Genomic DNA, 1153433 nt, shown 5'->3' with positions numbered 1-1153433 from the left:
AAAGAATATCAAAACTATTCAAAAAATAATTCAAGAAATAAAATTGGCACAATAACACACACACATATATTTATCAATTGCCCTTGTCAGTCATTCCTCATTCACACCACCTCTAAACTCTCTGTAGTGTTATCCATTTATAACATGTATAGATATCGACATAATACATTGTCAAAATATATACAAAGTGCTTGTAATGAAACAATGACACACTTGCAATAGAGCTGGACTTCCAGGAAGATACTTTGGGGTAGATTTTCAAACCCTGGCAGCGCATAAATCCTGGGCCTTACGCACGCCGGACCAATTTTCAAATGGCCTGGCCACGCGTGTAAACTCCGCAACTCGTGTAAGTCCCGGGGCTTGAAAACGGGGTGGTCTGGGGGTGGGGCGGGGCTAGAGGTGCCCGACACAGCAGCCATTTGCTACTGTGCCAGGGGATTGCGCGCCGGCAGGGTGCCAAGCGTGCAACTTACTCCTGTTCCTTGGCAGGAGCAAAAGGTAAAGCAGAAAAATTCAGGCTAGTTAGGATAGGGATAGGGGAAGGGGAAGGAAGATTAGGCTATGGGGTTGGGAAATTCCCTCCCAGTCCGCTATGTGGTATACATGACATAGTACTTTATATATATATATATATATAGAGAGAGAGAGAGAGAGAATGAATGAATGAATGAATAAATAAATAAATAAATATATATATATATATATATATATATATATATATATATATATATATATGGATGAGTTGGTTCAGTTTACTCTGAATCTTTTCCTAACCTGGAGGGTTTGGGTCAAATTATCCCCTAGATTTATCAAAATGTTATAAATATAGCGGAAATAGCACCCGCGATAAAAAGGGGTGTGGTTAGGCTAATTACCCTGCTACCACATCGTATAGGCAATTTTTGCTTTGCACACTGATTAATACATCATGGGAGAGAGAGGGAGTGAGAGAGAAAGTTATGTTATTTATTGTGTGCATTATAGCATTAATGCGTGCGTTAAGGCATAAAAGAACATAAGAAAATGCCATACTGGGTCAGACCAAGGGTCCATCAAGCCCAGCATCCTGTTTCCAACAGTGACCAATCCAGGCCATAAGAACCTGGCAAGTACCCAAAAACGAAGTCTATTCCATGTTACCACAGCTAATGGCAATGGCTATTCTCTAAGTGAACTTAATAGCAGGTAATGGACTTCTCCTCCAAGAACTCATCCAATCCCTTTTTAAACCCAGCTACACTAACTGCACTAACCACATCCTCTGGCAACAAATTCCAGAGTTTAATTGTGAGTTGAGTAAAAAAGAACTTTCTCCAATGTACCACATGCTAACTTCATGGAGTGCTCCCTAGTAGAGATGTGAATCGTGTCCTCAATCGTCTTAACGATCGATTTCGGCTGGGAGGGGGAGGGAATCGTATCGTCGCCGTTTGGGTGTTTAGAGTATCATGAAAATCGTTAAAATCGTGAACCGGCACACTAAAACCCCCTAAAACCCACCCCGACCCTTTAAATTAAATCCCCCACCCTCCCGAACCCCCCCCCCCAAATGCCTTAAATTACCTGGGGGTCCAGCGGCGGTCTGTAGCTAAATCGGGGGAAGGGGGAGGGCAGGAAAACCGGCACACTAAAACACCCTAAAACCCACCCCCGACCCTTTAAATTAAATCCCTCACCCTCCCGAACCCCCCCCCCCAAATGCCTTAAATTACCTGGGGGTCCAGCGGCGGTCCGGAACGGTCTCCTGCAATTGAATCGTGTTGTCTTCAGCCGGCGCCATTCTGCGCCGCCATTTTGCAAAATGGCGGCGGCCATAGACCAACACGATTCGACTGCAGGAGGTCGTTCCGGACCCCCGCTGGACTTTTGGCAAGTCTTGTGGGGGTCAGGAGGCCCCCCAAGCTGGCCAAAAGTCCCTGGGGGTCCAGCGGGGGTCCGGGAGCGATTTCCTGCCGCGAATCGTTTTCCGTACGAAAAATGGCGCCGGCAGGAGATCGACTGCAGGAGGTCGTTCAGCGGGGGTTCCGGACCCCATTCAACCCTTGCATCATCACCTTCTCTTCCCTTTTCTCTCCCCTTTACCCCTGCATCATCACCCTCTCTTTCCTCTTCTCTTCCCTCATCCCCTGGTATTATCACCTTCCCCTCCTTTCTCTCTTCCTCCACCCCTCTGGAATCATCACCATCATTATCCCCTCCTTGCTTTCTCCCTCCACCCTCCTGGCATCATCACCATCACCATAACCATCAATTTCCCCTTCCTACCCTACCCCTCCATCCCCCTGACATCATCTCCATCACCTTCCTTTTCCTATCCTCTCCTACCACCCCTCCCTCTATATAATCACCATCAACCTCTCTCCTGCCCTCTCACTCTACCCCTCCCTTCCCCCTGCCAATCATCTTCCCTTTCCTACCCTCTTTCCTCCTTGACATCAGTACTCTCTCTTTCCTTTCCTTCCCCCTTTCCCCCCAACATCTCCAGATTCTTTGCAAATCCAGCTGTCTCTTGCAGCAGCACTTACTTAGTGCTGTTCCTTTCTTCTATGCAGGTTTCCATCTGTAATTGGAACTGCATGGGGATACCAGGACTTGTGAGCCTACAAAATCTCCCTTTGCCATTTCAGTTGTAGCGAAGAGCCAGCAGCAGGGAAAACAGAAGCAGCAGCAGATAAGTGCTGCTCTCTGACTCCCCCTGCTGGTGGGAGGATATCCTGCAGGCCAGCTAGTGGGGAAAGAGAAACTGAAGACTGTTGCGGCACACCAGAGGTACAGCTATGGCACACTGGTTAGGAAACACTGCCTTAAGTAATGGGTAATGTGGGGACACATTTTTGTGAATAGGGCTAAATATATCTGTAGAGTGTCTTAAAAGTTAGTTCATTATTTTTAACAATCTGAGCTGTTCATAATTGAAATGACTTTTATGATTGCATTGGCTGGTTGGGAAGTAAAGGAAAGCATTGCATTGCTGTGGACGGTGGCAGTGAAACACAGTGACATACTGTAATCTTAGGAAAAACCCACTCTGAGCCAATTCCAATTAAATCTGAAAGGTGACAGCTTATTCCAAAGGTCACCAACTGTAATTCAGATTCAAGTATTTCAAGGGCTGTAAAATCGAGCCACAACATGATCAGAAATAAATTCTGGCTATGAGGATATAGGGAGGCCAATTTGGAAACCCTGCATGCAACTTTGTACCTGTGGACTTGCAAGTGCATTTTCACAGGGAAGTTCTCCTTAGAATTTCCCTTTAAATATCAATCCAGCATACACACGTCATGCACTTTTGTACTTATGTACTTCACATCAGCATGAAACAGCACGTAGACTTAATTTCAGAATGCATTTTTAGCGGAAAAAACACTTGTTTACCCAAGTAAAATCTTTTGAATATTGCCCCCTCTATTTAGACCAGAACAAAAGTTGTAAATGTAGTTTTCTTACTGTTACATTAGAGATATTGCTAGGAGTTTGTTTCATTGTAGTGGCTGCAACATATTCAGTCTTTTATTATTCTTTTTTTTCTTTGACTGTTTGTTGTTTCCATGTCCATAAACTATATTTGTGGTTTAAGTGTTATGATGTCAGGCTCGATGAGGCCTCAACTCTTCTTCTAAACTATGCATATAACAATTCAGGGCTGGCACAAATGGTGGTGCAGCCTGTCCATTTACTCAGGGCAGGAACTTCTGGGGGGGTGGCACCAAGGGGGAGAAAAGAAGAAAAGGAAAGGGGTTCAGAAAGAAAGAATGAATTTAGGAAGAGGGAAAAGGACAGAGCAGAAGAGGGAAAGTAAAGTATCAGAGAAGAGGATGGGGTAAGAGGAAAGAGAGACCAGTAGGGAAGAGAGGATGGAGATAACCAGAGAGGAGGTATTACTAATCAGGAAAAAAGAAACAGGAGAGAAATGGAAGAAATAGAAGTAGAAGGGAAGTGGCGATGGATTGACCATTTTGGTCTTTATCTGCCGACATTTATTATTTTACCATGTTACTATAAGAACAGCAGAAAATAGGAATTTAGGTAAAAAGGGAGAAGAGGGGATGTGGAGCAGAAAGGAAGAGAGAGGATAGCATCCTGGAGCGGAAGAACCTCTGCAGCATATAAGGAGCTGGTTTCTGGAATGGAGACTATCTGTCTTTGTATCAGCTGTTGGGAAATGGGCAGAAGGGAGGAAGAGAATGAACCTGATGGGGTAATGGACTGGAGGAGAATTTAGCAGAAGGGGATCCTTGGCAGGCCCAGTGCAATTGCATGGGGCAGCACACCTGTGGGAGTAGTGGCAGTGGACTGCAGAATCAACAGTGGCCATTTTATGGCCTTCAGTCTGACCACAGTGATGAGCAATGGGAGGATCAAGAGAGGGTTGGGCTATGGCCCACCAAGGTGGAGCTGATGCCATCCTTTGAAGTGGAGTGCCAAGCACGAGGCTACTAGCAGTATAGTCGATAAATTTAAGCCACTCCCACATTCAGAACAAACACGGATCCCAGCAGCAGTTTTTTTTTCTGGTTCTATGCTACTGCTGCCACCGCTGATCCATGGCCCTTGCACAGCCAATAGCGAGGCTGAGAGTAGCAGGGGTGGTCCCTGTGCATTGTCAGCAAGACACTTAGGTTCTCTAACAGCAAAATAACAGAAGGTGGTGGTGGTGGTTATGGTGGTGGGGAGGTGTTTCTGCAGCAAAGTCTGGCTGCTCAATGTTGCTGATGTTCCTGGGGTTTTTTTTTTTTGTAGTGTATGGATCCTGTTTCCCAGTGGGACTGACTTCCAGGACTGCAGAAGCTACATATTAAGTGAGTCATATGAATGAGAGAGTGTGTATGTGAGGGAGAGAGAATGTGTATGTGAGGAAGAGGGAAATAGCAGGTGGGAGTGAGAGTGTGTATGCGATGGATAGGCAGAGAGCATGTTTGTGAGTGAGTGTGTATGTGAGGGAGAGAAAGAGATCATGTGTGAGATTAGTTGAGAAGGGAAATGTATCAAATTTTATTAAAATTATCACATTTTATTACAATTAGGGAGAGAGCATGTGTGATGGTAAGTGCATATGAGCATGAGGGAAAGAGCCTGTGTGTAAGAGTATATATGAGTGTTAGAGCAAGTGTGTATGAGTGAGAGGGAGGGAGATGTGTTTGTGAGCCTGAGTGTGTATGTGAGAGAGAGGGAATGTGTGAGTGAATGAATAAACATGTATGTGTTAGATAATGTGTTTATGAGAGAAGAGAAAGTTTATGGCTTGGCCCCTTCCTGGCTCCCCTGTTATCCCCATACCAATCCAAGACAATTTCAGGATGGGCTTTATTTTTATGTACTGATTGGGGTAGATTTTCAGAGGGTTACGCGCGTAACCCCCGAAAACCTACCCCAAACCCCCCCTGCGTGCGCCGAGCCTGTCTTGCATAGGCTTCCGGCACGGGCAAAGCCCCGGGACGCACGTAATCCCGGAGCTTTCCTGGGGGGCGTGTCGGTGGGTGTGCCGCGACCGGCGCGTCATTGGGGGCATGTCGGGGGGGTGTGACGCGGCCGGCACGTCATCCGGGGGCGTTCCAGGGGCATGGCCACGGCCTCCGGACCAGCCCCCGGACCGGAACATGGCGTGCGGCAGCTGCCCCGGCGAGCGCAAAGTTACGCCTGCCTCGAGCATGTGTATCTATTGAAATCCCGCATACTCTGTTCGTGCCTGGTGTGCGTACAAAAGAGGCGTATGCACAAATTTATAAAATCTACCCCATTGTGTACTAAAGCATAATGTACTCACTGTGATTGTTGTTTCCTGCAATCAAGTCTAGAATAAAAGATTTTATTTCTGAAAAACAGTTACATATAGAAAACAGAGAGATCGTCACCAAATGCAGAATAAAGTGACCATAAACTATAAACAGAAACCTGTAGACAAAACTACAAGCCAAACTTTGTAAGCAGTGCATCAATGGAAAAAACAAGCAGTGCCATTCCTCATAATGCATCAAACAATAAAATCAAGCAATATAAAACATCAATCATTCTTTTGATTAGTATAGTAAAACTAGTAAAACTATACTAATCAAAGGAATAAATATTTCAAAACAGATGCTAAAAGGAATAGTATCCAATAGTTAAAAACTCATAACAATTTTTTAAATTAACAAAATACCAATAAAATATTTGAAACCAGCAGACATAAAATAACTGGTCATAATTTAAGCTACTAAGAATAAAAAGTCCCCCACTCTCTATACCTGGTGAACCTTTGATTTCCACTCACCCTGCAATTGTTGTAGATTAGTGGGGAGGAGGGAGGAAGTGGGGAGAAGAGCACACAAGCTTTGTTTTCTGACGTAATAGGTGAATTTTAAGACTTGTGTGTGAGGAGCACATATTTAGGCATTTGCTGGCTTGTGCACATGGACACGGCAATTTTATAATATATGTGCATATATGTGCACCTATTATAAAATCAGCTATACAGGTGTACATGCATGCACAAGTTTACATTGACACGCGCATGTGCGAGCAAATGCCATCTCTATTGTGTAAGTGTGTGTGTGTGTGGGGGTTTAGTAGATACTCGCACCGACATGGATAGGGACCCCGGTGCGTGCTGGTGTGTGTAAATACTTATGTGCTAGTTTCATTCATATTTCCTGGAATGCCAATGCCCCACCCATGCTTTGCCCCTTTTATGAAAAAAATTTTTTTACTCGGGCCCCTCTTAAAATCTGTGCGGTGTGTGCTGGGCAGATTCACATGCATATCTCCAGTCTTTGGCGCATGTAGGGCTTTTAAAATTCACCCTATACTGTATACACACACTCATACTCATGCCCATGCTCTCATACACAAATGCACACACCCATATTCACCCACCCATGCTCTCCAACACACACACACACACACACACCCATGTTGTCTCTCTCACATACATCCTCTGGATGCAGCTCTCCCTCTGTTCCAGTAGACAAGAGCATTTTCCGTGTTTATTGGCATCCACTTGTATAGCTGCCATGCAATCAGAGATAGAAAATGAAGGGGTTAGACATTGCTCTACCCACCTTCAGTCCCACTCCCGGACCACTAACGTCTTCACTGTTTTATGAAAGGAAAGGCTTTCACCCCATGAATCATACACGGGTCACCACATTAATGCAGGTTTCTGCATGGTTTATTACATAGGGCCTAGACTATACTTATTTACTCACGTGTTTTACTTTTGCATGGATTTTCTGCACGCATTTCATTTGCACGCCTGTCCTTTAAAACATGCCATGGAGGTGCCTGCTTTTGCCGTGTGTGCTTACAAAAATATGCACAGACAACTAGTGCCGATTTCACCGTGGGTCTTATTACATTGGCCCCTTTGTTATTATGAGAAGAGTCAGAACACACGTCTTGCTGTGGATCTGCATTCCCAATCCCTCTTTTGTCACCAGATTCTGAAAGAGCTTTTTCTCCATTCCTACCATCCACCACAATGGCAAAGGACAGCGCTGACCTGCTTCTCCCTCTGGCAGTCTACAGCCTTTTGGCTGTGGATCTTCCTCCAAAACTGGCAAAACTGATCAGGGTACTCCTTTTGAATGGCAGTTTTTTAAATTCCTGTGTTGCCTGCAGGTTTGCAGATCCTTGTATACACCAACCTGCCAACACGTTTTCAAAGGGAAACCCCGTCACGCAAATCCTGGCACCAATCATGCCTCCAATGAACCAAAACATGGACAGATGGACAGACAGGCTTTAAAGAAAATAGGATATGCTTTTTTTGATCCAGCAGTAGTCCTTCTGTTCATTTGGGCTTTCAGCTCAGTCAGAACCAGGGCTGGGATCTGGCACCAAGAACCTTCATTCACAACTACCCAGGGATTCTTTCCCCCCCTATTATATCCCCAGTCATTGTAGTGAAAGCCCTCAGCTGGGAGCACCACACTATGGCTCTTGTCAGAAGCCTACAATCATGGCTCCTAAATCTGGCTAGGTGTCACCACTGCATGATGACTTTCACTTGCCGAGCCACTGGGGGACTGTGAATGCTGCCTTGTCAGAATCCCCAGCCCCAGCTGACCTGATGAGGGAAAGACCTTGACCCAGGAATCAAATCCAGGCCCCTCCGTCTGGCAGCGTGAAGCCCTGCTTTCTGAGCTAGCCCAAAACAAGATGGAATGGATCTTTCCATACAGGAGAATTGTTGTGGCAAGAAAATAACCCCTTTTAAAAACATTTGGTCACTTGGTAGGACTGCAAGGTGCTCCTCATTTTATTTTAGGAGCATATGGTGTTCCCTGGCAGTGATGCACCCTCAAGGGCAAAATTATAGTAATTACTACTTCTCTTGGGAAGTGAAGCACAGAGGAAATTCCATCTTGTCCTGCCTGGATGGGGCAGTGAACAGCAGGTGGCAGTTGTAGTTGTACCTGAAGAACAGGATCTAATGGTGACTGGTGTATCATGAATCATTGTTCACTAAAAGCTCTAGGGACCTTCAGCAGTACAAAGATCAGTAACTCTGGTCTTGCAGCTAATGACTTTTACAGAATAATCTTTAATTAAGGCATCTGTGATTATCTCATGGCCGATTGCAGCATTTCCTGAATTCATTACTTGGCTGTTAGTAGCCTGAACATTTTAAAGGCATTATACAATGATCTGTACTAGAGATAATGAACAAGAGCCATGACTCAGTTAATGGAGATCAGATACAAGCTGTCATTGAAAATAACCCATCACAGATCTGACCAACCCACCATCAAATATAAATTTAGCAGTTACTTATTATTGATTCAGTTAGCAAATGCATTTTCTTTTAAATTTGTGAACAAATATTCCTTTATAGACGGACTCGAGTGTTCCACCATAAGCTGCTTCACTATGCACTAACATATATGAACATGGAATTCATTTGTCTGGAACATGTCAGCAACATTTTTTTTTTTTTTACATTCTTTACTATTGTAGTTAGGCAGTTCAAGCAAGTCATTCTTTTGCACTTTAACTAACATACCTAGAGGGCAGTTGTCCATAGTTTGAGCAGTTTGCAATGTATGTGGGCATCTTTTATAACATAAGCTGTTCCTCTTTGAAAATTTGCAGCCGCAAAATGTGCATGCGAAAATCACCTGCGTATTTTGCACCTGCAATTTGTCAGGGTAGCTGAGGAGATTTGGGGGGGGGGGGGGGGGGATGAAATAGAGTGCATGTTCTGAAAAATGTCAAGTATGGGTGCCATTTTCCTTCCTCAACTGGAAGATGCCCAAGGCAATCTTCTTTTTAACCCAGCTGAAAGTGTGACTGTCCTGAAGCTGCATATATTTAGACTGGAAGCAAATTACCCAGGCAAATTGTGGCTTACCTGGATAAATGGCTTAGAAAAGGTTCCCCCTAAAGAAAACCTCCACATTTTTGAGAAATTGATAAAGGTAATGCATGTTTAAAGATTCGCGGACAAAAATGAATTCCTTTCATTTGGCAATGTTCTAGAAACTATATTGGTCCTGATGAAAACTGGATACTTTGCAGATTGCAATGCCTTTTATTTGACCAGTATAAAAATGAACTAAAAATATGGTTGTACATGAACTTTCAGACCTGTGTGGTCTCAAAATCTCATGCACAATTGTTATGCTGGGCCAATAAAGGATATGATAAGCTTGAAAAAAAATCCAGTTCATTGACTAATATGATTTGCCTGAAGGGTTGTTAGTAATCTTGAAAGACTGCATCTGTAACTTTCATTAGTCTTATCAGGGTTTCCTGTCTGTTTGGCTAATTGGTTATTTTCATTTTAATTAATTTTATTTTTGACAGACTAACTTGGTATTCTTTTAGTGCTAGCTTAAACTGCTCCAGTGGTTTACAATATTTTTAATACAATAATGACCTTTGACTTGTGTTAGTGAAATCTTAAGTACAGGCCATTTTATCTGTGGGTTTTTTGTTTCTATTTCCTTAAGTTTGAACAATGTATGTGATGTCTGTGTATCATGACTGTTGATAAAGGATGGCCAACATTGATATTCTGTCATATTCCTCTCCTCCAAAACGAATCCCTATTGGCTTCTGAAAAAAAGCAAAAATGTTCAGGTTTTTCATTTCAGCAAATAGTATGCACTGTCAGTAAATAACACATACTATTTGTCAAGAAATTAAAATAAATAAATAAATAAAAGATATGCTCCTTCAAGGCCCTCACTACTCCTTCCCACCTCTATTTCACCCACCACTCTTTCCATACCACTGGTCAAGGGTTAAACGGGCAGGAACAATCCCCAGTCACTGCCCCAACAGTTGTGCTTTAAAAATGGGGCCACCTGGCACAATGTTGTTTTGCAGCCATAAAGTAATACGGCCATAAAGCAATAAGCCCATAAATCAAGCTTTATTGCCATACTGATTCATGGCCTTATTACTTTATGGCTGTAAAACAACATGGCGCCAGCTGGCCCTGAGGCCAACACTATTTTTAAAGCAGAACTGGTGGAACAGGAGCGACTGGAGATTTCTTCTTTCTCTTTTACCCTTGGACCAATGCTACAGAAGGGGTAAGGGGGCATGGCAGCAAAGAAGGGTCCTTGATGTAGCAGGGTGGTTTTCTTTTTTCTCTTTTTAATTTAATATTTATTTTATTTTGGAACCCAAACCCAAACCAAAATAAACATTAAATCCCATCCCCGCCTTCCCCAAACCAAATGAAAATCTTTCCCCTGCACATCCTTCTTCTGATGAAAGAAGGCATCTACATAATGCTTTCTAGCCTTCAGGACCCTTAAACATACTTGTTCCTTTGGGCATTTCGAAACATAAACTGGAGTGGGTCTAAAGTTTATTTAAGAGAAGGTAATTAATTAGTCCATTATTTTAGGTTTATTTGGTACTGACAGTGTAAGGTGCACTGTATGAGGTAAATATAGATAAATCAATAAAGTGATATGAAACTGATTAAAGCAAGTCATACAGGAACAGCAGGTAAGGGAGGGTTTCTTTTTTTTAATCCCAAACTGCTTAAAATCTGCTTTAAAGTGTTATAGGACCCCTTAGAAATTATGGAAGTCATGGTAAACACATTAGCATCTTACCACACACTACACCTCAGTAAACCGACCCCTTAATAGATCTGTCTTAATAAACCCCTTAAACAGACCTTCCATATGGCCAATTTTCGCCCCATCTCATTTCTACCAATTTTATCTAAGGTCATTGAGAGACCGTCATCATAAAACAACTGAATGATTTTTTTTTTAGAAGAACATTCAATTCTAGACCAATACTAGTTTGGGTTTTACAAGCTGTTCAGCACAGAAACTCTGCTCTTGACAATAGGACTAGCTACGTTATGGTTGTTTTTGAAAATTTCCACTGCATTTGATAGCCTGAATCACCAGATTTTACTATCTTGACTGGGTGCGTTGGGGTATCTGGGACTTTTTGACACGGTTTTTGTCATATCTTTCTGGTCAGGTTTTTTTTTTCATTTCCTCGTGGCAAGTGATCATCTTAGGAGTTCTCCAGGGCTCAGCCTTATTGGCTGCATTGTATTTGACTCCTTTATACAAGTTGCTTTCGGCCTGGGCATAAAAACTGTATGCTGCTGATGTCATCTTGAGCTGCAGCCTCTGATTTTGTTTTCATATGCAGCTGTTCAGCACTGTCTGCATTTTAGCAAACTCACTTGATATCAAACAAAACTGATATTGTCTACTGATGAAGGATTAATTTATTATTTTGTTTGCTGCACTGACGCTGCAAACAGGGGCAGCGGAAAGCCCTTGTGGATGGTGGGGGCCAACCAAGCTCTGACCCCAACTCCACCCCAAGGTTCACCCACATTTCCACTGCTAATTTTTTTTACATAACATTTACAGTTTGTTATTCTATCTTACATACATTCTTTGCATAAATCCTAGAGTATTATCACTCATTCCCAGACCAAATAAATGCTTGATACTAAAAAATCCAGACATAGTGGTAAAGAAAAAAAAAAAAGACCAAAACAGCTTTACTATTGGAAATGTCAGTACTAAGTGACTATTCTGTACTGCATGGAGAGAAGATCATCAAGTACCAAGAGTGAGAGCTGGAATGTTAAATAACACCCCCTACGAGAAAAACAACAAAAGCTTGGTAGTGCCCACATAATAGGAGCCGCTGAGTGGGGGCAGAAGGTAGAGAGAGCAAGAGGAGGAGGAATGGGAGCGGGGAGAAGAGAGCAAGAGGAGGAGGAGGTGTGGGAACAGGGAGAAGAGAGGAAGGAGGACAAAGGGATAGAAGGGAGGGATGTGACAAAGGGCGAGAGCAAGAGGGAGTGGAGATGGAGGAGGGTTGATGGGTGTGAAGAAAATGGGGATGGGAAGAGATGTATGGTGCTGAAGAGGGGAGGCGAGGGAGATGGGAAGAGAGCAAGGAATGGGGATAGGAAGAGAGGTGAGGGATGGGGAGATAGGTGGGGTGCTAAAGAGAAAGAGGAAGGGGTTGAAGGGGAGGTAGGAGAGAAAGCTGAGAGGTATGGGGGTCAGGAAGAGAGTCATGACTCCCGGAAAAACAACCAAGGTTATGCAGCCCTAACATAATATGGTTCTGTGTTGGTCCTGCTGTGCATTTGCTGGGGATTTTTTTGTAGGGGTAAGGGTAGGGAGGAGGAGGGGACTGGAGGGAAAAGAAAGAGCAAGAGGAGGTGTATGGGAGCAGGAGTAAGGAGAAGAGAAGGGCTGAAACAGAAAAGGAGGTGGAGAAAGGAAGCTGAAGGAAGAGGAGGGGTAATAAGGGATGCCGAAAGGGGCAAGGGTGGGATTGAAGGGGGGAGGCTGAAGGGAGAAGAGGTGGAAGGGGGAGTGAGGTGCGATGCTGTTAGGATAGTGCAGAGGCCTATTTCCCCACTCACCCTGGTACTTTCCCTCAAGAAACCCTAGTTCCTTTCCTCCCTCCAACTCCTCACTTTCCCCAGATCACCCCCCCCCCTGCAATTCCTTCCTTCACCCTGGTTCATTCCCCCCAACCCCATAGTGACCCCCAGCTCACTCCCTCCCTGCCCCCTCACTCACTGGCTCATCTCATTTTGAAACAGAGGAGAGCTCTTCAGTGGTGTCCTCCCTTGCTGGAGGCAGGGTCGAGTATTGTGCTTTGCACCACATGGTTCAAAGTGCAGAATTCAGGCCCCGGCAGCGGAGGAGAGAGAAGGGAAGAGAGAGGACACCACTGAGGAGCTCTTCTCTGTTTCAAAATGGGGTGAGCCGGTGAGTGAGGATTGCACTGTCCACTGCCATCAATGTCTTCTTTTTCTGGGGAGGGCGGGAAGGAGAGGGGGAAACACAAATGATTGCCAGCTGACATTTTTGGGGGGGAGTGCCATGGCCCCTGCGGCCCCCCTGCTCCAATGCCTATGACCGTAAATATTCAAAATGACTGTTTAATAACAAAAAGGCCTGCAGACTTTGACCTGAAGTCTCTGCATGTGTTCAAATACAATAGTGTGGACCACTGGTGATATGCTGAAGACTGGTAAGAACTGATGAGAATCTGAACAGCAGGCAAAATGCTAACTCAGCAAAAGAAAATGTAGACAGGTGGCTGTAGCAAAAATATTACAGCTGGACATCTGTCGCTAAGTACTACAAATTAACCATGACTATATATGGTCAGCATCATTTAGTCTGGCTATTCATATAGGATGTTGCATATGGAGTCCTTTTATGAGAGAGAATTTGAACATGCATTCAATCAAACAGAAGAAAGTGCTCTCAACTGCATTCTCAAGGCATCTAAAAGTATATAAAAAACCACTGTTCAACCTGTATCATTGGAGACATAGAGAAGATCGAAGGAAGAAGACATCTCTGCATATTCAGTCTGTCTCCTCTCTTACATTCCTGAAGCTCCTGATTTGGCCCATCAGAATGGTTCAGAGTAAGTGTCAATGCACAGATGAAAGACAGGAGTTTAAAATTACTTCACATTACCTATATTTTTACCCTTAAAGATCCCTAGAAAATATTATGAGTAAAGCTACTTATACAGTACACATTGTGTAAACTATAATTAAGGATAACTATATTGTTAAGGCTTAATTCTTGTCATCTATTATCAAGTTTGCTTAACAATATATTATCTGATGTCCAAAATAATGACAATATTTCTAAATTTTCATAATCAAAATAAATCTACATTTTTATATACTCAGAAGAAGCAGCTTCCATTATTGTTATACTCATCACTACATATATGATCATTTTGAATTGATTTCCTCTTTAGGATTCTCTCCAGCTTTTGTTTCTAAAGGGTACAGAATACCTATCTTAACACAAATACTGAATCTGGCGGGTCATCTTAGATTCTAATCTATCCATGCGTGCCCACATAAAAGTCTGTGGTTAGGGTTTCTTTCTGTAAGCTTTGTATATTTTATTGGTCCGCCAGCAAATGCCCTTCAAGCACTGAAGATCATGCAGATTTCTGCAGCATGCATTCTGTCTCCGGTATTAGACAGCACATCACTCTTATTCTGGGTTCCCTCCATGGGTTATCAGTGCAATGGAGGGTTAAATATAAAATGTCTGTGCTGGTCCATAAATTCTTAAGAAATAATTCATCCCTCTGGATCAGTGCTATGTTACACGTCTATAACCTATCAAGAGCATTAAGAACTGCTCAATGCAGCCTGTCGGAGGTACTCACTTCATGGTCTGCACATCTTGCAGAGACGTATGACAGAGCTTTTTCTGTTGCAAGACCATTATTCTGGAATACGCTTCCTGAACAGTTGCAGCCGTGAACCCTCCACAGGTAAAAAAAAGGCTGCCACAACCATGGAGGTAGAACGCCTCTGAAGCAGGGGAGAGGGCAGAGGCTAGCGAGCGGGTCGCTGAGCACAATTTAAAGGCTGGTCGGCCCACCCACCAACCTCTTCTTTTGGCGGTTTTTGGTAAAATCTTGATATTGCGGCTTCCCTTTCCTTCCCCTTTTCCGTGGCCTACCTGGGCTCTTGGCTTGGCCTGCTCTGCCGACGGAACTCACGTGGCTGGGTGGTTCACTGTCCCTAGAGGTGAGGTTCTCCTCCCTTTTGCTTTACTGCAGCCCAGGCATGTGCGTCGCCTGTTGGCCCGACATGTCCCATGCCAGCGAGTCCTATGCAGCCGCAGATGTTCAGACTGTTCTGCCGTGGTGACCTCACTCTTGAGCAGGAGGTTGTGCAGGTAGCTGCCCCCTCCCCACCCCAGGTGCAGGCCACTGAGCTGCTAACTTGGTGGGGGTTTGAATTTGGAGGCAGCAGCAGATAGAGCACCTGGCGGGGGCACATGGCAGGAGTGAGGCTTGCAGGTGGCGTAGTGGCACCTGACTGCAGGCTTTCTTATGGATAAAAGGAAGAAGAAAATGCCCCCTTTTCATTGTGCTCCTGAGGCCCATGGTGCCACGCCCAAGCACTGTCGCTCATCAGCCCAGGCCACCAGTGGAGTCGTGCGTCCTCGGCTTCCCTTTTTTCTTTCAGATTACCTTTTGGCTTTCGATCATAAAGGTGTCCAGACGATGGAAGGCCTCCTGCTCCTGCCGCTGCATGATTTATAGACCTGCCCTGTGGATTCAGGCAGCCACGCTGGCACCTGATCTTTTAGTAAATAAATAAATAAAGCAGTGTGTGATTGCATCAGGGGGACGGTGCAGGCAATGGCGCAAGCACCACAACAGACAGTCCGACCCGACCCTTTGTCAAAAAGCATTCTGGAGGGTTGGCTCCAAAGTGGAGAGGTGCATGTTGCCATGCTTGCATGGACTAAGTGCTTTCCCATCAATGGAAAAGGTGGGCATGCAGCCCAGAGATTTTACAGTCACATGGGCCGGGAACTCTGTGAGAGTGTGAGTCCCTCTCCCCCCCTGGAATAAGGTTAGCACATATTCTTAAAGAGGCCGCTGAGCAAATGTCTGGAAGGCTAAAAATGGGGTCTCTAGGTCGGCCGCCTTGCGACTGATTTCTGGGCATACCTGGGAACTTTTGACTTCCAGTCACCCTGAGATTACTATGGATTACTGGGGGGGGGGAGGGTACCTGCACAGTGGGACCAGATGCTCACAAATCTGCTCTCATAAACACTCTTACATGTTCACACTTACTTTCACTGCTCATTCTCTCATGTCCATTTACACCTTTACTTCTGCCAATCTCCCACCAACACACACACACACACTCACTTACGTCTCTCCCTCTTCCATACACACATGCCCACTCACTTTCACACCCATGCTTACTTGCACTCAGCTCTCTCCTACTCACCTACATACACTCTCAGATCTCTTCCTTCTACACAAATACACCCACTCACTCTCACAGACCTGCTCATTCATTCTCTCTCCCCCCCATTTCAAAACACACTAGCAACTAGCCTCTTCCTTCTCCTCCTGTGCTGCAGAAGTGGACGCTGCTTGTTTCTTACTCCTCGTTTGATGCACGGGCAGGAAATCGCAATGTTGATTGGCCAAGGCAAACAGGATGGGGCGAGCAAGTGGCTGGATACAGGAAACAGGCTGTGCAGGAGCAGGTGGTGTCACGAGGAAGTGAAGTTAAGAGTTAAAAACGTCTGGAGATGGTAGAAATCACTGTCGATTGCCTCCTTTTTCAGCCGCGCAAGACCAATGACGTTCCTTTCTACTTTCCGGGTCCAAGCAGATTGGTTTTGCTGCAGCGCCCGGAGATTTCCGGTATTGGCCCAGAGACCCAGTAATTCTTTTAGAATTCCGGAGTCTCCGGGCCAAATCCGGAGAGTTCCCAGGTATGACTCTGGGTGAAAGACCCAGCATTCTGGCGACATACTGAGATGCTACTGACCCATCCCCTTGTGATTCCCAATTGTCTTCAGTAGGCAGAAAGGCAGGGGCCTGTGGTCAGAGAGATAGTGGGTGACTACCCCCTCACGCAGAAGCGTGGATGCGACAATGAATAGGAGTTAATTGCACAGAACGGTGAGGTATACATAAAAAAAATTCCTCATGGGTGTTTCGAGTTGTGCCATTCTCAGCTTTTGGAAGAGGCTTGCATTTGCAACAGTTCCGGGATGGAGGGCGACAATCAGCCGGCAGGATGATATGTAGGGTGCAGTTGTTTTTTAAAAACAATAAGGTGACCCTGCTTCTATGGAGAAACCCTTGCCTCCCCCGTTTTTTTGGAAATCATCTTTGAGGCACCAGCATGCCATGTGGTGCGATCTAGGTGACCATCTTGGGCAGCAGCTGGCCATGGGGCTTTGAATGTGCAGAGATACATCTCTCAGCAGGGATATTGGGGGCACTGCCATATGATGTATTGATTCCACAACAGAAGAACCCACAATTTTGTGTCAGCTGAGTGTCAGAGTGTAGCGGCAGGCTGTCAGAGCATTTTTTTTTTGCTGGGCACCGATAACAGACTGCCATTATCAGTCCCAATAAATCTCTGACCCACTCAATGAATGGAGGACAGTGACAGATTAAAACATTTCCTGAAACAGAGAGTGATGCTCTCAAAATGTTGCAGTGTTGTATGCTCAGCTGCTCTTTTCTCCATTCTTCTGACATATTGAGTAGTTGACTTGTGATCACTGACAAGCTGTTTCAGATAAGTGTGGATATTATTTATAAGTGATTTTTTACCTGTATATTATAAAAAACAAAAAAATAATTTTTCCTGGCACCAGTTTGACCAATGATTATAGTGTTGACACTTCTTTGAACATTAGTCATCTAATCAAACTGATGCGGTTCTAAGGTGTGACTATGAAGGTCAATGAAACACTGCTATGACTTGACTTTTAAATCATTCAGTATGCTTCCGTAGATTTTCAAGTGAAATTTTTGTTGTATTGTTGACTGCCATATGGTGTAGCAGTCTTGCGCAGGGCTATGCTGGTGACCTATGGTAATCATCTGGTTATCAAAATAAGGCCTAGGGCCCATCGCCAACCTATTTGTTGGAGTTGTGCAGGGTTGTGCATTTAGGCCAGTGTTTTCCAACCAGTGGGCAGTGATACATTAGCGTACCTGTAAATCTGATCAGCTGCCATGATGAAGTCACTGTGGCCAGTACTTGGGCTCTTCTCTCAACATCATGCAACAATAAAAGACACCAGTGGTGGTTATTAAACATGTAGGAGCTTCTTTTCTTAGGATATGTTTAATTATGTCTGCCTCTTCTTCCTAGCTATAGCTCGAGTTCTAGATTATGATAACTAATGAGCAGCATCATAGGGCATGGATAGCTAAGCTTCTACTAGAAAAGTGAGTATAATGCCCTAGCAGTATGGTCCTGGTGAGACCTCATTTGGAATACTGTGTGCAATATTTGCAGATTGCATCTTCAAAGCTTATAAACGGGTTGCATTTGGTCCAGAAGGTGGCTACTAACATGGCTATTGGTTTTATTTAAAAGCATGAAAGAAGTAAGTGTATACACATATACCCTAGAGAGGGAAGGTGAGATAGGGGAGACATGAAAGAGACTTTAATGCCTACTAGTTTATCTGATGAAAAACCACACGAAAAATATTATGGAGGGATCTACAATATATGATATCCAAAATACATAATCATTATCACCTCCTTTAAATTATTTTCTTTGATTTATACTTGTTCAATTCAATTTAACTATAATCCATGTGATCTTTATATGCTTCTAAATAATTGCCGAATGAATAATAAACAAAATGTTTTTGAAAAAGACAAGAACATTTTTTTTGAATGGAGTGGAAAGTTTCATATATGATTCTATAGCCACTACCAATAGGTAACGTGCTTGAGATTTTAAAATCTGAAACTATCCACCACCGACCTTATGTTTTTTGTTTTTTTTTAAAGCATGTTCAAGTGAGTTAAAAAACTTTCAATATTATTTCAAAAAAATCTTAGAACTAATGTTCTTTTCTGAGACAGTGTAATCATGATAGAACTACAAGTAATTTATATGAAATGTGCGCTGTCCAAAAATCTTATAAACCGACGTTCATGTGATACAAAAGTGTTACCGTCCGTCCAACGGGGCCACGATTCAGACCACCCGGTCTTTCCTCAGGGGATGTCAGCCTTCTTTTTCTTCGTCGGAAACTTCACCATTAATTTGGAGCGCTGATTTTCACCGTCTCAAAGTTCTACTCCCATCCAGGCTTTAAATATAATATAAAAATGTAAATGAAAATCAGCGCTCCAAATTAATGGTGACGTTTCCGACGAAGAAAAAGAAGACTGACATCCCCTGAGGAAAGACCAGGTGGTCTGAATCATGGCCCCGTTGGGCGGACGTAACCCAGGACTCGAGACTTTCGTCCGGCTCCTCCCTTTTCCCCACCTCCTTTCCACAAATAATACAACAACACATCTGTATGGTGATAAACAAAAAGGCCGCAGTTTATTAAACTTAACCCGAGCCAGAATTTTAACAACAATCCAAATCCCCCCCCTTTGACTTCCTCCGCTCTTCGCTTACACCGCGGCCCGGTGATAAGCTAGGTCTTGCCCCCCTTTTCCCCACTTACCCCGCCGCGTCACCAGCGAGGGTAAGCTTGCGGCCTGAGCATCGGCCCCCCCCCTGCTCTTTGGCCTTCCCGTGTAGCAGCCCCAAGCTACACGGGCATTCCTCCCCCCCCTCCGAACAGTCAATAACAATTGCACCATAAACAATACAACATATGGCTCGGGTTTACCGCCACAAACAAAGACCTAACTTTATCGGTCTTTGTACCCCCACTGCGGCCCTCTAACTATAACCTGCTGCCTAATCCCATCCTCCAAGGCATTATTGAACAGATCGATGCCCACATCTGACAGGTGTACCCCATCCCCTAGAAAATACCCACTCAGAAGCTCCCAGGACCACTGATGCCGAATCCAGAAACCTCCCTCCCGCACGAGCCATTTGCCCACTTGACGGTTCAATTTCTTAACCCCATTGCGCCATAAGGGCTCGCCCTGGTGCTTGAGGCGAATAATCACATCGGACCATCCCAACTTCGTGTGAGGCAAGCGGTTCATGATGGAAGCCATATCCTTCCTCATCATTTTGATGAGCTCCCGACATGTCACCCTGCCCACATCGTTTCCGCCTAAATGGATGATAAGCCATTCCGGGGCACCCCACCTGTCAATATTGCCTTGCAACATAGCACATAGCTCCCCCCATCGCATCCCCCCTTTTCCAATCCATTGCACTCTAACGCCTTCAGGAGTCAAATTCAAATTCTCGCCATCAGGCCTCTTCTTGGCCCGACGGTAGGCACGATGAATAAAGGAATGACCCACGATCCAGGCACAGTTCCTACGCAGCTCCTCCCCAGCCCGATCTGCAAGACAAACAAGCACATTACCATGAGGCAACCATGCGCATTCCCTCCCCGGGCCAGACGCTACTCTCGTACGTAGGCCCTAAACACCTCCGATTTCCACCGCCCCAACGCCTTAATCCTGGCCGCTGACCAACCCATTTCGGCTGCTGAGGTAGCCGCCCCAATACGAAAGGAATGTGACGAGAATCGGTTTGCCTCCCACCCTAGTCCCTCCACCACCCTACGCAACACCGCTCCAAACTGAAACCGGGTGAGTGGGGAGCCGTCAGCATGCGCTAAAAAAGGACCCCCCACCGGCGGGCGCACCAATACGTAAGCCAGCGCTAAGCGCACCGGACAAACCATGTCGCACTCCGCCCGGATCAGGGAAATCCACGCACCCCTTCCCTTCTGGTCTGTTTTCGATTTGCGAATCCGCAGAGTCACCCGTTCAGTGAACACACGCACATCCCCGACCTGCAACCCTTCATGCCACCCCTTGCCCCCCCTGGACCGAGCTACCAGCTCACCAATCCGAAGCGCACCAAAGAACGCCCAAGAAAATGCTAAACGAAACAAAGCTACCTCAAACTCAGAACAGCACACCCCCCCCAGTCCCGTGGCCAACTCAATCAAATTCTCGTACCGAATCGGCAGCCGCCTATCCTCCCGGATGCCCTCCCCCCTACTCCAGCCCTCCAACACTTTCTTAACTAAGAAACTGCGCAGGGGGTTCTCTCGACCCACCAACTTGCCGAAGAACGCAAAGCCAGCCAGTTGGCTCCTCACCGACGCCAAAGAAAGGCCCGCCCCTTTTGCCCACAGTATGAACTGAACCACCTCAGACTCAGACACCCGGCCCCCCTCCCACCCCGACGCCCCCAGGAAACGCGTCACTGCTGCATTCCCTGCCACGTAAGCTCTCCAAGTCGCCGGGGCCACAGATCGTCGAATCAGGTCCCACGCTGCCTCAAGCCCAAGGTCCACAGATGGTCGGGGACTCTCGTTCCCTGCTGATCCGCCTGGGGAGCCGCCACTCGGAAGGTGTCCCACTTAAAACGAGAAAGAGCATCGGCTATGAGATTCGAAGACCCAGGGACATGCCGCGCCCTCAAATTAACATTCAACTGCAGACATAACAGAACCATGACCCGCAAGAGAACTGATACCAGGCTGCACTTCGCTGACTGTCGGTTAACCACCTGGACCACCCCGAGGTTATCGCACCACCAGACCACACGTTTGTTCGCAAGGTCACGCCCCCAAATGGTCAGGGCCACCACGATCGGGAACAGTTCAAGGAAGGTAATATTCTTCACCAGCCCCTCAGCTACCCAAGCAGCCGGCCATGGCTCCACGCACCATTTGCCCCGAAAGTACAGCCCCAAACCCGACGCTCCCGCAGCGTCCGAATACAACTCCAACTCCGCGGTGGACACTTCCGGCTCCATCATCAGACATATCCCGTTGAACGATTGCAAAAATTCCTCCCATACCACGAGTTCCTCCCTTATCGGACGTGACACCCTAATGAAGTGATGTCCAGCCCTAATACCGGCTGTCCGCGCTGATAAGCGCCGAATGAACGCCCGCCCCATCGGGATTACTCGACACGCAAAAGTCAAGGACCCGATAAGCGATTGAAGCTGCCGGAGGGTCACCTTAACCGCTGTTTTCATCTCACCCACCAACAACCGCAATTTCTCCACCTTGTCTGCTGGCAGACGGCAAACCATTGCAACGGAGTCGAGCTCAATGCCCAGGAAGGTCAACTTAGTAACCGGACCCTCCGTTTTGTCAGCTGCAATGGGCACGCCAAAACGCTCCGCCGTGTACAGAAAACCCCGCAACTGCCGCTGACACGTATCCGAGCCACCCGGCCCGACAAATAAAAAATCATCCAGGTAATGCAGGGACTCCTCACACTCGGTATGAACCTTCGTAGCCCAATGGATAAACGTGCTGAATGTTTCAAAAAAGGCGCACAAAATCGCACAACCCATGGGAAGGCAACGATCTATGTAGTAACTGCCCTCAAAGGAGAAACCAAACAAAGGGTGTATCGGAAGCAACCGATCTATGTAGTAACTGCCCTCAAAGGAGAAACCAAACAAAGGGTGTATCGGAAGCAACCGAAACGCCGACTCGATGTCCGCTTTCGCTAACAAGGCTCCCTGCCCCGCGTTGCGCACCAACTCCACGGCCTGGTCAAAGGATGCGTACTTCACTACGCACGCTTCCCGCGGGATGAAATCATTCACCGACCCCCCTTTCGGACAAGACAAATTCAATATCAGCCTATACTTGCCTGCTGCCTTCTTCGGTATGACCGCCAGGGGCGATACGTGCATCTGCCCAAAAGGCTTCCCCGGAAACGGCCCAACCACCCTACCCCGCTCCATTTCCTCCCGTAGTTTTTTCCTGACCACCTGCCCCAGCTGAGAAACTGACCGCGAATTCCCCACCCGTCCCCCTTGCCCCGGACCCTGATATGGGATACGAAACCCCTCGGAAAACCCTGCCCGTAATAGCGCAGCAGCTACCCTATCCGGATACTCGCGCAGACCCGCAACCAACTCGGCCACCAGAATAGGGGAGTCTGCCTTGCACACTAATACGGACCTATTTGGCTCCCTTGCTAACCCCTCCCCCTGCCCCTTGCGGACACTTAACGGCAGAGTGCGCCCCTCCGCAGGTGGCACAAGCATGCCGAAACTTGCATTCTGGGAACAAACACGTGAGTTTGTTGTAGCGCCAGCAGATGTCGGCCGCCCCCGCCACCCCCTTTGAGCCTGGCTCACCGCTGCGCGCCCCCCCTGCACGAAAGGACTGTCCCTTACCACCCACCCCCGACGAAGCGCCCCCTGCCGCGATCGCCCCTCCCCCCATGTGGCTCTTCTTAACCAACCCCGCACTCTTATTTGTCATCTGAGTCAGCCACAGATGAATGTCCTGCGAGCCCCAAGACATAAACTTGTTCCCCGCCATCTTATCCCGGAATTTTTCATCATAGTTGAGCCATGCCCAACCTTCATAATCCCGGAACGCCCCCAAAATGCTGTCCGCGTAGGCAGCAACGCCCCATACAGGGACGGGTCAAAATGGCTAACTACGCTCGCTAGCCTTAGGAACCCCCTCATCCAGTTGACTATGTTCTTGGCAACGCGCGGAACCGACCCGCTCCTCCTGAGGCGCTTCTTCGCCTTTTTGGATAACTTTTTTCCCCCCCGGCGGCCCTCCAGTAACTTAAATATATTGACAAACTTTCTCTTACGAATCCGTTTTACCAATCGGGTCGGCACCTCCTCCCACAACTCCGACAGAGCAGCCGCCGCTGGGTGACCTACGTCAAATTTTGGACCCTCACCCAAGACTGCCCTCCTACTCAGCCGTGACCCACTAGAACTCGATCCCGCAGACGAACTCGTACTGGACTCCCCCCGAGACCTCCGTCTCCTGCTCTCTCGGTCCCTGCCCCCTCGCAGCGAACCATCCTTACCAGCATCCACAGGCTCGCACCAAGCACCGGCTGCGTCGGATCCCGGGACCGCCATCACTGGTTCCTGCCGCCTGTCACCACCGGTCATCCTGCACTCGCCCTTCGCCGCTCCCGAAGCTAGTCCCTCGTGGGCCCTCCATGCCTCACGGCTCGACGGGCCCGGCATGTCGTCCTCTGCCATCGCTGTGGAAAAAATCCCCACACCCTCGGACCTTCCCCCGGCCACTGAACCCTGTGCACCGAGGGCACTAGTCAACGGGAACACACCGCTGTGCATCCCGCTCAAAGTACCCTCCACCATAGAGCCAATTCCCCCAGTGATAGCGCTCGTACCCCACTGCACCCCTGGCAATGAGCCATGACCCGTTTGCGCACTGGAACCACTGGGCACCTGACTGAGGCTATAACCCGCTCTGGCCAAGTGACCAATGACATCGGCAACGACCGCCGCCATATCATGCTGGGAAATGCTGCCCAACGAGGCCGGAGGTAGGGGCGTCTGCGGCGGAGGTAAAAGGAAAGGAGGGGAGGCACCCGAACTCCCAACAGCTCGGCGACCCAAGGAGGTAGTAGCTACACCCCTCGCCGGGGGTAACCTCGGTGCCTCAGCCGGACCCCCTCGCGCTGCACTACGCCGCCGGCAAGCCGGGCCTGCACGTGCCCTGGACTGGGCGGAACTGCGCCGGGCGCCTGCAGGGAAGGCTACAGGAAGGGGCTCCACCAGCTGGCCAGCACAAACCCAGGAACGAGGACTCACCCCCGCCCCAATGGTTGGACGGGGATCCGTACTAGCCGGCGCAGGCATCACTAACCCAGCTTCCCCATGAGAAGAGGGGAGGCCATGTGCAGCCAACTCCCCCCGCCAGCCTGCGGCCCTAATGAGGGCGGCGAAACTTCCCCCATCGCGGCGCCGTCACGCATCTCCAGCCCAAATACCCCGCGGGGGGAGGGGAGGCCGTGAGCAGCCATCACCACCCCGCCTGGCCGCAGCCCCAAGGAGGGTGCCAAAACCTCCCGCAGCGCGTCACTCGCCGGGGCCGGCTGGGACACGCGTGCCAAGGAAATACCGAAATGAGAGCCAGGGCTGCCGGGAGGGTGGGGGCCCTCCGGCTCGGGGCCGCTCTCGCCCGAATCCGCCGCAGCAGGGGCCGAGGGACACACGAGAGAAGCAGTACCCGCCGGAGGCCGGGGCAGCGAAGGCGGCAACACAGGCGAGACACCAAGACTCACCCCCGGAACAAGGCCCTGTCCCTCCATCACGCTCGCCGGCTCCCGACTGACTCCTTTCGCCGCCCGCACCGGCCTGGTGCGTGATTTCGCCGGCTGCTGGCTCCGGGAGCGCCGCATGGCGCTGCAGTAACCCGCCGAAAGGGGTACAGTTATATAAAAACAAAAATTTATTTATTTTTTTTTTTTTTAAATCCACCCACCGGGCCGGCTGCCAGAGAAAGGCAGGGAGAGAATTAATCGCCGCGTACCCCAGACGAAATGCGCCGCGCAGTTAGGAACAAGGCGAGCTGCAAGCAAGAACCCCTGCTAGCTTCGCTGCCTTGTTCCCAACTGCCACCTCCGCTACTCTACCCTCGTATTCTCCCTATTGCCTAGCCAATGGGAAGGCAGCATTTGAATTTGCTGCCTCCCCATTGGAGCCCTCTCTAAATTCGCCTCCCCCTTTCTACCTACCCCACCCCCTGCTCCGCCTCCCGAGCTCGATCCTGGGTTACCGGCGGCGACCCAGGACCAGCCCGTGTCGCCTTCCTGTAACACTGTTGTATCACATGAACGTCGGTTTTAAGATTTTTGGACAGCGCACATTTCATATAAATTACTTGTAGTTCTATCATGATTACACTGTCTCAGAAAAGAACATTAGTTCTAAGATTTTTTTGAAATAATATTGAAAGTTTTTTAACTCACTTGAACATGCTTTAAAAAAAACAAACAAAAAAACATAAGGTCGGTGGTGGATAGTTTCTGATTATAAAATCTCAAGCACGTTACTGTTACATCCTGGCAAGCTCATGCACATTTGTGCCTGTGCTGTAAAGCCTGAAGCTCGCTGGTGTCAGTGATGCCTATGTCTCTATGCCTATGCAGCCAGTTTATGCATCAGGATTTTTTTTGCATGGAGATCATTTGTTCTGTTCAGCTAGCCTTTAATGCACATTTTCTGTCTTTCCTTCAGCAGATTATTTTAGAACATCCAGTCATCTGTCACTGGACTCAGTTTCCCTCTGACAGTCGAGCATGTGTTACTTGGTTTGTAGAAAGCAAGTGTACGTCTGGGTCCCTGTGCATATGCTTGGCCACCTTATGAAACTGATTCTCATCCTTCTGGTCTGTAAGTTATTTATTGCGTTTGTACCCGTAAACTACTTTAGCTATCCCATCTCTGAAGAGATTGCTACTTCCCTCTATGTCTCCATCCTGCTTCATGCTGCGTTCTGCTGCCATTCTTGCGAATGAGGGCAGCAAAGCCTTGGCTTTTCAAGTGTATTTCAGCCTGCAGGTCATCTGTCCAGATCAGGTGCAGACAGCGCATCTTTTGTTAATGCTCATTTTATCTTCCATGAGCTATGGCTTCGGCTAATGATCGATCAGCAATTGCTGCAGGGATGGCAGGACTAGGGCTGCAGTGGTACTATTTTGACCTACCTTGTTCTTTCCATTATTCATTCCTGTGGTTGAATTTGGTTTAGCCCCTAATGCAGGTAGGCTAACTTTAGAGGATCCTGGTAAAGAGTTGTACAATAATGTTGGATTTATCAACACTTCTCCTGGTATCTCGCATCTTTCATGAGTTTTGGTTCTGGCTAATGAATGGTTGTCAATACAAGAACTTAAGAACCTAAGAAATGCCATACTGGGTCAGACCAAGGGTCCATCAAGCCTAGTATCCTGTTTCCAACAGTGGCTAATCCAAGTCACATGGACCTGGGAAGTACCCAAACATTAGATAGATCACAAGCTACTATTGCGTATTAATTACTAGAGATGTGAATCGTGTGCCAGATCGTCTTAACGATCAGATTTGGCTGGGGGGGGGGGGGGGGGGAATCTGATCGTTAAGATATGTGAATTGGAATAGTTTCTGATTCCAATTCACATTGCTAATTGTTTTTTTAGGGAGCCCCGCACCGCTAAAAAAAAAACCCCACCCGACCCTTTAAATCGACCCCACCCTCCCGATCCCCCCAAAACCTTTTAAAATTACCTGGTGGTCCGGGGGGCCTCGGGGAGAGATCCATGGGGGCCTCAGGGAGAGGAGAGATCCAGGGGGGCCTCGGGGAGAGATTTCCCGTTCCCAGGCATCAGCTGTTCTAAAAAAAAAATGGCGCCGATGCCCCTTTGCCCTTACCATGTGACAGGGTATCCGTGCCATTGGCCGGCCCCTGTCACATGGTAGGAGCACTGGATGGCCGGTGCCATCTTTAAAGATGGCGCCGGCCATCTTTACTCATCAGCCCTGTTTTGGTGTGCCGGTTTTCCCACCCTCCCCCAAATAATTCCCGTGCCCTATTTAACGATACAATACAAATGCCCCTGACGATAAATCGGGGGCATTTGTATTGTATCGTGCACTCTAACGATTTAGGACGATTTAGGACGATTTTAAAATTATCTGACGATAATTTTAATCGTTCAAAAACGATTCACATCCCTATTAATTTCCGTAATAGCAGTTTAAAGATGTAACCTCTAGGAACTAATCCAAACCTTTTTTAAACCCAGTAACACTAACTGCTGTAACCACGTCCCCTGGCAATGAATTCCAGAGTTTTCTTTGATTTGCTTTAAATGAGCTACTTGCTAACTTCATGGAGTGTCCCCTGGTCTTTCTATTATCTGAGAGAGTAAATAACTGATTTACATTAACTTGTTAAGTCCTTTCATGATTTTGTAGACTTCTATCATATCCACCCTCATTTGTTTCTTATCCAAACTGAACAGCCCTAACTTTTTTAGCCTTTCCTTATAGGGCAGCCGTTCCATGCCCCATATCATTTTGGTCATCCTTCTCTGCATGTTCTCCAGTGCAGCTACTTTGTGAGATGCGGTGACCAGAATTGCACACAGTATTCAAGGTGCGGTCTCACCATGGAGCGATACAGAGGCATTATGACATCCTCTGTTTTATTTTCCATTCCCTTCCTAATAATTCCTAAGATTCGGGCCGATACAGTAAAAAACGCGGGAGAGCGGGCGAGCGCCCACTCTCCCGGCACGTGCACAGGACACTCTCCTGTGCGCGCGATACAGTAAGTTAATTTATTTAAATTAGGCCCGGCGGTAAAAAGAGGCGCTAGGGACCCTAGCGCGTCCCTAGCGCCTCTTTTTGGACAGGAGCGGCGGCTGTCAGTGGGTTTGACAGCCGATGCTCAATTTTGCCGGCGTCGGTTCTCGAGCCCGCTGACAGCCACGGGCTCGGAAACCGGACGCTGGCAAAATTGAGCGTCCGGTTTTCGGCCCAACAGCCACGGGCCGAATTCAAAATGGGGGGTGGGGGACAATTAAAGTACATGAAAGGAGGTGGTTGCACCTAAGGTGATTGTGATTTGTATCCAATCCTTCAAACAGATTCTGATGGCTTTCTTATTTGAGCAGGTCTTCAGTTTAAATAATCAATAAGGCAATTAAACTGCTTCCTGAAACTGTGAGCAGTATACTTATTATCTCTGAGGTTATAGTGTAAGCATTTATTAGGGATGTGAATCGTTTTTCAACGATTAAAATTATCGTCCGATAATGTTTATATCGTCTTAAATCGTTATAGAACACGATACAATAGAAATTCTAACGATTTATCGTTAAAAATCGTTAAATCGTGTTAGTGCGCACTAACTCGAGTTAGTGCGCACTAACTCCCCGTTAGTGCGCACTAACTCGATTTAGTGCGCACTAACTGAAAATGATACAAATAAACACTTTCCAGGTCACTGAAGGTCAGTTAGGAATGAATATGTGTTCCTATTGGCTGGCTGCCCTCTTATCTATTGATGTTACCAAGGTTACCACTGAGGTGATGGTTGGGGGGATGGGAAATGGAACTGGAAACTAACGAACACCAACAGAAAATGAAACAAAGTGTTCACACTTCCCAGGTCAGTAAAGGTCACTTAGGAATGAATATGTATGTATGTATTCCTATTGGCTGGCTGTGCTCTTATCTATTGATGTTACCAAGGCTAATACTGAGGTAATGGTTGGGGGGATGTGAAATGGAAACAGTTGGAAGCTTGACAAAAAAAGTAATGTAATGATCAGCACTCACGTGACTAGAACTTGTTTGTTTATTATTTTTGTTAGCAGGCACCTGAAATGCTAGTGCATGTTGAATTTGCCAATCACTGTGCATTTTAGAAAGGTGGTCCTGGCTGGAACTGTACACAGTTCAAATATATGTAATTGATTGTTGGTAAGTGTATTTTTTAAGTAGCCACACTGGCACAAGTATGTTTACTTTTCCTCCTACTTAACTCACTAGCTCAGCTTTGTAAGAAGGGCTTCTCTGCTTGTGTGTTGTTTTTGTTTGGTGTGAGGAGAGCAGAAACATCAGATCTTTATTCAATCTACTACAGTCATCTCTTACAGTGCCCTATCCCTATTAATACCAGGAGTGTTGTGATCTTCCTGCACACAGTGCCCTAACCCTGATACCAGTCTGAGACAGCTCCCTCCCTGCATTACTAGTGAGAGGCTGGCTTCACAGACAGGGGGGAGCTGCCTGACCCTCACTCCTGACTTCCCCCATGTCCCAGCTAGTGAATGGTGTGTGGGTGAGGGGGGGGGGGAGGATGGTGAAGTCTGAGACAGCTCCCTCCCTGCATTACTAGTGAGAGGCTGGCTTCACAGACAGGGGGGAGCTGCCTGACCCTCACTCCTCCGGGGTATTGTGATCTTTCTGCACACAGTGCCCTATCCCTGATACCAGGGGTGTTGTGATCTTCCTGCATGCAGTGCCCTATCCCTATTAATACCAGGAGTGTTGTGATCTTCCTGTATGCAGTGCCCTATCCCTATTAATACCAGGAGTGTTGTGATCTTCCTGCATGCAGTGCCCTATCCCTGATACCGGGATGTGTGCAAGAAGATCACAACACCCCCGGTATCAGGAATAGGGCACTGTGTGCAGGAAGATCACAACACCCCCAGTATCAGGAATAGGGCACTGTGTGCAGGAAGATCACAACACCCCTGGTATTAGGGATAGGGCACTGTGTGCAGGAAGATCACAACACTCCTGGTATTAATAGGGATAGGGCACTGTGTGCAGGAAGATCACAATACCCCTGGTATCAGGGTTAGGGCACAAGTTCTAGTCACATTGACTGATCACATTACTTGTTTTGTCAAGCTACCAACTGTTTCCATTTCCCATCCCCCATATACTGTCAGTAGGAAACTTGGTAACATGAATAAATAAGAGGGCAGCCAATAGGAATACATATTCATTCCTAAACTGACCTTAACTGACCTGAAAAGTGTCAAATTGTATCATTTTCAGTTAGTGCGCACTAACTCGAGTTAGTGCGCACTAATCGGAAAAAACGATTTTTAACGATTTTTTAACTAAAAAATCGTGCCTAAGACGATTTTCTTGCCCTGCCACACGATTTCTATCGTTAAGACGATATGGAAAACGATTCACATCCCTAGCATTTATACACTTTTCTGCTAGATTATTGCATTCACTTTTTGATGTCTAGATTGAGTTTGGTAGTGGCTGTAGCACTGTGCTACCAACATTTTTTGGTTATATTTTCAACATAGTAACCACTATTACATTTTTGGAATTTTTGTGATACACCCGGGATGGCAGATGTTCTTTGCATCAAACTTTGCATGGTAGATATTTTGTCTATTTCTGTATTTATGTTACTTATATGGTTTTACGTGAGGTACGCTATAATTCATTGCAAACTTTGGATGTGAACGGGCTATAAAAATGTTGAATAAAATAAGTAAATGTAGAATGGAGATATAACCTCAGCTAAGGGAACAAAAAATAAGAAGTCTGATGCTAGGTTTTTGTGGTCCTGGCACCAGCTCTGTGGATTCAAACACACAGTAGTTGGGTAGGTGGGGGATTGCCCTAGCTCAGAGGTTTAAGGGTATAATTGTTTACTGCTGAACAGAAAATTTACCAAAATAAACCTTGTTCCTTCTGTGAACATTAATTAGACTGTCTCCATGCAAAAAATCTTCTCTCTTTTCAGATTCATTAGAAGATCCAAAACCTCTCATTCACAATCCTGGGATTTCTTAATCAGAGTCCACACAATGACTTGCATTTCAAATTTATCAAACTTTTATTCTTTTGGGGCACCAGCAGTCAATCAACAATAAAAATCACAAAAGAATAAGTCATGGGATTCTACAACAGAAGTAATAGCAGCAACAAAATACACATACTTTATTCTTCTCCTTGCTTTAGCAGTGTTTGAAGATCCATATCTCTTCCCCTAAAACCCCATGTGAATTAGTCATTATTCAAACATAGTCTCATCAGTACTCACATAGATTCACTGAATTCTTCATAGGAAGACACTTCCATAGAAAGATATGGGATCTCTTCCATAATGTAGTTAATGTCCATTCCTCCTGTCAAATGTCACGTGGTAAATGCCCAGGGAGCATTCTTTTGGCACAACCCCATCCATGGTAACAGCCCTGCTGGACTGGAATAACCAGCAAGCACACCAAAATTCCCAGACTCATTCTGCAGAATCACTCCAAGAAATCCCTTCATGAATTCCCCATACCCAACCTGAGCTCAGCCTTATATTTACACAGGGCACAATCCCCTGCTTAGAGGTCACGTCTCCATATATTTACTTAAAGGAATAAGCAAAACAGGGCCATCTTACTCTGCAGCACATAATTCCAATGCAACAAAAAGTATAGATTCAATTAATAAATAAGAATTTGAGGGAAAAGTTAAAAACACATTTCTTGTAGCATAAGGCCAGACTTTATGGCCCGTACAAACAACAGAGCTATAAAGATAATATAGGACAGGATCTATTTGGTGATAGATCAGAAAGATGAAGACTAAAGCAATATATTTCTAGGAAGTGGATAATTAGGTTAGAATTAAAGGTAGAGAAAGAGAGAGGTGACCCAGCATATTGTAAAAGAGAGAAAGTTTCAGGGGCAAAATAAAGTTTGGGAAGGAGAATGAACTATGGTTCTCAGTCACCGTAATGACCGTGGGACACTCCTTGGGGCAACCCTTGCCACAGAACTATTGATAATCAATGTAAATCTATTATGATGTTAATTTTAAAATGAGTGTACATGCACCATTACACGCACGTTTCGGCTGAAATTTTAAATCGTGTGCGCGCTTGTGCACATATATTTTAAAATGCACCAACTGCATGTAAGTATGCTCCTAATTTTAAAGGTTACTCGAGGACAGCTAGTGCGCCTCTCTTCCATAGGACTTTGTCGGCTTTTACACACTTATGTAAGCGAATTTTAAAACATGCTTGCCCGTGGCACATTCCCAGTTTTCCAAGTAGTTCATCAGTTTGTCCAGTTAATAGCGAGGTCTTTCAGACCCTACTCATTTGCAGGCAGCCCAGTTGACCCAGACCCCTCACCCTGTCCTGTGAGCCCTCAATCAGGAGCAGCAGTAAAGTTATGTGGATATCCAGCTTAGTTTTGGTTTTTAAAATACGGAGTTATGCGAATGTGTTGGCCCCACCCCAGAATGTCCATGCCCCACCCCTTTTCCATTCCCTTATTTCTCACGCACTCGTGGGTACAGATGTGCATAATTTGTGGCTTTTTAAAATCCACGTTGCTCGCACGCAGCCTGCATACACACATGTGTGGGCATTTTTGCGCAAGCAACGCTTTTAAAATTGACCGCATTATATGGTGAACGTCAGAGTATAAATTGGATGAACAGAATAACATTCACTGTTTGAATCAGACCTAAGATCAATGATACTATGTCATGGTGCACCAGAGAGGACTGGTTATAGTTTGCAGAAAAATATAGTTGATTTCTACTGTATAAACAAACTTATTTTCAGTCTATCTTTTTTGTTGTAATCAGAGACCAGAAGGAAAATATATAATACAGGTAGACCGCTTCTTTTTTAGAAATTAATAAAAAGGCTTTCTCCAGTGTATAAGAGCAGTATTGCATTTTTCTCCTGTCAGCATTCTTTCATGCCCTTAGTCATCCTTGTCTTCTATGCATCTACTCTAGAGTAAATTATGAGATACTGAGATCATTACATTTTGCCTTTAAGTGGATCACTACTATGAAAGAAACTGAAAAGAAACTGATGAGAGAGGGTTTTTTTTGGTCATTTTGCTAAGAACTATTGAGTTTTAGGAGAAATTAAAGTTTGTGGAAAATGAAAGTGAGAAACAAATGAAAGATATAATTATAAACTACTTTTTTGATGATGGATGCTGATCTTTCATGCACTCTAAAGGAAAATCCTTTGTTCTGTAATCAATACAGATTTCAGTTAGTTTTCTTTTATTAGTTTCATCTTCAAGAAAATTGTGTTCTCATGGCATGTGTCATTTTCTGTTTGCCCAGTTCTTACAAATTACTCTTTTCTCTTCCTGCCTAATCACAGACAGGGAGGATAACCTTCAAAGAACTGCGCCCAGCTCTATAAACACATATATAAACATGGGGCCACATAGAAGTATGCTCGTATTGTATAAGCTGCGCTACTCATTTGCACAGATTATAAAATATGTATATATATTATAGAAAACACATATGCCAGAGATTGTGTAGGTCAAAAAAATTTGTCTCATATCATTTGGGCCAAATTTCTGTGTCATTTTGGGGCAGATTTTCAAAGGGTTACACGCGTAAGCTACGTGCGTAACCCCCGAAAAGCTGCCCCTGCCTGCCCCTGCGTGCGTCGAGCATAGGCTTGGCGGCGTGCACAAGCCCCGGGATACGCGTATGTCCTGGGGCTTGCAAAAAGGGGTGGGGCGTGGGCGGTCTGGGGGGCGGGGAGTGGCCTGAGCCTCCAGGCACAGCGGTCTTTTGCCGCTGTGCCCGGGATCGTGGGCCGGCCGTTGGCCGGTGCGCGTAAGCTACGCCTGCTGGGAGGCAGGCGTAACTTCTTCAACAAAGGTAAGGGGGGGTACTAGGTAGGGCTGGGGGGCGGGTTAGGTAGGGGAAGGAAGAGGAAGGTGCGGGGGGGAGGCGGAAGGAAAGTTGGCGGAAGAAAGGTTGGAGGGAAAGGAGGCAGGCTGCATGGCTTGGCACCCTCTTGCGCATGTTATAAAACTGGGCGTAGATTTGTTCGCGCCAGGTTGCGCGAACAAATCTGCGCCCGCGCGCAGGTTTTAAAATCTGCCCCTTTGTTTTTTTTCAAAATTATTTTCATTCTTTAAGTTTTTTGCAAATAGTGTGCACTAAAAACAATAGAGGGAAAAATACAAAATGTTATGTTTTTCCTATCATTTTGACTTGAAAATGATATAAATGATGGCATTTCAAATGAATGCACATCCCTAATACATGTTTGCTATTCATGCAAATGTTTGCACATAAATGAACTCATATGTACATAGGGGCGGATTTTAAAAGGCCCACGCACCAGCGCACCTATTTTGCATAGGCCGCCAACAAGCGTAAAGCCCCGGGACGCGCGTAAGTCCCAGGGCTTTCGAAAAGGGGCGGGAGGGGACATGTCCGGGGGCGTTCCCGAAACGATGCGGCGTTTCGGGGGCGTGCCATGGCATTTTGGGGGCGGGCCCGGGGGCGTGGCGCTGGCCCGGGGGCGTGGTCGAGGCCTCCGGACCAGCCCCCGGGACCGGAGGACGGAGCGGGGCTGCCAGCTGGCACGCGCAAAGGTAGGGGGGGTTTAGATAGGGCCGGGGGGGGGGGTGGGTTAGGTAGGGGAAGGGAGGGGAAGGTGGGGGGAAGGCGAAGGAAAGTTCCCTCCGAGGCCGCTCCGAAATCGGAGCGGCCTCAGAGGGAACAGGCAGCGCGCGCAAGTTGCACAAATGTGCACACCCTTGCGCGCGCTGACACCGGACTTTATAAGATACGCGCAGCTACGCGCGTATCTTATAAAATCCAGCGTACTTTTGTTCGCGCATGGTGCACGAACCAAAGTATGCGATCGCGTATTTTTTAAAGATCTACCCCAGTTGTTTTAAATCATTTACAACCTGAGTCATGGCTCTAGTTTGCTCTTCTTCTTTAAATTTGATATTGTTCTCTAACACAAGAAATTTCTGTGAGATTTCTTCCGTTACTTGGGTATGCTCATTAAATACCTTTGTCATCCTCATGATCAAGTCCCAGAGCGATTCCTTAGTTATCACTGCCGGTCTGACTATCTCCAGGGGGCTCTTCGAAACTCCTGTTACCTCACTCTCTCCGGCTCCTGTTGTAATTCTCTGCGGTAAGCTCTGGGGACTCTCCCCAATCCATACCGATCCCTCCGGAGATCTGGAGGAGGTCGAGAATCTCTCCCGGTCCAGCACAGCGTCGTTCTGGCCACCTGACAAAGGCGTCTGCGTGAGCTCACTCACCAGCGACTCTGCCGTCCCGGCGCTGCCTGGAGGAGGTGCTTTAGGCTGTTCTCGCGGCTCTGGCGGGGTCAACGATATCTCCCCAGGCGACGCCTTGCCTCCTCCTGCCGACTCGCCAGCGGGGCTCGAGACCCCAATATTTGATATGGATGTCGCATACTGAGATATAACCCGCTGCCCTGGGGGAAGAAAGGGCTCAGGTGGGTACACCCTTACTTTCCCTTTTCTCTTATGAGGCATATCGGTAACAAAAGTAACTTTTTCTGAAGAAATCTTGAGAATCCTCGGGAGCGTCCGCATATGCGACTGTTTAGGGAGCCATCTTGAATCTCCCCCGGAGAGGAGTGGCTATTTCCTAAGTCAACTCGATTAATAGCAGTTTATGAACTTCTCCTCCAGGGACTTATCCAAACCTTTTTTAAATCCAGCTTTCCCTAACCACAGCCTCTGATAATGAATTCCAGAACTTAATTGTGCATTGAGTGAAAAAAATTTTTCTCTGATTTAAATGTGCTACTTGATAACTTCATGTAGTGCCCCCTAGTCCTTCTATTATCTGAAAGAATAAATAACTGATTCATATTTAACCATTACAGTCCTCTCATGATTTTATAGACCTCTATCATATTCCCTGTCAGCCATCTCTTCTCCAAGCTGAACAGCCCTAACCTCTTTAGCCTTTCTTCATAGGGGAGCCATGTCACCCCTTTATCATTTTTGTCACCCTTCTCTTTACCTTCTCCAATGCAGCTATATCTTTTTTTGAGATGCAGCAACCAGAATTTCACACAGTACTCACCATGGAGCAATATAGGGGCATTATGATATTCTCTGTTTTATTCACCATTCCCTTCTTAATAATTCTTAACATTCTGTTTGCTTTTTTGACTGCCACAGTATACTGAACCAATGCTTTTAGGGGCGGATTTTCAGAGCCCTGCTCGCCTAAATCCGCCCGGATTTAGGCGAGCAGGGCCCTGCGCGCTGGTGCGCCTATGTTCAATAGGCCTACTAGCGCGCGCAGACCCCGGGACTTGCGTAAGTCCCGGGGTTTTCCGAGGGGGGCGTGTCGGGGGCGTGTCGAGGGGGCGGGCCCGATCCGCGCGGCGTTTTCAGGGCGGGACATAGCGTTTTGGGGGCGGGCCTGGGGGGCGTGGTTACGGCCCGGGGCGGTCCGGGGGCGTGGCCGTGCCCTCCGGACCCGCCCCCAGGTTGCGTCCCGGCGCGCTAGCGGCCCGCTGTTGCGTGGGGATTTACGTCTCTCTCTGGGAGGCGTAAATCCCCGACAAAGGTAAGGGGGGGGGTTTAGACAGGGCCGGGCGGGTGGGTTAGGTTGGGGAAGGGAGGGGAAGGTGAGGGGAGGGCAAAAGAAAGTTCCCTCCGAGGCCGCTCCGATTTCGGAGGTAGGCTGCGCGGCTCGGCATGCGCCGGCTATACGGAATCGATAGCCTTGCGCACGCCGATCCCGGATTTTAGCGGATACGCATGGCTACGCGCGTATCTACTAAAATCCAGCGTACTTTTGTTTGTGCCTGATGCGCCAACAAAAGTACGCCAAATCGCGCTATTTGAAAATCTACCCCTTAATGTATTATCCACTATGACACCTAGATCTTTCTCCTGGGTGGAATGTATATGTATATTCTACACTTTCTACATACAAGGGATTCTTACATCACTACAGGACCACCATTCTACAGAAAAAAAAGGAATACTATGCAAACAAAATACATCATTTCCAATATGATGCCCAGGCCCTATTCGCCTACGTGACACAAATCACCAAATCTACCCCCCCACCTATTCCAGATGAACATGCTCTTTACAAGGCTAATGAACTCGCTTCATTCTTTCAACAGAAGATTTTAAATACTCTCGCCCTCCTGCCTTCAAATACTACATCTCCCAAGTCACGTGAGAATCCCCAGTCTCTCACTAGACCTAAATTCGACAGTTTTGAGTCAATCTCCACTAAAGAGATTGAATCCCTTTTAAAAAGGCAGAAACCATCAAGCCATCTGGCCGATAACATTCCATCGAGACTCCTGCTTCTCATCCCAAATGCAATCTCAGTATCATAAACAGTCTTCTAACGCAAGGAAGCTACCCAGTCTAAAAACCGCCTCACTCAAGCCCCTCCTCAAGAAACACAACTTAGATCCGAATGTTTTAGCTAATTTCAGACCCATCTCGAACCTCCCATTCGTTGCCAAACTAACGGAGAAACTGGTAAACATCCAACTTTCTGAATATCTCGAAGACCACAAGATCCTATACCCATCACAATATGGTTTTCGTAAATCACGCAACACGGAGACCCTTCTCATTTCACTTACTGACCATATTATCATGGGGTTAGACAAAGGACACTCCTTTCTGTTAATCCTGTTAGACATCTCAGCGGCATTTGACACCGTCAACCATACCATCCTGCTGGATCGCCTAACAGACATCAGCATCTCCGGATCTGCCCACAACTGGTTCAAGTCCTTCCTCAGCAATAGGACTTTCAAAGTCAAAATCAACAATAAAGAGTCACCCATAACTAAATCAACTCTTGGCATACCTCAGGGTTCCTCCCTATCTCCTACCCTCTTTAATATTTACCTCCTCCCCCTCTGCCAACTGTTAACAGACCTCAACCTAATTCATTATCTGTACGCAGATGACGTACAGATTCTAATCCCAATAACAGAATCAATCTCAAAAGCGCTCACCCATTGGAACAACTGCCTTCTATCCATCACTAACCTACTTAACAGCTTAAACCTGGTTCTCAACGCCTCTAAGACAGAGCTGCTCCACATCTCCTCAAACGAAATCAATATCTCCCCACCATCACCACACAGCCCTCACATTACCTGCAAGCAGGTTAGAGACCTTGGGGTAATACTAGACAATCGACTAAACCTTAAGAAAATGGTCAACACAACATCCAAAGACTGTTTCTTCAGATTATAGATTCTGAAACGTCTTAAACCACTCTTATTCTTCCACGACTTCAGGACAGTCCTCCAAGCGCTACTGTTCGCCAAAATAGACTACTGCAGTGCCCTTTTCCTAGGCCTCCACAAATCCACTACCAAACCACTGCAGATGTTACAAAATGCGGCTGCAAGATTGCTGACCAGTACCAGACGCAGCGAACACATCTCTCCCATCCTCAGGAACCTACACTGGTTACCAGTTAATTTCAGAATTCTATACAAATCAATCACAGTAATTCATAAGGCTATCCATCATCATCTTCAACTCGACCTGGAAATCCCATTCAAACTCTACTCCTCTAACAGACCAACCAGAGATACTCTCAAAGGCACTCTGAAATTCCCTCCTACTAAAGCCTCACGCCTCTCGATGACAAAGGACAGAGCTTTTTCAATAGCTGGCCCATCTATTTGGAATAGCATCCCATCAAGCCTCAGAGTAGAGCCTTGCCTGTTAACTTTTAGAAAACGACTTAAAACCTGGCTCTTTCACCAAGCCTTCGCCGACCCACCAGACAATCACTAGTTGTCCTTCACGCTTACCCGTCACGGTGTTTATTCTCACGAATGGACTCTGACTCTTCCAGATTAAAGCACCATTAAGCTTTAACCCGTACGCACTATGGTATCACTTTGTATTTATTTATTTCCTGCCTTGTCTTCCTTCCAGCTTCCTGCAAGCTTCCAAGTTCTCTTACCCTGTTGATTGTAACTTTGACTCATTCCTACCTATTGTTTACCTTTCGTTTACTTGAATTGCTAACCCAGTTATATTCTTGTTTATTGTAAACCGATCCGATATGGTTATTTACTATGAAGGTCGGTATATAAAACTGTTAAATAAATAAATAAATAAATAAATAAAATATATTTGTTTCTGCACATGTGTGAAATTCCAGTTCTTCCAGGGCAAGATCATTCCAAAATGGCCACCCTGGCAAGGCAGCCTAATTTCACCACTAAGGATGTATCATGGCTCACATCCCTGGTGGTAAGGAATGAATGGGGTCTATAGAAATAGCCAAGTGCTGAGGCAGACCTGGAAGGGCCTGCAGAACTTCTTAACCCCATGAAGTAAATACATTGTGGGAAATGGGAAGGTGGGGGTAGAGGGTGGGTTAGGGCGGCATTGTGGGGGTGGGGGTGTTAGGAGTTGCTTGGATAGGGATTTGGGGGTTATTGGGGGTGGAGGTGGATGTGGGGGATCTTAGGAGTGGTTGGGGTATGTGGATGCATGGCCTTTTGGGATGCAGGGCCTTTTGGGTTGGGGAAGGATTGTGGAAGGTAGGGTCCATTGTGGGCTTATGGTAAGGTGAGAGATTTATATCAAAGATGTAACTGATTATTTTGACTATAATGGCATGACCAATGTAAATGGATTGCTAAAGTATTGCACAGAAAGAGATAATTGTAAGGGCAGGACAAAAAGGGACGACTTTAGACAAACATCATAAATATAGTAAAGGTTAATGTAAGGGAAAGAACATCTGGAGGGACAAGTTTCTGTTTTGTTGCTGGCTCCTTCTATGGAGAAGACCAGTGTCCCTGTTCCACAAGTGAGAAAACTGGGCCTGCATTACTTATCTACTTATACCCCAAAAATGTGTGGTTTCTGTAGACCTTGATTTAGAACATTAGAACATAAGAACATGACATACTGGGTCAGACCAAGGGTCCATCAAGCCCAGCATCCTGTTTCCAACAACGGCCAATCCTGGCCATTAGAACCTGGCAAGTACCCAAAAACTAAGTCTATTCCATGTTATAGTTGCTAATAATAGCAGTGGTTATTATCTAAATCAACTTAATTAATAGCAGGTAATGGACTTCTTCTCCAAGAACTTATCCAATCCTTTTTTAAACACAGCTATACTACTGCACTAACCACATCTTCTGGCAACAAATTCCAGAGTTTAATTGTGCGTTGAGTGAAAAAGAACTTTCTCTGATTAGTTTTAAATGTGCCACATGCTAACTTCATGGAGTACCCCCTAGTCTTTCTATTATCCGAAAGAGTAAAAAAACTATTCACATCTACCTGTTCTAGACCTCTCATGATTTTAAACACCTCTATCATATCCCCCCTCAGCCGTTTCTTCTCCAAGCTGAAAAGTCCTAACCTCTTTAGTCTTTCCTCATAGGGGAGCTGTTCCATTCCCCTTATCATTTTGGTAGCCCTTCTCTGTACCTTCTCCATTGCAATTATATCTTTTTTGAGATGCGGCGACCAGAATTGTACACAGTATTCAAGGTGCGGTCTCACCATGGAGCGATACAGAGGCATTATGACATTTTCCGTTTTATTCACCATTCCCTTTCTAATAATTTCCAACATTCTGTTTGCTTTTTTGACTGCCGCAGCACACTGAACCGATGATTTCAATGTGTTATCCACTATGACACCTAGATCTCTTTCTTGGGGAGTAGCACCTAATATGGAACCTAAAATTGTGTAACTATAGCATTGGGTTATTTTTCCCTATACGCATCACCTTGCACTTGTCCACATTAAATTTCACCTGCCATTTTGATGCTCAATTTTCCAGCCTCACAAGGTCTTCCTGCAATTTATCACAATCTGCTTGTGATTTAACTACTCTGAACAATTTTGTTTCATCTGCAAATTTGATTGCCTCACTCGTCGTATTTCTTTCCAGATCATTTATAAATATATTGAAAAGTAAGGGTCCCAATACAGATCCCTGAGGCACTGCACTGCCCACACCCATCCACTGAGAAAATTGTCCATTTAATCCTACTCTCTGTTTCCTGTCTTTTAGCCAGTTTGTAATCCACGAAAGGACATCGCCACCTATCCCATGACTTTTTATTTTTCCTAGAAGCCTCTCGAGGAACTTTGTCAAATGCCTTCTGAAAATCCAAGTACACTACATCTACAGGTTCACCTTTATCCACATGTTTATTAACTCCTTCATAAAAGTGAAGCAGATTTGTGAGGCAAGACTTGCCTTGGGTAAAGCCATGATGACTTTGTTCCATTAAACCATGTCTTTCTATATGTTCTGTGATTTTGATGTTTAGAATACTTTCCACTATTTTTCCTGGCACTGAAGTCAGGCTAACCGGTCTGTAGTTTCCCGGATTGCCCCTGGAGCCTTTTTTAAATATGGGGGTTATATTAGGTATCCTCCAGTCTTCCGGTACAATGGATGATTTTAATGACAGGTTACACATTTTTACTAATAGGTCTGACATTTTATTTTTTAGTTCCTTCAGAACTCTGGGGTGTATACCATCCGGTCCAGGGGATTTACTACTCTTCAGTTTGTCAATCAGGTCTACCACATCTAGGTTCACCGTGATTTGGTTCAGTCCATCTGAATCATTACCCATGAAAACCTTCTCCAGTAAGGGTACCTCCCCAACATCCTCTTCAGTAAACACCGAAGAAATGAAATCATTTAATCTTTCTGCAATGGCCTTATCTTCTCTAAGTGCCCCTTTAACCCCTCGATCATCTAACGGTCCTACTGACTCCCTCACAGGCTTTCTGCTTCAGATATATTTAAAAAAGTTTTTACTGTGAGTTTTTGCCTCTACGGCCAACTTCTTTTCAAATTCTCTCTTAGCCTGTCTTATCAATGTCATATATTTAATTTGCCAACTCTTATGCATTATCCCATTTTCTTCTGTTTGATCCTTCTTCCAATTTTTGAATGAAGATCTTTTGGCTAAAATAGCTTCTCTCACCTCCCCTTTTAACCATGCTGGTAATCATTTCCCCTTCCTTCCATCTTTCTTAATGTGTGGAATTAATCTGGACTGTGCTTCCAGGATGGTATTTTTTAACAATGACATGCCTCTTGCACATTTTTTTTACCATTGTAGCTGCTCCTTTCAGTTTTTTTCAATTTTTCTCATTTTATCAAAGTTTCCCTTTTGAAAGTTTAGCACAAGAGCCGTGTATTTTGCTTACTGTCCCCCTTCCAGTCATTAAATCAAATTTGATCATATTATGATTACTATTGCCAAGCGGCACCACCACTGTAACCTCTCTCACCAAATCCTGTTCTCCACTGAGAATTAGATCTAAAATTGCTCCCTCTCTCATCGGTTCCTGAACCAATTGCTCCATAAAGCTATCATGTATTCCATCCAGGAACTTTATCTGTCTAGCGAGTCCCGATGATACATTTACCCAGTCAATATTGGGGTAATTGAAGCCTCCCATTATTACCACACTACCAATTTGGTTAGCTTCCCTAATTTCTCTTAGCATTTCACCGTTAGTCTCACCATCTTGACCAGGTGGACGGTAGTATACTCCTATCACTATAGTTTTCCCCAACACACAAGGGATTTCTACCCATAAAGATTCAATTGTGCATTTAGTCTCGTGCAGGATGTTTATCCTGTTGGACTCTATGCCATCCCAGTCATAAAGCACCACATTGCCTCCCGGGTGCTCCTCTCTGTCATTGCGATATAATTTGTACCCCGGTATAGCACTGTCCCATTGGTTGTCCTCCTTCTACCATGTCTCTGAGATGCCAATTAAGTCTATGTCATCATTCACTGCTATAAATTATAATTCTCACATCTTACTTCTTAGACTTCTGGCATTAGCATACAAGCATTTCAAAGTTTGTTTTTTGTTTGTATTTTCATTCTGCTTTTTAATTGATAGGGATAAGTTATAATTTTTTAGCTCAAGCGAGTTTTTAGTTACAGGCACTTGGACTACTTTTCTTATTATTGGAACCTCACTGTCGGGATGCCCTAATTCTAATGCATCATTAGTATCCTTTGAAGGTACCTCTCTCCGAACCATGCACTTCTGTGACTGTCGGCTTTCCCATTTGTTCTAGTTTAAAAGCTGCTCTATCTCCTTTTTAAAGGCTAGCGCCAGCAGTCTGGTTCCACCCAGGTTAAGGTGGAGCCCATCCCTTCGGAAGAGACTCCCCCTTCCCCAAAAGGTTCCCCAGTTCCTTACAAAACTGAATCCCTCTTCCTTGCGCCATCGTCTCATCCACGCATTGAGACTCCGGAGCTCTGCCTGCCTCTGGTGACCTGCATGTGGAACAGGGAGCATTTCAGAGAATGCTACCCTGGAGGTTCTGGATTTAAGTTGTCTACCTAAGAGCCTAAATTTGGCTTCCAGAACCTCCCTCCCACATTTTCCTACATCGTTGGTGCCCACATGTACCACAACAGCCGGCTCCTCCCCAGCACTGTCTAAAATCCTATCTAGGTGACGCGTGAGGTCCGCCACCTTCGCACCAGGTAGGCATGTTACCAGGTGATCCTCACGCCCACCAGCCACCCAGTTGTCTACATTCCTAATAATCGAATCACCAACTATGACAGCCGACCTAACCCTTCCCTCCTGGGCAGTAGGCCTTGGGGAGATATCCTCGGTACGAAAGGACAGTGCATCACCTGGCGAGCAGGTCCTTGCTACAGGTTCCTTTCCTGCTACACCAGGTTGATGCTCTTCAATCATGAGACCTTCTTCCTCCAAGGCAGCACCAGGGCTGCCAGTCTGAAGTTGGGACTTGGCTACTATGTCCCTGAAGGTCTCATCTATAAACCTCTCTGTCTGCCTCAGCTCCTCCAGGTCTGCCACTCTAGCCTCCAGAGATTGGTCTCGTTCTCTGAGAGCCAGGAGCTCTTTGCATCGCATGCACATGTACAACTTCTAACCGGTTGGTAAAAAATCATACATGTGACACTCGATGCAAAAGACTGGGAAGCCCCCCTATTGCTGCTGGACTTCTGCCTTCTTCTCAATTTTGATCAGTTCCTAGTTAAGTTTTAGGTTGCTATGGGAGTAGGAATGTGTCTAATTAATGTCCTTTAAATGTATTAGTGAATTCGCTAAATGTCTGGTAGTGGCCTACAGGGTTTTGATTAAACTCTCAATAAAGTTTTGTTGTTGGGTTTTTTGTTTTTTTTTGTGAAAGCGGCACCTGGTTATAAATTAAAGGATGAGCTAAGGATGGGTGGGTTGGGAAATACAAACAGTCTAACTTCAGTTAGTCAGCCAGAGTGACTCACTGCTCTCTTGATTAACAAATGTTGGTACCTATTCAAACCAAATCACACTACCTCAACACCTTTCCAAGGTGAGTAACTGAACTGAACTTTTCAACCTTTTTACTTAGTATACACTGCTCCTAGCTTATTTCTAGCTTATGGCTACTTTTTTTTTTTTTTGGGGGGGGGGGGGGGTTTGTGTGGTTTTTTTTTTTTTAAATACAAACACTCAGTTCTGCTTACTAGCTGCCTTACAGACTTTTAAAAAATAAACACACTACCTACTGCTTACTAGCTGCCTTATTGACTGACTATTTAAAAATGCAATCTGTGTTGCTGGGCCCATAATACATCAGAATGGGGTTGACTGAATTCCTGAACTGGCTTGCTATATCCCTCCTGAAACTGGGTACCTTAGCTGGTCTGGGATTGTACCAGCTCAAGACTAATATTTGACGATGAGGCAGAACATCATATATATGTAACACAGAACATTTCTTGGGTTACTAATAGGTCCTGAAACAGCCTAATGCAGATAGATAATTAGGAGAGTATCCATTCATGGACAGCCCTCCCATTAGCAGAGCTTTGACATAGGCTCGGGGGCAGTATTATTTGGAAGTCAGAGAGAGAGGTTATATATTCCTAAATTGGATGTGGGCCTACCTGGAACCTCAGAAACCCTCCGAGACCCCTCCAGGACAGATCAAAGGGCTCCACTACTGTACTCTCCTCACGAGGTGCAGAGTGGCTGGTCTGAGACTATTTTGGGATTTTGAACATTTATTTAGAGGAGCCCTGCTGGAGGCCTGGGCCTTTATGAAGCCAGGGATTGGGGAACCCTGAGTTGAAGACACTCAGTGTTTAGGGAAGATCTGCCCTCTGTTTGAGCCTCAGTGAGGAAGGGAGTGTAGTAAACAGCTCAGAGGATTTCCTGATTATCTAAGTTGGGGAAAGAAGATTTGATTTCAACATCTGGGAGGAAGTGTTTTTCTGCCCCTCTTCCTGTCCATCAAGGGGACTGGCAAATCCTGCAGTCCACAAGGATTCCTACCACCTGGGATCCTACCAGAAGATTAATCTACTAACAGTGAGTAAAAGATACACATTAAAGGGAGGACACCCATCTGGTGTCTACCAGAGCCCTGAGGGTTAGAGACATTAAATTCTGTGCCAAGATAGATTTTCGTGCCATCGGGAGGGGTTTCCATCCAGCCAGGGGTGCCATGCCCAGAAGGAACACTGCACAGTCTAATCCAGAAGTGTGGATGGATTCCTGGCTTACTAAAGACTAATGCACAGATAGAAGAGAAAGGAGCTGTAATTGGAAAAAGCACAGTAGAGACTGTGGTGTGTGATTTGTCATATTTAACTGTGCCATTCAACGAAACTGTAAAAGTAAAGATTTATTTTGGACACTGCCTCCGTGGTCCGAGTATGGTTTGTTTGGCACACAATGCGCAGCTCACAATACAATGAGGGAAAATCAGCCAGACACTCCAGCTTCCCTGTACTGAGAGCAGAGTACCCCTAGTCCAAAAGACCTACATCTTGGGATGGGAAGAGAAGAAAAAGCTAGCCAGGGTCCCTGCCCCAAAGAGCTTATAAATAACTTTTCCCCCCTCTGTAATCGACTCATACACCAAGGAAGGGTTACATATAGCTGCACGAAGGGAGAACAAGAGCCATGAAACACTCAAGGCTTTAACTGAAGGTTTTTTTTTAATATGTTTGTACTAGATATTAGAGATGTGAATCGTTTTTCAACGATTAAAATTATCGTCCGATAATTTTAAAATCGTCATAAATCGTTAAAGAACACGATACAATAGGAATTCCCCCGATTTATCGTTACAAAATCGTTAATCGGGTTAGTGCGCACTAACCGGGAGTTAGTGCGCACTAACCATTGTTAGTGTGCACTAACAGAAAATGATACAAATTGATACTTTTCAGGTCAGTTAAGGTCAGTTTAGGAATGAATATGTATTCCTATTGGCTGGCTGCCCTCTTATTTATTGATGTTACCAAGGTTCCCACTGAGGTGATGGTTGGGGGGATGGGAAATGGAAACGGTTGGTAGCTTGACAAAAAAAGTAATGTGATCAGTCAATGTGACTAGAACTTGTGCCCTATCCCTGATACTGGGAGTGTTGTGATCTTCCTGCATGCAGTGCCGTATCCCTGATACCGGGAGTGTTGTGATCTTCATGCACGCAGTGCCCTATCCCTGATACCGGGGGTGTTGTGATCTTCCTGCACGCAGTGCCCTATCCCTGATACCATGGGTGTTGTGATCTTCCTGCACTCAGTGCCATATCCATGATACTGGGAGTGTTGTGATCTTCCTGCACACAGTGCCCTAACCCTGATACCAGGAGTGTTGTGATCTTCCTGCAAGCAGTGCCCTATCCCTGATATCGGGGGTGTTGTGATCTTCCTTTACTCAGTGCCCTATCCCTGATACCGGGATGTGTGCAGGAAGATCACAACACCCCCGGTAACCGGGATAGGGCACTGCGTGCAGGAAGATCACAACACTCCCAGTATAAGGGATACGGCACTGCGTGCAGGAAGATCACAACACTCCCGGTATCAGGGATAGGGCACTGAGTGCAGGAAGATCACAACACCCCCGGTATCAGGGATAGGGCACTGTGTGCAGGAAGATCACAACACTCCCGGTATCAGGGATAGGGCACTGAGTGCAGGAAGATCACAACACCCCCGGTATCAGGGATAGGGCACTGCATGCAGGAAGATCACAATACTCACAGTATCAGGGTTAGGGCACTGTGTGCAAGAAGATCACAACACTCCCAGTATCAGGGATATGGCACTGAGTGCAGGAAGATCACAACACCCCTGGTATCAGGGATAGGGCACTGCGTGCAGGAAGATCACAACACTCCCGGTATCAGGGATACGGCACTGCGAGCAGGAAGATCACAACACTCCCTGTATCAGGGATAGGGCACAAGTTCTAGTCACATTGACTGATCACATTACTTTTTTTGTCAAGCTACCAACCGTTTCCATTTCCCATCCCCCATATATTGTCAGTGGGAACCTTGGTAACATGAATAAATAAGAGGGCAGCCAATAGGAATACATATTCATTCCTAAACTGACCTTAACTCACCTGAAAAGTGTCAAATTGTATCATTTTCTGTTTGTGCGCACTAAGGGGTAGATTTTAAAAGAAGCGCGATCAGCCTACTTTTGCTTGCGCATCAGACTCAAGCAAAAGTACGCTGGATTTTAGTAGATACGCGCGGAGCCGCGAGTATCCACTAAAATCCTGGATCGGCGCGCGCAAGGCTATCGATTTTGTATAGCCTGCGCGCGCCGAGCCGCACTGCCTCCCCCCGTTCCCTCCAAGGCCGCTCCGAAATCGGAGCGGCCTCGGAGGGAACTTTCCTTTGCCCTCCCCTCACCTTACCCTCCCTTCCCCTACCTAACCCACCCACCCGGCCCTGTCTACACCCCCCCCTTACCTTTGTCGGGGGATTTACGCCTCCCGGAGGGAGACGTAAATCCCCGCGCGCCAGCGGGCCTGCTGCGCGCCGGGCTGCGACCTGGGGGCGGGTACGGAGGGCGCGGCCACGCCCCCGGGCCGTAGCCACGCCCCCGTACCCGCCCCCAAAACGCTGCCGACACGCCCCCGGAACGCCGCGACGACCGGGCCCGCCCCCCGACATGCCCCCGACACGCCCCCCTCCGAGAACCCCGGGACTTACGCGAGTCCCGGGGCTCTGCGCGCGCCGGGAGGCCTATGTAAAATAGGCTTCCCGGCGCGCAGGGCCCTGCTCGCGTAAATCCGCCCGGTTTTGGGCGGATTTACGCGAGCAGGGCTCTGAAAATCCGCCCCTAACAATGGTTAGTGCGCGCTAACTTCCTGTTAGCGCGCACTAACTCCCATTGGTGCGCACTAATCGGAAAAAACGATTTTTTTACTAAAAAATCGTGCCAAACACGATTTTCTTCTCCTGCCAGACGATTTTGATCGTTAAGACGATCGGGCACACGATTCACATCCCTACTAGATATACATAACCGGCTAACTAGCATGATATATGCAGTTGTGCTGCTGAATATACCTGGCTATCTTAAAGTTAGAAGGTTATGTATAACTGGCTAACTTTAGGACATTCTATAGGCCAACTGGAGTTAGTCGCAGAAGGTAACTGGTTAGCTCCACACCTCATAGGTAAAGCAATTTTTTAATGGGTGTAATTAACTCTACACCTCCCTAGTATACCTTCTCTCCTCCCCTGGGACACCCCCATGTTATCCGACTAAATTCTAAAATTTAGCTAGATAAGGGCTGAATATAGCTAAGTAAGCCATTTAGATGGATAACTATTTCATTATCTGTCTAAATGGCTTTTGAATATGGACTTCATAGTTTCTGTTTGGAAATGTTCCTAATGCATGCAAATATGCAGGCTACTTGAAAATTGTTCCATACTATATATATGTATCTACATAAAGTACATAAATGAAGTTTATCCTTAGCATCCAGCAAGGGGGTGCAGTTCTACTCCTCCAGCATATTTTTTGTTCTTGGTTATAAAATTGTGCCCTTTTAGAACATTGTCACATACCACCTGCTGTACAGTATAACCTAACATAACACAATTTCCAAAGGACAGGTCATTACAATAAACAGTTTGGTCTCTCTAGATGAAACACTGAGCGGATTCAGATTTTCTATTGGCAGTATGCCCTCTGCCATTTCAGGATCTAATAATTTGATTTTCCAGAATCTGGTTTAGAAGGTTTTATTTGTGAGGATCATGGCCCAGAGTACATAAAAAGTTCACCATAACTGTCAGTACAGCAATAGCTATACTGATATAATGCCAAGGCATTATTTTCTTCAGAGTGGTCAGATGCACTATCAGCACATATTTGCAGCCACTGAGAAAGAAAAACAGTTGTACAGATAGGCTATGAATGTGTTCTGTCCAGACTCTTCTCATTCTTGTCAATGCCCTGAGGCAAAAGTATAGAGAGCAGGAAGATTTCAGACTTTTGAATAGCACTAGCAGTTATTTGGATCCTCCCTGGAAGAACAAAAAAAAAAGAGATGTTTAAATATCAGCTATTCATTTATCCTTGGCCCTAGCAGCAATCATTATCATCTGTAAAGGAAAGACATTATGAAGTCACTTGCCTTGAGGAACTATTCTGAGTCTTCAAGAATTCTACTTGCACTCTTGCCCTTTAAAAAAAAGTGTTCTTCCTCCCAACCTATAAATGTCAGTGACTAAGATTTTATCATATGGAAAGGGTGAAGAACCAGAAAGAGAGAGAGACCGAGAGTGCAAACAAACAGGAGATCAGAATGCAACATCAGAAGCATCATGGATACCGCTTCAATAATAAGTACTTCTGATTGCAAGTCTTTATTCCATTTCAAAGCTGTGCAAGCCTGGCAGATCTGTTCCACATGTGTGGAAAGCTTCTCTTTATGTGGGGAACCTTGCATACCTTGGCAAGCCTTTGCAAAGCTGTGGCAAGCCTGACAGACCCTCTAGGGATGTTCATTGAACATGTACTTGTGATTAGGTGCATTTATTTATTTATCTCTCATTTCTTATATGTTGCTGATCAGATACCAGATCTGGCCAGAGCGGCTTACAGTAAAATCCAATGAAATACAATCAATGTATACATATTCAAAAACAAATAAAAATACTAATAAAATGCATATTACTCAAGTAGAATAAACGATATACTTAAAACCCCAACTATCTATACTGATCTCAATTTAAAATCTGCCCAGGCTAAGACAGAAAGAGCCAGGCCTTTACTTTCTTTATAAAATTGAGAAAACTTTGCTCCACCCTCACCTCCAACTCCACAACTCCGGACCACTAACTGAGAACATCCTTTTCCTGTTTGAAATTTTGCATACATCTTGTCTTTGTGGAACCAACACCAACGCCACCGATTTCGAGTGAAGATTATGGGTAGGAACTTAACCTTTGCATTTCATTGTGCAATTGTGCTAATCTTTTTCTTTTCTTTAGTTCATAATGGCAGGGAAGAGAACTTTCACCATGGACAAAGTCATTGCACAATGACAGTGAGAACTCATGTGTTATACTCACGTCCCAGGCCCGGGCCGGGCCCCGCTTCTGCATTGCTTCCCGAGGCCAGAAGGCCTCCGCTCCTGCTAGCATTGGTGTGTTCCTACCGGTGCGCAGGACGCTGCCGGCACAGCTCCCGACAGCCTCGGCTCTAGGCACGCGTGCCTTCTGACAAGATTTAAAGGGCCCCTGGCAGGAAGATGCCGCTGGCCCTTCCCCTTGACATCAGGGCTCGGCCCATTTGAAACCTCTCTTCTGACGATCAGTGACGACTTGGTAACAGGTCTTCGTGGTTGTGCTTTGGTGCTGTGCTTCTTTGTGCATTCCTGCCTTCTGGTTCCAGTCCCGGTCTCCTGGTTCCTGTTCCCGCCTTCCAAGTCCTGCTCCTGCTCCCTTCCTTGGTTTCCTGTGGACGGAGCTTCTGGCTTCTGACCTCGGACTGGCTTCGGTGACTCCTCTGGCTTCTGACCTCAGACTGGCTTCGGTGACTCCTCTGGCTTCTGACCTCTGACTGGCTTTGGTGATTCTTCTGGCTTCTGACCTCGGACTGGCTTCGGTGACTCCTCTGGCTTCTGACCTCAGACTGGCTATCTGCGGTCCTCTGGCTTCTGATCTTGGACTATCTTTGGACGACTCTGCCGGCTGTCCCACAACCATCTTCACAGGGGCCCACCTAAGAACAGCCGGACCCCGCACCCAAAGGCTCAACCCATGGGGAATGGGGTTGGTATTGGCGAAGCTCCAGCCGGCCCCTGCACCAGCCCGGCCTCACCTCCCGATGGTGGGGACCTGTGGGGGTTTGCCCTCTGAGGTTGCGTCAACTCTACCTCGGGCGAGGGGTCCACATTCTCATCTGTCTGCATAACAGATTGCCAAGTCCATGGACCCAGCAGAGGCCTCCACTCGACAGGCCATAACAGGCCTTGCCCAGAAAATCCTGGAACAGCAGACAGTCCTTGAGTCCCTTGCCTCTGCGGTGGACCATCTCAACCATCACCTTGAGTCCTTCATTCAACAGGGGGCATCCACCCCGTCCGTCGAGCATCTCTCGCCTCCCGTGCCCTCTGCACGACCGGTCCTACCGCTTCCAGCTCCTCCACGCTTCGCCAGATACCCTCAGCTGTGTCGTGGCTTCATTAATCAGTGCCACATGCATTTTTGCCTGCACTCCACTCTTTTTCCTATGGACCTCACCAAGATCACCTACATGCTCTCCCTTTTGGACGGTAAGGCCCTGGCCTGGGCCTCCCCGCTTTGGGAGCAAGCCAATCCAGTTCTGGAGAATCTTCAAGCATTTCTTTAATTGTTCTGAACTGTCGTTGATGACCCCAGATGGCAGACGGTCTCCAGCAGCACTTTGCTACACCTGCGTCAAGGGTCTCGTCCCCTTACACACGTTGTGATCCAGTTCCGCACCTTGGTGTCCGAACTTCATTGGGGTGAGGACTGTTTGTGCTCAATTTTCTTGGACAGTTTAAACCCATGGATCAAGGATGAGTTGGTGGCCTGTGAGTTACCTTCTTCATTGGAAGCCTTGATTGACCTGGCCGGCCGTATCGATCGTCGGTTCCAGGAAAGGTCCCAGGAATTATCAACCACTAGGAGACCGATACCTACAGCTCAGCCCCCTCGCCATTCACCTTCTCCCAAGCCAATACTGCCTGCCCCCAGGGAAATGCCTGAAGAACCCATGCAGTTGGGCCGCAGTCACTTGACCCCTGAAGTACGCCTCCCATGGCGTCGTGCAGGACTCTGCTTGTACTGCAGAGGAGCAGGCTATCTCCTCGCCCATTGTCCGGTGCGTCCGGAAAACTTCTGAGCCTAGGGCAAATTGGGGGACTTTCCCTATGTCTAACTTCTCCTGCTCCCCCGCTTACATTTCCAGTTACCATCATTGGTGAGAAGGAAGATTTTCACACCTTGGCTCTAGTTGATTCCGGTTCAGGCAGCAATTTCATTCTTAAATGACTGGTTCAGCATTTATGAATCCCCACTTGTCTCACTCCAACGCCGCTGTTAATTTCTTCCATCTCAGGTGAGCCCTTGCCAGGGAGGATCACTCATACCATGATACCTGTCATGATACGCACCGGCGTTCTTCACGAGGAAAGCATCAACTTTCACATCCTGGACCGTGCTATTCACCCCATAGTTCTGGGGTCGCCCTGGCTCTGAAAACACTCCCTTCAATTTGAGTGGACCTCCATACAGTTGTATCAGTGGAAGACAAGAGTAGTGGAGCTTCTAAAGTAACGAGGGGAATCCTCAAATGTTCCACTAGGCGTCGAAGTATAAAGTTGCCTCCTGCCCCTGAATCCACAAGGGCAAGAGTTTGAATTGTAGATGGTCCGCGAGTCAGGGATACTGGTAGAGAGAGTAGAGGAGAAGGCATAGTAAGGCCTAAGAACAGTCCTCCTGCAGGACTTAGGCCCATCCATTTTCCGGACGAATGGGGGCATGTTGGGACGTCGTGACCAGCTTGTCCACAGTACATACATAGGCCATGCCTCTTCCGTAGTCTTCTCTCTTTTGAAATCAAATGACTGCGACCGAGTTGCATTGGTTCTTCTCCACTGTCAACAGGAGCTGCTGGAACTACCCGAAGTGCAAGTTTAGCACGAGTCTCCTTCTGAACTGGTCCTTTAGTAGGCTTGAGTTCCTTCACCTTATCACAAAGCCGGTGGTCGATTCAAGTGGCCAAAGCCACTAACTCATCCAGCGAGTCAGATGTCTCTCGAGCGGCAAGCTCATCCTTCAAGCGGGTATTCAGACCTCTGAGAAGAGAGTTTTCAGGCATCTGGTTCCCAGCATAATTCTGTAGCAAGAGTCTTGAACTCTATTGCAAAATCAGCCAATGGTCGGTTACCTTGCTTCAGGTCCACTAGTTCAGAACGAGCAACAGTCACTCGAGCAGGATCATTAAAAACGGATTAAAATAATTCTATAAATCTCTCAATATCCTGCAGGATTGGATCCTTGCGCTCCCACAGCGTTGAGGCCCAAGACAAAGCCCTTCCATCAAGATAAGATAGAGTATAAGTAGTTTTGGTGTAGGCTGTGGGGAAGTGTGCAGGCTGTAATGCAAAATGCATGAGCATTGGTTTAGGAAACCTCTAGTCCTTTGATTCTCTCCCGAGAAACGAACTGGAGCAGCCAGAGGTACCATAGTGTTTATAGTTACTTCAGGTAACTGACCTTCATTACTGGAAGTGGTGCCTTGCGTCTTCTGTGCTTATAGCTGATAAAACGCTGAAGTGAGTTTCTCCAATGCGTCTTGCTGTTCAGCAATACGCCGGGTCAGGCCAGGGACGGCCTGTAAGGCATTGAGCTGTGCCGGATCCATGGAGTTAACAATCTGTTGTAAACTTTGAGGTTTGGGTGGACCCTTGGACACTGTGGTTGCTGACCACATCCACGGGGGGAAGTCCCATGAGGGGCCACAGGTCAGGCTTAGCTCAGGACACACAAACACAGAGTTTGATCTTTTATTAGACTGTGTAAAGAAGCCACCAGAGGTGGAAGTAGTGAGCAACTGGAATAGCCTGGCAGAGCTGGTATCCCTGAGGCGCTGGAACAGCAACTCCTCCGGTAGCAGTGCTGTAGTGGAAAGAACTGAGAGAATGAGTATAGTGGAGAATATACAAGACCCCAGTATGGAGATTCCCAGGGTAGGGAGAGCAGACCCTCAAGGAGCGAGTATCTGAACCCTGAGAACTGGGAGGCTTGCAGATGATGTACTCACACAGCGGTTCCATGAAGATGGCACTGAGGCTGGAAAGGAGGCAGGCCCTCGAGGAGCAAGTGCCTGGTTCCAGAGAATAGCTCTGAGGTGAAGATGGTAGTACTCACTGATGTTGAAGATTAGCGAATCCTTCCCGGCAGAAGAGAAGGTAGGAGTAGGCAGCGAGTCAGGGAACATGGGCCCTCGAGGAGCGAGTACCAGTTTCCTGATAGCGACCTGGAAAGCAAGTGAGGCCCCCGAGGAGCGGGTACTCCGTTAGTGTTAAAGAGTCCAATAGAGATTGGAGAGGCAGAGTAGCTGGGTATGGAGACTGAATCCCATTCGTAGGATTCCCCTTAGGATTACCCTTGCTAACTCAAAGGCTAGCAAACATTGTAGGCTTTAAATATCTGGGCATCATGACATCATCACGGGGGGCATGTTGCGTTCGTGCCTATTCTCGCCCTTCCTCCTCCCTCTCTACTTTTGTGGCGACTCCCTTCGGCTCAGACGGACAGATGCAGCCATGGCTTCTCTCCGCCTCTTGGTCCCGGAATCCCTGGGCTCGCTTGACGCTACGGATCCGCCATGATCCTGATGACGTAAGGGCGCGCATGTGCGCACGCTCCAGACTTTGTACCAGGAAGGGTGCGAACCTCGGGGGCATCTTCCCGTAGTGACGTCATCCGTTTTCAGTTTAAAAGGTCTTTGTTTGCTAACTTCAAGCGAGTTAGCAAGGAACTCCATCGGGACTAGCTTCAGCAGTCCATGCTACTTGCAACAACGATCTGAGTCAGCAAGGGGAAATCTTTCTCCACTGCTCAGCCTTTTCAAACTTACCAGGAGTACCCGCTCCTCGGGGGCTTCGCTCTCTTTATTCTTGATTTCAGATTGTTGGACGGGATCCGGTACTCGCTCCTTGAGGACCTACATTCCCGAAGACTCAGAAGACTCCTATTGCCTGGAGGCAATCGCAGACGTGAACACAGTGAGTCCTTTTACAGATAGGAACTGGTACTTGCTCCACGAGGGCCCTTGTTCCTAATCGCTAAGGCTCCCTTCAGTCTAAGACGTTATCGCAGGTACGGAGATCGTGAGTTACCAATGCAGATTGCAGATAGGAACCGGTACTCGCTCCACGAGGGCCTATGTTCCTAAAACCTTTTTCATACTCTCTTCTTCCTCAGAAGATATCGCATATCTATATTGTATGGATTATTATTACAGCTTAACAGATAGGAACCGGTACTCGCTCCACGAGGGCCTACGTTCTTAAATCTCTTCTAGCCTCTCTTCATTTCCAGAAGCCATCCCATACACAGTTTGTGAGTTCTATTTCAGACTGCCTTTAGGAACCAGTATTCGCCTGCAGCTCCTGTTCCTGAATACTGAAGACTCTTGGTTGCATAAAGAAGACATTACGGATAACTACAATTGTGAGTGTATCATCTACCACTGGTTATGCCCAGCATACCCTGTCTACTCACTACCTATAGTCTCTCCTTACAGCTCAGCAGCTCAGAGATCGTAGTTCCAGTATCAGAGGGACTTCAGCCCTGCCGGGTATATCAACTCACTACTGCCACCTCTGGTGGTTCTACTTCTAGTCTAATAAAGAACTATCTGTGTTTTGTCTCAATACTCCGGCCTAGCCGGTGGTCCCTCTCAAGATCTCCACTTGAGGGCTCTGTCATCTGCCATCGGCCCAGGGATTCACTATTCTACTAAGTGTTACTCCTTACACTAATAGAGTGGTATTATCATCTGCCACTCTGTGGGATCCAACCCACATCAGACCAGTACTCCTCTCTCTGCAGAAGCTGATCCATATCAGATAGCTATTTACCATGGGGATCATACAGGTTGCTGGCTCATCTGTCTACAGGAATTAAGCACTAACAGATTGCTACTCCTTAGCAAGATCCGTAATAGAGTGCTAATTCGCCCCCTGGCGGGGTGATCGCTAACAGATTGCTAACTCCTCCTTCAACGGGAATATCCAGCAGCCAGATTCATAACAGATTGCTAGCTCCTCCCCTCTGGGGGAGCAGGTCTTTAACAGATTGCTAACTCCTTCCTTCTGGGGGAGCAGGTCTTTAACAGACATCCCGGAGGTTCATGCCAAGTAGGAAATAAGAAGGGCTGCGCGGCGCGCGCGCCCTATGGTACAAGTGCAGCATGGCGGGAGGCAGCACCCAAGCCGGTACGGGGACGCCGGAGAGGACAGCAGGCAGATGCCGCGACAGCCATTCGTACATCCGCAGCATGAGGAGGAGCAAAGAAAGAGAGGTAGGCGGAGTGAAGCCGTCGGAAAGGGACGGTTGCAATACATTACCCAAAAGGACCGCTATCCATTGCCGCTCATCTCGGAGTTATTCGACTGCCTACAAGGAGCCAGAATTTTCTCGAAACTTGATCTTCGCGGGGCCTACAACCTAATTCGCATACGAGAAGGTGACGAGTGGAAGATGGTGTTCAATACTCGAGATGGGCACTACGAGTACCTTGTGATGCCATTTGGCTTGTGCAACACTCCCACCACCTTTCAAAACATGATGAATGAAATCTTCCGCGATCTTTTATACAGCTGCATAGTTATCTACTTAGATGATATTCTGGTCTTCTCCAAAGACTTACACAAACATCACCAAGATGTTGTCTGGGTACTTCAGCGTCTTCGAAACAACCATCTGTTTACTAAACTGGAGAAATGCTCCTTTGAGGTGGAAAATTTACTGTTTCTTGGTTATATCGCCTCTCGACATGGATTCCAAATGGACCCTGAAAAACTCGAAAGCATTCTGAACTGGCCACAGCCAGTCGGCCTGCGGGCCCTACAGCGCTTCCTAGGATTCGCTAACTATTATCGGACTTTTATCCATAACTATGAAAAACTAGTGGCGCCTCTCACCGCTTTGACCCGCAAGACAGCGAACCCGAAACAGTGGCCTGCCACAGCCGTATCCACTTTTCAACATCTAAAAAATGCCTTCCTCCAGAAACCTTGTCTCCAGCATCCCAATCCATCTTGCCCATTTGTGATTGAGGTAGATGCCTCCTCCTTAGGGGTGGGAGCAGTTTTGAGCCAGCATTCTACTATGGGCACTCTTCATCCATGCTCCTTCTATTCTAAACAGTTTTCCCCTGCAGAAAGCAACTACGGGATTGGTGACAATGAGCTACTGGCGGTGAAACTCGATTTCGAGGAATGGCGGCCTTGGCTCGAAGGGGCACAATAAGCCATTACCTTATACATGGACCATAAAAATTTAGAACACCTTCATCAAGCCCAGAAACTGAATCCCCATCAGGCCTGCTGGGCCCTCTTCTTCACTTGTTTAAATTTCTGTCTACGCTACTGCCCTGCTACAAAATATCTCAAAGCTGACACCCTCGTTCATTTATCCGAGGACGTCGAAGAACCCCTGTTCCATATCATCGATCCGGCTCAGGTCATCTGCTCTACCACCACAAACGTGCCTTTGGGGAAGACGGTCGTCCCGTGTCGACTTTGGAACACCGTTCTGCAATGGGCCCATCACCCCCACACTGCGGGTCATCCTGGGAGAGCTCGTACTTTGGCCACTCTACAATGCTTCTACTAGTGGCCCACGATCAGACACGATGTAAATAACTATGTGGATTCCTGTCTGGTTTGTGCTCAACAAAAACCCCTCGCTGGATGACCCTGGGGCCTACTGCAACCCCTTCCTGTACCCACGGAGCAGTGGACGCACATCACCATGGATTTTGTGGTAGACCTTCCATCCCCTGAGGGAAACACCGTGATATGGTCGACAGTAGACCGGTTCTCCAAAATGGCACACTTCCTCGCCCTGCCTGCTCTTTCCTCCGCCTTGCAGTTGGCACAACTCTTCATTCAACATGTCTTCCGCCTCCATGGCCTTCCTCAGCATATTGTTTTGGATCGTGGAACGCAATTTAAGGCTAAGTTTTGGAAAGCTCTTTGCAAAAGGTTTCATATTTTGCTAGACTTCACCACAGCATATCATCTGCAAGCGAATGGACAAGCGGAGAGGACCGATCACCCCCTAAAACAATTTCTTCACAGTTACGTTAATGCACATCAAAACGACTGAGCATCCCTCCTGCCCTGGGCAGAATTCGCAGTGAATTCTCATATCTCTTCAGCCACCAAGATGTCTCCTTTCCTCCTGGTCTATGGCTGACAGCCTCTTCCTCCTCTACCAGTACAGAGAAGGGCTACCAAAATGATAAGGGGAATGGAACAACTCCCCTATGAGGAAAGACTAAAGAGGTTAGGACTTTTCAGCTTGGAGAAGAGACGACTGAGGGGGGATATGATAGAGGTGTTTAAAATCATGAGAGGTCTAGAACGGGTAGATGTGAATCGGTTATTTACTCTTTCGGATAGTAGAAAGACTAGGGGACACTCCACGAAGTTAGCATGGGGCACATTTAAAACTAATCGGAGAAAGTTCTTTTTTACTCAACGCACAATTAAACTCTGGAATTTGTTGCCAGAGAATGTGGTTCGTGCAGTTAGTATAGCTGTGTTTAAAAAAGGATTGGATAAGTTCTTGGAGGAGAAGTCCATTACCTGCTATTAAGTTCACTTAGAGAATAGACACTGCCATTAGCAATGGCTACATGGAATAGAATTAGTTTTTGGGTACTTGCCAGGTTCTTATGGCCTGGATTGGCCACTGTTGGAAACAGGATGCTGGGCTTGATGGACCCTTGGTCTGACCCAGTATGGCATTTTCTTATGTTCTTATGTTCTTACCATTAGCAGTACCATCTTAAGCAGCTCAGCTAAAAGCTCAAGAGTTACACACTGTCTGGAAGGATACCCAATGACTCCTTCAAGGGGCCAGTCTCAAGGCCAAGAAAATAGCGGATTTCCACCGAAGACCAGCGCCTCAGTTCAGGCCAGGTGAAAAAGTCTGGCTCAGCACCTGAAATATACACCTTAAACTCCCATCCATGCGCCTGGCTCCACAATATATTGGACCGTTCCCCATCCTCCGACACTTGGGTCCTGTCACCTACCAGCTTCGCTTACCCCCATCTCTACGAATCCACAATTTCCTTCACGTCTCGCTCCTGAAACCTTTGGTCCTCTCATGGCCCACCAGGAAACAACCGGAACCACAACCTATAGCCTCTGAGGATGACGCCACCTATCAAGTCTGAGACATTTTGGATGTAAGGAAGCGGGGCCATAGATGAGAGTACCTCCTCACCTTGGAGGGTTTTGGCCCAGAGGAGAACCACTGGGAACCCGCTATCAACATCCTGAATAAAAATCTGCTACTTCAGTTCCATGCTTCTCACCCCAAGAAGCTAAAACCCCCTGGGAGGGGGCTTAGGAGGGTGGGTACTGTTATACTCACGTCCTGGTCCCGGGCAAGGCTCCCCTTCCGCATCGCTTCCTGAGGCCAGAAGGCCTCCGCTCCTGCTAGCGTCGTTGCGGCCCTGATGGCACGCTGCCGGCGCAGTTCCCAACAGCCTCCAGCTCTAGGTGCGCGCGCCTTCTGACAAGATTTAAAGGGCCCATGGCAGGAAGATGCCGCTGGCCCTTCCCCTTGACATCAGGGCTCAGCCCTTTAAAACCTCACTTCCGACGATCCTTGGACGACTTGGCAACAGGTCTTCATGGCTGTGCTTCAGTGCTGTGTTTCTTCATGCGTTTCTGCCTTCTGGTTCCTGTCCCTGCCTCCTGGTTCCTGTTCCCACCTTCCGAGTCCTGCTCCCTTCCTTGGTTTCCTGCAGATGGATCTTCTGGCTTCTGACCTCGGACTGGCTTTGGTGATTCTTCTGGCCTCAGGCTGGCTTTGGTGACTCCTCTGGCTTATGACCCTGGACTGGCTATTGACAATCCTCTGGCTTCTGATCTTGGACTATCTTTGGAATACTCTTCCGGCTGTCCCACAACCATCTTCACAGGGGCCCACCTAAGACCAGCCGCCTCGCCTCCCAATGGTGGGGACCTGCAGACGTTCGCCCTCTCATGTTGCATCAACTCCACCTCGGGTGAGGGGGTCCACATTCTCATCATGGAGCTCTGAAAATGAGAGGAATTCAGATTGTTTATGAGAATGAACAGTGGTCTAAACCAGATGACTACCTCTCCTTTTAAAGTGCTTCCAGTACTGATGAGAAGGAATTGCCAGTGTCTTAGGATGGCCCAATCCTGGCAGCAGGACAAGCAAGAAAAGCATCACTGTGGCAGAAACAGAGGGAGAAGGAGAGGCAAAGCACCAGAAAGGCTGACATTCTAGACACTGCCACTATTAGAGAAAGAAATGGTAAGTTGTTGCAGAAAGATCCATCAGAAGGGAAGCACAGACATAGCACTCAGGAGATTGCTTCATGCATGACAGCCAGTGGTAGACAATTTCTTCTATTTCTTACAACTGAACTTCTATCATTTATCATGAGAAAGAGATGAACAGAGAAGCCCAGCATCACATCAGAATGTGGAATGAAGAACATCTTGATGCAACACGAGAATGGAAGAAGGTGGACAATACTATGAGGGTGGTTTATATTGGCCTCTTAGTGTGAAGGACGTACTTCATAACAGCCATGAAGTGCTTGAGCAGTCATGATCTGAACACTCAAGATGTTTCTACTTTAGAACCCCATAGTAAGCCTTCAATGATTTGGGGAAATCACAAAATTCCTATGCTTTGACACAAATCTACATGAGCTCAGACTGAGAAGAGCTCTGGATAAATTTGCAGATTTCTTTGATGTGCAGACTCTCTTTGAGCAGCAACTGAAAATGTAAGAACATAAGAACATGCCATACAGGGTCAGACCAAGGGTCCATCAAGCCCAGCATCCTGTCTCCAACAGTGGCCAATCCATGCCATAAGAATCTGGCAAGTTCCCAAAAACTAAGTCTATCCCATGTTACTGTTGCTAGTAATAGCAGTTTCTATTTTCTAAGTCAACTTAATTAATAGCAGGTAATGGTCTTCTCCTCCAAGAACTTATCCAATACTTTTTTAAACCCAGCTACACTAACTATACTAACCACATCCCCTGCCAACACATTCCAGAGTTTAATTGTGTGTTGAGTGAAAAAGAATTTTCTCTGATTAGTTTTAAATGCTAACTTCATGGAGTGCCCCCTAGTCCTTCCATTATCCGAAAGAGTAAATAACCGATTCACATTTACCCGTTCTAGACCTCTCATGATTTTAAACACCTCTATCACATCCCCCCTCAGCCGTCTCTTCTCCAAGCTGAACAGTCCTAACCTCTTTAGTCTTTCCTCATAGGGGAGTTGTTCCATCCCCTTTAACATTTTGGTTGCCCTTCTCTGTACCTTCTCCATCACAACTATCTTTTTTGAGATGCGGCGACCAGAATTGTACACAGTTTTCAAGGTGCAGTCTCACCATGGAGCCATTTAGATGCCCAATATTCCAGTCTCACAAGGTCTTCCTGCAATTTATCACAATCTGCTTGTGATTTAACTACTCTGAATAATTTTGTATCATCTGCAAATTTGATTACCTAACTCATTGTATTTCTTTCCAGATCATTTATAAATATATTGAAAAGTATGGGTCCAATACAGATCCCTGAGGCACTCCACTGCCCACTCCCCTCCACTGAGAAAATTGTCCATTTAATCCTACTCTCTGTTTCCTGTCTTTTAGCCAGTTTGTAATCCACGAACGGACATCTCCACCTATCCCATGACTTTTTACTTTTCCTAGAAGCCTCTCATGAGGAACTTTGTCAAACGCCTTCTGAAAATCCAAATACACTAAATCACCTTTATCTACATCTTTATTAACTCCTTCAAAAAAGTGAAGCAGATTTGTGAGGCAAGACTTGCCTTGGGTAAAGCCATGCTGACTTTGTTCCATTAAACCATGACTTTCTATATCTTCTGTGATTTAGATATTTAGAACAATTTCCACTATTTTTCCTGGCACTGAAGTCAGGCTAACCAGTCTGTAGTTTCCCGGATCGCCCCTGGAGCCCTTTTTAAATATTGGGGTTACATTAGCCACCCTCCAGTCTTCAGGTACAATAGATGATTTTAATGATAGGTTACAAATTTTTACTAATAGGTCTGAAATTTCATTTTTTAGTTTTGCAGAACCCTGGGGTGTATACCATCCAGTCCAGGTGATTTATGACTCTTCAGTTTGTCAATCAGGCCTACCACATCTTCTAGGTTAATCGTGATATGGTTCAGTCCATCTGAATCATTGCCCATGAAAACCTTCTCCGGAACGGGTATCTCCCCAACATCCTGTTCAGTAAATACTGACGCAAAGAAATCAGTTAATGTTTCCGCAATGGCCTTATCTTCTCTAAGTGCCCCTTTAACCCCTCGATAATCTAACGGTCCAACTGACTTTTTCACAGGCTTTCTGCTTCGGATATATTTTAAAACGTTTTTACTGTGAGTTTTTGCCTCTACGGCCAACTTCTTTTCAAATTCTCTTTTAGCCTGTCTTATCAATGTCTTACATTTAACTTGCCAGTGCTTATGCATTATCCTATTTTCTTCTATTGGATCCTTCTTCCAATTTTTGATTGAAGATGTTTTGGCTAAAATAGTTCTTTCACCTCACCTTTTAACCATGCCAGTAATCGTTTTGCTTTCCTTCCACCTTTCTTAATGTGTGGAATACATCTGGACTGTGCTTCTAGGATGGTATTTTTTAACAATGACCAAGCCTCTTCAGGATCTGGGAAAGCGAGTATGGCTTGCAAGCAGTAAAGTGCCATGGGTTACATGCTTCTAGAAGGGCCACCTGGGATGCTGCACCTTCCGTCCCAGGACATCTGATCGCATGTCTCGCATGAAATGTGAAGAGTGCCATCAATTTGCCTATGATGAATGTCTGAAATAAACAAACGGCTGAGCTGTGCTATTATAACTGTTTTAAATATTTTACTAGGGTTTCCTGTAAGCTTGTATTACAATTAATATGTTAGTCCCTTAATACAATGTCACATGTTAACTCTGCATAATGAGGGTAAATGTAGGACCATAGTAAAGCTATCAGTAACAATAGAGTCGTATATTAATATTGAACCATCAAAGTGGCCAGTCATAATAGGCACTTCCAGTATAATCAGATCTTCATTTGAATTATCAAAAATCATCGGCCCGATAAGTGCCCTATAAGACATTATGATAAAATATAGTATGGAATTGCTGTATGAAAACCAGGCTCACACAGCATAAAAGCTCTATCAATATGGGCAAACTGCAAGCTCCTATTATATCTTATTGCGTGGCGCACAATCACTCTTTCAAGGACCTCAGGTGGGGTATCCTTGTGCAGATTGTTACGGCCCCGAGAAGTGCCCCGAGATTTCCACTTACTTCAAGGCCGGCCCGGGCCGCTGGAACGCCGACAAGCCCCGTCCTGGCCTCGGCCACAGTGCTCCCTCCTCGAGGGAGATGCCGGCAATCCACCGCGTCTGGCCTCGCCCCCTAGGCGCGCGCACACGCAGGGGCTCAGAATTTAAAGGGGCCAGCGTGGGAAACCACAAGACTACCTCCAGATGACATCAGACGCTGCAGGGATACTTAAACCCTGCAGCTAGGCTCTTACCTTGCTTTGCAACGAGGTTCACTCTGTTTAGAGTTGCTAGTTGCTGCTTCGGATCCCTGATCTGGTCTTTGGCTTCAGACTTCTGGTTTTTGACTCTGGCGTCTGTCCCTGGACTTCTGATTCTGCTTCTGTCCTTGGCTTTGTCTTCAGCATCTGACTCCTGGCTTCTGACCTTGGCTCGTCCACTGACTTCTGGCTTCAGCTTCTGTGCCTGGCTTTGTCTTCGGCTTCTGACTCCTAGCTTCTGACCTTGGCTTGTCCACTGACTTCTGGCTTCACCTTCCATTCCTGGCAGGACTCTGGCTTCTGACTTCTCTTCACCCACAGGTATTTGGTTCTTCGCCCATCAGGGGGCCTCGCCTAAGTCCCAGTGGCTCGGGTCCTCACGGGCTCCTCCCGGGGGGACCGTGGGCTTCCAAGGGTGAAGTCTTCATCGACCTCCTGGTGCCGGCTGCTTCCCTGGCCTATCTCTTCTGGTCCTCAGGCACAGAGGATCTCGCCTAAGTCCCAGCAGTTCGGGTCCTCACGGGCTCCTCCCAGGGGGACCACAGGGTTCCAAGGGTGAAGCCTTCCAGGGCCATCTCTTCAGCGCCGCCTCCCAGCTGTGACATCCACTGTGGGTTCCCACAGAGCATCACCATCCATCTCAGCCGACTCAAGGGTCCATGTTCGTAACATTTTGCAAGGACATGGATCCGGCGGATGCCAAGGGCTTGAAAGCCATTCCCGGTATTGCACAGCGGTTGCAACAACAGCAAATCTGCATTGACTTCCTGATGACCGTGCAGAGATTAGCCGATTGGATAGATGGAGCCACCGCATTCAGCCCCCCAGTACCCGTAGCCGTGGCCGATATCAGACCGGCCACGCCCACACAACTGCCAGCACCCTCACGGTACTCTGGGGACGCGAAGCTATGCCGAGGATTTCTTAATCAGTGTTTCATCCGGTTCAACCTACTGCCAGCCAAGTTTCCCACGGATCGGATTAAAACCAGCTACATTATTTCATTGTTGGACCGGAAACCTCTGGCATGGCCCTCTCCGTTATGGGAGCGTCAGGACTCCCGCCTGGCTAACCTGGGGCAATTTGTTGCAGCCTTCCGACAGATCTTCGATGAGCCCTCCCGCAGGCCTACTGCTGCCTCAGAATTACTTCAGCTACACCAGGGCAACCGGCCTCTGTCCGAGTATGCAGTGGAATTCCAGACACTAGCAACCGAGCTGAACTGGGGGGAGGTCAGCAAGAAATGCAAAGTCATGCATATGGGGAGTGGAAATCCGAATGAACTGTATTCAATTGGGGGGGGGGGGGGGGGGGGGGAAGGCTGATGTGCACGGAGCAGGAGAGAGACCTAGGGGTTATAGTGTCTAATGATATGAAGTCTGCGAAACAATGCGACAAGGCGATAGCAAAAGCCAGAAGAATGCTGGGCTGCATAGAGAGAGGAATATCGAGTAAGAAAAGGGAAGTGATTATCCCCTCGTACAGGTCCTTGGTGAGGCCTCACCTGGAGTACTATGTTCAGTTCTGGAGACTGTATCTACAAAGAGACAGAGACAAGATGGAAGCGGTACAGAGAAGGGTGACTAGAACGGTGGAGGGTCTTCATCGGATGTCATACGAGGAGAGATTGAAGAATCTGAATATGTACACCCTGGAGGAAAGGAGGAGCTGGGGTGATATGATTCAGACCTTCAGATACTTGAAAAACTTTAACAATCCAAAGACAATGACAAACCTTTTCCGTCAGAAAAAAATCAGCAGAACCAGGGGTCACGAGCTGAGGCTCCAGGGAGGAAGACTAAAAACCAATGTCAGGAAGTATTTCTTCACGAGAGAGAGTAGTGGATGCCTGGAATGCCCTTCCGGAGGAAGTGGTGAAGTCCAAAACTGTGAAGGACTTCAAAGGGGCGTGGGATAAACATTGTGGATCCATCAGGTCTAGAGGACGTGTATAAAGAGGAGGCAGCAAAACACTGCACGGAGCGGCAGTAGCCACAGAGGCATTCACGGAGCGGGATGCCAGTGGCCAGTGGTTGGTGTTCCACCTTCACGGAGCGGAAGGATGGAGGGCTGCCAACTCCAAATAAAAAAAAAATCAAAAACAAAAACAAAAAAAAATGGGTGGGTAAGAGTATGTAAAATTAACGGAGAGTTCATAGGCTATAGGTATTACCAATTATTAGGCTTATTCAATATTGTTGATAGTTAATTTGGCTTTCAACGCATACTTCACTTTCAATGCATATCCAGCATAGCTCTCTGCTTCAACGGCAGGGGAGAAGAAAAACAACCAATAAGGGCTGTATAACATAGTCTGGGTAAACAAATAAGTATGGGTGTAGCTTGCTTGTTGCGGCGGTTACTACCCCTAACTAATCAAGCTTGATATTTCACTTGGATGCAGCTCCATCACTGCTCTCTGCATTAATGGTGGGGTGAAAAGGAAATAGAACCAAAGGTTACTAGGAGCCAAGAGAAACAGATAAGTATGAAAGGAAAGAAGTGTGAAGCTTGCTGGGCAGACTGGATGGGCCGATTGGTCTTCTTCTGTCGTCATTTCTATGTTTCTATGAAAGGGAATGAGTGAGGTGATCAAATTTGCAGATCAAAAAAATTGTTCAAAATTGTATGTTCACTAGCCAGCTGTGAGGAATTGCAAAAGAATCTTGCAAGACTGGGGGATTGGACGTCTAAATGGCAGATGAAATTTAATGTGGACAGTTGAAAGTGATGCATATGGGGAAGAATAATCCAAACTATAGGTACACAATGCTGGGTTCCATATTAGGTGCCACCACTCAGGAAAAAGATCTTGGAATCACTGAGGACAATTCTTTGAAATCCTTGGCCCAGTGCATGGTGGTGGTCTAAAAAGCAAACAAAATATTAAGTATTATTAGGAAAAGAATGGAAAATAAAATAAAGACTCAAATGCCTCTGTAACAATCCATAGCTGAACCTCAAGTATTGTGTGCAGTTCTGGTCCCTCTTCTCAAAAAGATATAGTGGAACTAGAAAAGGTAAAGAAAAGGGTGACCAAAATGATAAAAGGGATGAAATGGTTCCCTTATGAGGTGAGGATAAACAGGTTAGGACTCTTCAGCCAGGAGAAGAGACAGCTGAGAGGAGATATGATAGAAGTCTACAGAATCTTGAGTGAGTTGGAGGGTAAACAGGAAATGGTTATTTACCCTTTCAAATAGTACTAGCACTATGGAACATGCCATGAAGCTAAAATATAGCACATTTAAAACAAATCATGGAACATATTTTTTCACTTAGCGCACAATTAAACTCTGGAATTTGTTGCCAAAGGATATGGTGAAAGCAATTAGTGTAGTTGGATTCAAAAAGGATTTGGACAAGTTTCAGGAGGAAAAGACCATAAACCACTATTAGTCATGTAGACTTGGGAAAGCTGCTGTCTATCCCTGGTTATAAGCAGGAAGGATTGGATCTATTCCTTGGGATCCTACTGGGTACTTATGACCTAGCTTGGCCACTGTCAGAGACAGGATTCTGGGCTTGATGGACCTTTGAATTTGACCCACTATAGCCTTTCTTATGTTCTTATTCAAAGTGTAAGGGTCCAGAAAGCTTGTCAGCAGAACCCTGGGAGACCCATGGTGTGATTAATGGCCCACTCAGCTCACAGATGTGCTCCCTCAAAGTATTGAAGGTGGGAAAGGGGGTTATACTAATATTTAGTACTCTCACATACTTTAAAGTTGTCACATTTGTCTTTTTTATGTTTCTCACTGGCTTTTTCTCATTTTGCATTCTTCCTTTGGCACTGTAAGGCTTAGCGATACCAGTAATATGAGCGTTCTGGGCAACTTGAGATGCAAAAAAAGAAAGGTTGTTAACTTTAAAAAATGTATCTTCTGCTCTCACTATTTGGATGCCTTTCAGCTGAGAATCTCAGGTAATCATTCATGCTGTTTCTTGCTTGATTCAGTTTGGGCAAGGACAATCTGTAATTTTAAATCATGCGTTACCACCTTTGTAAGATTTCCACCGCATACCCAGGGCAATTACTTGTTATGACATTTGTAAATAAAATGTGTGTTTCTCCATAAGCAAAAAAGGCCCCCCTCGTGTCTCTATGGATGGAGCTCTCCGCAAAAGAATATTTTGTCTGCTATACAAATCTAGCAGGAACCAAATTTGCAGTGAGTGAGTAGCTGGCTGATGTTTTAATCCTCTTTAAATCCACATGTACCACTGATTAAGCGAGGGACTACTTGCTGTGCAGCCAGGCAATACATTTTCCTCAATCTTACCCAAGGCTTGTCTTTACAACTCAATGTCGTGAGTCTGTGCTGGAAAGCCACAAGTAGCCGAGCCTTTGCTGCTGCTGCTTGGGGGCTAGCAGATCACTTAGCTCAGATAAATTTCTACCTCCACAGGGATTTTCTCTTCAATTTGTTTTTTTTGTTTTTCTGGAATGCTGAGCAGTTCATTCTCCGGCTCAGACACTCACACACATTCTGTCCCAAGGGATCAGGAGGAAGAAGGCTGGGGTGCAGCCGCTGAATTTTCCACCGGTTAAATTGGCAGTTTCCTACTGTGTGGAGTTGCTAGGAGAAGGTGAATAGTCATGATGATTGCAGCATCAGCTGATACCCATATGCCTTCAGCAAACAACCTGTAGAGCTCTAAAATCTCTCTCTTTCACGGGGATTTATATATTCTTTCAAGGGCTGCCTCGGGGTTTCTATTGCCTTTTGTTTTGTCCAGTGAATCATTGCATTTGTTTTTGTTAACGGCTGCATGTTAGACCAGTTGCAGACGAGACGAGCCGTGCCATTGCTACACCGCTAGTTCTACCCTTTGGTTTCCTAGTCAGTCCCATGTCTCCAATTTGCATAGCACAAATCAGTCTGTTTTTTTTATGGCGTGCCCAAAGTGCTTCACGTTTCTTCGCCATGGCTGTGAATTCCGGTAGATTGCGAGAGTGCTTCTGCGCTGCAGCCAGTGCACAGGACTAGAGAGAAATGAACTGCAAGTGGGAAGAGCTTGAGCCCTCAGATGGGCAATAGTACAGTACGCCGGCTCACATGTGTGGATCATACTTGTTACTGTAGGTCAGAATAGCTCTTCATGCTGCTAACTGCCTAGAAAAAAAAAAAAAACAACCCATCAAAGTGAATAAGAATTCTAGCAAAAGCTTTTCTCCTCTTTGTAGAGCTGAGGTGTTTTGATAGACACGAGTCCTCTACTGTTTAATGTGTCGATCACCTAAGATTTATAGCGGACTGGGGAATGCTTTGCATGCTGCTGATCCTGACTGTAACTGTATTGCCATAGGACAATTACCATGGGGTCTACAGCTTCTGAAACGGAGGAATGTGAAAACACCTCTTTAAAGTATCTAAAAGGAGAGCAGACGGAAAAAATGTGGCAGCGGTTCAAAGGAATGTAAGTAGCCTCTCCTTCTTCCCCTCTACTCTTTCATGCAAAAGATCTGTTGAATAGTAGCCCAATCTGTGGATGCAGAGTAAAATGGTTTGTTAAACAGGTGTTCTTGCTTTCTGAATCTGTTTCTTTAAAAAAAAAAATCTGAAGTGCATGTGACATAACTTATTGAAATTGCCCCTTTGCATTAGGCAGAAGAGGACCTTAAATACTTGTTTGTTAGGTCTATGTACAATAGCTTATTTGTGTCCTCTTAACTCTTTCTACTCTGGGCTGTAATATTGTTCCTCGGAGCATGTTACTAAACTGCATCTGGAAAGTGATTATATCTGGAGACGATCTTAGATCAAGTGCATTTGCATTGTGAGCCCCATGCTGATCTGTTCAGGATATCATTTTAGCAAGACATAAGAGAAGGCAGATAACATTGCCCCTGTGGTGTGTGTGAATACTGTAGATATGTGGGTCGCACCCCACTCTTCTGGCACATGGTTTGGAAAAGTGCTTAGGTGAAAGACATATCTTTGAAGAAAAATCCACAGCATCTATACCTTCCATACATTCTGATTTTGCCATTTGTTTAGGTGACAACAGATCCTTAGTAATTATTTATTTATTTATTTATTTATTTTGCCAAAGCAAACAAGCCATTGGTAAAAGAATTGTGTTGCTAACTAAAACTTGAAATGATAATTAAATCTGCTGGTTGGCATTTGAAGCCACAAACTTGCATGATAAATGCCTGTATGCACATCTGCCTCAAAAGCTCATGGAAGGATAATTCATGTTTTCCCGTTTATTCCAAAGTGTCCTGGTATTTCAAGTGTATGAACAGTTTAAATGAAGAAATTTGATACAATGTGAGCTAGAAGCTATAGGAGAAAAGTGATTTCTCGGTGCCAGAAAAAAATGTGTTCTCTAGCAGATATAAGTATTGAAGCAAAACATATTCTGTAGTAAGATTTGCAGAAAAGGATGGGCACTAATTATTTTAGTTCATATTTTGAAACTCCATTTCTGTAGATGTTTCATTTATCAAATATGTTTCAACTTTATGAACAGAAATGTGTTCCTTTTAAATGTGTCTATGATCTGATTCTCTCCACAACATATTCTACAACAGTTTAGCTATGCACGCTATCATTTATCCTCCCATTAAACTAAAGGAAACTCTTTTTCTGGTGCTTTATGATCTCTGTGGTCCACTCCTGCAGGTGTTTTTCTTCTCTCTGCATGCTGTCTATATATATTCAGAGTATTAAAAACCACACATTCATCTTCAGGCTACTTGCCTTATTATTTATTAGCATTTTTAAACAAATGAAGCTCCAGGAATCAGTAAACAAAGTAAATTGTAGTGTTTTATGGCTCCCGTTATGTTAACAAAATGGCTCAGTTTTGCTGAAGAGCTGCAGGTTGCTGGGGTAACCTGCTTTCTTAAAGCAGCAGTGCCATCTACTTTGTGCCTGAAAATATCAATCTGCTTGTTTCTGAGCTTTTTTTTCCCCCTGTTCATCGTCTTAGATTACTTTTGTTAGATACTTCTTTAACCTTTTTCCTCTCGATAACGTGGTGCATCTTTTATCATAACACCCCCTCTCAGTCCCGCTTCTAATGCTTCATTCTTGATGGAATTCAGAATCTAAAGGCCTGATTCAACCAAATCCTTTTTGGCCTCTAGAAGAGGAACAAATTGTAACTTTTGTAAAAGCAGAAATGTCATAGATACTCTGTAATGGACTGATGGAAACAAGAGATGCAACTGGCATTTCTCATTTCTTTGTGTCTTGATATATCTATCTATTCCTTTGTGGATGGCAGGTTTTCCAACATTAGTATATTGAAACAACATGAAAACATCGGTGACATTTGCTATTTTAGTTTCATGTCAGTTTCAAAGCAAAACAGAAAAAAAAGAACAAATTATTTTTTATTTCATGTTTTCATATTATTGCATGTTAAAACCAGTCAGTGGGCACTAAAAGGGGGTGGGGGATGAACATTTTGTAATAGCACACTTAAATTTCCTGGCCAATATGCATATACGTTACACCAGTTTTCAAAGCAGAGTTATGTGTATGAGTCTACTTTGAAAATCATCCCACCATGTTTTCCTACACATTTACATCTGCTATTTGGTGCATGTAAATTTTTGGGAAAACTTATGTGCATACATTTGAATTTTTTGAAGTATGCACAAAAGTATGAACCCCTCCCTACCTCCACCCCCCAGGAATGCCTCCGCTCAGTCCAGGTAAACTTATGCATGTACATGACATATGCGTATAAGTTTACTTGCATAATGGGTAAGCAATTTGGTAAAAGGCCATTTCTGCACATAAAACATTGTTTGAAGTGCAGAAGTCTCATTGAATAATACCTTCCCTATAAGTTCAACAAACACTAAGTAGGTTTAGCATGCAGTAAACATTTTAGCATGTACTAAAATCATGGGGAGGGGGATTTTCAGTGGTTTGTGGTTCAGTGCCTTTCCCGTGGCTCAGTGGCTAAAGTCTACATGTACAAAGAATCTGCAGACTTTAGCCTGAATTTTCAATGTGGACTTACATGCATAGTTCCATGTTGAAAATTAGTTGGTATGCGTGAACACCAGCTCTGCCTACACGCATGCATTTACATCTACTTTGCAGCAGGTATAAAGATGTTCATGAAGATTTACAGGCATACTTTTAAATTTATAAAAACTGAAAATTGAAAGTTTTTGCCTATAAACCCCAATGTAAAGCGAGTAATGTTTGTAATATAAATACAAGTTAAAAGTTATCGCTCTGTTCTCAGTGAATTGACAGTCAGATGATGACTACTGTAGCTTCAACAGATGAAGTGGATAAAGGAATAAGCTGAGAACCAGAGAAACCAAGGGTCAAATCCTGTTTCCCCCACTGGCACTTGTGATCTTGGGCAATTTATCCTCAGCTACCTACTTATATTTAAGTAGGTGCCCACTGCCTAGTGGGCAAAGACTTATTGTACAAGAATGCCAAAACAACAAATTAAGCATAATGGGATCAAGATTCAAATAGTTTGTCTGGCTAAGTTTGGGACATAATCAGACAATCCACAGGCTTTCAAAATTTCCGTGCTTTGACTGCCCCGAGTTATCAGGCTAAGTAGTTAGCTGAATAAAACGTATCTGGATAATTTGGAGGCATTCCGGGAGCATTCCAGGTCAGAATTAAGTTGGCTGGATAAGATTTATTGCTATCCCAATTTAAGAACATAAAAAGTACCATGTTGGGTCAGACAAGGTCCATCAAGCCCAGCTCTGTCTCTGACAGTGGCCAGTCTGGGTCGTCTCTGACAGTGGCCAGTCTGGATCTCCTTATCCATCAGATCCCCAATAATTGATCCGTTTCTTGTATCTTACTCCCAGAGATAAGTGCTGGCTTTCCCAAATCTGTCTGGCTAATAACTGTTTATGGACTTTTCCTTCAGGAACTTGTCTAGTCCTCTTTTGAACTCCACTATGTTAGTTTCTTCAACCACATCCTCCGGTAACAAATTCCATAGCTGTATTTGTGCTTAGTGAAAAAATATTTCTTATGATTTGTTTTAAATCTGCCGGTTGTTAATTTCATGGAGTGTCCCTTAGTCCTAGTGTTCTTTGAAAGGGTAAATAATTGTTCCTTATTTACCCATTCCATTCCACTTAAGACTATAAATCTCAGTCATATCCACTTTCAGTCATTTCCTTTCCAGGCTAAAGAGCCCTAATCTGTTTAGCCTTTCTACATAAGGGTCCTTTTCCATCCTCTTTATCATTTTTGTCACCTTTCTCTCTACCTTTTCTATGTCCACTGTGTCTAATTTGAGATGGAGTAACCAGAAGTACATCATAAATCTATTCAAAAGCATTATGATATTCTCAGTTTTGTTTTCTAATCCTTTTGAAATAATTACTGATGTTCTATTTGCCTTTTTGATTACTGCCACACACAGAGCCGGTTTTTCAGGTATTGTCCACAAGGATTCAGAGGTTCTTTTCCTGGGTGGTGACTCCAAACACGGAACCTAGCATCGTGTATCTATAGTTGGAATTATTTTTTCTTACATGCATTACTTTGCATTAGTCCACATTACATTGCATCTGCCATTTAGAAGCCCAGTCTCCTAGTCTCACAGAGTCCTTTTGCATTTCTTCGCAATCCACTGCTGTTTTAATGAATCAAAAGGTTTTGTGTCATCTGCCAATCTGGTCATCTCAGTCGTTCTCCAGATCATGTATTATATGCTAAACAGCACATGTCCCAATAGAGACTCCTGGGGCACTTCACTAATAATCTTTCTCTATTTGGTAAACTAACCATTTACTCCTATCTTCTTCCTGTTTTTTTTTTTAATTATCTCTTTATTAATTTTTCAAAACATTACAAATAAGGATTCCTTTCCTTACCATAAGGTATAGCATCATCACTACAAACCCATAAAGTAATCATATAAACACAAACCATATTACTTATGCTATATCCTTATTTTACCATGGAATCTGAGAGATCAAATTTAGGTAATTTATGGGGCAACCTACATTAAAACTAAAATATTAATACATAAATAGAAAGTGGTCGAGTTTAATCATTTTCCTGATACACAACGGAATTCAAGCTGTTCCTTCTTTAGAGCTCAGGAATTTTTCTAGATGCTCCAGTTCAAAAAAAACCATAATGTACAATCTCTATTGTCATAACACATTTACATGGAAATTTTATCAGGATTTGTGCTCCAAGAGCACGTGCTCTAGAACATAAGTTCAGAAATGTCTTTCTACGGATTTGTGTCGATCTTACTACGTCTGGGTATACCCAAATTCTTTCTCCCAAGTACAATTTATCTCTGTTCCTAAGAAAATTCCTCAATACATTATCTCTTTCAGCAGGAGTTGTAAATAAAACAAGTAATATACCTCTTCTCTCTATCTGTTCTTCCTGTGAGGTTTCTAAAAAACCTGAAAGATCTTCTAAGGGTGACAGTGTCGCTACCTCACCCCTAGGAACATCTGTATCTCTTAGGGGGATACCTTCTCCTTTTTTTCTTGAAAGTTTCAGATATAAAATAAACTTTTGTTGTATTTGGAATATTCGTAGAAGGAAATGACAACACTTCTCTCATATACCTACTAAATTGTTCCTTGGGAGAAATAAGTTTACATTTAGGAAAATTTACCATTCTCAGATTGTTATATCTGAGGTTATTTTCCAGATTTTCTATTTTCTTATCTAATCTAGAGTCTCCCTGAATTAAATTTACCTGAATTTCTTTAATTTTAACTATTTGAGAATCTAATTCTTGTACTTTAATGGAATTAGATAACACTACTGGATTAACTATTGTAACCTGTTCCTGAAAACTTTGAAAAGCTTGTGTTAAAGAAATAATTGTTTTCTCAAATACAGAAACTGCATTCCATAATACATCTAAAGTAACAACTTCTGGTTTCTCCAATAATGTAATCTCAGGTATTTTGAATGGAGATCTTTGGAAAAACTCTTCCTGAACTCCCCTTTTCCATTGTTATTCCCCTTACAATGGTGCTTGGTAAACTTATACCAGAACCAGTTATTGTCCCGTTGTTAATTTCTTTCAAGGCGCTCAAAACTTCCTCGCCTTGAAGTTGACCATATTTAGGACCAATTGTATCTCCCTCGATCGCATCCCCCACCTGTGGCAGCTGTGGTCCCAGGGGGGTCTGCAGTATCAGTTGATCTATGGACTGGTGGAGAGGGGGTCTCAGGAGCCCCAGGGCTCAACGATGTTTCATTGAGGGGTTCTGGAATTTGCTCCTGTTCCTGCAACCCAGCCGATGCTCCTGGGACATCCACGACCGTGGGGTAGAACTCCTTAATCTTAGTTTGTACTGGGGAGGACTGACGTAGGGTCAAGGTACCCTCCCTCACCTTCCCCTTCCTCTTTGTATGTGGCATTGTCAATAGGAAATCTTTTCCACAGTATAACTAAGAAAAGAGTTCTTCTTACCGACTTCTTTCTGAAATACAATTCAATCTCTCAGTGAGGGCTGATCATTGAGAGTGGCTGAAATATCTTGAAAAAGGAAAATTTTCTAACACTTTGGAGGGATTTCTCAGCCAAAGCTGCGCGCCCCTTTAGCGTGCGCGGCTTAGGCAGCAAGCCGGCGTTGGCTGTGCGCTGCTGCACGCCAGATTTTAAGCCAGGTTCCCGGCTCACAAGGAAGTGACATCACACCATGCCCCCTTCCTTACCAGGACTCAAGTCTGATCTTGGTAGACTCTAAATACGGCAAGAGTAGCCTCCTCGGCTGACACAGTCCTTGCCTCCTCTCACAGTGGCTCAGCCCCTCTTCTTCCTGTTTTTTTATGCAGTTACTAGTCCACCTCCGATTCTATGGCTTCTCAATTTCCTGAGGACTCTTTCATGAAGGACTTAGTGCATTTGGATTTTCAGATGGCATTTGACAATCAGCTAGCTCACCTTTATCTGCATGTTTATTTACATCCTCAAAAAAATCTAGTAAAAATGATAAGACAAAACTTTGCTTTGCAGAAATCCATGTTGACTCTCCCATATTAAACCATGTTTATTTATGTAGTCAGTAATTTTGTTTTTAAGAATAGCTTCACCCATTTTGCCCAGCACCAACTTCAGGATCACCGAATAACTTATCTGGCTACCTTTAGGACCGCTGGAAAGCAGTCCTAGCCAGATAAATATCTGGCTAACTCAGACTTTAGACTTTATCTGGGTATATTCAGCAGAGCACCTAATTGACAGTGCTCTGCTGAATATCCTCATAAGTTATCTGGCTAACTTTAGCCAAATAACTTTCTGCTCACTGACTTACTGAATATAGACCACAAAGTATTTCACTTATCAAGAGGAGGAACAAGATTAAGAAAGAAACAAATCATTAATAAATAACATAATAAATGAAATATATTTATAAAATGTATATACCGCATAATCAGTGCAATATAGTATCTAAATCAGACAGTACCATCCATGAAAGAGTTAAACATGGCTCTTCTGTACTTATGGACTTGACCAATTGAATCCAAGGATCTAATTGTTGGAATTTATGACAAGAAATCAGACATTTTCTGCAGATCCCAAAATATATAAAGGTAAATTTTCAAAACTTATCTGAATAGGAAAGTTTGCTGGATAAACATATTTGACTAAACTTAGTCGGGATCTTCAGTGGCACAGATAAACGTATCTGTTTAACTCAAACTTATCTGGTTAACTTTAGATCTACTCAATAGCAAGTCTGAATATCTGGCTAACTTTAGAGATATTTAGGCTTAACCAGTTAATTTAGCCAGATAAGTAGCTATACTCCAGAATTCTCCCATCCTGTCCACCACTTAGATGGATAACTATCCAGTCAGAGAAATAGTTATTTGGCTATGTAGATGACACTAAACGCGGCTAAATATTCAAACACTGTCAATTAGCTGGATAAATCCAAACTTATTCCTGTAAGTGGTGCTGAATATTGGCTTAAAACAGTTTCAATTACAACTTTATATTTTACTGGGTATTTGAGGGGAAAACAGCACTGTAAGGACTGTGGACCCTTGTTGCTGTGGGGAGGTTGACTCAACCAACAGGGTAGGCCTTGTAGGTCCTACCTGACAGCTGGCAGAGCTAGGCTGGTGCAAGATTGGTCTAGGGCTCCACCTTTACCAAGCCCTTTCCCCTTAGGTTGAGATCTCGGTTCTGGGGGTCAGCAGGATTTAGGTGTGAATCTCGTAAAGTGCAGCATGATGGGAAGCCCCAGTTGTGGCTAGGGTCAGTCATGGCTAAGGTCAGAGACAGGTGGTAGACAGGAATGGTTGTGATTCTGGCTAAGATCAGAGGCAGGCTGCAGGTAAGAGTGGTCTAGATCTAGGCTGTGGTCAGAGGCAAGGGCAGGCAAGAATGGTCAAGTCCAGGTGGTGGTCAATCTGAGAGTCAGTCCGAGGACAGGCAGGGCTAGGAGAGATGAGGAATACAGGCAGAGCTTGGAGAGACAAGGCAGGCAGGCAGGGCTTGGAGAGTCGAAGCAGGATCAGGGGGGAACAGAAGAGACCAGGCAGGAGTGCAGCAATTCACATTACTGGCTGTAGTCGACTCATTACTGAAGCAAGGAGTGAGTGTCAGGAGGCCCTTTTATATAGGTCTTGGCATCTGACATCATCATCAGGTGTTGCGGGCCTTTTCCCACCGTGGGCACTTTAATTGGAGCTGAGTCCCACAGACGTAACAAGCACCAGTTTTAGCCACTTCTGATCGAAGTGCCAAAACCCGCTTCCTTTTAACCTACGTTTATCGTACAACATCTGGATAAATCTTAATTTTACAGCTCATAAATGTTGTAGGAGCCAATGTATTAAAGTATGATAATGCTACAATGTTATTGTAAGCAGTTAGCCTTCTTTAACATTGATGTTAACATGCACATACTATGATAGAATTAACACAAAATGTATGCTAATGAGCTAATGAAATGCAAAAGCATGCACAATAGTTCTTACTTATGTGGCATCCTTCTTGGTTAACCACTATATGTCTCTAGCATCCCATTAGTCAGCTAGAAAGTATACCGTAGTTCAGCATCTCCTCCAGAGGCTGCCTTAGTAGTGAATCTTTCTTACAAATAGGGACTAAGACAGAAAGAGGTATGGCAACTGAGTTCAGCTTTTGAGGAGAAAGGAACTCCTTTAGTTTCATTTGAGTAAGACTTACCCCCTCACTGAGTACATATGTTTGGAGGTTATTTCCTTTCTGGGCCCTTCCTGACAGTTTGGATTTGCCTCTTCTTAGAGTAAGAGACTTTCTTTATGATTTTTGCTATTTTTTTAAGAGAAGACCACTGAAGTGGAATTCTGGTCATTTTGGTGATGGCAGTTCCCCTGATCCGGATGCCAGGACACTGAAGGCCTGACGGAATCCTGTCTAGGAGAGAAACAGATCTGCAGGGCAGCGATTCCCCCTTCAGTGAATATTTTTGGCTGTAAGAGATTTATACTATTTTTGGTTTGGCAGGAGGTTTTTTTCTTGTCCACCCCTCCTTGCCTGGAGCTGGGCTGGAAGGCGCAGTTCTGAACGTCACCATCTGACCCCTCCTTCTGAGAGGTCCATTAACTATAAGGAAGAAGGTGAACAAATCTGAAGACCCTCAACAGAATCTTCACCCCCAGGGACACAGGCACAAGCTGGGTAAAAGGACTAAACATCTGTGGATTCAAGTAGGATTGTCCTATGTTTTACGGGGAACCCTGTGCAGAATACGATTTTCCTGAATTACTGGACTCTTATACATTCAGAGAAGGTAAGATTTTCATAAGGAATCGGAGCCAGAGACACTTATACATCAAGAAGACAGTGAGTTGTAATTTAATTTATTCAGAATTGGACATTGAATTAACTTTTGGAAGAATCAGTAAACTATTATTTGAACACCCAGTTCTGTGACCAGTGCATTTGTCCCGGCAGCAGTACAGGTTCTTAGAAAAGCACATCACTGCCTAGGACATAAGCAAGAGCTTCTCCCCCCCCCCCCCCCCCCAGAAATGACCCACACCTTGGGGATAAATGAGGGGAATGAAGAAAATCAGTGTAGACGGCCCCAGAACTATAAATTCCTTTGTGAGCTCTTGAAAAAATATTCCACTTTAAAGAAATGGCATAAAAAACTTAAGCATACCTCAAGGGTGCATAACTACATTTTTGTGATACCATCTACATTAACATGTGTACTTTACATATGTACTTTGCAATTTCTGGTAATGCGTGTCTTATTTGCATTGGCCATTTTTACACACCCTGTATTTACATAATCTAATGAGCAGTGTTAATGCACTTTAGTATATCAGCCCCTTAATTCCCGAGAAAACCCAGTCAGGTTCCAAAATAAAAGTAACCAATCACAGTGCTGGTATTAATAATAGTGTCTATCAAGGTTTCTAGCTTCTGTGTCAGCAATAGTGGGTTAATTATTTAAGCAATGCTTGACAATGGCAAATATGCACATGCTCTAGGTAAAATAGTTTCCCTAGAAATCTGAAGACAGTGAAGACAACTAAATAGTTCTTTAAAAGTTGAATTATTTATTTATTTATTTATTTTTATTTAAACAGTTTTATATACCGACAACCGTTTGCACATCGTGTCGGTTTACATGTAACTTAATAACCAAGGTAAAAGTAGGCATTGCCTTTACATGGAACAAAGAACAATAAAAATGCAGTAACAAAGCAAAAACTAGAGATGTTAGGGGGGGGGGGGGGATATATAACTGGGATGAATAACTGGGAGTGACGTAAATGGGAGTGGGGAAGGAGTAAAACAGTAGCAAACAGGATAAGGTTATGTACAAAATTCAAAGATACATTAGTATATAAAGCTGGCTCATGTTTGGGGGGAAGAAAATGGGAGAAGGGGGGTTAGAGGGGGCGGCTGTTAGAAGAGAAATATTAGAGGTGGGTCAAGGAGGGGGAGGGTTGGTAGGTGAGGATGGGGGGGGGGTAGGCTTGGAGGAAGAGCCAGGTTTTGAGTTTCTTTTTGAATTTGGGTGTGGAGGTTTCAGTGCGAAGGTCAAGAGGCATGGAGTTCCATAGGGAGGGGCCGGCGAGGGAAAGGGCTCTGTTGGTTGTGGATATGTCTAATAGTTTTTATAGAGGGAGAAACTAGGGTTCCACGGAGGGAGGAACAAGTTGGTCTTGTGGAGGTGCGAGGGAGGAATGGAGGGTTTAACCAGTTGTAATGTTCGTTGGTGATGCTTTTGTGGATGAGGGTGAGGGTTTTGTAAATGATGCGTGATTGAATGGGAAGCCAGTGCAGATCAATGAGGGTGGGGGTGATGTGGTCTTTCTTGTTGACATTTGTGAGGATGCGTGCAGTAGCATTCTGAAGGAGTTGTAAAGGTTTGATGTAAGTCGCAGGGAGGCCAAGGAGGAGAGCGTTGCAGTAATCAATTTTTGAGAAAATAATAGATTGGAGTACAGTGCGGAAATCAGAGAAATAGAGAAGGGGTTTGAGTTTTTTAAGGGTTTGTAGTTTGAAATAGCAGCTGCTGAGGATAGATTTGATGTAAGGTTTGAATTACAGAACTAAATTGTCCCCTAGAGAAATTAATAACCCTTAGACTACTTATTTGAAGTTCATTTGAATATTTTCCAGTTTCCTGGATTTTGGATTGTTATTGTTCAAATATATTATTTGCTTTGATGCTGAATACAATAGAAAAGCAACAAAAATATAAAATATCACACAGAATATATCAACAACACTGTCAAACATGCAAATCAATCCACTTATGTAAGTACAGTAAAATCAATTGATTTTTTACCTTTACAAGTTGACAAAGTTTAGTTAAAATAAACAAAAGCATTAATTGGCTTCACTATTTTATAAAAATGATAAAATCTCTCATGTCTTTTTGCAATAATGCTTTTACAAACATTATTCCATCAGATATTAATTTCTGTTTGCAAGCTATCTATTCAGTTATTGAGAATCACTTTTGAGGCCAAGGACATCAAAATATACATTAATTTACTTTCACATTAAGAGGCCAATGTAATAAGACCAGTGGTGAAATTGGCTCTAGTTGTCTGTGTGTATTTTTATAGCGCGTGCCTGCAACAAAAGCAGGTGCCTCCATGGGATATAATAAAGGATGTGAATGCAAATGAAATGTGTGTAGAAAATCCACACAAAAGTGAAACTCATGCGAAAATGCATGCAAAAATATGCACTTATGGTCCTATGTAATAAACTGCGCAAAAACCCACGCTGAAACCCGCATTAATGTGACCCGCGAGTGATTCTTCCCTTTTATAAAACAGTGAAGAAGTTAGTGGTCTGGGAGTAGAACTGAAGGTGGGGAGAGCAGTGTCTAACCTCTTCATGTTATGTCTCCAACTGTGTGGCAGTTGTACTGGCGGATGCTGGCAGGTGCTGGAATGCAGCAGAGATTTCTACAGCTGACCCACAAAAATGTTCCAAACCCAGAGAAAGTGAAGGTAATCCACGATTACCTCAGAGTAAACTGGTCTCCAGGCATGCCCTGAACCAAGCGCTTAAAAAAACTGTGTTCAAAAACCCGCTGTTGTGTTTGTGGCATTGTGTGGACCCTTAGTCGCAGTGGAGATGACTCCTCCCATGGGGAGAGGCCCTGTGGGGGACCACAGCAATAGGCTAAACGCAGAGAGTGGAAGGTGTAGGTGGAAAGCTTTATTGTACTGCTGTAGATAGATGGTATGAGGCAGGAAGAAAAGGCACTAGAGTCTGGCAAGGTGCCAATATGTTCTGACAGTCTCAGATGTAGAAGTCTCACCGAGATGTTCAAGGTAGATAGGAACCCGCAGTGCGGGATAAGCCAAGCCTGGTGGGTGGAGTAGAGAATCGGGTCATAGAGGTACTCACTGGAGCATAGTGCAAGCGTCTTCCTGGCAATGAAGATGGTGGGACCAAAGGTCCATGGTGCAGGATACACTGGACTGGTTGGCCCTCGAAGAGCGAGTACCTGATAGTACAGAAGATCCTGAAATAAAGAGAGAGACCCCCAAGGAGCGGTTGTCGAGTTAGTAGAAACCCCAAAGGGTAGTTGCAAGTGAGAGGCCCCTGAGGAGCGGGTGCCTAGAGCTTCATCAGGAGCGAGATTCCCCGGAGGGTAGCAAGGCGTCTAAGCGAACAACTTAGAGCGGTCAGAGTGGCTAAACCGAAGTCCTAGGTAGTGTAGCGGAGACTTAAATACCCGGAGGTATTGACGTCATGCGGTGGGGACGCCCCCGAGGTTCCCGCCATGACGTGTACATAGGCGTAGGCAACATGTGTGCGCGCCCTAGGAGGCCACGGGAAGGAGCATGGTGGACTGGGACACCCATGCTGAGTTGGAGACGCCGAGGGTTTCGGCACTCGGCACCGGAGGCAGCCATCTTGCCCAAGGAGGAGGAAAAGGGTAGAAAAGAGGTAAGGCAGAGCCGTCGCAGCCGTCTGCGACCGACAGACGCAAGACCCGCACTAACCGATGTGTGACTCCCTGCATAGCCCATGAATACGTAATTGCCTCATTTGCTTGCACTCAAGCTAAATGAGCTGTGTGTTTTTAAAGCGGGTTTATGCGCACATTTTCCTGTTCTGAACACTTTATTACATACCCATGTAAGGCAAACGTGGGGAAAAAAAAACGTATAAAAACGCGCACAAGTACACACAAAAGTGTGCAGTAGCTTTATCACGGCAATACATAGACTTCTTAGGCAGCTGATATTCCTAAGCAATGGACTTGTATGAATTTGTATGATACATTACATTTCTATACCTTCAAAATATTATCTGCTCCCATATTATAGTATCAGATTCAAAAAGTAATACAGCATATGTTAAAACATTCCTATATTAAGCAAGCAAAAGCAGCATTTGTTCTTTGCTAGTGCTGTGAATTTACTATGGCTGTATATCCTATGAATAATAAAGTTTGTTAGAGATGCTGATCATGAAATCCTTAGGGACCTCCTTTCTCCCATACTTTGTCAAAACCGGTGCAGTGCCCTTCCTCACTATTTTTGATCCATTTATAAAAATTATATGCTATTTTAGGAATATATTATTTTAGCCAAGATCTGTAAAAATTATGCCTATTTAATTAATGAAGGTATTTCAATGTTAATTGCTAAAATGTAGTATTGAAGTTGAATCCATTGATAATTCTGCGAATGACAACTACTACTACTTAACACTTCTATAGTGCTATTTGATGTATGCAGCACTGTACAAATAAACTATATAAAAGACAGTCTCTTCTTTGTAGAGCTTACAATCTAATCAAAACAAACATACAGGGCAAAAGAGGCTTTGGGAATTTATATATTAAAAACTTAATGAGGCTGTAAGCAGATCAATCGGGGGTTAAGATGTAAAAGCAGCCTTAAAAAGGTGGGTTTTTAGATGGGATTTCAATAAGGCAAAAGAGGGAGTATGATACACCAGCTCAAGCATATGGTGCAACCAATTGGAAAGCTGTGTTGTGTTTTTGATCGTTGTACGATTTTTATGCTATTTATCAATTTTTATTTGTTAATTAAGTCATTTTATAAATCACTTAGAGCTTGTGCATAAAGCTATTAAGACATTTTAATAAACAAAGTAAACAAAGCATGGAGTTGGGAATTGGCATAGATGAGGACATAGATAGGAGTGAATTTGCTGATGAGTGGCGTGCCCAAGGAGGGATGTAGAGAGAGATAAGAGAGGAGAGGTAGGAAGGAGCTACAGAGTGAAGACTCTAATAGGTGAGTAAGAGGAGCTTGTACTGTATGTGGAAACAGATAGGTAGCCAATGTAGTGACTTTGGGGTAGATTTTCAGACCGCGCGAATAGGCGTACTTTTGCTGGCGCATCAGGCGCAAGCAAAAGTACGCGGGATTTTAGTAGATACGCGCGTAGCCGCTAAAATCCTGGATCGGCGTGCGCAAGGCTATCGATTCTGTATAGCCGGCGCGCGCCGAGCCGCGCAGCCTACCCCCGTTCCCTCCGAGGCCGCTCCGAAATCGGAGTGGCCTCGGAGGGAATCCTCTAACGCCCTCCCCTCACCTTCCCCTCCCTTCCTCTACCTAACCCACCCGCCCGGCCCTGTCTAAACCCCCTCCTTACCTTTGTCGGGGGATTTACGCCTCCCAGAGGGAGGCGTAAATCCCCGCGCGCCAGCGGGCCGCTAGCGCGCCGGGACGCGACATGGGGGCGGGTCCGGAGGGCGCGGCCATGCCCCCGGACCGCCCCGGGCCGTAACCATGCCCCCGGGCCCGCCCCCAAAACGCTGCCGACACGCCCCCAAAACGCCGCGCGGCTCGGGCCCGCCCCGACACGCCCCCCTCGGAAAACCCCGGGACTTACGCGAGTCCCGGGGTCTGCGCGTGCCGGTAGGCCTATTGAACATAGGCGCACCGGCGCGCAGGGCCCTGCTCGCCTAAATCCGCCCGGATTTAGGCAGATTTAGGCGAGCAGGGCTCTGAAAATCCGCCCCTTTGAGTAGATGGGTTTTATGGATGTACTGACTTTGGCAAAAGATAAGTAGTGCAGCTAAATTTTGAATTGATTGTAGTGGAGAGAGATGGCTCACTGGGACACCTGTGAGGAGCGGGATGCAATAGTGTAAGTAGGAGGTGATGAGAGAATGGAACAGGGTTCTGGTAGTGTGTTCAGAAAGGAAATGATGGATTTTGGTAATGTTATAGAGAAAGAAATGGCACGTTTTAGCAGAGCTTTGGATTATATGTAGAGAAGGAGAGAGTGGAGTCGAAGATGACTCCAAGGTTACTGACTGAGGGAACTGGGAGTATGGTAGTGTTAGTCACAGAAAAAGAAAAAGAAGGAAGAGATGAAGTAGGCTTGGGGGGGAAGGGGAAAGATAAAGAGCTCAATCTTATCCATGTCGAGTTTAAGTTGGCAGTTGGACATCCAGTGTCAGACAAACAGGCTGAGTTCTGGAACTGGATTCATGAAGAAATTTTGGGGCTAGAGATGTAAATCTGGGAGTCATAAGCATTAGGGATGTACATTTGTTTTAAATTAGTTTGTAAAATGCAATGAATAAGGGGCAATTTGTTTCATTTGGGGGGTTCTGAAATGAATTGAGGGCCCCCTCAAATTAAACAAATCTTATTTGTTTAATTCATTTAAAACCTCCAGTTGGACCTAGGCCTAGGTCTGAGGCCAGGGCATCACCTAGGGCATAAGCCGAGTTCCAAAGCAGAGGCAGTAGCCTATGCCCAAGTGCGACACTGGTGCCTCGGCCTAGGCTTGGGTTGATGCTGGGGCCTCAGCCGAAACCTGAGCAAAGACCCAGAACACCATGAAAAATAACTTACCTGATCTGTTGGGTGTCCGAAGTTGTGGCCAGGCTGAGTCCCAAGGCCTTGCCTGACACAGGGCCCAGTCTGGAGGTTGAGACCTGATGCTTGGGCCTTGGCCTAAGCCAGAGCCTGGGCCCAGCCTGATGCGAGGGCCTGGTATGGAGGTCAGATCCCAACACCTGGGCCTCAGCTCAGGCCCAGGACTGACGCCGCAGTCTGGCAGGAAGTCCAGGTTCTGTCACCAGGGTCTTGGTCTAGGCCTGATGCTATGGCCTGGCTCAGTGGCTGAGTCCCAACACCAGGGCCTTGGCCTGGACCCAGGCCTTATGCTGGGACAAGGCCTGGAGGCCAGGTCCTGGTTCCTGAACCTTGGCCTAGAATCAGGCCCAGGCCTGGAGCCCAGGCCTCGGACACCCTCTTTGAAGGTCTTCTTTCTTCTTGGTGGTAATGACACTCTCTGCTGGGGTCACGTCACTGTTAATTAACTCAGATACCTCCTCCCTAGTGGAGGGTGCCGTTTTTCTGTACGACTTTCCTAACTCCAACCCCATCTAATCTCCCTTCACACAACAAGCTCCGCTAGTATTAGCGTTAATAGCCACCTTTCAAAATGTTATTTATACTTATATTTTACTATCTAATCTTCATTTCCCTTCTCATTCCAAGTTATTGTTTTCCCTTGTTTTATGTAACTGCTTTTCTGCACTTTTGTTAAATGGTAAAGTTTCACCCCTGTTTCTTGTGAACCAGCATGATGGGACCACCGTCTTGAATGTTGGTATATAAAAAACTTAAATAAATAAAATAAATAAATAAAATGAGCATTTTTACAAGCCTTGAAAAAGATTCATTCTCAGAGTGGAAGCTTTTATATATTTCTTGGAGGAGAAGGCAAAGAAATGACAAGTGAGGAATTGCCCTGAAGCAGTGTTCCCACGTAACAAATGGCCACCATCGGCTTTGGTTGTCAGTATTGTGATTGTACAAAAGAATTGAGCAATCCACCACAGTATTAGAAGATATACTACAATGACAGAAGAAATTTAAAGAAAGTCCTTCTAAGGTTTATAAATCAAAGACTGTTGCTCTAATATAGAATGCATTTTGAAAAACACTTTCCATTTTTAGTGCAATATTTGTGAAAGCATTTTCCATATTCATATAACACCTCATCAATTAAAAAAAAAAATTGTTGAAAATTCAAAATTTGGAAGAAAAAAACCTTTTACATTTAAAATGGAGGTTGGAGAGGTTTTTTGACCTTTGAAGTAATGATGTTGAGGTATTATAGACATGGCATAGATATTCTGAGGTAGAGTTGCTAACTGGCTTCAGATTTTCAGGACAGGTTGATCCAGTTCTGGTTTTCTCCCATTGCATGTTGGGACTTATTCTGATTTCTCCATTGTATTCCCTACAAAAGCAAGACTATAAATACCTGCATGCAGGGAAATAAAACCAAGACTGGATCAACCTGTCCTGAAAATCTGGTGCCGGTTGGCAACCTTATTCTGAGGTCTTTTTCCTCTATTTAATAATGTTTAAAATATTAACAATTTTGAATTAATTGTGTGAAAACATAAGAAATGGTCATACTGGGTCAGACCAAGGGACCATCAAGCCCAGCATCCTGTTTCCAACAGTGGCCAATCCAGGCTGCAAGTACCTGACAAGTACCCAAAAACTACATATATACCACGCTACTGATGCTAGTAATAGCAGTGGCTATTTTCTAAATCAATTTGTTTAATAGCAGGTTTGGATAAGTTCTCCAAGAACTTATCCAAACTTTTTTTAAACCCAGCTACACTAACTATGAAGGCTAATTTGATTGTGGTTCGGTAGAGAAGGATCCACCAGAGGAAACACTGAATTTATTTATTTATTTATTTATTTATTAACTTTTATTTACCGACATTCGTGCAGCACATCATGCCGGTTTACAATGAACTCAGGTGGAAAATACAGTGTAACGATAAAACAATATTTATAATAATGATAGTAAATAAATAACTGGCAATAACAATTAACAATGTGGGGATGGGGAAGAGAGGAGAACAAAGGCAGATAGAGAGATGAGAAGTAAAGGAATGAAAACTATAGGAATAGAGGGAAACTATGTACAGATGACGGAGTGCACAGGTCTCATTAACTTGAGTATAGGTATCAGTAACTTAAGTACAGGTTTCATTTACTTAAGGAGGGACTCATGAAGACTTGAAAGCCACCAGTATTACTTGGGCTAAGGTGTTCATTCGGAGAAAGGTTATTTGAGGGAGATTGAAAGGTGTACGGGGGGTAGGGGGTAGAAGGGGGAAGGGGGCGGTTGGGAGACAGAGGATTGGAAGGTGACTAGGAGTGAAGAGGGGTAGGGGTGGGTCTGACGGAGGGGGGGGAGCAGCCGGAGGATGGTCGAGACAGGGAGGGGCTGGAGGGAAGAATTTATGTTTGGTTTGTGTCAGGGTAGGCCTGTCGGAAGAGCCATGTCTTGACTCCTTTCTTGAAATTGTGGAGTGATGTCTCTTGGCGTAGGAGGGTGGGGAGGGAGTTCCAGAGGGTGGGGCCAGCGATGGAGAACGCTCTCCCTCTGGTATGAGATGAATGTGCTGATTTGAGGGATGGTGTGTGGAGAGTGCCTGTATGGGCTGTTCTTGTAGGTCGGTCAGAGGAGCGGTAGTGAGGCATCTCATCAAGCCAGGTGTGGTTGTGTTTATGAAGGGAGCTGTGAAGGATGGTTAGGGTTTTGTATTGTGAGCGGAAGGAGATGGGCAGCCAATGTAGGTCCTTTAGGATGGGGGTGATGTGGTCCCTTTTACGAGTACTTGTTATGATTCTGGCCATGGAATTTTGTAGAATCTGCAGGGGTTTGATGGTGGTGGCAGGGAGTCCTATTAGCAGGGAGTTACAATAGTCCAGTTTTGTGAGCATGGTGGTCTGTACGACAGTGCGGAAATCGTGTGTGTGGAGGAGGGGTTTGAGTTTTTTCAGGATGTTTAATTTATAGAAACCTCCCTTTAGGAGAGCTTTGATGTGGGGTTTAAAGTTTAGGTGTTGATCTATGAGGATGCCTAGGTCTCTTACAAACTGGGGCTGGGAGAGGGCTGTGGTTGTGTTCTGAGGATTGTTCTGTCGCATGGGGAGGGTAAAACGTTCAGGCTGATTAGAGATGACGAGTAATTCTGTTTTGGATGTATTTAGAGCTAGATGGAGCTCAGATAACAGCGTGTTTATGGTAGTGAGGCAAGATTCCCAGTGTTGCAAAGGTTTGCTTATGGACCCTTGAAACGGTATGAGAATCTGTACGTCGTCTGCATATAGGAAAAATTTCAGGCCTAGGTTGGAGAGGAGGTGGCATAGCGGTAAGAGATAAATATTGAAGAGGGTGGAGGATAGGGAGGATCCTTGGGGGACACCTTGTGTGATAGGTATGTGTGAAGATTCGTATTTGTCGATTTTTACGAGGTATTCTCTGTTTGTGAGGTAGGAGGAGAGCCATGTGAGGGCGGTGCCGGTGATACCTATTTCTGCTAAGCGGGTCATTAGAATTTGATGGTTGACTGTATCATATGCAGCTGAGATGTCTAGTAGGGCGAGTAAGTACGAGTTTCCATGGTCCATACCTTTAAGTATGGTATCTGTCATGGCCAGTAGTAAGGTTTCAGTGCTTCGGGCTTTACGGAAACCGAACTGTAGAGGGTGGAGGATATTATGATCTTCTAAAAAATCAGTCAGTTGTTTGTTGATTACCCTCTCTAGGACTTTGGATAAAAAAGGGAGATTGGAAATCGGACGGTAATTGGCAGGGTCTGTTGGGTTAAGGGTGGGTTTTTTTTAGAAGGGGCTTGACTATGGCCAATTTGAGTGGGTCTGGGAGGCTGCCAGCGGTGATGGAGCAGTTGATTAGGTCTGTAATGGGTTTGGTGATGGCGGGGGTGATAGAGAGGAGGGTTTTTGAGGGAATGGTATCTGAGGAGTGGGTGGCGGGTTTCATCTTTTTTAGAATAGCCTCTATTTCCATGTTAGTGGTAAGGTCGAAAAATTCAAGGGTGATCTTTTTGTCATTGGGGAGTGGGGTGAGGGGGGTGGGGTTGGCAGGGAAGCGAAGTAGAATGTTGTCGATTTTGTGCTTGAAATAGCGAGCTAGTTCTTCGCATCTTTTGTTGGAGTTTGTTTCGTTGAGTGTAGGTGTATTGGAGCTGGTGAGTTCTGAGACATATGTGAATAAGGCGTTCGCATTAAATTGGTAGTCGTGGATTTTTGCGGCGTGGAAATCCCGCTTGGCTTGTGTGATCGCATGACGGTATACGTGTAAGGTATTGTTGTAAGTAGCTTTAAGTGTTGCTGATGGTTGTTTGCGCCAGGCGCGTTCTTTAGCTCTTAGGTTTTGTTTGATTGTTTTTAAATTGTTGTTTTTAAATTGTTGGAAAACCATGGTTTTCTTTTTTCAAGTTGTGCTAGTGGTATTTCTTTGTGGATGATGGGGCATAGTTCGTTGGCAATGAGAGAGGTAAGAAGAGAACCAAGACAGAACACATTTCTGAAATGCAAGTGAAGTCACAGTATCAAGGAAGAGGTGTGATCAACCATCTCAAAAGCGGAAAGAAAAGTCAAGGAGGATAAGGACTGAGTAAAGGCCTTTCATTTTAGCCATTAACAGGTCATTGGAGACTTTGGCAATTGCTGTTTCTGTGCAATGTATATGGTGAAAAACAAACTGGAGTGGATAAAAATGGTTTGAGATGAAAGAAAGTCAAGACAGCAGCAGTGAACTGCACATTCAAGTAGTTTGGAAGGAAAAGAGAGGTGGGACCTGGGATGATAGTAGGCAGGGAAGTTGGGGACCAGTGAGGGTGTTTTGAGGAGTGGCATGATCACAGCATGTTTCAATGTAGCAGGAACAGTAGCAGTGGAAAGCGATACATTTAGGATATGACAGATGGAAGGGATGATTGCAGTGGAAATAGAGCTGAGAAAGTGGATGGGAATGGGGTCAGAGGAACAAGTGAGTTTGGAGGAGGAGAGAAGATGGGCAGTTTCCACCACTGTGACTTCAGAAAAGGAGGAGAGAATGGTAGAATTTGGGGAATGGTAGAGGAAATAAGTGGGTAGAGGGAGATAGATGTGATGTGGTTGAGAACTCTAGAATAATTTTATGAATCTTGTCAGCCATGGTCATGGCAGAGAATGAATGGGGGAGTGGAAGCAAAGTTTGTTTAGGAGATAGTTTAGGTGGCAAAGAAACCATGAGTGTTGGAAGTAAGATGGACATAGTGATCTTGCTTGGCAAGTGCAATAGCTGACTAGAAGGAGATCAGCAAGAATTTGAAATGAAGTCTCCATGGAGATGGAATTTTAGCCAGAGACATAGAAACATAGAAATGAAGATAGATAAGCACCAAATGGTCCATCCAGTCTGCCCAGCAAGCTTATATTAACGCTACTGGCCATACAAGCCACCTTTATAATTATGTTTCCCAGACTGTCAGTCAGGGCCCTTGTTGCTTGCTGTTTGATTCCAACTCCCCATTACCTCTTGCTATTGAAGTAGAGAACAATATTGGAGTTGCATCAACACACAGAGGCTTATTGATTAAGGGTAGTAACCACCATATCAGAAGTTCCTCCCATGCTTATTTGTTTTCCCAAACTGTGCAATTCAATGTCCTTGTTGGTTGCTGTCTGAATCTAATTCCCCTTTTCCTCTTTTCCCTCTGCCATTGAAGCAGAGAGCAATGATGTAAATGTAACATCAGGACTTGCTACAGACAAAATGTTCCTGGATGTAATAAATGACTGCTTCAGGGAGCAATTGGTTCAGGAACCAACAAGAGATGGAGCTATTTTAGATTTAATTCTTAGTGGAACGCAGGATTTGGTGAGAGACATAACGGTGGTGGGGCCACTTGGCAATAGTGATCATGACATGATCATATTTAAACTAATAAATGGAAGGGGACAATAAGTAAATCTACAGCTCTAACACGATCTTTTCAAAAGGGAAACTTTGATAAAATGAGGAAAATAGAAAAAAACTGAAAGGTGCAGTTGCAAAGGTTAAAAGTGCTGAACAGGCATGGACATCATTTAAAAATACAATCCTAGAGGCGCAGTCCAGATGTATTCCACGCATTAAAAAAAGTGGAAGGAAGGCATAACGATTACCGTCATGGTTAAAAGGTGAGGTGAAAGACGCTATTTTATCCAAAAAAGCATTCTTCAAAAATTGGAAGAAAGATCCATCTGAAGAAAATAGGATAAAACATAAGCAGTGTTGAGTTTAGTGTAAAACATTGATAAGACAGGCAAAGAGAGAATTTGAAATGAAGTTAGCTTTAGAGGCAAAAACTCATAATAAAAACTTTTAAAAATATATCCGAAGTAAGAAACCTGTGAGGGAGTCAGTTGGACCGCTAGTTGACTGAGGGGTTAAAGGGGCTCTAAGGGAAGATAAGACCATTGCAGAAAGACTAAATGAATTCTTTGCTTCCGTGTTTACTAATGAGGATGTTGGGGAGATACCAGTTCCGGAGATGGTTTTGAAGGGTAATGTGTCAGACTAACTGAACCAAATCATTGTGAACCTGGAAGATGTAATATGCCAGATTGACAAACTAAAGAGTAGCAAATCACCTGGACCGGATGGTATGCATCCTTGGGTACTGAAGGAACTAAAAAATGAAATTTCTGATCTATTAGTTAAAATTTGTAACCTATCATTAAAATCATCCATTGTACCTGGAGGGTGGCCAATGTAACCCCAATATTTAAAAAGGGCTCCAGGGGCAATCCGGGAAACTATAGACCAGTGAGTCTAACTTCAGTACCGGGAAAAATAGTAGAAACTATTCTAAAGATCAAAATCGTAGTGCATATAGAAAGATATGGTTTAATGGAACACAGTCAACATGGATTTACCCAAGGGAAGTCTTGCCTAACAAATCTGTGTTCGGTACATGCTCATTCAATACCGACCCAAAAATATCTGTGAAACAAATATTTTATTATAGCAAGAAAGGCAAGTAATACAGAGTTTCTTGCGGAGTAGCAGACTTCACTAGCAAAAAGGGGAAGTCCCAAATCTACTCAGTTCTACCTCCATGTAGCCTTTGCTTATATGTAACTTATCTCTACAGTTTCTTTGTTTTGCACTCGTCACGCCTTGGCTGGTTTGACATCTCTCCAATCACAGGCTGCCAGTTTTCAACTCAGGGTTCTGTATACGTGCAACTTTCCTCACTTCAGCTCAGGTTAATGTGTATAGGGCAGCCTTCCTGGTTCCAGCTTGTGTCATTCTTTATCACGATCAGCGTACAAAGTCCAACAGTTCAGTGTCTTTCCACAGTTATATACAGGTGGATAAAGGTGAACTGGTGGATGTAGTGTATTTGGATTTTCAGAAGGTGTTTGACAAAGTCCCTCATGAGAGGCTTCTAAGAGAACTAAAAAGTCATGGGATAGGAGGCGATGTCCTTTTGTGGATTACAAACTGATTAAAAGACAGGAAACAGAGAGTAGGATTAAATGGTCAATTTTCTCAGTGGAAAAGGGTAGACAGTGGAGTGCCTCAGGGATCTGTACTTGGTCCAGTGCTTTTCAATATATATATATAAATGATCTGGAAAGGAATATGATGAGTGAGGTTATCAAATTTGTGGACGATACAAGATAATTTAATTCATTATCTGTATGCAGACGATGTACAGATTCTTATTCTTATTACAGAATCTATTTCAAAAGCACTTTCCCACTGGAATAACTGCCTTATTTCTATCACTAACCTCCTCAATAGATTAAATCTGGTCTTTAACTCTTCAAAGACGGAGCTCCTCCTCATTTCAGCAAATGAAGAAAATATTCCCATACCATTCCCTCACAACACATTCATCATTCATAAGCAGGTGAGAGATCTAGGAGTAATTCTCGATAACAGACTAAACCTTAAGAAAATGGTTAATACTACATCCAAAGACTGTTTTTACAGACTCCAGGTTCTGAAACGACTCAAGCCACTTCTTCTTTTCAAAGATTTCAGAACAGTACTCCAGGCGTTGTTATTTTCCAAGATTGACTATTGCAGTGCCCTCCTCATTGGCCTACCCAAATCGACCATTAAACCGCTTCAGATGATTCAAAATGCTGCAGCGAGATTACTGACCAACACCAGCCGCGGAGATCACATTTCACCCATCCTCAGAAACCTACATTGGCTACCTGTAAATTTTAGAATCCTTTACAAAGCAATTACCCTAATACACAAATCCATCCATCACCATCTCCATCTCAGCCTTAAAATACCCTTCAAACTTCATTCCTCCAATAGGCCAATTAGAGATAATCATAAAGGTACTTTGAATTACCCCCCTACTAAAGCCTCACGCCTTTCCTCGACCAAAGACCAAGCTTTTTCAATAGCAGGTCCATCTATTTGGAACAACATTCCTTCAAGCCTCCGACTAGAACCCTGTCTCATTACATTCAGAAAAAAACTTAAGACGTGGCTGTTCCACCAAGCCTTCGATGATCCTCCAGACAACCCTTAGTCTTCTTTATCCACACTTGGACGTAGAAGATTAAAGTCTTACAACCATTCAAACGAAGAACTCTGGCACTTACTGATTAAAGCATCTTTTGCTTTAATCCAAATTCCTTTTGGACTATGCTTCTTTAATTATTTTTTGGCCTTTAACTTCCTTCCAGCTCTTAAGCTTCCCAAGTTTTTTACTCCTTGTTAAATGTAACTTTATCTTATTCTCTTCTCTTGTTAATTACTTTTATTTATTGCTTCTGTTATACCCTTGTTTTATGTAAACCGATCCGATATGGTTTATTTACTATGAAGGTCGGTATAAAAAGTGTTAAATAAATAAATAAATAAATAATTCAGAGTAGTTAAATCACAAGCGGATTGTGATACATTACAGGACGACTTTTCAAGACTGGAAGATTGGGCATCCAAATGGCAGTAGAGAAGTGGACAAGTGCAAGGTGTTGCATATAGGAAAAAATAACCCTTGCTGTAGTTACACAATATTAGGAGCTACCACCCAGAAAAAGATCTAGGCATCATAGTGAATAATACTTTAAAATCGTCGGCTCAGTTTGCTGCAGCAGTCAAAAAAGCAAACAGAATGTTAGGAATTATTAGGAAGGGAATGTTTAATAAAACATAAAATGTCATAATGCATCTGTATCGCTCCATGGTGAGACCACACCTTGAATACTGTGTACAATTCTGGTCGCCGCATCTCAAAAAAGATATAGTTGCGATGGAGAATGTACAAAGAAGGGCAACCAAAATGATAAAGGGGATGGAACAGCTTCCCTATGAGGAAAGGCTGAAGAGGTTAGGGCTGTTCAGCTTGGAGAAGAGACGGCTGAGGGGGGATATGATAGAGGTCTTTAAGATCCTGAGAGGTCTTGAATGAGTAGATGTGACTTGGTTATTTACACTTTTGGATAATAGAAGGACTTGGGGGCATTCCATGAAGTTAGCGACAGAGGCATTTAAGACTAATCGGAGAAAATTCTTTTTCACTTAACACACAATTAAGCTCTGAAATTTGTTGCCAGAGGATGTAATTATTGTAGCTGGGTTCAAAAGAGTTTTGGATAAGTTCTTGGAGGAGAAGTCCATTAACTTCTATTAATCAAGTTTACTTAGGGAATAGCCACTGCTATTAATTGCATCAGTAGCATGGGATCTTCTTGGTGTTTGGGTAATTGCCAGGTTCTTGTGGCTTGGTTTGCCTCTGTTGGAAACAGGATGCTGGGCTTGACGGACCCATGGTCTGACCCAGCATAGCAATTTCTTATGTTCTTATGATGGAGTTGCATCAACAGCATAAAGGCTTATTGTTTAAGGGTAGTAACTGCCACACCAGCAAATTACTCCCATGCACTTTTTACTTCATTCCCATCCTCTACCCTTAAGGGATCCATAGTGTTTATCCCATGCCCCTTTGAAATCATTTCCTGTTTTTGTCTTCACTACCTCCTACGGAAGGGCATTCCAGACATCCACCACCCTTTCTGTGATGAAATATTTCCTGACACTGGTTCTGAGTCATCCTCCTTAGAGTTTCATTTTGTGACCCCTAGTTCTACTGATTTCTTTCCTGTGGAAAAGGTTTGTCATTGATTGTACATCATTAAAATCTTTCAGGTATCCAAAGGTCTGTATCATATCTCCCCTTCACCTCCTCTCCTTCAGGGTATACATATTTAGTTCCTTCAACCTCTCCTCATGTCATTTGATGGAGATCCACTACCATTTTGATCACCCTTCTCTGGACCACTTTCATCCTGTCTCTTTTTCCTTTTGAGATACGGTCTCCAGAACTAAACACAATACTCCAGATGAGGCCTTACCAAGGACCTGTACAAGGGGATTATCACCTTTTTCTTACTAGTTATTCTTCTCTCAGTGCAGCCCAGCAAATTGGGCACAGGGACATAGAAAACTAATTCTAGACGTGTGCCAAGGCTGGGGTTTGGTGCACCTTATAGGATGGGTAAAGGGAAGGGCATGAGTGTCAAAAGCAGAGGAGATTATAGTGTTATAAGAAGTAACTGCTTTGTCAGCTGATTAAAACAATGTAGTGGTGGAAGGAAGAGAGGAAACAAGGGTCAATAGCCTGGAGTTTCCTGAAGGTGTTGGTGGTGACTGAATGACGCTATGGGGGAGGGTAATTTAGTTTGAAAGTTATCAGAAGATGATCTGAGAGAGATAGAACCAAGGTGGAGAATTATGAGAGACAACATTTGGAGGAAAGGACTAGGTCTATGGTGTGCTTTGAGTAGGAGGTAGTACATCAGAGTTGGAGATCAAATGAAGAAGTTAAGGAAAGGAGTTTTGAGGCATAAGAGTCAGAGGGGTAATCAACATGGAGATTAAAGTCACCAAGAATAAGGGAAGAGAAAGTTGAGTCAAAGAAGAAGGAAAGCTAGGAATCAAAGTATGTGAGAGAGGAGGAAGGGGATTTATCAGCTACCCAGAGAGGTAGTGGGGTGAATGGGTGGATGGAGTGAGCCTCAAAGGAAGAAAAAGATATCGATTGAGGTGAGGAAGAGATTAAAACCTACAGAAGGGGGAGAGCAACAGTCCATGCCACCACCACAGTGGTCTACTTTGCAAGGTGTATGGGAGACAAAGAAACCTCCATGACAGAAAGCAGCAACTGAAGCAAACTCCTCAGGGAAAAGCTAATCCCAATTCTTGCCCTATAGAGTAGGAATTCCACAGGGAGCACAAGAAAGGAAGAGAAAATGGGAGGGAGAAGGGAATAGTGATAAGGCTGGAGGGGTAATGGTTTGATATGCACTAATGGGATGAAAGTGGCTTTGGAAGGTAGCTGAGAGTAGGAGGAGGAGCAGGAGAATACATAGAAGAGAGATAGAGGTGTGATAATAGCAGCAAGGATGAGATGCTGTCAGCAAGAATGGAGACAGCAGAATAGCAGATGAGATAAAGAATGGGGAAGGTGGACTTGTGGAGTTAGTAGTGGTTTGTAGCAGGGAATAAAATTGGGGAGGATTAGCGTCAGGATGAGAAAATGTAGTGGAGCCATAGGAAATAAAGAGAAGCTTGCAACCTTCTCAGTACATGGTCAACTGATCGAGAAACACAGGGTGGGAGTAGTTTGAACCTGAAGTGGGTTTTGGTGACTACTGGTATCACCCACCGAGGCAGCTGGGAGAAGTATGCAGATGGGCTGCAACCTCCCTAGTACCTTGTTGACTGCTCAGAGAATGCAAGTTGGGAGCACCTCAGGCTCGAGTTAGGTTGTGGTGATTTCCAGATTCGATCAGTGAGGCAGCTGCAACCTCCCTTGATAAATCAAACTTCTTTCACAACTCCTGAAAGCTCATAAGTGTATGTCATTTTAGAATATTCTCTTTTGAAACTCTTTTAATTCTCCCACTTGTTCATTTAAAGTATTTATTTTGTGAGAATGTCTCAGCACCTTGTTGGTACATGAAAACTACACCTTTTAATGACCTAATTTTCTTGCTCAATATACCAGTGTCTGGGGTTAGTGTTCCATAAGGCCTCCATGGTGATAAGAATTGAAGTACCACTAATCTCTGAAGATGAAATATTTACAGTTAAGTTGCTTAAGAGCATAGAGACCCCAGAATATCAAGTTAACGTTACTTCATACATAAGTTCAGAAAAATGCACTGCAGTGTTCAAAGTTTCTACAGAAGCTCCATCTGGGATGTTGAAGTTGCTGCAGATTGGATTCCTTCTTTTATCCCTGAAGATGTTCCTGGGACCAGTCACACTATTTCTAGTGACCAGTCCTTTGAAGAAGGTGCCTTCATTGGAGGGGAAGTGGCAAAACAAAGCAAGTCCAATGGCAAGAGGGGAAAAGCAGATTTCCATCTCATCTTATTGCACACAAAATGTACTGACTGCTCAGAACAGACAAAGCTGTACATTAGCTGAATGGCAGTTGCTCCCATTGTTAAATAATGTGGTTTATCCTTTCATTCCAGCATATCTATATGAAAAGTCTTTTATGAGATAAAATGACTGGGAAAAAGATAAATTTTCCAAGAGCATCTCACCTAACACTACACAGCAGCAGCAGCAGCCATTTTGTTCCTCCTTGTAGGTTCATTTGTACTGGACTTGTCATAATTTACTAGGCTTTAAAGGACACAACTGGTCTTCCTCATTGTCTGACTAACTATAGAAGAGACTTCAATAATTGCACCATACTTCACCCAACTCATCTTGACAGAGAATGTTGGCTACTCCTATCTATTCCGGCAAGTAGCATCTTTCTATTATTTTTATGTGTCCATAACATTTTAAATAATGGTAATAATGTGCAGAAAGTGAATCTACTTTGAAAGGGGATAATGAATGCATAGGTAACAAGTTGTTAGGTTATTAAGTAATACTGTGGTGATATGCTAAATTTCTTTTGTTTTTTTTTACTTTCCATGCTTTTTCAAACAGACATTCTTGAAGTCAACACCATGTTGTAGGTATCAGTGGACGTTTCACCTTTCCCAATATGGAGAAGATCAACTGTAGGGTGGAAGGGTGCCTCCATGGCTATTGAAATGCATGGAGAGTATAGTTTTCACAGGTGTACATATGTGATATGTTCTTTTCTCTCTCTGTGTGAGTATTTTTCCTTATACCTTTTTTCAACTGCTTGTATGGATGTATGTGTGTAAATGCTATTTTTTTTTTATATTGTAGATATTTTCTTACTTGTTCTTGTGAAGAAAGAGCACTGTGATCAATGTATGTGTTTGAGTCTGTTTTTGTGGAAATAAAACTATGATTTTTGTTTATTATGTTGACTATGCTGCAGGTCTTTGTTGTACTTGATTATTATTTAAATAGTTGCAGTATTTCATGTTTTGGATCTCTTCCAGTACCATCTCTAATGGACATGCACTAGCATTTTGTAGAAAGCTAGTTCTCCATTTTTCCTTTACTTAATGCTCTGATGTTTGAAATTATAGTGGAAACAGTTTGTTGCTATGTTTTCAACTTCTTGTGGTATTACAATGTTATAACATGACCTTCTCTTCCACTTGATCTGCTATCATCTAATTGCATTAATAGGACTTAAGGTAGTCAGTAGCCATATTGTAAACACTGTAGACTAATGGTTTATGAATATTTAGCATTATGGATTAACTGTATTATTCTTTTCTCAGCTGCAACATGGAAGGACTCAGGTAGAGAACACAGAATTCATTTACATCAACAGGAACCACAAGCAGATGGACAATCGCCATATCAAAACACTTTTACTCTCTCCTATCAAATTACAACAAGAAAATAATTCTATTATATATTCTGATATCAGATATTTTCTGAATTTTATAAAGTTTACAGTAATAATAAATCTGTGAATGTTATAGTTCCATAGTTGATAATGTTTATAAAAGTTGATAGAGAAGTATGACTGTAGGTAGAACTATTGCTGAGTTTAGTATTATTTATATATTACCATAACTAAGCCAAGCTTACGGGAGGCTTTAAGATTTATTATATTGAATGTTGTATTGTATATTTTGTTGTATATTAGGATTATTCTATTGCATCACAGTACTGTAAGTGTAGATAATAGGGTCTGGATTAGCCAATCTATTGAGAATATATATGTTGCTTAGAATCTCTGTATTTATTAACATGTGAGATGTTGCTCTGAAATTATGGGTTGGTATTCATCTAGAATGTGTGTACTGTAAGCATGAGTGTTTGAATTGTGATTGAATGAGTGTCAGAAAAAGAGAGAGGCAAATAAAGTGAATGCAAGAAAAAGAAGCTTAGCATAAGATAAGAGATATGTTGAATGGGCTAATGTGGGAATTAGAATAGGTTAAGTTATTTCTAGATGGTAAGCACTGTGATCCTTGAGAGAAAATGACACTGGTCTTTAAAAGTGACTTTTACCTGTAAAAGTTAAGGCAGTACTTAAAAATAGAGAAAGGCTAGTACAAAATGTATGTGTATGTGTGTAACCATGAAGAGCAGTGTGAGAGTGAGCCATTATAGCTATGGCATAATCGACACAGCCTTGTAGGTGAACCTATGCTGACAGCTGGCAAATGTACCCTGAAGTGAGACAGACTGGAGCTCTGCCAATACCAGCTGCCTCTCCCACAGGTTGGGCCCTTGGGTTCTGGTGGCTGGCAGGACTTAGGTGAGTCCTAAGGGCGGTAGAAAGAGCAAGAGTCCAAGGGGTCCCTGAGGTCAGGACAGGCAGCAGGATGGAGATACTGGAAATAGGCTGAGGGTCAGGTAAGGTGATAGACAAGCACAGACACGGTACAATGCAAGAGATCAGGTCCAGTTGGCAGACAAGCATGGTCAGGTACAAAGCAAGAGGTCAGGTCCAGGCACCAGGTAAATGTGGCCAGGTCCAAAGCAAGAGATTAATGATGATACAGAACAGGCACTGGATGAGACAGTTGGGCAGGGCAAGGCTGGGCAAGGCAGGACTGGAGCATTGCTGAGGTATCCAATTCTCCTTTGAAGGAGCTTTAAGTAGGAGAACACTGATGATGTCATCATAGGGCACCATGGCTACCTTCCTGCCATAGGCCCTATATGATTTCGGATGTAAGGCATGCGTGTGCCTAGAGGAACATAAGAACATACGAAATTGCCATGCTGGGTTAGAACAAGGGTCCAACAAGCCCAGAATCCTGTTACCAACAGAGGCCAAACCAGGCTACAAGAACCTGGCAAATACCCCAACACTAAGAAGATCCCATGCCACTGATGCCAGTAATCGCAGAGGCTATTCCCTAAGTCAACTTGATTAATAACAGTTAATGGCCTTCTCCTCCAAGAACTTATCCAAACTTTTTTTTTAAACCCAGCTACACTAACTGCACTAACCACATCCCCTGGCAACAAATTCCAGTGTTTAATTGTGTGTTGAGTGAAAAAGAATTTTCTTCAATTAGTCTTAAATGTGCTACTTACTAACTTCATGGAGTGCTAAAGGGGGCGGTGGCAGCATGGCAAGGTTGCTGTGTAGAGCTGCTTAAATAGCTTAAAGTGGTGTCCCAGCCACAAGAAGCCTCAAGCAGTGTCGGGGGTGAGTGAGGTGGCTCGTGGGGCAGTCCTGCAAGCCGCCAATCATAACAGTAACTCTATCTGGTGGAATAGCAACCTCCATTGATCAATGATGTCTCTCTTTTTTGGTGCCATCGTTTAAGTTTTCTGTCTGAACAACTAAACTATCAATAGGTGAAGTGTCCTCACAGACCTAAAAAGCCAAGGCCTCATTCATCTCAGAAATGAACAACTCCAGTAGGGAGCTTATGGTTGAGGGGTGACCCAATGATCCCTCCTAATTCATAAGTGTTATAGGTGCCAGTAAAATACAATGGAAGAATGATCTTTGGTGGTTAACCATTATTCTAAGGCACAGTAATCTTACTTTCTGATAATGAACACTGTCTAGACCATCAAAATTCCATTTGCTTCAATCTGATCTTGGCCTCACATTTCTCAGTCATTCTGGGGCTCAGCTGGCTTGGATGTCATAATTCAAAGATAGAATGAACATAATACAAGATAATTTTTGAATCCACCTTTTATCAGCGAGATTAACTTCCCATACTCAAAGGAGAATATATTTTAAATAGAAGAGAATAAAATTGCAGCAGGTCCACAAGTGCCTAAAAAATATATGGGATTCAAGGATAACTTTGTCAAGGTCATGGCAAATGTCCTATTCTATATAGACAATATGATCATCCAATACAGCTGCAGCCAGGGGCAGAAACTCCATTTGAAAAGACGTATTCCCAGATAGAGCACAAATTAAACACATTACACTTTCTGAAGGAAGTAATAAGTTTATATGGTCTGCCTTCCCATGTACTTAGTTTCAGAACATGGAGTACAATTCACAGCTTGATTTGGGTAAGAGCTGATGAAACACCTGATAATACAGCCACATCTATCATTGATCTAATAACCAAAACTGAATGCTCAGATAAAAAGGGAAAATCAGATTCTAGAACAATAATTCTGGTATTTTATTTAAATTTTCAGCTAGATGATTGGAATTTATTATTCCTAACTTCAGAATTTACTTATAATGGCAGACATTCATAGACCCAGGAATACCCATTGTTTGCCAATTCTGGGTTCCATCCACGCTTTCATTGGGTACAACATACATGCCTAGGGCAAATTCTGTCAGCTTTGGAGTGGGTAATGAACCTGAAAAGTAAGCATGGGACAATTGTGAAAAAAATCTGGAAAAAGGTGAGCACAACTAAAAATCAAGTAGAACACTTGCAATAAAGGAGCCGGGGCACAAAGTCTGAATCTCTGTATGCCATATAAGGACTATAAAACCAATAACCAAGTTAGACCAGAGATTTACGGAACCATTTATAATTGAAAAACAGACTAAGCCATTAGTGGTCAAGGTTCAGTTTCCAGCTGCCGTATGTATTCATCCAGTATTTCATGTGGCACTAATGAGAGCATTCATGAAAACCCATTTCAAGGGTAGCAGGCCTTGCTGCCTCCAACAGTGATAGAAGATGAATAATAGGAGTTTGCGGCCAAACAGTTTTGAATTAAAACATTATCTGGGGTTAATTATAATATTTGATTGATTGGTAGGGATATATACCAGAAAACCATTCGTGAGAACTGTCGCAGGACCTACAAGTGACAGATATCATGAGATGCTTCCACAGTCTCCAAAGACCTGGCACAGAGGCCCCAATAGTAGCCACTAGGAGCAAGGGGTCTTGAGCTGACAACCCTGGAAAAGAGTCAGAGCATTCTAGGAGAAGTCATGAAAGGCAGAAGACCTCACAAACACAATCTAATACTTACCTTATGGTTGCCAGGGTTATACCTGCCCAGGAAGTATTCCCACTTGTACAGAAGGAGACACACCCTGATGAGTCATAGTATATCAGGACTAACTCAGGAATTAATTGTTTGTTGGCACAATGGCATTCTGTAATCTATATTTCTGAAGTCTTTTCTAGTGTTTCCTGCTTTTGTGGACTATTGCCATGTTCCTGGTAGTTCCTGTCCTCAAGGACTGATTTCCTGCCTGTCATACAGCAGATCATTCAGAATCCCTCCCCAATACACACACATTTCATTCTTTCCATATACTGTTCTTTAAATAAAAGTATCTTTCTAAAAATAATTTGTTTTTCTGTGTGAATAATGTCAGTATTCATATAATTTCTGTAGCTTTGTAATACAATTTCAGATTTTATTCTTGTCTGAATAGGTACTAGCTGGGAGATAATGCTTGTGAGAGGATATGACTTGGGCTGTTACTCTATCAGAGCATTATGAGACTTAAACTAGGGATATGTATTCATTTTAAATAAATGTAAAATGCAATGGATGAGGCCATTTTTGGTTCATTATGAATGAAATGAACTGAAAATAGCCTCCGATGAAAATATAAAAAAATGTTTGGGTATTTTCATATTTGTGTAATTTAAAAAAGAACAGGCCTCTGGTGGGACCAGGACATGGCAGGTTTCATTGCTGAGGTCCAGGCCTAGGTCCAGGCTCAACAGTGGGGCCTGAGTCCATAACCAGACTGGGTGCACAACTAGGTCCTGAGCCTGACATTGGAGCTTGGCCCATTGTCCAGTCCTGTCACTGAGGACCGGGCCTAGGCATAGATCTGAAGATGGGACCAGGGTCTAGGCCAGGTCCCATCACCAAGGTTCAGGCCTAGGCCCAGACCTAATACTGGGTCACATAGAAAACATCTGGGTCTAGATCTAGGGGTCTGGCCTAAGGCTAGGACCAATTGCCAAGGACAGGTTTGAGATCCAGGCCCAGGTCAAATGCCAGGGTTTAGGCCTAAGGCTAGGTCCCATCCCTTTGGCCCAGGAATGAGACCAGGGCCCAGGCCCAATTGGTCTAATTGGCGCAATCAGCCTGTTTTTTCTATTACATTGAAATCAATGGGGCCTATGGATTGCTTTCCCCATTGATTTTAATGTAAAACAAAAAAGTGAATGAAACATAATTTCTTTTGATTAAAATGAACCTGATGATTGACTGTGACCTATTTAATGAATGAACAAATCGAAACAAATTTTTTGACTCTGCACACTAAAATGCTGAAAGCTCTTCTTTTAATTAGTTTAAGTGAGGCAGTTGCATAATTTCTCACTTCGAAAGTAACTAAGTTACAGGGTGCCTTTTCACATGGCAAAGTCTTTGCATCTGGTGTAATTGTACCAGATGAGACTCAATCGGATTATTTTATTTCAGATGAAGAATCTGAAATATTAGAGTTCATAAAGAAAATGAATCCTGCTCCATGTGCCCTAAATCCCTGTCCTACAATATTATTAAAAGTAATCACAGATGACATTCTGGAAATAACTATGAAGATTGTTAACATATCCTTAGCTGCAGGTGAAATGCCACTATTATTAAAGCAAGTCTCAGTATGGCCTATTTTAAAAAATCCCTGTGCTAATTCCAAAGAATTCTCATGTTACTCCTCCTTTCCTGGAAGTGGTGATTGAAAATGCAGTGCTGAATCAATTCTCTGAGTTTATTGATATAATAACTCAGTATTGGAGCAACACCAGTTTGGATTTCGTAAGCACCATAGTAAAAAGACCCTCCTCCTCTCCAACCTTGTCATGATTTGCTGAGATTTTGATTCTGGGTCAAGGTATAAGTTATTTCTACTTGTCATATCACCTGCTTTCGATAAAGTGAATCATAAGATTTTGGTCTTACGTCTTGCTGAGGCTGGAATCAGAGGAGTGATTTTGGATTGGTTCAGATCCTTCCTTCTTGATAGAATCCCATGGGTTTCAAATTACTCTGATGTCTCTTATTGGCTGCCTTGTTTAATATGTTTATAGCACCCTTATGCAGATTGTTAGCTATGCTGAGTGTATCATATAAAGTCTATGTAGGAGAACATCACCCTGGTGTAGCAGTAAGTGATCCTGTAGAAAGGACCTGCTCTCCAGGTGATATATTGTCCTCTCGCACAGAGGAGAAGTCTCCCAGGGCTACTGCCCAGGAGGGAAGGGTTAGGCCGGCCATCATAGTTGGTGATTCGATTATTAGAAATGTAGATAGCAGGGTGGCTGGTGAACGTGAGGGCCGCCTGGTAACTTGCCTGCCTGGTGCGAAGGTGGCAGATCTCTCGCGTCACCTAGATAAGATTATAGACTGTGCTGGGGAGGAGCCGGCTGTCATGGTACATGTGGGCACCAACAACATAGGAAAATGTGGGAGAGAGGTTCTGGAAGCCAAATTTATGATTTTAGGTAGGAAGCTAAAATCCAGAACATCCAGGGTGGCATTCTCTGAAATGCTTCCTGTTCCACGTGCAGGTCCCCAGAGGCAGGCAGAGCTCCAGAGTTTCAATGCGTGGATGAGACGATGGTGCAAGGAAGAGGGATTCATCTTTGTAAGCAACTGGGGAAACTTTTGGGGAAGGGGGAGACTTTTCCAAAAGGATGTGCTCCACCTTAACCAGAGTGGAACCAAGCTGCCGACACTAACTTTCAAAAAGGAGATAGAGCAGCTTTTAAACTAGAACAAGGGGGAAAGCCGACAGTCACTCAGCAGGGCATGGTTCGGAGAAATGTATCCTTGAAGGATACTAATGAAACAGAAGAGTTAGGGCATCCCAACAGAGAGGTTCCATTAAAAGCAAACATGGTCCATAGGCCTATATGTAAAAAATCACCAAAACTAATGATTTCTGAATTATCCCAAACAACTGAAAAGCAGGTTGTTAAAACAAACAAAAAACAGACTTTGAAATGTCTGTATGCCAATGCCAGAAGTCTAAGAAGTAAGATGGGAGAATTAGAGTGTATAGGAGCAAATGATGAGATTGACATAATTGGCATCACAGAAACTTGGTGGAAGGAGGATAACGAATGGGACAGTGCTATATCAGGGTACAAATTATATCGCAATGATAGGATCAACTTGGCGGGGTGTGGCATTTTATGTCCGGGAGGGTATAGAATCCAACAGGATAAAGATCATACAAGAGACTAAACGCTCAGTAGAATCTATATGGGTAGAAATCCCATGTGTGTTGGGTATGAGTATAGTGATAGGAGTATACTACCGTCCACCTGGACAAAATGGTCAGACAGATGATGAAATGCTAAGAGAAATCAGGAAAGCAAACCAATTTGGTAGTACAATAATAATGGAAGATTTCAATTACCCCAATATTGACTGGGTAAATGTAACATCAGGACTTGCTAGAGATATAGGGGCGGATTTTAAATGCCCTGCCCGCGTAAATCCGGGCGTATATACGTGCGCAGGGCCCTCCCGTGCCGGCACGCCTATTTTGCATAGGCCGCCAGCGCGCGCAGAGCCCTGGGACGCGCGTAAGCCCCGGGGCTTTTTAAAGGGGGCATGTCGGGGGCGGGGCTGAATGACGCGGCGTTTCGAGGGCGGGAAGTGGCGTTTCGGGGGCGGGACCAGGGGCATGGTGCCGGCCCGGGGGCATGGTCGAGGCCTCTGGACCAGCCCCCGGGTCGGATGACGGCGCGCCAGCAGTCCGCTGGTGAGCGTAGATTTACGTCTGCTTCTAGCAGGCGTAAATCGAAGAACAAAGGTAAGGGGGGATGTAGATAGGGCCGGGGGGGGGGGGGGGGGGGGGGGGTGGGTTAGGTAGGGGAAGGGAGAAGAAGGTGAGGGGAGGGTGAAAGAAAGTTCCCTCCGAGGCTGCTCTGATTTCGGAGCGGCCTCGGAGGGAATGGAGGCAAGCTGCGCCGCTCGGCGCTCGCAGGCTGCACAAAATCGGCAGCCTTGCTCGCGCTGATCCAGGATTTTATAAGATACGTGTGGCTACGCGCGTATCTTATAAAATCCAGTGTACTTTTGTTTGCGCCTGGTGCGCGAACAAAAGTACGCAATCGCGTATTCTTTTAAGATCTACCTCATAAAGTTCCTGGATGCAATAAATGATTGCTTCATGGAGCAATTGGTTCAGGAACCAACAAGAGAGGGAGCTATTTTAGATTTAATTCTTAGTGGAACGCAGGATTTGGTGAGAGAGGTAACGGTGGTGGGGCCACTTGGCAACAGTGATCATAACATGATCAAATTTAAACTAATAACTGGAAGGGGGACAATAAGTAAATCTGCAGTTCTAACACTAAACTTTCAAAAGGAAAACTTTGATAAAATGAGGAAAATATAAAAAAACTGAAAGGTGCAGCTGCAAAGGTTAAAAGTGTTCAGCAGGCTTGGACATTGTTTAAAAATACAATCCTAGAGGCACAGTCCATATGTATTCCAAGCATTCAGAAAGGTGGAAAGAAGGCAAATCGATTACCGTCATGGTTAAAAGGTGAGGTGAAAGAGGCTATTTTAGCCAAAAAATCATCCTTCAAAAATTGGAAGAAGGATCCATCTGAAGAAAATAGGATAAAACATAAGCATTGTCAAGTTAAGTGTAAAACATTGATAAGACAGGCGAAGAGAGAATTTGAAATGAAGTTGGCCATAGAGGCAAAAACTCATAATAAAAACTTTAAAAAATATATCCAAAGCAAGAAACCTGTGAGGGAGTTGGTTGGACCATTAGATGACCGAGGGGTTAAAGGGGCTCTTAGGGAAGATAAGGCCATTGCAGAAAGACTAAATGAATTCTTTGCTTCCGTGTTTACAAATGAGGATGTTAGGGAGATACCAGTTCCGGAGATGGTTTTCAGGGGGTGATGAGTCAGATGAACTGAATGAAATCACTGTGAACCTGGAAGATATAGTAGGCCAGATTGACAAACTAAAGAGTAGCAAATCACCTGGACGGGATGGTATGCATCCTAGGGTACTAAAGGAACTAAAAAATGAAATTTCTGATCTATTAGTTAAAATTTGTAACCTATCATTAAAATCATCCATTGTATCTGAAGACTGGATGATGGCCAATGTAACCCCAATATTTAAAAAAGGCTCCAGGGGTGATCCGGGTAACTATAGACCAGTGAGCCTAACTTCAGTGCCGGGAAAAATAGTGGAAACTATTCTCAAGATCAAAATCGTAGAGCATATAGAAAGACATGATTTAATGGAACACAGTCAACACGTATTTACCCAAGGGAAGTCTTGCCTAACAAATCTGCTTCATTTTTTTGAAGGGGTTAATAAACATGTGGTTAAAGGTGAACTGGTAGATGTAGTGTATTTGGATTTTCAGAAGGCGTTTGACAAAGTCCCTCATGAGAGGCTTCTACGAACACTAAAAAGTCATGGGATAGGAGGCAATGTCCTTTCGTGGATTACTAACTGGTTAAAAGACAGAAAACAGAGAGTAGGACTAAATGGTCAATTTTCTCAGTGGAAAAGGGTAAACAGTGGAGTGCCTCAGGGATCTGTACTTGGACCGGTGCTATTCAATATATATATAAATGATCTGGAAAGGAATACGATGAGTGACGTTATCAAATTTGCGGATGATACAAAATTATTCAGAGTAGTTAAATCACAAGCAGACTGTGATACATTACAGGAGGACCTTGCAAGACTGGAAGACTGAGCATCCAAATGGTAGATGAAATTTAATGTGGACAAGTGCAAGGTGTTGCATATAGGGAAAAATAAATCTTGCTGTAGTTACACAATGTTAGGTTCCATATTAGGAGCTACCACTCAGGAAAAAGATCTAGGCATCATAGTGGATAATACTTTAAAATCGTCGGTTCAGTGTGCTGCAGCAGTCAAAAAAGCAAACAGAATATTAGGAATTATTAGGAAGGATATGGTTAATAAAACGGAAAATGTCAGAATGCCTCTATATCGCTCCATGGTGAGACCACACCTTGAATACTGTGTACAATTCTGGACGCCGCATCTCAAAAAAGATATAGTTGCGATGGAGAAGGTACAGAGAAGGGCAACCAAAATGATAAAGGGGATGGAACAGCTCCCCAATGAGGAAAGGCTGAAGAGGTTAGGGCTGTTCAGCTTGGCGAAGAGACGGCTGAGGGGGATATGATAGAGGTCTTTAAGATCATGAGAGGTCTTGAATGAGTAGATGTGACTCGGTTATTTACACTTTCGAATAATAGAAGGACTAGAGGGCATTCCATGAAGTTAGCAAGTAGCACATTTAAGACTAATCGGAGAAAATTCTTTTTCACTCAACGCACAATAAAACTCTGGAATTTGTTGCCAGAGGATGTGGTTAGTGCAGTTAGTGTAGCTGGGTTCAAAAAAGGTTTGGATAAGTTCTTAGACGAGAAGTCCATTAGGGAATAGCCACTTCTATTAATTGCATCAGTAGCATGGGATCTTCTTAGTGTTTGGATAATTGCCAGCTTCTTGTGGCCTGGTTTGGCCTCTGTTGGAAACAGGATACTGGGCTTGATGGACCCTTGGTCTGACCCAGCATGGCAATTTCTTCTTATGTTCTTAGATAATATACAGTTTCTTTTCCCACGCAAAACATCTTGGCCAGTTATATTTTACTTTGCCACCTGCTTATCTACAATAATATATTTATTTGACTATTTTATAGTCCTATGATCCACAAATCTTAACAGATTACAGAAAACATACACAATACAATAAATAAATCAATAAAATAAACAATTAGAATCTGGGTGCAGCATAATCAATTATTGCTCAATGTTGGTAAAACAGGGATTATGATTCTGAGTAGATTTTTACTCATGGACATAGGCCCAGTTTTTTCTTTCTTATTTTTTAAACATTTCATTTAACAGATTTTTAGGCAAACAGAATATAAATACACAAATTCTCAAATCAAGCAGGTATTTGTAACAATCATACAGAATCAATCAGGAATCATAGATCCTTAACTCAGGTAAGGAAACATTTCACAGGTTGTATACATTGCAATACTCTGTTAAACAGGTATAGGGATAGGTTGACTATAATACTGATGATATAAATCCCAAACTGCATTGTACTTAAAAAACTGTCCTTTCAGACCGTATCAGAGCCTTTCAAGATCAGCCATATTATGCACCTGAGCTCTCCAAAACTCCATATTTGGGTTAAACTTCCTAAAGGTGGTAATGGCATAGTATACTAGTGTGCAGTATACTCTGCGCAATAATTTAACCATAAGTTCTGTTCTCTTTGTACAGATCAATATGTGGTGTGCTAAAAACCATATATTTTTCCATGCTTTAGCCTTTAGTTGTATTCCTAAATCTTCATTCCATTTCTTGACCAGAAAGGGTGCAGTGGTTACCCCAAATTTCCCTGCAAAAATGCTCCTATATACTATTGCAATCCCCTTCCTTGTAGCCCCTGGATCCCTCAAGTATTTCTCTACCCCGGTTAACTGACGGCTTTTCTATATTAACATGCTTAGCAAGAGCACTCCGCAATTGAAAAAAGGAAGCTTGTGAAACATTAGCAAGCTCAAATTCACTTTCAAGCTTGGAAAATCCCATGAAAACATCGTCATCCCACAGTTGAGAAATAAAAACAAATCTCTTGTCCCGTCAATCCTTAAAAATAGATTAAAAAGTACAACTGGCCAAAATAGGATTTTCATATAGCGGTGCAATGGGTGAAAGGGTTTCTGTATCCAATCCCAGAAACTTCTACACTTGACTCCAAGCCAGCAAGGCATGGGTGAGTTTTGGGCTAGAGATCTATACATTTTATGACTCAAAGGAGAGGCAAAAGCAAGAAGAGGAAGCATGGCTAAATTAACTATTCCAGCCTGCTCCTTGTCAAGGCTCAACCAAGATATATCCCTCCCATTCAACCAGTCATGCTTACCGACTAATCTAGCTGCCCAATAATATATGCATAAATTAGAAAGATCCATATCCCCCTGAAGTTTGTGAATCCACAACTTACCCAATGTCATTCTCCCTCTCCGTTATCTCCAGATAAACATAGCCATCAATCTATGCAACTCTACAAATACTTGACCAGTACAGTACATGGAAAGTGCTGAAACAAATACAATAACTTAGGTAGAACATTCATTTTAAGCAAATTGATTCTTCCCGTCCATGAACCTGACAAATATTCCATGCAGTCAAGTCATGCCTAATTTTGTTCAGGGTAGGGCCATAAGTTTTAGAGTTTAGATCCTTGAAATTATTAGTAACATAAATTATGAGGTACTTAAAACCATTTTCCACCTTTCAGAAGATAGAAATATTTTATGGTAATGGCATTTTAAGCCCAAAAGATAAAGTTCTGACTATTCAGTTATCCCTAGATTCATTAAAATGCTATAATAATGTCCATGGTAAGAAGCTTGAGGTGAGGTGTTGGTGGTGGTTTAGGGTTCAGAGGCCAGTTTTACATGCAGACTGAGACATACAAACAGCATAGTATACCTCGGTGAAGATTTGACGTCATTTGGATTTAGGAAAGTCTCACAAAGTTGAGATTTCTATAATATTCTCTAGCCCTATCTTGATGGACTCTATAACAGGGTACTATCAAGCTAGGGCGAGAGAATATTATAAAAATCTCACCTTGTACAGTTGATTCTGAAAACTTATTTGAAAAATTATCCATTAGAAACTTCTGCATGTAAGTTTTCTAACAAACTTTTTTCATGAGTCCAGATAGAAATCTTATGAGTAGAAAATTGCTACTTCTGCACAGAACTCAACACAATATAGTTATTTGGTCCCCTGGTTCTTTCTGGAATCAAGATATGCAGAACAGTAGTTTTATTTGCCCAGAAGAAAACTGAATTCATATTCAGTTGTGAAATCTTATTGAAGGTCCAACAACCATCAGTGATTGATAATGCAAAGTGCACTTTCTTGTTTCTTAATGGGTGGTAACAAATGTATCTATTAGCACTGCACTGCTTGCAAAGTACTGCAAGAAGTATGATAAAGTAATAGGTGCATGGAAGTTAAGTATTATCAGTCATAGGTGCCAATTCTGTGGGTGCTTGAGCACCCCCAATATTGTCTCCTGTGCTCCTGTGGATCAAGAACTGAGAATTCTATGCTACAGGGATGTAGAGGAAGACAGTAAGGAAGTGATTCTGTTTCCTAGCTATTGTTCTTGCCTCCCACTGATGACATAGACATAATTGGCATCTCAGAGACATGGTAGAAAGAGGATAACCAATGGGATAGTGCTATAACAGGGTACAAATTATATCTCAATGACAGAGAGGAGCATCTTGGTGGCAGGATAGCGCTTTATGTCCGGGATGGCATAGAATCCAACAGGATAAAGATCCTGCATGAGACTAAGGGGTAGATTTTCAAACCGCGCAATTTGGCGTACTTTTGCTGGCGCATCAGGCGCAAGCAAAAGTACGCGGGATTTTAGTAGATATGCGCGTAGCCGCGCGTATCCGCTAAAATCCTGGATCGGCGCGCGCAAGGCTATCAATTCTGTATAGCCGGCGCGCGCCGAGCCGCGCAGCCTACCCCCATTCCCTCCGAGGCCGCTCCGAAATCGGAGCGGCCTCGGAGGGAACTTTCTTTTGCCCTCCCCTCACCTTCCCCTCCCTTCCCCTACCTAACCCACCCGCCCGGCCCTGTCTAAACCCCCCCTTACATTTGTCGGGGGATTTACGCCTCCCGGAGGGAGACGTAAATCCCCGCGTGCCAGCGGGCCGCTAGCGCGCCGGGACGCGACCTGGGGCGGGTCCGGAGGGCGCGGCCATGCCCCCGGACCCACCCCCGACACGCCCCCAACACGCCCCCCTCAGAAAACCCCGGGACTTACGCGAGTCCCGGGGCTCTGCGCGCGCCAGTAGGCCTATGTAAAATAGGCTCACCGGCGCGCAGGGCCCTGCTCGCCTAAATCCGCCCGGATTTGGGCGGATTTAGGCGAGCAGGGCTCTTAAAATCCGCCCCTAAATGCACAATCAAATCTTTGCATGTTGGGGAAGAGTATAGTGATAGGAGTATACTACCGTCCACCTGGGCAAAATGGTGAGATGGACAGTGAAATGCTAAGGGAAACTAGGGAAGCTAACCAAATTAGTAGTGCAGTAATAAGGGAGTTTTCAATTACCACAATAAGAACATAAGAACATAAGAAATTGCCATGCTGCTGTCAGATCACTGGTCCATCAAGCCCAGCATCCTGTTTCCAACAGAGGACAAACCAGGCTACAAGAACCTGGCAATTACGCAAAAACTCTAAGAAGATCCCATGCTACTGATGCAATTAATAGCAGTGGCTATTCCCTAAGTAAACTTGATTAATAGCCGTTAATGGACTTCTCCTCCAAGAACTTATCCAAACCTTTTTTGAACTCAGCTATACTAACTGCACTGACTGGTTAAGCGAAATATTAGGACATGCTTGCCTGCTGGACAAGTGCTAGTTGGAATGAGCAAGGTCACTCTAGCATGCAAGATCATGTGGAGGTCAAATCTTGCACCTAGAGAACCCTTAAGACAAAAACCACACAATGAAAAGACCCAACCAGAAAGTGTATTTTTCAAACCTGTGACCAGTTTATTAGTGAAAAAAATCTAGAAAACATTTTCAAAGCAAGTTAACATCTTTGGTAATTACATTCTGCAAGGACAAGATAGCAAATAGCACATGACATTGTAAATGAACTGAACAGCACTTTGTGTATAGTTCTGTACATACATTATTAGAAATGGCATCATTATATATACAGACTTATCATCTAATCCTTTTTGCAGAATCATGATTACAGCAAAGAACATAGCAGAAGTGGCACCCCCAATAGCTACACTATGGCTCTAATGTTAGAGCTGATTGCAGCATTACTATGTGATGGCAAGTAGAAGGCCCCAGACAGTCCAAGTAGAAAGAGTGCACTCAAAGGGGACAACCTAAGGGCCAAGGCAGCAGGACCAGAGAGCGCAGCATTGAGGCCGAGGATCAGGAGATCATGGAGGGTGAGGCCCGATAGAAGAGCTCAGCATGCAGGCCAAGGACAGGGAGAAGACACAGCAGCATGGAGGTATCAGCAGGGTGAGATTAGATGAGACACCAGAAGGAGGCAGCAGCAGGCTGAGATGAGTTGAGACACCAGCATCAGGAGCAAGGGATGAGACATGATGAGAAGAGACAGCAGCTGACGGCCTCAAAGAGGCTGGAGTATGGGTAGTACATCGAGGATGGCATTAGAAGTTTCCTGGAGGACAACAGTGGCACACAGTAGACTAGGGATGTGAATCGTTTTAGGACGATTAAAATTATCGTCCGATAATTTTAATATCGTCTTAAACCGTTATGGAACACAATACAATACAGATTCTAACGATTTATCGTTATAAATCGTTAGAATCGTGAGCCGGCACACTAAAACCCCCTAAAACCCACCCCCGACCCTTTAAATTAAATCCCCCACCCTCCCGAACCCCCCCCCCCAAATAACTTAAATAACCTGCGGGTCCAGCGGCGGTCCGGAACGGCAGCGGTCCGGAACGGGCTCCTGCTCTGAATCTTGTCGTCTTCAGCCGGCGCCATTTTCCAAAATGGCGCCGAAAAATGGCGGCGGCCATAGACGAAAAAGATTGGACGGCAGGAGGTCCTTCCGGACCCCCGCTGGACTTTTGGCAAGTCTCGTGGGGGTCAGGAGGCCCCCCACAAGCTGGCCAAAAGTTCCTGGAGGTCCAGCGGGGGTCAGGGAGCGATTTCCCGCCGCGAATCGTTTTCGTACGGAAAATGGCGCCGGCCATATGCGTATGGCCGGCGCCATTTTCCGTACGGAAAATGGCGCCGGCAGGAGATCGACTGCAGGAAGTCGTTCAGCGAGGGTTCCGGCGCCTCGCTGAACGACCTCCTGCAGTCGATCTCCTGCCGGCGCCATTTTCTGTACGAAAACGATTCGCGGCGGGAAATCGCTCCCTGACCCCCGCTGGACCTCCAGGAACTTTTGGCCAGCTTGTGGGGGGCCTCCTGACCCCCACGAGACTTGCCAAAAGTCCAGCGGGGGTCCGGAAGGACCTCCTGCCGTCCAATCTTTTTCGTCTATGGCCGCCGCCATTTTTCGGCGCCATTTTGGAAAATGGCGCCGGCTGAAGACGACAAGATTCAGAGCAGGAGCCCGTTCCGGACCGCTGCCGTTCCGGACCGCCGCTGGACCCGCAGGTTATTTAAGTTATTTGGGGGGGGTTCGGGAGGGTGGGGGATTTAATTTAAAGGGTCGGGGTGGGTTTTAGGGGGTTTTAATGTGCCGGTTTTTCGATTTTTCGATTTTTAACGATTTTTAACGATTTTTCACGATATTTTACCCCCCCAAACGGCAACAATACGATTCCCTCCCCCTCCCAGCCGAAATCGATCGTTAAGACGATCGAGGACACGATTCACATCCCTACAGTAGACTATACCCAACATCAAGTGAGCATAGGAGCTCTGTAGTCAGAATGGGCCCAGCAGGCTTCTTCCATCAAGCCGGCACAGGAACTATGTAGTCTTGATGGGCCCAGCAGGTATCTCCCATCTAGTCGTCACAGGAACTCTGTAGTCAGGATGGGCACAACAGCCTTCTTCCATCTAGCTGGCACAGGAACTCTGTACAGAGGTCTGGCCAGGCTTTTCCATCAAGTCTGGTTCGTTGTCATTGGAAGCCAGCTGTTTGGGGTTTTCATGGCCCTTTGCCACGCCATAGTTTGCAACTTGGGGGTGGCATGTCCTTGAGGGGCCTACTCCTGGGTTGTCCCTCGGGCTGGGGACTGCTGCATGGTGTTGAGACCTGTGATACTGGGGAAGGCACAGGGGCAGGCTCAGGCATTCATTGTAAAATCTCCATCATAACAGTGGTGAGGTTATTTATTGATGTTGCCACTGCTGTGAGATCCTGTGCCTATGCTGCCATCTGGGCACACAGGGCCTGGGTTTGCTCATTGACAGCCCTCCTCTGGTGCACTAGCTCTGCCTGTATGTGGTGTAGCTTGTCACGATGGCTCCTTTCTAGTTGGTCCAGCTGCTTGTGCATAGAGATCTATGGTGGTGATGGTGCGGGTGATGGTGCTGGTGCTGTGGCCGGTGCTGGTGCAGTGCTTGTCATGTGGCAAGATGCAAGTTCAGCCTCCAGAAGGGGCATGAGGAGGCTGGTGGACTGGTCCAGCTCAGTACCTGCTGCCTCATGCTGCCAATGTGGTGTGCTGTAGCGAGGCCATTACAGGCTGGGTTTCTCTATTATGGCCAAAATATTCAAACTGACATCAAGTGGGCTGGCTGGACCCAGGACTTCCAGGAGTGGGCTGTGCTGCTGCTGCTGCTGATGATCTTCCTCCTCCTCCTCAGTAAATTGGCTGTAGGGGTCTATAAGCAAGCTGTGCTGCTGATCCCTGGGGCTTCATTGCTGGTTCCCGGGGCTTGACGGCTGGGACCAGCAGAGTCCTAGCTGAGAACTGTGGAAACAAAGAACACATAAGTAGTAGGGATGTGAATCGTTTTTGAATGATTAAAATTATCGTCAGATAATTTTAAAATTGTCCAAAATCGTTAGAGTGCACGATACAATACAAATGCCCCCGATTTATCGTCAAGGGCATTTGTATTGTATCGTTAAATAGGGCGCGGGAAAACCAGCACACCAAAAAAACCCTAAAACCCACCCCGAACCTTTAAAACAAATCCCCCACCCTCCCGAACCCCCCCAAAATTTGTTAAATTACCTGAGGTCCAGTGGGGGGGGGGGGGGGGGGCGGCCCGACGCGATCTCCAGCTCTCTGGCCATGGCTACGTTGAGAAATGGTGCCGGTGGCCCTTTGCCCTTATCATGTGACAGGGTAAAGGTAGTGCCGGCGCCATTTTGGTTCCTGGCTCCCGATGTCACGCGTGCAGGAGATCGCCCCGGACCCCCGCTGGACCCCCAGGGACTTTTGGCCAGCTTGGGGGGCCTCCTGACCCCCACAAGACTTGCCAAAAGTCCAGCGGGGGTCCGGGAGCGACCTCCTGCACGCGGGCCGTATTGCCAATCTTCAAAATGGCACCGGCGCTACCTTTGCCCTCACTATGTCATACGGGGGTCTGTTTTTGCAATATTTTCCTGTTCTAATGATAAAACAGACAAAAACTGTTTTTACTACTGTTTTTTAAAATCATATCTAAAATAAGATACATTAAAACTATTAACTCACCTTTCAGTTTTCTTTGTTGCCTCCTTTTAGTAAGTACAAATCACAATAGAGAGATCACACATAAATCAATGTGTAAACATTTATTCATTTCGTAGCACAATTTCCTCACCTAAACATAGTTAAAACTGAACTAACACATTCACCCACACACATCCATGTAAAAACATCTATATTGCACAATCAATTCAATAGAATCCTTTCATATAATAATTATAAACAGTTAATATAATTATGAAACCTTAATAACAGGTGTGTGAATTTCCACTGCCTTTCAATAATAAGTGTTTCTTTTATCCCCAAATGTTGCAACCATATCCTTCTTCTTCTTCCATATCCCGTGGACGGAGAAGAAGGATATGGATTACAATATCTTGATCAGCTTGTAGCTGTTGGATAGCCATTTTTTCTTCCTTAGAAATGTTATAATTAACCCATTCCTTCTTGGCTTCTGATTCTTCAACCTCATTAATCACTACAGCTTCGAATGCCAGGATGAGTGGGTTGGGTGACTCAGGGGACATCCAGCCTGTGGATCTAGAAAGCATGTTATTAAGTGGAGCTCCTTCTTGAGGACCAAAAAAATCTTTAAGCCTCAAGCTCCTAAAATTTTTTTTAACTCAATACGAGTTTGAAAACTGTTGTGTCTTGATGAAGGAATAAAGGACAATCCTTTACTTAGGATGTCTATAGTAACACTAGAAAAATGCTTGGATGATAAATTTACCACATTATGATCTTCGAAAATTGTATGGTTCCCTAAACACCTGGGATTTTTTGGACCTTTGATTAAACTCCCCTTTAGATCCATGCCCTCGACTCAAAAACTTACTGCTACGAGCTTCTTTCTCACCAAAATATTCATTCTGTTTATGTCCAATATCTGGAGCATTAAAATAAACCTGTCTCGCACCTCTTTACCCATCTTGGCATTCTTATCCTAATCCGACGAATCGTCAGATGAGGATGAAAAATCCCCCTTTCCCCTATGACGATAATTTCTATTAGACTGCATCCATGGGTGTACATACCCCGAAGTGTAGTCTTTTTCGTCACGGTGAGTTTACATTTTTTAGTTTCACTGCGATAGTTATCCAGCTGTTTCTGGCACTCAATCAATTGAGCATCAAACACCTCCTTGGGAAAACTTTGCTGTATTTTGAGGGATTCATTTTACACTTCTCGATTAATTTCCTCTATCTGATTTTTTATAGTTGAAACAATTAACACCATTAGATCATAACTGCATTTATTTAAAATGGCGTTCCAACAGCTTACAAAATTTTCATTACCTTCAAAATTCTCAAACCTCTGGACATTCTTTTTTTTTTTTTTTTTTATTAAACTTATATAATCATTACAGAAGATAAAACACAGATAGATCTCCAAATACTTGAAACAAAACACAAATTTCAACTTTACAGAAAACATCTTTGGACATTCTTTTAACCAAACAATATTCTGCAAGGGTTGATGCATGCAGTTCCATCCGAATAAGCTTCCTTTTCACTTTCAAAAACATATTCCAATCACCTTCTCCCTCTTTATTGGCAGTATCAAATAACCTAAACCCAGCCAGGATTTCTGCTGCTGCCTGATCAGTAAAGCTAGACATGCTCTCCATATTATTATTTGATCACCAACTGTCAAATCACTATCACTAAACTCTCCCACTTATTTATATGACACTATTCAAGTAAGTTTGACAATATTATGCACCAATAATCATCCACTATTATGCACAAAATGGTAACCTACTTAGGTAAATATAACATACACAAAGTGATATCATACAAATCAGAGGTCATAAAAAACAAATTCTCCTAGTTATACTTTATTTTATAACATATTTTCACATCTTCAATTTCTATTGCTAATGGACCGTATACAAATCACACTTTTACAATTGTCATTTCTAGCCACTCAGCCATGTTCTCATACAAGTACGGTCCCAGCCACTGGATGAGGTGCTCCTCTGCTGGTCTGCTGGAAGTACTTCTTGTGGCTGCACACCTTCACCTTTAATTGGGCCTTGATGTCCTGGTACCTGTGGGCTACCTGCGCTGCACTGCGCTGGACACTGCTCGCTGTGAAATTGCCTGAGCAATGGTGAACCAGATCTGGCCCTTGGATGCCTTGGAGGTCCTGCTGACACGGATTCCAAAAGGCATTGGATAATGCTCCAGGACCCCAGCAATAATCAGTTCATTGTCTTGGATGCTGAACTTGAAAGCCCTCAGGTGAAGGCATCCTGCTGCCTGGCTGCCAGAAGGGGGTGTCACTTCCACTTCTGGAGAGGTATCCACTCTTTCCTCATGCTCACTCCCACTCCCATGTCCCCTCCCATGTCCCCTCCCTTCCTCCCCCCACTCCTGTTCCTCCCCTACAAAATCCCTTCCCCTCTGCCTTCTCTCTCTCTCTATCCCTAGCCTGTTGTCCTCCTCCCCCATCCTCACCTGCCTATCCCCTTCTCCCTCTCACCTCCTCCTATTCCTTTCCTCCTGCCTATCTCTACTCTTGTCCCTACTCTTACTTCTCCTTCCCCTAGCACTTCTTCCCTCATCCTCTCTCTTCCTCTCCACCCTCCTCCCCTCCTCTCCTCACACCTCTTCTCTCCTCTCTCCCCACGCCTCTCACGCTCCATTTTCCTCACCACAACCACCACTTCTCCTGCCTCCTCACCACTCCCCCTCTTCTTCTCATTCTTCCTCATGCCTCCTCACCATTACCACCACTCCTTCTCACTTCTCCTCATGCCTCCTCACCACTACCACCACTCCTTCTCACTCCTCCTCATCTCCTCACCACAGCCTCCTCACCACAGCCTCCACTCCTCCACAATCCTCCACTTCTCCTCACTCCTCCACTGAAAAAGACACACAGACAAATATGGCATTCTATTAAAAAAACTTTCACACACACCAAAAGACAAAAGAGACCAAGGAAAAGGGAAACAGAAGAGAAAACACAAAACAAGACAACTCATTCAGTAATTGCTACAATAAATCAACTATCCACCAACATCATCGACCCACCTCCTCTCTCTCCAACCTCCCGACACATCCTCAAAGAGGCAGCTGCAGGTACGGTATTGCGTGTTGAGGTAAAGTAACACACATTGCAGAAATTACCTATATGATGCAGAAGTTAGGGAATTAGACTAACCACACCCATTTATTTTATCGCAGATGCTATTCCTGCTATATTTATAGCATTTTGAAAAATCTAGGGGTTTGTGAGTTGATCTGTGCATGAGTTTTCAAAGCAAACATATGTGCATAAATTTGCTTTGAAAATTCAGGGTAAAATCTGGGTGTAAAACAACATATGTGCAGCTTTTAACCACCATACACAGTTAGAAAATTAACCTCCCTAAGAGTATGGGTGGAAAGGTCGGTCTGTCATTACCGAGGGCAGAATGGCAGATGCATTCCCATCGCTGGTAATATCCATGTGGTACCAGCCACAGTGATTCCAGCAGTATTCATTATTCTGTAGTATTCACTTTGACAACTTAGCAAATAACATATTAGGTAGCATGCACTGAAACTATCTATTAGCATACATTTTAAATTCAATTTAGTAAATATGCCTCTTAGATTGATGACTTGTAAGGCTGTAAATATGCCATAGAAACATAAAACATAGAAACATGATGGCAGACAATGGCTATATAGCCATCTAGTCTGCCAATCCATCCAATGTATTTAGCCCTTACAATTCTCTTCATTCCCTCAAAGATCCAACAATTGTAATTATCCTTTGCCTGTTAATTGTATGAACAAAGTAAAGAAGATTGGAAGTTAATCCCCCCACACTGTACATTTTGTTTTGTTTTTGAAGGCAATAAAATACCCCATATTTATTGCATACTTTAGAAACAATTGAAGTAAAACCTGTGCTTTTTGGACTACATTTAGAAAGTGTATGTATTAAAGCAATACTCGTTGTATTTAGAAAATAGCTACTCCCCATACCAATTTCCTACTTCATCTCTGAGTGCTTGGATAAGTGGTTGTTTTTTCACTGGGTTTCAGTTCATCTAACAGGAAGTAATTGTAATAGGAGTTTCTTGTCCCCTCTCCTCTTCAGAAGTTATTGCATAGTATCTGTAACCTTAAAACAGACAATTTCCAAATAGACAGCCTAGATGCAAATTCTGGGGCTGCTCGTAGGGCCAGATTTTAAGAGGCATGGTTGCGCACAAATGTATGCCTGATTTTATAACATGCGCGCTCAGCCGCACACATGTTATAAAATCCGGGGACGGCGCGCGCAAGGGGTTGCACACTAATGCACCTTGTGCACGCCGAGCCCTAGGGGAGCCCCGATGGCTTTCCCTGTTCCCTCCACCCCTCCACCTTCCCCTCCCTTCCCCTCCCTTCCCCTACCTAACCCACCCCCCCAGCCCTACCTAACCCCCCCAACCTTTATTTTGCAAGTTGTGGCACGTAGGTTGCGCATTCTGGCCAAGTGGCCCTATGGAGGCCTCTAGTCATGCCCCCACCTGCCCCCACCCCGGACCGCCCCCACCCTGCCCCTTTTTTCAAGTCCCGGGACATACGCGCATCCCGGGGCTTTGCGCGTGTCGCCGGGCCAATGCAAAATAGGCTCGGCACGCGTAGGGCTTTTAAAATCTGCCCCATAGTGGATATGCTTTATGCAGGATTTTCAATTGCAAAGTATGCTTTTCTAAAAGCATCTGCATACTAGTTTGTACCTGTGATTTGTACGGGCAGAGGATGGCGGGGCAGGAGAGAAGAGGGATGGCGAGCAAAATAGTACCCATACATTTGAAAACTAAATGCATGTGTGCTGTTTTCCTCCCCACACTAAATACACTCACAGGAACACCTATTTTTTTTTCTTCATGATAAAGTCACAAATGCTAAGGAAGCCATATGCAACTTTTAGCTGCATTTGAGGAGAGGAATTTTAAGTTGGGCCATTTTATCCAGGTACATACCTGTTTACCCAGCTAAATGCCTTTGGAAATTGCCCTCATAAAGCTGATAAGACATCTACCCAAGTGGCAGCTGAATCCATGCTTTTAAATATTATAAACTTTGTAAAGGATAGGTATTTTTTAGATGAAAGGTACTATATGAATCCTAATTATCGATGCTGTTATTGCAGTTAGAGTCATAAAAGTCAAGCTGCTGCCAGTAACATATTTTTTCTTTAGTTACTTTTCATAAAACATATAAAACCCATTATCTTTGACTCTAGTGTCATAAATACTGTCATTTTAAAATATCATTCTTGTACTTATAAATTTGAAGTACACTCATGAGAATAAGCTTGTGGAATAGATTCTTCGCACAATCTTATGACCCTCTTTAGTTTTTCCTGTGAAAATATTAATGTAAATAAGACACAATTTTGTTTTATTTTTCAAAATAAAGGTGGGAAAGTAGTATAACCTAGACACACCACTATAATCAGAAAAGACCCTTATACCCAGTGGGAGGAATCAGGAGGATCCTAGTTTTGGAGAGAATCCTGAGATTTGCTGACTGAAGGTGGCTGATAGAACAGTTTGATATGGATATAGATCTCCTATCTGAACCCATACTTCTTAGTGGGGCCAATCCAGTGGGAGCACTGAGCGGAGAGGAACACCTTGGTGGTGGCTGAAAGGAAACAGTAAGTTTTTGCTTGGGACATTGATTTTTTTTTAAAAAGTATTGGGGCAAAGTTAACTATTTGGGAATATTATTTAGTGTGTTTGTGCTATTAATAGTCAGTAAGGCAGTGAATAAACAGAAGTTAGTTTGTATTTTTAAAGTCAGTCAGTAAGGCAGCTAATAAGCAGTAGTTAGTGTGTTTATTTTTAAAAGTCTGTAAGGCAGCTAGTAAGCAGAAGTTAGAGTGTTTGTATATTAAAAACAAAAAACAAAAAAAAAAAGAGAAAAGAGAAAAGTAGCCAGAAGCTAGAAATAAGCTAGGAGCAGTGTATACCTAAGTAAAAAGGTTGAAAAGTTCAGTTCAGTTACTCACCTTGGAAAGGTGTTGAGGTAGTGTGATTTGGTTTGATTACGCACCAACATTTGTTAATCAAGAGAGCAGTGAGTCACTCTGGCTGACTAACTGAAGATAGACTGTTTGTTTTTCCCTACCCTCCCACCCCACACACACCCACCCCTAGCTCATCCTTTAATTTATAGGCAGGTGCCACTTACAAAGAAAACAAACAAAAACAAAACTTATTGAGAGTTTGATCATTCACTGCAGGCCACTACTAGACATATAGTAGTGGCCTGCAGTGAATTAAGGACATTAATTAAGGACATATTTTCTCTTTAGTTGCTTTTCATAAAACATATAAAACCCATTATCTTTGACTCCCATAGCAACCTAAAACTTAAGTAGGAACTGAACAAATTTGAGATGAAGGCAGCAGTCCAGCAGAAAGAGGGGGGCTTCCCAGTCTTCTGCATTGAGTGTAATATGTATGATTTTTTACCCGCCGGTGAGAAATTGTACATGTGCATGCAATGCAAAGATCTCCTGGCTCTCAGAAAATGAGTCTGATCTCTGGAGGCTAGAGTGGCAGACCTGGAGGAGCTGAGGCAGAAAGAGGTATATAGAATAGACCTTCAGGGACATAGTAGCCAAGTCCCAACTTCAGACTGGCAGCCCTGGTGCTGCATTGGAGGAAGAAGGTCTCATGATTGGAGAGCATCAAACTGGTGCAGCAAGAAAGGATCCTGTAGCAAGGACCTGCTCTCCAGGTGATGCATTGTCCTTTCACACAAAAGATATCTCCCCAAGGCCTACTGCCCAGGAAGGAAGGGTTAGGTCGGCCGTCATAGTTGGTGATTCGATTATTAGGAATGTAGACAGCTGGGTGGCTGGTGGGCATGAGGATCGCCTGGTAACATGCCTACCTGGTGCGAAGGTGGCGGACCTCATGCATCACCTAGATAGGATTTTAGACAGTGCTGGGGAGGAGCCAGCTGTTGTGGTACATATAGGCACCAACAACATAGGAAAATGTGGGAGGGAGGTTCTGGAAGACAAATTTAGGCTCTTAGGTAGAAAGCTTAAATCCAGAACCTCCAGGGTAGCATTCTCTAAAATGCTCCCTGTTCTACGCTCAAGTCTCCAGAGACAGGCAGAGCTCCGGAGTCTCAATGCGTATATGAGATGATGGTGCAAGGAAGAGGGATTCAGTTTTGTAAGGAACGGGGGAACCTTTTGGGGAAGGGGGAGTCTCTTCTGAAGGGATGGGCTCCACCTTAACCTGGGTGGAACCAGACTGCTGGCGCTAACCTTTAAAAAGGAGATAGAGCAGCTTTTAAACTAGAACAAAGGGGAAAGCCGACAGCCGCTTCACAGCACATGATTCAGAGAGAGGTATCTTCAAAAGATACTAATGATGCATTAGAATTAGGGTATCCCAACAGTGAGGTTCCAATAATAAGAAAAGTAGTCCAAGTGCCTGTAACTAAAAACTCACCGGAGTTTAAAAATTCTAACTTATCCCTATCAATTAAAAAGCAGAATGAAAATGCAAACAAAAAACAAACTTTGAAATGTTTGTATGCTAATGCCAGAAGTCTAAGAAGTAAGATGGGAGAATTAGAATGTATAGCAGTAAATGATGACATAGACTTAATTGACATTTCAGAGACATGGTGGAAGGAGGACAACCAATGGGACAGTGCTATACCGGGGTACAAATTATATTGAAATGACAGAGAAGAGCATCTTGGTGGCAGGATGGTGCTTTATGTCCGGGATGGCATAGAGTCCAACAGGATAAACATCTTGCATAAGACTAAATGCACAATTGAATCTATATGGGTAGAAATCCCTTGTGTGTCGGGGAAGACTATAGTAATAGGAGTATACTACCGTCCACCTGGTCAAGATGGTTAGACTGACAGTGAAATGCTAAGAGAAATCAGGGAAGCTAACCAAATTGGTAGTGTAGTAATAATGGGAGACTTCAATTACCCCAATATTGACTGGGTAAATGTATCATCGGTACATGCTAGAGATATAAAGTTCCTGGGTGGAATAAATGACATTTTCATGGAGCAATTGGTTCAGGAACCGACAAGAGATGGAGCAATTTTACATCTAATTCTCAGTGGAGCACAGGGTTTGGTAAGAGAGGTAAAAGTGGTGGGGCCGCTTGGCAATAGTGATCATAATATGATCAAATTTGATTTAATGACTGGAGGGGGACAGTAAGCAAATCCACGGCAATCGTTTCAAAAGGGAAACTTTGATAAAATGAGAAAAATTGTTAGAAAAAAACTGAAAGGAGCAGCTACAAAGGTAAATATTGTGCAAGAGGCTTGGTCATTGTTAAAAAATATCATCCTAGAAGCACAGTCCAGATGTATTCCACACATTAAAAAAGGTGGAAAGAAGGCAAAACGATTACTGGCATGGTTAAAAGTTAAGGTGAAAGAAGCTATTTTAGCTAAAAGATCTTCATTCAAAAATTGGAAGAAGGATCCAACAGAAGAAAATAGGATAATGCATAAGTGTTGGCAAGTTAAATGTAAGACATTGATAAAACAGGCTAAGAGAGAATTTGAAAAGAAGTTGGCCATAGAGGCAAAAACTCACAGTAAAAACTTTTTAAAATATATCCGTAGCAGAAAGCCTGTGAGGGAGTCAGTTGGACTATTAGAAGATTGAGGGGTTAAAGGGGCACTTATTTATTTATTTATTTAAAGGTTTTTTTATATACTGCGGAACGTTTCAAACATCTCCTCAGTTTACAATGAACAATAATTTAGCAACAGGCTTTACAATCAATTCAGAAAGAACAAGCATATATCAATAAACAAGGCAATGAGTCAACATATGGTACAATTGAATCCCATCTAATCTCATGGGAGAAACTATGTATAATTACCAACAATATAAAATTAGGTGTATTATGTACAAATAATAATATACAATCTATGTATATTTAAGTACATTCAGGCATACTTAGAGAAGATAAGGCCATCGCAGAGAGATTAAATGATTTCGTTGCTTCGGTGTTTACTGAAGAGGATGTTGGGGAGGTACCCGTACTGGAGAAGGTTTTCATGGGTAATGATTCAGATGGACTGAACCAAATCACGGTGAACCTAGAAGATGTGGTAGGCCTGATTGACAAACTGAAGAGTAGTAAATCACCTGGACCGGATGGTATACACTCCAGGGTTCTAAGGAACTAAAAAATGAAATTTCAGACCTATTAGTAAAAATTTGTAACCTATCATTAAAATTATCCATTGTACCTGAAGACTGGAGGATAGCTGAAGTCAGACTGGTTAGCCTGACTTCAGTGCCAGGAAAAATAGTTGAAAGTGTTCTAAACATCAAAATCAGAACATATCGAAAGACATGGTTTAATGGAACAAAGTCAGCATGGCTTTTCCCAAGGCAAGCCTTGCCTCACAAATCTGCTTCACTTTTTGAAGGAGTTAATAAACATGTGGATAAAGGTTAACCAGTAGATGTAGTGTACTTGGATATTCAGAAGGCATTTGACAAAGTCCCTCATGAGAGGCTTCTAGGAAAAGTAAAAAGTCATGGTATAGGTGGCGATGTCCTTTCATGGATTACAAAATGGCTAAAAGACAGGAAACAGAGAGTAGGATTAAATGGACAATTTTCTCAGTGGAAGGGAGTGGGCAGTGGAGTGCCTCAGGGATCTGTATTGGGACCCTTACTTTTCAATATATTTATAAATGATCTGGAAAGAAATACGACGAGTGAGATAATCAAATTTGCAGATGACACAAAATTGTTCAGAGTAGTTAAATCACAAGCAGATTGGATTAATTGCAGGAAGACCTTGTGAGACTGGAAAATTGATCATTGAAATGGCAGATGAAATTTAATGTGGATAAGTGCATATAGGGAAAAATAACCCATGCTATAGTTACACAATGTTAGGTTCCATATTAGGTGCTACCACCTAAGAAAGAGATCTAGGCGTCATAGTGGATAACACATTGAAATCAACGGTTCAGTGTGCTGCGGCAGTCAAAAAACAAACAGAATGTTGGGAATTATTAGAAAGGGAATGATGAATAAAACAGAAAATGTTGTAATGCCTCTGTATTGCTCCATGGTGAGACCACACCTTGAATAGTGTGTACAATTCTGGTTGCCGCATCTCAATAAATATATAGTTATGATGGAGAAGGTACAGAGAAGGGTGACCAAAATGATAAAGGGAATAGAACAACTCCCCTATGAGGAAAGACTAAAGAGGTCTTTTCAGCTTGGAGAAGAGACAGCTGAGGGGGGATATGATAGAGGTATTTTAAATCATGAGAGGTCTAGAACGGGTAGATGTGAATCGGTTATTTACTCTTTCAGATAATAGAAAGACTAGGGGATACTCCATGAAATTAGCATGTGGCACATTTAAAACTAATCGGAGAAAGTTCTTTTTCACTCAACACACAATTAAACTCTGGAATTTGTTGCAGTTAATATAGCTGTGTTTAAAAACGGATTGGATAAGTTCTTGGAGGAGAAGTCCATTACCTGCTATTAATTAAGTTCACTTAGAAAATAGCCACTGCTATTACTAGCAACAGTAGCATGGAATAGACTTAGTTTTTGGGTACTTGCCAGGTTCTTATGGCCTGGATTGGCCACTGTTGGAAACAGGATGCTGGGCTTGATGTACCCTTGGTCTGACCCAGTATGGCATGTTATTATGTTCTTATTGGTAATGGAACCAGTTAGCTGACCAGGAAAGACTATATGCTATTGGCAAGGTTGAAAAATTGTAAGAATTTTCTAAAACATTTGTGTCTTAGGACTCTGGTGGTTGTGATAAGAACGTTTTGCTACTAACTTTTACAGTGACCACTAACAGGCTCACTGAGTAGAATTCATTTATGGGAAGTGACTGAACCATCTACAGTTCTTTTAATCTGGGTTGAAGGTCCTAGTCCTAGAAAGTTTGGGCGGTAGGTCCAGCTATGATCAGTTAAAAGAGGTAAAAGAGTGATTGGACTGGAAACTGATGTAGACTCTGTCCATTGAAACACCTGAGACATAAGACTTTTTTTTTTTTTTACTTTATCTGAACCCTAGCTGTCTACCATTATTATTGGCTACTGTTTTGAATCTGCAGTTGCAAGCTTTTTTTAATCTACATTTTGTATTTTATACCAAGCATCTTGACAAAAAAAGTCATCTAAAAATATGTCTAACAACCCTGACAAAAATTTATACATAAATAAAAGACCTCATGCTATCACCTCATCTATAGTTCACAAACAGAGAGACCCAAGAAACAAAAGTCAAGAAGAAGATAACAAAAAGGAAACCATAAGAAATTTACCAAAATGATATTTTCAGCTTGATGAATATCTCACCATGGGAACAACCATTTCATAAACTCATTGCTGTGAAATGTGAAATCGTAAAACGTACTTAATCTTCTTAGATTCTAGGAAAGATCTTAAGTGGCTAAAGTAAGAAAATATATCAAACTATTTCCAACTTAATTATGCACTTGCAGGGAAGTCATAAAAATATATCTGCTGCAAGAGATCTCGTCTCCTTATGCATTGAAAGCAAAAGCTTTCTCCACTCTTGCGTATCTTTACATAGATCTGGGAACCAGACTCTGACTCAGAAATGAATGATGATTGTTCTTAAAGAATAAATGCATAAGAGTATTCAAATTCAAACTCAGAAGTCACAAGTAAAGTGCTTTTATTGACCTCCTCCTGCGAGAATTGATCTAAATAATCTTGTAAATCTAAACTATCTTCAGACAGTTGTTTCCATTGTGGAGGATCCTCCTGCCCTCCATCTCTTTTCTTCATTGGTAAATAGTAAAGCTTAGCAACACTGGTGACAAGGCAGGAACCAACTTTAGAAATATTTTAAGAAGTGAAAATTCAAATTGCTAGAAAAATTCTCCATTTTCTGCAGCTTGCATTGCATAGCCATTTTATCCCTAACCACAGCCATATTAAAGTCCTTAGTTTCAGCTACAGAAGACTCTAGGAGGTCCCTATTCAGAAGCAGTCTGGAAAGCAAAGTTAGGGCCAAATCCAATAAGGTTTTTATCCCATTTTGTGTCTGTGGCAAAAATCTTTAAAGGTGTTTTTTTTAAGTCCTATGCGTGCCAAAGCCGAGAGATAGGTGGGTATTTTGGGCTGGCGTGCGCCACAAGGATTTTAAGAAGTACCCGAGTTGGTATATATCTCCAGGTACACACACAAATGGGAAAGGCAAAAAAAGGGGCAGGGCATGAGTGAGGTCTGGGCGGGGCATGGGTAATCCGGGTATGTAACATGACATGTGAGCAAAAGTATTTACACGCACAAGTGCATGCCGGGGTTCCCTACTGCGTAACTTTACTTCTGCTATGGATGGCATGTAAGTAATGAAACAAAAAATATTAGGCTAGTTAGCAGGGTTTTAAGGGTTGGATCTAGAAGGATAAAATGGAGACTTATTAACTAGGGAAGTTAGGAAGCACTATCCATTACCTGGGCAAACTGGGAATTGGCTGGGGAAACTGATAATTGCATTTGTGTGCGTACAGTAGAGCCGGCATTTGTACACAATGCGTGCATCCATATAAAATGGAGTATACAGATATATGCACATACAGCCAATTTTATATCATACAAGCATATAGACGTGTATGTTATAAAATGGCTGCGTTTGTTGGTGCGTGCTGGCATATAAGTGTACATATATGCCCACATGGCTGTTATAAAGTTACCATCTTAGAGGTAGATTTTAAAGGGGTTGCGCACTGCAAAACCCGGGAGATATGCGCGTGACTTGCACGCGCGTGTTCCGCACAGATTTTTAAAGGCCCGCGGCCACGCACGTATCTCCTGGTATGCAGATAAAAAAGGTTTGTCGAAAAAGGGGCAGGATGAGGGCGTGGCATAGGCATGGCATGGGCAGGCTGGGACTGCAGCATGCTGTCAGTTACACACTCTAGCACGCGCCGGGATCCCACAACAGTGTAACTTGCTTTTGCTATGGGCTATGTGTAAGTAGATACATAAAAAAGGGTACTTAGCAGGTTTAGTAGGGTAAAAGGGAGGCTAGTTAGTTAGGGGGTTTAGGAAGTCCTCTTTTTTACTGGGGTGAACTGAGAGGGAACTGGTAAATAGGTGTAATGTGTCGCCTAAAATCCCTCCCACTTAAACGTATGAGACAGCTTTTGTGCGCATTTGCGCAGGTTGGCAGACGCGCGTACATGTGCGGACATGCATCATTTTGAAAGTTGCCACATAAGTGAATCAGCTACTTAGATAAACTTATACAGCTTTCTGGGGGTATATTCAACAGTGCAGCTGCATTTAGTCGGCTATTTTAAAGTTAACTAGCTAATTATTACTGGGTAACTTTAGGACAGCTCTTTGACCCGATCAGACTTAGGGCAGGATTCATCATTCCTCGCGGAATGATGAATCCCGTGAAAAAGGGGGTGGTGGACAAGGGGGGGGGGGGGGGGTCAGGCCTGGGAAAGGCCACAGCCGTTCGCACCACGGCGGTGTGATTTTGACAGCCACGGTGGGGCCCGCTGCAGCGAATAGTGACACCGTAAAAGGTGTAGCTATTCGCCACACTACTGCTGACGATAATGTTCCTCACATCCGCCCTGACTCCTTCCCGCCTCCTAATTTACATTATATTGCATGCGAAAAGGTGGTAAAGCTTTAGTAAAGAACCCCCTTGGACAGCAGTCATCCAGCTTACTCTGAATATCTGAATTTGGGCTGGATTTACTAATACCACCGGGCTCTTTGAATCCCGCGGTAACGGGGGGCAGGGGGGATGAAACGGGGAAGCGGTCCTGCGTGGTGCAATTGCTGCCAGCATTGCGCCAAATAACTACTCCATAAAAGGTGTAGTTATTCAGCTCGAAACTGGCAGCGAAAAAGAAACGTACCTTTTGCTGTCGGTGAAGTCTTCACGGCATCAGCCTCGGTGCCACCCCGACTCCTCCTCTTCTGGGGCTGATGCCGCCCCAACTCCGCCCCGATCTTGGTATCACACCAATCCAGTAATCCCATGTCGAGGCGTTGGTTATAAGGAGTTCGTTTTGTGCACTGGTTCAGTTGACATCCAGAGCGGGAGAGACTCAAGATCTGGACACTTTCAGAAACAGCGAACCTTTGTGGTGTTTAAGGAAAGCGGAGAAGATTTTCAAGCTAAGTTACAGCATAACTGGTGTGGTAATGACCATCTGTTTGTAACTTTGTTGCATAGTATACTCCCCTGAGGAAAGACGATTGCGTCTGAAACATGTACGTGTTGGGACGTTTAATAACAGATTGATTTATGGCAGATTGGTTTAAGGTACTTACCATACTACCAAAGTAACCGTGACACAACGTCATGGGAAAGAACACTTGAAAGTTTGAAGTCCATAAGAACAACTTTATTGGATGTCACATAACACATTAAAAAAAAAAAAAAAATATATCGTTTACAAAAAATAGTTCACATAAGGAGGAGGTTGGAGGTTAATGATTATAATATGCATTCGTGGTGCAGGGACGCCTACACGATTATATGAAACCTTCAACCAATTCCAATTCAAACTATTCCAATTAAAAAATAGTTCTAATGAATACACATTTATCACAATAATTTTTCACCACAGTCGTGTAGGTTCTACAAATCAGTATCAAAAAATCTTTATACTGACAGTAAAATAGTTTAAAGTGGAAATTGAAAAAAAATTTTTGGCACAGTGATTGAACAGTTGTGTTCCTTTTGTGATTGAAGTATAATTATATATCACTGTTAGGTGGTTTTGTAATTTTTGAGTTAGTCAGCTAAATGCTTTAGAATATGGATGTCTAAATTATCAATCTTTATGTTCCTGAAAAAATGTAGCCTGCTGCTGTGACAAAGACTGAGCTCTGACAAGTTTCCATTTTATTGTAACCATATTGATATAAAGATTTAGAGTCTGATATTCAGAAGTCAAACTTTCTAATATCTATGTAATATCCATTGTGCCAGTTATTTGCTAATTTGGGGGTTGATTATAAGCTTTTGCTAACAATATTCAATTTTATGTTCCATCTGATTCATCAGCTACTGATGCACTAACAAGTAGAGATGTGAATCGGAACTGGAATCGGTTCTGATTCCAGTTCCGATTCATATCGTGATTTTTTTTTCGTCCGGCCAGATCGGGTTTTTTTTATCGGCTGCGCCCTTTGCCCTTACCATGTGACAGGGTATCCGTGCCATTGGCAGGCCCCTGTCACATGGTAGGAGCACTGGATGGCCTGCAAGTACATGTAATGGATTGAAACCATGTATTTCAATGTATTAATGCACATACTTTTCCTATCGGGGCGGACGACAGGAAAATATCAGCCTAGAGGATTTTTTCAAAACATGCCCATAGGGTATCTGACTACCTCATGTATTCTTTGTGTAGTACGTGCTTCAACAGCTTACAAAGGCAAGCCAAGCTGACTCCTGAAGGTACATCATGTGACTGTTTATTTATTTAGTAATTTTTATATACCGGAGTTCGATTTACATATCACGTCGGTTTACATTTAAACAAAATATGCAGGAAAACATGCTTTTCCTATCTAGAACCTGATAGAATTGAGCCCAAATATCCAACATACATTTCCCCTTTTTTCCTAAATAATTATGTAGTAGAGCACCCCCTAGATCAGGGATGAATAATCTGAGTTGCATTCCCCCTTCCATCCATGCAATTGGCTTGGAAGGGGCTGGAGAATTGACTGAAGGTACCTCCCTTCCTTCCTTACCACTCTAGCAAAAATATCTATTGTGTTTATGCCTTGAACCACAACTGAACCGGTGAATTATGAGCCATGTATTATGAAGAATATATAAACTGATATTTTCAACCTATAGCAGAAAACATAGCAAGAAGACCAGAACTGTGAAGGACTTCAAAGGGGCGTGGGATAAACACTGTGGATCCATAAAGTCTAGAGGACGTGAATGAAGAATGGGTGGCTTGTGGGAAGGACAGCTTCTACCTGGAGATAATAACCCTATTCAATAAACATACACACGGTTAATGCAACTCCAACATTGTTCTAAGCTTCAACGGCAAGAGGAAATGTGGAAAAAAGGATTTGCATTCACAAAAAAGCGGGGAGTAGCTTGCTCATTACGGTGGTTACTACTCCAAACCAAATAAGCCTGATACTTCACCTTCAATGCATATCCAGCGTAGCTCTCTGCTTCAATGGCAGGGGAGAAAGACTGATACTTCACTTTCAATGCATATTCAGCATAGCTCTCTGCTTCAACGATAAGGGAGAAAGACTGATACTTCACTTTCAATGCATATCCAGCATAGCTCTCTGCTTCAATGGCAGGGGGGATGAAGAAAAGTGGATCTATATACAGACAACAACCAACAAGGACTGAATTACATAGTCTGGGTAAACAAATAAGCATGGGTGTAGCTTGCTTATTGCGGCGGTTACTACCCCTAACTAATTAAGCTAGATATTTTACTTAAATGCAGTTCCAACACTGCTCTCTACATTAATGGGGGGGGGGGGGGGGGGTGGAAGGGAAATAGAACCAAAAGGTCACTAAGAGCCAAGAGTAACAGATAAGTATGAGGAAAAAAATAAGTGGAAAACTTGCTGGGCAGACTGGATGGGCCATTTGGTCTTCTTCTGCCATCATTTCTATGTTTCTATAGTATCTGATGTGGGATTATATCACACATAGCCACATAGTTTTCTTCTTCAAGACTCAATGGAATCTATTGTCACAGAGTGTGAGCCCTTAGCTATGGTGTAGTTGACGCAGCCTGGCAGGCGAATCTACTAAGCCTATGCTGACAGCAGGTGGACAGGCTCTAACTGTAACATTGTCTAGGCTTAACTATTACCAGTCCTGTTCCCCACAGGTTGTGCCTTTGGGTTTCAGGGACTGGCAAGGCTTAGGCGAAGGTCCCATAGAGATCCTCTTGGGTTAAAGAAAGCAAAGGAAAGGAATTCTTGAGATGGTGTTTTAGGTAGGCCTTATGGATCACCAACTCAAAAGTTTTGGGAGATTTTGTGATTTTTGCCTTTTGATCAGTTCCCAACAGGAGGGTCATTTCACCCTTGCTGGCAAGACTAGAGTTCCAGTTATTTTGCCGCTATGACTAGTTAACAGTTGGGATAACTAAAGACTGGACCAGAAGAAATCTTTTCACCCAGTTTTGCTAGAAGGATATATTTTCCCCATTTTTACTCCTTTGCTAGGATTGTGGAAGAAGAGAATTTTCCCATCCTTCATGGGGAGGATATACTGGATATTGGTTCAGAGCAGAGGCAAAAAGTTGAGGAGGTACCCTGTCCCTATATTCAGTCTACCCAATATAACCTCTGAGTTGGTTTATCCCAGACAATGGATCCGGAGGTATATCTCAAATCACAGTATTACTACATATCATCCCCACTATAAGATCTGAGTGATCAGGATTTCCTGATGGGGGGGGGGGGGGGGGGAAGAAAACTTTCAAGGCCCTGGGCATTGCAAATATTTAAGTCTCAGTTCAAAGTGATGGTAGACAGCAGTGATGATACAACACTAATGAATTAATCATTCTCTTTGCAATAAGAAGCACACCGGAAGCTGACTTTTGGTTTCTAACATTACTTTTACTAGGATGTTGTGAAATGATGAAAATAATGTATGGAGCTGTTTGGTTCATTTATTACTGTTACAAATATCTCTCAATACATTTGTGATTTCTCAAAGTCTTATTTAAAGTTTAAGATGATAAAGCCAATTAATTCAGTCTTTAATTCAGTCTCCTATCCTATTAGAAAAAGGCAAGTTTGTTGCTTCCCTCCCAATGAAGGTAAACTGTTACAGTTTAGATCCATTTTTACACAGTCATTTATCTCCTACCTCTCCATGCTGTTTTCTTACACTCATTAATCTCCTCACAGTACCTGAAAGGCACCAGTTATTATTCTCTTCTCCCCTCTAGTATCAGAGAGTTAATGCTGTTACTCCTCTTCTCCCAAAATCTCCAGTAGATATTCATGGGCCCTATAGAGGTTTGTCCCAACTACTTTCTTCCCGTTCTCCTTCTTCTCCTCCTCTGGGATGACTTGCAGCCATCCTTTCTCTAGATAGATACAGACGATCCTCAGGCCCCTTCTCAGTGAAGCAACCTCTCCCATTGATGTGAACACGTCTCTGTTTTAATAAACAATTGAAAAAGATCAAGGCATCTATTTTTGTGTTTATCCTGACGGCTATCATAGATCGCCTACCTCTTTGTTTTCTTGGACCTAGCTCATTAGGAAAAATCAGCTAACTCACTGAAGCCCCTTTGGATCACCAAGTCTCCTGTTTAACATTGAGATACTGGATATAGTCATGGATGTAGGCGATAATGGGCCCCAGCAAAGTAGAGATAGAGGACTGAGTGAAGTCAGTCATGTCTCCTATAATCCTCTGGAAGACGTAAGACAATGCAGATCCATCATCATTATTACCTCAACAGGTAAGTTTTGAAGATGGTCTCTATGGGAGGCCAGACATCAGTGCAACTTATCACATAGCTGGGAAACGAGTGCTCTGGTTAACCTGAATCTATTCAGTTGCTATTTCTCAGTCAGCTCCTCTAAATTTGTCCTGGGATAAAAGTGTCAGCAGTGAAGTGCTCAGTGGCTCCTTCAATGTGCATAAGAGCAGCTGCAGTATTAGAGCCACTAAATTACAAAGTAAGTAAATATATTTATCTTAGCTAGGCCAAAAAGAAAATAAAGCACAACTGTCTTCCTGCCTTTATTTGTAAAGCCTGCTGTCAATTGGGAGAAATTAGCACAGGATGTCTTTCAATTGTGCCAAATGAGCAGAGAAACAATTCCTTTAAATAGCTCTATGGTGTAGCTGCACACTATAAAACTGCAGAGAACACATGCTGCTACTCATTGCCTGCTTGAATAAAGGCCAGGGTGATATCTCTCTAATCAGTGTCTCTGCTACCACTGCCACCAAACCACTCTATTTCTTACTTCAAATAAGGAGGACAGTTTTTAAAGGGATCTAGTCAAATAACTAAAAGGTTATTTGGTTAGCTCCCCTGGTGTGAACATTGCACCCCATGTAAAATGCTTACTTTTAGCCAGATTGAAAAGAAGTGTTCCTAGAGGCATGCTTAGGTCACAGGAATAAAATAAGTAGGTACAATTCATTGTTTTTTCAGATGTGCACGTGTGGTTGTGTCTCATTCCCCCACCCACAGAACTAGGAAATGCAAAGAGAAACTACCCACTGTAAAATACTTGTGGATCTTCTACCTTGCACCTAGCTGGTTTACTGAAAAATTGTCCCATGAAGCTTAGAAGCAGTTATTTTATTAACTTTTGTCTTTTTTATTCTCTGTGCCATACTCTTTGGGCCTGGTTTTCAAAGCCATTTATGCACATAAATGGCTGTCATAAAATAGCCCAAGGCTGAGTACATGTAAAAGTGTGTGCGTAATGTAATTTTATGCATACTTTTACACAAATCAGTAATATATATTCTTAGGGCCAGAATTGAGATTTACTTGCATGCTTTCTTTTTTTTAAATCAAATACGCATGTAAGCTAATCTACATAATTTATGCCCAGACGTAACTTTGTGTGGGTAGATTTGTGCTCGTAGCTGACTAATTACAAGGGAATTTTCAAAACAAACTTAGACGCATAAGTTTGCTTTGAAAATTCGGGGGTAAAGTCTGCGCTTAGAAGGTATGTGCAGACTTTGCCCCAAAGCACACAGTTGTAAAATTACCCTTTATATAAGAACATAAGAACATAAGAAATTGCCATGCTGGGGCAGACCAAAGGTCCATCAAGCCCAGCATCCTGTTTCCAACAGAGGCCAAACCAGGTCACAAGAACTTGGCAATTACCCAAACACTAAGAAGACCCCATGCTACTGATGCAATTAATAGCAGTGGCTATTCCCTAAGTAAACTTGATTAATAGCAGTTAATGGACTTCTCCTCCAAGAACTTAACCAAACCTTTTTTGAACCCAGCTACACTAACTGCACTAACCACATCCTCTGGCAACAAATTCCGGAGCTTTATTGTGCGTTGAGTGAAAAAGAATTTTCTCCGATTAGTCTTAAATGTGCTACTTGCTAACTTCATGGAATGCCCCCTAGTCCTTCTATTATTCGAAAGTGTAAATAACCGAGTCACATCTACTCGTTCAAGACCTCTCATGATCTTAAAGACCTCTATCATATCCCCCCTCAGCCATCTCTTCTCCAAGCTGAACAGCCCTAACCTCTTCAGGCTTTCCTCATAGGGGAGCTGTTCCATCCCCTTTATCATTTTAGTTGCCCTTCTCCATCGCAACGATATCTTTTTTGAGATGCGGCGACCAGAATTGTACACAGTATTCAAGGTGCGGTCTCACCATGGAGTGATATAGAGGCATTATGACATTTTCCGTTCTATTAACCATTCCCTTCCTAATAATTCCTAACATTCTGTTTGCTTTTTTGACTGCTGCAGCACACTGAGCCGACGATTTTAAAGTATTATCTACTATGATGCTTAGATCGTTTTCCTGGGTGGTAGCTCCTTATATGAAACCTAACATCATGTAACTACAGCAAGGGTTATTTTTCCCTATATGCAACACCTTGCATTTGTCCACATTAAATTTCATCTGCCATTTGGATGCCCAATCTTCCAGTCTTGCAAGGTCCTCCTGTAAAATATCACAGTTTGCTTGTGATTTAACTACTCTGAATAATTTTGTATCATCTGCAAATTTGATAACCTCACTCGTTGTATTCCTTTCCAGATCATTTATATATATATTGAAAAGTACAGATCCCTGAGGCACTCCACTGTTTACCTTTTTCCAATGAGAAAATTGACCATTTAATCCTACTCTCTGTTTCTTGTCTTTTAACCAGTTTGTAATCCACGAAAGGACATCTCCTCCTATCCCATGACTTTTTAGTTTTCGTAGAAGCCTCTCATGAGGGACTTTGTCAAAACTCTTCTGAAAATCCAAATACACTACATCTACCGGTTCACCTTTATCCACATGTTTATTAACCCCTTCAAAAAAATGAAGCAGATTTGTTAGGCAAGACTTCCCTTGGGTAAATCCATGTTGACTGTGTTCCATTAAATCATGTCTTTCTATATGCTCTACGATTTTGATCTTGAGAATAGTTTCCACTATTTTTCCCGGCACTGAAGTCAGGCTCACTGGTCTATAGTTACCCGGATCGCCCCTGGAGCCTTTTTTAAATATTGGGGTTACATTGGTCACTCTCCAGTCTTCAAGTACAATGGATGATTTTAATGATAGGTTACCAATTTTAACTAATAGATCAGAAATTTCATTTTTGAGTTCCTTTAGTACCCTAGGATGCATACCATCCGGTCCAGGTGATTTGCTACTCTTTAGTTTGTCAATCTGGCCTACTACATCTTCCAGGTTCACAGTGATTTCGTTCAGTTTGTCTGACTCATCACCCCTGAAAACCATCTCCGGAACTGGTATCTCCCCCACATCCTCATTAGTAAACATGGAAGGGAAGAATTAATTTAGTTTTTCTGCAATGGCCTTAACTTCCCTAAGAGCCCCTTTAACCCCTCAGTCATCTAATGGTCCAACCTACTCCCTCACAGGATTCTTGCTTTGGATATATTTTTTAAAGTTTTTATTATGAGTTTTTGCCTCTATGGCCAACTTCATTTCAAATTCTCTCTTCGCCTGTCTTATCAATGTTTTACACTTAACTTGACAATGCTTATGTTTTATCCTATTTTCTTCAGATGAATCCTTCTTCCAATTTTTGAAGGATGTTTTTTTTGGCTAAAATAGCTTCTTTCACCTCACCTTTTAACCATGACAGTAATCGTTTTGCCTTCCCTCCACCTTTCTTAATGCGTGGAATACATATGGACTGCGCCTCTAGGATTGTATTTTTAAACAATGTCCAAGCCTGTTGAACATTTGACCTAACTCCACACTGGGAACACCACCACAAAAATGTTTTGTGGAAATATGCACATTGTGGCACAATGCTCTTACTTTTACCTGCATATAGGGTGGATAATTTTCAGAATGCCAATTTACTCAATTAAATAGCCATTTACAAAGGTAAATGACATTTGAAAATTGTCTTCTATCTGTTTTTCTCATACAAAAAAAAATTAGTATGGGAATTCTGGTCTCCTCTGCTTGAAATGATTTCATTTCAGGGTTTGTTTTGAGCATACCATGACAGGTACAAATTCATGCTCTCAAATTTAACTATGCCTCTTTGGATTGTGTTAGGCTGAGAGAGAGAGAGAGAGCACCTGGCCATAATATCATGGCCCATAGGCAGGTATTTGTATCCCTAGGAGGTGGGGATTAGGTAAGTGTGTAGGGGGTTAGGGGCCACTTTGACATGCTACGTGACACCTACGAACAGAACAGTGGTCTCTTGTGAAGATTTGCTGGCCTTCGGAGTGAGGAAACTCACTCCAAGATGAGATTTGGCCAATGTTCTCTTAACCTAGCTTGATGGTAACATCAAGCTAGGTTGAGGTTGAGAGATGTTACCATCAACCTAGCTTGATGGTAACATCAAGCTAGGTTGAGGTTGAGAGATGTTACCATCAACCTAGCTTGATGGTAACATATATATATATATATCTGGGATCCTTAAAACATGGTCCTTCAGTGGTTGAATGCAGGAAATACAACAGGTCTGGCACTTATCGCAGAATCTGAAATTGTATCGCAATTTGCACTAACTTAGCTCTTTGCACAAATTGCAATAAATACTATATTAGCATAAAACACACCCCTTTTGCTATCACATGCGGTACTTCCCGCATTTTGATAAATCCAGGCCATTAGCACTTAGGTAGAGTGGCAGTAGATATACAATTTGTAAAGCTTAACATATTCAGGTGGCTAACTGAGAATGCACTCATCGGAGGATATGCTTTCTGTTGAAGAACTAGGAGGTAATAAAGGAAAAATTGCTGCCAACTCTTACTGTATAACTTGTGAAAGGTGAAAACAATATATGTATGCAATTATATTAAAAATGTTTTTTTATTTTCAAGATATTTAAGTAACATTTCAATATGTGATCTAGCTGACAGAGAAAAACAAGTGTGTTTAGTAGCATTGCCATCAATGATATACTCTATGTTTCACTTCAGTGTAAGCTCACTGGAATATAAATGTATTTTTAATTTTTCTTCTCTTGAACTGTAATTATATCACAGCCATGCACTATGGTACAAAAAAATAATTAAAACACTCCTATTTCAATAGCTTCTTGTTGAACTAAGGCATAATATTTCACTGGAGAAGTTGATAGCCTTTTAATAAAGTGCTATTGAAATTAATGTCTGTTAATAAACATTTAAAATAAATTTCCCTATGCTAGTAGATTGTGTGTTAAATAGCTATCATGAGCAATGGAAATATTTTTACTTTGATTGGATCATTATGTACCTGCTACTTTCTCAATGCTCTGATTACAACCTGAGTAGATGTCATGCCAGTTCTCCTTTCAGTCACAGAATTGTTTTTAGAAAGGCAATATAAAAAGGGAGTAACTGTTCTCCTTATTTTGACGATCTTGAAGTTAGGTCAGAGGATTGCTGTTTCACGATAATAGGTGGTTGTATGGAAGTTTGCTAAGAAAGGTACTCTTGTACTACTTGGTTAAGTCTTGTATTGATACTTTTAGGAAGCCACATGTTAACTTTCTTTGAGGAGCATGTACTTCTTATAAAGGGGTATTTTGAAAGGGAGTTGTCCAGGAAGAAAAAAAGAGAGCCAGGTAAATCCAGAGAGTGCAAGTTATGATCCCTTCAGTGGGTAAAATGACATGTTCTTTGGAGCAGCTTGAACACTTTTAGGCATGAGCGAAGGAGTGGACCTGTGGCTGAGAGTTAGAGGAAGGGAGGGAAGGCATATGTATGCAGGATCCATTGTGTAATCCCAGGGCAGAGTCTCCCATGCATACTTTCCACCTCCCCTGTTGTAAATCAGGTGCAGCGTCCGCAGGTGCTTTTTTTCCTGGCGTGTTTGTTGGCCCCATATTTTCAGAGAGGATCCACAGGCACAATGTAGCTGTGAACCTGTGAGCTACCCATAGGGTGTAAAGATGGCCCCATAATGTTGTAATTCCTGCTGTACAGTATGTTCTTATAATTGTTCTTATGTTCTTATAATCATGAGAGGTCTAGAACGGGTAGATGTGAATCATTTTTTTACTCTTTCGGATAATAGAAAGACTAGGGGGCACTCCATGAAGTTAGCATGTGGCACATTTAAAACCAATCGGAGAAAGTTCTTTTTCACTCAACGCACAATTAAACTCTGGAATTTGTTGCCAGAGGATGTGGTTAGTGCAGTTAGTGTAGCTGTGTTTAAAAAAGGATTGGATAAGTTCTTGGACGAGAAGTCCATTACCTGCTATTAATTAAGTTGACTTAGATAATTACCACCGCTATTACTAGCAACGGTAACATGGAATAGACTTAGTTTTTGGGTACTTGCCAGATTCATATGGCCTGGATTGGCCACTGTTGGAAACAGGATGCTGGGCTTGATGGACCCTTGGTCTGACCCAGTATGGCATGTTCTTATGTTGCTGCTGTATATAACTGATTTATAATAAGGCATAAGAAGTTCTCACACTGTTAAAGCACTGAACCCCATTTAAGCAGCTTGATCCATTGACCTCTTTATATGGTGATTTGATAATGCTATAATATGACAGTGGAGAAGGCATTTTAAAATATAAGAATATTTTGTTTATAGGGTTGTGTTTAATGGTCCAATGAATCTAGTTGTCTTCTTAAAACAACAATGGCAGTGAGCATTTCTTCTTTAAACTAGTCAGCTGCAAATGCGTCATTTATTGAAGCATTATTGTTATATCCTGCTGTTTTCCCTCCAGCTAGGCAGGAAACCAACTGAGCATGATATAATTGTTCTCCTGCATGGAATTTTTAACTAGCAAATTTCTGATGGAGAATATCTGGCAGTTTAAGAGCTTGACCCTGTGTAATACTGCATTTGAAAACGGATCTAAGCTTGTTCAACTTATTTAAAGATCTTTGGGGGATCCTTGAAAACAAGTACTGTGTAATATACTGCATAATATTGGCATAAAAGTTAGTATTAATATCTTTTACCTTATAGTATGGCAAATGTAATGCTCTAGAATATCAAAGCTGACTGTCTTACAGATGGTATAATTAACACAGATAACAGAAAAAGACATAAAATGAACCCAATTTTTCACGACTAATGCAAACTTTTCTGAAGTGCCTTTTTATCATAACAAAAATAGAATGTGGATTAATTTTCATTGTCTTCTTTAGCTGATAGCTGCACATTGAGAAATCAGACCTGTAAGGCTTTAGTAGTAGTTGTGAAGTCTAATCCACCTGTGAGAGGACATAGACTAGGGTTTGTGATGTGATCCATTCTCTAATTTAGATGGTCACAACCACTTTGTTATGTTTTAGTAAGAATGTGAACCCTGGGCTGAGATGAAGGTGTCTCCACCCACAGGGAGGAGCCCTGTGAGCCTCACCATCAGCAGGCGAAGTCTCAGTGGCGTGGGACACAGCTAGAAGTAGAGACTTTATTATGAAGGAAGGAAAAAGTAATATCCACAGAGCTGGAGATGTAATAGCACAGTCCTGAGCAATGGGGAATATCCAGAGCGAGGCCACAGGCGAGAAGATCCGGTTTTGACCCACGGAGCGGGGTATGCCGGGGATCCCCTTTGACAAGTGTAGGCACCTCAGGATTACAGATCTGGTAGTGGCCCGCGGAGTGGTGTATGCCGAGGATGTCTGTACAGTAGATGTTGAAGAACTAGTAGAGAAGCCAGAACTCAGAAGTGGCTCCCGTAGTCGGTGTGTCAATACTCTGTTGCGCAGGAAATGCTGAATAGCTTCTACTGAAGGAAAGGCAGTAGTGGCAGGAGGCTCGGAGTGTTGCGTCCGTCGGTCTCAGATGGCTTCGACCTCTGTGCCTCACCTTTCTTTCTGCTCTCCCTGCTAGCCTTGGGAAGATGGCTACCGCGACACCTGCTTGCCGCTCTCTCCGGCGTCCCCAGAACGGCTATGGCAAGGCTATCCACCATGTTTCTCCTGAGGGCCTTCTAGGGTGCGCACGCCACCCATGTCTTTATCCATGTCATGGCAGGAACCTCGGGGCGTCCCCCTCGAGTGACATCACGCCATCCAGGTATTTAGCCTGCCCTTCGTTTGCTAACAAATTGAGTTAGCAAGGATTGGATATGCCTCTGGTCTGAGCTACTCTGCCGCTTCCGTGCTGCAACTGAAAGCTCTCTCTGCCCTTCGAGGTATTTCATCTAACCTGGGTACCCGCTCCTTGGTGGCCCTTTGCTTTCTTTCAGGTGCCTATCTGGGATACCAGGTACTTGTTCTCCCTGCCTTGGTGCCTGTAATCCAACTACTTCTGCCTGCCTGCTGGGATCTACATCTATACAGCTACCAACTTAGTGAGTAATCTAACCTTTATCAGCCTGTTTCATCTACAGCTCTGCACTGGGAACCTGCAACCAGAACGCCCTATACCACTGTGTGCTGCTAACATCTACCATTGTGAGAGGGTCTCGTCTGCCGAGGGTCCCTGGACTGCTACTACTGGATCACCTCACTACTGACACCTCTGGTGGTATCATCCAGCTGTATAATAAAAGACAAATCTCTGTGCTTGCATGTCTCGAGTCTAGTCTAGTACTGTGGTTCATCACGGGGCTTCTCCCCATGGGAGTGGCCATCACCACAGTACCCAAGAATCCACTCCAACACCTCAAAACCATAACACGGGGTACGCCGCGGGAATCCTCAATACAGTTCATATAGTAGAAGTCAGTAGAGGTACTCACAAGAGACGATTCCAGGAGAGAGAGAGACCTGAGAAGCAGGTCTGGTAACAGTTAGGCAGGTAGACCCTCCGAAGAGCGGATAGCCGGAAATGCAGGTGAGCCCCCGAGGAGCGGGTAACTCAGAGCATTGGATGCCAAGACCAAAGTCAGGAACAGGAAGTCCTCGAATGAGGTGGATTCAGCAAGACAGAACTCCTTGCTAACTCATAGAAGGCAAAGGCTGGTCAGGTTAAATACAATAGCGGATTGATGTCATCGGGAGGGGTCGCCTCCGAGGTTCCCGCAATGACGTGTACAAAGGAGGCCCTTGCGCACGCGCCTAAGTAATTCCAGATCCAAGATGGCGGTCAGCAGCGCCCATGCTGTCCTGGGGACGCCGGAGAGGTTGGCGGAGATTAGCAGAGACCGCCATTCTTCCCAGACTTGACGGTGCAGGAAGAAAAGAGGTGAGCATGAGAGGTCGCAGCCATTGCGACCGACAGGCATAACACACTTTTTGGTGAAAATCTTCAGATGGATAGCCATGTAAGTCTGGTATAACAGCATTGATAAGAGGCAGTGGCATCTTATAAACTAACCAATTTATTGAGGCATAAGCTTTTGAGGACTCTGCCCTTTGGATTGTCTTTGAATTTCTACATAGGAAGGATGAGATGTGCACAACATAGTTACACAATGTTAGGTTCCATATTAGGTGCTACTACCCAAGAAAGAGATCTAGGTGTCATAGAAACATAGAAACATAGAAATGACGGCAGAAGAAGACCAAACGGCCCATCCAGTCTGCCCAGCAAGCTTTCACACTTTTTTTTTCTCTCACATACTTATCTGTTTCTCTTGGCTCTTAGTAACCTTTTTTTATTCTATTTCCCTTCCACCCCCGCCATTAATGTAGAGAGCAGTATTGGAACTGCATGTAAGTGAAATAGCTTAATTTAGTTAGAGGTATTAACCACCGCAAAAAGCAAGCTACACCCATGCTTATCTGTTTATTCAGACTATGTAACTCAGTCCTTGTAAATTGTTGCCTGAATATAGATTCACCTTTCTTCATTCCCCCTGCATTTGAAGCAGAGAGCCATGCTGGCTATGCATTGAAAGTGAAGTATCAGTCTTGCTCCCCTGCCATTGAAGCAGAGGGCTATGCTGGATATGCGTGAATTGTCAAAATTTCCTCCCCTGCCGTTGAAGCAGAGAGCTATGCTGGATATGTGTGAAGTGTCAAACTTCCTCCCCTGCCGTTGAAGCAGAGAGCTATGCTGGATATGTGTGAAGTGTCAAACTTCCTCCCCTGCCGTTGAAGCAGAGAGTTATGCTGGATTTGCGTTGAAAGTGAAGTATCAGGTATTTTTGGTTTGGGGTAGTAATCACCGTAACAAGCAAGCTACTCCCCTGCTTTTATGTGGTTGCAAATCCTTTTTTCCACATTTCCTCTTGCCGTTGAAGCATAGAGCAATGTTGGAGTCGCATTATTGAATAAGGATATTCATCTCCAGGTAGTAGCCATCATTCCCTCAAGCCACCCCCATGCCTCTTCTCTTCATTCACATCCTCTAGACTTTATGGATCCACAGCATTTATCCCACGCCCCTTTGAAATCCTTCACAGTTTTGGTCTTCACCACTTCCTCTGGAAGGGCGTTCCAGGTATCCACCACCCTCTCCGAGAAGAAATACTTCCTGACATTGGTTCTGAGTCTTCCTCCCTGGAGTTTTAAATCATGACCCCTGGTTCTGCTGATATTTTCACAACGGAAAAGGTTTGTCGTTGTCTTTGGATCATTAAAACCTTTCAAGTATCTGAAAGTCTGTATCATATCACCCCTACTCCTCCTTTCCTCCAGGGTGTACATATTTAGATTCTTCAATCTCTCCTCATAAGTCATTTGATGAAGACCCTCCACCTTTTTGGTCGCCCTTCTCTGAACCAACTCCATCCTGTCTCTGTCCCTTTGGAGATACGGTCTCCAGAACTGAACACAGTACTCTAGGTGAGTCCTCACCAAGGACCTGTACAAGGGGATAATCACTTCCCTTTTCTTACTCGATATTCCTCTCTCTATGTAGCCCAGCATTCTTCTGGCTTTAGCTATCGCCTTGTCACATTGTTTCACCGACTTCAGATCATTAGACACTATCACCCCAAGGTCTCTTTCCTGCCCCGTGCACATCAGCCCTTCTCTCCCCATCAAATACAATTCTTCTGGATTTACTCACCCCAAATGCATGACTCTGCACTTCTTGGCATTGAATCTTAGTTGCCATATCTTCGACCACTCTCCCAGTTTCCTTAAATCCCGTCTCATTCTCTCCACTCCTTCCAGCATGTTCACTCTGTTGCAGATCTTAGTGTCGTCCGCAAAAAGACAAACCCTACCTTCTATCCCGTCCGCAATGTCGCTCACAAAGATATTGAACAGGACCGGTCCCAACACCGACCCTTGCAGCACTCCGCTCAACACCGCTCTCTCTTCAGAGTAAGTTCCATTTACCATCACACATTGTCTTCTGTCCATCAACCAGTTTGCAATCCAGGTTACCACCTTGGCACTCACTCCTAAGCTTCTTATTTTATTCACCAGTCTCCTGTGCGGAACCGTATCAAAAGCTTTGCTGAAGTCCAAGTAGATGACATCGAGTGCTCTTACTTGATCCAATTCCTTGGTTACCCAGTCAAAAAATTCTATCAGATTTGTCTGACAGGATCTTCCCCTGGTGAATCCATGCTGCCTCTGGTCCAGCAATTCTTCCGACTGTAGATAGCTCACTATTGCTTCTTTTAACAGCGACTCCATTACTTTTCCCACCACCGAGGTGAGGCTAACCGGTCTATAATTACCAGCCTCTTCTTTGTTTCCACTCTTGTGAAGCGGGATCACCACCGCTCTTCTCCAGTCACTCGGCACCACTCCCGTTTCTAGGGATCTATTGAACAGGTCACACAGCGGACCCGCTAGCACATCTCTGAGCTCCCTCAGTATCCTGGGATGAACCTCATCAGGCCCCATAGCTTTGTCCACTTTCAGTTTCCTCAGCTCTTCCCATACATTCTCTACTGTAAATGGAGTTACATCTACTCCATTCCCCTCTAGTTTGTTAACTAGCAACGGTCCTTCTCCAGGGTCTTCTTTAGTGAACAAAGAACAGAAGTATTTGTTTAATATTTCTGCCATTTCTTCGTCTCTCTCCATACATTGATCCTTTTCACCTTTCAATTTCACTATACCACTATGAACTTTTCTCCTTTCACTGACGTATCTGAAAAATGTTTTGTCACCTCTCTTAATCTCTTTGGCAATCCTTTCTTCCGCTTGACTTTTTGCCATCTTGATTACTTTCTTTGTCTCCCTCAGTGCTATCAGATATTGTTCTTTGTGCTCCTCCTTTTGGGATCCTTTATATTTCTTGAACGCTGTTCTTTTAGCCTTTATTTTTTCAGCCACCTCCTTGGAGAACCAGATAGGTTTCATTTTTCTTTTTACTTTTCTTTACTTTTCTAACATATAGATTAGTTGCCTTGGTAATTGCTTCTTTTAATTTCGTCCACTGTTGTTCCATATCTCTCTCGTTCTCTCAGTCTACTAGTTCTTCCTCCAGGTACTTCCCCATTTCATCAAAGTCCGTGTTTTTGAACTGCAAAACTCGGGTTCGTGTGCTTCTTTTCCATATCCTTTTTGTGATATTAAACCATACCGTTTGATGATCACTGGTGCTGAGATGGGTGCCCACCTGCACATCAGAGACATTATCTGCATTAGTGATCACTAAATCGAGTATAGCTCCCTCTCTTGTGGGTTTCATTACCATTTCTTTGAACAATGCTCCTTGCAGAGCATCCACTATTTCTCTACTATTGTTAGATTCTGCAGATGGGATTCTCCAGTCTACATCTGGCAAATTAAAGTCTCCAACAATCACCACTTCTCCCTTCTTTCCCATCTTTTGGATGTCTTCAACCAGATCTCTGTCCAGCTCTTCCTTTTGGTTAGGAGGCCTGTAAACCACTCCAATAAAAATGGATGTCCCATCTTTTTTTAGGTTGGCCCATAGTGCTTCTTCATTGCCACAATTTCCTTGCAGCTCAGATGCTTGGATATTTTTTCTGATATAAAGAGCCACGCCTTCCCCTTTCCTATCTGCTCTGTCCTTCCTTAACAAGTTATAGCCTGGTATTGCTGTATCCCAATCGTGAGATTCCGTGAACCACGTCTCCGTGACAGCAACAATGTCCAAGTCTGCCTCCACTATTAGGGCTTGCAGATCTGGGATTTTATTGTCCAAACTATGAGCATGTGTGCTCATAGCTTTCCAGCTTTCCACGTTCAGGTTACTGCTGTTCCTGGACTCCTTTTATGACTTTACTTGAGTTTTGTTATCAACTTTTTCCTTTCCCTTTGCATTTGTGTAAGGGGAAAAATTCATCCAGCACAATTAGCTTTTTCGTTTGGTTACTGATCTGGAATTCCTGTATGCATTGGGTTTCATCTCCCTTTTCAGATAACACTTCAATCTTTTTCTCAAGAGCTTCTTCATTATTTAATACAGAGAAGGCTTTTTATACTTGTTGCACTTGCTGCATTTGATGTAGTGTGTGTCTCTGCATCAGAGGTTCAATTCTACCAGAGCCCTCTGTAATCTTGTTGTTTATTGAGTTCCTTAATGTCATAGTGGATAACACATTGAAATCGTCGGTTCAGTGTGCTGCGGCAGTCAAAAAAGCAAACAGAATGTTGGGAATTATTAGAAAGGGAATGGTGAATAAAATGGAAAATGTCATAATGCCTCTGTATCGCTCCATGGTGAGACCGCACCTTGAATACTGTGTACAATTCTGGTCGCCGCATCTCAAAAAAGATATAATTGCGATGGAGAAGGTACAGAGAAGGGCTACCAAAATGATAAAGGGAATGGAACAACTCCCCTATGAGGAAAGACTAAAGAGGTTAGGACTTTTCAGCTTGGAGAAGAGACAGCTGAGGGGGGATATGATAGAGGTATTTAAAATCATGAGAGGTCTAGAATGGTTTTTTACTCTTTCGGATAATAGAAAGACTAGGGGGCACTCCATGAAGTTAGCATGTGGCACATTTAAAACTAATCGGAGAAAGTTCTTTTTCACTCAACGCACAATTAAACTCTGGAATTTGTTGCCAGAAGATGTGGTTAGTGCAGTTAGTATTGCTGTGTTTAAAAAAGGATTGGATAAGTTCTTGGAGGAGAAGTCAATTACCTGCTATTAATTAAGTTGACTTAGAAAATAACCACCGCTATTACTAGCAACAATAACATGGAATAGACAGTTTTTGGGTACTTGCCAGGTTCTTATGGCCTGGATTGGCTACTGTTGGAAACAGGATTCTGGGCTTGGTCTGACCCAGTATGGCATGTTCTTATGTTCTTAACATTCAGCAAAAGTTCCAAAGTGATTAATAGTACATCAAATCTTTCTTGGTAGGTCAAAATCATATTTGACTCTTGTAAGATCTGTTAGGAACATAAGCAGAGGTCCACGGTGCATGCCAACATTCAACAATGGGACTGCTTCTTTCTAATTGTTTCACATGCTATCGAATTGGACTATAAGACCTGAAATAATGTTGAGAAGGATTGAGCACATCTTGATGTAATGGAAGCTCTGGTTGTTTTGGGATTATCTTGAGCTGTTTTAATGTTATATTGCCTAGAGGAGATTGTCAGGAATGATGTAAGGACAAATAGCCTTTCTTTTCTAATGGAGGTACATTTCATTGTGTGTTATTGCTCAAGCAGTACAATAAACCTAGGCATCTAGTTTCTTAACATGGTTGTTTTTTAATGATAGCTCTTCTCTGCCCTCCCATTGAATCTATCAAGGAGTGGACTGGGCTGGAGAACTGTTGAAAAGAACTCTTGGGCTCGATATTGAAAGCATGTTTAGCGCTGGATAGCTGGATAAGTAGGACTTATTTGGATATCTAGTGGTCCGCTGAAAATCAGTGGCCACTAGATAGCTGGATAAGTCACTTATCTGGCTACCTTTTAGCAAGCCAATTTGTGGGTGGGTATTGAATGGATCTGGGTAACATCAAGCTAGGTTGAGAGAACATTGCATAAATCTCATCTTTGGCTGAGTTTTCTCACTCCGAAGATCCTCAAATCTTCACAAGAGAGCACTGTGCTGTTGTTCGTATGTCTCACTTTGAATGTCAAAGTGGCCCCTAACCCCTACACTAATACCTAAACCTCACCTCGAGTTACTAGGTGGGCTTCCCATAGAGATATAAATACCTATCTAGTGTGAGGACATTATGGCTAGGTGTTCTCTCTCTCTCCTCTCCTTCCCCCCTTTCAAAACTAACTAAAAATGGTCCACCCAGTGGTTGTGATAAACTGCCTATTACCATAAAACACACCCCTTTTCCTATCACATGCAATATTTTTCACCTTTTTATAAATCCAGGCCTAAGCCTGATACCTTTGATGCAGCTTCATCATTTCTCTCTGCTTCCATGGCAAGGGTTAATGGAAATTGGATTCCAACAGCATCTGAGAGCCCTGACATTTATGTACGAGGGTAATCTGCACAGTGCAGCAGATACTGGCATATGCTTGCTGGGCAGACTGGGTGAATCATTTGGTCCTTTTTTGCCATCATTTCTATGTTTCTATAAACTGTTTGGTGGCAGTTGCACAATCTCCACCCCAGAAGTAAAGGTGTATGTGTCAGATCTTTTTTATTGTAGGGATCTACAAACTTTGTGCACCTATTTTATAAAAATACACATATGTATTTTACATGGGAAGTAATTATAACTTCTGCATGTAATAATCCTCATTTTATGTGTGGAGGCAGATATTTTATAATGTATGTGCATACTTCACTTAAGAAAATATTTTCTTGTGCATATACTTTTTTATTAAATTTTCAATTCTATATCAACTCAAACTTTTAAATACAGAAAAGCTTTAGCAAAGATAGTCAAGAAACAAACACAATTGTACAATTAAAGCAATACCACAATTTACCACAATATGGGGAGAGATTACAATGAAAAATGTTAAAGAAAAAAACTCAGCACATAATTTTCAATACTTGTTTCACACACACACACACACACACACACACCGAGTAAATAAAGACTACAATGAAATCCTGTCTGAAGAAAATAATTATTCTGGATTAAAAAAAAAATTATTTCCATTAAAATTATTTGATCATTTAGATGGAAATTTTTAAAGAAATGAAGTTCCCAAGATCAAGTACTCTTTGTCTATAAATAAGAAATAACTTCCTCTTGTGTTGTGTCTCTCTGACAATATCAAGAAATACAGCCACTTTACCACCCATAAAGAAAGAAAGAATTTTAGCCAGAAAAAATAACCTTAGGATAATCCGTTTATCTGACTTCAGCAAGAAAGGTAGCCAACATCTCTGGCTGGGATTGCTAAAAAAAAATCAGTCAAATTAAATCTCCCACCTGTCCATCATTTATAGAAATAATCAATCTGTTTTTTTTATTTATTTACATATGTATTATCTGCCTATAACATTCATTTATTTAAATATGTATTATCTGCCTATAACATTGCAGTACTAAGCAGTATACAAAAACAAACAATCCAACATATTAAAACAGCCACCTATTAACAATGATAAAAGAAACACAAGCATTAACAAAATAAAACATATTAAAAAAATACAAACATAAAAAGATTAATTAAAAGCTTCTTGAAAAAGAATAGCCTTGAGCTCCTTTGTAAATTTTGCAAGATCACCAGTCTTTCTCATGGAGGTGGGTAAGGTATTCCAGCATACATGCCCAAAACAAAGAAGGCCCATTGATGGGTACTAGCCACGAGGCAATTTAAGGAGAGGGAATTATTAATATATTTTTCCTATCAGAAAAGTAAATAATAAACCTTACTAATTTTAAGAATAGCCTCTTCAGACAATTTCAAATGTTCCAAAAATATTTCTGAAGCATTTCAAATAGGGACATTATAGCACATTTGGGAAAGTTTAGAAATCTAAGATTCAACTTCTTGTAAAATTCCCAAAATTCTCTGTTCTATAATGTATAGATTTATTGTAGTTTCATAAGAGCTCATTTTCAAGTAGAGATTGATAACTTTTTTAAGTTCATGAGCTTCCTTTTCTTGATCGTTGATCAATACACTATGGGCCTCATTTTCCAATATTGGTATCGCATGTGATACCAAAAAGGGGTGTACCTTATCCTAATAAGCATGTGTATCACAAATTGTGATATCAGCTATGTGAAAGGCTGTTATCACAAGTTGCACTATTAGCCCAGTTTGGGCTATATTGTGGTTCATGATGCAGAGAGAGAGAGAGAGAGAGAGAGAGAGAGACTTGCTATAGTGCCTCCTCCCTAGACAGGTATTTGTATCCCTATGGGAGGCCCACCTAGTAACTCGAGGTGAGGTTTAGGTATTAGTGTAGGGGGTTAGGGGCCACTTTCACATTCAACGTGAGACGTACGAACAGAACAGTGGTCTCTTGTGAAGATTTGATGACCTACAGAGTGAGGAAACTCACTCCAAGATGAGATTTGTGCAATGTTCTCTCCACCTAGCTTGATGGACTCTCTATCTGGGTAACAACTAGGGATGTGAATCGTTTTAGGACGATTAAAATTATCATCCGATAATTTTAATATCGTCTTAAACCGTTATGGAACACAATACAATAGAGATTCTAACGATTTATCGTTATAAATCGTTAGAATCGTGAGCCGGCACACTAAAACCCCCTAAAACCCACCCCCGACCCTTTAAATTAAATCCCCCACCCTCCCAAACCCCCCCCAAATGACTTAAATAACCTGCGGGTCCAGCGGCGGTCCGGAACGGCAGCGGTCCGGAACGGGCTCCTGCTCCTGAATCTTGTTGTCTTCAGCCGGCGCCATTTTCCAAAATGGCGCCGAAAAATGGCGGTGGCCATAGACGAACACGATTGGACGGCAGGAGGTCCTTCCGGACCCCCGCTGGACTTTTGGCAAGTCTCGTGGGGGTCAGGAGGCCCCCCACAAGCTGGCCAAAAGTTCCTGGAGGTCCAGCGGGGGTCAGGGAGCGATTTCCCGCCGCGAATCGTTTTCGTACGGAAAATGGCGCCGGCAGGAGATCGACTGCAGGAGGTTGTTCAGCGAGGCACCGGAACCCTCGCTGAACGACCTCCTGCAGTCGATCTCCTGCCGGCGCCATTTTCCGTACGAAAACGATTCGCGGCGGGAAATCGCTCCCTGACCCCCGCTGGACCTCCAGGAACTTTTGGCCAGCTTGTGGGGGGCCTCCTGACCCCCACGAGACTTGCCAAAAGTCCAGCGGGGGTCCGGAAGGACCTCCTGCCGTCCAATCGTGTTCGTCTATGGCCGCCGCCATTTTTCGGCGCCATTTTGGAAAATGGCGCCGGCTGAAGACAACAAGATTCAGGAGCAGGAGCCCGTTCCGGACCGCTGCCGTTCCGGACCGCCGCTGGACCCGCAGGTTATTTAAGTCATTTGGGGGGGGTTCGGGAGGGTGGGGGATTTAATTTAAAGGGTCGGGGGTGGGTTTTAGGGGGTTTTAATGTGCCGGTTTTGCGATTTTTCGATTTTTCGATTTTTCACAATTTTTCACGATTTTTCACGATATTTTACCCCCCCAAATGGCAACAATACGATTCCCTCCCCCTCCCAGCCGAAATCGATCGTTAAGACGATCGAGGACACGATTCACATCCCTAGTAACAACAAGCTAGGTGGAGAGAACATTGCACAAATCTCATCTTGGAGTGAGTTTCCTCACTCTGTAGGTCATCAAATCTTCACAAGAGACCACTGTTCTGTTCGTACGTCTCACGTTGAATGTGAAAGTGGCCCCTAACCCTCTACACTAATACCTAAACCTCACCTCGTGTTACTAGGTGGGCCTCCCATAGGGATACAAATACCTGTCTAGGGAGGAGGCACTATAGCAAGTCTCTCTCTCTCTCTCTCTCTCTCTCTCTCATGCTGCTGGACAATAGTTTTTAAATAGAGGGCTTGCCCAGATGATGTCATCACTCAGTGGTGGGGAACTGCAAGTGCCAAAATTGCCAGTGGTAGGACCTGTATCTCTCCCACCTACCACTGGATATCAGTATTTAAATAGAGGGCTCACCCAGATCATGTCATCACTCAGCAGCAGGGACCTGTGAGTGCTAAAGTTGCTGGTGGTAGGGCATGTGTCTCTCATTCCTCTCCTCATGCATGTAATTTTAATCACCAGTTCACTGATACCCTTAGCAGTTCACCTAGACACTTCTTCAGTTCACCATGATCCCACCCTACATAACCCAGACCTCCCATCTAAAACTGCAGAGAACAGCAGGTGTAAAAGCCTGAATGTAAGTTGCATGTACACTGCTTACAAACGCTTATTTGTGTGCATGCTTCTGATTCCCTGCCCCAGAATGTGCTTGAGATATCCTGCTTTTAATTTACATATAAATATATGCAAAATGGTATGTGTGTATGTCCAATCTTCTGAAAATTTGCTTATCATGCCCAGGAGCTACAAACTCACATTTAACCCAATTTTACATGCAAAACCCCTATTTAACTCTTTCAACATTGAGCCCAGGAAGTCTACATCCCCTTCCAAAATGTTCACTTTTTGTTGCCTTATAGACTGGAAGTATAGGGGTAGGTTTTAAAAGGAGCGCATGCGCATCCATGTGCACTCGGTTCCCGGCACGTGCACATGGACATGGCAATTTTATAACATGTGCGCATCGGCGCTAATGGCTACTATCCTGGTTGGACTCCATCCCACCCTGCTCCCCCTGCCCAGACCACACCCCTAGCCCACCCCTTTTTCGAGGCCCGGCACCTGTGCACGTATTGGGACTTACGTGCATTGCCAGACCCTTTTGAAAATGCGCGCAACACTCTCAGAACCCTGCCACATGCGTAAGTCACGATTTTTACACGCACGGCCCTTTGACTATTTGCCTGTTAATGCATTAAAACAGAGTTTGTATCATGTTTCCACACATCCTAACCCACAACTACCAAATGAAACTATATTCCAGAATTCCATACAAAATGAAGTAGAAATTAAAATATGGAATAACTTGGTTGGATAAGTGTCCACCCCTCTCATACTTCTTTAGGCATCCTAAGTGCTTAAAACTCTGGTGTAACCAATCACTTCAAAAACACACACCAAGTGAATTGGCCCCACCTGTGTTAAATTATACTGCTTCACACCATGACAGGATAAATTCAGCAGTCTCTGTTGGCACTTTCTGTTGGGTAGTGCATTTGAAAGCAAAGACCCAGTCATGAGCAGCAAGGAACTGTTAAACGAACTTCAGGACAAAACTGTGGAAAGGCATGGATCTGGGGATATAGGTAAAATAATTGCAAAGTTCTTGAATATCCCTGAGAGTATAGTCAAGATGATTAATAAGAAATGGAAAGTGCATGGCACCACCAAGACCCTGCTTAGATCAGGCCATTCCTTCAGACTGGATGATTGAGCAAGGAGGACACCAAGCAGGGAACCAACTGAGAGGCCATTGGCAGCTTTGAAAGAGCTACCTGCTTCCATGTGCATGTGACAATAATATGCCAAACATTCCACAAATCTGGCCTGTATAGTAGGGTGGCAAGAAGGAAGCCATTACTCAAGGAAGCCCACCTTGAATCCTATTTGAAGCATGCAAAGGAACACTCAGGGGATCCTATAGCCATGTGAAAAAACATTTTGTGGTCTGACAAAACTAAAATAGACCTTTTTGGCCTGAATGCAAACTGTTTGGCACAATCCCAACACATCACAACATCCAGAATACTATCCCTACTGTGAAGCATGATGGTGGCAGCATTTTTTTTTATAGGGATGCTTCTCATTGGCAGGCATGGGGACACTTGGCAGGTTAGAATGTACAATGAATGGAGAAAAGTACCAAAATGTCCTTGAGCAAATCTGCTGCCCTCTACAAGAATACAATCTGGGACAGAAATTCACCTTTCAGCATGACAACGACCCAAAGCACACAGCTAAGGTTATACTGGAGTGGCTAGGGAACAAAAAGATAAATGTCCTTGGGTGGCTAAGTCAGATCCCTGATTTCAATCCAATTGAAAATCAGTGGCATGATTTTAAGATTGCTGTCCATCCTCAAATAACTTGACAGAGCTTGAACAAGTTTGTAAAGAATGGTCTAATGTTGAAAAAATGTAGGTGTGCAGTTTTTTTGGAGAACTGTCCCAAAAGACTCATGGCTATATTTGCTACCAAAAGTTCTTTCTCCAAGTATTGACTCAGAAGTGGAGACATCCAAGGACAGTGGAGATTTATGAAATTGCTGGATTTCAATTTGTTTTTAGGCCTGAAATTTGTGGCATATGGTGTGTTGATGAGTAGGAAAAACCCCTCCTCATTTAAATGCATGCAAGTTCGATGCACTGACAACAAAAAATGAAAAATACTCAAGGGGTGAAAACTTTCAAAAGCTACTGCATGTGGAAACTAACTGAAGAAAAGGCTGTAGTCAAAAAAGTCGAGTCCTGCTGTCGCTCCTTGTGACCTTGGGCAAGTCACTTTACCCTCCATTGCCTCAGGTACAAAATTAGATTGTAAGCCCTGTGGGGATAGGGAAATACTTACAGTACCTGAATGAAATCCAATTTGAAGTGCTGAAAAAAAGTGTGAAAAGTGGAATATAAATCTAAATAAATAAAAAATTAATTGCAAAGATGAGCAGGAGAGATTTCAAAATTTAGATCATGCAGAAGAATTTTTTTTTCACATATTCTATTAGTCTCCCATTGTTTTATGGGATATCCTCATACAGGATCATCAGTGGAGTAAGCGAGATCAAATACAAAGAGTTTGAAATATTTGCAATTACAAGTTGAAGAATAGATCTGGAGCTGTGATACTTCCAGTGTTTTCAGAATCCTATGTTTGATGTATATCTTTAGTGCCTGAATCTTTGCAGAAGTGTTTCACATGCTGACATTAACAGAATGGAACAAATATGATGATATCAGCAGAAAATATCAGCCTTTATTTCTCAATTTTGGTGACAAATAGGTATCATCAAGGCAAAAGTACTTTGCTTTTAGCAAACACAAAGCAATTAAAGTACTTTGCATTGATTAAAATATTAGAAGATTTGTTGCTAATGTTATTTAGCATAAGGTAACAATTTTCTAATGAAAATTGCAGTTTATATAAATATATTCATTAGAATTTACCATATATTGTGAATGCAATCCATATTTTGTGAGGATGTTGAATGCTATCATTCTGCTGTTAAATTTGTTGAAAATGTTTTAATAAAAAAAAATTTATAATACACTTAAACAACTGAAACCCTGTGAATGGCTAATTTCTACAATTTGTCCTGAGTTCATTAGTGATACCAAGTTGTTGTCAGTATGTATTTGTTCAAGAGTTTAATTATCTATGCTGTATTTGATTGTTCTTTCCTGCTGTTTTAGGCAAAAGTACAGAACAACTTCAGAAAGGTAAGTTGTTGATAATTTAACTATCTATTAAAGTGTGACATATTTATAGTTGGGGTAAGAAGAAAGACTGGATGGCTCAGAGGAGTCCTGCTGAGATGTAAAATATACCGTGGCTTTTCAAGTCAAGATCAATAATGGGGCCCAGGATTTTAGCATGTGAGCTGAGCTATGAGCATCTCCTGATTTTATGGGTGGGCTGTGTAAAATGAGTCTGAGGTCCGGGTCTAGTTCTTGATGGCAACGCACATCCCAATGATTGGCAAGTCCAGGAATTCTAGAATACAGAAATTTTGAAATAAATGCTTCAGTCCCTTTGTCAGTACATATCTGATTTCCAGATCTCTTACATATTGGGGTAATTTTTAGTAGCCTGTGTTGTTTTCAGAGTACATGGGCAGTTTTGTTCCCACATGACATGTAGTCAGTTTTTACCTCCTTTTCCTGCATGCAGCGGAACAGGGCAAAATGCCACGCACGCATTTGAAAATCCCAAAGTCTGCATATTGTTTACTCCTTCAGCCCAAGCACCCCCGGCGGTGCCTCTTTTCAATCTGGTTAAAAAAGACACGTTATTGGAAGCCAACATGTATGTTAGCTGCTCTGAGGGGGATCGTTTTCAACCAGGGCAATCTAGCCAATCTTAGCTTCCCTGATAAATCCCTTCGAAAACTATCCTCATTACATTCACTTTGTGTGCTACATTGGCAGGATAATATTTCTGCAGTTTGAGAATCTGTCTCTGTGCTTCTTGTGATTATTTATTGCTCTTCTCTCTGCTAGGTGTACATATTTACATACTAACCCAAGAGTTCCTTTTTTTCTTCCCTCTGTGAAATGTTTGAAATTATTTGAAAAACTGAAATTGTCCTGGTTTGGGGAGATTCACTTATTTTTTTTATGATTGATGTGTCAGTTTGTTAATTGATATGATAAAAAAAATGTGTACTAATAACTCCAGGTAGATGCAAATGAGCTGAGTTGTGAACTGGCTACAAAGGAGGCACGTGAAATGCTTGCTTAAGCATGACAAATGCCTAACTATAGAAGTAGGATGCCAGATTTTGTTTTTCCTCCTTGTGTTATAACGCAAGTGCATATAAACATTTCTCAGTACGCCTTCTTCGGGAGAATAGTGGAAATACAACAAGAAAAAGACAATTACTATTGTATTGCTGAACCTGTCAAATTGTCTTTCTCATAGAAAAAAAATCATTTACACTGTCTGCCACCTTATTGACTTGTTAGTCTCAAAAGATTCTGAAGTGCCAGTGAGCAAAAAAGCAGTTACATGCAGTACGTGCTTATCACGGAAGGAAAGGATGCTTCTGCCAGAGACTGAATTGTAAAATTTTTGTTTGCAAATGGAGAATCTTGCCTTGTATTGCTGTGAGACTAGAACCATTTATAAGTGCTAGGGTCAACTAAAAAATCCCTAAAGGTCTGTCCCAAGCCCTAATATTAACTGTAGTCATGTTTTAATAGATAAATGGAATGAGGAATTCTCTGGTAAAGGAGCCGACCCACCGCAGCTAAGACAGGGAGGCCTCTGGAATGAGAGAGAATGCGAAGATTGGGGGGGGGGGCAGGCAAACATAACTTAAAGGTGGACCGGCCCACCCTCCAGCCTCTTCTTTCGGCAGTTTTGCATGGTAAGGGATAACATATTCAGCTTCCTCCTCAAGCCTACTTTTCTTTTCTTTTTGCTTGCCTTGTGTGAGGTCTGGTTCTCCTGATCAGCTTGGGCCCCTTCTCTGGAGTGGGAACTCTGGCCATGTGTGTCCTTTCATGGACTCGGAAGGGCCTTTATCGGGGGTGTAGATGGTTGGGTTAGGGCTCCCACAGGCTTTCCTTAGGCCAATCGACTTCAACCCCTCCCCCTTTGCGGCCTACCTCATCGATGGATGCCTTTAGCTTTGTTAGTGCATCTGCACTGTGTTAAGTAGGGTAGCAACTTGGGGGCCTTGCTTCAGGACGCTTAACGGCAGTGGTGTTTAGGGAGGCCAGGCACTGAGCTGCTTGCATGGCAAGGCATTTGTTTGGGCAGGCGGCAACAGAGCAAGCATCTGGTGGGTGCTTGAAGCTGGAGTGCGACTCTCAGTGTTAGCGGCAATCTGGGGAGCAGCATGCTTTCTGCTGGCAACATTAGGGCAGGACTAAAGGCCTCCTCCTTTTGCTGCAGTGGTTCTGGCACCAGAAACAAACAAACAAAAAAAACCCAAACACACCTCTGGCAGCTGTGCCAATACCAGGCCCATCCCTTCAATATCAGGTACAAGTGCAAGGGAAGCATTCAAAATGGATGAGGATGGAGATCAGGAATTGTGGCGGCCTCGGTGCTTCTTGCTTGACCCTAGTCTCTGCTCATGAAAGCGGTGCAATTTGGCCTTCGATAGTGTGCAGGGGGAAGGCCCAGAGGCATATGGCTGTGTGTGTCCTGGACTGGATCCATTCTTATTTAAAAAAAGAAAAAGGACGCTGAGATGTTTTTAGTGCAGTGCAGGAGTCCGGCATAGCAGCCCCGGACATCGTTAGAGATGCAAGGCTGTGCAGGTGAGTCGGAGGAGGTACATCCATGTAGGGCAAACAGTTGTGTGCCCTATAGGACAAACCTTACAGATTCTGGGATGGGGCCATGACAGACACATGGCAGTATTCAGCGAATTCCAGAATGGAGTTATTCACATATGAAGGTGCCAATCTGCAGTATCCTCATGTGGTTTTGGAGGGGTCATGCTATCTCTGGAGCAATATGCAGTATGTTTCAGTATTATCATGGGGTACCAAGTCATTGAACAAGAGCACAAGAGCTGTTAAAGCTCTAGGTTGCATCAGTGGTTGTAAGAAATGGCCACAGCTAGATTGGTGGGGTGCCCACAGCAAGTAAGGTGTCACTACCGTGAACTTGTGGCGGAGGTTGACCATGACACGGGGTGCACGGCAGGTGCAATTTTTGAAAGCTGACCAGACAGAGAATATCAAGTAGTATGGAATTACTGCACCTGCATTGCAGATGGGTGACAACAAGATGAATTGCCTGTCAAGTCTTTGGCTTTGACAGCCAGGATTGGCCTGCGCACCACCCAAATTGTGTTGGCATGCTTAATGAGTGACGCCTGCTCTTTTACAGAGCAGGACTTCACTGCACTGCTGAGAGTTTTGGCGGTCATCAGGATTGAATTGCAGGATAACCCGAGGGGGCAAGACTTTGATGGCCCTGCGTCCTCTAATGGTGCTACATTATGGTAGCAGGATATTACAGAGTGCTTGTGAATTGAAGCATGGCTTCAACTGCCATGTGTCCACAACAGCACTACCTTGCTATAGCATGAACCCATGAAGTATTTGGTGAATGGAAATTCAGCAGGAGAGGGCGTGGTCACCTCTGGGAATTGAGAATATATTAGTAATTAATGCGTTGTAATTTAATAAAAGTTAGTAAATTTTAGTAATTGATTTATTGCTTGCAATTGACCTATGCTGCAGCCATATCCATCCAATAAATATCTTCTTTTCAAATAATGGTATGACAGAGTTGCCTCTTACAAATATGACAAGAAATTTGGGACAGGGTTGAGGAGTTGGGGTTAATTACAGTTAGCTAAGAGGAGTCGGTCGCACCTGAGATGGTTGTGGTATGCATTGTTTCAATGAAAATAAGCAGCACTGAAAGCAAAGAGAACCTAAGTATTTTTTAGTCTCTTTGGTTGCTTTATGCTATTTCGTGCATGTAGGTTGCAATATTTTAAATGTGGCAGCCAAAAGGGCTTTATAGCGAAATACATTTTTTTTTCCAAATGCTCTTGGACAGGCCTTATTTAAACCCTTCAGTTTAGAAACACAATCTTGAGGGTAATTGTATAAGGCATGTAAAACAAGTGCTTTACCCATGGATATGCCCTTTTATAAAATTGCCCCCCTAATCTGCAAGAACATAAGAACATAAGAAAATGCCATACTGGGTCAGACCAAGGGTCCATCAAGCCCAGCATCCTGTTTTCCAACAGTGGCCAATCCAGGCCCTAAGAACCTGGCAAGTACCCAAAAACTAAGTCTATTCCATGTTACCATTGCTAATGGCAGTGGCTATTCTATAAGAACTTATCCAATCCTTTTTTAAACACAGCTATATTAACTGCACTAACCACATCCTCTGGCAACAAATTCCAGAGTTTAATTGTGCATTGAGTAAAAAAGAACTTTCTCCGATTAGTTTTAAATGTGCCCCATGCTAACTTCATGGAGTGCCCCTAGTCTTTTTACTATCCGAAAGAGTAAATAACCGATTCACATCTACCCGTTCTAAACCTCTCATGATTTTAAACATCTCTATCATATCCCCCCTCAGCTGTCTCTTCTCCAAGCTGAAAAGTCCTAACCTCTTTAGTCTTTCCTCATAGGGGAGCTGTTCCATTCCCCTTATCATTTTGGTAGCCCTTCTCTGTACCTTCTCCATCGCAATTATATCGTTTTTGAGATGCGGCGACCAGAATTGTACACAGTATTCAAGGTGCGGTCTCACCATAGAGAGATACAGAGGCATTATGACATTTTCCATTTTATTCACCATTCCCTTTCTAATACTTCCCAACATTCCTTTTGCTTTGACTGCTGCAGCACACTGAACCGACGATTTCAATGTGTTATCCACTATGATAAAATTTGATTTAATGACTGGAAGAGGAACTGTGTGCAAATCCAAGGCTCTCGTGATAAACTTACAAAAGGGAAACTTTGATAAAATGAGAAAAATTGTTAGAAAAAAACTGAAAGGAGCAGCTACAAAAGTAAAAAATGTGCAAGAGGCGTGGTCATTGTTAAAAAATACCATTCTAGAAGCACAGTCCACATGTATTCCACACATTAAGAAAGGTGGAAAGAAGGCAAAACAATTACTGGCATGGTTAAAAGGGGAGGTGAAAGAAGGTATTTTAGCCAACAGATTTTCATTCAAAAATTGGAAGAAGGATCCAACAGAAGAAAATAGGATAAAGCATAAACATTGGCAAGTTAAATGTAAGACATTGATAAGACAGGCTAAGAGAGAATTTGAAAAGAAGTTGGCTGTAGAGGCAAAAACTCACAGTAAAAACTTTTTAAAATATATCCGAAGCAGAAAGCCTGTGAAGGAGTCAGTTGGAACGTTAGATGATCGAGAGGTTAAAGGGGCACTTAGAGAAGATAAGGCCATCGTGGAAAGATTAAATGAGTTCTTTGCTTCGGTGTTTACTGAAGAGTATGTTGAGGAGGTACCCGTAATGGAGAAGGTTTTCATGGGTAATGATTCAGATGGACTGAATCAAATCACGGTGAACCTAGAATATGTGGTAGGCCTGATTGACAAACTGAAGAGTAGTAAATCACCCGGACCGGATGGTATATACCCCAGAATTCTGAAGGAACTAAAAAATGAAATTTCAGACCTATTAGTAAAAATTTGTAACTTATCATTAAAATCATCCATTGTACCTGAAGACTGGAGGATAGCAAATGTAACCCCAATATTTAAAAAGGGCTCCAGGGGCGATCCGGGAAGGCGTTTGACAAATTTCCTCATGAGAGGCTTCTAGGAAAAGTAAAAAGTCATGGGATAGGTGGCGATGTCCTTTCATGGATTGCAAACTGGCTAAAAGACAGGAAACAGAGAGTAGGATTAAATGGACAATTTTCTCAGTGGAAGGGAGTGGACAGTGGAGTGCCTCAGGGATCTGAATTGGGACACTTACTTTTCAATATATTTATAAATGATCTGGAAAGAAATATGACGAGTGAGATAATCAAATTTGCAGTTGACACAAAATTGTTCAGAGTAGTTAAATCACAAGCAGATTGTGATAAATTGCAGGAAGACCTTGTGAGCTGGAAAATTGGGCATCGAAATGGAAGATGAAATTTAATGTGGATAATTGCAAGGTGATGCATATAGGGAAAAATAACCCATGCTATAATTACACAATGTTGGGTTCCATATTAGGTGCTACAACCCAAGAAAGAGATCTAGGTGTCATAGTGGATAACACATTGAAATCGTCGGTTCAGTGTGCTGCAGCAGTCAAAAAAGCAAACAGAATGTTGGGAATTATTAGAAAGGGAATGGTGAATAAAACAGACAATGTCATAATGCCTCTGTATCGCTCCATGGTGAGACCGCACCTTGAATACTGTGTACAATTCTGGTCGCCGCATCTCAAAAACTGTTACACTCGGGCTGTGTTCTGGTGTTGTGAACACCACCCAGAAGGGTGGCTCCAGGTGGAGAGAGACAGGGATGGCTGGAAACAGTGTCTGGGTCCAGGCTGGGTCAGGGCAGGTGGCAAGTAGCAGTGTAAGAGTCCAGGCTGGGTCAGGGCAGGCGGCAGATAACAGTGTCAGAGTCCAGGCTGGGTCAGGGCAGGCGGCAGATAACAGTGTCAGAGTCCAGGTTGGGTCAGGGCAGGCGGCAGGTAACAATGTCACAGTCCAGGCTGGGTCAAGGTACCTAGTAGTAAGGCAAAGAGCCCGAAGGCCACACACACATGTACGGCAGAGCAGAGAGCTCGAAGGCCACACACACACACACACACATGGCAGGGCAGAGGGCCCGTAGGCTATACATGGACACAGGGCAGCGGGCCAGAAGGCCACACACACACACACACATGGCAAGGCAGAGGGCCTGTAGGCCACACACAGACACACGGCAAGGCCCATAGGCCACACACGGACACACGGCAAGGCAGAGGGCCCGTAGGCCACACACGGACACAGGGCCCAAAGACCTCACACACACACACACACAGCAGAGCAGAGGGCCCAAAGGCCTCACTCACATGGCAGGGCAGAGGGCCCGAAGGCCACACACAGCGCAAGGCAAGGCAAAGCAGGGTAGAAGGCCCGAAGGCCACACACAGCGCAAGGCAAGGCAAAGCAGGGTAGAAGGCCCGAAGACCACACACAGCGCAAGGCAAGGCAAAGCAAGGTAGAAGGCCTGAAGGCCACACACAGCGCAAGGCAAGGCAAAGCAGGGTAGAAGGCCCGAAGGCCACACACAGAGCAAGGCAAGGCAAAGCAAGGTCCAAGACCACACGCACAGCAAGCAAGGAAGGCTAGAGCAGGGAGCCCAGGCGAGCTCGATGCTGAAGCACTGAGGGAACTGCCAGGAAGGGATATAAAGGGAAGTCCTGAACATAGAGTGAACAAGGGAGATGGACTGGGCCCATCAGGAGAGCCAGCTCTAGAGGGACCCCTGGTGGTGAGGCGGTTGCACAGCAGCCATAGCCGTAACAGTATCCCCCCCTCAAAGCCTCCCCCTCCTCCTGGGTCCCAACTTTGCAAGGGGCACTCAATAATGAAGTCAGACCCCTCCTGGGGCAAGGCGGTAGGTTCAACTCCTTCCTGAGGCAGCAAAGCAGTCCATAACCCCTCTTGGGGTGATACGGCATACACAAACCCCACCTGGGGCAGTAAAATAGTCCATAACCCCTCCTGGGGCAAGGCGGCAGGGTTAGACCCCTCTTGAGGCGACAGGGCAAGTGCTAACCCCTCCTGGGATGACAGCAGGGCTGGTCCGGAACCCTCCAGAGGCGGCAGCTGGACTGGTACGGACCCCTCCAGGGGCGGCAGCAGGACCAGTTTGGACCCCTCCAGGGGCGGCAGCAGGACCGGTTCGGACCCCTCCAGGGGCGGCAGCAGGACCGGTTCAGCAGGCTCAGACAGCTGTGCAACAAGATCTATCAATAGGACTGGTTCTGATCCCTCCGGGGATAGCAGCAGGACCAGTTCAGGCCCCTCGAGGGGTGGCAGCAGGACCGGTTTGGACCTTTCCAGGGGCGACAGCTGCGCCGGTTCGGACCCCTCCGGGAATGGCAGCAAGGCGACCGGCTCAAGTCCCTCCTGAGGCAGCGGCAAGGCCGGTTCAAACCCCTCCAGGGGTGATGCAGCAGACTTGGATCCCCCTTGAGGCAATGCAGCGGGCTCGGACCCCTCTTGAGGCAATGCAGGAGGTTTGAACCCCTCTCGGGATAATGCAGCGGGCTCGAACCCCTCTTGGGGCGGTGAAACAGGTTCGGACCCCTCTCGAGGCGATACAGCAGGCTCGGACTCTTCTTGGGGTGATGCAGCGGGCTCGGACCCCTCTCAGGTGATGCAGCGGGCTCGGACCCCTCTCGGGGTGATGCAACAGGTTTGGACCCCTCTCGGGGCGATGCAACAGGTTCGGACCCTTCTCGGGGTAATGCAGCAGGCTTGGACCCCTCTCGGGGTGATGCAACAGGTTTGGACCCCTCTCAGGGCGATGCAACAGGTTCAGACCCTTCTCGGGGTAATACAGCAGGCTAAGACCCCTCTTGGGGTGATGCAACAGGTTCAGACCCCTCTCGGGGTGATGCAGCAGGCTTGGACCCCTCTTGGGGTGATGCAGCGGGCTCTGACCCCTCTCGAGGTGGTGCAACAGGTTCGGACCCCTTTCGAGGCGATACAGCAGGCTCGGACTCTTCTCGGGGTGATGCAGCAGGCTCGAACTCCTCTTGGGGTGATGCAACAGGTTCAGACCCCTCTCGGGGTGATGCAGCAGGTTTGGACCCCACTTGGGGTGATGCAGCAGGCTTGGACCCCTCTTGGGGTGATGCAGCGGGCTCGGACCCCTCTCGAGGTGGTACAACAGGTTCGGACCCCTCTCGAGGCGATACAGCAGGCTCGGACTCTTCTCGGGGTGATGCAGCAGACTCAGACCCCTCTTGAGGTGATGCAGCAGGCTTGGATGGCATAGCAACAAGGTTAGAAGTAATGCACAGGGAGGACAAAGATTGTACTGCCGTGGGCTTGATACCTCGAGACAGAGTCTGAAGCTCCTGCTTTTGTTTGTGGATGAGCAGTTTAGAGAAGGCACAGGCAGTTCTAGGACGTCTAGGGGAGGTGCTCATTAGTGTCTCAACAACAGCTGTGGGAAGTAGAGCCCTGCTAGAGTTAATCAGCTCTCTCCGTTTTAGAGAAACCTGTTCCCGAGGCTCTAGCACTGGTGCCACAGAAGCCTTCTTTGCCAGGTAAGTCCTGGGTTTTTCTATCCACAAACTGCCAACTAAAATGTCTGTCTTGGTTGAACCAGAAGCAGAATACCGGTTAGGAGAGCTGATTGTTTTTTCTAATGGAACAGCTGGTCCTAGAGCTGAACAACAGGGGCACGGTTTGCCTGGTGGTAACAAACACGGAACACAGGAGCATTTCCACCACCCTGGTTTTGGAGTTAGACAATTTAAACATTCCTGATAAACTGAGATGTTCTGCTTATGACAGCTGCTGCATACCCAGTGTTCTTGGTCTGAGAGCTGACAGGCAAGACAATTCTTGTAACTGGGATAGTTTATGGTCTGGCAACGAGCACAGACATAAAATCTTGGAGACTAAGGCATATTGTGAATAGAGGGGGAAAAAGAAAAATTGGCTCACCGGTAGTACCAAGACCTATCTCTTCCCCTGGAAATTGGTGGCTTCGGCATTCTGTTACGCTCGGGCTGTGTTCTGGTGTTGTGAACACCACCCAGTAGGGTGGCTCCAGGTGGAGAGAGACAGGGTTGGCTGGAAACAGTGTCTGGGTCCAGGCTGGGTCAGGGCAGGTGGGAAGTAGCAGTGTCAGAGTCCAGGCTGGGTCAGGGCAGGCGGCAGATAACAGTGTCAGAGTCCAGGCTGGGTCAGGGTACCTAGTAGTAAGGCAAAGAGCCCGAAGGCCTCACACACACGTACGGCAAAGCAGAGAGCCCGAAGGCCACACACACAGACACACGGCAGGGCAGAGGGCCAGTAGGTCACACACGGACACAGGGCAGCAGGCCAGAAGGCCACACACACACACAAACGGCAAGGCAGAGGGTCCGTAGGCCACACACGGACACACGGCAAGGCAGAGGGCCTATAGGCCACACACGGACACAGGGCCCAAAGGCCTCACACACACACACAGCGGAAGGCAAGGCAAAGCAGTGTAGAAGGCCCGAAGGCCACACACAGCGCAAGGCAAGGCAAAGCAGGGTAGAAGGCCCGAAGGCCACACACAGCGCAAGGCAAGGCAAAGCAAGGTAGAAGGCCCGAAGGCCACACACAGCGCAAGGCAAGGCAAAGCAAGGTAGAAGGCCCGAAGGCCACACACACAGCGCAAGGCAAGGCAAAGCAGGGTAGAAGGCCCGAAGGCCACACACAGCGCAAGGCAAGGCAAAGCAAGGTCCAAGACCACACGCACAGCAAGCAAGGAAGGCTAGAGCAGGGAGCCCAGGCGAGCTCGATGCCGAAGCACTGAGGGAACTGCCAGGCAGGGATATAAAGGGAAGTCCTGAACATAGAATGAACAAGGGAGATGGACTGGGCCCGTCAGGAGAGCCAGCTCTAGAGGGACCCCTGGTGGTGAGGCGGTTACACAGCAGCCATAGCCGTAACAAAAACGATATAATTGTGATGGAGAAGGTACAGAGAAGGGCTATCAAAATGATAAGGGGAATGGAACAGCTCCCCTATGAGGAAAGACTAAACAGGTTAGTACTTTTCAGCTTGGAGAAGAGACGACTGAGGGGGGATATGATAGAGGTGTTTAAAATCATGAGAGGTCTAGAACGGGTAGATGTGAATCGGTTATTTACTCTTTCGGATAGTAGAAAGACTAGGGAACACTCCATGAAGTTAGCATGGGGTACATTTAAAACTAATCGGAGAAAGTTCTTTTTTACTTAACGCACAATTAAACTCTGGAATTTGTTGCCTGAGGATGTGGTTAGTGCAGTTAGTATAGCTGTGTTTAAAAAAGGATTGGATAAGTTCTTGGAGGAGAAGTCCATTACCTGCTATTAAGTTCACTTAGAGAATAGCCACTGCCATTAGCAATGGTAACATGGAATAGACTTAGTTTTTGGGAACTTGCCAGGTTCTTATGGCCTGGATTGGCCACTGTTGGAAACAGGATGCTGGGCTTGATGGACCCTTCGTCTGACCCAGTATGGCATTTTCTTATGTTCTTATGTTCTTACTCACATATCACTTTAAAATTAATATGTAAAAATATGCAGGTATACCGGTTAAGTACACTTATCTGCCTAAGTAGCGGCTTTGCTGTATTTAGCCAAATAAATTCTGAGTTATCCAGCAAAGTAGCAGCACTTATCTGGACAAGTTTTGATTTATCCATCTAAGTAGTAACAAAGCTGATAAGTAGTATTTTAAGATTTATCCAGCTAAATATTTGGCTGTCAGATAGCCAGATAAGTCTAGAAAGCACTACTTATCCAGATAAATGATTGCTAATGCAATCTACATCCTAGTCTGACTTAACATGCCCGATCTACCCAGGAATGCTTTCTCAAAATGCAGCTGAATGTACATGCCTTTTGGAACATCACATGAGTTTTCAACAATATTGATGGAAGGGCAATTTTCAAATGGCCAATGAAAGGGTGCAAATTGCCATTTGCCTATGGTAAACAGCTTTGAAAATAATCAAGACCCAAGATGAATACAAACCTGAAACTTCTGGTAGCCTGGGAAAAATAACCAAGTTGCAGTATCTCAAATAAAACTGGGATAAGGTGATTATCAGAAGAAACCAGTCATCAATTTCAGCATCTATTCTAGGAAATGGTTATAAGATGCTATTTTAACACCACAAAGACTAAATAAGTTCTATCCTCAGATATCAACAAAGTACTGAAGGTGATAAGTTAAGAAAGGAACAATGCTACAGATATGGTGGAGTTGTTCGGAAATAGAGAAATTTTGAAAACAAGTTTAACATATGCACAGACAGTGTTACGGGAGTGCTGTGGAGCAGTCCCATATTAGGCACTAGGGATGTGAATCGTTTTTTGACGATTTAAAATATCGTCCGATATATTTTAAAATCGTTAGAAGCGCGATACAATAGGAATTCCCCCGATTTATCGTCAAAAATTGTAAATCAGGGGAAGGAGGAGGGGAAGGGGGAGGGCGGAAAAACCGGCACACTAAAACAACCCTAAAACCCACCCCGACCCTTTAAAATAAATCCCCCACCCTCCCGAACCCCCCAAAATGCCTTAAATTACCTGGGGTCCGGTAAATTACCTGGGGCGCCGGCGCTACCTTTGCCCTGTCATATGACAGGGCAAAGGTAGCGCCGGCGCCATTTCTACAATGCACCGCAGGCCCGAGAGTAAAAGATCACACCGGGACCCTTCCTCTGGACCCCAGGTAATTTAAGGCATTTTGGGGGGGTCGGGAGGGTGGGGGATTTATTTTAAAGGGTCGGGGTGGGTTTTAGGGATGTTTAAGTGTGCCGGTTTTCCTGCCCTCCCCCGATTTACGATTTACACGATATTTTAAAAAACAAAACCGCGACGATAAGATTCCCTCCTCCCCCCAGCCGAAATCGATCGTTAAGACGATCGATCACACGATTCACATCTCTATTAGGCACACTTGTATGCTTGGGAAATCTAAGCACCTTCATCACATTATGCGCTTATAGCACAGACAGTGTTATGGGAGTGCTATGGAGCAGTCCCATATTAGGCACACTTGTATGCTCAGGAAAGCTAAGCACCTTCATCACATTATGCGCTTATAGCATGGTGCCTGCAGTGAAGAAACCTAAGCGCCTATCTATCTGTGCTGCCTGCCACATCAGAGCCATTCAGCCAGAGCTTTAAGTTTGTCAGTGCTGTCTGGATGTTCGGGGAAATTTGCCTCCTTCAGGAGGAGCTCTGAGGAAGCGCCGGGGCTGGCAAGACATGTCCAAACACAGGCGGACAGGCCAAAGACCAGGAGCCCTGACTTCTGCCAAACTTGAATGCACCGGATGAGACCCAACATCGCAATGCTGGTCTCTGGGGGTAGCCCTCCGGCCACTCAGTAGCCCTTTTGGACCTGTCGCCTAGAAACGGCAGATGTGACAAGACGGATAGAGATCTAGGACTGATGATGGTACGGGAACAAGACGAAGACACTTGGAGACATGGACTGGACGAAGACACTAGGCGAGTAGGCAAGGCTAAGGCAAGGCTGAAACTCAGGAAGAAGAGAGGATCCGGGCAGCTCTTATAGCAGAGTCCAGCCGGAGAAGGCTTCAGTGACCCAGCGTGATCGATGCACCTGACAGGTCATCCAGAAGGTGAAACTTTGGACCCGGCGTAGAAGACGCATCAGAAGGTCAGTTAGAAGCGGGGTCCACTGGGAAGGCTAGGGCTGGCCTTGGAACCTGAGACATCTGAAGTAAAGAGCCGGGGTATACTAGGACATCTGGAGAAGGACATCAGGAGAAGAAGATCAGGAACATCAACAAAGACACTTGATGAGTGGATAGACAACAGCAGGTTAAAACTCAGAATGAAGAGGAATCCGGGCGACACTCGAAGCAGGATCTGGCCCAGCAGAGGCTTCAGTGATCCAGTGTGATTGACGCACCTGACAGGTCATCCAGAAGATGAAACTTCAGACCTGGCATGGAAGACGCACCAGAAGGTCATCTAGAAGCTGAAATCGGCGGGAGAGCTAGGAGTTGAATATGGAACCAGGAACATCTGAGGACAAAGGCAACTATATCTTTTTTGAGATGTGGCGACCTGAATTGTACACAGTATTCAAGGTGCGGTCTCATCATGGAGCGATACAGAGGCATTATGACATTTTCCATTTTATTCACCATTCCCTTTCTAATACTTCCCAACATTCCTTTTGCTTTGACTGCTGCAGCACACTGAACCGACAATTTCAATGTGTTATCCACTATGACGCCTAGATCTCTTTCTTGGGTGGTAGCTCTTAATTTGGAGCTAACCCATTTAGCATGGGTTACTTTTCCCTATAGGCATCACCTTGCACTTATCCACATTAAATTTTTTCTGCCATTTGGATGCCCAATTTTCCAGTCTCACAAGGTCTTCCTGCAATTTATCACAATCCGCTTGTGATTTAACTACTCTGAATAATTTTGTATCATCTGCAAATTTAATGACCTCACTCATCGTATTTGTTTCCAGATCATTTATAAATATATTGAAAAGTACGGGTCCCAAAACAGATCCCTGAGGCACTCCACTGCCCATTCCCTTCCATTGAGAAAATTGTCCATTTAATCCTACTCTCTGTTTCCTGTCTTTTAGCCAGTTTGTAATCCACGAAAGGACATCGCCACCTAACCCATGACATTTTACTTTCCCTAGAAGCCTCTCATGAGGAACTTTGTCAAACGCCTTCTGAAAATCCAAATGTACTATATCTACCAGTTCACCTTTATCTACATGTTTATTAACTCCTTTAAAAAAGTGAAGCAGGTTTGTGAGGCAAGACTTGCTTTGGGTAAAGCCATGCTGAATTTGTTCCATTAAACCATGTCTTTCGATATGTTCTGTGATTTTGATATTTAGAACACTTTGCACTATTTTTCCTGGCATTGAAGTCAGGCTAACTGGTCTGTAGTTTCCCGGATCTCCCCTGGAGCCCTTTTTAAATATTGGGGTTACATTTGCCATCTTCCAGTCTTTAGGTACAATGGATGATTTTAATGATAGGTTACAAATTTTTACTAATAGGTCTGAAATTTCATTTTTGAGTTCCTTCAGAACCCTGGGGTGTATACCATCCCGTCCAGGTGATGTACTACTCTTCAGTTTGTCGATCAGGTGTTGGAACCTTCTTCCAATTTTTGAATGAAGATCTTTTGGCTAAAATAGCTTCTTTCACCTCACCTTTTAACAATGCTGGTAATCGTTTTGCCTTCCTTCCACCTTTCTTATTTTTAAACGTTTTTTATTAAATTTTTGACAACAAAAATAATACAGCACTGAGTAGGGCGGGATCCTGAGCCCTCCTCAGAATGCAATACCAATAGAAGACGAGCAGCAAGTTTTCCCCCTCCCTCCCTACCCCTCCCTCCCCCAATCCCACAGGAAGCAAACAGGTGAGCTACAGTCTGCCATATCAATGGGTTCCGTCCAAGTACAGCACAGAGCATTGCGATTAATCATTCACTACAAGGCTACAAGCACAATGTGAGAAATCTCTGCCTATAGCGCAGGGATGTCCGGGATGCCAGACATTCCATTGTCATCATTCGATGTAGACAATTTCTCCAAGCCCAAAAGGAAGGGATATCAGGAGACCGCCAAACTGAAAGGATCACCTTTTTCCCCACAAGACAGACTTTACATAAAAGCATGTGCGAGCCAGGATCTCGGATCCAAATTGGGGATATACACCCAAATAACAACCATAAAGGAGTGACTGGGAAAGCAACATCTATTAAATCAGTCATGTAATCCACCACTTGGTGCCAAAAGTACTGTATAGGAGGACAGCTCCAGAAAACATGGGACAAAGTTCCTGTGGCACATAAGCCTGACTTAAGAATTTAAATTTTAACTCTCTATAGTACATATTGATCGAGATCTTGGCTATGGGCCGAAAGCATGTCTTTAGAATGGTCTGAGTAATAACAAAGTCTCCATCTCTATTTCAGCGGGATTCCAGAATCGAGCACATATCCACCTCAGAGCACCTTTGCATTTCCTTATATTATGTCAACAAAGATGGGGCCTTAGCCTTCTCAAAGCAAAAAACCTGATCCAAGGTGTGAAACAGAGGGGTTTCTGTGTAGGTCAGATATTGCCCGTATGTAATGTCCAATTTGTAGATAAGGGAAGGTGTGCGTAATCCCTAAGCCATAAATCGCCTGGAATTCCTTAAAAGAAAGAAACACCCCAGCATGCGTTAAAAAATGACCCATGTGGGTAATACCCCTGGATTCCCAAACCCAAAAATAAGAAGATTGAGAGCCTGGTGTAAAGTCTAGATTCCCCAATACAGGGAGAAAATAAGCGCAAATAGTGAGTATCCGTAATAACTTTGTCAGCCGCCTCCACGTCTGTCGAAGCGGGCACACCAGAGCTGTATGAAGAAAGGAAGGGAGATGGGCAGAGTCAGATTGGACAGCATAGGCAGGAGTCACCGAAGCCATCAAGGCAACATCAGCCTACAACGGGGTATAAACAGGTTTATTTGTTAGTCAATCTCTAACAATCCTTAGGTTACAGGCCAAATTATAGTCAGCTAGGTCAGGGACCCCTAAACCACCTCTTCCCCACCTCGCCCTCAACCAGGATAAAGGGATATGGGATTCCCCCCCCCCCCCCCACTCCAAATGAACCTCTGCAGTGCGCTATCTAGCCAATGGAGATCCACCTGCTTCAGTATAACTGGTATATTTTGAAGAAGGTATAGCTACTTGGGCAGAATAGTCATTTTAAATAAATTTATCCGGCCATTTAAGGAAAGGGGTAAGTTACTCCAATTAGCCAAATTGTCTACTGTTACTTGCATCTGCCGAGGAATATTAGCCTGGTATATGAGATATGGATCTGCCAGGAGATATACCCCCAAATAATATAAATGGTTGGTAGCCCATCGTAGGGGAAAGGAACCCGGCCAGCTAGCTGGGAGGGTAGGTGGATACGCTAACACAGAGGATTTAGACTCATTTAATCGCAGCCCAGAAAACACACCAAAATCCTGTATTGAGTGCAATAGTGGAGGCAAGGATGCTGGAGGGTCTGTAACAAAGACTAGCAAATCATCTGGAAAAGTCACCCCTTTAAAAATGCGCGAGCCAAACCGAACACCCCTAATCTTGTGACATTGATGACAGCAAACAGAAGAGGCTCTAATTGCAGGATAAACAGTAAGGGTGATAACGGGCAACCCTGTCGAGTGCCCCTCGCCACCACAAAAGGCTCTGATTGCGCGCCATTCACAAGAACGGCCGCACTGGGATCCGTTTATAATAATCGCATGGCCTGAAGAAAAAAAAACTGTCAAACCCCATTTTTTCCAGGATGCAAAATAAATAGTGCCATTCTACCCTATCAAATGCCTTTTTGGCATCAAAATTGATAACCAGATGGGGGGTGTCCATCTGCCAGCACATTGTCATGGCAGTCAGTACACGGTGGATATTAGCTAAAGCATAACGCTGGCAGACAAAACCAACCTGATGATCACCAACAAGAGAGGGCAAAATAGTGGCCAGACGATCCGCCAATATTTTAGCCAGTATTTTATGGTCCAGATTTAACAAGGATATCGGGCGATAGGACTCCAGTAAAAGAGGGTCTTTGCCAACTTTAGGTATAAGAGTAATTAAGGCTAAATTATCATGGGCAGGAAAAGAACCATGAGTTATCAATTCTGAAAACCCCGCAGCCAAGGGGCTGGCTTTCTGGTCGACCAGTAGCTTAAAAAACTCTGCAGTGTAGCCGTCCGGTCCAGGAGTTTTAAAATTGCACATTTGGCCTATAACCCGACATACCTCCTGCTCCAGTATGGGCTGATTAAGCATTGCCCGTTGGTCCTGGGATAAACACGGAATAGGCAACTTGGAGCAATATCGTGCACTAGCCTCCGCATTCCCGCCTTCAGAAGTATATAAACCCGAATAAAAATCTCGAAACCCTTTCAAGATAGTGGGGGTTTCTTGAGCCACCATAGTGGGCGAGGTCCTCGGCGCTGGGATAAACCTATTTGTCCTTGCTAACCTAATCAAATTTGCCATCATGCGCCCAGTTTTGTTATTATATTGCTAAAGATGAAATTGATAGTATGTGAAACCTTTCTTCGCCCGCTGATGTAAAAGGGAATTGAGAGCCGATTGCAGCGATTGATAAGCGACCCGTCTCTTCTGAAGGGTGGAATCAGACTGCTGGTGCTAACCTTTAAAAAGGAGATAGAGCAGCTTTTAAACTAGAACAAAGGAGAAAGCCAACAGTCGCTCAGCAGTGCATGGTTCGAAGGGAGGTATCTTCAAAGGATACTAATGATGCATTAGAATTAGGGCATCCCGACAGTGAGGTTCCAATAATAAGAAAAGTAGTCCAAGTGCCTGAACTAAAAACTCACCTGAGCTAAAAAAAATTCTAACTTATCCCTATCAATTAAAAAGAAGAATGAAAATACAAACAAAAAACACACTTTGAAATGTTTGTATGCTAATGCCAGAAGTCTAAGAAGTAAGATGGGAGAATTAGAATGTATAGCAGTGAATGATTCTTCATATTGCGTGTATAACTTCTCTTAACTGGAATTCCTCAATTCTCTAAATATAGAGTATAATGATTCAACTGATATAAAACAAAAAATATTTATGGAAGGAGAGGAACGTTTCATATGCGATAATCACCAATCCCCAACAGGGTGAATTGACTGTCAGTCTAATCATCAACGAACCTCCTCCAACCAAAGTGTATGATCAATGTGCAAGCATTTTTGTGAAAGTGAATTTTTCATATGTGTATCCTTTAAAACATTTATCGTTTCACTTATTGATAAAAGTGAAACGATTGATATAAGTGAAACGATAAATGTTTTAAAGGATACACATATGAAAAATTCACTTTCACAAAAATGCTTGCACATTGATCATACACTTTGGTTGGAGGAGGTTTGTTGATGATTAGACTGACAGTCAATTCACCCTGTTGGGGATTGGTGATTATCGCATATGAAACGTTCCTCTCCTTCCATAAATATTTTTTGTTTTATAACAGTTGAATCATTATACTCTATATTTAGAGAATTGAGGAATTCCAGTTAAGAGAAGTTATACACGCAATATGAAGGATTTGTTTTGGGTTATTTCATTATCATTGTAAGAATCCTTCTTAACTTTGATTTGGTGCTCATTGATTATACATCTAGCAGTGAATGATGACATAGACTTAATTGATATCTCAGAGACATGGTGGAAGGAGGACAACCAATGGGACAATGCTATACCGGGGTACAAATTATATTGCAATGACAGAGAGGAGCACCCGGGAGGAACTTTTTACTCTAAGTATTGGGACCTCTCTGAAGCCTGTTCAGAGCCTGGCTCAGGGAATGGGGAACCCTGGATTTGGGCCTGGGAATATCTGCCCTCTGTTTGAGCCTCAGTGAGGAAGGGGTTATAGTGACCCGCTGGGAGCCCCCCCCCACCTCTGTTTTCCTGAGTTTGGTAAATTTGATTTCAAGATCCAGGTTGAAAGTTCTGACTGCCCTTCCATCTGCTGGGAGCCTTAAGAGTCCTCCTCCTGGGGTTCCTCCCATCAGGGATCCAAAAGAAAGAAAAGAACAAAGACTATAACAGTAGCCAAGACTAATTCAACAAACTGTGAGTAAGGGCAAAGCCTACTATTCAAGAAGTCACCCAACCAGTGCTTCCTGCCCCTGGGGAGAGAGAGAGAAGTTTCTTTCTTTGTGGAGACTAACAAAATATCCTTGCCAGTTGGAAGGGGTGGTTCTGCCCATCAAAAAGACACCCTACCCACATGGGGATCTTATTTTTCAAGTCCTGGAGGGTAGGGATTCCCCTGGATGGTGTTTGACCTTCCTGCTTTGATTGGGGAGGAAATTGTGACAAGAAGAATCATTGTGCTGCTGTGAATTAAGATTATGCCAGTTTCATTGTTTTCAATCAGTAAATATTCATTTGGACATTAACCCAACGAGTGACTCCAGTCTTTCTTTGGCACACCCAGCACACCGTGGGACAGACATACATTGTTTTCCCCAGAGAAATAATAAAAGGAGACAAGAAAGCTACCCTTAGCACTCGGGGCCCTCACTCGACCAAGAATTCAGGCCCTGGAAGGGTCAGTGTTCAAGCTAGCCTGGGAGAGTTCCTGTCCCCACGAGAACAGCAAATAACTTTAAGGCCTCACTGGGTAGCAGTCTGCACCTGGAGTTGGGGTTACATTATATAATATTAGCTGCAGAAAAATAAGAGGTATTTCTGTGGACGTATTTGATGTAATGCACACTTTTAGCCAGATTATAAAGAAGAGATCTTGTAGCTCAGGGAATAAACAGTGTGAGTACATTTGAATTGCAAGTTTGTATGTGCTTTTTATCTCCACTTCACCACCTGCATATCTACGTAGGGGAAACTACTTACAAAATTGCCTACAAGGAATGTGTATACCAAAGTACGAACCAACTTTGCAACTAGGCATACGCATCCAATTCTAAATTGTTTTCAAAAGTCCTGGATTCTGTTAGTGCAGATTTGATTTTAACACTATGGGCAGGAAAATGTCTTTTAGAGCAAGAATTATATCAGTACTAATAGCAGCATAAGTCAGTAAGACACTTAACAAAATGATTGCTTTTCATGGAACCCACTAATTGGGAGCTCTGTTCTTCTATAAATATTCGTTAAGTAGCTTTGAAAGCTTCACTGCCTTGACTTTGCTACAATTAATACATTGAAATTATCTTGGCACAGGACCAGATTTTCTAGGATTTGATATTATGCCTTGGGTCAGTGCAAATGACAGTTCCTGTGCTGAAGCACAGTAATACCTAAACATCGTAGTGCTTCTTAATATAAAATACATCTATTTGTTGGTTTTGTGAACAAATGTACTAAAAGAAAGAAAATTAGGATAACAGTATGGTATGATTATATATCTGATGATTTGATGCATTGGCTGACACTAAGTGCTAGTTTATTGTAGTTAAACATCCTCTTTGCGGTTTGTTATATTCCTTTCTTAATACCCATTCCACCAACACAGATTCTTCTAATGGTGACAGTTTTCTCTCTCTGATACTCCAATTGTGGGAGAATATACAAACTGCATCTTGGAGTTTGCAGTTGGTAGAAGTCCCCTTACTGCTAGGATGGGTATCTTAAGTAGGAACATGCTGTAACCACTATTCCAGGCCTCAAGTTGCAAAACATTTAGAAATTGGAAAACCAGGTGCAATCTGATTTTAGTGTTTACTCACATCCCCAAAAGGTGTACACTAGAATAGATTATATCTTTCTGTCAAAATCACTAGTCAGTGCAAGCAAAAGGTGTAACATTCACCCATAGTATTCTCATAGCTGAGCTCTCTGTATGCTTAAATGTTGCTTGCTTTATCACAGAAACCATCAACATGGTATCTTATTGTATTTACTTATATTTAGTTCATGCCTTAATGATAATGCCTTCATTTGCTTTTGGCATTAAGCATGTTCACATGTCTGCCTATCACCCGCAGATGGATGGTCTCATTGAACTTTTCAACAAGACCTTAAAAGCAATGCTTCAGAGACATTTAGGCACAGACCCTCTAGACTGGGACGTGTTAATCCCCTTACTCCTGTTTGCTGCCCAAGAAGTCCCACAAGCCTCCACAGGCTTTTCCCCCTTTGAGCTGATGTTTGGGAGACAACCCCAATGCTGCTTAGATATGGTACGTGAAAAATGGGAAGGGAACGCACCAGAATCAGTAAACATATCTAGATAGAATATATAGTAAAGTGTGCATGAAATGAAAATATGCATGAAATATGCATGAAATGAAAATATTACTTTTCATATACATACCCACACCCACACGCACACACTTTTACTATATATTTGGACAAAAGCTACTTCTATCATTACTCAAACGAGATCTTCTCTTGGCTACACATGAGAAGCTCAGCTATGGTATGATGTCTTGCCAGTAGAGTGTCTTGCCAGTAGAGGTCACTAACACCTTCAGTCTTAGAAATGAAAATATTACTTTTCACACACCCACCCACACGCACACACTTTTAATATATATTTGGACAAAAGCTACTTCTATAGTTACTCAAACGAGATCTTCTCTTAGCTACACATGAGAAGCTCAGCTATGGTATGATGTCTTGCCAGTAGAGTGTCTTGCCAGTAGAGGTCACTAACACCTTCAGTCTTAGAGCATATAGATTTTTGTAAGTTTTTTAGAATGTATTTCTGTATTGACTGTTTCTAAATAAAGCCCTAATCTGAGCAGGATTTTTAAAGTGTTGCAATTTCAAGATACTCCTGTGAACATAATAGCAGGTAATGGACTTCTCCTCCAAGAACTTATCCAATCCTTTTTTAAACACAGCTATACTAACTGCACTAACCACATCCTCTGGCAACAAATTCCAGAGCTTAATTGTGCGTTGAGTAAAAAAGAACTTTCTCCGATTAGTTTTAAATGTGCCCCATGCTAACTTCATGGAGTGCCCCCTAGTCTTTCTATTATCTGAAAGAGTAAATAACCGATTCACATCTACCCGTTCTAGACCTCTCATGATTTTAAACACCTCTAACATATCCCCCCTCAGTCGTCTCTTCTCCAAGCTGAAAAGTCCTAACCTCTTTAGTCTTTCCTCATAGGGGAGTTGTTCCATTCCCCTTATCATTTTGGTAGCCCTTCTCTGTACCTTCTCCATCGCAATTATATCTTTTTTGAGGTGTGGCGACCAGAATTGTACACAGTATTCAAGGTGCGGTCTCACCATGGAGCGATACAGAGGCATTATGACATTTTCCGTTTTATTCATTATTCCTTTTCTAATAATTCCCAACATTCTGTTCACCCTGGAAGCTGGTACTCCCCTGGGAGGAGCCTGTAGGAGCCTAACCGCTGGGACTTAGGTGGCTTCACCTTGGAAGCCAAAGCCCCCTCGGGAGGAGCCCGTAGGGACCCGGCCGCTGGGTCTTAGGCGATAGTGGATCAGGACTGGGAACTGGAACCAGACTAAGACAGTAGGTCAGTACTGTAACAGGGCTCGGGTACTGGGACCAGGCAGGAACTGTAGTACGACTGTAGCAGGCAAGCAGGAACGGAGCGATAGCGAAGCAAGTCGCTCCGGGGCACAGCGCAACAGGGATCCGGTAGGTTAGCCCGTTGCAAGGCCAAGACTGGGTGGCCGCGGCCGGCTTATCGTGGCCGCGGCCGGCTTATCAAGGCCGCGGCATCTGACATCAGGAATTGGGCGGAGTCACCATTGGCGGGAAATGGCCTAGAAAAGCGCCCAAGTGGCGCGCGCGCGCGCCTAGAGACAGGGCATCCACAGAAGGCTTCCCGGCGGCGCAGCCCTCGCAGGGACGCCACCGAACAGGCCAGGAACTAGGCCAACGAAAGCGGGAACAGGTCCAGGAACGTGGAGGTAAGGGTCTGGTCGCGGTGCTCACAGCCAGAACCGCAACAATGGCTGTAAAATATTTTGTCTGATATTACAGAATTGTTACTGTTTAGCATATTTAACAATTTATCTGGGCATTTATGACAGGTTATAGCATTTACCTTTCTCTGATAAGCTCCTAAAGGTTTCTTTTTATTCTGGTAATTCTGCTCCCATTTCATTTTTTTTCACTTATAGCTAAAGCTCACTGACAATTTCTTGCTGTTGCTTCTCTTCCTTCTTCTCCTATCGCCTAAATATTTTAACTTACTATAATAACGAGTCTAGAAAATACTAAACTGTGGTGAAGTATTTATTATGTAAAAAAAAACAGAATACAGAACAGTATTTTATTCATGAACTTAATTAGTACTGCTTTATGCTGTGCATCACTACTAGAATATTGTGAGATAAGTTTAAGGAGCAAGCAAAAGTAGGGTGAAAAAGTGGAAAAAGTTTGCATAGTGTGGAAATTAAACAACTTTTGCTCAATGCTTTATTTTCCCCCAGCTTCAGGAAGGAAAAATAAATCATATAATCCTTGTACAAACAATAACTTGCACATAAAGCATCTTGGGACTTTTAATTACTTAAATTTAGCATTTCTTGGCAAAGGTCTTATAATAAATTTTCCTCCAATGTTTATGTAATCCCTGCCTGGATTAAAATCTGGGACAGGGATTTTAATGTTCTAGTAGTCAGATGGACGATCAGGTATGGTAGTGGAACAGGAACGAATCATTCACTGCATAGGGCTGTGTTCTATTTTTCAGGGAATCCTCTAGTTTTTTCTCTTGCTCATGATGAACCAGATCACAGATTATAAAAGTAGGTTGCAGACAACCAGCTATGGTTTGAAATGAAAGTTGTGTTTATTTAGCTGAGAACAATCCAATCTTCAGGTAACTTCACAAGTAACAAATTCAATATTATTCCAGGTATAGCTCAGAAAATGTAATATACAAACTCACCTTCCAGTCAAGGCTAATTACAATAGTGTGGGCTGAAATTCCAATCACCATGAATTGATAGATTATCTCTGGTTTCTTAGAACTCCTGGAAATCTTAACCATTACAACTTTAAGGATCTGAATCCCACCCAGTTCCCAGCACAGATATTACTCATAGTTCCCTCATGCAGATGTTTCAATGGTGGCTTCTAGAGAAAGGAGATAAAGAAAATGGATCTCCATAATCCTCCTAGGCCCAATCTTGGGGTGCAGTGAAAGGCTGCACTTTTTTGTGATGGACAGGAGATAACAAAGGGCCCTAGTTATTAAGCTGCAATAATGCATTTGCACATGATAAATTGCATTTACCAGGCATTAAAATATTTTATCCCTCAATAAATGCAAATAATTTGTGCAATTTGTGATTATCACAAACTTCTGCATTTGCCAGCTCCTAAATCAGGCACAATGCAGCTATAGTAATGAGCTGCTTTGCATGCAGAGCAGATCATTGCTAATCAATTGTGCAACTTATAAAACAACATTGTAAGCTGCACTACTAAAGGGAAATTAACTACACCTCACCCATAGTCACAGTAACTACTTCTTTCTCAGGAGTATTGCCAGGCTGCCAGGCTAAGGTTCCTGGCCATACTCCGGTGATAGTGTAGGGCAATGGAGCTCTTGGGGTCTGCCAGCACCTTTTTAAAATATGGTACCATACAGCAGGAGTGAGTGGGGATTGCTTATGCTCATTCTGGACCATCAGTGATTTTAGGACAAACCTGGAGCAGGTGTAGGGATGGAGAATGCTATTTTAGAAGTAGGTGCTTTAAAAAAAAAAAAAGGGATGGAGCTTGAGGCCAGGGGGCAGAGCTTTTTTAAAATTTAGGCAACAAGAGGGGTTGCCCTGGGAAAAGGTGTGAGATGTTGCCTCATGGACCACCAGGGAATTTTTTCAGCCCCTATAAAAATTCTATCGGATTTATTAAATTGTAGTACTCAGGTATCATAGTTTAGTAAATCCTGCAAAAATTTTACCTATAATAAAATGGCATTTCCAGTATTGTTTTACAGCAGTTTAGAAAATTAGAAAGATATCTTGAGTCACTCCTGCAGAGCTGATGCAGGGAGTTAGAATTAAGATCTCTTGATAAGGGGTTTCTCAAGCTACAATGCAGGGGCTTGAAGGTATACGATCATTTCTGGGGTCTCCACATTTTATGAAACACTTGAATCCCCAATGAAGTGACTACATATGCTTGCACAATGTTTTCTATTTAATTTTTTTCTTTTCTGAATTTTCACGAAATTACATTCCTGGCCAAGAAATACACTATCTCAAAATTATAGAAGCAACATGATTTGTGTGATTTTTGCACTTTTTTGTACATTTTTTTGTACTTCTCAAAACTTGGCTTTTCACAAAAGCCTTCACTTAAAGGTCTCTCCCTCAGGGTCAGATTCACGCATTTCATAACCCAATATGCGAGATGTCCGACGCCGTAACCATTTAATCTTATAAGTTAATCTCATTATTTCCCCGCTAGCTGTATGTTATAATGCATTCAAGCTTTTCAAGTCTGCTGTAAATCCAAGTTTGTTGATTGTTTATGTTTATGTTTATTTATATTTTGTATATTTATACTTATATTTATAATAATTTTATTTTATTTTAAGTCGTTCGCTACTTTATCTATAAGTTCATACGAAGTTAGCCCTGTTATCTGTAACCTCTTGTTTGATGTAATTTCCAACTTTGGTTCTATGTAAACCGACGTGCTATGTACTAGTACAGGAACATCGGTATATAAAAACCTTAAATAAATAAATAAATAAATAAAAATAATTTTTTTTCCTAATCCTTAAATCTGGCCATAATTTGAATGTCAGGATTAAAGATCATCCCGATATACTGTTCCTGTTTCTTTGTAACTGAAAAAAGGTCAATTGATAAGATACTGAATTACATTATATTTGGGTGTTCCTGACTCCAGAAACTAGGTAAATGTAGTTCTAATGTACAGATACAAGGTGATGTACAAGTACTATTATAATAAATTCACTTCCCAATATTCCCCTTTTCTAAAACAGGACTACAAAGTAGGGGTGTGCTTTCGTTTTCGCCATATTGGCGATCCGCAACGTATACTGCTCTATTCATAGTATTCATGGGGAAGCGAAATGTAATGCGATTCCCCACGAATACACGAATTTTCGCCGAATTATACAGCCACCTAAATAAAAATTTAAACAAACCCTCCACCCTCCTGACCCCCCCCAAAACTTACCAAAACTCCCTGGTGGTCCAGCGGGGGGTCCGGGACCCATCCCCTGCACTCTCACACCTTCGGTGCCGGTTTCATCATGGCGCCGATAGCCTTTGTCACAGGGGCTACCGGTGCCATTGGTCAGCCCTTGTCACATGGTCATCGGCACCATCTTGTGCTCCTACCATGTGACAGGGGCTGACCAATGGCACCGGTAGCCCCTGTGACATAGTATGGGCAAAGGCTATCGGCGCCATTTTGAGTACTGGCATCGAACGGCCGGCGTGCAGGAGATTGCCTTTGCCCTCACTATGTCACAGGTACCGATGGTCGGCCCCTGTGACATAGTGAGGGCAAAGGCGATCCGCTGCCAGTATTCAAAATGGCGCCGATAGAAAAGACATTCAATTATCCTTTGAGTTATTCTAGCCAGAATCACAGTACAATAAGCCTTTAAGACCACACTTCAGAAAACATCTAGAGACATGAAGAACCCAGAGATAGTTTATGTCCTTTTAGTTAAAGTACAGTTTATAATAAAGGACAAGAAAGGATTAGAAGGAAGACAATGCACTCAAAAGTAGAGAGAAGAAAAAGGACTCCTTACCTATGCCAGCAGCATCTATCAACAGCAATCACTAAACTCAAGGGAAGTTGAACCACCACCCTCTAGCATGGATATTAAGCAATGAGCTCTAGCTGCTTCATCATTGGAACTTCAGCTAAGTGAATACATATAGGGCCAGATTTTCAAAAGGTTAAGTGCATAACCGGGCTTACATGCTTACACGCACTGGGCCTATTTTCAAAAGGTCTGGCGATGCACATAAAGCCCTGGGACCCATTAAGTCCGGGGCTTTCAAAAAGGGGTGTGGGTGGGACGGTCTGGAGTGGGGTGGGGGCATGGCCAGAGGCCTCCGACACAGTGGCCATTTGCTGCTGTGTCGGAGGATCGCGTGCTGGCAGGTTGCCGGCACGCGCAAACTGCGCCTGCCTCCAAGCAGGCACAAAAGGTTGGACAAGAATTTTTGGGAGGGGTTAGAGTAGGGCTAAGGGGGGGAAAGGTTAGGGAAAGGGGTGGGAAGGTTAGGTTAGAGGGAAGGGAACGGGGAAGCCCGTGAGCGTCGGCGCTAGTGTGTACCCCCTTGCGCGTGCTGACCCCCAATTTTATAACTTGCATGCACACATGTACGCCCACACGCTGGTTTGAAAATCTACCCCAAACTGAGAAACAGAAAATGTCTAACTCGACTAAAGCCAAGTTAAAGACAGAGGCAGAAACAAGGTCAAGAGACAACACATCTACAGATAAAGAGTCAGATCAAGATAGAGAGAAAAAGATATCTGGCAAAAGAAGGGATAGAAACAATATATAGAAAAGAAAATAACAGATATAAATAACCAAACATCAACACATAATGTGGTAAATTTTTTAAAGTGCACGAGGTTCCTGGCACGCGCACGTGGAAGCACCAATTTTATAACATGTACATGTCGCCACATGCATTTTATAAAATCTGATACCCATGTGTACATATGTGCCAGATTTTGTATCGGCACGTGCATATGCACGCAGGTATCCACTCACGCGCACAGGGGAGGGGGATTTTTAAATCATGCGCGGCAACGCAAACAGGCTTTTGCCCTGTTCTCTCCTTCTTTCCAATAAAGGAGCGGACTGGGAGAGAACATCCCTATCCCCCTACCTAATCTTCCTCCCTTTTCCCCTCTCCTCCCTGACCCCTAAACAACACATTTTCCCTATTTTCTTTTTGCAGAATTTACCTGCTCTCCTGTGCAGTAGTAAGTTCTGTGTGCCGGCCGGCTGCCGGTACACGCATCCCCGGGACAGGGTCTAATGGTGCTGTCCCGGGCTGCCCCTGCCCCACCCCCGCCCAAATCATGTCCTGCCCAGACACTGCCCTGGCCCGCCTCTTTTTAAAGGCCCAGCACTTCGCATGTACTGGGAGATACACGTGTGGCCGGGCCACTCTGAAAATGTGCTCGGCACGCAGCTCGGCCACGCTTGTATCTCCCAGTACATGCAAAGTGTTTGCACATGCTAGGTTTTGTAAATCTTCCCAAATATACTCACCTTTAATTCCATCTGGGTGAAAAGATCAGATATCTGTAGAAAGAAAGTTTATAGAAAGAATCATATTTTTATTAAAGCAGATTAAAATTCAGTTTACATCTTTAATGTAACATTATTTGCAAAGAAGTAATAGAGCTAAACTTACCTGATAGAATAGATTTGTGGGTAACCAAATCACTTCTAAGAAAACTCTATAAATATATATCTAAAGAGAAAGGGCTCATTAGTAGAAATTGTTTAATGTATAATTTGTTTTAACAGTATTATTGTTGACAACTTTCAATATTTGTAACAAAAATCTTTAAAAGTAAATAATATTGTTTCCATCTGATTCTATTTTAATCCCAGCCTTCCCTCTTAATCCCAGGATGACTATCCAGGTGGCTTCAGAACCTCTTTTCCTTTGTTGGAGACCTGGCAGGAAGGAGGGTATCTTTCTCTTCTTGTCTTGCATCAACATCCAGTTGTTCCTTAGTTCTAACATCATCCCTTTTGTATTTACTCTCAGCCACCGATACTAAGAACATAAGAACATAAGAAATTGCATACTGGGTCAGACCAAGGGTCCATTAAGCCAGGAAGACCAATCATGTCAGGGATTGGCTCTTTTCTCGAGCTGTTATTACGGTTCATTGATACATTTCTCCAACCTTTCGTTCCTTTAAGCCGCTCATATGCACATGACTCAGGTCACTTAATTAACATTCTAGAAGGTGTTTCACCACCTGACTATCCATTACATTTGCTTTCCTTAGATATTATTTCTTTATATTCTAATATCCAACAAGAAGGAGCCCTTTCCGTGGTATGATCGGTGCTCCAACAATGGCACCCCCAACCCACAGGACCCTACTTCCTTCCTTATTGACTTAACTACTCTTACCTCAACAGAAAACTTTTTTTTTTCAATCACAGTTTTTCTAACAGATTAAAGGCCATCATGTCCCCGATATAGCCTGCCTGATGTCAATGCTTTTGAGACTGTTTTTGTTTATCCTTCTACATTTTTTCACTTTATCCATTGGCTGAGATACATAGACGACATCTTTCTGTTATGGGGTAGCACTGATATCCAATTTTTCACTTTTTTTTGACTGGTTTAATAGCTATAATATCAATCTCCAGGTTGATTTTTGTATCAATTGTATGCAGATCTCTTTTTTGGATACCCTGATCTCATACAATAACCAAGCCTTCACTACTAGTATCTTACTATCTTCCATAAACAGACAGATTGGAACACTTTACTTAGTTATAGCAGCCACCACCCACACACCTTACGTGATAATATCCCTGTTGGCCAATTCTTTAGATTAAGCTATTAATGCACATCAAGGGAGGAATTTGTTGCTCAGTCCAAAACAATGACATTTTGATTTGTCACTCACGGCTATCTGCATTGCGTAATTAAACATGCCTTTAAATGGGCTCTTTATTTTAACCGGGATTTGCTTTTTCAGACAACACCACATGACCCTTCTGATCAGATTACAAGCATTCTTGTGTTTTTAGACTGAGTCGGCCAATTTTGTTAATTACTTAGACATCATTGGACACTGCTGGCCCCACATTCTATTTTTTGGAATCCCCCTAGTTTTACTTTTCACCATGGTCGAAACTTACACAACTGATTAGTTCATTCTGAACTACGGCCACTTTCTTCTATCCCCCCTGACTCGCCTGGTCATCATCCCTGCGGGCATTGCATGGCATGTCTCCAGTCGCTGTTGATCACTACTTTCACACATCCTACAATGGAGATATGTACTCTTTATATTATTCTACTTCATATCTCTCCAGCAGAGTTATATATATTATCACATGTCCCTGTTTGCTTTTGTATGTTTGCGAGGGATGTGAATCATGTCCTCGATCGTCTTAACAATCGATTTCGGCTGGGAGGGGGAGGGAATCATATTGTTGCCGTTTGGGGGGGTAAAATATCGTGAAAAATCGTGAAAAATCGTTAAAAATCGAAAAATCGAAAAACCGGCACATTAAAACCCCCTAAAACCCACCCCCGACCCTTTAAATTAAATCCCCCACCCTCCCGAACCCCCCCCCCAAATAACTTAAATAACCTGCGGGTCCAGCGGCGGTCCGGAACGGCAGCGGTCCGGAACGGGCTCCTGCTCTGAATCTTGTCGTCTTCAGCCGGCGCCATTTTCCAAAATGGCGCCGAAAAATGGCGGCGGCCATAGACGAAAAAGATTGGACGGCAGGAGGTCCTTCCGGACCCCCGCTGGACTTTTGGCAAGTCTCGTGGGGGTCAGGAGGCCCCCCACAAGCTGGCCAAAAGTTCCTGGAGGTCCAGCGGGGGTCAGGGAGCGATTTCCCGCCGCGAATCGTTTTCGTACGGAAAATGGCGCCGGCCATACGCGTATGGCCGGCGCCATCGACTGCAGGAGGTCGTTCAGCGAGGCGCCGGAACCCTCGCTGAACGACCTCCTGCAGTCGATCTCCTGCCGGCGCCATTTTCCGTACGAAAACGATTCGCGGCGGGAAATCGCTCCCTGACCCCCGCTGGACCTCCAGGAACTTTTGGCCAGCTTGTGGGGGGCCTCCTGACCCCCACGAGACTTGCCAAAAGTCCAGCGGGGGTCCGGAAGGACCTCCTGCCGTCCAATCTTTTTCGTCTATGGCCGCCGCCATTTTTCGGCGCCATTTTGGAAAATGGCGCCGGCTGAAGACGACAAGATTCAGAGCAGGAGCCCGTTCCGGACCGCTGCCGTTCCGGACCGCCGCTGGACCCGCAGGTTAAGTTATTTGGGGGGGGTTCGGGAGGGTGGGGGATTTAATTTAAAGGGTCGGGGGTGGGTTTAAGGGGGTTTTAGTGTGCCGGCTCACGATTCTAACGATTTATAACGATAAATCGTTAGAATCTGTATTGTATTGTGTTCCATAACGGTTTAAGACGATATTAAAATTATCGGACGATAATTTTAATCGTCCTAAAACGATTCACATCCCTAATGTTTGCAAAACTAGACGTACTTTGAAGACTCATATCTCTGAACACAAATCTACTACCCATTTCAGTTGCACTGAAGCACCTTTGGTACAACACTACTTGGATCCTTGCCATTTCATATCTGATTTAAAGTTTTTTTTCTATAGACTGTTTATTTCTTCTATCAAGGAAAGGGGATTGTTGACACACAATTAATACAACATGAAGAGAAGTGGATTTTCAAAATATACTCTCTTGCTCCCATGGGACTCAACAGGGAAATTTAGTGATCTCTCTTTCTCCAACTTTGTTTTCATTTGTTTGACAATTTTGGTTGACAACTTGCTTTAACAGATTTACTTCCCTTGTTTTGGCAGCTCTAATATTTCCTGCCCGTGGGCTGGGCCCTTGTGGTCATGTGACCTTGTTTCTGATTGACTCCTTCGGTTTGTTTGGCACAAAAGGTTCTTTAAATACTTCCTTTTAAATGGCTTCTATAAGAGCTCCTAAACCTGCTGGCTCTACTTTTAGGTATGCACTGTCACTCTGTTAGCCACTTTCATAGTACATTTAATCATCCTGTTATACCATTCTTATGTGTCCTTTTACTAATTTTATTAACTCAATGGCATTTTGTTTCACTTCAGTTTTTGAATGGGAATTTGATTTATCCTTCCTGACACAGATTCTTGCAACTGTAAAAGAATTTCATTATTAACTCTTAGTTCTTATTTAAAGAACTGACAGCCTTTCTCTATGCTATCATTCTCAAAAAAAAGATCTGGACCCAGCTGAACCAGCCAACTATTGCCCAGTATCAAACCTCCCCTTCCTCTCTAAAATAATAGAAAAAAATCATCAACAGACAGCTTACTGAATACATGGATGAACATCTTATACTCTTCCCCTCCCAGTATGGATTTCGCAAGCATCGTAGCACAGAGACACTACTCATCTCCCTTTATGAATCCATACTTAAAGCCCTGGACACCGGACACTCCTATATTCTTGCTCTTCTTGAAATTTCCTCCGCCTTTGACACTGTCAATCACAACACACTCATCATGCGCCTCAAAGAAATTGGTATTGCTGGTACTGCTCTAATCTGGTTCCAATCATACCTTAACGATAGGAGCTACAGTGTCAAAGTTGGGTGTAGTGAATCAAAACCAAGAAAACTGTCACAAGGAGTACCACAAGGTTCTTCTCTCTCTTCAACACTTTTCAATATTTACCCCATCCCTCTCTGCCAACTTCTCTCAAAACTGGGTTACCTGCACTTCATCTACGCGGATGATGTGCAAATTCTCATTCCTATAACTGACTCGCTTCCTAATGCATTGAAAGTCTGGAATGCAGCCCTCACAGAAATAAACAAACTCCTTACTGATAACTTCCTGGCACTCAACACCAGCAAAACAGAGTTACTCATCATTTCACCTCTAAACAATGCCACACACAAATCTGCTCCTCCCTTATGACCTTGCCCCTCCACCTTACAACCAGTCCGCAGCCTTGGCATAATGATTGACAACCATTTTACTTTAAAACATTTAATCTCCTCCACTATGAAAAAACGGATTCTTCAAACTTTAGACACTAAAAAGAATTAAAACCCTACTACACCCTTACGATTTCCGCAGAGTTTACAAGCTACGATCTTGTCAAAGCTTGACTACTGTAACGCCATCCTTCTAGGCCTACAAAAAAACACTATACAACCTTTACAAATGCTGCAAAACGCTGCTGCCCGTATACTCACTAACACACACCGTCACGATCATATCACTCCTGTTCTCCAGTCCCTCACTGGCTACCAGTAACATCCAGGATAATAAATAAATCCCTCACACTCATACACAAAGCCATTCACAACCAAAATATGCAGTGGTTCTCCAAACACTTCACATTCCGTAAACCACTCCGTCCAACTAGAACTCAACACCAGGCGAAACTCATGACACCATCTCCCAAACTAACCAAGCATGTATCCACTAGGGAGCACTCATTTATCATAGCTGGAACTACCCTATGGAATAAAATGCCTGCCAATCTACGCCAGGAACCGTGCCACAAAAAATTCAAGCAAAACCTCAAAACCTGGCTGTTCAAACAAGCATACCCATGACGGATTTAGCTTAGCTGACTCACTGACAACTTCCTCTTACGACCTCTCCTCTGACTCATGACTAGCTGCTAAATATTCTTCCTGCAACCTACATGCCCAATCAATTTACTATTATATTCCCCCCGCCTTAGAACCCTCCTAATTTGATTGCACCGTTGCCTTTATTTACTCCTATAGTATAAGTTACTAATAAGACAGTATCTGAAGGTATTATTATTTTACCTTGGAATAAATGCATTGTGGAAGCAAATCTTATGAAGAACAGTACATTGTGTTCTGTACTTATTTGGCATATATTTTCAAGTTTTCTTTAAAGTTTGAAGTTATTATTCTTAAGGGAGAAAAAAAACATTAAATAGTGTGATAATTATATAAGCATAGGAAGGGTAATTACCCGCAGAAATTGCACCTTAGACAATTGCATGACCAATAAATGCATAAAATTACGTGCATACTCACAGTATACTCATGCTTTTATGCACAGATAGGGAAAGATGTCCCAGAAGGTGGAGTCTGGATAGGGTAGGGATGTATGTATATACTTGTTGATTTTATAAAAATATGCACATAAATTCTCTCAGCAAAACTGTGCACATCAAATAGCAGGTGTCATTATTAGTTTTCATCCTCACATAGATTTGCCGGGATAATTCTTAAAGTGAACTTACATGCATAAGTGTGCTTTGAAAATTGCTGTAACTTGGGCGCATACTTCCCCCAAATCTCCTAATGAAAAATGTTCATTCGATGAGTTATGTTCCAAAACAAAATATACTTTACTGAACCCAAAGCAGAAATCTCATCAGTGCAAAAATAGAAAAAAGTACAGGCAAAACAGTTCTTCACACAATATCCAAATGGTAGACAGCCTCAATTAGTAAAAAAAGAAAAAGGAAGTCAATTTCTCAGGCTGCTTGAGTAAGAAATGCTGGGATTAGGACATCCTTTTCTTCCAGTGAGCTTGCTCTGCCTTAGGGTCAGGAGGCCCCCCCAAGCTGGCCAAAATTCCTTTTGGGTCCAACGAGGGTCCCGGAGCGAACGCGCGGGGAATCACGTGACGTCCGCGTCACTCCGACGTGACGCCGACGTCACGTGCTCCTTGCAAAGGAATACAGAAATGGCGTCCTGACTCCCCGCTCGACCACCAGGGAGTTTTGGTAAGTCTTGGGGGGGGATTAAGGAGGGTGAGGGGTTTAAATTTTTATTTAGGATCAAAAATCCCGATTTCCAACGTATTCAACATAGCTATGTTGAATAAGTTGGAAATCCGATCGTTTTCGCCTCATCACTTTTTTAAGTTAAAAAAAAAAAAAGTTGCGCTTTACCTATAAGTTCAAAACGAATGCACACCCCTATAAAAAACCCTTAAATAAATACATAAAATGTAATGTATACAGAGTATAAGGAATCCATGCCATAGACTGAAGGGCGCAGTCAAGTGCAACCTTAAAATCTGCAGGATAGACCTCAACTGCTGGGAAGAAATGGTCTTGGATAGGGTCAGATGGAAGCAGCTCTTTCACTTGGCTATCTAAAGTCTTTAAATAAAGCAATTACAAGCACAAAAGAAAAGAACAAGAGAAGAAAGGCAAATTCTGTAACTTCATTGACTACTAAGTAAAGCAGAACTATACCTCTATGCATATAATAAGACAAAGCCAGGACTGGATCAATTGAGAATGACTTGGATAAGAGAAGAAAGGCAAATTCTGTAACTTCATTGACTACTAAGTAAAGCAGAACTATTCCTCTATGCATATAATAAGACAAAGCCAGGACTGGATCAATTGAGAATGACTTGGATAAGATGATAATTCTAAGAAGAAGGTAGATATTGAAGATGAAGTAGAAATGAGGAGCAATATAAGAAAGCATGAAGACTGGTCAAGAGCTTAGCAATTAAGTTTTACCGCAAACAATATGAAGTCATGTATTTTAAATGCAGAAACTCAGGAGTGTAGTACAAGATATGGAGTGAAATTCTGATATAGACCAAACAGGAGAGGGATCTGGGGATGACCATATCTAATGATCTCAAGTGAGAGCCAAAGAAATGTTTGGATGAATAGGGAGAAGAATAACCAGTAGAAAAAGTGAGGTGATAATGCCTCTATACAAATCACTTGCAGAGCTCATCTGGAGTATTAAATCCAATTTGGTGGCCATATCAGCAAAATGATATAAACAGAGAAGAGTCAGACCATGGAGCAGAATCTCTATTATAAGTTCTATCAGGTGAGACTTAATGATGTATACCATAGAAGAGAGGAGGCAGAAGGAGGTATGATAGCAGTATTCAAATACCTTGAAGGTATAAATAATAGGGATGTGAAATTGCCTAATTTGGAATGGTTTGGGAGAACTGAAAAATGATCAAATTTTTTCCGAAATTTTGGAAAAAAAATCATTTTTGGGTTAGTGCGCGCCAACTCCCGATAGTGCGCGCAAACTCTGCCACATTAGTGTGCACTATCGGGAGTTGGCGCACTCGAACCCGAAAATTGGGGCCCCTGAAAAAAAACCTCGAACCGCGGGAAAAACGAAATTCCTGTGGGGGGGGGGGGGCCCCGAACCGAAGCCCGACACGAAATCCTAACCGAAGCACATCTCTAATAAATAATTACCAAGAGTTCAGCTTTTTTCAATGAAAAAGAATGTTCTAGAACAATGAGTCATGGTCTTAGACAGAAATGGGGATGACTCAGGAGTAACATAAAAGATATTTCTTCATAGAAAGGGTGGTAGATGCTTGGCACGGAATTCCAATAGAGATGGTGAAGATCTAAAATTGTGTTGGGATGTGATATCATAGGACAAGCACTGAGAATCCTTAGCAGTGAGGAAGGGATAGTTCAGCTAGTGATCAGTAAGAGTCTGATATTGTAACAAAAATTAAATATGGGCAAACTAGATTGGCCTTGTGTTTTTTTCTGCATCTATATACTGTTGATTCTGAGAGGTATTATAATGGATGAACTGAAAACAGAGAAGAATACATTGTTGCTGAAATCATTCTTTAATTCTGAATAGAGGGTTTGGGTGGGTAATATCATTCTTGAATTGTTCCTTTACCTCTGAAACTGAATCAGTATAGTTATACCCTTGAAATTTCTCCTTGTTCCTAGTATTATGACCATAGATTTGATGCTGGCTTCATTCCACTGAATTTGTACTTAGATCCTATGCTGCTTCAGATAGAATAGATTTCTAGGTTAGGACTTTTCAGCTTGGAGAAGAGATGGCTGAGGAGGATATGACAGAGGTGTTTAAAATCATGAGAAGTCTAGAATGGGTTAATGTGAATCAGTTATTTACTCTTTCGGATAATAGAAAGACTAGGGGTCACTCCATGAAGTTAGCATGTGGCACATTTAAAACTAATCGGAGAAAGTTCTTTTTCACTCAACGCACAATTAAATTCTGGAATTTGTTGCCAGAGGATGTGGTTAGTGCAGTTAGTATAGCTGTGTTTAAAAAAGGATTGGATAAGTTTTTGGAGGAGAAGTCCATTACCTGTTATTAATTTCACTTAGAGAATAGCCACTGCCATTAGCAATGGTAACATGGAATAGACTTAGTTTTTGGGTACTTGCCAGGTTCTTATGGCCTGGATTGGCCACTGTTGGAGACAGGATGCTGGGCTTGATGGACCCTTGGTCTGACCCAGTACGGCATGTTGTTCTTATGTTCTCTTATCTTAGGTTTCTAGCAACCAGATTAGACAAAATCTACCACAATATTTCATGGTTATAATGTTAATTACATTGTTAAATGCTACAATTCCACTGGCTAGTCTGTTGAAGGGGATTACTTGGGAGGGCTGAGGCCTGATTTTGAGCCATGGTCCTGAGAGGAGGGAAAGGAAAGTCTTTCAAGGCCCTTTGGCTGTCTGGAGATGCTCTAGCAAAGTACCAGTTAGAAAAAGAACAAAAGACACAACAATATGATATGGGATTGTTCAAAAAATACATTTTTACTGGTTAACTTAATAGGTACATACTCAGGGGGACTATTTACTTAAGGTTTTCGCCCATTTTGTGTCTATAGGAAAAATGTTTAGTAAATAAGGCCCTTAAGGAGCCTTAAATGGGGATAGCGAAATATTTACAGTACCTAACTGTAATAAATTTTGATGTGTCATAAAAGGCAGAATATTAAAAAAAATGTACACACTGCAGGTGAAAATTCACAGCAGATGCATTGCGAATAGTATAATTAATCACATGTAAGGTCACTGGTAAATCTGCTCTCCCGGTGTACGTTCCCTAAATGGTACTTTCAAGCAAAATGCAGATTACATCAAAGTAGGAATCCTGAAATTCCAAATGATTCAACTTCAGATGAGTCCCTGTTGACAGATGTTTTTAGCAGTAACTCTGCGAATAGAATTCCCAATCTGACAGTGCTCCAGCTGACTCCAACCAGGAAGCTGCTCTCCAGAAGGTGTACGAGGAGTGCGGGACCAGCTTCCCTTTTCCTTTGCATCATCTCTTCCTCCTTTCCACTCTCAAGACCCTCCTTGGATCCCAATAAATTATTTCTAGGACCTGAAACTCCACCTTTGGTGGGGGGGAGGGCGGTGTTGTTGGTGGTAGAGGGTGCCAGAGCCAGGACTGAGTTTAATATCTAGCAAAGGGGAAGGGGTGTCTTGGGATACTATAGGCTGAATCTTATTATTATTATGGGGGTTGATTGGGGGTATTGGGCTAACATTCTTTAAAATTATTTTGGGAGTGAAGGGATAGGGAATCTGGCCTGCTTCACTGAGAGAGATTTTTTTTCTCACTTAACTGGCTATATTCAGCATATATCCAGATAACTTTAGACCTGCTTTCCACCCCAACCAGACTTACCTGGCTAAACTTAGCCCAGTAGCACTACTATTCAGCACTACCTGGATAAGCTGAAGCCCTTTCTCAGGAATGCCCATACGCTGCCTCTGTTTTATCTGGATACATTTTAACTGAGTAAAGATTTAGATGGCTAAAACTTATCCATTCAGCTGGGGAAGATATTTACTCCCCAGGTTTGCATGGCTAAGTCAACTCCACTTAGGGTTATGATCCAGGCTCTGCACCCTTCTCCTGTCTGCCTTTACTCTATTACAATCCTTTTTGGAGATATGACCTCTAGAATTATGCATAATACTCCAGATGAAATCTCACTGATGATTTGTACAGAGGCATTATCACTTCTTATATTATATTGGTAATGCCTCTCTCTGTGTACTATAGAATTTCTTTAGCCCCTATCTCCCATAAGCTCATTACAATTTAGCATAATGGAAAGAATGATTAATTTGTTTAAAAAAATTGTGTTAAAATATGGGGACTCAGCTTGTGCTATGTGAATCAGATGACAATTTTCAGTCTCCTTGTGCAGCTTGCAAGCCCTCAGGCACTTTCTATTTGCATATAAAATGAATGTACGATTACCCTATGGGGTAAAAGTATGCACGTTGTTAAACAACATGCAGACTTTTGCCCAAACTGGGTGGGAGAGAATTTTCATAAAGCATTTTACGTGGGTAAACACGTGCTTACCTGCATTAAAAAACTTTGGAAAGTGTCCTTTCCATGGCTCAAAATTGATAGATATCAACTTTTCATGAAGGGCACACTTTTATGAATCAAAATTGAACTTTTCTTTTAGCATCATCTTCGTGGTGTTTGAAGTGGAGATAATAATCTGCTTGCATGCTTCGTCTTTGAAGTTACTAATAAGACAGTATCTGAAGGTATTATTATTTTACCTTGGAATAAATGCATTGTGGAAGCAAATCTTATGAAGAACAGTACATTGTGTTCTGTACTTATTTGGCATATATTTTCAAGTTTTCTTTAAAGTTTGAAGTTATTATTCCTAAGGGAGAAAAAAAACATTAAATAGTGTGATAATTATATAAGCATAGGAAGGGTAATTACCCGCAGAAATTGCACCTTAGACAATTGCATGACCAATACATGCATAAAATTACGTGCATACACACAGTATACTCATGCTTTTACGCACAGCTAGGGAAAGATGTCCCAGAAGGTGGAGTCTGGATGGGGTAGGGATGTATGTATATACTTGTTGATTTTATAAAAATATGCACATAAATTCTCTCAGCAAAACTGTGCACATCAAATAGCAGGTGTCATTATTAGTTTTCATCCTCACATAGATTTGCCGGGATAATTCTTAAAGTGAACTTACATGCATAAGTGTGCTTTGAAAATTGCTGTAACTTGGGAGCATACTTCCCCCAAATCTCCTAATGAAAAATGTTCATTCGGTGAGTTATGTTCCAAAACAAAATATACTTTACTGAACCCAAAGCAGAAATCTCATCAGTGCAAAAATAGAAAAAAGTACAGGCAAAACAGTTCTTCACACAATATCCAAATGGTAGACAGCCTCAATTAGTAAGAAAAGAAAAAGGAAGTCAATTTCTCAGGCTGCTTGAGTAAGAAATGCTGGGATTAGGACATCCTTTTCTTCCAGTGAGCTTGCTCTCCCTTAGGGCCCCAGTTGGGATTTGTAATTCTCTTCCCCCTCAGATACTTGAAATTAAAAATCTGGTTGGTTGCACTCAGCTTCCCAGATGAGTCTCTTTCTCCTTTTGGACTTGGGAAAGTAAACCCTCCAGAGCACTGCTTGTTGAGTTCCTCCTGGAGCTCACTCCAACCCACATGAGAAAGCAAACACATTCTCTTTCATTGGGAGAGAAAAGGCAATCTTCCCTTTTTTCTCCTGGAGCCCTAGCAAGCATAGGCACTCTTATTAATTTGTTATTATCTTACTCACTTGTAAGAATCACCGTTTCAAAGATTTTTATTAATTTTTTAAAAATTTTATATGTTTTAGATGTTATGTTCTGATATTACTTTATTATTGTTTTACTCACTATACCACATTGATTTTATTTTAAATCACTTTGGGGCGGATTTTAAAAGGGTTACGCAAGTAAATCCTGAAGATTTCCACGCGTAACTTCTCCTGCGTACGTCGAGCCTATTTGGCATTGACCCGGTGACGCACGCAAGCCCTGGGACGCGCGTATGTCCCAGGGCTTTGTGAAAGGGGCTGGGGCGGGACCGAATCCTTCGGCACAGTGGCCATACCGGGGAATCGCGTGCTGGCAGCCAGCCGGCGCACGCAAGTTACGCCTGCAGGCAGGCGTAAATAACAAAATAAAAGTAGGGGGGATTTAGGTAGGGCTGGGCGATGGGTTAGATAGGGGAAGGGAGGGGAAGGTGGGGGGGCAGAAGGAAAGTTTGGAGCGGCCTCAGAGGGAACAGGGAAAGCCATCTGGGCTCCTCTAGGGCTCGGCGTGCACAAGGTGCACTAGTGTGCACTCCCTTGCGCGCGCTGACTCCGGATTTTATAAAATGTGCATGCCTGTGCGCACATGTTATAAAATCAGGCATACATTTGTGTGCACCGGGTAGCGCGCACAAATGTAGGCCGAATGCGCAGGTTTTAAAATCTGCCCCTGCTGCCGGCAGGCGATCCCCTGGCACGTGCCGGAAGCCTCGGTCCTGCCTCCGCCCCACCTCGTCCCTTTCACAAAGCCCCGGTACATACGCCCGTCCCGGGGCTTGCATGCGTCGCCGGGCCTATGCAAAATAGGCTTGGTACGCACAGGAGCGGTTACGTGCGTAAATCCTCAGGATTTACATGCGTTACCCTTTTAAAATTCGCCCCAAAGTGATTTAGAATAAAATCCTCCCCAAATAATTTAAACTAATTAGCTTATTGCATCTCTCCAGCTCCTTGGTCGACAAAGCCCCAGTGACTCATGGAGTCCTTTTTATAATCTTAGAGCAAATGCCCATCCTTTTGGAGATGAACTGGAACTATCAGATAAACTCTATTCCCACTGAAAACTCCCTTTCAGGGTCATTCATCAAAATGCGTTATGGTGTTAATGCCATAAAGCATGCGATATTTATTTCAACACATGGCGTGAATGCAAATTTTTCAAATTTATTCAAAGGGGCGGGATTCAATGAAAATGAGGGGCGCTATTGCATGCTTTTAATGCTGGAAATAACTACACTAGCATTATCCATGCAATAATGATCACATTTTGATGAATCTAGGTGTTTGTTAGGAATTCCTACATGTGACAGGAATTCCATTTGACAGGGTCCGGCCAATGGCAGATACCCTGTCACATGGTAAGGGCAAAGGGCCATCGGCGCCATTTTGATTAGTGGCAGCCGACGACCCAGGAGCGGGAGGACGGCCTGGAGCGGGAGATCACTCCCGGGACCCCCACTGGACCACCAGGTACCTGTAAAAGGTTTTTTGGGGGGGTCGGGAGGGTGAGGGAAGCTAAGGGGTTAGTTTTAAAGGGTCGGGGTGGGTTTTTTGTTTATTGGCTCGGGCGCAGCCGATAAACAAAACCGCAATCGGACCCGATGCAAAAAAACCCACATGTGAATCGGAACCGGAATCCGAACCGATTCCGGTTCCGATTCACATCTCTAGTAGAAATTATTTATAGAAAATGATTAACCCTTAAGGGTTTGGTAGTATGCCAAATTGAGGGCATAGAATGCTTATTTATGAGAAGCACATGACATAGGATTCTAGGTTTGTTAGTAGTTTATAGAGCAACATAAGGAGTAGATGACCCAGTAAGAGAGACTCTTGAAATCATAGTAAATATAACACAGTAACACAGTAAACCTTGGTGAAAAAAGACCCAAGTAGTCCATCCAGTGCCCAGCAATCTTTTTTTTTTTTTTTTTAAATTTATTCTTAGGCTTATTGTTGTTCTTACAGGTTATCCCAGTCAGCACAGAATATTATTCTTTATTTCAGTTAGCCATGAGTAATCCTCTGTGTTTATCCTATGTCCTTTTGAATTCCATTACTATTCTGGTCCTCACTAGCTCCTCTGAGTGTGCATTCCATGCAACCAGCACCCTTTGTGTGATGAAATACTTCCTGGTATTGGTCCTGATTTGACCTCCTTGAAGCTTCATATTAGGACCACTTGTTCTACAGTTTTCTTTCCATCAAAGAAGTATGATTCATGTGCATTAGCAGCATTATTAAAACCTTTCAGATATTTAAAAGTCTCTGTCATTTTACCCATGTCTGTCTCCTCCTCCAGTATACACATATTTAGGACCTTCAATCTTATCTCATAATTATTTTGATGCAGACCCCACACCATTTTGATTGCCTTTCTCTGGACTACTTCTATCCTATCTCTATCCTTTTTTCTGATATGGTCTCTAGAACTGAACACAGTACTCCAAATGAGGCCTCACCCATGACCTATATAGGGGCATTATCACCTCCTTTTACCTGCTGATTATGCCTCTTTCTGTTCAGCTCAGCATCCATCTGGCCTTAGCTACTTCCTTCAGATCATCAGATACCATCACCCTGAAGCCTCTCTCCCAATCTGTGCACTTCAGACTTTCACCCATCATCATGTACAACTCTTTTAGATTTGTGATGTTAGACTCCCCAAATTTAGGGGATTTTACTGTGCAGGTGGATAGAGTAGATGTTGGTACAGGAGGAGATAAAGTGTAAAAAGAAGGATTTCTGATGGAAAGACCTTTTTGGGATTGGGGTATCTAAATACATTTTATTTCAGATATTGTAATACTTTCTTTGAATAAAAAGTAGGCATCTTTGTAGGTTCAGTACTGGTAAAATTTGGGTTGGAATTAGTTTATTTTTATAAGGGATCCATTTAAAGGGTAGTAGTGAATTATACTGCCAATCATTTCATCAACTTAAAAACCCATTTAAGTATTCAAGCTTTATCCTCTGTGATATCAGTAGGATAAGTTAGTTTATTGCCATGACTACCCATAAGGACAGGTCCCTTTTAGTGTTACATGTAATTCATAGTCTGTGGGAATTCAGAAGCAATAAGATTATTCCTATAACCAGGGAAGTCATGGTAATGAGTAGATATACAATCCATCAGCAGGTATTTTGCTATCCTTCAATTCTTTACTTAGGTAATAACAGATCTGCTCTCATAATGACTGATATTTCTGAACGTACTATCGTAGATATAGAAAAGAAATCTTTGAAAAGTGAATCTGAGAACAAAGGAATTTAAGTTTACCCAGTTTATGTAGTAAGCAGTTAAAAGCTGAAAGCTTTTGGGCTGACCTGTTGGGTCAGTGACAACTCTTCATACTGCAATGCAGAAGACTTGGCTTCAATTCTCTTCAGACTGGCTGGGGGCTAAGGATGCTGTGGAATTACCACCCACAGCCCCTTGGGCAGGTGGGAGAGGTCTTGGTCATTATTCAACAGTAACATCTACTGACTGGATTTAGGCTGCGTGTGTACCAGGTTCTGGAGTAAATCATGGTCTGTGGCCATTGGCCACGGTCTATCACTGCAATGGTTGTGTGAGGTGGGGAGTTATAAGATATAGGAAAAAAGAGTTACATTTTCATCAGCATTTCCATTGTCTGGATGTGTATGTTTGGAGGAAAGATTTGTGGTTTAATCCTTTAATAGCTTCATTTTGGAGCACTTTTTTAACTTACACTTTGATCTTGTCAGCATCAATTTGTTTTTTTTTTCATAATTTTATGATTTGCAACACACTAATGCCCAAAATCTGGCACTCACTCTGGACCACACATTAGGCACTAATTGCACATGCTATAAGAGCTACCAACTGACTATAACCCATTTTGGGGTGAGGGTAGAAATGGCGATGCATTGGCTGCTGAAGCAGGAAGTGCTACAGGAAATCAGGTGAAGAGATGAACATCGATAAGAGAGCAAGAAAAGGAGGAGAAAGAATGGAAGGGAAGAAGAAATAGGAGAGAGGATGAGGGGAGAAAAAAGGCAAGTGCCTTCCAATATTTTCAGCCCCAGAACAATGTTCTGTTGTTAACACTACCACCCAGTCCTAGCTGCATACTTTTTACTGGACCTTTCTAAATCATCAGGCCATTGTGGAGAAGGAGAAGGAGCCAATGACTAGACCTCAGAAAAGACCAGTACTGAGTTGGAAGGATGGAAAAAGTGGATAGCCAATGACATGAGCCAATGGAGTATAGCAGCCTAGCATGTAGTAAGTGGCAGAACCTTGCATAAATTGTTTGAATATTGGCACCATTTTGTAGCTCCTCAATACTAAAAAAATGTAGCTTGAAGTTTAATGAATCAGCCAATATGTCTGTTCTTGTAAAACACCAAAAGAGTAAAATTATTTTTTAAATAGCTTTTACAGTCTTGGCCTGAAGATGTGTGATGATGCTACATTTGACTTTTCCTTTTTTCCTTTTATCCTGTGACAGAATTTTTAGATATAATTCCTAAGGCAAGTAAATAAGAAGGAGGGAAAGCATGCAGAGGAATGATTTCAAGAATGCTTTCTAACAGATTTGTAGAAGGGGAATATGTAGGTGTGCAGTGTGAGATGGGTACATGATGAGTAAATGGGGAGGGATGTGTGTGTGGGGGGGCTGTCTGTATGTAAAGATGGATGAGTGTAGATGATAGAGATGTGTGTTTAGAGATGTGGAGGTATATATGTGGGGCTATAGAGCTTTGTGTAGTATGGGTGTGTGTGTGGAGGGTATCTGGGGGATGTGTGTGTGTGTGTGTTTTGGGTGGGTATGGGGTTGTGTGGGTGGGGGGGTTGTGGGAATTTTATGTGTATAGTGACAGTGAGGCATGCTTTTTGAGTATGGTTGTGTGTCAGTAGGTAGCAGATGTGGTTGTGAGGGAGTGGATGGGGTGCATGGGTATAAAGTGGGTGTGTGTGGAACGTAAGATGGAGGAGTGAAGTGCATAGGGGTGTCTGGCAATATGAGGTGTAGTGAGATGTGTGTATGGGATGTAACTAGTTGTGTGTAGATGAAGGTGTGTCTCTTAGGAGATGGACATGTGTGTTTGGGTAGATTTGTGTGTATGGCAGGGTTGTACGTACAAGAAAAATTGTGAAGTGTGAGTTTTATGGGGGTACGGCTATGTGTGTAGTGGGGTGTGGTTGGGGCAAGTCTGTTTTGTATGTGTGTGCATGTATGAGGATGTGGGTCAGTGAATTGAAAAGTTGTTTCATTTATTTTTCCAGCCTCTGCAGTGGTGGTGGGGGGGGGGCAGTGTAGATGTAGGTGAGTGTGGATGTGCTAGGAGCAGGGGTGTGTGAGTGTGTGTGTGTATTAATGTGTGTAGGGGTATAGGAATGTATACAATGTATATTGGGAGGATGTAGGTGTGTGGGGTGTGTGTTTGTGTGTTGTGGATGGGTGTGGGTATGCTGTGTGGGTGAAAGGTGCATGTGGAGGAGCCGTGAGAATGTATGGCAGTGTGTGAGTGTGTGTGTGTAAATGATGTATGTGGTGATGTTTATGGGAGTGTATGTGTAGTGTTTGTGTGTGTGGGAGCAGTATGATGCGTGGCAGTATGTGTACTTTGGAAGCACCTTTTTGTGCCATCCTTTGCTAGCTTCTTTGGTTATTTTCCCATCTCTGTCTCTCTCTCACTCGGTCTGTGTTGCTCTATGCAAAGTGCTGGAAGAGTACGTGTATGTATGTGTGTATGGGGAGGGAGGAGGGATGATACTTGGAATGGCATACTGGTCAGCATTCTAACAGTTCAAACAGTTTTTAACACTTTCCCATAGACAGTAATAGGGATCTTTTCCCATTGCACGCAATGGGGATTTATTCTGAAAGTTCAGTTCTCTCAAAATCTCGCTCTGTTGTTTCTGGTTTTTGAATTTGTCTGAGATAGTCACATTTTCTTCCTGTATGCCAAATTAGTTGAATTTCTATTCTTTTTTTGTAGAGTTATTATCATCCAGAGAGACAGATGTACATTGATCCCTTTTAAATAATTCTTTCTTCCATTCTGTAATAAAATGCTTATGTTTTCAAAAATGCTGTTTGCTTAATTTGGTTCAAAATACAAGAAACATGATAAATTTTTTGGATATTAAAGCAAAGTTTTCATTTTTTAAGGCAGTTCAAAGTGGAAGGACAGAGAGTATAATCCCTTTAGAATTATAAATCTCATGTGAGTGCCATAGAATGCAGGGCATGTGAAACACAAGTTTGACTGCTTTAAACCCAACATTCTTTGTGCCTCTGTGCTATATTTTCCCACTGGGAAGGAGCTCTGAAGTAAACAGAATATTCATTGTGACAGTTCTGAAATAGTTTTTGAATACCAAAATGAAATTTAAACTTCCTTAAAAAACAAAAAAAGAACTTATATAATTTATATAACGCATGGCTGCTAGGGTTGAGCATTTCTTCTTCTACAAGGACAACAATCAATCCACCACAAGCAAGTAAATTCATATTTTGATTTTTGAAAATAGTAATAAATCTTCACCAATAGTTCCTAGATGCCTCCCTAATAAGGAAAAAAATGTAATGTAGTCGAGGTCATCATTACTTTCTCAATGTAAGGAAGTCAGTGCAGAAAGATGTCTATGTGTCAACTTATTTTAAGAAGGACAGAGCTTGTTTTAGCAAATTTAGAACCCACTAAAACCCTTCCTTTGAGTTTTGGCAGTTCATTGTTTGATGTTCCATTAAGTTCTGTTTGCCCCTGTAAGTCAATGTTGACAACTGCAGGGATATGTTGAACCAGTAGAAGAGATCTCAAGTCACTTCCTTCTAGAGGCATAGTTGATTGCAAGGGACTTCCTCATGCTATATTCAAAACCAGCTGCAGGCACTGGGAGACTGAAATGTAAAGGTCATGGTGACGGTTTTTTTTTGGCACACAGTCAATCTTTTAGTAATATGAATTACTTTATCTGTGTAATGTCCTTGCAAGAAACTAAATGTATTTTCAAAGTGCAAATGTTTCATTAAAAATAAAATTAAAAAAAAATAAAAATAAAAATGTTTTATTAAAGTAAAATAATGTTTTATTAAACATCTAGGTTTCTTAAAAAATATTCCAGATTTATCACAACCCCCAAGACATTTGAGCTACCCCTGGCTTGTTTCATTCTGATAGTATAAAAGTTCAGCTTTAATGCTCTGATGAGTTAATATTTATTGCCTCAGTCCCTCAGCTTTCCATCATCAGTCAATAGGAGAAGTCTTTCTTTTCTTTATTACTTAAATAAAAAGTAATAAGAACGACATTTGCTTTAATGGCAAATCAGATCCAGAATGTTTACTTTTCTAGTTGATGGAATACTGCAAGTTTTGGTGGGATAGTCATCATTAAATGGTTGCCAGATGATCTACATTTTCAAATGCCCCACTCTTAATGATTGTTGTTTCTGGTTTCACAGTTTGAATTAGCTCTATGTTAAAAAAAGATGAAGATATACAACTTACTACATCTTTGCCATATCTAGTCCAAAGGAGTCAGTGCATATCTTTGCCATATCTAATCTAAAGGAGTCAATTTACTACAACGCATGTCAATACTTAGAAGTACAGAAACATAGAACATAATAGCAGATAGGGGCGGTAACTTTTAAACTAGAGTGCAGGCAGACATGTGCCCACGTTTGTCGGCCTGTGCCCATGTAAAATATGCACTCATGTTATAAAATAGCTGCATGCACGTGTGCTGAATTTTAAGTGGGCACACACCTCTGCGCGCAAATCCCGCTTCTACCGTGTAAGTGGGGGACTTTAAAACGATCTGCGTCAATGTTACTAGTTCGTTCCCAGTTCGCCCAGTTAACAGATAGGTCCTCCAGCAACCCTGGTTTGACAGTTTGTAAAACCCCAGTTTCCCCAGACACTTTAAACCCCTCTGAAATGCTTCGGTATTTTTATTTTTTTGACCTACACGCCATCCATAGCAGAAGTAAAGTTACGCGGCAGGGGGCCTTGCTGCGTGCCAGATTGCGTAAGTATTTACGAGCAAATTTCTGGCTAAAGTCCCAAAATGCCATGTACTGCCCATGCTCCGCCCAGACCACACCCATGCCCTGTTCCTTTCTGAGATGTTATGAGATATGCGCACAGTGGCATTTACATGTGTATTCGGGCAGCTTTTAAAATCCGCTCGGCGTACATGAGCCAGATATATTTGTGCATCCCCTAATTTCAACATGCATCAGGCGTTTAATATTCACCTTAAAAATGTTGGGGTCCATCCAGTCTGCCAATCCACATCTCTTGCATAGCTTTATAAATCCTTCCTCTGCCTCAGAGATGATCTATATTTGTGCCATGGTTTCTTGATCGTCAACGCTGTCCCGTTTCTGTCACCTCCACGGGGATGTCATGCATCCACCACTCTCTCAGTAAAGAAATATTTCTTTAGATTACTCCTGATTTTACCAACTTTCATCCTCATCCCATAATCCTTCATTTTAGAGCATACGCTTCCATCATAGTTGCCTAACAGCAGAGGCGTCCTCAGAAGCGCAGGTCCCAGATCACGGTAGGAGAAAACCGCAATCCTAGAGACCAACTTGAAAGAAAGGTATGGTGCGGGGGAGGGGAGGAGAAGGAAAAGGGTTGGAGTGGTCCTGGGAGAGTAAATCTGGAGGTCGTGGATTTGAAATTTTCAATTTATCAGGGAAAGTCAGAGCAGGGGGTGGGGGAAGGGCAGGAGGATGCCCGGCACCAAAAATTTAAGTTTGTACACAATACATGGCTCGTTTTGGGAGGGTGCTTAGTTTGGTCCTGTAAGGCCTTGGCAGTTCAGGTAGTGGGAGGGAGGCAAGGGACAGGCCACAATTTTTTTAAGGGAACATAACTTAACCGGATATATTCTTTTTCAAATATATCCGGTTAAGTCCAAAGTTATACTGTCCCACGAGGCTTCCAGCAGGTCTAAAGTTATGCGGCTAACTTATAGCTAGATTCATCATTTTGCTATATTTATAGCAGAATGATGGGCAGCACTAAAAAAAGGGGCATAAAAAAAATTGTGCAGCCGGCCGCATCGCAGCGGTGCATTTTTGCCCGCTGCAGTTGCAGCTGGGCCGCACACTTTCGCCCCCCTAGGACCGCGGGAAAAGGTGTAGTTATTTCCCACGTTGCTGGGACATAACTCCGCCCAAACCTCGCCCACACTCTTCCCCTTCTCAAAATTTGAATTGTACTACTGCGATGCGGCTGGTATTGCGTGCAGTAGGGCATTATCACCCACGATAAGGCCCCAATGCATGCGATAAGGCCACATCACGCTTTGATGAATGACCCTGTTAGCTGGATATACTCCATATTTGGCTAAGTTAGCCGAATAATGGGACCCCTTCCTGGAATGCCCCCAAAATGTATAAGAGCATATCCGTTTAACACTCACAAGTTATCCATCTAAATGGCTTTTGAAAATGTATCCCTATATATGCATAGAGACCTTTAGTTTTCAGTTTTTATTTTAGTTTTCTTGGGGATTTATGTATTTATTTATTCACTATGGGGCTGATTTTAAAACCCCTGCGCGCCGGTGCACCTATTTTGCATAGGCCGCTGGCGCGCGCAGAACCCCGGGACGCGCAGAAGTCCCGGGGCTTCCTGAAAGGGGCGTGTCGGGGGCGTCACCGAATGACGCGGCATTTGGGGGACGGGCCCGGGGGCGTGGCGCCGGCCCGAGGGCGTTCGGGGGGCATGGCCGCGCCCTCCGGAACAGCCCCCGGGTCGGGTCTTGGCGCGCCAGCAGCCCGCTGGCGCACGCGGATTTACATCTGCCTCCGGCAGGCATAAATCCATGGATAAAGGTAGGGGGGGGGTTTAGATAGGGCTGGGGGGTGGGTTAGGTAGGGGAAGGGAGGGGAAGGTGAGGGGAGGGCGAAAGAAAGTTCCCTCCGAGGCCGCTCCGATTTCGGAGCGGCCTCAGAGGGAACGGAGGCAGGTTGCGCGGCTCGGCGCGTGCAGGCTGCCCAAAATCGGCAGCCTTGCGCGCGCCGATCCTGGATTTTATAAGATACGTAGCCGCACGTATCTTATAAAATCCAGCGTACTTTTGTTGGCGCCTGGTGCGCCAACAAAAGTACGCGATCACGTTATTTTTTAAAATCTACCCTTTTTTATATACTGTTATTCGTAAAAGCTTCATATCGGTTTACATCATAAGACATTAAAACCAAAGTATAAAAAGAAAAACTTTATCAATGTTTATTATAACTGACCAAACAACAGAAAATAGGTTGAAAAAATGCCCCTTTTTTTCCCTCAGTGCTTTTCTCCTGTTTTTTTCTTGGTTGTAATCAACACTGATAAATTTAATGGTGAAAATAAAATAAAAACTGAAAATGAAAGTCCTTTTATATATGCAATTATATGGTTTTGTACTTAGGGATTGTGCTAGTGTGACCAGCAAAATAGGCAGGAAGAAGATAAAGACTCAGATGCACTAGTATAGGGCCGGATTTGCATACGGTTACACGCGCTGGGCCTATTTTAAAAGGGCCCGTCGACGCGCGTAAAGCCCCGGGATGCGTGTAAGTCCCGGGGCTTACAAAAAGGGGTGGGGAGGGGCAGGCCGGGTGCAGGGTTAGGCTCCTGGCACAGCGGCCATATTTGCTGCTTTGCTGGGGATCATGCGCCGGCGGTTGGCCGGTGCGCGCAACTTACTTCAGCCCCAGGGCTGAAGTAAGTTTGGAGATAAAAAAAAGAAAAAAGAAAAGGTAGGGGGGAAAGGTAGGGGGAGGTAGGGGAAGGGAAGGTGAGGTGAGGTGGGAGTAGGGAAGTTCCCTCCGAGGCCACTCTGATTTCAGAGTGGCCTGGGAGAAAATGGGGGAAGGCTACACGGCTCAGCGTGCGCAAGGTGCACAATTGTGCACCCCCTTGTGCGTGCCGACCCCAGATTTTTTAAGTTGTGCGCACCTGCATGTGTAGTTATAAAATCGGTTGTACGTGTGCGTGCGCCGGGTAGCGTGCGCACGTGCGCCCATGCACAATCTTTTAAAATCTACCCCATAGGTTACATCCTACCTAGGTAACCCCAACAGTCCCACCCCTTCCCATGCAGGGTCAGGTAACACAATCGAAGAATGTTATCCCCTGGCTCTCTGGTCTGGAGGATGACTTTCTGCTATCTGTCCTCTAATAATGCTTGTTCAAACAGCCATATATTCACTTATTTTTCTGAAGCTTAAAAGTTGTGGCTCCAGGTTAATACTCCAAGGGAACCCCATTCTATCACACTAGGGCTGAATATGCAAATGCCCTTATATTGAGTGACATGCAAATTAATCTGAGATGGCGGGGCAGCAGTTAGCAATGCTTGCTATAATGAGCACATTGCTCTCTATTGAGAATAGTGGACTAATGACTCCTGTAAGTATTGTGGTTCCACCAGCTGAGTGCAATCTGTAGCAGTTTTCACCTGACCCTACAATTGATTGGGAGACAATGCAGCTACTCCAGAATTGGAGAGAGATGGCACCTTGGCACCTCTGCATCTGTAAATATCCTAGTGGTTGCATTCTATAGAGCTGCAAATGTTTTACTGAACCCAGTGATAACCCCGATAGAGGGAGCTGCAATAATCAAGTCTATTAGTCAGTCACAAGAATGGGGACCACAGAAGTCATAACCCTTCGTGATAAGTATGATTGCAGTTGTCTAAGTTTACATAGGCTTCCAAATGTTGTTCTGTGACTCCATGGAAAGTTTGTAATCTAGAAAGATCTCCATGCTATGTTAACGGTGGCCTTAATATAGACTTTATATCACAACAAATAAGGGATCCTGTATATTTTTTCCATACAGTCAATATCGTTCACCATAACATTTCTTAAATACACATTCCTTTATTAAATATTACTTCATTATTACATCATTAAATACATATCAATACTTTAAATGCACTGTAAAACCCTTTATCAATTAACACTGCAGGCACATGGAATATACACATATATCCCCAATACACAATCACTTACATATTCCCCCTAAAAATGTATACCTCATTCATTCATACATTCACACTCCCTGTCCCCGTAGGGGCACATTAAAACAAAGCCCCACTTTTAATAAATTATGTACTTTGAGTACATCATGTGTAAACTGCTGCAAATGTGTTCATCTGCATTAATGGCTGATTTTAATGCAGCTAAGTACACTGCATATGAAACATGAGAAACAAAAAGCATTCCTTAACAAAAGAGACTTATAAATGCAAAAATATTGTAAATACATTAAAAAATAGAAAAATGTTTATTCATGTAATTTATTTGCTAGAGGTTGGTGCATTTTCTATTATCAATTCAATGTCATTCAAACTGAGGGAGATTATTTTAATACAGTTTGGATTTGATCTGGATCCATAAGAGCACAAGAAATGTGAACTATAAATAATGATGAGTATTTCTTGGGTCACATATCCTGTGTTCTGGAGAACCTTTCCTCATTTTCTAGAAGGGAGAATTCCTCTTTCCTGGAAGGTGTGGATAAGATTCCTGAGGACAGCATTCACTCCTGTGCTCCTGGCAAGATATTGCCCTGATCAAATAAAAAAAATTCAGGCGAAAGTATAATGAAAAATTCCTTGTTGACAGCCTTCTGTGGTTAGAAGTCAATTTAAATAAGCTGAGAAATTGCATGAAATTAAAGCTGAACTCTCATTAAACTTTACTGTGCTGTACATATTAATTGCCTAAAGGGTCAATCAGTGGTATGGGTAGCATGGAATGAGTCTGTAGGGCCTTATAATACCATGTGCAAGGGTAAATAGTCATCTGAGGCGAACCTTACAGCCTTGCACTCTTTCTTCCTCCCCCCCACAGCCCTCTCCAACTACAATTAAATTATGTATTTATAACAGATTTTACATGGAAGAGGACATTTAAAGTGCATTCTTCTCAAAGAAAAATATTTCTTATATCAATATGCATATTATATTGACATGCACTGTAGTACCAACCAGAGAACCCTATGCAAAAGACACTTGGAACCCATATTGCATACGATATTCATTATCACCTGAAGAGAAATACCCACGTTGACACACCGGCTTGTCAGTTATTAGGCCTATTATAACATGTGTTAGGTATGGGCTTGGCCTGCAGGAAGCCATAAATAAACAATTACTATATAGTAAACCTCCCATACCAAAATAGCACTAACTGCTAGCACTCAAAAAGTTGCAACCCTACCTATGAAAAGGCAACACTGTAAATATTACACTAGGGCCTAAAAGACCAATACACCTCCTATTAGGAAAACAGAAGAAGCCAAGCTGCTATAGATCCCTATTCAGAAATTGCATGCTACTTTACCTCAGTCACATATCCAGAACACAGACAGGCCCTCATTAAATACAGAATAAAGACCATAAAGTATAAATGGAAACATGCAGAAAAAAAACTGAACTAGAAAGTGCAACAAGCCATACTCTATTTGCAGGACAGCAACACAAAAACAGGAATATTACCATACCTCATAAAACATCAAACAATAAATATAAAATATCAATCATAATACCAAAACCAAACTAATAAGAAGAATAATTATTTCAAAGCAGTTGATGAGAAGAATAAATCTCAAAATTAAAACCTCATAAACATTTTTGAAAATTTCTCAAACACCAATAAAATGTTTCAAAACAGCAGACACATCAAATAATGCACAATATTTAAAACAAATAAATATAAAAATAATGTCTGTTTTCTATATCTGGAAACTTTTGATTTCCGGTCACCATAATATTGTCATGGTTTAGTGATGGTGGAGGGGGAGGGGGAGGGAAAGGCACACAAACTTTCTCCTTTCTCTCACATACATACACATGATCATTCTGTCTCTTAGACCAGTGGTCCCCAACCCTGTCCTGGGGGCTCATCAGCCAGTCGGGTTTTCAGAATATCCACAATGAATATGCATGAGAGAAAATTTGCATGCATTGCCTCCATAACATGCAAATTTTCTCTCATGCATATTCTTTGTGGATATCTTGAAAACCCGACTGGCTGGTGGGCCCCCAGGACAGGGTTGGGGACCACTGCCTTAGACTCTTTCACACACATACACAGACACATACATGGTCTCTCTCCCACTCATACACATGTTCATGCTCTGTCTCTTCCACACACATTCCTGCTCATACTCTCTTTCTTTCACATATACATACCCTTGCTCTCTATTTCTCTTTCTCTCTCTCTCTCACACATACACACACACACACATACACCCACATGTTCGCTTTCTCCCTCCCTTACACACACACAGACACACACTCAGGCCAAGTCTCATTTTTTCTTTGGCCACCAGTGATTGGAGTCCACTGATGGCCCAGCCATAGGGCCTCTCATCTTTTTCCAGCCACTAGTAGATTGGGGTTTGTCAAAGGCCCAGCAACAGGCCATCAGCAGGTAGGGGTCCGCCAACAGCCCAGAAATAGGTATCTCTTGTTTTTCTTCAGGCTGCTGATGGGTTGGTCTTCTCAGTCACAATAGATAGCGGCAGGTGGCCCCACTCACAGGTACACCTTGGCTTTTTGCTGGGCTCACTCAGTAGCTACACCACTGGGGTCAATATTCAAAAGCATTTAACTAGATAACTCACAAATTATCTGGCCAAATGGCAACTTTTTGAATATTGGGGCACTTATCCAGCTAGATTTTAGTTGGATAATTCATTATATGGCTTAGATATGAGACTGCTACAGCCATGATTTTATCACATTTAAATCTTTTTTATACTTTTTTGAAATGCAAGAAACTTTGTTGTAATACACTGCTTTTGTTCTGTCAAATAACTTGTTAAAATATGTTTTGTCTACTTTCTCCTATTTTGAAAATTGGCTCAGTCTTCCCATGCAAAAGCTGCTTTTAAAAGGCCAGGTTCACTTAACTTGTTGGAGATCATGGTATTTGCTGTTTATAGGACAATTTTCAGGTGTTTTACTATAAAAAAAACCCAAAAACAACTTATAAAAATTGCCTCCTCCCATATGTTAGAAAAAAACATGAATTGTCCACAGTAGACATATTGTTTGCATGGGGATAAAAAGGTAGCACCAGAAGTGAAGTTAGGACAAGTCCCCTAAAGTACAAGTGGGGATGTCATTTTGAAATCCTTGTGTGTATATTATTCTATAGACTTTGCATCTGCAAAATATGTGAGGTAAAGAATTGCTGCAGTACTGACTCACCACAGAATTTTCAAATGGAAATTCCTCAGAGTTTGAAGGCCCATGGGTACAAAGATATCTGTGGGAAATGAAAATGTCCCCCTCAAAAATTACTTTGGCTTACCCTAATGCTTGCATTATACTATGATATTTCGCATAATTTCTCATCCTATTTGGTTCCTTTCTTTTCATTCTTAACTATACCCTCTCTCACACACACACTAATTCTGTTACACTTACATATCAAATGCTTGCTACATGCATTCAAACTCTTTCTTAGATATTTACCTCTTATCCACTGTAATATACCGCACATATCCATGATGTTATGAATCTTCAGGACTATATGGATATGACAAGATACATAAAGGGTAATTCATACATAAAGACTTTTCATGCTGGTTTTGGTGCCACTTTGCCATGGTCTTGGTATGTTGGAATTCTCTTCTCATTTATTTATTTATTTATTTATTTGTGTTTTTTCTTGACCGACCATCATCGGAGATATCCGGTTTACATGGAACAAGGGTAAACAATGAAGCAGGAAGAGAATAGTTACAAAAAACCAGGTTAACAGAGAACTGGGAAGTGCAGAGACAGTTGCACGGGGAAGCGAAAGCTTAAGGCTAGAAACATCAAAGAAAACTTATGTACATCATAAAGATTCCCAACATTATGAAGAGATGGGAGAGCCAATGCCTCATATCTAGTACAACGTGAGGACAGGTTAACGGGCTATACAATTACTCGGAGAGCCACACCCGATGTGTGGACAAGTGTTATCTATGGGCAAACTTATCATGGTTACTCTGGTAGGGTAGGGAAAAGTTTGACAGCGGGGATTAGAATGGGGAAAGTCGCATATTTATTTAAGGGTAGGCTTGTTTAAAGAGCCATGTTTTGAGTTTTGATTTAAACTTATGTGCACATTGCTCTAGGCTAAGTTCCGGTGGCAGGGAGTTCCAGGCATAGGGGCCGGCAATTGAGAAGGCACGCTCTTTTTTTAGATTTGAGGTGAATATGTTTAGGGGGGAGGGTGTAGAGGATACCCTTGTGGGAAGATCTAGTATGTCTGGTGGGGGTAAGGTAGCGGATAGTATCTTTCATACAGAGTAGTTTTCGTTGTGGAATGCTTTGTGCATTATAGTGAGAGACTTGTAAGTTATGCATTGTTGAATGGGGAGCCAGTGTAGGTCTTTGAGTATAGGGGTGATATGGTCACATTTGCGGGAATTTGTGAGAATTCTTACCGCTGTGTTTTGTATGATGTTGTCTACCCACAAGTTTCTTGAAAATTGATTAGAAAAACAATTTTTAAGCTCAAAATAGGCTACATGCTTTCCCCATTGACTTTAATGGTAAGTGAATGAAGTGAGAAATGTTCCCACACTCCAACAGAACACGGAGAGAAAAGAAACAGAACATGAAATAGAAACTATATGGGTACCAATTGAATCAGAAAGAATGGAGCCAATAAGAGAGTAGAGATGTGAATCGTGTCCTCGATCGTTTTAACGATCGATTTCGGCTGGGAGGGGGAGGGAATTGTATTGTTGCCGTTTGTGTGTGTAAAGTATCGTCATAATCATTAAAATCGTGAGCCGGCACACTAAAACCCCCTAAAACCCACCCCCGACCCTTTAAATTAAATCCCCCCCCTCCCGAACCCCCCCAAATGCCTTAAATTACCTGGTGGTCCAGCGGCACACTAAAACCCCCTAAAACCCACCCCCGACCCTTTAAATTAAATCCCCCACCCTCCCGAATGCATTAAATTACCTGGGAGTCCTCCGTAGCGGCGGTCCGTGGCTAAATCGGGGGAAGGGGGAGAGCACGAAAACCGGCACACTAGATCGTGAGGTCTTCAGCCGGCGCCATTTTTCAAAATGGCCGCCGCAAAATGGCGGCGGCCATAGAGGAAAACGATTCGACGCAAGAGGTCGTTCCGGACCCCCGCTGGACTTTTGGCAAGTCTTGTGGGGGTCAGGAGGCCCCCCCAAGCTGGCCAAAAGTTCCTGGGAGGTCGTTCAGCGAGGTCCGGAACCCTCGCGAGATTTCCGGACCTCGCTGAACGACCTCCTGCAGTCGATCTCCTGCCGGCGCCATTTTCCGTACGGAAAACGATTCGCGGCAGGAAATCGCTCCTTGACCCCCGCTGGACCCCCAGGAACTTTTGGCCAGCTTGGGGGGGCCTCCTGACCCCCACAAGACTTGCCAAAAGTCCAGCGAGGGTCCGGAACGACCTCTTGCGTCGAATCGTTTTCGTCTATGGCCGCCGCCATTTTGTGGCGGCCATTTTGAAAAATGGCGCCGGCTGAAGACCTCACGATCTAGTGTGCCGGTTTTCGTGCTCTCCCCCTTCCCCCGATTTAGCCCCGGACCGCCGCTACGGAGGACTCCCAGGTAATTTAATGCATTGGGGGGGGGGTTCGGGAGGGTGGGGGATTTAATTTAAAGGGTCGGGGGTGGGTTTTAGGGGGTTTTAGTGTGCCGGTTTTCCTGCCCTCCCCCTTCCCCCGATTTACGATTTTTTGACGATAAATTGGGGGAATTGGTATTGTATCGTGGCCCTAACGATTTTTGACGATTTAAAATATATCGGATGATATTTTAAATCGTCAAAAAACGATTCACATCCCTATAGAGAGTGCAGTTCAAGGACTGAATCTTTTGGGAACATAGAAGGGGAACAAAGTCAACCCATTTATATTAAACAATCTATAAGGATAAATAAAGGACAAATACCTAAGTATTTAAATGAAAACTATGTTATGTATTAATGAGAAATGTTAAAGAAGAAATATGTATATTACCATCTTACCTAGTCAGGAAACAAGTATGAATGAAAAGAAGAATGAGTGATAATAATGACATAGCAGAATGTTGAGGTAGCAGAATGTTGAAGTCAACATTCGTTTTTAAGTTGGGGGAGAATATGTAAATAGTATAAATAAATATATTAAAAATAGAGTTACCTGGAAGCAAGAAAAATTGGGAACCAGTGTTTTAGTTTGTTTGTTTTGTCCCTCTGTTGTGGGCAGTGCTGATTCAGAGCTGGTGTCACCATGAGAAAAATGAGGGGGAAAGAGAAAAGTTTGCTTTTGTTGCTTGTCACTGCCTCAGGATGAGATAGGCAGTGCTGAGTCAGGCCTGATGAGATGGGGAGCAAGGAAGAGAGTTGAGCACAGAGTAGGATGAAATCAGGAAGTAGGCAGGACAGCAAGTGGGGGGAGGAGCTGCAATCGAGATGAGAGAGAGAAATTGTGTGAGCAGTACAGGAGAGATGTCCTGCATCAAGCAAAAAGGAACAGCTGAGTCAAGTGAAGCAGAGAACTGATGGGTGAGGGAAGAAAGCAGTTGGAGGAGTATTCTGGCTGGTGTGGTTGAATAGAGATCTTAATGGAGTGATAGTTTAGATTATAATTATATTAATGTTAAAGGTCTCAGCAGGAAGAAAATTACTATAAAAGTGGGGAGAAAATATGTAGAATATTTTGATGGTATTTAGGGAAAAAGTAGAAGTCTGAGAAAGTTTAAGAAATAAAATAATAAGACAATTGGTGTGATCCGAGCACCCCTATTAGGAGTAGTATGAACCGCAATACCTTTGAAAAATAAGGTGGTAAACGTGTAGTGAGGACAATAGCTTCCCTGGTTACAGGTGATAAGGTGAGCACAAGTATACTAGTTAGAGCCTCAGCACTGAATTTAAATAAGGAATAAGAAGGGATTTTATCAATAAACATTATATTAAAATTTTGCTTATACTGAAATTAATAAACCCAAAAAAAATTGAATACAAATAGAAAAAGATAATATATCTAATGAGTAGGGTAGGGTACTATTTAAAGGAGTGACATCAGCAGGAGAAATGATCTAAGAATCTAAGGAAAAGAAAGAGACAGTTAAAGAATGAAGCAGTTTAGAGCCTGAAGTCTAAAGTATCATAAGTGCTGTCAATACACTCTGACTTTGAGGCCTATAAAAAATTATAAACATTAAAAAGTAAATGAAAAAACATTCACAATAGTATATAAGTATGAGTGTATGAGAGAGTGAATGATTATAAGGTTCCTGACAAGTTAAGAAGAGAAGCAGCAAAGTTAATTCATAAATGTTGTTGCTGTACCGCGTGTTAAAACAGCAACTATATTAGTAATATTATATTATGTATGCTTGTGACTCCTATTAATAGTGAAGGACAAGAAACGAGGATTCATAGCAAAGCACTATAGACCAGTGTGAGATCACACAGAAGAGACACCCTTTGCTGAGAAAGCTATAAATAACATCAACTACATCATTATCAGATGAAATATGAAATATAAGAGTCTGATATATATATATATATAAATATAAATGAGAACAGTATATAAAATGCTGTCTCTATAAAGAAATTAGAGACTCCTGTCTGTCTACAAATACATATTATATGAAGAAACAGAATTTTATATAGAATTTGAAGAAAAGTTAAAAATATTTGAGTATAAAGAAGAAAGAGTGAATGACTGCGTGACAGTATTGATTGTTTTAGTAAAGAGTGAACTGTTCTTTCATATAAAAAGAAAGATAGGATGGTTTTAATTATCTTTTAATTTAATTGAGTTAGATATTTAGTAACAATAAGCTTTCAAAGACACATGAAGGGAACACACTGACTAGTACATGGAAGAACTGGAGCAGTTGTAGGGACTTAGTATTTGTTATTGGTTTATTTAAAGCATAAGTTAGTAGGTTCAAGAAAGAAGCAGTATACAGAGATAAAGAAGAGAAGAGAATACTAAAGTATGAGAGGACGACATATCTTCATCTGGCCAGCAACGAAAAGAAGAAGAAAAGCAGATAAGTTTAATAGCAGAACTTAAAGCTACTATTGCCAGGCCTGAGCTTATTATTTTACATGCTCATTTGAGAATAACTACGAACAATAAGTTAAAAAAAACCCACAAAATACAAAGGGAAAGTAAAAGACTATAACAGAAGCATAATGCTGTACTTACCTGAATACAAAGCGGAGAAAGAATACTGGATCTATAAAAAAAAAAGAAACACAAAGAATCAATTTTCTTTTAGTCAGAAGAAACAACATATATGGAACATTAATGTTAATATAAAAGAAAGAAGAAGAAATTTAACTTTAATACTTATCTAATAAGTAATTGAGTTAGAAGTATCTTGAACATTTTCTTTTGTAATTTCTTGTTTATTTATAGTCGATAAGCTGTTGTAGAAAAAAGGAAAAGGAAATATATATATTAAAGTTTATTAAGAGAATTGTTATTTTAATGTTCACAATAGTATTAAGAAATAGTACAATGACTTTAAAGAAGTGTTTTTAAATAAAATTATAAAAATGTACAATATTATCTTATTTATCCTTGCTCCCCTCTTTACCGGCAAGAGACTGCACTGGGTGGGTGGTAGCAATTCGAATCCCTACGCACCCCATTCCTAAGGGAGACCTAGTAGGGAGGAAGGCCTTGTACTGTACTCTCTTGTGGGCAACATCAGAGAATTTGCTGCCTAATTTGACGACTACATTTTTAATATCATTCACATCAATACCGGTCACGACGGTCTTCTTATACCACGAGAGAGATGGTTTACACATGGATGGAGTAGATGCCACAGAAAGAGGAGGGAAGGAAACTTCTGGGGACAAGACAAACAGTGATGTTGTCAGTCAATTGAATTTTCTTTGCTGGCATATGGTAATAGCCAGTGGTAATTTTCTAAATAGAAAGGTACTAGGTCAAGGCCAATAGCTTTATATTCCTGTACATGGGTCACAGCTACTCCTCATTTCTTTTCTTGCCTCCACTAGGTTTGCTTTTGTATTTCTGGGTGCATTTTGACCATTTGCTCCAACGCTGCAGCCACTGCCACTACTGGTGCTTGGCCAGGCCTCCCAGTAGTGCCATCTTCAGGTGACTACCTAAAACAGTCCATACCAGAGTAGCCTCTTTCTCCCTAATGTAGACATCTACGTAGGTCCAAGCCCCATGGGCATTGTTTCATGATTGCAGGTGAGGTAGTGAATCTTGCTTATCAATAACTGCTCGCTCTCCCCAAACCCTGCCACCAATATGTAAGGATTAGGTGATCTCCAAATAGCCTGCAATTATCTAAATTGGACTTAGCCGTTCTTCTTCATGCATCTTCAAATTTTTGCACACCTGGAGGGTACACTCCCAATCAGGAGACTTATAGGCTTGCTGTGCTTCTCTGTTTCTAGGGGTTCCAAACCCCTGGCCTTACCTCTAGCTGTCTGGGACTTGCAAGAGCAAGTTCTGCTTCAGTCTTTTTTAATGTGATGATTTCTCGGATGAGTTGCATCACTTGGGCCAACTCTGCAGCAATCTATTGTACCTTAATTTCTTCACCAAGCCTCCATTTTAGGCTCTAGTGTAGCTGTTTCTTCTTTAGAGGACCCCACCCTGCTCCAATTTTCTTTTCTTTGAATCAGGCAAAAAAGAGAAATAAAACCCCACTTATTCAGATGTGTAAGGAAAAAATGTCCTTTTTTTTCTCTTTCTACCCAAACAAAATAAATAACTGCTTGTTGGCTCTAATTGGTCACCTGACTACCCAGGCAGGGCTACTCCCTTTAGCCCACTGTAAATTTAGACCTTTTAATATACTACTGCACCTAGGCCTGGGGGAAATTGCATTCTTTGTGTGTATCTTTTTTCCTCACTGCCTGTTGGCCTGTGCCTTACTTAGATCCAGACTCTCTTCCACAAAAAGAAAAAAAAATTCCTCTCTTTTCTTTTTTTCTCTATTTGTGCACTGCTCTGTGCTGCTTCACTGCTTGTCTGGTCTTTGCCTTGCTTAGGTCCAGACAGTCTTGCACAGAAGAACAACAAATGTTTCTTTCTTTTCTCTTTTTTTATCTCTCAGTTGAGCACTGCTCTGTGCAGCTACATCTTTCAGAATTTTCTATAATACAAACTTTACAACAGTTCCAAACACTTCTTTTTGTTGCGCATCCCGGCTGCATTGGTGCCACAGTTGGGCCTCCTCACCTTGCGCTTCCCTCCACAAGCTCCGGACACTCTTCCCTCGCCTCGGCTGCCAGCTCTCGGTGTCCTCTGTGCCTCCCCCACACATCGCCATCCTTGCAGGCCTCACAGTGGCATCCTCGGCCCTCCCAGCTCCTCCCCATTTCAATGGGGATCCTCGTCTTTGTCGAGGTTTTATCAACCAATGTTACATGCAGTTTGCACTCCAGCCATCGTTGTTCCCAGATGAAGTAACAAAGATCACATTTATCTTATCCCATTTGGAAGGGAAAGCCCTGGCGTGGGCCTCTCTGCTTTGGGAGCGTTCTGACTCAATAGTCCAGCAGCTCCCTCAATTCATCTCCATGTTCCAATGCACCTTCGATGACACAGGTTGACAGGTGGTCGCCGGCCACCATCTCCTCCACCTTTGCCAGGGATCCCACTCTTTCTCAGAATACACCGTGGAGTTCCGAACCCTGGCTACAGAATTGGGTTGGCGGGAAGACTGCCTGTGGGCACTGCCTATGCACTCTATCTCGAGGGCTTGTCGACTGCTCTGAAAGACGAATTGGCAGCCTGAGAGATCCCCTCATCATTGGAGGACTTCATTGCTCTAGTTGGACGGATTGACCACCGCCTCCGTGAACGGCACCGGGAGATAAAACCCACTGTTGCGCCCGGTCACAGACAGCTGCACCCTCTATTGCTCATCTTTTTCCTGCCTGACTCAGTTCCTTTTCAAAAGATGTCTGCCTCCGCTTCTTCATGCCAACCCCTCCGGCGTCCCCGGTCCTGCATGGGTGATTGTATTTGCCATCTTTCTCCCGGAGTGACCTAGGGCACGTGCGTGCACACAGCTCCATCCTTTACGTGCGTCATGGCGGGAGCCTCAGGGGCGTCCCCACCGCATGACGTCACAAGCTCTGATATTTAAACTCCATTCACGATTCCTAATACGAGTTAGCAAGGAATCCTTCATGCTGATCTCTCTACATTACCAGATGCTTCCGCTCTGTGTACTCTCGCTCAAGGACGACTTAGGTATCCGCTCCTCGGGGGCCTTGCCTTGCTCCTCTCACTCTCCGGATTTTATCTGCTACCAGCAAGGACGTGTAAGGTACCCACTCCCTGGGGGCCTTGCCTCACTCCTGTCTACCCCTGGGGTTGCCTACCACCTACAAGGACGCCTAAGGTACCCAATCCTCGGGGGCCTTATTTCGTCCCAGACCTCTGCTCCTCGGGGGTTCTCTCCTACTACAACTGCCAGCATCAGAGTGAGTACTACCGCTCAAGTTCTGTCTTTGCATTGTCTCATCTCTCTCTATATAGATCCTCGGCCTACTCCGCACCGCGGACCACTACTAGATCTATTCTCACTGGCCTTTTCATCTAGGCCTGGGTTCTCGGCCTACCCCGCTTCGCAGACCACTACCGGACCCATCTCCCTCTCAGAACCTGGTGAGACTTTGTAACTGCCTTTTCCATTCTGCAGCTTTCAGATGGAACATTGCCATCAGACATCTCCTCTTCTGGCTGGGATCATTGCCTGTTTCTCGGGTTACCATCTACATTGCAGTATAATAAAGACTAACTTTCTCTGTGTCCATCTCTGCTCGGAGCTAGCCTGTCGCTGCAAGTCCCCGCAGGGCTCCGCCCTGTGGGAGGTGCCATTTCTTGCAGCGACCAAGGGCCCACTCCTCAATTTCCAAAATACATCACCCACTCGATGACTACTCTGGAACCACCTCGGTCTGTTAGCCCCAGATCAAGGGCAACTTCAGCGGCATCTTTGCTGACGGAAGAACCTATGAAATAAACCACAGTCATCTTACCCCTGAGGAACACTTCCACAGATGGAAGACCGGTCTCTGTCTGTACTGTGGAGGTCCTGGTCACCTCATCCAGACCTGTCCGGTGCATCCGGGAAACTCCAAAGCCTAAGCCCGGTGGGGGTCCCAAGCTTGAGCACTACAGTCACCGGCCCTCAACTTCTGCTGCCTGTCTCCCTCCTCAGGGAGGCACACTCCTTCTCCACCACTGCCCTCGTGGATACTGGGGCTGGTGGGAATTTCATTCTCAAGGAACTTGTCACCCTACTCCAAGTTCCAACTCAACCTCTTGAAGTACCTTTGCGAATCGCCTCCATCCATGGAGAACCTCTACCTGATCACATTATTCATTGTACTCTACCCATCCGACTGACTGTAGGGACTCTCCACGAAGAAGAGATAACCCTCCTGATCCTCAAGTGGTCAGTAAATCCTCTTGTCCTCGGTCTACCATGGCTATAATTGCACTCCCCCCAGTTCGATTGGGAGTCGCTTCAGCTTACCCAGTGGGGTCATTGGTGCCAAACTCATTGCCTATAACGGGTGTCCCCATCCGTTCCAGTACTAACATCCATGCCCCTTCCTGAGCTACCCACACCCTAGGCTATCAAGATGTCTTCTCCAAGCAACAAGCTGACATCTTATCCCCTCTCCGGAAGTTCAACTGCCCTATTGAACTACTACCTGGCAGTACACCTCCCAAGGGCAGGACCTACCTGCTCTCACTTCCAGAGACTCAAGCGATGTCCGAATATATTAAGGAAAACCTAGCCAAAGCTTTCATCAGACCCTCGACATCCCTGGCAAGCGCCGGGTTATTTTTTATGAAGAAAAAGGACGGAACCTTGAGGCCATGTATTGATTACTGGGGCTTCAATGCCGTCACCTGCAAAGATCGATACCCACTCCCGCTCATCAGCGAGCTGTTTGATCGTCTCCAGGAAGCACAAATTTTTACCAAAGACTTACGTGGGGCCTACAACTTGGTCCGTATACAACCCGAGGATATATGGAAAACAGCATTTAATATGTGGGATGGACACTATGAGTACGTAGTAATGCCCTTTGGACTATGCAACGCCCCTGCCATCTTCCAGCGAATGATGAACGAGATCTTGCGAGACCTCCTACACTCCTTCGTCGTAGTCTATCTGAATGACATCCTGATCTTTTCCAGAGACCTGGAATCCCATCATACTCATATTCAGACCATTCTTCAATGTCCCAGGGACCACCATCTCTACGCTAAACTTGAAAAATGCCTTTTTGAAAAATCTAGTCTTCCATTCTTAGGATACATCATTTCCAGCCAAGGATTCACCATGAACCCGGACAAACTCCAAGATATTCGTGACTGGCCCCAGCCGGTCAATCTGCGGGCCTTACAAAGATTTTTAGGCTTCATGAACTACTACCGTCACTTTATCGCAGACAATTCCACACTGGCAGCTCCACTCACCGCCATGACTAAGAAAGGATGTGATCTTCAGGAGTGGAGGTCCAAAGCCCAGTCTGCCTTCCAGGCACTAAAGAGGCCTTTCATACCGGCCCATGTCTTTGCCATCCAGATCCGAACCGCCCCTTCATAGTCGAGGTTGATGCATCCGCCATTGGCGCTGGGGCAGTTCTCAGTCAATACTCCTCCAAGGGAACCCTGGTGCAATGTTCTTTCTATTCCCATAAGTTTTCACCTGCAGAAAGCAACTACACCATTGGAGACCGCAAACTCCTGGCCGTGAAGTTGGCCCTCCAAGAGTGGCACCCCTGGCTCGAGGGGGCTCAGCACAAGTTCACCATTTACACCGATCATAAGAACTTGGAACATTTAAAGGAGGCTCAACTATTGAATGTCTGGCTGGCCCGCTGGGCGCTTTTCTTCACATGTTTCAACTTTGAACTCTGTTACTGCCCGGCTAAGAAAAATCTCCATGCTGACACACTCTCCCGCTCTGTAGAGCCCAAAGACACTCCTGAAACACCAGCTCACATCATCGATCCAGCCTGCATCTCCATCACAGTTACCACCACCGTGCCTGTTGGTAAGATGGTGGTGCCTCGCCGCCTCTGAGAATGAGTACTTTGTTGGGCCCATGATTTCCGTCTTGCCAGCCATCCTGGCCAGGCACGAACCCTCGCGATGCTCCGAAGGCACTACTGGTGGGCTATCATGGTGAAGGACTCCCGAGATTATGTTGACTCCTTCCCTGAGTGTGCACAACAAAAGTCTCCCACAGGATGTCTGTGGGGGCTTCTCCAACCTCTCCTGGCACCTACCGAACCGTAGACTAGTCTTTCTACAAACTTTATTGTGGACCTGCTCCCCTCCAAGGGGCACACCGTAATTTGGGTCATAATAGACCGCTTCTCCAAAATGGCCCATTTTGTGCCTTTACCTGGCCTACCGTCAGCTCTGGAACTTGCCCGACTTTTCCTGAACCACGTCTTTCGTCTCCACGGACTGCGTGGGGGGGTTGTGCGTGCCGGGCCTACTTTAAAAAGGCCCGACAACAAGTGTAAAGCCCCGGGATGCGTGTAAGTCCCGGGGCTTGCAAAAAGGGGTGGGGCGGGGGCAGGGTGTGGGTGGTGCATGGGCGGGGTCAGGTTCCCGGCACAGCGGCCATATTTGCTGCTGTGCTGGGGATTGTGTACCGGCAGTCAGCCGGCAGGCGCAAAAGGTAAGACAAAGGTCTGGGGGGGTTAGAGTAGGGCTGGGGGGGAAGGTTAAGGGAAGGGGTGGGAAGGTTAGGTTAGGAGGAAGGGAACGGGGGAAGACAGCATGGCTGACCCCTGATTTTATAACTTGTGCGCGCCTGTGCATGCAATTTATAAAATCAAGTGTACAAGTTCACATGCCAGGTTTCGCGCGCACATGTACACCCGCGCACATGTTATAAAATCTACCCCTATCTTTTTGTACCTACATGCTACATTTTAGTGCATTTCCTAATAAATGATATTTAGCATTCAGATCATTTTTTGCTGGTATGCATGCTAAAATGTTTTTTGTCCAAGTTTAATGTCAGAGCTTCTTAATGTTGTGGATCTAGAAATACAAAATGAGCACCCTGAAATTTTACAGGGGGTAGATATTCAAAAGCCAATAAGATGGATAACTCACAACTTATCCATCTAAATGGCTAATGTGGCATATTCAATCATTTATCTGGCTAAATTATAGCCAGATAATTACTTATCTGGCTATAATTTAGTTGTAAAAAAAGATGGTTTTAGGGAGGAGCTCATATACACGGCTAATCTATCTGAATATCAGGTACAGGGGTGTAGCATCCATAGTGCATACTAGGGATGTGAATCGTTTTAGGACGATTAAAATTATCGTCCGATAATTTTAATATCGTCTTAAACCGTTATGGAACACAATACAATAGAGATTCTAACGATTTATCGTTATAAATCGTTAGAATCGTGAGCCGGCACACTAAAACCCGCTAAAACCCACCCCCGATCCTTTAAATTAAATCCCCCACCCTCCCGAACCCCCCCCAAATAACTTAAACATTTCCTTGCCAAATCCTACCTCCTTCAATCCCCCACCCTCCAAATGACTTAAATTACCTGGGGGTCCGGAACGGCAGCGGTCCGGAACGGGCTCCTGCTACTGAATCTTGTTGTCTTCGGCCGGCGCCATTTTCCAAAATGGCGCCGAAAAATGGCGGCGGCCATAGACCAACAGGATTCCACGGCAGGATGTCCTTCCGGACCCCCGCTGGACTTTTGGCAAGTCTTGTGGGGGTCAGGAGGCCCCCCCAAGCTGGCCAAAAGTTCCTGGAGGTCCAGCGGGGGTCAGGGAGTGATTTCCCGCCGCAAATCATTTTCCGTACGGAAAATGGCGCCGGCAGGAGATCGACTGCAGCAGGTCGTTCAGCGAGGGTTCCGGCGCCTCGCTGAACGACCTCCTGCAGTCGATCTCCTGCCGGCGCCATTTTCCGTACGGAAAATGATTCGCGGCGGGAAATCGCTCCCTGACCCCCGCTGGACCTCCAGGAACTTTTGGCCAGCTTGGGGGGGGGGGCCTCCTGACCCCCACAAGACTTGCCAAAAGTCCAGCGGGGGTCCGGAAGGACCTCCTGCCGTGGAATCCTGTTGGTCTATGGCCGCCGCCATTTTTCGGCGCCATTTTGGAAAATGGCGCCGGCCGAAGACAACAAGATTCAGTAGCAGGAGCCCGTTCCGGACCGCTGCCGTTCCGGACCGCCGCTGGACCACCAGGTAATTTAAGTCATTTGGGGGGTGGTTTCGGGAGGGTGGGGGATTTAATTTAAAGGGTTCGGGGGGTGGGGTTTTAGCGGGGTTTTTTAACGATTTTTTAACGATATATCACAATATTTTACCCCCCCAAACGGCAACAATACGATTCCCTCCCCCCTCCCAGCCGAAATCGATCGTTAAGACGATCGAGGACACGATTCACATCTCTAGTGCATACTGGTACACAGGCACACCAACTTTAAAAAGGAGGTCCTGTGCCCCACTGTCCCTGCCTCCCATTTTTCCTCTGCTCTCCCCCTCAGTCCTATTCTTCCCTTGCTCTTCTTTTGTCCCAAACAGGCACCTCTAAGCTGGTTGGTCTGCAACCTAAATACCAGCACACTTCCCTCCTCCAGTCCCATGGTGAAAAATTCCCTGTTTGAACTACAAGGCTGTGTATCTACAGAGCTCTGCATGGTTCAAACATCTGTTAGAACTGTGCAACCCCATGCAGTTCTAACAGCATTTGCTTGAACTTCATGGGTGGAGGGATTCTGCTAGTGAATAATGTCTGGCTTATTCTGTTTTTCCCAATAGGAGGTGTATTGGTATTCCAGGGCCTATAGTAATATTTGCGATGCTGCCCTTTCACAAGTACAGTTGTTCTTTTTTAATGCTGGGAATTAGTGCTATATAGGTTCTGATTGTCTTTTTTTTCTTGGTTTGTTTTATTTGACACAGTTTCTTTCTTGAAAGGTGTTTGTGTGGCTGTTACTGAGGTGACACCAGAATTTGAATTATTTTTGTTAATGATGGCCCGTTTCTAGAAGAGTGTATCCCTTTTGGCAGGGGGTGGGGGGCATCTAATCGCTCAGCTCAGGCAGATGATTGCCTTGAGCCTTCCCTGACTGCTGACACTAGACATCTGAAATTAAAGCTCTGCTTCCGCTCCAGATTGCTGACACTGAACTGTCTCCCTAAGCCTGACATCATCATGAAAGGTTGGCTCAATGTCATATGTGTTACAGTGTCATAGGGGACTTTTCAGACCTGGTGTTTGTTGATGATGGGCTGGGGAGGAAGCTCAGAAGGTCAATCACATGGCAATAGGAAATTTTGTGGGGAACCAACAACGTTAGCAGTCACTCTATGCCCATGATCAGGTATATCTGGCTAGGATAGCTGGATAACATGCTACTTAACCAGATATCTTTAAAATATATCTGGCTAAGTAGTGCTGTCATATCTAATCCCATAAAAAGAAATGATAGGGCAATCAGACCACTCCCCTCCCTCCCCCCAAAACTTTATACAAAGGACCTGTCAGGCCATGCTATCATCACCTCCAAACCAATTTGATGCTTCTCTCACTGAATATGCAGTACAAGTTATCCGGCTAACTTTAGCTGGATAACATGTCCACTGAATATTGACCTCCCCATGTATTTGCAAGAAAATGTAAGAAAGAAAGATTCTCCTACAGAGAGAGTTTCCTATTTCAAATTCAAAAAAAGTTTTCCTTTTGCGTTGATGTGCCCTACTAAAACCAGGAAAAATAAAATCTGATTTTTAAATACAAAAAGTGACTGTATACCATCAGTCAGTCAATACTTTATGTGTGCACTGAGAAAACACATGGCAAAACAATTATAATGTATTGCAGTGTACACAAAAATTCCATTAGAGCATCCAATAACAACACTGTACTGGCTTAAAACCAATACATACCAACTGGCTTTGACGTGTGTATCCCAAAACTAAATTAACATCCTGCATCCCAGAGGAATGTCTTTCTTACGTATACACTCATACACACATTAACTCTCTCCATCATTTATACTTTTGTAAACATGTTGGAAAGTAATGTGATGCATTCCCTGATATATAATTAATTCATCTTATTTACATACACTCATGTTATCTATCTATCTATCTATCTATCTATCATGGCAACCATTTCTATTTATGGATACTGCTTTATGTGGGTAACTTAGAATATGTTCACTATGATGTAGCCTTACCATCATGAATAATAAAAGAACTGTAATGAAAAACAGTGGTCATTTCTGTGTATCTGAATCAGGCCATAGAAGGGGCAGGCAAGACATGTACCTGCCAGGTTCACCAGGCCACACCACGCTGCCACTGCTATCACTACAGCAGTAGCAAAAGAGAGCTTTTGCAGGGCCACTCCTGCATGGCCACGTCATCAGAGAGTGACCTCTTTTCCTCCAGGCCAGCCATGTCATCAGAGAAGGTTTGGCTATATCATAAGAGAGCGACCCCATTCGATCTTTCCTCAACTGCTTGGGGGTGCTGTCTAGTCCAGTGATGGTCTTGAGCTAAATAAAAAGTAGCTCTTGAAGATCATTTTCAAAGCAATCTAGCCTTGCAAAAAATAATTGAGGGTAGATTAATCATTTTAAAAAGTTTGGTTAGAAGTATGTATGAGCTTTCACAACATGCTGACTTTTAGCTACATTGGATGGAGAAAGTGGCATTTCTGGGGATGGGGAGAAGATTGCTTAGGGAAATAATATGTGCAGATTTGATTTTCAAATTTCTGCAGATTATTTTCCAGCCATTTTCTGTGCACATAAATTGCAGGTGCAAAATCTGAGGATACTTTGTACCCCCAGGCTTGCAGATGTTATGCCCGTTGATCGCAAACGGCTGCGACTGCTGTTGCTCACCTCATGTCTCTCTGCATTAACTCCATTGGGTAGTCTCGCGGCCTCCGCCAGCTATCGCTGGCCTGCCTGCCTCTGATCCCGAGCCTCCCTGGATGGAGTGGATGCTGCCGACCGCCATCTTGCCCTTGGAGTTCCTTAGGCGCGCCCGCTCTCAGGCCAGCCTTATGCACGTCATGGCGGGAACCTCGGGGGCGTTCCCCTCGGATGACGTCATACTTCGCGGACTCTTAAGCTGGCTGGCCCTGTCTGCCTACAACTTGGCAACGAGTTCCCTCATTGCTGAATCCTCTTCGCTCACTACAGACTTCCCGTTCCAGCTCCTGCTTCCTTGGTGTGAGACGTCCTGGGTACCCGCTTCTTGGTGGCCCTTTCCTCGTCTCTGGCTATCCGCTCCTCGGAGGGCCTCACACCTAGGACCGCTGCCTGCCCCGTTCCCCGGGGCTTCCTCTGGAACCTTCGCTACTGCTATAGTGAGTATTCCGCTCTGCGGACCATTACCGTATCATCTCTACTGAGGAAACCTCATTGGTGTACCCCACTCTGAGACCATTGCCATATCATCTCTTACAGAGGACTCTTCCTTGGGTATACTCCACTTCACAGACTTCAAGGCACCTCTGTGTCTGTGTGACTTTCATGCTACACTTCCCGCTCCACTGGCAGTGTCACTCTCTCTCTGCTCTCTCTCCAGTATCTGCTGTTCCACGCACCCTACAGCTGAGACCTCACCTCCCTACGGTGAGGCTCACGGGGCTCCTCCCCATGGGCGGTACCATCTCTCACCTCGGCCCAGGGCCCACATACCCACAAAGCATAATAGCAGACAGCACAACTTCTCTTTGAAAATTAGGTAAACGGTTTGTGGGTACATAGCACTTGTGTTAAGGGCAGCTACCTGATCTTTCTGAAAATTGCCCCACCACTGCTCCCTGTCCTCTGCCCCCAGACTAATTATCTTGTCTCTTACTTTTCAACTAGACAACCAACAGTATGCAAATAAATAGTACCATTTTGGCCTACAGTTGACAGCTAATGAAGCCTTGGAGTGGTTTATTGCCTGACAAACCACTAAATAACACAAAGTAAGTGAGACTTCTGTTATTGCGTAGACTGCAAACTTTCTTCTTGCTAAAATAAATATCCCTGTTGGATTAAATAGGCAGTTTATTTTATGGTACTGCAGCATTTTAACAATGTTTGTTATTTTTGATATGAAGATGTTGTCATCGGTGGCCTTTCAGTTCTTATATGGATACTACAATTTAATAGAATTTTTTCAGTTTGTATTTATTATTTTTTAGGTTCAATTGAAAATATATGCAGCAAAGGTTACATCAAATTTTTAGATATATGCTGTTTATAAGTTTATAAATAAATTAATACGTCTTTAAACGTTGAACAGGTAGTAATAAATATTATCGAATTAATATAATAATTATCCAGTTATGATTTGTGCATGAGCCAAGGAGAGCCTATATACCCCTTTCTTCGTGTCTGAAGAAGACACCTCTATGGTCTTGAAAGTTCATGCTTCCTTCACAGCAGGGGTGTGCATTAATTTCAAACAAATGCCAAAAATGCAATGAATGGAGTGGAACGAGTTGAAAACAGCTTTCTATCTGAAAAGTTTTGGGTATTTTCACGTTTGTGGCATTCTGCAAACAAACTGATCCTCCAATTTTCCTGGCTTGGCATCCCCAGGCCCCTGTGACACCCTCAGCTGGGCCGAAAAACTAATCCAGCCCAGCCAAGACTTGCTGGGAGCTGGCTTGCCTTGAATCTGGCCAGAGACCTCCTGCTGAAAGGTGCTGGGGCTGGAGTGCTGTCACCCTGGCCTTATGCACTTCCCAGATTCTCATTGAATAAGAGCAGGAGCAATGCCTATTCACTCCCACCTGGGTCCTGGAGCTTTAAAAAAGGAGATGCAGTCCAACGGGGCTGCCATGGATTATTAAGAAAATGCGTTTCCAAGGAATTACAAGGCTTCCCTACGACGTGCTCAAATAAGCAGATTTTGAAGGACACCCCCTGAAGCAGGACGATTTCGTCCGAAACACAGCTGTGTCGGGTGCACTACTACCACGGAGTAGATGAGTATCTGTGTCCTCTTTCTCAGAGTGTGTGACATTAGTTTTTAGTATAATGAAAAATTTTCGAACAAAAAATGGACTATTGTTGATTCAAATTAAAGCAAGGTGACCCTATACAAAAATAGTGTCTGTTACACAATACAGACTCTGTAAGTAAGGGGCCTACATATATTTGGGCTTTTGCATATAGTGTTAAATGATAAAATATATACTGGTGATACCTTTCGTTTTGAATATTGTTGGCAGACTATTCGGTACACCGGAGTACAGTGGGTGTGGGTTATTTTGTTGTGCTTTAAAAAAGGTGCCATCTACCTGGAAGTGATATCACGTTGGCACCTTCATCCAGTGAAACTGGCACCACAAATACAACATGATGCAAAGTAATTGACTGAGGAGTCTAACACGTTAAGGCACGCGCAATATGTGTTAAAGAAAAGTGTAATCATGCACATTACTGGCCTTGTGAGAAAAATCAGGTAAAACACATGCTAAAAATTAATGAGCCGCTTCAAATGCAAATGCACGCAGAGTAGCTCATTAATAAACAAATGACTTTAACATGGCCTGCGATAAACCTTTCAAACCATTTTCAGCTACAGGTAGTGAACTACACCTCAAAAGAAGTTGTTAACACCAAGGAAGGACATTGACAGACTAACATGCCTACTGGTGCTCCCAGCCCCTCCACCCATGTTAATGCTTAAAGGGGAATGGCACCTTAACTTTCAACCCCTGGGCACAGAAACATCTCTCTGTATCAAATAAAAAATGCACCCCACATGTGGGCCCCACCACCCTGGCATCCTCCACCGTCAACAAGTATAAAACTGTAAGCCCTGCTTTCCATTTGACTGCTCTATTTTATTTTTATTTATTTATTTATTTAGATTTATATTCCGCTTTACGCACTTTTTTCAGCGCTTCAAAGTGGATTACATTCAGGTACTGTAGGTATTTCCCTATCCCCAGAGGGCTTACAATCTAAGGGGTAGATTTTTAAAAAAAGCGCGTTCGCGTACTTTTGTTGGCGCACCAGGCGCAAACAAAAGTACGCTGGATTTTATAAGATACGCGCGTAGCCGCGCGTATCTTATAAAATCCTGGATCAGCGCGCGCAAGGCTGCCAATTTTGAGCAGCCGGCGCGCGCCGAGCCGCGCAGTCTGCCTCTGTTTCCTCCCCTCACCTTCCCCTCCCTTCCCCTACCTAACCCACCCCCCCAGCCCTATCTAACCCCCCCCCACCTTTATCCATGGATTTACGCCTCCCGGAGGGAGACGTAAATCCACGCGCGCTAGCGGGCTGCTGGCGCGCCGAGACCCGACCCGGGGGCAGTTCCGGAGGGCGCGGCCACGCCCCCGGAACGCCCCGGGCCGAAACCATGCCCCCGTCCCTCCCCTGAAACGCCGCGTCCCGCCCCCAAAATGCAGCATCATTCGGCCCCACCCCGACACGCCCCGACACGCCCCCTTCAGAAAACCCCGGGACCACCCGCGTCCCGGGGCTCTGCGCGCGCCGGCGGCCTATGCAAAATAGGCGCGCCGGCGCACAAGGCCCTGCTCACGTAAATCTGGACAGATTTACGCGAGCAGGGCTTTTAAAATCCGCCCGTAAGTTTGTACCTGAGGCAATGGAGGGTAAAGTGACTTGCCACCCCATCCAAAATTCCAAAAACGACACTACCTTGTGCTGTTGGCCACACCAAGCCTCTCCTGATCCTCCCCATTACCTGGAGGAATATCCCCTGTGTCAACAGGGCAGGAGCGATTCCCAGTTTGAGTTTCTGGCCCACTGGTGTCATAATCCAAAACTGTGCTAACTAACCTGAGGGATGACCAAAGGGGGGAGGGGTCATTTTGAGGAGAGGAATTTGATGTGGGTATGGAGGCTGTTTCTACGTGAGAGGGAGGGGTGAAATCAGGGCTTCAGGTCCCTTTAAGCATTACTGGGGAAGGGGGGAGGGAAGGCTGACATTAGTAATGTTAGTGCAATCCCAGCCATAAGAACAAACTACTGTGGCATTCACTAAACTCCAGTACTTAATCAACACAATTTACTGAATATTGCGGGAACTAGCTTAATGCTTGTTTTTGGGGTTTTTTTTAACACGCTTTGGTACATAGACCTCTTTAGTGTGTAATATTTCTTTTTCTAGCTTTACAGTATTGGTCAGCTTAATGTAGTTATGGTCTCTACCAGTTGCAAATACTATATTCTGGCTACGCAGACTGTAGGTTAATAGGTTATGAGTGCCAAAAATGATGAGTAGGGCTTTAATTTGCATAGTTATCTCCACACATCATGCAGAGTGAATAAAAGCCAGATTGTAAAATAATTACAATCTCTTGAAGTGCAGCCAGCCACACAGACTAGATTCATCCATCTTCATTAATTTGTATACAGTTCCTTTAACGGAGCAAACTTTCTGAAAGCTCTCACATGGGAATACTAAAACAGCTGCATAACTTTCATTTAGAAAAAAAAAAAAAAGAGAGAGAAAGTTGGGGAATTTATGATGTGCAGTGACTTCTCATTTAGGAGTTTGATCTGCATGTTAAAGAAGCGCTCCTATGGCTTTAAGAATCTAATGCATTTTTACCTGGGCTCCACTTGGCAAAGTTTCACTTTTTCCTTGCAGAGTTTATGGGAGTCCAGTCCTCTTCTTCTGACTCGGGCAATCTGACGGCAGTGCTTTTGCACGGTCAGTGCTGCTTGGTAGTGCCCAGACGTGCCTGTCCTATGTGGCCTCTATGGCCCTTTTTTTTTGTACAGCTGTCAAAGAGAGGGAAACTTCCCCAACACAGAAATACAAACCCTCTGCTCGTCCTAGCACAGTAGCAAGGAACACTTTCCAGATTCTGCTCAGGGACCTTGCTGGAGTTGTTTCCTGGATAAAATCAACTTTCCCCCACTTTAAATGGGTGACTGCATAACAGTTAAGAGAATGTACCTTCAGAGACCCATCTTCAGGTAAGTGAGAAAGTTAAGTTGGATTATAAGTTTGGCTGTAAGCTTTCCCATCTCTACTTGTGATCATGATTGATACAACAGAGGTTGGAAATCATGGTAACGGAATGTGTTTAGTTTAAAGTTTAACTTCATATCAACAAATATCCCATTTGCGTTAGCAATGCAGTATAAATTATTCCCCTGGAGCTTGTAGTCACAGAGCAAAGAAAGGATTTTCCTTTACAACGAACATTTCTAAAGTTTGTTGGTGTTGCATGCTGAAAATTAAGTCAGATGCATATTATGGAGTATGTTTTTTTTTACTAGACTGATGAAAAGCTTTTAGGAAACATTGTGAGCTTTCCAATGTTAGTAGACCAAAGAGAATTCTACTAGCTGGACTAACATTGAAAAGAAAGATTCTGCCTTTAACAGCTCTGTTGGATTTGCTGAGAACAAAACTTTACAAAAAACTAGTCTCTCTCCTTTTTTTTTTTTTTTTAAAGAAAAGTTTGCTTTCTTTGCCATTTAAGTGAAAGGTCTTATCCAAAACTGGTATGCTTCTTTTCTTTTTTTACACTGGATTAATTAAACTGAATTAATATAATTTGCCTCATCTGCAAAGCTTTCAAATAAAGTTATATATTCCATTGATGAGGTCTATGGTTATGGAGGAGATCTCAGGGAGAATAATTATAAAAAGTATTTAAGCAGGGAAAACAGTGGTTTACCCACATAAATGGCCACTTGTAAAACTGCCTGCTGAATATGAGGATAAAAATACTGCATACACCCTGTGTGCTTCTATTTTTACCCTCATATAAATGAGTAGGGATGTGCATTTGTATAAAACAAATTGCACATTGAAACAGAAAATAGCCTTGATACCCCCAAGTTTTTGGTTCTTTTTGGAAAATGGCTTTCTCTGCTCTCCAGACACCTAATTTTCCCCTCCTGTGGCTTCCCGGGGCTTCCAAGAGCTTCCTGAGGCTCTCCAGGGCCCTGTCCATAAATCATGGCCTGAGCCTACCCTGACTGGGCTGAATCAAGCTCATCCAGGGCCTGCTCAGGCCCCTATGACTTGCTCCACCCACCCAAAAAAGCTGTCAAGGCCAGGCACCTCTCTGGCACCCAGTTACCCCCTTCCATGCGGGTCCTGAATAGAGAAAAGAGCAGGGGCAATGCCACTCATTCATACCCAGCTGTAATCTCTTTAAAAATGGCACTAGGCACCCTTGAGACTGGCAGAATAGTTGACAGCAAAATGGTGCTGGTCCCAGGGCCAGCCCGACCATTTTATTGTCTGGATATAGGATTGTATGACTCTTCAGTAAAAAGGCTCCAGCCAACCCTGAGACTGATACCATATAGACATTACCATGGCACTGGTCTCAGGGCTGGCCAGCCCCTTTTTCTAATGGATACCGATGGGTATCAGTCCTGCCCCTTTCTCTATCCAGGACCCCAGTGGAAGGGGTAAGTAGGGGCTAGGAAGGTCCCTGCTGCAGCAGAATTTTTAGGGGACAGTAGAGGGGGAGGGGTCATAAGGTCCCATGGAGGCCCCTTTTGATTCATTTTTTTGTTAAAGGCTTTTTTTTTTTTTTAAATAAAAATGCTTATTTTGGTTTGGCAAATAAACAATCAAATTAAATATTAAATGAATCAAATCTCAACCCCCACCCTTGAAAACCAAACAAAAAACCAAAACAGAATTTGGGAGCCTGCAATCCCTAAACAAGAGGTGTTCTGGAGTTGGATTTGAGTGGACTTAGCATTTATGTGCACGCTTCACAAATTTATAAAGTATACCCAGAAATTTCCCAAAGAAAACTACCCACACACATTAACAGGTGTCAAAAGTGCATGGGTACTTTTACAGAGGTAATTTTCGCAGCAAACGTACACGTGCATTTTGCTTCTAAAATCAGTATGAAGTCTGTAGATAAAAAGTACTTACAGACTTTTCACCTGCATGAAAATGACCCCTTAGAGGGTAAATTTAAAAGACATTTCTATGGGTGAACAGTGGCCTCTGTAGTACACATATATAGGGGTAGATTTTATAAACTTACGCACGCGCGTAGTTTTGTTCGCGCACCAGGCGCGAACAAAAGTATGTTGGATTTTATAAGATATGTGCGTAGCCGCGCGTATCTTATAAAATCCGGGGTCGGCGTGCGCAAGGGGGTGCACATTTCTGCACCTTGCGCGTGCCGAGCCCTACGCGCGCTGCCCGTTCCCTCCGCCTCCTCTCACCTTCCCCTCCCTTCCCCTACCTATCCCACCCCCCCGGCCCTATCTAACCCCCCCTACATTTTTGCAAATTTACACCTGCGATCACCCAACCCGGGGGCTGGTCCGGAGGCCTCGACCACGCCCCCGGGTCGGCGACACGCCCCCGACACGCCTCCCACCCCGCCCCAAAATTCACGCCGCCCACCCGACATGCCCTCAACACGCCCCCTTTGCAAAGCCCCGGGACTTACGCGCGTCCAGGGGCTTGTGCGCGCCGCCGAGCCTATGCAAAATAGGCTCGGGGCGCGCAGGGTTTTTTTTTAAGGGTTACGCGCTTAACTTAAGCGCGTAACCCTTTTAAAATCCAGCCCATACTTTTCAATTTAAATTTAGGGATAGTAACTTTCAAAGGGGCGCAGGCACACATTGATGCATGTGCATTGGCATGTGCCCAGGGAGGTGGCTATTTTATAACATTCGCATATGTATGCACATTTGATATAAAATAATCTGGATTTGTGTATGTATGCACCCTATTTTGCAACTAGGTGTGTAGAGCCACTCACATTTAGGTATTAGCCGCGTAAGTGGGGGAATTTCATAACCGGCACATCCATGTCATGAACAGTTTCACCTGTTCATCTGTCAGTTCACCCAGTGTAGATCTAGGTCTTCCAGACCCCCCTGGTTTAATAGCCTGCATTCCCCCTAACCCAAGACCCTATAAACACCCTCAGAAATGGCTGTTTTGTTTTTTTTAAGTTACACCTCCTCCGTTGCAGAAGTAAAGTTATGCAGCACTGGACCTAGGTACGCACCCAGGTACACAAGAATTTGTGAGCACATCTCATGACCCTGCTCCTTTTTGAACTGGAGTTACATATTCATGCCACGGGAGATGTGCACGCATGTAGGTGGCTTTTAAAATCTGCTTGGCGCGCGCTTGTCTTACATGCTCACACATCTCCTGATTTTGGTGTGCGCTGGACTTTTGAAATTTACCTCTATGCCCCTAAATTTTCCCAAGAAAACTAACCACACACATTAGCCAGTATAAATATGTGCAGGTACTTTTCTCAGGGTAATTTTCAAAACAAAAATACCTACAGACTTTGTACTTACAGGAGTGCGTTGTTTCTATCTCATTACACCGACTGGATGTTTTGCAGCTAGAGTTTTTAATGCTTGAATAGTAATTCCTTTCAAAATAATATCTCTTTTTTTTTGCACAGATTGCTAGATATGCTCTACATACTTAAATAGTAACTGATTTATACACCATGCATGCCTGTGGCCTCTGCTTAAAAATCAGTGATAGGAAAAGAGCAGGCTTTAATGAAGTAGAACTAGTTTGATGTATGAACAGCCATGGTTCGTTAAACATGTTTTGCAGAGATATTTCTATGAACATAATCCCTGATGGGGTAGCAAATGGCATGTATGTACCTTTGTATGCAAAAAATATATTCAAATGAGAAGGGTTCCTTCATCTCTGATGCACAGATAATATTTTTACTTTTGACTACAGAAAGATAACATCACCGCTCCTCCCCATTGTGCAATCACTATAAATTAACTTTCTAGCTGGCTTACTGTTGAACATGTATGCAAATGATTAATTTAGTAATTTGTGCCTCTGATAAACAAGGTTTCAGTATTTGGAAGACAAAACCCTAGTTCTTCAGTTTATAGCAAGGGATGACCAAACCACAATGTGATTTCTCGTTGGGCACATTTTGATGACATCTGCAGTGTTTCATGGCTGTGCAGCTGATATGATAAATAAACATCTTTGAAGTAGTACATTAGTGAATTGCTGGTCCTGGCTCCTTCAAGACAGAAATAAAAGAAATCCAAACACAAAAGAAACCTAATGCATTTGAAGGCTCACAGAAAGATGAAGTAAAACTCCAAGATGGTGCAACTTAAACTAAACAGTTATAATAGCTTTTCTGGCATGGGGAATGTGGTTACAGATATTTCAAGAAGTATGTCTAAGGTTAAGAACAATGTTATATTGTATCCTGTTTAAACAAGAAAAATCCATCTCTACAAAAACCATTTTGGGTACAGTAGACATAGGTATTATCAAAACAAGCAAATAAAGACATGTAGCCATAAAGGGGAATTTCAAGAGACCAACATGTGCTGAAATTAGGAGCTGCGCGAATGTTTTGGGCCGGCACTCGCTGAGCAGATTTTAAAAGCCAGTTGGATATGTGCGTACTTGCCGCTGTATGCATAAAAGAAAAGTTCAAAAAAGAGGTGGAGCATGGGCATAGTCCTGGTAGGGCATAGATGTTCCTGGATTCAAACTTGAAACTTGCACATAAATACTTATATGCACTGGCACGCGCTGGGGTCCCTGCTCCGTAACTTTACTGCTGCTGTAGATGATGTGTAAGTTGCAAAACAAAATGTTCTAGGCTGATCAGTGGGGTTTTAAAGGTCAGGCCTAATAGGGGAGAAAGGAGGCTATTAAACTAGAGGGGTTTGGAAGTCCTATCCTTTACCTGGAGACCTGGGAATGAACTGGGAAAACTGGTAATGGCATCAGTGCGCATGTCTTTTAAAATCCCCCCACTTACACAGTGGAAGTGGCATTTGCACGCATAGATGCGCATCCACTTAACACTGCGCACACATGTGTGCGCGGTCAGGCTATTTTATAACATACATGCATATATGTGTGTGTATGTTATAAAATGGCCACATCCCTGGGTATGGGCCAATGAATGCACGCAAATATCATATTTACCGTTCATATTTACTAAGGGGTAGATTTTAAAAGCCCTGCGCACTGGCGCGCCTATTTTCCATAGGCCGCCGGCGCGCGCAAAGCCCCGGGATGTGCGTAAGTCCTTGGGGGGCATGTCGGGGGGGGTGTCGGGGGCGGCACGGCATTCGGAGGCGGGTCCGGGGGTGTGGTGGCGGTCCATGGGCAGGGCCAGAGGCGTGGCGGAAGTCCGGGGGCGGGGCCGAGTGCTCCAGCACAGCGGCCTGTGCCAGGGCAGGGAGCTGGCGACGTGCGCAAGTTACGCCAGAGGCAGGCGTAACTCAACGGAATAAGGTAGGGGAGGGGGATTTAGTTAGGGCTGGGGGGTGGGTTAGATAGGGGAAGGGAGGGAAAGGTGGGGACGACGACAAAAATAAAGTTCCCTTGGAGGCCGCTCCGATTTCAGAGCAGCCTCGGAGGGAACAGAGGCAGGCTGAGCGGCTCGGCGCGCGCAGGCTGCCGATTTTGCGCAGCCTTGCGTGCACCGACCCCAGATTTTAAAAGATACGCACGACTACATGCATATCTTTTAAAATCCAGCGTACTTTTGTTTGCGCCGGTCACGCGAACAAAAGTATGCGCATGCGTACATTTTTAAAATCTGCCCCTAAGCATTTTTGCCATAGACACAAAATGAAAGAAAGCTTTTAGTAAATAAGCCTCTTGGTTAGGATAATTTTCTAGTTTTATGATGGCATTTAACAAAAAAAATTTGCCATGTAAAAATGATATAGGGGAAAGGAACACTGTTCACTCTAGACCATATTTTCAATTCATTTAAAATAAAATCAGAAACCACTTTTTTTTCTGGTTAGAAAATTAAGTATTCCCATCATTTTTGTGCATGTCCACAAAACTGTTTCCAGTATTTATGTAGAGACCCCTAGGTCTCCACTGTCTCGTTGGCATCTAGAATAAGTTATAGGCTAGGATTTTAGGAAGGGAGAGTAATTTGCAGGCCGTCCCTGCAGGCACCTCTGCAAAGGCTTGTCTGGATTGGTCAGCAGTTTTCCATAAAAGCAGGCAGTGCATGGCACGAGAGGAAGTCTGTTTTTTTGAGTTGAAGTTTGAGAGAAGGGAACTAATAGCAGTGGTTCCCATTTTTGGGCCCCACAGCCTGATCCAGAAGAAGAGACTCTGTCCTGGCCAGTGCCCCCCACTTCTGGAAAGGATTGTCTCAGAGACATGTGAAGAAAGGTTTTTGAGAGAGCTGTTTGTTTTTCCAGAGATTTTTGCTTTTTGGGAGCCTAGTCTGGTACCCCAGAACAAAGTGAACTATGTTGGTGAGATAAGAAGCGAGTTTGGGGAAAAAGTAGCCCCGTGGACAAAATGTCCCTGCATTCTGGGAAGTCTCCAAAGAGGGGGTTAAACAAAATGGCACCAGAACAGGGACCCAAGGGCATTCACAGGGTGAATTCAATGAATATGAAGAAAAGAGAGCTGTTTTACAACTGTTGTGCAGCTTAGGAAGTTTTGTCGAAAAACCGCAAAGGTGAACAAGATGTCCGCTGTTCCTGCCTTGCGACAACTAAGCAGGAGAAATCTTGCCAAAAGATGTAGAAGAAGATAGATATACACAGGCATTTGACATCAAACAGCTCATCATCTGCGTACAGACATTCAGCATGAGCGAATGGTGTGGCCAGCTTAGCAGGAGGAAAGCAGGAGTCAGAGCATATACCATTTGGGAGAAAAAGTGAGGTGCATCAGAGCTTACCAGCTGAGGCCTTTACAGAAGTGGAGAGTTCAAGAATGGCCAGCCTGCTCTAATCTGGGATGGAAGAGGGCAGCCTTCCATTGCACTCTGTGGAGGTCAGCTAGGAACCCTATGATCAGCTTAGCCAGTGTGGCCATTATATATGACTGCATAGCGTTTGCTACCAGTCTGGATGGGAGCCACATATGGATTGCCAGAAAGCCTAAGGAACTTTTGCCTGAGGGGTCGCCTTCATCATTCTCTCGTGGGTTGTATGGTGATAGGAACCACTGAATGCATTGACAGCCATGCTTTTCAGTGGCCACAACCTATTGTTATCCAAGTAGCTGCAATTCCAATCTGTTTGTAGAAGTGGACATGGGTTCCGTCTTGGCTCCACCAACCAATATTAATTCACACCTAGTGAGCACTTTGGTGTTGCGTCCATCATTCTCAGATGACTTCGACCTCTGTGCCTCACCTTTCTTCCTTCTCTCTCCTCAAGCCTTGGGAAGATGGCTGCTGCCGCGTCTTCATGACGCTCTCTCCGGTGTCCCTGGAACTGCAACGGCGATGGTGTTCGCCATGTTTCTCCTGAGGGCCTCCTAGGGTGCGTGCGCGCACGCCACCCACGTCTTTATCCACGTCATAGCGGGAACCTTGGGGGCGTCCCCTCCGAGTGACATAACGCTATCCGGGTATTTAGCCTGCCCTTCGTTTGCTAACAAACTGAGTTAGTAAGGATCGTGAATGGATTGCAATGCCTCCAGTCTAAGCTGTTCTGCTGCTTCCTTGCTGCCACTGGAAGCTCTCTCTCTGCTCTTTGGGGTAACTCATTACTAACTTGGGTACCCGCTCCTCTGGGGCCCTTATGCTTTCTTTCAGGTACCTATCTGGGTACTCGTTCCTCAAGGGCCTGCTCTCCCTACCTTGGTGCCTACAGTTCAACTACTTCTGCCTGCCAGGATTTTCGTCAATACAGCTATCTACTTCAGTGAATAACTAACATTGTCAGTCTGTCTCAACTTCAACTTCAGCACTGGGAGTCTGCATCTAGGACTTCCTCCACCACCCTGTGTTGCCTATCATCTACACGAACGTGGGGCTGGTCTCCTCTCCTGAGGATCCCTGGACTATTCTACTGGGTTACCTCACTGCTGCCACCCCTGGGCAGTACCACCAAGCTGTATAATAAATACAAATTCTCTGTGTCTGCGTGTATAGAGTCTAGCCTAGTATTGCGGTTCCTCATGGGGCTCCTCCCAGTGGGAGTGGCCATCACTGCAGTACCCAAGAATCCACTCCAACACCTCAAAACTATAACATTTGGAGAGATCAGGTTTGGGATTACAAAGGTGACCCTCCTTTCTGATGGAGTCAGATGGGAGCCATGGATGGAAGAAGACCACTGCTCCAAGCATGGTGTCAAAACCCCAGTTGAGCTCCCTGGCTGCAATGAAAGAGAAGTTCATGTTGCTGCCAGTGCTGTTACCCTGTTTATCTGAGGGGTCAGATATTATAGTGAAGGAAGTATTTGAAGAGACTGCTCCTGTTTCTGCCAGCAGGATGAGAAAGCCCTTGTGAGCTAAGCAAGTAGATGACATGGAATGCGCAGCTCAGGAGGAGAGTGAGAGTAAAGTGACAAGAGGAAGTTACAACCCAAGTCAGATAGGTCTTGGGTTGTGACCTGAAGCCTCCCACCCATCCTTCCAACTAGTGAGTTAGGGAGAAGGTCCCATTCCTCTGATGAGGGATCAAGTTCATGGTCCCTGAAGAGGGATGGCAAATTAGTGGTGGAATGGAGTAAAGATTCTTGTGAGTAGAACAACATTGTTGTTAGTACAAATTATGCCAGAGAGTGATTCTCCAATGTGACATCTAAGTGTAAGCTATTGGTGGAAAGACTGGATACCATGAAAGAGTTTTGTCAGCTGGCTATGGAAGTCCCTGTTCAATGTTCCAGTTCAGAGTTTTCTTCAGGAGAAGAGTTTCTCAATATAAGTGCAGTGCATCCCATGTTTCACCACCCAGCCTGCCTGAGGAAGAGAAGTCCTTGACAATCAGTGACATTTCTTTTCCCAGCAGCAGGCCGGGATACTTGATAGAGGAAGTGTTTTTGGATCAGCCCATCATAAATAAATAAATAAATAAATAAATAAAGGACCAGACCTGGGTGATCCCCAGTATAGTGGAGCCAAGATAGAAGGCCGCCCAAACTTCACAGGCTAAACACAATGGGCCTGATTTTAAAAAGCATTTACTCGAGTAAAAGCTAGGTTTACTGGAGTAAATTCACTTTACTTGAGTAAGTGGGTTTATGAAAATTGCTACAATATATGCCATTGACTTGTCTATAGGATTTACTCACATAAGTGCACTTTACTTGAGTAAATGGCTTTTGAAAATTGCTACAATAGTAGCTACATTTACGCATGTAACTCCTTTTGAAAATTACCCCCAATGTGTGGAGCAAAGTAAGAGATTTTTTTGACTTGCAGTATCCCTATGGGCTGTTCAACATCATGAACTTGTAGAGCAGCACTAGCATACCATTGCATTCTAAAATATGCTACAGATTCCAGCTTTGTCCACTCCCACCCTGACTACAAAAGAGAGCTGGCCAAGTGGATGGAAGAAATTAGGAGAGGCTGAGAGGCTGAAACACTTACAAGCAGGTGGCAGTATACCATTTGATATATGGTGCTATTAATAAGTATCAGATTAAATGCTTGCTGCCTAATAGTCTTACCATTAAAAAGCCTCATCCCAATTATTATGACCCGGCCTCATTAGAAAGGGAAACGAGAAGGGGTTGTAGTAGTGAGCTGATTCCATTCCTAAGTGGGTGAAGGAAACTTTGTTGTTTCTATTGTTTGGTTGATCACTGAAGTGTTAAGAAATAATGTGATCTGGGACTTTGTTATTGTTCATCCTCAAGAGGGAGGATGTTTCTACCTCAAATGCCCTTCTAGCAAGTAGATAGTCTGGCCATGAAGAGGCCTAGAAGAACAGAGGGCCAAGAATGGATTTAGTGTTTTAAAAAAATGCCTAATACCCATTCCCATTTGAAGGCTGGGAATGGGTATTGTTTCTGCCATGCAAGTGCAGGACATATTCTGAGTAAATAAGAAAAAAAGACCCTTCAAAAAACTTCATAAAATATTTTTAAAATGCCATTGATATGATCAATGTCTTACTATTAATTATTTTTAAATGGGATTCTCCATAAGCAGGATCCTCTCCATTCTCTAAAGTTTGATTTGTTTTTCAGTGCCATTTACGTCACAGATCTGCTATCTGGTGTCAGTGAAAACATGTGATCAAATTGTTTTATGTAGGTGTTAGGAGTGCTGGAGCTTCACCATGTAATTAAGGGGTGTAATTACTTGCCCGTATTCCTGCTTTCAGTTCTCAAGGGATTAGTATTGTAAAAATCTATATCAGTGTCCTGGCATCTGATTTTTTTTTTTTGGGGGGGGGGGCTTGATGAATATAGAGACCCCTAGGTCTCCCACTATCCAGTTGGTCCCTAGCTTAAGCTCTAGGCTAGGAGTTTAGGAAGGGAGAGTAATTTGCAGACCATCTCTGCAGGCACCTCCAGAGAGGCTTGTCTCGATTGATCAGCAATAGAAAATGTGACCATGGGGACACCACCAGAATGCCCCTACATTCTGGGAGGTCTCCGAAGAGGAGGTTACATTTACTCTAATATATATCCTTCTACTAGCTTGAAGTTTTAGGTATCCGGTCAATTGTATTCCATGTATGTGATCTTTTTAACATTAATAGGGATTGACAACTGAAAACTAGAATGCCATGCTCTGTCTTGTTATGGCAAGAATAATAGGAATCCTAAAATAGATTAAATCCCATAAATGTACAACTTAAAGACAAAATTCCTGTATCTCCTGTGTATAAAAAATGGAATGGCCATATCTGTTTGATTTGTCACCCTTGAAAAATACACTCTTTTTTTTTCAAAGAAATGGATTGGGGCAAGAGCAATGAACTAGTTACCAAGAGCATTATTTATAGTAGCATTTGATTGCTTAAAGAAACATTGTATAACATCCACTATACGGGACTGAAATCCAGCAGCATAACCATGGTTTCTATAGAGGGGGTTTCTAATAAAGAGGAACCTACTCTATTTGAATCTGCAAAGACAAAAAAAATCAGTTACAATTGGAAAATAGGTTGAGAACTTAGAGCTCCTTCTTTCAAAACCTTTTTAGCATCTCTAAATGTTTTTCCCCAAGAGTTTTGGGCCTCCATTGGATGCATAATAATGGCTGACTGTCAGGTTTTCATTAATAACTACTGTCATAAAAGGAGTATTTTATTGGAAGTGTGCAGGATGCAGAGCCCACCCTTATACTCCATTATCGAGCTCCACATTACTTCTGATCCCAGCCCCCACCTAGATATTTGACTTTTATTTGCCTCCTTAAGATTTCTTTCTTGAAGAGATTTATCACTTCTCAGAGAAGGAGAAAATCCAGCCAACCTCCCTTTGATCTGTGTGCCTTCTGTTATTTGCTGTGGGAGGAAGAATTACTTTTTCTTTTCTTTTCCTCTCATGGAAAATCCTGGCACTTGCCATCCTTTGCTTTTTCTTTTTTCTCTGTCTGATTCCAGTGTGGCCCCAAAATGCTATATTTTACTCTCATCATGGCCCAATCTGCTGGTGTTTGGCCACCCTCTACTCCAACTTTGAATAGCAAATTTGTTTAGCTATTCAGCATGGCCTCCATTCGGGCCTCAAACTGGATGAATAACACTCTCACTTGGTTTCCTGAAATCATATAAAAACATGTAAAATACTTTTAATTTTAGCTTAAATACATGTTTCATTGAATAGAAACTGAAAAGGCATGGCATCTCTATATTTGCTTTTTATGTTCATAAGTAGACTTTAAACAGGCTTTATAAATCAACACCAGAAGGATAGTTTTCCTCTGTAATTCCCTGGATATGTTTCTTTGATTTTTGTCATTCTTTTGCCATCTTATTTTACTTGGATGATATTACTAAAAAAGCAGAGCTCATGTTGCTCATGTGCTGGGTACTATACCCTTCTTTTGACTCACTGTCAAGAACCATGAGAGGTTTTCAGTTTTGTATGCTTTTTAGAATTATTTATGTAACACAAAGGTGATACTGCCCTTTCTGAGGGTATGTCCTCATGGTATTGTATCTTTTACATATTTCCACACAACTCACTTATCCAAAATAAGAATATGGCTAGGATTAAACTGAATTAACATCTGACCTTGAGTTCTTTAATAAAGGTTACGCAATAAGTAGTGATGTCATCACGTGATCTTTCCCTTCTCTCTCTCTCAAATGACCCCAGCTCCTCAAAAAAACACATACCCAAAAATGGAACACGCCCTCCAGCTCCATGTCTCGCTTGCAACACTTCTCATCTCGTCTGTCCTTTTAAAACTGCTGCCCCGCCCCCTTCCAGCACCCAAAGCCACTGCCTACCCTGCCTAATGCCTCCACCAGCCCTGAGTTTATATTAGTTTCAGGGTGGAAAGAAAAACATTGTGAGAACATGGCTGTGTTTTTACAAATCAATTCTTGTAAAACAGAGACTGAATGGTTTCAAAAGGTTAAGCAATAAATACTCCATTTGGCTTAGAAGGATTTGTACCCCAGAAACTTCAGCCTAACTGACCCGGACTTCATTTTAACCCTTTCTAAATGATCCTACTAATACCGAGTCAACTGCATCTTGATTCTGTTTTCTGAGTTAGTCTGGTTTTGGATCAGGGTTTCCATCTCACTGTATGAATATCTGATTGCCAATGTAAGCTTTTCCATTGCCAGAAATAGCTCATGAATGTTTATGAGATGTTCAGAAACCAAGTGAAGTGCAATAAAACCAAATCAAGAGACATCAAACATCTTCTTTTCCAAAACAGCAGAATAAAAATAAAGAAATGATAGTATGTGGCATGCCATAAACAATAACACATTAAACGAACATAATAATATAGGCCTTAATTAAAAAAAATAAATTCATACTTGTGCAGATATGTACAGGTGTTAATATCTCCAGTATAGAATTGCTTATCCCTGAAATTGGCCAGAATATCTTTTTTGTACAAATTACCATTGACTGAATATCCCCTGATATTTGTCCAGGTCAATGGCTCAGGAATTTTACAGATGTGGTACAATAGTGGCTGGTACAAGCAATATGTCTCTTCATATATCCACCATCTGGAAGAGATTTATGTTGTTAACCCTCTCCCAGCAAAATAAGCCAGTCTGGCATTATGGCACATAAATGCCCTTTAAATAGGAGTTACATGCTGAAAACCAAAGTTTAAACCAGTTCCCTATTAATTAGCCAAAAAAAGATATTTTGCTATTAATGTGAACCTTTGTCTGAATAGGCCAAAAAGCTATGAACTCTCCTGTTCAGATATGTTTGTATTCTTAAATGTCTTTTTAATAGTTAAAAGCACCTCTATCTCATTTTAATGGTACCTATTAAAATAGCTTAATTAAACGAGAAAATTTATTATTCTGGTTCAGCCTGTCTTTCAGCTTGATTCATTCTCTCTGTTGTTTGCTAACTCTAAAAAGAATTTATATGACCAAGCCTATTTACTGAGATCCACTTGCACAAAGCCAAGTGATACTCAGTACCTAAAATGAGATTTCTGGATACATTTTCAGTGACATTTATTGTTTTGTATGGATTTTCTCCCTATATACAGACTGCACTGCAGTTCTAAAAGCTGCATTGGTCCTAGAAAAACTGGAGACTTGGTAGCTTGTGATACCTTTTAAAGGATCAACATAAAAGACATAGCCTTGTTTAGGTTTACACTTTACAAGACTTTGCTGTCAAGAACTAGTTGAAATATAGGATGATATTAATCCAAATTAATCAGGATCTTGGCTTAAACGATCTAAGTCAAAATATAATGAAATGTTTTGGCACCCAAAAGTGGTCATAGTGACCTCCATCAATATACAGAAAAGATCCAGAACACTGATCACTGATAAAGAAGAAGCAGATTAAGAGTTCAGGTCTCTCAAATAGGGATTGAATCAGTAAAGACTGATAACTCAGCTTTGAAGCGCTGAAAAAAGTGTGAAAAGTGGAATATAAATCTAAATAAATAAATACATTAAATAAACTTTTGGAGTGTCCAAAACCTTTTAGCACACATGCTAAATAGCCATTTAGTAATAATTTCATGTAGCAGAAAATCCTTGTTAAATTGAGCTGTTTTCATTTGAGTTGCTAAGTGCCACTAAATTTACTGAGGCTATTGAGTCCTGGTAAACTTAGCACCACCTTGGGGTAGATGATAAATATTCTTGGGTTGGCAAATTGATCTCACTGTCTCATCTCACCACTAAATTTAAATTGGACACCTAATTTTCTGTTTAAGTGCTAGATACTATAGAGTAGCTTTCAGAAGTATTGACAGTAATGACACTACCAGAAAAAGCTGTGCTGCTACTAAGTTAAAAGTTAAATCATGATGACTGAATCAATTCTCAACATTAGATGTTAAAGAAACAATTTTACTTCTAAATAAAGTTGTATACACAGGCTGAGTAATGGTCTTGTCTTAGAATGTGAAATGCATTTTTACTCCTTAAGCGGAGTGATACTAACAACACATTTTGTTTTCTGAGTGAAAACAGTGCAAGTGATCTGACAGAAACAGGTTTGACATAATAGAAGAAGGAAGGTCATCTAGGAATTACCTCTTAATTTTTTGCTTTGAAGTGAATGAAGATGGAATATCAGTTTTGTGAAGCCCTATTGCATGGCTTTAAATGCTGATTCTAGCTACACCTTTATTGCATTTAGTGATGTGTTCTCAAATGGAGAGAGAGAGAGAGAAAGAGAGACTAGTCATGATGCCCTCACCCTAGATAGGTATTTATATCTCTATGGGAGGCCCACCTAGTAACTCGAGGTGAGGTTTAGGTATTAGTATAGGGGTTAGGAGCCACTTTGACATTCAAAGTGAGACGTACGAACAGAACAGTGCTCTCTTGTGAAGATTTGATAACCTTTGGAGTGAGGAAACTCACTCAAAGATGAGATTTGTGCAATGTTCTCTCAACCTAGCTTGATGGACTCTCTACCTGGGTAACATTAAGCTAGGTTGAGAAAACATTGCACAAATCTCATCTTTGAGTGAGTTCTTCACTCCGAAGGTATTCAAATCTTCACAAGAGAGCCCTGTTCTGTTCGTACGTCTCACTTTGAATATCAAAGTGGCCCCTAACCCCTACACTAATACCTAAACCTCACCTGGAGTTACTAGGTGGGCCTCCCATAGAGATATAAATACCTATCTAGGGTGAGGGCATCATGGCTAGTCTCAGTCAGTCTCTCTCTCTCTCTCTCTCATAGTAAACATGGTTCCCCCCAGTTGTTGTATGTAGGAAAAAGTTATCACAATTTGCAGTAACAGCACTTTGCATAGGTATTATTGCAATAAACTGCCTATTATCATAAAAGATTCCCCTTTTTCTATCACATGCAATATTTAGTGCATTTTGATAAATCCAGGCCTTAGCATTTCATCTCAAAGCTCATTCAGACATCTTTCTATTCCTTTTTTTTTTATTTTTTATTTATTGCATTTCAAAAACCATTCAAGTAAATCTCAGATAGGAAAACCACTGGCTTTCAAATACACATAAAAATAACCTATATAGGCCAAAAACCATCAAACGGGAAAAAGTAACATTGCTGATGCCAGCAAATATCCAAGTCCTCAAATTGAGGATCCAAGTACTATTCCAAAGAAAATTACCATTATGAGGAAAAACTAGCTTAAGGATACACATTTCCAACTAATAGGAGGTCAGATAGCATATGAAGATATGTTTTCGACCATATTTCCAACTAATGAAAGATCAATTAAACATTTGAAGGTACATTTTCCAGCACATTTAACCCTTTATCAGCTAAAAAATTTAATAGCTGAGATGGGTGGAAAAAAATATATGAGACTTCATTATATTTTATGAAGCATTTACATGGAAATTTCAAGACAAATAAGGCACCCAATTGCAAAACTTTAGGTCTGATTGAGAGAAATTATTTTCTCTTTTTTTGTGTATTCTTAGCCAAATCCGGAAAAACTCGGATTTTGAAATTAAGGAAAAGCTCAGACCGATGTCTAAAAAACATCTTAAGAGTCCAATCTCTATCTGACTCTAAAAGAAAGGAAACAATTAAAGATGCTGGTTGGGCAATTTCACTATCAGAAGTCTCTAGAACCGCTGATATATTTATATTTTCAGAGTCTGCAGGAGTTAAGGACTGCATATTTTGCCCATCATTGGATTTTTTCTTAAAAGGTGGTAGATAATAAATCTTTCCAGTGGGTGGAATAGCATGTTCAGGTACCTTTAGTATCTCTGTAGTATACTTCCTCCACATATCTTTTGCCGGGGTGTAAGGAGCTTTTGGAAAATTTATGAAATGTAACTTTCTGCCACGGATTTGATTTTCAAGATTCTCGATCTTAGTCAAAATACAATTTTCTTTCATAAGTGATTGATGACACTCAGTCACATTATCTATTCCCATTTTCATCTTCACATTCTCCTCCTTCAAAAGTTGAAATTGGTTCCCAACATGGGTGACTTGTTGAGTCAAAGGGTTAACTGAGCTGTTATATTTGAAATTAAAGTCACTATAGCATCCCAAATAGATTCGAGGGAAAATGTCTGAGGTCTTACTATGACAAAGGGCTTACGTGCTGGCAGTTCTGTTGATAGAGTTTCTCCTTGTGAGGATTCCTCCTCAAAACGCTGCCGAATGCCTCCAGTGGGAACTGCCTCTGTAACACTGGCAGAATGGCTGCCAGGGTCTGCAGTGGTAGAAGCAAGTAACAAGGTCTCAGAGCAGGGCTCGGGCAGCACAGCCTCATCAGTGCGCTCCGAGCTCTGTTGTGGTGTAAGAATCCTAGCTGTAGCAGGATTTACAGGAGCTGTCCTTTCTACCAGGGAAAGTGATGTCAATGAATCAGGGAAGGAGTCAAATATCTTTTCCTCTCAGCTCTCTTTCAGCGATTCTCCTCCCAGTAAGCAAGCCCCTCGCTTCACATGTGCGTCCATTGGGCTGACAACTGGGACATCAGGAAAGGTCAGAGAAACTTCTCTCTCTTTAGCCCTTCACTTGCAGCTTGAATGAGGCATATTAGCACAGTAGGAAACAAAACACGGGAGAGACACAACACCATGTATAGCTAGGTTGCCATCTTGGATCCCTCGGGCATGCCCAAGACATCTTTCTATTCCTTATGCTATGTACGATGCCTCCAGCTATTCTTGGAGTCTCATGATTTGTAAACTTTGATACTTGTTTTGGGCTTAACTTTCATTGACTACTATAATGCTTTATATCAAGACTTATCTGGATATAAGGTTTACAAAACATAGCCACTAAACTGAATTTTAGCAAAAACACATATAATCATATTACTCCTTCATTAGAGAGTCTACATTGATTACCTGTTGCATTTGGTTTAAAATCCTATGCTTAGTTTTTCAGGTCTTGCGTAGAGGTCAACCAATGTATCTCTCGGATCTTCTGGTCCCTTATTGTCCTTCAAGATCTCTCCACTCCTCTCAACTAGTTATGCTAAGACTCCCTCTTACCTCTGGTATCTGATTAGAGGTAACTTGACATACTTTATTTAGCTATCAAGCCCTCTATTATGGAATATATTACCAGATGGTATTTGGGCAAAGCTGGACTATTTGAAATCGAGGGAACATGTGAAGGTGTGGCTATTCTTCCAGGCTGTACTTCAATTTTATTGGTTCTGATTTTAAAGGGTTAGTATACCCTCTTTTTTAATTTAAGTTTTTTATGATTATGATTTTACATATTTTAATTTGTCTTTTTTGAACTGTTTATTATGAAATTATATATGATTTTCCCCCTCATTTATCAAAATGCACTAAGGCATTTTCACATATGAAAATGCCTTTAGCGCATGCGATAGCACCATATCGTATGGTGTGATGGAAATCTGAAAAAGAGGAGGAGTTAGGGGCAGGCTGGGTTTACTGTTTTGCAAAGCCCTATTGCATGGCTTTGATGCCAATTTTAGCCACAAGTTTTTCAGGAGTGTTAAGCTGTGTGATAGCTTGTATTACTGAGAGAGGGGGAGAGAGAGAGAGAGAGACTAGCCATGATATCATCACCCTAGATAAGTATTTATATCTCAATTGGAGGCCCACCTAGTAACTCGAGGTGAGGTTTAGGTATTAGTCTAGGGGGTTAGGGGCCACTTTGACATTCAATGTGAGACGTACGAACCGAACAGTGCTCTTGTGAACATTTGATGACCCTCGGAGTGAGGAAACTCACCCAAAGATGAGATTTGTGCAATGTTCTCTCAACCTAGCTTGATGTTATCCAGGTAGAGAGTCCATCAACATTGCACAAATCTCATCTTTGGGTGAGTTTCCTCACTCTGAGGGTCATCAAATGTTCACAAGAGAGCACTGTTCTGTTCATACGTCTCACATTGAATGTCAAAGTGGCCCCTAACCCCTACACTAATATCTAAACCTCGCCTCGAGTTACTAGGTGGGCCTCCCATAGAGATATAAATACCTATCTAGGGTCAGGCCATTAGAGTTAGGTTCTTTCTCCCTCTCTCTCATAGTAAACATGCCCCCTCCCCCCAGTGGTTGTATATAGGAAATACCACATTCTGGCACTTATCTCAAAGTGCAAAAAAGCTATCACAATATGTGGTAACTTAGCTCTTCATATAGGTATTAGCACAAATTACAATAAACTCCCTATTACCATAAAACACACCCCTTTTCCCATCACATGCAATATTTACCACATTTTGATAAATACAGGATTTTGTTTGTAAACCACTAGAATGTATAAATATTCAGTATATCAAATATAAAAAGCATAAATATAAACATCCTTACAAAGGAATCATCTTATTTGTTAGAATATAAAAATAGAGAAGCAGAGAACAATGATAGCAGATAATAGCCTTAAGATCCATCTAATCATCACAGGTCAGATTAGACAACACTAAACATATAGCCATTATTGTGAAACTATGTTACCGAGCTTATCAGGCACCTCCATTACTAATAATAGGAACAGATGCATGTACAATTTACTATATGTGCCTCTATGTAAACCGTTGTGACGGTAATATACTGAACGACGGTATAGAAAAGATTTTAAATAAATAAATAAAATAAAATCATCTCTTTTGCTTTCTTACTACAATAGTGTTGACCTTACTTGATCTCCGGTTTTACCCTCACTTTCTCCACTGGTTTCTTTTATCAAATATGATATTGAATATTAAAAAAACAGAGAATTTATTGATTACAAAAGAAACTATAAAACACAGAAGTTAGGAGCATTTTACTTAGCATTAACTTTCTGTCCTGATGATTTTTCCTTTTCTGTACTCCATTTTCTTCAATGTATCTCACCTTCCTTTTTTTTTTTTAATAAGTTTTGTACTTTAAAGATGACTGACATAGAAGAGAATCATTTCCTCTTATCTTAAATAATTTCTCAGGAAGTTACAAGTAGTAAGTAAATACTGATTTTGTTAATTTCCAAATAACATATAACTTGATTTCCAGATTTGTGGTATCAAAAATATTATTTGAGATGATAGTTATAGCCAATTTGCATATTAATAGCATGGAAGCCTAAAATCTCAAAACAAGTCATTTTCTCCCTAAATTTTGTATATACTGTATTGATTTAAGACTGGATGAGGTGATATACTCCTATAGTCACTTGAGGTCTTCTGTTATACTTCTATTGATTATATGCAGCATATATATTCCTGTGAACTATGCGTATATATTACAGTGGACTAGGGGCCGGGCATATACATATGTGGCCCCAGTTTTATGTAACTTATTAACTGGGTAGCTAAGGGCAGAAGTCGAAGTAAAAGTGATCAGGAAGCAAGTGAAGGCTGTCTTATTTAAAGACATGTTTGGGCACTGGGCATTGATATGGCCATTTGAAACTCAATCATGTTTTTATGTTTTAAAAAATATAATTTGTTTTATATATTGTTTGTTTGCTGTTATGTTTTAACTATAATATGACTCTAACAAATGTTCTCTGCTCTAGACAGCATATTATACTGGAAATTGTGGAAAAGAAGAAATTTTATATAAATAAATTATATGTGTGTGTATGTCTTTTTTCATATCATGGAAAGAACAATTCAGAAAGACAAAAACACTGTGATGTGCTACTATTTTCTTAGCATTCACTGGCTCTCCAGCACTTGGTGAGGCATTCTTTTTTTTCATAAACTCATTTAAGAAGTTCCTGAGAGCCCCTAGGAGTCCACTCCGGCACATCAGCGACATAATTCAATACAAGTATTTTCTAGGAGGTATGCTTTTTGTGATTATAGAAGCATGATTGCAGAAAAAACATGTGGCCTATCTAGTCTGTGCAATCTATAATGGATTTTTCAAACCTAGAAAAATCTTGTTAAGATAAGTAAGTCCCTAATCTAATCAGGGACCTAATATATTTTTTCCTGATTTCTTGGGAAATATTACCCAGAAGCAATTTTGCTTTATTTTTTTCCTGAGATCCCAGTTACCTGGCCCTTCTCTACTAATAAAAGAAAAATTACATCTTTCTGGTTATAGTAAAATTGCACATTCACCATGAAAATGTACTTTCAAATATATTTTCCTAGCAAAATAACTTGTTGCTTATGGTTAGATTATAATTTATTTTGCAATAACAGCAAATGGGTTTCTTGAGCTTACTGTAAAATGGTCATAAATGGTTATTTCTATACCTTGCTCATGGTGGAACTCTTTTGAAAAAGAGGGCCCCCATCTGAGTTTATCCTTCATATTTTGTGATATAGCATAAATTATCACAGCTGCAGCATTTGCAGTTTACTTAGCTAATTCACCACTGAATTGGTCTCTCCTTACAAGCAGTATCTGCTTCTTGCTCAGATGGAGTTTGAGCCAGCTGAATTATTCTGTGTGCATCATTAACATACTGATGGCAGCAAAGCCCATGTCACCTGATTCATTTCACATACGCCTAATACCTTAATGTGCGTACAAGAATTCATGCACATGCCCTGGAAACTTTGACATACAATTAATTTACACATTTCAAATTGTAGAACTGAAAACAAGGCTTTTACTAGCTATTACTGTTTGAAGGTTGTGCTGCAGTATGAGGAAAAGGTGATTACAAAGGAAAGTAGGGACTGAAGATTAACAAACAAAAGCCTTTATTTCCATGCATTCAAGCAGATCAACACGGCCACCACACTACTTTATCCAAGGGACAGTATGAGAACTGGGTAAGGAAGTCAAACTAATGAAACTGTTGACCTCAAAAAGAATGGCACTTTGAAGGACAGACTGGACCCAGTCAGTTAGAATTATATGCGGGCCAGTTAATAAAAACAGTGACTTTAAACTGTTTTGATGCTATACTTAAGTTTCCCCTTGTATTTTTTATCTATTCCCCCATGCATGTGTGTATGGAACATTTGATATGGTAAATCAGTTTGGATTAAATTTGAACCTCCTCTGTTCCATCAGGGCTTGTATTAAATTCAACCCTTTTTCTCTGGACTTTTAAAAATTTGTCTCAATTCTTATTTCCATTTATGGCCTAAAACAGTGAGTCAGGATGATAAGAGCTCATGAATCAGTCCCTTATTTTCAGGCTGACTTTGGAAAAATTGTTAGCTCCTAAACCTAGAGATTTATGATTAAAAAAATTCCAATTTAAGATGCATAAACAGAAACATATCAATATTTTGCATTTCTATAGTTACAGTATTATTTAGAAAATATACTAATACTTAGGATTACTGCCTAAATGCCTTCTTTCAGAACATGCTGGTCCTAAGAAAAGCTGGACTACAAATACATGCATGGTATGGGGCTGGATCTGCCTTTCCTGAAAAAGGGGAACCACTCCATTTTCTGATGGATGAACTGAACACTGGGGGCCAATTTTCAAAGAGTTTAGGCTAGTAACCTTTGGAGTTAGCCCCCTAAATTGACCCTTTTGAACATTTACTAGGGATGTGAATCGTTTTAGGACGATTAAAATTATCGTCCGATAATTTTAATATCGTCTTAAACCGTTATGGAACACAATACAATAGAGATTCTAACGATTTATCGTTATAAATCGTTAGAATCGTGAGCCGGCACACTAAAACCCCCTAAAACCCACCCCCGACCCTTTAAATTAAATCCCCCACCCTCCCGAACCCCCCCCCCAAATGACTTAAATAACCTGCGGGTCCAGCGGCGGTCCGGAACGGCAGCGGTCCGGAACGGGCTCCTGCTACTGAATCTTGTTGTCTTCGGCCGGCGCCATTTTCCAAAATGGCGCCGAAAAATGGCGGCGGCCATAGACGAACACGATTGGACGGCAGGAGGTCCTTCCGGACCCCCGCTGGACTTTTGGCAAGTCTTGTGGGGGTCAGGAGGCCCCCCCCAAGCTGGCCAAAAGTTCCTGGAGGTCCAGCGGGGGTCAGGGAGCGATTTCCCGCCGCGAATCGTTTTCGTACGGAAAATGGCGCCGGCAGGAGATCGACTGCAGGAGGTCGTTCAGCGAGGGTTTACTTAACTCGAACAATTTTTTTTTAAAGTTCATTGTGAATGTTTGTCTAAAAAATGGGAATAGTCCACCACTCGGGTATTACTGAAAGCAGTCTTCTTTCTTCTCTGCATATACCCTAATCAATTCCCTTCATTATATTCATTTTCAAACAAAGGTGGTCATTTTCCAAAGCGAGTTGGGGCGGAGTCGGGGTGGCGTCAACACCGGAACAGGAGGAGTCGGGGTTGCACCGGGGCGGACGCCACGAAGACATCGTGGACAGTGAAAGGGTAAGAACCCTTTTCGCTGCCTATTTCATGCCCAATAGCACCACCTTTTATGATGGCGCTATTGGGTGCGAAAGCCGGCAGCGATCGCACCACAGGCCCGCCCACCCGCCCGCTTGTACAATTTGTGCAATTTTCTATCAACCTAGTTTGATGGACTCTCTACCTGGGTAACATCAAGCTAGGTTGAGAGAACATTGCATAAATCTCATCTTTGGCCGAGTTTCCTCACTCCGAAGGTCATTAAATCTTCACAAGAGAGCACTGTGCTGTTCATATGTCTCACTTTGAATGTCAAAGTAGCCACCTAACCCCTACACTAATACCTAAACCTCACCACGAGATACTAGGTGGGCTTCCCATAGAGATATAAATAACTATCTAGTGTGAGGGCATTACAGCTAGTCTCTCTCTCTCTCTCTCTCTCTCTCTCTACCAGCTATGGGCAAAAACATCACAAGGTGCAATAAAGGTCTAACACTAATGAAAAAGTTGTAGTTAAAGCCATGCAATAGGGCTTTACAAAACTGTGAGCTGTCCCTAACTTCTCCTCTTTTTCAGATTTGCATCGCAGCCATTAATGTATATTTTTGTAAACCGTTACGATGGCTCTACCGAATGACGGTATATAAAACTCAACAAATAAATAAATAAATTAAAGGTGTTTTTGCATGCATTAAGGGGTTTTCACATGCGTTAATAACGCGATTTGATAAATGACCCCCTTAGAATGGAAGCCTCTATGGATAGGGAAAATCTACAGTACCTGAATGTAATCTACTTTGAAGTGGCTGAAAAGCAGAATATAAATATAAATACATTCATAAAAATAAATAAATCCTTATGGCCCAATTTTTAATGGCCCGTGCGCGTGCGACTGGGCCTTGCGCACGCCGCGTACATTTTAAAAGGGCCCCGGCTGCTTGCGTAAATTCTGTTACACACATAAGAGCTGGGCCTCGACAAAGGGGCAGTCTGGTGGGTGGGGCAGGGTGGGGCTGGAGGCGCCAGTACAGTGGCCATTTGCCACTGTGCCCGGGGATCATGCACCAGCAACCTGCTACTGCTCCTTCGGAGGAGCAAAATTTAAGTTAAAAAAATGGGGGGCTGGACCTAGAATAGGGATGGGGCAGGTAGGAGAGGGGAAGGGAAAGGGAGGTTAGGGTAGAGGGTAGGGAAGTTCCCTTCCAGTCTGCTCCTTAATTGGAGCGGACTGAGAGGGAACTGGGGAAGTCCGACAATGTGTCGCCATGCGATTTTTGCTTTAGTCTGCCTTCCCTTGCGCACACCGCCCGTGATTTTATAACATACTCGCACCGGCGCTCGTTTGTTTTAAAATTGCACGTCCTTGTGAGCGCGCCGGGTAGCGTGCGCACATGGATGAACGTGCGTTGTTTTTTAAAATCTACCCCTTAGGTTCTTAAGGGGACACCCACCACCCGTTCAAATAAATCACATCAACACATCATGTTGCCATATTCACTTTTCAAAAAATGACATCCTGTGATCATTTGCTATTACCCCATGTTCAAACATTAAAACATTTCCAAAACAGTAATCATGTTAAATCCTGGGTCTCCCACACCCAGAATATCATGAGCAATTAGCAACCAAAAAGAGGGTCAAATTTAGGGGGCTCTCCCCACAGTGGTTAAAGCAGCAGGCTGCGAACCAGAGAAGCCTGGGTTCAAATCCCATTGCCATTCCTTGTGACCTTGGGCAAGTCACTTCACCCTCTATTGCCTCAGATACAAACTCTGGGGACAGGGAAATGCCTACAGTACCTGAATGTAATCCACTTTGAAGTGTCTGAAAGGTGAACAATAAATATATATATATATATATATGAGGGTCTATATGATGTTTTAATGTTCTGGTCCCTTTAAAAGTGTGGGTTTAGCTATTTGGTGGGAGATGTGTCCCAGGGAAATATAAATTCTGGAGCATTTGGCAGGAGTTAGCTCTTCCCAGGATGCAGCTGGCAGAGAAAGAGACTCGGGATGTAGTTGACCTGGAGTAGCCAGTCCATGGGTCCAATTTTGGGGTGCAGCCCTGCAGAGGCTTTTCACTCAAGGGAAAAAGCCCAATGCCATAGGTATGAAGGAAGAATTTCCTCCTTCTGAAGAAATGGGAAAGGAGCAATGGAAAGCAATGGCCCTTCCTCTACCTAAGGGAGAAGTTGGTTTGGAGAGGAGAAAGGGGATGACCCAAAATGAGGATGGCCCCAGTGAATTCCAGATAGTGGAGGCAACTAGGGAGCCCTACATGCTGCTGGATAGATGGCGAGGGGAAGTTTGAGATGTCTGAGAAAGTGCCAGTAACAGTATGGGGTATGGCAGAAAGGCCCGAGAAGCCAGGGATGTAACCCTAATGTTCCATATTGAAGTTGATGTTTAAAAGGTTGAGGAATCTGGGAATAGTGTGCCTATTATATGTGTTTATGGTTGGTGGGGTTGAGATGGGAAGTGTATCTAATGTGTGGATATTTTAAGTACTAAAACAGGAAGAGATGTATTTCATGCATTTCAGAAAAGTATTGATGTGGAGAGCCATAAGTACATAAGATCTGCCATACTGAGTCAGACCAAAGGTTCATCATCAAGCCTAGTATCCTCTTTCCAACAGTGGCCAATCCAGCTCACAAGTACCTGGCAGGATCCCAAGGTGTGTATGTTATAAAATCGGCGCATCCTTGTGCACCGCTGGGAACTGCGCGCCCATGGATGCGTGCGCATATGTTTTAAAATCTACCCCATAATTTTACATTTAGAGAACAGAGGTAATTGTCAATGACTCCATTTCTGCACATAAAACACTATTTTAGCTGGGAAAATGCATTTGAAAATTGCCCTTTATAAGGCAAATTTTAAAAGTCCTACATGCGTCAAAGCTGGGAGATACGTGAGTATCTTGGGCCAGCGCATACCAAACAGATTTTAAGAAACACCCGAGTACACACATATCTCCCGGTATGTGCACAAATTGGAAAGGCAAAAAAGGGGCGAGGGGTGGGTGGAGCATGGGTGGGACATGGACAGTTCAGGTCTGTAATATGAAATGTGAGCACAAGCGCTTCCGGGATCCCCTACTGCATAACTTTACTTCTGCTATTGATGGCATGTAAGTAATGAAACAAAAAAAACAAGACTAATTTGCGGGGTTTTAAAGGTTGAGGCTAAAAGGATAAAAGGGAGGCATATTAACTAGGGGGATTAGGAATTCCTATCCTTTACCTGGGTGAACTGGGAATGGACTTGGGAAAACTGGTAATTGTATTGGCTCACGTATCAATAAAATCCCCCTACTTACTCGGTAGAGCCAGCCTTTGCACACACATGTGTGCATCCAAATAAAATTGCACGCGCATGTACATGCATAGAGCGGATTTTATATCCTGTGCACATATACACATGGATGTTCTAAAATGGCTGCATCCATTGGCGCGAGCCAGCATATACACATACATCTACGCCCATGCAGCTGTTTAAAAGATACCATCCCCATGTAGATCTCAAATAATGCTAAGTACTTTTGGTTGATTTACTGTTTATCATGGCCTAAATTAAGTACCAGTTGGCTATATCAATTGTTTCCAATGTCTTCACATAGTGCTTGTTGGGGAGCGCTAGGGAGCAGTCATTTCAGGGGAGAATGTTTGCCCTTGGGTCACGGCTTGGCTCCAGAGGAGGACTCTGGAGAAGTGCAGAGGCAGGTGAGAGGTATCCGAGCACGGGCGGCCAGGCTGAAGACTTGGAGCCCTAACCTCTGCCGAACCTGAATGCATCAGAAGAGACCCAGCAATGCAATGCTGGTCTCTGGGGTAGCCCTCCAGCCACTCGATAGCCCTTTCAGACTGTTGTGTCCGTCGCTGTCTGATGTCTCTGCTCCGCCCACCTTACATCGTTGGCGACTCCCTTCGGGGTTGATGGATAGCTAGCTGCTGCGGCGTCTCCAGGCCGTCCTCCTCCGGCGTTCCTGGACCGGCTCGACGCTGCAAGCCGCCATGTTGACCAGATGTCTAAGGGCGCGGTCCAACTGATGTACCGGCATTGGCGTGAACCTCAGGGGCATCCCCCTGAGATGACGTCATCAGCTCCAGATATTTAAGGTCTCAGTTTTCGCTAACAAGATGAGTTAGCAAGGTATGGGATTCGCTACCTCTGGGTATCGTTGCGGATGGGACGCGCTCTCCGCAAAGCTAGCTACTCTGCCTCCTCGGACTTCACTAGAGGTACCCACTCCTCGGGGGCCTCGCTCTCTCTTTTTCATTTCAGGTCGCAGTCCGGAACCAGTACTCGCTCCTCGAGGGCCCACGTCCCGGACCAGCTCCTGAATACTACTTCTGCTAAGAAATCAACGCTGCTTACAACATTAGTGAGCTTCCATCTATCGCTCAGAGTGTTCCTTGGGACCAGGTACTCGCTCCTCAAGGGCCTACTGCATTCCAACTCCTGGGCTGCCTCAAGAGACTATGGTGTGAGTGTTATCATCAAGGACTTGTTCTAGAACTCTGCATTTCCTATCTACTCACTTTCTTAGTTTCTTTACAGCTCAGCCACCTTGGGATCGCTGTTCCAATACCTGAGGGACTACAGCCCAGCCGAGCGCTTCCAGCTCACTACTGCCATCTTTGGTGGTTTAACATACTGCTTAGTAAGAAGTCTTTGTTCCTTATAACATCAGTGAGTTTTTATCTATCTCGCAGAGCTTTCCCTGGAACCAGGTACTCGCTCCTCAAGGGCCTAATACATACCAGCTCCTGGGCTGCCTCAAGATACTATTGTGTGTATGTTACCATCAAGAACTTGTTCCTGAACTCTGCATGAATTGCCTACTCACTTTCTTGGTTTCTCTACAACTCAGCCAGCTTGGGATCGCTGTTCCAGTACCTGAGGGACTACAGCCCAGCCGGATGCTTCCAGCTTACTACTGCCACCTCTGGTGGTTTAATATATTGTCTAATAAAAGAACTAGTGTCTGTCTCCTACACTAAGCCTGACCAGTGGTCCGTCTCGGGATTTCCCTGAGGGCGTGGTCACCTGAAGAGCTGGGGAAACTGAAAATGGACAAAGCCATGGGGCCTGATGAGGTTCATCCCAGGATACTAAGGGAGCTCAGAGATGTGCTTGCGGGTCCACTGTGTGACCTGTTCAATAGATCCCTAGAAACAGGAGTGGTGCCGAGTGATTGGAGAAGAGCGGTGGTGGTCCCGCTTCACAAGAGTGGGAACAGAGAAGAGGCTGGTAACTACAGACCGGTTAGCCTCACTTCGGTGGTGGGAAAAGTAATGGAGTCATTGTTGAAAGAGAGAATAGTGAACTATCTACAGTCGGGAGAATTGCTGAACCAGAGGCAGCATGGATTCACCTGGGGAAGATCCTGTCAGACAAATCTGATTGACTTTTTTGACTGGGTAACCAAGGAATTGGATCAAGGAAGAGCACTCGATGTCATCTACTTGGATTTCAGCAAAGCTTTTGATACAGTCCCGCATAGGAGACTGGTGAATAAAATGAGAAGCTTAGGAGTGAGTGCCGAGGTAGTGGCCTGGATTGCAAACTGGTTGACGGACAGAAGACAATGTGTGATGGTAAATGGAACTCTCTCTGAAGAGACAGCGGATTTAAGTGGTGTACCGCAAGGATCGGTGTTGGGACCGGTCCTGTTCAATATCTTTGTGAGCGACATTGCGGACGGGATGGAAGGTAAGATTTGTCTTTTTGCAGATGACACTAAGATCTGCAACAGAGTGGACACGCCGGAAGGAGTGGAGAGAATGAGATGGGATTTAAGGAAGCTGGAAGAGTGGTCGAAGATATTGCAGCTGAGATTCAATGCCAAGAAGTGCAGAGTCATGCATATGGGGAGTAGAAATCCGAATGAACTGTATTCGATGGGGGGAGAAAGGCTGATGTGCACAGAGAGAGAGAGACCTTGGGGTGATGATCTGAAGTCGGCAAAACAAAGTGACAAGGCGATATCTAAAGCCAGAAGAATGCTGGGCTGCATAGAGAGAGGAATATCGAGTAAGAAAAGGGAAGTGATTATCCCCTTGTACAGGTCCTTGGTGAGGCCTCACCTGGACTACTGTGTTCAGTTCTGGAGACCGTATCTCCGAAGAGACAGAGAAAAGATGGAGGCGTTTCAGAGAAGGGCCACCAAAAAGGTGGAAGGTCTTCATCAAATTAATTATGAGGAGAGATTGAAGAATCTAAATATGTACACCCTGGAGGAAAGGAGGAGCAGAGGTGATATGATACAGACTTCAGATACTTGAAAGGTTTTAATGATCCAAAGACAACGACAAACCTTTTCCGCCCGAAAAAAATCAACAGAACCAGGGGTCACGATTTGAAGCTCCAGGGAGGAAGATTCAGAACCAATGTCAGGAAATATTTCTTTGCGGAGAGGGTGGTAGATGCCTGGAATGCCCTTCAGGAGGAAGTGGTGAAGACCAGAACTGTGAAGGACTTCAAAGGGGCGTGGGATAAATTTCAGCCCACACAGCTGTGTCTGAAATTTGATAAGAACTCACAAGCATTTGTAGTGTTTAAGGAGAGATAGCAAGAAAGAGAGGAGAGAGAGAGCCATGGATGTGATGGTATGGCTGATCCTTTGGAAATATAAGCTTTTTATATCTATGCAGCAATTGTTATCTATTTTACTTCTTCTATACAATCAAATTTTATTTGTTCTATCCTCCTATTGCTCAAATAAACTTACTTTCTTACCTGGAACCATGATGTACTGAATCAGTTTGTGAATGGCTCTTCGTGTTGGGAATAAGCTCTTAGGTTTAAGCCCCCGGGTATAATCCCAGTAATTGTGTGTGACCATTTATGTAGGGGATTAGCTCCTGGATTCAAGCCCCCAGGTATAATCCCAGTAATTGTGTGTGTTTATATGAAATTAGCCCCCCAGGTCAGAGACCCTGGGCAGGATACCAGTGTGCATGGTCTGAATCCGTAACACCCACACACAGTCAGGCTTCCATTCTCACTCACATACACAGAAGCCCAGGCTCCCATTCTCACCTCCCCACCCCCCAGATTCCCATTCTCACCAATACACACACACACACACACACACACACACTCACACACCCACACACCCGGGCTCTCATTCTCTCCAATATACACACATTCAAGCTCCCATTCTCACCCACATATACATGGGGCTTTTTCATTAGGCACAGCCAAACTTCTACTTCCACTGCTGTGGGGATGGGATCCCGTGACGGCCTTGCTGCTCCGGCTCTCTTCTTTGCCATCGCGTGGATGGGATCCTGCAATGGCATTGCAACTTCAGCCCTCTTCTTTGCCGTCACGGGGATGGGATCCCTTCTTCCGGTGTCAGAGAGTCCTGGTTGGGTGAACCTGAGCCCAGAGTGGATGGGCCATACCCTTCCCAGGACCACCCTTGGCTATGCCATGGGTTGCAATCAACCTCTGGCATCCTCCCCTGGTTTAAATCCCTGCACATAGATGACATCAGATAGGAGCCTGGTTATCGCTGTATTTTATCTATCTATCTATCTATCTATCTATCTATCATTCATTATACTCCCATGTCCTTACTATGGAAAGGAAATCATGATGGAGCTGCTGATACCTGACACAACTTGGTGCATATCCACTGGTTTGGTCTAAACAGGGGAGAAGCAAAAACTCCAGAGTTGCCTTTAAGGAACAGGACCAATTAGTTCAATTGCTCACATAAAAGTTCATATTTCAACAAAATAAAATATACTGAAGCAAAAATTTTCAGTAGTGATGACTTGACAAAGTACATATTTTCAACAAGATGAATCCATATTTTCCACACTTACAAATCTATGACACATGGCTCTGATCCTAATAGGCAGGAACAGCTCTGTGAATTCTGACGATCTGCAGGGCACCCCGCATACCTGAATTTCCAATGTGCAGACTTGACTGAACATCTGTACTTCTACTTTGGTTTCACTACTCCACATCTCCTCTCTGGTTGTACTGAATCTTTCTTTACTCTCCTTTGGATTCAGAACCTGGCCAGTACCAGTACATCAGCTAGAATGCTTCATGAAAATCTCCTTCTCCTTAAAAATATGGTGCAGAAAACTTCTACAGATTCTTAGTAGGTTTCCTGAGAACTTACTTCAAGAAAACATTATACAGGGTTTTCTTCCCTGGGAGGGATGAGCTATTTTTCCTTGGAGAATGAGAAAATTATCTTCTCCCAAAAAGAAAATGGAAAAGAACCCACAAAATCTTATCTACAAAGGCAAGAAGCCTTTACGTGGTGCCCACAGCAATACACTCTGTGCCACACAATTGGGGGGGGGGGGGGGGGGGGGAAGATGGTTGTTGGAGGGAGGGAGAAAAGAAAACACATCTTGTCTCTCCAAACTACAACTTTTTTCCTATCTCTAGAAATTCATAGGGGGTCACTATTAGAGATGTGAATCGTGTCCTCGATCGTCTTAACGATCGATTTCGGCTGGGAGGGGGAGGGAATCGTATTGTTGCCGTTTGGGTGTTTAAAGTATCGTGAAAATCGTTAAAATCGTGAGCCGGCACACTAAAACCCCCTAAAACCCACCCCCGACCCTTTAAATTAAATCCCCCACCCTCCCGAACCCCCCCCCCCAAATGCCTTAAATTATCCTGGGCGGTCCGTAGCTAAATCGGGGGAAGGGGGAGGGCAGGAAAACCGGCACACTAAAACCCCCTAAAACCCACCCCCGACCCTTTAAATTAAATCCCCCACCCCCAAATGCCTTAAATTACCCTGGTGTCCAGCGGCGGTCCGTAGCTAAATCGGGGGAAGGGGGAGGGCAGGAAAACCGGCACACTAAAACCCCCTAAAAACCCCCCCCCGACCCTTTAAATTAAATCCCCCCACCCTCCCGAACTCCCCCAAATGCCTTAAATTACCCTGGTGTCCAGCGGCGGTCCGAAACGGTCTCCTGCTATTGAATCGTGTCTGTCTTCAGCCGGCGCCATTTTGCAAAATGGCCGCCGCAAAATGGCGGCGGCCATAGACCAACACGATTCGACTGCAAGAGGTCGTTCCAGACCCCCGCTGGACTTTTGGCAAGTCTTGTGGGGGTCAGGAGGCCCCCCCAAGCTGGCCAAAAGTCCCTGGGGGTCCAGCGGGGGTCTGGGAGTGATCTCCTGCCGCGAATCATTTTCCGTACGGAAAATGGTGTCGGCAGGAGATCGAGCGCCATTTTGCAGCGGCCATTTTGCAAAATGGCACCGGCTGAAGACAGACAGGATTCAATAGCAGGAGACCGTTTCGGACCGCCGCTGGACACCAGGGTAATTTAAGGCATTTGGGGGGGTTCGGGAGGGTGGGGGGATTTAATTTAAAGGGTCGGGGGTGGGTTTTAGGGGGTTTTAGTGTGCCGGTTTTTCTGCCCTCCCCCTTCCCCCGATTTACGATTTTTTGACGATAAATCGGGGGAATTGGTATTGTATCGTGGCCCTAACGATTTTTGACGATTTAAAATATATCGGACGATATTTTAAATCGTCAAAAAACGATTCACATCCCTAGTCACTATATTAAACCAAGGATGGAAACACTGCAGCACCTCATATACATAGTAATATAGTAATGATTAGGGATGTGCAGAGGGACGCCGTACGTTGCATTCAGGATTCATATTCGTCGGGGGGCAGATATGTTGCATTCGGCAGGGGGGCCCCCGATACGTTCATGCGTTAATTCTTATTTGTTTCCCGGCTAAAATTGAATTAACTACAACCTCCCACCCTCCTGACCCCCCAAGACTTACCAAAACTCCCTGGTGGTCCAGCGGGGGGTCCGGGAGCCATCTCCTGCACTCACACCCTCGGCTGCCGGTATTCAAAATGGCACTGATAGCCTTTGACCTTACTATGTCACAGGGGCTACCAGTGCCATTGGTCGGCCACTGTCACATGGTAGGAGCAATGGATGGCCGGCGCCATCTTGTGCTCCTACCATGTGACAGGGGCTGACCAATGGCACTGGTAGCCCCTGTGACATAGTAAGGGAAAAGGCTATTGGCGCCATTTTGATTACTGGCAGCTGATGGCCTGAGTGCAGGATATCGCTCCCGGACCTCCGCTGGACCACCAGGGAGTTTTGGTAAGTCTTGGGGGGGGACAGGAGGGTGGGGGTTTGTTTAAATTTGCTCCTTTAGATGGCCGAATAATTCAGTGAAGATTTGTTGTATTCGTGGGGAATCGCGATTCGTTACGCTTCCCCACGAATACAACAAATTTGGTCCTATACGTTGAGGATTACCAATACGTAGGAAATGAATGCACACCCCTAGTAATGATGGTAGAAAAGGACCAAATGGTCCATCCAGTCTGCCCAGCAAGCTTCTTATGTAATATCTGCCATGCAGTAAAGATCACCTCCAAGTTTCTCTTAAGGTTAGTGTGTGCAGTTACCCACAATCCTTATGATAAGGGTAATAATATTTACAATAAAAAAACAAGCAACAGTCAAATACATAAAAAAATTACCACCAACAGCATTTTTACAGGGTGAGAAGCTTTCCTGAAAATTCAGGCAATGCTCACTTGCTTTGCTTTTGGACTTGGTCATAAAAGCAGTCCAGTCTTTTTCCCTTATGTCTGCATTTTAGTATCCCAAACCATAAAATTAGGGGCCCATGTTGGTTGTCATCTGAATCTAATTCCCCTCCCCCCACCATCAAAGCAGAGAATGATGTTGCAGTTTCATCGAAAGTATCAAGGTTTATTGGTTGAGTAGTCATCCCTGTGCATCTGAAGCAATCAGCTCAAAAAAGCAGAAAAGGTGTCTAGGAAGTGCAACAAATCAAGAGAGAAAAATTGGAAAGTGATGATTACAAATGCTTGCAGTTTGCGCAATAAAATCCCAGACCTACAGGGCCTAATAGTGAAGGTGGACTTGGATATTGTTGCGGTCATGGAGAAATGGTTCACGGATTCTCATGATTGGGATACAGCCATACTGGACTATAACTCATTCGGGGACAGAGAGGTCAGAAAAGGGGGAGGAGTAGCTCTTTATGTCAAAACAAATATCCAAGCAAGGTATGTGGGGTAGAGAAGAAGCACTATGGGCCATCCTAAAAAAAAAGATGATGCTGCATCCATTTTTACTGGACTGATTTACAGGCCTCTGACTCAAACAGAAGAAGTAGACAGAGATCTGGTCGAAGACATCCAGAAGGTGGGAAAGAAGGGACAAGTGTTGATTGTTGGTGATTTTAATCTGCTGGACATAGACTGCAGAATTCTTTCTGTAGAATCTACTAGAAGTAGAGGAATAGTGAATGCTCTGCAAGGGTCTCTGTTCAAACAATGGTAATGGAACTCATGAGGGAAGATATGATACTCAACTTAGTGCTCACTAACGGGGATAATGTCTGTAATGTCCAGGTGGGTGCCCTCCTCAGCACTAGTGATCATCAAATGGTATGGTTTCATATCACAAATAGGATGTAGAGAAGTTACATGAAGACCCGGGTATTGAATTTCAAAAATACGGACTTTGTCAAAATGGGGATGCAACTGAAGGTAGAACTAGAAGACTGGGAGAAAATGGGAGAGGTGGAACAATAGTGGTCCAAACTAAAAGGAGCAATTACAAAAGTAACAAATGTATATGTTAGAAAAGTAAATAAAATTAAGAGAAATAAGAAACCGATCTGGTTCTCAAAAGAGGTGGCTGATAAAATAAAAGCAAAAAGAACAGCGTTCAAGAAATATAAAGGATCCCAAAATGAGGAACACAGGGAAGAATATCTGGTGAAACTGAGGGAGACAAAGAAGGCAATCAAGAAAGCTAAAAGTCAGGCAGAAGAAAGTATTGCCAAAGAGGTAAAGAGAATTGACAAAACATTTTCAGATATATCAGAGAAAGGAGAAAGGTCTATAGTGGTATAGTGAATTGAAAGGCAATAATGATCAATGTGTGGAGAAGAGATGAAGAAATGGTGGAAATTTTAAACAAAACTTCAGTTTGCTGTTCACTAAAGAAGACCCTGAGACAGGCCATTGCTGGTTGACTAGACCGTAGGTGGAGATGGGGTAAATAAAACTACCTTTACAGAAAAGAATGTATGGGAAGAGCTAGGAAAGCTGAACGTGGACAAAGCCATGGGGCCGGATGAGGTTCATCCCAGGTTACTGAGGGATTTCAGAGATGTGCTGGTAGGTCTGCTGAATGACCTGCTCAATAGATCCCTGGAAATGGGAGTAGATCCGAGTGATTGCAGAAGAGCGGTGGTGGTCCCGCTGCACAAGAGTGGTAGCAGAGAGGAGGCTGGAATCTACAGGCTAGTTAGCCTCACCTCAGTGGTGGGAAAATTAATGGAGACCCTGCTGAAGGAAAGGATAGTGAATTATCTACAGTCAGGAGGAGTCCTGGACCCAGGGCAACATGGATTCACTGTTCTGTCCTGTCAGACAAATATGATTGATTTTTTTGATTGGGTGACTAAAGAATTGGATCAAGGAAGAATGCTATATGTGATCTACTTGGATTTCAACAAAGCTTTTGATATGGTCCCATATAGGAGGTTTGTGAATAAAATGAGAAGCTTGGGAGTGAGTGCCAAGGTGGTGACATGGATTAAAAACTAGTTGGCGGACAGAAGACAGCGTGTGATGGTAAATGGAACTTACTCTGAAGAGAGAGCGGGGTTAAGTGGAGTACCACAAGGATCGATATTGGGACCGTTTATGTTCAATGTCTTTGTTAGCGACATTGCGGAAGGGATAGAAGGTAAAGTTTGTCTGTTTGCGGATGATACTAAGATTTGCAACAGAGTGGATATGCTAGAAGGAGTAGAGAAAATGAGACGTGATTTAAGGAAGGTTGATCAGCGATTGAAGAGATGGTAGCTAGTAGAGATGTGAATCGTGTGCCAGATCGTCTTAATGATCAGATTCGGCTGGGGGAGGGGGGGAATCTGATCGTTAAGATATGTGAATTGGAATCGTTTCCGATTCCAATTCACATGGCTAGGGAGGCCCGCACCGCTAAAAAAAAAAACCACCCGACCCTTTAAATCGACCCCTCCCTCCCGACCCCCCCAAAACCTTTTAAGATTACCTGGTGGTTCAGGGGGGCCTCGGGGAGAGATCCAGGGGGGGCCTCGGGGAGAGGAGAAATCCAGGGGGGCCTCTGGGAGAGATTTTATGGCATCAGCTGTTCTAAAAAAAAAAAAAAATGGCGCCGATGCGCCTTTGCCCTTACCATGTGACAAGGTATCCGTGCCATTGGCCGGCCCCTGTCACATGGTAGGAGCACTGGATGGCCGGCGCCATCTTTAAAGATGGCGCCGGCCACTTTACTCATCAGCCCCTGGCTGGCGCCATCTTTAAAGATGGCGCCGGCCATCCAGTGCTCCTACCATGTGACAGGGGCCAGCCAATGGCACGGATACCCTGTCACATGGTAAGGGCAAAGGGGCATTGGCGCCATTTTTTTTTTTAGAACAGCTGATGCCGCAAAATCTGTCCCTGAGGCCCCCCTGGATCTCTCCCCGAGGCCCCCCTGGACCACCAGGTAATTTTAAAAGGTTTTGGGGGGGTCAGGAGGGGGGGGTCGATTTAAAGGGTCGGGTGTTTTTTGTTTTTTTTTAGCGGCGCGGGCCTCTCTAGCGATGTGAATTGGATCGGGAGGGTGGGGGGTCGATTTAAAGGGTCGGGCCTCCCTAGCGATGTGAATTGGATCGGGAGGGTGGGGGGGGGGGGTCGATTTAAAGGGTTGGGTGGGGGTTTTTTTTATCGGGCCATCGGCGCCATTTTAATTAGTGGCAGCCAAAATGCTGCCAATGGCCCGAGAGCGGGAGATCGTGCCGGGACCCCCCCCCCCCACTGGACTACCAGGTAACTTAACATTTTGGGGGGGTTCGGGAGGGTGGGGGAGGGTAAGGAATTGGTTTTAAAGGGTCAGGGTGGGTTTAGGGGTTGTTTTGGTGTGCCGGTTTTCCCGCCCTCCCCCAAATAATTCCCGTGCCCTATTTAACGATACAATACAAATGCCCCTGACGATAAATCGGGGGCATTTGTATTGTATCGTGCACTCTAACGATTTTGGACAATTTTAAAATTATCTGACGATAATTTTAATCGTTCAAAAACGATTCACAACCCTAGTAGCTAGGATTCAATGCCAAGAGCTGCAGATTCATGCATATGGAGTGGAGTAATCCAAAAGAGCTGTATGTGATGGGGGGTGAAGGGCTGTTGTGCATGGAGCAAGAGAGGGGCCTTGGTGTGGTAGTGTCTAGTGATATGAAGGACGGCAAAGTAATGTGACAAGGCGATAGTTAAAGACAGAAGAATGCTGGACTGCATTGAAGATAGGAAGATCACATCGAACACTCTTTCTTGATCCAATTCTTTAGTCACAGAATCAAAGAAATCAATCAGATTTGTCTGACAGGACCTTCCCCTGGTGAATCCATGTTGCCTCATATCCAGCAACCCTCCTGATTGCAGTGTATGTAACTTTAAGGGGTGCAGGAACTTGTCTGCTACAGGACACTTCCGGTTCCCCTCCCACCTCAGCTCATGATCCTAATTTTAGGAAAATAATGTGTTCTTCACAGAATAAGACTTTTACTTATCAGATTTGGCAGGATTAGCATTTAGAAGATAACAGCAATAGATGTCTCTAACATCCTGGCTCCTAAGCACCAGTTTACCCTTAAGAAAGTTCTGTACCATGGGTGGTTTAAAACATGCCATAAACCTTAGCCTGTCTAATATATTAATATTTATGGCTAACTTGCTTAACCCTGTCCCAATTTTAGGTGATTTCCCTCTGTTTACCTCTGAAGCAGCCTCTGGCTAGAGATCTGGAGAACCGTCTGGGAAGGAGGCTTGCTTCCGGGTCTGGTACTGGCAGAGTTGCTAGCCTGTCTGAGGGACTTGCTTCCAGGTCCGGTTCTGGCATATCTTTTGGACGTTTCTCGGCTTATCATTGCCTCTGACTCTGTGCCACCATCCGACCACAGGCAGGGCATTTCCTCTCTCCGGTCTCCTGGCCACACCTAGTCTTCTCCCTCCTCGATAGCAGGGGTGCTGGGGCTGCTTCAGGTCTGCTTACTTTCTCCTTATTTGCCCCCGTCTTATACTTTCCAGCTGATAAATATGCATAAGTTCATGCATAATCAAGTAGTGGGTGGAGGGTCTTTGCTGCATTGCAGGTCTCTTCCCCCTCCCCTTTTATTCGGGAGGTCCTGCCACATTTGGACCAAGGCTGTTTGCCAGTATCAGCGTTTTCTCCATTTCAGAGTATTCTCTCTTTATCCAAGGGTGGGGGGCCCCTCTGACCTCTGAACTTCCTTTGGCTGGTACATAACTTCTGCATATGAGCCAAATTTGCTGTATTGTCCCTCTGGCTTGGTTTTATTTACACAGGAGTTTACACACAAACAGATCTTGATAATGTTTGTGTGTATACATTATCAAGATCTGGTTTAAAGTTCTGGTTTAAAGTCCTCATCTGGGCAAAGTTTCTTTTCTTTAGCTATGACAGTGTTTTGGCCTGTCAGCATACTTGTTAGCATCCCTCTTGGCTATTATGATTTATATTGGGTGCTTTCAGTGGTTAAACATGAAATATCTCCCTACAGCAGATAGTTCACTATCCTTTCTTTCAGCAGTGCCTCCATTCATTTTCCCCTACCACCGTTGTGAGGCTAACTGACCTGTAGTTTCCAGCATCTTCTCTGCTACCACTATTGTGAAGTGGGACCACCACAGCTCTTCTCCAATCAGGCAGCACCACTCCCATTTCCAGTGATCTATTTCATCGGATCCACCAGCACATCTCTGAAATCCCTCAGTATCCTGGGATGAATCCTATCTGGCCCCATGGCCTTGTCCAATTTCAGTTTTCTTAGCTCTTCCCATACATTATCTTTTGTAAAAGGAGTTTTGTCTACCCCATTCCCATCTACAGTCTTGTCAACTGGAAAAGTATATTTTCCAGGGTCTTCTTTAGTGAACACCAAACTGAAGCATTTGTTTAATATTTCTCACATTTTTTCATCTCTTTCCACACATTGCTCCTTGTCACCTTTCAATTTCACTGTACCACTGATGTATCTGAAAAATGTTTTGTCACCTTGCTTTAGCTCTTTGGCAATCCTTTCTTCCTCCTGACCTTTTGCTTCCTTGATTTCTTTTTTTGTCTCCCTCAGTTTTAACAGATATTTTTCCTTGTGTTCCTATTTTGGCGATAATTTATACTTCTTGAATGCTGTTCTTTTTGCCTAAATTTTTTCAGCCTTCTCCTTTGAGAACCAGATTTGTTTCCTTTTCCTCTTTCTCTTGTTCACTTTCCTAACATATAGATCTGTTGCCTTTGTGATAGCTCCTTTTAATTTGGCCCACTGTTGTTCCACCTCCACCCATTTTCTCCCAGTCTTCCAGTTCTTCCTCCAGGTATGTCCCCATTTTGACAAACTTCGTATTTGTGAAATTCAAAATTTGGGTCTTTGTGTGACCATCCTTGGGGTACTAAAGCAAATGGTACAATCCACCTACGTACGCTCTCTGTAACAATCACGTCCTTTCTATAAGAGACATATGTTCCTGGTAAGGATCTTTTGGGTGCCTACATACATAGACAAAACTCAGCTGTAATGAATTGACTTCCAGAATTTAAATGCATCTAAAAGACTCAATAATCCATTTACTTTGCCTTAAAAATATGTACTTTGATTTTGACAAGAGAGACAGATTGTAATTTGAGCATTTTGCTTCAGACAAAGAATAATTATCCCATCATTCTCTGAACTTCTTTCTTCTGCCTTTGGATTGTTTTCTGAAGAACAGATGTATTTTACTTTTTTTCAGATGTTTTTATCTTTTAGTTTCCCTCCATAAATACTTTGAGGTTGAACAGAATACTAATCTTGCATATAACAGGCATTATGTAAGTTTTAGATACCAAGCAAATAAAGCTCTGCTGTTGTTTTCTGTTTGTGTTCAATAATGAAAGAGTTACTTGATTTTGTCTCTGACATGTTGCTTCAGAGGTTATAGCATTTAATCTAATTAATCGTAAATGGTTATATGTGAGTCTGGGTTTGCATAGTTGCATTGATTTTTAGATTGATAAAAATATTTGCACCAATTGGTTGTAGTCTAATTCTGGTTGTCTATGGAACCAATGGTGTTCAAAGATATAGATATTTTGTTCCAGTTATCTGGAATTCAGCCCCACCCCCAAGTACTTCAGGCTGAATTAAATGACCTAAGCTTTAGAAAGTTGGCTAAGGCCTGACTTTCTGATCAAGGTTTTGGCAAATATGCCTGATTTTCTGAAGGTTTGTCTTCATCTGAGATAAGAGGGTGGCTCAGGTTGAATCTATTTTGTACATAATTTTAATTTTATTTATTGAATTTTATTTATAGAATTTAATTTTTTGTGATGTTGAATTTCCATGTATATTCCTTGTATCATGTGTTCTTTTATTATAATCTGCCTTGATGCTACCAACAAAAGGCAGGGAATCTAATTCAAATAAATGAAAATGTAAGTATTGTTGTATATTCATAAAATTATGCATTTTCCTTCTAATATAGAATACGCCATAGTATTCCATATGTTCACCTTAATTATAAAATCGTTCTTTCACGTTCTAGTTCTTTTTCTATTTCATCATCTAATTTCAAAACATGTTCTTTTCCATATTCACAAAGGTAAATTCATATGTTCATAAGAAAAGAAAACAAATATTTAAACCATTGATTGGGTCACATGCTTGTCTTAGTCATTTCCATTCTTATTTTTTGCTACATGTGCAATTTTCTTAGGGCCATGTGCTTTTATGAATTTATAAACTGTGCATTCAGCAAAACGTAAACATCCAAAAGGTCAAGATAAGTATGGAACTTGACCATTTGCTTGAAAATTTGTCTTGCTTCTTTTTTTGAAACTAGAATCCTCTGTACCTATCATTTACCTATCTACATTTTCATTCCTCATTCCACCTCTTGGTCTTCTCTTAGAAACCATTTGTTGCTGGCCTGGTCAGTTTGTCAAAGCCTATTTTTCAACGATTACCTCAAGCAGGGATGATTCATATTTTGTGTTTTAAATTATTATGCAGTCATTTGCAGAGTACAATAGTTTAAATGCATGCCATCTTACTGTATAACTAATGATACAATTTCAGAACCGTTAGTGTCATTTTACTTTTATTCTTACCCTTTTCTATAAGAACTTTTATTTTATTTTATATTTTGTAAAATACATCCTATTTGAAAAAAAACAAACATTTTCTTGAACTAGCCCCAGACCTCCACTAAGACAGTCACCATACCTCACATTTTGTGACGCCCATATAGTCACTAAATCATACAGTGTATGTACTCATAGCCCAGAGCCTCTGCTGCCCTTTGCTGCCAGTATAATTGTTTATCAGAGACCGATACAGAAAGTATCACACCAGCTGAGTAGCAAAAAAGGGACAGGCCCATAAGAGGGAGGGAAAGGGAACAATGTGTGAGAAAAGCCAGAGGAGTCAGCCGCATATAGAAGACTTTACCATTGCTGGTGAGATTTTCACTGACAGGGAGCAGGGACAAGAAAACTGGATGAATAAAACAAAAAACGAAGAAAAGAAAAACAACGAGAATGCAGATAGGGACAAGAAAACTAAGGTTGGAAGAAAGGGAGGATTGTAGGGAGACAGGCAGGTAGGTAAAAAGCTATGAATGAGATAGGAAGGGTCATAGGTAGACAGAGTCAGGAAGGGGCAGGAAGACTGAACATTCTTTAGAGAAATGAGCTACAAAAAGGAATATGAGACAAGGGTTGATGTAAAGAGGGCAGTGAGCTGAACAGGAAAGATCGATCTATTTATTTATTTTAAGTTTTATATTCTGCCTCATCAGCACAAATATGGGAAGGGTTTACTATAAAAATATGCATAAAAATCATTAATAAAAGCATAAACAAATATGATTTCTCTCAGTACTGCCAGCATCTGCATCTGACTCAGTTATATAGACAAATACCTTGACAAGTTTCTAAAACTTCAGATAATTTATCTTGGACCATACTGCAAGTGGGAGATTGTTCCAAAGTTGTGGTGCAATGCTTGTAAAAGTTCTGTTTTCAAAGCACCTCAACCTAAACTCGTACCTTGCAAAAAGTAGATAGCAACTGGCCCTGTGAGGATCACAGGTTCCACCCTGGCAAAATACCAGTCTAGCTTATCAAAAATGTTCTTTGGACCATTGTTTTGCGTACAACAAAAAACACTGTCAAAATCTTAAACTTTATTCATTCAGTTATTGACAACCAATGAAGATAATATATCAATGGAACAGCATTCTCTTATCTCCTTTTACCACAAACATACCTGATTGCATTGTTCTATATAAACTGGAATTTCTTAATCAAAGTGGCTGGCATCCCTACTAGCAGCACATTACAATAGTACAATGCCACGAGAATTAGAGATGTTGCCACAGTCCTATGGCATAATCATTTAAAATTGGTTTCAGTTATATAAAGACTTAACTGCAAATAGGCAAGCTGATTCACCTGATGAACATTTGCTTTTAAAGTAAAAGATTCAAGCATAACTTCCAGACTTTTTACAGTGTCTGAGATATCAATTGCACAGCCATCTAATACGGGCTGCACCATCTGATTCCGCAGGCCTTCAACATCCTGCCTATACTTCCAATTTTAGTCTTATTAACTACCAACTTACTGGCATCCATAGGGATGTATAAACAAAAAAATGTGTTTTGGTTTGTTAATTTGTTTTGGGGACACATCAATTCATTTCATTGGTTTAAAAAAGAAAGAAAATTGTTAATTTGTTTCATTCATTTTTCCTTTTACAGTGAAAGAAGGGAATTCCCATTGGCTTCACTGTAAAAGAAAAGTTAGTTTATTTTATAAATCACCTTTCTGAAATAAAATCAAGGCGATAAATTTGCCTGGAACCCAGATCAAGGCTGGGTTCCAACACTGAGACCCAGACTAGGCCAAAGTCTGACATTGGGGACAGGTAGAGGCAGGGTCCAGTTGCTAAGGACAGATTCCATTAATGAGGACTGGGCATGTGCCTAGGCCTAGGCCCAATGCCAGGCCCAGCTCCAGGTCATGTCTTGGCTCCCAAGGCCCAGGCTTATGCCCGAGTCTGAAAGCAGGGCCCAGATGAAGCCAGATCCCAATGCTGAGGATCTAGGCCTACATTTGATGCTGAGGCCCATCTTGAGGCTGGCCCAGTTGCAAAAGCACAAACCTAGTCCTGGGACCTATGCCCAGGTTCAACACCATTTTGTTGTAGGCTATCCAGCATTGTTGTTGTATGGCTATATCAACATCTCCAACATTGTTACAGCCAAAGAACAAAATGGCACCATTCACTTTGGAGCAAGCCGCCACAGTAACATAACTGCAGCATGTTCTGTATGTGGAGGACATCATTTTCAGTAACTAGAACTGTATATTGCTTAGGCCTGGGCCTCAGAATAGGGCTTGAGTTTTGACATTGGGCCCAGGCTTAGGACAGGCCAGGGCCTCGGTGATGGCACATAGCTTCAGCAAGTCCCCGGCAACAGACCTGAACCTAGGCCTGGACATCAGTGACTGGGCATCAAGCCTAGGCCTAGGCCAAAACCCGAGCCTTAGCATCAAGTCTAGACCTAAGCCCAAACCTAGGCTTTGGCAATGGGACCCGTCCTTGGCCAGGCTCTGACATCTAATGTGGGCCTAGACATTGTGCAAAGGCCTGGACCTTGGCAACCTGCTTCTAACTTTGGTCTGGGCCTCGGCTTTGGACCTAGGCCCAGGCCAAGTCAAGGGCCTTGGTAAAAAGACCCAGTCTTGGCCAGGCCCTAGCATTGGACTTGGGCCTAGGCATGGGCCTTAGTGACTGGGACCTGGCTTTGGGCTGGGTCCTGAAATTCATCCTAGGCCTAGGCCCCAGCTTGGAGCTCTGCAATGAGACTAAGTATCAGCTGGGTTTGGCATCATATCTGGGCCTAGGCCGCAAGCCTAGACCTGGCTCTTGATGACTAGAATCCAGTCTTGGGCTGCATCCCAATTGGGTTCAGGCCTAGGCCTGGGCCTTGAAGTCTGCTGCCAAGCCTTGGGCTAGGTCTTGATGTTGAGCCTGGGCCTAGTCCCAGGTTCTGACCTTGGTGATTGGATCAACTTTTGACTGGGCTCTGGCATCGCACCTGGGTCTAGGCCTCAAGCATAAGCCTGGGCTTTGGTGACACAGTACTGGCCTTGGGAGAGCATCAGGCCTAGGCCCAGGCCTTGGATTTGGTGATGCACTAGGTCTTGGTCTGGGCCCCAGGAACAGGACTAGGTTGAATCCTGGTCCCACTGGAAAACCTTTTCTTTTTTCCTTGGTGGATGAATATATAAATACTCCAAAATTTTGGGGAATTTTCAATATAAGTCTGTTTTTGGTTCATATAATTCAAAAATGGCCTCATTGATTGTGTTTCTCACATTCATTGAAAACAAATACATATCCCTTAGAAATATTCAGCATTAGATTCTTTTCAAGTAACCAATGACCAAATTCATGGTTTCAGCCACATTTGAGTATATGGGTACCAGGAAGTAGATGTGATCTGCATAAATATATGTAGTGACTCAATTCCTGAAAATGTTCAGATACTGGGCACATAAAGATGTTTAACAGCAGGGGAGAAAGTCATTAACCCAACTGTGAAAAAAAATCCTGCTACTTGCACCTCCTGCATTCTTTCCTACAAAAATGAAGCATCCATGCAACACTTTCCCTCTCAGGCCCATCTGTTCTCATCTCTCCAAAAGCAACTGATGATTTACCAGGTTAGAAGTGCTAGAGAGATCTAAGAGCAGTAAGAACATTGACTGTCAAGCATAAAGTCAGCGAAAAACATCTTTGGCCAAAGACAGCATCACTAGCTCTTTGCTATGTCCAGGTCTAAAGCCCAACTATCTATCTGATAAGCCATCTGTGTTTTCTAAAAATTCTGACAATTGACTAAACACCACCTCCTCCATAATCATTCCCAAAAATGGTAGATTAGAGATTGGCCTATAATTTTCACATTTTGTTGGATCTAAATGGGGTTTCTTCAGGATTGGCTTAACCACAAATCTTTTCAGAGTCTCAGGCAAACAATCCTCCTTCAGTGAGCAACCACAATCTAAGCCCACCAATCCAAATCCCTGCCTGATAATTTTTAATAAAATGTGGTGGGCAGGGATTCATAGGACTACTTGTGTCCCTTATTTCCTTCAACACCTTATGCACCCTAACTGATTAGCTGGCTGGAAATCACACAACAATGTAGCCTCAGATATCTCACCTCCTCTCTCCATCTGTCCCTGAACAGTCTTACTACCAATCAATTCCAACTGTTGTAGCAAGGCCTTAATTTTACTATTAAAAAATAAAGCCAAAAGTATCCCAATCTGGCATCACCACCAAATTATCTCTCCTCAGCTGGGGCAGAAGACTTTTCATCCTCTTGAATATTTCCCTATTAGTACAGTCAGCCATCTTTATAAAAGTAGAGAAGACATTTTTCTTTGCTTCTTGTCTTTCTATATCTGTTCATCATCTTGCTCTAACACACAGGGTCAAACAGTGAGCCAGTCCTTCTTCATTGGCTCTCTAAATGCATAACCGTTTTCCTCAATTTCTTAATTCTCTAAACTCTGATAAAAAAAACTTACAAATAATCCCTGCCTATTAATAGTGATCCATTTAATTGAAGCAATATCATCTAATTGTAGTCACTGCCTCATCTCACTGCTTCAACAAACACTGCATTTCTCCTTCAATCTCCACAAATTCCAAATTCTCCATATATACCCCAAATAAATTTTCATCTATTTTTCCCTTTCCCCATTTTCCACTCCCTATCTGCTCATCCCTCTTAATCTGCCCCAAAAATGGAAAAAAGAAGGAACTGACAATCTGACTATGGTGCTAAATCTGAAACATGCCAGAGAAGATGGTTAACATCACAAAAATGATCTGAGCCAATCACCCAATCCAGGGTATGCCCCCCCCCCCATGAGTAGAACCAACCACCATTTGTTTCAACCTACAACATTGAAAACATCTTTGCATGTTCTGTATCCTAAAACAACTGAAATCATCATAATGAATATTAAAAGCTACCACTATCAACAAAGAGGCAAACTGCAGGCTTAAATCTAGAATCATTTCCTGAGTTTCTCCAACAATTGCACCTCTAAAGTGGGTGGGCAATAGATAATTTGAATATCACTGCTTATATCAGATCAAACCTAAAAAGCATAACCTCACAGTCCCCTATCACTGCAAAAGGCAACTGTATAACAGGCAAATGATTTCTAAAAATACATCCCCCCTCATGCACCTCCTTCTCTTCCTATCCTGGTGTAAAATAGAAAACTCCGAAGGGCACATCAAAGGAATTGATACCTTATTGACATCAGATAACCAATGTCTCTGTATGAAATAATATGTCTAAACTTGGCTCTAACAGAAGATCATGTACATATTGCAGCAATGCTTTCTTATCCACTGATCTAAGATCACAGTTAAAATGAACATCTCATCAAATACCATCCCCAACACTTGCACCCAAAACACACTGCACATGTATTAAATTCCCATAAACAAGTATTTTTTCACCCTACATTCCCTAACTCCCCATAACGCCCTCTCCCTAACACCACAGAAATTCCCAACTCCCCTCCCCAAATTTGAAGGCTACTTTAATTTATTTCATTTATTGTCACATTTATAGACAGTAGGAGGGAATGTATAGGAAACTCCTTCAAACCACCTTAAGGGACTAGCCCAACTATCTGGCCCGATCCTCCTTAAGGATCAGCTCCGCAAGGGATTCTGGGTGAGCGAGGCTTTTCTCACCATAGTATAAGAAATCATGGCCCAGAAATGGTAGAGAGGACCTGTGAGCAGGCAGGAACCCACTATATGCAAAAACCTGCTATGTTTAATGTTTGAGTACTATCAGAGCTGCAAGGTGATCTAAATTATATTTTTGTTTGGCTTTTCCCTGAAATAAAATTGCATATAAGGAAACAGCTTCCTTTATTCCACTGGCTGTTTCCCAAGCCAAAATCGTCCAAGTTACCATATGGTGGGAGCAGTGGGATCTTCTTGCCTAAGAGGAGGCACAGGGAGAAGCCCACAGCTGCAGCAGAGAAAAAAAAACCCTACAGAGTCTTGATTTTCTTTTTTTCTTAGGCCTCATGGTTCTACTTCCCCAGCCTAGGTTACAGTACACTAAGGGGACTATCCCCATATGTGCAGTCAGGGTTCAAACATTAAGTAATGGCTGGACAGGCCAGCAGGATTTTTTTGTTTTTCTTTCCCTCTCCTTCCCCTGGCGAGACACATAGTTTAGAAGCAGCTCAGGAAGCAGAGAAGATGGAGCAATTGATAATGATCTTTGCTATAGAGCAGCAGAAACTGCAGAATGCCCTACAAATTCAAACTGACTTGCAGCAGGCACTGAAAGAATAAATTATACAGCAAAACACAGTGCTAACTCAGGAAATCAGGCTGTACAGACCGCTGTGAGCAGGCCACCTCCCTTGTCACCGGTACTACTTATGATGACCCCAGGAGAAGACCCTCCCAACTGTTTCCTGAAAAACTTTGAACTTACAGTTCGACTGACAGGCTGGCCAGAGGATATATGGACTACTTATCTAGGGAATCTATTCACCAGAAGTAGTCAAAATGCCTTCTAAACAGCCAGTCTGGAAGGGAGGGCCACATACCAGGAAGTCAAGAGAGCCATTTTAGAGAGAGTAGGACTCACCCCAGAAGCCTACAACAGCAATTTTGGCAGGGTGATGTTCTCCTACTGTGTGTGTCTTAGTGCTAGGGTTTTCCTGATAAATCCTGTGGAGCTGCGGGAAATAAGTGTTGCAAACAGTATGCAAATGAGGAAGTGTGGAGACAGGTGCTTTTGAGTTCCTGGATTCTCGCCCTTAGTTGTACATACTAGATGCCGATGTACTAAAGTACACCAAATTCCAGGCAGAAATTGTGATTTTCAGCACAATTTGTATGCAAATAAGCATAGTAGGAAATCTATGCATGTATGTTTCCTTTGAACAACTTCATATAAAAGATAACTATTCTTCACTGAGGTGTATTTTTTTTTTTTGCAAAAACTGACCTGCTGAGGACTTTTCACATGTATTTGAGCATTGCAAACATAGGGCCGGATTTTAGAGGTACGTGCGGGCGAACATTTGCGCGCACAACCTGGCGCGCACAAATGTACACCTGATTTTATAACATGTGCGCGCAGCTGCGCGCATATTATAAAATCCGGAGTCAGCGCGTGCAAGGGGGTGCACACTTGTGCATCTTGCATAAGCTGAGCCCTAGGGGAGCTCTGATGGCTTTCCCTGTTTCCTCCGAGGCCGCTCCAAAATCGGAACAGCCTCTGAGGGAACTTTCCTTCCGCCCCCCACCTTCCCCTTCCTTCCCCTACCTAACCCGCCCCCCAGCCCTACCTAAACCCCACCCCCCATCTTTGTGTTACAAGTTGTGCCTGCCTCTGGGCAGGCATAGGTTGCGCACACCGGCCAAGTGCCGACGCGCGATCCCCAGGCCTAGCGACCCCACGAAGGCCTCTGGCCATGCCCCCGCTCTGCCCTGGACCACCCACACCCCGCCCCTTTTTTCAAGCCCTGGGACATACGTGTGTCCCAGGGCTTGCCCGCATCACCGGGCCTATGCAAAATAGGCTCGGCGCGCTTAACCCTCCTGCGCGCGTAAATCCAGCTGGATTTATGCACGTAGGGCTTTTAAAATCTGCCCCATCTTAAATAAACGACTTTGCATGGTTTGCATTGTAGTTGCCCTTTAATTTTGGTTTTGCATAAAAGTTTGCAAGTGGAAACTTAACATGTGAATTAAACCAAAGCATTTTGCAAAGTCCTCTTCTTACATTAAAAGTGAAATTTGCATGTCTTATCTCAGCTTTCACATACAAGCTGCTATTTTTATTTGTGAAGTGAACTTTGCAAAATTAAATTTATTTATTAAAAAAAGACTCATATAAAATTGTGACACACATTAAACAGTACTTTAGTACATCAGCCTCTTTGTGCTGTTCCCCTGTGTTTTTTAATGTCACCCAAGCAATGATCATTATTACCCAATTCTCTTCCATTCAACTTCCTGCATTAACTCTGTTCCAGCTCTGAATACTAGTGATTTATTTTTTTTAAGTTGCCCAACCTTTCCAAAGAGCTATTAATCACAGCCTCCTTTATGGGGTCAAATTGGCCAAATCAATGCCAAAGTTCAGGGGTAGTCAACTCTGGTCCTCAACTGCTGCAAAAAGGTCTGATTTTCAGCATATTCATAATGAATATCCATGAGATACATTTGGATGCATTGCTTCTATTATATGCAAATGAATTTCATGCATAATAAGTGGGGATATCCTGAAAACCAGGCTTGTTTGTTGTACCAGAGAACCAGAGTTGCCTACCTCCACCATAGTGCCTAACCAAAACTATGGATGTTAATACCAATAGTTATAAAACTTATCTTTTGATTAAAGCATAAATAAAACTTCTTTACATTAAAGAGAGTTCATGTACAGATGTATTTGCTCTTCAGGCTTGTAGTTTGAGTCATGTGAGGACATTAAACATGTGCATCTCTAAGAACATGAGTTTTAAATATTCAGTAAACAACTAGCAAGGCCAGTATGAATGAAGTGAAGGGCATAAATGCTTCTTTGGCTTTACTGTGGGTTAGATTTAAGAAGGCGTTTGACAATTTGGGAATTTAAATACTTTGATTGATAGACAACAGCAGTTTCTGGGAGTGACATTTAACATAAGAGCTCACTGTCATGACCTTTTTGTTCCAGGATTAATGCATATTAAAGAGATGCCTTCCTCCTTATTGTGTCGCTGAAAGTCAACATAAGCCTATAATTTTCTGCTAGAAGCTATTATTATGCAAAAAAATGGAATTCAAGCAATGGGGTCTTTTATTCATTGGTACACTTCAAATCTAAATGTTTAATTTAGTGTCCTGGTGAAGTGATCCTACTGCGCACAAAAGCATTTCAAATTTAACATTGTTAGCAAAGGGAAAAATGGGAAGTTAGTCTAGGTACTTGCACTATCAAGAGTTTTACATGCAAGAAGACAGAAAAGGAAAGCAATATTATATTGTTAATTTGTATCATGGACCATACTGTGCAGTGTCCCACTATCAGGCAAATTTTAAAATGAGCGCATAAGGGCACATATGTGGGGATATGCAGGAATTTTAAATCATGCGTGTGCTTACGCACGTAAGACTTAAAACACACCTACTGCATCTGTTCCTAATTTTAATAGGTTACGCAAGCCTATCTACTTCACGTATCCTCCACAAGACTTTATTGGCTTTAATGTGCATATGTAAGTGGATTTTAAAACATTCTCATGCAAGGAACATTCCCACTTTTTCCATTTAGTCTACTAGCTTGCTCACTCAATCACGAGGTCATCCAGACCGCTCTGGTTTTTCATCCTGTGTACCCCCTAGTTGACTTGGACATTTCAGCCCTAAAACACAATTTCACAGACTTGCTCCTCATCAGGAGCAACAGTAAATATACACGGCTAACAAGCTGCCGCATACTGTGGCCTCCTGGTTTTAAAATACAGAGAAATGGGTGTAACTGTTGTCCCACCCTGGAATGCCCATGCCACCCCCTTTTCCATCTGCTTATTTTTTGTTCATTCATGTGCTTATACGTGCAGCCTTTAAAATTCACAATGCTCATGCAAGGCCCACGTACTCGCATATATGGGCATTTTTGCATGAGAAACGCTTTTAAAATCGACCCCTATGTGAATAAGTTGTACATTTAGGCCTCTCTTTTTCAAATTTCAGATATGAGCGAAACTGTATGCATAGGAGTAAATATGAATATGGATCCGGACATTTGGAATTTATGTAGCTCCACGATTTTATAGGACAAATATCAAGGAGAGTGAAAAAAAAGCACGGCAAAATATCTAGTATTAACTTAAATTTATAATAATATGTTCACGAGAAATATAAATGGTCTTTTTGGAATAAAAAGTGGATAAATGTCCTGCATGCAATGGACGACTGGCGCCATCTTGTGCTCCTACCATGTGACAGGGGCCGACCAATGGCACCAGTAGCCCCTGTGGGCAAAGGCTATTGGCGCCATTTTGAATACTGGCAGCCGACGGCGTGAGTGCATTAGATGGCTCCCGGACCCCCACTGGACCACCAGGGAGTTTTTGCAAGTCTTGGGGGGGGGGTCAGGAGGGTGGGGGTTTTATTTCAATTCGCTCCTTTAGACGGCCAAATAATTCGGTGAAGATTCTTTGTATTCATGGGAAATCGCGATACATTTCATGATGCAATGAATACAACAAATATGGCCCTATACGTTGCGGATTGCCAATACGTTGCAAACGAATGCACACCCCTATTTTGTGTATCACTGGGACGGTATCTTTCAAACTGGTATGCATGTGTACATTTGCACGATTATGTCGACCTATGCCTAGAGTGCGGCCCTTTTATAAAATACATGCGCATATATGCGCATGTTATACAGTAGGCTGGCCATGTGCACATGTGCACCAAATTTTAAGCAGGTATGCACATGTTTGTGCAAATCCCGCTTCTAGCGCGTAAATTCAATTAGAGGATTTTAAAAGGGGCCCACACCGATGCCATTCCCAGTTTTACCAATTCATCCCCAGTTCACCCAGTTAAGAGATAGGTCTTCCACCCCCCCTAGTTTGATAGCCTTCACTCCCCCCAGGTCCCAGTTGGCTCTGACCCTTAAAACCCCGCAGATCTGCCTAGTTTTTTTTTTAATTGTAGCTTATACGGCATCCATAGCGGAACAAAAGTTATGCAGCAGGAGGCTTTGTTTCACGTCGGGTCACATCAGTAATTACACACACATTTTTAGTTTCATGCCCTGAAATCCCCATCCACACCATACCCATGCCCTGCCCCTTTTTGAAAACTTTCGAGATGTGGGCATTATGGGAAATAACGCATGTATCTCGACGGCTTTTAAAATCCACCTGGTGTGCACAAGCCTAACTTCTTTGCGCATCCCCTAATTAATGCGCATGTCAGGCTTTTACAATTCTCCTCTTAGAGTGTACAGTTTTTGTGTACATTTTTGCCTTCTTCCCAAATGTAAGAATTAGAGAAAATTTTGCACTGTTTCTAAATTTCACAAGTAATTGTAGCCACTTTGAGCTTTTTTTAAAATGAACTTTGCTAATGGTAGAGAACAGTAAGTAGATCTCAGTGCATGTATTTTTTTTCTTCTATTTCATGCCTATGGCAAAGGTCTTTCATTAATATGATCCACAGAATTGCATTCTCTACCTCTCACTCATTCTTTTGCTTTAACTTACACTATAAATAAACAGTTTTAAAATAGTTGTGTATCAAGATTCACAGTCTCATTTTGGATCACACTGACAGTAATAAAACCTTACCAGAAAACACAATTCATCAGAGTTGTGTAGTCCCCAAATTTTCATTTAATTTTGTTTTTTTTGGAGGAGTTTCCTGCTGAATTTATTTCATTGGCAATGGGAGTGGGGTGCTTTTGTTTCAGAAAATAGTGCACACTAATTCTGAATAATGTGTGATATTTGAAATTAGCACACACTATTCAGAAATAGTGTGCAGGTTGTGCGCTATTTCCCAAAATGAAAGATTAATTTGGGGGTTTCTCAGAGTCAACAGGGATTATATTAAACAAATTGAACTGAAAACAGCCTTTTTGGGTTGGATTACTTATTCATTTCAAATGAGTGCACATGCCTACAAATCATGGCCAAAGTGATTTTGCTACTTTTTAAAATAATTCTGCCTTCCTTACCCCCCATCTAGGACTGCTTAATCCTAGACCATTAGCTTGTCTGCTGTCAGCAATCCTCCCCAATTGCACTCCGTTTTCAATGTTTGTCTTTGTCCGGTTTCACCCATCCATTCAACATCACTGCTTTTGATTCTCTAATTTTTATCATTCATAACATCACTACTAATGGACCTTTCTCCCTCCTTCCAGACCCAACAACTCACTTCATCTTTCTTCCTGCTTAACTGCTGTGTCTTTCTGAATAGATGTACATTGTCTCCTTCTTAAACCTTCAAAGGCTATTTTCTCTTTTCTTCTTGATTTTTTATTATTTAGAGTTTACATTGCTTATTTCTGTTCATTTTCCTCTTTAAAAAGTAAGATTGACTCCATTTTATTCTTTAATTTCTGATATATTCTTTTGTATTCTCTTATTTGGCAATTTGACCATTGTAACAACATAGATACTGATCCACCAGATTTTACTCTTTGCTTGCTCTAACTGCTCCAAAATTACAGATCATGATCTCTGATACTCTTATCACTGTAGCAATATCATCCAACTTTTTATCGCTTTACACTGGCTCCTAGAATCTCTGTTCTGAATCTCAAACCCTTTTTGTTGTCCCTTTCTTGAGGGAGGTTCCTTCTTGCTTCCATGTTTTACTATCCTTGCTTCTGCATGCTGAAATAAACTGACATCACCTATTCAGGATTCCGAATCTTCTTTAATTCTGTATGCTCCTACAGATTCATCTTTTCAAAATGGTCTATTTTGAGATTTACTACTCTTCATATATACTTTATACTTCATTATTTCCTAATTATTCCAAATTACATATTCACAAGAACAAATGTTTTGCCATGCTGGGTCAGACTAAGGGTCCATCAAGCCCAGCATCCTGTTGCCAACAGTGGCCAATCCTTGGTCACAAGGATATAGCAGAATTCCTAAGTTCAATGGATTCCATACTGCTTATCCCGGGGACAAGCAATGGATTTCCCTAAGTCCACTTTAATAATGGTTTATGGACTTTTCTTCCAGGAACTTGTCCAAACCTTTTTTAAACCCAAGTACACTAACAGCTTTTACCACATCCCCTGGCATCAAATTGACTTTCATCATGCGTTGAGTAAAAAAGTATTTTCTCATATTTGTCTTAAATGTATCACATAGTAACTTCATTCCATGTACCCATGTCTACTTTTTGAAAGTATAAACAACTAATTTGTATTTACCCGTTCAAATCCACTCATCATTTTATAGACCGCTATAATATCTCCCCTCAGTCATCTCTTCTCTAAGCTGAACAACCCTAATGTCTTTAGTCTTTCCTCTTAGGGGAATCGTTCCATCCGCTGTATCATTTTAGTCGCCCTTGTCTGTACCTTTTCTATTTCCGCTATATATTTTTTGAGATGTGATGACCAGAACTGCACACAATATGCAAGGTGCAGTGGAACCATGGAGTGATACAGAGGTATTAGGATATTCACTGTTTTATTCTCCATTCCTTTCCTAATAATTCCTAGCATTCTGTTTGCTTTCTTCACTACCACCACACCCTGTGCAGAAGATTTCAACATATTATCCACGATTATGCCTAGATCATTTTCTTGGATGGTCACTGCCAATGTAGAACCTTGCATCATGTAACTGTAATTTGATTTCCTCTTTCCTATGTACATCACTGCACATAGGAAGCCAGCCCTTGGCTAGCTAGAAAACCCTGAGATTCATCATTCCGCTATAATTATAGTGGAATGATGAGTCGTGAAAAAAAAGGGGAGGGGCAATAGTGTGCACCCGGCCGCATCACGGCAGTGCATTTTCACCCGCTGCAGTTGTGACCGCGGCGCATACCATCACCTCCATACCGCCAATGGGAAAAGTGGTGTTATTTTTGGCACTACTGCCAGTGATAATATCTAAAACATTATCACCTGCAGCGGTACCAGAATCAAAATTTTTCTAACCCTGCCCTTTCCCTAATTTAAATCTTACTGTTGCAACATGATAACGGCCCATCACATTTTAATGAATGACCCTGAAAGTCAGCTGAACTGAAATAAACATTAAAATAAAATAAATCTCCAAAAGTAAAAACAAAAATAATTTGTCTCCCCACATTCCTGGTTCACACTTATTGGGGGTCTCCGATAAAGAAAGGGGCAGGAGCTATCCCCAGTCTCTCTGACTCCTATTTGAAAATGGTGCCAGTTCCATATTGTTTTACAGTCATAGAGCATGTGATCTTACCACAAAATGGCACCAGCCTCAGGGGCATATGATCAGGATAATTAAAGGAAAATTTAAAACAATGCAGAAACGTAAGACTTTTGAAGTTAAAATGAATCGGACACTTTAGAACTGACAAAAAAGGAATCAACAAAGATCAAGATTTCTTAACCCATTATTAGCCATAAAATTATATTGTTTGCCACATTTTGATCACCCATCAACCATCCATCCTCCCAGCTTCCCTTCTCCTTCATACTATCATTGGAATGCATTTTATGATTCACTTGTATTTTCTGGCAAATGTCATCTTTTGCTCATTCTGTTGTGACCTGAGAAGGAGGGTAATGATCCTAAAAGCTAGTCAAGAAATGAATTGTTAGTCCAATGAAAATTATCCCTTTTTTTCTTTTTGTTTTTTAACCTTTATTTCTCTGCATTCAAGTGGACTATAATGGCAACCACATTACTTTGTACATTGCATTTGTCATTTTATGAAAATGTCAAGTTTATTTCGCTTCAGATCTTTAAATTGGAACCAAAAAGACAGGAAGAATAAGTAAACTGTCCAGAAAATCACAGAATTCATAAATCCAAAAAAAAGTTATCACTTACAATCTGCTTATGCTGCTTGAGTCAGATCAATCAGATGAGTATTCCCATTTAGACTCTCACCAACACCTATGCCTTCATCACATCCAAATGAAAGGCAGACTCCTTCTCCTGTATCTGTTGGGATCTGTGGGAGGGAGCGCTAGAGAGTGCTTCTGATTTTGGGGAGATGTGTGCCCTAGGATCACGATGCGACTGCAGAGAGGAGCTCCGTGGAAACATCACAGCAGGAAAGATGTATCCAAGCATGGGAGGAGCAGGCTGACGACTGCCCTAACCTCTGCTGAACCAGCATGCACCGGTAGAGACCCAGCAATGCAATGCTGGTCTCTGGGGTAGCCCTCCGGCCACTCAATAGCTCTTTCAGACCTGCCTCTGGGTAGCGGCAGATATGGCAGGATGGACAGAGGTCGAGGACAGGCGATGGTACTAGAGCTGGGAACAAGACGGGACCTCGACCTTGGACTAGGCTGAAGACTTGAACAAGATGAGGAAGCTCAAACGCTCAGATGATGTGGAGCTTGGGACTCAGAAAAGATGAGGACATTTGGACACTCAGATGAGACGAGGACACTTGGTACTTGGAAACTTAGATGAGACGAAGACAAGAGGTAACTTGGAGCACAGATGAGACAAGGACATGAGGAACTTGGAACTCGGGCTAGACAAGGACATGAGGAACCTTGGAACTCAGGCGAGATGAGGACATGAGGAACTTGGAACTCGGAACTTGGAACTCAGATGAGACGAGGACAAAGGTAGCTTGGAACTCAGATGAGACGAAGACTTGAGGTGGCTTGGAACTCAGACATAAGATGCTCAGATGTAGGTGAAGATCAGAAGTGGATTCTAGAGAGTCAGGTGAGGATTCTGGATACTCCAATGAGGATTTGGAACTTGGGAAGACTCAGGTGAGGATAAGGACTCAGGATACTTGGAGACTTAGGCAGACGCTGCTCCTCAAGGCACCCTGCACAGCCATCGAGGGCTGGTCATAGATCACCTTGTCCCATGGTGCGCCCTACACAACCTGAAGAGGTTGGTTGTAGACCATGCGGAGAGCGGAACAAGCAATGGACTGAGGCTCAGGTCAAGGAAGGAATACGGGCAGTGCTCGAAGACGGATCCAACCGGAAGAGGGCTACAGCCATCAAACTCAGACACCAGATAGGAATAGATTTACTCCCAGGAAGGTCAGCTGAACATGAGCACCGGGGTGAGGCAAAGCTGAACCCAGAGCTTGACGATTGATGGTACTTCAGGATTAGGTTTCGGAACATCAGGGCTGGAACATAGGATATCGGATATGAAAGGACACCGGTACCTCGGGACATCTATGGCAGCTGGACATCAGGGACATCTAGAGAGGAGGACCTCAAGGACGTCTGGAACATGAAAGATGAAGACATCAGAAGATAGAGATGTCTGGACATCCGAAGACAAGGGGACATCAGGACATCCGGAAATGGGGAGACATCAGGACATCTGAAGACAGGAAGACATCTGGACATCTGGAGACACGGAGACATTGGGACATCTGAGGACAAGAGGACGGGATCCAAAGAGAGTCCAGAACATGGAATGAAGATGACGACGGAGGTTCAAGAACCATGGACGAAGACAAGGAGGACCAACGAGGAACAGAGTGCCTTGAAGAAGTGAAGAAGGATCACAGAGGACTCTTGGAATAAAGAGCTGGAACTGGAGATCCAGGAGAGGTCCGATTCCATGACTAACTCTTTGTGAAGGCAAAGACTGACTGAAAGCTGAGCCCTTTTGTAGGGCTGAAGAGGAAATGCCTCGATGACATCACAAGGAGGAGCCAGAAGGACTGGCCCTTTAAATAGGCTGAAGAGGCATGGCCCAGCGCCTAAGGAAGAAGGCAGGATCTCGGACAGCAGCCTTGCTGTGAAGAGAAGCTGAAGCAGGCCCGAGGTGTCGGAAGGTGGCTCCTGCCACAAAAAAAGAAGATGATTGAGGCTTCCAGGCTGCATGAAGAGGAGCTCTGAAGCAGTCTTCTGGCCGCGGAAGAGGACAAGGATGATGAAGGCCTCCTGGCCATGTAGAGAAGAGCTTCAGGGTGGGCTCCAGGTCACTGAAGAGGAAGGCTTCGGCGGTGGCCTCAGGCTGCGAAAAGAAGAAGGAGGTGGCACCCAGGCTGCAGGAGAGCAGCAGGGTCGGCGGTGGCTTGAGCCACGAAGAGTGAGAACTTCGGCGGCGGCCTCCTAGCCGCAAAAAGGAGCATCAGAGGCAGCTGGCCCGCCGCAAGAGAGACAGGATGGCAGTGGTTCCAGGCTGTGGGGAGTACAGCAGCAACAGCGCCTCCTGGCTGTGAAGAGGAGGAGTACAGCAGCAGCTTCCAGGCTGTGAAGCTGGACGGCGGTGGCACCGGGCTGTAAGGAGAGATGTCGGCGGCTGACAATAGAAGAAAGGTGAGAGGTGGCTTGTAGGCTTGTTCCCACAAGCAGAATCATAACAGTATCTCAATCACTTACTGGCTGCAGACTTTATAAAATAACATAGTAACATAGTAACGACGGCAGAAAAAGACCAAATGGTCCATCTAGTCTACCCAGCAATTTGCTTATGATAGTAACTGCCACTCCTTCCAGATTATCCCCATGCTTTCTATTAAGGGTAGAAACTGCTGCTCCTTGCAGATTACCCCCCATGCTTTATATACCGCCATATAGCATGGCCCGAGGCAGGCCAGGATTGCTATTCAAATGCCATCCCAGTCACTTTCAACAATGCTATAAGAGCAACACTGGTTGCTTAAGTTACCATAACACTGGTAGGTCATCACCAGAGTCTGAGAATGATGATTTTGGAGTGGGTGTGGGAGATATTGGAGTATATCTGGACCTCAGTTATTGTGGAGAACAGGAACTCTAAAGAAATAAGAAATATAGGCCCCTGTGAAATGCTTACTATTCTGTGCCCCAGAGGGCAAGACCATGTCAGGACCCTAATTCTGAGGAACACATTTAAACAGAGAGAGAGAGAGAGAAACAATTGATTATAACTTAAGGACATAAATATAACCAAATTCAAGTATGTATCATGCCAGTTAGTTATCTTAGAAATCTACCATAAAGTTTCATTTTGTGTAACCCCCGGGTGGAATGGATCCTTTAATTGGCACCCAGGGACACATAAAAAGAAAATGATAGACCCTTTTTTCACAACTACTACAATGTCTATATGAAACTCCTTTCCTCCAGAGAATAGCACTACTCTTTGAAATCCATGTCACTTTGAATTAACTGTTTTTGTCTTCACCAATTCTGGAAGGGCATTCCAAGCATCCACCGCCCTCTCCATGAAAAATATTTTCTGGTGTTGGTTCTGAGTCATCCCTCCTGGAGTTTCATTTCATGACCCCTATGGAGGACTCAGAACCAACACTAGAAAATATTTCTTCATGGAGATGGTGGTGGATGCCTGGAATGCCCGTCTGGAGGAGGTGGAATGCCCGTCTGGAGGAGGTGGTGAAGACGAAAACAGTGAAAGAATTCAAAGTGACATGGGATAAACACTATGGATCCCTAAAGACTAGAGGACAGAAATGAAGAAAAGAAGACATGGAGGTAACTTGCTGACGTGGTGCTTATTACTCTTAACCAATAAGCCTTGATTCTTTTGAAGTAACTAGAACATTGCTTTCTGCTTCATCAGCAGGGGGGAAAGGGGAGTTGGATTCAGACATCAACTAGTGAGGACCCCAACTTTTATGGTCTGGGGAACTGTTAAGCATAGGGTAACCTGCATGGAGCAGCAATTACTACTCTTAACAGAAGGCAAAGAATTACTACCCTTAACCAATAAGTCTTTATGCTTTTGAGACAACTACAACATCACTCTCACTTTAATGGCAGTGGGGGTTGAGTGGTGGATGAGGAATTGGACTACTTCTAAGGCCAACTGCATAAGCAAAATATATCAGCATTCAGCACTGCCTGAAAATTCAAGAAAGCTCATCAAATAACTGCACACAGCAGCAGTTGCTACCCTTACGAGAAACATGCGGTAACCTGCACTGTGCGGCAGATACTACCATAAGAAGCTTGCTGGGCAGACTGGATAGACCATTTGGTCCTTTACTGCTGTCATTACTATGTTACTAAGTATGGGGATGAACAATAGTTATTACACCCTGCTTCTTTGCATTGCAAGTCCCTTTTTCCCATCCTTGGTATACAACACTAAGCTTTATACTGTCTCTGTATCCAAATAACACATAGGAGAAGAATGGTGGGATCCAACTTCTTTATTGATAGATGGTTAGATGATTGGAATCTATTTAGAATGAAACTCTCTTCATGGTTCAAGTAAATAAATAATAAGAAAGCAAGAAGATATAATAAACTTGTGACTCCAGTTCTTCATCAAAGCCTCTATTTTCAACTGGAAGCTCTTAGATTTACACTGAATTCTTTTTCCTCTCCAACCTGTTTCTCCAATATCTTAGTAGATTGAATGTAGTCCAATCCTGCTTTAATTTCTAATTTAAGTCTTAAATCTTCCCACTGAATGTGGTTAGAATGTATTTGGTCCCAATATTTAATCAGAACTTAGTCCCAGATTTAATCTCTTCCAAGAAATCCTTTAGACATACTTTAACTCCTCAGAGAGCACCAGAAGGCTACTTTATTCTTTTTCTTGATTCTTTTAACTCCTTAGGCAGGGCCTAGTGGGCACTTCTCAATCTCTTATGCAAGGCTTCCCACAATAGCAGCAAAGTTCTTATTACCTTTGGGCAGGATTTTCAAAGCCCTACGCGCGTAAATCCAGAAGATTTACACGCGTAGGGGGGGTTACGCATGCCGGGCCTATTTTATAAAGGTCCAGCGACATGCGTAAAGCCCCGGGACGCATCTAAGTCCCGGGGCTTTACTAAAGGGGTGGTCCGGGGGCGGGGCCAGAGGCCTCTGGCACAGCCATTTGCCGCTATATCGGAGGATCGCATGACGGCAGGCTGCTGGCGTGCGCAAAAGGTGAGACATCAATTGGGAGGGGTTAGGTTAGGGTTAGGGGGTGGAAAGGCTAGGGGAAGGGGTGGGAAGTTCAGGCTAGGGGGAAGGGAATGGGGGAAGCCCGTGGGTGTTGGCACATGCAAGGTGCACTAGTGTGCACCCCCTTGTGTGCGCCGACCCCTGATTTTATAACATGCGCACGCCTGTGCGCGCATGTTATAAAATCGGGTGTACATGTGTGAGCGCCGGGTAGTGCGCGCACATGTATGCCCGTGCGTATTTTTGAAAACCTACCCCTTTATTTTGTGTCTTCTTTATTTATCCTGGTAGTGCACTTTATTGGGATCCCTTGTTTTAGGCGGAATTTTAACACCTCTGTATCTTTCTGGATTAAAGATTTCCCTCTTCCAAAAGTTTGGTATACTGACTTCCAGGTACCATGGGTTATCAGCTTCAAGTGGCAAAAATATTAGTTGAACCAAAAAGGGGGAAAAAAAATCAAGCAATAAGCCAGAAGCATGGAATAAAACTTCCATGCCTCCAAACAGAGGAGATAAGTTCAAAAGATGGTTAATGCAAAACTATTTTACCTCTGTATCAAGCCTATATTCTGAAGGAGATATAGCAAACTGCAGTTCTTCCTTGCCCCAGATTTAGCCTAGAATACAGGGTTGCCCCAGTCCACTGCAACCAGGGTCATTGTCTCTTACAGCAAATTCTTAAAAATTGTTTTAAAAGAGTCCAAAGCAATATTTAAAAGGCTGGTTAGTCAAGTCAATGCAAGGCTGACTCCTAAATGGGAGCTCTGCCTTACTTTTGTCCCATAAAATAGAAAGCCTGCAGCAGGAGACAGAGAGCACCCTGCTTCCTTAAAAGGGTAACTAAAAATCCACGAGGATAGCCTGTAGGGATGTGCAGAGCAAAATTTTATGTTCATATTTTTTATGTCCGAAAGGGGGTCCCACTTGCGGCCAATATGGACATAAAAAAAATCCAATGAGTTGGGTATATGTACATATGTGCAAAAAAAAAATTAAACCCCCTCACCCTCCTTAATCCCCCCCCCAGACTTACCACAACTCCCTGGTGATCGAGCGAGGAGTGAGGACGTCATTTCTGCAATCCTTGGCGAGAAGCATGTGACGTCGGTGGCACGTCGAGTGACGCGGCGTCACGTGATTCCCGGCTCGTTCGCGCCGGATGGCTCGTTCGGCCCAAAAAGAACTTTTGGCCAGAACATATTCTTATTTACTCACTATGCTACTCTATTACATTAATAGACTGAAATGTTAATATTGCTCTGTGCAATCTCTCCCCTTTTCCAGCTCCAAGTTGATTTCCCTGATTTATTGTAACTTTCTCAATTCCTATATCTGATTCACGATATTTAAAGTTCAAGGTTCTTTTTGAGAACATTGTTTTACGTTATGTTATGTTTTACACACTTTGTTAATTGTAAACCGGGTTGATGTGATGCCTGTCATGAAACTCGGTATAACAAAAACAATAAATAAATAAATAAATAAATAAATATTTCCTGCATGCAAATTGGTAGGTGCAATTTTACATGGGTAGTTTTAGTGGGATAATTTTCAAAGTGAACACGCGTGCATAGATTCACTTTGAACACTGGCATAACTTATGTGCATATTTGCTGACTTTCTAATGCGGGCTGTTATAAAATTATGTCCTTAGGGACGAATTTTGAAAGCGTTGCTCACACTAAAAGGCCCATATACGCGAGTATGTGGGCCGTGCATGAACAACGTGGATTTTAAAAGCCACTAATTGTGTGCATATATGCTCATGCGCAAGCTTAAAAAAGGGCTGGAAAAGGATGGGATATGGGCATTCCGGGGCGGGGCCAACACTTGCACGTGCAAAGCTGTATTTTGAAACCGCCTTTGGTGGCCTGTTAGCTGCGTATATTTACTACTGCACCTGATGAGGTATAATTGTGCAGAAATCTCTGTTTAGACTGCTTGAGGGGTCTACAGGATGAAGAACCAGGGTGTCCGCATAACATCTAGGCAGACTGGGCAAACTGGTGAACTAATGGGTAAAACTGTGAATGGCCTTCCCGTGAGCATGCTTTAAAATCTGCTTACCTGCACGCATTAAAGCTGACAGTCCTAAAAAAGATACGCAAAGTACGTTTGCTCAAATAATGGCTTAAAATTAGGGGCACAGTTATGTGTGGTAGGTGTATTTTACATAATATGCGTGCATTGTGTAAAATTCCAACGTATGTCTGCTCACGGGCCCATACGTGCATGTATGGGCACCCTCGCACTGCTTTTAAAGTTACCAGTTTAAAGTAAAATACAGGCTTAAACAGTTTTACCTGTGGAAATGCCTTTAAAAATTATCCTCCTTGAATGTAATTAGGAGAAGGAAAATTTCAAAGCTTTCATTTTTGTTCTGTATTTACCACCAATAACTATGCCTTCTGATGGCATGGGTCAGCAACAAATGATTTACCATAAGTTCCCTGCAATTCTAAAGTTCTTGATCTCTAATTTATCAGGTCTACTAAAGCTAATATATATATATATATATATATATATATATATATATATATATATAGCCACAGCATAGAAAACATCAAAAGTAACAACATAGAAATCAACTAAAGCTATGCTAATACAATTATCACCCTAAACTGAATAACTAGGCTAGTACAATAACCCTATATATATATATATATATGCAATATATATATATATATATATATATATATATATATATATAACCCCAATGCTATATATATATATATATATATATATATATATATATATATATTGCATTGGGGTTTTATATATATATATATATATATATATATATGTATATTGCATTGGGGTTATATATATATATATATATATATATATATATAGCCACAGCATAGAAAACATCAAAAGTAACAACATAGAAATCAACTAAAGCTATGCTAATACAATTATCACCCTAAACTGAATAACTAGGCTAGTACAATAACCCTATATATATATATATATATGCAATATATATATATATATATATATATATATATAACCCCAATGCTATATATATATATATATATATATTATATATATATATATATTGCATTGGGGTTATATATATATATATATATATATATATATATATATATATATATATATTGCATTGGGGTTATATATATATATATATATATATATATATATATATATATATAGCCACAGCATAGAAAACATCAAAAGTAACAACATAGAAATCAAACTAAAGCTATGCTAATACAATTATCACCCTAAACTGAATAACTAGGCTAGTACAATAACCCTTAGGTGACTAGCCCCAATGCAATTAGTCAACATGCCATTGACAAAACTTGAACCCGGCTATAGAAGCCATAACGATGCAGGGGTTGCTACCAGGCTGGATCTGGACCATAGAAGTCACTGGACCCCAGGTGAGCGCTGCTCGGGCTCCCCTTTTCTTCCCCCTGGAGTGCTGTTGAAGTGCCAGGGTTATTACCTCGTTGCCGTGTGGGGAGCTTGCCCTTAGTTATCACCCCTCCCCCTAGGCTGCTGCCCTTGGCCTAACAACCATACTGACTGGGGAAGGGGCCCCAGTAAAATGCTGGTCATCATGCTCCCCTATGCCGCGACGCTTCCTAAATAACCCCTACACTACTTGTAAGGCGGGTGGGCCGGTGTGGGAAGCTTTAAAGCACAGCTGTGCATGCCAAGCAAAAGGGGCTTGGGCAGGCCAGCTCGCCTCTTTTGCTTGCCGTGTTGGCCAATCCCTTGTCCTCCAACCCCCTCCCCCCCTTTGGCCCGCCCCAGAAACCTGATCAGATGGCTGGCCTACCTACCCTCCTCCCACCCTCCCCACCCCCTCCTTCCCTGCATTCTTCTACACGGGTCATTGGCCGCCAATGTTGTGACCTGCTCACTGAGACTGAAATCCTTCTTTCAGTCGCGGGCACTCTATTGTTGAATACCTTTTCTGGCTGAATCAAATGCATACATTTATGCAGCTGAAAAGTCATTAATGTGGAAAAGGCACAAAAGCAAAAGCAGTGGATCCAGGATAGGCAAAGAAAGGGTAAGAGAATACTAAAGGAAGTGGTGGTGTTTTCAGTTTTTATCTAATAAACACATTTTTTTTTTTTTTTTTGCATCGGGGTGTTTCAACAGGTCTTATCGGTTAAAACCTAAAATCTGAATCCCTACTTATAATTCAGTGGCAGCCTCAACTCGCATTACATGTTAGTTAAAAGGGAGATTTAGCCCCAGTCTTTGATAATATTAAATCTATAAGTAGGGTGCAATATGAACCTCCAACCTAATTTGTGCTATTTAATTTATGGTTGCAAGATTTCATATATTCGGGTGAGCCATTCTTAATATACAGCAACAATTATGTTATCAGGATGAAAGAGATGTCCACCTCAGGCATGTATGGAACTTTGGCACTGTCAATATTGTTTTAGAGACCATCTGTTTTTAAGAGAACTCATAATGCATATTCATGATCAGAATTCTAATGGCCGTGTTTGGGCATCACTAATGTAAATCAGTTTTCCCAGGCTCATAGTTGCTCAGTCTTGTTTGTAGATGCCCTAAAAAGCTAATATTTTGCCTCTTGCCTGACTCTTTTACAAATACCATTTTGTAGGAAACAAGAACTTTAAAATATGTCAGTCTAGTTCATCATGGGTTATACAGATAAAAAGCAGATGTTACATTTCCTCTACTAAAAAAGGATCAGTTCTTGAATACCGATTCTGACATGCACTTTTCCTTTTTGTATATCAGTGAATACTGAAATAATCTCTTATTTCTTGAGTTAAATTATGACTCAAAATGATAAAGACAAAGAAAATATTATTTTAGAAATTAGCAGCTCCATATTACATTTGCAGAGAGATATCTTTCTTTATCGGGGACTTCAGATGTACCTTAATGCTTGTCTGTTATCATTTAAAATTGTAACAAGAATGTTCTATAGAAAAATGTAGGGCCAGATTTATAGTATTTGGACAACTATATCCTTCATATAGATGTAATTTAAGCACTGGAAAAGCTGATTCCGCTAATAAATTGTCCATTTCATTTGTTCCTTGCACACAAATCCTCTCAACTTGAAATACGTGGTAAGTCTGAGTCAGGCCCTTGGTGACTTGTTAGCAGTACAGCTCTGTCTGCTCCAGGACACTAGTATTTTTTGAACATTTCATAATTTAATCCCTGATTCTTAAGGCAGAAAGAACCCTTGGTCATACATAGTCAGGAAGCAGAATTAATGTGTCTGCTTAACCACTTTCCTGAGGTTATGCAGAAAGTCAGACTAAGTATTTTCAGAACGTATTTCTTCCCTCTTCTCCTATTTATATGACATAGTTAAAAACTTTGTTGATTATAAACTGTTCATTATAGGAGTTAATTTTCAAAGAGTTATGCAGGGGTTGCATGCGTAGAATGAGCATACATGCGCACAAGTAGCATGTATGTGTGTGTGTGTACATGCTATTTTATAAACCTCCAGAGTATGCACGTATTGGCAGTGGCACACATAAATGTGAACAGGGAGAAAAGGAAAAGTTTAGGGGTGTTCCTGGACTGAATTCAGAAATACATGCACAAGCTGCTAGTTTATACATGATATACGCTCATACATTTTCAAAACTTGCCTGTACACTTTTACGCTTGCTAATTGACTCACGCAACTGAAATCACATTTGTCTTTTGTCTGTAGTTTTTGGGTGGGTGGTATGGATGAACTGGGGGGGGATTCAGGATGAACTGCTGGAAGGTCTGTGTGAACTGGTGGAGATAACGAAGAGCTGGTGATTCCAAGTACATGCACAAGTGATTATTTTCAGAAGCAGAGTACGTGCATACTTCAAAAAATACCTGCCTCCACATTTAGGGGTACATTTTATAAAAAAGCGCGAGCAGGTACTTTTGTTCGCGCACCAGGTGCAAACAAAAGTATGTGCAAATATTTGTGCACCTTGCGCGTGCCGAGCCCTGTGCGCGCTGCCCTTTCCCTCTGCCTTCCCCCACCTTCCCCTCCCTAACCCACCCCACCAGCCCTATCTACACCCCCCTACCTTTGTTCCCAAAGTTATGCCTGCTCGAGGCAGGCGTAACTCGCGCGCATGGGCTGGCTGCCGGCGCCAGTCCGGGGCTTGTCTTGAGGCCGCAGCCACGCCCCTGTAATGCCCCCCGGGCCGGAACCATGCCCTGACACGCCCCCAACACGCCCCCCCAGGAAAGCCCCAGGAATTACGCGTGTCCCGGGGCTTGTGCGCGCTGCCGAGCCTATGCAAAATAGGCTCGGCGCGCGCAGGGGGGGGTTTGGGGTAGGTTTTCGGGGGTTACGCGCATAACCTACAAGTGTAACCCTTTGAAAATCTACCCCTTAATTCTTTTATTTTTATGTGTAGATTATTACAAATGTAAAATATACATGTGTATTTTTATACAATGGGTAGAGAAAGTGTATGGTTTTTTTTGTATTGCAAATATACATGTGTACTGAGACATTTATGTGCACTTTCCAGGTACAAATACGTGGTAGTTTATAAATTGAGTGACTCCCGTCAGAAAGTTTCTAAAATACTAGCATAAATCTACATACATCTGTGTATGTGTGCAAATGGTGTACTGCAGACAATTTTGAAAGTTGGGCTCCCTATTAGTAAATTATGCATTGGCATGTTTTACATTTACAAAAATGAAATGTGTTTTATTTTCATTTTTGGTGACTTTCAAACTGTTTCCATACTGCCTGATTTAATGTCTTAGATAAACTTCAACTCTCCCATGTCTGGCTCGTTTAAATCTTGGGCATGAGGACTGCTAGTTTTGGACTCTCCGGTTGTTAACACAAGTTACTGGGCACAGTGACCGGGTACATGCAGGCATTGGACAGCACTTAATTCACGGACTCTTCTGAGCCTTTTTAACCCAGTTTTTTGCATGTGGTGCACATCAAGCATATAAAATTCATTAAAAAATCACATAATGTCCATGTCCAGCACCGATGATTAAATCTGACCAGGGTGGCAGGGAAATATTGAAATACCCACTCCGATGTTATGAAGGTCCTCAATTCAAAAGACATTATGCTTTTTATGAATTTGGTGCTAAACTTATTCTAATCATTTATTTGTGAGAGTTTTTTTGTGAATACACTTTTCTTACTCTCATATTTTTGGATTATATTTGTTAGATAAACTTGAACCAGAGAGATTTATTCTATTATAGAATGTAAGGAGACTGTAGATGCATTAGCATGGTAGTTATTTTTTGTTATTAATCAAATGCAGAAGTAATATTATCCAAGGATATTTTTTATTAGTTTGTTAATGTTTTTTGGTTGTAAGACAGCTTGCATAGACAAGATCAACAGAGCTTGACTACTTTGACTTGACTCATAGCCCATTGCTTCCTGATCCTTTAAGAATGTTGTCTCTCACTGGAAATACAACAAATGAAACTATTACATAACAATTGCCATACTGGGTCAGACTGAGAGTCCATCAAGTCCAGTATCCTGTTTCCAAACGTGGCCAATCTAGGTTACATGTATCTGGCAAGATCCCAAACAGTAAATAGATTCCATGCTGCTATCACACAATGATAAGTCGTGACCATTCTGTTAGTCTACTTGGTTAGTAACAGTTTAATGACTTCTCTTCTAGGAACTTACCCAAACCTTTTTTAAACCCAGCTATGCTAACTTCCTTAACCACATCTTCCGGCAATGAATTCCAGAGCTTAATTGTGCGCTGAATGAAAAAGAATTTTTCTATTATTTGTTTTGAATGTGCTACTTACTAACTTCATGGATTGTCACCTAGTCTGTGTATTTTTTGAAAGAGTAAATAACTGATTTACATTTATCCATTCTGTTCCACTCATGATTTTATAGACTTCTTTCTTATCCCTCCCTCAGCTGTCTCTTCTCCAAGGTGAGCAGCTTTAATCTCTTTAGCCTTTCCATCCCTTTTATCATTTCGTCACCCTTCTCTGTACCTTTTCGAATGCAATATTTCTTTTTTGAGATGTGGTGACCAGAACTGCACAGAGTACTCTAGGTGTGGCCTTACCATGGTCACTCAGGAAAAGGATCTGGGCATCATAGTGGACAATACTTTGAATACTTTGAAATCCTTGGCTCAGTGTGCAGTGGTGAACAAAAAAGAAAATAGAATGTTAGGAATTATTAAGAAAGGAATGGAGAATAAAATGGAGAACATCATAATGCCTCTGTATCACCCCATGGTGAGACCACAGCAGAAGTACTGGGGTAGATTTTCAGACGAGCGCGAACAGCCTACTTTTGTTTGCGCTCCAGGCGCAAACAAAAGTACGCTGGATTTTAGTAGATACGCGCGTAGTCGCGCGTATCGGCTAAAATCCTGGATCGGCGCGCGCAAGGCTATCGATTTCGTATAGCCTGCGCGCGCCGAGCCGCGCAGCCTACCCCCGTTCCCTCCTAGGCCGCTCCGAAATTGGAGCGGCCTAGAAGGGAACTTTCCTTTGCCCTCCCCTCACCTTCCCCTCCCTTCCCCTACCTAACCCACCCGCCCGGCCCTGTCTAAACCCCCATCCTACCTTTGTCGGGGGATTTCCCCGCGCGCCAGCGGGCCTTCTGCGCGCCGGGCCGCGACCTGGGGGCGGGAACGGAGGGCGCGGCCACGCCCCCGTACCCGCCCCCAAAACGCTGCCGACACGCCCCCGCAACGCCGCGCGCTCGGGCCCCGCCCCCCGACACGCCTCCCGACACGCCCACTCCGAAAACCCCGGGACTTACGCGAGTCCCGGGGTTCTGCGCGCGCCGGTGAGCCTATGTAAAATAGGCTCACCGGCGCGCAGGGCCCTGCTCGCGTAAATCCGCCCGGTTTTGGGCGGATTTACGCGAGCAGGGCTCTGAAAATCTGCCCCACTGTGTGTAGTTCCAGTCACCACATCTCAAAATAAGATAAACGTTGCATTGGAAACAGTATAGAGAAGGGCAACCAAAATGATAAAGAGGATATAACAGCTTCTCTGCGAGGAAAGACTAAAGAGATTGGAGCTGTTCAGATTAGAGAAAAGATGGCCGAGGTGGGAAAGGGATATGATAGATCTATAAAATCATGAGTGGAATAGAACAATTAAATGTAAATTGATTATGAGGATGTTTTGTGTTGGAAATGTGAAATTAGATACTTCTACTTTGTTAATTCTTTTCTTTAATCTCAGGAATACTACAGAGCTGGAGTTTTCAAATCGTTCTTAAGGACTGCCAGCTCTGTTAGGTTTTCAGGATATCCACAATGAAAATGCATGAGATATATTTGTGTGCATGTTCTCTGCTTGTATTCAAATACATTTCATGCACATTAAAGGTCGGATTTTAAAACCCTGGCACGCATAAATCCTGGGGTTTACATATGTGGCCGGGCCTTACGCGCGCCGGGCCCATTTTCAAATGGACCCGGACACGCGCATAAACCCCAAGATGTGTGTAAATGCTGGGGACTTAAAAGGGGGCAGTCTGGGGTGGCAGGGTGGGGAGGTCCGGGGGGCAGGGCAGGGCTAGAGGCGCCCGGTACAGTGGCAATTTGCTGCTGTGCTGGGGAATCGCAAGCTGGCAGGGTGAGTTAAAAAAATCGGGGGGGGGGGGGGCTAGGATAGGGATCGGGGAAGGTTAGGATAGGGGAAGGGGAAGGGGAAGGGAGGTTAGGGTATGGGGTTGAGAAGTTCCCTCCCAGTCCGCTCCTTAATTGGAGCGGACTGGGAGGGAACTGGGAATGCCCCGATGTGTCGCCGCGTGAATTTGCTACATTATATCCCCGCTTGCGCCCGCCAGTGAGCACATGTTATAAAATCACATGTATTTTTTGAAAATCTACCCCTTTTTGTAAATATCTTGAAAATCCAACTTTCTGAGAACCCCTAAGAACAGACTGAAGGGTGTATTTTTTCTGTTTACCCATAATTGTTACAATTATTAAGAGCCATGTCTTAACCCTTTTCCTGTTCTCACTATTTTTGTCTGGTACCACAGCCTGTTGTAACAATTGAGTCAAATACACTAAAAGAATTTCTTAAATTCTCTAACTGTGACAAAGAAATACTTAATACATTTTAATACATATTACAGAATAAAAATTGTATTGGTTCTATGCTACTACATTTGTTAAACTGCATCTTGCACCTCATCAAAACTAAACATTTTTGGATGGCTGGTTTTAATGCTTATCACTACCAATTATTACCCTTTCCTCCCACTTGCTTCATTTAGGTATTTATGAGTTTTAAATTTAAAAGTAAATTTTAAAAGCTGGACGCACTCCAATATAGGGAGATGGGCACACACATCTAGCACATGTGCATGTTCACTCGATTTTATAAGCCTCCCCCATAGGTGCGAATATCTTGCATCGGGGGAAAAAAGGGGTTGAATGTGGGTGGAGCTTGGGCATTCAGGGGAGGGGCCAGGAGATATGCACATATGTAGCTACACGCCAGAGCGCACAGCCAGGTCCAATTCAACACAAAGTTACTTCTGCTAAGTCTACATAAACTATTCACAGCAGCTATTAAGTGCTTGAGGGGGTCTGGTTTAACTGGGTGGGGGGGGGGGGGGGGGGGAAGAACCAGGGAGGTCTGGAGGACCTAGCTCTAGCCTGGGCAAACTGGTGACGACCGGTGAAACTAGTCATGGGCTGGACAAGTGCTGTTATAAAATTCCCTCAGTTGTGCAGATTAAAGCTGACGTTACACTGCTGTGCACGTACAAGCTTAAAATTAGGAGCATACATTCACGCACCAGGGCTATTTTATAACATGCGCACATGATATAAAATTGCAGTGCTTTTGGCTGCGCACTCATACATAGGTGTATATAAGAACATAAGAACATAAGAACATGCCATACTGGGTCAGACCAAGGGTCCATCAAGCCCAGCATCCTGTTTCCAACAGTGGCCAATCCAGGCCATAAGAACCTGGCAAGTACCCAAAAACTAAGTCTATTCCATGTTACCGTTGCTAGTAATAGCAGTGGCTATTTTCTAAGTCAACTTAATTAATAGCAGGTAATGGACTTCTCCTACAAGAAATCCAATCCTTTTTTAAACACAGCTATACTAACTGCACTAACCACATCCTCTGGCAACAAATTCCAGAGTTTAATTGTGCATTGAGTAAAAAAGACTTTCTCCGATTAGTTTTAAATGTGCCACATGCTAACTTCATGGAGTGCCCCCTAGTCTTTCTATTATCCGAAAGAGTAAATAACTGATTCACATCTACCCGTTCTAGACCTCTCATGATTTTAAACACCTCTATCATATCCCCCCTCAGCCGTCTCTTCTCCAAGCTGAAAAGTCCTAACCTCTTTAGTCTTTCCTCATAAGGGAGCTGTTCCATTCCCCTTATCATTTTGGTAGCCCTTCTCTGTACCTTCTCCATCGTAATTATATCTTTTGAGATGCGGCGACCAGAATTGTACACAGTATTCAAGGTGCGATCTCACCATGGAGCGATACAGAGGCATTGTGACATTTTCCGTTTTATTCACCATTCCCTTTCTAATAATTCCCAACATTCTGTTTGCTTTTTTGACTGCCGCAGCACACTGAACCGACAATTTCAATGTGTTATCCACTATGACGCCTAGATCTCTTTCTTGGGTTGTAGCACCTAATATTTATTTATTTATTTTATTTTTAACTTTTATATACCGACATTCTTGCATTAAATGCAAATCATGCCGGTTTACAGTGAAACAGAAAAAACAGGAAAAAATTCCTTAGTCGAATACAATGAAACAGCTTAGTTAACAAAGGAAACATAAAAATAAATTTTTACATATACACAAAGGGGCGGATTTTCAGCGCCCTGCTCGCCTAAATCCGCCCAAAACCGGGCGGATTTAGGCGAGCAGGGCCCTGCGCGCCGGTAAGCCTATTTTACATAGGCCTACCGGCGCGCGCAGACCCCGGGACTCGCGTACGTCCCGGGGTTTTCGGAGGGGGGCGTGTCGGGGGCGTGTCGGGGGGCGGGCCCGGTCGACGCGGCGTTTCGGGGGCGTGTCGGCCGCGTTTTGGGGGCGGGTACGGGGCGTGGCTACGGCCCGGGGGCGTGGCCGCGCCCTCCGTACCCGCCCCCAGGTCGCGGCCCGGCGCGCAGCAGGTCCGCTGGCGCGCGGGGATTTACGTCTCCCTCCGGGAGGCGTAAATCCCCTGACAACGGTAAGGGGGGGGTGTAGACAGGGCCGGGTGGGTGGGTTAGGTAGGGGAAGGGAGGGTAAGGTGAGGGGAGGGCAAAGGAAAGTTCCCTCCAAGGCCGCTCCGATTTCGGAGCGGCCTTGGAGGGAACGGGGGGAGGCAGCGCGGCTCGGCGCGCGCAGGCTATACAAAATCGATAGCCTTGCGCGCGCCGATCCAGGATTTTAGTGGATACGCGCGGCTCCGCGCGTATCTACTAAAATCCAGCGTACTTTTGCTTGAGTCTGATGCGCAAGCAAAAGTAGGCTGTTCGCGCGCCTCTTAAAATCTACCCCAAAGGTTTGCACGAAGGGGTGCATAAAGGGGAGAGCCCATTTGTCGCGCGCCGAAGGCACGAGACGCCTGGTGTTGAGGCTGTCTTAACTGTCTGATGTTAGTGACTTCATGGGGGGGGGCGGGTCTAATGATCGCAGCACTTACATCGCTGCTTCTTTCCAGTTCCAGGTGAAGATCAAGCTGTTTCCTTCACTTCCCCTCCCATGACTGTGGGGTGAGAAGCACTGCAGGGTGCCCCTTGATGTTATCTGGCTTCCCACACGCGACGCCTGGTGTTGAGGCTGTCTTAACTGTCTGATGTTAGTGACGTCATGGGGGGGCGGGTCTAATGATTGCAGCACTTACATCGCTGCTTCTTTCCAGTTCCAGGTGAAGATCAAGCTGTTTCCTTCACTTCCCCTCCCATGACTGTGGGGTGAGAAGCGCTGCAGGGTGCCCCTTGATGTTATCTGGCTTCCCACACGCGATGCCTGGTGTTGAGGCTGTCTTAACTGTCTGATGTTATGTTATGTTATGTTATGTTATGGAACCTAACATTGTGTAACTATAGCGTGGGTTATTTTTCCCTATATGCATCACCTTGCACTTATCCACATTAAATTTCATCTGCCATTTTGATGCCCAATTTTCCAGTCTCACAAGGTCTTCCTGCAATTTATCACAATCTTCTTGTGATTTAACTACTCTGAGCAATTTTGTATCATCTGCAAATTTGATTGCAGATGATAAGCGCCTGCATGCCTGTTTTAAAGTACTATCATAGTGTGTAAACTTAAACATTTGTGAAAGTTGTTCCTTATATTATGTAGAAAGACTTGGTTATGTTGGCATAGTAAATACTTAGTTCAATTATGTTGTAATGTTATGGTAGTGCTTAATTAATAGAAGTTCTGTTGTTCTGAGAGAGATTTGAGAGAGATATCCTTTGGGATAGCTTGCCTTGTCCATATGTTTTACATGACTGTTCTCAGATTGTTAAATGCTGTTGTTTTTTTTTTTTTTCAATGTCTTCAATAGTTTTATGTATCAGGTTGTTATAATTGTAAACCGGAGTGAAGGCTACTCTGCTCTACCTCGGTATATAAAAAAATGCTAAATAAATAAATAAATAAATAAATAAATAAAAGTAAGTAGATATTTTAGGACCTAAGGAGGCTTTTGGATAAGTAGGGTTTGAAGTGGGACAAGCTCCAGATTGACTCTGTTAAATCTGGACCATTTACACTTCAACTAGAATCACTATATTTGCTCATTTTTAAATTTTTTGTATCCCCTTTAGTTGAGAATATTTGCAGATTTTGACTCAGATGCAAAGATATAATTCATACTTTCCTTCGATATTTCAAGTATGCAAATAGTGTAACTCCAAACCACTGTGAATAAATCAAGATTTCAAAAAAAATTTGTCATGTAGGAGTTGACTTTGATTGTAGAAATAAACTTAAGTCCAGATATTTGAAGGTCTGAACTTAGATTCAAACTAGGACAGAAGAAGGTTGCCCATCCCTATAGTAAGAAAATGACATTACAGGAATAAGGACTTCAAAACTCAGGATAAAAGGGTAAACAGTGGAGTGCCTCAGGGATCTGTACTTGGACCGGTGCTTTTCAATATATATATATATATATATATATATATATATATATATATATGATATGGAAAGGAATATGACGAGTGAGGTTATCAAATTTGCAGATGATACAAAATTATTCAGAGGAGATAATACACAAGAAGATTGTGATAGATTACAGGAGGACCTTGCAAGACTGGAAGATTGGGCATCCAAATGGCAGATGAAATTTAATGTAGACAAGTACAAGGTGTTGCATATAGGGAAAAATAACGCTTGCTGTAGTTACACAATGTTAGGTTCCATGTTAGGAGCTACCACCCAGGAAAAGATCTAGGCATCATAGTGGATAATACTTTAAAATCGTTGGCTCAGTGTGCTGCAGCAGTCAAAAAAGCAAACAGAATGTTAGGAATTATTAGGAAGGGAATGGGCCCATACATGTGCATGTAAATCCCACTTCTTCCGCTTAAGTTGGGGAATTTTAAAAGGGATGTGCATCCACACCATTGCCAGTTTAACCAGATCCTCCATCAATTCACCCAGTTAACAGCTAAGTCCTCCAAAGCCCCTTGGTTTGATAGTCTGAACTTTCTCCAGTTACCCCAGACCATGTAAACACAAGAGAAATGGCTCTCTCTTTTTATTTTTAAGCTTACTCCTCTTCCATTGGAGAAGTAAAGTTACACGACAGAGGACCACAGCATGCGCTGGAGTGCGAAAGTATTTAAGCACATATCTCTTGGCCATGCCCCAAAACACCCATGCCCTGCCTGACCATGCCCATGCCCTACCCCCTTTTGGAAACTTTGTAGATGTCCATGCAGTGGGTTTTATGCATGTATCTGGGTGCTTTTAAAAATAGGGTCAGCACACTTAAGCCCAATTTGATGTGCATGCTGGGCTTTTAAAATTCACCTTTAAACTCTAAGCCATCAAACTCTAGAACATTTCTTAATCTTTACTAGATTCATGCTTTCCCTACCTTCTAGGTATCTACTAGGGATGTGCATTTGGTTAAAATAAATGGGTAAAATGTGACAAATGAGGCCATTTTTGGTTTGTTACAAATGAAATGAACCAAAACAGATTAAAATATCCCAAAATTTTGGGATATTTTTGTGTGTTTTAAAAAGGGCCTCTAGCGGTTCCAGACCTCAGTCTAGACCTGTTGCCGGGGCTGGATTCCATTGCTGAGGCCTAGGCCTAGGCTTAAGCCCAGGCCAGGCCCACTCCTGGGCCCCAGACCTAGGACCAGACCGCATGACATTCTCTTTCTGTCCAACATCCTCTTCAAATGACACTGTCTCCTGGAGTGTGTCGCTGTGGCACTTTCTGAGTGGATGGTGCCATTTTGATGTATGACCATTGAAATGGATGGCCGTACATCAATATGGTGCCATATGCTTGGGAGAATGGTGCTGCAGTGCCGTCTGTGGTGCAACCTTCCAGTGGATGTCATTGTTTGAAGAGAAAATCAGGCCTGGTACTAGGCCCCAGCCTGGGTATGGCTCTGGGCCTAAGCCTTGCTAATGGGAACTAATCTTGGCTGGGCCTCAACAACAGGATCTAGCTTTGGGACCAGGCTCAACTGGGATCAGCATTGGTCCGAGATCTCAATGACTGAACTCAGGCTTGGGTTAGGTCTGGCATCCAGTCTAGGCCTAGTCTTTAGCAACAGGATCTGACCTCAAGTAGGACCCCAATGTTAAGCTTAGACCTGGGCCTGGGCTTGGGTGCTGGGCCCTGGTCTTTGCTATGTCTGGCATCAAGCCAGAGCCTATATCTGGGCCTCTGCGACAAGATCTATCATTAGGCTGGGACCCGGTGTTAGACCTTGGCCTTGGTGAAGGGACCCAGCCTCAGAGATGGGACCCTGCCTTGCACCAGTTCCCAGGGTCTAGCCTAGGCCTCAGTGATAGGATCCAGCCTTGGGTCAGGCCCTGGAATTAGGCCCCAGCTGTTTTTTTGTTTCCACTGAAGTCTTTGGGGCTTTAGGAGTTCTTCCCCCTTTGACTTCAATGGAAAATGAAAAACAAATGGTATGAATAAAACATATTTTTTCATTTATTACATATGAAACAAAGATAGGTGATCTACGAAGTGAATGGATTGATTGAAAGACATTTTTTGTATCTGTACATCCCTATTGTCTACCCTGTTGCAGATTTTGGAATCATCCATAAAATGGCAAACCTTCCCTAATATCCATTCCACAATATCGCTGACGAAAATATTGAAGAGAACTGGGCCAAGTACTGATCCTTGTGGCTCACCACAGTTAACATTCCTTTTTCTGGAGTGAACTTTATTTACCAGTACACTTTCTTGCCTCCCATCCAACCAGTTCTAATCTAGTCAATCACTTTAGGGTACATACTCAGTTTGTTTATAAATCACTTATCTGGAACTGTGTCACAGGGCTTGTTGAAATCCAAGTGCACTACATTTAGCATTTTCTCCTGATCCAATTCTTGGTTCACCCAGTCAAAAATATAGATTACATTTGTCTGACAAGACCTACCTCTGGTGAACTCATGCTATCTTGGATCCTGTAATCCATTGGATTCTGGAAATTATACTATCTTCTGGTAGTTCAAGGCTGTGGCTTCCCTACAGGACAGTCTCAGGAGATTTCCATCTGCAAATTATCCAAGGTGAAACACTGATTTCAATAATGATACTTTCCAAGGGAAATCATTTATTATTTTAAAGGAAAAAGTGTTGGAATTCATTGATAAAATGAAAAAAAAAAGCTAATTCAGACTGATTATGCTTGATATATACAGGATTTGTTTCAAGATATCTGTTTTCAGCATCATTTAAACCACATTTTAGATATTAAAAAGTGCACAAACGGATATATTATGTCCCATTCATAAACCTGCTGATGTTGCTGAATAATTTATAGTTTTATAACAGATTCCTGAACTGAATCGGTGTTCAGCATAATATTTAAAGCACAGTACTGAAGATTAGCTGGATGGAAATTCTGTCTAGGGATTGGACTGGGAATTGAGAATCAAGGACCTTTACACTAGAGCTATGACATATCACTGCCACACTGTATAAACATCTCCAAGACATTGTGCTCTCTTATGTAATACAGATGTCAAAGGTATTATGAAACATTTTCTTGACACTTTCATGAATAGGAGATGATATGCTACATTTTAAAAGATATTACTGCCATCATGTGTCTATGGGAAGTCTCTTTGGAGCCTGATGTATAAATTGAAACACACATTTTAATTTAATTTGATTAGTAATTACTAGCAGCATAGTACTAGCAACATAGTGGATGGGTCCAGGGCTGGCGCGTCCCAATAAGTGAACTAAGTGGTCGCCTAGGGTGACAGCCATTAGGGGGCTGCGAGTAGAGCCTATCCCACTCACAGCCGAGAGGAGTAGAGACTCGGCGGGCCATGAGCAGAGTGCCTCTGTTTGTCAGGGTGTGTGTGTGTGTGTGTATATGTTTGTGTGTGTGTGAATGAGAGGGATTTTGTGTGTGTACGAGAGAGCAATGGTGTTAGTGAGAGAGAGGGAGGGAGCCTGTGTAAGGGTGCGCGTGTGAGTGAGACAAGGAATCTAAGTGTGTGTAAGAGAGGAGGTCCGTCTGAGTGAAACGGGTTGGGGCCTGAGCTGGGGTCTGGACCGGGAGAGGGGCGAGAGTAAGAAGGTTTGTGTAGGGCGCCTAATACCCTTGCACTGGCTCTGGATGGGTCACACCACCTGGGAACCTCAGGACTGCCAGCGCAGTTTTAGAAAAGAGAGAAAAATGTCAGCACTAGTCAAGAAATTTGGGATTAGCAAGATAAGACTCTTTAGAAATCAACCAGGTCAATGCCAGCAGATTGATGCTGCTCAGAAAACATCCAACAGGATCATGGAATATAGGTGACGATAAGTTCGGCAACTGTACCACTAGTTTTGGTAGCTGTATAGACTATTATAGATCATGGGGGAGGTGAAACTAAATAGTTCAAATTTCAAATCTTGTTTATCACCACTGTGCTATTAACAGAGTGGGGGGGGGGGGGGGGCCAGATTTTGGAATAGAGCACTCACCAACATTTTGCTGGCTTTAATTGCTTCCCATAAGCACCACAATTCTACTAAGGTCTTACACAGATACACACACACACACACACACACACATACAGACACATGTACAGTCTTAAATAATTTTTGTTGTTCTTATAAAACAGCCTTGTTTTGTTTTTCCAGCAGATTATTCTTTTTTTTTGAGTCATGACACAAAACAAGTGGAAAAACCATACTGAGGCAAAGCTTGTAACCAATATTTAATGCATGTGACCTGGCTTTCTGTTACGGATATGATAGTGAATCCCTTTAGTAGAACAACAGTCTTACCTTAGGCCGTGGTAGACAATCTAGAGAAGATGCCGAGTAGACAGCAAGAAGACAATCCAGGGCACAGTCCAAAGTCAGGGCAGGCAGCAGGCAAGGGGAGAAGTAATCCAATCCGGTTCGTGGGTAGGTGGCAAAAAGGCAAATCGAAGGCACAGTCCAGAGTCAGGGCAGGCAGCAGGCAAAAGGAGAACCAAATCCAGTCCAGTGCTGTGCTGGGCTCAGGGCTTTAAATCTCAAAACTTCCCATGCAAACGCGGGGACTTCCAGGAGGGCTGATGACGCGCCCCGGTGGGCGGAGCCTGAATGCGACTCATGCCGGGCCGTGCTGCCGCCAGAAAACGCCGCTGAGCGGCGATACTAGAGGGAGGACCCTGCCTCGCAGATCGCCGAATGGTAACACTTTGTCAACAAATTTTCTCCTAAATTTATCTAGCGTAGATAGTAGGAGTGGGTTTTTTCCCTGGCGTTATCCCCACCTTTTTGTGGGAGTCTGCTAGGGACTATAAATGCCCCTAGGTGATGCCCAAAAATCAGAGGGCAGGCGATGAGTGAAGAGAGGAGGAGTTCTGTGGCTTGGTCTTGGCCATCCCCAAGGTGGACTGACCAGGAGGAGAAGAGGGTTTCTCTGCTACACAGTAGAGTGGACCCAAGAAGCTTAAAAAATGTTAATATTCCTTCCTTTCATTGTTATTTTCCCAGATTTTAGATAGATCATTAAATAAAATCCTTTATTTCCTTTGGAAGATTTAACTTTCTGAAATTGATACAGAATTTCTCTGATCTATCAGTTGAAATACAGGTCAGCAAACAAACTGTAGAATACTTTTTACTGGACTATCCCATTACATTTGTGACTTGCTTTAATGAGTTCCTCAGTGCCCCCCCCCCCCCCCCCCCAACCAAGCCTCAATCATTCCAGCAGCCTCCTAGACTTCAGTCATCCTCCCTCAGTCCCACTTGAGTCTTAATTTTGGCTTCTGTCTCAGTCTCAATCTCCCTAATAAGATGTTTATTCCTTTTACTCCACTGAATGGATCAACAGCTTCTACTCCCAGTCTCAATTTCCTTTTTAAACTTCAGCAGCCCCCTACAGCCCTAATCTCTCTCTCAGGTTCAGCAACCCCCTCACCCTATCCTCAATTTTATTTCAATCTCAACAACCCCCTCAGCCTCAAGTCTCTTCTTTGTGTGTTACTCCTAGGGGAATTCAGCACACAAAAATGTTAAATTCTGCAAAATTCTGCATACTTTATATTGGTCAAAATAACACAATATAAATCATAGTTTTTGAGTAATTAATTTAAAATGTAATAAAGAGGTAATTACTCAAAGATGCAGATTTTTAAATATTTTGAGGAGAATTCCCCTAGAAGTGCACTGTAGGAGTGTAACTTCCACCTTCTCTCCTTACTCCCTGGCCAGACCCCTTTCACTTTACCTTCTCAGGCCAAAACTCCTCCACCCTCCACTGTCTCTTCCCTCCCCTTCTAGGCTCAACCCCTTTCACTCTATCTCCACTCCCACTCTCATACTCCCTCTGTTCCTTCCTCTCCACATACCAGCTTCTCACACAAGCTCCCTCTCTTTCTTGCACACATGCCCACACACCCTCACACAGACTCTCTCTCTTGCACACACACTCACACAAGCTCCCTCTCTCACAAACAAACAGCCCCTCACACAGGCTCCCTCTCTCACAAACAAACATGCACCCTCACTTCCTCATACACACATATCAGCAACCAATATCTCCTCACATTCACACACACACCCATGGCATGCACACTAGGGATGTGAATCGTTTTAGGACGATTAACATTATCGTCCGATAATTTTAATATCGTCTTAAACCGTTATGGAACACAATACAATAGAGATTCTAACGATTTATCGTTATAAATCGTTAGAATCGTGAGCCGGCACACTAAAACCCCCTAAAACCCACCCCCGACCCTTTAAATTAAATCCCCCACCCTCCCGAACCCCCCCCAAATGACTTAAATAACCTGTGGGTCCAGCGGCGGTCCGGAACGGCAGCGGTCCGGAACGGGCTCCTGCTACTGAATCTTGTTGTCTTCAGCCGGCGCCATTTTCCAAAATGGCGCCGAAAAATGGCGGCGGCCATAGACGAACACGATTGGACGGCAGGAGGTCCTTCCGGACCCCCGCTGGACTTTTGGCAAGTCTTGTGGGGGTCAGGAGGCACCCCCCATTCTGGCCAAAGTTCCTGGAGGTCCAGCAGGGGTCAGGGAGCGATTTCCCGCCGCGAATCGTTTTCGTACGGAAAATGGCGCCGGCCATACGCGTATGGCCGGCGCCATTTTCCGTATGGAAAATGGCGCCGGCAGGAGATCGACTGCAGGAGGTCGTTCAGCGAGGCGCCGGAACCCTCGCTGAACGACCTCCTGCAGTCGATCTCCTGCCAGCGCCATTTTCCGTACGGAAATGATTCGCGGCGGGAAATCGCTCCCTGACCCCCGCTGGACCTCCAGGAACTTTTGGCCAGCTTGGGGGGGGCCTCCTGACCCCCACAAGACTTGCCAAAAGTCCAGCGGGGGTCCGGAAGGACCTCCTGCCGTCCAATCGTGTTCGTCTATGGCCGCCGCCATTTTTCGGCGCCATTTTGGAAAATGGCGCCGGCTGAAGACAACAAGATTCAGTAGCAGGAGCCCGTTCCGGACCGCTGCCGTTCCGGACCGCCACTGGACCCGCAGGTTATTTAAGTCATTTGGGGGGGGGGTTCGGGAGGGTGGGGGATTTAATTTAAAGGGTCGGGGGTGGGTTTTAGGGGGGTTTTAATATGCCGGTTTTGCGATTTTACGTTTTTTCGATTTTTCACGATTTTTCACGATATTTTACCCCCCCAAACGGCAACAATACGATTCCCTCCCCCTCCCAGCCGAAATCGATCGTTAAGACGATCGAGGACACGATTCACATCTCTAATGCACACTCACACAGGCTCCCTCTCTCTCTCTCTCTCTCACAAACTCACCACTTCACACTGTCTCACACGTTCACAAACAACATGCACCCTCACTCTCTCATAAATACACACCAGCTTCCAATCTCTCACTCATACACACTCCCTCACATTCACAGAAACCCATGGAATGCACCCTTCTCTCTCTTGCAAAAATACCCATGTACTCTTACACAGGCCACCTCTCTCCCTCTCTTACACAAACAAACACACACACACACAGGTTCCCTCTCTCGCTCTCTTTCATCCTTATACTTCTGCACACAGGCTTTCTCTGACTGGGCCTCTCATCCTGCCGAGCGTGTCACATTTTCACCATGAGCGAGATGGGCTCTGCTCCCAGACACCAGATCGGCCATAACTTTACAGCGAGAGGAATGGGCTCTGCTCGTGGTTACTGGGCCTACCAGGTCTTCATCTTCAGTGCAAATGGGATGGGCTCCACTCACGGCCACTGGGCCTGCCAGTTCTTTGTCGTGAGCGAGATAAGCTATGCACAAGGCCACCCACCCTGCCAGTCTCTCCAAATTATGTACTGAAAATAGAAATTCTGTGCAGGAGGGGAGTTCTGCCCAAATTCTGCATTCTATATTAGTGCAGAATTTCCCCAGGGAGTAGTGTGTGAGTGTGTATGTGTGTGTTTGTGTAGGGCTGGTGCAAGGGTATTAGGTGCCCTGGGCGAAACTTAAAGTCTGTTGCCCCCACCCATCACACCCTCCCCACAGACAATTAAAAACTATGTATTTATAATAATAGATTTTACATGAACAAGAACATATAGAAGTCCATATTCAGTAGGATAGTTAGTAGACAAGATATCTGACCAAGGTTTGCTGGATAACAGGTCCCATATATTCAGCAGGCTAAACATCCACTGAATAAACTTGCTTAAAAGCATAAAAGACTATGTTTGAATGTAGCCATTTAGGTTTTTAAGTTCTCGTCTTATGTGGCTGTCATAAGAATGCAAAAGCTATCAAATATAGGCACTTCCAGGGCAATTCTCTCTCTCCCATAATATCTTATAAAGGCCCTGTCTTCTCATCCCCCAAAATGTTTTTATAGAACAGAGGCTCCCTGTCCCAGTTTTTTTTTTTTTTTTTTACCATTTTCAAGAGCAGCCTGCCTCCCTCCCTTCTCTTCCACCCTTCTGCACAAATGAGAAATGATGTGGATCCCCCCCTTCGCCCTGACCTACCCATCTGCTCTTCCCCCCCCCCCCCCCCCCCCCCCGTAGCTTTTTTTTTTTTTTTTATTGCCTGGAGCAAGAGACCCTCTGCCCTGCCTCTAGCACCTCCAGCTCTGTTTTAAGACAGGCAGTACCAGAAGCGGAAGCTTAATGTAAGCTCAGGATTCCAGGGCTGTCTGTCACCAGTCACCATTCACTCTCCAATGTCTCCATAGCTTCTATCTCAGCTCCAGTTGCCTCCATCGGACTACTGAGTTTCCGGACAGAACTTATCACAGCTGTGACAGGCTTTCTTTTCTGTGTGGCTTCTCTTGATGCCTCCTCATTTTGTGAGAGTTTGAACTGTTCATCATTCAAATAAATGTTGTTTGGTATTTGACTGACTTTTCTCTGGTATTTGAAGCTGGAAATAAGGTTCAACTGACTGTTTAGGCACGCAAGCTACAGATCGAGAGCTGAGAACAGTACAAGTAGAATATGCCAACTCGGGCACAGTTGCAAAATACAAACGGACCATCATCAAATGCACAATAGAGTGACCATAAAGTAGTAATACAAATGTGCAGACAAAAACTGAACTGTAAACCACAAGCCAGACAATATATGCAGTTCAACAATGGAAATGCTAAGAGAAATCAGGGAAGCTAACCAATTTGGCAGTGCAAAAATAATTGGAGATTTCAATTACCCCAGTATTTACTGGGTACATGTAACATCAGGACTTGCTAAAGACATAAAGTTCCTGGATATAATAAATTACTGCTTCATGGAGCAATTGGTTCAGGAACCAAAAAGAAAGGGAACTATTTTAGATGTAATAATTAGTGGAACGCAGGATTTGATGAGAGAGGTAACGGTGATGGGGCCACTTGGCAATAGTGATCATAACATGATCAAATTTAAACTAATAACTGGAAGGGGTCAATAAGTAAATCTACAACTCTAACACTAAACTTTCAAAAGGGAAACTTTGATAAAATGAGGAAAATAGAAAAAAACTGAAAGGTGCAGCTGCAAAGGTTAAAAGTGTTCAACAAGCATGGACATTGTTTAAAAATATAATCCTAAAGGCGCAGTCCAGATGTATTCCATGGATTAAAAAGGTGGAAGGAAGGCAAAATGATTACCATCATGGTTAAAAGGTAAGGTGAAAGAGGTTATTTTAGCCAAAAAATATCCTTCAAAAATTGGAAGAAAGATCCATCTGAAGAAATTAGGATAAAACATAAGCATTGTCAAATTAAGTGTAAAACTTTGATTAGACAGGCGAAGAGAGAATTTGAAATGAAGTTGGCCATAGAGGCAAAAACTCATAATAAAAACTTTTAAAAATATATTCGAAGCAAGAAACCTGTGAGGGAGTCAGTTGGACCATTAGATGACCGAGGGGTTAAAGGGGCTCTTAGGAAAGATAAGGCCAATGTGGAAAGACTAAATGAATCTTTGCTTCCGTGTTTACTAATGTGGATGTTGAGGAGATATCAGTTCCAGAGATGGTTTTCAAGGGTGATGAGTCAGACGAACTGAACCAAATCACTGTGAACCGGGAAGAAGTAGAAGGCCAAATTGACAAACTAAAGAGTAGCAAATCACCTGGACCAGATGGTAGCATCCCAGGGTTCTGAAGGAACTAAAAAACAAAATTTCTGATCTATTAGTTAAAATGTGTAACCTATCATTAAAATCATCCATTGTACCTGAAGACTGGAGGGTGGCCAATGAAACCCCAATATTTAAAAAGGGCTCCAGGGGCGATCCGGGTAACTATAGACCAGTGAGCTGACTTCAGTGCCAGGAAAAATAGTGGAAACTATTCTAAAGATCAAAATCATAGAACATATAGAAAGACATGGTTAAATGGAAGACAGTCAACATGGATTTACCCAAGGGAAGTCTTGCCTAACAAATCTGCTTCATTTTTTTGAAAGGGTTAATAAACATGTGGATAAAGGTGAACCGTTAGATGTAGTATATTTGGATTTTCAGAAGGTGTTTGAAAAAGTCCTTCATGAGAGGCTTCTAAGAAAACTAAAATGTCATGGGATAGGAGGCGATGTCCTTTCGTGGATTACAAATTGGTTAAAAGACAGGAAACAGAGAGTAAGATTAAATGGTCAATTTTCTCAGTGGAAAAGGGTAAACAGTGGAGTGCCTCATGGATCTGTAATTGGACTGGTGCTTTTCAATATATATATAAATGATCTGGAAAGGAATACGATGAGTGAGGTTATCAAATTTGCTGATGATACAAAATTATTCAGAGTAGTTAAATCACAAGCGGATTATGATACAATACATTACAGGAGGACCTTGCAAGACTGGAAGATTGGGCATCCAAATGGCAGATTAAATTTAATGTGGACAATTGCAAGGTGTTGCACATAAGGAAAAATAACCCTTGCTGTAGTTACACGATGTTAGGTTCTATATTAGGAACTACCACTCAGGAAAAAGATCTAGGCATCATAGTGGATAATACTTTAAAATTGTCGGCTCAGTGTGCTGCAGCAGTCAAAAAAAGCAAACAGAATGTTAGGAATTATTAGGAAGGGAATGGTTAATAAAACAGAAAATATCATAATGCATCTGTACCACTCCATGGTGAGACAGCAACTTGAATACTGTGTACAATTCTGGTTGCTGCATCTCAAAAAAGATATAGTTGCGATGGAGAAGGTACAGAGAAGGGCAACCAGAATGATAAAGGGGATAGAATAGCTCCCCTATAAGTAAAGGCTGAAGAGGTTAGGGCTGTTCAGCTTGGAGAAGAGACGGTTGAGGGGGGATATGATAGAGGTCTTTAAGAACATGAGAGGTCTTGAATGAGTAGATGTGAATCGGTTATTTACACTTTCGGATAATAGAAAGACTAGGGGTATTCCATGAAGTTAGCAAGTAGCACATTTAAGACTAATCGGTGAAAATTCTTTTTCACTCAATGCACAATAAAGCTCTGGAATTTGTTGCCAGAGGATATGGTTAGTACAGTTAGTATAGCTGGGTTCAAAAAAGGTTTGGATAAGTTGTTGGAGGAGAAGTCCATTAACAGCTATTAATCAAATTTACTTAGGGAATCGCCACTGCTATTAATTGCATCAGTAGCATGGGATCTTCTTAGTGTTTGGGTAATTGCCAGGTTCTTGTGGCCTGGTTTGGCCTCTGTTGGAAACAGGATGCTGGGCTTGATGGACCCTTGGTCTGACCCAGCATGGCAATTTCTTATGTTCTTATGTTCTTACATCTTCTTCTCAATTAACTAATCCAGGAATAGAAATGACTGTGTATGAAAACACTAGTTTCTGGGTCTTATTTGTATAGGATTTTCCCTCATTTTGTGCCTATGGGAAAAAATTCTTATTAAATAAGGCTCTGAGTCTCAATCGAGACAGTGTAGATTGCTTTTTTATGTATTCTGTTTTTACTATTTACAAGAAGTATTTTTTGGGCACTATATTATGTAGGCAAATTATGATGAGGACATGAAAAGGTAAGAACCTTCCCCCTTCAGCTGGAATACCAAAAACCATTTGCCTTTATGCTGTGCTATAAGTAGGATGCTTTTGATATGACTAGCAGGACATGGACAGAATTTGTTTTTACAAATTTACAAATGCATGGACTAATGTAATAAAATTCGCAATATCCAATCCAGAGCCAGCCCTTAAAATAAATTATTTCTGCCTTGGAAGGTGGTAAGAATGTATTAGAAAGTACTATTATGCATGATTACTGTACTTTACTTGGTCCATATCTAAAAAGAGTTAGAACTGAGGTTATAAAATAGAGAAAACCATTAGTTTGGTTGTTATGTTACAACTAAAACAGTATGGAGCACAAAAGGACTCATTTAAACAAAACACAGTAAACACTGTTCAGTAATAGTACGAAATGGCACTAAAGTATATTTGTGCCTAGTATGAATATTGTCATTAATTTTAAAAGCAAAAAAGCATTTTCCATTGTGCTGTGGGTGTCACTGCTTCTCCTCCTGTTCACTCCTCTATTTCACTCCAATTACTTCCATGTTGTTACAGTTATGGCTTTGTTACAATGCTTTGCACAAAACCTTGCTGCTTAATGGCTTGGCTTGTATGGTTTCAACAGATGTGCATGCAAGCTTTGTTTCAATTGATTTTTAGTACTAAAGAGAGAGAAGAATCTGGAAAGAGATGGAAAAACATAAGCAGGCATTGTTGGTTCTTCCGGCAATTTGAAAAGTAAGTCTCTCAGTCGGGCCATCTTCAGCTAAGAGGCCAGGAAAACTGGCATTGATATATCCCCACTGCGTTTGGGCTCTGTGAGTCAAATATGTAGGAAAATTAGAGGTTTTCTGAATAACAATGGTCATAAAAGGGTCTGTTTGGGAGATATTTGAGTTGGTCAAAATACAGGATGTCTGGCACAGCTCAAAAGATGACGTTTTGGATGTAGAGGAAAAAGAGACACAAATAGACACTCTATTTACTCCTTCCATTCCATCCACAAACTTTTCCAAAAGGGATTATTCACCCCCCCATACATAATTGTTTCATGGATCCCTCAACCCTGAATATATTTACTTTGACTCGGGGCAGGAATATGTTTAGTAGGTCCGTGCTACAATCACACAGCTCTCATTGTAGTGGATGGTAGTAAGTGTAGCACATTTTCTTTTCCTTCCATGGCCAAATCTGCAAATCTAGTTTAAACAAGTTGAGTCATTTCGCTCAGTAGAATGCCGTATGAAGAACAGATGACAAAGCCTTTCTTATGGCAAAGGGCACTTTCCAAAAGCCTATGTCCAGGTAACTTCAGGAGTCATGCATGCAAAAACTGAGATTGAATATTACCTCCAGTCCTTGGCTTAAATTTTGTCTGGGTAACTTGTTATCTCTGGACAAAATTTACCAGGCTGGCAGTATTCCCAGTTGTGGTTTCACTTTGTCTGGGGCAACGCTGATATTCAGCACTACCTGGGCAAGTTTAGCTGGGCACGGAGCCAGCTTAAAGGGTGCGATAAGACAGGGCTCCATGCGGTAGAGGGCACCAGCATCCCCTTCCAGTGTCGCTGCTGGGCTGAAGATAGTGACCATGGCTCAGAAGAAGGATTGCTGCCACTTTCTTCCACCTGAAAAGGGGGGAAAAGGATTGCAACTGTCCCTTCTGCCGCAGCCCACGGCACATTTCTCATGCCCACACGGCATGCTGTTTGAGCCATGTGGGACAGAGAGAGAGAGAGAGAGAGAGAAGGAGATGCTGGTGGCGGGAAGCAGCATTTAGAAGTGCCAGACTCCCAGTGCTGTTCTCCTATTGGTGGGACCGGACCAGGTCAGGAATGAGAAGAGGAGGACTGCAGAAGGAGTTAAGTGAAGTTGTTGAGGGGCAAGGATGGACAAACAGGAGTAGGAATGGAAGATAAGAGCAAGAAGGAAGAAGAGGTGGGGTAGGGATGGGAGAATTTCAGAGATCCAAGGAAGGGGTAAGGATGGAAGGTGTGGGAGGGGCGCAGCTGGAAGATGAGCAGGAATTGAAGGTAAGAGCAAGAAGGAAGGAAGAAGAAGAGGTGGGGGCTGAGATGGAAGGTATGGGGGGGCAAGGAACGAAAGAGGGGACAGGGATGAAAGTTAAGGGCGAGCCTGCAAGCAGTGGTGTGAGTGAAGTTTGTATTTTTCACCGGGGGTGGGGGGGGGGGGCGTGTTAGATATCAATTTCAGTTTTCTCACAGGGTGCTGGCTAGCCTAGAGCCAGTTCTGGCCAGGTAAGTCTGGTTGGAAAAATACCTGCCCTTAAGTTTCCCCGATGACTTTATCTGGGTATATTCAGTGGAACATTTATCTGAGAATGTTCTACTGAGTATAAGGGAAATGTTATCCAGGTAACTTAATCTGGATTATTTTCCCATTCCCTGTCCTGTTGAAAATGAACTGTTTACTGCTTTCTTTGCAGCAGATCACAGCACTCGTTGTTTTAAAAGCACTTCATTAGACACTGAATCTAATAGACAGCCTAACACTCCCGCTTGCCACATGTGACCCTTTCTTTCAATCTTACATCTTCTTTCACATACAAACACAACCTGGCTCCACACATCAGATATGCACAGACACTCTACCCAAGCACTCAAGTAAAGATACCAATCACTCATGCTCACACAGAGCCTTACATATCACATGCCTCAAAGGAACCCCTGGATCTCATGCATAGCAAAGCACATCTTCTCTACGGTCGTATATCACCCTTCCCTCTAAACTTAGAACTCCATCACAGTCACACCATGTCTTACTATGTAGCACTAAAATATATACTCTCTGAGTGCTACTGAATCAATTTAGCCACATTACATCCATTTATCAGAATAAAATATATCCGATATTGTACTTGACATAAGGCTAAAAGTGACTAAATATTTGACAATTCTGATAACTATAGAACCACAAAAAGAGCTTTCCATACAAAATGATTATTTTTATGGTACACAAATCATAACATCACATTTGTATTTCTTTATAACTAGGGATGTGAATCGTTTTAGGACGATTAAAATTATCGTCCGATAATTTTAATATCGTCTTAAACCGTTATGGAACACAATACAATACAGATTCTAACGATTTATCGTTATAAATCGTTAGAATCGTGAGCCGGCACACTAAAACCCCCTAAAACCCACCCCCGACCCTTTAAATTAAATCCCCCACCCTCCCGAACCCCCCCCAAATAACTTAAATAACCTGCGGGTCCAGCGGCGGTCCGGAACGGCAGCGGTCCGGAACGGGCTCCTGCTCCTGCATCTTGTCGTCTTCGGCCGGCGCCATTTTCCAAAATGGCGCCGAAAAATGGCGGCGGCCATAGACGAAAAAGATTGGACGGCAGGAGGTCCTTCCGGACCCCCGCTGGACTTTTGGCAAGTCTCGTGGGGGTCAGAAGGCCCCCCACAAGCTGGCCAAAAGTTCCTGGAGGTCCAGCGGGGGTCAGGGAGCGATTTCCCGCCGCGAATCGTTTTCGTACGGAAAATGGCGCCGGCCATACGCGTATGGCCGGCGCCATTTTCCGTACGGAAAATGGCGCCGGCAGGAGATCGACTGCAGGAGGTCGTTCAGCGAGGGTTCCGGCGCCTCGCTGAACGACCTCCTGCAGTCGATCTCCTGCCGGCGCCATTTTCCGTACGGAAAATGGCGCCGTCCATACGCGTATGGCCGGCGCCATTTTCCGTACGAAAACGATTCGCGGCGGGAAATCGCTCCCTGACCCCCGCTGGACCTCCAGGAACTTTTGGCCAGCTTGTGGGGGGCCTCCTGACCCCCACGAGACTTGCCAAAAGTCCAGCGGGGGTCCGGAAGGACCTCCTGCCGTCCAATCTTTTTCGTCTATGGCCGCCGCCATTTTTCGGCGCCATTTTGGAAAATGGCGCCGGCCAAAGACGACAAGATGCAGGAGCAGGAGCCCGTTCCGGACCGCTGCCGTTCCGGACCGCCGCTGGACCCGCAGGTTATTTAAGTTATTTGGGGGTGGGGGATTTAATTTAAAGGGTTGGGGGTGGGTTTTAGGGGGTTTTAATGTGCCGGTTTTTCGATTTTTTCGATTTTTTAACGATTTTTCACGATATTTTACCCCCCCAAACGGCAACAATACGATTCCCTCCCCCTCCCAGCCGAAATCGATCGTTAAGACAATCGAGGACACGATTCACATCCCTATTTATAACCATTTATATTGTCATGTTGCTTGTGTGCTATTTGTTTTTCTTCATAATGGTGGGTTGACATCTGTGTTGCTTGTGTCTACATGTTTTTTTTTCAAACTATGATAACACTACAGGGGATTTTGATTAGATGACTGAACCCCTGAAGAAGGTTTATGAGTGAAACATGTTGGGCTCATGGTGTTTATTAAACTTACTTTATATGAGATGATCCACACCTGACAATAAAATTATGGAAGAGTTGCTTCATCTTGCAAAAATAACCACGTCAGTGGTATTTTGTGATTGTCTATGAAAGTCCCTCTATGAACAGTGATATTGGAGTAACAATGGTATTGGGTTATTTTGCTGTGTTGGACATATCATCCCCTTATAACTGTTAGGATTTCACCTGCTAAGCAGGCTCATCCTACCCTGCTGCCTCCTGCTATAACACCTCCTAACCCACACTTCTAACAAACACTGCTCTCAGCGCCCGGAGCCAGCTCCTCAGTGACCAACGTGCCTCAGCATGTGATGCAGTCTTCTCTCCACTAGGAGTCCTCAGTAGGCCTGGTTTCCAGAATTTGCCAGGCTCCTCCTTCCTGCCTGCATCACACCCCAGCTCTATTTAGACTTGCCTTGCCTGAACCTCCTTGTTGGTTCATTGAGTTACTCTTGGCTCTTTGTCCTGGCCTCTGTGGCCTTAGGGCCTTCTTGCTCTTGGCCTTGTCTTGTGGCCTAAGGTCCTTCTCGCTGTATCTATCTTGCCTTGTGGCCTAGGTGCCTTCACACTCCTTGTCTTGCCAAGTCCTGTGGCCTTCGAGCCTCCTGCCTAGCTCTGTTGTCTTTGGCCTTCTGTGTTATCTGTCTTATCCAGTCCTGTCCTGGCTTTGTCTGACCCTTGTACCCTACCCTTGCCTGCAGCGCTGAATTATCTTGAATCCAATCCTTGCCTCCAGCCCTGTACTTCTTGGCATCCAGCCTTTGTCTCCATTCTGGCCTTGACTCAGTCTCCAGTCCAGCCTCTCCTTTTCCAGCCAAGTCCTTCTGACCCCAGAACCCAAGGGCTCAACCTGCAGGGGAGGGTGATAGCTAGACAGAAGACAGATCCAGCTCCTTGTGAGCCTGCCTTGCTCCCGAGAGGGTATCCCTAAACCCCACCAGCTATAACAATAACATAATCTCAAAGAAGTTCTTCATTATTAAAATATTTTGGAAATTTGAAATGAATATTGAAAGGAGCTTAAATTGAATACAGGAAGAAATCATTCTGGAGTCACTGGATATACATAGCGGAACTTTATTTGATCACTATTGGATGTGATTTTGATATTAGAAATTGGAAAAATACTTGTACTTATTTGTGTCACTGATGTAATGGGATTTCCTTAGAACAAATGTCTTTGTTTAACAATATGCGGTCAATTTTAAAAGCAGCACATACGATGCCATGTGCGCATGTTTCCTTGAAAGTGCACCTGGACGTGTCTATTTTATAACATGTGCGTGCTGGCATGTGCATGTTATAAAATCAAATGGCCGCATGCACATGCATGCTGGATTTTAAAATCCCCAAAACAACGCACAACTGTTTTTTACGAGGGATATAAATATCATAGAAATATAAACCCAATATCACCTCCAATCAATACTCTATTAATTTTCCTAACATTTTTCAAAAAGGAAAAAATCTCTCAATTGTTGAAACAAACTATGGAATACAGTTTATCCACCAACAGGGAAACAATTTTTGGGGAAGAAGAGGAAGGTTTCATACAATTTCATATCATCGCATCCAGCAATGTATGGCAATTTTTAATCATAAACCAACTTCCTCCAACCGGTGAATATTTTTTTTTTTTATTATTATTTTTAAGCGTGATTAAATTTAATGAATAGTGACTTAAAACTTTTTCCTTGAAATTATTTCCACCCACAAATAGGCTTTTTTTTGAACTTCTTCAGGAAACACCAAACAATTCTCAATAACGCCGACACGTAATTATTCTCATATACGATCTTATTGAAGGGAACTTCCCTGTGACTTATCTGTATACTCTCAAGATTTAAAGTCCATGTCCATATCCCGACAAGGCCTCGTTTCGAATCATAGATTCTTCATCAGGGGACAGTACTTCTAATCCGAGGTTTTGAAAATGTTCGGCGTCTTCACCCACTTTAAACCGCCAAGTTAATGGTCGCCATTGGCCAATGGTGACCATTTTGAAAAATGTTAGGAAAATTAATAGTGTATTGATTGGAGGTGATATCAGATTTTAAAATCCAGCATGCAGGGGTGGGGGGGAATCTTCGCAAAATACATGGTGCGACACAATCAGGCCTCCCCCATTTCCTTAATTGGAGCGGACTGGGAGGGAATTTCCTTACCCCCGTACCTAGCCTTCCTTCCTCTTCCCCTCTCCTCCCTGCCCCCTAAACCAAACTATCACCACATTTTTTATTTTAGTGCTTAACTGCTCCTCTGGAGCAGAAGTAATCTCCTAGCACACACTTCCCCGGAACAGCATCGAATGGCACTGTTCCAGCCCTCCCTTTTGGAGAGGGCCAGGCCCATTGTAAATTGCATGCGGCGCATGCAAGGCCTGGCCATGCACGTAAACCCTGAAATTTACGCGTGTGGCCCATTTAAAATTTACTTGTAAGGGTGTAGTTTTGGTATATTGATCAGGTGGGATTATATATTAAAGGGATTTTTAAATGTATTTGTTTGGTATAGATGAATGCATGGTTGGATGTGTGGTGTGTTGATGGACCCTTTGCAGTGTATTTGATACTTATGTATGTGCTGATTCTTTGTGGTTCATAAATAGGAAGAATTGGGATAGCTAAAATTTATGACTGAAGATAAGCTTACATTTTGGAATTTTTCTATAATGTTATAATTGACCTCAATGGTTATATAGAAATAAAAATGTAATGTTATATTTTGTGCACCATACAAATAATCATTTTAATTCTGATAATTATAAAAACAAATATCCAAAATTGCATTCAAATTATAGGGTTTGAGAAATTAACTGTTTTACTCATAGCCAAAGTGTAAGAGAATATTTGCTAAATCAGGCTTCTCAGTGTCCCTTTCCTTTCACAAATATGGGGAAATCATGTGGATAAGGCCTCTGCCCTCTTCTGTGATGAACATTTCAATACATTTGGCCTTTCCATGCCTCCACCAGCCTCCACATGCCTTCTTCAATGTATTCAACTAGCAATGCACATTTCATCATTCGATTGGTTAGATGCAATATCACTTTTCTCCAGTTTGCCTTTCATATGCCCCCATCTGCTTTCATATTTATTTCAAATTGTTAACATGTTCCTTTTGGATTCTGTATGGTTTTGCTTCCTCTCATACTCATTTGAATTTCTTTTGATTTTTCTGTTGTGCCACTCAGATTCTCCTTAAAATTCCTTTGTTGGATCTGATTCACAAATGATGTTTCCCTGGTTTGTACCCATGGAAATAAAATCAGTGTTGAAAAGGGCCCATGGGTTTACTCCCCCCTTCACTCACATAGGGCTTATTTATATGTTCCATGGTTCATCGTCTACCAGTTAATTTTTTAATTTTTAAAATTTATTTTTCATTTGATTTCCTAGACTGCCCCTGCTTTGTTGTTACTTTGACTCTAGCAGTGCTTTTTTGGTGCCTCTCGATTCATGCTTTTATAAATGTTACCTTCATGTCCGCCACACTGTACAATAACTGCATATATTTTGTTTTTGTAGAAATTTTGGAATTGGTCCTTCTGACGCAGCCTGACGCGAAACACGGCCATGTCGGGGCTCTGTATGATTACTTGTCTATACTCAATGATTTAAATTTTGTGCATTATTGCTGTGTGCACACATTAAATTATTAGTGTTTTGTTTAAAGTGCTATTGTCCAGTTTAATTGATTGCCGCACATTATTCTGCTGTGATTTACATAAGAGCATGCCATACAGGGAGGGTCCATCAAGCCCAGCATCCTGTGTCCAACAGTGGCCAATCCAAATCACACGTTTCTTGGCTTCTGCTCAATCCTGCTGTTGATTTTCCATCTTTTAGTGCATCTTCCATGGAATAACTTGCATTGCTCCTTACATACTGCTCCAGCGGTTCCCTGCTTTTAATCCTGCTCCCTATCCCTTTGCTATGCATTCAGTATTTAAACAGTCTTTCATCATTTTCCTCTTTTTCTCACTTCTCAAAATTCCCTCAGTCCTGTTTCCAGTGGTCTTTCCAGTTTTAACCTTGAATTGTCCTTGGATTTTGAGATTACTTTCTTATTATTTTGATCTGATCACATGACCCTTGACAGCTCTAAATATTTTCTTGTTTATCTTTGCTATCATGCAATACAAGTTTGGGTAAAAATAAACGGGTAGATTTTCAAAAAGTTGTGCATGTGAAAAACGGGGGTTACGCGTGTGGTCGGGCCTTGCGCACACCACTTGCATTTTCAAAGGGGCCCGGCCACGGGCGTTACTCACGTTACGCGCTGAAGTGCCAGGCCGAAGGAAAGGGGTGGTGAGGGCAGTAGCTGGAGGCAGCCAGTACAGAGGCCATTTGCCGCTTTACCGGGGAAGGGACTTCCAGCACACGCAAGTTGCTACTGCTCCAAAACTAAAGGTAGGAGAAGGGGTTTAGGGGGTGGGGAGGGGAGGGGAGGAGAGGGGAAGGGGAAGAGAGATAAAGTAGGGGGGTAGTGAAGTTCCCTCCCAGTCCGCTCCTTAATTGGAGTGGACTGGGAGGGAACTGGGAGAGGTCTGAACTGGTCGCCGCACGTATGATTATAATATTAGGCTCACCTGCGCGCAACATCCGCACATGCGCATGCGGATTATAAAATCAGTGTGTCTATGTCCGTGTGCGCCTTGAAGCGTGCGCATGGAACATGGATGTGCGCGTGCGCTTCTTATAAAATTTACCCCAAAGTGTTTATAAATCTCAATAATAGTGATAAATCACAAAAGCAGTAAAGTTATGTATGGAAGTATTTAGTATAGATAATTTTACTTTTGAGCTTGCTGCTTATTTCATCATTGTAATACAGTCTGCATGCTTTTTCAAATGCTTTAGAAAACAGCCAAAACATGATTTTAAATACATATCTCACCTCTTGTTATATAAATAATATTAACACTTTGCAAAAGGAAGGATACAATAGCAGCTTCCAGCTATGAGTGAAATAAACATTTATGTAAAGGTCAAACACATCAGAAAAAATGTTACCTACCTATAATATGGAAATATATATTGAAAGGGTTAATGTTCCCATGTGTTGGTTTTTAAGAGTTTTTTTTTTTTTTCAGATCCTGGTTTCAGAATCATTGGGCTTGCTTTTGGGAACTGTAGCAGTATTCAGAGCTGTGTTAAAATGTGCAATCCTATGGGTACAAGCCTGTGGAAACATGCCAGTGCTCATCAGACTTAGAGTATTACCCATTCCCCATTTCACTGGGTAATTTTGGTATGATGTGACCATGTGAGATTTCTCAGAAGGGAAGGTTTACAGAATGCAGGGAACAAGCTCATGGGAAAATGGCTTTTGCTAACCTTTTTTCTGTTGATTTTCTAGATAATTTTATCTCTATTTTGAACAGGATAAGGTTTGCATATACTATCATTCTGTATTACAGAAAGAACAGGAACATGGGTAACCAATGTTATTTGCTTCCCACATACCAAAGTTCACAAGTTGCCATTTAATTTAATGTATATGTATGTATGAATATATATCTCTCTATATATATCTCTATCTATATAGACCTTGAATTCAAGGTTATATATCTATCTATATAGATAGAGTGGATATATTTATAGATATATAGTTATAGATATACATAGATAGATATAAAATAGAGAAAAGAATTACACTTGTATATATTTGATGTATCATATTGCTTTATAATACCGCCAGGAAGGATTTTTCGTTGGAGGAATCCATTTTAAATTATAGCATCAGGGATATGTTTGCACAGTCACAGGCAATAGTGCATCAACTGAGCATTGTGAAATCTATATGGATATTTCCTTCTCTCCCTTGGCATGTCATAATATAGTATGAAATGCATCACAAAATTATATCAGTCATGCTTCTCAATAAGACAAGATAACTTAATTATCTTTTCTGAAATGGATCATTAATTTCTATTTATTAATCTAGTCTTCTAATCAAGATTTAGATAGAGAACCATGGAAGGTGATTTAAATTAGGAAATAGATTATTTTGGTGAAATTTAAGGCTTAATCATCCCTTTAATGGAAACTATAATTTAATTAGCTTTGTAACATTTAAAAGAATAGAAATATATATGAAAGAGATAAAACAAAATTTGGACCCTACCTCTTTCCCCTTGAAGCTTTTTAAAAAACTGATGGTTAAATGATGACTTTTTCAGGAGACATTGATTTAAGAGGGCATTGATGGTCTACCCTGAACAACCAGGGCTGGCCATAGCCCTGGTAGTGCCCTGTATGGGAATCTGAAGATATTGGGAGGCAATCCCACTTGCAGTCCTGGATGAGGCCTTGGGAGGGGAGGGGAGGAGAGGGGGCAGTGGGGAAAGTAGGATGGTGACATAAGGGTTGCAAACATCTCATTATTGAAATATGCTGTTCCTCAAAAGATTTGTGGACAGCTGATAACACATGACTTCCTAGCCTGCTGTTCTGATCAAGATTTAGAACTCAAAGGTCTTTGGACTGACTCAAACATATCAAAAGCAATAATGATCATCACAATCATGCCATTCACATGATTTTGTGGAAGTTACAAAAAAGTAAAACCCTCGGTCCACAGCAAACACCCTTGCCAGTCAGGTTTACAGAATATCCAGAATGAATATGCATGAACTAGATTATATGTAAATCTATCTCATTCGCATTTATTGTGGATATCCTGAAAGCTTGACAGAATAAAAGGGGAATTTTCAAAAGATGCATGCTAAAAAGTAGCAAATGAATGTGTAAAATAGCATATATGCATTAAGTATATGCTATTTTAAAAACTGTAACACACACATGGAGATCAGGGGCCACAAATATATTTGCCTGCATAAAAAAGAAGTGAGCCAAGGGCGTTCTGGGGCGGGGCCAACATTTACACACATAAGTTGCTATTTTACAACCTGGCAAAGTGATGCATGTAAGTCTTTTACTTGCGTACATTTATACCTAGTTATTATCTGGTGTAAGTGATTGTAAACGTCTTAAAAGTGCAAAAAATGACAGGGTGAGGGAGTCTGGGTGAAATGGGGGGACTTCAGGCTGAGGGAGGCCAGGAGGGTCTTCACAAGCTGCAGATGGACTGGGTGAACTGGTAGACTAATTGTTAAAACTGGTTATTTCATTGCTGCATCCTGTTAGAAAATCCCCTGACTTACGCATGTAAAAGCAGACTTATGTGGGGGTAAATGTATCTAAATAATGTAAGAAAAATCTTTTCACGTAACCCTTTAAAATTCAAAATAAAAATACGTGGGTATATTATTTGTGCACACTTATCCGTCTAAATTACGAGTTATCTGGCTAAGTAGGACCTTTGCTGCTACTTAGACAAATTTGAACCTACCCAGATAAGTAGCACATTTTAGACTTATCTGACTATCTTACATACCTGGATAAGTCTGAAAAGTGCTACTTAGATGGACAAGTAGCGCATTTATGACTTATTCGGCTAAGTGCCTTTACTTAGCTGCATAAATTGAAACTTTTCCAGATAAGTCTGAACTTGCACAGCTTGTGACTTTTACATGCATGAGCATATGTGCACACAAATATACTTGTATTTTTATAACCTGCACAATTCCTATCTACGCAGGTTACAAAATATTATGTTAGCAACTTTGCATGTGCCCATAAACATGCATAAATGGGAGCATGTGAGCAGCTTTGAAAGTTATCATCCAAGTATGTCCTGAGGACTGAGTTGAGAACCTGTGTCTTGTATTTTGTGGAGTGTATAAAAAAGCTTGAACACCAGTTGTCCTGGGTTAAAGATTTGTATCTGAAGACATTTTTGTGGTGTAAATTAATGTGTTTTTCAGTAGGAAGTTATATAAAAAAAAGTGTGTGATAGTATATTTTTTATTTTCTAAAGAGAAATGTGAGAAGACATTTAGTTTAGTTTAGTTAATTTTATGTGAGGGATCACCTTTCTTTCTAATTAATCAAGGCGAATTACAATAACAAAATAATACAAATAGAAAAGTACAATTAATAATAATATTGTTCTGTCCCCAGCAGTGGGTACTAGAGATGTGCATTTGTTTATCATGAATTAGACAATTTCAATGAAATTGCCTAATTCGTCCTGGTTCGGGGGACCCGAACCCTGAAACGGATTTTCCCCGAACTACGAGGAAAATTTGTTGTTCGGATTAGCGTGAGGGGGAGGGGCCCACCTAAGACAAAGTGGCCCGAGTACCCAAGGGCTCAACCCGGGGGTGCCTAGGGTTGCTAGTGGCGAAGCTCCAGCTAGCCTCTGTCTCCTCTTGTGCTCTGCCTCCTGGTGGCAGGGGCTCTCTGGGTCCAACCAGGGAGCCTACCAATCCTGCACTAGGTCAAGGGTCCACCTCCTGGGGCAACACCAGCATGCGCATCAATTAGAGGAAGCGCCAAGGAATCAGGCTTGCGCGTGTCAAATGTATTTTAAAAAGCACCTAGATATGTGCAATAATGCCGCAGCATGCACATCTCAAAAGTTTCTAAAAAGGGATGGGATGTGGGCATGGTCTGGGCAGGGCGAGGCATTTTGGGGCCTGGCCAAGAGATGTGTGCGTAATTTCTTACATGCCCTGGCCTGCTTTGAGTTCCCCTGCCGTATAACTTTATTTCTGCTATGGATGATGTGTAAATTATAAAATAAAAGGATTGAGCCATTTCTAAGTGCTTTAAAGGTTCTGGGGAAACAGTCTCAATGTAGGTTATCAAACTAGAGGGGAATATGAGGGCCTAGCTGTTAACTGGGTGAACTGGTGGCCGAACTGGTAAACTGGGAATGGTGTGGGCATGCGTCCTTTTTGAAATCCACTGACTTACGTGGTAGAAGCAGAATTTGTGCAGCCATTTTTTATGCGCAGAAGTTATAAAATGGCCGCGTCCCTGGGTGCAGGCCAACGCACACACACAAATATGTGCCGTGTGTCAGTTTTCCATAATTTAATTATTGTATCACTTGTAATGCAATATTCATGAAAGATTTTGGAGGTAAAATCCATGGTGGTCCAGCGGGGGTCCTGGAGCCATATCCTGCACTTGCACCATCAGATGCCAGTATTCAAAATGCGCCGATAGCCTTTGCCCTTACTATGTCACAGGGGATACCGGTGCCATTGGTCAGCCCCTGTCACATGGTAGGAGCACAAGATGGCGCCGGCCATCCATTGCTCCTTCCATGTGACAAGGGCCGACCAATGGCACCGGTAGCCCCTGTCACATGGTAAGGTCAAAGGGCCACCGCGCCATTTTGTTTCCTGGCAGCCGACGGCCCAAGTGCGGGAGATCTCTCCCGGGACCCCCGCTGGACCACCATGGATTTTAGGCAAGTTTTGGGGGAGTCTGGAAGGTGGGTGGGCTGTAATAAACTAAATTGTAAGGGCTGGGGTGGGTTTTTCATTTTTGAAGAAAATCACTGAACAAAAAAAAAAACCGACCCATTGGAAAACAAAGTTTTCCATGGGTCACCCGAGCTGACATGCAAAAACTAAACACATCTCTAGTGGGTACATGTTTGTATCTGTATATATTGTAGTTTAACTGTGTTTAGTGCAGTCCTCCCTTCTGAGGATTCTCAATACTGAAGCACTGTTTGTAACCTATGATAAAAATCTGTGAGCCTTTGCCTTTAAGAGAAGCTCCCTCCCCCCTCCACTTTTACCATCGGGATAGCTTGAATCCCACTCAGTCTAACTTGAGTTTTCCAAGGTGCCCTATAGGTTCAAAGGACTGCCCTTCATGCTCCCCCTGTGTTCATGCTCCCCCTGGTTCTCAGGCTCGCTGCCATTGGACCCTGTCCCCTGCCTCCAGCTTGTAGAGGCATTTCCTTTAGCAGCTACCGATGAGAGTTCAGTTTTGTTCTATGCTTGCCTCAGAGTAGCAGCGCTCTGTGATACCCCTTGAAACGGATCAGGTTTTACCTTCCCTTTATCGCCTTCTAAGGACTAAATCAGCCTCAAATTGTTCATCCTTCTTACCTCTACCATAAACCAACTCCTGCAACACAAGAGACTCCCTTCTCCTTTCTCCCTTCTCCTACCTTGTCTCCAGTTGCCAAAGATTCTTGCCTGGGGCTTGTGTTTGAAATGCAACAATTGTAAGTAGAATTTACCTGTACAATAAATAATTTCAAACTTACAGAATCTTTGTCTTGAGGACTGATTGGAAGGAAAGTTTAGCTGCCTGGATGATAAAACTGGATGTTTTAACTGAGCCAGAACAAATATAGTTAATCATAAAAACATAAAATAACGTTAAAACAATTAAAACAAGATAAAATAAGAAACTAAAAACATATCTTGTATTAGAAACACAGCTCACAGGAAGGCCTGGTGAGCTCTGGTTCTCAGAACGACACTACCCAGAATGGCTCAGGACGCAGTCTGTGCCATCCCATGCATGGACACTGCCAGCTCCTCTGCACTCCTGAATGTGGCTCCACAAGCCACCAGCCTGTTTCTACCCTTGACATCCAAAGGTGCACACGCAAACACAACTCCTCCTCTTAAAGGGCCCATAGTGGGCAAGCCTCAGTGGTGCCCCTTGATGATGTCATGCTGCCCTCAATATTTAAGGTCTCCTCCTGGTATGCAGTGTGTGTGGCTGCTTCCTGGTTCCTGATCCTGCTTCTTGCCTCATCTCTCCAGCCCAGCCTGCCTCATTACTCCAGTCCAGCCTTGCCTTGCCTCTCCAGTTTGTCCAGCCTTGACTTCCAGCCATTTGCCTTCCTGCCTGCCCTGTTGCATCAGTTTGTTTCTTCGTCTCTCAAGCCTGCCCTCAGATTGACTTCTGGATCTGACCCTTGCCTGGACATTGACCATTATTTATTTATTTAAAATATTTTATATACCATCATTCCAGAAGAGTTTGTAGCAGTTTACAATATTATATACTTAATTAAAATACAAGCAATATATTTCATAACATATAGTATGATGCAAAGTAAAAGAATTATAGAGTTATCAATTTAGCCTTTCAGTTGGAAAAATTGGTTATAAAATGCAAATTATGATGCATTCTCACTTGGACATTGACCACTCTCACTTGCCACCTGCAACTGACTCTAGCCTAGCCCTGGACCTACTAATATGCCACTTCCATAGAGACTTTCACCTAAATGCTCAACCCAAGGGGAAAGGGGATGGTATAGGTAAAGCTCCTGTACAGTCTCTCTCCTGTGTAGCTCCTCCAGCTGTTGGTGAGGACCTACGGAGCCTACCCTATAGGTTGAGTGAATCTCGTCACAGCAGCAAGGGTCCACAAATCTTACATCTTGGAATAGAGCAAACAATAATACAGAATGACCTAGGCAAAAGAACACACAGCATAGGATAAAAACCAGACAGAGTGACTCCAGTAGATTATGAGCTGTCAAAGACTGAAAAAAAAAAACACCCCAGGTCTTTAGACATTCCTTAATTTACAACATTTTCTAGCTCAAGGGCCTGCAAGTACATTTTTATAGGGTCATCTCTTGTGACTTATACCTCACCTTCATCTTTCAGCACAATGTTTTCTGGTAGTTGAGCCCTTTCAATAGCATGCATGCGAAAAAGTTAACGCTTCATCTGAGGCAGGTGTCACATTTTAAGCCTTAGTGAGAACATGTTAATGGGTGGAAGAGAGCATGCCACAATATTTCACATGCACCCACTAAAGCCTAATTTGCAAAAAGTTCAATCATTTACACTCCAATTTTAAAGTGTATGCAGCAGCTGCTGATACTGATTTAGCATGCATGCTATTTTTTGAACATGCTAATCAGCATTAGTATACATACTAACCTTTAGTGCATAGACTTTTGTGTCTATGCTTAATACATGTGAATCATAGTGTCTTATGTTGCGTATGAAATTTGAGAAAGAATATGTGTTCAACTGTAAGGAATGGTCCCCATTGTAACCTATAGACTTTATTGCACTGAATGAGCTCCATTAAGGTGAATGAACTCTAATATGTTATTTGCCCTCCACTGACTAGAATATTAACTTGAGCAAGTTTCATTGAAATGAACGGTTTCCAGTAAAGTGAATGGAATTAATTTAAATGAATAGGTGTTATATAAATTAATAGAACTGAAATCAAGAACTTTCATTCATAGGTATAGGTTATTGTTTTTCCTTGCATTTGAAAAGCTGGGCAGAAAAATCCTTAATCAGAAGGTAATGCAAAACAAGAGAGAAGAAGCAAGCAATTATTTATGAGGTCAACACTTGTTTTACAAGTGACTAATTATTTACAAATATCTGACATTCCACTTTTTTCCAAGAATGGTCTCAAAGTGGATTAAAATCGGCTTAAACTAGACTAACAGATACATTAACAGTAATATATCCTCATCTGACATATTAAAATTGAGTTTTAAAAGCCTAGCTGTTGCAAGGCCGTGAGCAGGCTCTTACCTGTGCGGTCTGGGCCACCGCTGTTCCCTCACGGCCTTGCAGCTCCGCGGCCGGGGGCCACTGTTGTACCGGCGCGGTAGTAGCCGCGCCGGGGCTCCCCTCTGTGTCTAGAAGCCGCCATCTCCTTCCCTGTATCTGTGGGGCCTCCACGGGATCTTCGGACAGCTGGAGCCACTCTCCCTGGGACCTGAGCCTCGTCTTCACATCCTGGATGCCGTCTCCAACGCCGGGGCTGCATGGCTCGGCTCCGGCTCCTCCTCCTGCAGGGTAGCGGCAGGGATGCCACTGTCCAGGGTCCTGCAGTCCTCCTCTCTTTGCTCTCTTAGGCATGGGGCCGTGCCTCCTCTCTGGCTTTATAGGGCAAGTAAGGGAGAGGCCCTCCTGGCCCCACCTGATGACATCATAGAGGACACCGCCTTCTTCAGCCTATATAAGCTTCTCATCTTCATTTCAGCTTTGCCTTGGCAATCGGGTCGATGCTTGTGATTTCTAGTTTGCCTCTGTGTTCCAGTCTCATTCCAGTGTCCTCCTGTTCCAGTGTCCTGCTGTCTCCTGGTCTCCCCATGTAGTACCTTTCAGACTGTCTTCTTGGTACTGACCTCGGCTTCCCTTGATTATGTTTGATCGCTGCCTGCCTCTGATTTTCTGCCTGCTTCTACGAACACGTTTGCTCGCTGCCTGCCTCTGACCTTCTGCCTGATTACCGACCATGTCTGCACGCTGCCTGGAACTGATCTCTGCCTGAACTCGACCACGTCTGACTGCCTCCTTGAACTTGACCTCTGCTTTGGCTGACTACCCACGGACTGACTTCTGGTAATTGACCTCTGCTTTGCCTGACTATCCATCGACTGATTACAGGCTCTGACCCTTGCATTGGCTGACCACGCTTCCTTGAATCTGGCCTTGATCCGAGCTATAAGTTCAGAGACTCTCTTCTGGCCTTCCCAGGCACCCAGGACTTCCGGCCTGTGTATTGACCGCACACCCTTGATCGTGGTGGGCACATCCCTGAGCTACCTTTCAAGGAGATCCTGCGAGGTCCACCTAAGACCAAGTGGCCCGAGTACCCAAGGGCTCAACCCGGGGGTACCTAGGGTTGCTCGTGGCGAAGCTCCAGCTAGCCTCTGTCTCCTCTTGTGCTCCACCTCCTGGTGGCAGGCGCTCTCTGGTTCCAACCAGGGAGCCTACCAATCCTGCACTAGGTCAAGGGTCCACCTCCTAGGGCAACACCAGCATGCGTAACTTTGCGCACGTCGCCGGCAGCCCCACTTCGTCCTCCGGTCCCGGGGGCATGGTCCGGAGGCCTCGACCACGCTCCCGGGCCGGCACCACGCCCCCGGGCCCGCCCCCGAAACGCCGCATCGTTTCGGGAATGCCCCCAGACACACCCCCTCCCTCCCCATTTCGAAAGTCCCGGGACTTACGCGCGCCGGCGGCCTATGCAAAATAGGCGTGCCGGCGCAGGGGTTTTAAAATCCGCCTCTATGTGCGTAAAAACTGGGGTTTATGTGTGTGGCCAGGTCTTGCGTGCACAACGCGCATTTTACTATGGGCCCGGCCACGTGCATAAACCCTGGTACGTGCACAAGTGCTGGCTGAGTGAAAAGGGGCAGCCTGGGGGCGTGGTCTAAGCAGGGATGGGCAGGACAGGGGGCGGGCCAGGACAGCGCCATTAGCCACTGTCCTGGGGAAGTGCGCGCTGGCAGCTGACCAGCACATGCAGATTACTTCTGCTCCAGAGGAGCAGTAAGTAACAAAATAAAAAACATTGGCATAGGTAGGTTCAGGTTAGGGGTCAGGGAGGAAAGGGGAAGAGGTAGGAAGGGTAGGGTTAAGGATAGGCAAGTTTCCTCCCACTGTATGCCTTAATTGGAGCGGACAGGGAGGGAACTGGTAGAGGTCCAATTGCGGCACTGTGCATAGCTTAAAAGTCCCCCCTCCTGTGCACGCAAGTCCCTGGCTGCCTACACATGCGTGCATGGACTTTTTAAAATCGACCCCAATGTGTGCATGTACTTCCACGTGCATAAGGGAGAGACTTTCCAGGAGGTGGCACCTGGGCAGTGTTTGAACTTATACACATAGTTTTTTTGTTTTTTTTTAATATGAACATAAAATTGCAAAAGTATGTGCACCTATAATTTTGCCAGGATGATTTTTACAACAGTCTTATGCACACAAGGCCACTTTGAAAACTGATGAAACTTATGTGCATATTTGTTGGCTAAGTTATGCGCAATGTTACAAAATTACCCCTGCAGTTTCAAATCTAGACTTAGATTGTATATCATAACACAGTGCAATTCAGTCACTGTCAGCACACACTAGAAAAACCTGAATGTAATTGTTGTTTACAGAGCAGAAAGTATAAGACAATACACGTAAAGATGAATTTTAAAAGCCCAGTGCGGCGCCAAATTAGGAAGAGGCATGCATATATCGAGCTGGCGCGCGCCAAGCGAATTGTAAAAGCTGCCAAGATGCACGTGTATCTACTGCGATGTGCACATCTCACTTGTTTTGAAAAAGGGGCATAGTCTGGGTGGAGTCTGGGCAGGGCATGGGTGTTCTGGGGCATGTCCAAGAGATATGCATGCAAATACTTACGTGCCTGGACGTGAGCCCAGTTCTAGTGCCATGTAAGTTTATTTCTGTTATGGAGGAGGTAAAAGTTAAAAAAAAAACAAGCTAAAAGAGTCATATCTGCAGGGCTTGAAGGGTCTGGTATAACTTGGGGGAGTGTAGGCTATTCAGCTAGAGAGATTTGGAAGACCTAGTTCTTAACTGGATGAACTGTTAAAACTGGCAACGGCATGGGCACGTGCCCATTTTAAAATCCCCCAACTTACATGGTAGAAGCGGGATTTATGCGGCTAGGTGGACACCCACTTAAAATTAGGCAATCACATGCGTGCGCCCAGGCTATGTTATAACATGCACCCATATGTGCGTGCAAGTTATAAAATTGCCGCACACATGCACCAATGTGTGCCCACAAACGAGTTTGAAAGTTACCATCTTACATCCTGTGGTGTTGTATGGCAGGCTGAGGGGATGGTAAGTTTGCTAAGATGTTATTGTACTTTGCCATATTATCCCAGCTTTTGCTGTTACTGACAGATGGGGAGAGGGGTTTGTAGTAGCATTTGTTACTGTTTGAAAGCTACAACACCCACAACAATAGGGCCAGCATGTCATTGTGTGGTTTAAAAATCATGAAACTATATAAGAAAGCAAGTTTTTAAACCTTTCCTTAATCCCTGCCTTCCCAAAGACGAGGCATATGGTAAACACAAATGAGTAAATTTTCGAAGGGATTTACATGTGGAAAAAAACATATACACGTGTAAACCTGTATTCATATATATGCTATATATATTTTTTTAATTTTAAATTTTCAAATTTTGAAATTATTCCAAGAAAGCTCTTGTACAGAAAATTTGATGTCTTAACACAGAAAAAAAAATGTTTACAAAGCAAATAAAATACATCATATTCCAAATCATGTACATATTACAGACTTCTGAATTATAAGAAAATTAGGAGGCGGAAATAAAAGCATCTATAATATTGGAAAAACATATATAAGTAAAGATTGACATATCGAATAGTAGGGGTGTGCATTCGTTTTGAACTTAAATGGAAAACGCAACTTATTTTTTTTTTTAACTTAAAAAAGTGATGAGGCGTAAACAATCGGATTTCCAACTTATTCAACATAGCTATGTTGAATACGTTGGAAATCGCGATTGTTGATCTAAATAAAAATTTAAACCCCTCACCCTCCTTAATCCCTCCCCCAAGACTTACCAAAACTCCCCAAGCTGGCCAAAAGTTCCGTGAGGGTCCGGGAGCGGACGCGTGGGGAATCACATGACGTCGGCACCACGTCAGAGTGACGCGGCGTCACGTGATTCCCCTCGGGTGCGCTCCCGGAACGCTCGTTGGGCCCAAAAGGAACTTTTGGCCAGCTTGGAGGGGTCAGGAGGCCCCCCCCAAGCCTCCTGACCCCCTCCTGACCCCCCCAAGCTGGCCAAAAGTGCCTTTTGGGCCCAACGAGGGTCCCGGAGCGGACCCGAGGGGAATCACGTGACGCCGCGTCACTCCGACGTGACGCCGACCTCACGTGCTCCTTGCAAAGGAATTCAGAAATGGCGTCCTGACCCCGCTGGACCACCAGGGAGTTTTGGTAAGTCTTGGGGGGGGCGATTAAGGCGGGTGAGGGGTTTAAATTTTTATTTGCACATATGGACATAGATTCAACTTATGGAATTCTCCATATGTCCATATTGACCAGAAATGACCCCCCTTTCGACTTATGGACTTATGAACTTAAACTTTTGGTCTGCACATCCCTATCGAATAGTGCATTTCTTACACTGAGCCTGAAATGGGTGCTTCTAGGGAGCATGCCACTAAGAATGCTCTAAGGTGCTCAGGTTCCTGAAAAACATAGTTATCATTCATATATTTGACACAACACTTGCAGGGGTATTTTAATATAAATCTGGCTCCAAGCTTAAGTACATCAGAACGCATCACTAGAAATTCTTTTTGGCGTGTTTGAGTAACTTTAATTACATCAGGAAAAATCCAAATTGAATAACCATAGAAAGGCATTTGTTTATTTCTAAAGAAAAATCTCATAACTTGATTACATTCTGATAAGAATGCAAATGACACAAGTAATGATTTTTTTGAATTAATCCCTGTTTCCAGCGACATCTCCAATATATTTGTTAAATCCAGCATTGATGTTTCTCTTCCCAAAGGATCCTGCTCTTCTGCTTGATTTCGCTGTTGCAAATAGTATGCTTTTACAATCACCGGTAAGGCTGTGTCAGGGATTTTTTTATATTTGTTTCATATAGGTCTTAAAGAGTTCTAAGGGTGAAATCGATCTTATTACTGGAAAGTTCAGTATTCTAAGGTTATGTGCTCTTAGTGCATTTTCAACCACCTCTAGTCTTTTACTAGCAATTTTTTTTTAGATGTTATCAGCTTTTGTTGTATATTTTCCACAGTGGTGGTCCTCTTATCCAGGTCTTTCACCTTCTTATTAAAGGTTGATATTAAATTATTGTTTAGATCCTTTTGGTTTCTTGTAACCAGTGTGACCTGGGACAGCATTTTAATTGAATTTTCTATTGGCTTTAATACAGTCCAAATCCCGTCTAAAGTAATGTTTTCAGGTCTAGATGTTATTGAGCTCACTGTTAGAGCCCTTAGTTGTGCCTCTCCTGCCTCCATATCAGTGCTTTTGCTCACCCCTGTCCCTTGTATTAATGGTGTTCCAGCTGCACAATAAACCGATGGCTGGGAAGACATGGAAGCCATCGTTGGTCTCTCCACTCCTCCTCCTGAGCTCAAACCTCCCAGCGTCTGCAGCCCACGGTCTCTCCCAGGCTCTCATCCTGCTCGGTTGTGCTGCTCTCCCCCCAGACCAGCGCCAGGGTCGCCCCCACTTCCTCCGAAGCCAGGGAAGGTGCGTTGGTGTTCCCGGGGTGAGCAGGTCTGCTCGGCTCTCCGGGGCTGAGGGTGATGTCATAGGTCAAGGGGGATGGCGTGCGCTCCACCGTTGTTCCCCCAGCAACCAAGCTCTCCGGCGACGAGGTATTAGCTCCTGTAAAGAATCCTCCGATTTGAGGCTGTTGGGGATCAACCAAGAGTGAGTTATCATTTACTCCCCTTAGTCTTCCCTTTCTCTTAGTATGAGGCATTTCTAGAAAACAGTTTGAAGTAAAGAGCCTTTCCTCTGGTTTTCTCAAACAGGTGTATTAGGCGGCCATCTTGCCTCATATATATGCTATTTTATAAACATTGAAAGTTTGCACGCACATTTCCTGTTCAAAAAAGGTGCAGTCTAGGAGCATTTTGGGGTGGGGGCCAAGAGGTAAGCACAGAAGTTGCTATTTTATAAGAGATATATGTGAATACATTAGGCAACTTATTCTCACAATTTTACACCTGCTAATTAAACAGTGCAATTGATATCATGCTCATCTGTTGCTGCTATTTTTGAGTAAGAAGTCTGGGTGAACTGGGGGGTGATGTACTAGGAGGGTCTCGGTGAACTGTTGGAGGTATTGGCAAACTGGTAATTTCAAGTATGCGTGCATATTTTAAAATATACCTGCCTCCGTAAACAATTCAGAATTTTACACATTATATTATTTTCACTTGTAAAATATACACATGTATATTTATAAAATAGTAGAGAAAGACCATGCTTTAAATGCATTGCAAATATTTGTGATTATTGAAACATGTCTGTACTTTTAGAGCTGAACTATGTTGTAATTTATAAAACTGTGCAGCAAACCTTGGGGCAGTTTTCTACATCAAAGGAGTGGGGCTTCCTTATTGGAAGAGGGGCGGGAGTGGGAGAAGGGGGTCCCACTGGACCCCCCACCAGGGATCTTTTAGAGCTGGAGGAGGGGGGATTTTTGGGGTTCATTTGGCCCAGGATGTTGGGCTCCCATAGTGCATTGCTATGACCAGGAATGCACAAAGTTCCAAGCAACTATAACAGGTTACAGTAAGCTGTAGTACTCAGGAACTACAGCTCAGTAAATCCCACAGTAGATTTTTTTGCATGCAGTAAATGCACCACACTTTAAGAAATAGGTCCTAAGTTTGTATCTGAGACAGTGGATGATGAAGTGACTTCACCAAGTTCACAAGAAGCATCAGTGGGAAAAGCAGGATTTGAACCTTGGCTTCAGTGGTTTTCAGGCTGCTGCTTAAACAACTAAACTACTCCTCTATGCCACATAGATATAGGGAAGAGAGTAATGAACAGAAAGTAGAATGCTTCAGTTTAGCTATCTTGGCTTTTTAAGTGCAGTACTTTTTTCTGTGGTATCTATTTTTATAGAGTTAACATTTACCAGGCAGTAACAAAAAATGATAACTTGCCAAGGGCTAAGGTCACTCACATCTCATCATGGAAACTTGCAGAGAAAGAAACAATTTTTGGCATTATTCCTGTTCCCTAATATAAAGCAGTAGTCCCTGGCCTGAAGGCGAAATATTTAAAGAAATCTCTCAGGAAAAGTTTGGAGCAAAATGGAAAACACTTTGGTTAATAAGAGTAAATCCAATGATGGGGTTTCCCTATAATTAGCTATTTTAGAAAAAGGTTGTTGCACATGAAAAAAATAAAATATTTAGTATTCTCCATGTCAAGCAAAATTATAATAAAAACACAAACCCTCATTTTGTATACAGGCTCAATTATTAAATATTTTTGCTTCTGAAATCCTCTAAAATACAGTAAATGGTTGCAAATAACTGCCTTTGAAGTTTCCTGCTTTTGTTCTTTTAGAAACTAAAACATTTTGACTACTGAAAACAAAATATTTCTGAAAGTTATGAAACTAGACTGTGCATTTTGGGGTAGATTTTAAAAGAAGCACGAGGGCGTACATGTGCGTGCGCTACCTGGCGCGCGTACATGGATGCCCGATTTTTATACCATGCGCATGCAGGTTCACGCATGTTATAAAATTGGGGGTCGGCGTGCGCAAGGGGATGCACCCTAGTGCATCTTCTGCGAGCTGACGCCCGCAGCCTTCCCCGTTCCCTCCCAGGCTGCTCCAATTTAGGAGCAGCCTGTGAAGGAACTTCCCTTCCCCCTACTCTATCCTTCCTACCCCTTCCCCTAACCTTCCCACCCCTAGCCCTATTCTAACTTCCCCCTGACCTTTATCCTACCTCTTGCGCCTACCTCCAGGCAGGCACAAGTTGCGTGCGCCAGCAGCCTGCCGGCACGCGATTCTCCAACACAGCGGCAAATGGCCGCTGTGCCGGAGGCCTCTGGCCCCATCCTGCCCCTCCCCACCCCCTCCCTGCCCCTTTTTCAAAGCCCCGGGACTTAGCATCCCAGGGCTTTACACGCATCACCGGGCCTTTATAAAATAGGCCCAACGCGCGTAAACCCCCTACGTGCGTAAATCCTATTTTGCATAGGCCCGGCAACGCGTGCAAGCCCCGAGATGCGTGTAAGTCCTGGGGCTTGAAAAATGGGCAGGGCGTGGGTGGGGCGTGTGCGGTCTGGGGGCATGGCGTGGGCGTGGCCAGAGGCTCCTCCACTGCTGCTGGGCCCGGGGATCGCGCGCCGGCACTTAGCCGGGGCACGCCACCTACACCTGCCAAGAGGCAGGCGTAAATACAAAAATAAAGGTAGGTGGGGATTTAGGTAGGGCTGGGGGGTGGGTTAGAGAGGGGAAGGTGGGGGTGTGGAAGGAAAGTTCTCTCCGAGGCCTTTCCGATTTCGGAGCGGCCTCAGAGAGAACGGGGAAAGCCATCGGGGTTCTCCTAGGGCTCGGCGCGCGTAAGGTGCACAAGTGTGCACCCCTTTGCACGTGCTGTCCCCGGATTTTATAACATGTGCGCGGCTGCGCTCGGATGTTATAAAATCGGTCATAGATTTGTGTGCACCGGGTTGCGTGCACAAATCTATGCCACAAATCTATGCCCAGATTTTCGTAGGTACGAATATCTGGCCCATACTCTAGTACAGTGGTCCCCAAACCTGTCCTGGAGGGCCACCAGCCAATCGGGTTTTTGGGATATCCACAATGAATATGCATGAGAGAAAATTTGCATGTTATGGAGGCAGTGCATGCAAATTTTCTCTCATGCATATTCCTTGAGGATATCCCAAAAACCCGACTGGCTGGTGGCCCTCCAGGACAGATTTGGGGACCACTGCTCTAGTATATCAACCTCTTCAAAGCTATCAACATTAGTTAAATACCCAACAAATCTTCGAGCATACCTAGTTGTATCTTAGATCAGAGATTCACAAATCTGTCCAATCAGGTTTTTAGGATATCCATAATGAATTTACACGAGATAAAATGTGCATGCTGTGGAGGCATATTTGGGAAATTTTGATTTTCAGTCACCCTGAGATTACCGTAGATGTGGGGTGGGGTGGGGTGGGAGGGGGACTGGATGTGCACAAACTTACTCTCATACACACATGCACATTAACACACTCACATGTTCACAATCACTTTCACACACATGAATGCTCATTCTTACATGTTAACTCTCATTCCTCATTCTCTGACACATTCTCACATGCGTACTGACACCTGTACTCCTCTCATTTTCCCACATACACGCACTCTCACACACATTCTCACTTACTTCTCTCCCTCTTCCACCCATACACATGCCCACTCACCCCAATGTTCATTCATGCTTTTATTTCTCTTCCTCCTACACAAACACACACATACTCACTCTCACAGATGTGCTCTTTCCCCTGCCCTTGAACTTCCTCCCCTATGCCCACACCCATTCACACATATATATATATATATATTAGAGATGTGAATCGTGTCCTCGATCGTCTTAACGATCGATTTCGGCTGGGAGGGGGAGGGAATCGTATTGTTGCCGTTTGGGTGTTTAAAGTATCGTGAAAATCATTAAAATCGTGAGCCGGCACACTAAAACACCCTAAAACCCACCCCTGACCCATTAAATTAAATCCCCCACCCTCCCGAACATACGCCGGCCATACGCGTATGGCCGGCGCCATTTTCCGTACGGAAAAACGATTCGCGGCAGGAGATCGCTCCCGGACCTCCGCTGGACCCCCAGGGACTTTTGGCCAGCTTGAGGGGGCCTCCTGACCCCACAAGACTTGCCAAAAGTCCAGCGGGGGTCCGGAACGACCTCCTGCAGTCGAATCGTGTTGGTCTATGGCCAGCGCCATTTTGCGCCGCCATTTTGCAAAATGGCGGCGCAAAATGGCGCCGGCTGAAGACAACACGATTCGATTTCAGGAGGCCGTTCCGGACCCCCGCTGGACCCCCAGGTAATTTAAGGCATTTGGGGGGGGGGGTTCGGGAGGGTGGGGGATTTAATTTAAAGGGTCGGGGGTGGGTTTTAGGGTGTTTTAGTGTGCCGGTTTTCGCGCCCTCCCCCTTCCCCTCCCCCTTCCCCCGATTTACGATTTTTTGACGATAAATTGGGGGAATTGTTATTGTATCGTGGCCCTAACGATTTTTGACGATTTAAAATATATCGGACGATATTTTAAATCGTCAAAAAACGATTCACATCCCTAATATATATATATATACACACACACACATACACACACACACACATTCCCTCCCTCACACAACACATATACATGCCCCTTCACATATAACTACACATGCACACATACCCCCTACTTACTACCTTTTCCCATTCCAAACTCACCAGTAGCAGCAACCTCCTCCTGGGATTGATGGGAGGACTCATTCTTCCAGCCAATATCAGCAGCAGCATCTGCTAGAGAATGTTATGCAGGGCAAATTCTCCCAACAGGAGTCTTCACAATATTTCTATAAGAAACATCTTTCTTGTTGATCTATTCAAATGGTTTGAAACGTGGAATGTTGTTGTGAGGCTCCTTTTAGAAAAGGAAGTTAGGCATCTTCTTCCTAGACACATGGAATATGCTATGTAAATGACATGGATGTTAAAGTTAAATGAAACTGAAGTTTGCTTAATAGATATCGGATAGTGAAAATTAACTTTTTTTTAAAGATATCTAAAATCTTATGCATCTAAATGGAGGGATTTTTGGCACCAAGAGAGAATGTTTAATGATGTTTGGAAGTACACTCCATTCTATTTTTTAGTACAAAAATCTCCTTTTACATCTGAGGATTTCCATCTTAACAGAAACTGGCCTCTGTTGGGGCTATGGCAGAATGATTCTTTGTTTCTGGGGAGCTTTCTGCAATTAAAACCCTTTCATCCCTTTCTAGCCAACTCTTTGCAGTTGTAGTCCTTGACCATAGACCAGAGACCACAACGTACTACGAGGCATTAGTGTTAGGCAATGGTTGTAACTCCTTCCCCTACATTCTGTGCGTGTGGCCTCTGCAGGATCCCTACCTCAGCCAACCCAAGAACAAAAGCTGGGTTTAGGGACTGAATTCAGAACTCCTGAATGGCTATCTCTGGCACAGCCACTGAGCCATCTAACTGGCTTCACTCCACTTTTTTCAGCATCAGATTAGAAATAACATTGAACTTAGTTGCATAACTGCATATCTTCAAAAGCAACCCTTAATATACTAAGCATTTCTATTGTCTAATATTTTACAATTTGATGAAGAACATAAGAACTTCAGCACTGCTTGGTATATTAGGGACTTGTGTGTGCAGCATAAATAGATCTTTTTGTTTGTTTATTTTTATAACATTCTTAGGGCCTGATTCACTAAGTATTTTTCCTGTAGACACAGAATGGGAGAGAAGCCTTAGAGAATCAGGCCCTTAGTGATTAATAAGCTCAGATTATTTTATGGTCATATTAGTGTTGCGCCGGGAGGAAGACCCTTGGCCTAGTGCAGGATTGGTAGGCTCCCTGATCAGACCCAGAGTGCGCCTCCCACCAGGAGGCGGAGCACAAGGGGAGACAGAGGCTAGCTGGAGCTTCACCAATTGCAACCTGGTGTTCCCTCAGGTTGAGCCCTTGGTTACCCGGGCCGCCTGGTCTTAGGTGGGCCTCGCAGGATCTCCTTGAGAGAAAGTTCAGAGGTGTGCCCACCATGATAAAGGGTGTGCGGTCGATGTTCAGGCTAGAAGTGCCAGAGAAGGCTAGAATAAAGTCTCTGAATGTATGGCAAGGATCAAGGCCAGAGTCAAGGTAGCGTAGTCAGCCAAAGCAGGGTCAATACTAGTGGACAGTCTGTGGATAGTCAGCCAAAGCATGGGTCAATACCAGTGGTCAGTCTGTGGATAGTCAGCCAAAGCAGGGGTCAGGTTCCGGGCGGAAGTCAGATGTGGTCAGTGGTCAGGCAGAGGTCAGTTCCAGGCAGTATGCGGACGTGGTCAGTGGTCAGGCAGAGGTCAGTTCCAGGCAGTATGCGGACATGGTCAGTGGACAGGCAAAGGTCAAATCCAGGTGGCAATCAACGTAGTCAAGAACAGGCAGAGGTCAGTACCGAGAAGACAGTGATCAGTGGTCAGGCAGAGGTCAGTTCCAGGCAGCGTGCAGATGTGGTCAAGGAAACAGGCAAAGGTAAAATCCAGGCGGCAATCAACGTAGTCAAGAACAGGCAGAGGTCAGTACCGAGAAGACATTCCGAGAGGTACTACCTGGGGAGACGAAGGAATGGGAGGACGCAGGAACAGAAGGACGCTGGAACAGAAGGACAGTGGAACAGAAGGACACTGGAACAGAACTGGAATGAGACTGGAACAAGACTGGAACAAGACTGGAACAAGGCTGGAACAAGACTGGAACAGATACTGGAAATGCAGAGGCAAACTAGAAATCACAGCATGATCAACCCGATTGAAAAGGCAAGGAAGTGCAAGCAGGCACTTCCTTATAAGCAGCGTTTAATCAGGGTGCGCCGCGGTGCTGGGATCCGCCCCTGGCCCTTTAAGGAGCCGGGTGGTCCGCGCGCGCCTAGGGGGCGGGGCCGATGCCACGGAGGACGCCGAGCCCCGCCGTGAGGGCTGGCTGGAGGTGGAAGGCCTGGTGACTACCGCCGCGGGACACCGAGGCCTGGCTGAGCTAGCTGCTGAAGCAGGGGAAAACGACCCGGGACCCGGGGGAGTCTTGGTGGGGTGAGTAGGCCCAGATGCGGGCCGAGTGCGGACAGGACGCGCAACAATTAGTGTGTTTATATCACGTTTATACCCTTAGCTTAAGTTACTTTTGAATTTTTACCTTTAAATTCTATTTTGAATTTAACCTAATTGTTCAGGAATACTAAAGGGGATCCAAAAAACATCTTTAAAAAAAAACCTCCTAACAAACATTGACAAACAGGTATAAATATGTATTCTAGTTGGAATCTGGGAAATATCTACAAAGAACCTTGTAAACTTACAGTATGCTCTGTTCATATAGTATTGACATTTGGTTCTAATTATACATGTAGATGGCATTACCCACCTGCCTTAAGTCTTCTGATTATTTCTAATTAATGCAGTCTCTCCATGTCACACAGGAAAGAAAAATATATTGTTTAAAGAGCAGCCGTGTTTTTCTAGAGGTGGCTTCTATTTTATAGAATTCTTTAATGGGAAACATCCCCTACCGCCTCCTCCCCTATACATTTCTTTCTTACTAGCTTTGGTTTCCAATATCAGTATATGATGTAGTTTGTAACATGTTTCTGAACTTAGTGCTCAAAGGTGTAGCGGGAAAGCATTGGGGAGCAGCATTATGATATTCCAAAAAACTCTTCAGTCAGCAAGTTGGCATTACTAATTTCTTTTCGTACTTTTCCCGAATTCTATAGCTAACTGTAGGTAAGGATTTCTTCTCGATATGTCGCACAATTATATTATATTTTAAACACATGAAAGACCTGAAAGAACCGAGGATGTTTTATGTTACCTTTCTTCTCTTATAAAATAAAATATGTTCTCCATCTAAATCCATCTGAGTTTAGTTAACCTGAGTTATTAAAAAAGAACTCCTGACACAAATTCACAAAGGACCGGAGTTTCAAAAGCGTTTATGTGCATAAAACATGGCTTTCTGCACGTACATGGGCTTTAGAAAATGCTTGGGAGTGTTGTTTGTGTAAAAGTAGGCAAGGAAGTCGATAAAAAAAAGCAATTCTGCATGTACTTTAACACGGACTGGAAAGATGCGTTCTGAGAGGCGGCGTGGGGTTGGGAATAGCATTTACTTGAATATTTTTGAAAGTATGCATATTGCACACATTTATACCTGCGAATATTCAGTGCCAATGTACGTATGTACGCCACTCTGTGTTCTACGCATTCATGGCTAATTTTCAAAGCGGACTTATGCTTCCAGCTCCACTTTGAGAATTTGGGCTAAAGTCTGCATGCATATTCTACACCCAGACTTTAGCTCTAAATGCGCTGTTAGAGAATTACCTTTAAAATGTACAAAAGAGAAAACCTTTCAAAGTATGGCAAATGCATCTCTATAGCCACATTTGCAGGTCTAACACCTTGGTACTCCTAGTGTTCATGATGGTTGTCAAGAATTCAAAAGAAATAAACAGAAAAGGATGTGCAAACAAGTCAGATTGCAGTCTACTTTGAGCCTCAGTCATCAAACTTTATAGCCAGACAGTGAAAGCTTTCCTTTGTACTTCTCCTTCACTTTGACTCTCTCCTGGCAGTTTTCCATCCATTCTCTTTTCTCTGAGTTGTTAACACTTAGAAATTGGCTCATGATATCATGACCAAGTTAAATATATTTTCAGCATGTATCATTTGAGAATGAAGATTTCTCTTTCTTTATGTATTAAGCTTGAGAATATAGTAAAGATAAATATTTAAAAAAATAAACAGATTTATCATTGAAGCAAGCCTACTTAATTTTCAGGGGTTTGTCAACATAAGCAGCAACTTTCTTAATGTAGAGATTTTCTCATCCCTAATTCATTATTTATTTATTTATTTATTTATTTATTTATTTAAAATTGCTGTAAGCGGCCTGTCACAGAGACTTGCCATCCTAATAAACAGGAAGGAATTATACACATTTTTATTTATTTATTTATTTGTTTAACATTTCTTTTATACCGATATCCGTTCGCACATCGTATCGGTTCACAGTGAACAAAAAACCATTGGGCAGTGCCCGTACATATAACAGATAACATAATATAATATGATGAACTAGGCAACATATAAATAATTTTTGGGAGGAGCCCTTACATATAACAGGCATCAATGGGTAGATGCTATGGAATATAACTGTAACTATATACATGATAGTGCAAAGTACAAAATCAACATCTTTAGTCTTCACATGTATGATGTAAAATATTCAATATTTCTTTAAATTAGAAACATGGCTGTACATACTTTTTAACTTCCCTTTTAAAATGTTCTGTTAGTTAGTATTTTTAACCTTAAGGGTCTGATACACTGCTTTATTTCCATAGACATGGAAATGGAAAAAAGTCAATGAGTCAGGCCCTAATACATTATCAATATCATAATGCACAGGGATGGTAACTTAACTTTCATACCAGTGTGCGGGTGCACATGTGCACACATTTGTCAGCCCGTGCCCAGGGATGCAGCCATTTTATATATGCGTATATTTATTTATTTGTTTATTTTTCTATACCGACATTCGATATGGTATATCACATCGGTTTACATATAACAGAATGTCTAAGGCTGGCCTTAATGACAAGATACAGTATAACATATTAAATTGAGAACCTAGTTAACTATATACAGCAGGTATATGCATGAACATTGTAAAATAGGCTGGCCACATGCACATGCGCCTCACATTTTTAAGTGGGCGCGCACCTGTGCATGCCCACTTAAAAAAGCAAACAGAATGTTGGGAATTATTAGAAAGGGAATGGTGAATAAAACGAAAAATGTCATAATGCCTCTGTATCACTCCATGGTGAGACCGCACCTTGAATACTGTGTACAATTCTGGTCGCCGCATCTCAAAAAAGATATAATTGCGATGGAGAAGGTACAGAGAAGGGCTACCAAAATGATAAGGGGAATGGAACGGCTCCCCTATGAGGAAAGACTAAAGAGGTTAGGACTTTTCAGCTTGGAGAAGAGACGGCTGAGGGGGGATATGATAGAGATGTTTAAAATTATGAGAGGTCTAGAACGGGTAGATATGAATCGGTTATTTACTCTTTCGGATAGTAGAAAGACTAGGGGGCACTCCATGAAGTTAGCATGGGGCACATTTAAAACTAATCGGAGAAAGTTCTTTTTTACTCAACGCACAATTAAACTCTGGAATTTGTTGCCAGAGGATGTGGTTAGTGCAGTTAGTATAGCTGTGTTTAAAAAAGGATTGGATAAGTTCTTGGAGGAGAAGTCCATTACCTGCTATTAAGTTCACTTAGAGAATAGCCACTGCCATTAGCAATGGTAACATGGAATAGACTTAGTTTTTGGGTACTTGCCAGGTTCTTATTGCCTGGATTGGCCACTGTTGGAAACAGGATGCTGGGCTTGATGGACCCTTGTTCTGACCCAGTATGGCATTTTCTTATGTTCTTATGTTCAAATGCCGCTTCTATCACATAAGTGGGGCTATTGCCACTAAAACCACTTTGTTCCCAGTTTGCCCAGTTAAGAGACAAACCCCCATAATTTAATAGCCTTGCTTCTCCCCAGTTCAAGATGCGCTGTGGCATTTATGCGCTTACTCGGGAGCTTATAAAATCTGCTCAACGCGTGCAAGTGCAACTTATCTGTGTATCTCCTAATTAGTGCGTGCTTCGGACTTTTAAAATTCAGCTTAAAATAGGAGAAAACCTTTAGTAAATAGGCCCCATATGTATGGCCCTCACTATTCCTTTTGTGATATGTAGAATCATTCTCTTGACATCAGCAACATCTGGAAGAGAGTGGAAGTGCAATGATCATGCTCCTGACGGGAGACTACCACAAAGTAAGGGCCAAGAGTCTGGAACACTAGCCTATACATAAATCACAAACTGCCTTAATTAAATAAGATACTCTGTAGGATTCACTGGGGTGAAAATGTGCAAGTAAAATAAAAAAAAACTTCATTTTTCTCTAATAGTAGAAAAAGAACATTAAGGTTTGATTTTAAATGTCCTATGCACGCCAAAGCCTGCAGTTCCATGTGTGTCTCGGGCCGATGCGCGCCACATGGATTTTAAGAAGCACCCAAGTTCGCGCATATCTCCCAGTAGGTGCACAAATCGAAAAAGGCTGAAAAGGGGCAGGGTGTGGGCAGGACATGGGTGGAATATGGGTGGTCCAGCTCTGTAACGTGAAGTCTGCATGAAAGTATTTACGCACACAAGCACGCGCTGGGGTCCTCTTCCGCGTAACTTTACTTCTGCTATGCATGGCATGTACGTTTTAAAGTACATTAGGGCCAGTCAGCAGAGTTTGCAGGGTAAGGGCTAATAGGGTAAAAGGGAGGCTATCTAGCTAGGGGGGTTAGGAAGTCCTATCCTTTACTGGGGCGAACTGGGAATAAAGTGGGGAAATGGGTATTTGCCTTGGCACATGTGCCTGGCAAAATCCTCCCACTTTTGCAGTAGAGGTGGTATTTGTGCATGCGTGTGTATCCATAGAAAATTGCGCACACACGCATATATATGCACATGGTATAAAATGGCCGCATCCATTGGTATGAGCCAGCATACGCGCATACATATACATCTGTGCGGCTATTTAAAAGTGACCATCCCCATATGTATATTAAATTAATTGTACGGCAGCTCAGGCTTACACCAGGAAGTATAGTTATGACTGAGGGCAGGCAGAAGTGAATACCAGTGAAATCTCAGAAGGCATGAAACGCTTTCAGGGCTTTGTTGACTCTTATCCCTCTAGCTGCTTGATGGGTAAACAATGACTTTTTATGTACTTATTTGAGGAAATGGACTGTATCTATTAACTGGATATTCCAGGAGAGGTATGGAAAGCTGTGCTTTGCTTGACATATTTTGTTTATTGATAGAACAAACATTTTCTGGGAACATTAATAGATATTTACCTACAGCTATGCTCTCTTTGGAAATTCATCTGTCAACAGCTGGGAAGATTACTTTTCCTTTTCTCACAGCAATCCGATTTTGAACAAAACTAATTGTCTTGGACAATAACTTTGATACCGGCGCACGGATGCACATGTTCGCGCTTATGCTAGCTTGCGCCAAAGAACGTGGCCATATTGTAACATATGTACGTGTATGTATGCATGCATGCTATAAAATAGGCTATATGTCCATACATGTGCACACAATTTTATATGGACGGGCGTATGTGCGCTCAAATGCCGCCTCTACCATGTCAATGGGGGGACATAGATGTTAGTGCCAACCCTTAAAACCCCACTGACTAGCATAGACATTTTTAGTTTATTACTTACATGCCATACAAAACAGTAGTAAACTTACGCGGCAAGGAACCCCGGCGTGTACTTCTGCACATAAATGCTTATGCGCACATTTCATGATAATGTCCTGGAATGCCCATGTCCTGCCCAGACTAAGCCCACGCACTGCCCCTTATTTGCAACTTTTTATTTGTGCGCGTACCAGGAGATACGGTGCGTACTCGGGTGCCTATTAAAAACTGTGTGGTGCACGTTGGACATACTCGCATATCTCCAAGTTTTGGCGCACACTCGGCTTTTAAAATTCACCCTTTGGAGTATTTCCTCATAAAAAGCAGAAAATGATAACATTTGACAATTTCACATGCTTAAAAATATTTAATTTAAAAAAAAAAAAAATACATGTATGGAGTTCCTTTGCAGATTGACTAATGCACCCAAAGTGATGGACAGATATTAAAATAAATATTTTACACAGCAATGTACAGATTTTCAAACAATATTACATTAATATGTTCCATCAGTTAAAGACATCATGATACATCATAAGTGTTGTGCGCCCCATCCGCGCTTGGTCCTTGCACATGCCTGCTCACCTCTCTAACTTCTCTGCAGATCACGGGTCAGCCTCCCCAGTGGCAGCCGCGAGCTCCTCCAGGCCTCAGCGTCCTGTGGCGGCAGTCGCCGGGCCTTCCACTGCACACCAGACCTCACGCCGCATTGGCCACGCCCCTACGCGTGCGCGCGCAGACCGCTCAGCCTCTTCTAGGGCCGGGGCGGGTCTTAGCTCCATGGCATGCCCTGACTGAACGTACTACATAAGGAAGTTCCTACCTGCACTTCCTTGCCTTGGCAATCGGGTCGGCTCTGTATGTGTACTAGTTTGCCTCTGCGTTCACAGTCTTGTTCCAGCCTTGTTCCAGTCTTGTTCCAGCCTTGTTCCAGTGTCCTACTCTTCCAGCATCCTACTGTTCCAGCATCCTACTGTTCAGCCTTGTCCAGTGTCCTCCTGTTCCAGCATCCTTCTGTTCCAGTGTCTGTCTGTCTTGTCTCCCCAGGTAGTACCTTCAGACTGTCTCTCTGGTACTGACCTCTGCCTGCTCCATTGACCATTCTGCTCGCTGCCTGGATCTTGACCTCTGCCTGCCTTGTGACCTCATCTGACCTCTGGAACCTGACCCCTGCTTCGTTGACTACTCTCGGACTGATTCCTGGTATCTGACCCCTGCTTTGGCTGACACTCCTCGGAACCTGACCCCGGCTGCCATTGACTACTTCTCTTGATTCTGGCTTTGTCCCTTGCCTTGTCATCACCTACGCTGTACTGGCCTTCTCTGATCCTCCAGACCTACAGCCTAATGACCGACCGCACTCCCTTGCTGCTCGAGGGCACACCTTTCTACTACCTCTCCGGGAGACCCTGCGAGGCCCACCTAAGTCCAAGTGGCCAGGGTCCCTACGGGCTCCACCCAGAGGGACCGTGGGCTTCCAGTGGTGAAACTCATCCTAGCCTCTGTCTCCTCCTGTGCTCCGCCCCCCTGGGGGCAGGTGCTTCCTGGTCCCTACCAGGGAGCCGTTCTCCACTGCTCCAGGACAAGGGTCCACCTCCAAGCACAACAATAAGCATGGTAATTTTCAAAAGCTTTCCATGTTTTTCCTGTGTGACTGAGGTGAGGTATTCTGCTAGCATGTAGTCTGTACAAGGATCTATAACAGCCTGGCTTGTTCTGTTTTCCTAATAGGAGGTATATTGGTGTTTTAGGTCCTGATGTAATATTTGCAGTGTTGCCTTTTTCATAGGTAGGGTTGTTTAAATGCTGGCAGATAATGCTGTTGAAGTCAGTGGGGGAAGGCCCACTATAAAGCAAAAAAACAGGCCAGGGCCCAGGCCTGAACCTGGAACTCAGCCTCACCAAGGTCCGGGCTGGGCCTAGGCCCAATGCTAAAGCCCAGCCTGAAACCTTTTTAATTGTTAGATTTTAGTTGAAGTAGTGTTAATTGTTTTAGATAATTTTTATGTTTATATATATTGTGTATGTTCTCTTGTACACTGCTTAGTATGGTTATTCCTGTATAAGTGGCTTATAAAAACATGTAATATATAAATAAATAAAAAATAAAGTCTAGACCTAGGTCTTATAGCCGACTGAGTCTGGGTCCTGATTACTGAGGCCCAGGCCTAGGTCTAGGCAGAGGCTTGATGCTGGAGCATGACCCGAGGCTGGGTCTTGAGAGCAGTATCCTACGCCCAGGAGTAGGTCTTCTATTCTTGATCCGGTGACTAAAAATGATGTCCTCTGAATGGAGGATGCAAGGCAGTGACATTGCTTGGGTCTTAGTGACTGGGATCTGTCCTCAGGCCAATCCCAGTGTTGGGCCTAGCCTAGGCCTAGACCTGGGCATGGGCCTAGATGACCATGACTTGGTTTTGGGCTGGGCTCTGGCTTCAGGCCTAGCCTTAGCCAGTCCCCAGCATCAGACCCAGGCCTAGGCCTTGTAACTAGGCATAGGTCTTGGTGACAGGTCAGGCCTAGGCCTAGGCCCAAGACCAGGTTACAGTCCTGAGGATGGGACAGACTGAGGCCTGATCCCCCCAGAAGCCCTGTTTGATATTTCTTTTTTACTTATTCAAATGTTGAATGCTAGATTTTATTCACAGATGCTTTATAAATAGGAAGAAGACATGGAGTTAATGCATGTTAAGCTTAAAGGTGAATTTTAAAAGCCTGGTACATGCCAAAACCAGGAGATATGTGAACAAGTTGGGTCAGCATGCACCGTGCGGATTTTAAAAGTTGCCTATGTACATTTGTTTCTCCCGCTACATGCACAAATGAAAAGTTCCAAAAAAAAGGATGGGGCATAGATGTGGTCTGAGCAGAGCTTGGGCATTCCTGAATTTGAACTTTAAATTAGCATGTAAATATACGCACAAACACACGCCGGGTTCCCCTGCAGCTTAACTTTAGTTCTGCTATGGAGAACGTGCAAGTTGTAAAACAAAAAAATCTAGACAGATCAGCAGGTTTTTAAGGGTCATGTCTAACAGGGGAGAAGAGAGGATATTAAACTAGGGGGGTTTGGAAGTCCTGTCCCTTAACTGAGTGAAATGGGAATGAACTGGGTAAATGGCTAATGGCATTGGCACATGTTGATTTTAAAATTCCCCTCTTATGTGACAGAAGCGGGATTTGTGTGTACAAGTGTGTGTCAGCTTAAAATTGTGTGTACCATGGTCAGGCTGTTTTAAACATGAGTGCATATACATGCATATGTTATAAAATGGCTGAGTCCCTGAGTGAGGGCCGACGACTGTACACCATGTACACCTGCATGTTTGTTTAGATGTTACCTTCCCTGTCTTTTAGGATGCCATCATGTATCAGGATTACCACTTGCAAGATTCTCTAGAAACCAATTACATCAGCTGTATTTAAAAATGTCATTCTCTTTATATATATATATATATATATATATATATATATATATATATATATATATATATACACACACACACACATATACACACACATACACACACACACACACATATACTGGGAATTTTCTCCTGCTTCCTTGGGCTTCCAGCTCATTCTGATAGAGCGTAAAGATTGCACAACATACGTTTTCATTTGCAACTACCCTTGAATTTTTCTCTAATTTGAATCCCCTCCCAACTTTCTTTAGTCCAGTCATTGCAGCAACAGTTTTTGGCTGAAGACCATGCAACTGGGCTGCTTCTAGAACCCTGCAATTATAGATACTAAATCCAGCCACTAGGTATCACCATTGCAAGATAACTATGACTTTCTCTCTAGCCCCAGCCAGCCCATGGAGCAGAAGACATAAGATGTGAATTTAATCCACATCCCTCCATATAGCATTGTACAGAGCTGCTCTTGAGCCACTGAGTCAGCCTGAGAAAAAAGTATTTCTGTAATTATACTGGTACAGTTTCTTAATTTAGGGATTTTTGTGACACTGTGAATGAATTTGTTTTTGAAAGGCCATAGTAAGTTCAGACATTCTTGGTCTGAACTTCGACTACAAATCCTATCTCATAAGCATCAGAATGCTTAATAGATGATCGTAGGGCTCATTTCTAAATATTCTCCAGTAATAAGAGAAGCCATTTAAATTTTTTTCCCTGGCATTACTTTAGGAAATGTTATAGTTTTATTTACACTACCTTCTCATTTGCAGCACATGATATAACTACAGTTTGTACAAACAGTGCAATCACCAGCTTGCATTTGCTTATTTGAATTCTAGAATTTTTCACCTTGGTTTTCCTTTCCTGCTGCTGGTATTTTGTTCACTGGTAGTATTACTGTTGTCAGTACATACTGTTAATATCAGAGATTTTCTGCCCACCAATGTGTTTACGTCTTTGCCTGCTGGAAGCACAGGTCATCTTTCTTTTTAAACCATAACAGATCAGAGGATAAATAAAACAGTCCTAACATGAAGAAGAGCAGAAAGATGAGGAGCCAACAATAGCTGTTGCAGAGGAACACATACTAGGAATGTCCAGACAAAAACAATTCTGTTCAGTTCATTAATTCATTTTGTAGGGCACCTCTAGTCATTCAATTAATTTCAAACAAGAAACATTCATTTGTTCAGTTTATTCATCAATTGTTTGCCACTATATTAAATGGGGGAAGCAAAGAAACCTATTTTAGGCTCCCAAGTTGGGATTTTCTGATCACTCTAAAGAAATTTGTGGGTAGATAACATCAGAAGGGTGAAGGTATGTCAACATATCAAGACTATGTTCACATGATGCCAAAAGTGGCATGAAGAGCCTAAGGTACCATAAAAGGGCAGAGGAGTACAAGCAATGTGTTATAATTAGTGAGTTTTGGGTGGACCCTTGGACACTGTGGCAGCTGACCACACCCACGGGGGCAGTCCCGTGAGGGGCCACAGGTCAGGCTCAGCTGAGGACACTCAAACACAGAGATTGGTCTTTTATTAAACAATGTTATGTAGGCACCAGAAGTGGTAGTGATGAGTAGTTGAAGTAGCCCAGCTGGGCTAGTATCAGGCGCTGGAACAGTGACTCCTCAGGTAGCAGTGCTGTAGTGAAAAGAACTGAGAATAATGAGTACAGTGGAATATGTACAAGCCCCAGTATGGAGAACCCCAGGATAGGAAGAGCAGGCCCTCTGGCTCAAAACAGCCCCCACACAGATGTCAGAGGCAGCAACCTCTACGATGAATGGCTTGTTGGGGTCCGGATGACGTAGGCATGGTTCTGTGGAAAAGGCAGTCTTTAATTCTTCGAACGTGGAAATGGCCTCCACAGACCATTTAGAAGCATTGGCCCCTTTCTGGATCATAACAGTCAAGGGCACCGTTAAAGAAGAATAGTTCTTTATAAAGCTTCTATAGTAATTGGGAAACCCCAAAAATTGTCTCAGGGCCTTCAGGCTGGTAGGTTGGGACCAGTTCTTGATACTTTCTAAATTTTGGGGATCCATCTGGAAGCCATCTTCAGACACAATGTAGCCAAGAAAAGGCACGGAGTCTTTATGGGATTCACACTAGGTACACTAGGTATACTACGACACTCTTGTACAACAAATCCTGCAGAATGTCATTCATCATGTTCTGGAACACAGCGGGTGCGTTGCATAGGCCAAAGGGCATTACTAAGTACTCAAAATGACCATTTCGAGTGTTGAAAGCCGTTTTCCACTCGTCACCACTGTCAATCCGGACTAAGTTGTAGGCCCCCTTCTGGACAAGTTTTGAAAATATCTTGGCCCCCTGAAACCGGTCAAACAGCTCTGAGATTAAAGGCAGGGGGTAACGATCTTTGATCGTAATATTGTTCAGACCTCGATGGTCGATACAAGGACTTAAGGTTCCATCCTTCTTCCCCACAAAGAAGAATCCTGCGCTGGCGGGCAACTTTGCAGGTCTAATGAACCCTTTCTGTAAATTCTCCTCAATGTACTCCGACATAGCCTTATTCTCTATTGCAGAGAGTGGATAGACACGTCCTTTAGGAGGTTCAGTGTTTGGTTTCATAAGATCTGTGTGGAGAGAGGATGTCAGCAGCTTCTTTGGAAAACACATCACTGAATGATGCGTATTGGGGCGGCAGTCCTGCCATCACTGGAGTTGTAGGCATGTAGAAAACAGGATAAACTGCCATGACAACCTGGGCCCCAGTGGGAGAGTTCCAAAGAGGACCAGTTGAATTGAGGCTGATGCAACTGCAAACCCAGAACGATAGGGTGCATGGCCTTCTCTAACACAAAGAATGGGATTGTCTCCATATGGAGGGCTCCGGTGTGAAGAGTCACTGGTTCGGTGCGATAAGTCACATCACTGGGCAAAGGCTCTCCATGGATGGAAGACAAGAGTAGTGGAGCTTCTAAAGAAAAGAGGAGAATCCTCAAATGTTCCACTAGGCGTCGAAGTATAAAGTTGCCTCCTGCCCCCGAATCCACAAGGGCAAGAGTTTGGATTGTAGATGGTCCGCAAGTCAGGGAGACAAGTAGAGAGAGTGGAGGAGAAGGCGTAGTAAGGCCTAAGAACAGTCCTCCTGCAGGACTTAGGCACTTCCGTTTTCCGGACGAATGGGGCATGTTGGGACATCGTGACCAGCTTGTCCACAGTACATACATAAGCCCTGTCTCTTCCAAAGTCTTCTCTCTTTTGAAGTCAAATGACAGCGACCAATTTGCATCAGTTCTTCTCCACTGGCAACAGGTACAGCTGGAACCATCCGAAGTACAAGTTTAGCACGAGTCTCCTTCTGAATCGGTCCTTTAGTAGGCTTGAGTTCTTTCACCTTATCACAAAGCCGGTGGTCAATTCTAGAAGCCAAGGCCACTAGTTCATCCAGCAAGTCAGGTGTCTCACGAGCGGCAAGCTCGTCCTTCAAGCGGGTATTCAGACCTCTGAAGAAGAGAGTTTTCAGGCATCTAGTTTCCCAGCATAATTCTGTAGCAAGAGTCTTGAACTCTATTGCAAAATCAGCCAGTGGTTGGTTGCCTTGCTTCAGGTCCACCAGGTCAGAACCAGCAACAGTCACTCGAACAGGATCGTCAAACACAGATTTAAATAAGTCAATAAATCCATCAATATCCTGCAGGATTGGATCCTTACTTTCCCACAGCATTAAAGCCCAAGACAAGGCCCTTCCATCAAGATAAGATAGAATATAAGTAGCCTTGGCGTAGGCTGTGAGGAAGTGTGTAGGCTGCAAGGCAAAATGCATGCAGCATTGATTTAGGAATCCTCTGGTTCTTTGAATCTCTCCAGAGAAATGAACTGGAGCAGCCAGAGATACCATAATCTTTATAGTTACCTCAGGTAACTGACCTTCATTACTGGAAGTAGCGCCTTACATCTTCTGTGCTTGTAGCTGATGAAACGCTGAAGTGAGTTTCTCCAATCGTCTTGTAATTCAGCAGTGCGTAGGGCCAGGCCTGGAATGGCCTGCAAGGCATTGAGCTGTGCCGGATCCATGGAGTTAGCAATCTGTTATAATTTGTGAGGTTTGGGTGGACCCTTGGACACTGTGGCAGCTGACCATGCCCACGGAGGGGGGGGGGGGCAGTCCCGTGAGGGGCCACAGGTCAGGCTCAGCTGAGGAGACACAAACACAGAGATTGGACTTTTATTAAACGATGTTATGTAGCCACCAGAGGTGGCAGTGATGAGTAGTTGAAATAGCCCGGCTGGGCTAGTATCCCTCAGGTGCTGGAACAGTGACACCTCTGGTAGCAGTGCTGTAGTGGAAAGAACTGAGAATAATGAGTACAGTGGAATATGTACAAGCCCCAATATGGAGAACTCCAGGATAGGAAGAGCAGGCCCTCGAGGAGCGAGTACCTGATCCCTGAGAGCTGAGAGGCTTGAAGGAGATGTACTCACACAGCGATTCCACGTAGGAGATGGCACCAGGGCTGGAACGGAGGCAGGCCTTCGTGGAGCGAGTACCTGGTTCCAGGGAAAGCTCTGAGGTAGAGATGGTAGTTCTCACTGGTGTTGAAGATAGTGAATCCTTCCAGGCAGAAGAGAAGGTAGGAGCAGGCAGTAAGTCAGGGAACATGGGCCCTCGAGGAGCGAGTACTGGTTTCCTGATAGTGACCTGAAAAGCAAGTGAGGCCCCCGAGGAGCGGGTACCCCGTTAGCATTAAGAGTCCAATGAAGATTGGAGGCAGAGTAGCTGGGTATGGAGAGTGAATCCCATCCGTAGGAATCCCCTTGCTAACTCAAAGGCTAGCAAACAGTGTAGGCTTTAAATATCCGGGCAGCGTGACATCATCACAGGGGGATGCCCCTGAGGTTCGCGCCAAGTAGGAAATAAGAGTGAGGGTCGTGCGGCGCGCTCGCCTTAAGGTACAGATGGAGCATGGCGGGAGGCAGCGCCCAAGGTGGTCCAGGGACGCCGAAGAGGACGGCAGACAGATGCCATGGCAGCCAGGCATCCTTTAACAGCAAAAGGAGGAGCAAAAGGAGAGAGGTAGGAGGAGTGCAGCCGTCGGGAAGGGACGGTTGCAACACAATGGCAGAAGTTCTCCATAAGAATATAAGAAATGCCATGGTGAGTCAAAACAAGGCCCATCAAACCCAGCATCTTGTCTCTGACACTGGCCAGTCCAGATCACAAGTACTCATCAGATGCCCAATAGGTTGAGCTGTTTCCTGAATCTAACTTCCAAGGATAAGTGATGGCTTTCCCCAGTCTAGCTGACTAAATCCATTTATGGACTTTTCCTTCAGGAACTTGTCCAATCCTCTTTGAACCTCTACTTTGTTAGCTGCCTTGACAATGCCCTCTGGCTTAGATTCCATAACTTGATTGTGTACTGAGTGAAAAAAAATATGATTTGTTCTAAAACTGCTCGATGCTAGTTTCATGGAGTGTCCCCTAGCCCTAGTGTTGTTTGAAAGGGTAGATAACCATTACCTATTTACCTCTTCCAGATCACTCATGATTTTATAATTCTCAATCATGTCACCTCTCAGCCATCACTTTTACAAGCAAAAGAGTTCTAATCTTTTTAGCCTTTCTTCATAAAGGGAGCTTTTTCATCTCCTTTATCAATTTTGTCACCCTTCTCTGCACTTTTTCTTTGTTTGCTATGTCTTTTTTGAGCTGGTGCAATGAGAACTGCACACAACACTCAAGGTGCAGTAGCACCATGGATTTTTATGAAGGCATTATGATATTCTCTGTTCTGTTCTCTATTCCTTTCTAAATGATTCCTTAATTCTATTTGTCATTTTGTTTGCCACCACACACTAAGCCAAATATTTTGCAGTTTTGTCCACAAGGCCTCTGAGGTCCTTTTCCTGGGTGGTGACTCTTAACACGGAACTCAGCATCATATACTTGTAGTTGAGATTATTTTCCCCTACATGCATTATTTTGCACTTGCCACATTAAATTGCATATGTCTATGGCACTTGAGCTGTCAAGGACTTGGATACAGCCAGAGGAATCACACTTAGACTCTGCTGTAATTTCAGTGCATTTATTTACAGTGCCACACTTAAACACAATGAGGATTAGCAAACATAGTTGCAAACACAAAGAGTACTCTCTAATTTCAACTAGCCAGGCACTTCCCAGAAATCTGCCTGTTCTCCACAGTAACTGTTACACCTTTCCCAGAAGTCTGTCCGCCTTCACAGATCTTTAGGCACTTCCCAGAAGTCTGTCTACCCTCTTCCAGAGAGAGAGCTCTGGAGCTCCCACTCTCAGACAGGACCTGGAGTTCCTCTCCCCACTGGCTCAGCAATTTTTCCTCCCCTGTATTGGGCATACCCTCTAAGCACCTCCCGCCCAGCAGGTTCCCTCCCATAGCCATTCTTCCTCTAGGGGATTTAAAGGGGATCAAGCTCCCAGCCTGGTCCTGCACATGCTCAAAGGAGACACTAAGAACACTGCCTCACATATCCCCCCTTAGCTTAGGCCCATTAGGCCAAGCATCCTTACTCACCCTGGGATCCACATTACCCAACCCCCCTTAGCCAGGCTCTCCTCCTCTAGGGTCAAATGTGAAAATCTAGGGTTCTGTGTAACCCCACTCACTAGAGTAACACCAGAAAGTACCCCAACCACCACCCATTGCACCACAGTCCTTTTCTTGAGTTCTTCTGGAGCTCAAACTTCCAGGTTCTCCTTGACAGGACTTTTGTAGCCTCCTTTGGATACTGGAGTTGCAGTTTCTTTTTTCCATCCATGAGGAACTTTGCCATGCCTATTCCTGAGATTCCAGGAGCCACTCCCTCTGAGGTCTTAGTTGTAGCTTCATCTGGGATCTTCTCTGCTCCCTCTGGAGTCTTGGAGGCACTTCCCTCTGGGGTTTTCTCGGCTTCCACTGGGGTCTTGGCTGCATCACCATCTGGGATCTCAGTGATCGCTCCCACTGGGGTCTCGGCAGAACCACCATCCGGCATCTCTGTGACCACTCCCACTGGGGTCTTGGCAGTTACCCTTCGGGGTCTTCTTTACTCTTGCTGGGGTCTCAATGGCCCCTTCATTCAGGCAGTCTCCAAGAGCACATTGCCATATCTCGGCTAGCACTTGGTCCATTTCTGCGGCCAATGCTCGTATCTCGGCCACTGTCTGTACCCACTGTTGTTCCTGTTCAGCCACTACCTGCACAGCCCAGCCGACTGCGACTGATTCCTTGGGCACTGGAACTTTGGCCTACTTCTCCATTCTCCATAGCTCCAGCCTCAGGGTTCCTCCTTCCTCTGGCACTGGAGGTCCGGGCACTCCCACCACACAGTAGTACATCGTGCCAGACTTCATTTCCTTCTTGAGCCCCCTGGCCCCTCTTTCTTCTTTCTTTCCCCATTTATTTTTTCTCGTGCTGCAGAAATCCCCACTGGTTCCCAATCAGGCTTTACTGGGATACTGTCTAGGCTTTCAACAACTGCTCCTTCTAGCAGTTTCTCTTCTGCTGGGCCATGTCCTGCTCTAGCCCAGAGTACAACAGTTTCCTCTTGCTTTTCTTCTCTGTTTTTTCTTTCTCCCAAAAGAAATTCCCCCAAAGCAAAAGAAATCCTGCTTGACCACCTCTGGCTACACTTTTATTACACCCCTACCTCGAATCAGGGCCAACCCCATTCAGCCTCAATGAAAAAAGCCCCCAACTTGCTTCCCTCACAGGCCCCTTATGCCTTTCTCTGGGTATAATGCAGTTTGGGTTTTTCTTTTCTTTGTGCTCTGCAGACTAACAAAGCTGCAGGGCTCCAATGCTCTGCAGAGCCACACCTGTTTCTTCAGCTGCGTCTGGCAGGCAGCCCAATTAACCAAACCTTTCTTCTTTCAAACAGCTTTTTTCCCTCTTCCGTCTGTGTGCTCCGAGAGCCACACCAGACCAGCTGCCTTCTGCAGTATGCTCCTGAGCCACACCCTCCCTCAGTAGCATGCACCATCAAACTAAGTTTACAAGAAACTGGCTTCTCTTCTCAACAAACTCTTCCTTTTGCATGTCCCCAAAGCTACCCAGCAGTTCCAGCTGCTTTCTGCAGTGTGCTCCCAGAGCCACACCCTCCATCAGCAGCAATGCTTAGAAAATAACATTTTCTTTACCTCAGTCTTTTCTTCTGGAGACTGGTTCCCACCCCTGTGCCTTGCTTAGAATGATCCCAGGAGGACACCACATGCGGCAATCAAGCGGTTAAGGACTTGGATATAGCCAGATGAATCACACTCAGACTCTGTTGTAACTTCAGTGCGTTTATTTACAGTGCCACACTTAACACAATCAGGATTGACAAACACAAAGACTACTCTCTAGTCTCAGCTAACCAGGCATTTCCCAGAAGTCTAGCTGTTCTCCATAGTAACTCAGGCACTACCCAGAAGCCTATCCATCTTCCCAGTATCTCTTAGGCACTTCCCAGAAGACTGCCTACCTTTACAGATCCTTAGGCACTTCCCAGAGACCGGGAGTGAAGTGCTGTTTGCAGAAGCATTGCTGACAGTAATTGACTGTACATCGGATGAGAAATACACTACTGAGATTTTTTCATAACTGTGGAGTTTTGAAGCCCCTGAGGCAGCAGTTTTTGAACCGCGAAACTCGGCCTGAGTCGGGCGATTTTTGAACACGTCTCTGCTTAATAAACATTTGGAAAAAGATCAGGCATCTATTGTTTGTGTCTCTCCCAGAGAGTGGCCTGGAGCTCCTGATCCCAGATCCACAGCAACTTATTCTCCACTGTACCTGGCACGCCCTCCAAGCATCTCCCGCCTGGCAGGGTCCCGCTCATAGCCATTCTCCCTCCAGGGGATTTAAAGTGGACCAGGACCAGCCTGGTCCTGCACATGCTCACAAGTGGACACTAGGGGTGCTGCCTCACGCTGCCATTTAGAAGCCCAGTCTCCTAGCCTCACAAATTCCTTCTGTAGTTCTTCACTATCCACTGCTTTTGTAACAACTCAAAACAAATTTGTGTCATCTGCAAATTTGGTTATCTTACTCATCTTTCTTTTTTTCCTTATCATTTATGAATACTCTAAATATCATAGGTCCCAAAACAGACCCTTGGTTCACTCCACTAATGACCTTTCTTCATGCAGAAAACTGAACATTTAATCCTACCCTCTGTTTCCTGACTTTTAGTCAGTTACTAATCCAAAATAAGAAAGTTTCCAATCCCATGACCTGCCAATTTCCTGAGGAGTTTTTCATGAGGAATTTGTCAAATGCCTTCTGAAAATTCAAAAACGCTATATTTTCCAGTTCACCTTTGTCACCCTCAAAAAAGTCTAGTAAATCCATAAGGCAAGACTTCCCTTTGCAAATCCAGTGTTGACTCTCCCCCATTAAATTATGTCTATGTGGTCAGTAATTTAGTTTTTAAGAATAGCTTTGGCCATTTTGCCCAGCACTGATATGAGGCTCACCAGTCTATAGCTTCCTGGATCATCCCTGGAGCCCTTTTTAAAAATTGGCATCACATTGGCCACCCTTTAGTTTTCTGGTACCATGACTGTTTTAAATGATAGGCTGAAAATCGCCAGAAACAGGTCTGCAACTTCATTTTTTAATTCCTTCAGAACTCTTGAATACTATCCAGTCCCAGCGATATGTTATTTTTTAGTCTGTCAATCTGAGTTATTACGTCCTCTAATTTCACAGTGATTCCATCTGGTCGCTTGGAGTCATGACTGTCAAAAAAATGTTTCCGGCATGGGCATGACCACGACATCTTCCTCAGTGAAGATAAAGGAAAATAATTAATTTAGAATTCTGCTATTTCCTTGTCTTCTCTTACCACATCTTTTACTCCTTATTCAACTAGTGGTTGAAATGACTCCCTCACAGGCTTTTTTCTTCGAATGTACATTATTACTTGTTTTTACCTCTTTGGCAGCTTCCTTTCAAATTCTCTTTTAGCCTGCTTAATATTTTTTTACCTCTAACTGTTCTCATTTGGGTCTGCTTTCCATTTTTGAATAATGCTCTTTTGGCTTTAATTACCTCTTTTACCTAACTATTAATCCACTCTGGCAGTCATTTGATTTTCCTTCTACATTTATTAATTCACAGAATACATTTTTGTCTTTGCCTCAAGGATGGTAGTTTTAAAGTGTCCTTGAATCCTGCAAGCTTTTCCCCTTGTAGATTGCTCCTTTCAGTTTTTTTTTCCTAACAAATGTCCTCATTTTATCATAGTTTCCTTTTTTATAGTTAAATCTTACTGAAATAGTTTTCCTTAGTATTTGCTCCCCAGTGATTATGTTAAATTTTATTACATTATGATCACTGTTATGAAGCATATCCACCACCTTTGTCTTTTGCACCAGGTCATGCATTCCACTAAGAACTGGATCTAATATAGGGGGTCATTTACTAAGCATTTTTCCCATAGACACAAAATGGGAGAAAACTTTTAGTAAATGACCCCCATAGTTACCCCTCTTATTAGTTCCATGACCAACTGCTGAATGAAGCAGTAACTGATAGCATGTCCTATTGTGATATTTACCCAATCAATATTCAGGACATTGAAGTCTCCCATTATTATTGTGTTACCTATTTTACTAGCCAGGCTAATCTGTTAGTATTTTGCAGTCTCTTGCCTCATCCTGACAAGGTGGGTGGTAATATATTCCCATTGCTATACTTTTCAATCCCCTTTAGCTGTTCACCAAATGGGTCACAATTTTGTAACCTTTCCATAGGTAACGTACTTCAGAAGCTGCAGAGCATGTCTCTACGCAGCACAGTGTATGGAAATCAGATTATGTGATGGGGTCAAAAGTAATTTGTAAGAACCAAGCAGAACACGCTATGAGAGTAAAGAAAACGGGATCCACACTCCAGTGTTGCTTTCCAAAAAAAAAAGGGTAATTTCTGACATATTTCAATATGAAATGCAAACAAAACTGATCCAATGATTTTGGAGTGTGAACACCTGAAACCACTTGAAACAAAGGGTTTAGGGTTGGTTTTTTTTAACTTGCAACCATTTGAAAATCTTTGATTTAAAAATATGGTGTGTTCATTTTCTCTTTAAAATAGTCTTCACAAAAATTAAAAACAAGCAACTGTTTCACTAGATGATGAGGAGGTATATGTACTATGCAATTACTGATGTAAGTCCATTTCTCTTTAGCAAAGGTTTTGTTTTATATGCTGAATAATGATATTGAAAATTGTGGAACATAAGAACAAATAAAAAACTACAATAGATACAGCACCTCATTTCCTGTTCTTTTGTAGCAATGTTAAGGGCCACTGAATCTGGCCCTTGCCGTGGAATTGTTCATTTCTTTCAAAATTGCAGGTCTAGAGCAATGTGCTGTCTGGCTTGGCATTCTGAGATGCATGAGAGATGAGAGGAGAAACAGGAGATCTTTGGAGAGTCATCCATGGTAAAGGGAATAGAACTGTGAGAACTGAGGGGAAAGGAAGTTGAGGCAGATGAGGAGGGAGGACGGTCCTCTGGAGCAGGCAGGGAAAAGGGAGATCTACCAGAAGGAAAAGACATTAGGTTGATAATCCTCCTTTCCACACTTCCATCTTCTGTTTTTCCCTGATCCTTCTTTCTTTTGTCTCTTGTCTAGTCTTCTTTTCCCTCTTCTCTTCCTCTCTTCTTCTCATCTCTCCATCCCTTCCCTTCTCTCCTCCCTCCCTTCTCTGATCCTTTTCTGTCATCCCTCCCTTAATTATCCTCCCTCCCTTCTATTCTCCCATTCCCTCAATCCTCTCTCCCTCCCTCTCCCTTTTTCACCCTATCACTGAGATACCTTGTCCTCTCTTCTTCCCATTCTTGATGCTCCTTCCCTATTTAATCCATTTCATTTTTCCCATCCTTGTTCCCTCTCCCTCTCCCTCTCCCTCTCCCCTCCCCATACCATATCTTATCCTCCACCCAAATCCCCTTCCCAAAAAAGAAGAAAATAATTTTCTTTAACAGCCAAGAAATGTCAGAAAACTACTTTATTTAACATATAAAATCAATATTATTTAATATACAAAGCAATGTTAATGAATCCATATATATTACAGAATTGCTGCAGAATTTGAAAATCTTTGTGCATAATTTTCTTGCACAGAATATACCAGTGAACTGCCACAGAAAACTGGGGGCTTTCACTGTAGAGTTCCAAAATGGAAGGCTGTGTTAAATATGAAACCTCCATTTTGCTACCACATATTATTTACGTCTTTATGGTGCAAGGTGCCAAAACCTCCAAACATTAATTCAAATCTAAATGCCAGTATCAAAAAGTATAAATGATATCTGTTGAAAAGATGTGTGAGCAGAGCAGATAAGTATATCTAGTTTTCAGCAGTATGACTTTTCTGATGATTCCGTTTACAGCAAAGCAAGTATAAAATGAAGGCAGGGCAAGTCATTTTATGCTTGCTGAAGCAAAAGAGAATTTGATGGCACAATAACATAATTAAGTAATGGATAGATGCAGAACAGTATTTTTTCCTGCTTTGACTTTGAATGCCATGTTCTGTTGGCACACAGGTGAATCACAAGTCCCCAGAATCTCTTTTTGTATTCTTATGGTACACAATGCAACTTCTGTTAAAGGCCAGGAATTACTGGGACAACATTCATAGGGAAAGTACCTTTGGTGCTTAGAGCAGGGTCATATGTGAAAGAATTATAAGCCATACAACCTTTGATTCCCCTATTCTTTCCATTTTGTACCTTATGAAATCTACAATTCATCGCTCCAAAACAGTTCTATCCGTCTTGATTATCTTATAAGTTTAACTCACTCTGCCATTTTTGTTACCAAGACTTTGGGACTTAGTCTAAGATGAGAATTTTTAATGCACATACATTTCCCTTTTCATCTCTCTCTTCTTCTTGTGTCCAAGATGCTTTCATTTGCCTTAAATTCCTTTTAAGGTACTTAAATAACAATGAGATAACCTTTATCAATGTTGTCACTATTGTTTCATGCAAAGATCATGCATCAAGGTCAGCATTTTTTGCCCTAGTAACTTCATATCAAAGTTTGCAATGAGAATAAGTACACCATCACTAACCACCTGTTATGTTTTGTAAGGTTTGGGTGGTCCCTTGGACACTGTGGCATCTGACCACGCCCACGGGGGGAAGTCCCATGAGGGGCCACAGGTCAGGCTCAGCTCTGGACACACAAACACAGATTATATCTTTATTTAGGCAGTTTGTGAAGCCACCAGAGGTGGCGGTAGTGAGAAGAAGATGGAGCCCGGCTGGGCTAGTATTCTTCAGGGCGCTGGAACAGCGGTTCCTCCGGTAGCAGTGCTGTAGTGAAAAGAACTGAGAGAATGAGTACAATAAGACATTCACAGAGTCCCCAGTATGGAGAAGCCCCAAGATAGGAAGAGCTGGCCCTCGAGGAGCGAGTACCAGATCCCTGGAAGCAGAGACTCGTTGGCAATTACTCACGCAGCAGTTCCACTTAGGAGATGGCACTGGCACTGGAACGGAGGCAGGCCCTCGAGGAGCGAGTACCTGGTTCCAGGGAAACAGCTCTGAGGAGTAGATGGTAGTAGTACTTACAGATGGTGTCTGTAACGAATTCTTCCGAGTAGAAGAGGAGATGGACACAGGCAGCGAGTCAGGGAACATGGGCCCTAGAGGAGCGAGTACCCCATTAGCAGAAAAGAGTCCAATAGAAGTTGGAGGCAGAGTAGCTGAATAAGGAGAGCGAATCCCATCCGTAGGAAATCCCTTGCTAACTCAATGGCTAGCAATAAACAATAGGCTTAAATATCCGGGTATCATGACGTCATCACAGGGGGATGCCCCTGAGGTTCGCGCCATAAAGGAAATAAGAATGAGGGCCATGCGGCGCGCGCGCCCTAAGGTACCTGAGGAGCATGGTGGGAAGCAGCGCCCAAGCTGGTCCGGGGACGCCGGAGAGGACGGTGGGCAGACGCCGCAGCAGCCAAACGTCCACAGGGAGCAGGAGGAGTCACAGAAAAAGAAAGGTAGGCGGAGTGAAGACGTCGGGCAGCGACAGTTGCAACACCACCCCAGAGTTGTAAATGTTCTGCAATCAGTAATGTTGTTTTACTTACAAGCTGTATATCTTAGTTAATGAGATAAACTTCCAGGAAATGTAAGTCTGTAGTAGAAAAAATACACATGGACTGGTGGCACTAACCAATGCACCTGTCAAAGTGGACTCCTGTCTTTGAACGCTTATGTCTCAATAAGTCTGTTAGTCTATAAGGTGTCACTACCTTTTTTGTAATTTCTGGGGAATGAGATGGAATTTTAATGATACAATTTCCTTGCGCTTATTATTAGAGCTGTTCAGTGTAGCGTAGATAAATTTTGCTGCTGCAGTAATTGCTTTTCTCTTCACACTTGACACTGAGGTATTTATTAATTAAGTCACCTGAAGCAAAGTACATTTTTACCTTCCTAATAGGGTCATTTATCAAATCGGGTTATGGTGGTTTTGCATGTGTTAAGGCGTTTTCAAATGCGAAAAACACCTTAGTGTGCGCGAAAATGCCTTAACGTACGTGATAAGTGCCATAACGCATGGTGTGATGCAAATTTTTAAAAGGGGAGGGATTAGGGAGGGGTCCGGGGGTGGGATTTCCAAAAAAGTGGGCTTGCTTTGATTTGGGAGAAGGGGGGTGGGAGAGAGAAAAAGAGAGAGTGAAAACATCTCTGGAGTGGTGGCATAGTAAGTAGCTATTTATGCTACTATAAGAGGCCACCTAGTAACTCGAGGTGAGGTTTAGGTAGTAGTGTAGGGGTTAGGGGTCACTTTTACATGCAAAGTGAGACATATGAACAGAACAGTACACTCCTGTGAGGATTTGATGTCATTTGGAGTGAGGAAACTCACAAAGATGAGATTTGTACAATGTTCACTCACCCTAGCTTGATGGACTCTCTACCTGGGTAACATCAAGCTAGGTTGAGAAAACATTGTACAAATCTCATCTTTGGGTGAGTTTCCTCACTCTGAATGACATCAAATCTTCACAAGAGTGTACTGTTCTGTTTGTTCATCTCATTCTGCATGTAAAAGTGGCCCCTTACCTCTACACTACTACATAAATCTCACCTTGACTTACTATTTGGGCATCCTATAGAGATATAAATAACTTACTACTAGAGAGGTCTTTTAGATGTTGTGGGAGACATGGGTAGTGATCCCATCTCATGGGTTTTTGTGTGCCCCTGGGCCCCGATACAGCCACCGAAGAGCTCTGGCAAGCACTGAGACAGGTGAGAGGTGACCCAGCATGGGCTGAAGATGGAAGAATGATGACCTTAATCACAGCCACACCTGTATGCCGCAGAGAGAGACCCAAACAACACAATGTTGGTCTCATGAGTGGTCCTCTGACTACTACAAGCCCTTTCGGACCTGCTGCACAGAGCAGCGACAGGGTGAACAGTGGTCAGAGGATGAGGACATCAAAGACAAAGACTTAAAGTGAGACAAGACTCAGGATAGGTAAAGTGGAACATCAATCTGGATATGTGAAGTAAGACGAGACTTTAGAACATGAAGAAATCTGGATACATGGAGCGAAGAGGTACTCTGGTCATGTATATGAAGAAACTCTGGAAGGCTATGAGTTGCTTGAAGATAACTGAGTTGGTACTGGACATCACTCACCCTACACAACCTAGCCGGACTGGTCTCAGACCACGCAGACAGCGTGCCCTACACAGCTGGGGTAGGCTGGTCGCAGACCATGCTAGTGGTCCCCCACACAAGTTGGCAGAGCTGAGTTGGTACTGCAATTCATGCACCCATATACTCAGCCAATGAAAACAGGTCACGGACCATGCTGGTTGTTCCCCACGCAGGGAAGCAAGAAGATGAAGTGAAGACTCTGACCATGCCTGTTCCAAAATGTACCCTGCACAGGCAGGGCCATGCTGGAATGGATCAGATAATAGAGTTCATTCATGAAGTGGAGGCAGGGTGCAGACTCCAAGGATCCAGGCAAGTTGAAGATTCGTGGGGATGCCTCTACGACAAAGGTTAAATTAAAAAGCTGGAACCTTTTGGAGACTTGTGCTGCCAAGACGAAGATCAACCGGATAAAAAAGACATCAAGACAAGACATCTGGAGACCTTGAAGAGAAGAAGACAGAGCGTGAGGACATCACAAAGGCACAGGATCCTACATAAAACAAAGTGCCTTGAGAAGCAGATGACGAGAAGTCCTAAAGAGGACTGGCTCCTTGCGAAGGCAAGGAAGGAATGAAGACAAGACCTTTTAATAGGCAGAAGAGGCGACTCCCTCGATGACATCACTGGTGGACTTCCTCCCTTGCTGTTCCTTTAAATACTGAAGAGAGAGCTGGCCTCGCTCTCTAGAAGGAGCAGGAAGCAGAACAGGACCCTGGACAGTGGTCCTGCTACACGCTGGAGACTGCAGGAGAAGAGCTAGGCCATGAACCAGGCCTAGCACGTTGGAGGCAGCTTCCCTGCCACATAAGGAGGATCGCTGGCGGCTCCTTGCCGCAAGAGAGCCTGGGATGCAGGCTCTCTTCCCCCGGAGGGCCCAAGGAAAGATGGTGGCCTCCGGGCCACATAGAAACACTGTCGGTGGCTCCTGGCCGCATAAGGTATCTCAACGCAGCTCTAGCCACGAGAAGAGCGGGTTGGCGGCCTCTGTGCCGCTTGGGAAGTGGCAATGCGGCTCCAGCCGCACAAGCGAACTGTCGGCGGCCTCCGGGTTGCTTGGAAAGCGCGTTGGCGGTCTTTGGGCCACCGGGTGTCTCAGCGCGGCTCCAGCCACGAATTGAGAGGAGGGACAGCCTCCGGGCTGCAGGGACTGCAGTAGCATGGTTCTGGCCATGCGGGAAGTGCGTCGTCGGCTGCGGCCGCAATAGCAAGATGTCGGCAGCCTGCGAGCTGCTGAAGAAGCAAAAATAGCGTAGGGGAGGAGAGAAAAAAGGTGGAGATACTGCCCAGACAAGGCAGAATCACAACAGTAGATAGTCAATCTCTCTCTTTCTCTCTCTCTCATGAGCAATTATCTAAGTATTACCACAATGTCTGAAAAGTTAACGCACTTTGTGGTAATATTTAGTAGGGATGTGAATCGTGTGCCTGATCATCTTAACGATCGGGTTCGGCTAGAGGGAGAAATAAATCTGATCAGTCGTGATGTGAATCGGAATCGGTTCCGATTCACATCGTTAATGTTTTTTTAGTGAGGCCCAACCATTTAAAATTGACCCCTTCCCTTTCCCCACCCTCCTGAACCCCCCCAAAATGTTTTACGAGTACCTGGTGGTCCAGTAGGGGTGCGGGGACCGATCTCCCGCTCTTGGGCAATCGGCGCCATTTTGGCTGCCACTCAAAAATGGCGCCGATGGCTCGATTAAAAAAAAAACCTACCCGACCCTTTAAAAATGACCCCTTAGCTTCCCCCACCCTCCCAAGCCCCCCAAAACATTTTAAAATTATCTGGTGGTCTAGTGGTGGTCCCGGGAGCGATCTCCCGTTCTCGGGCCGTCGGCGGCAACTCATAAAGATGGCGCCGATGGCCCTTTGCCCTTACCATGTGACAGGGTATCCGTGCCATTGGCCGGCCCCTGTCACATGGTAGGAGCACTGGATGGCCGGCGCGCAGGGGGTTTTGGGGTAGGTTTCCGGGGGGTACGCGCATATCCTACGCGCGTACCCCTTTGAAAATCTACCCGTAATATTCTACAGCAAGGGTTATTTTTCCATATATGTATCATTTTGCACTTGTTCACATTAAATTTCATCTGCCATTTGGAAGCCCAATTTCCAGACTCACAAGGTCCTCCTGCAATTTATCACAATCCGCTTGTGATTTAACGTCTTTGCATAATTTTGTGTCATCTGCAAATTTATAAATATATTAAAAAGCACTGGTCTAAGCACATAACCCTGAGGCACTCCACTGTTTACCTTTTTCCACTGTGAAAACAGGCCATTTAATCCTACTCTTTGTTTCTTGTCTTTTAACCATCCTGCAATCCACAAAAAGGACATCGCCTACTATCCCATGACTTTTTAGTTTTTTTAGAAGCCTCTCATGAGGGACTTTGTCAAACACCTTCTGAAAATCCAAATACACCACATCTACCGGTTCACTTTTGTCCACATGTTTATCATCCCTTCAAAAAAATGTAGGAGATTTGTGAGGCAAGACTTCCCTTGGGTAAATCCATGCTGGCTGTGTCCCATTAAACCATGTCTATCTAAATGTTTTGTGATTTTGTTCTTTATAACAGTTTCCATGAATTTTCCCAGTACTGAAGTCAGGCTCACCAATCTATAGTTTCCCAGATCATCACTGGAGCCATTTTAAATATTGGGGTTACTTTGGTCATGTTCCAATCTTAGGTACAATGGATGATTTTAATGATAGGTTACAAATGAACTGAGATAGGTCTGAAATTTCATTTTTTAGTACTTTCAGAACCTTGGGGTTTATGCCATCTGGTCCAAGTGATTTACTACTCTTCAGTGTCAATCTGGCCTACCACATCTTCCAGGCTCACCGTGATTTGTCTTAGTTCATCTGATTCATCACCTTTGAAAACCATCTCCGGAACCAGTATCTCCCAAACATCCTCTTCAGTAAACACCGAAGCAAAGAAATAATTTAATCTTTCTGTGATGGCTTTATTTTCCCTAAGTGTCTCTTTAAACCCTTGATTATCTAACGGTCCAACCGACTCCCTAATAGGCTTTCTGCTTTGGATATATTTTTAAAAGTTTTTATTGTTAGTTTTTGTTTCTATGGCCAACTTCTTTTCAAATTCTCTCTTAGCCTGTCTTATCAATGTCTTACATTTAACTTGCCAATGCTTATACTTAATCCTATTTTCCTTCTAAGGCATCCTTCTTTCAATTTTTGAATGAAGATGTTTTGGATAATATAGCCTCTTTCACCTCACTTTTTAGCCATGCTGGCAATTGCTTGACCTTTCTTCCACCTTTCTTAATGCGAGGAATATATATGGACTGTGCTTCTAGGATAGTATTTTTTTTAAAAGTCCATGCCTGTTGCACACCTTTCACCTTTATAGCTGCACCTTTTAATTTTTTTAAAACTATTTTTATCATTTTATCAAAGTTTCCCTTTTGAAAATTCAGTGCTACAGCCGTGGATTTACTTACTGTCCCCCTTCCAGTCATTAATTCAAATTTGATCATATTATGAACACTATTGCCAAGTGGTGCCACCATTGTTACCTCTCTCACCAAATCCTGTGCTTGACTGAAAATTAGATCTAAAATTGCTCCCCCTCTCATCAGTTCCTGAACCAATTGCTCCATAAAATTATCATTTATTCCATCTAGGAACTTTATCTCTCTAGCATGACCTGATGTTTCACTTATCCAGTCAATACTGGGGTAATTGAAATCTCCCCCTATTACTGCACTACCAATTTGATTAGCTTCCATAATTTCTCTTAGCATTTCACTGTCTGTCTCACTATCTTGGCCAGGTAAACGGTAGTACACTCCTATCACTATACTCTTCCCTAAAAATACAAGGGATTTCTACCCATAAAGATTCTATTGTGCATTTAGTCTCATGCAGGGTATTTATCCTGTTGGACTCTATGCCATCCCAGACATAAAGTGCCACCCCACCACCAAGATGCTCCTCTCTGTTATTGCAATATAATTTGTACCCTGGTACACAAACTTCTGTTTTTTGTCTGCCTACCTATTGTCTGCCTACCTATTTAATACAAAACACACAAAACTCCTAGTTCTTGCCTGAGAAGAGTTTGGGGGGGGGGGGGGGGAGGAAATGGATACTGTTAGTTGTACTATCTGATTTTCTTCTTTGTACAACTGTATATTATGATTTTCTCTGTACAATTATGTTCTCCATAAACTTCTAATTACTATGTGAAAGTTGTTTCTATGGATTTGTCTGGTCATAGTTAATAAAAAATATTTAAACATAATACATAACACACAAAACTCCTAGTTTTTGCCTGCCTTCTGACTAGCTATTCAATAAAGACACACAAACTCACTAAATAATATACCCCAATAGTTTTTCATCTTTTAAAAATTTCCCCAAGCAGTACTTACTGATTCTTTTCTACCACCAGCAAGGTGATCCACTCCTTTCAGTGCTCCCACTAGATTGATAAATAATCTTCTTCTAGTTACAAATCTGGGGGAATATGTTCCAAAAAATGGGGCCAGCAACTGAAAAAGCATAGGTTCTGGTAAAATGTAAATGAGCACAGCCAGCTGGTGGAACAGAAATCTCATTTTGCCTTCAGAAGGGGGGCGTCTAGAAGGAACATATACTTTCATAGATATGAGGCCTAGATTATGGATTATCCTTATAAGTAAAGTTAAAATTTTAAATTTATATGCCAAGCAATCAAAAGCCAATGAAGATTAGAGATCATCGGAGCAATATGTGCCTGATAAGGGACTCAGATAATCCTGGCAGCCATATTCTGAATGATTTGTAAAATGTGTAAGAGTATGTCAGTAATACTGCTAAAAATGGCATTACCATCACCTGTACAACAGTGTTGTGATTGACCAATCCGGAAGTGGATCCTTGGGCCGACCGCCGGAGGGAGACGGACGGGAGGCAGACTAGATGAAACGATGAATCTTCACCTGGGAACCCGTGACCCCTCCAGAAGAGCTGTGGAGGCCCGGGTCACTAGGGCTTAGGAGTCTTCGCCCTGGAAGCCCGAGATCCCCCCAGGAGGAGCCTGTAGGGACCCGGACCGCTGGGTCTTAGGTGATAACAGAAGAATCCTAGGAAGCGATACGAACCGGGGTACAAGCAGGCAGAGAGCGGAGTCAGGCAGGCAGAGATCAGGAACCAGGCTGGCAAACGATACCGGAGTCAGGCAGGCAGAAGTCAGGAACCAGGCAGGCAGATAAACGATACCAGAGTCAGGCAGGCAGAAGTCAGGAACCAGGCAGGCAGATAAACGATACCAGAGTCAGGCAGGCAGAAGTCAGGAACCAGGCAGGCAGATAAACGATACCAGAGTCAGGCAGGCAGAAGTCAGGAACCAGGCAGGCAGATAAACGATGGCAACTAGCACTCCGAAGAGAAACCTCGTTGCAAGGTGAATTGCAACTTCAAAAGTCCCGGCTTAAATCCCCTGCTCAATCAGCTGACGTCAAAAGAGGCGTGTCTGCACATCCGGGTGCAGACGCCTTAAAACACGGCTCTTCGCGCGCGCGCGTACCAGGGCTGGGGGGAGGAGTTTCTGACGACGTCTCCACGAGGAGACGCCGCTGCCATGCGGCCCTGGAGGCCAGAAACCCGGCGGTTCGCGGCGCCACGGAGGAAGGTAAGAGCCCGGTCACTAGGCTAGTGACCGGGATCGTAACAGTACCCCCCACTTTACGCCCCCTCTTTGAAGGACCGGGCCTTCCAGGGTTGTCCAAGTGAAATTGGGACAGCAGAGTCTTATCCAGGATATTCCGCGCAGGTTCCCAGGAATCCTCCTCAGGACCACAGCCTTCCCAGGCTAGCAAATATTCCCACCGACGATTGTGAAATCGTATGTCCCGTACCTCGTGTACTTGATAGACCGGATCCCCAGGACATGATGCTGAGACATCATCCGGAGTGAGGTGATGATAACGGGAGTGGATCACAGGTTTTAACAGGGACACATGAAATACATTGTGAATGCGCAATGATGATGGCAGTCGAAGTCTGTAGGATACCAATCCAATACGTTCTGCCACTGGAAATGGACCACAGAATTTAGGAGCCAACTTGCGAGAGTAGCCTGAAAGGTGCAAATTTTTGGTACTTAACCATACTTTAGTACCAGGTAGTAGTGTCGGAGCAGCCCGTCTATGACGATTCGCTGTTGTCTGTGCTTTCCGTGCTGCAGAAGAAAGACGATGCTGAAGAGATTGCCATAGGTGACGAAATTGAGTCGCTGCTGACTGAGCCGCAGGAGATGCCACCTCCACTGGAACTGGGACAGGAGGTTTGAGATGACGACCAAAAACCGTTTGAAAAGGTGATTGGCCCGTGACAGAGTGTTCATGGTTATTATATGCAAATTCTGCCCAAGGCAACAACGCCACCCAATTATCTCTTTTCTCAGAAATGAAACTGCGGAGAAAAGACTTGAGAGACCGATTCATTCTTTCCGTCTGTCCATTACTTTGGGGGTGAAAAGCGGTGGAGAAATTTAACTGAACCCCGAACTGTTTGCAAAGGGCTCGCCAATAGCGAGCTGTAAACTGAGGTCCACGGTCAGAGACTATACTTTGTGGAAGACCATGGACTCGAAAGATGTGTTGTACGAACAGCTGTGCTAACTCAGGTGCAGAAGGCAGTTTGTCCAGTGGTACGAGATGTACCATTTTAGAAAAACGGTCCACAATAACCCAAATTACAGTCTTACCCTCTGAAGGAGGGAGATCTACCACAAAGTCTGTGGCAATATGTGTCCATGGTTCTGTGGCAATGGGTAACGGTTGTAGCAGACCCCAAGGTCGACCCGAAAGTGGCTTTTGCCTGGCACATACTGGGCAAGATGCCACGTATTCCTGAACGTCCTGACGTACCCGAGGCCACCAGTAGAATCGATTCAAGAGAGTGAGAGTTCTTACTCGGCCGGCATGACCTCCTGTAAGGGAGTCGTGAGCCCACTCCAGAACCTTCCTTCGGTCTCGTCGAGGTACTACTACTCGTCCTTGCTGAGATACACTAGTGTAGTCAAGAGAAATCCTGGCTGGGTCAATGATATACTGTGGAGAGTCACTCCTTTCCTCAAGGATGGTGTTACGGGACAGAGCATCGGCTCGGATGTTCTTAGCGGCGGGTCGGTACTTGAGGATAAAATCGAACCGACTAAAGAACAATGACCATCTCGCCTGCCTGGGATTGAGGCGTTGGGCTTGGGAAAGAAACTCCAGGTTCTTATGGTCAGTGTACACCGTGATTTGGTGCTGAGCTCCTTCTAGCCACTGCCTCCATGCCTCAAACGCCAACTTGATGGCGAGAAGTTCTTTATCGCCGATACCGTAATTGTTTTCGGCAGGAGTGAATCTCTTCGAGAAATACGAGCATGGGAGTAAAGTTCCTGCACTAGAGTGCTGAGAAAGTACTGCACCTACCGCCACACTGGACGCATCTACCTCCACTATGAAGGGACGTGACAGATCAGGGTGTCGTAGGCAAGTATCCAACAGAAACGCGTCCTTTAAATCTTGAAACGCTTTACAAGCCTCTGCAGACCAGTGGCGAACATCCGCTCCTTTCCTTGTTAAGGCTGTCAAAGGTGCCACCAGCCGGGAGTATCCTGGAATAAAGTGTCTGTAAAAGTTGGCGAAGCCCAGAAAGCGTTGCAACGCCTTTAATCCTGTAGGCTGAGGCCACTTCTTGATGGCCGAAACCTTCTCTGGGTCCATGCGAAATCCTGTGGCAGACACGATATACCCTAAGAAAGGCAAAGAGTCCTGCTCAAAGAGACATTTTTCCAGTTTGGCGTAAAGGTGCTGGTCTCGGAGAATTTGAAGAACTTGCCGGACCTGTCGGCGATGAGAATCCAAATCTTGCGAAAATATGAGAACATCATCCAGGTAGATAATGACACAAGTGTTCAGCAGTTCCCTAAGAATCTCATTCATGAGATGCTGGAATACGGCAGGAGCATTGCACAAGCCGAATGGCATAACCAGATATTCGTAGTGCCCGTCCCGGGTGTTGAAAGCAGTCTTCCACTCATCCCCGGGACGGATGCGCACAAGATTGTAGGCTCCTCTTAGGTCCAGTTTGGTAAAAACTCGAGCCCCCTGGAGTCTGTCCAAAAGTTCTGGGATCAAGGGTAACGGGTAGCGGTTCTTTTTAGTAATCCTATTTAAACCACGGTAGGCGATGCAAGGACGTAAAGATCCGTCCTTTTTGGCTACAAAAAAGAATCCTGCCCCTGCAGAAGACGTAGACTGACGTATAAACCCCTTAGCGAGGTTCTCCTTAATATAATCGGACATGGCTTTAGTCTCTGGTTGGGATAACGGATACACCCTACCCCGGGGTGGTGTAGTACCGGGAAGAAGCTCGATGGCACAGTCGAAGGGACGGTGTTGTGGCAGCAACTCCGCCCTTTCCTTAGAAAATACATCGGAGAACTCACTGTACACCGCCGGAAGAATTGGCCCCGCATGTGCCAGAGTGATGGGAGAACTCCCAGTAGTAGTAATGCAGGACTGGAAGCACTGTGGACTCCATTGAGCAATCTGTAAATTGTCCCAGTGAATTATGGGAGAGTGTTGCTGTAACCACGGTAGGCCAAGAACTATAGGATGTACCGACTTTTCCAAGACCAGGAAAGAGATCACCTCGCTGTGGAATAGGCCGGTCTGGAGAGAAATCGGAGCTGTAACCAAGGAGATACTCCCGGCCAATGGAGTCCCTTGAATGGAGGTGACTCGCAAGGAGGGCTCCCGAGGTTGAGTAGTTATTTGCAGGCGCTCAACCAGAGACTGAGCAATGAAGTTCCCTCCAGCCCCTGAGTCGATCAGAGCCCGAGTTTCAAAAGACTCCTCGGGAAATTTTAAAGTTACCGGTACCGTACATTGAGGAGCAGCGTTCAAACAGCCCAGGGGACACTCCTCCCTTACTCCTAGGCGTGGGCGTTTCCTGGCCGTTCCTTGCAATTAGACAGGAAATGTCCTTTCCCGCCGCAATACAAACACAGACCTTGTGTCCTGCGGCGGCGCTTCTCCTCCTCAGTCAGGGTAGTTCTTCCCAGCTGCATTGGCTCATCAGAAGATGGTGTTGCGGTAGCCCCCGTAGACCGGGGAACAGAGGCAAGAGGTCTAGACGAGACCGGCGCTAGTGGCGACATGCGCCGTAGTGGGCGTAGCTCTCTAGCCCGCTGTTGCAACCGCTGGTCAATGCGTCCAGCAAGCTCTATGAGAGCATTGAGATCTTCAGGGAGCTCTCTGGCAGCAAGAATGTCTTTAATCCGGCCTGCTAGACCTTCAAGAAAAATCCCCCGAAGGGCATCATCTCGCCACCCCACCTCAAGCGCCAGAGTGCGGAACTCCAGAGCGTACTCTGCCAGTGTACGTGGTCCTTGGCGAATTTGCAAGAGCTCCGAAGTCGCTGAAGTTTGGCGAGCAGGCTCATCGAACGCGGCTCTGAACTCAGCCACAAAGAGGTCCAGACTCGAGAGAGCGGCATCATTCTTCTCCCACATAGGAGATGCCCAATTCAGCGCCTTGTCATCCAGCAGGGAGAAAATGTACGCCACCTTGACTGCATCAGTAGGAAACTGATTGGGAAGTAGAGCGAACCGCACATAGCACTGATTGAGAAAACCACGACAAGCTTTGGCATCCCCAGCATAACGAGAAGGAGCAGGCAGCTGGGTCTGAGTCTGGAATGTGACTACTGGAGCCGGAACCGGAGGCGGAGCCTGTCCAGGAGGTTCATTGTCCATTCGAGTAGCCATGCGCTCAACCGTGGCTACTAACGAATCCAACACCTGTTGCTGCTGCACCAGGCGTTGTGCCAACCCAGGAATGGCCTGAAGCCCAGCGAGATCTGCCGGATCCATGGCCTTGCAAACTGTTGTGATTGACCAATCCGGAAGTGGATCCTTGGGCCGACCGCCGGAGGGAGACGGACGGGAGGCAGACTAGATGAAACGATGAATCTTCACCTGGGAACCCGTGACCCCTCCAGAGGAGCTGTGGAGGCCCGGGTCACTAGGGCTTAGGAGTCTTCGCCCTGGAAGCCCGAGATCCCCCCAGGAGGAGCCTGTAGGGACCCGGACCGCTGGGTCTTAGGTGATAACAGAAGAATCCTAGGAAGCGATACGAACCGGGGTACAAGCAGGCAGAGAGCGGAGTCAGGCAGGCAGAGATCAGGAACCAGGCTGGCAAACGATACCGGAGTCAGGCAGGCAGAAGTCAGGAACCAGGCAGGCAGATAAACGATACCAGAGTCAGGCAGGCAGAAGTCAGGAACCAGGCAGGCAGATAAACGATACCAGAGTCAGGCAGGCAGAAGTCAGGAACCAGGCAGGCAGATAAACGATACCAGAGTCAGGTAGGCAGAAGTCAGGAACCAGGCAGGCAGATAAACGATACCAGAGTCAGGCAGGCAGAAGTCAGGAACCAGGCAGGCAGATAAACGATACCAGAGTCAGGCAGGCAGAAGTCAGGAACCAGGCAGGCAGATAAACGATGGCAACTAGCACTCCGAAGAGAAACCTCGTTGCAAGGTGAATTGCAACTTCAAAAGTCCCGGCTTAAATCCCCTGCTCAATCAGCTGACGTCAAAAGAGGCGTGTCTGCACATCCGGGTGCAGACGCCTTAAAACACGGCTCTTCGCGCGCGCGCGTACCAGGGCTGGGGGGAGGAGTTTCTGACGACGTCTCCACGAGGAGACGCCGCTGCCATGCGGCCCTGGAGGCCAGAAACCCGGCGGTTCGCGGCGCCACGGAGGAAGGTAAGAGCCCGGTCACTAGGCTAGTGACCGGGATCGTAACACAACAGTACGGAAATCTTGGGGAGGTAACATGGGTCTCAATCTCGCCACTGCTTTTAATTTGAGAAAGGCAGTGTGAGCAATGTCACACACACCACAGCCAAATTGCACAGTGACCAAGTTAAGCTGATTCTCCCCATTCCTTGTGGGCAATAGCACAAATGTGCTGCCATGGTAAGATTACAATCTATCACATACTAAGATTTTGCAGTTCATTGCTATGGTGCAGTCAATAGTTATTGCTGAACTACTTGCTATTTTTTCGCTTTTCTCAAGAAAGCTACTCCTTGGTTTAATATAAAAATCTGTTGTAGGCATAGTGCTATTTCCCAGTCCAGTCAGTGGTTTACAGTGCAATGGACCCATGGCAAGCAGAGCTTTATTGCTACTAGAGTGCAAATTTAAACTCAATGCTTAGCTTAAAAAAAGCAAATAATATATGGTTTATGACATTTTGCAAGATGCGTCATCTTAAAAGCCTGTTTTGTGATGTATTGCAGTAGCTTTAAGCTCAGTAAACATTGAACTGAAGTCTCAGTTAAAAAGGTCAGCAATTATCAATATTTTCCGTTACATACTGTACTAAAAGTAAAAAATATTGTCCTGATGAGTCTTAGGTTTTGTTCATTGCAGAACAAAGAACATAGCTTAGAATTAAAGTTGCTTTATTAGTAAATTTGTTTATGATAGCACAGGCATCCAAAATGATTTTAACCATCTTGCTCCCCTTCTAAAACTGCTTCCACCTCCAACCCCTAACATGCAAATACAGGGCAAGGAGTGGAATAAGTTTACATTGATTAGAATAAGTTTGTATGGACTAAGAATTGAAACCAGGCCTCCAGTGTGGCATGAAACGTTTCTGCTACCGAACCACTAGTGCTGCAGTCCATAGCTTTATTAATAGTGACACTATTTCAACTTATAATGCAGTTTAACAAAACCACAATTTTACCAGCAAGATATTCACTACATACCCAGAAGAGTATCAGTTATTATCGATATGAATCGTGTGCCCGATCGTTTTAACCATCTGGATCGGCTGGGGGGAGAAAAAAATCGGATCGGCATGATTTTTTTTTTTTTAAATCGTTTTTCTGAATAGTGCGCACTATCAAAAATTGTTACTTAATGGTTTAAAAGTAACATTTGAGGAAATGTTCTTTAGTAGTAGCCACTAGCCAGTAGCCAGTCTAGCCTCAGCCTGTTCTTTAAATTTAACCACTGTAAATATAATAAATTAATAATAAAGTTTTTTGTTTAGTTTTTCTATAGTATGTTAATGTTTTGAAGCTCAGGTTGCAAGTTTCTTTATTAAATGTTTTATTTCACTAAAATAGAATATAGAGAAGTACTTAATTTCATTTTATGTAGTTTCTTACTTTCTTTAGTTTAATACACAAAGTACTTCATTTTATTTTATTCTACTCTAGTGAAAAAAAAGAAGTTTAGTTTAACACAGGAACTGCAAACTTGAGCACAATGAATTGGGGGGGGGGGGGGGGAAGAGGGATGTGAAGGGGGAAATAGCCCCTGCATTCAGCAGCTCTGATTTTCTGAAGAGATCTGTCCTTCAGAGACCAGGGAGTGGGACTGCTTGGCCCTTCATCGCCCCCTTTCCCTTCCCTTTGTCAAGCTACCAACCGTTTCCATTTCCCATCCCCCATATATTAAACCATCACCTCAGTGGGAACCTTGGTAACATCAGTAAATAAGAGGGCAGCCAATAGGAATACATATTCATTCCTAACTGACCTTAACTGATCTGAAAAGTGTCAAATTGTATCATTTTCTGTTAGTGCGCACTAACTTCCTGTTAGTGCGCACTAACCCAATTAACGATTTTTTTACGATAAATCGGGGGAATTTCTATTGTATCGCACTCTTTAACAATTAATGACGATATTAAAAATATCGGACGATAATTTAAATTGTTAAAAAACAATTCACATCCCTATCAATTATTAATGGGCCGATACAGTAAAATGCGCTCCGGTGGAGCGCACTGTTAGCCCGCGTTTGGCCGCGCGTTTTCGACGTGCTAGTTTTACCCCTTATACAGTAAGGGGTAAAAGCGCGTCGAAAACGCGTGGCCAACCCCCCTGAAACTAATAGCGCCCGCAACATGCAAATGCATGTTGATGGGCCTATCATTTATTCTCGCACGATACAGAAAGTAAAATGGGCAGCCAAGCCGCACATTTTACTCTAAAAAATTAACTCCTGCCAAAGGCAGGCGTTAATTTCAGCCGGCACTGGGGAAATGTACAGAAAAGCAGAAAAAACTGCTTTTCTGTACACCCTCTGACTTAACATCATAGCGATATTAAGTCGGAGGCCCCAAAAATAAAAAAAAATTAAAAAATCTGCCCACGGCCTGTGGGTTGGAAGATGGACACTCAATTATGCCAGCGTTCATTTTCAGAACCCGTGGCTGTCAACGGATTCGAGAATCGACTCCAGTAAAATTGAGCGTCGGCTGTCAAACCCGCTGACAGCCACCGCTTCTGTCAAAAAGGAGGTGCTAGGGATGCACTAGTATCCCTAGCGCCTCCTTTTACCACAGGCCCTCATTTACATAAATTTATTTACTGGATTGCACACCCAGGAGAGTGGCCTGGGCTCTCCCGCAAAGTTTTCTGTATCGGCCCGTAACTGATGGAAACTGTAACAGCACAGCCTGCTGTATGGAACCAGACTGTCAATCTGCCTGTTGAGGTCCTAACTCCTCCATGACTGTGATAATGCTAGGTCACAGAATGCTTTAGACCTCATACTGATGCTACTGCATAGAGGGCCTCAGTTTTCCTTGGTAATTAAGGGGTAGATTTTAAAAGGTGAACACGGTTCCTGGTGCGCACACATGGATGTCTAAACCCTTCATTTCAACTTACTTTTCTTTTGTTTTCTTACTAAGGGGCCAATGCAATTAAAACAAGCTAAAGCTGGCACTGAGTGTTCAGCCCCCTCCTGGGGGCATGATTGCGCACCCCTAGTGCCTCCTTGACAACGGACTCTGAATTTATCGGTGCACTGCCAGGGGTTCAGGAAACAGATGCTTGTTAACTGAGCATCCGTTTCCAAAAGTGACCACCGGCATTTTTTAAAACTTTTTTAAAGTTTTTGTTCCTCCTACTTAATATCGCAACAATATTAAGTAGGAGTACGTACAGAAAAGCAGTAATGAGTAGATGCTCATTTTTTTTTTGCATTGCAGGTGATTCTCTAATAGTATCATCAACATGCATTTGCATACGATGTGCGCTATTAGTTTCGCCGCATATTGGATGCATGTTTTGGAGGCAGTAATCCCCTTAGGGGTAGATTTTCATACTCCGCGAATAGGCCTACTTTTGTTGGCGCTCCAGGCGCCAACAAAAGTACGCTGGATTTTAGTAGATATGCGCGGAGCCACGCGTATCTGCTAAAAACCTGGATCGGCGCGCGCAAGGCTATCGATTTTGTATAGCCGGCGCGCGCCGAGCCGCGCAGCCTACCCCCGTTCCCTCCGAGGCTGCTCCGAAATCGGAGCGGCCTCGGAGGGAACTTCCTTTTGCCCTCCCCTCACCTTCCCCTCCCTTCCCCTACCTAACCCACCCACCCGGCCCTGTCTAAGCCCCCCCCTTACCTTTGTCGGGGGATTTACGCCTCCCGGAGGGAGGCGTAAATCCCCGCGCGCCAGCGGGCCTCTTACGCGCCGGGCCGCGACCTGGGGGCGGGTACGGAGGGCGCGGCCACGCCCCCGGACCGCCCCGGGCCGTAGCCACGCCCCCGTACCCGCCCCCAAAATGCTGCCGACACGCCCGCTAAACGCCGCGCGGTTCGGGCCCGCCCCCCGACACGCCCCCCTCTGAGAACCCCGGGACTTACGTGAGTCCCGGGGCTCTGCGCGCGCCGGTAGGCCTATGTAAAATAGGCTCACCGGCGCGCAGGGCCCTGCTCGCCTAAATCCGCCCGGTTTTGGGCGGATTTAGGCGAGCAGGGCTCTGAAAATCCGCCCCTTATTGCATAAGGGATTAGGTAGCGCCTACACAACCCGTGTCCACCTGCTGGTTAAACAGTGCACTCGGCTGAATGCACTGCATTGCATCGGCCCCTAAGTGCTATAATATAAAATAAATGATGGAAATGTTTGTCACTGTGTGTCAATGTACTTCAAGATATTCACATTTTTGCCACAGATTCTATTTATGAGCTGCCACAAGAAACTGAGGCTATGCCTTAGACATTCTACTGTCCATTGTCTGACCTTTACAGAAGGGGTAGGAAAGGGAAAGAAGGAACAGTGGCTGTTTCAACAGTGGCTAAGGGTGGTAAAATAATCCATAATCTATCATGGATATGATTATGGGAACACTAACAATTAACCAAATTGCCAGAGTGTATAGCAAAGTTGGACCTACTGATCATGTTTAATCTATAGTGGCTTTACATAGGCAACATAGTTTCACAAAGGGAAATTTTTGTCAAGTAATCTTCATTGACTGCTTTGATGAAGTGACTAGAATAATAGATTGGCCCGGAGAGGGAGAGAGGAAGGGGAGTGTAGACATGAACTGTCTTGATTTCAGTAAAGTCTTTGGCAGTATTCCACACTGAAGACTGGTAAGCCAGTGAGCCAGTTTGGGAGTTAGAAGAAACTTTATAATCTGGATGAGATGTTTGTGTAGTCAACAGGCTCCACTCTGGTGAAGGGAAAGTGACTATATGGGTGCCACAAGCATAAGTGCTATGCCAACATTAGAAGGGAAAGAACGCCTATGAAAATGTGAAAATTTGTATCACAGCAGACACACCAGTAGGGGTAGAAAAGCTTAAATATGATTTAAAAAATTTGAAAATGCTTTAAATTATGGCAAATACACTTTGATGAAAAAGAAGCAAAATCCTGTATTGAGAGTGCAGAAATGCAAGTGCAAAATACATTTTTGGAGGGAGAAGAACTGGTAGTCTTGAAACGGTAAGGAGACTGGGGGTTATCAACTCCGATGACCTCAAATTAACCAGTCAGATTTAACAAAGGATTTGGGAAAGGGGAAGGAGGCATACCATACAAACATTCAGATACCTAGCACATTTCAGTAAAGTATTAGATGGTAACATTATTCTATAAACTGAAAAATTCAAGGACAAGGGAGCAATTTGCATTAGATTAGATATTTCACAGGTCCACAAGTATTTTTGTATCCTTCGGCTTGCAAGTTCATTTTCAAAGGGAAACTTCCTGTGGAGTTGGCTTTTGAAAATCTAACCAGCAAAGTCCACAGTTACAAAAGTACCCATAGACTTTGGCTCTGCTATTTGTATAGGGGTGGGTCCATGAGGAAAAGTACATGTGAGAATTTGAAAATCAGATCTTTGTGCATAATTTCCCACCCTCGATCTCCCTCCTTCCATCCCAGGAAATTCCTCTTTCTCCCACAATTATGTGTATGAGTGCAGTTAAACCACATGTGCACTTTCAGCCACTGAGAGGAGGGCACTTCTCACCAGCAGACAACTTTACCCTCGGATTTTATCTTCAGATTCCATTATTCAACAGCTGAATAAACAGACTATGCAGGAATATGACCTATTATACTCCTGCATAACACTTATGACAGGAAGTTCCACTACTAGATGCTGAAACCAGGGGTATGGGATAGAAATGGGAAAAGAGCTTCTATATGAGCTTCATTTGAAATTAAATAATTTTTTGGGATGTCGAGTGTCAGATTATAACAAATGCTCCTGTGTTTATAATTACTGTTTTATTGATCTTTATTATCTTCTTTTATTTATCTTTTCCATTATTTTACACAAAGATTACCTATTGCATCCAGTACTACTGAAACATGCCTATGCCTGATTTTTAGTTTTAATACTTTTGTTTTCTGCAACTGGCTCCTATATTAGCATTTTAACATATTATATATAGAAGTGAACCTCTATTATATTGAATGTGTTTATCCTTGTGGTGTAAAACATTTTATTATTATTATTACAATTATCACAATGCATTAATGTTTTAAAGTTTCAAAGTTATAGGTTCATGGTTTTTTTTGTTTTAGCTTAATTTAATATTTGATTTTATGATTTGTCTATTAATTTGTCACTGATTAGATTACTATATTATTGTATACAACTGTATTTTATGTACACCGTTGTGATGGTTGAATAACTGATGTAACGGTATATAAAACCAAATAGACTATAAACTATTATTAATTTAGATTAATAATGTATTTATGCATTTATAACAGTGCTATCAATTTTCCTTTGATTTACTTTCATCTTTCCACCATTTTTTGTACTCTTCAGATAGTAAGAGCAAGACTTCAATTGGGAGGGGGGGGGGGGCGTGGGTGGGTGAAGGATAGCTTGGTATAGAGATGTTTTTGCTTAATGTTCAGTAAAGACGGTGCCTTTTAGGACAGGTGAACTCTGATGGAATGATGCAGAATAAAATTGTATAGATGTCTACAACTGTTTGTTGACTTTCCTACTCATGCTGTTCTTGTCAATGCCCTGTAGCTTAATAAAGCATTGGTAGTTTATTTCCTCACTGTAATACTGTAATAAGTGGTGTTTTTAACATGTTTAAGTATTGGTATTTTCTTCATTCATTTCTATGGAGCTGGACCAAAAAAGTGTTTCAGAAAGAATGCAAATTAGGTAGTATTGGGATTATAGGAGTTTAGGTAGACATTTTCAACTTCTTGCCATGAGATTATGCTCACATTATGGTCCTATGCATGCTTGATTTAGTTTCCTTAAATTATTGCAGTCATGACATGGACAACTTTGCACACTAAACAAGTAGAAGGAGCAACATTCTAGAATGCCTTGGTTGTACCTCCAATGCATTTTTATGGCAAAAATCACAATTTTGACCTCCTCCCAGATCCCCCTAGTTTAACAGCTGAAATATTCTAATGTTTCCACAATGACCTAGCTCTACACTAAGTTTGGTTGAGCTGGGTTCAGCTATTTAAAAATTATAAAGGGCGGATGGGGGGACGGACACACAGAAACTGTTACATTCGTAGATATCAGTATGATCTGATATGCCTCTCTTCCTATTGAGCCAAGGCTAAAAAGGGATAAGAAAGCTCATGCATAGGGAAATGAAGTACTAGTTAATGTATTGTGTGGCTTGGCACAGACCAGGTACAATTTCATTCATTATACGCTCACTTGCGTACAGTTCTTTGCTATTCGGCCACCCAAACAGTCCTTGCTCTGAAAGTGAATTGCAAAAATTCTTGTTTGCCAGCTAGTCTGAATAGCTATTTGCCTCTGAATTCTTTCTAGTACACAAATGGATAAATTGACCCCATATTTATTTATTTAATGCATTTATGCATTTATCTAGTGTCATTATCCCAGCACCTTAAAAACATAAGCGTCAACAATGCTATCTGACAATGGTGCATAAACAAAACAATCAGAATGAGAAAAAGAGCTGATAATTTACTGGGTCATTCATCAAAATGCATTATGGTGTTAATGCACGAGATAACGTGTTAATGCGAGCGTTAATGCCATAACACAAGCAAAAAACCTGTAATGACTGGCATGAATGCAAATTTTTGGGAGGGGTGGGATTTAGTTAAACAAGGGGCAATATTGCACTGAGTGATAGCATAATGCATGTCATTGCACAGTTTTAATGCTGGAAATAGCTACACCTTTTTTCCTGGCATTAGGCTGTGGGATATTCCAGAAATGGCCATAATGCAATTTATGATAAATTTTTGGAATTGTATTTTGGCTTTTTCTGGGCTTGTGGAGGGGAGGGGACTGGAGTGGAATGGAATGGAGTAGAGATAGCCTCTAGGTAGAACTGCCCTGTGTGCACATATTTGTATCTCTATAGGAGGGCCACCTAATAGGTTGAGGTGTTAGCGGTGGTTTAGGGTTTAGGGGCCAGTTTTGCATGTAGAGTGAGATGTACGAATAGCACAATTCATCTTGGTGAAGACCTGAAGTTATTTGGAGTAAGAAAAGTCTCAAAAAGATGAAAATTTGGACTATGCTATCTCACCCTAGCTTGATGGTACCCTGTTAGAGTCCATCAAGCTAGGGTGAAAGAACATAGTAGAAATTAAATCTTTTTGAGATTTTCCTCACTGCAAATGACGTCAAATCTTCACCAAGGTGTACTTTGCTGTTTGTACATCTCACTCTACATGCAAAACTGGCCCCTAAACCCTAAACCACCGCTAACACCTCAATCTATTAGGTGACCTTCCTATACAGATATAAATATTTCCCTACTATGAGGCCCTTGTAGGAAGAGTCTCTCTTTCTCTCTCTTTTTCTCTCTCTCTCTCATATGCAGTAATTCCATTAACACACTCCTTTTTGAAATCAATGCATTAGTAACACTTTTTGATGAATCTTGCTATTAGTTATTTAAAGGCAAGATTGAAAAAGTGAGTTTAAGTTTATTCTTAAAGATTTATCAGCAGAAACCTCAATTGTAGGAGTTTTCAGAGATGAGGAGCAGAGAGAAAGAAAGCACAAACATGAGACACCTTTTGTATACAAGGAACAGAAAGCAGTGTGAGCAGAAATGAAGATGAGAAGAGAGAGAAAGCAGAGGATTTAAATGAGGCAGTAGAAACAGGGATGCAAATGGTTTGAGGATTTTGAAATGGCAGTTACATTTCACTGGGAGCCAGTGCAATCCAGCAATAAGTGGAAAGGCTTGGTGACAAGGGGTCAATTGGTAGAGTCAGACAGCTGCATTTTAGAGAACTTGAAAAAGGCCAGAGGGCCGAGATAGGTAGGTCAGCTAATAGGCTGTTATAGCAATCAAGGCAGGAGGAACTGTAAAAAGAGCATGGGGGGAGGATAACAAGCAGGCATAAGGAAAGTACAGATTTTCCATATATTACACAGCTGGTTACAAAGGGGAAAACAGTGTTTTGATAAATGAAATGAGAAAGAGAGTGGGATTGAAAATGGTATCCAGATTTCTTATATAATCAGAAAAAGAAAGTGGAGTGGGATCAATGGAAATAAATAACAGGAAAGGAAAGATGATGACCTAAAGTTTGGATAGGTTCAGTAAAAGAAAGTGTGAACATATCCACAAAGCTTTAGAGGAGAGACTGGATAAAGAGGAGGACAGGGGTGAAAAGGAGATGCAAATTTTCATGTAATCAGTGCTACAAATAACTGTAAATAAAAATGAGGAAACTGTGAAGGGACTAGAAAAATAGCATGGGACCCAAAAATAGCACCTTGATATATACAACTAGTTAGAGATGTAGGAGCAAATGAATTAACAAGATCACTAAAAGATTGGTTAGATAAATAGGAAAACAATCAATCAAGGGTAAAGCCAGAGGCAATAGAGGAGAAGAAATGAATGGCTGATAGTCTCAAAAGACTATATTTATTTATGCAGTTTTTATATAGCGTTGCACAGAAAGCAAGTTTCTATCTCTACGGTTTACATAATAAAAAACAATCATCACATAATTTCAAAAAGGAAAAAGTACAAAAACATCCAATATAAACTTGATTTGATATTCATATCACTAAAACTTTATGTAAAGGTTATGCAAAACAAAAATAAAACAGAAGCCAACCAGATTAGATTAATTGTCCCCACTGTCAAAACGTGCCAATTGCAAATCATCCGTGGTAGGGCTTTTTCTATCACTGACCCTATCTCTTGGAAAGTTTTACCCCTGGTACTAAGAAACATCACTGATTATCAAACTTTCAGAAAACAATTGAAAGCTCATTACTTTCAAGTGGCTTTCATTAATTTTTCGTCTTATTATGTACACAGCTTATGTGCCCTGTTTGTATTATGATTGGTTGTGTGAATGATGTTTTAATATACTGCTGTACTTTTTGCTCCTTTTTATTGGAAACCACCTAGCATGGTCTCCCTGATATGGGTGGTATTAAAAAAATAAAAGCATAAATAAATATTAAAATAATTAGAACATAGAAATTGGTCAAGCGGATTGTCTAGAAGAGTTTTCGTTGAGTGAGTGCAATGGAAAGAAAGCATGTAAAGAAGAAGAACCAATGAAGAGGATAAAAATTCAGAGAGGTGATAGTAAGCAACACGTTCAAGGACTTCACTGGCATGATTTAATAATATTATGGCACTGTTTAATCATTTTGCCTACTTTGTCCAAGAACTGCAGCATTATTTTGGTACCATCTGATCTATTTTTGAAAAAGGAATTTCAAAGGTTTATAAGCAAAGAAATGAAATATTTAGGCCAAACAAATAACAATTATCACCCCTCAGATGAAGCAATGAAAATTTAAGATTATTTGATTGGTTTAATGCCAGCTTGATTTATTAATTTCATAGCCTAATTTGTTAAAAAAGTGAAAAACTAGAATGCATAGTCTCATTTAGTTATGATTTATGTTCTACATACCAAAATGACATTAAACAAATCCATATGCTCTTACTAAAAGCCTGACAATTTGCAGCTCCCAGACCTTTTGTTTTCCAAGACTTAATCAATCCTTTTAGAATCTTTTTAAAATAATATAGCTATCCACCTGGGACTGCCCAAAGATGACAATAATAGGACAGGAAATAATAAATCATTTTTTTTCCTTATAGAAAAACTTTCCCCGGTCATTTTTGATTTTAGACTTTTTAAGACTGTCCTGAATGGTTCAGTTATTTATGTTTCCTGGATTTAAATCCAGTCTAATTTTTTTTGGCAAAGACAAATGGAAAGTGTTACTTTTTTGTGTCTGTTCTGTTTATCTCTTTTACTAACTCTGAATGGTCAGGTTCCCACACAGCTCCACATTTGTCAGTGATCATCACATCATAATGTGCAGTTGAGCAAGATGGCAGTGTCACTATAAGCTAAACTAAACTTGGCAGTATAATCTCCAATTTAAAAAGAATATTATTCTATTTATATAATTTTACAAATTATTGCCAAGAAAACATACTGTCAGGTTCCTAGCCTGAGTTACTGAGACCACATTTCAATACAAGATTTATTTGTAGACTGCAGAGAGTCAACACAGAAAGAACACACATTATCTTCACTTTCAAGGATTTAACCATAAACTATATAATCTTGCAAGGCATGGAATAAGCATGGTCCTTAATGACAAGTCCAAATCCAAGATCAAGATATCCAGGTTCACTTCAACATACACTATGACTCAACAAGTCAATGCCGTAATTCACTGCAACATATTTCAAGGGCTATAGATCTCCTCATTTGATTTTCACATAAGACAGTTAAATAGCTTACAAGTTGCTAGGAACAATGCACTGTTTGTCACCAGAGATCCCCTTTTCAAGGACCAAGGTCCAATCTCATTCATCTAAGGTGTGGCCATTGACCTTTTCAGCAGGTTCTATATCATCAAGGGGTGGGAAGAAGTAAAAATTTTGTTTCATTTTTTGTTTCTTTTCTGGAAGCTTTTCCCCATGAATTTAGTTTCATTTAATGTTTATTTCACTTATTCAGTTAAAAAAACTAAATAAACATTAAAAAAAAAGAAACAGGGCCTCTCGAGGTCTCCTGTCCCCAACACTCATCCCTCATACCCAAAAAATGCTGGGCCCAGGATCCTTCCTGGCCCCTACTTTCCCAGTCTGGGGGGGGGATCTGAAGCCAAGACCTAGGCCTAGGCCGGAGGCTCGGACTTGCATAAGCCTAGACCACAGTGGGTCACCACAAACTCAGCCTAGGCCCTACACAAGGCCCAGGCTTCAAGACCTGGTCCTAGGGCCAACACTGGGACATGACCTGGAGACTAGGTCCCAATGCTGGGGTTCAGTCCAGAGATGAGATCTCTCCTGGACTGAGTAAGTGGGGGCCGGGGAGGATCCTGGTCCCAGCATTTTTCTGGGATGGGATGGGAGGCCTTGGGAGGCCCATTTCGTTTTTGTTTCTATTTTTGGATTGTTTTTTTAAATATTTATTTCATTTTTTTAAATTAAAGAAACAGAATAAACATTAATCAAAATAAAATTCATGGGACCCCCCCCCCAAAAAAAACCCCCAAATAACAAAATTAAACACATTTTTTACCCCTGCACACCCCAAGCATTTCCTATAGATGGGTAGAATTGTCTTTCTGGGATAGTTCATAATTTCTAAATGATATTTTGAAGTATATTAATTGGTGAGATACAAAGAGATCTTTGAAAGTACACAAATCATATGCTTCTTTTTTATTATTATTTATAAGAAATTCTTAACAAAGTATTCAAGAAAACCATCTTGTTTCCACCAATAGTAAATTTAGAAAAATTGAAGTCATAACAAAAATTTCACCATTAATACTTTATCAAAAAAAGAAAGAACAAACTTACTATAGCCCAGTCCACAAATATGAAAGAAGCAAGATTCTACAATTCAAAGCATATTATGACAGAAAAAATAACCCACACCAAAAATGTCTGCAATCAAAGCAGTTAATCCTACAGCAAATTAATTCAGGTGAATAACTGAGGGAACAGGTATATATTTTACTGGTCTGGAAATCAAAAAAGCAGTTGAATAAGGTGGTTCATAAAAATTATATTTGTTAGCCTGGTATTTGATGATACATTTACATGGGAAATGCCACCAAAATAAGATGCTTATCTAAAACTAGGTTTCAACATAAAAAACTGCTTAATTCTTCTTTGACTTACTTTTGTTACAGTAGGGAAAGAATGAACCTTACATTTCAGGAAAAGGCTAGCCTACCCAACCTCTATCTTGATCAAGAACAAAGTTTACTAGAGCTGGTGTTGTTAAATCTTCTCTCTTTTTCTCCAGGGTCTGAGTTAAATTGTAATAAGTCAAAGGATGGCTCATTTCTAGGTGGTTCTCCTTTCTTATTAACAGAAGGTTAAAAAAAAATATTCACTGGAGATTGGATAATAGGATTATTCTGGAATTTTAAGTATTTCAAGCATATATCTATGAAATAGAATGACAGGTATAGCAGAGTTCTTTGGCTATTTAATAAAATGAAGCATATAGGATTAAATAAAGTCTGATACTTCACTTTCAATATATATCCAGCATAGCTGTCTGCTTCAATGGCAGGGGGAATGAAGAAAAGTGGATCTATATACAGACAACAACCAACAAGGACTGAATTACATAGCCTGGGTAAACAAATGAGCATGGGTGTAGCTTGCTTATTGCAGTGGTTACTACCCCTAACTAATTAAGGGCCTCATTTTCTAAAGTATCACAGGCCTGCGATACTTTAGAAGATGAGGGGCGGGGGACCGAAACGGGGGGGCGTGCCTGCGCTAGCTGGCAGCGATCGCACCGTCGCGGTGCGATCGCTGCCGGTTTCGCACCCAATAGCGCCACCATAGGAGGTGTAGCTATTGGGAGCGAAATAGGCAGCGAAAAGGCACTCACCTTTTCGCTGTGCGCGCCTTCGTCACAGAGTTGGCCCCGGTGACGCCCCGACTCCTCCTCTTCTGGGGCCATCTCCGCCCCAATTTTGGTATCGCACGTGCGATACGTTTGGAAAATAAGGCCCTAAGCTAGATATTTCACTTAGATGCAGTTCCAACACTGCTCTCTACATTAATGGTGGCGGTGGAAGGGAAATAGAATCAAAAGGTTACTAAGGGCCAAGAGTAACAGATAAGTATGAGAAAAAAAAAAAGTGTGAAAGCTTGCTGGGCAGACTGGATGGGCCGTTTGATCTTCTTCTGCCGTCGTTTCTATGTTTCTATAAATAGGAATGTACATTTGTTTTAAAATGCTTAGTAATCTGAACTGAAGTGGGCATTTTTGTTTTGGTTCAATTTACCTCAAAACAAATACACAATCCTCCTGAAAATCCTGAACATTTTTGGGTTCATTCATTTTGGAAAACAGCAGGTCATATTTGCAAATAGCATGCACTTTTTTCTAAAATAAATAAAAATTAACACATAGGAAAGCAAAACCAACAAAATGAAAAAGCAAAAAATGATCCAAATCTGAAAACAATTAGTTGAAATGAAAACACTTCCCTGCACATCCCTAACATCTAATTAGCAGGGTCATTTATCAAATTGTAATAGGCTGTTATCACGCGCGTTACGGCGGTATCAAGTGCGATACTACCGAGCCGTGTGCTAAAAAGGCCTATCGCAAATTGTGTATGCAAATGCCAAAATTAATATTCAAATTACAGGAGTTGGGGTGGGATAAATGTAAAGTATGGGGAAGTAGCGCGGTGTTTGGTAAATATCACACGTTATCACAGATCAGTAATGTGGCTAATAGCTACACCTTTTTTCTTGGCAGTAAGGTCCGATCGCGGGCGTTATCGCAGCCTGCAGTATTTTTGCAGTGCATATTGTGCGTGATAAACAGTCCAAACAATCCCCACACACTTACCAAGCATTCCTGGACCAATAAAAATGCCTATTTTTAACAGTTCTACATTCCTAACCCCATTTTGTCCCAAATGGGGGGAGAGAGTTGTGGTGAAGGACACGATTATTGGCATAGCAACTGACTTGTGTGGTTTTGTATGCAGGTCATTACCCAAGGGCATGCCTTTTTCCAGCCATGTTTCAGATGCCTGCCAAAAAAGTGCATGCAAACAAGGCACAAAACCTAAACACAGGATCCACTATATATATATAACATGTATTTATAACCTAAAAGGCCCCGTTCCTATCCTCCCCTTTGGAGCAGTTACAATGGCTCAGGCGAATCTGAATCGTGCACTGTGCACACTGCTGGCACAGCACCTTTATGTGTGGGCCATTACTGAGGCATCACCAACTGTTTCTGTACAGCTTCACACACCTGTACCATGAGCAGTCTGCACTGCATGTTACAGGCCTGCTGTATTCCCTGAGTGTGGGCTCACTAATGGACAGACTGAACAGCTACCACAGACATTCACCTGCACAGTATAACTTATGGCATTAGCTTGTACCACAGTGTCTCACCTCTTGCGTATGTCTTGAAGGTTGGCAGGCAGCTACACACTAGTAGCCTTTGCTGGGTTGAGAGGGCCTGTCATGCAATACTCCCAATAGGCACACCAGATGCTGTAGTAATGAACAGATCAGCTCCTTTTAGTAAGAGCTTGCCTGCACATATAGTTGACAACAACAATGTGAAATGCTGTCAGCCAACACTAATCAGGTTTGAAGGTTCAGCAAAGATACAAGCCAACTTATAAAGTCTTACTGGATGTTGTGGTTAGCCAGTCACATCTGCCAGTAACAATACAATCAGTAATGCCTTTCTTCTGTCATTGCTGCAGGAGACTCATGGTACGGTTGTAGACCCTGGCTTCTCACCCCCATACACATGCCAAACATGCCAGCACAGACGAGATACAATGAGGCCTTATGTGTTACCTGCTCTGTCATAGAACACACCTTCGGCCTTCTGAAAAGTCAGTTTTGCTGTTTCAACAAGATGGGTGGAGCTTTAATGTATTCCCCACCCAAAACTGCAAAAATTATTTGCTGTGCTGCATTTCCATAATGTGGCTGTATGCCACGGACTACCAATGGACCTATGTCCAGATCTCTCATGGGATCCCCCATATCTCTGTGCATGAGCCCAGGAGACAATGCTGAGTGGCAGCCAGATTTGGCAAAACCTTATACTAACACACTTTGCCTGATAGGCCTCACCTACCAATTCCTTTTCCAGGTGAGGTTGGCCTGAAGCATGTTATCAGCTTCTCTACTCCTTATCCCTTTGCTTTCTATCACTTCTTGGCTGAGTATGTCACCGTGTAGCATACAAACACATATGGCTGCTCAGGATTTGTCTTGCTGATGGGGCACTTTCAGAACTAGCTGTAGCATCCTGCCCACCAAGCAAAAAAACCTATGGGGTACATTTTATAAAAAAGCGTGAGCGCGTACTTTTGTTCTCGCACCAGGCGCAAACAAAAGTACATCAGATTTTATAAGATATGCGCGTAGCCGCGTGTATCTTATAAAATCCGGGGTCGTCGCGCGCAAGGGGTGCACATTTGTGCACCTTGCGCGCGCCGAGCCCGGTGCGCGCTGCCCGTTCCCTACGAGGCCGCTCCAAAATCGGAGCGGCCTCGGAGGGAACTTTCCTTACGCCACCCCCCACCTTCCAATCCCTTCCCCTACCTAACCCACCCCCCCAGCCCTATCTACACTCCCCCCTACCTTTATTCCCAAAGTTACGCCTGCTTGAGGCAGGCATAACTCTCGCGCATGGGCCGGCTGCCGACACGCCAGGTTTTGGTCCGGGGGCTGGTCTGGAGGCCGAGGCCACACCCCCGGAATGCCCCCGGATGACGTGCCGTCACGACACGCCCCCCGCAGGAAAGCCCCGGGACTTGTGCGCGTCCCGGGGCTTGCGCGCGCCGCCGAGCCTATGCAAAATAGGCTCAGCGTGCGCAGAGGGGGTTTGGGGTAGGTTTTCGGGGATTACGCGCGTAACCTATGAGGCAGATTTTATAAATCTGAGCACACACGTACTTTTGTTCGCGCATCAGGCGCAAACAAGAGTACGCGGGATTTCAATAGATGCGCGCGTAGCCGCGCGTATCCATTAAAATCCGGGGTCGGCGCACGCAAGGAGCGGCCTCGGAGGGAACTTTCCTTCGCCCTCCCCCCACCTTCCCCTCCCTTCTCCTACCTAACCCACCCCTCCGGCCCTATCTAAATCTCCCCCCTACCTTTGGAAGCAAGCGTAACTTTGCACGCGCCGGGCCGGCTGCCGCGCTCCGAGTTCCGGTCCGGGGGCTGGTCCGGAGGCTGCGGCCATGCCCCCAGAACACCCCCAGGCTGAAACCACGCCCACGGTGCAGCCCCCGAAACGCTGCGTCACTCGCGGCCTGCCCCCCAAACGCCACGTCACTCACGGCACACGCCCCGACACGCCCCTCCATGCAAGCCCCGGGACTTACGTGCGTCCCAGGGGTGGCGCGCGCAGGGGGTTTTGGGGTAGGTTTTTGGGGGGTACGTGCGTATCGTACACGCATACCCCTTTGAAAATCTACCCCATATGTGCGTAACCCTTTGAAAATCTACCCCTATATGTCCAGCTGCTGAATGGGGAGCAGGAGTAGTAGGAAACAATCTTGTCTTCTCCTTATCTTTCACCATTCTACTAATGTAAACTAAGGAAGGAAAAAAGTTTTAGGCAGTTAGATAAATCAGTGCAGAGCATGGCTGCTAAGCATTCACCATCTTGCTCCTGAAACCATCGTGTTTGTGCTCGCAGAAGTCACCACCTGAAACTGAACTAGGATCTCAAAATATGGCCCTGTATCGGGGAAGTTTGTTGAACTTGTAGGGAAGTACTTTTATTTTTATCTGCATTTTGTCAAAAAATTGCTTCTGCTGCCACCAATAGAATATTAATGATAAAACTATTTTTTCAGATCAAAGTCAAGTACAGGATAACAGCTTATTTCTGGCTCAGCCATATGTGGCAAGTCATTGTAGGATACTGGTAGCAGTCCAAACTATCTCTGTTGCAATTCACCAGCTTCTTGCTAGTGCCATCGACAATGGGCACATGGTGACATAATGTAAACTGTGAGGTTTGGGTGGACCCTTGGACACTGTGGCAGCTGACCACGCCCACGGGGGGAAGTCCCATGAGGGGCCACAGGTCAGGCTCTGCTCAGGACACACAAACACAGAGTTTGATCTTTTATTAGACTGTGTAAGGAAGCCACCAGAGGTGGCAGTAGTGAGCAGCTGGAATAGCAGCTGTTCCAGAGCCTGAGGGATAGCCCGGCAGGGCTGGTATCCCTCAGGCTCTGGAACAGCGACTCCTCCAGTAGCAGTGCTGTAGTGGAAAGAACTGAGAGAATGAGTACAGTGGAGAATATACAAGACTCCAGGATGGAGATCCCCAGGGTAGGGAGAGCAGACCCTTGAGGAGTGAGTGTCTGAACTCTGAGAGCTGGGAGGCTTGCAGATGATGTACTCACGCAGTGGTTCCACGGAGATGGCACTGGGGCTGGAACGGAGGCAGGCCCTCAAGGAGCGAGTGCCTGGTTCCAGGGAACAGCTCTGAGGTGAAGATGGTAGTACTCACTGATGTTGAAGATTAGCGAATCCTTCCAGGCAGAAGAGAAGGTAGGAGTAGGTAGTGAGTCAGGGAACATGGGCCCTCGAGGAGCGAGTACCGGTTTCCTGATAGTGACCTGGAAAGCAAGTGAGGCCCCCGAGGAGCGGGTACCCCGTTAGCGTTAGAGAGTCCAATAGAGATTGGAGAGGCATCCCATCCGTAGGATTCCCGGAGGATAACCCTTGCTAACTAAAAGGCTAGCAAACATTGTAGGCTTTAAATATCCGGGCATCATGACGTCATCATGGGGGGTCACCCCGGAGGTTCGCGCCAAGTAGGAAATAAGAAGAAGGGCTGCGTGGCACGTGTGCCCTATGGTACAAGCGGAGCATGGCGGGAGGCAGCACCCAAGTCGGTCCGGGGACGCCGGAGAGGACGGCAGGCAGATGCTGCGGTAGCCAGGCGTCCATTCGCAGTATGAGGAGGAGCAACCAAAGAGAGGTAGGCGGAGTGAAGCCGTCGGAAAGGGACAGTTGCAACACATAATATCCAGTTTCTGTCATCCTGTAGTAATATATTAGGAAGAATATTTGTTTTGAAAAGGTCCCACAAAAATAAAGGATACTATAATTGCTAATTTTACAGTAACTTGCATTATAACCTCAATCCTTACTATTGATGAATTAAAGTAGAAGAATTAACATTTAATACGATATGTGCCAGTTTAGTAGCAATTACTTACTAATATTGCAGAGTAAAATAAGCCTAACTCTATCATTTACCATATCAGTTCCAATTATTTAACTTTCAAACTTATTTTTATTAAGATACAATGATGACAACAAGAGTTTAACAAATTCACACAAACACAAAAAGACTTCATTCTTGTTGACGAGTGGGCATTTCTCTCTAGGGAGACTCGCAATCATCAGCTTGCAGTATTTATTTTTAAACATTTGATATTCTGCTTTCCTGAAGTTAGTCTCAAGGTATATCTCAGTTTTCTTAGGTCTGTAGATGAAACACTTTTTTCTTTATCAATAGGGCTGAATTTTCCATACCATTGAATTAGTTAGAATTAATTTTCCAAAATAAGCAGATAGGCAGAGGACTTATCCCAAAAACTGTATTTATTAATGAATAGTGATAATAATAAGATCATATTCCTTTTTCAAATAAAATGGAAAACAGATATATAGGCTTCTCTCTTGGATTTCCAATGTGCCACAATTTAGAATAACACACATGAAATATTTATATGCACCACACAAATATATAAACAATAAAATATTCTTTATTCTATAATATTTCAAGAAATAGCAATGAGAAAGATCAGTACAATTAAATTATTTGAAATGATTGCTGTGCACGGTTCTTGTTAAAGATGTGGATTCATATGGAGTGAAATCCTCAGCTAATTGGAAACAAGCCAGATTGGTGACTAAAGCATTATAGATTGTTATGCTTGAAGTCAAATCTTCTGATGTATACACTGAATAAAAATGTAAAACCTTTTGAAAATTAATCCTCATACCATTGAAATGTGATTGTCAACATACTAATTATGAGTAAGCTGTTGTCAAACTTATTTTTTATCAATGCCGAGTACCTCACTAATGTGAAAATCAAAATAACTCAAATCTAACATTGGAACTGTCTACAACTTCTATACTTTTTTTCTACTTTCCACATACATCTGTTCTCATTTGAAAATGATGAGAATGTTTATCCTTGCTCTAACTCAGCAATGAAGTCACATGTGGTAGCTACCAAAATTCTTCACTTCTGTATATCTTACCTCTTAAGGTTTCATTCTTATGAAATTGTAGAATACTTTGGGGTAATCTTTGAACATTAACATTGCATGGAAAATGAGTTCAGACCTCATTTTTGGAGCAGACATTGGGATCAACAATTTAATTTTATAGGAAATAAGCAGCAACTCTAACTTTGGCACTGCAGTCTCATAATAAAAAGAAGCATCATTAGTCTGCGTACTTTCATACTTATGTGAGTGCGTGTGTATATTAGAGATGAGCTTCGTTTTTTTCTACTTGGTCGTTTTTTGAGTCGGACGCTTCGGGGTAAAGTTTGTTTTCCCTCGGTTAGTTTTTTGGGAAAACTAAACGGGGAAAAACGAAACCGGCCCGAAAAACGACGCGGGAAAACGAAGCTCAAAAGAACCCACCCCCAAGCATTAAAATTCACTTTAAATCATTAAATACAAACCCCCCCCCCCCCCACCACCACCATCCTGATCCCTCCCCAAGACTTACTAACATCCCTGGTGGTCCAGCAGGGTCCCGCAAGGGATTTTTCTCTCCGTGCCGTCTGACTTTCTGGCCTGCCTCGATCAAAATGGTGCCGATAGCCTTTGCCCATATTATGTCACAGGGTGCCATTGGTCAGCCCCTGTCACATGGCCATCGGCACCATCTTGTGCTCCTACCATGTAACAGGGGCTGACCAATGGCACCAGTAGCCCCTGTGATATAGTATGGGCAAAGGCTATCGGCGCCATTTTGATTACTGGAAGCCGAGGCCAGAGTGCAGGAGATCGCTCCCGGACCCCCGCTGGACCACCAGGGACTTTTGGCAAGTCTTGGAGGACCCACCTGACCCCCACAAGACTTGCCAAAAGTCCAGCGAGGGTCCAGGAGTGACCTCCTGTACTCGGACTGTCGGCGCCAGTAATCAAAATGGCGCCGATAGCCTTTGCCCATACTATATGACAGGGGCTACCAGTGCCATTAGTCGACCCCTGTCACATGGTAGGAGCACAAGATGGCACCGGCCATCCATTGCTCCTAACATGTGACAGGGGCTGACCAATGGCACCGGTAGCCCCTGTGACATAGTATAGGCAAAGGCTATCAGCGCCATTTTGATCGAGGCAGGCCCAAAAGTCAGACAGCATGGAGGGAGAAATCTCTCGCGGGACCCCGCTGGACCACCAAGGATGTTAGTAAGTCTTGGGGAGGGATCGAGATGGTAGCGGGGGTTGTATTACAATGAATTTTAATGCTTGGGGTGGTTTTTTGTACAAACCCGAATAACTAATTTTCCTCGTAGTTCGGGGAAAATCAGTCTCGGGGTTCAGGGCCCCCGACCCCCGACGAATTTCGTGATAAATGAATGCACATCTCTAGGGTATATATTGGTCATTCCTTTTCTTTTTCTTTTTACCTGAAAAGGTAAGATGTGCAAGGGCTGCCAGTGGATTTCATCAATTATTCCTGAGCAGGTTCTCTGGAGGTCGACTCCTTCATCTCTCAGCCCAGCTCTATGGCCTCTACTCCGGAGGTATAGGCCTTGGGATATCAGGAGCAGAAAAAGGCTCTGCAGTCTCCACCTCCCTCCAGCCCCGCTGTTCTGCAAGTCTGTTGGGGATGTGTTGGTGGTGGTGCTTTCCGCTGACATCGGGGGGCTGTGGATGGCAGGAAACTCCAGTGATGCAGTGAGCTTGATGGCATAATAGCTTGTGTTGAATGGGGTTAACTGGACATAAGAACATAAGAAATTGCCAAGCTGGGTCAGACCAAGGGTCCATCAAGCCCAGCATCCTTTTTCCAACAGAGGCCAAACCAGGCCACAAGAACCTGACAAGTACCCAAACACCAAGAAAATCCCATGCTACTGATGCAATTAATAGCAGTGGCTATTAGAGGTGTGAATCGTGTGATCAATCGTCTTAACGATCGATTTTGGCTGGGGGGGGGGGCGGGAAATCTTATCGTCGGGTTTTTTTGTTTTAAAAAATCGTTAAAAATCGTAAATCGGGCGAGGGCGGGAAAACCGGCACACCAAAAAAACCCTAAAACCCACCCCGAACCTTTAAAAGAAATCCCCCACCCTCCCGAACCCCCCCAAAATGTTTTAAATTACCTGGGGTCCATTGGGGGTTCCCGACGCGATCTCCCTCTCTCTCTCTGGCCACGGCTGCATTGAGAAATGACGCCGGTGGCCCTTTGCCCTTATCATGTGACAGGGCAAAGGTAGCGCCGGCGCCATTTTGTTTCCTGGCTCCCGACATCACGCCTGCTGGAGATCGCCCCCGGACCCCCGCTGGACCCCCAGGGACTTTTGGCCAGCCTGGGGGGGGCTCCTGACCCCCACAAGACTTGCTAGAATTTCAGCGGGGGTCCGGGAGCAACCTCCTGCACGCGGGCCGTATTGCCAATCTTCAAAATGGCGCCGGAGCTACCTTTTAGTGAGGGCAAAGGTAGCGCTGGCGCCATTTTGAAGATTGGCAATACGGCCCGCATGCAGGAGGTCGCTCCTGGACCCCCGCTGGACTTTTGGCAAGTCTTGTGGGGGTCAGGAGGTCCCCCCCCAAGCTGGCCAAAAGTCCCTGGGGGTCCAGCGGGGGTCTGGGGGCGATCTCCAGCAGGCGTGACATCGGGAGCCAGGAAACAAAATGGCGCCGGCGCTACCTTTACCCTGTCACATGATAAGGGCAAAGGGCCACCGGCGCCATTTCTCAACGCAGCCGTGGCCAGAGAGAGAGAGAGAGGGAGATCGCGTCGGGACCCCCCCACTGGACCCCAGGTAATTTAAAACATTTTGGGGGGGTTCGGGAGGGTGAGGGATTTCTTTTAAAGGTTCGGGGTGGGTTTTAGGGTTTTTTTGGTGTGCCGGTTTTCTCGCGCCCTATCTAACGATACAATACAAATGCCCCTGATGATAAATCGGGGGCATTTGTATTGTATATGCACTCTAACGATTTTGGACGATTTTAAAATTATCTGACGATAATTTTAATCGTTCAAAAACGATTCACATTCCTAGTGGCTATTACCTAAGTCAACTTGATTAATAGCAGTTAATGGACTTCTCCTCCAAGAACTTATCCAAACCTTTTTTGAACCCAGCTACACTAACTGCACTAACCACATCCTCTGGCAACAAATTCCGGAGCTTAATTGTGTGTTGAGTGAAAAAGAATTTTCTCCAATTAGTCTTAAATCTGCTACTTGCTAACTTCATGGAATGCACCCTGGTCCTTCTATTCTATTATCCGAAAGACCCTATATCTTAGAGTGATGACCAGGTCAAATGCTGAGGATAGTGGATTCACAGCAGTGACGTTGATTTGTCCAGTGATTTTGGAGAAGATGAAGCTACTTCTTATGATGGAGAGGAAAATTTTAGAGGAGAAAGGAGACTGCCACTTGTCTACTGTTTAAGCTTTGGTGAGAGTAAACCAATTTATCTTTAAAATATTTGGTATGGAAATTGTGCCATGGCATAGTCCCTTTAGGAGCAATATCAGTCTCTCTCTACAAAATTGTAAGAAACTTTACCTAGAGGTAATGCCCAAAAGATGGAAATATCCAGCATTAAATAAAATTTGACTCTGCTGAAAGATAAGTTTAAAAAGCATTCCCAAGTCTGATAAAGACTCTGGAGTAAATTTTCAAAGGGGTTATATATGTGTAAGTAGCATGCACTAGTGAATATGCTATTCCATTCACATCATAAGAACATAAGAACATGCCATACTGGGTCAGACCAAGGGTCCATCAAGTCCAGCATCCTGTCTCCAACAGTGGCCAATCCAGGCCATAAGAACCTGGCAAGTACCCAAAAACTAAGGGCCAGATTTTCAAAGGGGTATGTGCGTAAAATACGCGCGTACCCCCTGAAAACCTGGCCGAAGTACCCCCTGCGCGCGCCGAGCCTATGTTGAGTAGGCTCGGCAGCACACGTAAGCCCCAGGATGCGCGCAAGTCCCAGGGCTTTCCTGGGGGGGCGTGTCAGGGGGCGTATCATGGCAGTGCATCATTTAGGGGCGGGGCCGTGGGCATGGTTCCGGCCTGGGGGTGTTTTGGGGGCATGGCCGAGGCCTCCAAAACTGCTCCCGGGCCTGGGAAGTGCGCGCCGGTGGCCGGCCCGGTGTGCGCAAATTACGCCTGCTTCAGGTAGGCGGAACTTCTACAACAAGAGGTGGGGGGGGGTTAGATAGGGCTGGGGGGTGGGTTAGGTAGGGGAAGGGAGGGGAAGGTAGGGGGAGGCGGAAGGAAAGTTCCCTCCGAGGTCGCTCCAATTTCGGAGCAGCCTCGGAGGGAATGGAGGCAGGCTGCATGGCTCGGCGCGCGCAGGCTGCTGATTTTGGGCAGCCTTGCGTGCACTGACCCCGGATTTTAATGGATAAACACGGCTTCGCGCGTATCTATTAAAATCTCGCGTATTCTTGTTTGCGTCAGGTGTGCAAAAAAAAGTACGCGCGGGCGCAGATTTATAAAATCTACCCTTAAGTCTATCCCATGTTACTATTGCTAGTAATAGCAGTGGCTATTTTCTAAGTCAACTTAATTAATAGCTGGTAATGGACTTCTCCTCCAAGAACTTATCCAATCCTTTTTTAAACCCAGCTACACTAACTCATAGAAACATAGAAATGAAGGCAGAAGAAGGCCAAACGGCCCATCCAGTCTGCCCAGCAAGCTTTCACACTTGTTTTTTTCTCATACTTATCTGCTACTCTTGGCCCTTAGTAACCTTTTGGTTCCAATTCCCTTCCACTCCCGCCATTAATGTAGAAAGCAGTAGAGATGTGAATCGGAACCGGAATCGGTTCCTATTCCGGTTCCAATTCACATCGTGATTTTTTTTTTGTCCGGCCCGATCGGGTTTTTTTTTTATCGGCTGCGCCCGAGCCGATAAACAAAAAACCCACCCCGACCCTTTAAAACTAATCCCTTAGCTTCCCCCACCCTCCTGACCTCCCAAAAAACTTTTTACAGGGACCTGGTGGTCCAGTGGGGATCCCGGGAGCAATCTCCTGCTCTTGGGCCGTTGGCTGCCACTAATAAAAATGGCGCCGATGGCCCTTTGCCCTTACCATGTGACAGGGTATCCGTGCCATTGGCCGGCCCCTGTCACATGGTAGGAGCACTGGATGGCCCGTGCCATTTTTAAAGATTCTTTGCCCTCCCTGCTCCTTCCCCTTGCTCATTTAGCTGAGTCACTCATCTTCTTCCCCCTTGGTAACTCTCCCCTCCTTCCCTCCCCTGTCCCCACTCCAACTCTGTCCCCTCACACTCACCTCTCCCCTCATTCTTCCTCCCCTGACAGTTACCTCCCTCCTCATTCTCCCTCCCCTCACTGTCACCTCAGTGACTCCCCACCTGGTGAGGGCTGTTTTGTAACCTTTCAGAGATGGTGCACATTTTGTGTATGTGTTTGTGTGTGCCCTCCCCCTTTGCACCCCAAAGTAATTCCCACAGAAACGTTGTGGGAATTACCCTCCCTTCCCCCCCCCCCCAGGCCGGCAAAATAGACTAACCCCACAAGAGTTGCAGAATCTCGGAACTGCCCCCTGCCCCCCCCCCCCCCCCGAACATGGATGCAAGAACATCCCCACGCCCCCCCTCTGCAGGCCCGACGATACTTTTCAAAAATGGTAGTTGGTGGAGCGGGCGTTCGTTCCGGCATGGAAGTATTGGGGCCGGGCCCTCGAGGTGGAGCAATGGTCGCGGTCGTCTCGCTGAGATAGTAAGGACAAAGGTGCGCCGGTTGTCAGTTCAGAAAATGGCGTCGACAGGTCCTCGCCCTTACTATGTCACATGGGCTACTGCCGCTATTGGCGTTCCCAAATGTCCTAGTAAGGGAAAGAGCCGATATGTCCCGGAGCGGTGTTGCTCCCCCCCCCTGCTGGAGCAGCCCGAATTATTCTGCAGTTTTCCGTGCGTTCTGAGGTTGAGGGCAGTAAGTAGAAAAGTCATGTGCGTGAGGGGTGTGAGGATGGGGTTTGTGTGTGAGTTTGTAGGGTGTGGGAATTGCAAACATGTGGCATGTGAGTGGCTTCCCGGTGTGGCATGTTGGTATTTAGTGGGTTTTTGTGTGTTTTTTGAGGGTGTGTGAAATAAGTACAATTGGCATGTGTGCGGGGGGGGGGGGGGGTATGAGGAGGGTGGATTTGTGTCTGCTTGGAGGGTGTGTGAATCACAAACATTGGTCACGTGTGTGTGGGGTGTGAGCGTTTGTGCAAGGTGTAAGAGCTTCCGCTTACTTCCACCAGATGTCGCTGTTTTGTGGAACCAAATTTTAAAACTTTTTTACCAGCCCCCGGTGTGACATATATGTAATGTAAGTGTACAAGATCCTTGCCGTATGTGAGGTGAAACTTGTGTCCAAATTTGAACGAAATCGGTTAAGTGGTTGCTGAGATTAGCGTTTTGGTACAAACTATTTAACATTTTTATTTATATAGATATGCACGTATACATTACCAAACTTATTCAGACAGTTTTACACCTGCTAATTGATGTGTGCTACTGAAATTGGACTTATCTACAATTTTTTGAGTGTGAGGACTTGGTGAACTGGAGGGCGTTCCAGGTGAAATGTCAGAGAGTCTAGGTGTACTGGAGAAGGGTTGGGTGAACTGATGGCGGTATTAGTGAACTGGTGATCAAGTACATTTGCAAATATTTTCAAAATGGTATGCATGTGTACTTTATAAAATACCTGCCTCAGTGTATAAATCATGGCTATCACGCTTACATATTATATTTTTTAATGCGCCAAAATTATACACATATGGGGTAGATATTCAAAGCTGACCATGAAAATAACTTATCCATTTAGAACTTATCTGGTTAAATTACAATGTATATTCAGCAGCACGGTGAATCCGCTGAATATACACATATATATATGCTAAGTTTGGACCTGCTCTATAGGGCATCTAAACTTACATTGATACTTATATGGCTAACTCCAAATATTGGTATATAAGTTATACGGCTAGCTCATTCTGCCTCCAATCTGCCCAATACATGCCTATTTTTTGTGTGTGTAACTTCTAGCTGTATAAGGGACTTATACGGCTAAGTGGTGGCCGTTGAACATAGGTGCATATTCAATGGCCGTTACTTTGCTTAAGTCACGCTTATCCGGCTAAATAGAACTACAGGCTTTGAATATTGGGCCTATATATGTTTATAAAATGGGTAGAGAAAATATGCAAACTTGTGAATGAAAATGCAGAAGTATGAATATGTTTGAAGGTTTGGCGCCCTGTGATTATGCATAATAAATTGGAGAATTCAGATAATCTGATAAGAAGACAAAATGTACGCCTTCTGAATATTCCAAGGGTACCTACAATATCCGCAACTGAGATGTTTAAAAGATATGCCATTTATCTATTGAACATATATCCAAGTCCCACCCCTCTCTTGGGTTTTTTACTTGTTGCCATTTAAGAAAAGTGAGACTGAGGAACAAGAGTAACCCTCCACCCTCCACCCCATCTTTCATTTGATTGTTTAGATTTTACTGGATTCCCTGATGGATCATAATCTGACCAGGCTGTATCATCTACATTGATTATAACTTCTGCTTTAGATCCTGACAGGGACTGATTGTTGAAAATGTTTTTAAAGTGAAAGATTCTCTGTTTTTGAACTTTCAAGTCAGAGTGTTCCCAGATGTCTTTAAAGTCACACAAAAGACAAGGAAAGAGTTCCTTCTTCTAAAACAGAGGGTTATATAGCTAAGGGGGGTTTATTTTTCTTGAGGTTTCCCTGTAAATGTCTAATAAAATATCAGGTAGACACATATTGTATGAGCCTTCCCACCTCCCAATTAACTGCTTTCCTCAATAATAAGTTCACGAACATGCAACCAGCAGAAGTTAAAACCTTTTCAGGAATCCCTTCCTAGTCCCTTTTTAAGAGAATAATTATAGGATAGATTTGCTATGTATAAATTGCAAGGTACAACATAAGAACATAAGCCTTGCTTCATTATTTCCTGTTTACATTTTCCTATAATTGTGTCTTGGGCACTGAAAAAATTGTAAATGTTGAAATTATAGGAATGAGTCAGATTAATTTATGCTTAGTTTTTTCTTTCTTTATTTCTTTAGTACATATTGCTATTAACAGTAATCCTTTTTCCATAACAAATATTTCCTTGTATGTATATTGTAAAAATATATAAATAATAAAAATATAAAAGCTATGCAAATGTTTTGCTCTGCCCATAAATGTATTTAATTCATCATACATGAACTGCTGAAGTGCAAATCATGCAGATCAGCTGGTTAATGATGAATTCTCTGAAAACCTTCAGGCTGGCTTTTGTAAAAATGATCACTACACCTCAGCTTTTTGCAAAGTTGCCCATATTCAAATTATGTATGCACTTTTCTACTGGTTCATTTGCATATGAGTCCTGGTAAAAAAATAAAAAAAAAAGTTATGTGCAGAAAATCGTGGCTTCTGTGCAAAAAACTGTGCAGCTTTGAACTTGACCTCCTAGATCATTGGCTTTCTAAAATGTATTTATTTTAATTTGGAAACTATCTTTCTGATAACACTTAACAGGCAGTATGCACACAAAATCTGCAAATATGAAGAGACAGCATAATCTATTAATTTCCCAGCCCACCGAATGGGGTATGTTTTAGCTGGGAAAGGCCAAGGTCAGGTCAGGCAGCCTGCAAGTGGCATCAAGGTCCAGGTCAAGGTTAGGACAGGCAACGAGCAAGTGGTGTAGACGTCCAAGCAGGGGTTGGGGCAGACGGCATTCCAGGAGAGTAGTCAGAATCCATAGCCAGGGTCAGAACCAGAAGTCAAGCAGAGATGGACAGACAAGACAAGACAAGAATAAGGCACTGGAGACCAATACACAAGCAGGATGTGGTAAGGCAACAAGCCAAGGCTGGCCATTGGTCAGCCCCTGTCACATGGTAGGAGCAATGGATGGCTGGCGCCATTTTGTGCTCCTACCATGTGACAGGGGCCGACCAATGGCACCGGTAGCCCCTGTGACATAGTAAGGGCAAAGGCTCTCGGCTCCATTTTGAATACTGGCAGCCGACGGCCCAAGTGCAGGATATGGCTCCAGGACCCCCGCTGGACCACCAGGGACTTTTGGCAAGTCTTGGGGGGTCAGGAGGGTGGGGGTTTATTTGTTAGTAATACATTGTATTCGTGGGGGTTCGCCATACGTTTCATGACCCTCACGAATACAACGAATATGGCATATACGTTGCGGATTGCCAATATGTTGCAAACGAATGCACACCCCTAAAATCTGGGGCTAAGGGAAGTCCGGGGAGTGATATAAAATGAGCCATGTTTAAGAACTAGTCTTCCACAACCCAAATAAAAGTACAGCCATCAGAGAGTGGAAGATCATTGATGAAATCTATGACCACATGGGTCCATGGTTTCTCGGAGGCTGGCACCAGCAGTAACAGCCCCCAAGTGCGAGCATGGGAACTCTTGAGAACTGGCCAATTAGGACAGGATTCCACATGGCACCATACAACATGTCTCATTTGAGGCCACCAATAATAGTATAGGAGCAATTGTATGGTTTTACCTACTCCAGCATGGCCTGCCAGGTGGCAATCATGGGCAAACTTAAGTACCTTTTCTTAGATATGTTTGGAGACCAACTTCTTCCCTGGTGATATGGTAACAGCCGCAGCTATTATGATCCTTGCATGACCGATGATCTATCGAGGTGGTACTGTCAAGTCTTCAGTTTCAAAGGAGCACCAAAGAGCATCAGCCCTCTGGTTCTTCTCTGTCAGTCAATACTAGAGCTCAAATTCGAAGCAGTTAAAGAATAGAATATCGGGCCTCGTGCAAGTTTAACTGATGGGCTTGCTGGAGGTAATACAAATTTTTATGATCAGTGAAGATTGTGATTGGGTGTCTAGCTCCCTGCAGTAGGTTGCACCACTCTTCAAAGGCCATTTTCACTACTAAGGGTTCTCTATCTCTGATGGTGTAATTTCTTTCCATGGGTGTTCATTTTTTAGAAAAAAAGAAGCAAGGCATGAGAGTTTCTTTATCATTGTGCTGTGCGAGGACAGCCCATACCCCACTGGCAGAGGCTACTTTCTTCACAATAAAAGGCCTAGACAGGTTTGGGTATTGGAGACAGGGATCTTTGAGGAATGCCTGCTTGAGGCAACAGAATGCTTGCCTAGTGTCTTCAGATCAGTTCCTGGTATTGCCGCCTTTTTTTTTTTTTTTTGTAAGAACTGTGAGAGGAGTGGCCAGTGAGCAATATCGATGCATGAACAGCCAGTTAAAATTGGTGAAGCCAATAAATCTTGGCAAGGCCTTGAGTCCCACCAGCTGAGGCCAGTGTTGAATTGCCTTCTTTTTCTCTGGATCCATACATAGGCCACAGTAGATGATAATATAGCCTAGGAAAGGTAGTTTATCCTGCTCAAAGGTATACTTTTTGAATTTGACATATAAGTGATTCTCTCAGAGTCTCTGCAGCACCTGTTTCATATGCTCATGATTCTGTGTCAGGGAGCATGAAAAAATGAGGATATCATCTGGGAACACTACGACATGAGAGTAGAGGAGATCTCTGAAGATCTTGTTGACCATGTGTTGGAAGATGGCAGGGTCGTTGCAAAGGCCAGTGTGCGAATTGTATATCATAGTAGCCCACTGTGCAGGTGCCCTGTCAAATATGGAGCAACTCAATAACAGCAGATGAGGCCTGCCCAGGTTCATTGAATACCTGCCAGAACTGTCTCAGAATGATGTTCAGATTCTCCACCATGAGGTCATTTCATTCCAGGAGAGGTGTTACCCAGGCTAGCACAGGACCCATCAGGAGACAAATATGAACATTACCTTAGCTCAGTCCAAGGGAAACCTGGTGGCTTGTAGCTCAAAGTGCATCCTGCACATATTGATAAAGTCTCAGCAAGCCTTAGGATCCCTGTCATACCTGGGTGGTGGAGGTAGTTGAGGCTTGGGTGCAGCTGGAGGAAACTCCATTGCAGGTGCAGGTTCATGAAACTACATGGAATCCATTCGGGCCACCAGGCCTTGGAGTATGCCAGTCATATTATTGAGCTGGTCTTGCTGCTGCTGGATCTGGAGCTCCAACCCTGAGATAGCCTGAGCTAGGGACGAGTCCACTGAACTTAATACCTCAGCAACCTATCATGGATGTGAGCCCTTGGGCTGTGGCATGGTTGACGCGGCCTAGCAGGTGAACCTATTAGGCCCATGCCTACAGAAGAAGGGAGCGCCAGACCAGCTAGATGTTTTCTTGATTTCTCCCACACACCTGCCTCCAAGGTAGCTGGAAATCCCTGTGAGCATGACGCCATTGCAGTTGTAGGTCGATCGATGACACAACTGTTCTTCCTGTGGGAAAGGCAGCTGTTGGGGAAGGGTTGTTGTGGCTTGTTTCCAATGGAGGAATCACTGCCAAAAGGAAATGTATTGCAAACCAGCCAGTTTGGAAATGACACTTTGGGACTCCTGAGTAAGCCTCTAGATCCTTTGATTAGACCTGCAGAAGTCTCTCTGGATTCACTATGTTCAGTATTGGTGCCGGTAGACAGTGATATATCAAATTGTGCTGCTGATATAGGTTTCTTAATTAAAACTGTTTGATTTATGTGAGGTTCAATCACAGAAATTCCAAGAACTGGAGAATAAGGTGGATTTAATGGAAAACAAAGTACAAGATATCCAGAATGTCAATGCCACCTTGATTCAAGATAAAACTTGATTCGTAGAAAAATTGAACAACTTGAGAACTATGCCAGGCATCTGAAGTTGTGATTTTGTCTTTCCCAAAAATCCCTGTAATTTCAGTTAGGGACATTTTAAATAAATATTTCATTGAAATTCTGGGTCTACCTCCTATTGATAGTTTATTTTTTACCATCTCGAAGAAGATCAAGAACTGCTGCTATACCCCCATTGGGATCTTTGGTTCCAGAAGGTCTTTTAGATATCTTTGCCATGCTTGAAAGTGCCATCATAAATGAAGATTATTCTGATTACTTTTATATTTGAACAAGGTTTAAATATGGTTTTGAAGCTTTATTTTTCTAAAGCCCAGCCCCTGTTCTACAAGAAGAGGATCTGGATATATCCAGATGTTTTAAAATCTATCCAGGAGAGAAGAAAGTTGTTTCTTGCAATGCCGTCAGGAAGTTTTGGTATTGGAGGCTACATTTTTTTCTTAGATATCCCTCAAGTGTATAGTTACATATGTTGGAGTAAGATAATCAGTCTTTTCTCCTGACCAATTGTTATGGGAGTCTCTGTTTAGTGGACCCTTGGGCCGACCTGCTGGAGACTGGGAAAGGTGGACAATGTCTCTAGTGAATAGCAGGCTGGGAGACAGATGTTCAGGCAGGACGTAAATGCTCTTCACCCTGGAAGCTGGCACTCCCATGGGAGGAGCCCGTAGGAGCCCAACCACTGGGACTTAGGTGGCTTCACCCTTGGAAGCTGAAGCCCCCCCCCCTCCCCCGGGAGGAGCCCGTAGGGACCTGGCCGCTGGGACTTAGGCGGGTTGTGGACCAGGACAGGTAACTGGAACCAGACTAAGACAGTAGCAATACTGTAACTGGGTTCGGATTCTGGAACCAGGCAGGAACTGTAGCAGGATTCGGGTACTGGAACCAGGCAACAACTGTTGCGGGCTTCGGGTACTGGAACCAGGCAGGAACAGTAGCAGGTTTTGGGTACTGGAACAAGGCAGGAACAGTAGCAGGATTCAGGTACTGGAACCAAGCAGGAACAGTAGCACGATTCAGGTACTGGAACCAGGCAGGAACAGTAGCAGGTTTCGGGTACTGGAACCAGGCAGGAAAAGTAGCAGGATTCAGGTACTGGAACCAGGCAGGAACAGTAGCAGGATTCAGGTACTGGAACCAAGCAGGAACAGTAGCAGGTTTCGGGTACTGGAACCAGGCAGGAACAGTAGCAAGCTCCGGGTCCTGGGACCAGGCAGGAACTGTAGTTGAATTCGGGTACTGAAACCAGGCAGGAACTGTAGTTGAATTTGGGTACTGGAACCAGGCAGGAACTGTAGCAGGACTCTGGAACTGTAGCAAGCAAGCAGGAACCAGCAGGTACTAGGGATGTGAATCGTTTTAGGACGATTAAAATTATCGTCCGATAATTTTAATATCGTCTTAAACCGTTATGGAACACAATACAATACAGATTCTAACGATTTATCGTTATAAATCGTTAGAATCGTGAGCCGGCACACTAAAACCCCCTAAAACCCACCCCCGACCCTTTAAATTAAATCCCCCACCCTCCCGAACCCCCCCCCCCCCAAATAACTTAAATAACCTGCGGGTCCAGCGGCGGTCCGGAACGGCAGCGGTCCGGAACGGGCTCCTGCTCTGAATCTTGTCGTCTTCAGCCGGCGCCATTTTCCAAAATGGCGCCGAAAATGGCGGCGGCCATAGACGAAAAAGATTGGACGGCAGGAGGTCCTTCCGGACCCCCGCTGGACTTTTGGCAAGTCTCGTGGGGGTCAGGAGGCCCCCCACAAGCTGGCCAAAAGTTCCTGGAGGTCCAGCGGGGGTCAGGGAGCGATTTCCCGCCGCGAATCGTTTTCGTACGGAAAATGGCGCCGGCAGGAGATCGACTGCAGGAGGTCGTTCAGCGAGGGTTCCGGCGCCTCGCTGAACGACCTCCTGCAGTCGATCTCCTGCCGGCGCCATTTTCCGTACGAAAACGATTCGCGGCGGGAAATCGCTCCCTGACCCCCGCTGGACCTCCAGGAACTTTTGGCCAGCTTGTGGGGGGCCTCCTGACCCCCACGAGACTTGCCAAAAGTCCAGCGGGGGTCCGGAAGTACCTCCTGCCGTCCAATCTTTTTCGTCTATGGCCGCCGCCATTTTTCAGCGCCATTTTGGAAAATGGCGCCGGCTGAAGACGACAAGATTCAGAGCAGGAGCCCGTTCCGGACCGCTGCCGATCCGGACCGCCGCTGGACCCGCAGGTTATTTAAGTTATTTGGTGGGGGATTTAATTTAAAGGGTCGGGGGTGGGTTTTAGGGGGTTTTAATGTGCCGGTTTTTCGATTTTTCGATTTTTCGATTTTTAACGATTTTTAACGATTTTTCACGATATTTTACCCCCCCAAACGGCAACAATACGATTCCCTCCCCCTCCCAGCCGAAATCGATCGTTAAGACGATCGAGGACACGATTCACATCCCTAGCAGGTACTGTAGCAAGCAGGCAAGGATCAGCAGGTACTGTAGCAAGCAGGCAGACATGAACCAGCAGGTACTGTAGCAAGCAAGCAGGAACCAGGCAGGTACTGTAGCAGGAACGGAGTGACGAAGCGAAGCGAGTCACTCCGGGGCACAGCGCACAGGAAACCAGGAAACTAACCCGTTGCAAGGCAAAGACTGGATGGCCGCGGCCGGCTTATCAAGGCCGCGGCGTCTGACGTCAGAAGTTGGGCGGAGTCACCACTGGCGGGAAATGGCCTAGAAAAGCGCCCAAGTGGCGCGCGCGTGCCTAGAAGCCGGGCGTCCATGGGAGGGCTTGCAGCGGCACAGCCCCAGCGGGGACGCCACCAACCAGGCCACAAACCAGGCCTCTGGAAGCAGGAGCAGGTCCAGGAACCCGGAGGAAAGGGCCTGGCCGCAGTGCTCGCGGCCAGAACCGCAACACCAATTATGTTTTTTTATTGACCAAAAAAAATCTCCATTACTTTGGCTGCTTAATATGTGGCATTCATAACTGTAATGCGACCTTATAACATGCTATTGCCTATTCTTTAAGTTTCTTGTTTTTTCTCTCTAATTAACTTCATATTTCTACTCCTCAGATGGTGGTCTAAGGATATGTATACTTTTCTTTTCATTTTATGATGCATATTGTATATTTAATAGTTTTTTCTTTCCTTTTCTTCACAAGTTATAATTGTATATTAATTTAAATATTATAAATAAAAAAACAAAAAAATTGGGTAATACAAACAGAACTATAGCAAAAAGACAAAATAATAATGATACTATATTCTGAACATATTGCCCTCTATCAAGTCTTCAGAATGGGGGAAATCATACTAAAGAAAATGAAGGAATTAACCCAAACATAATACTTACAAAGAAAGGCACTGATATAAAGAGAAATATTAGAATAAAAAGCCACTTTATCAAAACCAGTTATTAAACATTTTCTGGAGTTCAGGTAGGAATCCTCATGAGAAACTTCTAAGAAAACTAAAAAGCCATGGGATAGGAGGCAATGTCCTTTCATGTACTGCAAACTGGTTAATAGACAGGAAACAGAGAGTAGGTTTGTTGCGATTCTTCCCACAGCCTCAGCTACGGGCAGCCTCTCACCTTCTTCCACCCAGGTTCCTGCTCCCTGATGCCGTGCCTGTGCGGCAGGAGCCACCCCCGGACCTTCTATTGCGGCAGGAGCCGCTGCCGCCATCATTCACAGCAGGGGGCCACACTCTGCCTCTTCTCTTCACTGCGGCAGGGAGCCGCGGACTTCAGTCCCTCTCAGTGGCAAGGGGCTGCCCGCATCGCTGTCTTCCAGCAGGCCCGGAGGCCTGATCCGCAGTGGCATGTACGCCGCCATCGCTCTGCCCCTAGGGGCGAGGCTGCGCCTCTCTTCCCTATTTAAAGGGCCCGTGGCCGGATATGACCCAGGCCCCACCTTTGGACTCCTCCCTGGGTGTCTCCAGCAGAGCCCTATATTAGGGCTCCTCCGTCATTTCTTCCTTGCCTTGGCAAGGGGCGAGTCCTCCTGAGGACTTCTCGCTTCCTGCTCCTGCCCGGCATCTCTCCTCAACTTGGGATCCCTCATCGCTCTGTTCCTGGTCTCTTGCTGGATGTCCTTTGTCTTGTCCTGATGTCTGTCTTCTCCAAGTCCCTGATGTCTCTTCTGTGATTTCCTGATGTCCGCCATGCCTCTGAGTATCCTGGTGTTTCTTCTGTGATATCCTGTCTCCTCTGTGAGGTCTTGATGTCCGCCTTGTCCTGTGTCTGCCAAAGCTCTGCGCTGTCCCATCCCTGTATGGTCCACAACCAGCCCGGCGGGGTTGTGTAGAGCGCGCAGTGGTCAAGTGGTCTGCAACCACCTTGGCTGGGGTGTGTAGGGCGTCCGGTGGGATAACTCCTTCCATCAGGTGCTGAGGATCCTCCATGTCCTTCATCAATCCACTACCTTGGTTCATAAAAGACAAATCTACTGCCAGATATCTTAATCCAACATTTAGCAGGATATTTTAAAAATATTTCTCTCCCTAAACTTAGCACAGTCCCTAAATTTGAGATAGGCTCATTTACATGCATCCAATGGAAGAAGAGGGCGCTGATAACTAAAGAGATATGCTGTTTGCCTTCTAATCTGTAATGATTTAATGACTGCATGATCAAGAAGTTTTGGTTAGAAGATCTCAATAGGGGTGTGCATCCGTTTTCCACGTATTTGTAATCCGCAACTTATTTTTTGCAATCTGAAAAATGCGTGGGGAGGCGAAACGCATCGCGACTCCTCACGTATTCAACAGATATCCGTTTTATTCGGCCTCCTAAATAAACATTTAAATCCCCCACCCTCCTGACCCCCCCAAGACTTACCAAAACTCCCTGGTGGTCCAGCGGGGAGTCAGAAAGCCATCCCTGCACTCGTTTGCGGTTTCCTCACGGTGCCGATAGCCTGTGTCATAGGGGCTGCCGGTGCCATTGGTCAGCCCCTGTCACATGGTCACCGGCGCCATCTTGTGCTCCTACCACGTGACAGGTAGGTCATGTGGCAGGAGGTCGCTCCAGGACCCTTGTTGGACCCAACCGGAACTTTTGGCCAGCTTGGGGGGGCCTCCTGACCCCCACAAGATTTGCCAAAAGTCCAGCGGGGGTCCGGGAGCGACCTCCTTTCACGCCGTCTGTCCGATCCCAATACTCAAAATGGCGCCGATCGCCGCCATTTTGAGACTCAAAATCACCGTCCCGCCAATACTCAAAATGGCAGCGATCGGCACCATTTTGAGTATTGGGATCGGACAGACGGCGTGAAAGGAGGTTGCTCCCGGACCCCCGCTGGACTTTTGGCAAGTCTTGTGGGGGTCAGGAGGCCCCCCCAAGCTGGCCAAAAGTTCCGGTTGGGTCCAACGAGGGTCCTGGAGCGACCTCCTGCCACGTGACCTACCTGTCACATGGTAGGAGCACAAGATGGCGCCGGTGACCATGTGACAGGGGCTGACCAATGGCACCGGCAGCCCCTATGACACAGGCTATCGGCGCCGTGAGGAAACCGCAAACAAGTGCAGGGATGGCTTCCTGACTCCCGCTGGACCACCAGGGAGTTTTGTAAGTCTTGGGGGGGGGTCAGGAGGGTGGGGGGTTGTAGTTAATTTAGTAGTAACGTATTTACAGATCGACAACTTATTGAATTCCCCATACTTTCACATGAAACGGAATTGACCCCCCACGAATACCTATCGCGTACGCAAACTATTTGCCTGCACATCTCTAGATCTCAATGACCTTCATGACTGTTATGGAATCAATACTTTAGATAACTAAAGAAGAAGACCAGTATAAAATGATTTAAAAACTAAGAATAAAATCTGCTGGTGAATGGCAATCAGTGTAACTGTATAAGAGTTATTTTTTTTCAGTAAGGAGGAAGGGATACCCATTAATATACGGTTACAGTAGTCATGTCTATTCAAGATTAAGGAATGGGTTATTAGCTATAAATCCTATTTTCCTAAATATGGTCATAGTTGATGGATATAATGAAGTCAATGAAAAGTAGTTTGAATAAGTTTAGTTATATATGTTGCCATGGTTAATACTTTGTCCAATATTACTCTTAGAACTGTGACTTTTCTTTTAGCAGGGGGAGGGGCTTTGGAGGGTTGGAGGACCCTATTTTGCCAATTTTTTTTTTCATGTTTATTTAAACATTAAACAAATTGAAAAAACAAACATCTCCCAAAACACATAAATGAACCAAAATGAATATTTTGGTCTGCGTATACCTACTATATTCAGTATATATATGAATAGATACAAAATATTTGTCAGGCCAGCAGTGGCCTTATCCCCCAGCCCTTAAAATAACTTTTTATAAAGTCATGGTCTATAGTGGCCTGAAACCCCCAACCTCCCCTAAATTGCAAACAAATATTTCAGACCATCATAGCCTGATCCCTGGCCTCTTCCCTCCAACTCAAGAACCTGCCAACCTTGTGAATAAAAGATGAGGGTGAGAGAGGTTCAATCTCCCCTAACCTATGTTAGTGTCAGTGAGCAGACCAATTCCCATCCAATCCTCATTCATAACTCAGTTCTGAATGGGGATTAGTCAGCTGTCAATAAAACTGACCAGTCTTGGCTCAGGTAAAGTGAATAAATTAATATCTAAGTACCAGTATCTGTTAGCTGTATGGGCACGTAGATATTCCCTCACGGGAGGAGGCAAGAGTTTTTCCTCCTCACTCAGGGAGTTCAGAGGTATTTTTAGGGCTTAGGGGGACAGTGGTGGGGGTTAGTGTCCCTCTTTTTTGGAAAAAGAAAATGTGTGATCGGCCATAGGCCACCTTTATTTTTTAAACTTTAGCAGTGGGATGGGGCTTGGGTTGCTATGGCCTGCTACTTTCTTTTGATAACTTGGAAAGGATGTATAGGGTGGGCTTGGGTCACTATGCTCTGCTTTTTTTTTTATTTTTATTTTTTAAACTTGAGGGTTGACAGCGGCATGGGCCACTATGGCCCACTACTTATTTTTAGACAACTTGGGGGTCTGGGGGAGTCAGGTTGCTATCACCCATGATTTTTATTGACAACTTGGAAGATTGGGGGAGGAGGGAATTAGGATGCTATGACTTGTAACTTTTTTTGACATTTTGTTGGGATTGCAGGCAGGGAAGATCGAGTTGCTATGGCCCACAACTTAAAAAATAAAAATATTCACTAAGCTGGTCAGTGACAGTTACCTAGATAACTTTATCTGGGTAACTTTAGCTGATTATATTCAGCAAGAGACTTGCCCCACTAAATATTTGGCTAAAGTTATCTAGGTAACTATCTGCATCATTCTTCAAAATGCGTTATGATATTAATGCACACGATAAGGCATTTTCGCATGCATAAAATGCCTTAACACATGCAATAAGCACCATAATGCATGGTGCGATGCAAATTTTTAAAAGTGGAAGGGTCAGCTGGCTTCGTAAAGCCATAACACACGATATTGCACAGTTTTAACACCAAAAATAACTACAATTTTTTCAAGTGTGTGATATCATGCGTTATACCCATAATGCAATTTGCTTGCAAATTCTGTTTTGGGCATTTTTAGGCTGGGGAAGGGCCTGAGGTGTGTGTGTGTGTGTGTGTGTGAGAGAGTGAGTGAGTGAGTGAGTGAGAGAGAGAGAGAGAGAGGGGGAGAGAGTAAGCAGCTATTTATGCTACTATAGGAGGCCCACCTAGTAACTCAAGGTGAGGTTTAGGTAGTAGTGTAGGAGTTAGGGGCCACGGCCACTTTTACATGCAGAGTGAGACGTAAGAACAGAACAGTATACTCTTATGAGGAAACTCACACCACAATGAGATTTGTATAATGTTCTCTCAACCTAGCTTGAAATTACTCAGGTAAAGAGTCCATCAGGCTAGGTTGAGAGAATATTGTACAAATCTCATTGTGGTGTGAGTTTCCTCACTCCGAAAGACATCAAATCTTCTCAAGAGTATACTGTTCTGTTCATCCCTCTCACTCTGCATGTAAAGGTGGCCCCTAACCCCTACACTGCTACCTAAACGCACCTCGCGTTAGTAGATGGGCCTCCTATAGTAGCATCAATAGCTGCTTACTATGGTCTTACCCTCAGAGGCTTTCTCTCTCTCTCTCTCTCTCTCTGCAAAAAGTAGGGTTTATCACATAGCACAATAATACTGATGCAAAGCAGTAAGTTACTGTGTGGTGTACTGTGGGAACTCCAAAATTTCCCTAAACACACCCCTATTTCTTAGTGCAGGTGTTATTACTGCATTATTAAGACTTTTTGATGAATCTAGGGGAATATTTGGATAACTTTGCTACTTGTCAGCAAACTGAATATGAACCTTAATAAATACAAAATGCACAATAAGAGTAAAATTAAACTCAATTAACTACACATAAAATTCTAAAAAAAATGGCTATTGAATGTTCTGTGATGAAATTGTAGTCATTTTGATTGGCAGCTGCTTTGACCAATAGGATTTTTAAATTCTTGGATAGGCAGATATGAGGCAAGGTAATCCATGAAATTGCTTTGTTCCAAAATGTGCATATCAGAAGCTCTAAAAAATGTTATGCATAATCAGGGAGTATTCTGGTTCATTAGAAAGTACCCTCAGATCCCCCCCTTCTAAGAGGGAGCTTTGTTTATATTCTGCTGCATTCGTTGCTGTAGTATTTACAGCTTCACTACTCTAACTGCTAGATTAAGCAAAGTATGAACAGACTGAATATGTTTCCCATTTTTGGCATTGTTCATTGTTTTATAATTATATCTACAAATTTAGAACATGTTTGAAAGCTGTAGTAATGCAGCAACATGAACTATGCATGACAAGGAAAAGCCGTGAAAAGAATTTAACTTTCATACAACTATTTGGAATTTTCTATGAAAACATATAATCTTGTACAAACACTGAGGCTTATTTTTAGAATGTCAACCTAGTGTAATATGAATTAAACAAGAAAAGAGAGTGGCTTTCTGGCTATAAAACATCACTACTACATAATAAACTTTATAACATCCTAAAAAATCCATATAAAAAAACCACACTTCCATCCACTAAGCTATTAACGGCACAACTGCAAAAACAAACCAAAGCTTGTAACTGGACTGGCTGAATGTTTGCAAGTGATATTGCAAGAATCATATATAAGTCCATCACCTTTATCTACAAAGCTCTCCATCAACACTCTCCGCTCAACCTACAAATCCCATTCAGAAAACATACCTCCTCCAGACCCATCAGAGAGTCCTATAGAGAATCTCTACAGGTACCACACTCCAAAACCTCTCATCATATAACTTTCAGAGACAGGGCATTCTCCACAGCAGGACCACCTCTATGGAACTCCATTCTACCGGATCTGCGACAGGAATCCTGCCTTCCAACATTCAGGAAAAGACTCAAAACGTGGCTATTTAAGAAAGCCTTTCCAGACCCCAACTGAACCTTAACTCTCCATTAACCGACTCTCAGACTTTACCTTAACATGGTAACAATATCTCTGAGAAATTCCATAACTTAGTAAATACCGTAAATTTGTAAATATTTTTCTCTCTGTTAAAATTCCTATCGACTTTTCACTGCTCCCAGTTGTGTATTTCCCTGTTTTATTGTAACTGCAACGTTTTTCGTTAAGCACCTGTTAATGTTCTTATTGTATCTTCTTTTTACACCCTTTGTTAATTGTAAACCGGCATGATGTGATACATATCGCGAATGCCGGCATAGAAAAACACTAAATAAATAAATAAATAAATAAATAAATACATAAATAAATACATAAATAAATAAATATTTGCTTGCTGATCGCTCTTTCAGTTTTGGTTAAGAGAATTGCTGTGGGAAGTTTAATTGCTTTAGCGTACTCCTTAGTTTGGTTCTGAAGCACTGTTTATTCTCCGGCAATGAAGACCTGAGCAGAGAATTGAATGCAGGTTCCAGCTCTTCATTTCCTCTTTTTCTTGTCTAGTCTTCCAAGGGCAGAGGTAAGATCTTTCTGAAACCTTGTTCACAAAAGTGAAGTGATAATTTAAGGGATTTCTAGAATTCTTTATAAAAATGCAGGTATTCCACATCACTTTCTTTTATGATTTATTGCTTTTATTATGATATGCATAAATTTACAAACTGCTTTGGGGTTCTTTCAAGACCTCTAAAGTGGTATATACATTTTCAGTCATTAAAGATTTAATTATTGTGTACTTTCCTTTTAAATATAATACAAAATGTCAATGGCATTTCCTATTTCAGTCAGTTTCGTTTTGGAAATGAAACAAAAGAAAAAAGAATACAATTACATTATATTTTCATTTCATTTACTTCTGCTCGGTGGCCCACCTTCCCCCATTCCCCGACCCAGCTGTCTAAACCTAGTTCTAAAACTATTTAAAAAACCATACTAATTACCTGGGCTCCTCACCATTCTCCTATGACTCCTGTGGACACTTATGGACACTCCCTTTCATTTACCTCATCCTATGAAGTCCAAATAGGGCAGGAGAGGTCCCCAGTTGCTTCTGTCCCTCCACTGCTATACAGCAAAACGGCACTAGCTAATCCAAGTTTGGTGTCATTTTGGAGTCTAAAATGGAACCAGCCAACCTGAGGCCATTTTGACCTAGGGCAGCAGTGGGGCAGGACTGACTAGGGATTGCTCCTGCCACATTTGGACCCTATGGAATGGGATAAGTAAAAAGAGATCTGGGTGTTCTGCAGGGATCCAGGAGGGATGGTGACAAGCCTGAAGGGGCTTTTAAAAGTTTTAGAACTGAATTTAGTTGACTGGGAGGGGAGCAGGGATAGTAGCCAGTTTTTGGTGCATATCATTGACAAATAGCGTACACTAAAAAATGAAACCTAAATGAAATTAAAAAAGAAACAAACACAATGAAACAAATGAACCAATTTGATCAATGGAATAAAAATAAAACAAAATGAATTAAAAATAAAAAACCCTACTCACCCCTAAGATTTGACACAGTGGGATTTATTCAGTGATATATAATACTTGTGCAACGCTATACCTTAGGCAGACCATTGGAGAGGTGAGAGCTTGTGCCATGACTGTCAGCTCTCTGCAGTAAAGAAGGAATTGTTTCAGTTTAAAGAAGAATGGCCTAAAATTAGAGTTGTTTCCACTCATAAATGACATTGAGAAAGAAACAGGAATAGATGAGTTTATTGTTCAGATAAGGCATAGAATTTTAATGTAATTTCATACATTATTTATAATCCACCTTTTTTGATGCAACCAAGACAAGGTAGCATAAAGTCAACAAAGCAAATGGTCAACCATAAAATTACATTGAAAGTTGATGGTAGAAAAAAGACCATACTGCCCATCCACACAACTGCTCAGATCTACAATCCCTATTACTTCCATGGTTTCTTGAATTCAGAAATTAGAGACAAGAACAGTATTGACTGGGAGGCTGTTCCATGCATCTACAACCTTTTCTGTAAATAAATATTTCCTTAGATTACTCCTAAACCTACCCCCTTTCACTTTTATATCATGACCCTTCATTCCAGACTCTCCTTTCAGTTAAAAGAGACCCCATGATACTTCAGAGGTATATAAATGTCTCTATCATATCTCCCTGTAAAGAAGTGTATGGTAGATCATCCTTAAAAGCCTGGGACCAGGCATGTAGCTTGGTCCACCTTAAGGCACAGACAGGAAGGAAGTTCTGTTCTTAGGGCATTTTCCTTAGAAAGAGATTAGAAGCTAGGCTCTGGGAGAATAAGAGGCCCCAAGGATAGAGACAGAAGCCGAAGAAAGGCCAATACTGACTGTTAATTACATTGCTGTATTTTAGCGTTTGAAAACTGCTAAGATAAGCAGTACTGTTTCTGTTTGATTTTCTACAAGTAATAAAAGGTTTGTGAGCAAAGAGCCAGGGTCTAGCCTAAATCCATTCTCTGATCAGCTACAGATCACTTACCAGAGCCACACTCCACTATCCCCCTTTCCTCTAGGGTATATGTTTTTATATCTTTAAGTCTGCCCCATATGTTTTAGAATGATACCTGGCCAAGACTGCACACATCATTGCTGAAACTGAGCCTGGGGAGAGCCATTGACGTGAAGCAGCAGAGTTCCAGAATCCTGCATTCCCATGTGGAACCAGTGCAGCCAGGACCAGTGCAAGGGTATTAGGTGCTGTAGAGTAGGCATGGGAAGATAGGGGCTAACAGATGGAAGAAGTAATGGGGGTTGAGATTAGCTGAAATGGGCTTGTGGGGAGAATGTATATTGGGTGAAGAGTGTGTGTATAGAGGGAGAAGAGCTGGTGAGCAATTTAGTAGGAGGATGGGTTGATGAAGAGATAGAGAGAAAATTAGGCCCAGACAGAGTGTTTATGAAAAGACTGTTTTAGTTACTTGAGGTGCCTCAAGTGTAGCTGAGCAGCTGGATTGGCCACATCATTGATGGTGGACCCTCTTGCCCAGGGTGCCAACCACTTTGTCCACTGACCATTCTGACTCTCACAATTAAGTTTGTTTTTTTTTTACCAAATTGATCCCTGTTTGAAAAGTAGTAAAGATCACTGCCATATGGTATTAGGCCCATTGTAAAACTTGACCCTCATGAAGGCACGAGTATATTAAATTACAATATAGTAAACCTCCCATACCAAAACAGCACCAACTGCAACACTCAAACAGCAATAATACTACCTATAAAAAAGCAACACTACAAATATTACATCAAACCCTATTAGGAAAGCAAAACAAACTAAGCCACTATCTGTACACAGAAACTACACACTAGCAGAATACCTTGCCTTGGTCATGCTTTTAGAACACAGAGACTCTCATCAAATACAGAACAAAGACAGCATAGAATATAAATTGTACAAAACATAATGATAGCAAAACCATGCTTATAGAATGAATAAATATTTCAAAACAGCACAGAAAAAGAATATCCAATAATTAAAAGCTTGTTAAATAATTTTAAAATTTCTCAAACACCAATAAAATATTTCAAAATAGCAAAAACATCAAATAACAAACAATAATTAAAACAAATAAGGATTTTAAAAAATCCTCTGCTCTCCATACCTAGGAACTTTTGATTTCCAGTCATCCTGAGATTGTTACAGATTAATGGAAAGGTGGAAGGGGGGGCATGCAGATTTTTCCCTCACTCACATACACACACTCTCTGACACATGCACACATTTGGCCAGTCAAGACATGCTCACACACATTCTCTTTCTCTCTCTCTCTCTCTCACGCATGCACACACACACACACACAGACATACATTCTCTCTCTCCTCATAAATGTGCAGGCATCAGCAACCTCCTTCTTGGGCCTGTGCAGCTTTTCTCATACACACATGTGCTCTATCACACACAGACATGCTCACATATAAGCTCTCTCACATGCTCTCATGCCATACACAAGTTCTTTCCCCCTGGTACATGCAGGAAGCAGCAGCCTCCACCTTGGGGCCATGCAGTGTCCCTCATTCACACACACACACACACACACACACACACAAAAGCTCTTATACATGCTATTGCTTACATATATATGGTCACACTACTGCCCACACACATAAATTCTCTCATATATTATTGCTCACATATACACACAAGCTCTCACATGTGCTATTGCTCACACTTAAGCTTTCACACATGCTTACTGCTCACACACACAACCCCCTCACACTCTCTCTCCTTCTCTCTCTCCCCCTGGAACATGAAGTGTACAGGCAGCAATAGCTAACTCTCTTTGGCCCAGCCAATGTGCAACTTTCTCTTTTCCACTGTGGACTGGAACCAGCAGCTTTCTCTCTGACGATACACCCAGATCCCATTGCAGTACCCTCACGCGGCCTGGGCCCAATGCGGTAACCATTTTTCAGCTGCGTTGCCTGGGCCTGACACATTAATCTTCTCCCTTTGGCGACACTGCCAAGACACACTCATCAACCTTCTCTTTTGTGCAGTGCGGCCTGGGCCCGACACACAAGCCCACACATAAGTCCCATCGTGGCCCGGCCTCTGAGACTCAGGGCACAGGCCCCATGTGTCCAGTGCTAGCGATGCCTCTGGATGAGTGGGAGGCCTGTTGATTCTCTGGAAGGAGTTCCTTAGCCTGGAGGAAGGGACAGGCTGCAAGACTGAGAGGCTGGGTTTTTAAAATTAATTTTGTCACGGCCAGAGGATGAGGTTGTTGGAGGCAAAGAAAACAAAAGCAAGCTGAAGGGTGGGAATTTGAAGAATTGCTGCCATTGACGTGGGGCGCATGAGATGAATGGCTGCTGTTAATAATGTGGGCCATATGAGAGCTGCCACTGAAGGGGTTGTGAGAGAATCTGCTGCTGAAAGGGGGATGTCATGAATGTGAGTACTGCCACCACAGGGAAACTAGCGGCTAAGAAAAAAACAGAGAGCCTGGGGGGAGGATCCTGCTATTTAAGAATAACTGCTGGGGATCTGAAGTTGGGTTTTGGATGCAGCGGCTCCGCAGGGATGGGTCGCTGCAACCAACACAAACCATGTGATAGGGCATGCAAGAGGCCCTGACAGGCCAATCTGCCCCTGATTGTATCACTTCGGAAAATGTTAAAAAGAACCGGTCCATGGACCAATCCCTTTGGCACACCTTGGTGTGAGATTTATTTACCATGGAAACATGATGAGAACAAAATGAATACAGCAACACAGCACAATAGAAAAATTACAATTTGTCAAAATGTTATTAAATCACCAAGGAAATTAATACAGATGATGCGACTTAACCTAAAAGGTGCAGACTCATCATGAACAAGTGAAAAACAAACCCCATTAAAAATGCATTATACTCAGATATTTCACAACTTTGCTATATAAAGTAACAGATAAAATTCAAACAGAACAAATTACACTTTAGTTGAAAATAAGAGAATTTTCAGCATCTATCAAAATTGCATGTAGTTTTGAATAAGCTTAAGATTCATCAGTAAGGCATTCCACCAAATTGGAGATGTTCCTGAAAATATTTTTAATCTAGTCCTAGCCTGCAGTCTTGACTGGATAGAAGTATTCTTGTGTGTGTATAATGGGATATTTTATTTTTCAAATAACTAGGTCCTAGTTATGCTTGAAAAAATGAGAACAGAAGTCTGCCAAGGTAGCAGTTAGTCTCTCAGACTAAGAGACCTGAAGATGACTGAACATTTAAAAAGAATCTGTGTAACCTTTAGCCATAAAATACAAAAAAAAAAAAAATCCTTTCTTCCAAAATATTGTCAGGGTCTTTCTCAGAAGATACAAGGCTGAAGAGGAACTGAGGATGTCATCCAGATCCTAGACAACCTCTGTCCTTTTTCTTGGAAAGAAAGGGTTGACAAAACTTCCTTCCAAATAATAAGTCAGAAAATAAAGAAACAGCTAACTAGATGCAAATCTAGTGAACGAGTTGCAAATCTCTCACCCAACAAGGCTTCTCATGAAGGCATTGGGCCTGAAACTCAAAGCATAGGAGCAGAGGGGGGTAAAAGGGTCTTACTCTCTCAAAATCCAACTCAAAAATACATATAGACAACTAGAGGTCACGCACTAATATGAAAATAAGGTTACATCACTGTAGCAACCTCTTGCATTGTGAACTGATCTGTTTAAATTTATTGTATACCGTACTGACCAGGGATTCCCTGTGTGAGCGATTAATAGCAATAAATAAATCAATAAATCAAGAAGGGGGTGTTGTGACAAAGATGGTACATTCCTCTAATCTACACTGCACTGCATGACTCTTCTACAAGGGCATACTTCTTAGAAGGGATCTCAATGAGGCCCTGCAATTATATCCATTTCCCCATTCTCCTGTTGTTAGTGCTAAGACTGGTATATTAACATTTTCAGATATCCTAATAATTCTATTTTGTATGTACATGTCATTAAAACTAAAGAGGCATTATTAAAAAGTATTATGTTTCCATTTGTAATCGTACAGAAACATACCTAGGAGTCCTTCAACACTTAGGTGGAAGAGATGATTGCTTTTTTCTGTCATTTTGTAAATCTCAAGATGCAGCTTTCAGAAAACATGACAAGTTCACTGTTTAGAATTTTAAACAGGTTTTGATAACTTTTGATAAAATGGCTGTATAGAATTAAATTGTTATTTGTGTTTCATAGAAACATCTTTAATAGCTTGTTTAAAATCATGCAAACCATAGTGGAGACAGAACAATGGAACCCAGAGCCACCCGTCTAGATTTTTTCAGTTTGCTGGCATGTCAACATTTTAAGCCAAAGCAATATGTTCTAACTGTGGCAAAACTATTTAGCAACAGCATGAAATTCCAATTTAAAATAATGTGTAGAAAACATCAATATATACTTGTAGTTCCTGAGATTTGTATCACGCAGCACCTTAGAAAGTATACAGTTCCATGCAGCTATCTGTTAGGATTTGTCATTTTTATGTGCAGAGAATATAACTGCCAATACAGATCCTACAGTCTGGCAAACAAAATGAAAGGCAGCCAGACAGTTTGGGTTAGTCAAAACAGTTCCACAATAGTAGCCATTTGTTTGGCATAATTAAATTGTAACTCTTATTACTAAATCAGGATTTCTCTATTAACCTGAGGACAGATTTGCCAATTAATTTTTATGTATTTATTTACAACCATTTGATATTCCAAATGGAATGGTCTCAAAGGGGATTATAAACAATTTAAGGATAACAAGTATATTAATGGTAATACTAATTAGCATTTTGAGCCATTATGATAAACTAAAATCCAGGGTAGGTAAACCTTGTTCCTTCTAGTAGGGGTGGGGAGAAGTCAAAATTTTGGTTTGTTTTCTGTTTTGTTTTGTTTTCTATTTTGTTTTGGGGGGTTCCCCCAAAATTTGGTTTTGTTTAATGTTTATTTAATTTCTTTAGTTAAAAAAAACAAAACATAAAAATGGGAAAACAAAAGAAACAGGGTCTCCAGAGGCCTCCCATGCCCACTGACTATCCCTCTCACCCAGAAAAATGACCGAGAGAGGACGTCAGCGTGACCATTTTTATTGCCTGGACGGTAACACAATACGAAATTGAATTGTGTAAAGAAGAGGGACCAGCGGGCCTGGCGGTAGTTTAGACGCTGAGCCTGATGGAGATACTCCAAATTTTTATGATCCGTGTGTATGGTAATCTGATGTTGTGCCCCTTCAAGCCAGGGTCACCATTCCTCAAATGCCAACTTGATGGCCAGCAGTTCTTTATCTCTGATGGCGTAATTGCATTCCGCTGGCAAAAATCGAGAAAAGGAAGAATAGGGGTACAGCGTATGAGTAGTGGAGTACTGACAATACAGTTCCAACGCCGATGTTGGAGGCATCGACCTCAACCACAAATGAGCGTGTAGGGTCTGGATGATGGAGACAGGGTTCCTTAAGAATGACCCCCCTAGATTCCCGCCAAGGAGGTTTCAAAGGAAGGCCCAGTGGCACACGCACGTGCCTAGGAAACCCGCAGTCGAGGATGGCCGCGGCATCCAGGCCGCCATGAGGAGTCCCAGGGAACGTGGCGGTGAAAGCTGGCTCGAGCCGTGAGCAGCCCTGGGGAGGGCAGGAGAGCAGTGTAGGAAGTAAGTACACGTGGTCGCAGCCATCTGCGACTGACAGGCATAACACTTTTCTTAATGTTAAGATTAGACAAGATTCTATTACCTTTATATCCAGCTCATAATTATTGAGGCTCGATGTAAACCCTAGACTTAGTATAGTTGGGCCTTTTCCTTTTTTCTTTGTATAACTTTTAATATTTCCATAATCCAACATGATCATCGCTTTGTATTATATCTTATTCCTTAACCTCTCCAACTAATTCCGCCCCAACAACCTATACCTTGTTAATAAAATCTGGCAAGTAGTTCATTAAGTATTTATCTTAATTTAATCTTGTTAATCCTAGACATATTGTTTGTTATTCAATTCCTGTCTGGTTGTATTATTTATTTGATTATCTACTAAGTTGTGTATTGTTAAGTTTTTGCAATGATCAAGTTTTTAGCCACGGTTAGCTATGTATTTACTTGTTTCTCACAATGTTCCATGTAATGCTCCTATGCGAAGTTTTTTGTTCTTTGTAAACCGGTGTGATTTGTAGCTGCTACAGGAATGCCGGTATATAAAAATCCAAAATAAATAAATAAATAAATAACTGGAATTCCCTCTACTTGTGGTCTGACGGTATTACTGAGATCTTATATTTCTTATTATGTTATTTTCCTATATTATTTGGTCTCTCTATACCATTTCTTGTCAAGTTGTTTCAAACTTGTTAATTGATTTAAAATGATAAATAAAGAGTTAAAAAAAAAAAGAAAACAACCCAAAATGAAATATGAAATTTCATCTCATTTCTTATTTTGTTTCTTCCAAATGCCCATCCCTACTTCCTAGTAAACTAACTGAGAGAAGGCCTGGTTGAAAAATGATGCCTTTGCTTTTTTCCAGGAAGTGAGGCATCTTGGTTCTGTGCAGATGGGTAGTGGAACCTTGCTCCAGATCTTGGGAGCATATCAGCTGATGGTCCTTTGTCTTGTGCATTTCAATTTGGTGGAAGTCAGGGAGGGATTAGAAAGAAAGGACTTTTGAGAGATTTGGAGCTCTGTAACTGGGGTATAGAAGGAAAGGAGACTTTTCATAGTGTTGCTGAGTACTGAACATAAGATAAAATTCTAATCTTGAAAATTTGATTGGCATTTATCATGCAACGCTTAGGAAAGATTATAGTGCACCAAGTTAAATGAATAGAGTTATTGAAATGTATTTTGTAACACAGCAAATAAAAATATTCTGCATTTTGAATTTCAGTAAAATGAATTTACCTAAAATGCTGTACTCCAACAAATCACTTAGGGCTGATCCTCCTTTTCAAACTCCCTCTAACTCTCCTCCTCCCAATGCCCCCTTCTACCCCAACACATTCACACACAGTTTTGCGGCTCCAGAGCGTGAATATCCTGGAATATTTGGATTTTATTAAATTGCAATTGTCAAAAGAGGAGATGTTTGGGAGGTTCAGTATGCTGAAAAATACTTGGCATTCGCAGCAAAAAAGGTATTCAGGACATGCAGAACATTGAGCTACCATAGATGCTGTATTAATATAGTAACATAGTAGAATGCAGCAGTAAAGAAAACAATCCATGTAGTCTGTCCAGTTATTTCTGCTAAGAATATATAGTCATTACCAGCAGTAGGACTTATCCAGGACTGTTTTTGTCATTTGCCTCGTTTGTACTATATTGGATTTTGAGAATTCTGGGGAAGAGATAACAGTTGTGCGACATGTGGGTACCAATAAAATAGGAACATTGCAGAAGTTAGGTTCTAGAGGCTAAATTTGGGATTTTAGTACAAAATTGAAATCCAGACCTTCAGGGTAGCATTCTCAGAAAAGCTCCCCATTCCACACACAGGACCACAAATGCAAGCTGAGCTCCAGACTCTCATTGCATGAATGAGATGGTGCTGCAGGGAAGATGATTTTAGATTTGATAACTACACCATGGAGAAAAGCCAGTAGTCACTCAGAAGTTCATGGTTCAGAGGGAGGTGTCTTCCAAGGATACATACAAAACACGGATTTTAGAATATCCTAATAAGGAAATTTTTGCACAGGAGGTAGCGTCAACCCCACCTTGCACCAAGGTGGGGTTGACGCTACCCGTAGGAGGGATCCTACGGGTCCTCACTGTTGGCAGGTGGAGTTGGCTGACTGACAGCCGGCTGGAGCTTCACCACTACCAACCCTCTTTCCCCGCGAGTTGAGCCTTTGGGTACCAAGGCTGGCTGGAGTTAGGTGGGCCTCCATATGTAGTCGTCGATGAGGAGGTGGAGAGGTCAGCCCAGAGGCAGCAACAGCGGAACTGAAGAGTCTGTACTGGACGAGGTAGAGTCCCAGAGACCCGGGCACCAATAGGAACAAAAGTCTGACAGGGGGTGCCCAAGCAAGAACAGGCTGAAGCCTGAAAGGCCAAGTCCAGGACATAGACAGTGGGAGCGTTGTAGCTGAAGTCAGGACTGGCGGCAATCAAGGAGCCATGGCAAGGCAAGGCTGAAGTCAAGACCAGGAGACAAGCAATAGCGTAGTCATGCAAGCAGAGGTCTGGACTAGGAAATGATCAGTAGTGTAGTCTGGCAAAGCAGAGGTTGGGTCCAGGAGAAGATCAATGGCATAGTCGGGAAAAGCAGAGGTCGGGTCCAGGAGAAGATCAATGGCATATTCAGGCAAAGCAATGGTCGAGTCCAGGAGCAGATCAGACCGTAAGGAAAGCTAGGAAGCAGGAATACAGGAACGAAGAAGACAAACCAGGAACCGGAACTCGAAGGGAACAGGAACCAGGAATACAGAGGAATCACCAGGAGGCAATGAAGTACACGACCAGCATGGAGACCTGTTGCAAAGGCGACTAACTGGAGCTGAGCCCAGCCTTATATACCAGAGCTTCAGCGACGTCATTGTCTGGGGCCGTGGCCAAGTTCCCGCCACGGGCCCTTCAAAGGAAGCAGAGATGCGTGCGTGAGCACCTAGGGAGGGGTGCAGCGAACCATGCAGAGAGGCCTGCAGCAGAGCACAGGAGTCTTCCGTAGAGCCAAGAACGCTGGGGACGGCCCGGGGACGGAGCCAGCGGCCAACAGCCGTGAGGGTAGTGGAACCAGACACTGGATTAGGCAGCAGAGGGTAGGAGAGCCTGGCCGCGGGCCTGCCACAGCCGGCACACACAACAGAAATTGTGGTAAAGGCTGAAGTAGCCCAGATGGATTTAAATAAAGAACATGCAGATGTGAATTACTCCGAACTGCCGGTATATTCAACTAATAAGCAGGTTATGAATACAAATACAATTAGAAATATAAATGAAAATCATTCTTTAAAATATCTGTGTGTAATAAATTTGACCATTCTGGTTTATTTCCTGAAAATGCATACTCCTCCCTCCAAATTTGGTGACTGGTAGCATTGATGGAATAGGTATTTTTTCCTTTTTTCATTTTTCCCTGTGATATTCATATTTTGTTGATTTCTTTCTTGATGCAGTTGTATGCAAATGTTTTCTTGGTTACATATTTAAAACTTATCATAAATATAAAATAAAAAAATAAAAATATCTATGTGTGAATGCTAAAAATCTAAAAAATAAGATTGGTGAGTTAGAATGTATGGTACTAAATGAAATGATAGACATAATAGGCATCTCAGAGATGTGATGGAAGGAGAATAATGAATGGAGCATTGTGATATCATGGTATAAATTAAAATGATATTCCAGGACAGATAAAACTGGTGGAGAGGTAGTATTATATGTAAAGGATGGTATAGAATCAAGTACGATAAAAAACCTCCAGGATGATATTTTCCTACAATTTGCCCATCTGGATAACATTTTTTTGGGTAGGCTCATGGGTAAGGCAGGGTGGTTTTATAGAATGATGATAGAATCAATGGGATTATAATGATAGAATTAACTTGCATCAGGGTCTATCTGATGGACTGCAAGTACAGTAATAACTAGGGAGTCAATATTTAAAGACGTTTCCAGTAGCTAACTTATCCAACCTTATAGGGGGATTCAACATTCCATGATGTTTACAGCAGAATGATGAGCCACGAAGAAAAAAGGGGCAGGGGGGGGGGGAATAGTGTCCACCCAGCTGCATCACAGTGGTGCATTTTCGCCCACTGCGGTTGCTGCACAGCGCACAATACCGCCCCCATAGCGCCACTGTAAAAGGTGCTATTTCAGGTGCTACTGCCAGCGATAATGAAGAAAACATTATTGCCCTCAGCGGTACCAGAAAAAACATTTCCCTAACCCTGCTCAAAACCCACCCTAACCCCTCCCCTTTCCCTCATTTAAATTTTACCGCTACGATGTGGCAATTATAAAGTGCGGTAGGGCATTATCGTTTTGATAAATGATCCTAAAAGTTAGCTAGATAAATTAACTCAGATATTTAACAGGGTAAACATCCTGCTGAATATCCCTGAATGCAGATATCTGGGAAAGCCTATTTGAATAACTTGCAACCTAATCAGCTAGAGTATTGTTGGTGAGATTGCAAAGTTATCTAAATTAAAAAAAAAAAAAACAAATAAAGCTCCCACAAGGGCCTTGGGGCCCGATCCAGTGACCCTCACCTCCTCCCCCATCTCAAAGATCTCCGAGACCTCCTAAAAGCTAAATAAAGTTGCAGGACTCTATGATCAATAAGTCTTACACTACCCCCAAATTTAAAAAAAAATCATATTAGTGCCACTGCTTTTGAAATACTCTCCCCTCATCTCCCACCACTGCTTAGAACTGTATTTCCATTTTCCTCCCCCTTCATCCCCTCACCCTAAACCTTGAAAGCCCACAGGGATCTTGGATCTTGCATTCAGCTCTCTGCATGTTGCTCTGATGGCCAAACTGGTTGCGTAAGCTACCAACGTAGCAGCCAAAGCAATACCCTTTAAATATCATTGGTTAAGATAAAGTTATCCAGGAAGATGTTTCTGGATAACTTAAAATTCTTGCTGCTCACATCTTGACATAGCCAAATAACTCATTCAGCTATCTCAGTTCCACCCCAGATTGCCCCTTCATTAGCCATCTAAAGTTTAGCCTTTGAGATTACAATATAAGTTTAAAGTACTTTCCCTCACTTTTAAGATCTTATATAAATTGGCCCCCCTCATATGTCATCTAGACTGCGCTAAAGTCCTCAGGGAAGCACACTCTCACCATAGCTATCTACCTCAAATCCCATTTCTGAGAACCATTTGGTATGTAAAGTTGCATAAAAATCATTCTCTACTTCAGTTCCTGATGCCTGTAATAATCTCCCTTTATCGATCAGGGAAGAAACTTGCTTAATGCATTTTCTCCGTAAATTAAAGTCCTGGCTGATGACCTCCAAGCTCTGAGCTGAACCTAGAGCTTTTAAGAATTGTAAGCTAAAGTTTCCCTAGTCCAGTATTGTTTAATCAATTGATGGTTTTATTTTATTGCATTGTTTTAATTTATTATTTACTTTTGCTGTGCATCGCTTTGGAAAGACTTATTGTTAAGTTTTGGTAGACAATTCATAAATCAAATAAATAAATAATGACTTATCTGGTTACAATTTAGACAGATAAATGCTGGTGATATTCAAATTTCTGGATAAATGTCTGTTTGATGGTGATTATTCTGATGATTCTGAGCAGTTAAAACAGATCTCTGAACAATGGAAAATGTAATAGATCAAACTGACAAATTCAAGAGTAATAAATCATTAAAAGAAGATAGTATTCATCCCAGAGTTCTGAAATAACTCAAACATGAACTTGCAAATCTGGCATTAGTAATCTATAACCTATCTAATACAGCCATAGTTCCTGTATGCTGGAAGGTGGTCAATATAACACCAATTTTTTATTTGGGTTCCAGGGTGATCTGAGAAACTATAGACTGGTAAGCTTGATGTTGGTACCAGGCAAAATATTTGAAGTTATTCTTAAAAAGAAAATTACTGACCATATAGATAGACTTGGCTTAGTGGGGAAGAGTTGAAATCTATTTATTTATTTATTTACATATTTATTTATTTTAAAGTATTTATATCCCGTGGCCCCCGAAGTTTGGGGTGGGTTACAACAGCACACACATAATAAAAATAATATTCAAAACTAAAAACAAATGTATAACATAAAAATGAGTATTAAAATAACAAATTAAATTAAAATTAAAAGTTTCAGCAGAAAATTATAAAAAAGATAAAACAGATTAAGACCTACATAAGTTAGGGAAGGCTTGCAGAAAGAGATTGGGGTGAATTTTAAAAGCCCTGCACGCGTAAATCCGGAAGGATTACGCGCACAGGGCCCTCGCGCGCCGGCGTGCCTATTTTGCATAGGCCGCCGGCGCGCGTAAAGCCCCAGGACGCGCGTAAGTCCCGGGGCTTTCGAAAAGGGGTGAGAGGGGGCGTGTCCGGGGGCGTTCCTGAAACGACGCGGCGTTTCTGGGGCGTGCTGCGGCGTTTCAGGGGCGGGCCCCGGCCCGGGGGCGTGGTCGAGGCCTCCGGACTAGCCCCCGGGTCAGGTGACGGCGCGCCGCACAGATTTACGTCTGCTTTTAGCAGGCGTAAATCTGCCAACAACGGTAAGGGGGGGTGTTTAGATAGGGCCGGGGGGGGGGGTTAGGTAGGGGAAGGGAGGGTGAAGGAAAGTTCCCTCTGAGGCTGCTCCGAAATCGGAGCGGCCTCGGAGGAAACAGGCAGCGCACGCTGGGCTCGGCACGCGCAGGTTGCACAAATGTGCACCCCCTTGCGCGTGCCGACCCCGGATTTTATAAGATACGCGTGGCTACGTGCGTATCTTATAAAATCCAGCGTACTTTTGTTCGCGCCTGGTGCGCGAACAAAAGTACGCGATCGCGCAAATATTTAAAATCTACCCCATAGTGTTTAAGGGCTTTCTTAAATGCCTTTTTTTTCTGCAGTTAGTCAGATGTCAGGGGGAATTGTATTCCACAGGATATGTCCTGCTATAGAAAAAGCACATTCTCTGGTAGAGACTAGTCTTATTGTTTTTAGAGAAAGACTTTGTAAAAGAAGTTTATTTTTAAAGCAGAGATTCTTGCATGGACTGTAAATGTGTAAGGATGCTGACAACCAGGTGGTGTTATTGTTATAGACAAGGTTGTGGATGATTGTCATAGTTTTGTATTGGAAGCGCTATTTAATAGGGAGCCAATGTAGCCTGTGAAAGACAGGTGTTATGTGATCATAGATGCTGTTGTTGGAAAGAAGTTGAGCTGCCAAGTTTTGTAAGAGCTGGAATGGGTAAATAGTAGATTGGGACAGACCTAGGGACAAAGAATTGCAATAATCTAAACTGGAAAGGATTAGTGACTGGATTATAGTGCAGAAGTGAACCAAATCCAGCAAAGGTTTAATGTGTTTTAGTAGCCTGATTTTGAAGAAAGGGGTTTTCAGAAGTGCTTTGATATGCGTAGTTAAGTCTAGTTTGTGATCTAATATAATGCCTAATTTACAGACCTGTTTTATGATATTAATGGTACAGTTGTCCTGTTGGATGGTGGCAGGGATATTGTCGAATCGGGGGCTTCCTAATATAAGTATTTCAGTTTTAGATAAGTTTAGGTTTAGTTTGTTGTGTATTAACCATTTTTTAACAGTTGAGAGACAAAGTTCCAAGAATTTCAGAGTATCTGCCCAAATTTGTTTGGTAGGGAAAAGTAGTTGACACGGTGGAAAGTAGTTGACAAATTGGGGGTAAGATATATATTGAACAAGGTGCCTGAAAGAGCAGATCCATGAGGGACTCCTGTATTCAAGGCAAATAGAATAGAGTGAGTTTGGTTGATAAAGATTTGTTGGTATTGTTCGTTAGATATGAGTGAAACCAATTATATACTGTGCCAGATATTCCAACATTTGAAAGACGGGTTAATAAGATTTGTGGTTTATAGTATCAAAGGCTGCAGATAGATCTAGAAAGACAGAGATGTATGAGTTTCCGGAATCAAAGCTGTGGTGAATAATTTTGATACTTGAGATTGGCAGCATTTCAGTACTGTAATTGGGTCTGAATCCAAATTGATATTGATCCAGGAGAGAGTGTTCGTCAAGTAAAGAGATGAGTTGTTTTAGTACAGAGAAGTTTTATTTTAACAGAGATGTCTTATTTTAAATTCTGTTAGATTTTGTTGAAGGTGTAAAAATGTAGACAAAGGTAAATCAGTTGATATAGGGGTAGATTTTCAAAAACTACGCACGTGCACCCATGTGTGCACGCTACCCGGCACGCACATGTTATAAAAGTTCAGGTTGGTGTGCACAAGGAGGGGTATAAATTTGCAAATATATGCGGTGACACATCGGGGCCTTCCCCAGTTCCCTCCCAACCCCATACCCTAACCTCCCTTCTCCTTCCCCTATCCTGCCCTCCCCTTAACCCTATCCTAACTGCCCTTAATTTTTTTAACTAACCTTTTGCTCCTGCAAAGGAGCAGAAGCAAGTTGCGGATCCCCGGCATAGCGGCAAATGGCCGCTGTACCGGGCACTTCTAGCCCACCCCACCCCCCCCCCAAAAATCCCCCCCCCCCCCCCCCCCCCCGGCCTGCCCCTTTCAGAAAGACCCGCGCTTATGCATTTACAGGCCTTTATGCGCGTGGCTGTGCCTTTTTGAAAATAGGCTCGCAGCACGCTAGCCCGGCCATGCGCGTAAAGGCCGGATTTTACGTGCGTGGCCTTCTGAAAATCCGCCCTATAGTGTATTTGGATTTTAAAAAGTCATTTGATAAAGTACCACATGAGACACTGCTCAAGAAATTAAAAAGTCATGAGATAGAGGGCAGTGTCCTGTTGTAGATTGGTAACTGGTTAAAAGACAGGAAACAGAGAGTAGGACTAAATGATCAGTTTTCCAAAAGGAGAAAGGTCAATAGTAGGGGTGTGCATTCGTTTTGAACTTATATGTAAAACGCTACTTTTTTTTTTTTTTAACTTAAAAAAGTGATGAGGCGAAAACGATCGGATTTCCAACTTATTCAACATAGCTATGTTGAATACATTGGAAATCGCGATCGTTGATCCTAAATAAAAATTTAAACCCCTCACCCTCCTTAATCCCCCCCAAGACTTACCAAAACTCCCTGGTGATCCAGCGGGGAGTCAGGAAGCCATTCCTCTATTCCTTTGCGAGGAGCACGTGACGTCCGCGTCACTCCGACGTGACGCGGCCGTCACGTGGTCCACCGCGGTTCTGCTCCCGGACCCCTCGTTGGACACAAACGGAACTTTTGGCCAGCTTGGGGAGGTCAGGAGGCCCCCCCAAGCTGGCCAAAAGTTCCGTTTGTGTCCAACGAGGGGTCCGGGAGCGGAACTGCGGTGGACCACGTGACGGCCGCGTCACTCCGACGTGACGCGGACGTCACGTGCTCCTCGCAAAGGAATAGAGGAATGGCTTCCTGACTCCCCGCTGGACCACCAGGGAATTTTGGTAAGTCTTGGGGGGGGATTAAGGAGGGTGAAGGGTTTAAATTTTTATTTAGGGAACCAGTGCACGTATGGACATAGACTCAACTTATGGAATTCTCCATATGTCCATATTGACCGAAATTGACCCCCCTTTTCGACTTATGGACTTATGAACATAAACTTTTTGTCTGCACATCCCTAGTCAATAGTGGAGGGTCCCAGGGATCTGTACTGGGACCTGTTCAGTTAAACATATTCATAAATTATCTGGAAAAGGGAGCAATGAGTGAGGTGATTATATTAGTAAATTATTCAAAGTTGTTAAAATATCAGTGAATTATGAAGAACTGCAGAAGAACCTTACAAAACTAGGAAACAGGGCATATGAATATCAGATGAAATTTAATGTGGAAAATTGCAAAGTAATACACATATTGAAAAATAATCTCAACTACAGCTAGTATACAATGCTGGGCTGTGAGTGAGGAGTCACCATATAAGGACCTTGGAGTCCTTGTGAACAATATGTTAAAATCCTCAGCTCAGTGTGTGACAGTGGTCAAAAAAGTGAATAGAATATTAGGAATGATCCAAAAAGGTATAGAGAATGAAATGGAAAATATCATATTGCCTCTGTATCAAGCCATGGTGTAACTGCACCTTGAGTATTGTATATAGTTTTAGTCATCACATCTATTATATTTTCCATTGTCACAGATATCTGCTTTAACTGCTCAGAATCATCACCATCAAACAATGTTTTTGGTGTGGGTATGTCACCAATAACCTCCTCAGTAAAGGCTGAAGCAGCAAATAATTCATATTGCTTTTCTTTTTTTTTGTCCTCCCTGACCGCTCCTTTTACTCCTCCCAACCCTGTTATACAGCATCCCAACCGACTCTTTTATAGGCTTTTTGCTTTGATATATTTGAAACAGTTTTTATTGTTTTTGACTCGGTCAAACTTCTTTTCAAATTCTTTCTTGGCTTTACTCATTACAATTATATATAAAACATACCATTATTTATGCTCTTCCTGTTTCCCTCATTAGGGTCTGCTTTCCATTTTATGAAAGATGCCCTTTTGGCTATAACTGTATCTTTCACCTTACCATTAAACCTCACTGGCAGTTGATTTTCCTTCAACCTTTTTTAATGCATGGAATACATTTTTTCTGGACTTCAAGATGGCATTTGAGAACAATATAAATTAAAACTGAAACTGGTTTAATATGCGGTGAAAATATAACAAATAGTATAGAACCACATAGAAAATGCTGGTGAATTATAGAAACATGATACAACCCTCATACATGAGCTGGAACTTGAACGACAAGACGTTCCTGTATGTTCACTTATAATAGTAACATTTTTTCGTTACTGAGTGATACAGAGTGACCGCTCAGATATATAATCACTGGGTTTGTCATTAGATAAATTTTAATTTTTAAATTCCATTTAATGCAATTTAACGCCACAGTAAACAAAAGACACTTATCGTATTGATAGTGCAGCAGCATAAATAAATGCTCTGCAATGCCCGACACAGCGCGTGTTTCGTGTGAACTCCGTCAGGGGCTCATAAATGTTTTTTCTGAAAACAAGAAAACAATGTTGAAATACCAAATGATACAAAACAATTGAAAAGAAACTCTTGCTAAAATTACATACGTGTCTTTATAAGCAACACTTTTCCCGCAACTGCATTGTGGCTACGGCGTTTCAGACTGGAACTGCCATTTTGAAACCTTATGTTAAGACACGTATGTAAAAATGTTTAAAAACAGGGCTAGAAATGCCAAGAAATCTAGGTTGTTGGAGAGAAGATAGCGGACTCCTGCGCTGACACCCTAGTTCCTTTCTCTCCGCTGGCATTTTCTCTTTTGCTCTTAAAAATCAAGGGGTGGGGGGGGGGATGCAGAAATCTGCATACAACAGAAAATGACGGTCCCTGTTTATAGATATTTTGTTAAGTAGAAAAAAAGATAAGCAAAGAAGTCATAGGCAATACCTTTTAAGGGACTAAATACATCTATGACTAGCTTTAAATTAGTGTGAAGATGTCATCTTATAGACAAAGCCGTTTCTCCATACTTTCAATAATCAAGCTATAACTGCACTAAAACCTTTTTTTTTTTTTTGCTTCAAATCTCCAGTATCATTATTATTCTGCCTTTCAAATGCATGGGCATAATCTCCAAACCTTGCAACCAGGGCCGGCGGAAGCACTAGGCGAGCTAGGCTTGGGCCTAGGGCACCAACCATTAGGGGGTGCCACCACTGCTGTTCGCAAGCCAATGAGGCAAGGTGAGGCGTCTGCTTCAGGCGGCAGAATTTTGAAGCTGCAAAAAGTTCCCCTTCAAAATTCTGCCTAGCCCCTGCCTCATCCTGCCTTTCCCCCCATTGCACCATCCTACCAACCCCCCCATGACTCACGAAAACCCCTGGTGGTCCAGCGGGGGGGTCCCACGAGTAATCTGCCACTCCCGGGCCCTACAAGGGCAAACGACGGATGAAGAAACCATAGACAACCATGAAGATCGGATGCAAAGGCCCCAAGGAGTGGAAGCAGAGCCCTTTTATAGAGCTAAAGGAGCGATGATGCAATGACATCATCAGTTGGAGCCATGGGGCTTTTCCCACCGCTGGCCCTTTAAATATGCAGAAGAGGCGCATGCACGTGCATGTGCAGATGCCTAGACAGGCAGAAGAGGCAGCAATGGTGTCAACCTTGCTGCAAGGATGATGGCATCAACAGCGGCACCCAGTCGCGCAGGAAACAGAGTCATGGCGGCCCTCCCTTCCACGAATCATGGCGGCGGCGGCACCTGTCACAAGATGAGCATCCTGGCAGAGGCTCTTTGCCGCGAGGAGGTGGAGTCAGTGGCAGCCTTCCCTGCCACGGACAGTGGTGATGGTGGCGGCTTCTCAGCCGCAAAGATGGGCAGCCTCAGCAGTGGCTCCCAGCTGCTTAGGAAGTACGTCGGTGGCATCTGGGCTGCACAGGAGCGGCCGAAAGCAGTGGCCCATGGCACGGAAAGCAGCAGAGCCAGCGTTGGCCTAGTGAGGTGAGAGAAGCTGTTTGCTGGAAGGGCCCCGCAAGCGGCGAGCGCAACACTTCAGCTTTTCACTCCCCATCATGTACTGCTTCCATTGACCTCTGAACCCCAAGTGCATGATTGCACTTTTTGACATTGAATGCTAATTGCCAAGCATTCAACCACTTCACAACATTTCTTAGATCACATCTCATTCTGTCTGCAACCTCACGTATATCCACTCTGTTGCAGATCTTTGTGTCATCTGCAGTAACATGCACAAAGGTGCGAAACAGAATGGGCTCCCATCTTTAGTCCTTTGAGAACAAACTACACTCAGCCTAAATATTGTTTTTCAGGCTAGCTAGAGTTTTATAATGTTCTTTCCAGTCAAATACTTTTCAGTTTTAGGGTTCAGTGAAACATTTCTTATGAGAACTGAATACATATGTACTTGGTGCCTTTTATAATAATTGCTTGAGGGATTACAAAAGAAGTACTGTATGCTAAGATATCACATTGTAATATACTATGCACTTCTCAGTAATATGATCTGATTGATGCAAAATAGGTCTCCATATGTAAGGAAATATACAATTTTCTAGAGCAGCTGTTCCAGTTCCACATGGCAAAATGCAAACAAATTAAAGTATTATGATAAAAAGCATTATACAAATACCCTTGGCATTAGTCATAACTGCAGTTAATGACCATTTAGTGTGTTAAGTGCTCTTGGATTTGACAGTTTTCACCTATGCCACTCACTGACAATCTGTTGCCAATAAAGATTTTGCATTTTTATCTGTTTTAGGAAGGTTTTAATTGGAAGAGTCATGGAATGAATGCCTTGTAAATGAAGATGTAGAGGCAAAATATCATTTCATATGAGTTGTAAAGAAAGGAAAAGGATGTATCATTGTTAAAAATATGAAGAAACAAAATATTGTAGATTTCTTTTAGAGGTAGCAGCTGTGATTCATAAAAAAAAAATCAGTTAAGAAATCTATTAATCAGTCTCTACTGTATCTGTAAAGAGAGGTTCAGCTATAACATATCTTTACAGTGCTAGATTTCCAGGAACAGCTTGTTAATAAGGGTGCCATCCATGGTAAGAAGGCCATGGCTCTGCTTTTTTACTACTACTCTGTTATACTGTATAGATCTCCAACAACGCAGATTTCTGATTATATTTGTTATTGAATGCTTATGTACATTATTCTAGGTTAATAGACAAAAGACAAAATCCTCCTCCAGTGTTGGCCTCCAAGAGGTGAACAGTGGCCAAATATTGGTTTTGCTGACTGTTAACTGTCAAAAAAAGGACTGTTTGGCTACTATTTAAACTGTTTTAAACTTTCCAAAATTTATTTGGATCATACAGAAGGTGGAGCCCGCCTGTTTCCTCCATTGCTGACCTTCTCTTTGCCTTCTTTCCTGTCCAGAAATTATGATCCCTCCCATCCCGCAGATGTGCAGCTGTTATTTGCCTCCAAGACGCCTCTATACCAAATATATTTATTTCTGTTCAGGCACAAATCAGAGCAGCCTCCCATTTCCTCAGATAGCTCCCATTATTTCCTAAGGGAGGACAAATAGTTTTTTTTCTTTACTTTTTCTCCCATGGAAAATCACTTTTTTTTTTTTTAACTATATCCAACTTCATTTGAATGGAGACTAAAAAGAGGCTCAGAAGCAGATTTTTAAAATCCTGCAGAACATTGATCAATTTTTTAAAGAGATAATCTCACAATTACCACAGAACATGGTGGTACTTGCCTATTGTAAAGCAGTTTGAGCAGTCTTTACTGGGCTTTACCAAGCATCTCAACACACTCACTGAATACACATGTTGTCTCCATCTTTCAACATTCTCACTAGCACAATTATACTTACACAATATTGGACACTCAGCATTCAGAAACATACCACTAAATCTGACAAAACCAACAAGGACAGTAAAGGGCTTTTAAGCAAACTCTTGCTTTAAAAAAAAAACAACATACTGTGTGAATCATGCTAGCTCCATGTGGAAATCCTCCAGAAAATCTGATTAGCATAGGGAATTTCCTATCCTCTGTGTCCCCCCCGCATCATAAGATGCTAGATATCCTACCCCACCTCAAATTTCACAAGAAACCCCAAATTCTACTTAGCAGCCAAAACAGTTTTAAGTAGGGAATGAAATAAAAGCTCATGCCACATACATTATACTGACAATGGGTCATTTTCTTATAATAAATCTGACACATGGCAAGTGTTTCCACAGGAAGACAAATATCTTCCATGACTCTCTGCCTTGCTGCTGTACTCCTTATCCTTCAACATATGACTGTTCCACTCAGCATTACTACCATTACCCAGTATTTTGCATCCTAAGGCTTTTGCTGTCAGTCTGCCTTGTTGTCATATCCAAGACTCTACACCTCGGAGTATTCTTGCCACTCTAGTGTGCTGCTTTGAATCTCTTATGATACTGTGGTGTTTTCATGCCACACTTTGTGCTGCTTTTGTCCATTTCAGTCTCTTGGGATTTTTCCTGCTACCTTTTCTGTTTTTTTTTTCCCTCTTTATGGTGCCTTAGAATGTTAATGCCACACTCTTGGTGTCACTTTACCTTTTTTTTTGAAGCCTTGGTGTCTTCTTCCCACTCTTGCTGCTTTTTTGCTTCTCTAACAGTGCCTTGGAGAATTCCTGCCACTGATAGTGCCCCCATCAAAACTAAAAGAGCTCCCACACCTCCAGAAAGGCCACTATCATTCTGGAGGTCCCAGCTTCCTTCAGTAGCAGGAGAGACTGCAGGGTTCTTGCTGTTATCCACGTCACTGAATTCCGAAATACATGTACTTGTCCCTGTCAACCCACATTTTCAAAGAAAAACTCCATGCTGGTTCATGGGTAAAGTATTCATAGACCTGCAATCTCCCTGGCTTTTCTCAAAATTATTCCTTTTGTTAAGCCACCCGTCAGCAAGTATCTTTTCATCCAGCTGAATCTCTATTGAAGCAATGCATGGTACCATTCGGCTATACTTGTTTCAATTGTACACAGCAGCTGCATACACATAACTATACATACTGTAAAATTGTTTCTGATGACTGTGACTGTAAAGTCAAATTATTAACTTCTTATGAAATATCATTTGTTTAAAAGAAAAAAGAACACTGCACTGAAAATCATATATAATCTGTACTCCATAATTCATGTCATTTAATCTATATTTCTCATTGTGCTACATTTTTCATTGTGCTTTTTGAAAATATCTTTCATTTGGGGCAATGCAGTAGGAAATAGTTTTAACTGGGGTGATGCACAGTACTGTATGTTGTGGCAGTATTTCGGAACAAATGTTTGCATATGCCTGCATATTGGCTATCAACTATACAGGTAATTTTTTGACTGCAGCCTTGAACAAAAGAGAAAAAAAATGTATCATTTAATGCAAATATAAAGCTGTTCAAATTTCATACTTTTATTAAAAGACTTATTTTGACATGTTTGTAGTTAATTATTCTTGCTGGGCTTCTTTTCTTGCCTCCATCCAGTTCAAAGAGACTTTAAACCTCCAAATGCTCTCCCCATGACAACAAAACATGCATCCCTGGTAACAAACACCCTCCCATCACATATTAGAGTTGTATATAGAAAACACATTTTGGATTATTTGGTTCATTTGGCTCAGTGATTTTTTTTAAATTTGTTTCAAGTCCAAAAAATGTATTTTTTTTGTGTCATTTGGTCATTCATTTCACATTAAAGTCTGACAAGATCGCCCTCTGGTAAAACTATGCTGCCTCATATCGTGCAGTCTTTTGGATTCAAGGAACTGCACTATACTCTGTTTTAGCAACAGTTTTATTAATTTTCCCACTACAGATTTCAGACTAACCAGCTTGTAGCTCCCAGCCTTCTTACTTCCAATTTTATGAATACCACATCTGCCTGTCTCCAGTCTTCCAGAACTACTACCCCGTTCTAAAGAAGAATTGATATGGTCAGTCAGCAGAACTGCCAGAACTTCTCTAACTTCCCTTAATACTTTTGAATGTATTCCATCCAGTCTCGTTATTTTATTTTATTTATTTGTTTGTTCTAAACATTTATATTCCGCTAATCCACAGATCTTGGTGGAGTACAATATACCATACATTAAAATCAATAAACAATGACAAGCACCACAGAACAGAAAGAACAGAATGAACAAAGTAAATCACATTAAACATTAAATTGAACCTATAGAATGCTTATGCTTATGCTGTTGTGAGTGCGGAGGCGCGGTTGCTTTCTCAAGGGAGATTGTGAGCCCTTGGATCACGGGTCGGCTCAGGGAGGAGCCCCAAGATGCACACCGTGGGAGGTGAGAGAGTGCCAGCATGGGCAGAGCAGGAGCAAGACTGGACTGAAGACAAGGCAAGAACGTCTGGAACAGGAATAAGGCAGGCTCAGCCCTCCACTGGACCTACACGCTCCAATGAGACCCAGCAACGCAATGCTGGTCTCGAAAGTAGCCATCCGGCCACTCGATAGCCCTTCCAGACTTGCCGCATGGGAACGACGAGTGTGTGAGGCCAGACGGAGGCAGAGGGCAGGAACAAGACGAGACAGGAACTACAAGACTCAGACATAGACTCAGGATACCCGGAAGACTCAGACGTAGACTCAGGATACTCAGAGGACAAGGTTTCAGAAGACTCAGACAAGGTTTCAGGTTACTCAGAAGACTCAGACAAGGTTTCAGTTTACTAGGAGGTCTCAGGCAAGGATTCAGATGAAACTACTGGGTGAGTGCTGTATCGCAGCACACCCCACACAGCCGCCCATGGCTGGTCGCGGACCATGTCGATGGTGAAGCAGACTCTAGATAAAGCAGTGAAACTTGAAGCTAGAACATGACGAAGATTCAGGAGAGGCCTGCACCGGGGCATGCCCTACACAATCGCTGGTGGCTGGTCGTGGACCATTCTGAAGTGGAGTACGTTCTGCCAGAGTCTTGGGCATGGACGGAAGCAGGCACAAGGAACTCCGAAGACTGGTGTGTTCGTCACTGCCCGACGTCTCCGCTCTGCCTACCTTACCTTGTTGGCGACTCCCTTCGGGGTTGATTGAAGGCTAGCTGCTGCGGCGTCTCCATGCCGTCCTCCTCCAGCATCCCCAGACTGGCTTGACACAGCAAGCTGCCATGTTGACCAGATGTCAAGGGTGCGCGCGCGCACGCGGCCCGACTGATGTACCAGCGTTGGCGCAAACCTCAGGGGCGTCCCCCTGAGATGATGTCACTAGCTCCAGATATTTAAGGTCTCAGTTTTCGCTAACAAGATGAGTTAGCGAGGGGTTCGCTTCCTCCTGGTCGCTGCAGATGGGATTCGCTCTCCACAACCCTAGCTACTCTGCCTCCTCGGACTTCACTAGAGGTACCCACTCCTCGGGGGCCTTGATCTCTCTTTTTCTTTTCAAGTCGCAGTCCGGAACTGGTATTTGCTCCTCGAGGGCCCACGTCCTGGACTTGCTCCTGAATACCACTTCTGTTAAGAAGTCATCGCTGCTTACAACATCAGTGAGTTTCCATCTATCTCTCAGAGCTTTCCCTGGGATCAGTACTCGCTCCTCGAGGGCCTAATGCATACCATCTCCTGGGCTGCTTTAAGAGACTATTGTGTGAGTGTTACCATCAAGGACTTGTTCCAGAACTTTGCATATACTGCCTACTCACTTTCTTAGTTTCTCTACAGCTCAGCCACACTAGGATCGCTGTTCCAATACCTGAGGGACTACAGCCCAGCCGGGCGCTTCCAGCTCACTACTGCCACCTTTGGTGGTTTAATGTATTGCTTCTAAGAAGTCTTTGTTGCTTAACATCAGTGAGCCTTATCTATCTCTCAGACCTTTCCCTGGAACCAGGTACTCGCTCCTTGAGGGCCTATTGCATACCAACTCCTGGGCTGCCTTAAGAGACTATTGTGTGAGTGTAACCATCAAGGACTTGTTCCAGAACTCTGCATAGACTGCCTACTCACTTTCTTAGTTTCTCTACAGCTCAGCCATCTGGGGATCTCTGTTCCAGTACCTGAGGGACTACAGCCCAGCCGGGCGCTTCCAACTCACTATTGCCACCTCTGGTGGTTTACTATATTGTCTAATAAAAGAACTAGTGTGTGTCTGTCTCCTACACTAAGCCTGACCAGTGGTCCCTCTCGGGATTTCCCCCGAGGGCGTGGTCACCTGCCACTGGTCCAAGGATCCACCCACAACTATTCTAAATAACAACAGCTTTATCAACAAAGCTCTCTGACAGATTGCTAACTCCTAGCAGAGCATACAAAAGATTGCTAACTCTCAGCAGAGCTTTAATGACAGATTGCTAACTCCCAGCTTTCGCCAAAGAGCTTTAATGACAACTGGGACAGGATTCAAGACTCAGGATTCTTGGCATTAAAAACAGGAGCCTTCCGGAGGTTTGCACTACAGACGAGAAGGTAGGCCTTGTGCCATGAGGCACCCTACACAGCCTCCCATAGGCTGGTCAAAGACCACGATGGTGGCACACCCAGAAAGGTGAACAAATGAACCTGGAAGCTGGATGAAAAGCTGGAGATGAGGATGATGGAATCAGGACAGGAACATCGGACATCAGGGAAATCTGGACGTTGGACCATCTGGAACATCAGGACCACTGGACTTTAGGGCATCTGGAACATCAGGACAACTGGACATCAGGACAACTGGACATGGAACATCAGGACATCTGGACGTCAGGGCATCTGGAACAACAGGAACAAGGAACAAGCAATGATGGAGCTCCAACAAGGGACAAGACCAGGAACATCAAGATGAAGGAGACCAGGAACATGAAGAACATGGAACGAAGAGCAATCAAAACACAGGAAGACCACGGAGGACCTGACCGGAAGGAAGACCACTGTGAAGACCGGATCTGAAGGCCCTGAGGAATTGAAGCAGAATCCTTTTATAGGGCTGATCCAGGCAAAGGCTGATGGCATCATCAATGAGGGCCGCAGAGCTTTTCCTGCCACTGGCCCTTTAAATCCACTCAAGAGGTGCGTGCCCACACCTAGAGAAGGCCAGGAGGATGGAGGAAGTCGACTGCCACAGCAGAGCCACGAAGAGAACGAGGATGGCGGCTCTATGCCGCAAAGGAGATCCCGACGGCGGCACACAGGCTGCTCAGGTGGAGGCAGCGGCGGCTTCCTGCCACGGAGGGAATCCTGGCAACATCCCCTGTGCTGCAAAGGCGGAGTCAGCGGCGGCACTGGCCACAAGGAGCGGAGACCCGGCGGCGGAAATAGGGCCACGAGGAGCGGTGACATCGGCGGCATCAGGGCCGCTAAGAGCACCAGAATCCCGACGGCAGCACTAGGGCCGTGGAGGCACCGGCCAAGAAGCAGGCCTCCAGCATTGGCAATGGCAATAAGTAAAGAGCCTGTCCACGGGATGGGGTCCCCGGGCAGGGTTGTAACACATGCAAAGACCTTATGTAAACCGAGTTGATTTGATTTGTATCAAGAAAGTCGGTATATAAAAGCCTTAAATAAATACATAAATATTTAACAGGAAAAGCTCGAGTAAATAGATAAGTTTTAAATAACTTCCTAAATCAGAGCATATCACCCTCGTATCTGATTGTTATAGGTAAATAATTCCAAAAAATAGACCCAGCTATGCAAAATATATGGCTGATCCAGGCTATAACTTGTTAAGGAAGGACAGAGAGGACAGAAAAGGGGGAGGAATAGTTCTTTATATAAAAAAATATTTAAGCCTCCGAAATGCATAGGATGTGGGATAGAAAAAGAACCATTATTGGCTATCCTAAATATAGAAGATGACACTTCCATTTATACTACTGACTCTTTACTCAAATAGAAGAACTGAACAGAGATCTGGTCGAAGACATCAAAAAGGTGGGAAAGAAGAGGATTTTAATCTGCTGGATGTGGATTGCAGTATTCCTTCTGCAGCATCTACAAGAAGTACAGAGATAGTGGATGCTCTTCAAGGGGCTCTGCTCAACAAAGCTAATGAAAGCCATGAGGGAGAGTGTGATTATTGACCTAATCTCACAAATAGAGACAATATCTCTAATGGGTGGGTAGATGTCCATCTGAGCACAGGCGATCATCAAATGATATGGTTTGGTATCAAAATAGGAGATGTCACATGAACATCCTCGTTTTGAATTTCAAAAATACAGACTTTGTCAAAATGGGGATTACCTGGAGGAAGAACTGGAAGAATGGGAGAAAATGGGTGAGATGGAAACGATTCCAATTCACATATTTTAACGATCAGATTCCCCCCCTCCCCCAGCCGAATCTGATCGTTAAGACAATCTGGCACACGATTCACATCTCTACTAACTAGCCTGTAGCTCCGACGTTTGTGAAGCAGGACCACTACCGCCCTTCTACAATCTTGCAGCACCGTGCCCATTTCCTGGAATCTATTGAATAATTCTTTTAGCGGACCTGCCAGCACCTCCTAAAATGTATCTCATCAGGGTCCATGGCCAGTCCACTTTTAATTTTGTTAGTTCCACCCAAACATTCTCTTCTCTATACGGGGTTGTAGCTACCTCACTCTCATCTGTACTCTTGTCAACCAGCAACGGTCCTCCTCCAGGGTCTTCTTTAGTGAACACCAAACATAAGTGTTTGTTTAATATTTCTGCTTTTTCCTCATCTTTCTCCATGCAATTACCCATGTCTCCTTTCAATCATACAATACCACCTCTGGCCTTGTTCCTTTCCCTGGTATATCTGAAAAATATTTTGTCATTTCGCTTTACCTCTTTGGCGATCCTCCTTTCCATTGAAGTTGTGACTATCCTGATTTCTTTCCTCGTCTCTTCAAGCTTCACCAGATATTCTTCCCTGAGTTCTTCTCTTTGAATTCCTTTATATTTTATTTATTTATTAGTTTTTGTATAACGACATTCAACAAAAGTCATCACATTGGATCACATTTAACAAAAGGAAGATAAAATACAATGTGAAATTATTATATAAAGTAATGGAGAAAATTAAAGAAGAGAGAAAAGAGAGAGAAATAATCAGAGATAATTAAAATGAAATTAGGTAAATAGTTATTTTAACATGTTGAGAAAGCTTTTATAAAAAGCCATGTTTTCAGGTCTTTCTTAAAAGTTTGTGTGGATGATTCAAGTCTTAGATCAATTGGTAGGATGTTCCATAGAAGCGGGCCTGCAATTGAGAAGGCACGTTGTCTTGTTGAGATGAGACGGGATATTTTAGGGAATGAAGATTCAAGGAGACCAGTATTTGTGGAATGTAAAGTTCTTCTTGGGGTTTGAAAAAGAAGAGTTTTTTTTCCATCCAATCAGTCTTATTATTGTATAGGAATCAGAAGCCAGAAGTCAGAAGCCACGCTGAAAAGGAAGTGGAAAAAAGAGAAAAAAAGCAAAACGGAAGCCAGGTAAGAGCCCTTTAAATCCAGGGCTCTCCCGGCCGGCGATCCTTTCCTGCGACTCACCTCCTCACTGGCAACAAGCCCCCCCGGTCGGCGCCGCCCCGTTAGGGACCCAAGTCCCTAACGGGGCTTTGTACGCCCCTTAGTGCAGCCCCGTAGGTCAGCCCGAGAAATCAGATAGAACTTTATTACTTCCCAGAGCACCTACTACTTTCGTCTCCTTACAGACACAGCAGCTTTCACCCCACTGCGTCACCCGGCTCACCCTTCCCTACTCCACCTCCCCACCCTCCCCTACGAAAGCCCCCAAGAATCAGGCATGAGCACCTTCACCATCCCAATTATTCATAATTTCAGGAGAATCCCAGCAAGAAAACAAACTATACCCCTCACACAACAAAAACGATTCATCCCAATCATGATCTCTCCTCTGAACCAACTGCTGGGCCTCACCTTATTCACCTTATCTCTGCTGAACGCACAATCCCTATCGAAAAAGACTCACCTCCTATACGACTATCTTATGGAAGCTCACCCTGACCTTTGTGCCATTACCGAGACCTGGCTAAAGCCCGAAGATATTGCTACAATCAACCAACTTCCTCTACAATCATATGATATATTCTCTATCCCTAGACTGAAAAAAAGAGGAGGTGGTCTGCTTCTTGCAGCTATCAAAAAACTAGGATTGTCACTTCAGGTTACAAATGCATCACACTCTCTTGAATTTGCAGTCTTTAAATCCTCCCACCTACAAATAGGACTCACCTATGCCCCTCCAGGATGCCTCGAATCAGACCCATCTCCTCTGATTGAATGCATAGCTAAACACATCCATACTGACACGCCGGCCATACTTCAGGGAGACTTCAATCTCCATGTGGATGCAACTCCTCGCTCTTCCAGCTGTGACGCATTCCTCAACACTCTTAACTCCACGGGTTTCATTCAAATCATTAATGAACCTACCCATAAAGCAGGACACATGTTGGATCTTATCTTCATAAACCAGGGCCTCACCCTTTCCTCCCACACAGTTTGTCTGCTTGTCCCATGGTCGGACCATATGCTAATCACCACCTCCTTGAAGACCTACCAACCTACCACTGCGGCAACACAGAAAAACACGGTCCAATTCAGGAAGCTATGCAACCAGGAAACCCTCAGCTTTCACTTATCTGCAGAGCTAATCCACCTTGACCTCTTGGATGCTGACTCAGCCTCAGCCTCCTGGTCTAAAATCACTAAAAAAGTGGCAGACCTCACCTGCCCGTTAACCACCAAAGTCATTCAATCAAACAAAGACAACAAAAAACATTCAATTAATTCTACCAATAGACGACACAATTGAAAAAACATTAAGTCTAGCTAACATGTACCTAGACATAATTAAACAACTACTAAACCAGATGGAACTGGTTATCAGCATTGACAAAACTGAATTCCTTCACCTTGAGAGAAAACATACTAAAATCATTCAAACACCGATAACCCTAAGAAATAACCAAAAAATTGAGCTAGCCGAAAAAGTAAGGAATCTGGGAGTAATAATGGACCCAGAAATCAACCTGAAGCAACACATATCTATAAAAGTAAGAGAAGGCTATGCAAAACTTATGGTCCTCAGAAGATTGAAACCATTACTCACACCTGCCCACTTCAGAACAGTATTGCAAACACTTATCTTTTTTAGCACTGACTACTGCAACACACTCTTACTAGGACTCCCAAGCACATCGATAAGACCACTCCAGATACTTCAAAATACTGCAGCCAGAATACTAACGGGAAAAAAGAGGAGGGACCATATAACCGAAACTCTATCAGACTTACACTGGTTACCCATCGAATACAGGATAAAATACAAAGCCTTATGCACCATACACAAACTAATATATGATAAAGAAGCAGACTGGCTAAACACAGCCTTACGAGTACACGTTCCACAAAGAAACCTCCGCTCAGCAAAAAAAGCACTACTAACAATCCCTTCAGTAAAGTCAGCAAAATTAACCCAAGTGAGAGAAAGGGCTTTATCATTGGCTGGGCCCATACTATGGAACACGATGCCACCCAAACTCAGATTACAGAATAATCTCAAAACTTTTAAGAAAAATCTAAAAACATGGCTCTTTAAAAAAGCCTTCACTAAAGAGTGTGGAGGGTAGAGAATGAAAGTACAAGGTAATGCAGATGAGAATGAATTTAATCAATCCTACTTTTAAGAAGTAAAATTTCAAAGCGATAGTAACTCAATAATATACCTGGACTTGACCAACATTACTCAAATAATGATTTTATTTATGAAATTGTAACCGAACTTTATTGGCACCTGTTAGAATGTAAGATACCCTACATTTACTTACCTTAGTCTATGTGCCTATTTGTAAACCGTTGCGATGGTATATAACTTAGCGACGGTATAGAAAAGTTTTTAAATAAATAAATAAATACACCAGAATTAAAAACCATAAAGCGTGAACTCAGAAATAGAGAACAGCTATGGCGCAAAAACCCGTCAACTGCAAACCTGTCGGCTTTCAAATCCCTTATGCACCATTACAGGATCTCCATTCTTCGCACAAAAAGAGACTTCTATTCACAGAAAATCCACCACTTCATCTTTGACCCAAAAGCCCTCTTCTCCATGGTGTCATCCCTCACCAAACCACCCTCCACGTCTATTCCGGATGATAAAGCTGCAAGCAAAGCCGCTGAACTAGCCACATATTTCCAGAACAAAATCTCTAACCTCCTGGCCCCGCTTAAGGAAAATAAAGATCCTATTCCTCCACCTCCCTTCACTGCTCCTCTACAACTTACCACAAGCCTGGAGTACTTTGAGCCTACCTCCTCTTTGGAGATCGAAAATGTGCTAAAGAAACTTAAACCAGCCTCTCATCCTTTGGATGCGATCCCAGCCAACCTTCTCATCACCAGCTCTAAAGCCATCTCCAAGCCTATCGCCCAAATCATTAATTGCTCCCTAGCACAGGGCCTAGTCCCTGACCCCCTCAAATTCGCCATCCTGAAACCTCTTCTGAAAAAACAAATCTTCCTCCAGACAACCCGGCCAACTTTCGCCCTATAGCAAACCTTCCGTTCATCGCCAAAATCTTGGAAAGAATAGTAAATAAACAACTCTCAGAATTCTTGGACAACAACATACTCTCCTCGTCTCAACTCAGCTTCCGTAAATCCAGAAACACAGAATCCCTCCTAATCTCGCTAACAGACTCCATCCTCTTGAACCTCGAAAAAAAAAACAACCCTGTCTGCTCATCCTCCTCGACTTAACTGCAGCATTTGACATGGTGAACCACGATATTCTAATAGATTGTCTAGCTGATATTGGCATCAAAGGCATCGCCCTCAACTGGTTCAAATCTTTCCTCCAGAACAGGTTTTACAGGGTCAAGATCAACAGTAAAGAGTCACACCCAATCAGCTCCACTCTGGGAGTCCCACAAGGTTCCTCTTTATCTCCAACATTATTCAACATATTCTTGCTCCCACTTTGTCAGCTCCTTACCAAACTAAATCTAACCCATTATTTATACGCAGACGATGTTCAAATTCTCATACCGATTACCGATTCACTGCACAAAACCCTGGATTTCTGGAATACTTGTCTACAATCCATCAACAGCCTGCTAACAAGCCTCAACCTGATACTCAATTCCAACAAGACAGAGTTCCTCCTCATCACCCAAGAAGGTAATCTCCCGCTGTCCAACACACACCTCGCTTCGCATCCAGTCCTATCCGCCCAAGTCAGAAACCTTGGAGTTATCATAGATAACCAACTGAATTGCAGAAGTTTCATCAATAAAACCATAAAGGATTGCTTTTATAAACTACAAGTCTTAAAAAGGTTGAGACCCCTCCTCCACTTCCAATATTTCCGTACAGTTTTACAAGCAATTATTCTCACTAAAATTGATTATTGCAATTCACTTTTACTCGGCTTCCCTGCTAACACTATTAAACCTTTACAGATGTTACAAAACGCTACAGCAAGGATCCTAACCAAAACCAACAAAAGAGACCATATAACACCCATCCTAAAGAACCTGCACTGGCTCCCAATCAAATTCAGAATTTTGTTCAAAGTCTTATCAATCATCCACAAAGCCATTCACAACATCACCCCTCTGGACCTCAGGATCCCGATTTAGCCTCACACTTCCTCCAGACCGGTTAGACAAGCTTACAGAGTCACTCTACAGGCCCCCCCCCCCCCCCCCCCCCCATCAAAACGGCATTAAGGAAAAGAGCTCTCTCCACCGCCGGCCCAAAGCAATGAAACTCGCTCCCTTCAGACCTCAGGCTCGAACAATGTCCGATCACCTTTAAAAAAAAGACTCAAGACCTGGTTGTTCAACCAAGACTTCTCTTAACCCAGCTACCTTATCAAATCATGAGTAGACTCAGTTCTTGGCAAATCCCCAATTGTACTTTCGCTCTGATAAACCCGCTGTAGTTGCACTTAATCCCTGTGCTCTATTCTTAGTCACTGAACATTACACCAGCTAGCATTAGGCTTGCAGGCTAAATCTCCTTCCTATACACTATGTTAAACCCAGTTCTTTGTATCCAAGTTTGATCACCCTGGTTCAATGTAAGACATTCTCATGTCATGGTTATTGTTGGAATGTAAACCGACGTGATTGGTAACTTTGTTACTTGAATATCGGTATATAAAAGTGATAAATACATAAATAAATAAATATAGGGCTTTGTGAATTAGAGATAGAGTCTTATAATGAATTCTATAAGATATTGGTAACCAGTGTAGGTCTTTGAGAACTGGGGTAATATGATCTGATTTTTTGAGGTTACTGAGTAATCTTGCTGCAGCATTTTGCAAAAGTTGAAGTGGTGCGATAGTAGAATCAGGCAATCCAAGAAGCAATGCATTACCATAATCCAATTTGGAGAATAGGAGGGCTTGCAAAGCAATACTTTTGAATGCTAATCTTTTTGCCTTTATTTTTTCTCCCATCTCTTTGGAAAACCATAATCAATTTCCTTTTCCTCTTATTTTTATTTCCTTTTCTTACATAAAGATCTCTTGCCTTTAGAATACCTCCTTTTATTTATCCCACTGTTATTCTACTTCACACAATCTCACCAGCCTTCTAGCTCCTCCTCAATGTACCCCCCTATTTTAACAAAGTTTATATTTTTGAAATCCAGGACTTTGATCCTCTTTTGTGTGCACTATATCAGATCAAACCATCTGATGATCCCTGGCACGCAGATGGGTACCTACCCAGATATTAGAGATATTAAATGAGTTCTTTTTATCAGTTGATAGAACAGTTCTCCCTGCGGAGAATCCAGAATCTCCCTGATTCTAGAAGACACTGCAGCTGGGATGTCTCAGTCAACATCCTGCAGATTGAAATCCCCTAGCAATAGCACCTTTCTTTTCATAGCAATTTTGTGAATATCCTCCATTAAATCTCTATCCATCTCCTCTGTTTGTGATGGAAGTTTGTATCTTACACCAATATAAATAGATATTCCATTCCCTCTTTCCAGATTAATCCACACTACCTCCCCTTTACCTCATAAGTCCTGCAATTCTGTTGCTTTAATATATATTTTTTTATATAGAGTGCCACATTTCTTCCCTTACTTTCTACCTGGTCTTTCCTGAATAGATTGTAGCATGGTGTAAATATATTCCCGACATGGTTTTCTATGTACCACATCTCCATGACAGCTACTACATCCAGGACATTTTCTTCTATGACTGTCTGTAGATCTGGGACTTTATTTCCTATACTATGAAAATTAGCGTGCCTAGCTTTCTAGATTTTCCCTTTTTTCCCATTTCTATACAAGTATTAAATGTTTTTCTTACCTTTGGATTTGATTCACCCATCCATGATGATCCTAGTTTAAAGTCCTCTTCACTAGGTTTGCCAGGCCATGTTGGAAGGTGCTATGTTCCTTCTTTAACATGTGAAGCCCATATCTACTCAAAAGTCTTTGAAACACCATCACATGATCCAGGAAGCCAAAATACTCTTGTTGGCACCATCTTCCTAGCCAAAGATTCATCTCTAGAATTCAAGCTTCTCTGACTGGGCCTTTATTCTTATCAAAGTAGCTCGCATTCTGAATAAATGGCTGTGTAGATGGTGTCGACAAGAGCATAGAAACATAGAAATTGGACCATCTAACTTTTCCTCAGGATGTTGAGTATGAAGATGACCTTTTGTGGAAATGAGATTCTCCATGGCATTCTTGAAGGGTTTCAGGACAAATATCATCTACATCATGATACCCAGGAGGTATTCTGTACTTATCTTGCTTTCTAGACAAGTCGTTAAGAGCTGTCCTTTACTCCACTAGCCACTGTAGCATTAGATAGGTAGAATTCCACCTGGTGCCTACATTGTAAATGAAAAAATATTCTATCCAGAAATCCACCAAAATAAAGTGACCCCCCCCCCCCAAAAAAAAAAAAATGCTATTTGAGACCATCATAATATAGAAAACTTGCTAAACTCACTTAGAGGCAGAAAATAGTAGTGCTTAAATGTATTGAAGCTCAGTTTTTAATTATAGGACTCTTAAAGTGCAACACTTTTTTTTTTAAAAACTTTTGTGAAATTGCTGCATTTAAAATCTTATATCATGTGTAAAAAGGAAGAGAATTTCAATATAATGATACTTATCTTTTCAATACTTATGTCAAAATTCCATTCAAAGAGCCATGTAACTTCTAAGCCCACACCAAGCCAGGCTGTTTCTCTGCTCTATTTGCCAATTGCTTATCATCTTCCTTATTGCTCTTAATATATTGACCAAAGTATGGCTGATATCCATAACATGGGTATGCAATACAGTTTACCTGTTACCTGCTGATCCTTTACTTCTAGATTTGCTATATGCCTCTGCCTCAGCCTCAGCCAGCTACACCACTATGCCATCATGGAGAGGTAGGTGTGTGTAGCATTCTGTCTGATCCAGATGTTGCTCATGAAATGCATGCTACCCAGTTCCACCTTGGCCAGCTGTGCCTGCATGTGAGCACATTACTGAATGTACAGGATGGGGATAACCTGTCTACTGAATGTTGTCTGGGACAGCCCAGCTGCAGTGATTTTAATTGGGGACTAAAAAGTGCAGCAGTCTTTTAAAATCTGCATTTTTTATGATCAGCAAGAGCTGGTCAGTTAGGGCAATCATTTCTCTAATGCCATATGTCAACATCTTTGATGCTACCTGCCTCTTACGATAGGACAGTGATGTGGTTATGTTACGAATGGGCTCCGGTCAGGAGACGTGAACACCACCCAGAAGGGTGGCTCCAGGTGGAGAGAGACAGGAATGGTTAGAAACAGTGTCTGGGTCCAGGCTGGGTCAGGGCAGGCGGCAAATAGCAGTGTCTGGGTCCAGGCTGGGTCAGAGCAGGCGGCAAGTAGCAGTGTCTGGGTCCAGGCTGGGTCAGGGCAGGCGGCATGTAGCAGAGTCTGGGTCCAGGCTGGGTCAGGGCAGGCGGCAAGTAGCAGTGTCTGGGTCCAGGCTGGGTCAGGGCAGGCGGCAGATAGCAGTGTCTGGGTTCAGGATGGGTCAGGGCAGGCGGTAGGGCAAGGCAGGTCAGAAGGCCTGTAGGCCACACACACACAGAAGGCCCATAGGCCACACACACACAGAAGGCCCGTAGGCCACACACCGTAAGCAGGGCAAGGCAGGTCAGAAGGCCCGTAGGCCACACACACACACACACAGAAGGCCCGTAGGCCACACACCGTAAGCAGGGCAAGGCAGGTCAGAAGGCCCGTAGGCCACACACACACAGAAGGCCTGTAGGCCACACACCGTAAGCAGGGCAAGGCAGGTCAGAAGGCCCGTAGGCCACACACACACAGAAGGCCCGTAGACCACACACCGTAGGCTGTTACGAATGGGCTCCGGTCAGGAGTCGTGAACACCACCCAGAAGGGTGGCTCCAGGTGGAGAGAGACAGGAATGGTTAGAAACAGTGTCTGGGTCCAGGCTGGGTCAGGGCAGGCGGCAAATAGCAGTGTCTGGGTCCAGGCTGGGTCAGGGCAGGCGGCAAATAGCAGTGTCTGGGTCCAGGCAGGGTCAGGGCAGGCGGCAAGTAGCAGTGTCTGGGTCCAGGCTGGGTCAGGGCAGGCGGCAAGTAGCAGTGTCTGGGTTCAGGCTGGGTCAGGGCAGGCGGCAGATAGCAGTGTCTGGGTTCAGGCTGGGTCAGGGCAGGTGTAGGGCAAGGCAGGTCAGAAGGCCCGTAGGCCACACACACACAGAAGGCCCGTAGGCCACACACCGTAAGCGGGGCAAGGCAGGTCAGAAGGCCCGTAGGCCACACACACCCAGAAGGCCCGTAGGCCACACACCGTAAGCGGGGCAAGGCAGGTCAGAAGGCCCGTAGGCCACACACACACAGAAGGCCCGTAGGCCACACGCCGTAAGCGGGGCAAGGCAGGTCAGAAGGCCCGTAGGCCACACACACCCAGAAGGCCCGTAGGCCACACGCCGTAAGCGGGGCAAGGCAGGTCAGAAGGCCCGTAGGCCACACACACACAGAAGGCCCGTAGGCCACACACCGTAAGCAGGGCCAGGCAGGTCAGAAGGCCCGTAGGCCACACACACACACAGAAGGCCCGTAGACCACACACCGTAGGCTGTTACGAATGGGCTCCGGTCAGGAGTCGTGAACACCACCCAGAAGGGTGGCTCCAGGTGGAGAGAGACAGGAATGGTTAGAAACAGTGTCTGGGTCCAGGCTGGGTCAGGGCAGGCGGCAAATAGCAGAGTCTGGGTCCAGGCTGGGTCAGGGCAGGCGGCAAATAGCAGTGTCTGGGTCCAGGCTGGGTCAGGGCAGGCGGCAAGTAGCAGTGTCTGGGTCCAGGCTGGGTCAGGGCAGGCGGCAAGTAGCAGTGTCTGGGTTCAGGCTGGGTCAGGGCAGGCGGCAGATAGCAGTGTCTGGGTTCAGGCTGGGTCAGGGCAGGTGTAGGGCAAGGCAGGTCAGAAGGCCCGTAGGCCACACACACACAGAAGGCCCGTAGGCCACACATACACAGAAGGCCCGTAGGCCACACACCGTAAGCAGGGCAAGGCAGGTCAGAAGGCCCGTAGGCCACACACACACAGAAGGCCCGTAGGCCACACACCGTAAGCGGGGCAAGGGAGGTCAGAAGGCCCGTAGGCCACACACACACAGAAGGCCCGTAGGCCACACGCCGTAAGCGGGGCAAGGCAGGTCAGAAGGCCCGTAGGCCACACACACCCAGAAGGCCCGTAGGCCACACACCGTAAGCGGGGCAAGGCAGGTCAGAAGGCCCGTAGGCCACACACACACAGAAGGCCCGTAGGCCACACGCCGTAAGCGGGGCAAGGCAGGTCAGAAGGCCCGTAGGCCACACACACACAGAAGGCCCGTAGGCCACACACCGTAAGCAGGGCAAGGCAAGGCAAGGAATGAATAAGGCCCGAAGGCCGCGCAAGGCAAGGCAAGAATAAGGCCTGAAGGCCGCGCAAGGCAAGGCAAGGCAAGGCAAAGCAAGGAATAAGGCCCGAAGGCCGCGCAAGGCAAGTTCCAGGGACCAAACGCACAGCAAGCAAGGAAGGAAGGCTAGAGCAGGGAGCCCAGGCAAGCTCGATGCCGAAGCACCGAGGGAACTGTCAGGCAGGGTTATAAGGGCAAACCCAGAACATAGAGTAGATAGGGGAGATGGACTGGGCCTGTCAGGAGAGCCAGCACTAGAGGGACCCCTGGTGGTGAGGCGGTTGCACAGCAGCCATAGCCGTAACAGGTAAAACACCTCATCTGTTCCATGGTGGCTTGTTGATGACATGGGGTTGGGGGGCTGCATGCCTGTCACCACACTGGAGGAAGGGTACACAGGTGATAGTTTAAAGAGACCGACTTTTCCTTTTCTCTGGTTTTCCTTCTGTAACTGGTCCCAGAACCAATAGAGGGGCAACTACTTTAGATCTAGTACCTAGTGGAACATACAGCTTGGTGTAAGGGGTTACTGTTGTGGAGCCATGTAGCAATAGTGATCATGATGTACTCAAATAATCACTGGAGGGAGGATATTAATGTAATACTCTCCTGACCACTTAATTTGTGAGGCATTCTTGGGTCCAGAACCGACATGGCAGGAGCCCTCCCTAGGGCAGACTCATGTTCTTGGCACCTGGTGCCTCCACTTGGGGAAGAAGGTGTTAGTGGGTGGGATTTCCCTCCCTTCACTCCATGAAAACAAATGGAACTGTGAACAAGGCTGGCAGTATGTACAAATATATACAGGTTTATTAGATTATATAAGAATATACATTTCTACATGACTATGTACATTGCTAATAGGATGTCAATCAGCACACTTATCTTCTCGTGGTAGTCTCTGCCCACAAAACTATATACATTTCTATAAGGTAGAAAGATCATGTCATATTTTGGCAATTTGTGATTGTTGGCCCCCACAGTATACCATCATATAGAATAGGAGGAATCTCTTGAGTTCACACTTAATCAAGAGTTATCCTCCCCCCCCCCTTTTTTTCCCCCCAAGTCTCACCCATGTGAAAAGATGTAACTGGACTGGTGGACAGTGTTGGCCTTGGGGTCCATTGTATCTAAACTGCTGCCATCTCCTTGGTGCCACTGCCGCTCCACTGAAAGGTCTGTGCCAACACTGGGTTGCATGCCCTTCTGGGGAACTGCCCCCCACCTCCTGGTCTGTCACTGGGGTCCATGCCCTCCTGAGGGACCTGACTCTACCTCCTGGAATGCTTTTGGGGTCCATGTCCTCCTGTGCGACACGATTCCACCTCCTGGTCTGTTGTGGGGTCCGTGCTCTCCTGGGGGACTTCTCAATTTGCCGCTGTGATCCACAACTTCCTGGGGAGCAACTCAATCTGTGCTGGGGTCCACATCCTCCTGGGGAACCACTCAATCTGTCTCTGGGGTCCCCTTTCTTCTGGGGGACCATTCCACCCCTGGATCTGTCACTGTCATAAGAACATAAGAACATAAGAAATTGCCATGCTGGGTCAGACCAAGGGTCCATCAAGCCCAGCATCCCGTTTCCAACAGAGGCCAAAAACAGGCCACAAGAACCTGGCAATTACCCAAACACTAAGAAGATCCCATGCTACTGATGCAATTAATAGCAGTGGCTATTCCCTAAGTAAAATTGATTAATAGCCATTAATGGACTTCTCCTCCAAAAACTTATCCAAACCTTTTTTGAACCCAGCTACACTAATTGCACTAACCACATCCTCTGGCAACAAATTCCAGAGCTTTATTGTGCGTTGAGTAAAAAAGAATTTTCTCCGATTAGTCTTAAATGTGCTACTTGCTAACTTCATGGAATGCCCCCTAGTCCTTCTATTATTCGAAAGTGAAAATAACCGAGTCACATCTACTCGTTCAAGACCTCTCATGATCTTAAAGATCTCTATCATATCCCCCCTCAGCCGTCTCTTCTCCAAGCTGAACAGCCCTAATCTCTTCAGGTAAATCCATGTTGACTATGTTCCATTAAATCATGTCTTTCTATATGCTTTACAATTTTGTTCTTGAGAATAGTTTCCACTATTTTTCCTGGCACTGAAGTCAGGCTCACTGGTCTATAGTTACCTGGATCGCCCCTGGAGCCTTTTTTAAATATTGGGGTTACATTGGCCACCCTCCAGTCTTCAGGTACAATGGATGATTTTAATGATAGGTTACAAATTTTAACTAATAGATCGGAAATTTCATTTTTGAGTTCCTTCAGAACCCTAGGATGCATACCATCCGGTCCAGGTGATTTGCTACTCTTTAGTTTGTCAATCTGGCCTACTACATCTTCCAGGTTCACAGTGATTTCATTCAGTTCATCTGACTCATCAAACCTGAAAACCATCTCCGGAACTGGTATCTCCCCAACATCCTCGTTTGTAAACACGGAGGCAAAGAATTAATTTAGTCTTTCTGCAATGGCCTTATCTTCCCTAAGAGCCTCTTTAACCCCTCTGTCATCTAATGGTCCAACCGACTCCCTCACAGGTTTCTTGCTTTGGATATATTTAAAAAAGTTTTTATTATGAGTTTTTGCCTCTATGGCTAATTTCATTTCAAATTCTCTCTTCGCCTGTCTTATCAATGTTTTACACTTAGCTTGACAATGCTTATGTTTTATCCTATTTTCTTCAGTGGATCCTTCTTCCAGTTTTTGAAGGATGTTTTTTTGGCTAAAATAACCTCTTTCACCTCACCTTTTAACCATGACGGTAATCGTTTTTCCTTCCACCTTTCTTAATGCGTGGAATAGGGATGTGAATCGTTTTTCAACGATTAAAATTATCGTCCGATAATGTTTATATCGTCTTAAATCGTTATAGAACACGATACAATAGAAATTCTAACGATTTATCGTTAAAAATCGTTAAATCGTGTTAGTGCGCACTAACTCGAGTTAGTGCGCACTAACTCCCCGTTAGTGCGCACTAACTCGATTTAGTGCGCACTAACTGAAAATGGTACAAATAAACACTTTCCAGGTCACTGAAGGTCAGTTAGGAATGAATATGTGTTCCTATTGGCTGGCTGCCCTCTTATCTATTGATATTACCAAGGTTACCACTGAGGTGATGGTTGGGGGGATGGGAAATGGAACTGGAAACTAACGAACACCAACAGAAAATGAAACAAAGTGTTCACACTTCCCAGGTCAGTAAAGGTCACTTAGGAATGAATATGTATGTATGTATTCCTATTGGCTGGCTGTGCTCTTATCTATTGATGTTACCAATATGGTTGGGGGGATGTGAAATGGAAACAGTTGGAAGCTTGACAAAAAAAGTAATGTAATGATCAGCACTCACGTGACTAGAACTTGTTTGTTTATTATTTTTGTTAGCAGGCACCTGAAATGCTAGTGCATGTTGAATTTGCCAATCACTGTGCATTTTAGAAAGGTGGTCCTGGCTGGAACTGTACACAGTTCAAATATATGTAATTGATTGTTGGTAAGTGTATTTTTTAAGTAGCCACACTGGCACCAGTATGTTTACTTTTCCTCCTACTTAACTCACTAGCTCAGCTTTGTAAGAAGGGCTTCTCTGCTTGTGTGTTGTTTTTGTTTGGTGTGAGGAGAGCAGAAACATCAGATCTTTATTCAATCTACTACAGTCATCTCTTACAGTGCCCTATCCCTATTAATACCAGGAGTGTTGTGATCTTCCTGCACACAGTGCCCTAACCCTGATACCAGTCTGAGACAGCTCCCTCCCTGCATTACTAGTGAGAGGCTGGCTTCACAGACAGGGGGGAGCTGCCTGACCCTCACTCCTGACTTCCCCCATGTCCCAGCTAGTGAATGGTGTGTGGGTGAGGGGGGGGGGGGAGGATGGTGAAGTCTGAGACAGCTCCCTCCCTGCATTACTAGTGAGAGGCTGGCTTCACAGACAGGGGGGAGCTGCCTGACCCTCACTCCTGACTTCCCCCATGTCCCAGCTAGTGAATGGTGTGTGGGTGAGGGGGGGGGGAGGATGGTGAAGTCTGAGACAGCTCCCTCCCTGCATTACTAGTGAGAGGCTGGCTTCGCAGACAGGGGGGAGCTGCCTGACCCTCACTCCTGACTTCCCCCATGTCCCAGCTAGTGAATGGTGTGTGGGTGAGGGGGGGGGGGGGAGGATGGTGAAGTCTGAGACAGCTCCCTCCCTGCATTACTAGTGAGAGGCTGGCTTCGCAGACAGGGGGGAGCTGCCTGACCCTCACTCCTGACTTCCCCCATGTCCCAGCTAGTGAATGGTGTGTGGGTGAGGGGGGGGGGGGAGGATGGTGAAGTCTGAGACAGCTCCCTCCCTGCATTACTAGTGAGAGGCTGGCTTCACAGACAGGGGGGAGCTGCCTGACCGTCACTCCTGACTTCCCCCATGTCCCAGCTAGTGAATGGTGTGTGGATGAGGGGGGGGGGAGGATGGTGAAGTCTGAGACAGCTCCCTCCCTGCATTACTAGTGAGAGGCTGGCTTCACAGACAGGGGGGAGCTGCCTGACCCTCACTCCTCTGGGGTATTGTGATCTTCCTGCACACAGTGCCCTATCCCTGATACCAGGGGTGTTGTGATCTTTCTGCATGCAGTGCCCTATCCCTATTAATACCAGGAGTGTTGTGATCTTCCTGCATGCATTGCCCTATCCCTATTAATACCAGGAGTGTTGTGATCTTCCTACATGCAGTGCCCTATCCCTGATATCGGGATGTGTGCAAGAAGATCACAACACCCCCGGTATCAGGAATAGGGCACTGTGTGCAGGAAGATCACAACACCCCCAGTATCAGGAATAGGGCACTGTGTGCAGGAAGATCACAACACCCCTGGTATTAGGGATAGGGCACTGTGTGCAGGAAGATCACAACACTCCTGGTATTAATAGGGATAGGGCACTGTGTGCAGGAAGATCACAATACCCCTGGTATCAGGGTTAGGGCACAAGTTCTAGTCACATTGACTGATCACATTACTTGTTTTGTCAAGCTACCAACTGTTTCCATTTCCCATCCCCCATATACTGTCAGTAGGAAACTTGGTAACATGAATAAATAAGAGGGCAGCCAATAGGAATACATATTCATTCCTAAACTGACCTTAACTGACCTGAAAAGTGTCAAATTGTATCATTTTCAGTTAGTGCGCACTAACTCCCAGTTAGTGCGCACTAACTCCCGTTAGTGCGCACTAACTCGAGTTAGTGCGCACTAATCAGAAAAAACGATTTTTAACGATTTTTTAACTAAAAAATCGTGCCTAAGACGATTTTCTTGCCCTGCCACACGATTTCTATCGTTAAGACGATATGGAAAACGATTCACATCCCTAGCGTGGAATACATATGGACTGCGCCTCTAGGATTGTATTTTTAAACAATGTCCATGCCTGTTGAACACTTTTAACTTTTGCAGCTGCACCTTTCAGTTTTTTTCTAACTATTTTTCTCATTTTATCAAAGTTTCCCTTTTTAAAATTTAGTGTTAGAGCTGCAAATTTACTTATTGTCCCCCTTCCAGTTATTAGTTTAAATTTGATCATGTTATGATCACCTTTGCCAAGTGGCCCCACCACCGTTACTTCTCTCACCAAATCTTGTGTTTCACTAAGAATTAAATCTAAAATAGCTCCCTCTCTTGTTGGTTCCTGAACCAATTGCTCCATGAAGCAATCATTTATTACATCCAGGAACTTTATGTCTCTAGCAAGTCCTGATGTTACATTTACCCAGTCAATATTGGGGTAATTGAAATCTAAGACCAAACAGCAAATATGAGCAAGTACTGCACCTCAAGCGATATCGCAAAGTACACACCGTGCAGAAAAATGTTCAATCCTGATAGAATGCTCTGAGGGAAATGTAAGATATAAAGTGTTTTATTGTTTCAATTCGGCAACTCCACAGATTTAAACAAACACCAGCTTAATGGCGTCCCCCGACACGGTCCTGTGTTTCGCCGCGGGCTGCATCGGGGGGGATCGCCACCGCAGGAATTCATAGGAAACTGTAACACAAAGAAATTAACAAGTATCAGGATTGTGAAAGGACTTACAACCGACTAAAGTAAAATGCAAGCAGTATAACATACCTGACAGCAGAATTTGAAAAATGACAGGGAGCGCAATGCCCTTCATGGTTGACAGGTATTTAAAGGAGACCGAGGCGCCAAAACCTACAGGGAGAGAACCACGTGAGTCAAATTGACTCCATTCATTGGTTCCCGTTCCTGTGGTGCACCATAACAGTAGCAAAGACCAGCCTACCCTGCTAGTGAGTCTAAGTAAATAGAAACCATTCGATTTCCCGATTTAAGCCTTTAGGAAACACTGTATCCAATGTAAAAATCCAGCGTTGTTCAATCCTGCCTAGTAACTCAGCGTAATTTCCCCCCCATGAAGGACGTGGAACAACCTCAATCACACAAAATGATAATTCTGAGAGGGAATGTGACTTTTGAAGCCAATGGTCAACCAAGGGTTCTTTTTCTCGCTGCAAACGTATGTTAGAGCAATGCTCTATAATCCGAGTTTTGATCATACGGGAAGTTTTCCCGATATACATCAGAGAACAAGGGCAGGTGATAATATAAACTACTCCTGACGTAGTACAATCAGAGTGAAACCGCAGATGAAATCTTTTCCCTGTAATCGGGTGCATAAACCAAGAAGTGACAGCCGTATGAACACATACTGTGCACCGGCCGCAGGGGTGGTGGCCGGGATTACGGACAGGATCACGTGACACTGGCAGGTCCGAATGAATGAGTTTATCTCGAAGATTTTTGCCCCGACGAAATGCCCGTCTTACCCGGGCAGAACTTCACGCTGCAACCCTTATAGAGTATTGCCGAGTCCGCCGCATTCCGCGGGGACTCCGCGTACAAAAGGAACCTCGCTTGCACATGGACAATAGTTCCTTTATTACCCGTTGGAACCAGATACTTAACAAATGTTCCTTAGACTTGATGGTACTGATTATTGAAACCACCAAAACCCTTCAGGTCTCTCTTCAGGAAGATTTAAATCATCATCTGGATATTATTAAACATTCAGTGTCCCTCGAGTCTTTCGAACAGGAACATTCTGAATTTCAGGCTCAACTTACTAAATTTCGGACCGAGCTCAAGACGGCAAAATACCAGAAATTTATTCGTGACGAGACCGATTATAAATCGGGGTTTGTCTATAAATGGATGGCCAAGCCCCGCCCACAGCCGGGACGCAAAGTCACTTTTGCACATGACTCGTCCGGCGATTCCTCTGGCGAACACATTCAACCTGTTCGTCCCAGAAAAGAGCCGGTCTCTGCATCAGCTTCTTCATCCGGTTCTTCTTCTGCTCCCTCATCACGTTATGCATCGATAGCGGCATCTTTTTTAGATTCCGGCCAACATCCTCCAGATCCCGGGACATCAACCAAAACCTCTCGCTTCACTCGGTCACGTGGTCGGACCCAACAACAACACCAGCAGCAACAGCTGCCCCCACGAACCACCAGAGCTACCCATGCAGCCTCAGACCCATGGATGTAGACTCAACTGCAGTATTTAATTTATCTTCACGTCCATTATCTCCCTCTGAACTAGGACTATTGAGCAAAGGGCTATCTTTTGTACCCACGGTTCAATGTAATTTATTCGATCTTAAAGTTCATTTGCACCGGTTTGTACGTTTGCTTAAAATCAAATTGTTCTTTGCAGACACTGGACCTAGCTCAGATCATTCATTAGTCCGTCCAAAATCTCGTTGGGTCCCCCCGGGTCCTGTTGATCCCCTCATTCTGGCTTTTGAACGGTTGGTCAACCAAGATCTTGTAATGTTATCAGCTAGCCGGCAATATACTAAATTTAATTTATCTAAATCTGAATTTCAGGCTGTATTGTCTCTTCAGAATGACCCTTCTATAGTCATTAAACCGGCCGACAAGGGTGGTGGTGTGGTAGTTCAGGACAAATCTCGGTATTTGTCTGAAGTATTGAGGCAATTGAATGATACCACCTTTTACCTCCCTTTATCAGAAGATCCCTCTCTGCAACTACAGCAGCAGATTAAACATGTGGTGGAAGAGGCGGTAGACCGTCATTTCCTTACCTCTCGGGAGGCTAAATTTCTTACACCATCACATTTTATTACTCCAGTTTTCTACACTCTCCCCAAGGTACATAAAAGCCTTCAGGATCCCCCTGGTCGCCCTATTGTGGCAGGTATAGGTTCCATTTTGGAACCCCTGTCCCAATTCGTAGACCTGTTTCTCAAACCTTCTGTGCCAAAGATCAGGTCCTACGTGAGGGATTCCTCACATTTCATTACTCTCCTTGATCAGCTACCAGTCCCTCCCGAAGCGTTTCGTTTTGTTACACTCGATATTGTCTCCCTCTACACTAGCATTCCCCAATCGTCTGCTTTACGGGTTATTGAACACATTTTGGACTCCCGAATTGGCCCTCAACGGATTCCTACCTCTTTTTTAATATCTTTAGCCACTTTGGCTCTTACAAAGAATTTTCTCCGCTTTGACAATACTTTTTATCTCCAGATAAAAGGGACTGCCATGGGTACCACTATGGCCCCAAGTCTGGCTTGTCTCTATATGGCGGATTTTGAAAATTCTTTTGTATATCCTGCTGAAGGGTTTGAAAATGTTGCAATATGGCTCCACTATATTGATGATATATTTTTTTACTATGGCTAGGTACTGAGGTCCAATTATTTATGTTTCTTGATCACCTTAATGCAAGTGACCCGAACCTTCACTTTAATTTTTGTTTACATCGGTCCCAGATTTCTTTCCTAGATGTTCTCGTTTCGGTAGATGATGGTCGTTTTTCGACTACCATTTACCGGAAGGAGACGGACCGTAACACTCTCCTTTCTTTCCAGAGTTGTCACCCGAGCGCACTGCGTAAGAATATTCCTACTGGCCAATTTTTTAGGCTTCGCAGATTGTGCACCACCAATGGTGAGTTTCTGGATAAGGCCCATGATATGGCATCCCGTTTTTTATCTAGGGGATATCCAAGGTCCGTAGTTAAGAAAGCGATGAAACGTGCCTTGTATGCAAACCGGGATTTATTATTTCTCCCCTCCTGCCATCCTGAAACTCCTGTCACGAATTGTATTCTCCCCTTTTCCACCCTCAGCCGGTCTATCACGGGCATGATCCGGAGACACTGGGAGGCTCTATCTCTAAACACGTTATTCTCTGGTCCCCTACGGTTCACCTTTTGTCGGGGCAAAAATCTTCGAGATAAACTCATTCATTCGGACCTGCCAGTGTCACGTGATCCTGTCCGTAATCCCGGCCACCACCCCTGCGGCCGGTGCACAGTATGTGTTCATACGGCTGTCACTACTTGGTTTATGCACCCGATTACAGGGAAAAGATTTCATCTGCGGTTTCACTCTGATTGTACTATGTCAGGAGTAGTTTATATTATCACCTGCCCTTGTTCTCTGATGTATGTCGGGAAAACTTCCCGTATGATCAAAACTCGGATTATAGAGCATTGCTCTAACATACGTTTGCAGCGAGAAAAAGAACCCTTGGTTGACCATTGGCTTCAAAAGTCACATTCCCTCTCAGATTTATCATTTTGTGTGATTGAGTTTGTTCCACGTCCTTCACGGGGGGGAAATTACGCTGAGTTACTAGGCAGGATTGAACAACGCTGGATTTTTACATTGGATACAGTGTTTCCTAAAGGCTTAATCGGGAAATCGAATGGTTTCTATTTACTTAGACTCACTAGCAGGGTAGGCTGGTCTTTGCTACTGTTATGGTGCACCACAGGAACGGGAACCAATGAATGGAGTCAATTTGACTCACGTGGTTCTCTCCCTGTAGGTTTTGGCGCCTCGGTCTCCATTTAAATACCTGTCAACCATGAAGGGCATTGCGCTCCCTGTCATTTTTCAATTCTGCTGTCAGGTATGTTCATACTCTTGCATTTTACTTTAGTCGGTTGTAAGTCCTTTCACAATCCTGATACTTGTTAATTTCTTTGTGTTACAGTTTCCTATGAATTCCTGCGGTGGCGATCCCCCCCGATGCAGCCCGCGGCGAAACACGGGACCGTGTCGGGGGACGCCATTAAGCTGGTGTTTGTTTAAATCTGTGGAGTTGCCGAATTGAAACAATAAAACACTTTATATCTTACATTTCCCTCAGAGCATTCTATCAGGATTGAACATTTTTCTGCACGGTGTGTACTTTGCGGTAATTGAAATCTCCCATTATTATTGCACTGCCAAATTGGTTTGCTTCCCTGATTTCTCTTAGCATTTCATCATCTGTCTGACCATTTTGTCCAGGTGGACGGTAGTATAATCCTATCACTATACTCTTACCCAACACACATGGGATTTCTACCCATATAGATTCTACTGAGCATTTAGTCTCTTGTATGATCTTTATCCTGTTGGACTCTATACCCTCCCGGACATAAAGTGCCACACCCCCACCAAGTTGATCCTCCCTATCATTGCGATATAATTTGTACCCTGATATAGCACTGTCCCATTGGTTATCCTCCTTCCACCAAGTCTCTGTGATTCCAATTATGTCAATCTCATCATTTGCTGCTATACACTCTAACTCTCCCATCTTACTACTTAGACTTCTGGCATTGGCATACAGACATTTCAAAGTATGTTTTTTGCTTGTTTTAACAACCTGCTTTTCAGTTGTTTGGGATAATTCAGAAATCATTAGCTTCGGTGATTTTTTACATATAGGTATATGAACTATGTTTGCATTTAATAGAACCTCTCTGTTGGGATGCCCTAACTCTCCTGTTTCATTAGTATCCTTCAAGGATACATTTCTCCGAACCATGCACTGCTGAGTGACTGTCGGCTTTCCCCTTTGTTCTAGTTTAAAAGCTGCTCTATCTCCTTTTTGAAAGTTAGTGCCAGCAGCTTGGTTCCACTCTGGTTAAGGTGGAGCCCATCCTTTTGGAAAAGTCTCCCCTTTCCCCAAATGTTTCCCCAGTTCCTATGATAGGCTCTTCAGCCTATCCTCCTTGGTAGGAGGGTTTTCCATGGCTTGGTTTACAGCTCCACTCAGCACATAACTTATTTACTGTTCAGTGCTTCAGGCCCTCCGTAGTCTCAGCTTTCAGTGATTTTAACTCTGCTAAGATCATGGCCAGTCATTCACTGTTACCTGTCCAGCTGGGTCACCTTCTCTCAGACAAAGGGCCAGCACTAGGGATGTGAATCGTTTTTTGACGATTTAAAATATTGTCCGATATATTTTAAATCGTCAAAAATCTTTAGGGCCACGATACAATACCAATTCCCCCGATTTATCGTCAAAAAATCATAAATCAGGGGAAGGGGGAGGGCAGGAAAACCGGCACACTAAAACCCCCTAAAACTCACCCCCGACCCTTTAAATTAAATCCCCCACCCTCCCGAACCCCCTCCAAATGCCTTAAATTAGCTGGGGGTCCAGCGGCGGTCCAGAACGGCAGCGGTCCGGAACGGCCTCCTGCAATTGAATTGTGTTGTCTTCAGCCAGCGCCATTTTTCAAAATGGCGGCGCAAAATGGCGGCGGCCATAGACCAACACGATTCGACTGCAGGAGATCGTTCCGGACCCCCGCTGGACTTTTGGCAAGTCTTGTGGGGGTCAGGAGGCCCCCCCAAGCTGGCCAAAAGTCCCTGGGGGTCCAGCGGGGGTCCGGAAAATGATCTCCTGCTGCGAATCGTTTTCCGTACGGAAAATGGCGCCGGCAGGAGATCGACTGCAGGAGGTCATTCAGCGGGGGTTCCGGACCGGGGGTTCCGGACCGCCGCTGAATGACCTCCTGCAGTCGATCTCCTGCCGGCGCCATTTTCCGTATGGAAAACGATTTGCGGCAGGAGATCGTTTTCCGGACCCCCGCTGGACCCCCAGGGACTTTTGGCCAGCTTGGGGGTTCCGGACCGGGGGTTCCGGACCGCCGCTGAATGACCTCCTGCAGTCGATCTCCTGCCGGCGCCATTTTCCGTACGGAAAATGATTCGCGGCAGGAGATCGTTTTCCAGACCCCCGCTGGACCCCCAGGGACTTTTGGCCAGCTTGGGGGGGGCCTCCTGACCCCAACAAGACTTGCCAAAAGTCCAGCGGGGGTCCGGAACGACCTCCTGCAGTCGAATCGTGTTGGTCTATGGCCGCCGCCATTTTGCGCCGCCATTTTGAAAAATGGCGCCGGCTGAAGACAACACAATTCAATTGCAGGAGGCCGTTCCGGACCGCTGCCGTTCCGGACCGCCGCTGGACCCCCAGGTAATTTAAGGCATTTGGAGGGGGTTCGGGAGGGTGGGGGATTTAATTTAAAGGGTCGGGGGTGGGTTTTAGGGGGTTTTAGTGTGCCGGCTCACGATTTTCACGATATTTCAAACACCCAAACGGCAACAATACGATTCCCTCCCCCTCCCAGCCGAAATCGATCGTTAAGACGATCGAGGACACGATTCACATCTCTAGCCAGTACCCAGGCAGTACCATGGAAGGAGACTATTTGCAAACCCTCCCATCCTGCCTGGCTTTTTTTTCTATTGTCTAAGAACTAGGTACCCAAGGGTCTGACTTCCATTGTTAGTCAGGGTGAGAATTTGTTTGCTTCCAAGGCCTGATTTCAGTACATTTCTGTCATAAATTCCTCTCTCCTTCAGAATTCTCCAATATAGAACTTTTCCAGTCATAGATCTGTATGATTTAAAGTTATATTTCACTGCACGTTACCAACAGTAGTACAGGAGGCTGAGACTTGCAAATCCCCTACCTCTGACTCATCTATTCAATGGTCATTTAAGTACCTTCACAGTAAGAGGTCTGGCAACCTTTTCAATCTCATTCTGGGTTCCTGGGCTGGCAGCTCTTTTTTTCTCTGCTGCAGTTCACTTAAATGGTAGCACGCTCTTTAACCTCGGTCTCTCTTGGGAGATGAGTTTCACTAAGTAAATCTACTTCTAGCATTTTACTTTAGAAATACAGAGTCTATAATATAACAAGGAAAACAGAATAAAAAACCTAAAGAGGTGATTGCAAGGGTTAAAAGTTTGGATGAGGCTTAGACATTGTTTAAAAATAGCATAGTGGAATCCAGACTTAAATAGTGTTTCACATGTAGCCAGGTCTTCACCAGCCCGCCTCATCTCCCTGGTCCAGGTGATGGAAATTCTGGCTTCAGTCAGGAGGAAATTGGTGAGACGGACTTGGCTTCATGCTGCTAAGGCCTTTGCTAGTGTGTACCCATAGATTAATAGGTGTGGGGAAAAGGACAACCAAAATTTTAAATGTAGATTCTTTAAAATATTAAGAAAGGGGGTTAGGTAAGGGCAGAGCCAGTAGATGTGGGCTACCGTCTCATTGGCTTGACAGCAGGGGCATAGAGCCAGTGAGTGTAAGACTGCTTTGTGTGTGCAATCTGTGCAGATGGCCCCATGCGCTATGTGCCAGCTCAAATCCCCGCTGCACTTGGATATAGGTGCTTTGTAATAAGCATTCCATTGTGGTCTTTCCTTACCCCCATGACACTCCTCCATGCTGTATCTGGGCAGGAGGAGAGGGCAATGTAGTGTTCTGTGTGTATTATGAGGAGGTAAATTGCTCTCCTTGACATTGTTTCAAAGTTCGTTGCAGGTAAATCCCACAGTTTACTCAAGCTCCTGAGTGATGTAGGTTGAGTAGAGAGAGGGCGCTCTCTGATAATAGGGCCTAATAGGGCCTATTCACAGGTCCGGAGGAGGGGCATGGAACTCTGGCAGGGACCTCTAACCTGCAGACACCCCCCCCCCCCCTCCAGATGGAATTGACAAGAAAGTTGGTGCCCTGGCTTGGATGGAACTTGAGATTATGGCAAATGGTAGGACATGTCTTGCTCTTGTCCACAGCCTGCTCTCGTCCACAGCCTGCTGCACCCATGTGTGTTGGTCATCCAACTGGGATTGACCGGCATTTGTGGTTTCGGCCAAGGTGGGCCGACTGCATGCCTTGGGGGATGTTTACCTCCCCATATGCAGAACATGGATATGGAGAGGGGGTTCTTCTGGGGTAGTCCTCCGAGGGGACAACTGGCCTCCTCTTCACAGAGACCATGCACCAGACTTAAAAGGCCTCGATAGAACAGTGGCAGCATTGAGAGGTCTCAAGTGTACCCTCTCACTTGTGTAAAAAGCCACCAACCATACCGCAACTTGCTTACCTGGCTGAAAAATAAAATAGCCAGGGTGTACCACAGGGGAGGGGGATCTGCATACGTAAATCTCTGCAGGGTCTGTATGTGGAAGGTGTGTACCTGGCTTTTCAGATGCATGAGGCCTTGTCCGCCCTCTTCCAAAGAAAGGGCCAGAGCCGCCACAAAGACCCAGTGCTTCTTGCTGGCCCAGAACACGTCCATCAGCTTCTTCTGGGTAAGGGCAAGAAACTCGGTGGGGGGGGGGGGGGGGGGGCTCAGAGCAGTTAGGCAGTACCACAGCATGCTGGACATCAGCTGATTCACCACCAAGACTCTCCCGTGGTTAGACACCAGCCTTAGCAGCCCCGCCCACAACCTCAAGCAAGCATCTACATTTTCTTTCAACTCTCGCCATTTGACTGAGGCCGTGGTCTCCTCCAAGGAGAGGTAGACGCCCAGATATTTCAGGGTCTCCTGGCTCCAGGAAAAATTACTAGCCTCACTCAGAAGTGCATCCACATGCTGCAGTCCTATCATAAATCCTAAGCATTTGATGCAGTTGATCTTGGTGTAGGATGCGCACCCTCTCCAGATCAAGTCGATTTTGGGTCATGAGGAGCACGTCATCGGCATACATAGACAAGTTGACACTATGTATGGGCTCCTGCAGCATCAGGCCAGTGAGCTTCCTGCACAGAAGACACAGGAAGGACTCAATGGCCAGCCCGCACAGTTGCCCAGACAAGTGGCAGCCCTGATGTACTCCTCTCCTAAATGCCAGGGCTACTGTTAAGGAAATCTGTAGATGAGTACAGGAAGTGGAGAAGACCCAAAAATCAAGGGCTGAACCCAAATGACAGGGTCTGCATGAGATAAGTGTGATGTACTCTGTCAAAGGTTTACTCCTGATCCAAAGACAAAAAAGACACTGACAGATCCTTCCTACTGTAAAAATAAATCAGGTTTCAGACTAAAAAGATGTTATCAAAGATTGAGCAGCCTGGGGCCATGTAGAATTGGTCTAGGTGGATCACCTGCTCAAGCACGGGTCTTAGCCTCAGTGAGAGCACCTTGGCTATGATCTTGTAATCCATGCATAGTAACAAGACCGGGTACCAGTTCGGCATATCACATGGATCCCCTTTTTTGGGGAGTAGCGTTAATACTGCACAGCGACACAACAGCGGTACCTCTCTGGTCTCTAGGGCTTCCTCTAGGATCTGCAGGAGATGAGGTCCCAGCAGATCAAAAAAGTGTCAGAAAGATTTTACCATCAGACCATCAATACCTGGCGTTTTGATGTAGGGCATCTGGTTCAGGCCAGCAGAAAATTCTGCCAGACTCAAGGGCTAATCTAGCTTGTTTCTGCAGATGGCAGGAAGCCCCTTCCATAAGATCCTGCAGTTGTTGGGGTTGACTGGATCTGGACAGAAAAGGATCGAGTAAAAGACCTTGACTGCCACTCGAATACTCTCCGGTTCCATGAAGGTATTGATGGTCTGATGGTAAAATCACCAGGGAGGTGATTTGCTTCTGGGCACCCCTCCTCTTCTCCCAAAGGAGCTGGATTCACAACCTCACTTAGGCTCCCCAGCCTCACTGCTCCTTGAGGTGACGGAGGGTGCACTTCTTCTCCATGTATTCATTTCACAGAGCCTGATCTGTAACATCAGAGAGCTCTGCTTCACGCTCCAACACACCGATCTCTCGGCTTCACTCCCTGTTGACGCCCTTGGCATAATCTTGAGGTGGACTTTCCCCACATTGCACCACTGACTGTGAGGCAAAGTTCACCCCAAAGATGCGCCATTCCAACCAGAATTCCTGGACTGCTGCCATGAGACCCTTCTTCTCCAATAAGGGGTTGTTGAAATGCCAGTGGGTGGCTCGAGGCCCGGCTGAGTCGAGCCTTACCTTCACGACACCAGGTGTTGATACAAGAAGGCCGCTGCCTCAATGGCACCGAAAGAGCCTGTGACTTTAAGTAGCCCATGACGTAGGAGCTGGTCAATTCAAGAGCAGCTGATTCATCCTTCCAGCACTCGGACAAAAATGCCAGAGATGGAATCAGCCAGGTGATGTAGCCGCCAGATATCAGCCAGGGAGAAGCAGGTGACCGTCTCCCCCAAGCATGCAGCAGAGGCGGCATGTTACTCTCGACTGCTTAGATCAAGATCCTCAAGGGTGCTGTTAAAATCACCCCTGAGCACCACCTCCTCCGCCGCATCCAAGGTTTTCAACAGGGCTGACAAACGGTGAAATAATATCAACCTTGTGGTTTCATTCATCGGGGCGTATACATTGATCAAATGGATCATGCAGCCTTTGACCCGGATCCGCAAGTGTAACATCCTGCCTGGCATTATAGATCAGACTTCCAACACGTCGTCCTGCAGGGACTCTGCAAGCAAGGTGGCCACTCCCACGGCATGTACGGAGTGGCTAAAAAATGCCCTGTTGCACCACTCCAGGAGCCAGTTGTGTTCACTGTCTGGAGTAGAGTTGGTCTCATGCAGGAAGCTTATGGAGTAACCTCTCCTCCAAAGAAAGGAGAGCACCCAGCTCCTGCAGAAACCATCCCTGCAGCTGTTGGTATTAAAGGTGCTGATAGTCAGAGCCATCCTCTGTCAGGATTCTGTTGCTGCAGTTCTGGCAAGTCTCAAGGGAGAACCGCCAGTTGCAAATATAACCTTTCGGCTCTCTTAGTGTCCTAAGACCCTGCCGGTCTGTTCTTTTTGAGGTGGTCCACCATAGCCTTCACAGAACTGCGAAGCTAGTCCATGTCAGTCCACCTCTCAAGAGTCTTGTCCACTCTATTACTTCTTCCAGCATGCCCCTGCAAAAAGCAGTCCAGCTCATGGAGGGAGATTAAACAGCATGAGCTTGCTTTACCCTCAGTCCTCTCTGGGGTGTCCAGAGCAGGAGTTCTCTTCCTCAGAAGAGTATGGGGAGAGCCTACCCTATGTGGGCTCTATGAGATCCCTCTGTGCTCACATTTGTCTTCCATGTGTCCTCCCTCTGGGTCTGGCTGTGTTGTTCCAGTCAGTGACTCCTCGAATAATGTGTCAGAGGTCACTGGCCTTGGTGGACAAGGATTGGGTTATCTGCCTCTGGGATGGGCATCTCGTCCCCAGTTACTGCATCACCCTTCTCCTTTTTCAATTGTGTTGGAACCACCCCCCCTTTCTGGGGTCAGGGATTAAGAACATGCCATACTGGGTCAGACCAAGGGTCCAAGCCAAGCCCAGCATCCTGTTTCCAACAGTGGCCAATCCAGGCCATAAGAACCTGGCAAGTACCCAAAGACTACGTCTATTCCATGTTACCATTGCTAATGGCAGTGGCTATTCTCTAAGTGAACTTAATAGCAGGTAATGGACTTCTCCAAGAACATATCTAATCCTTTTTTAAACACAGCTATACTAACTGCACTAACCACATCCTCTGGCAACAAATTCCAGAGTTTAATTGTGTGCTGAGTAAAAAAGAACTTTCTCCGATTCGTTTTAAATGTGCCCCATGCTAACTTCATGGAGTGCCCCCTAGTCTTTCTACTATCCGAAAGAGTAAATAACCGATTCACATCTACCCGTTCTAGATGTCTCATGATTTTAAACATCTCTATCATATCCCCCCTCAGTCGTCTCTTCTCCAAGCTGAAAAGCCCTAACCTCTTTAGTCTTTCCTCATAGGGGAGCTGTTCCATTCCCCTTATCATTTTGGTAGCCCGTCTCTGTACCTTCTCCATTGCAATTATATCTTTTTTGAGATGCGGCGACCAGAATTGTACAGTATTCAAGGTGCGGTCTCACCATGGAACGATACAGAGGCATTATGACATTTTCTGTTTTATTCACCATTCCCTTTCTAATAATTCCCAACATTCTGTTTGCTTTTTTGACTGCCGCAGCACACTGAACCGACGATTTCAATGCGTTATCCACTATGACACCTAGATCTCTTTCTTGGGTTGTAGCACCTAATATGGAACCCAACATTGTGTAATTATTAGGGATGTGAATCGTGTGCCATATAATCTTAATGATTGAAATCGTGTGGCAGGAGAAGAAAATCGTGTTAGGCACAATTATTTCGTTGAAAAATCGTTAAAAATCGTTTTTTCCGATTAGTGCGCACTAACTCCCGTTAGTGCGCACTAACGGGAGTTAGTGCGCACTAACAGAAATTGATACAATTTGACACTTTTCAGGTCAGTTAAGGTCAGTTTAGGAATGAATTTGTATTCCTATTGGCTGCCCTCTTATTTATTCATGTTACCCAAGGTTCCCACTGACAGTATATGGGGGATGGGAAATGGAAACAGTTGGTAGCTTGACAAAACAAGTTATGTGATCAGTCAATGTGACTAGAACTTGTGCCCTAACCCTGATACCAGGGGTGTTGTGATCTTCCTGCACACAGTGCCCTAACCCTGGCACCAGGGGTGTTGTGATCTTCATGTACACACAGTGCCCTATCCCTATTAATACCAGGAGTGTTGTGATCTTCCTGCACACAGTGCCCTAACCCTCGCACCAGGGGTGTTGTGATCTTCCTGCACACAGTGCCCTATCCCTATTAATACCAGGAGTGTTGTGATCTTCCTGCACACAGTGCCCTAACCCTGATACCAGTGGTGTTGTGATCTTCCTGCACACAGTGCCCTAACCCTGGCACCAGGGGTGTTGTGATCTTCATGTACACACAGTGCCCTATCCCTATTAATACCAGGGGTGTTGTGATCTTCCTGCACACAGTGCCCTATTCCTATTAATACCAGGAGTGTTGTGATCTTCCTGCACACAGTGCCCTAACCCTGATACCAGAGGTGTTGTGATCTTCCTGCACACAGTGCCCTAACCCTGGCACCAGGGGTGTTGTGATCTTCCTGCACACAGTGCCCTAACCCTGGCACCAGGGGTGTTGTGATCTTCATGTACACACAGTGCCCTATCCCTATTAATACCAGGGTGTTGTGATCTTCCTGCACACAGTGCCCTATCCCTATTAATACCAGGAGTGTTGTGATCTTCCTGCACACAGTGCCCTAACCCTGACACCAGGGGTGTTGTGATCTTCCTGCACACAGTGCCCTATCCTATACCAGGAGTGTTGTGATCTTCCTGGGCACAGTGCCCTAACCCTGACACCAGGGGTGTTGTGATCTTCCTGCACACAGTGCCCTATCCCTATTAATACCAGGAGTGTTGTGATCTTCCTGCACACAGTGCCCTAACCCTGACACCAGGGGTGTTGTGATCTTCCTGCATGCAGTGCCCTATCCCGCCTGCATTACTAGTGAGAGGCTGGCTTCACAGACAGGGGGGAGCTTCCTGACCCTCACTCCTCCCCTCCCCATGTCCCAGCCAGTGAATGGTGTGTGGGTGAGGGGGGGGGAGGATGGTGAAGGGTGAGACAGCTCCTTCCCCACATTACTAGTGAGAGGCTGGCTTCACAGACAGGGGGGACCTTCCTGACCCTCACTCCTCCCCTCCCCATGTCCCAGCCAGTGAATGGTGTGTGGGTGAGGGGGGGGGGAGGATGGTGAAGGGTGAGACAGCTCCTTCCCCGCATTACTAGTGAGAGGCTGGCTTCACAGACAGGGGGGAGCTTCCTGACCCTCACTCCTCCCCTCCCCATGTCCCAGCCAGTGAATGGTGTGTGGGTGAGGGGGGGGGGGAGGATGGTGAGGCTGAAACAGCTCCTTCCCTGCATTACTAGTGAGAGGCTGGCTTCACAGACAGGGGGGAGCTTCCTGACCCTCACTCCTCCCCTCCCCATGTCCCAGCCAGGGAATGGTGTGTCGGTGAGGGGGGGGGGGGGAGGGAGGATGGTGAGGCTGAAACAGCTCCTTCCCTGCATTACAAGTGAGAGGCTGGCTTCACAGACAGGGGGGAGCTGCCTGACCCTCACTCCTCCCCTCCCCATGTCCCAGCCAGTGAATGGTGTGTGGGTGAGGGGGGGGGGAGGATGGTGAAGGGTGAGACAGCTCCCTCCCTGTATTACTAGTGAGAGGCTGGCTTCGCAGACAGGGGGAAGCTGCCTGACTCTCACTCCTCCCCTCCCCATGTCCCAGCCAGTGAATGGTGTGTGGGTGAGGGGGGGGGGGAGGATGGTGAGGCTGAAACAGCTCCTTCCCTGCATTACTAGTGAGCGGCTGGCTTCACAGACAGAGGGGAGCTTCCTGACCCTCACTCCTCCCCTCCCCCCCCCCATGTCCCAGCCATTGAATGGTGTGTGGGTGAGGGGGGGGGGAGGATGGTGAGGCTGAAACAGCTCCTTCCCTGCATTACTAGTGAGAGGCTGGCTTCACAGACAGGGGGGAGGTGCCTGACCCTCACTCCTCCCCTCCCCATGTCCCAGCCAGTGAATGGTGTGTGGGTGAGGGGGGGGGGGAGGATGGTGAAGGGTGAGACAGCTCCTTCCCTGCATTACTAGTGAGAGGCTGGCTTCCCAGATAGGAGGAAGCTGCCTGACCCTCACTCCTTCTCTCCCCATGTCCCAGCCAGTGAATGGTGTGTGGGTGAGGGGGGGGGGAGGATGGTGAAGGGTGAGACAGCTCCTTCCCTGCATTACTAGTGAGAGGCTGGCTTCCCAGATAGGAGGGAGCTGCCTGACCCTCACTCCTCCCCTCCCCATGTCCCAGCCAGTGAATTGTGTGTGGGTGAGGGGGGGGGGGAGGATGGTGAAGGGTGAGACAGTTCCTTCCCTGCATTACTAGTGAGAGGCTGGCTTCACAGACAGGAGGGAGCTGCCTGACCCTCACTCCTCCCCTCCCCATGTCCCAGCCAGTGAATGGTGTGTGGGTGAGGGGGGGGGGAGGATGGTGAAGGGTGAGACAGCTCCTTCCCTGCATTACTAGAGAGAGGCTGGCTTCACAGACAGGAGGGGGCTGCCTGACCCTCACTCCTCCCCTCCCCATGTCCCAGCCAGTGAATGGTGTGTGGGTGAAGGGGGGGGGGGAGGATGGTGAAGGGTGAGACAGCTCCTTCCCTGCATTACTAGTGAGAGGCTGGCTTCACAGACAGGAGGGAGCTGCCTGACCCTCACTCCTCCCCTCCCCATGTCCCAGCCAGTGAATGGTGTGTGGGTGAGGGGGGGGGGAGTAGCATGGTGAAGGGTGAGACAGCTCCTTCCCTGCATTACTAGTGAGAGGCTGGCTTCACAGACAGGAGGGGGCTGCCTGACCCTCACTCCTCCCCTCCCCATGTCCCAGCCAGTGAATGGTGTGTGGGTGAAGGGGGGGGAGGATGGTGAAGGGTGAGACAGCTCCTTCCCTGCATTACTAGTGAGAGGCTGGCTTCACAGACAGGAGGGAGCTGCCTGACCCTCATTCCTCCCCTCCCCATGTCCCAGCCAGTGAATGGTGTGTGGATGAGGGGGGGGCGGAGTAGCATGGTGAAGGGTGAGACAGCTCCTTCCCTGCATTACTAGTGAGAGGCTGTCTTCACAGACAGGAGGGAGCTGCCTGACCCTCACTCCTCCCCTCCCCATGTCCCAGCCAGTGAATGGTGTGTGGGTGAGGAGGTGGGGGGAGTAGGATGGTGAAGGGTGAGACAGCTCCCTCCCTGCATTACTAGTGAGAGGCTGGCTTCACAGACAGGGGGGAGCTGCCTGACCCTCACTCCTCCCTTCCCCCATGTCCCAGCCAGTGAATGGTGTGTGGGTGAGGGGGGGGGGGGGATGGTGAAGGGTGAGACAGCTCCTTCCCTGCATTACTAGTGAGAGGCTGGCTTCACAGACAGGAGGGAGCTGCCTGACCCTCACTCCTCCCCTCCCCATGTCCCAGCCAGTGAATGGTGTGTGGGTGAGGGGGGGGGGGGGAGGATGGTGAAGGGTGAGACAGCTCCTTCCCTGCATTACTAGTGAGAGGCTGGCTTCACAGACAGGGGGGAGCTTCCTGACAAAAATAATAAACAAACAAGTTCTAGTCACATGAGTGATGATCATCACGTTACTTTTTTTGTCAAGCTTCCAACTGTTTCCATTTCACATCCCCCCAACCATTACCTCAGTGGGAACCTTGGTAACATCAATAGATAAGAGCACAGCCAGCCAATAGGAACACATATTCATTCCTAACTGACCTTTACTGACCTGGAAAGTGTCAACAGTTTGTTTCATTTTCTGTTGGTGTTCGTGAGTTTCCAGTTCCATTTCCCATCCCCCCAACCATCACCTCAGTGGGAACCTTGGTAACATCAATAGATAAGAGGGCAGCCAGCCAATAGGAACACATATTCATTCCTAACTGACCTTTACTGACCTGGAAAGTGTCAAATAGTATCATTTTCTGTTAGTGCGCACTAACGGGAGTTAGTGCGCACTAACATGATTTAACGATTTTTAACGATAAATCGTTAGAATTTCTATTGTATTGTGTTCTATAACGATTTAAGACGATATTAACATTATCGGACAATAATTTTAATCGTTCACATCCCTAGTAATTATAGCATGGGTTATTTTTCCCTATATGCATCACCTTGCACTTTTCCACATTAAATTTCATCTGCCATTTCGATGCCCAATTTTCCAGTCTCACAAAGTCTTCCTGCAATTTATCACAATCTGCTTGTGATTTAACTACTCTGAACAATTTTGTGTCGTCTGCAAATTTGATTATCTCAATTGTCGTATTTCTTTCCAGATCATTTATAAATATATTGAAAAGTAAGGGTCCCAATACAGATCCCTGAGGCACTCCACTGTCCACTCCCTTCCACTGAGAAAATTGTCCATTTAATCCTACTCTCTGTTTCCAGTCTTTTAGCCAGTTTGCAATCCACGAAAGGACATCGCCACCTATCCCATGACTTTTTACTTTTCCTAGAAGCCTCTCATGAGGAACTTTGTCAAATGCCTTCTGAAAATCCAAGTATACTATATCTACCGGTTCACCTTTCTCCACATGTTTATTAACTCCTTCAAAAAAGTGAAACAGATTTGTGAGGCAAGACTTGCCTTGGGTAAAGCCATGCTGACTTTGTTCCATTAAACCATGTCTTTCTATATGTTCTGTGATTTGGATGTTTAGAACACTTTCCACTATTTTTCCTGGCACTGAAGTCAGGCTAACCGGTCTGTAGTTTCCCGGATCGCCCCTGGAGCCCTTTTTAAATATTGGGGTTATATTTGCTATCCTCCAGTCTTCAGGTACAATGGATGATTTTAATGATAGGTTACACATTTTTACTAATAGGTCTGAAATTTCATTTTTTAGTTCCTTCAGAACTCTGGGGTGTATACCATCCGGTCCAGGTGATTTACTACTCTTCAGTCAATCAGGCCTACCACATCTTCTAGGTTCACCCTGATTTGATTCAGTCCATCTGAATCATTACCCATGAAAACCTTCTCCATTACGGGTACCTCCCCAACATCCTCTTCAGTAAACACCGAAGCAAAGAAATCATTTAATCTTTCCACAATGTCCTTATCTTCTCTAAGTGCCCCTTTAACCCCTCGATCATTTAACGGTCCAACTGACTCCCTCACAGGCTTTCTGCTTTGGATATATTTTAAAAAGTTTTTACTGTGTGTTTTTGCCTCTACAGCCAACTTCTTTTCAAATTCTCTCTTAGCCTGTTTTATCAATGTCTTACATTTAACTTGCCAACAATTATGCTTTATCCTATTTTCTTCTGTTGGATCTTTCTTCAAATTTTTGAATGAAGATCTTTTGGCTAAAATAGCTTCTTTCACCTCCCCTTTTAACCATGCCGGTAATCGTTTTGCCTTCTTTCCACCTTTCTTAATGTGTGGAATACATCTGGACTGTGCTTCTAGAATGGTATTTTTTAACAAAGACCATGCCTCTTGGACATTTTTTACTTTTGTAGCTGCTCCTTTCAGTTTTTTTCTAACAATTTTTCTCATTTTATCAAAGTTTCCCTTTTGAAAGTTAGCACGAGAGCCTTGGATTTGCACACTGTTCCTCTTCCAGTCATTAAATCAAATTTGATCATATTATGAACACTATTGCCAAGCGGCCCCACCACTGTTACCTCTCTCACCAAGTCCTGTGCTCCACTGAGAATTAGATCTAAAATTTCTCCCTCTCTCATCGGTTCCTGAACCAATTGCTCCATAAATCCATCATTTATTCCATCCAGGAACTTTATCTCTCTAGCGTGTCCCGATGATACATTTACCCAGTCAATATTGGGGTAATTGAAGTCTCCCATTATTACTGCACTAGCAATTTGGTTAGCTTCCCTAATTTCTCTTAGCATTTCACTGTCAGTCTCACCATCTTGACCAGGTGGACGGTAGTATACCCCTATCACTATAGTCTTCCCCGACACACAAGCGATTTCTTCCCTTAAAGATTCAATTTTGTAATTAGGCTCATGCAGGATGTTTATCCTGTTGGACTGTATGCCATCCCAGACATAAAGTGCCACACCTCCTCCCAAGTGCTCCTCTATGTCATTGCGATATAATTTGTACCCCGGTATAGCACTGTCCCATTGGTTAACCTCTTTCCACCATGTCTCTGAGATGCCAATTAAGTCTATGTCATCATTCACTGCTATGCATTCTAATTCTCCCATCTTACTTCTTAGACTTCTGGCATTAGCATACAAACATTTCAAAGTTTGTTTTTTGTTTGTATTTTCATTCTGCTTTTAATTGATAGGGATAAGTTAGAATTTTTTAGCTCAGGTGAGTTTTTAGTTACAGGCACTTGGACTACTTTTCTAATTATTAGAACCTCACTGTCGGGATGCCCTAATTCTAATGCATCTTTAGTATCCTTTTAAGATACCTCTCTCCGAACCATGCGCTGCTGAGCGACTGTCGGCTTTCCCCTTTGTTCTAGTTTGAAAGCTGCTCTATCTCCTTTTTAAAGGTTAGCGCCAGCAGTCTGGTTCCACCCTGGTTAAGGTGGAGCCCAGCCCTTCGGAAGAGACTCCCCCTTCCCCAAAAGGTTCCCCAGTTCCTAACAAAACTGAATCCCTTTTCCTTGCACCATCGTCTCATCTACGCATTGAGACTCCGGAGCTCTGCCTGCCTCTGTTGACCTGCGCGTGGAACAGGGAGCATTTCAGAGAATGCTACCTTGGAAGTTCTGGATTTAAGCTTTCTACCTAAGAGCCTAAATTTGGCTTCCAGAACCTCCCTCCCACATTTTCCTATGTCGTTGGTGCCCACATGTACCACGACAGCCGGCTCCTCCCCAGCACTGTCTAAAATCCTATCTAGGTGACACGTGAGGTCCGCCCCGGAATAGAGCCCGGCTCCCCGCCTTTACCGGGCATTGTCCTCGAAGGGGTCCCTCCCCAGCCACTGCAATAAAGTCTTGCAATGTGACCAGCAGTGGAGGGAGGAGAGGTAGAGGATTAGCCCCGAGGATTCTGTTGGTAGATGTTCAGTGTTACCTGCTCCTGAGTTATGCGTAGGTAGGAGAGCCATAAAATCTATTTCTGGAGGTCAGCAGGGGCTTGGCTGCATCACGTCTTCTTCCTTTGTTGTTGGCAGGTGAGGGATGAAGTTTTCATCTCTCCTTTCAGATTTGGTGAAGGCAGTCCAGGGGGTAGGGTGCCCGGCTGCCCCTTTGGTCTCTGTATGCCTTCCTTGTTTGGTCGTCTGGGTGGTCACCCCGGGTAGCGTTGGGGTTGTTGTTGACCACGTTGGGTTGTGTGGGTTTTGTGCCTTAGCAGCCGATGACCCGCGTGCAGGAGATCGCTCCAGGACCGTCGCTGGACCACCAGGGACTTTTGGCAAGTCTTGTGGGGTCTTCCCCCACAAGACTTGCCTCCTGACCCCCCCAAGACTTGTGGGGGTCCTGGAGCAATCTCCTGCATGCGGGTCATCGGCTGCCAATATTCAAAATGGTGCCGATAGCCTTTGCCCTTACTATGTCACAGGGGCTATTGGCGCCATTTTGAATACTGGCAGCCGACAGCCCGAGTGCAGGAGATCGCTCCAGGAACCCCGCTGGACCACCAGGTACGTTTTGCAAGTCCTTGGGGGAGGGGGGGGGGGCAGGAGGGTGGGAGGGTGTAGATAAATAACTTTAAAGGGTTGGGATGGGTCTTTTGGGGGGAACGAATGTATTTTTGACATATGAATGGATCGGGGGCCCCCGGGAACGGATGCAGTGGATTTGGGCCCCTACGAATCCGAATCCCAAATGGGACGAATCCGTCCCTGCTGCACATCCCAAGTGTCCGGAGCGATGTTACCCTGATGGCTATTGCGGCGGGCATCGGTGTGGTGGTTGCCTTGCTTGGATATTGCAGCGGGCAGCTGTTGGTGGTTGTGTAGCATGATCTTCGGGAAACTGCCATACTGTCTTGGGTATCAATTTATAGAGGGTTATATATATGTCTCTACTATTAATAAAGCTGTGGCCTTTTTCCTCCAATATATGTCTTTGTGGTTATTCCAGTCATGGGTCATTCAGAGGTGATTGGGAGTTGGAGGTACGTGAATGGGCCGACACTACAGTCGCGGCTGCCAGAGTTATTCAGTGCATAATCACATATTATTAAGAATTGTATAATGCTCAGTTCTTTCTTAGTCATTTGGTAAAGCAATTTAAATGAATCAATATGTTTACTAATTAAATGACAAATAACATTATTAATTGACTGTACAATCAATTTGACAGTTTCTTGTAGAAGTATGCCAAATTCTAAAACATGAAAACACAAATGATTCATGTTTATATATTACCATGAAGAAAATTAGTTCCATCCATCACTTGAAAGTTTAAATCAGTAAAGCCTTTTCTTCAACATATGGATGGCACCTAGCATATTTTCCATAGTCAGAAAATGGGAAAAATCACTAGTACATGAGACCCATAATTTGCTGTCATTACCCACAACTTGCTTAGTTTAGGGCATGACATATGGAAAGTAATATTGTTAGTACAATAAATGATGAAAGAAAATATCATATTATATATGGATCTCTAGCAGGCTAAATAGAAGGAACACATAGATGAAAGGGTGTTTTGTAACTGACAGAAATGCACTCTCTGAAATTGCCAGCTTGAAGTAATTTATCTAATAAAGTCAGTTAGCCAGAGCTGTAAATTACAGTTAAGTAAAGTTATTCCATCAATAGAAAAAGTGTGTTTTTGTATGGCCAGATACTCATTATAATAGTATCTGATGAATTACAAGTCTTGAAATAAGTATTTGCTCTCTTATCGCACTTTTAATGTTGTTATCTTATGTTGAATATGGTCAGATGAGAGTCACAGTAGTCACTGCTCTGACAGTAAAGGACAAGTGTTAATACCTGATATTAGCCCCAGAGAAGAATTTGATAATGACCTTTCATCTTCATATTTTAGTTTATATATACCTTTGTATGCAAACATTTAGGCTCCCCTGGTCTTGTATATTTTAATGAATCTGTAAGTAAATACAAGCTAAGTCAACCTCTCTAATTGGTACAAAGATAAATCCAATATCTTTTTGCAATTTCTAATGCAAAATTAATATTTATTTGCTGGTTTTAACAACTTGAAAATAACAGAAAACAGTCAACATGTCTTGTGCAAATGTTTGGGCACCCTTCCAGTTGTGTCAATATTACTTATTTTAAAAAGATGTTAATAAGGCTCCAAAATGATTGACTCATTAGGCCTTCAGTTAGTCATGTGAAGTTACTTCTATTGTTAAACAAATTCTCTGACCCATCTAATCTCTTAAATTGTGATTGTTTTTCTGTCTACTGTCAATGACATGGGCTCCTTTAAATAGTTGACTGAGCATTTTAAAATAAAGATAATTCTTTCTTACAAAGCAGAGGAAAGCTAAAAAAAAATCTGTAATGGCTTCCTCCTCTCAATGTCAAATGTCAGAATTTGTTTTAAGAAATTGAAGTTACATTGAACTGGTAAATGCAAGGCAAGATCATTTCTGATAGAAGTCTGAAAATTGGTCAGATCTTCAGAAAGGAATATCCAGATAACTGCAGATGACCTGATGAAAGGTTTAGATTACACTGGAGTAATTGTTTATAAGTCCACAATACAGGGAGGTCCATCTTCACAAGCATTTAGCTGGTTAACTGAAACGTTAGCCGGCTAAGGGGTCAATATTGAATGGTAAGCTGTGTTATCTAAGTTAAACAGACAGCTATATCCGGATAACTTAGATTGGATATTCAGCTGCAAAGCCATGCAGCTGAATATCCCCGTTAAAAAGCACTACTTGGATGGCTAAATCTTAGATAAGTGTGTAGGACAGAAAGATTTCAGAGGGTGTGTGAAGGTGGGGGAAGAAGGTGGTGAGAGGTATATGATAACGTGTGGGAAGTATGTATGTATGTGGTAGTGTACGTTGCATGTATTGTTGGATTGGTGGGAGGATGTGAATGGTGTGCATGTGTGTGTTTGTGTGTCTGCACTTTTTCCCTTCTTGCACTCTCAACAGTTTTCTCATGCCTATCCTCCCCACCTGTGTAGGAATGGCATGTATGTGTTGTGGATGTGAGTGGTTATCAGAAGGTGAATGGAGTATATATGTGTATGTATATGTGCGTGTTGGGGGAGCCACTTTCATTATCCACCCTCCTTTCCTTCCTCTGTGTGAGTGCAGTGGGTGCATGTATGTATGTGTGTGTGTATGTGTGTGCACTCTCTCCCTCTCCCCCTCTGTACTCACCATTTCACCTCATTCCCCCATGTGTGTGTATTGTAGGGAGTTGAAAGTGCAGGTTTATGTGTTGGGGAATGGAATCTTTTCACTTTGCAATCTCTAGAAAGTGACTGAGGGTGACTGGCAATGGGGTATCAGGGAAATGACTCAGGCATGGGTGGGAGCTGTGCATGTCCCCTGCACTTTCCACTTTCTCCTTTCTCCTCCTCCTCCTGTGTGGGTGTGTAGGAAGGGGTATGTATGTGTTGTGAAGTTGAAGTAGGGTGTGTGTGTGTGTGTTGGGGAGGGAGAGATGGGGAATGGGTTGGGTGGAGAAGAACACTCCCATTCCCCCTCACTGATGTGTATGTGTATGTGGAGTTGGGAATGTTAGGATGGATATGTAGGGGAAAGATGAAGGTTGATGTGTGTGTGTGTGTGTGTGTGTGTGCGCGCGCGCGCATGTGTGTGGGGTGGGAGGAAGGAGATGGCGTGTGCATGGGGACAGGGTTCTGTGTGGGGGAGAAGGTGTGGGTGGAAGGAGAAGGAGGTGATGATTGTGGTGTGTGAGGGGACGGTAGATGTGTGTCATGAGAGCAGGATTTGAATTCTCTCCCTTTCCACCCTGCCCACAGTCGCCTCTGTTGTGCTGGTGGTGGACCCTTGGCTCGAGGTGGGGTTGATGCTACCCGTAGGGCAAGCCCTATGGGTGCCCACCGTCGGGAGGTGGAGCAGACTAGGAGATGGAGGCCAACTGGAGCTTTGCCAATACCAGCCCTCATTACCTGCAGGTTGAGCCCTTGGGTGCCAGGGCTGGCTGGTCTTAGGCGGGCCTCCATGTGACGACTCCCAGTAGATGAAAAGCAAGGGTTCGCCAAGGACCAGCAGAGGTATCAGAGGACCGAGGTCAGTCTGGATGAGGCAGGGATCCAGAGACCTGGACGCTGACAGGAACAGGGCAAGACAGGAGGCACCCAGGTAGTGGTAGGCTGAAGTCTGAAAGGCCAAGTCCGAGGGATACTGTAGACAAGATCAAGGCAAGCTGGAGTCGGGGCAGGTGGCTGAGCAAGCGAGGTACCAGGAAGCAGAGCAAGGGTCAAAGCCAGAGGATCAGTCCAAGCATAGTCCAGCAAAGCAGGGGTCAAAGACAAAGGATCAGTCCAAGGGAACAAGGAGAAGTCCAAGGCACAAACAGGAACAGGAACCAGGATCAGAGTCAGGAGCAGGAACCAGGAACAGAGCCAGGAGCAGGAACCAGGAACGATGGGCAACAAGCACACGAGCAATCGTGGAGACCTGTTGCCAAGGCTGGAAACAAGTTGCTGGGCCTTGCCTTAAATACTAAGGCCCAGTGATGTCATCATCCGGGGCCGAAGGCTATTTTCCCACTGCGGCCCCTTTAAAAGGACGGGAGTTGCGCATGCCTAAGCTGGGGCCCGGAGGAGGCAGGACGGTGGCGTCTCTCCGCGGCCCACACAGAGAGGGACGCTGGGCACAGGGAGGAACCACAGAGGAGTCTGCAGGTGCTCAGGATGGAGGCAGCTGCCTGCCGCCGTGAGCAAAGGAGATCCGAGACTGGCAGCTGGGCTCCCGGGATGAGTAGGCCCGGACGCGGGCCTACCATGGACAGGACACATAACTGCCTCCTCTCCATCCCTCTCTCTCTCACTACCCTTCTCTTTTCTGCCTCCAGCCCTCCCCCAATCTCCTGCTGTCCCATTCCTTCAGCCCCTTACAATCTCCCACTTTTCTCCTCCCCTAGCTCCCCTTCTCCTTTTCTCTTTACTTTCCCACTCAATCTTTCACCCTTCTCTACCCTCTCTGGCTCTCCCCCTCCTAGTTCCTACCCACCTCAGGCTTGCAGGTGATCTTTCTGAAGATGGTAGGGCCTAGAAATGCCCACCAGCCTTTCCCTTGTCGTGTCACCTCTGCATTTTATCTAGCACTGGTTGGGGCCTAGGACACTTCACCAGCTTTTCTGTTGCTGGTGACTCTTTGTATTTATTTTGTTTTATGTGCTGGTGGAGGCCTGGGAAACCCCACTAGTTCTGCTTTTTGTTTTTGCTTTTTTTTTTCCTTTCTTTCCTTTTCTCTTGGTGGGGCCTAGAAACCCCGTCAGTCCTTCCACTGCCTGCTACTGCTTCTGTTATGGCTATGGCTGCTGTGCAACTGCCTCACCACCAGGGGTCCCTCTAGAGCTGGCTCTCCTGATGGGCCCAGTCCATCTCCCTTGTTCACTCTATGTTCAGGACTTCCCTTTATATCCCTGCCTGGCAGTTCCCTCAGTGCTTCGGCATCAAGCTCGCCTGGGCTCCCTGCTCTAGCCTTCCTTGCTTGCTGTGCGTGTGGTCTTGGACCATGCTTTGCCTTGGGCTGTGTATGGCCTTTGGGCCTTCTACCCTGCTTTACCTTGCCTTGCGCTGTGTATGGCCTTCGGGCCTTCTATCCTGCTTTGCCTTGCTTTGCGCTGTGTGTGGCCTTCGGGCCTTCTACCCTGCTTTGCCTTGCCTTACACTGTGTGTGGTCTTCGGGCCTTCTGCCCAGCCTTGCCTTGCTTACTGCGCGTGCGGTCCTCGGGCCCTCTGCCCAGCCATGTGAGTTAGGCCTCCGGGCCCTCTGCTCTGCCGTGTGAGTGAGGCCTTCGGGTCCACTGTCCTACTGTGTGCGTGTGGGGCCTCCTGGCCCACTGCCCTGCTGTGTGTGTGGCCTTCGGGCTCTCTGCCTTGCCATGCGTCTGTGTGTGTGGCCTTCGGGCTTTCTGCCTTGCCTTGCGTGCGTGTTTGTGTGTGTGTGGCCTTCAGGCTCTCTGTCTTACTACTAGGTGCCCTGACCCAGCCTGGACTCTGACACTGTTGCCTGCCGCCTGCATTGACCCAGCCTGGATTCTGACACTGTTGCCTGCCGCCTGCCTTGACCCAGCCTGGACCCTGACACTGTTGCTTGCCACCTGCCCTGACCCAGCCTGGACTCTGACACTGTTGCCTGCCGCCTGCCTTAACCCAGCCTGTTGCCTGCCTTGACCCAGCCTGGATTTTGACACTGCTCCCAGCCATCCCTATCTCTCTCCACCTGGAGCCACCCTTCTGGGTGGTGTTCACAACACCAGAACACAGCCCGAGCGTAACAGCTTCTTTCTCTCCTGAGGAGGTGGGACCAGGGAGGCCCCACCATCATTTCCCCTACAATGATGTCTCTGCCCTTATTATGCAGTGGGAGGGGGGGGCTTGGGAAACCCCACCAGTCTTTCTGATGCCGGTGCCGCTGCTGCACTTGCTGGCCTCTTGATGTAGCTATTGAAGCTTCTCCCTCACTGCCTTTAGACCCCTAGCTCCAGTTGAAGTCATTATGTCACCTATTCACAGACTCGACATAATGATTATCCAGTTGGCAATGGCAGCTGGTAGTCTATTCATGTAATGTTGTACTGTTTGTTATTTGCTTTTTATGTTGAATTTTATTATGTCTGTTAACTCTGTAAAATGCTTCTATTGAAATTTTACTGGTTATGCAGTATATACATTTTTTAAATAAAATAAATAAAATATGAGGCCGATATTCAATGCTACTTATTTATTTATGCATTCTTATTAACCACTCACTCAGGGAAAATCCTGGTCAGTATAGCATACATCAAATAAAATAATACATAATACAATGTAATAATAGTAAATTGAGCTGGGGAGCAAGATGGCAGCATGGTAGAGGTCATGTTTATCTGCTGACCAGAGTTAGCACTTTCTTTCTTTCCTCTTTTCAAGACTATGCCATCTAAGCAGAAAGATAAGGTGAGGGTCTTTCCTTCAGAATCTCCATTCCCTTCAGGATAGCAGCTTATGACCTCCTACATGACCCCACTAGTAGTATTGCAGGGCGGCGAGGGAGAGCCATATTTGCTTGTGTAACAAGTGTTCCTGAGTCCCGACCAATGAATTTCTCCTGCACAGAGAAGTGTTCCTTCCATCAGTCCGGCAATGCACAGCGATAATGTGGCTGGTGCGTACATGGTGGAGTGGACTGCTGTGAGGTTCACGCCTGAATCGCAGCCCTCATCTTTGCTCCCAAAAGATCATGGCAAAGGGGACATAGTTGCCTTCTCTTTACCCTCTTGGCCTCCTTGGAACCTGGAGGATTAGAAACAATCATGGTGGTTTCTTTGTCCTCAGGATTTCCGCGCGTAACAGCTCCTGCGTGCGCCAAGCCTATTTTGCATAGGCCCGGCGATGAGCGCAAGCCCCAGGACACGTGTATGTCCCAGGGCTTTGTGAAAGGGGCAGGGCGGGGACAGGGCGAGACCAAGGCCTCCGGCACAGCGGCCATGCCGGGGGATCGCGCAGCAGCACTCAGCCGGTGTGCGCAACCTACACCTGCCCGGAGGCAGGCACAACTTATTAAACAAAGGTTGGGGGGATTTAGATAGGGCTGGGGGGCAGGTTAGGTAGGGGAAGGGAAGGGAAGATGGGGGGGGGGGGCGGAAGGAAAGTTCCCTCCGAGGCCACTCTGATTTTGGAGCGGCCTCGGAGGGAACGGGAAAAGCCACCGGGGCTCCCCTAAGGCTCGGCACGCGCAAGGTGCACTAGTGTGCACCCCCTTGTGTGTGCCGACCCCGGATTGTATAACATGCGCGCGGCTGTATGCGCATGTTATAAAATCAGGCGTACATTTGTGCACGCTAGGTAGCGCGCACAAATGTACTCCACGCGCATAGGGGTAGATTTTAAAAAGCATTTACTCGAGCAAAACTGGTTTTTGCTCGAGTAAATACACTTTACTCAAGTAAGTGGGCTTTTCAAAATTGCTACAATATATGCCATTGAATTGTCCATATGATTTACTCAAGTAAGTGCACTTTACTCGAGTAAATAGCTTTTGAAAATTGCTACGATAGTATGTCACATTTACATGCGTAACTCCTTTGAAAATGACCCCCACAGGTTTTAAAATCCGGCCCTTGGATTCTAACTGGAAAATCCTTAATTCATGTAATGCTAAGAGAGATGATCTTTCCTCAAAAGTTCAGCAAATGACTATTAACTTCAAAGATCTAATCACTATTGATAAATCTATGGTTTGCACTATGAAAATACCATCAAGGACATACAAATCTTTAATTCAATAGTGAAAGATCATAATGCACTTTATAGACACATTGAATATCTTGAAAATAATACGAAACACTTAAATCTCCCCTTCTGGAATTTCCCCAAGGTTTTGAGAGAAATTCCTTATGTGGTTTTAAAGAAGTATTTTCAGGAACTTTTAAAATTTACACCTAACCGATTGCCTTCTGTTAATAAGTCATATTTTTTCCCTAAGAGTTCTTCCACTGTGTCCCAGCAAAATACTAATGCTCATTCTTCTCTAAAGCTAACTAATTTTATTAAAAATTCTTCCATTGAAATTCTTGATCATTGTACATTGCTGTTTTCATTTATTTCTTCTCATGATTTGAATGATGTTCTGCATAACTACTATAGGAATTTTTCTACTCAGTTTTACAATCAATTGGTAAGGATTTTTCCTAACTTTACACAAGTTACTCTAGTGAAAAAGAAGGGTTTTCTTTACTTTCGGCAAGAAATCATAGCCTTAGGTTTTTCTTTTTTACTTCATTATCCTTGCAAATATGTTGTTAAACATAATAATGAGTGTTTCATTTTTTTCACTCCTGAACAATTGAGAGTGTCTTTGGATTCCATAAGACCTGTAACATCCTCTCCAGTGTCTACTAAGTAAAGGGGGTTTGTTAATTTTCTGCTAGCTATATGTTAAGCTGATTTAAGTTTCTTTAAAATCTCCTTGAGTTTCTTTTCTTTCTTTCTATAATTGCATTGCTTGGGACTGGATGACAGTATTTATTTATAATTTCTAAATGAATTTAGATTTATTGCTTGTTTTCCTTATTATCTCTCTATATTAAAATCCATATGTTTTTGTAGCAAAGTTAATTCTTTGTTATATATTTTGAAAATTCATAAATAAAATCTATTTTAAAAAGTAAATAATCAAACACCACAAATAAAATACATTTTCAAACTAAACATAAAATATAAACAAATAAAACAAAATATTATCTGCAAAAAATCAGGAGTAGCAACTGCTTCTTACAGCCTAACATGGAAATGGCCAAAATTTCACCATTTTTAGAAAGAGTAGTTTGGCTCCATCCTTAAATCCTTTGGTGCTGAGTCCCACAGTTCAGAGCCTATAACAGAGAAGACCCTTTGCCTGATTATGTTCTTAGATACAATCTTAAGTGATGGAACACTGAATATAATCTCAGAGGCTGAACAACGACATCTTCTTGATCTATAAATATTCACCAACTGCTGCAAATCCCTTGCCCCATGCTCTAACAACCTTATGCATTAAACTCATGATCCTAAATTGTATTCTTTGTTGGACTGGGAGCCAATGCAGTTACCTTAATAAAGGAACAGTACTAACTCTCCATGGATAACCGTAAATCAGCCTTGCTGTCATATTTGGCATAATCTACAGCTTGCGAATACACTTAACCTGCAATCCCACCAACAGTCTATTACAATAATCTATCTGGGTCAGAACAAAGGATTGTACCACCAGTCAGAACACCATCTGAGATAAACACTCCTGTTAAGTAGCAACTTAAATGGCTACGTTGTGGGCACGGAATATCTGGCTATGTTCAATGGCCACCACTTAACCAGATAAGCCCTTTATCTGACTAAGTAGCTAGCTGGATATCCAGTGGGCCAGCAATGGGTATAATGAAGAGGCACTACTTAGCTGGATAACTTAGCCAGATAAGGGCTGATATTCAGATTTATCTGGTTAAGTTAATTGGATTAGTTAGACCTGCCATAGAGCATGTCTAACTTATCTGCATATAACTTAGCTGAAAAAGCAGCACTGAGCACAGAGATATTGAGCAGCATAATCATGTGCTCAAAATCCAATATAAGTTAGCTAATTAAGGGGGTCTTTTTCTAAGCCTATCACACGTGAAAAGTCCCTTTTCTCGTGCGATAGCTTGCCGGGGGCAGAGTCGGGGTGGCGAGGGGAGGAGTCGGGGCGGCGAGGAGGTGAACGTGGCATTATCTTCGCTGGCGGCGATAAGGTAAGGATTGTTATCGTCGCCAGTAGCGCGCCCAATAGCACTACCTTTCACGATGGCGCTATTGGGTGCGAAAGCCGGCAGCACTAACACTGCGGTGGTGCAATCACTGACGGCTTTTGCAGGCCCCCACCCCCTTTGCCCCCCCCCTCCCCCCATTGCCGCTGGATTTACCATTCTCTGTGAGAATGGAAAATCCAGGCCTAAGTCTTATAGGCCAAATTTTCAAAGGCCTACGCACGTAAAAACCAGGGTTTGCGTGCATGGCTAGGCCTTGCGAGCAAACCCCGATATGGAAAAATGGGCGGGCCAAGGGGGTGGGATCTGGGTGGAGAGGGGTGGGGCGGGATGGATGCTGGCCAGGACAGTAGCCATTAGCCGCTGTTCTGGGCACGTGTTACTTGCTTCTGCTCCAGAGGAGCAGTAAGAAATAAAATAAAACATTTAGGGATAGGTAGGTTAGGTTTAGGGGTTGGGGAGGAGAGGGGAAGAGGGAGGAAGTGTAGTTAGGGGGGTAGGGAAGTTTCCTCCCAGTCCGCTCTTTAATTTGTGCAGACTGGGAGGCAACTGATTGCATCGCTATGCGTTTTTACAAAAGTTTGCCCCCTGCACGCACTGCCCACACATGCGTGCACGGCCATCTGATTTTATAGTATGCCTGTGCCAGCGCACGCATGTTATAAAATTGGTGTGTCCATGTGCTTGCACGTGCTGCTTTCAAAATCTACCCCCATCCGGCTAACTTACATAGCCGGATAACACTGAATATTGGACCCAATATTATTATAATATAAAGAGATATCAGAGGAGGAACCTTTTCTTGAATGTGGGATCCCGTGACATATGCTGGCATAGTTTGCAGCATGGTACATTGCAGGGATCTGTACCATTTTTTAGTTTCTATTAGAGGTTTGCTTCTTACTTGTTTTTGCTTCAGATGAGGTGGTTGCTGGAAGGCCAGTATTGGCTGAACAGCAAATATTTGTTTCAGTGACTCATCCTGCAAGAACAGTGGCTGTGGGTCTTTTATGAGGTTTGTCAGATTTTCCAGCTCTAGGTTGTACATTACTATGCCGTACTCATTCTGTGATTTTTCTTTCTTTGCATTGCAGAAGGTATGCCCTGGGTGTTTTAAACGAAGAAGCAATCTTTCTGGAGATGAGTTTAGGATTTTAACTTTGTTTGTTTGTTTCTAAAGATATAGTCAGGACTTTGAGGCATTTGTACCTGGCATTTAGGACAGAGCATATATGGAGATACTGGGTGACTTAGCTGTGAATAATGAACCTTTTTGTACGTGAAAGGTGGAAGTTGGAACTGTAAATGCAGCTGCATCTGTCATTTGATTTATTTTTAAGACAAATGTTTGTAGATAGTCATTGTTGATGGAGGCTGCGGTATCCAAACAGTTAACTCTTTCTGCGAAACTCTCAGTTTGGAATTTGATTGAAAGACGGAATGCATTAAAAGATTTCTGAAATTGTTCTACAGGTAATATATTTCAAAGGTCTAGTCTGATATACATTCAAAAATCTCTCTTCCAATTCTGCCATGACATACTGTGATGCCACCCTGGTGTCCGAAGCAGTGCCATGAAGCTGAAGAAACTGTGGGTCAGGATGAAATGAATGAACATAATAGTTCATGTGTGTGTAGGAGAGCCAGGGTGGATGTATTTAGACATTTGTAACATGCAATTCTTCCATCTGCATGGAGAATGCTGCTGTATAGTCATCCCACAACCATTGTAACCAGGAGATTGTCAGCCGGTAGCTACTGGATGTACTTTCACCTTAAAGTCTGTGATATCCCGCAATATTGGGTACTAAATAGGGTCCATTTTTTTTTTTTTTAAATGAAACAACAAACAAAATGTTCTTTTTCATTCCTTCTCCCGCTTAACCCCTCCTACCATATTTTCCTTTCTTTATGGGGCAGGAGTGATCTTCTTTCACTCCTGCCCTGCCAGTGGCATGCTTAGACATGGTGCCAACAGACTGAAGCAGGTACCATTTATAATTTCTTCCATACAAAATGACACTGGTCAGACCCAGGCTGGTTCAGAGGGGGAAAGGATCAGAGGAGGAGACCAGGAGAGTTTTTCTTTTCTTTGACAGGCCAACATATATATATATATTTTTTTTTTTTGTTTGTTTGTTTGTTTGTTTTACTTCATTTTTCCTTTTGTTTTTTTTCCCATTTTCTCCCTTTTTATTTTTTTTGTTTCTTTTTTTTCTTTCCATTTTCAATATAAGATGTGTGTCCTGGACTACCTGAGCCCCTCATCACACCGGTCCCTTCGCATACCACAGATAACACTGGCAATTTCAAATAAACACAGACAACTTCTTGGAGATCAAAAGCTGCAGCTTTACTGTGCCATAACAAAATGTACCTGAGCCAAGATCACAAACACGTACTCCCCTCCCCCACCCATCTGCTTAGCTCTGGTAGTCTATCCGCCTCACTCCCATGAAGATATCCTCTACCAGCCCATCAGACTAGTTGGCATAAGTTGGACCTTCTTCCAGCACGTAGAGCTCCCGCCATACCCCAGCAAGGTGCCCTAAACTAAGTGAGGCTGCACCCATTCACACCCCCATCCTCTGATTCCTGTGAGTTAATGGCTGTTAGGACCTCCCCAATCAATTGTGACAAACAATGCCAGAAAAAAGAACACTGCAACAAAACAAAGTATAAAGGAGAAAAGACAAGACAGTCCCCTCTCATTTATAGCTCACTGAAACCCAAGCCTCAACCCATGCTCCCCTGCCTCAGTGTGCAATGTGCAAGATTCCCACTGCATGACTGAAAAATACCCAAGGAGCACGGGCCATCTCCTTTCCCCCCCTCTCCTCCCAAGGCAGGGAACCTAATCTGAGAGGAAAGGGTGCAAAGTGGTGCCAGGACAGGAACCAAGGATATAATGGACAGTTCTGGACTAGGGATGTGCTGTCATTTCAAATGAAATAGACAATGTCAACGATACTGCCTGTGTCATTTCAAGTCATTTTCTAAACTAAACGATATAAAATAAAACATAACATTTTGTGTTTTGTTTTATATCATGTTTTGTGCATTATTTGCAAACAGTGCACTTGTTAACAAATACTGTGCACCAGTTCTCTGGAAAAACAGTAACCCAGTGGTCTCTAGAGACTTCTGTCCCACCCCCCTGTGCCTCTGGAGACAGCCACCATTCCCACCAAAAAGGTAGCATTCGGGAAAAAACCCTGTTCCCATGCCACACCGCCCACCCCAACCCCTCCCTTTTGTTTAAAGTATAGCTCCCAGCTGGCTGCCAGCCCCCACATCACCTACCATAGCCCACCCTCCCAAAAGCCCCTCCCCCCCCGCTTAACAAATCATATTGGGGGTTTAATGGGAGCCCAGAAATTACCCTTCTGCTCTCAGACCTAGCAGCCACCATTTTAAAAAATGGTTCCTGCTCTTTGCTCCTATCATGTGACCCAATAGCAGCAGTAGCCCCATATCACATGATAGGGGCAAAAGGCAGCTGGCACCATTTTTCAAAATGGTGGCTGCTGGGTCTGGGAGTGGAGGGGTAGCTCCCAGGTCCCCATGAGACTACTAGGATGATTTTGGTAAGTCTGGAAGTGGGTGAGAGGATGGGTGATTTGGCTGGTAACTGAGAGGGCTATTTTTTAAACCAAAGGAAGGGGCTGGGGGTGGGACATGGGAACATGGGATTTTTCGCTAATACAACCTTTTTGGGAAAACTTTGGCAACCTCCAAGGGTGGTGGTGATGGTAAGGGAGGGGGGGGGGGCAGGTGAAAGCAGTCTCCAGATACCCTTAGGGTCTGACACTTGGGGAGGTCTTTTTGTTTTCCATATCGTAAAATAGTGCACTCTTTGTGCAAATAGTGCACACTATTTTCTGAAATGATAAACAAAATAGAAAAAAGCTCACAAAACTTTAAAAAAAACCCCAGAAAATGCATTCTCATGAACTGACAAGAGAAACTAAATGACAATTTTTGCTATGCACACCCCTACCCTGTACTCAGCTCCGGGGGGGGGGGAAACAAAAATGTCTGTGCACACATCTAGTACTTATACTACTTAGTATCTGAGAATCTCCATTATTCTTGCAGGTATTTCTTCTGGGAATGTGCCAGTGCTATATATGATTGATCTGCCAGGGTTTCCAGTTTTATGGATTTTAGGTAGCATGTAGAAGATAGCAACCTTAGCATGGCTGTTATTAGGTTACTCAGCTGAGATGGCTATTGCTTTGGAAAGGTCTTGAAAATATTTTTCAGTTTTTTAGTGTATTACTGTGTAAGTTCCTTAATAAGGTTTTCTGCTGTTTTTCAGCAATGTCATATCTTGATCTGTCCTGCTCATTTTGTTTGGGCCTAAGGAAAGTAATGTTAACTCACAAACGCTGGTCAAAAAAGGGGGCAAGAATCTAAAGCTTTTACATGATTAAATGTGGGTTTTTCCACATAGAAACAAGGCTTGAGGGTTGAAATTTCCACACATTCTTTCTGCTGGTACATTTGAGCCTGCTTCAGATCAGATACAAATTTATGTAGGTACAAAGCACTCGCTATGCTCCCTCTGGCCAGATTTTCTAAGGAAAACTCCATGCTTACAGTCCCCCACCTACCATAAAATCCCAGCACTAACATCGAAAACTCAAACAGCTACAAATTGGTCTACAAAAAGGCAGCAATGCAAATATTGCAATGTACCCCAGAACATGGGCGTAGTGCCCATAGTGCTCAGTGGTGCATAGGCACTACCAGCTTTAAAATGGGGTGTGCCATGCATCACCAGCTGCCTGAGCAGTGATAGAGAAAAGAATGAGGCCCGCAAGTCTGCTGGTGGACCTCATCTCGCTGGTGGCCAAGAAAAGAAGCAGGACTGGAAGGCCGCCAGTGGACCCCACCTCACCGGTGGCCAAGAAGAGGAAGAGGCTCGTGAGGCCATCAGTGAACCCCATCTCACAGGCGGCAGTGAAGAGGAACAGGTTTGAATGGCCTCAGTCAGATTCCATCCAAAGGCAACAGAAGAGAGAAGAGGTCCGGAAGGCCACCAGTGGCTGAGAAGAGGTGCAGGCCGGTGAGGCCACCAGCAGCTGAGAAAAGGAAGAAACCTGTTCTGCCACTTCTCTAAGTATGCCGGCCTTCAAACCACATGCGGCCAACGGGCCAATGTGCTCTATGCAGATCTCAAGCATCGTAGGATCAGCATAGAGGAAGTCCTAGCCCCGTGAGTTTTGAATAGTGCAGGGCAGGCACATGAGAAGCAGTGGTAGAACGGGTTCCTTCCTCTCCTTGTCCACCGGCAGCCTCCTGGGCCTGCTCCTGTTCTCAGCCACAGGCAGAATTGGGTCTGCTGGTGGCCTTCTGGACCCTATGGGGAGCTTGCCTGTGTTTTGTCTTTATGTAGAGGAGTGAATGGGAAACTGCCTGATTGTGAGTGTTTGTGTATGAGAGAGAGCTGAAGCACAATATGGACCAGCACAAGAACATAAGACATCCTTGTTGTGCTTTCCATAATCCGTAATGTTACTGTTATTATTAATTTGGTCATTTTTTTTGTTCCACTTTATTCTATATATTTTTTACTTTATTGTATTTTCAATTATATTACATAAAAAAAGAAGAAAAACAAAGTTTTGCAGTATAAAAGGAAATATCCACATCAAGAATACTTTTTACAAACATACATTTTTACAACATACTAAGACCCAATAATGTTGCGGGGGGGGGGGGGGGGAGAAAGGAAATATACAATAAGGAAAAGAGAAAAAGAAAAAAAAAAACTCTATGAAGGGAGAGGAGTCAAAATCTAAACTAAAGGGTCCTAATTTCGTCATGTTGCTAAAGGAGGGCTCTCACTTGAGGTGGTCTTATCAAGTAAAAATGACTCAAGATGCAAAGGGTTAGTGTTATGACCTTGAGGGAAATGTGGACCCTTGACCTGTGTTGGGATTGATGCTTCCTGGGAGGAAGAACTGCCGCAGGTTCCCAATGACAGGATAAGAGGCTGACGGAAGGCGGGGCCAGCTGGAGCTTCACCAATACCAATCCCATTCTCCGCCGGTTGAGCCTTTGGGTGCTGGGACCAGCTGGGCTTAGGAGGGCCCCCGTGAAGATGCAGAAAGCAGGCGATGCAAGATCCAGTCCAATGGTCAGTGGCAGGTGGCAATCAGGCAACGTGAGGTCCAGCCCAATGGTTGGTGGCAGGTGGCAATCAGGCAACGTGAGGTCCAATCCAATGGTCGGTGGCAGGCGGCAATCAGGCAACGTGAGGTCCAGTCCAGTGGTTGGTGGCAGGCGGCAATCGGGCATCATGAGGTCCAGTCCAAAGGTCAAGCCAGGAAGATCCGTCCGAAAGGAGAGAGGAAGCTGGGGTCCAGAATAGGCAAAGGGAGACAGAGGCAGGAACAGGACCAGGACCAGGAACAAGCAGGTAAAGGCAGGAACAGGAAGCAGGAGCAGGAACCAATGCTGTAGCAGGCAAGGAGCACCAAGAAGACCTGTTGCCAAGTCGTTGGACCGAGGTCGCCACTGGGTATTTGTAGGGAGATGCCCCGATGTGATCAGGAGGAGTCGGCGGCGTCTACCTGCCGCGGACCCTTTAAATTTGCACAGGCCATGAGAGCGCATGTCTAGGGAGCAGGGCCGAAAAGGCCGAAGTCAGCGGCGTCCCTGCTCGGCTAGAGAGTGAAGCGGCCCCAGCGGTGCAAGGGGAGCGTCAGCCCTACCGGGAGCCAGGAGAGGTGGCGGAGCATCGGGAAGCTGACCCAAGGCGGTAGGCCTAACAGACAGTAAACATTAATTACTTTGTGTGAAAAGTAATGAGACATTTGCAAAGAAACTTTAAAAAGAAAGTGGCTCCAATAGCTAAAATTCAACTTTTCAGGGATAGAAAATGCCTCCTACGAGCCTGGGTGGATCTGGAGAGATCAGGAAATTAAAAAATGACCACAAAATAAAGCATCTTTATTCCTAAAAAAAATCTTAAATATCATTTCTTTATCCTGTTCCAGCAGAAGGATATAAAAAGTGTCTTTTCAATCATTTGCAGTGCATTCTTAAAATCAAACTTCTCAAATGTTGCAATGATTCTTCTTTGAATTTCAACGTGTCTTGAATTACTCCTCTGATACTCGTGTTCTCAATCTATGTCTGTACAGCGAGCCTATTGAATCTGATACGGTTTATATCATTGCAACATTTGAGAAGTTCGATTTTAAGAATGTACCACAAATGATTGAAAAGACCGAGCGATCTCCATAGCCACAGGAGATACGCTGTCTGGCTTGCTGATGCGGTTCATTCTCTAAAAATTCTCTAAAAATTAAATAAAGTAAACAAAATAGAAAATTATATATAAAAAACATATAAATCAATTACTGACAACATTCACAATCTCATAAGTGGGCAAGACTTTTGAGTAACTCATATCATTTTCCCTTTTCCTGTGATAGTATATTTTGTGGGATTCCTTCGCTCTTTTTTGTTCTTTGTTATATTTAAAGGACTGCCAGTTACACCTGGTGATATATCCTGCAGTGCTCCAGGTAGGCCAGATGATACACCTAGCACAATCCCCTGGAACAGGAGGGGTAGATGGAAGAACATGTCCAAAATCCAACCAGGGGCCAGGGAGTACCCCCCCCCCCCCAAATTCTCTCCCTTCCAAGAGCTTCCCCGTTCCGCTTCCTTTTCTAATCATTTGGGGTGGGGGGGGGGGGGGTCATATTCAGTAAGCCAGCAAGTGGACAAGTTATCTGGCAAAAGTTAGCCTGATATTCAGTGGGATAAATGTCCTGCTGAATTTACTTGCCTAAGCTCTGTCTGACTATAATGGGATAGGTTTTAAAGTTATTTGTTCTTGTGCAGCTGGATAACTTAAGACTTAACCAGCTATATTCAACAGAATATAGCTGGTTAAATGGCACTGTATTAAAAGACCTGTGAGTTGCAGGTTTGCGGCATGATAACCACCCCACCCCACCAATATTTCATCACTGGCCCTGCCAGACTGAGCAGACCAATCATGCCAAACTCCTCTGAAGGATTTTAAAAAAGTTGTAGGGTCTGCAGATTGGTCCCCCAGTTCCTCCTGTTTTTTAAATTTTTATTAAGGCTTCCTCCTGCCCACCCTCCACCCACCCACAAACTCTTAGGCATTGGATCCATCCTGGACTTTTTATGTATCTAAAAAGTGATAATGATAGTCAGGTATAACATAATGAAGCTGATAAGGTACTACTCAAGTCCACATGTAGGTCAGCCTAAAGACTTGTATGAAAGAGTCCAGGAGTCATATCTATACATAGGATGGACTTATTTTAGCTGGAACATTTCTAAGTCTCAAATTGGGTAAACCAGGCCTTAATTTTGTTTGATAATTTAAAAGTTATATATATATATATATATATATATATATATGTATGTGTATGTGTTTTTGGTCCAGCTAATCTTTATTTTTTTGTCTTGTATGCTCAAAAGTGAAGCAAAAAAAAAAAAAAAAGGAAGGAATTTACAGGAGGAAATTCACAAATAGGATCTGATTGAATCTTCATTTTTATCATCCTTGAACTTTTTGTCCACCAACTCTTCTTCCCTTTGATATTTTACTAAGTATATGGATGTGAGTCAGTTCTTCTAAATTCCAATGATTTGGTAACCACAACCCCCTAACAGTGAGCATCAAGAGCTGACTGAGACAACCAGTAGGTAATAGTAAATAAACAATGCTGCTGAATCTCTTCCCCCAGAGACTGAACACCTTGCACCTACCATGCTCCCAGCCACAGCCCGTTCTAGAAGCAGGAGCAAACTCTTGTCTTGAACCTGCTTCCTGCTTTGCATTATGCAGTGTTCCCAATGAGGTATTAGGCCAAAGCCCTATAGTTCATTCCTTTTTGAAAACTAAATATGTCTTTATGGCTGAAATTAGATGTGAAAGGTTCCTGCCAAAATCTTTCCATCCTATGAAACTACAGCAGCAGCCATTTCCAGCCTCATAAATTAAACTCATGACACTTTCTCCAAAGCAGAGATAAATATAGTTCTTCATTTTCTTATACTGGGAAGATGACTTCACACTCATTAAATCTTTTAAGCCTTTCTAAGGCTTATTGAGTAGTAAATGGAGAAGAGGAAAGGCAAAAGACTATTTTTTTTCCTCTCCCCCTCATTAGCTCGGTTTTCATTTCTGGAGTAAATTATGACTTTACAGAAAAAAGAATATGTTTTTCTATAAAGCACAGTTATCTAACAATTTGTGGATCCTTTTCAGTGGACACAAAACCTTAGTCACTAGCATTCAACAATATATGGTAGATATAATCCTGAAAAATACTAGTATTCAGGAGAATATCTTTCTTTTAGCAAACCTGTTGTGATTGAAAATATTTCAACAACAAAGGCTTACATTAGAATGGAGTAGAGTATAATAAAACCCAAAGCTTTCCAGAGGTCAGAAAAATCATAGTGACATTACACATTGGGTTGTTAGTAGACACTGTTGACAATGCCATCTACAAGAATAATTGGCATAGGGCAATACTTAGCTGTTAGGAATTTGATCAGCCTTAATTTTCCAGCAATTTTGTATGCAAAGACCTTCATATGTGAACACCAGATGAAAGGTCTACCAGTGGCACCACTGTAATTGCTGATGTTGCTTTGGTCTCACCATTTGAATCTCTCTTTTTTTTGTACTTCCTTTGGTGGGTAAGGATTACTTTACCGGAATAATTTCTTACCAGAAAAAAAAAATGAAAATCATCATATCACTTTGCAGCAGATACACAAGCAGAAAGCAGACACATTTCTTTGAAGATAAATGCAATAAGATATGAATATTGAAGTGCCACAGAGCTAAAATGGACAGCTTTTCTGAGTACTAGTTTCCTGCAAAATCTCTACATCACAATATCTTTTTCCTTTCTGCAAATAAAAACAAATCAAAAGAGGAAAAAGTAGTGTAATCAGTCATAAGAATATTAGCATACATTGTATAACTTATCTAGGACATCGGTTCATCATGAGATTAATAAACTGAAATCATAAATAAAACTGTAATGTGAGAATTGATATTTCATTATACTGTACATTATGTACTCAAAACACTAATGATGTGCAGAGGAAAAAAATCATTTGAGTACATTCGTTTGATTGTGGGTGCCTAACTTCATTTCTTTAGTCTCAATGTGAAAAAAAAATTCATTTATTCATGTTATTCATTCATTTGTTTGTCATTAAAGTCAATGGGAAAAGCACTGCAGCCATTTTGGGCTTAAGAATTGCGGTTTTCTAATCAATTCTCATTAAATTTTTAGGAAGACATCATCAGAAGTTAGAAAGAACTCCAAGGTACTTAGAATGTTGCAAAGTGGCACCAAAGTTGGCATGAATAGCCTAAGACACTGTAAAGGAGAAAAATGGTACCAGCAGTGGTAGGAATTCTCAAAGGCACCATCAGAGGAGCAAAGAAGCAGCAAGAGTAGGGACAGCATCCCAAGGCCTCAAAAGAGGACACCAATAACAGTGTCATGAACCTCAAAGGCAAAGTGGCACCAAGACTGACATCAATATCCAACAGTACAATAATGGGGGAACAAAGCAGGAAGGTAGCAAGGCACTATTAAAAGGACAGAGTGGCATCAACATACCAAGGAATCATGAGAGGTGCAAAGGAGCCCCCTAGAGGGGCAAGAATACTCCAAGGTGTAAAATCTGAAGTATAACAGCAAAGCATAGTGACAGCAGGACACTCAGTACAAACAACTGGGTATAGCAGCAATGCTGAGGTGAAAAATCCGAAGGTGAAGGATAAAGGGTATAGCAGCAAGGCAGAATGAAATAGGAGATGTCTATTTTCCTGTTGAAGTACTTGCCACTTGACAAATTTAGTGCAAAAGAAAGATCTGTTATCAGTATAATTTTTGTGACATGAGATTTTATTTCATTCCTTACTGAATGGAATTATGGGTTTCCTGTTAAATTAGTATTCCAAATGAAACTATAGTCACAATCAGAACATCTAATTGGTTTCTCATCAGTGTGGTTTTTAAGGTAAGTTGAAAGAACTGATTTATTAAAAAATGGAAGTGCTTCCATGTGTGAGCAGCACCTGGCATGCGCACATGGATGCACGTATTTTCTAACAGGCATGCTTGGCTATGTGCGAGTTATAAAATACGAGCAGTGCGTGCACATGCGTGGCAGATTTTGTAATCCGCATGTGCATGTGGCGCGTGCAAGTGGGGTAGAGAACTGCAATTTCTGAGCGGCAACGCATCAAGGCCTTCCCCAGTTCCCTCCCAGTCTGCTCCAATTAAAGAGCGGACTGGTTGAGAACATCCCTACCCCCCTACCCTAACCTCCCTTCCCCTTCTCCTCTCCTCTCTTCTTCTCTCCACCCCACCCCCTAAACCCTTTCTCCTACCTGGTTTTTTTTTTTTTATTTTGTTGCTTACTGCTCCAGTGGAGCAGTAGCAACTTGTGCACACCTTCCAATCCTTCCCCGGTATAGCGACAAATGGCCACTGTTCAGGTCACCTCCAGCTCCGCCCCTCCCCACCCCCCAGAACATCTCTTCCCACTCCCTGGACCATCCCTTTAACTGGGCCTGGCACTTTGGCAGTAATGGGGGTTACACGTGTGGCTGGGCCCCTTTGAAGATGCGTGCGGTGCACGCAAGGCCCGGCCATGCGCATAACCCCAGTTTTTTGCGCAAGGGGGGATTTAAAATTTGGCTGAAAGCTTTTACTATATTCCGTTGTGAAACACAGTTTCTTACCTTTGTTGATTTTCAGATTTATTTTTTATTTATTTACGGGTTTTTTATATACCGGGGCACGTAAGTAACATCACCTCGGTTTACATTCAAACATTAATTCAGCATAGTGCTTTACAATATAACATTATAACTGAAAGAATACAAATCCATGTAAAACTTTGTATAATGAAAATAAATATATGTCGCATGCATGTTATAAAATCCAGGGTCGGCGCGCGCAGGAGGGTGCACAATTCTGCAACCTGCACGCGCCGAGCTGAGCAGCCTGCCTCCGTACCCTCCGAGGTCGCTCCAAAATTGGAGCAGCCTTGGAGGGAACTTATTTCCAGCCCCCCCATGTTCCCCTCACCTCCCCTCACCTCCCCTACCTAACCCACCCCCCAGCCCTAACTAAATCCTCCCCCTACCTTTTTTCCCCTACCTAACCCATGGCCCCGCCCCCGGAATGTCCTCAAATGCCACGCCGCCCCTGTCACCCCCCCCCCCCCAAGCAAAGCCACGGGATTACACGCGTCCCAGGGCTTTGCGCGCGCCAGCGGCCTATGCAACATAGGCGTGCCGGCGCGTAGGGCTTTTAAAACCTGCCCCTCAGCTTGCATGCATGTTAACAGCTCACATTGTCTTTCTGAAAGATAAATTAGCTCTCATATATCCCACTTCCGCATATTCCCTGGGCCTGAAAGAAGTGATGTTGAGTCCTTTTATTTTGAGAAGGAATTATTTTCAGGAGAAGGATATTGAGTGTATAGCCTTTTCTCAGTTCAATTCAGTTCATTCATTTTCAACTTGTTTACTGAACAAGTTTTGTTTTGGGGAGGAGGTAATTCAGATTTTTCAGAATATACATTTCTGAAAATAGAGGGATAGATTTTTAAAGTTATGCGCTGGCGTAGATTTGTTCGCAAAACCTGGCACAAAGAAATCTACGCCTGATTTTATAACATGCGCACGCTGCCCCCGAATGCCGCGCCGCCCCTGACATAACCCCCCAAGCAAGTAAATACAGCTGGATTTATGCGCGCAGGGGACACACCCCCCAAGTGCGTAAGTCCCTGGGCTTTGCTTGGGGGGTGTATCCCCTGCGCGCGTAAATCCGTCTGTATTTACGCGCACAGGGCTTTTAAAATCTGCCCCCGAGTGCATTATTCATAAAGGGTCAGATTTTAAAAAGGCCCGGCGACACATAAAGCCCCAGGATGCGTCTAAGTACCGGGGCTTGCAAAAAGGGGCCAGGAGGATGTGGGGAGGTCCGGGGGTAGAGTCATAGGCTCCTGGTGCCGCTGTGCCAGGGATTGTGCACCGGCAGTTGGCTGGTGCACGCAACTTACTTCAGCCCGCGGCTGAAGTATGTTTTTGAACAAAAGCCAAAAAAAGATAAAGGTAGGGGGAAAGGGTGGGGGGGGGGGTAGGGGAAGGGAAGGTGGGATGGGGGTGTAGGTAATGGGGGAAGGCAGCGCAGCTCGTTGCGGGCTCGGTGCATGCAAGGTGCAAAATTGTGCACCCCCTTGCATGCGCCGACCTCAGATTTTATAACATGCGCGCGCCTGTCCATGTGTGCGCGCCAGGTAGTGCACGCACATGGACACGCTCGCGCAAGTTTTAAAATCTATCCCAAAAGAAATAATCCAAAAGTGTTCAGAATTTTCAGAATGAGCTGATTTTCAGTTCAGATGTCCTAAACTAAACTGAAAATTGGCTCATTCAGAATAAATTCTCCATTCAGTTTATCTGAACGCACATCTCTAAGATGGATGCAAGAGAGCTAAGTTGCCCTTAAGAAGTTGTCAAAACTCACTCAAATTGGGAGATGCGGGATTTCATATATACATATACAGATGTTTTTCCATCATTTGTTCTCCATCCTTGCCAACATGTCCCACCTCCTGGGAGGTTATGGTATCATACATGCAAGAGTTGATATAGTACCAATTAGACCTTGCACCTATGGTTTGTTTGCTCAGTATAGCCGTAGTCTTAAATGAGAAACATAAAAGAATGAAATGAAAATATTCATTTGAATTCGTGGGTCTCCTTCATTCATTTTGGAGGTCCATGAATAAACAAAAATGGCTCATTTATTGCATGATCTGCAGATGCCCCCAAAATGTGTTCCTTTGTCCTTTAGTTGGAGCTTCCTTTTTTAAGTGCTGTTCTATTAGTGAAAACAACAAAAATTCTATAAAGGCAGAGCCAGGATATAACAAACACTAATTATTGGACTGCAAATAAGTCAACAAAAATTATACAAATCAACAATCTCTACAGTCCAGAAAGGTATTACGATCGATAGCTTGCTTGTATAATGGGGGATTTCAGAGGATCTGTTGCTTTACACAGTTGCTGCACTTTGAACTGGGGCGCAAGGACCATGGGAATCTATTCCTGAAGGACCTGATAGAGAGATGCAGGAAAATAGCAGGGCATTTCCATTGAAGCAAGAAGGGGGAAGCAGGAAGAATTTGGGATATTTGAAAAGTGTCTGATTCAAGATGTTGACATCTTCTGGAATTCTTCTATCTGATGCTGCAGAGCTTAATGGCACAGCAGACACCCCCTACATGATTGGTGTGGATCACCTCTTGGGCCATCATGATTGGATTGTGATGAGGCAATTGATACAAATCCTGAAGCCCTTCATGTAGGTCATGGAGATCTGAGTTCCAGAAAATCTACCCTGGGTGGGATCATCCCTATAATAAATATTCTGGAGGAAAAGTTGGAGAAATTCCATCAGCAAGAGGGAATGGAAGTTTGTGGACTCCTTGCAGAAGCAGGTACCAATGAGACTGAAACCTCAGATGCAAAACAATACATACATCCTTCCTATAATTTGTGATCCATGAGTGAAAGGGAGTCTCACCCTCCAGTCCCAATATTTCAAATACATGAAAGAGATACTGACAAAAGTGCCAGAGGTAGAAGCACAGTGAAGGTGTAGCACAGGAAAGAGTGACCACCTCAGAGAATATTGCATGCAGGAGCAGCACCCTGTCAGCTAGCATTTCCTCCCTCAACTTAATACGCCAAAGCCACATTATCTCCACAGAACTATCTTTCCTGACATAGGCTATAGCACAAGCAACTGGCATGAGAAACCCTCAGACCACCCCAGAAAAGAGACCCCAGCAGAAATTTCTGTGACATGTTATTTAACAGAGTCTATTGAGGACATGGTTACAGATTCACTGTCATATTGGGCACACAAGTCTGCAGTCTGGCCAGACTTAGCCAAAGTGGCTCAGCATTATCTTTTATGCCCACTAATCAGTGTGCCCACTGCCAGTGAATGTGTCTTCTTAAAGGCAAAGGACATTGTGAGCCCTTCTCATGCAAAGCTAATGCAAGGATTGATGGAAAAGTTAGTCTTTTTGAAACATTTTCTGCCATTGCTTGAATTTCCAAAATTTCCATGTGAGTGGCAAGACAACTGAAAGCACCTTGGGGGTATTGCTGTCATTCTGCCTAGTTGCTGTACACTAGATGAACCACCCCGGGGGATTTTGCTTTTACTCTGCCTAGGTTGCATGCCCCAGATATATCACCTTGGAGGTCTTGCTACTGCTCTGTCTTGCTGCTGTGTTCTATATGTGCCAGCTTGGTTGTCTTGCTGCAGCTCTGCCTAGCTTGCCATGCCCCTGATGTACATATTTTTATTTATTTATTTAAAATGTATAGTCCCCTTATTTCAAATCCAGATGTGTTAAGTGGATTGCATCACAACAATACAAATTTTAATAGAGAATATAAACAAAAATACAAGCTTATTAAAAAATATTTTCATGCATTCATTTAGACCTGTCCTCTGATTTCTAAGCATAATCTTTGTGGTATAATAGTGCCTTTAAACTTTTACTAATAGTTTAATATTTATAATCAAATGAATTTCCATGGTAAGGCATTCTACATTATTGTACCAATTACAGAGAAAGTCTGAATCTAGTTTCCTGAAATCACTCTTGCCTTACAACCGGTACATTCACCAAAAACTCATCCGCTGATCGGAGTTGGTGTAAGGGAGCTAATACTGATATCAGATCTGATGAATAATTTGGTCGCTCCCTCCTGATTGCTTTAGAAGTCAATAAAAGTATTTTAAACTTTATCCTTTGTACAACACACGTACAATTGTTTAATCATGGGAGTAACACACTTTTTCACCTTACCCCCAGTTACCAACTAAGCTGTAACATTTTTCAATATTTGGAAGGATTGTATTCAACATTTAGGCAAATCCACAAGCAGTATGTGGCAGTAATCAGCTGTTGTCACTATAAACACCTGTACTATTGATCTAAAATCTGCTTTTAAAATCTGTTTTCAAATACTAGCATTAACATGGGCCTTACAAGTCTAACCTACATCTAACTTAAATCCCAGATGTCTAACAGAATTAGCATATAACAAATAATTTTCTTCTATTGTCAATCCCAAACTTGCTTTTGGAGAAGAATTGTGTGTGATCCACAGGTCTGCAGTTTTCCCTAAATTTAGCCTTAAATAATTCTCAGACATCCTGGACTTTACTTGCCCCAGACAAGTCAGTTTGCTTACAGATACTGACATCTCAGTCTGCATTGGAAAGAGCAACTGAATATCATCAGTGTAGATTTTATAAAATACTGATGTATCATCCAATATTTGACAAAGCAGCCACAGATACATTTTAAATAGAGTCTGAGATAATACAGATCCTTGGGGCACTCCATTTGGTAAATGGAACCACACTGATCACTTTCAACCAATTTTTATTTGTTGTTCTCTAGTTGCCAAAAAATAGAACTAACAAAGGACCTATCTTCCTGTTCTCTACTGTTGCAGTCTGTACAACTTACTGAACTCACAGAATCAAATGTTGCAGAGATATCTAATACTGCTATTACCATGTGACCCTTGTCCAGGCAGTGAAGCAAAAAATCATTATCGAGACCAGCAGCATTTCAGTACTATGTTCTCTGTGAAATCCACATTGATGTAGGCTTAATACCTTATGCTCATCCAAAAACGCTATAAAAAGAGTAAAAACAACACTTTAATATTTTAGCAGTAGTAGGACAATTTGAAAAAGGCACATAACTTCTACAAAAGTCTCCAGGTAAATTGTCCCTTTTTAGAACTGGACAAACAACAGCTTTCTGTAAGGCTTGCAGAAATACACCTTCCCCCAAAAATGGTTAACCAGCCTAACTAAAACATTCAAGATGACCTTCTTTTTAACCAGGAGAACCCCTGAAGAGCAAGGGTCTAACAAACAACCCATTGTTTCAGTTTGCTCAATATCCCTTCCATGTTATTTGAAGGTGAGATATCTCATTATCAATTAAAGATTTAACAACCTTTGTTTCCTCCCCCTCCAAACAAATATTTTCTTTCTTTGAACAATAATCTGTAAATTCCTGCCAATCTAATTCAACTTCATACTTAGCAAATTCAGGTTGCTCACACAGGGGTAGATTTTTAAAGTTATGCGCAGGCGTAGATTTAGAAAGACATGGTTTAATGGAACAAAGTCAGCATGGCTTTACCCAGGGCAAGTCTTGCCTCACAAATCTGCTTCACTTTTTTGAAGGAGTTAATAAACATGTGGATAAAGGTGAACCGGTAGATATAGTATACTTGGATTTTCAGAAGGCGTTTGACAAAGTTCCTCATGAGAGGCTTCTAGGAAAAGTAAAATGTCATGGGATAGGTGGCGATGTCCTTTTGTGGATTGCAAACTGGCTAAAAGACAGGAAACAGAGAGTAGGATTAAATGGGCAATTTTCTCAGTGGAAGGGAGTGGACAGTGGAGTGCCTCAGGGATCTGTATTGGGACCCTTACTGTTCAATATATTTATAAATGATCTGGAAAGAAATACGACGAGTGAGATAATCAAATTTGCAGATGACACAAAATTGTTCAGAGTAGTTAAATCACAAGCAGATTGTGATAAATTGCAGGAAGACCTTGTGAGACTGGAAAATTGGGCATCCAAATGGCAGATGAAATTTAATGTGGATAAGTGCAAGGTGATGCATATAGGGAAAAATAACCCATGCTATAATTACACAATGTTGGGTTCCATATTAGGTGCTACAACCCAAGAAAGAGATCTAGGTGTCATAGTGGATAACACATTGAAATCGTCGGTGCAGTGTGCAGCGGCAGTCAAAAAAGCAAACAGAATGTTGGGAATTATTAGAAAAGGAATGATGAATAAAACGGAAAATGTCATAATGCCTCTGTATCGCTCCATGGTGAGACCGCACCTTGAATACTGTGTACAATTCTGGTCGCCGCATCTCAAAAAGATATAATTGCGATGGAGAAGGTACAGAGAAGGGCTACCAAAATGATAAGGGGAATGGAACAACTCCCCTATGAGGAAAGACTAAAGAGGTTAGGACTTTTCAGCTTGGAGAAGAGACGACTGAGGGGGGATATGATAGAGGTGTTTAAAATCATGAGAGGTCTAGAACGGGTAGATGTGAATCGGTTATTTACTCTTTCGGATAGTAGAAAGACTAGGGGGCACTCCATGAAGTTAGCATGGGGCACATTTAAAACTAATCGGAGAAAGTTCTTTTTTACTCAACGCACAATTAAACTCTGGAATTTGTTGCCAGAGAATGTGGTTCGTGCAGTTAGTATAGCTGTGTTTAAAAAAGGATTGGATAAGTTCTTGGAGGAGAAGTCCATTACCTGCTATTAAGTTCACTTAGAGAATAGCCACTGCCATTAGCAATGGTTACATGGAATAGACTTAGTTTTTGGGTACTTGCCAGGTTCTTATGGCCTGGATTGGCCACTGTTGGAAACAGGATGCTGGGCTTGATGGACCCTTGGTCTGACCCAGTATGGCATTTTCTTATGTTCTTATGTTCGCACAACCCGGCGCGAACAAATCTACGTCCGATTTTATAACATGCGTGCGCTGCCGCGCGCATGTTATAAAATCCAGGGTTGGCGCACGCAGGGGGGGCGCACAATTGTGCAACCTGTGCACGCCGAGCCAAGCAGCCTGCCTCCGTTCCCTCCGAGGCCGCTCCGAAATCAGAGCGGCCTCGGAGGGAACTTTTTTTCTGGGCCCCCCCCAATCTTCCCCTCCCTTCCCCTACCTAACCCACCCCCAAGCCCTAACTAAATCCCCCCCTACCTTTGTTACAAAAGTTACGCCTGCCCAAAGGCAGGCGTAACTTGCGTGCGCCGGCGGGCTGCCAGCATGCCACTCCCCGGCCCGGGGGCTGGTTTGGAGGCCTCGGCCATGCCCCTGGAATGCCCCCTGGGCAGCACCACACCCACAGCCCTGCCCCCGGAACGCCCCGAATGCCGCGCTGCCCCTGACATGCCCCCCAGACACGCCCCGACACATCCCCAAGGAAAGCCCCGGGAGTCACGCGCGTCCCGGAGCTTTGCGTGCAACAGCAGCCTATGCAACATTGGCGCACCGGCGCGCAGGGCTTTTAAAATCTGCCCCATAGTTTTTTTAACAATATTAAACAATTCAAAAGATATATTCAAAGAAGCATCAAGCCATTTTGAAAAATAATTCTTAGCAGTATTAAACTGACAGTTGGCCTCTTCACTCTCTACAGAGGTATTTTTATGCTATTTTCATTCTATCTGACGACTTGACCTTTTTTTCTTTATCAAAGATTGATCAAACCATGCCATAGACCCGCCAGACTTTTACTACTATCTTTAGTTTAATTGGTGCAATTGAATCCATATAGTGGAATTAAAAGAATCAAACAAGGATGATGCAGAAATATAATCTAAATTTGCCTCCTTCATTTGTTCACAAAATGCCTTAATATTAACTTACCCCCCCCTCCACACACACACACCCCTTTTCTTTCCATATCTCCATATGTTTATTTATCTATTTATTTATTTATTTATTTGTGAGGTTTTCTATACCGAGGTTTGGTACAAGCCTTCACTCCGGTTTACATTTGTAACAACTTTTACAGTATAATGTTAATAGGAGAGATACCAGAATAACAGTCATAATAGTGTAAGCAAATAAACAGTACAACGTTAATAACATAGGCACTAAAATAACAGACGTAGTAATGGAAACAGAAGATATTGAGTTGAGGTTGAACATCAAAATAACATTAATAATAGTGAGTGTAATGTGTGTTAGTTTGTATGTAGTACATTGAGATCTTGATATGAACAGAAGTGGCCAGTACATTGAAATTCAAGTCTAAATGTGATAGAAGTGCTTGGTGTTGTGCATGTGATTGTGTTGCTGAGTCTCGTGTGTCTGTGTGGTTTAACTGATGCCATCTTTGTAGGCCTGTTGAAATAGCCAAGTGTTTAGTGATTTTTTGAATATTTTTGAATTGTTTTGCATCCTTAGATATTCTGGCAGTGAGTTCCATAGCTGGGGTCCCGCTATTGATAAAGCTCTCTGTCTTGTAGGGATGTGAATCGTTTTCCATATCGTCTTAACGATAGAAATCGTGTGGCAGGGCAAGAAAATCGTCTTAGGCACGATTTTTTAGTTAAAAAATCGTTAAAAATCGTTTTTTCCGATTAGTGCGCACTAACTCGAGTTAGTGCGCACTAACGGGAGTTAGTGCGCACTAACTGGGAGTTAGTGCGCACTAACTGAAAATGATACAATTTGACACTTTTCAGGTCAGTTAAGGTCAGTTTAGGAATGAATATGTATTCCTATTGGCTGCCCTCTTATTTATTCATGTTACCAAGTTTCCTACTGACAGTATATGGGGGATGAGAAATGGAAACAGTTGGTAGCTTGACAAAACAAGTAATGTGATCAGTCAATGTGACTAGAACTTGTGCCCTAACCCTGATACCAGGGGTATTGTGATCTTCCTGCACACAGTGCCCTATCCCTATTAATACCAGGAGTGTTGTGATCTTCCTGCACACAGTGCCCTATCCCTAATACCAGGGGTGTTGTGATCTTCCTGCACACAGTGCCCTATTCCTGATACTGGGGGTGTTGTGATCTTCCTGCACACAGTGCCCTATTCCTGATACCGGGGGTGTTGTGATCTTCTTGCACACATCCCGATATCAGGGATAGGGCACTGCATGCAGGAAGATCACAACACTCCTGGTATTAATAGGGATAGGGCACTGCATGCAGGAAGATCACAACACTCCTGGTATTAATAGGGATAGGGCACTGCATGCAGGAAGATCACAACACCCCTGGTATCAGGGATAGGGCACTGTGTGCAGGAAGATCACAATACCCCGGAGGAGTGAGGGTCAGGCAGCTCCCCCCTGTCTGTGAAGCCAGCCTCTCACTAGTAATGCAGGGAGGGAGCTGTCTCAGACTTCACCATCCTCCCCCCCCCCCCTTACCCACACACCATTCACTAGCTGGGACATGGGGGAAGTCAGGAGTGAGGGTCAGGCAGCTCCCCCCTGTCTGTGAAGCCAGCCTCTCACTAGTAATGCAGGGAGGGAGCTGTCTCAGACTTCACCATCCTCCCCCCCCCCCCTCACCCACACACCATTCACTAGCTGGGACATGGGGGAAGTCAGGAGTGAGGGTCAGGCAGCTCCCCCCTGTCTGTGAAGCCAGCCTCTCACTAGTAATGCAGGGAGGGAGCTGTCTCAGACTTCACCATCCTCCCCCCCCCCTCACCCACACACCATTCACTAGCTGGGACATGGGGGAAGTCAAGAGTGAGGGTCAGGCAGCTCCCCCCTGTCTGTGAAGCCAGCCTCTCACTAGTAATGCAGGGAGGGAGCTGTCTCAGACTTCACCATCCTCCCCCCCCCTCACCCACACACCATTCACTAGCTGGGACATGGGGGAAGTCAGGAGTGAGGGTCAGGCAGCTCCCCCCTGTCTGTGAAGCCAGCCTCTCACTAGTAATGCAGGGAGGGAGCTGTCTCAGACTGGTATCAGGGTTAGGGCACTGTGTGCAGGAAGATCACAACACTCCTGGTATTAATAGGGATAGGGCACTGAAAGAGATGACTGTAGTAGATTGAATAAAGATCTCATGTTTCTGCTCTCCTCACACCAAACAAAAACAACACACAAGCAGAGAAGCCCTTCTTACAAAGCTGAGCTAGTGAGTTAAGTAGGAGGAAAAGTAAACATACTGGTGCCAGTGTGGCTACTTAAAAAATACACTTACCAACAATCAATTACATATATTTGAACTGTGTACAGTTCCAGCCAGGACCACCTTTCTAAAATGCACAGTGATTGGCAAATTCAACATGCACTAGCATTTCAGGTGCCTGCTAACAAAAATAATAAACAAACAAGTTCTAGTCACGTGAGTGCTGATCATTACATTACTTTTTTTGTCAAGCTTCCAACTGTTTCCATTTCACATCCCCCCAACCATATTGGTAACATCAATAGATAAGAGCACAGCCAGCCAATAGGAATACATACATACATATTCATTCCTAAGTGACCTTTACTGACCTGGGAAGTGTGAACACTTTGTTTCATTTTCTGTTGGTGTTCGTTAGTTTCCAGTTCCATTTCCCATCCCCCCAACCATCACCTCAGTGGTAACCTTGGTAATATCAATAGATAAGAGGGCAGCCAGCCAATAGGAACACATATTCATTCCTAACTGACCTTCAGTGACCTGGAAAGTGTTTATTTGTATCATTTTCAGTTAGTGCGCACTAAATCGAGTTAGTGCGCACTAACGGGGAGTTAGTGTGCACTAACTCGAGTTAGTGCGCACTAACACGATTTAACGATTTTTAACGATAAATCGTTAGAATTTCTATTGTATCGTGTTCTATAACGATTTAAGACGATATAAACATTATCGGACGATAATTTTAATCGTTGAAAAACGATTCACATCCCTACTGTCTTGTAGTTGTTAGTTTGGCAGATGAGACGGGGTATTGCGAATAGAGTTTTGTTTGTGGATCTGGCGTTTCGTCGGGTTTATGTTGTTGAAGAATGTTCTTTAGTGTGGTGAATTCACTGTTGTGCATTGATTTATGTAGGATTGATAGTGTTTTCTATTCTATCCATTTTTCGATGGGTAGCCAGTGAAGTTCTTCTAGTGTTGGTGTGATGTGGTTGAATTTTTTTTGATCAGTTAGAATTCTTGTGGTGGCATTTTGAAGAATTTGGAGTGGGCGTGTGGTGGTTTTGGGGAGTCCAATGAGTAGGGCATTGCAGTAGTCGGAGCTTGTGAAGATCAGGGATTGTAGAATGGTTCTGAAGTCTGGTGGGTTGAGAAGGGGTTTTAGGCGCTTGAGGATCAGTAGTTTGTTGAAGCCTTCTTTAATTTTCATAGCTATGTGATGTTTGAGGTTCAGTTCAGGGTCGATCCATATTCCTAGATCTTTGAGGTTTTCTTTTGGTTTGATGATGTTGTTGTCTAATACCATGGTGATGTCGGAGGGTTCTTCGGAGTTTTTTCTTTCAAGTAGAATGTATTCTGTTTTGTCCATGTTGAGGCACAAGCTCATTTGATCTAGGAGGTTCTTTATGTTTTCGAGATAGTTTGCTACTTGTTTGAGGGTGTTTTCTAGGTTGTTGGATATAGGGATGGCTAGTTGTATATCGTCAGCATACATGAAGTATGAGACTGAGATTCGATAGTAGTTGGCATAAAGGGAGGAGGTATGTATTGAATAGGGTGGCAGATAGTGCTCTTGAGGTACTCCTGTTTCAAGCGGGATTGTCTCTGAGTTGATGTTGTTGATGTTTACCTGGTTCGATCCGTTCTGTAGGAAGGAGGTGAACCATTTTAGAGTTATGTCGGTCAGACCTATTTCTTGTAGACATTCGATTAGGCTTTTATGATCGACCGTGTCGAAGGCCACAGATAGGTCTAGTAGAATTAGTATGAAGCGTTGTCCATTGTCAAAACCTATGATATGTATCAGATCATTCTGTTTATCTGGGAGGCACAATAGAAACTGGATCTGATAATGATCTGAGTGTATAATACAGGAGTCAGAGAAACATCAGTTATTAGACCTCCATTAAGAAACTCCTCTGGGATTATCTACTGATCTAAAATTTGTCCTGCTTCATGAGTAAGCACCAAGATAAGTTGAATTAGCTGAGGTGAGATAATAATGATTGAAATTCTTCAAACTCCTCAGTTTCCTAGTCTTAACAAGTAAAGTTGTTAAATAATCCCTAAAAATATAAATTCAGAACTATCCAGTCTAAGGGGGTCTTGTTGCCGCTATGCCTAACTGCCATGCACCTATTTATTTATTTATTTATTTATTTATATATCAGAACAATTTATATTATGCATATAATAGGATCCCATGCTAGGAGGATTACAATAATAAAAATACAATATACAGGCAAAATTATAAAACCAGCCTAATAATTACAATTCACACACTCCATATGCAAGTGATATTAATGTTGAACAAACAAGAAAGCTTTCAGTTGCTTGTGAAAGGTTAGAACATCGCCAGTTCTTCTTAGCCAATTTGGGAGACCATTCCAAACCCAAGCCAAATAACATAAGAAGCCCATTTTCTTGTTTCAGCCAGGTGAGCCTATTTAATAGTGGGACCTGTAATAATTGTTTATCTAGAGATCGTATGTTATGAGATGGTATGCATCTCTTTAAAAGGGCAGATAAATAAGTTGGACTTTCTGAACTTTAAGCTTTAAAAACCAACATCAATAATTTTAATTCATTACATTTACTGACAGGTAATCAATGTAAATCAATAAGCAGCGGGGAAGCATGGTCCCATCTTTGGCCTCCACAGATTAAATGAGCAGCAGAATTCCGCAAGATCTGTAGAGGTTTAATGATGGAGTTGGACAGGCCAATGTAAAGTACAATACAGTAATCAAGAACAGTAATTAAAAGTGCCAGAATAAGTGTCCAAAAGTCATTTTTATCTAAGATAAACCTTAAGGGCCAGATTTTAAAACCTACGTGCACCCGATTTTATAACATGCGTGCACAGCCGCGCGCATGTTATAAAATCCGGGGTCAGCGCGCTCAAGGGGGCACACACTCGTGCCCCTTGCATGCACCGAGCCGCGCTGCCACCCTGCGTTCCCTACCCTCCCACACCACCTTCCCTTCCCTTCCCCTAACTCTCCCGCCCCCCAGCCCTAAGCTAAACCCCCCTAAAAAAATTAACTTACAAGTTACGCCTGCCTTGGGCAGGTGCAAGTTGTGGTGCACAATCCTGGGCACAGCGGCCATTTGCTGGATTTACGTGCATAGGGCTTTTAAAATCTGCCTCTAAATGTCTTAGCAGACATAATTTAAAAAAAAAAAAAAACAATCTGCATTACATGGAGAACTTGGACCTGAAAAGTCAGTTGAGAATCAAAAAGAAAGCACAAATTATGAACCAAAGGTTGAAATGGGAGAGTTCTACTCATTATTGCTTAAGAATATTTTTTCTTGCAAATATTGGGGCTGTCTAGAAAAGCAAATAAGTTTGTTATTTTCAACATTAAGTTTTAAATGATTTTCAGATATCCAGGCATTTATGACATGAAGAGTATCAGCTACCATATCTAATGTTGTAGATAAATAAACTATATCAGGAAAATACATCTGGATATTCTCTGCATACATTTGAAACATTATTGAACGTTGTTCCAATACAGAACATAATGGTAGCATGTATATATTGTACAAGGCTGCTGATAATGTAGACCCTGGGGAACACCTGTTAGAATGGTGAACCATTTTGAAGAGGAATCATTAATAATAACCTTGTATTCTCGAGACCTGCAGTATGAATCAAATCAACTATATACTGTACCATCCACCCCGAGTTTCTTCAGATGATCCAGCATAATGTGGTGAAAAACGGTACCGATTGCTGATGAAATATCAAAAAACACACCGACTATTGCCCTTCACTGACCCAAAACTTGAAGGTTTGATGCCTTCTTGTTTGTGGCTTGGATCCCAGCCTAGTTCTTCCACCATTCTTCTTTCTTGGTTGTACTGGAATGTCTTGTCCCCAAAATAAAATGTAAAAAAAAAAAAGTACAAGTTTCTTTTCCCACCCCGTTTCTTTATTGTTCTAATACACAGTAACACAGTAACACGGTAAATGATGGCACAAAAAGACCCAAGTGATCCATCCAATCTGCTCAGAAAATGTGTTTTTATTTTATTTTCTATAGCTTTTATTTCTTAAAGTGGTAATAACTGCTCTATGCAGGTTACCCCAATTAACATGAGTACCTCTTTCCTTCATCTCCATCCTTTAATCACCTGGAATCCCCTGGAATCCCCTGTGTTTATCCCATGCTATTCTCTAATCTTCAGAAAAAGATTATCAAACAGTAATACAGGGAAAAATACCTAAGAGCTGGATGAGAATCTGAATGCTTTGTGAATATATTATGGGCTGGATTTTAAAAGGGTTACATGCATAAGGTATGCGTGTAACCCTTCTAAAATGGCCCTGCGCGTGCCGAGCCTATATTGCATAGGCTTCCGGTGCATGCAAAGCCCCGGGCCACGTGTAAGTCCCAGGGCTTTCTTGGGGTGGGCGTGTCGGGGGGCTGATGCGGTCGGCGTGTCATCGGGGGGCGTGTTGGGGGGGGGCGTGACACAGTTGGCGCGTCATCCGGGGGCGGTGCCGCAGGTGTGATTTCGGCCCGGGGGCATTCCGGGGGTGTGGCCGTGGCCTCCGGACCAGCTCCTGGACTGCAACATGGCATGCGGCAGCCGGCCCCGCGCGCGCAAAATTACACCTGCTTCAAGCAGGCGTAACTTGTGCGACAAAGGTGAGGGGGTTAGATAGGGCCAGGGGGGTGGGTTAAGTAGGGGAAGGGAGGGAACGGGCAGCGCGCGCAGGGCTCGGCGCGCGCAAGTTGCACAAATGTGCACCCCCTTGCGCGCACCGACCCCACATTTTATAAGATACACGCAGCCATGAGCGTATCTTATAAAATCCGGCGTACTTTTGTTCGCACCTGGTGTGCGAACAAAAGTACGCGCACGCGCTATGTTTTAAAATGTACCCCTATGGTTTTATTTTGTATGTTATTCTAGTTTGAACCTTTTATGTGTATGTTGATTCTACCCTGCTCTGAACTTTTTGTGGGTGTGGGTTATAAATCTTTTAAAATAAATAAATGTTACCAGAACAGCACAGAGAAGATACTTCACACACACAGGGGGGATACAGAGAAATCATACAGCAGAAGACGTGTATGTGATGTATGTGTATGTGATATTCCTCAGGGATCCTGTAACTCTGAAATCACAGCAGAGATCTGATAATGAAGACAGAAAATATACATATACAGACTATAGCAAACCCGTCAGACATAAAGAAGGAATGCAACAGAAAACATGCACAGGAGTGACTATTGTATGTTCTGAATGTGGGAATGGTTTCAATAAGAAGGTAGAACTAATGCAACACCAGAAAATCAACAAAGGTCAGAGATAGTGTTCAGCTACAGAATATGGGAAACCTCATAAATTAACAGGACAACTATACTGATAAGAGACCATTGTCATATTCTAATTGTGAAAAGATTTCAGTCAGAAAACAAATTTCACAAGAAATCAAAATTTACGTAGCATCAATAAAAATTTCAAGTAATGAATGTAATAGCTTATGTCACAAAGATGATCCTGATGCCAGATCATTCTAAATGTGACAAGTGACAAGTGCTTCAACAGGAAGACAGTAATCTACTATGCCAATCTGCCTTCCTGCTATACCCCTCATACTACACCTTGGGGGCCTTTATGGAATTCTGCCTTACTGCCATACCCCATACTCTTCACTTTTGAATATTCTTGCTACTATAGGTGGCTCTTTTCACTGCTCATGGTGTCTTGGAGTCTTCATGCCATTCTTAGTGCTATTTTAACCCTTTATCAGTGCCTAGAGTTTTTGTCTGGCATCTTTGCTACTTTGTTCTCCCTTCATAGTGCCTTAGGATATTCATGCCACTCTTGGTATCACTCTGCCCTCATATTTCTTTGGGGAATCCATGCCACTGTTATCAGTGCTCTGTTTTTAAGCCTAAGGGTATTCATGAGAACATAAGAATTGCCATATTGGGTCAGACGAAGAATCCATCAACCCCAATTTCCTGTTTCTAACAGTGGCCAATCCAGATCATAAGTACCTGGCAGGATCCCAAATGGTTGATAGATTCCATACTGCTTATCATAGGGATAAGCTTTGGATTTCTTCAAGTCCGCATTAATAATGGTTTATGAACTTTTCTTTCAGGAACTTGTCCAAACCTTTTTTTAACTCAGCTATACTAATAGTTTTTACCACATCCTCCAGAAACAGTATTCATTGAGTAAAAAAATATTTTCTCCTATTTGTTTTAAATGTATCACCTATTAACTTTATTGCACGTTTCCTAATCTTTGTACTTTTTGAGAGTATACAACCAATTTGCATTTATCCATTCTACTCCACTCATTGTTTTATAATATCTCCCCTCAGGCATCTCATCTCCAGGCTGAAGAGCCATAATGTCTTTAGCTTTTTCTCACAGGGGTATCAGTCCACCCCCATTATCATTTTGGTTGCCTTTTTCTGTACATTTTCTAATTTTGTTTACCTTTTTTTGAGATGCAGTAAATAGAATTGCACACATTACTCAAAGTGCTTTCACATTGTGGAGTGATACAGACTCAGAGGTATTATGACATTTTTGTTTTATTCTCCATTCATTTCCTAATAATTCCTATCATTGTGTTTGCTTTCTTGGCTACTACCACACACTCAACAGAGGATTTCTTCCCACAGCACTTTGCACTTGTCCAATTTAAATTTCATCTGCCGTTTGGATGCCCAGTCACCCAGTCTTGCAAGATCCTCCTGCAATTTCTCCCAATTCTCTTGTGATTTAAAAGTTTGATTAGTTTTGTATCATCTGTTGCGGTTCTGGCCGCGAGCACCACGGCCAGGCCCTTACCTCCGGGTCCCGGACCTGCTTCCACTTCCAGAGGCCTGGTTTGCGGCCTGGTTGGCAGTGTCCCCGCTGGGGCTGCGCCGCTGTGAGCCCTCCCATGGATGCCCGGCTCCTAGGCACGCGCGCGCCACTTGGGTGCTTTTCTAGGCCGTTTCCCGCCAGTGGTGACTCCGCCCAACTCCTGACGTCAAACGCAGTGGTCTTGATAAGCCGGTCGCGGCCATCCAGTCTTTGCCTTGCAACGGGTTAGCCTCCCGGTTTCCTGTTGCGCTGTGCCCCGGAGTGACTCGTTTCGCTTCGTTGCTCCATTCCTGCTATAGTACTGTTACGAGCGCGCGCGGGCGCGGTCGTCTCGGGCGGGTGGTGAGCCCTTGGCCCACGGCAGGACCCCAGGAGGAGCCCAAGGCCACACCGTGGGAGGTGAGCTGAGCAGGCATGGTGAGCCAGGCAGGCAGGAACAGAAGCAGGGAGTCCGACCCTCAGCCGGACCTGCATGCCCATGGTAGCCAACACGGGGACGTTGACTAATGAACGGTCCTCCGACTGTTCCCGGCCCTTTCGGACCTGCCGCAGGGAATGGCAATGGGCAGCAGGCCGGACAGAGGCGAGGGTAGACAGAGTCCTTAAACAGCAGACATCAGACGGGGCAGAAGCAGGCTGAAGCAAGACTGAGACATCTGGACAAGGGCGAAGCGAGACACAGGAAAGGCCCAGGCGAGCAGGAACTCCGATGCTGGGATACTCACATCCGAAGCCCCCTCGGCTGGCAGAAGCTCAAGAGCCCGTGGGACGAATCCCTCCTGTTGGCCACTCCAGGGCCCAACAGGACAGAAGGCTCAGGAACCAGGTCAAGGCAGAGACAGGTAGACATCCGGACAAGGGCTGAAGCAGACACTGAAGACAAGGCTGGACGGGAACATTGCACTGTCCATCAGGGCGCCCTACTCAGCCCACCCGTGGGACTGAGTCGCGGACCACCCTGTCCCAGACGCGCCCTACTCAGCCTAGGAGGCTGGTCGCGGACCACGCTGAGAAGGAGGGCGCGGGGAAGACCCAGGCGAACAGGACTCCGATGCTGGGAAACTCACATCCGAAGCCCTTACGGCTGGCAGGCACAGGAACAAACATCTAGGCAGGGTCAAAGACAGGCATCAAGGCAGAGACACTGGACATCAGGAACATCAAGCAGAGACAGGACAAGGCGCCATCAAACATGGAGGACCTGGATCGGCTAGGTTACAGACAACTGTAATGCACAATCTGAAGGCCCAGACACAGTGAACAGAAAGTCCTTAAATACTGGAGGTAGAAGGCAACTCCCTGGGAGGAGCTTGCCAGGACCGCCCACCGCTGGTCCTATAATTAGGGTAGAGAGCTGCGGGCCAGCCCCTAGGGAAGGGCGTCGCCCAACAGGAAGTCCAAACACTGAGGCTGCGAGCCACCGGCATGCCTCAGGAGCAGCTAGGCCTCTCAGGCCCTGGAGCAAGTCCTGGATGATGCGCAGGCGAGGCCCTGGCTTCAGAGCGGCCTCTGGAGGAAGGTAAGAGACCTCCTGCAGCGCAGCAGCAGGAGGGATCGCAACAGTACCCCCCCCTCACAGAGGGACCAAAAACAAAAGCCAAGCAAGAAAAGCAAACAACCACAACACACCACAAGCAAGCAAGCAAGCAACCACCAACAACCACAACACACCACAAGCAAGCAAGCAAGCAACCACCAACAACCACAACACACCACAAGCAAGCAAGCAAGCAACCACCAACAACCACAACACACCACAAGCAAGCAAGCAAGCAACCACCAACAACCACAACACACCACAAGCAAGCAAGCAAGCAAGCAACCACCAACAACCACAACACACCACAAGCAAGCAAGCAAGCAACAACCAACAACACACCACAAGCAAGCAAGCAAACACACGACGAGAGACCAACCAAACCCAAGGAAACACGGGACCACGCGAACACGAGACCGAGGGAACAAGAGACGACGGGAACACGAGACCGAGGGAACAAGAGACCGCGCGAGCAGCGACCGAGCGAACGGAGACCGCGCGAGCAGCGACCGAGCGAACGGAGACCGCGCGACCGACACACAAATAAACAAAAGAGGGAGCAAGGGAACGGAGAGCGAGGAAGCGGAGAGCAAGGGAGCGGAGAGCGAGAGAGCAGCGAGCAAGGGAGCGGAGAGCAAGGGAGCAGCGAGCAAGGGAACGGAGAGCGAAGGAGCAGCGAGCAAGGGAACGGAGAGCGAAGGAGCAGCGAGCAAGGGAACGGAGAGCGAAGGAGCAGCGAGCAAGGGAGCGGAGAGCAAGGGAGCGGAGAGCAAGGGAGCGGAGAGCAAGGGAGCGGAGAGCGAAGGAGCCCAGGAGCGAAAGAGCAGAGAGGGAAAGAGCGGAAAGCGAGAGAGCGAAGGGAGAAAGAGCGAAGGGCGAGAGACAGGAAGCAGGGGAAACAACGCGGGAACGAGGAGGACGGGAACCCACAAGCAGGAAGCAACAAGCGGGAAAACAGCACAAACGAGCAACACAGGACCAACAGTACAAACGAGCAACACAGGGCCAACAGCACAAACGAGCAACACAGGGCCAACAGCACAAACGAGCAACACCCACGCAGCACACAGCACAAACAAGCACCCACGCAGCACACAGCACAAACAAGCACCCACGCCGCACACAGCACAGACGAGCACGCCCAGGCACACAGCAGAAACGAGCACCCACGGCAGAAGCAAGCAGAAGCAAGAGCAAGAACAAGAGCAAGAGCAAGAACAAGAGGGGGGGAGGGCGGGCAGAAACTACAGCAACATCAGGAGGAGCGCAGGCGCCTCCTGCAGGTCGTGGAACTCCATCCTGGGAACAAGGAAACTATGGTTTGGGCGCAGGCGCCTCCTGCAGGTCGTGGGAACCCAAACAGCTGGCGCCTCCAGCAGGTCGTAAGCAAGAGCAGAAGCTGGCGCCTCCAGCAGGTCGAGAAACAAAAGCAGGCAGAAGAAAAAATCCTGGAACTAGACAAGTCCATCACGAGCACAGCTCACCGAGCTCATGGCCTTCAGATTCTGTTATGAGCGCGCGCGGGCGCGGTCGTCTCGGGCGGGTGGTGAGCCCTTGGCCCACGGCAGGACCCCAGGAGGAGCCCAAGGCCACACCGTGGGAGGTGAGCTGAGCAGGCATGGTGAGCCAGGCAGGCAGGAACAGAAGCAGGGAGTCCGACCCTCAGCCGGACCTGCATGCCCATGGTAGCCAACACGGGGAAGTTGACTAATGAACGGTCCTCCGACTGTTCCCGGCCCTTTCGGACCTGCCGCAGGGAACGGCAATGGGCAGCAGGCCGGACAGAGGCGAGGGTAGACAGAGTCCTTAAACAGCAGACATCAGACGGGGCAGAAGCAGGCTGAAGCAAGACTGAGACATCTGGACAAGGGCGAAGCGAGACACAGGAAAGGCCCAGGCGAGCAGGAACTCCGATGCTGGGATACTCACATCCGAAGCCCCCTCGGCTGGCAGAAGCTCAAGAGCCCGTGGGACGAATCCCTCCTGTTGGCCACTCCAGGGCCCAACAGGACAGAAGGCTCAGGAACCAGGTCAAGGCAGAGACAGGTAGACATCCGGACAAGGGCTGAAGCAGACACTGAAGACAAGGCTGGACGGGAACATTGCACTGTCCATCAGGGCGCCCTACTCAGCCCACCCGTGGGACTGAGTCGCGGACCACCCTGTCCCAGACGCGCCCTACTCAGCCTAGGAGGCTGGTCGCGGACCACGCTGAGAAGGAGGGCGCGGGGAAGACCCAGGCGAACAGGACTCCGATGCTGGGAAACTCACATCCGAAGCCCTTACGGCTGGCAGGCACAGGAACAAACATCTAGGCAGGGTCAAAGACAGGCATCAAGGCAGAGACACTGGACATCAGGAACATCAAGCAGAGACAGGACAAGGCGCCATCAAACATGGAGGACCTGGATCGGCTAGGTTACAGACAACTGTAATGCACAATCTGAAGGCCCAGACACAGTGAACAGAAAGTCCTTAAATACTGGAGGTAGAAGGCAACTCCCTGGGAGGAGCTTGCCAGGACCGCCCACCGCTGGTCCTATAATTAGGGTAGAGAGCTGCGGGCCAGCCCCTAGGGAAGGGCGTCGCCCAACAGGAAGTCCAAACACTGAGGCTGCGAGCCACCGGCATGCCTCAGGAGCAGCTAGGCCTCTCAGGCCCTGGAGCAAGTCCTGGATGATGCGCAGGCGAGGCCCTGGCTTCAGAGCGGCCTCTGGAGGAAGGTAAGAGACCTCCTGCAGCGCAGCAGCAGGAGGGATCGCAACAAGTACCTGCCTGGTTCCTGCCTGCTTGCTACAGTACCTGCTTGGTTCCTGCTTGCTTGCTGCTTGGTTCCTGCCTGCCTGCTACAGTACCTGCTGGTTCCTGCCTGCTTGCTACAGTACCTGCTTGGTTCCTGCCTGCCTGTTACAGTCCTGCCTGCTACAGTACCTGCTTGGTTCCTGCCTGCCTGCTACAGTCCCAGACTGCCTGCTACAGTTCCTGCCTGGTTCCAGTACCCGAATCCTGCTACAGTTCCTGCCTGGTTCCAGTACCCGAGTCTTGCTACAGTTCCTGCCTGGTTCCAGAACCCGAACCCAGTTACAGTATTGCTACTGTCCCAGTCTGGTTCCATATACCTGTCCTGGTCCACAACCCGCCTAAGTCCCAGCAGTTGGGCTCCTACGGGCTCCTCCCGGGGGAGTACCAGCTTCCAGGGTGAAGGGCATCTACGTCCTGCCTGAACATCTGCCTCCTGGCCTGCTATTCACTAGAGACATTGACCACCTTTCCCAGTCTGCAGCAAGTCAGCCCAAGGGTCCACTAAACAGAGACTACCATAACATCATCTGTAAATATGATCACTTCACTCATTGTTTCCATCTTTAGGTCATTTATAAATATGTTAAAAAGCAGTGGTCCCAGTACAGATCCCTAGTGACTATCCAGCCCTAGTATTTGCTTTCTATATTTTAACCAGTTTTCAAACCAAAATAGAATATTGCCTCTCATTCCATGACTTTTAATTGCCTCATGAGTCTCTTATGAGGTACTTTATCAAGCACTCTCTGAAATTACTGGTACATTATATCAGTTGGCTCATCTTTATCCACATGTTTATTCATACCTTCAAAAATATGTAGCATATTGGTGAGGAAATACTTCCCTTGGCTAAATCCATATTAGTTTTTTCCCATTAATCTATAACTATCTATATGTTCAGTAATTTTGTTCTTCAACTCTTAATGCTGCTTTGCTCCTCTGATAGTGCCTTGAAGAACTCCTGCCACTCCTGCCACTTCTGCTACCCTTTTGCCTCTTTATGGTGCCTTAGGCTATTTGTTTCACTTTTTGTGTCACTTTGCCACAGTCAGTATCTTGGCCCTCTCTTTCCCCCTTCTGATGTTGTCTACCCACAGGTTTCATTAGGACTGATTACTAAACACGAATTTTGAAATTCAAAATAGGCTGCATTGCTTCCTTCATTGACTTTAATGGGAAGCAAAAAACAAATGAAACAATACAACAATTTTTTTTTCATTTGAAATTAATGAAACAAATGCAATCGACTTACAAAACAAATAATTAAAACAAAACAAAGTAAGTTTTGCAAGTGACTTACAAAACTAAAATTTTGGCTCTACATATCCCTAACACACACAAAATGAGCTAATATGCCTTCTTTTCCTTCAGATATCAGGAGATGTGGCTAGCATGTGTTACGCCAGTCAGTCACAGACTTTTTCTGCTGCATCTTCATTCCTTGGATGAATGGCGGCCTCCGCCAGCCAACACCCACCAGCCTGGCGTCTCTGGGACGGCGTGGGTACTGCCGATCGCCATCTTGGACCAGGGATCACTTAGGCGCGTGCGCGCATGGGCCACTCTTGTACACGTCATGGCGGGAACCTCGGGGGTGTCCCCCCTGAATGACGTCATCTGCCTTTGGTACTTAAACTAATCGGCCCTTCACTGCTACGAGTTAGCAAGGACTTCCTTCCTGCTGAATTCCACTCTTCACTCTTCCATTCCAGTTTCGTCATTGGCATGAGACTCTCTGGATACCCGCTCCTCGGGGGCCCTATCAGTCTCTGATTATCCGCTCCTCTGAGGACCCTCAGCCTTGATCTACTATCGGTTCCTCTCCCTGGAACCTTCTCTGGAACTGACTCCTGTGAGTAACTATTTCTACGGACTTCTGCTATCTAAAGCCTCGTTGGGGATTCCCTGCGGTGTACCCCGTGCATCGGGCCACTATCGCTTCTCCTCTGAAGGAACCACTCCGGTATACCCTGCCTATTGGCTATTGCTGCACTCCGGACAAGCCATCTCGTTTCATCTCTGAGATTCATTCCCGGCGTTCCCCGCTTGTGGGCCACTACCGGATTTGCACGTCCGAGTGTTCTCCATTACAGCAAGACTTTCTGGCATATCCCACTCCACAACTACTGCCGGATTGTCATCTATGACATCACCATCACTGGGTATACCCCCTGCTCAGAACTTTACTTTCTGCAATCAATAAAGACTCTATTCCACAGCTGTGTCTAACGTTGCTGAGGCCACGCCTACTGGTGGTGAGGCTCACGGGTCTCCTTCCTGTGAGCAGAGACACCTCTCACCTCAGCCTAGGGGTTCACACTAGTACTAAACATAACAGCATGAATGTGATTTGCAGCTGCTTCAGCACTTTGTTGCTGTTCAGTTGCCATGAACCACATTTTTGTTTAATACTGATTTGCAATTCCTTTTTAAAGATTAATATTTAGCAGCATCAATCAAGACAGCAATACGTTCTACAGATAAGGATGCCATGTGCTAACATTTTTTAAAAGAGTCATGCCAACATAAAACATGATATAATTTATGGTTAAAGAAACAAACTATTTTATGATACATTTCTTAATTTGAGTAATCACTCATAAACTGCCATGCTGATAAATTAAATAGAAGTTTGTTGGTCATTTTACATAAGAACATAAGATATGCCATACCGGGTCAGACCAAGAGTCCATCAAGCCAATATCCTGTTTCCAACAGTGACCAATCCAAGTCACAAGTACCTGGCAAGTACCCAAACATTAGATAGATCACAAGCTACTATTGCTTATTAATTACCATAATTGCAGTTTATGGATTTTACCTCTAGGAACTTATCCAAACCTTTTTTTATACCCATTTACACTAACTGCTATAACCACATCCTCTGGCAATGAATTCCAGAGCTTAACTATGCACTGAGTGAAAAATAATTTCCTTTGATTTGTTTTAAATGAGCTACTTGCTAACTTCATGGAGTGCCCCTGGTCCTTCTATTATCTGAGAGAATGATAACTGATTTACATTAACTTGTTCAAGACCTTTCAATATTTTGTAAACTTCTATCATATCCCCATTCAGTCATCTGTTCTCCAAACTGAACAGCCCTAAATTCTATAGTCTTTCCTGAATATTAGTATTTTCTGTAATAGTAGTAAAGTACAGCCTGATTTTTTTAATGGAACCAAATTCATATCCTTATCTGCAATGCAGCCTGTAAGGTTCTGAACCATTTGACTGTTATTTCCTCATGGACAATTGTAGGGTACAATCCAAATGCTATTAACATCATTGCATGTCTTATTTTAAATACTATTTAAGAACTAGAGACCAGACAGATTTTATTTTGCTTTTGGTGCCTGGTAGTGAGATCATTGATTTGTGACCATAATCCTTGCAGAATTTCAGCTTCCTTTGCCAGATTTAATGTGGCACAATACCAAGGTTCTTTTTGTTGCTGTCAGTTTAAATTCTGACCCCATTGTACTGTCCATCATTTTAATTTATGTGTCAACTTCTAAACTCTGCCTAGGGCCCAGCTCGAAACAGGGTAGTTTAAAGGATATTTTAAAGTTTAATTCAATCTGATATCTGTTATAACAACATAACAAGAGAGAAGCATAAATGCCTTTTACTTTAGAAACATGGAAACATGACGAGAGAAAAAGACCATATGGCCCATCTAGTCTGCCCATCCATCCAGTTTGCAATACCCATCACTCCTTCAGAGTCGACCTCTATTTATCCCATGCTTTCTTGAATTCAGATACCATTTTTGTCTACTGCATTTCCACTGGGAGGCCGTTCCATGCTTCCATTACTCTATAAAGAAATATTTCCTAAGATTACTCATGAGTTCACCCCCTTTTACCCGTATCTCATGATCTCTTCTTCTATGTCCTCCTTTCCATTGAAAAAGGATAGCCTCCTATGCATGTAAACATTTGAGATATTTAATAGTCTCTATCATATCTCCCATATCTCACGTTTCCTTTAGGGTATACAGGTTTAGATCTTTAAGTCTATCCCCACATGCTTTAGATCAGCGCTTCTCAACTGGTGTGTCGCATGCTACTGGTCTCCCACTGCTCTTCTCCCCTCTTCCTTCACCGAGCGAGAGGCAGGCTATCTTCCACTGCTGCCGTTGCCGCCCGGGCTATCAGCACGTTCAAGCTCAGATGGGAACGGCAGCAGTGTCATTGGAAGCTGGCAACTGCGGCTGGGCCTTTTCTTCTTCCCGCACCTGCCCCCACCCTGGCCCGGAACAGGAAGTGATATGCAGTGGGGTGCGCAGGAAGAAGAAAGAGCCATGCTGCACGAAAAAGTAGTGTTGGCAGTGGCAGCCACGAGCCGTAGACTGGGCCTGGAGCAAAATCAGAAGCAGCCTGAAATCGGCACAGGAGACAGCAGAATTAGCCTCCTGTGGCCGATGGGATTCTTCTTTCTTGGCCTTCGAGGGCTAGAGGAGGAGGCTGCTGCAGCTACCATTTGTGCTCGGGGGGGGGGGGGGGGGGCAGGAAATGAGAGAGAGAGCCAGCCAGCCTGTCTGTAAGTGAGAGCATGTATGTGTGATTGATAGTGTGCATGTTTAACTGTGACAGAGCCTGTGTGTAAGTGAGAGCATTTGATTAAGATCATCTATGTAAAGTGTGTGAGAGAGAGCATGTGTGTGATTGAGAGAAACTGATCAGAGAGGTGATATGTTTATATATAGGAGAGACAATGGAAGTGACTGGTCAAGGAGATGACTGGAGTGTATGTGAGAGAGAAAGTGATTATAGGAATGAGAAGTCTGTACATGTGAAGAGAGCTAGCATAGGAGTGAGAAACATGGGTGGGTGTGAGACACAGCATGGGAGTGAGAAGCCTGTATATGTAAGATAGAACATGGGAGTGGGAAGCCTCTGTGTGTGTGTGCATGAGAGAGAAAGACTGTTTGGGAAGGTGACTGGTTTGTGTGTGTGTGTAAGAGAAAGACTGGTCAGGAGATGATTGGTGTGTGAGAGACAGAAACTGTATGTGAGCGTGGCTGGTATGTGTATGTGAGAGAGAAAGAAAATGATTATGGGAATGAGAAGCCTGTGCATATGGAGAGAGCTAGCATAGGAGTGAGAAACGAGTGTGTGTGTGAGACAGCATGGGAGTGAGACACTTGTATATGTGAGATAGAACATGGGAGTGGGAAGCCTGTGTGTGTGTGTGTGTGCGCATGAGAGAGACTGTTCGGGAAGGTGACTGGTGTGTGTGTGTGTGTGTGTGTGTAAGAGAAAGATTGGTCAGGAGATGATTGGTGTGTGAGAGACAGAAACTGGTATGTGAGTGTGACTGGTATGTATGTGTGAGAGAGAAAGAAAGTGATTATGGGAATGAGAAGCCTGTGCATGTGGCGAGAGCTAGCATAGGAGTAAAAAACCTGGGTGTGTGTGAGTCACAGCATGGGAGTGAGAAGCCTGTGTATGTAAGATAGAACATGGAAGTGGGAAGCCTGTGTGTGTGTGTGTGTGCGTGCATGAGAGAGCGAGACTGATTGGTAAGGTGACTGTGTGTATGTAAGAGAAAGACTGGTTGGGAGATTGGTGTGTGAAAGACAGAAACTGGTCATGGGGGTGTAACTGGTATGTGTGTGTGTGAGAGACAGAGAGACTGGTCGTGGGCACTAAGAAAGAAGACCATGAGTACAGAGCTTCAGCCACTACTGCTTCTGGTGTGTGCTACTGGCCTGCATGGAAGAGTAGGAGAGCTGCTGAAGGGGGTTAGTAAAGGTGGCTTTTTAAGTTTATTTTTCTTGATTTGACTGCCATTTTAATTACTGAATATTATGTGATGTGTCTGCTGTTTTGAAATCTTTTATTGGTGTTTGGAGAATTTTAAATAATTTTTATGAGTTTTTAATTGTTGGATATTATTCTGTTCATAGTTGTTGTGAAACATTTATTCTTCTTATTAGTATAGTTATACAATTATTTCTGCGTTGGGATCTATAGCTGCTTGGCTAGTTCTGTTTTCCTAATAGGAGGTGTATTGGTGTTTAGGGCCTGATTTAATATTTGTAGTGTTGCCTTTTCATAGATAGGGTTGTAACTGTTTGAGTACATTACATAATACAGATGTAACTGTGTGCAGGTTAGTTTATGTGCATTACTGCAGATCCTGGCAGTATGTTAGGTCGGTTCTGTGTATGTGACCGAGGTGAGGTTTTTCACTGTATCATTCTTATTTGTTGTATTTTCTCAAGAGGACATGCATTAGTAATAAACTGCTGTCTTTTCATAAGTAGAGCTATTGAGCCTGGTAGTTGGAGTTTGTGTTGCTAGTACTGAGATGACACTTGAACCAGAATATATTTTTTGTAAGGTGAGTTGTACAGGGAATGCCATAATTCTGCTTTACCTCCATAATTGTGGGTCAGGAGGGTTCCTGTGGATGCAAACTGTACTTTTACATTTAGCCCTGTGATGGTCACGTGTTCAGTGCTTCACGCATGTGAGAACCATCTGTCAGGTATGTCCCGACAGAAAAACGATTGAGAATCACTGCTTTAGATCAAAGATCACTGATCATTTTAGTAGCCATCCTTTGGACTGACTCCAACTGGTTTATATCCTTTTGAAGGTTCAGTTTCCAGAATTGTACACAGTATTCCAAATGAGGTTTGTTTATGTTTGTGTTTATTACTTGATTAATTGCAATGAATTATATAGGAAAGCAAAGTGATAAACAACTAAATTTGAACAAAGCTAACAAGTTAAAACTAGCAAAAATATACCATAAACCTATTGAAATAAAACTAGTTAAAATATAACAAACAAGGTAATACAAGAATGAAGGTATTAGAAAACACAATTCCCTAACAATTGTAAAACACACAAAAAATTAAGGGAATCAATTTATCCAAGCAATAAAACACATTTTTATTATATGTCTCACAAAATTTTACATTTCAAACATTATACATCACACATCAAACCCAATCTTGCAGCATTCTTCTCCACATTCATTCCAGAAAATAAAATCTTTTAGTGGATAATATCCCTTACAAAAGAGAATCCAAACAATTATGCATGTTAATTTTCAGTTTGTATCACTCTTAACCACAACCCTCACAAAATAAGATACAATGCTTACAAAATTAGGACCTTATTTTCCAAGGCTATTGCAAGCTTGCGCTAACAGCGCAAGCCTGCGATAGCTAGCGAAGGTAGCGCACGCCTGCGCTACCTACATCGGGGCGGAGTCGACCCCGGAAGAGGAGGAGTCGGGGTGTCACTGGGGCCGACTCTGTGACGACGGCGCGGACAGTGAAAAGGTAAGGGCCTTTTCGCTGCCTATTTTGCGCCCAATAACTACACCTTCTATGAGGGAGTATTGGGCGCGATGCCGGCAGCGATCACACCGCGGAGGTGTGATCGCTGCCGGCTAGCGCAGGACTGCCCCCCCGTTTCGGCCACCCGCCCCTCATTACCGCATTTTTCTAAAGTATCGCAGGCCTGCGATACTTTAGAAAATGAGGCCCTTAGTCTTGAATGTATCAGGTGGTATATACAATCTTTTTCTAAGATGTACTCCAACAGAGACCACTGTTTCACTAAATTAGCTGCATCAGGGAGATTTGTTGGTCAATAACAAACATTAGTGCCAAAATTACTATCAAACAATTGTACATTTAACATCAGGTTGAAGTTGAGGTTATATTCTTATGGATACCATTTGCAGATAGACTCTTGGGGTAAAGAAGTTAATCAAAATGCAGTACTGGAATTTCCTAGAATTGAAGGAAATAGAAAAAAAAACAACCAAGAAATAATAGTGAAAAACAAGAAATATATATAAAAAATTAGTTCCACAAAATCTTGAAAAATAGCAATACTTATAAAAAAGGGGGAATAAGGATATTTACCTCCAGGTTTCATGTTAACAATACATTTATAAACCAAATTGGAATGGAACACAAAACCATCTTAAACTAATAAATTATAAATTACAAATAAACCCTTTATGCACAGGTTCTTATTAGCACTCTTTATTTTAGCTTCTCCGATAGGGTTCTGTTGCATATGTGGACCCTTGAGCTGAGATGAGGTTGATACCACCACCAAGGGGAGGCCCCCAATGGTCCTTGTTGTTGGATGGCGGTGCAGGCAGAGAAGACCCAATTTGAGCTTCACCTTTACCAGACCACGTTCTCTGCAGGTCAAGCCCTTGGGTGCCAGGGCTGGCAAGGCTTAGGTGCGGGTCTCTCACGTTGAGGAGTCCAAAGAGAAGGCAACACGGCATCGGGCAGGCAAGGTTGAGGCAAGCAGCAACAGATGAAACCAAGAATAAGCCAGAGGTCAGGACAGGCAGCAGACAGGCAGGACAAAGAGACAGGCTGGAAGTCAGAGCAGGCGGAAGGCAAGCATAGACAAAGTGCCAGGCAGAAGTCCAAAACCGGAGAGTCAGTCTGAGGGCAGGAGCAGGAACGGAACCAAGGCAGGAGCACAGGAACAGGAGGCTGGACTGGAATGCAGGATCAGGAAGGCAAGGCTCGAATGCAGGACAAGATCAGGAACAATGCAGAAGATGTACTCAACATCTGAGTAGGACCCATTGCTGAGGCAGAGTGCTGGAGTCAGGGCCGGGTATATATACTCACCCTGACTGACGTCATTTTCATGGGCTGCGGGGAACTTTCCCGCCACGGGCCCTTTAAATTAAGTGCGATGGCGCGCGCACCTAGGGGAGAGAGTGCAGAAGCCAGGACGGCGGCATGCCATGCCTCGAGGGCAGGCTGCATCAGCGGCGGTCAGTGGCAGCCCTGGTTGCTGGCAACGGGGGAGAGCCGGGCCTCTGATCCTCACTGCGGAGGTAAGGGGACCCGGCCACTGACGGCCGCAGCCAGGGATCCTAACAGTACCCCCTCCTTTATGCCCCCTCCTAGAAGGACCAGGCTTACCGGGCTGAGCTATGTGGAATTATTGGAGGAGCGCCTTGTCATGTATTTTCGAGGCGGGTTCCCAGGTATTCTCCTCGGGTCCAAATCCTTACCAGGTGATCAGGTATTCCCAGTGTCTCTGATGGCGCCTCACGTCCAGTCTCTCCTTCACCTGGTATATCTGGTCTTCTTCAGATGCGACATCCCGTGGCTCCAGCAGCTTGCGATGGGCCAGCCAACTGCCAGCGCGATCCCCCGGGCCAGTGGCCTTGCAGAGGCCTCTGGCCACGCACCCGCCATGCACCCGCCCCGCCCCCGGACTGCCCCGACCCTGCCCCACCCCTAGACCACCCATTTTTTCAAGCCCCAGGCTTACACGCGTCCCAGGGCTTTATGCGCGCCACCGGGCCTTTTGAAAATAGGCCCAGCGCGTGTAACCCCCCTATGTGCATATATCCTACTGGATTTATGAGCGTAACCATTTGAAAATCTGCCCCACAGGTCTTAGTCCCGTTTCACCATCCTTGAAAAATCTGTAGATGATTAAAAATATTGCTTTTTAACTATTTAACCTCTAAATTTACAAAACACTGTTTCATTATCACAAACCCAATCACCAAACATGAAAAAGGAGAAGGGAAGAAACGGTCTGGCAAGAGTTGATAAAAAAGTGCTGAGCGTATATAAACTCTTAAAAAATTATAATAATATAACAGCTGCCAAACAAAGGTTTATTAATAGAAACAATTGAAAAAACCTCTCTTGATCCTTAAGGAGAATCTGCAAAAAATTAAAAATATTTCTTGTTTAGAATTAAGCCTTAAGTTTACACCATTTCAATATATCAAAATACTCCAAAGAATATAAATTAAAAAATACCTGGCATGGCTGTTGAAACAATCTCACTTCGGGCGTCGACTGCACTACCAGCCAGTATTAGAGACACAAATGCCATGCATGCGCAGTGTTGTGAATTAGCTGTTTTAGTGGACCCTTGGGCCGGCCTGCGGGAGACTGGGGAGAGATGGACTATAGTCTCTGCTTGAGGGCTGGCCGGGAGGCCGATACCAGGCAGGCGATGGACGCTGAGCTTCACCCAGGAAGCTGGTACTCCCCCGGGAAGAGCCCGTAGGAGCCCAGCCGCTTGGGACTTAGGAGATTCACCCTGGACGCCGGAGCTCCCCTGGGAGGAGCCCGTAGGAGCCCGGCCACTGGGACTTAGGAGATCACGGAAGCTGGAACTGAAGCAGGCAGGCAGGGGTCCGGAATCAGGCAGGAACTGAAGCAGGGCAGGTACTGGATCCAAGTTGGAACTGAAGCAGGACAGGTACTGGATCCAAGCTGGAACTGAAGCAGGACAGGTTACTGGAACCAGGCAAGCACTGAAGCAGGACAGGTACAGGATCTAAGCTGGAACTAAAGCAGGACAGGTACTGGAACCAAGCTGGAACTGAAGCAGGACAGGTACTGGAACCAAGCTGGAACTGAAGCAGGACAGGTTACTGGAACCAGGCAAGCACTGAAGCAGGACAGGTACTGGATCCAAGCTGAAACTGAAGCAGGACAGGTACTGGATCCAAGCTGAAACTGAAGCAGGACAGGTACTGGAACCAAGCTGGAACTGAAGCAGGACAGGTTACTGGAACCAGGCAAGCACTGAAGCAGGACAGGTACTGGAACCAAGCTGGAACTGAAGCAGGACAGGTTACTGGAACCAGGCAAGCACTGAAGCAGGACAGGTACTGGAACCAAGCTGGAACTGAAGCAGGACAGGTTACTGGAACCAAGCAGAAACAAAGACAGGACTTGGACACAGAAGCATAGCAAGTCTTAGGCAGGAAAGGAGTTGCTAACGCAATAGCACACTCCAGGTCTCGGAGCAACTGGGAACCGCAAGGAACCCTGTTGCAAGGCAAAATTCTGGGCTCCGCGGCGGCCTTACATAGGCTGCAGCGTCTGACGTCAGGGGTAAGGCGGAGCCTTCAGTGGCGGGAAAAGGCCTTCATAAGTGCGGCTGCTGCGTGCGCCTAAGGAGATGGCGTCCAGGAAGGGTTTCTCGGCAGCGTCCCCCCCGCGGGGATGCCGCGAAACAGGCCGCAGGCTCTCAGAGGCGGAACGGGACCAAGGAAGTAAGTGCCGGGTCGCGACCGTCGCGACCGGGACCGCAACTTGCAGACCTTTTTAAAGCCTCTAAACGCTGCGCATGCTCAGACTGAACTATAGAAATGCAGCCCAGTCTACCTCCTGATTGAGTCCCCTAGGGTGCAAAGTATGCCAGTGAAAGATAAAATGTTCCCTCTGTTTAAGAATTCTAGAAATGCTTCCTCCCCTGTGTGATCTCACTTTATTGATGATAAAAAATGTTAAATCCTCAATAGAATGATTCAATGCCTGCCAATATTCAACCAAGAGTGCCTGTAATTTGGATGTGTGGATACAACTTTTATGTTCTATAATCTGCAACCATATTTGTCTCCTTGTTTGTCCTACATAAATTAATTTGCTAAGGGCATATTATAGCATAAATCACCTGACTCATCTGGCAATCGAAGTTTTAATGGATAATATAAGGTTTTGAAAGATTAGGATGTTTAAAAACAGAAATATTAAAGGAATGGGCACAAATTGAACAATGTCCACATGCAGAATGGCTGCCATTCTGAGAAATTACATTATCAGATGGTAAAACAGAAGACACTAGAAAATCATGAAGATTTTTATTTTTTCTAAAATCAAAGATAGGAGGTTCATCAAAGAGACCCTTACCAGCTAGTATATGCCAATGTTTGTAGTTAATAGATTGAATACTGGTGGCCCTATTTGAAAACGGGATAGTGCACACTATGGGCCAGATATTCAAACCTACGTGCGGGCGTAGATTTGTGCGCGCAACCTGGCGCGCACAAATCTACGCCCGATTTTATAACATGCGCGCGCAGCAGCGCGTATGTTATAAAATCCGAGGTCGGCACATGCAAGGGGGTGCACACTTGTGCACCTTGCACGCGCCGAGCCCTAGGGGAGCCCCGATGGCTTTCCCCGTTCCCTCCGAGGCCGCTCCGAAATCTTTTAAAACCTGCCCCTATGTGAATCAGTTCCTTTGAGGACAATTTTTAAAGCTATTTAAATGCAGAAATTGAATATCTGAAAATGGCCATCTCTCAATACTTCTAAAAGTATGCAGTCCACATTAAAGGAGGCATTCTTGGAGGCATGTTTTGGATGAAATCAGAAAATAACACCTGTACATTGTATTTTCAAGTCTATGTGCATTATTTGCTATAGTGATATCTTTTAAAGACAGAAAAAAGGAAAGTCCAAGAAAGCACAGCAAAAGGAAAACAAATCAAAGTGGTATATGAAGAATGGCAAATGAAGTATCAGTAGAAGTAATAATAAAAATACATAATATTAAAAAATGTTAAATAAAAATTATAAAAATAAAAACTAAAAAACAGAAAAACAATAATAGCTAATATCATTCTAATTAAGCAAAGAAGGTCAGCACCCAATATTATTAATAGGACAGTAGATTTTATTATTGGTCTCAAGACATGAAGAGGAGAGAAAACACTTGACTTAAGATGTGGGAGCCTGCAGGTCCATACCTAAGTTAAACCACTTAGGTGATCAAAGTCCCCACTGCCCCTCTACCTCTAGCATTGTCATTCTTGCTCTTTAGTCACCAGCTTCTCCTTCCAGTAGGTCGGCTTGTTGGACTAGAGGAAAATACTCCCTTTCACCCATGGGCCACACAGGGTGGCCAGCATATAAGGATCCAGCCGGGTGAGAGGTTTGAGCTGTGTTTGGAGTAACAGATTCTAAGTTTCCATGAGGGCCAACACCATTGGTGGTAGTCCCTTTTTCTGCTGGAAACCCTGTAATTTTTCCTGCAGGATATTGATTATGGGGATGACCTCACCCAGGGTGATGGTTGTTGAACTCAGTCCTCTATAGCATTCTTGAAGGGCTTCAGGACTTGTACCACCTGCATAATGTGAAAACAATCCTGATTCCCCTGTGGTGATCCACACCAGTCATGGCATCCTCAAACTGCTCGTGAATGGGTGTCTGTTGCTTCACTAACTTCTGCATCATTAGATGGTAGGAATTTCACTTGGTGCCTACATCCTGAATAAGCTGGTGCACAAGTGCTCCCACTGCGTCCTGCATCTCATGGAACTGCTGCCTGCCCTCCATCCTCCAATTAAACTACCCCACTTCACTATTTTCTGTACTTTTCTATCACTTTCAGCAGAACAAAGCTGCTGTCTTCCCTGGCCCCAGTCCTAGGGAGTCTCTTACTGCCAGCAAAGCTTCAGATCCCCTGGTAGCCCATAAAACTTTTCATGTATTTCTGGCCTAGCTGACAGCCGTCTGTCATCCCCCTTATTGCTGCTGAGGTATGGATCTGGTTCCTCACTGGGAAGTGCAGCACAACACGCTTGTAACCGGATGGTGTATCCCTGCCAGAGCTGCTGTCTGACCCTGCCTCATTTGGCTGCCATCAGGGTGCCATCAGGGAGAGACAGGTGGTTGGCACAGAGTTCTGGTTAGTCCAGATGAAGCTCATGAAATGGATACTACCTTAATCAGTATCTTGCATGGTTCTGACTGTAGAGGGGCGGGATCACCCACCCAGCACTCTGATGGTCATGCCACCATTTTAATGCTGCCTGCCTCTTTCTTGGAACACCACCCTATATGCTCCATGGTGGCTTGCTGCTGACATGGGGATGGGGGGCTGCTGATCTGCTGCCCCCACTGAGGGCAGAGGCTGGGAAATCATATTGGGAGATGGATTTTCCTTTGCTGTGGCTTTCCTGCTGCTGCTGTTTTGAGTGAAAGACAGGGTTCCCAGACTAGTACCAGCCAGGGGAGCCAGAAAATGGCACTAACGGGTATTGATTTTGTAAATGATGGAGAACAACACTGTTTCAAAGATGGCCCTGTACTTTCTCGCTATTGATGGTCTTTGGTAGTGAATGCATTCTGCAAAATGCTGATCCTCCATTACTGTAATGTACCTCCACACCTCTGCTGTTTTCTAGGACCCCCCCCCCCCCCCCCACACACACACACACTGGATCCTTAGGTGCTGGTGCTGGGGTTGAGGGCAGACTAGGAGTTAGAAAGTCAGAGGTATGTGTTTGTGTGAGTGGGATAGGAGGGGGGAGGTGGTGATCTTGGCCCTGGCAGGATCGCTTAGTGCCTGCAGCTGCTTTAGAGGTTATCATGCTAGTCTGCAAACCCTCTTTGGCTAGTAGACTTTCAATATAGCCTTCCTCTAATTCTTCAAATCCCTCACATGATTCCTCTGAAATAGTGGATTCTGCAAAATTCTGCTATAGAAACTGGTCAGAAAAGAACAGGGAGTGCTGTGCTGATTTTGGCTGATGTATTCCTAAACCTAGCACATCTCCACTGCTGCTCAAAATTTCCACTGATTCTGCCTTTTTCATTTCATTTATTACATTTATTAATCGCTTAACACCAAAAGGTCTAAGTGATTTACAATAAAAATAACATTCATAATAAAAACATAAATATAAAAATATAAACATAAAACTTAAAAACATTCAATAGACTAACAAACTAGAGATGGAGAGATGGGAGCAGTGGCTACTGTTCCACTTTTTTAGTCAACAATTCCTGTCTAGCAGATTCCCTCTCTAAAAAAAAAACCCCAAAAAACCCTCTCTTGATCTTAGTAGGAGGATTCGTAGTCCCAATTATTTAATGCCTCTCATCATCACCTCTGCTACTTATGCTGGTGGGCAAGTCTTCCATCTTCCTTTCCCATTGCTACACTGGCCTTTTGATGCCAATGGAATGATGCAATTTATTAAAAGAGATCACTAGTAGGTCAGGATGTTTAGTGTTTCAACGTTTGTACACCCTAATGTGGACACACACAGATAGCAGACCGGTTAGTAAAATTTGTCACAGGGAGAGCTCAGAGATTGAACTGATGGTGTTTGCTGAGTGGCTATGTACACTAAGGGGTAGATTTTCAAAGGGTTGCGCGCATAAGATACGCGTGCAACCCCCGAAAACCCTGCCTCCCCCGGCACGCGCTGAGCCTATCTTGCATAGGCATGGCGACATGCAAGTCCTGGGGCTTGAAAAAATGGGCATTCCGGGGGCGGGGCTGTGGGCAGGGCGCTGGCCCGGGGGTGTTCCGGGGGGGGGGGGGGGACACCGAGGCCTCCGGAACAGCCACCGGGCCGGGGGATGGAGAGCCAGCGCGCGCAAGTTACGCCTGACCAGAGGCAGGCATAACTTCTTCAATAAAGGTCAGGGGGGGTTTTAGTTAGGGCTGGGGGCAGGTTAGATAGGGGAACAGAGGGGAAGGTGTGGGGGGGGGGGGCTGAAGAAAAGTTCCCTCCGAGGCCGCTCTGATTTCGGAGCGGCCTTGGAGGGAACGGAGGCAGGCTGCTTGGCTCAGCGCACACAGTTTACACAATTGTGCACCCCCCCTGCACATGCCGATCCTGGATTTTATAACATGCGCGTGGCAGTGCGCACATGTTATAAAATCGGGCGTAGATTTGTTTGCGATGGGTTGCGCAAACAAATCTACGCCCGCGCGCATGTTATAAAATTTGGCCCTAAGAGAATAAGGCAAACAGTGAAAGAATTACATACATAAGAATCGGGTACACTGTTGCACTGACCTTTTACATCGAGAAAGCAATAGGCTACCTCTAAGTCACTAGAGTTCACATACTCCATGAAACATAAAAATGTATGTATGTGCTGCTGTAAGTGGTATCCTTCATGCAATTGTTCAACACTGCTTAAATATGCATGCATGCTTTTAGTTTAATAACAAGACATTTTTCAAGCAGAATACATGCTAGTACTTTGTATTTGAAAATTAGCTGGATTTGTGTAGGCTGAAAAGTAAGTGCATACTTTTGAAGTTAGGTGCCTTGTTGAAAATTTTCCCTAATATAAATTCCTTGTAAATTCTCTCTTTACTAATGTTGTTTTCAAGATTGTTTCTTTTCTAAAAGCAATAACCCCCCGATGTACTCTATTAAACTAGCAATAATTACTGTAGCTTTCATGGCTGATTAAGCTTCTTAGTTTTCTTTTAGCATTTAATGAGTTACAGCAGCCAGTTCTATTGTTTTGTATAAATCAGCACCCTAGAAATAAGAACATAAGAAGTTGCCATACTGGGTCAGACCGAGGATCTATCAAGCCAAGCATCCTGTTTCCAAAAGTTGCCAATCCAGGATACAAGTAGCTGGCAAGTACCCAAACATTAAATAAATCCCATGCTACTAATGCCGGTAATAAGCAGTGGCTATTCCCTAAGTCAACTTGATATATAGCAGTTTATGGAGTTTTTCCTCCAGAAACTTGTCCAAACCTTTTTTAAACCTAGCTATACTAACTGCCTTTATCACATCTTCTGGCAATGAATTCCAAAGCTTAATTTTGTGTTGAGTGAAGAAGAATTTTCTCAGAATTGTTTTAAATGTGGTTCTTGCTAACTTCATGGAGTGTCTCCTAGTCCTTGTATTATCTGAAAGAATAAATAGCCAATCCACTTATTTAGTTCTCTCATGATTTTATAGATCTCTATCATATTCTATCTCAGCCATCTCTTCTCTAAGCTCAACAGTTCTAACCTCTTTCTGTTTTCCTCATTGGGGAGTTGTTCCATCCCCGTTATCATTTTGGTCACCCTTCTCTATATCTTTTTTGAGATGTGGAGGCCAGAATTGCATATAGTATTTAAGGTATGGTCTCACCAGGCAGTGATACAGAGGTAGCACAACATTCTCCATTTTATTCACCATGCCTTTTCTAATAATTCCTAACATTCGGGCCGATTCAGTAAAGTCCGCGGGAGAGCGGACGAACGCCCGCTCTTCTGTATTTAAATTAGGTGGTGTGGTAGAAACGGGCAAAAGGAGACGCTAGGGACACTAGCGCGTCCCTAGCGCCTCCTTTTGACCCGGAGCGGAGGCTGTCAGCGGGTTTGACAGCCGACGCTCAATTTTGCCGGCGTCGGTTCTCGAGCCCGCTGACAGCCACGGGCTCAGAAACCGGACGCCGGCAAAATTGAGCGTTCGGTTTTCGGCCCGAAAGCCACCGGCCCATTTAAAAAATTTTTTTCTTTTTTTTTTACTTTTTTTACTCTTCGGGACCTCCGACAATATCGCCATGATATTAAGTCGGAGGGTGCACAGAAAAGCAGTTTTTACAGCTTTTCTGTGCACTTTTCTGGTGCCGGCAGAAACTAGCGCCTACCTTTGGTTAGGCGCTAATTTCTTAAAGTAAAATGTGCGGCTTGGCTGCACATTTTACTTTCTGTATCGCGCGGGCATACCTAATAGGGCCATCAACATGCATTTGCATGTTGAGGGCGCTATTAGGTACCGCGGGTTGGACTCGTGTTTTCCGCCCCTTACTGAATAAGGGGTAAGGGAAAACGCGCATCCAAGGGCAGGTTAACAGTGCGCTCCCTCGGAGCGCACTGCACTGTATCGGCCTGATTCTGTTTTCTTTTCTAACTGCCACAGCACACTCTGCTGAGGATTTCACATCATTGTCCCACTAAGATGCCTAAATCTTATGCTAACTCCTAATCTGGAACCTAATATTGTGTTACTATAGCATGGGTTACTTTTCCTCTGTGCATCACCTTGCACTTGTCTACATTAAACTCCATTTGGATGCCCAATCTTCCAGTCTCACAAGGTCCTCCTGCAATTTATCACAGGAGAGCTGACTGAAATATTAATACAACTTATTCTGCACGTCATGGAGTTTGGGATAGATTACCTTACATACTGTATCAATTATTAAGTCTTTATTGCAGCAGTTTTCCCAATGTTTAGAGGTGCAATATGAATGTAATTAACCACTTTTCTTATTCATGTTTACTGTAAAAGTAAACAAACAATATAAAATGTAGCTGGTCCCGCTTGTGCGTGGTTAGCCTCTGGCACTGGTAAATCAGTCTTCACCCAAAATCTTCTTTACGTCTAAAACCATTACTTGAAATTCTGGGAGAATCTCCAGCTCCTTTGAGATCTTGGGAGAATCCCTAGCTCCTTTGAGATCCTGGGGGAATCTCTAACTCCTTTGAGTTCCTGGGGGAATCTCTGAGATCCAGGGATGATCTCTAGCTTCTGCACTCCACACACCTAGTCTCTGGTCACCTTCCTACTGAATCACTGAGCATGTTCTAGGGGACTTTATACTCCACTGAAGACTTTCCCCCAAACATCTGGGGATATGACTAGGGGAGGAGTAAAAAATGTCAAAAATCCCTCTGTAACATATTCGGGCCTGCTGCAGCCTCAGGAATAGTCCAGGAACACAACAAGACTTGATCTGGTGCAAGTATTTATTTAAAGTGCTTCATACGTACAGAAACAAAATAGTGTCTTACCTTGTGTCAGGTAAATTTTCAGGTAAAGATACTCCATACGAATATACCAGGAGGTCCTACCAGCACTTTGGGCCTCCTCAAGCTTTCGCAGCTCGGGTTCTTATGGTAAGGTGAAGGGAGTCCCTTGTGGCATTCTGCCTTAAGGAGGACTACGTTAGAAACCTGAACCGGATTCCTTAAAGAAGAATGAGGGAGTTGTTGGTACACTCCATCACACCCTCCTACTGCCATTCCTGGAAAAATACTTGGGGGTAATGACAGTGACTGGCAAAGCCCTGTCACAAAAAGATGATTGCAATCACAAACTGTTAATTATGTGTTTCTTCAGTAGTGATATAGGGCTCAATTTATCCATTCAGAGGCTAGATAGGAGGCTATTATGAATGTTTATTCATTAGGATATTAATTGCAATTCTGAGATTAAAAATTTGACTTTAGACATACCAATGAATAGGCTTTTAATGAAGTATGTTGGAGCCAATCTGTCTCCTAGTCATTTATTTTATTCCCTATGAAGTGAGGCCAAATAAATGTTCAAGAGTATATGCAAATTAATGAGTCTTATGATTGAAGAATAGCAAGTATTTTTGGTTTCTTGGTCTTAGATCCCTCTGACATCATGAACTGGTTATATGCTTCATTCAGTTTGCCTGCCTTTTTTTTTTACTAGGAAGGAAAACCAAGAGATTGAGTGCATTGGTGTCTCAACAGACCTTGTATACAGGGAGTGATGTCAGAGTAGCAGTGGTAGGTGGCTGACACTCCCCAGTAAGAATTTAATAAAACTCCTGTGCGCTCATGTTTCAGGATCCTTTTAATCTTCCACTCCAAGAGAAGAAGGCTGTTCTTTAAGGAGTGCATCTCTCAACAAAGATTTGATGGAATGGGTGTCTCTTGCTCCAAGGGGAGAGGACTGAATGAATCCTATCTTAGAAATCTGACTGGGGCTCAAGGTCGAGATGACAGGTTTCTAGACTAGTAAAGTTCTGCTGAGGGGTCTGAAATAGGACTCCTTGTCATAGAGCTTTTTTTCAGATAGGAAGCAGGCTCAGTGTTACTAGGTGTGCATACCATATATTTGCATGGAGCGGCACACTCGGGGAGATGGTGGGCCAGCGGCAGCACTCAAGGCCGCAGGCTGCCGGTGAAGCCTAACCAGCTGGTGGCCCACGGTGCCGCAGCCCAAAGACAGCATAAGAGGCCCACGGGACTGTGGTGGAGTTCATCCCATCACAGCCCAATGATAACAGTAGACCGTGTGTGTGGGTGAGTTTGTATGTGTGAATGAATGAGCCTATGTGTGTCTGAGAGCCTGTTTGTGTGTGCATATGTGTATGTGTATGCGTATGTGTGTGTGTGTGTGTCTGTGTGAGAACCTGTGTGTATCTGTGTGTGTGTGTGTGTGTGTGTGTGTGTGACTGTGTAAGAGCTTATCAGGGCCAGTGCTAGCTTTTTTACTGCCCTGTGCAAACAATTACTATGCTGCCCTCCACCACCCACCGTTCATTCATTCTCTGTACTGGGACCACCTAAAAAAAATGCCCAGCTCCCTTCAGTGATACAAATTTAAAAAACTGATACCATCCCCCCCCCCCCTCGAACCCATGGTTGGTGCAAGGGTTTAAGGTGCCCTAGGCAAACCTTATAGCCTTGTACAATGCCCCGCCCCATTCCACACACACAGTTAAGAGTTATGCATTTATATTTTACATGAAAAATATCAAAGTACAATATTCTGCGGTAAAAAATGTAACTTACATTATATTTACATACACTGCTGTGAAGCCAACCAGAAATCCCTGTAAAAAAGACACTTGGAACTCATATGCTATTAGGCCTATTGTGATGTATGTTGGGTGTGGGCTTGACCCTCCTAAAGCCTTAAAACACTAATACATTTTCTATTAGGAGAATGCCTCACCTCAGTCACACATGCAGAACATAAACCTACCCTTACCAAATACAGAATAGAGCAACCATAAAGTAGAAATACAAACATGTAGACAAAAACTGAACTGGAAACCATAAGAAGCCAGACACTCTATGCAGTGCAACAATGAAAAAACAGAACCATCACCATTCCACAAATATCAAACAATAAAATTAAGAAATAAAATAAATACATAATCATAATACTGAAAACATACTAATAATATTTCAAAAAAGCTGAAAAAAACATTAATAATTAAAATCTCCTTTGCAAGTTTTTTTAAAATGTCCCAAACACCAATACAATATTTTGAAACAGCAGACACAGCAAATAACACCTGAAAAAAAAAAACGTAAAAGGATTTTAAAAATTCATGCTCTCATACCTGGGAACTTTGATTTCCAGTCATCCCGAGATTGTCATGGATTAGTGGAAGAGGGATGCATAAACGTTCTCCTCTCTTTCTTATATACACACACACATACAAGCTCATATACACATACACTCTTTCTCAGACATCCCTCAGGCATCTGCAACTTTTCTTTGGTAAGGATCTACCAGCAGCGTTAGGCAATTGGCAGACATCCCTCTCTTTCTTTTGCCAGCAACCTTGGAGCCTCTCTTGTTCCTCTGCTGCCACTGTCACTGCTGGCACATGGTTATTGGGGAGGGCTGATCGCTGCTACTGGCACTGAAGCCCGTTCTGCTGCCTCCTTTGGGCAGGCCCCGTGGTATTAAAAATTTGCAGGGCTTCCAGTTCCTCCATGCTGATCTCGTACATCACGAGATCGGCATAGAGAAAGTGCTACTCTTGCACATTCCCAGAGATAACATATGCCAATCAATAAAGATTTAAAAATGTTTTTGTTTTTTTTTCAGCTTTGCTGTCTGATCTTAGTTTTCCATTTGGTCACAGGCTTTTTTTTCCTCACCTTCCCTTTCTTGGTCTTTTGCCAATTCTTTTCACAGAGTCTCTTTTTTTATGTTTCTTCTCTATCCACCTGTCTTCTTATTTTTTTCCTTCAAACACACACTCAGGCTCTCATTCTCAAATGCTGTCTCTCTTTCACATGTTGTCTCTCTCACACACACACAGAGTCTCTCAGTCTCACATACTGTCTCACTCAAACACACGTTCTCACTCTCACATGCTATCTCACAAACACACAGGTTTTCACTCTTACATGCTGTCTCTCTCATACACACACACACACACACACACACACACACAGGCTCTTACATGCTGTCTTTCCAATCATACAGGCTCTTACTCCCACACACAGCCTCTCAGCTCATTCTCTCTTTCACTCATAATCTCTCAACTCACTCTCATACACACATACACTCTATAGGGCCTCAGCCTCTCTCTCACCTCTTGGTCTCCTCCTCGTGGGTCGCCGCAGTATGGACAGTGTGGCGGCCCTGATCTTCTCGGGGCCCCTGCGAGGTGGGATCTGCAGCGGCCCTGTTACTAGGTCTCAAGCCAGACCTGCCTGTAGCTGTGACCCTGCTACACTTGCTACTGCTCTTCTGCATGTAGCTGATGCCCCTCCTCCTTCCTGCCCACGCGGCTCTGGCAACGTCTTTCTTCCGGGGCTGCGCAGGCAGGAAGGAGGAGGGGCACCTGGACGTGAAGTTTTCTTCAGGCCATGGTGGGATGAGCTGCACCATGACCCCACCAATCAAAGTGATACACCTCCCCCTTCCCCCCGCCCCCTCCTTCGGTACGAAACTGCTTCCTGCTTTTTCTGCCGCCGGTGCACCCAATCCACCGGCGGCAGAAAAAGCGAAAATCTTCCACCACCGATGGGATCAGGTCCACCAGCGGCAACACGAGCCTCTTCCTGCTCTTGATGCCACCCCACTGGGTATGCTGCTCTGACCAATTGCACGGTTTGCACACCTGGTGGCACCGGGCCTGGAGCCTATGTGTGTGTCTGTGTGAGAACCTGTGAATGTCTCTGTGTGAGAGCTTGTATGTTTGTGTTTGTTTGTGTGCCTGTGAGAGCCTATATGTGTCACATATAGGCTCTCACAGGCCCTCACCCTCATAATATATCTATGAGGGTGAGGGAAAGGCAGCCTGTATATGTTAGAGAGAGGGAGTGTGTGAGAGAATGAATGTGTTATTGTGCATGTGTGTGAGAGAAGATAAAATTTGTGCTGCTCTACTTCCCCCCAATCCTCGACAATCTCAGGGTGACTGGAAATCAGATCCCAGGTATGGGGAACAGATTTTTAAATCTTATTAGTTTTAATTATTGGGTGTAATTTGATGATTCTGCTCTTTTAAAACATTTTTTTTTGGGGGGGAGAATAGAACATTTTTTAATTGAAATTTGTATTCATCAGATTTTTGACATTTTTTTTGGTGTTTGGGAAATTTTCGATATTCTATTCATTAACTGGTTTGAAATATTCTTTTTATGAAAATGACTTTACTATTATGATTAATGTTTTATATTTCTTGATTTTATTTAATGTTTTATGAAGAATGGTAATGTTTCTATTTTTCCATTGTTGCTCTGCATATAGAGAATGGCTTGTTGTGAGTTGCAGTTCAGTTCTTCTCAGAACGTTTCTGTTTATACTTTCTGATTTCTTTATTCTGTATTTACTCAGGGTCTCTCTCTGTGTTCTGCAGATGTGACGGATGTGAGGTATTTTGCTAGCATGTAATTTCTGTGTAGGGATCTGGTTTCCTAATAAGAGCTTTTATTGGTGTTCTAGGGCTTGGTGTAATATGTGCAGTGTTGCCTTTTCATAGATAAGGTTGTTAGGGTTGTTTTGGTATGGGAGGTTTACTATATTATAATGGTAATTCCATTTGTCTCAGCTTTCTGAGCACCAAGCTCACATTTAATATGGATTATAAAAAGTCTAATTCCGTAGGAGCTCAAAGTATCATTGTTGCAGAGTTTTCTGGTAGGCACCGCAGGGGTGCATGTAAATAAAATATGCATATTGTAAGGGATATTTTGCCTCAGAAGACTGTACTCTTGAATGTTTTTTTTCATGTAAAATTTGTTATAAATGCATAATTTAATTGTGTGTGCCTGTAAAGGGTATGGGAGTATGTGTGTGTGTATGGGGGGTGGCAGGGTGGGTGCAAGGCTATATGGTTTGCCTAGGGTACCTAATACACTTCTTTATCTATCGGTTCTGGGCGGGGGAGGGGGGAGCTTTGTCAGTTTTTACAAATATACATTGCAGGACGGAGCTGGGCTTTATTTGATAGGCCTGAGACAGGCACTGCATGAATCGAGGGTGGGGGGTAGCAGAGTAATTTTTCACACAGGGCAGCAAGAAAAAACTAGCACCGACCCTTATAGGAAGAGAGTGAATCCTTAAGTCTTTTTGTGGGGACACAAAGATGGTCTCATGGAAAAGAGGTGCAAATTCCTTCTCCTCATCTGTCCAGGGAGAGTGCTTCAAAGTTTCAAGTTGGAGTCCAGTGAAGACTGCCAGGCTTGAAGGTCTCTTTCAGAGTTGCCACCTAAAGGAAAGTGTTGTGGAATGTGTTACTGGAGAATTTTTATAGGGAGTATTATTGTTTAATAATTCACAAGTTGATAAAAACCATGGAGTTCATATTAAGTTGCTGAGCAGCTAGATCAGTTAGCTAGATATACCACCTGGCTAACTTAACCAGGGTATTCAGTGGCACAGCAGCACTGCTGAATATACCCAGCTATCTTAAAAGTTAGCCAGATATATCCGGCTAACTTTAGACCTGCCTGCAGTGTGGCCAGAGTTAGCCAGTTAGGTTCACTGGCTAACTCCGAATATCACAGTTAGCCAGTTAATATAACCGGCTCACTCCGTTCCTCCCCAGAATGCCTACACCCATCCCAGGAAAACCCTCAACATATCTGGCTAAATTCTAGCCTGGTAAAGAGTTATCTGGATAGAATTTAGCTGGATAAGTTGCCAAATATTGTAGCTAAGCCATTTAGATGGATAACTTTTCAGTTATCTGTCTAAATGGCTTTTGAATATCTCCCCCCATACTTTTTAGGCCTGCATGAAAGTGCCAGGGCCATACTAACCACTTAAGAGTCCCTGGGCAAACTTTTGTAAATGGGTCTCCTTATTTTATACATATTGAATACTACCCTTCCTCTCCTCCCCAACTTCAGAACCTCCTCCTTCCCTCCCCTACCTTTTTAATCTGATGTTGCCGGCCTGCTCTGCAGCATTCCTCCTCAGCGCCAGGTGATGGGAAGAATGCCACATGTAACTTTTTTCTTCCAGTCATTGTGGGCTGACACAAGCAAACTTTACTGGCCCATGGTGGCCCATACATGAACAGCTCTACCTTCTTCCATCTCATGCGAGCTGACAGAAACACACCACTATCTTCTTCTGGCCAATGCATGCTGATGCAAACACACAACTCTTTTTCTGGCCACATGGACCGATGCAAGCCCATTTCTACCTTCTTCTGGCGCATGCTGGTATAGTGAAGGCCGCTTTCTCCTTCTCATTTGTGCAGGCTGGTGCGAGCTCAGTAATGCAGAATATAAATCAAATAAATAAATATCAGGGGCCTTGCACTTTTGGTAGGCCCAGTGTAAGGGGCAGATTTTCAAAAGCCTATGCACGTAAATCCAATTGCTCCATAAAACTGTCTTTTATTCCATCCAGTAACTTTATCTCTCTAGCATGCCCTGATGTTTCACTTACCCAGTCAATATTGGGGTAATTGAAATCTCCCATTATTACTGCACTACCAGTTTGGTTAGCTTACCTAATTTCTCTTAGCATTTCACTGTCCGTCTCACCATTTTGGCCAGGTGGACAGTAGTACACTCCTATCACTATACTCTTCCCCATCACACAAAGGATTTCTACCCATAAAGATTTGATTGTACATTTAGTCTCATGCAGGATCTTTATCCTATTGGACTCTATGCCATCCCAGACATAATTCACCACCCTGCCACCAAGATGCTCCTCTTTGTCATTGTGATATAATTTGTACCTGGTTATAGCACTATCCCATTGGTTATCCTCTTTCCACCATGTCTCTGAGATGCCAATTAAGTCTATGTCATCATTCACTGTTATACACTCTAATTCTCCCATCTTACTTCTTAGACTTCTGGCATTAGCATACAAACATTTCAAAGTGAGTTTTTTTTGTTTGTATTTACATTCTGCTTTTCAGTTGACAGGGATAAATTGGAATCTTTTAGCTTAGGTGAGTTTTTAATTATATGCACTTGGACTACTTTTCTAATTATTGGAACCTCTCTGTTGGGATGCCCTAACTCTAATGCTTCATTAGAATCCTTTGAAGATACTTCCCTCCGAACCATGCACTGCTGAGCAACTGTCAGCTTTCCCCTTTGTTCTAGTTTAAAAGCTGCTCTATCTCCTTTTTAAAGGTTAGCACCAGCAGCCTGGTTCCACCCTGGTTAAGGTGGAGCCCATCCCTTCAGAAAAGATTCCCCCTTCCCCAAAAGGTTCCCCAGTTGTGTGAGCAAGTGGACTGCTAGGGTGATGGCACCCAAAAATTCTTTGTATCATGTCTGACTGTTGCCTCTTCCAGTTCTATTTGTTATTGCTCACCATCTATTCTTTTTATTCTGAACTCGTGCTTGTATATGTTATTTAGTGCTGGCATAAGCAACTTTAACATTGATCCAAGCCAGATGGGTGGTATACATAGTGTACAGTAATCAACATGCTTCAACATCTTGGCCATATGGAAGCAGAGGACTTCTTTAGAATTCTGTAAACAGTGGTCTTCAGATATGTTTAGTCTTCTGTGCAGTAGATTTCTCACAAAAATCTGCAGAGTAGCATTCAATTTTTCCTGAAGCTAAGCCTGCACATCTGAAAATTTCAATTTTGTAACATCAAGTTTCTTCACTCACTCTCCTTGCTACCTGTATTTACATGGAGTGATGGACATGAATATAGTACTATGTTGAAAGTGATGATCAGAACAGTCCGACTTGCCTTACATGATACAAATAAGCCTAATATCAGAAAGGTCATGATATCTGGTGATGATATAATTCAACAATGGTCAGTGTTTGGAGTGTGGATGCATCCAAATATTCTTATTGGCCTTTTGAAATACCATGTTGCTAATGACCAAGTCATGTTGAGAAGAGTTTCCAGAAGTAGTCTGCCATTACAGTTTTCATGACCTATACCACGGTGCCTAATCACTTTTGCTCATATGTTCTAATCTCATACAATGCATGCATTCAATGCTCCTAACATGAACAGCCTATAGTGGTCATTTGTGAAGCTATGGTATTCCCTCCCCTCCCCCAAGGACAAAAATAACATGGGGATTTACTAAGCTGTAGTATTCGATAGTACCACAGCTTAATAAATCCTCATGGTATTTTCTCTAGCGTTAAAATGCTGTAACAAAAAAAACACCACAGGGAAAAGGCCCCAAAAGCTATGCAATGATGGCCTCTTTGCTCAGTGATGCCATCTTGTAACTCCCCCAGGGATCTTGTGAGACCCTCACTGCTTCTAGAGGTGGTCCTAATATTAAAAACAAAAAAAATGTACATTTACATGGAAAATATCCCTCCCCGTATGCAATCCTTCCCCTTTTCAAGAAAATATCCCCATAGCTTTAAACACCCCCTCCCCAGCTTTAGTCTCCCCCCCACCCTCTGAACCACAGACCCATACTAGCCAACTCCTCCTGGGCAAACCTTTATGACCTGGTGGCCTAATAGGGCAAAGAGCACACCCTAGTCTCTAGGCCTGGTACAGTTTCAATTCAAAATCTCACTGGCTGGCTGCAATGCAAGTTTCACCCCTATCATGTAAGCAAAGTAGCTCATTACCATTTCCACAATATTTAAGAACATAAGAAAATGCCATACTGGGTCAGACCAAGGGTCCATCAAGCCCAGCATCCTGTTTCCAACAGTGGCCAATCCAGGCCATAAGAATCTGGCAAGTACCCAAAAACTAAGTCTATTCCATGTTACCATTGCTAATGGTAGTAGCTATTCTCTAAGTGAACTTAATAGCAGGTAATGGACTTCTCCTTCAAGAACTTATCTAATCCTTTTTTAAACACAGCTATACTAACTGCACTAACCACATCCTCTGGCAACAAATTCCAGAGTTTAATTGTGCATTGAGTAAAAAAGAACTTTATCCGATTAGTTTTAAATGTGCCCCATGCTAACTTCATGGAGTGCCCCCTAGTCTTTCTACTATCCGAAAGAGTAAATAACCGATTCACATCTACCCGTTCTAGACCTCTCATATTTGGGGTAAAATAACACACGATATTGAAAATACCATGCTTTATCACTGCATTAAGGTGTGTACTGCACAATAAATATCTAACGCAACTTGGTAAATATACTCCTATGCTTGTTAGGAACCATAAAAATGAATTTATGCAGGAGCTCATAGAATATCTTTGATTTCACACAGATGCAGTATGATTGGAGTATATGAATTGATAACAGTAGCAATCCTCCATGAGCTAGATTAATTTGCAGCCTCATTAAACATGAACTAATAACAAGCAATCAAGTTTCCAACTTATCCCCCAATGAAGTTTTGATAACAAAACCCAATCCTCATGTTGTGAGAAGCCAGGTTCAGGCTCAGTTAATTCTGGCTAGATATCCATATTTCATTGATGGCTGCTAAGTCAGTGTTATACTGCTCCAGTTGCATAGCTAAGATGGCAGCTTTTAATTCATGGCAATTAGAGCTGTCAAGGAATATGCATACATTCCAGGTTGTGAGACATAGGGGTAGATTTTAAAAGCCCTATGCACGTAAGTGGGGGTTACGCGCGCCGGGCCTATTTTACAATGGCCTGGCAATGAGCGTAAAGCCCCGGGATGCGTCTAAGTCTCAGGGCTTCGGGAAAGGGGCTTGGGAGGGGGCGGGGTGGGGCGGGGCCAGAGGCCTCCGGCACAGTGGCCATTTGCCGCTGTTTAGGAGGATCGTGTGCCGGCTGGGTGCCAGTGCACACAACCTGCACCTGCCCCTAGGCAGGCGCAGCAGGTAAAATAATATTTTTGGGGGGGATTAGGACAGGGATAGGGGCAGGTTGGTTAGGGGAAGGGGAAGGGAGGTTAGGGTATGGGGTTGGGAAGTTCCCTCCAAGGCTGCTCCGAAATCAGAGCGACCTGGGAGGGAACTGGGGAAGGCCGTGGGCATCGGCACCCTAAGTGTACACAATTGTGTACCCCCTTGCACGCGCCAACCTCTGATTTTATAACATGCGCGCACTTGTGCGCGCATGTTATAAAATCTGGCATCCATGTGCGTGCGCCGGGTAGCACGTGCACATGGACGCCTGCGCGCAACTTTATAAAATCTACCCCATAGAGTCTCCATGTTCTGATACCAGTTATTATGACCACATATCTGGCTATCTAGGTGGCACTGGCAATCCAGCAGATATTAAATGGAGCAAGGATTTTGTTTAATTATCCTTTTCATTCCCTTTCATCATATGAAGAGAGTAATGTTTTCCATAAATATGACTACTCTGGTGTCAGACATGATAATAATGTTGCAGTTGCTTCAAGACAACAATGAGCAGTCATCACATTCAAGTCATCTGTATGCAGGCTTTGATTTGGAACTTCTAGTATTATCCTCCACCTTTGCCCGTTGCCACTCATCTATTGCCAGAGGATTTAACTGAGAATCCAACACCACTGACATACCTTCACGATGAGCAGATTTAAGTGAGATGTACATGCACATCAATTCCCACTCTCTATTCTCCTATAGTTTGATTACCTCAGGCACAAAAATTGACTGTTACGACGATGGCTGCTATGCCGCCTCCTCACCACCAGAGGTCCTCCACGAGCATGTTCTTCTGGCTGGGCCACTCCCTCCTTCCTGTCTACTCTATACCCCAGACTTTCCTTGATAACCCTGTCTAGCAGTTTCATCGGTGCTTCAGCATCGAGCTCGCCTGGGCTCCCTGCTCTAGCCTTCCATGCCTTTGTGTATCTGGCCTACGGGCCTTCTGTGCGTGTGTGGCCTACGGGCCTTCTGACCTGACCTGTCTTGCCTTTGTGTATCTGGCCTACGGGCCTTCTGTGCATGTGTGGCCTACGGGCCTTCTGACCTGACCTGTCTTGCCTTTGTGTATCTGGCCTACGGGCCTTCTGTGCGTGTGTGGCCTACGGGCCTTCTGACCTGACCTGTCTTGCCTTTGTGTATCTGGCCTACGGGCCTTCTCTGCGTGTGTGGCCTACGGGCCTTCTGACCTGCCTTGCCTTTGTGTATCTGGCCTACGGGCCTTCTGTGCGTGTGTGGCCTACAGGCCTTCTGACCTGCCTTGCCTTTGTGTATCTGGCCTACGGGCCCTCTGCCTTCTGTGTGTGTGTGGCCTACTGCCTACTGCCTATTGTGTGTGTGTGGCCTACTGCCTACTGCCTATTGTGTGTGTGTGTGTGTGGCCTACGGGCCTTCTGCCTATTGTGTGTGTGTGGCCTATGGGCTTTCTCCGCTCTGCTGCCTTCAGGCTTATATGTTTTGCCTTTTGTGTGTCTGTGGCCTACGGGCTTTCTCCGCTCTGCTGCCTTCAGGCTTATATGTTTCATGTTCAATGTTAGTGCTGTCCTGGTTTGTCTGTTCAGTTCTCTGTCAGTCTTGTTACCTCAAACCAGTCACTTATACCTCCAGCCATTATCACTCTTACCTGCACGCTTCCTGAATTCATCCTTACCAGCACCCAGTTCCAGTTTCCTGTAGACCTTTACCTACATTCACGCTCACACATACCTCCATGCTGTTCCAGTATTCAAGTTCACCCTTACCTTCATGCATCTGGTATCAGGTATCTCCAGCCACTATTAGACCTAGTCTGCTTATTCCACCTTCCCACTTGCCCATAGGGTTTACTCATTCCTGCCTGCACCAGTCAGTACTAGACACTACTGTCTCTCTCCACCCCGAGACACTCCACTACATGAGACCTGTGCCCAGTCGTAACATTGAGATGTGAGGGCTAATCAGTATAAATCCAGCAAACTGCTCAGAGCTGGTCAGAGCATAGTGACATTATCGACAACCCTTCTGTCAACAGGAATCACAACTGTGAAAAGTGTACAATAAGGTCAAAGAATAGAGAAAAGAGGAGGACAGAAGACGAAACAGATATATGGAGTACTAAATGTTCTGAGTGGGAAAAAAATAATTTTTAGATGGTCTGATTCTAAAGCAATGTAGAGATTGATCACAGGTGATAATATAGGTTTAAAAAGCATAAAGAGTATGCAAGAAGGGTGAGAGAAAGGGCATATGAATAGTAAAAGGAGAGTGTCCATTTTAGGAGTGCGTGAAGACAGAAAGTTTAAAAATTCAAAGAGCAAGAGAAAAGGAATATGAAAAACCTCCCATACAACTCAGTGAAACTGTGCAGTGGAAGAAATACATACATTGATATTTAAACTAGAGTGAAGCACCCTGAGGCAGCAGGTCTGAAACCTGTATGAGCCACCAAGAGATTCCCTGCAAGCAGGACAATAATCCACTCATTCTACTTCCACAAATGTTTTCTTTAGTCTCTTAATCCTTGTGAGTACAAAAGAGGTCAACTTTTTATTGCTTTGTAATTTTAAATGACAGATTAACTACTCTCTCCAACACTTGAGTGGTTTCTCTAGTAAATCTGTCAACTCTTCTCTCTCTTAAAAATCCTCACCTTAAACTTTCTAGCACTGTGCTTTTAAGCAGCACTGAGTGATTACATTGTAATGGCTGAAATCTCATTTTTGCCATTTAATTAGGTTTTTTTTTCCCCAGGGAGAATAGTTACTCAACATCCAATACAATCCCTGTGGGCATCATGACATCATTCTTATAGGCTGTCTTTCAGGAATGTCTTTTTTTGTGCATTCTCTGGACTGGTTCTTGATTTTTCAACAGCAAGCTACCCTTATTATAATACAATTGTACATCCATTCTTATTTTCTACTATTCTGGCCTACTGTATACCACAGTATAACAAAGTATTTTCCAGCTGCTATCACTTTCAGTATTACACTATGGGGTAGATTTTAAAAGAAGTGCACAAGGCCTACATGTGCGTCCCGGGGCTTTACGCGTGTCGCCGGGCCTTTTTAAAATAGGCCCGGCACATGTAAGGCCAGTTGTGCGTGTAAATCCTCTGGAAAAGCCGGCCCTATATGTCATAGAGATCTGTTTTTTATCATTTGATGCTAGAATCAGCAATATCTTTGAGGTAGCTGTAGAACTCAGGGTATACAAGTAAGGAAAACATCTATGAATATTTGGAAGTATTGCGAATCTTCTTATTTGAAAGTGTTCCTAGGCTTTTCGTAGCAAGTGTTAATGCATTGATTATTTCATCTAAGCGTTTGACTATCTTTAGGTGTACAAATTACTATACTTTCAAATGGAACAAACTGTCTCAAGGCTGATGACATCATAATTTGTTTTTCTACATTGGCTTCCATGCAAATAACCAATGATCTTATCAGTGGTTGAATCTATTCTGGAGGACTACATTGTGCTTGTAAAACTTTTATTAATTTCACATTTAGGATTGGATTTTAAAACTGAATGACGTGGTAAGTGTAAAAAAATCAACTTTTGAGAAGAAAGATTAGCGTTGTCCCTGTGTAAATAAAGAGCAACAATTACGTTGAGAATAAAGATAAGAGTAAAAAAGAAACGTAAAAATCCAGCAGGCTGGGTTCCTTGCACATTTGGAAATAATACGACATTTTGTGAAGGATTTAATATCTTGCAACTACAGGAAGGGCAAAGCAATTTATAAAAAATAATGTAAGCAAAATTTTCAACAAAAACACTGTGAAACTTTAACCCTAAAAATGCTAAACTTAAGAATCAGGGAAATGTTCCACAATGCTCCTTGCAAAAGTTCATGTTTGCGGGTTTTTTTTTCCTATGGAATTTCTTTGCCTTCCAGAAGATTTAAGAAATTAAATCATGGGCAAAAGATGAACTTTATTCATTCCACATTTGACCAAAATTTAAATCTGGCCCATTATGTTTCTTTGTCTGTCTCAATATATGTAGCATGGAAGTATTGTAGGTCCTTCCACCCAGTATCTTGTTTGTTTAATAGCACACATTGAAAACTGTGAATTATGGAAAGTGTTTTGCAAGTTCTTAAGTAGAAGAACAATATGGCATCTGCTTGTCACATTGATAGATACCCTCAATTGATAAATGATCCTTTGTACCAGTTACAAGGCAATTTCTTTTCCTCTTCTTATGTGACTTTCAGGAACTAACAAAGCTCTAAGTCAGTGATTCCCAAATCTGTCCTGGGCACCCCCAGCCAGTCAGCTTTTAAGTATATCCACAAAGAATATGCATGATATGAATGACCATGCAAACCAATATCATTCATATTCATTGTGAATATATTCTGAAAACTTGAATGGCTGCGGACTCCCCTAGGATAGGTTTGGGAGCCATTGTCCTAGGCTATTTTCTGGTCACCTACTGCAAGTCTCCTAAGCATCTTAATAGTAGACTCTTATTATTACTGTGAATTCATAGATGTTATACTGGTATATTACTGATAAGTTGACTACTATCAAGTCTAGATATTTTTCTCCACTGACTGGTGAATATAGTACTCCTCTAATCAAATTAGTTAAGTTGTTACACCTAAACACTGTATTACAACATCATTCATCGCCTTTAAAAACATTGCAATTAAGTAGCAGCTTTTTTTTCAATTTTCAATAATTGTTTAATTTTACTCTAATCTGATGACATTCACTGAGAGAGCTTTAGAATGTACAATAGTTTTTCTGAGCTATATATGCAGTATTAATAGAAATAACACATTTTCAATTAAACATTGCTAAATGCTGGTCATCCTATCTGTGGAATCTACTTTACTGTTGCGCTGGAGGTGGACCCTTGGCCTGGCACAGGATTGGTACGGCCCTCTGAGGATTCCCAGAGGGCGCCTGCCACCAGGAGGCGGAGCACATGAGGAGATAGAGTCTAGCTGGACTTCACCAATAACAGTCCGGGGGCTCCGTGGGTTGAGCCCTTGGATTCCCAGACTGCCTGGGCTTTGGTAGGCCTCTGAGGGTCTCCCGGAGAGGTAATGGAGATGTATGCCCACCAAGAGCAAGGGTGCATGGCTATTGGAGAACAGATGAGCTAGACCGGAACAGATGGTACCGGAGACCACTGGAACGAAGCAGGAACTGAAGGTCCTCCAGTCAGGATAGGCAGCACCTAGTAGTCTAGCTGGTAGAAGGCCGCTGGCAATGTCAGAACAGACAGGCCTGGTGGTCACAGGAGAAGCAAAGAGTGTGTCCATGTGGAGCACAAGGGTCAAAGCCAGGGTATCCGTCTGAGGGTGGTCAGCCAAAGCAAAAGTCAGTTCCAGGCAGCAGTACAAACGTGGTCAGAGGCAAGCAGAGGTCAATACTGTGAATCAGTCCAAGCGTTGTCAGAGGCAAGCCGAGGTCAGTACCGAGTATCAGTCCGAGAAGGTACAACCTGAGAAGCGGAACAGGAACAGGAAGGACCATGGGAAGACACAGGAACACTGGAACACAGGAACAAGTACTGGAACAGGAACACTGGAACAGGCAAGGAACAAGGAACACAGGACGGCAACTAGCTTCTCATGAATGAGATGACCCGTTTGCCAAGGCAAGGAACTGGAGCCTGAGCCCTGCCCTTTATACAGGGCTCAGGTGATGTCATCATTGAGCGCTGCGGAGGAGTTTCCCGTGCATGACCCTTTAAAGGGCCGGGTGTTCCACGTGCGCGCGCCTATGGGCGGACACGATGTGAGGAGCAGTGTGAGGTCGAAGGCCCTGAAGGCCTGGGATAGGCTGCGGGATGCCGTGGATGCTGGGGGATGGCTGCGGCTGTGAGGGAGGATGGACCAGGCCTTGTGGAGGGGAGCCCTAGGTGAGCAGGGCTGGCCGTGGCATCAGCACAGCTGGGACGTGCAACATTTACAATAGTGTTGTTGATTTGAATGTCTTGTTTATCACTGATTAAGTTCTAACTTAAATATTAGGCTACTAATATTGCTGTTAAAATTTGCATTATAGTGAATTTTGTCTTCTAAAAGCTCTTATTACTATATCATTAAATCATTTTAAATAAAAGTAGACTGTTGTATATTTAATGAGAATGATGAAATTATAGACATTTTGTTTCTTTCTCTTTTCTGGTCTGAAAGTTTGAAGTCAGAGATCAGAAAGAGTTTAAGCTTTTCATGATAAGAATTGACAAAACAGCACTATTTTGTACTATTTCAAATAAATCTATTTCACTTAAATCAACAGGAATTGATTTATTTTTACATTTATATAGCAGTATATAACAGAGTGTTTTATAAATGTGGTAGTTAAACTGTACAGTATGTTATCATAAAACTAAGTATAATTTTTAAAAGGCGATTGGCTGATTCTAATTTGCTTGTGTGTTCATTTTATCCAAATAGAATCCTAAAAGTATTTCAAAAACAAAGAGGTTGACTGGCTTAAAAGCTTCATGATAAATTCCAAGAGAGAATGGAAAGGAATAGTATTACTAAATTATATTTGGTTGATAAAAGAAAGGGTTGAATTCACTTAGACAAGGTCACTTAGACAAGGTCACATAGAGTGTTGGTAATGGAGCTGAAAGTAGTATCTACAATTGAAATGCTTTCTCCATATCCAAAGTTGTAAACAAATTAGACCTAGAAAAGATTAAAAGTACATTGCTTACTTTATATCATATATGCAGTTATAAATCTAGAGGTCCATATTCAAAAGCATTTAGCTGGCTTACTCAGAAGTTATATATCAATCAAAAAGAGGACCACATTGTTCGATCACTGTGCTAGAAAATACTCTTTGAATTCCAATTAATCGGCTTATTGCTTATATTATATGAGTATTTAACTTTTGAACGATAAATACACTTTAAAGCCTACACGTCTGTGATGTGTGAAAACATTTTTTGCCTTTATTAATGTGTATATAATTAATAAAAAAAAATTTTAGAAATTGGTTGAAAGTTTCATATACTCATGTAGGTGTCCCTGCACCTCAAATGCATATATAATCATTAACTTCCAACCTCCTCCTTATGTGAAGTGATTTTTTCTTTCTTTTTTTAGTGTTTAAAAATCCAAATAATATTATATGACATCCGTAGGTACTGTTACTGTAAGATATTGCCTTCTAAATTCTTTCCCACGATGTTATATATCAGTTGGTTATTAACTGTTATGAACTAGTAAGAACCTTGGTTGGTAACTGTTATGGAATAGTGAGTACCTTAACCCTTCTGTATGGACTGAATCTGTTGTTAAAGTCCCGACATGTACATGTTTCAGATGGATCATCTTTCCTCAGGAGAGTCTGTTCTGTAAAATGAAACTTCAACAGATGGGTTATTGCTACGATGTCCTTTGTAGAAAACTGTGTGCCAATGTGGATGTATCCACTGTTCTTCTTATATTCCTCAAGGTTAGCTGGTCATCCCATATCCTAGAATCCAAGTGTCTTCCATTCTGTTTCTTATCAACGACGGATGTCAACTGACCCAATACAGAAAACTGATCTCTTATAACCACTATTTCTGAATCAGAATTTACCAATCCAATGACTCTAACAATCTTGTGAGCCAATCATAAGTGACTGTGGTCTATAACTTATCCATTCATGCGTGGAGGAGATTTGAGCAAGAAACTAAATTATCGTGAACTATTCTTGATTTACACTTTGAATTCGTCACATCCAGCGGGGATTAATGAAGATCTAAATTTCACAACAGTGTTATAATGTCAGGATCCAGTTTTATGTATCAGTCCTGCTATTCATGAAGTTTTCAACATAACCAGCTACCAGTGAGCCAATATATTTAAGATCATTACAGTGCATGCATGAGCTTAGTAAGATGAGTGATGGCACACAACATGACTCCCATCAGGTCCGGTTTTGGAACGATTTGAGTCGTGAGACCTGTGCCAATCAGGTCCGATAGTACTAAGGTGCATCGAGTGATGCTTCAATCAGGTCCGTTCCTACTCATCTTGTGAAATTGACGTTTTAGGGGGCATGGTTTACATCAGAGCGCCAAGTTTAAAATGATATTGCTCTTATTTTAAAAAAACCAAACGGAGGTGAGAGAAACCAATGAATGGATAAGTTATAGACCACGGTCACTTATGATTGGCTCACAAGATTGTTAAAGCCATTGGATTGGTAAATTCTGATTTGGAAATAGTGGTTATAAGGGATCAGTTTTCTATATTGGGTCAGTTGACATCCAGCGTTGATAAGAAACAGAATGGAAGATACTTGGATTCTCGGATATGTGATGACCAGCTAACCTTGAGGAATATAAGAAGAACAGTGGATACATCCACATTGGGACAAGGTTTTCTACAAATGACATTGTGGCAATAACCCATCTGTTGAAGTTTCGTTTTACAGAGCAGACTGACGATCCATTTGAAACATGTACGTGTCAGGACTTTAACAACAGATTCAGTCTACTACAGTTAAAAAATTATTTGGGGCCTGAAAGAAAAATAGTTTCCTATTCAATAGTCTCTAACTTTTACTGTTGTATTTTCTGGATGTAGAGCAACTGCACAGTGAAGAGCTCATGCCTATTGCTCTTTGATGATTTTAACCATTCCTTCTTTTACTTTATGGCTAATCACAGTGGAACAAATGAGAAGCATTTAACTCTGATTAATAAGTTCAGGAGTGTCCAATTAAGCTCACAGGAAAGGTAGAATTTGCTCATACTGCTAATGAAGGGTATCTTGAAATATTCTCTGGAACTGGTCAAGGATAATGGAGTTGAACTATATGTGGAAGAGCCATGATAAAATGTAATACAAGAATAAATATGGATGTATAGACCTAATATATTTGGTAATGATATAAATATAAGAAAAACATTTTCTGTAGTTGGCAACTGAAATTGCAGATGTTATCAGACAGGTGAGCAGCTAGGAAAAATCTATATTTATCAGTTGCTTATACTACCCAGTTTCACCTACTGCACATGTATGTTTTGGGCACAGTTTTCTACATCCCCTTTCTCATTTTGGCTGCTTAAAGCATGTCTAAATATGAACAGCACTATATATTAGCTTATCAATAGAGAAATCTCCATGGGATCCTCTGAAAAATTGAAATATTAGAGGAAAATGTAAGTAAATTGTCAAGAATGTCTTCACATTAAATTGCTCGCCAGTCAATCTTTTCTACAATGAATTACATAAAACCATCTTGACTGTGATAAGTGAGCAGAGAAACACTTTGAGAATATAAATTAGAATGTCCTGCAAATGTTTATACAGCTCCCATTCTAAAAGACATGACAGGGGTAATATTCAGCCACTGAGCAGCTTGGCTAGTTAGCCAGATAAACTTATCTGGCTAACTAGCAGGGTATATGCACAGGGGTGGATTGTGGGAAAATATTGGCCTGGGGGATTTTTCTCCATACTGGCCCATGGGTACCCAATTACACACATAATATAATTTACATATATATAATTTACATATATATGTAAATAAATAAATAAATAAATAAATAAATATGCACACATACACCTTAAAATTAATAAGCCTAAAGAAATTTCCCAGTCCCATGCTCCATACCTGGGAACCTCGCAATTCTATAATTAGGCAGGGCCTGAGGCCAGGCATGGAACAAAATTGTAAGGCGGCACCAGCAAAAAAATGTCCCCATCTGGCCAGCTCCCTCAACCCCAAACATCCACTCCTTTCTTCTGCTTCCTTTGAATATATTAAAAAATTATTTTTACTTACATTGTTGATCAGGGGAAATCCAGACAGGGATATCTGCTGATGGTACTGGTGTGGGAAAAGGAATTCAGGAAGGCCCCGATGCAGAGTGGGGTGGAAAGGATTATAATTTTTCACAGTCTCAACATAAGGTGGGGGCCGGTTAGTGGCATTGCTACTCCTCCTCAAGCCTCACCTGCGATTCTGGCAGGGCCGCGGTGTGCTGCTGCTCCTCTTCAGGCCCCACCTTTGATTTCGGAAGGGCCGTGGCATTGCTTCTTCTCGGGGCGACATCTCTGGCTGCACTATTGCGTCCTTCAGATAGCGGTGCCCATGGCTGAGACCATATTGGCCATAGGCATGCTATGGCTCTGATCTCTGCCAGGAGAGCTGCTGTGAGTCCTGGTGTCGATTGCAGCAACTCTGCAAGTATGGGGCTGCTTTGATCTACCCCAGTCATGTGACTGCCCTGACTGGCCCACTGGGCATGCCCGAAGCCCCGATAGGCCAATCCACCCCTGTATATGCAGCAGTATGGTTGCATCACTGAATATACCTGGCTATCTTAAAGTTAGCCTGATATGTTTATCCAGTTAACTTTAGGTGAGGTCAGCGGCATGACCAGGGTTAGCCACTTAAGTTAACTCCAAATATTGGAGTTAGCCAGTTAACTTATGTGGCTAAATACGCTCCTTCTCAGAACCTCAGACTTATAAGTCTATAAATATGCTGATTTGCCATTCAGACAGATAACTTTTCAGCTATCCATCTAAATGGCTTTTGAATATCGACCTCAATGTATCCCTGAGATTTCCAAACTTGTCCTTGGTGACACCAAGCCAGTCAGGTTGTCAAGATATCCACAATGAACATGCATAAGATAAAATTTGCATGCTTTGGAGGCAGTGCATGTAAATTAATCTCATGCATATTCATTATGAATATTCTGAAAACCCAACAGGCTGGGGGTCCTGCAGGATACGTTTGGGATATACTGGTGTATCCTCTTGAAACATCACTTGAAGTTCCTGATAGACCTGTGTGGTTCTCTGAAATCCAATGCTTTAATGTTATGGTTCTTAACCTGGTCCTTGGGACACACCCAGCCAGTCTGGTTTTCAGGATATCCATAATGAATAATAATGAGATAAATTTGTGTACCCTGTTGCCATTGTATGCAAATCTATTTCATGAATATTCATTGGGAACATCCTGAAAATCTGACTGGCTGGGTATGTCCCAAAGACTGTTTATTTCGCCTTAGTGTCTTTACAATATACACAACATAAAAATTACTTGACAATTCTGTTTCCAAAATTACATACAGATATTGGTGGTGCACTTCCCCAAATCCATTGCATACTCACAGATCATCTTTGTGCACACTTTTCTCAAAGAGCACTATAGCTTAGGGATAAGACTTAAATAAAGAATGTAAAGGCCAGTGCAAGGGTAGGTGATGCCCTAGGTAAAGTTTTTGTCACAAGCGCCCCCTCTCCCACCCCCACGGCAGAAACATCTGGTAATCTTTTTACCACCACCCTTTTCAACAGCAATATCCACCTCTCCTTCCTATCAAAGATGCTTCGAGCATATCAATTCTCCATCTTCCCTGGGGCTGAGGAGTGCCACCGCAGGTGCTGAAACAGAAGACAGCAGCAGCAGCAGCGGGCCTCCAAAGAAGAGGTTTATCCTTCTGCTCCCCACTCCCTGAGGCTTGCAGTCTACCTGGGTCCTTTTTGTGTGCGTACGGCACATTGCAAAGAGAACATGCTGAGAGGCTCCTGCTACATCTGCAGCTGCTAGAGGACCTCAGGCTGTGTGGTGCCAGGGGAGGGAGACAGAAATAGATTCCCCATTATTGATTACCTATCTTATCTCAGGCCATGGAAAACGAGGCCAGCCCAGCCCCCTGCCTGGCCTAATCAATGCTGGTTCAGTCCTGCCACTGCTGCTGCCACCTCAAAACTGGGGCGTTCTAAGCATCTGCCAAGTGCTTCCACCAGCCCTGATGGATGCAAAACCAAAACAAAAGTGCCTGCTTTATAATATTCAGTCTTGAAAAAGAACTGCTGGAACCATGTGTGCTTTGCCACATTACAGTGAAATCAAATTAATATTATTTTTCTTTTCTCTAAATGTTCTGCCTTTACCACTTTAGTGCTTTGAATCAATTCAGGTGGATGTAATTGCATAGTTTGTGACACTGACAATTCATGGGCTCATAGTGAAGTGAGACAATGCATGCGTAACCACACCTGGGTCTTGGATAGCTTTTAGATGCTGAATCACAGGCTTCACTCACAGGTGCCCAAATTCAATTTGTTTTCAGTTGTTCTTGAAACTTAGCTGCACTCTCAGCATAGCCACCCACTATCTCACAGAAACAAAACTCCCATGCTGACTTTGGTGCTCCAAAAGACTTTTGCTTTATTTACAGAAGGTACACTACAACTCAGAAGTGAGGAATTTGCAGCCCGGTATTCACATGGCATCGGAAGATTAACAGAACACAAAAAGACATACAACAGTCCACCTGCAGACCTCCTGCGCTCTCAGGCATGTTTCTGTCACCTGTAATTTATACAAGCTGAGGGGCCGATGCCATACACTGTTAACCCGCAGTCAGAAATGGGTAGAATAGGCGCTAATCAATCCCCTAATGTAATAAGGGGATTAGCACATATTCAGTGCATGCCCAACGCAATGTGAATCTAATAGTACTCATTCACATGCAAATGCATGTGAATGAGGCTATTAGGCATTCACTCCAGATGCAAAAAAAAAAAAAAAAAATGTGCGTCTCAGACGCACATTTAACTGTCATCTATTAACGCCTGCCTGGAGCAGGCATTAATAGCTGAGCGCATCTAAAACAAGTACAAAAAAGCAGAAAAAACTGCTTTTCTGTACTGCCTCCTACTTAATATAGTTGCGATATTAGGTAGGATGAAAAATTAAAGAAACAAAAAAAGTTTAAAAAAAAAAATAGACAGTCGGGTTCAGGAAATGGATGCTCGACTGACAAGCATTCGCTTCCTGAACCCTCAGCGTCGGTTTTCCTTACCGGCGGACAGCCATCACGAAAACGGACGCCGATAAACTTGGCATCGGTTTTCGTGACTGCCGTCTGCCGGTAAGGAAAACCGACACTGGGTCTATCGGCATTGGTTTTTGTGACGGCCGTCCGCCAGTCAGGAAAACTGACGCTGATAAACTTGGCATCGGTTTTCCTTGTCGATGGATGGCCGAGTCACGAAAACCGATCGGGTTCTCCTTAGAAAGGATGCGCTAAGGTCGCGCAAGCGACCCTAGCACCTCCTTGCTAACACGACCCCTTAATTTAAATATTGCATAGCGCCCCTTGGAGGTACCTGGGGCATGTTAAGAAAGCAGATGCTGACTGTTGAGCACCTGCTTTCTACGCAAATTTATTGCATCGGCCCCTGAATCAGGTGAAACTCCTGGACTCCCAGCTCAGCAACGGAGCAGCTCTCAGCAGCTCCCTGAACCAGGAGCTTCCCTGGAGTATCTCACAGACTCCTCTTTGAGCCTCCCCCCTCTCCTCACTTTCTCCACATGCAGCATACAACAGTAGCACACTTTTATACCATACCCCCAAAATTAGTTCTCCTTTTACAGAAAAAAAATCTTGGGATTATGGTGGATTTTGGGTAGCGGGAGCGGGGAGGGGGAGGGAGCCTGCTTCTGGGAAAGGTTGTTTTTGATACAGGGCGATCTTTGGTTGGGGTGGGGGAGATTTTTGATCAAAAGGGGGACAGGGCATCATTTTGAGATTACATTTTAGATATTTTTCAATTTCAGGGCCGGCTGGGCTGCCTCTAGAGGTGGCAGGGAGTAGGCGGGGTTCTTGTGTGAACACCTGAGAAGAGTTTGGGATCTTTGCAGTTGGTGGGGGGGATTGCAACTGCATTTCAAAATTCACAAGCTTAGAGTTGAAAATTTTGATAGTACATGTTTACAAATTTATTATTCTTGTGAAAGTGCTTCGGTAATGCATGTACAAAATAATCCTAAATATGATTTCTCTTATATCTTTAAGTTTTATTTCCTATCTTCAAATGAAATGTTATTTTGCAGGAATTTTTTTTTTATTTTTGTTTCAAACATTTTATTTAACAAATAGCATAGTATGTACAATATATTACATATCTTGACCATAAACAAGTATCAGACCAGGCTATCCATGCTTAATTTTCCAGCCAGCACAAGTCCAAGGATTCATATCAGAGTACTTCTCTAAAAATCCTTACAGACATTTGAGCTCTTTGATATGATCAGTAAGGGTTCCATAATTTATTGTAAATGTCTTCTTTTTTTCTGCTAGGAATAAGATTTTTAACCATGGCTATGTTGTTAACTTGACTTTTCAAGTTTCTTCTTCCAAAATAATACAGTGGTGAGTCAGACTGCATGTATCAGCTTCATTACTAACTTTGTATTGCCTACAGGGATATTACCCTTGTCATCAATGCCTGAAAGTTACAGCTGTTATCTATACCAATATAATAAATACATCCCTCGACCAAGGCCTCTATCCTAAAGCCCTCAAATGCGCCATAATCAAACCCATTCTAAAAAAACCACAACTAAATCCTTCTGACCCTGCTAACTACAGACCCATCTCGAACCTCTCCTTCATTTCGAAGATCCTAGAAAATATTGTCAACCGCCAACTCTCGGAACACCTCGAAACACACAAAGTCCTCTCCCCCACTCAACACAGATTCAGAAAATCACTCAGCACGGAACGGAAACCCTACTACTATCCCTCACAGATACCGCCCTGAGAGGTCTTGATGCTGGACACTCCTACCTCCTAATACTACTGGACATCTCTGCTGCATTCGACACCATCAGCCACAACTCCCTACTATCACAGTTAACAGAAATCAGACTTGGCGACAAAACCCTTAAATGGTTCGAATCCTACTTATCTAACAGATCATTCAAAGTGCGACTAAACAACAGCGAATTGAAACCCTTCTCACTCCCTCATGGCGTCCTCCCTATCCTCCACCCTATTCAATATATACATGCTCCCCCTCTGCAACTCCTCTCCAGCCTAAACCTCCACTACTTCATCTTCGTAGATGATGTTCATATATTACTCCCCATAAAAGAAAACATACAACACACACTACTACAATGGGAAACCTACTCAGCCCTAATAAATCTTCTCACGCAGCGTTCCCTCACACTCAATCACTCAAAAAACCGAAATACTATACTTAACAAACAAGCACCGCACAAAGAACATCCAAATTCCCTGACCCACCCAACCTCTTTGCCAATGCACTACTGAAGCAAAAGACCTAGGCATTACATTGGACTCCGAGCTCAGCCTAAAAAAAACACATCACCGTAACAATAAAAGGCTACTTCAAGCTACAAGTTCTCAAGAAAATCAAACCCCTCTTCTTCAGTCAAGACTATAGGGCAGTACTTCAATCCCTCATACTCTCCAGACTGGACTACTGCAACTCCCTTCTACTCAGACTCCCTTCCTCCACCCTCAAACCCCTATAACTACTCCAAAATGCAGCAGCCAGATCCCTAACAAAGAGCAGTCGATCAGCCCACATCACACCCATCCTCAAAGACCTTCATTGACTCCCAGTATCCCATAGAACCCAATACAAAGTCCTCACCCTACTACACAAATCAATACACAAAAAAAGCACAGTGGTTAAAAGATGCTCTCCACCACCATCACACCCAAAGAAACCCCTCCACAAAAGAAGCACACCTTACCGCAACTAGCGAACGAGCCATATCAATACAATAGCGGGCCCTTCCTTGTGGAACACACTCCCTGAACAATTCAGATTGGAGACTTCCACCCAGTCTTTAAAAAAAACCCCTAAAAACCTGGCTATTCCAAAAAGCCTTTCTGCCCTCAAGCCTAACCCCCCACCTCCCTCCACCCCAACCACACAATATAAATGGAAACGTCACAATTCTAATTAACCTTAGACATGCCCGCGTACCCCAATAAGCCCCAATATGTCTCCCATGTACAGATTTCCCCATGTAAATAACTAGAGATGCCCACCTCCCCTTGTAATGATAGATATTGCCCTGTTGAGCTGCTTGAATCAAATCGCCCTGTTGAGCTGTTTGAATCAATTCTCTTTCAATGTTCACCATTGCTAAAATGTAACTGTATTAACTGTTGATGTACCTCCGTTCCATGTAAAAATGGTAAGACATGTTCATCCTACTATTTCTCCATGCTAACTTGTAAATCAATGTGATGTACCCCAACAAATGTTGGTATATAAAAGCAAATAAATAAATAAAGTAAAAATAAATATTCCTGTGGTGTAACGTTCTAATAAACATCTCAGTTAGTTTACTCCATCTTCCATTACATTTGTATAGCATTGTGTTGCTGCTTTGTTTTTATGTTCACTTTTTAGACTCAGAGCATTGCTAGAAAATGAGCATGGTGTTTGTTTTCTTTATTTGTTCACTTGTTAGTATTGTTTTCTAAAGTGAGATCTATGAATTTGAATCAGAAGTGCATAGCAACTAAACTACTGCTTAAGAATACCCCCAAACTCTTTCTCTCATATGTGTAGGATATATATGCCTCAAGCAAACCGAGCTATGGCCAGCATTCAAACCAGTAATGTAGAAATCCAACACGAATGCTGGTATTAAGTAATACAGTCCCAATACTTCATTCAGGTATATAAATGTAAAGTCTCATTTATTCGAAAATTGGCAACTCCATTGTTATAAAGCGCAATCTTTCATGCACACGGGGTCCCCCGACACGGTCCCGTGTTTCGCCAGCGGCTGCGTCGGGAGGGATGCCCACAAACTCAAATAGGAAAATCTTAGACGGATTTCTTAAGTTCCAGGCATGGAGTGCCTCCATGCCTGGAACTTAAGAAATCCGTCTAAGATTTTCCTATTTGAGTTTGTGGGCATCCCTCCCGACGCAGCCGCTGGCGAAACACGGGACCGTGTCGGGGGACCCCGTGTGCATGAAAGATTGCGCTTTATAACAATGGAGTTGCCAATTTTCGAATAAATGAGACTTTACATTTATATACCTGAATGAAGTATTGGGACTGTATTACTTAATACCAGCATTCGTGTTGGATATATATGCCTGACATATATAGCCTGATTGAATAAGGCTTTTTCCTCATTCTGAGTCTATGAGAAAATAGCTCAAGAAATCAAGCCCTAATCTCAGTTGTATAATATTGAGAATGCACTCTGCCAAAAAACTTTACACAGCTTGTCAAACAAGTGCAATGCTTTGCTAATTGCTTGAGTAATAGCTATGCATACTTTTAAAAACAGAATCCTGAAAAGTTTTCATAAGCCATATTTTTGGTCCTTAGCAATGAATCTGTACTAAGAGGAGCAGTTTGCTTCTTATGTGTAAATTTCTTGCTGCAGATATTCCACAATTTTTAAACATGCAAGAGTACATTCAGGTTCTGAATCAGTGGAAAATTACTTTTTTTCCCCACCAATCTCTATTTAGATGGGAAGCTTATGAAACTATACCAGTGGGGTCAGTTTGAAATGGCACCCCTCAGATTTAGTAAAGCATTTTTTTCAAGGTTGAGGAAATAGTTAAAGGCACTTCAATCAAATTTGCTTCTGACTTTTCAAGGTGATAAATTGTAATCTAAAACAAGGCTGCCCTGCAGCACCATTTCCTTTGCAAATTTCATTACACAGCCTGCCTGTGCCTATTCCGAATTAGCATTTAATTAATCAGTTGTAATAAGGCAGTCTCAAGAGTCAGAAGAATATAGAGAAACACTTCTATATTCAATATAATCCCATGTAAAAATTAAAAAATTTACCTGACCCCAGAAGATGACCAAAACAAAATAAGATATTCATTGCCCTGCTCTCATAATTTGTATGGCTCTGCTTGCATTGTTAAACAATCAGCTAAACCTTTTTCATTTCCCAGCTTCCAAATATCAGTGAGAACTCAGTTCTTAATACTAAAGCATTTATTGAATGATAAACACTTTAACACTCACTGTGAATGGCATGGTATCAAGGATAGCATTAAAGATAGCAGATCTGGTACAGCTGTAATGAGTAGGGATGTGAATCGTTTTTTGACGATTTAAAATATTGTCCGATATATTTTAAATCGTCAAAAATCGTTAGGGCCACGATACAATACCAATTCCCCCGATTTATCGTCAAAAAATCGTAAATCGGGGGAAGGGGGAGGGCAGGAAAACCGGCACACTAAAACCCCCTAAAACCCACCCCCGACCCTTTAAATTAAACCCCCCACCTTCCCGAACCCCCCCCCCCAAATGCTTTAAATTACCTGGGGATCCAGCGGCGGTCCGGAACGGCAGCGCTCCGAAACGGCCCCCTGCAATTGAATCGTGTTGTCTTCAGCCGGCGCCATTTTCCAAAATGGCGGTGCAAAATGGCGGCGGCCATAGACCAACACGATTCGACTGCAGGAGGTCGTTCCGGACCCCGCTGGACTTTTGGCAAGTCTTGTGGGGGTCAGGAGGCCCCCCCAAGCTGGCCAAAAGTTCCTGGGGGTCCAGCGGGGGTCCGGGAGCGATTTCCTGCCGCAAATCTTTTTCCGTACGGAAAATGGCGCCGGCAGGAGATCGACTGCAGGAGGTCGTTCAGCGGCGGTCCGGAACACCCGCTGAACAACCTCCTGCAGTCGATCTCCTGCCGGCGCCATTTTCCGTACGGAAAACGATTCGCGGCAGGAAATCGCTCCCGGACCCCCGCTGGACCCCCAGGAACTTTTGGCCAGCTTGGGGGGGCCTCCTGACCCCCACAAGACTTGCCAAAAGTCCAGCGGGGGTCCGGAATGACCTCCTGCAGTCGAATCGTGTTGGTCTATGGCCGCCGCCATTTTGCGCCGCCATTTTGGAAAATGGCGCCGGCTGAAGACAACACGATTCAATTGCAGGAGGATGTTCTGGACCGCCGCCGTTCCGGACCGTCGCTGGATCCCCAGGTAATTTAAAGCACAGATGCAGCTTTGATTTCCTTAAGAGAAGCGGGACACGGGAGTTGGATAAACCTGTCTTACACAAACAGTGCAGTTAGCCATCTTTGGGCAAACTCAGCTGGAGCTAAGCTAATGAAATATATTAGGGAAAAAATTAAGTAGAGCAAGAAATAAGACCGCCGCCGTTCCGGACTGCCGCTGTATCCCCAGGTAATTTAAAGCATTTGGGGGGGGGGGGGTTCGGGAGGGTGGGGGATTTAATTTAAAGGGTCGGGGTGGGTTTTAGGGGGTTTTAGTGTGCCGGCTCATGATTTTAACGATTTTCATGATACTTTACACTCCCAAACGGCAACAATACGATTCCCTCCCCCTCCCAGCCAAAATCGATCGTTAAGACGATCGAGGACACGATTCACATCTCTAGTAATGAGAGTCTCTGAAAGCTCAGTCATAGGCAGACAACTGCAGCTGTCAAATAAGCTATAACTTCTAGTTTATAGCAGGGTCTATTAATGGATGGAAAATAAACAGAGGTGAAAAGACAAATGCTTCTAGGAGCATGTAGAGGAGCCTTTTTCCAACTGAATATTCTGCAGGAAATAAATTCTCCCAGGCATTCCTAAGGGCAAAGGACCAATAGGAAGAAGCAAGAGATCACAGACAGAGAAGGAACAAACAGAATTAGATCCAATAGGGAGCTCAGAATCATTTAAAAAATAACCACTTAGAAAAAGGAGTTCCATATATGCAGAGACTAAGCTAAGCAGCAGGTAGCAGTGTAAGAAGAAAACATATACATATACTACAGAGGCAGAACATTCATTCTACCTCTCCTCTCCTCTTCTCCTCTTCCCTTCTCTTCCTTAGATTGCCTCCATTTTCTATTCCTCTTCATCTCTGAGAACCTCCCCCACCCAACATTTCTAAAGTAGGAAAGCTACGATGGCTACAGGAGAGGTAGCATCAGCAACTTTAGTGGGAATCAGCATATGTTTTTAGGTCTCAGCATTCTACATGGGCCTTTCACATAGATTGCAATCTATGGACGTCTATGAATGTGTGTTGGCTCACAGGACTCATGCTAAGTGCTACTGAAAGTTACAGGTTGAAGAAGAGGTCTGATTGGAGGAGAGAGCAGTTGCCCATAGAGAAAACAGTGGGAGCTGCCCATTTCTGAAAAAAAAACTTGCCATAGAGGCAAAAGTTGATAATAAAAAAAAAAATTCAAATAAATATGAAGCAGGAAGACTGCAAGGGAGTGGGTTGACCCATTAGATGATCAAATGGTAAAAAGGGCACTCAGAGAAGACAAGGCCATAATGAAAAGACTAAATACATTTTTTGCTTAAATGTTTACTGAGGAGGATATTGGGGAAAAACATATGTTGGAAAGGTATTTAATGTTGATAATTCAGAGAAATTGAAATAAATCACAGTGAACCTGGAAGATGAAATAAGCAAATAGATATCTAAAGAATAGAAAATCACCTGGACCAGATGGTATACACCCCATTTCTAAAATAATTCAAAAAAGAAATTGTAGACCTATTATTAGTAATTTCTAACATATCATTAAAATTGTCTATTGTACCTGAAGATTTGAGGGTTGCCAATGTAACTCCAATCTTTAAAAATGGCTCCAGAAGTAATTGAGAATTTATAGACTGATAAAACTATAGACCAGTGAGCCTGACTTCAGTGCCAGGAAAAATAGTGGAAACTATTCTAAAGATCAAAATCATAGAGCATATAGAAAGACATGGTTTAATGGAACACAGTCAACATGGATTTACCCAAGGGAAGTCTTACCTAACAAATCTACTTCATTTTTTGAAGGAGTTAATAAACATGTGGATAAAAGTGAACCAGTAGATGTAGTGTATTTGGATTTTTCAGAAGGCATTTGACAAAGTCCCTCATCAGAGGCTTCTAAGATAACTTAAAAGTCATGGGATAGGAGGAGATGTCCTTTTGTGGATTACAAACTGGCTAAAAGAAAGGAAAGAGTAGGATTAAATGGTCAATTTTCTCAGTGGAAAAGGGTAAACAGTGGAGTGCCTCAGGGATCTGTACTTAGACCGGTGCTTTTCAATATATTTATAAATGATCTGGAAAGGAATACGACGAGCAAGATTATCAAATTTGCAGACAATACAAAATTATTCAGAGTAGTTAAATCACAAGCGGATTGTGATACAGTACAGGAAGACTTTGCAAGAATGGAAGATTGGGCATCCAAATGTCAGATGAAATTTAATGTGGACAAGTGCAAGGTGTTTCATATAGGAAAAAAATAACCCTTGCTGTAGCTATACGATGTTAGGTTCCATATTAGGACCCACCACCCAGTAAAAGATCATAGTGGATAATACTTTGAAATTGTCGGCTCAATGTGCTGCAGCAGTCAAAAAAGCAAACAGAATGTTAGGAATTATTAGAAAGGGAATGGTTAATAAAACAGAAAAAATCATAATGCCTCTATATCGCTCCATGGTGAGACAGCACCTTGAATACTGTGTACAATTCTGGTCGCCGCACCTCAGTAAAGATATAGTTGCGATGGAGAAGGTACAGAGAAGGGCAACCAAAATGATAAAGGGGATGGAACAGCTCCCCTATGAGGAAAGGCTGAAGAGGTTAGGGCTGTTCATCTTGGAGGAGAGACTGCTGAGGGGGGATATGATAGAGGTCTTTAAGATTATGAGAGGTCTTGAATGAGAGGATGTGAATCGGCTATTTACACTTTCGGATAATAGAAGGACTAGAGGGCATTCCATGAAGTTAGCAAGTAGCACATTTAAGATTAATTGGAGAAAATTCTTTTTCACTCAATGCACAATAAAGCTCTGGAATTTGTTGCCAGAGGATGTGTACAGTTAGGGGCGGATTTTAAATGCCCTGCGCACGTAAATCCGGCCGGATTTACTCGCGCAGGGCCCTTGTGCGCCGGCGGGCTTATTTTGCATAGGCCGCCAGCACGCGCAGAGCCCCGAGACGTGCGTAAGTCCCAGGGTTTTTTTAAAGGGGTGGGAGGGGGCGTGTCGGGGGCGTGGCAGAATGACGCAGCGTTTCGGGGGCGTGATGCGGCGTTTTGGGGGCCGGCAACGCGGGCGTGGTTTCGGCCCGGGGCGTTCCGGGGGCGTGGCTGCGGCCTCTGGACCAGCCCCCTGGACCGGAACATGGAGCGGGGCTGCCAGCCGGCACTCGCAAAGTTACGCCTGCTTTCAGCAGGCGTAACTTTGCGGACAAAGGTCGGGGGGGGGGGTTTTCGATAGGGCCGGGGGGGTGGGTTAGGTAGGGGAAGGGAAGGGAAGGTGGGGGGGGGGCGAAGGAAAGTTCCCTCCGAGGCCGCTCCGAAATCGGAGCGGCCTCGGAGGGAACAGGCAGCGCACGCTGGGCTCGGCGTACGCAGGTTGCACAAATGTGCACCCCCTTGCGCGCGCCGACCCCGGATTTTATAAGATACGCGCGGCTACGCGCGTATCTTATAAAATCCAGCGTACTGTTGTTCGCGCCTGGTGCGCAAACAAAAGTACGCGATCGCGCAAATTTTTAAAATCTACCCCCTAGTGTAGCTGGGTTCAAAAAAGGTTTGGATAAGTTCTTGGAGGAGAAGTCCATTAACTTCTATTAATCAAGTTTTCTTAGGGAATAGCCACTGCTATTAATTGCATCAGTAGCATGGGATCTTCTTGGTGTTTGGGTAATTGCCAGGTTCTTATGGCCTGGTTTGGCCTCTGTTGGAAACAGGATGCTGGGCTTGATGGACCCTTGGTCTGACCCAGCATGGCAATTTCTTATGTTCTTATGAACCTGATATTAGAGCTAGGAAAAATGGTAGACACTTCTAAAACTACTGAAAATATAGATAAATAAACATGGTTTACTGGGATACAACCAACATGAAAGACTCCTGATAAAATTAAAAAGTCATGGGATAGGAGGCAATGCCTTATTGTGAATTGTGAACTGTATAAGATAGGAAACAAAGACCAAATGGTCAGTTTTCTTAATGGAGAAAAGTAAATTGTGGCATGCCTCAGGGATCTGTACTGGAATAGGTGCTTTTTAGAATATTCTTAAATGACCTGGAAAAGAGAACAATGAGTGAGGTGATCATATTAGCAGAAAAAATTATTCCAAGTTTTTAAATCATAAGCAGATTGTGAGAAAATCCAAGAAGATCTCATGAGATTGGGAGATTGGACATCCAAATGGCAGATGAAAGTTAATGTGGATGAGTACAAAGTGATGCACTTAGGGAAAAATAATCCAAACTGTAGTTACACAGTGTAAAGTTCCATATTAGGAGTCACCATCCAGGAAAACAATCTGGGCATCGTCGTGGACAATATGGGGTAGATTTTAAAACATTATGTGTGCGTGTCCCAGCATGCACACATGGACACACAATTTTATAACATGGAGGAGCAGTTTTTACATCATTGGGTTTCACAGGGCAGCCATCAGAGTCCTCGGGAAGCAACAGCACTCAATGAAAAAGTAAGGGTGAATCAACTAACCCAAAAGATTGTTACCACTGCATCTGGGGAATGGGTGTTACCCTATTTTCCTTCCGAATATGAGTTATCCAAAATGCCAATTGTTGAGGTATCTTCCACAGAGTAGATCTCGCCCACCATTACAGAAGAGGCTCTGGTAGCTGTGAGCAGTCCTGTCGTCTGGGCTAACATTTGGCCTCAGCCTGAACATTGGGGGGGGGGGGGATAAGATTTGTTTCAGTTCCCCCAGCAGACTTCTCCATCTTAGAGCTGCTTGGTACCGTGGGAGTATGTCGATCTCCATCAACTGAGATGTCTGTACATTCCCTTGGAAGGTGCCACAGCCCCTGAGACACTTATATGATAAGGAAGTAGCCAAAGTATCAACTCCAATAATTACTCCCGAGCCTGATGTCATTCAGCAGTGGGCAGATTAGTGGAAATGCTGATGGGCCTGATTAGTGGAAATGCAGCTGGAGGTGATACCTGGTTGGAGACTCATTAATAAATAAGGTAGCTTGGCATCCTTCACAGATAAGAATAACTGGTAGCCATTGCTGGCACGAACGACAACAATTACACTATAAAATCATATGGAACACAGCATGGTCCAAGCCCAACCACATCCTTCCTGTCACCCAGTATGCTTTCAGATTCTCTGATCGGTACTCACAAGCCATTGTGGTGGGTAGCATGGTAGCAGTAAACTAGAGAGGCCTTCAAAACGCAGCACCCGTTGGTACCTCCCTTCCCGTATTGTCTCAGTCTCTATATTGCAGTTCTGGTGGTGTGATTGCAAAGCTGCTTTTGCAATCTCAACCAATCCCAACTTGGGTACCGCTAATGTATAGTCTAATTACAGAAAAAGTCTGATAGATAATGAAACATGGCTCTGCACAACATTGCTCATTTCTCGCTTGCTTTGGCCAAGCTGAGCCCTACTCCTCATGGTGTACACAATGACACATCCCCCTTCACCATCATTTCCAGTTAGCTAACCAACACTAACGCTGCATGTTGGCACTCTGACATGTGCTGTGCAGCTCTCCTCATGCTTTATTTTTACGTGCTTTAGTCTCTAAGCTGTCCCCTTGGCAAGTACTGTGGCCATCTTTACACCAAAGTCACAGTTCACAAAAACACAGTGATTCCATTCCAAAATGAGGCAAAACAATAAAAATGTGCAAATCACTTTTTCTTCATCTTAGGGCTCTTATTAAATGCAAATCAGTCCCTTTTCAGGCAAGAAAACCCTGATTCTGGAGCCAACGGTTTACATCTCAGTTTTAGACCCTAATTGCACTGTTCTCAGAAATCAAAACACCCCTCTGAGAGTTCAGGATCCTCTGAGGTGGAAGCTCATCTTCAAGGCCTTTTTGCATTGTTTACTCCCAAACTTCTCTTTCATTCTCTTGTAAACATCACTGACTATCTCCCAACATAGGCAGCAGCAGTAATCATGCTGGAGATTGCCTGGGTTCCAACTCAATTTTACTGTTAGGTTGTAAACATGAACTAATGGTTCTTTAGAACTCAAATTGAAAAAAATAACCAATTGATGATTACAAGATGAAATTTAAATACATTTTGTAACCTTACTTCTCTAGCAACCAGCTCTCCAATACTTCAGCCAATTCCTTTAATAATTTGACTTTTCTTCTCCTCACTTTGCCATTTAATCTCCATATCATCCATTGGGAATGGCAATGAAATCTATCCCAATTTATTTCCAGAACTCTAAAACAGTCCTAATTCTCATACCTTTCCTGTAGTCTTCACTATTCTCCACTCCCAACTCCTAATGGGCAACTTATCATACCTCCCTTCTCTAATGATGCTCCTTGATGTCCCAAGAAACTCTTACATCATACTTCAATCTTTTTTTTCCCTGAAATTAATATTAGCTCATATCTCTTTGATGATACCACTTCTTTTTCAGGCCTTTCAAGGGGAGGGGAAAATGGTGTTTGTAATAAGGACTTTCTGGCTTCTTCCCCAACCCCTTAGGGAACTACATTTTTCATAACTAATATTCTCTAGCAGATAATAAAATAGTTTCCAACCTTTGGTGTTTCTGGCTCGATTTTCTGGCTCAGCATTCCTCTTCTCATTCTCTGCCCTTATCTCTCTATTCTTTTTTTGTGGGTTTTGTTTTTTTTTGCTCTCTAATGTCACCCCTCCTTTTCTATTCTGTTTCAGTTCTAGGTCTTTCTTATTTGTCTTGTTCCTTCAGTTGCAGATATTTTTGTAACCCTACCCTGGTGTGCATGTCCTGCATGGGTGGGTTCACAAAAGTATTTATTTCTCTTCGCGGCTGGAATCTATCACTGACTAGCTCTTTTATCTCCCTTACTTCGCGGGGTGTAGATTCTTTGGACTGGTGAAGAAAGGACTCCTTTCCAGTCCCGATGTGACAGGGGAAACTTTTTTACATATTTCCCTTGTATTTCCCCTGGGGAGGATGTTGGTCCTTGATGTGGACAGTGAGTGCAGAAATAAATACTCTGGAGCCACTTGGATAGAGTCCAAAATAAAAGTCTTTACTGTTAAGCACTAGAGATGAGCTTCGTTTTTCTGGCTCGGGTCGGGTTTCGGTTCGGACGCTTTGTGGGAAAACTCGTTTTCCCATGGATCATTTTTCGCCAAAACCGAAACTGGAACCCGAACCCGAAAACGGAAAAATGAATAAAAAAAAAAACCACGAATCGGAAAAAAACTCCACACCAACCCTTCACATTTACTTTCTTATAACCCCCCCCACCATCCCAATCCCTCCTCAAGACTTACTAAAAGTCCCTGGTGGTCCCGCACGTGATCTCTCCCTCCATGCCTTCGGGCTGTCAGGCCTGCTATGACTCAAAATGGCGCCAATAGCCTTGCCCTTAGGGAAGAATTATGCGTCTTAGTGTTCAAATGCATTGGGCACCCAGGAGATGTGACTATTGCCCACAATTGCAACGGGCACTCAATGTGAGCATCTGTTTTATCCCACCCAATATACACGTACAATGTATGCGCACAATAGCAAGGGGCAAAATCGGCCTGGAGCGTGTATATTGTGTGTCCAGAATTTTTATTTTTAACATCAAACATTTATTCTTAAACACCACAAGCAGTAGATTTAAGTATTGCAACAATACTAAACAGGTGGAAACACAAAGGACAATATTTTTAAATTTGTAATGAGCCCTTGACTCATAGACTGATTAACATCAGCTCTGGGACTGGAGTTAATTTTGGCGCATTAAAAAGTATGCATTGAGTGCCCAGCAATTTTCTGCATTGGGTGGTAATAGCTAATAGCGTCATCTGCATGGAATTTACATGTGATGAGCTCTATCAGCTATATGTTTGTTTGGGTGCGCGTTTTGGAGACGCTAATCTCCTTGTTGCATTGGGTGCTAGTCTAGTGCGTCCAAAATACGCATCCAACTGCATGTAAAACTGTGTGCTAGGCTGGGCACACTTTACTGCATTGACCCCTGAGATGGTGGCAAGAGTTTATAAAGGCTTTCAGCACACGATCTGCTTCTCCCACATGGAGCAGCAAATCCCAAACCTCGTTTTAACTATTCTCTCTGTACTGCTCCAGGAATTTGGGTCACTCCTTTTTGGTAAAGAATCCAAGTGTTCCTTACACAATATAACTTAATCAAACTTTGAAAAAGCCTACCCTTCCCAAATCCTCTCACAGAAAGATTGAGCTCCTATTACCTGGTCTTAAATGGCCCCAAAGCTCTATTATCCCAAATAGCTTCCAAAGGATTTTAGATTCAATTAATTGTTTTTCCAAACCCATAATCAAAGTGAGTTACATTTGGGTACAGTAGATGTTTCCCTGTCCTGGGGGGGGGGGGGATGGGGGGGGAGCGGGGGGCTTATATTCTAAAAATCTGATTTCAACGCTTTTTGAACATTCTGTGTTTATGGGGGAGAAAGCTTAGTAACTCAGGCCCTGAAGCACCAAAGAGGGCTTCAGGGCCTGACTGCTCAAGATCACTAGAAGTAGCAGTGGGAGAAGCAAGATTAGAACCTCCGCTTCCCACATTAACCACTAGGCTACTCCATTTCCTTTTCAGGTGCCCTTCCAGTGGTGACAGGCCAACTCATGTCTTAAGGCCAATACTAGTGCCATCTTCCATGGACAGAACTTGAATTCAGGTCCCTGTGGCTGAAGTTGATAATGGAGAAATCAGCACAGTGAAAACAGCAGTGAAATGACTGTGCATGCTTCCAAAAAGGTAGTGGGGTAACCTATAGGGAGCAGAATTTTAACCTAAACAGAAGGCGTGGTATAATATGCCCAAAGTGGTAGTTTCATCTGTAAACAGCTTACTTAACAGACTGGATGGGACGTTTAGGTCTTTATCTTCTTTTATGCAGTATGTTACTTTGTTATAAGGGAACAATTCTGACTACAGGCCTACAGTGGCCCTGGTTCCCAGTCTTTTTCTTCTCCTCCAGACAGCTTTAGACTTAAGGCTGATGCTGATGATATTCAGGGGCAGTGACTGAAGGCAATGGAGAAATCCTATGCAGGGGGAAAGAATTCTCACTACATGCTTCCCAGGTAGATTTTTGGCCCTGACACCTAGTCTCTTTCATGTGTCAAGTTTATCTTGAAGCTTGTAATTATTGAAAATGTATAAAATATGTAAAGGTTGTTAATCAAGTTAAAATGTTTAAATGTATACCAACATAAGTTTCTTTTTGCCAGTTAAGGTTCTTTGTTACAATGTAAGAATAACAGGACACCGTTGTCAAATTATTCCATGAGTTCATATGTAAACCGATCTGATATGCCATATCGAACGTCGGTATATAAAAACAAACAAACAAACAAACAAATAAATAAATAAATAAATTAAATAAATGAAGCAATATTGATGTTTGTGTCCCAGAAGCCACCTAATTACATATGTCATTCAATTATTATAGAGTTCTGTAAGCCATTTTTAAGACTGTATTTGTGTCTGATGGATTTTTTGATGGATTTTGATATATTTTACTGATGTTTTCAGATAGTTGCATTTTTTATATATTTATTTTGGTTTACTTTTGTTGAAGGAGTGCAGCATGGAAATAACATTTTAGCTGTCATCTTAAACGTATCCTAATGGCAACTGCTCATCTTTTTCCTAGGGTTTCTGCAACCAATTATTTTTGGTGCACTTTTCTCATGTATTTATTATTTTATTTAAATTCTTTTTTATACAAAAGTTCATGGCATAGGTCATATCGCGTCGGTTTACATCAAATGAAAGGTTTACATGGAACGAGATTTATATATATTACAAGTGAACAGCAAAGGATTAACCAGGGATTAATCAGTTAAACAGGGGGGGATGGACATGACAAACGAGGGATTAAAGAGGTTATAACTAGGAATTAGTGGAGCAGAAATTGGAAACATATCAACAATATACATTATACATTATAGTGTCTGCCGAGTAACATAACATAGCAAGGTTGGGGAAGCATAGACCATTCTGAGGAGTCGAGTTGGATATGAGACGGTTGGGTCTTTACAGCCATTTGAGATGATAGGGAAAGGCTCAAGTGAACAGCCAGGTCTTAAGTTTTTTGCTGAAGGTTAGTGGGCAGCTTTCCTGGCGGAGGTCAGGGGGCATGTTGTTCCATTGTGTTGGTCCTGCTAAGGAGAAGGCCCATTTGTTAGTGAGGGAGTGCATGGTGGATTTGATGGGGGGGGGGGGGGGGGGTGTGGAGGGTTTGTTTATAAGCCTCCCTAATCGGTCTATTTGAAGTGTGGAGTTGGAGTGGGATTTTTAGTGTGTTGATTGTGGATGGTTTTGTGTATGATTGTAAGGGACTTATAGATGATTCTGAAGTTTAAGGGGAGCCAATGTAACTTCTTAAGTATGGGTGTGATGTGGTCGCCTCTTTTGGAGTTTGTTAGGATTCTAGCGGTTGCATTCTGGACTAACTGTAAGGGTTTAATGGTGCTTGCAGGGAGGCCCAGGAGGAGGGAGTTGCAATAATCAATTTTTGAGAGCACGGTAGCTTGGAGAACCGTCCGGAAGTCCCAGAAGTGTAGGAGGGGTCTGAGCTTTTTCAGTATTTGAAGTTTATAGAAGCATTCTTTGGTCATGTTGTTGACGAATTTTTTTAGGTTTAAGTGGTTATCCAGTGTGATGCCTAGGTCTCTCACATGGTAAACTGTCACCTTAATAGGGCTGGTAGGGGGAGGAGTATTGGGGTTGGGGGAGATGAAAAGGAGTTCTGTCTTGGAGGTGTTGAGGACTAGGTTGAAGCTAGTAAGTAGGAGGTTGATGGAGTGTAGACAGATGTCCTAGAACTTGAGGGGTTTTGAAATGGATTCCGTTATGGGTATGAGTATCTGCACGTCATTCGCGTAGATGAAGTGGGATAGTTTGAGGAGGATGGCGTGGTTTACAGTGTCGAATGCCGATGAGATATCGAGTAGTGCCAGTAGGTGAGGTTGTCCCTTATCTGTATCTATGAGAAGGTTGTCTATGAGGGAAATCAGGAGTGATTCCGTGTTAAGTGATTTGCGAAATCCAAATTGGGAGGGAAAGATTATCTTGTGGTTTTCTAGAAATTCGGAGAGTTGTGTGTTGACTATTCTCTCCATGAGTTTGGAGATGAATGGCAGATTGGAGTTAGGGCGGAAATTCGACATGTCTTCTGGGTCAAGGTTAGGTTTCTTCAAAAGGGGTTTAAGTGAGGCTAGTTTTAAAGTGTCTGGTACTATTCCTTGGGACAAGGAGCAGTTGATAATTTCTGGCAGGGCTTTGGAGATGGAGGTAGGAATGGTGAGTAGCAGTTTTGAAGGGATGGGGTCGGAGGGGTGGAATGAAGATTTCATTTTTTGAGGATGGATTCAATTCTAGGGATGAGTTAAGTTCGAAGGACTCGAGCTTGGTCTTTGGATGGATGGGGGTGTAGGGAGGCAGGGGTGGTGGGAAGTTGGAGGAGATGATGGGGACTAAGAGGTTAGTGATTTTTTTTCTGGAAATAGGTTGCAAGTTCATTTGACTTTGTTTGGGCCTGGTCGTCGGGGATGGGGGGGGGGGGGGGGGTTTGGTAAGTGCTGAGACGTAGGAGAATACAGTTTAGCATCGTAGAAGAAGATGTGGATTTTTTTGGCATAGTAGTCTCTTTTTATTCCGAGTATGTTTGATCTGTAGCTGTGCATGGCTGATCTGTAAGCAGCCTGTGAACTGGGGAAAGGGTCTTTTGCGTCATCTGTGTTCCTTGTGTCTGAGCTCTTGTTTGAGTTCTTTTAGTTTGGTCGAGAACCAGGGTTGTTTGTTCTTGCGGCCTGGATCTATTTCTTTAGAGGTAAGTGGGCAGACTTTATTGGCTACTGAGTTAGAAATGGAGAACCAAGATGAGATGGCTGCATCTGGGTTTGAGAGGTCTAGGTTGGATAATTCCTCAGTATGTTTGTGCCCTTGAATTGATCACAAATCAATATAATTTTACTTTACTAATAGGTCCAGATATATTAAGCATGTTTCCTATAGTCAAAAAATGGGAAACATCCTTTAGTATAATCTGGCCCAGATTAACTAGTCTATTAGGGCTTAATTTTCAAAACGTTTCCGCTCGTGAAATTGGCATATACATGTGTCAGTAGAGTGTACACGCATATACACTGTTTTGGAAACATCACAAGTGTGTGCATACTGTGGTGTTACGCACAAATGTTAACAGGGAAAACAATGGGCAGTTTAGGGGTATTCTAGGATAGGGTTTGAAGATCCAACTTTGTAAGTGGTATATGTGAATGTATTACCAAACCAACCTGATGAATAGAGGTTAACTCTTAAAAACTTATCACTAGTCCTATAGAGAGGTATCATGCACAACTTGTTTCTTGACCCTTAATTCTATGGACTTATTAAAAAACTTTTACACCTGCTAATACTTTAGCTGAGGAAGTGAAATTCACTTGTTTTTTTGCCAGCAATTTTTGGGTGGGAGGTCTGGGTGAAATGGAGGGGGTTCAGGGTGATGTGCTTTAGTGTCTGGGTGAACTGATGGAGATGCTAGTGAACTGTTAATTTCAAGTACACATTCTAGTATTTTTCAGAAATAAAGTATGTTCATTCTTTATAAAATATGTGCTTATGACTATAACTCAGGGTTATTATGCACAAATGTTAAAATTATTGTGCATGTAAAACATATGTTTATAATTTTATAAAAGGGTAGGGAACGTGTGCATTTTCTTGCTTTACACATCTATTTGTGTGCTGAAGCATGCTTCCAGGACAGAACTACATGGTATTTTATAAACTGTGAGGCTTCCACCACATATTTTATAAAATACTAATATAAACTTCTGTGGGCCCACTTATATGCACATTTGATGAGTTACGCAGACTATTGAGAACTGGGCTCTTAATATCTATGCAATACTGTTAGATTTATTTGAATGTGTTTATTTTTTCAATCCAGATCAGAACTCAGTCAGAACCATACCAATATCTTTACTGAGCAAACAAAACATGATCACAGCCTCCCAGTAGAGGTGTTGAGGCAAATATGAATGGACTGCCAGTCCCATGTGGACTGCCCAATTTCTGTGGCTACCACAATACTTCACATTCCACTTGATCACTGGCTTTGCATTTATTTTCCACCTACTCTAAGAAACCTCTGTGTTTCTGTCCAATTCCTTCTAGAATTCTAGCAGCATTATCTTTCATTAGATTCTACTTTTCTATGTTTCTGTCCACAGTGCTGCTATAGTATAATGTCTGACCTTTTGGTCTGTCAGTCATGGAAAGAGTTAGAGTCACTTTACAGATGCATCTTGATTAACCAGCTCCAATGGGATACAAAAAAAAAGTGATGAATAAATCCTTTTGAAAAGGAGGTTTTAAAAGATTTAATTGCTATTATCATTCTCCATGTAAAGAGGATTTTGATAGCTTTGTCAAGAGTATGTTTTAAAATTTCACACACTGTCCCTCTTTTCAGTAGATAAAGCTAACTGCTTTTTTTTTTCCCACATAAGATCCAGAAATTAATTTGTTGGAAGCATACTATTGCTAAAAGTAGAGCTTGCTTATTCAAGAAATTCCTACAGTGAGAATCTTGAGTTACTACATGATTTTATGTGAAGTTTAAAACTTCTTAACAAATTACTGATAGCCATACCTGATTAAAATAGGTCCTTTTCTAACTGAATGCTACCTACTTTCAAGAAAAGCACAAGTAATTATTACACTGATAAGACAGAGCATATCCTGCAGTATGTAGCTAAAAGCATTTTTCCACAGGTTTCCTAACAACAGACAACATTATAGCTGTCTTTGAATGCCTTATAAAATTTAAAATGAAATGTAATAAATATCATCTGTGTAAAGACCCCAAAAGACCCGATCAGAAGATTGTGAAAGCATTTTGGAATTTAGCTTCTGATGTCCCAGCAGGAATACAACTCCATTTATGGACTATAGAGAACAGATGTCATGTTAGGAATGCAATGCCATACATATTGAACTGCATTGTTGTCAATGCTGGAATTATGTGCCTGCAGCAACATTAAAAGCCAAATTTCCACTGCTGCAGTATTATATTACAAAAATAAAAAATATTTTTTATACAAATGCTTTAAAAATCAGTCAATTATGGTAATTGACAGATTACAGGATCTAAAGCTGCATGGTTTTACAAAAAGGAAATCATGCCAAACTATCTGATCAATTTGTTTGGAGTGAGCACTGTTTATAATATGGTAGATTTAATACTGTTACAAAAGAGGTTCATAAATTAGAAGAGCAGCCTAGGGGTAGGTCTTAAAACAATAAACTAGGTAATATTGCAGAATGATATTTCTTTTCAGAAGAACTCATTTGATTATCTTGGATGATTTTATCTCTACCCCCAAATTAATAACATATGGAGTCCCTCAGGGCTTAATTTTGTCACCCGCATTCTTTAAAGTCTTAAAAATACAGATAGCATAGGATCTCTGGAAATGTAATGTTCACATTCAGGTTTAATTTTCAGTAAAACCTTGAGTTTTTATAGGAATAATTGAATTGATAGTGTATTAACCTGGTTGAAAACAAATATATTGCATTTGAACCCAAATAGGACACCTATGGGCTGTTCTGGTCAAGCTAAAAATCTTGGGGTAATTTTAGATACCAAATAAAAAATGGAGGCTCATATTGCTTCTATTTCTAAGACATTTTTCCAAAATTGCCAATTAAGGCATATGTGGCAATTTTTAGATCAATCTACTTTTGAAATCATAATCCATGTATAATTTGTTGTGAGTGAGCTGTTCAGTGGACCTGTGAGAGACTGGGGAGAGGTGTACTATAGTCTCTAGTGAGTGACAGGTCGGGAGGCGGATACCAGGCAGGAGCTGGAAGTGAGCTTCACCCTGGAAGCCGGTACTCCCCCGGGTGGAGCCCGTAGGAGCCCGGCCGCTGCGATTTAGGTGATTCACCCTGGAAGCCGGTACTCCTTCGGGAGGAGCCCATAGGGGCCCGGCCGCTGGGACTTAGGAGATCACGGAAGCTGGAGCTGGAGCGGGCAGGCAGGGATCAGGAGTCAGGCAGGAACTGAAGCAGGCTGGGACTGAAGCAAGCAGGAACTGAAGCCGGACTGGCTACTGGAACCAGACAGGAGCTGAAGCAGGACTGGCTACTGGAACCAGGCTGGAACTGAAGCAGAACAGGTTACTGCAAACAAGCCAGACAGAAGCAAGACTTGGGCTTGGAGTGAAACAAGTCTCAGGCAGGAACGGAGTTGCTAACGCAATAGCACACTCCGGGGCACGGCGCAACAGAGAACCGCAAGGAACCCCGTTGCAAGGCAAAGTCCTTACATAGGCCGCAGCGTCTGACGTCACGGATAGGGCGGAGCCTTCAGTGGCGGGAAATGGCCTTCATAAGCGCGGCTTGCCCGTGCGCGCGTGCCTAGGGAGAAGGCAACCAGGCAGGGCTTCTCGGCGGCGTCCCCCCCGCGGGGATGCCACGAAACAGGCCGCAGACCCTCGGAGACGGGCTGGGACCAAGGAGGTAAGGGCCTAGTCGCAGCTGCCATGACTGGGACCTCAACATAATCCCTGTTCCACACTTGTACTAGACATGAGGGTACATGTTGGAACAATGGGGTCATCATACATCCCATGAGCCTCCTGGGTTCTTCTAACAAGGGGGAAGATGTACTGCAAGACCTTTAGAGTTGTGGATCCTCTCTTTCCCTCCATTATAACTCATATATTCCACATGTCCAGGTTATACCACAAATAATAGTTTACTGAGGTTCTTGTGGAATGGTAATGAGGTGACAAAATATACACCTTCTACTGGTAACATCCATAAAAAACAAAAATCCAAACAATTACAAAAATATAATAATCAAGCTTCCAGAAACTTCTTTTTCAGGATACTTTTCAGGAATCTCCCAAGTTGTAAGCTTCCCTCTTTTTTTACCTAAATTAAGCTGGTAACGTCTCTTTCTGCTCTAAGTACACTGGGCATATTCCTTGCATTACATGAGATCCTTCTCATACCAGTTTCTCTCTTCTGGATGTCCTCTGACAATTCATTCTATGAGAACTCACTCTGCTCAGGCATAGTAACTCTTGCCACTCTACTTCGGAGTAGAAACTCTTCAGCTAAAGAACACCCACTCCCTGGAGCTTGACCTACTCCAGAGTATATTTCAGTTCTCCACAAATTCACAACATCTGGATGACTTACAATAGATTAAAAAACCTGGGATAGGCTTCCCCTCCAAAAGAATCTTTCCAGGATCCCTGCTTAGAGCCTAACATGGCTACTTCAAGCACTTACTCTCTCTTGCCAGTCTTGTCATGGACTCCTTCTAAAGAGAAAGCCAGAAGGAAAGATCAGAACAATCTGGACTCTTCCACTATTTTGAATTCACTAAACCTTAGATACCTTCCACTGGAGAGTGTCTGTAAAACAAATGTTACCCGTGCTGTCCGTGGCAGACCCGCGGCCTGGCCCTCTCACCTTTCCACAAGGATTCCAGCCTCTGGTTCCTCCTTACTAGCGGCGACAAGCCGCTGGCTCCGGCCTCGGGTTTCCTCTGGTGCCTCCGGCTCTGCCACAGTTCCCAGCGTTCCAGGTCATGATGCTACTACTCATCAGGCCTCTCTGCGTGGCCCGTGGAGAGACGCCACTATCCATGCCATACCCCTCCCTAGGCACGTGTGCATCGCTGATCCTTATGTAGGGACCGTGGTGGGAAACTGGCCACAGCCCTAGATGATGACATCAACCTCTTCATGGTATTTAAGCTCAGGCCCCACTCCATAGCGTTGCTTTTGCAACAGGTCTCCTCACTGGTCGAGTACTCGCTGCTACTAGAGATTCGTCTCTACTCTACGTTCCTGATCCTCATTGTTCCTGGTTCCTGTTTCCCCATTCCTGCCCTGTCTATGCTTCGGACTGATTACACCAACCTTGACTTCACTTCGCCTGACTACACTACAGCCTATCTCCAGACCCAGACCTCTGCTTCTCCTGACCACACATTGCCTATCTCCAGACCCTGACCTTTGCTTTGTCCGACTATGCTATTGACTTCTCTGTGATAAGACCTCAGCTTCGATTGACTACGCTATTGACTTCTCCATGATCAGACCTCAGCTTTGATTGACGACGATATTGATTGTCTCCATGAACAGACCTAAGCATTGCTTGCCACAGCCCCTGGATTGCCTCCAGTCGTGATCCAAGCCTACCATTGGATGCCTCTTCTGCCTACTCCCTGGACGTGGACTTATTAGGCTTCAGCCTACCTTTTCTTGAGCGCCCTCAGTCTGCCTTTGTTTCATTGGCGCCCGAGTTTCCAGAACCTTACCCAGTGCAGAGTAGGACTGCACCCTCACCTGCTGTCTCTGGGCTGAACCAACTTCTCTTTCTATTCTATCTCGAGGCCCACCTAAGTCCTGCCGGTCCTGGCACCCAAAGGCTCAGCCCGCGAGGAATGAGGGCTGGTATAGGTGAAGCTCCAGTGGCCTCTGCCTATCAGCCCACTCCACCTGCCGACGGTGGGTACCCATAGGTCCTTACCTACGGGTTGCGTCAATACCACCTCGGCCCTAGGGTCCACCTTCGATGCAACAACAAATATATTTACTCTGACACCAAGGATGTACTGTATGTCTGTGGAGGCACATTTGCTGCACCTCTTAGGGGCAGTTTTAGGTCTCCCTTACACATACTTTTATTTCCTCCTATATTGATTATTGTATCTCTCTCCTCTCCGGCCTTTCTGTTAAGTCACTGAGAAAAATTACAGTTAATGCAGAATACTGCGGCTAGGCTACTTACAAACAGAAGTGATCGGGACCACATCACTCTTGTCTTGTGGAGCCTACATTGACTTCCCATAGTGTATTATATCACATTTAAATTACTTATTCTGGCCTTTAAAGATGTGAGGGGCATTGGCTATATTTGAAAAATTGTCTACAATATGGTATTTGCCCTTTAGGTCACTAAGGCCATCTGAAGTTGCTTTATTAGCTACTATGTCTTTTCTTTCTGTAACTAGGTTTGCTAAGACCAGAAGTATACCTTCTTTTCTATTAGCCCAGGACTCTGACACAGTCTTTGTAAAATGCTGAGAATAAGAGAATGACTTTCTATTCTTTAGAAAATCAAAGAAGGCCAGGCTATTTGAGCATGCCTTTTCATCATGATCTGATTCCATGGATTATTTACTTGGGGGTACATTTTATAAAAAAGCGCGAGCGCGTACTTTTGTTCGTGCACCAGGCGCAAACAAAAGTACGCCTGATTTTATAAGATACGCGCCCTGCCCATTCCCTCCTAGGCCGCTCCAAAATCGGAGTGGCCTCGGAGGGAACTTTCCTTCTGCCTCCCCCCACCTTCCAATCCCTTCCCCTACCGAAACCCACCCCCCCAGCCCTATCTACACACCCCCTACCTTTATTCCCAAAGTTACGCCTGCTCGAGGCAGGCATAACTTGCGCGCACGGGCCGGCTGCCAGTGTGCCAGGTTCCGGTCTGGGGGCTGGTCCAGAGGCTGCGACCACGCCCCCAGAACGCCACAGACCAGAACCACTCCCATGGCCATGCCACGGAATGCCCCGGATGACGTGACACGCCCCGACAAGCCCCCCCCAGGAAAGCCCCGGGACTTATGCGCATCCCGGGGCTTGCACGTGCCGCCGAGCCTATGCAAAATAGGCTTGGAGCGAGCGGTGGGGGGGGGGTTTGTGGTAGGTTTTCGGGGGTTACGTGCATAATCTACGCGTGTAACCCTTTGAAAATCTACCCCTTGGGGTTTTATGCTTTTTGTTGTAATCTACAGTTGAGTTAATGTCAGAGGACCTCATTTACTAAACATTTTTCCAACAGACACAGAATGGGAGAAAAGCCTTAGTAAATCAGGACAAAAGATTTTTAAAATAATTTTCTCTATTTTATTGTGCTCTTTGCATCTTATATTTTTTTATAAGATATATTTGCTATTTTCATATTCTTCCATATGCCATATTTTATTGCTTTTGTATTATTGTACTATTTTTTGTTTTTTTTAGTTACTGTTATGATGTACTCAAAATGGAGATGAATATTATTCTTATAAAATAAAATAATTTGTGAAATGTTAGTGTTTGCTTATTTTTTTTCTGTCAGCATTTTATGCTCTTCTTTCATCCTAAAACTTCCCACTCAAACCCCACACACCAGTAGAGCAGTGCTACCATAAAACTATCCATTCATTAAAGCACTGCCAGCACACCTGTTATGACAAAATGATGGGTGCCCAAAGATAGGTACTATTTGAGTAAACATCTATAAGTCCTTGCTTTCTCTCAAGTTCTTTATGGTTTAGGAGGCAGGTTAGAATTTTTGGGACCTATATCTAATGTTCTTCCTTATCTGACCAGTAAATGGCACTGTTAAAACATCACTGTCACTTTTGTGAAGAAACTCTCAGTAGGGAGAAATTCTAGAGACAGCAGCTCTGTCTATCACCAGTGCAAAGTAGGTTTCTAATTGGTTAAACTGTGAATATCCTGTTAGCTTCCTTCAGCTGTTGTTTTCTTATACCATTTGAGGGGAATCAGTACACTTCTGAATATATGTGAGCATTATTTGGAGATTCACTTCTCCCTTATTATTATCCACACAATAAAATGGTTAATTAACACGTTAGAAACTTGTGAGCAGTAGTGCCAACTCTCAAGGCATCAACCATTTGCACATGTTTCATAAATATCATAATTCAATTATCTTCTTTAAAATTAGTCTCCTGTATTTAGTGATCTTACACTTGGAATAGGAACTTGGGTTGGTTAAAAAGGTCAGGAAAGTATATATTCATAGGTATTTTTCCCTCATAGTTAGAGAAGAACTAACATCTTTAAAATAGTAAGGATGTGAATCGTTTTTATAACGAATAGAAATATTGTACGATATTTCTTAATGCATTATATATTGGGGAAAATGAGAAACGAATACTTTTCCCCCAAAATTTTCATGAAAATCATTTTTTGGGTTAGAGTGCGCACTAACAAAAAAACATTTTTTTTGTTATTTTTTTGTTAGTGCGCACTAAGCCGAAAAACAATTTTTTACTAAAAAAAAAAAAATGCCAATCCGCGGGAAAATTAGATTTTCCTGCAGCCACATGAACCCGAAAGCTCAAACAATCGGGCACCCGATGCATATCCCTATAAAAGAGGTCAACCAAAATATTGTTGAATCCAAAAAATGTTTTGAAAGCCTATCAAGTTGACTTGAAAAATGAGCTTCAAATCTGAAGATGTCTTCAAGTTTATCAAAGATTAAAAGCATGTTTTTGGATCCCTTTCAGGTTCTGGTTTTCAGGATTTCTGCCATGAATATTCATGAGGTATATTATCATGTGTGTGATCCAAGAACACTAGTTTGCATTATTTGGATATCCTCAAAACCAGACCTGTTTTTGGCATTTAAGGCCTGGAATTTGCGTCTCCACAGCAGAGTTACTAACCTGGCCCCATAAGTGTTCTTAAAATCCTTTCTGAAATTCTTTTATACTGCAGGAGAATAACCTTTTCTAATATAATTCACTAGTATAAGTAATCTTCATGTACTCCTGACTTTCTATTAAATTATACAATACACTATATTGCATATTAATGGCTAATTATCTTTTAAAAAATGAAAAGAAGATACATTTATCGAACAAAGGCCTGCTTCAACTATCAAATCCATTACAGAGAGATTATTTCCTTTGTGAATATTGCTAATTATTATTGCTAATTATTGCAGTGTTATAATGAAAACCTATTGAAGACTTATTTAAATGGATATTGTACTCGTAACAATCACTGTTTGGTGAAATTCAGAGGTATACAAAAAAATTATGCATAGGAGTAAATCTTCATATGACAGAATCATGTATTCTTTGTTCTGTTGGCATGAGCAAAAATACCCCAGGACAACTTTCTCTAAATAATTGACTATTTATGCAATTTAAGAGTTTTGGAGAGTTGAGATCTATAATTTTTGTGTGCTATGACCATGACAATAAAAAGATAAAATGCAGAACTCATGAAATCCATTTCTTGTGATACAGCTATAAATCAGTATATTTTCTGGCTTTATGTCAATCCTAGATTGTAAAATGTTATCTTTCCATTTTTTTTTTTAGACTAAGATGCCTGGTAAAGCAGTTGGAGAGAGGTGACATTAATGTGGCAGACTTAAAAAAGAATATTGAATATGCTGCATCGGTACTGGAAGCAGTTTACATTGATGAAACCAGGTAAGTTAAGTCTGGAGTTTTCTGGAATTTATTGTACTTTCCAAAGATACGTGTGTTTAAAACCACCCTCTATGGAAATATGGGAGGCCCTATACATGAAGAGACTTTTTTTTTCAAAAGTTGTGGACTATAAACCTTTCTAGATATAGATATCAAGATGTTTTCAAGTTAAAACATTATTTGTCTACACAGTTGATAATGTAGTAACCAGCCCTGGATTTGTCAATAGGCAACCATTATGCCTATGCCTATGGTACCAAACATTTAGGGATGACTGGTTAAGATTTGGTGCCTTCCACCTTTGCTGAATCTCATTCAGCAGAGAACAGACTTTTGCTACCCTGTAATGGACACTTACAGGAGGTGGGGATGGGGGGAGGGGAGGTAGTGGGGTGAAATCACCAAAAGTGCCTAGGGGCAGCAAAATCCTAGGTCCATCCCTGGTGGTAACATAACATTTGGCAAATAATGAAATATGTACATGATATCACGGTATTTACATGATATCACATCAGCATGGCTCTAGTAAGTCAATATGGCGGTCATTTTTTAAATCACAATGGGCCATTATTGCATCGTGATAATCGTATAGCACATTACCACCCGCATTAGCACTGGAAATAGCTACAGCTATTTCATTAGCACTACAGGGGCGATAGTGTGCAGTGCAGCTGCAAACCGGTGGGCAAAAACGCACTGCTGTGATGTGGCCGCCTGCTCACTATTGTCCCCCCCCCCCTGGCCCCTTTATTCCCATGGGTGATCATTTCACTATAATTATAGTGAAATAATAAATCTAGGCTTACATAGGAATTCCAGTATAAAAGCTCTAGAACATTCTTGCAAAAAATGGCATCATCAAACAGTAGGGTAGTATCCTTTCTTAAAAGATTCCTCCAGAAGTTCAGATTTCCTTATCATGAAGTTACTTAGTTTAAAAAAGAGAATTTCTGCAGTTATGAACTGAAAACCATAGAGCAGCCACATGTAGTGCAATCACTTTAATTACTCTGAGGCTCCTTTAAACTTTAAATTCCAATAAGATGATAGCAACAGTATGACCAAGCATAGTAATAGCCCAACATATTTCAATCGTTTAAGTTGTGTTCAAATTATATCTGCCAAACTACTTCATTCCTTTACTGATCCATTGTTTTATTCCTATGAACAAAACCAATATTTCCCCTCTGGAAACTATTTCTTGGAAGTTCTGAAAAACATGGCTTCTGTGTGCTGTTTGCTGAAGAAACAATATAATGAATTGAAACAGATCCCACTAAATTGTATTAGTGATATCTCAGCTATGGGTGGTTCAATTCTTCCATGATAATGGAAGTTGATTGTTTGTTAGTCCAGGAAATCCAATCCATGGAGAAATATTTTTATTTCATTTAATAAATATTGTGGTTCTGTCCCATAATTTGAATTATATAAAGGACATTTGTTTTGCTGCATTGGAATTTAGGCTGAAGATAAAATGCATTAGCTACCTTCTGCAGACAAAGATGCTTTACTCTGTCATCATCATTGTCTAAATGAAACTTCCATTTCTTGTGTCAGTTATTATAAATTAAGCAGCAGACTTAGAATTGTATTTATCCTGCATCGTTTCTCAACAGTTTTTGGTGCCAGACTGGAATAGTTTTGGAGTGATTTATAATAGAATTGTTTGATGCTGGTCAGTAGCCATCACTGTTGTCCAACAAACTGCAAAACAAAGAACTAAACAGAATTGTTTGGTAGTAGTCACTTAATTGTTTAATAAATATCTTGTTTTCTGTATTTCTTACTAAATGTATTTAAATAATACCAGTGGTGAAGGTGTTTAGAGTAGGAGCTACTAAACATGATGGAAAGCTTAAAAGAAAGCAAATACTCATCTAGAGTTGAGGCTAATATAAGGGCAGAAATTAATGCATAGAGCAACAAGTAGAGAAAGCATGTAAAGCATAGCTTTAGGAATGCTTCCCAACATAGATTTGTAGAAGGGGTGTGTGCGCGTGTGTGTGTATGTATATGTGTGTGTGTGTATGCGTGTGTATGATATCAATGTATACATTTGTATGGAGCAGGTGGAGTTTGTGGAGGGATGCATTTGGAGGATTTATGAGGGAGAATAGGTAGGGTGTGTGTGGGGTTGGATGGGGTTGTTGGTATGTTTGTATACTTATGGTTGGATAGGAGTGTGTGCATATGTGACGTAGATGTGTGTGGCAGGGATGTGTTAGGGCAGCGATTCTCAACCGGTGTGTCGTGACACACCATTGTATCCCCAAGTACCAGCAGGTTTGTTGCGCACTTCTGCTGGTTTGGCTGATCTTTTCTCACTCTTCTTTCACCCAGCGAGAGAGGCAGACATCATTCTATTGCTTCTTTTGCCCCTTGGGCTGTAAGCACCCTCAAGCCTGGACTGGAACGGCACCAGTGTCAGTAGCAGCTGGCAACTGCATCATGGCCTTTGCTTCTTCCTGCCCCCACAGCCTAGAAGAGAAATGATGGGTAATGGGGGTGTGGGAAGAAGCAAGGGCCATGCTGCATTCAAAAGTAGTGGCAGCATTGACATGAGGAACAGTGCGGGCCTGGAGAAAAACAGAACATCTACTGATGATCTGCAATGGGAGAGAACAGCTTTAGTCTTCACGGCCATTGGGATTTTTTTTGGACCTTGGGGGCTGGAGAAGGAGGTTGCTGTAGCTCCTATTTGTGCTGGGTGGGGGGTGGAAGTGAGGTTGACAGTGAGCCAGCATGTGTGTCAGTGAGAGAGTGAAAGAGACAATGTGTGTAATTGAGAGGTTGCATATAAGTGAGAGAAAGATCGTGTGTGTGTGTAAGAGAGATAGAGCATTATGTGATTGAGAGTGTGTATAAGTGAGAGAGAGAGAACACATGTATGTGATTGGGAGAGAGACTGGTCAGGGAGGTGACTGGTGTGCATATGTGAGAGTGATAGTGTGAGGAAGATTATTCAGGGAGGTGACTGTTGTGTGTGTGAGTGAGAGACTGGTTAGGAAAATGACTGTGTGTGTGAGAAAGACTGGTCAGGGAGGTGACTGTGTATGAGAGTGAGAGACTGGTCAGGGAGGTGACTGATGTGTGAGAGTGAGAGACTGGTCAGAGAGGTGACTATTGTATGAGAGACAGAGATAGACTGGTTAGGGAGGTGATTGGTATGTGTGTGAATCAGAGGCTGATCAGGGAGGAGACTGGTGTGTGTGTGTGTGTGTGTGTGTGCAAGAGTGAGAGACTGGTCAGGGAGATGACTGGTATGTGAGAGACAGAAACTGGTCATATGGGTATGACTGGTGTTTATATGTGTGTATGTTTGTGTAAGAGACAGAGAGTTTGGTTGTAGGCCCTGTCCATGAGGACAGAGCTTCAGCAGCCACTACTGCTTCTGGTATGTGCTATTAGCCTGCAAGGAAATGGAGTAGGAGAGAGGGTAAGTTAAGATGGCTTTTCAAGTTCATTTTTCTTGATAAACTGTCATTTTAATTATTGGGTATTATATGATGTCTGCTTTTAGAAATATTTATTGTTTGGAGAATTTTTAATAATTTTTATGAGTTTTTCATTATTGGATGTTACTCTCTCAGTTGTTTTGAAACATTTATTCTCTTTATTAGTATAGTTTTATGATTATTATTTTATATTTCTTGAGGAATGTATAAATAGAAATGTGCAGAGAAAAACTGAATTGGAAATAGCAAGAAGCCAAACTCTGTATGCAGTGCAACAATGGAAAAACAAAAACTCTAGCTTTATGGTCTCTTCAGGGCCTGTCTGTGTTCTGCATGTGTGACCCAGGTAAGGGTGTTCTGAAAACTTGTAGTTTCTGTGTAGGGATCTACAGCAGCTTGGCTTGTTCTGTTTTCCTAACAGGAGGTGTATTGATGTTTAGGGCCTGTTTTAATATTTGTAGTGTTGCCATTTCATAGGTTGGGTTGTTATTATTTGAGTGTGTTCAAATATAGGTTTTCAACTCATATCAAGACCGGTAGTCTTTAAGAAAGTGTTTAAATGTGACTCCGGAAGAAGCAATCAGCAAATTGCGAAACACCGGCCGTTGTCGGGTCTTGCACACTTACTACGGGAACAGACGGAGCATTGAAAATGAACATTTTAAAACTAATATTCATCTGGGCATATAAACTTTCTCTTGTCATAGAAGTATATCATTAAGAACTTGCCGCATATGAGAATAAGACCGAGCGCCTCTGTGTTGAGTACAGAGACGGTGTCAGGCTTGCTGATGCAGTTCTTTTAAAACATTTTTCCAAATTAAATTGAATAGACAAAGTATAATTATCAAATTAAATTATGCTAGCGTGGGTATATGATATATGAATGAAGTAGTCCTTTTGCATTTTGTCAAAATATAGGTGTAACATTTACGGATTAGTTTGTGTGCATTGTTGCAGATCCTGGGAGTGTGCTAAGTGCTATATTATTGTTTCCATTTCTCCAAGTTTGCACTGAATGCAGAGTGGCTTTTTTTAGTTTCAATTCAAGTTTTTGTCTCCACATTTATAACATGTAGTCTTTCTGTATTTAGTAAAGGTTGGTTTTGAATGTGTGACCAAGGTGAGGTATTTAATAGCATGTGGGCATTTGTTTCAGTCTTATTTGTTGTGTTTTCTCAATAGGATATGCATTGGTAGTGAACTGCTGTCTTTTTGTAATTATTGCATCTGATAGTAGAGGGAATATGTGTTGTTATTACTGAGATGACACAGAATATCTTTTTGTATGGCGCGTTGTACAGAGAATGTCCTAGTTCTGCTCTGCACATATTGTTGGGGGTCGGGGGGTCCTGTGGATGCAGAGTATATGTTTACATTTAGCTCTATCACCGCAATGTGTTCAGTGTGTCAAGCATGTGAGAACCATCTGACAGGTGGGTACCGAAAGAAAAAAGGTTGAGAACCACTGTGTTAGGGGATGTGAGGGTATGTATGTTGGGGGTATAGGGCTGTGTAAAGTATAGAGTAAAACTTATCTGGATATCCGAAAAGAGTATCTACTTACATTTTCTGGGACTTCAAGACAAGTTCTGTTGGGATATCCAGATACATTTTTCCTTGTCTTTGAAAAAAGCTTATTTTTATATATTAGGATTTCATGATTAAATTGATAAGCACTATGGGGCAATATTTTATCTGCTGCATTGAAAGTATATCATATTGGTTGCTAGGGATGTGAATCGTTTTTTGACGATTTAAAATATCGTCCGATATATTTTAAATCGTCAAAAATCGTTAGGGCCACGATACAATACCAATTCCCCCGATTTATCGTCAAAAAATCGTAAATCGGGGGAAGGGGGAGGGCAGGAAAACCGGCACACTAAAAACCCCCTAAAACCCACCCCCGACCCTTTAAATTAAATCCCCCACCCTCCTGAACCCCCCCCCCCCCCCAAAATGCATTAAATTACCTGGGAGTCCTCCGTAGTGGCGGTCCGTGGCTAAATCGGGGGAAGGGGGAGAGCACGAAAACTGGCACACTAGATCGTGAGTTCTTCAGCCGGCGCCATTTTTCAAAATGGCCGCCGCAAAATGGCGGCGGCCATAGACGAAAACGATTCGATGCAAGAGGTCGTTCCGGACCCCCGCTGGACTTTTGGCAAGTCTTGTGGGGGTCAGGAGGCCCCCCCCAAGCTGGCCAAAAGTTCCTGGGGGTCCAGCGGGGGTCAAGGAGCGATTTCCTGCCGCAAATCGTTTTCCGTACGGAAAATGGCGCCGGCCATACGCGTATGGCCGGCGCCATTGTCTGTACGGAAAATGGCGCCGGCAGGAGATCGACTGCAGGAGGTCGTTCAGCGAGGTCCGGAACCCTCGCGAGATTTCTCGTGAGATTTCTCGCGAGGGTTCCGCTTTCGTCTATGGCGGCGGCCATAGACGAAAATGATTCGATGCAAGAGGTCGTTCCGGACCCCCGCTGGACTTTTGGCAAGTCTTGTGGGGGTCAGGAGGCCCCCCCAAGCTGGCCAAAAGTTCCTGGGGGTCCAGCGGGGGTCAAGGAGCGATTTCCTGCCGCGAATCGTTTTCCGTACGGAAAATGGCGCCGGCCATACGCATATGGCCGGCGCCATTGTCCGTACGGAAAATGGCGCCGGCAGGAGATCGACTGCAGGAGGTCGTTCAGCGAGGTCCGGAACCCTCGCGAGATTTCTCGCGAGATTTCTCGTGAGGGTTCCGCGACCTCGCTGAACGACCTCCTGCAGTCGATCTCCTGCCGGCGCCATTTTCCGTACGGAAACGATTTGCGGCAGGAAATCGCTCCTTGACCCCCGCTGGACCCCCAGGAACTTTTGGCCAGCTTGGGGGGGCCTCCTGACCCCCACAAGACTTGCCAAAAGTCCAGCGGGGGTCCGGAACGACCTCTTGCGTCGAATCGTTTTCGTCTATGGCCGCCGCCATTTTGCGGCGGCCATTTTGAAAAATGGCGCCGGCTGAAGAACTCACGATCTAGTGTGGCAGTTTTCGTGCTCTCCCCCTTCCCCCGATTTAGCCACGGACCGCCGCTACGGAGGACTCCCAGGTAATTTAATGCATTTGGGGGGGGTTCGGGAGGGTGGGGGATTTAATTTAAAGGGTCGGGGGTGGGTTTTAGGGGGTTTTAGTGTGCCGCTGGACCACCAGGTAATTTAAGGCATTTGGGGGGGGGATTTAATTTAAATGGTCGGGGGTGGGTTTTAGGGGGTTTTAGTGTGCCGGCTCACGATTTTAACAATTATGACGATACTTTACACACACAAACGGCAACAATACGATTCCTTCCCCCTCCCAGCCGAAATCGATCGTTAAGACGATCGAGGACACGATTCACATCTCTATTGGTTGCCACACAATTTAAGGATATCACTGTCATACCACATTTATTATATTGGCAGAGCTATTGTGAGAAGAAATAAGCAAGAACAGAAAAATAAGCAAAAATAAATTTAAAAAAGGGGGTAAGAAATGACCATGCTAATCACAAAGTGATATTAAATGCTATGATTACTAACCTGCTTTTCATAAGATATCCAATATTGTGGTTTGAATAGTATGTATGAACACTCATCTTTAAAAAAAAGGATTAAAAAAACAATAAATTAGACATATGACTGAAATGAATATGGTGAGCTTGATATACCTGGAACAAACTACTGTTTTTGATTCATTACAACTGTACAGAAGCAGACTGAAAAAAAAAAACTTTCTATTAATTTTGAGGGGTTTTCTTGCATTTTGTGACTGTGCTAAAAGCACTGGTAAGTTAAAATAAATGTAGCTCCAGGGTCTGCAATAATAACAATAAGAATCTAATTTTCAAAGGGTTTAGTCTCTTAACTTTTGGAGTTAGGCTTCTAAATTGGCCCTTCTGAAAACTTGCTAGGGCTGAGTGTCAAATTTAGGTGCCTAGTGAAACAAAGAGGTCCATATTCAGCTGCTATCTGGCACTGCTATTTAGCCAGATAGATCTATCTGATTAACTTAGCCGAGATATTCAGCAGCACGGCCATGCCTCTAAATATTCTTGGCTCTCTAAAAGTTAACTAATAACTTTAAGACAGGTGTCCAGCATGACCAGAGCTAGCAAGTTATCTGGAAAACTCAACTTATCCCAGTTATGCACCCACCCTGCCCACCACTTAGCTGGCTAAATATTTAGCCAGATAAGTAGTTAACCAGCTAAGTGGCAGCTGCTGATCCTGTGTAGATATTCAGCCGCCATTTAACCAGATAAGTCAAAATTTATCCAGCTAAGAACCATTCAATATCATCTCTCAGTGCCTAAATTTAGGAGTCTAATAAGTGGGTGGCTACATTAGACAGGCAGAATGAGGGCAGGAGAAAAAGTTAGGAGTTTAGCACTATGTTAAGTTTGGTGGCTCAGGGGACGCTCTCATGAGCTGCCTCACTCACCTCCTATGTCAATCTGGGGTCTCAACTGCATGGACACTGGAAGCCTCTCACTGCCGCTCAGCAGAGCAGAGATCCCACTCCCTCCTCTTACACTCACTCAGTATGGCATGGACATTGTCCACTCCCACTCCTGTCGGCTTTCCCTATGTGTATGCACACCTGACACCAAGACTCTTAAAGAGACTATGGCGGGATCTTGCCATGTGTCCTCTGATCCATTCACCGGGTCCCTCCTACTTAAGACCCCTCCTGAGGGGCAGAAGACACCTCAGCAACAGGTCCCTTGGATCTTGTGTTCCAGTGAGTTTTGCTATTCCATGGTACTTGTCTCTTGCCTTGCTTGTTCCTTGTCTGTTGCCTCCTCCATGCCTTGCCTAGTTGTTCCTTGTTCTCTTCTGCCTTTCATTCCCTTGTCCCCCTAGTGGCTTGTCCTTGTTTGTCTTGACCATTGTTCCTTGTTCCCATGATCTGACTTCCTGATCTTTGATTTTGGCTTTGGACTTGACCTTGCTCTGTCTCCTGCTTGCACCAATTTCTGGCCTGTCTTCTGTTACTGCTGCCTGCCGCCTACCTTGATTCCTGGCTTGTCTTCCATCTCTGCTGTCTGCCACCTGCCCAGACCTACTCCTTGCCTTGGATTCACCTCAGAACTGCCCTAGGGATTCACCTAAGACCTTCTGGCTGCAAGAACCCAAGGGCTCAACCTGTGGGGAAGGTGGTTGGTATAGGTGAATCTCCAGCCAGTTCTGTTTCTGGCTTCTCTGCCAGCTGATGGTGTAGGCCTAGTGGACCTGACCACTAGGCAGTGCCAATCACAACTTAGCACTAAGGGTTTACATTGCTGACCATTCTTACAGATTGCTGAGGTCATGGACCCAGCAGATCTCAGCTCACTCCAAGCCATTCCAGATCTGGCACAAAAGATACAGCAGCAACAAGGGGACATTGACCAGGTCACAGGACTACTTGAAATTAATGGTCATCCAGATGGATGCTCTAGCGATGACACAGGGTCCTCCTCTGGCAGTTTTGCTTCCACCCCAGCCGATGCCACCTTCCAGGTCAGGTCCACCACTTCCTCCTCTGCCATAATATCATGAGGATCCAAAAGTGTGCTGTGGCTTCATCAACCAATGTCACATGTTCTTTGAACTACAGCCAGTTATGTTCCCTAAAGACAGGTTCAAGGTGTTGTACATCCTCTCCCTGCTTGGGGGGGGGGGGGGGGGAGTGCTCTTGCCTGGGCCTCATCTTTATGGAAGTGCAACAACTCACTATTCCAGAGCCTCCCCAACTTCCTGTAGCAGTTCTGGTTGATGTTCGAGAAAACAGGGAGGGCCTCATCCCAAGCAGTGGAGCTCCTTCAGCTTCAATAAGGGTCACGGCCAGTAGAGGTGTATACAATCAAATTTCACACTGTAGCCTCCTCGGAGCTACAATGGGGAAAAGACAGCCTGTCAGCCATATTTTGGCAAGGCCTCACTGGGAGGATAAAAGATGAGCTGACCAGTCAGGAGATTCCCACAACACAGGCCGCCCTCATCACCTTGGCATACAGAATCATTCAGTGGTTCCAAGAGTTGGTTCAAGAGAGCAAGGCTCTACATCATCGGTCCCCTGGTACCTCACTTCTAACATCCACTGGCACCACCACCACCTGTCCCTTAACCTAAGGCACCTGAAGAACCCATACAGTTAGATAGGTTCAGACTTCTTCCAGAAGAAAAGCTCCACAGAAGACAATAAGGCTTTTGCCTATAATGTGCTGAGCAAGGGCACATAGCATTTTGATGCCCACAAAAATCTGGAAACTCTCGTGCCTAGGTTTGAATAGGGAGGCAAACCTGTGGTGCACTCCATCCTCACCTCAACTACTTGTTCCTGTTTTCCTAGCCCTGGAACAAGGCCTGGTGCTGACAGTGGCATGTTTTGACTCAGGCACTGGTGGGAACTTCGTAGACATGGGTCTAGCCTGCTGGCATGGAATCCCTTCCACCCAGTTGAAGGGCCTGTGATCCAGTCCCTGGCCACCTTACCAAAGTGACAGAACTTCTTACTCTGCTGAACAGTGTGCCTATCTCCTTTTAAATTATCCCATGACCCGTGAACCCTATCATCTTGGGCCTACCCTGGCTTTAATGGCATCAATCAGTTATCAACTTGGAGTACTTGGATCTGGCTTGCTGGGGGCCCTCTTGCCATACCACCAATCTCTCCACCGTGTGACTACAACCCATCCTAATGTTGACAGCCACATAACCTGGGCTTCTGCCTCAATATTACAGCATACGAGGATGTCTTCTCCAAGACACAAGCCAAGAACCTACTTCTGCACCGGACTTTTGACTGAGGCATTGAATTGCTTCTGGGCAAGGTGCCACCCTGAGGTCTGGTGTACCCACTTTCCACTCCAGAAATGGAAGAAATGAGCAAATACATTCAGGAAAACTTGGACAGAGAATTTATTTGACCATCTTTCTCACTTGTTGGGTCGGGTTTCTTTTTCATGGGCAAGAAGGATGGCTCATTATGCCCCTGTATAAATTATTGAGGCCTCAATGCCATCACAAAAAACCCCCGAAAAACCCTTCTACCTGCTTGCCTTGATCTCCAAACTGTTTCACTGTCTGTGGGATGCCCAATTGTTCACCTAGTTGGACCTTTGATTAACGTACCACTTAATCAGAATCTGAGAGGCAACAAGTGGAAAACCGCCTTTAATACACGTGATGGTCACTATGAGTACTTGGTGATGTCCTTTGGGTTATGCAATGCTCCTGCAGTATTTCAGTTTATGATAAACAAGATCTTCAGAGACCTGCTTTTCTCCCACATGGTAGTATATTTTTATGACATCCCAGTGTTCTCTAAACCCCTGTCAGAATATCGAGACCAGATGAGGCAGGTTCTTCAAAAAAGTCCAGCGGGGGCCTGGGAGCGACCTCCTGCACTCGGGCCATATTGCCGTATTGCAAAATGGCGCCGGCCATACGGCCATACAGCCGGCGCCATTTTGCAATACGGCCCGAGTGCAGGAGGTCGCTCCCGGACCCTCGCTGGACTTTTGGCAAGTCTTGTGGGAGTCAGGAGGCCCCCCCAAGCTGGCCAAAAGTCCCTGGGGGCCGGCGCTACCTTTGCCCTGTCATATGACATGGCAAAGATAGCGCCGGCGCCATTTCTATTAACGCAGCCATGGCCCGAGAGTGGAAGATCACACCGGGACCCCCCCACTGGACCCCAGGTAATTTAAAACATTTTGGGAGGATTCAGGAGGGTGGGGGATTTATTTTAAAGGGTCGGGGTGGGTTTTAGGGTTGTTTTAGTGTGCCGGTTTTCCCGCCCTCCCCCTTCCCCTCCCCCTCCCCCGATTTACGATTTTTGACGATAAATCGGGGGAATTCCTATTGTATCGCGCCTCTAACGATTTTTGACGATTTAAAATATATCGGACGATATTTTAAATCGTCAAAAAATGATTCACATCCCTATTAATTTACACTAGCCTCGCAAAATGACATGGCACACAGTGATGCTACGAGCGATGCTGTGAAGCAATGTGCCATGCGCTGACACAATACAGCATATGTTGCCACAACGCTACATGCAATATTTACCTATGTGATGCGGCAGGCTGCAAATTAGCTTAACCGCACTCTATTTATCGTAGGCACTATTTTCGCTATATTTCTAGCGATTTGATGAATCTAGGTCTAAGTGTTTTCTCCCTTTTGGGTTTATAAAAAAAATATATATATTACATAAACTTCACTTCCAAATAAAATGCTTCCACCACAGCTCTTAAGAATCAACACAATTTATCTAGTTCCAGAGCATAAAATTAGGTTAGTGAGAATAAATCAAGAGATAAACAGTATATCCTAGTCTTGTATTAAACTAACTGCCCTAGTTTACAATGCAAGGAAATTCAAGATGGTATCTATCTCTCTGCCATGTTTAATTTCCATCTTTAACCTTTTCAGAATCTCATTGGCAATCCTGAAAGCATGATGGCTCAGAATGATTTACAGACAGAGTGTATTTCTTTACGAGGATACTGACCAATCTGTCTTATTACTGTGAAAGCCATTTATTGGAAATGATTCAGTAACAGAATTCAGTGCAGCACTTAGTGCTAGAAAAGAGGTCCAAATGAATGATTAGTTGCTGTCTCTGGCTTTAAGAAAGAAAAACAAAATATTCTGTGGCAGTAAAGCCAAGAGGCATATGATTTGAAGTTAAAAATATCTTTTCTGGTGTTTCATCTTTAGAGAATATTATATATTATATATTTATTTATTTATTTATTTATTTATTTAGCGTTTTTCTATACCGGCATTCATGATTAGAAACCACATCATGCCGGTTTACATAAAACAAGGGGTGAGAACAAGAAACGAAAAACAAGTGCAAGGAGAACAAAAGTTACATTACAACAGGGTCTTAAAACTGGGAAGAGAAATTAGAATAAGAGAGACGAACGGAAGGGATTAAAATATTTACATTATTTACATTATGATATGAAATCTATTGTATAGTTTGCTGTCTCTTGTAAAATTACTATCATTTAGATCGGGTCTGGGAAGGCTTGTTTAAATAGCCAAGTCTTAAGCCTTTTTCTAAAAGTCGGTAGGCATGGTTCTTTCTAGTTTGTTTGTATCGTGGTCTTTATGTTATGATGTCTACTTTGAACATGTACTCCACTCTGAGAAGGATTTTGTGTTGAAAGGTGGAACATGAGCTTTTACATAAATAAGTACAATAATTAATTATGCTACTGTTTGGCGATTTCTATTAGTGATTTTCCTGAACTGCTTTAAACTTATGACATGCAGATTGATGATTCCTCAGTGACCTTAAGTTATCATTTTTCTCGTCCTATAAATTATTAAATTCTAGAAATTCTGACCTTTAAGATATTCATTTCAGGCACTATTAAATAATCATCTGTTCTTATATATCTAATTAAAGGGTGTTTTTCTCCCTTAGTTTAGAAAAACAGAGAGAGAGAATTTAATATACTGTATTAATTTCCTTGTATGAAAAGTTCCTAGTATTCTGATAAAACAATTTTTCCCTTCTCATTCACCTTATACAGTCTAGTCATCTTTTAAACTTATTTATATTCCATTTAACCTTATATTTCTTTTAATCTTATATTCCAAATGTATTGGCAACAAAAAATAGGCACCTACTTTTAATTTTCAAAAATTATGCATGTAACCAGCATATTGATAATATAATAACTTATGCAAATTGTTTTGAAAAAGTTAAAGAAATGTTTGTACATTTAGATGCATAATAACTTGATATTCAAACAGAATCTGGATACTTTAAGGTGAATTTTAAAAAAGAGTTGCACGTAAAGATAAGCACATGTGCAAATAAATAGTAAACATTTGCGTAAGTGCTATTTTATATAGTTTAAACATACATGCGCAAGTAATGGTGCATGAATAAATTTGTGCGCGCCGACCCTGGATTTTATAAGATACGCGCGCCTACGCGCGTATCCTATAAAATCTGGTGTACTTTTGTTCGCGCGCGCATATGTTTTGAATATCTACCTCTTAGCCGGTAAGTCTTAAGCAGCACTACTTAGCCAGATAAGTAGCGTTTCCCAAAACTTTTTTGACTTTTGCCCAAGTAACTCAAAACTTATCCAGCTACGTTGAAAATACATACTGCTTATCTTTTAGATACTCAAACATGATGTTGAGTAGATTCACAGGTTTTATATGGTGTTGGCACACTTGCTCATGCAATATAAAATATATGGGGCAGATTTTAAAAGCCCTACGCGCGCTGAGCCCATTTAGCATAGGCCCGGCGACACGCACAAAGTCCCGGGATGCGCATATGTCCCGGGGCTTGAAAAAAGGGGTGGGGTGTGGGCGGTCCGGGGGCGGTGCGGGGGCATGGCCGATCGCTACCTACGCCTGGCAAAAGCAGGCACAACTTGTAAAACAAAGGTTAGGGGGCGTTTAGGTAGGGCTGGGGGGTGGGTTAGGTAGGGGAAGGGGGAGAAGGTGGGGGGCAGAAGGAAAGTTCCCTCCAAGGCTGCTCCGATTTCGGAGAGGCCTCGGAGGGAATGGGGAAAGCCATCGGGGCTCCCCTAGGGCTCGGCGCGTGCAAGGTGCACTAGTGTGCACCCCTTGTGAGCGCCAACCCTGGATTTTATAACATGTGCGCAGCTGCGTGCACATGTTATAAAATCGGGCGTACATTTGTGCATGCCGGGTTGCGGGCACAAATGTACGCCTGCACGTATGTCTTAAAATCCGGCCCCAAGTGCATACATGCTTATGTCCATATAGTTGCATATATGGGTGCACTCCCACATGTTTTAAAGTTATCATCCCTCTCTTCGAAAATTGGGTCATTTTGAGTATGTTTAAATTATGTATATAGCTTTACAGTTAGGTGCACTTCCAAAAATTTAACTCATCTTTAAAAATAAATCAGGTTATATTCAAATCAAAATAGAAAGTTACAATAATTCATTCATTTAGTATATGAAGATCTCAATACTCTAAATTCCAAGTTTCAGTTTAAAAGAATAGAATAATGAAAGTATAAAAATGCCTTCAAGCAGTGGATTATTTAGTGCTAAGTAACTGAAAAGGAAGATATGTCAAGTGGAAATAATGAGGTCAATATTCAAAAGCCATTTAGATGAATAACTCACAAGATATTCGTCTAAATGGCAACTGTGCTATATTCAGCCATTTATCCAGCTAAATAATAGCCAGACAAGTAGTTATCTGAGTATTATTTAGCCAGATAAAAAGGGGCATTTCAGGAAGAAATATAAGGCTAGGTTAGCTGGATAATGTGCGGCTAAGTAGCACTGTCATTAAACAAAAACAAAAAATAAATAAATGGGCCAGCAGGTCATCCCCTCTCTCCTCCCAAAACATATCTTATAAAGGCCCTGTGGTACCGTGACCTCCTCACACCCCAAATCCTTTAAATGTTCCAGAGACTACCCCATCCCGGTGTTTTCCAAAATACAAAATCAGGCCACCCCCTCTCTTCCCTCTCTTCCCTCCCATCCACCCAGACCCCTACAAGGATTTACAACAACGTGGTGCCTCCCTTCCCCCTTCCCCCAACCCCCAACCCTACAAATCTCACCTAATACCTTATGTTTGATTTTCGGGATCAAGGGACCCTCTGTCCCACTTCTGGTACCTCCGCGCTGGCCCATTTATTTATTTTTTTGTTTTCTTTAATGACAGCACTACTTAGCTGGGTTTCTTTAAAGATACCCAGTTAAGTAGCATGTTATCCAGCCAACAAAGCTGGATAACTAAAAACCTACCTAGCTATTTTCAAATGTAGCCGGTTAGTTTATTTGTTTTCCAACTACATGTTTATCCCACTAAATATATGGGACAAGTTATCTGGCTATCTATAGCCGGCTAACTTGTTCATTAAACGGCCTACTGAATATTGGCCTCCATGCTTTGTAGATAGATGTTCAGATAAATGAATATGTTTGTCCATCAAAAATTTCCATCAAAAGAATTCTTGAGGTTGATATTCAAAAGCCATTTAAACAGATAACATAATAGTTAACATAGAAACATAGACATGACGGCAGAAAAAGACCAATCGGCCCATCCAGTCTTCCCAGCAAGCTTCCACACTTGTTTTCCCATACTTATCTGTATCATCAACCACCAAGTTCAGGGCCCTTTTAGTAACTGTTTAATTAAAATGTCCTGCCATCCCCTGTCATTGATGGAGAGAGTAATGTTGGCGTTGCATCAAAGGTGAGCATAAGGCTTAATGGCTAAGGATAGTAACTGCCACATCAAGCAAGTTACCCCGATGCTTGTTTACCCAGATTGCACAGATCAATGCCTTGTTGGATGTTGTCTGAATGTAAATCCTGTTTTCCACATTTCCCCCTGCTGTTGAAGCAGAGAGCAACGCTGTATATGCAGTCAAAGTGATGTATCAGGCTTAATTGGTTTAAGGTAGTAACCGCGTAATAAGCAAGCTACCCCCACTCTAATTTGTTTACCCAGATTGTGAAGTTCAGTCCTTGGTTGTTATCTGAATGCAAATCCTCTTTTCCACATTTCCCCTTGCCGTTGAAGCAGAGAGCAATGTTAGAGTTGCATTAACTGTGCTAAGGCTTATTGAGTAAGGGTAGTATCAGCAGGTACAGTAATCCACCCCCATGGCTCTACTCTTCATTCCCATCCACTAGCCTTTATGGATCCACAGTGTTTATCCCATGCCCCTTTGAAATCCTTCACAGTTTTAGTCTTCACCACTTCCTCTGGAAAGGCATTCCAGGCATCCACCACCCTTTCCATGAAGAAATACTTCCTTACATTGGTTCTGAGTCTTCCTCCCTGGAGCTTCAAATCGTGGCCCCTAGTTCTACCAATTTTTTTCCAACGTTAAAGGTTTGTTGTTGACCATGGATCATTAAAACCTTTCAAGTATCTGAAAGTCTGCATTATATCACCCGTGTTCCTTCTCTCCTCCAGGGTGTACATATTTAGGTTCTTCAACCTCTCCTCATAAGTCATTTTATGTAGACCATCCACCTTTTTGGTCGCCCTTCTCTGGATCGCCTCCATCCCGTCTCTGTCCCTTTGGAGATACAGTCTCCAGAACTGAACACAGCACTCCAGGTGAGGCCTCACCAAGGCCATGTACAACGGGATCATCACTTCCTTTCTCTTACTAGATATTCCTCTCTCTATGCAGTCCAGCATTCTTCTGGCTTTAGCTATTGCCTTGTCACATTGTTTCACCAACTTCAGATCATTAGACACTATCATCCCAAGGTCTCTCTCCTGCTCCGTGCACATCAGCCCTTCACCCCCCATCAAATACAGTTCTTTCGGATTTCCACACCCCATATGCATGACTGCATTTTTTGGCATTGAATCTCAGCTACCATATCTTTGACCACTGTTCCAGCTGCCTTAAATCCTATCTCATTCTCTCCACTCCTTCCGGCATGTCCACTCTGTTGCAGATCTTAGTATCATCTGCAAAACAACAAAACCTTACCTTCTATCCCTTCCGCAATGTCGCTCACAAAGATATTGAACAGGACTGGTCCCAACACCGATCCTTGTGTCATTCCGCTTAACACCACTCTCTCTTCAGAGTAAGTTCCATTTAACATCACACATTGTCTAAATGGCTTACCCGTCTATATTTAGCACTTATCTAGGTAACTAACATATCCGGGATTCATCATTCAGCTATAAATAAATAAATATAGCAGAATGATGAGTCACAAAAAAAGGGGCAGGAGGGCAATAGTGAGCTGGTGGCCACATCATGTTAGTGTGTTTTCACCCACTGCGGTTGTGGCCACACTGCACACTATCACCCACGTAGCGCCAATGGGAAAGGTGTAATTAATTCTGGTGCTACTGCCAGCAATAATGTGTAAACGTTATTGCCCACAGCGATATCCTCATAAAAATTTTTTTAACCCTGCTCAAACCCCACCCCCTACCCCTCCCCTTTCCCTCATTTAAATGTTAACATCACGATACAATAGTTATCACATGCATTAGGGCCATTGCATTTTGATGAATGACCCTGATTTCTGGATTAGAAGGGAGTGTTCAAAGAGCAGGTGGGAGGCATTTTGGGGTGGCTCAGAGTTAGCCACATAAGTTATGTGGCTAATTCCTATATTCTGATAATCAGAGGAGAGCTCATGATTTGGTTTGTTTAATGTTTATTTTGGTTTAGTTTGTTTGCTGAACCAAAATAAATATTAAATGAAAAAAAATATGAAATGACTCCCCATTCTCTCATAGTTCCTCATTGCCCCCTTGCCCCTTTTGTTAGCCTGGCCCAAGGATAAAAGTGGCAAAAGTAATCTCCAATCACTCCAGCTCCACAAAATCTGCTTTAAAAATGGCTACAGGCTCAAAGCCAGCTGGCACCATGTTGTTTTACAGCCAGAGAGTAATATGGACATAAACAGTATGGCCATAAAATAATCTTTACGGCCATAAAGCTTGTTTTGTAACTGATATCTTTCTAATAGCATGCACTGTTTGCCAAAAGGAAACACCCCCAAATATGGGGATTTTTCAGAGCAATTAGGAATTTGTTTCATTTGAAATAAAGTAAATGAAAAAGTATATTTTTGTTTCCAATTGCACATTTGTTTCAAACAAAGGTGCATTCTTAGGTATAGAATCAGTATGTCACTATAGATGACATCTATTCTAAGAACTGATTTGGTGCTCAATGAATGCTGAAAAGAGAAGTCAAAGTTCAAAACTCATAAACTGAGCCATAGCATGGCATAATCAGGACAATCCTCAAAATGTCTTAGAAAAAAAATCTAAATAAGAAGAGGGCAATTTTCAGTACTTCACATGCAACTTTTAACTCATTTTAAAAGAGAAAGTATCTAGGTAGTTTCAAAATACAGTATCGTTACCTCTGTGATGGCCTGCTATATTATGCATCTGTTCTGCTTTAACAAAACTGAGTAATGTGATTAGTTAAGAATGTTCATTTACATATTATATATATTTTTATGCCACATTATGTATGTTCTTATTGTACATCGCCTAGTCTCATGTGTGTTATGTGATTTATAAATCAATAAAATCTAATCAAAATCAAAATCCTCTTGACAATCTAGGGAGACATTAGGTCTTATTTATTAAAGGAGTCTTCTTATATCTTATCTGTGCATATACTTACAGTACATCCTGAAGCTGAAAGTAGGAAAAATACTGAAGCAAATTTTAAGAGAATGTTCTTTTCTGGCATTTCCCATAGAAATCACATTACTCCAGTACTATTCTCTTTCCATTGGTTCCCTGTTAAATACAGAATACACTATAAGGTATTGACAATCATCCCCGCTCTCATTTACAATGCTTCATCAACATGGCTTTGCATTTACAAGCCTACTAGACAACAAAGATCTTTTTCTAAAAACCTCTTAGACATACCCACAGTCAAACTTGCTAGACTTGAATTATTTATTTATTTATTTATTTATTTATTTACTTATTTATTTAAAGCTTTTCTATACCAGCATTCATGATAAAATCACATCATGCTGGTTTACAAGTAACAGGAGGAGTGATAACCTTGAACATTTAACAAGTGGAGAGAAGCAAGAAAGTTACAATAAAACAGGGGGAGCAGGAACTGGGAGAAGAAAGAAAGAAGCCGGAATAGTTTTAGGAGTAAGAAGAGGAACAACTATTTACATAGAGCTGGAATGTAACTTGATAGTTGTTGCAGTCAGTCCGTTAGGCCCGTTGGGAGAGTCAGTGAGATTCGGGAAAGGCTTGTCTAAATAACCATGTCTTAAGTCTTTTTCTAAATGTTAATAAGCATGGTTCCTGTTTGAGGTCCGAGGGAATTGCGTTCCATATAGATGGTCCCGCCGTGGAGAAGGTTCGTTCCCTGAAGGAGAGGTGGTGTGTCACTTTGGATTGGGGGACATGTAGGGATCCTCTGTAGGCTTCTCTGATGGGTCTGGATGAGGAGTGTAGACTGAGCGGGATTTGAAGGCTAAGAGGGGCTTGGGTATGGATGGTTTTATGGATGATGGTAATGGACTTGTGGAGGATTCTGAAATGTATTGGTAGCCAGTGCAGATTTTTGAGAATGGGAGAGATGTGGTCTCTTCTTCTGGTGTTTGTCAGAATTCTGGCTACCACGTTTTGGAGCATCTGAAGAGGTTTAATGGAGGAGGAAGGGAGCCCTTGCAAGATAAAGTTGCAGTAATCTATCTTGGAGAAAATAACGGCTTGGAGAACCATTCTGAAGTCTTGGAAGTGAAGGAGTGGTTTGATTATTTTTAGTACCTGCAGTTTGTAGAATCCGTCCTTGGTGGTGCGGTTGATGAATGATTTTAAATTCATCCGGTTATCGATTAAAACTCCTAGGTCTCTTGCTTGGGAGACAAAGATGTTAGATGGTGCACTTTGTGTGGTATTACTGTTTTCTGGGGAGATGAGGAGGAGTTCAGTCTTTGCTGAGTTTAGTATCAGGTTTAAACTAGAGAGGAGAAGATTGATCTCTCGTCTGCAGGTTTCCCAGTGCTCGAGTGTTTTAGTAATGGATTCTTTGATGGGGATCAGTATTTGCACATTGTCGGCATAAAGGAAGTGTTTTAGTTTAAGGTTGGTTAGCAGCTGGCAAAGTGGAAGAAGGTATATGTTGAAATTGGGGTGGGGGAAAGGGAGGAACCTTGCGGAACTCCTAGTGATGAGTCGCAGCAGAGGGATTCTTTGTTATTGATTTTGACCTTGTAACCTCTGTTATTAAGGAAAGATTTGAACCATGAAAATGCCATTCCTGTTATTCTGATGTCTGCCAGTCGGTTAAGGAGGATGGAATGGTTGATGGTGTTGAAGGCCGCAGACAGGTCGAGGAGAATTAGTATAAAGGATTGGCTTTTATCCAGGCCCATGATGAGGTAGTCCGTCAGAGAAATGAGAAGGGTTTTGGTATTTAATGCCTTGCGGAACCCGTATTGGATGGGGTGCAGTATTTTATGATCTTCTAGGTAATCGGAAAGTTGGGAGTTGACTAATTTTTCCATTATCTTGGCCACAAAAGAAAGATTGGAAATAGGGCAGAAATTGTTGGGATCTGTTGGATCCAGATTCGGTTTCTTTAGGAGAGGTTTAAGAGATGCCAGTTTTAGAGCATCTGGGAAGATTCCCTGAGATAAGGAACAGTTTATGATATCAGCCAAGGGTTTGGAGATAGTGTCAGGTACTAGCATGAGTAGTTTTGTAGGGATGTGGTCAAATGGATGAGATGAGGGTTTCATTTTCTTTACTAGACATTGGATCTCTGAAGCAGTGGTGGGTTCAAATGCTTCAAGGGAGATGTTCTTGTTAGGGAGATGGTAGGAGATAGTAGTAGAAGAGGGGCTAGGGGGTAGCATAGTTAAGAGATTGAAAATTTTGTTTTGGAATAACAGCGCTAGTTCGTCAGCTTTGGATTGTGCTTGGTCGTTAGGGATTGTTAGGGCGTTAGCTTGTGTTAAATCAGCTACGTAAGAAAATAATGCTTTGGCGTCGTGAATCTTGTGAGCGTAGAAATCCCTTTTTGCCCTTAGGGTGGAGTTCTTGTAGTGGTGGAGAGCGAGTTTGTATGTGGATAGTGTGCTGGAGCAAGGGGCTTTGTGCCAATAGTTATCTTTCCGTCTGAGGTTTTGTTTGAGTTTTCGGAGTAAGTTGGTGAACCACGGTTGTCTTTTTGGGGAGTTGGGGTTGAGTTTTTTTGTTGCTAGAGGACATCATTTGTTTGCTACAGTCTCTGTAATGTTGCTCCAAGATGGAAGGGCTGAGTTGGGGGTCTGAAAGGTCGATATGTGGAAGTTCATTGGCCAAGTGGTTGCTGAGGACTTCTGAGGAGCAGGGTCTTCTGTAAAGGAAAGAAGATTGAATGGGGTGGGAGGCATGAGGTTCTGTCATAGTGAACGTGGCGGAGATTAATAAGTGATCTGACCAAGGGACCTGTGCACATTCCGGGGGGGATGAGTGTGTAATGCCAGCATTAATGAAAATAAGGTCCAGAGTGTGGCCTGCTTTGTGTGTGGGCTTATTGATGATCTGTTTGAAGCCCATAGCTGAGAGGGTGGTGAGAAAGGCCTCACAGTTGGTTGTGAGTGTGGTGCTGTCGACATGTAGGTTAAAATCACCTAGGATCATCACCAGAGAGTCCAGATTCATGTGTTTTGCAATAATTTCTATTATGGAGGAGGCATCAGATTCAAGAATACCTGGCGGTGCACAGACAAGGAGGATTTGGAGCTGGTCTGTTTTGAAAAGGCCGATTTCTAGTTTTGAGTCAGATGTTATTGGGAGTTGGGAGAATCTCAGCTCTTTTTTGGCTGCTAGAAGAATTCCCCCACCTCTTTTTTTTTGTTGGGGAAGGGAAAAGAAGTCGTAAAGCTGCGTGGGGAGTTGATTTATTAGAGCTATGTCTGTTGATTTGAGCCAAGTTTCCATTATGGCGCAGATGTCCGGTTTGGAATCTAGTAGATAGTTGTTAAGGATCAGAGATTTCTTGGTAAGAGATTGTGCTTTGAATAATGTAAGTGAGAATAGAGTGAGGCCTAGTAGTTGAGTAAGAGGTGAAATCATGATTGGGTTGAGGTTTTGCTGGTACGGAGTTGCGATTTCATTGTTTCTTTTCTTGTGGTGATGAGACTGTGGCGAAGTATAGGGATTGGGAGACCTGGAGGCATTGTGAGGGAGAGTATAGGGTTGAGTGCTTGAAGAGGTTGGATGAATGCTTGAAGAGGTGGATGAATGCTGGAGTAAGCTGGATGAGTGGTGAAGGAAGCTGGATGAATGCTTGAAGAGGTTGGATGAATGCTTGAAGAGGTTGGATGAATGGTTGAAGAGGTTGGATGAATGCTGGAGCAAGTTGGATGAGTGGTGAAGGAAGCTGGATGAATGCTTGAAGAGGTTGGATGAATGCTTAAAGAGATTGCATGAATGCTGGTTGAAGCTGGACGAGTGGAAGAAGAGGCTGTGTGAAAGTGAATGCTGGAGTTGGGATGATTGAAGCGGTGGTGGGAGGAGGCTGTCCGCTAAGGGAGAGGCCCCGCTCCTGGGTCCCACAAAGGGGCAGGCCCCTTAAGTCGCGCTCCTTCGGACGCGCGACGCCTGGCACGCGACGCCGCCGGGTGGAGCGAAGATTTAAACGGCTTCTAGCGGCCCTCTGATAGGCCTGGTGCCTCAGGGGGGCGCGGCTAAACTCACTGCGTGGCGTCGGTGTCTTCCCTTTCTCGCTACTCGCCCTCTCCTCTTCCTTTTTTAGTTTTAGTTTTGAGTTCCGTTTTTTAGAAATTAGAAATTAATTAGAAAAAGAACTTTTTTGGTAGCAGGCCCCATTTTATGGAATTCATTGCCTGATTTTCTCTGCCTCATACCTTCAATACAACAATTTAAGAAAATGTTAAAAACTCATTTGTTTCAGAAAGCTTAAACACTCTGATTAACTCTCAAACATAAATCAATACCCTCTAATTTACTCATACATTTTCATTTCATCTCCCCTATTATTACTCTACTTACCTAATTTTGAAGGCACTATGGGCCTCATTTTCTAAAGTATCGCAGGCCTGCGATACTTTAGGTAATGAGGGGTGGGGAGCCGAAATGGGGGGGCGGTCCTGCACTAGCCGGCAGCAATCGCACCACCGTGGTGCGATAGCTGGCGGTTTTGCACCCAATAGCGTAACCATAGAAGGTGTAGCTATTGGGCGTGAAATAGGACGCGAAAAGGCCCTTACCTTTTCGTCATCTGTGGCGACTTCGCAGAGTCGGCCCCGGTGACGTCCCGACTCTCCTCTTCCGGGGCTGACTCTGCCCCCATCTTGGTATCGCACGCGATAAGGGAGTTTTCACATGCGAAGTCCCTTATCGCGTGCGATCCATCTGGTAAATGACCCCCTATGTTTGGTATGTCTTTTTGTTCGTATGAATTATTATGTATTTTATTTGTGGTTTTTAGTTTATATATTTATAGTTTTAAACAATAGATTATGTATGTTTTTAATTTTTGTTAACAGTCTTGATTAATTTCCAAATTGTAAAAGCAATATACAAACATTTTTAAAATAAATAAATAAATAAATAAATGTCATATTCTACCTTAATGACATATTCTTCTCTCACTTTAGACATTTTATAGCAGTTGGGTTTGGAATGGTTCTTGCATACTTGTAATAATGTATTAATATAATAATATTAATATATGAGAATATGTATTAATGTTACTGCAGTATTAACAAGAAAAATTTATAGTAAACTGATGCTAATAGAAATAGATACCGTGCAAACAGATCAGTAAATGTGCAAGAATATAAAGTGTATGAATTGTTCTGCAGTTTACTTTCCTACTTAGGAAATTTGTAATCCAGGTGTATACCAGTTCTAAACTGAAAAATGAATTGTCTTTAACCATTAAGTTATGCATTTCAAATCGGTTTCAGATGGATTTTGTGTCACAGTTATATGAAGACTATACATTATCGGGTAGATTTTAAAATAGGTGCGTGTGGGGAAAACGGGGTTTTGCACGCATTTTAAAAGGGGCCTGGCTGCACGTGTAACCCCCGTTACGCGCACGAGAACCAGGTCTCTTCCAAGGGGCGGGCCAGGGGGGCGGGCTGGGATAGCGCCATTGTTCGCTGTTCTGGAGGCTCGCATGTCGGCTGGCTGCCGGCGCATACAACTTACTTCAGCTCAGGAGCTGAAGTAAGTTGCTCAACAAAGGTAACAAAAAAAACCTTTGACTGGGGTTGGGGAAGAGAGGGGAAGGGGAAGGGAGGTAAGGGTAGGGGGGAGGGAACTGGGGAAGGCCACAATGTGTCGCCATGTGAAAATTGCATAATTCCCCCCACCTTGCGTGTGGCCCAACGATTTTATAACATGCACGCGCTGGTGCGCACATGTTATAAAATCAGCACGTCCATGTGTGCACACCAGGAAGCACGCACACATGGACATGCATGCGTATTTATTAAAATCTACCCCTCTGTGAACAGTAAAGTTGAGAAACATGGATTAATTTTGTTTCAGTTTTGATTGCTATTTATTTATTTACAAACATTTGATATTCTACTCTTCTACTAGTGATGGTCTCAAAGTGGATTACAATCAATTTAAGAATTAACAAGTATATTAGTTAGAAATAGAGATGTGAATCAGAAACGGAATCGGTTCTGATTCCGGTTCTGATTCACATCGTGTTTTTTTTTTCATCCGACCCGATCGCGGTTTTGTTTATCGGCTGCGCCTGAGCCGATAAATAAAAAACCCACCCGACCCTTTAAAACTAATCCCTTAGCTTCCCCCACCCTCCAGACCCCCCCCCCAAAAACATTTTACAGGTACCTGGTGGTCCAGTAGGGGTCCCGGGAGCGATCTCCCACTCTCGGGCCGTCGGCTGCCACTAATAAAAATGGTGCCGATGGCCTTTGCCCTTACTATGTGACAGGGTATCCGTGCCATTGGCTGGCCCCTGTCACATGGTAGGAGCACTGGATGGCCTGCACCATTTTTATAGATGGCGCCGGCCATCCAGTGCTCCCTCCATGTGACAGGGGCCGGCCAATGGCATGGATACCCTGTCACATGGTAAAGCCATTTTGATTAGTGGCAGCCGACAGCCCGGGAGCGGGAGATTGCTCCCGGGACCCCCACTGGACCACCAGGTACCTGTAAAAGGTTTTGTGGGGGGTCAGGAGGGTGGGGGAAGCTAAGGGATTAGTTTTAAAGGGTTGGGGTGAGTTTAGGGGTTATTTTTGTGTGCCGTTTTTCCCACTCTCCCCCAAAACGATAAGAGAACCCCCACGAACAATTTCATGGGGTTTTCCTATCATTTTGGAGGAGCCCCCGATTTCTGACGATTTTGAAAATATCGTACGATATTTTCAATCGTCCGAAGCCCGATTCACATCCCTAGTTAGAAATACTGGTTAACAATAAATCCCATTTTAATAGAATGAAGTCTGGTAAAGTCTGGGAGCAAGGAAGCTGCACTTTTCCTACTGGGTTAACTAAGGGAAGGCCTGGTAAAATAACCATGCTTTTGCTTTTTTTCTGGAAAGCAAAGCAGCTTGGTTCCAGGTGGCTGGGTGGTGGAGACTTGCTCCAGACCTTGAGGTCATAGTAGCAGAAGGACCTCATCTTGTGCAGTTTAGTTTAGTGGAGTCAGGGATGGAGAGGAAAAAGGATCAGAGCTATTTAGCAGAAGTGTAGATGGCTGGAAGATCAGGAGGCCTGATCTTCCAGCCTGGTTGTTCATACATTTGATGAAGCAGAGGATTTTGAATTTAATGCTGGTTTTAATCGGTAGCTAGTGAAGTCTGTAAAGGGTGGATTGTATGTGGTCTGAAAATTTGTCTTCTACCAAAATTCTAGCCACTGTGTTTTCCATGAACTGTAATTGTTTCAGTCAGGTCAGGGAGACACCATTCAATAGAGAGTTACAATAATCTAATCGACTGGTGCTTAGTACTTGGATGACCAGCATGAGGTTGTGCTGGTCGAGCTAGTTGTGTGATTGGTAAATCGGCTGGAGGTACACGGATGAAGTTTGTACTACCTTAGAGATGTGGGTTGCTATTGTGAGATTAGGATCAAGATGTACTCCTAGGCTTTGAACCAAGTCGATGGGCTAGAGGGGGGTTCATAAAAAGGTGGGTATTGATCATAAGTTATAACTTCAACAGCTTAACTAGTAAAATGCAGCTCCCCATTAGTCAGATTATCAGTAATAGTCCAGTATAAAAAATGTCTCCATTAATGTTATGACCCAACAAATCTTAAAGCTTGCCTTTGGTGGCAGATAAGCATGGAATTATTGCCCAGCATTTTACCTAACTTTCACTTCTATTGGCTTACAAGACTACATACATACACAAATGTTCTATCCATTTGTGGGGAGTCATGACGATTAATAACATGTTGTATAGAAGAAGCTGTTCAAATGTTTCTTGAGTAAACTGAGAGAATAATAATTTTCTTGCCAGAATGTACTGTTACACATTCTGAAATGGAGGGTTAGGAATATTTTCTTGTCATTTCCATCCATTTTAAGATGTTATATCTCTGAAGTTTGGAACAATAAAGGTGACATTTAAAAAAATGATTCTAAATTTTTAGGTAATATTCTGCTTTTGATCTTATATGCACATAACTTCTTTTCCTTATATGTTTTTAATATAGCATGCACATGATTTGTTTAGTATCCTTATATACTCAACAAATCAACTAAGGTATGTAGTATGGTTTAAGGATGCATTTTAAAAAAATGCTGAGTGCCTTACCTGGGTGGCCCAGATGGGGCTTCTTATTCATGACATCAAATAGAATCAGGAAGAGGGCAGGGACTTTTTATTGATGACATCAGAAGGGGATTGGGAAGGTGGTAACCCTGGATGAGGCTTCTTATTCAGCACATTGGGGTTGCATGGAAGAGATTCTTCATACTAACTGGCCCTTTCACTTCAGAAGGTAGTGTAGCTGTTAAGTTTGTGCTTATGTCCACATTAGTAGGGATGTGAATCATTTTTCTGACAAATTGAAATATCGTACGATATTTCTAAATTCGTTACTATATCGGGTAAAAAAAAGAAACGATCACTTTTCCCCCTGAATTTTCGTAAAAATCGTTTTTCAGGTTAGTGCGCGCTAACAGGAGTTAGGGCACGCTAACTCCTGTTAGCGCGCACTAACAAAAAACGTTTATTTTTGTTATTTTTTGTTACTTTTTGCTATTTTTGTTAGTGCGCGCTAACAGGAGTTAGCGTGCACTAACCCGAAAAATGATTTTTCACTAAAACAAAAATGGGTATCCACGGGAAAATGAGATTTTCCCGCGGCCAGACGATCCCAAAAGCGGGAACAATTGGGCACCCGATTCACATCCCTACACATTAGTACTGAGACAATGCTTTTAATAGTATGGTTTAGTAGGAGTGTGCATACCTCATTTCAATTAATTTCATTTGGGGAGGAGATTTATTTTATCCTGTGCTTTTAATTTATTTCATTTCATTTTCAGTGTGCCCTATTTTCCAACTATGTGCTCTAAAAACTAGTTGCCAACACTGCTGAGTAAACACTCAGTAAGACTTACAAAAGAAAGCACCCATAAGCTTGCCTCCATTTTCCCAGACCTCCCCAGCATTTTACTACATGCTCAGGGTCAGAATGGACCAAGGGTAATCTCCATTCATTACTGCCTTGCTGGTGTTGTATTTCGAAAAGGCACGGCTGACCTAACAGCTAAGGGTATGCATAAAAATTTAATTTGCATAAATTTCTACAAAACTGCTTTTTGCTTTGCCATTGTGGGGAATTGCATGTAGATAGAGGAGGGAAAAATATCTATTATCCATTTTAGAATAAGGCTGTAACATAACCTAAAATGTGGAAAAAGTGAAGAGGTCTGAATAGTTTCTGAATGCACTTGTATATATGTACACACACACACACACACATAGATACACATACACACTGTGATAAAACAAGGGCTTCACACACAGTAAAGCAGCCTGGAGAGACAGCATAGTTAGAGACTCCAGAAGGCAGAGGGAGCTCTGAAGGGAGGTCCAGGGGGAACACTGTTTCAAGAAGGAAAGAAAAAGTCAACTAGAGTAAAGCCAGAGAAAACAGAAAGCACAGGTTGCTGGAAAATATAGTTTGGAGTTTCCTGAGAGTGAAGCAATTAGGCTAAAGGCAGCAGCCACAGAAAGATGCATTAATAACTGGGAAACACAGGAATTGATTTTAAAAGCGGCGCACGGCTGTCGATGTGTACACAGTTCCCGGCATGCGCGCAAGTTATAAAATCCAATGGCTATGCACATATATGCGCACCGGATTTTAAAATCCTCACACGTATGTGCAGGTGGCGCATGCAGGGGGGGATTTTTGGTAAATACGTATGGCGACACAATTGGACCTCCCCCAGTTCCCTCCAAGTCCGCTCCAATTAAGGAGTGGACTGGGAGGGAACTTCCCTATCCCCCTATCTAACCTTCCTCCCTCTTCCCCTCTCCTCCCTGACCCCTAAACCTAACCTAACTAATCCCAAATTCTTTATTTCAATACTTACTGCTTCTCTGGAGCAGAAGTAATCTTCGCACGCCCGCCATCTGCCGATGCGTGCTTCCCCAGGACAGCCTTGAATGGTGCTGTCCCGCCCCGCCCCGCCCAGCCCCCACTCTTGGAGAGGCCAAGAACTTGTGCGCATAATGGGGTTTACGCTCGTGGCTGGGCCCATTATAAAATGTGCGCAGTACGTGCAAGGCCTGGCCACGTGCATATTCCCCAGTATTTGTTTATGTGGACCTTTGAAAGTTTTCTTGACAGTTGAGGCAAATTACAAAACTGCTAGCTTTAGTCCAACAGGGGTAGATATTCAAAACTGTACTGAATATGTATGCGTAATGGTGACAATTGCCAATAAAAATTTTATACCATAAATCTGCAAAATGGTACAATTAGGAAGTAAGTACTACATGATCTTGGGAAGGAGGGTTACTGCTAACCAGCAATGTATCTTGTTGGGGCTATCCTGGTGTCTCAGAAAAGGAACAGATAACTTTAAAGTGGGACATGAGCACTGATGCCTGAAATAATGTTTTTACTGCAAGTGGCTGACTTTGAGTAGTGAGTTCCAGAAACTGTCAATGGATTATGCAGCACTAACCTGTGACAAAACACATTTTGAGCACCAAGGGACCCGACTCTACACTCTGAAAGTTGCATGGTGCAGGAAGAAGACAGCACAAGCTCCTTCTCCTATGACTTTGCGGTGCTTTGCTGCTTGGACAGACATAACTGCACTGACTCCTTCTCTTGCCGGCTTAGAAATGTTTCCCCTTTTTACTCACAATACAAAATATTTTCTAATCCTATAGTCACCTTACTAAAAGTGACACAAATTCCTTTCATTAACAGATACTTTGTGAAGTAATACAAAACCCTGTTTTAAAAAAATGGCACACAGAACCTACACAATGTTGCAAACTGCCATATCAAAACAGCACCATCTCTCAGAATTCAAACAGCTACAACCTTGTATGAAAAAAACAACCCTACAAATGTTCATCAGAGTCCTAGGACACCAATACACCACCTATTGGGAAAACAGAACAAACCCTACACAGGGATCTGTAGCAGATCCCCTATGTAGGGCTACAGATCCATACACAAAAACACTATGCTAGCTGTTTACTTCACCTCCATCACACACTCTAAACACAGACCCTCACCAAATATAGAATAAGAGACCACACATTAGAAATACAAATAGGCAGACAAAAACTGAATTCTTCTTGGCTCATCTGTCTACTGTAGCCTCATTCCTCCCCTCCTGTTCCCTGCAGACAGGAGGAAAGAGGGGAGTAAGAGAAGTAGAAGAACTGAAATTAGTCAGCAGAGTGGCTGCTCTCTGGTGTTCAGTGCTCCCGTCAGGCTCACTGCCTCCCTTCCTGTCCCTGAATGACAGGTGGAAAGGGATGGATTAGGGAATAGGGTGTCTCTTCTTTGCTTTGCCGTGTGCTCTGACTGCTTCAGGCTCACTCCTTCCTCTCCTGTTCTCCATAGGCCGCATAAGAGGGAAGGACCGGAGATGGAGGATGAGGGTTTTTCTCAGCAGCTGTGACAGAACAATGACCAATAAAGTCATGAGTGCTCAGGCACTGGGCCCCCATCTAAATCTGCCCTGCTTTTTTATTGTGGTGTCACACAGGTGTCCAGCCTGTAAGAATCCAGCTGGGGAGGGGTTTGAGTCCATTTTGTTGTTGCAGCTGCAATCAGTCCATGAACACCAGCACCTCTGGTACCATTTCCTGCTCCTTCCCTACAACTTCTCCAGGAGATTGACTAAGAGATGACCTCACCCAGGTTGCCTGCTGAATTCCGAGCCTCCATGGCATCCTAAAAGGGCTTCAGGGCATGCGCTACTTGCATCATATTTAACCAATCCTGACACCCCTGGGACAATCCAGACCTATTTTGGCATCCACAGACAATTCACGAAGGGGTATCTGTTGCTCCACTAATCTCTGCATCATGAGGAAGGTAGAATTTCATCTGAATATGGTTCAGAGAGGTAGCCCACTGTTTTCTGCTTCTACTCTAGCTGCTGCCCACCTTTCATGCTCAGGTTACAATGCTTCACTGTTTTTCTATGTCTCTCTTTCAAATTTCTCAGGACAAAGCTTCCACCTTCCGTGCCCTCTTACCAGCTCAAGGGCATCTTTTACAGACAGGAGCAGCAAGTGCACAAAGCAACAGATTCTCTTGTAGTCCACTATCAACCATTGTCCTAATCATGTTGCTGCCACTGTGTGTAATGTAAAAGAAACTGGAATATTCCTTTCTCTCCAGCATAGTTGTTTCTAAGCTGAGTGCACGAGCGATTGCTAATACATTTCAGAGCATCGCTCACAGGTTTGACAAGGTCACTTACATAAATATTTTTTGTGCTATATACAGAAATGCAACGCTAAAATAGGTGTTCAAAGATTGTTGGTTGAAAAACATTTGTTGCTCACATGAAAAAAAACTTAGCACACATCTAGCCACTCCATGGAGGGAGCATTGCTCCAGCCTACCCAGCCCTCTGTCAAATGCTGCTGCGATATAGGCCAAGGTCTTACTTTCATCATTCAGATAGAAGTGCAGCACAGCCCATCTTTAGGTACTCTGCTGATGTAGCCCTAGAGGTGATTCCTGCCCATGTCCACCCAGCTGCCACCAAATGTGCCAACAGAAGAGGAAGCCATATGTAATATTCATTCTAGTCCAGATGTCACTGGTGAATTGGTTGCTACTCTCCTCTACTTCATGCCCTGGGGAAATAATCTGGACACTACCCCATTTGCTCCATAGTAGCTTGCCACTGATACGGGGTTGGGGGTTACTGACCTGCAACCTCACTAGGGCAGTTGGGGAGATGGAAGCAGATGGCTGCTGTTCCCTCTTCTCACTCAGCCTGCATCTCTAGCTGGCTTTTCCCTCTTAAAAAAAATAATCACACTTGATCTTGGTTTGCTGATCCTATGGCTGTCATCACTATTGCTAGTTCTGGCCTCAGCTCTCGCTGGCACGGCCTTCCTTTGGGCAGGATTCTGTCCTCTTTCATTCCCTTTTCTGCATCTTAATGCCATTGTCGTGATGTGCTATCTTTTTTTTTAAAGGGTGTTTAATAGTGTTACAATATACACATTGCAAGAGTGAACACACACACACACGGTCACTAGTGTCAGAAACAGTAGTGCACTGTTTATTACATATTGACTAACTCAGACTGTTGCTGTTCATTGTATCACCCGATCACCTTTGCATACTGAGAGAAAGCTGTCACAGTGCACAGCATACACTGGAAACACAGAAAATCTCGTTTTGACAGTGATTGTGCCCGCTCTCAGCCCTGATGATACAATGTATCACTATAGAAGGTGTACAGTTTCTCAACTTGGAGAAGGGAGGAGCTTCAAAGCCTGAAATCAGTTACATAGGTAAACCAAAATGGAGAATGTTCTAGACGTGTATAGGCCAAAGAATATAATTTTGTGTCTTTTATTTTGGTTGGGGGGGGGGGTGTTGTAACCTGAATTTAATTTTGTTGAGAGCTTTTTAAATTTTTTTCCTCTCCTTTTTAAATTTCACAAATAGTGTCACTGTTCAGAAATAGTGAACACTATTTGCAAATCATGCACACTGTTTGTAAATCATGGGTGCTTTTCATAAATAATGCTCTCTGTTGTATATAGTGTGCATTATTTCTGAATAGTGTGTACTATTTGCAAATAGTGCACACTAAAAATGATAGAAAATAAAATAAATTTTGTATTTTTTCTATCATTTCTTTTTAAAAATGATATGAAACAATATAGACAATGTTGTTGACATTGTCTATGTCATTGCAAATGAAAGCACATCCCTATTCTGCTATAGCTTATCTTTCTGTTTTCATTTCAGGTTTAAAAAACTAATCAGGAAAGGGTAAGGTTGGTAGAAAAGTTGCTTGCAAATGATTGGTTCCGGTCTTTGCCCCATCTACCCCTAGTAGCTTCAATCTACCTGAGAATAGGTTAAAAAAAACCCAATAAACATGCACTGGTTAATTATGCCCCCATAGATTTTAATGCCAACAAAATGAAACAAAAATGAAATTATGTTTTTTGTTGGTATTATTTTGTTTCATTACAAATGGAATAAAACATCAAATTTGTTGCATTTTTTCATTTTATTTTGAAATGAATGCACATCCCTATTGTCAGCAAGGATTAGAGAAGTGCTAGATGCCCTATAAGCAGTATTCCTCAGGCAATCAGTGAAAGAACCTACTCAAGAGAAAACCATGCTGAATCTGGTACTGATATATGAAGACAGAGTTACTGACCCGATGTTAAGGAAAATGTGGGACTAGTGATCACTATATTTGTAATTCCCACAAGAACTTCGGTATATAAAAATTAAAAATAAATAAATAAATAAATACTGTATAATTACATTACACCTCTACTCTCTAATGACTTTTAAATCATTCCAAATTTGAAAACCCTAAAGAGGCAGATATAGATATTGCTGTGGTCACAGAATATGGTTCAATGAGTCCCATGACTATGATAAAGCCTTACCGGTCTATAATCTTTTCAAGAAAGAGTATGCAGAAAAGGGGGAGATATAGCATTTTAACTAAAAAAAAATAATATGAAGGCAACAGAAGTGAAGGGAGTATGGGGAAAAGAGAAGATGACATTTCCATCAACATTGAAGTGATCTGCAGACTTCCAGCACAGACAAGAGTTGGATACCGGTAGCAATTGAGTCAAAATCATACATAAGACTACTGTAAAGAGAGAGCTGCTGGTGTGAGAATTTAATCTTCTAGATGTTCATTGGAGCATCTTGTCTGTTAATTCAGTTAGAAGTAGAGATATCCTGGACTCCCTTCAAGAGGCTCACTTCAGAAAAATGGTAAAGGAATCCATAAGTAAGGGATAGGTACTTTCTAGGAATGTGCAGAGGCAACATTTTTCTTTTGATTCATTAATTTGTTTTGAAGGTCACCTCCATTCATCTGGCTCATTTTAAATGAAAAAAAAGTATTTATTTGCTTTATTTGTTTATTTGTTTACTATTAAAGTCAAAGAGGGAGGTATTGCACTCTATTTTAGGCTCCAAAATTGAGGTTTTCTCATCAATTGAAATGAAACTTGTGGGTATCATCAGAAGGGGGAGAGAACTCCAAGGCAACTAGACTGTGGCAAAGTGATACCAAAAGTGGCATGAATAGCCTAAAGCACTGTAAATGAGAAAGAGATATCTCCAGTGGCAGGAGTTCTCAAAGGCACCAAGAGAGAAGCAAAGAAGCAGCAAGTATGGAAAGAAGACCCCAGGGTTTCAAAAGAGGACACCAAGAAGAGTGGCATGAACAATCAAAGGCAGCACAAGAGGCAAAGTGGCACCAAAACTGGTATCAACATCCTACGACATCAAAAAGGAGGAATGAAGCAGAAAATGTGGCAGAAAAAAGCCCAAGACACTGATAAAAGGACAAACCAGCACAAAGAGTAGCATCAAAACATTAAGACACCATGAGAGGTGCAAAGCAGCACCCCACGTTGACAAGAGCACCCCAAAGTGTACAATCTGGAGAATTACAGCAAGACAGAGTGACAGCAAAATCCTCAAAGCGCAAAGTCTGACATGGCAGCAGTGCTGAGTGGAAGAAAGACTCCTAAGATGTAGGATATGAGAGAAAAGCTGCAAGGGAGAGTGACATGGGAGATGTCTGTCTTCCTGTTGAAGCACTTGCCACTTGTCAGATTTAGTACAAGAGAATGGTCTGTCCTCAGTAGCATTCTTGTGACATAAGCTTTTCATATATTCCTGATTTGAAATTGCTGCTGGGTAGAATTTGGGGTTTCTTGTGAAATTTGTTTTCCTATTAAAACTTTTCTCATAATCAGACGATGACAATGTTCTCTTATTAGTGTAATTTTCCTGGTAATTTATGAGTTTTTGTTTTTTTAAGAAAGCTTGTCCTGTATTTTGTAGCTAGAATTTCTTCCCTTTGTTCATTTTGTGGTTTTTTTTATTAGTTCTTTCTTCCTATTCAAAACATTCACACATTCAAATCATGTAAAAGGACTCATCTGTTCATGTGTTCTGTTGTACCTGCATGTCTTCCTTCTGACTGAGTGTTTTGCTATAATCTGTATATGTATTAGAGATGTGAATAGGTTCCGGAATCATTTCCGGTATCGTGTTCGTAGAACCATGGGAAATCTTCGTATCCCACAGTTTTCACCGCTTTTTTTTTCAGCTGTCCCAAGCCGAAAAAAAATAAACCCACCCCGACCCGTTAAATCAAATTATTTAGAATTCTCCACCCTCCCGACCCCCCCCAAAAAAAAAAACTTTCCTAAAGCACCTGGTGATCCAGTGGGGGTTCCGAGAGCAATCTCCCACTCTTGTGCCGTCAGCTGCTAGTAAACAAAATGGCACCAATGGCCCTTTGCCCTTACCATGTGACAGGGGCTATCGGTGCCATTGGCCGACCCCTGTCACATGGTAGGAGCAATGGATGGCCGGCGCCATCTTAAAAAATAGCGTGGGCCATCCATTGCTCCTACCATGTGATGGGGCCTGCCAATGGCAATGATAGCCCCTGTCACATGGTAAGGGCAAAGGGCATCGGCACCATTTTGATTAGTGGCAGCCAATGGCCCGAGAGTGGGAGATCGCTCCTGGGACCCCCGCTGGACCACCAGGTACTTTAGGAAAGTTTGGGGGGGGATCGGGAGGGTGGGGAAGTCTAAATAATTAGATTTAAAGGGTCGGGATGGGTTTGGGGTTTTTTTCCTGCACGCCCTTTCTTCCCCCCCAAAAACGATAAGAAAACCCAACGAAAATTTTGTGGGGTTTTCCTATGGCTTTTGGGGAACTCCCTAATACTTGACGGATTAGAAAATATCGTACGATATTTTCATCCATCAGAAAAACGATGTTGTGGTAACATAACTTTATTCATGTATACAATTTTGGCATTTCTCTCTGATTGACTTCTATCCTTTTTTATGCAGTAGCACTTTGGATTGTCTCTGATCTTTGTTGAAAAGAACTCTGACTGGCTATTTGTTTTTGGCACACAAATTATTTTATTCACACAAGAACCTGTTGAAACTAATTCTGATTGGTCATTCCTTTTGGTGCACAAATTCTACTTTTTGGTATAAGAATCTGCAAACTTTGACAATGGCCATTAAATTGTCTTTATTAACTATATTAGAATGTCATTAAAGGTATGTTTATTTCATTGTATTTCTAGCTCTTCTCCAATTTTTGTAGCTTTTTGAGCCAGGTGAAAATGTTTGTTTGACTTATTCTTGTAGAATTGCATGGGACCTTTGATGATCATGCTTTCTACCCGATGCAGCCCTAGACAAAACACAAACTATGTCAGGGGACCTACTGTGAATGAAATCTGTGATTTCTTACCTGAAAGATATAGTGAAAGGCCTTTGAACAGGTTACAATTCACTATTGTTATCATCCAAGATTTTTGTGAACAGACTTATTATTGACTTGTCACACTACTTGCTTCTTTGAAGTTCTCTGGAGTGCGTTGTGATATTTTCTCTGCTTCCTTCTCTGAATTTCAATGGGGTGCAACATCTTGAATTAGATGTTTGTGAAACAAACCTGAATTCTTCCTGCTTCTCACGGAGTTCCCCATCTTCATGCTTCAATGGAAATGCCCTGCCATTTTCCTGCAGAGATAAGCATTTAAAACTGGTCCAGATACCCCTGGTGAAATGCACGCTACTCCCCTCTGCCTTATCCAGCTGCATCTCTATGTTACTATGGAACTGGTTGTATTGGTTGCAGTTCTGGAGGGTTATTATTCATTTTACTTATTTATACAATCTCTTTTATACCACAAAGTCACAAAGTATTATTATGGTTTACAAACTTAAAATACAAGCAAAAAAATTACTGAGTAAAAACAAAAAAGACAAGCCACTTGAAATACCATGCCTCTTTGATATTCTCTGGAGTCCGTTGTGATATTTTCTCCACTTGCTTGTCTGAATTCCAGTGGGGGCCAACATCTTGAATTAGATGTTTGTGAGACAAACCTGAATTCTTCTTGCTTCTCATGGAGCTCCCCATCTTCATGCTTCAATGGAAATGCCCTGCCATTTTCCTGCACCTCTTTCTCAGGTCCTTCAGGAACAAATTCCTGACATCCTTGGACCCCCATCCCCAGGGCATCCCTCACTTTGAAATTAGGGGCAAACACATGCAGCACATTTTTCAACCCTACATTCTCCACTACCTGCAGGGCTGGTCATCAAGGGAAATAATTTTCCTGATGCTCCTGGTTACTACTTTAGATACTGCCTGCCTCTTGCCCAGGACAGTGCTACAAAACATCACCCCATTTCCTCTTTAGTGAGTTGCTGCTGCGGACGCATAACTGGGGACTGCTTGTCTGCCACCTGACTGCTGGAAGGGCCATGGGATCAGTGTGGAGGAAAGTTTTCCCCTTTTAACTCCTTTGGCTTTTATTTGGAGTGGCAGAAGGGGTCTCTGCCACCCTCCCCTGATGCCAATGTTAGTGGGTGTTGCTTCTCAAGGTGATGTTACATACAAGTGTATGTCAGATGCCCCACTTGCTTCCTGTTGCATCCGTCGGTCTCAGATGGCTTCAACCTCTGTGCCTCACCTTTCTTCCTTCTCTCTCCTCAAGCCTTGGGAAGATGGCTGCTGCCGCGTCTTCATGCCGCTCTCTCCGGTGTCCCCAGAACAGCAACGCCGACGGTGTGTGCCATGTTTCTCCTGAGGGCCTCCTAGGGTGCGCGCAAGCACGCCAGCCACGTCTTTATCCACGTCATGACGGGAACCTCAGGGGCGTACCCTCTGAGTGATGTCATGACATCTGGGTATTTAGCCTGCCCTTTGTTTGCTAACAAACTGAGTTAGCAAGGATTGGATTGCTTCCGGTCTAAGCTGCTCTGCCGCTTCCTTGCTGCCGCTGGAAGCTCTCTCTGCCCTTCAGGGTCATTCATCTCTAACCTGGGTACCCGCTCCTCGGGGGCCCTTGTGCTTTCTTTCAAGTGCCTATCTGGGATACCAAGTACTCACTCCTTGAAGGCCTGCTTTCCCTACCTTGGTGCCTACTGTTCAACTACTTCTGCCTGCCAAGATCTTCATCAATACAGCTATATACTTCAGTGAGCAACTAACCTTGTCAGTCTGTCTCACCTTCCACTTCAGCACTGTGAGTCTGCATCCGGGACTTCTCTACTACCTTGCGCAGTCTACCATCTACCTGAGCATGGGACTGGTCTCCTCTGCTGAGGACCCCTTAACTATGTCTACTGAGTTACCTCACTGCTGCTGCCCCTGGGCATTACCACCAAGCTGTACAATAATTAAGAATTTTTTGTGTCTGCGTGTATAGTGTCTAGCCTAGTTCTGCAGTTCCTCACGGGGCTCCTCCCCGTGGGAGTGGCCATCTCCGCAGTACCCAAGAATCCATTCCAACACCCCAAAACCATAACACTTCCCACAACTATATCCTTGCTGCAGTAAATACACTGAGCAAAACAGTGTTTCTTTTTCACTTTAAAGTGCCTCCAGATCAGGGATTTAATCCATGATCCCTTCTCTACATCCTTGGGGGCTGATGCAGGCAAGAATCTTGTTTGGGATTTTCTGAGTCAGAAAATATTGAAGAGCTAGTAGCCAAAGAGAATTTGAGAAGTTTAGTCAATAGTGTCTTAGCTTCAAGTGAGATGATGGGGGTGACAATGTTGAGATCAACTGCCAGGAAGAGCAGGCACAGGTAGAGAGCATGAGCGATGCCCCTGGCAAATGCCTCTGAGTATGTGTGCCTGCATGTCTATGTTCCTGTGCCTTCCTGAATGTACATGTGTGTGTGTGAGTGCCGATACCTGTGCCTTTGACTGTGTGTGTATATGTGTCTGCCTGTGAGTGTGTATCTGACTGTGATTCTGTTTGTGTCTCTGCTTATGTGTGTTTGTGTATGTATTAAAGGACCTATGCAATAAAACTCATGGTAGCATAAGAACATAAGAACATAAGAATATGCCATACTGGGTCATACCAAGGGTCCATCAAGCCCAGCATCTTGTTTCCAACAGTGGCCAATACAGGCCATGAGAACCTGGATGACCGGCGCCATCTTTAAAGAACCTGGATGACCGGCGCCATCTTTACGATGGTGGCGGCCATCTTTAAAGATGGCACCGGACAGCCAGTGCTCCTACCATGTGACGGGGCCGGCCAATGGCACGGATACCCTGTCACATGGTAAGGGCAAAGGGCCATCAGCGCCATCTTTATGAGTGGCAGCCGACGGCCTGAGAATGGGAGATCGCTCCCGGGACCACCACTAGAGCACCAGGTAATTTAAAAATGTTTTGGGGGGATCGGGAGGGTGGGAGACGTTAAGGGGTCATCTTTAAAGGGTTGGGTGGTTTTTTTTTTAATCGGGCCATCGGCGCCATTTTTGAGTGGCAGCCAAAATGGCGCCGATGGCCCGAGAGTGGGAGGTCGATCCCCGCGTCCCCACTGGACCACCAGGTACTCGTAAAAAGTTTTGGGGGGTTCGGGGGGGTGGGGGAAGGTAAGGGATTAGTTTTATAGGGTCGGGGTGGGTTTAGGGGTTGTTTTGGTGTGCCGGTTTTCCCGCCCTCCCCCCAAATAACTCCCGTTAGTGGACACTAACGGGAGTAACGATTTTTCACGATAAATCGTGAAAATTTCTATTGTATCGCGCACTGTACTGATTTTTGATGATTTAAAAAATATCAGACAATTTTTTTAAATCGTCAAAAAATGATTCACATCCCTAATTAGTTTTAAATGTGCCACATGCTAACTTCATGGAGTGCCCCCTAGTCTTTCTATTATCTGAAAGAGTAAATAACCGATTCAAATTTACCCATTGTAGACCTCTCATGATTTAAACACCTCTATTATATAACACCCCCCCCCCCTAAGCAGTCTCTTCTCCAATCAGAAAAGTCCTAACCTCTTTGATCTTTCCACATAGGGGAGATGTTCATTCCATTTATCATTTTTGTCGCCCTGCTCTGTTCCTTCTCCATTGTAACTATTTAGTTATGTAAACCGTTTTGATTAAACACTGTTTGTAAAGACGGTATACAAACACTTTTAAATAAAATAAATAAATAAATGAGATGCAGCGACCAGAATTGTACACAGTATTCAAGGTGCGGTCTCACCATGTAGCAATACAGAGACATTATGACATTTTCCATTTTATTCACCATTCCCTTTCTAATAATTCCCAACATTCTGTTTGCTTTTTGACTGCTGCAGCACACTGAACCGATGATATCAATGTGTTAGCCACTATGATGCCAAGATCTATTTCTTGGGTGGTAGCTCCTAATATGGAGCCAAACATTGTGAAACTATAGCATGGGTTATTTTTCCCTATATGCATCACCTTACACTTATCCACATTAAATTTCATCTGGAAAATTGGGCATCCAAATGGCAGTCTCACAAGGTCTTCCTGCAATTTATCACAATCTTCTTGTGATTTAACTATGGCTGAGGGGGGATATGATAGAGGTCTTTAAGATCATGAGAGGTCTTGAACAAGTAGATGTGAATCGGTTATTTACACTTTCAAATAATAGAAGGACTATTATTTGAAAGTGTAAATAACCGATTTACACTTTCAAATAACCGTACAGCAACACGACCTCCTGCAGTCGAATCGTGTTGCTGTACGGCCGGCGCCACTGTGCGCAAAATGGCGCCGGCCGTACGGCAACACGATTCGACTGCAGGAGGTCGTTCCGGACCCCCGCTGGACTTTTGGCAAGTCTTGTGGGGGTCAGGAGGCCCCCCCCCAAGGTGGCCAAAAGTCCCTGGGGGTCCAGCGGGGGTCCGGAATGACCTCCTGCAGTCGAATCGTTTTTCCGTATGGAAAAACGATTCGCGGTAGGAGATCGTTCCGGACCCCCGCTGGACTTTTGGCAAGTCTTGTGGGGGTCAGGAGGCCCCCCCAAGCTGGCCAAAAGTACCTGGGGGTCCAGCGGGGGTCCGGGAGCGATTTCCTAATCTCCTGACGTCGGGGGACAAAAAAACAAAATGGCGCCGGCTCTACCTTTGACCTGTCATATGACAGGTCAAAGGTAGTGCCGGCGCCATTTCTACAATGCACGGAGGTCTGAGAGTGAAAGATCACACCGGGACCCTTCCTCTGGACTCCAGGTAATTTAAGGCATTTTGGGAGGGTTCAGGAGGGTGGGGGATTTATTTTAAAGGGTCGGGGTGGGTTTTAGGGTTGTTTTAGTGTGCCTGTTTTCCCGCCCTCCCCCTTCCCCTCCCCCTTCCCCCGATTTACGATTTTTTGACGATAAATCGGGGGAATTGTTATTGTATCGCGGCTCTAACGATTTTTGACGATTTTAAATATATCGGACAATATTTTAAATCGTCAAAAAATGATTCACATCCCTATCCCTGAGGCACTCCACTTCCCACCCTCCTCCACTGAGAAAATTATCCATTTAATCCTACGCTCTGTTTCCTGTCTTTTAGCCAGTTTGAAATCCACGAAAGGACATCGCAACCTATCCCATGACTTTTTACTTTTCCTAGAAGCCTCTCATGAGGAACTTTGTCAAACCCCGTCTGAAAGTCCTAATACACTACATCTACCGGTTCACCTTTATCTACATGTTTATTAACTCCTTCAAAAAAGTGAAGCAGATTTGCGAGGCGAGACTTGCCTCAAGTAAAGCCATTTATTTATTTATTTAGTGCTTTTCTATACCGACATTCATGATACAGATCATATCATATCGGTTTACATGGAACATAGTAAAATAATATTAACATAACCAAGAAGAAGCGAAAGTTACAATAAAACAGGGGTACTTAAACTGGGAAGAAGAGGAGCCAATGGCGGAGGAAACTCTGAACTAAACAATATCCATACAACCAAAACAAAACAATATTTACAGTAGTGTTAAAGGGGGTGCGATGACTGGAGGGCCTTGGAGTGTGCCTGTAGCTGGGGAGGTCCCAGCTTAAGGGAAGGCTTGTTGGAATAGCCAAGACTTCACTTTTTTTCTGAATGTTAATAGACAGGGTTCTTGTCTGAGGTCAGGGGGCATAGCATTCCAAATGGTTGGTGCCGCTGTCAAGAAGGCTCTCTCTTTGGTGGCTGAGTGGAGTGTGTATTTGGCTGGGGGGGGGGGGCGGTGAAGCGATCCCCTGTAGGCTTCTCTGATGGGTCTTGGAGACGTGTGGAGAGTGAGTGGGTATTGGATATTGATAGGGGTTTGATTGTAAATGGATCTGTGAATGATGGTGAGATATTTGTGTAAGATTCTGAAGCTTACAGGGAGCTAGAGCAGATTTTTTAGGATAGGTGTGATGTGGTCTTTTCTGCTGGTGTTTGATAAGATTCTGGCGGCCGAGTTTTGCAGCATTTGAAGTGGTTTGTTGGAAGAGGCGGGAAGACCTAGTGGAATTGCATTGCAATAGTCTAATTTGGAAAAAATGATGGCCTGGAATACCAATCTGAAATCCTGGAAGTACAGAAGTGGTTTGAGTCTCTTTAGAACCTGAAGTTTGAAGAAGCAGTCATTGGTTGTGTTGTTGATGAACCTCTTTAGATTTAGCTGGTTATCAATTATAACACCGAGATCGCTTGCTTGGCTGACCAGGGTGTTGGTGTGGCTCAGGTGAAGGTTATCACTGTGGTTGGGAGAAATAAGGGGCAGTTCCATCTCAGATGTGTTCAGAACTAGGTTTAGGTTCGTTAGGAGGTGGTTGATGTCTTGAAGACAGTTGTCCTAGAAGTTAAGTGTTTTTGAGAGGGATTCGGTTATCGAGATCAGGATTTGAACGTCGTCTGTGTAGAGCTAGTATTTAAGTTTTAGATTCGTAAAGCAGCTGACAGAGGGGGAGAAGGTATATATTGAAGAGTGTGGGTGACAGGGAGGAGCCCTGAGGTACACCTCTTGTGGAGTTGATGCGAGGAGACTCTTTGTTATTGATTTTTACTTTGTATCCTCTGTTACTGAGGAAAGAGTTGAACCATTTGAATGCTGTTCCTGTTATCCCGATGTCTGAAAGTCGTTTGAGGAGAATGGAGTGATTCACCATGTCAAATGCAGCTGAGATGTCAAGAAGTACAAGAAGGAAGGAGTGCCAAGTGTCCAGCCCCATGAGGAGGTGATCTGTGAGGGAGATGAGGAGGGTCTCTGTGCTTAAAGATTTGCGGAATCCATATTGCGTTGGGTGGAGAATGTTGTGGTCTTCCAGGTAGTCTGATAGTTGGTTATTGACTAGTTTTTCCCATAATCTTAGCAATGAATGGCAGATTGGAGATGGGGCAGAAATTGTTGGGTTCCTTAGGGTCTAGGTTTAGTTTCTTGAGCAGGGGTTTGAGGGTAGCGAGTTCCAGTACGTCAGGGAAAATTCCTTGGGATAGTGAGCAGTTTATGATATCCGCTAGATGTTTGGAAATGGCGTCTGGCACCGATAGGAGTAGTTTAGTTGGGATTTGATCGAGGGGATGGTATGAGGGTTTCATTTTCTTTATTAAGGATTCTATCTCTAGGGCGGATGTAGGTTCAAATGAATCCAATGTGGTTCCGGTGTTTGACAAAAGAGAGATGGAGATGGGAGTATAGGTAGGGTTGATGGGCAGGAGTGTTAGTAGGTTGGATATTTTGCTCTGGAAGAAAGTTGTGAGTTCATTTGCCTTTGATTGTGCTTGATCATCTGGGATGGGTGGGGTGATGGTTTTCATGAGATCTGATACATAGGAGAATAGGGCCTTGGCGTCAAAAATGAGGTCGTGGATTCTGTGGGCGTAAAAATCTTTTTTTGTTCGAAGAGTGGAGGTCCTGTAGGAGTGGAGGGCTGATTTGTAGGTGGCTAGTGTGCTCAGGCATGGGGTCTTATGCAATTTGTTCTCTTTCTGTCTGAGGTTTTGTTTAAGTTTTCTGAGTTCATCGGAGAACCATGGTTGTTTCCTGTTAGACGTCTGATTGCTTTTTCTGGTTGTAAGAGGGCATATTTTGTTTGCTACTGATTCTGTGATGCTGTGCCATGAGAACAGCGCTGAGTTGGGTGTTGAGACATCTAGGTTGAGTAGTTCCTTTGTTAGGTGCTCACTAAGGATCTCAGGGGAGCAAGATCTCCTGTAGTGAAAAGTAGATTGAGTGGGGTGAGAGTTGGGATTTTCTTTTCTCGTGAGGGTGGTGGAAATCAATGAATGGTCCGACCAGGGGACTTGGGTGCATTCAGGGGCGGTAGAATGTGATAAGCCAGAGTTTATGAAGATGAGGTCTAAAGTATGACCTGCTTTATGGGTGGGTTTGTTGATAATTTGATTGAAACCCATAGACTTGAGGAAGGTGAGGAATGCTTCACAGTTGGTAGAGAGAGGGATTGAATCAACGTGGAGGTTGAAGTCTCCTAAGATCATAGTGGGGGCATCTAGATTGATATATCTGGCTATTGTTTCTACAATGGGGGAGGCGTCGGTGTCTAGGAGACCTGGCAGAGCATAAATGAGAAGGATTTGAAGCTGGTCAGATTTGAACAGGCCTAATTCTAATTTAGATGTAGACTTGGCTGGTTGTAGAGTTAGCCTTACGTTCTTTCTTGGCCGCTAGGAGCAGGCCGCCACCTCTCTTTTTTTGTCTAGGAAGAGAGAAAAAGTCTTAAAGATGTGTAGGTAGTTGGTTTATCAGGGCTATGTCTGTGGGTTTAAGCCAAGTTTCCATTATAGCGCAGATGTCTGGCTTTGAGTCGAGGAGATAATCGTTTAGGATATGTGATTTCTTAGTGAGCGATTGAGCATTGAATAGGGTCAATGAAAATAATGTAAGACCCAGAAGGTGAGTAAAGGGGGAGATCATGATTGGTATGAGAGATCTGGTAGCACGGGACCTGATAAGCTTGGCTGATTTTTCTTTGGTAAGTGCGCTGTGTTGTAGGACAGGGATTGGGTAGCCTTGTGTCATGTTTCTCTTGTGGTGAGGGGCTGGGTGAGCTTTGAGTGAGCGTTCCTTTGTTGAAGAGATGGGGTGTGGCTGGAGTTGGAGTGAGAGTCCTGTAGAGCTGGGTGAAGGGTGTGAGTTTAGTGAACGTCCGTCTGCTGAGTGAGGCGGTTCAGAGTTGAGTGAGCATCCGTCTGCTGAGTGAGGAGGTTGAGAGTTGAGTGAGCATCCATCTGCTGAGTGAGGCGGTTGAGAGTTGAGTGAGCATCCGCCTGCTGAGTGAGGCGGTTGAGAGTTGAGTGGGAGTCTGTTTGCTGTATGAGGAGGATGTGAGTTGGGTGAGAGTCCATATGCTGAGTGAGCAGGTTGAGTGGGCCTCCTGGTCTTCAGGTCCTTATATAGGCGAGTGGATGGGCGAGCAGTTTACGAGGTATAAGCAAGCTTCACCCTCCAGGACTGAGCATGGAGCTCAGGGTGCGTTATGTTGAGTCGTGTTGGCGTCTGGTCAGATTGAGAGGAATTAGTCGGTGGGTTGGAGATGGGTGACGAGAGCACACTAAGGGGCGCAGCAAGGGGCACCCGGCACCGTGGGGAGTAGCCCTGCTTTAAAGAGCTTCCTTAGCTTTTTTTTTTTTCTTATTTTCCTGTTCCCTCTCCCAGGCGCTGATGTCAGCGTGACTCTTACCGGGTTGGTCGGGGCAGGAGCTCAGGGAGGGGAGAGCTACGTGGTCAACGATGCTGGGCTGGAGGCAGGGTAGGGGCTTGCTGGCTGGATCGGGTCCCGGCTTGCAGGTGGGTACGGCGCAAGAGCTGACTTTGTTCCATTAAACCATGTCTTTCTATATGTTCTGTGATTTTGATATTTAGAACACTTTCCACTATTTTTCCTGGCACTGAAGTCAGACTAACCGGTCTGTAGTTTCCCAGATTGCCCCTGGAGCCCTTTTTAAATATTGGGGTTATATTAGCCACCCTCCAGCCTTCAGGTACAATGGATGATTTTAATGATAGGTTACAAAGTTTTACTAATAGGTCTGAAATTTCATTTTTGAGTTCCTTCAGAACCCTGGGGTGTATACCATCTGGTCCAGGTGATTTACTACTCTTCAGTTTGTCAATCAGGCCTACCACATCTTCTAGGTGCACCATGATTTGGTTCAGTCCATCTGAATCATTACCCATGAAAACCTTCTCTGGTACGAGTATCTCCCCAACATCCTCTTCAGTAAACACCGAAGCAAAGAAATCATTTAATCTTTCCGCGATGGCCTTATCTTCTCTTAGTACCCCTTTAACTCCTCGATCATCTAATGGTCCAACTGACTCTCTCACAGGCTTTCTGCTTTGGATATATTTTAAAAAGTTTTTACTGTGAGTTTTTGCCTCTACGGCCAACTTCTTTTCAAATTCTCTCTTAGCCTGTCTTTTCAATGTCATATATTTAACTTGCAAACTCTTATGCATTATCCTATTTTCTTCTGTTGGATCCTTCTTCCAATTTTTGAATGAAGATCTTTTGGCTAAAATAGCTTCTCTCACCTCCCCTTTTAACCATGCCGGTAATCGTTTTCCCTTCCTTCCACCTTTCTTAATGTGTGGAATAAATCTGGACTGTGCTTCTAGGATGGTATTTTTTAACAATGACCATGCCTCTTGCACATTTTTTTACCTTTGTAGCTGCTCCTTTCAGTTTTTTTCTAACTATTTTTCTCATTTTATCAAAGTTTCCCTTTTGAAAGTTTAGCACAAGAGCCGTGGATTTGCTTATTGTCCCCCTTCCAGTCATTAATTCAAATTTGATCATATTATGATCACTACTACCAAGCGGCTCCACCACTATTACCTCTCTCACCAAATCCTGAGCTCCACTGAGAATTAGATCTAAAATTGCTCCCTCTCTCGTCGGTTCCTGAACCAATTGCTCCATAAAACTGTCATTTATTCCATCCAGGAACTTTATCTCTCTAGCATGTCCCAATGATAGATTTACCTAGTCAATATTGGGGTAATTGAAATCTCCCATTATTACCGCACTACCATTTTGGTTAGCTTCCTAATTTCTCTTAGCATTTCACTGTCCATCTCACCATCTTGGCCAGGTAGATGGTAGTATACTCCTATCACTGGAGACTTCCCCAACACACAAGGGATTTCTACCCATAAAGATTCAATAGTGCATTTAGTCTCATGCAGGATGTTTATCCTGTTGGACTCTATGCCGTCCCGGACGTAAAGCGCTACACCACCTCTCAGGTGCTCCTCTCTGTCATTGCAATATAATTTGTACTCTGGTATGGCACTGTCCCATTGGTTATCCTCCTTCCACTATGTCTCTGAGATGCTAATTAAGTCTATGTCATCATTCACTGCTATATATTCTAATTCTCCCATCTTACTTCTTAGATTTCTGGCATTTTTAGTATTTGACTATTTTAACATGCATATTAAAATGGGACTTAATGTGACATGAATAAATTTTACAGAGAGCAAACTGAAACATAGGGATGTGATTTCATTTCATTTTGCTTTGTAAATGAAATAAAAGAAAAATGAACAACATTTCCCAATAGGAAACTGTATGTGCTAAGCAACCCAACTACCCTTATAATGGAACAAATTCCTACCTGCTGTTGCTTTGTTTTAGTATATAAAATCAGTTCAGAAAATCAAATTATTTTAGTTTTAGCTATGCAATTGTTTATAGCATTGTGATAGATCAGCTTGGGGGAACATATGACTGGATACAGTACATGTTATTATGGTTAATAATAAAAAGTATTTCAGTAAGTGCTACATTTTTTTCAGATCTGTTTATTAAGTTTTCACATAATACAACAGGAGCAACCACCATAAGTGTATATAGAAATGAGAGTGATGTTACATAATGAGGTAAACCCCTGGCATTCCCCCTCCCCTTCCCTCCAACCCACTCAATATATACTATCATGTTAAAAAGAACAAGAAAGAGGGTAACAGCTTGTAAATGAATACTTGGTTAATCCACTGACCAGGCAACACAGAAAAGCATCAAGATGGAAGCAAATTCTACCTTGAATGTACAGGGCCTTGCCTATAAATTAAGAATTATACTCTTGGTCACTGTGGGTACAGTATTTAAGAATGGTAGCCAAAGTGCCAGCTTGGCTTCCCTTTTAATTTTGGGGAAGGTTTTGGCAGAAAGATGTTCAAAAGTGAGAAACTTTAATATACTAGATTCCCAGGAAAGTAGACAGGACCAACCCAGTGGGCTAGAACTGCCTTTTTTAGCAATGACCCCTGCTCTATCAAGAAACGTGGTTTGGTGTTTAGTACGTTTTGGAGAGATAGAGAGATGTAAACCAAATAACCAAAAATGTAAATCATTGGGAAGGGGTCACCCACCCAAAATAGTAGAACATCTATTGACTACATCAGTCCAGAAGAAACTTATTTTTTAACAGTTCCAGAAACTGTGCATATAGTCCTTATGCTCGGCTTTACATTTTTTCACATACAGGAGACTGACATGCTTTGGCCTTAAATGCATTAGATTGTGATAAATATACTTGCCAAATAAATTTGAATTGTGTCTCTCTCAACAATTATAAACTACTCTCAGATAAATCAAGCTGTACACACAAAAAAAGAGAAAACCATTTCTCTTAATGAGACCCTAAAGTTTTGCAATTGGGTGCTTTCTTTATTTTGAAATACCCATGCAAATGCCTTATAAAATATAATGAAGTTTCTTATATTTTCTTTCATCCATCTCAGATATCTAATTTTCTTGTTGACAAAGGGTTAAATGTGGTAGGAAATTTACCTTCAAATGCTAACTGACCTCCCAATAGTTGGGAATGTGTGTCCTTTCTATAGATACAATACCCCTCCTTAAGCTAGTTTTTTTCCATATAATTTAAATTCTTTTCTTTGGAATTGTGCTTGGATCCCCAGTTTGAGGACTTGGATAGCTTTTTGTATTAATAATGCTTCTTTTTCCTATTTTGATAGTTTCTGGCCTGTATAAGTTAATTTTCTATGTATTTGTATGTCAATTGTTTTCTTACTCAAGATTTGCTTGAATGTACTTTGAAATGTAATAAATAAAACATTTAAAAAAATAAATAAATCAAGCTGTCACCTTATAGCATGATTGTTGGGGCCCTTTCTCCTGTCTAGGTGTCTTGGGGTTTTCTTATCACTTTTATTAGTTTCCATTGCCCCTCATTTGGTGCCTTGGGGGTCTTCATGCCACTGTTTGTGTTGCTTTGACCCGCTATCAGTAGCTCAGTATTTTTCCTGCCCCTTTTGATGCTTTTTTCCTCCTTCATGATGTCTTGGGCTGTTCATGGAATTTGTGGTGCTTCTACATCCTTCTTTTAGTGCATTGGGGCTTCATTCCACTGTTGTTGGTGCCCTTTAGGAAGGAAATGGAAAATAAAATGGAGGATGTCATAATGCCTCTGTATCACTCAATGGTTAGACTGCATCTTGAATACTGTGTGCAGTTCTGGTCACCATATCTCAAAAAAGATATACTGTAATTGTAATGGAGAAAGTATAGACAAGGGCAACCAAAATGATAAGGAGCATAGAACAACTCCCCTGTGAGGAAAGGCTAAAGAGGTTAGGGTGGTTGAGCTTGGAGAAGATACGGCTGAAGGGAGAAATGAAAGAGGTCTACAAAATTATGAAAGGACTTGAATAGGTAAATGTGAAACATTATTTACTCTTTCGGATATTACAAGGACTAAGGGGCAATCCATAAAGTTAGCGAGTAGCACATATAAAACAAATTTAAGAAAATTCTTTTTCACTCAATGCACAATTAAGCTCTGGAATTTATTGCCAGAGGATGTGATTAAGACAGTTAATGTAGCTGTGTTTAAAAAGGTTTGGATAAGTACATGGAGGAGAAGTTCATAAACTGCTATTAATCAATAGGGAATAGCCACTGCTTGTTGCCGGCATTAGTAGAATGGGATCTATTTAATGTTTGGGTATTTGCAAGGTACTTGTGACTTGGATTGGTCACTGCTGGAGATAAGATACTGGACGATGGACCTTTGGTCTGACCCAGAATGGCATATCTTATGTTCATATGTTTACCCCTTGATTGGAGCCTTGAGGTATTCTTGCCATTCATGCTGCTGCTTTGCTCCCCTCATGGTACCATGGGTAATGGCTGTCTCTGTTTGGTCTACTCTGCCCTTTCAGAATTTCTTGCCACTTTGACATGGTTTTTGTCCTGAAGTTATCTTCTCCCTTCTGAGGATTATTTATTACCTTTATTAGAATGCATTAGAAAATCCCAAACTTGGAACCCAAAATAGAATGCATTGCTTTCCCCATTGACTTTAATGGGACTTTATTTATTTATTTATTTATTTATTTATACAGCTTTTCTATACCGTTGTGGAGAGAACTATGTCTCTATCTCTACAGTTTACAGACTAATAGTAAAAAAACAATAATTAATAAAATATCACAGTTTAGAATAAAAATTACAATAAATCAATCAATACAAATAAAAATATGGATAAAAGTCAATTTTAAAAAAAACATTTTTTAAAAGATAAATCATAAAAGAAGGAATAAAAACAATAAAACAAGATAAAAATCAGGTTTTTAACTGTCTGGCTAAGATTCAGGCTGCATCTCATGGATTACTCATGTAAGCTTGCCGAAAGCACCAGGTCTTTAACTCCTTTTTAAATGTTTTCAAATTTGACTGCAGTCTCAAATTTGGCGGTAAAGTGTTCCATAATTTCGGACCGGCGATTGATATCGCACGGTCTCTAACCTCACTGAGATGTGCAGATCTTATCATAGGAATGGTGAGCAGACCTTTGTTAGCAGATCTTAATTCACGTTGGGGTACATGTAGTCTTATAGTTGAATTTAACCAGTCAGTCTTTTCCCCATATAGAATTTTATGAATAATGCACAACATTATATGTTTTATTCTAAATTCAATTGGTAACCAATGAAGGTTTTGTAAAACAGGGGAAATATGTTCTCTACGACTGGTATTGGTCAGCACCCGAGCTGCAGCATTCTGTAATATCTGTAATGGCTGAATCGATGATTTAGGTAGGCTCAACATAGTAGAATTGCAGTTGTCGATACCTGTGAACAGCATCACCTGGAGTACATTTCTAAAATTGTCTCTAGAGAGTAACGGTTTCAAACGTTTGAGCATCCTCAGTTTACCGAATTGAACGAATGGCAAAAATAAAGGGTTCCTTTTCCATTTCAAATGAACAAAACAAAATCTGAGGGCATACAAAATGAATGAATGAACTAAAACAACCATTTTTTCTGTGTACATCCTTACCTTCCTAGTATCAGAATGTAAGCATGGCCCATTTCATTTGAGCAAGAAACCAACTAACCCTGCCCAATCTTCTTCCCTCATCAACCAATCAATGAGTACCTTATGGAGAGGCATCTATACCTAGAAGAGCATATAACCCGAAAGGTGGTAGCGGGGGGGGGGGGGGGGTGGAAGGACCTAGCACTTTGCTACATGGAAAAATGTGATCAGATTGAGCTTTTTTTTTTAACTTACGAAAGTGCAACAGGTGCCAGCTGTCTAAGGATTGGAGAAGTGGATCTGAGACATCTTATTCACAAGCACATGGAGTAAACAAAAAAATATGTTGTGGCTGGAGTGAAGACTCCTCTCCCCAGTAAATAAACCCAGCAGTCTCAGGGAGGGGTGTCTGGTGTCAATCTCTCTCTCTCTCTCTCTCTCTCTGGTGATCCTGTGGCAATCTCCAGACCTGGATTTGCCAATAGGCACACTAGGCCTTTGCCTAGGGTAGGCAAAAATCTGGGGGGGAGGCAGCGGCAAGAGATTTCCTACTTTCTAGTTGTGATGAATCTCACTCAGCAGAGAACAACCCTCTGCTTCCTGCTCTCCTCTCCTTCCCCTCTCCTTCCAGGCAGTGTTCAGGGAACAGGAGGGGACAGCAAAGGAAATCTACTTTTCTCCCTAATCCAGTCTCTATCTTCATGTCCTTTCACTGCTGTTGCTCTCTACCTCTTGGCCCAGATTAGCAGTAACAAAGGAGATGATAGGAAGATTATGAGGTTGGGGATGGGCTGGTGAGGATGGAATGGCAGGAAGAATTTTGTGGTAGAAAAGTATGGCTGATAAATAGATAACTGGAGATTGGCTGGAGAAGCAGGGAGGAATAATTTTGTGCAGGCTAAGAAGGCCTAAGAAAGGATCATTGAGGGTGAGGAGAGGGACAAAGGGATAAAAGGGAATTGGCTGGGGGGGGGGGGGGGGGTGTCTACGTTTAAGAGAGTTGTAAATGGGGGCTTGATGGTGGGCAGATTGAGTGTGTGACAGAGAAGGGATCCGTACCATATATGAGTGTGGGTATGTCAGATTGGGTAGGAAGTTAGAGAGGGGATGGGAATGGAGATGGAAAGAGGACTGGCTGTTCAACAAAATGAATATATGACCATAAAACAAAATGTTACCAGCCGCACCAGTGCCATTTGTATGCGCGCCTGTTGACAAATGTCAAGAAGTTTGATCATATTACTCCCATTTTGAAGGAGTTACATTGGCTCCCTATCCAGGCCAGAATCCATCATAAATGCCTGACTCTTATTCATAAAATCATTTATGGTGACAATTCGGAATGGTTAAATGCATCTCTCCATATGCACACTCCTGCTCGTAATCTGAGATCTTCAGGCAAGGCTCTACTCACAGTTCCATCACCCAAATTGGCACATCTAAATGCAGTCAGGGAAAGGGCACTCTCATTGGCTGGACCAAAACTCTGGAACTCCCTCCCATCTAACATACGATTAGAAATTATCATTCAGACATTTAAGAAACAGGTAAAAACAGGTTGTTTGAACAGGTTTTTATTAATACAGATTAACATCTATAGTGACTCCCCCTGGGAATTTCATAACTCTAGTTTAAGAATATTTAGTATTTTATTTTCTAAGAGAGTATTATCAGGTAGGGTTTTATTAAATTGAAATTGTATTTTATTATTTTGTAATTTTTTTAGTTAAGATTTTTAGTCAAGATTGTAATTAAGAACTATATATTTATTGGCTATATGGGATTTAATTTTATTATGTTTCATTTTAACTTCATTTTAATTTATTTTAATTTCATTTCATTACAAGTTTTTGGGATAAAGTGTTAATGATTTATCCAACTTTTATGCAAACCGACGTGAAGTGCATACGATATGTTCGGTATACAAAATGCCTAAATAAATAAATAAATAAATCTACTGCCAGCCAGGAGCAAGGAGGGCTTCCTCCTGCCCTTGTGACACCTAGAGCACTCACAAAGGGGTAAGTGCGGGCAGGGATCTCCCTGGCTATGGAAGTTGATCCTAGGGGTGGGTGGGGGCTCAGAGAGTTCTGGGTGAGGGAGGTCCTAGTTCAGCTCAGCTAAGCCAGGGTAGCCCCAGGCCCCTTGTCTTCTTTTTCAGGGTAGAAGGGAAGTCAGATAGGGTCATGGAAGCCCCACTTAGCTTTCTTGGAGGTGGTATGGGATGTTTGAGAAGTCCATGGAGGTCCTTTTCAGTTATGTTTTGTTTTTTTTGGGGGGTGAGGGGTTAATTTTTTGTTGCTCAGTAAATGAATGAAACTAAAAAAAAAAAAAATAAACAAACTACAAGCTGATACAAAAATGTTGGACCTGCACACTCCTAGAGAGCAGGATGTGCTGCTAACTCAGGACAGGGCCAGGACTAAGGTGATGCATCCTTAAAATAGTGCAACCTGGCTAAGATCTCTGGCTCTGAGCAGCAGGGGACTGCAGTGCCTACACCCAAATGTTTTGGAGTGCCACTCTGTCATAAATGCTTAGGTCATGGACCCTTAGTCTAGGAGAAAAGGAACTAAATAAATAAGGTTGTGGAGTCTAAGAGGAATATTACTTTAGTTATAGATAGTTTCAGCTCTTGCTACTAATTTAGTATGAAAGAACACTATTAGTAATTGTCTGTTGAGAACAGAATGTTTGACCTATTCACTTTCGACATACTTACATAATTCATACCTCTCTGTTGTTACTCAGTGGGGAAATGCTATCTTATTGAAATGATCCTCATATAATAGGCTATCAACACTTACACAATGTTTCGGATTTATAATTTAATTATGTTTTGACAAAAAAACCCTCTTCTCTTTTTCTGTAATTAATTCAATATTATAAAAACTCCAGAGGGAGTGCTGATAGTGGAACCGTCATCTGCTGCTGATAAGTTTGAACTTGCTGGGAAGAAGCGCATACATCCTGAGACAAAATAAAAGAATAATGATAATAATAATTCTTGGAAGGTTAACTATTACTGGCTGTTTATATTGCCTTCTAGTTTTAAAGTTAGTATTTATTAATCAGTGTCAGTTTAATGCTTATGCCAAAGCACCAAACAATGTTTGGATTTCAAAACTTAATCTAAAATACATAAAACCTTCAATCAATTAACAAAACAAGTGAGCTCTTTTCATCTTCTTAATAACAAATCTAGATTACATTATTTTCTTCTGATGCCAAATAATCTCATGCTCAGTCTAGATTGCATTATTTTCTTCTGATGCTAAAAAATCATGCTATTTCTTTCTTGCTTTCAAAAAAGCTGACATTTCAATTATATGCTTATTACAATAAATATGATTTCCAAGGTTTTCATGAATTCTATCTGCCATGATGCTTTGAGAAATGAGTTCCACAATGTGGGAGTTGCGAACAAGAAAACACATTCTCTTGTTACAACCAGTCTTGCCTTTTTAGATGACCACTTTGAGCAGACCTTAGCAATCAGATTGAAATAACCCTTTCAAGCCACACAGAACCCTCAGCTTGAAAAACACTGTCTTAATGATAGTTTTCTAGTCCTGCTGAAAAGTTAAGCTAGCATCTATTCAATGTTCTTAACACTAAGAGTGATTTGGAAGAGTCATATCATTAATTGTAATGTTTGATAGAGGTAGAGTAGCAAAAAATTGCTGAATCACCATTAGCTCTGTTTTTGAGATGTTTAATGCAAGCTTATTATAAAAAAGCCATTGTTTTATGGTTGATAGATATATGCCAATTAACTTCAAAGTTTCTGAATAAATAGACTGAACCCTAATAAAAAAACTGAATATCAGCAGCATATATTCTACAATCATCACACAAATTTGCCAAAATCTTATATATAGGTGCAATGTAGATATCAAACAGTGAGGTGGACAGTGCCAAGCCTTGAGAGACACTGGTTTTCACTGATGAACATTGGGAATATTTATTTCCAGTTCTCACCTGAAAGGTGTGATTACCCAGACAGGAGGTGAATCATTTCAGGGTGGTATCGAATGCCAATGAAATGTTTAATAGGATGAGCATATAGCTCATCCCATTTTCAAAGCCTCATTTGAATGTATCCAACAGGGAAACTGTTACGCGTGCAGTCTGCGGCAGACCCACAGCATGGCCCTCTCACCTCTCCACAGGGACTCCAGCCTCTGGTTCCTCCTCGTTGGCAGTGGTGGGCCGCCAGCTCAATCCTCGGGCCTCCACCAGTGCCTTCGGCTCTGCCACTGTCCCCGGCGTTCCTGGTCCTGCTGCCACTGCTCGTCAGGCCTCTCTGCATAGCCCGTGGAGAGACGTCACTACTCACACAGCGCCCCTCCCTAGGCATGCGCGCATCACTGATCCTTAAGTAGGGACCGCGGCGGGAACCTAGCCGCGGCCCGGGATGATGACGTCAACCTATTCATAGTATTTAAGCTCAGGCTCTGCTCCATAGCGTTGCCTTTGCAACATGTCTCCTCGCTGGTCGAGTACTTGTTGCTACTAAGAGATTTGTTTCTGCTCTGCGTTCCTGTTCCTCATTGTTCCCAGTTCTTGTTTCCTTGTTCCTGCCCTGCTTATGCTTCGGATTGACTACACGGACTTTGACTTTGCTTCACTTGACTACGCTACAGCCTATCTCCAGACCCGGACCCCTGCATCGCCTGACTACGCTACAGCCTATCTCCAGACCCGGACCTCTGCTTCGCCTGACTACTCTACAGCCTATCTCCAGACTCAGACTTCTGATTGCCCAACTATGTATTGCCTATCTCCAGACCCTGATCTTTGTTTCATCCGTCTATGCTATTGACTTTCTCCGTGATCAGACCTCAGCTTTGCTTGACTATGCTATTGACTATCTCCGAGACCTGATCTCAGCTTTGCTTGATTATGCTATTGATTATCTCCGTGATCAGACCTCAGCCTTGCTTGCCATTGCCTCTGTATTGCCGCCAGCCCTAACCCAAGCTTGCCATTGGATGCCTCTTCTGCCTACTCCCTGGACGTGGTTTCAACACGCTTCGGCCTACAATTGCTCGAGTGCCCTCTGTCTGCCTTCATTCCATTGGCGCCTGAGTTTCCAGGACATTATCCAGTCCGGAGTAGGACTGTACCATCTCTTGCCTGCTGTCTGTGGGCTGAACCAACATCTTCTGCAGCTATATACAGAGGCTCACTTAAGTCCTGCCGGCCCTGGCACCCAAAGGCTCAACCCGCGAGGAACGGGGGCTAGTATAGGTGAAGCTCCAGCGGCCTCTGCTTCTCAGCCCACTCCACCTGCCAACAGTGGGGATCCGTAGGTCCTTAACTACGGGTTGCATGAACCCCAACTCGGCCCAAGGGTCCACCTCTGATGCAACAGAGACTATTAAAATCTCAGTACTCAAAGATTTCCTGATCCCAAACTGAAATGGGATCTAAGATTTGGAAGTTTTCTAAGAAGTCATTCAACTGATATAATGCAACACTTTCCATTAATTTGTCTATGAAAAATAAGGAGGAAATTGGCCTGAAATTAGAAAGATCCAAACTGTTATTACCATGTTTTTTGAAGGGAGGTGTAACTGAAACCTTCTTAAGGGCATTGGGAACAGTTCCATCCCTCAATGAAGTATTAATAAGAGCAGTTAGAGAGAGTGCGGTTGACTCTTTTGCACATTTGAATAATTCAATATTTGTTTAAGGGCAAAATGATAAATTAATCTTAGCAATAGCTTGAGTGACTTCTACAACTGACACATTATCAAAAGTAGTCCAATATGGCTCTGAAACATTAATTAGGTAAATCTTTATACCATAGAGGCAAAGGATTGAAAGCAACCACAAGATTGCCAGCTTCTGCTAGAAAAAGATGTTAGAAGTCATCACAATTACTACTACTACATAACATTTCTATAGTGCTACATGACATGTATAGCATTGTACAAACACACAAAGGACAGTCCTCAATAGAGCTTATAATCTAATAAGGCAAACATACAGGACAAGAGACTTGGGGTATGTCATATAGCAAGACAATGGTTAAAAAAGAAAAGAAAGTTAGTTAGTGAGACTAAAAGCAGACAATTATGCCTATGATTTAAAAAACAGCTTCAAAAAGGTGGCTCTTTAGATGGGATTTAAACATGGTGAGAGAGAGAGAGTATGATGCACCAGCTCAGGAAGACTATTCCAAGCACATGGCACAGTTAGGTGGAAAGCACGGAGTCAAGAATTGGAGGCAGAGGAAATGAGCACAGCATGAGGAGGGGTGTAGAGAGAGATAAGAGAGGAGAGTTAGTGAGGTGCTGCAGAGTGAAGGCATTAGTAGGTGAGAAAGAGGAGCTTGAACTATGTATGGGAGTGGATAGGGAGCCAATGCAGTGACTTCAGAAAAGGGGTTAAATGAATATAGGGACTTTGGTGAAAGAAAAGCAGCACAGCTGAATTTAGGACAGATTGTAGTGGAGAGAGATGGTTTGCTGGGAGACCTGTGAAGAGCTGGTTGCAATAGTCTAAGCAGGAGGAAATGAGATAGTGGATAATGGTTCTAGTAGTGTGTTCAGGAACAACGGGGCAGATTTGGCAATGTTATGGAGAAAGAAATGGCACATTTTACAGAGTTTTGGATATGCATAGAGAACAAGAGAGTGGAGTCAAAGATGACTCCTAGGTTATGGGCTGATGGGACTGGAGGATGACCATGGTATCCACAGAAACAGAGAAAAGTCAGCTTGGGGGGAAGGATAAGGAGCTCTGACTTGGTTATGTTGTTTTTAAGGTGATGGCGGAACATCCAGGTAGCAATGTCAGATAGGTAAAGATCTGGGACTGGATTTTTGGGGAAGAAAGATAGATCTGGGAGTCATCAGCATAAAAATGGTATTGAAAGCTATGAGAGGAAATCAGAGTACCAAGGGAATTAGTATATAGTGAGAAGAGAAGAGGGCCCAAGACAGAACTCTAAGCCACACCAATTGATAATGGAATGGCAGTAGTGGAGGAACCTCCAGAGGAAACATTACAAGTGCAATGGAAGAGGTAAAAAGAGAACCAAGACAGAGTCCTGAAATCCAAGTAAGAACAGAGTATCAAGGAGTAGGTGGTGATCAACAGTGTCAAAAGTAGCAGGTAGGTTAGGGAGAATAAGGACAGAGTAAAGACCTTTGGCTTTAGCCATAAGCAGGTCATTGGAAACTTTGACAAGAGCTGTTTCAGTTGAATACAGAGGGAAAAACACCAAACTGGAATGGATCAAGAATGGCTTGAGATGTAAGAATGCCAAGGCACTAGCAGTGAACAGCATGTTCAAATAGTTTGGAGGCAAAAGGGAGAGAGGAGATGGGGTGATAGTTGATAGGACAGGTAAGGTTTTTTAAGAAATGGTATGATTACAGCACGTTTGAATGCAGTAGGAACAGTAGCAGTGAAGAGTGATAAATTAAGTATGTGACAGATGGAAGGGATAACTGCAGTGGAGACGGGGCTGAGGTATTGGGTGGGGACAGGGTCAGAGGAACAAGTAGTGAGTTTGGAGAAAGATAGACTAGCAATTTCCTCCACTGTGACTTCAGGAAAAGAGAAGAGAGTGGCGGAGGCTAGAGGAAAGGTAGTGAAAAGAAGTGGGGGAGAGGCAGGTAAAGGTGACCTGGTTGAGAACTCAAGCCTAGTTCTGTGAATCTTGTCATGGAAGTAGTTACCCATAGTCTGGGCAGAGACTGAAGGGGAGGAGGAGGAAGGTGAGGGAAGTTTGGGGAAGGAATTGTGTGTGGCAATTTGACGGTGAGGGTTAGATGTAAGATAATTTGCCAGATGGAAATAGTAGTCTTGTTTGGCAAGTACTATAGCAGACTAGAAAGTGGTCAGCATGAATTTGAAGTGTATGAAGTCTGCATGGGCATGAGATTTTAGCCAGAGACATTCTGCAGAGCAGGCACAGAAATGTAGGTAGCAAATTCTAGGGATGAACCAAGGCTGGAATTTAGTGTGTTTTACAGGACAGGTAAAAGGAGGGGAAAGAGTTTCTAAGGCTATAGAAAGTATAGTGTTGTAAGAAGAAACTGCTTCATCAACAGAGTCAGACAATGTTGAGGAGGAAAGGAGAGATGAAACAACAGTGGACAAGATACAAGGGTCAACAGTTTGGAGATTCATCCAGTCACCATCTTCAGCTTTATGAGTCTGTGGGTGAGGGTGGTTTAAGGTGAAAGTTATCAGGTGATGGTCTGAGATCAGAAGAACTGAGGTGGAGAAGTCTGAAAGACAAAAGTTGGAAGCAAAGACTAGGTCAAGTCAGTGGCCATGCTGGTGAGTAGTGGTGGTAGAACAGAGTCGGAAATCAAATGAAGATGTTAAAGAAAGGAATTTTGAGGCATAACAGTTAGAGGGGTCATCAACATGGAAGTTAAAGTACTAAAGATAAAGAAAGAGGAAGGATGGGTTTATGAAGAAGGAAAGCCAGGAATCAAAGTTAGTAAAAAAGGAGGAGGGAGATTTATCAGGGGGTTGATTGATGACAATTACCCGGAGAGGTAGTGAATAGGCAGATAGAATGGACTTCAAAGGAAGAAAAAGAGGGATTGAGGTGGGAAAAGTGGTTGAAATCTACAGTAGGGTAGAGCAGCCACCCACCAACACACCATGGTCTACCAGGTGAGGTGTGTGGGAGAAGAGATAACCACCATGACAGAGAGCAGCAACAAAGCAGTATCCTCAGGGGCAAGCCAGATCTCTGTTAAGGCTGGATGGTATACACCTCAAAGTTCTGAAGGAACTAAAAAATGAAATTTCAGACCTATTAGTAAAAATTTGTAACCTATCATAAAAATTGTTCATTGTACTTGAAGACTGGAGGGTAGCCAAAGTAACCCCGATATTTAAAAAGGGCTCCAAAGGAGATTCAGGAAGCCATAGACCAGTGAGCCTGACTTCAGTGCTGGGAAAAATCATGGAAACTTATAAAAAATAAAATCCCAGATCATTTAGACAGACATGGTTTAATGGGACACAGCCAGAATGGATTTACCCAAGAGAAGTCTTGCCTTACAAATCTCCTACATTTTTATGAAGGAGTGAATAAACATGTAGACAAGGGTAAACCAGTAGATGTGGTGTATTTGGATTTTCAGAAGGTGTTCGACAAAGTCCTTCATGAGAGGCTTCTAAGAAAACTGAAAAGTCATGGGATAGGAGGCAATATCCTTTTAAGGATTGCAAACTGGTTAAAAGACAGGAAAAAGAGAGTAGGATTAAATGATCTGTTTTCACAGTGGAAAAAAATAAAAGGTGGAGTGCCTCAGGGATCTGTACTAGGACCAGTGATTTTTAATATGTTTGTAAATGATCTGGAAAGGAGCACAATGAGTGAGGTGTTTAAATTCGCAGTTGACACAGAATTATGCAGATTAGTTAAATCTCAAGTAGATTGTGATAAATTGCAAGAGGACCTTGTGAGACTGGAAGATTGGGTGTCCAAATGGCAGATGAAATTTAATGTGGACAAGTGCAAAATGATGCGTATAGGAAAAATAACCCTTGCTGTGGTTACACGATGTTAAGTTCCACATTAGGAGTTTCCACCCAAGAAAGATATCTAGGCATCATAGTGGATAATATATTGAAATCATCAGCTTAGTGTGCTGTGGCAGTCAAAAAATCAAACAGAATGTTAGCAATTATTAGGAAGGGAATGGTGACTAAAATGGTGGATGTCTTAATGTCTCCATATCGCTCCATGGTGAGACCACACCTGAAATACTGTGTGCAGTTCTAGTCACCGCATCTCAAAAAACATTCAGTAGCACTGGAGAAAGTACAGAGAAGGATGACCAAAATGATAAAGGGGATAGAACAGCTCCCCTGTGAGGGAACATTAAAGAGGTTGGGGCTGTTCAACTTGGAGAAGAGGCAGCTAAGGGAGGTATGATAGAAGTCTACAAAATCATGAAAGGACTTGAATGGATAAATGTGAATCAGTTATTTACTTTTTCAGATAATACAAGAACTAGGGGGCACTCCATTAAGTTAGCAAGTAACTCATTTAAAACAAACGAGAAAAATTATTTTTCACTCAATGCATAATTAACCTCTGGAATTCATTGCCAGAGGATATGGTTACGGCAGTTAGTGTAACTGGGTTTAAAAAAGATTTGGATAAGTTCCTAGAGCAGAAGTGTTATAAATCTGTTGCTCGGAGTTAGCAATCTGTTATCGAGTTCCTCCTGTAGAGGGAGGAGTTAGCAGTCTGTTATGGATCTCCTCCTGGAGAGGGAGGAGTTAGCAATCTGTTATCAATCTCTTGCTGCTAGGAGTAGCAATCTGTAGAAACTGCTCCCCAGGGGGGCGGATTTAGAATCTGTAATAAATCATCCTGCCAAGGAGAGGAGTTGGCAAACTATTATAAGTCCGCCAGAGAATTAGCAATCTGTTATGGATCACCCTGCCAAGGGAAAGAGCTAACAATTGCAATACTCCGTATGCAGAGTTACTGATCTATGGTGGGTTGGCTTCCCACAGAGTGGTAGTCTGTATAATACCACTCTAGTAGTGTAAGGAATTAACACTTAAGTTAAATTGGTGGATCCCTGGGCCGATGGCAGATGAAAGTTCCCCCAGGAGGATATCCTGAGAGGGACCACCGGCTAGGCTGGAGTATGGAGGCAAACACAGATAGTTCTTTATTAGACAGGAAGTAGAACCACCAGAGGTGGCAGTAGTGAGCTGGAGTGCCTGGCAGGGCTGAAGTTCCTCAGATACTGGAATTGCGATCTCTTGGTTGCTGAGCTGTAGAGAGAGACTATAGGTAGTGAGTAGCCAGGGTATGCTGGATACATAACCAGTAGTAGATGATACACTCACAATTGTAGATATCTATAATGGCTTCTATGCATCAGAGAGTCTTCAGTATATTCAGGAACAGGAGCCGTAGGCAAGTACTGGTTCCTATATGCAGTCTGGAATGAGAACTCACAATATACGTGTATGAGATGGCTTCTGGAATAGAAGAGAGTCTTTGGAGGTTTTTAGGAACATAGGCCCTCATGGAGCGAGTACCGGTTCCTATCTGCAATCTATAATAGTAATTCACAAGATATAGATATATGATAGCTTCTGATATAGAAGAGAGTTGAGAAGGGATTTAGGAACATGGACCCTCATGGAGCGAGTACCGGTTCCTATCTGCAATCTGCAATAATGACTCACGATCTCCGTACCTGCGATAACGTCTTAGACAGAAGGGAGTCTTCGGAGATTAGGAACATAGGACCTCGTGGAGCGAGTACCAATTCCTATCTGTAATAGAACTCACAGTGTTCACATCTGCGATCGCTTCCAGGTAGTAAGGAGTCTTCTGAGCATTCAGGGACGTAGGCCCTCAAGGAGCGAGTACCGGATCCCATCTTAGCAATCTGAAATCAAGAAGAGAGAACATGGCCCCCGAGGAGCGGGTACCCCTAGGTAAGGTGGTGGAGGCAGAGCAGCGGAGAAAGAATTCCCCTTGCTAACTCGATTCGTAGTTGCAAGCAAAGACCTTTTAAGGTGGAAGCGGATGACATCACTACGGGGAGATGCCCCCGAGGCTCGTGCCCTTGCCGGTACAAACTCTGGAGCGCGCGCGCGCACGCCCTTATGTCATCAGGAACATGGTGGATCTGCAGCATCAGGCCAGTCCGGGGATTCCAGGGAGAAGCGGAGCCGTGGCAGCAACTGTCTGTCAGACCCGAAGGGAGTTGCCACTAAGGTAGAGAGGGTGGGCGAGAACAGGCATGAACGCAACAAGAAGTCCATAAACTGCTTATAATCAATAAAGTTTATCAGCTTGGGCTCTATTCATTTAATGTTTAGATACTTGCCAGGTACTTTTGACTTGGTTGGCCACTGTTGGACACAGGATACTAGGCTTGATGGACGGTCTGATCTAGTGATAAGATTGGAGATGTTACAGCTTGATATGAGACAATGGTGTAAAAATTGCCTTGAAGGGCCAGGATTGGGATTGATATCCCCACACTTAGGGGCAGATTTTCAAAGGGTTACGTGCGTAACATATGCACGCAAGCCCAAAAACCTGCCCCTGTGTGCGCTGAGCCTATCTTGCATAGGCTTGGTGGCGCATACAAGCCCCAGGACATGCGTATGTCCCGGGGCTTGCAAAAAGGGGCAGGGTGTGGGTGGTCCTGGGCGGTCCAGGGGCAGGATGGGGGCGTGGCCGGAGCCTCTAGGCACAGCGGCTATTTGCTGCTGTGCCCGGGATCTCAGGCCAGCCATTGGCCGGCCCGCATAAGCTACACCAGCCGGAAGGCAGGTGCAACTTCTCCGACAAAGGTACGGGGGTGGGTTTAGGTAGGACTGGGGGGCGGGTTAGGTAGGGGAAGGGAGGGGAAGGTGGGGGGTGGCGGAGGGAACGGAGGAAGGCTGTGCGGCTCAGCGCATGCAAGTTGCACAATTGTGCACCCCCTTGTGTGCGCTGACCCTGGATTTTATAACATGCGTGCGCATGTTATAAAATTGTGCATAGATTTGTTAGCGCCGGGTTGCGCGAACAAATCTATGCCCGCATGCAGGTTTTACGATCTGCCCCTTAGCTTACATGCATAAACATTTCATTTTTCTCCCTTGTGCATGGAGATACAGCAACCAATGATTATTCTCTTTTTTTATCTTTCTTTTTCAGTTGTTTTCTTCTTTCTTCTTGTGGCCTGTTTCTACTCTCTAATTTACCGCTGATTTGCCGTTATGAATTCCTTTTTCTGCTATTGGGTGCAGTTTTTCTTTGGAAGTTTTATTTAACTCCTTTATTTCATCAGTATGGAGGTTCTGGGTAGCCTTCTCTTTGCCTCACCACCCTTGCCTAGCCATTATCCTATTTTCCCTGGGATCTTTTGTCGCACTTGTTGTTTTTTCTTTTTTTTTGTGTGTGTGCTGCTTGATTTTCTAATGTGTTTTTCTGTTTTTCCTGTTTTCTCTCCTTTCCCTTGAGGTGCTCCCTTTTCCTTTGTCATTTCCTCCCTCTTTCTACTGAATGATGCATGTCTTCCCTTTTTTTTTTTATCATATATAGAAGTGTAATCTCATAGATTTGTTATTGGTATATTTTCCCTCATGGTGGCTGACTTAAAAATGTTTACCTTGAGTGTTAATGGTTTGAATCACTGCATCAAACATAAGAAAGTGCTGACTTATTTTAAATCCTTACATCCTGATATAGTATTCTTACAGGAGACTCACCTCTCTGCTGGCAAGTCTCGCAAACTTCACCAAGATTAGGTTGATCAAGTGTTCTTTGCACCCGTGCAGCACAAAAAGAGGGGTGTTGCTGTTTTGATCAGTAAATCTCTACTCCTTCAACTTGTTCAACAAGAGTCACTCTTGATGGTTGATGGGTTGCCGCAGTGGTTTCTTTACACAACACTAAACTATTGCTGTTAGATGTATTTGCTCCTCGTACTGATGTCTCTTCTTTTTATGCTGAAATTTTGACTTTATTATGTACTTACGTGGATCTTCCCATCATGGGTGGTGAATTCAATCAACCACTGGATTTATTCATGGACTATCAATCCTCTTGTCCTGCCAGACCATCTCCATCTCATACATTGATGCGACATCTCATATCCTCATTTCATCTTGCGGACTCTTGGAGATTGCTACATCCTACACATAAAGATTACACTTTCTTCTCCTTTCCACATCAATCCTATTCTCATATTGACTACTTTCTTATTTTTAGTTCTTTGATGCCTCCTACTTCGCTTCTTCTATTTCCCCTATTCTTCTCTCTGATCATGCAGTGGGTTCCCTGTTTTTGCATTGGGATTTGCTGACCTCCAGTGCTCCCTGTCGGAGATTTAATGCGGCTCTGTTGGATGACACTGCTTTCCGCTCTAAAAGTTTAGACTTTATTAAGGAGTTTTTCACCTTAAATGATACAGGTGATGTCGCTCAGCAGATGCTTTGGGATTACTTTAAAGCTACTGTGTGGGGAGAAATCATTAGCTCTTCTGCTCATATTTGTAAACTTTCTCAAGCCCAAATTGTGAAGTTGGAGGAGCGGATTTCAGTGCTGGAGCAGGCTTATATCCATTCACTAGATAAGTCCCATTTGGCTCAAATTTGTAAATTGAAATAGTACAATAAGCTACTGACTGTGCATGCTGGTAAGGCTATCTTTCTTCAAAATTCTAGATTTTACTCTGAACAAAATCGCTCTAGGAGACTGTTAGCTATCTATCTCCACTCCTGTAAAGAGTATCAATGGATTTCTGCTATAAAGTTTAAAATGGGAACACTGCTTTCTACTGAGTCAGCTATCCTCCAGGAATTTCAGAAGTATTATGTCTCTTTACTCTACTGAACCTCAAAATGATCCCTCTCTCATTTCTGATTTTCTAGCATCCCTGGCTCATCCTACTTTCTCCCTGGTGGATAAAGCGAGGCTTGATAAACTGATCACTTCCTCGCAGGTCTGACTTATGGTTTCTTCCCTTCAATCCAGGAAGGCATCTGGCATGGATAGCCTGTTGGCTGAATTTTATAAAGACTTTCTTTCTCCACTTCTTCCTATCTTACTATCACTGTTTTCTACTATGTAGTCCTCTGGTGTTGTGTCCTCTCGTTTTAATAAAGCTAAAATTGTAGTTTTTTCCTAAGTTGGGCAGGGACCCTCTCTTGGTCTTAAACTATAGACCCATTTCTCTCCTGAAAATTGATTACAAGATGTTTGCTAAACTGCTGACCTTACGGTTTAGTAGTGTGGTTGGTGACTTATTAGATATCGCTCACTCTGGAGTTATAAAAGGTTGTCTCATCATTGATAATAAATATTTGTAAAATAATAGAGAATAAAACTGAGAATGTCATACCTCTGTATACATCCATGGTGTGACTGCACCTCAAGTATTATGTGCAGCTCTGGTTGCCCCATCTCAAGAAAGACATAGTGGACATAAAACAGATACAGAGAAGGGTGACAATGATAAAGGGAATGGAAAAGTTCCCTTATGGAGAAAGGATAAACAGATTAGTGCTCTTTAGCTTGGCAAAGAGACACTTAAGATGGGATATGTCTGATTTATAAAATCATAAGTGGGGTAGAACAGGTAAACTGGGAACAGTTATTTACCCCTTCAAATAACACTAGGAATAGGGGACACTCCATGAAACTTGCAACTGGCAGATTTAAAACAAATCATAAAAAGTATTTGTTTTTACTCAATGCATAATCAAGCTATGGAATCTGTAACAAGAGGACATGGTCAAGGTAATATCGGGGGCATCCCCTCCCAATGACATCAGCACCACTAGAGTACTTATACTGTCTGGCCCATTGCTAAGACGAGTTAGCAAGGAGTTCTCTCGCTTGTTAAATCCACTCTAACTTGGAACTTCTGTTCCAGACTCTCCTCCTGGCATTCGGACTCTCTGAGTACCCGCTGCTCGGGGGCTCTTCCGCGTCTTGGCTATCCGCTCCTTGGAGGGTCCTCCTGCCTGGGTCTTCCTGACCCACTCCTTGGGTATCTCTTCTGGGACTTCCTTGTATGAGTACATTCTCCAACTTCTATCAACTTTGCTGAAGATTCCACAGCGTACCCCGTTCCTTGGGCCACTACTGTTCTTCAGTCTATGTTACTCTTTCTGTACCTCAGGATATTGCTCCATCTACACAAGGTCTATGGCCTGGATCCTATATCACAGACCTCTGCCTCCTTGGCAGGCGTAACTTGCGCGGCTCGCCTCGGCATCCCCCGGCACAGGCCGCAGTGCCGGGGGACTCGGGACCGCCCTCCTGGCCCGCCCCGAACCGTCGTTACAACCCCGGACCCGCCCTGGACCACCCCCTGACCCCCGGACACGCCCCTGGACACCCCCCCGGCCTGCCGGCACGCCCCCAGGCACGCCCCCTCCCGCCCCTTTTACGAAGCCCCGGGACTTACGCGCGTCCTGGGGCTTTGTGCGCGCCAGCGGCCTATGCAAAGTAGGCGCACTGGCGCGCGAGTGCCCTGCGAGCGTAAATCCAGCAGGATTTACGCATGCAGGGCTTTTAAAATCTACCCCATAATGTTTCAATGGCAAATTTCATGACAATTAAGAGATTACTTACAACCCCGCATTCTCCCAGCCATTGAATGGAGTCCCTCCCATTTTATCTTACCCATTCTATGACATACAGAGCACACACAACAGAGGTTCACACAGTGGTGGCATGGCTGGACGCAGCCATCATAGGTTTGAGTCCAAAAGGTTGCTTTCTTTCCATTCCTCCTAGTTTCACGTGCATGCCTTAAGCCTGGGACTTATCACTCAAATGCTACAGCCTTTCAGAGGATAAAATACCTGCTTTTCAGACTTTTGCTTCCATGAAAGGAGACCCTATAGAACACTGAACATATACTGGAAGCAATTCATGGATTCTGATGTCCTTCTAGTTATGGAATGGCCCTTTATGTGAGAGACTACAAACCTTGTGCTTTAGTCAATGCTGGACAACCAGGTGTCATTGTTAAACATTTGCTTTGAAAATATTTTTTTGAATTGTAAATAACTTATTTATAGCTTCTTATGTAGTTTGTATTTTTTTTTCCAAAGAGCAGTGTGGGAAGATATGTTATGCCTCAGGGCTGTGGGAAAAGTTTTGCAGTGTCATCTCTTGATTATAAGTAAATAAATTATTATTATTATTATTATTATTAGATGGCTTGTATTTTTTAGCAACAATATATACTGACAGCTGAGCCCTTGAAATAACATGCTCAATAAAAAGGCTGGTGTTAAATTTGTGGAGGAGAGTATACTATGCTACTTGTTGAGCATATGTTAAAGTCTATTTGCGTGTGGTATTTTTTTCATTTACATGCTTATTTTAGTGCACTCCCATTAACGCAATTTCTGACTATTTAATGTGGATGAGAAAGCACACTATTTTTACTAAGTGAAAAATGGCTTTAATATGGATGCTAGCCTTTATTATAAAGGCCCTTTTATAGGACAACGTGTGCTCAATCTTCCTCCGTTTGGGTTAGAGTAAGTAAGATGTGGTTTGGATTTTAAATGGATATCACACATTAGGAACAAATGCTGAGGAGCAATAGATGGTGTCTGTTATATATGTGTTGGCTCAGTCAGCTTCAACTGTTCTGTCTTTTGAAGAAATTAGGATAGCTAGGATAATGACTACCCACAGGCCTTGAAAGATTTGCACCAGAAATGAATGCCACAAATTTCCTGTTCCGAGGCGTTCCTCAGGAAAGAGTGTCAAAGCTCCAAATAAACATTCTGAATAATATTAAATAATACTAGCGATAACCTACCAAGCAGTGAAGATGCATTCAGTGACTGACTACTTGTTCATGTCAGTCAATTGCCTGTTTTTGTGTAAAAACAAAGATCTCAATGCACCCCTTTTGAGGCTGGAAAGGAGGCCATGGTATAGAGCTATTCACGAAGGCCCGGCAAATATAAAGAATCATTCTTCAAAACTGGAGTGAACGTAGTGAGGCAGGCTGAATAACAGTGAATTGGATAATGATGGAGCTGTGTCAGCAATTGGGACCTAATAGCAAAAGTAATTTTGTGTCTGCACATACCCAGCTGATTTTCAAACACAAGCTACCTGCATACGTTATGTTTGAATATTTGTTTGTATTGCAGCTAGAAGAATGCACATGATGTGGAAGGAGCATTAACGGTACAGATATTATTCATGTACAGTTTTAAAATTGATACATATGTGTGCAGTTTCCAAGCTCACTCCTGAAATACCCCAGCATAACATTTATTTATTTGGTTAAAAGTATGTATGTTGTGATAGTGTGCACATACTTATGGGAGTCTGAAAATCCGTTAACTTGGGTTCAGCAACTCTTTCCACTTTACTATCTATGCATACAGACCCTAAGTCTTTGAAAATTTACCCCAATGAATGTATAGTGAAACATTTCAAACCCTTGCTGCTCAAATCTACAGAATGTATTAACTACCTTGTTTCCCTAAGCATATTCCTTTTTGGACATGCAAAGTCAGGCCCCAATAGAAAATCAGTCCCCTATAGAAAAAAAAGTGGAAAACTACACTGAGTGTGTTTTAGTCATAATACCAACATAATGTAAGGATTAGATTCTAAAACTGATTGTCCACACTTCTGTTTCTATACCACTTCATATGCATACTTCATGAAACATAGAAATTAGTAGGAAAATCCTCAGCCAAAACACACGTGATAATGATAGTCAAAGAACAAACTGTCAATACCTCATCAAGCTCTGGGACATAAGGAACTGCTTGCATACAAGGCCAACATGTCTCCAAATAAAAACCAAATAATAAAGGCAACTAGCTGATACCCATAGAACTTCCCCAGAGGCCTCTATGACATACCCTCCCCCCAATCCAGTACCATTTGACTTCAGAGAAGGAGGGCCTCCTCAGCCCTAACACAGCCTGCCCTCCCCTGCCTCTCCCCCCCCCCCGCCCCCAGGAAAAGGAACAGCACAGCCTGCCCTCCCCTGCCTCTCCCCCCCTCCCACAAGAAAAGGAACAGCACAGCCTGTCTCCCTTCCCCCAGCCTCAGTCCATACTACCCCTCCCAACCCCAGCTGCAGTACAGCAACCCATGGTAATTCTAGAAGGCTCCTATTTATTGGCCTACCCCTTCCTCCAGCCCCAGCAGAGCCTGCCTAGCCAAGCAGCCTGCTCTTCCCTTTCCAGCCCCAACACAGCTTGTCCTTGACTCTACAGCCCCAGCTCTAGGATAGCCTGCCCACACTCCCCCAGAAGCCTTAGCAAGAGTCTGGAATCCCCCAGCCCCAGCACAACCAGGCCTCCTAAGACAGCCTCAGCCATTTTAGCCTCCAGATATCAGACTTGTTCTCTGAAGGCTAGGAACATTTTGCACCAAGGGCACACATGCAACCTTTCATCAACTTGTAGATAATCATACATGAGGTACTTAGTGACCAATCCAAGTCACAAGTACCTTGCAAGTGCCTAAACATTAGATAAATCACAAGCTACTATTGCTTATTAATTACTGAAATAGCAGTTTATGGATTTTTCCTCTAGGAACTTATCCAAACCTTTTTTAAACCCAGTTACACTAACTGCTGTAATCACATCCTCTGGCAATGAATTCCAGAACTTAACTATGCACTGAGGGGCGGATTTTAAAACAATACGTGCGCCGGTACTTTTGTTCGCGCCACTGGTGCGAACAAAAGTACACCAGATTTTATAAGATACGCGCGTAGCCGCGCGTATCTTATAAAATCCGGGGTTGGCGCGCACAAGGGGGTGCACATTTGTGCAACCTGCGCGTGCCGAGCCCAGCGCGGCCTGCCTGTTCCCTCCGAGGCCGCTCCGATTTCGGAGCGGCCTCGGAGGGAACTTTTCTTCGCCCTCCCCCCACCTTCCCCTCCCTTCCCCTACCTAACCCACCCCCCCCGACCCTATCTAAACCCCCCCCTTACCTTTGTCGGCAAAGTTACGCCTGCTTTCAGCAGGCGTAACTTTGCGCACGTCGCCGGCAGCCCTGCTCCGTCCTCCAGTCCCGGGGGCGTGGTCCGGAGGCCTCGACCATGCCCCCAGGCCGGCACCACGCCCCCGGTCCCGCCCCCGAAACGCCAGGGCACGCCCCCGAAGCGCTGCGTCATTTCGGGAAGGCCCCCGGACATGCCCTCTCCCTCCCCATTTCGAAAGCCCCGGGACTTACGCGCGTCCCGGGGCTTTACGCACGCCGGCGGCCTATGCAAAATAGGCGCACCGGCACGCGAGGGCCCTGCGCGCATAAATCCTGCCGGATTTACGCGCGCAGGGGTTTTAAAATCCGCCCCTGAGTGAAAAAAATGTTCTTCAATTTGTTTTAAATGAGCTACTTGCCCCCTGGTCCTTCTATTATCTGAGAGAGTAAATAACTGATTTACATTAACTTGTTCAAGTCCTTTCATGATTTTGTAGACTTCTATTATAACCCCCATCAGTCATCTCTTCTCCAAACTGAACAGCCCTAACTGCTTTAGCCTTTCCTCATAGGGCAGCTGTTCCATGCCCCTTATCATTTTGGTCGCCCTTCTTTGCACTTTCTCCAGTGCAGCTATATCGTTTTCGAGATGCGGTGACCAGAATTGCACACAGTATTCAAGGTGTGGTCTCCCCTGTGAGGAAAAGCTAAAGAGGTTGGAAAGGAATGCCCGACCCAATTTTAAGACTGGTGAATGCAGCTCTGTTCTTTTTCAGGTGTTAGAATAAAACTCATTATAGCCAAAATCTGACTGGATGGGGGGTCCAGGTAAACTGGGAGTGTGCAAGCTAAAGAGCCAGAAGGGTCATGAAGATCTAGAGGCAGACTGAACAAATTGGTGAACTAAATGATGAAACTGGTTATTTCCCTCACACATGCATATTTTAAAATGTTCTCACTTGTGCATGTAAAAGCTGACACATTTTAATGAAAGATATGCCAATAACATTTCCTCACATAAGAAGCACACATATTTATTTATTTATTTATTTATTTATTTATTTAAAGTTTTTCTATACCGGCATTCGTGATTCAATCACATCATGCCGGTTTACAGATAACAGAGGGTGTAAAAATAGAAACATAGAACATGTGCATAGAAACTGTAAAGTTACATTAAAACATGGTTTATCAAACTGGGGGAAGAAAGAGAGTAAGATGAACTGTGCAATAATGGGATTAATTATTTACTTTATATTGTAGTGTCTCATTGGAGCTGATGTTGTGCATCAGTTAGGATCTGGAAAGGCTTGTTTAGACAGCCAAGTCTTAAGCCTTTTTCTGAAAGTTAGTAGGCAAGGTTCTTGTCTCAGATCTGAGGGAATAGAATTCCATATCGAGGGACCGGCTGTGGAGTAAGCCCGGTCTCTAAAAGTTAGATGGTGTGTGGATTTGGTTTGGGGAACGATTAGTGATCCTCTGTAAGCTTCTCTGATGGGTCTGGTGGAGGAATGTCGTCTGAGAGGGATTTGTAGATCGAGTGGAGCATGGTGATGGATTGCTTTATAGATGATGGTGATGGACTTGTGAATAATTCTGAAGTGTATTGGCAGCCAGTGAAGGTTTTTGAGGATGGGGGAGATGTGATCTCTTCTCCTGGTGTTTGTCAGTAATCTCACAGCCAAGTTTTGGAGCATTTGAAGAGGTTTAATGGAAGCAGAAGGGAGACCCAGTAAGATAGAGTTACAGTAGTCGTTACAGTAGAGTTACATGCGCTAGGCGTATTTTATATTATACGCTCGTACTTGCGTGGATAGACATACTATTACACTGTGCATCCTTGTCATTTTGTTTTATTATATGCTTCAGTAACTTATAACCACAATTCAACAGACATCTCCACTCACAACCCTCCTTGAAGTACTGTTACCGCCCCATGCTTCCATCCCCGGCACCACACATATCCCATCTGACAATTAAGACCATAACCCACCTCACCTCCTCATATCCTACCCCATAGCCATACACACATGCACACAACACATACCTCCTTGTCTCCAAGAGAACCTTCCAACCACACTTCCATCCAAATAGCATGCTATCAGTCCAAAGTGTAATCCTGATCTAGCATAAATTTCACCAAATCTGGTGGCAATTGATGGAAGAACTTAGACCATGCCTCCACATATGTCTCAGTCACTTTTCATTTAGCATATTTTAAATAAATCCTCTCTAATAACATATAGTCGGGCATTCTATATTGCCATAAACTCAAGGTGGGCAGAGCTTCCTCAGTCCATTTAAGCAACATAAATTTGCAGGCAACTGCCAAAGCCAATGAAAGGAATCGATCTTCACCTTGAGCTAAATCTGAAACATGTGAAAGGTCTCCCAAGAGCAGTGTTGCACCTAGCTGAGGAAGCAGCAGCCCCGTACATTTATGAAATTCTTGAATAACATGCTCCCAAAAAATTGTCACCTTACAGCATTTTAAAAATTGGTGCACCATAGCCCCATTTTATTACGCTCGTTGCCCGCAGCAGCCCTGCAGTGCAGCCCTCTCATCTTTCTAAGCAACTTTCAGGCTCCAGCTCCCCATTGCTTGTGGCAGTGGGCCGCCAGCTCCAACCTCGGGCTCCCGCCAGTGCCTCTGGCCCTGCTCCACTTCCCGGGACTTCCAGCCAGGATGCCTCCATCCGTTGGGCCTCTCCGAGGGGGTTCGCGGAGAGACGCCGCCAGCAGTGCCGCACCCCTCCCTAGGCACACTCGCGTGCATCAGTAAACCTTTTAAAGGGCCCGCGGCGGGAACCTGGCCGCAGACCCGGATGCTGACATCAGATCCTTCAGCGTATAAATGCTCAGGCCTCGCAGTGAAGCGTGGCCTTTGCAACAGGTCTCCTCAGTTCCCTGTTTGCCTCCGTGCTTCCTTGATCCGTGTTCCAGTTTGTCTCCAAGTTCCTTCTTCCTCGTTTGCCTTGTCTGTCCTTTGATTGACCGCCTGATGCCGACCTCTGCTATGTCTGACCTTGCCTGCCTTCTCCAAGCCTAACTTCTGTTACGTCCTACCTTGCCTGCCTTCTCCAAGCCTGACCTCTGCTACATCTGACCTTGCCTGCCTTCTCCGTGCCTAGATCATTGCTACGCCTGACCACGCCTGCGTTCTCCGTGCCTCGACCATTGCTACGGATGACCAGGCTATAGACTCCTTTGTGTCCAGAGTTCTACGTTGCTTGCTACACCTTCAAGTTGCCACTAGTTCTCATTCAAGTTCGACAGTGACACCTCTGTCCCTATCCTCTGGACTTGGACTCCTAAGGCTCCGACCTGTCTTTGCTCAAGCACCTTCAGTCAATCCTCGTTCCTTGGTGCTTGGGTTCCTGTACTGGGACCAGTCTAGGATAGAACTACGCCACCTGCTGTCTGCTGTCTCTGGGCTGAACTACCTGCCTTTCACATCCAATCTCAAGGCGCGTCAAAGTCCTGCTGGCCCCGGCACCTAAAGGCTCAACCCGAGGGGAACGTGGGCTGGTATAGGAGAAGTTCCAGTGGCCTCTAGCTTCAGCCCACTCCACCTGCTGACGGTGGGGACACGTAGACCCTTGCCTGCGGGTTGCATCAACCCCACCTCAGTCCAAGAATCCACCTCCAGCGCAACAATTTTCCATTTCAGCTTCTTTGGTATCATCTCAGGTCATCCAAGCAAGCATGATGCAGGATCATAAACTGTGTTTCATGCTGCGTCATATCAATATGTATTTTATGCAAAGAACTAAAAGTTGTTGCATTACAGTAAGAGAAATATTTGTATTTATCTCCTGGCTCCAAATTTTCTCAGCTTAGGTAGCTCCTCTGACATACTCTGCTGTTTACAAATTGCATACCACTGAGAGATAGAGTTCTAAGCCTCTCCCATGCTTTATACAATATAGAATAAATCAAATTTATTTTTTTTTTCAATTCAAACTTTTTATTAGCAAACAACATGATACAGAAACAAACAAATCTCCGGAGTAAAGTAGTTCAATAAATCTCATTCCTGTTGTTTGTCCTCTTCTGACCACTTAAGAGATTCCCATAGTGTCTGGCCTGAAGAAACACAAAAAAATAGATCTTGGGAGGTCATACTAAAGTTGCAAAGATTGAAATGACTGGTACTATATTGTGTCAGCCTCACCTGGGCCCAAGTTTGAAAAATATGTCTGTATTCCACTCCAGACTGGAATGGCTTATTCCCCCAAAAGGTACTAATAGGAAGACAGAACATTTCTTATCAACCTATCGGCGAAACCACTGCCAGGCCATTAACATTGCCGACATCAGCACATTTTTCCATAAGACTCTAATTAATCTAGGCTCGTATATATAATGGAGACCAGGGGGCAAGCATGTTTAAAACCATATCATGTTTATAATATTTATTGATACTTTCTTGTGAGCCATTCCCCAAGGAAACATAGCTGACATGTTGCATTATAGAATTTTATATTTGGGAGATCTAGCCCACCGCATTCCTTACTACTGGTGCATATGCCCCACCAAATAAATTTGATAAACAACAGTTTACGTAGAGAGAGGTTGGCCCTTGATAACCAGTGTGGAAACATACTCATTCAAAATAGCATCTTGGGTAAAATCATCATTTTTAGTAATGCACATCTCCTCATAAAGGACACAGGTAATTCCATCCAAGTATTGAGTTGGGTCTATGTTGCTGTTATACTTTCAGTAACATTAAGATTGTAAAGCATCGAAAGATCTCTTGGGACCCATAGCCCCAAATATTTTATTTTCCGATCAGCCCATTTGAAAGGAAATGTTCTAGGCCATGATCCCATAATAGTAGGGTCTAATGCAGTGCCTCAGATTTATTGCAGTTGATTTTAAGGCCCACAATAGAATAAAATTGTGAAACGTGCTCCTGTATCGCCGGTATACTTGTGTAGTAATTACTAACAAAGAGAAAATATTGTTAGTGAATAATGAAATTTTAATCTCAGTACTCCCTACTTTAATTCCTTGAAAAGACTGTTCTTTTCTCAATGTTATAGCCATGTGCGCTATTGAAATACAAATAAGAGGGAGAGGGGGCAACCTTGTCTAATACCCCGTCCTAGTTGAAAACCATCTGATACAGAGCTGATTATAAGCATGCAAGCTGTGCAATTGCTATTTAAAGTACTCAACCAATTTATAATAGGACCCTGAAAGCCAAAGTCTTGCAGTGCCCAAAACAAATAGTCCCAAGAAAGGGAGTCAAATGTCTTCTCAGCATCCAGACATAGAATAAGGATCAGTTGAGAATCTTCTTGAGATAGAATTGCTAATAATCTACGGACATTGCTAATTCAATGTCTACCATGATAAACCCCGTCTGGTCATCCACAACTAAACCTGGGAGCACTGCATTAATATGAGATGCCAGCCTCGAAGCCAAAAGCTTCAAGTCTACATTTATCAGTGAGATTCGTCTGTATGATCTGACATCAGAAGGATTTTTACACTTTTTGGACAGAACTATGATCAGGAACTGATTAATTTTCATAGAAAGTGTGCCAGTTTCCAAGATGTTCCAAGTTATATTATCCTTGTTATATGTAACAGCATTCTTACATGCAAGTTAATGTTAATATGCAAACCGAATTGATTTGTAACTCTGCTACATGAATTTCGGTATATAAAAATGCTAAATAAATAAATAAATAAATGTAATTATAAAATTTAGCTAAAGGTGAGAAAAGGACAAACTGCAAAATTTTATAATATTTTGAACCAAGTCCATCCAGACCAACTGCCTTTCTCATCTTCAGTTTGTGAATAGCCGCACTGACTTTCATCTCAGCAATGGGCACATTAAGGCTGTCCAATTGGTCATTGGAAAGGAGTAGCCAACGGAAATCTTGAAATATTCTCTTTCTAACATTTTCATCTCAAAGCTGTGGACTATATAAAGTTTTTTAGAGAGGAGCACCCGGGAGGCGGTGTGGCGCTTTATGTCCGGGATGGCATAGAGTCCAACAGGATAAACATCCTGCATGAGACTAAATGCACAATTGAATCTTTATGGGTAGAAATCCCTTGTGTTTCGTGGAAGACTATAGTGATAGGAGTATACTACCGTCCACCTGGTCAAGATGGTGAGACTGACAGTGAAATGCTAAGAGAAATTAGGGAAGCTAACCAAATTGGTAGTGCAGTAATAATGGGAGACTTCAATTACCCCAATATTGACTTGGTAAATGTACCATCGGGACACGCTACAGAGACAAAATTCCTGGATGGAATAAATGATAGCTTTATGGAACAGTTGGTTCAGGAACCGACGAGAGAAGGAGCAATTTTAGACCTAATTCTCAGTGGAGCACAGAATTTTGTGAGAGAGGTAACGGTGGTGGGGCCGCTTGGCAATAGTGATCATAATATGATCAAATTTGAATTAATGACTGGAAGGGGGACAGTAAGCAAAGCCACAGCTCTCGTGCTAAACTTTCAAAAGGGAAACTTTGATAAAATGAGAAAAATTGTAAGAAAAAAACTGAAAGGAGCAGCTACAAAAGTAAAAAGTGTGCAAGAGGCATGGTCATTGTTAAAAAATACCATCCTAGAAGCACAATCCAGATGTATTCCACACATTAAAAAAGGTGGAAAGCAGGCAAAACGATTACCGGCATGGTTAAAAGGGGAGGTGAAAGAAGCTATTTTAGCCAAAAGATCTTCATTCAAAAATTGGAAGAAGGATCCAACAGAAGAAAATAGGATAATGCATAAACATTGGCAAGTTAAATGTAAGACATTGATAAGACAGGCTAAGAGAGAATTTGAAAAGAAGTTGGCCGTAGAGGCAAAAACTCACAGTAAAAACTTTTTAAATATATCCAAAGCAGAAAGCCTGTGAGGGAGTCAGTTGGACCATTAGATGATTGAGGGGTTAAAGGGGCACTTAGAGAAGATAAGGCCATCACAGAAAGATTAAATGATTTCTTTTCTTCACTGTTTACTGAAGAGGATGTTGGGGAGGTACCCGTACTGGAGAAGGTTTTCATGGGTAATGATTCAGATGGACTGAACCAAATCACGGTGAACCTAGAAGATGTGGTAGACCTGATTGATAAACTGAAGAGTAGTAAATCACCTGGACCAGATGGTATACACCCCAGAGTTCTGTAGGAACTAAAAAATGAAATTTCAGACCTAGTAGTACAAATTTGTAACCTATCATTAAAATCATCCATTGTACCTGAAGACTGAAGGATAGCTAATGTAACCCCCATATTTAAAAAGGGCTCCAGGGGAGATCTGGGAAATTACAGACCGGTTAGCCTGACTTCAGTGACAGGAAAAATAGTGAAAAGTGTTCTAAACATCAAAATCACAGAACATATAGAAAGACATGGTTTAATGGAACAAAGTCAGCATAGCTTTACCCAAGGCAAGTCTTGCCTCACAAATCTGCTTTACTTTTTTGAAGGAGTTAATAAACATGTGGATAAAGGTGAACCGGTAGATGTAGTGTACTTGGATTTTCAGACGGCATTTGACAAAGTTCCTCATGAGAGGCTTCTAGGAAAAGTAAAAAGTGATGGGATAGGTGGCGATGTCCTTTCGTGAATAACAAACTGGCTAAAAGACAGGAATCAGAGTAGGATTAAATGGACAATTTTCTCAGTGGAAGGGAGTGGGCAGTGGAGAGCCTCAGGGATCTGTACTGGGACCCTTACTTTTCAATATATTTATAAATGATCTGGAAAGAACTACGACGAGTAAGGTAATCAAATTTGCAGATGAAACAAAATTGTTCAGAGTAGTTAAATCACAAGCAGATTGTGAGGCTGGAAAATTGGGCATCTAAATGGCAGATGAAATTTAATGTGGATAAGTGCAAGGTGATGCATATAGGGAAAAAAATCCATGCTATAGTTACACAATGTTAGGTTCTATATTAGGTGCTACTACCCAAGAAAGAGATCTAGGCGTCATAGTGGATAACACATTGAAATTGTCGGTTCAGTGTGCTGTGGCAGTCAAAAAAGCAAAAAGAATGTTGGGAATTATTAGAAAGGGAATGGCGGATAAAACAGAAAATGTCATAATGCCTCTGTATCGCTCCATGGTGAGACCGCACCTTGAATATTGTGTACAGTTCTGGTCGCCGCATCTCAATAAAGATATAATTGCGATGGAGAAGGTACAGAGAAGGGCTACCAAAATGATAAAGGGAATGGAACAGCTCCCCTATGAGGAAAGACTAAAGAGGTTAGGACTTTTCAGCTTGGAGAAGAGACGGCTGAGGGGGGATATGATAGAGGTGTTTAAAATCATGAGAGGTCTAGAACGGGTAGATGTGAATCATTTTTTTACTCTTTCGGATAATAGAAAGACTAGGGGGCACTCCATGAAGTTAGCATGTGGCACATTTAAAACTAATCGGAGAAAGTTCTTTTTTACTCAACGCACAATTAAACTCTGGAATTTGTTGCCAGAGGATGTGGTTAGTGCAGTTAGTATAGCTGTGTTTAAAAAAAGGATTGGATAAGTTCTTGGACGAGACGTCCATTACTTGCTATTAATTAAGTTGACTTATATAATAACCATCACTATTATTAGCAACAGTAACATGGACTAGACTTAGTTTTTGGGTACTTGCCAGGTTCTTATGGCCAGGATTGGCCACTGTTGAAAACAGGATGCTGGGCTTGATGTACCTTTGGTCTGACCCAGTATGGCATATTCTTAGGTTCTTATGTTCTTATGTTTTAAAAGGCCTAAAACACTGTCTTCTATTTCTTTGGTAGATTGCCCAATCTCCTCTGTCACATCCCATATGCCTGTAATGATTGACCTTTGCCCCTTGATTTCTTCCAAATTGGCTAGGAGATTGGTAGTCTTATTTCCATATTTATAAAGTTTGGGGTAGATTTTGAAAGGAGCACACACGGCGGACATGTGCGCTCGCTACCTGGCTACGCGCATGTTATAAAATCAGAGATCGGTGCACGCAAGAGGGTGAACAATTGTGCACCTTGCGTGTGCCAAGCCCACTCCGAGCCACGCTGCCTTCCCCGTTCCCTACCCCCCCACCCCACCTTCCCTTCCCCTACCTCCCCCGCCCATTCCCCCCTATCTTTTCCTTTTTTTAACTTCTGTTTCACATCTTACTTCAGCCCTGGGGCCAGCGCGCGATCCCAATCACAGGGGCAAATGGCCACTGTGCCTGGATCCTCTGGCTCTGCCCCTGCCCCCACCCCGCCCCCTCCCCATCCCCTTTTTGCAAGCCCCGGGACTTACACGTGTCCCGGGGCTTTACACGCATTGCCAGGCCATTTTAAAATAGGCCCGGCACACGTAACCCTTTGAAAATCTGGCCCTTTATTTTTAAAAATAGTAACTCATTTTCTAGCTTTTTGGAACAATAAACAATTTGATATGTAGCAGGCTCTTTAATCTTTTGGGGCTAAAGTGTCTAGATGCAGAGCTTGGGCTTATTTAACATATCAGTATAGTCTTAAAAATGTCAGCATTTCTTTTTTTTTTGGGCACATATGCTATTACCTGACTTCTCATTACTGTCTTGCTGGCTTCTTACATCAAAGCCAGTGAAACAGAGTCAACATCATTGAAGAACACATACTCTCTCCACTAAAAGATGATGAATTTTAAAAGCCCAGTGTGTGCATCAATTAGGGGATGCACGAATATATCAGGGCAGTGCAAGCCGAGCGGATTTCAAAAGCCACCTTAATACGCACGCACTTGCTGCTACACACACAAATGAAAAGTTCCAAAAAGGGGCAAGGCACAGGCATGGCCTGGCCGAGGCATGGGCCTTTCTGAATCTAAAACAGAATTTTGCTTGTAAATACTTACGTGAACTGGCGCGTGCCAAGGTCCCCTGCCTTGTAATTTTACTTCTGCTATGGATGACATGTAATTTATAAAACAAAAAAATCTAAGTAGATCGATGGGACTTTAAAAGCTGGGGATAACAGGGGAGAAGAGAGGCTATTAAACTAGGGGAGTTTGGAAGTCCTATCCCTTTCCTGGGTGAACTGGGAACAAACTGAGAAAACTGGTAATGGCTTTGGTGCACGTGTCTATTAAAATCCCCCCACTTATATGGTAGACATGGAATTTGTGTGTGTAGGCAAACGTCCACTGAAAATTGCATGCTCATGTGTGCGCAGTCAGGCTATTTTATAAACTGCATGCATATAGGCGTGAATGTTATAAAATGGCCACGTTTCTGGATGCGGGCTGATGAACACATGTGCACCCACGCGCCTGTTTAAAAGTTATCATCCCAGAGCGCAGGTACTCATGGAAATTCTGATCTCAGTAAAGACCAGGATTCATTCTCCATTTGAGCGCCTTCTCGCTGAGGTCTCCATTTTCCAATCTGGGAATTATTGGCACATGATTTGAAATGGTTATGATGCCAATTTTTGACTCTCTCACCTCTGAGAAGAGACCTTTTGAGTCCAGAAAGTAGTCCAAGATCAATTAGCTTTTATTCAGATTAAGTGTCCATGAGATATCCAGCTTCCCAGCTCTGCATTTACAAAATTTACCCCCATCTTGTCCTAGATTGGCTTATACTGCCTCTATGGCTTACAATTTATTCTGTAATCAGCTACCACATTAAAATCACCCCCCCCCCCCATAATCAATTTATAATCAGGGAACCGTAGTAACAGACAATAACTCTGTACAAAGTCATGGGTGCATATATCCCGGGCATAGATATTGCAAAACTCCAACCTCTACCCAAATAAATTGCTGTATGCCATGATATATTTGCCCTCTTCATCTGATACATAATGTTTCATCTGACAGGGCATTTGCTTGAGGATAAGAATTTATATTCTTCTTTGCCTGTGCATATACAGTATGAAGAGAAGTAACACTGTCCCACCCATTTTTTTTTCAATTTGAGGTGTTCTACATTGGACAGATATGTCTCCTGAATCATAACTATGTGGTCTTTTGCTTGTTAAAAATAGGAAAATAGGGCAGAGAGAATCTCAAATCTCCTTGACTGGATGCTTTAAAGCATTCAATTTGCATAGATTGAACCCTGGGAGTTTGTCTTTTGTTCTACATTTACGTGATTATGAGTCCCTCCCAATGCAGTTTATTGTACAAAACACGGTCCGTGTCAGGGAACCGTGTAACCCTTTATGAATTTGTAATATCAATTGATACATATGAACTATTATAAATAAAATCTCCTTTGAATCTAAAATTGAAGGACATTTGAGATTCTCTCTGTCCCAGTTTCCTATTTTGATTATTTTGTGGTATGGGCAGTCACCTTTGTTTTATTTCCTTTTGCTTGTTAAACACAGTTAGCAATTTCTGATGCTTAATTGGGGAATGCACTCCACCAACATTCAAGCATGATAGAGTTACTATAGGCAGAATAAATTTTTTTTTAAATAAAAGTAAATAAACATCCAAGCATTTACCTTAACCTTCATTTTTTTGAAGGGGTTAATAAACGTGGATAAAGGTGAACCAGTAGATTTAGTGCACTTGGATTTTCAGAAGGCGTTTGACAAAGTCCCTCATGAGAGACTTCTAAAAAAACTAAAAAGTCATAGGATAGGAGGCAATGTTCTTTTGTGGATTACAAACTGGTTAAAAAACAGGAAACATAATTTTTCTCAGTGGAAAAGGGTAAACAGTGGAGTGCCTCAGGGATCTGTACTTGGACCGGTGCTTTTCAATATATATATAAATGATCTGGAAAGGAATACGACGAGTGAGGTTATCAAATTTGCGGATGATACAAAATTATTCAGAGTAGTTAAATTACAAGCGGATTGTGATACATTACAGGAGGACCTTGCAAGACTGGAAGATTGGGCAGCAGATGAAATTTAATGTGGACAAGTCCAAGGTGTTGCATATAGGGAAAAATAACCCTTGCTATAGTTACATGATGTTAGGTTCCATATTAGGAACTACCACCCAGGAAAAAGATCTAGGCATCATAGTGGATAATTCTGTAAAATCATCGGCTCAGTGTGCTGCAGCAGTCAAAAAAGCAAACAGAATGTTAGGAATTATTAAGAAGGGAATGTTTAATAAAACAGAAAATGTAATAATGCCTCTGTATCACTCCATGGTGAGACCACACCTTGAATACTGTGTACAATTCTGGTCACCACATCTCAAAAAAGATATAGTTGCGATGGAGAAGGTAAAGTGAAGGGCAACCAAAATGATAAAGGGGATGGAACAGCTCCCCTATGAGGAAAGCCTGAAGAGGTTAGGGCTGTTCAGCTTGGAGAAGAGATGGCCGAGGGGGGATATGATAGAGGTCTTTAAGATCATGAGGGGTCTTGAACGAGAAGATGTAAATCGGTTATTTACACTTTCGGATAATAGAAGGACTAGGGGCATTCCATGAAGTTAGCAAGTAGCACATTTAAGACTAATCAGAGAAAATTATTTTTCACTCAACGCACAATTAAGTTCTGGAATTTGTTGCCAGAGGATGTGGTTGGTGCAATTAGTGTAGCTGGGTTCAAAAAAGTTTTGGATAAGTTCTTGGAGGAGAAGTCCATTAACTGCTATTAATCAAGTTGACTTAGGGAATAGCCACTACTATTAATTGCATCAGTTGCATGGGATCTTCTTGGTGTTTGGGTACTTACCAGGTTCTTGTGGCCTGGTTTGGCCTCTGTTGGAAACAGGATGCTGGGCTTTATGGACCCTTGGTCTGACCCAGCATGGCAATTTCTTATGTTCTTATGTTCATTATTGGTCAACAAGGAAGAAAATCTGCAACCTGCTGAAGCAGGCTACAAATGACATTGCTCCACTTCCCCAGATGCCTTCCAGCCCAGGCACCCAGGCATCAGTACAGAGAAACACTGATCCACACTTACCCGGATCAGCACTATTATTGCTAGATTTACTCCTTTGGTCATCCATCTCTCTCTCTCAGGGACCATGTTCCACTAATTCACACATACAATCAAACAGGTGTCCACAGCTATCCAATTACCCACCACACACAGAATAACAAATGTTACCCCCTATGCTCCAAGGGACCACAACCCTCATCTCCTCCAGGCTTCCCCCGGGGTATGCCCAAACAAGTTCCCCACATAAAACTGAAATGACAGTCATCAACTGACGGGCCATACCAAAAATGTGGACATGGTCTCAACAAATAAACTTAACTTAAAACAACAGAGCTCTGCCTATTGGCTTCCTGTGCTCATGAAGTCTACCAACTAGCAGACTGTCCTTAACCACAAGGAGTAAATAATGTGCTCCCGTGAAAAAATACTAAAAAGAAAACAAAAGTCCAGAGGAGCCCATAATATAGACCGCTGATAACAGTGGTCCTCATTTCCATGTCACTGTTACCTCATTGCCTTAAATAGCTTTTTTTTTTTAATTATGTCTGAAAGTGGAATGCTCATTGTTGTCAGACACCACAAGTGAAATTGCCAAGGCCTGATAATGCCTAATCTTGCATCCATTGGACAAATTAATCTGATTAAGAAATACTTTGGCCTCTGACTTAAGGGCAAGAGCCTGATATTGCCCTTGTGGTAAACCTGAAGCTTTGCTGGGTACAGCAATGCAAATTTGACTCCTTTGTGGTGTAGTGCCAAGCACATTGATGCCATTTCCTTGTGCATTGAAACCATATATTGAGAGAAGCATCTTATGACCATTGTATTCCAAGGTTTCCACTCTCTGGAAGGCCTTGAGAAAGTTGACTTTATGTGCCCAATTTAAGTTTCAGATGAGTACAGGCTGAGGCCTGCCCTTGGGCTCATGACATGATGCACATGCTCACAGATAAGCTGAACAGCCTGGTTGTCAAGGCCCAACTCATGTGGTAGCCGAGTCTCAATCCAACCAACAAATCAATATCCACCACTGATTCTGGCAGCCTCACTAAACATAGGTTATTCTAAAGATTTCCATTTTCTTGATCATCAAGCTGCTCAATCAGTCACATATTTTTCATCAGCAATTCAGTGATTTGTTGTTCAGCCTGCACCATCCAGTCTTCCTGGCCTGATATTCTTTATTACGTGGCTTCCATTCTTTTTGCATGGGACTCCAAGCTCCCTTTTATCTCATCCATTTCCATCTGAAGTTTAATTAGCCATTCATCAAAGGTGGCTGATACTGCTATAGTGATTTGCTGCAACAATTCTTCAGACATCACTGCCAAGATTTGGTCTCCTCTCTCCCCCCAGTGGCTGTTGCACTTTGCCAGCCTTCACTTTCTCTCAGTTGCCACGCAGGGCCTTCGCACTCAGCTCGCTCCTCCCCTCCCGCAACGTTAGTAGCCAGTTGTTGCTTAGACTTCTAATTTGAGAGATTAAATGTCCATTAAAGAGTGTCCAGTGGCCGTGCTCAAATGATTGCTATAAAACTGTGGGGAACATGTCAGAAGCTCGTTCCCCTTGCGTCCAATCAGCAGGCAGCCACAACTGGAAATCCCCATCCTTTTTCTCTTAATGGCATAATTCATTTGCGAACATGGCTTTAAAGTACCAGTTTATAGATGGCAAACTGTGTTACTAAAAGCACAATGAGGAGGAGCTGGTGAATAATTCAGTTCTATAATTATGCTAAAGCATGCCATTAATTTTTTCATTCAACTTATATATTTATGAACAATTTCATTTTAATACAAATGAGGTATTATGTGCTCTTCTATTTTTTGAGCTGCTGTCTAATGCATTACCTTCAACAATGTTTTATGCTAGACCCTATTCCTACACTACAATCTTGGGCCTCAGTGCCCAAATGGTTACATAAAGAGTTTTGACATTTCTTTACAGAATGCATTTTAACAAAGTTCATGTCATTGGCATCTCAAGTGCAGTGCACATAAACACACAGGTAGTAACATATAGTTAGAGAAAAAGTAGTGTTTCTATGTGAAGCTATTTGGCTTTGCAATGGTACATTCTAGGTAAAGATTTTCTATGAAAGATTAATGATTGCATCAACATGACATAACAATGGCTTTGTATTCTCATTCTGTACAACTGAGTTTCCCTTAGCTCTGATTAGAAGTAGACATAATAGGAGATAATGAAGCCCTTAATAAAAAGTCTTTGCTTTTTCACTAAAATTACACTTGTTATGTGCTGTAATGATACTGGATTTAGATGGTACCCTGGAAGAGATAAGTAATGTCGCATCAACAGACCACTGAAGACACAACTGGCGTTAAGAAAATGTGCAGGAAGAAAAAATCAAAAGGAAATTTCTTCAGAGCTTTAAAAAAAATATTAATGAATGAAGCCATGTAAGTCTCACATGTCTTAGCGTCCAGTTCTCTCAGAAATGGTTAAGTACAGTGTGCTTTTTTATGCATTCTTTACAGTAGGAACACTTTATATACCTGATGAGTTGTCTGTATTACTCCTGCACATGCACAAAATCTTATGCATACAATTTTCCTGACAACATAAAGGTACACATGTAACAGGAAGGTAAAGCATGTAAGTTTTTAAAAAAAGATTCAAAGCAGGACAAGGGAGGGGAGAATACAAGAGGAGAATGAGTGGGCAGCAGTAGGAGAAGGAGAAGAGAGGGTGAGTAGATGTACAGAACACCTTTGGAAATTTTGTGTATTCCACAGAGTACACGTTTCAATCTTGTTTAAAGTCAAAGCACAGATTTTTATAAGGAAATCAGGGGATTCTAAACTGTTTTGCATTGTATAAATTGCTGAAAAGTATTATTTGTGTTAATGTCAATATTTCATTGTAAAATGTAAATATCTTTATGATATTTATAATATTTGGTTAAAAAAAAATCTTACCAGCAGAGAATAGTGCTCTTATAACTTTTCCTCTAAAATTTAATTACTTTATATGCAAACTCAATCTCATTGATCTTTTTTGTTAATGGGTGAAAAAAATAATTTAAGAAATCCTTGACTGTACATCAATTAATTAATTGGATAAATAAAAACAATAAGGTATGTAAATTAAAGTTGCTTATTTTTATTCCCTTACCACTCTTCTGATGTCACCAAGACCCCTCCAGGAACCAGCCTATCATCTCCCGATCTAATCAATTGCCTTCTGGGGCTGTTAAATCCCCTCTAATTTTCCTGATATCACTAAATTGCTTCCAGGAGCTACAGAATACCTTCCAACTCACATCCGATGTCCATACCTGGGAACTTTTCAGATTTTACCCAGAAGCTCCTGTAATTTGTATCAATTACCGAGTCTCCAAGGAAACACTAGAAAGCTCTGAACCTCTCAGTTTACTGCTCCAGGCATTTCTGTTCAGGAAGCCTGTAGAAAACAGGAGGAGAGGAGCTAGAGAAGGAAGTAGGGCAATTGTTTTCTGCTTTGTAGTGTCTGCTCCAACTTTACCCCGTCCTCTTCTTCGGTAAGCCTGCAAGGAACAAAAGAGGAAGGGTGAATCTGGAACAGGCACTGCAGGCAGCATGTGAGGAGAAGCTATAGGGCAGGAATTGAACAGATACAACACAGTCTGCAGCTGTGATTTCAGGGCTTGGGATTCAGTTGATGATGGAGTGAGGAAGAAATAGTCAGGGACCTGTGACTTATTATGGAATTGAGGAGAAGGAGAGTGCTGTAATCATCCCTGGAGTGTGGAGAAGGATGGGAGAGAGAATGAAGATCAGTGGGAGGCTAGAGGGTGGAAGAGGTAAAAATGATATGCATTTTGTCTGTCGTCCCCCCCTTCCCTGCTAATCAACAGCAATCTTGGGGTGACCACAGCAGAAAGGTTACCAGGTATGCCAATGTCAACAAAGTCTCTCTGTGGACATCTAAACCCCTGTCCACCTTTCCAGAATGGTTAATGACCCCGTGGTCTGATCCCTTTTTTGTTGGATCATCACTGAATTCCAAATGGCATCACCTAGTAGCTGTCACAATGTATCAATGCTTTTTAATGGACACTGAAACAGTCCTCTTAGCTGATGGCAGCCTTTAGAGCCAAGTCACTAAGGGCTGCTATCGCTTAACATACACATTAAAGGCTTCTCACTTGCATACTAAAAATGGCCTAATCACTATTGCAGTGCTTTCCAATCCTGTCTTGGAGGTACACATAACCACTCTGGGATGCAAATATTCATGAGATAGATTTGAATATATTGGGAACCCAATGTATGCAAATCTGTCTCATTCTTATTCATTGTGGCATTCTTGAAAACCTAAATGGATAGGTGTGCCTCCAGAAGAGGGCTGGGAAATTCTGTGCTAATGGTTTATTATGGTTGAAAACCCACCCTAAATCAGGCATATATATGCAAAATATGTAAATTGAGTGATAATGAGCTAAATTTAACAAAGCCTGCCAGTCCCTAGTAAATTTAACATATGATTGAATTAATAATCACTTCTGCGTTCACAGGTTATACGATGCAAGTGAGAAGCCTTCACATTGTTGAAGTCTGGTAGCAAGTAATACATGAAGTATATGAACAAGTTTGATGAATGCTAATTTGATGTATGATTTACCTTGTACATTTCACAAATATTGACTTGTTTTATGATAATTTAAAAACTTTAGGGTATATTTTTTTAAAAAGTGTGCATGGTCTACATGTGCATGCGCTACCTGGTGCGCACACATGTACGCCTGATTTTATAACATGCGTGCATGTTATAAAACACCCCTTCCCCTAAATTCCCTTGCTAGCCCTACTCTAACCCCCCCATCCTTTGTCTTACCTTTTGCCCCTGTCTCCGGGCAGGCGTAAGTTGCGTGCGCCGGCAGGCTGCCGGAACACGATCCTCCGATACAGTGGCAATGCCCGCTCTGTCAGAGGCCTCTGGACCCCGCCCCGCCCCTTTTGTAAAGCCCCAGGACTTACACGTGTCCCAGGGCTTTATGTGCGTCGCCGGGCCTTTTAAAAATAGGCCCATTACTTTTAGACTGCTGTCTTTGTTTTTTCTGTGTAACCTCTGTGAGTAAGATCCTTCCCTCTGTGAGTATCTTTTAATTTTGAGTGGACAGAATTTAATTGTCACCACTGCACTAGAGGCCCCAGAGGTTAAAGCTTCTTCTCTCCTGGTGAACCCCGGCACCCAGGGCTGAAGTCTTGATTTTGAGTAGGTATGAGAGATCTGGGAAAGAAATCATGGGCCCTGGGATTTTGCTGTAGCCCCCTGTATTAGGGATGCTCAAAACCAAGAGGGGGATAGATAACAAACAACAGAAATCAATAATTGATCTAAAATGGCAAAATAAAACACATCAAATCAATAGAACTAATAAGTACATAACTACTAAATCATTACCCACTATAGAGCAGAGCTCTGTGGCAATCAAAATAAACAACATAAATCAATAATTGATCTAAAAATGGCAAAATAAAACACATCAAATCAATAGAACTAATAAGTACATACTACTAAATCATTACCCACTATAGAGCAGAGCTCTGTGGCAATCAAATAAACAACATAAATCAATAATTGATCTAAAATGGCAAAATAAAACACATCAAATCAATAGAACTAATAAGTACATACTACTAAATCATTACCCACTATAGAGCAGAGCTCTGTGGCAATCAAAATAAACAACATAAATCAATAATTGATCTAAAAATGGCAAAATAAAACACATCAAGTCAATAGAACTAATAAGTACATACTACTAAATCATTACCCACTATAGAGCAGAGTTCTATAAAGTCTGAGGATAAGGATAAGTCAGCTCAGCCCTGTTAATCTTGGGAAATATTTTTGCTTGAAGTCACAGAAAGTTCTGCAGAGCTTCAAAACACATTTGTTCCAACTCGCATTTCAAACATTTGTTCCAACTCGCATTTCAAACATCCACTCAAGAACAAGTTTAATGCTCACTCATTTTCATTTCCACATCCATCAGATTCATCTCACTCCTTCCCCTTTTACCTTTTCCCTATTCCCCTCTTATTAGCTACACTTCCATTTTTTCATACCCCTCCCCCTTCCCTACCTTCCCCTGATAAGTAGTCCAAGCAACATATTTTATTATTTTGTTTTTGAGTAATTAATTTGATTTATCTTTAAGCTAAATTTTAGCTATTAACTAATTTTTGTATATTTTAATTTATTTTAATTTGATTTTCTTTGAATAATTTTATTTTAATCATGTAAACCGTTTTGACAAAAACTCATTTTATAAAACGGTATATACATTTTTTAAATAAATAAAATTTAAATTTAAATAAATAAATTATATTCTCCAGATAAAAATACAAAATGTTCTCTTTCCTTAGTGAATTATAGGATTTACTGTGCACCCTATCCAGGGTTCTTTACAAGGAGTAAAACGAATATACCACAAGCAATCCTAGGCAGTATAGAGCAGGATTAAAGTGAACCAAGGGGAAACTGGGAAAATGAGAGCAAGTAAGACAAACCCAATTTGGAGAAGCAGACTTTTAACTGAAATCACAAGGGAAAAGAGATCATGAATCCTGAATGGCAGGGAGGGGAGTGGGGGGTTTTGGATAGCCTTAATGGCATGGGGGAGAGCAGTGCAAGAGTCCATGTAGTCCAGTGAGCTAGTTGGGGGGAGGGGGAAGAGACTAAGAGGGAATGGCAGGAGTCAAGGGTTTTTATTTGGAGGGAGACCATAAGTCAGGATCTCCTCTCTGTGTTAAATGTTTGTGTACTGATTCTGCTGGCGTGCTAATATTATTTAACACCAACACATAAGCAATTGCTAAGTTCACCATGGCCCAGTGGCCTCAATAAATTAGGTTGGGCTTTCTAACTAAGGTAATAAGTGCTAATAAGTTCATTATCACCCTGTTTGTATATTTTGCATATGTGCATGCTAATTTTTAGCTCACGGACACATACCCATTTTAGTTTGGATTTTCACCCATGCTAAATAGTGATTGGGCCATTAATTAATGTGTATGCTAAAATTTATTTTTTAACTTTTCTTTTAAATATTAAGTGATAGTGGCTTCTAGTGACTCAACCCCCAAAGGTTGCTATGGGCTAAAGTGGCTTTTTTCAATTTATAACATTAAGATGGGAATCAAGGTGCCTGGTCTGTCAGACTTTTATGGTAGGGCTCATGCTTATTGCTAGGACTCGTGGAAGACAACTGACTTTAAAACTGAGAGACATCTCCAGTGCAACTAGAACTATTCCCCTTCTGGCAGCACAGATACAAAAGCAGCCTGATTTACTATGCTTTTTCCTACAGACACAGAATAAATCCTGCCCTAATTCATGTCACTGGATTCCACCAGTGTTAGTCAGTGTTAGTCAGAACATTAATCTTGTTAATTGAACCTCGGTATATAAAAAGTTATAAATAAATAAATAACAGTCCATTGATACAATGCCATCAAAATAAGATACATTCTCCAATGCCAGCAATATGAATGACTCTGTTTTCAGTTTGGTTCACACCTTTCCACAGAAACATGGTACTCAAAGCGTGTTACAATGAAAAATAACATAGCATTTAATATCATATAATTGTAATGGTGACTTTACAACTTTACTGAGCATTTTCTCTACTGACAACTTTTGGGGATTTTGTATATTTTGAATCCTTCCCATCCTGTGGCCATTCCCCTTTTTTGGGATGGGTTCTGCTCTATATTTGGTAGTTCAAGCTCTTGCAGAGAGGCTTGGTGGAGAAGCTCTTGAAGAAAGACATCTAGAGTCTGGAGAACTTCCTGGCTAAGAGGTTGAGGTGTTTCTGGGTGGGTTTCATGGCTTATCAATTGAAGAAGGCGTTTTGGTAGGCGTCAAAGTTTACCAGCTGAAGAAGTTTGAAGAAGATGAGAGTTTTTTGGATTTTTGTAGTTTTGACCAGTACACATTCCCTGGAAGGGCTGGATTTTACAGTGGTTTCAACAAGAGATCAGTAAACAGTGTGGCAGAAATTGCTGGAAGTGAGTTTTTAACAAGTAATTTTTAACCACTTTCCAGTAGTGAAGCTAATATCACCTTTCTGGAGGGATCGGATTTTTATCCACTTTGCTCCTGCCGCCAGTAAACAGATGGGACAGCGACTACTGGTTTTGAATGAGTTTTGTATCCAGTTTTGAAGTTACCATGTTTTCTTCTATACTAGACATCAATTTAGATCACAGGAGAACAGTTAGGAAGTGGTGCACTATGGACAGAAAAACTGCAGCCTGGGAATTGTTATTTTGCATTCAATGCTTCTGAGTTTTTCCATTTTGGATTGGATTTTGTTTTTGAAGTTAAACTTGTTGAACACTACTTTTAGACTGCTAACTTTGGCCTGGATTCATCATTCTTCGCAGAATGATGAATCCAGCGAAAACGGGGGGGCTGGGGGTGAAGGGGGTGGGCCTACGAAACCCCGCAGCCTTTGCACCACGGCAGTGCGATTTCATCGGCCGCGGTGTGCCGGCTGCCGGCTTTCGCACCCAATAGCGCCACAGTGAAAGGTGGTGCTATTGAGCGCACTACTGGTGACGATAATGTTAGTAACATTATTGCCGCCAGCGAAGACACCGCCAAGTCTGCCCCCTCGCCGCCTCGACTCTTCCCCTCGCTGCCCCGACTCCGCCCCGACTCAAATTTCATTCTATCGCACTCGAAAAGGGCCTTTTCACGTGCGATAGAGGCTTATCGCATGCGATACAGTTGTATCGCATCGGATAAGCCTTTGGAAAATATCCCCATTTGTTCTTTCTGTGTGACCTCTGGGGCCGATGCAATAAAATTTGCGGAACACGGGCGCTGACTTTTCATGCAATAAATAAATTAAGGGCTCACGCTAGCGCGACCTTAGCACCTCCTTGCTAACGTGACCCTGCAGTAACAGGCGGTCTGGTGGTTATGAAAAACAATGCCAATAAACTCGGTGTCGGTTTTCATAACTGCAGCCGGCCGGTTATGAAAACCGACGCCGAGCATATCAGCGTTGGTCTTCAAAGTGGCTGGCAGAGTTTTGTTTTCTTTTTTTTTAACTTTAAAATAAGTACAGAAAAGCAGTTTTTTCTGCTTTTCTGTACTTTTTTCAGTGCATTCAGATATTAACGTCTGCTCCAGGCAGGCATTAATATCTGAGCGATAAATGTGCATCTGAGACACACATTTATTTTACTGCATGCGGAGTTAATGAGTAATAGCCTCATTCACATGCATTTGTATGTGATGAGCGCTATCTCATTCACTCTGCGTCAGACGTGCGTTAATTAGGCGCTAATCCCCTTATTGCATTAGGGGGTGGATTAGCGCCTATTTAACCCGTGTCTGACAGTGGGTTAAACTGTGCACTCGGCTGAGCGCACTGTATTGCATCAGCCCCTCTGTGAGTAAGATCCTTCCCTCTGTGAGTATCTTTGAATTCTGAGTGGACAGAATTTAATCATCACCACTGCACTTAGGGCCCCAGAGGTTAAACCCTCGTCCTTCTAAGTGAATCCTGTCACCCAGAGATGAAATCTGATATTTTGAGTAGTGTGAGATATCTGGGAAAGGACATGGCCCTGGGATTTTTCTGTAGTCCCTGTATTAGGGATGCCCAAAACTAAGAGGGAGATATATAACAAACAACAGAAATCAATAATTGATCTAAAAATGACATAATAAAACACAAGGATAAGTCAGCTCAGCCCTTTTAACCTTGAGAAATATTTTCCTTAAAGTCACGGAAAAAATGGCAGAAAGTTCTGCAGAACTTCAGGCAATTATATTCTCCAGATAAAAATACAAAACTTTTTCTTTTTTTTAGTTTAGTTAATTATAGTATTTACTGTGCACCCTATCCAGGGTTCTTTACAAGGAGTAACAGAATATATTACAGTATATAGCAGCATTAAAGTGAACCAAGGGAAAACTGGGAAAATGAAACTAAGACAAACCCAATTTGATGGCTTTTAACTGAAATCAAAAGGGAAAAAAGATCATGAATCCTGAATGACAGGGAGGAATTGGATTCTACAGGAAAAGAATTAGCAAAAAAGGAAAGCATGATCTGCGAAGTTGACTCAAGTAAGACTATTAGAGCACTTAGCAATTATTGTTTCATTAAATCTGATTATGCAGCAAAGTCGTTATCATGTAAGAGCTCATCAGACTTAATTTAAAAAGTATTTACTAAAGTGACTAGAGTTGTCTGAGTTGACAGGGTTTTTTGTGATTTTCAAACTTTTATAATAAACAACCTTTTACTCTGTAAATTCTTCCTTTTTAATTGAGGACTTTTTATGCTATCATAGTTCTCAATGTGAAATCATCTTTTATTAAGCTCCTGTCAAGGTCCTATAATGCTTATATGGAATGATCAGATTTCCCTTCTCTATATCCTTACTTTCATGAAAATCAATCCCCCTTGTGACATTCTTTCTTATATAGCAACATCGTAACCTAATGAATGACAGCATATAAAGACTAAAATGGCCCATTTAGTCTGCCCAATTGAGGCTAATGTACTTGGGCATATAAGTGTCCCCAATTGCTATACCACACCAGCTTCCTCTCCCCACATTTTTTAATTAACTTCTCTATCCTTTTACCTCAACTGAATAACCTCCCAAACATGGACAAAATCTGTTACATTGATGGGCTACACTGTCTCCATTAGTAAGCCCCTTTCATGTTGAAACCCAGCCTTCCTATGTTCATTGAAGTTTGGGCTTATTGGAAATCAGCCTTTCTGGAGGTCCAAAGCAATTATATCACTGCTGTTTAGGACTGTAATTACCCTCTCTGTCCATCTCTTTTATTAACTTCTTAATTTTTCTTTATACCTTTATACTTTTTACAGTTCTTTTGTTATGAATCCTGCCCGCGGCCCCCCCCCCCCCCCCCGCGAGCAGGCCCCTCACCTTGCTACCTGTTCTCGATGCAGCCGGATGCCGCCGACATTGGGCCTTCTGCGTGGCCGGAGCTGCGGACTCTGTTTGCCTCTTGCAGCCAGAGGCCACCCATCATGCTCTCTTCACCGCGGCCAGAGCCGTGGACTTCTTCACCATCTTCGTGGCTGGAAGCCGCAGTCCCCGGACTTGCCTGGTGGCCGTAGCCGCTGCCGATGTCAGGGTCTGCTCCTCGGCCCAGCCCTGCTTCTCCACATCGATGTCGGTGCAGGGCTGCTGTCCACGGTCCTGCACAGTTTCCTGTTCCTGCTCCTAGGCTTGCGGCCGCGCCTCCCTGCCAGATTTAAATCGCCCATGGCCAGATATGCCCTGGGCCCCACCTAAGGACTGTTTCTTGTATCAGCCCTATAAAAGGGCTGCTCCTGCATTCCACCTTTGCCTTGCATCGGAGTTACTTCGCTCTTAGAAGTCCTACCTTTCAGCGCTCCATCAGGTCCTTCTTGTTCATCATTGGAGCTCCATGTCTCGTCTGCTTCTTGTGTCATGTCTTCATCTCCTGAGGGCCTCGTCCAGGTTTCCTGATGTCTCATCTCCCGATGTCTCACTTCCTGATGTCCCAGGTTCCTTGATGTTCTTCTCTAGTGCCTTCCGAGTTCTCCTGCGCTCTTGAGCCTTCTTGTCCTGCCAGCTCCATGGTTCTCCAGATGACGCGTCTCTGTCAGTGGAGTTGGCTGCAGCTGGATTCATGTCCTGCGCTCCTGAGCCTTCCTGACCTGCCAGCTCTTGTGGTTCTCTGGATGACACTGGCTCCGTCATCGGAGTCTCGCCTCGGCTGGATTCCTTCCTGTACTCGTACCGCTCTCCTTGTGGTCTGTGAACAGCCTCCTCAGGCTGTGTAGGGTGCGCAGTGGGACAGGGTGGTCTGCAACCAGCCCATTGGGTCTGCCCATGTAGGTGGGCTGTAGGGTGCCCTGAGAGACAGTGCCAATGTCTGACCTCCCCAGCTTCTCATCTCGTCTAGAGTCTTCCAAGTTCCTCGCCTCGTCTGTGATGCCTTCGCATCAGCCCTCATCTGTGATGTCTTCGCCTTAGTCCTAGTCCAAAGTCTTTGAGTCACAAGGCCTCCGCTGCCCTCATCCTCAGTCTGGCCTGCTGCTCCATGCTGATCCTATGTGGGAGGTCTGAAAGGGCTGGGAATGGTCGGAGGACTGTTCATCTACCAACATCAACTTGTTGGCTCCGGGAGCATGCAGGTCCGGCAGAGGGTAAGACCTTGTCCCCTCCATGCTGGGACACATCGCCAACCCTTGGTTCAGTCCTAGATTCATCTGGGGTCGGGCCGAGGCCCAAGGGCACACGAAACCCTCCCCCCCCATGTAACAGAATGCAAAGCCTTCCAAGGCTGTCTGACACCTGTAACATCTTTCTGGTTTCGGATGTAGCTATAATTATAATAATAAAGCAGCAAAATTAATTAATACTATCTAAGAGAGATTCTATGATAGTTACATAGAGGTCCATATTGAGAAGCATTTAGTCTGATAAATTAGAAGTTATCTAGCTAAATGAATATTTGGGCAATATCCTCCTAAATTCTAGCCAGATAACTTATTATCTGACTAATAGGGTCATTTATCAAAATGCACTAAGGCATTTTCACATGTGTTAAGGGCTTCTCGCATGGGAAAAGCACCATTTAATGCATGCGATAGCACCATATCGTAGGGTGTGATGCAAATCCGAAAAGTGCAAAAGATTTATTGCAATTTGTGTAACTTAGCTCTTCGCATAGGTATTAGCGCAAATTGCGATAAACTGCCTATTACCATAAAACATGCCCCTTTTTCTATCGCAGGCGATATTTAGTGCATTTTGATAAATCCAGGCCTAAATTTGGCCAGATAAGTTAGGGGTGTTCCAGGGGTATAAGTAAGAGGAGCTGAGTTAGCCAGGTAAGTTATCTAGCTAACTGCTATATTTAAAGTTAGCTGGATAACTTATTCAATTAAGTCTAGTTGTCCTACAGATGTGACCTAAAGTTAGTCGGATAGACTTATTCAGCTAACTTTAGGATAGCCAGGCATATTCAGTGGTGCGCTTGCACTGCTGAATGTACTAGGAATGTGCATTTGTCCAGAATGAATTAGACAATTTCAACAAAATTGTCTTATTCGTCCTGGTTCGACCACCCTGAAAAACGAAGGGAATTTCCCCGAAATTTTGGGGAAATTTGTTTTTTGGGGTTAGTGTGCACTAATTCCCCGTTAGTGCGTACTAACCCCAAAATTCGGGGCGGCCAAAAAATAAAGGCCTGAACCGTGGGAAACCGAAATTTCCCGCTGTGGACCGATAATGAAGGCTGAACCAGTAGGTTCGGCCAAAGCATATCCCTAGAATGTACAGGCTACATCCCTAGAATGTACAGGCTACATCAGCCAGATAGTTTTTTCTGGCTAACTGAGCTGTACAGCGGCTGAATATAAACATCATTCTATTCATATTTTGACAGATATGGCTACTATTATAATTCAATATCTAGAAAAGATATTTCTCTTTCACTGTTTCCACTATCATTGCCTTGGTATGCTGTACTATCCTACCAAATGGGTCAATTGGTGAACCTATTTATGCCTTCATATTTTACCATTTTTTTGTTTTAGTTTTTTGGTGATAGGACACAGATGAGGTTCATATTTAAAGTAGTTTGTCTGGTTCAGTTCAGAAATAGCTGATCAAACTGCAGGATTATAATAAACCACTAAAACGAAAAATAAGAAAAGAAAGACAGCACCTGATATTATAAGCTTCCGACTAAAAAGCTATAAATCTAAACAGAGTTAGCCAGGGCATGAGTATCCAAATATTTACAAAGATGGACAGGATCAAAATATGCATATTTAGATCCAAGATGAGTAATCACACATTGGCAAGGAAATCTCAAAATAAATTTTGCACCAAGTGCCAGGACCTCTGATTGCATTGAAATATATTTTTTATAATGTTCTTGGGTAGAGCATGTAATCTCAGGATATATCCAGACTCGCTGGCCAAAAAAAAGGGACAGTCTTTAGCGGGAAAATGATCTTAAAACCAGATTTCTGAAATGAGAAAAAACAAAAGAAATGAGAAGAGTCCCATGTTTAGAGATGACCATGTCCATTGAAGACTCCAGGAACTGGGCCACATTCAAATCTGGTTCTTGAACATGATCAAACAAATTAGATTCTGAGGACTTTATCATGTAAGCTTTGCCAATAGTAGGTATAGCTTCAATAGGTATTTCTAAAACCTCAGATGTTTATTTTTTAAACAAATCAGTAACAGATGAGAGGCACGGTTTTTGGGAGCTCCTCATTTCTTCAATTCTCCTTCCTTCCTGAAGCCTCATACAAAGAGGAAGGTAAAGATTAAGAAGATGGTTCCAGCCACTCCCGGGACCGACCCTTCCCAACCTACTATTGAGGGCTTTTTCTCTTCGGTGCTTGAAATTTCTCCAGTGGCATCCTTGGCATTTTGAGCCACGGAGCAAGCAGATCCTACCCTGGATCTGGAGATTACACTTAGCCCGGGAGCTCTGACGACTCCACATCTCCCCCTATCACTGGCAAATTTGGTTGAATTCTCACTGCCATGTGGGCTTGTTAACCCTAGATTGGCGGTTTCTGGGAGGGCTCTCCCGATGAAACCATAGAAAGTCTGGCTGTCACATTGGAAGCCAGCTCTTTGCCTCTGGGGCAGTTCGAGGAGCCCATGAGCAGAGTAGATCTAGCGGCCAGGCCTCGGGTGACTACCTCAACTCGGGGGGGGGGGGGGAGTGGGGAGAGATAAGAAAGACCTGTGAGTCATGCATGTTATTTTATGATGAAAATATTTTAATTGTTCAATATTTGATGTCTACACTATTTATGCATTTCAGGGTGCAAGACTTTTTTAAACTTATATGGAAACTTCATTTCAAAGGAATTGTTTGACAATGTATTTTGTGACCCATTTCCCTAATGTGATTATGTTTTTTTTTTATAATAGCATATTATTACAATTTCAGGTACCATACCATAAAAGTGGTCTCCCATCATTAATAATAACTTTGAAGAAAACATTTAGATTGCCATTATCTGTATCTTCTTCATGAGTCATACCTGCTTAATATCCTGGTTATAAGTGCATTTTCTATGCATGCATTAGAGCCTAAAATAGTGAACCAACTTACAAATGATTTTTCCCTTCAACTACTGTCAGACAATAAACAGGACGCTGCTGATCTTGGCACATGACTGCTAAAACTGGAAATTCTAGAAGTAAACAGAAATACAATAGTACAGCTTCTATTATGGTGTAAGATTGTCTGACGGTTTTCCTTTGATGTCTAGAACTGCAAGTTTAAGATAAACAATTTAGGGACAAATACTCCTTTGGAGAGTTGTATTGTGATATGATTCTGGTGCATCACAGGATCTTAAATAACAAGTGAAGCTCTCCCCAGTACACCATCTTTCTGAGGTATGACAAAAGCTCTAAAATTGGTTAAAAGGAAAACCATGATGTAATGGAGAAAAAATGATACCTGCAGAAGTTTATTGAGTGTTCAAAAAAGTAAACATTTTGGACTACTAAGGTCTCTTCCAGGCACTAAGAAGGTATCTATATTTAATGAGATTACAGATCTTCCTATAATGCTTTCAAGCAACATTCAGTGTTCAGTTTATTGGCTTTTTTTGTTTTTTTGTTGTTATGTAGAGATGAATATGTGTTACAAGAAGTATACATTGCAACTGATTAGATGTTACCAATTTTGGCATTGTAATCAAGGAGCACTTTAAATGGTAACAGATTGTGTTTCTATAAATAAGCATCATCTTTCTGAATAATCAACAGTTTAGCTTAAAGCATGACCTTCCTGTCATGCTTTCCATAAGCACAAAATGCAAGAGATCAAACTGGGGCCTATAGTATGCACCAGGAAATAAATTGGACAGACGAAGTGGGTCTTACAGTCCTTATGCATCATCATATTCTGTGTTTCTATATGGGAAACACTCTTGCTGAACATCTTTATTCTGTGAACCTGTGAATATAGCATCATGATCAAAAGTACTTCTAGTTTTCATATGCATGTGAGCATATGAAAAACAGGTTTCATAATGTTAAAATAGGTTATTACTAGTAATCAGTTGTTTTCTGTATTACTAAATGTTTTTTGATAATTCATTCCTACATCATCCTTCATTTAGACTATACAGTATGTCATTCTTCAGATTTATTTGTGATTATTGTCTGACTCTTATAGATCCTAATTAATGTGAACCTAACTGCTCAGTGAAGCATGAGCCACATCAAATGACCTTGATTAGCAAGCAAATCAACATTTGATATGCATGTCCCTAGGCTGTGACCTTCCACAGTCCTGGGCCCAACTAAATGGTTTCTATAGAAGCTGTATATTTGATTCATTATATGCAGGGCTAAAGAGAAGAAGCATATTGTGATTCCAATAGGGCTGGCATGACCCATTGTGAAAACTGTGCACATGTACAGGGCAGCAGCTCCAAAGGGGTTACATCACATAGCTGAGCCTACCCATGGAGTCTAAGCTTAACAATGCATCACTTCCTATGTTGTAGGGATCCAGTTTCATGGTATGAGGCACAAGATCTATGGGATCCATGTGGTTCCTATCATGAGATTAGACCCACACAGAACAGGAAATTGAAACTTTGTTAAGCACTACATCTTCTGCTGAGTGGGGAGATCAGGAAAAAATGATGCTGCACTGGGGATCACAAGGGAACTAGAGAAGGCATGTGTAAGCAATTTTTTTTGGGGGGGAGGGAGGGAGGAATGCATGAAGAACTCTTAGAAAGATAATGTGGGAAGGCCCATTTATGGGTGGGATGGAGATATATGGGGAGCCTTCCAGGAATGGAAGAGGGATGTAGAGAGAGCTTTCCAAGGTTGGAGGGTGATGTAGGAAGAGCTTTCAGGAAGTCAAAGGGAGGGAATGTGGAGAGAGCATTCTAGGGATTGAGAAGCATGAAGATTACACCTGTCATGGGGGCAAAGAGAGAAAGAGAGAGAGAAAGAGACATGAGGATTAAAGGAAAAAAGACCCAGGACAGAGGGACTGAGATAGAGAGAGAAAGGGAGAGGATCAGGGCCTGAGGAAGAGAAAGCTGGGGATGGGTTGCAGGGGCCAGGAAGAACTGGGGACTGAGTGAGAAATTATCCTGGCTAGGGGGAAAACAAGGAAGAGAGGAATGAGGATGTACGGAGAGGGAATGGAAACTGGTTAATGGGTGGAGGAAGAGGGAGAAAGGAAGCATGATGGCGTGTGGAGGAAAGAGAGAATGTTCTAGATTTGATGGGGAGGGGATCCAGGAGGATAATGTGAGGAGAGGAATGGAGGAGAGGGCATATGAAAAAGAAAAGAGAAATGAGGAGGAATGGGGAAAAGCAAACAGGCAGAAAGAATCTAAAGTGGAAACAAGAAGGAAGAGAAGAAATGAGAAATACAGTATTAAAAAGCAAAAAAAGAAAGAAGAAAAGATAAAGTATTAAATATCCACTTTGAAGGGAGACAACTTAAACAGGAAAGAAAAAAGGACACTAGAGAGAAAAAAAGAGGAACAGAAACAAAAACAGAGCATTTTAGAAAGACACCCTGAGCAGAAGATTTAAGCTAGAGACATCAAAGACTAGAAACTTTTATCTAATAGAGAATATTAATTATATATGTTTAAATATTCTGGGACCCGATTCAAATTCTCTGCTCTGGAGATACCTCTCACACAAAATTTTAATGTTGATGCCTGATTTGATTTTTTTTTTTTTGTGCACAATTAATTCTCTTGTACCCTCAGCACCTCTGAGGCTTTTGCATGGGTTTGAAATATTTTGTGGTAACAAAATTTAAAGAAAGTGCTTTTAGGTATATTTTGAGAATAGATTGCTACAGTTTTTCAAAAGGACAGTCCAGACAACAAATTCCCTCACTCCCAAGTAAACTGCTTTTCACTATTGGCACTACTATGAACAAGAGTCCCAGATTATGCCCCAAAAATCTGACAACTTTCCTCTAGCTACAGAGCAACTATTAAATGGTGCTCAGACCCTCGTAAGGTTATTGTTGGGGAATAAAGAGAAGCCCATGAAGGGATCCATTAGAATCTGTTGGGGGGGAAGGGAAGCAACACGTCAAATGTTTATACAGGACAGCAAGACTGGTAGCACAGGCCCTGGATTCCAGTATGAGTATCTGGTTGATAGCTTCCTATTGACCTAATTTAGTGGTGACATTATCATTTGCATGAGAGAAGTTCTGGGCGTCAGTCTTGGTGACATTTTGATATGAAATAAACCACTAACACAACCCAGAAAAAACGTGAAAGGGGTATCTAAGATGACTGCTCTTAGACACATATTTACAGGTTGTATTGATTCATGGCCTTTATAACCTTCTGAAACTTCGGACAGATCTAAATAAACTTTTATCAAATAGAAAATGGGAGAAATCCATAGTACATCTGGCCCAAAGGAAAATATTAAACCAACAGGGTCATTCATCAAATAGCGTTAGGGCATTATCGCGGGCATTAGGACCCTAATGCCCAGTGCCATAATGCCTGCGATAAATAACGCATTGCAAGATGTGTATGCAAATTTTACATTTTTTCCTGAATGGAAGGAGTTTGGGTGGAGTTAGGGCAAAGTAAATTAAAATGAGGGGTGCTTAGCATTGCAAGGGATAGTGTAGCGCATGTTATCACACGTTTTAATGACAGAAATAACTCCATCTTTATCCTGGCATTATGCTGTGTGATATGCCTGAAATGGGGTTTGTGCTAAAAGTTGCAAATCCCATTTTGGATGGGGGGGGGAGGGGGTAGCCTTGAGGGAGGCACACATATTAATCCACTTTTTATACCACTGTAGGAGGGGCAACTCCTAACTCACAGTGAAGTTTTGGTGGTGGCCTAGGTTTTGGGGGGAGGTTTTACATGCACATCCAGAGGTATGAACAGCACAGTACACATCCGTGAAGATTTGATATGATTTGGAGTGAGGAAAGGTACACAAAGATGAGATTTGTACAATGTACTCTTGACCTAGTTCAATGCACTCTCTACCTAGCTGCTATCAATCTAGATCAAGAGTACAATGTACAAATTTCATCTGTGCTGTTCATACCTCTGATTGTGCATGTAAAACTGCCCCCCAAACCCTAGACCACCACCAAAACCTCACCTTGAGTTACTAATTATCCCTCCTACAGTGGTATAAATAGTTTACTTATATGAGAACCTTATAAAGAGTCTCTCTCTCTCTCTCTCTCTCTCTCTCTCTCCAGGCTCCTCTTTTAACACAGGTGCTATTCATGCAAAATTTATAGCAAAGTGATAAATGTAGGTGTTCCTAGTAGTGATGGACTGTGTTAAGTGCAGATTTCACTTCTACAGATGACCTTGCAACCAGGAGCATGTACACGTATAGTATAAATTAGAAATTGGGCAGCCTGGGAAGGCCAAATGGTCCTTATCTGTGGACATCTTTGTTTCTAACCAAAACGTGTGCAAGCTTTACTTTGCTCCCTGCAACATTCCCCCCTTATTTTGTGGTTCTGTTCTGTAGGCGGCTATTGGACACCGAAGATGAACTCTCTGATATTCAGTCAGATTCTGTTCCTTTAGAAGTACGGGACTGGTTGGCTTCCACTTTCACAAGAAAAATGGGAATGATGAGACGGAGGCCTGAAGAAAAGCCAAAGTTTCGAAGCATTGTACATGCTGTACAAGCTGGAATTTTTGTGGAAAGGTGGGTATTAGTTAATTTTTCTTTTATCGTTACAAACAATGTTGTGAACAAGGAAGTATAGTACAATTAAATCAGTAAAGCATAATTTTGCTCATCATTTATGCTCAATTATTAAGTAATGAATTCATACGAAAAAATTGACTTCTCCTTTAAAATGCCAGGTATTCAAAATCACAATATATATATATCATGTTAAATATATTTAGGTAATGTTTCAAATTTGTGTTTGCACTATGCAGACAAATACATTGTCACTATTATTTTTAGATTATTTTCATGCATTATCCACTAATGGATTTCTGTTGTATAAAAAGATTAAATTAATATTCTAGGAATGCCTGGCATAATGCTTACCTCATTTACGAAAACAGAAACGGTTAGCATTCCGCCATCTTTTACTCCCTCCATCTTCCAGAGGAGCAAACCAAAGTTTGCCAGTCTTCCTGTGGTGTAGACTTTCTCGATTATGATAACAAAGCACAGAAGCTCATTGATAAACCTGAACAAGGAGATGGTCTGTCGTGAACACGTTTTTTAATCCACTAAAAGAAACTTGTGGTAAGCTTACGAGGGGCTGTATATTGTTCACACACTGATGAAAGTCCCGAGTTTGGCTGAAGAAGGCAACTTTGGCCCAGGCCAAGCAATTTCTGCCTTGCATAGTAAGGAAGACTTCATTTAATGATTAAGGCCTTGAGGTTATGAGGTCCTGCCATTCTTTCTATTGCTTTTGGGATATGGCAGTCCTACCTCTTTGAACCTAGAGGTAAATGTATTTTTCTGTTTAGCTATCAGCAACTGGTGATCACAGAGAAATTGATTCTTTTACTTTTGTGGGTTTGGCTACCTACTAGGAGCGTCACAGAATTTAAGTAAGAGGCTGTCAATTTGGAGATTGCACCTCTGAGTAATTTATTAGAGAAGCAACAATGTGAATACCAATAATACCAAGCTAGAGTTAATAAACAGCTAATGGTACTGGAAAAAAAAGTGTTTCCCTTTTTTTGTGGGAAGAAAAAAAATCAGTATCCTTTCCGATGTGTATACATTTCTGTAACTAAAACAAAATAACATATAGTTTCACGACATCGAGTGAAATAAATTGGGTTCATTTGACCCAGTATCAAAGGCAAATGAATACAGTTCGAAGTGACTTCAAATCAACTGAAGAGGCCCCTAGGTTTCAAAATTCACAGTTAATTTGTATACAGTAGTCACTGAAATGTGTAGCATACTGTAGTCTTGGTAGCTTTTCACAAACAACTTTAAAACCCCTGTTTAGATATTTTTAAAATGGTAAGTTTTTGTTTTTTTTAATAGTGCTTTGCAGTAGATGCTGTATTGCTATACAGTACGGGGAAGTTTCACATTTAAAATATCTCCTTGTTTTTTCTTATACCACCTTTTTCATCACAGTGGGCTATTCAATTCACATGTAACATTTCTTTGTTCCACTAAATGTCTATCCTGTAGGCTTTCCTAAGTACTATTTGCCAGAAATAGCATTTCTAGGCATGAAAAACAGTGTACGTTTTGTTGACAGGCAATAACACAAATATTGTATTGTATTAAGATTACATATAGAACCATGTGGCAATGTACTTTATATTGATAAAGGTACATTTTTGGACCTATACAATAAAAGGTGAATTTTAAAAGCCCAGTGTGTGCCAAAGCCATGATATGTGTGCGCATGTGGGACATGCACATGCCCAGCAGATTTTTAAAGCCGCCTACATGTGCGCCCATCTCCCTGATGTGCAAATATCTCACTCCTAATCAGAAAGAGGCGTGATGTGGGCAGGGCATGGGCATTTCAGGCAGGGCCAAAAGATGTGAGAGCAAATACTTATGCGCCTGGGCGTGTGCCCAGGTCCAGTGCCATATAACTGTACTTCTGCTATGGAGGAGATGTAAGTTTAAAAAACAAAAATAACAGCCATCCCTAAGGGGTTTAAAGAGTCTGAGGTAACTGGGGGAGTGAGGCTATTAAACCAGAGGGGTTTGGAGGACCAAGTTCTACGCTAGATGAACTGGTGAAACTGGTTGTGGAGTGTATGCACGCCAGTTATAAAATTCCCCCCTTGCAGGGCTCATGCCCGGATGTGCGTGGCTATGCGCAGTCAGTTGCAAAATAGGTCACACACAAGCACGCACCCGGGCTATTTTGTAAAGTATGCATGTATGTGCACATATGTTATAAAATAGCTATGTCCCTGGGCACACGAAGATGCACACACCTCAATGTGCACCTGCACCTGTGTGCCCCTTTGAAAGTTACCGTCCCTACATTAATGTGCATGGTAAAGGGCTTTTTATGCACACTAAAAGTAGTGTGCTAAGCAATAAGGCCTTAACATACAGGTACAGACAGTTCTCCAAAATTTAAGTGCTAAAATTAGTGCTTTTTCACATGGAAATGAGGACATGTTCTATGCAAATGAAGCTTTAATGGACACATGGGATATAATGTTGTATGGAGCCCTCCACCTGCTATTTGCCATTGTCCCATTAAAGGCAAAAACTTAACACGTGCCTTGAATCAGGTGTTAAATATTTTCCAAGCACATAGCAACCCAAAATCCCTCATACTAATAGAGCCTTACATTTTAAACCAGTTAGCATAGGAGAATACCTCTCCTCCAAATCCAAGCAGAAAAAAAGTGTCCCCATGCTCAATGCCACATTACAAGGTATTCCCCTTCCAATAGGCATGCCCTGGATAGATATTCCATCTATAATACTTACTGGCTGCAAAGCATCCCTTCATGGTAAAATGCCAATGCCCCCAGCAGGTATGAACTATCCCCATCACATTCATCCTGCTGTCAACTGTTGTCACAGCCCCCAAATTGCACCACAGTAAATTAGGGCCTATGATTGTTACCTCCTACCATCCAGCTAATACCCCAAGTAGGTGAATGGCTCAAGACAAATAAGCTGCCCTTGCTAAGCTGCAACAAACAATGAAAACATGACAAAACGATGATCAAAGAATGCAGGTGGTGGGTAGAAAGGATGCCAAACTCACGGGGGAAGCAAAAGGAGAATTAACTATCAACTCATACTTTCTCTTTGTATTTCCTTGCTGAACCCACTTCTCACTACACTATCCCCATATGGCTCCCAACGAATTGGTGGCCAACATTTCCCAGCAGCATGGCCTGAACCATGAGGGGATAATATACAATCCCTCTACCTCTCCACATCCAATGGGTCCCATTGGATGGACTCCATCAAAGACTGAGCCAGTTGTCAGAGCTATTAATTGATTTTTGAATTTTGATGTATATTTTTATTTTATTTCTAGATTTAGATTAAGCTTATTGTTCCTCACTCTCACCTAATTCTGTAAGTTCTCTTCCATGCTTTTTTTTTTATCTTTTATGGCAAATTTTTGCCCAAAATTTAACGCTGGCCTTGACTGCACCATCCAGAACGAGCTGCTTTTACTGGTAAGCCAGAAGACCAACATATATTTTACTAAACAGACTTGCAACCTATTTTTTAAAAAGAGAAACTTAGATGTTGCAGGAGAATGAGAACATTGCTACCATTGAAGGTCCAGTGAAGTCCCTTCATAAGGTGGAAATGAGTGAGTGTTCTATAAATGACTCCCCTCTGACAATGCTTTTAGAGGCTTAGAGTAAATTACAGTGCAATTAGAAAATCTTTTTGTATGTCAAACCATTTTAGACATAGAAGGAAATTTTAAACTACTTCTCATGCACTTGCAAGTGAAAATAATGGAAAAAGAATTGAAAAGAAATTTGGAAGTCAGTTGCCATTTATTTGGGGTGCGTTTTTACATGAAGTAAAAATAAACATGTTTGAACTGAAGTTTACTGAGCCATTTAAGTGAAGAAATAAAATCAATACTATTTTTTTTCTTTGCTCAGGATGTATCGGAAGTCTTCAAATATGGTTGGGTTGACCTATCCGTCTGCTGTGATAGCATCTTTAAAGGTGAAACGCATTGCACATGCTACTGTTTGAACCAATGTTTCCATTAGTCTTAATCATTTTCCTTGGGTTACATAAATATATCTTTCTATTAACTGCACACGCAGTGCCCTAACCCTGGCACCAGGGGTGTTGTGATCTTCATGTACACACAGTGCCCTATCCCTATTAATACCAGGGGTGTTGTGATCTTCCTGCACACAGTGCCCTAACCCTGGCACCAGGGGTGTTGTGATCTTCCTGCACACACAGTGCCCTAACCCTGGCACCAGGGGTGTTGTGATTTTCCTGCACACAGTGCCCTAACCCTGGCACCAGGGGTGTTGTGATCTTCCTGCACACAGTGCCCTAACCCTGGCACCAGGGGTGTTGTGATCTTCCTACACACAGTGCCCTAACCCTATTAATACCAGGACTGTTGTGATCTTCCTGCACACAGTGCCCTAACCCTGGCACCAGGGGTGTTGTGATCTTCCTGCACACACAGTGCCCTAACCCTGGCACCAGGGGTGTTGTGATCTTCCTGCACACACAGTGCCCTAACCCTGGCACCAGGGGTGTTGTGATTTTCCTGCACACAGTGCCCTAACCCTGGCACCAGGGGTGTTGTGATCTTCCTGCACACAGTGCCCTAACCCTGGCACCAGGGGTGTTGTGATCTTCCTGCACACAGTGCCCTATCCCTATTAATACCAGGAGTGTTGTGATCTTCCTGCACACACAGTGCCCTAACCCTGGCACCAGGGGTGTTGTGATCTTCCTGCACACAGTGCCCTAACCCTGGCACCAGGGGTGTTGTGATCTTCATGCACACAGTGCCCTAACCCTGATACCAGTCTGAGACAGCTCCCTCCCTGCATTACTAGTGAGAGGCTGGCTTCACAGACAGGGGGGAGCTGCCTGACCCTCACTCCTGACTTCCCCCATGTCCCAGCTAGTGAATGGTGTGTGGGTGAGGGGGGGGGGAGGAGGATGGTGAAGTCTGAGACAGCTCCCTCCCTGCATTACTAGTGAGAGGCTGGCTTCACAGACAGGGGGGAGCTGCCTGACCCTCACTCCTGACTTCCCCCATGTCCCAGCTAGTGAATGGTGTGTGGGTGAGGGGGGGGGGGGGAGGAGGATGGTGAAGTCTGAGACAGCTCCCTCCCTGCATTACTAGTGAGAGGCTGGCTTCACAGGACAGGGGGGAGCTGCCTGACCCTCACTCCTGACTTCCCCCATGTCCCAGCTAGTGAATGGTGTGTGGGTGAGGGGGGGGGGGGGGGGAGAATGGTGAAGTCTGAGACAGCTCCCTCCCTGCATTACTAGTGAGAGGCTGGCTTCACAGACAGGGGGGAGCTGCCTGACCCTCACTCCTGACTTCCCCCATCTCTAGAGACCTGCCTTATCACCAAACTGGAGTCAGTGTGTGCAGTAAAGGAGACCTGCCTTGTCCCCACCCAAGCTGGAGTCAGTGTGTGCGCATATTATAATGCAATGCACAGGAAGCAATGAGGTGACTGCAGGAGTAGTGCACTGGCTGCCTACCTAGGCTTGAATATATTAATGCTGCAGTACTAATACAAATAAATTATAATTCTGCTAAACTGCCACTAGCCTCACCAGTTACACTAGCCAAGTAGCTTAGTCAGACATTCACCACCACCTAATAATAATGAATTATTAATTCAGTGATATAACAAATCATTTAAAAAAAATTGAGTAGGTTAATATAAGAGATGACTGTAGTAGATTGAATAAAGATCTGATGTTTCTGCTCTCCTCACACCAAACAAAAGGAACACACAAGCAGAGAAGCCCTTCTTACAAAGCTGAGCTAGTGAGTTAAGTAGGAGGAAAAGTAAACATACTGGTGCCAGTGTGGCTACTTAAAAAATACACTTACCAACAATCAATTACATATATTGGAACTGTGTACAGTTCCAGCCAGGACCACCTTTGTAAAATGCACAGTGATTGGCAAATTCAACATGCACGTGTCTGCTAACAAAAATAATAAACAAAGAAGTTCTAGTCACGTGAGTGCTGATCATCACATGTCAAGCTTCCAACTGTTTCCATTTCACATCCCCCCAACCATTACCTCAGTGGTAACCTTGGTAACATCAATAGATAAGAGCACAGCCAGCCAATAGGAATACATATTCATTCCTAAGTGACCTTCACTGACCTGGGAAGTGTGAACACTTTGTTTCATTTTCTGTTGGTGTTCGTGAGTTTCCAGTTCCATTTCCCATCCCCCCAACCATTACCTCAGTGGTAACCTTGGTAACATCAATAGATAAGAGCACAGCCAGCCAATAGGAATACATATTCATTCCTAAGTGACCTTCACTGACCTGGGAAGTGTGAACACTTTGTTTCATTTTCTGTTGGTGTTCGTGAGTTTTCCAGTTCCATTTCCCATCCCCCCAACCATCACCTCAGTGGTAACCTTGGTAACATCAATAGATAAGAGGGCTGCCAGCCAATAGGAACACATTCATTCCTAACTGACCTTCAGTGACCTGGAAAGTGTCTATTTGTATCATTTTCAGTTAGTGCGCACTAACTCGAGTTAGTGCGCACTAATCGGAAAAAACGATTTTTAACGATTTTTCAACGAAATAATCGTGCCAAACACGATTTTCTTCTCCTGCCACATGATTTCTATCGTTAAGACGATATGGAAAACGATTCACATCTCTACATTCTGTTGCTGTTCTTTAGAAGGAGAAAAAAAATCAAATTGTGCTGAGGATCAGATGAAAACTGAATATTTGGTCATTTTAAATGTTGTTTCTTGATTGGGAGTGGCAATATTTGGAGTCATGTATAATCTAATTGATGTGAATTATCATTTCACTACCTTTGGAGGTCTTATAGTAAGGCAACTAGATAGATCCACAAAAGCACATCCCTTCTAGGGGGATGGCAAGCTAACAGCAACATTTTGAGAGAGGCCAAATGAGAAATTGCTCAGTAGAGGTGACTCCTTTTTCAGAGTCTATATGCTATGCATGTTCATTTAGCAGTTATGCTAGTTGCTAAGTTTGTGATTTTTCATATTTAAAATAACATATGGAATAATATGCAATGTACATGGTTATATCATAATGCATTGCACTTTGTATGATACCATAACATTTATTTAGATCAGTTGTTGTGGGGTCTTTTTCACCAGGCCCATTGCTGTGATAACTGGTGTCTCAGAAGGTCCAGGATAGGGGATCCCCTTCTCACATGTGGGTCGGCTGATGCAGGGAGGGACTCTCAGATGACGAAGCTGTCATCCCCTTATGATGAAGTTGCTGCTTGTGAGATCAGGCTATATTGCTGTTATAGTGGTAGCAGCAGGATGGACCACTATCTCCCTATAGAGAGGTACTTTGGTTCCTCAGGAGGTCACCCATCCCTTTCAAGTGCCCAATTTTTAACTTAGATTCTTTTTTTTTTTTTTTTTTACTTTATAGATTTATCTAGGAATGACTGCACATTTGTTATTTTTTGGTTTAACAATTATTGTGACTGCTTTGTTGACTCTGATACTGTGATGTGGACCTAAATATGCAGTAAAAGACCCATTATCCAGCATACATATGGGTAGATTTTTTTAAAAAAGCACGTTCGCGTACTTTTGTTCGCGCACCAGGCGCAAACAAAAGTACGCTGGATTTTATAAGATACACGCGTAGCCGCGCGTTATCTTCTAAAATCCTGGATCGGCATGCGCAAGGCTGCCGATTTTGGGCAGCCGGCGCGCGCCAAGCCGCGCAGCCTGTCTCCGTTCCCTCCGAGGCCGCTCCGAAATCGGAGCGGCCTCGGAGGGAACTTTCTTTCGCCCTCCCCTCACCTTCCCCTCCCTTCCCCTACCTAACCCACCCCCCCCCCCGGCCCTTTCTAAACCCCCCCTACCTTTATCCACGGATTTATGCCTCCTGGAGGAAGACATTTATTTATTTATTTATTTATTATTTTTGTTATATCGAGTTTCATGACAGATATCACATCAACCCGGTTTACAACGCGCGCCAGCGGGCTGCTGGCGTGCCGAGACCCGACCCAGGGGCGGTTCCGGAGGGCATGGCCATGCCCCCAAAACGCCCCGGGCCGAAACCACACCCCGGGCCCGCTCCCAAAACTCCGTGTCCCGCCCCCAAAACGCCGCGTCGTTCGGCCCCGCCCCCGACACGCCCCCCAAAAAAGCACGGGACTTACGCGCGTCCCGGGGCTCTGCGCACGCTGGCAGCCTATGCAAAATAGGCGCACCGGCGCGCGAGGGCCCTGCTCGCGTAAATCCAGGCGATTTACACGAGCAGGGCTTTTAAAATCCGCCCGATAGGGAATAGTGTATGCTGGTTATACAAACATGCCATTTATCTGGGAGCATTCGTTTATTAATATATTCCAATTACCTATCTAACATTAAAATCTCTCTAGCACACTCATCCATCACACATACACACACATCTAAAACCAATATTCATCAATGAACATGAAATGTTTTTTATAATATATATATCCTATGATATGACTTTTAAATATTTTTTAAATATTTTTTAAACGTTTATAAAGCACTGATGTTTGTCCTAACATCCCCAACAAATGAATTCATTTATTAATATATCCCAATTACCTATCTAACATTAAAATCTCTCTAGCACACTCATCCATCACAGGATGGAGTGGAATGCAACCGGACCTAATAGGACCTATTAGGTCTGGTTGAGTGGAATGCATTTTAGAGACATTTGTGCTTTAAAATGTTTGCGACTTTAAAGGTATGCAGATTGGAGAGTGTTTTGTTGGACAGTCAGCTGATCTCTGTGAGTATATATAATAGAGGGAAGTGCGTTGGACGCCGATTACGCTTTTTTCAAATGTGAAGCATGCGTCATTTCCGGGTAAGTGTTCGTTGAGAGATCGCGTTGGTGAGTATATGAGTTTTTGTTAGTTCATTGTGGAGGGATTGATCATTTAAAAGTATTTTTGTCATGTTATAGATGGTGAATTCCCTTCTGGGATAAGATGTGGTATGAACAATACAGATCGATTGAGTAATCATTCAGCTGAAGATTTTTTGAAGGCACAGTAAGTTTTTTGATCATGGTTAAATCTCCATTCTGGTTAGTAGTTTAGATGTGGGTAGTAAGGATTATCTCCTTTCACTTTCTGTTATAGAATTGGATATCAACTGGTGCTATAATCTTCATATGTTGGGTACGAGGAGTTAAGAGTTGATATTTGTGCGTGTGATGTAAAACATCCGTGACTGTGATATACACCGAGCAAGTTGGTGGTAAGAACTGTAAAGTTTTCGAGTTATGCATGTCAATGAGGTACTTGTCCTTGAGTAAGGTGTGTATTATGTGTTCATCGCATTTTTATTAATGTTTGTTTAGATTCTTATGAGGCTGATGAAGATATTAAGGATACCTGTTGGAAGTGGCTAATCAGGAAGAAACATATATATTGTCTGGGAAAGTTATTTTGGATGTTCCTTGATGTTTAAGTCCATCCCTGAAGAAGCCCTTAAGACAAAACGGGCGAAATGAAGATCTTTGTTGGATGTTAGGACAAACATCAGTGCTTTATAAACGTTTAAAAAATATTTTAAAAAATATTTAAAAGTCATATCATAGGATATATATATATATTATAAAAAACATTTCATGTTCATTGATGAATATTGGTTTTAGATGTGTGTGTATGTGTGATGGATGAGTGTGCTAGAGAGATTTTAATGTTAGATAGGTAATTGGGATATATTAATAAACGAATTCATTTGTTGGATATGTCCTCTTCTTGTGTACATTGTGTATTTCAGTAAGGAAGAAGTAGTTTGTCTTTTGACCCTTGTGTGACTATACCAGACATTTATCTGGGAGCAGCATCCTGCAAAGGAGGAGGAGGGGGGTAATGCTGGAGTGGACAGAGCAGAGAGCACAGAGCAGAACAAAGAATAGCTACTCCTCTCCCTAATCCAGCCCCTTCCCTCCTGTCCTAGGCAGGAAGCAGGAAGGGAGGGGGTGGTGCAGGAGTGGAACTGCTACTGTGCTCCCTAATGTTGATTAGCATTCTGTTTAAACCTTCTTGGCAACACTAATTAAAATTAAAAAAACAAAACACTGATAGATATCAGTTAGTTGAGCTTTACAGTTGAATTAATTTCCCAATTAAGCTAGGCTTTATTGGATATGATATCAATCTCTGAGGCCAATGTACTAAACTGTTAATAGCTTCCTAAACTTGATAACATGAAGGAAAATGGCAAATAGCATGCGTAATGGGGCACTACCCGGCGCGCACAAATATACGCCCAATTTCATAACATGCGTGTGCAGCCATGCACATGTTATAAAATCAGGGGTCAGCGTGCACAAAAGGGTGCACACTAGTGCACCTTGTGCGTGCCAAGCCCTCGGGGAGACCAGATGTCTTTCCCCGTTTCCTCTCAGGCCGCTCCGAAATTGGAGCGGCTTCGGAGGGAACTTTCCTTTCCTCCCCCCATCTTCCCCTCCCTTCCCCTACCTGTCCTACCCCCCCATCCCGAAAGAAAACCCCCGTACCTTTATCTGACAAGTTACGCCTGGACTGCCCATTTTTTCAAGTCCCGGGACTAACACGCATTCTGAGGCTTTACACAAGCCGCCGGGCCTTTTGAAAATAGGCCCGACACGCATAACCCCCCCTACACGCGTAAATCCAGCTGGATTTACACGCGTTGGGCTTTTAAAATCTGCCCCAATGTGTATGAGTGACATTTGCTATTTTCACAGATGTCATTTTTCATTTACATAGCCATTTGCAAAAATTATGTTAAATTGTATTGAGTTGAAGAATCATGCAAATCAGCTCATTAGAGATTTTGTAATAGTAAAATTATATGTGGAAAATTGTGCAAGGCTGCAATTTTTCATGAAGCAAACTATACTTCAGGGATTCCTGGGTTTTTTTGGTGTGTGTGTGTGTGATTAAGCTTGTGATTTTGTGTGGTCTCTACCACAAAAAAAAAAAACAAAAACCTGCAAAACCATTTCTATATTACATAAATGGCTTGATATCATGAGAAAAAAATTCTTACTGTACCAGTTCATTCCTGCAGAGCCAACAGCAGTTTAGTACATAGAACTCTTGGTATGGCCTCACGTATATTCTAGGCCAATCCTTTCTTGAAAGCTTTTTCTTTTCTTGGATCTTTTTGGCTGAATAACAATTTTTACATGAGAACACCACAATTTTTGGACTGATTCCTATAACCATAAAATGAGAAAAACATTTTTGCGAGTGAATAGATTTGCAAATTAATTTTTACAAATGCAAAAAATGCAAGAAATGAGGCCATTTTGTGTTCATTCCTAACAAATGAAAAACAGCCTCCAATGAATATATATAAATTTTGGGGGTATTTCTGTATTAATTTTGGGGCAGATTTTCAAAGACCTACATGCATACATCCAGGAGGATATACGCGCATAGAGGAGTTACACGCGCAGGACCTATTTTCAAAAGGCTCAGCAGCGCGCATAAAGCCCCGGGACGCGTGTATGTCTTGGGGTATTTCTGAAAGGGCGGGCAGGGCAGACGGTCCTGGGGCGTGGTGTGGTGGTCCAGGCGGTCCGGGGGCGTGGCTGGGCGGTCCGGGAGGCGTGGCCGAGGACTCTGGCACAGTGGCCATCGCGGGGCATCGTGCACCGGCAGTTGGCCGGTGCGCGCAAGTTATGCCTGCCTCTGGCAGGTGTAACTTCCAAAACAAAGGTATGGGGGGGGGGATTCTTTAAGGATAGGGGGGCGGGAATGGGAGGGGAAGGTGGGGGGGAGGGAACGGGGAAAGCCCCGAGGACTCGGCGTGCTCAATTTGCTCTAGTGTGCACCCTTTGCGTGCACTGATCCCTGATATTATAACATGTGAGTGGCTGCACACACATATTATAAAATCGGGCATATGTTTTAAAATATGCCACTTTGTTTTTAAAAAATGGGCCTCAGGAGGGACCAGCACTGAGGGCTAGGTCTAGTGTTGGGTCAGGCCTGTGCTGAGGCTTGGTCCTGGTCTCGAAGCCTAGGCCTGGCAATAAGACCTGGCCTAAAAGCCAGGTTCCAGCATGTAGGCCTAGGCCTAGAGCCAAGGCACATCTCTGAAGCCAGGTCCTGATACAGAGGTCTAGGCCCAGCACTGGGGCATAAGCCTGAAGCCTGGTCTTGGGGCTGAGGCCTAGGCCATGGCCTCCTGAAATCTTCCTTGTGTCCAAGCACTTGAAAAAATGATACTGCTGCTTGGAGGATGGAGTCAGAATGACATTACTGTGGATCCTTCCTCTGGAGTGGACTGTACCACCTTTATACACAGCTGTAGAAATGTAAGGCTAGATATCAAAATGGCACCAGCCATTCTGGAGGAAGCCACTGCAATGACATCACTCCAACACCATTCTTGGCACCAGGATTGGTGTTTTGGACTGGTCTTCAGCACCAGGATCAGGTTTTTGGACCAGGCACTGGCATTGGGTCCAGGCCTCCGGGACTGGGTATTGGAAGTGGACTTCCAGACCCAGACCTCATGCTGGGACCAGCCCTCTTGGTCCAGTCCCTGGCCTGAGGTGTACCCTAAGCATTGGGACCAAGCCTCAGCACCATACCTTGGCATCTGCCATCTGGCCAGGGCAGTTCTTTGGACTGAGACAGCCCAGAGCCACCAGAGGCCCAGTTTTTTTTTTCATTTTCTTATTGGCAAGCAAACCAAACTGAAAAAATTACATAAACAGAATCCAGACAAATCAACTCCTAAATTGAGAAAAATGAACAAAACCAAAAATTTTGGGGGTTGCACATTCCTATGAGTCAGACTGTTTTTTAATGCAAGAACGGAGAACTTCTATTGACTGCCAGTTGTCCTTCCTCATAGCCCAAAGTGCCGTTCATTGAAATTGCTGGACTACCAGATAGGCAACTAAGGGCAGGTTTACTAAAATGCAGTAAAGTAGCAAGAAAGTGGACTATGACATAAATGTGTTGTGTTAATAAATATGTACTAAAGAAGGCGATTATTAAAGTGATCATGTGTTTTGCAGCCCCATGGGTGCTTTCTTCCTTTGAAATTGCAAGAACATTTTCAAAAGGAACCCCCTCCTACAGGTTTTCCATTTTAAATTCCAGCTGGTAGTGCACAGCGGTTACTTCAATTCCCTGAGTACATTTGCATGAAAGCCCTATATGTACTTTCTTCCCCAATTTATTACTGTTGTTAAGGAATTTTAATGATGAAAGGTTGAGCACTTAATGTATAGATCATGTACCCTTGTGTTCAAAGCCCAGTTGGAAAATAGGATGATGGGCAATGAGTGTCAACAGCAGTGTTACACACCTTTCACACTCTGACACAGATTTTAAGACTCTGAGATAGTATATATAATGTAATGTATTGATGGTAAATATGTATAGGTAAAATATGTCTAATTTCAAAGTTCAATTTTTCAATTTTCAATTCCCTAGACTATGTGATATGCAAATAGTACTTCTAACTACCCAGTTTCCTCCCTTTACTTACCACTCCTGAAGTGAAGTATCTTGCAACATAGCCAGAAGTCCATGTCACCTCTGCATGTCTCTTAGGACCATCTCACTAGTCTAGTCTGTCTCCGTCTCATCACATCTGCAGCTGGGCTGCTTACATCTGCCTATCTGGTTATATGCCCAAGGTCTGGTCATCTGTCCAAGTTGTTTGCATTGGGGCTGATGCCTTGCATTGCCTGGATACATTAAGATGAGTGTTTGCCTGGAGATGTTGGGGATGAGATTTTGCTTGGAGATGTTGGGGCTAAGAGTTGGGACCAAATTCCTAGGCTCAGGTCTTGCTCTTTTATGGTGCTTTCTTAGGAAATCAAGGAACAGGATTACATTTCTCTCAATTCATTGACTGGATCAGATTGCACATCTTTCATCTCATTGGTTGGTTCTGAGCATGAATCCACACCCCTTAAATATCAGGGCATCTGGATTGTTTGGGTCCATAAGGATTAAAATGGTTCACTGCAAAATTACATCTGTTTCCCCCTTCTTTTCATGTGGCAAGAGGTGGCAAAGGCTTCTGTATATGAAACCTTTCTTGATTGGTTGTTTCTTCTTATGATACTTTTATGATGATTCTTATTAGATGCAGTTCTGCAGTCGATCAATATCTGGCAATGCTGAGCCTTTCAGGCTCACCTCTAATTATGTCCTCATTCTCGTCAGTACTTGCCAAGTTCCAACAAGGTTCTTGTTTTCCCCCAGCAACAGTGTCCACTTGCTCTGCAGCTGAAACTTACAAATCTGACTTTTAAATATTGTGAAATATTCCTTTAGCAGAAAGCCCAAATGCTGATAATCTCTATGCCTAGATTTTTTTTATGGTTTGGTTAATGTATGTGTTTAAATGTCCATTTTATCCATAGCATGCTCATTGCAGAAAGTTAAGCTGTATGGGGTAGATTTTCAGAAGTACACGCGGGTGCACAGTTGTGCACCTTGCGTGCGCCGAGCCCGCGCGGAGCCACACTGCTTTCCCCCGTTCTCTACCCTCCACCCATCTTCCCTTCCCTTCCCCTACCTCCCCCCACCCTTTCTCCCCTAACGTTTTCCTTTTTTTCCTTTTGTTACAAAACTTACTTCAACCCTGGGGCTGAAGTAAGTTGCACGCGCCGGTCAACTGCTGGCGCGCAATCCCTGGCACAGCCACAAACCGGGAGCCTCTGACCCCACCCCTGCCCTGCCCCTGGACCACCCCACCCCTGCCCCTGGACAGCCCCTTTAGAAAAGCCCCGGAACTTAGACGTGTCCCGGGGCTTTACGCACGTCGACGGGTCTTTATAAAATAGGACCAGCATGCGTAACCCCCCTATGCACGTAAATCCTCTGGATTTACGCACATTGGGGCGGATTTTAAAACAATACCTGCGCCGGTACTTTTGTTCGCGCCCCGGGACTTACGCGCGTCCCAGGGCTTTACGCGCGCTGGCGGCCTATGCAAAATAGGTGCACCGGCGCGCGCAGGGGTTTTAAAATCCGCCCCATAGGGCTTTTAAAATCCAGCCCTTTGAGTTTTAAATGTCCATTATTACTTGCATTCAAAGAAGCTTATATGTTAGGCCAAAAATAAAAATGTCCGTTTGAGAGGCTTATAGCAGACAAATAAGACATTCCTCGGGAGCTTATCCTGCCTTCCTATATACTAATATTATATGTATTCTTCACCCAAGGCTCTAATCATAATACTGTTGCTTCCCTAATCATTTTGCTATGGTTAAAGTACCTATACTATGGATTTTGCAGGTATTTTTATCTGCAGTAAAGGTGTGTGTGTGGGTGGGTGGATTTCAAAGACCCAGTTTTAATGGGTAAAATGCTCTTTAACTCATGGAAATGACTTTCAAAATTGACCTCTTAATTTATGTAAAAATGATAAATTTTCAACATTTATCTCATAAAATGGTACAGAAGAAGAAACCCAACATAGCAAATGGAGCATGGGTCTGAGAAGGTGTGGTTTCTAGCACAAGTACAGTATTTAGGTATGATAATATTGTATATGCCCAGTTTCAAAATATCATCTTGTGACACAAAATCCTAAGAAAATCTACAAAGCAGCCTTTTGGGAGTAAAAATTGTCAATGCTGTGAGGAAGTTGGTGGCTCTCGAGATGGTTTTGGAGAATTTGGCTTTCATAGTTAAATACCTTGTGGTTGTATACTACTGTTTTTTGTCCTTTGTCTTTTTTCTTTCTTCCTATTGCTTTGCTCTTCTTCTTACATTCCTTGTCTGAGAATGAAACTGAATGTAATTGATTTGGTACTAGCTGTTTAGTCTTTATTTCTGTATAGGTGTTAGGTATTTGTTTCTGTGTTACAGGTCTGGGTGTTGAAGGCTGAGTGACAAGGATGGAGAGAAGGAAAGAACATGGGAGAATGGCTGGGGTTGAGGAGAGGAGAGTGGATAAGAGAGAAGATAAAGAGGGGAGAAGAGAAGCAGAATGGAAAGTAAGAAGAAAATAGGCAAGCAGGAAGCATCATAAGCCTACAGCAGCTAGATCACAGCCATCCCAGGCAAATGTGTATATCCATAATGTGAAGGTTTTGAAGAACAGAGTGAGGTGCTCATGGAGAAGGTGGCATAGCACCATATTATCTTGTTGGTCCAGGATGCCACTCAAAAGTCAATTTCCTTGATGGATATGGCATAGAAGAATATCAGCATTAGCCTTGTAAGCCTGGAGATTTTCAGGAGGATAGCCATTGCCAACCATGTGAAGAAAACGCTCCGTGAATATAAATGTCATGTGAAGAATAAAATCTCCATTATTCAACAGCACTTTCATCCAGATTGGATAAAGGACACCTCTATCCATTTGCTAGACTGCAGTCACTGAACACCTGAGTGATATCCTTGGACTGGAGCATGTTGAGAGTTTTTCAGGGAACCCAGGCATCACCACAGCCCAATATACATAGGGAGCAGTTGAATAACCATATACATACTTAAGCTTGAATCTTTCTCAGGCCATCAGGACTGTCTGTTGCTTCCCAGCTACAGTAGTGGTAATAGAGGCAAATTTTCCAGATTTTATTTTAGCTGCTCTTAATCTCATGTAAAATTATATGTTTTTTTCTTCTCTTTTCAAGTCTATCCAAACAATCATAGAAAGATGCCAATTGTTATATCCTAGCTAGGTCAGAAATGCCCCTATGGAGGAGTTTGGGTATGGGGGCTCCTGGAGCTTACAATGAAGTAGGAGAATAAGGAGGAGGAGAACTTGGTGCTGAACCTGCTAGAAGAGGAGAGGCAGGTGTTCAAGAAAATTCTAGATGTTCCATAGCCTCTGCACACAGAAGAGAGGGAGTGTGAACCTGAAATCTCTGTCTTGGAACTGACAAAGGAGAAGGAGCTGGAGCTACTGCAGCATCCAGAAAGTTAAGAAGATGAAGAGGATGAGAAAGAGGAGCAACAATTGCAGCTGGAACAGGAGACTTCAAATGAAGGTAAAGAAGGTCACAGGTACAGAGCTCCAGACACTTTCCTAGTACTATGACAGTTCTGCCAGTACTGAATAAATACTCTATCATTCAATGGTCCTTCTTCTGGTATGCTACTTCTCATCTTTCCGCCAGGGCTCAGTGCATCCAGAAAGATGATTATTGAAGGAGAGGATGATCATTCAACATGACTTTGAAATCCTCAGTCACAATGCGAACTGCTCAGAAAAGAATGAGATAGCTCCACAATAGCATTGTAAGGAGGCAGCTGGTCTTCAATCAAATAGAAGATGGCAACAAAGCCCTGGAAAACAAAAATTCAAACAAAAAGCTAGTCACAGATATATTAAGTTAATCAAATAAAAAGATATGATCTACAGCTTGTTTGTTGACCTTTATTTCTAAACATCTAAGTGGATTAGCATGGCAACCACAATACCCTGTATCAGGACATTCAAACTGTGAAACCCTGTCTGAAGCCTTCTATTCCTTAATAGCAGTCCAAGAAGGAAAGTACCCTGAAACAGGGTGAATGAGGTGAAATAAGGAGTAAGAACTTCACTCTGGGTTGAAAGAGTCCTAGTCCCTCTAAAGCTCATTACCAAAGAATCAGCAGTGAATGTAATGTCTCCCATGTTTTGGTTTTTTTTTCACTGTGCCCGTAAAAGCTTTGTTCTTATTTGCACAGCTGTCACAAGGGGCAGGTAAGCTGGGCAACTACCTGGGGAAATGTAGTCTGCCTATGTCACTGGCATTTCTCCTATCCTCTCCCTCTTGCAACCTGCATAGTCACTCATCAAATGAACTACATGGGGCTCTGTAGACACAGACCACCCCACGCTTCTAAAAATTAATCAATGAACTATGCAGGCTACAGCAGAGAAAACCAAGGTAATAGCCTCTGCAAGAAGAGAAGCAGGATTTAAAGTGTTGGACTCCAAAGGGAAGATGTAAGGGAGAGAGCTGCCTGGGAATGTGGGAAGTTGAGAACTGGAGAAGAAAGCTGGGACTGTGGCAGGGCATTCATATGTAAGCTATAACGTGGCCACACAGCCCTCCTGGTCATCCACTGATTACTGGCAGCCGATGGCCCGAGGGCAGGAGATCACTCCGGGGGACTCAAAATGGCGCCAATCGCCTTTGCCCTCACTATGTCACAGTGGCCGACTGTCAGTCCCTGTGACATAGTGAGGGCAAAGGCGATCGGCGCCATTTTGATTACTGGCAGCCGATGGCCCGAGGGCAGGAGATCGCTCCGGGACCCCTGTTGGACCCCCAGAGACTTTTGGACAGCTGGGGGGGGGCCTCCTGACCCCCACAAGACTTGCCAAAAGTCCAGCGGCGGTCCGGGAGTGACCTCCTGCACTCCAGCCGTCGGATGCCAGTACTCAAAATGGCGCCGATCGCCTTTGCCCTCACTATGTCACAGGGGCTACCGGTGCCATTGGTCAGCCCCTGTCACATGGTAGGAGCACAAGATGGTGCCGATGGCCATGTGACAGGGGCTGACCAATGGCACCGGTAGCCCCTGTGACATAGTAGGTCAAAGGCTATCGGTGCCATGATGAAACTGGCACCGAGGGTGTGAGAGTGCAGGGGATGGCTCCTGGACCCCCCGCTGGACCACCAGGGAGTTTTGGTAAGTCTTGGGGGGAGTCAGAAGGGTGGGGGGTTTGTTTAAATTGATTTAGTTAGGCGGCCGAATAATTTGGCGAAGATTCGTGAATTCGTGGGGAATCGCGATACGTTTCACTTCCCCACGGATACAACGAATATGGTACCATCTGTTGCGGATTGCCAATACGTAGGGACCAAATGCACACCCCTATGAGCTAGTAGATGTAGTGCATTTGGATTTTCAGAAGGTGTTTGACAAAGTCCCTCATAGGAGGCTTCTTAGGAAACTAGAAAGTCATGGGATAAGAGGTGGTGTCCTTTAGTGGATTACAAACTGGTTAAAAGACAGGAAACAGAGAGTTGGATTAAATGGTCAACTTTCTCAGTGGAAAAGGGTAAATAGTGGAGTGCCTCAGGGATCTGTACTTGGACCGGTGCTTTGCAATATATATATAAATGATCTGGAAAGGAATATGATGAGTGAGGTAATCAAATTTGCAACTGATACAAAATTATTCAGAGTAGTTAAATCACAAGTGGATTGTGATAAATTGCAGGAGGACCTTGAAGACTGGAAGATTGGGCATCCAAATGGCAGATGAAATTTAATGTGGACAAGTGCAAGGTGTTGCATATAGGGAAAAATATTCCATGCTGTAATTACACGATGTTAGGTGCTACCACCCAGGAAAAAGATCTAGGTGTCATAATAGATAAATCATTGAAATTGTTGACTCTGTAGGCTGTGGCAGTCAATAAAGCAAACAAAATATTAGGAATTATTAGGAAGGGAATGGTGAATAAAACAGAAAATGTCATAATGCCTCTGTATCACTCCATGGTGAGACCACACCTTGAGAACTGTGAACAATTCTGGTTGCCGCATCTCAAAAAAGATATAGTTGCAATGGAGAAGGTACAGAGAAAGGCGACCAAAATGATAAAGGGGATAGAACAGCTCCCCTATGAGAAAAGGCTAAAGAGGTTAGGGCTGTTCATCTTGAAGAAGAGATGGCTGAGGGGGAATATGATAGAGGTCTTTAAAATCATGAGAGGTCTAGAATGGGTAAATAGGAATTGGTTATTTACTTTTTTGGATAATAGAAGGATTAGGGGATGCTCCATGAGGTTAGCAAGTAGCATATGTAAAACTAATCGGAGAAAATACACAGTTAGGTTCTGGAATTTGTTACCAGAGGATGTGGTTAGTGCAGTTAGTGTAGCTATGTTTAAAAAAGGTTTGGATACATTTTTGGAGGAGAAGTCAATTAATTGCTATTAATCAAGTTGACTTCGAGAACAGCCACTGCTATTACTGGCAGCAGTAGCATGGTATCTTCTTGGTGTTTTGGTACTTGCTTGGTACTTGTAGCCTAGATTGGTCACTGTTGGAAACAGGATGCTGGGCTTGATGAACCCTTTTTCTGACCCAGTAAGGCAATTTCTTATGTTCTTATGTTTACATTAGTACACCAGCACCTAAGATTTCAGAAAAGAATATCAGTGGGATATTAGCTTGATATGTCAAAAGTCTAACAAATGTGATTCAGTCAGCTTCCACTATTAAAAGCAGTCTGTGATTCTGAGATCATTTTAAGAAGAACACTGTGGATCCATAAAGGCTAGAGGATGGGAATGAAGAGAAGAGCCATGGGGGTGGCTTGCTGGAATGGTGGCTACTACCTGGTGATTTCTACCCTCACTCAATAAGCCTTCACACAGTTAATGCAACTCCAACATTGCTTCAACGGCAAGGGGAAATGTGGAAAAGAGGATATGCATTCAGACAACAACCAACAAGGACTGAACTACACAGTCATGGTAAACAAATAAGAGTGGGGGTAGCTTGCTTATTGCAGTGATTTGATTACTACCCTAAACCAAGTAAGCCTGATACTTCACTTTGAATGCATATACAGCATTGCTCTCTGCTTCAACGGCAGGGGGAAATGTGGAAAAGAGGATTTACATTCAGACAACATCCAACAAGGCAATGATCTGTGCAGTCTGGGTAAACAAGCATCGGGGTAACTTGCTTGATTCGGCAGTTACTACCCTTAACCATTAAGCCTTATGCTTCACCTCTGATGCAACTCCAACATTACTCTCTGCATCAATGGCAGGGGTGGTAGGAAATTTGAATCAAACAGTTACCAAGAAGGGCCCTGAACTTGGTGGTCAGTGAAACAGATAAGTAAGGGAAAATAAGCGTGGAAGCTTTCTGGGCAGACTGGATGGGCCATATGGTCTTCTTCTGCCGTCATTTCTATGTTTCTATGTCTCTAAGAAAGATATTTATGAGACACGATAGCACAGAAAGTAGAATAAAGTCATGTGATTATCATATTACTCTTCTTACCTAGCTTGAAATAAGTCAGCAAGCAGATTACAAGGAATATCTTTATTTTTTCTAACCAAATATGTTTTTATCTAGTTTTAATTACACTATAGGGATGTGCATGGCAAAAACTTTCATTTTGTTTTGGTTATCATTTAATTTGCTGTTTTTTCATTTTTTAAATTTCATTTCTCATTTTTCACATTTTTTTTAATGTTACATGTATAGCAATTAGCTTATACATGTGTAAGTGTCCTGTACTCAAGTATTCCAAAATATGCACATATTTACATTTTTGTGTGCATGTATACATATGTAAAAAAAAGGGGCGGTCTGGGACATTTCAGAGTGCGACCAACAGTTACGCGGGTAAGTTACTATTTTAATAGACACCAACGTACATAGATTTACCAACCTACTCGTTGAATTTTACACCTGCTAATTATCTAGTGTAAATTACATTAAACATGTTTATTGTGTAGTACTGACTGGGTGGGAGGTTTGAGTGAACTGGGGGGAGTTCAAGATGAAGAACCAGGTGGGTCTCGAAGACCTGGAGAAGGACTGGGCAAACTGGACTCATTGGTAAAGGTGGTAATTTCCTTGATATGCGCATGTTTTAAAATATATTGATTTATGTAAGTCCTACTTTATTTTCACGTGTAAAGCGTATACACATATTTTTAAAATAGGAAAAGCATGCATGTTCAGTGCATTGATATATGTTCTTTCAATGCATTGCATGTATTCACTCAGAAGCCTGTATATCATACGCATGGGTTTTAAAATGCAAGTGTAGATCTGCTCGTGGCCAAATATGTGTGTATGTGCCGCTGTATGCATTTCTTTGAAAGTTATCCTCCTAATATGCAAAAACAAAACAGCATTTTGTTCTTTTTTTGTGACATTTTGGATGGGAAAAGACACAAAACAAACAATTGTGCCAATCTCCCTATCATTGAAAAGCAACAGCAAATCCCTATTATATTGCCTTCATCAAGTAAAAGTGGGTGTGCAAAAAGTTGCTGACCTATTATATAACTCTTTTAGGGTTATCGTGAACTACAGTACAATAAATTAATCTTTTAATTTCAAAAGCTTATAAAGAATGAGTTTAAAACAATTCTTTTATTTATGGCACATTTGTGGCCCAAAGGTCCAAATAAACCAGTTCCCTGCTAGGTCCATCATGAGGTACATAATAAAATACATATAGAAACAGACATAAAATTAAAACTAGTTTTAGTCACTCAACGTAACCCAAAATTCTTTTTCAGGAGTTTAACAATGAAAGAAAAATAATAAAACTTAAAATAAAACAAGGAGATGTGGGGAATTTCATGATCCCTCCCGTAGGGTTCTCCACTAGTAACTGGCCCTAGTGTTAGGCCCTTTAGTGAAAAAGGAGCATACGGTTTTGCCACAGCACCCCCATAGGAGGCTGCTGCACTAGTGGGTCCTGCCTACTCAAAAACATGTGGCATTGGTGATAGTGTGGATTTTTGTCTTAGAAGCAAAGGGTAATGATCTATTTTGTTTGGCTCTCCTATTCCTATTCGAATTTGAACTCAAAACTCTTGCTGAGTCAGGTAGGAAGGAGTCAACACGTTGCTGGTCACTGTTGGATTGTATCTTGGAGATTTTTCTTTCTGCACATCTGGGTTATGAACCCTGTGCTGTGTGAGGTGAAGGAAGATTTTATGCCCACCCTTCCTACCCAAGAGTGGAACGGAAAAAGAAGAGGATTTTGGTTGCCCTTGCTTTGTGAGACATTGGCGTTGTTCAGTTTGAAAGATCCAGAGTAATATCTGAGAGATGAATTGTGAGTTTCAAGGAGAAGAGAGACTGGAGAACCCTGACTGGAGTCTCTATGCAATAGAACAAGATAGAGAGGAGTGCTGAGTCAAGCAGTACACCATAGATATTTTTTGGAAAGGGAGATCCTTTCAGATATAGGAGATTTCCTTCCACTCTGGGCAACCTATCTTCACGACCCTGAAAGAGAGAAACCTGGGCAAATGCCTAATGATATTTACACCTAGTAATATATACACAGTTGGGACTGATAATGGATGTAACTACAAGAAAGTGCGTTTAGTACCATTTGATTACTTTAAACCAAGTACCACAATAAACTTTTAATTTGGAACATCCAACCCAAGTGTCCCATCTGATTTTTTTTGGCACTGAGAGACTTAAGCACTGAATATAAACCCCAGAGAAACTTTGTACAACATCTTGAATCTTTGTAGTATATCCTCTCCTCCCTCCCCCCATTTGGAGAATCCGTGCTGGGGTTGGGTGATACTTTATCAGAACTCAGCCCTGGGACTGAATGAGACCCATGATTTTCTAGCCAGTACTAGAAGAGGGGCTATACTAACGTCATTCTTTTTAATATACATTTACATATGCTCATGAATATTAACCAGTGACAGAGCAGCTTTCAAAATGCTTGGTCAACCAATGGCCGGACAGCTTTAAAACTCCTCAAAGACATCACAATGTGCTTTAATGTCTCCAGTATTATAGCTTTAAAGAACTGGCCTGTTTCTAGACATGTGCTGTCACATTTTTTTTCATTTTGGATTTTTTTAATTTGTATTCAGGTCTTTTTTGCCCACATTTCATTGTGTGGCTTTTTTTTTTTTAATGTGTTTTGGGGTTTTTGTATTCTGAAAATAGTGCATGCTATTTTCTGAAAAAGTAAATGTGTTTTATTGGCAGAGTTAGGCATTTATTTTGGAGTAAAGTGAACCAAAATGAAAATGGCCATTTTGGTTTGGATTACTATTTGTTTTGTAACAAATACATGTCTCTACCAGTTTCTCTATAGGTAATGATTCTAAGTGTTGGGGGCAGTGAAGGCACATAAAAAGTGTGAATCAGGAGGTCATTGGGTGCTCTTCTATTCATGGCAGAAATCTGAATGAAAACTGAATGAACAGTTCAAAAATTATTGAGGTGGCACATTTAGAGAGAGGACAAGCAGACACATACAGGCACACAGATGTGATGATTTTATAAGGCAAGTTTACCTGTAGCAAAGTAGGCTAAGAAAATCTGTTTTCTCTTTATTCAGGCTTTTATAAAATGAAAAATAGCTATTAAAAAACTTGTTTGATGCTGCTTTGCAACATGGTAAGAAAAGCAGCTGTGGGAATAGTTGGGACCAGATGTGAAAAAGCAGAAAGACTATCCATCTCAGGTAGGGTATTTCAGTGGAGGTAGGGATGGGGAAGGAGATGATTCGATATGTCTCTCACTTTTACACATATTCCCACCAACACTAAAATTACTAGGGTTCCCACAACACGTCTCCAGACAGAATTCCAGATGTTTAAATTCCATTAGACAAAAGTTATTTTAAAATGTTTATAAAGAAGTTACCCTAAGCATAAACATTCTAAAATGGCTTTTCCGCTGCCACAAATCCAGAAAGAGGTCATCTAAGTTAAATACTTTAGTAGCAAAATGTCTCAGGTTTAAAATTAGAAATCATGCTTGCTGTGTAGGTCTTTAATTAGAAAGCTAATGTCTGCCTGGATGTAATAAATACCTTCAGCTTTGTTTTGACCCCCTGCACTACTTTAGCTAACTATTAATTATCTGGTGAAGGCCTACCCTTTGTACACTGCTCTTTACAATTCAATGACAAGGAAGCAAACAGCAAAAACAATTGTGTATGCCGCTGAATATTCTGCAGAGAAATGTATGAACCAGGGCAGCCACCAATCCAGTTTCCAGTATAGCCTCATTCCAAATTTTTTAGGACTTGAAAAAGAGTTCTGAATAATATCTTTTGATTTTTAGTTGGCCATAAGGAAAATGATCAAAGAACTTGCATTGTGTTCTACATTTTTACATAGCAAAGTGTCAAGTGCATTGTACAGGGTGGCCCATGGAAAAGAAGCCCACCTCCAATACCAATACATTGGAGGCAGGCTACTTTTCCATGGGCCAACCTGTATAACCTTGAATATATAGTATTTAGGAAAAAATATATTTTGTCATTGTTTTTAAACCAATCCATGTGACTAATCAATTCTATTCCATTTTTATTCAATTTGAATTTAGAAATCAAACAAAACACAAGCAGCAGCCCTGCATCTGTGTGACCGTGATGTTCCACAGTGCCAAACAGCCTGCTTTCTAGAGATGAGCATCACTGGGGTGAGGCACATGGGTCCTGGAACAGCGAATGGGGAAAAGAGAGAACAATCACTCAACATAGGGGTGATCTCTAGTGAATCAAAAACTATCTTGAATTGTTCACCTTCATAAGAGGTTTCCATGGGCCTCCTAAGTGGAGCTACATTTTCTTTATCAGGGCTTCACTAGCCTGTCCTGGGAACCCCACAGCCAGTTGGGTTTTCAGGATATCAACAATGAGTATGCATGCGATAAATTTGCATATACTGAGTTTCCCTGGTATGCAAAATTCTCTCATGCATATTTATTGTGGATATCCTGAAAACCTGACTGGCTGTGGAGTCCCCAGGACAGTTTTGGGAAGCCCTGGTCTATATCAGTTGTTCCAGGGAAGTGAGGCAAGTGAAATTCAAAGAAATAGAAATAAGCATGGCTATATTTTTACATAAATGTTAGGGTAGAGTAGTTAAAGAATTAGACAACTCTTGAGGTAAAGTCCTGTTGTATGATATTAAAGTTTCTACTTGTCACTAACTGTGTGTCCTTAAGAAAGTCACTTTACTTCCATATGCCTCCATATCCTAAGAAAAAATATTTTTTTTTCTTAGGGATCTATTTACTAACTTGAGTTAAAATTGACTGTTAACTTTGTTAGTGGCTGATTTTAATAAAGTCTTTAGTAGATCCAGTGTTTAAATTGGTTTTTGCGAGTTATGCTCAGCTCATGTGTTAGTGCTGATGGTAACACAGTAATGGCAGGCCTAGTGAGAGCCTCAATCCTCCATCCCTCTCCTACTCTTGAGATTTAAAAGAAGGGCCCCTGGTGGTCTAAGTCCCCCACCCCAAGACTTCATTAGAGGATCCCTCACACCTAATTCCCTCCCAATCCTTGACAAAAAAGGGCTCGGAACCCTACTCCATCTCTCAGGGTATCCCTTCCGCCTACCCCTTTGGAGGTCTTCAAAAGGCAAGTTGGGTTAGGAGGAAGTGCATGAGGTCATCAGACAACATTTTAGAATTAAGCAATAATGGGGAAGGAGAGAGGAATGCTCCCTCTTGCCCCAATTTGCCTTTGAAGACATGAGTAAGGGTAGGTGAGGGGCCTAGATGGGCTTTTGTAGCCCAGGAAGCACATTGATTGAAATGCCTAGGAGAGACATGGAGGGATCAGGCCACTGAAGGGCCTCCTTTGAGGTCTTCTGAGGGATCAGGCCTCAAAGACCTCCTTTGAGGTCTTCTGAGGGATCAGGCCACTGAAGGGCCTCCTTTGAGGTCTTCTGAGGTCTTCTGAGAGCTGGAGGGGGACTCACTCTGCAGGAGGCTTCCTTAGAAGGTGTCAGAAGGCTGGGGAATTGGACCATCTGGGAGTCTCCTTTGAAGTCTTAGGGGGTGAGGTTGGGAGAATTGGGTCCCCTGTGGGCCTTCTTTGAAATTTTAATTATGGTGGGGGGAAGTGAGCTACCAGTGGACCTTCTTTGAAGTTGTAGGAATGGGAGATAGGGAGATTTCAGGCTGGGATTCTTGATCTTGACTCAGGGGGCAGGGTGGTGAACGCAGCCCACATCAGGCCTTGTGTTAGCCATCCAAAGCTGGTGCTTCAGTGTAACCATTCCCTGAAGATGTAAAGTTTATGCGTTAAAAAGTACAAAAACAAAAAATCAGCGACCCATTGGTCATCCATTGTGTGGTGAGAGGCAGTGGATGTAAATTAAGTAAACACCATTTTTCTGATGCCGAGTTATTTATGACATATACATATATATATATATACAAGGTATCCCCCTTGGGTTTTTTTTATTGTTTTGAAGTTTATGCATTAACTATGAGTTAACATAAATTGAAATACTGTACTTTATTACATTAAATCATTTTAATATTAATATGCTGCTTTGCATGGTCATTAACATATTTGTATTAGTCCATGTTATATCTGTGTTAACAGTAATAAAGACTAATGTGCTAAAGTGCATTAAATAACAGAAGCATCATTCGTTATAATGCAGTAGTACACTTTAAAAAAATTTTAATGCTATTTAATGCTTGTGTTAGGGTTAATGCACTCATAGACACCTTTAATTTGTCTTTCCTAGAGCATACACACTGAGGTGGTAATTTTCAAGAGGATTTACATGCCTAAACCCTGGTTTCTGTGCATAAATCCCTGTAGAAAATCAATTTGGGGCATATGCATATAAAGTATGTTCAAAACACGATATTGCATGTACTTTTAGATGCAGAACAAGTAGGCATTCAGAAGTTGTGGCAGGGAAAGGATTTATACACATACTTTCCATTTTTGAGATTATGTATGTAAATCTACATGCACAAAGCTACCCCTGCAATCAAGCAGGTCTAACTTTGTGTATGTGCGATACAGGGGGGTTCTCTGCATACCCACACATTTTCAACACGGTTTTTTGTGCATAAATCCACTTGGAAAATTCTGGCTGAAATCTGCAGGTGAAAAGTACTCACAGACTTTGGCACGCGCAGGCTGTGATTATTTTTGAAAATTATCCTCCCTGAGTCTGACCTGACAGCAACATTGCTAACATATGTTAGTATGTTACTAGCCAGTTTTGCTGTCAGATCTACTCTAAATGTGGCAGGAACTGGAGACAGAGTCTACTTGCTGCATGTAGGCTTACCCTTGGAGATTGCTGGGGTGCTGAATGGGTCAGGAGGTGGCCTGGAGTCATGTGTATGAATTTAATATCAGAGGAGAGCCTTGGACCACGATGACTTACACGTTGTTTTTATTTTGATGGCTGGGTGGGGGGGGGGGGGGGGGGGGAGGAAGAATCCAGTGCTAGGTACTCATATATTTTATAATTTTTAGGGGGGATGGGTAGGGATTTGGGTCTGCTTGTCAGCTATTTTGTTTTTAACTTATCTAGCTATATGTAAATATAGCTGGTTAGGTCCATAATTATCTGTGTCCAGATAACTTTAGATCTACTCTGGATCATGACCAGGCTTATCCGGATAAAGTTATCTGTGCAGCCTTGAATATCATTGCTACCCAGTATATGATTTAGCCCAGCTCCTTTTTTATTTTGGTAAGTTTTAGCCGGGTAATGAATGACTTACCCGGCTAAAATCTTCTGGTCAGCAGGGCGGGATACTTAAAACCCAAGGTTTGCCCATTTAAGTCCTGAACTGAGCCGAACAAATCAATTGAATATGGACCTCTATATTTCTATTTGTTAATTCTACCAGGTGTACTTGGCGTTTTACAGACATACATAATAGGCAGACCCTGCTTTTTGGAGCTTGTGGTCTAGTCAAGACAGACAGACAAAACACACAAACAACAGCACAAATAAGGGCATAATAGGAAAGGAACTAACCAGATAGGAAATGAGGCAGGAGACAGTTTAATTGAGAAAAGCTATAAGGAATCAAAATGTTACCTAATTGTTGAATCATCTGGAAATATTTGCATCAGAGAAATAGAACATGGGGTGTGTGGGTGAGGAGAGGGCGATAGTTGCGCAGCTACAAAGGCTGGTGAGACTGATGTGGAAAACCCTATCACCGCATGCCTGTTGTATTTATCAGGGTCAGTTAGGGATATGTGCTGTCATTTTAATAAGGAAATAAGGATGAGATTTGCTGATTTGTATTCTGTCAGTTCTCACCTGAAATAACACACACACAAAATAAAAAAAGATAATGAAATGCCATTTTGCTTTATTTCGGTTGTTTTAGTGCACACTAAAATGAAACAACCCCCACCCCTCCAAAGTAAAAGAAAATTAAACTTTTTTTCCATGCACACCCTTAGGGTCAATCTGAACAGGTTTTCTCCAGCAACCTTCCCTGACCTCCTCTCTCTAAACAGGTTCTGAATAAGCGCTATTATTTTTTATTTCATCTTTATTATTAAACATCTGCACTCCTTTTCCCCAGGCTGGCACATACCTTAGGTTCATCCTCTGATGTCTAACTGTTATCCCTGTTTCCTTCTATGCCAGCTGAGATGATGCCCCCTCCATCTTTGCCATCTCCTTTCTCTGCACCTTGCTTTCTCCTTATCACCATTCCCTTCAGCTCTACTTTCAAGGGAGTAGAAGGTGGATTGCTTTCAGAATCCTTGCCCCATTTTCACAGTTATTCTCTTTCATATTTCATCCCTCTCTTCCACCCCATAGTTCACTCCTGGACCTGGCAAAGAGTTCCTGTTTCACTGTTTCTCCAACCCCCAATTTAAATCTCCCAATCACATTGAACTCTCTGGCATTTGCTTTTTTTTTTTTTTTTTTTTTTAAATGTACACTGCCTCCTCCCTTAAAGGTGAATTTTAAAAGTGATGTGTGCGGCTAAAACAGGAGAGGCATGCACATGTATCGCTAAAGCGCACCCGGTCGATTTTATAAGGCTGCCACATACGCGCACAAGTACCGATGTGTAAATATCTCACATCGGGGAAGAAAGGGATGGAATGTGAGAGGGATATATTGGTGTTCTGGGGCGAGGCCAAGAGATATGTGCACATGTAGCTATGCACATGGGCGTGCATCCAGGTCCATTTCAGCACGAAGTTACTTCTGCTTTTGATGAGCTTTAAGTCTGAATAAAACTATTTCTAGCCATATAAGAACTGCCTGCAGGGTCTGGCTCAACTGGGGGGGAGAGCAGGCTAAAGAACCAGGGTGTCTTGAGGACATAGCTATAGACTGGGCAAACTGGTGTGAATTGGCTAAACATGCGTGCATGTTACAAAATTCCCTCACTTACTTAATATCAAATGCTAAGATTTCCCTGCTGTGCACATCGATGCTTAAAATTAGGGGCACACATATACACACCAGGCCTAGTTTATAACATGCACATGTGCGAATACACAGGATATAAAATTTCAGCACATCTCTCCATGCATCAATATACATGAATATATGGGTGACTGCCCACTTGTTTTAAAGTTCCCGTCCCTGTGAGCCAAGGATGGTAGCCATGTTGAGCAGATCTTCACTGACTTGTCAAGTGCTGCTATACTTTTAGAGGTAGCTGCCCCTTGTTGTACATTTATAGAGTGCAGTGACATTAGTAACTAAATAACATTTTATGACAAGCATGAATTAGTTGCACATTTACCGCAGTTACCTGAAACAAAGCATTAATTAGATATATGTTCTAGTTACTTTGTAGAGAAACAATGGTCAAGCACCTACTGTAACTCATTAACTAGCTACAACTTTATTGGGATTACAAAGTCAATACTTTCAATAGATTTTACTTGAATGTTGAAAATTAGATTATGTTTAGTTAGTTTCTGGCCACAGGGTGTTACTCCTCTAGGAATGTCCTATTACTCTGACTTGACTGTTCAAAATGTTTGAATCAAATGCTTTAAAGAAACAGATAAGAACATCTTAAAAATAAAAATAAAATCAAAGACATTTGAGTTTATTGTAGCAATAATCCTTTTTGGGCAGAACATGCTTCAGGACATGACTGGGTATTAGGTGGGGCTGAATGATGGGTTTAGAAAAATGAGTGTTTTCTTAATAGTTAATGTAACTGCGATAATAGGCTTGCTTTAGAATTGTTACCTGTTTTGATGCCTAGAGAGAGTTGTGGGCTATCAAATAAATAAATAAATGTAAAAGTAAATATACTAAAGTGCGATAAGGAGTTTATCACATGGTAGAGCCATTTATCATATCATAAACATCTTGTACTGTAGTGTATAATAGTCATTTGCTGTGTTTGTTAAGATACAATACATGGTATAGTCGTGCCTATGATAAGTTTTTTTTATCGTCTCCTATGTAGATATGTGTGCTAATGAAGAATAATGAGCTGTTTCGCTATTGTGCCTGTATGTACTAGTTGGAAAAATGGAGAAGTGGGTATTTTCCGAGTAAAATGTAAGTTTGAAAAATTCTCACCACATGGAAAGTGGCATTAGACATAGATTTCATGCAGAAGAAAATACCACACTGGACAGGTGAACCTCTTTGATAATTGTGGAACTCTCATGTGGTTCTGGCTACAGCAGTAGAAGCAAAGGAGAGAAAGACAGAAAATGGGAATGGAGTAAAAGAAAGAGAGGAGGAATAGAGGGAGAGAGAAGCAAGAAATAGGGGGAAAGAGTGTGTGAGGAGAAGGAATAGAAAATGGAGGAAAGAAGGAGAAAGGTATGTGGGAATACCAAGGGAATTAGGAGGGCAGGACTCAGCAAGCACCACTATTATTGATGAGGCCACACAGGCAGCTCAGAACCAGGATATCTAGGCTCTAGACCACCATATTAAGCTTTTAGCTCGTTCTGGTCCCATGATGACGTTCAGTCTTTCCTCTTTGGCACAGATTGGGATGGTATGCAGCATTCCAAAAATTCAAACCAACAGTGGTAGTGATATAATCAAAAGATAACCAAATGCACCACACTATGCGCACACTCTGAAAATGAAGGGGCTAGAGAAATCTTCATAATACTGAGCACATCCCCAACTTCTTACTTGCCTAAAGCTGTCATTTTAATCATTGTTCTCACGTAACTATGTCCCATGCTTTTTAGAATTTTTTTTTTTGTGAATTACTCAACTTCTTATGATTTACTCAGCCAAATAGTGAGAAAAAATACTTATCGCACTGTCCAAGCTTACAAACCTGAGACAGGCTCCGTGATTCATCTATCTGCTTCAGGGATAAGTACATTTGAGCTGGCATGCATATAAGCTGTGCGCATTCAAAAATGGATTTGTGCATGAAAGACAATAGCTAATAGTAATACCCTGTGACATATTTTGACTCAATCACTAGTCCATAAAACTTAAACAACATTCTAGATGGCGATCCAGATCGAGCATCAGATCGTGGTGGGATGAGCCAATATTTTATATACCATCTGCCAGTTACTTGCAATCTGTACCTCTTCTTGCAATAGTCTGTAATTTGCAGGAGAAGCCAGACATAGTAATCTCCTTCCCCAACTTGTCATTTACCACTGCAGACCTTTTGCTGGACTTTGCCCTGAGGAGTGGTGAGCAGTGCTTCAGGACATAGTACAAGAGGTCACATTTTTCTGCACTGATTTAGATGTTGTGGATCCTGGTAGCTGTGTCTCTGCAATGTCTGTGCTGCCAGTTTCACATCCAGTGGTCCAAGATGATGGAGGAGGCTTCCTTCCTTCTGACCACCTCATCAGCCATACAATATAATAGTGCCAGGCTTAGATTGACCGGTAGCCATTTTGAAAAACCAGGACAGGCAGGGCAGGTGTGACTAGGGATCACTCCTGCCTATGTAAGAACTTCTGACTGGTATGGCATGGCATAGGGGTTCAAGGCAAAGAGCTCAGAGGCTTGGGGTCCAGCTTTTCTTGGTGGCAGTGGGCTTTATGTTGGGGGAAGTGGTTGCTGACAATACATTCAACTTTTTTTTTAACTCTTTATTTTCCAAATTTTAAACATTTTTAGTCAAACTAACATTTACAGAAATAAGACAGCAAAGCAGAAAACATAATTATAGGTATCACCAGAAAGAAAGCAAAATGTATTGTCAATGAGACCACAATAGGGGACAACATCAAAATAAGAGAAATATAAAGGAAACAAGCTCACTAATAATTTTGTACTTTGACAATATCATAGATACCAATGGGAATGCTAAACTAACAGGGTCATTCATCAAATCATGATGGGTCATTACCACATGCAATAACACCCTAACACACATGATAACCACCACATCACAATTTCAAAATTCAATTTAGGGAAAGGGGAGGAGTTTGGGCAGGGTTTAGGCAAAGTAGGGAGCTGTAGCGCTGCGGGAGATAATGTATCGCACATTATTGCCCACAATAGTGTCAGAAATAGCTACAGCTATTTCATTGGCACAACAGGGGCAATAGTGTGCAGCACGGCCATAATTGCAGTGGGCGAAAATACACTGCTGTGATGTGACCGACTGCTCACTATCACCCTCCACCCCACCCCTTTTCTGGCTGCAGTTCATCATTCTATATTTATAGCACAATTATGAATCCAGGGGTGAGGGAGGTACAGTCAAGGATCGTTCTCTATTCCACAATAATCATTCTAATTGATCTGGATCAAAGAAAAAATACTTAACTATACCAAATTTAATAATACATTTAGAGGGAAAATGAAGAAGAAATGTGTCACCTATATCAATTACCATAAAGGATTTCCATCTCAGTTGAATTGCCTTTGCGACATCAGGAAATATAGCTATTTGATGGCCCAAAAAACTTATATCAGAAGCATGAAAAACAATTTTATGATCCAAATTTTATCAGGCTCTAGAACATATACAACAAGCAACGTAGCAAAACCTGAAATTTCAGTTTGAGAATCCTGAAGCATGGCTGTTAGGTTACGTAAAGGGTTAGGTTGAGAAGGAGCGCTACGGGGTAATAAAGCTTCCTGTTTAGAGGGTAAATAAAAGGCTTTAGTAATAGGTGGAATTGAAGATCGAGGAACTTTAAGAACCTCAATATAAAACTTCCTAAGCATTTCAATAGGAAAATTTAATTTTCTCCAATGTAATTTCCTAGATTTATCTAAAGCTTCTAAAATTCCTGACCTTTAATCAAAGCCAGATCACTTTTACCCAATGACTCCCATTGCTTTTTCAAAAGAGAAACCTTTATAACCTGACCTTGCCCCAAAACCTGATTTTGATTTTGGCCAATAACAGCAGACATTATCAAATTTAGACCCAACATCCCACTTTTTTTTTAATGAAACTAAATGAGAAAAGGAACAGAATTATGTTTTTCTTTCCTTTTCTTTTAAAAACCAATTGAAATAAATTAGGAAATGTCATTAAAATTTCCTATTTTGTTTCAAACAATGTATATTTCTACTATCTGGAGTTTGTTGCTCAATTAATTTTGTAGTATCTACTTTTACATGCCTCAAATTGAATTCTTTAATCTAATTTATTCAGTGATTTATTTGCACAAATTAAGGGGCCCATTTTCAGCTTCTATCTAGCCAGCAAAGTAAGGGGGGTCATTCATCAAAATGCATTAGGGCCTTAATGTTTTTACTCTCCCTGTTTTAATGTAACTTCTCTTTTCCACTTATACGTTAATTGGTTTTTCCCCTTGTTCTAATGTAAACCGGTACGATAAGACCTGGTCTTGAGTGTCGGTATAGTAAAAGAAGTTAAATAAATAAATAAAATAAAATAATGTCATAATACATGTGATAAATACTGCATTGTGAAATGCATATGCAAATTTTATTCAAGTGTGAGGAGTAAATGAGAGCTGCTTAATGTTGCATGCAATAATGTAACACACAATATCACAGGATTTAATGCCAGAAATAACTACACCATTTTTTTGTGTTATGCCTGAAATAGTGGGAGGGGGAGAAGGAGAGGAAGGGGGAGAGGGAGAGAGAGAGAGAAAACCTCTGTGGAAGTCCACTTTTTTTTTAAATTATTTATACCACTGTAAGAGGGGGCACTAGTAATTCAGTGTGAGGTTTATGGGGTGAGTTGGGTTTTAGGGGGCAGTTTAACTTGCACAGTCATACATACGAACAACATATTTACCATCAGTGAAGATTTAATGTAGAGGAATGAATGGTGAAAGAGTAGATTAGTACCATATTCTCTATACCTTGCTTGATTGCACAGCTGGATATTATCAAGGTAGGGCAAGCGAACATTGTAGAAATCTCATTTTTGTGTATCTTTCCTCATTCCAAATCACATCAAATCTTTACTGAAATGTACTGTGCTGTTCATACCTCTGACTATGCATGTAAAACTGCCCCTCAAACCCTAGACTATCATCAAAACCTCATGTCAGGTTACTAGATGACCCTCCTATAGCGGTATAAATAGATGAATAATATGTGTGCCACCTCAGAGGTGCTGTCTCTCTCTCTCTCTCTCTCTTTCCTCCCTGAAACAGGATTTGTGATAAATATCACAAATCCCATTTTGGTCACATTGCACAGCATAATGCCAGGGAAAAAGCTGTAGTTATAGCACACAACATTAAACATCCCTCATTTTCAGACACTGACTCCTCCCCTCTAACTAAATTTTCAGAATTTGCATACACATCTTGTGTTGCGAAAAATAATGCAAGCATTATCGCGGGCATTAGGGCCCTAACACATTTTGATGAATGACCCTGTATGTTTGCAAACTAGTTTGATGAACCCACAAAATATTCATAGCTTAGGAAAATTAGTTCACCAAATATATTTTTTAATGAGATGGAGATTCCATGTATTGGTGTCACTGTTCCTTTTAATTTTTAGATAGCTTCTAGCATAGGATGTCTTCCCTATGAGAAAAGCCTGACTGAATTCTATTACTGAAATAAAATAAATGTATTGTCTATCCAACCTTTATATCTCTCACATATGGCATCCAAATACTATACAAAAACTTGAAATCTTCTTGAATTGCATGTCCATTATTATGTTATGGTCCAAAGAAACAAACTGGGAACCAGTCCAATATTGCGGTAGCAACCAAGAAAAAAGAACCGGTAAACACCAAGGATTCTTAAGTTTTTATTCTGCACTGAGCATCAAAAAAGGGCTTTTTTGATGCTCAGTGCAGAATAAAGAATTAAGAATCCTTGGTGTTTACCATTACTATGTTATGAAGGTGTGGACTGACCTGATTCCAAAATCCATTTGCTAAAGTTCACATGTTCTGAGTGACATATTTCTGGTGAAAAACCATGCTTTTGCTTCTTGTTACTTAATTGCTCTGTGCAACCTTTATGTACTGTACACATGATGAAAGACTGAGAATATAAATGCACATTCTGTATGCTTAGGAAAATACATATGCCTCCTGATAACCAAAGTTTAGAAGTTATTCTGGCAACAAGAACCTTTCTAAATCCTTTTAGAATACAGTCAGTTTGAACCATTCTCTGATCACTGATTTCTAATTTGTTAGCCTATTGGTCTATATACTCACTCACATTTCACCTTATAATAGCATTGCTAGTCCTAGAATCACATATGTTGCTGTGTAAGGCACTGTGTTTTGAATTTTCCCTTAATGAATCACAGTACTGAAAGGTTGTATCGCCCATTTGACCTATTGTCTCATCAATAGTTTCTGCATATCTTATCTCATTACCTGAACCAATGGAAAGTACTAGGGATGTGAATCGTTTTTTGATGATTTAAAAAAATCGTCAGATAATTTTTAAATCGTCAAAAATCGTTAGAGTCGCGATACAATAGAAATTCCCCCGATTTATCATGAAAAATCGTAAATCGGGGGAGGGGGAGGGGGGGGGCGGGGAACCGGCACACCAAAACAACCCCTAAAACCCACCCGACCCTTTAAAACAAATCCCCCAACCCCTCCCGAACCCCCCCAAAATGTTTTAAATTACCTGGTGGTCCAGTGGGGGGGGTCCTGGCGCGATCTCCCGCTCTCGGGCCATCGGCGCCATTTTGGCGAATATTGGCAATATGGCCCGCGTGCAGGAGATCATTCCCGGGCCCCCGCTGGACCCCCCCAGGGACTTTTGGCCAGCTTGGGGGGGGGCCTCCTGACCCCCACAAAAGTTCTCACTATGTCATAGGGGCCGACGGTCGGCCGACGATCGGCCCCTATACATAGTGAGGGCAAAGGTAGCGCCGGCGCCATTTTGAATACCTGCAATACGGCCGGAGTGCAGGAGGTCGCTCCCGGACCCCCACTGGAGTTTTGGCAAGTCTTGTGGGGGTCAGGAGGCCCCCCCCAAGCTGGCCAAAAGTCCCTGGGGGTCCAGCGGGGGCCCAGGAACGATCTCCTGCACACGCGCCATATTGCCAATATTCAAAATGGCGCCGGCACTACCTTTGCCCTGTCACATGGTAAGGGCAAAGGGCCATCGGCGCCATTTTTTTTTTTTAGCGCAGCTGATAGTGTGGGAATGGGAGATCGCTCCCCGTGGCCCCCCCTGGACCACCGGGTATGTGTAAAACGTTTTTTTGGGGGGGGTCGGGAGAGTGGGGGGGGCTAAGGGGGTAATTTTAAAGGGTCGGGTGGGGTTTTTTTTATCGGCGCGGGCCTCACTAAAAAAAATTAGTGATGTGAATTGGAATCGGAACGATTCCAATTCACATCTCATAACGATCAGATTTCTCCCCCCTCCCAGCCGAACCCGATCATTAAAACGATCAGGCACACTGATTCACATCCCTAGAAAGTACTGATACAAATAAAAAGGTGTAAGAAAGGTGTAAGAAACATGCACATTTTAATATATAAATCAAAATCTATGAGCCAAATTTTATAGCAACGTGCTTAGGACTAAAATCTGTGTATATAAAGCACCATTGTGTGGCATAGGCTTGCACTTTTATACCTTCTACTTTTATGCACATTCTTTGAAAATCCAAATATGCATGCAAATTAATTCTCCTTCTGAACAGCGCACCCAGAAATGCCTCGTTTAAGTACATGTAAAAGTATATAATAATAAGTAGATATTGAGCTGCTGCGTAACTAATTTTAGGGCAGACTAGACTTAGGCCTATATTTATCAAAAGGCAGTAAATATTGCATGTGATATGAAAAGGGTAGTGTTTTATGGTAATAGCCTATTTATTGCTTCACATAAGACCACTGAGTGTGTGTGTGTGTGAGAGGGAGAGAGAGAGAGAGAGAGAGAGAGAAAAAGAAATAGATTATCTGTAAGCCCCTTGTAGTAGCTTTTTTTGCTACTATAGGAGGACCACCTGGTAACTCAATGTGAGGTTTAGGTAGTAGTGTAGGGATTAGAGGCCACTTTTACATGCAGAGTGAGATGTATGAGCAGAACAGTACACTCTTGTCAAGATCTGATGACCTTCAGAGTGAGGACACTCACACAACGATGAGATTTGTACAATATTTGTCACTCACTCACCCTCCCCAAACCCCCCCCCCTGCCCCCCTCCTCTCTCCCCTAACCCTGAACTCATGCATTGTAAACAATTTACTTGTAAATAATCCTTGTATATAATTTTATTGCTTATATATTATGTTTTTAGCTTATACTCTTTACGTTCAGTAATTCCCTTTTGTTTCCCCTCTCTTACCACCACCCAGTTCACTTATCAGTTTCATTGTAAAGCCCTGTTGGCCAGTTTTATGTTGCCTAATGAATGTCGGTATACAAAAATTTCAAATAAATAAATAAATAAATAAATAAATATTCTCTCAGCCTAGCTTGATGGACTCTATCTGGGTAGCATCAAGCCAGTCTACTTTTACAAAATTCCTGCCTCTAACTTCTCCTAATCCCTCCCCTTTTATAAATTAGCATCGCACCATGCGTTATGGTGCTTTTCATATGCGAAAACGCCATAATGTGAGTTGATAAATGACCCTGTTAGCCAGGTAAATTATCTGGCCAACTCTGAATATATGAGTTGGTCAGATAATTTTTCTTGTTAAGTCATCTCCTCCCCAGAACACCCTTGCCCTGCCCACCACTTAGCCGGCTAATTATTTAAGTGGATAATTAGTTATCTGACTAAATGGCAGCTATTCAGTGGTGCCAGATACTCAATATCACCCATTAATATCACGCACTGAATATCACCCATGAAATTGCTTCTGTGCATCCTTTCGTGCAGACAGCCCACAGAGTAATTTTCTAAAAGCCTATTTATACCTGCAAAATCACATTTTATGCATCTAAATGCTTTAAAAAATTTCCCACTAAATATCTGCCTATGACTATATAGAGGCAGATATTTGATGCAGTGTATCTCTCCAAGGTATATATTTGTATTACCTTTCATCAGTTTTAAAGAATTAGAATAAATAAAAAGAATAAGTTTAGTTATTTTTGGTAAAACTTTATTAATATAGACTAGCAGACATCCATAAAACATTTGCAGAGAAATGAGCAGTCCTATGCCCCCTCCCCCTCCTGTGTTTGATCTCTGCACTCTCTTAGCCCCACTGCACAGGTGTCTTATCTCTCTCATTCAATCATTGCTTCTCTCTCACTCTGCTGACCTGTGAGAGTCAACCAAACTGTCCCAGTTGTGTGCTCAATCTGGCTGGCCATATGGGTCACTATCCAGTGACTACGCTGACAATTCACCTCAGTCATCCAGCTGTGTGGCCAGTGACCAAGCCTTCTTCCAGACCATGCAACTGCTGGAGCTTTATAGGCAGTTAGGCATTCACCTTGGCAGGGGCAGGGAGTGTTTCCATGCAGGCATGTGCATGCACACCATGCTACTGACTGACAGCTAGACCCCTCCACAGCAGCACCTAAATGTGTATATAGCTTACAGCCCGATTAGCTCATGCAATGGTTAGTATCAAAAGTGAGAAAGTAAAGCTATTATTAAATTATGCATTCATGAAACCTGCACAAGTGTGACACCTCTGTTATCTTCCTTTTCTTCCCCCTGCAGGATGCTGACAAGTGGTCCTTTGATGTGTTTGCCCTAAATGATGCAAGTGGAGAGCATGCCCTGAAATTTATGGTTTATGAACTCTTCACCCGTTATGACCTTATCAACCGCTTCAAGGTCAAACATTTACTCAAAATGCACAATATTAAATATGCATTATATTGGAGCTAAATAGAAAAGTTGCAGTTTCTTAAGGGAAAATCTGCTGCCTTCTTAGGCTATTAATGTATGCACTGAAAAGTATAACATAATTTTGCAATAAAATATTTCCATTTCTAAAATGTTGAATTTGAATTTTAAATGAAATCCACTTGACATAGAAATTCCATTTTTTAAATCAGTAACATACAGTAATATGAGTGACATTTTGTTTTACCTTCTTCTTATTAATAATAATAATAATAATAATTAGAATTTCCAGGTTACTCTTCCAATTTTAATTCAAGATGGATTACAACATTTTTTTAGGTACCTCCTATGAACTGTAAATATGCATTTTATGTATTTAGAATTGAAAATTAAACAAAATGCTTACAACAGAGAATGGAATAGAAAATCTTTAGTGGCTTTACTAAGGGAATCAAATTGGAAAAACATCTTGAGTGCACAGGAAATACCGTATTTTCCGGCGTATAAGATGAGTTTTTAACCCCTGAAAATCTTCTCAAATGTCGGGGGTCGTCTTATACGCCGGGTATCGTCTTATAGGCGTATACCGTTAGTTGTCGCCGGTAATCCAAAGTTACAGCGTCTGGTGCATTCCCCGCGCCCTCGCTCCTCGAGTCACTCCCCCGGATGCTGTAAAAGCAAGCCCCTTTTGCCCAGCACCGGCCAGTCAGGCAGCGCGCCTTCGCTCCTCGAGTCACTCCCTCCCCTCACTGGATGCAGTAAAAAAGTTCATTCTGCGCTCCCTCGCTCCACGATTGGCTGGTGCTGGGCAAAAGGGGCTTGCCAAAGCAAGCCCCTTTTGCCCAGCACCGGCCAATCAGGCATCGCGCCCTCACTCCTCGAGCCAATCCCTCCTGCTGTAAATGTTGGAATGCTTTGGAAGAGGGGTAGTCTTATACGGCGAGTATATCCCAAACTCTATATTTTAACTGTAAAAGTTGGGGGTCGTCTTATACGCCCAGTCATCTTATACGCCGGAAAATAAGGTAGATTTCTTTATTTCACAACCAGAGATGATGGAGTAGAAAATGGGAAAACATACATAAAGCCAAAGTGGGTTTTAGTTTGGGAGATTTTTTAAACATATTTCTGAATATGAGAGTATTTCTTTAAAAAGTCAATCTGAAATAAAAAATATCTAGCTTAAAAAGAATACAACTTTGACAATGCTCCAGGTGAACCTTCATTTTATTCTGTACCGTGGGTCAAAACATGAATCCTGAAGAGTACTTTGCAAAACTTTCTACGTGGGTACGCAGGATTACCCATGTGAAAAGCTCTCCCCTTCACTACAAGTAAAACAACTATGCTAGTCACAAAAATCATAAAAGGGTCCATTTGTATCTGCTTCAAAATAGGTACAGATATACTCAGGAACTAAGTACCTGCAGTCCCCTCTATGATTTGATTTTCAGAAGAAATCCCCACATGGGATCTCCCATTGAAAATGCGCTTGCAGTCTCACGTTTAATTCATAAATTGCTCACTTAATGCATGAGGCCTTAGGTGTTGCTGTTGTTCCACTCACCTTGATTACCCATGAAGACTATGACCAAAAGAAAGTCCTGTGATAGCACACAGCTAAAATGCCTGCCCAAACAAGTCAAAAGTTATAAAAACCATCAAACCTGTCTGCTATCCAAGGAGGTATAAAGCTGGCGAATATTTTTCCTAAATGTGCCTTTTGCATAGTATTTCACCATTTATACCAAACCCTCAAAATTAATACAGGAGTAAAGTGGGTGAGTTTCATAAATAATTCTATATGGAAACCCCTCCCACACAAAAACGGGCATTTTTCAGAAATGTTTCTAGCAAGGTGAAAGCTTATGCATGTTATTTTCATTTATGATCCTTAACTGTACCCTTTAATAGGCCAGAAAAATGGCAACATGTGAGGTTGCCAGCAGTAAAAGAAATCCATTTAGTTGATCATTTAAATAATGTTTTCATGCTTTTCAGCACTGTTGAGTTATATGAAGTCATTTTCATTGAAGTGTGCTGTGTGAGACCTTGTTCATATGCAAGTAGTCCAGATTGACTTTAAGGCACCACTGGTTTGAACAATAAGGTGACCAAGGAAGTACATGTGGTATAGAGTTCTGCTAGCCATATTGGTCTTGGAAAAACCTTGAATCTTCATAGGTTGTCATAACTTTTATTGCATCAACAAAAAGGATGGTGTAGTACATCAGCTTTAGAGTCCAGACAGGTGACAAATCAAAAGAAGGGATCTACATGGTCCCAAAACCTATGTACTACAATGTTGGTTTTTTTTTCTTGATCCAATACAAAGAATCTCAGCCTGCAAAGATCCAAGAAAATAAACAACATGAGAGCACTATTCAGAAGTCATTTAGCCAGGTAAAAGGGCAATGTGAAAACTGCCCATCCTTTATGCGGGTAAAAGTTACCCACATTTCATGAAAGCATTCCTATGGATGGGGTAAGGGGGCTATGCTGGAGGTGGCAACCCCCCACATATTATTGCATTTCCAAAACAATGCGTGCTCTTTTGACTAGAAAGAGTACCCACAGGGAAGCAGATTCAAATATCTGGGGGTATTTTTTCCTTGGGATATTTTCAAATGGAAGTATGCGCCTACTTCCCCTCTGAAAACAGATACAAAATCTTTAAGTAAAAGTACCGGTGGACTTTTTACCTGCCTGTACAGTTTTTTTAATTGCCTGCAGTATGCTTTGCATCTGTTTCTCTGTATCTACCCTTCCTTCCTTCCTTTTTCTTTGTTTTTCTTTCCTTTTTATCTTTCAGTTTCTCTCTCTTTCCCTTTTAATCTTTTCCTTTCCATTTTTATCATACTTTTATTCATTTTTTTCAACAGTAAAAGCCTATAAACAATTATAATCAATGATTACATGACATAATGAGCTAAAAAATAAACCTTCCTTCTATACTTTGATACGCTTTCAGATCCCAGTTTCCTGTCTTATTTCATTTGTGGAATCTTTGGAAGTCGGTTACAGCAAGTATAAAAATCCATACCACAATCTGGTCCATGCAGCAGATGTTACCCAAACTGTGCACTACATAATGCTTCATACAGGTATCATGGTAAGAAATGCTACAGAAATAAAGCAGAGCTATTTGTGAAGTTGATCATTGCTATGAAATCAAGTTATAAGATTTTTCTGAAACCTACTGTATGTCTTCAAACAGTAATTCATCAAAAGGTATTTTCACATTTTATATTTAATACCTTGCTAATGGACTTTCTCACCTCTGTAAACACATCAGCCTCTCTTTATTCCCCCTTTACAATGTTTTAGTCTTAGAAACTAACTCTGCCACTCCACCATTTTAATGCAGCTTGTAATTTACTTGTGTATTCTGGCAACATCATTCCTAACTCATTTTACACTGATTGATGAATGGAGTATAGTTCTTGAAAGACAGATACTAAAGACATTTAAGTTTGCCCAGGTATCACCTACAGCTTCTTTATTGACACTTATTTCACATATTCAAGTGAAGTCGTTGTACAATCTGTCAAATATGTGTGCCTCACTCATGTCGTGATTGCACCTTTACTAGGAGATCACCACAAATGTTGATTGTGTACAGTATGTGATAACACCATTGAAGAAGACGTGTGGGTAGACCCAAACACTGGACGAGAAGCGAGGCACACATATTTGACAGATTGTACAACGACTAATGTAGTTTAATTGTGGTATGTGGTTGTCTGAAGGTGTATGTACGATGGACAAAGAGACCTGTCAAATTAAGAATGATGGAACACAGATCCAGGATTAACAATAAGACACTTTCTGCACCATTGGTGGGGCATTGTATTGAACAAGGACATAATTTTGTAGATTTAATGTGGACAATGATTGATAAAGTGGTTAGTACAGCGCCATTTTCAGATTTAGCGGCTTTACTAGGGATGTGCAGAGGGACGCCATACATTGCATTCGGTATTCGTATTCGTCAGGGGGCACATACCTTGTATTCAGCAAGCGGGGCCCCCGATACGTTCATGCATTTATTCTTATTTGTTTCCTGGCTAAAATTGAATTAACTACAAACCCCCACCCTCCTGACCCCTTCAAGACTTACCAAAACTCCCTGATGGTCCAGTGGGGGGTCCGGGAGCGACCTCCTGCACTCGGGCCGTCGGCTGCCAGTATTCAAAATGGTGCCGATAGCCTTTGCCCTTACTGTCACAGGGGCTACCGGTGCCATTGGTTAGCCCCTGTGACATAGTGAGGGCAAAGGCTATCGGCGCCATTTTGAATACTGGCAGCCAACGGCCCGAGTGCAAGAGGTCGCTCCCGGACCCCCTCAGGACCACCAGGGACTTTTGGCAAGTCTTGTGGGGGTTAGGAGGGTCCTCCAAGACTTGCAGCCAACGGCCCGAGTGCAGGAGGTCGCTCCCGGACCCCTGCTGGACCTCCTGCACTCGGGCCGTTGGCTGCAAGTCTTGGAGGACCCTCCTAACCCCCACAAGACTTGCCAAAAGTCCCTGGTGGTCCGGAGGGGGTCCGGGAGCGACCTCCTGCACTCGGGCCGTTGGCTGCCAGTATTCAAAATGGCGCCGATAGCCTTTGCCCTCACTATGTCACAGGGGCTACCGGTGCCATTGGTCAGCCCCTGTCACATGGTAGGAGCACAAGATGGCGCTGGCCATCCATTGCTCCTACCATTGCTATCGGCGCCATTTTGAATACCGGCGTTCAACTGTGTGAGTTAGGAGATGGCTCCCAGACCTCCCACTCGACCACCAGGGAGTTTTAGTAAGTCTTGGGGGGGTCAGGAGGGTGGGGGGTTTGTTTAAATTCGCTCCTTTAGATGGCCGAATAATTCAGTGAAGATTTGTTGTATTCATGGGGAATCGCGATACGTTTCACTTCCCCATGAATACAACGAATATGGCCCTATACGTTGCGGATTACCATACCAATACGATGGAGAAGGTACAGAGAAGGGCTACCAAAATGATAAGGGGAATGGAACAACTCCCCTATGAGGAAAGACTAAAGAGGTTAGGACTTTTCAGCTTGGAGAAGAGACGACTGAGGGGGGATATGATAGAGGTGTTTAAAATCATGAGAGGTCTAGAACGGGTAGATGTGAATCGGTTATTTACTCTTTCGGATAGTAGAAAGACTAGGGGGGCACTCCATGAAGTTAGCATGGGGCACTCCATGAAGTTAGCATGGGGCACTCCATGAAGTTAGCATGGGGCACATTTAAAACTAATCGGAGAAAGTTCTTTTTTACTCAACGCACAATTAAACTCTGGAATTTGTTGCCAGAGGATGTGGTTAGTGCAGTTAATATAGCTGTGTTTAAAAAAGGATTGGATAAGTTCTTGGAGGAGAAGTCCATTACCTGCTATTAAGTTCACTTAGAGAATAGCCACTGCCATTAGCAATGGTTACATGGAATAGACTTGGTTTTTGGGTACTTGCCAGGTTCTTATGGCCTGGATTGGCCACTGTTGGAAACAGGATGCTGGGCTTGATGGACCCTTGGTCTGACCCAGTATGGCATTTTCTTATGTTCTTATGTTCTTATGGGAATGGGAAATCTCTCCCCGAGGCCCCCCTGGATCTCTCCTCTCCCCAAGGCTCCCCTGGATCTCTCCCCGAGGCCCCCCTGGACCACCAGGTAATTTTAAAAAGGTTTTGGGGGGGTCGGGAGGGTGGGGTCGATTAAAGGGTCGGGTGGGTTGTTTTATTTTAGCGGCACGGGCCTCCCTAAAAAAAAAGGGTCGGGAGGGTGGGGGAGGCTAAGGGGGGGTCGATTTAAATGGTCGGGTGGGGTTTTTTTATATCGGGCCATCGGCGCCATTTTAATTAGAGGCAGCCAAAATGGCGCCGATGGCCCGAGAGCGGGAGATCGCGCCGGGACCCCCCCCCCCCCACTGGACCACCAGATAATTTAACATTTTGGGGGGTTCGGGAGGGTGGGGGAGGGTAAGGAATTGGTTTTAAAGGGTCGGGGTGGGTTTAGGGGTTGTTTTGGTGTGCCGGTTTTCCCGCCCTCCCCCAAATAATTTCCATGCCCTATTTAACGATACAATACAAATGCCCCTGATGATAAATCGGGGGCATTTGTATTGTATCGTGCACTCTAACGATTTAGGACGATTTTAAAATTATCTGACAATAATTTTAATCGTTCAAAAACGATTCACATCCCTATTAAAAAGATCAAAAGTGCTTGCACCAAAAACAGAGATGACTTGCTCTGAAAAGCCATGAATGAAAGAGCACTGGCCAAATCTGAATCAGATCAGAAAATGTAAATTGTGAACTCAGCAATTTAGTCATGGTTTAGAAGAGAGATCAAAAATCCAAAGTAGGGTAATATATTCTGAACTATGCTACTAGCCTGTGCAACAATCCCTCCCAAATAAACACCAATTGTCATAGAGTAGATGTACTGAGGCCTCTATCTATCTAACATTTCCTAGCAGGGATGTGCATTTGTTTTAAAACAAATGGCTATCCTAACTGAAGCAGGCATTTTTATTTTAGTTTGTTTTATTCTGAAGCAAATGTACAATCCCCCCCCCAAAAAAAATAAAACCCAAAATATTCAGATGTATTAGTTTTAGAAAATAACCTGCACTATTTGCAAAGTGCATGCTATTTCCCAAAACAAATAGCAATGTAAAAAAGAAATCTAGGAATAAAACATTAACAAATAAAAAAAAACCCCAAACTGAAACAAATAAAAAATCCCTACATATTTCTATTTCCTAGAGATGAACCTTTTCTTGTCAAAGTTATATGTATGCATTGTAATCCCTTCCTGCAGTTTGATTTGCATACTATGAGGGAACAGATCTGATATGCAGAATTTTATGTGAAGAATGCCAATATCTTATGATAGTTATGAATGCAATGGATCACACTTCGTAAAGTTCTTGCTTCTGGCAATATTGAACTGATTTTTTTTTCAACAATGGTTTTGTCATTGGCACTTCTGAAAATTTGATGAATGATTTGGGTCATTGTTTATTTAAGTTTCCTTCATTATTCTTAATCCTTCCTCTCCTGTCTTTTTAGGAGGGAAAAAATCCAAGGTATAAAAGGAAAACTGAATCAATCGCATGTCTATGTGGGAAATTAAAACAAAATAGAAAATGGGCTGGTTGATTGAATTTCAAGGAAGTGAAACAAAATAAGTGATTCTTCATTAACTATAATAAGATATTCCTTCATTATTTTGGAGAAGAGACGGGGAGATATGATAGAGGAGGGATAGATGGAGAGAGAGGGGGGATATGATTGTTTAAAATCATGAGAGGACTAGAATCGGTAGATGTGAATCGGTTTTTTACTCTTTCCGATAATAGAAAGACTAGGGGGCACTCCATGAAGTTAGCATGTGGCACATTTAAAACTAATCGGAGAAAGTTCTTTTTCACTCAACTCCCTATTAAACTCTGGAATTTGTTGCCAGAAGATGTGGTTAGTGCAGTTAGTATAGCTGTGTTTAAAAAAGGATTGGATAAGTTCTTGGAGGAGAAGTCCATTATCTGCTATTAATTAAGTTGACTTAGAAAATAGTCACCGCTATTACTAGCAACGGTAACATGGAATAGACTTAGTTTTTGGGTACTTGCCAGGTTCTTATGGCCTGGATTGGCCACTGTTGGAAACAACATGGCTTCCGTAAGCACTACAGCACTGAAACTCTCTTACTTGAACTAACATATAATATACTAAGAGGATTTGACAGTGGAAAACATTACATTCTGGTATTACTGGATTTGTCAGCATCATTTGACACAGTGAATCACGAAATACTAATAAAAAGACTCGAAGAAATAGGACTAAACGGTAACACAATCACATGGTTCAGGTCATATCTAACCAACAGAATATTTCAAGTACAAATTAATAACACTATCTGAAAAAAAACATCCCTAAAAACAGGAGTTCCACAGGAATCAGCACTTTCAGCGACACTCTTTAACATATATCTACTCCCACTATGCCATCTCTTCACAGGGCTAGGAATCATACATTACGTTTATGCCGATGACATTCAACTAATCCTACCAATAGAGGACACCATTGAAAAAACAATAAGTTTAGCCATTATGTATCTCGAAATAATAAAACAACTACTAAACCAAATGGAGTTGGTAATTAACATCGATAAAACTGAATTGTTACACTTAGATAGAAAGAATATAAACATTATGCAAACTGCAATAATACTCAACAGCAACCAAAAAAATGATTTAGCCGAGAAGGTACGCAACCTCGGCTTCATAATTGACACAGAGCTAAACATCAAATAGCACATATCACTAAAGGTTAAAGAAGGGTATGCCTAACTTATGGTACTTAGAAAACTCAAACCATTACTGTCTCTGCCAAACTTTCGCACTGTGCTTCAGTCACTAATATTTGCAAGCACTGACTACTGCAACACACTACTGCTCGGTTTACCTTACACTACGATAAGACCACTGCAAATATTACAAAACTCCGCAGCTAGAATTCTCATTGGAAAAAGCAAAAAAGATCACATAACAGATACACTAGCCGAACTGCATTGGCTACCCATCGAGCAAAGAGTTCAGTTCAAAGCACTTTGCACAATACACAAATTGATCCACGACGAAAAAGCAGAATGGCTGAACACAGCACTTCTAGTACATGTACCACATAGAAATTTAAGATCAGCAAACAAAGCTCTCTTAACCATTCCATCTGTAAAAACAGCAAGACTAACCCAGGTTAGGGAACATGCACTATAACTGGCTGGTCCCATATTATGGAACACTATGCCCCTCGATCTAAGACTCCAGAGAAATTATAAACTTTTCAAAACAAACCTCAAAACCTGACTTTTCAAACAAGCCTTTTACAAAGAGAACGGCACAAGCAAATAAATTAGGAAAAGCAGGCATAGAGCACCCAGCACATAATCTCCAGATACTACCTGGAAATTATTTTTTACCCCTCAGATAATGGTAATCAATAATCCAAAATGTTGAAAATCAACGCATATACTCTCCCATGAGAATTTCATCAATGAAAATTCCATGTCATAAACCATATAGTACTTAATGTTTATTTGTTACCAGATACTATTGGCACCTTTTCTGTAAAGTACGATCTATTCTTTGCTATATGTGCCCTATTGTAAACCGTTATGATGGTAAATAACTTAATGACGGTATAGAAAACTTTTAAATAAATAAATAAATAAATAAATAAATAAATAAAATTAAGTTGACAGAGACTGGATATTAACCCTGGCAACATGCCCTGAGGTAGCTTGTATTTATGGGGGTAATTTACCAGATGGATCGCACGCGATAAGGGATGCTTCGCACGCGAAAAGTCCCTTATCGCGTGCGATACCAAGACGGGGGCAGAGTCGGCTCCGGAAGAGGAGGAGTTGGGGCGTCACTGGGGCTGACTTCGCGAAGACGCCACAGACGAAAAGGTAAGGGCCTTTTCGCGTCCTATTTCGCGCCCAATAGCTACACCTTCTATGGTGGCGCTATTGGGTGCGAAACCGGCAGCGATCGCACCGCAGCGGTGCGATCGCTGCCGGCTAGCGCAGGACCTCCCCCCATTTCGGCCCCCTGCCCCTCATTACCTAAAGTATCGCAGGCCTGCGATACTTTAGAAAATGAGGCCCTATGTTTGAAAACCCTGTGTTGAAAGAACTCTTGTGCCTGGTACCTGTTAATTCTGAGATTTAGAATAAACTATGTTTGGAGCCTGAAAAGAAACTGCAGTTTAAATAAACCCTGCTTCCATCCTGACAATGAGACACCAAAAAAGAAGCTCTTCTCTGACCATTTTTCATGTATTGTTTTGCAGAGGGAGAACTATTTCTAAAGCAATTAACTTGGACAAAAGTCATTTTACCTGTATTTATTGACTATCTGAAAATTTCCTCTGTCAATGCAGCTGAAGTCTACATACTAGAGATGTGCATTCGGGAGAAGCAATATAGGAAATAACAATGAAATTTCCTATTTGATTTAAATTCATTCTAAAAATGAAAAGACTGAAAATCCAACAAAATTTCAATGGATTTCAGGTTTCATTTTGAAACCCCTCAAAAAATAGTCACCCATTGGGACTCAGCCTAGGGACAAGGCCAGGACCTTGCCTATGGAATAAGTTGAGGCCCAAAGCAGGGGCCTTGGCCTATGCTTGAGCACAACACTGGTGCCTCCACCTAGGCCTAGGCACAGATCTCTATCTGATGCTGGGGCAGCGGCCTAGGCCCGAGCGTGATGCCAGGATCTCAGCTTAGATTTGGGCCCAATGTTGAGGCCTAGGCCGAGGCCTGAGCAAAGGCCCTTAACTATTGGAAATACAATGTTCTGGCCCAGGCACAGACCCAACACCAGGGCCCAGACCAGAGGCCAGGTCCCAGTGCCTGTGCTGGGAACAGGTCTGGAGGTCAGGTCCCAACTCCTGGGCTTTGGCTCAGACCCAGGTCCTGATGTTGGTCTCCCTGATGTTGGTCCTGGTCTGGGACTTGGCCTAGGATGAGGCCCAGGCATCTGGATATGGCCTCCAGGCTGGGCCCCAGAATCTGGCTTTTGACTCAGCCTAGGCTTAGTCCCCAGTGTCAGATCTAGACCGAAGTGTTGGGACCAGGCTTTGAAGCCTGAGCTTTGCTTAGGGCCTAAGCCAATGTCATAGTGACCTACTGTGGCCTAGGCCTATGCAAGGCTGAGGCTTCAGCCTTGGCCTAGGCCTAGGCCTTATCAGCAGATGCCACGTAGACTGGGTAAATGGGGGCCTCAGCATTTTTCAGGGTGGAAGGGATGGTTAGTGGGGATGGACAGCCTTGGGAGGTCCCGTTGCTTTTTTTTCAATGCATTTTTTAGGTGTTTTTAAATGTTTATTTTGTTTTATAAACAAAAGAAACAAAATAAACATTAAACAAAACTAAGGGGGTCATTTATCAAACTGCTATATGGCATTTTCACATGTGTTAAGGCATTTTCGCATGCAAAAAATGCCTTTATTGCATGCGAAAATGCCATAACGCATAGTATGATGCAAATTAGAAAAAGGGGAGGAGTTTGGGGCCAAGTGGGCTGGCTTCATGATTTGCAAAGCCATATCGCACAGCATATTTTAACTACAACTTTTTCATTTGTGTAAAGCTGTGTGATAGGGCTTTATTGTGCTTTGCAATTTTTTTAATAGTCTTAAGCTCCTGGAGAGCCAGTCTAGCTATCATGTCCCTTCTATGACCACTGGGGAGGGAGAGGGGAAGAGAGAGAGAAAGAGAGAGGGAGAGACACTAGCCATAATACCCACATACTAGGTAAGTATTTATACCTCTATATGAGTCCTACCTAGTCACTCGAGGTGAGGTTTAGGTATTAGTGTAAGGGGTTGGGGCCACTTTGACATTCAAAGTGAAACGTACGAACAGAACAGTGCTCTCTTGTGAAGATTTGATGACCTTCGAAGTGAGAAAACTCAGCCAAAGAATCTCTCTCTCTCTCTCTCTCCCCCCCCAGTGGTCATAGAAGGGTCCTGATAGCCTCCTGGCACTTAGCACAAAGTGCAAAAAAGTTATCACAGTTTGTGGTAATACCTGTGCTAAGATAGCACACTTTGTGATAAACTGCTATCACCATAAAACACACCCCTTTCCTATCACAGGCGATATTTAGTGCATTTTTATAAATCTAGGCCTAAATCTGTGAAAAAATGCACCCCAATAAAGACATTTTAAAAATGAATTTTTTTTACCCTGTTCTTCCCTACTGTACTTACTGAGGAAGAAGTCTTCTCATAATGTATTTCTGAAATAATAAAGAAATGTTTTCCAAATTTCAGATTTACATCATCTGGGCACATAGTCACACATTAAACTAAAATTCTATTTTCACAAGAAAATTTATATACATTTTGAAAACATAGGGGTAGATTTTTAAAAAAAGCGCGTTCGCGTACTTTCGTTTGCGCACCAGGCGCAAAGGTACGCATAAGGTACGCGCGTAACACTTTCTAAACCCCCCTGCGCGCGCCGAGCCTATTTTGCATAGGCTCGGTGGCGCGCGCAAGCCCCGGGATGCGTGTAAGTCCCAGGGCTTCGCTAGGGGTGTGTGTCGGGGGTGTGTCGGGTGGGCGGCGCGACGATCGGGGCGTTGTCGGGGGGCGTGGTGCCGGCCCGGGGGTGTTCCGGAGGGCGTGGCTGAGGCCTCCGGGACTGCCCCCGGGTCGGGAGATGGCGCGCCAGCAGCCCACTGGCACGCGCGAGTTACGCTTGCCAGAGGCAGGCGTAACTTTTAGAATAAAGGTAGAGGGGGTTTAGATAGGGCCGGGGGGGTAGATTAGGTAGGGGAAGGGAGGGGAAGGTGCGGGTGGTGGAAGGAAAGTTCCCTCCGAGGCCGCTCTGATTTCGGAGCGGCCTCGGAGGGAACGAGCAGCGCGTACAGGGCTCGGCGCGCGCAAGGTGCACAAATGTGCACCCCCTTGTGCGCGCCGACCTTCGATTTTATAAGATACACGCGGCTACACTCGTATCTTATAAAATCCAGCATACTTTTGTTCACGCACGCGCTGTTTCTTAAAATGTACTCCCAAGGGACACAACTATTTTATAACATACATGCCTATATGTGTGCATGCTATAAAATAGCCTGGCTGCACATTCAAGTGCACCCAATTTTAAGTGGACATGTACCTTTTCACGCAAAAGACACTTCTACCGCACAAGTGGAGGGATTTTAAAAGGGATGCATGCCGAAGCATTTGCCAGCAGATGGCCCAGTTAACTGAGAGATCCTCCAACCCCTCCTGATTTGATAGCCAGTACACTCCCCAGTTACCCCAGACCCTTTAAACCCCTCTGAAATGGCTCATTAATTTTTTGTTTGACTTTCACACCATCCATAGCAAAGTGAGCAGGGGGCCGCAGCATTCACACAAATTTCTGTTTAAAGGTCCGAAGCACTCATGTTCCGTTCATTCCCCCCAGACCATGCCGACACCCCTCCCCTTTTTGAGAAGTTCTGATATGTGCATGCATGGCATTTACGTGCATATCTGGGTGGTTTTTAAAATCTGCTTGTCATGTGTGTGCCTAACATACTTGTGCAACCCCTAATTTTGGCACTCATCAGGCTTTTAAAATTCACCTTCTTGTATTTTATTGTAGCGAGTTGGCCGGTTGGCTTGCTGGCTGAAACCAGGGAGCTACAATGCTGGAGTTGGGGAGGCTTAACCTCCTGGGCCTTTGGTGCACTCTAGGACATAGGGCCTCATTTTCCAATATCGCATGCAATACCAAAAGGGGTGTTACCTTATGCTAATAAGCATGTGTATCACTAATTGAAATAACAGCTTTGCAACACACTCAGTGCAAGGCACACTATTAACCCAATTTGGGCTACATATCATGGTTCACAATGTTTCTGTATGTGAGAGAGTGAGAGTGAGAGTGAGAGAGAGAGAGAGAGAGAGAGAGAGACTGAGAGACTTGCTATAGTGGCTTCTCCCTAGACAGGTATTTGTATCCCTATGGGAGGTCCACCTAGTAACTCGAGGTGGGGATTAGGTATGAGAGTAGGGGGTTAGGGGCCACTTTGACATTCAACATGAGAAGTACGAACAGAACAGTGGTCTCTTGTGAAGATTTGATGGCCTTCGGAGTGAGGAAACTCACTCCAAGATGAGATTTGGACAATGTTCTCTCCACCTAGCTTGTTGTTGCCCAGGTAGAGTGTCCATCAAGCTAGGTGGAGAGAACATTGTCCAAATCTCATCTTGGAGTGAGTTTCCTCACTCCGAAGGCCATCAAATCTTCACAAGAGACCACTGTTCTGTTCGTACGTCTCATGTTGAATGTCAAAGTGGCCCCCAACCCCCTACACTCTCTCTCTCTCTCTCATATACTGAAACAGGCTGTCCGGAAACATCGTGAACCGCGATAAACCTTTACCGGCCTCTAGCGCACAACGTAACGCAAATGAAAGAGGTGTAGCTATTGGCCGCGTTAACACTGTGGCTGTTTCGCGGCACACGATAACTCTTTCCTACTTTACATATGCTCCGCCCCAACTCCGCCCCCTGAATACAAAATTAAAAATTTGCATTCGCAAATCGCGTTAACGGCTGTTAGCGCGATTTGCGGAATTATCACCCGCGTTAACTCCTTGGAAAATGACCCCCATAGTCATCCAAATTACACTCACTCCAATTGTCCTTATTAATTGGCTTAGAGAGTCTTGTGATGGAAAAACTCTTGCTGATTGGGGTAGACATATTCAACAGAACCCAAGAGTCCAGTACTGGTGTTCAAAATAAAAGTTTGAAAATAAAAATCTAGGCCAGTATAGAAAAACTTTGAAACAGCATTAACAGATTCAAAACAAAAAACACCTTTGTCTCTTTATCCATGGGAAATCCCCTACTTGTGTTCTTCTTACACTGAACCAGCATCCACTTCCAAAATCCCTTCCCCTTGAAGGGTAGGATAGTCTCTTTGTGATTCTAGCATGAACAAAGGCTGAGAAAAACCTCATGTTCAAAAAAGAGATAAACAAAACAGATTATACCAAAATGCTCTGTCAACTGTCACCCAGATCTCCAAAATCTTTACAATTTTCAACCTCTGCTATTGACTAGTAGGAAAAACAAAAATTCTAGAATGCAGCCATTTGAGATATCAGGTACAAAATAGAAAAATCTTCCGAACAATCTCTAGACTCCACTCTCCTGGTCAGTCTACTAATAAGCAGCAAAAACCACCACTTAATCAATTGGTCATTACCTCAGGGGGACATTTATATCCTTCAACCACTTTCCACAAAAAGGTGGGGATAAAGCAAGGAGAAGATTCCAACATGCAGAAACCCCTCTGATGTAAAATATAGGGAAAATATTAGTGACAGGCAAAGCCGGGTTACATAATTATGGTTCAAAATTCACACTATAAATTCATATATCCCAAATAAGCATAACCAATGCTCTGATTTCAATTTCTTCAAAAGAAACAACAAAACAGAGAGTACAATAGAATACAAGGCATTATAGTATTCCACTCTTAACTGGGAAATATTTCACTCTAACAAAACTTTTTGATTTTATAATAGATATGTTTTTCACATTGTCTCAGTTTAGACTTGCCAGTAGGTCTTTGAATGGGTTACTCTGCAAATGCAGAAAAAAATGGTAGCTATATTTCAGTAAACTAATCAGGAATCACATGATTACTCTAAATCTAATGATTTCCTTTCTTTGACATTTCCACAACTGTTTCTAAAGTTTCTCATTACAAAAGTGACAATGGTGTTTACTAGATTTACATTTTACGCCATAAAAATTTCATGACCAGAATAGTCCTATAAGATTACTCAGTTGCAATCTGTCCAAACCAAGCATTATTCCCAAAGAGGTAGATTTTAAAAACATACGTGCGCGCGTACTTTTGTTCGCGCCACCGGCACGAACAAAGTACACCAGATTTTATAAGATACGCGCGTAGACGCGCGTATCTTATAAAATCCGGGGTCGGCGCGCGCAAGGCTGCGCAAAATCGGCAGCCTGCATGCTGAGTCACACAGCCTGCCTCCGTTCCCTCCGAGGCCATTCCGAAATCGGAGCGGCCTCGGAGGGAACTTTCCTTCCACGTCCCCCCACCTTCCCCTCCCTTCCCCTATCTACCCCACCCCCCAGCCCTACCTAAATCCCCTCCCCCTTACCTTTGTTGGGCAAGTTACGCCTGCTTGAAGCAGGCGTAACTTGCGCGCGCCACCCCGGCATCCCCCGGCACAGGCCGCAGTGCCGGGGGACTCAGGACCGCCCTCCCGGCCCGCCCCTGAACCGTCGCCACGCTCCCGGACCGCCCCCTGCTCCGGACATGCCCTCAGACACGCCCCTCTCGCCCCTTTTACGAAGCCCCGGGGCTTACGTGCATCCCGGGGCTTTGCACATGCGAGTGCCCTGCGCGCGTAAATTCGGGAGGATTTATGCGCGCAAGGGTTTTAAAATCTACCCCAAAATGAATTCAGCAAAATAGACTAAACTTTGTATATAATTAAATTCTCAGAATAAAAACTAAAAACTCTAACAACACTTTATCAACATTATACTGGATAAGTCTTTCACTCTGTCACTTCAGCTCTGATCTGGTTTACCAACAGGTATTTTAGCGGTGATAGTACAAATACAGAAAAGAGCAGTCGTTTCCTTCTTTAAGATGGATCTAGATTTAGTTTTCATTTGACATTCATCTGTTGGGATTTTGAAGAAGGAGCTCTGAGGTGGCAGTAATGGAACTGTAATTAGACTGAAGAGATCAATTTCATATGATCAGTACTGAACTGAAGGGAATTTCCTTTAGGTCACTGCTGAAGAAGAACACTACTTCTAATTATCTTGAATGCCATGAACGTTTTGGTTTGAACTGATGATTTTTTAAAAACTTTTTATTTTCATTTTTTTCAGCGCCACTACCAACAACACTGAGAAAGGCAGTGCAACACATCCCATAGGATTTTTATATTACAGCCATCTCAATATAATCAAATTGTGTTTTAATAGCCAACTAATACATTCAGGATATCCCAACTTTCCAACCGAAGGACTCTAGGCTTGCCTGGGCACTGATCATGAGGACCAACAAATGCATCTACAACTGACCTACCCCATGGGTTATGAGGGTGTAGAGGCCTATTGGTCCCTCCCTGCCTAGTGAGACCAATAGGGTAACCAAATCTTATCATATAAAAACATATTTCAACTAATGAAGTAGGTAAGCTTCTCTATCATAGCTATTTCGTGTATCTGTTTGCACCAGCAGACTTTCGCAGGAATAGATTTCCATAAAATAACTACCATAAATCTACCTGCATGAATCAGAAGTTGGTCTACCAGGAGGCATGTTGATGTACTAAGACCATGATCCCCCCTTCTCCCCAGGAAGCATAATATTGGTATCAAGGTTACATCCACTTCTATATTTCTATTCTAACCTGTTTCCAGAACTCCAACACAAAGGGACACTGCCACTATATGTGCACATATTTGGCCGCATCCCCTCCAGCACATGGTTGATGAACCTGTAGTGTAGAGAATCTAGAGTAAAATAGAGGGTATCTATAAGCTCTATGGAGAAGCTTAACCATCAGTTCCATCCTATGACTGCACATCAAGATCTTGTGCGCCGTTTGCCATATACCTTTCCATTCAGCAGGAGTAATTTCTAACTCCAGTGTACTACTAGGCCCAAAGGTGATTTCATGATTCATTTGACAACATAGTAGTGTCTTATAGGATTTTTATATACTTTTCTTCTTTCCTGGGTACATCGTCTTGTGTGATCACCTTCTCTACCTGGTTAGGGACCTGTGGCTCTCACCTTCTCATACTATTCTCCCCAATTTCTTCCACCAATCATAGTAGAAGAAAACAGATACCCTCATCACCCTATGTTCTGCCCTTAAATCCTGAAAGGATTTGATTTGCATAGTTTTCCTCCCACAATTGATCAAACAATTTGAGTCCCAACTCCCACCAATCCACCACCTCTTTATCCATAGTGGAAGTCAGTAACCCTGTATAGTGCCCCCATTAGGCAACATAGGGTAAAAACTGCTGCCAATAGCTGGAGGTTTGCTGTAGCAAGAAACCTCTCTAGCCTTTCTGTAATAGGGCCATATAGGGGTTGTGGGTTCTTTAGATACTGAGGAAAAGTCCCAGGTACCCCAGAAAATTCTGGTTAGTACCCCTGTTCCTGAGCAGGTGACCCAGGATGTAGCATGACACGTTAAAACTTTCAACACAACTTTACTCTGTCAAAGGTGAAGAGACACAAATGCAATGGCAATCAAAGTAACAGCAGAATAACGCCCCACAGTAACAGACAGGAACAATAGTTCAATTGCCATACATCACTGGAGTGAATGTGCCAGAGTAAATTTACTCCGATGGGACCCCAGTGGACGCTATAATTCTATTTCGGGAAGAAGAAAGAAGAGATCGCTTAAAGAGGAGCTTCTAGGCCTGGGCCTGAACCTGCAGAGGCTGAGGTATCTGGACCCACCTCCTGGCTGAGGTCCCGGTGTCAGGCCTGGGTCTGGTCCTAGGCCCCCAGCAACAGGACCTGACATCCAAGTCAGGTCCTGTTGCATCAGGCCTGGTTTCAGCCAAGGTTCCTGTGTCGTGTCCCGTCCCCTGTGCCAGGCCGTGGGGTCAGGCCTGGGTCTGGGCTCTAGCTGAGGTGCAGGCGTCAGGCCTATGACTAGGATGAAGCTTTGGCTTTGCATATGCTGAGGCTGTGGCAATCTACTGCAGCCTCAGCCTACTCTAGTCCAAGGCTTCAGCTTTGTCCAAGCCGGCGGATCCTCACCAGACTGGGTAAGTAGAGGCCAAGGGATTCTGTCCCCGGCATTTTTCTGAGAGGGTGGGAAGGAGGGCTTGTTTTCATTTCTTGGCCATTTTATTTTATTTTTTTAATTGCTTGATTTGGTTTTTTTTTCACATAAATGAAATGAAACAAGCAATCCACAAACCAAAATTCATTGGAAAAAAAACCTCCCGAAATTAAACCGAAAAACGAAAACATTTTTTTTTCTCTGCACATCCCTAATAACAACTTAAATCCCAGAAACAGCAAAAGGCATGAAAGCAGCCCACAAAACTCCACTGTAAGCTGCTAGAAATAAAAAAAATTGGTTTCCCCAGTCCTGGTGTTGCATGCACAAGAAAACAAATAAGTGTGGCAGGGCCCTGGATTTCCTGAATAAACCAAATGTCCACACAAGACTTCTGTGGCAGGTTGATATGGACCCTCCTGTGAAAATGGGTTCAGTCCAAACTGGGTGTTTGTTTGAGCAAGCAGCCACTGTTGGTCCCAGAGTTTACAGTACAGAGTGTTTCTCAGGATTGAGACTCCACTGCAGTTTGTACCTCTAGTAGTATTTGCAAGTGTAAAGCAAACTCCTAGTGCCCTGAGTATGGCTCTTATTCATATAACTATGAGCATCCAGTACAGGAATACACCTTCAGAGAAAACCCTCTGGTTCCACTCTTAGAGTCAAGATTTAGATTTTTTTGGTTGGAGCAATGGATGGCCGGCGCCATCTTGTGCTCCTACCATGTGACAGGGGCTGACCAATGGCACCGGTAGCCCCTGTGACATAGTAAGGGCAAAGGCTATTGGCGCCATTTTGATTACTGGCAGCCGACGGCTCGAGTGCAGAAGATCGCTCCCGGACCACCGCTGGACCACCAGGGACTTTTGGCAAGTCTTGTGGGGGTCAGGAGTGTGGGGGATTTGTTTAAATTCACTCCTTTAGACGGCCAAATAATTCGGCGAAGATTCATTGTATTCGTGAGGAATCGCAATACGTTTCGCTTCCCCACGAATACAACGAATATGGCCCTATACGTTGCGGATTACCAGTACGTAGGAAACAAATGCACACCTCTAGTATTCTCTGAAATGCTCCCTGTTCCATGTGCAGGTCCCCAGAGGCAGGCAGATCTCTGGATTCTCAATGCGTGGATGAGACGATAGTGCAAGGAAGAGAGATTACATTTTGTAAGGAACTGGGGAAACTTTTGGGGAAAAGGGAGTATTTTCCAAAGTGTTGGGCTCCACCTTGCTTGCGCTAACCTTTAAAAAGGAGCTAGAGCAGAGTTTAAACTAGAACAAAGGGGAAAGCTGACAGTTGCTCAGCAGTGCATGGTTCAGAGGGAGGTATCTTCAAAGGATACTAATGAAGTATTAGAGTTAGGGCATCCCAACAGAGAGGTTCCAAAAATAAGAATAATAAGAATAGTCCAAGGGTCCATAATTAAAAACTCACCTGAGCTAAAAGATTCCAATTTATCCCCATCAACTGAAAAGTAGAATGTAAATATAAACAAAAAAAACACTTTGAAATGTTTGTATGCTAATGCTAGAAGACTAAGAAGTAAGATGGGAAAATTAGAGTGTATAGCAGTGAATGATGACATAGACTTAACTGACATCTCAGAGACATGGTGGAAAGAGGATAACTGTTATGCTCCCCGCCCGCGGCCGTCCCACGCACGGGACCATTCACCTGCATAGTTCCTCAGCGGGTCCCGGGACGACCTCCCTTATGGTAGTTGCTAGTCCAGCTAGGCCCCGGCGTCCCGCGGCAGCGGTTGCTGGGCCTTCCACTGTGCACCAGGCCTCACACCGAGGTTCATTGTCTTCCTCCATGCTAGCCATGCCCATGCGCGGGCGCACGGCCTGCCCCGATACTTCCTGGGATACATCATCTCTGATTGGGGATTCGCGATGGACCCAGAGAAGCTTCATGGAATCCGCGACTGGCCTCAGCCAATAGGCCTCTGGGCGTTACAATGCGTCTTAGGATTCACTAATTATTACTGGAGCTTCATTGTGAACTACTCTTCGATAGTTGCCCCACTCACTGCTATGACTAGGAAGGGGGCCAATACCCGAGTTTGGATGCCAAAAGCTTTGCTGCCTTCCAGAGAATTATAGAGGCCTTCAGCTATGGCTCCTGTCTCTACCACCCCAATCCCAGACGTCCATTTATTGTGGAAGTTGAAGCTTCCACGGTCGGCGTGTCCTGAGTCAACATTCTCCCACAGGCAAGCTAGTACCCTGCTCATTTTACTCTCATAAGTTTTCCCCCACGAAGCAACGTTACATCGTGGGTGACCGCGAACTCCTTGCGATCAAATTGGCACTTCAGGAGTGGTGCCCCTGGTTGGAAGGGGAGCAACATAAGTTTACCATCTACACGGACCACAAGAACCTCGAACATCTCAAAGAAGCCCAACTTCTGAACCCCCGTCAGGCCCGGTGGGCTTTGTTCTTCGAAAGGTTTAACTTCAACCTTTGCTTCCGTCCAGGTTCAAAAAACTTGTGCACTGATGCGCTCTCCAGATCCTTTGATCCCGAGGATGTTCCAGAGGTCCCCAGTTTCATTATTGACCCTGCTTGTATTACCCTGGCAGCTACTACCACAGTTCCAGTTGGGAAGACCATCATTCCCCACCAGTTACGTGAGCGTGTGTTAAGATGGGCTCACGATTCCAAAATGGCAGGCCACCCAGGTTGAGCCTGGACCTTGGAGATGCTGAGAAGGCATTATTCGTGGCCTACTGTAATACAAGATTCCCGAACCTACGTGGACTCATGTCCTACTTGTGCTTAGCAAAAAACACCTATGGGGAAGCCTTGGGCCTTGATTCAGCCTCTCCCAGCACCTACTGAACCGTGGTCCAGCATTTCTACAGATTTTTTACAGATATGCCTGTTTCCCAGAACAACACGGTGATATGGGTTGTTATCGACCGCTTCTCGAAAATGGGACACTTTATCCCTCTACCGGGTCTTCCTTCAGCCCCGGAACTTGCTAGACTTTTTCTGAAAAATATCTTCCGTCTTCACTGTCTCCCCAAGGAGATTGTGTCCGACCGGGGACCACAGTTTGCCGCCAAGTATTGGCGTTCCTTGTGCCAAAAGTTCAATATTACCCTGAACTGCACATCAGCCTACCATCCTCAGGCAAATGGACAGGCCGAGAGGACCAATCGGACCTTGAAGACATTTTTACGTTCCTATGTTAATGATCACATCAGCAAGACAATTGGTTGGAGCTCCTCCCCTGGGCCGAGCTGTCGCACAACACTCATGTCGCAGCAGCCACCAACACATCTCCGTTTGCAGTAGTCTTCGGTCGGCAGCCTCGACTGCCCCTTCCTGTACCTTTGACAGTTCCGTCTCCAGCGGCTCAATCCATGGCTCAAACCATTCGCCATGTGTGGACCTGAGTAAAGGAGTGACTGGCGTAAGCTTCAGAACACGCCAAGCGTGCCTCTGATTTTCATAGACGACCTGCTCCACTTTTTCGTCCAGGCCAGAAAATATGGTTGAGTGCTTGACACATCTGCCTAAGGCTACCCTCTCACCATCTGGCTTCCAAATACACAGGACCGTTTCCGATAATCAGAAGAGTAGGAGCTGTTTCCTATCAACTCCAGCTACCTAGTTCATTGGGTATCCACAACACGTTCCACGTGTCCCTGTTGAAGCCATTGGTCCTCTCCTGGCCCTCTCGTAAAGACCCTCCTGCTCCACATGTCTCTGCAGAACCAGGCACATCTCTCTCCAGGTAAGAGAGGTCCTCGACATCCAGCAACACCGAGGCAAGTGGGAATATCTCTTAGCCTGGGAGAGCTATGGGGCCGAGGAGAATTCGTGGGAACCATCTCAAAATATTCTCGATAAAGACCTTCTGAAAACCTTCCATAGAATGCACCCTGAGACACCACAACTGCATAGGGGGAGGTCTAGAAGATATGGAGTACTGTTACGTGCCTCGCCCGTGGCCGTCCCGCGTACGGGACCACTCACCTGCATAGTTCCTCAGCAGGTCCCGGAACAACCTCAATCGTGGTAGTTGCTAGTCCAGCTATGCCCTGGCGTCCCGCAGCGGCAGTCGCCAGGTCTTCCACTGTGTGCCAGGCCTCATGCCAAGGTTTGGCGTCTTCCTCCATTCTAGCCACGCCCATACGCGTGTGCACGCAGCCTGCCCCAATACTTGTAGGGCCGAGAGCGGGCCTGAGTTCCACGGTGTGCCCTGATTGATCTACAATATAAGGAAATTCCTGACTTCACTTCCTTGCCTTGGCAATCGGGTCAGCTTGATTGCTAGATTGTCTCCACACTTGTTCCAGCTTGTTCTAATCTCGTTCCAGGATCCTTCTGTTCTAGTTCCATTCCTGACTTGTTCCTGCATCCTCATTCCTGAGTCCTGCCGTTCCTGTGTTCATCTATCTGCCTTCCCAGGTAGTACCCTCAGACTGACTTCTGGTACTGACCTTGGTTTGTTCCTGACCTGCCTGCCGCCTGTCTATGACCCCAGCTAGTTCCTGACCTGCCTGCCTGCCACCTGTCTACGACCCCAGCTAGTTCCTGACTCGTCTGTCTGTCTGCCGCCTGCCTCAAGACCCTAGCCTGTTCCAGATCTGCTCATCTGTCTGCCGCCTGCCTCAAGACCTCAACCTGTTCCAGACTTGCTTGTCTGTCTGCCACCTGCCTCAAGACCTCAGCCTGTTCCAGACCTGTTCACCTGTCTGCCACCTGCATCAAGGACCTCAGCCTGTTCCAGACCTGCTCGCCTGTCTGCCGCCTGCCTCTAGACCTCTGCTTGCTTCTGACTACATCTGACCACCGGTATCTGACCCTTGCTTCGGTGACACTTCTCGGACTGACCTATGGACATTGACCTTTTGCCTGCCTGACCTCACCTCCAGATTCTGGCTCTGTTCCTCGCCTTGTCATCACCAACTCTGTTCTGGTTCTCCCTGCTCCAGCTCAAACCCGACCATGCTCCTTCTGTGTCTGTGGGCACACTGGACTTCCACTCTTTCAGGAGACCCTGCGAGGCCCACCTAAGTCCAAGTGGCCCGGGTCCCTACGGACTCCTCCCGGGGGGACCTCGGGCTTCCAGTGGTGAAGTTCTACCTAGTCTCTGTCTCCTTCAGTGCTCCGCCCCCTGGGGCCAGTTACCTCCTGTTCCCTTTCAGGAGCCATTCCATCCTTGCCCCAGGACAAGGGTCCACCCCCGAGCGTAACAATAACCAATGGGATAGTACTATACTAAGGTACAAATTATATTGCAGTGACAGAGAGGAGCATCTTGGTGGAAGGGTAGCGTTTTATGTCCGGGATGCCATAGAGTCCAACAGAATAAATATCCTCATAAGACTAAATACACAATCAAATCTTTATGGGTAGAAATCCCTTGTGTGCTGGGGAAGAATATAGTGATAGGAGTATAGTACCATCCACCTGGTCAAAATGGTGAGACAGACAGTGAAATGCTAAGAAAAATTAGTGAAGCTAACCAAACTGGTAGTGCAGTAATAATGGGAGATTTCAATTACTCCAGTATTGACTGGGTAAGTGAAACATCAAGGCATGCTAGAGAGATAAAGTTCCTGGATGGAATAAATAACATTTTTATGGAGCAATTGGTTCAGGAATCAATGAGAGAGGGAGCAATTTTAGATCTAATTCTCAGTGGCGCGCAGGATTTGGAGAGAGAGGTAACATTGTTGGGGCCACTTGGCAACAGTGATCATAATATGATCAAATTTGAATTAATGACTAGAAGGGCTAAACTTTAAAAAGGGAAACTTTAATAAAATGAGAAAAATAGTTAGAAAAAAACTTAAAGGTGCAGCTACAAAGGTAAAAAGTGTGCAAAAGGTGTGGACATTGTTAAAAAATACCATCCTAGAAGCCCAGTCGAGATGAATTCCATGCATTAAGAAAGTTAGAAGGAAGGCAAAATGATTACAGGCATGGTTAAAAGGTGATGTGAAAGAGGGTATTTTAGCCAAAAGATTTTCATTCAAAAATTGGAAGAAGGATCCATCAGAAGAAAATAGGATAAAGCATAAGCATTGCATGTTAAATGTAAGACCTTGATACGACACGCTAAGAGAGAATTTGAAAAGAAATTGGCCATAGAGGCAAAAACTCACAATAAAAACTTTTTAAAATATATCCGAAGCAAAAAGCCTGTGAGGGAATCGGTTGGACCATTGGATGATCAAGGAGTTAAAGGGGCACTAGTGAAGATTAGGCCATTCTGGAATGGTTAAATTAATTATTTGCTTTGGTGTTTACTGAAGAGGATGTTGGAGAGATACCCATTCCAGAGACGTTTTTCATGGGTGATGATTCTGATCAACTGAACCAAATGACAGTGAACCTGCAAGATGTGGTAGGCCTGATTGACAAACTGAAGAGTAGTAAATCACCTGGCAAGATGGTGAATAGCCCAAGGTTCTGAAAAAACTAAAAAATGAAATTTCAGACCTATTTCAATTAATTTGTAACCTATCATTAAAATCATCCAATGTACCTGAAGATTGGAAGATAGCCAATGTAAGCCCTATATTTAAAAAGGGATCCAAGGGTGATCCAGAAAACTATAGACTGGTGAGCCTCATTTCAGTGCTGAGAAAAATCATGGAAACTGTTATAAAGAATAAAATCACAAAACATTTAGATAGACATGGTTTGATAGGACACAGCCAACATGGGAAGTCTTGCCTCACAAACCTCCTACATTCTTTTCAAGGAGTGAATAGACATATGGACAAAAGTGAACCGGTAGATGTAGTGTATTTGGATTTTCAGAAGGCATTCGTCAAAGTCCCTCATGAGAGGCTTCTAAGAAAACTAAAAAGCCATGGGATAGGAGGTGATGTCCTTTTGTAGATTTCAAACTGGTTAAAAGACAGAAAACAGAGAGAAGGATTAAATGGTCAGTTTTCACAGTGGAAAAAGATAAACAGTGGCGTGCCTCAGGGATCTGTACTTAGACTTGTGCTTTTTAATTTATTTATAAATGATCTGGAAAGGGGTATAACAAGTGAGCTGATCAAATTTGTGGATGACAAAATTATTCAGAGTAGTTAAATCTCAAGCAGATTGTGATGAATTGCAGGATGACATTGCGAGACTGGAAGTTTGGGCTACCAAATAGCAGATGAAATTTAATGTGGACAAATTCAAAGTGATGCATATAGGGAAAAATAACCTTGCTGTAGTTATATAGTTAGATTCTATCTTAGGAGTTACCACCCAGAAAAGAGATCTAGGCGTTGAAATCATCGGCTCAGTGTGCTGTAGCAATTAGAAAAGCAAACATAATGTTAGAAATTATTAGGAAGGGAATGGCAAATAAAACAGAGGATGTCATAATGCCTCTGTATCGCTCTATGGTGAGACCACACCTTGAATACTGTGTACAATTAAGAATATAAGAACATAAGAAATTGCCATGCTGGATCAGACCAAGGGTCCATCAAGCCCAGAATCCTGTTTCCAGCAGAGGCCAAACCAGGCCACAAGAACCTGGCAAGTACCCAAACACTAAGAAGATCCCATGCTACTGATGCCAGTAATAGCACCACATCTCTAAAAGGATATAATTGCACTGGAGAAAGTGCAGAGAAGGGCATCCAAAATGATAAGGGGCATGTAACAACTGCCCTGTTAGGAAAGGCTAAAGAAGTTAGGGCTGTTCCGTTTGGAGAAGAGATGACTGAGGAGAATATGATAGAAATCTATAAAATCTTGAAAGGATTTAAGCAAGTTAATGTAAATTGGTTATTTACTCTCTCAGACAATAGAAGAACCAGGGGCTACTCCATGAAGTTAGCAAGTATCTCATTTAAAACAAAGTGAAGTAAATTATATTTCACTAGGTGCATAGTTATACTCTGGAATTCATTTCCAGAGGATGTTGTTATAGCAGTTAGTATAACTGGGTTTCAACAAGGTTTGGATAAGTTCCTAGTGGAAAAATCCATAAACTGCCATTACGGTAATTAATACGCAATAGTAGCTTGTGATTTATCTAGTGTTTGGGTACTTGCCAGGTACATGTGACTTGGATTGGCCACTGTTGGAAACAGGATGCTGGGCTTGGTCTGACCCAGTATGACATATCTTATGTTCTTATATTATAAACTGTGATAGTCTCCCATTAATAATTGTGAAGAAACTGTCAGCAAATAACATGGAGAAGATATATTGATGATATTTTTTTGTTTTGGACTGGATCCATAGATGTTTTCCACGTGTTTACAACTTGGCTCAACAACTGTAATCATCACTTAAGATTTACAGCCTTAATACACCACACACACATTGATTTCTTGGATATTCACATTTCCAAAACATGTACAGGTTTTGAAACTACTTTATTTCGGAAACCAGTTGCAAGCAACACCCTGTTACACTTTTCTAGTGCCCATCCCAGATCATTAAAAGAGAGCTTACCCACAAGCCAGTTTTTTAGGCTGAGGCGTTTATGCACCACTTTATCTGAATATCAACATCAAGCTAAAGATCTGTGGACCAGATTTCTTCAAAGAGGTTATCCATCCAAATGTATAAAAAAGGCTTATTTAAGGGCTAAATACACTCACCGAGAATGGTTATTCTTACCACGACCTGATGATAACGATGATTCCCTCATGTGTATTTTACCTTTTTCATCAATGTCAGCGAAAATCAAGTCGATCATCTCCCATAATTGGAACATTTTACAATTACATCCTGAATTTCAACACAGCCCTAGATTTGCGTATACTCGAGGAGCCAACTTAAAAGATCAGCTGGTGCATTCAGACTCCACGATTCGTGATTTATCTTACCAATCTGGCTCTCATTCAAAATGTGGTTCATGTACTGTTTGCCAAGTGATGATAGAAACTTCAGTTTTACATTTCTTAACATTAAATATCAACGTTTATTTACATCACAATACCACTTGTGTTTCTTCAGGGGTTATATACATTATTCAATGTCCCTGTCAATTATGTTATGTTGGTAAAACTAAGAGAGCTTTGAAAACTCGATTAATAGAACATCGATCATGTATAAATATGCACAGAATCACTGCGCCTCTTGTTACTCACTGTATGGATTTTACACACACTTTTGAAGATTTAAGGGTCTGTGTGCTTGAACAGCTGATCCCATCGTGGCGAGGTGGAGATTTTGACAAGAAACTGCTTCAAGCTGAACAGAAATGGATCCATCGATTAAACACTGTTCATCCTCAGGGTCTTAACAATACCTTGGAATACAACATATTCATATGAGGTGTTACTTATGATGGTTTCTTTTATCAACATGTTTTGAGTAAACACATCTTTGTTTGACGATCGAGTACGTCCTTGATGACGTCATGACGTCCGCAAAAGAGCGGGCTATTTAATCAGTCAAACTTGCTGGATGCGGTCTCTAGCTCGGCGTCTGCTGTAAAGGATGACTTGAGACCTTGGTCCTATTTTCAAGAGGTGATTGCACCGTTGCCAGTTAAGTACCAGTTTCCCATTAGAGACACATGTTGATTGTCTGTTACGTTTTATATATTTCCTATTCAGAATCATCAGACTCCTGAAGAAGCAGCCGGCAGGCTGCGAAACACAGCCGCTGTTGAGTCGGCACCTCAGACACTGACTATGAGAATAAGTCGTCATTATGTTAATTGTATGAATGGAATTTAACAGAGTGTTTGAGGCTTGAATTCGTTACCATTTCATCCTACCAAAGCAGTTGCTCTAACTTTATGCACTGGGAAACTGCCGCTAGAGAGCGTTGTATTTTGACATTTTGCTGGAACAGTTATCAGAATCCCGCGCTGCCCCAAAGAGAGAGATTTACTGTGGGCTTTTGAACACTTTGGAGAATACGTGTTTGAATGACAGGCTGCAAATGATTGAAAAGACCGGACGGCTCAATATGGTTATTGTGTACGTTGACAAAGGCTTGCTGATGCAGTCCTGTTTCTTCTAAATAATTTTCCTAAATAATTTTTCTAATTATACTTTTTACATTTTACATACACGGTGTGATTTGTTTATAGGTGTGGCGATACCTTTTGTATTTTTCAGTTAGTTTCGACAGGGTCGCGATTTTTTTTGCTCTTTGTTTTGTTGCAGCAAATAACATGGAACATGCTGGAACAAGTATGCAGAATATTCATTTTCAATACATTGATCCATCCAGCCCATGAAAGGAAATGGTCATCCCATAACCTCAAGTCCTTCTGTGAACTGATGTTTAAGGTTTTCAGAATATGATATATAAGAGAGGGAGTCTCCCTTTCTAATATTCCCCCTAAGTAGGTAAAGTATTACAGTCTAGCAACCCCTATCATATATGCAATACAAAGTGTATCCCACAAGTAGGAGTGGTTGGAGAGGCCACTAAAGTATAGAAGTTTTTATTTCAGTCTGCTTTTGGTATGGGATAAGAGGGCAGATTGGTCTGTGTAGAGAACTGCAGTTTGAACCAAAACTTTGTAGTGAATCCAGATTGGACCTGAAACCAGTTAGCTGGCAAGGGAAGACTGTCTGTGGGCTTTCAACAAAGCTAACAATTTGAAGCAACCTAAAGGAGGACCTAGGAAGTACACAACTTCTCAGTAAGTTGAACCGCTTGTGAGATAAGACAGAACCTTCTGTAACAATGTAGGAGAGAATGTAGGAGAAATTCTAAACTACTATGTTGTTCGTCTGGTTATGATCAAATACTTGAGATAATTGTCTAGACTGGATACCACTGGAGAACTCTTATTTGGCTCTGGGTTAGATACAGCTATGATGGATATGCAGAGACAAATGCCAGTTTTAAAGTTTGAAATTGTTACAGTATTTTGCATATCAAAACTGAATGGGCCTAAAGCATTCTGGTTGCTGCTATGATCAAATTTCTGAGGATAGTTCTGTACCACTGTAACTTCTGTACAGTACTATAGAAACTAAACTGTGCTGCAGTCATTTGTTTAACCATATCTACTTAAAAAAAAAAGTCAAGGAAATAGCCAGCCATTATTTGGAAATTCAGTTAATTTCTTTAAATTCAACGTTCCCTCTACCAAAGGTCCATTATTATTGACTCTGGATACAGCATGTATGGAGAGCATGCATTTCAGCATGACAGGCGTCGCACCAGACTGGGAGAAACATGACTGCAGATGTATTTATGAAAATACAATAAAAGATACAGATACAAAGCTGTGATATGTATATATAATAATAAAACTCTCTGGGCCTGATTGCCTAAATGTTTTTTTCAGAATGGGAGAAAAGCTTTAATGAATCAGTCCCTAAAAATTGTTATACTCGTGTGGATTGTCTTTTCCTCTTAGGTTGCCTGTTCTGGGAAGAGAGGGGAACTTTGGGTGTCAATTTTTCCTTTGCATATACTTATATAATAATATGCTTTTAGTTTTTCAAGTTTTTAAGGTTTTTCAATTGTTTATAATTTTGGTGGTGGTGTAGACAGGGTATTGGGTGGATGTTACCATTGTGCCTCTTTCCTTGAATGGATTATTATTTTTGTGAGTAGCTATGTTATTATTATTATTCAAAAAATGACATTTATATTTTATTTAATTCAATAGCACTGGCTCACAGAACTGGAAATTTTAGCAATGGTCTTTGCAGCTGCAGTCCATGACTATGAGCATACAGGAACCACGAACAACTTTCATATCCAGACTAGGTAAGAAGTACTGTAAACAGCATTGTGATACTGTTCAAATACAACATATTAGGAAAGCATAACCTCAGTGAGTCCGTGAATGTGTTTGCTTAATGCTTATCAGAAACAAAATTATTTCAAGACACCATACAAAAAAAATTCCTCAAGCATTTTTGTGCATCTGAATGGTATCCAGAGCTTATCCAGATGCACATATATCAGTTTATTCAATCATTACCCGAAAAGCCTCACAAATACAGATATATTTTCTGATTGGTCACTCCATCAATTGAATTTTGGAAATTCCATTGGTAAAGCAAAATGCAAAGGGTGAATATTTGAAGGTAAATGAAGGAGATGGAACAACTCCCTTATGAATAGGGGCCTTCATTTTCAGTTTTCATTTTATTTTTTTCTGGGAATTTCATTGTTATAACAAAAATCAATCAGTGGAAAATTGACTTTTTCACTAATATTTTTCTGTCTGTCATTTTTCCACTTTTTTATTTTTTGTTATAACATTGAAATTCCCAGGAAAAATAAAATAAGAACTGAAAATGAAGGTCTCTACTTATAAAGAAAGATTAAATAGTTTAGGGCTCTTCAGCTTGGAGAAGAGGCAACTGAAAGCAGATATAATAATATATGTCTTATATTGTATAGATCTTTTTGTGTTTTATGGTTCTCTTTGGTTGTTTTATTTTATTACCTGCACTAATAGGTCAAGATGAGGTAGGATTTGCTCCAGGACAGCAGAGAGTGACAAATGTCCATAAAATTATTGCTTCTATGGAGTGGGTTCGTCGTCAGCAGATACCGTCATTACTGCTTAGCCTCAATGCAGAGAAAGCCTTTGATAGGCTGGAATGGGACTTTATGTTCCAAACCCTACAAGCTTTTGGAATAGAGTGGCTATTTGACCGAGTAATACAAGCCCTCTACAGTGATGCGCAGGCTGCCACTTTTGTTAATGGCTGTACTTCAAATAGTATCCACTTGGGTCATGGCACCCGACAGGGGTGTCCCCTATCCCTGTTGTTATTTATTTTGTCTCTGGAGCCTTTACTTTTCAGATATTAAGGGAAGCCCTATAGGGGCTGCATTAGCATCAGAGTTTAAGTTGGTGGTATTTGCTTATGATATCATCCTCCATGCGCTAGATCCAGTAACTTCCTTGAGATCTCTAATGGAAGAATTTTCCATGCATGGCCACCTAGCCGGTCTGAAATTAAATTTTGAAAAGTCAGAAGTGTTACTGGTTTTGAACCAGATGTGTCATCTCTGGGGTGCAGATTTTCCAATGCGCTGGGTAACAGAGTCATGTGGCAGATTGGCTTCTTGAGACCTGATTCTCACCTATGAGTCCGGGGTTTGTTTTGCATTCTTCTCTGGCAGCTTTGCCCAACATTGTTAAAGATTGTGCTTTGGTATCTCCACTCATTTAAACTTGGAGATATGTTTGCCCTACATTTAAGTTGCAACCCCCTATTCCCCAATTTTTTCCATTTACAGGTAACAAATGATTTTTGCCGGGTTCTCAGAACTGTATTTTTGTCAAATGGTTGGAGCAAGGATTGAGGGTGGTCTCACAACATTTAGATGAGAAAGGTCACATAAAATCAAGAGTTACTTATGAAATTTGACCTAGACCAAAAACAACTGGTCATATATGTACAAGTGTGACTTTGCATACAATCCCTTGATGTGACGAATTGGACACATGAATGTAGGGAGTTCTTGTCCAAATGATTTGATATGGAGGATCCGTATTGTCATACAATATCCTTTCTATATTGTATATTGATGGGGAATAAAAATTAAGTGGAATATGGGAAATTCTAACAGGGCTAGGGAGGTAAACTTGATTTTCATCTTACAGAAGAGCAATGATGGTAACTTTGATACCGGCACGCGGGCGCATATGTATGTACATATGCTGGCTTGCGCCAAAGGATGCGGCCATTTTATAACATACATGCATTGCATTGTATAAAATAGGCTGTATCCATGTACATATGCGTGCAATTTTATGTGGACGTGTGCATGTGTGTGCAAATGCCACCTCTGTCGTGTAAGTGGGGAGATCTTAATAGACGCATGCACCGTCTCAATTATGAGTTTCCCCCGGTTCATTCCAGGTTTGCCCAGGTAAGGGATAGGACTTCCTAATCCCTCTAGTTAAATAGCCTTCCTTTTATCCTGTTCGCACCAACCCTTAAAAACCCGCTGATTACTTAGCCTAGATTTTTTTAGTTTATTACTTACATGCCATCCATAGCAGGAGTAAAGTTAAGTGACAGGGGACTCCGGTGTGCTCTTGTGCACTTACATGCACATTTCATGTTAAAGACCTAGAATGTCCATTCCCCACCATTGACCTGTCCAGACCTTGCATACACCCTGCCCATTTTTTGAAACTTCTTATTTGTGCACATACCAGGAGATATGTGCGTACAGGGGTGGCATTTAAAATGTGCTCGCCATGCATCGGCTGGACATACTTGTGTATGTTCCGGTTTTGCCACATGCCAAGTTTTTAAATTTCACCCCAATACGCTCAATGTTTTAAAAGAATGCACTCTATTACTTGCAATGTAGTACTGAGGGAAACGCAGTACAAATTTGTTATGAGATTTTATATTTCACCGAAATTAGCTTGTACTAAGCATCTTGCCACTTCTGAGATGTCTATCAAATGCAGGTCCTTTCCAGAAACCTTGGGACATCAATTATGGGAATGTCAGTGCTTTGCTTTATTTTGGAAAAAAAATAACTTATGTTCAAATGGTAACAAAGTTACTGCTATCCTTCCAAACTAAGGTCTTCCCCTTTGATAACTTAGCAGCCATTGCCATGGTTCAAAAGCATTTGAAATTTTGGTTTTGTAAGACCCTCTTGTTGACAAGAAAAGTTATTTTGCAATGCTGGATGTAAGAGAATTCACCAATGTTAACCCAATGGAGGAACCAGCTACACACCCAGTGCACAATCAAGCTGTGGTATTTGTTGCCAGAGGACGTGGTAAAGGAATCTAGCATAGTGGGCTTTAAAAGGGACACTTCCTGAAGGAGAAGTCCATAAATCATTATTAGCCACTGCTTATCACTGGAAATGATCAACAACTCTATTGGACCATGATTGACCAATGTCAGAGATTGGATGCTGGACTCATTGGAATTATTTATCTTATGCTTTTATGTTCTTATGAAGCCTACAAGTCTTTAGGGCAGGGGTGGGCAATTCCAGTCCTCGAGGGCTACAAACCAGTCGGGTTTTCAGGATATCCTTAATGAATATGCATGAGAGAGACCTGCATACACACTGCCTCAGTTGTATGCAAATCTATTTCATACATATTCATTAGGGGTATCCTGAAAACCCGACTGGTTTGCAGCCCTCGAAGACAGGACTTGCCCACCCCTGCTTTAGGGGATCAACAGTCTTAAGTGTTTGTAAAACAGAATAAATTGTTATTTATAAATCTTGAATGCACTGAATATGTTTAATCCTCATGTCATATTTATTCAAGGTCATGAAACTTGGATTTTGCTATATATAGATTTCCAATTCATACGAAGAAGTATCATCATAAAAGATTATTTGGGGTCATTTGTTGTAGAAAATGATTCAACTGTGCAGCATTACAAAATAATATAAATACAATATAAAGAATACTAATGCCCTTGCTTTCTGAAAATATTGTGGATGAATTGACTGTAGGCCAAGTTTTTGGTGCACGCTGAAGAAAGTGTTAATTCATGGACAACTTAAGTGGTCGATTTTGAAATGCATTGTACCAGAAAGAAGACGATGTACCCTGCAATGTTTCCTTGCATTTGTGTTTGTTTTACAATATTTGTTTATGACAGAAGGTGACTACATTATGCATTAAAGTGCCCTGTATCCTAAGATATAACAACACATCTGACACTAATTGACACTGTACTTTGGCAGTCTCAGCCATAAGGCCAAGAATGTAATGGTCCTGGAAAAAATGATCAGTCCTGTCATGCAGACAAGCAATCCTTTTGGAATGGGTTTTAGGCATCCTGGGAGGGAAATGTGGGCGAGCTTGTTATTTTTCTGCCTTTTTTCTGTACTACTTATGTATAGAATGGATGACTTCACTTATCAGAATTGTCATTGGAGGACCTTTGATGAGTAGTAAGTTTTACTTTTCAGATAATGTAGCCTAGTTGTGTGTGTGTGTGTGGGGGGGGGGGGGGGGTGTTAATTTCATAAGTGGATTATAAAGGAAGAAATTCAAGGAAAGCAGGACCTTCATAGAGCATAACATTATGAAAACTGAGGTTTAATTGAAATAATAACTTATGTAAAAGAGATGTTTGCTAAGATTTGATAGGGGCATTGCCTTCTACTTGTAGTAAGAACATAAGAAATTGCCATACTGGATCAGACAAAGGATCCATCAAGCCCAGCATCCTGTTTCCAACAGTGGCAAATCCAGGCTACAAGTACCTGGCAAGTAACCAAACACTAAGTAGATCCCATGCTACTAATGCCAGTAATAGCAGTGACTATTCTCTAAGACAACTTGATTAATAGCAGTTAATGGACTTCTCCTCCAAGAACTTATCCAAACCTTTTTTAAACTCAGCTACACTAACTGTACCTCTGGCAACAAATTCTAGAGTTTAATTCTGCATTAAGTGAAAAAGAATTTTCTCTGATTAGTTTTAAATGTGCTACTTGCTAACTTCAGGATTGAGAAAGTAAAAATCAAAAATAACTAAAAATGCTGAGATGGACTTGGTCAGAGTAAACATATAGTGAAGGCCAAAAACCTCCAAATAGGCCAAAAAAGTATTAAGATTTTGTTCTGGCTGTGACATATCTTTTGGTCATTATGACATCTTTACATTAGGCCCTGAGAATGCTCTAAAATGTTCTTAGCTTTAGATTGTGTGTTCTAGTACTCTTCAAATAACATGGTTGCCATAGCTACAGTTTTACATAATCCAGGAAAACTTGGATAAAAGTAGCTAAGTGAGAGAGAGAAGATGGTTGTTTGTATTCTGTTCATAGAAAGTTTGACTGATGGCCAAGGAAGCATGCCGGCTAATTAGGATATGTAGTCACTATTTTAGGAGACCATGCAAAATGCAGAAACTGCAACAGGACAATGTGTAAGAGAAGAAGAAGTAATCTAGCATCAGGGAAGGACAGAGCAATCCCAAAACAGAGGATGAGAACTTGATTGCAGAAAAAACATGATCTAATCCTAAATCTAAAACATGGAGCTAAACTATTTGGAAACAGATTGTCTGTACTTGTATCTCATTTCTAGTTTACAATACTGGCTTCTGGTCAGTCAGCATACTGTGAAATAAAACCTGATCTATTCTGAATAAAATAAGGAATCTGTGAGTTTAGTGTACTGAGCATGGCTCAGGAGAGATTTTTATATACAATGCAGCGAAAAGCATCATAGTCTTCAAATGGTATATCTTTATATTCTACATTTTGGTACTTCAAAATGGATTATATTCAGGTACTATAGGTATTTCCCTATCTCCACAGGGCTTACAATCTAATTTTGTACCTGAGGCAATGGAGGGAAAAGTGACTTGCCTGAAGTCACAAGCAGCAACAATGGGATTTGAATGCTTGTTTCCTTGGGTCATAGCCTGCTGCTCCAATCATTGGGCTACTCCTCCACTCATATTACAACCCTGAGAATCTGCAGAAAGCGAAGAGAAAGGGAAAATATAAGAGGATGCTTACCTTAGCAGAACCCACCTATGGTGCCATGCTTTTAACAGTAGTCAGATATAATTTTGGGACCAAAATCTGTGCTTGTATCTGTAAGTGAATTGTTTAATGAAGAGAGTCAGATTCACCAGTTTGGTATGTATTCTCTTTCTTTGATTCTTTCTTTTGACCAGATTTTGAAGCACCGCAAACTAATCTTGATAGAGTGAGTCAGTTTATGGTGGATTTAGGATATCAGCAGGTTTTTTGCTTTAAAATACTTGCAAGAGAAAAAGTTTAAGTGACTATTTATACTCACAAGTCAGTGCTATTGACAAGAATGCCACATCTGTAAATTCTAGGGATGTGAATCAGGCTTTGGACGACTGAAAATATCGTACGATATTTTCAAAATCATCAGAAATCGGGGGCTCCCCCAAAGCGATAGGAAAACCCCACGATATTGTTCGTGGGGGTTCTCTTATCGTTATGGGGGAGGGCGGGAAAAACGGCACACAAAAATAACCCCTAAACCCACCCTGACCCTTTAAAACTAATCCCTTAGCTTCCCCCACCCTCCCGATCCCCCCAAAAACCTTTTACAGGTACTTGGTGGTCCAATGGGGGTCCCGGGAGTGATTTCCCGCTCCCGGGCCGTCGTCTGCCACTAATCAAAATGGCGCCGATGGCCCTTTGCCCTTACCATGTGACAAGGTATCCATGCCATTGGCCGGCCCCTGTCACATGGTAGGAGCACTGGATGGCCCGTGCCATTTTTAAAGATGGCGCCGGCCATCCAGTGCTCCCTCCATGTGATAGTGGCCAGCCAATGGCATGGATACCCTGTCACATGGTAAGGGCAAAGGCCATCGGCGCCATTTTTATTAGTGGCAGCCAATGGCCCGAGAGCGGGAGATCGCTCTCGGGACCCCCACTGGACCACCAGGTACCTGTAAAATGTTTTTGAGGGGGTCAGGAGGGTGGGGGAAGCTAAGGGATTAGTTTTAAAGGGTCGGGTGAGTTTTTTGTTTATCGGCTCGGGCACAGCCAATAAACAAAACCGCGATCGGGCTGGACGAAAAAAAAAAAACACGATGTGAATCGGAACCGGAATCCGAACCGATTCCGCTTCTGATTCACATCTCTAGTAAATTCCTGCTTTGTAGTTAAAACTGAGGAAAAAAAATTAAAATACTTGCAAAAGAGAAAGAAATGAGATAAACTCTTTGTTTCCATTTTTTATCAGATGTTTACAAAGTAAATAAAATTGCCTAATGGGAAGATTGTGTCAGTCTGTCTTCCTATGACTTCTTTTCAACATAAAAACCAGTGAACAGATAGTAAGGAAACCCTAAAATCTGTCCCTTACTAGCAATGGTGGCCCATGGTTGGTATGGATATAATGGCCTCAACAGATTATCCTATCAGCAGTGAGAGTCAAAGGTCTCCAGCTAGACACTGCCCTCTGTGTATTGTAGGTGTGTTAGTATAGTGTACCACTTCCCATTGGGGGGAGTCTGTGTGTTAACAAAACTCCTGTACCTATGTGATATAAGGGGCATTGAGAACTGGCCTTAGCATAGGGCTGAGAGAGCAGATGTCTCTCCTTGCGGAGGACACTAGGGTGGTCTCTCCCCTACAGGGACAGGGTCTGAAGAAGAGGTTCAGAGTTCTAGGAAGAGGAATTCCTGGGATTGCAGAGAAGGTTTAGAAGACTTGTTCCTGGGAAAGTATCAGATTCTGAAGAGATCCAAGAGAGAAGGGAATGCTGCAGATTCTTGGATTAAGATACTAGGATGCCCAAAGGAAGAATGGTCTGCCTGGGAAAATCCACAGTGTTGGTTGATCTAGCAGTTTAGCCAGAACATAAGAACATAAGATATGCCATACTGGATCAGACCAAGGGTCCATCAAGCCCAGTACCCTTTTTCCAACAATGGCCAATCCAAGTCACAATACCTGGCAAGTACCCAAACATTAGATAGATCACAAGCTACTATTGCTTATTAATTCAACAAAGAGAAAAGATAAATGTACTGAGAAGATCTGCAATACCCCAAAGGTACTGGGAAGACCCAGGGTAGGAGGGTACCTCTCCCAAGGAGCTTACCTTTGTGAGGAGGAGTATGCAAAAGAGACTGAGATCTGTGATTTTATACTTTTGGGCTGGTGCTGCACATACTCTCTACTGTACTGTTTGACTTTGATTTGTTTTCCTGCCACCAGTTTCAGTAAAGAGTATTTTGAATAGTTTTTGAAGTAAAGAGTAATATTTAGTGTGACTGACTGGTATGCAGAAGAGTCCCATAGAGAGACTAAACTCTAAGGGCCTTGAAAAAAAATTGTTCTTTTCCCCCTGTGCAGGATTCCTGGGAGGTCCTGGGGTCTTGCACAGTCCATGACCCTCCCATGTGCCCTTGTGCTCAAGAGCTGACCAAGATAGGGACTACAGATTGCCATGAAAATTGGGATACAACTGTTGGGGAGGTTACTTAGTCAAATTTGTCAGATTAAAACTTTTGGTGCCATCACATTCCTGTTCCTGGGCTTCTTGTTTCTTTTGGGACCTTGCTGCCAGATTTAGCTCTGCACTACACAAGTTAAACACACCCTTAACTATTCTTGTGCACATTACATCTTATTGCTGTAGATGTAGTCTATGGTATCTAGAACAGAAGCTGTATATGTATTTATTTAAAATGATTTCTATCCCACACACTCCAAAGTTCAGGGCAGATTACATAGAAGCACATATATAACTGGGTAAAAAACATCAACAATTCAACAAGGTAAAATCGACAATATTCAATAACCACAACTTCATTTAGATCTCAACTAGAAAATGTACTGCAAAAAGTAGACTTATATTTGGAAAACCTGAATAAAAAGGTAAGATTTTTGTGCTTTCTTAAGTTCTTTAGCATTTGTAATCAATAATATTTCTAATGGGACTGAGTTCCAGGTGGATGCAATGGAATAGGCTCTCTCTCATGTGAGTGCAAGTCCGGTATGTTTTGCGATCGGGTTGTCAAGGAGAAATTGATTGGCTGACCTGAGATTTCTTGTAGGAATGTAAAAGTGCAAAATTGAGCTTATCCAAGGGCTGGTGACATTGTGAAGCAGGTTGTGGACTTTTACTAACATTTTATATGTTATCTGCCATTTGACTGCTAGTAATGTTTCAAGCTTAGCAGTCTGGCAGGAGAATTTTGGACTAATTATAAGGATTTCAAAGATCTTTATGGAATCCCTTTGTATAGAGAGTTACAATAGTCTATACCGTTAAGAATCAGGGCCTGTAATACAGTCCAAAAGTCATTGTGATCTAGGAGAGGTGTAATGTGTACAGGTCCTTGGTGAGGCCTCACCTGGAGTACTGTGTTCAGTTCTGGAGACCGTATCTCCAAAAAGACAGAGACAAGATGGAGGCGGTCCAGAGAAGGGCGACCAAAAAGGTAGAAGGTCTTCATCGAATGACTTATGAGGAGAGATTGAAAAATCTAAATATGTACTCCCTGGAGGAAAGGAGGAGCAGAGGTGATATGATACAGACTTTCAGATACTTGAAAGGTTTTAATGATCCAAAGACAACGACAAACCTTTTCCGTCGGAAAAAAATCAGCAGAACGAGGGGTCACGATTTGAAGCTCCAGGGAGGAAGACTCAGAACCAATGTCAGGAAGCATTTCTTCACGGAGAGGGTGGTGGATGCTTGGAATGCCCTTCCGGAGGGCATTCCCAGCATCTGAAGACCAGAACTGAGAAGGACTTCAAAGGGGCGTGGGATAAACACTGTGGATCCATAAAGTCTAGAGGACGTGAATGAATGTGGGAAAAAAGGATTTGCATTCACAAAAAAGCAGGGAGTAGCTTGCTTGTTACTTCGGTTACTACCCAAAACCAAATAAGCCTGATACTTCACTTTCAATGCATATCCAGCATAGCTCTCTGCTTCAACGGCAAGGGAGAAAAACTGATACTTCACACACATCCAGCATAGCTCTCTGCTTTAACGGCAGGGGAGAAAGACTGATGCTTCACACATAACCAGTATGGCTCTCTGCTTCAACGGCAGGGGGAATGAAGAAAAGAGGATCTATATACAGACTACAACCAAAAAGGACTGAATTACATAGTCTGGGAAAACAAATAAGCATGGGTGCAGCTTGCTTATTGCGGTGGTTATTACCCCTAACTAATTAAGCCAAATATTTCACATAGATGCAGTTCCAACACTGCTCTCTGCATTAATGGTGGGGGTGGAAGGGAAATAGAACCAAAAGGTTACTAAGAGCCAAGAGTGACAGATAAGTATGAGAAAAAAATGTGCATAGCTTGCTGGGCAGACTGGATGGGCCGTTTGGTCTTTTTCTGCCGTCATTTCTATGTTCTATGTTTCTATGTTTCTATGTGCTGAAGTAGTCTTAATTTTGCATAGGCATTAGGCAATGCCTGAATTACTGATTTGATTTGGGGTTTCAAGTTTAGAGTAGGATCAAGTATCATGCTGAGATTTCGTGCAGTGTGAGAAAGTTTGATTCTTGAAAATTAGAGATGTAGGAATTTGATACTGTGATGAGTGGCCAAGATTGATTATCTCAATTTTATTAAGATTCACTGAGGCCAACGTAACAAGTTGCGCTGAAGCCGCTGCGGGTTTGTACGTGCATTCATGCACGTTTTTAAGTGTTTTGCTGTGCAAAGCCTTATATGGGAATGTAATAAGGGTTTTGTGCATGGGAAAAAAGCACATACAAGCGGGCTTACAGACCCACAGCTTTTTCTGCACGAATGCTTGCTAATGGCATGCAAAGAAGGCCATTCCCTAATCATGGGTAATACAGGGAGCCACGCTAATGCTAGTGCGGGTTTTTTAATGCGGGTTATTTTTACTACCATGGTCAGGGCATGAGTTAAGTGACAGAGCCAACTCGGTGGCCATTTTATTCCATTGCTTGCATTGGTGTGGTGTGGTTGTGTGTCGTGCAGCTATGGTGTGATGCCAATGATGGATATTTCTGATTGCATCCACCTATTTCTGACACTGTGGTATATCTTGTGGGTTCACCAAAGGATGACAGCAACAGAAGGTTTGGCAGGTGACAGAGGTCGTGGCAGGAGAGAGAGGAACAGAAGGGAGCAGGTGGAGAGGAGGGATCATGAGGAGCAGGCTTAGCTGGGCGCCTTTCTGGGCACCCAAGGATCCAGATTCGAGCCCAGCTAAGTGCCTAGCTTGGCAACTGAGCATCCAGAATCATGGCCAGCCAGGCTAAGCACCTATCTCGGTGCCTGAGCACCCAGCTGAGTGCCTATTGGTGACCGACAGCCAGATTCATGATTACCTAGGTGCCTTTCTGGGCGCTCGAGCATCCTGATTTGTGCTCAGCTGAGCACCTATCTCAACACCTGAACATCCAGATTCTTGCTTAGCTAAGTGCCTTTCTTGGCATCCGAGTGTCCAGATTCGCATTCCGGCTGAGCACCTATCTCAACACCCAGGCAGCCAGATTCATGCCCAGATGAGTACCTATCTCACTGCCATGTGCTGTGAATTATCACCCATGAAAATATTTGCCATTTTTCTGCAGTACAAAGTTATTCAAAATATTAAATAGGGATGTGAATCGTGTGCCCTATCGTCTTAACGATCGAAATCGTCTGGCAGGAGAAGAAAATCGTGTTTGGCACGATTTTTTAGTTAAAAAATCGTTAAAAATCGTTTTTTCCGATTAGTGCGCTCTAACTCCCGTTAGTGCGCACTAACAGAAAATGATACAATTTGACACTTTTCAGGTCAGTTAAGGTCAGTTTAGGAATGAATATGTATTCCTATTGGCTGCCCTCTTATTTATTCATGTTACCAAGGTTCCCACTGACAGTATATGGGGGATGGGAAATGGAAACAGTTGGTAGCTTGACAAAAAAAGTAATGTGATCAGTCAATGTGACTAGAACTTGTGCCCTAACCCTGATACCAGGGGTGTTATGATCTTCCTGCACACAGTGCCCTAACCCTGGCACAAGCTGGAGTCAATGTGTGCAGGAAAGGAGACCTGCCTTTTCCCCAGCTGGAGTCAGTGTGTGCAGTAAAGGAGATCTGCCTTGTCCACAAGCTGGAGTCAATGTGTGCAGGAAAGGAGACCTGCCTTTTCCCCAAGCTGGAGTCAATGTGCTGTAAAGGAGACCTGTCTTATCCCCAGGCTGGAGTCAGTGTGTGCAGAAAAGGGGACCTGCCTTTTCCCCAAGCTGGAATCAATGTGTGCAGTAAAGGATACCTGCCTTTTCCCCAAGCTGGAATCAATGTGTGCAGTAAAGGAGACCTGCCTTTTCCACAAGCTGGAGTCAATGTGTGGAGTAAAGGAGACCTGCCTTTTCCACATGCTGGAGTCAATGTGTGCAGTAAAGGAGATTTGCCTTTTCCACAGCTGGAGTCAGTGTGTGCAGTAAAGGAGACCTGCCTTGTCCCCAAGCTGGAGTCAGTGTGTGCAGTAAAGGAGATCTACCTTGTCCCCAAGCTGGAGTCAGTGTGTGCAGTAAAGTAGACCTGCCTTTTCCACAAGCTGGAGTCAATGTGTGCAGTAAAGGAGACCTGCCTTTTCCACAAGCTGGAGTCAATGTGTGCAGGAAAGGAGACCTGCCTTTTCCCCAGCTGGAGTTAGTGTGTGCAGGAACGGAGACCTGCCTTTTCCACAAGCTGGAGTCAATGTGTGCAGTAAAGGAGACCTGCCTTTTCCACAAGCTGGAGTCAATGTGTGCAGGAAAGGAGACCTGCCTTTTCCCCAGCTGGAGTCAGTGTGTGCAGTAAAGGAGATCTGCCTTGTCCACAAGCTGGAGTCAATGTGTGCAGGAAAGGAGACCTGCCTTTTCCCCAAGCTGGAGTCAATGTGCTGTAAAGGAGACCTGTCTTATCCCCAGGCTGGAGTCAGTGTGTGCAGAAAAGGGGACCTGCCTTTTCCCCAAGCTGGAATCAATGTGTGCAGTAAAGGATACCTGCCTTTTCCCCAAGCTGGAATCAATGTGTGCAGTAAAGGAGACCTGCCTTTTCCACAAGCTGGAGTCAATGTGTGGAGTAAAGGAGACCTGCCTTTTCCACATGCTGGAGTCAATGTGTGCAGTAAAGGAGATTTGCCTTTTCCACAGCTGGAGTCAGTGTGTGCAGTAAAGGAGACCTGCCTTGTCCCCAAGCTGGAGTCAGTGTGTGCAGTAAAGGAGATCTACCTTGTCCCCAAGCTGGAGTCAATGTGTGCACATAATGCAATGCACAGGAAGCAATGATGTGACTGCTGGAGTGGTGCACTGCCTGCCTACCTAGGCTTGAATATATTAATGCTGCAGTACTAATAAAAATAAATTATAATTCTGCTAAAATGCCACTAGCCTCACCAGTGACACTAGGCAAGTAGCCTAGTCAGACATTCACCACCACCTAATAATAATTAATTATTAATTCAGTGATATAATAAATCATTTTAAAAAAATTGAGTAGGTTAAAGGTTAATATAATAGATGACTGTAGTAGATTGAATAAAGATCTGATGTTTCTTCTCTCCTCACACCAAACAAAAGCAACACACAAGCAGAGAAGCCCTTCTTATAAAGCTGAGCTAGTGAGTTAAGTAGGAGGAAAAGTAAACATACTGGTGGCTAATGTGGCTACTTAAAAAATACACTTACCAACAATCAATTACCACATATATTTGAACTGTGTAGTTCCAGCCAGGACCACCTTTCTAAAATGCACAGTGAGTGGCAAATTCAACATGCACTAGCATTTCACGTGCCTGCTAACAAAAATAATAAACAAACAAGTTCTAGTCACATGAGTGATGATCATCACATTACTTTTTTTGTCAAGCTTCCAACTGTTTCCATTTCACATCCCCCCAACCATTACCTCAGTGGGAACCTTGGTAACATCAATAGATAAGAGCACAGCCAGCCAATAGGAATACATACATACATATTAATTCCTAAGTGACCTTTACTGACCTGGGAAGTGTCAACAATTTGTATCATTTTCTGTTGGTGTTCGTGAGTTTCCAGTTCCATTTCCCATCCCCCCAACCATCACCTCAGTGGGAACCTTGGTAACATCAATAGATAAGAGTGCAGCCAGCCAATAGGAATACATATTCATTCCTAACTGACCTTCACTGACCTGGGAAGTGTCAACAATTTGTATCATTTTCTGTTGGTGATCGTGAGTTTCCAGTTCCATTTCCCATCCCCCCCAACCATCACCTCAGTGGGAACCTTGGTAACATCAATAGATAAGAGTGCAGCCAGCCAATAGGAATACATATTCATTCCTAACTGACCTTCACTGACCTGGAAAGTGTCAATTTGTATCATTTTCTGTTAGTGCGCACTAACACGATTTAACGATTTTTAACGATAAATTGTTAGAATTTCTATTGTATTGTGTTCTATAATGATTTAAGACGATATTAAAAATATCGGACGATAATTTTAATCGTTGAAAAACGATTCACATCCCTAATATTAAATATACATTCCAAGGTCATACTTTACCTGAATAGGGAGACCATTTGCTCACTCGCTTTTATGCACGGATTATTGGCGCGGGTTTTTGGTGTGGATGTGGCCACTTATTATATAGAGCCTTACCGCACTTATGTACACATATTTCTTCAAGAGTGCGTGGATTTCTGCACACAAATCATTTGCATAATTTTTTTTTATATCCTGTGGAAGTGCCAGCTTTAGCCACATGCAGTGATCCAAACCTGTGTTCATAACTAGTGCCTGTTTTGCCACGGGTCTTATTACATTGGCCCCAGTGAGAGTTTGTTGTATGCTAACCAGGCTTTTAAAGAAGATAGGCGGCGTGACACAAAGCATGAAGTAGTAGATCATGTACTCATTAATGGAAAGAAAAATTGGATATCGTCTATGTATAGCTGATATAATACACCAATGGTAGATAAAAGAGAGCAAAGGGGGGTTATGTATATGTTTAATGCAGATAGTGCAGATCCTTGAGGGACACTGATTGTGATAGGGGACCATATAGATTAGCAGTTAAAATTTGGAATCTCTGACATTTATTATGAAAATATGGTTTGCACTAGGTGAGAACTGTACTGGTAGACCCAATTGCAGCAAGGTGCTGTAAGAGGATCTCATGGTTTAAGGTATCAAAAGCAGCAGTAAGATCTTGTACAGTTAACATGTATATGAACCAGAATCAAATCCGTGATGGATGATATCTGTGCTTGAGAGTAAAACGATCTCAGTGCAATGATTTTGCCTAAAGCCAAATTGATATTGATCCATAATTGAGTTGTCTTTCAGGTATTGTGTGAGTTGCTTAAGTACTGCAGATTCAATGATCTTGGATAGGAACGGAAGTGAAGAAATGGGACGGAAATCTGAATAGTCAGAACTGTCTGCTGTGGGTTTCTTAAGGACTGGGCAAACTGAGGCTTTTTTCAAAGGAAAGGGAAGATGACCTGTTTCGAGGGAGAGGTTGACCAGCTTGTATATCTGGGATGTGCAATTAATAAACTCCACAGTGGAAGAACACAGCTATTACTTGTTAATTATTATGTTAAAGCAGACACAATATATTTTTTCCTGCAATGATTTCCTATGATTTGTAGGTATTATGTTCTAAGTTTAAATATCTAAGAAAATTGTGAATAACTAAAACTGCTTTCCAGTTCAAAATCCTACTTGGAGGAAGTTTCTCCACTGAGTTATTATGTACAAGATATGCAATATTTTTAATAGTTTGAAACTATTTAATTGGTGAAAGAAACTGTAAAATCAATATAAATTGCATGCAGGCATTTTCTGCTAGCAAGGTATTTCTCATAGAAAAGAAAAAAAACAGTATTATCTTAAATGTAACACTGTTCTAAGAATGAAAATCAAAGCACAAAAATGGTTATTGTTGAAATTATTTTGTTGAGAAGCATGTCAGAGATAATTTCAGTTTCAAGTTTATTTATTATGTATGAATTTTTTTATTTTAAGTCTTGTATCCTGCACATATCTATACATTCACGGTAGGTAACAAAGGTAGACATTCTTAATAAACGTTTTTCACAACACATATCAAAACAAAAGTCACAAACTCTACAACATTAAATCAGCATCAAAATCCACAGCCCCCAACATACTAATATAGGGCCGGATTTTAAATGCCCTGCACGCGTAAATCTGGCTGGATTTACGCGCGCAGGGCCCTCGCGTGCCGGCGCGCCCATTTTGCATAGGCCGCAGGCGTGCGCACAGCCCCGGGACGCGCGTAAGTCCCGGGGCTTCGTAAAAGGGGCGGGGAGGGGGCATGTCCGGGGCGGGACCGGGGTCAGGGGGCGGTTCGGGGTGGGACCGGGGGCGTGGCGCCGGCCCGGGGGCGTGGTCGAGGCCTCCGGTCCAGCCCCCGGGTCGGGTGATGGTGTGCCAGCAGCCCGCTGGCGCGTGCAGATTTACGCCTGCTTTCAGCAGGCGTAAATCTGGCAACAGAATTAAGGGGGGGTTTAGATAGGGCCGGGGGGGTGGATTAGGTAGGGGAAGGAAGGGGAAGGTGGGGGAAGGGTGAAGGAAAGTTCCCTACGAGGCCGCTCCGAAATCGGAGCGGCCTCGTAGGGAACAGGCAACGCGCGCCGAGCTCGGTGCGCTCAGGTTGCACAAATGTGCACCCCCTTGCATGCGCCGACCCCGGATTTTATAAGATACACGCGGCTACATGCGTATCTTATAAAATCCAGCGTACATTTGTTCGCGCCTGGTGCACGAACAAAAGTACGCCCTCGCGCAAAATTATAAAATCTACCCCACAGAGAGTATTACATAATAAAATCGCCACTTGGTTCTAATGTTTATCTAAGGTATTTACTGTAGCCTTACTCAAGATCCATCTCTGAAACCGGAATGTGCACCGGAAAATTTGTTTTAGAAGGCCGGGGGATGGTTTCATATATTTATTATCCGGCAACCCCCTCGGTGCCTTATCGTTTAATCATCAACACACCCTCCAACCTTCGTATTTTTATTTCAAATGAATTTTTTTTTAAGACTTTTCAGAGATAGGCATCAGTAAATTCCATTCTTTATTCTTTTTTATTTTTTATTTATCTTATGTCCATATTTTCTTCATGTAAAAACACTACTGATTAATACTCCAAACCGTCAGAAATTAAGTTGTTGTAATCTCTGAAAAGTCTTTTAAAAAAATTAATTTGAAATAAAAATATGGAGGTTGGAGGGTGTGTTGATGATTAAACGATAAGGCACCGAGGGGGTTGCCGGATAATAAATATATGAAACTATCCCCTGTCCTTCTAAAAAAAAATTTCCGGTGCACATCTTGAGTAAGGCTACAGTAAATACCTTAGATAAACATTAGAACCAAGTGGTGATTTTGTTATGTATTGGTTATACACTTGGTGGGAATCTCTGTTTTGAAATAATATTTATTTATTTTATTTATTTAACGGATTTATATACCGGAGGTTCCTGTATAATATACATATCACCCCGGTTTACAAGTAACAGTAACTATCGAATCAATTTAGCGGTTTACATTGAACAGATTAAAAAAGTAACAAATTAGAGTATATTACAAAACAGTTTATAAGCCTATGAGTTAATAAATATATATAACATGATAACCATATGGGTACAATATGGGTACAAAACAGTTAATAATCCTATGAGTTAATAAATATAAATAACATGGTAACAATAAATATAACATGGTGTAAAATGATATAACCTGGTAGAGATGTTTGTCAACATGAATATATGTATATATGACTATATATATATAATTAGTCTAAAAACATGATTATATGATAGAGTACAACTTCAATATTTATCTCATCAGGAGGTTATATGCTAGGGACTGGGGGAAGAAGGAAACGATGAAATATGCCTTTCTTCCTGCTCTTCGCTCTAAGGGAAAGCTTGTTTGAACGTACTAGTTCTTGAATACGTACTAGTTCTTTCCTGGGATAGTAGATATACAATACAGAACTCAAACTGGATACATCCTGAATATTCAACACCTTATGAATTATTGTAGCAATTTTAAATTTAATCCTATATTGAATAAGAAGTTAGTGCAAAGTCTGCAAAATAGTTGTGATATGTTGTCTGAGGCCTGTATCCGACAGGACGCATGCTGTTGAATTTTGATCGATCTGCAAAGGTTTGAGTGATGTATCAGACAGGCCAAGCTATAAAGCGTTGCAAATAATTTAATCTAGAAGGACCAATGCCTGGAAAACAGAATGAAAATTTTCATATGGTAACAGTGGCTTAAGATGTCTCAACATTTGAATCTTAAATAAGGAGGAACGAGTAACATTCTGATGTGAGTCATCATACTTAAATCACCCTTTAGAATGATACCAAGATCCCGGACTTGCTGGACAATTGGTAACTTGTTGCCATCAACATTAAAGAAGTGGATGGGTAAACCACAGGGGTTCTATGCAAAATAATTAGTTAACTTTTGCCAATATTTAGAAATAATCTATTCTAAGATAACCATTGATTAACTATATTTAGACAAATTACAGCAAAATTCAGCATATATTGCAGCAAAATTCAGCACGATGAGTTGAAGTGAAAAAAACAATTGCTGGCTTTATGTTATGTCACCATAAATTTTTATTTACTTTAAAAATGCTTAAAAATGTACTGTGGACCTTGGGTGAATGACTGATAAGAGTGGGTGGCCCATGCACAGTAGGACACACTTGTGGTTTGCTGACACTTTTGACTCACTGGTTGGTGCAAACTTTGTTTTGACATATTTTGCAAAACCCTGCATTTTTAGACTTTGGGTTGTTTGTCCCTATTTTTGTTGGCTATTTGTCTATGGGATTTAGTGACTCTTCAGTTTATTGAAATTGGCTTTATGTTATGCCATTCTAATTCAGACATCTCTGTATTTAGTTTTGCTTTGCTACAGGGAGTGAAGGAAAAGTAAAATATAACTCAGGCAAAGAGGAGAGATTTAGTGCATACCATACTACTCATATGCCTTGTGAAAGGCAATTGCAACATAAGTATTCAATCTAACTCAAATTTTCTGTTTTACAAGATTTTATATTTGAGTTTAAGATACGAATCAGCAGGCAGGAAGAGATGTTTTGTTGCTAGTGACAAATATGTAATGTTGCACTTCAGTAAGTTTATAAAATGGCAGCAATTTATTACTGTGCATGCCTGATGCACTTCTAGATTAAAAAGAAAGCAAAACAAAGAGGATGCAAAGTTAAAAAGTACGAGGCTGATAGTGACCTGAGAAATAATGCACATCATCAACAATGAATATTAAATAAACAGTGATTTTTTTTCTATGTCAGAAAGCCCATTGAAATCAGTGAAGCAGCGGTGGGCTTTGAGGTCCACCATGGTAAACCCAGGGGGATTTCCCAGTCAAGATTGTTGTGGAGCACTAGGAGAGCGATCCCACTTCCTGAGAGAGGTGTGTCCTTGGGCCGCGGCTTGACCCCAGAGGATTCCGAAGAGGGCCGCGGGAGGCGTGGCATGCCCGAGCATGGGTAGGACGGAAGCAAGACTGGAGTAATGACTAGGCGACAGGCCCTCCTCTGGACCTGCACGCTTCGGAAGACCCAACAATGCAATGTTGGTCTTGTGAACAGTCCTCCGACCGTTCCAGCCCTTTCGGACCTGCCGCAGGGTACGGCACGAAGTGGCAGGCCGGATGGAGGCTAGGACAGCGAAGACTGGAACATAGATTCAGACGAGACTCAGAAGCAGGGTACTGGAAGTGCAGACGTAGACTCAGAAGCAGGGTACTGGGAGTGCAGACGTAGACTCAGAAGCAAGGTACTGGACGTGCTGACGTAGACTCAGAAGCAAGGTACTGGAAGTGCAGACGAAGACTCAGAGACAAGATACTGGGCGTGCTACCGTAGACTCAGAAGCAAGGTACTGGGAGTGCAGAGGTAGACTCAGAAGCGAGGTACTGAAGGTGCAGAGGTAGATTCAAAGGTGAGGTACTGAAGATGCAGAGGTAGATTCAGAAGCGAAGTACTGAAGGTGCAGATGTAGACTCAGGAACAAGGGCTGAAGGAAAACATGGGCACTGTCCCTCAGGGCACCCCGCTCAGACCAGTCCTGGGACTGAGTCAAGGGCCACCCTGTCCCACGCGTCCCCAACACTGCCTTGGAGGGCAGGTCACGGACCACGCTGAGAACAGGAGAATGCAGGAGAGATCCAGGCGAAGCGAACTCCGATGCTGGGATACTGACATCCGAAGCCCCGTCGGCTGGCAGGAAGGGAAGCTCCAAAGCACAGGGACGAATCCCACCTGTTGGCCACTCCAGGGCCCAACAGGCCAGAAGGCTCAGGAGCCAGACGAAGACAAAGGGCAGAACATCTGGGACTGGATTAGGAACTGGATCAGGCACCGACATCAAGGCAACAGGGAAGAAGCAGGTTGCTGCACACCGGCAGCCAAAGCAGGATTGCTGCACACCGGCAGCCAAGGCAGGTAACAGGGTCAGGAACAAGGACTTCTCAGAGATTTAGAAACGAGGTACATGGCTTGCATCACAGATGGCCCTAAACAGCCCGCCCCGAGGGCTGGTCACGGACCACGGCGTGGCTTGCCACGAGGTACCAGGGCATTGGAAGACACAGGATCAAGGTGCTAGCTTTCAAGAGATTCAAGAGCAAGGTACTTAGCTTTCAGGCGAGTTTCAGGATCAAGGTGCAAGGCTTGTAATATCTGGGCTGGACCATGGATACCGAATTAGGAATCAGACCTCAAGGCAGGAACAGGAACAAGCAAACATCAGGACTGGAACAACTGGAAACATCAGGACTGGAACAACTGGACAAGAAGCTCCGACAGGAAACATGGAACACTGGACCTTGCAGAAGGCTGGAACTCAAGGCAGCTCCTGGAACGAGGATCTCAGGAGTGACCAACTCCTTGCGAAGGCAAAGACAGACTGAACGCTGAGCCCTTTAGTAGCGCTGAGGTGGACAACGCCCAGGGAGGGTTCAGCAGGGGGCCACACCTGGCTGACCCTTGAAGAGGAGCAGAGAGGCGCGCGCTCGCGCCCTAGGAGACTGGAGAGCTGGTGCTGGAAGCTGGTGGCGTCCTCAGCCACGTGGAGGACCCATGGAAGCCAGGCAAGCATGGGGGCAGCCCTACCCTGAAGCTGGAGAAGTGGCAGGCTGCTGGAGCGGCTTCCAGCCGGGAAGTCAGAAGCAGGAGAGAAGGTAAGGCTGGCTGCAGGGCTTTAGAGACTGAATAGGCTGCAGGCACCGGCAGGGACGGCCTCCCTGCCGGGCGAGGACCCGGACTGCAGCACGGGCACCGGCAGGGACGCCCTCCCTGCTGGCTGAGGACCCCGGGAAGGCAGAGGCACGTCGGGGAGAGCCCGGAGGGACAGCGGGGTTCCCGGCCGAGAGGGAGAGCTCGCGGTGGGTCGGCCCCGCTGCACGGAGGAGAAGGCAGCCGGGGAGGAGCCCGGACACCGCGGAGGGACCGCGGCAACGGCAGCAGCGTCGGCGGCTCGACTAGCCGCGTGAAGGTAAGGGCCTGCCCGCGCTCCTCGCGGGCAGGATCGTTTGTATTTGTACTTTGCTGCATGTATTTCGGGTCAGCATGGTAATGTTATTTCTATGTGTTATCCACTCAATAAAAATTATTAAAAAAAAAAAAAAAAAAAAAGATACTTTGCTATATTCCCACCTGGAAATAGTTTCTAATCTAAGTATGCATACAGAGAGTGTAAATAATTTACTAATGACTGCAGGCCCAGAGGAATACAAGGGAATTTCCTGGGTTTTTTAGAGGATTAGAGCTCTGTACTCAAGCCATTACCCTGCAATGCCCCTGCCAGTGAAAATCCTTGTAAATTATAGGAAGAAGAGGAGAAAAAAGCACTTGTTTGCAGCTGAACATGATGGCTGTTAGGGTTTCAAGAGCATCTAAATTCACATTAGATGTTTCAAGCATGCCCGACGAGTTAGAGATTCCAGCTTGAATTCTGATGGAATCATTATCATCAGTAACATGCTTTTCCACCTCTTGCACAAGCATCATTTCTGAAGCAAAAGGAAAAAAAGTGTTTACAGAATTTACCCTAGGTAATGAGAAAGTCAAGAAAATTATCTGTGTTTTGGTGTATTTGTTAGGAGATTAGATTAAGAGGCTAAAGTACTCAACCATAAAAATTTTGCAGACAGGGTCCACATGCATTAAAATGCTTAAGGACACAAAAATATCAGCATTTTGGGCTTTTCTTCATTTTAATGCCCATAGAGCCTGTTTCTAAAACTTTCACAAATTACCTCTTTGCTCTTCCGTGGGTAGTAAGCTTTCACGATAGTCTTCTTACAATGTTTACTAAAATTCTGCATTAATGAGCCACTGCAATGCACCATGATGCAAATCAGCTCATCAATGCAGAAACTGGTGAAAAACGGTGACTGGTAACAAAGTTTCTTGCAAAGGTTTGCTGTGGAGCAACACTAAACCGGCCAATAACCTACAGGAAATTCCCATATTAGTACATTATCCCCTGAGGTTCAGACCTGAGAAAGGGTTGCCGTGCAGGGTTGTACCCTTTCTTCTTGAGTACAAATACAGGCTTGTCAGTTACGTACACAAACCTTTTTTATTTTTCATTTCTCAGACAACATGTGAATAAAATGATTACCTGTGCTCCCAGACCTATGCAGAGACTCCTAGTTGCTAAAGGTCTGGGTTGTGAAAGCCTTTTCCTTATATGCGTCCTGTCTGCTGTCGACGTGGTCTTGTCAATTATATCTGCTCAGCTTTCTCTTTTTCTCCTTCTTTCATAAGAACATAAGAACATGCCATACTGGGTCAGACCAAGGGTCCATCAAGCCCAGCATCCTGTTTCCAACAGTGGCCAATCCAGGCCATAAGACCCTGGCAAGTTCCCAAAAACTAAGTTTATCCCATGTTACTGTTGCTAGTAATAGCAGTGACTATTTTCTAAGTCAACTTAATCAATAGCAGGTAATGGACTTTCTCCTCCAAGAACTTATCCAATCCTTTTTTTAAACACAGCTTCACTAACTGCACTAACCACATCCCCTGGCAACAAATTCTAGAGTTTAATTGTGCGTTGAGTGAAAAAGAACTTTCTCCGATTAGTTTTAAATGTGCCACATGCTTCTATTATCCGAAAGAATAAATAACCAATTCACATCTACCCGTCCTAGACCCCGCATGATTTAAAAAACCTCTATCTTATCCCCCCTCAGCCGTCTCTTCTCCAAGCTGAAAAGTCCTAACCTCTTTAGTCTTTCCTCATAGGGGAGCTGTTCCATCCCCTTTATCATTTTGGTTGCCCTTCTCTGTACCTTCTCCATCTCAATTATATCTTTTTTGAGATACGGCGACCAGAATTGTACACAGTATTCAAGGTGTGGTCTCACCATGGAGCGATACAGAGGCATTATGACATTTTCCATTTTATTTACCATTCCCTTTCTAATAATTCCCAACATTTTTTGACTGCCGCAGCACACTGAACTGACTATTTCAATGTGTTATCCACTATGACGCCTAGATCTCTTTCTTGGGTGGTAGCTCCTAATATGGAACCTAACATTGTGTAACTATAGCATGGGTTAATTTTCCCTATATGCATCACCTTGCACTTATCCTTGTTCTTCTGGGCTGAGGTATTTATGCTGTAAGACAAAACACTTCCATAATCAGACAGTTTCAGTTTTGTAAAGGTAAGAAACACAGACATAAAGAACATGACAGCAGATAAAGACCATAGGACCCAGTCTTCTTATCCATATCTTCTGCTCAGCTATATAATCCCTTCTCTTCTTGAGGGATCCTCTGTTCTTGTGCCATGTTTTCTTGAAGTCTATCCTGTCTAGGGATGTGAATCGTTTTAGGACGATTAAAATTATCGTCCGATAATTTTAATATCGTCTTAAACCGTTATGGAACACAATACAATAGAGATTCTAACGATTTATCGTTATAAATCGTTAGAATCGTGAGCCGGCACACTAAAACCCCCTAAAACCCACCCCGACCCTTTAAATTAAATCCCCCACCCTCCCGAACCCCCCCCCCAATGACTTAAATAACCTGCGGGTCCAGCGGCGGTCCGGAACGGCAGCGGTCCGGAACGGGCTCCTGCTCCTGAATCTTGTTGTCTTCAGCCGGCGCCATTTTCCAAAATGGCGCCGAAAAATGGCGGCGGCCATAGACGAACACGATTGGACGGCAGGAGGTCCTTCCGGACCCCCGCTGGACTTTTGGCAAGTCTCGTGGGGGTCAGGAGGCCCCCCACAAGCTGGCCAAAAGTTCCTGGAGGTCCAGCGGGGGTCAGGGAGCGATTTCCCGCCGCGAATCGTTTTCGTACGGAAAATGGCGCCGGCAGGAGATCGACTGCAGGAGGTTGTTCAGCGAGGCGCCGGAACCCTCGCTGAACGACCTCCTGCAGTCGATCTCCTGCCGGCGCCATTTTCCGTACGAAAACGATTCGCGGCGGGAAATCGCTCCCTGACCCCCGCTGGACCTCCAGGAACTTTTGGCCAGCTTGTGGGGGGCCTCCTGACCCCCACGAGACTTGCCAAAAGTCCAGCGGGGGTCCGGAAGGACCTCCTGCCGTCCAATCGTGTTCGTCTATGGCCGCCGCCATTTTTCGGCGCCATTTTGGAAAATGGCGCCGGCTGAAGACAACAAGATTCAGGAGCAGGAGCCCGTTCCGGACCGCTGCCGTTCCGGTCCGCCGCTGGACCCGCAGGTTATTTAAGTCATTTGGGGGGGGTTCGGGAGGGTGGGGGATTTAATTTAAAGGGTCGGGGGTGGGTTTTAGGGGGTTTTAATGTGCCGGTTTTGCGATTTTTCACGATTTTTCACGATATTTTACCCCCCCAAACGGCAACAATACGATTCCCTCCCCCTCCCAGCCGAAATCGATCGTTAAGACGATCGAGGACACGATTCACATCCCTAATCCTGTCACTACAAGTATTTTTTTGGTTTATTTATTGTTGTCCTGGTTTCACAGTGTCTTGCTTCCACAGCAATTTTTTTTGTTTCTGTTGTTAATGCTGTTGTTCAGGCTTTTATTCTGCATAAAGGCTTTTCTATGCATCCATCACTCTTTCTGTAAAGAAATATTTTCTTAGATTACTCCTGCTCCCATCCGCTTTGACCATCATTCATTGACCTTCATTCCAGATCTTCTTTTCTATTAAAAGAGGCCTACCTCCTTGGAGTTATCTAAATGCCTTTTTCCTCCTTTCCTTCAGGGTATACTTGTTTAGATCTTTAAGTCTGTCCCCATCAGGGGCAGTTCTATAATGAGGCAGGGTAAGGTGGCCACTTTAGGTGGCAAAATTTTGGCATGGCAAAAAGTGTCCTCAAAATTCCTGGCAGCTGCCTCACCTTGTAGCCAAAAAATGATGAGGCCCTGTGCCTTATCAGCAGCAGAACAAATTGCTTGCGTGCCACCTGTGGCTGAAAAACTGGAGGCCATATAACCGCTGGCGGAAGAAGTTAAAGAGGAGTCATGTGCTGCCAGGAGAAGAAGGGCAGGAGGAGTTGAACACCACAGGCAGAGCTCAACCTGCAGATGGCCAAAAAGTGAAGAAGCCTCAGGTGGAGCCGAACCCACCAGCGGGGAAACTGGGCCATATTAGCAAAAGGAAACCTGGTTTCCTGCTCGGGAGGACATCAGCTGATATTGAGGCTAGGCCTGCCATTAAAATAAGTCCTGGCAGCCTCTCAAGACATTGGCTGGTGGGAATGCTGGGTCTCACCAGCAAAAGAAGAATCAGTGGTTCTGTCAGGGAGTACATCAGCTGCTGGGCAGAACAAATCCCAATTAAGAGCCAGAGCCACCAAGGGAAGAGGGAAGGGTGAATGGGGAGATTGGGTGAGAGAGGGGATGGTGTAAAATTGGGGTGAAAGGGAGGGGGAGATGTCTGGAGAGAAAAGTGAAAGGACAGGGGATAAGAGAGGGAAGAGAGCTAATGGAGAAGATGTGTAGGGAAAGGATGGAATGGGTGGTGATTGGAGAAGACAGAATGGGAGAGAGTTTTTGCATAAGATAGCATGTGTGTGAGGAAGGGAGCCTGTGAGTGAGGAAGGATGCAAGCATGTGAGAATGAAAGGGAGCAAATGTGTGAGAGAGCATATGAATAAGGGAGAGGGGAGAGAGGGTGCAAGTGTATGAGTAAGAGAGAAGTGAGTGTTGGCGTGAATAAGAGAAGAGGGAGAGGAAGTGATTGAACATGTGAGAGAATTTAAGTAAGAGGAGAGTGGGAGGGAGGGAGGGATAAAGCATTTGAGTAAGAGAAAGAGAGAGGGAAAGAACATGTGAGTAAGAGGGTGAGGGAGAGGGTGAGGGAGAAGAGAAAGTTTATATGTCCAGTTCATTCACTTTACCTGCCTCTAATCCATGATGATGTCTGGGTGACTGGAAACTAAAAGTTCCCAGGTATGGAGAGTGGGAAATTCTTTCCCCTTATTAGTTTTAATTATTGGGTGGTGGTGTGTCTGAATTTTAATATTTTAAGAGTTTGGAAAATGTTTAAAAATTATAATTTTTTAATTTTAGGATGTTCTATTCATTACCTGCTTTAAAATATTTATTTTCTTTATTAGTATGATTTTACTATGATTGATGTTTTACTTTTTTTTTTTTTGAGGAATGATGTTTCTGTTTTTCAATTGCTGAATACAGGGTCTGGCTTATTGCAGTTTTCAGTTTGTTTTTTGTCTGTATATTTTTAATTTTTCATTTATGGTCTCTTTATTTTGTATTTGGTGAAGGGCTGTGACCAATGTAAAGTGTTCTGCTAACATCTTTCTGCATAGACATCTATAGCAGCTTGGCTTGTTCTGTTTTCCTAATAGGAGGTATTTTTTTTTAGCGCCTGGTGTAATATTTGCAGTGCTGCCTTTTCATAGGTAGGGATATTACTGTTTGTATGCTGATAGTGAGTGCTGTTTTGATATGGAAGTTTTACTATATTGTAATTGTTGTAGTTCAATTTACTCATGGCTTTGAAGCTAACACTAAACGCTTGTTACAATAGGCCTAATACTATATGGATTCCAAGTGGTTTGTTGTTTTTTTTTTTGTTGCAGGGTTTTCTAGTTGGCATCAAATCAGAGCATGTAAATATAATATATATTTTGTAAGTGATATTTTTGCCTCAGAAGACTTATGCAGAAGTGCATAAGTTTTAATTGTGTGGAAAAGATCAGGTTTGGGGGAGCAAGGCTTTAAGGTTCATCTAGGGTGCCTAATATCTTTAAACTGGCCTTGAAGGTATGCCATAAACATATACCCAGTAATTTAAATATCTCCCACTTCTCCAGAGCGTAGATGCTGGGGAAGGATGAGGGATATGTGTGTTACATCTGTCGGACTCAGACGGCTTCATCCCACATGCCTCACCTCAATATTTGCTTTCTCCACCAGCCTTGGGAAAATGGCAACCACTGCTTCTGCTTGCCGCTCTCTCCAGCATCCCCAGAATGGCTATGGCAAGGCTTTCCGCCATGATTCGTCTGAGGGCCTCCTAGGGTGCGCGTGCGCGTGCTACCCATGACTTTATTCCAACATTGGCGTGAACCTCGGGGCCGTTCCCCTTGAGTGATGTCACAACATCCGGGTATTTAGGTTGCCCATTTGCTGACTGACTTTGAGTTAGCAAGGATTGGATTCGTCCGGTCTAAGCTGCTCTGCTGTTTCTCGCTGCTGCCGGAAGCTCTCTCTACCCTCCAGGGTTTTACTAACGGGTACCCGCTCCTCGGGGGCCCTATGTTTATTTCCAGGTGCCTATCCAATATCTAGGTACTCGCTCCTCGAGGGCCTGAGCTGTCTACCTTGGTGCCTGCTGCTTTCTACCTGCTGGGAACTCCACCATTACCGCTACAAGAGAGTGAGTAATTAACATCTACCAGTCTGTCTCACCTACAACTCCTCACTGAAGACCTGCATCGGAGCTCCCTATACCACCATTGTGGGACAGGTCTCCTCAGCCGAGGACCCCTGACTGCTGCTGCAGAATCTACTCATTACTGCCACCTCTGGTGAACTCTACAAGCTGTACAATAAAAGATATATCTGTGTTTGTACACTTGAGTCTAGCCTGGGAGAAGCCATCACTGCAGCACCTAAGAATCCACCAAACACCTCAAAACCATAAAAATGTGGTAGGATTCCTGGGTTTGTGGCAGGGTTGCCAGCTTCATAGAAATATTAGCATTGACACTCTATTTGCCATGTCTTTTGGAACCCTGACCCCCTACCTTCTCCCTTCCCCAACATTTCAGATCACCAAAAGGGCCAGACTCTAAGGAGAACCCCTCCTTTTGCCTTCTCATTGATTTGTCCTGTGTGGGGGAGGAGGGTAGAAGTGCCATCTCATCCTTCGCGTCAGGCAGCAGATTACCATGAGTTGCCCCTGGTCCCCATAAGCTTTATGATGAAGACTGTTGACCATTTAGTAACTGCTGGAGTTATCTTAGTGTTTTTTTAAGGTGGGCTGTTTTCTTAGTTTTCTCTAGTCTTCTACTCTTTAAGGTGAATTTTAAAAGCCAAACATGCACATCAATCAGGGGATACGTGAATAATTTGGGCTGGCATATGCTGAGCAAATTTTTAAAACTGCCTGGATACACAAGTAAATGCCGCTGCATGCACAAATGAAAAGTTTTCAAAAAGGGGTGGATCATGGGCATGGTCTGGGCGGAGCATGGGTGTTCCGGGATTTTAACCTGAATTTTACATGTAAATACTTATGCGCACTTGCACGCGCTGGGTTCCCCTGCTACATAACTTTAATTCTGCTATGAAAGACGAGTGAGTGATAAACCCAAAAAATCTAGGCAGATCAGTGGGGTTTTAAAAGTTGGGGGTTAAAAAGGGGGAAGGAAAGCTATTAAACTATGGGGGTTTGGAAGTCGTATCTCTTAACGATGTGAACTGGGAATGACCTGGGAAAACTGGCAATGGCGTTGGTTCATGTACCTATTAAAATCCCCCCATTTACACAGTAGAAATGGGATTTGTGTGCAAGGGCGTATATCCACTTAAAATTGAGCACACATGTGTGCGCAGCCAGGCTATTTTACAACATGCATGCATATACGTGTGTATGTTATAAAACAGCCGTGTCCCTGTGTGTGGACTAATGAATGTGCATACATGTGCACCTGTGCATCGCTTTGAAAGTTGCCTTCCCTGAGGTGAATTTTCAAAACAATTATTTATTTTATTTTTATTTATTTTATTTAAATTATTTTTCTATACCGATACTCAAGACGCGGTCTTATCGACCGGTTTACAATAGAACAGGGGAAACCAATTAACAACTATATAGAAGGTAAAAAAGTTACATCAAACAGGGAGCGAAAAACATGGGAGCTGGAGGACAGGAAAGATATTTTAAAAACGATAATAACTGAAGAGTACTAAAATAGTCATTGAAAACAATGAAAACAAAAGACAGCGATGCAAAATCCGCTAGATTAAGCTCGGCTGTGGGTTAATCTTAGGTAATTATACACAATTATTCCTAAATCTTGTGGACGGGGGAAGCATGGGGGGGTAGACAGGGGGGGAGGTGGGAGGGCAGGGAAGGGGGGGGGGAGTAGGGAGGGAGTATGCATGTAAGTAGCCTCTACTCATGTAGTCCATATTTTATAAAAGTAAAAAATATGCATTTTTTTTTACTTTCATGTGCACATTTACATGTGTTCAAAAAGGGCAGTCTAGGGCATTCTGGGACAGATCCAACTCTTACACATGTAAGTTGCTATTTTAAGTTCTACATGTACATTTGCCAACTTGTGTATGTTTACACCCTCTATTTATCTGGTATAAATGGTATTAAACATATTTATTGTGTACTAGTACTGACTGGGTGGGAGGTCTGAGTGAATTGGGTGAAATTCAGGTTGAAGAACCGGGAAGATCTCAATAATGTGAAGAAAGTCTGGGCAAACTGGTGGACTAATTGGTAAACTGGTTAATTTCATTTACACATGCATATTTTAACATCAGCCAACTGATGCTTGTAAATTGGGACTTGCTCTAGTAAGTCCTACTTTACTTTCATGCGAAAAATATACATGTATATATTTTAAAAATAGGTAGGAAAAGTATGCACATTCAATGTATTGATATATGTGGTGTCAATGCATTGCATGCATTCCTGCATAATCCTACATATGTGCATATATTATGGGGTATTTTGTAAAATGTGTGGACGTCATATACGTGAGCTATAAAATACTTGTATATATGACACCACACGCATTTGTTTGAAAGTTATACTCCCAGGAGGTAATTTTCTAAAGGATTTGTATCCATAAACACTCTTGAAAATTGCTATTTTTATGCATGTAACTCCTTTGAAAATTCACTGCATAGGGCTAAATTTTCAAAAGGTTTTAAGCATCTGAATGCACTATTGATAAATGCTACATAACTCCTTTGAAAATTACCTCCAGAGAATTTAGAGGATCTCATCTACAAGATTTTAGACAGTTTTTCATCTGCCAGTTGAAAATGGAGATTTTAAGATCTGTCTGAAGTACTCTTTCACTATGAAGTTTAGAGATTGTTTCAAGCCCTAGGAGATGTATCTAATCAAGTCCATTCAATCTAAGAGGTTATGCACATTACCTCTCAATTTTAACTCCTGTGTTAAACTGCAGCTTAATGCAGTACCTTTAAAGCTAATGAGATTCAGAAATCAGTAGCATCAAAATGGCTACATTAAACTAAATGTGGACCATTTTAATGTGGCTTTTCTCTGTATGGTCCTTTGCAGTTCATGTTAACCAGACTGGAGATGCATGATCAGTTAGCATGGGCTTCAGGTGATCCAGTTTGGGCAATGGAGTGGAGTGCACCAATACAGGGGATCTCTGGCCTACTCCTTTCACCCCCAGAGTCAAGAATACCCCTGCCTACAGATGTGTCTGACCCACACTTCCACCTTCTTGAGGAGGAGGACAGTAGCTTATCTTGCCCCTGACAATTCACCAGTCTTTGAGTAACAGTTTTGCTGCCTCATAGTATGACCTGCATGTGCTTGATTCTGCTGGGAGGGAAGGCCCAGAATATTATCTTCCCCCACTAGCTAACTGCTAGCATGCCAGTTCAGTCAGCACACTAGTATTTAAGCTACACTTTCAAAGATGTAGTCAAATTTACTTCGGCAATACAGACAAGGTAAATGCAATACATTTTTGGAAATACCATATTAATGAGTAATGAGCTTTCTACCATGGTATTTACATATTTTAATTGGAGGCTATATTAAAATTTAACATGATCTCATTACTTTTGACGAGGCTACATGGGATACTGCCCATATGTTAGCGACAGTATATGTGCATTATGGAAAGCATGCATTAGTACACTTTAGTGGATAGATCACTAACATTATGCAGGATTTCAGAGAAACTAAATAGCTCAGGGTCTGGAGCTTGAAAATGAGACATACTGTAAAGCCAGAGGTTGAGAGAAGATAAGCTCCTTAAGAGATCACATGATTACCTATGCTGATTTCTTTCACAGAATAAAAACAAAAGTTCACTAACAGAAAAACATGAATTTTTTGCTTTTTTGTTGCTAGGGCAACTCAAAGCAATATATTTAATATCTCTGATAACTGAAAGTGAACTTACAAGCAGAAGGATAACTTTTGCTATTGCATATTAGATTGGTTTAAAGCACAAACTGGTAAATAAGTATTCTGAATGTCTAAAGCATTGGAAGGGGCAGAAAAGCTTCAGTGAGGCAGAAGAATGGCAATGCAGTTCCTACGACCATGGACAACATACTAAGCAGAGACAAATCTCCGTGGGAATGGTCCAACACTTCAAGATGTTTTTCTTGTTGTGCCAGGCCATTTGTATAAAATGTAGGTGATTTCTACAGCAATTGTCTAGTGAAAAATTTGGCAAGAAATTTGACCACACCTCCAAGATCTATAGTTAGTATTTCAGGAAAATGGGCAATTGTATGTTTTTGCTTGTATAAATTACCTATAGTGAAATTGGTAATAAGCCAATTTGCATGATTTTTCAGCTCATTAGCAATTTTGCATAATTTTTGTCCAATGGCTTTTAAAGCAAAAAATAAAACACCCAAAAATAGCAAGTAGTGCACACTAAAACTTTGCATATACAATAACATGTTGTTTGCCAGTTTTGTGTGCACTGTCGCCTTCATAAAGATGTTTGCAACTTAGTACATTCACCTCATTGATTGGAATTGATTTCATATGAAGAAGTGGCTGTAAATGATGACAGAGGGAGGTAATTTTTGGATATTTGAAAACTACTTGGGTGCTTTTAACATGCAAATTTTCAAAATGAAACTATCTGCCTCTGCATACTTTCCAAGTGCCATTTGTATGATCATCCAAAAAGAGAGCAAAATAGCATGCATACATTTAAAAATCAAATGCACGTGCATGGGTTTTGTCCGCCCCCACTAAACATGCCTTTATGGCTGCTCCTTTTTCACATGGCTAAAAGTGGGAGCAATATGGATGCTAGTGTGTGTTTTTAACTGGACAAAGGAACACAATTTACCCTAGGTAATTTTTGCACCCATTTACCATAGGTAAATGGGTGCAAAAATTACGCTTAAAATGCCTGCAATGTAACTTGTGAAATGCTTGTGAATAGAACTGAAGGCAGTATACCAATGGGGTACTGGCAAAAAAGCTTTACTTCAGTTTTATTCCAGTGCAAAAATTGCATTCAATTTATTTATTTATTTATTTATTATTTATTTATTTACTTATTTAAAAACTTTTGTATACAGTTGCTAAGTTAAATACCATCGCAACGGTTTACATGTAGGCACATATTTAATGTAGGTAAAAGTGTACTACAGTACATTCTAACAGGTGCCATTAAATTTATCAATAAAACAATCCCAATGGGAAAAACACAGGAGCAACATTGTAATAATTTTTTTCCCTGGAACAAAACTGAGGCAAAATGTTGATACACCTACCCTATGAAGTCAAACACATAGGAGTGAATTTGCAAAGGAGTTGTGCATATTTGCTTTTTGACAAACATCAAGAATTTGCATGGATTTTCAGTTTCATCAGTATTTTATTGAGCAAAAAAGGGGCAGACTTGGGGCATTCTGGGTTGTGGTTCAGAAGTATGGCCCAGATCTTAAAAGATACGCGCGGGTGTAGATTTGTTCGCGCAACCTGGCGCAAACAAATCTACGCACAATTTTAAAACATATGTGCGCTGCCGCGTGCATGTTATAAAATCTGGGCTCGGCGCGCGCAAGGAGGTGCACACATGTGCACCTTGCGCCCGCCGAGACCAAGGGGAGCCCGATGGCTTTCCCCGTTCCCTCCAAGGCCGCTCCGAAACTGGCTGCCAGTGCACGCAAGTTATGCCTGCCTGAAATAAAGATGGGGGGATTTAGGTAGGGCTGGGGGGTGGGTTAGATAGGGGAAGGGAGGGGAAGGTGGGGGGGAGCGGAAGGAACGGGGAAAGGCATCGGGGCTCCCCTAGGGCTCGGCGCGCAAAAGGTGCACAAATGTGCACCCCCTTGAGCGTGCATGTTATAAAATCGGGCGTACATTTGTGCATGCCGGGTAGCACGCACAAATGTAGGCCGCACGCGCAGTTTATAAAATCTGCCCCTGTGTGTAAACGCATGGGCCAGGGTTGTGCATATGGGGATACATTTTAAAACACAGCGTGCGCGCATACTTTTGTTCGCGCACCAGGCGCAAACAAAAGTACGCCGGATTTTATGATATGTGCGTAGCCGCACGTATCTTATGAAATCCGGGGTCGGCGCATGCAAGGGGGTGCACATTTGTGCAACTTGCGTGCACCGAGCCCTGTGCGCATTGCCCGTTCCCTCCGAGGCCGCTCCGAAATCGGAGCGGCCTCGGAGGGAACTTTCCTTCTGCCTTGCCCCACCTTCCCCTCCCTTCCCCTACCTAACCCACCCCCCCCGGCCCTATCTAACCCCCCCACCTCTGTCGCACAAGTTACGCGTGCTAGAGGCAGACGTAACTTTGCGCGCACCGGGCCGGCTGCCGCGTGCCATGTTCCAGTCCGGGGGCTGGTCCGGAGGCCGCGGCCATGCCCCCGGAATGCCCCTGGGCCAAAACCACGCCCGTGGCACTGCCCCCGGATGATGTGCCGACCGCATCACCCCCCTCCGACACGCCCCCAGATGATGCGCCAATCGCATCACGCCCCCGACACGCCCACCCCAAGAAAGCCCCGGGAATTACGCACGTCCCTGGGCTTTGCACGCACCAGAAGCCTATGCAATATAGGCTTGGCGTGCGCAGGGCCGTTTTAGAAGGGTTACGCGTGTACCTTATGCACGTAACCCTTTTAAAATCCGGCCCATGTTGAAAACAACATAGACACTTTCTATGTCATTGTCTATATTGTTTCTTGTTGTTTTTAAAATGAAACAATGGAAAAAATACAAAATTGTGTGTTTTTTTCTTCTATCGTTTTAGTGTGTACTCTTTCCAAAAATGTAAAAAAACAAAAAAAATGAGTATGCATAAACAAAATCAAAATCAGCCCTAAATGACACAAATGCTATCCCTATTATGTGCATACATGCCCTAGGCTCATACATTTATCCACATAATGAGTGATAAATTTTGTAAAAGGCCATTTTCACTGGTAAAGCACAGAAATTGCTTTGAAAATTACCCTCTCTATGTTCTGATATCTTCTTGTACTATAATAGTAATTATAATTGTCCTACTTGTGAATTAGTAAAGCCTAAGAAGGATTTATCTTATTTTGAAGTCTGTTAGAGCTGGAAAATTGGTAAATTAATGCTTAATAAATCCTGGAAGTTTCTTAGTAAACAGGTTTTGCATTTGCTACTGATGTAAGAGCAGAAGTCTTTGTCATCTATTCAAAATCTCACCGATGCATTCACAACTGAGAAAAAATAAGCTATTGGATTAGTTTCTATCAACAGCTTCAGAGAAAGAGCATCCATAAACATGTTAACTGAAGTGAACAGATACAAGGCACCAAATATTTTCTTTTTACCAATCTTGAAAAAGGAAAATAGTTCTTCTAAAAGTAAGATAAAAAATGTATACCTGGCCAGCTTGGGGGGGCCTCCTTTACAAATTTCTTATGGATTGGAAGTAAATGACTACATAAGGAAGTAAATATTGTTTACAAAATATGATAGCAATGTTTCTGTTAAATCTAGGTCTGATGTTGCAATTTTATACAATGATCGCTCTGTTCTTGAAAACCATCATGTGAGTGCTGCTTATCGAATTATGCAAGAGGAAGAAACTAATATTTTTACAAATTTGTCCAAAGATGACTGGAGGTGAGTCTTACATTTCAGCAGTCTGTACATAATGTGACTTAAGATCAAATACAAATCTCTATTTTCTATTTGCTCTGTGATGTCTAATTTGCCTTGAACTTATTTAACCCATTTCTAATGCTGAAAAAATGTAACGTAAAGAGAAATCACAATGGGGCAGATTTTAAAATGTACGTGAGCGGCGTACATTTGTGCGCGCTACTGGGCGCACACAAATGTACGCCTGATTTTATAACATGCGTGTAGGGCTTTTAAAATCCAGCCCATTTTGTTTTGAGTGAAAGCACTATACTGACGTCTGTTTTTCATCCCTTATTGATAGCTCGTCCATATTGTTTTTTTACTTATATTGTGTGATATATAAAGAGTGAGGTCCATGCCATTTTGAATTTCTTCCGTAAAAAATAGCACTGGCTTCAGTCTGACAGCATAATTTGAAATAGAGGCAACGACATGGCAGAAGTGACTGGAAATTGCTCCTGCCCCATGAACATTTTTAAGGAAATAAAGACAGCATTGGGATAAGTGGGGCAGCAGGGAGGATTGGATGAGATCCAGGAGCTTTTATTTATTTATTTATTTTCTGTAGCAGTAGCAGGGCTCAGCCTTCATTTTTAAAGCAAGGAAGGAAGGAATGCTAGGGGTGTGAATCGTGTGATCGATCGTCTTAACGATCGATTTTGGCTGGGGGGGGAGGGAAATCTGATCGTCGTGTTTTTTTTTTTTTTTTTTTTTTTAAATCGTTAAAAATCGTAAATCGGGGGAGGGCGGGAAAACCGGCACACCAAAACAATCCTAAAACCCACCCAGACCCTTTAAAACAAATCCCCCACCCTCCCGAACCCCTCCAAAATGTTTTAAATTACCTGGGGTCCAGTGGGGGGGGTCCCGGCGCGATCTCCAGCTCTCTGGCCACGGCTGCGTTAAGAGAAATGGCGCCGGTGGCCCTTTGCCTTTATCATGTGACAGGGCAAAGGTAGCGCTGGCGCCATTTTGGTTCCTGGCTCCCGACGTCACGCGTGCAGGAGATCGCTCCCGGACCCCCGCTGGACCCCCAGGGACTTTTGGCCAGCTTGGGGGGGCCTCCTGACCCCCACAAGACTTGCCAAAAGTCCAGCGGGGGTCCGGGAGCGACCTCCTGCACGCGGGCCGTATTGCCAATATTCAAAATGGCGCTGGCGCTACCTTTGCCCTCACTATGTCATACGGTTTTCCTGTGCCCTATTTAACGATACAATACAAATGCCCCTGACGATAAATCGGGGGCATTTGTATTGTATCGTGCACTAATGCTTTTGGACGATTTTAAAATTATCTGACGATAATTTTAATCGTTCAAAAACGATTCACATCCCTAATGCTAATGACCTTTCTTTTGCTTTTCTTTCATTTCATTTTAAAAACGAAATGAAACAAAACAAGAAATTTCATTAAATTCTCTCCTGTTTCATTTCAAACAAATGCATGCACATCCCTACATGCAAGTTAAAATCTGACCCATTTCTAATCTTCTTTTCAACTATAGAATTATATCACTATTTTTTAGAGGTCAGTAGTAATTATTTTAATTGTAACATGCCTTCATTGTCAAAAATACCCCACATTTAATTAGTGATATTTATAATACATGTAAAATCTAGTTTGGGACAAATTTTTGAAGAAAGAAGGAAGAGGGAGAGGAATTCATAGTTTTTAAATTCAAACAAGTGAACAAAATGAAAGAGATTACTTTTGCTGAATGATCTGAAGAACAATCAATGTCACAAACATAGCACATGAGTCCCTCTACTGTATAAGCAACAATATGACCATGGACTTAAACAACTGCAAGCTGTGTGCATATATATATATATATATATATATATATATATATATATATATATATATATATATATATATACAGAAGAGATTTTAAGGTAAGTTTTGCAAATATGTCAATACATGATAAAATGGTAAATAATACATGCAATACTGTCTGCACAATTTTGCAAGTATTATATTTGCCCTTTTATCATGCACTATTTAGCGATTGTGAACATCATCACAAAATATGTGCAAAATAGGTAATGAGTTGCATAATTATGTAAATCAACTCATTACCTATATTTGCATAGCTAAATAAAGTATGAAAGTGAATGCATATCACAAGAAACTTAACTACATGTCAGGGAAAGGTAATTAAATTTTTCTATGATAATGGCCGCATTATTATGCAAAATTTAACATGCTATTTACCTCCTAACTCATTTGCCTGAGATTAACATGGACAGTTATCATATATTAATTAATGTATGATAGCAGACCATGGTATTGCAGTCTAGTATGTTGGTCTCTAAAAAAACTCAAAACCCTTCTACATCTCAACGACTTCCACACTATTCTACAAGCCACCCTCCTGTCCAAAGTTGACTATTGTAATAGCCTCCTCCTAGACCTCCCCAAAAATGCTATCCAACCCCTGCAGATGCTCCAAAATTCGGCCGCCAGTATCCTCACTAATGCCCACAGAAATGACCACATCACGCCTGTACTTAAACATCTGCACTGGCTGCCAATCTCTTCCCTCAATATCATCCATAAATCCCTACATACCAAAAACATGCACTGGTTCAATGAGCGCCTCCAATTTCGCATCCCTAGCAGACCCACCAGAAACCAACATTTGGCAACCTTACACAAACCCTCTCACAAATTCACAAAGCTTAAATGCACCACAGACCATGCTCTCTCCATAGCAGGTTCTACACTCTGGAACAAAATGCCCCCCAGTCTTCGCCAAGAACGATGCCCTAAGAAATTTAAGCAGAACCTCAAGACCTGGCTTTTCAAGCAAGCATTCACATGAACTTCAATGACCTAATCCCCCTTTGACTTAATCTACCCTTTCCCCTCCAGCCATTGCCACCTCTCTCCCCTCAGATTTTCCTTTTTTTAGCCTTTGCTCCTCCTTCCCTTCTCCCTTATCTGCTTCCTCAATCCTCATTTCTACCTTACTTCACAGCTACGCACGCTGTAATTGTAAATATATTTCAAATTCGCCTCTTGTCTATGAACATATGTTTTGCAACTATGATTTAATCTTCAATTATGCATTCCTTAGATAGCTCCTCCTCTTGTTTTTTGGTTGCTCTCGCTTGTATTATTACTCAATGTTCCATGTTCACTGTAAAGCCTGTTGCTGTATTACTTTTTCTGTAAACAGATAAGATGTTCCAAACGATTGTTGGTATATAAAAAAACCTTAAATAAATAAATAAATAAATAAATAAATAAAATAATGTGCTTTTAAAATTCTAAATTGATTAAGATGAATCTAATTTTACCTGGATTATTTTATTTATAAAAACATGAAATGAATCAGGCACTAAAGTTGGTCTGTAGCTGCCTGGTATAATATGGGTTCTAGGACCCCGGTAACTCAGTACCACCCACCTCTATCTTCCTTTCCTCTCTTCATATGGAGGCTGATTGGCTGAGTGGAGATAGGAGGGTTGGGAGAGATAGAATGTTTGGCTGTGGGGGTGCAGGGCAGAGGGGAATAAGGTGTAGATTATGTCCCCTCATTGTCACCCCTTTGAACTTCACAGTGGTAATTTGCTTGCTGTTGGCTCAGGGGGGAAGGGGATCAAGTGAATAGGGAGGTCTAGATTGTAGGAGCACTCCATGAAGTTAGCAAGTAGCACATTTAAGGCTAATCAGAGAAAATTATTTTTCACTCAACACGCAATTAAGCTCTGGAATTTGTTGCCAGAGGATGTGGTTAGCGCAGTTAGTGTAGCTGGCTATAAAAATGGTTTGGATAAGTTCTTGGAGGGGAAGTCTATTAACTGCTATTAATCAAGTTTACTTAGGGAATGGCCTCTGATCTTACTGGCATCAGTAGCATAGGATCATCTTAGTGTTTGGGTACTTGCCAGGTTCTTGTAGCCTGGTTTGGCCACTGTTGGAAACAGGATTCTGGGCTTGATGGACCCTTGGTCTGTCCCAGCATTGTAATTTTTTATGTTCTTATGTTCTTAATGATATAGGTAAGACTTCTAATCTTCTAGATCTTCCTTGATTTTGTGGAGAATGGGGGTCATCATTTAACTTAAATAAATCTCTAATACTATTCAAAATTTGGATCCCTAGATATTGAAAATTAATGTGTACTATAATAAATTGAGACAAACATTCTGTAATCCTATGGCCAGGACCTACATGCATGAGCTGTGATTTAGAATAAGAACATAAAATTTGCCATACTGGGTCAGACAAAAGATCCTTCAAGCCCAGTATCTTGTTTCCAACAGTGACCTGTTGCACTTGGGCCAAGTTGGGGTTGATGCTACCCGTAGGGGGGGCCCTACAAGTCCCCACTCTCAGTAGGTGGAGCTGGCTGACTGATGGAGGCTGGCTGGAGCTTTGCCAATACCAGCCCTCATTCTCCATGGGTTGAGCCTTTGGGTATCAGGGCCAGCTGGAGTTAGGTGGGCCCCCATCCATGGTCTTTAAGAAGATGATGAGGAGGTCAGCCAGAGGACAACAACTGCAGGAGTGGAGAGTCTGTACTGGATGAAGCGGAGTCCCAGAGACCCGGGCGCCAATAGGAACAAGAGTCAGACAGAGGGCGCCCGAGCATAAGCAGGCTGAAACCTGAAAGGCCAAGTCCAGGACTGAGACTATAGAGGCATCAAGAAGCAAGCTGAAGTCAGGGCAGGCAGCAGACAAGAAACAGTGGGAAGGCAAGGCTGAGATCAGGTCCAGGAGATAACAAGCAGTGTAGTCAGGCGAGGCAGAGGTCTGGACTAGGAGAAGATCAGTAGCATGGACAGGCAAAGCAGAGGTCTGGACAAAGAGATGATCAGTAGCATGGTCAGGTAAAGCAGAGGTCTGGACTAGGAGATGATCAGTAGCGTGGTCAGGCAAAGCAATGGTCGGGTCCAGGAGAAGGTTAATAGCGTAGTCAGGCAAAGCAATGGTCGGGTCCAGGAGAGGGTCAGTCCGAGAAAATAGTTGAGTAGCATGAAGCACAGGAACTAGGAGAAGATGAAGACCAGGATCAGGAACACGGAAGGAACAGGAACCAGGAACACGAGGGAATCACCACGTAGGCAACGAAGTACACATCCAGCATGGAGACCTATTGCAAAGGCAACTAACAGGAGCTGAGCCCGGCCTTTTATACCAGAGCTCAGTGATGCCATCATCCAAGGCCGTGTGTTGGATTCCCGCCGTGGCCCCTTTATAAGGAAAGGAGCTACATGTGCGCACGCCTAGGGATGGCTGCAACATGGGACGGTGGCATCTCTCCGCGGACCACGCAGAGAAGCCCGTCGCGGAGCACAGGAGTCAGCCATGGAGACAGGAGCACCGGGGACGGCCCGAGGCCGGAGACAGGAGCCCACAGCTGTGAGGGAAGTGGAGCCAGACACTGGAGCAGGCAGAAGAGGGTAAGAGGGCCTGGCCGCAGGCCTGCCGCGGCCGGCACATGCAATATGACCAATCCAGATCACAAGAGCCTGGCAGTATCCCAAAAGGTAACTAGAGGACAGATTCAGGCTGGACTCTAGAAATCTTTGCATAAATTATTTTATTGATGTCAAAATTAAACTAAGCAGCTCTGCTACTGTTTGCAATTCTACAACAAAACAGTAATGTTATCACTTTCAGTTCAATATTGGCTTCTTTCTTTAGGCTTCCTTCACTTCCGCCTCTTTAATTTTCTCAAGAGTCTCTCATAAGGTACTTTGTTAAACCTTTCTGAAAATCCCGATACACTATATCAACTGGATCACCATTATCCAATGTTTATTCATGTCTTCAAAAAAAATAGCAAATTTGTGAGGCTAGACTTCCCTTGGCTAAATCCATGTTGATTTTGTCCCATTAAACTACGTTTATCTATATGTTCAGTAATTTTGTTCTTTAGAATAATTTCAACCATTTTTCCCAGCACTGACATCAAGCTGACCGGTCTGTAGTTTCTCAGATCATCTTTTTTAAAAACTTGTATTATATTGGTCACCATCCAATCTTCATGTACCAAAACAGATTTTAATGATTTACAGATTACTAACAGTGGGTCTAAAATTTAATTTTTTGTTCTTTCAGCACTCTGGGATGTATACCACCTGGTCCAGGTGATTTGCTACTTTTTAGTTTGTCAATTTGCCCTAATACATTTTCCAGAATCACTGAGGGGTTGATGGGTGTGCCGATTTTATAATATAAGCACACTGGCGTGCACATGTTATAAAACAAGATGACCAAATGTATGTGTGCACCGGATTTTAAAATTAGCCCATGCATGTGTGGGCGACCTGCGACTCATGCGCTCAGTGGGGGGTTGGAATTTTACCCTTCCTACCTCTTCCTTTCTCATTCCTGACCTATCCTTCATTTTTTTATTTTAATACTTATTGCTCCCTGGGAGCAGAAGAAATCTCCGTGTGCCGGTCAGCTACTGGTACGTGCTTCTCAAGAACAGTGGCTAATGGCGCTATTCCGGCCCACCCTCACCTCACCCCTCCCCAACCAGACCATACCCCCTAGCCCACCCCTTTTGCAGGGCCTGGCACTTTGGTGCATAACGGGAGTTACACGTGTGGCCGGGCCCATTCTAAAATGCGTGCGATGCGCACAAGGCCCGGCCCTGTGCGGAGCCCCCATTTTTTACGCTCGTGGCCCTTTTAAAATCAGGCTGTGAGATTTGTTTCCATTCTTCTGAATCATTGCCTTTAAATATCATTTATGGCATGGGTATCTACTTTACATCTTCCTCAGTAAAGATCGAAGCAAAGAATTCATGTAAACGTTCTGCTATAGCCTTGTCCTCTCATAACGTCCTTTTTGCCCCTGAATCATCTAATTATCTAACTGACTCCCTCACAGGCTTTTTTGCTTCAAATGTATCCGAAAAAGTTTTTATTATGTTTTTGCTTCCACCTCAAGCTTCTTTTCAAATTATATCTTTGCTTTCCTTATTAATGCTTTGCATCTAATTTGCCAGTGCTTATGCTGTTTCCTGTTGTCTTCATTCAGATCCCTTTTCCATGTTTTGAAAGATGTTTATTTGGCTAGAATAACTTCTTTCATCTTACCTTTTAAACTTGCTGGCAGTTGTTTGGCCTTCTTTCCAACATTTTTAATGCATGGATTACATTTGGTCTGGGCTTCCAAGATTGTATTTTTAAACATCATCATGTCTGATGTAAGCTCTTGACCTTTCTTGCTGCTCCTTTAAGTTTTTTCCTAATCCCTTTCTTATAATCTCCCTTTTGAAAGTTAAATGATATTGCAGTAGATTTCCTTATTGTCTTCCTTCCAGTTATCAAGTCATATTTGATCATGTTATGATTACTATTGCCAAGGGGATCTAATACCATTACCACTTTCACCAAATCATGTGTTCCACTAAGGATTAGGTCTAAAATTGCTCTCTCCCTTGTTGGTTCTTGTACCAGCCGCTCCATGAAGCAGTCATTTATTTTATCTAGAAACTAACTCCATAGCATATCCTGATGTGACATTTACCCTGTCAATACTGGGGTAATTGAAATCACCCATTATTGCTGTATTGCCAATTTTGTTAGCATCCCTAATTTCTGTTAGCATTTCATCATCTGTCTGTTCATTTTGACCAGGCGAACAGTAGTACACCTCCATTGTTATTCTTGTCCCCAACAAGGAGGGGTAACACCTCCATTGTTATTCTTGTCCCCAACACTATAGCAGGTCCTCAGAAACTCAGTACCTGCTATAGAAATATTTGGGTCGGATTTTCAAAGTTACGCGTGCCGGGCCTATTTTCAAAAGGCCCGGCGACGCGTTTAAAGCCCCAGTGGTGGAGTCAGAGGCCTCCAACATATTTGCCATTGTGTCAGGGATCATGCGCCGGCAGTTGGCCGGCGCACGTAAAGTTTTGAAACAGAAGTTAAAAAAAGAAAAAGGTAGGGGGGAAAGGGCAGGGGAGGTAGGGGAAGGCAAGGGAAGGGAAGGTGGGGTGGAGGGTAGGGAATTTCTCTCCAAGACCGCCCCAATTTTGGAGCGGCCTGGGAGGGAACGGGGGAAGGCAGCGCGGCTCGGCGCTGGCTCAGCATATGCAAGGTGCACAATTGTGCACCCCTTGTTTGCGCCAGTAGCATGCGCACATGTACACCCGCACACATGTCTTAAAATCTACTCCTTTGTGAGCAGGGCCGGTGCTAGCTTTTTTTCTGCCCTGTGTGAAAAAGTACTGTGCTGCCCCCCTGCCCCCCCCCCCAGGCCTATCAAATAAAGCCAAGCTTCATCCTGCAATCTATATTTTAAAAACTGACATGCCACCCCAGAACCCATGGATAGGAAAGGGTATTGGGTACCCTAGGCAAGCCTTACACACACTTCCACACCCTTTACAGACACACACAATTAAATTATACATTCATAACAATCTATCCCAAAATATTTAGCAGTAGAGGGATATTTGTTTGCTGAAGTGACACCACAATTTGAAATTTTTTTAGTCATATTGGTTGTATTGTGAATTGTCCTAGCTCTGCTCTGCACTTGTTCTGATGATTAATGCTATTTTGTTGTAGTTATGATGATTTCTGGGTTTCTGCAAATAGAATTCATGAAAAAATCAAAGAACACTTTATTTTTGTTTTATTACATAATTGATTGGATCTGTTTGTTTTCTTTGCTTTTTACATGATATACTTGTGCATTTATAAACTGCAATAAATAAAAAATAAATGAATACAGATTAATAACGAATTTTTAATTCTGGTAAGTGCTTGAAGTAATTCAGGTAAAAACTTTTTAAAGTTTCACACATGATGCATAATGACTGTTGCAAACTACTTAACCATTGTATGGTGCAGAATATAGCATTATTTATCAATAAGAATACAACTGGTAGGTCTTAGACCTGCATGCCTACAACCCACAATGTTAACCTTGTGCCCACCAAAAAATCAGTTCTAGCTAAGTTACAGGTATGTGTGTGTGTGTGTTTGTGCGTGCTATATGTGAATTATAGGGTCTCACAGGCACACAAACATATATAAATACACAAGCTCACACACAGACAGATTCACAGGCACATAGGCTCTCATACATACACAGACACAGACACACATACACACACACACACACTTAGACTCTCCCACACAGTCATACACACATAGAATCTCATACAGACACACATGAATGGACACACACACAAGCTCTCAGATACATACAGGCTCACCTCACACTCACTCACACACACACACATGCACACATACAAGCTCACACACATACATACATAATATGTATGTTGTGATCTGGCCATGGTGGGATGACATCCACCACAGTCCCATGGGCCTCCTATTATCTTCGGGCCATGGTGGGATGAGCTCCACCATAGCCCACCGATTTTCCTGCTTGAAGGGGAGTGGAAGCTCTGCTTGGGCATGCGCACATGCACACAAATGGAAGAAATACCTCTTCTTCTTCAGCCACCAGAGGGTTGAGCGCTGGCGGCCTGCAGCCTCTCTCCTTCTTCGGCCACTGGCGAGTTAAGCTCTGCAGACAGCCCCTGGGCCTCTCCTGCTGCTGCTGGCCTGCCGCCCCCTAGGTGAGCCTCACCATGCAAATGCATGTTATGCGCACCCGGTCACGCCGTTCATGATTATGAAGAACTACAGAACATCGTCTGCATAAAGAACTATGGAAACCAGAAATCACTAAAGGTGTCCTGTTCATATGCATGTGGGATAAGGAGCACCCTTTTTGGGTGCCCCACAACATACAAAACAGTAAAGAATACATTCCATTGGTGAGAATCATTTCCCTAGGAGAGTGGTATAGCGCCCTGATCCAAGTCCCAAATTCTTCTGGAAAACCAAATTATTGTAAGAAAGAGATAAGGAACGTCCAGAAGATCCTATCAAATGCTTTTTCTGCACCTAGTGAGACAATTAATCATTACTTTTGACGTTGTCTAGATAAGTGGATGATACTTAACAGGCATCTCACATTATTTGTGGAGTACCAGTTTGTTCAGTATGTATTCTTAGCCCAATTTCCTTTTCTAGCCTGAGTTGTAAAATATTTGTAAAAATGTTTACATCAGCATTTATTAGTGAAATGGGCTTGTAAAAAGCACAATCCAGAGGGTCCTTGTCTTTCTTATAGATCAGGGAGATAAAAGTTGTCAGTAAGAGAACCTGAAAACTCCTGTAGAGATCTGATACCTATAAACAAGAGTTTATAGGTATCAGAGTTATCCCTGAAAGACTTTTTTTTAAAAAGTCCACAGGGAAATCATTTGGGCCAGAACGTTTTTGCAAGCATAAGACAAATATGGCTTTGTAAATTTCTATCTCTGTGATTGGGCCTGTTAAGAAGGATGTTGCCTAAGGAGATAGAGTCACGAGGCCATAACCATCCAAAAAATATAATATATTTGCTTCTATAGACTCACCAGGTATAGAGTATTGATCCCAGAACACACTATTAATTTCCTCAGGGAAACATGTAAGATTGCCCTTTTTCGTCTCTGATACTTCTGATCACTCTAGGCAGTAAAGTTTGTTTAGATATTTTAGCTAATATTGAGCCCGATTTATTCCCAAACTCAAACTTTTGACACCCATATTGGAACAATTTGTTAATTTGGAAAACCTGCAAGGTTTTGAGCTCTTTCAGAATCAACGTCAGTTCTTTATTTACTTCAGCACTGCTCTGTGTTTATGTCCCAGCATGACAATTTTTTCTCAATACAAGCATTTTGTTTTGGTTCCCAAACCCATTTCTGATAACTAGTGTATGCAATGATTTTCCTTCTGAGAATAGATTTAAGTGTTTCCCAACACAGTGCAGGGTCATAGGATTCATCTGGGTGTATTTCCACAAATTTGTCTATTGTTTTATTACCATCTCCCCAAAAACGTTGAGAAGTTAGCTGAGTAGATTTGATGCTTTTTGCAGTTTTATCAGCTCGTGTTTTTGGAATAGATCATTTGGTGGTACCTTTGCCTGTTGTAGCCATGCTCTTATTCCAGCAAAAAACAGGGAAAAGTGTGAAAAAAGGGCAGCTGGTGGGAGCTCCTTCATCAGGCTGCTGCTTTTTTAGTGCATCAAGTGATCTCCTTCTTCCCAAATAAATTGAGTGGAAAACAAATCTAAAGCTTTCTATCCTATTTGCTTTAAGATCCTTATGTTGAGGTCTAAGGAAGAGCAAGAATTTCCCAGGTAGTGGATGATAGTTCTCAATCATAGAATTTTCTTAGGGAAGAAAAGAGTCCTATCTCTGAACTAAATAGATTTCAAGTCTTCAGTTGCCAGAATGGATCTGGAAGTCATACAATAATCTGCTCTGATTCTTCATAGAAAAAAGAGCTTTATGCTGACTTTGAGTCAGTGTAATCTGGTGCCCAAATGGTACTTCAGAACTAGGAAAAGAGAAGTCAGCACCAACTAGATACTTCACAGAAAGGAAAGGAGAGGAGATTGCCTTGCAAAGGAGCAGTACATCCATTGGAATTCAAGTACTAGGGATGCACATTCATTTGAAAGGAATGGATACAATACAATGAAAGAGTCAATTTTTGTTTCATTTGTGGACCCTCAAAATGGAAGGTCCACACAAATGAAATGAAAATTTTTGTCTCTTTCATTTATGTTTCCCATTTAAGTCTATGGCCCATTCTAGTATATGGCTTTGCTGAGCAAACAGCAGGTGCAGACAGGGTCTAACTGTTATCTATAGCTGCAACTCTGCCTGGCTGCATGCCGCATATGTACCACCTTAGGTTTTTTTCTGACTCTCTGCCTACCTGCCATTTTCCAGATGTACCACATGGAAATCTTGCTGCCACTATGTCTAGCTGCCATGCTCCAAATGTACCATGTTTGGGATATTGCTTCCACTCTACCTAGCTACCATTCCCCTGATGTATCACATGAGGGACTTTCTGTCACTCAGCCTATCTGCCATGCTTCAGATGAACCAATTTGGAGGTCTTGCTCCACCCTACAGCCCTCAGCCATCTAGTTGCCATTACACTGCGCTTTTCCCTACAATCCCATTTGAGCCTCCCAAGGACCAATCTGGATCCTTGGGGACATGGCTGTGTTCCAGGCTAACAAGTGGTCTGAGGGTACCTCATTTTAAACTATTCTGTGGCCTCATCAACAGGGCACCTAGCTCTTGAGAAATCTGATACTGAAGATAGACGATACCCTCAGTCAGAAGGAAGAAATGCAAGCACAACAGAAAAAGTGCTGAGGAGAAACCTTTTGCATGCTCTAAATGTAGGAAAGGTTTCAGTAGGGAGAGAAAACGAGTAGGGATGTGAATCGTTTTTTGACGATTTAAAATATCGTCCGATATATTTTAAATCGTCAAAAACCGTTAGGGCCACGATACAATACCAATTCCCCCGATTTATCGTCAAAAAATCGTAAATCGGGGGAAGGGGGAGGGCAGGAAAACCGGCACACTAAAACCCCCTAAAACCCACCCCCGACCCTTTAAATTAAATCCCCCACCCTCCCGAACCCCCCCAAATGCCTTAAATTACCCTGGGGTCCAGCGGCGGTCCGTAGCTAAATCGGGGGAAGGGGGAGGGCAGGAAAACCGGCACACTAAAACCTCCTAAAACCCACCCCCGACCCTTTAAATTAAATCCCCCACCCTCCCGAACCCCCCCCCCCCCAATGCCTTAAATTACCCTGGGTAGAGCGGCGGTCCGAAACGGCCTCCTGCTATTGAATCGTGTTGTCTTCAGCCGGCGCCATTTTGCAAAATGGCCACCGCAAAATGGCGGCGGCCATAGACCAACACGATTCGACTGCAGGAGGTCATTCCAGACCCCCGCTGGACTTTTGGCAAGTCTTGTGGGGGTCAGGAGGCCCCCCCAAGCTGGCCAAAAGTTCCTGGGGGTCCAGCGGGGGTCTGGGAGCGATTTCCTGCCATGAATCGTTTTCCGTACGGAAAATGGCGCCGGCAGGAGATCGACTGCAGGAGGTCGTTCAGCAGGGGTCCCGAATCCTCGCTGAATGACCTCCTGCAGTCGATCTCCTGCCGGCACCATTTTCCGTACGGAAAACGATTCGCGGCAGGAAATCGCTCCCAGACCCCTGCTGGACCCCCAGGAACTTTTGGCCAGCTTGGGGGGGCCTCCTGACCCCCACAAGACTTGCCAAAAGTCCAGCGGGGGTCTGGAACGACCTCCTGCAGTCGAATCGTGTTGGTCTATGGCCGCCGCCATTTTGCGGTGGCCATTTTGCAAAATGGCACCGGCTGAAGACAACACGATTCAATAGCAGGAGGCCATTTCGGACCGCCGCCGTTCCGGACCGCCGCTGTATCCCCAGGTAATTTAAAGCATTTGGGGGGGGGGGTTCGGGAGGGTGGGGGATTTAATTTAAAGGGTCGGGGTGGGTTTTAGGGGGTTTTAGTGTGCCGGCTCACGATTTTAATGATTTTCATGATACTTTACCCACCCAAACGGCAACAATACGATTCCCTCCCCCTCCCAGACGAAATCGATCGTTAAGACGATCGAGGACACGATTCACATCTCTTAAAACGAGTGCAGTAATCCTGTTGATTTGAATGGCTCAAACTGTCACAATAGTTTGAGCCATTCAAATCAACCTGTCCTAAAACCATAAGGCCTGTCATATTTGATCAGCTGTGATCCAGCATCTTATCTTAGCCAGTAGCAAGCAGCAAGTGCTTAGAGAAAGCGAATAAGAACAGTACATGGGTAGCATGGTCCATCCTCTGTTATAACCTTTCTGTTGTAATTAGTGATGGTTTAGAGTTTTATTGAATCTCAGATTTTATCCCTAACTGTTATGTTAAATGTTACCCTGACTCGGAGAATCTTTAATAAGTCACAGCACACACTCAGCACTGGGGCTAAGTCTCTGATTCTCTCTCAGGTGTTTCTTTCTATGGCCTTATCCTTTATGAGTGACACTCTTAGTTCCTGGTTATCTAATAATCCAAATGACTCCTTTGCAGGTTTCTGGTTTTACTTGAAAAAGTCTTTATTATTAGTTTTTGTTTATGTGGCAAGTCTCTTCTCAGATTCTTTCTTGGCCTGCTTTATTAATGTTTTGCATCTAGTATGGCAGTGTTTATGAAACTTCTTATTCTCCTCATTAGGTCCTACTTTCCATTTTTTGAAAGGTGCTTCTTTAGCTTTTATAGCCTATTTCATAGCACCATTTAGCCATGCTGGAAGTCACTTGTTTTCCTTTTTGACCTATTTTAATTTGTGGAATACATTTTTATCTCTGCTTACACAATATTGTTTTTAAACAGTCTAAATATCTCATGCAGACTTTTAACTGTTGTAAGTGCTTCTTTTAGTTTCCTTCTATAGGCCCCCATCTCAACTTCTGTGTGGTTATTAAGCCTCAGTTGAACTAAAAAGTTGGAAGGAGTGAATAATGACTTTATACAGCACATGTAAGATTAATCCCCAGTTGGAATGATGCTTGGTCGGGATCCAATTAGTATTCTGCAATCTGTGTGAATCTTTACCCAGTTCCAGAAGCAGATAATGAAACCCTACAAGGATTCTTATCCAATCAGTAGTGAGTTTGTATCTAAGGATTGTGACTGTGTTCACACCCCCCAGAGGGAGGGGACAGAAAACTACAGAGAAAGCTTCAGAGAACTAGAGAGAGTGATAGAGAGCCCAAGGAAGGCAGAGTATGGATGTGTGCACAGCAGCTGTCCAAGCAATTGGGATTTGGAGAAAGGATATAAGATTCTACAACCTAAGGGGGTCATTTATCAAAGTGTTAAATGGTATTTTCACATGCAAAAAATGCCTTTAATGCATGTGAAAGCACCATAATGTTTGGTGTGATGCAAATGAGAGGATATTTTGACCAAGTGGGCTTGGTTCACAGTTTTGTGAAGCTGTATTGCATGGCTTTTGCTATAACCTTTTTCATTTGTGTAAGGCTGAGAGAGAGAGAGAGAGAGAGAGACAGAGACAGAGACAGAGAGAGAGAAAAAAAAACTAGCCATAATGCCCTCATGCTAGATAGGTATTTATATTTCTATGGGAAGCCCACCTAGTAACTTGAGGTGAGGTTTAGGTATTAGTGTAGGGGTTAGGGGCCACGTTGACATTCAAAGTGAGACGTACGAAAAAAAACAAAACAGTGCTCTCTTGTGAAGATTTGATGACCTTCGGCGTGAGGAAACTCACAACCACTGGGGTGAGTTTCCTCACGCCGAAGGTCATCAAATCTTCACAAGAGAGCACAGTTCTGTCCGTAATTCTCACTTTGAATGTCAAAGTGGCCCCTAATACCTAAACCTCACCTCGAGTTACTAGGTGGGCCTCCCATAGAGATATAAATACCTATGTAGCGTGAGGGCATTATGGCTATTCTCTCTCTCTCTCTCTCTCTCTCTCTCTCTCTCTCTCTCTCCTTAAACATGGTCCCCCCAGTGGTTGTTTGTAGGAAATACAACAATTCTGGCACTTATCACAAAACATTAAAAGGTTATTGCAATTTGCACTAAGATAGCACTTCACATAGGTATTATTGCAATAAAACGCTGTGTTTCACTGAAAGGAGTTACCATATTGAAAATAAATGAATTACAATTGTTAAACTGTGACCAAAAAAGGATTTTTTTGTGTACACAATAAACTAAAGCACACCCCTTTTCGTATCACATGCAATATTTAGTGCATTTTGATAAATCCAGGCCTAAGAGACTAAAGTTATCTATTGAAATCATATCACCTATGGATTTCCTGGGTCTAAAAGACAGAAGCAATGTGAAATGAAAGCTAGAGTCCTCAGAAGTGAACTGGAGGGCTTGTTCCCTTAAAGGAAGCCAAGGTTGAGCAGCCTTGACCTGAGTAGACTTTAGGAATCAAGTTTCCAGAGTTCATTGCTTCCAAGCCTGGAAAACAGTGAGTTGTGGGTTTCCCCACAGAAGCCTGGATGTTAGCTCTCCTAAAGTATAAATATATCAACTTTTAAATCATATAATTTAAACTAAAACTTTGAGCATCTAAAACAAGGAAAAATGCACCAACTAGAGCTCTTTTATTATTTTTTTTATTTGAACTGCAACTATCCTACTTCGGGGACTTTAATACATTTTTGGTTGTATATGTTATGGTGGTGAGATGGTGGACCCTTGGGCCAGCCTGGCGAAGGAGGATTCCTTAGGGCAGACCGGGAGGCGGAGTCTAGTGTGGCCTGGGGACGGCTTCACCCTGGAGACCCTGGATCCCCCCAGGAGGAGCCCGTAGGGATCCGGGCCGCAGTGACTGAAGAGGGCCACGCGGCAGCGGGTCTAGGAAGGCTTCACCCAGGACCCGGGATCCCCCCAGGAGGAGCCTGTAGGGATCTGGGCCCTTGGGACTTACGAGCTGGAGACAGCCGATGGAAGAGGCAAGTCCAAGGTTGAAGCAGGCAGCAGAAGGAAGCGTCAGCAGCAGGTCCGGGGTCGAGGCTGGCAGCAAGCAGGAAGTGTCAGAGGCAGGTCCGGGGTCGAGGCTGGCAGGAAGCGTCAGAGGCAAGCCAAGATCAGGAACCAGGGAGACAACAGGTCAGCTGAAGCAGGAACTGGAACAGGCACAGGAGAACCAGGAACCTGGAACCAGCAACAAGCAGGAACAGGACGGCAACTAGATCACAGGGAACCTCGTTGCAAGGCACTCTCTCCAGGTTTGCACGCCGGTTATATACAGAGCTGGCGTCTGACGTCAGCCAGGGGGCTGTCCAATACTTCCGGGTGGTGGATCTTTAAAAGGAATGCCCTCGCGTGCGCGAGGCAGAGATGAGGGGCAGAGCTTCTGCCGGCCTGGACGGCATTCTCCACGTGGAGACGCCGCGGCCATGCAGCCCACCGAGCCGGGACCTCAGCGCTTCTCTCCGCGGTCAGGAGCGGAGGTAAGTGGCCCTGACCCCGATTGTGGGGGAGGCGGTTGGGGCCGCAAAAGTATAGTACAAAGAATTTTGAGTTTATAAATCGAACCCTTAACCTTTTTGGTTTAGTATTCATTTGCCTATGTATATGTAAAATATATTTCTGCTAGTTCAAAGTTCATCAGGTTCATTCAGTAAAATTGTGTTGAATTATATTCTTGGAGTTTATTTGATTTTCATTTGTGGGAGGAGGGAAAGGTTCAGAGAACCTCCAGAGATAATCCTGGATCTGTGCAGTCATCAAGTACTCCCATTTAGTGGTGAAAGATTATGCAATTTGTACAGCAATTACCAAATCTTGGAACAGACTGAAACTGTATTTTGTTTCCCCCAATCCCCAAAACAAATTGCAGCGTGCATAGTGATATAGGTCTGATAATATAGCTATTTTTCCCTATAGTAATCCCCTTTCCTGAACCAGCCCAATAACCTGGAGTGGGGGGGTTACACTTCTGATTAGTATCTTCATATTATCATAGTCTCCTTGTCAAAAGTTATATGTTATTGCAATAGTTTTTTTTATTATTCTCCTTCCAATGCTTATGTTTGCTTGCTTTACGATCACTATTGCCAAGCGATTCCATCTCCATTCGCATTTGCATCAGATCCTGCATTTTCCAGTGAGAAATAGATCAAAAATAGACTGCACGCACGCAAATTCACAACTACACCATTTTTTCTAGGATGAGTTTCTCAATGAAGCAGTAATTTATGGTGTCTAGAAATGTAATCTTTCTGACATGTCCGGATGAGACATTCACTCGATCAATGTTGGGGGGAAATTGAAATCTACCATTATTATTGTATTTTCATGCTTATTGCTTAGTAGACCATCTAATCTCTATTAGCATTTCACAATATTTTTCACCAACCTTGTTGGATGGAAGGATAGTAAACCCCCACTGCTGGAGGGGTCAAGCATGAAACTTTTATAGAGATTCTTGGTTTTCCGTAGAACTTGTTTTCTGACTCTGTGGAATCATTAACATATAGATCAATGCCACTACCCCAACCACTTCTGTCTGGCATTTTGATATATTTACCTTGGAATCACTGTTTCCCAATGGTTACCCTTTCTCTGCCAGATCTCTGAGAAGCATTTTATGTCTTAATTCTCCATCTTATATTTTAGACATCTGGCATATGTATACAAGCATGTATTCTTTTTATTCTTTTTTTCAGAACTTGCTTTCTAGCAATGGAATCAGTGTTTCACTGGTGATTTCATGTAACTAGTGCTGCGGTTGTGCTGTTCTTATCACAGCCAGCAAGAGCTTCTGATACACTGGTGGTAGCCAAGCAAGAAGGGGAGAGAAGTGAACCAGAATTTTGAAGTAGTGATCACAATAACATTTCAGACTTGACAGTAATAAGGACAAAAATGTTAGAGCTGCACCAAGTGCTAAAATTGCTCTTAATTACAGTTTAAGAGCCAGGAAAGCGGAACCGTGAACTAGCATGACTCATGCTCTGAGACAATAATTGCAGGGTTGGATTGTGAAGCGCATACGGCTACAGAAGCCTATCCGGGCCAAGTGGATTCAGTTTGTAAAGACATTTCAAGTGCTTCTTTAAAAAATATGTATATTCAGAGTCGAATGTGGCATTTTACAATAAGAGTTCTTGTATGTGGTAATTGTTATTTGCTTGCAGGGACCTCCGCACGCTGGTCATTGAGATGGTCTTATCCACTGACATGTCAGGTCACTTCCAGCAAATCAAAACTATGCGAAACACCTTGCAGCAGCCAGAAGGGTGAGTTGTTCTCCGTGCCGCCCATTCCTAAAGAAATGCAAACAGAGCTTTTCAATGAGGCCCTTCTCAGGAAGGCCATTATTAATGTTTTGCCCTTTGTTCTGGGGAGAATCAACACTTGTCCTTGCTTTGACAGGATAGACAAAGCAAAAGCCATGTCTCTGATCCTGCATGCGGCAGACATCAGCCACCCGGCAAAAACCTGGGACCTGCATCACCGCTGGACCATGGCACTGATGGAAGAATTTTTTCGACAGGTGCTGTTTTCAAAGACTTAAGCTAAACAGATAGCCACTGGAACGGCTTCTCTTCTTTATTTTAACTGTAACTATATATACATTCAACAGATTCAACAGATCACAGTTCACTGTTGATTCATAGATTCCAAAATAGTTATTCCTTGAATGCCTGTCCGATATTTTGATTCCTCATTTGCAAGCTGATTTCTCACAGTTCAAATGTATTTGTACGTGCTGTAATGCGACGATTTAAAATGCACTGTAAGAGTCACCTGTGCAGATGAATGCAAGGTGAAGGAAATAGTATAAATGTGCCCTGGTGTCCTCAAAACGCAGAAGCACATGAAGCCTTACTGTTGGTGGATTTAATTCAAGGAACGTCTCCCAAGTGTGACAGAACGTCTTCTTATTGGCTTCTTTAAATTGAAGTGGGTCTCCCTCATACACAGGCTTCCTCAGTGGTGATTTTCCTTAAAAACCAAAAAACCCCAAATAAACCAATAAACAGTACCAGCTGGTTGATAGCTGGGGTGGGAGTAAGGGCAGAGAAATAATGGGGTAGCAGTATAACAGGGAAAGGGGGAAAATGAAGTGGCAAGGGACTGGGGAGAAGGGAAGGACTGCACACATGTCGGCCTTCTCTCTTTCTCCGTTCCCCAAAGTCTGTCACCATCAGCCCGTTTCTTCCCAGGCCCAGTCTCTTTCCCAACACTTGTTCTCCCACCTCACCAGGCTCTGACTCATGCTGACCCTCACCAGGTTTAATCCTCTTACTCCAGACAGTGGCTGCTTAGGATCATGAAGCAGCAGTCTACCCAGTTTTCTCTTCCGGGCTTGATGTGCAACTGCTGAAAGATCCTGAGCAGCAGCAGCACTGATCACAGCAACCGGCTCTTTCTGTCACCAGACACCCATGTGCTCCATATTTTCCAGTGTCTGGAAGGCAGCCAAAAAGGCTTTGGTTCCATAACCCAACATAATCCAGCACAAAATTACCACTGGGATTCCCTTTATTATAGGCAAGCAAGAAACAGAGAAGACCCAGTTTGTTGAGCTTTTAAAATAAATTGACATTTTTAGCGAGCTTTTCACTATGACCTCATGGCTTTGTTTGCTAAACTTCTGCCAGCGGAAGGGGTATTTAGGTTAGAAGAAATCTTACACCATTAGTGACGCTTTCTCCCCCCCCCCCCCCCCCCAAATGGCTCCTGCATAAAATTGCCCCATAACACAGAGAGTTAGGGATGGTGTGGGGACCTGATGGTCCCTGAAGTGGAAAAGTCTAAACAAATCCATTTTTGGAGGTATGACTGCATGACTAGCAACTTGATGACAGCACAAACTAATAAATAAAAAAAAATGAAATTAAAAACCTCATGACCTGTTAAAGCATTTCTGAAAGAAGGTGCTCCTTTAAGATAAGAAACCCTTCCACATTCTGTCATTCCAGTAGTTTCTGCCAGCGAGAGAAATTTTCAAAGGCATTTCCCCTGAAAAGGGTTTTATACGCATTAATGAGATCTGTGAAATTTTCCTATCATCTCTGCTTGTTTAAATATGCACATTGTGCCAGTACCTGTGTACTTTTCTGCTCAGAGAGAGGAGGCATTCCTGAGAGGTGGTTAGGAATGGATTAGTGCGTACCCGCATAATTTCTCTAGAAATAGCAAGTGCGAGTCTATGTGCGTAGTTTTTCCTGACCGCCCCCACCCCTGCATTCGAAGGAAAGTAAAAAGTACACTCAGACTTTATACTTCTGCACACAGTTTGAAAGTTTCCCTAGGAGTTAGAAGATTGGCCTGACAAAATATGCTTCAGATTTTTCTGAAGATCTGAAGCAGTTTTTGCATTTTACCAGCAGATTAGGGGTAAATCTGTAATACCAGTTGACCTCGAAGCAGGTTGAAGTCCACCTGGTTCAACTTTGGCCTTGAGTTGTTTGTACGTATCTGGTTGCTAATTGAAGAAATTTACAATGTTTTTCCAAAAAATAGTAAGACCTTTGTCTTTGCCCAAGCGTTTGGTAGTGAATAAGATTTACTCGTTAATTAATGATGATTCTGTTTGCTTTTCATTTATGTTTTTTTTGTCTTTCTAATTTTATATGTTTTAATTTTGCGATGTCATTTTTGTGTTATTTTGATGTGTGCTATTTTAATTATATTTTTAGTTAGCATTTTGCCTCTGCACTCTGCTGCATGTACCTTGTAAGAGGAGTGGAATATAAATATTTTAAATACAATAAAAGGATGTAAAATAATTACAATTACAACAGCTACTTTACTTTGCAGGCAACCTCATGCCTTGCTGATTTGCATTACTTAAATCTAGGTATAACTGTGCTGTCTTTTCATTGACCAGATGAAGGGAATAGCTCTCAAACACTAATCATAGATGCATTGCATTAGTCAAATAAAAATGTATCCCCTACAATTTATGTTTTGCCCCTTAATTCTACATATTGAAGTGGAATAATGTCGTAACTATAGTACTGTACTTTGCTTTTGTGATTGCTGTCACTGCAACCAGGACTAAGGAGATGTGTTCTACTCTTATAGGCTTATTGTTTTTCTTATTTCTTCATAGGGTGACAAGGAAGTTGAATTAGGGCTTCCCTTTTCCCCACTCTGTGATCGGAAGGCTACTATGGTAGCTCAGTCCCAAATAGGTAATCATTTTTCTTCCAGTGTTAATACACAACTTGTCAAATGTGTAATTCTTGCACTGTCTCATTGCTTCTAAATTACTAGATTCTGGTAAATCATATAGGCATCACGTCAACACTTGTTGCATCAATTTGTATAACTTTGAATATGTTCCTTTCCTTCTCAGAACATTCACAGCACTTTCATTTCATCTTTACAAGAATGTAATAAAATGTCATTTTATTTTAAAAGATTTTTCTAGTGATTGGCTTATTTTTGCAAGCTCTTATACTTTCTTTACTCACTGGGTTGTGGTAACAAAAATATATTAGGATTGAATCAACAGGATTGTCCCATCCTCCTGAACTCTACAAACGCTGTACTGTGGTTGCCATAGTGGTGCTGATAAATTGAAGTGGACTGATATGGCAGCTGCACTACTTTATCCAAGATGGCAGATACTGCCAACTCACCAAAACAGAAATGAGACTGAACAGCCACCTTTAATAATGCCTTCAATCATAATTTCTGATGTACTTGGGTGTTCAGGTAGCATCATTTTTTGCTTGAACCTGTGCATTTTGGGGCACATTTCAAAAAAATATGTGAGCACATACTTTTGTTTGCGCACCCAGCGCAAACAAGAGTACGCCAGATTTTAATAGATATGTGCGTAGCCGCACGTATCTTTTAAAATCCGGGGTCGGCGCGCGCAAGGGGGTGAACATTTGTGCACCTTGCATGCGCCGATCCCTGCGCGCGCTGCCCGTTCCCTCCGAGGCCGCTCCAAAATCGGAGCGGCCTCAGAGGAAACTTTCCTTCTGCCTCCCTTCCCCTCCCTAACCCACCCCCCAGCCCTACCTTTATTATAAATGTTACGCCTGCCCGAGGCAGGCATAACTCGCGCGCACTGGCCAGCCGCCGGCATGCGATTCCCCATCCTGGGAGCAGTTTCGGAAGCCTCGGCCATGCCCCTGGGCCGGAATCAAGCCCACGGCCCCACCCCCGGATGACACGCCACCACGACACGCTCCCCGACACGCCCCCCCCCCCCCCCCCCAGGAAAGCCCTGGGACTTACGCGTGTCCCGGGGCTTGCACATGCCACTGAGCCTATTCAACATAGGCTTGGCATGCACAGGGGGAGCTTGGGGCAGGTTTTCGGGGGGTACATGTATATCTTACGTGTGTACCTTTGAAAATCTGCCCCATTGTTTTGACCTGTTAAAGGGAGTGTAGAGATCCCAAAAGCTAGTTAAGGAATATTTTAAGTTAATCCAATACTTTTGTGTTTATTGTCCTTTATTGACCTTTATTTCCACTCTAAAACTATAAATATCATCCATTACAGTGTGGAGCACCCAAGCTCTAACACTTTTTCATATTTAAATTAAAAGCGATGAAACAATAGCAAAAACCTAAGACTGAAATGTAAGATGTTCTTTTTCTCTTGGCATCCCTTTAAGGTGTATTTATAGAGTGGCGGTGTATAGAATCTCAGAGCAAGAAAGTAAGGAAAGTACAAAGGAATGACATTCAATCAAAGATAGGAATCAAGGATCACTCATCTATACTTAGCCAATTTTAGCACTATTTAAATTAAATATCATTTCAGTTACAGTCTAGAGCATTTTAAAGCATTTGACAGAAGCATCCTGAAATACATCTGAAACCTGAATGAGTGTCTTAGTGTGAGGTTTTTTGGCTTTCTTTCAGCACATAACAGCAGACTACATCATGCATTTAACCAAAGTAACAACTGTAGAAATATCAGATATTGTCTAGTGTTATGAGTTTCCAGTTTTATCCCCACATTTCATGTAGCTTTAATTTTTGCATGAGAAATGCATGGTATTGATGAACTAGGGATAAACCAGGTCATTAATTAAGTTCTGTTACTGCACAAATCTGGGTGCGTGCCAACTGTGGACTCCCATTGCTGTCCCTAACAAATTAATTGTCTTGCTGGGAACTACCAACATATTGACCACAGCCATTCCTGGATTCCTCCCAGCTTCCCAAAGAAACCTGCTGTCTTTTTCTTGGACAGTCTGCACTCTGGACTGGCATGATTGACCTCCCCAGAAGGAACCTTTTTTTGTCAAAACCTTCTGTTTCAAGAAATTATACATGTTCTTACAGCTGCATTGTACAAGTGATACTTTTACTGAAAGTGCAAGTGTTTATGCCCCATCTAATGCCGCCTGCCTCTACCCCCCCTCCCAAAAAAAATAAAAGCTATAAAATATTCATGTCCTCAGAAAGCTTAGAGGTGAATTTTAAAAGCCTGGTGCACACTAAAATCAGGAGATACTAGCAAACGCGCCCACCGAATTTTAAAAGCCGCCCAGATGCACACATATCTCCTGCAACATGCACAACTAAAAATTTTTTAAAATGGGACGGGCCATGGGTGTTTCAAGGCATGGCCAAGAGATGTGTGCGTAAAGCAGCTGGGCGCATGCCCAGATCCCCTGTCATGCAAGTTTACATCTGTTAGGGATGAGGTATAATTTAAAAAAATAAAAAGAAAGAGCCATTTCTCAGGGGTTTAAAGGGTCTGGGGTAACTGGGGGGAGTGCAGACTATCAAACCAGGGGGAATTGGATGATCTAGTAGTTAGTGGGAAAACTTGTGGACGAACTGGTGAAACTGGCAACCGCGTGGACGCGCGCCCCTTTTAAATTTCCCTACTTATGCAGTAGAAGCAGGATTTATGCACATAGATACGTACCCACTTAAAACTGGGTGCACGTATGTGCACAGTCAGGCTATTTTATAACATGAGCGTATATGCACGTGCGAGTTACGAAATTACCACATGTCTGGGTGCACGCCAATGCACATGCACCAAAGATCGCCTGCGCACCAGTTTGAAAGTTACCATCTTAAAATAGAAGAGGTTGTAGGGTAAAAGGGAACTGCGGTGCTTTCCTCCTGCCAGATAGTAGTGCTTTTAATGTTAAAACCAATACCAGCTGTTGTTTTATGCCCTAAATCAGAAATGCGAAGATCGTGTTTCCTTCTCAAGCTCTGCCTTTGCTTACCACAATCAGCACTTTAGCATGTTAGGAACATTGTTCAATAGTGCCAGCTCAAAGCTGGGCTGATGCTGTCTCCTAAAGATATGTCTGTTTTCATCATTCACTTGACTGAACACTCCCACACACTAGGGGGAAAAAAAAACACATTTTGCATCCACACATTAATCAACAGCAGTTTGAAAGAATGAGCTGGCTGGTACCAGACTGAGTGCTTCAGCCCTGCTTCATTTTCAGGAACCCTTCATTTAGTTTGCTCTCCCATTCAAGGAGAGCTGTTACGAGGTCGCTTACTGACTCTTCACACCCACTAATTGGCATTTTGTGTTGCAAATCTATTTCCTTGTAGTACACTATTCTGACTGAACGAGTAGAATATCAGGTCACAAGAAATATTTACAAACACCAAGGGTCAAGATGATTTAAATATGTGCTCCTCTTCAGACTACAAAGAAATATACTCCAAGCAGGACCGGTGCAGAACACACTTCCAGCAGAGTCACTGAACAATGCACAGTTTGCAGCCAAAGAATGATAGTGGAAACATTTTTATTCTGCCCATAACAGAAAGCTGGGCTGGGTAGATTACAATAAACATTCATAATTAAAACATCAAAAATAAAAATATAGCATAAAAGCATATTTAAACAACAATCTCATACAGCTGACCTGCAAACACAATTTCTATTGTCCAGGCTTTAAGTTGTTTATGAAATACTGCCAGATTAGAGCAAGAATGCAAAGCTAATGGCAAAGCATTCCATAACACCAGCCAAGTAATTGACAAGGTTCGACAAATGAGCCTGCCATAATGAAGGGTAGATAGCAACCATCGAGGGCCCTGACTTTTACAGTCTGTGGAACTGATGAGCATGGGGGTAACCAGCACAGTGTAGCAGTTACTACCATTAATAGAAGCATGGGATTTACTACATTTAGCCAATAAGCCTTGATGCTTTTGATGAAACTACAATATTGCTCTCTGCTTCGAAGGAGGGGGGTGGGGGCTGAAAGAAAAGAGAAATTTAGATTCGGGGACAACCAACATGAGCCATAACTTTTTTACAGTTTGGGGTACTGATGCACAGACAGTAAGAAAAAAACACAAGACTGCATCTACAGCCAAGTCTATAAGCAAAGCAAGTCAAGCAAAACTGACTGCTACATGGGGGAAACCTGCATGATGTGGCAGATACTATCATGGGAAGCTTGTTGGGCCATTGGTCCTTTTCTGCCGTCATTTCTATGTTTCTATGTTATGTACATAATGACGAGACACAGAAGGAACATAGGGAGGAAACAGCTTAGTTAAAAAAGGAGCTAAACTGTTTACAAAGTAAAACATTAAAACCAGAAACTTAAATCTTTTATTGAATGAACTGTCATTATCAAAAGCAAGAAACCTGGTGAGGGGAAAAAACCCAGGAAACCCAGTCATAATTAATGTGTAAATTAAAATATAGGAGAACTGGACTAAAAATTACTATTTTCTGCTTTTCAGGCTTCATTGATTTTATAGTAGAGCCCACATTTTCTCTTCTAACGGACTCAATAGAGAAAATAGTTACTCCTCTTATAGAGGAAGCTGCAAAATCAGAAAATACAGCCTTTGGAAAGTCCAGGTTTGTGATTTCCCTTCAATGCTTGTTTTCACTTGGGCTGTTTTGTTTCTTTGTAGTCAAGTTTTAAGTATTCTGAAATGCAGAAAGGACCAATAAATTTTGCTATCCAGCATTGCCCCCTAGTGGTAAACTCATGCAATTTCTGCTGCTGATTCATTTCATGCAGTGTAATGTAATTTGTTGTGTTAATATTTTTGGCAGGTACTGTTTTGACTATTACTGAAATAATTTCTTTATTGTTTCCTCGGTTTATCTGTGCAGGAGAATAAAGGTCTTGCCTTCATTTATACTATCATGAAGCCTATGTCTCTTGTCCCAGTACCACGTATAGTGAATGTCCTGGAGAACACTCATTTTAGGGACTTTAAATGCACATCTGCATACGGTAGTTCTTTATCTGCAGAATTTAAAGGTTTTGCAGCATGGTTGCAGATTCAAAAACTTGTTTGACTGTGTCTTTCACAAAAATCATAGATAATATTCTGATAGCAAATTAAGATTATAATGCCACTTCTTTGACCAATGTTTTTGACTTATCAGGTATTTCACCAAGAGTCATCATTATGTATTTCTTTATTGCACTCTTTTACATCTAGCCGAGCTCAAAGCATGTTAAAAAAAAGAGTAAGAGTCTATATTCAAGTACATACAAAAAAGCACAGTAGATAATAGCTACCTTTAAAGTACAAACAGTTAGAACATTTAATTGGGTAACAACTGACATAAAGCACCATAGGTAATAACATAGGAAGTGAGAAAACAGGGACCCAGTGTTCAAAGTGAGCAGGAGTCATTTACCCAGTGTTGGGTTTTAGGGTGCATCTTGATAGGCACAATAGGTAGCAGTATAGGAAGACATGTCACAGGGATCCCATGTTTAGAATGTCTGGTCTGGGAGCAGAATTGCCATATATCAGGAAGCAGAAATTACAAATCAGCTAATCAAGAAGTGTGTTAAGTTAGTCGTTTTTTGTTAACCTTTATTTTTGTGCATCCAAGTGGACTAACACGACAGCCAAAATAATACTTATCAGGTAGTGAGTATCTGGGAATGAATTTTCTACATTTCAGATGCTCTTTTTTGTACAGCAGATTATGCTTTGGTTTCTAGACCAAAGGCCATCTTAGAGAGTCAAATTTGTAAGTTTTCCAAAGATTAGCAGGTTAGGTGCTAGTCTGATATTCAGTGAAAGGGCATACCTTAGGGTTTGACCTGATCCTCAGAAGATTTTCTTTCTGATAGTTGCAAGGCACAGGTCTATGGGTGTCGGCATAACTAGATGGGTTTTTGGAATCTCATGATCACAGAGAGCGGGAAGGTATATATGGGGTAAAGTGACTGCTGAGGTAGCACGGTACATATCCTTCAAGGGCCTTAAGTCATTGTGAAGTTAGCTTGATGGAGTATCAAAAGCCAATGCAATGATTTAAGATAGGAGTTATCCTTTCAAATTTACTTGCATTATTTATCATTCAAGCTACTACATTTTGAATGAGTTGTAGACCCTGGTATTTTTGGGAATTTAGTAAAAAATCATACACACTTCAATGACTATGGAAAATGCAGGGATGTCACAGAAAGAACAAAGATGTCATAGTAGGCAGAATTGAAAGATAGCTGATTAAGATACTATTAGAACCTGAGCTTCAATAGTGAGCATTTCATGTAATAGACATAGCAAGCTATGAATTATAGCTGAAAGGCAGAGTTGTCCCTCTCCCGAGGATCATCTCAGAGGTTAAACTATCTTGTTCTTTTATGCATATCCACGGTACCTCCATTTTGTAGTTTCAGTTTATTTTGGCTTAGCAAGTTGGAGATCTTCCCTGGACATTCACTTAGATTGGCAATTGGTCTATCTCAGTTTGGGCCAATTAAGGCTAGTAGCTGTTAGAGATGAGCTGCATTTTTCTCTACCGGGTCATTTTTTGAGTCGGACGCTTCGGGGTAAACTTCGTTTTTCCTCGGTTAGTTTTTTGGAAAAATGAACAAAAAACTAAACGGGGAAAAATGAAACGGGCCCAAAAAACAATGAGGGAAAACGAAGCTCAAAAACCCACCCCAAGCATTAAAATGTACTATAATACATTAAATACACCCCCCCCCCCACCATCCCGATCCATCCCCAAGACTTACTAACATCCCTGGTAGTGCAGCGGGGTCCCGTGAGCGATTTGCCCCTCCGTGCTGTTGGGCTGTCCGGCCTGCCTCACATCAAAATGACGCTGATTGCCTTTGACCTACTATGTCACAGGGGCTACCGGTGCCATTGGTCAGCCCCTGTCACATGGTAGGAGCACTAGATGGCCAGCGCCATCTTGTGCTCCTACCATGTGACAGGGGCTGACCAAAGGCACCAGTAGCTCCTGTGACATAGTAAGGGCAAAAGCTATTGGTGCCATTTTGATTACTGGCAGCCGACAGTGAGATCGCTCCCGGACCCCCGCTGGACCACCAGGGACATTTGGCAAGTCTTGTGGGGGACAGGAGGGTCCCCCAAGACTTGCCAAAAGTCCCTGGTGGTCCAGCGGGGGTCCAGGAGCGATCTCCTGCACTCGGGCCGTCGGCTGCCAGTAATCAAAATGGCGCCGATAGCATTTGCCCTTACTATGTCACAGGGGCTACCGGTGCCATTGGTCAGCCCCTCTCACATGGTAGGAACACAAGATGGCACCAATGGCCATGTGAGAGGGGCTGACCAATGGCACCGGTAGCCCCTGTGACATAGTAGGTCAAAGGGTATTGGCGCCATTTTGATGCGAGGCAGGCCAGAAAGCCCGACAGCATGGAGGGATAAATCCCTCGCGGGACCCCGCTGGACCACCAGGAATGTTAGTAAGTCTTGGGGAGGGATCGGGATGGTGGGGGAGGGGGTTGTATTACATAAATTTTAATGCTTGGGATGGTTTTTTATTTAAAAAAATAAAATGTGCCCCTCCCCCCATACAAACCCGAAAAACTAATTTTCCTCGTAGTTCGGGGAAAATCAGTTTTGGGGTTCGGGGCCCCCGACCCACGACGAATTAGGCAATTTCGTTGAAATTGCCTAATTCGTGATAAACGAAGCTCATCTCTAGTAGCTGTATGTAATCAGTGTATGAGTAGCAGGTGGTCTGGTGGTCTCTGATGATTTTCTCTAGTAGTACCATGTATATGTTAAATAGTGTAGATAATAATATAGATCCTTATGGAATGCTGCAGGAGAGAGCAAAAGGGTACAATGATGCTGGTCACAGAGAGATAGTCTGGGAGTGATTTTGGAGGAAAGATCTGAACTAGGTTAGCACTAGGCCTGCAGATCCCAAGTCCTTCAGGTGAGTGATTAGGACTTCACAGTTAACAGTATCAAATGCTGCAGAGAAGCCAAGGAGTACCATCAGGGCTTCTTGATCATGATTCATGCAGAGTCAAAGTTCATCAACTAGGCTTATCAGTACCATCTTTGTACTAAAGTGAGGCTTAAAGACAAATTGGAAAGGGTCTAAAGTATTGGCAATCTGCAGGAAATGAGATAAATGTAATTGAATTGCTTTTTTGATGATCTTGCCTAGAAATGTTAGATTTGAAATTGGAACTTTTGACTCTGAAATCTAGATGCATGAATGTTAAGCCATTCCACATGACAGAATTTCAGAAAAACTGAATCACTGAGTTTTATGATATGCAAAGTCTAAAGCTATAAAAATCCCAATTCAAACATTGCCGAGAAAATAATTTTCACTCTGAGCTAGTTCAGTGTCAGTGTCAGTTACTACCCTTAACAGAAGGCATGGGGGTAACTTACGTGGAGCAGTAGTTACTACCCTAAAAAACTTCCTGGGCAGACTGGATGGACTATTCTGGTCTTTATCTGCCTTCATTTACTATGTTACTATCAGGCTGATACAGTAAAATTCATGGGAGAGCAGGCGAGCGCCCACTCTCCCGGCGCGCACACAGGCCACTCTCCGTGCGCATGATTCTCTAAAAAAAAATATTCAAATTAGGGCCCGCGGTAAAAAGAGGTGCTAGGGACACTAGCGTGTCCCTAGCGCCTCTTTTTTGATAGGAGCGGCGGCTGTCAGTGAGTTTGACAGCCGACGCTCAATTTTGCCGGCGTCGGTTCTCAAACCTGCTGATAGCCACGGGTTAGGAAACCGAACGCCGGCAAAATTGAGCGTCCGGTTTTCAAGCCACGGGCCGATTTTAAATTTTTTTATTTTTAATTATTTTTAACTTTTGGGACCTCCAACTTAATATCGCCATGATATTAAGTCAGAGGGTGTGCACTTTCCTGGTGCCGGCAGAAATTACTTACATTTTACTTACTGAATCACGCGGGAATAACTAATAGGGCCATCAACATGCATTTGCATTTTGCGGGCGCTATTAGTTTCCGGGGGGGGGGGGGGGGTTGGACGCATGTTTTTGACGCGCTATTACCCCTTACTGAATAAGGGGTAAAGCTAGCACGTCAAAAACGCGCGTCCAAATGCAGGTTAACAGTGCGCTCCACTGGAGCACACTGTACTGTATCAGCCTGTTTGTTAGAAATAACTGCAAGTGTTAATACCAAATTTTCCACCCTGGTGGAGGTGAATCCCAACACATTATTTTTGGTATTCTTGAAGTTAAAAGTTTTGGGGCAAGTTTTAAGGTGTACAAAAATCCTGCAAGTCAATTGGCTTGCAAAGTTTTCAGTTAACAAATCTTTTGTCTGACAATTTAATTTCCTATACCTTTAGAAATGGAAAAGATCCACGGAATATTCTGCACAAGAAAAAAATAACCACTTCTCACATTTACTATTAGCAATTAAAAAGTCCTATAGCACATTTTAAAGCTTAGCTTTTACATTTTTTCTGTGCAGCTTTTCTCCAGAAGTTGCAGGGAATTAAATCTTTAGAGGCATGACCTTTGAGAACAATAGTCCAATTTATCAGAGGTACCTGGTCAAGGCGCCTGGAGTCTGTCCAGGTAGATCTGTTCTAACACATCAGTGGGGAATCCCTTCAGGAGGTTATGTAATTCCTTCTGGTGTTTTCCAGTGGGATCTGAGGATAGGGATTTGTAGAATGTGGTGGCAAAGTCTTGTCCTCAAAAGCTCAAACCTCAATTAATTGATTAGCCAATAATAGGGGTGGGAAAACATTTTAACCTAGAGCCCATTGAGGCAAGGTGTTGTTCCTGGGGATGAGTTAAGAACCATGGAGGGTAAGAAGAAGAGGTTATCCCCCCATAATTTGAAGCAAAAAGCTAGGGTAGTTGGGGTATGGGAGTGGAGGCAAACTAACTATCCATCCCCAGTCCCACATCAGTCACCCCCACCACCATCCTCATCCCAATACAAAGAGCTACAGACTCAGTGAAGGTAGTTCCACCCCCTCCCCCCCCCCAGTGACATCATCATGGGCAACAGCCCTATTTCTCTGGACTGGGGATGCCAGAGGCGCACTCACCGGCTGCGCATGTACCTTTGTCTGCTCCTTCATGTGCTCCCAACAATGCTTCCAAATATACCTATCACTAGAACAGTTTTCCTCTTTGCCACCTTTCTTATTTCTACGATAACTGGACAAGTATGATGTGGAGACCTGCACCCTAGACCATGATGTGCTTTAATTAATATTCCTTTGCAACTGTTTAATACCTCTCTTGCCCCCATACCCTTACTTTATTTCTAGCTAATGCTCACTCTATCTCTAACCCCCCCTCTTATTTATGATTTACTAACATCCACCAAACTAACATCCCCTTCACATAAAACCCCCAACTCACAAACTCATCATTTTTACAAAAGAAAATATGTTGATCCAACAAATTTTAAAGAAGAATTTCTTCCTCTAATCACCAATATGTCTGATACTAACACCAATGACATGGTAAACACCTGGAACTAGACCTTATTAAGTACCATGAATAAGATTGTTCATCTCCAAAGTTTTCCTGTAACAAAACATCTTATGCTCCATGGTATACTCATACTTTAGCTTTACACAAAAGAATACTTCAAAAATCAGAATATGCATGGAAAAAAACACAGGAGTGTTCCATCTTGACCTTTTCAATACGCAACTTTCTTCATACTGAACTGCTGTTAACTCAGCAATAAATAATTACTGGTACTATTCCAAATGAATTCAAGAGGCCATCAACAATCCTAAGGTTCTCTTCAACATTGTAAAATTCATCACTAAACAACACAATCATGGAAGCAAATATCCTGAAGCTAGTTCACCACATGAACTACGTAATTCATTTGGAAAATTCTTCCAGTCTAAAATCCAAACCATAATTAATTCATTTTCTTCAACTTTACCCATTATCCCATCTGTTATACCTGCTCACACCTGAGAAACATTTAAAGCTGTAGCCAGTACTGAAATACTTAAAATCATTTCCAAAATGAGATCATCTTCTAGCCCTCTAACTCCCTGCCCTACCAATTTACTTAAACTCATTAAAGATGATCTAGCACTCCCTATTTCTCAAATTGTCATCTTCTCCTTGTCTACCTGTATACTTCCTGATTCTTTAAAATCTGCTACTGTTATACCAATACAAAAGAACCCTATCATTGTTAATTCTGATTACAGTAATTTTCATCCTGTCTCTGCCATTTCTATCTGAAATCATAGAATCAGTAGTATTAAAACAACTCACTACTTAGATGAACATTCTCTACGTGATCAGTATCAGTTTGGATTTAGACCTCATCATAGGACAGAAACACTCTTACTGTCCAGTACTGACATTATTCATTGAGGATTTGATTCTGGTACCTCTTATGTTTCCATCTTCGTAGATCTTTCTGCTGCTTTCAATACTATCAGCCATTATATACTAATGTCTCGTCTTTCTAGCATTGCTATCACTGGCACAGTCTTTTCCTGGTTTAACTCCTACTTATCAAATCGCACTCAACAAAACAAATCCAGAACCTCGGCATTATTCTTGATGCTAAATTAGACATACAAACTCATATAAAATCTGTGGTCAAATCCTTGTTTTATAAACTACGTCTCCTCCAACACATTAAGCCACTTCTCAATCCGACTGCCTTCAGAATGGTGCTTCAATCATTAATACTTACTGGAATTGACTATTGTAATTCTCTTTATATTGGATTACCCCAATCGTCTATTCGACCACTCCAACTGGTACAAAATATAGCTGCTCATTTAATATCTAACAAGAAATGGCATGAACATATTTCTCCAGTCTTATTTAGCTTACACTGGTTGCCTATACATTGGAGAATCCAATATAAAACTATATTCACCCTACATAATTTTATTCCCAACAATTAAAGTCGATGGCTTTCTGCTATCTTACACTTTTATGTTCCATCAAGAAACCTTAAATCTAAAAATTAACTTCTTCTACATATCCTATCTCCAAAAGCTACCAGGCTCACAATGACGAGAGAATGCGCTTTCTCTATGCAGGCCCTATTTTATGGAATACTAGCCCTTCTTCACTAAGACTTGAACCCAACAAGAAAGAATTCAAAAAAGCCCTAAAACATAATTTATCCAGGGAAGCATTTAACTACCTATGTGAAACCTAATTTCAGGCCATTATCTTTTACTTTTTGCCCTTTCTTATCCCTCATTAAGTCCCTATTTCTGCCCTCTCTTCCTACTTTGATTTAATATATGTTCTTATGTTTCACATATTTATATTATATTTTTATTTTGATCTGATTATGACTGTTTTTATTGTAACCTGCCCTGAACATTGGAGGGTGCGGGTAATAAATTATTTTAAATAAATAAATTGATACCTCACCCACCTGACCAGTCTCTAGCTGCCTTAACCCCCAGTCAGCTATCTCCTCACACCCCAGTCCCCTAGCCTAGTACAGAAGAAAGAAAGGAAAAAAGAAAGAAAAGGAACCAAAAAAAGAAAGATAGAACCAACCTTTTCACTCTCTATCCCTCTGGTTGATCTCCATGGCTGGACTCGGTAACCCATACTCCCAGCAACTGGACTAAGGTCCATTCCCCCATTCTACTATGCCTGTAGAGCTACACCGCCATTTTAATTCACAGGTGCTGCATCTACACCCATGCTCCAATCTCCCCCTGAAAATGAGGACGCTGAATAATGTAAGGAACCTGTATAAACTCCCCTTCCTCATGGCTGTGTTCCAGTACAAAGTGTATGTGCACAAAGGGGCAGATTTTCAAAGGGTTACACGCGTAACTTAAGCGAGTAACCCCGAAAACCTGCTCCTGTGCACGCCGAGCCTAATTTGCATAGGCTCGGTGACGCGTGCAAGCCCCGGGACGCGCGTATGTCCCGGGGCCTAGAAAAAGGGGTGGGAAGGGGGCTGGGCCATAGGCGTGGCACCGGTCCGGTGGCGGTCCGGGGCAGGACCGAGACCTCCGGCACAGCGATTTGGCCTCTTCCAAATTATGAAATAAAGGTAGGGGGGGATTTAGGTAGGGCTAGGGGATGGGTTAGATAAGGGAAGGGAGGGGAAGGTGGGGGGGAGCGGAAGGAAAGTTCCCTCCGAGGACGCTCAGATTTCGGAGCATCCTCGGAGGGAACGGGGAAAGCTATCGGGCCTTCCCTAAGGCTTGGCGCATGCAAGGTGCACAAGTGTGCATCCCCTTGTGCGCGCTGACTCCAGATTTTATAATATGCGCACGGCTGCGCACACATGTTATAAAATTGGGTGTACATTTGTTCATGCCGGGTAGCATGCACAAATGTACCCCGCATGTGCAGGTTATAAAATCAGCCCCATATTGCACAAGGCCCCACTCACAGCTCCAAACATGCACTCTGACACCAGCTCATGCACCTGATTGAGGCCTTAGTATCAACATGGCACATTGGAAACAACAGCTGCCCTCCTAGATCAATGCCATTCTGCTGCAGAAACCAGCAGACTCTTTGTAGCCGTGTCTCACTGCCAAGCCACAGCACCATTTTGGCCTCCTCCAATGCTACAAGCCCCCAGAATAGTGCAGGTCAGTCATCTAAATTAATGGACTTCATGCCAGTGGCACAAAGAAAGGAGCCTGTGGGCCAGAAATGACCCACAGGCGTTAGTTTGTAGAGATGTGAATCGTGTGATCGATCGTCTTAACGATCGATGTCGGCTGGGAGGGGGAGGGAATCGGATCGTCGCCGTTTGGGTTTTTTAAATATCGTGAAAATCGTGAAAATCGTGTAAATCGAAAACCGGCACACTAAAACATCCCTAAATCCCACCCCGACCCTTTAAAATAAATCCCCCACCCTCCCGAACCCCCCCCCCAAATGCCTTAAATTACCTGGGGTCCAGTGGGGGGGAGGGCGGGAAAACCGGCACACTAAAACAACCCTAAAACCCACCCCGACCCTTTAAAATAAATCCCCCACCCTCCCGAACCCCCCCAAAATGCCTTAAATTACCTGGGGTCCAGAGGAAGGGTCCCGGTGTGATCTTTTACTCTCGGACCTCCGGTGCTTGTAGAAATGGCGCCGGCGCCATTTTCCGTACGGAAAAATGATTCACGGCAGGAGATCACTCCCGGACCCCGCTGGACCCCCAGGGACTTTTGGCCAGCTTGGGGGGGCCTCCTGACCCCCACAAGACTTGCCAAAAGTCCAGCGGGGGTCCGGCGCCATTTATGGCGCTGGCCGAAGACAACACGATTCGACTGCAGGAGGTCGTTCTGGACCCCCGCTGGACTTTTGGCAAGTCTTGGGGTCAGGAGGCCCCCCCAAGCTGGCCAAAAGTCCCTGGGGGTCCAGCGGGGGTCCGGGAGCGATCTCCTGCCGTGAATCGTTTTTCCCTACGGAAAATGGCGCCGGCGCCATTTCTACAAGCACCGGAGGTCCGAGAGTAAAAGATCACACCGGGACCCTTCCTCTGGACCCCAGGTAATTTAAGGCATTTGGGGGGGATTCGGGAGGGTGGGGGATTTATTTTAAAGGGTCGGGGTGGGTTTTAGGGTTGTTTTAGTGTGCCGGTTTTCCCGCCCTCCCCCTTCCCCTCCCCCCCCCCCACTGGACCCCAGGTAATTTAAGGCATTTTGGGAGGGTGGGGGATTTATTTTAAAGGGTCGGGGTGGGTTTTAGGGATGTTTTAGTGTGCCGGTTTTCGATTTACACGATATTTTAAAAACCCAAACTGCGACGATCCGATTCCCTCCCCCTCCCAGCCGAAATTGATCGTTAAGACGATCGATCACACGATTCACATCTCTAGTCTGTAATAGTGTTCATCTTACTGTACCATGAGTTCCTTCAAAGCCTTCATCTTTGAACTGATCCCATTCAATTTTTAAACTCTTGACTATTTTCTAAAATTGGCAAGCCTATGAATGCTTGAGTGCATCTTAAGTCAAGGGTCTGGCTCTAAGCCTTTAGTGAAGAAGAGCCAAACCTGAAGAATGATCCTATAGTAAACCTGGCAGAAAGTGAAAGCGATATTGGCAGAAGGTCACAATTTTTAACTAACTGTTGATAACTGCAAGGAGAAAGCAATTTTGTGAGCTAGGAACTATTACTATAAGAGAGAGCATTGTAGTATCACTGCAGTTCCTAGAGCTCGGTTTAACTCTGGGAAAACAAAGCTGCAGTACCTTGAAAGTTCCCAGAAATACAAAAGGGTGAGGCAAGTGAGCGCAAAAAGAGTCTGAAATTTAGATGAGTGTTGGGGGCTGAGACCAAAGGTGGAAAGAGACAGGAGAATAAAAGCAAAGCTGAGGGGAGGAAGGAGATTGAGAGGAAAGGTGAGGCAACTGAGAAAATTGGGAGGCAGAGTATACTGAGACAGGAAGTAGCAAAATAAGTAAGTAAACCAGAGAAGGAAATACAGATGTACACAATGGATAGATATGTGAGGAAAAAATGAGAACCTAACCAAAAAATGGAATATAGCTGATTAACTTAATTTAAAAAGGATTGAAGAAGCAGCAAACCATTGAAGGAACTGAGAAAGATAAAGAAGAGAGATGAAAGAAAAATGCCATTTAAAAAAAAAACAATACAATAGAACGCAATTGAATTAAAAAAACCATGACAAAAACTTAGAACAATTCATTCAAAGATTAGAAAATGTCATATATGCATTAACATTTAGGGGTTGATTTTAAAACTCATCTGCGCGTGGTTCCCGGCATCCATACATGGACACGCCGATTTTATAATATGCGCACATCGCCACACGTATGTTATAAAATACGATATCCATGCACACATGTGAGCCCAATTTTATAATTGGCACGCACATGTGCGGGCGGGTTCACACTTGTGCGTGCAACAGGGGGATTTTGTAAACCAACGTGTGACGACACGAGTAGGCCTTCCCCAGTTCCTTCCCAGTCCGCTCCAATTAAGGAGTGGACTGGGAGGGAACTTCTCTATACCCATACCTAACCTTCCTACCTTTTCTCCTCTCCTCTCCTCTCCTCCCCGACCCCTAACTCCTACCTATCTACCCTATTTTGGTTTTGTTTTCTAACTTATATGCTCCTTCAGAGCAGAAATAACTTACACGCACTCACTTCCCTGGGACAGGGTCTAATGGCTGCTGTCCCGGCTGGGCCCCACCCCACCCCTCCCTGCCCAGACCATGCCCCCCAGCCTACCCTTTTTGCTGGCCGGCATTTCTGTGTGTATTGGGGGTTGCGTGCATGGCTGGACCCTTTCTAAAATGAGCTCAGCGAGAGCATGGCCTGGCCATGTGCGTAACCCGTGGTTTTAATAGTGCGGGCCATTGAAAATTCAATTTAATTAGCAATGGCATTAATATTTTAAGTGTTAAATAACATGGCTTCACTTGACTCATGTTTTGCTTCAGAGTCAAGCTAGATTCTTCTGCTCAACGTGACTTCTAAATATGCTGACTTACCCAGTTGTACTACTTTCTAACTGTAGATTTGTATTCCTTCTCTAGCCAAGGCAGTATGGAAGAAAGCACAGTTGTTGACTCCCAAAGAAGATCAAACGTTAGAAGTTCTGCACTTGACGGAGGGTCTTCCACAGAATATTCTTTAGCATCTGTAGATCTGAAGAGCTTCAAGAGCAATTTGGTGGATGTTATTCAACAAAATAAAGAGAGGTGGAAAGAGCTGGCTATACAAGGTATGACAAATCATTGTGTAAATTAGAAATGTTTTTCCATTACTGTGTTTGGCAAATGTCAAAATAATAACTTTTTATCTCAGGCAATCCTTACTTGATTCAATTTGTCTGCTGTTGACTAATTTAGATGTGTTAAATGATGTATTCAAATAACAAATGAGCTGCAATTATTTTGACCTGTTCATTGCTATTATTATTACTACTGTGTACTAGTAATATTTCTAGACTGCTGTATCTCAATGAATGAATCATAATCAAGTTAGAAATGTTAGGCTATTTATTATCTAGGACATTAGACAGTCATTACTTAAAGAAATAATATTCAATATTGTGTACTAGAAATTAGGGATGTGAATCGTTTTCCATATCGTCTTAACGATAGAAATCGTGTGGCAGGGCAAGAAAATCGTCTTAGGCACGATTTTTTAGTTAAAAAATCGTTAAAAATCGTTTTTTCCGATTAGTGCGCACTAACTGGGAGTTAGTGCGCACTAACTGAAAATGATACAATTTGACACTTTTCAGGTCAGTTAAGGTCAGTTTAGGAATGAATATGTATTCCTATTGGCTGCCCTCTTATTTATTCATGTTACCAAGTTTCCTACTGACAGTATATGGGGGATGGGAAATGGAAACAGTTGGTAGCTTGACAAAACAAGTAATGTGATCAGTCAATGTGACTAGAACTTGTGCCCTAACCCTGATACCAGGGGTATTGTGATCTTCCTGCACACAGTGACCTATCCCTATTAATACCAGGAGTGTTGTGATCTTCCTGCACACAGTGCCCTATCCCTAATACCAGGGGTGTTGTGATCTTCCTGCACACAGTGCCCTATTCCTGATACTGGGGGTGTTGTGATCTTCCTGCACGCAGTGCCCTATTCCTGATACCGGGGGTGTTGTGATCTTCTTGCACACATCCCGATATCAGGGATAGGGCACTGCATGCAGGAAGATCACAACACTCCTGGTATTAATAGGGATAGGGCACTGCATGCAGGAAGATCACAACACTCCTGGTATTAATAGGGATAGGGCACTGCATGCAGGAAGATCACAACACCCCTGGTATCAGGGATAGGGCACTGTGTGCAGGAAGATCACAATACCCCGGAGGAGTGAGGGTCAGGCAGCTCCCCCCTGTCTGTGAAGCCAGCCTCTCACTAGTAATGCAGGGAGGGAGCTGTCTCAGACTTCACCATCCTCCCCCCCCCCTTACCCACACACCATTCACTAGCTGGGACATGGGGGAAGTCAGGAGTGAGGGTCAGGCAGCTCCCCCCTGTCTGTGAAGCCAGCCTCTCACTAGTAATGCAGGGAGGGAGCTGTCTCAGACTTCACCATCCACCCCCCCCCCCTCACCCACACACCATTCACTAGCTGGGACATGGGGGAAGTCAGGAGTGAGGGACAGGCAGCTCCCCCCTGTCTGTGAAGCCAGCCTCTCACTAGTAATGCAGGGAGGGAGCTGTCTCAGACTTCACCATCCTCCCCCCCCCCCTCACCCACACACCATTCACTAGCTGGGACATGGGGGAAGTCAGGAGTGAGGGTCAGGCAGCTCCCCCCTGTCTGTGAAGCCAGCCTCTCACTAGTAATGCAGGGAGGGAGCTGTCTCAGACTTCACCATCCTCCCCCCCCCCCCCCCTCACCCACACACCATTCACTAGCTGGGACATGGGGGAAGTCAGGAGTGAGGGTCAGGCAGCTCCCCCCTGTCTGCGAAGCCAGCCTCTCACTAGTAATGCAGGGAGGGAGCTGTCTCAGACTTCACCATCCTCCCCCCCCCCCTCACCCACACACCATTCACTAGCTGGGACATGGGGGAAGTCAGGAGTGAGGGTCAGGCAGCTCCCCCCTGTCTGTGAAGCCAGCCTCTCACTAGTAATGCAGGGAGGGAGCTGTCTCAGACTTCACCATCCTCCCCCCCCCCCTCACCCACACACCATTCACTAGCTGGGACATGGGGGAAGTCAGGAGTGAGGGTCAGGCAGCTCCCCCCTGTCTGTGAAGCCAGCCTCTCACTAGTAATGCAGGGAGGGAGCTGTCTCAGACTTCACCATCCTCCCCCCCCCCCCTCACCCACACACCATTCACTAGCTGGGACATGGGGGAAGTCAGGAGTGAGGGTCAGGCAGCTCCCCCCTGTCTGCGAAGCCAGCCTCTCACTAGTAATGCAGGGAGGGAGCTGTCTCAGACTTCACCATCCTCCCCCCCCCCCTCACCCACACACCATTCACTAGCTGGGACATGGGGGAAGTCAGGAGTGAGGGTCAGGCAGCTCCCCCCTGTCTGTGAAGCCAGCCTCTCACTAGTAATGCAGGGAGGGAGCTGTCTCAGACTTCACCATCCTCCCCCCCCCCCCCTCACCCACACACCATTCACTAGCTGGGACATGGGGGAAGTCAGGAGTGAGGGTCAGGCAGCTCCCCCCTGTCTGTGAAGCCAGCCTCTCACTAGTAATGCAGGGAGGGAGCTGTCTCAGACTTCACCATCCACCCCCCCCCCCTCACCCACACACCATTCACTAGCTGGGACATGGGGGAAGTCAGGAGTGAGGGACAGGCAGCTCCCCCCTGTCTGTGAAGCCAGCCTCTCACTAGTAATGCAGGGAGGGAGCTGTCTCAGACTTCACCATCCTCCCCCCCCCCCCTCACCCACACACCATTCACTAGCTGGGACATGGGGGAAGTCAGGAGTGAGGGTCAGGCAGCTCCCCCCTGTCTGTGAAGCCAGCCTCTCACTAGTAATGCAGGGAGGGAGCTGTCTCAGACTTCACCATCCTCCCCCCCCCCCCCCTCACCCACACACCATTCACTAGCTGGGACATGGGGGAAGTCAGGAGTGAGGGTCAGGCAGCTCCCCCCTGTCTGCGAAGCCAGCCTCTCACTAGTAATGCAGGGAGGGAGCTGTCTCAGACTTCACCATCCTCCCCCCCCCCCTCACCCACACACCATTCACTAGCTGGGACATGGGGGAAGTCAGGAGTGAGGGTCAGGCAGCTCCCCCCTGTCTGTGAAGCCAGCCTCTCACTAGTAATGCAGGGAGGGAGCTGTCTCAGACTTCACCATCCTCCCCCCCCCCTCACCCACACACCATTCACTAGCTGGGACATGGGGGAAGTCAGGAGTGAGGGTCAGGCAGCTCCCCCCTGTCTGTGAAGCCAGCCTCTCACTAGTAATGCAGGGAGGGAGCTGTCTCAGACTTCACCATCCTCCCCCCCCCCCCCCCTCACCCACACACCATTCACTAGCTGGGACATGGGGGAAGTCAGGAGTGAGGGTCAGGCAGCTCCCCCCTGTCTGTGAAGCCAGCCTCTCACTAGTAATGCAGGGAGGGAGCTGTCTCAGACTGGTATCAGGGTTAGGGCACTGTGTGCAGGAAGATCACAACACTCCTGGTATTAATAGGGATAGGGCACTGTAAGAGATGACTGTAGTAGATTGAATAAAGATCTGATGTTTCTGCTCTCCTCACACCAAACAAAAACAACACACAAGCAGAGAAGCCCTTCTTACAAAGCTGAGCTAGTGAGTTAAGTAGGAGGAAAAGTAAACATACTGGTGCCAGTGTGGCTACTTAAAAAATACACTTACCAACAATCAATTACATATATTTGAACTGTGTACAGTTCCAGCCAGGACCACCTTTCTAAAATGCACAGTGATTGGCAAATTCAACATGCACTAGCATTTCAGGTGCCTGCTAACAAAAATAATAAACAAACAAGTTCTAGTCACGTGAGTGCTGATCATTACATTACTTTTTTTGTCAAGCTTCCAACTGTTTCCATTTCACATCCCCCCAACCATATTGGTAACATGAATAGATAAGAGCACAGCCAGCCAATAGGAATACATACATACATATTCATTCCTAAGTGACCTTTACTGACCTGGGAAGTGTGAACACTTTGTTTCATTTTCTGTTGGTGTTCGTTAGTTTCCAGTTCCATTTCCCATCCCCCCAACCATCACCTCAGTGGTAACCTTGGTAATATCAATAGATAAGAGGGCAGCCAGCCAATAGGAACTCATATTCATTCCTAACTGACCTTCAGTGACCTGGAAAGTGTTTATTTGTATCATTTTCAGTTAGTGCGCACTAAATCGAGTTAGTGCGCACTAACGGGGAGTTAGTGCGCACTAACTCGAGTTAGTGCGCACTAACACGATTTAACGATTTTTAACGATAAATCGTTAGAATTTCTATTGTATCGTGTTCTATAACGATTTAAGACGATATAAACATTATCGGACGATAATTTTAATCGTTGAAAAACGATTCACATCCCTACTAGAAATAGCTGATGTGGATATTCTTTAAATTTCAACAGACTATGGTGCATTGCAGAAAGAACACGGTCTTACAAAAAACTGAGGGGCAGCTTTAAATCTGGTTAAAAATCAAATTAAAAAAAGTTCAAAAGCCTACAATACAAACTAGGATGTCTGCATAATTTTGAAATAGTACTTCTTTTGTCCAAGAATTTCATTGCCCACATTTTCTGTACAGGAAAAAAAATCGGACAAAAAAATTGTGAAAGAAAATATTTCTGCAAAATGCTGTTCTCTTACTGCCACTACTCTGAGCAATATTTCTCTCTGTCTCAATGGTTAGCCTGAAGGAAATCCTGAGTGGATTGGTGTCTAGAAGGACTGGAGGTTGCCGAGCCCTGTGAATGATCTTTCTAGAGTAGACACCAGTTCTCTCAGGATATCCTTAATGAGTATACATGAGAAAGATTTGCATACAATTGAAGCACTATGTATGCAAATCTATCTTATACATATCCATTAGAGGTTTCCTGAGTGGATTGGTGTCTCAAGGACAGGAGGTTGCTGACCCCTGTGAATGATGTTTTATTTGTCTTCTCAAGCAGTAAATAAATCAGCTAGAATCCCAAAGGTAGAGCTCTATAATAGGTAAGTACACAGCGTGATCTTACTTATCAGCAGACCTCATACAAGGCATACATATCTGATGCTAATTATCAGTAGTATACCAGCGGTATAATCATCGGTCAGATAATGTCCAAAATATTTTTTAAGATTTTTCTTATGCACAAGTGAACAATAAAATAGCCCATTGACGCATCATAAGCTATGTAGCATTGCAAATTTAGGCACTTAGCTTTTTGGTAACATTGCAAATTTTAGCACTTAGCTTTATGTTCTCGAGGAAGTAGCAGAGACATGGACGTGAGGACATGCACAGCGTCCAGCGGACGTTGTGCATGTCCTATACCACTGGTATACTACTGCTAATTAGCATCAGATATGTATGCCTTGTATGAGGTCTGCTGATAAGTAAGATCACGCTGTGTACTTACACTATTATAGAGCTCTACTTTTGGGATTCTAGCTGATTTATTTACTGCTTGCTGGACAGCTACTCCCTCCTTCAAACTGGGTGCTATAGGTCTGTTGTGGTCTTATTTGTCTTCTCTCCATCATCAATGTAGGTGTTATCTTCCACTCTGGATTGTCTTTTTATTCTCACATTAGTGCTCTCATCAAAATGTGACACTATTATCTTCTAAACCAAACATCCAAAATATGCTAAAATATTAATTTTCTGATATCACTTGCAAGAATTCACCTCTATAGATTGCCCCCAAGTTGCTTTAAAATGAAAGGCCATTCATATATGATCTCACAAAGAAATATAGGTTTTTCTGTATTTTCATTCCTTAATATGATCATTTGTACTGAATTGTACAAAGTCCTTAAATCCTTTAGGTTGTTTTTTTGTTTTTTTTTATGGTAACTAAGGGCCTCATTTTCTAAAGTATCGCAGGCCTGCGATACTTTAGAAAATCACGCTAATGGGGGGCGGGGTTTGACCCGGGGGGACGGTCCTGCGCTAGCCGGCAGCGATCGCACCGCCGCGCTGTGATCGCTGCCGGTTTTGCACCCAATAGCGCCACCATAGAAGGTGTAGCTATTGGGAGCGAAGTAGGACGCGAAAAGGCCCTTACCTTTTTGTCGTCCGCGGCGTCTTCGAGGAGTTGGCCCCAGTGACGCCCCAACTCCTCCTCTTCCGGGGCTGACTCCACCCCGATTTAGGTAGCGCAGGCGTGTGCTACCTTCACAGGCTATCGCAGGCTTGGCTGTTGGTAAATAAGGCCCATTGTATCTTACTGCATTTAGGGCCTTATTTACCAAGGCTATCACAAGCCTGCGGAAGTCAGCCCCAGAAGAGGAGGAGTCGGGGCGTCACTGGGGCCGAATCCGCGAAGACGCCATGGACGGCGAAAAGGTAGGTGCCTTTTCGCGTCCTATTTTGTGCCCAATAGCTACACCTTCTATGGTGGCGCTATTGGGTGCGAAACTGGCAGCGATCGCACCGCCCCCCATCAGCGCGATTTTCTAAAGTATCGCAGGCCTGCGATACTTTAGAAAATGAGGCCCAATGGTACTTACCATAGCTCAATTAAATTTCTACAAATGGAAAAATCAATCCTTTCTTTAATTTTCCACCTGACATAAATCCATGTTTCAATAATATATTTGCTTTAGGGATTTAATTGCAGAATGATCTTCATGATGTATCTACTTCAAGATCACTGCCGGAAAGTGATTGCTTTTATTCTTGGCAGCATTATCTATGAGCAAAAAACAAATCATTATTTAAAAATCCCAAGTATTTCTATAACCATGAATGCCATGTTGCTGAAATCCCTCAGAACCAACAGGAGAAGATCTTATCATTCCAGGTGATGTTCTTATACCATTCTTACCTCGCCTTCATGCTTGAAGGTTTAACCAATCCTAAAGAATATATACAGTATTGTTCCCTAACATTAAGCAAAACCTCCCTGCTCCACCCCCCATATGCTCAATAATCGTCTATCATAAATCAGAAAAAACATGCATTCTTTGAATACAATGCTCCACAACTGGTGCCTGAAGTTTTATTCTGTTCAGATAACTCCTATGTTCTTTCAGTCTTGTCCTAAAAGGATATTTAGTGTGATCCACACAAAGCAATGACACTTCATGCCAATACTTCCTATTAGCTGCCACAATTGCTGCTGCTCTGTTAGTATACATTGAATGTTTGTATATCAGCAATAACTGTCGAATAGTGTATAAGGTCATGATGGAAGATCTCCATATGATCTTCAAGGGGATACCCCTTCTCCAAAAAATGCCACTTCAGTTCCTTAGTGTGCATCGAAAAATCTATCTATACAGACCTGTTCAGTCTTTAAAAACTGACTAATTGGAAAATCAGACTCAATTTTCTGGGATGAAAGCTCTCATATCTCAAAAAATTATTACATTCATCTGGTTTACAAAAAAGTATCATCAAGCCTAGCCATACACGCATGTGTATCAAATAATAAGTGGGCATGCACAAGTATGCGTGAATGGCACTTCTAATGCATAAATGGGGGATTTTAAATGGATTGCACACTGATGCTATTCACAGTTTTACCAGTTTGTCCCTGGTTCACCCAGTTAAGAGAGAGATCCTCCAAATCCCCCTAGTTTAATAGCCTTCACTCCCCCCCACCCCCCCCCCCCCCCCCAGTTATCCCCAACCCTTAAAACCCCTCAGATCTGCCTATTTATCTTTATTTTATAACCTACACAACAACCATAGCAGAAGTAAAATTACATGGCTGGGGGCCTCAGCGTGTGCCAGATTGCGTAAGTATTTACGCGCACATCTCAGGTTCATGCACCGAAACTCCCATGCCCCACTCAGACCACGCCCATGCCCTGCCCCTTTTTGAAACATTTTGGGATGTGCGTACTTTAGCATTTCTTTTTTTTTTTTAATTTATACTTTATTAAATTTCTTAATACATTTTACAATGAAATAAGAAAGCAAGTAAATTTTGGAATACATTGCAATTCTACATTGAAGCAAACACTTTTATAAAAGAAAAATACTTATCAAAATGTAATTCCAATATTTAAGTCCACATTAATGGGAAGCCATCAAAAAGAATATCTTTTGAAGCAAAGTTCATACCAATATGACCTAAGGAGAAATAATTATTTTGTAACCAGTAACTTTATTCAATTTAAGGCTGTTACTATTCTCTCATCTACCTTTATCAGCAAGAAATACTTCCAAATGGGCAGGGTCTAAAAATACAAACTTATTCTTTTGAAAGGTAATCATACATTTACAAGGAAATTGCACTGTAGCATTTCTGCGTGTATCCAGGTGGTTTTTAAAATCCGTTTGGCATGTGCAAGCCCAACATTTTCACACATCCCCTAATTAATGTGTGCATCAGGCCTTTAAAATTCACCTGTAAATTTGAATTCAAGGAGTTCAACCATTGCCCAAATCGAAATTAATTCTCCTCTGTTGACAATTAAATAAAAAAAGACATCATCTATATATATTCACTATATAATATATGGGTACCAATGAGATGAATTCAAGAAAACATTTTTCAAAATGAGATACATACAAGTTTGCTACATCTGGTGATATAGGGCCTCATTTTCTAAAGTATCGCAGGCCTGCAATACTTTAGAAAACTGCGCTAATGGGGGGCGGGGGTCGAAGCGGAGGGGCGGTCCTGTGCCAGCCGGCAGCGATCGCACCACGGCGATGCGATCGCTGCCAGTTTCGCACCCGATAGCGCCACCATAGAAGGTGCAGCTATTGGGCGCGAAGTAGGACGCGAAAAGGCCCTTACCTTTTCGCCGTCCGCGGCGTCTTCGCGGAGTCGGCCCCGGTGACGCCCCGACTCCTCCTCTTCCGGGGCCGACTCTGCCCCGATTTAGGTAGCGCAGGTGTGCGCTACCTTCGCAGGCTATCGCAGGCTTGTGCTAACAGCGCAAGCCTGCGATAGCCTTGGTAAATAAGGCCCTTAGTGGCACCTATGACTGCACCTTGAATTTGAAAATAAAATCTGGTTCAAAATTAAAATAATTGTAAAATAAAGTTCTTTCTGACAAATCATAAATGAACCATCTTAGTATTCATGTTTTATTTATTATCTCGAGAGCTGCCTTTTGAGGGATGTTGGTATATAATGATTTCCCATCAAGTGATACCAATATTTATTTATTTACAAGATTTGTGTACCGAAATCTTACCACACTTGTGTTCAAAGTGGTTCACATCTATCATACAACATGTATAAATAAATATCACAATATCTTAAAAAACAAAATCATTAGAGAACATCATATAAAAATTAAAAAAAAATAGTTTTCAAACTTTTCCTAAAGCACTTGTCTGTTATTAAACATATTTCTGAAGGAAGCTTATTCCATAAAACAGGAGCTATTTGTAAGAATGCATGATTCAAAACTACATTAAGCATGTATCTTTCACACGTGGAACGATTAACAACTGTTGATTTGCTGAGCATAGACAACATCAAGGGCAGTATACTTGCATTAAATTTAGTAAATATGAAGGGCATGTCCCCTTATACAATCCAATGTACTAGCATCAAAATTTTGAATTGAACTCGGGATTCGACTTAGAGCCAATGTAGCTCTTTCAGCATTGGAGTTATATGAACTGAAAATGTACAATCTGTGACCACCCGAGCCGCAGCATTAATTAATAATTGTAGTGCTTTCAAATAACACCTGAGAAGGCCCACATAAAGCCCATTACAGTAGTCTAGGCACAATAACACAAATGCCTGCATTACATTTCTGAAATCATTCTTATTTAATATATTCTTATTTATTTATTTATTTATTTATTTATTTATTTGTTTAGTGTTTTTCTATACCTGCATTCAAGATAAGAATCACATCATGCTGGTTTACATTTAATAGGGGGTGTAAAATGAAAATAAAATAAAACAGTAACTGGTGAAGAGAAACAATGAAGTTACAATAAAACAAGGATGTTCAAAACTGGGTGAAGGAAAGGCTAAAGGAATTTAACAGAAAGAACAATTATTTACAATGTTCTAGGAATGTCTGACTATGGTTGTCATTGAATTGAGAATCAGTTGGGGTCTGGAAAGGCTTGATTAAACAACCACGTCTTAAGCCTTTTTCTGAATGTTAGAAGGCACGGTTCCTGTTGAAGATCCAGTAGAATGGAGTTCCATAGCAATGGTCCTGCTGTGGAAAAGTCCTGGTCTCTAAATGTTATATGATGAGAGTTTTTAGTATGGAGTACATGTAGTGATTCTCTGTAGGCTTCTCTAATGGGTCTGGAGGAGGTATGTTTTCTGAATGGGATTTGTAGGTTGAGTGGAGCATGGTGATGGATGGCTTTATAGATAATGGTAATGGTCTTATGAATGATTCTATAGTGAATTGGCAGCCAGTGTAGGTCTTTAAGGATGGGAGATATGTGGTCTCTTCTTCTTGTGTTTGTCAGTAGTCTGGCTGTCGTGTTTTGGACCATCTGAAGGGGTTTGGTGTGAGACGAGGGGAGTCCTAATAAGATAGAGTTACAGTAGTCTATCTTAGACTATATTTAATATATATTTCAATTGTTTAATTTTTCTTAATTTAAAAAAGCCTTTCATTACTACTGTTTGTAACTGCAATTGCATAGAAAATTCTGAATCTAAAAGAACTCCTAAATCATGGACAAATTCTGCTGCCTTCATACTATCCTCTCCTACCTTTAATGATGGCTGCATTGTTTATACTCCAATTTCAAGGAAATCCTTCCTTTTTCAAAATATTTGCTGACAGGTTATTCTGGCACATACACATAATAATATCATTTATAACCTTAGTTATATTTAACATAGCTTCATCTGCATCCCCAGCAATTACAAAAAATAACTGTAAATCATCAGCATATAAATGGAACATTATATCAATATTCTGTAGTAAGAAGTACGGTGGGTGGAAGTAAAGATTAAAAAACAAGATCCTTGGGGCACACCCCATTGTAATGGTATCCAATCAGATAAGTCTTAATCTCTTCTTACTAGATGATCTTCTAGAAAAGAATTGAACCAATTGCTCACTTTCCCTCCAATCCCAGTCTCCAATGAATGTGATAATAATATAGTGTATGAAACCAAGTGATGAAGGACAGAATTAAAAACCAATATTAAGACTGTCTCTATACTTTAGTTACAGCAAAAACCACTCTGACATGGGTGTGACACTTTGTTCTCTTCTAGCTAAGCCACCAGTTGGTTCAACACTATATTCTCAGTAATCTTTCCCATTGCACCAAAATGGGAAAGTAATTAGAAGAGTCAGCCATGCTCAAGGCATTATTAGGCCCTTTTAATATACAAAGAGTGGACAATGGCTTTTTAAAGCAATCTGGAAAACAGCCATCATCCAAAGAAGTGTTGACCAATCTTACTAGAGGCACTGGAAAGCTCTCTTTAAGAGCAGCTAATATCCAAAAAGGACAGGGATCCAATGGGCATTGGGATCTTGTAAGGTCAGTTATTACTATTGTCACATTATCCATTTCTTGTAAAGGACACATCATACATGATGTGTCCTGAATATAAGACTTAGATGGACAAACAAACGGTTTCAAAAAGTATCAATGAAAATAGAAAGAGGTTCTAAATAGGAGCCTATGATTGATATTATAAAAGATTTTAAGATGCATGCTAAAAAAATGAAGTGGCATTTTTTGCATGTTGTTTTTAAAGATCCCTCATGTATAGCTTACAAATATGGTTATAGTACTCGAGAGAAGATAGTCTAAGCAAATTTAGATCCTGTGGAGATACAGTAAGAAGCTATATATGGTCATTGGTCCTGTGGAAGTTGCTCCTTTTGTGTACAGACAACTGAGGGCAGCAGATGGATTAATCCTATTTCCAATCAAATTTTTTGTCTTCATGAAAAGCCTGACGGTACATCTTCTTTTGTGATTATATGTCACCATTTGCCCTTGCCTGATGCTATATGTGGGTTGCTATTAGGGATGTGAATCGTTTTCCATATCGTCTTAACGATAGAAATCGTGTGGCAGGGCAAGAAAATCGTCTTAGGCACGATTTTTTAGTTAAAAAATCGTTAAAAATCGTTTTTTCCGATTAGTGCGCACTAACTCGAGTTAGTGCGCACTAACGGGAGTTAGTGCACACTAACTGGGAGTTAGTGCGCACTAACTGAAAATGATACAATTTGACACTTTTCAGGTCAGTTAAGGTCAGTTTAGGAATGAATATGTATTCCTATTGGCTGCCCTCTTATTTATTCATGTTACCAAGTTTCCTACTGACAGTATATGGGGGATGGGAAATGGAAACAGTTGGTAGCTTGACAAAACAAGTAATGTGATCAGTCAATGTGACTAGAACTTGTGCCCTAACCCTGATACCAGGGGTATTGTGATCTTCCTGCACACAGTGCCCTATCCCTATTAATACCAGGAGTGTTGTGATCTTCCTGCACACAGTGCCCTATCCCTAATACCAGGGGTGTTGTGATCTTCCTGCACACAGTGCCCTATTCCTGATACTGGGGGTGTTGTGATCTTCCTGCACACATCCCGATATCAGGGATAGGGCACTGCATGCAGGAAGATCACAACACTCCTGGTATTAATAGGGATAGGGCACTGCATGCAGGAAGATCACAACACTCCTGGTATTAATAGGGATAGGGCACTGCATGCAGGAAGATCACAACACCCCTGGTATCAGGGATAGGGCACTGTGTGCAGGAAGATCACAAAACCCCGGAGGAGTGAGGGTCAGGCAGCTCCCCCCTGTCTGTGAAGCCAGCCTCTCACTAGTAATGCAGGGAGGGAGCTGTCTCAGACTTCACCATCCTCCCCCCCCCCTTACCCACACACCATTCACTAGCTGGGACATGGGGGAAGTCAGGAGTGAGGGTCAGGCAGCTCCCCCCTGTCTGTGAAGCCAGCCTCTCACTAGTAATGCAGGGAGGGAGCTGTCTCAGACTTCACCATCCACCCCCCCCCCTCACCCACACACCATTCACTAGCTGGGACATGGGGGAAGTCAGGAGTGAGGGACAGGCAGCTCCCCCCTGTCTGTGAAGCCAGCCTCTCACTAGTAATGCAGGGAGGGAGCTGTCTCAGACTTCACCATCCTCCCCCCCCCCCTCACCCACACACCATTCACTAGCTGGGACATGGGGGAAGTCAGGAGTGAGGGTCAGGCAGCTCCCCCCTGTCTGTGAAGCCAGCCTCTCACTAGTAATGCAGGGAGGGAGCTGTCTCAGACTTCACCATCCTCCCCCCCCCCTCACCCACACACCATTCACTAGCTGGGACATGGGGGAAGTCAGGAGTGAGGGTCAGGCAGCTCCCCCCTGTCTGCAAAGCCAGCCTCTCACTAGTAATGCAGGGAGGGAGCTGTCTCAGACTTCACCATCCTCCTCCCCCCTCACCCACACACCATTCACTAGCTGGGACATGGGGGAAGTCAGGAGTGAGGGTCAGGCAGCTCCCCCTGTCTGTGAAGCCAGCCTCTCACTAGTAATGCAGGGAGGGAGCTGTCTCAGACTTCACCATCCACCCCCCCCCCCCTCACCCACACACCATTCACTAGCTGGGACATGGGGGAAGTCAGGAGTGAGGGACAGGCAGCTCCCCCCTGTCTGTGAAGCCAGCCTCTCACTAGTAATGCAGGGAGGGAGCTGTCTCAGACTTCACCATCCTCCCCCCCCCCTCACCCACACACCATTCACTAGCTGGGACATGGGGGAAGTCAGGAGTGAGGGTCAGGCAGCTCCCCCCTGTCTGTGAAGCCAGCCTCTCACTAGTAATGCAGGGAGGGAGCTGTCTCAGACTTCACCATCCTCCCCCCCCCCCCCCTCACCCACACACCATTCACTAGCTGGGACATGGGGGAAGTCAGGAGTGAGGGTCAGGCAGATCCCCCCTGTCTGCGAAGCCAGCCTCTCACTAGTAATGCAGGGAGGGAGCTGTCTCAGACTTCACCATCCTCCCCCCCCCTCACCCACACACCATTCACTAGCTGGGACATGGGGGAAGTCAGGAGTGAGGGTCAGGCAGCTCCCCCCTGTCTGTGAAGCCAGCCTCTCACTAGTAATGCAGGGAGGGAGCTGTCTCAGACTTCACCATCCTCCCCCCCCCCCTCACCCACACACCATTCACTAGCTGGGACATGGGGGAAGTCAGGAGTGAGGGTCAGGCAGCTCCCCCCTGTCTGTGAAGCCAGCCTCTCACTAGTAATGCAGGGAGGGAGCTGTCTCAGACTTCACCATCCTCCCCCCCCCCCTCACCCACACACCATTCACTAGCTGGGACATGGGGGAAGTCAGGAGTGAGGGTCAGGCAGCTCCCCCCTGTCTGTGAAGCCAGCCTCTCACTAGTAATGCAGGGAGGGAGCTGTCTCAGACTTCACCATCCTCCCCCCCCCCTCACCCACACACCATTCACTAGCTGGGACATGGGGGAAGTCAGGAGTGAGGGTCAGGCAGCTCCCCCCTGTCTGTGAAGCCAGCCTCTCACTAGTAATGCAGGGAGGGAGCTGTCTCAGACTTCACCATCCTCCCCCCCCCCCCCTCACCCCCACACCATTCACTAGCTGGGACATGGGGGAAGTCAGGAGTGAGGGTCAGGCAGCTCCCCCCTGTCTGTGAAGCCAGCCTCTCACTAGTAATGCAGGGAGGGAGCTGTCTCAGACTTCACCATCCTCCCCCCCCCCCCCCCCCCACCCACACACCATTCACTAGCTGGGACATGGGGGAAGTCAGGAGTGAGGGTCAGGCAGCTCCCCCCTGTCTGTGAAGCCAGCCTCTCACTAGTAATGCAGGGAGGGAGCTGTCTCAGACTTCACCATCCTCCCCCCCCCCCCCTCACCCACACACTATTCACTAGCTGGGACATGGGGGAAGTCAGGAGTGAGGGTCAGGCAGCTCCCCCCTGTCTGTGAAGCCAGCCGCTCACTAGTAATGCAGGGAGGGAGCTGTCTCAGACTTCACCATCCTCCCCCCCCCCCCTCACCCACACATCATTCACTAGCTGGGACATGGGGGAAGTCAGGAGTGAGGGTCAGGCAGCTCCCCCCTGTCTGTGAAGCCAGCCTCTCACTAGTAATGCAGGGAGGGAGCTGTCTCAGACTGGTATCAGGGTTAGGGCACTGTGTGCAGGAAGATCACAACACTCCTGGTATTAATAGGGATAGGGCACTGTAAGAGATGACTGTAGTAGATTGAATAAAGATCTGATGTTTCTGCTCTCCTCACTCCAAACAAAAACAACACACAAGCAGAGAAGCCCTTCTTACAAAGCTGAGCTAGTGAGTTAAGTAGGAGGAAAAGTAAACATACTGGTGCCAGTGTGGCTACTTAAAAAATACACTTACCAACAATCAATTACATATATTTGAACTGTGTACAGTTCCAGCCAGGACCACCTTTCTAAAATGCACAGTGATTGGCAAATTCAACATGCACTAGCATTTCAGGTGCCTGCTAACAAAAATAATAAACAAACAAGTTCTAGTCACGTGAGTGCTGATCATTACATTACTTTTTTTGTCAAGCTTCCAACTGTTTCCATTTCACATCCCCCCAACCATATTGGTAACATCAATAGATAAGAGCACAGCCAGCCAATAGGAATACATACATACATATTCATTCCTAAGTGACCTTTACTGACCTGGGAAGTGTGAACACTTTGTTTCATTTTCTGTTGGTGTTCGTTAGTTTCCAGTTCCATTTCCCATCCCCCCAACTATCACCTCAGTGGTAACCTTGGTAATATCAATAGATAAGAGGGCAGCCAGCCAATAGGAACACATATTCATTCCTAACTGACCTTCAGTGACCTGGAAAGTGTTTATTTGTATCATTTTCAGTTAGTGCGCACTAAATCGAGTTAGTGCGCACTAACGGGGAGTTAGTGCGCACTAACTCGAGTTAGTGCGCACTAACACGATTTAACAATTTTTAACGATAAATCGTTAGAATTTCTATTGTATCGTGTTCTATAACGATTTAAGACGATATAAACATTATCGGACGATAATTTTAATCGTTGAAAAACGATTCACATCCCTAGTTGCTATATCTTACTGCATTTTATTTGCTATTTAAAAAATGAAAGTATATAAGGATTTTGTACAATTCGGACAAATGATTATATTAAGGAGTGAACATACACACCAAGAAATATTGGTGGTTTTGCTCATATATGAATATCCCTTTTATTTTAAAGCAACTTGAAGGCACTCTATAGAATTAGATTTTTGCATGTGATATTGGTTTATTAATTTTCCATTCTCTAAACAGACTGGTTAGAGTTTAATGTATTAATCGTATCAGTATCTCCTATCTCTACTATTCACACTTGTGATCTTCTTTACTTCTTCCTCTTTTATTGATGCGGATTGCTGCAATATTTCTCCCATATTGCTCTCCTTTATCACTACTCTCTACTTCCTTCCTTTCATGTTTTATATTAAATTCAAGATTTTCATCTAAATTTACCATCTATTTACATTTTCATTTCTCCATTCTATCTCATCTCTGTCTCTCATTCTCCCCTTGCTATTTTCTGGTGATCTGTCTGTGCACATTTCGGTTTGTTCTCCTCTTGATATCCTGTATTTTTTTTTGTTGTTGTTGTTACCTTTCCCTTCCAGAACCATTTACTCCATGTTGTCCTCACTGTATTGCTTTCAGTTTTTTAAGAGAATTCTCAAAACTCATTTGTCACTCTGGCCTTTCTTCATAACTCTAAGCCCTCTTGATATATTTTCCTAGATGTCATGTTTTTCTTCTCTGTACTACTTCATTATTAATTGTAGGAATAATATTAAGAAGCAGAAATCATTAACAGAAATGTATTTTCTAACTGAATGAAGTAGTTTAAATAGTTATTCAATATAGTAATACAGCTAAGCAGAAGCTACCATTAAGAATTTGCATATTATATCCCATGTGTTACACGTAAAATATTATATATTCCTTGGAATTTCTAAAGTGCAATTTAGTTTTACAATATTATATAAAGTGACAGCACTGCACATATGTTGAGCATTGCTATAGCAACATTTTATGAGACTATTAAAGTCAGTGGTAACGATCACGCTTTACTATATAGCCCATGGCAAATCTCCAGGACACCAGTGAGAGATTCCTGTATCATTACTATAGTGCTACACATCCACCTAAGGTAAAAATCATTTTTAACCATGAATCTAGAATTCAGTTCAAGTAGTAGAATATATCACCAATTAAAGGCTCATATGCAGATTGACTATGAAGTTTTCTTAGAGAATAGTTCATTTTAATGGTAAATGCCATGAACGAATATTATAAACTATACAGTTGCACAAAATGTTTTAAAGTAAGAACGGTACAGGCATAATAATTAACTATCAACACTGCATTGAAACTCTGAATTAGGTGATGAGCTGTCATGCAGAGAAGCATTCCTCATCCTGTAGTATTAGCCATGCTTCCCTCCATATGACCACTGCAAGGAATAGGAACAGCACAATGTGGAAAGGTGAACATCCTGCACACTTTACAGGATGCAGGTTTTACACTGTTTGCACAGTATGAGTTTGCACATTTTCAGATTACTGTACCTAGAAACATACACATATACATTGAGGGCAGGGAAATTTCCAAATAGCCGATGTCTTTGTAACATATGCAGGTGCTTTCAGCATGCATACTTGATGCTTTGGACAACACATATTGGGGCAGGGGAAATGATTTCTAAGTAATTTTAAATAAATAAATAAAATAAAAGCTTTTTAGACAAAGACTTTGTATACTTTGTCTTTTAAAATTAGCATCAAATGTGCATGCCGGCGCCATCTTGTGCTCCTACCATGTGACAAGGGCCGACCAATGGCACCGGTAGCTCCTGTGACATAGTAAGGGCAAAGGCTATCGGCACCATTTTGAATACCGGCAGCCGACGGCCCGAGTGCAGGAGATCGCTCCAGGACCCCCGTTGGACCACCAGGGACTTTTGGCAAGTCTTGGGGGGTCACGAGGGTGGGGGTTTTATTCATTAATGATACGTTGCATTCGTGGGGGTTCATCATGCGTTTTGGAACCCCACAAATACAACGAATAGGGACCTATATGTTGTGGATTGCGTATTCATTCAAAACGAATGCACATCCCTAGAAGGTTCCCAGACCAATCCCTGAGTCAGGTCTTCTACTCCCCAGGACAGCTGAGGCTGGGGGTGCCGTGGATGCAGCTCTCCACAGGGGGGAGAGATTCATGATCCTTGCTGAAATGTGACACTTAGTGGGTGATTTCAGGCCCATGATTGTAGGGTTATAGAAGGAGGCCTGGTGCATGACACCCCCAACCAGTCCAGGGCCTTCACTGAAATGATCAGACTAGGTACATTGGCAGGGAGGGGAAAAAAATCTCCCAGTAGTGGCAAATGAAGACTCATGGTGCCAGATTCTGACCCTGGTTCTAATTGAGATGGAACTACAAAGTAGCACAAAGAAACTGCTGGTTCATAAAAAATGTATGCCATAAAAAAAAAAAGAACAAAACCCAAACTACAGGCCGTTTGCTTAATCATTAAATTTAGCTCTGGGGATAAAGGTTTCACAGCACATTTTGCACACTGTTTTGCTCACCCAGGGTTTTCTGTGGAGATTTTTCTGTGAAGTATTTTCTTTTAGAAAATGCAGGATATGAAAACTGGGGAGCAAGATGCATGAAAGCACAATGACCTGTAGCCTTTTTGCACATATTTTTTGCCCAGTCAATAAAGGTGATAAGACACCATCATTGTTTCTCTTTGTTCTGGACCCATTTCTGGATTACAGCTTGCTGGTGTGTTAGGTGCATACTTTCAGCCATTTGATGTAATATATTAGATGTGCTGTGAGAGCACCTCTGTTGGAGGTCACCAGGGTATCCTGTTTCTGTTTGAGCATCAAGCTGTAACCCTGAGCAGATCAGCAGTGAGAAATAGAGAACAGTAGCAGCATGGTGACTGCAATATGGATTGAAGATTGGGGTAGTTCACATTTTATATTGTTCATTACTGGCTTTGTATATGCTTTTAATTACAGAAAAAAATCAAGTTGAAAAAGACAATACAGGGATGTCAAATAAATCCAACATTTTTTTTTTATATTCCACTTTTCACAGGGCTTCAAAGTGGATTACATTCAGGTACAGTAGGTATTTCCCTATCCCCAGAGGGCTTATAATATAAGTTTGTTCCTGAGGCAATGGAGGGTAAAGTGACTTGCCCAAGGTCACAAGGAGCGACAGCAGGACTTGAACCCTGCTCTCCTGGTTCATAGCCCACTGCTCTCACCACTAGGCTCCTCCTCCACTCCAGACTTATTTTTGTTATATATTTATTTTCCCAATAGAGATCAGTTATTAGGGCTGATTGCAAGTTCAGTATTATCACACCAATGTGGGAATATTTCATTGAAATTTCATTGAAATTGCCTAATTCAGGAAAAATGATTGCACATCCCTAGTAAAATACAACATAGAGTAGGAAAGGAAAACCTTAATGTGGATTTCCGGTACAGAGAGGTGTCCCCTAGTACAGGCAGATGATCAACTAACTAAGAATGAGCTGAGGGAAAGGGTATGTGAGAGAGAGTATAGAAAACTCCCTCAAACCACCTTAAGTGACCAGTTACAGCCATCTGGCCTTGTCCTTCTTAAGGATCAGTCCCATAAGGGATTTTGGTTGAAAGGAGGTTCCCTTCAGCCTACTATAAGGAGCCAGAGCCCAGAAAGGTTAGAGAGTAGGGGTGTGCATTCGGATTGACCGCATTAGTAAAACGCAACTCATATTTTTTTTTTACTTAAAAAATTGATTCGACATAAACGATCGGATTTCCCACATATCGAACATAGATATGTTCGATATGTGGGAAATCGCGATTGTTGAGCCAAAATAAAAATATAAACCCCCTCACCCTCTTAATCCCCCCCCCGACTTACCACAACTCCCTGGTGATGGAGCGAGGAGTGAGGACGCCATTTCTGCAATCCTTGGCGAGAAGCATGTGACATCGGCGGCACGTCGAGTGACGCCGGCGTCACGTGATTCCCGGCTCGTTCGCGCCGGACGGCTCGTTCGGCCCAAAAAGAACTTTTGGCCAGCTTGGGGGGGCCTCCTGACCCCCCCAAGCTGGCCAAAAGTTCTTTTTGGGCCGAACGAGCCGTCCGGCGCGAACGAGCCGGGAATCACGTGGCGCCGTGTCACTCAGACGCGACGTCACGTGATTCCCGGCAAGTTCGCGCCGGACGGCTCGTTCGGCCCAAAAAGAACTTTTGGCCAGCTTGAGGGGGTCCCCCCCAAGCTGGCCAAAAGTTCTTTTTGGGCCGAACGAGCCGTCCGGCGCGAACTTGCCGGGAATCACGTGACGTCGGCGTCACGTGATTCCCGGCTCGTTCACGCCGGACGGCTCGTTCGGCCCAAAAAGAACTTTTGGCCAGCTTGGGGGGGTCAGGAGGCCCCCCCAAGCTGGCCAAAAGTTCTTTTTGGGCCGAACGAGCCGTCCGGCGCGAACGAGCCGGGAATCACGTGACGCCGCGTCACTCGACGTGCCACCGACGTCACATGCTTCTCGCCAAGGATTGCAGAAATGACGTCCAGGGAGTTGTGGTAAGTCTGGGGGGGGGGGGATTAAGGAGGGTGAGGGGGTTTAAATTTTTTTTTTGCACATATGTACATATACCCAATTCATTGGATTTTTTTTATGTCCATATTGGCCGCAAGTGGGACCCCCTTTCGGACATAAAAAATATGAACATAAAATTTTGCTCTGCACATCCCTATTAGAGAGTACTGTGAAGCAGGCAGGAAGTCATACTATGTAAAGGCCTGTAAAGTTTGAGGTTGTTCTTTGTCAGAAATGCAAGGTGAGCAGCTTTTCTGTGTATTTGTTTTTTGCACTGTAAATAAAATTGCACTTAAGCAAACAGCCAGAGTATGCCTCCTTTATCATCAGAACATAAGGCTTGCCATACTGGGTCAGACCAAGGGTCCATCAAATTCAGTATCCTGTTTCCAACAGTGGCCAAGCCAGAGCACAGGTATCTGGCAGGATCCCAAGCTACTTATTCCAAGTTATCATGAAAGGATGGGCTCCACCTTAACCAGAGTGTAACCAAACTGCAGGCACTAACTTTTAAAAAGGAGATAGAGCAGCTTTTAAACTAGAACAAGGGGGAAAGCCGACAGTCACTCAGCAGTGCATGGTTCGGAGGAATGTATCCTTGAAGAATACTAATGAAACAGAAGAGCAGGGCATCCCAACAGAGAGGTTCCAATAAAAGCAAATGCAGTCCATGTGTTTATATATAAAAAAATCACTGAACTAAAGATTTCCAAATTATCCATAAGACAATGCTATATCAGGGTACAAATTATATGGCAATGATAGGGAGGATCAACTTGGTAGGGGTGTGGCACTTTATGTCCGGAAGGGTATAGAGTCCAACAGGATAAAGATCATACAAGAGACTAAATGCTCAGTAGAATCTATATGGGTAGAAATCCCAGGTGTGTAGGGTAATGGACAAAATGGTCAGATGATGAAATGCTAAGAGAAATCAGGGAAGCTAACCAATTTAGCAGTGCAATAATAATAGGTGATTTCAATTACCCCAATTTTGACTGGGTAAATGCAACATCAGGACTTGCTAGAGACATAAAGTTCCTGGATGTAATAAATGACTGCTTTTTGGAGCAATTGGTTCAGCAACCAATGAGAGAGGGAGCTATTTTAGATTTAATTCTTAGTGGAACGCAGGATTTGGTGAGATAGGTAACGGTGGTAGGGCCACTTGGCAATAGTGATCATAACATGATCAAAATTAATTAATAACTGGAAGGGGGACAATAAGTAAATCTACATCTCTAACACTAAATTTTCAAAAGGGAAACTTTGATAAAATGAGTAAAATAGAAAAAAACTGAAAGGTGCAGCTGCAAAGGTTAAAAGTGTTCAATAGGCATGGACATTATTTAAAAATAAAATCCTAGACGCGCAGTCCAGATGTATTCCACGCATTAAGAAAGGTGGAAGGAAGGCAAAACAATTACCAGTATGGTTAAAAGGTGAGGTGAAAGAGGCTATTTTATCCAAAAAAATCCTTCAAAAATTGGAAGAAGGATCCATCTGAAGAAAATAGGATAAAGCATAAGCATTGTCAAGTTAAGTGTAAAACATTGATAAGACAGGCGAAGAGAGAATTTGAAATGAAGTTGGTCGTAGAGGCAAAAACTCATAATAAATACTTTTTTATTTTATTTATTTATTTATTATAAATTTTTATATACCGCCGCTCATCAAAGATATCACGTCGGTGTACAGTGAACAGGAACTTACGCCGGAGCGTTATACATTTAACAGAGTTATGTAAGCGTTATACAATTAACAAAGGTAAGTATATAAATATTTGAACATAAAACAATTAGAATCTTTTAAAAAACAGAACTATCATTTAGTTATAACTTAACAGAGCTGAATTAAAAAGTACTAGAGAGTAATAGGGTTCAAGGGGAATAGGTAAAGGCTGAGGGAAAGGGTTAGGAGGAGATGGAGTTCTAAATTAGAAGTGGTAAGAGGGGAGAGAAAGCGCTTCGATTGCGATTAAGAGCAATTATATGGTAGGATATTTATAGTAAGAGCAGAAAAAGGGGAAATTAGAGGAACACAGAGGAAATTCCTTTGAAAGGAGTGGTTCAGGGGATCGAGAGCACTGCTGGACTACCCCCAGAGAGTGGCATCATCACATGACACTATTCTAAAGATCAAAATCGTAGAGCATATAGAAAGACATGGTTTAATGGAACATAGTCAACATAGATTTACCCAAAGAAAGTCTTGCCTAACAAATCTTCATTTTTTTGAAGGGATTAATAAACATGTGGATAATGGTGAACTGGTAGATGTAGTGCATTTGGATTTTCAGAAGGCGTTTGACAAAGTCCCTCATGAGAGGCTTCTAAGAAAACTAAAAAGTCATGGGATAGGAGGAGATGTCCTTTTGTGGATTACAAACTGGCTAAAAGAAAGGAAAGAGTAGGATTAAATGGTCAATTTTCTCAGTGGAAAAGGGTAAACAGTGGAGTACCTCAGGAATCTGTACTGGGACCGGTCCTTTTCAATATATGTATAAATAATCTGGAAAGGAATACGATGAGTGAGGTTATCAAATTTGCAGATGATACAAAATTATTCAGAGTAGTTAAATCACAAGCAGATTGTTATACATTGCAGGAGAACCTTGCGAGACTGGAAGATTGGGCATCCAAATGGCAGATGAAATTTAATGTGGATAAGTGCAAGGTGTTGCATATAGGGAAAAACAACACTTGTTCTTTTATTAAACAGTTAGATGGTAGCCACCAGGTGGCAGTAGTGAGGTAGTCTGTAGTTGCAGTCCCAGGGACCTCGGCAGAGGGAGCCCTTCTCTCCACGATGATGTCAGGAGGTTCCGTAACAGGTATCCCAGCGAGGAGATACTGTGGGTGAGACAAACTGAGAGGTTAGAGTACTCACTGAGAATAGCTGTTGGTATGTGATTCCACCAGATAAGTAGATGAAGGTACTAGGGATATGCAGAGGGACCACATATGTTACATTTGGTATTCGTATTCGTGGGGGGGAAGATACATTGCATTTGACAAGGGGGGGTCTGATCCGTTCATGCGTTCCATTCTTATTTGTTTCCCGGCTAAAATTTAATTAACTACAACCCCCACCTCCTGTCCCCCCCCCCCCAAGACTTTCCAAAGATCCCTGGTGGTCCAGTGGGGGTCCAGGAGCCATCTACTGCACTCACACCGTCGGCTGCCAGTATTCAAAATGGTGCCGATAGCCTTTGCCCTTACTATGTCACAGGGGCTACCAGTGCCATTGGTCGGCCCCTGTCACATGGTAGGAGCAATGGATGGTCGGCGCCATCTTGTGCTCCTACCATGTGACAGGGGCCAACCAATGGCACCGGTAGCCCCTGTGACATAGTAAGGGCAAAGGCTATCGGCGCCATTTTGAATACTGGAAGCCAATGGCCCGAGTGCAGGAGATCGCTCCCGGACCCCCGTTGGACCACCAGGGACTTTTGGCAAGTCTTGTGGGAGTCAGGAGAGTCCCCCAAGACTTGCCAAAAGTCCCTGGTGGTCCAGCGGGGGTCCGGGAGCAATCTCCTGCACTCGGGCCGTCGGCTGCTGGTAATCAAAATGGCACCAATCACCTTTGCCCTTACTATGTCACAGGGGCTATCGGCGCCATTTTGAATAACTGCAGCTGACGGCATGAGTGCAGTAGATGGCTCCCGGACCCCCGCTGGACCACCAGGGAGTTTTGACAAGTCTTGGGGGGGTCAGGAGGGTGGGGGTTTTGTTTAAATGCGCACCTTTAGATGGATGAATAATTCGGTGAAGATTTGTTGTATTCGTGGGAATCGTGATACGTTTTGCTTCCCCATGAATACAATGAATAGGGTCCTATACATTGCGGATTGCCAATACGTTGGAAACGAATGCACACCCTTAGAAGGTACAGGCACCGAGGCAGGGAGAGCAGGCCCTCGAGGAGCGAGTACCTGTTCTCTGAAAGGCAACTGAAATAAATCAGAGGGCCCCTGAGGAGCGGTTACCCAAGTTAGTTGATACCTCGACGGGCTGAGAGAAAGCTTTCAGTGCCAGCACGGAAGCGGCAGAGTAGCGTAGACAGGAACAGATTTGAGTCCTTGCTAACTCGGGGAGCTAGCAAATCAATGAGGCTGATATACCCAGATGGCATGATGTCAGCAAGAGGGAACGCCCTCGAGGTTCGCACCAAGGGTTGTATAAAGACGTGGGTTGCGCACAAGCCCCCTAGTAGGTACCTGGGAGGAGCAATAGCAGGTTGCTGCACCATAGCTGTTCTGGGGATGCCAGAAAGGTCGGCTAGTAGACGCTGTGGTAGCCATCTTGCCCAGGTAAGCGGGAGGAGCCAATATTAAGGTGAGGCAAGCGGGGTGAAGCCGTCAAAGACCGACGGACGCAACAGAATTTCTTTCATTTGTTTTAAATGAGCTACTTTCTAACTTAATGGAGTGCTCCCTAGTCCTTCTGTTATCTGAGAGAGTAAATAACCAATTTACATTAACCTGATCAAGTCCTTTAATGATCTTGTAGACCCCCTCAGTTGTTTCTTCTCCAAACTAAACAGCCCTATGTTCTTTAGCCTTTCCTCATAGGGGAGCTATTCATGCCACTTAACATTTTGGTTGCCCTTCTCTGCACTTTCTCCAGTGAAACTATATATCTTTTTTGAGATGTGGTGGCCAGAATTGCACACAGTATTCAAGGTGCAGCCTCACTATGGCGCAATACACAGGCATTATGACATCCACTGTTGTTTGCCATTCCCTTCCTAATAATTCCTAACATTCTGTTTGTATTTTTTTGACTGCCACAGCACGCTGTTGGTGTTTGAGGTAGTTGTGGGTGGATCCTTGGGCCGTGGCAGATGACCATGCCCCCGGGGGAAGATCCCGAGGGGGACCACTGGTCAGGCTCAGAGAATGGAGACAGAAACACACTAGTTCTTTTATTAAACAGTATATTGAACCACCAGAGGTGGCAGTAGTGAGCTGGATGTGCCCGCAGGGCTGTAGTCCCTCAGGTTCTGGAACAGCGATCCTGGATAACTGAGCTGTAGAGAAACTGAATATAGTGAGTAGGCAGAGTATGCAGAGTTCAGGAACAGAACCTTGATGGTAACACTCGCACAATAGTCTCTAGAAGTAGTCCAGGTGTTGGAATGAGTTAGGCCCTCGAGGAGCGAGTACCTGGTTAAAGGGAAAGCTCTGAGAGAGAGAGAATAACTCACAGGTGTAGTAGGCAGCGATGACTTCCAGGCAGAATAAGTATTCAGCAACCAGTGTGGGAACATGGGCCCTCGAGGAGCAAGTGCCGGTTCCTTACTGTGACCTGAAAAACAAAGAGAGAGCAAGGCCCCCAAGGAGCGGGTACCCCTGGTAAGTCTGAGGAGGCAGAGTAGCTTAGGTAGAGTAACCCTTTCTCTTGCTAACTCGAATCGTTAGCGATTGCTAAGACCTTATATATCTGGTACTGATGACGTCATCTCAGGGAGACGCCCCTGAGGTTCGCGCCATTGCTGCTACATCAGTAGGGGCCACGCCACATGCGCGCCCTTAGGCCCTTGTGAAAGATGGCGGATTGCAGCATCGAACCACTCCGGAGATGCCGGAGGAAGATGGCAGAATGACGCCGCGGCAACCAACCTTCCACTGGAGCAAGAGGGAGTCTCCAAGGAGGTGAGGAGGGCGGAGTGGAGATGTCGGGCAGCGACAGTCGCAACAGTACCCCCTTCAAAGGGCGATTTCCTCTTCAGGTACCAGGTTTAGATCTTGAAGGATGTGCAAGGTGGAACTGATGAAGCATCTCCTTGTCCAGGATATTGGTCTGAAACTCCCAAGAATCTTCTTTGGGCCCAAAACTTTCCACTTCAGAAGGTATTCAAAAGTCTTGCCTCATATGAACATCCAGATCCTCTTCAACTTTGAATTCTAAGTCGTCTTCTGCATTGATGACAGGTGGATCTTTTGGAAGAAATTTCACTGAGTATGAGTGGTTTCAGATGAAAATGTGGAAAGCGTTCTGAATATCAGCAGCAATGGATGAGCTGCTGGGATGTCACTGAGCTTCAGTGGAAGTGGTGGTGTTGGGAAACGTCCATAGACCACTTCAAAAGATGACACAGTAGTGGATCTTTCAGCTTGATGGAAGGACTCCTCACGTCTTCCACTAGACGTCTGAGATTAAAGTTGCCTTCTGCCCCTGGGCACGGTCCAGACTCCTGCCCCGATGGGGCAGGAGTCTGGACCATGACCAGTCTGTGAGTCCAAGAGACTGGAAGAGAAAACGGAGGAGTGGGCGTGGTATGGCCTAAGAACAGTCCTCCTGCAGGACTTAGGCCCGTCCGTTTTCTGGACAAATGGAGCATGTAGAGACATTATGGCTGGGCTGACAACAGTACATGCAAAGACCGTGCCTCTTCCGAAGTCTTCTTTCTTTGGAAGTTAAATGTCCACGACACAGTTGCATCGGTTCATCTTTATCTACAACCATCCGAGGTGCAGATATGGCACTAGCCTGTTTCAACCCAAGTAAAACCTTGGGCCGGAGTTCCTTCACCTTGTCCCGGAGCCGATGATCAATCCAAGTGGCCAAGGCTACTAATTTGTCCAGCGAGTCAGGTTTTTCACGAGCAGCCAGCTCGTCTTTTAAATGGGTATCCAGGCCTCTGCAAAAGAGTGTCTTGAGACATTTGGGGTCCCAGCAAAGTTCTGCCGCAAAAATTTTGAACTTGATGGCAAATTCAGCCAATGATCTGCTGCCTTGCTTCAATTCCACTAAAGCAGAACCGGCTACAGCAGTACAAGCAGGGTCATTGAAAGTCCATAAATCTTTCTATGTCCTGCAAAATGGGGTCCTTGTGATCCCACAAGGTAGATGCCCAAGACAAGGCCCTACTATCCAGGTATGAAAGGATGTAGGTGGTCTTGGAAAGAGCGTTGGAAATAAAGATGGCGGTAAGGCAAAGTGCATGCAGCACTGGTTTAAGAAGCCCCGGGCCTTCTGAATTTCACCGCAAAAGCGGATAGGACCCGCCAGTGGTATAGCAGTTTTTAAAGTTACCTCCTGTAACTGACCTTCTTGATTGGAAGCTGTGCTTTGAATCTTCTGTGTGTGTAGCTGATGAAACGCTGAAGTAAGTTTCTCCAAGGTGTCTTGCTGCTCTACAATGCGCTGGGCCAGGCCCGGTATGACCTGCAAAGCACTGAGTTGTGCCGGATCCATGGAGTTAGCAATCTGTTGGTGTTTGAGGTAGTTGTGGGTGGATCCTTGTGCCGGTGGCAGATGACCACGCCCCCAGGGGAAGATTCCGAGAGGGACCACCGGTCAGGCTCAGAGTATGGAGACAGAAACACACTAGTTCTTTTATTAAACAGCATATTGGACTACCAGAGGTGGCAGTAGTGAGCTGGAAGTGCCTGCAGGGCTGTAGTCCCTCAGGTACTGGAACAGCAATCCTGAATAACTGAGCTGTAGAGAAACTGAATATAGTGAGTAGGCAGAGTATGCAGAGTTCAGGAACAGAACCTTGATGGTAACACTCGCACAATAGTCTCTAGAAGTAGTCCAGGTGTTGGAATGAGTTAGACCCTCGAGGAGCGAGTCCCTGGTTCCAGGGAATGCTCTGGGAGAGAGAATAACTCACAGGTGTAGTAGGCAGCGATGACTTCTAGGCAGAGTAAGTATTCAGCAACCAGTCTGGGAACATGGGCCCTCAAGGAGTGAGTGCCGGTTCCTGACTGTGACCTGAAAAACAAAGAGAGAGCGAGGCCCCCAAGGAGCAGGTACCCCTGTAAGTCCAAGGAGGCAGAGTAGCTTAGGTAGAGTAACCCTTTCCCTTGCTAACTCGAATTGTTAGCGATGTCTAAGACCTTAAATATCCGGTACTGATGACGTCATCTCAGAGGGACGCCTTTGAGGTTCGCGCCATTGCTGGTACATCAGTCGGGGCCGCACCGTGCCCGTGCCCTTAGGCCCTTGTGAAACATGGCGGATTGCAGCGTCGAGCCGCTCCAGAGACGCCAGAGGAAGACGGCAGAATGACGCCACGGCAGCCAACCTTCCACTGGAGCAAGAGGGAGTCACCAAAGTGGTGAGGAGGGCGGAGTGGAGATGTCAGGCAGCAACGGTCGCAACACACGCTGAGCTGACAATTTCACTGTGATGCCTAGATCAATTTCTTGGGTAGTAATTCCTAAAGTAGAACCTAATATCATATAACCACAGCAAGGAATATTTTTCCCTATATGCATCACCATGCATTTGTTTACATTAAGTTTCATCTGCCATTTGGAAGCCCAGTTTTCCAGTCTCACAAGGTCTTCCTGCAATTTATCACAATCCGCTTGAGATTTAACTACTCTGCATAATTTTGTGTCAACCGCAAATTTGATCACCTCACTTTTTTACCCCTTTCCAGTGCAAAAAGCGGAATTTAAAAGATCTAAATAAATAAATACAAAAAAATAAACATATTAAAAAACACTGGACCAAGTACAGGTTCCTGAGGCACTCCACTGTTTACCTTTTTCCACTGTGAAAGTAGACCATTTAATCCTACTCTCTGTTTCCTGTCTTTTAATCAATTTGCAATCCACAAAAGGACATCACCTCCTATCCCATGACTTTTTAGTTTTCTTAGAAGCTTCTGATGAGGGACCAGCGCCGGCCATCCAGTGCTCCTACCATGTGACAGGGGCCGGCCAATGGCATGGATACCCTGTCACATGGTAAGGGCAAAGGGCCATTGGCGCCATTTTTATTAACGCAACTGATAGCCCGAGAGCGGGAGGTCGCTCCCCGTGCCCTCACTGGACCACCAGGCAATTTTAAAGCGGTTTTTGGGGGTTTGGGAGGGTGGGGGAGGGTTTTTTGTTATTGGATCGGGCGGAGCCGAAAACAAGAAAAAAATCGAGCCGGACGATCAAAATTTTAAGATTTTGAATCGGAACCGGAACCGATCAGATTCCGGTTCCGATTCACATCTCTATTACAAATTAATTAAAGACATTATTGAGTTTTTTGGAGCTCTTAGTTTTTGAATGGTAGTGGAAAAAATGGAACAATTTTATACTGATTATTTTCTTCTTTCTTATTTTCTTGCCACATTAACCTTCAGTAGTAATTTAGATTAGATTCAAGCCCTCTCCGATCTGAGGAAAGCACTTGACTGAATATAATTTTCTACATGTTTGATGCATTGTGACTTGGTCATTTCACCCCAAGCTTTGTTTTCAGGTGTTTTTGGAATTTGGCTGTAAATGTAACTTAGAACAGTCCATTTGTTACAGGAACATTTTTTAATCCATACAGCCTGAAAAGGATGTCATTAAGATGTAATCATACCAGAACACTTCCCTATTCCATGATATTGAGTGCCTATCAATATCTTATAAATAAAGTGCAAGAAAGCTGCTTTTTTACAGACAATAGTAAGCAAACTGTAAATAAAATATTCATAAATAAAATTAGCAACTTATTGTCATCTTTCTTATTGGTATGATAATTAATTTAAGCCATAAATGCCTGGGTTTATTATTGAAAGTTTTTAATATGAATAAACAATATATGCAGGAAGTTTTTTTTTCCCTTAAAAAGGCAATACATTAGCATATCTAATGTTTACATACAACATACTTAAGGCAGCTGTTCAAAAGTCTCTTTAGCAGAAGGCTTAGTACAAGAAATGAGTACTTGTTACCAAAAAGGCTATCTTGTATAATTGATGACACAGAAGCTCAGTGTTTTATAGCCTAAGGATCTCCAACCTTTCATCACTGAAGGATTAGTAGGATGGTTCTGTGGCCTTTGGGGGATGCACTTAACAGGGTATTACCATAATGATCAACATCTGGGACTCTAATTTCAGAGCCTTGATGCTTAATTAATGATATGGAGCTCTAACTGCCATATAATCTGTCTTTGTTCACATCAATTTAGTATTCACATAGATTATTCCAGTTTACCCATAGAATAGCAAATACTGTACTGTTAAATAGTGAGTGAAGTCTGATAGCTGTTAACAGGTCTATTGCAATGTTGGCCAGATGGCTGCACCATTGTAACACTCTATAAATTGAGCTGGGACTGGTCAGTATCTTAACATATTGAATAGAGTAGCATTGCTGCTGTGTTATGTGCTTTTGACAAACTGAGAATGCAGCAAATAGCATGCACTTTATATTTGAAACTTAAATAGTTTTAAAGGGATACAAATAATTTGAAGGATGTTTGCCAAGCAACATTTAGGGCAAGTGTAAACTTTTCATCTTTGAAATTAATAACTGCATTTAATATGTTCAGTTTTAGCTTGTTTTGCTTTAAGACTTGCTATTAAACAATAAACATAAGGAGGACAATATTTAGAGTGTGTTTTGCGCTATTTAGCCAGCTAAGTGACTGCTGCTGAAAATTTGGCTATGCTCAGCAATCACCACTTAGTCAGATAAGGCACTTATCCAGCTAAGTTGATAGCCGAATAGTTAGTGGGCAGATCAGAACCATGCTACTTATCCGATTAACTTAACCAGACATGTAGCAAAATTCACTCTTATCCGGTTAAGTAAATCAGATAAGTTAGACCTGCCGTAGAGCAGTAACTCTATATATTACTGTATAGGAAAGATTTGTTTTTTGTCACAACTATCCCTTGAATTTAAATATTCCATCCTCCCCCTTTCCTGACTCTTACTCATAAACAAGCTGTATTTTTAACCTAGTGGGAGAATCTGCAGTAATTGAATACAACTTTTTTGTATAAGTAAAGTTTTGTTTAAACAAATAAAGCATAAAAGCACACTGTTTATATAGAGTCTGCATATTCTGTAGGATACTATGCTTGCTGATCACAAATTTGCCATTTCACTGTGCTGTGTAAATTTGATAACTGTTTCAAGCATTGGCAATGCCATAAACAAGCTTAGTGTAGTTGATACTAGGTGCCCTGCTGAGAGGCCTCCTCTGTGATCTTCCCTGGCCTCCGGTTCCTGCTGGGGAGAGCTGGACCAGTGTAGCTCTACCCACCTGGAGAATCTCTGCCCCTGCCAACATCAGCTCCTGCCCTGGTGGTATTGAAAAAGATGCTGTGCCACCAGAGGTGCTTTGCCTAAGTAGGGGTGATACAAAGGGGATTGCCCATTTGGAGATTCCTTTGGAGGTGAGGAATGATGGGGAGAGAATGCTTTTGGTGTTGGGGGAGTGCTGTTAGTTTAATGGATTGGGATCAAGTGTGGGTTTGTTTTGTTTAGCTAGAGGATGGTTTAATGGCTTCCCAGACCTGTAAGAAAGGAGAATATGGCTCGTCTTAAGCTTTTCAGGGATGTACTCCTTGGGAAGGAAGGAAATGTATAATGTGGTTTGAGTTTGACCTAATGTATTATGATTATGTATAATGTAATATTTTTATTATATTACATTATAATGATATATTATTTTTGCAATATTTATGTATTTTTTAAATGTTGTAATGAATTGTGTGCTTTATGATATATGGAGGAAATATTTTTTTGATAAGTAAAAAATGCTTTTCACTCCCCTAGAGAAAGTGAGGGATGTGACAGGCAGTATAAGGGATTTTTTAATTTCTCTATGCAGTTTTGATGTATTTTATTATGTATATTAATGTATAATGCTAACATGTTTTATTACTTTCAAATGCTTTAGCTTCCCTATGGAGGAGGAAGGCACTATGTAAGCCTAAATATAGAAATAGGGATACCATAAAGTGTTCAAATAGTGTTCTTTCAAAAGAGTTTGAAATATATTTCATTATAGTTTCAAACCCATTTCAGCAAATTTGCTTCAAACCATATGGTCCCTGCTTGGCCACTAGAATGTGGTTTGTGTGTTAAAATGTAGATTTTCCAGCTTGGAAGGTTCACTAAGGGGTCAGAGGAGTTTTGACATATTCTTCTATTTTCTATAATGGGGAATCTTGTAGCAAATGAGTTTCAGAGGAAGTTCAGAGAGTGTGTGCGCATTTTATCTAAGTGACAGGGTGATTCTTCCCCCAAAGGGGATTAAACAATCTTGGGGTATAAAACTGCCCTCCACAAGGTGTAGAATGGAGTGTTTCTTGGAATTCTTTGGAGCTGGTGTTCTCACAGGCACTCAGAGGAGTCTGGAAGAAGCTTTGGGAATTGAAGTCGGTAAGCAAGAGGGGGCCAGAAGGGCAGCAAGAAGCTATATTCCTGTCTTGAAGCTTCAACGCAGGGAATAAGAAACTTCAACTACCGGAAGGCAAAGGAGGAAGTTGTCTTGGGCCATCTTTGCTACACACTGAGGCGAATTTTAAAAGTCTGGCATGTGCATTAATTAGGGATATGCAAATAAGTCGAGCTCGCGCGCACCGAGAGGATTTTAAAAGCTACCTAGATACGTGCGTATCTCCCATGGCGCGCACATCTCAAACGTTTTTAAAAGGAGTGGGGTGTGGGCATGGTCTGGGCGGGGCATGGGCATTTTGAGACATGAAATTGAGATGTGTATGTAATACTTATGCAACCCAGAGTGCACCGAGATCCCCTGCTGTATAGCTTTATTTCTGCTATGGATGACGTTTAAATTAAAAATGAAAGAAAACTAGGCAGATCTGCAGGGTTTTAAGAATTGGGGTTAACTGGGGGAGTGAAGGCTATTTAACTAAGGGGTTTGAAGGACCTATCTCTTAACTGGATAAACTGGGGATGAACTGGTAAAACTGGGAATAGTGTCATTGTGTGCTCCTTTTAAAATCCCTTGATTTATGCGGTAGAAGTGGGATTTACATGCACATGCCCTCTTAAAATTTGGCAAGCATGTACATGTGGCCAGGCTATTTTATAACATGCATGCATGTATTATAAAATGGCTCCATCCCTGTGTGTGGGCCAACATATGTAGGCAAATATGTGCATGCACGCCAGTTTGAAAGTTATCGTCATGAGTAAATTGGGAAATATCAAGAGAGACTCTGCAACTGAGGTACTGGAAATACTGCCGACCTGTGACAAAAGAGCTGATGGTGAACTCTGGGAGTAACATAAATTGTACAAAATCTGAAGTTTGGAGCCTGAATGAAGGAGTTTTAGACTGTGAAATGTTGTATCCGAACAATTTTTCCTGCTTTCTCTACCAGTTCTTTTTTTTACTATGAATTTTGCTTTCTGCTGAATTGGTTATTTTTCCATGTAAACATTTTTTTTGTTTGGAGCACCTGCTACTGTATTGACTCTGTGTGGGTTTTTTGGAGGTAACCTCTGCCCAGCTGGTCTTGCAAGAGAGGCTGCTTCCAATCCATGGACCCAGATTCTGTATTCCCCAACCCCAGTTGCAAGAATCCACTGTTTTCCATGGCTGGGAAGGTGACCGCAAGTTGAGGGGCAATTACATGTAGAAGAGTAAATTTTAAGCTTATTTGACTGTAGTTAATTGAATAATGTAGAATAACCATAAGATGGGTAGGTTGCAGAAGAAGGAGAGTTTTAAGTGTTCCTTTCAATATAGTTTATTTATTTAAATTTATTTAAAATTATTTATATACCACATTCTTCAAGAGGGGTATATCAAAGCAGTACAGAAAAAATCGTAATGAATATAATAGCAAAGTTCCACCCAGAACTAAAGGAAGTCCATATTTAGATGCTGACTGACTAGCAAACTTGAGAAAATAAACTTATCCAGCTAACTTTGCTGGAATATTCAATGGCAACTCTATCGTGCTGAATATACCTGGTTATTTATTATTTATTTATTTATTACATTTAATATACTTCCTTTCCCATAGCATCAAAGTGGTTTACAAAGTAATCAAAAAATACCAACAAATCCCAAATAATCTACCATCCTCCAAAGAACAACCCAACCAACTCTCCATCCAACAACTCGATACATCAAATAAATCCCACAACCCAATCCACCCTTCACCCACAAATTCTGAATAACTCCAAACATCCTCCAGCCACCAACTCCACACAACCACTAATCAAATCTAACAACTATTAAAGCAGCCTAAATCCATATCCCTCCAAATGACCTCAACCCATGAACTGATATCAGTCCTATAAATGCATTTTACAACATCCACATCCTAGACAAGTCAGAAACACATAATCCAGACCACAGTCCGGGACTCTGAGTTGATGCTAAATAAAAGCAATTTTACAATACCATGTTTTGACAAATTTACAGAATTTAAGATAATTAGTTTCAACCCGAGCCTCTAGGGGCAAGCTATTCAAAAGAGTTGGAGCAATATACATAAAAGCCCCATACAAGTAGCCATCAGATGAATAATATCCAAAAACTAGGCTAGTGGTTAGAGCAGTGGGCTGTGAACTGAGATCAGGGTCACTCCTTGTGACCTTGGGCAAATCACTTTATCCTCCATTGTCTCAGGTACAAATTTAGGCCAGGATTCATCATTCCATGTAGAATGATGAAGCCTGCACTAAAGGGGGTGGGGGGGCCGAAGGAGGGGGCAGGTGAGCGATAGCTCACAGTTGATCGCACCACGACAGTGTGATTTCACCTGCTGCAGGCTATCGTGGGCATGGCGCCACCATAAATGGTGGTGCTATTCCCCGCGCTACTGTCGGCAATAATGTTTGAAACATTATCTCCAGCAGCAGTGACTCCGCCCTGACTCCTCCCCTCCCCCTAATTTTAATGTTACCGCCGCAAAAATGACCTTTTCGCGTGCGACAAGGCCTTAACACACACGATAAATCCTTAGAAAATAACCCCCTTAGATTGTAAGCCCTCTTGGGATAGGGAAATACCTAATCTACCTAAATGTAATCTGCTTTGAAGTGCAAAAAGCAGAATATAAAAATATAAATAAACAAAGAAGGAACAGTCAAAAGAGCCTGCTGTGACAATCTAAGCACTTGCCTAGGATCATAATAAAATAAGCAATCAGGGAGATACTTTGGGACCCCATTCCTTAGACACCAGAAGACAAGTATTAATATTTTGAACTGTTCTCCACTGGGAGTCATTGCAACTCTTTCAAGATGAGTGTAGCATGGTCAAACTTTTTTCTTCCCTGCAGCAGTCTAGCTGCAGGCTTTTGAAGCAATTGAAGCTGTTTTAAATTAATAGCAGTAATGCCTTGATACAAGTTGTTACAATAATCTAATCATGATATGATAAGTACATGTATTACCAAAGCGAGATCCTTTCTGTCAAGTATGGCACAAATTTGGTGGATGTGACATGGGCTCCTATATGAACTTTGAATGATGGCTCATATATGACCATGCATGGACAAGGGGGTCATCCAATTTAATCCCCAAGCTATGAACTAAATTTTTAGGGGATAGAGATACCTTTGTCAGTACAGGGGAAACTAATAATTTATTTCCCAGTTTACTAAACCAGAAAGCCTCAGATTGAAATTTTTGAAAAAATGTTTTAGCTCTTTAACCAATCTGCTACTCCTTTCATTCATTAAGTTTGTTTTCCATTGATGTTATGAACCCTCCTGTAGCGGTGCTACGGGAGGCTCCTTACCTCTTCCTGGAGGCCGCTCCAAGCCAGGGTCTCGCCTGTGAACTGTCCAGGATTTGCTTCAGGGCCTGGGAGGCCTCGATGTCCTTGGGGCCTGCCTGAGGCTGCTTGTGCTTGTATGGACTTCCTGGTTGTGCCACGCCCTTTTCCCTGGGGGCCGGCCCGCAGCACTTCTCCGTAGTTATAGGGCCAGCTAGGTGTGGGCCTGCCAAACTCCTCCCAGGGAGTCTCCGGTCTGCAGCCCTATATAAGGACTTCAACTTCATTCTGTGTTTGCCTTGCATCATCGTGACTTCCCTCTGGAGGCTCCTGCTTGCCAGAGCCTTGTAAGGTCTTCTGTTCTTCGTGGAGCTCCTTGTCTCGTCTGCTTTTATACCATGTCGTCATGTCTTGATGTCTTGCCTGAGGTCCCTGACCATGTCCTGATGTTCTGCCATGATCTTCCTTATCCTGATGTGTCCGCCTGCCAGGATGTTCTTCCCTGCGTCTTTGTCTGGTGCTCCTGAGCCTTCCGTTCCTGCAGAGCCGTGGTTCCCGGATGGTGTATGCCCGAGATTGGTGCGGTCTGCAGGTGGGATTGGTCCCTGCGCTCTGGAGCCTCCATTCCCGCCAGCCTTAGAGGGAGCTTCGGGTGACACCGGCTTCGTCATTGAAGTCCCTCTTTGCCTGGACCTTTTCTGCGCTGTCCCATTCTCCTCGTGGTCCGTGACCAGCCTGCAAGGGCTGTGTAGGGCGCGCAGTGGGACATGGTGGTCCGCGACTCAGTCCCGCGGGTGGCCTGAGTAGGGCGCCCTGAGAGACAGTGCCAATGTCCACGCCTTGTGTGTTGCCTGTTTGGATGTCAAGTTCCTTGTCATGCCCGTGATGCCGATGCATCAACCCAGTTGTTGTCTTCGTCAGGATGCTGTCGCATCAACCAAGTGTCTTGTCTGTGATGCCACCACATCGACCATAGTCCTGTCTTCGTGTCAAGGCCTCTGTCTGCCCTCAACCTCAGGCCAGGCCTGCTGCTCCATGCTGTTCGCAGCAGGTCTGAAAGGGCTCGGAATGGTCGGAGGACCATTCAACTTCCAACATCCTTGGGGGTTGGCTTTGGGAGCTTGCAGGCCTGGCAGAGGGTCAGCCCGTCAGCCATGCGAAGCCACCGTCAACCCTCGGCTCGGCCCTGAAGCTCTGGGCCCGGGCTGAGGCACAAGGGCACACTAAACACCCCCCGTTCACAACAATTAAAGCCGTGTCCAAACCAACATAGATGACAATCTGAATATCGTCCACTAAAATCTGGCAAATGAATCATGAGCTGTAGATCAGTGCAGTCAGTGGGGGCCAAATAAACATTAAAAGTAGAAAGGTGAATATCAAGCCCTGTGGAACCCACAGAACAAGTTCCTACTCAGAACAGTGCGACTTCAACAATACCACTGTGTACCATCAGATAAAAAAAGATTAAAGTCTGACATGACACCTACATATCCACATCTCCCAACAGCTGGGTAAGAAGCCCATGATCAATTATATCAAAGGCTGCTGATAAATCCAGCAGAATGGAAAGGGAATCCATCCTCTTATCTGACTGAAAGGCCAATACAACCACAGAGGCTGTCTCCATACTATATCTGTAATGGAATGCAGACTGGTGTGAGTGGAATCCTTAATTTGCAAGAACAACAGGCAGCATTTGCTTGTAAACCTCAGTCAATGATTATATTAAAAATGGCAGATTAGAAACTGGCCACTAATTGTCTACCACATTTGCATCAAGATTCTGTTTCACGTGCAATGAAATAGTGCCCGGTTCAAACTTGCATTCACAATGCCTGTCATTATAGGCAGTAACTGCAGATCAGGCTTCTTCAAAAGATAAGAAGAAATAGGATCCAAACAATAGATCGCTAGTCTATCGGAATCTAAAATTTTAGTCATATCAGCAACTGACATCTTAGCAAAGGTAGACAACCCTACAGGGTGACACCCTCTGGCTTGGCATAGTATGACAAATAATTAACAAAGACAATTCAATAGTTTTATCCAAGGTATTACAGCCCCTTTCCTCAATAACATCCATAATACTACTTACAATATTGGGGAAAGTCTTTATCCCCAGGATAAAGTACATTATGAACTGAGTATCCCATAGAATCAAAAGATTGCACATCCCCCACAAAAAATAGGATCACAACAGATTCCTCTACAGAGCGAATATTAGCAATTGCTCCAATTTGATGCATCAGTGAAAGTTTTTCAAATAGTTATTACTTTGTACTCAAAATGGGATGCAACATCTTCACTAGGAATATTACAGGGAGCTTTTCCCAGTATATGTCCTTCAACCCTGGAAAGTCTCTCAAGTTTCATATACCTTCTTAGGGCAATTCTCAGCCCTCTGAAGCTGTTTGGCAGTTGTTACCCATTGCTGATGAGTATCAGGCTCTGCCACAATAAGGCAGATACGTGTATTTGAGTAATTTTAGGATAGCTCTTCTGCAGTCCTAAAGTTATCTGTCCCAGAATGCCCCCAGTCCACCTCTGAGTTAGCAATTAACTTTAAGTAAATAGCATTGTTGAAAAGCATTAAGTTCCAATGTAAAGTGGATAAGATCTTACTGGAAAAAATATTGATTTGGTTGATTATATAGTTAGACTCTATATAAAAGGGACACCATGTTTAGGTTTGGGAAGGAATTTTTTCACTCCTGAAGAATTGAGTAAAGGTGCATGGGAGAGGGTATTTCTCTTTCCAGTGTTAGGGCCTCATTTTCCAAGCCGTTCGCACGCGATAAGGGACCTTTCGCACGCGAAAAGTCCCTTATCGCGTGCGACACCAGGATGGGGGCGGAGTCGGCCCCGGAAGAGGAGGAGTCGGGGCGTCACCGGGGCCGACTCTGCACCAACGCCACGGACAGCGAAAAGTAGGTGCCTTTTTGCTGCCTATTTCGCTCCCAATAGCTACACCTCCTATGGTGGCGCTATTGGGTGCGAAACCGGCAGCGACGGTGCGATCACTGCTGGCTAGCGCAGGCCCGCCCCCCATTTCGGCCCCCCGCCCCTCATCTTCTAAAGTATCGCAGGCCTGCGATACTTTAGAAAAATGAGGCCCTTAGGCTATAAGAGGTAGGATTCAATGGTCCTATGATCGTTTCTCAGTCTGACCAACCATGCAACCTGTTGTGCACAAAGGTCTAAGGTTTCAAATATATAAAACCAGATTTACTAAAAGGTTTTTCCTATTTTGTGTCTGGGGAAAACTTTAGTATATATGACCCTTAATTGCCTTTTACATGGGTAAGAATAGAATTTTTATGCATGCGCTAGCTATATCCAGGTAAATTAGTTTTCAGTCACCTTAAAGTACAAATGTACATGTACACAAACATGGCTGCATAAAAAAGAAATTGTAGGAAATGTTCCAGGGGAATGTATTAGATGTACATTTGTGTTTTATATTTTCTAAAATTGCTAGTATAGATTAGATGGCATGCTGCTAAAACACGTAACTTTATACACTCATTTTTTCCCCCTACATGTATAAACATACATTAAACTGTATGGCAACCAAATTTTCAATTTCAGTTTAGATGGCTACCTTACGTTTGAAGAGCTACTTCTTTTGGGCACACTTTAAAGTATGTGTTTAAATTTGCATTTAGGATCTCTAGAGAAAATGTAGCTTAGAGAGTTTATGCTTGCTTTAAAGTCAAATAAGCCAAAGTAATCCAATGTTCACACTACAAAGACTAGAAAGTCAAAAATAAAAATGATTGAAAATATTGCTTCCAGATGCCATTGTTAATTAGCACATTAATAGGACATAAAAATGTTGTCATTACTTAAGATTTATATGCATTATGAGCCAAAAGTAAGGGTGCACAATTTAGGTTAAAATTATATATCTGACTTAAAAATCTGGGCCATCAGGTACTGAGTACTGTGAGATACAACTTATTAAATATATTTTAAAAAGTTATAGCAAAGATTAGTATTTGTAATGCTGTTTTAAGAAAGTATCCTAGTGTTGTGTATATTTAAAATGGTTTGAATAAGCAGACAAGCAGAAGAGACTATGTACTGTAGAATTACTGAGCAATACAAATAATTAAATGCCTAGAGATATTCTGGCCATGAAATGTTTGTCATTCGGCAAAAATATTCATCCAGGAATGTAGCTCAGATAGATCTTCAGCCCTGCCTTTGTTTAAGTGTTTGTACATTTCAGAATATTGTAGAATGGAGTGTATTGTTCTTCCCATAACTCTAGTTTTAGATCAATATAAAAAGGGATGCGGTTTATTTACTTTTCATATCCCCTTTAATTCCTACAGAAGAATCAAAAAGAAAATTTGATTGGACTAAAGATAAAGACGTTCATAGACCAGAAGAGCTAAAGCAAAATTTATCAAGTGAAGGTTTGACTACTAATGACTCTGATGAAAACTTATTTGATGAAATATTTGATACTGAATCCCTTCCTCCGATAAAAATAAAGAGAAACCTCCTTGTCAGTGCAATTTCTGTTGTATTGAAAGCACCACAAAATACTCCCAATGGGTCGTTTGCTGATATATCAGCTAATAATGACACTGAAGATATATATATCAACAGTTCTCTTTGGGAGCCAGAAGCATCTGACCATAACTTGGGAGATCAAAATATGGAGATGGCTGAAGCATGGAATGGTAATCTTTAGTCAATAATCAGATTTCTATAGTTTTAATATTAACATTAATAAAATGGGTTCCGTCTTTGAGGCACCATTATCTAAGATTGTGTGTAACACTCCTGCTGTTATTACAGTCAATAATCTAAAGACTCAAACATTGTCTGATGACTCACTATAGTATTGCTTGAAAATCCAGCATACTCATAGTCTTAGAGAAAACTGTATTATATTGAAAAAATATGCACAATATTCAAAGATGCTATACATGAATGAAACATGTATTGAGTGTTCAGGACCACATATAAGGTCTTAAGAAAGGATGTGTTCATCTCATTAAAAGAGGTTCACCAAATGACTGAACCGTTAAAAATTCCACAGATTTGATGAATCTGTTCAATTAATTTTTGTAATTCTTATTTTCAGCATAATTTGTTTTGTATCTGTGAGAAAACTGAAACAGATTCAAGAAACTCATATATGGATCTGCTTTGGATTTTGGCAGATGTTCTTCAAGTTTTCCCCAGATCTATACAAAAAAATTGTGCCCTCTCCTAAATTCTAACAAAATCAAACCAGGATGAAATCCACCTGATTCGCATTTCACTTTGAACACATCCTGATTCTCAAGAGTTTGTGCACGGCAACATCTTTGAATAATTCTTATATTGATCCAATAAATTAAACAAATGGTCATAAGGAAAATCTCACTGTCTATTTTTCAATGCTATACTTCATTGGCTTTAAATGAACATGTTTGTTATCAATATACAACAGTTTTTCTTTCTGTCTATTAATATATAGATTAGAATAACATGACAGTTTGGCAAGTTGCAGTGTCAGGAGGGTTGACAACCACCTCCATGTCATAAGATCCTAGATGAGTCCTTCTTGGTTTCATACCTTTTTTGATTAATATTTTGTGTCTATACAATATATTTAAAGGATAGGAGTAGAAAGGACCTCATGGTAACTAATCCAAAGCCCTACCTCTAGGCAGATCCACTATATCTAAACTATCCTAGACAGATATTTCAAAGGTCTAGTGATGAAGATTCCATTACTTTTTTAGTTAACTGGTTTATATGTTGTTCTATTCTTTATTTATATGGGAAATTTTCTATAAAATCACCCCTCAGTCTTCTCTTCAGTAGGTTAATAAATCCAACTCTTTCTGCCTTTCCATATAGACAATAATTTCTAAATATTTAATCTTTTTTTTTTGCTCTTCTGTGGAATTTCTCCTATTTTCCTTCTACTTCTTGAAATGTGAGGCCCACAACTGGAGACAAGCTCCAGTAAAGGTCCTATTAATGCTAAGTAGAATAGGAGAATTACTTCACTTGTCTTCCATGTGATAGTTGACATATGGTATTGTAATAGCCTTTTTTAAAATTTAATTTATATTATATCACATTACGTTATCTAGCCAATATGCATATGTTATACCAATTTTCAAACAGACTTAGGTGCATAAGCCTGTTTTTCAAATTATTCCAGCAGAATTATACATACATTTTATTTATTTATTTATTTTATTTATTTTGAGTTTTTCTATACCGGCATTCGCGATGGGAATCGCATCAATCTCGCGATGGGAATCGCATTAACCAAAGAGGGAATTTCACCTCTTCTGTACAGATAGGGGCAGATTTTAAAACCTGCGCACGGGTGCAGATTTGTTCGCGCAACCCGGCGCGAACAAATCTATGCCCAATTTTATAACATGCGCGCGCAGCCGCTCACATGTTATAAAATCCAGGGTCGGCACACGCAAGGGGGTGCACAATTGTGCAACTTGCGTGCGCTGAGCCGCGCAGCCTGCCTCCGTTCCCTCCACCCCCCCCCGCACCTTCCCCTCCCTTCCTTACCTAACCCGCCCCCAGCCCTGCCTAGAACCCCCCCTTACCTTTGTTGAAGAAGTTACGCCTGCCTCCCAGCAGGTGTAACTTACACGCGCCGGCTGACAGCCAGCCCGCGATCCCGGGCACAGCGGCAAATGGCCGCTGTGTCTGAAGGCTTGGGCCACGCCACGCCCCCGCCTCCAGACTGCCCTGGACACCCACACCCCGCCCCTTTTTGCAAGCCCCAGGACATACGCGTGTCCCGGGGCTTGCGCGCGCCGCTGAGCCTATGCAAGATAGACTTGGCACGCGCAGGGGCAGCTTTTCGGGGGTTACGTGCGTATCTTACACACATAACCCTTTGAAAATCCGCCCCTAAGTGAATATCTTTTAAAATGAAAAAAGAAATATGCGTAATTCCTAATCCAAACCAAACTCGCCACTTCCTGGAATGTCTCTCCCCTATGTTTTTAAAAACATGGACATGCTGTGTGTATGCACATAATTTAATATACATATTTATCACCCAATTTTCTGAAGGGCCATTTCTGTGAGTAAAATGCTATATTACCCACTTAAATACCTATGAAAATTACCCTGTCCATGATCAGCACAGGGCATTTTTTTTTAAAAGATAATAGGTGTACTAAACATTTTCTTTAGACAAAAAAATATTGCCAAATTCCCTAAATAGTGAAAATGCTTTCAAGGGCTAATTTTGAAAACTATGGGGCGGATTTTAAAAGGGTTACGCGCGTAAGTTCCACGCGTAACCCTTAACCCCCCTCCACGTGCGCCGAGCCTATTTTGCATAGGCTCGGCGAGCACACAAGCCCCGGGACGTGCATATGTCCCAGGGCTTGCAAAAATGGGCAGGGAACGTCCGGGGGCATGTCCTGGGGCATGTAAAGCGGTCCGGGGATGGTCCGGGGCGTGGCCGCGTGCATGTTATAAAATCGGGTGTACATTGGTGCGCACCAGGTAGCACGCACAAATGTACCCCCCGCGTGTAATTTTAAAAATCTTCCCCTATGTGTTTGGATGCAAAGGGGTAGATTTTCAAAGGGTTGCGTGTGTAAAATACATGCGCAGCCCTCGAAAACCTACCCTTGCCTCCCCCTGTGTACGCCGAACCTATCTTGCATTGGCTCGGCAGCATGTGCAAGCACCAGGACGCGTGTAGCTCCCGGGGCTTGCAAAAAGGGGTGGGGCATGAGCGGTCCAGGGTGGTCCGGGGGGCAGGGAGGGGCGTGGACTGAGCCTCCAGGCACAGCGGCCATTTACCTCTGTGCCTGGGATCGTGTGCCGGCTGCTGGCCAGTGCGCGTAAGTTACGCCTGCCAGGAAGCAGGCGTAACTTCTTCAACAAAGGTAAGGGGGGGTTCTAGGTAGGGCTGGGGGGCGGGTTAGGTAGGGGAAGGGAGGGGAAGGGAGGGGGGTGAAAGGAAAGTTCCCTCCAAGGCCGGTCCAATTTCGGAGCGGCCTCGGAGGGAACGGAGGCAGGCTGCGTGGCTTGGCGTGCACAAGTTGCACAATTGTGCACCCCCTTGTGTGTGCCAACCCTGGATTTTATAACATGCACGTGGCTGCACCCGCATGTTATAAAATTGGGCATAGATTTGTTCGCACTGGGTTGCGCGAACAAATCTGCGCCCGCGCACAAGTTTTAAAATCTGCCCCTATGTCTGTATGTATTCTTATCTGCGTGCTTTGCACCAGTTTTCATAGGTAAAATGCAAGTATTCTATCCATTTGAATATTCCTCTGGGTAAAAGTACCCACAGAGATTTATACCTGATTTTTCTGCAGATACTTTTTGCCTGGAAAACAATAAGCATAGTTTTGAAAATACAAAACTTATACATGCTGCTTCCCCAGCCTGACTCAGCATTGAAAACACATCTGCAAAAATGCAGGTAAGAATAGGTGCACTCTGGAACTAGACACCTACTTTTACTCACATTCAGGGTAGACAATACAGTATTTAAAACACCCTTTTACCTGGGTAGTCTTTTACTTGAGTTAATGGCTTTTGAAAATTGCTCTCCCCAGATTATTCTATTCATTCATTTTTAATAAAACTGTTAGGGAAGGAGATTTTATGATTGATATATAAGAGCATAAGATGTACTATGTTGGGTCAGAACAAAGGTACACCGAGCCCAGCAGCTTGTTTCCAACAGTGGCCAATCCAGGCCACCAGTATCCAGCAGGGTCCTGGGGGTAGATCCATTCCTCACTCCTAGGGATAAGTGGTGGCTTCTACCTGGTTAATGACTGTTTATGGACTTTCCTCCAGGAACTTTTAAACCCAGCTATGTGTATGCCTTGATCACATCCTCTGGCAACAGAAATGCTGTGTATAGGATTACTTCCATGAAAATTGGCAATTAAATCATAGAATTGTAATATTACAAAAAACATGTAAATATATCAGGTCTTACTGTGGTTTTTTTTTCTGTTTAGAAATTCATGAATGTATGTTTGGGTGTATAAGTAGGAATATCAACATCAGGGAAAAGGCGGGGTGGGAACTACCTTTGGACAGGTCACTAATGAGACCCCACCCTGAGTACTGTGTTCAGTTCTGGAACCCATACCTTGAAAACCCATTAATAGGATGGAAGCAGTTCAAAGAATGGCTACCAATATGCTTTAGCCATGCCAAGTGAACCCTGCACAGAGAACTCAAAATATACTCACAGAAGAACAAGGAGAATTTGAATGAAACATTTGACCATTTAGCAGGCTTCAATAAAGTAGAAAGAAGCATTTACCTTAAAAAATAAAATTGCATTATGGAGGGAAGGAAGACTCTGAGGAAATTGAAAAAAAAAATACTTTTCTATGAGAGTGGTGGATACCTGAGATAGCTTTCCAATAGAAGTAGTAGCAACCAAAACTTACAGAATTTTAGCACTTTTGGAACAGCAATGCTTCAATATATACTTAGATGTAGGACACTATGTATTAAGCATGTTTTCCGTAGGCACAACATTGGAGAACATCTTTAGAACATGAGAGGAGATGGCCAATTTCCTAACACAGACTGCTGACTAACTTGGCTACACTTCCTAGTGAGAGAAAGGGAATAATATTTAGGCGCTCAAGCTTGTATGGCTGACAACTGGAAGATATCCTTATTCTGGTGGAAAGAAGTGGGGATAAGAGAAAGGAAGGGTAATGGCCACACCTAGAACAGTAAAGGCAGCCAGACTTGCATGGCTGACATCTGGGAGATAACCTGAGGTAGAATAGTGTAGTCAGAGGCAAAAAGGGAGATTGGGGGGGGGGGGGGGGTGTCAAACAGTCCTTATCTGCCAACATCCACATACTATGAGACATCTTGATATATCTTTAACTTGTTGTTAATACTGAATATATGGTGAATATCTCCTTTTATGACGTTTGCTATTAGGCTAAACCTAAATATTTCCTGTTATTTACCTTCCAGAGGCCAAAATAAATTTGGGTGAATAAAGTCCTAAGTAATAAGCTTTAAATAACATCCCCGAAGTTTGTGAATTATTGTAAGCAGAAGAGTTAAAAAATGGTAGGCATAGATGAACACATATATACACATGCATAATGAAGATGTACCTGATCCAGTTCCTACAGATTCATGCTTATATTCATATAATACTGAATAAAAGCACAAAAATTATACTTTAATTTGACAGTAAATGCATTTTTAACTTCTAAGAAAAAATATTATCAGCTTTCTAAAGGCCATTCTGTAGATGGGGAAAAACATTTAATAAAACAAATCCAATAAGCTAAAGCTCTTCAGTCAAAAACCTTGAAACAATTTACAGCCTTCTTTCACATTTAACATATTTTATTCCCTTTCTGCAGAAGAACAAATGGACAATGAAAGTCAACAGGAAAAAATCAAAAGAAGGCAATACAGAGATGCAGAGAGAGAAGGGAACTTACCAAGGACAAGCAGTGAGAGTTGTAAGGAATATAACTCCTTATGGGATTGTACATCTAGCCCTGGAACCAGCCAGGCTGTAGAATTCGCCCAGCCTTTCACCCATTACTCTTCTTTTTACGTTTTTTCTCCTCAGATAGATAGTAACCCTTCATTGTTTCTTTCATGTCAGAATAATGTACAGGCGATAGAACCATGTTCTGATAATTTTCCATCACTCACCACTTCAGTCTCTCATCAGTCAGTTCTGTCTAGACCAAGGGCTACAACAGTGACTAGAGGAGGAGCTTTGTTAATGACTTTTGCATCCCTGGTAGGCCTGAGTTTATACAGGTTGCTTTATTAAGGTATGAACTGCTGAGAAGAAAACATGGGAAAGCCCCCTTTACACAGGGACCTCATCTAAAATAAAAACTGTTTGTCAGCAATAAATGCAGTTTACTTTGTATTTAGAATATTTTACACTTATTTATTTAACAAATGCAAATCCATGAAGCCAATGTCGTCCTTGTTTATTGAGTTCAACGTTACTAATCCATCTCTTGCCAGAGGATTTATCATTCTGCCATAAATATAGCAGAATGATGAGCAGCGGGAAAAAAAGTGGTGGTGGGGGGGGGGGTGATAGTGAGCAGGCGGCCGTATTGCAGCCGTGCGTTTTCGTCTACCACGTTTGCGGGCGCGCTGCACACTATCGCCCCCGTAACACCAGTGAAACTGCTGTAGCTATTCCTGCGCTAATGCAGATGATAATGTGTGATACATTTTTGCCCACAGCGCTACAGGCCCCTAAATTTTCTTAACCCCGCCTAAACCCCACCCAAACTCTTCCACTTTCCCTCATTTACATTTTCAACTCTCGATGCAGTAGTTATCGCCTGCGTTAGGACGTTATCACGTGTCATAATGCCCTAACGCACGCGATAATGGCCCATCGCGATTTGAAAAATGCCCCTGTAAGTTTGTAAAGGGTACACTGTATAAGATATAATATAGTTTGTATCTCTCCATAAGTACACAACTATGAGGCCCCAGTAGTATTGGTCAGTTGCACATTGGCCTATTTTAAACATGTCTAGAAGGAATCATTCTTGTCTTATTAATTCAAAACCATCAAGTTAATGAGTGGGATTTAAGACAAGGAACTTGTTCATGATTTACCATCATTCCCATTTCTTGATCCAAAGGATATCTGCAGACAGATTTTGGCCAGGAAAGTTGCATTTCCAAGGAGTGTCACAAGGAAATAGGCAAGATTTAGTTGGAATAAACAAGTCATTGTAGAGTGGTAATTAAAGTGCAGCATGAATGGTTTCAGACAGCCTGTAGTTCATCATGAGCCAGAAGGTTAATGGATAGTGATATTTAGAAGCCAAGGGAGGCAAGTAGCATTGAGAGTTCCAGTTATGATATGCATGGTTGCATTTAGCTGGGTGACACCTAGAGGTTTACATGATTATTTTTGCCAGATAATTACACAGTACTCAGCTGCTGAGATCAATATAGCAAAAACTGGGGTTTGAAGTACTTTAGCTACAACTCGCCATGTTAGAGCATTAGAACATCATATGTCATACTAGGTCAGACCAAGGGTCCATCAAGCCGAGTATCCTGTTTCGTGTTTCGTGTTTCCAACAGTGACCAATCCAAGTCACAAGTACCTGGCAAATAGTTAAACATTAAATAGATCCCAAGCTACTAATGTAAGCTACAAGCAGTGGCTATTCCCTATTGATTAATAGCAGCTTGTAGACTTATCCAAAACTTTCTTATACCCAGCAACACTAACTGCCTTAATCACATCTTCTGGCAATGAATTCTAGAGCTTAATTGTGCATTGAGTGAAAAAGAATATTCTCTGATTTGTTTTAAATTTGCTACTTTCTAACTTCATGAGGTGCCCTCTAATCCTTGTATTATCCCAGAGTAAATAACCAATTCACATTTACCCATTGAAGTCCTTTCACGATTTTGTAGACCTCTGTCATATCCCCCTCAGCCATCTCTTATCCAAGCTGAACAGCCCTAACCTCTTTAGCCTTTCCTCATAGGGCAGCCATTCCATCCTCGTTATCATTTTCTGGTCGCCCTTCTCGGTACTTTCTCCAGTGCAACTATAACTTTTTTTGAGATATGGCGACCAGAATTGCACACAGTATTCAAGGTGTAGTCTCACCATGGAGCAATAAAGAGGCATTATGACATCCTCCATTTTATTTGCCATTCTCTTCCTAATAATTCCTAACATTCTGTTTATTTTTCTGACTGCCACAGCACACTGAGCTGACAATTTCAATGTAATATAAATTATGATGCCTAGATCTTTTTCTTGGGTGGTAACTCTTAATATAGAACCTAACATCGTTAGCATGGGTTATTTTTCCCTATATGCATAAACTTGCACTTGTCCACATTAAATTTTGTCTGCCATTTGGGATGCCCAGTCTTCCAGTCTCACAAGATCCTCCTGCAGTTTACCACAATCCACTTTGTGATTTAACTACTCTGAATAATCTTATATCATCTGCAAATTTGATCCCCTCACTGATCGTACCCCTTTCCAAATCATTTATAAATATAATAAAAAGTACCGGTTCAAGTACAGATCCCTGAGGCACTCCACTGTTTGCCTTTTTCCACTGTGAAAACAGACCATTGAATCTTAAACTATATTTCCTATCTTTTAACCAGTTTGCAATCTACAAAAGGTTATCACCTCCTATCCCATGACTTTTTAGTTTTCTCAGAAGCCTCTCATGAGGGACTTTGTTAAATATCTTCTGAAAATCCAAATACACCACATCTACCCATTCACCTTTATCAACATGTTTATTTATCCTTTCAAAAAAATATAGCAGATTTGTGAGGCAAGACTTCCCTTGGGTAAATCCGTGCTGGATGTGTCCATCAAATCATGTCTATTAGGCAGACCCTCCCAATCTAGCTGCTAGATGCCACTATCCCTGTCCTTAATATCTTTTTCATAGGAGCCATCCATACCCTTCAGTCCTTCCCACCTGGATGCTCTGGATTGAATACCTCAGTGCTATTTAGCTCAGCCATGTTAACACTCAGAGGATTCAGTTTGAGGAAGCATACTAAGGATGTATTTTACCACACTCTGGTGGGGTCTTCTGGCCTCACCCTAAAGAATTTTCTTTCAGAGGGGATACCTCATTGTGCACTCCCTGCCAGGAGTGCACAATGAGGTACTTTAAGTTACAAAGAGATAAATTGTTAAGTCTGATACACTTTAGGGGGAAAAGGGTTCTCACCAGGAGATCAAAGACCTATGAGCCTACTCTAAACCCTAGATAGTCAAGCACCAGTGATGGATCCTGCTGTGAGAAACAGTGAAGGCTAGAGAAATCCTATTTTTGGAAAGAACTGAGGTTCATTCTGCTTCTTTGGGGAAAGTCATCCTCGCTGGCTGTACTCAAAGTACAGGAGCTGAAGACCAATGAGCCTATTGACAACCTGAATGTGGCAAGCACCTGTGACAGCATAAACACCAGCTTAGGAAGAAGTATACAACTTAAGCTTTAAAGTGTTTTTTGGGTTTGAGTTAAGTGGGGAGGTTTTGGATCTCCCTTCCCCACTGGGATTGCAGTGCTCTGTGAAGTCTGATCCTGCTGATTTTTCCCTAAGAGACATCCCCAGGAAAAAGAGCAATCAAGGAAAAAGGAACAACTGAAATAAAGGAATGAAGACTCAATCAGGAGATCCCATCCAAATTTCCACCCACCAAGGGACCAGGACAGACTGGGTGTTCAAGGAGGAGAAGATGACTAAAGGTAGGATTTTTGTAATGCAAAGGGGACCCTATCACTAGGATTCCAAGGGAACAGCTGCTGGGAGAGTATGCACGTTTAAAATCACCAGATGTCTGTAATAAGGACACCTACCTACCAAGCAGCAATCAGATATACTCTCATTTTTGGACAAATGGACTTTATTTCACTTTCTAAATCCTCAAAATATTATTTTACACCCAGTCATGGTCCTGTCTAAATATTACTGCATTTCACATCATGGGAAGCACCTACACTTTTTAAAGATACACACTGGTGACCTTTTTTCATTATCTGGGCCATAAGTGAGAGCTTCAACCCATAAAACGAATCCACCTAGGGATTGAGAGTCACAGTGGGATATGACCCACACACAAGGGATTACGTCTATCTATATATTCTATTATTTTATTCTTTATAATTGTTTCCATGGTTTTTCCTGGCATTGAAGTCTGGCTCATCAGTGTATAGTTTCCCAGATCATCTCTGGAACTGTTTTTAAACATTGGGGTTACATTGGCCACATTCTAGTCTTCAGGTACAATGGATGATTTCAATTATTTATTTATTTATGTATTTATTTATTTATTTAACATTTTTCTATACCGACCTTCATGGTTAAATACCATATCAGGTCGGTTTACATCGAACCGGGGTAGAAAATAACTAGGTAAAGGAAAAAAACAAAGCTACATTAAACGAGGACCGTGAACTTGGAAGCTTAGGTAGCTGGAAGAGAAAAGATTAAGTTAAGTTAAAAGGAGAAATAACAAATTCCGGACTAGAGATAGTCCAGACTAGAGTTAGTCCACATGTTAGAGTCGGTATCCATGCTGTCCAGGTAGTCAGAGGAGGGGGGGAAGTTCAATTGATCGTGAGTAGATAACGTCTAATGTGTATCCCAGGGTTCTGGGAAGGCTAGGCGGAACAGCCACGTTTTGAGTTTTTTCTTAAAAGTTAGCAGGCAAGGTTCCAGCCTGAGTTCAGCAGGGAGGTTGTTCCAGATGGCTGGGCCTGCTGTCGAAAATGCTCGGTCCCTGGATGCTATGAGTCGCGTGGCTTTGGTTGGAGGGGCTTGTAGCGTTCCTTTGGATATTTCTCTCATTGGCCTGTTAGAAGTATGGAGTTTTAACGGAATTTCAAGGTCGAGATAAAGGAGATTATAGATGGATTTGTGAATTAATGTTAAAGATTTGTGAAGGACTCTGTGGTTGACTGGTAACCAGTGTAGATTTCGGAGGATGGGTGTAATATGATCACTCCGGTTGGTGATAGATTACAAATTACTTGTAATAGGTCTGAAATTGTATTTTTTAGTTCTTTTAGAACCCTGGGGTACATGCTATCTGATCCAGGTGATTTGCTACTCTTCATTTTGTCAATCTGGCCTACTACATCTTCCAGGTTCATCGTAATTTGGGTCAGTTCATCTGAATCATCTCCTTTGAAAACTGTCTTCACAATGGGTATCTCCTCAACATCTTCAACAGTAAAAATCGAAGCAAAGAATTCATGTAATCTTTCCATGACAGCCTTATCTTCCCTAAGTGCTCCTTTAACCCCTTCATCTGTCTAACCGACTCCCTCTCAGGCTTCCTGTTTCAGATATATTTTTAAAAGTTTTTATTATGAGTTTTTGCCTTTATGGCCAACTTCTTTTCAAATTCTCTTAGCCCTGGAAGGGTTGGGGTTTTTCTTGACCCCTGTTCCATGCTTTTACCTCCTCTGAGCAGAAAAAGCTCCAGGTTAACATTTATATTTAACTTGCCACAATTAAACTCTGGAATTTGTTACCAGAGGATGTGGTTAGTGCAGTTAGTATAGCTGTGTTTAAAAAAGGATTGGATAGGTTCTTGGAGGAGAAGTCCATTACCTGCTATTAATTAAGTTGACTTAGATAATAACCACCACTATTACTAGCAACGGTAACATGGAATAGACTTAGTTTTTGGGTACTTGCCAGATTCTTATGGCCTGGATTGGCCACTGTTGGAAACAGGACGCTGGGCTTGATGGACCCTTGGTCTGACCCAGTATGGCATGTTCTTATGTTCTTATATGCTTTTTCCTATTTTCTTCAGATGGATCCTTCTTTCAATTTTTGAAGAAAGATCTTTTGGCTAAAACAGATACTTTCACCTCACTTTTTAACCATACCGGCAATTGTTTGGACCTTTCTTAATGTGTGGAATACATCTGGATTGCACTCCTAACATGGTATTTTTAACAATGTCCATGCCTGTTGTACACTCTTAATCTATTTTTCTATTTTTCTCATTTTATCAAAATTTGCCTTTTGAAAGTTTAGTCCTAAAGCAATGGATTTTAAGTATTGTACCCCTTCCTGTCAATAATTCAAATGTAATCATGTTATGATCATTATTGTCAAGTAGCCCTACCACCATTACCTCTCTCACCAAATCATGTACTTCACTAAGAATTAGATCTAGAATAGCTTCCTCTCTCCAATTGCTCCATAAAGTTGTCATTTATTCTATCCAGGAACTTTATCTCTCTAGCATGTCCTGATGTTACATCTATCCAGTCAATATTGGGGTAATTGAAATCTCGCAGAAAACACAAGTGCAGGCGCACAGTTCAATCCTGATAGAGCACTCACAACCGGTGTATATATTAAATTCTTTTAATCCTTCAATATGGCAACTCCTCTGACTCATACAGGCAACAGACTTAATGGCATCCCCCGACACGGTACCCGTGTTTCGCCGCGGGCTGCATCGGGAGGGCTCGCCAATAGGGGTTCATAAGAAAGCTGTGAAAGATAAATATACATCAGGACAACAAAACAGGACTTATAACCGAACATAAAGTGCAAAGTTATACAACATCATAACATACCTGACAGCATAGGAACTTAAAAGTGACAGGGAGCGCACTACCCTTTCCCACTGACAGGTATTTAAAGCTGATTAAGGCGCCAAAACAGGAAGACAAACCACGTGGGACTTCACCGTCCCATTCATTGGCTGCCGTTCCTGTGGCGCGCCTCAGCAGGGTTGTAAACCAAACAGTGCTTATGAATGACCAGCACTAAGGAAGAGTTCTATGTGAACAGAAACCATTCAATGTCTCGATTTAACCCCTTAGGAAATACTGAATCTAAAGTGAAAATCCAACGTTGTTCGATGCGACCCAGTTGTTCAGAATAGTTACCCCCTCATGGGCACCGCGGGAATACCTCAAGGACACTGTATGCGAGATCTGACAAGGTGTGTGATTTTTTAACCCAATGGTCTACGAGGGGTTCATTTTCACGGGAATGACGAATATTGGAGCAATGCTCTATAATTCGGGTTTTTACCATACGGGATGTTTTCCCGACGTAGATCAGAGGACAAGGGCATGTAATAACATAGATCACTCCAGCCGTAGTACAATCGGAGTAAGAACATAACCTAAAAGTTTTTTTGGACACTGGATGAATAAAACTAGTGGAGGGTGAAGTGTGGGAACATACAATGCATCGTCCACACGGGTGGTGACCAAGTACACTATCAAGATTCCGTGGCACCGGAATATCAGTATGAATGAGTTTGTCACGTAAATTTTTTCCTCGTCGAAAAGTGAATCTAAGGGGACCCGGGAATAAAGTGTGTAAGGACAGAGCCTCCCAATGTCTGCGAATCATCACAGTAATCTGGCGGCTGAGAGTGGAGTATGGCAGAATACAATTTGTGACTGTTTGATCATCATGGGACGATGGTAAAAATAATAGTTCACGATTGGTGTACAAAGCCCGTTTCATCGCCTTTTTAACTACATGCCTCGGGTACCCACGGGATATAAAGCGAGAGGACATTATTTGAGCCTGTTTGAGAAACTCACATCTGGTGGTACAAAGTCTACGAAGCCTAAAAAATTGGCCAGTGGGAATATTCCTTCGTAATGTACTGGGATGACAACTTTGAAAGGCAAGTAAGGTGTTCCTATCAGTGTCCTTGCGATGGATGGTGGTCGAAAAACGACCCTCATCCACAGACACAAGTACATCCAAGAATGCCATATGGGAACGATGTAAACAAAAATTGAACTGCAAATTAGAGTCATATGAGTTGAGCCAATCAATGAACATATAGAATTGAATCTCCGTACCCTGCCAAAGTAAAAAGATATCATCGATGTAGCGGAGCCACACTGCTATGTGTTGAAACCATTCACCAGGGTACACAAAAAGATCCTCAAATTCCGCCACAAACAAGCACGCCAAACTGGGGGCCATAGTGGAGCCCATAGCGGTACCCTTTACCTGGAGATAAAACATCTCACCAAATCTGAAAAAATTCTTCGTGAGTGCCAAAGTAGCTAACGTAACTAGCAAAGAGGTGGGGACACGCTGGGGACCAATGCGAGAGTTCAAAATTTTTTCTATGACTTGTAAAGCAGCAGTTTGGGGAATGCTGGTGTACAGAGAAATAATATCTAGTGTAACAAATAGAAACGGTTCACTGGGGACAGGTGTCATGTCCAGAAGGGTGATGAAATGTAAAGAGTCCCTTATATATGATCGAATACGGGGTACAAAAGGTTTAAGGAAAAGGTCCACGAATTGGGACAGGGGTTCTAACAGTGAACCAATGCCTGCCACAATCGGTCGGCCTGGCGGGTCCTGTTGATTCTTATGTACTTTTGGCAAAGTATAAAAAACCGGGGTAATCGGGTGTTCTGGTGTGAGGAATTTGGCCTCACGAGGGGTCAAAATGTGGCGGTCTAATGCTTCTTCAACCACTTGTATAACCTGCTGACGTAACTGAGGGGTGGGATCCTCAGTTAAGGGAAGATAGAATGAAGTATCGTTTCATTGTCTAAGTGCTTCAGACATGTATTGGTTTTTGTCCTGGATGACAATACCTCCACCCTTGTCGGCGGGTTTAATAATGATAGAAGAATCTTGCCCAAGGGATAGAACGGCCTGATGTTCAGATTTTGATATATTGAACTGTGTATAGTGCTGCCTTGAAACCAACTCGGTCATACCCTGGTCTACCAGCCGCTCAAAGGCCATAATGAGCGGATCTCCGGGGCCAGGAGGAACCCATCTGGATTTTGGACGGGCTAGAGATAGGTCTGGGCTGGAAGGCACATCTGCAAAAAACATTTTAATCTTCAACAAACGACAAAAACGATATAAATGTATTCGAAGATCAAACAAATTACATTTTGCAGTAGGCACAAAGGAAAGTCCTTTAGATAAAACCCCTAATTCAGAGTCAGTAAGGGAACGTGAAGATAAATTGAATACCGAAGGTAGGTCTACAGCCACGGGTCTGGAACTGCATGGGTCGCTCTGGTGATTCGAGGAGGAGGCTGAAATTGTTGATTGCGGCCACTGGACCGAGTCGTGCGAGTAGGTTTGGTGAGAGGGCCGGGATCGGGTGGGTGTTGGCCCGAGTCTAAAAAAGACGCTGCTATAGACGCATAGCGTGATGATGGTGTACAAGTGGAAGAACTGGATGGTGCTATTGCCGGGCGAGTTTCCTCCCGAGGTGGTCTTGACCGGGTTGTCTGAACCTCTTCGCCGGAGGAATCGCCGGAGTTGTCGTGCGCGAAAGTTACTTTTCTCGCAGGTTCTCTGCCGTTCCTGCTGAGGCGCGTCACAGGAACGGCAGCCAATGAATGGGACGGTGAAGTCCCACGTGGTTTGTCTTCCTGTTTTGGCGCCTTAATCAGCTTTAAATACCTGTCAGTGGGAAAGGGTAGTGCGCTCCCTGTCACTTTTAAGTTCCTATGCTGTCAGGTATGTTATGATGTTGTATAACTTTGCACTTTATGTTCGGTTATAAGTCCTGTTTTGTTGTCCTGATGTATATTTATCTTTCACAGCTTTCTTATGAACCCCTATTGGCGAGCCCTCCCGATGCAGCCCGCGGCGAAACACGGGTACCGTGTCGGGGGACGCCATTAAGTCTGTTGCCTGTATGAGTCAGAGGAGTTGCCATATTGAAGGATTAAAAGAATTTAATATATACACCGGTTGTGAGTGCTCTATCAGGATTGAACTGTGCGCCTGCACTTGTGTTTTCTGCGATATTGCTTGGAGTGCAGGATTTTGTTCTTATGTACTGTTGGTAATTGAAATCTCCCATTATTACTGCACTACCGATTTTGGTTAGCATCCCTAATTTTTCTTAGTATTTCATCATCATTTTGGCCAGGTGGATGGTAGTATACTCCTATCGCTATATTCTTCCCCAACATACATGGGATTTCTACCCATAAAGATTCTATTGTGCATTCAGTTTCTTGAAGGATCCTTATCCTGTTAGACTCTATGCCATCCTGGATGTAAAGTGCCCCCCCCACACCCACATTGAGTTGCTCCTCCCTAACATTGCAATATAATTTATACCCTGGTATGGTACTATCCCATTCGTTATCCTTCTTCCACCATGTTTCTGAAGTGCCAATTAAATCTATCTCATCATTTACTGCTATACACTATAACTCCCATTTTACTTCTTAGACTTCTGGCATTGACATACAGACATTCCAAAGTGTGTTTTTTGTTAGTATTAACAACCTGCTTTTCATTTGACAGGGATAATTTGGAATCTTTTAGCTCAGGTGATTCTTTACTTATAGGCACATGGACTTCTTTTGCTTTTATTGGAACCTCTCTGTTAGGATGCCCTAACTCTCCTGCTTCATTAGAATCTTCGATGATACCTCCTTCCAAACTATGTGCTGCTGAGTGACTGTTGATCTAGCAGGCTTTGCTAACAAGTTGTTTTGGGATTTGACCATTGCTGCTGTTCCCAGAAAGTAAGAATTCTGTCTAAAGAAACTCCCCAAGGATTCTAGGTAAGGATCATGTTTTAGACTTTGGTCACCATGCAGATGTTATGCCTATCTATGGTGTTGTGAAGGTAGAATACACTGGATTCAGTTTTGCAGGGCTTAGCATAAACCACAATGAGGTACAGTAATCTGTCAAGTTTGTGATATCTTATCTGGCCTACAAAGCAAAATATGAAGCTTGAATGGTATAGCAAATTTCATCAGATGTATATTGTTAGTATTTTGTATATGAGTTGGGGCCTACACTGAGCCCTGTGGAAGTCCATGATGAGGTGAGAGGCTACTAATTAAAAAAAAAAAATCTTTCAAAAAATGGAAGGCTGATCCAAATAATGAGAAGTGGAAAGAACATAAACTTTGCAAATTACTAAGGGCCTCATTTTCCAATATCATGAGAGTGAGAGAGAGAGAACCTTACTATAGTGTCTCCTCCCTAGACAGGTATTTGTATCCCTATGGTAGGCCCACCTAGTAACTCGAGGTGAGGGTTAAGTATTAGTGTAGGGGGTTAGGGGCCACTTTGACATTCAACGTGAGACGTACGAACAGAACAGTGGTCTCTTGTGAAGATTTGATGACCTACGGAGTGAGGAAACTCACTCCAAGATGAGATTTGTGCAATGTTCTCTCCACCTAGCTTGATGGACTCTCTACCTGGGTAACAACAAGCTAGGTGGAGAGAACATTGCACAAATCTCATCTTGGAGTGAGTTTCCTCACTCCGTAGGTCATCAAATCTTCACAAGAGACCACTGTTCTGTTCGTACGTCTCACGTTGAATGTCAAAGTGGCCCCTAACCCCCTACACTAATACTTAACCCTCACCTCGAGTTACTAGGTGGGCCTACCATAGGGATACAAATACCTGTCTAGGGAGGAGGCACTATGGTAAGGTTCTCTCTCTCTCTCTCTCTCTCTCTCTCTCTCAGCCTGCATCATATTGAAACAGGCCTGTCAGGAGACATCATGAACTGCAATAAACCTTTACTGGCCTTGCCATAGCGGCAAAAATGTTTTAAGTACATAAAAAACAAGTCAGTTGGATCACTAAATGACAAAGGGGGGAGGGAGGTGCACTCAAGGAGCAGAAAAATGAAATTAGTTTTTTGCTTTTGATCTGAAGCAAATAGCAGTGTAACTGGAAGATATACTAGAGCAACTTGACAAACTAAAGATTAACAAATTACATGGTCTAGATGGTATTCATCCCAGAGTTCTAAAAAAAGTATAATATGAAATTGTAATCTATAACTAGCAATCTGTATTATTAAAATCAACTACTATGCCTGAAAACTAATCACTATGTAATACTACAATTCAAATAGGGCTTCAGGGTGATCTGGGAAACTATAGTCTAGTGAGCCTGATGTTTTGTGCCAGGGAAATAGTATAAATTATTCTGAAGAATAGAATTATGTAGATAGACATGGTTTCAGTAAAGGGCCATCTTGATTGCTTTACCAATCTATTATAATTTTTGGAAGGTTTAAATAAATATGTAGATAATGGCAAGTCAATTGTAATATATCTCGATTTTCAGAAGGCATTCATACAGTTCATCATGAGAGATTCCTGAGGAAATTAAAAAGGTCACATAGCAGGAAGTGTTGTCCTATTGTGAGTGTTGCGCTGGAGGTGGACCCTTGGCCTGATGCAGGATTGGTTCAGCCCTCCGGTCAGATCTGGAGAGTGCCTGCCACAAGGAGGTGGAGCACAGGAGGAGACAGAGGCTAGCTGGAGCTTCACCAATAGCAACCCAGGGTTCCCTCAGGTTGAGCCCTTGGTTACCCGGGCCGCCTGGTCTTAGGTGGGCCTCGCAGGATCTCCTAGAGAGGAAGTGCAGGGGAGTGCCCACCATGAACAAGGGTGCACGGTCGATGTCCAAACAAGAATGTCCAGAGGTCACAGGAGACCAGAACAGAGAGTCCGAGTGGATAGCGAGGATCAAGGCCAGAATATCAGTCCAGAATGGTAAGCTGAAGCAGGGGTCAGTACCTATAGTCAATCCGGAAGTAGTCAGGTCAGGCAGAGGTCAAATTCCAGGCATTGATCAGGAGTAGCCAGTGGTCAGGCAGAGGCCAGTTCCAGGCAGTGATCAGGAGTAGTCAGTGGTCAGGCAGAGGTCAAGTCCAGGCAGCAATCAAGAGTAGTCAGAGAACAGGCAGAGGTCAGGTCCAGGCAGTAATCAAGAATAGTCAGAAGCAAGCAAAGGTCAGTACCGTGAGGCTCAGTCCGAAGGGTACTACCAGGGATGGAGAGACGAAGGAACAGAAGACACTGGATGAAGAGACGAAGGAACAGGAGACACTGGATGAAGAGACGAAGGAACAGGAGACACTGGATGAAGAGACGAAGGAACAGAAGACACTGGATGAAGAGACGAAGGAACAGGAGACACTGGATGAAGAGACGAAGGAACAGGAGACACTGGATGAGGAGACGCTGGAACAGGAGACACAGGAGACGCTGGAACAGAAGACACTGGAAGGCAAACTAGAGACACCGGAGTGTACGACCCGATTGCCAAGGCAAGGAAGTGGTGCCTGACGCACAACAATGGCTGGTTAATTATTTAAAAGATAACTGAATGGTCAGTTTTTCCAAAGGAGAGAGTTGAATAGGGCATGCCCTAGTGAACTGTACTGAGTGTAGTGGTGTTTAACATTAACATATATTATCTGGAATAGTGTAGGGAAGTACATTTGTGAAATGTCAATGACATTTCCTATTTTGTTTCATTACGTTTCCAAAATGGAACGAAAGAAAAACCAATTAAATATTGTAGATTTTACATTCATTTCATTAAAAAGAAAAGCAGCAAAAAAGAAATAAATCTCTACTGCCAGTTTGGGTCTTCCTGAGGCTTCCCCTTGGCCTCCTTCAGGGCCCCTGAAGCCTCCCTGGGGCTGCCCCAAAACAAGTTGCTGGCCATCCTTCCTCCCAAATAAAAGTGCCTTGAGGTCAGCAACACCCCCCCCCCCCCCCCCCCACACACACACACACAGAAAAATATTGCTAGGGCCTGGGACCCCAGGCCCCTCTAACCCCACAAAAAGATAGTGGGGGGCTAGGAACTACCCCAGCCCTCATTTACTCCATCTGTGGGGATCTTGTGCAATAAATGGGGCAGGTTAGATACCCACTCACCTTCTGCCCCTGGGTCATTTCCTTTCAAATGGAGCCACTTGGCCCTGAAACCAGTCTCTTAGTGACTTCAAAATGAGGCTGGTTTCAGGACCAGCTGGTGCCATTTTCTTGTGTGGCTATACAAACATATGGCTCATGACACCAATCTCAGGGCTGACCGGTGCCATTTGAAAGGGATTGACCCAGAGGGAGGAGTTTAGTAGGCATCTCTCTCGCTCCTTTTACAGCCCAGGATTGGTTCCCAGCCCCAGCACTTAATGGGAGTAGGCAGGGATGATCCAGGATGGCCCCATTTCATTTTTTTGTTAATTTTCAGCCTTTTTTTAAAATGTTTATTTCATTTCAGAAAAGGAAAACAAATTAAATAGACATTAAAAAGTGAATTTTCAAAGAGTTGTATGTTCACAAATTAGCAGATGTGCATACAAATTAGCAGATGTGTACGCAAGTAGCACATATTCACATAAATGCTAGCCTCAAACATGTGTGCAAGTAATGGTGCATGAATAGATTTGTTTGTATAAAAAAGTGGCAGGCCAGGGGCATTCCAGGGTATTCCAGGGTGAGGCCAGCATTTATGCACATAAGTTGCTATTTTTTAACCTGCCAAAGGGAAATGTGTATGTCTATGACTTGCGCATATTTACACCTGCTAATTATTTGGCATAAGTGAGAATAAAATTCCTTATAGCCAAATATTGATTGACTGAGAGATCAGGGTAAAGTGGGAGAGTTCAGGCTGACAAGCCAAGAGTGTCTTGGTGAACCTTAGATAGACTGAATAAACTGGTGGACTACTCGACAATTTCCTTTACGCTTGCTTGTTACAAAATTTGATGATTTACGTGTGTAAAAGCCAACAAGGGCTAAGGAAAATACGTGAGTTAAATTTCCTTGTGTAAATGCTTAAAATTAGGAGCACAAATACTCGCATATAGGAGATTTGCACCACTTATCCGGATACATTTTGGCTTCTCCAGCTAAGTGGCAGCTTGCTGCCACTTATCTGAATAAGTCTCAAAAACCACTACCTATCAGGCTAAATAAGATAGCAGGATAAGTGTTAAAATGGTACTTATTCGGTTATGTTGAAAATACATGCTGCATATCTTTTAGATACATGTATGTATTGTTGAGGAGATTTAAATGTATTTTATTTAGTGTGCGTGCATTTGCAAGCATGACATAAAATAAGGGGTAGATTTTAAAAGGAGTGCGCATGGCCTACATGTGCGCACACTACCCCGCGCGCACACATGTACACCTGATTTTATAACTTGCGTGCACGTTATTTATTTGTTTATTTGAAATTTTTAGATACCGACATTAGTTTACAAACATCATTCCGGTTTACATTGTAACTAAAAGATGGAAAAAATACAATGAACAGGGAGGGGGGTAAGGGGAAGCAGGTAATACAACAGAAACTTGCAGAGTGGAAATGTAGTGCGGTGAAAGCAACTAACTAATCTCTTGCTGTGGTGTAGCAAAAAGGATTGAAAGTAAATATATACAAAAATAGTAACTTGTATACAAGTGTGGGTATATAAAATCGGGTCGGCACGTACAAGAGGGTGCACAATTGTGCACCTTGCACGTGCTGAGCCGCGCTGCCTTTCCCCGTTCCCTCCCCCCTAACCTGACCTTCCCACCCCTTTCCCTAACCTTTCCTCCCCCTAGCCCTACTCTAACCCCCCCCAAAAAAAAAGTTTTTATTTTACCTTTTGCACCTGCCTCTGGGCAGGCGCAAGTTGCATGCGTCGGCAGCCTGCCAGAACGCGATCTTCCAACACAGCGGCAATGGCCGCTGTGTTGGAGGTCTCTGGCCCCACCCCCCGGACCACCCCCAGACCACCCTGCCCAGCCCCCACCCCACCCCACCCTCGGACCTCCCCTTTTGTAAATCCCGGGACATACACATGTCCCAGGGCTTTACACGCATCGCCAGACCTTTTTAAAATAGGCCCGGCGCACGTAACCTTTTTAAAATCCGGCCCTATATGTTCATGTGCATGCACTTCCATAGAGCTGTGTACATGGGAATGTGCTCTGATTTTAAAGTTATCTTCTCTGTGAATTGAATCCCAGAAAAACAAAGCAAACAAACAAAAAACAATTTGGAGTCTGCACGCCTCTAGAATAGGGAACTACAAGTAAGGGGGTCAGATGAGAAGATGCCACAAAATTATTCAATGTTGTTAAAAAAACCCAAAAAAAAACAAAACCCAAAGGAATTGTGAACAACTGCAGAAGGGCCTTGTCAGTTTCCCAGACTACCATCTAATTGGCACATGAAATTTAATGTGGACAATTGCAAAGTTGTTACAGGAAATTACTAGGCGCTATCTGATAGGTGTCTCCTTTAGTAAGCACTTGGTGGGCAGACTTACATGCGGACAGGACAAATAAAATGTATGAGCGATTACAAATGCTGCAGCTTAAACAAGCAAACACATGAACTTACACCTTTTATAATTTATGTGTGGCAGGCTCTCCCAGTCTGACCACTAGATGCCACTATCCCTGTCTTTATAATACTCTTAGAAGGGAGCCATCCATACCCTTTGGATTGGGTGACTCAGTGCTATTTAGCCCGGCCATTTTAAGACTCAGGGGGTTCAGTTAGAGAGAGAGCAGCTGCAGAGTGAACATGTATTTTTTCCACACTCTGGTAGGGCCTCCCGGCCTTGCCCAAAGGAATTTTCTTTTAGAAGAGACCTCACCGTCTGCTCTCTGTCAGAGGGTCCTTCTTTTAATTACAATGAGATAGACTTTTAAGGCCTGGGGCAAGGGGCTCTCTTCAGGGGACCAAAGACCTGTGAGCCTTCTCTACTCCCTAGGTAGGCAAGCGCCAGTGATGGATCCTGCTGCGCGAGAGAGATAGTGAAGGCAGAGAAGCTACCCAGATTAGGAGTTAAAGCACTTTTTGGAACCAAAGAATAATGGGGAGGTTTTAGATCCCCCTTTGCCACTGGAATTTCAGCGCAGGATTAATAGCCTGGTCCCCAGAGTTTTTCCACAAGAGAAATCACCTGAAGTAACAGTTGAGGAATAAAGAACAGCTGAACCAAAGGAAGAAAGAGTAAGAGAAAGAGATAAGAACATAAGAACATAAGAAAATGCCATACTGGGTCAGACCAAGGGTCCATCAAGCCCAGCATCCTGTTTCCAACAGTGGCCAATCCAGGCCATAAGAACCTGGCAAGTACCCAAAAACTAAGTCTATTCCATGTAACCATTGCTAATGGCAGTGGCTATTCTCTAAGTGAACTTAATAGCAGGTAATGGACTTCTCCTCCAAGAACTTATCCAATCCTTTTTTAAACACAGCTATACTAACTGCACGAACCACATTCTCTGGGAACAAATTCCAGAGTTTAATTGTGCGTTGAGTAAAAAAGAACTTTCTCCGATTAGTTTTAAATGTGCCCCATGCTAACTTCATGGAGTGCCCCCTAGTCTATTATCCGAAAGAGTAAATAACCGATTCACATCTACCCGTTCTAGACCTCTCATGATTTTAAACACCTCTATCATATCCCCCCTCCAAATCCCCCTCCAAATCTCCACCCTAGGAATCAGGATAGGCTAAGTGCCCAAGTGAAAGAAGATATCTAAACATAGGATTTTTGTAGTTAAAAGGGAACCCTTTCACTAGGATTCCACGGGACAGCCACTGGGAGAGTAAGTGCAATTAAAACCACCGTGGGCTCTACCCTGAGATCTGTATTAAGGACACCTTCCTACAAACAAAGAACCCTGTAACTACAGTCAGCTGTATACTTATCATTTTGGACAATGAACTTTATTTAACTTTATGAATCAGTAAATTTTATTTTTACACCCAGACCTGGTCTTGTCTGAGTTTTTACAGCCTCTCACCCCTTGAAAAGCATTTAAATTACAGCACACACACAATAGTGACCTTCTTTCATTGTCTGGGCCATAAACGAGAGCTTCCCCCCTAAAAAGAGTCCCCCCTATGGATTAAGAGTCATTGTGGGAGTGAATGATTAGCTGGAACAGCCCCAGGAGCTAAGATTGTGTGCCCTTAGCACTTAAAACACCCCACTAAGGGTTACATATTTGTGAATTATTCTATATTTTCACTAAAGGACACAGTGTAGCCCACACTTGGCAACTCATCTTATATTTATATATCCCCACTTGGCAACACTTACTTCTTATATTTATATATCCCTTTGCTTTTTTTTTTTTCTCATGCCCTCTTGGTAAGAGGTCCTTGCATCTTTGCCTCAGGGTTGCCTCTCAGGATCTGGGGTCATCTTCACTGCCTCAGTGTCCTCTGATGTATCTGCTATTGTAAGCTGGAGCTCTGGTTGAGGAACTGGCTTGCTTCTCCTTTGTTTTATTGATGTTTGTTCCATAGGCTAGACTGTCTCTTTGTTCATTGCCAAATATTTGGATAGCCTTTAAGTGATATCTTGTTGATTTTTTCATGATTGATGGGGACTTTGATACCAGGGTAGAGTGACTTCGATACCAGGGTAGAGCATCTGCAATCTTGGATCCCACATATACATCTGTTGGAGTTTGTAGCCTACACTTCACCCATATATGTACAATGATGAAGGGGTTTGTCTCTGTGTTAATGGCTACTAGTCCTTATCTCATGTTCCATGTAGCTTGTTAGGCTCATTTTGTTTGTTGTAGAAAGTCCCATGCTAAAAGTCCTTTTAATATTCTTCTTGAAGCCTACTTCTTAGATTCCAGGAGAAAGAAAAGACAAACCAAGTGTCCCGGATAACCTTATTCTATTTTTATATGATAACCCTATTATCCTTAATCTCAACCCTCAAATTCTGCGATAAAAAAGTGATTTATATAGAGAACAATAACCCTAACTAAAGGAAGGCAATGATGGATTCCATATTAAGTCACCACCCAGGAAAAGGTTCTTATAATCATTGTGCACAATAAGTTGAAATCTTCAGCTCATTGTACAGCAATCAAAAAATCAAATTGAATGTTAGCAATTATTCAGAAAGAAATGGAAAGTAAATCTGAGAACATTACAATACCTCTGCATCAATCCATGGTGCGACTGCACTTTCAGTATTATGTGCAGTTATGGACACCCCATCTAAAAAATGATATAGCAGAATTAGAAAAAGAACAATGAAGGGCAATAAAATGATAAACTGGATGGAACAGCTCCCTTATGAAGAAGGCTAAACAGATTACGGCTCTTCATCTTTGAGAAGAGATGACTGAAAGGAAATATAACAGAGATTTATAGGGATGTGAATCGTTTTTTGATGATTTAAAACAATCGTCAGATATATTTTAAATCATCCAAAATCGTTAGAGCCGCGATACAATAACAATTCCCCCAATTTATCGTCAAAAAATCGTAAATCTGGGGAGGGGGAGGGCAGGAAAATCGGCACACCAAAACAACCCTAAAACCCACCCCGAACCTTTAAAACAAATCCCCCACCCTCCCGAACCCCCCCCCCAAATGTTTTAAATTACCTGGGGTCCAGTGGGGGGGTCCCAGCGTGATCTCCCCCTCTCTGGCCACGGCTGCGTTAAGAGAAATGGCGCCGTGGCCCTTTGCCCTTATCATGTGACAGGGCAAAGGTAGCGCCGGCGCCATTTTGGTTCCTGGCGCCCGACGTCACGCGTGCAGGAGATCGCTCCCGGTCCCCCGCTGGACCCCCCAGGGACTTTTGGCCAGCTTGGGGGGGCCTCCTGACCCCCACAAGACTTGCCAAAAGTCCAGCGGGGGTCCGGGAGCGACCTCCTGCACGCGGGCCGTATTGCCAATATTCAAAATGGCGCCGGCGCTACCTTTGCCCTCACTATGTTATACGGGCGGTGCCATTTTGAATATTGGCAATACGGCCCACGTGCAGGAGGTCGCTCCCGGACCCCCGCTGGACTTTTGGCAAGTCTTGTGGGGGTCAGGAGGCCCCCCCAAGCTGGCCAAAAGTCCCTGGGGGTCCAGCGGGGGACCGGGAGCGATCTCCTGCACGCGTGACGTCGGGCGCCAGGAACCAAAATTGCGCCGGCGCTACCTTTGCCCTGTCACATGATAAGGGCAAAGGGCCACCGGCGTCATTTCTCTTAACGCAGCCATGGCCAGAGAGCGGGAGATCACGCCGGGACACCCCCCCCCCCCCACTGGTAATTTAAAACATTTTGGGGGGGTTCGGGAGGGTGGGGGATTTGTTTTAAAGGTTCGGGGTGGGCTTTAGGGTTGTTTTAGTGTGCCGGTTTTCCCGCCCTCCCCCGATTTATGATTTTTAACGATTTAAAAAAAACAAAACACGACAATTAGATTTCCCTCCCCCCCAGCCAAAATCGATCATTAAGATGATCGATCACATGATTCACACCCCTAGAGGTTTATAACCTCTAGGGATTTCGGAGGGGCATGGGATAAACACTGTGGATCCCTAAAGGCTAGAGGATGGGAATAAAGCTTGGGGGTAACCTGTTCGGAGCAGCAGTTGCTGCCCTTGGCAGAAACATGGGGGTGACCTGCGTGGAGCTGCAGTTGCTACCTTGGGAGGTTTGCTGGGCAGACTGGATGCACCATTTTGGTCTTTTTCTGCTGTCATTACTATGTTACTATGTTACTATATAAAATCATGAATGGGATGGAACAGATAAATATACATGGCATTTACCCGTTCAAATAGTATTAAGATCAGGGGACATGTCATGAAACTAACAACAGATTTTTTAAAAATCAGGGAATGCAATTTTTTCACTCAATGCACAATCAAGCTGTTGAATATGTTGCTAAAGGATGTTGTAAAGGCAAGGTTAAAAGTGGTGGGGACATGTTCCTGGAGGAAAAAGGCCATAAACAATTAGCCAGGTAGACTTGGGAAAGCCATCACTTTTCCCTGGGAATGAGCAACAAGGAAATAATCTACTCTTACAGGTGAATTTTAAAAGCCTGGTACATGCATCATTTGCTGATACATGAATATATCGGGCTGACATGCACTGAGCAGATTTAAAAGCTCTCAAAACCACACGTATCTCCCATTCTGCACACACAATTTATTTTCCAAAAAAGGGGCAGGGCAAGGTGTGGTCTGGGCAGTACATGGGTGTTCCTGGATTTTACCTTGAAATTAGCGCATAAATACTTACATGCACTGGCATGAGCCAGGGTCCTCTGATGCTATGCAAGGCATGTAAGTAAATAAAACAAAAAACCTAAATAGATCAGCAGGGTTTTAATAGTCGGTGCTAACTGTTATGGGAGTCTCAGTTTAATGGACCCTTGGGCCAACCTGCAGAAGACTGGGAGAAGATGGTCAATGTATCTGATAACTGGCAGGCCAGGAGGCAGATGTTCAGGCTGGACATAGAGGTGCTCTTCACCCTGGAAGCTGGTACTCCCCCGAGAGGAGCCCATAGGAGCCCAACCGCTGGGACTTAGGCGGTAGTGGATCAGGACTGGAAACTGGAACCAGACTAGAACAGTAGGTCAATACTGTAACGGGGCTCGGGTTCTGGAACCAGACAGGAACTGTAGCAAGACTCGGGAACTGGAACCAGGCATGAACTGCAGCAAGACTCAGGTACTGGAACCAGGCAGGAACTGTAGCAGGTAAACAGGAACCAGGCAGGAACTTTAGCAAGCAAGCAGGAACCAAGCAGGTACTATAGCAGGCAAGCAGGAACGGAGTGAGTAGCAAGGCAGGTTGCTCCGGGGCACAGCGCAACAGGGATCCGGTAGGTTAGCCCGTTGCAAGGCAAAGACTGGGTGGCCGCGGCCGGCTTATCAAGGCCGCGGCATCTGACATCAGGAATTGGGCGGAGTCACCACTGGCGGGAAATGGCTTAGAAAAGCGCCCAAGTGGCGTGCGCGCGCACCTAGAGACAGGGCGTCCATGGAAGGCTTCCCGGCGGCACGGCCCTTGCAGGGACGCCGCTGAACAGGCCCGGAACTAGGCCAACGAAAGTGGGAATGGGTCCAGGAACACAGAGGTAAGGGTCTGGTCGCGGTACTCGTGACCAGAACCCCAACACTAACAGGGTTGGGAGAATGAGAGCTATTAAACAAGGGGGTTTGGAAGTTCTATTCCTTAACTGGACAAACTGGGAATGAACTGGAAAAATGGGCAATGATTATGCTCATGTCTTTTAAAATTCCCCCACTTAAGCAGTAGAAGCAGGATTTGCGCACACAAGCACACACCCACTTAAAATTGAGCGCACATGTGCACGCGGCTAGGATATTTTATAACATGTGTGCATATACGCATGTATGTTATCAAATATCCATGTCCCTGGGCGTGGGCCGACGATTGTGCACATGTGTGCCCACTCATCAATTTCAAAGTTACCATCCCTGGGACTTTCTGAGTACTTCAAAATGAACCAGACTGAACACTGTCAGAGACAGAGATATTGGACTTGATAGAATTTTTGTTCTCACCCAATATGGCATATTTTATGTTCCATTGGGCTGTCTCCTTGATGTTCATTGCCCCTTACCCAAGGTAGAGTCTGAATTGCCTGAGCAAATAATTCTTTCAATGACTGAAACAACAACCCAACATGGAAGTACTCTTGATAGCTCCTTTGGTTCCAGTAGGGGGGTGTTGCAGGCAGATGATATCAATGGAGTGCGGGATGGTGAGAACTTCAGTGAGATAGTGCTTGGTCGCCAACTTGAGCTGCAAGATTCATAGAGCAGGATCTGTTGAAAGAAATCTAGAGAGCTGCTCCTCTTTGCGGCTGTCAGTTGTGGGAAGATTAGGATTTTATGAGAGGGCGTTTTCTGAGGTTCTCTTAGAAAACATTCTGTTATTAGAATCATTTGTTTCTCCAGGAGATCCTAGATAATGACAAGCAACATGTGAATGTTGATCCATCACATCCAATTTTACATTGTAAAAATACATGTCTTGCTAACCTCTGACATGGAACATTGTTATATATAAAACAATGTGCTTTCCTCACTTTGATTTACACAATTGATGGCATGAACACTTTTTTGATTAGTATGATTACTCCTTCTGAAAGTGAACTGCAAATTTGATTTTTGCATATTAATTTAAATTATTCATGACGGCAAATATGTTTTCAAAAGCAGCAAAATCAAAAGGGACTAAATATATATTTTTAAACTGTTTTAAAATTTTATAACAATTATTATTATAAACTGTACAGAATGTTCTTATTGGCTGGAATTAAATATAAGAGATATGCATTCATTTTAAATGAATTAGACAATTTTAAACAAAATTGTCTAATTCGACATGGTTTGGGAGCGCGCTGAAATGAAATAAATTTTTCCGAGTTAAATGGGAGTTAGTGTGCACTAACTTTAAAATGATAGTGCGCATTAACTATGGTTAGCATGCACAAATGGGAATTAGTGCGTACTAACACGAGATTCAGGAACCACATAAAAAACACCCCCCCTCAAAAAAAACCCCAAACCACTTAATGCTCTATTTCATTGAATTCTCTGGAATACTCATATGCCTGTCTTCTGTTTGAAAATATATATACAAAAGTAAACATTAAACCCTATAAAATAAGCTTAATGCGGCTTGTAATGGCAATAGTTTGGCATTTACTTTCAGTGACTCACATTCTAGGTTAAATACCACAGATGAACATTTCTACCCAGGTAGTGTATGTCCTCTCCATCGGAGTCTCATTGTATTAATAATTTATTTTAATTGCCTTATTTTATTCTAAAATTCTCAGTTAAAGTTAATAGTAAATAGCATTCAGAGTGAGGTAGTCCCTGTTGTAAGTACAAAGCAATATTCTTTATGTACTGTGTACACAAGAAGTAATAAAATAGTATTTATGTTTCATCAATGGAAACATGTCACTGCTAAGTCATTATTTCTGAATATTTTTAAGCTACTGCCCTGCAGCTGTTCTGGGAATAGCTATGTTTGATACATTGTCACAAGAAGTGGGACCTTGTTGGTTTACATTGTATGCATGATATTGGAGCCAGAGAGTACGAGATAATTTGTAGCTTTCATATCACAAATTACCTTATTCTCACAGGTTACAAGTAATAGGGGAGCAATTTCACTGTAGAAAATGGGTGGGCAACAGCTACCTGGAAGATCTGCTTCCAAGAGTTTGAGAGAACTATAGAGAGGACATTTAGAGGGTATTTTTCAAAGACATTTCCATTGGTAAAACAGTGCTTTACCCAGAGAAATGGCCTCTTAATGAAATTGCCAGCCCAATGGTCCTGCTTGAGACGCTTCTAAGAAAACTAAAAGTCATGGGATAGGAGGCGATGTCTTTTTGTGGATTGCAAGCTGGTTAAAAGGCAGGAAACAGAGAGCAGGATTAAATGGTCAGTGTTCACAGTGGAAAAAGGTAAACAGTGGAGTGCCTCAGGGATCTGTACTTGGACCGGTGCTTTTTTAATATATTTATAAATCATCTGGAAAGGGGTACGATGAGAGAGGTGATCAAATTTGCGGATGACACAAAATTATGCAGAGTAGTTAAATCTCAAGTGGACTGTGATGAATTGCAGGAGGACCTTGCAAGACTGGAAGATTGGGCTTCCAAATGGCAAATGAAATTTAACGTGGACAAGTGCAAAGTGATGCATATAGGGAAAAATAACCCTTGCTGTAGTTGCACAATGTTAAGTTCTATCTTAGGAGTTACCACCCAAGAAAGAGATCTAGGCATCATAGTGGACAATACATTGAAATTGCTGGCTCAGTGTGATATGGTAATCAAAAAAGCAAACAGAATGTTAGGAATTATTAGGAAGGGAATGGAAAATAAAATGGAGGATGTCATAATGCCTCTGTATCACTCCATGATGAGACTACACCTTGAATACTATGTGCAGTTCTGGTCTCCACATGTCAAAAAGGATATAGCTGTCTGGAGAAAGTACAGAGAAGGGCAGCGAAAATGATAAGGGGCATGAAATGGCTGCCCTAAGAGGAAAGGCTAAAGAAGTTAGGGCTGTTCAGTTTGGAGAAGAAACGACTGAGAGGGGATATAACAGAAGTCTACAAAATCATGAAAGGACTTGACCAAGGGCCTCATTTTCCAAGCCGCTCGCACGCGATAAGGGACCTTTCGCACACGAAAAGTCCCTTATCGCGTGTGATACCAGGATGGGGGCGGAGTTGGCCCCGGAAGAGGAGGAGTCGGGGCGTCACCGGGGCTGACTCTGCGCTGATGCCATGGACAGCGAAAAGGTAGGTGCCTTTTCACTGCCAATTTCACTCCCAATAGCTACACCTCCTATGGTGGCGCTATTGTGTGCAAAACCGGCAGCAATCACACCACGACGGTGCGATCGGTGCCGGCTAGCGCAGGCCCGCCCCCCGTTTTGGCCCCCCGCCCCTCATCTTCTAAAGTATCGCAGGCCTGCGATATTTTAGAAAATGAGGCCCCAAGTTAGTGTAAATTGGTTATTTACTCTCTCAGATAATAGAAGGACCAGGGGGCACTCCATGAAGTTAGTAAGCACCTCATTTAAAATACATTGAAAAATATTCTTTTTTACTCAGTGCATAGTTAAGCTCTGGAATTCATTGCCAGAGGATATGGTTACAGCAGTTAGTGTAACTGGGTTTAAAAAAGGTTTGGATAAGTTCCTACAGGAAAAATCCCATAAACTGCTATTATGGCAATTAATAAGCAATAATAGCTTGTGATTTATCTAATGTTTCAGTACTTGCCAGGTACTTGTGACTTGGATTGGCCACTGTTGGAAACAGGATACTGGGCTTGATGGATCCTTGGTCTGACCCAGTATGGCATATCTTATGTTTTATATACTTATGTTCTATTCTTTGCAAGTGTGGAGGCATTCCCAGGGGTGGGATGGGGGAGTGCTTTGCATTTACCTGCTTATTTTTGCATTTTAAAAAGTATACAGATCAATTTTCTTGAAAAACAATCTACTACACACAAATCAGCAACTGTGTAAATGTGTGTGGTAAATTTAGTGGGGTGATTTTCAAAGCAAATTTATGCTCATAAATTTGCTTTGAAAATTGGTATAATGGATATACCTATTTGCTCTCTAATTTATGCAGGCTATTACCAAATTATCTCCTTAGGGGGGGGATAATTTCCTGACTGTCTGCAATGGGACAAAGTTTGACAGCTCTTTTTTTAGTTTAGAACTTTGCGCCAGTTTTCATAGAGAAAATCTATGTGCCCTTTTACTGTGACACTTGCCGCAGGTGCAAATTGTCCATGGGCATTTTGTTGCAGGTACTTTTTCTTGGAAAATAACACTCAGAGAGTTGGAAATGTAATCTCCATGCATTTTCTTCCCCTGATCAAAACACACCCTTGGGAATGTTTTTTCTGACAGTGGTTGAATGTACACACACATACTTTTATCTATATCAAGGAAGGACAATTTTCCAACAACCAATTGATTTTTGTAAATGGCTATTTAACACTTAAATGCTTTCAAAATTGTCCTTTGAAAAGTAATGACTTATGAACCTTGTCAACTGAGACAGGATGAGTACTATTGCTTGTTATTTGTGCTTTTGAAATGCTATTTTCTTTTAATGTCGTGTTGGATCTTGGGCCTTTGATTTTAAACTGAGCCCTTGACTCTTCCAGGTATAGCATCAACTCATTGATGTGTAGTTATTATTATTAATTTTTTTTTTTTTTGCATAAACCAGTCCACAAAGATGCTTTCATGCATCAAATTTGGCTGAATTCAGAATTAACAAGCTGCTTTGTATGATCTTTCATGGCAGCAGCTCATTAATTTTGAATTTCAATAAAATGTTGCATGTAATGAACTATATATGGCAAACTATCCCTTGTTTGAAAATTGCATCTTGGACAACTAAACATATTTGAAGGCTTTTACAGCATGCATACTTTTAGCCAGATTATAGGGGGAATTCCTAGTGATGTATTTAGGCCAGAAAAGGAAAATGGTAGACATAAATGATATTATAAAAGTTAATCAGGCTATTTTACCCACCTTGGCCACATATGCACAAAAGCAGGTGTAAACTATATGGGCATTTTTTGCAAAAGTCCTTTATGCTAATTTTCAAAGAGAAACTACTCGCAAAGAGAAGTTATCATATAGTACATGCATTAAAAGTTTTACTTTTCAACTTCATGGGAAATTTGAAATTAATGATTTAACTGCTTAATATGCATTTATGTATAAAGTTTTTCCTAAAGTTTGAGAAACAATCTCCTCCTGTTTTCAGCTGAGTATGGGGACAATTTTCAAAGCTGTTTCCACAGGTAAATATCAATTTACTAGGATAAATTGGCATATCTCAAAAATGCCCTCCATAGATCAACTAAAAGCTAATACCAGATTCCCAACATTCTTACTTTTACCTCATTAAAAAGGGGCATTTCTTTGGAAGTGTTTAGGTTGAAAGAGTGGGCATACTTGACATTTTCAAATATATGCATGCTATTTTACCCCCTCAGCTAGCTGCACAAATTGGAGGTACAAAATACATGGGCAGTTTTAGCAGGCATTAATTACGTTAGTTAATTGGAAATTAGCTACAAAGCAGGCACGGCAGAAGTTCCCACAGACTATGAAATATGCAGGCTACTCACACTTGTCCTCCATTATGGCAATGTTTAAAGAAGTCACAACGCTTGCAAGCATTGCACCCATGGGCCTGCAAGCAGATTTTCAAAGGAAAATCTTACCCTGGGGAAAATCTGACCAGCAGGGGACAACAGGTACTATTGTACAAATGTATACCTTATTTGAAGTAGAGGCAAATGTATCCACGTTGGGCTTTCAAAATGAAAGTTCCATGCAGACTTTTCCTCTCCCAGCCTAAATCTATCCCAGCTCCACCCCTTTTTGGACACAGATAAAAGGGCAGGTGCTTTTACCCACAGAGGGGGATGGGTAATTTTCAGTGAAACATTTCCTATTGGGTAAACAGCTATTTTCCCCACAGGAAAATCTTTATAAATTGCCTTCCCTTTTTATAATATTTCCAGGATTTTCATGCCAAACTTTGAATCTTGGTTCTTTTTCTATTCTGAATATTGATCACTGGCAGGAAATTGAATAGTTTTACCCACAATTTCCTTAATAATTTACATAAGTGTTATAATTTCCATTTAGACATGTTGAATGTGTTTTCATCTTGTATTGCACATTTAAGACTAATCGGAGAAAATTCTTTTTCACTCAACGCACAGTAAAGCTCTGGAATTTGTTGCCAGAGGATGTGGTTAGTGCAGTTAGTGTAGCCGGGTTCAAAAAAGGTTTGGATAAGTTCTTGGAGGAGAAGTCCATTAATGGCTATTAATCAATTATACTTAGGGAATAGCCACTGCTATTAATTGCATCAGTAGCATGGGTTCTTCTTAGTGTTTGGGTAATTGCCAGGTTCTTGTGGCCTGGTTTTGGCCTCTGTTGGAAACAGGATGCTGGGCATGATGGACCCTTGGTCTGACCCAGCATGGCAATTTCTTATGTTCTTATGTTCTTATTGCATGATCTCTCCATTGCTTTCTGTTTTGTATTTTTCATTCATTTGAGTAGAAAACATCAGTGTGCCTATCAAGATTCTCTTAGCATTTCCTTGAAAAAAAAAAAAGGCCTAGATTCATCATTTTGCTTGTGATAAAAAATGGGCAGGTAATTTTTATGTTATTGCAACACATGCTGTTTTAGTACTCAGGCACTTCCTTGTTCTGGGGAGGGAGGGAGAGGGAGAGAGCGAGAGAGAGAGAGAGAGAGAGAGAGAGAGAGAGTGAGTGAGAGAGAGTCTTTATAAGGCCATCATATTAGTCATCTATTTATACCACTATAGGAGGGTCATATAGTAACTGAAGGTGAGGTTTTGGTGGTGTTCTAGGGTTTGGGGGCCAGTTTTACATGCACAGGCAGACGTACAAGCAGCATAATACATATCAGTGAACATTTGAAGATTTGATTTGATTTAGAATGAGGAAAGGTAGACTAAGATGAGATTTCTACAAGGTACTCTCACCCTAGCTTGATGCACTCTCTACCTGGGTACTATCAAGCTAGGGCATTAGTGCATTTTAGAAATCTCATCTTTGTCTACCTTTCCACCTTCTAAATCATGTCAAATCTTCATTGATCTGCCTGTGCATGTAAAAATGGCCCACAAACCCTAGACCACCACCAAAACCTCACCTTGATTTACTAGATGACCCTCCTACAGTGATATAAATAGATGACTAATATGTGTGCCACCCCAGAGACATTCACTCTCATTCCCTCTCCAAGTCTCTCTTACTCTTACTTTCACTCTCGCCTCTCCCCAATCAAAATGGGATTCACGATAAATATTCCAGACATATCTCACAGCTTAATTCCAGGGAAAAAGGTATAGTTATTTCCAGTGTTAAAATGTACATTATGCTATCACATGCAATGATAAACACCCTTTATTTTCCTAAACTCCACCCAAACTCCTTTCCTTTGGCTAAATTTTGGGGATTTGCATATGCATCACACGATGTGAAAAATAACACATGCTTATTGGGGTTATCATGGGCGTTAGGGCCCTAGCACCCATGATAATGCCCTAATGCATTTTAATGAATGGCCCTGTACATGACTTGTATTTTTATTTTTATTTTATTTTTTATTTATGCATTTTCCAAAATAACAAGATATAAATCTTGATCAGAAATATTAAGCATAGGATTAATTAGAATAACAGAAAAATTACTGAGGTAAACATCATTTCTTTTCTCAATATAAGTCCTCATATATGGGGAGTGCAGTTAACCCCAACCTAAAGTAATACATCAAGAAATATCAATAGACAGAACAGCAACCATACTTTATCTATAGGGAACACAATGTATTAGGGCTGGATGTTGCTGGCAACACTGGGGTTTTCCCTATTAGAAACTGAGTTAACTGTGGGGGATCTTAAAATATATATGTATTATTTAAATACTTTATCATGCACTTGCATGGAAACTTTAAGAAGAAAATACCCCCAATTTGAAAAAACCTGCAGCCTCAGCAAGAGAAAGGATTTTCTTTTTTTTTGAGTCTCCCGTGAGACATCAGGGAACACTCTAACTTTGCATTGAAGAAAAGACTCATCCTATGTCTGAAACAGAGTCTCATTAACCATTCCTTGTCTGGTTCAAGTGCTAAAGTCACTTTAAGTGTAGCTGGAACAGCTACCTCTGAATCGGATGTCTCCAGTACTGCAGAAATATTCACACTTGGTTCTCCGACCGATACCAACGGTACTATTGCTTCACCTTGTTCTTCCTTTCTTCTAAACTTTGGCAAATAAAAAATCTTGGATATTGGTGGAATCGCATTTTCTGGAACCTGAAGAATTTCCATTAGAAAACTCCTAAAAATTTCCCTAGGAGGGGTTAGGGGTAACTGAGGAAAGTTAATGAATCTCAAATTTTTATTCTTAACCATATTTTCCAGGTTTTCAATTTTCAAGGCAAAATTGTTCCTTTCTTTAGTCATTGCTGACTGTACTTGCTATATTCCATTTACTTGATCTCTTATAGAAGAAATTTGTTGATCCATTGTTGTTGTTGTGTTGGAAAACACCACAATTCTTTCCTCCAACTCTTTACATTTAGCAATAGCTGGTGATAGTTGTTGCAAAATTGAACTTCTCATTTCTACAATGGCTTCCCAAATTGTCTCAAGGGAGAATACTGTAGCTCTTTGCACATTAGGCTGCAAAGTAGGCATTCTCAAAGGAAGAGACTCCCCAACATTGCCACCAATCCCTTCCAACAATACATCTCCTCCCGAACCGAACTGTCCTTGATGGAACTCTAGACTCCCTGCAGCTACTGCCACCCTGTCGTGCCCCGCAGGGCTCAGTTTTGGCACTCTGGTCTGATGGCATCTCCCTCAACTCTAGGGCCCCTCTCGTAGCAGCAGGATTATCGAGCGATGTTCCCTCCATGGGGATGAAAGGTGACAAGGAGCCTGGGAGAGAGGGGAGCTCACATTCCCCTTCCCCTCTCTCCAACAGCTGAAGCCCCGATATCGAGCTGCTGTACAGGACGTTGGTGTCCATCGGGCCAGAGAAATGAGTCGTCGGAGGAACCGCGGGGTAAGCTTCCGTCCTGGGTTTTCACTTTCTTCCCATCGTGGGTAAAGTGTAGCAAGAAAACAAAACTTGTAAAGCCCGAGAGAGCCGATGCTGAGCAAATCTTTCGATTGGACATTTTGGATCCGTCCCCCCCCCCCCCCTCCCAACTTGTATTTTTCTATTTCAAGTCTGAAGGTGTCATTCAAAGCAAATTACAAAACAGAAAAGAAAGCACAATATTATAATAATTGTCTTTTAGTTCTTGCCATTCCTGAGTTTCTTTGCTAAACATAATACTAGAGATTGAGTCTACTTTTGTTACTTTGAACTTTGGATATGTTGCTGTTCCTAGATGGCTTCCCAACTTTTGGATGTTTTCTCACATGCTGCACATCAGTCCCCAATAATGAGACTTTACAAGTTGGGATTTCTGCATCTCTGACTGGCTCTATTGTTTATCCCTGAAATATGTTGAGATGTTCCTTTGTCACAAGTTGGATTTTGTTCCATGTTGTTTAAGGTTTTATCCCATTCTAATAACTATGTTCTGTTCTTAAGGGTACAGGAGAGTCTTTTGCCTGCCTTCCTGGAGCTTGTCTGGTACAGATATGCATTCATTTAGAACAAATTGGTAATCCAATCCTAAAAAGACCTTTTTGATTTGTTTTGTTCCAAATTAAAGAAATGAACAGGGATTTTGAAAATAACATACATTTTCATTTGCATTTATTTTAGGATCCATTAAAGTATATGGGTAAAACAAAAAAAACAAAACATTTTTTCTTTTGTTTTGCTTGCTTTTTTTATTGAAGGAAAGCAAGCTAGGATGGAGCAGAGATGAAAAGGGAAAGGGAAAAGGAAAGAAGAGGACTGATTAAGGTCAAGCACTTGTCCATCCAGCCTATGCCAACTGGCAGCAGCATAGATTGACAAAGATTTGCTTTTTTTTTTTTTTTCAAACTTGCAACTGAAAGGGACTTTGAGAGCAGTCACCATTTTGAATCATTTTTCTCTTGGAGTTCAGTGAGAGGTGCTAGTTTCTACAGCTCTGTGTTTTGCCAAGTGAAAGAAAAAGTTCCTAAAACATTTAGACAGTCAATAGGAAGTTGAGTTTAGGCTTCTGTTGCTTCTTGTCAGTGTAGGAGACACACTGATCTCTCTGCTTGTTAAGGTCACAATATCAACAGAAGTTAGAGAGATGTGGAGAGACACAGATGTCAATATTCAGAAAGGCTGCAAGTGGACAAGTTATCCAGCTAAAATTTACTCAGATAAGTTTAACCCTACCCAGAAATATTTACTGGTCAATTTTCAAATGCTTGCAGCAAAACCGGGAGATATGCACATGACTTGGATGCGCGCTGGCCATGCGATTTTAAAAGGGCCACAGCCATGTGCGTATTCCCTGGTACACGCATTAGAAAGTTTTGCAAAAAAAGTGCAGGGTGGGGCAGGGCATGGGTGGCCCAGGACTATACCGTGGTGTCAGTTATATGCACAGGGATCCCCTGCCACATAACTTTACTACCCCTATGGACAGCAGGTAAGTCATGTAACAATAAAAACGAAGCTAATCAGCGGGGTTATAAGACTCGGGGCTAATAAGGTAAAAGGGAGGCAAGTTAGGTAGGGGATTTAGGAAGTCATTTCCTTTACTGGGGGTGACATGGGGGAGAAGTGGGAAAAAGGCCTAATGTTCTGCCACGTGTATCTACTAAAATTCCCCCACTTATGCGCTCGAGACGGCATTCGCGTGCATATGCACTCGTCAATATAAAATTGTGCACGCATGTATGCACGGGTAACTGATTTTATAACATGTGTGCATATACACACTTATGTTATAGATTTGGCATATCCGTGTGTGCATGCCGGCAAATGCACACACATGGGTGCACGCACATGGGTCTTAAAATTTACTTCTTAGTATCTAGCTGGGTAAATCAAAACAACAAAAACATCTGGTTTTCTTGGGAAAATCTACATTTTCCCAAATGGGAACTCTGAAGCATATATAGAAGTAGTGGTAACAATAAATTTTACTGAAAAATAATCTAATTTTATTGTTTGTCTCCAAGGCTAAGCTGGTATTTTAAGAATAACATAAGTTAGATAAGGCAGGTGGTCTTGAGTTATAAGATCCCTTGTGAATGCTTTGACTCACATGACCCCATTTAGGACCCTCATCTTATCCCTACCATTAAGCGACTAATATTCATCCATAACCATGACTTTCCTCTACCACCTTTGACCTTTCTCTGATAAAAGATACTCATCATCTTCTCCAGGGGCTTCTATACAATAAGCAGAGCTCATGAGAATCCCAGGCCTGAGATATACTGAACACAAATAAGTAAGCAGGGTTTGAAATATACTTTCTGCACTGTCCTGTCAGTGATTATAACATAATCAAATCTTGTCTGCCTTCATTTTAGCACATTGTGCTAGTCTTCAGCAAGCAGCACTCTTTTCTGTACTTTTGTAGAATGTATATTCATATCATTTGCTTTAGGGAGCAGTGATGTGCTACCCTTTGTAAGAATTCTGAACTGTGGCACCAGTTATAGCACATTCGGAGAACTGATAGGCAAGACAGACCTATATGAAAGAAACCCAATGAACAGAAAATATACAGTTGAAATCTAATAAGCATGGAACTACAATTATAATGGGGGAAAATAATAAACATAAGAGAATGATAAGTAAAAGCAAAAACCCCTCTAACTTCCCAGAAGGATTATTACAGTGTCCACTTGGGCACAGGAAAACAGGTTTGAAATCACAGGCTCTCCATAGAAATGCTATGCTATGACGGTTATGATATGTACTGCTTCACTGTGAAGAAGGGCTCTGGTTGTCCAGATGCCAGTGGGTGTAATAAGCCAGAGACTGAAAAGAAAATCTACCAACAAAATCTATGAAGTTCACTTTTCAAGTATGAGTAGTCTCCAGACAGTATTAGAGAAATAAAATATGTGTCAGCCACCTGCAATTTAATTTGTTCTGGACTTATTCTTACAAACATTTTATGATCAAGATGGCTCTTGAACCTTTTTGTAGTTAATTATTCAGTGACTAGTTTGGCTAATCTAAACTACCTTACCATTGCTGCTACACTCACTAAGGTAACTATTTCTACTGTGCAAGGTAAAAAAAAAAAAGCACTATGTACAAAACCCCAAATGTGGAGCAGAAATTGTGCTATCTTTTGCAAATGCAGCCATGATAATATTTACCACAGTCACATATACAATATACGTGGGATTAATGAACATTTTACTCATTATCCCCATATTTACTAAAGCACACTACCTGCTGCATATTTTCCCACTGGGCAAATAATGCAGGGAAGGTATCACTGGAGAAGACTCGCTTTTCAACCTTCTCACACCATTGCTAGAGTCTTCCTAATGAGGAGATGAGATGGGATAATCTGAAAGGAAAGGGGAGGGGCTGGTCTTTGCCATCCTTCCCAGTGCCCTTCCTAGTCTATCCTGATCCAAGCACGTTCCCCCCCCACTCCAATTCTCTACCACTGTCTTCTTCACCCCCCCAGAGCAGAGCTTCCTATCTGACTCCTGCCAGCTGCCCCTGGCAGCCCTTCACTGGCAAGTTAGACGAAAAGCATTCCGGAGGTTGGCGCACCGGCAGCCAGCCGACACGTGCAGGTGTAAAAAATAAGATAAGGTGGGGGGGGGGGGGAATTTAGGTAGGGCTGGGGGGTGGGTTAGATAGGGCAAGGGAGGGGAAAGTTGGGGGGAGTGAAAGAAAAGTTCCCTCCAAGGCCGCTCCGATTTCGGAGCGGCCTTGGAGGGAATGGGGAAAGCCATCGGGGCACCCCTAGGGCTCGGCGCCCTCTTGCGCATGCCGTCCCTGGATTTTATAACATGCGCGCACCAGGTAGTGTGCACAAATGTACCCTGCGGACATTGGATTAAAAATCTGCCCCTTAGTGAATAAGTCCCTAAGAGTTGTTTCTATGATGCACTAATAAGTAAGAGTATACTACTGTATATCAATTTAAAGGCTATGAATATGTCCTAAATCCAGGATAGAAGCAGTCTTGGTTTTCTAGGTCAGTGGTTCTCAACCTACGTTTGGGGACACCACTAACCAGTCAGGTTATCACAAGGATTTTCACAATGAATATAAATGTAATAGATTTGCATGCATTACTTCCATTATATGCAAATATCTCATGCAAATGCATTATGTATATCCTGAAAACCTGACTGTCTAGGTGTGTCCCAATGACTGCATTTAGAACCCATGTTCTAGGTAACCAAACTATGCAGAATATCTGGGCTCTTAGATCAAATGTATGTAAAATACACCTTATGAGCATTCTCTTAATCTATCCTAAAAACCAGATTTACCATGTTAGTAGAGCATGCCCATGCTATTATCATGTATGGAAAGGGCATGAACTGGTTACTTACCGAGGAGATTCTAAACAGAGTGGTAATGATAAATTGAGCATACGTAGATCTCTTTGGGGTTGATTTTAAGAGAAGCGTGCACGGGGTACATTTGTGCGCACCACCCGGCGCGCACAAATGTACACCCAATTTTATATCATGCGTGCGCTGCCGTGCGAATGTTATAAAATCCGGACTCGGCGCACGCAAGGGGCAGCACACTTGTGCACCTTCACACACCAAGCCCTAGGGGAGGCCTGATGGCTTTCCCCATTCCCTCCAAGGCCGCTCCGAAATTGGAGCGGCCTCGGAGGGAACTTTTCTTCTGCTACCCCCCCACCACCTTCCCCTCCCTTCCCCTATCTAACCCACCCCCCAGCCCTACCTAAATCCCCCCCCCCTTAACTTGTTAAACTTTTTATGCCTGCCTCTGTCAGGCGTATCTTTTGCACGCCGGCCGGCTGCCGGCACACCATCCCCTGGCACAGTCACTGTGCTGGAGGCCTCGGTTCCACCCCCAGACCACCCCCTTCCCACCCCTTTTTCAAAGCCCCAAGACATATGCACGTCCCAGGGCTTGCGCGCGCTGCCAAGCCTATGCAAAATAGGCTCGGTGCGCACAGGGGCAGGTTTTCGGGGTTATGCGCATAATCCTTTGAAAATCTACCCCTTTTTCTTTTGACTATCACTGGTTGTCCAGGGATATACAATTAATTCTGGCACATGGGGGTTGCATGTCAGTGTACAGGCAGTGGTGTACCTAATGTATTTGCCACCTGGGGTGGATATTTCCTTTGGCACCCTCTAGGTTCACTTCTCTGTCTCCCTTCCCCCGCCCCCAGTTATTTCTCTGTTCCACTCCCCCATTCACTTCTCTATCCCTGATCTCCCCCAGAGTGATCTATGGTTCTCCTCTCTCTCACACAGGCTCCTTCTTTCTCATGCACACACTTCCACACTCCTGCACACAGGCTCCCTCCATTTGTGTCTCTCTCACACATACACACCCCCTTACACAGGCTCTCTCTCTCACAAACATGCACCCTCCCATACACACTCACAGACATGCTCTAACACACAAACACTCGCAGGCTCTCCCAGACAGACACAAGCACACAGACATGCTCTCACGTACACATAGACACAAACACACTCTGTCTCACTTCCTACCTCACTCACCATCAGAAGCACAGCAGCCACTTCCTCCTGCAGCCCTTGCAACAGACGGGGGCTCTTCATTTTTCTTGAGGTGGTGGGGGCTGATGCGGCTTTGCTTCCTGCACCAGGGGGGGGGGGGGTGCAGTGCTGTTGCTCCTCCACATGCACTCAAATGCTGATGCTGCCTCTTCCTGCGATGACCCAGGACTTGCGCTGATCTTCCTCCTGTTTTGAGCCTTTCCTTCTTCCCACCAGCACGGACCCACCATTTCCTCTTCTTGACTGCGCAGATGGGAAGAAGAAAAGACTATGTAGTTGCCAGCCCTAGACTTGTGGCACTCTAGGCGGTCACATAGTACATCCACTGCTCACAGCCCGGTGGCCTTTCTCTTCTGCCATGAGCAGGATGGGATCCACTCATGGCCACTGACCTCCCAGCTGGCACCCCCCCCCCCCCCCGGCTATCACTCAGGGTGGACTGCACCTTCATACACTCCCCTTAGTACACCACTATGCACAGGGGAGAAGTAGTACATTCCAGGAGGTCAAAAAGAAGAGTGGAGAGTTTCAGGAGAGTAGAAAACTGATATGACTATATGTTTAGAACATCTATTGTATGGGTCAGTAAGGATCTTCAATGAACGATGTCAGAGGACATGTTTCAGAAGAGAAGGAACATTTATGGGGGAGATCCAAGGGGGAAATCTGGCCACCCTGGCTCAAAAGGGTACCAGCATCTGACCATTTCCCTCTCTCTGATCACCTTGTAATGTAGGGACTGCAATGGCTGAATCACACAGTTTGGCTCTACCTCATAGCTCATAGAAATAAACTCTATGCAAAACCAAAACAATTTGTCATCTGAGAAAAGCTTTTGAGGCTAAGACTCAGAATACATTTGATCAAGTCTCTCATGAGAGACTCCTCAGGAAATTAAATGGTCAAAGTATAGAAATTGATGTCTTGCTGTGGATTGATAACAAGCTAAAGAGCCAGATTTAATGATCAGTTTTCTCAATGGAAAGCGGTAATTAGTGGAGTCCCTCAGGGATCTGATTTGGGACCAGTGTTATTTAATTTATTCATTAATGATTTGGATAAGGAAGCAACAAGTAAAGTGATCAAATTTCAAATGATATGAAAATATTCAAAGTAGTTAAAACAAAATCAACCCTGAGAAATTGCAAAAAGACATTGCCAGAGTGGGGAACTGGGCATCTTGGTGGGCGATACATTTTAATTAGAGATGTGAATCGTGTGCCAGATCGTCATAATGATCAGATTCGGCTGGGGGGGGGGGGGAATCTGATCGTTAAGATATGTGAATTGGAATCGTTTCCGAATCCAATTCACATCGCTAATTCTTTTTTTCGAGAGGCCCGCGCCGCTAAAAAAAAAAAAAAAACCACCCGACCCTTTAAATCGACCCCCCCAAAACCTTTTAAAATTACCTGGTGGTCCAGGGGGGCCTCGGGGGGCCTCGGGGAGAGATCCAGGGGGGCCTCGGGGAGAGATTTCCCGTTCCCAGGCATCAGCTGTTCTAAAAAAAAAATGGCGCCGATGCCCCTTTGCCCTTACCATGTGACAGGGTTTCCATGCCATTGGCCGGCCCCTGTCACATGGTAGGAGCACTGGATGGCCGGCGCCGGCGCCATCTTTACTCATCAGCCCCTATTATACTATATAATGATGAGTAAAGATGGCCGCATCTTGAAACGCAACAGGCACTAGGTCAGCCTATATATGATACTGTCACAGGGCGCGATGGTCGCTCCCTGTGACATAGTGAGGGCAAAGGCGATCGGCGCCATTTTCAAACCAGTCCAGCACCGGCACCGAGGGTATGATTGAAGGGATGGCTCCCGGACCCCCCGCTAGACCACCAGGTACATGTAAAAGGTTTTTGGGGGGGTCGGGAGGGTGGGAGAAGCAAAGGGGTAATTTGTAAAGGGTCGGGGTGGGTTTTTTTTTTATCGGGCCATCGGCGCCATTTTTATCAGTGGTAGCCAAAATGGCGCCGATGGCCCGAGAGCGGGAGATTGCGCCGGGACCCCCCCCCCCCCCCCCCCACTGGACCACCAGGTAATTTAACATTTTTGGGGGGTCGGGAGGGTGGGGGAGGGTAAAGGATTGGTTTTAAAGGGTCGGGGTGGGTTTAGGGGTTGTTTTGGTGTGCCAGTTTTCCCGCCCTCCCCCCAAATAATTCCCGTACTCGATTTAATGATTTTTCACGATAAGTCGAGGGAATTCCTATTGTATCGAGTCCCTTACCGATTAATGACAATTTTAAAATTATCGGACGATAATTTAAATCGTTAAAAAATGATTCACATCCCTAATAAATAGCATCCAGTTAGCAAGTGCACATTAAATAATATGATGGGTAAGCATAACCTGATGTTTAATATTTGCTCAGTAACCCTTCATCTATATATGAAGTTCTTTCATGTGATTGCACAGACACACCAAGTTATACTAACATCTTCTATATCCCTTTAACATGCATAGCAAGGTGCCATTTTTAGTGTGTACATGTGGACCTTAATGTGCATGCTAAAGTTTATTGTATAGACCAGGGGTGGGCAATTCCAGTCCTCGAGGGCCACAAACCTGTCGAGGTTTTAGGATATCCTAATGAATATGCATGACATAGATTTGCATACAACTGAGGCAGAGTGCATGCAAATCTCTCTCATGCATATTCATTAGGGATATCCTGAAAACCAGACTGGTTTGTGGCCCTCGAGGACCGGAATTGCCCACCCCTGGTATAGACCCTTAAATCTCATTTGCTCAACAGTGGTGGGGATATTATTTAGAAATGAAATAGCATTGAATGTGCTATAGAAAGGCGCACGCAATGTCAACATCCGATATAGTAAACATTTTACATTTGAAAATGAAAACATATTACTTTTCTGGGGATTCAGTATCCTGCTTTCTTTTCCTTCACATATAGTCGGGTTCATTGCTGTCTTGTGATGCCACAGAAAGGGGCACTTGTCATTGACTTGCCAGTTCTGAACAGAACTAGGAGAGACCAGAGGCTGGGTGTAGAGGTCAGCAGCAGCTGGATCAGTAGAACCCACATGTGGGAGTACCTAAATCTTCCTTCCCACCCCCAGTGCTGTTCGTCCAGCAAGAGAAGGAGGAAAGTGATGGTTTTGCAAGCCACATCCTCCTCCTCTGCTACCCCGGGCCTGACTGAAACCATGAAGGACTGTTCATCCCATGCAGTTGAAAGCACTAACCAGGCCCCAGCAAGGGTGGGGGAGGCAAAAGAGTGAAAATCATCAGGTGAAAACTGAATTAACAAAGGGAGAGGAAAGAAGGTGAGAACTGACAGGGGGATGGCTGGAGGTTGAAGGAATATTTACCAAGAAATACACCACCATTAAAATTGTAAGACTGGTTAATTTTTACATCTGTGTAATCGACGTAAAGTAGAAAATAACCATCTTTCCCTGAACTGCAAATGGACCAGGATCATTTGACCCTTGGGCACGCATGGGGATAGCACTTATTTCAATCGGCATCAGGATTCTTTTCTAGCCTTCATTTGTTTAGGGAGGTTGTAACACAATCTGTTGCAGGAATTCAGTAACTCCCTGACAGAACTGATACCAGAAGAAAAAAAAATAATGCCTGCCCCCTGAGAATCCGGCAGCTCTTTCTATCAATTCATTGAAAGCATGGAGCCAGGCTGCAGACTTTCAACAAGATGCTTCTTCATTCAGGTAGCTTTTCTGACTCTGAGTAATCCCAACCTGCTTGCTACCTGCGAATGATTCCACGCAGTGCTGACTGCCACCTGTCTCTGCTGCTTGACTCCTGATTTCTATCTCCAAGTGCTACTTATTCCAGTACCTTCTCTAAAGAATAGCAGTAACTGTTCTATTGAATGACCTTGAAGAGCTATGCAAACATCCCTCTTCAAAGCACTCCAAGAGAACTGGAGTGAAGTGAAGAGAAATTATTTAAAGGGGGGGAAAAAAAGAGATTGTACAGCAAAGGCACCCATCCTCACCACAAAGCCTGAAGCCCATTTCATAGCCTCCTCTCAAGAAGCTTTTGATGATGATCTGTGAGGCCAGCTGTGTTACACACCACCACTTGCTGAGATACTAATGGAGCATTCACAGTTTTCTGGCATTTTTGGAATGTAAGTTTGATTCCAGATTTTTATCTACGGTGATGCTCTGGTTGTGGCTATCTGTGTCCATTTCTGAATTGATGAACATTCACTGCACACTGTGGACTGCCCTCTAACTCTGCTATTCATTGGTGTTTTCTTCTTAATATTCTTGGTAAAGTTAAGTGAAATAAAAAAGTAAAATCAAAGAGCACAGGACAAAGGACAGCACATAATAGTGCATAGACTCCATGGTACCTAGTTGTAATTGGCTGGCATGTGGACCTCTGTATTGTCTAACTGCATTGGCATTTTCCAGTTCTGAATCTTTCTTGTAACGAGACATTATCCCATTTTGCCAAATTATGTGCAATAATTTAAAGACATGAACAAAAGTGCCTATTACCTGTAGAAGACCATAAATATTCCCTAATATGTGGGACAATCCCAGTGATAAAGCTGTAGAAAAATCTGATAACAAGTACCCAATAACAAAACATTATCTCCTTCTCAGCCCCTCCAAAAATAGATCCGGTGTATGTGGGAATGAATATTTACTGCCTGCAAACACCAAACAAATTCAACTCAAGATTTTCCAATCCTTTTAATAAAAACACCAAAGAAAATCTAAATCCAGAGGAAACATAGCTAAGAATCTTTATATGAAACACAGGATGGCCTGTCTTCCACAAACAATAGCATTTTCCTTTGGGAAAATATTTTGGAGTTAAAAGGAGATTAAAGTAGAATCAAAATATCCATCCTTATTTCACTTTCAATATCTTTTTTTTTTAATCCAATAATTTTGCTCCTATTTTCAATCAAATAGGGGCAAGGATATGGCCCTATGCACCTTTATTTGCATTTTGCAACAACCCAGGAATTTTTCCCTATTTTATATTTCCTCCCAACTTACATTAGTCCAGTTATTGCGACAGCAATCCTTGGCTGGGGCCATGCACCAATCCCTGCAATCATTGGTCCTAAATCCAGCCACTAGATGTCACCATTGCTCAATGACTCTGATTCCCTCCTTCAAGGAGCTGTGACTGCTGCTTCTACAGCATCCCCAGCCCTGGCCAACCCACTGAGTGAAGCACCTGAGCTGGAGATCAATCTCAGGTCTTATCTCATGACATTGAATCACTGGACCAGTCCCATTTCCAATTTCATCCAGAAGTACTAGAGTTATCACTATTACAACAGCAGTTAAAGTAAATCAAACAATTTGCAGTTGTATAAAGTGATCTGGAAAATTACTATGTATATAATAGGCCTATCCATTATAGCCTCCACCACTGATGTTTCTTATTACAATTGGGACATAGTACAGTATTACAATTGAGGTGCCACAGCATTCAGATGATATGGTCACTTTAAAAATGCATGTACTCATTATGTTGCACTTTGCTAACTAAATTAATTGAGTTGCTTTATATTACTTAATTTACTTGCTTTGCATTACTTAATTTACTTGTTCATGTTTGTGTCCATTTTTGTTTTATTCAGGTGAACCTGAACACTGTAAGAAATCAGAAGATATAACTAAAACTACTGAACAAAAGAATGCTGTGATACACCACTAGATCTGATAATTCTTAAAGATTTCCAATGTTTAAGGAATGAGAGGTAATCCATGCATTATTGTTTTCCTGTTTGAATATTAAAACTACATCAGTGCCATTAAACCTCAGACTCATATTTTTCATCTGCACTTACAGTAGCTCCAGCACCATGTGAGAATGATTTTTTAGAAGGTAGAGAGGCAGGATGCACATGGCCCATCAATGAATCTCAAGAACTGTCTGGCAAAGAGTAATATCAACTGGAGTCAATCAACTGGAGTCAATAGCAGTCTCCTTCCAATACCCAATGTGACATTTGACCATATTAACCACATTTAGCATTTTGCTCACATGTAGGGTTGCCACTTGCCACCTCACCCTAGATCAGCTGAGTGGGCTGAGTCAGTCCAGTATTGCCCCATTGCATACATGGATTCCTGGCTCTGATTTTCTTAGAGAAATCAATGGGAAAATCAGCATGACAAATCAGTGTATGCAATGGGGCAAAATCAAGGCCAGATGAGCTGATTCAGTTGACCTGAAGTGAGGTGGCAATCCTGCTTACATGAGCTTTAATCAGGGGCATAACCAGAGCTGAACTTTTTGGGGGTGCATTGTTAACATGTGTGGGCAGTGCACTGTGGCCAGACCCACTTCCCCAATTCCACTTCTTACCCCATCATATATAGGTTCTTCTGGCAGTGGCTACACAATTATTTTCATTTCTGGCAACACCCTGTATCTCTAGTCTTTTCACTCTCTTCCTGCCCTATCTCTACTGTTTCTTAACTCTTGGTCTGTAGTTAATAAAGCTACAAGGGTTATTCTCTCAGGCTGCTAAAGAGCAATTATGCAGTCTGTCAGTCTTCCACTCAGTCCAGGCATTCTGAACTTTTAAGGGGATGATGAGAAAAGGGGAATAGGTAATTACCTGTCAAAGGTAAAGAAAAAGACTCTGATGGCCTCAAACGTTTACATGTCTGGCCCAAGGGAAACAGTGTTTTCCCTTCTTAAAGGTGCAGTGATTCCAATTTCTCAAGGTCCTCTAACTCGCCTTTAAAGAGCTGACATATATGAGAAGACCTTGCTGCTAATGAAGACCTGAGCCAAAAGTGGGAGGACAGAGGCCCTCTGAGGCCCATCCATGACTATATCTCTGGCTTCAATTCTTCAAAATTCCTGAGCCAGATGTTTACCTGGAGAAAGTTGACCCAGCTACATTTTTCTCATGCTATAAAAATCGATATTCAAAGTATCTCAGGATATTTGACTCAGCATTCCTTTTTGCATACCTTTGCATTTCTCAGAATAGAAATTCAGTTGATACAAACATCATAAGAAGTATGATTTCCTAATCCAATGATGAATCTTAATTTGGCTATAGTGTAGATTTCCAACATTACTAGTCACAGCTTTAATTGTGATAGCCCTAGAAATCTAAAAAGATAGTGACTATCTGACACATTTAGAGGTGCAGAATCAAGGCTAGCAGAAATTTTACTGTTCTAATTTTGTTACTAAATTGGTTCTGTACAATAATTTCATCATTTAAAAACCATGACTGCAGCCTAGAGTTATAGATCTTTTTCCTCATTTGTGACTTGTAAAAGACTTAGAAGTTTGTTTCTCTGAACTGTGCTAATGTTAATGCACATAAAAACAAGTTTTTACCTGCATTAACAAGTGCAGTTTTCTCTATCAATTTAGTTCCTAAGAAACTTTGCACTAGATAACATCATGAAAGCATTCAAAATAAACATGGCCATATATTTAAAAGATTTAAATAAGGGGATAATGAGCTAACTCGTATTTCCTTATTCAATTAAAAGGAACAACATTTTGGATGGTTAATTTGTCATGCAAGAGTCTGCTTCAGGTCAAAGGGTGGTGCACTAGCCCCTTATTAGAGATTTGTATTCATTTGAAACTAAATAGGAAATCAACATTTCCTATTTTGTTTCATGTCATTTTCAAAATGGGACTAAAGAAAAAACCACAAGATTTCATTGGTTTTACTTTTGTTTCATTTAGAAAAAAAGGAAAATTCTGAGACCTAAGCCTTTCACCGGTGTTAGCCCGAGGTTCTGTCCTGGCGCTAAGGCCTAGGCCCAACACCAGGGCCCAATGCAAGGCCTCTTCCCCATTATCAAGGCCTAGAAAAGGCCTCTGATGTCTTCTTTCTTCTTTAATTCTTCAAAAAATGACAACTGCTTTAAGTTTGCATTGAAGTGATACCACTGCAGCACATCCTTAAAGCAGACACATCATTTTTTGAAGGGAAAAGACCTCGGAGACCTGGTCTAAGTAATGATAGCTAGACCGGGACTTGAGCTGGGCATCGACCTAGGCTGTGATCAGGCCTCAGTTTGGGCCCTGGCATCTGGCCTAGGTCTCAGCAAAAGGACAGGGCCCTGGACCTGGACATGGCATTGGGCTTAGACCTAGGCCTCAGTGCTGGGACTGGGCCTCTTGATGGCTTTGGCATTAGGTCTGGGTTTAGGTCTAGGCCTAGGCCTCAGCAGTGGGGACTAGGCCTTGGGCCAGTCCCTGAAATGAGCCTACGTCTTGGTGGCAGGACTGGGCCTTAGGCCAGGTCCCAGCTTTGGCCTAGGCTCAGTGCCAGAACTAGATATTGGTCCTAGGCTTTGGTGTGGGGGCCATGTCCCTCCATCAGGCCTAGGCCTAGGTCTCAGTGCCAAGACCCTGCCTTATGCTGGGCCCCGGCATAGAGCCTAGGCCATGGTACTTGACTGATTCCTGGTGTCTGGCCTACTGCTTGATCTCAGTGCTGGGACCAGACTTTGGGCTGGGTGTCAGTGTCAGGTCTAGGCTTCAAGGATGGGACCGGACCATGGTGGATCCCTATGGATCAGGTAAGAGGGGCCCGGACATATTCCTGATACTGACACTTTGAGGGTAGGTGAGAAGGGGCCTGGGGAGGGCCTGTTTCATTTAGTTTTAAAGGGTTGGGGTGGGTTTTTTGTTTATCGGCTCGGGCGCAGCCGATAAACAAAACCGCGATCGGGCCTGATGAAAAAAAACCCACATGTGAATCAGAACCGGGATCCGAACTGATTCCGGTTCCAATTCACATCTCTATTGCTTACTGCTCCTTTGGAGCAGAAGCAATTTGTGCGTGCCTGTCAAATGCCGGCGCGCGCTTTCATGGCACAGCAGCAAATGGCCGCAGTACTGGCAGCCTAAAGCCCCACCCCTCCCTGCCCCCGAACCGCCCCTTTCTCTGGGCCCAGCACTTTTTCACGTACTGGGATTTACTCGTGTGGCTGGGCCCATTTGAAAATTTAGCTGATGAGCGTAAGGCACGGTCACGCGCATACACCCCGGGATTTACGCACGCTGGGCATTTAAAATCTGCCCATAAGTTTGCAGTGCTTTGACACATTGTTATCTTTACTATTGTCCCTTGTTAATTATAGGCCTGATTTTAAAATGCATTTACTCCTGTAAAACTGGGTTTTACTCGATTCAATGCACTTTACTCGAATAAGTGGGTTTTTGAAAATTGCTACAATATATGCCATTAAATTGCTCATAGGATTTACTCGCATAAGTGCACTTCACTTGAGTAAAAGGCTTTTGAAAATTACTATGATAGCATGTAACATTTACACACGTAACTCCTTTGAAAATTACCCCCTTTGTATCCAGGTGAGATTGATTGTTGTTTGACTTTGAGAGCCGTGACACCTCTCGGGCTCCTTTCAGCATCCTGCTCCTTTTCCGTTCCCGAAATTTGCACGTTATACATTAATCTTGGTATTAATTGGCCGCAGCTTTTATTAATACAACAGTTAATATGAAATCAACATTATAACAGTTTACCCGCCGGGGTCAATCGAACAGTCTCACCGCTACTGGAACCATTGGTCTAGGCCTCGCCTAGCATAAGCCACAACCCAACACAAGGGGACATGGCCCATGCGTGCCGTATCTGACAGCCCCCCTCCGACCTGTCTGTTTAACTTCTTCCGGGCTCTCCCCCATAACTTTTGATTTGCAAATTTAATGCGAGATATTATATCGGACCAACACATAAGCACTCCCGGGAACCCTGATTGTATTTCCCGTAGGTCCCTCGTCATCTGGCGTAACAATTGTCTACATGACCTTGCCCCTAAATCGTTCCCGCCCAGGTGTATTATTATGAAGTCCAGTCTGGCTAACGAAGCCCTCTTGACCCATAGTATGGGAAGTAACTGCTCCCAGCGCATTCCACACTTTCCCATCCAAGTGCTGCACACCCCCCGATGTGCTAAGCTCAGATGTGGGCCATATCTGAGCTGCCGTGCCCTCTGTTCTGCCCAATGCATGAATGAGTGTCCCACGACCCACACCTGCAGCAACCTAGGGCCCAATTCTGCAATAAAATAAGCAAGTTAATCGACCTGTTGTAATGTGCCGGCTCGATCGAGCCTGACGAAGGAATTTACCGCAGCAGAGCGCCATCTCCCGATCTGTTGTATGGCTTCTGTTGTGAACCCTGCCTGCGCCGCGCTAGTGGCCACCCCTATTCTGAAAGAGTGTGTCCCAAAGTTGTCTGCATTCTCTCCTATCTCATTTAAGGTTCGCTTGAATATCGCTGAAAACTGGTATCGCATTAAGGGGACCCCGTCCGCATGTATGAGTAAGTGATCCCCTTTTGTAGGTCGCACAGCTTGATATTTCTCTAAATTGGCCAGTGGGCAAGTGACCTGACCGTGCAATCGTTTTAATGTCAAGGTAGCCCCCCCACCCCAATTGATCAGTTTTGGACCTTGGTATAAACATCCTCATCATGTCCCCCTGTTTCGTGACATTCTGAATTAGCATTCCCATGTGACCGACATTCTTTTAGATATCTTTCAAAGTGAAACTCAAGACTTGGCTTTTTCATCAAGCTTTCCCAGAGAGCTAAAAGCAAGAAGAACAAACTTTCAGCCTTGTCTTACAGCATTATTGTAATGTTCATATTGTGTCAGTTATATGTTTCAAGTTGTTTTCTAAGTTGTTCTCTAAGTTGATCTTAGCTGTTTCATAATAGATTTTACCTTGATTATTATCCGTTCATTATATTCGATATGTTCCATGTAAACCGCCTCCCCGGCGATAGTTATTTCTGTTAAATGTGAACCGGAGTGATATGTATTGTATACAGGAACTTCCGGTATATAAAAACCAAAAATAAATAAATAAAAATATCGCTACCAGCTCAACCAATGCGTAGTGCACCGAAGAAGGCTAGTGTAAAAGCAAACCTAAATAACTGTGTCTCGATTGTTGAATGGCATATGTCGCCCAACCTATGCCATATTACAATTAATAAATCATATGTTATGGGATGCTGCCCGTCCCTCTGGTCCCCTAGTCTCCTTCCCCAACCCTTCAACATTTTTCGAGTCAGAAATTCTTTGGTAGGGTCTCCCCAACCTTGGGCTCCCATGAAAAATGCCAGCCCAGCTAGCTGCTTCACTACTATGCCCCTGGACAGTCCCGCATCCTTGGCCCATGATATGTATGCCACAATCTATTCCTTTGCCACCGGTACTTTTTTGCAATTATGTTGTCTCAGGAAGTAGCACACTCTCCCGTATCCCCTGCAATAAGCATCCCATGTGGTGGGAGCCACAGATCGTCGCAACAGTTCTAACGTGGTTGACGACCAATTGCCCATACATGCTCCGGTACTGGAGTTGCCTGTTCATCTGCATCGGGTACCTGTTTACGGAACAAAGACCATTTAGCACGAGATAAAGAGTCTGCCACACCATTATACACCCCTGGAACATGCTGCGCCTTTACAGTGGTATTAATGCGCAAACTACTTAGGACTACCTGTCGAAACAGGTCCACCACCCGTGGACATTTGGCTGACTGTCTATTGATGACTGAAACCACTGCTTGGTTATCACACCAGAATATGATGTGTTTGTTCCGCAAGCACTCCCCCCAGATTATCAATGCCACCCATATGGGGAAAAGCTCCAGGAATGTTATATTTGCTGTTATTCCTTCCTCCACCCATGCTGCCAGCCATTGTGCGGTGGCCCACGCACCCTGACATTATACGCCGAATCCTCATCCCCCTGAAGCATCTGAATGAATGTCCAAATCACGGCTTGATACCAGGGGCTCCTGCCAGACCGATATGCTGTTGTAACTGCTCAGGAATAATGTCCATATCACCAGGTCCTCTCGTATAGGATGTGATATCCTGATGAAATGGTGTGGATCTCTGACTCCTGTTTTTGCTGCTGCTGGTCTGCACAAGAAGCTCTGCCCATAGGGATTACTTGGCATGCAAAGTTAAATGCTCCCAAAATTGTTTGCACCTCCCAGAGTGTCATCTTCTTTGCCTTGGATGCCTTGTCCAGTAGGCCACACAATTTTTGGAGTTTGTCCATTGGGAGTCTGGATATCATCCTCTTAGAATCCAATTCAATGCCTAGGAAGCACATGGTAATAGTTGACCCCTCCATCTTCTCTTGTGCAAGCGGAACTCCAAAATCCTCTGCCACCTCCTGAAAGGTCTGTAACAGGCAATCAGCCATCTCTGTTCCAGCTGGGCCAATGAACAGGAAATCGTCCAAGTAGTGTATTATATTCTTTGACTGTGCCCTTTTTGCCGTCACCCAGTGTAAAAATGAACTGAAAGCCTCAAAATATGCGCAGGACATGGAGCAACCCATGGGCATGCACTTATCGAAGTAAAACATCCCATGAAACTTGAATTCCAGCAAAGGAAAACTATCTGGGTGAACTGGCAGCAGTCGAAATGCCGATTCAATGTCAGTTTTTGCCATGACTGAAGACTCTCCGCACCTCCGAAGGAGAGTGATTGCATTGTCAAATGATGCATATTGTACTGAACATTCTTCCTGTGGCAGGTGGTCGTTGACCGAGAGCCCAGGTGGAAATGATAGGTTTTGGATCAGTCTGTATTTGCCTGGCTCCTTCTTTAGTACTACCACCAGAGGAGATAATGCCATATTTTGGAATGGGGGTGTTGCAAAGGGCCTGCCATTCTACCCAAAGACAACTCTATGTTTAACTTGGCTTGGACTATTTCTGGATGTCTCATTCTCGACGCTGCATTATTGGCTGTAAACTCTCTGATCTTTCCTTGATAAGAAATTCGGAATCCTTCACTAAAACCACTTGCAATCCTCCCAGCATCCTCTTTCCTTGGGTATTTCCCAAGCCATTCTAACATTCTGTCCAGTCAAATTGGCGAGGCTGCTTTTGCCATTGCCTCATTTCATTTTCTTGGGGAAGAACTCCCCGTAGCCATCTTTTTTGTAAACTTGTTAACCGAATGGGGTGCCACGCAAATCAAGCAAATGTGCTTGAACTTGCAATCTTTGAACGTGCAAGAAGATTTGTTAAATCTCCAGCAGGCGTTATTTTGATTATTTGCCGATCCTCCGTAGGCTGCTCCCGTGTATGATGTCCTTGTCGATGCTCTTCCATGGCCCCCCGCATCAGCGGCCTTGTTCATCATGGGGTAGATTTTTAAAAAATGCGCGTTCGCATACTTTTGTTGGCGCACCAGTCGCAAACAAAAGTACGCTGGATTTTATAAGATACGCGCGTAGCTGCGCGTATCTTATAAAATCCTGGATCGGCGCGCGCAAGGCTGCCGATTTTGGGCAGCCGGCGCGCGCCAAGCCGCGCAGCCTGCCTCCAGGCTCGCATAAATCCGGGCGGATTTACGCGAGCAGGGCTTTTAAAATCCGCCCCCATTTGTTTAACCATAGGTCGACATTGTGTGTCCCCCATGACATCGTTCCCGAGTCCTCCGTCTTGTCCCGGAAGCGCTCATCGTAATTTAGCCACGACCAGCCTTCATATGCTCTTTGCACCTCCAAAATTGTGTCTGTGTACCCGAGCATCGGTCCACATTGCGATGGATCGTATTTTGTTATGACACTCATCAGACTGAGATATGCTCTGGTCCAGGTCTCTATGTTGCGCGGTATAGTCTTGCTGTCCTCTGGCAGTGCATCTCTGCTTTTCTTCCTTTTTTTGTCTTTTGAGTTTCTCCTTCCTTCCATAAGTCAGAAGATGTCAATGTATTTTCTCTTTATAATCCTTTTCCACAGCTTCCTCGGCAGCTTAACCATAGAGGGGCAATGCTGTTCGCCGGCATCGAAGTTGCTGCTGCCTCTCCATGTGCCAACTGTGCCCATGTTAAGCTGTCCTCATCTGCTCTATCGGAGTCCGAAGATGAGCTACTGTCACTGGAACTTAAACTGTACCATCTCCTCTGCTTTCCACTTCCTTTCTTTTTTGGCCCGTGCGCTGTCATGCCAAGTGGCTGTGGAATTGAAACATTATGTTCAGATAACTCACCCAGCTGTTGTTGCTCAAGCCCAGCTTCTGCTGCAACTGCATCCCCTACACGCACCTCCGGTAGTATCATGTTCTCTCCGTCACTATTGGTCGTTGCACTGGTTGTCTCGCTGCCTTGGGTCTCTCCTTCGGACAGACTATTGGCAGCAGTGTTACTACAATTTCTTTTTCTTGGCGTGCGTCCAGCATGCCTGCTGCTCCCTGCTGCTGTTGAGTCATCATCATCTCTCCCTTGGGCCTCTTGGCTGTTCCACATGCCCTGCTGTCTTGGCCAATATCCCCATGGATATACCAGGTATGGCATTCCTCCAGCATAGGCCATTTGTGACTATTGTGGGAATGGGTTATGGGTTAGGTCCTGGGCTGCTGCTATTACCCTCAGTATCGGCTGGTGGCATCCAAGGTCCACAGGCCCAAGGTGGAGGGAACCCCAGTAAATAAGGAAAACCCATAGTCTGTATCTGGTCCCCCTGACCAGGTTTCACACTTGCTATGTTATTCTTGTGGTTTACTGCAGTCATACACCACCCCCAGCTCACAAATTAAATAGCCGGGCTGACATCATCAGGGCCGGCCCACAGGAATGCCCCCCGTGCTTGGGACATTGTACTCTTCTCTGTGTTTGTCCTTTTCATCCAACGTATCAGTCTGATAGGAAAGTGTGTTGTAACCTTTATAGCCAACATCAAATACCTCAACAAACATTGCCACACAATTTGGATCCTTGCGACATTGCTGCATATCTGCACATATTACTTGACTTTAACCTCAGCACTTTCTATTGACAACCATATACACTCTATGCTACCCAGGCATTAATAACTGATCACAAGGCATGATAATGTCAGTTTTGGTAGTAGATGTTATGGGATGGACTTTTTGTACGAAATATTGAACTAAATTATCATTTTTCTGATTTCATGGATGCAAGTAGTAAAATGTAGTAGAGATGTGAATTGGAACCGGAATCGGTTCGGTTCCGGTTCCGATTCAAATCTTATAATTTTTATCATCCGGCCCGATTGGTTTTTTGTTTATCGGCTGCGCCCAATCTGAAAAACAAAAAACCCACCCTGACCCTTTAAAACTGACCTCTTAGCCTTCCCCTGTCACATGGTAGGAGCACTGAATGGCCGGCGCCATCTTTAAAAATGGCGTGGGCATAGCCGGCCAATGGCATGGATACCCTGTCACATGGTAAGGGCAAAGGGCCATCGGCACCATTTTTATTAGTGGCAGCCGATGGCCCGAGAGCGGGAGATTGCTCCCGGCGCCCCCACTGGACCACCAGGTAATTTTAAAACGTTTTTGTGGGGGTCGGGAGGGTGGGGGAGGCTAAGGGGTCAGTTTTAAAGGGTCGGGGTGGGTTTTTTTTTATCAGGCCATTGGTGCCATTTTTATTAGTGGCAGCCGATGGCCCGAGAGCGGGCGATCGGTCCCGGGGCGTCCACTGGACCACCAGGTGATTTTAAAACATTTTGGGAGGGTTTGAGAGGATGGGGGAAGGTAAGGGATTAGTTTTAAAGGGTCAGGGTGGGTTTAGAGGTTGTTTTGGTGTGCCGGTTTTCCTGCCCCCCCCCCCAATAACTCCCGTTAGTGGACACAAACCCGATTAACGATTTTTCACGATAAATCAGGGAAATTTCTATTGTATCGCACTCTTTAACGATTTTTGATTATTTAAAAAATATCGGACAATATTTTAAATCGTCAAAAAACGATTCACATCCCTAAAATGTAGCATCAACCTGTTTGTTCTATTATAAACTCATGAATTATCTTATTATTACAGCCTAATTATTAAACCTAATTAGGGATCAGTGAAGCTGACTTTAATAGCAATCACATTTCCAAGATGTTTAAGGGATTTACCTAAAAACTGCAGAAAATTATAAGAAAAAATTAAGCATCAAATAATAAGTTTAAAATTATTTAGGGGAAATAATTCCAGGGTGCTTATTTATGAAAATATTCACTACAAACAATAATTTCTATATAAATACCATATACAGACATCAGATCAAGCAAAACTTCAGATGATAAAAGGAAGATATCATCTGATCTGTATTTTATTTATTTATTTATTTTATTTATAGGCTTTTCTATGCTGACATTCGTAAGGCACATCATGCCGGCTTACATTGAACTGATAAAAGGAAATACAAAAAACCAAAAAATATAACAAGGAGGTAATTCAAAAAGGGAAATAAATACAAAGGGGCATTATACAACAAATATTTGCAGGGTTAGGAGAGCAAAAGGGGCAGAGTTGTGGGGGGAGAGAGAACTTTATACAGTCGATATACTGATATCTTAACTAAGAATTCGTCGGTCGTGGAGTACCAAACTGGATTCAGGGAAGGGAAAGAAGCGTACCAGAGAAACAGGGAAAGGAGAGGTGGGGGAGGCGCTGGAGGTGGGGGAGGCGCTGGAGGTGGAAAGGTGTGGGGCTGGCTGTGGGGGATCAGTAAAGAGAACTGTTTAGGCTACAGTTCTACGTTATGTTTGTATCGGGGTATTAATTTTCAATAAGAGATTTTCCAAAGGCAGGAGGAAATAATCTGTCATATATGAATGGACACCTTTGTCAAGCTTTTTAATAATAAAGATACATATTTGAAAAGAAGGACTTCAGTATCCTAATGTTTATTTTTTATTACATTTTACTGATATCTTACAATTTTTTTTCCTTCTTGATAGGTTTGCCCTCTCACTGGTTTTGACTAATATTTGAAGGAAGCAGAGGTTTTGTGTGCCATTCTGCAATAGCTGATGTTGGATAATAATTGTAGATGCCATTGGATTCTAGCTTTAGCAGATATGGTGCCAACAGATTAAAGAATGCTAACATGAGCATGTTAATGCATTAATTCTACATGTCCATGATATTGTAATGAGTTTAGCATTAGTGTGCAAGCATTACAATTAGCACACTAATGAAATGTTATCACAAAAATTTAACTGCACCTCTTTGAGGTTTATCTACTTTTTTGTGTTAAAGGGCCTGAGTTAATGTGTTATTTTTCTGTGTGCTAATAGATGACCTGTTTTGCCTCTCATTAGCACAGGTTTATACATTAGAGCGCTTGCAAGCTTCTTTATGCATGTGAAAAGTGCAAACGTGCATACTCTTTGCGCACTAACAGCACTTTTCATGCATGTTAATTAGAGATGTGAATCGGAACCGGAATTGGTTCCAATTCCTGGTTCGGGGACTATAGTGAAATCTTTTTCGTGCAGTCCGATCAGGTTTTTTTTAATCGGCTGCGCCCAAGCCGATAAACAAAAAACCCACCCCGACCCTTTAAAACATATCCTTTAGCTTCCCGCACCCTCCCGACCCCTCCCCCCCAAAACTTTTTAAAATTACCTAGTAATCCAGTGGGGGTCCTGGGAGCTCCTACCATGTGACAGGGGCCATGTGACAGGGGCCGGCCAATGGCACGGATACCCTGTCACAAGGTAAGGGCAAAGGGCCACCGGTACCATTTTGATTAGTGGCAGCCGACGGCCCGAGAGCGGGAGATGGCTCCCGGGACCCCCAGGTAATTTAAAAAAGTTTTGGGGGGGGGGGGGTGTTGGGAGGGTGCGGGAAGCTAAAGGATATGTTTTAAAGGGTCAGGGTGGGTTTAGGGGTTGTTTTTGTGTGCCATTTTTCCCGCCCTACCCCAAAACGATAAGAGAACCCCATGAACAATTTCGTGGGGTTTTCCTATCAGTTTCGGGCAGCCCCCAATTTCTGACCAGTTTGAAAATATCGTAAGATATTTTCAATCGTCAGAAAAACGATTCACATCCCTAATGTTAATGCCTAATGAAAGCATTACAGCACTTTAGCACATTGGCCCTTTAGATTGGATGGAGCTCTGTAGGATGAGCAAACCGTATTGCTGTAATTTGCATATAGATACTGCTGCAGTACAAAGGAAGATGAAAGTTATAAAGATTGCAGAAGTGATCCCACCACAGTAGGATCCCCAGGTGAAAGTTTCTGAACAACAGAGACTTCTGATGCCAGTTCAGCTGAGGTCACTGACAACTAACTCACAGTGCTGTGCCAAGTGTTAGCACACAGTGTAAGAGAGCAGCTTACCCTGCTGTGCCAGCATGTGTGGATTACAACTGCTGCTTTGAGTCTGTGATTTTTTTGTGGTGCTGCTTGAAATCTTAGGGCTTCAAGCGAAAGTACACATGAAACCAAGAGGGAGGAGATAGGCTCAGTCTGCCCATGCTGTTTCCAGCTGCTCACTTGTGAAAAGAAAAGTAGAGATAGATAGAGATGTTTATTCAAGCATAACCATTCATTGCATGTTCCTTTCTTACAAAAAAAAAAACCATCAGTGGGCCTAGTTCCCCATGGTACCAAACCCCTGCTCTACTCCCCCCCTGCCGAGAGCATAGTCCACCATGATGGTATAAACCCATTCTTACATATCTTTGTCAAATCACTGAGTTACTGGGAACGGTTGTTGCGAAAGTAGTTGTTGTTTACTACTTACCAGCAAGCTCCTCAGGGGTGCCAGTGCCTCCTTGGAAGTCTTCTACAGGCTCAGGCAGAAGAATCACTCCCTGCCTCGGTCCATTCCATTCTCCTGTCACCTCCACCTGCCTTATTTTCCCCTCTTTAAGTGACTCTTGCTCTGTCTTGTCCCACTCATCTGCTCCTCCACACTTCCGCCCCCCTTCCTCTTCCTCTGCTGCTTACTTATAGCCAATGAGGGATGAACATTCATTTAGAAAGGACATGAAAAATGAAACAAATCAGACTGTTTCATTTCACATCATTTCAAAACAAAAATAACAACAAAATTGTTTTTTTTATTTTCATTTTGGTTTTTTTTCTATTTTGGGTAAATTTGGGTAAATTTGTAAATTGTGTGATAAAACACAAAGGGGCAGATTTTAAAAGCCCTACGCGTGTATGTTATAAAATCAGGCCTACATTTGTGCGAGCCGGGTAGCGTGCACAAATGTACCCCACGAGCATATGTTTAAAAATCCGGCCTAAATAGCGCACACAAAATTCATTTTGAAAATAACTTTCCAACAACTGGGTATGGTGGCATATACACATGTATGTGGCCGTGCATAGTCCTAACAGAGTATTTTATAACATATACATATCAGATACGTGTGTATTATAAAATATGTGCATGTTTACCCCACAACATACACACATATATCGGGCGGATTTTAAAAGCCCTGCTCGCGTAAATCCGCCCGGATTTACGTGAGCAGGGCCTTGCGCGCCGGCGCGCCTATTTTGCATAGGCCGCTGGCGCGCGCAGAGCCCCGGGATGCACGTAGGTCCCGGGGTTTTTTGAAGGGGGCGTGTCGGGGGCGTATCGGGGGGCGGGACCGGATGAAGCGGCGTTTCGGGGGCATGACGCGGCGTTTTGGGGGCGGGACTGGGGGCATGGTGCCGGCCCAGGGGCGTGGTCCAGGCCTCTGGACCAGCCCCCGGGGCGGAAGACGGTGCGCCAGCAGTCCGCTGGTGCGCGTAGATTTACGTCTGCTTCTCGCAGGCGTAAATCTAGGGACAAAGGTAAGGGGGGGTTTAGATAGGGCCGGGGGGGGGGGGGTTAGGTAGGGGAAGGGAGGGGAAGGGAGGGGAAGGTGAGGGGAGGGTGAAAGGAAGTTCCCTCCGAGGCCGCTCCGATTCCAGAGTGGCCTCGGAGGGAACGGAGGCAGGCTGCGGGGTTCGGCGCACGCAGGCTGCCCAAAATTGGCAGCCTTGCGCGCGCCGATCTAGGATTTTAGAGGATATGCATGGCTATGCGCGTATCTTATAAAATCCAGCGTACTTTTGTTTGCGCCTGCTGCGCAAACAAAATTACGCGCTCGCGCTTTTTTTAAAAATCTACCCCATATAGGTCAACACGTGAATACATGCAATGCATTGAAAGCGAGTATTTCAATGCTTTGGAAAGGTGCACTTTACCACCTATTTTAAAAATGTAGATGAGTATATTTTACGTGCAAAAATAAAGTAGGACTTACTCGTGTAAGTCAGGATTTACACATATAAAGTGGAGTATTTTAAAACATACATACCTGAGTGAAATTACCAGCTTTAGCTAGTCCACTAATTTGCCTAGTCCTTCTCCAGATCATCAAGTCCTTCCTGGTTGTTTAGCTGAGCTTTCCCCAGTTCCCTCAGACCTCCCACCCAGTCAATGCTAAACAATAGAGATGTGAATCGTTTTCCATATCGTCTTAACGATAGAAATCGTGTGGCAGGGCAAGAAAATCGTGTTAGGCACGATATTTTAGTTAAAAAATCGTTAAAAATCGTTTTTTCCGATTAGTGCGCACTAACTCGAGTTAGTGCGCACTAACGGGAGTTAGTTCGCACTAACTGGGAGTTAGTGCGCACTAACTGAAAATGATACAATTTGATACTTTTCAGGTCAGTTAAGGTCAGTTTAGGAATGAATATGTATTCATATTGGCTGCCCTCTTATTTATTCATGTTACCAAGCTTCCCACTGACAGTATATGGGGGATGGGAAATGGAAACAGTTGGTAGCTTGACAAAACAAATAACGTGATCAGTCAATGTGACTAGAACTTGTGCCCTAACCCTGATACCAGGGGTATTGTGATCTTCCTGCACACAGTGCCCTATCCCTATTAATACCAGGAGTGTTGTGATCTTCCTGCACACAGTGCCCTAACCCTGGCACCAGGGGTGTTGTGATCTTCCTGCACACAGTGCCCTATCCCTATTAATACCAGGAGTGTTTTGATCTTCCTGCACACAGTGCCCTATCCCTATTAATACCAGGAGTGTTGTGATCTTCCTGCACACAGTGCCCTAACCCTGGCACCAGGGGTGTTGTGATCTTCCTGCACACAGTGCCCTATCCCTATTAATACCAGGAGTGTTGTGATCTTCCTGCACACAGTGCCCTAACCCTGGCACCAGGGGTGTTGTGATCTTCCTGCACACAGTGCCCTATCCCTATTAATACCAGGGGTATTGTGATCTTCCTGCACACAGTGCCCTATCCCTATTAATACCAGGAGTGTTGTGATCTTCCTGCACACAGTGCCCTAACCCTGGCACCAGGGGTGTTGTGATCTTCCTGCACACAGTGCCCTATCCCTATTAATACCAGGAGTGTTGTGATCTTCCTGCACACAGTGCCCTAACCCTGGCACCAGGGGTGTTGTGATCTTCCTGCACACAGTGCCCTATCCCTATTAATACCAGGAGTGTTGTGATCTTCCTGCACACAGTGCCCTATCCCTATTAATACCAGGAGTGTTGTGATCTTCCTGCACACAGTGCCCTAACCCTGGCACCAGGGGTGTTGTGATCTTCCTGCACACAGTGCCCTATCCCTATTAATACCAGGAGTGTTGTGATCTTCCTGCACACAGTGCCCTAACCCTGGCACCAGGGGTGTTGTGATCTTCCTGCACACAGTGCCCTATCCCTATTAATACCAGGGGTATTGTGATCTTCCTGCACACAGTGCCCTATCCCTATTAATACCAGGAGTGTTGTGACGACGTACAGATCGTAATCCCTATAAAAGAATCAATCTCAAAAACAATGGAATACTGGGACAGTTGCCTATTAGAAATTAAACTTCTCCTCAACAGTCTAAACCTTGTACTCAATGCTTCGAAAACAGAATTCCTGCTCATATCACCAGAAAACAATAACACACTTCCTAAACCACCCACACTCCTTCAAACAACCCACGTAAGAGACTTAGGAGCCATCCTAGACAATCGTCTCAACCTCAAAACATTCATTAACCAAACCACCAAAGATTGCTTCTACAAATTACATATCCTGAAAAGAATAAAACCGCTGTTTCACACTCAGGACTTCAGAACAATCTTGCAAGCAATAATCTTTTCCAAACTAGATTATTGCAACTCATTACTATTAGGCCTCCCAGCTTCTTACACCAAACCTTTACAAATGGTTCAGAACTCTGCAGCCAGAGTCCTTACAAATTCCAGGAAAATTGACCACATTTCACCTATTCTCAAAAACCTCCATTGGCTTCCGATCCACTATAGAATCATGTACAAAACCATTAACATCATATACAAAACTATCAACCAACACACGCAACTTGACCTACAAATACCACTTAAAAAATTCACCTCCGCCAGGCCTATCAGGGAACACTACAAAGAGTCACTCCAAATTCCAAAGGCCAAAACCTACCAACATAAATCCTTGAGTCTCAGAGCCTTCTCATCAGCAGGTCCAGCTCTCTGGAACTCGATCCCACCTGATTTGAGACAAGAGCCATGCTCTTTAACATTTAGGAAAAGACTAAAAACTTGGCTTTTCAAAAAAGCATTTCCAAGCCTTGAATAAAAACCTCCTCTCACTAGCACTAACTCGTATGCAATAATGGAATGTAAACACGAATCAACCAACCTCAAACCCTCTCTCACTAATTCCTGCTGAATATTTATCATACTATTACCATTCACAACTGTCATATTTATTCATTTGATTACCTATGTACCGTTTCATAGTCTTATTTTTTCACTTGCTATTCTAATGTATCAATAGGCTGAAATGTAAATATTGTGCTGTTCAATTTCTCCCCTTCCATCCCAAGTTTATTTTCCTTGTTTTTTGTAACTTTCCCTCTCCCTTTTTCTGATTCACTGTATTTAAAGTTCAAGGTTCTTATTGAAAATATTGTTTTTTACGTTACGTTATGCTTTACACTCCTTGTTATTTGTAAACCGGGTTGATGTGATGCCTATCATGAAACTCGGTATAACAAAAACAATAAATAAATAAATAAATAAATAAATCAATCAATCTTCCTGCACACAGTGCCCTATCCCTAATACCAGGGGTGTTGTGATCTTCCTGCACACAGTGCCCTATTCCTGATACCGGGGGTGTTGGGATCTTCTTGCACACATCCCGGTATCAGGGATAGGGCACTGCATGCAGGAAGATCACAACACTCCTGGTATCAGGAATAGGGCACTGTGTGCAGGAAGATCACAACACCCCTGGTATTAGGGATAGGGCACTGCGTGCAGGAAGATCACAACACTCCTGGTATTAATAGGGATAGGGCACTGCATGCAGGAAGATCACAACACCCCTGGTATCAGGGATAGGGCACTGTGTGCAGGAAGATCACAATACCCCGGAGGAGTGAGGGTCAGGCAGCTCCCCCCTGTCTGTGAAGCCAGCCTCTCACTAGTAATGCAGGGAGGGAGCTGTCTCAGACTTCACCATCCTCCCCCCCCCCCCTCACCCACACACCATTCACTAGCTGGGACATGGGGGAAGTCAGGAGTGAGGGTCAGGCAGCTCCCCCCTGTCTGTGAAGCCAGCCTCTCACTAGTAATGCAGGGAGGGAGCTGTCTCAGACTTCACCATCCTCCCCCCCCCCCCCTCACCCACACACCATTCACTAGCTGGGACATGGGGGAAGTCAGGAGTGAGGGTCAGGCAGCTCCCCCCTGTCTGTGAAGCCAGCCTCTCACTTGTAATGCAGGGAGGGAGCTGTCTCAGATTTCACCATCCTCCCCCCCCCCCCTCACCCACACACCATTCACTAGCTGGGACATGGGGGAAGTCAGGAGTGAGGGTCAGGCAGCTCCCCCCTGTCTGTGAAGCCAGCCTCTCACTAGTAATGCAGGGAGGGAGCTGTCTCAGACTTCACCATCCTCCCCCCCCCCCCCCTCACCCACACACCATTCACTAGCTGGGACATGGGGGAAGTCAGGAGTGAGGGTCAGGCAGCTCCCCCCTGTCTGTGAAGCCAGCCTCTCACTAGTAATGCAGGGAGGGAGCTGTCTCAGACTTCACCATCCTCCCCCCCCCCCCCTCACCCACACACCATTCACTAGCTGGGACATGGAGGAAGTCAGGAGTGAGGGTCAGGCAGCTCCCCCCTGTCTGTGAAGCCAGCCTCTCATTAGTAATGCAGGGAGGGAGCTGTCTCAGACTTCACCATCCTCCCCCCCCCCCCCCTCACCCACACAACCATTCACTAGCTGGGACATGGGGGAAGTCAGGAGTGAGGGTCAGGCAGCTCCCCCCTGTCTGTGAAGCCAGCCTCTCACTAGTAATGCAGGGAGGGAGCTGTCTCAGACTGGTATCAGGGATAGGGCACTGAGTGCAGGAAGATCACAACACCCCTGGTATCAGGAATAGGGCACAGGTTCTAGTCATATTGACTGATCACATTACTTTTTTTGTCAACTACCAACAATTTTCATTTCCCATCCCCCCAACCATCACCTCAGTTGGAAGCTTGGTAACATCAATAGATAAGAGGGCAGCCAGCCAATAGGAATACATATTCATTCCTAACTGACCTTTACTGACCTGGATAGTGTCAATAATTTGTATCATTTTCTGTTAGTGTTCCTGAGTTTCCATTTCCATTTCCCATCCCCCCAACCATCACCTCAGTGGGAACCTGGTTAACATCAATAGATAAGAGGGCAGCCAGCCAATAGGAACACATATTCATTCCTAACTGACCTTTACTGACCTGGAAAGTGTCAATTTGTATCATTTTCAGTTAGTGCGCACTAACTCCCGTTAGTGCGCACTAACACGATTTAATGATTTTTAACGATAAATCGTTAGAATTTCTATTGTATCGTGTTCTATAACGATTTAAGACGATATTAAAATTATCGGACGATAATTTTAATCGTTAAAAAACGATTCACATCCCTACTAAACAATAAACACATTTAATATCAGGAAAGAAAGCCAAAACATACCTGAATCACACTAATCGCATTACATTTCTTAGGGCAACAATTTTCAAGCAATAGTGGGCAATGTAAAACTTTACCTGTGGTTGTTACTTTTACTACCGTTTTAATGCACTTTTTTACTTTACTACTATTTTTAGCACATTTTTAAAATTACCATGCACTGTGCATCTCATTAGCTTACTACATCAAAAGTAAAGCTAATTTTTGGTCTGATACTTTTAAAATGTGTGCTGATATTTTTTTTTTTTTTTTGCAGAATATTTAACATTGCTCATATTACATCGGCCCCAGAATGAGAAAAACGTTTTAGTAAATCAGATCCTAAGTGAGTTTCTTAGGACTTGCTGGCTAAGAATTAGTAAACATAGATTTTTTTATTCCTTCAAGTTCTTATACCTAACATATATGTGTGTTTTGAAATACAGTCTTGGGTATGTTTTAAACAGCAATTAAAAGACCCACCGTATGTGATATTGACACTCTTGACAATTGTAATAAACAAATGACATATTCATAAGAGAAATATGTGTCCCATTAGGATAAAACAAAAACTAAGAGAACATATGGCAATGCAATTAGCATCATTAGGGAAGTACATCAACAGATTTTACGCTGCAGGGAAAATGTAATAGGAAACCAGAATATCTACATAAGAGCCCTAAAAACTGCAGATCTCCAGAAGACTCCGGCATTAAAACCTACGGTATAGCTGGTATTACTCTCTTATTAAGGAGATAGGCAACCATCTGCAATCCATTTGAATTTGCAAAGTTCACATTGACCCGTTTCTTTAATTGATAAGGGATCATGTTACACCTCATCTGTTTTACACAAAAAGTGATAGCTGGGAATCTCAGTTTCAGATTCATCTACACTTGGCCTGAGGTCTTCGAAGGCAGCACACTGCATCTTTTCATTTGTTTCTGTCCCAGCACACCACATTCTTCAGAGTGAAACCGTTCTTCTTGATTTTGTTTAGGATAACAATAGGAATAAGGGATGTGATGGGAAAAAATGTTTTGGTTTTTTTTCATTTTGGGTAGGAGGCGTTTATTTGGGTTTCAGTTTGTTTAATGATTGTTTATGTTAGTTAGTTTTCTTTGCTGAACTGAAATAAATATTAAATTAAAACAACAAAAACAAGAAAACAAAAAGAAACAGCCCCACCCCCAGCCGCTTCAGGCCGTGTTTACCCATATCTGTATCGGAGACCTTCAGCCATGCCTGTCCCGCCAGCTCCTGGTTTGACAATGGTACCAGCCAGCCCTGAAGTTGGCATCATTATGTTGTATAGTCATACAGCATATGGCCATACAACAAACTGGTGCCAACCTCATGCTTGGCTAGTCCCATTTCTGAACCAGGAGGCTAGGAGGCAGGAATGACTGGGGATCACTTCTGCGCCTCACTATATCAGAACCCCTCATAGAATGGGTTAAGCATTCTAAGGGGAAAGTCGGAAAGGGGACAGTTCATGTCTGCTAGGGGTTATTTTCATTGACTTTCTCAAAAAACTCAATGTAAAAAAATGTGGAATTTATTGATATTTAAATTCACTATAGGAGAAAGGTAGAGAAATTGACATTATTTGCAATTATGTCATAGAATGTATGTGCTTTTTTTGCAACACTGGTACAACTGTAGTTTACTTCAGAGGTTTTTAATAATAAAAATTATAGTTTGATTCTCTTTGTGTGCATTTCAGTTCTAATCTATATATCAAATGCTGGGTGTGCCACCATATTAAAACAGTTATCTGATCGTGTAATAACCTGGAAACCGGTACAGGATGTGCAATGAAATGAAATGCTAGGGGTGTGCATTCGTTTCCTACGTATTTGTAATCCGCAACGTATAGGCCATCCATTGCTCCTACCATGCGACAGGGGCTGACCAATGGCACCAGTAGCCCCTGTGACATAGAAGGTCAAAGGCTATCGGTGCCATTTTGAATACTGGCAGCCGAGGGTGTGAGTGCAGGAGATGGCTCCTGGACCCCCCGCTGGACCACCAGGGAGTTTTGGTAAGTCTTGGGAGGGTCAGAAGGGTGGGGGGGTTGTACTTAATTCAATTTTAGCCAGAAAACGAATAAGAATTAATGCATGTACATATCGGGGGGCCCCCTTGCCGAATGCAACGTATCTGCCCCCCGAAGAATACGAATCCTGAATGCAACGTATGGCGTCCCTCTGCACATCCCTATGAAATGCTAAATGCTTCTCTTATTATGTTAATAGATTTAACCAGTCTTATTCCTAGAATCAACATATTTGCAAGTTTCATGTGTCATTCACTGTGCCCCAGATGTGTTCACTCCTTTGTGCATGGTATAATTGCCTACATTCCACTAGTACATATGAGAGGCCTGTAATAATGTCTATGAAAGTAGAGAGGCACAAAGGGTTTCTAATATTACTATAAAATAGGTCACTTTCTCATTGAGTTGTTAGCTAGCAGATGACCATGACATTCTAGCTATAAGCCCACATTTTCCCCTTTTTCACCCCTAATACTCTTTAAATATTTTGTTATATAATATGCAGTTTGGTGATATCAAATAATGCTATCTTAGGAGGGGTACAGTGAATAATGAGGCTTAAGAGTTGTGGAACAAGGAGCTCTGTTGTTTCTGAAACAATTCTTCCTCTTTGTGGTACAATGCCGGTCATAAGGGAGTGAAGAAAATGCAAACTATGAAATAAGAATGACATTATTGTGTACTTGTACAATTGACAGACTTCTCAAAATTAAGTACAATGGTTTCTGAAACCTTAGTATAGATATGCAAAAGTTTTCTCAATAAAATATTATGGATTTCTGTTTTGCATTTAATAATTTATTTTTGTCATTGATTTCTGTTAAGTTAGTGTATGTAAATGTTTGGGAAGCTATTCAAATGAGGCAGTGTGGAGGTTAAGATGAGGAAAAACATTTTTTATTTCTTGTTCTTAGTTTGAACTAGTGGAGCGCACTGTTAACCCGTGTTTGGACCAGTCTTATTCCTAGTCTTTTGCATGTAGCTGCCATATAAGTTACCTGTACCGATGTTACAAAATTACCCTTCCTGTATTAGAAAATGTGTGACATTCAGACACATGTTATGCACAGAAATCTCTACATGCAAATGCATGTTGATGGCCCTATTAGTTATTCCTGCGCAATTCAGTAAGTAAAACGTGCAGCCAAGCCTTACATTTTACTTTCAGAAATTAGCGCCTACCCAAAGATAAGCGTTTGTTTCTGCCGGCACCGGGAAAGTGTACAGAAAAGCAGTAAAAACTGCTTTTCTGTACACCCTCCGACTTAATATCATGGCGATATTAAGTCGGAGGTCCCAAAAGTAAAAAATAATTAAAAATTAAAAAAAAAAAAAAAAGTTAAATCAGCTCGCGGCTCGCGGGTTGAAAACCGGACGCTCAATTTTGCTGGCGTCCTGTTTCCGAATCCGTGGCTATCAGCAGGTTTGAGAACCGACACCGGCAAAATTGAGCGTCGGCTGTCAAACTCGCTGACAGCCGCCGCTCCTGTCAAAAAAGAGGCACTAGGGACGCGCTAGTGTCCCTAGCGCCTCTTTTTACCATTGGCCCTCATTTGAATACTGAATAGCGCGCACAGGAGAGTGGCCTGTGCCTGCACTAGGGGAGCGGGCGCTTGCTCGCTCTCCCGCGACTTTTACCGAATCGGCCTGCTAGCGACTGCATAGTGGGAAATAGATGAGAATCATGTATATTGTTGTTAAGCTGATAAGATATTGCTTAGTTTGGACCAGTCAAAAAACCCCAAACAGTAACTATCTTAAAAGCAGTTAAGTGAATTCTAAAAGCCCAGTATGCACCAAAACTGGAAGATATGCGAGTATGTACTGTCAGCACCCGCTGAGCAGAGTTTAAAAGCTGCCCGTGAATGCATTATCTCCCTGTATGTGCACAAGTAAGAAAGCCCAAAAAAGGGCGAGATATGGACAGGGCAAGGGTGGGACGTAAGCGTTCTGGGACTTTAACATGAAATGTGTGCATAAATGTTTATGCGCACAAGTGTGCACCAGGGTCCCCTGAAGCGTAACATTAGTACTGCTATGAATAGCGTGTAAGTAATAAAACAAAACAAAAAAAAAAAACCTAAGCTAGACAGCGGGGTTTTAAGGGTTGGGCTAATAGGCGGAAAGGGAGGCTAATAACCTAGAGGGATTTGGAAGTCCTATTCCATAACTGGACAAACTGGAAATGAACTGGGAAAACTAGTGATGACGTCTGTGTGCATCCCTTATAAAATTCCTCCACTTATGCAATAGAGGTGGCATTTGCGTGCATGTGCATGTATCCAAATAAAATTATGCGTATGTTTATGCATGTTCAGCCTGTTATACAACATGTGCATATACGTGCGTATGTTATAAAATGGCTGTGTCCTTTGGCGTGAGTCAGCATATGTGCGTACTTGTGCACCTGCATGCTGGTATCAAAGTTACCTTCATATAGGGCCAGATTTTAAAACCTACGTGCGCAGGGTACATTTGTGCGTGCTACCTGGCACACACAAATGTACACCCAATTTTATAACATGCACGTGCAGCCGCGCGCATATTATAAAATCCAGAGTTGGCGCGCGCAAGGGGAGGCACATATTACGCTCTCCTCCTCCAGAGGGGAGGAGCTAGCAGTCTGTTACAGTTCTTGCTAGGGAGTTAGCAATCTGTTATCGCTCACCCCGCCAGGAGGGCGGAGTTAGCAATCTTGTTCTGCTTTCCTCTTGAAAGGAGGAGGAGTTTGCAATCTGTCATGATCTGCTTCTCCAGAAGGGAGGAGTTAGCTATCTGTAGTGCTTACCCTGCCCGGAGGGCGGAGTTAGTAATCTAGTAGCGAACTGCTGTAGATGCTTCTGAAAAGGAAGGAGATGCAATCTGTTAGGGGGTCAACTCCCCAGGGAAGAGGAGTTGGTAATTTCTTCAATGATACTCTTCTGAGGAGAGGAGCTAACAATGTGTAATTGTACTTCGCTACTGAGACAGCAATCTATCATGCCTCCACTACGGAGTAGTAATCTATTATATATAGGCTTCTGGCAAGTCCCACAGAAAAGAGGAAATATATATATATATATATATATATATATATATATATATAATACTTCCGTAAGCGGTGTTAGTGGTCTGTAGTGGTTGGCTCCCACAGAGTGATAGTAGTGTAAGGAATGACCACGTAGAGGAAATGGTGAATCCCTGGGGTGATGGTAGATGACAGCGCCCCCAGGAGGAGATCCTGAGAGGAACCACCGGCTAGGCTAGAATATGAGATAAACACAATAGTTCTTTATTAGGCTGAAGCTGGACCACCAGAAGTGGCAGTAGTGAGTCGATGTGTTCAGCAGGGCTGAAGTCCTTCTGATACTGGACTACAATCTCTGGGTTGCTGAGCTGTAGAGAGAGACTAGAAGGAGTGAGTAGACAGGGTATACTGGATACAAGATGGTACACTCACAATAGTAGATGTCTGCGATGGTCTCTATGCCACAGAGAGTCTTCAGTATATTTAGGAACAGGAGCCGTAGGCGAGCACTGGTTCCCACAAACAGTCTGTAATAAGAACTCACAATAGCTGTATATGAAATGGCTTCTAGAGTAGAGGAGAGTCTGTAAAGGAGTCCAGGAACATGGGCCCTTCTGGAGTGAGTACCGGTTCCTATCTGCAATCTTGCCAATGTAACTCACGATCTCCTGTACCTGCGATAATGTCTAGGACGGAAGGGAGTCTTAAGAGCTATAGGAATGTAGGCCCTCGGTTCCGCCCCGCCACGTCCCGCCCCTTTCACAAAGCCCCAGGTTATACACGTGTCCCGGGGCTTGTGCGCATCGCCTGGCCTATGCAAAATAGGCTCGACGCGCGTAACCCTTTGAAAATCTGGCCCATAGTGTTATATCATTTTTATTTGCCAAAGTGAGTGAATACTTTAAGAACATTTTTCCTATAGAAGTCATGAATTTGGGTGCAGTGGTATACCATTGGTCTCTAGCACCTAGGGGGCAATGCCTGCAATTGCTGTCCCCCCAGTTTCTTCATTGTCCCCTTTCTCCTCCCTCCCTTCACCTCGATGGTGCTTCCTCCTCCTCCTCCTTCTCTGTGGTTCCTCTGCTGCAGTCACCAATAGAAAAGACAATTTACAGCAGTGGAGAGTTGGAGGGATGAAGGAGAGAAAAATGCCAGCATAGGCTGCAGCTCCTCCTCAGCTCTTGGATCTTCATCAGTCTCTAGTCAGAGCAGTCCTGGTCAACAACAACAAAAAAACAAGTGTAGATATGTAGAAATATTATATTCTTCACAGGAAGGGATGCAAAAAAAAGGAGGAGGGATTAGGACAGAGCTCCTCCAGATGCCCCTGCTGAGACTGGGCTGCACTGAGCATCTTGCCTGCTGCTTCTTTAATTAGAAAATTATAGCAGCAACTCCCTGGGGATTTACGTGGCTGTGTGAGGGTGTTCTGACAAGTGGCAAAAGGTGATTTGTGTAAGGAATGAACAGTTTACCCTCCTCTCCCTGATAAGCTGATCAGCTGGCATCTTCCACAGCCCAGCACCCAGAACTTTATCCTTCTACTCTCTCCCCTCAGTACACAGTCTAGGAGCAACCTCCTGCACTCGGGCCGTATTGCCAGTATTCAAATGGCCCTCATGTGAGGGCAAAGGTAGCGCTGGCGCTACCTGTAAGGGCAAAGGACGGCCCGGTAGCCAGAGGACGGCCCGGAGCGGGGGATCGCTCCCGGGACCCCCACTGGACCACCAGGTACCTGTAAAAAGGGGTTTTTTTGGGGGGGGGGGTCGGGAGGGTGGGGGAAGCTAAGGGGTTACTTTTAAAGAGTCGGGGTGGGTTTTTTGTTTATCGGCTGGGCAGCCGATAAACAAAATGCGATTGGGCCCGATGGGAAAAAACCCACATGTGAATCTGAACCGGAATCCGAACCGATTCCAGTTCCGTTTCACATCTCTAGAATTTTGTAACATCTGTGCCGGTAACTTATACAGCAACTACATGCATAAGTTACACTAGCTTTCAAAGCAAACTTCTGCATAGCAGTTCACTTTGAAAATTATGCGAAAGCGTGTACAGCAACTCACCCACACAAAGCTGCTTTATATACATGCAAATTTACGTGCATATATTTCATAATCATAAGTATGCATGTAACTTCAAGCTCCACTCCAGCTCTGTCCCAGAATGCCTTTTTATTGTATAAATAAAAGTATGCACAATTTGGGGGTGGATTTTAAAAGTGTTATGCGTGTATATGTGCTCCTGTGCATGCCAAGCCTATTTTGCATAGGCCCGGCGATGCGCACAAGCCCCAGGATGCGCGTATGTCCCGGAGCTTGAAAACTAGATGTAATGGATCAAGAAAAATACATTTGTTATTTTGGTAGATTACCAAACATTTACATGAGAATTTGAGGAAAAAGCTTGCTCTAATACCTAGAATCCTTTGCTTGAAAGAAAGAAAATGTTTCCTACAGGCTTCAGTAACCAATGAAATATTTTATTTATTTATTTATTTATTTAACAGTTTTTTATACCGACCTTCATAGTAAATTACCATATCGGATCGGTTTACAGTTTAACAAATATCAGGAAAGGTCTGAAGTTTTTGACCACAGAAGGAAATATCTTTACATTTAAAATATTTATGGAAAGCCAGATCCTTATCTTGCTTTAAAGAGAAAGAAACTAGTCAAGTAGCTCTAGTTGGGATATATTCAATAGAATCCTTGGTCTTCCCAAATCATCCATTTCCCCCTCCTTAAAAGTTGATACTTTCCTCTTAGGGAGATAATATAACTTGGAAAGAACAGGGATCATATCCTTATCAAAAGATAATATCACATATGTATATCCTGAATAATTCCCCCGGTGATAATAACTAGAAATAGAAAAATTTAAAAATCGTAGACTACAAGATCTCATATCATTTTCTGACATTTCAAAATGATCAAGGCCTGCTGCTGTGTCTTTTGTTAATGCTTTGACTCTTTCTGGTAATGTATTTGACACAGCAGTGGCCTTCACTCACCCTCAGCAGGTTGTAAAGATTGCAAATATGGAGAACCACTTGAAGTTAACTTTTCCAAGTTTGGAGGCTCCAAAGGTTAGTTCTCTAGGAGTGCCTCTCTCTTCGATAATTCCCACTGAGTGGGGTAACTGAAGGGATTCAGGAACCTGCTAATGTCACTCTACAGGATACTTGGAGATTGGTTCCTAAGAGCTAGATTCATCATTTTGCTATAAATTTTATGAGAATAGCACCCGTGATAAAAAAAAAAAGGGTTGTGGTTAAGGTAATTTTCCAGATGCTGTATTGTGTGTTATTACAAGTTAAGAAGTGCCCTCACAGGCTTTTATTGCATTTTGGGTAAGAGAGAGCTATCAAGCTAGGTCAAGAGTACAATGTATAAATCAAAATCTCATCTTTGTGTATCTTTCATCACTCCAAATCACATAAAATCTTCACTGATGTCTACTATGCTATTCATATCTCTGACTGTGCATGTAAAAGCTGCCACCACTAAAACCTCACCACAAGTTACCAGTTGCCCCTCTTACAGTGGTATAAATAGTTTACTTATATAAGCACCCTAAAAGAAGGCTCACTCTCTTTCTCTCTCTCTCTCACAAATGCTATTTTGGGCATAACACCAGGAAAAAAGGTGTAGTTATTTCAGGTGTTAAGTACCCCTCATTTTCATAAACTCTCATTTGACTAAATTTTTTAAATTTGTAGTTTATCACATGCATTATCGCAGGCATTAGGACCCTAATGCCATCGATAAGGCCCTAATGCTATTTGATGAATGACCCCCTAAGGTTGAAAAAACATTATTCAGTCTGTATCCCAGATACATGTCATTTCAATTGAAGTAAGATCTAAGATGGAAGACCACGATAACATGATTTCTGGAGCAGAATTATCTATGTTGGCGATTAACTCCCAATAAACTTCAGTCCAAGCTTCAGTCCAAGGATAATTTCATTGTCCATAATCAGCTTGAAATGTTAGAAAATGATATGAAATCTAATTGTTTTTATAGTCCACCAAATCCAAACTCGAAGGGAGCCCAAGGCAGTTTACATCAATCAAGTACACAGTATCAAGCATAATACAATATTCATACATGCCAATATAATTCATGCAAAATAGTGTGCATTCAACCTCTGAAAAGTTTGGGTTGCACAGGGGCATAGCCATTACTGAACTTTTGGAAGGGCTCATGGACAAGATGGGTGGGCACTGTGGCCAGCCCCCTCTCCCCTACCCTGCCCCCATCCCTTAACCCATCCATGGGTCTTCATGGCAGTGGATACAAAACCCATTTAAATTCTGTCAGTACGCTGTATCTCCTGTCTCTTTACTTTCCCTGCCCTGTCTCTGCTGTTTCTCAATCTCCCTCTGTTGATAATGCAGCTCCTTTATACAAAGGTAAATCTCTCAGGCTGCTGAAGAGCAATAATATAAAAAGAGGAGAGGGCATTCCTGAGCTTTTAGGGACTGAAAGGAGGGGGAGATAATTATCTGCCAAAAGTAATGAAAGACTTTGATAACCTCTAAGTTTTGCATGTCTAGTCCATGGGCAATGCAGTTTTCCTGTTCAGCTTAGCCCTTTTAAGGCACTGAGGATCATGATCTGGCAGGGATTCCAATGCCTCCAGGCTCTCTGCTTGCTATACCTTTAAGGGACTGAATGAGATGGGACATGACCAAAACTGAGGGAGGCGCAGATGCACAAGGCCTACCCATGGCTATGCCACTGGTGTGGAAGCAGAAACCCACTCTTAATTTGTATCAGCTCTACCACAGAGATTTATGTTGGTCACTAATTTTACTTATTCTGAAGTTGCTGCTGTGCACAGAATAGTGTCTGCTCTGCTTACACATGCCATATAGACCTTTACTTTTCAGCTCCTATTGCCCTTTTCATATTGATTCATTATTCTGTCCTTCATCATCATTTACTGCCAAAATCCCTGGTGCATTTATTTTTTTTTCTTCTATTATTCAGCAAAAGCAAGCAGAACTTAATAAACAAGATATCTAATTGAATATCTCATTCAGTTTTATGACTTAAGTGATTAATTTAAAAAAGGAAGCATTATTTGCAAAGGAACTAATAATTAATGGACTGGTGATTTCAGAGACAAATCTAATATTTATCAGATGCCAAAATAACTTTCGAGGTGACCAACAAATGAAAATATCTAAAGTGAGGAAAACTGTTATCTCTTAAGAGGATAAATCTGCCTAGCTCAAATGATTTGTATACCTAGTTGCCACTGGATGTCTCCATTGCTCCATGTACTATAAACAGGTCACTGAAATCCATTTGGCTGTCCTTCAAAACACATGCATCATGAAGAAAGTTAGCTAACTGTGGTGTTTTATTTCCTAAACGTCGAGCCTATCTATATGCCTAATAGTGATGACTGAAATGCCAAAAGTAATTACATAATAAAATTAATTGCCTGTATATTATAGTAAATAGTGTTACCCTAGGCATTAATATTTAGAAAGAGAGACTTGGTTCTCAGCAGAGGACTTTTAGTGGATAAAAGTCTTCTATTCCTTATAAAATGCCAAAATGCAACATGAGTTTTGCATTCTAGAAAATGGGTGAAATATAAAAGACGTATGGATCACTTTTAGTAGAAATCCAACCAGATCTGAATTGTCTGTATTGCACACAACATTGAACAGTATATCGTGGCAAGCTTTAACCCCATTCTTGTCTCTTAATTTCCTTTTCAGAGCGGAAAACCAAATCTTCCCACCACTAAAAAGAAGAACGCGTAGAAAGGACTAAGCAGTGATGCTGTACCATTTATGGGCACTACCGACCGCAAAACTGTGTCTTCGACGGAAGAAGTATAGTAGGTTTTGCCATGGCCAGTTTTAAGGGGCGAAGGATGTACCCTGTTAAACATCACAAGAAGATGGATGCACTTCATTTTTTGGTGTGAAAAGTAGAAGGTGTTCCAGGAGAGGACAGATGAAAATACTTGCATTCATCCTCTCCATTTTTTTTTTTTGGCAGCCATTTTTTTTAATGCTCAAGTGACAGTGACACATTAATGGGCATCTGTGAATGGGATAATACAGAATAACAACAATCAGCACCAATAATAACACCCCAGTGTTCAGATATATACTAATTATTCTTTCAAATGCACATGATATTTGTTATTTATCAGGACTTCTTTTCTGTTTACTGTCTTATCCCTCTTTTGGAATTTGTCACACTTTTGCAAATTGAAAAATTGTGTCTATTTTAATTGCATTAAAAATATAAGCACTGTATATATCTTTGGTTAGGATGACCATACTTTTCTGTTTTGAGAATAAGAGACCTTCAAACATTTTCTGTGTCAGTTTATTTCATCTTATTAGATATGGTTCCTATTAGATATCTTGATATTATAATATAGTATATTGAAACTCCTGACATGTGACAAGCTGCTATGCAAGAGACCTACCTTGCCTCCATTCCTAGGCCAGATTCTTGTTCCACAGGGTGCTGGGTATAAGATCTGCAGAGGCAACATTCACAGTTTCACAGTTCTTGGAAGGAAGGCAGCACTCATCACTTGGTACAGACTGACCAGACTTGCTCTAAATTTCCAAAGGATCCATAGTCCATATCCCATTAGCAGTGGATCTTCGCTATATCAATATGACCAGCAAATGTGGGAAAGATTAAATGATGGAGTCAAGTCATCCCATTACATTTTAACCCCCTCCCAAAAATAAATTTTTTTAAGGGTACAGTTTATCTGTTTTTATGCCAAACTTTTTCACCCAAGTTCAAACCCTGAAGAAGAAATGTCTTTATCTTGGCAGATCCTGCCCACAGCTATATTATCACCTTGTGCTAAGTGCTATATAGAGTTACAGTGCTGTTCATGAGAGTGAGGGAGAGAGATACAGTGCCAGATAAACATATTTCATGTTGCAACCTTCTTTTATCAAGTCTCTATCTTCCATTCAATCTTTGGTCTTTCATTGAGAAGTTAGACTGAAATATTTGCCTCATATTCTTTACTTTATGGCTTAGTAACTTTTTCTCAGTTCTCTAAGGATAGTGTAAAGTGTTCATATCTTTCTTTCTATCTCTACAATTGAATCCACCTTTCTTTTCATCTCTGTACCTGGCTATCCACCTCTTACATTAAATAAAGCATCTGAGCTACAGGTTGATTACATTATATTGCAGTCAGGACTACTACTATAGACTTTTAACCAGATGCTAGTCTATTTTACTCATGAAAAAATATTTAAAGGAACATTCATTCTTTTTACAAAGTTATTATAATCTCATATTAAGTATTTTTTAACTAAAAAAATAAAATACCATCATTTTCTTATTGCAAAGGACAAAACTCCCCAAATTATAATACAATTAAAAACATCTATACATTTTACTGAATGAAAAACATTGCAGTAAATCAGTAGTTTATGATATGCTATTTTTGTCATGTTCTTCATTTGTATTAAGATCTGAAAAACCCTTGTTTATCACTAGAGTTAGAGTAGAGCTAATAATTGGTATATTCACATCGTGCCATAAAGAGATGCACATATTAGATACCTGAATTGATTTCTATAGGTATTGGCTAAGCTACTTGTATAGAGAAAGACTCTAGCATCTGAGTGTAGTCTTCAAGTAAATGAACCATAAGTTTGAGAAGCAGTTCCTTTATTATCATGCCTAATCCTTCACTTGGGATGGTATTTTATGCACAGGGAACAAGAGCTGGGATTCTCAGAAACAATAAATAGAGATTTGCCAGTTGTCTAAAACTACAATATACCTCCAAAATACAGAGAAAAAGAATATACAATAACAAGCAGAAGTTTTATTATATTAGACTGCAAAGAAATTTAGGATTATTTAACAATATGTATTACTGCAAATGAAATGACCCAACGCATGTGACCATACAGGCATACACCACTTCAGTGATTGGTCAAGACCTCAGAGTTATTAGGCTTGGGAAGTTCCCTGGACCAATAATTCACTCTGAGAAAGTCAGAAAGTCCTGGAAAAGCAGAGTGCTGCAGTTTTGGTACTATTACTGCAAAATTCCCAAGAAACTGGAGCTTGATACAAGACAATGTGTGTGCTGGAAATCCTCATCTGTTCAGCAATGTGTAATCACAATCCTAGATTAGGGCTTAGGTGAAGTCCCTAATATTCTCCTTCTTACTATATGCAGCTAATTTGGCCAAACAGATACTTGCATCACAGTCCCTCAGCTTTGAATAATGCAGCAACCTATAGTCATCCAAGGTTTTTCCTCTGTGACCCGGATCCTCTGGGCGGTTTCAGGAACTGGCATTCTCTCTGGAGAACCATCTGTGCAGGTGCTGGTCCTCCATCTCAGTTTCTACTGAACTTGGGCAGTGACCAGGGTGTGACCACCATTAGGTGGCCTAACACCTTTTCCCATACTAGGATGCCCAGATCAAGCAACTTATTATATTCAGCTTGCTTCAAATCTTCATTGAATTTGTGATTCCTGTAAACACACAAGGACTAATCCATTAAGGATTTTCCCTCATTCTGTGTTTATGAGGAAAGGTTCAGAGTCTATTAAGTATCAGTACTCACTCCAGGATCCAGGTGGTTCTGCTCAGAAGTTCTTCCAGAGTGCTGACTGGCAGCTATACATCTAGTTCCTTTCTGCAACCAGTTTCATTGACAATAGCATTTTGGGGAGTACTTTCTGCAACCTCTCCACTTGTTCTGATCACACAGACTCGCTAGAGCCCCTTTAACAATGAACTAAAACTTCCTGACCTCTGATTCATCCAAATTCACTGTAATTATCCCAACAATCTCTCCTGAAATCATTGAGTACATATAGAGGTGCTGATTAATCAGCCTTTAAGTTGCCTCTTAGCTTAGGGTCAGGAATAGAACTTTTCGGTTGCACCAGCAGCAGACTCCTTCATCGAAATAGAGCTTCCTTGCAGTGCTCTGTGTTACCATTGTAGATTTCTGACGGATGTAAACAGCTTACTACAGCTTGTCTGCACTCTGCTGCTCAAATCCCAGCATTAAGAAAAGTCCTCTGGGATCCTTACCAAAGGACCGATCTCCAGCATCTGTCTATTCCTCCTACTTGCTGATCCTACCATTGCTGCCGGCACACATAGCATGCTGATTGAAAGGTGTAGATGTGTGTGGCTTTCTTTGTTTCTTCTCCAGGCCCTGGAAGTAAAGGGAAAGTGAAAACCCTGCTTTTCATGCCTTGATTCTCCAGGTAAGCTCCAAGTTAGAGGTTCATACATGAATACAGTGCTACACAGAAAACGAAAAGCATCAATTTGGAATCCTAAGCAAGTTAGAGCAAATCTTCTGTAGGGCACGTAACACCAAAAGCATATGCATACTTTTAAGATTGTGCAAAACAAGCTGGATTTCAACCATGAAATACCTTGTGTAACTCGTGTTTGAATATCAAGTTATTAATTCAACTAAAAGCGAGCATGTATCTTTATACATCAGCAGCATGACCTACAAACAGGTACCTTGAAAAAGATTTTGAGGAATATTTCAAAGCCATTTACATGGGCGAAATACCTTTGTAGATCTGCCATCTGAAAATTGCCTTCCCTCATCAAGGCTAAAAGCACGTGTGGCATGCCACTACATGCACACGTTTAGCCAAATTATGAGGAGGTGTTCCGAGGGTCAGGGAGGAAAATGATGCATGTTGTAGGTTGCATTTTCAAACCAAGGCATGTTATTTTTCATTACAGCTTACTTGTGCAAAAAGCAGCTGCAAGTGCTCATGGGTAATTTGTGCCCAGGGCATGTTTCAAAAAGAGAGTACACTTGTGCTTTCCTTTTGAGAATAGGTGCAAAATCCAAGGGCGAAATCTAGCCACAGACTTTGTCCCAGTGTCCACAGTTTCAAAAGTGCCCCCTCATGGGGTAATCTTTTAATTACCCACACTGCTGCTAAGTCAATTTACTGCAAATTTTGCACAAGTTTTCCAAGGGAAAGTATGTGCCTCCTTTCACTCTGAGAATGATCCCAGGCAAACTACCTGTGTACATTTGCATCTGCTAATGTGTGCAGGTAGTTTTTTCAGAGGAAAAAATACATACACAGTGTGTGCAAAAGTGCAAACTCTTCCACAAGCCCAGCCCTGGAAAATGCTTCTTCTCACTGCAGGTAAAGTTTCACATATCATGGCACTAGGGAACATCACTTGTTACCCTTATACAGGGAGAGACAATTTTCTAGAAGACCCTCACTATATGCAGCTCATAATTTTTCAAATACACCTCCAAAACATCCCGAGAACACCTTTTTTTCAATGCAGTCCAAAGTTTATGTGGACTCTCAGGTAGCTAAAAGTACCCAGATATGACTGATTTAGGTGGGTTAACTCTATTTTTAAATGCAGAAAGAAAATGTCCCCTTATATGTACTGTATGTATGCATGCACAGCAACTGAAGATAAAGGAGACACATTACTTTAAGTTGAACTATAGCTAGCATCATATACTGTACAGTTTCTTAATATGATAGCATTTCGTTTTGATTTCCATATTCTTCAGTTTAACCACATCCTACCTTGGGACTTCAGTTGTCAAAATCCCAGTGAGGAGTTCTCCATGCCTATATGATGATGATGATGATGATGATGACAATGATGATAACAGGCTTCCAAATAGCAAGAAAAGTAGTAGTGTTACGTGCTTTAGAGAATATTTGGTGCCGAACTGTCCATTTTGTTTTTGGCTAGTGAATGTGATCCTCCATCTAATTTAGGGAAGTGGATGTGCTATTCTGTGTTAAGAACTGATGGCCCCTAGTTCCCCGTTTGCCAGTATGAGTAGTTAGAGAAGTTGGGTAGTTGTAATCCTATTTTCAGCTAGAAAGTCATATACTGTATAGCACTTCTTTTGTTAGTGCACTGACATAGTTTAAAAATAAACTATGACAATTTAGCAAAACTGAAGACAGACTGTGAAAGCAAAGCATGGACCTCTGACCATTCATGATGATATTGCCTTATCTACTTCTGAGACAAAGCTATTTTGTAGATTCTGTTATTGATTGATCTTTAACACTGTGGATAGCGCTATGGTAAACATTCCCACTCCCAGTTAGACACTGTAAAGACACATAGTTTTCTCTAAATGTACTTTGCTTTTATTAGCTTTTAAATCTGAACTATTTACAACAGATCTGAGAAGGCAGATCACATAGTGTAGTTAGTAATCAAGCTTCGGCAGTATTAAAGTGAAATCACTGGCATGACTGCAAGTTTTACTTCCAAATTATTAAGAAAAAAAAAAAAGACATTATTGTAAAATAAATCTATACTCTTTGGTTATAATACAGAACAAGTTTCTTAGTTACTCTAAAATCCATTTAAGGGATGTTTCCCAGAAAGTGTCCTATGGCATATTTTTTTTTTTTTTGTTAGTGCTTCACGAAGTCAACCTACGGAAATCCACGGTATCTACAGAAAGGATGGCAGTTCACTTATTCAAAATAACCTTTCCTGCAGAAACTTGGCAACATCTAATGGTCACACTCCTCTTCTCTTTCAATTACTTCTTCTTCCTCCTCTTCTTCCTCTGGGAATGCTGAATCATTCTGACTTCTCAGATGCTTAACCCCTGCAAATACAGGGACCAGATTTAAAGTCAGTCGTCAAATTTGAGTTTTGTTTCTAAAAGTCAGTGACGCTTCTCTTTTGGGGAGAGAGGGTTTATGGATCAACATAAACCTATTGCGTTCACTAGACAATCTTTCTTTATATTGTAAGATCAAGTTTCCATTCTGAAAAAAAAAAGATGTCTCAAGGTCTATTAAAAAAAAATGCTTTGAGGAGACCCTTTTGTAACAAGAGAGGACTTAACTTCAACAGTCCTAGGATGAGATTGAAAAGGGAATTAATGAGGAAAAAGGAATGAAAGAGCAGTTAAAATATAAACTAGCAAACAAGAAATCTCACTGGTTTAGAAAAAAATCAACAATGCCCTATCTGATGTAACTTGCACAACCAGAAGTTATTTACAGACCTATGCAGCATAAAAATGATCTTTCACAGTTTTCATCAGTTCTTCCAATATTATGTTACACAGTATGTTACACAGTATGTTACACAGTATGTTACAACAAATGCAAGTTAAACTTTTCCCTCCGTTCATGCTTCATTTTTCTCTGCTCAAAGTACACCAGGACAATGATGCAAGATGGGATGTTCTTCCAATTTACAAGGCTCTGTCTGCATTTAATCAATGTTATAGAACTGCTGATAGAACCAATCCAAATATGAAGGGCATTCATACCTCTTCTGCAAAGAGGCAATTCATGTGTCGGATAACTCTGAATCAGACATCCCAACTGACTGACTTCATTTTTCTGGCACTTAAATCTTCTCTGAGATCCATATTCAGCAGGGTGATTAGTGGGAAATTTACCGACATAACTTTGCCTGGATATTCAGTGGAACATACCATGGTAAGTGTTGTGCTGAATAAAGCTGGGTAAAGTTACTTAAGAAACTTCAGGACAGCAATTTTTCCCATCAGACTTACCTTACTAACTTTAGATGGCTAGCGCTGAATATAAGCACTTACCAGCTAAACTTAAGCCCTCGATCATGGAATACTCCCAATGCCACCTATTTCTAATCCTGGCTTGCACAGACAATGACTTACCTGAACAAAACGTATCCAGTTAGAGGGGATAAATATTCAAAGCTAGGTATTTCTCCAGGAAGCTTGAAAAATTACCTGTATAAATATGTTCAAGTCTTCTGAGAGAAAATTAGGCACCTATATTTTAGGTAATTATTACAGCAACTCGGTCTCAAAGATGTCAAATTGAATCTTCCACTGGATGTGAGCAACAAGTGAGAGAATCAAGATAGCATTAGCTTTAAAGGCTTTGAGGTGCTCCAGGGTGTTTCAGGGATCAGTTATGTTAATGGGCTAAATTATCCAATTAACTCCAATATTCAGGGGTGGGGGGGGGGCTATAGAGGTATGGGGTTGGGGGTGAGAGCTGCTTAAGGAATGCAGAGGGAGTCAGTAGGGTGGGCATAGGAACATGGGGATGGGGGTAGGGCTGGGGGATTCTTAAAGTGTGCCAAAAGAGTTCACTGGGGTAGGGGGGTCCAAAGTGGCCTACAGGTAGGACAAGAGTCACTAGGTATTTATGATTACAGTAATAGATGTACAAACCATTAATAGTATGATGATCGTACAAGTGTTGTAAATGTTATATAATGCAAGCGTGAAATAGTAGGTACGGATAACAAGGGAGGACAAGTATAGCAAAGGTCCAATTACAAGGTTGAACTTCCTCTGGGACATGTAATGCATTTAATGGTGATTTCAATAGCACTGTAAACCAATGTCCTTCGTCCAGAGGGGAGAGAGTTTGCCCCAAACTGTGTGTTCTTTGTTGTACCAGAGTTATTCCTTTTTAATTAGAATGTATCTAAAAGGGATATTCCCACCGGCTGGACTGCCCTGCTTGCTCCCTCATGAAAAAGGGTACCAGGAGGTTCATGGCGTGTCCCTGTTCTGGTGTAATATTGGGCCTGGTGACAGCACACCACTTCTAGATGCATTAAGAGAGTACAAACAGCTATGCTAGTTAGCTCCAGCTGAGTGGAGGAGTAGCCTAGTGGTGAGAGCAGTGGGCTATGAACCAGGAGACCAGCGTTTGAGTCCTGCCGTTGTTCCTTGTGAACTTGGGCAAGTCACTTTACCTTCCATTGCCTCAGGTACAAACTTAGATTGTACGCCCTCTGTGGACAGGGAAATACCTACAATACCTGAAAGTAATCCACTTTGAAGTGCTGAAAAAAGTGCAAAAAGCAGAATATAAATAAAATAAGATGTCATTTGAAAGCATAGATGCATACCAGTATGGAGGTCACAGCAGCAGCTAATATGCACACTAGGGATGTGAATCGTGTCCTCGATCGTCTTAACGATCGATTTCGGCTGGGAGGGGGAGGGAATCGTATTGTTGCCGTTTGGGGGGGTAAAATATCGTGAAAAATCGTTAAAAAATCGAAAAATCGAAAAATCGAAAAACCGGCACATTAAAACCCCCTAAAACCCACCCCCGACCCTTTAAATTAAATCCCCCACCCCCAAATAACTTAAATAACCTGCGGGTCCAGCGGCGGTCCGGAACGGCAGCGGTCCGGAACGGGCTCCTGCTCCTGCATCTTGTCGTCTTCGGCCGGCGCCATTTTCCAAAATGGCGCCGAAAAATGGCGGCGGCCATAGACGAAAAAGATTGGACGGCAGGAGGTCCTTCCGGACCCCCGCTGGACTTTTGGCAAGTCTCGTGGGGGTCAGGAGGCCCCCCACAAGCTGGCCAAAAGTTCCTGGAGGTCCAGCGGGGGTCAGGGAGCGATTTCCCGCCGCGAATCGTTTTCGTACGGAAAATGGCGCCGGCAGGAGATCGACTGCAGGAGGTCGTTCAGCGAGGCGCCGGAACCCTTGCTGAACGACCTCCTGCAGTCGATCTCCTGCCGGCGCCATTTTCCGTACGAAAACGATTCGCGGCGGGAAATCGCTCCCTGACCCCCGCTGGACCTCCAGGAACTTTTGGCCAGCTTGTGGGGGGCCTTCTGACCCCCACGAGACTTGCCAAAAGTCCAGCGGGGGTCCGGAAGGACCTCCTGCCGTCCAATCTTTTTCGTCTATGGCCGCCGCCATTTTTCGGCGCCATTTTGGAAAATGGCGCCGGCCGAAGACGACAAGATGCAGGAGCAGGAGCCCGTTCCGGACCGCTGCCGTTCCGGACCGCCGCTGGACCCGCAGGTTATTTAAGTTATTTGGGGGGGGTTCGGGAGGGTGGGGGATTTAATTTAAAGGGTCGGGGGTGGGTTTTAGGGGGTTTTAGTGTGCCGGCTCACGATTCTAACGATTTATAACGATAAATCGTTAGAATCTGTATTGTATTGTGTTCCATAACGGTTTAAGACGATATTAAAATTATCGGACGATAATTTTAATCGTCCTAAAACGATTCACATCCCTAACTAAACTTTGTGGGGTCTATATTCAGCCACGGAGCAGCTAGTTAAGTTAAGTGCACCGCTGAAAATATCCAGCTATTTTAAAGTTTGCTGGATATTAGGGGTGTACATTCGTTTGTAATGTATTGGTAATCCGCAACGTATAGGGTTGTATTCGTGGGGAAGCGAAACGTTTCGCGATTCTCCACGAATACAACAAATCTCCACCAAATTATTCAGCTGTCTAAAGGAGTAAATTTAAACAAACCCCCCACCCTCCTGACCGCCCCAAGACTTATCAAAACTCCCTGGTGGTCCAGCGGGGGGTCCGAGAGCCATCTCCTACACTCATGCCATTGGCTGCCGGTATTCAAAATGGCACCAATAGCCTTTGATCTTACTATGTCACAGGGGCTACCAGTGCCATTGGTCGGCCCCTGTCACATGGTAGGAGCAATGGATGGCCGTCAAATCTTGTGGGGGTCAGGAGGGTCCCCCAAGACTTGCCAAAAGTCCCTGGTGGTCCAGCGGGGGTCCGGAAGCGACCTCCTGCACTCGGGCCGTCGGCTGCCAGTATTCAAAATGGTGCCGATAGCCTTTGCCCTCACTATGTCACAGGGGCTACCAATGCCATTAGTCAGCCCCTGTTACATGGTAGGAGCACAAGATGGCACCAGCCGTCCATTGTTCCTACCATGTGACAGGGGCCGACCAATGGCACCGCTAGCCCCTGTGACACAGTAAGGTCAGCTACGGCACCATTTTGAATATCGGCAGCCGACGGCGTGAGTGTAGGAGATGGCCCCTGGACTCCTGCTGGACCACCAGGGAGTTTTGGTAAGTCTTGGGGGGTCAGAAGGATGGGGGGTTGTAGTTAATTAAATTTTAGCTGGGAAACGAATAAGAATGAACGCATGAACGTATCAGGGGCCCCCCTTGCTGAATGAAATGTATCTGCCCCCACGACGAATACGAATACTGAAAGCAACGTATGCGGTCCCTCTGCACATCCCTATTGGATATATATGACAGCCCTATAGTGCCACCAGAGTTAGCCATATAGGTAAAGCGACTAACATATGGCAGCAAACTCTAGCCCGCCCCAAAACACCTCCCACCTGCCCCAGACCATCTCCAAATTACGTGGCTAAATTCTACCCATATACAACTTCAAATATTGCCACTTTACCATTTAGATGGATACATTTTCATTTATCCATCTAAATGGTTTCTGAATATCAACCTCTGCATTCCTATTTTTCTGTATAGAATGAGGACCTGAAAAAGAAGACTCAGAACCTGTGCAAAATGTCTGGGATGGCTGGATTGGCTGAATGCCAGGCAGGATGGGACCAGAAGTGAGTTTATGATATGGCCATCAAGGAGATTATCATATATTTTGTAGGAATGTGCAATCGTTTTTCACGAATTAGGCAATGTCAACGAAATTGCATAATTCAGAATGGTTCGGGAGAACCGAAAAACATTTGAATTTTTTCCTAAATTTTGGAAAAATTTCATTTTTGAATTAGCGCGCACTAATTCCCGATAGCGTGCATTAACTCTGCCAGGTTAGTTCACACTATCGGCAGTTAGTGTGCACTAACAGGAGTTAGCATGCACTAACTCCCGATAGTGTGCACTAACCTGAAAATCAGGGCCCCTCCCCAAAAAAAACCCGAATCACGAGAAAAACAAAATTCCCACAGGGGGCCACCGAAATGAAGCCCAACACAAAATTTTTACCCAAAGCACATCTCTAATTTTGTCTCTGGCCTGCTTCCATCACCAGCCACAGTATTGGCCTACCATTTAGCAAGACCCTGTCTCTGCCTTGAGCTTAGTCAAACATTCATGCAAATATACATTGATCTTGGCATTTTTCTGGCTTATGGGCAGAAATTTCTTGAAGCATGACTTGTTAAATACCCTCCATCCTAACAGGAAACTCTTGAGGGTGCTAGATTGCAGTCCTTAAATTATTGCCTGTGAGAGTATATACCTCCTATCTTAGAAACCCCCATAAACTAGTTGCTGCATCATGGTCCTTGAAGCTTTGCTATGTAGACCCCACCCAGTGCTAACTACCCTGACATAGAGTTTACTTTTGAACCCATATCAATAGTTAGACACCATGTTATAATATAGTGCTGAATTGAAGCCTCTGTATCTGAAGAAAACATTATAGGGCATTGCCACCACCTATATGACATGGGTGTCCTTCTTCTAGGAGAACTTCCCTTTGCCTACACCTCTCATATAAAAGGAATGCCCTTTAACTGCCTATATGATCAATCACATCACACCTTGGAACATATAAACACACTACATGGCACACAATTTGTGTTATCTTCACAGATGATACCATCTCATCATCTTCAGAAGAGGGAAAGGCCAATGAGGTGCAGCCCCTCCTGATGATGATGCAGCTGTAGCCACCACTGGGGAGCAGTGGCCAGCACCATCAGTGTCACCCTCACCACCACTGTCAGGGGACCCAGCAGTGCAGTCATTTCAACCCCCCCCCCCCCCCCCCCCCCCCCCCACACACACACACACACACATTCACAGGGGGCTCCAAACCAGCTTCAGCAGCCATCTCGCTCTCCTTCCCAGTAAGATCTTCTCCCTATTCTGTCCAATGTTCTAGGGATGCAAGTCCTTATTGCTGGATGAAGGAAGCCCACACCCTATTTGACCCCCCCCCCCCCCTCATGCTGAGCTGCCATTAGCTCCTGAGCTCCCATTCCAGACCATGAGCCAGTGACTCAGGATGCTTTTGACTAGGGCAACCAGATAATGGTGGAAGAGTTATGAGGGGTCCGAGCTAATCTCCGGAGTCTGTTCACAGTGGTGAGCAACTAGTCAAGACTCAAGAGAGCCTCACGGGTTGGCATGAGGCCACTATCACTGTAAGCAGCTACTAGGCTTTCAGGACCTGGCCTCCCTAAGTCCCAGGGATTTTTTTTTATTATGTACATAGTTTGAGTACTAGTTTGTCCCACCCCTGGCAATTAATTTTTTTATTTGTGCAAAGTTTGTTACTATTTTTACATATATTTTTATATTTTGGTAAAATATTTTAATATTGATATTTAATTTGGATGTGTTATGTTATTTGCTGCATCTTATGGGTTATGCTCTACAACAGTAAAGTCCTTTTATGTATGAGTCAGAGAGCCATAACTCTCTGACTCATACATAGCCCTGCAGGTTACTTTCCATGCAGGATTGTCCACTAATTCGTATCATCCCATAAGTCTTCCCATAAGTCCTTACCTAGAAATCTTCTCCTCTAATCTCTGACGAGCTTCTCTGTGAAGATACCATCCCTATGCTGGCACTCAAGGAATACACCCCACCCAATGGACAAGTGCAGCACCTCTGTTGCTAATGGCTACTATGTTGACAGCTGACAGGCTAGGCCTGATGAAATCTCTGTCCTACTTTGGGTACTCAGATCAGTTAACAACACATACAGGATGTTAATAAGGGTCCAAGAAATCTTTAAAGGGGACATGAATGACCAATCCCTTACATATAGAAATGTTATGTGTTTGAAATATCATTTGATGCACAATGCAGATAGCCAAGCAATCAAGAATTGAGTTGCCAACTGGCTCTAGATTTTTGGAACAGGTTGATCCAGTCTAGGCTTTATTGCAAGGTATGCAGGGATTTCTAGTCGTTTTGATAAGGGAAAGCATTATGGAAGTCAGAACTACTAGTCCCAGAATGCTATGACTAAAATCCAGACTGGATCTTCCAGTTCTCAGCATGTGAAGCCAGTAAGCAACCTTTTTCAAGAGTCACACCATTGAGTGGGTCCACTCTCTGGCCTTGCATGGTGCATAACAAATGTTTCCAGAGTCAATAACTGTAATATGGGAATGCTTTCTATAGTTAGTGGTGTAGCAGGAAGTATTATATTAGGGATCATGGAGCTATTCTGTTAGGCAGAAAGGAAGATCAAGTGAGTGTGAAGAGAAATCCCCAACTAGAATGTATATTTAAAGTTTGTACAAATTTCCATTTTTTAGGAGAGCAGCCAGGTGATGACTCTGATGGACTAGGACCATATGGCCTCCGAAGAGCAAGGCAGAGATCAGGAATGCTGCCTGCTAGCCCAGAAGAGGACACTGGGGCAGAAGAAGGACCCACAGAGAAGCACCTAACACTAGAGCAGCAACAGCCCACGATGGAGGAGGAGGAGACCCAGCTGACCACTAGTCTTTCTCTCATTCCAGATCTCGGACAGCTTGCAGGTGACCAACAGGAAGATAGTACAGCAGAGGAGGAGCTCATCTCTCTTGGAAAAAAGGAGGTAAAGGCAAATCTTGTGGAGAGGCACATCATTGAAATGAGTTCCAGAGTGGTAAAGAAGATTGCAAGACTCAGGATTGAGATGCATGGCCTCAAAGATGTTGTGAGGGAGGAGATGTAGGGCATGCAGCAGGAGCTATGGGGCATTCAGAAAGAAACACAGGCCCAGATGGCAGTGTGGAGGGAGATGCTGCAGAGGATGCCCTCCCCTCCAGGAAGCCACTACCCCATCAGCTCCCTACTACATGATGCCCCACTGGATGCAACCATCAACAGCCTTTGCAGCACTACCAGGCTGGATGGCTCCTCCCTAGGCTGGAGCTCCACCTGAACGATTGATGGCTCCACCAATTCCTCCAACATTACTCATCATGGTACCAGCTCCTCTTATACCACTACCACCTCCATCCATGCAGCCTGCAGAAGCACCACTACCACTACCACTACCAGAGACAAATGCACCCAAATTTCCAAGGGCTGAAGAAGGAAGGTCCGCCACAGATGCCGACCCATCTTCTCTGCTGACTCAGAGCCCTGCAGAGCCCTCCAGCAGCTATGCTTTTATGCCATTGCTATCAAGTCCCATGCACTCCAAGGCAGCATCAGCTGAAATAGGACACCACTGTGGAGGAGCACCAGAACTGGTGAGTCCAATGCACCAGAACTTCCCCCACCCCAAAAAAGAGGGTAGCCAAGGAAGCACTAAATAGGAATGTGCATTTGTTGGTGGATTTGTTTGATTCATTTTGGCGGTAAACACATATTTCATGAATGGAGAGTACACATACACATCTGCTGCCAAACTACATATGCGTACACTATCCATTGTGCATGCATACTCTCCATTCGTGAGATATGCACTATCTGCCAAATAGGGTTGCCAACTGGGTCCAGATTTTCAGGACAGGTTGATTCAGTCCTAGTTTTACTCCATTGCATGCTGGGATTTATTCTGATTTCCCTATTGAATTTCCTAAGAAAAGCAAGACTATAAGTACCTGCATGCAGGTGAGTAAAACCACCTGGACCAAACTGTCCTGAAAATCTGGAGCCATTTGGCAACTGTACTGCCAAAACAAATCAAATGAATCGACCAACAAATGTGTATGTCTAGCACTAAATTGATTTAATGTATTAGTCATCACATTGAGTACACCATATAAATAAATGTATGTTCACCTTCTAAAATGTATCAGTGTCTCTTTCCTCTACAACCTGTCAGTGCCTCTGGCAATGTATCTTCTGCAATTCCTGTTGACTTATTTTATTTATTTATTTAAAATTTTTATATACCGGCATTCATGTTGCAAACACATCATGCCGGTTTACATATAACAGGGGTGTACAGTGAACAATTCAATAACCTATTTGTGTAGAAGGAAGCAGTTACAAATAACAAGGTAAAAGAACTGGAGGAGAGAAGAAAAGGGAGAGAATAACATTAGGTATAGGTATTTACATTAGTAATAACATTTTTACATGTGGAAGTGGTAGAATCTGGCTGAATAGAATTAATCGGTGTCCGGGAAAGCTTTTTTAAACAGCCAGGTCTTAAGTCTCTTCCTGAAGGTTGGGAGGCTGGGCTCCTGTCTAAGGTCCGGTGGGATGGAGTTCCATAGAAGGGGGCCGGCTGTTGAAAAAGCCCGATCTCTCAAGGTAATGTGTTTGGTAGTTCTGGCTGGGGGCACTTGAAGAGATCCTCTGAGTGTGTCTCTTGTTGGTCTGGAGGAGTTATAAATTTGGAATGGGAATTGTAAGTCGAGTGGGGTGTGTTGATGGATGGTTTTGTATATTATGGAAAGAGATTTGTAGAGGATTCTAAAGTGAACAGGCAACCAGTGGAGATCTTTTAGGATTGGAGATATATGGTCCCTCCTCCTGGAGTTTGTCAGTAATCTTGCCGCAGCGTTTTGTAACATCTGGAGGGGTCTAGTATAGGAGGAAGGTAGGCCCAGTAGGATAGAGTTACAGTAATCGATCTTAGAAAAAATGATAGCTTGTAGAATGGTTCTGAAGGCCATCTTAGGCCATGTGTCTCCTCCTTCTTGGTTCTGAAGGCCATCTTAGGCCATGTGTCTCCTCCTTCAATGGTTCTGAAGGCCATCTTAGGCCATGTGTCTCCTCCTTCTTTATCCAGATCATCTTCTAGTCCCTCTGGATGCAGCATGCCTCTGGTTTTGGTAAGGTTATAAAGTACAAACCACCACAAGCCTCTTGAATTCACCCCTTTCAATTAAACTAATAAACAATTTAAGGGCTATATGGCTGTCTCTGATAGCTGATATCATATATCATGGTATTCGCCACTGTATCAGCTGTTAGCAAATGATCATATACCTCATGGAGCTTTTTCTTATTATTGTCACCACCCCCAGTGTGTCCCCTCTTAAGGTGTCCCCTCTTACAGTAGAACTAGGGGTCATGAAATGAAACTCCAGGGAGGACGACTCAAAACCAACATCCAGGATGCCTGGAATGCTCTTCCGGAAGAAATGGTGAAGACAATAATAGTGAAAGAATTCAAAGGGGCATGGGATAAACACTGTGGATCCCTAAAGGTTATAGGATGGAAATGAAAAAAATGGTGCATGGGGTAACTTGTTGGTATGGCAGTTATTACCTTTAACCAATAGGCCTTCATACTGTTGATGCAACTCCATCATTGCTCTCTGATTCAAAGGCAGGGAGAAAAGAGGCAAAGGGGAATTAGACTCAGACAGCAACCAATAAGGACATTGAATTTTATAATCTGGGAAAACAAATAAGCATGGGATTAACTTACTGATGTGAATGTTACTACCGTTAACCAATAAGCTCAAAACTTTTGATGCAACTCCAACAATGTTCTCTGCTTCACCGGCAAGAGGTGACAGGTAACTGGGACTCAAACAGCAACTGTCAAGGGCCCTGAATTTGATGGTCTGGGAAATTGAAAAGTATGGGGGTGACTTGTATGGTGCGGCAAATACAACCATAAGCTTGCTGGGCAAACTAGATGGACCATTTGGTCCTTTTCTGCTGTCATTTCTGATTCTAAGTTTCTCTGTTTCTATGTAGAAGGTATAGAAGAGTGCCTTGCCAGATCTACTATTGATAATAAAAAGGGAGCACTGTGCTGGACATACTGCTGCTGCTAGGAGGGAGTGCTGTGCTGGAGCTGCCACCAATAGTAAGTTGGTGGCAGCTCCAACCTCACTCACTCGTCTGGAAAGGAATATGAGTGAGGTTATCAAATTTGCGGATGATACAAAATTATTCAGAATAGTTAAATTATCCTCACACGACGGTCCCAGGCCGGCCATTTCCCGGACGGCCCTCCTCCCCGCACGATAGGCACTGACCCATTGGGATCAGGGGAGGCAGACGATTCTTCAGCCTCCCTCGAGGCAGGCAGCCCGCACCCAAACCGGCCTGGAGCCCCAACCGGCCCAGCACAGCAGGGACCCGCGGTAAGCCCACCCACCTCCCGACATCATCCAAAGTGCCCTTAAAGGGCGCACGATGGTCCCAGTTCTCAGCACTGGTGCCCCTTCGTGCGCACCAGTGCTGAGAACATCCTCCAGTGCCCCCATCTCAAACTCCTACTTCATAGTTCCTCCAGCCAGAGCTATTCTCAACTTGATCGCAGCCTCCTCCTTCTCCTCCAACCCACCCAGACTTACATGGAGTAGGAACCTTTACACTCAGTGCAATACACATAAGCATCAATCAACGTCTGAACTCTAGTTTCCTGCCAACACCTGGGACGAGGCTTCCACCCAGACAACTTCTCCGCTCCTCTCACTCCCATTAGTTACCCAGGCCCCCCCACCTTTCACCTTTCTCAACCCCCTCGATAGAGCGTCATTAATACCACACTACCCCGACAGAACAGACACCACCAGAAGCATGATGCAAGCCTACCCTATCCCCATCTTATATCACCGTCACCTTATCCACATAAAATCACTACTTCAACCCCTGAGACATTCATCCAAAACCTTTATTCCTATCATGACCTCTCTCATTACTCAGCTACTGGGGTTCACGCTATTCACTCTAACCCTCTTCAATGTGCAATCACTCACAAAGAAAACTCAAATCCTCAATGACTATCTCCTGGACTCAAATCTTCAATGACTATCTCCTGGACTCACAGATGGCACAGATGTCTGTGCCATCTGTGCCATCTGTGCCATCATGGAAACCTGGCTCAAAATCTCAGACATAGCCCTGATAAATCAACTACCTTCGCACATATATGACATCTTCTCACTTCCCAGACAAAAAAAAACAAAAAACGAGGAGGTGGCCTACTAGCAGCCAAAAAAGAGCTCAGGCTCACCCTACAACCTGTCAAGACTTCCACTAAACTTGAATTGGGTCTCTTCAAATCCAATCAGCTTCAAATTCTATTAGTATATGCCCCCCCAGGGCTATTGGACACTGATGTCTCCCCACTCATAGAATCCATAGTAAAATACATAAACACAGACTTCCCAGCTATGATCCTGGGAGACTTCAACCTACACGTCGACTCCACACTGACCTCATCCAATTGTGAGGCCTTCCTCATCACCCTCAGGGCCATGGGCTTTAGACAAATAATCGACAAACCCACCCACAAAGCGGGACATACCCTAGACCTCATCTTCATAAACTCCAGCCTATCACATCCTAGCGCTCTGGACTGCATCCCAGTCCCTTGGTCGGACCACTCACTGATATCCACCACTCTCACGATGAAAGAATGCCCGACCTCTCCCCACCCCCATCATACCATCCACTTCAGGAAACTTACGCGTCAGATGTGCTCAGTGAACACCTATCCAAAGAACTCCCAAATTTGGATGTTTCTAACCCAAACTCAGCCCTTCTCACCTGGCACAATATCACAGAATCAATAGCCAATAAACTTTGCCCCCAAGCAGTCAAAATAATCAAACCGACCCTGAAAAGAAAACAACCTTGGTTCTCCCCTGAACTTGAGAAGATGAAGCAAGACCTCAGACACAAGGAATGCAAATGGCGAAAGGCCCCCTGCAACAGTACGCTGTCCGATTATAAATGTACCCTCCACTGCTACAGGAGCTCCATCTTACATACAAAAAGAGACTTCTACGCCAGTAGAATTCAGTAGAGACTTCTACGCCAGTAGAATTCAATGCTAGGGCCCTGTTCTCTTATGTCTCCCAACTCACAAAAACCACCGCCCCAACCATCCCAGATGATCAATCTCAAACCAAGGCAAACGAACTCGCACTCTTATTTCAGAAAAAAGTTTCCAACATCCTAACACTCCTCCCCACCAACACTACTTCTCCTCCTTTACCGTTCACCACCTCATCTTATGCTGGAGCTAACCTCGACGCCTTCAAACCCACATCCTCCTTGGAGATCGAGTTCCTACTAAAGAGACTGAAACCATCTAGCCACCCGTCAGACCACATCCCAATAAAACTACTGTTACTGATACCAGACACCAGCTCCAAACCATTGGCCAATATTATAAACTGCTCCTTATCACAAGGAATCTACTCAGACACGCTAAAAATGGCCACCCTCAAACCACTCCTAAAGAAACCAAACTTAGACACAAGAGAACTCACCAACTTCCACCCTATCTCTAACCTCCCTTTCGTTGCCAAACTTATGGAGAAACTGGTCAATACTCAACTCTCTGATTACCTAGAAGACCACAAAATTCTATACCCTTCTCAATATGGCTTCCGCAAGTCGCTAAGCAGCCGAGATAGAATGCCGCTGGACCCAAGATCTTCTACGATACACCTCCTCCACAGTGCTCCCCCCCCCCCCCCACCACACATTTAACACATTTCAGACAGGTGTTGTTATTTTATCGCAGCTGACCATATTCTTAGTCGGCCGCAATAAAATATTTACATCAAATTGACTAATATTGACTTTCATGGCATGCATTTGTCACATGCATGCAAATTGCATGGAAAGAATGTCATTGTAATAGGGGAGGGTATCTGGGCAGGTAGAAGCAAAATATCAAGTATATCACCTTCCATTCCTGGCCAAAGTCATGGAAAAGATTGTCAATTCCCAACTCTCCGATTACCTTGAGGTTCACAACATCCTACACCCATCTCAATTTGGCTTCCGCAAATCGCTCAACACAGAAAGCCTCCTACGCTCGTTAACTGACACCTTACTAAAAGGCTTGGATCATGGGCAATCGTTTATTTTTGCCATCCTTGACATCTCCGCTGCCTTTGATACCATTAGCCATAAAATCCTCTTGGACTGGTTAACCGATATTGGCATAACTGACACTGCCCTACTCTGGTTCACATCATACTTAAACAATAGAGCCTACTCTGTCAAAATCACCAAATCTGAATCCTCCCACATCCATTTGACCCAAGGCATCCCACAGTGTTCCTCCTTATCCTCCACCCTCTTCAATATATACTTACTGCCTCTCTGCCATCTCCTCACTGACTTCGGCCTCAAATTTTTTCTATACGCAGATGATGTACAAATCATCAACCCGATTAAAGAATCCCTTCTCAAAACCCTTAAGTTTTGGGAAAGCTGCCTCACTTCCATAAACACTCTCCTTACCAATCTCCATCTAGCCCTCAATACTTCCAAAACCGAACTCCTCATCATTTCTAACCATCAGAACCTCTTGCTACTCAATCATCAAGACCCTAATCTTACCACCGACTTCTTCCCATCTCATGTGCGTGATCTCGGAGTCTCTATAGACAATCAACTCACATTTAAAAAGCACATTAACACCACCCTAAGAGAAGGCTTCTTCAAGCTCCACATTCTAAAAAAGCTTAAACCCATGTTACATGCACATGATTTCCACACAGTCCTACAAGCGACCTTACTCTCAAAATTGGATTACTGCAACTCCCTACTCCTAGGCCTCCCCTACACTACCATCAAGCCCCTCCAAATACTGCAGAATGCCATGGCGCGAGTTCTGACTAATACCCGTAAAGCTGATCACATCACCCCCATTCTCAAGGAACTGCACTGGCTCCCCATCCCGGCCCATATTATACATAGAACCCTCACTATCATTCACAAATCTCTCTACAATCATAACCTCTCTTGGCTTGACAATGCTCCTCATTTTCGCTCATCCAACTGGCCATCTAGATCAGTCCATCAAAGTACCCTTATCACCCCTTCACTCAAAACTGCACACCCTTTCTTCCACCAGGGAACGAGCCATCTCCATAGCAGGCCCATCCCTCTGGAATTCCATGCCCCTTGAGCTTAGATCGGAAGTCTGCACAAAAAAATTCAAAAAAGGCTTGAAGACTTGGCTCTTTAATCAAACCTACCCAGATCTGAACCCTTTTTAGCCTCCCTCCCCCTCTCTGTACTCAGCGCCAATTTTGCACCTTGTTTGCTCCCGCAGTTTGCTATTATATTTTCAACTTCTTTGTATACTGTTTGATGCTTATTGTTTGATGCCTACTGTAATCCTGTAGATAATGCCTTATTAGCCCTGGACAATTGTTCCCAGGTTTTTGCGCTATCCTTTTTCCTCCCCTTTTCTCAGAGCTCATCTCTTCCTCACTGCCCCTTCCCTCTTCCTGTTCATTGTATTTCTCCTCAGTTTTATGTAAACCGCTATGATGCTTATTCGAATAACGGTATAGAAAATCATTAAATAAATAAATAAAATAAATAATACAGCTTGATGCATCACCCCCTTAGATTGTAAGCCTTCTGGGGATAAGGAAATACCTACACTATCTGAATGTAATCCACTTTTAAGTACCAAAAAGCAGATAAAAATCAAATAAATAAATAAAATACAAATATTACAACCACTAGAGCTCGATGTAGACAAAAAAAATCCACATTAACATAATACATAGAGGAATCAATGGAATTTCAGTGGGAAAACACTGACGAGCAATATTATGGAAATTTATTGGAGAATGTAGAGAATTAAGATGTGGGACATATACTGCTAGAAAGACATTGCAGTCCATGGTAAGGCATCAATAAACATCCCACAGTTTTTCAGTGTGACATTTTCTGGATCATATTCTCGCCCACTACAAAATTGCCAGTTCTTTTCTACAATGGTCTGTGTGCCCTTCCATAACTTTGTTCCTTTATCAAAACTAAACTGATTAAGGTCCTGAGTCACTTGGGCTTTTCTCCTGTTCTCCATCTAAGGGGGAAAAAAAGCTTAGTGAATTAGACCCTATATAGAGAGTATCTATGCTTACTATTCTTAGGAGGAATCTACATGTGTGTTACTCAAAAAGCACATCTTATTTTTTAATAGCTAAGGACACTTGAAAAATGCACTTAATATATCTATCTGATATGATCTTTTGGATTAGAATTAAGCTTCCAGCAGGTTTCAGGGGATATTATGAAGCTCCATTTTTATTATTAATTCATATTTGCCTTTACTAAAATTAGCAGTTTTAAAAGCTGACATATAAGTTATTCAGGCAAAGTAAAATCATCATGGTTACATGAGGTAGTTTTCAAAATGATTTATGAGCATAAACCCGTTTATGGACATAAATCAGCTATTGAAAATTATCCAGAGGAATGTGTGGGAAAAAATATGTATGTAACTTGATTTCATGCATATTTTTTCCACCCTTGTGATGTTCATTCTAGGATAGCATTATGGTGGAGAAAGCATTGGTGCGTATACTTTGGATTTTTGAAAGTATGCATATACATCTACAAGAAGAAATTAATTTCCTGTGTATGTGTTCATGCATGTACTGGCATTACCCAGGAATTTTCAAAGAAGACTTACTTACATTAGTCTACTTTGAAAATTTGGATTATTAAATGTCATAGAGCAGGGGTAGGCAACTCCAGTCCTGGAGTGTCACACATAGATCTGGTTTTTAGGCTCTCTTATTACCTTCTCCTTTCTACCCCAGTTATAAGACAGGCCAATGACCATAGAGGTAACCTAAGTCCAGCCATGGAAAGAGGACAGGAAACACAGAACTGATTTAACACTTACCAAATCATTGATCTCAATTTTTATTGATTATTTAAAGTTAAATGTTTATTTACAGATATGATACCGATAACAGATTTAAGAACAAGTGACCATATTCTATGGCAGGGCTAGGCAACTCTAGTCCTGCAATGCCACAAATAGGTCTGGTTTTCAGGATATCCAAAATGAATATGCATGAGATATATTTCTATACAATGAAGGCAGTGCATGTAAATATACCTCATTTATATTCATTGAGGATATCCTGAACACTAGACCTGTGTGTGTCATGCTAGGACTGGAGTTGCCTATCCCTGTTTTATTACATTTAATACCTACTCACTGACCCTGGGCTTATTACACAATATAGTGTGATTTCAGAAGTTATGTGATACCATTATTTGGCTGGAAGATCTTTAATGAGCATTGGATACTGCAGGGAGTTGTGCTGGTGACTCAGTGACACTCAGATAATGCCCCAGAACTGTATTACAAGGAACTTTGCTGCTCATACAGGCTGATGCAATACCATGCGCTGTAGGCAGCGCACAGCTTAATACGTGATTGGACGCATGTTTTGGACACGTGTCCATAACCCCTGATGCAATACAGCAATCAGCATGTCCAAAACGGGCATCCAATCGAGCGCTTAGCTAATAGCACTCATCACATGTAAATTCCGTGCAGATGAGGCTATTAGCTAATCTCTGTGATTCAAAAAACGTCCCATGCGGCCAATGCACCCATTGCAATACGGCAAAGTTTACTCCAAGATAGACAGTAAAGGCCATGTATCTTGTGCTGGTATTTTGTGCCGGTGGCGGGGGGAAATGGACACTTGTATTGAGTGTTCATTTTCCCAACCCGCACTGACAGCCGCCTCTTCTGTGTGCCCAATGCCAAGGAGGTGGTAGGCATGCACAATTTTCCCTAGCGCCTCCTTTTTAGCGTGACCCCTCATTTAAATAATGCATCACATGCCCAGGAGAGGTGTCTGGGAGCACGTTAGGAGAACGGGTGCTCAATCATGAGTGCCCATTTTACAGGAGCCGATATTGCATCAGCTTGAGAGTGCTTTATTTTAAATAAGATGTTAAACCAATATTCTGTCTACCCTGTGGGTAGATGGCAATTTTCACAAAAGTAGGGATGTCAATACAAGTGTTCTAGCTCAAATCAAATAAAGGGGATACCAGACAAATGTTGAACTTCCCTTTACAGAGAGAACCAAATGGATTTAGAAATCCCGCACTCATTTTGCTAGGCATATCCTTTATATAATTAACTATACAGAGAAGAGCATTATATACTTCCATGAAAATGATAAAAAGAATAATTTTTGACTCAACCCATAAGACAAATGGTGGTGTGTACTTGTATATTTTACAATTTTAAAATCAGAAAATGTGGGAGCATCCTTTAAACTTTTATTTCATGTGGAACTAGCTGGGCTGGGCTGGGCTGCATAGAGAGAGGAATATCGAGTAAGAAAAGGGAAGTGATTATTCCCTTGTACAGGTCCTTGGTGAGGCCTCACCTGGAGTACTGTGTTCAGTTCTGGAGACCGTATCTACAAAAAGACAAAGACAAGATGGAAGCGGTACAGAGAAGGGCGACCAGGAAGGTGGAGGATCTTCATCGGATGACGTACGAGGAGAGATTGAAGAATCTAAATATGTACACCCTGGAGGAAAGGAGGAGCAGAGGCGATATGATACAGACTTTCAGATACTTGAAAGGTTTTAATGATCCAAAGACAACGACAAACCTTTTCCATAGGAAAAAAATCAGCAGAACCAGGGGTCACGATTTGAAGCTCCAGGGAGGAAGATTCAGAACCAATGTCAGGAAGTATTTCTTCACGGAGAGGGTGGTGGATGCCTGGAATGCCCTTCCGGAGGATGTGGTGAAGACCAGAACTGTGAAGGACTTCAAAGGGGCGTGGGATAAACACTGTGGATCCATAAAGTCAAGAGGCCGCCAATGAAGAGTGGATGACTCGCCAGAATGATGGCTACTGCCTGGAGACAATACCCTTATTCAATAAACGTACACATGCTTACTGTGACTCCAACATCGTTCTAGCTTCAACAGCAAGAGGAAATGTGGAATAAAGGATTTGCACTCACAAAGAGGGGAGTAGCTGGCTTGTTACGGTGGTTACTACCCCAAACCAAATAAGCCTGATACTTCAATTTCTATGCATATACAGCATAGTTCTCTGCTTCAACGGCAGGGGAGAAGAAAAAAGGGTTCGCACTCACAAAGGGGGAGTAGCTGGCTTGTTACGGCGGTTACTACCCCAAACCAAATGTGCCTGATACTTCACTTTCGATGCATATCCAGCATGGCTCTCTGATTCTACAGCATGGGAGAAGAATAAACTGATACTTCAAGCATATCCAGCATAGCTCCCTGCTTCAACGGCAGGGGAGAAGAAAAACAACCAATAAGGGCTGTATAACATAGTCTGGGTAAAACAAATAAGCATGGGTGTAGCTTGCTTATTGCGGCGGTTACTACCCCTACTACCCCTAACTAATCAAGCTAGATATTTCACTTGGATGCAGCTCCATCACTGCTTTCTACATTAATGGTGGGGGTGGAAGGGAAATAGAACCAAGAGCTAAGAGAAACAGATAAGTATGAGAGAAAAAAATGTGTGAAGCTTGCTGGGCAGACTGGATGGGCCGTTTGGTCTTCTTCTGCCGTCATTTCTATGTTTCTATATATAAGAAAATGATTTTAAAAAGATCTGTTTTCAGTAATTTAAAAGAACTATACAATGACATAATATAATCTATCATGCAATAAAACACCACAAACTATCCAGATTGGCAATTATACTGTAACTCCCACAATCCGCTGTATCCCACTACAAAAATAAAAAATTATTTATGGAAGGATCTTCTTATTTTAGGGTATATAAGCTATAATCTAAGGGGTAGATTTTAAAAAGTGAGCGCGCATGTTATAAAATCGGGGGTCGGCGCAAGCACAATTGTACACCTTGCGCACGACGAGACCGCGCTGAGCCATGCTGCCTTCTCCCGTTCCCTCCCAGGCCGCTCCAAAATCGGAGCAGCCTGTGAGGGAGCTTCCATTCCCCCTAACCTAAGCTTCCCAGCCATACTCTAACCCCCCCCTCCAAATTCTTATCATACCTTTTGCGCCTGCCTAGAGTCAGGCGCAGGTTGCATGCGCCGGCAGCCTGCCGGCATGCAATTCTCCAACACAGCAGCAAATGGCGGCTGTGTCGGAGGCTTCTGGCCCCACCCCCAGACAGCCCCGTTAGTAAAGCCCCGGGACTTAGATGCATCCCAGGGCTTTACGCACATCGCCAGGCCTTTATAAAATAGTCCCGGTGCATGTAGAGCTTTTAAAATCCGGCCCCAAGCTTGCAAAACCTCCATTATAATCATAGGTCCCAAAGCCATACAAAAAAGTGTTTGTTCTTTTTTTTCAAAACAATTTTTTCAGGGAACTGAAAACAGTCCAAATTCAATGGCACAATTTTGCTATAATTTGTATGTGCTGCTAAATTACCATTGAAATGCTTATGTATTTAGTTCAAGTTAAGTTTATTGTGGTCTGTATTTATCTAATTAGACATTAATAGTGAATTAAAGTTTAGGCATAATGTTGAGCATCTTATTTCTATATTATGATGCATATTATCTTGGATTAAATGTTGCCCCTTCACTTGTTGTACCCTGGCTTTGGTGAATTTCTTATTCAGAAAGATCGGTAATAATTCCAAATAATAAACAAATATAAATAATGAAGATGGAAATCCTCATGGTATTAAACACAGTGTTTTCATGTGATATGCCTGAATTAAACGAGTTTAATGTCCACAACCCTGGCATGTCAAAGTATTGAATGTCCAAGGGCTTTGAACGTTCAACTCCTTGTGTTCAATACGATGAGTATTTCCATCTTCATTACTTTTAGTAAAATTGTGCCATTTAGTTTATACTCTTTTCAGTGTATTGAAAAAAATTTTGTATAGACTTGGGATCTATGATTATGATGGTGGGTTAGGAAGCTTAAATATGGTCTGTATGCCCTAAAATCTGATAATCCTTATAGAAAGAAATGTTCATTTTCTAATGAGATATAGCAGATTGTGGATGTTGAAATAAAATAAACTATTCCATTAGGGTAGTGGCCCTAGAACTTCTCTACTAAAGGAGGGAACTTTTCAAGCCAGCTAGTCAACTAGTAAGGAATTAGCTAGCTAGATAAAAGCCTTGAGAAGCTAAATTTAAGGGTTAGGATTAAGTCAGAGACAGAAAGTTAGCCAGTTAGCCCACTAGTTCTAATTTTCAGCACCAACTGGCTAACATAGGGCTGGATTCATCATTCTTCGCAGAATGATGAATCCAGCGAAAAAAGGGGGGGACAAAGGGGGGGGCAGGCCTGCGAAAGGCTGCAGCCGTTCGCACCCCGGCGGTGTGATTTTGCCGGCCGCAGTGCGGCCTTTCATGCAAATAGCACTACCATGAAAAGTGGTGCTATTCACCACATTATCGCCAGCAGCGGTGATGCCGGCGATAATTTCACATTATCGCCGGCAGCGGTGATGCGGCTGACTTCTCCCCTCCCCACCCTGTCTCCTCCCTTCCCTGCCCCGACTCCTCCCCTCCAGCTAATTAACAACCCTTTCTCGTGCGATAGGGGTTTATCACGTGCGATAACTGTTTAGAAAATAGCCCCCATAGATGGCCAAACCTCAACACAAGAATAGTAGACTTAAGTCTATCCAGCTATACCTGTTCTTCCTGTAGCCTATGATCCACCCTCACACTCCCACATGATGTGTCCAAGTACAAGTGCCATGACCAAACTCCAACTGCCCAAAATTAAATAAAAAAAAATATCCTACAGAGGACCTTGATAGCCTCTCTTACTTGTCCAATTCTAAATAAAAAATATCTCCTGTGCAGCCCCTTACTCTGCCTTCCCTTTGTTAAATAAAAATGGCCCTTTCACAACTCCCTCAAACTCGCTTCCCACCCACTAATGCTGAATAAAGAAAAGTCTTCCACTTAGACCTCTTATCCCTCCACCTACCTGCCCAATGCTGAATAAAGCAAATCTCTTGCACAGCTTCAATGCTTCCTCTGCTCCGCTGGATACTGGGCCATTAGAAAGTAAGTAAGTGTTCTCCTGCCAGCTCAGCATTTTGAACTTTTGGGGGTAGGAGGCTGAGTCATGAGGGGGCTAGGTGGACTGCTAGAGGAGACCTTTATTTGTCTAAGATCAAGTGGTTGGGAAGCAGGATGGGGTGGATTTGTGGGAGAATGTTTTCAGGATTTGGCAGGTGGAGGGGGAGTAATTAGAAGGGCTGTGTGGACACTTTTTTTGTAATCAAGGTCGTGTGGGTGGGAGGGAGATTGGGGAAGCTATGTGGGAAACTTTATTCAGCATTGGGTAGGTGAGAGGAGGGGATCTATGGTGCTATGTGGAGGACCTTTTGAAAATTCAACATTAGGTCAGTAGGAGGGGATCAGAGGAACTGTGTGGGGAATGTTTTCTCATCCAGCCAAGGTGTGTGGTAGAGGGATCAGGGGTTGTTCGGGAGACTTTTATTAAACATCAAACAGGTGGAAGGGGGGCTCAGGGCATTTCTAATTCGATAGATCGGGTAGGCGATGGAAGAGGGTAGGATTCATGGATAGGGTAGGGGGGGATTCATGGCACTTGTAATTTGAGAAATCAGGTGGTTGAGGGTGTTTTCCTACGGATTTGGGTACTAGGACCTGTGGTGGGTCACATTTTCAGCTTAAATCTAGTTGGTTATATTATAGCTAGCTAGGTTAACTTTAGGAATATTTCCAGCTACAACCTAGCTCACAGGAGCTAATTTTTCAAAAGGAACGTGGGTGCAAAATTCAATTCAAATTCTAAATCCATGGACACAGTGAAGGAGTTTGCTCAATACTGAGGGTGCTCAAGATCCCACAGCACCCACAGAGCTGGCACTTATGACCTAGCTGACTAGATAATGACTGAAAATTCACCTAAATCTTATCAACTCAAAAATAGCTGGTTGGATCTAAGCTAGGTGCCTTACCGAAAATCTGGCTCAGAGAGGGTTAGTCATGTATCTGACAGAACATGCACTGTTTCATCTCTGAGAGAAGGAACCAATGACTCACCCTTGATGCAAGTTGACTTATAAAAGAATATGGAGGCACACGCTCTTGGCAATAGCATGGATATCAGGGTGACCTCTATATATAATGCAGGGCATGCTGATGTTGTAGAAATCCTAGTCTGAGATAACACAGATGAAAGTAACAGTAATGCTCCACAATAAAGTGGGCAATGCCTCGTTCTCAGAGCCAAGAAAAACAGATACCCACAAAAAGATTAAATCAATGCATTCTTTCTCATCAACTTCATTTTCTTACTATCCTAAGGCCCTATTCATTAAGAAATTTTTTCAGCTCAATAGAGTCTGAAATATCAAATCTTCCCATGTGCTTTGAAGGACCCCCTACCTGGAACAAATGGAGCCTGGTGCTGAAATGGAGTGTCTTTTCTCCTTGGTTTTCTAGGCTGATCATCTGCCTCTGTTATTATCTGCTGCTGTATGGTGCTTGAGGACTGCTGATTATCATTATATTTAAAAGAAATTGTCTGTCCACTGCCTGTAGATGCAACAAAGTAAAACAAAGAAAATAAACTAATAAACCTTTTATTTAAAAGGAAAAAAAATATATATTTTTTTTACATAAAATGACCCACCGCTCTGAAAAGGGTTACTAGCTGATTCCATGTTATCTGGACAGTCTGAATCTTGGTTATACTTCATTGTATATATGGCCATATAGTTCTCTTTTTCTTAGAAAATGAGAACTGTGCATCTGTAAATGCAATTGGATAAAAGCAGCCCTGGCTCAGTCTCTCCAGATAACAGAACTGCTTGGTAAACCCACCACCGGGAAAATAAAATAAAGATGTTAAATGAGCAAAATCAAGCAAAGCACAAAAAAGCCAAAAATAATGATTAACAAAAGAAAAGGCTATGTAACAAAGCTGTAGACATTATAAATTGTAGATTTGTACTGTGAAATTAGAAAGTTAATACCCACATTTTTTCACTAGTTTAACCGATGTGATGTTCTCTAGAACACTGGTATAAAAAAAGCCAATCAATCAATCAATCAATCAATAAATAAATAAATAAATAAATAAATAGTTCTCTGTCCTATAGTACTGTAATAAGAAGATCTTAAAGCCTCCACAACCTATGCGGGATAAACCTTGAACCTTACCTTCTACTCTCAACCCTGATATATCTTATTGATGGATACCAAGATGCAAACATCAAGATCATTGATTTTTGGAGGGAGGTTTAAATTAAATGTTAACTATAGGAGGGGCCTGAGTAAGATAGCAGACATAAGTATGCATGGTCCAGGAGCTCTGAACCACTAACCGGCTATTTCATCATGGGCTTTACTTTTATGAAGCAGAAAGCCAAGAGGAGGCACAGTACTGCATCAATGGTCCCCTCTCAGCTGATGGGTCCTATTGATTCCTTTTTGGTTTGGGGATTGGCATTTGAACCTAGCTGGAGTGATGAACCAGTCAACATCATTCCTTCCCCTTATTGAGGCCTCTCTAAGCTCCAGGGATAGATCTCCACACAACTGCTGAAGTTGGTGAAATCACTGTAGGAGCTCTGGTCTAGAACACTGATTAATGTCATCAGATGCCAGCAAGCCAAAGCAGGAACCCATGCAGGACACTGGAGAACTGGAGCAGTTAGTGGGAGGGGAGAACCTGTGACTGGGACAGGAAGAAATGATCTTTCTGGTCTCTCATTGGACCCTCTTGAAGGGGTAAGAGTCAGCTGCCTGATCTGTGGTAGAGATGAGAGTAGAGCGGGGAGAAGAGATGCCACAACTGCCTTTCTAGCCATGGTTAGTTTTGCCCTCTACCCCCACCCTAAAACTACTCAGTGTACTGGTTCCTGCCAGTGTTTCTCTGAAAGCTGTAAGGGCTGTGGTGACTTGAAATGTGGCCTCTTTGACTGGGACAGTGAAACAATTGAACACTTTTTAAGAAAGAAGAATTGATAAATTACAGATTTAGGGTGTAAAAATATCTTCAAATTCTGTTAGAAATATAGAACAAAGAAATATGATGGCAGAAAAAGACCATACAGCCTATCTAGTCTGCTCAACCACACCAACTAATTCAGCTTTACAATCCCTACCACCCCCCTCAGAGATCTGCTGTGGTTTATCCCATGCTTTCTTAAACTGGGATACTGTCCTAGTCCCCACTACCGCCATGGGGACGCTGTTCCATGCATCCACCACCCTCTCTGAAAATAAATATTTCTTTAGATTATTTCTGAGGCATCTCATGATTCCCATGTTTTAGAGCCTCCTTTCTGGTGAAAGAGGCTCACCTGCTGTGCATGAAACCTTGGAGGTATTTAAATGTCTCTATCATATCTCCCCTATTTCGCCTTTCCTCTAGGATATATAAAAATTGCCAAACTGGGTCAGACTGAGGGTTCATCAAGCCCAGTATCTTGTTTCCATCATGTTCAGATCTTTATGTCTAACCCATATGCTTTAGAACAAAGACCCCTGATCATATTAGTAGCCACCCTTTGGATTGACTCCAACTTATTTATATCCTTTTGAAGGTGTGGTATCCATAATTGTACATAGTATTCCAAATAAAGTTTCACTAGAGTCCTATACAAGGGCAATATCACTTCCTTTTTCTGCTGACCATACCTTTCCCATGCACCCAAGCATCTTTGTGGATTTTGCCATCACCTTAGCCACCTGTTTGGCCATCATATGATCATCAGAAATAATCATCCCCAGATTCCTCTCTTTTTTCATGCTTAGAATAATTTAACCCCCTATACTGTACCACTTCCTTGGGTTCTTGCAACATAAAAATAGCTTTGCGATCGGGGGCGCTCTTGCGCAACGATCAAAATGGCCGCCTAAGTGTGTAGCTCCGTTCGAGATTTTTTCATTATAGGAAGGAAATACTACTTTTTGTGCGTCTCCAGCTTCCTTTTTTTGCCGATTCAGCTTCGCGAATGTCCAAGCTCCCGATGGCATCCAGTAAACCCGGGAAGATAGAAGCGGCGTTTGCGGCGTCGGCAGGCACTAAAAGATCCAAGGCCGACCCTCCTTCCCCTGACAAGGCCCCGCCAACGAAGGTAATGGCGTCTGCCGATGTTGTTCTCACCGAGCTGCGCCAGCTAAAAGAACTGATAAATGTTAATATTGATGCTACTAATGCGATACGAGGGGAATTAGTAACAGTTTCGGCTAAACTGGAGTCTTACCAATCCCGACTCGATGATGTGGAATCTCAAGTCTCCTCTTTACTGTTAACTACCGCCTCCGTTCCTCAGATATCTAAAGAGATGGCGCAACTTCAAAATAGTATTGAAGACTTATCTAACAGGAACAGACGAAATAATGTTTGCCTACTTGGAATTATGGAGGGAGAGGAAGGCAATGATATAACTGGCTTTCTCGTTAAGTTGCTTACCAATAGCCTCAGCGTAGATTTTCAATATCCGCTGGAAATCGAGCGAGCACACCGAGTTCCATTCAAGCCACCTTCTAATCCCAAATATCCAAGACCGATTATATTTAAATTATTACGCTACCCTCAAGTACTGCAAATCCTGGCGGCTGCCAGAACTCAGGCACCTATTCAATATCAGGGCCGTAATATAATATTTGTGCCAGATCTGGCTAAAGCTACTGCGGAGCGCCGGAAGGCCTTTTTGGCGATGCGGCCGAGACTTCAGCATATTGGAGCGAAATATGGTCTCCTGTACCCCGCACAGATGCGTGTTACCTACAACAATCAAACGCGACTCTATCAACAGCCCCAGGCTCTAGAGGATTTTCTTCACACTATTGATATTACGCCTGCTATGGTGACCTGAACAATTAATGGCTTCTACGGAGGTCATGATACTAGCTGGAGACGCTATAAGTCGTTGTAAGCACAATTTTTTTTTTTTGTTCATTTTTCCTTATCCGGAATCATGTTTCATTATCTTTCTCGAGCGATAAGTTCCACTTGGACTGGCCGTTGGTCCGCCTAGGGGCCCACTAAGTTATCCCTCTGGGGATTCTACCCTTAGCACCGATAGTGCTAACACCGTTTAGGTCTCTCTTGTCTTATCCTCTTTTTCTCTTCTTTCTCTCTGTTTCTTCTCCCTCCCTTTCTACTCTTTCCAATTCTGTTTTCCCTCTTTCTGTTGCACTTGTGCTTTCTCTTCATCCTATTTCTCAGACGATATCAGTACTACGGTATCGGATATTGCTTGATTTCCTTTTTTCTTTTTTCTCTCTTTTTTCTTCTCCTTTTTTTGCCATATGACTAATATTAAGGCCTCGTTTACAGTGACTTCATTAAATGTTCAAGGTTTTTCGCACCCCATCAAGCGAAAAAAAATCCTCACTTATCTCCAATCTTTGCATTCTGATATCGCCCTTATACAGGAAACTCGATTAACATCTACTGAGGCTCAAAAACTAAAGCAGCAATGGGTAGGGCAAGTTTATTTTAGCCCTGCTGTCCAAAAAAAAACGAGGAACGGCTATTCTCCTACATAAAAGACTAGACGCTACGGTGACCCAACAAGCCGCGGACACTGATGGAAGGTGGAATCTCATCCAAGCATCCATTAATAATGACATCTATACGATACTAAATATATATGCTCCGAATCTGGATGAACCTTCATTCTTCCATGATACCTTTGCCCGCCGTTTAGCTCATAATTCTACATCTACCATAGTTGGAGGAGACTTCAATCAAGTCCTGGACCCTTTCATAGATAAGAAAACATCTGCTCGTTTGACTATCTCTAAATCCAGCAAGACACTCAAGCATCTTATGTCTTCTATTGGCCTATCGGATCCATGGAGACTTCTGAATCCTGCTGAAAAGGAATACACCTTCTTCTCTTTCCCACACTCTTCCTATTCCCGCATTGACTTTTTTTTAACATCTCATCATCTCATACCACAAATTCAATCCGCTTCCATTGCACCCATCTTAGTATCGGATCATGCGGCTATTACTCTACAAATTGACTTGCAATCTCCAATTATGGCGGACAGATTGTGGAGATTTAATTCTTCCTTACTTTCTGACCCGGAATTTCTAGACTACATCAGAGACAAAACTACTGAATATTTTTTGTATAACTCTTCATCTGAAATTTCATTGTCCACTCTCTGGGACGCTTATAAAGCCACTATACGTGGTGATATCATCAGTTTCTCTGCTCATCAACGGAAATTACGAAACGCTGAACTTGATCGTCTCCTACAATCCATCGTTTCCCTGGAAACAGCACATATTCGTTGTCCGACGTCAACTTCATTAGCTGAGGTGCTTAAAGCTAAATTTCAATACAATCAGCAGCTAAGTGCTTCGGTTCGTTTAAATGTTTTTCACTCCAATGCTTTATACTATGCGGAAAACAACAAAAGTGGTCATTTATTAGCTACCTATTTGAAAAAACGAACTGAAAAAAAAACGCATTACCAATCTCACATCAGCCACAAACCATACTTTGACTCAAGATGCAGATATCTTACAAGCTTTCAGGGACTTCTATGCAACATTGTACCAAAACGAGGTTGATGTCTCTGAAGCTGAACTGCATTCCTTCTTTTCTTCACTTTCGCATCCCTCAATTTCTTCTACTCAACATCAAGAGCTCGAATCTCCGATTACTGCCCAGGAAATTGAACTTGCCATCACGTCCCTTCAGACCGGGAAAGCCCCCGGTCCGGATGGCTTCACTACAGATTTCTACAGGGCTTTTAGTCAAGAACTTATTCCATACTTACAAAAAATGTATTCTATTGCCCCCACTCAACCACAGTGTTTTCCCACATTTTCTGAAGCATGTGTGGTGGTTCTCCCAAAGCCAGGCCGTGCAACAACGGAGGTTGGAAATTATAGACCCATCTCTCTCTTAAATACTGACTATAAAATCCTCACTAAAATATTGGCCACTAGATTGTCTAAAATAATGCCACATCTCATTCACCCAGACCAATCTGGTTTCATTAAAAACAGGCTCATCGCCAATAACACCAGACTTTTTTTTCACATTCATGAAGCGGTCCACTCAAGTCCTCTCCCTGTTATTGCGGTATCACTAGATGCCGAAAAGGCTTTTGACCGCGTTGAATGGTCTTTCCTCTTTTATGTCCTCCACAAATTCGGATTTGGCTCACAATTTGTTTCCTGGATTCAGCTCCTATATTACTCCCCTTCTGCATTTTTATATATTAATAATCGCAAATCCCCGAGCTTTTCACTCCATAGAGGAACTAGGCAGGGGTGCCCCCTCTCTCCGTTGCTTTTCAACCTGGCTTTGGAACCCCTTCTTATTGCAATACGTCAAAATTCTCACATTACAGGTGTCTCTATTGGATCTGAAACTTATAAACTATCAGCATATGCTGACGATGTATTATTATTCCTTACTAACCCTGAAGTCTCATTATCTCATTTATTGCAATTAATCAATGTATATTCCTCTTTATCTGGATATAAGATCAATTGGCACAAGACGGAACTATTACCCCTTAATGTCATGGGCTCTATGGTTGACTTATCTACTTCTGTCATACAAAAGGTCCCCCAATGTATTAAGTATTTAGGTGTATACTTTTATACCAATCCTACCTTAACGATTTCTAACACAGAATCTCGTATTTTACAATCCCTTAAGGACTTAACTTTGGGTTGGTCTCCTCTTCACTTGACGTGGTGGGGGCGGTTAGACACTATCAAAATGGTGCTCGCACCGAAAATCATTTACGCTTTGTCAATGATACCGGTTTTTTTCTCCCCCGCTTTTTATCAAAAGGTAGACAGAATCCTTTCCTCCTTTTTATGGAAAAATCGAAATCCGAGAATTGCCTTGACCAAACTAAAACTTGTTAAATCCAAAGGGGGAGTTAATTTCCCTAATTTTCATGCGTACCACCAAGCTTTTATGCTCCAACAGGCCTATCATCATTTTCAGGAGGATACTGATGATTGGGAACAACCGAGGTGGCTAGCCATTGAACGTTCCCTTTTGTCTCCTATCCCACTGTCATGTTTTCCTGGTATGAAACTTCCAGTGAAATATGCCACTAATCCGATACTGAATTCTTTACACGCAGCTTATTGTCTCTTTGATTCCCTTCGCCCTCGTCAGATATGTTCTTGGAGCCACTCCTGTATGGCCCCCATTTGGTACAACTCATTGTTGCTCATTAACGGTAGTTCTTTCCTATGGCCACTATGGCATACTAAAGGAATATGGTTTTTGTCTTCCATTTTAGAGGATGGTAATCTTCTTCCTTTTTCTACTCTACAAAGCCTTTATGGGCTCCCTAAAACCCAATTTTATGCATGGCTACAGCTTAGGAATGCATTATCCTCCACCCCATTTTTATCCAATCCACTTACTGCTTCTCCATTTCTATTACAAATTTTTCAGGAGTTTGGGACTAAAGGTCATTTAGCTTCCCGCTTATATAAGACTATTGTTGTAACTAATATTAATAAAAATTTTACTAAATTATACCCAATTTGGACACGGGATGTAAACGTTTCTATCACTGCTGCTGAGTGGAATCATCTGTGGTCCATCACCACACGCATCTCACTATCTTCCAGTTTGACGCAGTCCTCTTTTTTCTTTATGCATAGAGCTTTTTGGACTCCCTGGCGGTTGCACCGAGCTGGCCTGCTTCCCACTCATCAATGTTGGTCATGCTCTACCCCCAATGCCACATTTGAACATATGTTTTATTCTTGCCCATACATACATACGTTTTGGTGCCAAACCTGGTCTATTATTTCCTCAATTCTTACACTGGATTCTCCTCTTACATTTGCTATCATATTTCTCCGGGGATCCAATCACTCTTTCCATCTATCCTTACCTCACCGGAAATTGATGGATTTCCTCTGCGCTGTTGCGCTTCACACCATACTATCAAACTGGAAGCGTAGTGATTTGCTATCCGTGACTTGGTGGTGGAACTCAGTCTGTATGTATTATAAATATGAAAAAGCAATGGCTATTAAAAGTCATCGATTGGCCTCGTGGGCGCAGGTATGGAAACCTTTAGAAGATTATATTCTTGCTAAGGTACCTTGAATATTATCTGGTATACGAATCTGTCATATCGGCTTCTTCCTCCTCTTTCTGCTCTGATCTCTTCTCTTTTCTTTCCTTTCTCTTTTACCTTCTTTCTCCTCTCTTTTCTTTTCCCTCTATATCCTCTGCTCCTCTAGTCTCTCTTCTCGCTCTTTTCTTTTCCTTTACACCCGCTATCTTCATATTCCATTTACAGCTTCGGTAGGAAGCATTTTTGATTCATTTTGAACTAGTAATCACAGCTGTTTAGTCAGAGTTACCATGTTGTACACGTTTTGTTGGCAATGTCTTAATTGTCTGTTATAGGGCGTGAATTTTATGACCCTCAACAATTCATATCGGTTTCGTTATTTATGCTCTTACATCTTCATTTTCTGTTATCAACTGTATATATCTGACCAGTTTGTGTAACCATGTGACGGCTGTATTGTGAAACCTTTCTTTCAATAAAAATATTGAAACTAAAAAAATAGCTTTGCATTTTTTAGCATTGGATCTTAGCTGCCAGACCCTAGACAATTCCTTGAGCTGTGCTACATATGTCCTTATTTTCCATATCTTTCTGGTTGTCTAACCTGTTGCAGATTTTGGTATAATCAAAAATATAAATCTTTCCTGACAATCTTTCCACAATGTCGGTCACATAAATGTTGAAAATAACCAGTCCAAGGACCAATCCCCTTGGCACACTGCTAATATCAGAATGAACTCCATTTATCACTAATCTTTGTTGGCCCCCTCTCAATGAGTTTTCAGTCACTTTAGGGTCCATATCAAGGGCACTCAATTTATTAATAAGTTGCCTATGAAGAACTGTGTCAAAGGCCTTACAAAAAGCCAAGTACATCTTATAGGAGCCAATGGAGATTTTTTAACAATGGTGGAATATGTTCTAGCCACAGATCCAATTCTCTGGTCACTCTATGAAAGAAATTGATCATATTCATCTGACAAGACCTATTTCTGATAAAACCATGCTACTGTGTGGAGAATATTACATCGGTGTAGGTATTACTGACAGCGCTGGCTTAAGATAACTTCAGCTTGTCTCAAAACATGAGATGTTGGAAAATAATACATGGAAATGTAATTTTGGTTTTATGAAGTTCCCTAAAATATTAACTGCTACTCCAAGAACTATTTTCATAGATATTTGACTATCCTTCTGGGTCACTGCATTCTAGAATTCAATATCTTCCTATTTTAAGGCAGTTGAAGGTGGAGGTAGATAAAACAAATGACTACCAGACACAACCCATGGTGTTGACTTCAACTTGACAAAGCAAACACAGGAAGAAGTGGTGGCCAGAATTACTTTGTTAATTTCCTTCGCTTAAGAGCCAGACAGGAACTGGACTCATGGATTCTTTTTCATAATAAGCATGAGTTGCTTTTTAACCAGAAGGTATGGGTATTCCTGGACCTTTGTAGAATTTCTTAAGAAAAGAGGAGGAAATTTCTACTATTACACTCAAAGTGATTCACTTGAGAGTTGATTATTTTCTGAAATTTCCAGTTAAATGTATAATTAAAAATCAGTGGGTACCATTTGTTTTTTATGACCCAGTTCAACCTGGGAGGTTCTTGGAAACATGAGCAACTCATTTGACTAGTGGGATACATCCTAGGACACAGTAACAGTAATTGTAAAATCACACTTTGCTTTCGCCTCTACATCTAAAGCTTTTTTGCTTTTTTTTTTAACTCTTGAACTTTGAAACAAGGAACTTTAAAATCTCTGCCTTCTGTATCTGAAATCCAGAAGAGGAATGACTGAGAATAAAATGATCGTTGGCAGCTCAAAGTGCTCTTAGTTTCACTTTCCCTTAAGAAAAAATGATGAAGTCAATCCATGTACTGCCAGCTGGGATAGGCTGGTTGAAAAAGTGCTGAAACATGCTTGCTTCTGCTTTTTCCTTGTCCCTTCCCCATCTGGCTTTGCTCTGCCTGACTTTGCTTTCTCCATAGACTTTAATGGGACCAAATGAGCCAAAAATGATTTGGATTTTTCAGGAGACTGTGCCCGTTTGATTTGGATGACACAAATGTCAGCTCATTTGGATCAAATTTCACATTCATATCATTAAAATGAACATCCTTACTAAGTTAAGCTAAATGAAAACATCACGTTTTTCACTTAAGATCTATATTTGGCAATGGCAATTTTTATTTAATAGACTGACTTTCAAGGACATCAAATATGTGTACAATAAAATCTCTTCAGACTGTATACATTTATAAACAACAGCAATTATGTACATAGAATTAAATCAATAAAATAAAGAATCAGAAAAACAAAAGTGTTAAAAAAATAACATTTCTAAAAAATAAGCATTAAAAACAACTGAATAACTTTAAAAAGAGGGTTAAACCTCAAATACATTGGCTAACAGCCAGGCTTTTATTAACTTTCTGAATTTAGAGTAGTTTTTCTGCATATGGATGTCCAATGGCAGGGAATTCCTGTAGTGGAGCATGAAATTGGAAAACATCTGTGTCTAGTATACTCCAATCCTAGCATTCTAGGGGAATGGAATTTTAATAATTCTAGTTGTGAGGATCTCAGCATTCTACTAGAAGTAGAAGGAACAAAAAAATAGTTGAGGTAAGCAATGATCCCTCTATTGTAGAGCTTACCAAACCTGTCCTGGGAATTCCACAGCTAGCTGGATTTTCAGCATATCCAAATGAATATGCATGAGAGAAATTTACTTATTATAGAGTTTCAGTATATGCAAATTTCTCTCATGCATATTCATTTTGGATATCCTGAAAACCTGATTGGCTGTGGGGTCCCAAGGACAGGTTTGGGAAGCCCTGCTCTATTGTATGCCCTATATATCACACAGATAAAAGCAAGTTTTGCTCAATAGGAACCAATGGAGATTTTTTTTTTTTAAATAATTAACAGTTTATTGGAGTTTCATAATATATAATACAAATCCAAAACCATCATATTGGGGTAGATATTGGGGTAGAGTTTCATAATATATAATACAAATCCAAAACCCATCATATTGGGGTAGATTTTCAGAAGTACACGCAGGCGTACATGTGAGCGCGCTACCCGAGGCGCACACATGTATGCCTGATTTTATAACATGCACGCGCAGGCGCGCGCATGTTATAAAATCAGGGGTCGGCGTGCGCAAGGGGGTGTACAATTGTGCACCTTGCGCGTGCTGAACCCGCGCCAAGCCGCGCTGCCTTCCCCCGTTCCCTACCCCCCACCCCACCTTCCCTTCCCTTCCCTCCCCCGCCCTTTTTTCCCTACCTTTTTCTTTGTTATTCTTTTGTTGTAAAACTTACTTCAGCCCTGGGGCTGAAGTAAGGCCGCTGTGCCGGGAGTCTCTGACCCTGCCCCACCCTGCCTCTCCCTGCCCCTTTTTGCAAGCCCCGGGACTTACACGCGTCCTGGGGCTTTGCGCGCATCGCCGGGCCTTTTGAAAATAGGCCCGGCACATAAGGCAATTTACTCGCGTAGAGCTTTTAAAATCCGGCCCATTATGTTTACACATAAATGAGATTAACATTCCTTATCTCCCCTCCCTCCCCTCTACCCCCAGAGATCTCATTATAGTATAAGCAGTGAGTCAGTTGTGATAACTTGCATCTCAATGCATATCCCCCAAGAAAGTAATGGTATAAAAAGACAATTTTCCTAGGATGGAGAAACATTCTGAAAAGATCTAAACATCCCTCTGTCAATAAAAGGCAAAATAAGGCCTAAGACATCATAGTTATCTTTGAGCATGTAGATCTAGAAAAGGCTTCCACACTGAGAGAAAGGAAGACATTTGCCTATGTTTGGCAGTGTTAGGGAAGCTAAATTACAGTACGTATGTATTCTTTCCAAGACATCTGAAAGACAAGGCAATTTCACATCCTTCCACCTGACTGCTATCACAGTGAGCTGCAATGAAGACTTGAGCTCAGAACGTCTTAGTGTCTGTTCAACTCTGGTATTGGGAGATTGAGCAGAGCCGATTCAGCAGTTGGGGTCAATGTGATTTCGAAAACTTCATCCAACCAAGAAAACACTGACTTCCAGAAAGTGACAACTCGGTTACAGGTCCACCAAATATGGAAGTAAGACCCAGGCTCCCCACACATTCGCTAGCAGAGATGGGAGTACTTTGGGTAAATTCTGAGCAATTTCTCTGGAGTGAGATACCAGCAAAATAGCATGTTATACCAGTTTTCCTGTAAATGCAATTTGTTCCCATCCTTTTTGGTTTAATTTCCATCCCAAATCTGCTTCCTACTGTAAAATATGGATAGGGGGCTGTTGCTCTGGGTCATTGAGCAACTTATAAATTTGGGAGATGGCGCCGCGGATGAAATCACAGTTCGTATAAAAGTATTCAGAAAGGGATCTACTGCTTCGCAGGGAATTCGATTTCATCAGAGTGCTTATGAAATGTGTGACCTGTGCATAGACTAAAAAGTTAACAGACTCTAGTTGGTAGGATTGTTCTAAAACATCTTTCGGTATGAGACTACCCTGGCGGAGTAGATGTCCAATTGTGGTAACTAATTTCCCTAGTTTGCCATGTATGAAATAAGTTAGTCTGGTATCCCACCGGAAAAGTTAGATTGTGGAAGAGAGAAGACTGGTAAAAGAACGAATGATCTCCTACCAGCTTTATTCTCCATTGAGACCATAGTTTTAGGGTAGTGCAGGTTGTCCAAGGGAGGCACTGTAATGGTTGCCAAGACACTCAGGGTTGCCAAGGTAGAGCTTTAATAGGCATCTCCCCAATCAGCAACTGCTCAATCTGCTCCCACTGCTTTAATGATGTCTGGCAGTTAAAATCTAGAAGTGATCTAAGCTGGGAAGCAGCAAAATACCAGGCAAGGTTGGGTACACCCAGTCTCCTCCTGCAGTCTAGAGAGTAAAAGGAGATGGTGTGAGATTCTAGGAGGACGGCATCTCCAGATAAAATCGAAAAATCTTTTTTCTGCCACCTGTGGAGAATATGTGAGGGTATAAGGATGGGTATAGATGAAAATGTTATAAGAATTTGAATAGCATACTCATTTTGACAATGGCTATTCGGCCAAGCCAAGAAAATGTATCTCTGCCCCATCTATCTAAGTCCCTATCGATGGTTCTCACTAGGGGGTTATAATTAAGGGCAAATAAATTAATCACTTGGGAGCCCAAATATATCCCCAGATATTTAAGACAGGATTAAGCCCAACAAAATGGGAAGCTCTCCTTAATCAAAGAGACTTCAAGGGTTGATAAATTAATATTGAGAATTTCTGATTTCTCAAAATTTACTTTGAAGCCAGATACCTTACTAAAATGTTCAAGTTCAGACTCCTCCCCCTCTAGGGACTGCTGTGGCTTTATGAGGGTAAACATAATGAAAGTTTGCAATTAAAAACTCCTAAACTTACCCCTTGTATGGAGGGAGATGAGCGGATCCGGGTTGCAAAGGGTTCAAGAAATAAAGCAAATAAAAGAGGGGAGAGCGGGCACCCCTGCCTGGTCCCTCTGCCTATAGTAAAATCACTTCCATAATCCCCATTTACTTTGCCTCTGACTTTGGGATGTTCATAAAGCTTTTGTAAGCACTGAAGGAAGAACAGGCCAAACACCATCCTCTGTAAGGGTTGAAATAAGAAAGGCCAATGGACAAGTTCAAAGGCCTTCCCTCCGTCAATGGATAGCAATACCATGGGAATCCAGTTTCTATTGACCCACCACATGAGATCAATAATTTTACGCACAGTGGGGGATAAACCCCACTTGATCGGAGTCATAACTAAGAGAGGCATATATATATTCAACCTAAGAGCCAATGGAGATTATTTAACAATGGTGGAATATGTTCTAGCCACTGAAATCTGGCTTCTACATTTTACCTAGACTTAATGTCACTATGGCCATGAATATATGGAAAGAAAGAATACAGAACATTTAAAATGTGAGCAGAAAAAGACCATTAGGTCTACCCAGTCTCCAATTTGTACCTACCAGCTATGCTAGCACAAAAGTCTAATTTAATCTATGGCCTTCTCCCTTCCTCTGCCACTGATGTCCCTTTGTGTTTATCCCATATGTGCTTGAATTCTGCCATGATTTTGCTACTTTAACCTCTACTGAAAGTCTGCTCCAGGAGTCCATCATCCAACCAGTGAAAAAGTATTCACATTATTTTTGAACTTCTTTCCCTTCAGTTTCACATGCTGACCCCTTGTCCTAGAATTTTTCATTTTATGGAAAATGCCTGCTTCTGTTACTAGTTAAAAACTATAACTTATTAAAGAAAGCAAAATAAAAATAAACATTAGAAATGTATTATAGGAAGGGATTTTGATTTACAGTGTGTTCTATTTTATTATGAATGTTGTTATGTAATCCTCATTGGACCTTTTTTGGAAGATGTGGAATATAAAAGGATTAAAAAAAAATACTTATTTATATTAAACTATATTCTGCCTTAGCAGGCACTTCAAAGAAAATTACATTCAGGTACTATAGGCATTTCTCTGTCCCTCACACTGACATCCTGCTGCTGAAATCTCCCATTCCAATAGAGTTTAGATTTAATTTAAACCATTTTAGTCATCCCTAGCTTTATATTGTCTACACTTTGAAATTAAAAAATGACTTATAGTTTCAGATGCAACTGCAGCCAGAGCTAATGATTTACTCTAAGTTTTGAAAACATCAAAACAATGTGGTCTCTTTATCCAATGTTTTAATTTTGCTCTTACTAGTTTCTTGAATGTAAAGCCAGATCCAACCTATGAATTTATGACAGAACATCATTATAAATGTGACCTCAAGTCAACCAGAATGCAGATGTGACTGAGTCATTTCATTTGTCTACTTGAATTTTGAACTGTCATATGCTCATACAGAAATTATACTGTTAGAATTTACTGTGAAAAAGGCCCTTTTCATCATACAATGTTTTCACAAATAAAACAGAAAATTCATAATAATGTATCTAGGGAGGCCCTCCTTGGTCATCCATTATTCCTTTATAATTATTGATTTATGTGCTCTGTAATTATCCTGTTTATTACGATACACTGATAAGTGTGGAAGTGCTGTACACTTTTATTGTTGGTGACATGATTAGTTATCTATTTTTGGTTACTTTTGAAAATATAAGTAAAATATTTAAAAGAAAACGGTGCAAAAATGCTTTAAGTGGTCACATTCTTTAAGTTACAATGATCTAAGAATATATATATATATATATATATATATTTATTTATTTAAAAACTTTTATATACCAGTATTAGTATGCATACATCATACCGGTTTACAATGTAACTTAAAAGGCAGAAATTACAATGAACAGGGAGGGCGAACAAGGAGGAGTATACAAAGAGCAGGAGGAGGAGGAATTAAAGCAATAAATAAAACTGCAACGGACTATTTACAGGAATATACATATAGCATGTTATAGCATGTCTTGTTTAGCAGTTTAGTGCAGTACAGATTATAATTTACTTTGGTATCCTGTTTGCTCAAATACACTCCTGTCCCAAATGCCTCCCCAACTGAGGTAATGAGGGATAATCTATCCACAATGCAACAGACAAGATTTGCAGACAAATAGTACTTAACCTTCATAAAGCTTGTGAAAACTAATGGGTTTGTATCCTAGATTCATTCTAGGATCCAATATCCATCTAAGAAGATGGCAATATTGTTAAGGCCTGCCTTGTTTGTACAAATGCACACCTAATGCCATCAATTCTGCAATAAAATGTCATTTACTACCCTCAAATTTAGAAATGCAATGGCCAAACCTGCCACCTGTAATAGGATTGCACTGTTTTTTTCTAGTAATGTTCTTCTTAGCATTCTATTGTGCACATTCTTGGATTCATCTAAATAGACACGAGTCTTAGCTTTTAAGAATTTGCTAGTGGAAATTTTAAATAGATTTAATATATAACACAAAGCACTTGATCTACATAGAAAAATGAAAGCAGATAAGAACAAGGAGGAACATGTAGTCTGCCCAGTTTGCTTGTTTTTTAAATGGCATACATGTTGTTTTTGATCACTGGTTTTCCTTAAACTTCTTCAAAACTAAGGATGCTTATCTTATGCCTTCCTGAACTTGGTTATTGTTTTTGCCCCACCATCTCTCCTGAGAGACCATTCATCATCCTTTGTGCAAAAATATTTTCTAATGCTACGCCATCCTGAGTCCACCCGCCTGGAGCCTCATATCATGACCTTTTGTTCTACAATTTCCTTTCCCATAAAAAATAATTGGTGTCTGTACATTTTAATATCTTTGAGGTGTTTGAATATCTCTATCATATCTTCTCTTTCTCTTCTCTCTTTACTTTAGCTTGTTACTGTACAATATAAGAAAGGCAAAGAACTGGGTGCATGACAAACATATCTAATATGATACGATAACCTGGCTCTATCCCCCTCTCATACTACTCAGGCGTGTGTAACCCAAGTTCTGTAAGAAAGTTTTCCTGCTGGAGCTTGGGAGCCCTGAAGGTGCTGCTGGGATTGGGAGCAATGTATATTGTGGATTAAAGAATGCTGGTAGCTAGGCAGCCACTATCACTCTCTTTCTCACTCTGTCTTTGAGCACCTTATCACTCGACAACACACTTTACTACCATTATATTTCTTCTTCTGGCACTCCATCGACCGAGACTCTTCTCCATATGGCAGCTGATGCAACAGGATGCAGTGACAAGGGTCAGAAATTGTTTTTTCTAATTCCACTCAGCATGAATGCCCACCTCCCCAGCAATTATACTTATAGATCCACAGAGCACATCAATGATGTCATCAGAGATGTGATACTGCAGCAAGCCTTAGCAGTGCCAGTGAGGGCAACCAGATTAGAAGCAGAGGTAGGTCCAAAACAGAATTGATCACAGAGCATAACATGGAGGCCTAACCACAGCAGGAACCTCACTGACAACTACAAATATGTAAGGTAAGAGTGAGACTCAGAAAAGACAGGTTCACCTGGAGTGTGGTTACAGCAGAAGACAGCAAAGGTGAGATTACTAAGAAAAATAGAGACAAAGGAAGGAATCCCCATTAAAATATACAGTATCTCCTCAAAATAAGGGAAGAGAAGGGGCAAAGATCAGAACAGATTTCCTGGGGCAAGCCAAGCATGAACAAAGGGATCCCACAATCACCATTTTGCCAGAAGTGAGGGCTCATTTTACTCACTGATCCCCATATCATCTAGCCTACAGCAAGGCTAAGAGTCATTCCGCATCATTCAGGGAACAATTATGTGGAGGATGCCTCAAGGAGTTTCAGCCCATATACAGGAGAAGAGTAGGACAGGGTTTCAGGCTGCCCTAAAGGTGGCAGCCCACATGTAATGACATGGGAATGGAATATCTACTGGCACGGGAATGGAAGCCAGAGTAGGCATCAGACATTAGGAATTTTAATTTCCTGAGAACCCTGGTGGTCAGAGAGGCATGGTGCAAAATCCCAACCAATATATGTGTGATGGCCCAATTAGACCATCTAGCTCTGGGTTTTTCTTCCTCCCTTTTACTTCAGGAACTGGCAGCAGGCTGAAATTATATGGTACAGTTGGTCCTGAGGGTAGAATATGCACATGCACATGTATATCCTCACAAATCATAGATGAACATTAACTAGGGACCTTTGTTTTCAGTTTTTAATTTATTTTTCCCAGGAATTTATTAGTGTTTATTACAACAAACAAAAATGGCAGAAAACCAGTGGAAAACAATGAGTCATTTTTTTCACAGATTTTTTTCTGTTTTTTTTGTTGGTTATAAACAAACTCCCAGGAAGAAAAGAAAAACAAAATAAAAACTGAAAATGAAGGTCCCTAACAATAACCATGGTGCATACCATAGCTATGCTGGTCAGGTCACAGGATCCTCCTCAATGAATTGGCAGCCATATGGCAGGGACCAGGTTCAGGCAGCCCTAGGCCAGCACAAATACCTGAAGTAACAGAAGGAATCATTGCAGAAGCAGGAAAAAGAATGCACTGATCCACATGGAGGATCAGTCCCTCAGCCCCAGATAATCTTCAAGACAACTGGGGAAGGGATTGCCAAGATCCTTATAAAAAAGATTGAGAAACAAAAGTATACTGATGTCTTTAGGCTACTGGAGGGCAGAAGGAAAACAAAAAGAACAGAAAAAGGAAAGAAAATAAATAGTAGGAGAGACTTAAAGATCCTCAAAAACATTGCTAATTGGATTAGTTTTTTCCTTCACCTAATGAATGATCGGGCACAAGGACTATTCCTAATGCAGTCCCATGGTCAGGTATGCAGACACGATCCTAGAAGGTATATAAAGATTACAAAGGTTGAATACGATTCATGTGAAGCATTTCCATAATAAAATGGAAGAGAACAAATACTTGTCAAGGGGCATTGGGTCATAAATGGATAAAACAAATAACTAATAAAGTTAATCATGAAGGCTCCACAAGTAAACTCTTTCACAAGGCAACACATATACAGGAGCAGCATGACCTATGGCTGTGTCACAAGATGTCTGTTGGTATTTTATCAAATCTTGCGCTACATGCACAATACAAGCATGCCTGCTGGGGTATGCAACATGCTACCTTACCACCTGATGCCCCACAGATTCAATCAAGAAAAGCATAGCATAGGCCAAACAGCGAGCTATTTTCTGGGAAAGCCCAATCTCCTAGAAATATAGAACAAATGGCACCCTTGTTGTGCTGCTTACCCCCTCTCATGGTTTCTTAGGATTTTTATACCATGGTTGGTACAGGTTTGCCAGTCTTTGGGTAGCTTAGGCTGTTCATACCACTGTTCTTAGTATCCTTTACTCCTCTTTTTGCACCTTTATTTATTTATTATTTTCTATTTATTTATTTATTTTCTGCTTTTCACACTTTTTTTTTCAGCGCTTCAAAGTGGGTATTCTTTGGGTATTCTTGCCATTGTTGCTGGTAATGGTTCTGAGCAACTAAACAAAATTACTGTGAAACTGAAGGTTATAATAAATCAGATTCACAGACTAAAGAATAACAAATAACGGACTGGATGGCATTCACGCCAGAGTTTTGAAGGAACTCAAACATGAAATTGCAGTCCTGTTTCTGGTGATCTGCAAACTATCATTTGAAGACTGGAAAGTGACAAAAGTGGTGCCAATTTTTAAAAAGAACTCCAGAGGTGATCCAGGATACTATAGACCAGGGAGCTCAATATTGGTGCCAGGCAAAACAGTAGAAGCATTTAAGGTCAGTAATTTGTTTAATAGATAATCATGGTTTAATAGGGGAAAGTCAATATGGATTTTACTAAGAACAGTCTTTCTTTACCAATGTATTAGATTTTTTTGAAGGTTTAAATAAACATGTGGATAAAGGCATTTGACAAAGTCCCTCATGAGAGACTTCTCAGGAAATTGGGAAGTCATAGCATAGGAAGCAATTTCCTATTGTGGATTTGGATCTGAATAAAAGACTGGAAACAAAAGATGGGATTAAGTAATCAGTTTTGCAAATGGTCATTAGTGGAATGCCTCAGGAATCTGTATGGATACCTGTACTATTTAGCATATTCACAAATAATCTGGAAAATGGAACAGTGAGCGAGGTGACCAGATTTGCATATGATACAAAATTATTCGAGTCATTAAACAGTAGAGATGTGCAAAGGGTTCGGGCTTCATTTTCAGCCCGCTGTGGGAAATTTCGTATTTCCCACGGTTCAGGCCTTTGAAATTCAGGGGACCCGAATTTCAGGTTAGTGTGCACTAACAGAAGTTAGTGCGTGATAACTCCCGTTAGTGCACGCTAACTCGAAAACCAAATTTTCCCAAAATTTCTGGAAAATTTGGTTCGGTTTTCAGGTTCCCCAAACCAGGATGAATTAGGCAATTTCATTGAAATGTCCTAATTTCGTTGAAATTGTCTAATTCATCCTAAATGATTGCTCATCCCTATTAAACAGCAGCAGATTGTGAGGAATTGCAAAAGGATCTTGTAAGATTAGGAAAAGGCAGATGCAATTTAATGAGGATAAATGCAAAGTAATGAATTTAGGAAAAAAAAATTACAACTATAGGTACACAATGCTGGGTTGTGTGTTAGGAGTCACCAAACAGAAAAAGGAGCTTGTGGATACAACCTTGAAATCTTCAACTCCGTGAGATGCAGTGAGCTTAAAAAAGAAAATAGAATATTTGGAATTATTTAGAAAAGAAGAGAGACTAAAACTGAGAATATCACAATGCCTTTGCATAGAACAACGCCTTGTGGTTTGTGTGCAGTTCTTGTCCCTTCATCTCTAAAAAGACATACTGTAGCAAACGTACAAAAGTACAGAGAAAGGTGACAAAAATGATAAAAGGGATGGAAAATCTCCCTTATGGTGAAAGACTAAACAGATTAGGGCTCTTTATCTTAGAGAAGAGATGACTGAGAGGGGAAATGATTTAGGTTTATAAAATCATGAGTGGGATGGAACAGATAAATAAAGAATGGTTATTTACCCTTTCAAACCATGGAATTAGCAACTAGCAGATTTAAAACAAATTGTTGGAAGTATTTTTTCACAGCACACAATCAAGCTATGGAACTTTTAGCTATAGAATGTGGTCAAGGCAACTAACATACGGGCCGAAACAGTACAGTGCGCTCTGACAGAGTGCACTGTTAGCCGGCATTTGGACGTGAGTTTTGGACGCGCTAGCTTTACCCCTTATTCAGTAAGGGGTAATAGCGCATCCAAAATGCGTGTCTAACCCCCCCAAACCTAATAGCATCCGCAACATGCAAATGCATGTTGATGGCTCTATTAGGTATTCCCGCGCGATACAGAAAGTAAAATGTGCAGCCAAGCCGCACATTTTACTTTCAGAAATTAGCGCCTACCCAAAGGTAGGCGCTAATTTCTCCGGGCACCAGGAAAGTGCACAGAAAAGCAGTAAAAACTGCTTTTCTGTGCACCCTCCGACTTAATATCATGGCGATATTAAGTTGGAGGTCCCGAAAGTTTAAAAAAGTAAAAAAAAAATTTTAAAAATGTAAAATGGGCCCACAGCTGTCGGGTCGAAAACCGGACGCTCAATTTTGCCAGCGTCCAGTTTCCGAGCCCGTAGCTGTCAGCGGGCTCGAGAACCAACACCGGCAAAATTGAGCCATTGGCCGGCTCCTGTCACATGGTAGGAGCACTGGATGGCCGGCGCCATCTTTAAAAATGGCAGCGGCCATCTTTCAATATGGCGGCAGCCATCTTTAAATATGGCGCGTCCCTAGCACCTCTTTTTTGATGGAAGAGGCGGCTGTCAGCGGGTTTTACAGCCGACGCTCAATTTTGCCAGCATCCGGTTTCTGAGCCCGTAGCTGTCAGCGGGCTCGAGAACCGACACCGGCAAAATTGAGCGTCGGCTGTCAAACCCGCTGACAGCTGCCTCTTCCATCAAAAAAGAGGTGCTAGGGACGCGCCATATTTAAAGATGACTGCCGCCATATTTAAAGATGGCCGCCGCCAACTTTAAAGATGGTGCCGGCCATCCAGTGCTCCTACCATGTGACAGGAGCCGGCCAATGGCAAACAAAAATGTAGGATAAAATACATTAACAAATGAATGGACGAGGTTGTAGGTTTCATATATTCTACATTACTTCCTGGTAATGACTTTAACGTGCTTTAATCATTAACCACCAGCCTCCATCCAATTAAACCAACAGTCTTTCTGTGGAAGAGAGCAAGCACAGGAAGAGAGCAAGCGCATCGTTTTCAAGTATGAGCACAGTCCATCTGTGACATTAAGTTGTGTTGTGGCTTTGTGAAGAGTGACATCCCCTGAAGAAAGACTGTTGTCTGAAATGTGGCCTCATCGGGAGGGCAGTAAGCTTTTTCAGACAGTGCACAATGAATTGCAACACCCATTGCTACTTAGCATTTAAGACTCTCTTGTTCTATGAAATAATTTTTGGACTGGGGAAATTTGCAAAGGTTTAATATAAGTTCAACACAAGCATAATTTATAAATAATTTTAAATCAGGTTAAAAGCATATGCACATTTTTAAGTGCTTTAAAAAAATTGAAAAAATATTTAATGTTGTTTTTGTATTACACGCAGATCACATTGGTTTAATTGGATGGAGGTTGATGGTTAATGATTAAAGCACGTTAAAGTCATTACCGGGAGGTAATATAGAATATATGAAACCTACAATCTCATCCATTCATTTGTTTATGTATTTTTTCCTACATTTTTGTTTAGCATTTCTTCAACTAAAAACTTTAAAAAAACAACAATTAAAAATTAACATATGTAGTTTGGAGACAAAGGTGTCTGGGACTATCCACTAACCTCTGCAGCATCAAATAGGTGGAATTCCAGTGGGTGCCAATATCGTGCATCAGATGATTATGAGGAATCCTAAATTCCTCCTGCCCTCCCTGCTTACTTTGAGGGATATTTCTGCTATTTTCCTGCACCACTCTATAAAGTCCTTAAGGAATATATTCCCATGGTCCTTGGGCCCCCAACCCCAGGGCATCCCTCACTTCTAGGAGCAGCAAGTGTGCAAACCAACAGATAACCTGAAAGCCCCCGTATTATATTGCCTTTCCCATAATTGTACCACTGTCTCACTGCCTGGAGACTCCTGCAAACCCTCCAGGATCTTTCTTATGGCTGATAAAATATTGCATGAGGTATGGTAGCTATCAGCAAAAATCAACTACACCCTGATGTTCTGTCTCTGCTAGAGCTGCTGCTTGCCCCTGCCTCAGCCTAGCCCCACCTGTGTGCCATCAGGGAGATGTAAGCATGCGTAGTATTTGTGCTAGCCCTGATTTCACTGGTGAAATGCATGCTACTCCGCTCTGCTTTAGTCAACTGTACTTGTTGCCACTACAGTACTAGTTGTATAGGGTATGTATGATCTTCCTACTAAATGTAGTCCTGGAGGGGGCTTTGTTATTAGGGGCTAACACATGCAGCAGATGCTTAAAGTCCATGTTCGCCACTACCTGCAGGGATTGGTCATCCAGGGCAATCATTACCCCGATGCTCCTCATTACTATTATATATGCTGCCTGCCACTTGCCTCAGGACAGCGCTATAGAACACCAACACATTTCTTCTTCTATGGTGGGTTGCCACTGCAGATGCATGATAGGAGGCTGCTAGAATGCCACCTGACCAGTGGAAGTTGCTGGGGGATGTTTGACAAAACTTTGTCCCCTTTTCAGCTCCTTCCCTCTGGCTTTTAGCTTTAGCTGCAGGAGTTCCCAGCTAGTGCTGCCATCCTCCCCTGATTCCAATGCTAATGGGTGCTTCTTCTCCAAGCAAGGCTGCATATCAGCATTCACCAGATGCTACACTTGCATCCCTTGATTGATATCCTTCCTGAAATGGATACATTGAGCAAGATGCAGGTCCTCCCTCATTTTAATGTGCCTCCATATCAGGAATGTCTTCTGTGATCTCCTCTCTATATCCTTGGGGTTGATGCTGACACTGGAATTGAAGTTGAAGGTGAACCCTGAGGAAAATACCAGGAGAATCACTCACAATTTCTACCTGCTCTTTCTCACCACTGTCAGTATTATCTATTTCCCCTATCACTACACTGGAGGCTAAGATGCTACTAACTAATCCTCCCAAATTTTCTTCTGTTACTAGCTCTTCAAGGTCTGATTCAGCAAATCACAGACAAGATTCTTCCTCAGAATCAGTTGGTGAAAATAGTGCCTTCACTGCCTCAAAAACAGTAACCATAGAAAATTGTGCTTATATTGTTGGTTTTTGGCATTGCAATTCTACTCCCTCTACCTTGCTAATGCCAACCTTGGATTACTCTCCCATCTTTTCCCTCTTCTCCTAAACAAGAGGGAGAGGAAGAAGAGGCAGTGGCACATGTTCTTCAAATTTAAATTTCTTCTGCCTTAAGCTGCCATTCTATGGCTAAAAAGTCTATTTTCAATTTGTGGGCAGGACAAGTGCCTTTTTTTTATTACTGCTACTAGATTGGGATAGATATGTACCAATCTTTCTTCCCCTGTCAAGGCTAACATTCCCTCTTCTCCCTTTTCCTGACGTGATATAATTTGTTGAAGTGCACTGCCTACTGGGGCAGTGCACTTCAACATTGATACTGTAACTGTACCACCATTCACAGTACCACTCACTGAATGGAGAATTGTATGTCACACATACACACAGAGACCCATATAGTGTATGTGTGCTGTGTTGTGTGTATTGCTGACTAACTCAACACATAAAAAAACTTAGTTAAACAGAGCCAAAAAGACTGGCAGCATGGTAAAACTCTTCTTCTTTTCAATCTGTCACAGCATGTTCACGTCACTGTCCACTGCTACAATCCCCACACTGTCTCCTACCCAGTAAAGAGAAAAATCAAAATCAGTGGCCATGCACTGACTCTGTCTTTCTGATTCAGAGAGTGAGACTACTGCAACAGAAATAAGATCAGAAGCAGTCTTTTACCAGTGCCAATCGAAAAGTTTCTAAGCTTCTTTAAAACTCTGTAGAAGTTCTCACAAATATGTCTTTCTCTGCCAATAGCTAGAGAAAAAATACAGGCATTTTTTGAAGATACTCAGACTTTACAGTGGGAGTAGTCAGCTTCACTTGATCCAGACAGCACCTATAGTCTATTTAAAAAGGTGCTGCACTGTGATTTGTCCTATCTATGGTTTCCTTGCCAACTTGCCTTGCCTTGGTTGTGAGAAGGCTGTGAGGTCACACAGACAATTGCTATAGCTACCAGTTTTGTTTTACTTTTTTTTTTTTTGCTCAGCAGTATACAGTTATAGACTTCAATGGGCCATAGCCTTGAATGGGAAACATTAAAGAATGAGATTAATACATTTTTGTTCATTTGTGGGACCCCTTTTGTTTCAGAGGTCAATGAATGAAACAAATATGGATTCATTTGCTGTGTTTTACCCATTTGTTTCAAAGGAATACACATCCCTAATGATTACCTGTTCAGTATGTGTATGTATGTATATATATTTGTAGAGACAGTATATGAATGAGAAACTAATTTTCCATTCAACTATTTTGTAAATCTGCTTTTTGAAATAGGTTGTAAAAAAGTCCTTTATAGACAATGTTCCAACATTGTCTATATAGAAAATGGAATTGCTCTTTTATGAGGAAAGGCTAAAGAGGTTAGGGCTGTACAGCTTGGAGAAGAGACGGCAGAGGTAGAAGTCAATAAAATCATGAGTGGAATAGAATGGATAATTGGAAACAAGTTATTTACTCTTTCAAAAAATGCAAAGACTGGGGACACTCACTGAAGTTATTTGGTAGCACATTTAAAACAAATCAAGAAAATTATTTTTCACTCAATGCACAATTAAGCTCTGAAATTCATTACCAGAGGATGTAGTTAAGGCATTTAAAACAGCTGGTATTATAAAAAGATTTAGACAAGTTTCTGGAGGAGAAGTCCATAAATTGTTATTAACTAAGTAGTCTTGGGGAATAGCCATTACTTATCACTGTACGTTAGTAACATAGGATGTATTTACTACTTGGGATTTTGCTAGGTACTTGTGACCTGGTTTGGCCACTGTTGGAAACAGGATACTTGGCTTGATGGATCCTCGGGCTGACCTAGTATAATAATGCTTATGTTCTTATGCTCTTAACATTGCTTTTATTTAATTTGCCATTTTGCAACTTACTTGATCTAAACCATGAGCATGTATTGCATGGCAAAATGATGTTTCTGCAAAGCTATATAATCATGGATATGAATTTTGAATAGCTTCTGAACCTTAAACATTCAGCTAAAATATTTGTGCCTGATTTTCAAAAGCATTTACACGCTTAAAACGTGGGTTTACATGCGTAAATGTACTTTACCCATGTAAATGGGCTTTTAAAAATTGCTACAATTGTATGTTACATTTGCATGTGTAACGCCTTGAAAAATTCACATGTCTATGAATTATTTGTTTGAATGGAAACAGAATCTGCATGTGTATTACATGGTTGGGTTTTGTTTTGTTTTTTTGGCACTTCAAAGCAGATTAAATCCAGGTGCTGTAGGTATTTCCCTGTCCACAAGGGGCTCACAATCTAAGTAGTTCCTTTAAACAATTAAGATTCTATGGATACATCACTGGACACTGGGGCACCATGTGGCCTTGGAGAAATAAACTAATACTTTTGAACTGAAAGATATACCAGACTTTCTTTCTTTCTTTTTCTCTTTGTTTTGTTTACCCACAATATACTGTACCAATTAAGCCTGCCTTAATGGTTAAAAAGTTTGCAATATCATAGACAATTTTACAGGTAATATCCTGTTCCTACCACTAATCTATGCAATGTCAACAGAAGAAAAAAAGCTTTTTCCTGAAACAGATTTCACTGAATGTGGTTTATTGTTGTTTAGACTATAATTAAATAGCATTAGTTCTTTGGCGCTGGAAAAAGTGAGTCGAGAAGAAAACTGTAAGTGCTGACATTTAAGGAAAATGTTTGAAATGCATACATAAATTACATTTAAATAAAATTCATATGAGCTTGAATGTCATATTTCTGTATATTTATTTCAATTTCTAAAAGCAAGTAATTTTCCAAACCAATTGCCTTTTGATGTCTCTGTAGAGACAACTGCTATCAGTATCTCTTGATTTTTGCCCATAAATTAATTTCCTTAGGAAATGAAAATCATTTTAAGAAATGTTTTAGCAATAATCACAACCTGTATACAAGGACAAAATTGTGCACCACTCAATAAAGGCAGGAAAGGCCAAGATGGAAATAAATTCCATTATTTCGTCCTGGTCCCAAGGTGCAGTGCTCTTTTTCCCTGCTCAAGAAATTTAAAAAAATAGATTTCTGCTTATATTTTCCACTGATAGACACTTTTAAATGTTTAAATTATTTTTTTGGATCTGCTTGTTATAGTCAAAGCCAGGATATGCAATTGACATAAAATCCCCCCTGTACCCCATGCACTTCATAATAGTTCAGTCCCTGGGTTTCCAGATTATGAAACTTTTTTCCAAAACTCAGAGACAAGTACAATTTCAACAGACATCTCTAGAAGAGGATGCTGACTAGCTCTATATCATTTGAATCTGTCCTAGTTTAACCTATACCTGCCAAGTATCATGAAGTCATATTAATTGTAACACTAGTCTGTGGTATGGGTTTGCAGTGCCTAACTGATGAAAACTAAAAATTCATAGCAAAGTCCCTTGACTGAAGAACTTAATAAAGACATGATGGTCTATCTACTAATCTGCAGTATTTTTCCTGTAAACAGCTGACCAGTGCCATTTTTTAAATGGTGGCACTGGATCTGGAGCTCTAGGGTACACTCCGTGCTTCACTAAACCACCAGGGATATTAGAGTAATGCAAGAGAAATGTCTGGAGCAGTGGCCTAAGGCCAAGTATGGATGTCTGGTGTGAGTGGGAGTGGGGCAAATTTGTATACATGGGAGGAAAATTTGGGACTCTGGGGGGATGGATCAGGATAAGATTTTTTTTTTGTTTACATTTTGACAACTTGGGCTGCCTCATGGGGTGGTGGGGTGAGTGGGACATGGGGTCTTTCAAGACTCCCAGGAATTTTACAACCACCAGGGGGGAGGGGTGTCTGGAGCCACACTGTCCCTTTAAGCAAGCAACGTGGGAGCATTGAGACATGCCTAAGTTCCTAGGGAAAGTTAGTTAATTCACTTGAGGAGCAGCTAACTTTCAATGAAATATCGCAGCTTACCAACATCACTACAATATTTCATATCCATATGCATGACTTGATTTGCCTGAATTTGAATACATTTATATCCAGATTAGGTCATTCACATGCCAATGTTGTACCAGCTTTGTTGGGGGGGGGGGGTAGATAATGTGCTCTATTATAAATAACACATTATTGGTGCATTAATTAATTTACCACACAGTAAATGCTGTTTACTATATGGTAATGCCTTAACATAGCTTAGTAAATGATCCTCATAGAAACTGAGCAGTAAGCAAAAGGACAACCTTTGACTATCCTGACCAACCACTAGTGATGGCAATATATGAGAGCCATGAGCAATAAAAATAACAGGAATAAAATAGCTCTGGCATTTTCTGGTCAGCCTTAGAGATTGCTGAGTACTGGCTTACCAGTTGCAGCATCTGGCAATTGTAATGTATGGATTTGTACAATTGGGAGTCGGGACTGGAACAAGATTCATCTGCAGGGCCCAAGGGATTAACAAAAACCAAAATATAGTCCACACTAAAGTTCTATTCTGAAACAGTAAAATCAAAAAGTTATTTAAAGTCCAAAAATCAGATAGGGAAGAAAAATCATCAAATAGTCCAAAGTGCAAAATAGGAGACATAACTTCGTAAACAGTTCACAAATCTCAAAAAGTTTAGTCACTCGTTCCTCACGCAGCCTGAGTCCCAAACAGAAGAATTTCCCAAAGATTACCACTAGGACCCTTTTCTTCCTGAGATCCCAGTGACAGACAAGAAACATCTCTTCTTTATCTCAAATTCACTGGCTTCAGACTTCCCAGGATGGTGTCTCTGTGGGTTACAGGGGTCCTAATCCTTTAAGATGGCCTTCTGCCCTTCCCAGAGAGAGACTGCTTTCTCCTGTGGATCACAAAACCCAGGCACCTCACTACAGCTCCTCTCCCTCAGCTCCCAAACATCTTACTCTCATCTTCAAGACTCCAGTTTCTCCAAGCAAAATACTCTTCTAATGTTTTGTGGAATCATCACAAAAATGCCCATCCCCTTTGGGAGAAGAATCCTCTTACCACTCCCACTACAAACGGACACATCCTGAACCTCCCATTGCTGAAAATGTCTTCATTGCAATGAGCAATATTCTACTAGTGATCGGGGTCCCACTTACCTCGGCAACACATAATAAGAAATGAAAATTAGAAATCGCAAAGGACAATTTTTTTTTCATCATACCACACACATAATTATAGTATACTACATTTCAGAAAAATATAAAAACAGAATTAGTGGCAGAACATATTAAGAATGTAACTCTCCAGGTGGAATACAGCTAGGGGGTCCATTTACAGCTGCTCTCTGGCCAGCAAAGTTAGCTGGATACACTCATCCAGCTATCTTAAAGGTAGCCTGATAAGTTTATCCAGCTAACTTTAGGACCTCTCTATGGCACAATCATTTATTTCCTGACTATTGCACAGTTAAACTGTACAACAAGATAAGTATGTTTAAAATGTTGGCTGGTCTAGCTTCACCAGTTTGGAAGTATTACATTTATTTTTTGCTGTCGAGTTCTAACTAAACAGTGTATTAGAGAAGAAAGATATCACAAACTCCTAATCATTAAAAAATACCCACTTTCTATTTTAGGTGTCTCAGATGTTATGATAATGTTCTTATATCCTGTTTGACATCTTTTAAGACAGTAGTGCCCTCCCCCTAGGCCAAGGCTTCCTAGATCTGTCCTAGTGATTCCACAGCCAGCTGGGTTTTTAGAAAAGTGAGATAAATTTACAGATAAATTTACAGACATTGAAAACCCTGTACATGCAGCTTTATCTCATGCATTTACTATGAGGCAGATTTTATAAAAATACGCGCGCTCGTACTTTTGTTCGCGCAACCGGCGTGAACAAAAGTACGCCGGATTTTAAAAGATACACGCGTAGCTGCGCGTATCTTTTAAAATCCGGGGTCGGCGTGCTCAAGGCTGTGCAAAATCGGCAGTCTGCGCGCGCCGAGCTGCACAGCCTGCCTCCATTCCCTCCGAGGCCGCTCCAAAATCGGGAGGGCCTCAGAGGGAACTTTTTTTTTGTCCCTCCCCCACTTTTCCCTCCCTTCCCCTATCTAAACCCCCCCCCCCCGGCCCTACCTAAATCCCCCCCCCCCTCACCTTGTTTGATGGAGTTACGCCTGGCCAGGCCCCGGCACAGGCCGCTGTGTCGGGGCACTCGTCCACGCCCCCGGACCACCCCGGACCGCAACACGTCCTCCCCCGGACACGCCCCCGGACTGCAGACACGCCCCCTGGACTGCCCATTTTAGCAAGCCCTGGGACTTACGCGCGACCCGGGGCTTTGCGCGCGCCGGCAGCCTACGCAAAATAAGCGCGCCGGCGTGCGAGTGCCCTGCGCGCGTAAATCCGGCAGGATTTACGCGCGCAGGGCTTTTAAAATCTACCCCTATGTGAATATCCTACAACCTCGACTGGTTGTGAGGGTTACCAGGGCAGGTTTGAGGTATATCAGAAACAGAACATAATGACAGCTAAAGAACTTAAGGTGCTTCTTGCTGCCCAATGCCAAAGACCCCAGCTGATCTCTTTCTTTCTCTTCACTTTGTTAAACATTTCTACCTAGCCTTTGAAGAATGTTCCTATATATTCGTTCCTCACTTTTGTTTTCCATTTTAGAGTATATTTCTTTTTCGGGTCAGTCCCTCTAAAGACTGGGGCCGTGGTGTTTCTTTCCCTGATTCTATCCGATACATTTTCAGTAACCCTGCAGCTTTCGTTTCATGTACGCTGGTTAACCAGTGGAAACTCGTACTCCATAATACAGAAGGAGAGATGTGGCAATACACTGAAAAATCGGACAAGTGGACAAATCGCTATGTTTAAATATGTATTTGTTTGATTCTTTATTTCTTTGTGCTATATTTAGCTCATGCCTTTTCACTGGTAGCTCAAAGCAAGTTACATTCAGGTACAGTAAGTAGGATTCTCAAAGAAAAGGTCTATAAAGCATTATTCATTTAGGGGCAGATTTTCAAAGGGTTATGTGCGTAAGTTACGTGCGTAACCCCGAAAACCTGCTCCTGCACGCGCCAAACCTATTTTGCATAGGCTCGGCGGTGCGTGCAAGCCCAGGGACGTGCGTATGTCCTGGGGCTTTGAAAAAGGAGCGGGCGGGGGTCGTGGGCGTGGCGCCGGTCCAGGGGTAGTCCATGGGCTGGGCCGGGGATGGCGAGTTGGCAGCTGGCTGGCGCACGCAAGATACGCCTGCCAGAGGCAGGCGTAAAAAGTCAAACAAGATGGGGGGGATTTAGGTAGGGCTGGGGGGTGGGTTAGATAGGGGAAGGGAGGGGAAGGTGGAGGGGGGGGAGAGGAAGAAAAGTTCCCTCCGAGGCCGCTCCAATTTCGGAGTGGCCTCAGAGGGAATGTTTTCCCCGATTTCCCTCCAAGGCCGCTCCGATTTTGGAGCGGCCTTGGAGAGAATGGGGTAAGCCATTGGGCTCTCTTAGGACTCGGCACGCGCAAGGTGCACAAGTGTGCACCCCCTTGCGTGTGCCAACCCCAGATTTTATAACATGCGCGCGGCAGCGCACGCATGTTATAAAATCGGGTGTACATTTGTGCGCGCCGGGTAGCGTGCACAAATGTACCCCGCGTGCGCTTCTTTAAAAATCTACCCCTCAATATTGAAAAGTGCTGAAAAGTTTATTTAGCGGAAAGAATACACATCATTTATTATATTACAACCACCATAACATTACTAAACAGTTCACACGGAAATTTGAACAAAGGAAATCACTGATGTTAATTTTATTTCTATGGAGAAATGTGTTTGAAGTTTATAAAATCTCCTTTCACTCATCCACCACATCTATTATAGATACAATAGTGACCAGATCATCTAAGCTCTCTAACACTGAGGATGTGCAGCTGAAACATGTTCATTTGAATCACTTTGTTTTTGTTTTTTGTCATTTCATTTTAGCTCACTTTAAATGGTTTTAATGATCATTAAAACCCATTTAGTGAGTGTGGACATGATGTAGTATACACTAAATCGTTTTAGTGCACATTAATCATTTCAGTGCACACTGAAACATTTAGCACATGCTAAAAATAATGAAAGCACACTAAACAAATGACATCACATCCTTACTAGAGTACCACTAAGACATGTGTACAGGTCTAGATTTCCCAGTACAGTTACATATGCAGTATTATAGAGAAGTCCTACATGTATTACATTTCATTTTATTCACTGATGTGTATATGCCATCTCTTTCTTTTCTGAAACCAATCACAGTGCTTCACATGCTTACATAGTAACAATAAATACAGCCAATATTAATAGCAATCACATAAACCTGACAAAAAATCCTGGCACTTTTTTCTTTTTTTAAATAAACTAAAAGAAACAAAACAACAAACGAAACAAGAAATATTTTTTAAAAAGAAGGAAAAAAAGCAATGTCTGTGCCCACCACTACTATTTACCCACTGAAATATCCAGAGTTATTCATTTCCCCACAGACCTCTATCTTATATTGACTTATTCCAGCTCTCCAGCTCAGAGCACGAGAATATCTGGCCAGACTAACTTTTTTTCTATAGCTCCTTGTGAGGGAGTATCCAAAAGACTCCCTCCAACTACCTTAAAACATAGACTAAAGCCATCTGCCCTGCTCCACCTTAAGGCACAGAGGTGCCAGAGTTTCTGAGTCCTGGGAGGTTCCTTTCTTAACAGTATAAAGATCAGGGCCCAGAACAGTTCGGAAGGCCCCAGGGAGCTGCTTCGAGCTCATGGTATGCCGTTGTCCATACAGAATATGTATGAACTGCTTTGGAACTTTAAAGGGAGGTGCGCTATTATTTTCTTATGCTATTTTCTTTGAAACTCCAGTAAATAAACCTTTTGTTCCTGATCAGATCAGCCAAGTCTTGCTGTGATTCTTGGCTGTTCTGGACACTGTGGCCGGCCCAACACTACACATGGTGGCAACAGTGGAACACAATGGCCTAAAGAGAGAGGGAACCACAGGAACAGACACATTGCTACAGTACAGAAGGAAAAAAAAAAACACACAGACTTTTTTTCCTTTTCCCTGTTTCCTGGGGCCTCCCTAGTTTCTTGCCTAAGAGGGTAGCCCGCTTGGAATAGATAGGGTTCAAGCTGTGAGGCAGGGCTGAACAGGCCAGCAGGATTTTTTTTTTCTTTCTCTCATTTTCCTGGACAGTCACTTGCCTAGCACTCCCCTTCCCTAAAAATGCAAGCAAATATAGAACAAGTAACACAGGTTCTGGCTACCAGGCAGCAACAGCTGCCAAAATGCTCTGCGGTTGCAGATAAACTAGCAGTTAGAGCTGCGTAAGCAAGTGGCTCAGCAGAATACCATACTAACTCAAGTGGTACAGGTGGTACAAACAGCGGTGACTAAATCATCTCCCTTGGTCACAGCCTTACTGAAGTTGTCTCCTGGAAAGGACCCCGATAGCTTCTTAAAGAATTTTGAGCAGACTGCTAGGCTGACCAGCTCGCCAGAAGACAGCTGGGTTGCCTATCTAGTAGAGATGTGAATTGTGTGATCGATTTTGACTGGGGGGGGAGGGAATCGGATCGTCGTGGTTTTGGTTTTTTTAAAATCGTGTAAATCGTAAATCAGGGGAGGGCGGGAAAACCGGCACACTAAAACAACCCTAAAACCCACCCTGACCCTTTAAAATAAATCCCCCACAGTCCCGAACTCCCCCAAAATGTCTTAAATTACCTGGGGTCCAGTGGGGGGTCCCGGTGTGATCTTCCACTCTCGGGCCACGGGTGCGTTAATAGAAATGGCGCCGGCGCTACCTTTGCCCTGTCATATGACAGGGCAAAGGTAGCGCCGGCGCCATTTTGGTTCCTGTCCCCCGACGTCACGAGCGCAGGAGGTTGCTTCCGGACCCCCGCTGGACTTTTGGCAAGTCTTGTGGGGGTCAGGAGGCCCCCCCAAGCTGGCCAAAAGTCCCTGGGGGTCCAGCGGGGGTCCGGGAGCGATCTCCTGCGCTCGTGACGTCAGGGGACAGGAACCAAAATGGTGCCGGCGCTACCTTTGCCCTGTCATATGACAGGGCAAAGGTAGCGCCGGCGCCATTTCTATTAACGCACCCGTGGCCTGAGAGTGGAAGATAACACCGGACCCCCCCCCCCCCCACTGGACCCCAGGTAATTTAAGACATTTTGGGGGGGGGGGGGTTCGGGAGGGTGGGGGATTTATTTTAAAGGGTCGGGGTGGGTTTTAGGGTTGTTTTAGTGTGCCGGTTTTCCCGCCCTCCCCCTTCCCCCGATTTATGATTTTTGATGATAAATCGGGGGAATTCCTATTGTATATCGCCTCTAACGATTTTTGATGATTTAAAATATATCGGACGATATTTTAAATCGTCAAAAAATGATTCACATCCCTACTATCTAGGTATTTTACTATTGGAGACTGTCAAGCTGCTTTCCAGACCGCAAACCTACTGGCACCATCAGGAAGTTAACCACCATTCTTCAGAGAGCGGGACTCACCCCAGAGACCTATCGACAATGCTTCTAGTCCGTCTTCCTGCAGCCGGGATAGAATCCAAGAAAACATTTCTATTAAGGATGTGCATCAGGTGCCCGATTGTTTGCGCTTTTGGGTTCGTGTGGCCGTGGGAAAATCTTGTTTTTCTGTGGATCGGCATTTTTTTTTTTTAGTAAAAAATCATTTTTCGGCAAAAAGTAATCATTTTAACAAAAAATAACAAAAAGTAACAAAAATAAACGTTTTTTTGTTAGTGCGCACTAATGGGAGTTAGAGCGCACTAACCCGAAAAATGATTTTCATGAAAATTCAGGGGGGAAAAAGTGTTCATTTCTCATTTTACCCGATATATAACGAATTAAGAAATATCGTACGATCCCACATCCCTAATTTCTATGGGCTTTGCAATGTCACCTGGAAATGGCTCACCTAGAGGAGAGGACTGGTGAAAAGGTCACCAAGACAATTCTCTTAGTGCAATTCCTAGATGGCCTCAGACAGCCCATATGGCAGTGGGTCTATCAACAACTGAATCTGATACTAGAGAAGGCCTTAGAAGCGGCTGAGGCATACTACCATGCTCACTCTATGCCTGAGACACCATGCTTCCCTGAGAAGTTATGGGATGGGTGTAAAGGCTGATGAGATCCTAACGGTAAGAGGCTCAAGCTGCCAGAAGAACTGACCCAAACATGAGTTGTAATCACTATTCTTAACTTGGGGAGTCCCCCATATTTCACTTGTGGAGAAAGTGGCCATTTTGCCTGAAACTGTCCACACTGTGAAGAAGAAGCTATGAACATTAATGCAGTGACTCCACTTTTTGTCATTTTGCAGACATTCCTCAGCAAGAGACTGGCACTTTTGTAATTTCTGTAGAATAGATGGCATTCCAGCACAGGATCTGGTAGATTCGGGAAGCGTGAAGACCCTCATTTGACATGAGTTGGTGAAATGGATCCAAATTGACTATGATAATGTGGTACTGTTAACAATATCCAACTTGCCAACTGGAGTTAAAGTATCATTTCGCCAACATAAAATAGAGGTGGAGGTTCTGCCATAATTCCCCTATCTCATCTTAATTGGGTTAGACTGCCAAAGTTTATAAATCTCTGACCCTGCTCACAATGGAGATGCCCACAACCAACAATGAGGAGTTACCATTCCCTGAACACTTCGCCATACTGGATATTGACTTGTTTCCTAAAGTCTTAAAAATGCCAACATCCCAGAATAGAGACAGGACAAGTATAGTTTTGCAGCTGAACAAGAGACCAAAGGGGAGGCTACCTCAGAATCAGAGGAAGAACCACCACACAGCTCAAATCTTATGCCCGACTCCTTTAATTGGGAAACAGGTAAATCAGAGGGCTTCAAATGTGCCTTTAAGTGGGCATGTGAGCATCTACAGAGGCTGGATGGTAAACCAGTTCTGGGAGCTTTGGTGACCTTGCCTGCTTCCCCATATTTCATAATGAAAAGAGACTTGTTATACTGAGTCATGAAAGGGACTGGTTGGGGGAGGGGGGGACTGATAGAGCAACTCCTAGTCCCCAAGGGCTACTGCCAAAATGTTATGCAACTAGCACATAATCACCTGATAGAGGGTCATTTGGGAGAGGATAAAACCTGGGAGAAAGTATTGGTACAATTTTATTGGCTGGGGTTATATAAACAGGTCCATTGGTTTTGCCAAGCCTGCCCTACCTGCCAGCTCACTAAGCCTGCTGTTGTTAGGATGGTACCTCTCATTCCCATGCCTATAATCAAAATCCCTTTTGAGCAGGAGGCCAGCAGAAAGAACAAATAGAGGTAATAAGCATATTCTCATAATTCTAGATTATGCTACCAGATATCCTGAGGCACTAGGGATGTGCAGAGGAATGGCATACGTTGCATTCGGAATTCATATTTGTCAGGGGGCAGATACATTGCCTTTGGCAAGGGGGGCCCCCGATACATTAATACGTTCATTCTTATTTGTTTCCCGGATAAAACTGAATTAACTACAACCCCCCACCCTCCTGACCCCCCCAAGACTTACCAAAACTCCCTGGTGGTCCAGCGGGGGGTCCGGGAGCTATCTCCTGCACTCATGCCCTCGGCTGAAGGTATTCAAAATGGCGCTGATACCTTTGACCTTACTATGTCACAGGGGCTACCGGTGCCATTGGTCAGTCTCTGTCACATGGTAGGAGCACAAGATGGCACCGGCCATCCATTGCTCCTACCATGCGACAGGGGCCGACCAATGGCACCGGTAGCCCCTGTGACATAGAAAGGGCAAAGGTTATCGGCACCATTTTGATTACTGGCAGCCGACAGCCCAAGTGCAGGACGTCGCTCCCGGATCCCCGCTGGATAGATACTGGAGCCACGGCAACCCCAAGACTATAGGATGAATGGATTTCTCCAACACAGTAAGTTCAATCTCCTTCTCCTTCTCATGGAGAGCGCTGGTGAGAAGCCGAATAGGAACTGTTATCTGGGAGATCCGCCCAGGTAGCAGTTCCCCATGGATAGAGGCGATCTACAGGACTTCAATGGCACAAGTAGGTATGCCCAGGAGGTGTACCAGGTCTTTCAAGATAAAACTCCCACCTGCTCCAGAGTCAATTAGAACCATGGTTGGAAAGGAATGGGAGTCCCAGGTTAGCATAACTGGTAAAGATAATTGAGGGGCCGAAGTAGTAGTGCCCAAGTTCAGGACCCCAACTGAACTTAGGCCCGGGAGTTTTCCAGACAGATAGGACAAGTCTGAAGGCAGTGGCCAGAAGCCCTGCAGTACAGGCACAAGCAGGAGTCCCTCTGTCGAAGATGTTCCTCCAGAGTAAGGCGCCCATGACCCAGCTGCATAGGTTCCTCCAACTTGATGTAGATTGAAGCCCACTACTAGTGGGCTTTGTGGAAGGAGGAGAGCGGGATCGCTCCATAGGTACATCGGGTGTACGAACTTCACGGTGACGTTCCTGGAGGCGGTGATCAATCCGGCCTGTCAAGTTGATCAGATCCTCTAGAGAGAATGGAAGTTCTCAGGCTGCGAGTTCATCTTTCAATTGGGATGAAAGACCATCCAAATAAATGGCTTAAAGACAATCTTCTTGCAACGCCAATTCAGTGGCTAGAGTCTGAAACTCAAAGGTGTAGTTGCTGAGGGATTTCTGACCCTGTCGCAAGCATAAGAGATGGGTACTGGCTACAGCCTGCCTGCCAGGATCATCGAAGCTCTGAAGAAAGATGGTCACAAAGCATGACAATTCTTGCAGAAGAGAATCTGAACGCTCCCATAAGGGAGAGACTCATGCCAAAGCCTTGCCTTCCAAACAAGAAAGAATAAAGATTACCTTTGTCAGTCCATCCTGGAAGATGGAAGGCTGCAGAGCAAACTACATATAGCACTGGTTAATAAACCCTCTGCTGAGAAGAGGGTCCCCATTAAAATGGGGTGGAGCGGGTAGGGCCAGCAAAGCCCTGGTGGGTGAAGCTGCGGGTAGTAGACTGATTATTGCAGATGTCAGAGCTGTGGTACTTGTGTGAGTATCCAACCAAGCGTGGAGACGTTTGACAGAAGAGGCCAATGCCTCTAGGAACCGCTGCTGTTCTTGTATCTTCAAGGCCAGGCCAGGAATGTCCTGGAGGATGGAAGGCTCCGCCAAATCCATGGCCTTGGCAATCTGTTGCACTGATGGTGGACCTTTGGCCTGAGGTGGGGTTGACGCTACCCGCAGGGCAAGCCCTACGGGTCCCTACCATCGAGAGGTGGAGCAGGCTAGGAGACAGAGGACAACTGGAGCTTCGCCAATACCAACCCACGTTTCCCTCAGGTTGAGCCCTTGGGTGCTGGGGCCGGCTGGACTTAGGTGGGCCTTCGTGTGATGACTCTCAGTTGGTGTAGACAAGGGTATGCCAGGAACCAGCAGAGGTATTGGAGGGCCGAGGATGGTCCAGATGAGGCAGGGTTCCAGAGATCCAGATGCCAACAGGAACAGAGTGAAGCAGGGGACGTCCAGGCAAAGATAGGCTGAAGCCTGAGAGGCCAGATCCATAGGATACTGAAGGAGAGTCCAAGGCAAGCTGGAGTCAGGGCAGGCAGCAGTAGGCAAGGTACCGGAAGCAGAGCTGAGGTAAGAGCCAGGAGATCAGATCAAGCATAGCCCAGACAAAGCGGGGTCAATACCAGAGAATCGGTCCAAGTGTAGTCCAGATGAAGCAGGGGTCAATACCAGAGAATCAGTCCAAGCGTAGTCCAGATGAAGCAGGGATCAATGCCAGAGAATCAGACCAAGGGTACTAGGAGCAGGCGAAGGAACAAGCAGGAACAGGAACCAGGAACAATGACAGGAACAGGAGTCAGGAACGATGACAGGAACAAGAACCAGGAATGAGCAACGAGCACATGAACAATCGTGGAGACCTGTTGCCAAGGCAGGGAAAAAGTGGCTGGGCCCTGCCTTTTATAAGGAGGCCCAGGGATTTCATCATCCAGGGCCACCAGCTAATTTCCCGCCACAGCCGCTTTAAGAGTGCTCGAGTCATGCGTGCGCCTAAGTCAGGGCCCAGAGGAAGCAGGACGGCGGCATCACTCCGCGGCCCACATGGGGAGACCCGCAGGGGGAATGAGGAACCACGCAGGAGTCAGAAGCGGCAGAAGTGGCTGCAGGTGCTCGGGGACGGAGGCGGCTGCCCACCACTGCAAGTGAAGGTGAACCGGAGCTGGCAGCTGGATTCCTGGGGTTAGTAGGCCCAGGCCTAGGCCTACCATGGCCGGGACGTGTAACAAAGATGGCAAAAATTGGGACTTACTGCTGCCCTATGTACTATTTGCAATCCGTGAAGTTCTCAAGAGCTTGATGGGCTTTTCGCCTTTTGAGCTATTGTATGGTAGAAGAACGAGAGGCATATTAGATGTGGCTCGAGAGACAAGTGAGGACGGAGGAAACCCTGGACACAATCTCATGAATTATGTCATACAGATGCAGGAGTGCCTGAAGAAAGCTGGGGAGGAAGACCACTTATGCATAGGGAAAACTCGGACTGCTGACACCTGGGTGTACAACTATCCCACGATTCAAAACATCTTATATCCCAAAGACCAGGTTCTCGTTGTCTTGCGTTCTTCAGAAATCAAGTTGCTCACCCACTGGCAAGGGCCCTTCGAGATTTTGGAAAAAATTGGCCCAGCTGATTACAAAATAGCCCAACTAGATAAAAGGAAGAAAACTTAGATGTACCATATCAACCTATGTAAGAAATGGGTTTCACAGGAGTGTGGAGTGATACAAGGAGAATCCAGCCCAGAGCTTGGACCTGTGACAGACCAGACACAGGTGCCATTTGGGAAAGGGCTAAAAATTTCCCAACTAGCAGACTTAAAGCGACTGCTTGAGCAGAATAGGGAAATCTTCTCTAGCTTTCTGGATCACACCCACTTAGTCCAACATGATATCGTTACACCACCTGGAATCTCAGAGACCTCGTGGAAGGAGGCTAACCAATGGGTCAATGCTATATCAAGGTACACATTATATCGCAATGATAGAGAGGATAAACTTGATGGGGGTGTGGCACTTTATGTCTGGGAGGTTATAGAGTCCAATAGGATAAAGATCATACAAGAGACTAAATGGTCAATAGAATCTATTTGGGTAGAAATCCCATATAAGTTGGGTAAGAGGGGGGATATGATAGAGATCTTTAAAATCATGAGAGGTCTAGAATGGGTAAATGTGAATCGGTTATTTACTTTTTCGGATAAAAGAAGGACAAGGGGGCACTCCTTGAAGTTAGCAAGTAGCACATTAAAACTAATTGGAGAAAATTATTTTCCCTCAATACATAATTAAGCTCTGGAATTTGTTGGCAGAGGATGTGGTTAGTACAGTTAGTGTAGCTGGGTTTACAAAAAGGTTTGGAAAAGTTCTTGGAGAAGAAATCCATTAACTACAATTAATCAAGTTGACTTAGGGAATAGCCACTGCTATTACTGGGATCAGTAACATGGGATCTACTTAGTGTTTGGGTACTTGCCAGGTACTTGTAGCCTGGATTGGCCACTGTTGGAAACAGGATGCTGGGCTTGATGGACCCTTGGACTGACCCATTATGGAAATTTCTTAAATTCATATGATTGTACTGCAACAGCCATACTGAATTCCAGAAGCCAGGTGTCACATTATTGAAACAGAAGTGAAGGAAATGCTCTGGGCAGGAGTCATAGAAGAATCTAATAGCAACTGGTCTTTGCCCATAGTCCTAGTACCAAAACCAGATGGCAGCGTTTTTATAGATTTTTTATGAGTCAATGGAGTCTCCAAACTGTATGTTTACCTGATCCCTAGGGTGGATAAGCCAATTGAGCACCTAGGAACAGGTCATTTCATCTCAACCCTGGACCTCACCAAAGGATACTGGCAAGTACCTCTTACACCAATGGTGAAGGAGAATACAGCCTTCTTGACACTGGTGGGACTCTTCCAGTTTATGGCCCTCCCGTTTGGTCTCCCTGGTGCCCCTGCAATATTACGTTGCTTGGTCAACTGTATGCTCTGTCCACACCAGGGCTATGCTGCTGCATACTTTGACAACATAGTGGTCTACAGTCCTGATAGGATGACACATCTGAGCCAACTTCAAGTTGTACTGTCCACTCTGAGAAAGGCTGGGTTGATGGCGAACCCAAATAAGTGTTTATTTGGAGGACAAGAGTCTAATATCTGGGCTATACTTTAGGGAAGGACCAAGTACACCTGCAGTCCAGGAAGATTGAAGCAATTACCAAGATACCAGTCTCACAAACCAAAAAGAAGGAATGAGCCTTCCTAGGCCTTACAGGCTACTATAGAAGGTTTATACCTAAGTTCTACGAGAAGGCAGAACCACGTACATGGCTCTTACTAAAGAAATCACTGAAAAAGTCCAATGGTCAGCTGAGACAGAGAAAGCTTTCCGGGAGCTTAAGGAAGCGATCTGCTCCAACCCAGTCCTAATAACTCCAGCCTTTACAGAGTCCTTCATTGCTCAGATATATGCCACAGAGATTGGACTGGAGGCGATCCTCAGCCAAACGAAGGATGGTCAAGAGCATTTGATAGATTATGCAAGTCAGAATCTGCTACCTCGGTACAAGGAGAAGGAAAAGGAGGCCTTAGTGGTAAAATGGGCTTTATAAGCCTTACAGTATCACCTCTTGGGACAGCAGTTAACTTGGTGACAGACCACCAAACACACATATGGATAAATCAGAGCAAGGAGAATAACTCCAAGGTAATGAGGTGGTTCCTAGCCTGCAACCCTTCCGTTATATAATTTAGCATAGAGCCAGAAAAAAGAATGTCAATGCTGAATTTTTATCAAGAGAAGTATCCCTGAGACAGGCAGGTGCTCACCCAATTAAAGGTGAATTAAGGGGGAAGGTATCTGAGGGAGTATACAAAAAACTCTCTCAAACCACCTTAAAACACAGAATAGAGCCATCTGCCCCACTCCACCTTAACGGTAAATAATCCACAGGGATATTTCAAAATAATTCTCTATCCATCTGATAGTTACATACACATAAAGAGAATAATTTATGCATATAATATGTCAATACAATAACTTTATTGATATCACAAAATATAAAATCACATCTCTTCTAGACAATGTTAAAACTCACTAACCATCACATAATACACCTACCATTCATACTATTAAAAAATTCCACCTGAAAACATAGTGACACTATCAATACATTTTTTAATACATATTTCTATCCATGTGTGCAATATGTACTCCACTAGTTATTACTTATTCTTGATTATCTATTACCGGGTACATCCGCAAGCCTTAAACTGATTATCTCATCAAACGTGTTTGAAATATATATTTTATATCGCTAAACATTCAAGTTCCTCCTCAATAATTCTTCTCTCTTAAATTCCTTTGCACACCACGGTCAAGTATCTCCCGATCCGATCAGGCTCTTCTCCAAGTTGCTTTTAGAAAGAACAACAATTTTCCTTCCGGTCAGTCCGTTCCATCCAATCCGTCCGACAAAGATCCTTGTGTTAGGGAATGTCAGTTTAGTGGACCCATGGGCCGACCTGCAGGAGACTGGGAAAGGTATTCAAAAGTTTCTAGTATACCACAGGCCAGGAGGCAGATGTTCAGGCTGGACATAGAGGTGCTCTTCACCCTGGAAGCTGGTACTCCCCCGGGAGGAGCCCATAGGAGCCCAACCGCTGGGACTTAGGTGGCTTCACCCATGGAAGCCGAAGCCCCCCTGGGAGGAGCCCGTAGGGGCCCGGCTGCTGGGACTTAGGCGGTAGTGGATCAGGACTGGGAACTGGAACCAGACTAGGGCAGTAGGTCAGTACTGTAACGGGGCTCGGATTCTGGAACCAGGCAGGAACTGTAGCAAGACTCGGGTACTGGAACCAGGCATGTACTGTAGCAGGCAGGCAGGAACCAAGCAGGTACTGTAGCAGGCAAGCAGGAACGGAGCGCTTAGCAAAGTAGGATGCTCCGGGGCACAGCACAACAGGGATCCAGTAGGTAAGCCCGTTGCAAAGCAAAGACTAGGTGGCCACGGCAGGCTTATCAAGGCCGTGGTGTCTGACGTCAGGATTTGGGTGGGGTCACCACTGGTGGGAAACGGCCTAGAAAAGCGCCCAAGTGGCGCGTGCGTGCGCCTATTTATTTATTTTATTTATTTATTTAAGTTTTTTATATACCAACATTCAAGACGGTGGTCCCATCATGCTGGTTCACAAGAAACAAGGGTGAAACTTTACCATTTAACAAAAGTGCAGAAAAGCAGTTACATATAACAAGGAAAACAATAACTTGGAATGAGAAGGGAAATGAAGATTAGATAGTAAAATATATGTATAAATAACATTGTGAGAGGTGGCTATTAACGCTAATACTAGCGGAGCTTGTTGCATGAAGGGGGATTAGATGGGGTTGGAGTTAGGAAAGGCCTGCGTGAACAGCCACGTTTTGAGTCTTATCTTGAATGTTGAGATGTTGGGTTCCATTCTAAGATCCGGGGGAATGGAGTTCCATAATGTTGGACCGGCTGTGGAGAATGCCCGATCTCTAAGCGTGATGTGTCTGGTAGTCTTGGCTGGAGGTACTTGAAGTGATCCTTTGTAAGCATCTCTTGTCGGTCTTGTGGAATGGTGTAATCGGAGGGGAATATGGAGATCGATTGGGGCTAATTGATGGATGTTTTTGAAAATGGTGAGAATGGCCTTGTAGATTATTCTGAAGTGGATGGGCAGCCAATGGAGGTCCATCATAATAGGTGTTATGTGTTCTCTTCTCCTGGTGTTGGTGAGTATACGGGCGGAGGCATTTTGTACCATTTGTAATGGTTTGGCCTAGAGACGGAGCGTCCATGGAAGGCTTCCCAGAGGTGCGGCCCTCGCTGGGACGCCGCCGAACAAGACAGGAACTAGGCCAGTGAAAGCGGGAACAAGTCCAAAAACACAGAGGTAAAGGTCTGGTCGTGGTGCTCGCTGCCAGAACCGCAACACCTTGTTTCACCCCCTACCCGGGGCTTCCTCAGGGACTCACCAGTGTAACAGGTACCGACTCCCCACCTACTCCCAAAAAACATAAAACCACATTTAGACATCCCTATAACTTATCAATATCTTAAACCCATAAATTTTTCAAAAAGGCTCCAAACTAACCTTAAAGTACCCAAGCCGTCTCACAAACGATATTAAACTTCAAACCTCCGTTTTATCAATATCCATTAACATCAGTGTATTACTTCATGTTTATAATCCATATCTCTAAAAATCAAACAGGCAGCTACCATGAATATGATATCTTTTTATCCAGACAAAAAAGTTACCATACACCCCCTACCCATAGGAAGTACTCACCATTCAACCGGAACCAACAGGTATCACATGTCAAAGAACTTCATAGTGTCAAGTCACTTCCTCCTACTTATATATACCAATCCATCAATACTTAATTCAATCAGAAAATGAAAGACCTCCCAAATTCTAAACACCTACATACCCATTAGCTCACATGCAAAAATGTGTTCCATTCTATAGGGCCATTTAAACCCCCGGGGAAGACAGTACCCCATTTAAAAATAAAATGCTGTTCAATCTGTCTCAACATAGATGACAAATCACCCCCATTGGGTAAATATACCTTCTTGATAACGAAAACTTTTATGGGTTGAGCATACTCAACCCAATGATCAACTAAAGGTGCATTCACCTTAACAGATCTAATCCTACTTCTATCTATATAAATAAAAATGTTAAATAGTTTGTATGTCGTCGCTAATCTCGCCAACCGCTTAACCGAATGCGTTCAAATTTGCACACAACATTCACTTCCCAAACGGGAAGGATCTTATACACTTACATTACATATAGGTCACACCTGTGACAGGTAATACAAGTTTAAAAATTGATTACACAAAACAGCGACATCTGGTGGCCGTCAGTGCAAGCGCAACCTCTTGCACCTTTCACACACACTCACACACCACACCCCACCCCCACACAGGGCTATTGTCTTTCATTCACACTCCCTCATAACACACAGAAATTCACACTCATCACACCACACACCCCCACCCACACGCCTGCCAATGTCACTTACTTCACCCACCCTCCCAAAACACGGATTCCTGGCTGCTACATTGGGAAGCCACGCATTTCACACACCCTCTGAATTTAAATTAAAGTACCCTCTTCCACCCACCCACGCACTGCACTCCGATCACACACTACACCTGAAACAAGTCCGTGCTTCTCCGCCAGCACCACAGGAACGGTCCGGGACACATCGCATTCAGTAGGGCTGTCAGATGCCAGCAACAAAAATGGCGCCGGCGGACCTTGCCCTTACTATGCTATACGGAGACAACAATGACGTCGGTACACCATGTGACATAGTAAGGGCAAGAGCCCGTCGGCGTCATATCCTCAGCGGACATTTGCCCTTACTAGGTCAGGAATCCTGACGCACATCTTTCACCGGTGAAGTTTTGCGACATGGCAGCCGGCGGAACAAACCCTAGCACACACCCTCGCCACCGGCTGGCAGTTTACACAGGTAGCCGGGGAGGAGCACGGTGGGGGACCGTTCTTATTTTCTGCCACGCGTTTTTCACAGGGGGGGGCACTCATTCTCCACATCTCCCGAGAGGGGGCTGTAGCGTGGGTTGCTCTATTTTGCCGGGTTGGGGGGGGGGGGGCCAGGAAGGTGTGCTTGCATATTTAAACTATTCTTTGCTGGTGCTGTTCATATGGGGTACAAAAAAAAACAAAACACAAACTGTAACCTTTACTGCTCTGTTCTGTTTTTTCAACTTAACCAGGCTCAGCCACAGCAACGTGTGAACCGATTGCTTTCAAATTTGGACACAAGCTTCACCTCACATACGGCAAGGTTATTCTACACTTACGTTACATATATGTCACACCGGGGGCTAGTAAAAAAGTTTTAAAATTTGGTTCCACAAAACAGCGACATCTGCTGGACGTAAGCGCAAGGTCTTTACACTTTGCACAAACGCTCACACCCCACACACACGTGACCAATGTTTGCGATTCACACACCCTCCAACCAGACACAAATCCACCCTCCTCACACGCCCCCGCACACATGCCAATTGTACTTACTTCACACACCCTCCAAAAACACACAAAACCCCACAAAATTCCAGATTGCTACACCAGGAGGCCACTCACATGCCACATGTTTGCTATTCCCACACCCTATGAACTCACACAAAAACACCCTCCTCACACTCCCCACACCCATGACTTTTCTACTTACTGCCCACACCCGCAGAACGCACGCAAAACGGCAGAATATTTCGGGCTGCTCCAGCTGGGGGGGGGGGGGGAGAGCAACACCGCTGCCAGCAATCAAAATGGCTCCGAAGGCTCTGTCCCTTACTAGGACACTCGGGAATGCCAATTGGGGCAGTAGCCCATGTGACATAGTAAGGGCGAGGGCCCGTCAACGCCATTTTCTGGTCTGGCAACCGGCGCACCTTCGCCCTTACTATCTGAGCGAGACGACCGCTCCCATTGCTCCATCCCACTGACAGAGTAAGTTCTAACAGCCGTCGGAGACAGTTTCAGTGCTGGCTGCCAAGGGCCCGGCACTAATATTTCCATGCCGGAACGAACGCCCGCTCCACCGACTACCATTTTTGACAGGTATCGGCGGGCCTGCAGGGGGGGGGGGGCGCGTGTGGATGTTCTTGCATTCATGTTCGGGAGGGGCCAGGGGGCGGTTATCCCCATTCTCTTTTCTTTCTTTTCCACTTAACCTGGCTCTGCCACTGCAACGCGTGGCCGGGTACAGCTAGTGTTCTATAATTCGCAATTGGATTGCTCTAATAGTTTGACCAATGTACACTAGCCCACACGGGCATACAATTGCATAAATGACCCAACTCGTATCACACGAAAACAATTCTGGCAACCTATAAGGATATTTCAAAATAGAATGTTGAAATTCTTTGAGCAGCAGGGCATGTTTACAAATAGAGCAGGCACCACAAGTGGTTTGACCATGCTCTTGATCAGCCCGTCCCTTCAATCTACAAAGAATTATTGAGGAGGAACTTGAATGTTTAGCGATATAAAATATATATTTCAAACACGTTTGATAAGATAATCAGTTTAAGGCTTGCGGATGTACCAGGTAATAGATAATCAAGAATAAGAAATAACTAGTCGAGTACATATTGCACACATGGATAGAAATATGTATTAAAAAATGTATTGATAAATGTATGTAGTGTCACTGTTTTCAGGTGGTATTTTTTAATAGTATGAATGGTAGGTGTGTATGTGATGGTTAGTGAGTTTTAACATTGTCTAGTAAGAGATGTGATTTTATATTTTGTGATATCAATAAAGTTATTGAATTGACATATTATATGCATAAATTATGTGTATGTAACCACTCCACCTTAAGGCACAGATGCACAAAGAATTCTGGGCCCAGGGAGGTTCCCATCCTAACAGTATAAAGGATCAGGATCTATAATGGTTAGGAAGACCCTGGGAACTGCTTTGAGCCCATGGTATGCCCCTACAGAATATGTTGAAAATGCTTTAGAACTTGAAAGCGAGATGAGCTATTGTTTTGTTTTGCTGCTTTCTTTGAAACCCCTATAAATAAACCTTTTGTTCCTGACCAGATCAGCCAAGTGTGTTTCTTGGCTGTCTGGATGCCGTGGCCTACCCAATGCAACACTCCCATTATTTTCTATGGAAAATCATAGGAGCCAGCCCATCCCACATTACTTCCTTGTACTCCCTCTGATTCCACTGGAGTGGAATCAGAAAAAAGGTCCGGGTTTATAACCATTTCTCACTGCTTTTCTCCTGACAGTTCCACAAGGGTGCAACGAGTCACTGTACTTGTCTGTCAGAAAGCAGCGTTGACAACCCCCTACCTACTGCACAAGCATCTCAACACACAATCCCTCTGAGCCCCCCCCTTCCCTGCTCTCCCACTTACACCTCTGATCTCACAAATATACACTATCAGAACTTATCCTGAATGCACTTTTTTTTTTTTTAGTAATAAAACCAATGGCATCCACATAACTATGTACTGTCCTTAAAATACATTACAGACTGTATCCAAGTCAATCTGCCATTACCTACTAATTGTTGATGGAGCTTGCAGTAAAGATTAGCATGTTGGTAGGAATTGAAAAGCAAAAACCAGCATTATTTTTCACTTTTGTTTCCATGAAAAGGGCACATTCTGACTTTTGAATAACTTCAGCAAGCATTAAAAATGAGTGACATAGCTCTCTGCAAAGCAGGGCCGGCTTTTGGTGCGTGTGACCTGGGTGGCCACCCAAGGAGCTATGTTAAAGGAGGTGCCACTGCCCCCTCCCTCCCACACTCTCTGTAAGGTGTCTGCAAGTAGGAGACTCAGAAAGGCTGTGTAGCAGGAAGAAGGCTTCTATCTGTGGTGGTAGGTGAAGAATTAGCCTGCAGGGAGGAGGAGGAGGAGGAGGGGAGATGATAAAAAGAGAGGGATGTTCCTGGTGTAGGAAAGAGAAAAGAGAGAGAAGAGGATACTAAGGAGAGAGAGTGGGAGATGCTGCCACTGTGGGCAGGGGCAGAGAGAACAGGGCAGAGGAGATACTGATGCTGGGCAGAAGGTGAGAGAAGTGTTGGGCGTAATGTTGCAGAGTCACTGCCAAAGGAGGGAGTACTGTGCCAGAGCGAACATCAAGGTGATGGGGGGGTAGGGGAGTGTCAATTTCAGTCTTCGCACAGGGCACCAGTTATCCTAGAGCTGGTCCTGCTGCAACTTTGCCAATGACTTCTTGCCATTAGGAAGCTAGCAGCAGAGAAAACTATTTTATTTCAGGAGAAAATTGGACACTTGTTACAATTCAGCTGGGAAATGGCACATAGAACATCAGCAGACTGGGTAATTACAGGACACTTCATCCTAGTGCAAATGTTTCAGGGACATTTCCCCTCTCTAAAGAATAACGGCTTCAGATGAAAATAGTGAAAAATCGATAGGCACCCCAGACTCTCCAGCACGTGGCAGTCAGCACGTTCAGCTCACAACTTGTAGGCTAGCCTTTAGAGAGAGTGCAGTGTTAGTTAAAATAGAGACAAACATGCATTAATTGAGCAGAGTAAGACAGTACCTGAACAGTACCTTTCATGGCGGGTGGTGTGTACACACTCTGCTTCCTTTGCTTAGGAGATGCATTCTGTGACTAAGAATAATAAAAAGGAACATGCTTAAACAACCACCGGTGGTTCACACTGCAGTATGTCAGACAATTACCTGAAAACTTTGTTTTCCTTTAGGTTTTTATTTTTTTATTCCAATGAAACAATCTTTTTATAACTTGTGACCTTTGAGTTCCTCTTGTTTCAAATCTAGTAGATAAGAGCAGTGGCTGCTAGAATTTGATCTGGTGATATAACAATCTTTAATTTACTTTATTTAAATACTTGTCTGACTGTTCAGTAAATGATCCTCTGCATAAAACCATTAGCACTATTAAAACTGTATGTTTTTAAAAATTGATAAAATGAAAATCCAGATATCCTTTAAAATATCCTTTTAATGTGTCCCTCATTTCCACTTTACAGAATATTCGTTCCTGTTGCAGTCTTACCATCCAACTTTTCTTTTTAAATATTCTAAAACAGATGTAAGTTGTAGGGGAATAGAATACCACAACCTGCAAAAGTGGAATGGGAAGCAGCCTAATAAAATTAAAAGTATTTTATTTATTTATTTTATTTTTAAAACTTTTATATACCGACGTTCATAGGCATATCACATTGGTTTACAGATAACAGGGGATAAAAATATATTGCAACAGAGAGGGAAATATAAAGTTACATGTAACAAGGTCTGGAAAAACTTGGAGGGGTTGTAGGAAAAGGTCAGGTGACCTAGGCAAGAATTTTAAGAGAAGGAACTATAGGTATAACACTATGTACATAATATACCCGAGTTAAATTAACAGTGAGGATACGGAAAATAGCTGAGGGAGGGGTCTCTAAATAATATACCTGAAGTACAATTCAGAATCCCCAAAAGAGCCATTCTCTTGGACTATCTACATAGATCTTTTGTTTTCTCAGTCTCATGCCACCTTGTGAACAGGGAAACCTCTTTATCCCAATCACATTCATACTATAAAATCAATCATATTCCTTTTGAATAGTGAAGTCGGGTGCATTGTGTCAGGCAGTTAAGTATTCTCTCAGTACATATATACAGAGTATGTGTATGTGTATATATATATATATATATATATATATATTTATGTATGTGTGTCTAGCCATATACAATAATGAAATTTCATGCAATGTCATGTTGTGTGCTGGATTATTAATTCATGCCAGATAGTAGTACTAGGTGTCACATGTTAATAGAAAAACATCATAATGTTTGAATACTCCTATTAAGGCACCTTATCCAAAGTATTTCCAAATGGATTGCATAATCTGTATCTTTGTTTTAAAATGAGATTTCATACATAATGATTCAGTGATGAGATATCTTGGTATAGCAACACAGAATATACTTAAGGAATATCCAGTATGTTCTGAAAATATTTATCAGACTTTGGGGTAGATTTTAAAAGGTGCACGCGGCAGTAGATTTGTTCGCAAAACCTGGTGCGAACAAATCTACTCCGATTTTATAACATGCGCACGCTGCCGTGCGCATGTTATAAAATATAGGGTTGGCGCGCGCAAGGCTGCGCAAAATCGGCAGTCTGTGTGCGCCGAGCCACGCAGCCATCCTCCGTTCCCTCCGAGGCCGCTCCGAAATCGGAGCGGCCTCGGAGGGAACTTTCCTTCCGCTTCCCCCACCTTCCCCTCCCTTCCCCTATCTAACCCACCCCCCAGCCCTAATTCCCCCCCCCCCCACCCTTTATTTTACAAGTTACGCGCACTGGCCAGCTGCTGGCGTGTCATGTTCCGGTCTGGGAGCTGGTCCGGAGGCCGCGGCCACGCCCTCGGAACGCCCCCCGATGACGCGTCAGCTGCGACATGCCCCCGACATGCCTCTGACACCCCCACCCCAGGAAAGCCCCGGGACTTACGCGCGCCACCGAGCCTCTGCAAGATATGCTCGGCGTGCACAGGGGGTGGAAGGGGCAGCTTTTCGGGGGTTACACGTGTATCTTACACGTGTAACCGTTTGAAAATCTGCCCCTTTGTGTTCTCAGCGTTAATTCATTGCTCACCGAAGTACTCTATATGATGTGCTTTCTGAATCCCTGTACCTTGTGAATATATGCAATATACTGTAATATGTTGTCATATGCATAATGGGGTAGATTTTAAAAAAGAGCGCGCGGGCGTACATGTGTGCACGCTACCCATTGCGCACACATGTACGCCTGATTTTATAACATGTGCATGCCGGCACGCACATGTTATAAAATCTGGGGTCGGTGCACAATTGTGCACCTTGCGCGTGCCAAGCCCGCTCTGAGCCGCATTGCCCTCCCCCTTTCCCTCCCAGGTTGCTCCAAAATCGTAGTGGCCTCGGAGGAAACTTCCTACCTACCACCTCACCTTCCCTTCCCCTACCTCCCCCGCCCTTTCCCCCTACCGTTGATGTTTTTATCTCGAAACTTACTTCAGCCCTGGGCCTGAAGTAAGTTGTGTGTGCCGGCCAACTGCCGGTGTGCGATCCCCAGCACAGCAGCAAATATGGCCGCTGTGCTGGGAGCCTGATCCTGCCCCTGCTCTGCCCCTTCTCCACCCCTTTTTGCAAGCCCCGGGACTTACACGCGTCTCGGGGCTTTACGCGTGTCGCCGGGCCTTTTTAAAATAGGATTTACGCGCGTAACCCTTTTAAAATCCGGCCCAATATTTCTATGTCTATTTGTTCCAAAAGAATATTTATGACCAGACTGTTGGTGAACAATGACTCCAAATTTTAGAATGGCCAAGAGTGCAAGAGCTCAAGAACAAAGCCAAACACACATTCCTTTTGTAAACTACTATCTTAGCAATCATATGGCATGTATTAGATGGAGCAGGATTTCTCAACTCGGTCCTCAGGAGATGCCTCACCAGTCAGGTTATCAGGATATCCACAATGAATATGAGATAGATTTACATGCACTAACTCTATTTGCAATCAAATCTCTCTCTTGCATATTCATTGGCTAGGTGTGTCCTGAGCACTGGATTGAGAACCCATGATATAGAGACATAGGTAACAATTATAAATGTAGTTATGCAACATTACATTATGTGAGTGTAAATTCACTTTTAAGTTAATTACCTAAAGATAGTAAAATTGTAAAGTCATCAGCACAAAGATGTAAAGGGGGCTATACTGAGCAGGGTGGCAAGAGGTGAATTACCCAAGTAACTTTATCCAAAATGTTCAATGGGAAAGAATCCCTCTGAATATAGCCAAGTAACTTTAAAGCTCTCTCAGTACGTTTATTTGGAGTACTTTAGACCTGCTCTCCACCACAAACCAGCTTAACTGGCTAAACTTCGCTGGGTAGCATTGAATATTGAGGCTACATGGTTAAATGTAAGCCTAGCACCCAGAATAGCCCCACTCCACCTCCTTTTTATCTGGGAAAGTTCTAGCCAGATAATGACTTACTTCGTTAAAACTTAATCCTCTGTGAGGGGCATGAAATTCAAAACCTCAGGTTTGTCTCACAAAGTCCCAGATTTAACTGGACAAACCCACTGAATAATATTGACCTCTAAGTCAGGGGCTCTCAATCTTTTTCGGAGCATGGCTCCCTTTGCAAGTTCCCAAATTTTCACGGACCCCCTCATGCTGCTCTTTCATTTTTACCTGAAGTTATGTACCATATATAGAAAAGCTTTTAATGTACTAGCAAAGAAATAATTATATGCACACCAGACTCATTTATAATACATAAAACTTGTTTACAATGTTTACTGATATAAACAGAGTAGATACAATTGCATAGCACAGCAGCAAATATGGAAGAATTTACTCATATTCAGTAACTTATGTAGTAACTACAAGTACTCACAGAGCTGGATCTGGAGTGACTGGGGGAATGGACTGGTAGAGGAGGATAGGGAGAGAGAGTGACTGGAAAGGTGGGAGAGAAAGAGAGACAGACTGGCAGAAATGAACTAGTGGAGGGAGAGAGAGAGCCTGGTGGGGGACTCGTAGAGGGAGAGAGAGTGGTGGAGAAGGACTGGTAGAGGGAGAGAGACAGAGTCTTGCGGGGATGGATTGTGGAAAGAAAGAGAGAGAGCAATGTGAGGCTGGACTGGTGGAGGATGAGAAAAAGAGTGACTGGTGGGGATGGACTGGTGGAGGGAGAGAGAGGAGAACTGGGTGGGATGGCCTGTGGATCAAAGACTGAGAATGAGAGACTGATTGGGAAGGGCAAGGGAGGGATGTTTGAGAAAGCCCCACATCATTAAAAGGGACATCCCAGCCTCCACCCCTAACTGGTAGTTTTTGAAAATTATTACTATTTCTAAAGAAAATCACCTGTGACAGGGAAACCACCCTATTAATTTGATCTTGACAGGGATCCAATGGCTCTCTCCACACCTGCCTGTTACCAAATTCCATATAGGCAGAGATAGGATATCCTGGCTCATAAAGTAAGAGGCACTGCTACAAAAAGTTTGCATCATTATTGCAAGGTGCTAGGCATGCATGTCAGTGGTATCTCTAGACAAAAGAATCTTCAAAGTAACAAAAAAATCCCTGGCTAGTTTCAACCACTAAGTAAAATTACTACTAAAATTATTCAAGAGCATCAATCAAAAGTTCTTCTATATAGGAGTGGGACAAGTCCCAATATAAAACCTTCATCCTACATTTTCCATTACTCTGCATTCACAGAAATTCTCCCAACAAAGGGTGCAGAGCAGAACAAGGAAATTTCCCCTTACCACCCACTACAAAAAAAAACCAAAAACATTCAAATTCTGTTGTCACCTCAGTAACAGCAACAAACTCCATCCACTACCAGAATCATTGTAGAAGACAAAATCCTGCAAAAAATGTACTCAGAATCTATTGGAAGTCTGCTATGCCCTAACTACCAGACTCAAACAGAAACCACTTTACCTATGAAAAGGCAATACTGCAAATATTACAACAGGCCCTAAAACACCAATACACCTTTACAAGGAAAATGTTGCGCCCATCGGTCGCAGGCAGCTGTGACCTTTGCTGCTTACCTTCTTTCTCTATGCAGCTTCGAGTCTGTGGAGAATGGCGGCCTCCGCTTCCACACGCCAACCCTTATGGCGTGCTTGGGACAGCGTGGGCACTCCTGGCAGCCAACTTACATCCGGGGTTACCTACGTCACATCATTGACCCTGAGAAGATAATGCTGGCCGCTACCCATTTGGTTCCCACAGGTAAAACGGTGGTTCCTCTGTCTCTAAGGAAGAAGCTGTTGAATTGGGCTCACGACTCTAAGTTAACAGGCCACCCAGGACAAGCCTGTACCCTTGCTACCCTACAGTGATACTATTGGTGGATGTCTATGAGAAAAGATGTGCAAGCGTACGTGGAATCCTGCACCTCCTGAGCCAGGCAGAAGCCTCCAGCCGGTAATCCCTGGGGTCTGCTCCAACCATTGCCCATTCCTGATGAACCTTGGATGCATATTGCAACCAATTTCATGGTCGATCTACTACCTTCTAGTGGGAACAATACGATATGGGTTATCGTGGACTAGTTCTCAAAAATGTCACACTTCGTTGCTCTACCTGGATTGCCATCTGCCCCAGAACTAGCCAAACTTTTTGTGAGGCATTTTTTCATTTACATGGGATGTCAAAACACATTGTATCAGACAGAGGAGTCCACTTCACCACCAAGTTCTGGAGAACACTATGTCGAAAGTTCAATATTTCTTTGTATTTGACTTCTGCATATCACCTCCAATCTAATGGACAAATGGAGAGAATGAACAGAACCCTTAAGCAGTTCATCCGCGCCTATGTCAACTCTAGGCAGAATGATTGGGCAGAGTTACTACCCTGGTCTGAGTTCGCCTTGAATTCGCATCCGGCATCCGCCACAGGATCCACACCATTTCATATTGTATATGGCCGTCAGCCACTTCCACCACTTCCCATACCATTGACTGGTATGTCACCGGCTGCCCAAGCTGACAAGATTCACCAACTCTGGAGTCAGACCAAGGAGCTTCTACATAAGGCTGGGCAACGAGCAAAAAGATTCTATGATGCTCATCATCAAGCGGCTCCCCAGTTTAAGCCAGGAGATAAGGTATGGCTCAGTACCAAATATATCTGGCTCAAGCTACCTTCGGTTTGATTCGCTCCACGATACATTGGACCCTTCACCGTCCTCCGATGTTTGGGACCTTTGACTTATAGCTTGAGGTTGCCACCCTCAATAAAAATACACTATGCTTTCCACGTTTCCTGATCCACAACCCCTTAATGCTGAAGATGACATTGCATACAAGGTGGATGACATATTGGATGTCCTTAAAAGAGGAAAGCACTGGGAGTATCTCATTTCATGGGAGGGATACGGACCAGAGGAAAACATCTGGGAACCTGCTGCCAACATACTGGACAAAGAGATGCTACATCACTTCCACCTTGCTCATCCTAGGAAGCCGAAACCCCCTGGGAGGGGCCCTAAGAAGGGGGGTACTGTTCCGCTTGTCGGGCACAGGTGGCTGAGACCTTTGCTGCTCACCTCCTTTCTCTATGCAGCTCCGAGTCTGGGGAGAATGGCGGCCTCCACTTCCACATGCCGACCGTCATGGCGTGCCTGGGATAGCACGGGTGCTCCCAGCAGCCATCTTACATCCGGGGTTACCTAAGGCACGCTCACGCGCGCCTGCCCCCTTCTTAAATGCATCATGACGGGAACCTCGGGGGCATCCCCACTGCATGACATCATCCGCTTACCATACTTAAGCTCAGCTGTCTTCTTGCAATACGAGTTAGCAAGGATTCCTGTCCTGCTATTTCTGCCATTCTGGGACTTCACCTCGCTGTCCTTTCTGGGTGACCTAGCTACCCGCTCCTAGGGGGTCTTGCCACACTCATGGCTATCCACTCCTTGGAGAGCCATTACTACCAGCCTCACTTTGTTACCAGTGAGTTCCTGTATCATTCTCGGATGACCCTTGCTGTTCCATTTCTGGGCCTCCTCGGTGCCTAATCTTCCATCTACCTCCACAGTATCGGTGTGAGTACAGAACCTGCTCTTCTACCTTTGTGGCACGGATTCTCAGGTTACCCCGCTTGCGGGTCACTACCAGATCCCTCCTGTCTTGTGCAACTATTTCACTGGCTTCCGGCCTACCCCACACTGCGGGCCACTACCAGAGTTGCCAGCACAAGCTACGCTTAGAGAAGATATTCACCGGCCTACTGCGCGCTGCAGATTACTAGCGGACTGATAAGCTTGCAGGTCATACTCTCTGGACTAACGCTATTGATCCGCTCCTCGGATCACCATTGGCTGTATAATAAAGTTGTTTCCTCTGTTGTCTATCACTGCTGAGACCTCACCTGTTGTGGTGAGTGCCCACAGGGCTGCTCCTTGTGGGCGGAGTCTTCACTCGCCATAACCCAAGGGCCCACTATTAGTTGGCGCAGGCCATCCAGTGCTCCTACCATGTGACAGGGGCCGGCCAAAGGCACGGATACCCTGTCACATGGTAAGGGCAAAGGACCATCGGCGCCAATTTTATTAGTGGCAGCCGATGGCCCGAGAGCGAGAGATCGCTCCTGGGACCCCCCCTGGACCACCAGGTAATTTTAAAACATTTTGGGGGGGGGGTCGGGAGGGTGGGGAAGCTAAGGGAGCTACTTTAAAGGGTCAGGGTGGGTTTAGGGGTTGTTTTTGTGTGCGTTTTTCCCGCCCTCCCCCAAAACGATAAGAGAACCCCACGAACAATTTTGTGGTGTTTTCCTATCGGTTTCAGGGAGCCCCTGATTTATGACGACTGAAAATATCATACGATATTTTCAATCGTCAAAAATACTATTCACATCCCTAACCAGCAGCCCAGTAGCTTCCTTCAGCTGCCGGCAAGGTAGGTGCGCTGGTGACTCACGGCCTTCTTCCGGCTTCAGCTACTGGTGAGATGGAAAACACTGGCGGCCTCTCAGGCCTCCTATTTTTCTGCACTATAGAATAGGGTTCACTGGTGGCCTTTTGGGTCTCTTCTTTGTGGGGGCTTTTCTTTCTTCTTCCACAGCTCACGGACCCCCTGTTATGGTCTGGCAGATCCCTGGGGATCCATGGACCACAGGTTGGGAACCACTGCTCTAAGTTTCAAAAGTAACAAGGATAAAAATAAAATAACTGAGAATAAATATTTACCCTTTAAATAAATGTGTTGCTCTCACAGATCATGGCTGGGAGGCGGTGTTTGTATTACTAATTAGTGCAGCAAAGTCACTTTTTAATTATGCAAACCTCCTTTCCTCATCACCCTCTCAACAGTGAGAATAAACTATTCGGTACCTAAGTCACCTATGTACTAGTGTAAAGGCCTATCAAAAATGGCACAAAAAGAAAGACATGTACAGGAATGTATTATTTGTGATTAAGTTTGATAAACATGATTGTATTGTTATTATGCTGTTTTAATTTTTGTGATAAAGTTTTAATAATTATGATTGTATTTTATATTATTTTGTATTACCGCTTCAGTAGCATGTTTATCAAGTGGGACATGAAGTTTTAATAAATGAAATGAAATGAATTCATTCACTCTCCTGAGATGTAGGCACTGGCAGTCCCTGGAATGTTTCTTTTCTCAGTAGCTAGAGTTATGCATCCTGTTATACAGTGTGCATAGATGGGCATGTGCTCAGAGTACACACTTCTCCCAGCGGGTAAAAGTACTAGAACTTGTAACAGTGCACAGAGGCTGGGCAAAGATCAGAATACCATTTTACATATATAAACACATTTTTTACCAGCATTAAAGCTGCAGAAAATAATTTTTATTGTGCTTCATCTTCAGTTAAAGTTATTAAGGCACAATATTTAGTAAGGATGTGTATTCCTTAGAAATGAAATAGGAAATTACAAACAAACAGTGTCATTTATCAAATTGTGTTATGGCCTTTTCGCGGGTGTTAGGGCCCTAATGCCCATGATAACGTCATAACGCCTGTGATAAAAAATGCATCATGAGATGTGTATGCAAATTTTTTTATTTTTCCCAAATGGAAAAATTGGGTGAAGTTAGGGCAAAGTTGTTGCGCCCCTGCCCGCGTGAAGTGCGGACAGGGCCTTACCTCCATGGCTGTCTTGCTCCCGATGTTGCTCCTCACGGCCCAGAGGCCGCAGCTGAAGCCAGGGCCTCGCCTGAGCCGACCGATGCCGGGCGCTCCCGTGGCACGGCCTCCATCTTGCCGGCATGGCAGGAGCCATGATGGGTCATCGCCTCGCCTGAAAGCTGATTCCTCCATCGGAGCCTGCCTGCGGCTTAGTCCTCTCCCCTCTGATATGGCAGGTATGCTGCTGTCCAGGGTCCTGAACTTCCTGTTCCTGCTCCTCCTAGGGGGCAGGCCCACGGCTTTCTTCCCTTCTTGTAGGGACAGAGAGGTGTGGTCCTCTTAGCAGCTCCTCCAAGAGAGTTGCCCTCTCAGCCCTATAAGAGGGTCCTGCTTCATTCCAGCTTTGTCTTCACATCATCTCAGATGCCCCTGAAGACGTCTCTTCATCTGATGTCTGATTCCTGAGTTCAGATCCTGACGTTTGTTCCTGAGTTCGGATCCTGATGTCTGCTCCAAGTCCGGATGTCCATGAGACCTGTTCCGGATATCTGTTCCAAGAAGTTCCAAGTTCTGCAGTTCATTCCAAGTCCTGCAGTTTGTTCCAAGAAGTTCCATGTTCCAAGTTCTGCAGTTCATTCCAAGTCCTACAGTCCGTTCCAAGAAGTTCCATGTTCCAAGCTCTGCAATCAGCTCCAAGATGTTCCTTGATGTCCTGATGTTCCTTGCTTGATGTCCTGATATCCATTGTCTTCCTTTCATGTTGTCCCGGTCCTAATGCACCAGGAGGAGGGACCCATGCCTCCAGAGATTTCCTGCTTTTACTCCGAGTTTCCATACTCCAAGCTTTTATCTGGTTCCCTAGTTCAGACTCTGGAGGATCCGAGGGGTTTCCACTACCCTGCGCTATGATACTGTCTGAGCCTGCCCGATCTCCTCGTGGTCTGCGACCAGCCATCCAGCTGTGTAGGGCGCGAAGGGGACAGTGTAGTCCATGACCAGCCCCACTTGCTGTGTAGGGCCCCTGAGGGACTCTCTTTCCTTACCCAAGTCTTCGTCCCAAGTCTTCATCTCCAAGTTCCAAGTCTTCAGCTCTACGTTTCCATGTTCCAAGTCTTCAGCTCTATGTCTCCACGTTCCAAGTCTTCAGCTCTACATCTCTACGTTCCAAGTCCCAAGCTCCATGACGCATTCCTTGAGAGTCTCAAACTCCATGTTGTCCTCCTCGTGAGTTCCAAGTTCCAAGTTCCTATATTCCAAGTTCCTAGTCCTAGCCAGAGACCTACATTGTAGTTCTGTGTTCCTACCTCTGACCAGCTCTGCTCCTGTGACACCCATTCCCGCACACACACCTCACCACGGGTGCGACTCATGTCCCGAACTGAGCCGTCCTGTGGCCCAAGGGTTCCACTCTCCCAAAACCAAGTGATGTGCGCTGAGCCAACACCATCGTCCCCTGAAGGCTGCGCTTGCAAAAAAAGTAAATTAAAATAAGGGGTGCTTAGCGTTACATGCAATAGCATAATGCACATTTTCATAGGTTTTTCGCAGGAAATAACTACACCTGTTTTCCTGGCATTATGCTTTGTGATATGACCGAAATGGAATTTGTGCTAAAAATCACAAATCTCGATTTGGGCGGGGGAGAGAGAGTGAGAGAGAGGGAGCCTCTAGGGAGGCACACATGTTAATCAACTTTTTATACTACTATAGGAGCAGTAACTATTAACTCAAGCTGAGGTTTTGGAAGTGGTCTAGGTTTTGGGGGGCAGTTTTACATGCATAGTCAGAGGTACGAACAGCACAGTACACATCAGTGAACATTTGATGTGATTTGGAGTGAGGAAAGGTACACAAAGATGAGATTTGAACATTGTACTCTTGACCTAGCCTGAAAGCAGATAGATCTCATCTTTGTGTACCTTTCCTCACTCCAAATCACATCAAATCTTCACTGTTCATACCTCTGACCGTGCATGTAAAACTGCCTCCTAAAACCTAGGCCACCAGCAAAACCTCATCCCCAAGTTACTGTGGTATAAATAATTTACTTATATGAGAGCCTTATAAATAGTCTTTCACTCTCTCTCTCTTTCTTGCCAGGAGCAGCCCAAAGTGGGTGTGATAAATTTAACATGCATTGCAGTATCTCAAAAATTGCCCTAATTATGCCATATTTTTTTTAATCACAGGTGCTATTCATAAGAATTTATAGCAAAATGATAAATCTAGGTCAAAATGTCCTGTTTCATTTCATTTCATTCTCAAAATGAAATAATTACAACTCAGACAAAATTTCATTGGTTTTCACATTTCATTTTGAAAACCAAAAAAAAGAATCACCCACCAGGCCTAGGGCCTCATGTAGGGAATAGGCCAAAGTCTAAAATATGGGCCATGGCCTATGCCAGAGAGTGATGCCGGCTCCTTGGCCGACACCCCAGCATGATGCCAGGGTCTCTGCCTAGGCTCAGGCCTGATTCCAAGGTTTCTGTTAAGACCCAAGCAAAGGCCAAGGCCCAAAAAATTTTGCTGAGGCTGGGAAAATGCCTGGCTCCCACTTATCTTGTCCATTCAAGATCTGTCCAGGTGCTGGCTCAATGCCAGGGCCCAGCCCAGAGGCTGGGTTCCAATACCTGGGTCATGGCCTAGGCAAAGGACAAAGCCCAGGCCCAGGCCCAATTCTGGGGCCCAGTCTGGAGGCCAGATCCCGATGCCGGGGCCTCGGCCTAGGCTAAGATCCAGGCCCAATGCCAGGGCCCAGCTCGGAGGCCAGGTCCCAACCCCTGGGCCTTGGCATAGGCCAGGGCCTCACCTGGAGGCCAGGTCCTGACACCTGGGCCTACACCTGGGCCTGAGCCTTGGCCTAGATCCAGGCCCCAAGACCCAGCCTGTTGGCTGGGCTCTGACATCAATCCTTGGCCTGGGATGAGGCTCAGGTGCTGGGACCCAAACTCTGGACTTGACCTGGCATCAGGGTGTAAAGCCCCAGACTGGGTCCTGGTGTTAATTTATTGCACTGTGTCCCCATTGTACACTATCATTTTAATGAAGAAAGAATAAAGAAAAGGATGTTTAAAGAAGAAGATGTCAGCATAGTTTTCAGGACCTAGCCTTTAGGCTGGGGCCCAGCATTGAGCCTTGGCCTAAGCCTAATCCATGGTCCCAGTGCCTGCCCTAAGCTGAGGTGTCTGGATCAGGTCTCCAAGCCTGATCTTTCTATAGGGCCTAGACCAAGGTTTTGGTGACCTACCTCAGCCTAGGGCTATGCACGTTCAAGGCTTTGGCTCAGGCCTAGCTTTGTCAGCTGATTCCGCCCCCCCAGACAATGTAAGTGCCAAGGAGGATCCTGGCCCCAACATTTTTCCATGTGGGAGGGATGGGTAGTGGGGACAGATGGCCTCAGGAGGCATGTTATGCTTTTACATTTGTTTTTTTATGTTTATTTCATTTTTATAAAATAAAAAAAAATATATATTAAATAAAATTAAATTCGTGGATAAAACACCCCAATAACAAAATTGAAACATGAATTTTTTTTTTTTTACAACACATCCCTAATATTTAGTGGGATACTGAAAGGACATCCTAATGAAACAAAATAAATTATTAAATGTCATGAAAAGACAGTGCAAGTACAGTTTTTGGAACGTGACTGGCAGAATGACCAACACAAAAACATATTAAATTATATAGAGAGAAACAGTCTATTAGTGTCTTATCTGAATTTTATTTTGTTTCAAAGGATGTTAGATTAATTTCTGGAGTAGCTCTTTCAGGTTGTTTTGACTTAAATGTAGCTGTCAGAGTATGTTTGTGATGTCAATAACCACTGTTCATGTAACTGAATCTCTGACATGAATCACATCTGCTTAGCTAGGGATGATCTATTATTGTATGCTATTTAATTTAATTTAAGGCATCAGTAGCATTTAACAATATGCATGGCATCAGTAGTATCTAATAATATGCATGTTTACCCTCAGTCACTTGGAGATGCCAAATGACATGCAGCGTAACATCATATGACTGTGTGTAATACTTGTCCTAGTCATCCAGGCATGCCTTGTTTTAATACTAGTTGAAGCGTGATAGTTTAATATTAATTGATGTGTGATTGTAATCCCTGTTTAATAAATTGCAAGCTTGTTTACCTAAGTGGAATAATTCTGATATATCAAAGAGCAGACTGCAAATTTACATACAGCCTGGCTATAATCAAATCTGGGGCTTGCTTACCCGAATACATTCTGGCCATCCTTTTTCTTTGTAAAACAACCCAAAAAGACAAATATATCTTTTGAAACCTTAAATTTAGGCCCAATGGATTTTTACTATAGCACAGAATGGGAAAAAAATCCATGACTAACCAGGGCCCTAAAAATTACAAACATTTTAAAATATGTACTCTATAGAAATACATTTAAGTAAATCATTATATTACAATGTACAGATGGTATTTTATAAATTAAAGATCTTGTGCAGGGCTTCCAAAACTGTGGGTCATGACCCAAAATAGGGTCACAGATGCCTCAACCAGCCGTGCATTTCAGGCGCCAGCAACAGCATTGATAATGGAAGTCAGTGTAGAGCCTTTGACCTAGCATATACTCATAGTTCCTGAAATGGCACTACTCTTGCATGAGTTTCTGTGGTTTGGGGTTGCTGCAGGGCCTGTGAACTTGCTCTAACTCTTAACCCCCTTGCTGACTCCTGTTGCTGCTTGCAAATCATCATCAGGCTTGGAACCAGGCATTGGGGGGGGGGGGAGGGGTGGAGGAAGAGTGTGTATGGGCCTGTAGAGATTGCATTGCTCCTTGCTGCACACCAATCACTGATCCTACCCAAGAGAAAAAGGTTGCCCCCTATCATCAACCAGTCTCCTTCCCACTGACCTTAGTCAGGGCAATGTTTGGAGGAGGAACTGTTTGAAGGGAGAGATCAAATGCAAGAGGGGTTTGAGGGTTGGATTAGGTATGGAGGGATTGGCTGTGGAGAGTGAGAGGGGGGGGATAACAGAAGATCGACTAGGGGAAATAAAGGATGAACTGGGAAATGAGAGGGGATCAGCAAGTGGAGATGGGAGAGAAAGATTGGCTAGAGGGAGTAAGAGAGAGGGAATGTGCAATGTAAAAGGGCATCAGCTGGAGGGGCAGAGGTTGAAAGATGAGGTTCTCCATAGGAGTGGAGGTTGAGAAAAAGGATTGATTGGAGAGGGTAGAGAGAGAGATCAGCTGGATTTCAGGGAGGTTGAGAATAGAGGGATTGTAGGAGACAGAAGCCCACAAAAATGACAATAGAGGAGAATTTGCGGTGGCTTCTGGAGCAAGATAAAAAAAAAAAAAGACCAGCAACAGACAGACAACCTGTTTCTGCACCATTTACAGAAGACCCACCTACCCAAATGGGCATGGGTTTTAATTGGAAGGGTATAGGGATTTGCAGGCACCAAAATGTTCTTTTAATTTATTTTCAGGCATGGGGGGGGGGGTTTAAAATTTCACTTTGCTTGATGTTTGTTTTAGTTTGATTCACTTACAGAACCAAAATAAACATTAAAAAAAAAAAATAATAATGAGCCAAACAGGGCCTCCTCAGGCACCTCCACCCCCTCCCCCCTCCCAGCCTTCCAAAAAAAATTCTATTATGGCCCTCTCCAATCAATCCCTACTTACTCTGTCTGTGAGAGTCCTGGATAAAGGGACTAGAGTGATGCCCACTCACTTGTACCCACTGGTGTTCTTTGGAAAATGGTGCTGAATGGCCCTAACATTGAGCCCATAGAGATGTGAAGACGGCAGTGGTCTTGGGGCAGCTGGTACTATTTTGACATCACTATGGCACCAGTCTAAGAGCAAGCACCATTTTTAAAGGGATGCCTGTGGGGCAGGAACAATTGGGCATCACCTCTGCACCTTCCTCTATTCAGGATCTCCACAGAAGGGGGAAAGTGAGGGCTAGGAAGGCCACAACCTGGCAGCTTTTTCAGGGGGTGGGCAGAAAGAGCCCAGGGAAGCCCGGGCTGGGCTTGGAGGGCTATGAATTTTTTAAATGCTAAAGCATTACCTATACGCAGACGATGTCCAAATTCTCATCCCGATTACAGAATCCTTACACAAAACAATGACACACTGGAACAATTGCCTTCAATCAATAAATCAACTGCTCCACAGCCTCAACCTAATCCTCAATAACAACAAGACAGAGATCCTAATCATCTCACAAGAGGACATGAATGGGCCGCTCTATCCATCTGGAACCCCTCTATCAATCTTGCCCAACTTAAATCATTCTCCTCATGAGAGAGATTTAGGCGTCATCCTTGATAATCAGCTAAACTTAAAAAAATTTGTAAACACCACCACAAAGAAATGTTTTTACAAACTGCAAGTCCTCAGAAAGCTGAAACCACTACTCCAATGATTTCCGAATGGTGCTGCAATCCGTCATCCTATCAAAAATCGACTACTGCAACTCCCTCCTGCTTGGGCTCCCGGCCTACACCATCAAACCACTCCAGATGATTCAGAACTCCGCCGCCAGAATTCTCACTAATGCCAACAAAAGAGAACACTTCACCCCTATCCTTAGGAACCTGCACTGGCTCCCCTGTTAAATCCAGGATCATCTTCAAAGTTCTCACAATTATTCATAAAGCAACGCACAACATCGCTCCGCTCTACCTAAGCTCCCAACTGCGCCCCAATACATCTTCCAGACCCATCAGAGGTACATACAAAGACACACTCCACACCCCCCCAGCAAAATCTTCCCTAAGGAAACGCTCCTTTTCTTCAGCAGGCCCCACTCAGTGGAATGCGCTCCCTCCAGACATCCGACAAGAACCTTGCCACACGACTTTCAGAAAGAAACTTAAAACCTGGCTTTTCAGCCAACCTTTCCAGGAACATAAACTCCCTGCTCGCATCCAGCCTGCCCGTTCCTCTGCCTTCTCCTACTTTTTGAGACTTCTGGGTGGCATGCTGGACCCTTACTGTATTCTCCTCGGCAACACATTGACTGCTACTCTCCCAAGATGTACTTCCCATTTACTACCCAATATTATTATGCACATTTCCTCATGTAATTAATTGTATTTTTCTAAATTATAGTTTTCCCACATCCCAGTTTGTATCCCTTGTTCCATGTACCACCTCCAGGCGAACTTGTTGTTCTCAGTTAAATGTAAACCGATGTGATTTGTATGTCATGCAGGAACACCGGTATATAAAAATTAAAAATAATAATAATAAATAAATAAATAAATAAGCATGGGCCCCAGGAAGGAGCGTTGGAGCCCTGGGAGGACAGGGAGGCCTTTAAAAAAAAACTAATAATACCCAAAACCTTTCAGGTATTTTTGATGACAGTGATGGGACAGTTCAGATTTTAAATGAATGCACAATCTCCAGAGAGGGGAGTGAGTGGGAGATCCATTCAAAGTCCTAGTAAAATTCTAGGTGATGCAGAGACCTGAGTAAGCAATAGACTTTATTATTTATAGAAAGAATTCACCACTGGAAAACCTTACCCCTGTAAGGCAAAGGTAGGCGGGTAGGCACCAGTAGTTTTATGGGCAAATCTACACTCTAGCAATCCTCAGGCCTGGCAAAGGTTGACTACTAGTCCTCATTCTGTATTAACAAATAATGTAAAGTCAATCAGTGAATCTGCCAGCAATTTTTGATCCTGGAACACAGAAATCTTTTTTTTTCTTTAAATCTTATATTCCGCATTTTTAAGAAAACCTGCTCAATGTGGATTCTAATAGACCCTATTACATATTGAAAATCATTTTTATGATTAAGTTGGATACAGGCAGTGTCTCAGTCTGGGACTAAGTAGCTTCAATATTATATTCAGTAGGCCAAGTCCCATAAAGCAGACCACAAAAGATGACTGGGTCCAGAACATCAGACTGACTTCCTCAAGACAGCACTAAGAAACACCAAAAGGCATGGATGTAAGTGCAATTTCAGTAAATGCCAATCAAAGACAGAATCCATCCTGGCTCAGTCTCATTTAGGAATTGTCTATTTCCATATGTTGATGATAAGCCTATTTTATTAACCTGGCAAAAAAGAAACTGCATAGGATAGATTTGCCTTCATAAAATAAAACCCGTGGCCCTTATTCTCCAAGATAACCTGGTCTAAGCCTCGTGTGATTTAGAGTAAGGATCTGAGTATATGAGAAGGTGAGGTAGTTGGGTGAAGACTGTCTATGTTAAGCTTTCGTTTCTGGATATACCTTAACCTAAATCCATCAATACACAGTTATTTATAGCAGCAAGTTTTGTCTTAACCCAAGGAGAAATGAGCAGACATACAATGGGACATCCAACAGGATAGTGAAAAAGAATATATCTAATCTGTTCTACCAACTTTCAACTTAACTGACACAATGCTTGTAAAGAATTTTCCAACACTATTTCACCTGTATCAGGGAAGAGCCAAGAATACTATAGAGATGGAGAGGCTGAGCAGATTATAGAGAGACAATAACTAGATAAGGAAGCAACCATGTAATCACTTTATTTCAGAAGAGCCTAGCCAAGTCACAATGCTGTTGTCAAGATTTAGAAGTCCAAGAAAGAAAGCATGGACAAATGCACAGATAGATAATACTCATTACTTTCATAGCAGTTCCAAAATTATCAAAATACAAAGAAAACTCTTGCAACTTACTTCTCCTTGTGAGTTGATCATCCTCTTCTCATCTATTTCTGTAAGAGAGAAAAAGACAAAGTTAGAAAAAGAGAAGGCAGGAAATGTTCCCGTTATGTACCATCCATTGCTAATATATTCTAAGCATGTCTGGAGCTGTAGACATGCTGGCTCAAAGTGCATTGAAATTGATTTTTTTTTCTCTATTCACTAAGCGTGGCTTGGAACAGAAATTAGATAATTGTTGCATTGTCAAACCAACCCAAGGTTTTCTGAACTCAGTCTGCATTTTTATAGATCTCGCATATGGAACCATACAAGACTACCATGAATGCTAGAGAGATACATTAAATAGATAAGAAAACATCCTGTTTCACTGGTATTGATGCCACAAAAATAAAGTCTGAGATAAAAAAAATGAAAAGCTTGAAAAAAAATGTTAAGAACTTACTATGGCCAATATCATGCAACCTGCACAAAGTACAACAATGATCACTAGGTACCGTGTTTTCCAACAAAGTAATTAAATCAGTATTGAGAAATATATTAAAACAGAAATGCAATTGAGCATACATTCAGTGTTTATCTAAACAGTGCTTGTAAGTTAATAATTACTGAGAACAATATAAGAAGAAATTTCCTCTCACACTGGTTGGAAAGAAGAATCACAAAGCTAAGCTAACCAGTCACATACTAACAAAAGTGCCTAATATATTTCTCCTTCATTGGTGTGAGATTGGGGTAAATTCAATAGCCTGCATTATTTGCACTCTACACTGGCAATTTTAGCCCATACGCATTGCGGTCAGTCTTCAAAAGGAAACAATGCACTATTTCCCATGGATCATGAGCAAGTGCAAAGTTTGCATGCTGAAGTCATCAGCCTGCTTTGTGCCTACTGCTTGTACAGATGACCATGAAGGTGGAAAATGGGGTGCATACATTTGGAAGAGTCAAATATGTGCATCCATTTACTCCCCCCTCCACCACTCAAACCAAAACACCCTTTCAGGAAATGGAATGCCTCTTTTTAATCTGGCTAAAACTATGAGTATGTATTTATTTATTTATTATTTTTATATACCGACATTCGATCTGAGATATCACATCGGTTTAATTCAGGTACTGTAGGTATTTCCCTATCCCCAGAGGGCTTACAATCTAAGTTTTTTTGTACCTGAGGCAATGGAGGGTAATGGAGGCAATGGAGGAGTACTAGAAAGCTTGTGCATATCTTTAGCTGGATAGAGGGATATTCTCTAGTAAGCCATTTTGCCCAGGTAAATTGCTATCTACTTAGGTAAATGGTATTGAAAGTTGTTTTACCCTTGTTTCAACTCTTTGGGAGGAGCAAATACTTCAACTCTTACTCAACTGGCGTTACTCTGTAAAAAATGCACTATACTCCAGCGGTACTTGACTTTGCAACTCTATGAGATCATTTAAACATGAGTGGGGGTCTGAAAGAGTCATAATCAAATGCTCTCCTTCATAAATTGCTACATACATACAGAATGCCTTTCCTTCTACGGTGTCGATTGTGTTTATAATATTATTTGTATTCATTTTCTGATGCTTTCTTATTTAATGCAAATTGTATTTACTTTATATCATTGTGGTGGTTATTCTGCATCGTCGGGCATACGTTAGCAGGCAAATATGCACATAGGTGACACCAGTTTTTAAAATGGACTTACACAAAATTAGCCAGGCAAAACTCTGCACACAGTTACATCTGCTATTTTGTGTGCATGCTTTTGCTGCCATAAATTATGCACAGAATATTTCAAATAAAAAAGTATTTACCCAAAGCCTCAAACCTGCCCACTCTTCACCCCATGGAACGCCTCTCCCCTCTGCGTGCAAAAATACCCGCATACAGTATGTATGCATTTAATTTTATGCATGTAGTGGTTGTACAGTTTTCTAAAGGGCCATTTCTGTGGGTAGAACACGACTTTACCTGCAGAAGTCCCTTTCAAAAATTACCCCTTCTGTGCTATCATTTATTAATGTGTTAATACTACTTAATATCTTTTTAAATACTGTGTGTTTTTTATTTGGAGAGTTGTGTTTGTTTACAACTTGCTATGTGGTTCCCGGCCTCAAATCACTTGTAAGTAAGGTGGGTTATATGTTTTTCAAAAAATTAATAATAAAACTATGTTCTTTGGTAAGGAAGAGTTATATGGCATTACATAGAAACATAAGACTATGACCTACAGTACTTGAATGTAATCCACTTTGAAGTGCCAAAAGGTGAATTCAAATAAATAAATAAATGCAGCAGATAAGGACCATAAGGTTCGGCTAGTTTGCCCAGTTTCATTTCTAGTTCCCCATGCAATTCAGAAAGACAGCTGTAGTACGTTTAGCAATTAGATTCCTACACAACATGAAGGCACATTGATCTGGTGCCTTGAAACCTTCAAGTTATTAGTATCCATTCTAGAATATGCAAAATTGGTCATAAAAGCTTTGAACTGGACTTTTTATTACCCCATAATAAACCATTGGCTGACTGCTGTATGTTAACAATGTTCTGTAAGAGAAACATAGCTAAAATGTGACAGGGATGTACAAATCTGCGGTATGCTTTAACTTTAGCATAACCAAAATATACTAGGGATGTGCAGCCCCAAAATTGTTTGGTTTCTTTTTTTGTTTTTGGATTTTTTCCATTAAGGTTCTGTATGATTAATTTTTTTCAGTTTGGTTCATTCACCAAACTGAACCCCCCCCCCAAAAAAAAAAAAAAAAACCATCAAACAAGCCACCACCCCCAAAACAAACAAAAAAGAACTAAAACAAAAAAACCCAGTCCTCTGTTGGAAGTAGATCTTGGCATCAAGCCCAATCTGAAGTCCAGGGTTGGTAATTGAACCTGATCAGAAGCCCATTCCTGGTTCCGAGACCTGGACCAAACCTTGGACCAGGCACTGGGGCCCAGTACTAAGCCTGGTCCTGGCACCAAGATCCAACCTAAGGCCTGGTCCCAGTGCCCAGCCTGATCCCATCGCTGAGGCCTGGATTCACCTCCATACCCAACCCGAGGTTAAGTCCCATTGCCAAGACCTGGTCTCAGTGCTGGGGCCTGACCCAAGGCCTGGTCCAAGTGCCAAAACTTAGGATCGGTTCCAGGGCCTGGTCAAAGGCCAGGAAAAGATATAAGATTTTGCCAACTCTAGGCACTTTTGGTGCTTTCACCCTTCCCCAGCTACTGTAAGGGACTGTTACAGGGTAGCAGAGAGCTTTTCTGTATGAATGAGATTCAGCAGAGCTGGAAGACACCAAATCTTAGCTAGCCTGCTGCCCTTAAATGTTTGCTACCCTAAGCACTGCCATATTGGGTGCCTATTGAAAACTTCAGGGCTGCCCGAAACCTAATCCTGTCACTGAGGTCTAAGCCTAGTCTGAGACATGGTCATGGGACAGGGGCCTAACCTGAGGCCTGCTCCCAGTTCTAGAGCCTGGCCAAAGGCCTGGTTCCTGTTCCAGAGCCTGATCCAAGGGCTGGTCCCTGCACTAGAGTCCAACACAAAGCTTTATTCTAGTGTCTAGGCCTGGTCCCAGTGCTGATGCTTGGCCCAAGACCTGGTCCAGGTGCTGGGAGCCTGTCCAGAGATCTTGTCCAGGTGCTGAGACCTAGACTGGGCACTGGGCCCTGGCCCAAGTCTTGGTCCCATTGCCAAGACCTAGGTATGACACCATGACCTGGCCTATAGCTTGGACCCATAGCCAAAGCTTGGCACTGGAGCATAGCCTGAGGCCTGGTCCCATTTTCGAGGCCTAGGCCCAATACAGGAAACTGGTCCAAGTCCTGGTCACTTTGCCAAGGTCTAGGCTTGGCACTCTGCCTGGCTAAAGATCTGATACTGTTGCCGGGGTCTTTGCACAGCACTAGGGCCCAGCTCCAGGGATAGGCCCAAGATCTGGTCCCATTACCTAGGTCTAGGCTTAGGACTAGGCCTCCCAACATCTATTTTCTTCTTCAATCATCAAAAAATGATAAGAACATAAGAACATAAGAAATTGTCATATTGGGTCAAATCAAGGGTCCATCAAGCCCAGCATTCTGTTTCCAACAGTGGTCAATCCAGGCTACAAGTATCTGGAAAGTACCCAAACACAAAGTAGATCCCATGCTACTGATGCCAATGATAGCAGTGGCTATTTCCTAAAGGGTCACAATTTTAAAACCCCGCCGCACATAAATACCGGGAGATACGCGAGTGGCCAGGCCATGAGTACATTGAGCACATTTTCAAAGCGGCCTGGCCATGTGCATATCTTCCGGTATGCACGGAAAAACCGGGTTTTGCAAAAGGGGTGGGCTGGGGGTGGGGGCCGGTCAGGACAGCACCATTAGGCGCTGTCCCGGTGAACTGCATGCCAGCAGCTGGCCAGCATGCAGAACTTACTGCAGTGCTCATGAGAGTAGGTAAGTTCTAAAATTTAAAAAAAATAGATTAGTTAGTGGGGGTTTAGGGGTCGGGTAGAGAGGGAAAAAGGAGTAAGGTTGGCTAGGGGGTTAGGGAACTGGGGAAAGGTCTATTTGCATCAGCGCACGTTTGCTAAAAAAAATTCCTCCCCCTTGCGCATGCGAATCGCCACCAGCCCGCACATGCGGTGACATGTGTATGTTATAAAATTGTCGCGTCCATATGCACATGCCAGGAATCATGCACACATGGATGCCCGTGCACCCCTTTTAAAATTGACCCTCTAGTCAACTTGATTAATAGTAGTTAATGGATTTCTCCTCCAAGAACTTATCCAAACCTTTTTTAAACCCAGCTACACTAACTGCACTAACCACATCCTCTGGCAACAAATTCCAGAGCTTAATTGTATGTTGAGTGAAAAAGAATTTTCTCTGATTAGTTTTAAATGTGCTACTTGCTATTAATAACTTCATGGGGTGCCCCCTAGTCCTTCTGTCCACTTGAAGGACACACTATCCCTAAATAATGCCATCACTGCAGCACCTTACTCTGGAGAGGATGGCATAATTTTGAAATGCTTCCATTGAAATGTACAGCCATACATCAAAATGGCAACACCCGCTCCAAGAGAAGGCATCACAGTAATGTCACTGCAGTGCATCTTTCAAGTGGAAGGCAACATTTTTCAAAGTCTGAAGAAGAAAGAAGATGTCAGGAGTCCTATTCCTAGGCTTTGGCATAGGATCATGCCTTGGGCCAGGTCTAGGCCTCAGTGAAAGGACCAGACCTCGGGCTGGGACTTGGGACCAGGCCTAGACCTTGGGCTGGCCCTGGCACTGGGTCTAGGCCTAAGCTTAGGTGATAGGATCAGACTTCAGCTGGACCAGACCTTGGGCCAGGCTCTGGTGCCAGATCTAGGCCCCAGTGATGGGACCAGGCCTTGGGCCATTGCTCTCTGCTGGGCTTAGCCTTCAGTGATGGGACCAGACTAAGGCCTGGTATTGCCGGAGACCTCATTTTCTTTCAATATAAGATTAGAAACATGCTAAAAACGTTCCAGGTATTTTTGTAGAAGGCAATTTTCAGTTCATTCTATTTATGCTTTCATTTTAAATAAATGCACGTCCCTAAAATATATGTATTAACCAGATAACTGCATCAAATATATGTAAATTTAATAGATGAATATTCATTGAGGTTGATACTCAAAGGTTTTGTTTGGGAAATTTTAGTTACCCAGTTATACCCAAGATTTGAATTTCCCATCCATCTCACCAGTAAAATATTACCAGGGTAGATCATTTCCCAACTAAAATGCAGCCTGATGACAAAAGAGGCAGAGCGGGGCTGTTCCAGAGGCATGACTGCAATTCACCTGGCTAGCACCAATATTCAGTGGATAAACTTAACTGGGTAATTCTTGTCAGAAAATTCACTGTTCTAAAGTTTCCTGGGTAACTATTCCCAGGTATATTCAACAAAATACTTATCCAGGTATGTTTCTTTGGACATGTGGGCAAAATTACCTGGGTACTTTTTCCACTCCCTGGCTTACTCAGTATGGACCTCTCATTGTTGATATCCCAAAAACTAAAGTCTCAGAAAATGGGGACCAAAAACATAAGGTCAAAGTACTCTGTTCTAACTCTCTCTACTCATCCTTTTATCAAGAACATCCTGCAGAAAAATAATCAAAAGTAGGGCCTGCACAAGCAGGGAAATTTAAGAAACAAAACCAAAATCCAATCCAATATCCGGACCCTAAGATAGTGACTAGAGCACATGATCTGCTGCTCCCAAATTGGGGAGTCGCAACCCAAGACCTCTACTCATTAATCTCCCTGAACCACCCCAACAAATTAGTACATTCTTCTGGTTAGGAAAACCAGAGGTTCCTTAGACCTGGAAAACAAGAAGCACCATATATCACCACTGAAAAAGAGTGGTAGAAGACATCACCACTCCTCCTTCTCTGTTGTGATTTAGGGAAAAAATCCTTGAAATCCCTATGGACATGCTTGAGTTAGGGATACTAACCACACAAGGATTCCCCAGTAGAAATGTTTAGCTTTTTAAATACAGAGATTGTAGGACCTTCATGAACACAGCTTGAAAATGTCAGCAAGCCCCATAGACCTCTGGTCCAACTTTATTTTTTTTAAATGTATTCTTTATTAACTTTTTCATTTATTACATCATGAAAAACACATTTACCAATATGTACTCCACATATTCAAAGCAATTATTTAAACAAATAATACATTTCCAACAACTTTTTCTCAAATGGTGCACATAAAACATAATTGGGGGAGATCCTCCATATTAATTCAAGAAAAAGAAACATCTATAGGTCCCCCTTAAAACATTAGGGACCCTTACTAGATTAACTTCAAATATAAGGAGGAAGGAGACTTTAATTTTCTTAAGTACCCTTTACCATATATATATTTCAAACTTCTGATACCGTTTTATCTAACAAAAATGTTTCTAAATGCAGTGGATCCGAAAAACCAAATTTTTTCCCTTTATAATTAATATAACATACACACGGAAATTTCAAAAAGAAAGATGCCCCTAGAGTAACCACACGTTGTTTTAAAGCAAGGAAGGCTTTCCTTCTTGCTTGGGTAGCCCTAGCTACATCATGAAAAATTTGGATTTTGGCACCACAAAAAGATACATCTTTATGAAGAAAATTTTTTTTGAATAGTCTATCTTTGTCTTGTTCTGACTGAAAGGAAATGAAAAGAGTAGACCTATTCTCAATTATGTCTAGAGATTCCTCCAAGAAGGTAGAAATACCTAAACTAGGAGGAGACTCTGTCCCACCATCTTGAATATTTCTTTCCCTTTTCTTAATAAAATAATATATTTTTGACAATTTAGGAAATTCCTCATCTTCATACATTAAGACTTCTCTGAGAAATTTTTTAAACATTTCTAATGGTGAGAGTAAACGAGTAATTGGAAAATTTACCAATCTCAAGTTTTTTAATCTCAGAGCATTTTCCATTTGTTCTAATTCCTTATGATAATTAGACTGTCATGTATAAAAGTATTACCAGATGACTGAACCACTTGCATTTTCTCTTTCAAGTCTAACACCTCCTTTTCACACTCTGATATTCTTATCCCTTGTTCATTTATTTTCTCAGTATTTAGATTTATCACAGCAGACAATAATCTATTCATTATGGCAATATTGTTATCTAGTTTAGAAATAATTTTCCATACATCAGATAATGTAACATTGTCAGGTGTAATATCTCTGACAGTGCTACTAGAAAGAACTGGTATAGATTCACCCGATAAAACTTCAATCAATGATTTTTCAATCCCTTGGTTTTCAGTTCGGGTTACCAAACTTACTTCCAGGGGATGGATTCCTACCAGTTCTGTCGCCAGTTCAGTGGATGGGCTCTTACAAGGCTGCGGACTGATGGAAGCCAAAGATAGGCTCCCAATAACATCCTCACTTGGATCAACCCTCTGCCTCACCACATGTTGATCCATTGGGCCGGTACTCACTTGGGGCACAGGAGATGAAGTCAGAGTCCTTGCTTTCCTTTTCTTCCCCATCTGAAGAAAATTTTAGCAAAGACAAAGTTCCTGGCCAAACACCCAAACTCACCCGGACGAAGCCGGACTAAGCCGCGCGCCCCTTTGGCGTGCGCGGCTTAGGCGTCGCGCCGGCGGCGTCTACACACCGCCCCGTTGAAGATTTTATGAAGGCAGCCACGCCCCTTCCAACGTGCTCACGCACTCTGCCTCAGCTGTTCCAAAGTCCCGGGGCTTTCAGCTGATGAACAAACTCAGCAGGTGGAATCGAAGAAGCCCTCCTTAATGGCAGGTATCGGGGAGCAGGGGGGTAGCCGGTAGCCCACTCCTTCCTCCTTCTCTCTCTCCCCCGGTCCAACTTTATTTTAATTTATTATCAACAATTTTTAAATGACTCATTTTTTTTTGTTTTTGTATAAAATATCATGAAGGTCCCGGGACAGATAAATCGCACACTTCTTTAACCCAAGACAGAGAGCTAGAAGTTCTGAAAATTTTTCTTGCTCTCTATCTTGGGTTAAAGAAGTGTGCGATTTATCTGTCCCGGGACCTTCGTGATATATTTTTTTTTTATTTATATTTTATTAACTTTTCCAAAATAAACATCAAAGTATTCCACTTTGCACAGAAACATGGCATCATATTCGCAATAATGTTACAACATCAGAAAAATATAAATCAGAAATAATCCCTTATTGTTACCCTTTAGGCCACTAACACTATGGGGGGTGGAAGGAACAGAAGGAAAAATACAGGTAATTATTATTTCTAAAACAAAAAACAGGCTGTCCTGAAATACCCTAATTATCAAAATGATGAGCTAATTTTAGTTCTCAATCCTCAACTGGGCTCTTTTCGATTGTATAAAATCCTTTAACTGTTCTGGCTGGAAAAAGATATAAATGTCCCAATTATATTTCACTGCACACTTGCAAGGAAATCTCAGGAAGAATGAAGCTCCTAACACCAATGTTTCCTGCTTCAATGCCATAAAGCTTTTCCTTTTTATCTGTGTGGTTTTCGTCGTCTGGATATATTCTCAATTTGGCACCCATAAACAGTATCTCCTCTTTTTGAAATATGCTCTCATTACATCTGCTAAATCTTTCTCATTATAGAATGTAATCAATCATGTGCTTCTTTCAATTATTTCAAATCCCGAGGATTCTAAGAACTCTGTCAGATTAGCAAAATCTCTTGGGGTTTCTTGCACATTCTGTCTGTTCTTATTTGGCAAAAAATATACTCTATCCAGGGGTGGGGTTTCTTGAGAAGGAAATTCCAATATTTCAGTAAAGTACCTTTTAATTGTACTAAGAGGAAATTCCCCCACTATCCTGGGAAAATTCAGTATACGTAAGTTAAGATGTCTTAACGCATTTTCAATTATTTCTATTTTTCGGTTGATATTACCACAATCTTGAATTATCACATTTTGCACAGATTTCACCTGTTTGATTTCATTTTCCACTTTTTCAAATTTCCCTGTTACTTCCTGCTTTTGTGTTTCAAAAGTTTTATTCAGCAAATCCATTTGTTGAGAGAGGACATTAATTTTATCCGAACAGTCCCCACAAGATTTTGCTATGGCTGATGTCAAATGCCAAAGAGCATCCAGTGTCACCACCTCAGGCTTAACCAAGCCAATCAATACTCCGGATGGGGGATCAGGGGATATTGTAGGCCCATCTCCTCTACCTCCCGCCTACGCTTCTCCACCGTCCCGTTCGAACTCACCGGGCTGAATCGCCTCTATCTCCTAGAGGCTGGTGGCTAGAGAATCCTGTGGCATTGCTCCCTCCTCTTGCTTGTGCTGGATCTCCACTTCGGAGTCCGTCCTCGAGCGCGGTGTTGAAGTTTCTCTAAGCTCCGGTGGTGGCCCCTCATCTGGTGGGGATAGCGATATTTCGTCCATGGTTAGCTCTGCTCCTCCTTCTGCGGGTCCAACAGCCGGAACGCTATTCCCCTGTGGTGTGGGTATTTTGGAGCACTGTTGAATGGTTCTTTGCCCGGGAGGCAGGGTGTTTACGGAGGGGTAGTTCCTCACCCTGCTTTTTCACTTTGGAGGCATTACAAACACAGGAAAATGAGTTTTACAAGGAAATTCGCCCGCAGCAAACAACAGTGCTACTGGTCAGGATGCCATCTTGACTCCACCCCCCTTCGTGATATTTTATAGAAAAACAAAAAAATAAGTCATTTAAAAATTGCTGATAATAAATTAAAATAAAGTGCCAGAGGTCTATACGGCTTGCTGACATTTTCAAGCTGTATTCATGAAGGTCCTACAAATTCTGTATTTAAAAAGCTAAAAATTTCTACTGGGGAATCCTTGTGTGGTTAGTGTTTGATTTATAGTTTCCTCAGATTTCTGAGGTATATTGGGCTTTGTGCCTGATTATTGAGTTAGGGATACAACATTTCCTGGAGGGTTTTAATGATGCACAATCCCTCTCCCTCTCCCTTGTAAAGAAATCAGTAGATCTAGGAGTCACAAATGAAACTCCAGGGAGGATGACTCAGAACCAACATCAAGAAACATTTTTTCACAGAGATGGTGGTAGCTGTCTGGAATGCCCTTCTGGGGGAGGTGGTGAAGACAAAAATGGTGAAAGATTTCAAAGGGGCATGGGATAAACACTGTGGATTCTTAAAGGCTACAGGATGGAAATGAGGAAAAGAGTGCATGGGGGTAATTTGCTGGTGTGTCAGTTACTACTCTTAACCAATAAGCTTTCATACTGTTGATGCAACTCCATTATTGCTCTCTGTTTTAACGGCAGGGGGACAAGAGGAAAACGGGAAAAGGGGAATTAGTTTCAGGCAGCAACCAGTAAGGGCACTAAATTTTACGACCTTGGAAAACAAATAAGCATTTATTTATTTATTCACTTTTTATATACTGATATTCGTGAGAGCTTCATATCGGTTTACATCACAAGTCAATGTAGAAATCCAGCAATGCATAACGTTACAATAATCAAGAAATAAACTGAGCTAAAAAACAATCTTAAAAAACATTTAAAACATTTTAAAATATAATTACTATAAATCATTAAAATAAAATTTAGATTCTAACAAAAATAATTCTAGCTGCCCATAAAACTAATGAATAATGTAAAAATAAGTAAATAAGTAAACTAAAATTATAAATTAAAGCAAGGGGACCAGTCTGACTATGAAAAATGCTTGTTCAAATAGCCATGTATGAATATGTAGAGCGGCATTCAGCATTCCGATTTTGCCACCGTATATTGTTTTGTGTATTAAGGTCAAACTTTTGAAATGAGTTATGTAGTAAATGGGGAGCCAATGGAGGTCTTTCAGAATCGGAGTGATGTGATCGCATTTTTTGCTGCTGGTTAAGAGCCGAGCTGCGGCATTTTGTAGAAGTTGTAAATGGCAAATCATCGATGCAGGAAGGCCTAATAGCAGGGCATTACAATAATCAAGTTTGGAAAATAAAAGAGCCTGAAGAACTGTTCTGAAATCATTGGTATGTAGTAAAGGTTTTAATTTTTTTAGGATTTGTAATTTGTGAAATCCCTCCTTTACTATAGTTTTAATGGACTTCTTAAAATTGAATTTGCTATCTAAAAGGAACTTGCTGATGCTGCTGTTACTATTTAACCAATAAGCCTAATACTTTTGAAGCAACTCCAACATTGCTCTCTGCTTCAGCGGCAAAAGGTAATGGGGAATTGGACTCAGACAGCAATCAACAAGAGCCCTGACTTTGATGGTTTGGGAAACTACGTATGGGGCTGACCTGTAAAACAAGGCAGATTGCTACCATTATGGGGGAAACATGTATGGCGCAGCTGATGCTACCATAAACTTGCTGGGCAGACTGGATGGACTGTTTGGTCCTTTTCTGCTATCTTTTCTATGTTTCTATAAACACCAGTAAAATATTTCAAAACAGCAGACGCAGCAAATAGCACCTGAAAAATAAAACTAAATAAGATTTTAAAAATTCATTCTCTCCATACCTGGGAACTTTTGATTTCCAGTCAGCCTGGGATTGTCGTGGAGTAGTGGGAGTGGAATGCACAAATTTTCTTCTCTCTTTCTTAAACAAACACACACACACACACTCTCCCTCTCAGACAAACCTACAGGCGTCTCCAGCTCTTCTTTGGTTGGGATCTACCAGCAGCCCCATGCTCTCATCTTCATTTCAGCTGCTGGCAGGTTGGGATCCACCTGCAGCCCATTCTCTCTCTCAGGCACACACAAACACATACACACACACACAAACACACACAACTGAAGCAGATCCTATTCTCTCTCTTTTTGTGTGTGTGTCTCTCTCTCACACATACACACACACACACACCTCAGACAAGCTTCCATCCCAGGAAGGCTCCCATTCATACACACACATACACATTTGCAACCCAGGCAGCCTCCTGTTCACACACACACACACACACACACACCCATCTCAGGCAGGCTCCCATTCACATACACACACATGCAGACCAGGAAGTAAGGGTTTATGGGTCATTCATCCTCCACTGCTGCTGCTGCCAGCCTGTTCCTTCTGTGTGGAGGACAGCTGTTCTGCAGCTCCTCTTCCTATGCTGGCCCCAAGGTAATTCAACACTTGTGGTGCCAACACTTCCTGTTTTCTCATCTCGCGAGAATAGAGGAGGTTTTAGCACCGCGAGTGTTGAATACCACGGGACCAGCACCAGAGGAGGAGCTGCCAGATGGGTTTCCTCTGCTGTGGACTCCTCTTCTTCTGCCACCGGTGGGATCGGGTGCACCGGCAGCATCATGGACCTCCTACTTCTGCCACCGGTGGCAGCATCACGGACCTCCTACTTCTGCCACCAGTGGCACTACCTACCTTCTTCTGCTGCTGATGGGATTGGGTCCACTGGTGGCACTATGGGCCCCTAAACCACCAACAACATCTCACCTCGACCAATTAGATGGCCCTCCTATAGAGATATAAATAGGTGCACACAGTGAGGCCTTCCCCAAAGGCTTTCTCTCTCTCTCTCTCTCCTCCCTGATCCTGCCCCTCCAAAAATTTGCATTTGCACCATGTATTATTGATCATAACGCATGCGTTATGACATTAACACATTATCGTATGCGTCAATACCATAATGCATTTTGATTAATGACACTAATAGTCGGACAACCTGCTTTGAATATGAACCTCAATATGATTTATAAGTGTAAAATAAACCAAAGCAACAAATAAATAGATGCTGCAAAACTGATAAAAGAAAAGTGTAATAAGATGATAAGCATGAAACATGGGAAATATAAGGTGCACATTATTTAAGGAGATTAAATATTTCTAAACAGCCCAAATATATAGCATTAGTTTATGACTGTAGCTGAGTGAACAAGTTTGGATTAAATGTGCATGCACATTATCATCTTTGTATATTGGTCCAAAAATGGTATCCCAGCCTGTGGTCTGTTGTATACAGGCCCTGCAGAAAGGAAATGGAATGTTGAGATAATGGTGCATTTAATTCTGGACTAAAGTCATGGAGCAATTAGCTGATACTACTGATAGACAATGGCTAACCAACATCAAGTGCAGAAAAACCACACCCTAAGGTTTGCATTTCATTTCTTAAATCCAGAAATTGAGTCTGTACAAATTGATCAGGCATGGTATAAAAAGTTAATCACCACAAAACTACGTGGGAAGCAGCACAAATCATACAAAATAAATCAATGACAAAAAAAGCTTAAATCCTAATCACGTGCCCTCAGGAACTTCAAATTTATTGTAAGATTTACTGTTCCCGCTGAAGCATTTTTCTACATGATATAAGACTCCCGACACCATTTAAAGAGACCTTTCTCAGTTGGCAAATGTTTGCTGAAACGCACCTTTTACCTCCCATTGCTGATTCCATTATAAGCCTCTCGATAAACCAGCTCTTCTCTGCTATCATGCTACGCTTACCCCACTGAAAATGCAATTTTGATAATTTTACTATTGACTCTAGTGGAGACATTCCCATTTGTTCCTCCCGATGCAGCATTTTGTGAAACACAGTCCCGTGTCGGGGGACAGAGCTGCATTCTAAACCTATTTAGCAATGTGCAGTGCTAATAACCTAAAGTTGTGTATTTACTCTCCTTTAATAAATACATATACACTCCTTATTTTTTAATTTGCAGACCCTTTAATGTCCGCAGCACACCTGTTTTTGTCATGGTATATGAAGTCACAGAGAAACTGTGATGTACAGATTTTATACAGTGGCTCCATCCTAGCGTTCCATCAGATTCAGGAGGTCATTTTCTAAAGGGATAGCACGCAAAAAGTCCCTTTTCGCATGTGATACTTAAACCAGGGTGGTTCTGGGCGGTGTCCGCACCGGAAGGGGAGGAATCGGGCAGCACCGGGGCGGATACCGCGAAGACATCGCTGATGGCGAAGGTAAGGAGCCTTATCGCCATCAGTAACGTGGCCAATAGCACCACCTTTCACGGTGGCGCTATTGGTCTGCAAACGCCGGCAGCGATCACACCGCGGTGGTGCGATCGCTGCCGGCTTTCGCAGGTCTGCCCCCTGATTTGCCCCTCCACCCCCCACTACTGCTGGATTTTCTAAGGTCTAGGACCTTAGAAAATCCAGGCCTCAGTTTGTAGAGAAACAACAGCTAGAAGATACAGATGAATCCTTATATGTACATTTTGATCTATGTAACATTACAAAGGAAAAGTATATCTGCCTGAGTCCAATGCAAAAAGACAGGAATGAAATATGTGCCCTGAACTTCAGTGCACACATTTTCTTTATTCACAAACTAAAATAAGAGTTAACTCCTGATACAGTAAATTAATGGTATGTTAATGCCTCAGAAGTAAAAAAAAAAGCACTAACCCAAAAAAAGGTGCACATAAAAATATGTGCAGCATGCAAAAAAATATGGCTTATGTGCTTAAACCATATGTTCTGTATAAAACATGATTTATGAGCTCAAAACATGTTTTAGGCTCTCAGAACATGATTTTGTGCACAATGCAAGTTCTCTGCATATTTTTTTATTTTATTTTTATTTCTGATGTTATATTTACTAGTATTCTTTATTTTTAATATATAAATGTTTTACTTGTATTTTATGTTGTTTTTTTATTAACAATATATCTTCATTATTATGTACAGTTTTCATGTAAAATGCCATGATATTTTTTGAATGGCAGTATACACAAGGGGGCGGATTTTAAGAGCCCTGCTCGCGTAAATCCGCCTGATTTACGCGAGCAGGGCCCTGTGCGCCGGTGCGCCTATTTTACATAGGCCTACCGGCGCGCGCAGAGCCCCGGGACTCACGTAAGTCCCGGGGTTTTCCGAGGGGGGCGTGTCGGGGGCGGGCCCGATCCGCGCGGCGTTTTCGGGGCGGGACGTAGCTTTTCGGGGGCGGGCCCGGGGGCGTGGTTACGGCCCGGGGTGGTCCGGGGGCGTGGCCGCGCCCTCCGGACCTGCCCCCAGGTCACGTCCCGGCACGCTAGCGGCCCACTGGCGCTCAGGGATTTACGTCTCCCTTCGGGAGGCGTAAATCCCCCGACAAAGGTAAGGGGGGGGTTTAGACAGGGCCGGAGGGGTGGGTTAGGTAGGGGAAGAGAGGGGAAGGTGAGGGGAAGGCAAAAGAAAGTTCCCTCCGAGGCCGCTCTGATTTCGGAGCGGCCTCGGAGGGAACGGAGGTACGCTGCGCGGCTCGGCACGCTATACAGAATCGGTAGCCTTGCGCGCGCCGATCCAGGATTTTAGCGGATACGCGCATATCTGCTAAAATCCAGCGTACTTTTGTTGGCGCCTGATGCGCCAACAAAAGTACGCCAAATCGCGCTTTTTGAAAATCTACCCCTTGATGTTTAAATAAATAAATTCTGTGCATGAACCCCAAGAGCACGATCCCACACAATGAACTCCAAGTTCAGCCCCATAAACTAACTAAATAAATAAACACAAATCCCAGAAACTTTACTCCATCTCTGATCAGGAATTCAATTTACAGCATTCAGAAAACATGAATTAAGCCTATGCACCTCTCTGCAATGAGGAGTAATAGCTAATACTTTGATTAACATTGGATTTGCATGGAGATGCACTAGTTTATGCACACTTTTTTTTTAATCACATTTGGGTGCACATTTTTTGTGCTCTAAACTTGTTTAATCAGTTGTGTGCACAAGTATGTGCATACAACAATGTATTAACATGTGCACAGCCGAACACACCTTATTACATTGGCCTAACATAACATGTTTTCTCTCTGAATCCAGACATTGGGCCAGTAAAGAAAACGAGAATTCCAGTGAAGCAAAATGATGCTTAAGTTTTTTAAATCTATGTCTCAGAGAAAATGATGTTTCTAATGTGAATATAATTATGTTTAATTTCTGAGAAATATCATGATCGATCCTGTCATGCATTCATTGGAATGTGGATTTTTTTTCTAACCCTCCATGTACTGAGGATTGCCAAGTGAGCTGCCAAAGTAAAATCTTGCTTTTCCCCAATCTGTTGCTGACATATCTCTGAAAAGTGCACCACTAAACTGTATAATGCATGTATAATACTTATGCACAAAAAAACAAAATGTTGCCATAGGCACAGAACAGGGAAAAGTTATCTTCATGTAAGGACCCTAGAGGACTAATCAAACTCTGAATAGCTCTTGCAGCCTGCAGAAAGATTCATGCAGAAAAGAATTACAAAGAATTATGGGTAGGCTCAGGAGATTTGTCATGCAGATATTTATTGCTGTCAGTGTGAGGCTTGAATTCTGCATCAGCATGTTCTCTTTAAAGCAGTTCTGATTCTAGCTTTTTGAGATTGTATGCTAATCTTTAACGATCCAGTATCTTTTCTTGCATATAAAATATTCCATGAGCCTTTCTCAGAATTTTGAAACCACTAAATAGTTTGAACCCCCAATACAAAGCCTCCGGGCTGGTGGGTATGTCCTACATTAATTATGCACAAGAAAAATTCAAATCAGCCAATAAAATCCAGCTATTAACATGTAACATGCACTAACTGCCAGCACTCAAACACAACAATCCTACTGATGGAAAGGCAATACTGCAAAAATAACACCAGGACCTAAAACACCAAAACACATCTTATTAGGAAAATAAAGCAAGCCAAGCTGCTATAGATCCCTGCACAGAAACTAATGTCTCTGTATCGCTCCATGGTGAGACCACACCTTGAATGCTTTGTACAATTCTGGTTGCCGCATCTCAAAAAAGATATAGTTGCGATCGAGAAGGTACAGAGAAGGGCGACCAAAATGATAAGGGGAATGGAACAGCTCCCCTATGAGGAAAGACTAAAGAAGTTAGGACTTTTTAGCTTGGAGAAGAGATAACTGAGAGGGGATATGATAGAGGTGTTTAAAATCATGAGAGGTCTAGAACAGGTAGATGTGAATCGGTTATTTACTCTTTCAGATAATAGAAAGACTAGGGGGCACTCCATGAAGTTAGCATGTGGCACATTTAAAACTAATCTGAGAAAATTCTTCTTCACTCAACGCACAATTAAACTCTGGAATTTGTTGCCAGAGGATGTGGTTAGTGCAGTTAGTGTAGCTGTGTTTAGAAAAGGATTGGATAAGTTCTTGGAGAAGTCCATTAACTGCTATTAATTAAGTTGACTTAGAAAATAGCCACTGCTATTACTGGCAACAGTAACATGGAATAGACTTAGTTTTTGGGTACTTGCCAGGTTCTTATGGCCTGGATTGGCCACTGTTGGAAACAGAATGCTGGGCTTGATGGACCCTTGGTCTGACCCAGTATAGCATGTTCTTATGTTCTTACACACTATCGGTATACCTCACCTCGGTCACACATGCAAAACATAGACAGACCTTCACTAAATACAGAATAAAGACCATAAAGTATAAATAGAAACTAGCAAGCGAAATCTGAACTGGAAACTTCAACAGGCCAGATTCTGCATGCAGTGCAACAAATAAAAAACAGAAACTTAACATTCCTCATACATTAAACATAAAATATAAATCATTGCTAATAGTAAAACAATTCTAATAAAAATAATATTTCAAAACAGCTGCTAAATAGAATAAAATACAATAATTAAAACACACATATACAATTTTTTTAAAATGACCCAAACACCAATAAAATATTTCAAAACAGCAGACAATCAAATAACACCAAATTGAAACTAATAAGGATAAAACAAAATCCTAATTTTCATTACCTGAGAACTTTTGATTTCCAGTCACTTTGAGATTGTTTTAGATTAGTGGAGGAAGGCGAGCACACACACTTTCTCCTCTCTCATATACACACACATGGTCATTCTCTCTCTTGCACATGTATACATGCTCTCACACACATATGCTTTCTCTCAACACACACACTTAAATACACACATGTACATTTATTTTCTCCCACACACATGCTCTCTCACACACTCATATACACATTCATTTTCTCTCTCACACAGATATACACATTCTCTCTTACACACATGTGCATTCTCTCTTATATACACACACTCTGACACACTTTCTCACACACATATGTGCTCTAACACACATGCTCATTCTCTCTCTTACACACATATATGTATCACACACACATGCTCTTACACACACATACACATACATACTCACAAACATTCATTCTCTCTTTTACACACACACACACACACACACACACACACACAAACACTGTATCTCGCACATGTTAATTCTCTCCCACACACATATGCTCTCTCACAGACACATAGGCACACATGCTCATATTCTCATTCAGGCTGGTCTCACCGCTTTGCCATGGATTGCTTGAGCTCTGCAGATAGCTGGGCCTATCACTTTCTTTAGCTGCCAGCAGTCCTGAAGCCTTTCTACAGTCAGCAGCAAGTCCTCTCCTTTTGGGCCACCACAAGGGGCGGGGTTGAGCTCGGTTAGCATAGCCTCTGCTATTTTTCAGCTGCTGGCAGGTTGGGCTTCCCTGGTGGTTGTGCAGGCTCTCTTCTTTTTTGGCTTCTAATGGGTAGGGCTTTGCCAGCAACTCTGTGGCCTCTTCTCCTTTGGCCACCAGTGGGTTGTACTCCCCTGGCAGCCATGTGGCTTTTCTTCTTTTTGGATGCCAGCAGCCCCACAGCCTTTCCTCTTCTTTGGTGGCAGCAGGGCTTCTACTATTCTTGGGTGTTTTGCCTCTTCTTAAGCTTGGGCCACTATGTGCCTTTCTGAGCTGCCACGCTATTTAAGTGCACAGCGTGCACAATGGGTTCCACTAGCCCTGAGTAAGGGCACAACTTTAGGGAATCCTTTCCCCTCCCCTGCCCTCTCCACCAAGTCACCTCATATCCTCCTGCCCCACAATCCCTCAGGCCTTTAAGGGCAACCAAGAGCTCAGAGCTTGCAACCCGCTCCTGCAACATTAACAATTGCTCTGATTATGCATAAGCTCCCAGCTCTGCTGTCAAACTCTGAGAATTTATGTGACTAGTTTTGCCATCAGAGCAATGCTGGACTCACCAGAAGCTAGACACAAGATTCAAGCTCCCAGTTGTCCTTAAAGGCTTGGGGCGGAATGGTATGAGGTGACTTGGCAGGGGTAGAAGGGGAGGGAGATGTGTACTTCAAAGATGCAGCCTTTACATTTTTGGGGGGGAAATTTGGGGATGGGCAGGAAGATTTTTTTACCAAGAGGCTGTGACTTTAATACTCATTCTCAGGGATTTTGACTGGGGGGGAGGGGGTTCAGTGGATTAGGTTGTGAGCCCTGCTCAATTTTTTTTTTCACAAAAAAACTGCTTAACCAGTGATATTTTTTGAATATAACTATATTCAGGGATAATCAGCAATATGTTTATCCCACTGAACATCTAGAATAACTTATCCAGCTTACTTAGCCAAATAAGTGAACCACTGGGGACTTTTATGAATATTGGCTTGCTGGCTGATCCCTGGAGCATGCTGGCTGGGACTGGCAACTTTGTGGCGAGAGCTGTGAAAACAAAACATAAGACATAAGTACCAATGGCAGCAAGGATCCTTTTTGCATTTGGCATCAGAGGTGCACTTTGTCTCTTAAGGATTGTGAGCATCTTATGCCAAATGATGGTTACACCCATTGCAGCCTGGCCATTTACAGGTGAGGTGAACTTACTGGCTGCAGCTCACATGGTGTCCAGCCACTCAGCTATGCCCTCAAAGACATCCAGTCCCAGCCTTTGCACGAGGCTCTCCTCCATGGAGGTGAGGATGATGGGACAAGGGGCTCCTCCTCCAGTCCACCATATATATTTATTTCTGCTCGCCACCTTGGCTTTCAACTGTGCCTTGATGTCCCGGTACCTCTGGGCCACCTGTTCCCTGCTGTGTTGGACTCCGCTGCGCCTGGATATGCCCTGAGGTATGTTGCGCCAGATCTGGCCCATGGCTGCCTATGAGGTCTTGGCCGCATGGTTGCCGAACAGCATGACATAATACTCCAGGACCCCTGCAATGACCATCTCATTATCCTGCACACTGAACTTGATAGCCCTGAGACAAGGGTGTCCTGCTGCCTGGCTACCAGAAGGGTGTCTACAACAAGGGTAATATACCAGTCCTTAACTTAGTAATACCTGACATCAAATAAGGATATAAATGTCTGTTATATAAAACATAATCTGTTCCTTAATTATAGTTATTTAATCAATCAAAAAACTTTCTTAGAACTTTATATAATTTATTACAATTACATCTTATCACAAATCACCAATTATTATATCAACATGTAATTAAACATCATTCCTTCAAAAACATATGTAGTAAGAATAATGTATTTTCTTATTCAGTTTTTTTCTAATTTTTATTCTATTTTTAACATTGTGTGGATACCCCAAAATTCCCAAATATTTCCATAAATATATCTAACACACTATCCCATAAAATACATACTACCCATTCACTCACACCAATCATACTATTACTTAAAATTGCCCACCATATTGCACTTTTCCCATAAACATATTTTACATACAAGAAGATACAGTACATGAATTACAGATCAATGAGCCTTCATACAATATTTCTCCACATATCCAACATCAATATATCTTTTTAATACATTTCTTTAATTCTTCAACAAGTATTAACGCTCCCACCGTATTCAATATGTGTTATATAGTCAGTCCCCGACAAGGACCTTGTTTCGCAATTAAGCTTCCTCAGGGGTTAATTTTAGCACGATTTTCTCTTTTGATCCCTCTCACATGGGAGCTCTATTTCTCCATTGTGCTGAACCTTCCACTAGCTCATCGGTACCCACACACCCTATAATACAGAATACATTTGAAGTAAAAACAAATAATTACTAAATATGCTAAATTCCTAAACACCAAGGCTTATTTTAACTCTACCCGTCTCATATATTTGTCATGTTTCTTTAACAATATTAATCCATGTCACAAAATTATCTTGGTAATATCCAAAACCACATACTCACACATATCTCTATAATGGTTTCTATAATAACAAAAATTATATAGTTCCACGATAATCTTCAATGGGAGACATCACAAAATTTCAAATTTCCTCCGTGAAATGGGCTGCACCAGCCTCACATATCCTTTTCTCCTAAACATAAAGGGGTAGATTTTCAGACGAGCGCGAACAGCCTACTTTTGTTTGCGCTCCAGGCGCAAACAAAAGTACGCTGGATTTTAGTAGATACGCGCGGAGCCGCGCGTATCCACTAAAATCCTGGATCGGCGCGCGCAAGGCTATCGATTTTGTATAGCCTGCGCGCGCCGAGCCGCGCTACCTCCCCCCGTTCCCTCCAAGGCCGCTCCGAAATCGGAGCGGCCTTGGAGGGAACTTTCCTTTGCCCTCCCCTCACCTTCCCCTCCCTTCCCCTACCTAACCCACCCGCCCGGCCCTGTCTACACCCCCCCCTTACCTTTGTCGGGGGATTTACGCCTCCCGGAGGGAGACGTAAATCCCCGCGCGCCAGCGGGCCTGCTGCGCGCCGGGCCGCGACCTGGGGGCGGGTACGGAGGGTGCGGCCACGCCCCCGGGCCGTAGCCACGCCCCGTACCCGCCCCCAAAACGCTGCCGACACGCCCCCGGAACGCCGCGACGACCGGGCCCGCCCCCCGACACGCCCCCCTCCGAGAACCCCGGGACTTACGCGAGTCCCGGGGCTCTGCGCGCGCCGGGAGGCCTATGTAAAATAGGCTTCCCGGCGCGCAGGGCCCTGCTCGCCTAAATCCGCCCGGTTTTGGGCGGATTTAGGCGAGCAGGGCTCTGAAAATCTACCCCAAAAAGTATACATGTAACCCGAAAAAACAATATAATATTCATGCTTGTCAAAATATAAAGAGGTATGTAATCAGCATAGAATCTTACTTACCGCCACTCAACGCCTTCTCATTTCAACATCTCCTTATATTATCACAACTCCACATCTCTTCATACCATCACAGTATAACACAATCTCATGCCGCTGCGATGCAACGGCTCATGAGATCGGAAATGCACTCACCATTTCCGCTTTTTAAACCATACTCTTGTGGATTTAAAATTTCTTGTCCTGATGCAATGTGTAACTGGATTCCGGGGTGATGTTATGAAATGGTTATGGCGAAATGAGCAAAAATTAATTTTTCAGTGGTCTACAACAATCCCTTGGGGTTTAAACTCTGAAATTGGGTGGGCAGCATTTTATACTTAAGTATGAGCTTTTAAGGCTGTGTTAAATCGTTAGGGTATGAAGAGATGCTGAATAGTGATGAACATTCTACGTCTGTGGGACAATGATTGGCATTGCAAGAGGCGGGTATTGTGGAAGAAGGGAGCGATTGTAGGCATAGTTTTTGTTTGATTGACATTTCTGGATTGAAGATAGGGGATTTAAAAAGCGGAAATGGTGAGTGCATTTCCGATCTCATGAGCCGTTGCATCGCGGCGGCATGAGATTGTGTTATACTGTGATGGTATGAAGAGATGTGGAGTTGTGATAATATAAGGAGATGTTGAAATGAGAAGGCGTTGAGTGGCGGTAAGTAAGATTCTATGCTGATTACATACCTCTTTATATTTTGACAAGCATGAATACTATATTGTTTTTTCAGGTTACATGTATACTTTTTATGTTTAGGAGAAAAGGATATGTGAGGGAGAAGGCTCGCCTAGGGCGCCTAATCCCCTTGCACCGGCCCTGCTCCCTTTCCTTCCTTTCCTCCCTTCCCCCCCACTCCCCTTTCCCTTCCCTTCTTCCCCCTTCCTGCCCCTGTCCTGAAAACTCCCTTTCTCTCTGCCCTCTCTCTCTATCCCTAGCCTGCCATCCTCCTCCATCTGTCCTCACCTACCTATCTCCCCCTTCTCCCCCTGCCTTCTCTTATCCCTTCCCTCCTGCCTATATCTACTCCTTTCCTTGTCCTTACTTCTAGTCCTACTCATCCTCCTAGTACTCCTGTTCTCATCCTTCCTCTCTTCCCTCTCCTCCTCTCACACCTCTCCTCTTCTGTCCTCTCTCCCCATACCTCTCATGCTTCATCCTCCTCATTCCTCACACCTCCTCACCACAACCACCACTCCTTCACACTCCTCCATCACCACTCCTTATCACTCCTCCACTCACACCACTCCTCCTCCTCCACATTCCTCCACCAACACCTCTTCTCACTCCTCCGCTTGCACCACTCCTCTTCACTACTCCATACTCCTCCACCAACACCACTGCTCACTCTTCAACTCACACTACTCCTCCTCACTCCCCCACCAATACTACTCCTCACTTCTCCACTCACACCACTCCTCACTCCTCCATACTCCTTCACCAACACCACTCCTCACTCCTCCACTCACAGCACTCCTTCTCACTCCTCCATTCCTCCACCACCACTCCTTCACACCAAAAGATAGACAAACAGAGCAAACAAAAACTTTCAATCCAACAAAGAAGGCAAAAGACCAAGGTAAAGGGAAACAGATGGCAACAGAAGACCAGACTACACAGTCGGGTAATCGAATTAGAAAAAGTTCCTACTCCCCCACTAAACCACTCAGCAATTCTCCTCTCCTCTCTCTCCCATGCCTGACACAGTCTCAAGGAGGTAGCTACAGGAAGCTGGGATATATAAACTGAACAAATAACGCACCACACACTAATCTACGCTAGCTGTGTAAAATGACGCGGCACACAATAACACAACGTGCAACGCGATAATGCAACATGCTGTGTGCTCATGCAACTCACCGTGTGATATTTACTTATGTGATGTGGTAGGCAAGAAATTAGCCTAACCACGCTCTTTTTTTTTTGTGGGCGCTATTTGCACTATATTTATAGCTATTTAATGAATCTAGGTCTAAGGCAGTGTGCATGGAAATCTCTCACTATTGGGACATTCTGAAAACCTGACCTGTTTATGGCCCTAAAGGACTGATAGTGAATACTACTGTAACAGCCCAAGAGAGTCAGGATTAAACAGCAAGAAAGTAGGTTTTCTATTTACAGGAAGTTTCTGGGGTAGTAGGTTTGCAGACTACCTGTCAGCAAACACTACTAGTAGAATTAGACTTTTGGGTATTATTGTACTGTTTAAAAGTCCAGGGCCCAATGTTGAAAGATCAATAAAGCACTGTTTATTTATTTTTATTTTTTTATAAGAAGTACATTTTGGTTGCCTGTTTGGCAGACAAGATCTAAAAGGAATTTCCTGACCAAATCATAGAGAGAGACTTGTGGCACACCCATATCATAATATTAAAAGCTGCCTTGGCTTACAGCATGCAACAGTGGTAGCGACATGTGCTTGTGACACACATTTCACATTGCTTTCTCAAGCTCTGATGTAAAAAGATGTAACTAAAATATGTGTGCTTAAAAAAAGGAGTTAACACCCAATGCTGTAAGCTAATGGTATGCTAATACATCAGGAGTAAAAAACAAAACAAAACATGTTAGCTGAAGAAGGTGTACAGAAAGACCTGCTTAGTATGCATAAATCATGTTCTCTGTCCATAAATCTCCGGTCCAGAAACCCTACACCATGAACTCCAAGCTCAGCCCCATGGACATAAGAGAACATGATTTAAGCCTATGTACATTTCTTCTTTGGGGAGTCAGAGGTTAATGCCTTAATTAACACAGTTTTTGTATGGAGGCATGCTAAACTGTGCATACAGTTTTACTCATGTTTGGGCACATCCTTTCTGTGCACTAAACACCTTATTAAATTGGAAGTGACGTTGTGTGCACAAAAATGAATCAGCAATCAATGAAGCAATACCTACCTACATCATTCCTTAGATGCATTCTCTCATAAATACTGCCTGTACAATCCAAAGAACAAGTGCAATATAATATCACTCAAGAAGAAAATTATAAAGGTGGTGCAAAGTCATAATCTTCAATAAGACCAGATAGTTACAGGGCATTACTGAGAGCAGTGATCCACTTCATCTCAGGCTGTTGAAAGCACAAATATTTATTTTGATGACAGGTATATTATTTAATAAGTTTAAGTCATAATCCCTAAAGTGTAGAAAGATCAGATTGATGACACGTTTGGTAATGTCTTGCCCCGGGCTATGTGTAGTTCATTACTCCTTTTAACAGGTCTTTCTTTTATTCTGTGGTAGTGTAACCAATATATCTTATAAAAGATACTATAAAAGGTATATCACAAAACAACTAACACAATTAGAAAAGCCAAAAATTCTAAGTCTTTTTCCCCCTTGTTGCAAATAATAGCTTGAGGGGGCCTATGTATGAAGAAAAATTAAAAGCAGCAGGAAGACTGTGTATAACTTGCTGATTTTAATGCACATAGTGGGCATGCATGCTCAATAAGTCGCATTAAAATCAGAATTGTATTTATTTATTTATTTATTTATTTAAAAGCTTTTATATACTGATGAATGCTGGGAACATCTCATCGGTTTACATAAAACAAAAAGCAGTTAAACAAGCTAGAATGACTTTTCATCATACTAGATTTTTAAACACATTCCCAATGCTATTCAGTGCTATCTCAGGGGTGGCCAACTCTGGTCCTCGAGAGCCACGAACGGGCCAGGTTTTCAGGATATCCAGAATGAATATCATTGAGATAGATTTGCATTCATTGTCACCATTGTATGCAAATCTATCTAATGCATATTCATTCTGGATATCCTGAAAATCTGACCTGTTTGTGGCTCTTGAGGACTGGAGTTGGCCACTCCTGGACTATTTGTATAGAGGTAAGTCCCCCATCCCATCCTTCCAATTCTCCTCCCACCCAAAAAAAAACAGATCTTTGCAATAGCTGATAATCCCCATCCCAAGAACCCTCCCAAAGAACATTCTCTTCCCTTACTGCCTTTGAGAGGGAGTTGTGCATTGTGTTAGGAGTTAGAAAGAGATGACCATAAGGTATGTATGTGTGTGTGTGGGGGGTGGGGGGGGAGTAGTTTTATAGGGTTTGGGAGGGCTTTATGATTATTGGTGGATACTTATGTTGGGTTAGGAGGATAGACCACTAGGAGATATTTCTGTTCACTTAGGGGGAGGAAGGTAAGGAGGAAGGAAAGGAGGAGTAGCCTAGTGGTTAGAGCAGTGGGCTATGAACCAGGAGACCATGGTTCAAGTCCCATTGTTGCTCCTTGTGACCCTAGGCAAGTCACTTTACCCTCCATCAAACTTATTTATTTAAAGCTTTTCTATACCGACTTTCTTGATACAAACTTAGGGGGTCAAAATGCGATAAGGCGTTTTCGCATGCGAAAAGCCCCGTTAATGCATGTGATTGCAAATTCAGAAAAAAGGAGGAGTGGGCTAGCCTGTAATGCCAATTTTAACTACACCTCTTTGAATTGCATTGTCTCCCATAAGGCAGAGAGGAGGGAGGGAGGGAGGGAGAGGGAGAGAGAGAGAGAGAGAGAGAGAGAGAGAGAGAGACTGAGACTGGCTGTAATGTCATCCCCATAGGTAGGTATTTGTATCCCTATGGTAGGCCCACCTAGTAACTAGAGGTGGGGTTTAGGTATGAGTGTAGGGGGTTAGGGGCCACTTTGACATTCTATGTGATACATACGAACAGAACAGTGGTCTCTTGTGAAGACTTGATGACCTTCGGAGTGAGGAAACTCACTCCAAGATGAGATTTGGGCAATGTTCTCTCAACCTAGCTTGATGGACTCTCTACCTGGGTAACATCAAGCTAGGTTGAGAGAACACTGCACAAATCTCATCTTGGAGTGAGTTTTCTCACTCCGAAGGCCAGCAAATCTTCACAAGAGACCACTGTTCTGTTCGTAGGTGTCATGTAGAATGTCAAGGTGGCCCCTAAACCCCTACACTCATACCTAAACCCCACCTCGAGTTACTAGGTGGGCCTACCATAGGGATACAAATACCTACCTATGGGGATGACATTACAGCCAGTCTCTCTCTCTCTCTCTCTCTCTCTCTCTCTCTCTCTCTCTCTCTCTCTCTCTCTCTCTCTCTCTCTCTCTCTCTCTCTCTCTCTCTCAAAAATGGTCCACCCAGTGGTCATATACAGGAAATGCAACAGGTCTGACACCTATCACAAATTCAGATAATGTGCATTAACTTAGCTCTTTGCATAGCTAATTAGCACAAATTGCAATAAACTGAATTTTTGCATAAACCACACCCCTTTTGCTATTGTATGCGGTACTTACCACATTTTGATAAATCCAGGCCTTAGATTATAAACTTAGATTATAAGCCCTTTGGGGATAGGGAAATACCTCCAATACCTAAATGTAATCTGCTTTGAAGTGCTGGAAAAAGTGTAAAAAGGCAGAATATAAATAAATAAAAAGTGACCCTGGGGAGTGGGTCAGAGAAACTACCTGCCAAATACTTGACTCTCTTTGACATATTGTAAATAAAACAATTATCGCAATAAAAGAACTATAAATAGCCTGTTTTTCCAACAATACACATATTACCAAACATCAATAACAATTGGATAACTCCAGTCTTTGTATCAGTTAAAGGCGCATGTAAAGAGCACATGGCACAATTTATATATTAAATATTGTCTGATTGGTTTTACAGTTTTTGAGACTGCATGTTCAAACTAACAAATCTCATTCTTGTGTGACATTATATTTGCTGGGTTCATTTCATATGTCTGTACTTGACATACCCTGCATATTTATACCTTTTTTTCAGCATGTTTTTTTTGTTTTCAAATAGTTTTAAGTCTGTTATATTATTTTTTATGATTCTTTTTTAACTGTTTGTTTTAAATGATATGCATGTAATTTGTACACTACCTAAAATGTATTTTCATATGGGTGGTATAAAACAAACTGTAAATAAATAAATGCATAAATACAAAAATTTAAGGAAATGATGCAGGCACATCCTTAGATTAATTCAGTTTTTTGCAAATATTCACAGAATTTTACTATTTGAAATATTCATTAGGGATGTGCAGGTGTTTCAAATTATGAGAAATCTCAACACTATCTCTTGTGTCATTTTTAAACTTAATAACACAAAACATCAAGCAAAAGATCAGGAACTTTTATTTGTTTTGCTTTAGTGTGCACTGTTTGCAAAGAGCAAACTTTAAAAAAGCAACTAATGAATTCCCGCTCCCATCCCCATCAATTAACCCTGCCCCCACAAATTTAAAAAAGCACCTCCCCCCATTTCCTCTCATCCCCAATTTATCTGATCTAAAAAGGGTAAGAGGGGGGTCTGAGGGGATGGGGGTATCTCTGGGAAAGGGATTTATAAAAGTTTGCGGGACATGGTTAATCAGGGGAAACACATGGTGCGCTATTTGCATATAGCATGCATTACATGTACTTAGTGCAAGTTATTAGTCAGTAATGCACATTAAATGCATTTAGTGCACAGTAAAAACAGAAAAGAAAATGAAATAATTTTTTTTTAAGAAATAAAGTGAAAAACCCCACCCCAAATGAAACATACCTATTTAGAGAACAGTCTGAAATATAATTCTACAGAGATGTGTTTTTAACTAGTTTTAAAATAACATATGTGGCATGTTAGCAGTTTAAACTAGTTTTAAACTCTCATTAAATGTGCTATCCTGAGACACTTTTTAGTTTAAGCTCCAAAAGTGTTTGACATTGTACAGAAGATGTAAAACACAATGAGAGTTTAGGTTTTGGGCACCTCTGTTATATTTTATTAAAGCGTTTTTTATGAACTAATTAATAACACTTAGAAAAACACTAACCATGATAGACTAATAAATTTATTCAGTCAAAAAGCACCTTAACACTTTACAAAACAATCCACGTGGTTTGAACTGCTTCTTCCAATCTAAATTTAAGCACAGAGAAGCCAGGGGATTGTTTCAAGGTCAGACAGTGTGTAGCTCTGTGCTCTGCCAGGCAGGGCAAACTGAAAGGCAGGATCAGTTTCTAGGAATGAGTCACACAGGCTTGCTTTGCAAAACCACTCAGAATTCAATCAGCAGGTGCACGTCATGGATTCAGGCAGACATCCTATATTATAACGTCGGAACAAGCCCCTCTTTCTCCCTGTTGCTCCCTCAAGTTATTTTGAGAAGGTTTCCAGGCATAGTTAGAGATACAGTGTATTTCTGTTCCTTAACCAATGAGAAGTAACAAAGCAAAATCTTCTTTACACAGTTGTTAATTTCTTGCAAAGGGACATGTTACAACTTGGGGAAATATTCCGAGGCTAGGGCTGCTGACCGGACACTTCCTCCTGATTTCTATAAATGTGTTCCCACCTCCAATTGCCTCGGAACCTGCATCCAGATTTTACATGAAAAAGGACATTCAAAATACAGTCTTCTGAGGTAAAAATAGCACTATATCACTTACAACAACAAGTATATTATGTTTCAAGCACTGCTGTGGTGCCAGCCAGAAAACCCTGTACAAAAGACTCTTGGAACCCATATGGTATTAGGCCAACTGTAATATGTGTTGGGTGTGGACTTGGCCATCAGAAAGCCATGAATATACAATTACAATAAAGTAAACTTTCCATACCAAAACAGCAGTAACTGCCAGCACTCAAACACTTATAACCCAAAATATAAAAAGGCAACACTACAAATATTACACCAGGCCCTTAAACACTAATATACCTCCTATTAGGAAACAGAAGAAGCTAAGCTGCTATAGTTCACCTACACAGAAAATATATGCTAGCAGAATATCTCTTCTTGATCACACATGTAGAACACAGACAGATCCTCACCAAATATAGAATAAAGAGACCATAAAGTATAAATAGAAACATGCAGAGAAAAACTGAACTGGAAATTGCAACAAGCCAAACTCTGTCTGCAGTGCAACAATAGAAAAACTGAAACATCTCCATTCCTCATAAAATATAAAACAACAAAATCATGAAATATAAAACATCAGTCATAATGGTAAAACCATACTAATATAAAGGATAAATATTTCAAAGCAGGTGATAAATAGAATAAATCAAATATTTATAAATGCTAACATTTCTCAAACACTAATAAACTGCTTCAAAACAGCAAACACAACACACCATATTTAAAATAAATAAGGATTTAAAAAAATCCCCCACTCCATACCAGTAAATTTTAATTTCCAGTCACCATAACATTGTCATTGATTAATTGGAGATTGGGGGAAGGGGGGAGGAAGATACACAAACTTTTTCTCTCTCTCTCACACACACACACACTTGGAATCTGCCTCATAAAATACATGTTCTTTCTTTCTCTCCCACTCATATATTTGTTCATACTATCTCATGCACACAGACAATAAACTGGATGTGGTCATAGAGGTCATAAAAATACACACGTTTTTTTTTGTAATTATATGTTTATTAACAGTAGAACCAATACACCTCTTCTGTAAAACAGTAATCAATTCAGGCTAATACAAAGATGGAAAATACAGTAAGTCAAAATAAAACAAAACAGATGTATGAAACTGATAAGAACCTGGCTCTGCCCCGTTGCTCTGACAGGGCCTGGACCACAGCTCTCCACCTTTTCCTGCTGCTGGACTGGACATGGTAATAAATGGCAGCCAGTTACTGCTGCCTGCATTCCACTAGTCAAATGAGTTTCCTAGCATGCCCAGTGTGAAGGATATTCACCTTCATTTTGTAGCCTTGCTCTGACTGGCTATGCAGGTGCGGTCCTGCCTCTGTTTGTATCAAGGAAACAACACTGTTCATCTTACATTTAGGGAGAAGTAAGACTTCATGCAGCCTTGACCGGACATTATAGTGTCTGGTAGTAGTTACCTTCAAAACCAGACACTGTACAATTTTGTTGAAAACTGATCTGTCTGGTCCAATACCAGGCAGTTGGTCACCTTATCCTAAGCATGTAGTATTATTGTAACAAATTCCTGTCAGTAGAATTTACTGTTTGTTTAATACCATCTCTTGGACGTGATTTGTGTTTTGGGGTATCACTCTAACATTATTTTTATGAAAACTGTGGAAAGAGACATGAGATCCAAATAAGAAAAGCAAAGAACCACTTATTGTTTATTAAACTTAATCAGTAAAAGCAATGTTAACCAAAGGAGAGACTGCACTGCTACCATGATAGCTAAGACAAACCGCTTCTCCTGCAGGTAATTGTCACAAGGTTCAACCAAGACTTTTTGGGGAGGATTAGTAATGTTTCCTGTCCTAATCATTTTTTCATTAAAGCATATTTATGTAGACAACCTAAGAGGTAGATTTTAAAAGCGTTGCTCGCGCAAGAACAGCCACATACCTGTGTATGCAGGCTGTGTGCAAACAACGTGAATTTTAAGAAGCCGCGAAGTATGTGCTTACAACCCGGTATGCGTGTCAAGAATAAGGGGGTGGAAAAGGGGCGGGGCATGGGCATTCCTGGGCGGGGCCAAGACTTACACGCTTAGCTCCGAATTTTAAAAAAACTGACCATGGCGTGCGTCGGCGTGTTATCTGTGTAACTTTACTGCTGGTCCTGATGAGAAGCAAGTCTGGAGATCTCAAGTTTTAGCGCATTTAGCACAGCATGAGGCTTTGGGGTCAAATCAGGGACTTGCAGGATAAAGAACCAGAGGGGTCTTGAAGACCTCGATATGAACTGGGCAAACTTATGGACTAATTGGAAAAACTGTTTTTTTCCCCTCACATGAGCATGATTTAAAATCCGCCTGCATACACGCGTTAAAGCCGCTAAAGCCCTAGGTGAAATATGCACGGGACATTTATTCAAGTTGCCTCTTAAGATTAAGTGTACACATATGTGCAGCAGGGGGATTTTAAATGATATGCGCATACTTGCGCGCACAATATAAAATGGCAGCATATCTCTGCTCGCACGCTGATACAAGTGTTTATGGACGCACACACCTTCCTTTTAAAATTAATCAGTAAGTTAGTTCTACCAAGCGGGTTGTCCCATTTCAATAAGGGGGAATAGAAGGCCCATTGAAGAACACTGAAATAGTGGAATCTCAGGCTATAAAACTCAATGCCACCATTATAGGCTGTGGATTTTGTGTTAGCCCTTTCAAGAGGAAGGATGTCTCTATGCCTGCTCTTCTTTTTGTTAGATTTTTGGGAAAAAGTCCCTTTCACATCTAGGTATGAAGCTTTGGCATGGAATTGTAAAGAATAAGAAACCAGAGAATTAATTGTTATCATTAATATAAATGAATTGGAAGTTTAAAGTTAAAGATTTATTAGTACTAAAGAGGTAAATGGACAGTAAAATTCAAGAATACTGGCTAGTTTCATGAAATTTCCATCGTTAATCAGTTAAAGTTAAGTCGGAAACCAAATCAGCTTCCAGCATGATTATTGCCGCTGTATACAAAAGACGTAAATGTTGAATTAATTATGAAATGACACTCAGGGTCTAGGGTCAGGGGTTGCCAATTCCAGTCCTTGAGAGCCACAAACAGGCCAGGTTTTCAGGATTTCTACAATGAATATGCATGAGATAGATTTGCATGCACTGCCTCCATTGTATGCAAATCTATCTCATGCATATTCATTGTGGATATCCTGAAACCCAGGCCTGTTTGAGGCTCTTGAAGACTGGAGTTGGCCACCTCTGGTCTAGGAGATATTCTCCCCCTCCCCCGCCCAACAGGGAATCTTGGACTTTTAGAAAGGTTAACATCAGGAGAAGACAGTTAACTAACCTAACAAACAGACACCCACCTTCCCCAACTTTACAGCATTCTGTGCATCAATCCCCACTCCCACAAATATGTCAAACATCCAGGATTCAAAAATCCAGGAACAATTGGATAAAGGTGGGCTCTGGCAGATAAAGACCTGTGATAAAGAGACACCCACTCTCCCCACTGTTACCCCTACATAATGCTGTTTCTGCATTGGAGAATGAAGAATCCTCAGCAATAGACTTTGAAGTGATTCCTAAAAGTGAAGTCACCCAATGCACCCAGAAGCCCTTCAACAGAATCAAATGTCATAAAAGAAAGCTGCTTCTGTTGGGAGACTCAATCATCAGAGGAACCAATTTGGAAGCACTTTTTGATGGTGACACAATAGTACAAGTCATTGAAGAAGAAAGTAGGAACTTTGAAATCAGAGTTATCATGCATCTGGGGACCAATGACCTGAGTAGAAATGGTATCCATGAATTATAAAAAGATTTCCAAAATCTAGGACAAATGATAAGACATACTGGAAAGACTAATGCCTTTTTTGAAGTATTACCTGTTCATGGAAAGGGAAATGAGAAGCTATGCCATATAGATAATTTCAATTCCTGGCTCAAAACCTGATGTACAGAAAGTGGATCATGCTTGGAGCAGTAAAAGGCTCTATGGTAAAGTTGGCTTACATTTGTCTGTACAGGAGGGAGGATGCTGAGTGAGAAATTCAGATCCTATATTAACAGATATTTAAACTAAAGAATGGGAACTAAAGAATGGGGAGTGGCAGGCGATGGCCAATAAAACTGACATGTCACCCCCAAGCAATACAGGAAGTGTGAGCAGATAACAAAATCAATCAGCTCAAGAAAGCAGAAAAGGTGTCTAGAAAGTACAACAAATCAAGAGCTATGACTACAAATGCTCGTAGTTTGGGCAATAAAATCCCAGACCTGCAGGCCCTAATGGTGGAGGCAAACTTGGATGTTGTTGCTGTTACGGAGACATGGTTCACGGAGTTTCGTGATTGGGATATGGCCATATCCGGCTATAACTTGTTAAGGAAGAACAGAAAAGGGGGAGGAGTAGATCTTTATGTCAAAAACAATATGCAAGCAACTGAACTGAAGGTGGAGTAGAGAAGAAGCATTATGGGCCATCCTAAAAAATGTTGATGGTGCATCTATTTTTACTAGAGTGGTTTACAGGTCTCTGTCTCAGATGGAAGATCTGGACAGAGATCTGGTCATAGACATCCAAAAGGTGGGAAAGAAGGGATATGTATTGATTGTTGGAGATTTTAACCTGCCGGACTTTAACCCTTCTGCGGTGTCTACCAGAAATAGAGAGATAGTGGATGCCCTGCAAGGGGTTCTGTTAAAACAAATAGTAATCGAACCCATGAGGGAGGGAGTTATACTCAACCTAGTGCTTACTAATAGGGATAATATCTCTAATGTCCGGGTGGATGCCCACCTCAGCACCAATGATCATGAAATGGTACAGTTTGATATAGCAAATAGGATACAGAGAGATCACATGAAGACCTAAATTTTGAATTTCACAAATACAGACTTTGTTGAAATAGGGACGTACCTGGAGTTAGAACTAGAAGACTGGGAGAAAATGGGAGAGGTGGAACAACAGTGGGCCAAACTAAAAGGAACAATTAGAAGAGCAACAAATCTATATATTAGAAAAGTAAACAAAAGTAAAAGAAATAAGAAACTGATCAGGTTCTCAAAGGAGGTGCTGATAAAATCAAAGCAAAAAGAGCAGCGTTCAAGAAATATTTAGGATCCCAAAAAGAGGAACACAGGGAAGAATATCTGGTGAAACTGAGGGAGACAAAGAAAAAAATCAGGAAAGCAAAAAGTCAGGCAGACAAAAGTATTGCTAAAGAGGTAAAGTGAGGTAACAAAACAGTACTTCAGTCTCTGGACTGGATTACTGTAATGGTTTATATCGTGGCCTCCCAGACTCTACTGTTAAACCCTTGCAGCTAATTCAAAATGCAGCAGCAAGGGCACTCACAGGTTCACCAATGAAGCAACATATTACACCCATTTTGTTTAGTTTACATTGGCTGCCCATAAAATACAGAATCAAATATAAAATATTAACATTAATACATGCATTCATAAACAATCATGATATGATTTGGCTATACACCTCCTTGAAGCTCTACAAACCTGCAAGAAACCTTAGGTCTACTAGCAAGAGTCTCCTTGAAGTCCCAACAGTACGAGTCACCAGATTAAATGTCACAAGAGAAAGGGCGATCTCCATAGCAGGGCCCATATTATGGAATTCCCTCCCAAATGTCCTAAGGCAAATTTCGGACATAAAAGAATTTAAAAAATCTTTGAAAACTCATCTATTCAAAGAAGCATTCGCAGCTATGAGCAATTAATCTAATATACAGTTCAACATCAGAAATTACTTACACTGGTAAATTTCTCACCTAGGTTTTTTGTATTCTTCGATTTTTCTGGCTATCTCTTGAATTTTTAGTAATTTAAGTACAGGGATTATAGATTGTAGTACTAAACAAGTATAGGGAATTATTACACAAATTGTTTTCTCTCCCCCTGATTTTTATTTTATTTTATTGGTTTTACTTATATTTTATTTTACTTTATATGCTATTTTATAGTCTATAGTATTTTACTTTAGCTCTACTATACTATATTTATATTATTTTCTGATTGATTTTATTTTTGAAATTATTGTAAGCCGTTTTGGTCAATCCTGTATTGTATTGTTAAAGACGGTATAGAAATGGCATAAATAAATAAATAAATACATTTTTCCGATATATCAGAGAAAGAAGAAAGGTCCAACATGGTATAGTGAAATTTAAAGATGAAAAAGATCAATGGGTGGAGAGTGACGATGAAATGGCCAAAATATTAAACAAATACTTCAGTTTGGTGTTCACTAAAGAAGACCCTGGAGAAGGACTGTCATTAGTTGACAAGTCTTTGGATGGGGGTAGATTAGATTAATCTCCATTTACTGAAGATAATGTATGGGAAGAGCTAGGAAAACTGAAAATGGACAAGGCCATGGGGCCGGATGAAGTACTTCCCAGGATACTGAAGGAGATCAGAGATGTGCTGCCAAGTCCACTAAAAGACCTGTTCAATAGATCCCTGGAAACTGGAGTGGAGCTGCAGGATTGAAGAAGAGCAGTGGTAGTCCCGCTTCACAAGAGTGGGAGCAGAGAGGAGGTTGGAAACTACAGGCCAGTTAGCCTCACCTCGGTGGTGAGAAAATTAATGGAGAATCTGCTGAACGAAAAGATAGTGAACTATCTACAATCTGATGGGTTGCTTGACCCGAGGCAGCATGGATTCACCAGAGGAAGGTCCTGTCAGACAAATCTGATTGATTTTTTTGATTGGATGACAAAAGAATTAGATCGAGGAAGAGTGCTCGATGTGATCTACTTGGATTTCAGCAAAGCTTTTGATACGGTCCTGCATAGGAGACTAGTGAATAAAATGAGAAGCTTGGGAGTGAGTGCCAAGGTGGTGTTGTGGATTACAAACTGATTGATGGATAGAATACAGTGTGTGATGGTAAATGGAACCTACTCTGAAGAGAGAATGGTGTTAAGCAGAGTGCCACCAGGATCAGTGTTGAGACCGGTCCTGTTCAATATCTTTGTGAGCAACATTGTAGAAGGGATAGAAGGTAAAGTCTGTGTTATGCTCAGGCTTGTGGACCCTTGGCCGACGGGAGGATAGTATACCTTTCGGAGGGTCCGTAGGTTCTCTCGTCGGGTGGCGAGGCAGAGCAGGAGACAGGACCAGCTGACCCTTGGCACTGGAGACTGAGGTGAGTGCGAAGGTGATAAAGAGACGGGATGAGACACTGTGTCTTCACCACTGGAAGTCTGTGGTCCCCCCAGGAGGAGCCCATAGGGACCCAGACTGCTGGGACTTAGGTGGACCTTTGAGAGGTCAGGTGACGGTGCAAGGGCTGACTGGAGCTTCACCCTGGAAGCCTGCGGTCCCCCCGGGAGGAGCCTGTAGGGACCCGGGCCGCTGGGACTTAGATGGGCCCTTGGAGACAGTAGTCTTGAAGGAGTCCTAGGTCGGGTGCCAGAGGGTCGTCACTCACCAGTCCGAAGTCGTATGCCAGAGAATCACCACTTGCCAATCTGAAGTCAGGAACCAGAGAATCACCGAAGGCCAATCCGAAGTCAGGAACCGGGAACGTCAAGACGGAACAGGAACAAGATCCAAGGCTTAAAGACTCACCGAAGCAAGCAGACTAGACAGTGCTAGTGGACGTTGCCAAGTCGCTGGATGAGCAGAGGAAGCTGGCTTTTATACTTCCTCTGCTCTGCCTGATAGAGAACAGGTGAAGGCATTTAAAGGGATTAGGTCCCTTTGAATCAGTGGAGGAGGCGCGGCCTCACGCCTAAGGATGGCGGCGGACATCTTGAATCTCCCCCGCGGAGGGGAGACGCCGCTAGACGCTGCAAGGGGGGAAGCAGGACGGCTTCTCCTGCACCGAGCGGCGGCCCGAATCGGAGCCCTCCCCCGGGGCTCCTGCGGCAAGAGAGTGCCGCGAATCAGGTAGGGGGCCGCAGTCGTGGAGCGCCAAGGCCACGGGACACAACAGTCTGTCTATTTGTGGATGATACTAAGATCTGCAGCACGAAGGAGGTAGTGAAGACAAAAACGGTGAATGATTTTAAAGGGGCATGGGATAAAGACTGTGGATTCCTAAAGGCTAAATGAAGACAAAAATGGTGTAAGATTTCAAAGAAGCATGAGATAAACAATGTGGATCCCTAAAGGCTAGAAGATGGAAATGAAGAAAAGAGTGCTGATGGTAACTTGCTAGTATGGCAGTTACTACCTTTAACCAATAAACCTTCATACTGTTGATACAACTCTTTTTTTGCTCTCTATTTTAATGGCAGGGGGAAAAGGGGAATTAGATTCAGACAGCAACCAACAAAGACTCTGATGTCTGGGTAAACAAGCATCAGGGTAACTTGCTTGATGTGGCGGTTACTACCCTTAACCATTAAGCCTTATCATTCACCTTTGATGCAACTCCAATAATACTCTCTGCATCAACAGCAGGGGGTGGCAGGAAATTCAAATCAAACAGTTACCAACAAGGGCCCTGAATTTGGTGGTCAGTGAAACAGATAAGTATGGGAAAATAAGTGTGGGAGCTTGCTGGGCAGGCTGGATGGGCCGTTGGTCTTTTTCTGCCGTCATTTCTATGTAAGACATTAAATTTTAAGTCTGGGAAAACAAATAAGCATGGGGGTAACTTGCTGATGTGGCAGTTACTACACTTAACAAATAAGCCTGATACTTTTGATGCAACTCCAACATTGCTCTCAGCTTCAACAGAAAGGGGAACTGGGGGATTGGATTCATACCTCGACCAACAAGGGCCCCAACTTTTATGATCTGGGGAAAACAAGTATGGGGGTAACTTGCTGAAATGGCAGTTACTACCCTTACTCAATAAGCCTTGATACTGTTGATGCAACTCAAACATTGTTTTCTGCTTCAACGGCAAGGTATAATGGGAAATTGGATTTAAACAGTAACCAACGAGAGCCCTGACTTTTAGGGTGTGGGGAACTGATAAGCATGGGGTAACCTACAAGGTGCAGCAGATATTACCATAAGTTTACTAGGCAGACTGGATGGACCATTTGGTCCTTTTCTGCTGTCATTTCTATATTTCTTTGTTAAGCTCATAAATTAAGGTATGGTTTTTGGGATCCTGTGAAGAAAGACAAGTCCAGGGGTTACATTTATTTATTTATAAACATTTGATATTTCACCTTTTCCTTGAGTAGGCACAAGGTGCTACCTTCCTTCCTTACCATTAATCTGATTCTGAAAATCCATTGCTGAAGCTTTCCTCCTCTATGCTGGCTAATGTGGGGTAGACACAACCATTAACTCCTTCTGGAATGAGATAGAGGCATGCTTGCATTGGTCCACTTGGACAAGATGAAGGTAGAAACGTGCTTGTGTTGGCCTGTGTGGACCAGAAGGATTTAATGGGCCTGTGTTGACCTGCATGGACCAGAAGGATTTAATGGCTGTGCCTACCCTCCCATCAGCCAGCTTTCCTCTTCTGCACTAGCTGTTCGGAGGGTAGATGCCGCCACTGACTCCTGGCCCAATGCGGGCCAATGCAAGCATGCTTCTACCTTTTTCCGACCTGCATGGACTAAAGCAAGTGCAGCATGCGTCATCTTTCCCCTGGTCCATGCGAGTTGGCATGAGCATAGTATTAAGAGCTTTGCGCTATTGATAAGGTTGGTGAAGAATATTATTTAATTCTTTGTCTCTTTATTTTTATTAGTAACTCATGGTAAGTTACATTCAGATACAGTAAGTATTTTCCCTGTCCCCAATCTAAGGGCCAGATTCATTAAGGATTTTCTTCTCTTTTGTGTCTATGTGAAAAACTATTAGTGAATCAGGACCTAAGTTTGTAACTGAAGTAACAAAGGGTGAAGTGATTTGCCTGAGGAAACAAAGAACAGCAGTGGGCTTTGAACCCTGGCTTCTTTGGTTTTTAGCCCCTTAATCTAACCACTAGGCTACTCCTCCACTCCATGCTAGACGGATTCACCTGTGCACATACCCTCACCCCCAATTAACTTTCATGCCTATAGGCCCCATCCCTTGAGATTTTGATAATTAAACTCAACAATCATTATGACTCTACCACCCCCTCCCAGAACAATCCTGTAAAAACATATACAGCAAGGGCCAGATTTTCAAAGATTTAAACGCATAGAGGGGGTTACGCGCACCGGGCCTATTTTAAAAAGGCCCGGCGACATGCATAAAGCCCCGGGACACGTGTAGGTCCCAGGGCTTCACTAAAGGGGTGTAACGGGGGCAGGGCGGGGCGGTCCGGGGTGGACGGGGGCGGGACAAGAGGTCTCCAACGTAGCTGTCATTGCCGCTGTGTTGGAGGATCGTGTGCCGGCAGGCTGCCAGCGCATGCAAGTTGCACCTGACCAGAGGCAGGCACAAAAGGTAAGACAAAAGTCAGGGGGGGTTAGAGTACAGCTAGGGGGGGAAAGGTTAGGGAAAGGGGTGGGAAGGTCAGGCTAGTGGGGAGGGAATGGGGGAATGGAGCGCGGCTCGCTGCTTGGAAGGTGCACAACTGTGCACCCCCTTGCACATGCCGACCCTCGATTTTATAACATGCGCGTGCCTGCATGCACATGTTATAAAATCGGGTGTACATGTGTGCGCGCCAGGTAGCACGCGCACATGTACGCCTGCGCATACCTATGAAAATCTATCCATAATTGTACATTATGGGCCAGATTTTAAAAGCCTTACGTGCTTAGGGTGGGTTACGCACGCCAGGCCTATTTTCAAAAGGCCCGGCGATGCACGTAAAGCCCCGGGACGCATGTAAGTCCTGGGGCTTTACTAAAGGGGCGATCCATGGGTGGGGAGGAGGTGGGGCCAGAGGCCTCTGACACAGTGGCCATTGCCGCTGTGTCGAACGATTGCATGCCGGCAGGCTGCAGGCATGTGCAATTTGTGCCTTCTGAAAATCCAAGTATACTATATCTACCGGTTCACCTTTATCCACATCTTTATTAACTCCTTCAAAAAAGTGAAGCAGATTTGTGAGGCAAGACTATGCTTGGGCTCTGGGCGACTATCCCATCAACTTTGATGGATTTAGGATTCTGTAGCCCCCGAGGCACTGATGGTGCTGATGTAAGAACATAAGAAGTTGCCATACTGGGTCAGACCAAAGGTCCATCAAGCCCAGCATCCTGTTTCCAACAGTGGCCAATCCAGAATACAAGTATCTGGCAGGTACCCAAACGTTAAGTAGATCCCTTGCTAATAATGCCGGTACTAGCAGTGGCTATTGTTGCGTGCCCCCACCCCCAGTAAGGTCAGACAATAGGAAATAGGTCTAAGGCACAGCTCCACAGTTTTCTGCTGCAGCTCAGCATGGATTCTGTGCCAAAAATTTGAAAATTCTGAAGTACATTGACAAACATTTCCATCTTTTATATTACATTATAAACCTTGCATGTGTCTATATAATTTATTTTCCTTATGTTACTGGATGATGAAAATAAATCTCAAGTATCAGTACAGGGAGGAGATCTGAAGGAGAGAAAGGAGGAGGAGAGGAGGGTGAGAGGACCAAGGATGGGAAGAGGAAGGGGAAGAAGACCAGGATTAGGGTGAGAAGGTGAGAAGGCAATAAATCACTCAGCCAGCCTACTGCCCCCTAGATTTTTGCCACAGAGAGTGCTAAGACTAGAACATGAAATGTGTCTTTCTCTGCTTTCATTTAAGAGATTAAGCCTCAAGGAATTCATAATAGGAGGTGTCCTATGCAGAGACAGAACTTGGATTCTGTTACCAAAAGCAAACCAGGAAAGAGCAGACAATATTATCTTTAGGAAACTGGTGAATATTTGAGTCTTTTGGTTAGTAGGGTGTGAGAAATTAATTATTCCCTACTTTCTATGATAATTGACTTGGTTGGTTTGTTTTTTTTTTCTATATAGCTGTGGTGGCTACTGTTTATTTGAACTTTGTAAACTGTTATGATGGCTCTACCGGATGACGGTATATAAAACTCAACAAATAAATAAATATTACATGGTAAATAACAGCAGATAAAGACCAAAATGGTTCATCCAGTTTGCCCAGCAAGGTGTTTAGAGTTGAAACTGCCACTCGTTGCAGGATACGCCCATGCAGAAATATTACTCCTAAAGTTACCCTAAGTTACCCTGTATCTTCATAGCCATTAGCGATCCTCTGTGCTTACTTATCCCACATCCCCCTCAGGACGCGCATATGTCCCGGGGCTTTGTGAAAGGGGCTGGGTGGGGGCGGGACCAAGGCCTCCGGCACAGCCGCTGTGCCGGGGGATCGCGGGCCGGCACTTGGCCGGCGCGTGCAACCCACGCCTGCCCGGAGGCAGGCGCGACTTCCAAAATAAAGGTTGGGGGGGTTTAAGTAGGGCTGGGGGGTGGGTTAGGTAGGCGTGCATGTTATAAAATCGGGCGTAGGTTTGTGCGTGCCGGGTTGCGCGCACCAATCTACGCTCGCGCGTAGGTACTAAAATCTGCCCCGTATCATTTTGGTTGCCTCTCTCTGGACTTTTTGTATCCTATCTCTAATCTTGTCTGAGATGATATTTATTTTATGAGAAATGTTTATTTGTGCGCTTACTAAACTGTAATTTGATGTATAGCCTTGTACACTGCTCTGAGCATACGGATGGAAAGTGGTTTATAAATTTAAGTAACTAAATAAATAAATAAACCTGTACAATTATAAAGAAAAGAAAAATCTGCTAGAAAAGAGGAGATAGGGCTCTTTCAGAATACAACATTTAATTTAAGATAATATTTAGGTGTTCTCAAAATTTGCAGGAATTTGGAGGAAGGGAGACCCCCCCCAGCCTCTGTGATCTTTACCTAGGGCCCATAAGTAACAGAAGAATGTTTCAGAAGAACTTGATGCTGCCTGCTGTCAAGCACCACAATCTTACCTAACACCAAATTCCTCCCCCTGCAAATGTAACACTCTCTGCCTTGACTGTGCAAATAGAGAGAAAATGTTTTTGTTTAGCACTGGGGAACCTATTTTATTTGCTTGCTTTCTAAAGATCTCTGAGTGTCTACGTTTATGTGTTTGAACAAATCGGAATTAAGGATCTGCAAGGAAAACATTTTTATTTCGTTTCTTTTTTGTTTGCTTTTTTTCCCCATTCACTTTTCAGTTTGCTTGGTGTTTATTTTGATTCGTTTTGCTTAACTAAAATAAAAGAAACACCAAAGCAAAAAAAAAAACAACAAAAACTAAAGGAAATAAAGATGACTAGTTCCACCTCTCTGTGCCACCAAAATAAAATAAGTAACCCCTTCTATCCCCCCACCTTCCCTGGATCCTGCTGACTCTCATTCATAGCCACAAGAAGCTGAAATGGGGCAGGAGCAATCCTCAATCACCATTGCCCCATTGGATCCTGTTTTCAAAATGGTGCCAGCTGGCCCTGAGACCAGTGCCATTCTGTTGTACAGCCATGCAACAACATGGTGCCAGCCAGGGTGCCAGGGCTGTACTCCAACATGCAAAGTTATTTGTTAGGTTTCTTTGTGTTTCATTTAGAAATGTTACATAATGAAACAGTGTTTTTTATTGCATTATTAATGTTTTTTCAAAATGAAGGCACCCCTCTAATTGGACTATCAATCTGGAAGTGGGGCCACTGTCTCCAATAGTAAAGCAATGGGAATTTTTTGGGGAAGCTCTGTTTCTATTAAAATACCGACTTGACATTTCATGTTTTCTTGAACTTGTACAATATATTTCCACTTTCTTGCAACCTGCCAAATTTGGTGACTTTCCATCCCTTCATTGGAGAGTCATTTTGCCCCCAGAATGATGGACAGACATTGATTACTTTTTGTATATTCTTTTCTAACATTCCTTTGGTTGGCCTGTATTAAAAAAAAAATGTTGAAATTTTGAAAATTGATGTGATGAAGTGGAGTAGCTTAGTGGTTAAAACAGCCACCGGGGAACCAGAGAAACCAGCATAGGAATCTCAGTTTTTCTTCTGATGCTCTTTGTGACCTTGGACAAGTCACTTCACTTTTTCTTGCATTATAAATCCTCTGAGACGGAGATCTGCCAACTGTATCTGAATTTTTAAATTACCTTTGAGCTCAAATTTGGAAAGGTGAGTAATTAAATATGTTTTGTACAGGAAGAAAATCTATAGGTCTGTTTCCTGGAACATTTCAGCAAAAGTAATTGTTACAGATTTCATCACTTGTTTGTTCTGCTGTAGGTATGTAGTGAAGTTAATTACCAACTATTCCCCCTTTGGGGAAAAATAACTTTAGAATAGCATTTCAACATAGTCAACAATAGCCTTACAGGTGTTTCAAAGGAAGTTGAGGAAGGTCAAGGCAAAATATGTGCAAGGGCATTCTCAAGCTGAGGACCAAGCTTTCTATTCTGAACTGCACTGATGGAAGCCAAGATTCAAGATAATTTAAAGTTCACTGAAATTGCTTAACACATTAATTGTTAGCAGGAATGAAAAAGTAGCATGGTATGTCGTCCTCCATGCACTATTTTGCAGGTGTCCTCCACTAAGGCCAAAATATGTAACACCTGCATCAGACTAACTGTTAACTGCACCTCAACATCCCTCTTGCTAACCAGTCCAAAGTGAAATGGCCAGTTCTCTTGTGGGATTTGTATCCCCAATCTCGGCATCAAACATCAAAACTAGATGGTACTCCTTCCCAGAATATCAGACTCTCCCCTCCACAGACATCAAGGTACCAGTTCCCTTGCCACCATCACTGAGCCTTCCATTGCTTCCATCAAGTCCCTTTCATAAAGGAGTGCCAGCTGAAAATCTAGCCCCCTGTGAAGACATTTCACTGCAAAAGGTTGACGCCCTCCAATGAAGGCAAACACATTTCCTTGTATTCAAGATAAGGCATCATTCTGGAAGGGTGAGAGGAGGATCAGAGGCCTCTGCCTTAATTGTGGAGTGAAGGCTGTTTTCATTGGAGAATGATGCTGCAGGAAGGGGGGGGGAGTCTGGGCTGTGAGGTTGAGGGAGAGTGCAATATTCAGTTGAGGGGGGAGGGTTACAGTCTTGATAAGGAGGTTGAGGGGGATGAAGTTCCCTGTGCCAAGTTTCACTTTGAACAGGTTAGCAGGGGATTTTTACAGACAGCTAGAGTGCAAAGTATACTTTTTTTTTTTAGGTTTGCATGCATGCATGCAATTAATTAGGCAAAAAATTAGGTTGTTAAGTGAATTTTTAGCTTGTACATTAAAAATTTACAAGTATGTACTAAAAATATTTGAGTGAACTTTGGGCTGAGCACCTTAAATTTTGTAACAAATAGTTATATTTTCAACACAGTATAGCATGAAGTACCAGTTAAGTGTTTTGGATTAAAATATGAGACAATGTGAGGGTAATAACGCAAGCCACTGCTATCAAATTGACAGGGTCAGCCCTGCCACAATGGGTAATTGATGTTATCTTCTATACTCAATGATAGCACCTTTTGCAAGTTAATATGCACCTAGATGATAACAGATATAAATAGCCAATTTGTCTGCCTCAGACAACAAAATAATAAATTAGCTAGGGAGCTATAATATAAGGTAATTTATAATAACTAATGACATAAAATTATTTCCCTCTAAGGAGGCCGGCTTCTGCTGCAGCCTTCTGTAAAGAGCTGAGCTGGGGTCATACAATGAAGAATATCAAGGTTCATTTCAAGAAAATCAATAGCTTTGCTTCCATTTAATGGATGGGATTCCTGGTACTGTAGCAGACACTCTAAAGAATGCTTCCTTTAATGTGAAACATTAACATTTCATCATTTTCAGGATTTACCTGATTTTGCCCATGCTGCTGGTAATGATGCATATCCAGATTAAGAGCTATCCTTTCAATCTTGGAGACGGCAGCACTCTTCCCCGACTGCTTCTGAACCTTTTTGGTCTTCTTTCTGACTGTGTCCTTCTTTGACTTTATTTCTCTTTCACTGTTGTTTGTGCACAGATGTGGACTAATTTCCTGAAGCTGAGTGCAGAACAAAGAGAGTGCCTCTGTTCAGTTTCTTCCCTTTCCACTTGCCCCTTCTCCCCTTTTTCAGGTATTTGTCTCCCAGTTCTACTTTCAGAGATGTGGGAACATTATTCCCATTTCTCAATCACACCACAGAGCCGTAAAACCACCTATTACTAGATGTGTTCTCAACATGCATAGCACGCCGCTACACCAAACCTACCATCCGACGACATTCCTGAAGAAAGCTTGAGATTTTGAACGAGTGCGCACAATCGATGGCTAAGCGACACGCAAACCTTTTTCCCTTCAGCTTCATCTATTCTCAGTCATCCATCCTCAGGCTCACCCCAAATACAAACCAGATATCAGAAGGGCAATTTTCAAGGCTAGTTCTGTGGGTATAACATTGAGTTTCTACAACACGGCTAATAATTTTGCTCTCATTGCTCACAGGCATTCCTGGGGGTGAAAGCCGGCACAAATTGCTGCAGATGGTTTTTCAGAGGGAGCAATAATAAAACGGCAAACTACTCGGTTAGTTTGGCTTTGACTCTTGATTCAAACCCGTACGTCGGGTGCCCACAGGGTTTGTACCCATGCAGACAGTTTGATTACTGCCTCCAAGAGAACCATAACCTACACCTTGTCATAAAATAAAAGCATGCAGAAGGAGATCACTTTGACTACTGCAGCAGACAGCAAATCTGAAATTTCAGAGTAATCATGCAAATAACATACAAAAAATAAATACACTTTCAACATAAGGGACTCCCAGTTATTACATCTGCAGGGTGTTATGGTAATAAACAACTTTAATACGTCTTTTGTTGCTTCTGGATATTTGCCCTTCTCATCTATAACAAATAATTTAAAGATTATCCTAATTTCAGGTACACTATTAAACATGCATGTTCAATTCCTCATTTAGAGGAGAGAAAGAAAGAAAGAAAGAGAGAGAGAGAGAGAGAATAGCCATAATGCCCTCACACTAGATAGGTATTTATATCTCTATGGGAGGCCCACCTAGTAACTCGAGGTGAGGTTTAGGTATTAGTGTAGGGATTAGGGGCCACTTTGACATTCAACATGAGACGTACGAACAGAACAGTGGTCTCTTGTGAAGAATTGCTGGCCTTCGGAGTGAGAAAACTCACTCCAAGATGAGATTTGTGCAATGTTCTCTCAATCTAGCTTAATGTTACCCAGGTAGAGAGTCCATCAAGCTAGGTTGAGAGAACATTGTTGCTGTTTTTTGTTTAGACTTTCTTTACACAGTAAAAGTTTCATTACTTGACACCATATCTCATCCAGGCGCAGCTTCAGAGTGGGGGTGGGGGTGGGTATTTTTTAAAAAGGGGGCGGGAAAAGGCAGGAGGAGAGGGGTTGGATTAGAGAACAGAGTAGATTTTCCCCTGCTCTGCTCAGTCCTGCCTTACCTCCTCCTTTCCTGTTTCCTGGAAAGGTTACGGGAGGGGAAATTAATTATAGGAAGGAAGGGGCTGGATTAGGGAGCACAGCAGCTGTTCTGTGCTTTGTCCAATTGAGTCTCACATGCTGCTGTCTAGGAGGGAGGAGCTGGAGCAGGAAGCATAGGACTCTCATATAATTGGTGTATTTGATTAACCAGCACCCCCTATTCAGCAATGGAGGCCATATAATTTCTTGCCTGAGCATAGCAACAATCAATAATGGTTTAGGACAGGAATAATAAATCTAGTCTAGCATTCTGGATATTCACAATGAATATTCATGAGATTTATTCACATACAATAATTCTAATTTTCAGTTATCTTGAAAGCCTGTCGTGGTTATGTCTTTTAAGGGTCAGCATTAGCTCCCTTTCTTTGACCTATAGGAAACTTTGTAGCCTTAGAACTAACAGAAACACGCGTCTTTTATTTTTCCCAACAAGATGATTTCTGAGAAGAGAAATACCCTTTGTAATGGGCATATTTTGCCTTTAATAATGTTGCAAGAGAGTAGAACCTTCAGTTTTCACTTAAGTGTCACTAAAATGAGGTTTCTTATAATTTTAAGGAAAGCAAAATTCTCTTTGATTGAATTGCTTTATTCAAAAAGGGGATCAATAAATCCAAATAACAAAGCAATAATAAATATATGTTATAATACACCTCTTGGGTCATCAATAGTTCAGCCTTCAAGAAAGTCTGCATAAGTTATAATATGCGATTTTACAATAAAGCTAGATTGAAACAGAATGGTATAGTTACATCACAGCGAGTAGAAAATAAAAGTATGTAACACGCCCACCATAGCTTTAACAAAAGCATGAGATGGCTGTTGGTAATAAGGTACTGATTGCTACTTATTTATAGGTTTTTGAAGAATCAAGTGGCAAGTTAGAAGCCCAAATTTACAATTGAAAGCAGCTGTTATTTGCTTCTACCACAACAGCTCTTAATGTCATCCTAAACCAAAATAAGCTGCCTAACTGAACGAGCAAAGACCAGAAAGCTTTTCAAACAGATTTATTCCGTGTCAAGTTACAAAAACATACAACGGAACAGCTGCAGCACATGTCAACTGGCATAACTCTAGCTGGGGAAATATGGCTTCTTCCGGCACTGATTATTTTGAACATAATGAAGCTCCACGCCTAAATATTAAGCCATACCACAGGTTTGCTAAACAGAGTCATCATTGTAAACGTTCACCATGACAGGCCTGTAACGGACCATTTCAAACATCTGTTCTTCATATACTGTTCTACAATTGAGAGGTTTTACTGGGTGAACATCTTTTTTTTTTTAACAGAAAACACTACTAGCAACCTCCTTTTAAGGGAATAAGTAGCACAAATATAAGCTGTGCATAAGTTTATGAAATCTTCTAACAATTAGGAAATAGGCCACGTTTTAGTGTATCATGTAGAAGTAAAGAATTAACTACATACAGCCTGGTCACAGTTTACAGATGCACAGAAGTATTCTACTAACTCAAGGAGAATAAAAAAAAAAAGTAGGCTGTCCATAAAATGTAATATCCTGAAACTTTGCCAAAACATTTCTTTGTTTACCATACTCTGAGATGATATGTGATTGTTGTGGTAGATTTTTTAATGCATTTTCTTGCCACATAAGCTATCCATAAAAGTCACATTCAATCTTTTCGACATCCAAAGAATTTTGACCTTCTACAAGTTGAATATTTTGAAACTATGTTCACTCACTATGAGGCCGATTCACTAAAGCATATTAGCCTGTGCTATTGTTAATACTGGTTAATGTTGCACATGTTAATTGTAGCAGTCCTCGTTATATCCAATGGGGCGGATTCACTAAATAACCCACATTGCCATGCTTTAGTGAATCAGCCTCGGAGATGTTCATATTTATGTTTTAATATCTTTATTTGAGTTTCATTTAACAGATACAAACAACAAGCAGAAGCTCACTACTTCAACGACAGGGGGGAATGAAGATAAGAGGATTTACATTCAGACAACTACCAACTAGGATTGAATTGCATAGTCTGGGAAAACAAATAAGCGTGGGAGTAGCTTGCTTGTTGCGGCAGTTACTACCCCTACTACATGCAGTTGAAGACATTTATTAAGAAATATGGATAAATATTGACCCATTACTTGACACAATCGGACATAAAGGAGGATTATGTAATGCCTTGTGTATTTTTGGTAATCCATAAAGAACTGGTATCCTCAGGTACTTCACTAACAAAAAATTCCTTTCCTTTCGTGTCAAGAAAGGAGAATTTTTTTCTTCCAATAGTAACTGTATCCGTTGCTGTAAAGAAGAAGTTGGATCCTCCATTAATCATTTGTAGAATTTAGTATCAGAGACTTGATCCATTATAGATTGAGTATACTGGTCTTGATCTTGAACGACCACACTGCCCCCTTTGTCTGCCGGTTTAATCACAATTTCAGAGTTCGTGGCCAGCTGTTGTAAAGCTAAATTCAATGGGATAGGTAAATTCACAAAACATTTAAACAATTGTTTTTCAAAGTTCTCTATATCTTGTAGAACCAGATCTTGAAAGGTACTTATTTGAGAGTCTATGGGACCCGGAGGTATCCAATTTGATTTATTCTTTACCAAGAATTTTTTGTTAGTGAAGTACCCGAGGATACCAGTTCTTTATGGATTACCAAAAATACACAAGGCATTACATAATCCTCCTTTACGTCCGATTGTGTCAAGTAATGGGTCAATATTAGAACCATTATCCATATTTCTTAATAAATTTCTTCAACCGCATGGATTAAATATGCGATCATTTGTCAAAGATTCAACTCAAGTGTTACACAAATTATCGGATATGGATTCCTTGTCTGATTCCATTTTTATGGTATCAATGGATGTGGTATCACTATATACAAATGTTGACCAAGACAGAGCTCTGCAGATCATTTCAAATATTCTATCATTTCAGCCCATTACTAGGATCCCTGTCTCCTTTTTGCTGCAGATAGCGGAGTTAGTATTAAAACATAATTATTTCTTATTTGAAGGCAATTTTTTCCTTCAAACTTATGGTATAGCCATGGGCTCATCTGTTGCACCGACGATAGCAAATCTAGTCATGGATCATTTAGAGTGTCAAATTATTTATGTATCTCCATTTTTTTCACAGATTATGTTTTGGATTAGATATATAGATGATTTACTTTTCTTTTGGACGGCTGATGAATTTTCTTTGAAAGAATTTTTGAAGTGGGTTAATACAATCGATGTACACCTGAAGTTTACTTTTGAATATAGCCAGCAGCAGATATCATTTTTTGATATCTTGATTAAGAAACATCATGATAAAATTGAAACGACAATCTATTGGAAGCCTATTGAGCGAAATAACTTGCTTCGTTATCATAGCTTTCACCCAACTGCTTTTAAAAAAGGACTTCCCATTAGTCAATTTTTTAGACTACGGAGAATCTGTTCTACAGATAAAGAATTTAAAATTCAATCGCAGATTATGGCCCTGAGGTTTTTTGAAAGAGGCTACCCTTGGTCAGTTGTGAATAAAGCATATAAACGGGCTAAATACTCTCCTCGATCAGCCCTTTTAGAATATCAGTCGAAGCGTGAGAATACAACAGATGTATGTGTATTACAACATTCTGATAGATCTCATTTAATCACAGCAAGCATCAGGCGACATTGGCACATCCTACAGTTGCATAAAAATATCTTTAAAGATCCACCTTTGATTTCCTATAAAAGAGGGAGAAATATTTGTGACCGTGTAGTTCATGCATTACCAACTTTAAGGAACTATAATAACAACGTGGGTTCACATAATAGGTGTAATGCCTGTGATATGTGTGCTCAGGCAATGATTGGTTCAGAGTGGCAGCATCCAATTACAGGCAAAATATATAAAAAAAAGACAGATAACCAACTGTACATCCAAGAATGTGGTTTATTTGATTCAGTGTTCATGTCCTTTGTTATATATTGGACGTACCTCCAGAAAAGTTAAGATCAGGCTGAGAGAACATAGAAGTCGTTTGAATACCCAGCATTTAGAAGCCCCGATGGTGAAACATTGCATGGAATTCTTCCATTCTTTTGAACAACTTCAGTGGACAATTTTGGACCAGCTGACTATTTCCGAACGGGGAGGTGATCTCCGCTCCTTATTAAATTACAATGAACAAAAATGGATTTTTATTTTAAAATCATATATACTATTTGGTATGATTGACTCAGTTGAGTGGCTTATGTTACTCTGAATGACAGGCACGTCAAGAATTTGATTGGTTCCTCTCGGTGTGAGTTTTGATTGGTTTCATTAACAGTCTGTGGTAGGGTTTAAAAGTGAGGTTGCTATTACAAAATGGAGGTTTACCTTGAGGAAATGCTGTGCGGGTTGCTACAAGCAGAATTGAAGAAAATTTATATGAAAAGTATGTAAGCTTGGATTGTTTAAACTTCTTTTTTAGAACAGCCAAATGAAACTCTATTCTGTTTGATTTTTGTAGTTAAAAAATTTCTACACACCGAGAGCCCCTGAGGAAGCAGCTGACGAAACACGAGCCGTGTCGGGCAGCTTGCTGTGCTATATGTCTGCAATATCTCATTGACCACAATCCAGCTTTCCTTCATTGGATAAGTGCTATTTTGTTTTATAAAGTTAAAGCACACAGATATAAAACTTTAAGAAATATTGCTTGCTACCAAAAAAAATTTAAAAATTGAGGGTTGGACCAATGATTATAAATATTTGAGGGCAAAACTGATATGCCAATAAAAACTACATCGTAGAAATTACCACGAGAGAATGTGAGTACGGATCCTTGTACGCCTAGTAATATTATATGAGGTCCTTACCTTCTAAAAATATATATAACCAAAAAATTGATTTGGAACATTTTTCAGCGTTCTATCAGTGTTTGATAGTGTTGTTTTATACTATATGTTACGGGCTACAACACATTAAGCAGTTATTTTGTTGTATATGTAGGATTTTTTTATCCACATACTGCCAGTGGTAACTACATTGTTTGCCCGGCCAGGGGCAGAACACAGGCTAATTGAACAGGCTGATGGTTTTTTTTTTTAAGCAGCTGGTCCGGTAGCTGTGCAGCAGGGGCAAGCTTTGTCTGGGGGTAATAGGCTAGGGATACAGGAGCATTTCCCCCATCCTGGCTTAGGAGTGTTGCAATTCAAGCATTCTTGGTAAACTGAAACATTCTTTCTTTGACAGTTACTGCATGCCCAGGATTTCTGATCCGAGAGCTGACAGGCTAGACAGTGTTGGTAATGTAGATAGTTCAAGGTTTGGCAAAAAGTACAAGTAAAAAAACAGTTGAGTATATGTTAAAAAAAACAAAACAAAACAAAAAAAAAAAACGTTGAGACTCAGAAATGTTGTGGGCAGTGGAAAAAAAAGGTTGACTCACCGAACTGGTGCAGAGTCCTGTCCCTCTCTCTGGAGGTGGATGGCTTCGGCATGCTGTTACAGTTGGGCAATAACCAGGTGTGGTGAACACCACCTGCAGGGGGTGACTCAGGATAGGAGAATGGGAGCAACAGCAGAATATCTGGTAAGGCTTGTTAGAGTCTCTGGAGCCTGGTGCTGGCTGAGAGGAGTCTCTGGTGCTGGCTGAGAAGAGTCTCTGGTGCTGGGTGCGTGGGGGTAAGGGTGAACATCGGGAAACCCTTGAACAGCATGGGGGTACGCGTGGATGTGAGTGCAGGAAAGCGTGGTCTGTATACAGGAACTGAGTGCAGGTATGGGTGGAATCAGGATAGCATGCAGGTTAGCGTGAGACTGAATGTAGGTAAGTGTGAGCTGGATGAGAGTACCAGGGCAAGCAGGACAGATAATGACTGGACTAGACAAACCAAGACGAGACTATACTGAACAGAAAACACAAAGGCCCATAGGCAACGAGGCAAGGAAGCAGGGGGAAGTAGGACAGCAACAGGGAGGGATACAGGAACAGAGGGGAACAATGAAGCAGACAAGGCAGAAGGCTCCAGGACAAGAAGAGCAGAGGCCCAAGGCTACGGGGCAAGACAGGTAAGCGAAAAGCCTGGAGGTGACAAGATAAGTAACAGGATGCTAAAGCAGGGAGCCCAAGGGAACTCGATGCCAAAGCACCGCGACATAGGCTAGGCGGGGTTAAGTAGGGAGTTCAGGAAATGGAGCAGATAGGTAAGAAAGATTGGGCCAGCCAGGGGAGCGTGCTCATGAGTGGCCTCTGGTGGTGAGGAGGCTGCACAGCAGCCATGGTCATAACACCAGGCTGCCATTGCACCAAAGCCAAGTAGGTCCTGGTGACAGCCAAGCCCCAGGCTGTGTCTAAGTTATTGGTCAGCAGCCCCAATGGTAATCAGAGCCTCTCTTCCTGTAAACTGCTCAGCGTGTGGACAGGAAGGCAACCATGGAGAAGGGATGCCTCCATGTAGTGAAACTATTGGGTGGCTCAGAGTTCATCCATGTTGGTGTCATCAAAGCTTCTGAAATAGAACTGTGGCATCCCATATGGGGAGGATGGATCAAAGGGATGTCTTATCTTCCAGATACTGACTTTGGGCAGTTTTCAAATGTCATCATGGAGGATGATGATTTGGTTCCTTCACAACACCAATTCTTCCAAGCTGTACAAATCCACACCAGCCCCTCACTTTGCTTACCAAGTACAATGAGCTGCTGCAAGTTTTATTTCTGTATCACATGCTAGAAAACTGTGAGGTGTTGTGTCCTGCTATTTAAGGTCTGAGTCACTCATAAATGGTATGTCGCAAAGATGATGGTGCCTCCTTTCCCTCTCTAACACTAGTGGGCTATATACTTGAAAATACTCAGACTGACCGGTCCTCAGTAGAGCATGCCTGGAGGCTAGCAAACTGACCCCATCCAAATGGTATGGCAGGACAGAGACTGGTAGCAGAGCTATTGGGTCCACATGCATTTGCCTTCCAGGTTGTCTTGGACTAAGTCATAACCTAAAAGGACGTATCTAGAACAGTGAAAAACATATCAATCTCTTTCTTAAAAATTTTTTGTCCAAAATTACATTTTTTTATGTAGAAAACTGCCACTTTGTCTTTTAATATAATCTCCAAAAAAACTCATCATATACAGTCTAATACAAAAAAGTAATTAATATAAAAAATACAAGCATTGCAATTAGATATCATTAAAATACACAATAATCCCTCTACAATAAACATATACTGACACATCAGACATAACCCAAGAGACTAAAAACAAAAACAAAAATAAATTATGCTCCACTATAGAAGACTACAAACATAGGGCTACAGAAATGTACCAACATTTCAGGGCAAGAGGCTAGTCAAACAAAATTCTGAAAAGGTCCTTTAAATGGGGACGGTGGGCTAATAGAGACCTTTTACTCCAATCTGCTGCTAAACAATCATCATCTAGATTGGTCTGTGTATTACCCTTTTCCCCCAAGACCTGGTGTGTACAACTTAGTATTCTAAACCACTGGAATGTTCTACACTTGCATTCTATTTTTAGTGAGTGCCCTATTTTTGCATTAACATGAGCATGCAATCTTAGGGACAGTTTGGTCCACTCTACATATAAACATCCAGCACAAGTTACTACTAGTGCTCCAAGGGGTCATTTTCCTTGTGGGAATTGTAGTGTGTGTTCTCTCTCCTTTAAAGGGGATGTTTTTGTTATTTCCAATGGCCACCCCTTTAAAATAATCTCCTCCACGTCATGTGAGAGAGTGGGAGTTATTTATCTGATATGGTGCCCTTGTGAGCTCATATATATTGGTAACCATGAAATCTATAAAGATAAGAATTCAAGAACATCTAAGCTGCATTAGACATGGTAGATTTGAGGCCCCTTTAGGGGTGTACATTAATTTTCGACGTATTGTGAATCCACAACGTATATGCCATATTTGTTGTATTTGTGGGGGTTCCGAAAAGTATGGCGAACCCCTATGAATACAACGGATCACCAATGAATAGGCCCCCCACCCTCCTGACCTCCCCAAGACTTGCCAAAAGTACCTGGTGGTCCAGCGGGGGTCCTGGAGCGATCTCCTGCATGCGGGTCGTCGGCTGCCGGCATTCAAAATGGCGCCGATAGCCTTTGCCCTTACTATGTCACAGGGGCTATCGGCGCCATTTTGAATACCGGCAGCCGACAGCCCGAGTGCAGGAGATCGCTCCAGGAACCCCCGCTGGACCACCCGGTACTTTTGGCAAGTCTTGGGGGGGGGTGTCAGGAGGGTGGGGGGTTGTAGATGGTTGTAGATAAATAACTTTAAAGGGTTGGGATGGGGTTTTTTGGGGGGAATGAATTTATTTTTGACATATGAACGGATCGGGGCCCCTGAGAATGGATGCAATGGATTTGGGCCCCTACGAATCCGAATCCCGAATGGGATGAATCCATCCCTGCTGCACATCCCTAGCCCCTTTGGTTTCCCATTGGCATAAGTTCAATCATCAGCTGGAGGATTTGAGATTTGTTATATTAGAGCAGATACAAACTCATTATATGAGAAGGGGTGATCTCGATAAATAGTTGATACAGAAAGCACAATGTACATTTTTCATTAAGACATTTTAGCTCCGAAGGGTCTCAGTAAGGAAGTGGAGAGGGATGTTTTTTATTGAAATATATTTTTGGTGAAATATGCTTTTAATTGAGCGAGTAGTTACTCAAGAAAAGTTGCTTTGTTCGACTTTTGTTGCTGTACACTCTGGGCTGCCCTTTATGATTAGGGCTTTCCCTATATCGGTTTTCTTTCAAGTCCCTTGCTCTATTGTTTGGTTCCACTGATAATGAGATCACTGCTGTTGGTAGTTTCCTTTCAAGTCTATTTGGGAACATGTACCTCACGCAGATATTTGTAGGCTACGTGCCCTCCTATTAGTTAGGGCTCGTTTAAATAGGTTTGTCCATCAGCTAAGTAGAAGGAAGCCTCCTGACATTTTTGCAGTCATGAGGAACCTACTGCTTACTAAGATATTAATTTGGGATTTAAAATGGGTGTGTTACAGTTTTGTTATGTTATTTTTGGGTTTTAATTACTGTATTTTTATATATATATATATAATATAAAAATGCTCCCCTGATTCAGGCATGGTTTTGGTGCAGAAACGGTACAATGTCGGGATGCATTGAACTTGGCAAGAATTGAAGTTACCATATTTGCCGGCGTATAGGACACAGTGGCATTAAGACGCACCCCCTTTTTAATACACATTTTTAAGGAAAGAAAATACTTTTCTATATTGGCTTCCCCATTGCCAGAGTAGGAGGATTAAAGCTGCTAAGTGTTGCAGATGCCTCTTTGGTTGAAAGATTGGTTTGCATGCTTTAACACTTGGGATAAAGTTGCGCAAGAACTCTAGTATTCTGCAGGTCCTATGCACCGGTAATCAAAATTACTAACAGTGTCCAGTGTGGGGGGGGGGAGTGACGTGGTGGCATTGGGGAGCGAAGGTGTGCTGCCCGATTGGCCGGTGCTGGGCAAAAGGGGCTTGCCGAAGCGCAGCAAGCCCCTTTTGCCCAGCACCGGAGAATAATGCACAAGACAGGGAATGCTCTAGTATTCTGCAGGTCCTATGCGCCAGTAATCAAAATTAACAGTGTCCAGTGGGGGGGGGGGGGGGGGAGTGATGCGGTGGCATTGGGGAGCGAGAGCGTGCCGCCTGATTGGCTGGTGCGCTCTTGCTCCCCGATGCTGTTGATTTTGATTGGGGAAGCCGCGCTTCACCAAGCCCCTTTTGCCAGCATCAGCCAATCGGGCGGCACGCCCTCGCTCCCCAATACTACCGCATCACTCCCCCCCCCCCCCCCACACCGGACGCTGTTAATTTTGATTACCGGCGCATAGGACGCACTCCATATTTTCCCCCTATTTTGAGGGGGGAAAAGTGCATCCTATATGCCGGTAAATAATGTACTTGTGCCAATATCGCATGTTTGGGAGTATTCTTGGATTTGTGGGATTTACTTGTGCTGACAATGCATGTCTGCAGCAACATTTATACTATCTACAATTGGAGACACTTCATCTTTTCTTTATAAGATTGATACACGAAAAGAGCTTTTTTCTTTCAATAACAGTTATAAGCAGCATGGAGCAGCTGCTAATTGCTAGAGCTGCGATATATCAATGACATAGGTGTATTCTTAGAGTTGCTTACAAGAGTCGGTTGGCAAGATTTTTTGCCACACAGCAATTGGATCTTTCAGCATTTTTCTTCATATTTAGTAATTAGAGATGTGCATTGTTCTTTAAGCTTGTTTCGGGCTTCATTTTCGTGCCCCCGTGGGAAACTTTGGTTTTCCCACGATTTGGGTTTGGGTTTTTTTTCGTGGGCACTAAACAGAAATCCAAATTTTTCCAAAATTTCAGAAAAATTATTTTCAGGCTTCTTGCCCCCCGAACCATGGTGAATTAGACAATTTCAACGTAATTTGGCAAAAACAAATACTCATCTCTATTTAGTATATACTTGTTTTTTCATTGCCTATATCAAGAGGATTCTAATTGGGGGCTTAGCTTAATTTGAACCTATCTTGTTCTTTATTAGTTTTGCTCCATGATAATCTGCCATCGGTGTATTCAGAGTGTGTCAGATCTTTAAACCTGCGCGCAGGCATAGATTTGCTCATGCAACTCGGCGCGAACAAATCTATGCCCGATTTTATAACATGCGCGCCGCAGTGTGCGCATGTTATAAAATCCAGGGTCGGCGCATGCAAGGGGGTGCACAATTCTGCAACTTGCACATCCTGAGCCGCACAGCCTTCCTCCGTTCCCTCCAAGGCCGCTCCGAAATCGGAGCGGCCTTGGAGGGATCTTTCCTTCCACCCCCCCACACCTTCCCCTCCCTTCCCCTATCTAACCTGCTAGGGGTGTGCATTCGTTTTGAACTTATATGTAAAACGCTACTTTTTTTTTTTTTTAACTTAAAAAAGTGATGAGGTGAAAACGATCGGATTTCCAACTTATTCAACATAGCTATGTTGAATACGTTGGAAATCGCGATCGTTGATCCTAAATAAAAATTTAAACCCCTCACCCTCCTTAATCCCCCCCAAGACTTACCAAAACTCCCTGGTGGTCCAGCGGGGAGTCAGGAAGCCATTCCTCTATTCCTTTGCGAGGAACCGCGGTGGACCACGTGACTGCCGCGTCACTCGTGATGCGGCCGTCACGTGCTCCTGACCCCCCCCCCCCCCCCCAAGCTGGTTCCGCTCCCGGACCCCTCGTTGGACACAAACGGAACTTTTGGCCAGCTTGGGGGGGGTCAGGAGGCCCCCCCAAGCTGGCCAAAAGTTCCGTTTGTGTCCAACGAGGGGTCCGGGAGTGGAACTGCGGTGGACCACGTGACGCGGACATCACGTGCTCCTCGCAAAGGAATAGAGGAATGGCTTCCTGACTCCCCGCTGGACCACCAGGGAATTTTGGTAAGTCTTGGGGGGGGATTAAGGAGGGTGAGGGGTTTAAATTTTTATTTAGGGAACCGGTGCACGTATGGACATAGACTCAACTTATGGAATTCTCCATATGTCCATATTGACCGAAATTGACCCCCCTTTTCGACTTATGGACTTATGAACATAAACTTTTTGTCTGCACATCCCTATAACCTGCCCCCCAGCCCTATCTAAAACCCCTTCCTTACCTTTATCGGGAAAGTTACACCTGCCTCTGGGCAGGCATAACTTGAATGTGCCGGCTGGCTGCCGACGCACCATCCCCCAGCATGGCAGCTGTTCCAGAGGCCTCGGTCCCGCCCCCGGAACAGCCCCGGGCCAGCGCCCCAACCATGGCTCCGCCCCCGGAATGCCCCTTTTTCGAAGCCCCGGGATATACGCTCGTCCCTGGGCTTGCACGCCTATGCAAGATAGGCTCGGCGCGCACAGGGGCAGCTTGGGGCAGCTTTTCGGGGGTTACGCATGTATGTTACATGCATAACCCTTTGAAAATCTGCCCCATTATATTTAAGTGTTCTGTGATGCATTTATAATTTGTACACCATTTTCTGAGTTTGCCCTGTGCTTTTGTGTTTTTGAGAGTTGCTTTCGTTTTTTCTCTTGGGTTTTTGTCTGATTTGTTACTATGTGTTTGTTGTAGAGGGATTATTGTGTATATGTTAATGATATCTAATTGCAATGCTTGTATTTTGATATTATTTTTTTGTATTAGACTGCATATGATGAGTTTTTTGGAGATTATATTAAAAGGCAAAGTAGCAGTTTTCTAAATAAAGAAAAATCAATTTTGGACAAACATTTTTTTAAGTAAGAGATTGATATGTTTTCACTGGTCTAGGTATGTCCTTTTAGGTTATCTTTTTTGATAGAACAGTCTTTGCGGTCTTTTTTGAATTTGTTGGACTAAGTCATGCCTGCCCCAACACAGCTTCTAGGGCATCATTGCTTCTTCTTAAAGGGACAAATCTCTTGCTATTGTCTCCCACCAGACCCATCCCACAGACAGGGGTTATTGGGGAGGGGAGACAAAGCATGCTGGGAAATGCTGCAAAGGAATCCACCCCCTAGGAGGAGGGAGTGAAGATTGGTATCAGAATCCTAGCTGTAAAACACTGGAATGACAGGAACCCCAGCGGCTTCTTGAAGAACAGCCTGCTGCAGGAACACATGTTCTTATGGGCATAAGAACATAAAAAGGGTCCATCAAGTCCAACATCCTGTTTCCAACTGTGGCCAAACAGGCTACAAGAACCTGGCAAGTACCCAAACACTGAGTAGATCCCATGCAACTGATGCCAGTAGTAGCAGAGGCAACCTTTTTTTAAACCTAGCTACACTAACCACATTCTCTAACAACAATTTCCAGAGCTTAAATGTGCGTTGAGTAAAAAAGAATTTTCTCCAATTAGTTTTAAATGTGCTATTTGATAATTTTATGGAATGCCCCCTAGTCCTTCTATTATCCAAAAGTGTAAATAACCTATTTACATCTATCCGTTCTAGATCTCTCATGATTTTAAAGATCTCCATCATATCCCCCCTCAACCATCTCTTCTCCAAGCTGAACAGCCCTAACCTCTTCAGCCTTTCCTCATAGGGGAGCTGTTCCATCCCCTTTATCATTTTGGTCGCCCTTCTCTGTATCTTCTCCAGTGCAACTATATCTTTTTTGAGATTAGGTGACCAGAACTTTACACAGTACTCAAGGTGTGGTCTCACCATGGAGCAATACAGAGGCATTATGACATTTTCTGTTTATTCACCATTCTGTTCCTAATAATTCCTAACATTCTGTTTGCTTTTTTGAGTGCTGCAGCACACTGAGCTGACAATTTCAATGTATTATCCACTATGATGCCTAGATCTTTTTCCTGGGTGGTAGCTCCTAAAATGGAACCTAACATCGTGTAACTTCTGCATGGGTTATTTTTCCCTATATTCAACACCTTGCACTTGTCCACATTAAATTTCAATTGCCAGTCTTGCAAGGTCCTCCTGCAATTTATCACAATCTGCTTGTGATTTAACTACTCTGAATAATTTTGTATCATCTACAAATTTGATAACCTCCCTTGGACTGTCTCCCACCACATTGCTTCACTATGTTCAATGGCAGGTCCTTCGTGCTCCATGAGCCATTTTTTCTTGGCTTAGTGATGGCAGTCTTTGACACAAACAGGCCAGGTTTTCAGGATATCTACAATGAATATGCATGAGAATAATTTGCATGTATTGCCTCCATTATATGGAGATTTTTCTCATACATATTCATTGTGGATACGTGCACTCAGCGTGGCAGCACGTTTTAGCCAAAATACTATAGCATTGGCATCCTTTTATCCAAAGACTTTCTTCTGTAGGCAGAGGACGGAAGAAATATGTTGCTAAAGTCCTTAGAGACACCGTATAGTTGTGTTTAATAGAATACATTCCAACACTCTTCAGAAGGTCAGAGGAGGATTTTTCTTTAGAGGAAATTCTTATAATACCAGGATAAAGCTATGCCTGTCACCAAAAATGCAAAATGTTTTCCACATAGTGTTTTTATCATCTATATACAAAAGGGAGAACAACCAATACAGTCACAGGATTATTCGTTAATGCTAGTGTGGATAGCAGAGTTGTGAATCTGCAGCCTTTATTTAATTTCTCTTTTCCAACTTTCAGTGTTTGATCTTTAACAAGTCATTTAACTTTCTGGATTAAAATAAGTGATAAACTCTGCAGGCAGGGATATTATGACTGTCTGAATCATCTTGTGTAAATAAATTGCTGGTATCTATCCCATCAGTGATAAAGGATGATTATGATAAATGTCATTCTCTTCACTGGATTGAGTGATTATAGTTTTTTGTTCTCTTTTTTTTTTTCTTTTGTTATAATGTGATTTCCTTTAAAACTATTTCTGATCAACCTGAAGTTTTCTACTTAAATTAAGCGCAATTATGCACAAACCCAGGGGTGATTCCTCTGGTCTGAAAGTGGTACAATCAGGTTTGAGCATATCCTCCATGAATATTCATGAAATAAAGATGCATTTAGTTGATCTAATTTAAGCATGACTAAAATACATTTGAAAACACTGACTATCCAGCGAGCCATATCTCACCTTCAAATATTAAAGATAGCCATTCCTGCTCTTGATTGTCAAAGATCGTCAGTTAAATTTCAACAAGTAGTTAGCATGCTTTGTACCAGCCGAGCAATAAATCAAATTACTGTAGGCAGAAACATGCATCTTTACTGTGAATCAAGGAATGCCTCCAGCATTTAGGCATAAATAGTAAAATAAACAGTACACAATAAATAATGGTTTCACTATTTGCCAGTCATAAAATCTTGACACTGAATACCAAAGGATAAGGCAGTTTCACTTCATTGTCTGCTTCCTTCATGTAATTTACTTTACACTCACTAAGTACAGTATTATTTTTCTAATTTCATGTGTTCTACTTATTTGCAAACTGGATACCTCATATGGGATCTGTTTTCTAAGCTGCTTTAAAATAAGCAGGTAATGCATATTACCTGCCAATTTTAACACCTGTATCCTTGACTAAATGGTAGCTCTCCCACCTTGTTCTTTAATCTGATATTACATGTACAGGTGAAAATACAAGGCAAGAAAGGCACCATTCAGTCGAGAACTATCTTAGCGGCTGGAGGCAAATAGGCTACTGCCTTCCTTGTCCTCCTGCTACATTTCTAGTCCAGGGGATGGGTGGGCTTGGTGGATCTGGGACATGCATGAGGTGGGGGGGGGGGGGTTCTTGTCTGTGTTGGAAAAAGAGGTCTTTTCCTGTGAAAGGGGTCATGGTTCTGTTGCAGTGTCTTTGCCTGAGAAGTGAGGGTCTTGGCTCTGTCAGGGATGTCTTTGGCTGTGGAAGGGTCATGGTCTGCTAGTGGGTTGCCTATAGTGGATCTCTCTTTCTTAGGAGAACTTGGCACTGTTGGGGGTTCTTGGAACTGTATAGGTGAGGTCTCTGCCTGTGGAAGAAGAAATGTGTCACTGTCAGTGTCACTGTCAGTGGGGTAAGAGTTTGACCTGGACTCTACCCCCCCCCCCCCCCCCATTTAGCCGTTTACTGACCTGATCAGCATACTAGTAGTTAACTACATACATATCCAAAGCTGTAGTCAAATTTAGTTTAGCATCAAGACAAAGCTAAATTTAACACAGTTTCACAAATTAATAGCCTTATTACAAAATAATGAAATCACATTGTTTTTAATGTGGTCATGTTAGAAATCCTTATGACATGTTATTGACATTAGTATATCTGCATTACAGAATACAAGCGTTAAAACATTTTATTTATAAACAGTAAAAATACAATGAAGTGATTCACAGCACAACATTCATAATTTAAAATAACAAAATACAGATTAAAATACAAAAACATGATCAAAATAAAATTAACAGAATGAAATGAAAATAAAATAAAACTAAAATCTAAAATAACTATATAGCTTCCAAACAAAAACACTTCACCGTCAAATGAATCTTCACTTACTCCATACTGTACTCAGGTATAAATCACCTCATTTTTGGAAACAAAGTATTTTCTCATTAAGCCGTGTTAGCCAAAGGACCTTATAATGTTACCTGTACAGTGATGTTAATAACATAAGTAAACACAAACTTGGTGCCATTTCATATAAAAACAAAACAAGTGCCATATGAGTCAGATGAAGATCCATCGAGCCCAGCATTCTGTCTCCAACAGTAGCTAGTCTAGGTCACAAGTAGAAGCTGTCAGTACCCCGATCTGTTTTTTGTATCTCACCCCCAGGGATAAATGGTGGCTTTCCCAAGTCTACTTGGCTAATACTGGTTTATGGACTTTTATTTCAGGAACTACTTCAAACCTCATTTGAATCCCACTATTTTAGTTGCTTTGTCCACATCCTCTAGCAACAGATTCCATAGCTTAATTGTGCACTGAGTGAAAAATACTTCTTACAATTTTTTAAAAATCTGCTAGTTGCTAGTTTCATGGAGTCTACCCCAGTCCTAGTGCTCTTTGAAAGGATAATCAATCCCTATTTACCTGTTCCACCTCATTCATGATTTTATAAATTTCAATTATAGCCCTACATAGTTGTCCCTTTTCTAAGATAAAGAGCCCTAATCTGATTAGTCCTTTCTTCATAAAGGAGCTTTTTCATCCCCTTTATCATTTTTGTTGCCTTTATCTGTACCTTTTCTCTGTCTGCTACGTCTCTTTTGAGATGGGATGACCAGAACTACAGGGGCGGATTTTAAAAGGAGCGCAAATAGCCTACTTTTGTTTGCGCTCCAGGTGCAAACAAAAGTACGCTGGATTTTAGTAGATACGCGCGGAGCCGCACGTATCTGCTAAAAACCTGGATCGGCGCGCGCAAGGCTATGGATTTTGTATAGCCGGCGCGCGCCGAGCCGCACAGCCTACCCCCGTTCCCTCCAAGGCTGCTCCGAAATCGGAGCGGCCTCGGAGGGAACTTTCCTTTGCTCTCCCCTCACCTTCCCCTCCCTTCCCCTACCTAACCCACCCGCCCGGCCCTGTCTAAACCCCCCCCTTACCTTTGTCGGGGGATTTACGCCTCCCGGAGGGAGGCGTAAATCCCCGCGCGTCAGCGGGCCTCCTGGGCTCTGGGACGCGACCTGGGGGCGGGTCCGGAGGGCGCGGCCACGCCCCCGGGCCGCCCCGGGCCGTAGCCACGCCCCCGGGCCCGCACCCGGAACGCTCCCGACACGCCCCGAAAACGCCGCACGGTTCGGGCCCGCCCCCGACACGCCCCCGACACGCCCCCTCCGAAAACCCCGGGACTTACGCGAGTCCCGGGGCTCTGCGCGCGCCGGTAGGCCTATGTAAAATAGGCTTACCGGCGAGCAGGGCTCTGAAAATCCGCCCCACAATACTTAAGGTGTAGTTGCACCATGGATCAATACAAAGGCATTATGATATTCTCAGTTTTGTTCTCTATTCCTTTCCAAATATTTCCTAACATTCTATTTGTCTTTTTGACTGCCATGAGCTGAAGATTTCAAGGTATTGCCTGCAAGGATTCTGAGGTCCTTTTCCTGGGTGGTGACTCCTAACACAGAACCCATCATCATTTATCTGTAGTTGGGAATATTTTTCCATATGTGCATCACTCTGCACGTGTCCATATTAAAGTGCATCTGCCACGTTGAAGCCTAGTCTCCTAGTCTTACAAGGTTCTGTGGAGATTTTAATCTTTTCCCTTTAATTTGTTCCAGAAAAATAGAAAAATCTGTTGCAATACAATGCTACCAGATGTATTTTGAATGTAAAATGTCATGGAGAAGACTAAACTTCAAGCAGACTCTCAGTGGGCATTCCCAAATTCATTACATACAGCAAGGCTTATAGCTTGCTTCTACAAAGTCATGATTCAGCAAAACATTTCAGACTGACCAGTCAAAGTTTCTCTTCTGCATTTCATTTCAACAACATATGTCTTACTTGTTTTAAGTCATTATTATTCAACAGGTAAGCTTCGCCTAAATTTTAATTATCTACAATTATCTACAAGCACAACACATCTTATTACTGCTAAGAAAGGATCATACATTATTATCTTTTATTTTCTCCCAATATAATTGAAAAGAAAAAAATTAAAAAAATGAGTGATTTATACATATATGATGAATTGTCTAGATTTTAATCAAACTTGTACAGATAGTCAAAATGGGGAAACTGAGGAAATTAAAAATATTTATTGTACTTCTCTGTCCAACCTACCTTATACTAGCAGTTTGAAATTTTTCTCATTTAACTAGTTTTTACTATGGGCCTCATTTTCCAATATCGCATTGGTAACGCATTAGGGGGCGTTACCAATGCAAATGAGGCTTCTTTCGTGCAGTGGGGAAACATCGCGTGTGGCAATGTTTTCGCCAAAACATTAGCATCGCAGAGAGAGAGAGAGAGAGAGAGAGAGAGAGAGAGAGAGAGAGAGAGAGAGAGAGAGAGAGAGAGAGAGAGAGAGAGAGAGAGAGAGAGACTTACTATAGTGCCTATGCCCTAGACAGGTATTTTAACCCCTATGGGAGGGCCACCTACTAACTCGGGGTGGGGATTAGGTATGAGCGTCGGGGGTTGGGGGCCACTTTCGCATTCCACATGAGACCTACGGAAAGAACAGTGGTCTCTAGTGAAGATTTGCTGGCCGTCGGAGTGAGGAAACTCACTCCAAGAGGAGATTTGGGCTACGTTCTCTCCACCTAGCTTGTTGTTGCCCAGGTAGAGTGTCCATTAAGCTAGGTGGAGAGAACGTAGCCCAAATCTCCTCTTGGAGTGAGTTTCCTCACTCCAACGGCCAGCAAATCTTCACTAGAGACCACTGTTCTTTCCGTAGGTCTCATGTGGAATGCGAAAGTGGCCCCCAACCCCCGACGCTCATACCTAATCCCCACCCCGAGTTAGTAGGTGGCCCTCCCATAGGGGTTAAAATACCTGTCTAGGGCATAGGCACTATAGTAAGTCTCTCTCTCTCTCTCTCTCTCTCTCTCTCTCTCTCTCTCTCTCTCTCTCTCTCTCTCTCTCTCTCTCTCTCTCTCTCTCTCTCTCTCTCACTCTCTCACACTCTCTCACACGGGCTGTCTGGAACTATCGTGGACTGTGAATAATCCGTTACTGGCCTGTAGTGCAGTCCGTACTGCAATTTTGAGGGTTGTAGTTATTAGCCGCGATAGCAGCCGCGCTAACACTGCGGCTGTTTCACCGCACACGATAAACTGGTTCCCGCTTTGCATATGCTCCGCCCCAACTCAACGTGATTTGCGAAGCACGCGGTAAACTGCTTTGAAAATGAGGCCCTATGTTTGCAAAAAACTATACAGCTAAAGTCAAGGTTTCAGATTACAATGAAAATAAAGACATGTAATAGTGGTTGCAAAACTTACTCAAGGCTGTACTATTAGACTTGCTAGCTCTATGGACAAGATAAAAGAAAATGAGAATATGAGTCTATGCAGACTACAACTATATCAAGGTTGAAGAATTAATTATATTTGGTAGAAAATAAAAGATAACAATGCATGAGTATAACTTCACAAATTGCAATTGGCTAGTATATGGTAAGTTGGACAGAGAAATGGAATAAATATTTTTAATTTCCTTAGTTCTTCAATTCCTCACAATCTGCAGATGTTTTAATGACTCAAAACAATTGTGTCATATGCAAATTTGGTTGCCTCATCAGCTATATTCCAAATAATATAGAAGTCGATATTCAAAAGTCATGTAGATGAATAACTTAAAGTTATCCACCTAAATGGCAAGGTTTAGAGGCCAATATTCAGTTGGTTGTTTAGTGGACAAGTTATTATCCAGCTATAGTTAGCAAGATAACTTGTCCTGGATATTCAGTGGGGTAACTGTCCCACTGAATATCCCCTATTAAAATTATATGACTAACAATAGCAGGATTACTTTATACATAACCGGATATTCTTTTGAATACAGCTGGTTATGTCTAAAGTAATCCAACCTTGTGTGGCTGGATAACCAGCCACTTGACCAGATATCTTCAAAAGATATCCTATTAAATGGCAAACTTAGGGGGTTATTTACAAAAGGCTTATCGCACGCGAAAAGGCCCTTTTTGAGTGCGATAGCATGCTAATTCGAGTCGGGGCGGCGATGGGAGGAGTCGGGGTGGCGAGGGGACGGACTCAGCAATGTCTTTGCTGGCAGCGATAAGGTTAGTAACATTATCGTCACCAGTAGCACGCCGAATAGCACCACCTTTCACGGTGGCGCTATTTGGTGCAAAAGCCGGCAGCGAAGACACCGCAGTGGTGCAAAGACTGCCGGCTTTCACAGGCCCGCCCTTTCGCCCCCCCCCCCCCCCCCACCCCCATTTTCGCAGGATTCATCATTCTGCAAAAGAATGATGAATCCAGGCCTTAGTGAAAAAATAATTTGCACTTACAGGCCCCGACTAGAATCCTCCCCTTCCTCCCTCAACCCAAACTTCATGATTTGACACTTCTGCCTCCTCTCCAATTAACGCATATTGGAATTAAAAAATAAAATATATGGGCCCGGGGTCAGCACCAGCCTCTCCCCCTCCCCACTACCTGCTCAAATTCCAGCTTTGCTTTTTAAAATCTTAAAATCTGTGGGCCCCTTGTTTCCCCTTTCCATCTCCCCCCCCCCCCCCCCCCCTTACCATCCTTGCATCTTAAAGAGTGGCTTCTCTTCAGCCCGGATCATGGTCCTATGTGCACTATGGTGGAAACCTGCACTTCTAATGTAGCTCCTTAGTGACACCAGACACACTGGGCTATTTGGGGAGGAGGCAGCAGGATCAAACCATGAAGTCTGAATTGAGGAAGGAACGGGGAGGAATTCTAGTAAGTGCCTGTAGACCAGTGTGTTTGTTTTTGTTTTGTTTTTTCACTAGGTTTGCCACTTAATTGGATATCTTTTGAAGACATCTGATTAAGTGGCTGGTTATCTGGCCACACAAGGCCGAATAACTTTATATATAACCAACTATATTTAAAAGAATATCCAGTTATGTTTAAAGTTATCTGGCTATTGTTAGCAGTATAATTTTAATCGGGGATATTCAGTAGCAGTTACCCCACTGAATATTGGCTTCACTGATGGTAAAAGTTGTGATGTGAAGGTATGCAGCAACATTTCACATTTTGCAGGCCTAGTTGCCCAACCAGGTCCCCCTACCACCCACCCAAGATCCAAGGCTAGAGTCTGCACTCCTCCCTAATTCTCTCTATTTTTTAGTAAATAACAAAAGACGGTGCTGGTCTCCCATGCCTCTTGACCCCCACACCTACCTGACTGCTTTCAGCTCAGGCAATGTATTTAAATTAATATTGTCTTCAGGACCCCCCTCTACCCCTCCCCCACCCCTTCCCTCTTACCATGCTAGTAACCTTTTGGCTGAAAGATCCGTAGCTTGGTTTGCGATCCAGGGTCTGGAGCTTCGGAAGTTGCTAGGGGAAACAAACTAGAAGCATTGGTTTCCATTGTAGCTCTTCTAACAATGCAAGGAGAATCATCCCCAAGTTGTGGTAAGCTGATACCGCTATCCAGACTACAGATCTTTCAGCCAGATGGTACCAGGAGAGGATATAAGAGAAAGGGTGGGGGAGGGGAAGGGAAAGGGAGCCTTGGAAGCAATATCATTATTCTGCTTTATGGAAACTAATTTGCTGAAGGAACAAAGACATAATAATGCTGCCACCATATGAATTAAGAACACACCAGAGGTCCCACATTGCAAAGAGGCAGCTGCCTTCACTATATGCTGTATATGAAAAGCGGTAGAAGGCCTTTACAGACAGAGCAGTTCTGTGCCTACAAGGGATGCAAAGGTTACAGATACAGTTACATTCTCCTTCTCAGCTAAAGTGCCTTATACGTATGACTCTTCTTACCCCCATTTCCATTGCTCTCAGATGTAGCTGGCACATGCATGAGAAACCAAAATACAAATTAGTCCCAGGGAACAATATGAAAAGAAAATATTAAATATAGGACTGCACACTTTAGAACACCCACAAAGTGGTTGGCTTCTTCATTTTCCTAATTGGGTGACATCATAACTTTCAGGCAAAGAAACAATCAATGATTCTGCTGCGAACCTGAATGCCTCTCAGTGTGCTTTCCTGACAACTTGCTGGGGTACACCCTGAATCCTCTTCCAGATCAAGGTCTCTCTCCGTTAGGATGCCATATCTGAGAGCTATGCTGTGCAGCGTGCAGCATGCAGCAGGCTAGCACTATCTGTCCTAAGGGTCATACGGCAAGGACCTGCCCCACAGTTTTGTCCAAACAGCAGAATCTACTTTTAGTAAGTCAAAGGTACACTCTGTCACAGAGAATTGTGCCTCACTGTATCTCCTCACTGCTGGAGTCTGAGGTTCAAGAACAGGGGTGAGAATCTACGGCCAGCAGTCATATCCTACATCACCTGAGCAACAGATAAATTGGGCCAATACAGTACGCGCTATTACCCCTTACTGTATAAGGGGTAAAGCTAGCATGATAAAAACACGCCGCCAAACCCCCCCCCCCTCGAAACTAATAGCGCCCGCAACATGCAAACGCACGTTGATAACCCTATTAGTTATTCCCGCGCGATCCAGAAAGCAAAATGTGCAGCGAATCCGCACATTTTACTTTCAAAAATTAACGCCTGCCTGCGCCGGAGAAGTGTACAGAAAAGCAGAAAAAAACTGCTTTTCTGTACACCCTCAGACTTAAAATCATAGCGATATTAAGTCGGAGGCCCCAAAATTTTAAAAAAAGTTAAAATTTTAAAAAAAAGAAAGTTCAATCGGCACACAGCCCGCGGGTTGGAAGACAGACGCTCAATTATGCCGGCGTCCGTTTTCCGAACCTGTGGCTGTCAGCGGGTTTGAGAACCGACGCCGGCAAGATTGAGCGTCGGCTGTCAAACCCGCTGACAGCCGCCGCTCCTGTCAAAAAGGAGGCGCTAGGGATGCGCTAGTGTCCATAGCGCCTCTTTTTACCATGGGCCCTCATTTAAATATTGGATCGCGCGCCCAGAAGAGTGGCCTGGTCGCGCATTGGGAGAGCGGGCGCTCGCCTCGGAGCGCCGGCTCTCCCACCGATTTTACTGTATCGGCCTGAATGTGTGGCACAGCTTATAGAGAGAGGGTTAACCAATAACCCTTAAATTACTTTAGCCTTTAGATTGAAGGTGCTACCGACATAACGTTACACACGAAGTCTAAAACTGTGAACGACTTCAAAGAGGCGTGGGATAAACACTGTGGATCCATCAAGTCTAGAGGGCATGAATAAGGAGGAGGCATTCAAACACTGCACGGAGCGGCAGTAGCCACAGCGGCATTCAAACACTGCACGGAGCGGCAGTAGCCACAGAGGCATTCACGGAGCGGGATGCCAGTGGCCAGTAGTTAGTGTTCCACCTTCATGGAGCGGAAGGATGGAGGGCTGCTATTTCCAGAAAATAAATAAATAAAACAAAAAAAAAACAGGGGTGGGTAAGTGTATGGGGCAAGGGGGTGGCCTGCTTGTTACAGCGGTTGCTACCCCCAATTGAGCTGGATGTCACTTGGATGCAGATTCAAAGCTGCTCTCTAAATTGGGTGGAGGGGAATTAGGGCTGGAGGGTACTGGAAGCCAATAGTAACAGGTGGGAGAGAGAAAAAGGGAAAAAAAATGGATAAAGTGCATAGCTTGCTGGGCAGACTTGATGGGCCATTTGGTCTTCTTCTGCCGTCATTTCTATGTTTCTATGTTTCTATGTAATAGACTGTAAAGGTTTGACCACTACATAATGACTCCCCTCTAAAGCTATGCCAATGGGCACTTTTGGGCCAATTTTAAAAGCCCTGTGCGCGTAAAAGTCGAGGTTATGTGTGGGTTCGGGCCTTGCGTGCTCCGCGCACATTTTCTAAAGGGCCCGACCACATGCGTATTCCCCAATATGCACCGAAGTGCCAGGCCTGAACAAAGGGTTGGGGAGGGGGCGGGCAAGGAAAGTGCCGACGCTGTCCCGGGAAAGCGTGCACCGGCAGCCAGCCAGCATGTGGAAGATACTTCTGTTCTGGAGGACCAGTAAGTATTACAATAAAAACTTTGGGGACAGTTGGGATAGGGTTAGGGGTCAGGGAAGAGGGAGGAATGATAGGGTTAGGGAAAAAAACGAAATTGTGTTGCTGTGCGAAAATTAGAAAATAATCCCCTCCCCCTCCGCGTGCGGAAGAGGCCATCCACCCACACATGTGCGCGCAGATATTAAAATCCAGCACACATGTGCACAGGGGAAACATATTTTATAACATGCACACGTGCATTTTTTTTTTTTAAATCCACCCTTATGTGAATCCTGACATGAGTGAGCCAAAACAAGCCATATCCAAGCACTGTTTATAAGATATCTCTCTATAACAATAGAATGGATGCTAAATGATTCAAGTGTGCCCATCTACAGTAAGAACATAAGAACATAAGAATATGCCATACTGGGTCAGACCAAGGGTCCATCAAGCCCAGCATTCTGTTTCCAACAGAGGCCAAACCAGTCCAGGCTACAAGTATCTGGCAAGTACCCAAACACTAAGTAGATCCCATGCTACTATTACTGGTGCCAGTAATAGCTGTGGCTATTCTCTACGACAACTTAATTAATAGCAGTTAATGGACTTCTCCATGAACTTATCCAAAACTTTTTTAAACACAGGTACACTAACTGCACTAACCACCACATCTTCTGGCAGCGAATTCCAGCGCTTAATTATGCATTGAGTGAAAAAGAATTTTCTCCAATTAGTTTTAAATGTGCTACTTGCTAACTTCATGGAGTGCCCCCTAGTCCTTCTATTATCCGAAAGAATAAATAACCAATTCACATTTACCCATTCTAGACCTCTCATGATTTTAAAGAGCTCTATCATATCCCCCCTCAGCTGTCTCTTCTCCAAGCTGAACTGCCCTAACCTCTTTAGCCTTTCCTCATGGATCTGTTCCATCCCCTTCATCATTTTGGTCGCCCTTCTCTGTACCTTCTCCATCGCAACTATATCTTTTTTCAGAAGCGGTGACCAGAATTGTACAGTACTCAAAGTGCGGTCTCACCATGAAGCGATACAGACGCATTATAACATTTTTCTATTTTATTCACCATTCTCTTCCTAATAATACCTAACATTCTGTTTGCTTTTTTTGACTGCTACTGCACACTGAGCTGACAATTTCAATGTATTATCCACTATAATGCCTAGATCTTTTTCCTGGATGGTAGCTCCTAATCTGGAACCTAACATTGTGTAACTATAGCAAGGGTTATTTTTCCCTATATGCATCACCTTGCACTTGTCTACATTAAATTTCATCTGCCTTTTGGATGCCCAATTTTCCAGTCTCACAAGGTCCTCCTGCAATTTATCACAATCTGCTCGTGATTTAACTACTCTGAATAATTTTGTATCATCTGCAAATTTTATTATCTCACTTGTCGTATTCCTTTCCAGATCATTTATATATATACAAGCCATTAAGCCCGTCACAACGGGCTACATTACATTTTTGTTTTCGGTCCATTTTCGAAAACAGCACCCTCCTACACTTTTTCTCCCTCATTCCCCCTTCCCCTCAGTCACTCACCCCCTTCCCACCCCTCAGTCTTACTCACTCTCTGTCTCCCACTGCCTCCTTCCCCTCACTCTCACCTCCCTCCCCTTCCCTCAGTCACTCCCACCTCTCTCCCCTTCCCTCAGTCACTCCCCACCCTGTCTCAATCCCATCCCCTCTCCACTCCCTTTTTCTCTGCTCCACAACTTCTTACCCTTCCACTTACTCACATCCCTGTCTCTCACCTCTCCCCTCACTCCTCCCTCCTCCCTCTCAGTCCCTCCCCCTCCCTCACTCAGTCCCTCCCCCTCCCTCCCTCTCACTCAGTCCCTCCCTCCCAGTCCCTCCCCCTCCCTCCCAGTCCCTCCCTCACTCAGTCCCTCCCTCCCACTCAATCCCTCCCTCCCACTCTCCCTCTCACTCAGTCCCTCCTTCTCCCTCAGTCCCTCCCTCCCACTCAGTCCCTCCCCCTCACTCAATCCCTCCCTCCCTCTCACTCAGTCCCTCCCTCCCTCTCAGTCCCTCCCTCCCCCTCACTCAGTCCCTCCCTCCCTTTCTCTCCTCCCTCCCTCCCTCTCTTTCTCTCCTCCCTCCCCCCTCCCTCGCTACTGGCCGCCGCTGCTCCTCATCGTCGTTCGCTGCCGCCGCCACCCAACGCCGCCATCGCCGCCGCTGCCACCCGACGCCGCCGCTGCCACCCGCCGCCGCCATCGCCGCAGCCACCCGACGCCGCCATCGCCGCTGCCGCTGCCATCCGACGCCGCCATCGCCGCTGCCGCTGCCACCCGACGCCACCATCGCCGCTGCCGCTGCCACCCGACGCCGCCATCGCCGCTGCCGCTGCCACCCGACGCCGCCATGTTTTTTTTTTTTTTTTACGCTGGCTAAGACCGACGTCCTTGCCCGCACATGCGCAGTAGAGCTGCGCTCTACTGCGCATTTGCGGGCCGTCGGTCATGGCCCATTTATAAGGTAGATTGAAAAGAACCGGTTCAAGTATAGATCCCTGAGGTAATCCACTGTTTATACTTTTCCACTGAGAAAATTGACCATTTAATAGGGATGTGAATCGTTTTTTGACGATTTAAAATATCGTCCGATATATTTTAAATCGTCAAAAAATCGTTAGGGCCACGATACAATACCAATTCCCCCGATTTATCGTTAAAAAATCGTAAATCGGGGGAAGGGGGAGGGCAGGAAAACCGGCACACTAAAACCCCCTAAAACCCACCCCCGACCCTTTAAATTAAATCCCCCACCCTCCCGAACCCCCCCCCCCCCAATGCTTTAAATTACCTGGGGATCCGGTGGTGGTCCAGAACGGTGGCGGTCCGGAACGGCCCCCTCAATAGAATCGTGTTGTCTTCAGCCGGCGCCATTTTTCAAAATGGCCGCCGCAAAATGGCGGCGGCCATAGACAAAAACGATTCGACGGAGGAGGTTGTTCCGGACCCCCGCTGGACTTTTGGCAAGTCTTGTGGGGGTCAGGAGGCCCCCCCAAGCTGGCCAAAAGTTTCCTGGGAGTCCAGCGGGGTTCCGGGAGCGATTTCTTGCCGCGAATCATTTTCGTACGGAAAATGGCGCCGGCAGGAGATCGACTGCAGGAGGTCGTTCAGCGGGGGTTCCGGACCGCCGCTGAACGACCTCCTGCACTCGATCTCCTGCCGGTGCCATTTTCCGTACGAAAATGATTTGCGGCAAGAAATCGCTCCCGGAACCCCGCTGGACTCCCAGGAAACTTTTGGCCAGCTTGGGGGGGCCTCCTGACCCCCACAAGACTTGCCAAAAGTCCAGCGGGGGTCCGGAATGACCTCCTCCGTCGAATCGTTTTTGTCTATGGCCACCGCCATTTTGCGGCGGCCATTTTGAAAAATGGCGCCGGCTGAAGACAACACGATTCTATTGAGGGGACCATTCCGGACCGCCGCCGTTCTGGACCACCGCCGGATCCCCAGGTAATTTAAAGCATTTGGGGGGGGTTCGGGAGGGTGGGGGATTTAATTTAAAGGGTCGGGGTGGGTTTTAGGGGGGTTTAGTGTGCCGGCTCACGATTTTAACGATTTTTCACGATAGTTTACACACCCAAACGGCAACAATACGATTCCCTCCCCCTCCCAGCCGAAATCGATCGTTAAGACGATCGAGGACACGATTCACATCTCTACCATTTAATCCTACTTTCTGTTTCCTGTGCATCTTATAAATTCACTTGTCCATATGGGCGCGCCCACATGGATGTGTGCGCGCAAGTTTTTAAAATCTAGCCCTTAGTCTTTCTGCAATGGCCATATCTTCCCTAAGAGCCCCTTGGTCATCTAAAGGTCCAACCGACTCCCTCACAGGTTTCTTGCTTCTAATGTATTTTTAAAAGTTTTTATTATGAGTTTTTGTCTCTATGGTGAACTTCACTTCAAATTCTCTCTTAGCCTGCCTTATCAATATTTTACACTTAACTTGACAATGCTTATGCTTTTTCCTGTTTTCTTTAGATGGAGCCTTCTTCCAATTTTTGAAGAATGTTTTTTTGGCTAAAATAGCCTCTTTCACCTCACCTTTTAACCATGCCGGTAACTGTTTTGCCTTCTTTCCACCTTTCTTAATGCATGGAATGCATCTGGACTGCACTTCTATGATTGTATTTTTAAACAATATCCACGCCTGTTGTACACTTTTAACTTTGCAGCTGCACCTTTCAGTTTTTTCGAACTATTTTTCTCATTTTATCAAAGTTTCCCTTTTGAAAATGTAGTTTTAGAGCTGTAGATTTACATATTGTCTTCCCTTCCAGTCATTAGTTCAAATTTGATCATGTTATGATAACTATTGCCATCCATTACTACTTGACTGAAAACATTTGGTTTCCTCATCACCGAACTACCAAGTTTGCCTATACAAACATCTCCATTTTTTTTCAGGCCTTAGGCCATATAAGCAATGAAGCATGCCATGCAAATAAGTCTTTGTGTTAGCAGTACATGACTACTAGGGTTTAGTGTTTGATAACACTAAAGCAGGTGATCTTTCTCAAAGGCTACCATTCTTTTTCCACACCAGGTTTGCAAATGAGTCCACACCAGATTTGGGACTGTCATGCCAGCAGAAAGTCATCTGACTATCAAAGACACAGGCAGGGAAATAAGAATACATTTATTGCAGACATGCAAAGGACCCAAATCAGGAATTTAAACACCTAGGGGCAGATTTTAAAAGCCTACGCGCGTAAGGGGTTTACGCGCACTGGGCCTATTTTCAAAAGGCCTGTCGGCGCGCGTAAAGCCCCAGGATGCGCATAAGTCCCAGGACTTGAAAACATGGGCAGTCCGCAGGTGTGGGCGGGGCAGGGTGATCCGGGGGCAGGGTGGGGGCATGACCAGAGGCCTCTCTTCAGCCGCTGGGTCTGGGGATCGCGAGCCAGTTCGGAGCGGCCTCGGAGGGAACAGGGAAAGCCATCGGGGCTCCCTTAGGGCTCGGTGCTCTCAAGGTGCACTAGTTTTGCATCCCCTTGCGTGCGCCGACCCTGGATTTTATAACATGCGCATGGCTGCGCGTGCATGTTATAAAATCAGGCGTACATTTGTGTGCACCGGGTAGCGTGCATAAATGTACCCCGTGCACATAGGTTTAAAAATCCAGCCCCTAGAATGTTGATGAGGGGGTACTGAACAAGCCAAATACATTCCCTGCAAAAGTAACTAATGGCAAATAAGATGCATCAAGAATACATCTTGAAAGCAGTGTTACATGGACATAAGGGAAATATTGCAATTACCCCAAGGCTGTAGTGAGTACTATGGAATATAATCTCCATGTGAGGTATTCTTCAAAGCAAGACCTTGCATGTGTTGTTCCTGTACCTTATATCTACTTTTCCATTTATCACATCTGCTTTGCCAAACAACTTCAATGTTCCTACCCCAAACAGCATTGGGCCTGATTTTAAAAAGCATTTACACATTTAACATTGGGTTTTACACGTGTGAATGCACGGTACTTGAGTAAGTGGGTTTTTGAAAATTGTTACAATATATGCCATTGAATTGTCCATAGGATTTACTCACATAAGTGCACTTTACTCATATAAATGGCTTTTGAAAATTGCTACAATAGTAGATACATTTACAGGCATAACTCCTTTGAAAATTACCTCTTTACTGTTCATTGATTCTCCAGGTACAGTGCATTACAGATCTTAGCCATAAGATTATGGAGGCATATGTGTGATATTGATCCCACAGTAAGAAGGATGCTAAGTTGTCATGCTGGAACTGCTCTCACATCAACACACTAGGGCTAGCTCTGTGTGCAAACTCTAAGTGCCATACTCACAAGAGCCTTTACTCTGTAGATGGGATAGGCAGTGAAAAGAATCTATATAGATAGTCTCTGTTGTGACTACATATTATAGCTCTTCAGATCCTAACTGCTAGTTTTCTTCCAACTATATGATAGAAAGCCTTAAAACAGAGCATGCAAGGATATGTCTTAAAAGATCTTATTCAGTAGCCATCCATCACTTTATCTCCCCTCCTCAAATTTGTCATAGTTGAGCACTGCAGGATATAGGCATCACGGGTGACCCCTGGGAAGTTCACCGCCACATTGAGGATGCTCATGTGTGCATCACGTACAACTTGCACTTTGAGAGAGTGGAAGAGCTTGTTGTTGCAGTTGTATTCTCTCTCATGGAGTAGAATGAGAGGCACATGTGTGCAGTCAATGGGACCCAAAACATTAGGGAACTATGCTACAGCAGAGAAATTTGTCTTCTTAGCCGCCTGTTCATGTCTCTGACAGAAATCTGATGTACTGACAAACATGGACATGCAAGGTGCAGAGCACCTTATACAAAAACCTAGAAAAGCTTCCTTCCAAACATTGATAGTTGTTTGGAAGGAACCGGAAGCCAGGAATGGCAATGAGCTAAACAGTTTCACTAGGCCTGGAATAGTATGGGACCTGGCTGTGATAGGATCCAGTTCATTTTTTTAAATTCCTAATATAATGCTATGGTGCCTATGAGCTCAGTTGATGCCTCCTGACCACCTCCTCCTCAGGAAGACTAAGCAATGTGGTATGAACATGAAATATTTACTTCCACCCAGCCCGGCATTGTCTACTGCATGGTGAGAGACCCCCAGCTCTCTGTGGGCCCATCTGACCTAGAGGCCCATCCACCTCCTGCCATGGCTCTAGCATGGGTGGCATTTCAACCTTCCTGAGCTCTCAATGGTGCTGGTTCACTTCCATCTGCTGCAAGGTAGCTAAAAGTAGAAAATAGTACCAAACATTTTGACAGGATGTAACTAGGCCAGCAAGGAAGGTCTTTTTAATGGTCTAGAGCTCAGTAGGTGAGTCAGAAGAGTGTGGACCAAAAAATATTGCTAGAAAAAAGTGATTTTATGTTTTGACACAAATAACTCCTGAGTTGTTATTTTTTTCCAAAATCTTTCCCAAAATCTGAGATACCTCCTGCCTAAATATGCAATATCATACCGTGTGAAGAGGCAACCCTCTTTCAACATATTTTGCATCCGTTTTGCATATTTACATATAATTAGTGAAAAAGGTTTTTAACACACAAAGGGGGTCATTTTCCAAAGCGATCACACGCGAAAAGTCCCTTTTCGCGTGTGATCACTAAATGGGAGCGGTGTCAAGACCGGGTCAGGGGGAGTCGGGGGCGGCACTGGGGCAGACGCCGCGAAGACATGGCGGACAGCGAAAAGCTAAGAACCCTTTTTGCTGCCTATTTTGTGGCCAATAGCACCACCTTTTGCAGGCCCACCCCCCTGTACCATGAGATTCATGCGGTAGCTTAGAAAATCTAGGCCAAAGTGCTACTTTTTTGTGTGAAGCAAAAATATTTCTCACAAAATCAGGGATTTAAGGCTATTTTTTCATGCTAATGTTCTATTGCAGCCTAGTGAATGACCCCATTCATTTGAAAAAATGTTAATTAAATCTGAAACATTGTTAATTAAGGGGGTCATTTATCAAAATGCGATAAGGCGTTTTTGCATGCGTTAAGGGCTTATCGCATGCAAAAAGCCCCGTTAACGCATGCGATCGCACCATATTGCATGGTGTGATGCAAATTCAGAAAATAGGAGGAGTGTGGGCTGAGAGAGAGAGAGAGAGAGACTGGCCATAATGTCATGGCCCATAGGTAGGTATTGTATCCCTATGGTAGGCCCACCTAGTAACTCGAGGTGGGGATTAGGAAAGAGTGTAGGGGGTTAGGGGCCACTTTGACATTCTACGTGACACCTACGAACAGAACAGTGGTCTCGTAGGTGTCACCTAGAATGTCAAAGTGGCCCCTAACCCCCTACACTCTTACCTAAACCCCACCTCGAGTTACTAGGTGGGCCTACCATAGGGATACAAATACCTACCTATGGGCCATGAAATTACAGCCAGTCTCTTTCTCTCTCTCTCTCTCCTAGGACCATTAACAATGGTCCCCTGGTGGTTGAAAGAAGGAAATACAACAGGTCTGGCACTCATCACAGAATCTGAAAATGGTATTGCAATTTGCGCTAACTTAGCTCTTTGCACAGGTAATGCTATATTAGCATAAAACACAGGTTTTATGCTAATATTAGCATAAAACACAGGTAATGCTATATTAGAATAAAACACACCCCTTTTGCTATCGCATGCGGTACTTACCGCATTTTGATAAATCCACCCCTAAGTCAGGACTAAAATAAATAATATTTAATTTTAAAAGTATATAATGAATTCAGTTTCGAACTATTGCAATAATACAGCACAATAAGACTGGAGTAGAATTGGTTTCATAGAGCTTGAGTTTCCAATCTATTTACGCACAATAATACATTGTTTTGTGTATGTAAATGACTGTTAGAAAATTGCTCAGGGATCATTAATGTAAGGGAATATGTGTATTTTGGTTAATGCATACTTTTATGCAAATTGGCAATAGGCATTCCAGGGGCGGAGTTGGAACTTACGCAGATGGGAGAAATTATCAAAAGGGTTTAAAACTAGGTTTTATGCACATAAATGCATTTTACACATGTAAATGGGCTTTTGAAAATTGCTATGATATATGCTACTTTTATTGGCATAAATCCATTTGAAAACTATTCCCATAGAGTCTAATTTTCAAACTTACCCACAGTACAGCATTTATGTGTATGTGGATTTGTATAGATTACAGATTAATACTAGTATTTTATAAACTATGAGGCAGGGCTGCACAGTTTATAAAATACTGTGTATTTCATCTCTAAAAATAGACGTGTATGTTTCAGTATGTGTGAATATTTCCAATGCAAGAAAATACAGATTTTCTCTATTTTATAAACATAGGTGTGTATATTTTAGGTTCATGATAAAATATAACATGTACACATAATACTCCTGATTCATACTCAGAAGTGTGTATTTTATAAAGCATGCGCATTAAGGGCCTGATTTTCAAAAGCATTTACATGCCTAAAACTGGGTTTTACACATGTTGAACACATTACTCAACTAGAGATATGAATCGGATCCGGAATCGGTTCCGATTCCGGTTCCGATTCACATGTGGTTTTTTTTTCATCAGGCCCGATCGCGGTTTTGTTTATTGGCTGTGCCCGAGCCGATAAACAAAAAACCCACCCCGACCCTTTAAAACTAATACCTTAGCTTCCCCCACCCTCCCGACCCCCCCAAAAACTTTTACAGGTACCTGGTGGTCCAGTGGGGGTCCCTGGAGCGATCTCCCGCTCCCGGGCTGTCAGCTGCCAGTAATCAAAATGGCGTCTATGGCACTTTGCCCATACCATGTGACAGGGTATCCGTACCATTGGCCAGATCCTGTCACATGGTAGGAGCTCTGGATGGCCCGTGCCATCTTGTGCTCCTACCATGTAACAGGGGCTGACCAATGACACCGGTAGTCCCTGGGACATGGTAAGGGCAAAGGCTATCGGCGCCATTTTGATTACTGGCAGCCGATGGCCCGAGTGCAGGAGATTGCTCCCGGACCCCCGCTGGACCACCAGGGGCTTTTGGCAAGTCTTGGGGGACCCTTCTGACCCCCACAAGACTTGCCAAAAGTCCAGCGGAGGTCCAGGAGTGACCTCCTGCACTCGGACCATCGGCTGCCAGTATTCAAAATGGCGCCGATAGCCTTTGCCCTTACTATGTCACAGGGGCTACTATGTCACAGGGGCATCCCTATTACGCACATATGTGGGCTTTTGAAAATTGCTGTAATATATGCCATTGCTATAATATATGCCATCAATAAGCTTTACCCGCATTAAGTACACTTAACATGGGTAAATGACTTTTGAAAATTGCTATGATAGTATGTTGCATTTATATGAGTAATTCCTTTGAAAATTTATCTGATACTATTTTGAAAATATTTACTTGCTCACTTACTTTGATTCACTAGTTCACTGATACCTCTGCTAGTTCAGCAGGTACTTCTCCGGTACAATAATACCCTTTAACATTTCACCCTGAACTCTTCCCCCTCCAGTTTACCCAGTCCTCCCACTCAAAAACTGCAGACAACAGACAAGTCCAATTTCATTTGCATGAGTCAATTAGCAGGTGTACAAATAAGTTTGGCAACAAATATGCTATTTTTATTCGCAAAACTCCTTTGAAAATTTACTCCAAGTATGCATATACGTTAACCTGCCCTCCAAAGAGGAGGAGTAAATTTATGCTAGTTACTCTGTGTGCAAACTAGACCAATTACCTGCAAATTGTCAAATTGAACTTACGGGCATACATCCATTTTAAAAATTCAGGGCAAAGGATGCATGTGAAAAGTCTGTGCAGATTTTACCCAATCATATACAGTTATAAAATTACTCTCATAATAGTCCCTGGAAAATTTAGATACATCACAATAACAAATGCAACTAGGGTTAATGTATGGTGGTACACCTGATTAGTCTGTGGAGGGCATCAAGGCAGAACTCTGCAGCAGAGCTGTAGCAAAAATACAATTTTAAAGTTTACAGATAGTCCTTATCTGTTCTCTGGATCTTTTATCCTTGCTGTTCATTTCAAGATGTCCAAAACTCAAGTGATACAATATTTTCTAAATGTGCTTTTAAAAGCATTATTTTTGCTGACATACCATAATTTCAAGAAGGAACACTATCTGTGTTCCCTTCGGTACCTAGAGCACAGAAATATTTCAATTTGGAGGACCCCTGGGTATGAGAAGTTACAGTCTGGAAAATACATACATCACAATTTTGGTCAACAACACTTCTCCACAGAGAATATATAAAAAAAAAAAAAAAAAAATTGCAGGATTGAAGAACAAATGTTTTCTATTTATATTAGCAGAAGGTAAAATGAGATCTAAACAGATGTCCATTTGCAAGATAAAATATACATGTAAAAACATGAAAACTGCACATCAATTAAATGAGCAATTCCATATAACGTCCTGCCTATCACTTACCATAAAAATGATGTGAAATTGTGTTAACTAAAGCACACACACACACACACACACCTATAATATATGAATTTTCCATTCTTATATACCACCCTGATTAGGGTGCTCTACAATAAAAATAGCAATACAAAGTAGAATGGTAAAGGGACTAATTTGCAAAAAGTATCAGAGCAGACAAGCTGGGAAAAGATCTAGGGCTTTAACAAATAGAGATTTTTTTTTTCTATAGGCATGGATGGGGGAAAATCCTTTTGGTTAGATTTTGTAAGGTGCGCGCGTGCTTCCCAGCATGCACACATGGAAGTGCCGATTTTATAACATGCAGGCGCCGGCGCGCGCATGTTATAAAATCGGCGGGCCGCGCACCAGATTTTATTATCCGCGAGCGCAAGGAGGAGTAAAATTGTGAAAATCCCCGCAGCGACACAGTTCCCTCCCAGTCCGCTTCAGCTCCTGAGCTGAAATAAGTTGTGTACGTTGGCAGCCGGCCGGCACACGAAGCTCCAGGGCAGCGGACAATGGCGCAGTCCCAGCCCACCCCTCCCCCCCCCCGCCCAAAACACGCCCTCCAGCCCGCCTCTTCCAAGAGGCTCGGCAGTTGAGCACGTACCGGCCTTTACACGTGTGGCTGGGCCTCTTGGAAGAGTCGCCCGGCACGCGTAAGGCCCAGCCACATGCCTAAAAAACAGAATTTACACATGCCAGGCATTTTTAATCTGCTCTTTTGTGAATAAGACATTCAGATTGTTTCCAGCTTGCCTTCCCATGGGGCCCTATTCACATAGAATTTTCCCCTGTCCTGTGTGTATAGGGGAAAAAAAAAAACATCTTAATTGAATGAGGACCATATGTTAAGAATGAGTACCCACAGCAAGCTACAGGGTTTTTTTTAGATTTTTATATTCCACTTTTTGGCACTTCAAAGTGTACATCAAAGCAGATTACATTCAGGTACTATAGGTATTTCCTTATCCCCACAAGGCTTATAATCTAATTTTGTACCTAAAGCAACGGAGGGTAGAGTGACTTGCCCAAGGTCACAAGGAGCAACAGGGGGATTCTGAACCCTTGTTTTGGGGGGTTGCAGCCTGCTGCTCTAACCACTAGGCAACTCCTTGGATCCCTACCTATGAAGCCCAAAGGCCTTTGTAAGTATATGGCCTCCACAGTTAAGCATGGCAAAGCATCCCCAGGACAGCAATCCCAACATGGAAAACTAATTGAACACCATTCAATCAACCTTGCTAATATGCATTAGACCAAGAACAATGCAGACGAGTCAACAAAAGACTGTCAGGTAAATCATCCTAGAATACAAATGAAATATATAATGCTTGCTCAACTTGTGGTGAACCATCTAGCTGTGATTTTCTGCACGTCCATTTATCATTTAATGCTTTCGATAAAGTAGCAGCTAGTTGTTTTCTTGGTGCGCTTAGTGCATCCCGCTAAAGAGCTACAGATTTCTATGGAAAAAATGTATTCAGTTTGGAGCTGGGCATGGGCAGTCTGCAAGTGCTTCCTCTTAACGTGGAGAAGCTTCTTATGATCACCTGGGCATGCCTATAAATTGCCCATGTGAATCTGCAGTTCTGCGGTGGGGGGCAGGCACCGTATGCTTACTATTTCTATTAGGTCATTTTGAATAATTTGTCTTATGCCTCTAGAGGTCCACCCCATTCCTGCCCTTTGGTAGAATATGGTTTTTACTGACCTGGAGATGAGTGGTCATTCAAGATAACTAATGATGCTGGCGTGGGCCTCCTCTTCCTGATCTGTGGGAAAGAAAGGTCCCAGACAGACACGCTTTCAATAATAGTAATAATAATCCCCCACTCAAGCATATGTCAAACTCACTGTCACAGAGCGCACAAAGGGGCAAAAAGAACAATCTTATCATTTTTCTTCTATAACATACAATTATCTAAACAAAGCGAATTGTTCTTCTAACAACTAATGGTATAACGATTAACAAGCATCATCTGTCTTTCTCAGGCCGCTGCTAATCTCAGAGGTGCTATTGATCCAAGGCAGGTGGCTCTGTTTAATGCGCATATATTTCCTTCTATTGCATTATTAGTTGGTGGAAAGAAACTCCTTTTCTATATGAATTCTAGCCAACTGTCAGTTTCTTATTCTAATTATACCAGTGCCATATGGGTTGAATACTTCTGTTTTTATTGCTTTTGCAATGATATAATATCTTTTCAAACTCAAATAAATGATCATGTAGACCTAAAGAAATCGGATTCATGCTGGAAATTGATTCAGCTGTTTTTATTTGACAGGCAACTTTCAATTCTACTTACAGCACTCTGAAGAGTTTCTGAAATGGTTTAATGGCAGTTGTATTAGTGGATAGTCCTCCATGTGTGAGATGTTTCATTTAAGTGGCATTTCGTGAGGACTTTTCTGTGTTTGTGCTGCGTCATTTCTATCTCTTTATGAGACAGAGTATGTTAGCAGTTAGCTAGCACAAGGCTGTGTAGGCCTGTAAATATTAACAAAAGGCATTTTCATGCCAAGTATGCTTCTTGTTCCTTCTGATAATGCAAATTGAAAGATGTCAGCTTTTGTTTTGCTCATCTGCTCAACGACAAACATATCTAGAGTATTTCGGCATCCCGGTTCCCTTTTAGCCACAGCGTGGACTGAAAGATGTCCCCTTTCCTGTAAATATGTGGGCCTGACAGTTACGCTAAATTCCACATCTTGGAGGGGGGTGTCAGGGGGAGGGTTAGAGGAAGAAAAACAGAAATGGATTCCAGGTCTGTAATGATTCATTACATTCTTACACTTTATTTGTTTATGGTGATCCCTGTATCACAACAGAACTGGAAAAAAATATTAATAAAAAATAAAACAGAAATAAATACAAATTAATGAAATTATTCCCCCCGTGCAGTTTAAATATCCCAGTCCTTTTCCATCACACCTTGGTGCTCTGTACTGTATTTATTGTACCTTTATCTATCTGATAAACAGAGGCTTATTGCTTATCGCTTAAGCAATACTGTCTCTGGAAAAACAGTGGCATAAAATCACCGGTTTTGGGGACAAATAAGTAATAACATGCATAACAACTTGAAGGAAGCTGAATAAAAATATCTGTTTCTACTGACTGCAAATAATTAGTGTTTTAGCCTGATTTTATAACACGGGGAAGGTTTGTTTGCTCATTGATTTTTTTTTAAGAACAATGTAAAATGCTTTTTCTCTAGTGACAAGGTTACTGACAGGTTTTAACATATGATGGAAACAGATGTAGCGAAGCTCTGTTCATCCCACCAGCACATCCTGAAAGGAAGGCAGGAGAAGAGCCCTTTGCCACTCATTCAGACTGCTGACTAATCTTTGCAGTTTTGGAATGGGTGCAGCCTGCTATTGTTATTTGTTAGTACCACTTCAGGTTTTCGAGAAGCTTGATCTCGCTTACCTGTTCTGATGCCTCAGGGTCCAGCTGACTCTGAAATAATGGCACGGCAAACTGGATCTTTTTAGGACTATTGGGTTCCATAATAACGGTGATGGTAATCTGAGCAGAAAGGATCCTGGGAAGGTTGGAAGCAAGAGTTTCTCTGAATATCCTGTAGTGCGCTCCTTCAAACCACTCTTGCTTCTTGAAAACGGTTGTAATTTGCAGGTCTGCGAGTGAAGCTGCATGAGCCGAGCGCCTCCCTTATTCCACATCCACAGCAATGCCTCTTGTTGGCTTTTTTTTTTTTTTTTTTTTCAGTCCTTCTGATCCTTTCCACACAAAGCTGAGAGGAACAATAACCTAATTGTGCACCAGTTCACTTCTACACATGCCAAGCATTCACTCAGAGACTAATTGAAAATGCAATGCTAGCCTGGAATGGCCTGGTGCCTTGGGATTTGAAAATGAGGATCTATCTGTTGTACATTACTAACTGGCCGCTCAAAAGTGCAACGCAAGCTCCCTCTGAGTATTGCTGATGGGCCATTAATTATTGATGGTCACAAATCAGGAAGATCTCAGAGTTGGGAGGGAGGGGGAGGGTAATCATTTCACTTCTTTACCTACCAAACCTTATCACCTTGCCTGCACTGTGAATTTTTTTTCAGACCCATGATAGTTGGTGAGCCAACAGGTCAACAAGAGACAGAGTATTATAGCAAGTTCCTTCATCAATTATTAAAGGAAGAAAAGAATGTGATTCTATTCCTAGCCCTCCTCTATTGATTAAATGAAGTTCCTTTCTGTATATGAATTTAACTATTGAATCTGGTTCAGCATTTCCAAATAATGAACTGTCCCATCAAATATCCAGGGTCAGACATGATTCCCAGTCTTCTAGCGGAGGGGCTAAAACCTATTGTCATGCAAGGGTTCTGGTGATTGCAGATGAGTTTGCCTTTTTTTCTAAAATGGCTACTTGGTGTTACCATGCAGTTCTTACCTATGACTAATGCATTAGTGCTGCAGCAAGCCCTACTCCAGAGATTGAAGTCTCTTGAATAAGCCTCAGGAGACTTGTAAGAGAAATCTGTACTTATTCTTCCTTTCACACATCACACGTTGGTTAGGGAGGATTATTAGTGTGTAGTTATTTTAGAAGACACATATGCCCACGCCAGCATTGCATTAATATGAGCTTCTTCTCAACTATGGTCGTAATAATCTTTCATATTTGCTTGGATTAAATGAATGACTGAGGGGTGAGGAAGGATGGATGGCAGGACATCTGGTGTATGGGTAAATTTAAAAATAAAGGTTAGTGCTGTACACAGAGTACTGATTATTCTTGGGGACAGTATACAGCAATATTGTTGAATAAAGTAGTTACTAAATCACATCATATGGAAAAAAAGAATTAAACTTCCAATCCCACTTGAAGATTCCTGAATGTCAGCTAACCCCTATACTACTGTTAACATTCTTTGCACAAATACGTACATCCTTGAATAGTATTCTTCTGTATAAATCATGAATTAAGACAAGCCTATCCTTATTGTTTCCATCAAAGGCTCCCTTTCAATAATTTTCCTCAACAATACGAATTTGAGAATGCCATCCATCCTTCTCATTGTTTGTCACAATTAACAAGTCCCCAGAGAAGGGCTTTAACTATATTCCATGCAGCAGATACAATGTCCTTAAAAAAAATGTTTTATGCAGTTATGCTTCTTTGCCTCTTTAATAATTTCCCTTTCATATATTTTGTTCAGATCAATGATCCCTTACTATAGGAGTCCGAAAAGGCCCAAATGCCTCCTTTGGAATGGTAGAGCAATATATTTGACAGCAGGGCCTTCTCTAAACTGAATGATACGATCTATACATTCGCTCCTTCTATCTATGCTTTTTTTTTAAAATGAAGACTACTACCACAATAGCTGAAACCTCAGCTGCAATTGCTTCAGTTATTCAAAGTTTTCAGGAGCCATCGAGGGTCTTGCAGTTATGTAGCCTGTTTAGAAGTGTTACATGTTAACTAGGGATGTAAATCGTTTTTCAGATGAATTAAAATATCGTACGATATTTCTTAATTCGTCAAAATTTCGTGAATGATGAGAAACGATCGCATTTCCCCCAAATTTTCATCAAAAATCATTTTTCTGATTAGTGCGCTCTAACAAAAATAGCAAAAAATAACAAAAAGTAACAAAAATTAACGGTTTTCATTAGTGCGTGCTAACTCCCCATTAGTGTGCGCTAACTCCCATTAGCGTGCACTAACAAAAACTAAAAAAATGTTTTATTACTTTTTGTTATTTTTTGCTATTTTTGTTAGTGCGCACTAACGGGAGTCTGTGCGCACTAGCAGGAGTTAGTGCGCGCTAACTCCTGTTAGCGCGCACTAATCCGAAAAAATGATTTTTCACTAAAAAAAAAATGCCAATCCGCAGGAAACCGAGATTTTCCCGCAGCCACATGAACCCAATAGCAGAAACGATGGGGCACCCGATTCACATCCCTAATGTTAATTACTAGTTAACTACTAGATAAATGTAATAGAGCAAAATTATCTTGAAGATGCATTGCAGTTTGAAGAGGGCTATTTGTTGACATTTCCTAAACTAAGTTTCTCAAACTCAAAATAGACTGGGGGTGGGAGTCACTGGGGAGGACCAAGGTTGCCATTGCTGTCTAGATGCTGCCAAACTTCTCAGAAACTTTTCCAGGGCAGCAATTCCCATTGGTTAAAGCAGCAGGCTGAGAACCAGAGAAGCTAAAGTTCAAATCCTGCTGATGCTTCTTGCGATCTTGGGCAAGTCACTTCACCCTACATTGCCTCAGGTACATAATTAGATTGTCCTTCTGCAGACATGAAAATATCTTTTGTACCTGAATATAACTCATCTTGAGCTACCAATGAAAAGAAGTGCAATCCAGGTGGTGGCCTGGATTGCAAACTGGTTGATGGACAGAAAACAATGTGTGATGGTAAATGGAAATCTCTCTGAAGAGAGAGCGGTTTTAAGTGGTGTACCACAAGGATTGGTGGGACCGGTCCTGTTCAATATCTTTGTGAGTGACATTGCGGAAAGGATAGAAGGTAAGGTTTGTTTTTTTGGGGATGACACTAAGATCTGCAACAGAGTGGACACGCCGGAAGGAGTGGAGAGAATGAGATGGGATTTAAGGAAGAGTGGTCGAAGATATGGAGCTGAGATTCAATGCCAAGAAATGCAGAGGCATGCATATGGGGAGTGGAAATCCAAATGAACTGTATTCAATGGGGGGAGAAAGGCTGATGTGCAAGGAGCAGGAGAGAGACCTTGGGGTGATAGTGTCTAATGATCTGAAGTCAGCGAAACAATGTGACAAGGCGATAGCTAAAGCCAGAAGAATGCTGGGCTGCATAGAGAGAGGAATATTGAGTAAGAAAAGGAAAGTGATTATCCCCTTGTACAGGTCCTTGGTGAGGTCGCACCTGGAGTACTGTGTTCAGTTCTGGAGACCGTATCTCCAAAGAGAGAGAGACAAGATGGAGGCGGTCCAGAGAAGGGCGACCAAAAAGGTGGAAGGTCTTCATCAAATGACTTATGAGGAGAGATTGAAGAATCTAAATATGTACACCCTGGAGGAAAGGAGGAGCAGAGGTGATATGATACTGACTTTCAGATACTTGAAAGGTTTTAATGATCCAAAGACAACGACAAACCTTTTCCGTCTGAAAAAAATCAGCAGAACCAGGGGTCACGATTTGAAGCTCCAGGGAGGAAGACTCAGAACCAATGTCAGGAAGTATTTCTTCATGGAGAGGGTGGTGGATGCCTGGAATGCCCTTCTGGAAGAAGTGGTGAAGACTAGAACTGTGAAGGACTTCAAAGGGGCGTGGGATAAACACTGTGGATCCATAAAGTCTAGAGGACGTGAATGAAGAGTGGGTGGCTTGCGGGAATGACGGCTACTACCTGGAGATAATACCCTTATTCAATAAACATACACATGGTTAGTGCGACTCCAACATTACTCTAAGCTTCAGCGGCAAGAGGAAATGTGGAAAAAAGGATTTGCATTCACAAAAAAGCGGGGACTTGCTTGCTTGTTACAGCGGTTACTACCCCAAACCAAATAAGCCTGATACTTCACTTTCAATGCATATCCAGCATAGCTCTCTGCTTCAACGGCAGGGGAGAAAGACTGATACTTCAGACATATCCAGCATAGCTCTCTGCTTCAATGGCAGGGGAGAACGACTGATACTTCACGCATAAGCTTCCCAAGTTTTTACTCATTGTTAAATGTAACTTTGCCTTATTCACCTCTCTTGTTAATTACTTTTATTTATTGCTTCAGTTATACCCTTGTTCTATGTAAACCGATCCGATATGGTTATTACTATGAAGGTCGGTATAAAAAAGTGTTAAATAAAATAAATAAATAAATATCCAGCATAGCTCCCTGCTTCAACAGCAGGAGAGAAAGACTGATACTTCACGCATATCCAGCATAGCTCTCTGCTTCAACGGCAGGGGGAATGAAGAAAAGTGGATCTATATACAGACAACACCCAACAAGGACTGAATTACATAGTCTGGGTAAACAAATAAGCATGGGTGTAGATCGCTTATTGGGGCGGTTACTATCCCTAACTAATTAAGCTAAATATTTCACTTAGATGCAGTTCCAACACTGCTCTCTACATTAATGGTGGGGGTGGAAGGGAAATAGAACCAAAAGGTTACTAAGTGCCAAGAGTAACAGATAAGTATGAGAAAAAAAAAAGTGCAAAGCTTGCTGGGCAGACTGGATGGGCCGTTTGGTCTTCTTCTGCCGTCGTTTCTATGTTTCTATGTAAATCTAAATACGCTAATAAACAGAAACAGAAGTTAAGTTTATCTTGCTGAGATCACCCTCTCTGGGTTAATGGACAGTTTAGTCCACCCATTGGTGCCAGGGATGAGAGGCATGATGGGGGATGACAGTGTTGACTTATTTGTAAAGAGGCTCACCTGACTCAGACCTCCCACTGTCATCCTCTGCAAAGGCCTCCTGTGCATGTGCAGACATGAATCCTTGAAGATAGGAAGGACAGCGATTAAGAGGGGCATCTTGATTCGTGTGCTGGAGATTGGCTTGTGTAGGAATACTTGCAGAGGCTGAGAAGGTTGATGGCAATTATAACTGAAAAATAACTGAAATTATAATTCAGAAACAGAAGCCAGGCTAAGTTATGCTGATAAGCCAAAAACTTTCAGCAAAATATAAACAATGCTTCTGATTTGTTCGATGCCACTAAGATGTCTCTGGTTGCTGTGACAAATTCATCTAAGCCCCGAGAATGTTCTAAGCTCGGGATTGCATGTGTGTTCCATAACCATAGCTGTTATGGTTGTGGATTTACATCATATGAGAGTCACCATTTGGTAGCAGAAGCAAAGCACATATTACTGAGGGACAAGATGGAGATATAAGCTGTTGTTAACTTGGTTCTTGGGAAGTGGCATTTTTTTCTCTTTTCACTCTTGCCATCTTGTGAGTTACTTTTTCTTTCTCTACAACTTCAATGTCTGCAATTCATAGAATTTTGCATCTAGTTTACAATTATATATAGAAAAAAATTCTCAAAAGGGAAAAAACTCGGGGTTTACTCGCGTGACCGGGGCCTTGCACGCGCCGCATGAATTTTCAAAGAGGCCCGGCCACGCGTGTAAACCCCGGTAAGCACACAAGTGCTGGGCCTCTTCAAAGGGACGAGGTCTTGGCAGGGGAGCGGGGCGGGATAGCGCCATTGTATGCTGTTCCAATGACTCGCCAACCGGTGCGCGCAACTTACTTCAGCTCCGGCCCTGAAGTAAGTTGTAAAACAAACAAAAAAAAATGATAGGTAGGGTTTAGGGGGTGGGGAGGAGGGGGAGGGGAGGAGAGGGGAAGAGGGAAGGACTTTAGGTATGGGGTAAGGAAGTTCCCTCCCAGTCCGCTCCTTAATTGGAGCGGACTGGGAGGTAACTGTGAAAGGCTCGATTGTATCGCTGCGCGGAAATTGCAAAAGTCCCCCCTCCCCCCCCCCGTGTGTGCCGCCTGCACATGCACATACGGATTGTAAAATCCGGTTTGTCCGTGTACACACTCCAGGAACAGCTTGCACATGGATGTGCGCATCTTTTAAAATCTACCCCTTGATATCAGTGTAACATCACAGAAAGCATAGAGTATATAGAACATAACTCGTACAAACGGGGGTAGATTTTAAAAGATGCACACGCGTCCATGTGTGAGCGGTTCCCAGCACGCACACATGGATGCACCAATTTTATAACATGCACGTGCTGGTGCATGCATGTTATAAAATTAGGTGGCTGTGCGCACATGTGCACTGGATTTTATTTCCAGGGGAAAAGTTAAAATAATGGATATGTGTAACACAATGAAGGTTGTCATACTCTATTAAAATGTTTTATTCAAAACAAAATATCAAACACTACACACCCAGAAAGTAAATGACTTGGTAAGAGTAGAGGAGTAGCCTAGTGTTTAGAGCAGTAAACTATGACTCAAGGAAGCCAGAGATTCAAATCCTGCTG

General features: G+C 43.2%; 2 protein-coding genes and 1 long non-coding RNA gene across 10 annotated transcripts; 2 read left to right on the top strand and 1 right to left on the bottom strand.

The window, feature by feature from the left end:
• Window positions 1-68125: 68125 nt before the first annotated feature.
• Window positions 68126-99100, top strand: LOC115093227. Of its 2 annotated transcripts, none has more exons than XR_003857236.1 (3): window positions 68126-68263; window positions 68984-69094; window positions 98608-99100. It is a non-coding gene; the product is annotated as an uncharacterized LOC115093227 (long non-coding RNA). The 2 variants fall into 2 exon arrangements; XR_003857237.1 differs by lacking the exon at window positions 68126-68263 and adding an exon at window positions 68290-68760.
• A 133391-nt stretch (window positions 99101-232491) lies between these two features.
• PDE1A (phosphodiesterase 1A) lies at window positions 232492-966399 on the top strand. Of its 7 annotated transcripts, XM_029605926.1 has the most exons (16): window positions 232492-232971; window positions 601552-601665; window positions 704281-704463; window positions 708363-708429; window positions 743889-744005; window positions 746989-747129; window positions 773990-774090; window positions 809023-809148; window positions 827734-827835; window positions 827972-828092; window positions 830661-830742; window positions 835261-835381; window positions 847261-847448; window positions 887756-888109; window positions 893789-893890; window positions 965799-966399. In XM_029605926.1, coding segments are annotated over exons 1-16 (1974 nt in total). In that variant the 5' UTR covers window positions 232492-232918; the 3' UTR covers window positions 965801-966399. The 7 variants fall into 7 exon arrangements, with proteins under 7 accessions (XP_029461786.1, XP_029461788.1, XP_029461787.1 ...); XM_029605928.1 differs by lacking the exons at window positions 887756-888109; window positions 893789-893890 and adding an exon at window positions 935872-935991; XM_029605927.1 differs by lacking the exon at window positions 893789-893890.
• Window positions 966400-971202: 4803 nt separating this feature from the next.
• PPP1R1C (protein phosphatase 1 regulatory inhibitor subunit 1C) lies at window positions 971203-1151998 on the bottom strand. Its single transcript, XM_029605922.1, has 7 exons — window positions 1151862-1151998; window positions 1146874-1147198; window positions 1145152-1145212; window positions 1061246-1061283; window positions 1043481-1043541; window positions 994857-995006; window positions 971203-971691 (listed from the first exon to the last, which is right to left on the bottom strand). The coding sequence occupies exons 2-7, from the start codon at window positions 1146952-1146954 to the stop codon at window positions 971594-971596; spliced, it is 489 nt and encodes a 162-aa protein (XP_029461782.1). The 5' UTR covers window positions 1146955-1147198; window positions 1151862-1151998; the 3' UTR covers window positions 971203-971593.
• Window positions 1151999-1153433: the final 1435 nt, after the last annotated feature.

The sequence above is a fragment of the Rhinatrema bivittatum genome, chromosome 6, assembly GCF_901001135.1.
Source record: "Rhinatrema bivittatum chromosome 6, aRhiBiv1.1, whole genome shotgun sequence".
NCBI classification, from domain to species: domain Eukaryota; kingdom Metazoa; phylum Chordata; class Amphibia; order Gymnophiona; family Rhinatrematidae; genus Rhinatrema; species Rhinatrema bivittatum.
Note: the sequence above shows the minus strand (reverse complement) of the source record. Positions and strands in the feature narration are given on the sequence as shown.

Bases quoted from the DNA above. Each gene is read 5' to 3' on its own strand.
- PDE1A (XM_029605923.1), top strand. From the start codon at position 232,919: ATGGGTGACTGCATAACAGTTAAGAGAATGTACCTTCAGAGACCCATC. The intron at 232,972-601,551 runs GTAAGTGAGAAA...TTTTTTTTTTAG, and splicing joins CTTCAGAGACCCATCTTCAG to ACTAAGATGCCTGGTAAAGC. The intron at 828,093-830,660 runs GTGCTGTTTTCA...ATTTCTTCATAG, and splicing joins TGGAAGAATTTTTTCGACAG to GGTGACAAGGAAGTTGAATT.
- PPP1R1C (XM_029605922.1), bottom strand. From the start codon at position 1,146,954: ATGGAACCCAATAGTCCTAAAAAGATCCAGTTTGCCGTGCCATTATTT. The intron at 1,145,213-1,146,873 runs GTAAGCGAGATC...TCTTTCCCACAG, and splicing joins ACCCTGAGGCATCAGAACAG to ATCAGGAAGAGGAGGCCCAC. The intron at 1,043,542-1,061,245 runs GTAAGTTGCAAG...TATTATTCTTAG, and splicing joins TGATCAACTCACAAGGAGAA to TCACAGAATGCATCTCCTAA.